At 43.6% G+C, this 1,147,205-nt stretch overlaps 32 protein-coding genes and 12 long non-coding RNA genes across 104 annotated transcripts; 21 read left to right on the top strand and 23 right to left on the bottom strand.

Moving 5' to 3' along the window:
• The first annotated feature begins 3,897 nt into the window (after window positions 1-3,897).
• On the top strand, window positions 3,898-31,017 carry LOC308486006 (acyl-CoA 6-desaturase-like). The gene is made up of 12 exons (XM_081022231.1): window positions 3,898-4,575; window positions 11,159-11,269; window positions 14,706-14,903; window positions 15,436-15,537; window positions 17,546-17,671; window positions 22,005-22,065; window positions 23,175-23,251; window positions 23,459-23,556; window positions 25,165-25,261; window positions 26,288-26,367; window positions 27,100-27,225; window positions 28,400-31,017. Exons 1-12 carry the CDS (start codon window positions 4,369-4,371, stop codon window positions 28,449-28,451), a joined length of 1,335 nt encoding a protein of 444 aa, XP_080878357.1. The 5' UTR covers window positions 3,898-4,368; the 3' UTR covers window positions 28,452-31,017.
• Window positions 31,018-46,395: 15,378 nt separating this feature from the next.
• On the top strand, window positions 46,396-72,588 carry LOC308486174 (eosinophil peroxidase-like). Its single transcript, XM_081022563.1, has 17 exons — window positions 46,396-46,431; window positions 49,233-49,332; window positions 49,897-49,990; window positions 50,143-50,318; window positions 50,411-50,543; window positions 57,349-57,478; window positions 57,932-58,138; window positions 58,871-59,231; window positions 60,085-60,245; window positions 61,927-62,185; window positions 63,932-64,102; window positions 64,241-64,478; window positions 65,906-66,117; window positions 66,803-66,967; window positions 67,997-68,128; window positions 69,452-69,548; window positions 71,393-72,588. Exons 2-17 carry the CDS (start codon window positions 49,263-49,265, stop codon window positions 71,484-71,486), a joined length of 2,700 nt encoding a protein of 899 aa, XP_080878689.1. The 5' UTR covers window positions 46,396-46,431; window positions 49,233-49,262; the 3' UTR covers window positions 71,487-72,588.
• RAB3IL1 (RAB3A interacting protein like 1) lies at window positions 72,509-103,025 on the bottom strand. Of its 5 annotated transcripts, none has more exons than XM_081022574.1 (12): window positions 102,402-103,015; window positions 89,862-90,111; window positions 87,893-87,988; window positions 86,955-87,032; window positions 84,296-84,514; window positions 83,647-83,775; window positions 81,470-81,598; window positions 81,234-81,346; window positions 79,999-80,022; window positions 78,997-79,096; window positions 77,285-77,351; window positions 72,509-76,409 (listed from the first exon to the last, which is right to left on the bottom strand). In XM_081022574.1, the coding sequence occupies exons 1-12, from the start codon at window positions 102,410-102,412 to the stop codon at window positions 76,327-76,329; spliced, it is 1,299 nt and encodes a 432-aa protein (XP_080878700.1). In that variant the 5' UTR covers window positions 102,413-103,015; the 3' UTR covers window positions 72,509-76,326. The 5 variants fall into 5 exon arrangements, with proteins under 5 accessions (XP_080878700.1, XP_080878702.1, XP_080878701.1 ...); XM_081022576.1 differs by having other exon boundaries at window positions 83,647-83,724; window positions 102,402-103,013; XM_081022575.1 differs by lacking the exon at window positions 79,999-80,022 and having other exon boundaries at window positions 102,402-103,025.
• A 16,634-nt stretch (window positions 103,026-119,659) lies between these two features.
• Window positions 119,660-138,267, top strand: BEST1 (bestrophin 1). Of its 5 annotated transcripts, none has more exons than XM_081022661.1 (10): window positions 119,660-119,879; window positions 124,810-124,969; window positions 126,027-126,121; window positions 127,469-127,702; window positions 128,763-128,917; window positions 130,166-130,243; window positions 132,874-133,026; window positions 134,030-134,110; window positions 134,893-135,044; window positions 136,594-138,267. In XM_081022661.1, the coding sequence occupies exons 2-10, from the start codon at window positions 124,818-124,820 to the stop codon at window positions 137,801-137,803; spliced, it is 2,310 nt and encodes a 769-aa protein (XP_080878787.1). In that variant the 5' UTR covers window positions 119,660-119,879; window positions 124,810-124,817; the 3' UTR covers window positions 137,804-138,267. The 5 variants fall into 5 exon arrangements, with proteins under 5 accessions (XP_080878787.1, XP_080878788.1, XP_080878786.1 ...); XM_081022662.1 differs by having other exon boundaries at window positions 124,807-124,969; XM_081022660.1 differs by lacking the exon at window positions 119,660-119,879 and adding an exon at window positions 124,092-124,662 and having other exon boundaries at window positions 124,807-124,969.
• Window positions 138,268-141,086: 2,819 nt separating this feature from the next.
• Window positions 141,087-146,477, bottom strand: FTH1 (ferritin heavy chain 1). Its single transcript, XM_081022689.1, has 4 exons — window positions 146,219-146,477; window positions 143,778-143,924; window positions 142,209-142,334; window positions 141,087-141,417 (listed from the first exon to the last, which is right to left on the bottom strand). Exons 1-4 carry the CDS (start codon window positions 146,327-146,329, stop codon window positions 141,253-141,255), a joined length of 549 nt encoding a protein of 182 aa, XP_080878815.1. The 5' UTR covers window positions 146,330-146,477; the 3' UTR covers window positions 141,087-141,252.
• Window positions 146,478-146,598: 121 nt separating this feature from the next.
• Window positions 146,599-151,820, top strand: LOC308486198. The gene is made up of 2 exons (XR_013990999.1): window positions 146,599-148,159; window positions 151,179-151,820. It is a non-coding gene; the product is annotated as an uncharacterized lncRNA (long non-coding RNA).
• A 6,318-nt stretch (window positions 151,821-158,138) lies between these two features.
• On the bottom strand, window positions 158,139-175,321 carry LOC308481667 (inner centromere protein B-like). 4 transcript variants are annotated; one of them, XM_081014309.1, is made up of 19 exons: window positions 174,735-175,321; window positions 174,374-174,514; window positions 173,690-173,803; window positions 171,985-172,706; window positions 171,364-171,412; window positions 170,058-170,091; window positions 168,092-168,209; window positions 167,570-167,660; window positions 166,374-166,500; window positions 166,151-166,285; window positions 165,426-165,437; window positions 165,021-165,130; window positions 164,516-164,636; window positions 163,652-163,750; window positions 162,674-162,759; window positions 162,337-162,418; window positions 161,612-161,716; window positions 159,215-159,374; window positions 158,139-158,363 (listed from the first exon to the last, which is right to left on the bottom strand). In XM_081014309.1, the coding sequence occupies exons 2-19, from the start codon at window positions 174,508-174,510 to the stop codon at window positions 158,149-158,151; spliced, it is 2,517 nt and encodes an 838-aa protein (XP_080870435.1). In that variant the 5' UTR covers window positions 174,511-174,514; window positions 174,735-175,321; the 3' UTR covers window positions 158,139-158,148. The 4 variants fall into 4 exon arrangements, with proteins under 4 accessions (XP_080870435.1, XP_080870434.1, XP_080870432.1 ...); XM_081014308.1 differs by having other exon boundaries at window positions 174,739-175,321; XM_081014306.1 differs by lacking the exon at window positions 174,735-175,321 and having other exon boundaries at window positions 174,374-174,685.
• A 303-nt stretch (window positions 175,322-175,624) lies between these two features.
• INCENP (inner centromere protein) lies at window positions 175,625-199,143 on the top strand. 2 transcript variants are annotated; one of them, XM_081014335.1, is made up of 18 exons: window positions 175,625-175,649; window positions 179,712-179,856; window positions 182,243-182,350; window positions 182,940-183,658; window positions 184,818-184,854; window positions 187,067-187,094; window positions 187,652-187,742; window positions 190,947-190,998; window positions 191,464-191,578; window positions 191,662-191,799; window positions 193,753-193,862; window positions 193,949-194,069; window positions 194,405-194,527; window positions 195,203-195,375; window positions 195,852-195,966; window positions 196,174-196,272; window positions 197,546-197,696; window positions 198,831-199,143. In XM_081014335.1, the coding sequence occupies exons 1-18, from the start codon at window positions 175,640-175,642 to the stop codon at window positions 199,031-199,033; spliced, it is 2,538 nt and encodes an 845-aa protein (XP_080870461.1). In that variant the 5' UTR covers window positions 175,625-175,639; the 3' UTR covers window positions 199,034-199,143. The 2 variants fall into 2 exon arrangements, with proteins under 2 accessions (XP_080870461.1, XP_080870462.1); XM_081014336.1 differs by lacking the exon at window positions 175,625-175,649 and adding an exon at window positions 175,666-176,236.
• Window positions 199,144-199,610: 467 nt separating this feature from the next.
• Window positions 199,611-220,195, bottom strand: NLRP6 (NLR family pyrin domain containing 6). Of its 5 annotated transcripts, none has more exons than XM_081014265.1 (10): window positions 218,278-220,195; window positions 213,974-214,089; window positions 210,920-211,227; window positions 210,362-210,403; window positions 207,315-208,971; window positions 205,922-206,008; window positions 204,527-204,697; window positions 203,837-204,007; window positions 201,937-202,110; window positions 199,611-200,145 (listed from the first exon to the last, which is right to left on the bottom strand). In XM_081014265.1, the coding sequence occupies exons 3-10, from the start codon at window positions 211,203-211,205 to the stop codon at window positions 199,959-199,961; spliced, it is 2,775 nt and encodes a 924-aa protein (XP_080870391.1). In that variant the 5' UTR covers window positions 211,206-211,227; window positions 213,974-214,089; window positions 218,278-220,195; the 3' UTR covers window positions 199,611-199,958. The 5 variants fall into 5 exon arrangements, 4 of the variants coding, with proteins under 4 accessions (XP_080870391.1, XP_080870392.1, XP_080870390.1 ...); XM_081014266.1 differs by having other exon boundaries at window positions 213,974-214,078; XM_081014264.1 differs by lacking the exons at window positions 213,974-214,089; window positions 218,278-220,195 and adding an exon at window positions 211,768-211,945.
• On the top strand, window positions 217,310-221,892 carry LOC308481770 (secretoglobin family 1D member 2-like). The gene is made up of 3 exons (XM_081014491.1): window positions 217,310-217,469; window positions 220,202-220,392; window positions 221,620-221,892. The coding sequence occupies exons 1-3, from the start codon at window positions 217,415-217,417 to the stop codon at window positions 221,665-221,667; spliced, it is 294 nt and encodes a 97-aa protein (XP_080870617.1). The 5' UTR covers window positions 217,310-217,414; the 3' UTR covers window positions 221,668-221,892.
• A 4,510-nt stretch (window positions 221,893-226,402) lies between these two features.
• Window positions 226,403-228,516, top strand: LOC308486272 (uteroglobin-like). The gene is made up of 3 exons (XM_081022893.1): window positions 226,403-226,537; window positions 227,597-227,784; window positions 228,249-228,516. Exons 1-3 carry the CDS (start codon window positions 226,483-226,485, stop codon window positions 228,291-228,293), a joined length of 288 nt encoding a protein of 95 aa, XP_080879019.1. The 5' UTR covers window positions 226,403-226,482; the 3' UTR covers window positions 228,294-228,516.
• A 6,932-nt stretch (window positions 228,517-235,448) lies between these two features.
• On the top strand, window positions 235,449-237,868 carry LOC308474183. The gene is made up of 3 exons (XR_013984536.1): window positions 235,449-235,566; window positions 236,714-236,901; window positions 237,627-237,868. It is a non-coding gene; the product is annotated as an uncharacterized lncRNA (long non-coding RNA).
• Window positions 237,869-238,508: 640 nt separating this feature from the next.
• LOC308474188 (uncharacterized protein) lies at window positions 238,509-245,465 on the top strand. Its single transcript, XM_081000305.1, has 5 exons — window positions 238,509-238,987; window positions 241,056-241,176; window positions 242,760-242,925; window positions 243,891-244,084; window positions 245,202-245,465. Exons 3-5 carry the CDS (start codon window positions 242,874-242,876, stop codon window positions 245,235-245,237), a joined length of 282 nt encoding a protein of 93 aa, XP_080856431.1. The 5' UTR covers window positions 238,509-238,987; window positions 241,056-241,176; window positions 242,760-242,873; the 3' UTR covers window positions 245,238-245,465.
• A 2,968-nt stretch (window positions 245,466-248,433) lies between these two features.
• LOC308473091 lies at window positions 248,434-251,615 on the bottom strand. The gene is made up of 3 exons (XR_013983902.1): window positions 251,476-251,615; window positions 250,469-250,653; window positions 248,434-248,685 (listed from the first exon to the last, which is right to left on the bottom strand). It is a non-coding gene; the product is annotated as an uncharacterized lncRNA (long non-coding RNA).
• A 19,541-nt stretch (window positions 251,616-271,156) lies between these two features.
• Window positions 271,157-275,699, top strand: LOC308481771. Its single transcript, XR_013988868.1, has 3 exons — window positions 271,157-271,912; window positions 272,400-272,584; window positions 274,906-275,699. It is a non-coding gene; the product is annotated as an uncharacterized lncRNA (long non-coding RNA).
• An 84-nt stretch (window positions 275,700-275,783) lies between these two features.
• LOC308481782 lies at window positions 275,784-279,287 on the bottom strand. The gene is made up of 2 exons (XR_013988895.1): window positions 279,189-279,287; window positions 275,784-276,986 (listed from the first exon to the last, which is right to left on the bottom strand). It is a non-coding gene; the product is annotated as an uncharacterized lncRNA (long non-coding RNA).
• On the top strand, window positions 278,414-288,083 carry CIMAP1A (ciliary microtubule associated protein 1A). Its single transcript, XM_081014443.1, has 7 exons — window positions 278,414-278,595; window positions 279,226-279,355; window positions 279,812-280,009; window positions 284,212-284,313; window positions 285,119-285,240; window positions 285,826-285,963; window positions 287,487-288,083. Exons 2-7 carry the CDS (start codon window positions 279,247-279,249, stop codon window positions 287,574-287,576), a joined length of 759 nt encoding a protein of 252 aa, XP_080870569.1. The 5' UTR covers window positions 278,414-278,595; window positions 279,226-279,246; the 3' UTR covers window positions 287,577-288,083.
• Window positions 288,084-289,754: 1,671 nt separating this feature from the next.
• Window positions 289,755-293,362, bottom strand: BET1L (Bet1 golgi vesicular membrane trafficking protein like). 4 transcript variants are annotated; one of them, XR_013988849.1, is made up of 5 exons: window positions 293,226-293,362; window positions 292,480-292,571; window positions 292,014-292,070; window positions 290,099-291,259; window positions 289,755-290,062 (listed from the first exon to the last, which is right to left on the bottom strand). XR_013988849.1 is itself a non-coding variant. In XM_081014456.1 (4 exons), exons 1-4 carry the CDS (start codon window positions 293,242-293,244, stop codon window positions 291,092-291,094), a joined length of 336 nt encoding a protein of 111 aa, XP_080870582.1. In that variant the 5' UTR covers window positions 293,245-293,362; the 3' UTR covers window positions 289,755-291,091. The 4 variants fall into 4 exon arrangements, 1 of the variants encoding a protein (XP_080870582.1); XR_013988850.1 differs by having other exon boundaries at window positions 289,755-290,054; window positions 290,101-291,259; XR_013988851.1 differs by having other exon boundaries at window positions 290,103-291,259.
• Window positions 293,356-316,303, top strand: RIC8A (RIC8 guanine nucleotide exchange factor A). Of its 6 annotated transcripts, XM_081014339.1 has the most exons (14): window positions 293,416-293,489; window positions 294,060-294,142; window positions 294,583-294,758; window positions 295,657-295,872; window positions 298,333-298,517; window positions 303,330-303,377; window positions 305,719-306,333; window positions 307,962-308,056; window positions 308,762-308,912; window positions 309,619-309,714; window positions 310,064-310,208; window positions 311,109-311,253; window positions 312,387-312,506; window positions 315,017-316,303. In XM_081014339.1, the coding sequence occupies exons 5-14, from the start codon at window positions 298,434-298,436 to the stop codon at window positions 315,150-315,152; spliced, it is 1,635 nt and encodes a 544-aa protein (XP_080870465.1). In that variant the 5' UTR covers window positions 293,416-293,489; window positions 294,060-294,142; window positions 294,583-294,758; window positions 295,657-295,872; window positions 298,333-298,433; the 3' UTR covers window positions 315,153-316,303. The 6 variants fall into 6 exon arrangements, with proteins under 6 accessions (XP_080870467.1, XP_080870463.1, XP_080870465.1 ...); XM_081014341.1 differs by lacking the exons at window positions 294,060-294,142; window positions 294,583-294,758 and adding an exon at window positions 296,466-296,538 and having other exon boundaries at window positions 293,356-293,489; XM_081014337.1 differs by lacking the exons at window positions 294,060-294,142; window positions 294,583-294,758 and having other exon boundaries at window positions 293,356-293,489.
• Window positions 316,304-318,135: 1,832 nt separating this feature from the next.
• Window positions 318,136-327,328, bottom strand: SIRT3 (sirtuin 3). 5 transcript variants are annotated; one of them, XM_081014377.1, is made up of 9 exons: window positions 326,955-327,328; window positions 326,199-326,294; window positions 324,171-324,354; window positions 323,609-323,791; window positions 322,161-322,393; window positions 321,894-321,994; window positions 321,486-321,647; window positions 319,919-320,128; window positions 318,136-318,968 (listed from the first exon to the last, which is right to left on the bottom strand). In XM_081014377.1, exons 2-9 carry the CDS (start codon window positions 326,272-326,274, stop codon window positions 318,759-318,761), a joined length of 1,359 nt encoding a protein of 452 aa, XP_080870503.1. In that variant the 5' UTR covers window positions 326,275-326,294; window positions 326,955-327,328; the 3' UTR covers window positions 318,136-318,758. The 5 variants fall into 5 exon arrangements, 4 of the variants coding, with proteins under 4 accessions (XP_080870503.1, XP_080870505.1, XP_080870504.1 ...); XM_081014379.1 differs by having other exon boundaries at window positions 318,136-318,895; window positions 326,955-327,316; XM_081014378.1 differs by lacking the exon at window positions 326,955-327,328 and having other exon boundaries at window positions 326,199-326,880.
• A 245-nt stretch (window positions 327,329-327,573) lies between these two features.
• PSMD13 (proteasome 26S subunit, non-ATPase 13) lies at window positions 327,574-336,390 on the top strand. The gene is made up of 13 exons (XM_081014430.1): window positions 327,574-327,790; window positions 328,293-328,371; window positions 330,134-330,168; window positions 330,303-330,358; window positions 330,992-331,035; window positions 331,451-331,537; window positions 332,965-333,136; window positions 333,465-333,544; window positions 333,630-333,755; window positions 334,296-334,358; window positions 334,611-334,691; window positions 334,989-335,105; window positions 335,586-336,390. The coding sequence occupies exons 1-13, from the start codon at window positions 327,696-327,698 to the stop codon at window positions 335,679-335,681; spliced, it is 1,131 nt and encodes a 376-aa protein (XP_080870556.1). The 5' UTR covers window positions 327,574-327,695; the 3' UTR covers window positions 335,682-336,390.
• LOC308481773 lies at window positions 336,150-342,902 on the bottom strand. The gene is made up of 2 exons (XR_013988882.1): window positions 342,091-342,902; window positions 336,150-338,503 (listed from the first exon to the last, which is right to left on the bottom strand). It is a non-coding gene; the product is annotated as an uncharacterized lncRNA (long non-coding RNA).
• A 1,846-nt stretch (window positions 342,903-344,748) lies between these two features.
• LOC308479819 (veficolin-1-like) lies at window positions 344,749-354,492 on the bottom strand. Its single transcript, XM_081010777.1, has 8 exons — window positions 354,267-354,492; window positions 352,507-352,644; window positions 352,229-352,291; window positions 351,899-351,943; window positions 351,371-351,504; window positions 349,897-350,026; window positions 345,698-345,832; window positions 344,749-345,450 (listed from the first exon to the last, which is right to left on the bottom strand). Exons 1-8 carry the CDS (start codon window positions 354,370-354,372, stop codon window positions 345,200-345,202), a joined length of 1,002 nt encoding a protein of 333 aa, XP_080866903.1. The 5' UTR covers window positions 354,373-354,492; the 3' UTR covers window positions 344,749-345,199.
• A 1,958-nt stretch (window positions 354,493-356,450) lies between these two features.
• LOC308463503 (uncharacterized protein) lies at window positions 356,451-396,497 on the bottom strand. Its single transcript, XM_080981937.1, has 24 exons — window positions 396,330-396,497; window positions 395,664-395,768; window positions 393,882-394,251; window positions 391,638-393,384; window positions 391,171-391,242; window positions 389,319-389,456; window positions 389,035-389,103; window positions 388,287-388,457; window positions 384,711-384,881; window positions 383,822-383,992; window positions 380,053-380,223; window positions 378,303-378,473; window positions 373,236-373,258; window positions 370,413-372,081; window positions 369,431-369,517; window positions 367,141-367,311; window positions 366,198-366,371; window positions 364,729-364,899; window positions 363,100-363,270; window positions 361,515-361,685; window positions 360,279-360,449; window positions 359,184-359,354; window positions 358,115-358,285; window positions 356,451-356,861 (listed from the first exon to the last, which is right to left on the bottom strand). The coding sequence occupies exons 3-24, from the start codon at window positions 394,180-394,182 to the stop codon at window positions 356,774-356,776; spliced, it is 6,420 nt and encodes a 2,139-aa protein (XP_080838063.1). The 5' UTR covers window positions 394,183-394,251; window positions 395,664-395,768; window positions 396,330-396,497; the 3' UTR covers window positions 356,451-356,773.
• LOC308479851 lies at window positions 381,598-383,110 on the top strand. Its single transcript, XR_013987850.1, has 3 exons — window positions 381,598-382,016; window positions 382,109-382,187; window positions 382,959-383,110. It is a non-coding gene; the product is annotated as an uncharacterized lncRNA (long non-coding RNA).
• Window positions 396,498-399,864: 3,367 nt separating the features above from the next.
• Window positions 399,865-425,192, top strand: PGGHG (protein-glucosylgalactosylhydroxylysine glucosidase). 5 transcript variants are annotated; one of them, XM_081010655.1, is made up of 14 exons: window positions 399,865-399,941; window positions 408,259-408,524; window positions 409,160-409,370; window positions 415,615-416,050; window positions 416,962-417,081; window positions 417,594-417,725; window positions 418,097-418,208; window positions 419,114-419,186; window positions 420,344-420,480; window positions 422,018-422,151; window positions 422,297-422,392; window positions 422,498-422,595; window positions 424,207-424,421; window positions 424,922-425,192. In XM_081010655.1, exons 2-14 carry the CDS (start codon window positions 408,278-408,280, stop codon window positions 424,978-424,980), a joined length of 2,070 nt encoding a protein of 689 aa, XP_080866781.1. In that variant the 5' UTR covers window positions 399,865-399,941; window positions 408,259-408,277; the 3' UTR covers window positions 424,981-425,192. The 5 variants fall into 5 exon arrangements, with proteins under 5 accessions (XP_080866781.1, XP_080866784.1, XP_080866785.1 ...); XM_081010656.1 differs by lacking the exon at window positions 399,865-399,941 and adding an exon at window positions 400,028-400,052; XM_081010657.1 differs by lacking the exon at window positions 399,865-399,941 and adding an exon at window positions 400,618-400,633.
• Window positions 425,193-441,049: 15,857 nt separating this feature from the next.
• On the bottom strand, window positions 441,050-445,209 carry LOC308460186 (interferon-induced transmembrane protein 5-like). The gene is made up of 2 exons (XM_080976262.1): window positions 444,449-445,209; window positions 441,050-442,344 (listed from the first exon to the last, which is right to left on the bottom strand). Exons 1-2 carry the CDS (start codon window positions 444,767-444,769, stop codon window positions 442,126-442,128), a joined length of 540 nt encoding a protein of 179 aa, XP_080832388.1. The 5' UTR covers window positions 444,770-445,209; the 3' UTR covers window positions 441,050-442,125.
• Window positions 445,210-450,161: 4,952 nt separating this feature from the next.
• Window positions 450,162-453,670, bottom strand: LOC308473018. Its single transcript, XR_013983868.1, has 2 exons — window positions 453,138-453,670; window positions 450,162-450,845 (listed from the first exon to the last, which is right to left on the bottom strand). It is a non-coding gene; the product is annotated as an uncharacterized lncRNA (long non-coding RNA).
• Window positions 453,671-455,587: 1,917 nt separating this feature from the next.
• LOC308479828 (dispanin subfamily A member 2b-like) lies at window positions 455,588-457,562 on the bottom strand. Its single transcript, XM_081010805.1, has 2 exons — window positions 457,225-457,562; window positions 455,588-456,235 (listed from the first exon to the last, which is right to left on the bottom strand). Exons 1-2 carry the CDS (start codon window positions 457,423-457,425, stop codon window positions 456,092-456,094), a joined length of 345 nt encoding a protein of 114 aa, XP_080866931.1. The 5' UTR covers window positions 457,426-457,562; the 3' UTR covers window positions 455,588-456,091.
• A 2,719-nt stretch (window positions 457,563-460,281) lies between these two features.
• Window positions 460,282-463,408, bottom strand: LOC308479823 (uncharacterized protein). The gene is made up of 2 exons (XM_081010794.1): window positions 463,172-463,408; window positions 460,282-460,993 (listed from the first exon to the last, which is right to left on the bottom strand). Exons 1-2 carry the CDS (start codon window positions 463,367-463,369, stop codon window positions 460,808-460,810), a joined length of 384 nt encoding a protein of 127 aa, XP_080866920.1. The 5' UTR covers window positions 463,370-463,408; the 3' UTR covers window positions 460,282-460,807.
• Window positions 463,409-469,694: 6,286 nt separating this feature from the next.
• On the bottom strand, window positions 469,695-487,706 carry LOC308463500 (uncharacterized protein). The gene is made up of 4 exons (XM_080981929.1): window positions 487,333-487,706; window positions 485,604-485,768; window positions 472,345-472,554; window positions 469,695-470,300 (listed from the first exon to the last, which is right to left on the bottom strand). The coding sequence occupies exons 1-4, from the start codon at window positions 487,588-487,590 to the stop codon at window positions 470,067-470,069; spliced, it is 867 nt and encodes a 288-aa protein (XP_080838055.1). The 5' UTR covers window positions 487,591-487,706; the 3' UTR covers window positions 469,695-470,066.
• A 26,663-nt stretch (window positions 487,707-514,369) lies between these two features.
• On the top strand, window positions 514,370-689,009 carry B4GALNT4 (beta-1,4-N-acetyl-galactosaminyltransferase 4). 5 transcript variants are annotated; one of them, XM_081010565.1, is made up of 20 exons: window positions 514,370-514,589; window positions 605,357-605,472; window positions 628,421-628,531; window positions 635,459-635,554; window positions 636,921-637,011; window positions 637,513-637,613; window positions 641,643-641,710; window positions 650,498-650,576; window positions 653,767-653,833; window positions 669,723-669,866; window positions 671,643-671,752; window positions 672,423-672,523; window positions 673,380-673,477; window positions 675,826-677,110; window positions 678,315-678,628; window positions 680,404-680,557; window positions 681,808-681,880; window positions 681,972-682,125; window positions 684,422-684,548; window positions 687,145-689,009. In XM_081010565.1, the coding sequence occupies exons 1-20, from the start codon at window positions 514,439-514,441 to the stop codon at window positions 687,257-687,259; spliced, it is 3,555 nt and encodes a 1,184-aa protein (XP_080866691.1). In that variant the 5' UTR covers window positions 514,370-514,438; the 3' UTR covers window positions 687,260-689,009. The 5 variants fall into 5 exon arrangements, with proteins under 5 accessions (XP_080866691.1, XP_080866694.1, XP_080866692.1 ...); XM_081010568.1 differs by lacking the exon at window positions 514,370-514,589 and adding an exon at window positions 546,662-546,673; XM_081010566.1 differs by lacking the exon at window positions 514,370-514,589 and adding an exon at window positions 560,019-560,736.
• On the bottom strand, window positions 669,873-678,300 carry LOC308479855. Its single transcript, XR_013987852.1, has 3 exons — window positions 677,889-678,300; window positions 671,372-671,428; window positions 669,873-671,107 (listed from the first exon to the last, which is right to left on the bottom strand). It is a non-coding gene; the product is annotated as an uncharacterized lncRNA (long non-coding RNA).
• On the bottom strand, window positions 685,474-703,350 carry LOC308479838. 3 transcript variants are annotated; one of them, XR_013987844.1, is made up of 4 exons: window positions 702,853-703,057; window positions 701,559-701,732; window positions 692,283-692,334; window positions 685,474-686,419 (listed from the first exon to the last, which is right to left on the bottom strand). It is a non-coding gene; the product is annotated as an uncharacterized lncRNA (long non-coding RNA). The 3 variants fall into 3 exon arrangements; XR_013987843.1 differs by lacking the exons at window positions 701,559-701,732; window positions 702,853-703,057 and adding an exon at window positions 703,225-703,350; XR_013987845.1 differs by lacking the exon at window positions 701,559-701,732 and having other exon boundaries at window positions 702,853-703,050.
• An 11,271-nt stretch (window positions 703,351-714,621) lies between these two features.
• PKP3 (plakophilin 3) lies at window positions 714,622-790,828 on the top strand. 2 transcript variants are annotated; one of them, XM_081010632.1, is made up of 14 exons: window positions 714,622-714,817; window positions 743,777-743,966; window positions 770,774-770,862; window positions 771,332-772,065; window positions 773,604-773,727; window positions 774,041-774,245; window positions 779,822-779,996; window positions 780,868-780,985; window positions 782,835-783,002; window positions 783,821-784,006; window positions 785,031-785,184; window positions 785,380-785,572; window positions 786,300-786,387; window positions 787,729-790,828. In XM_081010632.1, the coding sequence occupies exons 1-14, from the start codon at window positions 714,776-714,778 to the stop codon at window positions 787,762-787,764; spliced, it is 2,502 nt and encodes an 833-aa protein (XP_080866758.1). In that variant the 5' UTR covers window positions 714,622-714,775; the 3' UTR covers window positions 787,765-790,828. The 2 variants fall into 2 exon arrangements, with proteins under 2 accessions (XP_080866758.1, XP_080866757.1); XM_081010631.1 differs by lacking the exon at window positions 743,777-743,966 and having other exon boundaries at window positions 714,662-714,817.
• A 1,881-nt stretch (window positions 790,829-792,709) lies between these two features.
• SIGIRR (single Ig and TIR domain containing) lies at window positions 792,710-830,421 on the bottom strand. 6 transcript variants are annotated; one of them, XM_081010710.1, is made up of 12 exons: window positions 826,264-826,442; window positions 824,843-825,010; window positions 822,506-822,629; window positions 812,807-813,154; window positions 810,630-810,819; window positions 808,478-808,608; window positions 806,064-806,207; window positions 805,734-805,877; window positions 803,989-804,091; window positions 803,257-803,407; window positions 797,741-797,915; window positions 792,710-794,798 (listed from the first exon to the last, which is right to left on the bottom strand). In XM_081010710.1, exons 3-12 carry the CDS (start codon window positions 822,603-822,605, stop codon window positions 794,605-794,607), a joined length of 1,680 nt encoding a protein of 559 aa, XP_080866836.1. In that variant the 5' UTR covers window positions 822,606-822,629; window positions 824,843-825,010; window positions 826,264-826,442; the 3' UTR covers window positions 792,710-794,604. The 6 variants fall into 6 exon arrangements, with proteins under 6 accessions (XP_080866836.1, XP_080866835.1, XP_080866837.1 ...); XM_081010709.1 differs by having other exon boundaries at window positions 824,843-824,914; XM_081010711.1 differs by lacking the exons at window positions 824,843-825,010; window positions 826,264-826,442 and adding an exon at window positions 830,163-830,421.
• Window positions 830,422-830,925: 504 nt separating this feature from the next.
• On the bottom strand, window positions 830,926-872,926 carry ANO9 (anoctamin 9). Of its 3 annotated transcripts, XM_081010610.1 has the most exons (25): window positions 872,638-872,925; window positions 864,396-864,452; window positions 861,085-861,116; window positions 858,355-858,471; window positions 857,427-857,578; window positions 856,561-856,613; window positions 855,546-855,604; window positions 855,055-855,137; window positions 854,462-854,596; window positions 853,065-853,161; window positions 852,616-852,676; window positions 852,130-852,212; window positions 850,647-850,751; window positions 848,881-849,045; window positions 848,752-848,788; window positions 848,453-848,564; window positions 847,880-847,937; window positions 847,109-847,206; window positions 845,122-845,285; window positions 844,321-844,473; window positions 842,432-842,579; window positions 838,498-838,614; window positions 837,029-837,122; window positions 835,934-836,046; window positions 830,927-834,524 (listed from the first exon to the last, which is right to left on the bottom strand). In XM_081010610.1, exons 5-25 carry the CDS (start codon window positions 857,576-857,578, stop codon window positions 834,497-834,499), a joined length of 2,115 nt encoding a protein of 704 aa, XP_080866736.1. In that variant the 5' UTR covers window positions 858,355-858,471; window positions 861,085-861,116; window positions 864,396-864,452; window positions 872,638-872,925; the 3' UTR covers window positions 830,927-834,496. The 3 variants fall into 3 exon arrangements, with proteins under 3 accessions (XP_080866735.1, XP_080866736.1, XP_080866734.1); XM_081010608.1 differs by lacking the exon at window positions 861,085-861,116 and having other exon boundaries at window positions 872,638-872,926; XM_081010609.1 differs by lacking the exons at window positions 861,085-861,116; window positions 864,396-864,452; window positions 872,638-872,925 and adding an exon at window positions 861,899-862,229 and having other exon boundaries at window positions 830,926-834,524.
• A 9,759-nt stretch (window positions 872,927-882,685) lies between these two features.
• PTDSS2 (phosphatidylserine synthase 2) lies at window positions 882,686-921,260 on the top strand. The gene is made up of 12 exons (XM_081012996.1): window positions 882,686-883,120; window positions 890,967-891,068; window positions 897,589-897,671; window positions 901,637-901,704; window positions 903,964-904,098; window positions 905,552-905,602; window positions 906,785-906,898; window positions 907,682-907,800; window positions 909,485-909,599; window positions 911,098-911,243; window positions 917,987-918,172; window positions 918,962-921,260. The coding sequence occupies exons 1-12, from the start codon at window positions 882,861-882,863 to the stop codon at window positions 919,104-919,106; spliced, it is 1,524 nt and encodes a 507-aa protein (XP_080869122.1). The 5' UTR covers window positions 882,686-882,860; the 3' UTR covers window positions 919,107-921,260.
• An 11,321-nt stretch (window positions 921,261-932,581) lies between these two features.
• On the top strand, window positions 932,582-996,304 carry SYT12 (synaptotagmin 12). The gene is made up of 10 exons (XM_081012695.1): window positions 932,582-932,929; window positions 933,428-933,546; window positions 938,492-938,611; window positions 958,153-958,214; window positions 961,820-962,013; window positions 962,258-962,647; window positions 988,448-988,663; window positions 988,939-989,059; window positions 990,525-990,658; window positions 994,064-996,304. The coding sequence occupies exons 4-10, from the start codon at window positions 958,181-958,183 to the stop codon at window positions 994,235-994,237; spliced, it is 1,263 nt and encodes a 420-aa protein (XP_080868821.1). The 5' UTR covers window positions 932,582-932,929; window positions 933,428-933,546; window positions 938,492-938,611; window positions 958,153-958,180; the 3' UTR covers window positions 994,238-996,304.
• Window positions 990,598-1,014,636, bottom strand: LOC308480843. Of its 12 annotated transcripts, XR_013988281.1 has the most exons (7): window positions 1,003,369-1,014,636; window positions 1,002,890-1,003,087; window positions 1,002,184-1,002,636; window positions 1,001,810-1,001,889; window positions 1,001,575-1,001,712; window positions 1,001,063-1,001,232; window positions 994,584-995,575 (listed from the first exon to the last, which is right to left on the bottom strand). It is a non-coding gene; the product is annotated as an uncharacterized lncRNA (long non-coding RNA). The 12 variants fall into 12 exon arrangements; XR_013988276.1 differs by adding an exon at window positions 990,598-992,056 and having other exon boundaries at window positions 995,470-995,575; window positions 1,001,575-1,002,636; XR_013988279.1 differs by having other exon boundaries at window positions 1,001,810-1,002,636.
• A 682-nt stretch (window positions 1,014,637-1,015,318) lies between these two features.
• On the bottom strand, window positions 1,015,319-1,079,936 carry IGHMBP2 (immunoglobulin mu DNA binding protein 2). Its single transcript, XM_081012541.1, has 15 exons — window positions 1,079,802-1,079,936; window positions 1,076,305-1,076,474; window positions 1,071,537-1,071,729; window positions 1,070,929-1,071,026; window positions 1,066,757-1,066,920; window positions 1,065,795-1,065,995; window positions 1,059,460-1,059,607; window positions 1,057,642-1,057,816; window positions 1,040,350-1,040,532; window positions 1,032,402-1,032,520; window positions 1,028,578-1,028,672; window positions 1,028,317-1,028,440; window positions 1,022,379-1,023,269; window positions 1,020,652-1,020,836; window positions 1,015,319-1,015,942 (listed from the first exon to the last, which is right to left on the bottom strand). Exons 1-15 carry the CDS (start codon window positions 1,079,885-1,079,887, stop codon window positions 1,015,745-1,015,747), a joined length of 3,030 nt encoding a protein of 1,009 aa, XP_080868667.1. The 5' UTR covers window positions 1,079,888-1,079,936; the 3' UTR covers window positions 1,015,319-1,015,744.
• A 105-nt stretch (window positions 1,079,937-1,080,041) lies between these two features.
• MRPL21 (mitochondrial ribosomal protein L21) lies at window positions 1,080,042-1,099,407 on the top strand. 3 transcript variants are annotated; one of them, XM_081012709.1, is made up of 7 exons: window positions 1,080,042-1,080,154; window positions 1,084,894-1,084,954; window positions 1,093,593-1,093,678; window positions 1,094,939-1,095,102; window positions 1,098,081-1,098,133; window positions 1,098,676-1,098,779; window positions 1,099,245-1,099,407. In XM_081012709.1, exons 1-7 carry the CDS (start codon window positions 1,080,094-1,080,096, stop codon window positions 1,099,307-1,099,309), a joined length of 594 nt encoding a protein of 197 aa, XP_080868835.1. In that variant the 5' UTR covers window positions 1,080,042-1,080,093; the 3' UTR covers window positions 1,099,310-1,099,407. The 3 variants fall into 3 exon arrangements, with proteins under 3 accessions (XP_080868835.1, XP_080868834.1, XP_080868833.1); XM_081012708.1 differs by having other exon boundaries at window positions 1,080,082-1,080,214; XM_081012707.1 differs by lacking the exons at window positions 1,080,042-1,080,154; window positions 1,093,593-1,093,678; window positions 1,094,939-1,095,102; ... (1 more) ...; window positions 1,098,676-1,098,779; window positions 1,099,245-1,099,407 and adding exons at window positions 1,081,937-1,082,957; window positions 1,086,329-1,088,008.
• An 11,293-nt stretch (window positions 1,099,408-1,110,700) lies between these two features.
• LOC308480868 lies at window positions 1,110,701-1,118,054 on the bottom strand. 2 transcript variants are annotated; one of them, XR_013988289.1, is made up of 4 exons: window positions 1,117,976-1,118,054; window positions 1,114,532-1,114,582; window positions 1,113,709-1,114,127; window positions 1,110,701-1,111,929 (listed from the first exon to the last, which is right to left on the bottom strand). It is a non-coding gene; the product is annotated as an uncharacterized lncRNA (long non-coding RNA). The 2 variants fall into 2 exon arrangements; XR_013988288.1 differs by having other exon boundaries at window positions 1,113,709-1,114,582.
• Window positions 1,118,055-1,119,792: 1,738 nt separating this feature from the next.
• On the top strand, window positions 1,119,793-1,146,539 carry LOC308480839 (ras-related and estrogen-regulated growth inhibitor-like). Its single transcript, XM_081012737.1, has 4 exons — window positions 1,119,793-1,120,006; window positions 1,136,465-1,136,521; window positions 1,139,247-1,139,320; window positions 1,141,888-1,146,539. Exons 1-4 carry the CDS (start codon window positions 1,119,910-1,119,912, stop codon window positions 1,142,371-1,142,373), a joined length of 714 nt encoding a protein of 237 aa, XP_080868863.1. The 5' UTR covers window positions 1,119,793-1,119,909; the 3' UTR covers window positions 1,142,374-1,146,539.
• Window positions 1,146,540-1,147,205: the final 666 nt, after the last annotated feature.

Below are 1,147,205 nucleotides of genomic sequence, written 5' to 3'. Positions count from 1 at the left end.
ATTAATTCTGATACTTCTGTGTAGTCTTAAATACATAGTAGTCTTCTATTTAGTCATGTTTTGCACAAAACAACTCCTCACCTGAGCTATTTCCCATGTGGTGCTTCTGCATATTAGCAATTAACTTGTAAAAATGAAACATTTTACTCATTCTGTAGAAACATACTATCTCAAGCAGTTTTCAACTCATAGCTTAGCTGTGCAATTTATGCAATCAAATGCCCATGTGACATATTATATAATTTTTTTATTGATTTATATATTCATCTATCTTTTATCCAAAGGAACAGACAACCCTGCCACCAATTAATTAAGTGGTTTGGATTTATTCTTGTTTATCATTGCTTATGTGCTGTTTGTGCATTCATTATTGCTTATGTGCTTCTGGCTTATTTTGGAGAGGAGAAAGCCCTTAAAACTACAGTTGTAAACTGCACTCTCTGAGGCTTACTTCTGAGTAAATTCACTGTTGATTTAATTTTTAGGACAGTAGAAAAGTAGGTGATAGGAATAAACTACTGTGACTCAAAAGAGAGATGTGGTTTATCAAGCCAGCCACTCTATATTATTTCCCTTTTCTCCCCCCCTCTGCAGAATGACTACTTTCAGACTACTAACATTCGAAACTCTGAAAACTGTCCCCATTTTCTATTAAGAGGAGAAGCATACAGGAATACAGATAGCCAGAGCTCTGCTTGTTTGGAATTCTGGAAGCTGATGTGAAAAAGCTCAACTTCTATACATCTGAACTGGTATTCTCTCCAACATGCAATGAGTTGCTAACATTGGCTCTTTGACTACATTGTAAAATTTATTGCCATTAACTGACTTCTGCTACACTGCAACCATGTTACACTTTGAAATGGTTTCCTGGTCCAAAACAAAAACAACTTCTACTCTAACCAACTTTTCTATGCTAAATAACCACCTCCTTTGTCACTCAAGGATAGATTTATTATAAGGTATTCTGGGGTTGTGTTTTTAACCTAAATTATTAACCTGGATATCTATCTGCTTCCTTTCTTAAGAGACAGAGATAGTAGACAAAGACAGACAGACATTCCTTATCCCCCAGAGAGGTTTCATAGATATATCATTGGCCATGGCACATACATCACTACAATATCTAGTAAACAGAATCTAGCAAACATTTCCCATAATCGTGGACTGGGAAATTGTTCTATATGTGCAAAGTTTGTATCATACAGACAGACATTAAAAAAAACAACCTTTAGCTTTACAGTTGTTGGCTTCAGGCCAATAATGTTTCAGTGTAGCCAACTATGCCATGAAGGCAAATACACATGGTGATTGTATATAAGAACCTCTGACATCAGTACACTAGTTGCTGGACTGAGATGCCTATCTGAAATTAATTAAAAACTAAAATAAAATGAGATGCCTATCTGAATATGAGGCAGCATGGCAGTATGAGGCATATTCCTCAATCCTAGAGATTAAATGTACCTGTCTCAAATAAATCTGTTAAGCATACTCCTCCCAGCCCCCACCTCCGCATTTGATTTCCTCTATCTTATTTTTCTTTCCTCTTTGTATGTTCATTCTTCCTCTCGTTTTCTCTCTCTCTGTTTGTTATTCTCAGCCTAATTATCCCCCACATAATCCTCCAACTCGGTGCCCCTCTCCTGCTTTCTAATACACAGCATCTTTTGTTTAATCAAAGCTACTCCATACTCTTTTCCCAAGCTGCAGTTACAATGTGCAGCCTTTTGCCTATTTGGCTACCAACACTATCCTCAAAAGTAAATACAGTGAATTCATTCCCCTTCTTAGTCTTCCTTTCTGTGGCTGAGGATGAGTGCCAAACCCAAGGCTTTGACACTGGAGAGAGAGGTACAAATACTTCCCAAACATGCCAGAGGGCTGGATTATATAATGACACTGCTAGTGCTGTATAGGACACTGCCAGAAAACATGACCTTTCCCAATTTTCCCGTATGAAATCAACCCTAAGAACTGAAGTAACCCTTCATGCCAAATGGTGTTAACATGACACAATTGCTGCAGTGTTATCTGAACATTTGAAAGCTCTAATCACAAAACAAAATTTGAAACACAACTGAAACCAATAAACCAATTGCAATCTATATAAAATGCAAAGAAGATTAGAGACAGACAAAAAAAAACTAAACGTGGCCTCCAAAAGCTTAGGAAAAATTGTGAGACTTCATCATTCATTGGAAGCTCATTCATGTTGTAGCCTCCAAGGAGAGAGTGTGCCATAACAGGAGCACCACCACAGAGAAGGCCCCACTCCAGGTTCCCTTGCAATGGGTCATCCCTGTTGGTAGGACCACAAGCAGGATTCCCCTGATTTCAGGGCTTGTGCTGGATGATGTGAGAAGAAAATCCATGTCATTTTTACATCGGTGCTGGCACCTTGAATTGCACCTAGAAACATACAGTGCATATAGTGCAGATCCTGCAGAATAAGTGTGATGTGACATTGCACAGTGGTGTCAGTTAAGACTCTAGCTGCTCCATCCTGCCCTTGTTTTAATTTTTGGATCATCTTCAATGGTTGCCAAACCTAGAATACATTACAGTGGTCTGTGCAAGAGGTCATCAGAGCATGCGGCACTATGGTAAGGCTGCTTTGATCTCTATATAGCCATAACTGTCAAACAAGTGATACCTGGAAAGAGGCACTCCGTTTTGACTGTTACGCTTCTGATTTGAGTGCCACACTTCCGTTTTCAGTGTTATGTTGAGGTCTGTCTGTTTTAGCTATTTATTTTGCGTTTTTGTGGCTTTTTTGTTTTGTTTTTGTGACTCTGTGGAACTGTGTGTGATCTGTGGAACAAGAGTGGCATGTTCCATGCCTGCAAGGTTCTCTTTCTCCCTCAGCTTTCAATCTGTAACATCAGAGATTCCTCTGCAAAGTTTCATAGCCTAAAACCCAACAAATCTGTCCTTGTGAGCTGCAAAGTGAAAAAGACCTGGTGGGGATCAAAATGCCTAATCAACAATTTAAAACTACACTTTTATCTCTCATAGCTTGTTTATAAGGGAGGGAAAGGTTTTTCAGTGACAACAAATGAAAGGTGATCCATGGTGAAAACATTTGTTTTACCTTCCTGGGAAAGTGGCAAAGGTCTGAATTTATGACATCTCCCCTGCCTCCAGGGAAGACATGCATGAGGTACTGCAATGTGACATGTATTTATGGCAAAATACATAACATTGCAGTCACATGGAAATGGGTATGGTTGTGACAGCCTTCTGGTGGCCATGAGTTTTTAACAGAAGAAAACAGCACCCTATCACTTTTGTGTACTTGATATAAGCAACTTGACATTAAAAAAAAATTAGGAAAAAAGAACCCTTTGTTTCACTCATGTAAGTGCAATCAGAAAACAATGTCTATAAAACCAAATTTGCTCATTTTGTTATGCAAACATACAGAAAAATATTTATGGATCCTGAAGTGAATTTGCCTAAATCTTGAGTTAAGTTACCTACCTAACATTGTGGCGTCTGAATAAAGAAGGGCCACCCTGCAGGATATATTTTACAAGTTGATATTCTTGATAGACAATCCTGGGAGAACTGCCAAGATCTCCTAGTTGGGGAGATAAGACACTGACATGAGGAGCAGATTGGGACTCTCTTAGGCTGAAGATAGCGGGTAGGCAAATCTGCATAATTGTAAAAACTCTTCTTCGTTTTGTGTGTGTGTGGAATCTTTTCAGGAAGCCGGCTGTCCTGAGTTATGACAGCTTCGTTTCTTGTGCCAATTTTGGAGACAAAGATAGGCGCGTTGGCGGAAGGCGCGAAGCTTTCCTTGAGGCGCGCGCTTGCTCGCTCCTCGTGCCTGATGCTGCCTCGGTGGCGCCTCTGGGCCAGCTCCGCGAGCCCCCCGCAAGCATTGCGGCGGTCCGCTTCACAATATCAAGGCTTCTCCAAGTTTTAAGCTGAGGTCAGCCGGCCTTCACCTTCGAAAGATTAGCGCCAGCCAATGGCAGAGCCCCGCTTGGCCGGCGGAGAGCGGCGATTGGAGGAGGAGCTCTGCTGATTACCCTCCGGAATCCTCGTCGGTGATTCATGGAATGGGATGGAGAGGCTGAGGTTCCCCCCTGGCTGGCTGGCGCAGGGATTATTTGCGAGGGAAAAGTCCGCCGCTGCAGCCTAGGGGGCACTTCAGAGCAGGCGGCGGAGCCGGCAGAAATTGCACAAGGGCTGGCAGGCGGCAAGGCGAAGACAAAGAGCACGCGGAGGGGGCGGCGTGGAGTGGGGGGCGGCGCAGCGGCGAGTTAAACCGGAGCGGAGAGGCGGGGAGCCTTTCGCCTCGCGGGATCGCCAGCAAGCGCGAAGCCGAGCCGTCGAAGCAGTGCGCCGAAGCCGGTCATGGGGAAAGGCGAGGAGCAAGGCGGGATGTGCGCCGAGCGGGAGGCGCCGAGCCCCTCGTACACCTGGGAGGAGATCCAGAAGCACAACGTGCACACGGACAAGTGGCTGGTGATCGAGCGGAAAGTGTACAACATCACCCAGTGGGCCAAGCGACACCCGGGGGGGCTGCGCGTGATCAGCCACTACGCCGGCGAAGATGCCACGGTAAGGGGCTCCGGCTGCCGGTGCCGCTGGCAGGGCGCAAATGGCTGCTGCCGCCCGGCTCCTGCGCCGCCGCTCACCTGCTGCTGCTGCTGCTGCTTTGAAGAAGGGAGGGAACCGGCGGCAGCCGCAGGGCTGGCAAATCCGCAGCGCGGAGCTCGCTGCAGCCGCAGGGCTGGCTGGAACCGCCGTTTGGCATGAAACGGGGACTGGATGCAAAAAGAGAATGGGGTGCTTGCAAGCTGGAAGGTTGCCGGCGGCTGGGAGGCTGCAGAAGGAGCATTGTAGCAATGCAAGAGCGGGGAGGAGAGAGGTTTGCCTGCAGGCCGGCCAAAGAGCTGCGCTCGGGTGGCTCTTTCTGCAAGGGTTTTTCCCCTGAGACCCCCCCCCCCCACGTAAGGAAAGGAGCTGGTGGCGTCCTCCCCTCGCCCGGGCAGCTGCTTCTGCAGCTAGTGGTTGGCTAGCCTCATTCCACCCCCCACCCCCCAAACCGGGCTCCTGTTTCAGTAACGGCAGCAGAGGAGGCATAGCGGCGGCGGGAAGGAGCAAAACCAGGATGCCTTTGCAAGATTAGTAGCTGCGGCTCCTGAAAGCGCAAGCTGCAGGGGAGCAGCCGGCCAGCGGAGGCTTAGCTCCGGGCAGGACGCACAGCGCGGGGAAGATAGTCGCGTGTTAAGAACTGTGCGGCTCAAAGGAAAGGCCCGTCTCGCCCAGCATCCTGCTTCCCAAAGTGGCCAGTCAGATCATGTCTCTGAGGAGCCCACAGGCTGGACATGGGCACAAGAGTTGCAGCTCTCCCCAGCTGCTATTCCTCCTCACATGTTGTGATAGTATTCCATAGTTTAACCATACAAGCTTTGAAAAAGCACTTTTGTCTACCCAGGTTCTGGTTTAGTGGATTACGACAGGAGAAGAGAGGTTTGGGGAAAGTGGCCAACTAGATGCCTGTGGGAAACAAGTTGTATAAGTGTGTGTGTGAGAGAGAGAGAGAGAGAGAGAGAGAATGAGAGAGAGAGAGAGAGATGAATGAAGCGGTAGAGGGAAGACATAGCAGAGAGGAGGGGAAGCTGTGCTGCTCCTCACTTCTGACTTTAGCCCTGTCCACCGCTTGCATGCGCCCCTGATCACTTTCCCTCAAGTGAATGTGGACCTCAGCTTCAAAAAGTTTGCCCTAACTGCATCCCATTAAGATAATTGTATACTGCTGCGTCTCTCTATTTGACCAGACTTCCTTTATGCTCACCTTTCTATGATTGCTTTTGAAACCAAGCACCCCACTCCCTCTATCATAGCTTAGAGACCATATCTGCACGTGGCATCCTCTGTGGATTTGCTTGGCATGGTCATTCTCCCTCCCATGGCCCTTTGGGCTATCACTGCCTACTGGATGCTCAGCATCTTGCTGTATCCCAGCCCTATCTGAATGACCAGAAACTTTTTTTTTTTTACTCTCATTCCATTTGGGGGTATTTCATTCTGAACTGGATATTTCCCCAGCTTCTGCTGGCCTTCCCCCAGGAGCCTGCAAGCTTTTAGATACCAAGGTCCATTTATGTTCAAGAGGACCCACAGTGGGAAACAGAAAACTGAACTAGATAGGCCTTTTGTATAATAATAATAATAATAATAATAATAATAATAATAATTTATTATTTATACCCCGCCCATCTGGCTGGGCTTCCCCAGCCACTCTGGGCAGCTTCCAAGAAATATTAAAATACTGTGATACATCAAACATTAAAAGCCTCCCTAAACAGGGCTGCCTTCAGATGTCTTCTAAAAGTCTGGTTGTTGTTGTTCTCTTTGACATTTGGTGGGAGGGCGTTCCACAGGGTGGGCGCCACTACCGAGAAGGCCCTCTGCCTGGTTCCCAGTGAGGGAACCGCCAGAAGGCCCTCGGTGCTGGACCTCAGTGTCCGGGTAGAACGATGGCGGTGGAGACGCTCCTTCAGATATACTGGACCGAGGCCATTTAGGGCTTTAAAGGCCAGCACCAACACTTTGAATTGTGCTCGGAAACGTACTGAGAGCCAATGTAGGTCTTTCAAGACCGGTGTTATATGGTCTCGGCGGCCACTCCCAGTAACCAGTCTAGCTGCCGCATTCTGGATTAGTTGTAGTTTCCGGGTCACCTTCAAAGGTAGCCCTTTGTAGGTGTATGAGGTCTTTTTATCATTTCAACCACCTGGATATACCCATTAAGAGAAGCAGGAAATGCAGGGAGATTGTGTGCCAGCAGGTGGGACGTAGAAGGTGATGGGACTCAGCAATGTGTTCCAGCTGCATTTTCTGCTCTGGAAACCTTTCCTCAGGTGAATGTGGTTTGTAGTTACCTGATGATGAAGGAAAGCCTCTTTGCATGTGCTCAGAGGCACTGTTTTCTACTTTCTTCTTCCATCCTATTTTTGAAACTGAGGGCAAGGGAAGTATTCTGGACCTGAGAGGCACTGAGGACAAATCCTAAATGTGTTACAGCTGGTTGTGATCACTCATGGGAAAGTGAAGCACCCTGGCAATACTCAGAGCATCATTATTGTTTTCCATCATCCCCATTGATCATACTGCTTGGGGTTGATGGGAGTCCAGCATACCTGGAGGACTACAGGTTCCCAGCTTTATTCTCAGGCTAAGCCCCAGTATCTAAAACAGATCTTCAAAAAGTGAGGATGAAATCACACATTCATGTAATGCAGCAAAGTCCACCTTCAGAGGTGGCAGGTGAGTATGCCTTTTGTTCTCCACCCTTCTACATGCATGTCAGACAGCATGTGTACCAGTAACTTCTAGGAGTATATTTGCAAACAGTTGTGTTAATCAAAAGCAGCCACAGGCTTTCACATATAGAGAAAATGTGAATCTGTATCGAGTCATGGCTCCATTAAGTCTCTCTTGTGCTTCTCCATTGGTTGTGTCTATCTGTCATACAGGATGAACAAGAATTGTAGCCAGAACGGATGTTTTTGGCCAGGTACCTTGGCTGCATGTTTCTGGCTGTGGTTACTTCTGTCCACTGTCTATAAAGCACTCGCTGCATTTTGTGTTCTTGGGAAGAACTACATGCTTTCAACTTGTCATTCTTCGAAACACAGCCATCATGTATTAAAATCAATTGGTCCAGATGTCCTGCCAATCTGCAAGTTTTATTGTTAAATCATTTACATTGTAATTTTCATTTCCCACTCATCTCTGAACTTCCCAAACTGAAACACACAGTGATTCTATTGTCTTTGTTGTCTTAAATCACAGTGGGGTTTTTCAAAGCAACATTTAAAAAGAAGACTGAAGAGACACAATGAGCTGAAATGTCTGGATTGTGTGATTCTGTGGAGCAACGTTTTAAAAACAAATTACCTCCTTTATTTTATGTATTGTTGTGCTTCTTAGTCTCAAAGCAACTTAACAATATATATATATATGAAGTCAAATAAAAACCAGGAAATTTAAACACAGTGCACAATACAAAATAATTAAAATGCTCATCCAACACAATAAGGTTAAAACCTATCTCATATCAGTAAAAGGTAAGCACCACAGTAGAAGCTGGTATAACTACCAAAGGCTTAGGTAGATAAAAATGTCTTGGCCTGGCCCATAAAAACCAAGGCACCAGGCATGTTTCCCTGGGGAGAACATTCCACACACAGGAAGAACCACTACCAAAAAGGCCTGTTCTCATGTGACCACCTTCCACAGCTCCCTTGGATAAGGCACATAAAGAAGGGTCTTTGATGAAGATTGTTTGCTCTGAGCGGATTCATATTGGGAAAGGCAGCCTTTGCGGTATTGTGGTCCTGAGCTGCATATGGCTTGATAGGTTAAAACTAGCACTTAATTGAATTGGGAAACTCATCAGTAGCCAATGCAGTCAGGCCAGAATCAGTGTAATGTGCTCAGACCTTCTGGACCAAGTCAGTAATCTTGCGACTGCATACTACACTAGCTGTAGTTTCCAAAGTGTCTTCAAAGGCTGCCCAGTGTAAAATGCATTGCAGTAAACTAACCTAGAGGTTACCAGATATGACAGTTTCCCAACTTGCAGAAGCAAGTTTGATGGCTCCCAGCTTTTGTCACTGGTTTAGCTGCATTGCCTTTTCATCCCTTCTAGGATTTCATGAATGCTCTTTCTCCCAAATGTTGTACATCCACTACAAAGCTATCAGTCTCATGAACCAGCACATGTGGAAGTGTTTGTACTTATGGGGGTGGGGGGACACACAGAGCCAAATCTGCAGCATCATGTTCTTTTAAGTGTATTGTTGAAGGTGACCATTGCTTGCTTGCTTGCCACCATAATTCTGTTTGAACTTCAGGAGTGTGGTGACAGGCCTGATCACCTTCTTTAGGATGTTGCAAGCTAGTTTTTCATTTTGGGTGAGGCAATGATAGAGACTTACGGTACCTTGTATATATACACACACAAACACACACACAGTTTGAGCAAGGAAGCTGATAGTGCAAGCCCCAAAGTCACATCGAGCCCTTGAAGCTTCCGCCAGCCAATTCCAAGACCATAGGACTGTCTCCTGTTTGGCCAGGTTCAGACTGCATAAACCCTTACTGCAAGTGTGACTTCATTCACAGTGCATTTTTGAAGCCATTTAGTGCTTCCCAAGGAGATGCCACTGTTGCTTGCCATCTGCTAGCAATGTGTTCAAGAACCTAGAAAGAGATGGATATCTGTTCAACAAAATAGCATGGCTGCTTTGCAAAGAAAATGTGGTGTGCATGCAGTATATGAGTCTGACATATAAGTCAGAAAGGCCTATGACCCCAGAATATGATCCCAGTAGAGGGCTTGCCAGGTCCTTTAATCCAGTGCTAGGAAGGTACGGTTACTGGGTTGTAATGAAGACCATTCGGTTCCCAGGAGGCTCAAATTTTCCCTAGCATTAAACAGTGCTTATCCAGTATCTTTTGTAAGGCCAATTGTCATCTCCCTAAACACTTAGCTGTTTCTTTGGTGGGCATTGTGTGACTCGGCAGCAAGCTTCCCTGGCTTGCCCCCCCCCCCATCCCACAACCTTTCATTTTCCTTCCAAGCCACTGTACCATTTGTTTTGGGTATCAGAGGGGGCCGAAGTATGTGGGAAGGGTTTCTTTCCTTCGCTTTTTTCAGGTTTATACTCGTTTCAAAAGGAGGAGGAAGAAGTCCAGTGATGCTGCATCCAGTGTTTTGACAGGGAGTGGCACAAAGGGCCTGCCCACATAATGGTTGTCTACACTCCCCTTGTTTGGCTTTATATTATACAGTGCAGATAGCTCTCTCACATCTGATCCTCTTGCAGTGACAGTAGGAGTTTTGTGCTGCAGGCTAAAAATTGTACTCCAGTACCCCCAACAACGCCTGTTCACCACATGGAAAAATTTGGTACCAATTAAAGGTGAAGCCTTCATTTCATGTAGACTCTGGAAGTTAATGAGCACACCAAAATGTTCATTGTCTGGGTGCGCCCAGCCTTAGATTATGTTGCCACAAGGTGAATTAGCAATGCACAACTTTAAGCAAGAGTGTTGTCTGCTGGGAATTAGGAAGGAGTTAGGGATTTTATATGGCTCTAGGGGAAGATAAGGAGTTGGAAATTTCCCTCAGTTACAAATCCTTTAGGCTTATGCACATGCTTGTTCGTTTCTTGATGACTGCAGATTCAGGTAGCAGCTTGCACACAGAGATCACATTTGGTGATAACATTTCCATGGTGCCTCACATTTATGCTTTAATAGCTATCCTTATCTGTATATTATTTCCTATCTTGTTTTCTCCTTTCCAGCATTTTCTAATTTATTTTCTCCTTGTCCCCTGTTCCAGTGCTTTTCCCAAGTGAATTAAGCTGCTGAAGCTAATCTTGCTAATTAAGGTTTCCTTTTTTTCCATAAGCAAGGACAACAAAGGACTCATTAGAGACAATGACTTGAGTCAGACCAGTCCCTAGGAATAAAGCACCATAAGATTAGGATTCCTAGTTCTGCCACCCACTCACTCTTTGGCTGTGAAAATATCATGTTGTTTTCTGTTTGCTTATCTGCTAATAAATATGCTGGAAGGTGGAGATTTTCAATGTTATATACTAGTGCGTGTGTGTGTGTTGGGAATGTGTAATCAGAAGGAATATTATTTGATTCCTACAATAAAGCCCCGTCTGCACAATACATATAAACCAGTATCACCACCTTAAAGTCATGGCTTCCCCTAAAACAGGCATCCCCAAACTTGGCCTTCCAGATGTTTTGGGACTACAATTCCTATCATCCCTGACCACTGCTCCTGTTAGCTAGGGGTGATGGGAGTTGTAGTCCCAAAACACCTGGAGGGCCGAGTTTGGGGATGCCTGCCCTAAAGTGTAGTTTGTTAAGGGTGCTGAGACTTGTTGGGAGACCCCAATTCCCCTCACAGAGCTACAATTCCCAGAGTTCCCTGAGAAGAGGGATTGGTTATCAAACCACTCGGGGAATTAGCTCTGCACTGGCTCATGCAGGATTTTTGCATGTAGAAAGAAGTTTCTAGATCCTAAAGGGAAAATGATTATGAGATATAAGGAAGAGTGGGTAACAGCTCTTTGAACAGCAATTGTATATTTCTTCATTCTAGGATGCATTTAAGGCCTTTCACCCTGATCCTGTGTTTGTGAGAAAGTTTCTTAAGCCATTATTGATTGGAGAACTTGCCCCAGGAGAACCCAGCCAAGACAGAGGCCAGAACGTGAGTAAGAGCAATTTTCCCTGTTCAGTGAATATTTGAAGGATGGCACTGGGCTGTTTGCAGAAGGGCTTTCAAACAGCCCTCTGGTTTTCAGACGTTCAAGGAGCAGTACTGTGAGGGAGAAGTGCTTTCCATAACCACAGTTTCAATGGAAACCACTTTCCCCTCTTGGAGCAAGTTCCTGCCAGCATGTTCCTGCCAGCCATCAACTGATGGCCGATGAAAGCGTGTCTTGCTCCAGCAAAAGAGCAAACAGGAGTTCCCCTTAAAGTGCCCATTGTTCCTTTTAGGCTTTGTCCTTACTTGCCTCACACCTAATGTCATATATGATGTCAAGTTCATGATGAGTGGATATGGCTTGGCCAAAACAACCTTGCGACCCAAATAGGGATGCCATCAGGCTAAGTTTGGCCCACGGGCCAGAGGGTCTACACCCCTGATCTAGAGTCAGTTTTCTTTTTTGTGTTTTACTCTACATTAGTATCTCTCATGAGCTTGTTCTGTAAAGTGTGTCACAATATTTGAAGTGGTTATTTGGAGGACAAACGTTCATTGGAGACTGAAGAATTGCACTGAGTGTCGGAAGGGGAGTATCTTACAGACAATCCAGCCTATCCCAGGCAAATCTGTTTAAAAGCTGAAATTATTTATCCCATGGGAGAAACTTGGTGAAGATGAATTAGTAGGACTGCCACTTACTTTTTTAAATATGGTAACCATAGCCTGGCTTCTGCAAAGTGCAGTCCTACCTCACAAGCTCTGGGAGTTCTTTGTATGTGGATAGGCATGAACCAGTGACAGTAGCATGCACTTGGAGGCTGCAGGCCCAAATTCGATATTTTACTGCAAAGTAATATACCTTGAGACTACACAGATATATTGATCAGAGTTTAAACTAGTCTGTGGATACCCAAGAAAGAAAACAGGATAGCAGTAGCAAACACAGAAAATATCAGCACAATGATTATGCCATAACGCCAGATTCAGGGTTTCTGTGTAGACATTTCTATAGGGTCATAAAATACATTATAGGATTGAGGTGTCAAAGAAAGCATAGAACATTGATTCATCTGAGGATTAAATACTACCATCCAGAACTGTATCAAGGGTTGTAATACAGTGGATATTTAATAGGAAGAACTGATACTGCAAGACTTCTTGGGTTTCAGCTTGCCTTTGCTTTATTTGAACTGAGGTACTATGTCCCTGGAGTCTACTGCTACCTCCTTTTGCTGTATGTGCAAAAAAAGGTTTTAGGGAAGGTGTAATATTTAGTAAACTTCAGGTTTAGAGGTTTCCCTTTTCTCAGATGGGCTTAGGACAATGTAAGTCCAACCTACCAACATTGACTTTGCTTAATAAATGCTGTATCTTAGAATCCTCCAAAAAGAACTAGAACAATGATTTGATGGGAAATTGTGACGATAATTCCACCACCACCCAAGGTCACACAGGCTGTAAAAAGAAAGAAAAGGAATTGTAAAGAATAAAGCATGAGGCGGACACAAGTTTGCAATTAACTTTCCATTTGAAAGCCATCCCTAGCTATTAGATGAGCTGTTTTGTTAGATGCCTTAATGAGGAATGGGGGAGGGACACATCTCCAGAGACATGTGGCTTCAGGAGTGCTTCTGACTGCCTTTAATGTGCAGATAATTTATTCTTTATTTATTAAGCTTATTAGTCGCTAGTCACCCTAAGGTCTCCAAGCAACTTAACATTAAACAAAAATATATGCAAATGCCATACAATTTGGGGGGGGGGGTGTGATAAAGATAAATGTAGTCCTGAAGAAAGCAGGCTGCAAGAAACAAGCAGGGAGAGAGAAGGGAAGGCTGGAGGGAGACGACATACGAAGGCGAGAGACAGGAAAAGGAGCCTGCTGGAAATAAACCTGTGACTTTTACACACACACAGAGAGAGAGAGAGAGCTTGAGAGAGAGAGCTTGAGAGAGAGATTAGCTGAGTTGCTATTATGTTACAGAATCAATATTTTGAAGGAAAACCTCACACAAGGCCTAGGTATAGAAGAGGAGGCAGGGAGAAGGAGGGGGGAGTGTTGCAAAGAAACGAAGAGTCCTGAATGTAAATTAACCAAGTAACATAAAACGTCCAGAGAATTTTCATGGGCCTGTCAGGAGTCTGTTCCCAGTACAACTGGCCACATAACCAAACCAGTCGTCCATATATATTCCAAACGGATAGGAAACCAGCCATGCGTAGATCTCTCATAATCTGAAATATTAAGCTCTGGCCTGGAGGGCAGCTTTGCAAACAAGATCCACAGATGTCTTTCCCATCAGGCCTCACGTCGCCGTGTCACTCAGGATCCCTCAAATCCCAAATGTTCCGGCTATCAATTATTCAGGCACTTCGTCCCACTTGGCTGATTGCAAAAGGAAGCCCTTTCTGTCGCCTCTCGTTCTTGGATGACTGCATTGATGACAGCCAGCCAGTGTCTAAACATTAACCTGCAGGTGCCTCGTGAGCTGCTTTCCCTCAGGAACACCACTCTGCAGAGCTGAGGGCTTCCTATGCCAAAGGGAATAGCGGTTCAGACTACATTTCAGCAGGCAGCAGGGTTTCCTAGAAAGCTTATCAGAGACTCTTCCATGAGGAGTTCAGTACTGTAATGGCAGACCAGATTTTGTGAAAGAAATATTGACCTCCCCTAGTAAGGTGCAAAGCAGAAGACCAGATTTTTTTCAATGAATCCAGGGACACTTTTCAACTTCAATGGAATTTGTCAGGGGACTGATTTGTAAATCCAGGGACTGTCCCTGGGAAACGGGGGCATCTGGTAACCTTTTCTAGGGTGCATTCACAGTCAGTGCAGTGCAGTGCAGTGACAAACGCTGAGAGTCTTGGATGATTTTTGCTGCAAACAGAGGCTGTGCTGTTCCAAAATCTATTCCCGCAGAAAGGGGTATTTTGGAAAACAAATTGGGGCTGCAGGCAGGGGCAGTTGGAAAACGGTTGAGTTTTATGCTGCAGTATTTCCACAGTTTTGCAGAACTGAGTTTGCATAACTGTCTACAGACTCCTCCCCCCCTCCGCTTCGCCCCCACTTTCCTTAGGAAGCTTCAGCATGGTACCCTTGCCAAGGTTATAATGGCCCTTTCTTGTGTGGTTATTATTGTTTTTTAAAGCGGGGTGGGAAATAGACAAAATACATTGGGAAATGTGGAAATGGCAGGCACTTCCTTCACTCATGGATGGCCTTTTCTGGATGTTTGTGTGTGGGAGAGTCTGTTTTGTGTTCTTTCTCATCGAGAGAGATGCATTTGTTCAGAGAGGGAGAGCCATCTTGCTCTTGCCAAAAACACTGGCATATAATTTTCTTTTACACAATTTGCAATCCAAATAAAATTAGTGTGCCTAAGTCCCTTTGGTATCTAGAGGACCTCTTTTAATATCCTTTTTTTCTACTTTGCAGTCTCAATTGGTGGAAGATTTCCGTGCCCTGAGGAAGACAGCAGAAGACATGAACTTATTCCAAGCGGATCCTGTGTTTTTTTCGCTTTACTTGGGTCATATCCTTGTGATGGAGGCTCTGGCTTGGCTTATGGTTTCATACTGTGGTACTAATTGGATTACAACCTTCCTCCTTGCCATCGTCCTTGCAGTTTCCCAGGTGAAACTTGGTTCTATGGATATTGAATGGGCAGTCATCTGCCTCCTAGTTCATCCATGCCTTGAAAATTACATACTGTCACTGCTTCAAAAAGGCACTGAAGATAGCATGGAACAACTTGTAACTTATTAATTGTCAATCTTTACTGGAAGGGTGGGCCATCTTTAATACTGTGTTGTGTTTCATTCCCTATTATAATACAACTGAATCAAAATACCCTCAAAAAATAAACCTACAATTTGTATTGTGATGAAACACAATATGTAAGAAATAAAATAAGCAATAAAAGAACAATTTAAAAAACCATACAGCATCTAACACAGCACATTACAATTGCTAGAACAGCCAGGGAAATCGTTAAGTGGTCCACAAAGCCCTGCAACAATTTTCAAGTGGTCCAGAGTGGGGAGAAGTTTGGGAACCATTGATGTAAAGGAAACTGAAGAGAAAGCACTTATAGTTAGGTTTTGATATAAAGTTTCTCTTAGGGATGCCTTTCCTCTCTCTCATGATCATTCTCTTTCCTCCCAAGGCCCAGGCTGGATGGCTACAGCATGACTTTGGACACCTCTCTGTGTTTAAGAAGTCTACATGGAACCACTTAGTTCATAAGTTTGTGATTGGTCACTTGAAGGTAAGGTCATTTCCCATTAAGGAAATAACTGCAGTAAGAAATGATGGGGTTAAGGTTGCCATCTTTCTCCTGGCAGGAGTGTGTCTTTAAAAACCTCTGAACTGACAAAGATCCCAAGGATCATGCATTCCCCATCACTGGGAAGTGCTGTGCCTGTTGGATTTCTGCCTGTCATGCAGCTTTTAAGGGAGCAGGACAAAAAGAGCACAATCTTAGCTGGAGGCCAGCTTACTTCACTCTTCCAAGTGATAAAAAACAGTAAATTCTAGCTCTTGTGTCTGATTGCTTTAGCAAGGAATAAGCTGGAATGAATCTATTCTAGATGAACAGGTTGTTGTGCCCACAGAGGGTATAGCTTGTGAACTGACATAAATGTATCTCAAGCAATATATATATATATAAATTCCCTTCAAAATCTGAACCATTAGCCACAGTCAAACTTGTATGACTATATTATTCCCTTTAAGTTTGTTAAGGAATCCTGACGGAGAATGGTAGAATAACTAAAGGAACAAGGCTACCTGTTGTCACCTTTGTTGTTTATAATAGTTTGGAAGTATTGGTGCAAAGAATAAGATGTAATCAAGATATTAAAGGTATAAGAGTGGGACAGAGACAATATAAATTAAAAGCATTTGCAGACGACATGGTGATATCTGTAGAAGATCCAGTAGAGTCAATCCCGAAAGTATTACAAGAGATTTTTAAAAAGAGTATACATATAAAGTAGATGAATAAATGAGCAAATTAAGTTAATTTGGATATGCAGAAAATATTAAAAATAAATCTAAGGAACTGCAGAAAGAGGGGGAAGGAAGTCATGTTTTGAAATATTAAAATGATTGTAAAATAATTGAAATGTATAAAATTGAAAAAAAATAATGGAATCAGTGTGTGGACATTCCAGATCAAAGCATGTCTCACCTGTTTTACCCCAAAGTGAGGGATTTTATAAATTCAGAGCTCAGAAGCTGGAAGATCTGAGTCCAAGAGATTTCACAATAAATACAATGAGTTTAGAGGCTCAAGAGCTCAGGATGAGGAAATCACTTCTTGCAAGAATCCATTAATAGGCTGAAGAGCTATGGCAGAAGATAAGGATCGAGCCAATAATAGTTACCACCTTTTAACCAACAGAGGGCCTGTGCCTGAAAGGCAGAAATTCAACAGATCTAGCCAGCCAATCACAGCTAAGAACCACCAACTTGAAATACTCCAGGAGAATCAGTAGTATGTCACCTAGGACTGTCAACTCCCTCCGCCCCGCCCCCCAGCTCCTGTGCCTTTAGCAGCAACCTGACACACAGATGGAAAGCAGATTAAGCTTTTCCTGGTGTGGAGATAAAGTGTCAGGAAAAGCTTTGTTGCTGCAGTTACCAGGCAACTGTTAAAGACACAGAGCAGCAAGACTAGCATCACCTGGAATGGACATTCATGGCCATTCTTTTGAGTGCCTCCTTTCAGATTATCATTCAAGATCACAAACCATGGAGCAATAAGGAATGCTGGCTGGAGCAGTTTATCCTTGCCACATAAAACCCAGATAAGGCTTTTGGGACTGGCTAGCTAATTTCTCGATAATGCCCACATTGTTTGCTCCAAGCTGTAGGCTTCCTTGCTTTCCTCTGGGGACCTCCAGGGTCTATGAATAGGTGTTGTACTTGCTTTCCATAAACATGGCCTGGGGCTGGAATTGAAAGCTTCTTTGTGAGCAAAGGCGTTCTGTCTGTCCTGAGTTTTTGGAAATGATCTGGAGCAGCCCCAACAGCCAGCTTGCCTACTAGGCCAGTGATGAGCAGCAAGCTGGCCTTCTGGTCCGCCGCTTTAAATTGGTACTCAAACCTCAAGAGGAAAAAGGAGCTAAGAGTTCGAGGGAGCCAAACTGACTATTGTACCTAGTTCCCAGCCCCTTTCATTATTATAATATTGCATGGCATCTTTTTGTGTACACGAATGCATTGAAAAAGCAGAGTTCCCCATGTACCGTGCAAATCTTTTCTTCCTGCAGGGCGCCTCAGCAAACTGGTGGAATCACCGTCACTTCCAGCACCATGCGAAGCCAAACATCTTCAAGAAGGATCCGGACGTGAACATGGTGCACCTCTTTGTCCTGGGAGACACGCAGCCTGTCGAGGTAAGAAGAGGGGGTGTGAAATCAAGTCGCATTTTGTTTCCAAGAGTTGGGAACCCGCTTCGCATGTTTGTGGGGGGACGGGAACCCAGCACAGTTATGTGGCACCTCAATGACTAGCAAACAAGAGGGGCAAAACTCTTTCGCAGGCCAGTTTATCTGGACTTTGTGACTGGTCAAGTTTTGTAGGGGAGAACTGTCATCCACATTCTAATCCGTGGCTTAATACTGACCCTACCAGTTTTAGGACTCTGAATTTCATACCAGTTGGATATGAATTAAATGCTATGGGTTGTATCAAACAAAGCTGTCTCATTAGTGCAAAGACTTCCACCTATGCTTCCTCTCCCTTTCCTCTCCTTGTAAGTCTCTTGCCCGCCCCCATCGGCTCTGGAGGATTGGGGGCACGCAAGGAGAGAGGAGGGGGAGGAAGTCCTGTTGCATAGTGGAACCCCTTGTGCTAATAATGGGATGACTTCATTAGGCACAAACTTGGATTTGGATGACAGAGCCAATGACTCGGAGACTATCTGCAAACAACAATAACAACAGAATGGTTTTATTATTGTATTAGTTATAGACTGCTTTTTAGGGCTAGCCCGCCCAAGGCAGATCACAACACATTAAGACACAAATTATTAAAACCATAAAATCATGATCTACAGCACAGCACATCTGAAAACATGATGTTTGGCACAGCATCACCAGAATAAAACTGACCTATCTTCATCCAAAAGCTGACCGGGGTGGGGGTGGGGAGTCTTTAGAGTTCTCCTAAAAACCAGTCACATCTCATGTTGAAGGCAGTTTCATTCATGTATGGAACTGGCCATTTGGTGCTACTGTGAGGCCATCCTTGCTACTATCATACTTCCATGTGATAGCAAAGCTGGCTTCTCTACGTGGCTGGTTTGCAGAAGACTCACCTAGAATGAAGCTGCACTAATAAAAAAATAATAATAATAAATTTATTTATTTATACCCCACCCATCTGGCTGGGTTTCCCCAGTCACTCTAGGCAGCTTCCAACAGATTAATAATAATAATAATAATAATGTGATAAAACATCAAACATTAAAAACTTCCCTAAACAGGGAAAGCTCACTGCCTGCTTTGAGGACTGGATCTTGCCAATATTGTCTACACTGACTGGCAGTTGCTGTTCAAGATTTCAGATGGGGGATATTCCCAGCCCTGCCTGGAGATGCTGGGGGTTGAAACAGGGACCTCCTGCATTCAAGGCCAGATGCTCTCCCACTCTTGAAGGGAATGCAGTGGATGTAGCCTATCTTGATTTCATCAAGGCATTTGACAAGGTGCCCCATGATATTCTTGTAAAGAAGCTGGTAAAATGTGGTCTTGACTATGCTACCACTCAGTGGATTTGTAACTGGCTGACTGACCGAACCCAAAGGGTGCTCATCAATGGTTCCTCTTCATCCTGGAGAAGAGTGACTAGTGGGGTGCCACAGGGTTCTGTCTTGGGCCCGGTCTTATTCAACATCTTTATCAACAACTTGGATGATGGACTCAAGGGCATCCTGATCAAATTTGCAGATGACACCAAACTGGGAGGGGTGGCTAACACCCCAGAGGACAGGATCACACTTCAAAACGACCTTGACAGATTAGAGAACTGGGCCAAAACAAACAAGATGAATTTTAACAGGGAGAAATGTAAAGTATTGCACTTGGGCAAAAAAAATGAGAGGCACAAATACAAGATGGGTGACACCTGGCTTGAGAGCAGTACATGTGAAAAGGATCTAGGAGTCTTGGTTGACCACAAACTTGACATGAGCCAACAGTGTGACGCGGCAGCTAAAAAAGCCAATGCAATTCTGGGCTACATCAATAGGAGTATAACATCTAGATCAAGGGAAGTAATAGTGCCACTGTATTCTGCTCTGGTCAGACCTCACCTGGAGTACTGTGTCCAGTTCTGGGCACCACAGTTCAAGAAGGACACTGACAAACTGGAACGTGTCCAGAGGAGGGCAACCAAAATGGTCAAAGGCCTGGAAACGATGCCTTATGAGGAACGGCTAAGGGAGCTGGGCATGTTTAGCCTGGAGAAGAGGAGCTTAAGGGGTGATATGATAGCCATGTTCAAATATATAAAAGGATGTCACATAGAGGAGGGAGAAAGGTTGTTTTCTGCTGCTCCAGAGAAGCGGACACGGAGCAATGGATCCAAACTACAAGAAAGAAGATTCCACCTAAACATTAGGATGAACTTCCTGACAGTAAGAGCTGTTCGACAGTGGAATTTGCTGCCAAGGAGTGTGGTGGAGTCTCCTTCTATGGAGGTCTTTAAGCAGAGGCTTGACAACCATATGTCAGGAGTGCTCTGATGGTGTTTCCTGCTTGGCAGGGGGTTGGACTCGATGGCCCTTGTGGTCTCTTCCAACTCTATGATTCTATGATTCTTAGATGTGCACTTATCCTCAGCTAAAGATGTGACTTGCAAGAGCACACCTGCACCTTTAATATGAGAACCACCTCTAAGAAAACAGGAAATAGACCTCCTATAGGTGGGAAAGAAAAGGGGGCAGTAAGATATTATTCTTTGATACATTTTTTTTTATAATGCTGGGGCGCTGCAGCTGTATGTTATCCTTTTGATGGGTTGTTTTCTTGGAACACAAGTTTACTCTGGATCAGAAGTGCAAAGAATGATCTTCAGCCAATAATAACCAGAAATAAACATAGTTTTCAGCGGAGCTCTGCAAAATGGTTGCCACAGCAACCCTCTGTGTGCTGTTGCATCACATACTAAGAAGATGCTTGCCGTTAAATCCAAAGCCGCAGCCAGGAGGAGTGCACTGAATATTTTCAAAGTAAACAGGGGATGGGGCAAACTGGGCATGGTTGTGTACAGGTTGTACCTTGTGTCGTAGAGGAATGCTGTTTGATCATGGTGTCTAGAGCGCTGCGTGCCCTCGAGGAACACCGCTTGATTTGGCCTGGTTCATTATGTTCAAACAAAATTAACAATGGAGCTATGCCAACCTTCAACACTCGGCCATTTCGAAGCTGATAATTGTAACTTTATCAACAGGTGCCTGAATTTGCTTGCGCTCTTCTTAGCATTGTACCTATCAGATTGTGAGCCTGCTGGCACGGACCGTACAACATGCAACATTTAAAAATAATATCATTATTTATAAATGGTGATTATGATCATAACAACAACAGCAATAAAAACTGAAAAATGATTTAGCAGCACACAGAAACTTGTGAAAAGGAAGAGGCTGGTTTTCCTTTCTTTCATGGACATAACTGTCAGCATATCATCCAGTTGGCACTTGTCTAAAGTCCATCTAAGCAGAAAATTGGCATTTATCTGACCTTTGTGAAGGCGAAGCAATCGGTTTGAGCCAGCAGGCTCAAGAAATATGTGTGCTGTTTTCCAACGACGAACCTTTAAAAGAAAGTGGTCTCATTTCAGTTTTTCAAAAAATTGAGGAAAGAGCCGCCATACAGTAAACTGGAGAATGGTGAATGAGTTCTGCCATCCCCACTATGCATAGAGCCTAGGTGTAAAGATCCCATCTTGCTAAAACCATGGTTTTGGCTGCCCAGAATGATTGTTGGGGACACATTCTCCTCCCTTGGCCCCCCTTCCATTTCCCCCTCCCATACACTGGGCGGGGTATAAATAATAAGATTATGGTGGTGGTGATGATGATGATGATGACTTGTTGCCTGATGGCAATTCTTACTTACCACAGCTGACAAGAAAAGTTGATATTTAAAAACCTGACTGTAAATACCGTATTTACTTGAATCTAATGTGCACTTTTTTGGCCAAATTACAATGCAAAAATTAAGGTGCGCATTTACATTTGCCAGCATATACTCTTTTTTTGTTGTTTCAAGGTTTTGAAAATTGAGGTGCGCATTAGATTCGATGGCTCATGTAAATACGGTATTAGGGGTTCTTGCGGGGGTGGGGGAATTATAGCAGAAATGAAATGTAATAACAAGTGGGCTTAAATGAGTGAATATAATCCTCTATCGTCAGAAAAAAGCTTACAATATTAATCTGATACAAATACAGTTTCAAACAATAAAAAATCAATATAACAACTATACAAGAAGCACAATGACAATTTAAATAGGAGTCCACTAAAACAAAGGCAATTATAATCAGACTTGCTCCTAGGCAACGTACCTAGGATTGTAACCTTAACAGGCTTTCTGAAACAGGAAGGCTTCAAAGTACACCTAAAAGACCTAAAATGAAAGGGAGCTTGGCAAATCTCCCTGGAAAGTTAGTTCCACAATTGTGGAGCTACCACTGAGAAGGCCCCTTTTTCCTCTTTTTCCTCAGTATGGAAAGAAGAAGCTGAAATACTTCCCATATAACCATCAGCACGAATACTTCTTTTTTGGTGAGTATCTCCATTTCCTTCTTTCGCTTTCCTACATGTAGGTGCAGGCAGGAGCCTGCTTGAAATTCCTTTGCGATTAAACAGTTATTCTTTATGTCCTAACAAGCCCCTCCCTGTGTAGGAATTAAGATCCCTCCTGCTACATTTCTGATGTGCAGCAATAGGGTAGATCTCCTTTCATTCACTTCTGAGCGTTCATTGTATTCCATATTTGGAAACTCATAGAATCCAGTCAGAACCATGCCACGTATTTCTCTCTTGACTCTATCCTTTCTGCCATTGTTTCATTTTTATCCCACCCCTCCAACGAGAAGCAGTATACATGGTTCTTCTGCCCACATACTCCATTTTATCCTCACAACAATCCTGCAATGTAGGTTAGGCTGAGAAGTTGTGACTGACTACATCCAGTGACCTTCATTGCTGAGTAGGGGTTTGAACTTAGGTCTTGGGAGACCTAGTCCAACTTGCTAACTACTACACCACACTAGCTGTTGTGGCATAAATGATGCAACTCCACACAACTCTATTAAAGAAAGCATGGAGCTCCATCATATTTTTTTCAGGTTCTTGCCGTGTGAAGAATAAATGTTATTAGTCTATAAACTCTAGTTAAACTAGGAACAAGCATCAAGAGAACCCTCCTGGGACTACAGCATTTTAGAGTGTAATTTTTAAGTATTTCCTCATGTCGTAAATTCTCTGTATCCAGAGAGCTAGCTATTCTAAAACTGAGGTGCTAGTTCCTACATACGGGGAATCATTTGTCCTAGTGGAGAATTAAAACTTGGCATTACCCACCTGCACTTTGAAGTGGTTCAGAATGCTAGTTAAAATGGGTGGTTGCTGTTTTCTAAATAGCTGAACTGGTTGTAAGTAGAAGCACTGGGCCTTTCTGGAACGGTGCAGAGGTATCCTAGTCTCTTTAACATCTTGAGATGTTGGATAGAACACAGACCAAAACAGAATCTCTTGCCATGTTTTCCCAGAGTGATAGCACTTCCCTCCAGACCCTAACTTTCATGTTAAGGTCATTGTCCAGCTGCAGGGTGCCATTTTATGTTTCATGCCTGCCTGCCTCCTCTAATGCCTTCTGGTTTTCCTTTCAGTTTTTCCACCTCTCCTCATTCCAGTTTACTTCCAAATGCAAATCTTCATGACCATGTTCAGACACAAATTCTGGGCGGTAAGTGAAAGATCCTCCATACCCTGCATTGCCTTCATTAAAACCCATTCATTCCATTGGAGTTGAATGGCTTGGGCCACTCCAAGGAGATCTTCCTGGGGGAAATGAAGAGGCATCTCTCTGCATATTCTGTGGAAGTGAGCACTGGTGGAAGGAGGGAGGCAGCGTTATCCCTTGCAACACGTAACCTCTGCCTTTTCTCCTTAGGACCTGGCCTGGGCCTTCAGTTACTACCTACGCTATTTCACCCTATATATCCCCTTCTATGGAGTTCTGGGATCCTTGTGTCTCCTCACCTTCGTCAGGTAAAGTTTCCCTCTTGCTGAACCTCCCCTTTCCAACAGTGGAACTAAGGAGTGTCTTCAGAGTAGCCTAATCACACTGTTTCTACCTCTTTCAGTCATCCATCTTTGGTCTACTACGCTGTATTATCTTTGCTGACTAGTTCTACCTCAGGCTTTGCTGCATCCCATCTCTTCCCAACTTATTCCTCCTTTTTAGCTCTCTTTTTCTGAGGGAAAGTTTCCCTGTGCTTGTTTACTGTACACCAAATGCTGTGCCGTGAATGCAGCCCGAGATCAGAGGAGGAGCAGGAGTGCACAGTTTTCAAAAGTGCTTCATTGGTTTTATTTATTCAAGAGTTCTCAAACATTCAACACATTCACACATGTTCTGCAGGAATTTAGTTACCAGAGATGGTTGCAAAGCATGTTTGGATCTGTTCTTTGAACTAGAAGGCTTTGGGGATTGCATGGCAGGCCTCAGGATTCCAAGGTCTTTTCACTGTCACCCTCACCATGGTGCTTCTTGTTCTTAAGAATGCTAGTTCTTTTGCATGGATTTTCATGCCCCCACTGGGGTACCTCTAGGCAAATGAGTACAACTTTCCTGAAATGTGACATTCCTCTTCCAAGGAATGTTGTGTTGCCATCCCATACTCTGGTATTTTAAATCCTGTTTATTTCTGATAGCCATCAGCAGATGTTCCTCTGATAATCTTTGCAAACAGCTCACATTCATTCCAAAAAAACCCATTCATTTGTCTTCATTTATGCATTTCTGAACTGATCCTATGACAAATAGTAATATTATTAAGGTAACAGTATGCAGGGTATATTAAAAAATATATCTTCAGACTCATTGAATAAATGACAGTCCTATGAATCTGGTGAACTCCCTCCATTTAGCAGCCCTGTGCTTGAGGGGAATCTGGCAGTGTATCTGTGTTAGGCTGTTCAGATAAGCTCCCATTATCAAGTGAAAAAATAACCATGTACAAACCAGTCCTTTCTGCTACTATAATTGTCACTGATGAAATCCCTTGGAGAAGACACAAAAAAATGTCAAGCAGTCCAGTGGAAAATTCCAGCTTCACCTCCTTCCCCAGTACTGTTGCCAGGAGTAAATATGAGAAACACAGTCTGCTATGAAGCTGGGGTGTCTATTATTTGGGGGGTTTTATAGCTTCTTCTTTGAGCTGCTTAAAATACAGGCTACGTGGCTACAGCAGAGGCACCGAATTGATGGCCAATAGATGTAGTTGGACTCCCACTAGTCACAGCCAGCGTGGGCAGTGGCTAGGGGATGATGGGAGCTGAAGTCCAACAACATTCTTTTATCCCAAATGAACAGCTGTCTTGTCTCTGCTTAGGATAGAAAATAAATATGCAAATTATTAAATAAGTAAATGGAAAGTGTATCACAATATAGAAAGGCAGAGCAAAATGCCAATTACCCTTTCCACTGGAAAACCTAGCAACCCCTAAGATGTCTGTACAGAATGGGGGAGGCTCTCCTTTGATTATTCAGGCAAGAATTCCATTTCCCCTGCACTAACGGAGCACAGTTTTGTCCAAGGATTAATCTATCCAGATATACAAGGCTGAATTGTGTGGGTTTTGTCTTTTTTTAAGGTTCATGGAAAGTCACTGGTTTGTATGGGTCACACAGATGAATCACATCCCAATGGAAATCGACAATGACAAGCACAGAGATTGGCTCAGTGCTCAGGTAAACTGGGTCGCTAAAGTCTGAACTATTGAAATCTTGCACAGCCTTAATGAGACAGCAAGCGCCACTGAACTTGGTGGGATTTCTGGGATTGCACTGTGGGGTGCAATCTGGGGAAAACTTAAGCCTTTGTGTCCGTGTCATGGGATTCTTCTAAAAATAAAGCTAACTGAGGAAGTTTGGTGCTGTGCAGGCAGATCAGTGGGAGTGGCAGATGGTCTCTGTCGATGCCCCCACACTGCACCCAGCAGCTTCCCTTCTCTCCCTCCCAATAAGGAGCAGTGATTGCTGCTGGTAGGCCATGTGCAGAGCAGCAGCAACCCTCCAATTGCTCCTGACCTCTGCCATAACTAACCCTTAAAATTACATTTTTGGTGGTAGATAGCCCGTTCTCCATTGATATATGAGTGAATGTCATATTTCTGACAACTGCACTACAGACTTCCATGAAGTTCTTTGCTGCCATCTATACAAGGTATATTTGAAGTGGCTCCAGACCGCGTGTTATAACTATTTCCAACATTAGATTTCTTGGTTCAGGCTTCCAAAACTGATGGGCCTATTTAAGCAGTGCAGTGGCCATGGGAAGAACATTTGCTTAAATTAGATGGCCCTCATTTAAACAAGAGGGCCACATGGAAGCCCTTGCACAATTACTATTATTTCTTAATTTATTAAACCTCTATGTGCCAAAATGGGCTTCTTGGCAATTTTGAAAATATAAAAACCAGTGACACGAACTTTAAAATATAAACATTCATAATTAAAAGAGGGAATAAAGCAATCCCCTTAAAACAACACAGCAATTAAAACCGGAGATTGGTAGAGAGATCAAGGGAATTCCTGTGTAAACAGGTGCAATCTGAGACTTCCTTGGATTGTGGCTTTAGAATACAAGATGGCAGAGTGTGGCATTAGAACCACAGACAGTGACAGAAGAGCAGAGCTTGTTATGAAATCCACTTGATCTGCTTCCAAGTCTGGGCTTCATTAAGATTCCCTGTTTTGTCTCCTTGAATTCTGCAGTTGGCAGCTACCTGCAACATTGAACAATCCTTTTTCAACGACTGGTTTAGTGGACACCTGAACTTTCAAATAGAGCACCAGTAAGTATGCAATGTTTGGGCCTGAAGGAACTTTGCTAGAAAGAATAGACCCCATAAGATACAATAGAATCCCCCTGGGGGAACGGGAAACCCATAAAAAAGGAAGGGTGAAAAGCAGGGTAATTATTACCTTGTTGTTATTTTTGAAATCATTATTTCTATCCCACACTTGCACACTAAGTGGCTACAGTGCCTAACAGCAAAAGAACATAACATTACAATATGATTGAAATAAAACCCCGGTGTTAGATACAAAAAGCAGAAAACAATTGCTCATGATGTTTGGATGACTTCTGCTAATATTTCAGTGCTGGACTGTCTGCACTGACAACACACACACACACACACACACACACCCACACACCAGCACCAGCCATGCACTCAGGCAGCAGAGTGGGTTGGCAGAGCCTTGAGGGATGTACAGGGATGTTCACCTTCAAGCTACTAGATGAGGCGGCTACTTTTGAATGCCTTCCCATGTTTAAAAAATTACTGCAAGTAAAACCCAGCATCAGGGTCTAGGGTTCTAACCCAGCCTCCTCCATACAATGCTAGTTTTCTACCAGCAGAGACCATACACTTGTAGTCTGAAGTGGGTACAGTCCCTTCTTCCACTACTACATTTTGCTGCTTATTCCTGTAAGCAAATGTGCAAGGCAGTGCATTGCATTTCCCCAAGGACGGAGTCTATGGAGGCCTTCCTCAAGCTTTCTCCTTTCTGTTTTACCATAGCCTGTTTCCCACGATGCCGCGCCACAACTACCACAAGATAGCACCGTTGGTGAGGTCCCTCTGTGCCAAGTACAATGTCCCTTATGAAGAAAAGCCTATCATGAAAGCATTCTCAGACATTGTTGGGTAAGAGAACGGGCGGGGGTTTTCAGTGTGTTCACCTAGCGCATCTAGAAAATCTGGCAAGACATCGCAAGGCCTGTAGCCCATATCCTTGGCAGAACCTTCAACCAACTCAACTGCTGTGCAGACATTTGCCGCAGACATGTTTAGAGCTGGGAATTCTCTGCAAGTGAGCTTGGCCTGTGGACATTACCTTGCCTATTCCTTTTAAACCACAGTAGTTGCCATTGGTCAAGCCAGCCAGCTTTGCTAGGTTGTTGTGAAAGAGAAAAGGCAGAGCGAGATGAAATTGACAAATACAGCGTTTATGAAACAAATGATATGCTGGAACCTGGTAATGGAAGGAGAAAAGGAGGCAGCACTGGAATGCCAGGCACCTTAACAGGCATTTAAATGCTCCTGTGCAATCCATTGGAAGAACAGTCCAGGAAGACAATGTGCCTTGGTCATTAAATAACTATTGGAATTCACAATTTAAGTATAGGTTGTTATCAACATGCTCTATAAATCCAGATTTGGGAAGATGAGTGTAGCCCTATTCATGTTTTTACTTGCATGTAGGGCACCCATGCAAGTAACATGCAAGGAGGGACGTGGGTGGTGCTGTGGGTTAAACCACAGAGCCTAGGACTTGCCAATCAGAAGGTTGGCGGTTTGAATCCCCGCGACAGGGTGAGCTCCCGTTGCTCAGTCCTAGCTCCTGCCCACCTAGCAGTTCGAAAGCACATCAAAGTGCAAGTAGATAAATAGGTACCGCTCCGGTGGGAAGGTAAATGGCGTTTCCGTGCGCTGCTCTGGTTCGCCAGAAGCGGCTTAGTCATGCTGGCCACATGACCTGCAAGCTGTCCCTCGGCCAATAAAGCGAGATGAGCGCCGCAACCCCAGAGTCGGCCACGACCTGGACCTAGTGGTCAGGGGTCCCTGCAGAGGGGCTGCATGTGAAGAGGACGCTCACACAATTGTGTGCCCTGCTTTGTGTGAAGAGTTTGCTTTCCAGTCCTCTGAAAAGGTTGGGAGGGTGCAGCGACAGGAATGCAACACCTGAGACAGGACTGAGAAGCATGACCCCACCCCGTTGCTACACGCGAGTATCCTACGCACAAGTAAATGCAGGAACATGGCTCTAGAGACAATGCCAACACTGGAATGCCATGCCTCTCTTCTTCTTCCTCCACAGGTCCCTAAAGAAATCTGGAGCACTCTGGTTGGATGCCTACCTCCATAAATGAAGCTGGGTTTCAACAAAGGGGAAGGTGTTAGGCAAAGGGGGGAACTGGGGGCTGGGGGTGTTCACATATGTATTCTTATCGTCCAATTTCAGTGTGTATCTGTGTGTACACAGCTTGAAGGGAATTTCCTGTATTTTAAAATTGATGCTGGGGTGGGTTCAGGGGATCTATTTAAAATCAGAGAGGGTTTCAGACAGGTCAGTTAATGTCCATAGAATCTGAATGGAAAATGCTGATCTGAACACGTGATGGCTGAGAATTGGCCCAGTAGGTTGGGGGGGGGGGTATTTTGAGAAGGGAGGGTGAGTGAAGAAGCAAATAGGCAGAGATACTCTCCTGTTCCTCTTCCTGAGACTTACTACTTACTATTATTACTGTCACAGACTCTCAGGTACTTGATTCATCTACACAGATTTTATTTTTCAAAGCAGTCAAGCTTCTGCAGATGTTTGAATTGCAAAACAATCATGGCTGGCTCTTTTTAACAGACTTGGGTCCCATTTCCCCTTAATGATGCTGAAACAAGAGGAGGGAAGGCAAGATAAGTTAATCATTGTGATAATATTCATTATTTGTGAAGTGCCTCTGAATGCAAAACTCAGATAAAATACAGGCCTTGCATCATAGGCTTACATAGAATCTTAGCGTTGGAAGGGACATTTGAGATCATCTCATCTGACTCTTGTTAGCCTCCAGCTGAGACAATAAATGCCAGAAGCATGTTTCTGAAAAACAACAACAACCACCCAGTAACAAAATATTGTCACCAATCTAATGGAGAATTACATTGGGGGATTCTCTGCTCTCGGCTTTTTCAAAAGGAGAACTCTAAAGCCCAGGTCTAAGCAGCTAGGTCAGGTCTGTCTCCTTTGCTCAGAGCTGGTCCTTTCCATGTATGCATGTACATGTATGCAAACCTTTCTCTCCAGTTGCCACACTGTTTGAACAAAATTCCATATACCGTACTTGTTTTGCCTTGACGTTTCTGCAGGCCACTTCCCATTCTCTGCAATGGGGTGTAGTTCCCATTCACCCTGGGTCAGCTAGCCTGATCCAGCTAGGGACCACGTGTGCAAGGAAGCAGGCTTTCCAATGTGTGCTCCTCACCAGATAGGGGATGGTGCACTTAAATGGCTGCTGCATGCATGATTCACCAGTCAGGTCTGCGCATATGCAGTTCCAGGGCAAAAGCAGACCAGGCTTCGGGATGAGAAGCAGGCGCCATCTGTTTAGTCTTCCCCCACTTTTTCCAGCCTGGGCAGCTGACTAGCTTTATTCAGAGCTGCACGTGTGCGTGGGCTTTAATTGGGCCACTGCGTTCTGGGCCCACAGGAGCATTCTGCCTCTAGTCTCAGATGTAATATCTGAGGGTCTGTCATGAAACAAGGTACTCTCTACAGCCGGTAGTGACTTGCTTTAAAGATTAAGATTTGTTTCTGAATCCATTAACACTGACAAGATCCCAGGTAACTCATGTACAGTGTTGCTATATAGTTCAACCACCTTAGGTGATTTTCCTTCTTCTTTGCAGCCTTGTCTAGCTCATGATCTCAGTTAAACTAGCTCAGATATTTAGGAAGCATGCCTCTTGCCATCCATGCAAAAGTCTGTTGGTCATATGTGGAAATACCCAGGTCACTCTTGGGGCAGCAATTAAGTGTGTTGGGACAGTGGAGGAGGCCTAGGTTCACTCAGCAATGAAGTTTGCGGGGTGACTTGAGGCCAGTCATTTTCTCTCACCCTAATTTGCATCACAGGAATGTGAGGAAGAAAATGGAATAAGCCCACATATACTACCCTGAGCTCCTTGGAGGAATGGCAGGATATAAATAAAATAAATACACCCATGAGAACATGCTTCCAGGGGTTTCTGGGAGTGCTCTCATGGGCAACCAGTTTATTCAGTGAGCCAGCTCAATGGGCCAGAACCATGAGATATGTGAATGAGGCATGTATCTTCAAAGATGGTTTCTGGGACTTTTCCCACAGTTCATGGATCTTATACTTTCTGCCGACAATTCTAGCACTGTAAATAAAGTACACTGTTCATCCACTTTTTCTGCTAATGACCACATTTAAATGCCAGTGGGCCATTAGTAGAAAGACACCTTGCTGCCCACACCCAGTGAAATTTTGGGTTAGTCCTTACTAACTAAAAGTTAATGAGATTGCAATTATTTCCGCTTCTAATGCCTATTCAGTGCCTCTTGACTATTTGGCAGGTAATATAAATCTTACTTTCCGCCAAGTATGTGTAGCTACCATACTTTATTCAATAGCATTTCTACTGAGGATCTGGAAACCCCTGGTTCCAGAACTAAAAGGAACATTCCATATTTTATAACCTTGATACATAATATAGGAAGTAAACACCAGAGTGTTAATAGCACAACTACATATTGCCTTAATCTACCTGGACATAATCAAGCCAAACTTGAGTATTAAACAAAAAACACAACTGAGCAGTTTAAGCATGTAATTAAGTATTGAATCATTACATAAGTGCTTAGGTTTGGCTGATTCATGTCCTCTGCCTCTTTCTGGTTCCATGAATGCAGTGCTTTTTTTTTTTATTATTATTAAAAAAACGATGTGCCAGTATTCATAAATTGATAAAAGTGCCGTGGGTGCCAGCACAAAATGGCTGCCATGGGCAGCAAAGAAAAGAGAGGTGCTGGTGCTCCAAACCAGTCAGTACTGTCACAAAAAAGCCCTGCTTGAATGTATTTCAATTTCTCTGCTCCAGCAGGAATAACCACCCAAAAATGTTCTGTAGCATCTCCTATGCAGTCTTCCAAGATGAAAGCTCATTTGGTCTGAAGTCTTCTGATTTTCTTGTGGTTCTGTTTGCCCAACCTTTGGTTCCAGAACAAATTCTATCATACCTGTAGCAGCTTTCTACCTTGTTTCGCTCCACCCCAGCACCTTCTAATCTTGTATTCCATCCTGCTCAGATGATTTCTCTTTGCTTAGCCACAGAAATCTGGGGATTCAACCATTTCAACTCAATAGCCTTCTTCTCTTCAGCTGAGGGCAAGTGCGGGCAACATTTTGCCCTCCAGATGTTACTCAGCTACAATTAGCCTCAGCAAGCGCAGCCACTGGGTAGAGATGATGGGACAACATCTGGAGGGCAAAAGGTTCCCCACACCTGGCTTAGGGGGAAATGCAGGCTGCAATCCTATACACACACTTATCTGGGACAAAGCCTGAATTCAGTGGGACTTCTGAGTAGGCATGCATAGGATTGTGCGGTTAGTGGATTATTAAACATTTAAGCAGGAGAACCAGTACTGCCAATGACTGTGGGAAATGGCAGTTGCATCCTCTGATAGTGATAAGTAGGTGTTATTTGGAATAAAGAACAATGTTGCTGGGACAATCCACACAAGTAGGGGTCAGTATGCAACTTATACAGAGCAATTCCTTTAGTGAAAATGTAGCAAGTGCTGAAGAATATAGGTACAGCAAGGAGCCTAAAATAGACATTTTTTCTCTCTTGACTAAAACAAGCCCCAATGGCTGTCTTTATTCAGACCTTAGAATCATAGAATTCTAGTCCAACCCCCTGCAATGCAGGAATCTTTCACCCAAGTTTCATGCTCTATTGACTGAGCTTGTTCATGAGAAAAGCACAGAATTGAGTGATTGAAATAAACATTAGCATTTGCATTTGGGAGATACTTTGTGTGTTGTGTTTCATTGCTTTTGCTGAAAGACAATGTTCCACTGCTCCCCAGACATTAAAGCACTGATTCTTAACTAATGTGCATGTGTGTCAATAGGTAAGTTGTGATAATTGTAAATACTAGCAGTCCTGTGTTCACATTTTTTTGTCGGGTTCTCTTATCAAACTAGTCCTGAGTCAATTATTTTCTGAAAGCTGTGTTCCTTCTTGTCTTAGAGGGGTCTTACAAAACATTAGCACAAAGTATATTCGTCCATACTTGCAAAACATGCGTAAAAACTACGTTTACTTGGGACAAGAGCTTAAATGCTCTCTTTTTCCAATGACATATCAGTCCCTGCCTAATCTAACATCAAAATCCCCCACTCAAGGAAAGTTGTTTGTAAGGAAAAATAAAATTGGGACAATATTTATTTATTCTGATCACAGGCCAAGGTGGTGCTATGCAGTTCCCAGGCAGTCACCCACCCAGGCGCTGACCAGACTCAGAGCTGCTTAGCCATCTGTATAATGCATGATGTTAGCATGGACTAAAATCCATTCCTGGGTGATATCTGAGCTAGACAAAAGCATATACAATTTCCACATTGAGATTGTATTTCTAACCCAGGATATTCACTGAGATTCACCAATGCTATTGGACAAATATAGCCCTCGGCTTGTTTTAAGCAATGTAGAAAATCAAAGCTTTCACATGGTTTGGCCATTAGCAAGGCAAAATTAAGTGTGCTTTCATGGAAACAACACATGCTAGGGAAAAAAATCCATCTTTTCTCTTTCTCCTTCTCCAGTCAAGTAATAATGTAATGGTGCATTGAATATTTTGATGGCTTTTGCTCATGAGGAATAATGATTAAATGAGTGAAGAATGGGATATGTTCTTGCTGCATTTCAGCCATTTTGTTAGGCTATGACATGTCTCGAGTGATGTCTACTTAGCGGAAAGCAGCGCATGTTCTGGGAATTGTTGCTTCTGTAGCAGTTGGAGGGTTCAAAGGTGAAATGGAAGCAAGCATTCCATTCTAGAACCCTTGGGAAAGGGGAGGAAAGAAGGAGGGGAGGAAAGTTGGGCTAAGTAGGAAAAGTAAAGGCATGTGAGAGCAGGGAAGTATTAGATGCAATGTGTGAGAGGGGGAGATAGTAAAATTAAGTAAGACAAAACCAGTCTTCTTCACTCTTTAGGGTGTAATCAGTGGTGGAAGGATGCACCAGGGGCAAAGAGCAAATACATTCTCAAAAAAAGGAAGTCAGTTGCAGCCTCTCTGGTCTAGATTTGGAGATCATCTTATGCAGGAGTGGGCTGCAGATTCACTCCCCTACTTCACAAATTGGTGATAAGCCAAGTCAGCCGTACAGCACTATACGTAATGAAATGTGATGGGTAGGGACCCAAGACCTCCTGATATTGCTGGAATACAATCACCATCAACACCGACCAATAAGCCCATGTGTCTGAAAGCCAGCTCTAAAGATCATGTAATGTATGTGGTACAGTCCTCCCAGGACTTACCCACCTCAAATGAAACTACTATTCCATGTTTTCATGCTCACCCATGTCAAACACATTAATGCACATGGAAAGCTAAACACGCCGAGGATAAACTTTGTTCCATGCAGTGAGGTGGTTATTTCTTCCTTTCAGTCATAACATCTGAGCATATAATAAAACGTAAAATCTAGATTCAGCAAGTGAGTCCTGTCAATGGAAGCCCTAAGGGCTTCCACAATGGGGCTAGCTTCCCAGGGCACACTGCGAAATTGGCTCTAGGGGGGTTGGAAGAACTCTCAGAAAAGTGAAGCAGGGGAGGAGAAGCTGCATTGTGCAAAAGGCTTGATGGAACAATCGCCTTAGCATTTACATTGATTGTGTAGCTACTTGGATCTCATGTGGCTATCAGTGATACAAAAGCAGTTGAAAACGGCTAGGCTGCAAACATATCACATTAAAGATTGGATTAATAGAGCAGAATTTGGGCACTAGATATTAGTAATGAAATATCCACACAATCATGGGTTTTAATGGTTAAATTGCCAAATGTTTAACCTCAAAAGCAAAAGCTCTATTTTCAGCAGCTTTCCCCCCCATCCCATTCAATCTTTTAGTTTGCAGGCTTTTTTTAAAAAAGAAAATGAGTTATTCTAACAAAACCCATAAACCTACAGTGTGGTCTAGTGGTAGTCAAAGAAGGCTTTCTTTACACACAAAAGCTCCAATGTGTATCGGTCCCTAATTCAAATTTTGTTGTTAGGAAATCAATTTACCTATTTTTTAAATGTCTGCTGTTAAGCTCAATAAAATCATAGCTGTTGAATACATAAATGGTTTGTGTCTTAATTATTGTTTCTTAAAATATCTAGTGTAGACATCCAAACACATTGTGATTTCTCCAAACACAACCAGGAATGTTAGGAAGCACTTACCATAATTGGCTCTGTCTAACTAACCTAAGAAGGGCTTCCCATGTTATTCAAATTGCACCAAGGCTGAGTGTGATTCCTTCATTACATGGTGTGATCCTGCCATATTCAGAAGAAGAGAAACCTTTGGAGCTGCTTAAAAAAAAATTGAACAGATTGATTTTGAGCCAGCTGTGGATTTGATAATATTTTGTTGGACCAAGTATCACTAACTTAAGCCCCATTGATCTCAATAGGACTAAAGCATTACTAGCTTAGGCCATAAACCCTGATCTTATATCTCCCAAGTGCCCCGGGAAAAATGGGACATCCTGTTTTTCCATGCAAGATCATGGCAGCCTAAAAAAAACCCCCAAATATCTGAAAAACGTGTTTTTGGGCATCACATGCAATCACAGCCCTGAAAAAGCATTTTTGGGGGTTCAGAGCATAGTGCAGGTCACGTGACTCACCTGGATGATGGGCGTCCTGGTTTTGGCTCTGGAAAAGTTGGACAATATGTAATCTTTGGTCAGTAGAAGTGGGATTTGATAGATTGCTGCATCCACAGCCCCAGCAGGGCAGGAGGAGGAGGAGAGAGCAAGGAGAAAATGCAACTCCCCATACTGCAGCAGCTCCTAGGTCTGATTGGGCCCATTGTCATCACGTGATGATAGCACAGTCTGCACAGGATCCTGCAGATCCTGTGTCTGCCCCTAAATGTCCCATTTCAGGAGTTTCCACTGGTGCTGGTAGCTTCTGCCTCCTGTTTGGCAGACGAGAGAACTTTCAGCCAACAATGGGGAAGTATTAATAGTTCTCTGATGGGCTGCTTCTTGTAAGACGATGTAGGGGCAAGGTGCTTGAATTGGGGCCCTTTGTGAAGTGCTCAAATACTAAAGGCAACAACATACTGCAAACTTCAGAAGCGGCAACATTTGCAAATGTAGTGAAGCCTTCTTCCAGACCTGCAGCAAAGCCAGAAAATTAAGGAAGGATTTTGCTGTTGGACCAGAAGACATGCTGTGTCTCTGATGGGGAACTGTATTGCAACTCTCCTAAACAGGAAATCGGTGACATTGAAATCACACTTTTAAAAAAGGACCCAGTGACCTCATTGTGGTGTAATCGCAGTGGCAGGACCATTGAATTGGCTGGGCCACCAAGCACTAAGCTTCCCGTCCCAGTGCCTCTCATTAAGTGAGAGTGAAGCTCAGCATTGGGAAACCTGGTGCGCAATGCCGCCTGCCTGTCCCGATCTCCCTGCCACCATCCCTGTCGTCAGCCGCTGGGGAAGTGCTTATATTCTTGGAAATAGCATACAAAAATGCATTGTATGAGAGGAATCTGCTTGTTAGGCTGTATGTGCAAAATGTGCTTATTAGGAGAAATTTGCACTAAAATGCTGACAAATTTTCACGAGGGAATTTTTAAAAAATGCAGATTGCTAAGGAAAGGGGAGTAACTGGAAAAATGAGTAACTTAAGTGGACAGATTTTGTCCATCCTTGCCTGGGAGTAAGTCCCATTGAATTCAATAGACTAGACATGGTTAGGATTGCATTGTATGCCTGGATCTATCCAATGAGACATATTTCTCTTGCCGATGGAATGAAGAAGGATAAGAGGTTCGGTTAAATCCCAACTGACATTTCACTTGAAGAAAAATCCTAAGGTTAACTCTCTAATACGATTAAGTTAGAAAGCTTATCTCATTGTAACAAGGGGACAGGAAGGTTGTTCCTGGACTACATTATTACTGCTCTTTCATGGACAATGTTACAGGCTATGTGTAGGATATATTATCCCAAGTCTGCATAAACACCATACATTTAAAACACATGGCTTCCCCCAAAGAACCCTGGGAGATGTAGTTTACCCACCACAGAGCTACATTCCCAGCACCCTTAACAAACTACGGTTCAGATTCATTGGGGGAAGTAATCTTCTTTAAAAGTGCTTTAGAGGCATGATGTGTACCCAGCCTTAGGCATATACACTTAGGCATATACACTTTGAAAAGATTGCATCTGCCGTCCTATAGTTAGCACAAAGATAGGGTTTCTCTTTAAAAATCCCTCGTAGTTTGTAAGATCCTACATGAGTTCTTGAGGAGTCAAAACAGTTCAGCCAGGGTAGTAGATATGGCAGGGAGTGATGGGCGTTAGAGTCCAGCCCTACAGGTTCAGGTCCAGGGCTACAGGTTCCCCTCCCTTTTAAATAGAACTCTCTTCTGAGCAAAGCTGCCCAAAATGGGCTCTAAGAAGACTACAATCCCACGCACACTTGCTAGGAAGTAAAGACCTACTGATTTAAGTGGAAGTTCTAAGTAAAAATGATCAGGCTGTCAACCTCCAGGAAATGGGCAAAACCTTTTTTTAGTTCAAAACACTTTTATTAATTTAATTTCCATTCCAGTTTCAGACAACTGATAGTTTGATTCGCATATGGCTGCATGGCTGCGACCCAATACACACTTATCTAGAAGTAAACCCAGTGGGGCTTACTTCAGAGTAGGCATGCATGGGGTGGTGCAGCTGCTAAGTGCGTTTGAATTACGGTGAACGGTGGTTTGAATGATGATTGGAATTGTCATTGTGGCTTTATTGGTTTTCTTGCATTTATTTTACTAATGTAACCCACCTTGAGCTTTCATGTGAGAGAAAAAGGCAGAAGAAAATCGGAAAAGGCAAATAAATTTTCCAAACCTGAATCCCACGGCTTCTTGGGAACCAGCTGCAAGCCGGTGGGTGCAGCTATTGGCTGGCTTTGGTGGGGTGACTGCACATTTGCATAAGTCCCAGTTCACAGGGGTTGACTTTAACCCTCCTGTCGTTTGGAGAAACAGTTATGTGACAGCACAAAGTCCAGCTGCCTTGACAGCTGGAGTGACCGCTCCATTTCAGTGATTATTATCTGCTCTTTATCAGCCAGATAACTAACCCAATAGGCCTTGTTTAAACACTTAACAACTGAAATCATGCCCAGTCTCGGTCAAGGAAAATTGATCTCCTGCTCCAACAGATAATGATGGTACAAGGGACAGTGCCATTGGAACTACCAGCAGCAGATCCTTGAGCATCTCAAGCGTTGGCCTGGTTTGTATCTTCCCAGCCTCCAAGCTCACACATGTTTTGAATTATTTACTTCCTTCTAAAGCTGTTTTTAGATAGCACCTTTCAGCCCTTAAAAGGGTCTGAGGTGGCTTCCACTTACAAACAAAGCAAGCAATTTAGAGAATATTTAAAAATCCAAGAGCATGAAAACAGCACATTGAAAACCATCAGAAGCACAGCAGGGAGAAAATAGGCACAAAACACATGGCAACATAGAATGGTTTTCACAGAACATCTAAAAGCTGTAAGAAAAGGAATCTCCCTAGAGTTGGAGTTCCACAACCTGGGTGCCAGAACCGAAAAAGCCCCATCATATGTCCCCGCAACTGCACCACTGAACATGGCAGAACATGGAGCTTATTTCTTCTCCTAATACAGAATCTTCCATCCACACAGAAACTTGCTTCCTCTTTCCCTCTTTCCCTTACCGTTGTAATTAACATTGAGCTGTCCCATCTACCAGAGTTCTCCAGCTTGGAGGACATAAGGTACCCTGCTGTTGACCCCGGGAGCAGCACTCACGTTCTATGGCACCACTAGAGACAATGCAGTATTTGCCAGGCTGACCTCACGAGGAACAAAACTAGAATGCTGTTTGCAGGTAGGAGAAAGGAGGAGGGTTACAGTGAAGTACTAAGGCACTAGGATGAGAGACGCTGCTGCAGGGCCATGCCCTAGGTCTAGTGTTAAAGCCAAAGGTGCCGTCTCTGAGTCAATGGCTGGTCATCCTCCCTGTGCACTGTGAAGAGACACAAGAGGTAGATTGGCTTACAAGGCACATTTCAATTACTTCCTGTGCTGCACAGCTGCATCCATATTACTATCCCCTTGCACAATAGTAATAAACTGACTAACGATTTCCCCTTCCAATTCTACAATTCTGAATCTATTATTCCCCTTTCATAGCACTCAATATCAGCTGCCTGAGGTGGCTACCTCATTCTGCCCAGTGGCAGGGCCGGCCCTGGAAAAGGAAGCTCATTTACTTCCATTCTTTTCCTATGAGAGACTGAACAATGGATCTCATTTAATTGTTCTTTGTCTTTGTTTTCAAGCAGTTCGTTATTTATTATGCCATTTCCCTCAAGAGGTTGCATTTCCCTCAAGAGCAGCCACAGCTGCCAAAGGTGTGGATTGCACTGCTTTTGGGCCTCTTGTGGGGAGTGGGTCAAAGTGCTCGGGTGTTATGTTCAAGGAAAAGATAAATCATTCAAAAGGGCCAATCACCTTTTGTTCTGGACTGAAAACTGGGTTTTGCTCAGCTTTGGAATAAAATGCCACACTTTGTGCCATCTCCATTCATAAATGAATGTTCTTTTCTGCAAACAGAATCTTAGTTGAGGGCCAAGACAAGGCATACATAAAAAAAGACTCACAGGTTTTGAACACTCATTGTTCCTTCATGAATGTACCTGTGTCAATTTGCTCTGATACGCTACAGGCACACGTATATCCAAAAGAGAACTAAAACACACATTCAAGGTTCGGTCTTTTTTAACATGTACACCTGTCTTGGCCTTCAGTTCACCCTAAATAGCAGCACCCATGCCTCTGTATCAAAGATGGCCATCGGGGAGTCTACGGGGAAACAATTTTGGTTTCTCTCAGTTCCTCATTTTCCCCAAGTTTAAGTTCAGTTCTTCACATTGCTGCATCAGTTTGCTGAATTTTTCAACAAAAAACATCAACAAATAAATTGTGAAACTTCATCAGTGACTGCCTACTCTACACTTTTTTTTGCCAGCCCTTCCCCCTAATAAAATCCATTTGTGTATGCTTTTCTCACTAATGTATGTATTTCATGCACAATTTCTCCTAAACTACACATTTTTTGTACACAATGTTGGAAAACAGCTTTCCAAATTTTGGAGAAGTGTGAATTTCAAAGGATAACTCTGTTTCAGTTCCCATATTGTTTCAGGAAGTAAAAATTACATACATTTTCATTAAAATGCAACCCAAAGTGAATTTCTCCTCGATCAGTTTTTGCCAGCTTGGAGCCTCCCAGATGTTGTGGACTCCAACCCATCTGTCCCAGTCAGTAGCAAAGGCTGGAGAAGTCTGCTCTAGACTGAGCTAGGAAATGCTACACTTACAGATTTTTCCAAATGCAGAAACAATCCTGGAGCTGGACTTAATTTTTTAGCAGTAGCTACTGCTGAACCAAACTCATCAGAGTTCTCTTTCCTTCCTCAGACCCCTCCCACCCGTCACCATATGTTAAACTTCAAGCTTTACTTCCCTGTTACTTCCTTGTAATGCAAATCTCTGGTCTGCGTCTCCAGGGGCAACCTGACCTATTTTTACAAAGCTTGCCTTCTTTCAAATCTATTCAAGTCTTCCACGTCACTGAGACAGGGAGGCCCGGGTCGCACCAGGCAGTTCTGGAAGATTAGTGTCAGTGATTACATTCAGACCCGAAATCCCATTTAGAACTGACATTAAGTACGCATGTGTGAATACACACACAGACACAAATATATATTATGTTCTCACAATACAAAGCAAATCTCTTCAGATACAATATTATCACACATAGGTCAAAAACAAATCAACAGCATCTCTTCTCAGCCTGCACGAATAAGCACAGGTGAATTTCATCCTGTGGCTGTGACCTACTGTGGCTCCCCTACAACCACAGCCAAAGGTGAAGAAGCCCAACATTGGCATAACAGAGATGGCACTGGGGGGGAAAGACCCTCCCAAACTGAATCTACAGGTATGCAATAGGAATGGCAAGAAAAGCATTTATAAATTTAACCCTGATACTACTTCATCTTCTGTGTCCAGTTACTTAAACTTTCTTTGCAATTTGAGAACTATTTTATTTCGTGGCAAAAAAAGAATGTGTGTTTGTATGGATTGTGGGATTTTGTTTTTCTTAAATCCGTATTATTGAGCTTAAAAGTCAGCAACATCATCTAACCTCCCCTCAGACAAATCAGAATGAATGCTTATTAAATAGCCAGCATTGTCTAACCTCCCCACAAACTTTGTGCAAATAAATTTGGATGGATACTCCTATTCTTTTATCTGCTCTGGTTTGCCAGAAGCGGCTTAGTCATGCTGGCCACATGACCCGGAAAAGCTCCCTTAGCCTGTAAAACCAAGATGAGTGCCGCAACCCCAGAGTCATCCGTGACTGGACTTAACAGTCAGGGGTCCCTTTACCTTTTTACTTGCATATTAAGTTTCTTTGGGTGAAAGGGTGAGATATATATTTAGTAAAATAAATAAATAATGTTGGATTACATTAGGGCTTAGTCCCCAGAAAAGTGGCTATAGGATTGCTGACTGAGAGGCCATTTTGTTGTCCATGAATGCGTCTAATTTTTTCAAATGCAACACAAATCACATCCCATGAGTTCCATTGCCTAAATGTAAATGCTATCTGTTTCAGATAATTCTGTTAGAATCGTAGATTTCCCAAATAAACAGAAAATAGTAGGATGCCCAATCCAGAGAGACAATTCCATGGGATTTAGGAATGACTCACCTAGGATTGCCAACAACAACAATAATAAAAACAAACAAACCCAGCAACCTTTTACCTTGAACTCCAGATAGTTTGACATAAAACAGCAGGTGAAGTTTTCACAATCTGGGAGATAAGCATTTGCACCTGCTAATATATGTTCAGCAAGAGGATCCTGGGACTGTAAAAAGAAGGAGATTGTAACCTCAAACACCCTCTGAATCCAGGCCTCAGCATCCCTCACAATATAATATTTAGCTGCAACTTAATCAGCAGAAATTTGCTTTTATTTATTTCAGTTTCATAAATCAATCACTGTAGCATATTTAAATATCACCCAAAAACAGGATGCAGAGAAAGCCTTATTTTAAACTAGTAAAACCTCCTTCACATCCAGAATTGCTATTTTTGTTTCCTTTGGGAAATAAATTACTGCCTTGAGACTGAAAATGCTGCCTTTGTGTTTCACCCATTTTGTTCAGCTGCTTGATTTCACAAGAAAGGGGATCAACTACTCCCTGGTTGCAAGCCAGATCACCAGAGGAGGCAAAAAGCCGAGGCAGGTGAGATCAGTGCTTCCAGGCTCAGGTACTAATTAGAAGGAACATAGGAAGCTGCCTGCAGTCTATAGAGTCAGACTATTGATTGACCCAATTGAGTATTATCTACATTGGCTAGCAGTGACTCTCCCGGGTTTCACCACAATTATCAAGTAAATCAGGCAATAAAAACAAGCAGTAGACGGTTTTATGAAGCTGGCAGCCTACAAGGGTCATTCAAAGGTAAATGTTCTAAGATGAAGTCTGCATCTTGCTAATTTCAAAATAAAGGAGTGACTATTCTCATAATATAGCCAGCCATATACACAGTCAGAGACCATCTGACCCAGGAGTCTCATTCTGAGGGCAAGTCACTCCTTCTTCTTCTGAACTCCTTTTGTAGCTGGAGATACCAGGCCTTAAGGGGACACATGTGGTGCTGTGGGTTAAACCACAGAGCCTAGGACTTGCCGATCAGAAGGTCGGCGGTTTGAATCCCCGCGACAGGATGAGCTCCCGTTGCTTGGGCCCAGCTCCTGTGCACATAGCAGTTCGAAAGCACATCAAAGTGCAAGTAGATACCGCTCCGGTGGGAAGGTGAACGGCGTTTCCGTGCACTGCTCTGGTTCGCCAGAAGCGGCTTAGTCATGCTGGCCACATGACCCGGAAGCTGTACGCCGGCTCCCTCGGCCAATAAAGCGCCGCAACCCCAGAGTCGGCCACGACTGGACCTTTACCTTTACCTTACCAGGCCTTAAACCTGGGGCTTCCAACATGCAAATCAGGTGCAGTTCCACCACAGCCACCCAAAACTAAATGTACATATCAGCTGCTGGAATCACTTTTCTAAGTCTCCACTTCAGCGTGTGTAAGGCTGTCCCTTCCTTTCTAGGGAAAATAACCTTAATAGGCTGGGGATGTTGAACTAAGGTTGCTACTCATACACCCATTTTTAGCATCTGTGTGAAAGAAAGACATTTAACAGGTGGGGAAGAAGCAGCAATGGAAGGACTTCACTTACTGAATTTCTGCCTGTTGTCATTGCTTTCTAAACTGCCCCCGTTTCTCTCTAAACTGCTTCCTGGGGCAAGGGCAGGCTAAAAATGTTTTTAAAAATAAGTATGAAAATTTCTACCAGGAGGGAAAGGTTAGTTACCTCAGGTTGCATGCACTTGTTTTGCTGCATTAAAAAACAAATAAATCATTTTAATTGAACTTTGTCAGCAGAAATAGAAACTTAGTGACAAACACACAAACCTTGGCTTATAGAGTCCACGTTTTAAGCACAGTACATTGATGACAAAGATGAAGATGTGATATTGAAAAAGAAGAAAAACCACCTGCCATTACCTTTCTTCTTATCAAGAGGCTCAGTGCTGAGCAGGCTAGGTGGCATAAAATGTGTTTATAACATGCAATAACAATTCAAATCTTAATGGTAAATCTTGATAAGAATGTTCTTTATGACAGGCAAAGAAGATTAGTCTGTGAGAGCAGGGAAAACAAAGCAGTTGTTTTTGCCTGTTTTGCTTGCTAGACATTGAGTAAAGTAAATAAACTCTTTTATGGAGATAGAACCCTGCTTCTCAAACTCCTGGCACACTTTGGTTCTCAAATACAGTGGTACCTTGGATTAATTACTTAATTCGTTCCAGAGGTCTGTATTTAACCTGAAACTGTTCTTAACCTGAAGCACCACTTTAGCTAATGGGGCCTCCTGCTGCTGTCGCGCCGTCGGAGCACGATTTCTTTTCTCATCCTGAAGCAAAGTTCTTAACCTGAAGCACTATTTCTGGGTTAGTGGAGTGTGTAACCTGAAGCATATTTAACCAGAAGCGTATGTAACCCGAGGTACCACTGTACAGTTGGAGGCATGTTTCACTCTTACATTGCAGGAGGTTTGGCTTTTTTAAAGCACCAAACTAGTTCTGAGGACAGCAGCAGTTTCAATGTGCTTTAAACAATGTGTTGAACCAATGGTGAATACCCCACAAGCAAATCAGAATGGATGTTCATTGTTGTATAACCACCTCACAAATCACTCAGAACAAATGCTTAGTAAAGACTGGGCGTAGTCTAACCTGCATGTAAGCTTTATGCAATCAAACTACGTCAGGAGTCGGCAAGGTTTACCGGCCATGGGCCGGATCACTCCCATGGCAATCGTCCATGGGCCGGACTGGGGCAGCGCGATGCCGGAAATTCCTTCTGCACATGCCCAGTTTAGCGCAGCGAGTCGGGGAGTGGGCAGCTTGGTTCAAGGGTGGCTCGTGGGCCGAGAAAACGGTCTTTGTGGGCCGCATCTGGCCCATGTTGCCGACCCCTGAACTACGTCATCTAGGGGAGCCTGTTATCATTACCGAGTGAGGGTCACTGAACGTTAATGGTCCCTGCTCTTGTGTCTTTAACAGCATCCTTACATGCAGAAACTTCAACTGCCAAAGTTGAATTTTCATGCTTAAAACTCTAGATGGCTTAAACTTCTCAAATTTGGTAAATGAAAATGGTTTCAATTGTTACAAGCATTGATCATCTGTTTGGAATGAATTGTCAGGTTCACCCTCTTCAGCATACGGCGGAAGGTAGACAGGGGTGTCCAAACTTTTTCCGAAGAGGGCCAGATTTGAAGACGTGAACATGCGTGAGGGCCAACCAAAGTTATTGACCTTTTTTTTTTTAGGATTGAAGTTGTTTAGCTCCCCCTGCCCCAGGATTTTACCCCAAGGTTGTTGATTAGGCCCCTGGGCCTGACTTTGGACATGCCTGGTATATAATGAAAGTGCCCAATGTACTTCTGTGGGAAGAAAATTCCACAGTTCCAGAGTTTGGGCCACCCTACCCCACAAAAAAGGGACGCGGGTGGCACTATGGGTAAAACCTCAGTGCCTAGGACTTGCCGATCGCATGGTCGGCGGTTCGAATCCCCACGGCGGGGTGAGCGCCCGTCGTTCGGTCCCAGCTCCTGCCCACCTAGCAGTTCGAAAGCACCCCCAAGTGCAAGTAGATAAATAGGTACCACTGTATAGCGGGAAGGTAAACAGCGTTTCCGTGCGCTGTGCTGGTGCTGGCTCGCCAGAGCAGCTTCGTCACACTGGCCACATGACCCGGAAGTGTCTTCGGACAGTGCTGGCTCCCGGCCTCTTAAGCAACATGAGCACGCAACCCCAGAGTCGGACACGACTGGCCCGTATGGGCAGGGGTACCTTTACCTTTACCCCACAAAAAAGTCTAAGGATAGTGGAGCTACCGAGAGCCCTCTGCTCTGATATTAGAGGCTGTAGGGGACAGGAACCATGCCTTCTTTTGCATGAGACCATTTTAGCTCCCACACTAGCCCCCAGTGCCTTGAGCTAAGGCTGTCTGCAAAACCGCCCTGCCCACTAATATCACTGCAGCATCAGGAACTGGAGCAGATGAAGATGCCTGCTGAATAGTTTTGCGAGGGAAAAAAATTGGTTTGGGGAAAGAGTGGAGCAATTCATCTGAGCATAATACCCGTGTTTGGCTTCCTGCTTGAGAAAGATGTGCCAATGGGCCTTTACCCTTTAATCTGGATCCAGTCCACATATTTTGGGCTTGCATTATCTTTCAAACTTGCTCACGGAGCTGTCCACACTTGTAAATAATCACCCAATCTTTTGGCTTCGAGGCTTTCCTCTGAGGTATCTTCTCGAACTGAGCACTGTGTTGCAAACGTTATTCCCGTTTCTGAATTTTCCAGAACCCCAGTTGGCATATTTCTGATCTCCACTCCTAGCCAGGCTGCACCTCAGATTCTTGTAGCATAAAAACCAATTTCTGCTTAGCATTATTAAGTGCAAGAACTGCCTAGTGCCAACTTTGGAGCCCTCTGGGGTGTCACTGTATGGCCTGGGCAGCTGGGGGGAGTTACGCTGGAGGCACTAAGCTATATAAGAACATTAAAAAGCTCTCCTGGATAAGACCAAAAGCCAGCATCCTGTTCTCACAGTGGCCATCTGGATGCCCATGGAAAATTTGGAAGCAGAACCTGAGTGTGTGCAATCCTCTGTTGTCATCCATTACTTAAGGATGAGACCTAATGTATTTAGGAAACAATACAGTGGTACCTCAGGTTACATACGCTTCAGGTTACAGGCTCCGCTAACCCAGAAATAGTACCTCGGGTTAAGAACTTGGCTTCAGGATGAGAACAGAAATCGCACGGCGGCAGCGCGAGGCCCCATTAGCTAAAGTGGTACCTCGGGTTAAGAACAGTTTCAGGTTAAGAACGGACCTCCAGAAGGAATTAAGTTCTTAACCCGAGGTACCACTGTAATTGTTTGCCTTTGTGTTGGCTAAAGCTCCCCCTGCTGGCTGACTAAGGGCACTGCAAAAATAGCATTGGATGCACAGAGGTCCTCTTCCATTTGATCACTGCAACTGTGTTAAAAAGTGTTCGACATTTTCCAAATATGAAGCTGTTTTCTGGACCTCCTGTTTTAACTTGAATTGTTTTATCCTATTTCCAAAGAGATTATCTTTGTTTTCCAGAGAGAGAGAGAAAGAGAGAGAGAGAGAGAAGACCATATCAAGAAGATAAAATACCCTCATGCTCTGTAAAACTAATTAGGTTCCTTTGAAGTTACCTTGAAAGGGCTTTGTTCTGGCAAGGTGATAATAACATTCTGGAAATGCCTCCTTAGAAGCCAGCAAATAAAAGGAAGGCAGCTGTAGAAAAGACTCAAACCTTGCAAGGCCTTTGGGGGGCTTTGGGGGACATATGGACGATAGGACACCAAGCAGTGGTAAGTCCAGGGGCTTCATTGAGGTGCCCCCCCCCAGAAGCCTGACTAACTATAGGGTGAGAGCACCCACATTTGTTATGTGCAGAAATGATGCCTCCTTTCCATGGATGCAATAGTGTGTGCTAATAATCTAAATATTTATGCTTGGAGGGGAAATTGGGGTGGGATCTGCTGGCTTCATCTCTGACCTCTGTGCATTGATCCTTACTTCAAGGGACTAAACACTCTCAACCAACCATTTGTACTCTCAATTTTTGCAGGGTGCAGTTTGGTTGGGACTTCTGCAAAGAAAGCTGCACATGTGTACATTTCAGCTCACATAGGCTCCTAAGTGTGGGCAGTCCGTGCGCTGCAAAAATGGAAGATACAGATGTCAATGCATGTTGAGGTGTTCCTGGGTCTGCTTCTGTGCAGAAGTTATGATCACTGTGTGCCACAAAATTGTATACACACTGGTGTACACCTCTCCACACATGGGCCAGCTGGACAGGGGCAGAGGTGGAAATAATTGGGTGGATCTGCTCTGTGTGTTGGGGAAAGCTGTACCTTTTGAATTTCTGCCTGTGCGGTTCTTTAAAGGCTGCATTCTGTTGTATCCTCCCTTCCCCACCAGCCTGATCTGTATTTTGTCAGCATTGCATATAATACCAATCCAGCCCAGATTACTCAGTTCATGGTCCTTTTATTTGTTCTTTTGGTATAGATTATATTGCTTCTTGGTTGAGGACATTCATTTGTATTTTTCTGCCTCTGATCTTTCACCTTCAGCCTCTCACAGCCTTCCTGCATGTCTGCTGTTTGTTTCCTTTGGGTAAGGTCACCAAAAGTAAAGTGGCCAGTGCGAGGACGACTTTAATAGTTGTGCAGAAGCGGGAACAGTAGCAGGTGTAGCTTGCCATGCTGAAATGCCTTCTGCTGCACAAGTGGGGAGGGTGCAAGAGCCCTGTCCTCTTTGTTACATTTAATACGCATGGCTTCTCCCCAAAGGAATCCTGGGAACTGTAGTTTGTTAAAGGATGCTGGGAATTGCAGCTAAGCTATGTGCTTTAAATGTGTGGGGTGGATGTGACATCACTTGGACACCTCATTATCTGTGCACTATCTCAGTCTTTATTTAGCTAAAGTTTCTCATTCTGCCTTCTGTTCCTGCTTTCTCTGTATCCTGGTATTTCTGTTTCTTCCTCCTCTCCTGCTGGAATTGTGGGTGCGCTTTAAAAAAAATATTATTCCCTTTCTTTTCTTAGCTCATGCATAGCTTCTGCGTGTGCAATCTGTATCCTGCCTACATGGAAGGTATAACATTCTTTGGGTGCTGCTTATTAAATTGCAAGTTTCAAGACAAGGTCATTAAAAATATAAAATAAAATAAAATGCAGTACCCTAATTTCCATATGTGCTTAATTAATTATTCCTACTAGTGCTGCTAACTTTTTTAACTGCCCCTGTGCTTTCAGCAGTGGTTTGATCTGCACACGCTGGCGGGTGAATAATGCTTCTCTGTGCTGTGTTCAGCTGCTGATTTCTGGAGCTGACATTCCTCTCTAAAGGCACAAGAGCAGGAGGCCTAACTGGGGTTTTTTTTGTTGGGTCACTTGGCAACCTTAATTCCCACTAATAAACCAGGCTTCTAGGAGAATAAATAGGTTGACTGACTGCCATTTACTGCCTGTTCTTTGGGAAACCTGTCTGCGATGAATGTTATATAAAGATTATCATATGTCTCAAGCAAATAGGAACCCTTTCTGATAGTGGCTAATGGACACATAGCCCTCCTGTTGCCTTTGCCCCAACAGCTGATTTTGCTTCCTCAGCTCACCTGCTAATCTCTTCTTTTTCAACTGAAAGCAGGTGATGACAGGGACCGTCACTGATAAAGGGCTGGATATTTGGGCAACTTCGTAAGGGTGATGCAATGAAATCTATTCCATCAAAATCAGATGGCCTTGCACTTCAAAGAGTGATGTGTGCAGCTCTCAGAATCCACTCTCCTTAACGCAATCTGACCTAGCAAATTACACAGGAGAGAACAGATAAGAAAACTGTTACAGAGAGTGAAACCAGGACCACAAATGGATATGGAAAGGTTACAGGGAGAGAAAAGCAGGGGCACAAGCAGTTCAGGCAGGCTGCGCACACAACCATACATTTAAAGCAGCAGGCAGGGATCTCGCCATATTTCCTTTCTCTAATCGGATCCCTTCTTCCTCTCTGGAGGGTGGAGCTGGGAGGCAGAAGGAGGGTCAGGCTGCTCATCTTTTCTCCGATCCCCTGCTGAGAATAAGGCATATAATAATAATAATAATAAATTTTATTTATATCCCGCCCTCCCCAGCCGAAGCCGGGCTCAGGGCGGCTAACAACACTTGCCAGCTGCTAACAAACTTTTTCCCAGAGTGCTCTTAGGCAGAAAGCCTACTGATTGCAGAGATCAATTTCTGTCCTTAGACTGTGTGAGCACATTACTGGCTTAAAACTATTTTGTGCAGTTCAGATTGAAGCTAGTTTGGGACAGAAATGCATCGAAATGAAATATTTCATAAGAAACAGTAGGGTAGACATGGATGGATTGTGGCCGCCCATGTTTTTTTGTACACAGCAGTGAGAGCACACTGGAGGCCATACACCTGCATGTGGATCTTTCGATGACATATATTGATTTTTACTTACTTATTTCCATGTATGTATAATGTTTAAGTTTAAAATCATCTACATAAACACCAATTTTATCTGAAAGGGGGTTGCTGATAATTTATTCACAGCACTGTAGCAATTACTAATCCGTGTATGTGTTCAATCCTCAGCACTCTGTGGCGGCTTTTCCAACCCAAGTGATGCTCCCTGGACTTGTGCCAATTGTGGTTATATCCCTATTCAGCACTCATGCCAATCTGGTCCATGCAGGTAACCTACACTGTGCACTTTCAGCTCTAATCGGTTATAGTTTTCAGTATACTGTAAAGCCGTCAGAAGCAAAATTACAAAACTGGCAAATAAAATCCTTTCCATTTTTTAAGACCAGTCCCAAAAAGCAGAAATCAGGAATGGGTACCAGTCAAACGCTCCCAGAGCTCAGATGTGAACAAAAGGTCAAATGCAGATGGTTAAAATCCATTGGGATTGAGAGGCTCAAGTAATTGTTAAAAGCTCAGTGGAATAATAAAGTTTTTTTCAGTAGTCATCTGAAAATGGTGAGAGAAGAAGCAGTCTGCAAACTCACCAGTCGCACTTCAGTTTGGGATGGGATACAAAGGAGAGGTTCATGAGATGATCTCTTAAGCTGGGCAGAGGCATATGGAAGAAAGTAGCTCTTCAGGTATCCTGACCCCTGGCCATTAAGGGCTTTAAACGTAATCATAAGCACCTTGATTTGGGCCTAGAAACAAATAGGTTTGTACTGGGCCATGGAAATCAATGTGGACCCTTGTACTTCTTTTCATTCTGGGACTACTATTTTCCCTCACTCAGAAAATGACAGCAAACTTGAAAGGCCATTGGTGAAAGAGGCCCTGGCACAGGCAAAGCAGCTGGTCTCCTTGGCGTATCAGCGCTCTAGAAGCAGGTATGAATTTCCAGGTGATGCAGGTGGTAGAGAGCACCTTTCTTTCCCTCCTTGTCATGCTCTCTGCTCCTGCCCGCTGTGCCTACACCCCAGGCCTTGTGGGGGTTTCTGGTCTTCTTCGTTCAGCCATGCCTCATTCTGTGAAATCCTAGAGGGAAAGCAGTGCTGACCAAGGGATCCCTCAGTGCCAGCGACCTGCTGAGCCTGTTCAAGCACCCCGAGGCAGAGACCAACGCGGCGGTTCATGCGGCTGAGCTGATGGACACAACAGTGGAGCTCATTCGGCAGCTTGTGTACACGCGGGAGAAGCGTTATGCCAACATGTCAGGTGTGTCTTGCATCCACCACCCAGCCCGAGAAGTACCAGTCTTCACCTCCTGACCTTCTTGAGAATCTTCTTTCTCCCTTTTCTTCTGCAAGGAGTCTTAAGCGGCCATGATCTCTCCACCTTGGCAGAAGTAACTGGCTGTGCTGCTCAGCTGTGGCCCATCAAGTGCTCAGACACCTGTTTGACTGAAAAGTACAGATCCATAGATGGGACGTGCAACAACAGGTAATTCTGCTGGCCCAGTCCTCAGGCCTGCAACCTGCAAAAGCACTGGCCATATTATTTAATGCAAAATTGCACTCTTCAAAATACCCTTTGACCTGCTACTAATTTCCAGTAACTCCTAAAGACCTGTGATGGGATGATGAGCTGCTTGTGCGTAAAATCGTATCCCCTCAGAGTTTGTTCAAGTCCACAAACCTCTGTCTGTGACGGAGCCCCTCAGACATGGCTCCTCTAGTCACTAGCAGTTCCCTCTTCAGCTGCTGAGTCTCTCCCAACCTGTGTGAGCCCTTTCACCTCCCTTCCTTCCGATGGCAGTTCCCTGACATCCACCTCCCCTCCAGGGCCCCCTTCATCCCCTCTCGCCCCCTCCTCTACGGGCAGTGAGGAGGCAAAACCCCGGAATGAACTTCCTTCATCTTCCGATGTCTCGAACACTTCTCTCCACCTGTTGCGGTTCCTGGTCTCGAAGTACTCCTCCTCCTCAGAGTCCATCTCCCCTTCCCCTTCCGAGTCCGGGAATCCTTCCAACTCCTCCTCCTCATCGGTGGTCCCAAAGTATTCCCTCCGGAACCTCTCCACAGGCTGAGGTTTCCTTGGGAACCTTTGATGGAACGTTTCTATCAATACCTCGTCATTGATATCTTCTGCCATTACCCAAGTGTTTTCTGACTCCGGTTCTCCTTCCCACGCTACCAAATACTCCACCTGATCCCCCTTCCACCTGGCGTCGAGGATTTCTGCCACATGGCTGCTGCATTCTCTTTCTTCTATGACCGGTCCCCGAGTGGCCATCCCTTCTCGTCTCCCCTCATACGGTGACAGTAACGACCTGTGAAATACTGGGTGCAGTTTCATGTGGTTGGGTAACCGGAGCCTGAAAGCCACTGGGTTGACCTGTTGAATGACCTCAAAGGGACCCAATCTCCTGGGTCTTAATTTCTTACAACCTCCTTTGAACGGCAACCCTTGGGTTGACAGCCACACCCTATCTCCCACCCTTATGGTTTCACCTTCCCTTCGGTTCTTGTCTGCCTGCCTCTTGTATTCTTCCTTCGCCCTTTCTAAGTTGAGTTGGAGCTGACGATGGATTGCTTCCATTTCTTCTACAAAATGCTCGGCTGCCGGGACGCTCCATCTCTCCCCTTCTCCCCCTGGGAAAGCCCTGGGATGACACCCATAATTAGCCAAGAAGGGGCTCATCCCTGTGGACACATTCTCGGCATTGTTGTAGGCAAATTCCGCCAGCGCCAACTTTTCTACCCAGTCATTCTCTCTGTCATTGACATAACACCTCAGGTATTGCTGGAGGACACCGTTTGCTCTTTCCGCCTGCCCGTTGGTTTCAGGGTGCCGGGCAGTCGAAAAGTTGACCTCCACCTGCAGTAAGCTCATGAGCTTCCTCCAGAACCTGGAAGTAAATTGTTTTCCTCGGTCTGAGACCACCCTCAATGGCACTCCGTGCAACCTAAAAATGTGTTCTACAAATAACTTCGCTGTCTCTTCCGCCGTGACTGCATGCGAGCAGGCTACAAAGTGGCACATCTTTGTTAGTAGGTCTACCACCACCATGATGGCTGTTTTCCCCTTGGACTTCGGCAGATCAGTCATAAAATCTATCGACACTGCCTCCCAAGGTCGTTCTGGGGTTGGTAAGGGTTCTAATAGCCCCGCCGGTGCCCGCCTCTCCCCTTTGGCTCGCTGGCATTGCTCACACCCTCTTACATACTCCCGTACATCTTCCCTCACCTTAGGCCACCAAAATTCCCTGGTGACCAACCACATGGTTTTGTGTTGTCCAAAATGCCCCGCCGTGGGGCTGTCGTGCAACTGCTTGAGTACCCTCCCCCTTAAGTCTCCTTCAGGGATATACAGTGCCCCTTTGTAATACAAAGCTCCATTTCTTTCCTCGAAACCCCCTGGTTCCTCTCCCTCACCCCTAAGACCTCTGAGCTTATTCTGGGCGTATTCATCATTCTCTGTTTCCTCTACCAGTTCTCTTTGTCCCACCAATGCCGCCCCACACACCCAGCGGTCCTCTGGAATGACATGTCTCTCTTCGGGTGCTCCCTCCCCCTCCAAATATTCAGGTTTGCGTGAGAGAGCGTCCACCCTAATGTTCTCTGGGCCTGGCGCGTAACAAATCTCAAAGTTAAATTTGGAGAACTCCTGGGCCCATCTCACTTGCCGTTGGTTGAGCACTCGTGCCGTCCTCCAATACTCTAGGTTCTTGTGGTCAGTGCACACTTGCACCTTATGTTGTGCGCCAATTAGCAGGTGCCTCCATCTCCGGAACGCCTCATGAATGGCTAGTAGTTCTCGGTCATACACCGTGTAGTTCCTCTCGGATTTGTTCAGCTTTCGCGAAAAAAAGGCACACGGTCTCCACTCTGACTCCTCCTTCCCTGGCTGCAGAAGCACCGCCCCAATCGCTCTGTCTGATGCGTCAGTTTCCACTCTCATCGGTTTTTGTAAATCCACATGCAGGAGTTGTTGTTCCGAGGCGAAGGCCCTTTTTAGTTCCTCAAATGCTCGCTCTGCCTCCTCAGTCCAAACGAACTTCTTCTTACTGCTGAGACAGTCCGTAATGGGCGCCGTCAGGTGGGCAAAGTTTCGGATGAACTTACGATAGAAGTTCCCAAATCCTAGGAACCTCTGCACATCCTTCCTTGTTTTGGGTGTTTTCCATTCCAGCACCGCCTGGACCTTGCCGGGATCCATGGCCAATCCCTTGTCTGACAGGCGATACCCCAGGAATTCCACCTCCTTGGTATGAAACTGACACTTCTCCAGTTTCACCCACAGCTGGTTGGCTTGCAGCCTGCTCAACACTTCTCTGACGTCTCTCACATGCTGCTCCTCATTCTCAGAATACACCAACACGTCGTCTAAGAAGGCCACACAATTCTTGTAAAGCAAAGGCCCCAGGACGTGGTTCATAAACGATTGAAAGCATGCGGAGCCTGCTTGTAGGCCGAAGGGCATAACTAAATATTCAAATGCCCCTAAAGGGGTGAACATGGTTGTTTTCCATTCATCCCCCTTCCTTATTCGTATCAGGTTGTACGCCCCCCTTAGGTCCAGCTTTGTGAAAATCTTTCCCTTCCGCACCCTTGTCAAAATGTCGTCAATCCTGGGCATAGGGAAAGCCACTGGTTCTGACACTGCATTTAAGGCCCTGAAGTCACACACCAGCCTCGGCTTGTTCGTGTTTTTTTTATCCACAAAAAACAGTGGGCTGCCCCCCACCGCCCTGGACTCTCTGATGAACCCTCTCTTCAGGTTCTTGTCAATGAACTCTCTTAGCTCCTGCATCTCTCTGTCTGACATGGCGTACAGCTTGCCTACAGGGAGCTGTGCCCCAGGGAGTAAATTGATTTGACAGTCAAAGGGTCTATGCGGAGGTAGTTGGTCAGCTTCCCTTTCGCTGAAGACGTCGCGGAGATCTGCGTATTGTCGTGGTACCTTCACGTTCTCCGTTACTTCAGTCCCTGCTAGGGTGGCTTGGGCCCCTGCCAAACCCTTTCCCTCTTTGCAGTGTTCTAAGCAATGTGCTGAACCAAAAGAAACCACTCTCTGATGCCAGCCCACCAGCGGATCATGTAACGCTAGCCAGCTCATCCCCAATATAATGGGAGCTCCTCCCAAGGTGGCCACATTAAACGCTATCAGTTCGGTGTGCCTTGCCACCTTCATTATCATTGGGACGGTCTGCAAGCTGACTTCTCCTCCCAACAGCTCCCTGCCATCGATCGTGGTCACCTGCAGGGGGTTGCTTAAAGGGATCGTCTGTATCTGGTGTTCAGCTGCAAACTCTTTGCTCATGAAATTGCAGGAGCTGCCTGAGTCCAACAGCGCCTTTATCTTTAGAGGGTGTCCGTTTGGCAGCTCTAGCGCCACTTCTATCACTAGGGCGGGTTTAGGAGGTTCTGGCGTGGGCACTTTCACTGCTCTTTGGCCTGGCTGCTGTGCCCCGACGGTGGCAGCCAGGCGTTGGCTTTTACTTGCTCCGGTATTTCTTCCTCTCTTCCCTCCACAGCTCCTACCATCCCTTGCCATTCCTTCCTCTGGGGGCAGACTCTGGCAAAGTGACCTGGCTGTTGGCAGAGATAGCATTTCCGGGCGCCTTTTCCCTCCTTCTCTCCCCCCTCACTGGGCTTTGAAACTGCGCGCGCGCGCGCTGTTCCGATTTCCATCGGCTCTGCCGGCGGGAAAGTTGGCTCTGGAATGTCTGGAATGCGGAACTCCTTCCAACGTTCCCCCTTCCCTTCCCGCCTCTCCAATGCTCTCGCCTCCTGGCGCGCTCCTATGGTCAGCGCTGATTTGGTCAGCTGGTCCATAGACTCCGCCCTGGGCGCCCGGGAAAGTTCGTCTTTCACAGCCGAAGAAAGCCCTTCTTCAAAGAGCATTTGAATGGGTTCCGCCGATAGATCCCACCCCAATTTATGGATCAACATGGTGAACTCAGTCCAGTACTCACGGACAGATCGGCTCCCCTGTTTGCAAGCCATTAACTGTCTGCGCACCACTCCCTGTTCAATATCGCTGGAAAACATCAGATCCATGGCGCGAAAGAACTTCATCGTGTCCTTTAGGACGTCACTATTCGCTGCCATCAGGGGTCTAACCCAGTCTCTCGCCCCCTTTTCAAGATGCCCAATCACGAAAGCCACTCGTGATTCCTCGTCAGGGAATTCATCAAACTGCAGATTGAGGGCATATTGCATCTCTGTCCGAAAGCCATGATAGTCTTTGGGCTCCCCCCCAAACTTCTGCACCAATCCTGGTACCTTTCTGGCGAGCTGGGTGGCTTTCCCCTTTTTGTCTGCATCCTGAGCCCTCCTCTCCTCAAGCCTCGCCGTCTGCAGCGCTAGCTGGACCTCCAACACCCGGTACCTTTCTTCCAGGCTTGGACCCGCTCCAGCTCCTGCTTCTCCGGTTCCGGCTGGGTTGCTCATGATGCCTTCTCCTGCACAAGCTGCTTTCAAAGACTGTCGGAATGCTGTGATGGGATGATGAGCTGCTTGTGCGTAAAATCGTATCCCCTCAGAGTTTGTTCAAGTCCACAAACCTCTGTCTGTGACGGAGCCCCTCAGACATGGCTCCTCTAGTCACTAGCAGTTCCCTCTTCAGCTGCTGAGTCTCTCCCAACCTGTGTGAGCCCTTTCACCTCCCTTCCTTCCGATGGCAGTTCCCTGACAAGACCTTTTTAAGCCAGGAGGCCTCTTCGGTTGCTTAATTTTTTCAGGACGAGCCCGTCTTTTTTATGATTCTTTTGTGTTGTTTTTATGACATTTTAGGTTTTATTGTACTTGTAAATGTTGCTGTATTTTGTTGCTGGTGATTTATATGACAGGGCAGTCTATAATTTTTTTTTATAAATAACATAAACTGTGAAGAAAGTCAGCTATTTTTAGCTGTGCCTTTTTGCAACAGGTCTTGCAGGTAGTGGGGGAAATCATAGAGATGATTTCACACTCCCCACTTTCTGCTGATAGTAGGATGTTCCCCCAGGGCACTTTTACAGAGTCACCTTTTCTTTTGAAAACAGAATACTGGGGATTCCTGATTTTTATTTTTGTAATTCTTGTTTGTATGCAAATACAGAGAGAGCGATTCCAGAAAACTTTTTTTTCATTCTGACGTGCTTGCATGAAGTTTGCTGGGAAGTTAAACAACCCTGTGTGAATACTGCTGTAAGACATGAGATACAACAGTTGAACACAAAATCCACAGAAGACCTCCAAAGGAATCATTTTGTTTTTGATCCATAGGCCCCACATCTAGCATACACAGAGCAAACTGAGCAACTGGTAGCCAGGCTGGAATCAGTTAAATACTGCCATATGCTATAAAACAATCAAGAAAGGTAGAGGAGGAAGAATGGGGAAAGGCAGAGAAAACAACTTTATCACCAGCAGAACCCTTAACATATCTATTTTTGTTTCATAACAATTTAAAACACCAACTGTGGGGAATTGTCCCTTTGCCAAATGGAAGCAAATTATATCTGTATATTTTGCCATCTTTATTTAACTACCCAACCTCAGCCCAGCCCTTCCTTTTAAAGTTGTCCTTTAACAATTTCAACCCTCCATAAAATTTCATCTTTATTTTGAACATGGCTAGTAATCTTTTATATATATTTAGTCACGTACTCGTGAGGAATCATACCTCCATAAACATCATAACATAACATAAACATCAATCATACCTCCATAAAACTAAATAGCAGTATATTGAAATAAAGGTTATATACAGTGCTAAACCAATACTGAATGTTGCTTTTTAAATAATAAACGAAGTTTTAAAACCACACAAAAATTATCTGCTCACAAACCTCTGCCCAACACACAGTACAAACGACCCCCATGGGTGTCCTAGGCTACGAATCAATACACCACAGAAATCTGCCTGTTTGCTGTTATTTAGGAAATCCTCTGTATCAAATAAAGTGTCCCCCGTGCTTCTTTAGTTTGCACAGATGAGGTAGTAAAATGCTTCCACTTGGTAAATCCTCTGGTGAGTAGGGGATATATTGGTTGACGTTTTCCCACTGAAACAAAAACTTGCAGATACAGAATGGGCATACCCAGGGAAAGGCTGACATCTTTTTCTCCCTAACATCTATTGCTTTCGATGAGCCAGTGTCTTGGATATGGAAGACCATACAGTCCTCTGATTCCCTCATCTGCACTCTCAAGTAGTATAATTCAGGAGCTGTTTTCCCTCTCCACCTTCTACTTATGTGAGCCCAATGCCACCTGCCCATTTCCTGCAGTTTATGAGATTTCATTCTCCCTTGCAGGAAGAACCCACTTTGGGGAGCAGCAAACACAGCCTACGCCCGCTGGTTACCTGCAGACTATGAGGATGGCTTCTCTGCACCCAAAGGATGGAATCAATCCAAGACCTATAACGGCTTCTCATTGCCTTTGGTATGCAGCAGCAGGCAAGACTTGGAATCTCTTATGAATGGTGATGGCAGAGTTCACACAGGGTTTATAAGACAACTCCAAAGCTTTCCTTCTTAGCTTGCTTTAAAATAAATGTTAAGATGTTAAAAAAAAGCACCCTTTGGTTTGCATGACGTGCCAACATTACTGGGTCTTTACACAGAAATGTTGGAAAGTGTATCTGTGAAGGCATGAAGGAGTGAGGAGCACGTGACATGTTCATAGTTTCCCTTGGACAAGTTACACACTCCATGGCAATTGCAAATTCCATGTCTCGTAATACTGTCAAAAAGTACGCACTCAAAATTTAACTTTTTAGAATTTCCATGAAAAGCATGACTAGTTTGGACTGCGTTTCCACACAAAGTAGAAAAATATACTGCGTTATTCACAAAGACCAACAGTGTTCATATTTGAAATGAATTGTTCTCCCAGGTGCGCCAGGTGTCCCATGAAATCCTGCATACACGGAATGAGAACATCTCCCTGGACAGCTCCTACACCCACATGCTGGTGGAGTGGGGCCAGTGGATTGATCACGACATGGATCTCACTCCCCAGAGTGCCAGCACCGTTTCTTTCACGGACGGAGCAGACTGCTCCCATGGTTGCATCAACCGGAATCCGTGCTTCCCCATTCAGGTAAAGACAGCGATGAACAACAAAAAACTTAGGAAGAAGAAAACTCACCGTAGTCCTCCTAATAGTATGGACTGTCGCCTTTACCTTTTACCAAAATGTGAAGTAGATCTGGTTTATATATGTCACAACCCACATGAGAGTGTTTCAGAAGTACATGGATTCACAAATACTTTCCCCCACTGTCATATCCAGACAGGTCCACAGGGCTTGCTTACAGAGCTTTTTAAAATACCAAACCAAAAGTGAAATCTATACAACGTAATTCATTCCAGGAGGTGACTTTACAGCCACGTTGAGCATGAAAGCAAAAAAAAATGAGGCCTACCATTTTGAAATTAATCCATCCATTGCTAGGTCCTTTTTTAAAAAAGCTCAGAGTACACACCAGTTAAGATCATTTTTATATGCTAATACATATGCAGAGATGCCAATTTCAGCTTGCTGTCTTTCAACAAGAAGGCAAAGTTTAGGAAATAAATAATGAAGGAATAGTTTTTAAAGGCTGGGAAGGGGAAGTAGATTTTGGGTGCTCAGATTCCCCTGGGTCACTCTGTAACTATGTCCCTGTCTCGGGGCGCAGTGTGGCATAGGGGAGAACCACCTCTGTCTTTAGACTCTGATTCTGTGTGGGAAACTGTGGAAACTCAGTAAAGAATGTGCGCTCTCCATTCTTCCTGGCCACCTGTCAGTCAGACCCAGGGCTTCTTGACCACTCTGCTTCTCCTGTGCCAGATCCCTGCTGGCGACCTCCGTCTGGGTGGGGGGACAATGAAGTGCATGCCTTTCATCCGCTCTTCACCAGCTTGTGGCAGTGGACAATCCAGCTTCCTTCTGGGGCAGCTGCAGCCTCGGGAGCAGCTGAACAGCCTCACCTCCTTTGTGGACGGCAGCATGATCTATGGCAGCACGGCTTCGCTGGCCAGGAAGCTCCGCAACTTCACCCAGGCACTGGGGCTTCTGGCAGTCAACCAGGAGTTCTCTGACGGTGGCCTTCCGCTCCTGCCCTTTGCTGAGAAGAAATCCCCAAACCCTTGTGCCTTGACGCGGGATTCCTGCCTTGCCAATGCGTCTGACGTGCCCTGCTTTGTGGCAGGTAAGAGGAAGGCTTCTCTGTTATTGAGAATACATCTGGGGTGGGGGACCTGTGGCCCTGCAGGCATGGACGGACTCCAACTGCTAGCATATTTGTCTGTTGGCCATGCTGACTGGGGATTTATGGGAGCTGTAGTTCAACAACATCTGGAATGCCACAAGCTCCCATCTCTGCTGTTTTTTTTTTTTTTTTTACGGCTGCCATCTCTGCTGAACAGTGTGGCCAGATGAAAAGGAAGAGAGGACTTTCGTTTTGTTAACGGAGGTGATTTTTTATCACAGGCAGCCCCTGCTCAGCCCTGCAAGACAAAATGCCAAAATGCCCTCTTCTGGGCAGCTGTTAAAGTAATTAGAGCCCAATTCTCCTTTGCAGTGGGTCTCCTAGCTTCGTACAGGAGTCCCCTGAATGTGTGCTCGGCCTTTCAGGATTACCGTAATGGGATCTGCTTTGTCTGACTTGTGGTTTAACAGTCCAATAGCACCACCTATAGGCTGTAGGGTTCTCCCCCTCCCTAACTGACTTGTGTGCTTGGTCCATATATGGGAGCTTCGTGGGTGAGTTTTCAGAAGGATGCCAGTCCTGTTGGATGCTGGGAACAAGGTGAAAAAGGACTGGGGAGATGGGTGGCTTCTACCTCGAGGTATCAGGGGAAAACATCTGGAGCCAAAATTCCATCAGTGGGACCTCCACTGATGGAAGTGAATGGTGAAAATACTAAAACAGGGCTATCGCCACCCAAAACATGTATGTAACATTCCCCCCCCCCCCCGCTTTTTGCAGGCTGCTTAAAGCCTGCCAAAGGCTGTGTAACTTCTATCTCATTTACTGTGTGCATTGGTCTCTTCCTTGCCAGGAGACTCGCGGTCCAATGAACATTTAGGCATTCAAGTCCTGCACACAGTGTTCCTGAGGGAGAGCAACAGGATCGCTACCACCCTCCACCAGCTCAACCCCCAGTGGAGTGGGGAAATTCTGTATCAGGAGACTCGCAAAGTCATTGGGGCCTACCTCCAGGTGAGGGCCTCAGGCATGTCGTTGCTTAGTTCCTTAGTTCCTTCAACAGAGGGCTGGATACAGTTCCCATTGAGGGGCAGATTATATAAAACATCCATGTTGTATGTATGTGTATATCTGCCGTGGAAAATGGCAGTCGTGTTTGAGGACTAGGAGGGTTGGGCTATAATGAGGCCCCCTCCCTCCAACTCTGTGGTTCTACAATGTCATGCACCATGGTTGCTGTGATGTCAGGACATGACTAAATTTTACTAGATATTATGGGGAAGATGGAGGGGATCTAAACACGCAGCTGGTGTTTTCTACAGCAGCTTTGCATTCTGTGTCACAGTTTGGCTCCGAATACGCTGCTATTGCCAATCACTCACACGCTGCTCCACCTTGCTTGCTTTGCGGAACCTGCTCTTATGTCAGATAAGAGCTGGTAATTCTGAAAACACTCAACAAGCCATGTTAATGCAGGCGGATATGTTTGCACAAGAGGCGCTCTAATCTTACCAGGCCTCTTGTGAAGAAATGCAAGAACCGCAAAACTAACACCAAGGTCAAAGTGCAGCTGGCAGTGAAATAGAAAAACCCTTTAACTTGCAGAACACTGATCTCCCTCCTGGGACTCAAGCTCCCTTCTAGAGCGTCTGCAAGGGATGGAAAGGGAGGGAAATCCCATTCAAGTGTTTTCTCTGAGGCATGGTACAGTTTCACCAGATATGAATGTCCCTGAGAAGAAATGCTGACATTATTACAAATTTTGTTCTCATAAATCCAGATGGTTTCTTACAAATTCATTTTTAAAAGGTCATCAATATTATGCTATCCTAATAAGCAATGAAGCACCTGACACCAGTTTGGCTGACCCAGTGTGGTGGCACAGAATATTCAGAGACATTCCAATTGTTTAGGGAACAGAGCTCACAGAATATTTTTGCAGTCTCAGAGGAAAGGGAATGTTATTTTAGCATGTTTATCCTCACAGCCAACCTGTGAGATGGATGAACATGAAAGCTATTGCCTGGGAATAAGCCACCGGTGAGCTTCATTGCTGAGCCTCTTGCATGCATCCCAACACTTTTATCTATTGCACTGCAGTGGTTGAGGCCCGAGGAGCAATTTCTTCCCAACAAATCTGTATCTTCCATGGTACAATTCTGTGACTGAGCTGCCATTTTGACTGCTTCTCTCCACTTTAGCCTGAGCACAAATGAAATAATGCTTTTTGTTTGTTGCTCCTGTTGCACATCTCCATGGTTCTCCCACTTGACTGAGATTCCTCCTCTGACAACCATCCATCCAGTGGGTAGCAGTGGCACTGCTCAGGAAGGGACTCAAAATGGAGGCACACAACCATTTTACCACAGAATGCACTTGTTGTGTGGTAAAATTCTCTTTACCACTCGGGAGGATAATGCAGCCCTCCAGTTACCACGTATGCTATAGGTTACATATATGTAAATTAGTAAATTAGCCATTCATAAAGGGCCATCTCTAATGGAAGAGCAAGGCTCTTTTCCTCCTACCTTCTCCATGTGGTGTGCTCTCGCCTTGTTTTTCAGTGTTCATATCTACTGGACTTAGTCTGGTACAAAGCAGATAGAAATAGCATCCATTGGTTTCACTAGATGCTCAATCAAGCCCACTGAACTCAAGTATATTTCTCCTTTTTATGTTTGTTCACTTGATGTAGATTATAAACTGGAGGGATTATGTCCCAAAGATCCTTGGCCCAGAAGCCACTGAGGCCTACCTTCCTCCATACTCTGGTTACGACGAGTCTGTTGACCCCCGTATCTCCAATGTCTTTGCCACAGCTGCATTTCGCTTTGCCCACGTCACCATCAATCCTTTCCTCTCCCGTCTGGATGAAAACTTTGAGGAGAATCCCAATCACCCCAGCATATCTCTTCATCAGTCATTCTTCTCCCCATGGAGGATCATCGAGGAAGGTACAGAACTGGCAACACATGAGATGGGAGCGGATGGAAAGGGCATGTTGTCTTTGGTGACATCATTTATCAAGTTACACAGTGTTAGTCCCATTGAACCCAGATCTGCCCCAGAGACCAGCAATGTTTAGGGCAAGGGTGGGAAACCTGTGGCCCTCCAGATGTTTCCCCAACTCTCATCAGCCACAGCCAGCATGACCAGTGGTCAGGGATGATGGGAGATGAAGTCCAGCAACATCTGGAGGACCAGTGGTTCCCCATTCCTCATCTAAGAACTATTGTACTCAGTGCTGAGTAAATCATGTTTTTGAGTGTCTGAATTCCAGAAGTGTGGCTGCCTTATTAATCCGTTGCAGCAAAATCAACTAGAAGTTCCTGCAGTAGGACCTTAATATTTTTATTGTGGCTTGAGCCTATAGCAGACTTCATTGAATGTATGCGATAAAACAGGCCTAGGGAAGCCTGTCACAATGCGTTTGGGGGCCTTGACAGTGGCGTAGCGTGGGGGGTGCCAGGGGGGCCGGCCGCACCGGGCGCAACATCTGGGGGGGCGCGCTCGCTGCCTCCGGAGTCGCCGAAGAGCCTCGGGCGCAGGCTGTAGCAGAGCCCCATGTCTCGTGGAACCGACGAGCTGTGCGCGCGCCCGGGCTGAAGGCGTCCGGCAGGCAGCGGCTCTCAGCCCCGCGCGTCAGGGCCGCGGAGGACGTGCCAGGCAGCCCCTCCTCACAGCCCCGCCTCCGCTGCTGCTGCTGCAGCTGCTGGGCCATGTTGCATTTTCCTCGCCTCTCTGCCCCCCTCCTCCTCCGGGCAAGCGGCGTGGTTTGGGCGGCAGCGCCAGCAGCAACTCGACTCAGATCGGCAGGTTAGGGGTTGGGGGGGGCGCAAATTACTTGCCTTGCCCCGGGTTAGGGGGCGCAAATTACTTGCCTTGCCCCGGGTGCTGACAACTCACGCTACGCCGCTGGGCCTTGAGATCCTTCTGGTGACAGGAATCTTGTAAGGGAGTGACAAGGCTGTCATAGGGTTACCACCTTTATTCATTCTAAAAACAGCCTGAAACAATATGTTATTTAAATAAAGTGTTTGTACTTTTTCTTTTTAAGCCTCTGCTGTTGTTGAGGAATTTGAGGGAATGTGAGACTGAGTGGCATCCTTTACATATGGCCAGGAATGGTCCTGTGGAGAGCAGCGAGAGAGAATTGTTTTCAGGGTTACAACATTCAGAGATGCTGGAAAGAAATGCGCACCATTTATGTTAGGCTTAAAAATCCCCAGGGTTTCTGCTTATAGACATTCCACCTCTGAGTTATGTGAATATAGTCAGCCACAGGGTTCAACCTACGGTGCTTTGTCGTGTCAGTAGAGTGCAGCTTGTTTCTGTGCCTCCCTGGGCCTTGTGGGAGGAGGCCATCTTTCAGCCATCCTGTGGCACCACCCCATATCGCCATTGCTTGTCCTAGAAACTGGGGCAAATGTAACACAGACAAGGGGAGGAGCTTTATGGTGCAACACATGAAAAGGGCCCCTGCTAAGCTGATCGTCATGAATGCCTTGCCCTCAAAACACCTGCATGTTGTATCTGGTGCTGAGAAGGCTGTGCACATGGATTATTAATAACAGTGCTTTCTACTGAATCGTCTGCTTCAGAATGCCAAATATTGTGTGAGAAGTTGCCCTAGAGCTTTGATATAAAGACTGAATGCTGGTTTGTTTTCGCTGGCTTTGAAGTTCTGTCACAAACTTTAGGAGGGATCGATCCAATCCTACGTGGAGAGATCTTCACCCTTGCAAAGCTCCAGACAGCCACTCAGATGATGCCAGAGGAGCTGACAGAGAAGCTGTTTCATCCCAAGAAGGCCCTGTCCCTTGACCTGGCAGCTCTGAACCTGCAAAGAGGCCGGGACCATGGACTGCTAGGTGTGTAACACTGCTGCAGGGGTAGAGGCAGGTGAGAGAAAAAAAGAGAGAGAGAGGTCATCAGAAGAAGAGGGCACCTCTCTCTAGAACTAACACTTGATGTTCTCTTCAAATGCCATTTTCTGGTGCTCGCTGCAGGTTACAACTCCTGGAGGAGGTTCTGCGGTCTCCCAGAGGCCCACACTTTCTCTGACTTGCAGCATATCCTCAACAGCACCTACCTGGCTCACAAACTACTCAAGCTGTATGGGACGCCTGAGAACATTGATGTCTGGATTGGGGCCATCGCAGAACCTCTCCTGCCTAGTGCCCGAGTGGGGGAACTGCTTGCTTGCTTGCTGGGAAGGCAGTTCCAGGCCCTGCGAGATGGTGACAGGTAGGGAATCTTTGAGGAATGTAGTCTTTGCAAATTCCGAGATAGAAACTTGCCTGATCTGTACCTCCCAGGCTAACGTGCAGGTCAGAACTTTGTTATCTGCTTACTGTAGCGCTTCTCAATTGTTTTGACACCGTTGTCAGCTATAAGGGTCAAAATAAGTTAGAAATGCATCCTCAGTTGTGTATTTAACTGCAAATTTGAAGTGGGCTTTCATTTACAAAAAGCCACAGAATAATGAGGAAATGGAATAGAAAGGATTTATGGGTGAACACATGTGGAAGTGACATGGATCAGAAACGGACTGATTCAGTTATTCCTAGCAAATGAAAGATGCAATCACTGAATAATGCACCCCCACCCCACATGTTCAGTGCAAATTAACAAGCACAGGGAGGGCGGTAGCCAACCATATCAGGACCACAGCAGGTAGTACAGGGTTAAAGTTCAGCCTACATAAACAGAAAATAAATAGATCCTTACCCTCAATGAGCTTACAATTTAAAATCTGCAGAAGGATGAAGGGTTCTTTGTTGTTTAGTCATTTAGTTGTGTCCGACTCTTCATGACCCCAAGGACCAGAGCACACCAGGCACTCCTGTCTTCTACTGCCTCCTGCTGTTTGGTCAAACTCATGTTGGTAGCTTCGAGAACACTGTCCAACCATCTCGTCCTCTGTCGTCCCCTTCTCCTTGTGCCCTCAATCTTTCCCAACATCAGGGTCTTTTCCAGGGAGTCTTCTCTTCTCATGAGGTGGCCAAAGTATTGGAGCCTCAGCTTCACGATCTGTGCTTCCAGTGAGCACTCAGGGCTAATTTCCTTAAGAATGGATGCATTTATCTTCTTGCAGTCCACGGGACTCTCAAGAGTCTCCTCCAGCACCATAATTCAAAAGCATCAATTCTTCGGCGATCAGCCTTCTTGATGGTCCAGCTCTCACTTCCATACATCACTACTGGGAAAACCATGGCTTTAACTATACTAAGTGTAGTGGGATGATTATTCAGCTGTATGAACACCCCCGCAGTCTGAAATGGTACAGCCAAGCCCGAAACACAGCTCTTTAGCCCCCTCTGTGAGAAGTACAAAACTAGACTGGAGATCGTGAAAGGGGTGGGATATATGCTTAGAGTTAATGGGTTTTTTTGCTGGACTGGTTTGCTGCCTGATCCTGGCAGACCATTCCACAAATAGGGTTCACTGTTCACTGTGGCATTAACGCCATCTACACAATCCACACGACTGACTTCTCGATTTCAAACTTGGGGCAGGGTGCAGGGTGAGGGAAAGATTCCTTCCTTCCTATACATTTCCTTATCTTCTGGCTACATTCAATAGCAGGAAGCACTGCAGGAAATAAATGAATTCAGCCAGATAAGGTATTCATGAACAGGCTTTTGCTCCCCCCGCCCTCTTTTCTTTTGCAGGTTCTGGTGGGAGAATGAAGGAGTGTTCACCCCTCGCCAGAGGGAAGAGCTAGCAAAGGTGACTTTGTTCCAGATCCTCTGCGACAACACCCACCTCCACCACCTCCCTGCGGACGTCTTCTCAACCAGTCACTTCCCAAGTGACTTTGTGTCTTGCAAGAGCTCCCAGATTCCAAGGGTGGACCTGGCCGCATGGAGGGAAGATTCAGCAGGTAGAACCTGGAGTGCCCACAACACAGAACACAGTTCACAGAGGGTTTGAAAGCCTGTTCTCAGCCACCTTCAGGAGCCTCAGGGATGGGAGGGGGGTGTATAACTTTTATATATACTGGTATATTGCATGCTTTCCTTTATGTAAACTGCCGTAGGATTTTTTTTACGGAAGGGTGGTAATCACCATGTTGTTACAGTAAGTGCCACACTTTTAACATTTCAAAAAAAAATAAATGTGCCAGTACTGCATACACTTGAGTACCCCCAGAAAAAAAGTGCTGATAATAAATATAAATTTATTACAGTTAGTACCTTTATAATAAAGCTAGTAATAAATTTGTAATACATCTGCCACAGCCCAGACATTTGTCACTGTGCCTGTGTAAACAGTAACTTGGGAAAGCTGGGTTTTGAAAAATTGTTAATTTCACACATAGGCAGTCATTGTCTGTTGTGTTCTGTGTGTTCACAACCAACTATGCACACACTGCCCTCCTTATCCAGAAGAAGTCCTCTCTTTGTTTTTCCCTTCTCCTCCCCTCCTACAATATTCACTCATTCCCATTTGGGAACATGGAACATTAAGAGGCCTGCATCTGGGAATTGGTTCCAGCACAGTGCATCTTTCAAACTGGTGCATTTCCTAGGAAGTCCTTCTGCTGTGTTCTTCTTCTCTCTCCACAGACACACTTTGTGGGCCGGTCCCTCTGGTTGAAGGCGCCCACTACGTCCAGTGTAAAGCCTCAGTGTTCTTTGAGTGCTGGCCTGGCTACATTCGGGAGGGTCCTTCCTCTATAACCTGCAATGTTGAGGACAGAGAGTGGAGCACTGTGTTGCCTGTTTGCCGAGGTAAGACCTACCATAGGAAGAGCCTTGGGGACTCATGTATAAAGTATGTCATGCTTTTTTAAAAAATAAAAATGATGCCACCCCTCTTCAGCCTCACTCCTTGCCACTTTTTACCTCACGCCCCTTTCCCACTTTTATTTGCAGCTTTGCTATCCCCTTCCCACCTAGATGTGTGACATACATTGCAGGCAGATTTCTTGTCAAATCTGTATGGATACACTTGTAAGACTTGGCCTTACAAGTGTCTCCATACACATGCTTGGCTTGCAACTCTGACGCTTGTGTGTTTTGGTGGTGGTCACGGAAACCTCTATCCAACTCCTCCAGGTCACACTGCTATTCATGCCCAGATCAAGAGACCCAAAGCCTTGTTGCATTTAAGAGGCCCTATAGCAATGCTTTTTAAAAGTGTATTGTTCTATTATTCGCCAATTATGTGAAACTTGAAATTTAGTATTTTGTGTGTGCTTAGAGGCCCCCTAGTAATCCGAGGCCCTAAACAGTGGCTTACTTAGTTTGTGTGTCAATCCAGCACTGCAACTGTGAAAAGGAGCATCTCCACCCCCATCATTCAGCCTGAAAACTGAGGTCCAGCTCCGAGGGCCTTCTGACAGGTCCCTCACTGTGAGAAGTGAGGTTACAGGGAACCAGGCAGAGGGCCTTCTCAGTAGCAGCGCCCACCCTGTGGAACACCCTCCCATCAGATGTCAAGGAAATAAAGAACTATCTGACTTTAGACATCTGAAGGCAACCCTGTTTAGGGAAGTTTTTAGTTTTGATGTTTTATCACATTTTTAATATTCTGTTGGGAGCCACACAATAAATTATTATTATTATTAAGTACAGAAGTCTATCTTTGATGAGAGGCTCAAATAAGGAGGCTCCAGAGATGCTAGTCCTATGTCAGGAAATGAGGAATTTTAGACATTTTCTTCCCGTGAGTTTCATTTTCTTCATTCATGCTGTAGGGACTGCTCTAAGCATTTCCTTTCTTTCTCTTTGCCCCCCACCCCCTTCTTGTCATTTTAGACATTGATGAATGTGAGCACAGCCAAGAGAATCCCTGCCCCTCTCTGCAGATTTGCGTGAACATTCCTGGGAGCTTCAGATGTGCCTGTCAGGGCTCCCTGATTCCGTCTCAGGATGGCACCACCTGCATTGGTAGGTTGGGTCGAGGGACCAGGCTGTGAGGAAGCCAGAAGGTCTAGCAAAGCCTGTGACCTCATTTCCTCCCTGGGAGAAGCCAACTGGAAGGGTTTGGGAAATGTCAGCCTCCTTATTCAAGCTGCGTTTCTCCGTTATCTCATTGCTTTGATTGCTCAGAGCAATCTTATACTTGGAACTAAAAGAGTCATTCCTGGAGTCTTCCTCCATCATAGGGGTGGTAAACTGTAGGCCTGGGGGGCCCCCAGCTTCTCTTTCTAGCCCTCAAGACTCTCCCCACACCACACATCTCCCCTTGAATGCTGATGATGCCTTTTGCTTGTCTGAAGGATAGAAATATATGCATTAGTGTGCACAGAAACAGGGGGGTTTTACTTTTGTTGCTCTGCCCACTTTTAAAAAGGTTAGATGAGGCTACTGGATCAGACCAATGTCCCACCTAGTCCAGCATCCTGTTCTCACAGTGGCCAACCAGATGCCTGTGGGAAACCCACAAGCAGGACCTGAGCCCAAGAGCCCTCTCCCCTCCTGTGGTTTCCAGAACTGGCATTCAGAAGCATTACTGCCTCCAACTGCGGAGGCCAGGCAGAGCCATCATGGCGCCAGTAGCCCTCTCTCTTCCATGAATTTGTCTAATCTTTTAAATCCACCTAGGTTGGTGACTATCGTTGCCTCCTGTGGGAAGCAGTTTAACTATGTGCTGCATGGATTAAGTACTTTTATCTTTCTCAAATCTTCCAACCTTCAGCCTCATTGGATGCCCATGAGATCTAGTGTTATGAGAGAAGACCTTTTCTCTATCCACTCTCTTCATGACATGCATACTTCTATAAACTTCCGTCATGTCACAGTGTGGTGTAGTGGTTAAGAGCTGTAGTCTCGTAATCTGGTGAACTGGGTTCGATTCCCCGCTCCTCCACATGCAGCTGCTGGGTGACCTTGGGCCAGTCACACTTCTCTGAAGTCTCTCAGCCCCACTCACCTCACAGAGTGTTTGTTGTGGGGGAGGAAGGGAAAGGAGAATGTTAGCCGCTTTGAGACTCCTTAAAGGGAGTGAAAGGCGGGATATCAAATCCAAACTCTTCTTCTTCTTCTTTCCTCTAAACTAAAAAGTCCCAAACACTGCAACCTTTCCTCACAGGGGAGTCGCCCTGTCCCCTTGGTCATTTTGGTTGCCCTTTTCTGAACCTCTTTCAACTCTATAATATCCTTTTTGAGGTGAGGTGACCAGAACCGTACAGTTTTCCAAAGGCAGTCGCACCACAGGTTCTGCAAGGCACGTGAGATCTGCCCTAAAAGAGCTGCTGTTTTCTGTCCTAGGGGGCCAAGGAGTCACTGTTACTTCATTGGCTGCAGCTGCAGCTATTGTGGCCGGAGCTATTTCTGTCATCGCTGTAGCTGTGGCACTGCATAGAAGGTATGGCTGAATTACACCTCTGGAAATGTTTTCTTCCTTTTAAAAAAAAGTATGTAGTCGCATTGGCCCACTTAGAGGGAAAAAGCCAAAGTGAAGTAATAGATTCAGTAGGACCGCTTTGTAATATTTTGGTTGGCCCTGTGAAGGTTTCTTGTGGCCTTTGGGTTTATTCTTTTTTCAATTTTCTGCTCACGTAACTTTTCCAAGTGACACAAATGGACCTCTGGCCTCTTCTGCTGTTTCGGGAAAGCAGAAGGGGTTTGTGCTTCCCCTCTCCATGTTTTGGGGATGTACATTCTCCCTAGTTTAGATGAATCCTTGAAGGCCAGCGAAGAGGATGGGAAAGTCATTGAATATTGCTGCAGCTTGCATCTACTTACACCCAATATTATTATTGTTTTTCTCCAAAAAACAATAAATTCCTAGTTACGGAAGTGTGTTTATATAGTGCAACCTGAGGTACAAAGCTATATGGAATGTCTGGTTGCCACCTGACTGCCACATCTCTCCTCCCCATCTGCACTTTGGTCACTTTTACTTAAAGAGGAGGGTTTTAAAAATCCCTGCTGCATCTCATTGGCTGGGGAACCAGAGCACAATGTAATCCACACCATGTGTCCTCAGATGTTACTGGAGAGACACATGGAGATATAAGCTGACTTCTGTGTGGAACAACACCTGTATGTTTCTCCTAATACGGAGATGTTCACTCCTAAGAGCAAGAGTGGAGTAAAGCAGCTGTGTGTAGAAATCCTTTGAATGGAACCTCAGAAAGTTTTATTGCCCTGATACAGTGATGGCTCTATTTCTAATACAATGGAGCTTGCTTTCTTTCTTTTTTCTATACCGCTTTTCATCCATAATACCATAATAACAATGGAAAACAACACCCCCTAAACACAGTTTAAAAGGCATTTTTTGCAATTATTTATTAAATTTCTAATCCTCCGAAAAGAGAAGGCTATGCACAAAACAAGTATTAAGACGCATCACAGTTCATTCTTCACTCATTTAAGTCATGAAATGCAGAGTGGCTCACTATACAACTACAGCTATCCGGAGGTGGGGACTCCTATTGACATTTGCTGTTTATTTGGTTGTTGTTTTTTTACTATTTACAAAGAGCTTTACCACTGCAAAATGTTTTACAGTTCTGTACATTTTGGATTAACTGCAAGTGTTCTCTTCTGAAATGCAGGGTTGCACTGCAGCTATAGGCTTGTTTGCCCCACCAAGTCAGTGGTGGGGCCCCTGTGGCTCTCCAAACATTGCCACACTGCAACTCCCATCACCCCTGACCATTAGTTATGCTGGTTGGGGCTGCTGTGGGTTGGAAATCCAACACCTAGTGCCCTGCCTTAATAGCACAACTATGAAACGTACTGTTATGATTCTTAGTTTCCCCTTTGTAACATTAAGGGCCAAGCCCAAAAGCCTATACCACCTTCAGCCCAGAGTGTGTTGTCCCATGCCTTCACCTCTGTGTGCATTAGTGACACCCACATCTATTATCTCTCCATGCCAGCACTTACAGCAGGGGCGGGGAAGCTGTGGTCCAACTCCCAACAGCCCTAGCCAGCAGCCTGGAATGATGGGAGCTGGACTCCAGCAGCATCCCAAGGGCAACAGAGTCTGCACCTCTGACTCACAAGTGTGTCTTTCCTCCTTTGGTAAAGATCTCTTCTTCCACAACAACTTCCTGCAGACTGAGCTGCTCCAAATGTGTAGCTGATTTGAGAACTGAAGATGGCCCCTGTTCTCTAGTCTCCAGCCCCATGCTGCTTGAAGAGCCTGCCCTGCCCCTTCAGCACTCATGACCATTTGTTTTGCTGTTTGCTTCCTAGGTGCTTCAGGAGCAAGGAGGAGGTCTCCCTTTCTAGAGATAGTCGCTGTCCCCAGGATTGTTCCAAAGAAGGCCAGAATCCTGACTCAAGTTAGCTCTCCCCAAATTCTCTTCCAGGCCTTGCATCTCAGGAACCCAAACCACTGTGGCTCTGAATTAGTATTATTTTCAAGATTAAAGATTTCTCAAATCATTCTTGCCAAATAATTTCTAGAGAATGCCCTTCCTCCCCATCTTTCTAGAGAGTTGCAAAGAAGATTTGACCACTGAAGATTGGTCAAACTTAGGGGCTTCGCTGGGTGCTCTGGGCACAGCCCATGGCATGATTGGAGGAGGGGGAGGCAGGTAGCCCTCTAGGACTGGCCCTAGGGAGAAGCCTATACTGGCAACACTTGGTTAGAAAATACCTGCAAATAGATTGGGGTCATATCAGGAGGGGGCTTTTTTATGAAAGGAAGCAATTTTCTCTCACCCAGATCAGAGTTTGCTTATCCCCATCAGGGTTCCAATGCACGTGCAGTATAGTATGTCCAGGAGGAAACTTGAAGCAGAAGAAATGGTTGGTGGGGAACTTGCAACATTCCCGATGCTGTTGGACTACAACTCCCATCATCCCTAACAGTTGGCCATACTGGTTGGGGCTGATGGGGGGTAAAGTCCGATGCCATCTGGAGAACCACATGTCCCATCTCAAGAGTTAAGCAGTGCCACATCTGTTGGTGCCATTCCTCTGTTCCAAAAGCAAACACCTGAGACTACTTATTTTTATACTGTCAATGTTGCATTACAAATGTCCACTCGTCTACTTTGCCCCTTGGCTGCTTGTCTAGCCACGAACAAGGCAAGACAGAAGTATCTGTGTTCGTTTGCCAGCTGGACCCAACAGGCCTTTGAAGTCTCAGCCTGAGCTTGGCAGTTCCTATCCTTGGTTAATTACCGCTTAATCTATTCAAGGCCCAGGTGGCAGGTAATCCTGACACAAACTGATGGTGATCCAAGCTTAGTGTGTACTAGAGTTAATTCTGGGCACACCTCTTCCCTACAGGAAGCTAAAATCATCTCATACTTAAGAATTAATCTTCGTAGGGGTTGAGGAGAGAAATACAATGAACTCTGCTTTGGAAATGTGCTGTTTATTTTGCAGCTGGAATACATGCAGGCTTCAAAAGGAATAAAACAGCCCAAAGGCAATAAGAACCAGCCTCACTGTCAGTACTGCAGTCTATTTATTAAATAGAGATCAGTATATTTTATTAAAATATGAACATGTGAGTAAGGAGATAATAATGCAGCCAAGAGAACAGCTCAGCAGTTGCCCCTTCCCGTAAGAGACAGGAAGCAAAACAGGTGCTTCCTCCAGCAGTTTGGAGAGAGTGGCTGTGAGTGGTGGATGAATTTAGAAAGCCAGGCTCTTCAATAAATTTATCATCATCGTTAGAATTGACGGGACTCCCACTTACAGCATCTGACCCATTAAACGGAGACCAAGGAGAGCCACGTGCAGACAACTTTGAGCACAGGCCGGACTCAATAGAAGGCAGCTTCCAATGTCATTACCTGCTTCCAGTAGAGTAGTGTCTGTTTACTGTAAGGAATTTCCAGATAGCACTCCTAATTTGCTGCAGCAAAAACCAGGGAGATAGTATTGGAAGTCTTTCTATGATATAAGAAATATGGCAACTAATAATTATGCTTATCAAGGTGTGGAGATGATGCGTGAGTGAATGCTTCTGCAGCAGAACTCTTTCTTGGAGAGGCACTGAGAGCTTGCCCATCACACTAAGCAAAGCCATGACTTAACATGAACATGCTGGTGCTTAGGCTTTGCTCCTTCCTGGGTTTTTTTTTAGTTCACTGTTGCATGGAGCTAAGCCAGAGTCTGGCTTAGCATGTCTTCAGTCCTGGGCTCTTCGCCTAGCTCAGAAGCCAAGTTTTGTCCTATGATTACAGATTGCAGCTAAGGGCATGAGACCTTACTCAGGATCCCACAAAGGCCAAACCTTGGCTTAATTGCTATCGCATGTGGACCTAAGAAGTCTAGGGAGGAGCAAAGCAGGTGCGAGCTCTTCTCAGGGAGCCATCACGTTCAAGTGGTCATGGTAAGTCAGTCTGTGGCTTGCCATAATGTGCAAAGCAGCATGTAGACTATCATTAACCAGGAGCTGGCCTGGTTTGATCATTTGTAGAAGACTCCAACTCCCATTAGCTCCAGCCAGCATGGCCAATAGGCAAGGATGATGGGTGCTGTAGTCCAGCAGTATCTGGAGGGTCACAGCTTGCCATGTGGAGCATAGTATGGGAATCCTCTCTTACTGAATAAAGGATTTAATGTTCGCAGTGAAATTAGCTGTAGGAAATAAGGGATAAACCCCTCCATAAATGCAGACAAGGAAATGGGAAGCAGGTCAAGGTACTAGGAATTCTGCCATTTCAAGATTTGCTGGGTGTAAACCTGCTTAGCAGTTCACCATCCCTGCAGAGGTGAGGAGCAGAAGGCCCCACGGCTGAGAGCAAAGTCAAGAGGATCCCTTGAGAAGCTGTCCTTTCACTTATGACAAGCCTTGTCTAAAGCAGGAAGAGGCAAGTGTTGTTGCAACGTTTTCTCCTGTAAGCATAAATTCCAATAATATTTTCTCCCAGATACATCTTTGGGGAGAATAGCTTTTTAAGTTACATATATATATATTTATATATATTTACTATAATCCTTAGCATGCAAGTGCTACTACATGTGATCAAGATGAAATCAAGCCCTGGACCACTGAGCAGCCAAGTGGCAGGGAACCCACAATTCTCCTCCAACCATCGAGGTCTAATAGGACAGCCACTTACCTGTAATACTAAGGAGATACTGCACTCAAAAGGAAAGGAAAGAAAGAAAAGGCATTTACTTCAATGATACCAAAAAGTGCTCTCCATTGCACACAATCCCAAAAGGCAGGCGATTCTTTCCTATGAAAGCAGATATGGTGTTCCTCCTCCAGGGAGTGGAATTGGGATTGCCAGTCACAAGATCACACAAAGCCAGGCATACAGTGCAGGCATCAAGGGGCAACCAGCAGCACTGGGGTGTTCAAGACGTTTTAGCACCAGCCGGTAGTTTCTGCCTAATGGAACCAGAGGTGATGATGCAACCACTCGCTATGGCCAAGATGATTTAAATGTACTTCATTGTATTTATAGTGAGATGCTCTGGCCATGGATGCTGTCAGGGCTTCACGGATACCAGGGTTCACCGTTGAAGCTCTGTTCTCAGTGCCAGAGCTCATCTGTGGAATATAGCATAGTGAGTGCTTTCCAGCATGGGCAGAGCGCCTCCCCTTCACTACTGAGCAGCCACCAGCCAGCCTCCCATTTGCCTGGGAATAGGAGGAAATGGCTCTCAGGGCAGAGGATGCTGCTTCCAGCTAGAGCACAACCCTAGCTGCTCCCATTTTAGAAATCAGGCACAGCATCCAAAAGATAAGCCTCATTCTCCCCTTCCCATTAAAAAAAATTCATATCAAAAGCTAAGTGAGGAAGACTTTTCACTTCTGTCAACATTCAACAGGTCTTCCAACTCTGATTTACAATTTCAGAATCAAGTGTGGTTCTCTTTTTTACAGTACCAAAACAATTCAGGGGCCAAGATTTATTTGTATCACTTGAATCCAAATATTATCCCCATCCTCCCCCCCCCTTAAAAAAAATATACATGCAGGATGTACACGAGGGGTAGTGAACTTGGTGTCCCCCAGTCTGTTGTTGGACTCCAACTCCCATCATCCTTCACCATAGGCTGTTTCCTAGGGATGATGAGAGGTGCAGCCCAAAACCTATGGAGGGTGCTAGGTTGGGGAAGGCTGAGCTGTACAAACCCCAAAATTGTGCCAGGATATTCAAGATGTGAAGTCCTTCTTAAGCTCCAACGTGAATGAAGCAAAAGAGAGAATGTTTCATACAAGAGTCTATAATACTGTCAAGGCAGACGCAAGCACCAAATGGGAAGCTGGAGCGGAGCTGAAATGTGTTGCACAAAATACCACAAGAGTGTCGTTTAGACAGCAACAAAGCACAGTGAAGGAGCCTGTGGGGAGGAGGGTGTCAGCTGAGGACAGCTGCTCCCTAGAAAACTAATGTGGCAGCAGCCAACTCTCTGGCCTGTAGAGTGGGAGCAAAAGCATCTGCGGTCTTGCGCAGCTGACCTCAATGTGGTTGTGGGCCACTGCCTGTTATGCAACTTCCCCACTTTTACATCACAAGCGAGGCTCCAGCCAGAGTTTTGGCCTAGAACAGATGCCTGCCTACACAGAGCAAGGTATCGGATCTGTCACACAACCAAACGGCAAACCCTGAGCTATGAATAGAAATCAGCCCCCGGCTGATTCTTGCGGGCTCCTCAGGAGGAGAGCTGCCTGGGAAACAACTGGAAGAACACACACGTAGAGGCCATCAAACAAGGCCACCGTACAGCACTGACACCCTCGTGCGCAGTCACGGTTGGAGTTGGCAGCTGCGTGGAAGAGTCCAAATCTCTCTCTCTCTCTCTGTTGTGCGGGAATGCCCAGCTACATTTGCATTGCAGAGCAGCAAGCAGATAATGAGCCCAAGGGCCAGCCATGGCCTCAGAACCTGCAGAAGCAGATCTTTGAAGAAGACTTGATATATAATGGCTGTGGAATGCATAGAGACAGGGGAAGGGAGGAGTCCAGAGACAACTTCATTCAGTTGAGCCACAGAAGGGCTGGTCCCTTGGCCACTCCGCATCGGGCTAAGCACTGTCAGGAAGCTCTGCAGATAATGCAATGGGGAAATCTGTGCTTCTTATCTCTTCAGTTTACACCAGGCAGCTTCAGTTTATATCCTGCCAGCACCAGGAGATGTGCTGGGTCAAGCCCTCTAGCTGCCTGGCGGAGTAGTGGTAAGGTGATGCCCTTCCAGAGTGCCAGTCCGCAGCTACATCTCACTGGGGAAGAACCCCAGCTTAGCTATGGACATTTCCTTTCTGAGACGCATGATTTCCCAGTACATCAATTCCACTGCAAGGGGAGAGAGGAAGAGAGAGAGAGAGGAGAGTGAAGCACCAGAGAGAGCCATAAAGTAGAAGACAAGTACGCCTCTTTGCTCTACACTGGGGTGGAGAACCTGTGGCCCTCCAGATGTTGTTGGATGACAACTTCCATCACCCCGAACCATTGATTGTGCTGGCTAGGGCTAATGGGAGCTGGTATCCAATAGATTCTACATACTCCTTTTGGAAAAGCCAACCCATCTAGTGTCTAGGAGAGCAACACAGCAGGCTGATGTTCAGCTTGTCTTTTTTAAAAAATACATTGATTAAATGTGCATACCACCCATCATCCATTAACATTAGAAGCAGCACCTTCTGAATGTCACTAATGAAGGCTAAGGATTGGCAAAGCTACTTCCCTTGTGGGTTAGAGGCATGGTGTTAGGATACTCTTTTTAAGCATATGCTTTGACATTTCTGACACCGCATCTTTCCCCATGCACTGATCTGGCAAGTATCTGTGGACCAGAGCTTGGTTTCAAAGGGGCCAAATTCTACCAGGATCAAACCTGGACTTGCAGCCAACCAAACTTCTCCTTCACCTTGCTCATCTCGTTTTATCTGGTTTCCCTGCCCCTCGCTTTGCATTCTGCCTCACACTTCATTTGGCTAGTGTGGAAATGTCATTCATCTTCAGCCTGCCTTGGGTAAAAATGACAAGCTGTGCAGAAGAATCGATCCCTCCCTCTTGGGAGCTCCTTGCCAAGTCTCTGAAGGAAAAGCTGAGCTCTGAGTCAGCAGTTCCTCCATGCTAGGAAGTGGTTGCACAGTCTTAGGAGCTAGCCAGTAAGCAACAAGCCAAGACTTCACATCCAAAATGGGAAAGGCCTACACATCACTTACCATCCTGCCTCACCAGTCCCTGCTGGATGTAACGGATATAGGTGAAGAAGTTGCATACTGCTGTAATCTGGAAAAATAAAGAGGGAGGGAGTACTGGTTAGAATGTTGGACTAGGACCAGGGAGACCAGGGTTCAAATCCACACTCAGCCATGAGGCTCACTGGATGATTTTGGGCCAGGCACTGCCTCTTAAGCCTAACCTAACCCACAAGGTTGTTGTGAGGATAAAATGAAAAGGGGGGACAGACCATGTATACCACCGTGGGCTTCATGGAGGAAAAGTGGGATATAAATATAATAAAATATTATTAGTAACAACAATTGACATACTGATAACTAAAATATTTACAATATATTGATATACATTTATAAGTTACATATTTATGCAGCCTTTGCAAAGAATGGGCTCAACAGAAGAGGGAAAACATGTTTCAACAGGAGGAAACAATGGGTCTTTGGATTCGCTACAGGATTATTTTGGTATCCTACAAAAGAACAGAAGCCACACTAGAGAAGGAGAGGCAAATCCAATATGACTAAGAGAGTTTCATGAAGTTTTTAAAAAATGGAAAAAAGAGGCTCAGGTATGTTTATAAGGATAAACATAGCAGATATGGCAAAGAACATTTGTGTGTGTGTGTGTTTCAGGGCTTTTCTGCACACTGTGAGCAATAATGTGTTCTAATGATTGTGTTTTATGCAAACACATGGCTTATAGAATATCAAATATTCCAGTGAGAGATTTGAATATGTATTTGGTGGTACTACTATGATTACTATATGGGGGAATAGAATGAAGAGAGGTAACTCCTCAGAACCATCCGCAGACTTCCACTGAAAAAGTAAGGAAGCATTTTATTTGATTACTTGGAACCCATAATGAATTCCTTAAATGAAAAATGGAACAGTGTTATGTGGATATCTTCAGTTTAACAGCAAACTCTGTTGGTGAGTGCTGATAGATTGGAGCCAAACCCCAAAGTTTATAGAAGTGCAATATATTTAAAAAACCTACTGAGGAAAAACCCACAAAGAACAGCCCAATGCAGACTGAGCCTGACCAACAGCAAAAGAATGCTGTGTGTCAGTTGGGAAAGCAAAATGGAACCAGGTTTTTATTTTGGGTGAGGGGGGTAGCAAGAAGCGAATGCCTTGCTAGAACCCTTTAGCATCTTGGAGGATCAGATGACTGGCTGGGTCCATGAAGAGGAGAACCTCAGCTGGGAACAGGTCCCACTTGTGTAATATCCACCACTTCACAGCTTACTTAATGCATCTGATGAATTCAGCTCTGGTTGAGCCTGAAAAATACATGTTAGACTTAAAAACACAGTTTGTTTTGTACACGAGCAGTATGTACAAGAGCACTGGGTGCTTCAGAAATGGCAGAAGGACATCATGTTCTCAGCAAAACAAAAGACTGCACACATTTGTAGTGCAAGTGTTAACTTCCACAGGATCATAGAATCATAGAGTTGGAAGAGACCACAAGGGCCATCGAGTCCAACCCCCTGGCAAGCAGGAAACACCATCAGAGCACTCCTGACATATGGTTGTCAAGCCTCTGCTTAAAGACCTCCAAAGAAGGAGACTCCACCACACTCCTTGGCAGCAAATTCCACTGTTTCATGCTGAGGACCAGACCAGTTCCATGTGATGGTTGTTGCCCCTGCCCCTATGCAAATAATCTCAGGGCTTCTTGGGAGACTTACCCTGGCCCTGCAGGAAGGGGAGATGTAGTAGTAATTCCCAGAGTCTCCCAGCTTGATGCGATGCCTACAGGCCCGAGACAGGCCACTTAGAGCACATTTCCTGCAAAAGGGGAGAAAGAAAAAGCAGGTTGTCCTCAAAAGACAGCTCATCAAAGGAATGAAGAAGAAAGAGAGAAGCCAAACTATGCTGGTGATTAGTGAAAGCCAAACCAAGAGCACCAGTTTAATGCATGATGTTATTGAGAACGTTGGGATATGGAATTTTAGAGACATATTCTTCAAGATACTGTACACCATATTCTTGTTTCATCACTTTCAGTTATTTGCTACCCTTAGCAAACAGGGGATACAGTGATGAAGGCTGCAATCCTAAGCATATTTCTTAGGGAAGAAGCCCCACTGAACTCAGGAGGGCTTACTTATAAGCAGCGCTTTTTTCGGGGGGGGGTGCAGGGGGATGCATACCCCTAAACATTTTGTGAATCTAAATTTGGCCTCATTGAGGCAAAGTATTTCAATATGAGTAGGAAAATGAGAGTACCTCTAAACATTTAATTTTTTTAAGAAAAAAGCATTGCTTATGAGTAAGCATGCTTAGGATTGGGTCATGTGTGAAATGGAGGCTTCCCAGGCTACTTGCAGGCAGGCAAACTTTCTTGCATCTGTGTTTGAAAGTGAAAAATGTTAGTGAAGCATTAGGTACATTTTTGGCAGTTCTGAAAGCCAAGTGGGTTTAATATTCCAGAATAACATTGAAAATTATTGGCCAGAGGTGAAAGCTGGGTATGGCTTTCATACCCAGCACCACAGAAAGTCAGGCCATCAGCTTCAAAGAGAATTCCAAGCAAGGATGACTTATATGCTTTCAGTGGGTTAACCATCAGGAATTTTAAAGAGTTACTTTCTAGTTCCAACTTCAAGGCCATTAGTAAGTAGGCAAGTTAGTAACTTATTAGTGGAGCAAGGCATCCTTTCATCGTTGCCTTAAAATAAGTAACTTACGTTACAATTTGGGACCGGAAGCCACTGTGAGAAGAAACAAGAGGAGGAAACCAAAATCAGGATGAAAATACAGTAGGTGTTCTGTTTGGCATGCCCCAGAAAACATGGTTGATGCTGGAGAAAGACTTTTTTTAAAGAGGGGAGAGAGAAAATCCATGTGATTTCAGTCATGCCCTTGGCTTCTGATACTATGGAAGGTAAGTCTTCACCTACATGAGCTGTTGCTCAGAAAAGGAGAACCTTGAGATTAACCTGCCCATCAGAGGCCCTGCTCTCCATCCTGTTGAGACCAGACAAGTGGGGACATAAGTCAGGACCATTTTAGTGATGGCACAAAGACTGGAATGCCTCCACGCTCCATTGCTTTCTGCTTTTAAGTATGCAATAAAGAGCTTTTCATTTGAACAAGTTTCTAATGGTCAATATTCTCTTGTTTTTATGGCTTGCTGTCTTTTTAGCTTGATATGTAATTCTAGCTTTATTCTATGAGGTGTGTCCTTTGTTGTTCCTCCTTTCACAGAAGGCTCTTTGCACTCAAAAACCATCCCTGCATACTTAGGTGAATTTATAACTACACTGTTCCAAATGTACCAAAATGCCCCCCACCCCCGAAACAACCTTCTGGGGCAGCAGTTATTAAGCACAGGGATTTCCTGATGGTGGCACCATATTTATTAGTATTGGGTATTATTGTTTTACATATTTATGAACGACTTCATCACCTGAGGCTATGAAAGCAGTGTCCAAGATAAAAAATAATAATACAAAAAACAAAAATTCTAAAAACAAAAATATCTGCAAACCCTTATGGGGAATCTGTGGCCCTCCAGAGGCTGTTAAATTCCAACTCCCATCAGTCCCAGTCAGAATGGCCAATAGCAATAATGGGAGGTTCCCCTCCTCTGCTTTACAACTCCCTTCTGGTTTGCCTATTTGATTGCAAAATTCATTGCAATGCAGCTTTATTTTTGTGCCGTTCAAGATTTCATTCCCCTCCCCACTTTTGCTGTCATTGATTCCTTCCCTGCTTTGATTTCTCCTTCCTATCTTGTGAGTCACATGGGGCATGCTGAAAAGTGGGATATAAAAGGAAGGAATAAACCAGTTGCACTCCATGAACAGCTAGCCAGCATTTCCCTCTGCTAGGCAACTGCTCCTGGAGCAGTGAAGGAGGCCAGATGTTTATCTGTGTGAGGAGGGAGGGGAGGCAGCAGAGGCGGCCAATGTTTCCTTACTTTGGTCCGCCGCATTCAATGGCCGACACCTTCACCACAGGCAGCGCCTGGGTAGCCACAGGTTCAATGGTGAGCGTGTTCTGCTCCACAGCTGCCTGAATCAGCTCTGAGAGCTGCAACAAATAAAACAAAGGCAGGGAAATCAAGGCAAGGTTCCAAGGAGGGAGCAGTTGCTGGAACAAATCCCAGCAGGTCAGCTCTCTCAAAACCTCGGTCCAAACCCTTTTTAATCTCACCTCATGCTTAGTAAAGTCCAGACATGGGCCTACATCTTCCTGGTAAATCCTTTCGAGGAAAGAAGATGATTTATCTAAAGTTGGAGACTCTTTCCAAGCCTGGAATTCGGCAAACAAGATGGAATCCACCTACGGCGACAAAGAAACACAGAAGAGCAGACAATGGGGTGAGGGGAGAGACAAAGAAGTCAGCAGGGTTTAGCGTACAAGAACCAAGAGGTTACCTCAGACTAAGCAGTATTTGGTGTGCAACCTGTGAGGCAAACAAGCAGAATAAGTGTGGCCTGTGGGTCAAAACAGTAGACTTCATTGCCTTGGAATCTGTAAGACTCCAGATACGAAGCAATGTCTACAAGAAGAAAAAGAGGGCCATGCCAAGGGAAATAGCATTAGGAGACAGCATACTTTCTATCCATCCCAATACCAGATAAATTTAAGCAATGGGAGCGTTTACCTTTAGCTGCAAAATGCCCAAGCCAGTATGTGTCCACACACCCACTGCAGGAGCTGTGGAAGGTTAATTTCTTCTTCAGGATGAATGCTTACTGTCGCCACCCAGATGTTTTGGATTCCCGACTCCCATCAGTCAGCATGGCCAATGGCCAGGGAGTTGGAGACCATTGACATCTGGAAGGCCACAGGTTCCCCAGCCCTGTGCCAATGGGAGATAGAAGAACAGCAACCACTAAGCGCGTTTATTCCACTGCCATCCCATGTGGTGCCTGTCTGATGTGAGCTTAGCTGCCACCTTGCTTTGCTGGAGAGAACTCACTTCCCATCCAAGCAAACAAGGGTCACCCAAAGTCCACGAGGAAAAACAGGCAAATTTTATCGTGCTGATCTTGGGCCCAATTCTAGAACCCAGAAACAAGCATGTTGGGAGGGGAAATCAGAATAAGGAGCCCTCCATTGAAGGCCTTTTATGGGACACTGCAGAAAGGCAAAAATACTCCAGGGAGCAGGCTCACAAGACAAAAGACACCCATAGCTTAAACTTGCAAGGGGTCAGGTAAGCCCTGATTCCTTGAAGATTCTGGTCACCTCTTTCTCCGCAATTACTTTCTGGTTTCTGAGCTCTTGTGTTTCCACACTGTGGCACTGTCACATATTACACCCTACGCCCTTCCAAATTGTGTTTTTTTGTGGGAGGGGGGCATATTGGGTTGTTGTTTTTATTTTTATTAGGTATTTTGTGGTTTTATATCTTGATTTTATTCTGTGAACTGCTCTGAGACCCCTGGGTATAGGGTGGTATATAAATTCAATCAATCAATCAATCAATCAATCAATCATATCCAAAGGCAAGAATACTTCTGCTTTTTCTAACACTCAGTTTTAAAATCCAGAAGTGACTCCAGATTCTCCCTCTTCAGCCAGAAAGTCACTGACGGGATTCCCCAACCACTCCCAGCATGCCTTGCTCTAAAAGACATACACCAGAGTTTAGGGCACCCTGGGATTCAAGGCCTATCAGCAAAAGCGGCACTATTTTTCTAGAGGAGGAGGTGCCAGAACTCACAATGAAAGCCTCCCTTGTTCTCTTATAATGGCAATGGTGCCCACCTGAAAAAATGCCCTGAGCAGAAACAACTGTACTATGCTGTGTCCAGTCGCATCTTTAAACGAGTTAGCTGCTTCCCAAGCTGAATATTTAAGAAGAATTTGTTCCCTCGCCTGCCCCCACCATGCTGAAGAGAAGAAACAGCTACAACACAGGCATGATATAACCATGAAAAAAGTTCCTCCTGGCCCCCCCCGGGAAAGGTCTCAACCAACAGCATACAAGCGCTATGTTACAGAGACTGCTCACCTGACACCGGGAGGCAACTTCAGAGCCACAATATGGGGTGAGGGAAGGGAGGAAACAATTAAAGAGAAAACAGAACAAAAATGGGTGTTAGTATTAAAGAAAGAACGGAAAGCGGTGGGGAGCTGTAAGAGGCTACTGCATCCAAGCCTTCCTGCTTTCCCCAAGCAGGACAAACCGATGTCAAGGAGAACGAGGCTCTTGTGCCCTTGAGTGGTTTTGTAGAAGAGATTTCACCTCAAGCTTGCTTAAAAGGCTTTGCCTGCCAAAACCATCTCTCTGCCAGAGAGACTAGAAAGGCGGGCGAGCCCCGTCCTCCTCCTCCCCATCGGGTCACCCTGCTGCCACCCCAAACGGAGAGAGAGATTACCTGCCATGAGAGAGAAGAGGAGAAGGAAGAGTCTGATGCCAGGGACTGCCAGCCTGGCTCATAGGTGATGTGGATAGCCTTCGCAGGGACGATACAGAGAAGGAGGGAGAGGAGGGTGGGCACCCCAGACTTTGAGGAATGGGAGGGTCAGACAGATAGGCAGACAAGGTAGCAGGGTCAGGAAGGAAGAAGAGACAGAAAGACAAGGAGAGAAAGCAAAACGGTGTGAGAGGGAGAGAAGATTTGGAAGAGGAAGACTCCGTTCATAAGAAAGCACAAAGCCCCAGGAAGCTGCATAAAGGTGGTAGTCAAAGCAACTCAAGGAATTTTTCAGGTCCTTGCCTACACCTGCTTTTAAGGTCCCCCTCAACCACATTCCTAGTGCAATTGTTGGCTCTGGCCCGGGGCAGCTAAAGAACCTGGCCAGGCTTATGCAATGAAACGAGGTCAGTTTAAGGCTATTCAATTGCTTTCTGTAGTGGAGCAGAGAAGGGTCTGCAAGTTTCAAGATAAAAAGGACCTTTCCCCTCTGAACCCTAACCTCACCACACACCCCACTCATGTGCACCCCTCCCCAATGTGACGGATGCTAAGTAGCCCCTCCTTCCAAAACCTCAAGCAAGAATGCTGACCCATAAACTTGACCCACCTCTTTGAACTCACTGCTGACTGGCTCCACAGGCAGGCCTTGGCTGGCGGCAGTGGCAGCGCCCGCACTGCTGGTGCTCTTATTCCACCCGTGCCCTTTTCTGAAGACTGCCTTGGAGGGGCTTTGGAGCTGGGGGTGCAACTCCCGGTTGGGGGAAGAAGGCGTAGACGTGATTACCAGAGTCTTCAAGGCGGTCACCTCCGCCTGCAGCATGTCAATCTGGGTGGCAGGAGACAAAAAGAGATCACCGGTGCCATGTTCTTCATTCATCACAGGACCCAGTTCCACGCAGGAAGCAGGTGCTCTGAATGCGATCCAGGGACCTGCCTGCCTGTTTCCTGCAGAACATGTAATGGCTCACCCAAACCCACTCAGTTCTGTTCTCTAAAAAGGAAAAGGGAGCCTGATGAAGTCTAGAGCATCAAGCTTCTGCAGGTGCAGAAACCTACCTAAAATATTAAAAAATATCTAATGCTTAAGAGCACAAAGGTAAGACTGAAAGTGCATGAGTAATGCCTGGTGAAATCTCAGAAGCCAGAGGTGGGTCAGATGCCCAGAGGTCAGGAGGCATGGGCCGCAGTACTCCACAAAGTTATTCACCCTCATGTCATGCTAATGTGATCATTCCATCAGGGCAAGGATAAAGAGGTGCATTTTCTGCATTTGCTGAAAGCTGCACAGTGAAGATGCCTGATGCACATCTATGAGGAGGAACACCAAAACTTAACAGAGGAATCATGAAATATGCAAAACGAAGCATATTTTATTATGGATACGGGTTGCCAAATTCAGCTCTCACTGATTCAGAATTTTTATTTGCACAATTTGCTAACGTGGTCCCCCCACACTTATATCTGGGATGCTGTGCTGTGAGTATTGTCACCTGCCCCTCACCAGCCTTGGCTGTCTGTTAGGAGTGTACTTTCAAAAAATCTAGTCACTTCTGTGTTGAACATATGCAAGCTGGTACAGTCCTAGCCACAGTTTCCTATCCTGCTCCACCCCCACCCCTAAAATGGGAAGGTTAAAATGTCAAAATATTTGGACTTGAAATGCAGCACTTCTCAGGAATCTAATAAAAAAACACACCCAAGAATCCAGCTTGTGCGAAGAGACAGAAAGCATTTGTATGCTTTGCCTAGGACCTGTCAACAGGTGGCACTGCAGCCATATGGTAATGAGATTTTTTTATGACTACATTCTGGACTGCTGGCTACAGATCCTTTTCAGAAACCCTCAGGCATTGTCTCAGAGTTTTGGACATTCAAGTAGTTCTAGAGAAGCTGGTTCTACAAAGTTTATCAAGAAAGGGATTACAGGGACCACTGCATTAGCGAGGAACAACTAACCTTCAATGGCCTCCCTGGCAGACGGACTGGTTAGGTGGGGCCACCTACCACTGCATTCCCTTGCTTTTCGCTGGGAGCAGTTATATGGGCAGGCGAAATTTGAGACAGGGACCTTGCAAGCTTGTTGGAGTGGAACTGCACTGCTCTAGGCATTAATTATATGTCCTCTCCACCCAGTGCGCTCTGCAAATCTCTTGCCCTTTCAGCTAACAACAGAACGTTTGGCCATATCTGCTCTTAGCCTCACAAGCGTTCCCTGTGTCCCGGCCGGAATTGAGGCACAAAGATGCACCTCTGCCCTTGATCTTGCTTGAATATTTATTAAATGCCTCGCATCCTTGTTCCCAAAAAGCCACTTGGAACTGTGACTGAATTGAGCATTCATCCAAAACAGTCACAACAAGAGCAGCCACTGCCAAGTAATGCCAGAAGCCTTTGGATAAAGAGCAGGCACAGAATCCTGGGCCAAAAACGGAGGAGTGCAGAGTCATCTGAAGAAATTTTCTCATGGTGGAGCACCCAAGTTAAGACATTGTGTATCAGGGTGTATTTAGGCATTCCCTTCTGGGAAGCTTTCAAGGAGGCCAAACTTCAGAGGTGAGCAAGGGTCAGAGGCAAAAGAGGGTGGAGCAACAGTAGGCTATATTTCAGCCAAGAATGCAGAGGTTTCCACACACACAAACACCCCCAAAACCTCTCCTTTACAGGCAAGTTAAGAGGGGTTACCACAGCTCAAGGACATGATCCAGCCAGGCAAAAGCAAATGCGGAGCAGGGCCAGGGAGAGGCGAGGCTTGGGCTGAACGGGTGTGAGCTGCAGAAGGTTTGAGGCCTAGACAGGGAAGGAAGACTTAGGGAGCTGGGTTTGCTGCCTGGGCCTGAGGTTTCCCATCCTGCTGTATGTCTTTTCCAAACTCAAAAAGGTCTAGAGCAGTGGGTCCCAAACTTGCTTTGTTTCTCTTTTCATGGAACGTGAGTTGGACCAATGAGAAAGTCACCTTTACCTGCTCCTTGCCGCATATTAGCCGTTCTTTCAAACTGCCCCCCACATTCTGCTGGCTGCCAACCTCTGCACATTCAGTGCAAAATCTGAAAAGGAGAGCTGGCACCCCCCCACACACTTAGAGGCATGCTAAAGGTTCCCCATGTAATCAGGAAACCCAATCTCATGAAGAGCCAATGCATGAAGGTTTTCTTTACTGGACATTATGTGGACTTCTGGGGCAGAGCCAGCAGGCATGGTTCCCCTTCCTCCCATGACATGAGTATATGTAAGGAGGACATGGCTCTCTGTGGCAGAACAGGGCTCACCTTCCCTCGGGCTTCCCTCAGCTGCTTCTCGGATGCTGCTTGCTTGGTGTTTGCCTCCCGCACCATCTTATGGGCTTCCTATAGCAGAGAGAACAAGAAACAAGGGAAAACACACCTGTATACAAAGCAGCAGCATTTGCTAAACGGCACTGTAATATACAAGTTTCCTCCTAGGGCTGGGGAGGTACTACAGAAAATTACATAGAACCTTTCTTTTTTAAAAAAGGATGTTCCTGTCAGAGCTGAGGCACATGATCATGAAAACAACACGATGCAGTTCTTCACTTCTGGTGATGGTAGAAGGGGGTGGAGGACAGGAGAGAATAACCTTTTAATGTTCCTGCATATTAAGTGCCCTGGATAGAGACAACTGTGATGCAGGAAGACATCTAGGTTACAAGCGTCTCATTGACATGCTAGTTTTCTGTGAGCGGGCACACATGTAGCCACGCCTGATAATTCTACTGCTTTGTGTAAACTTGTTTCTCAAAAGCAGCTGTGGCATGTTTGATGGGGTAGTGCTACTGTGCCACCCTTCTGGCAGTGCTTCTGTTTGCGAAGATCTGGAGGGAGCAGGGCAGCAGTGAGGGCAGGGGAAGCACTGGGCTGGCAGCAGGCCCAAGCACAGGCAACCGTCCCATCCCCACAACCAAGTGTTTCTCCCACCCTTGCCACTACCATGCCTGCTCCAGATCTTGGCAAACAGAAGCACAGCCACAACTGAGAGGGCAGCACCCCATCCCACACACTGTGACTGCTCAAAAGTGCCTCAGAAGAGGATGTGAAGGTGATAAGGGTTTAAATATGTGAAATCGTACAGACACACACCACATGCCTGTTCCGATTACATAAGGAAGGCCTTGAAAGTGGTTCCTAAAGGTGAACAGCACCATCTTGGAGGCTCTGGGATTCATTTCAGGCCAGGCACGAGACGGTACCTCAAACAAGCTTGCGGTTAACTCCTCCAGCTCCTGCTCCAGCTGCTCTCTGACTTTTGAAAGTCTCTCGCATTCTTCATCCTTCAACTTCAACTCCTGCAGAGCAGAACATGCAAGTAAGCGAAACAGCACACCTGGGGCAAAGGCTCCTTGGCCACAGTCACAGATATAAGGAGTCGGCAGGCACCAAGTCACACCTCATAAACAGTGGCTTTCCAAGGCCTTAGCCAAAAGCCTCTCCATGGGCATGCTAAGAAAAGACCTTCTCATGCTGGTGAAACTAAGGCATCACCCCTCATCCCCACAGCTACTGATCGAGGGTTTCTAAGACACCATGATGAAAAACAGCGTGTTTTCCTACCTTGGGCTTCCATATATGTCACAAAAGATTGAACAAAGATACCGGTACTTAACTGTCAGCATTAACTCTTATCTCTGGCCTACAGGCAAATATTTGGTGGGTGGGAAAGGGGAGTTAGGTTAGAATCTATGTCTCCCTTAGGCCAGCACGTATTGTATCTTCTTAGAGAAGAAGAAGAAGAAGAGTTTGGATTTGATATCCCGCTTTATCACTGCCCTAAGGAGTCTCAAAGCGGCTAACAATCTCCTTTCCCTTCCTCCCCCACAACAAACGCTCTGTGAGGTGAGTGGGCTGAGAGACTTCAGAGAAGTGTGATTAGCCCAAGGTCACCCAGCAGCTGCATGTGGAGGAGCGGAGTCGCGAACCCGGTTCACCAGATTACGAGTCTACCGCTCTTTTTTTAAAAAAATAATTTTTATTAACCGGCCAATCAAATTAAATCACATCACATAAATTCGGAATTACAAAGCCGAATTTTAAATTTTGTTGGGGGGACCCATATTTCAAGGAGCAGGGAATCAAACCCAGTTCACCAGATTACGAGTCTACCGCTCTTAAGCACTACACCAAACTGTCACACCCTCAACACCAGTTTGGATGTTTGGTTATGAAAAAACTACCAGTGCTGTGGTCTGCCTGCTCTGCAACCTAAGGACATACAAGCTGTCCATTGCCCAACAGACATTGAAAGAATAATATCAACTGATTTCTCCAATTTCCTTTAAAGCAAATCACACTTCTTTAATTAAAGAGTGCAATTGTAACTGGAAGAACAGCATGAAAAAGGATAAGCAATGTGCACAAGTCCAAGGTATCAGGCCACCACGAATGACCAGAAATATAAAATGTATTCCTATAATGCTTGAAGGTGCACACATGCATGTATAATGCAAACCACACATTATGCAGTGGCATCTTTAATTGAGACTGAGAGATAAAGGCAGACGCTCTTCTTCTGCAACTGGATTCTGGTGTTTTGCCCACTCAGCACCTGTCTTACTCACAAAGCAGCATGAGCCTGCTTTTGACAGAACAGAATCAATACAGAAGGCAAGCAGGTTAGCCTTACTGTGGAGTGAACCCAACACTGTGCAAGCCGCATTCTACTCACTCAACAAGATTTCTCCATTTCCGCCCCACCCCCAGCCCCCTACACTCCCTGCATGGTGCAGTGGGGAGGGGGTGAAGGTGAAGTCCCGTTGCATCAGCATTCATTCCACTCATGCACAGACACCACTGGATACAACCCAAAATGTCAATTGTTCCTTGGAGCAGCTTCCCACTGCATGCTAATAAGAGACCCAGAATGCCCCTTAGTGAGCAATGCAGAAGAAGCTTCACATAGTCACAGATATGTGGGGATGGGCCGCAGCTCAATTGCAGAGCATCTGCTCTGCACCAAAAAGGTCCCTTGCATCTCTGGGAAAGGAAGAAGTCCCAGGAGCTGCTGCCAGTCAGTATGAACTACACTGAGCTACATGGACCCAAGCTCTGACTCAGAAGGCACTGCCCTGTGCCTGTGGCTTGTGATCACCAATATATGTTTAGAGCTTACCATGGCATTTGGATGTGGCCATCCTGTTCTCCCATCTTGACCAAACCTCTTACCTTCTGAGCTCTGTGGAGCTCTTCTTTCAGGAATTCAGATCCCTTCTCACGGATCTCCACAGAGGAGCTGCGCAAGCGGGAGACGTTGAGTTGCGCCACGGACTGGTTCTCATCCCCACCTGCTGAGTCCTTGGCAGAAGGCTCTGGCTGCTGCAGCTCCTGGCCCCTGTTGCTTGGTGCAAGGGGCTTCCATTGTCCCACCACTGGCTGCTTTTGGAGATGCTGCCGGGTATCCTCAAACTGGGCCTGGCTGTTGGAAAGAAACCAATGAGCTTTGGGTGGCTAAAAAGGGCTCTCAACACATGGAAGATATGCTACCATTCCCCCACCACAAGACAAAAGACTGGGAAATGGGAAACACAGGAGTGGCCCTCCGCCGAGAGAGAGAGAGAGAGAGAGAGATGTGCTCAGAGATTATATGGATCAGGTTAGCCGACGAGAGGGAAGACACCTGCCTTATACAGTGGTGCCCCGCAAGACGAATGCCTCGCAAGACGGAAAACCCGCTAGACGAAAGGGTTTTCCGTTTTGGAGGTGCTTCGCAAAACGAATTTCCTATGTGCTTGCTTCGCAAGACGAAAATGTCTTGCGAGTTCCTGCAGGGTTTTTTTCCTTTTTCCCTTTTTCCCAAGCCGCTAAACCGCTTATCAGCTGATGGCTAAGCCGCTTAACAGCTGATGGTAAGCCGCTTATCAGCTGATCCTTAAGCCGCTTATCAGCTTATCGTTAAGCCGCTTATCAGCTGATCCTTAAGCCGCTTATCAGCTTATTGTTAAGCCGCTTATCAGCTGATCCACTAAGCCTGCTAAGCCGCTAATACTGTAGCACTAATCCGCTAAACTGCTAATGGGCTTGCTTCGCAAGACGAAAAAACCCGCAAGACGAAGAGACTCTCGGAACGGATTCTTTTCGTCTTGCGAGGCACCACTGTACTCTGGAGAGATGCTGCTGTCAAGTGTCAACAACAAAGAACCCCGGCAAAATGCAGGAAGGACTTACTGGGTACAATGCGGGGCTACCAGTTTCACAAGGTGTGGCACTTAACATTTAAGAAGAAGTTGACACCTAAGTTGACAACACTTTGGGGTACCTCAAAATCCAACAAATTGATCCCGACTTGGTATTGGCTTACGTTGATACAAAAGGAGACAATCAAAATCCAGAATCCCATTATGCTAGAATTTGGAATGTGTGAACCTTTGGCTTTGACTATCTACTCTATGCTGACTTGTATTCGATTGAGAATTTGCTTTTGGATTTTTTAAAATTTCTGACAATTTTCCCTAATTGCCATTTTCCCTGTTTTTATCAGCTCTTGATTTTGTACCTTTCTGGTGTAGGTTTGTAATATGCTTATTACTTTCATTGAAGTCAATTTCTCATGGACTGCAGGTAAGTGGAGAGGGAGGGTTATGTTTTTCTCATCAGTTCTAGGGGAGTCCCCAATGAATGCATTATTGCTTTGAACTCCAATTGAATTGTATTTTTGCACTTGTTTTTGAGAGGTACAAAGTGTGTAGTTTAAAAAGAGGCCCAATGGGCAAATAAGTACCATCTGGTATAACCTAGTTTCCTATATTAAGTGTATAAATCTTCTTTCTACTTCTGATAGAAACAAATAGGTTCCACCACCATCTATCCCTTGACCAAGGTTATCGCCACAGCAGCAATTCACACATTAGATTTTGTACTTACCACACTACACTGACAAGAATAAAAACTAGCACCACTACAGCTCTACGGGAGGAAGTCATGCTCATTGCATCAAAAAGGTGAACATCTGCAAAAGCTATTCAGGAGCCAAATTCCATTAGGGATTCCAGATGTTGTTCTGCAGGAGCCTGCATGCTCCGAATGCCTGCACACCTGGCCACAGAGGGGCCTCTAGGTCAGAATGCTGCATTATTTCCTCACCCTGTGAACTACTGGCGAGCCAGTGTCTGTTAACAAGCTTTTGAGCCTTACGACATCACAGAACACTGCTTCCTTCCCGCTCTGTTGCCCAGTTCAGAATAGTGCAGAGAACTTCCAAGGAAAGGTCAGGGTGCAATGGCAGAGTACACAAACACGTTTCAAAAGATCCCAGGATCAATCCCTGGCATATGCAGACAGGGCTAGGAAAGATCTCTGCCTGAAACCCTGGAATGCTGCTGCCAGCCTGGGTAGACTGAGCAAGAGGGACCAATGTTCTGGCTTGATGTAAGGAAGATTCCTATGTTCCATAAAAGTGGATGTGTGCATGGTGGGGAGTGGGGGAGAGAAAGGGAGACAAGCAGAGCACACAAGCACACATACAAGACAGGATGGGTGTTTCCCTAAGAGTTTCCAATACTCTCTTTAAAGCTGGAAATGATCCAAATTCTGAAGAGTTTGCAGTTCTAAACAAGTGCCAAAAGTTTACGAATAAATCTTGGAAGGTCCATCCAACATGTTGCATCTACTCCTCCTTTCTAGGGAATAAAAGATACCTTCCTAACATTGTTTTTGTTGGGGAGAAAAGAAGAAACAACGGGCAAGCAATCAAGCTGCAAGTGAACTAAGGAACAACATTCAGGTTTGCTTAGTCCAATGCCTGTGGCTCCCCCAAAATATGGCTAGACTCCAGCTCTCATCAGCCCCAGCCAGCATGGCCAATGGTCAGAAATGATGGGAGCTGCTGTCCAATGTTATCTGAAGGGCCACAGATTCCCCATCCCTGCCTGGGAGAAATGCCCCTATTTTCTCCAGTGGGTAGGACAGTCCTGGTTATCTCAATGGGATGGCACACAAAAGCCAGAGGCAGTCTGTGGGAGGCAGATACTTCTGAATTGTTGGTATAGTCAGTTCTCTAAAAGTAATTCTCAGTCCTTTGGAGCTAATCCTCAGGTGGGGACGATGACACCAGATGGGCTAAGAAGTCTGTGCCTGAGCTTTAACCACTTCGCAATGAAAGCGGGAGCTCTTATTACTACAGGGAATATATGTGGAGGAGTATTCAGTCCTATGAACTCCCAATTGTAATTTGAAGTGGTGCAGTTCATGCAAACATTTGTCATCCCATCTGCTGATTGTGAGAACGATGCTATACTAAATTTAGAAGGTATGTCCTTGGGCTTTGGGGGGGAAATGAGTTGAAGGAGAAAAAAATAAGACACACACAAACAAAAATCACCGTAAGTAGGTAGAAATGGCATATGGGGAAGAGACACAAATAGCTTGGTAAAGTCTAGGAGTTGGATCCTAGTTTTTAAAAAAACAAAACAGAATATATGTACTGTTTAGGAGAGGGGGTGCAGAAGCAGATAAAGAAGACATGGCCTTTGCCAGGTTTGCAAGGAATAGATAAAGACAGCCAAGTAAATGTGCATATTCACTCAGAATAAAGTGTCCCTTCCTGCAATGGTACTTGCATCCTGCATGGGAGTTCAGTCTTAGAAGAACTCTTGCTGCTATCAGCTTGCAAACAGAGGTGCTAATCTCTCTCTCTCTCTCTCTCTCTCTCTCTCTCTCTCTCTGTGTGTGTGTGTGTGTGTGTTAATCTCACATAGCAAGAAAGATCTTTTGTGCATATGTGGAAGAAGCCAAAATTTGATTCCAGAGACAGTAAGATGGCTACAGGGGTGGAATGTTGGATTTGGCCAGAGAGGCCTGAAATGAAATTCTACCTTGGCCCTGGATACCAAACCTCTCTCTCTGCTTCAAATTTCCACCAACAAAATGGAAATAATAACAGTATATTTCACAGGATGACTACAGAGGCAAACACCAGAGATTTTGCAAAGCCATTTGAAGGTTTCTTTTAAAAAAGGAATTCCCCAAGCATAAATAATTAAGAGCAATACACTTATTGCAAAGCCTTTCGACTAGGAAGAAATCTCTCCAGGGAAGAGTTTGGAGAGTAGAAGAGAATATCATGGTCATGGCTGCTATTCAGATAGCCATGTGGGTTAACAATGGGATAGAAATCATTCAAAAACCAATGATAAGAAAATGCAGGCTATGCTTTTGTTGAATTATAGTCAATATCTTATTAGATCAGACCCTGAAAAAGAGGTCTGGAGGGGGAAAGGACGTGCCGTTGATATAACCAACTACGTGATCTCAAAGTATCTCATACCCAGATCAGAGAAATCTCTAAATTTGCCAATTCAGAGTCATGCGACCTACATTTTTAACAGGTGTGGTGCATCAACTCTGACATATCAAAGCAGGTGTTGCTTTTTTAGAAAGAAGAAACAGGCACCTTAGAAGACAAGAGATGGATCTGGGTGAGCTGAGATGCACCAAAGAGAGTGGCTGAGCAATGGCAATTGTATTTTAAGATTAGCAGAAAGAACAATCAACAGGGAACCAGTTCTGCAAAAAGGAATATGATATTTAATCTGGCAGCTCTTCCCCTTACAATTCCAATTTTGACTCCAAGTAAAATAGCACACTGGGCAGCCAAGCAGCATGAGTAGGAGAAGCGATGGAAGGCGTCCAGAAATTTAGGCTCAACACTTATGAGCCATTACAAAAACAAAAAGATACAAGGAACACAGATGGATATTAGCCCCACGTATCAATATCTTGGCACACTCTTAACAGTGCCAATCAATTGTGGTTAAAAGACCAGGAGTTCCCTCTGTAAAAGATCTAGTGCTGCCTCTGTTTTCTGAAGCAAATCCCTCTCTCCGCCTTAAAGGCTCTTAAAGGGTACATTGGCACAAATTTTAACCCAAGATAACCAGGATTTGTAACTAGAGTTTGGAACAGAATATCTGCAAACGGGCCCTGCCAGGGAAGAAGGGGTGAGTGAAGATCTACATCAGGACCCAAGTGTGTGTGTGGGGGGGGTTTAAAGATCTACATCAGAACGGGAGGGGTGAGGAATAAAGATTTATATCAGGAAAAAGGGTGAGTGAAGATCTACATCAGGAACAAGATCTGCACTGGGAACAAGTCATGAATAGGAATCTACAAGAAAACAAAGTACTGTTATAAAAGTTTTAAGAATTAAAGTTTAGGATAAAGATAACTCCTTCAATTCCTTAAGTTTATGAGGAAAGTCATGATTTATTCAGGCTGGCCCCATTTCCTTTGCAGAAATGGGAAACCTTAGTCTGCATGAAGAAGGCAGAAGTCTTGAGCAACTAGCCTAGCCCACCTCTCTTATTTACAGCCAAGTTGATAAATTATGAAGCAGAATTGCAGATCTTCATATTACAAAAAATAGCATTTTTGAACTGCAGCTTTCAAAAGGCAGGTAAGGTCTCTCTGCACCCTCCCCCAATCCTAACAGACTTTGTTCCCTGCTTCAACCTGTGTCTCATCTCATGCACTTTCTAACTCAGGGGTCGGGAAACTAAGGTCCGCGGGCTGGATAAGGCCCAAGGGGCTCTTTAATCTGGCCCGAGGACCCTGCCACCCACCTGCGCAGTCTCCATGCTAAACCGGCGTGGCATAGCTGCGTGGGGACTGACTTCCACAATGGGTGAGCAGGCAGCTTCTGATTGGCTCCAAGAAGCTCCCACAGCCAATCTGAAGCCAGGGGCGCCTCTGGGCGGGCAGCAACGCTGGCCAATCTGAAGCCGCACCAGGTTTCTTCAGCATGCGGGCGGCAAGGCATCGGATTGCCCAGCGTTGCGGCCATGGACCAGAAACAAGAGGTGCCACCACCACTGCTGGCTCTCAGCCGCCGCCGGCTAGCCAGAGGAGTTAAGAAAGCAGGGGGAGGGGGAGAGGCTAGGGGAGAGAGAAAAGCCCCCCCTCCGCCGGTATGTGTGTGCACACGAGCATGCATGTGTGTGTGTGTGTGTGTGTGGTCCGGCCCGCCAGAAGATTTGAGGGACAGTGAGCCAGCCTGCTGGTAGGAAAGTTTGCTGACCCCTGTTCTAAGTCTTCCATCTCAAGTTCACATTTGGACAATTCTGCTTTGGCATGCATCTGCAAAGCAGAGCTAAAAATGAGGGAGTGGGGATAATAACTGAGCAGTGACAACAAGTCCATTTGTTCTCTTCTTTTCTCTCTCTCACCCTGCAAATCAAATAAACCAGGAACTGCTGGAAACATCAGGTTAAAAAAGGGGAAGTATGCGGGGAGATTGGTAAAAAAAAGTGCAAGTCTGTTAGAAACAGTGAAGGATGAATGCTGACACAGAGAGAAGCCACATATTTGGAAAGTATGCTTTGGATCAGGCACAAGGGGAATATTCATGGGGCACATTGAGATGGTCACTATCTTTAGGTGGGATTCAATCACATACCAGCAAATATAGGTTGCACACTTAAAAGTGCATTTGGTGCTCTTTCACAACCAAACCATTTCCTTAAAAATCTGGGCCTTTTGCAATAAGCTTACTGACCGTGAAATGCACTGGAAAGTGTGAGATAACACCTGTTTGACACAATGTCATCTAACCTCACTGCAAATAAATCAGAATCAATGTTTAATAAATTGCTAAGTTCATCTAACCTCCCTGAAAACTCTGCAAATAAATCAGGGCAGATGCTCAACAAACAAATCATCTGGAAACTACCAATGAGGCACTAACTGTTTACACAGCAGCAGAATTAGGGTGCAAATATTTAACTTATAGTGAACAAATAAACCTGCTCTGAACCATCTTGAACCAACCTGCAGATGGGGGTTCAAATTGTTTGCATGTAGAAAACCGTATGTTGAAAAGAGAGATTCTAGTCCAACCTTCTCCCTTACATCTAGTTTTCTATATTCTGGGGACTTTTTTGTATGAAGGAGCACTTGATCGTGCAACTACCTAACTGTAATCTGAAGTGGTATAGACTAAACTCTAGTTTACCAGTTTAGTGAAAACTAGGCCAGTCTTACCCCCACGCTAGGTTTAACCCTGATCAACAATCAGGATATTTTAAAAATATAGATGTAACACACAACTTTTTATTGGAATGTATGGTTTCACAGGATGCTATCTTAACTGAAAACTAAAAGAACCGAGATTATTCCAATGGGAAATTTAGAACATGTACGGTAAAATTGGCAAGAGTATAACTCTGTGGAAACAAGGCATGATGGTGCCAAAGACAAAGGAGCAAAGGTAGCTTGCCAACTGTTGCCCCCCAAACTTCTCTTATGGGGTTATTAATTAATTCATTTTCATCCCACACTTCCCCCCCCCCAAAGGAGCCCAGGGCAGCAAACAGCAAGAGATAGAACAATAAAAACTTTAAAACATCTTTCAGTAAACTTGTTGACTTGGATTCCAAAGAAGTGCCAGAAGAAGCAGAGTGCTCAGCAAAATGTTATTTTTTTGCTCCTTCCTCCTCTGCCAGCCCTTCTGAAGGATCCTCCTGAATGGAGCATGCTGAGTTGTGGGGGCTGAGGAGGAAGGAGGCAATGCTGATAAATTGGGTCAGGCACCTAATTATCCTTCGTTCTAAAACCCCTGCAATATTGCCTTCATCCAGGCAGGTTTCCCCATGCAAAGTCTAATGCTGCTGCATTAAAGGCAAACAGAAATAGAAGTGAGGAGAAAGGCACCAAAGAAGCATTGCAATGGTTTCTTCCTACAATAGTCCCCACTTTGGATGAGGCCACATGATTCTGGTACACCCTTGTCTTGCCCTCTGGACAACTAGAGAAGAACCAGCAGAAAAGTGTGGCTCCCAGATACCAGACACGCTCAGTCAGCAAACTCAATGCTAAAATAAGGAAAACCATTATCCCTTTTGTAAAGACCCTTGAGGTAATCATTATTTCAGTTTTAGGATGGAACAACAGAGTTTGCAATGAAGCACGGCCAAAATCATGCAGCTAGTCCACAGTAAGGTTGGATGACATGCCTAGGAATCCTAGGTTCAAGTTCAAATGCCCTATAGGGCATTCTGCCTCATTTCTGTTTCTCCTACCAGTGTTGTAGGTTGGATACACCTATGTTTCAGCCTTGTGTCTCATGCGGCAGCAATTCCCTACTCCAGGGATGGGGAGCCCATGGCTCTTCTAATGTTTTGTTGTTTAGTCGCTTAGTCGTGTCCGACTCTTCATGACCCCATGGACCAGAGCACGCCAGGCACTTCTGTCTTCCAGTGCCTCCCGCAGTTTGGTCAAACTCACATTCGTAGCTTTGAGAACACTGTCCAACCATCTCATCCTCTGTCGTCCCCTTTCTCCTTGTAGCCTCCATCTTTCCCAACATCAGGGTCTTTTCCAGGGAGTCTTCTCTTCTCATGAGGTGGCCAAAGTATTGGAGCCTCAGCTTCACGATCTGTCCTTCCAGTGAGCACTCAGGGCTGATTTCCTTCAGAATGGAGAGGTTTGATCTTCTTGCTGGACTACAATTCCCACCATCCCCTGACCATTAACCACACTGGCTGGGGGCTGATGGGCAGTCAGAGTCTATCCACAGCTCAGAAGTTCCTCATCCCTGCTCTACGGAGTAGATTCCTAATTCCTGGCTCAAACTGCCAAGAATGACTACTGCTTTCCTTCCATACGTCATTTTATTGTGAACCCAGAGGCTATTTAAAAGGGCCTTTTTGCCAAATGGGCAACAAAGCACTTTTAAACTTGATTCACGTTTGACATACACCCTTTAAAGATACAAAATTACAAAAACATTATTCACAAAAAGAAGCAAGGCGAAGCACAACATAATTGGGCTAGCCTAGTTTGAAAGGGCTTCAGTCAGCAACAGTTTTCCAGCGAAGGAAACTGCCAACTGAACAAAATAGCTAAGGTCCAAAGCATTTCCTACAGCAAAGCTAGGAAAGGGGTACTGCATATCAAAAGCCTTTCTTCTCACCCCACATGAAGTCCACTGCCAGCTCTCTGGGAATACTTAGGAGTTGCTTTAAAATGGTAGAAAGCGGCTGCTCTCTCCTTCTCCTCCTGTCCCCCTCCAACAGTTGTTGGCAGCAACATGTCTGTTCTCTCAAATAGAATTCAGGCGCTGCTTCACAAAACGTGCAAATGATGAGTTTTTATTTTGGAAGGAACACTTTCTAACAAACTCAAGAAAGGCGGGTGGGGAGCAAGAAAGCATTTGCCTCATTGCAAGCGTCTTCTAAAGACCGATTTTCCTCAGGTGCTCATAAAACCCAAAGTTGTGGTCTCTCTTTCAGGTTAAGGTGGAAAGCTGAAGAAGATTTTATCCTGTAACATATGTATGAGAACCCAGTGCAAACTTTATGAGCAGCTTTCCCAGCTCACATGGGAGTAAATGGCTCTTTATATAAAAAAGGAGCAGCCCCAGCAATACTTTCAAGAAGTGTTCTTATTCTTTCGGGAACAAGTTTTCGCTTCTTCTCTTCCCTTTCTGATGATTCCCCCCCCCCATCTTCCTTCAAGCCCATCCCCATCTTTTGTGTTGTTTTTATGATGTTAGCCGCTCTGAGCCTGGCCTCGGCCAGGGAGGGTGGGATACAAATAAATTATTATTATTATTATTATTATTATTATTATACTGTTAGACTGGATTAGAATTGCCCCCTTCTGCTTATCTCAATGAACTGTCCCTGATTAAGTTTTAAGATACAGTACATCTTCCCTTTGAAGACGATTCTCCCTAAGTGTATTACATCTGCCACATTGTTTAAAAGGACAGAAGTGCTGTCAGTGTTCTGACACAAGTAATAATGTTGTTCTCTTAATTGTTTCACAAATGCAGTCTCTGTTTGGGAGCCCTTCAGGTAGCAACCCTAAGCTGGATGTGGCAAATCTGCAAATCTAGTTCAGGAGCCCAGTGCATATCATCAAGTGTCTTCACAATGGGAAGTATTAAGTCAGATTCTGCCAAAATGAAGCAGGGTGGGTGTAAACATGCAAGATCTGCATTTTTAACAGGAGGCCCTGGCGGTTTCCTGCAGAACTGATCAGACAGGGCTGTTTCCTGTACGAAAAGCCTGTGGGACACTTTCAGCACAAATCTGCAGGGAGCACAGACATCAGAGCGTGTCCCAATGATTCTCATCATCCCCACCCCACTCCCAAATCTGCTAGGAATATGCTCTGTCACCAAGAGAACAAAAATATTCCCTTGACGATGCAAGGATAAGCCTGCTCTTTGCCATTCTACTAATCCTTGCACTCCAGAATAGATGCCATCTATGTTTCACTGTACGAAGTCTTGCCTTCTTTTACTAATGTGGAGATGTAGTTAGTAGCTGGAAAACTACAGCATCATAAGGTTTGCTATACAAACTGACAAAGTTTCACTGTGGCCTTCTGAATACAGGATTGTATTACAGTAGCACCAACTATTAGTTCGGGAACAATGCTGACAGGTTTGTTTTCGGGGGCTCACTGCTGTACTTTAATTAGCAAATCATGTTATTCCTCAAACTTCTGCTTTTACAGATCAAGAGCCTGTCTTGCGCAGATGTCATATACACCCCCCAATTTGATTCTAAAACTTAGAACAAAAATAGGAATCTTCTGCACCAGTGCAAAGCTGTTTTTCCCCTAGCCTAATTGCTGTGCAGCAGGGGTGGAAAAAAATGGGGGGGGGGATCACAACATGCAGGAACAAAAGGTTAACTTTTCCCTCCTCACCTATGAGACATGCATCGAAAATCACCCCCTGCAGCAAATAGGCTTAAAAGTAAGCTCCCATTGACAACTATGGAACCTGCTTTTTAAGCATAATTGTTGTGCAGGGGAGGTTGCAAGAAGGAAAGGCACAGGCCAGAGTTTCTCTAGTCTCCTTTGACATCCTTAACTAAAGCTAGCATGTGCTGCAAGAATGAATGGATGGATGCCTAGACAAATTTTGATGTAGACCCGCATAATTTTTTCCAGGCACAGGTAAAATGTGCACACTTTGCAACAAATGTACCCAAAAGTTTGAAATTACCATGCTTCTTAATAGCTACTGCTTCAGACTGGATCCCCTTGCACAGAATTCCTCAAATAAGCCTTGCCACGAGAGCCCACAGTATCTGGTTGTCACATGATGCAGGCAGCATCTCTGATGTCCTAGAGACTTTGACAGCATGTCAACAATTAAACCAAGGTCACTGTAGGGTTTTGATGTGCCTCATTTATATCCTTTTGCCAGCCAGAAAACTTTTCAGCATGGGGGTTGGGGATGCAATTCCCTTCTCTGTGGCTAATATTTCTGCAGCAAACCTGAGGTCACTGTCCCCTATTCATCAGCAGCGATCAGACAAGCCACTGGCATCCAAAGATGAAGAACTGGATTTTCAGAATTTCCATTTCCTTCCTAGAAGCAAAATCACTTACTTTAACCCTCCCTTTGCAATCCTGAGCATGAGGGCATGGGAGTGCCAAAGCTGTTTCTTCCCAGGAGCAAACAGCTTACTGTGTATTGTAAAACTCATGGTCCTCCTCTCAAGCCAAACACCAAGAGAGTACCAAACTGCTCTTGAACAGAGCCCCTAAGAATTCCAATAAAATCCTGGGGACTGAGTCTATTGCTACACACTGGCACTTAGAGGGTGATTTTGACCCTCTAAGATGTTCCAGTTGTTCTGCTTTCCAACTTTGTGAATTTATGAGAAAACACAAAAGAGGAATCCAACGTATATCCCAGCCAATTTAGGCTTTCTATTTACACTGTGGGTTGGTTTTAGTGCTTAAATGAGTGGAAATGCCCTCAGGGGAAAATAGGTAGCACATCTAACTAGGAATTTCATCAAACTCATAAGAAACATTTCCCTAATGTTCAGGCTACCTGTGCTGCCCTGCATCTTAAACCCATCCTCTGCCCTGTATATCTGCCCTTAGTGGCAAAACATGAAGTTATTCCAAGTACAGGTCAGTCAAGGTTCCACCTGGGACAGTCCTTTCTCCCTTGGCTGTGTACACACTACCTGCTTAAAATGCGGTCAGGTCGTTTGTTTTTCTCAATTCGGTTTGAAACTGGATTGTTTTTTTTTTTTTTTTATGGGGTGGGGCATGTAGTATTAGGGACCCAAATGATGTGTGGCTTGTGTCCTGCCTACACCACTTCCCAAACTAGCTGTGGGACCGCATTGCATGCAAAGGAAACGGGAGCCTCTGTCTGTAAAATGGGGGTGACAGGAGCCTACCTTGCAGGGTTGGCGGGAAGCTGAAGGAGGCTGGGTTTTTAAAACGGAGTTTGGACGCTAAAACTTCTGGAGACAGGGTTATTAACGCTCTCCGGCGTTGCGGGAACTAGACGGCAACCCGCACCCGACGGCATTGCCTCGTTTCGGGCAGCGGCATCCCAAGCGCCCGGGAGAAAGTTTGCGACCGGCAACTGGGGAAGGCGAGCGGGAGGGAGGCCGCGCAGAGCCTCGACGGCACCCGGAAGGTCCAGGGAATCACCTCGCCGCCCGCCCAGACAGCCGCGTCTTCCCTCAGGCGGCGGCGCCAGCGCTCGGGACCCCGTCTCTCTCTCTCCCCTCCCTCCTGGATCCCGCCACTTTCCCCCGCTGCCTCCCGCCGCTCCTTCCCTTCCCAGGAGCAGCAGGACCGGGCTGCAAAAGCAAGCGGCGCATTCCTTCCCCGAGGTGCAGATGAAACAGACAGAGGACAAAAGGCCAGGGAAAGTGCCACGGCCGCCTCTCCCTGCCTCCGCATCCCGGCTGGAAACGGGTCCCCGCAGGAGGGCTCCCGACCTACCCTCTCCACATGCTGCCTCCGCTGCGCTTCCAAGGACGTGGCCCGGAGAGAGAGAGAAAGAGGCTCACGAGGAGGAGGAGGAGGAAGGGGAGGCGGGCGCAGCCATGGAAGTCTCGGGGAGACGGCGATCGATCCGCCTCTGCCTGCGCTCCTTCCCTGCCAGCTCCGCTGCTGCAGTGGCGGAGAAGCCCTTCCAGGCAGCTGCTCGCCGGCGCGTCTCTGCAGCGCGGGGCGGGCGGGGGGGGGGCGAGTCAGCCGGCGGGAGTGGTCACGTGACCTCTCGGGAGGCTCTCCTCCTCGGCCCCCCCCCACTTCCACAGCGCCAAGATGCACGTGCACATCCAGCTCGCCGGCGAGTCACGTGACCGCCCCCCCACAACACCCCCCCTCCATCCATTCACTCGGGTTCTGCGCGGCGCCCGAGCGCGGGCTGCCCCTCCCTTCGCGTGGGCCTCCTCTGCGTTTCATTCGAGTGACGGGGCCGGCGTGACTCCCTACACAACCCCCAATTCCTTCTTTCCACGCCAGCCCTGCCAGCTGCCAGCTTGGGCTTTCTTCCCGGATTCAGGCATTCTCACTAAGATGCGCCCCCCGCCGCCTCCGCTCTTCAAGCGTCTCGCCTTGGATGCAGGACCAGAGCAACGGAGGGAGGAGACGTGGATCGCATAACGCTAGCTGCGCGGCTCTAGAGGATTGCTGTGGAGACGGAGATACTGGGCGCAACCGAAGTCCTTATACAAACTCTGCCCGGACACTTGGGAGAGGCTGTGTGGCTCAGTGGTAGAGTGCCTGCTTTGCGTAAGGAAGTTCCCGGGTCCAGTCTCAGGCACGCCCTGGTGAGGCTGGGAGGGACCCCTGCCTGCAGATCTGCCAGTCAGTGAAGACCCTAGAAGCACCAGTGGTGACTCCCCATTAGGCAGCTCCTACTTAGTAGCCTGGTGCAGGAGTTGGTGGGCATTGCCATTCAAATGGCATGCATGTGCCACGTCTTCTGATCAGTTATTCAGGGTGGGGCTTACCTGCCCCTTCCCCAATATTTTATTCAAGTTGGCACCCCTGGCTGGAAACACGGGCGTAGCCAAGGGGGTGCAGCTGCCCCCCCCAATCTATCAAAATCAATACAAATCTGAAGTTCTGCCCCCCCTCCCCAACAAAAGTCTGCCCCACTAACAAAACTCCTGGCTAGGCCCATGGCTGGAATTATGGTAGAAATTCATGGACCTACACACACCCCTCCTCTCCCCAATTTTAGGCAAACTGCCCTCTCATAGCCTTATAAAAACAGTGGGAGAGGGATCACCAAAGGAAAAGGGCCAGTCTCTCTCCACTGACATAATTTGAGCAGTTTTTATATGATGACAAATTGCTTTTAAATGTTGCCAAACCCTGAGCCTTTAAGGGCAGCGTGGCTTACCAGTCTTGGGCTGTGCCTGTTTACTCGGAAGAAAGCTCCCCCTGACATCGAGAGCAATTGCTCAAGTGTGCATTAAAGCAATCTGAACAAATACATCTATGTAATTGGATTTCAAGACTCTGAAGGTCAGGGGCCCATCCCTCACATTTTGACTTGGAAGTCAGCGTGAGTTCATTGGGAACAACTTTCAAGGAAATGTGCAATGTGACAGGCAGTCTTGCAGCCCCTGCTTCAGCGGGGGAGGCAGTTCAACAGCGTGTCAGCAAAGCATGACAGGCTTGCTATACCTGATTCAAAATGTTCAAGGTCTCAGGTGAGGGGAAGCACTCAAAGGAACACACTGTTATTGTGATCCACCATCGCTATGCATGGATTTTCAGATTTACGTAGGCAAGATATGTTGCTGTTAGAGAAATAATACACCTTTATATTAAAGCCCTACTGAAATGTGACAAGAAATTGATGTTATAGAGAAACTTCTTCACCAGACCTAATAGAGGGAAGGGTCTGTTTCCCTGGAATTATCCTTCACGAGTATTTAAAGAGGAAGTTACCTATAAAAGCTCTTGCTGAAAGTACATTTGAAAAGTCTTTTAAGGTGGCATAGCCTTTCTTTCGCTGCTGAAACATACTAGAATTGAGGAAAAGAGTGGCTGTAATAATGCGTTGGATCAGAACCATGTATTTTTCATGCATTTCCACAGGACTTTAATGTAAAGGCACATTATTTTCCTGGCCTCCTTAATAGCAAAAATGACATTTGTTTCCCCTGTATAAACACCACACACACTGATGGTGTATAATAATTTTTTTAAGTGTTCCCTCTGTTGCCCTTGAATATTGTGGTAATAAAGAGAAGCAAGTAAAGAGGGAAGAAGAGACAGATATGCTATGTAAGCAACAGACTGTCTTTGGCATATCAAGATGTCCTTGAGGCTGGGTAATGCTGATGTCTTGTCTAGATGTAGTTTCATGGAAAGCCAGAAGCAAATGAAAATGTCAGGTTTTTTATGCAAGGGACTGTGTTTCTCCCTCTTGCATTTAACTCATAGCTGATTGTCATACCTTCTTCCTGCAGCATGTCACTCCCATTGGACAAATTCAGAGTTATTGATAAAATAAGACATGCTGCCCCCTTAATCCCCTGCTCTTCAAAAACAAGGTTCCAATTGCTGTTGCATAAATATCAAGTGAAACAGCAGCAGCTCATACATGGCAAAAGTGGAAGAGAGGAGCTGGTAAAAATTAAACAATAAAACGAACCATCAGGATTCTGAACTAGATACACCTTTGGTCTGATCCAGAGGGTTCTGAAGCTTTCATGTTCATATATTAATATCAAAATCCCATTTCATTCTAATACATCAAAACTATATAGTACTTCAGAGGGTCAAGCAACACCTGCTACACTCAAATGCAAGTTCATTTAACTTTTTAAGTAAGACCAGACTTACTGGGCCATCCAGTCCCATCTTGAACGGTAATTTTAGACAGCAGCTTTTAGCAACATGGGGGCTCCAATTTTCCTGCCCCAACCTCCACTAACTTTCTACATTTTAGGACCAAAAAAAAAAAAAAATGTCCAAAGCTGTTAACAGATCTAAAGAAAGTGGCAGATTTCTATGTTTCTTGCTTCTTGTCTCATGCATGTGTACTCATTATTATAAAGCCCAGAAGTTCCAGCTACCTAATCTTACTCCTTGGCCCAACAAGTATGCATAGGATTGCAGTCCTTATCCTCTTGGTAGCATTTTAATCCAGGATGATGACCGTAATTCCGCAAGCCCTTTTATGCCTATTACATGGATGTACAGTATGTGAGTGGTGTGTTTCCCTTTATTTCCCAAACAAATTCCACAAGAGGAATTTACAAAGCCATTCACAGTGTTACATGGGGGTAAAAAAATCTCTTGCTGATTGTATGGGTGTTCTCCAGATTAGGGGCCCTGCTTCTTATCCTACCATTAGTCATGATAAGTGGGCATGACAAACAACTGTTTCTCCATCTTTCTGACACCCTTATAAACATTTTGAAAGCTATAAACTGGTTTCTCCCCAAAGTCCTTTTCGGTAGGCAAAACATACCAAGTTTGTGTAATGTTTGCTCCTATGGTTTGTCTCTAAGTCCTTTTATTATCCTCGTAACTCTGCCCAGAATCCTTTCCAGTTTGTCAACATCCTTCTTAAATTGTAATTCCTGGAACTGAACATCATCCTCCAGATAAGGTCTTTCCACTGTGAGCGTATGAGGTTGTTCGACGTTGTGCAATGGCAACTTGAGCCAAGTAAAAATGCATTGTTTAACTAGCTTGGGGAAAAGGAACAAATGTAGAGTGTGTTGTAGCCAGTTCACAGGTTGGCAAATCTAGCAATTCCAATACGTTCAGTGAGACCCACACATGAAATTACTGCTGTATGTAGGAACTGACATGCAAATCCGGCATTTACACAAATATAAGCCCATTTTCCATTACCCATGTTGAGGTGAAAGAGTTATGGAAATTTGGACATTGTATAAGTGTGCCCATATGCCCTCAAATCACTTCAACTAAATGTGAGTGGAACTGTTCTGTTCCACTCAAGTTAGTTCACTAGGACAATGGGAATTTTTCCATCCAGAGTCTGACAAATAATCATTTCAGATTCCAGAACAAAAGTGCAGCTCAGAACAGCTGCTGGCCTTTTTTCTAATGTACGGAAGCCTTATGCTTAGCTTAGGACTGGCTGGTATCCTTGACCTGAATCATCACAAGAGATCTTTCCATATGGACAAAGTCTCTTATACAAAGAAAGCCCAAAAGCATGTGTGCTTCTTCCCCTTCCAGATTCCCCACCACCAGATTCCATAGCCAATTTGTTGAGGAATCTGTCCAAGATGGGGAATCTGCTAACTAATTCCAGTATGTACAAAATTTGGTAGCATCCCCACTTGCTGTGCAGAGTGGCAATCACGAGTACATAGTTTTGCTCCACTCCATATAATGAACTGTCAGTTTTATGTGAAATGGCCACCAGGAGCCATGTTTTAAAATGGGAAAGTACAGACTACAGTCTTGCTAGTGACCCAGTAAAAGGTAAAGGGACCCCTGACCATTAGGTCCAGTCGCGGAAGACTCTGGGGTTGCGGCGCTCATCTCGCTTTATTGGCCGAGGGAGCCGGCGTACAGCTTCCGGGTCATGTGGCCAGCATGACTAAGCCGCTTCTGGTGAACCAGAGCAGCACATGGAAATGCCATTTACCTTCCCACTGGAGTGGTACCTATTTATCTACTTGCACTTTGTGCTTTCGAACTGCTAGGTTGGCAGGAGCTGGGACCGAGCAATGGGAGCTCACCCCGTTGCAGGGATTCAAACCACCGACCTTCTGATCGGCAAGCCCTAGGCTCTGTGGTTTAACCCAGTACAAACTGACAAAAGTAGGAAACACCTGACAAGAGTTCATATAATTTTATTTGTATTCATGCATATATTAATGCTTTAAAATGGTGACAGCAGGGTGAGTCTGGCTATCAAAGACAAGGCATATGTCCTCAGGTTAAAAAGAAAAGAATGTTGCTAATGCAGGATGGAAAGAATTTAGAGACAGACAAACAGACAGAGCAATCTAGCCAATAACCGGTTGTGTTACAGACCCAGTTCATGGAAGCAAAATAATAATAATAATAGTAGTAGTAGTAGTAGTAGTAGTAGTAAATTTTTATTTATACCCCGCCCTCCCTAGCCAGGACTGGGCTCAGGGCGGCTAACACCAAATATGAATTACAATAAAACGTAATAGAAAAACAACAAACAAACAAACAAACAAACAATCAAACAGTTAATTAAAATATGGCTTAACATGCAGCTTAAAATACAGCCTCATTTTAGTATGTGCCATGCATCCTGAGCCAGCAGCTAATAGTCTACAAATCACTTTATCATCATCATCAACAACAACAACAACATTATTTAAACTGAAACCTTAGGAATAGCAACACCCCCACACAAATTGGCTTCAAAACGAAAGCAAGGAAATGATAGCTGAGGGAGAAGGAATGTGCTAATGAAAGAACTTCCAGAGGGATAGCTGGGTGAGTCTGCTCTAGCAAAAACCACAAAGCATCTTCTAGCACATCTATTACAAGCATTTTATTTATTTATGTATTTCTCCACTACCTTTTAAGTCATGGCCCTAACAAGGCAGTTTAGAGAACAACAACATAATGAAAGATGTGAAATGCAAGGAGGTCCAAACAATGTTAAAATGTCAGCATAGAAACTAAGGCATCGCCTATATAATTTAAACATGAATCAAACAGCAACTTAAGACTCAGATATAGAGCATTAATGTACTAGAGTCCACTTCATTTAACACTAATGGAAAAAAAATACTTCTCAGTTGCCTGTATCAGGAGGAAAAAGGAAAAGTCCCTTCACTGTGCAGGCCATTTTGCCAAAACCAACTCCAGAGCAGTTTCAGCTGTGCAGCTGGAGGAGCCAATCGATTGCAATAACATATGGCTGGGGATTTAAATTGGCACCAGATCCTGACTGTGGCTCCTTCCCTTCTGAAATACATAACGGTCTGGAATGCAGGATCCCTTCAGACGAGTGCTGAGACAGCTTTAATTGGCTCAGCAGGAAAGACTGGAGTTTAGAGAAATAATACCGCACAGGAAATAAACATGGACAGCAGCCGGGCGGGGGGGAGAGGGGTTTCAAATGGAGGTTAGATGGAAGGTTAGATGGTTGTGATTTGAAGCCTTTGTGACACATGAGCTTTAAAGAAAGCTGGAAAGCCTGCAAGCACGAGGTCGAGAAATTGGTAGGTGAAGCCAAATTGCGTATGTGGCCCTGATGCTCAGGGTGGCTTTTCCATTTTTTTATATAGATCAGGGGTGGCTAACAGGTCATAGAGCTGGAAGGCGATCCAGGCCAAGGCAGCATCCTAGGAAGGGCTGCAGCTCAGTAGCAGAGCATCTCTTTGGCATATAGAAGGTTTCATGTTCAACCCCTGACATCTCAAGGTAGGGCTGGAAGGAGATGCCCCCGTCTGAAATCCTGGAGAGCCAGTCAGTGCAGACAAGACTGAGGCAAATGGATCCGTGGTCTGACTTGGCGCAAGGCAGCTTCCTATGTTTTTTTATGTTCCACCCCTGGGCAGATGGCCATCTAGCCTGCACTTAAGTAATTCCAGCTGAAGGAGAAGCCACCTCCTTCTGAGAGAGTCTGTTCTTCCACCCTCAGAGAGCTCTTACCACTGGGAAGTTTATCCTCATGTGGCAGAGGGGCCTGAACTGTGCCCTCATGGCCTGTAGGCACATGATAAGGGTCACATGCTCAAGCTATCTGAGTGTAGCCGTGCATGGTGTCTGTATGAGAGGCTGCTTGCGGAGGACTGTTTGAGCTCCTTGAAAGATGTTTGTATTATATTGGTCTTCGCTACTGCCTGGTGGGGCGGGGTGGAGGAGGTCCAACCTAGCTCACTGTCCGTATGCTGTTCTCCACTCTTGCTCCCAGCCACTAAACTAAAACACATTTTTAAAGTTAAAATGACAGATTTTAGGGGGTTTTGGTGAACCACAAAAAATCAACCTCCAGGGGGTGGATACAGCCCCCAGGACACAGATTATCCAACTCTGCTAGTGTTTTGACAAGCAGTTAACAGCTATGCACAAGTCACCATCCCATCACTGCCCTACTGAAATTCTCTTTCTCTTTGCCTGTTTTATTATAGGGTTTAAAAAAAATGCTGCATACTTTGTCTTTGATTGACAACCCCTAAAGGTCATCACTTCAATTCTAAGCTAGCATCTGCATGAATCCGGAGCAATTCAGGAACTTATTTGGTGCCCAGAAATCTGCCAGTGGAAACAGACAAGGAGAGTTTCCATGTTTCTTACACATCATGTAAGTTTGGCACCCCCCTTGTTTTGTGGTTTGCAGATATTGCTGCCTTTGCATGTAAGCATCCATTGATGGACACTGTTGAAGCTAATATTTAAAATAATGGCTGGGAAGCAATAACAACTTGTCAGCAACCAGATTATCTCTGGCGGCTTAGTTATGCGAAACTGTCTGTCAAACAGCAACTATGGCAGATAGAGGCTCCGTATTTGTTAAACACAATAGCCACTGATGAAAGGCAAGCTAGGATGTGATAAACTTATCACTTGATTACTCCCACAGCAACCGTCTTAAATGGCAGCAAGGTTTGTAAGGCAATGAGAAATTGTAAAGTGTGAAGATTATTATTATTATTATTATTATTATTATTATTTATTATTATTTCTACCCCGCCCATCTGGCTGGGTTTCCCCAGCCACTCTGGGCGGCTTTCAACAGAACATTAAAAACAGAATAAAACTTCAAACCTTGAAAACTTCCGTAGCAGATAGACTGCTACGACTTTAATGAGCTGATGATGCAGAGATAGGCTAGTCTATCTTTTGCCTGGCTAGTGCCCTCCCATCAGCCTCAGCCAGCTCGGCCATTTTGGCTGGGGCTGGTGGGAGTCACAGTTCAAAATGTGTGATGGGAACCAGCTTGGCAAAGGCATCACGCCAGTGCATCATCCTCCAGAGTCAAACTCCCAGGACCACAGCTGTTTCATGTATACCTATGCCCGATTGTCTCTCCTATTTTAGTCTTCTGGTTGCTGAAAGTGATGAGGTAAATTTATTTATGATGTTCTTTTGTACGGCTTGTATTTTAAATTCTTTATGCAAGCCACTCTGGGATTGCTATTGCAATAAAGAGCAGGTAATAAATATTTTAAATAAACATGAACGGATGAATAAAGAAAGGCATGGTCTCTCCACCAGTGCCCCTGCCAAGATTCACACACAAAGACACTTGGGAAGAGCGCTTTATTTCCCTCTCATACCATTTTGCCTCCTTCAAAGTTCTAGCTATAATCCTGCCCACCCCTCCCTTCTGTGTGTTGCCTTTTGCTTTCCTTAATCCTTGTCTCCATCCACACACCATGCCTCTAGTTGGTTCTGGCTCAGAACACTGCCCTGTTTCGAGAGTGGAGAACAAAGCTAGAAGCAAGGAATGAGGTGGAACCTCCAGGTTTAACAGGGCTAGGGGAACGTCACGATGCAGATCAAAATACAGAGTTCTTATTTATATTCGCATTAGGGTCACGCGTGTGACCTTGCTTCCCCACATATCTCCCTTGCTAGCTCAGAAGAACACAGAACTCCAATCTTTGCTACCTCCAAGGACCAGAAGAAAGGAAATGAATCATCAGCACAGAGGGTGCTCTGGTAACTTATTAGTCCATGTAATAATTAACTCACAGATCTTAAGCCATCAGAGTAGAAGATCCACAAGTTCAGAAGTGCAGAAAATTAAAAATTAGCAAAGTGAGAACCAAAAGAGTGAAAGCTCTGCAGAATGCTCAGGTTGTTCTGCTTTCACAGAAATGCTGGTGACAACTGGGGTCTCACAAATTCATCATTGAGGATGGAAACTATGGAAGTGTAGAAATGAAAACATCCTGATGGGGAATCTGTGGGAGAGAATCAGCATTCAAGATGCATAAGGAGGGCCATGACAGAAGTGTATCAAATTAGGTCTGGTGCAGAGAAGGTGGGCAGTGACATCTTTTTTCCCCTTCCTCATGCTAGAACCTGGGGTATTCAATAGAGTTATACAGTGGTACCTTGGTTTACGAACTTAATCCATTCTGGAAGTCCGTTCTTAAACCAAAGCATTCTTAAACCAAGGCATGCTTTCCCATAGCAGCAGGGGACTCAATTTACAAATGGAACACACTCCACAGGAAGCGGAACATGTTCTGCTTCCAAGGCAAAGTTCACAAACCAAAACACCTACTTCCGGGTTTGCAGCGTTCTTAATCCAAGTTGTTCATAAACTAAGCTGTTCTTAAACCAAGGTACCACTGTATGTTGGAAGATTCAGGACAGAGAAAATGAAGTCCTCCCCACAGTGCATAAATTATGGGATTTGCTACCATAACATTTAAAACCAAATTCACCACCTACAAACACTATATGCCTCACAAAACAAAAGTCTGCTAGAATCAAAAAGTCTTCAACAGCCGGTGAAAGAGAATGAGCCTAAGGGCTGGGCTACATTTCTGCTTGTCCCGTGCTTAGAAAGCATGGGTCCAAGCAGTTTCGCTGCCCTGCTGCTGTCCCCAGAAAACCCACTCTTTGGCACTAACAGCAATCAAACAGCAATCCACAGAAAACCCAGTTGCTGTTTGTTCTGATTCGGCACTAAACTGTGGATTTTCCTGGGGGAAAGCAGAGGAGCAAAGCATAGTGTGGATGAACTCTGTGTGTGTGTGTGTGTGTGTGTGTGCGTGCGCGTGCGCGTGCAATCATAGCTTTAGCTCCCTGGGAGAGCATCTGCATTGCATGCAGGAGGTCCCAGGTTCTGAAACCCTGGAGAGTCACTATTAGCCAGTGTAGACAATACTGAGCTTTATGGCCCAATGGTCTGACTTAATATCAAGCAGCTTCCTATAGTGATGTAGTGATCACAAGATGTAGTGATGGGCACCAACTTGGATGAGTTCACCTAGGGATTGGATCAATTTGCAGAGGATGTTATCAATGGCTCTTAGTCATAATGGCTGTGTACTACCTGCAGTATCAGAGATATGCCATCTACCCTCTTGTACTGTGGAATACACCAGGGGGTGACTTCAACAGTGTCCATCAGTTGATGGTAAGACTATTGTCAGTGGAACAGGGGAGAGAAGCAATGTCTGGCCATTCCTTCCTCCTTGCAGCCCTCCATAAATCTATTCTAGAGGCCTGGAAAGTCCTAGCTTAGAGAATTGATGGGGGGGGAGGGCAGGCAGCTCCAGGGGAAGGGAGAATTCCTGAAAAATGTCCCCCACCCTGCTGTTGGAAGCTGAGAGACACTCTTGGGCACAAGCCCACACATATGGTAAAGTCTTCTTTATCTTAGAGTGGAATTGCACTTTGCCACATGTTCCCAAACTTGAGGCAACACAAATGCAAGGCTGATGGGTATTTGGTGGCCAGGACATGTGAGGCTGCTTTCATTTGGGGAGGAGAAAAGGCAGAAAAAAGGTCTGGTGCCATTTGCAGGAGGGAATCATCAGACAGGGAAAGGGTTAAATAGCCCTCCCATCCACCATTTTTGCCCCCCTCCCAATACAGAACCTATGCCCAGCCTCATAATATGGAATTCTGACCTTGAGTGCCTGTGCAAGCACACACGTACCCTAGCAAGGCAGAAAAACGGCTGATGTAAAACAGAGCCTTGGCGCCTCCTTCGTTGTTGCTTCTCGCTTTCCATATTTCAGCTCTTTTAAACACCCCGAGCCAAAGTCTGCCGCCTGTGTTTATAAAAATGTGCTTACTCTAATTCCTCCATAGTACAGTGTGAGGTTTCCAGCACCCCACCCTCTGAGGGGACAGACGGCGAGTCAGGATCTATGACTTGCTGCAGGAGACAATTATCTGAGATCCTTGCTTTTCATTCTAGCAGGACAGAGAGCAGCTGCCTGTGCCAGGAGACATACTGCTGAATACCAGCTGCTGATCTGAAGCCAGTGAGAGAGCGTGGCCTCCAGAACCTGCAGCGTTTTTTTCCTGCCTTGCTTCCAAACTGAGGTTTGCAGGAAAGTCAGGTGCAAAGGAATGAAAAAAGAAGTGACATGTATCCTGGAAGTTGTTGTTGTTTTTAAGAGATAGTGTGATTGCCTAAAAATTAAGAAAAGAAAAACAAGGGCTTTGGAAACACAGGCTCCGACCGCCCACATGTCCCCCTCATCCAGCTGTGTGGAATGTTTGCACAACTGGATGGAATGTTTGCACAGAAGATCCCCCTGGGATCCGTTGAATCTAAGATCTCCGGTTTCAAAGATCTCCAGTTCAAGGGAAGGAAGACAACATTATGTCCCAGTCAGCATTAAAAAATTCGCTTTTTGCTACAAAACAACTGCGGCAGGGGAAAGAGACATGCTAGAACCAAGGAGTGGAGAGAGGTGAAAACAGATGGGACATGGCCCCGTCCGGTCTTGCAGAAAGCAGAGATGGAAGAGGAAACCATCCCAGTGGGAACAAGAGGAGAGCCTGAAGTAGAAAACAGTCTTCCAAAGCGTTGGTTAAAGCCCAATTGTGGGCTCTTCCAGATGAACCTATTTATTGAGCATTCGCTCTGATTTGTTTGCACTAAGCTTGTACAGAGGTTAGATTATATCCAGTCTTGACTGAACCTTTGTTCTGATTTGTTTGCAGGAAGATTATCCGACAATGAGTATTCATCCTGCATGCCTCTGGACTGCATGTTTATACAGCTTTGCATTAATCAGTTGTTCATTCCCCAGTTCAATTCATTTCCCCATCAAATTCCTAACTACGAAAAGGTGTGTTTCTTTTTAAAAGTAGATTTGTTGTTCTAGGGCAACAGAATGCTTTGATCCACTTTAATTGTGCAAACCTAAATTTAATTGTGCAAAACCTAAATTTCCCAGTATATGATTGAATCCCTCCTGCAAAATGCTGCCAGTCTTTCAGGGACATAAAGGCAAAACTGGTATGTATGGAGCCATGCCACTTATGCCAAAAAGCTTTGGAACGGTGAGAAAAGAAAACATAATAAGTGTGTGGTATATATCACACTTTTTCCTCGCACAGCAATATGCTATTTGCACATCACAGGAACTGCACCCACAAAGCACACTTCCCCTATGGATACCACGTATGGCAGCCAGATTTTCAGATACTGCATTAGGAACATAGGAAGATATTCTATGGAGGCTGACCCATGGGAGCAAATGGGGCACTGCCCCACCTAGCCTAGCCTGCTCTCAGCGTATTGCCCCCTGCCTGCCTTCCTATGTGCAACCAGTCCAGAGGGTGGCCACTAGTTGATAATTCAGAAGCTGTGCAGTTGAAAATTCAGTAGAGTGGGAAGGCAAGGCACAGAGGTGTGGATATTGCTTCCCTCTTTCCTTCTTGCTCTAACTCCAGAAATGTCCCATGTGGGAAAGGAGGACTGAGAGTTTGCAAGCTGTAATGTAGTAACTGTAGTTTTACTCTGGCACCTTGGGAACGCAGGCTGAGGTGTGAGTCTGAATTCACACGGAGCCAGAATAATTCTAGATTACAATTTACAGCTTCTTTCCCAGTGGGGCGCTGGTGTTGGAGCGAAAGGAAGGGAGCAGCGCAAGAAATTTCCAGCTTCTTCAAAGGCTAGTGCTGCAATGAGGAGTGGCAATGAAATGTCACAGCCATTATGGGCCATGCTCTGGAGCCTCCTAGTGGCGGATCTCGTGCATGCAACCTATGTGGAAGTGTGTGGTACTTGGGCTGAGTTCAGGCAACAGTTTCAATAAAGCAATGGGAGAAATTCCCCTTTTCTGCCACTTTGGCACTGCTACAGCTAAGAAGATCAAATGCCATGTATATGTAACGGAGATGAAGAAGACTCATTGAAGGGATGGGGAGATGCTGCTTATTCTGTTTTCTTTTAATCTTTAGTTGCGGACCAGCCTTATACAAATTAATATGCATACAATTCTCTTTTTACAAGCTTCTTTTTTTATCCAGTCAATTTTATTCATAAGGAAAGCTTTATTTTCCCCCTCCCTGCCCCACAGTGGAGATATGGTGTCACACACCCCTCATTTCACGTAACAACAGAAAATAAGAAATAATTTTAAAAATCAAAATGTTCCAAAACTGCTTCAGGGTTATATGCCCAGGAAAGCCACACTCAACTAAAACAACAACAACATTACACTCCACCAATGTTGGACATGTGGGAACTTCCGGGGGCTAGATTTGGCTTATAACTTGGAGCATGGGTAAACAGGATCAGTTCTTCATATTTGCACTCACACCAGAAGACCAAAAAAGTCCCTGTCATAGATCAATACTGTCTCAATACCCATTATGGTTTATTTATCTTTTATCTACGAATTCCCAGGTTTTTATCTACACATCCTCTTCAAAGCAAAATGCTTCTGAGACCAGCTTTCCACACTTGAATTCGCTTCTTTTCCAGTTGTGTAGATTAGAAATATTCTCTCTCCATCCCCTCCTCTTTAAAAATGAAAACTTTAAAGGAAAGTTATTTCATATTAATTTTTCCCTATACAGTGGTACCTCGGGTTAAGAACTTAATTCGTTCTGGAGCTCTGTTCTTAACCTGAAACTGTTCTTAACCTGAGGTACCACTTTAGCTAATGGGGCCTCCTGCTGCTGCCGTGCCGCCGGAGCACGATTTCTGTTCTCATCCTGAGGTAAAGTTCTTAACCTGAGACACTACTTCCGGGTTAGCAGAATCTGTAACCTGAAGCGTCTGCAACCTGAAGCATCTGTAACACGAAGTACCACTGTATGGAGGTCATTGAGCATCCATCCTGATTTGCTTGTCCAAAGCTTACATGGAGGTCAGCTTATATCCGGTCTTTATTTGGTTTTCATTCTCATTTGCTTGTGTGGTGGTTATATGACAATGAACATTTGTCCTGATTAGCAGTGTTTATGTTTCTTCCTGTTAGTCATTCGTCCATCCCACACTTTTCAGTGCATTTCCCTTTCACTTTCCTGACCATAAAAAATTGTTGCATTAGGTCAACAATGCCTTTTAATGCATTTTTATTGAACAAACCTACATTCCCAACATGCGCTTGAATCCCTCCAGCAAAATAGTGATAGACCAGAGGCACCTCTGTTATTGGGGTGATAAAGAAGCCGATTCCACTTGATACCACTAGATGGTGCTAAGTCATGTTTCTAGAACATAGCCTGCTGGCAGGGATGGGGAAGAAATTCAATTTTGTTTGCATTTTAATAAGACACTTTTTGAACTAATATGAGAACTGAAACACAGCTATCTTTTGAAATTCGTACCTCTCTGAATTTTGCGATGCAACCAAATAACGTGTACAAAAATGCACTATATTAAAGTGTGTACACAAAAGGCATGGAAACAAGATGCAAAAATGCTTTACATCAGGAGGGGGGAATGGCTTTCAAAAATGTGTATGTCAGTTAAAACTTCATACAGGAATGTGTTTATTAGGAGAAATTCACACTAAAATGCTAATGAATTTTCATGAGGGTTAAAAAAGAAAAGAATAAAGAATTGCAGGTTGCTGTGGAAATGTGGAACACTGAATTGAAGAGTGGAAGGATGAGAAACTGAGATAAACCAAAACTGACAGATTCAGCGGTACCTGCCTGCTAGTTAGTTCAAATGTGAAAACGACAAGGAGACTTTGGCACCTTAAAGATGGAGAGTGGAATTCAACATCATTCCACGAGATCGTCATGAGCACAAGCATTTCTGGACATGAATGCTGTTCTGGGGTTTCTTCTGACCCTCCTGAGCAGATCTGTGGAGGCCATTGGGGGCGCACAGGTGGACAAGGGGGGGAACCCCATTGCACAGGCATGTCTTTTTGCATTGGCTTCCGCTAGCGCAACTTAGTTGAATCCAGCCTCAACAGATTTATTATGGCGTAAGGTTTCATGGACTACTGTCCACTTCATCAGATGGTCTAGGAGAGCTTATGCTGTAATAAATGTGTTAGTCTTTAAGGTGCCGGAATAATCTTTTCTATTTCTGCTGCAAGAGACTAACACACCTATCCAGACAAATTTAGACGACACAGTTAGAGGAAGTCTAGAGGAGCTGTTCTGCACACCATCAGGTCCAGCTGTCCTGGTTCCAGTTGTTAATGGCAGGAGGTTGTGAACACACTGCTTGAAGGGACTTGTCCTCTCAACTCTTGCCCATCTTGGCTTATTCAGTCTAGCTGAGAGGGAATCACTAGGTGGGTCCAAGGAATCACCAGTGCCTTGTTGTAGGGGAGGGGGTGCCACCTGCCTTGAAGGAGGCGGTTGTGGTGTACCACCTCCTCAAGGGGCCCTCCCTGACCCCATAAATGTCAACCTGGTGTCCTGTTTTCAAGTCCAGCTCCCGTCAGCCCCAGCCAGCTCAAAATATCTGGAGGGCACCAAGTGGCAAGTGGTTGACATAGGGTCTGAGGATGAAACGATGGACAGGAACGTCTGCCTAACTTGGATTGCCCAGCAGGAGGCAGTTTGCAAAGTTTACTCAGTTGCCCCCTGAAGGAAATGGGGCAAAGTGTTTTGACTCCCTGAGGTTAAGCTCCTGAGGTGAAGACAAAAAAATGAAACTCTCTCTGACAGTTTGAGGCAGTGATACCCAAGAAGGAGAAGTTGGGAACGGGCCCTTCCTGGCCACATTGACTGGATGTGAAAGAAGGGTATGTTTGAAGGCAGGGACAAGAATCCTCCCTCAGATAAAGCATCTGCCAACTATAGTTTAAAGAATTAAGTGTGACTGACCAAGAGAGGCACTTTGTGAGCAACACAAGCAGATGGCTGAGCTCTTTGGTTAGTCCCACTGGCAATATTTAAAAACCTATTGAGGAGCAGGGGAAGCTGACCCCAGTGAAAAACCAAGATTTGGGTGATTTGGGTGATTTGGGTGATTTGGAAAACCAAGTTTTGGGAGGAAGGGATGAAGGTTGCTGACAAGGTCATTATAGCTTTTATATGCTGCACTTTTAACTAGAAACCCCGCCTTCTGCCCCCTCCCCCTGTCTTACTAGATGAAATGGAATCAAACCATTAGGAAATAGTTCTCCTCCTCATCAGAGCGAGAGTGAGTTTATGCAGGTCTTCCCCAACCTGGTGGCCTCCAGACGTTGTTTGACTCCAGCTCACAGGAGCCCCATCCAGTGTGGCCAATGATGATGGGAGCTGTAGTCTGACAACATATGGAGGGCACTAGGTTGAGCAAGGCTGATTTTATGTGGATGAATTGGTGGGGGAAAGCAGAATGGCCGCAAAGCAGGCGTACCTGCACCAAAGGACAAGATTTGAGGGTTAGAATATGAGAAATTGTCATGAGTCTTGTGGAGACATCATGGAGAGGGCAGTCAGATGACAAGGAATGGGAGGAGATTGGGGAACTGGAGGCGTCTAACCAAGGGGAAGGTCCTAGTGGGTTGGCGACCTCCAGATTCCAGGAGGAGTCTGATCCCAGAGACACATAGATCTAGGGGAAGGGCTGAGCGGGTAAGTCATGAGAATGGCTCACTTCCGCATGCAACATCACTGCCAGTTGAGAAGACTCAGGCGCCTCCCCATCAGCGCAGATCCATCCTCTCCTAAGGAAGCACTTGGGGATAAATCTGACAGCAAGACTCCACCTCCATCTCTAAGGACATGGAGTAGCAGCCGCAAGAACAAACCAGTGTGAATTCCCCCCTGCCCCTCAGGTCAGTTGGCAGGTCTAAGTTGATGGTGGCAACCATATACAAGAAGAGCCATTGCAGATCAAGTCCCACAAGAGAGAGTGTCCATTTCTCCACCTATGCTTCCTAAGTGCAGAAGCCCACATGTTCAATTTCAAGCCACCAAATACTGAGCCATCAAGTGAGGAAACAACCCATGGAGTGATGAGCCTTGAATGTGTGAACTGGGCCCAAGTTCAGGTGCCTGGAGGTCAGAGAGCATCCCAGCTCACAGGAAGCCATCGTTTGGAGCCCCAGAAGAAGGCCTGTGGGTGGGTTGTGCTCAGCGCGGCATGACAAAACCCTTATAAACTGTGTGGAAAATTCCAGGCCCACTTAATCCCCGGGGCTTCTGAAAAACGGTGACATTCAGAAAAGATCCAAACAGGAAAGAATTAGCAGGAGAAATGCCTTTCTTCTTGCGGCTGCCACGGCTGTGCCAGGAGTGAGTGCAAGCAGGAGCGGGCGGGCGGCAGCTGAGGGGCCACCCCCCGCTCCCCCCCCCAGCCTGCCTCTCTCTAAACACGCAGAGCTTACTTGGAAGATTAGGAGAGAACACAGCAAAAGACAACAGAGTTCCTTTTGTAATGGGGGTGGGATTAAGGAATCAAGTGACCGGTTGCAACTCCCAAGTGGGTTTCAGGCTTCTTAGAGCACCGTGTCACTGTCAGGTTCAATCACCCACAAGCCACAGAGGTGGGAAGAGGTGGAGTGTGGCGTGTGCTGACAAAGAACCTCGCCAGGACACATGCGAGGCCAAACGTCTCCAGTCCCAGCTGCAGGGCCGGAGCCTGCTTTGGTAAGTAGCTCCCCGAGGGCTGCTGTGGCGCTGTCCTAGAATGAGACAGATTTTCTTTTTGCTTAGGGATACATGTGTTTCCACTTTCTTTATAACAAGGCATCTTTATTTAGTTTAATTGGGGCAGAGGGAGGTTCTGTACATTTAGCCTTCACGAGAATACTGCGTATACAGATGCAAAGGAGGAACCACCTGGGGTTCTTGTATCTTTCACAGGAGAGGAGGGTGGTGGAGCAGGTGCAGCCTCTCTTGTCCCTGAAGGTCAAGCAACTCTCGCCACAATTTCCTCTTGCATAAACTAGGTCTTGTTCTCCTTTGCGGTTGGCCATGGGGTCTAAGGATGCACTTTAACATGCAAAAAAATGGCATTCTCACGTTGGGCATTCCAATGTTCATGTTTAAAATGACTTAATTCTTGAAAGCTGTTCCCCTTCCCCCCCTAAAAAAAGCACATTGGCAAACTCTTTTTTCCTCAATGCACAAAATCCAGTGATCTACTGTTCTATGAGATCCGCAGAGTATTTGCATTATAAAGGCCCCCCGGTGTGGGTGGGTGGGTGGGTGTCACAGCTTTTTATTTTAGAACAATTCACCTGAAATAACAACTACCATACTCACAAGTCCCATTCCATGCAGAGGAATCTGTGAACTGTAAAATAGTAGGAAATGCCACCATCAGCTGTGTTTTCCAAGCCTGTGCATGTTTGCTCTGCTGTAGGTCCCACTGTCTTCAATGGGACTTAACTCTCCCAAGTAGGTTTACATAGGATGTTAGCCTCAGCCAGTCTAACAGTAAGGACAAAAGCTGTTTAAAGTGTGTTACAAGGTAGTTCCTCCATGTTATGTGACTTTGGATATGGATCCTTCCTTATTTTAATAGTGTACGCCTGTCTGCACATATAGAGTTTATAGGACTGTTTAGTGTCTGTCACTCTACCAGCTCCTGAGCCAAGGGAGCCTTAACCGGTGAGTACCAGGGAAAAGTTTGACTGGGGAAAACAATGAAGATACCTCTAACCGTAGGATATCAGAAGATGTATTCACTTATTCTCAGATTGAGAATAAGGAGGTATTTGTGCTTTTTTTCTCCATAGGTATTCCAGGTGCAGTACAAGGATATATCGAATCATAGTATTGTAAGGGACCTAAAACACCATTTTTTCAAACCCCACTGCTAAGGCAGAAAACCTGGTGCTATAGCATCTCTGAAAAGCAGCCATCCAGGCTCTTTTTTAATATCTCTAGCGAAGAAGAGCCCACCCAACACCTAATTCAAAGCACCCTGGCATCATATAATATAGAATATGCTCTTTCGCTCCACCGAATCCACAAGAGGAAGCATTACAACTTTCTTCTCTTCTTCTTTGGCGATCAGTGCATTCTCTCCTCTGCTTCTAGAAATTTGATTTGGCATGGTTAACCTTCCAGTTTCCTTCCACAGTAAGCAATATAGCAGGGCAGGGGGGCATTCTAGACTAGGGGGGAAAGGGAAAGGCACAAGACTTTCTATATACTGCTGAAGAATTCACAGGCATTATTTACACAGGCAAGGCTTGGAGTTTTCCATCTTTGGTAAAAATGCACTCCGTATTTGAATTGCATGAGAAAAATTCTACCTGGGTGCGGTGGAGGAGCAAAGGAAGTTGCCATAACAAAACACACACACACAATCAAGGAATATCTTCAAGTGGTTCAAGTATGTGTGTGTGTGTGGTCATTTACTTTATCTTTTCCACATTTGTGGATTTGTTGTGTTGTGAGTTTTGGAGGGTGAGGTGGGGGTGGGGGTAAGCTGTATGCCTAAATCCCTTCTAATTCCAGGATCCAATGAAGATTCAATTGTTGGAATAGCCAGGCAAGTTTCTTGGTAATGGCACCTAAGTATGGGTACTTAGGGTAACGAAGGAAGTGGCTCTGTGCCAGAGAGGAAAGGGATGGGGCCCCCACCCCCACCTGGCTGTTAGTGTGAAGGACAAAGGCCAGAGTTGTGTGTGAGCTAGAGGCTAGAAGCAGGCTGGACAGCTGCCTGGACACAGCCATGCTTGATTTCTGCTGGAATCTAATGTGGTTATGGGAGAATGCAGATGACTGTAGATTAGAAAATGAAATTAGCATTGGTGAACATTATCTGACTGGCATGTTTACCACCCATCTAGGAAAGAGGTGAAGGGGGCATTGTTTATGTGGTTATTCTAATATACACAATTTTAAAAGGTCTTCAGCAGCGTTGCTGACAATTTTTAAAACAAAAGTATCTAGCTGTAAAATTACCAAATAGCAGCCCCAGACTAGACTGGGGGTTTATCTACACTCACTTTTTGTTGAGTGTGGGGTTTTTTTTGGGGGGGGGCTGAGCTTTCCCCATGAGAACCCGCTCTTTAAGACTCAGTTGGAGCAAACATCAATTTGGGTTTCCCACAGATTGCTGTTTGCTCCAACTGAACTATAAAGAGTGGGTTTACACAGAGAAATTACGGAGCAATGGGGGGAAAAGGCGTTTGGACATGGAGTTTTAAGGCACAGACCATGCCTGGAAAGCGTTGAGGAAAGGTAAGTGTGGATAAGCCCTGGCATTTTCTTGCTACCAATGCAGTCAGGTGCATAATCATCTGGGGGGGGGGGAGGGTTTGAGAGAGAGAAAAAGGCACAGTGAGATGGACAATTCAGCAGACAATATGCTTATTTGGGGGCTGAGCTATTCTTACAGATAGACTGGCTACCATACAACATTTCTGTGTTATGTATTTGGCATTACATATTGGAATAATCTTCAAGCTGCCTCTGGCAAACACGTGGCTAAGAACACAATAATATAAACACTGGGACCTTGTGAAAGGTTCATCCATCACATTGAGCAACTCCAGGCGATGACATGACTGAGCCAGGAAATCCACATCATCGAGATACTGTTAAACCTACATGGTCAGGAAAAAAATATTCCATAGAAAACATTTCATTGTGTTTCTGCCTGCTTGGACAAACTCGTCTAGACGATAAGTTTGTGCATTTCTGTGGAACATGCATAGAACTTGCAGAAAGCCTCTCCCACCTTTTACTATACCTTATTTCTGCACCATACTATACAATCACCCCTCCTACTCACCCCTATCCAAACACAACAGTCCAAACCAAATGTTGTTATTGATGGTTTGTGGGGAAGGCCCTTCTGAGAAGCAACATACTTTGGTGCTCTCTTTAATGTGTAAACTATCTCCTGGGCAGCAGTCCAAACCCGAGTTGTTAGTACTACTGAATAAACTTTTTCTTGCATCTCGCCTTTTCTTTTCCCATACTCCAACTCTCGGTTCCTTTAGATGTCCCCCAATTTCCTTCTCCTTGTTTTCCAGTGTTGCTTCTTTATTCCTGCTCACTTCTTGCCTCAGGAGAAAATGTTTTCTATTTGAAGGACTATCAGAGAGGAAAGTCTTCTGTTTCAAGGCATCCTTTATTCAACGAACCATCCAATCCAAGTCCCATGTAAAGACAAATAATCCTAAGAAGAGAGATCAGGGGTCTTGAAGTTGCCCCCTTAGCACCTGGGCAGCAGACAGAGCAGGCACAGAGAACATCTGGCCCCAGCCTTCTCCATCATGGGAAGATGCATTCTGTTTCTTTCCAAATTGCACAATGGAACTTCCTGCTTCTCTCCCCTGTAGCCCCCTGTGCACCCTCAATATCTGCGCATGTTGGTTGGGGGAGCCTCGGGACACTACTTAAAGTGTTTGGCTGTGGTTGTCTTAAAATGCCTTGTATATGTGTATCCGATATAATCTGACATCTTTACTTTCTGGAACAAATCGTGTTTGTGACACCAAGAACTGAGATCCCATCAAACATACCGTACTTTTTTCCAACATGGAAAATATGTCCATGCAAGAAAAAAGCATGCAACAAATGCAGCTCATCATGTACGATGATGGACATTTATTCTGCTGACCTGTATATCCGATCATCGATATATAGTTAGATAGAAACTTTATTTGCATTAGCCACTAGCCATAGCAATCTATGTATGGTTTTCACAGTATATTTCCATCAGCATTTGTTGTCAATTTGAGATTGATTCATTGGGGCTATTATTTTAATAATTATCATCAATTTACTAATAGGTTTCTACACAATAGTCTCAAGACCGTGTACATTAAAAACAGTTAAAAATACAAAAAAAGCCAATACATTCCAAACAAAACCAAAACCAAACAGAAGGGCCCATTTATCCGGCTGGGAAAGCCTGTCGGAACAAAAATGTCTTCATTTGTTTCCAAAAAGTGGGTGTCTGTCATATCTCGATATGAAAGCTATTACAGTGGTACCTCGGGTTACATACGCTTCAAGTTACATACGCTTCAGGTTACAGACTCCGCTAACCCAGAAATATTACCTTGGGTTAAGAACTTTGCTTCAGGATGAGAACAGAAATCGGGCAGGGGTGGCCGAGGCCCCATTAGCTAAAGTGGTCTTCAGGTTAAGAACAGTTTCAGGTTAAGAACAGACCTCCAGAACGAATTACCGTAAGTACGTAAGCAGAGGTACCACTGTATTGCATGGAACAGGGGCAGTCAATCAAAAAGCTCTGCTCCAGGTTACTGCAAGGCTACCTTCCCCCTCTCTCACACAAACACAATGAAATTGCATACAATTTTGCCCAGTGCTTGCTTGCTTCAGTGGGTGTGGGTGTGTAAAAAATGAGGTGCCAGTATTCCTCTCAATAAAAGTGCTGTGGGTGTCAGCACAAAATGGCTGCCATGGGCAGCAAAAAAACAGGTGATGGTTCCCTGCCCTGGTAAGAACCTTCACCCACAAAAAAGCACTGATTTTATCCAGGTTATCCAATTCTCCAACCTGCCAAAGCTGGTTTTGTCTTTCTACAGGACCCGCTCTCCCGCAAAGGGCCTCAACCCCCATCATGTTGCTGTTTGTATCTTAGCAGGCCTTGTGATGACAGTGACATACACATACCGTGTAGCTGATGCACGCCTGGGCACCTTCTCACAGCTCCTGCTCCGATGGAAAGGGAGCATCTACAAACTCCTCTATTGCGAGTTCTTAATCTTCATCTCTTTCTACTTCGGCATCAGCCTCATCTACAGGTGAGCACCGGCATTTCTTTTAAGCCCGGTTGGTTTCTTTAGGGTCTTTCTGCATGCATCATGCAAGCACGTTTTAGATTTGGCATAAGACTTCTGCAGGGGAACAATTGGTAGAGGACGGCTCAATATCTCATTCACTTGTAGCCGATCAGTCTTCCTTTTGAGAGACAGGGAAGGAGGAGCCTGTACTTCAGGGTCTGCCTCCTCCTCCTCCTTTTAATCTGCATTCCATCCAGGAATAACTCCAGAGGGTAAGAAAGGGGATAGTGGGTGTCCCGTCAAAAATGCTTCCCGCTACGCTTTCTGCTCCCACTTAAGTAGAGCCAGAAAAACAACACAGCTTAATATGAACCACAGCAAACTAATTGTCAAAAAAAAAACACAAAAAAACCACAGTAGATTTTGGCCTTCGTTTTGAGCTCATTCTTTGGAAAGGCAGTGGGTGCTTTTAAGGAAAGAATGTTTCCCTCCTCCTCTCCCCAAACTCCAAAACCAACAAACAGGAGTCTGTTGAGCTGTAGGAAGGAGGCAGCTCTCCAGAGAGGAGGCCTGAGGCCGGGCACAGTTGCCTGACTCAACCAAGGAGGCAGCACCCTCAGAAGTCAGTGGGGAGGGTGTTTTTCCATGTGATCCGCAGGGGATCGGAAACATAGCACCTAAATTTTTATTTATAAAATCTGAAAGCAGACCCAACGGTGGGGGGATTGTGTTCAATCTTGTACTAGAGCTGTGCAATAAGGAAACATGGAACCATAAAGAAAAAATTATTCTAAAGATTATATTTCCCCTAGATTTGAGTGTTCTGAATGCTCAGAGAAACGTGAGGTTCTTATATAAGCAAAGCATTACATTGCTACATTGAGGGACAACATCTTACTGCACACAACAAATGAAAACAAAAGTGAATTTGTTGTACGGTATTGTCCAAATAGCAACAAGAGCCCATGATTCTGCAGGAAGCTCTTTTTCTTCCTTTTTGCTTTTCTCAGTACCCATTACTGAGAAATCCCCTTTGTAGTTTTGAAACTGGAAATATTCCCCTGTGCTTCTATTACAGGCTGGTTCTGAATGAGAGCCAAAGGCTGATGTTTGAGAAATTGGCTATGTACTGCAATAGCTATGCCGAACTGATCCCGGTGTCCTTTGTACTAGGTAAGGCATGTAAAAATGGGGAAAGAATGGTGCGAAACCCTTACCGTATTTTTCGTCCCATAGGGCGCACCGGCCCATAGGACGCACCTAGTTTTTTGGGGGGGAAATAAGGAAAAAAATTATTTCCCTCCCAGGCGCGGGGCTGGGGTGGGGGAAGCCCGAGCTTCCCCCGACCCCAGCCCCCAGAACAGGCAGCTCTCCGCAAAGCGGTGAGAGAGCTGCGCGAAGTCGCGCAGCTCTCCCACTGCTTGCCGAGAGCTGCGCAAAGCCCGTAGCCTGGGGGGAGCTGAGCTCAGCGCCCCCCAGGCTTCTGGGTGCAGGCAGCTCTCCGCACCGACCCCTCTCGCTCTCCAGGCTTCAGTGAAAGCCTGCATTCGCCCCATAAGACGCACACACATTTCCCCTTCATTTTTGGAGGGGGAAAAGTGCGTCCTATAGGGCGAAAAATACGGTACATTATTTATTTGCTTATTTGTAACATGTATAGCCAGGGCCAGCAAAAACATTTTGGTGCTTGAGGCAGAAAATCCAAAATGGTGCCCCACCCATCCCTAATATCTCTCTATCTGTACCTAGAATGATCAGTACCAAAGCACTTCAGCTGAGAATCACAGACTCTGTTTTTTCTCAATTATAACAATAGGGAAATATTTTTCGCTCTCTCTCATAACATCCTATTGAAGCTGAATGTTGGAAAATTTGGAACACACAAAATAAAGTACTTCTTCACAAAGGAGGACATAATTAGGCTATGACAGCTGTTCCTGCCTGGCATGAAATCTGAAGGCTGCTGGAGAATTTCTCACACCCCTTAAGAAACACCAGACAGAAGTTCACATAAATAGGTCTTCTCTGAGAGGCAAGATGGCTCTCTGCCAAGAGTACCATTCTTACTGACAGTTTCATGTCAGGCTTTGACAAAGCATTCTCCCTACTCTGGGCTCATAAGACCATGAGGAACAGTGTGGTAGTGGCCATTCTGACAGGGTCCTGCTAAATGAGAGAAGAGCAGGGCTGAGGGATCTTTCTCACAGGATCAACTGCATATACTGCAGATAAAGATCTCTCAAGCTCAGGCATTACAGCCAGGGTGCTGAGCATATAATGAGGCCACCCAGAGTCAAGCAAACGTAATTTATATTCCAAAGATTTTCAGCTTTTTTCAGTTTTGTGAGACAAAAAATTGAACATGCACAAGTAATGTCTTCTGAAAGCTCAAAATGGAAAAGGTTTGTGGCTCAGGGCTTGTGTCTGTGTCCCAATTTTGCTCAGATTGGATCTGTTCCTGCAGCCCTTTCCTTTTCGTTCCTATCATCCTCACTAACCATCTCTTTGTTTTCACGCTAGGTTTTTATGTCACCTTAGTGGTGTCTCGATGGTGGGGACAGTACGAGAGCATCCCATGGCCTGACCGCATTATGAACCTGGTCTCAAGTAGTGTGGATGGGAAGGATGAGTATGGCCGCCTCCTTCGGCGCACGCTCATGCGCTACATCAATCTGCTGGGTGTGCTGATCTTGCGCTCGGTCAGCACTGCTGTCTTCAAGCGATTTCCCAGCATCGAACATATTGTGACAGCAGGTACTATCCATCGCAGTGATGACCAACTAAGACAAAATGTGCTTAAAGTGATTCCCATCCTCCGTGCCACAAATGAAGACGTCCAGGGGGACACTTTGTGAGATGCCAAGAGTTGGTTAGAGGAGGGAGGAAGGCAATCTTTCTTGTTAATTACATTTATATCCTGCTTTTTTTTTCCTCTAAGGAAACTAATAGGCAGTATACAGGGTTATCTACATTGCTTTTTATCCCTACAACAGTCGTGTGAGATAGGTTGGATTGAGAGACAGTGACTGGCCCACGGTGACTCAGTGAGCTTTAGGACTGAGCATTGATTTGAACTTGGGTCTCCCCTTTCCTAGCCTGAGATTTAATCTCCCACGCTACACTGGCCCTCAATCTTTGATGCCTTCAGCCTATCAAATCTAAGGGTTCAGAACAACTGGGCAAGTTATAATTGTTATGGGGCCCACTCTGAAGCTACTGTTAAGCTCTTCCCACATCTCCAAGTGGTTAGCAGTTCTAGGGGTACAGCACATATCCAGGTTTGGTTTCCTTTGGAAGGTGGTCATCGGAAGCTTTTGGTGTTTTGTACGGTATTGGCCCAAATATATGCCACACTTTTTTTTTCCAAATTCCGACCATGAAAAGTTAAACTGCAGCTTAAATTTGTGACCTTACAAAAATTGGGTTTTACGATATCGCTGCTGAAACAGACATACGGTAAAATGGAGCAGGTGTGAGTGCTTGTGGAATTTTAAGGGAGTGACATATTTGAGTACAGTATTGTCTTTTTTTTCCTTTTCCCCCTTGAATTTTAAAGGTGTGGCTTATATTCGGGTGCAGCTTATATTTGGGGCAATATGGTAACATCTGTGTTTATTTACAAATATATATTTGAATTCGTGCTGTCTATTGTGTTATTAATTTTTGCTGTTTATTTTTAAGGCGCTTCAATATTTTGAGGTCCCAAAAATTGTTTTTGAGATCAACAGGTTTATTTCCTCTCCAAAATACAACCTGCATGACAGGATTCCTGTAAACTGTCCTCCTCCTTTCCCCCATCTTCTTGTCTGCATAGGCCTGATGACTCCAGAAGAACACAAGAAGTTTGACAGTTTAAACTCACCCCATAACAAGTTCTGGATCCCCTGCGTGTGGTTCTCGAACCTGGCAGTGAAGGCACGTAATGATGGAAGGATCCGTGACAGCGTGCTCCTGCAAGGCATCTTGAATGTGAGTTCATGATATGCAAGTGGGTGTCAGCCAACTATGCTGTAGTTTCCTGAACAGAGAACATCAGGTCTGTCTCCAGGAAGGAGCAGAGGCAGAATACAGTGGTACCTCGGGTTAAGTACTTAATTCGTTCCGGAGGTCCGTACTTAACCTGAAACTGTTCTTAACCTGAAGCACCACTTTAGCTAATGGGGCCTCCTGCTGCTGCTGCGCCGCCGGAGCATGATTTTTGTTCTCATCCTGAAGCAAAGTTCTTAACCTGAAGCACTATTTCTGGGTTAGCGGAGTCTGTAACCTGAACCATATGTAACCTGAAGTGTATGGAACCTGAGGTACCACTGTAATTGCTGCAGGCCATCAAGGATGGGATACGATGATAGGCAGCTTAAGACCAGTGGTATGCGGGTAGCTGCGGACCCAAAACCTTCTGTGTCCCTACTGACAAAATAACAAAACAATATTGCAATTGGCAGTGCTCACTTTGGGCTCAGAGAAGGCAAGTCAGTGGAAAGGATAAAGCAGGGTCATGTGAGTCTGTGATGTGCTTCAAGGACCACAAGGAGGAACCCCTCGCAAAGAGCGGAAGGATGAGAAAAGGAGGGAGAACTGCTTCACTGGGTGCTTCCACACAGCAGCCGATTGTGACTCAGTGCTGCTCATGAACGCAAGTCTTTCACAGTGTCCACACAATTTCATCCTCCTTAAAACACCACCCCTGCATCCCCATTTAATCGGGATTTACCAGTTCTGGATTTATTTCTTTTTAACTTAATGGGTTTTCCATAGAAGCAATAAATCCTGATTAAATGGGAAAATACAGTGGGATGGCAGTTTGATGAGGACATTGTGAGAGAGACACTCTTAATATTTTTGCATTCTCCCAAGTTTCCTCTTATGTCTACAAAAACAGGACTTTTCGTGTTGCGGCATCTGCCCTCTGGAATGTGCTCCCAGTAATCATCAGACAGGTGCATATAGTACTAGCATTTAAGCATCTCCTTAAAACGCATTTGTTCATCCAGGCTTTCCTTGAGAGGCAATCCAGTTAAGCTGAGTTATTAATCTGATTCATTGATGCATTATTTGTAATTTGATTTTATTTATTATTTCTCCGCCTCAATATTTTTAAAATGTTTGGCAGTATACAAATATTTGCAAAGAAACAAATAATAAAGGCAAAATGGGTGGGACGGGACTCTGTGGTGGATCATCTGTACCTTTATCAGTACCTGTCCTTCCCTCCAACAGGAAATGAACACTTTACGCAGTCAGTGTGGGAGACTCTATGGGTATGATTGGATCAGCATTCCATTGGTCTACACACAGGTGAGAATTGGTATATATTCTCCAGACAAAATTAAATGAGTCTTGGTCCCACTTAAAATCAAGCTAGCTCACTTAACACTCATTTATTTCAATGGGATTTAAAATAATCAGAATTGCTATCAAAATGCAAAGTAAGCTGGAGCAACTCTCGTACAAGGAAGCGTAACAACATTTGGGGCTTTTTAGTTTAGGGAAAAAGGGGTGAGTTGAGGAGAGGGCAGAGCTTCATGCTCTGGCACCGGGGGGGGGGGGCGGAGAGCAGGCAGGGGCGGGGCTGGTGCATGTCCCCGGTGTGGCACAGGGGTGTGGCACATGTCCTGGAGGTGTGGCACGCTGCCTGCGGGGGCATGGCGCCCAGCGCAGGTGGGGGGTCCGGCTGCGATGGCACCCCACTGGGATTGCGCTGCCGGGGGTGGTGCGCTCCCCCCGCACTCCTCTTCCTCCGCCAGTGGGAGAGGGGACATGAATAGAGTGGGTTCCCCCCCACACAGACACTTTCTTTCTCCTAATATTAGAATATCTGGGGTTATGCAAAAAAACTAGATGATTGGAGTTTCAGAGCAGACAAAAGGATGTATTTCTTCACACAGTGCACTATGGAATTTGCTCCTACCAGATGTGATGAAGGCCACCGATGTAAGGCAGCTTTGAAGTGGGATATGAAAAATTCATGTAGGATAAGGCTGTCAGTGGCTGCTGGTAGTCATGGTGGCTGTTGCTACTTCCAGGAGCAGACAGCATGTTTCACAATACCAGTCACTTGGCAATGGCCGCAGTAGAAGGCTGTTTCCACATGCCCTGCTTGTGAGCATAGGCATCTGGTTCACCACTGTGGGAAATGGAAAGCTGGGCTAGATCAGCCTTTGGTCTGACCCAACAGGGCTCTTCTATTATTAGCCTCGGAATACATCCAAAGTCCTCATGTACAAATATGTACCTGCCCTTAAACCCCTTCCACTTGAATCTCCAAGTGGGAGGGAGGTTACTGGTTTGTGGCTGTTTCCTTTGCTCTCATTTTTATTGTGTATTTTGTGTTTTTATCTTGTATTCTTTATGTTGTGAACCGCCCTGGAATCTACAGATGAAGGGGGGTTTACAAATTTAAGAAATAAATAAAATGGTTAGTTTTCCCCACCACAACCACAGATATGCATACTGCATGCATGATCTTCTGTAGCCTTCACACCCAATCCTTGCATCACCTTCTCATGTAACCTTTGTTTATGAATCCCATACACACAACTCTAGTGTGCCAGACGTTGTATGTTCAAGTCACAACGTCTTATGCGGTTGCAGTCAAACACATAGCACATAATAGCTCCCCATACAATGACAGGGAATTTTCAAGACTAATGAGTTTGGGTCCTTATTTTCTCTGAGTACATGCTCTTTTTCTCCTTGAGCATATCAAGACTTGCCCTACTAGCTCACTCCCATCCACTGAATCATGTTTTTGCCTGAGCCCTACAAACACAGCTTCACAGCTCTTGGCATGCTGTTCCTGCCCTCTGTGCAAAAGGAGGGCTGTTATCTACATTAGACACCAGGCATGTTAACTGCTCACCACCGCCCAAACTGCAGCCTCGGGGTAGACGTTATGGTGCCAGCTTCCTCACATGTCTTATGCAACCCTGTTGCTTAAATAGTGCACTCTGCCAGACTCTATTATGCCGAGAAAAGGGATTTCAGGTTAATGGAAGGTATATATCGAACCCTGCAAGCCAGGATGAAAGGCAGATAAAGGTCAAGGCTGTACATGGACAGTCTATTTCCATGAATTAGTTGTTTTCTGCATAGCCATAGGAACTTAAATAATGACAGGTGGCATTCTGAGCCAGATTTTGGATTGCAAATGATGTAGAAATGATATGGGACATTAACCATGGTGCCTTTAGAGGCCCCATATATTGGAAAGATCAAATAGAGAATTGTAAAACTCAAAAAAGCTGAAGAATTAGTAGAGAATTTAGAGCCAGAGTAGTTCTTTTGAGGCAAAAGGGATGAGGAAGTGAGACAATAACTGAGTTCTTCAAAATCTTTGGGGCTTTCCAGACAAAGGTCCTTTTTCATGGAAATATAACCATGCTTTCACCTAGGGCTTTTCTAATACTAGCCACATTTTAAAAATCCCCATAGATCTTCCCAGTGTGGAAGCAAATGGGCCTGAACTTGCTGCAAGAAGATAACATGGGTTGTTGTTTTTTTGTATTGAAACTGTACGAGGGATTCACTCAAGTACTGGAAGATGTGGCTGAAGTTTCTGGAAGAAGAAGAAAAGGAATGAAAAGAACCAATGAAAGGGGTTTAGAACAGTGGTGCTTACCCATGTGGCAGGCAGGTGGGCGAGGCGCAGGTGATGGGTCTTGCAGCAGTCTCATAGGCATTTCAGACCCCATGGGTACATGTGGCATCAGTGAAACCACAGCAAAAGAGACAGAACACAGCTGTGCTTGTTGGGGGCAAGAAGCTTGCTTTCTTGGGTTAGTGACTTTAGTCTGGGTCATAATGATACTACCCCAGCAGAAGCACTTCCTTTTGTGAACCATATCTCAGTAATGGCTGTGCAACCCCCACCCCAATAAGCCACAGTGTCTTAAAAGGCCCTAACACACTCTGTCTCTTTCTCCAAGGTGGTCACAGTGGCCGTTTACAGCTTTTTCCTGGCTTGTTTAATTGGTCGACAGTTCCTAGACCCTGCAAAGGAGTATCCTGGCCACGAGATGGATCTCTTTGTGCCCATCTTCACCTTCCTGCAGTTTTTCTTCTATGCTGGCTGGCTAAAGGTCAGTTCAAAGGACAGAGTGTGGATTCCCCCAGGAACTTCTGCCCATCAGGATAGAACTTCCGAAGTTCTTTTTTAAGTAGCCGAGACACACCCTGAAGCCACTTTAGACAGAGGCAAATCCAGGATTTATAGAGTGGCCAAAAGTCCACGTAATGGCAGCAGACCTAGATCTTCAAACATAGGTCTGCCCATCCATGGGTAACTGGAAGATGGTGGGTGATTTAAAGAACCAAAGGGGCATGCAAGTGCGAGGTACTGTGCCTTCTGTTCCAGCCACCACTCTTACCTCTGCAGTCCATCCCATCAAGAGGTTTTCTTTCTAGTGAGCTAGCTTAAAAAATATATTATTAAGCAGCTGGAGCTGGCAAGGTCTTCTTCAAATGCAAATTGTATTGGTAAGGCAGTGCATAGCAAGCAAATACATCAACATCTCACTTTCTTTTTTCCCCTTTTTTTTACAAAGTGCCAGATCCTTTTGGTCTGTTAACCTTGCCTTTTAATCCTGCTGACTGGACAAGATAAAATTGTCTTAAATATAATAGTGAAGCCCATTTTTAAAAGCAATCTGGACCACCCTTAGTTCCACAACTAAGAAGCTATTTTCATTTCAATTCATTTCATTTAAAAGCAGTTCTAAACCGCATAATATGTAACAATCTCTAACCAGTATGTAAGAGTACAAAACAAAAGCAATGAAACATTATTTTAAAGCTAAAAATACAACATATAAACCAGTAAAACAGCATTATGAAAACATAAACAGGATTTCAGCAATAACAGACCAACCTTCTGAGTCAAGGAAAGCCTAGGCTAACAGGTATGGGTGGTATTCAACTAAGTTTTACTTGACTTAGTCATGTCCATTAATTTCAGTGGGTGTACTCTGAGTAAAACTTCGTTAACTACCAAACTATGTTTTTACAAGACATCTGAAACAACTGATGGATGAAATTTCATGTCCAGTGCTGATCAGCAATGCTTTCATTGCACACATTTCACAGGTAGCTGAACAGCTCATTAATCCATTTGGGGAGGATGACGACGACTTTGAAACCAACTGGCTCATTGATAGGAATCTGCAGGTGAGTTTGAGGCCTGGCTATTACAGAACTCAGAGAAGGCCTTTTTTAGGCTTCCCACAGGGCAGCTCTTTCCCCTTTGAGGCTCAACATTCCTTCTCAGCGATTCATTAGACATCCAGCATTCAATAAGATGAAATCATGGCTCTGAGAAAAAGCTTCATATAGCATTAGCAGGTCTCTGAGCCAAGCATGACTTTCTTGGTGTGTGGCTTTGTTATCAGAAGGCCTAGTGTGCTTCTAACTTAACGCATGACATTTCAAGATGTTTCTATATCAAAATTTGGAAGGAGGCTTCCCATACTCGCCCTCCTTGAGCTTTCACTCTTTACTGCACCTTTGATCATTTGCCTGCTACTCATGATCTCATGCTGCTTCCTGTACATCAAAGGCACCTTTCCTCCTAGGCAGGCTTGCACAACTTGTGGTCCACCAAGCTGAGCATAGCCCGACTCAGCCATGAGCTGAGCCTACTACAGATGCCATAAACCTCCAGCTTTTTTTTTTGTCTGCCTGGGACTCGCCCACTCAAAAACGGAGAAGGTTATCAAGACTCCAGCAAGCCACAATAACATAGTTATCTTAGTGAGCTGCTCTATTATCATAAGCTCTCCAGCACTCTCAACTGAACACAGTCATCGCCTCAGCCATTCTTAAATTGCAACTGCCCCCAAGTTATTAGAAATGGATGTTTTCTTAGAAATGGAAGAATAAGAGCAAACACATTCACAATGCCATTGAGTTTTGACCCCACTGGGCCTGACGTGTATGTCTTGTCTATGCAGGTCTCCCTTATGGCAGTGGATGAAATGCATCAGGACCTGCCCACCCTGCAGAAGGACCCATATTGGAATGAACCAGACCCACAGCCACCCTACACAGCAGCAACTGCGGATTATAAGCGGACATCTTTCCTGGGCTCGACCTTTGACATCAGGCAAGTGAAGCTACCTTAAGCAACCCTTTCCCGACACAGGAGATGAAGTAGGCGTTTGCCTATGGAAGCTCATGACATTATACACGTGTTCGTCATTATAGTTCCCACAAGAGTTTTGAGAATTACTAGCAGAAAACCCAAGGAGGAGATAAAATAACATGTTGCAGTGGGGAGTGCTCCTGTTCAGGGTTCCAGCCAGCCAGCCATGCCCTCTTCCTGCACACAAAGTAATAAACCAGAAGAGGACAGTGTTCAACAGAACATATTAAAAAAAACCTTAAAACATTTTGTACTTCCTCAAGCCTGCTCTTGTGCATGGATGATGCCATTTGGGCTACGTAAGGAGAATGAGTTTGCAGTTAGCATATAATTTGACATTCCTCCAATGCTCACACCACTCTTTTTACATCAGCATCTACCAGAACGTGTCATTTGGCTGTTTTGAGGTGCTGTGGAGCTTGTTTTTGCTGTTGCTATGGCTCCCAGCAGAACCTCAGTCACCCAAACCACAAATAGCCAAATTCTTTGTGATATGTTGCCAAGACTCACCTCTTTAGCTCTGCCACACCTCACCTTGTGGCCTGCAGGTAATCAAGTGAATACCACTGGCCAAAGTAATCAAGGCGCAGACTGCCAAATAAGCTGTTTATGAACATCTTCATCCTCTGAGGTGTTTGAATAAATAGGACTGTGCTATATGTCATGTCTGAGCAACTTGTCTCATGGGTCAGCTTATCCTGGTGCAGGATTTTCATATTTGGTTTTGTAAGCACACATAGAGCAGGCCCTATCATTGGGCAGAGTGAGGCAGCCACCCCAGGCAGCTGATTTTAGATATCATAAGAAGGCAGCAAATTGTTAGTGATTTATTATTGATTTTTTTACTGCCAAGGAGTGGGCAGAGCTGCTTGTGGATTTTTTTTTGCCTCAGGTGCCAAACTAACTTGATCAGCCTTGGATATTGCACCCCTTGACGAGGAGGAATTTTGCAGCAAAATGTCTTGGGCCAAACCTGGAAGTAACAAACAAGCATGAGTAGACATGCTAGTACAAACACAGAAGTATTCCTACTGGGCACAAGAATCATTGACTGGCATGGTCAAGCACCTACCAAGTCCCATACGGCAATAGTTGAGAGCCCCCTGGTCCCACCCCTTTTCCTCTTCCTTGCTGTTGCTGCCCACTTGCTCACCTCTTCTCTCTCTCTCTCTCTCTCTTTGACCCACAAAGGGGGTGAGCAAGTGAGGAGCCATGTTAGTGAGGAGCAGCAATCTGTGCCACATCTGCTTGCTCATTGGTTCTTCTCTGCCTGGTGAACACTGAACAGGTGACAGCAATAGTCAGGGGAAGCAGCAGCAACAGGGGTTGGAAGTGGGACCCCTGACATAAGCTGGTGGTAAAGGGGCATGGAGGATGTTTTCTCTCCAAGGGCTCTCCAGAACATGGAGATGGCCCTGTTCAGAGTGCACCCAACATAGGAGTTTAGAGCCACCCTACATGTTCTAATCTCTCCAGTCACTGTGTGCAACTGCCTGTTTCCCTTCTCCAGCATGCAGAAAGAAGAGATGGAATTCCAACCCCTGGAACAGATTAAAGAGAACGAGGAAGCAAACCACTCCACCCCATTGCTGGGCCACATCAGCCGATTCCTGAACGTCCAGTCCCCCACCTTCCCCAGGTCGTCCAGAATGAACCTGATGCGCCGTAGGAATGACAGTGTGCCTTCTTCCCCTTATTACGCATACCCAGATGTGGGCAAACCCGGCAGCCCAACCAGTATCAACCAGCAAAGGGGAGACTGCTCCCCGGCAAGCTTCAGCTCCCAGGACCAATGGGACAAGGCGGCCAGCAAGCTGAGAGAATTTGACGCCTTCATGTCCACTCCGTTCTACGAGAGGCCTGGCTTCTACAGCGCCCCACAGACGCCCATCAGCTCCATCCCCATGATCTTCCCATCCAGACGTCAAGGCCGCAAGAAGCCGCCTGCTCTCTCCAGCATCGCCGCCTGCTCTTCTTCTTTGAGGGACAACTCCACCAGCCAATCTCCTGGCAGAGCCAGTGACATGGACAGAAGTGAGAACTCTCTTGGATCGGGAACTAGAGAAACTTTTGTTTGGCCAACGGAGAAAGGCCAGGCTTCAGACTCCTTGGCAGTGACCATTGAAGAGGTGGCAAAAAACTTGACCAATGGATCGAAGGAGATTGCCCCTTTGGGAAGCCCAGGAGGGCCTCTGTCCTCAGCGAGCTCGGCAAGTCCCAAGTTTCCTTTCTTTGCGGAGTCCCCGGATCCTGAGATGCAGGCAAACGTCAAGGGTCCGAAAGGCCACCGGCAGCCCTGGTTTACACCAGACCGCTCAGCAACTCCAAACCCAGACTACCCCACCTACCTCCACTCCTACGGTATCAAGACCCCTAGCAGCAATGGCCCTCCCACCTGCTTTCCCTTCACACCCTTGACATCCCCAGTGCTTGAGAGATCCCGTCTGGGCAAAGCAAACGCTTCTGTTGGCTCTGCCTCGGAGGCTTCTCCTGGAGGCATGGAGCAGGATTCGCCAACAGCCCCGGGGGCTGCCAGAGATGCAGGAAGTGGAGTCACCAACACTTATCATACCAAGGATCAGAGAAAGGCAGCCAGCTCTTCTCCCAATGACTCGGGCATCTCCCTAGCAGAAGGAGACTTTGTCGGGCTAATGGAAGTGATCATGGAAACCAGCGAGAGCACAGCTGACGAAGGGAAGGAGGCAGAGATGACTAAATGAAATGGGCTCACAGATGCGTTTCATCTAGGATGGCATGATTTTTAAAAAAATGAAGCTTCATGGGTGCGCAGCCTCTTAAGAGACACCGGAATCACATACAATGAGCTACAGAACTAATGAGAAGGCAAAAACATTGGGTTGAACAGATCACACCATAGATAATGCATAGGCTTTTGCTTACATGCTGGTTAAGAGTCATTCAGGGCACTTGAGCACCACACGATTATGAAACCAGTTCTCATTCCAGCAAGCCAAGGAGAGTGTGGGAGTCCCAGAAATATCCCAGTTGCTCCCAAAGCACAATCCCATCCTTGCGCGGAGGATCAACAAGCATCAGAAAGCAGTACTAATTGGTCAGTCCCACCATTGCAAGGAAGAGGCCCGCCCAATGTTCTGAGACAATATAGTGATATAATCTTTTTGAGAATGAGAGTGAAGTTTGCTTCCACTTCTGACACTGCAGGGGGGAAAAAGGTGTCAGGTCTCAAAAATTTGGGGAGCACACACACAACAGCACTTATGGATAGAAAGATTAAGGCTGTGGTTAAAAACCACTTGCTTGATAAACATTAAGAGTTTTTTGCTGGCTGCCTAAGTCAACTGTAGGACAGATAATGAAGAAGCAGTTTTGCTGAGTGGCCGTAGCTTGATTACACTATATACAGAGCACCGTCATTTGCGCTATATCCCTTTACTAAACACACATTAGCAATAGACAGCATCACAGCTTTTATTTGCCTACAATCTATTTCTAAAAAGCAGGTGACAAGTCAACTGAAGAAAAAGTTTCAGTTCCTTGTAGCTTTAAATAGCACAAACATAAAGCACAGCTAGACAATGCCCCTGTTAAATTACAGAGAGTTGGATGTCTTGATCTGGCTATGTTTTAACACAGGATCTTGAGCCATTTGCAGGTCCAATAAACGGCTCCTGTCAGGATATAGCAATTGCTGTAGCAACATTCATGGGGGCAGGAAGAGAATCACTTACAATTTTGGGTGTCAGCATTTGCAGAATCTCATGCTCACTAAACTGGAAACCTTGAAAAACACCTACACTTCTCAGGGTATCAAATGAGAACCACCTCCACTTTTTATTTTCTGCTACTGCTCTGCCGTTTTGGCCTAGCGCACCACAAAGCACAGGAAACCCATTTGGGGCCATTATTGACAGTTCCAAGGAAGAAATCCCTTCATTCGATCTAATCCATTGGTTTTGGCATCCGTCTGTCTCGGTAGACAGTAGGAGAGTGCGCCTTCGAGGGTGAAGTGAAACGGTTGGAGTTGCAACACCTGCTGTGGTTGCAGAGACTGATAATGGAAGGGACATGTTTTGTTACAGCTGGGGCAGATGATGGCATCCGGTTTAGTTACTTACAGGTGCATCATGGGGTTTCTTTCTGCACTTCTCCCAGCAGTCATTCATCCTCTCGTAGACACACAATCTAATCCACAGATAGGGAAACTGTGGTTTTCCAGATTAAGAGTCTCACACAGTACCAACTGCTCGTATGAGTCACAGCCAAGGCGGCCAGTGGTCAGACATGACTGCAGCCCAACATCTGGAGGGCCCCAGGTTCCCCATCCCTGATTTAATCTGTTCTTTGAGGAAGATTAACCTTTTTTCCAGTTTACAGGAGGGATTAAGATGGGTCAGAAACATACCAACTGTAAAAGCAGTTATTAGTAAAGCAACAGACTTCAAAAGAGTGTAATTTCTTTCCATTAAGGGTGGAGAGGCTTCAGGCATGCTTTAGGTATAAGCAAAGCTGCCTACATTCCACACAAGAAAGATTTCAACATAACCTGACATCAGCTATCATTAAAGGAAAGAGGAAAAAACCCAAGTTTCTAAACCTTTTGGATAGGAACCTCTCCCAAATATTGTACTGAGGACACAAGATTAAGACAGAAAATCCCAAGCTGGGTTCTGTCGTGAACATGAATCAAGTTCCTCAAACTTCCCCCCATAACTAGCACAAATCCAATGGTGGTTAACTGTTTCCCTCCAGATATGCTTAGCTACACCTGCATCATTCTTAACCTTTGACAGGAGTCTAGAATTTAACAACTCAGAGCTGCCCCTGAAAGGTATGGAGTGCGTGAAACAAACGGGAAAATTACTCTGGAATGAACCAGTTTCAAAAATTCATTGTGGAAAGGTACATTTCATGGCAGCTATCAATCCTTTACCCAGAACTGCTCCAAAGAGAAAGTTAAGATCCAAACTAATTCATTAGCTGTGACATGATTTTAAAGGATCTTAGGACAGTGACTAGAGTAGATCTTGTGCATCTCTATATAGTTTATTGGAGTGCCTTAAAACAGTTTATAGATCCTAAAGCATGAGTTCACATCCTTCACTGAACTTACTGGAAAAGGAATGGGCTTGAAAATGGCTGGCAGCAGCAGCACACATCCAATTGAGAGTTGTGTGGCAATTTTGTACCAGAGACATTCATGTATGTATGCATATGCATATTTTGAGGGCTAAGGCCCAGAAATACCATACTAATAATATCCGCAGTGGGGTCTTATCCCACCCTTCGTTAGCATTCCCAACCATCTTCATTATAAGGTGGCAGAGTAGCATTTCATGTAGTGATTAACTTGCCAAGCCTCACTGAAGAATCAATTTTTAGAAAATAATTTACCCAGACATGTCGCCAGGTTCATAGTTCAACACTCCTCCATGAACTTTAAAAACAACCAAACAAACATCCCACTTGTTAAAACTGACCCTGCCCCCTTATGAAAACGTAGCTCATTTCCACAATGGCATGACTTTGAAAGATTTAAGCTACATGTATAATTTCTCTGATGTAGAGGTCACATTTAAGTGCTTTTATATGGAAGACACAGGATGAGAGTCCAGCACAGAGAACAGAACATTCAAGAAGTCTGAAAACATGCACAGCATGTCCACTCAGAAGTACCACTGAGTTAAATGGAGCATACTCTTCACATGTTTTTGTATCCCAGGAGGTTGGGCTAGATGACCCTTGGGGTTTTCAAACTTTACAATTTTATGAGAGCATATAGGATTGCAGGGTTGTACAAGTCCCAGTGTGGACAATGGAGCGATTTTTAGAAGTTTAAGCCCCTCCACCTCACTTAAAAGGCCAGTGGGATAAATGTGAAGGCCTTGTGGTGGAGCTTGGGGGTGAGAACTGGGTGGTATTCCTAAAAAAGAAGGTATAAAAGATTTATTAAGTTTGGAAGAAACCCTGCTCTCACTACTTTGCCAACACTTGACCTATATACATACTATAGGACAACTGAAATTTAGTGGAACCAAATCACTTTTATTGGGCATTTGAGTTACAACACAAAAAGAACAATAGATGGTTTTATACAGTTATGGACAATAGTATGGATAAACAAAAAACAAACAAACATGCACAGCTGAGTAAGAAGGTAAGAGTCCCTGCTGAAGCATTCACGGGAGATTTAGTTTTCACTGTCACTTTCTCCCAGGGTGTGCTTGTCAAAGAGATACTCTGCCATTCCAGATTTTGGTGCCCCCATCTTGCGCAAGTTGGTCACATGGTCACCCAGTTCTTTGATGGATTTGACTTGCTCATCCAAGTAGTGGGTCTCAATGAAGTCACATAACTGGAAAATAAAACAATGCATTAGGCACACCACACTATTGATCCTGCCAGCAAAGAAAAGCAGTCTTCAAAACTATCAAGAAGTCAAGGTTTCCTGATGAAACCATGAGCAAAGTCAGCAGTCAAGGTACTGCCAGTAGTTTAAGCCTGGTTTGACCTTAAAATGCAGCTCTGCCTTCGGATTCTCTTTGAACAGATGCAGCACACAAGTAGCATGTGGGGTTTTTGTTTTTACGAACTCCCATTAAAGGAGAGCAGCTCAAGAATTAGAGCACGATCTACTACTTGATCCAGGCAGGGATGCACTCCATGCTAAAAATGAAAAATCTGTATCAATGAAGACCAAATTCAGTTGCATGTATAGACTATGCAGATTTTGCAATCTGTCCTGCAGTTTTTGCTAGCTACTAAAGAAGTAAGGACTCTGAAGCCCCACCCCAGCCTCTAAAACAAAAGAAAAATATCTGAAAGCTTCTCACTTCTGCAATCATAGTATGCAGTGCAAAAATATACCAGGAAATGTGTGGACAGGCATAAAGGCTAGAAACCGTCTCTTTAAATAAAAATGGCAAAAAATCTCATGGTGTCGAGTTCTCTACCCACACGAACACATTATGTAGTCCCACAGCTTCTCTGAACACACAGTTCCACCTACCAGTGTGGAATTCCGATTCAGCCCAGTTATTTTACTGTTTCAAAATTTCATTTCTTGCTTTTTTTTCAATCGCAGCAAGTATTTGAGCAGATCATTTACATAGTCAAACATGCTATTTCCATTAATTTCCAACTTACATGGGGGTCATTTTTGTCAGTTGCCAGCTTGTGCAGTTCCAAAAGTGACTGGTTCACATTCTTTTCCAAGTGCAAAGCACACTCCATTGCTGTCAATCCACTCTCCCAGTCATCACGATCTGGTTTCTAATAAAAGCAAAGGAAACCACTCTCAAAGCTGAACCACTGGAATAACAAGGATTATTAGTACAACATACACCTATCAGAATAACTGGAAGGTATTTACAGGACAAATTTAGGGCCCTTTATCTAGGAATACACTTTAGATTAAATACTTCATTACAGGGCATGTTCCAATGCAAAATGTGTCTATTGCAATGTCCTCCAGCTCCTGAAACTGTAACTGGCTGCTCCTAACCCAGCTCCAGGCATTGCCAGATTCCATCTACCTCTCCTCTCATCCCTAATAGGAAGGAAAGAGCAACAAAAACTACAGCAGCTAGCTAAACATGCCCATAAACACCCAAATGCTCTGAAAGAGCCAAGCGCTGATTTAAACTGCTCTTGGTCACAGCTCAAGTTTCTTGTGATTAGACTTTCCCCTTACTTCCCCTGCCAATACTTTTTCCTTTGACACAAGTCACTTGCTTTATCACCGAATACTGAAGTTATATGGAACACCACATATTTATCTGCAGATTAGAGCTGTTCCCTGTTTATTACATAATCACCATAAGATTGGTTGATGTTGCAGTTTCCATGGCAACTAAATTCTCAAGCTGCATTTTCACTGCAGAACGAAGGGCATGTTCCATTTTGCACATATCTTTTAGCCAAGCACTGGTAACTCAAGACACCTCAAGCCACTTTAAGCTTGAATGAACTTTTTCCTGGTCAGCTTGGCCAGCAAGACCACCTGCAGACCACCTGCAAGTTGCAAAGGACTGTAGGAAATTCTAGGTAGCTAACACTTCATAGTGTTCAGGCTAGGCCTGATGGGACCCACTTTTGGCCTGTGTGAACTGACCCTAACTTTCCTTTTTCATGCAGAGGTGGTAAAGCTGCATTTCAGAAAAGGAGGCCCTACAGTTAGAATTTAGCAGAGAAGGCACCACAATAGCCCTACTATGGCTCCTTGCCACACAGTCTGAAAACCACTACTTCAAAGCAAGACGTGATCAGCAACGACACTTAGTGCTGCAGTTTATCTACTGCTGGACTGTACCACTTCAGATTGGTCACGGGGAGGGAATCCAGTTTTGAATCGCCCTCATAACTCCATGCATAATTAAAATGTGAATGTTGGTGAGGGTGTTCTAGTTTCAAATTACCCCCAAGTATTTTTGTACAGGCAGCAAGGAATTTGTTTACACAAAGGGATATTTCCCTTCCCTCAGCCCCACCCTGGTGTACAGGTATAATCTAGCAATGCTACATCCTATGAGGTCTGTTATTCATGAACTCTTCTTAAGCAGATTTAGCTTCTGTAACCTCTAGACTAGCTGTGGATTTTTCATCTAATGATACACTCAGTCTTTGGAAAGCACATTTTAGTTCTTTTCATAATTTTAATCTGGATCACAGTCCAGGAAGCAACAGCGCTGTATTTACCACACTTTTACAACTCACTTTGATGTCCTGCAAGAAGATGCGGCCACCTCTCTGGTTCTGCAACTTCATAAGTTTCTCTGCATGCTCACGCTCCTCGTGGGACTGGTGAAGGAAGTACTTGGCAAAGTTCTTCAGGGCCACATCATCACGGTCAAAATAGTAGGACTGAAAATAAAGTTCAGATTCATTAATTAGAATCAGGGAACCATGTATTTCACCCATCAATGTCCATACCACTTGACATATGCAGGCGGGAACTTGCTGCTACTGGTTGGCAAATTTATTTTCCTACATGGCAGTTCTTGAAACTACTGATCAACAAATCTATCAAACTTGGCCACATTAAAGGTTTCCATTACTGTGTTACTTGTTTCTGGTATACCACACATAGGCTGAAGGGTCTAGAAGCACTGGAGCTCCAGCCTCAGTCAAGCCACAACAAACTAAAGTGATCTCAATGTGGAAAATCTAGTTGACTATTATTTAGCAGTAGTGGTGAAAACCTGCCCTGAACAGCACAATGGTGCTTGCTGAACACTTAAAATGCTTAACGTGGTCTAGGAGTAGGAAAATAACTATCAAAGTGACAATCATTGATAAAGCTAGTTATGAAACAAATCATGACACTCCAAAGCAGGATCGGAAACCTGTGGCTTCTTTGAGACCATGTTGTCTCAAGAATCCAGCCCTTTATAGTCAGTTTTGACAGTCCACGTCTAATCCCTCTAATACACTTGCAAAACATAGTCCAGGTGAATAAATTAGTTTTAACAGGACTGCAGAAGCTCCAACAGCAACTTTATAGGTTCTAACTTGCTCAATTGTGTAATTTAGTTGTTTAAAGCACTACTATTCATTTGCTTACAAGCTAGTTGTATGTTCCGTTCTACTGATAAAAGCTCTAGGGTTGAAGGAGTCATCCTAGTCCTTTAGTGGAGTTTGTAATATGGCAGCCTGCTTTAATTAATGCAAACTGAACCGTTAATGCAAGTTGAAATAGGCAGGCCAATCTGTTATTTGCTTATTAGATGCTGCCAGACAAATAATAAAGCTTGTTTTACTATACCAAGCAACGAGCAGTAGATTGCTCACACGTGGTCCACTTATCAAAGTTCTCAGCACATTACAGTACATTCTAGCACTCAAAACAGTGGGCACCAAGTGAAAGGCAAACATTTTCAAGCTAGGGTCGGAGAAATGGCTTGTAACTACACCTACACCCCAAACGACATACTGTTTGAAGCTTCATTGAAGATTCTTGGCGTTAACAAGCCCATGAGTCCCACCCACCCGCCTCCTGGCAAGTTTAAGATAGCCATCTTGAAGTCCTACTGTTCTCCACGTTCACATACGCTAGTACCAACGTTACAGTGGAAGCCTGTTTATACCAAACGCGTATGTGGAAGGACTGGTTAAAGATTAACTTTTAAAATGCAATCCCCTTTTATTCAGAGGCAAGCATACAACCAACTGCTTTGTGAGTCCACCCCATGTTACCTCCTAGCAGGGCTGTGTCAAAAGGTGCCCCCCAAAGCCGCTTTCTGCCCTCCTCGCCGGTCCCGGCAGCGCAGTGCCCAAATGTTTGCCAAACCCCAGCGGGCCCGGCCTGCCCCCCTCCCAGCCAGTGGCGCAGAAGCTGCATTGACCTTTAAGCCGAGCACGGAGCATCACGGAAGGCCCCGCTGGGCGCGAGGCAGGGCGCACCGCGATGCGCTTCTCGCTGCCGCCGCAGGTGCGCGCAGCAAAACTGCCGCTCGGCAGGAACGGAGAACCAAGAAAACCGCTACAGCGCAGCGGGAGCGGATCAAGCCTCCCGTCTCAGAACTGGGTTCCCAGCAGCGACCCAAACAAGCAGCATAGAAATGCAAGCTTCAAGGATCTTTTTTAATGGCGGTTCTTCGACTCCCGAGCCGATTCACGCTCGGAACGCGTTGCGCAAGAGGCTGGCTGCTCCAGGGGAGGGGGAAAAAAGAAGGAACGGAGCGCCTTGCGGCTCCTCGGAAAAAAACAAACCACCAGGTTTATTACGACATGAGTAGCGAAGTAGCCCGCGGCTGAAAAAAACCTGTTGGGCCTTTTAAGGCGTCACAAGACGTTGCCGTTTTATGCTCCAACGGGCAGAGGGCAAGCCTCTCTGCACCGTCTGCAGAAGGGCAGCGGAGCGGCTCGAAGGGCGCCGCGATCTCCTCGGGAAAGGAAACCGCTCGGTTGTTTACAGCGAGGAATCCCGAAGGGATCCGCCTGCAGGAGCACGAAGGCCTCGCTCGCCCTCCAAGGACAAGCCAATGCACGGCTAGTAAACAGAGACGGAGGCGGCGCCCCCGGGGAGGGGAGGGGAGGGGAGGGAGCTCCAGCCGCCGCCGCTTCAATTTCCTTTGCCCCCGCCTCCAGCAAGGCACCATTCCCTGCTCCAGTTCAGGACCCCCCCCCCCCCGCCGCTCGCCCAGGTCGGAGCTCACCATGCTGAGATACACGTAGGAGGCGTAGAGCTCCAGGTTGATCTGCCGGTTGATGGCGGCTTCGCAGTCCTGGTGGTAGTTCTGGCGCACCTGGGAGGGAGACGAAGCCATGGCAGCGCGGCTGTAGGTGGTGCAGCTGGGTCGGGCAGGTGGAGGCGCGGAGGTCGGGTGGGCCCGAGCAGGGGTGGGTTCCGTCCAATCACTGTTGAAGCAGGAACCTCCTCGGCCGGGTGTGACGGAACGTTCTAAAGCCCTGCGCCTTACGTAGCGGCCGTATATACCCGGACCCCGAGGCTGCGTCACAATCGGAGGCGGGAAAAGCCACGCCCACCGCCGCGCGAGGAGGGGGCGGGGGGAAGGAAGGGGAGCTGCGCTCCGATCTCGCGCCTGAGGAGTAAGCGTGACGCAGCAGTTTCTCTGGCGGCGAAGGGGGCAGGCGGCGGGAGCGAGAAGAGCGCTCCAGCTCCAGGGAGAAATCGCTGAGTCGTGGTGTTATTCCAAATTCAAATAAAAGTTGCATGCTGAAATATGGGAATGAAAGACCCGAAGGCGGTGGTACCCTATAGAGAAGGAAGCCAGTTAACGCATAACCCAAAACAGTGTGTGTGTGAGCGCGCGCACATATACTTCTGGATATACATCCATAGGAGCCAGTTTCTAGGGGGCCCACCGCCCCCAACAAAAATTTTGAGGGGACCATTCAGATAGTGTGCGTGCGCCGCATCGTGCGATCGATTATGCAGGGCGGGGCTTACCTGCCCGATCCCCCCTTAATATTTTATTCCAAGTTGGCATCCCCAGTAACATCAAGTGATGAACTACCCAGAGACTGGAAAAATAGTGACACAATAACTTCATCTCTTCTGAGAGAAGAATCATTGTGATGTAGTGCAATGGTTCTAAAAGTGGGTTGCAAAGCCAGTGTTGGCAGTGCAAAGATCATCTCCAGCCTTCTCTGGGTGATGGGCATCTTACCAGCTTGAAAGCAGAATACCCAAGCAACTAGCTGTTGAATCAGTGCGTTCTTTCAATGCAAGGGGAGGTAGAGGGGCAGCTGCCTTTTTGCAATTATTATTTTTTTTACTATTTATTTAAATTGTTTTTAATCCCACTCTTCAGAAGAAGAAGAGTGGGAGAAGAGGGGAAAGGAAACTTAAGACACCAGTTCTTAAAGTTTCAGTTCTTTTAACAGGTCAATTATAACAGGCCTGGTAGCCTGAAGGAATGGCTATTGCTAGGTGACCCACAAGGGAGAAGACTAGCCAAAGGTAGATGGTCTTCCAGCAGAGCGGCTGAAATAGCCCTGTTACCTTTTCTTTCTCACTACTGTAACCTGATGGAACAGGCAAAGCTAGGATGCTGTTCAGCTAGAGCCCAGAGACAACTGGTCTCTCAGAGCAGCTGATGGCCAGGTCGCAGCTTCCAGAGAGAGAAAATGCTTATTCTTCTGTTTTAATGTGCGTTCACAGTTCCTGTAAATGTAGCACCTTCTTTTACAGCAGTGCTTTTTAGGGGTTCCTCAATCAAAAAGAGAGTTGGAAAAAACTGCTTTATAGCACTGTATACATTGCACACATACTTCGCTCCTTGACAGGAGAAAATATAGCTGTGTACATACACAGTGCTCATTGTACATAGAACAGGCGTCAAGCCAAAATCAATAAGGCTCTTCTGTGAGGTCTGGTGATATGTTTTGCCAAATGATTTTTAAACAAACAAACCTCCAAGTATACATTTTCTTGAATGCGCCAGGAAACACCTTTTCACAATGATGCACTATATAACTGTACTTCTTTCTTTTTATCATCACGTCATCTTCAGCATCCTTCATATTTTCAGAATTTCAAAACACTGGCAGAATTGTGAAATTTGGTTCCCAAGTGAGAAAGTCCTGAATCAGCCCCAGTAACTTACTAGTTGGAGGGGAAGCTGCAGAATCAGGTATGAATTCAGAGATGATTCGGAGAGCAGAAAAACACTGTGCAGTAATTATAAAATAGATGCCCTTAGTGGCTTTTGATTCCCTTTAAACTCTTGTATTACCAGGGCGCGTTGTCAAAGGCTTATTGTTTCAGTCCATAACTTGTAGACTGAAAGCCGGAAAGAAGCAGCAGACTTCAAACTGGTACGAATTAAAAAGGTTTATTCTTGTCAAAGAGAGTAACAGGATAACTAAAGGATTTCAATAGCAGCTTGGTCAGGGTGATGCGATTTGATATTCCAAAAAGGGAAGCAACTCGCAACATTCTGAGTACAAATGATTATGATTATTATTATTATTAAAATTTGTATACCACCATCTGAAGATCACAGGGCAGTTAAATATTGATTGATTGTTTAGAAATGCCGTGGTATCTAACATGTTTCAAGCTACAGCTCTTCCTTGGGGGCAATAATTAGCATGCACTTTCAACATGCAACACTATTATGTATATTTGGTTTATAGCTGCTGGTTTTATTTGTATGTTGATAAATTTTATATTTGTGTTTAGCACTTGATTCTAAATCAATTGTAAACTGGTCAGAGGTTTTTGTTAATTAAGGTATATATAAATATGGTCAAATAATATATCCCAAATAATATATCCCAAATAATATATCCCACCATCCTCAAAGATAGCCCATCAAAAAAAGAAGAAAGTAGAACCAATAGGCAGCCAAGCTAAGAGAGCCAGGAAAGGAGGGGAGATAGTGGAAGGAACTTTATTGGACAGTGTCCTCAGTGGGTTAAGAGACAAAACAACAAAAACAATGGAGAGATTAGGTAAAGGAGGCAGAGACTCAAAGAAAGGCAAATAAGAAACAAAACCCCTCATGGGCTTCCATTCACTGAGAAGCTCTATATGTATTCATCAGTTTGCAGGAAGGGCTCCTCACATATGGGGAGGAGTGGCTACAGGCATGGCAAATGGGACAAGCTAGTCTGTGCAGCCGCATGGTCCTCTTACGCCTTTTGAATATGTGACAGACAGACTAGTCCCACATGGGACCCCCTTCTACAACAGCTCTACTGGCTAGCTATTTCCAGGCTCAATTCAAAGTGCTGGTTATGACCTATAAAGCCCTACATGGCTTAAAAGGGTAAAGGGACCCCTGACCATTAGGTCCAGTCATGGATGACTCTCGCTTTATTGGCCAAGGGAGCCGGCGTACAGCTTCCAGGTCATGTGGCCAGCATGACTAAGCTGCTTCTGATGAACCAGAGCAGTGCACGGAAACGCTGTTTACCTTCCCGCTACTTGCACTTTGTGCTTTCAAACTGCTAGGTTGACAGGAGCAGGGACCGAGCAACGGGAGCTCACCCCGTCGTGGGGATTCGAACCGCCGACCTTCTGATCGGCAAGCCCTAGGCTCTGTGGTTTAACCCACAGTGCCACTTATTTGAAAGTCTTATTCCCTCATATGAAGCTCCCCAACGTTTGAGATCTTCAGGGAAGGCCCTTCTATTGATCTCGCCACCCTCACAGGATCACTTGTGGACAGAGCCTTTTCGGTGGCTGCCCCCAGATTTTGGAACTCCCTCCTTAGAGACGCTAGACTGGCTCTCTCTCCTTGTTGCCCTTCCGCAGGCAGGTGAAGAAGTTCTTGTTCCAACAGGCTTTGAGGAATCGATTGCTTTTAATGAAAGGGCTGGTGCTATGCTGTTTTTATTGTAATTATCTGTATGTTTTTAATGGATTTTATATATGTATATAGTTCTGTTTTTTCTGTGTTTTTAGCCATTATTATTTTTAATTGTAAGCCACTTTGAGTTGAATCAGGGGAAAAGGTGAGGTATAAATATAACAACAACAACTTTAAAGCCATGCCCCCTTGTTGTAGTATCTGCCATCCATACAATTCACTAGTACATCACTTTGTCTGCCCTCCTGACATGTGGGAGTTCTAGACATTTGGTACACTTGTAGGAGCTCTCCTTATATGCACCAAATGCACAGCTGGCAAGGTATGCATGCAGTCCAGGCATCTGTCAGCAGCAGATGGCCCTGCTTACCTGGTGACACCCTGGTCTCCTGCTCAACATGTGGGAAGGGTGTTTGTAAGAATTCTTCTAAAAGGAGAGGCCAATGGATGGCAGGAAGGGATAAGTAAGCAAAGGAGCTTTGGATGCTAAGGGGCTGTGGTAAGAGATGCCAGAGTAATTGTTTGAATTAGCCACCCATACGTTTGTCTGCAGTTCTCACAGAATAGCTTTGATCCAGCAGAGCACTTTATGGAGCTGACCTTACAGTGTGTTTTCAGAAGAAGCTTTTAGGCAGAGTAACTTTTTAAAAAATTTGTTTAGCTGTTTGTTTTGAATCTGACATGTCACCCAGACAGGAAATGAGTGTAAAAGTTCCATTGGGTAACTACTGGGGCTATCACTTGTAGAAACCCAATTACGTCAGGCAAGCTATGCAATGCCCTGTAAGGAACTATGTGCAACAATGAGGAAAAACAAACTACAGAAATATCACCTTGTGGTGAGTCTACAAAATACTTAAGAGATTAGGAGAGCATAACCTGGGTTTTGAAAACGCCTTTAAGAAAGCCAAATCACAGTAAAATGCTATGTCATGTTAAAGCCAATCAGAGTATTAAATATTAAGAAAGCAGAGCTACACAATGCATAATTAAAACCACAGTGGGAAGTGCCACAGAACCCCACTGGAAGATGAACCAAGAAGCATTGGTCAATTACTCATCTTACATGACTCACAGGGGTGCTGGTAATAATTTGTACATTTCCTTGCACCAGTCCCTTTGACATAGGTCAGAATTAGGAAAGGTAATGCCTGCCTGCCACTGCCCTGTACTGTGAATGAGAAGCTATTGCTGCTACTCCATAAACCCTAATACATAAGCTGCTGTATACAGTGGTCAAGGTACTGTACTGCTGAGAAGTATTGGGCCACTTGTTGGAAGTGTCTATAATGTCCAAAACCTGTATTGATTTGCCGATCCGATTTTTGTTCTCCAGGCCACAGATGCCGCTGGAAATGCTGACAGTCTTATTTGCCAGAATGCAAGAGCCTTGCTGGGTCAGGCCAAAGGCCCATCTAGTCCAGAATGCTGTTCTCACACCAGCCAGCTTGAGCCACTGCCTCCTTTTGTTGTTGTTCTACCAGTTCCCTTAGCCTCCTGGGCTGTCTGCAGGCGACTGGGCTGTCTGCAGGAGATTGGAAAGCAGTCACCTTGGTGCTGATTTGCTGCCTCAAAAGTATTTCAACGTATGTAGGCACCACCTCACAAGGACCAGACCACCCTACACAACAGAAAGAACATTGTTGAGGGTTCAGTCCCAAGACGAGAAGCAGATGTCCCTCAGGCACTGAGCTGAGGTATCAGAGGAAAAAATTCCAGAAGCTAAACACAAGAAGGCAAATGAGGGGGAAAGATATCTCTGTTGAAATGCCATTACGGAGACTTTCCACTCCCTATAACCACTTCAACCCCCTTCCAGCTACTGTGCAAATACAACTGGTAAACAATGAGGCTGACTGGTAAGTCTGATGGCTGTGGAAATCTAGCCCTGCCCTTTGCTCGAGTTAGTGAGAGAGCGCTGCTTGTTTTTAAACAAGGGCTGAACTAGGCAGTGTCATTAAATACCGTATGTCTCTGCCCTTCCTGTGTAATTTATTATGATTTTTAAATGTAAGCTGCAGCAGGTCTGGGGAATTGTCCAGACTGCAGAAGGCAGAAGTAGGGAGCTTTTCCCCTCCCTTGCTGAAGTCCTTTGAAGCTATTTGCATAGGGAGGAAAAACCCCCCTCTCCTTTGGCGCCAGAAGCAGGGGCATGTAACCTCAGGTCTAGTTAAATATCAGCAGTTCCAAAAGGCAAGCAGAGACAATAAAAACAACCGGGAGTCGTCCTCCTCCTCCTCCTCAATCGTTTCCTAATCCCCATCCATGTCCCTTCTCCTGCCCCCCCATCCCTCATGTGTGCTGTCAGTCCCTATTTTGTCCTATAACCATGCCCAAAAGCTGAGCTCACAGTGGCCATTCCACATTCTGCTCATTCAGGAATCCACACACTGCTCTTCATGTGATGAGGGGAAAGCCAGCATGTTGCAACTTGGGCATGTGGGATTATTTTTTTTAAAAAATAGTTAAACAAATGGGACCAAAACAGCTGTAGAATATGCAGGGGGGGGGGGGACCAGCAGCAGCTGAGCAGAAAAAGCCCCCACATATCAGGAGAAAAGAGAAACACACTTCTTGTAAACAAAATCTGCCCTTTTTCCCTTATGGGGTATCCAAGAGCCTGTATAGAGTTCTTACGTGGGTTCCCTATTGGTAGGAGAAAATAACAGAGGCCAACCAGAGAATATTGAGAAGCAACGCAGCTAGTAAGCCTGATCTTTATTGATCTGTTGCAACAGGCTGCTCCCCTCACATGCAGGAAAGGAGGAGGACCCAGAACCAAAGTGTGCCTGCCCTTATAAAGACATTTTAAATTCCCTGCCCTGGAGCTCAAGACCACCTCTCCATACATCATACATGCATCACAGAAGGGGTGTAACCCAAGACCACCCCCCACAAACATCATACCTACATCACAGAAAAGGTGGTCTACAACAGAAATTTGAATGTTGTTGTTTTTCCTGTCTGTCAGGTTATCTGATAATGCCTTATCTGATTGCCTTTCCTGGTAGTCTGCCCATTCCTTTGAGATGGTGATTTCCCAATTCCTGAGACAATGGGAAGGCTCCCTGACCCCCCTCCCTCCTTGCAGAGAAAACATTTGGTCAGTTTGGGAGTCAAAATGGTTTCAGGTCAGTCTTCCTGTGCTGATCTATGTAAGTGCTTGGTTGGTACATTTATGAACATTTATTATATATAAAAGACCTTAAATTTTATTATTACACACTCTTCACAAGGCAGAGTCTAGATAGCTTCGTCACACCAAAGAGCACAATTTGGTTAACAGAGCTCAAATCTATAAAAAAAAGTCTGGGTCTCACATGCAAAAAAAGTAACAGAGTTTTTTGTCCCTTTATTTTGGCATAAGCTGTCATGTGGGAATCGCCAACGGCGTGCCCTTCAGATGTTGCTGAGCCACAGCTCTCAACCGTGTGGACAATGCTCAGGGATAAGGAGAGTTGTGAGTTCAGCAACATCTGGAGAGCAGGAGCCATTTTTGTTTTGCTTTGGCTAATGTTTATGGGAAGATTGCCAGCAGTCCTCTTTGGGAAGAGGTGAGGCAAAGTGAGGGGGAGAAAAGGGACATCATCACTCCTCACTGAAATGTAAAGTTGTGTGCTAAATCCAAGTTAATTTTTGGTGTACTGACTAAATACAACTAATCTCAGATTTCTAGTAAGGAATTAAAGGACATTTCTTTAGTAGCTGATTGATAGGGGCCCAGACTACAGGACATTCTAGCAAGACCTATTTATTCACTTTGCTCTAGGTTTGACATACTTAACAAAACAAAGTTTTACTCTCACGAAAAGCCTTTACGCTACAACATTTTAGAACTCCCCTGGTGGTAGGGCTCTTGCGCTGGATTATCTCCTCATAACACTAACTCTGTCAGAATAGAGAGTCTATTGATGAATCTTGTTTCACCATTTTGAAAACATTATTCCACATAATATACCCAATACCACAAACAATTGCCAGAAGGCCCTTGGAACTGGACATCAGTGTCCTGGCTGAACGATGGGAATGGAGACGCTCCTTCAGGTATACAGGGCTGAGGCTTGAACAAGCTTTCAAGTAACCTAGCTTGGAACACTTTGTTAAGTTGGATGATACACAAAAGCAGGGGTGGGAGATGAGTAGAACAAGAACAAAAAGTACTAGACTTATGGCAGGCAATCTACTGCATTTGCAGCACCCTTTCTTCTTCAGTCTATCATCAGCTGAAAGACTTGGGTGCCTTGTCCTTAAAGCCCTTACATATTGTAGAGTCCCCATACCTTTTGCTGTCGGGGGGCAATTTGGAAATCTAATAAACTGTTGAGGGCACAAGAAGATACCCATTTTGCAGAAGAAAAACTGGTGATGTAGCAGACAAAACACCAACACATCCAAAGCAAGTAAGAGACAAGAGAGAGAGAGACAATCCCCCCCAACAAACATGTAACCTCCCCAAACAAAAACGGACACAACGCTGTTCATAAATAACTGGGAGGATTGAAGACCCCAGTTATAGAGGGTTCAACAGAGTGGAACTATAGCGTGGAACTTCAACCGGTGCTACGCAGTTTGATCATATTACACCAATTTTGCATCAGACACTTTAGTTACTCATTCCCAGGCTCAACTGAAAGGACTGGTGCTGGCCTCTAAAGCCCTGAATGGTGTGGGACCAGGTTTGCTGAAGGACTACCAACACCAGGGATGGGGAACCTCCATTTAGAGCACAATGCAAGCCGCAAGGATCAGCTGATACTTGGGTTTGAGTGTTTTGCACATAGAGCTATACAACCCCCACAAATCAGAGACACCCCCCAAAAAAGTTTTTTTTATTAGATTTCTTATTTGCTCTTCACTGTATGGTTCCAGGGTGGGTAACAAGCAGTACATTCATGCAAACAAGTAAAACAGTTTATATAATATTATAAAAACCAAATAAAATGATTTCAAGCAAAAGCAATAAGCTTCAGAAAAATGTCAAGGGACCTAGGAATAGAGTTAGAAAGCCACTACTCTCTATCTTTCACCAAAAATCATTATTCCACTCTTAGGTATATTCCGAATAAATGTGTAGTTTTACTAGCTTTCATAGGAGGATACAGTAGGGAATTCAAATCTGACTTATTGCACACTTGGCCAGTTTGTGATGAGAGAGCTTCTGGGTAGTTTGCACTAGGCCCCTTAGGGACTGACTGTTCCATCTGTGTGCATCTTCATACGCATTTCTGAACATGTCAGCATATATTACAAACTTTAGCTAGGTACAAAATCATTTTTTATCAGGTACTATTAGTCATTCATCGTATTATGGAGCCGACAGACATACAGTAATTACCATCTTGCCAAGGCCCTCTTAGGCTGGCAGGCATTCATGCTGTAGCGCTTCCTCAAGTCACAGAAGCAATACTAACCCTCTGTAATTATCACTAGGAGACAGAATCACAAAGGAGCACAGCTTGGGAGAACAAGAGCTGCAAATTCAGTCATCACAGTTTAGCAAGCGGTTGCTGATGGAAAGAGCTACATCTCACTCTTCAGAAACTCATTTGAGTGAGCGGCAGATCCTTCATGACTGGGTTGGCGCAAGGCACATACACACACACACACACACACACACACACACACACACACCAGTCTAGGGGGTGAATGGTAGAATCATCACAGAGTTCTTTGGAAATGCAAAGGTTGGCAAAAGGACACTCAGTGCTCAGGAAGCAGTGTTCCTGTAGAGAATTGCTGTGCACATCCTTTCAAAGCAGCTCTAGGAAAAGGAGCATAGCACCTTCAATCCTGTGCCATTACCAATGACTTCCAAAAGAGCCAGTATTTCAATTGCATTACAACTGAGCACTTGTTATTCACCCAAAATTGTGTAAGTAGTAGAGAATAAGGAAACACATTCCATCAACAGCCTTGACTCAACATCTGCAGGCTTAATGCAGATTAAGTACAAATTACATGGGAGCCTCTGTGGTCCAATTTATGCAGACAAAAGGAATGAAAGGTTTTTGTTTTGTTTTGTTTTGTTTTGTTTTGTTTTGTTTTGTTTTGCTGATGTTAAAGGAGATTCATGGGATTAAAAAACCCACATTGTACAAAAATATGTTTCCAGTCATCTGACAAAGGGTCGTTCTTTCAAAACCCATAGCGACTGATTCATCTTTTTCCTTCCTGCTCTTCTGGCTATGTCATTATGCCAATTCAGATTTCAGCTGACGGGACAAGATTGCTCTGACACAAGACATGAATATTACTTTGACAAACAAGGAATTGTTATGAATGAGTGGGTTGTTGCTCCAAGGCCAATTTGATAGCCTTACCTTCAATTTTCTAAGTCCACATGCAGATACAGAGTGTAGCAAATTGAGGAGCTGTAAAAAGGAAGATCTCTTCTTTGGGTTGAGACCACCTGCTCTTCAAAACACCAAAAATCTGCTCCAGGACAGGGATGTACATGTGTACATTTCCCTATGCCAGCAGATATCCCTGGTAGCATTCGGTGGCTTGCAAGCATTTGCCCCGGAGGGGGATAGAAGTATGTTTGCCAATGCAACACAAGAAACACCTGGCTCCTTTTGCCTACTAGTATCACACAGTTGCTAGTGCAAGAGGAGTCTGTGACAGGCAGCAACCACAATCTGCACAGTAGGCTACTGTTTTTTTAGGCAGAGGTGAGGCATGCATAATAGAGAATGCTGGAGAACTTACAATTCCAATAGACTCCCCTACTTCCAAAACAAATAAATCAATGAAAATTACTGTATTTTTCGCTCCATAAGACACACTTTTTCCCTCCTAAAAAGTAAGGGAAAATGTGTGTGCGTCTTATGGAGCGAATGCATGCGAGAGGCTCTGCTCAGCGCTCCCTTTAAAGAGCCGTGTGGAGTGTGTGTGCGGCTCTTGGGGGCTTTTCCCTGAGGAGGAAGAAGGGCAGCTCTGCTCAGAGCTCCCTTTAAAGAATTTTCCCCCCCTTGCATTCCCCCTTTAAAAACTAAGTGCGTCTTATGGTCAGGTGCATCTTATGGCGCGAAAAATACAGTAGCTACCAACTGATTGATTAATCTCAAGGCTCACTTTTATAGCATGACCAGTAATATAATATTAGTCTGGATTCACAACTTATCATCAAGGTTTGCCTAGCAACACAAATCGTGTTTAGCTACCTTCTGTGCCTAATTGCTGTTTTGGACATTGAAACTGAACACGCCTGCTAGGACAGATCTGGGCTTGTCTCTTCCAAGGAAACGGCCTTGGCATCCTCATGTCGGATAATCTTTGCTACCCAGACAAGGGCATTACTTCTTGTCCTTTGATACAGCAGTCCCCGGAGGCAGTTTCAAATAAGAAAAAACACATTTGTTGCAATTATCATTTTAAAACCCTAAAGCTAGCTACCTCCATGTAAATAAAGCCAAGGTCACTGCAATACTCCCATTAGACGGAGCCATGAAAAGTGAGTTTATGTACTGCCTTTGTCAAGATGACAGATTTCATCCTCCTCAAAATTTCAGAAATAACCATGTGAGCTGTAACATCCCTTGGTTTTACTGCCTTTCTAGGAAAGTCATCAAAATATTTGTCTTTTATTTACTTGACTGCAAATGCATGTAACCTTTGTATGTCACACTGAAATCTAACTTTCTGAAGAAGTGAATCTGCATTCTGATCTGGGCAGGTAAAAAAGGCTTGTCCCCAAGCTACTGAAAATCTGAGAGGATAACATTTGGGAACTGTGTGCTAAAACTAAAGGCTGGTAGTAGTTACATAAGACCAAACCCACTTTTTTTTAGAAAGGCAGAGGAAGTCCCATAAAGTATTAATATAGTTTAGTCTGGCAATGTTCCCTTTGGTTCATACTAAGCAAAAATTTAGTTCACATCATTCTTGCCAATTTGTTTACTTGTTCAGTTATTCCAACTACTGTCAGTTTGTTTTTTCAACGGCCCTCTTTCTCTCTCACCATTAGCTTGGAAGAACCATTTGTGCTGGTGTGAACTAAGAAACAGTTATAAACAGTCTATTATGACCTGAAGGCACAATGGGAAGAGATAAACCCAGCAGTATTGAAGTCTGCTACAACCTCTTTCTTCATCTTAGTTGGAAGATTCGGTAAACACCTGCATCCAAAATAAGCAAAGCAAAATTGCCCTGGTTATTTGGTGTTTCTTTTAAAAAAGTTATTGACAGTTTCAGCATTTAAACCTTTATTGCACAAGATATAAAACATTAAAATACCTTACAGATGCATTTTACATAGACATGACAGACAAAAAACAGCTGAGCGCCATAAGTGGTTCTACACAGCTTCAGTGCTTCTTCATACTGTTAGAGGCACGCAATGCTGCTTTGGTACCTGGAAGAGGTGGAGACTGCCAAACAGCTGAACTTGTGCGCTTGAAATACCTCGGCTTACTTTTGTAGAAGATAGCTTCTAGTTTAGGACTTAAGATTACTCCAAAGAACTTGTTGATGTCCGGAGGGTTGTAGTATTGGTATGTAACAGCTTCATTAAGCTGAAGACCTGAGGAAACAAGCAGTTATTCTGTGAGTAATCCTTCAAGTAGCAACACATCTCCACTTGAAGCACTTCTACGTAGGGGGGAAAAATGTGAAACCCAATCTATGAGTGGACTCTAGCCAGCAGCTCAATTCAGCTGCAGCACTCACAGGATCTAGGTATGGCTCGGCCTACATACGGAATACCCCACTGTAATTATCCAATAGTCTCCACCACACAATCAGACTTATCATTTTGATTCAAAAAACCCCAAAGGAATTAAAAAGCAAGTTTGTCAGATGACCAAATAGAGGCAGGCCTGTAGAACAGAAATTATATTTCAAGCTGGTCAAGTTGGCTACACGATGAATCTCCTTTTTTCCCCCTGTAAGATTTTATTAAAGCTTTTTCACAATGCAAGAAACTAAATAAAAAACAAAAACAGAGGAAGAAGAAGAAAGTGCAGAGTCCTCTCTCAAAAGTAGTTCTTAACCCAAAGAAAGTGGGGGACCCTCCCAGCTCTCACCTGGGGGCTTGCCTTTCTTCTCCCAGTCTCTCACCCCAGAAGATCTTCCCTTCCTTGCATCTCACTCAGGGTCCTTCCACCAACCATCCACCATCCAAAAAGAGCATCTCATAGAGAGCAATGAAGCCTGCATTGACTTTGCTCTCTCCGTAAGGTTGTGTAGAGGCGCTGCAAAGGCTCTTGTGGTACTGTCAGGTTCTTGTAGCAGAACTGAGCTCTGAGAGATTTGTTTATGTATTTTATGTGTTAGGACAGACCCAGCAAAAACCGAGAGGACCATCAGAATCTGAAGCAAGAACCCTGTAATTTCAGTGATACCATTTTGCGGCCACTGAAAACTCACTCTTACCAGTGGCCCATGCAGGGATGGGTTTCCTGGGCTCACTTTCGTCATCCGTGGAGTCATCGCTATTCAAGTCCATTCCATAGTCATTGTGGTTGACTTTGAGGGACTTGGTACCTTTCAGACCTTGGGGACTCATTTGACTAGAGCGGCCAGCAGGAGATTTCTGTAATAAAGACGAGACCTGAATGGATTGGTTAATGTTACAGGTGCAGCAATTTGCCAACAGGGCTCTGTGGCTACCCATCTTCCAGTGCCTTCTTAAGTTTCTTATTATGCAAGCACCTCAAATGACACTGTGGATATGTCCTCTGGGATCATTAATCACTATGAAAAGCTTATGATTACCACATCAGAATATTTAATATGGAAGACGGATGCTCTAATGAGCTTGAAGTTTATTATTTTATTTTCTGTAATGTGTGTATATTATTATTATTAAATTTATATACTGCCCTTCATCCAAAGATCTCAGGGTGGTTCACAAGATAAAAAGATAGAATCACAAATAAATAGTTAGAAGCAAAGCAAAACAAAACAAAAACACCCATCCCAAATACATTTAAAAGGCCATAGAATATTAACCAGCCCAAGGCCTGGTTGAAGAGAAACATTTTTGTCTAGAACCTAAAGATATATAATGACAGAGCCAGGTGAGCTTCCCTGGGGGAAGCATTCCACAAGCAGGGAGCCACCACAGAAAAGGCCTGTCCTTGTGTTGCCACCCTCCAGACCTCTTGCAGAGGAGGCACACGAAAAAGGGCCTTAGATGATGGTTGCAGAGGCCAGGTTGGTTTATAAAGGGAGAGGCGGTCCTTGAGCTATTGCAGGCCTGAGCCATTGGTGGTACAGTCCAAAAGATAAATAGCTAGGGAGATGCTGGTGACTGCGCCACAGTACTAAAAGGCACCAGCTATGCAAGTTCCTGAAAATTAAGGCTTGAGATTGGTAGTTCCAGTTTGTCTATCAGAATATGCCACCAGGGAGTGGCTACTTCAAGAATGAATACATGAATGTACATGATGCAAAAGCAGCCAGTTACATTATACACCGGAACTGAGCCTGTTCCAACATGCTGACACTTTGAAACACCACGAAGTCTAGGACTTCATAGACACACAAGGGCATTGCTATATATAGCGCTCACAGCTTCCTCCTTAACTGGCTGAAAGAAAATAACTCCAGGTCCAACCAGAACAATGCTGAACTGCATTTTTGCTGGCTTCTAGTAATCAATCCTTCTCCTGCGCTTTTGTGAGTTATTGGAGCTGCGCACCAGATACTCACAAGGCAACATGGGAGATTATGAAGCTTCACCTCCCTCATTCTGGTTGCTGCCAGGCTAAATGGAATAGCGTACCGGTAAGTGTGTGTGTAGGGTGTGAGACACCATTGCTCCAAAGTAACCCCCTCAGTATTAGGAAGTACTGCTTCTTCTAAGTCCTTCCTATGGTGGTGCTGCAGCCAGTACATTTTTTCTTTAAAAAGGTTTAGGGGGTTCTCTCATTTTGACTCAAGAAAATGACCATTTTATAGTTCAAATTGGGAAAAATAAATACAGTAAATGGACAAAAGTACAAAGATTCACAAAAGGTTAGGGGTATGTGTCCCCCCAGAAAAAAGCACTGGCAACAGCCATGGAGGGGCTGCCCTTTACAAATATTCCCAGTCTTCTTTGATAACAGCAGTCAAACAGCTTAGTTTATCATATTCTCATGCCCCCTTGTGCTCATTTGTTAGAACTGCAGCACCTTCAGAATTCATAAACAGCTGCAGGTTTCTTCCAATATGTATTCAAAAGAGTGTTATTTTTGATGCCTTGTCTCCTTCAAAGAGGAAGGAAGTGTACAGCCTCAGGAAATGCTTAATGCAGCGTCTGGGTCACAAAACTCACTCAAAACCCTATGCCAGTGACAGCCAAGCGGCTGTGCTAGGTGGTGTTGGTAGGGTGAGGGGAGAAGAGAAATAAAAGGTCCCCAAGTTGGAGGCATTTAACATTCAGCAATATACCACCTGGCTGTTCTTGATCTGCTTTAATCACAGTGTAGGCCCCACTGATGCTTTGAGGTACACTACACAGCAAGGATACACTGCAGGACAACTGCTTGCTCTATAGCCAACAAGTGAGGGGAACTGCAGAAACAGACACTGCCCCATCCCCAAGTGCTTACTTAAGAGGCAAAGGGAAGGGAGGGGCAACAGAAGGCAATTTTGGACTGCGTCTGCCCACTGCTCAGGGCATAGGCAGAGTGAATATATCTCCGAGCATAAAACGGAGGACTGCTTTTAATTTCAGTTACTGAAAAGGTGTCACAAGTTTGTGAGATACCAATGGACATCCAAGTCACTTTCCAATTCAAAGCCCAGGTATCTGACCACAGGCCTCAACTATCTATTGCTTACCTGGGCAGTTATATTCAACCATTTATTAGCAGCAGGAACTGTGTCCACCTGCATAGCTTTCTTTTCTTGCTGCAGCTCATCTAGGCGGGTAGAATTCTGTTCATCCTATTGGCAAGATCAGATTTATTAGCTGACCATTCTACAATGGTGTTTGATTCCATCCACTTCACCCAGACTGCATTGAAATTTAGCAGGGTAGCCTCTTCACTAGAAGGCACCAGCAGCTATTTTTTGTAAAGATGCAGAGGGTCTTCAAAAAACAAGTTTCTTTTCAGAAAAATCCATTAAGATGATCCACTAATAAGTCCGTTAACTCTTCCTGCCTGCTCCCCCATCATCAGTGAAGCATAATTGTGATCGCTACCTTTCCCCGGGTGATTCCCCAGACACCCATCCCATTCCCCGAAGAACAAATATAACTGTAAACTCAGTTCTCTTGTAGAGCATATCGTGCAAAAAATGTGCACAAACTTACAATCTGGTTCAGTATGGTGGGAACATAGCTGCACAAGATTAACACAGCACTTTACAGAATTTAAATGGTGTCAGACAAGCAAGTACTCAATTCAAGCAGTTCCCATCAGCAGTACAAGGGTCAAGTTGATGTCCTGCATTTTGAAAATGCATCTGCTAAAATTAGAGGGGTTTGTTTACATAGCTGCTGGCAAGTGGGGCTTTATGCCCAGCCTCACTTCAAATCCTGGTTTTCCAATTCCTTGGCGTACCTTCAGATTTTCTTCCTCTTCTGTAACTACTGCTAGCTCCTGGGGTCTCACCAATTTCTCTTTATCATGCTGTCCATGGTGTCTAAAAAGTGAAAGGAGAGCATACATAAACATGTTTACTTGTGACTAGATTACTAGCAAGTGTGTGTTAGGACTGCAGCTTTAGGCAGTTTCCCTTAATTACAAAATGCACATATTACCCCAAAGAAAGCCATATGGTTTTAGAACTGGCCCTTTTACACACAATTTTGGGAAGTCATCAGAATTGCATCTACACCATTCCATCAAGTGTTCCTAGGGTCATCCAACCTTGTAACCGAGGAAGCAAAGTCCTCACCCTTTCCCCTGTTTTGTGCAATTGTGCTCCAGCATTTTCTTAATTTCTCCAACGGTCTTCCACTCTCGAAGTTTGTGCCCTTCTTCCTGAAACAAGGAGTACAGAATCAGCACCCACCATAAACACGAAGAGCAGGTGGGGAAATGCCAAATCCCTGTCGTGCAGTGTTTCTCAACCTTGGGTCCCCAGATGTTGTTGGACTACAACTCCCATCATCCCTGAGCTCTGGCCTTGCTAGCTAGGGATGATGGGAGTTGTAGTTCAACAACATTTGGGGACCCAAGGTTGAGAAAGGCTGCTGTAGTGCAACGAAGAGAACTCTGCCCCATTATATTTAACTGCTGCTTATGTGCACAACAGTAATTGTATTAAGAGAGGTTTTATTGTAACAACAAGGTTTATTAAAACATAAATAGCCAAGCAGAATGCTTTAGAAACAAACCAAGCAGTTCAGACAATACTTCTCAATTCTCACCCATACGTGCAGCGAAAACCACAGTGGGACTTGGGTGCTTTTTTCATGGCTCCCCAGGGGATATAGAAGGTAATGTCTGAGCTAGAGGATTTTGCATTTAATATCTCTGAGGGCATGTGGCAATGGTATTACCTCTTATCCACATGAATGCTAGGAAGCTAGATGCAAAGACATTGGGGTAGGTTTTAAAAACCTACATATTCTCACCACCAAGAGTCCCTCCATATTTTGCTCACTCCTCACCCCTTCTGACAACTCCTTGTGACCTGGCTTTGTTAGTAGGAACCAACAGGTCAGCGGAGATTTAAATGCATCTTCCTCTTTCCAAGGAGACCTCCAGGGTTTGATACTTCAGGCAACAGCAAATGCACTTTTCAGGATTACAATAAGACGTTGCTCAGGAGTTTGACTATTTCAGTCTCCAGCATGCAGGGCTTAATCCTCTGCCTCAGTTTCATTCTCTTCTGTACACCCTTTCACTTGACATTCAATACAGTGCTCACCATCTGAAGCACCTTCTGTTTTCGCGCTTCTGCTTCCCCCATTTTCTTAGTAGATATTCTTTTCTTGGTCTTTTCCTCTGCTACTTTCTCTTCCCGCACCTGTGTGAAAGATCCTTTTATATTTTAGTTTTCATATTTCAGACCTCAAGACCATACTGAATAACAATTCATATAGTATCTGGGGGGGGGGGGGAGGGAGAACAGAACCCAGTTAAGAATTATCAACCCTACATGTCTGTGAAGTACTGATTTGAGTTTATGATCTCAGTGCCGAGTACCAAGTGCGATCCTGTAGTCAGTGCCAGACCAGAACTGAAGAGACCCAGGTTCAGAGCCCCACTGGGTGTAGCTCATGAGGTGACCTTGAGCTAGTTGTAGCCCCTCAGCCTCCCTGGCCTCACAGGATTGCCAGGAGCAAGGCTCGGGAACCAAGTGCCCTCCATATGTTCTTGGACTGCAACTCCCATCATCATTACCTTGGGTCACAGAGGCTGGGGCTGATGTGAGTCAGAGTCCAGAAACATCTGAGCGAAAGTTCTTCAGCTCTTGTTAAAAGGCCAAACCAAAAGTAGCCAATGTGGTGCTTTCCGGAGATTGCTGGACTACAACTCCCATCAGCCTCAGTCAGCATGGCCAATAGTCAGAGATAATGGGAGCTGTTTTCCAGCAACTTCTGGAGGATACCACATTAGTGACCCCTGGATTACATATACTGTATACAAAGAATTAACGTTGGTAGCCTATTTAATAAAACATAAAACCACATCTCTCAGAATGGATGACACAATATACCAATAGGAATCCGCTTACATGCTCTGACCGCTGTCATTAAAAGGCTAGGAAGAAAATGGGACCATCTCCTACCTTCTCGCTCCTTTCTTCATGTTGAGATAACTTCTGCTCCATTCTCCTTCTCTTTTCTTCCCCCATCTGCTCCACCCGTTCTCGAGCTTGCAGTGTCTTTCTTAGCCGTTCTTCCCGCTTTCTGTGAGATGTAGAGAAATAGGTGTGTTTATAGTAGAGGCTGGGGAACCTTAGGCCTGGCACAAAGCCCCAATTTGGCAAGCAATGCTGCTTCCCCCAAACCACGTCCACCAGGCCCATACCTGGCATGATATGTGGTATCAGGTATGGGGCAGGCAGGGAACACGCCACAGGGAACCTTAACATGCACTCCCAATTGTTCATTAGCAAGGAAGGCTTGCTATCATGGCCAATCAGCCTGCTGGAAGTGGCTGCAGTACAGAGCTCCCCATGGGTGTAATTTGTATAAATGGCCTGCCATGCCTAGCTTAGACTGCAGGCTGGACTTATCTAGGTGAATGGCCCCCAGTTATGCAAACGGGACTGAGGGTGAACAGCTACCTACAGCCTTATCTCTTCTAGTCGCCGCTTTTTTTCTTCCTCAACTTTCTGCTTCCTCTGCTGCTCAGCTTCTTGCTTTTTCCGCAAACTCTCAAGACGCTGTCGCTCCTTTTCCTATGATGTGTAGAAAGTTTAGCCTACTTCCGGTTGTGGCAACCATTTATTATTATTATTATTTACTATTATTATTTATTATTGACCCACTAGCCAAGAAAAGCAATGTTTTCTCCAACCTCACTACCACAAGTTAAATCCAGATCAGTACGTGTAGCAGTACTTAGGTACGTGAAACACCAAAACCTTCCGAAAAGATCCATATGCAGCTAAAATGGGTAGTGCATTTAGGGCAGTTAAGTCTTTTTTTAAAAAACAATTCCCAGGCCACAAAATGAGAAAAATAGTTACTTACAACAAACTCTCCCTTTGGTAGGATGAATATGAAAAGGAAAGGAAAGACAAGTTACTTAGTTTCCAAGTCTAAATGCTAACTAACCAGTTCATTAGAGTGATTCAATAGCAGTTCCTTCTGCCTTAGTAAAGGAAAGGCTTGTGAGAAGATGCAAAATGGCCCCGGGGCCCAGCAAATAACCTCTTTACCTTATCAGTAATAACAGAGGAGAGATGAGGCAAATAAATCCCAGTTTGCTGCCTTAAAGCTATCAAAGATCCCAAGTTCCACAGCAGGAATCGGAATTAAATTAAACCAAGCCAAAGCTGGGAAGTCCAACAAGCTTAATTTTGAAGAGACTTCAGCCATGCTTCAGATAGGACAAAGGGCAGAAGATGATGGCTTGGTCTGACCGGTGACCTCCCAAATTGGTTTCCCCAAGAGTAAGGCAGACCGATCGAACCCACATGCACAAGTGGAGGAAGAAACTTCTCTTGCTGGTATGCGCTGGTATTTCCCACGAGGCCACTTACAAAATGACAGTCCTAGCCCCAACCTCACATCTCTCAGTGTGATAAAAGGATGCATAAGCCCACACTATTAGTTCACCAAACCCAATCCAGCTGGCAGCAGTTCTGCAAGGTCTCATGCAGAGGTCCCTTAGCCCTGCTACGCAAGGTAACTGCAGCTGCCAGGAGCTCAGCGTGTAGCAGACTTTTAACTTGAGCAGCACCCTTGACACCTACCTTGGAGGTAGGCTTACTGGGGGTGCCACGTTTGATGAGATTTTTCATGACACTATTGTGGCCTGCAGACCCTGGGGATTTGAGTAGCTGGCTCTTCTGTATTGTCTGGAATAAGTTTTTGAAAGGCCGAGTGATCTGTCGGAAGAGTATGGATGTTCTTAGTAGCTGGCCGGTGCTGTGGCATCAGAAAAGGGCCATTATGTTGTCCTTGGCGTTTACTTACCTTGCCTGGGCCAGATAAGGGCTTGTTTGCAGGAGACGTGGGTTTGTGACTAGGAAGAGAAGTGCCTTCATCCTGTGTGTGCTGGGCAGCAGGCAGTTCATCCATTGCTTGTTTATAACTCTGGCTCCTGAAAAGAGCATTAAGTGTATACATAGCAATCCCAATTACATAAATTATCCTTGCTGTCAGAGATCTGAAGACTCCCAACGATTCAGCATGATCAAAAGGTTTTGGGCCTCTTACTCATAGAGGTCAAGGTGCTCCAGTGACGCTCAAAAAAAAAACAGGGGAGGGGGAGAGGGATTACAGAGGAAACCACAAAAACAAAACAAAAACCTAGCAAGCACAAGAAATAAAAAACCTTCTATATATTTTTGAATCCAAAATTTCGGACTCTTCAGATTAGAGTAAAATAACACCTTGATATAGTAACATGTTCAAGAATATACAGTTGTTCTTGGAAGTAAAACAGAATCCGTTCCAGAAATCTGTTCCAACTTCCAAAACTTTCGGAAACCAAAGCATGGCTTCTGATTGGCTGCAGGAAGCTCCTGCAGCCAACTGGAAGCTGCGGAAGCCCCTCAGGCGTTTGGGTTCCAAAGAACATTCGCAAACTGGAACACTCACTTCTGGATTTTCGGTGTTCAGGAGCCAAAACATCCAAGTACCAAGGCATTCGGGATCCAAGGTACCACTGTATACTGTTATGCCACATGGTTTCACGATAGCCAATTTTGCCTGACACTTCCAATTCTGAGTCAATGTACATGTACATGTATTAAGCTTACCCAGATATCCAAATTTCCTCTGATCTGTTATACTAGGAGATGTTCATTATGGAGCTTTTACCAGTAAAGATAATGGACTGCATACTATTTCTAAGTCCACCCACCTGCCAATGGTGACCCACTGAGTGGAGGGATGGGGTGGGGGGGATAAGAAAAGAGAGAAGAATCTGGCTCACTGGCTGGACCCATCCTGGAAGAACTCATCTCCCAGAACAAAGATAAGCTTTCATCAGATATACTTGTGTAACCAATCCCTAACACAAGGCGTCATGATACTTTCCAGGAGAACTCTTTCTACCTGAAACAATTTTTGGTAACTGCATTGACTGGAAACTGAGGTGGATTATATCAAAACTGAAAAGAAAAAAGAGAGGCCACACCAGATTATGCTCCCAAAAGAAAACATACCGTATATTCTGCAATTGCTCATGGGGACAGCTCTGGGCTGAATAGTCAGCTCCACAGACCTGGGTGTCAGTAATTTTAGTTTCAGCTGTTTCTGTGGAGAAGGCACAATTAGTTCAATGAAGGGTATTTTCCTGAAACAGTATCACAAAAGCCACCCTCAACTGATGGCAGCTAAGGTTAGGTGGAAATTGTACTATGGGCGCAATGTGTACTCTAGACGATGCTAACCTAGGCATAGTAACAGTATGGCAGGATTCAGGTCTCTTGTGCCTGAATCTTTTCCACCGGAAGGACAAGATGCTAAGCATTTATGCAGGTTAACTTATATGACAGCTCCCCTTTATTCTAAACTTGGAAACACAACCCATATAATTAAAATTCTAAAGAAACAAAAATAGATTTTTAAAATAAAAAGAAAATGATTCAAACAATGCTATAGTGGGTTGATGGCAACTTCTACTTTCATTTCTTTCACAAAGTCCTATGCTGCGCAGGCAGCTTTGATTGCATGAAGCTGTTTACCTTTACTGCATGATTCCCCTTGCTGCACCTCAAGCGGAACTGGACTTTGCACAGTGCAACAAATATTCAGACTAGGTGCACCCAGAGTACAAGTCATATTTTGTAGTGTGTTCAAAGCCTAAAGGAAAAAATAATGTTTTAACACTAGAGTGACAATCCTTCCACAAGGTTGAGCGAGCTGAATCCTAGATGAAGCACATGCATAACTTTTATTAAAAGGTAAAGGACCCGACAGTTAAGTCCAGTCGCGAACGACTCTGGGGTTGCGGCGCTCATCTCGCTTTACAGGCCAAAGGAGCCAGCGTTTGTCCACAGACAGTTTTTTCTAGGTCATGTGGCCAGCAATGACTAAGCCACTTCTGGCACAATGGGACACCGAAACCAGAGCAACTCACACAAACAGTAAAATAAGCATGTGCCATTTTTCACGAAGAAAGATGAAAGAGAGAGAAATATTAAAAGACTATTTCCAAGAAAGCAGCTATATAGCACCCAGTGAGGGAACCCAACCCAAGTCAAAGAAATATTCAAACACCAGAAGCAGGAGTCTTGGGATCAGTTTATACTATTAGAAGATCAAAAAAAACTTTCTTAGACTAGCACTACAGGCAGTGGTGTCATGGGGGAGAAAGGAGAGAAGGCATGCTTATTCAATTGCTCTCCTAAACAAAGCCTTCCTCCACATAAAAGCTAAAATATCTGGGCAAAGGGTTCAGTGTGGTCATGTAGGTTGGGCCTACCTGGCTTAGAAAAGACAGAGAGTCAGAGATATGTAAAGTTGAAAGGGACCACAAGGGTCATTTAGTCTAACCCCCTGCAATGCAGGAATCTTTCACCCAACAGGGGGTTCTAACACACAACCCTGAGATTAAGAGTCTCATGCTCTACTGACTGAGCTGCCCCTCCATAACATAGCAGTGGTGGTGTCTTATTTTGGCAAATTAAGGTGAAAAATATCCCAACACAGTAGCAGCCGGCAGTACAGACTTAATTACTTGCATTAGTTAAGATGGATAATGTCTGTTCAGTTGCACAAGGGGTAATAGCTCTATCTTGACACAAGAACCTACCGTAATTTTTTGTCCTATAGGACGCACCTCGTTTTTGGGGGGGGGGGGGAATGAAAAAAAATTATTCCCCTCCCCCAGCCGCGGCTGCCGCCCCAAGCCTTGCGCACACCTGCCTGGAGCACGGGGCGCCCTCCGGAGGGCTCCCTGTGCTTCGGGCTGCCGCCCCAAGCCTCGCGCGCCCGGCAGGACCTCCCGCCGGGCGCGCAAGGCTTGCGCACAGCCGCCCGAAGCACAGGGCGCCCTCCGGAGGGGCCCCCGTGCTTCAGGCTGCAGGCTGCTGCCTGCAAGCCTTGTGAGCCCGCGGGAACTCCCGCCGGGCTTGCAAGGCTTGCGGATAGCTTCCTGAAGCCTGGAGAGCGAGAGGGGTCGGTGTGCACCGATGCCTCTCGCTCTCCAGGCTTCAGCGAAAGCCTGCATTCACGCCATAGGACGCACACACATTTCCCCTTCATTTTTGGAGGGGGAAAAGTGCATCCTATGGGGCGAAAAATACGGTAAGTCCCTGCAATGAGATACTTTTAGAAGTCTAATCTGACACCCAAAACAGAAAACAGGGGTGTCAAATAAAAACTTCTTCCCAAGACCACACACAAGGGTTAAGACTCAGAACCTCCAAGAGGCTCATGTCTAAGGCCCTAATTTACTTCTCTACCCGACAGATACAACACTTAGTTTTCCTCTGCATTTTGCACAAGTCTCCAAGTTTTGTTTGGATGCCTTTTAACATGGAGCATCTATCACTAGCCATCCTGACAGAACTAACTGACCGGTCCTCTGATCCAACCGACAGATTCGTACAAGATTATGAGGGAAAGTGATCTGAACTAAAGCAGGTGCAAAGAAAGAGCAGGCAATTCACCAAGTGTAACCCAGTGAATAGCTTATCAATACCTTACCTCACTGGTTTCAGCATTCTGTGCCAAAAAAGGCCTAAGGAGAGGCATTTTGACAAAGCGTTACCCATCCCAACAGAGATCAAAACAATGGCTGCATGAACAGATTAAAACCTTAAGGCACTTCCAAAGAACAATTGATGGGCTACTTGAACAGAAATTGAATCTTCTGATAGAACAAAGCTGAAAGAACAGCATATTGTGTCCCCAGGTCTAGCAGTCTACTTTTTTTATGCCCTTCAGGGTGCAACTTCAGAAGTTTAAACTGAACATAAGACTCCAAGGAAAGGTAAAGACTTTTTGCAGAGCCACTGGTCTTAAAGTGGACAGTAGAAAACAGGAATGGAGAGCTTGTAGACCTCCATATGTTGTTGGACTCTGGCTCCCATCATCCCTGACCACTGGCAATGCTGGTTGCAATTGATGTTGCAGTGACATTAGGAGGCCCACAGGTTCCCCAGTCCCGACGTAAAGTGACTTTAAGCTATACGTTTATTAGGAGCCTCATAGCTGCCAAGAGAGCAATGACCAATCCTTTAGTCAAGACATCCAAAGTGTTAAATAAGCACCATTTAAGCATATATCACAACACATATGTATGCAATGAACCTCTTTATACCCTGGGGACATTTTACCAGTAGATTCCTGAGCTGAGGAGCAGATCGCCACATAAATCTGGGAAGGCGAGGAGTATAGGCCAGACAACTAGGGCTTTCTTGTCAATTAGGACCAAAAGCTCCCTCTGCCACTTGTGACCTTAGTCAAGAACCAAAGTGCAACAGAGCCTTGAGACTGAGGCTGCTCCCAGTCTTTGCTCTTCCACCGTAAACTACAGACAGAACCGCAACTTATTTTCCACATTATGAGTATTTTTCTTAAGTGTGCATTCCACTAGGATCCATCCACACTAGAAGGCATGACATAGATGCTGTGGGTAGGGTGTTTGATGCTCAACACACATTAGCAAAACACTTGTGATAGGTGCCATTTTATGACCCTGTTTGTTTGTTTGTTTGTTTGTTTTGTTTTAACTGCCACTAAGACAATTTTCCAGGTAGGGGTGATTTTGGGTTTGGTATTTTTTTATAATGAAAGAGATACAGTGCTAACACATCACTATGCTATAATGTTAACATTTAAAATGCATTAAAAGGAAAACATATTTCTCTTATTTCCATTTTAGCAACCTTTATAATGGCACTGGTCAGATTTTTTTTAAAAAAAACCTCTTTTTTAAAATTTAAAGTTAAAGTTATAGCAGAATCTTCCAAAGGGCTTTGATTTATGTATGTTTGTAAAGCTTGCTCACCTGTGTTTGCTGGTTTCATCATCCATGAATATATCAATGGAATTGTGGCCTGGAGAATAAAAAAGTTAAAGAAAACCATTAGTTGAACAAATGCTTGAAGGGTAAAAGTGTGGTTTGCTTCTCTCCCTCCCATTAGCAACTCTGTCAGTCTAAGAGGCAGAACTTTAAACATATCAACAAGTTCTGCTACAGTGAATGGTGTATGTGTGTGTATTCTCTCTGGTGTGTGCACATACACATGGACAGAATTAACATACCAGCCCATTTGCTACTTGTCTTCATTCAGCACTTTCACTGTGCATGACAAAGAGCATAGTATGCCACAGGTTTTATTAAATCAGTGTTAGTTAAGGGGAGATGTGAGGCGTGAACTGTTAAGAAATACCAATGTACTTTTCAGAGTAGTTCCTAGCATGCAAAAAGAAGGCTAATGCACTGGGTGTACCAGGGTTAGCTATCAAGTTTTGAAGGCGCTCCTATTAGGAAGTGACCCCGCACTTTCTATATAAGCAGCATATTGGAGATGCCAATTTCTTTCCCATATGTCACAAACTTAAGGCTACATGTTGTCAGCTTGTAGAGCCTTACATCCCAGAAGTGAACTGAATTGTCTTTACTTACAGCTTACTTGGCTAGAGGTAGATGAGGAGTCCCAAACTGCTTTCTTCTGAGCAACGCTCTTGTGGATGGATTTCCGAATCATGCTTTTCCTTTTGTTGGCTAGTGAGTATTTCTCCGCGAGTGACACCCGCCTGCTCTTGCGAGGTCTATTTGGAGGGGGGTGGCTTGACTGAGAGTCTGCAGAAGTTCCAGTGTTGTTCTTTAACCCTTGGGAAAACTCTCCCTCGGGCACCATATTAGTGACTAATTCTTGGGAAGGAAAGTCTTCACTTTCACACATTGCTTTTTCATTCAAAGATGTGTTTGGAGTGGATGTACGCATTGACCCGACTGCATCTTTTTCTGCGTTTCCTGGATCAGTTGTGTCTGTCAGCACCAGCGCAGAGCTGTTTGCTACACCTGCAGCCTCTGTAGCCCCAGGCCTAGCAACTGAACAGCCGCTAGAACCCACAGTGATGATTTCAGGATCTCCATTCATCTCCTCATTCAGTTTTCCTGATAATTCACTATTTTGGCCACAGTCAGTACCAAGTGCTCCACCGCCTGCTGGATACATAGTCAACTTGTCACACTGTACTTCTGAAGTTGGTTTAGCAACAGAGCAGGCCGCAAAACCAGACATGGATCTTGCCAACCCCACATCAATTTTTTTCAGTTTCTCTTCACATGGGGACAGACACTGAGAAGGTACTATCTTTACACTGCTTCGTCTTCTAGACAGTCTTAAAAGAGAAACAACAAATAAACTTTTTGTTAAAGTTTTTTAAAATCTAAAAAAATATGTCTATTCTATGTTAAGCCACAGGGTGGCACCAGAAACTGGGATACAAATTTCAGATATTCCACAGAGGTTTTTTCCACTAGAATTGAGTGTGACCACACCAAATCCCTCCATTTTCTTTGTAGTGCTATAGACAGGATAAACCTAGAAATTAATAAATGCTAGGATTTTGGTTAATTGTGGTATGAAGGGAGAGTGCAAGCTGCAAAGGAATTCCTGGGCTGGCTTATGCAAACCAGCCTGGCTGGCTGGGAGAAGAGGAGACCTGCTAGCATTACAAAAAGGTGTTGAGGGGCCACAGAAGGATCCTTTGGCCTGGGGAGTCAGGTGTCACAATGGTTGCCAGGGTAACTGTGTGTTTGAGGGGCCAGGAAAGGGGAGTTTTGAAGCAGGGGCTTCTGGGCAGAAGGAGGAGGAAGTAAGGCTGAGATCCATCTTAGAGAAGGGGACAAAAAGCCATGCTGTACGATCTAGACTCCCTCCATGCAGGCTGAAGGTATAAACAGGCGAATAAACCCTATTTCTTAAAGCATGACAGTCTCCGCCGTGTCTTCCATTCTCCAAAGGGACACAGACCTTGCATGTGTGCCTGTGACCCCATGCGCTCTTGCCACTGCTTGGCGGAGAGAGGGGCAGGCACTGGGCTTTTGTAACAATAGGTTACTCCACTGAATAGTCATTGTCCTTATTAAAGGTGCCCAGCGCAGGGTAAAACTAAGGCTTGATTTAAGCACTGTATGGTGCTGGCTGACAAGTATAATCTAGAAACAGAGAGAAGAACATGATATCAGCAAAACCTGGGAACAACCAATTTAGCAAGTTATAATTCAGTCCTAGGCAAGTACAGAATTGATATAGCTCTTTTAAATACACATAGATGAACAGCTAAAAATATTATATCTCTGTGACCTCTGACTGCAATACCTTTTTCTAGTTAGTTCCTTATATTCATCCTTAAAAGTTGAAGATCGTTTCTTCTTCCGATACTTCTTTTGAGAAGGCGTTCTGGGCATCAGCTCAGGCTCAGCACTGAAGTTGCTATTAAAAACAATCTACTGAATAATTGAACTGAACCAAAATAAAAAATAAAGATTGCAAAATAAAGATTGTTTGGCATATTTAGAGGAAACCCACTGAAATTAATGGACATTACTAATCCATTGCTCCCAATAGGTCTAGTCTAGCCTCAGCAAAGTTTAGTTGGATTCAATACCATACGCTGGTCCCTGTTTCAGAAGAAAATCTTAACTGTTATACTGCCATTCTAGCAGGCCAGAACATGTTGCAATACCAGCCAGTTGATAGTAAAAGAATAATATATTCATATGTATTTATCATAGTGACAGCCACTGAATCCACATGCAGAAAAGCCCCTTAAACAGTCAGTCCTAAACTTCTGATGCAAATATCCAGCTTATGCCAGGAGCAGAATAAAGCAAAACCAAAAACAAAACCCACATGCCAGAGAGACAGCCTTGGTTTCCATCAGACTGGTACTCTGCATTTTTTTAATCTCTTAAGAATAGTGCAGAGCTTATGGCACTGGTGGAAAGTCATATTCCCCTTTTATAAGATGCCTGGGAATCAAGGGTCAAAGCCTAAGCCTACCTATCAAACATCTTCAGGGCTTCGTCCTCGATTTCCCGCAACCACACCAAGCATTTATGTTCAGCATTGAACAAGAATTCCATGAACTTCCGACTACAAACATCTAGAAGATGAGTGGGGCCTCCTGCCTCTGCCATAGCACTGGTTAAAACAGGAGAAAAATACATTAATCATTGCATTCTGCATTTGATTACACAGTGATTTCCTCCTAGCAGCAGATAATATTGACAGCCAACCAATTTTCTTACAAACGTGCTTGTCTGAGTCTACTACGGAAACTGAAGTTGAGCGAAAAAGCTAACACACCAGCAAGACAAATGAAGAGTAACCATCAACTTATACATATGTAATATTAAACAACTTACATCATGCAAAATCAGTAATAGGGAGAAACTAGGAAGCCAACGCTGCCCGGGTTTTCAATACGGTTAGGAACGGTTACTTTTCAACTAGCCTGATTAGATTTTGCTTTTAGAAGAGTTAGATTAAGCGCCATTACGTTTGCAAATTGTTTAACTCCTTTGCTGCTTGCCAGGGGCTGAATGGGGAAAGAGCCTCCTGGGTAATATAAGAAAGGGAAAAGAGGATGAGCGCAAGCCGCTCTCTCCCTACCAAGATAAAGGAGTCGAGCAAAGCTAGAGGAAAATGCTCAAAACCTGCTAGTCAATAGCAAATCCAAGGAAACAAACTTAAGTTCTCCTTTAACTTAAGTTCTCCGTCGGTTGCCCAGAAAGAGGCAAACTGCAAACCCTGCACACTGCAGGGAGCACACCTAAAACTTGCACGGTAAGTGCCTGAATTCTTAAAAACACAGCAGGACGCCCTCCGCCCGCGCGCGCCTCAGCGTTCGAAGCGAGCGCCCGCCCCCTCGCGCGCCTCCTCACCCCTTCTGCAGCGCAGCTACATCGCGGCTCACGCGCAGAGAGGGCGGGTTATACGGATAGACGACGCCTATTGGCTGCAGCCTTTGTAAGTTAAATCTTAAAGAGGACGTTGCATCCCCACCCCTTTGAACATCAGTCGGACCGAGATGGACGGGGAGACGGACTCTTTCCTAGTCTGTCAAGCCCCGAACTCAGATTTTTAAAAATAGTACAGTATGGACTGACCATTCTTTTGTTCGATGACGGGACCATTTGTTTATTTTTGAATTTTGATGCGGGGGGGAGGGGAGCTCGGTAGAGGAATGAGGGCACAGCTACTTATTGGAGACAAAGGAGAAGTTTCGAACTTTATGGGAGCTGGGACTGGGCAGCTGGACCAACAATGAAAGGAGGTCGGGCTCTTGTAAGCTCACATTTGTGTCCGTGCGCGATGGAAAGGAAACGAGAACGTTGTCCTACCAGTGCAAACGTAAATATGTCGGGGCTGTTAAAGCCCTTTTAAGGTGCAGCTGTGGTTTTCTTCCCAGACATGCCCCATTTTTTATTTTCTGCTGAAAACCCCCAAAGGCCAACAGCCTCAGGTTGCAGCAAGCACGAACGGCTACCCCCGGTTTACCCGCGCTGATGTTTAAAACCCCCCAAGTGTGAACGCGCCATTCACCTCCGCGCGCCCGCCCTCTCCCTCCCTGCAGCACGAAGCGGAAACTCAACGCCAGGCAGTGAGCCGGCGGAAAGACTTCCGAGCCCTTCCCCTCCTGGCTCGCCCAGTCGCGTCTGAGCCAATAGCAGGCACCGCTCTGAAAAACCGCGCTTCCCATTGGAGCGCGGCGGCGGTGACGCTCTTTGAAAATAGGAGCGGGCGGCGTGCCTGACGTACCGAACCCTGGGCGGTTTTTCTCGTTCGGCGTGAGGCGCTCTCCGGCTCTTGCGGCGGCCGGACAAACGGGACTTGCGGCGGAGCGACGGGGGCCCAGCCCAAGTGAGTTTACAAGCCGTGGAGGGGGGGAAGCGGGCACGAGGGGAGGCTTTCGGAGGTCGGTCTCCTGGGGACACCGGCCGTTGCTCGGCAAGCTGCGGCAGAGAGCCGGGGAGAGGGTGTAGGTGGCGTCTCGGCGGGCGTGGTGGGTGTCTGGAGCGGAGGGGCGCCTAAGGAGCCTTACAGAGCTTTGCGCAGGGGGGGGGGGGGTGTTCAAATGCGGCCCTCCAGGCGTCATCCATTCTGCCGCTCTCACTAACTCTCGTCCATGGCCTTTATGCCTAACACTGCTACTGACCAGGGCTTGTGTTTCGGAATGGACAGGAGCTTACAAAAACCTGTCCTTTTTGCATGGCTCGAATGCAAATTGGTGCGCGAAGAGGTCGTAGCTGCTGCTGGTGCTCCGCCTCCTTTTTCCTCTGCTCGCTGCAGGATGCTCTCCTTGGGCTTCGGAAGGTTTCCTCTCTCCCCCCCCCCGCCCGCGCAACCTCTTTATAGGACGTGGTGTTTCCCCAGAGGGGGCTGCAAAGGCAGAAGCATCAAGTGGTTATCCGCTTTGAGATTTTTTTAAAAATATAGAAAGTGGTATCGATATATAATAATAATAATAATAATAATTAATAATAATAAAAAATATGTCTACTCAGAAGTAAGCTCCACCCAGTGCAGCGGAACTTTCTCATGGGTAAGCGGGTCGTTTATAGGGTTGCAGCCTGGTAACTACTCGGAGGGGATGCCAGGCTGCTTGGCGACTCCTTCGGGAGCTGGTGGGCTGAGGGTCAGACCAGGCTGCGGGGAGGTATTGTAAGCATACGCAAGTTCAGGGGTATTTACTCTCCACCAGCTCGTTCTCAGTAGCAAGAGAGTCTCTTAGTTTCCGTATTTGGCTGCCAGGTACCGTTTGAATTTAGCAGGGCAAGCCCGAACAGAAGGAATGGGAGGAGAAAAATGGAGATATCAAAAAGGCAGAGTGAATTTGAAGTTAGAAAAAGTCGCTTCCGTATAAACCATTATTAAGTCTCCCTTTCCTGGGGAAATTGGAATCATCCATAGAAATAGAGAGAGCTAAGATTTTAAGTTGTAAGGTAGTTTTGCAACAATTCTGTAGCATTTTCCTATGGCTTGGTGAAGATTAACATACTTTCTGTTAAGAAAACGTCTCTCAAGTCATTTCCAGCACTCAGCTTCATGCCAAGGCTTGCATTCCTTTGATTTGCATACAGAGTGATTGTGCTTTTCAAAAACTGTTCTTTAAAAAAGTTTGCATATTAAATAAGATTCAGACTAGGAAGAATGTGGACTCCTGTCTTTTGTGATTGACTGCTTTTTTATTGGGAGGTACCTGTTCCCCAGCTCAATATGGTAGCACCTGAATTTCTCCTTTGATTACTATTAACTGCTCCCATTTCAACTGTGAAATAGGTTTTATCTATTTAAAATATAAATTTGTGGGTATGTGTGTGATGTTTTTGAATCTCTGGGAAAGCGGAAATTGCAGGAAGGAGGTGGGTGGAGGAGAAGCATGCAAAATGGCCATAGGGAGGGGAGGAAAAGCTAGCGTTGAAGGAGGTACTGTATAAAAGTGAAAAGTGTAGTGCAAAAAATAGGTTGAGTGCTTGCTTAATATTCACTGGATATTAACATCAGAAGGAGCATTTATGAAAAAGACATTTGCACAAACCAATGCTAGGTAAAAACTGAGATTATTACTGCATGTATCTTGTATGTAAGTTTACAACTTTGCACTACAATTGTGTGTGTACTTATTCAGAAGTAGTTCTGTGTTCAGTGAGGGCCTTAATACTCAAGCAAGCGCATTTAGACAGTGTTAGAAATTCAAAAATATATAGGCACCAAATGGTTCCTTAAACCAAGGTTACAGGCACCAAAATGGAATGCCCAATTACCATTTTGGGTAAGACAACTCTAAAGTCTTTCAAAGGATTGGCTGGCTGTGATTATCAGTGAAACATCTGGCTAGTTCAGATGACAAACTTGAGCTAGGTTCAGAACTTTGAGAACCTAAAGAAGAAAAGTCACTTTATCCAGGGATAGTCCACATATATATTGGCCTATTTTTCTTAACACTGACACAGAGCATTCATAACATAATATTTTTCACATCTGTGAGCAGGGCAGTGCGGTGGGGTAAGTGGAGGCAAGCTACAGCAGTTAACTATAGCATAGTTCACCACTCCTGCTCAGGCTGCACAGCAAAAGCATTTTGGTTCCTGAAATTCATTCTGATTGTACAGGTAAAATATAACTGATAGAATTCTACAGGATGTGGTATTAGTGTGTGGAAACAGTCAAGATCCAATGATCCCCAGACATGCACCTCCAGATGGTGGCGGTGTCAGGTGCCATCCTGGCATCTAGGCATCTTCACTTGGTCGCAAATGGCCGATAGGTGCAAAATGCTCGGCGCCTGGCTAATTTTGAACACTGTAAATTTGTGTCTAACTTGGAGCAAGACCCATTTTACTTTGTGGCATTTAGGGACATGGGATTGCAGCCTCAGGGCTGTGTCACACATTACAGAAGTAGGCGTTCCTCCTGTCCCAATGCATATGTAACAACATGTATTTTAAAAAAATTAAAAATGGCGTATAGTTGGGTGCCTACCCTTCTCTCTGCCGAATGGTGGCAAGAGTCCATGGGGTTCTAGGCACTCACCCAGTGTCTGTGTTCCTTTGGAAAATTGAGACATGGCAGGGGCTGTTGTAGCTTTAAGAAATATGGTTTATTCACCTATTTACACTTTTAGTCTGCATGGAGGGATTCCAGACCTTACAGCATGGTCATTTCAAAAGGAACTTGTACCCCACAGCAGTGCAGCCCTGGAGTCCAAGGCATCTCTCCAACCCAACTGCAGATAGCCCACCCAAAGATAGATCCCAGGCCTCTTCCTGCTTCTTCTTCCCAGTACCCATTGCTACCAGGTTCCCTTTTCCTGTTGCCTCAAACACAGTTACCATGGCAACCTTCCAAATACCTGTCTCTGTTCGCACCTCTGGACAGGTGGTTTTTTTTAGTAGCCCTAGCTTGGCCAGGTCATTTTGCATAGGCTAGCTCAGGAATTTCTCTGCAGCTTATATTTCTCCCTTCACATTCCAGTAATCAAAATCCAACCATTTAATAATTTCTAGGGTATAGCCCCCCCACCAGCACTATAACAATATTTAATGGGAACATGTGAGAGGTTGCAGCAGTTGAGACACTGGCTGTCTGTTTATATTTTTTGCAAGATATGTGTAGTGAAAGCCACAGACCCTGCTGCCTTTTGCTCACTTCTGTTTTTAAGATGTAGTGTGGCCTTGAGGTACAGGAGGCAAGGCAGAAGGTTGAGAAAACCATTTGAGTTTTGCAACATGATGCTGTTTTACATTGTTTCAATATACTTCCTACCATTTGTGGGGAGATCAATGGATTTTTGTTTTTTTGTGCCTTGAGCAAGAAGTCTCTTTCATTTTTGCAGGCCAAGCCATGTGGAAGATGGGGAACCCAGTGATGCCAGAAGAACGTGCAAGGAAGAAACTTGCTGAATTTCTACAAAATATTGACAACAATGACTGTGTGTGGATGGATGAGATTATTGAAGAGGCTAAAAAGATGTTTACGAGGTATGAGCAAGAGATCTAGAAATGGTGCCCCAAAGCATGAGTTTTTTGTTCTATGAATCCATTGAAATCACAACAGCCCATGAGCTGTGTATATACCATAGGTTAAGACTAGGTTTGTCACCCATGCTAGATTAATTTTAAATCTGCAAGGAAAAGATATTTACTTTATTTATTTATTTTACAGCCCACCCATCTGGGTGTCTTACAGCATATCTAAAAACATAATAAAACATCACATATTAAAAACTTCCCTTCAGATGTCTTCTAAAAGTTGTGTAGTTTTTTATCTCCTTGACATCTGAAGGGAGGGCATTTCACAGGGACGGTGCCACTACCGAGCAGGCCCTCTGCCTGTTTCCCTGTAACTTCGCTTCTCGCAGTGAAGGAACCAGCAGCAGACACTCGGAGGAGGACTTTGGTGTCTGGGCTGAGCAATGGGGGTAGAAATGCTCCAGGTATACTGAACCACCCTGAGACCCTTGGGTATAGGGTGGTATATAAATTCAAATTATTATTATTATTATTATTATTAATAATACTGGGACAAGGCCATTTAGGGCTTTAAAGGTCAGCACCAACACTTTGAATTGTGCTTGGAAACGTACTGGGAGCCAGTGAAGATCCTTTAGGGCCAGTGTTATATGGTCTCGGCAGCCACTCCCACTCACCATTCTAGCTGACGCATTCTGGATTGGTTGTAGTTTCCTTTGTTTTTTTTTGAAAATTTTTTTATTAACCGACCAATCACATCAAATCAAACCAAATTACATAAATTCCAAATTACACAGCCAAATTTTAAATTTTTGTTGGGGGTACCCATATTTCAAGTTCTGAAGGGGATCCAATCAACTTCTTGCTTCATACTGCTGTTTTAATGTCCACAAATCTAACATGATGTTCACAGTACTATCCAGTCCTTTCTTATTGTTTTTCCACATCTCTTGTTGTTATTTTCATATATTTTTCTTTTCTCTTTGTGACCTCTGATAGTCTCCACAAGCTGGTTAGAACAGTTTGTAATCAATACAACTGACGATTCTAATGAGGAGGGGTTCTTGTAAATCACATAGAAGGAAAGTAAAAAAGGTCCCCCCCCCCCCATTCAGTCCCGTTGTCAAGATACCCAGCCTTTGGTGTATCTTCATCGTAAAATATTCCTGTTTCTCCAACCCGTCGTCTTCTTTCGCAGAGGTCACTTAAATTAGCAGACTTCACTCCCCTTCTTCACTTGAAATATGTGCATTTGCTTCTTTTGTAATTAATTATTCCAAATTGCTGCAGCTAGTGCGCGATCAGAGACAGCGTCCAGGAGAGCCGAGGTCCACACGGGGGCATTCTGCCTAGGGCCCTCACCCCCTTCTTTCAAATTAGGGGGTGATTTATGGGCACAGCAGACAAGGGCAGTGTTCCCCATTTCCTTGGGGCAACAAGGGAGGCTGCCTACTCCCATAACAGCCTCTTAATTACCCCGTGTGGGTCGGAGAGATGGTATTGTCGGCTATCTTCCAATGCGCCCCTAGTGGCCCCTCCCAGATTGGTTGTGGTTTCCAAGTCACCTTCAAAGGTAGCCCAACATAGAGCACATTGCAGTAGTCCAAGCGGGAGATAACCAGAGCCTGCACTACTCTGGTAAGACAGTCTGCAGAGAATGCTTCTGGTTGGATGTTAGCTGGCTGCCATAAGTCAGTGGTGTCCAAACTTTTTTCAAAAAGATTTTGTGAAATGAAGGGCCGTGAGGGCCGACCAAAGTTTTTTTAGGATTGAAGTTGTTGAGCTTTTTGGTTTTACCCCAAAGCGAGATTACATACTTGGAAGCTAAAGCTACAATTGTAGGGCATATAATTCTTATATGCTATATTATTAGAGAATATGTTACAGTATTAATGTGTTTTCTCATGTGGGAGTATACAACAAAGTGATTACTCTGTCACATGTAGTACAGTACAGAATTTTATTGTATCAGGCTACCATCTTATTCAGTGTCATTAGTCTCTGGGTTTCAGGAAGTTTGATGCTGTGCCAGGGTCAGAAACCAGACTGGCTTTGGTAAAAGAATCCCAAGCTGCAAACAATATCCTGAACTTCAATGTTTTTTCCTAGTCTTTACCAAAAGGAGAACTTGAAAGATGAACTTTGAATGAAAGTGGGATACCTGCAATTTTAACCTGTCATCAAGCCATTGCTTCTGAGGAAAATGTTGACATTCTTGGTGTCCAATAGCTTGACCTCTGTAGGAATCGATACCTTGATTGTTCCAATCCTACAGCATGAATTGTGTGAATTGGTCTGAAATAAGAAATTGTCATTCAGTGAGTAGTTGGCAATATTCCTAGGTAAAGGCACTTGACAGACCAGAATTTAAACTGCTGCTCTTATCTCAAAATAGTGGCTCCAGTGATGAACCTGAGCTGATGCCAAAAACACCATCACAGAAGAGTCATAGGAAAAAGAAGCGTTTTTCTTCTGTTAAGAATGATCACTTTGCTACAAAGAGGTAGGGAATGTATTTGTGGGCTAAGTAGCAGGGAATAATCTGGAAGATAATGTTTAAAATTCCTAGTTGTTACTTCAGGAAAATGTCTAGATTGGGTTGCAATGTTTATTTGATTAGCTAAATATGTTTTGAAGATTTAAAAATGTGTCCTTTTGTGCTTTTGTAATGAGGGATGGATTGTAAATGTTTTTTAAAATTAAAAATAATTACCGCCAGGAGATCTCCACACACTACCTCACAAAGCACGTCACAACAAGGATAGGACTTTCCTAATTCCATCTACCAGGTGTCCTAGGACTGCAAATCTGAAAGGAATCCCTCTCTCTGTCCCTGTCCATCAGCCAGTCTCTTAGTCTGTTCTCTGTTGTAAGCAACATAGTTACCCTGAATCAAAAGACAAGGTTTAAATCTTTAAAATAAATATTGATTCCCAGTAATTTCATCAGCCCAAGGTTTGAATGATATATAAGTGGTAAATTGTTGATGTAACATTTCTCACTCAGTTTGTCTAGGATTTTTCAGTTCATCTACACTATTGTCCCTTGCAACACCAAATTGGTCTTATGATACAATGTGTTTCTTTTATCAGGTTGTCAAGAAGAGAGAGTACTCGGTTATTTTCCAAACGGATTACCCGAAGTCGGAAAAACTTGGAAATTAATGTAGAGAATGCCTCCCCTTGTCATCGTGTTACTAGATCTCGGGCTGCCTCATCTGCCAGAGTCTCAGATCCTTCTCTTAAGAAACTATCTTTCAATTTAGCCAAAGATCGGTTACCACTAGTAGTAATCAGTGCTAATGAGAGGCGTAGTGCAGAACTGCAGGCAAAAAAAGTGCTACCTCAGACAGATACAGCTGATTTGACTCTTAAATTATCTGAGGAGGGGTCTCCTATAAAGAGATCACCTTTGACCAAAACTTGCTTTGTGGCAAAAGAAACTCCTGAAGCCGAAATAAAAGAGGGACGGGGAATATGCAAGATGAAAATAGCAGAAGTACCCGGTGCCGCTGAAAACAAAGAATCCAGCACTCAGAACCAAGAACCAAGTGCCCAGAACCAAGAGGACAGCTGGGCTTCTGAATCAGAGGCTGCTCAGAAGTTAAACCAGAGTTCACAAGCACCCACTACTTCAAAAGCAAACCGTCGCTCAGTCCGCCTAAGCAGGACCTCCAAGCCCTCCAGAGCCTCTATGGCTGAGAGATACTCACTCAGTACTAAAAGGGAAAGAATGATCCGGAGATCTAGTCGGAAGTCTTTGTCAAAGCGGAAAACATCCCAGCGGTCATTATCTGCTAGGCATGAAAGTTGTAAGTTTCAATAATGTGAGATAAGAGTACAAAAAAAGTGTTGCTGTTTTTACCTTGTAGCAGGCTAGCTTGATATGAACTGCAAAATGCTTCCAATATTTAAGATTTATTGATTTATTTATTATTTTGGTTAGGCTTCTTTCCACCCTCTTGATAACTTCCTTTGTAGTTTCCAATAACTCAAGGCAAAAGTAAGGTTTAAAATTGAAGGTGATGTATTGGAATAATTTTACGCTATACTCAGTGAGACTTTGTCTTGAAACACCTGCTTCCTATTTTTTAAATCTATCCTAAGTCATGTGGTGCAGGCCTTAAGTACATCTAGGGGAAACCTACTGCTATCATTTAGGTTTGGGGGCACTTAGCAATAGTTGGTTCTTGGGATAGGTGGATGCTGCCAAAATGTCCCATACTTGCTGCCCATCAGTTGCCAGCTGAGAAGGTAGGTCTTCTGCCAGTTTTGGGCGATGCATCAACTTTGTATCTCAGAGGAAAGTGATCCAGAGACATGAAGCTGCTGTGGAACAGTCACTGTCAGGTGCTTACATAAATGTGTGCATAGCCAGAGGCTCCAATGAGAAGAGGCATGGTCATAAAATGTTTGGGATGCCTGCCAGTGATGGGTGTAGATTTGTGTTAATTTGTAACCTGCTTTCAAATTGGCATGTGCAGTGAATAATGGGCAATAAACATTTCAAATAAAAGAAAAATAGTGGCCACCAGGAGATCTGTATACACTGCCTCACAAAGCACATCACAACATCCTACTCTCATCCTCCAGCTCCAAAAGGAGCAGCTGCATCCAGCTTATTGCTTGCTGACAATTTTGTGATGTAGGGAAGCTAATGCATTCTGTATATGCTACAGAAAGTAGTCCTGGAGTATAAATTAACCATTGTCAGGTGTCTGTCTGAGATTGTGTTTCAGACTCCTTACCAGGCGGAATTAGCAAAAACTTTTCCAGTCACAGCAAATTATTTTTCCAGTACTGAAGATTTTAAAATTTGAGCACTTGTCCCTTAGCCCATGGTAGACCCCAGTGATGCTTAAGGAGGTCCAGGATGCTGTTATATATTGTGAGGTGCAGTGTAAGAGCCAGGATGCTTCTGCGGATGTTTGACTTTGTTGGAGATGTAACCTCATGTCTCTTCTCATTCAGGTCATGTTGCTGTGGCTGAAGAAATTACTGAATCTGGGTGAGTTGGAATTAGAATCTTAGATTATTTAGGAGACGTGGCTAACTGAGGAGCTAAATGGTAGCTTAACTACCACAAGAAGATAAACAGATCAAGTGGGCTTTAAAAAGCGATTTAACATACAGCAATTTACAGCTCCAATAAGGTAATGCTCCGGGGACTACAAAGTCCAAAATGCTAAGACTTGATTTAAGGGAGGAAACATCTGTTCTGAGGACTTGGACAAGGCCTCAGACTCTGAAATGGCACATCAACAAAAAGGCAGGAGCTCAGCTTTCTAAATGTGGGATTATAGAGAGTCATATGCTTACATAACCTAAATTCAGCAAGTGCTAGCTTCAGACTGGGCAACTACTCTAGCCCCCTTTGAAAGATGGTTTGACACACTATCAGGAACCTTAAAGAAATTTCCAAAACAGCTAATGAAGCTGTGAATACAGCCCTTGAAAACCAGTCTGAAATTCAATTGCTCCAAATGACAACTGATTATGTAGCACTTAGGCTAGAAGAATAGGTGGAAAAACCTTAACCTTCATTATTTACCTGAAAAAGAGGGAGGGGGAGGTATGGATGCATTTATAATCAACAGGACCATGAATCTCACTGTCTCCAGTGGATTTAGAGTGGGCTCATAGACTCCTGAGCAGGTGAAACTCCAAGAGACAGTTTGAGCGCTACAGGCTCAAGGATAGTCTTCAAAGTCATTGGGAATATCTGGAATATAAAATATGATTCCACGAATAAAATCTGATTAATTAGCCCTGCCATGCTCAGAAAAGCCTTTCATGTACAGTATATGTAACTGCTTTGAAAGCAGCAGGCATATCATAAGCTTACTGTTCCTCACAAAGGAAGAGCGTGGATTGTAAGCACATACAGCAGGTTGATAATATGCTTAAAATGCTTCAGCTCCAACTTCCAGAAAACACTAAACACTGCCCAAATGAGAATGAAACATACCCTGGTTCACCAAAGGGGGAAGAACAAACAATACATTGCATGCACTATAGTTTTCAATGGCCACTCAAGTCTTTTTGTTACAGCCTTGCTGCAGCCATGATTCTGATAGTCCTGTGGCAGGAAGGGAGGACTTGGAGATATTGTAACAGCCCCCTTTTGCTCCCACCTAAGCCCAGATTGCATGGAGCAGCTCTCCACTGCCTCCATGACTACCTGCTGGTTGAAGCCTGTATTCTTGGCAAATTATGTTTACAGAGTTCACTGTTTTATTTATAGATCTGGTCACAGTCTAGGTACTTATTCTGACAGTACAAGTCTTGCTATTCTCGACCCTATTAACAGTCCTTCATGGTAGTTCTGTCTTTTCCTTCCTTTTCTTTTCTTTTCTTTCTTTTTTTTTTTTTTTTTTTTTTTTTTTGCCCTACTATATGCTGAACTTCCCTCCACATTATGGTAGAACCTTATAGATTGGTGAAAGCGCGATCGCTCAGGGTTCAGGTGCTGCTGTTAAAAGAGCAGAGGTAGACTCTATCTTGCAAAAGGAAGGAATGGACATTATGCTTTAAGAAACTCTGAAGCTGGGTAAAGATTCCACAAAAGTGGACTTGTACAGACCAATAGCACTTATAAATGTGGATGCTAAGCTTTTCGCTGCCATTATAGTGAAGTACTTGAATGTTTTTATAACCTCCTACATCTCCCCTGACCGGACATGCTTCATGCCATTTTGAAGCATTGCAGGATCAGTAAGAAGGGTTCTTGATATAATTTATGAATTGCAGTCTAAAGAAATGCCAGTATTGTTACTTTCCCTGGATGCCTTTAAGGCCTTCAATAGAACATACCCATCTCTCTTAACTGTTCCTCATAAGGCTTGGTTTCCAGACCATTTATCACCTTGGCCACTCCTCTGCACAGGTTTCAAGTTGTCAGTGACACCACATACATAATGTATTTTTTGTGGAAATTGTATTAAATAACTAGACTTGTACCCAGACAGAAAAGAAAGGAAATGGTGAATCTATTTTTGAAAGCATGGCATCAGTGAGGTGTTGTATGGGCTTTCTGTAGTCTAGTATGAGCTGAGGCTAGAGTTCAGCTGATAGGTTGATAACTTCATTTCATTACTTCAATGCATTTAAAGATACAATGAAATGATAAAACCAATTAAAACTCATGCTGCAAGATAGGAGCATGAAAGGAATTTGCAAAGTTTTTACTATTAAAAATATGCATACCTTTTCTCTCTTAGACTGATGATAGAGCCACCATCTCAGAAGGTAAGTTCTAAAGAAGACTAAAAGAAGCTTAAGGCCACAATCCAATACCCATTTACCCAGCAGTAAGCCCCACTCAACTCTATGTGACTCATTTTTGGGTAGAACTGTGTGGTTAGCAACCATCCAGACTCAAGCAGGGGGGAGTATAATGTGCATGGAAGAGTTGGATGGCATTCCATGGTGCATCTTCAGGGTACATCTGTCCTGCCTCCAGACCTACCCAACACTGACATGCTGGATGAGATGTTTTGACAGAAACTGCATGTTCAGAGTTAAACACACACAGACTTAATCTGCAGTCAATCCTTTGAAGTTCATGATTGCATCATTTGAGCCTGCGCATGTTGGATTCTACATTAGTGAACCTGAGTGCTATCCTAGAATGCCTTCTTTCCTATGGCTCTCACTGAAGTGCCAACATCATTTTTAGATGTTACTCGAAGGGGCTTAGTCTGCCTAACATTTGTGCTAAATCGTTAAAGGGCCCACTTAGTTATCTAGTGATTACACATCTATGGGAGGGGCTTGTGCTGAGAAGGAATTTGCCTTTGCTGCAGGTTGATGAGAACCCTCGCATGTCCCTTCGTTCTCACAAGGCCAGTATGCAAGCAGTTATCAAACCTGTGGAACAAGATGGAGATGACAAAGGTCAGTATACTCCTTGGCTAAGTAGCAGAGAAGGTCAACGGTGAGTTGGATAGAATGTATTTTGAGGAAAGGCACGTTTACAAGCCTATTATTTGCAAGATTCTCAGTTGCTCAAGCAAAAATAATGACTTAACTGGCCAATGCGGTATAGTAGATGGTGTATTAGTGTTTGACTGAGAAGTCCAGGTTCAAATCCTAGTTTGGCCATGAAGTTAATGAGGTGAGCTTCAGCCAGTTTTCTCTTGAACTAATCTACATTGAAAATTGTTGTGAGGAAGCACTGTATGCTGCTATGAGGTCTTGGAAAGGAAGGGTCCTATAAAAATTCATAGCAAACTTGGCTATGTCACATACACAGGCATTCAGCTGGATCTTTCCCCCACTTATGTTTGAGTTGTCCCCCAGCTTGTTTCCTTGCCCTAGGCTCTGGAGTATACTAAGGAGCCAAACGAGCTCCATGAAGTGGCGCTCAGGGGTGATCATGTTAACAGCCTGAGCCATTCAGATTTCCAGAGGTCAGCCAGAGCTTTGACAGGAGCGCACGTCATATCAGCCAGAAAATCCCTCGGAGCAACCTGGAAACCTACTGGATCCATCAGCTTCCAAGGCTAAACCATCCTCATAAATCTCAACCGGAAGTGATCTGACCATGACAAGGGACTAATGTCAATATGCCCAACTTTCAGATCAACCTCTTCCTGCCCAACTGAAAAAGGGTCTTGCGTATGTTGGAAGATGCCTGCCTGCTAGGCAGGTGCCAGGTCCCAAGAGACTCACAGAATGTATTCCTGCATATTTGCTGAATAAGGATGAAATCTCATCATGTATTGGCAATATGCTTAGTCTAAAGTAGGTTTCACCTCTTGCTGTTCAGTATAAACTTGGAAAGCAAGTGAAGAAACCCATCTGGGCTTCCATTAATATGCATAAGACAGGCATACCCAAGAAGTGTTCCACCAAGTCACTTCTGCAAAATCCAATTAGTAGTATTCTGTTTTTAAAGAAACATTTCATTAATACACAGCCCAATGTACTGAGTCTACACAAGCTTGATTTGCTACATATTGAAATTCTAGAAATCCGAATTATGTCTATAATGGAAGTAAATAGTATACTCCAGAGCTTAGGGCAAGGAAACAAGCTGGGGGACAACTCAAACGTAAGTGGAGGAAAGATCCAGCTGAATGCAACCAAACAGTGCTGAGGGTTCATCGTCAAGCCCTACCTAGTGACAGTGAAGGCAGCAAAGACAACATAATTTGCTGCCTCCATTGCATCCTCTTCTGGGTAGTGCAGGACCTTTTACATTCTGGCCCAAAGGAGGTGGTGGTACTGTTGGTGGAACCAACAGCAGCTGACAGTGACCTGTTTGCAAAGCATTTTGGGGATAAAATCTTGACTGCTGTTACAGCAGATGAATCTCATGGGGTGTCCAGAGCACTGGCTAGTCCTATTGTGTTGTATGAGTTTCAGTTGGTAAAGCTTGAGGATGTCGACAAGGTGCTTGGATTGGTTAGGGTGACCATTAGGGCTCTTACCCTTGCCCCTCTTGGCTGGTTAAAAACTAGCAGGGAGAGGAAAGCTGGCTGGGCCAGGGAGGTGATTAATGCCTCCTTGTGAGAGGGGGCTAGTCCCTGCCTACTTGAAGGAGGCAGTGATGAAACCACTCCTTAACAAATCCTCCCTGGATTTGGAAAATCTAAGTAACTACCAACCAGTTGTTTGTGTCAGATCAGATCCAGGCGCTTATGCGGGAAACTGATTTTCTATATCTATTGGGGGTTTAGGCCCAATATTGGCACAGAAACTGCTTTGGTTGCCCTGTGTGAGGACCACTGTCAGGAGAAATGTTGTCCCTGTTAATTTTCTTTGACTTCTCAGTGGCTTTCAATGCTATCAACCATGGTATCATTTTGGTGCGGCAGCCCAAGCTACGGGTGGGTGGCACCACTTTGCAGAGGTTTTGGTCCTACTTGGATGGTTGTTCCCAGAGGGCGTTGCTTTGGGAGTGTTCTTCAGTTCCATGGAGCCTTCAATGTGGGGGAGCCTTCTCAAGGTTTGATTTTATCCCTGTCCTGTTCAACATCTACATGAAACCACTGAGTGGATTTTATCCAGAGGGTTGGAGTACATCGTCAGCAATATCCTGGTGACACACAGCTCTACTTCTCCTTTACATCTGCAGGAGAGGTAGTGGATGTGCTGGACGGTTGTCTTGCCTTAGTAATGGACTAGATTAGAGGCAACAAACTGAAGCTCAATCCAAATAAGACTGAGACACTGCTAGTGGGCAGTTCCCTAGATCAGATGACTAGGAAGTTGTCTGCTCTTGATGGGGTTACACTTCCTTTGAAGGAGTGGGTATGGATCTTGAGGGTGCTTCTGGATCCATTGCTATCTCTTGAGACTCAATTGGCCTTAGTGTTGCGGAGTGCCTTCCATAAGCTTCTGCTGGTGGCCCAGCTGTGCCCCTATCTGGACAGGGACAGCCTAACTACTGTTGTCTATGCTCTGGTAAACCTCTAGATTAGATTATTGCAGTGCTGGACTGCCTCTGAAGATGGTTCGGAAACTACAGCTAATGCAGAATTCAGCGGCTTTGGCTGCCATTTAGTTTCTGGGCCCCATTCAAAGTGCTGGTTTTGACCTATAAAGCCTTCAGCAGCTCAGAACAGCAATAACTCAAGGACCACCTGTCTCCATATGAACCTACCTAGACCCTCATCCTCTGAGGCCCTTCTTTGTGTGCCTCCACAAGAGGTCCAGAAGGTTACAACACGAGAATGGTCCTTTTCTACAGAACTGTACTCCCCATTTGTGAAATGTTCCCCCCAAGGAGGTACAGCTGGCACCTTCATTATACACCTTTAGGTGCCGGGCGGAAAATGTTTCTCCTTAACCTGGCCTTTGGCTGACTATCATCCAATTCCCTTCTAAATGTTTTGTGTAGGGGGGGTATTGGCTTGTTTCTGTTCTTATTTTTATTATGTATTTTGCCTTTTTTATATTGTAACTTTATGGTGTGAACTGCCCTGAGATCTATGGTATAGCGCTAATAATAATAATAATAATAATTAATAATAACTCTGCCCTGACAACTAGAAGTATTCATCCATTTGTTGACTAAACAACTTTGGCTTCAGACCTTTGCTACATAAAATACTTCCACCATCACTAATTGTAGCTCTCTTTCTCTGTATGCAGGGGGAAGTTCTGAAAAGAGTGATGAGGTGCAAAAGCAGCCCCAGAGTGCTAGGTATGTTTTCTTCGGACAAAACCTCCATGGAGCAACACAAGATGATGATATCTGAGGATTAGGTGCTTAATTGTTCTGTTTGGTTGACACCTGTATGCAGGTTGAAGGCGCTAGGATATAAACAGTGGAAGAATGGAAGGAGAGGAAGTGAAGGGAAGATACAAGATGGGTATTCTTACAGTTTTTTTCTCCTGTGCGGAGAGAGAGGATTTTCAGAGAAGACTGCAAGCATCATAAGAATAGGAGAGCAGGTCCATTGGCTGGTTGATGGGTAGCTCCTATGTGAGAGGAGAGTTAATTAAAATACTTAACTGAGCAGCTATATTTCTTCTGGCCTCAAAGGACCCTAAGCAACAGAGAATGGAGCCAGAATCCTGTACTTCCCATGGTAATTCTGAGACAAGGAGGTGGTTCACTTCTCTGCTCCTATGAAATGAGCCCTGTATTAATATTTAATATTTACAGGAGGAAGCCAAGCTATAAAAGAGCAGTTTATGAGCAAGATGAAGGACAGCACTCAGAGGAGGACTTCTCCCCTGCAAGGAAAAGGGCTGTATCTCCTCAGTGCCCTGCCAGCAAAGTAAGTCGAGAATTCCATCTTTGGGAGCGAACCAGGTCCCATCATTTGCCTTCCAAGGACTGATCACTTCCTGTATTTTTCAGGTTGTCCGTCCTTTCAAGACATTCTTGCATACAGTGCATAAGAACCGAGTGCTCATGATGACCCCTGGCTCTTTGAGTCGAAGTGCAACCATGAAATCATTCATCAAACAAAACACTCCCATCCAGGCCACTCCCCAGGTAGAGTGAAGTCCTGTTTTGTTTTGTTTTGTTTTGTTTTGTTTTGTTTTGTTTTGTTTTGTTTTGTTTTTAAATCCATGTATACCACCTTGAGTTCCTAGGAAAGGATGGATGTAAATGTAAGAAATAAATTGTACAAAAACTTCACATGGGCTTAAGGGAAGGAGGAGCTGTAAGAGTAAGAGGGCTTAACAGACTGAAAGGACTGACATTAGATTGGATGAGAGCAACATTTCTCCTTTGTGTTGAGCTAACCAGCTTATGTCTTTGACCTCAGGTTGTGAATTACTCCATCCCCACTCCATTGCTTAGCTTTTCAGTGATCTTTTAGCATAAGTTTATTGCATGCCATTTGGTTAAATCCATTACTGCTTCTTGGGTTAAACAGGGCTTGACTGGTGAAGCATGGCAGATTGCTGTCATTTGGTGAAGAGAGTTGAATCTGAAATCAGCCAGTAGGGCAAATCCTATATCAACTAGTGGTCTAGTCCTTTTGTATTGTTGGCAATGAAATACTGATAATTTGGGTGCTAACTTCCAAAGGCATTAATTATGTCTCAATCTTCTCTTCGTACAGCGGGGGTTTGTTGTAAGTAACAACATTTGGTCTCACAGTAGCTGTATTTGTATATCATTAACATGGTGTGTTATCTAATGGCATTCTTAACCTGCATAGTGACTTAACATTGCTTCCTCTTTTTAAGGTGGAATTCTAGCATTTTATTTAGTGCTTATTAGGGTAATCTTACTAAAAAGTAGATAATGGGTAGTAGCACACTGTTATTTTGTTCCCTGTAGTAAGAAAGCCACAACCGTTTCAAAACACGATAATCAATAACTGCCATTTCTTCTCTTGAATGTCTTAACATTTTTTCTATTTAATTGTTTTAAGTTTAGAATAAAGTGCAAAAAAGAAACTAGATGCATTCTTAAGATCTTGGTTCAGTTTTCATTGGTGGACTTGGCCTTGGCTCTGGTGGTCCAGAGCTTTTTCACTTCCATTATGCACACTTACATGGTATGATCATTGAATTCAGGGAGACTTCCTTCTAAACAGGGATGCCTATTTTCCTCCTTCCTTACGTTTGTTAGAAAGTAACTACATAGCTTAATTTGGGCAGATTAAAAGGCTAAGGTTAGCTATCAGCTTCGTTTTTTCATCTAAGGCAGTAGATCAAACTTTTTTTTTTTTTTAACCATGAGCTAGCCCAATCATATTGGCTGCTGCATTTTTATACTCCTTACAAGTTCTATTAATGCATGGATATTGACAGAAGTACCCAAAATGAAAGAATTTTTGCAGGTGTGTTGCTTCTGTCAATATTGTGTGATGGTGATAGTGGAAATAGCATCTGCTTCTATGTAACTGAAGGCAAAGGAGCCCTGTCTTGTGCTGGATCTACCTGTCAAATCACTTGATGGCTTGCCTGAGGTCTGGGCATTTCTAGACTGCATGTGTATTAGGAAGTGTAGGGTGCAATACTTCAAGAAGGTAGACAGAAATACCAGTGTGTTGTTGCTATGTGATTCTTCCTACCCAATCCACCATAAGGTGCATCAAAGCCTTTCTGAAATAAGTAAAAGATGCATGCTCTAGGTCTAACAATGCATTCAAGTACTATAGAGAGTGTTGTCTAATCACTAACTGTTTGCTGTGATTTAGCTGGGGGGGGGGGGAAGAAGTGTAGAACAGGCATTGTGAGGGATTGAGCAGTTCTTGCCTCTCTTGCTCTTGGGAAAAATTGGTGGCTAAATTTGTGCTCTTTTTGTAGCTACTACACTTTCACTACAAAGGATGTTTTCACTGTTAGGAACATTTGCCACAGTGGAGAGAATAGTTCCTTCCAGTTCTGTTGCCTGTCTTCTGCCGGGGGTGGGTTTCCATATTACAGTAACTGTTAACAGACACATCATTCTATTCATGTGTGCTAATGAACTTCCTTCCCTACCTAGCAAAAGGAAAGAGAACGGTTAGAGTCTCAAAGAAAGAGGGAGGAAGCAGAACAACTAAGGAGGCAGAAACTGGAGGAGGGGAAAAAGCAGCGGCTGGAGGAGATAAAGCGGTATGCATACATAGACATCCTTCCAGTCACTCCTTTCCTAGTTTTGCCTTGGAGCTTTTTCTAACTGAATTCCTGTGTGCCATCAGGAAACGCGAAGATCGCCTTCGCAAGGTGTTGCAGGCTCGGGAACGGGTAGAGCAGATGGAAGAAGAGAAGAGAAGGCGGCTTGAGCAAAAGCTTGCTCAGCATGAGGAGAAAAATGAGAAGGTGAACATGAATATGGCCAGAGAGCATTTTGGAAACATGTGTTCTTCAGAGTTTAATTATCTATTTTGAAATCCTAACCACTCTCATCAGGGGAATATGCCCCATTGTATTCAGTAGGACTTAGTTTCTGAGTAGACCTGGTTAGGATTGTGCTGATAGTCTTATCAACCCAACAAGTCCCTCCCTCCGTGTGTTTGTCTTGTTAAAACAGTGAAGGGCTTAGAGTGTTTGGTACGTTATAAAGGACATATCTCTTACATTACTGTGTTAGGCTTATCTTGTTTTTAAAAGAAACATGACCTGTATAATGACATGATATACACAACCTATTGTAGGTGCGTGAGGAAAAACTGGCAGAGGACAAAGTTAAGAAGAAGGTAGCTGCCAAGAAGTTGGAAGAACTCGAAGCCCGGCGGAAACAAGAAGAAGATGCCCGTAAAAAAAGAGCTCTGCAGCTGGTAAGGGCAGCGGTGTGGGGATGGCTGGCCATGTAGGACAGTAGGCACACCCCTGTTGAGGCTAAATTCAAAGCCATGTAGCTGCAGGACTTGAAGAGGCTACTCTTTCAAGTATTTCTATGTCTTTCATGGTCATCGAATCTGTAGTGATTTTTAAGGTAATTGCTACTTTAGCATAGTATATAGCTCCAGTTAAGGATCTTAAAAAAAAAAAAAAAAAGTCTGCTTCTTCATCAAGCTTCAGAGGTTGACAACTTGAAGGGGAAACTTTACTAGAAATCTAAGTCTAATTTATAAGTTTGTCTTGCCTGAAGTATTCACTGTTGCTATTCACCTATGAAACATAGGCGAATAGCAACTGAATACTTCAGGGTGGTTGTCCCAGGTGGAGTTGAGGATTTGATTCATGCCATGCAGATGTTTGTGCATAATCTATATGACTTCACTACAGCTCTTTAGGTCATTATACTAAGAGGAGTTGGCAAAAGTTTTTTGTTTTATAAGGAGGGCCCTGCTGGGTCAGATCAAAGGCCTGTCTAATCCAGTATCCTTTCGTCCCAGTGGCCAGCCAGATGGGCGGGGTATAAATAATAAATGTATTTTTAAAAAATTATTATTAGTCCCAAAGCAGGGCATGAGTGCAATAGCACTAGCCTGCTGTGTTTATCTTTTCAGGAGGAAGAGCGAAGGCACAAGGAGCAAATGCAGAAAAAAAGGGAAGAAGAGGAACAAGAAAAGGCTAGAAAGATTGCAGAGCAGCATCAGTTGGAACTAGAAAGGGAGAAAAAGCTGTGTGCTGAGAGAGAACTAGAGAAGAGGCGAGAACAGGAGAGGCTCCAAGCACAGCGGTAAGAACAGAATGACTGAGCAACCCACTTGAGAAGCCTTCCATTCACTCAGCACAGCCAGTCCATATAGGGCAGGGGGAAGACTTGCTCCTCCTGGTCTGCTGCTGATGCCCTGCCCCCTTCAAAGGCTAATACTGGCCAGTTTAAATTTTAAAAAATGGAAGATGATCCCATCATCCCCCACGGCCAATCATAGCTGAAGCCAGCAGCTAGCACCAAAGGGAGGATGGGGCTGCTCTCCCACCCCCAGGGAGCTGCAACAGTCGCCCACCCCAGGAAAGGGTATGTGCTCTTTTCACCAATCTAAAAAATATGGCTATGGATGAAGCTGTGAGGGGGGAATGATTTGAGCCCCAAGGTGTATGCCACAGGCTGTTGGGAGTGCTGCTCAAGCTAATGCTGGGTGTACAGGTCATGCTTAAGGTCATGATCCCCTTCTTTCTTTGGATGGTAATGAAGTGTCTTTTGTCTGCAAGGGAGCATGAACAGAAAGAGAAGGAGAAGGCTGCTCGGCTGCATAAAGAGGTTTTAGCAGCAGCCAAAGAGAAGGAGCGACTCAGAAAAGAGTTAGAGGAAAAGGAGAGGAAATTGGTAAGTGGCTCTCATGTTTCTATCACATGAATATATTCCTTATACTAAAAGGTATGTTTTCAACTCCCCAAATCTGGATCCAATTGCTTTAGGGAAAATTTAAATTGGCAGACACTGTATGCTTCTTCCTGGAGTTCACTGTGTCATCAAGTGTAGGGTGGGAGCAGTGACCTACCAACAGCACTGTGTGGCCTTTTTGTGTTTTAGCAGGAACAGCGGCAACAAGAAGAGAAGCGAGAGAAAGCTGCTTCTGAGGCTGAGGCCAAGGCTACCAGCAAACAACTGAATACAACAGTGGTTATCGAGGTGAGCTACAAACCACAGATCAGGCGTTGAAAGGAGTAATGAGGGCCCTATTGACTTGCTCTATAAGAGAGCATGTGCTGCAATGCACAGGCTTACCCACAGAAGCACATTACCTTCAGTGTGCCTTGAGGCCACTTAATAAAGGCTTTGAACATAAAGTCCCACACATGTTGTTCTGACCCAGTTATTTCCAAGTCTGCCTTCTACAACCTGGAGCACTAGATTGACTGCAGCTCCCATGCCAAAGTTGTAGTCCAAACACCTGGAGGGCACAAGATTGGGGAAGGCTGCTCTTAAGTGAACAGCTACATTAAATGGAGCAATATATCTTAAACCCTGAAAAGGGCAGCATGCCAAAATCATGTACTTTTCTGTAAACTTTTATTGCAAAATATTGAAGTGCTGCTCCCCACTTTGTATGTGTGTGGGGGGGGGGTTCTTTTGTTGCTGACCCTATTTCCCCTGCTTGGTAAACTTACTGCACACATGTGAGAATTTCGAGAATCTTACCATCTCTTCTCCCTCAAGTTAGGCAGAGGCATAACTTGAAAGTGCAGTGGCAGAATTTAAAACACACACTCCAATAAAAGGAGGAAGTTGTGAATGAGGAAGAATATTTAGACACATGTTACACATTGGAGAATACATACAGATCTGTTGGCAAGTGGGGTTTGCTATAGTCGGTGTGAAAAATAAACTGTTAACGCTAACTGGAATTTGGAATTTTTGCTTTGGACCGTCAGCTTCTTTCTGGTTGACAGCTGGTTATCTCAACGGAGAAAGCTGTACTATATAAAAGAAGGGGCCTTTAAAAAATAATGATGTGGCCATTGTCAGAAAAGTTGTGCTTCTTTAACTTTGAAAAGAGATTTGTTGCTGGTGGAGCGAGAGATCAGAGGGCCTAGGGCATGATTGGTTGCAGTGTGTTTTGATTTAGGGGGGCATGCTGCTGGGTGAAGTTAGCCATATTGACTCGTAGTTTGTCAGGTGGTGGTGATTCATCATGCTCTTCTGATAGAATAAGTTCTTTCCTAAAAGCCTGTATTGAGATTCTAGCGCCGAGCAACAACACTAAGTTGGTAAAGCATGAGACTCTTAATCTCAAGGTTGTGGGTTCAAGCTCCATGTTGGGCAAAAGATTCCTGCATTGCAGGGGTTTGGACTAGATGACCCTTGTGGGTCCTTCCAACTCTACAATTCTGTGATTGTAACTTTGCCAGCAAAATCTGGTTCTATACCCAGTGACTTAGCTCTCCCCTCATCTTCTTTCCAGAACTCTACTAGCTGTAATTCCTACCCGATGACACCACAAGGCCCTAAACAGCCCAAGATTGATGTGAATAATTATGGAATGGATTTGAACAGTGATGATTCAACAGATGATGAGAGTCAACCCCGCAAGCCCATACCTGCTTGGGCTACTGGTTTGTTTGAATCCTTTATAGTTGATCTTTCCTTATATTACTGTATGGAATGGGCTGCTTCAAGGTGTGATGGTGAAGGTGCGAAGACCACTAACTTTTCCTCCATGAATTTGTCTATCTGCTGCTATTAGTCATGATAGCTGAATGGAACTTGTGTGTTCAGAAGCATCATGCCCCTGAATACTAGGTTTAAAGGAGGAAGAGGCATTTACCTGGCCACTGGATGCTGGGATAGACAAACCTTTAGTCTGACCAAGCTTGCAATGCTGTCTACTTAATGTTTATGCTCAAGTACTTGAGTGTTTATTAATATCTTTGTTCTCGGGGAGTATAACTTTTTTCAAACTTCCAGCCTGCAACTTAGGAAAGTGCTAGGAATCAGGTGTTGGTACTTCCAAGTCGTTTGAGAATATATAGTAGTACATCATTGTCTTATTTTTTTATCTATCTATCTATTTATTTATCTATCTATCTATCTATCTATCTACCTTTTTATTAATGCAGTAAGCTCACTACTTATGCACATTTAACTTAAGTGCATTCAGCTTTATATGCATCACAATTTAAAAAAATTAGAAAGGGGGCAGGGTTCTAGGGAAATGACATTGGCAATCCCACCCGGCATTTAACCCAATGTGTTTTGACTAGATGCAATGTTGGCTTTAGGGATGTAACCCTCGCATAAGTTGTGGGCTAACTGTATAGAAAAGTAGAACACATTATAAAAATTACATCCCTGTATTGATGCCCAGTATTTCTGTTCTGTAAAGCCGAATCTGGGATATAATGAAAGGGCACCTTTCTTTTTTTAAAAAAGACTATTCAGTCCATGCTTGCCTTTTTTAAAAAAAATGGACTGTGCTAATGGAAAGTCTTTCACAAGAGCAGTGGAACGTCCCCAGTTGCAAGAAACCATAGTGCTTGAATCCTATTTGCTGGTTTCCCATAGGCATCTGTTCACTGTGAGAACAAAATGTTGGACTAGATGGGCCATTAGCCTGATCCAGCAGGCTCTTAGGTTCATTGGATGCAACCTACTATCTTTGAGTTGAGTTCTTCATGAGCATTATTAATGGCACATAAAACTTGGTTAATTGGCTTCAACTGACTGTACGCTGTTCTTCTTTCCCTTAGGAAATCTACTAAGCCAGGCAATCATACATCAGTATTACAAACCAGTTGACACCACTGCCCTCTTTGGAGTTGTGAAGAGCCCTAAACTAGAAGAAATATTCAAGAAGAGCAAGCCGCGTTATTTCAAGCGCACCAGTTCTGCAGTGTGGAACTCTCCACCATTCCCAGGTGGCAGAAATGTACCATATGCTTTAAAGATATGATGTTTTCTAGATCTCATGGATGTGTGGTATTTTTGTTCAAGAAATGTATTTCTGTTTTAAATGTTGAGTCCCTTTTTTCTTGTTTATATTAATAAATGTTGCACTTCTAAGGCAGTTTTTGTCTCTGTAATGGGGAGAAGAGAGTACAGATTGCCAGCTGAAATTGGCAAGGATGAGTGAAAATCATTTGGCCTATATTTAACTTACTGAACTGCTAGGAAGAGTCTACGTGGTATAGTAGTTAATATGTCATGCTGAGAGTGAGGAATTATAGGTTCAGATCTCTGAATGCCAGTTTATAATTTAAAGGAAACTCCTAAGTCCAATGGCCCAGGCTAGATAGAATCAAGCTGCTGATACCATGATAGATGATGCTCGAAGCATTTCCCAAAGGAGATTATTATCTACATAAGTTCCACTTGACAAATTTTGACAGTCATTATTGCATTCTGTGCAAGGCCTTGTTACTATTTTAGAAGAACCTGAAAAAGTAAAAAATTTAAAAGGTGGAATGAAGAACAGGTTATCTTATCAGAAGAAATTGATGTGGAATTGTCGTGCATTCTAGACATACTCCTTTTTAGTTTTCCTGTGTCACAATTTAATTACACCTTTTTGTAAATAAGATCACACTTTTGTATTTAATGATAATTGAGGTTTTCTTGCTGCATGAGGCTAAAGATGGAGAGGACAACAGACTGGAAAGGAGAATTCTGTTTGTCACCAGCAGCAATGAAAAAGCTGTTTTTTTTTCTTTTAGGGAACAAGGTTGAAGAAATGTGAACATGTGCCCATATACTAATCATAAATCTCTAAACAAAATTTAAATCAAATACAGATAATCAAACTACCATTTTAACAGATTAGACAACCACTAATTAACTTTATTAGAAAAAAGCAAACCCACCTTCCCCATGTTGTAGGCCTATAAGCTTATTTGTATTCTAAAGTTATGCTGCTTCAATTTTCTAATCCTGCTTCGTTTATCAGCTTCCAGGTACCTCTTCAATTCATCGTTATTTTGTAGATCAAGCTCTCGCAGAGACTGGTTTGTTTTGAGAGCTGCCAAAAAGGCTTCCCAACATGCCTCTGTCAGTCCACATGAATCCAACCTAGATAAAAGTTCATAAGGAAAGGGTTGCTGTAAATGAAAACCACCAAGGTCAAAATCTATTGCAAATAACTCTCAGAAGGACAGTTGTCCTAGATGACTTTGCATTCTTCTAACTGAAGTTTTGACTGATTTGCTTCTATTGTAAGGAAGCTTCTCATAAGCTATTGGCCTATTGTTTTTAGAGTCTACCTTTGCTATCTAAATGTGAGACCCGCCCCCTCCACCAAAATGTCTGCAAAGATATCCAAGATGATCACTCTTCCTACTGTAATGGTTTCCTTGAAACTAGTCACTTAAAAATCAAGTGTTATAACAAATGAACATAAAATGCAATAACAGAATCAGTTAAGGAATAACAATAAAAATACATGTTAAAATCCTTCAAGAAAATGGTTCCGAGCTCTTGAGGGTTTCATATACTTATAATCTGCCCCAGTAATAAAGTAGCAGCCAGTGCAGCACTCCAAACAGAGATGTAATATGATGACAGGGTGTCATTCTTGTTTGTGCAGAATGCAGTAGTAGTAGTAATTTTATTATTTATACCCTGCCCATCTGGCTGGGTTGCCCCAGCCATCCTGGGAGGCTGCCAACACATATAAAAGCATAATAGCATGATTGCTAACTGCAGTTTGATGAAAGACTCTCCAAGCCACAGAAACCATGTGGCCTCTAGTGAAAAATGTTGATCCAGAAGTACGCCAGATTATATCTGCTTATTTAGGTAGAGTGCAGCTTTGTCCAAGGCAATTGGTCTACTTTTTCAGACACAAACCATTCACTCACAGCTCCTCCATTCAAGCTTGGTTTCTTTTCTCCCGTTCAGACCACCACAGTGTCCAGGCATGGCCAGGATCTGCATTGTTCTCCTGATACTATGGACAAATAGAGCTGGGTGCTTTAGCATACTGATGGCACCATGCCCCAAATTGTAGGGATCAGATGGGATTACCATGAGGAATTACAGAATATACATCAGGCCATCGTGTCCACGATGAAGACATTGTGTTGACTGGGTTTGATATATTGACAATAATTTCTGATTAAATCCCATAAGATTCTACATTCATGCCCTTTTGATGCCCTTTTGCCTCTGCTGCCCATTTCTCCTTGCTCTTCACTAATCACGTACACACTTAGACAGGTAGGCGTCCTGGGTCATCAAAGACAGTGGGCAAGTTTATTTGATGTAGGATCTTAATCTGAGGGCCAGGAAGCAGATCTCACATTAAGGTGATAACGGTCGCTGTCCTCCTGGCCATCCTCCTTATCATATGTGTATTGCTTGTTTATTACCTCCTGGGTTGCCAGATACTCTTCTTTGTAGTTCTCCACTTATTTACCCCAGAAATATTTGTGCTTAATTAGTTTTAGTGGTTTAACTTTCTCCCCACGTGGGTTTGTGGAAATGCTCAGAAGAAATCTGATTGGTTCTTACGAACACTCTGTAAAAAGTTCTTTTGTGACTAAAAAACGGCCTGGGCCAGGGGGCTGCAGACACGGACAAGCACAGAGAGACATGATTATATGCACCCTTCCCAGAGTCTTGCTGGTTCAAGCCTCTGTGTGTATTCTTATTAATCAGAGTTCAATCCTTCCTTTACTTTGCGAACGCAACACCAAATCTTCTAAAATCTGTTGGAAGCAATTCTCATCCAAACTTGGTATACAGCTGATAATCAATATCTTATTCCCAATGTAGTTATGAACCACTTTGTCAAAGGTTCCCATCACTGTTCAATTTGCTTTTAACATCCCTATGATATTTCAAATACTTTGAAACAAGTACCTTAGTGAAACTATTTTGCAATTTGGATGTCGAAGGCCTTCGCATAAGAGCTGCACGCCAGCCTCTCCCATTTCTTCATTATGGCCTAGAGACAGCTCTAGCAGGGACTGGTTTTTACAGAGAACAGAAGCAAGATTCACACAGCAAGCAGCAGTGAGATTGCAACCAAGCAAGCTGTTCAAAGAGATGAAAAATCCATTACAAAGTTATTTACATGGAAGTAGCTTAACAGGCTTTAAGTCCAGCGGAAGAATATTTTTACAATATCTGCCTTTACAGGGTCTATAACTTATTGCAACGAAAATAAAATGAGTCCTGTAGAAGAAAAGTCACTTTATGTACTCATTGAGGACACCCCCCACCCAAGATTTGAGACTTTGCATCCATTTCCCAATCTGACTAGTTTGGCTGACGTTCCCTATCAGTGGTGGCTTATGATGGAAATGTCTCTTCTTGCAAGATGTGCACCTCTCCCTGGTTTTGCCACAGTCATGATTACGCTAGGCTACCAGATTAGGCTACTCCCTGGAAAAGACCCTGATGTTGGGAAAGATGGAGGGCACAAGGAGAAGGGGACGACAGAGGACAAGATGGTTGGACAGTGTTCTCGAAGCTACAAACATGAGCCTGACCAAACCGCGGGAGGTGGTGGAAGACAGGAGTGCCTGGCATGCTCTGGTCCATGGGGTCACGAAGAGTCGGACACGACTAAACAACAACAACAACCAGATTAAATGGCCCCATGTGACAGAACTACAGCACCTTCTCAACTAGCCTGTTAGGAAGAAGAGATGTAGCAGAATCTTGCCCCCAATGTGCTGTCTCTTTGTTATAAAGGAATATGACATTTATGCCATCTGCAAAGCGAGTCTGCTTAGAAATTTGACCCTGCTGATGGGGTGTATTGTCTCTGACAGTTAATTATTCATTTCATTTCTATACCACTTTATATTTTAAAGAAAACAATCTGGTTTGCAACACATTAAAACATCAGATAAAGCATTACTGGAGAAAGTCAAATATAAAGTATACATTCAAAGCAACATAATTAACAGGATACTAAAATATTACCTAAAGATGTCAAAATAAAGCATTACAAAGGTCAACAACAGGATGCATATTTAACGTAACAAACAACCCAAAAAAATTCTTAAACATTTCAAAAGAAAACATAACTAAAGGAAGTCAAATACAAAATGCACATTTAAAACTGCATAATTAACAAGAGAATAAAATCTCAAGCATTGAACATACCTGTTGCTGCCAATCCTCCCAGGGCAGGTGGGGGCAGTGGAAGCTCAGGCTTGCTGACTTGGGTCTGCACTAAGAGACAGCCAAGATAGTCTCTATATGGTTCTGCTGTATTATGTCCTAGGAATGCCAAATCAAGTGTCTGGAGGTCCTAGTCTTTGACAAAAACTCAAATGATGTGTGATTTTCTCCATTACAGCTATATTCCAGAGTGAGCAGTACCAAGTGTCCAGTGTAAGAGTTGGGCTGTTTTCTATTGAGTTGCAATTACTATTTCATGCTGCCATCGTATAGAAGACCAATTCTTTTGACAATACATTTACAGTGTATCATCAAAAATCTTCGGTAGCATTAATTTCAGGCAACAAACAATAATTTCTTTAGTAATATTTGCTATTTTTGTCAAAATTGAGTTGGGGCAATGTGTACTGTGCTTAGGAGAAAATCTATACTGAGCCAGGCAATTCAGATGATGCTAAGTTTTTTTTAAAAAGCCAGTGGGGGGCTGTGGCCTCCAGAAGCTGTTGGACTACAACTCCCACATCCCTAGGCATTGGCCATGCTAGCCAGTGCTGATGGGAGTTGAAGTCCAACAGTACATGGAGAGCCACAATTTGCCTACGATTGCAATAAGCCATTGGTCACTTACCTGAGTACCTGCAGTTGGCAGTCTGGATGCATCAACATTTGGCAGAGCTCTATTAGTCCAGCATCCCCTATATTGTTAAAGTCCAAATAAAGCATTCTCAGGTTCTGGTTTTTAGGAACAATAGAGGCTAGTTTCTCACATGACTTGGGGCTGAGGTTACAGCAACGTAATCTGAAAGGTTTAAGTGTTCAAGAGGAATTAATGATGACAATGTATTCAGTAAGTTAACTGTTTCAAAAGTAGGTCACATTTTTTTAAAAAAACCAAAGTAGAAGTCCCATTATCTTTGGCATTTTCCTTATCCGTAGTGCTTTGTTTCCTTTGTCCTCAGAAAGTGCATTAGAGATGGGCTGACTAGCACAGTGAGCAATATTCTAGATGTGGTTGCTATGCCAAATACTTATATAACAGTATAGATATTTACTAATGTGTTTTAATTTATTTCTTATTCCAATCACTGAGTTTTAACATCACATTGACTATCCACTTACCCTCCAGTGACTCAGAAATATAGATCAGTGGCATGGAGATTTGCAGTGTCAGGACTCGGAGCAGAGCATCACAGACTACAATTATGTCTTCCAACCAGGCTGGGTATCCTTTGGCACAAGGCGGCCATTTTGGATAGCAACCCTGGCAAGTGTAACCCAGGTTCTGCCCTTTTGATAAAAGGCACCTATGAGCACTCACCTCAGTGTCTGCAGTTTGCAGTTGGGATGCTTGAGTGCTTGACAGAGTTTGATCACTCCCACTTCTCCTAGGTCGCTTTGCTGTAAGTTGAATTCTCTGATGTGTTGATTCATGGTGAGGACAGAGGACAGAATCTCAAAGGAAGCAGCTCTGAGATTACATCGCTTAAAACTGAGGAAGAAATAGGGAGTCAGTCTTCCCTTTCCCAACTCTTTGCAACTTCTTTGGGATAAGCTTTTAGACTGTAGGAGCCAGAGAGAAGAAACACCATGGTGAATCTGCAGCAGCGCAACTGGATGCCTTCATCTGCTGCAACAAAGCACGTCTCTTCTGCATTGGTCTCTACCGCCACAGCAGGCACTGCAACCATCCAACAGCTTGACCTCTCCCCCAAAAGTACACTCCTCCATTGTCTCCCGAGACAGATGGGTGCCAACAGGAAGTGAATCATACTAAGGCCCACGCCTATACTTTGGACTTTTAACTAATTTGACATGGATTGGCAGTCCCTGATAACAGATTTCTCCTTTTTAAAATCCGCTTTGGAAATGCAGTCTACTCACTTCAGTAGTGACTTTAACTATTCATGTGATCATCAACAGAATCTCCTTGCACATCAAGGGAAAAGGCCAGGCTGCATAGCCCTATCCATTAGCCAGAGATGGGGCAGCTGCAGGGAGCTGGCTTTCCCCCTCCCTCCTCAAAAGACTCTTCTACTCCAGCTTCCCACTGCCTTCAGATACTAGAATGTCACACCTTCCAGTCCTCTAGATTTGACTTGCTGCACATTTGTCCAAAAAGTTGGCTGCTGCTATCTCAATAGCAATATAACAATAAAAAGGCCTTTACAATGGATGCCACTTTAAATAACCTAAAGCTGCAAACATAAGAAAAACTATTCCTATCCAAGGTAACAGTTGCCTACAGCAACCCTAGACTTCTATATGGTCTCATATATATTATTTTTAAAATTGCATTTATTTCCTGCCTTAATGGTGTAAAATAGAGAGCCATGTACACCACCTTCAATGCCTCCCTCCACTCTCAGACTCTGTCCGTTGAAGATGAAGGGCTGAAGGGACATTCCAGTTGCATTCAGCAGAACATACTGAAAGGTGGGAACCCTAGTAATACAAGCTTCCAGATCCTGAGGAGGCTTCCAGCTGAACAGGCTTAGAATCTCCATACAGTCATGTGGAGAGATGCTGGGGTGGGAGTAGTGTGCACAGCCCTCCCAGTCCCTACCCAGTTTGTGCCCTCGGGCATTTGGCTGAGCCCCCGACAGGGCTGAGGGCGTCTGGGCCCTGGGCATGCCAATGGAAAGCTGTGAGAGATGAACTAAGGCAGAGTTGCACAGGACATGAAAGAACAAAAGTATCATTGCCAGCTACCTACCAGATCTCTCTTACATTACACCTTGGATCCTTCAGTCCTTCAAATAGGAGAGGCAGGTTTTCATCCACTCTTCCATTAAAATATAAGCTAAACAAAATAGAAAACTGTGTGTTGGATATGCTATGCAATTGGATCATACAGCTGCAGCAGACAACATTGCATCATGACCTGTGAAGTTGTAGGGTGTGTTTTACACAACTCCTCCAGGGCACAGAGACAAGATTGTTGATCAAGAGTAATTTTTAGCCCTAGAGGATAAATGTTGACATATGTGCTCATTCTGGGTGAAATCACTTCTGAAAGAGGTTGGCATAGCCATAAGCAACACGAAGGCACATTTTAGAATATGAAAAGTCAATTTCACATTGAGCGAAACCTTCCCTTGATAACCAAAACTAGGACTCTTTCATGAAGTATGCACCAGCAAAGCTGGGTTTGCAACCAAGTATATGCTCAAAAGGGAGTGATGGCCATGAATGAACATGTACAATATAAATGTTTGCAAATACGTGTTTGTTGCATTCAGTTTGAGCTTTAGCAACAAAAATTTATATGCCCTGGCTTAACAAAATGGGCTCTTTGGAAAAATCTGTGCCCTAGATTCACTGCTACCCATGCTCTAGTACCCTTGAACATACCTACATACAACATAGAATCTTAAATCTGGAACATTATTTGGCTTTCAGAGAATTACACCTTTTCTTAATTGTTTTTTTTTTAAAAAAAACAAAACACCTATATATTTAATCATTTTATACACCACTTGGTATACAAAACAAAACCCAACCAATTGTAAGATACAGGATATAAATAAAATTAAAATACATATTGTCAATAAAAACCCAGAATCAAAATTCTAACACAAAACACTCAGCACAGCAATCTAAAAATGAACACTCAGGAAATTCCTGAAAAAACACATTTGTTTTAGACGCCTCTTAAAAACGCATCTCAGTCGATGCCTCTGAGATTGCACAGGGGAGTATATGCAACTGTGGGAAAAACATGACATGACAACCTGGTCTCAAGTTGTTCAGGGCTATATTTGTTTATAACAGAACCTTGAACATGGCTTAGCACCTAAAAGGAAGCTAGTGCAGTTCCTCTGACACAGGTGTTATGTGTGTATAGATAGATACCCCGCTCAGTACCCTAACCACTGCCTTCTGCACTAGTTGCAGTCTTAAAACCAAGCCCAAAGGTACCCCAATATAAAGCACATTATAGTAATCTAAGTATGAGTTTACCATTGCATGGGCCATAGTGGTCAGAATATCCCAGGAAAGGGCATAATTAAATGGACCAAAGTTTTGGTTTGCACTTTAGCTAAAAACAAAACAAAAACAAAAACCCTGAACTGATCTGAACAGTGTCTTCTGATGGGTTCACATACCTTGACAAAAAAAGTAGATATCCAAGATGGAAGGACTGTTCTTTACGACAGTGTCTCAGGCAAAATGAAATAACCAGAGAGTTGAATGCATTCCCTAGGCAGTTATCATACAGCTTAATCTCAGGGATACAATCCATTGCTTTTCCCACAAACTCTTCTTCTTGAATTTCATATAAGCAACAGAATATCTCAGATTGCTTTTGACAGCTCTTTGATGCCACCTCAGCTTCGATCCAGTCCAAAAGCACTTGTTTTGTTTCTGAACAAATTTTACAGCCTAAACTTTTCTCTATGGTTTTCTTCCTTTTCTCATTTAAAAGACCAAACAGAAAGCGGACTGTCAACACTAAGCACTCATTTCCACCCTCTCCAAAATCTTTTAGCAACTTTCTCACGTCTTCATAACTGCAATCTGATTTGTCGGCCATTTCTGGTATTTCCTCTAGCACGTAGGACAAGGCTGCAAAAAACTCTTGGAAACTTAAGTGGATGAAGCTGTAGGCAGATTGGCAATCAATATCTTGCTGGAAAAGTTTCTTGTGAAGGAAGAGTGACCGGATGTCAGCCTCCTTTAAGCCATGTTTTTGGAGGTCATCCTCCTCAAAGAGTATTTTCCTTGTCAAGACTCCTTCTCTGGCTAAGAGACAAAGGTTTTGGAAATGTTTCTGTTTACCTCTTTCCAACACTGGACTGTGATCTCTGAGTAAGCTAGTTAAATAAAACATGTATACACAGGTAGTTGTTTTTGAAGTCTGCACGAGATCTTCCCCTCTATCCATCTGTTGCTTCATCACAGTGCAGATGATCCAACACACAATGGGGACAAAGCACATGGTGAAGAGCATCTCATTTGCTTTCACAACCCCAAAAGCTTGTACCGCTTGCCTCTCATTCCCAAAATACTTGTGGAAATACTCTTCCCTGTCCTTCTCAGAAAACCCCAGGATCTCTATGTAGCGGGGATACTTCAGACACTTCTGCAGTTGCTCCAGAGCAATTGGCCTTGTAGTGATGATTAAATATGATTTGGGAAGAATGCTTTTCCTGACTAAACTTCTCAGTACAACTTTCACCGGCTTCTTTTGACTAGGATCGAAACACAGATGTTCCTCATTGGATTCTAAGGAAAATTTCAGTTCATCAAGACCGTCGATTATGAACAGGAGCCTCTCTGGGTTTGCAAAAATATCTTCCAGGGGAGCATTTCTCTCAGGACAGTTCCAAAAGATTAAATCAATCAGACTCTGCTGCTCAGTCATCAAGTTAATTTCTCTGCAGTTTATGTAGAATGCATAATCAAACTTGCCTTGGTAGAGTTTGCCAACTGCCCAGTCCAACATAATCTTCCTCGCTGTCATTGTTTTTCCAATCCCAGCAGGCCCTTGGAGCACGACAGTTCTAGGGTTCACTCTGTTATCATCGGGATCAAATAAAGCCGCAATACTACCTGGACTGGCTTGCTTGCCCATCATGTTGGCATGTTTCCTTCCTGTGGACATAATTTCATGCTGCTTCTCTTCCAGCAGGCAATGTTTCTGAATGATCAAGAGTTGGGTGTATCTTCTGTTTAGGTTCACCCATTGACCAAGGAGGGCATTTTTGTCTTGAATTACTTGATATTCCTCCCATACATATTCTCTGTATTTAATCCTGTAATCTAATAACAAGAAAGAAAGCACTGGGGGAGAGTACATGAAACAACAATACTAATAATACCTTTATTGTCATTGTACAACTTGTGTACAATGAAATTAAACGAGCCTCCCCCCCCAAAACACTCAATCTCTTATCGAACAACACACCACCTCACAAGTCAATTTCTCTATGTTATTTTCCGTTCAACAGCCAAACAGCCCATGGATAGAAGCTGTATTTTAGCCTGTTGGTATGGCTGATTAATCTTCTACCCTCGGGCAGGAGATATAGAAGTATAAAGAGGTGCTGGCTCGGGTGTGAGTCTTCCCTGAGAATTTTTCTCGCTCTCCTAAGGCAATGATCCCTTACGATGTCATCTAGTGGACTCAAGGGACAGCCCATGATATGTGCTGTATTCACCACAATGCAAACGAAATATTTAATTATATAGTTCCCAGGAGCAGACTTTTGATCTTGGTTTGGGCTTCCTGCAAATGGAGTCCCCCCCCCCTCCTCTGCAGACACAGACATCCGCAGAGGTAAAATGCTCCATTTGGATGAAGTGGTTTGAATTAAAACAGATTTTGAAGAGCCTCCCTGTAATCACTGATCAGCTACTCAGGAATGTCAGCTACTCAGGAACATTAAGTTCTTGATTATTCCTTTGCAGCTGCATCTGTGCCTGTCCCACACCTGACATCATATATAATGTCAGGTGCGGGGCAGGTAGAAAACAAATTGGGACCCTACTGAGGCCCGTGGATGCTGGGCTAGATACTGGACTCAGATCCAAGATGCTTGAGCGCTCAAGCCCTAACAAAGGAATTGCCAACATATTACCTTCCTGATGCTGTTGCCAGCACAGCTAATTGTCAGGGATGATGGTAATTGTAATCCATCATCTGGAAGGCCACAGATTCTCCATTTCAGCACTAATACCTTACTGTGGCTGGAGCTTCTGTACAGGGCTAGAAGGTGGGGTTAGATGTCTTGTTTACCTGGATTGCTGTGGCAGGCAGAAAAGTCCTGAGAGGCTGCATGTAGGTGTGGCAAGGGTGTGACCCATTATTGAAATGGACTGCTGGACTAGGTGGGCTTTTGCTTTGGTTCAGAGAAGGCCTCCCCTGCCCCTATATTTCTATGGTCCGCTTGTACACAGGGAGGAAGGCCTCAGCACTCTACCCTCCGTATGCAAACAGGACTCTAGATCATGCTGCTGCCCTGTATATGTATTGGGCAAGACCATGTTCACCACTTTAATGGAATAGCAACCACCCAGATCCAACACCCAAAATCATGTGCATTCAGCAGCTCTCTCAAAATACTTTCAAGTGAATCAGATTTGCTAAGGTGTTAAACCCAAACTTCTAAGGCTTTGATAAGAGGAATGACCTGCTGTGGGTTTTATGTACCTTTTGGTGATATCTCCAGTGCTTTCTGACCGGACACCAAACCTGAAAGGAGAATTGAAATTGTTCTTAGAATACCTGTTTAGTTTAGTGTAATCTGACACATGTATATTATTCACAGAGGGACACCTGGTGGCCCAAAGAAGGATTATCCCAAAATGCATTGGGCTTGAAATAAATCTTTCTTCAAGCATCTGGAGTTTCTTCCTTTCTCTGCCCCCCAGCTTAGGCTAAAAGACAATGTAGTCCCCAAAGCTATCTGGTAAATGTAATAGTTGAGTCCAACTGAGTTTCTCACATACAAATTCAATGTTGCAACCATTGCAGTGGTGTGCTGTAGTAGATAATTCTGAGCAAGTTTGCCAGACTCGATAAGTGTAAACTCTTTGTACATAATCATTTCATAACTCTTTTCTAGAAGACACTTGCACTCTGGACAGAAGTGGTAGGTAGAGCTAGTTGGATCACCTGTGTTAAGCACAGCTTGTTCATGGCTGCTTTTTGTTCCAGCTGGAGATGCATGGAGGGAAATGAGTCGCAGGTTTTCTCAGAGTCCCTTACCTTTCTCTTTCTCTTTTCTGAGTTTAGCAGCAGACTCTTTCTGATTAATATCCGAGAGCACTTGTATGGTTACATCTATTGCGTCATCTCCACCATAACACTTGAGCAGGAGATTCTTGGTATCTACCCTGTCCGCGTTCTCTAGCCGACTTCGGGGAATTATGAAACGCTTTCCTTCGAGGTCTGAATAGGAGAGCTTGTCTTTAAACCTTTTGAAGTCTTCCTGAGAAAGGTCATCGAGCACAAGTAAGAGCAGGTCACTGATTCGGCTGCTTTTGTTTCCCATCGTTAAGCATCAAAGAACTAAACTGAAATATAAAGAAGAAGCAAAGTAGCACTTTAATTACATAATTTAAAAAGGAAATTTAAAATAAACATGGTGGATGGGATTAGTTGCCTACAGAAAGGAAAATAAATGGCTGCATATCTAGGTCGCTTGACTATGGCAAGTGCTATACTCTCAGACTGGGGAAACTCACTCTATACTAATGTGTGCATGTATACTTGTCTATGTGTGCACTGTCTGTTAGTTTTGAGACATCAGAGTTATTTTTTGGAATGTTTATTTTAATATGAATCAGTTTATAAAAGCAGTGCTCACAAACTGCTCCAAAATTGCACACCTATGCCTTGAACGCTGCTACTGCTACAACTAATGAGGATTATGGTGTTTGAAAATGCGTTAAACACTGCAAGGAAGTGAAAGGGGCTACTATGAAGGCTCTACCCAGCTCTGACACAATGTAGTTTTTTAAAATGTTTAAAAATAGAATAGAAACAGGAAATTTAAAGGAAGATGTTTTAACTAAGAACATCAGCAGGACAGTGATGCAAGAAAAACTGCTTACAGTCTTCAAGCAGTAGCGGTAGTTGTGGCCACCAGAGTGCCAGGGGGCTGAGGATCAGCTGCACAGCTGGCTGACGTCAGGAATGGCCTTAGAGGTTTCAGTTCACATCACGAGTCAATGGTGGTCACTCCTCGTAGCCCTCCATGGGCTGTGAGGAGGTTCAGGCAGGAAAAAACCAGGTTCCTCTATAATTTGGACAATTGGCATTAATCAAGAGGCACTCCTGGCCCACCCATTTCAATCCTAATTCAGTGTCTTTCTTTACTGCATTTATACTTCCCACCCCCCTTCCTCACTCCCCAGTGGCCTCCAACCTGCTGCACACAAGTCCGCAACACAGAGACAAAACGAGACAAACAACAGCCCCCTACTGAAACCAAAGTATAATTAAACAATGGAAACATAAAAATAAAGAGCCATGTCTGTTAAGTATATGAAACATAATGAGAACATTGTAGAACACTGTAGGGCGGCACATAACTCAATGGGAAAGTGAGCTAGGTACTATAAACGGCATTAAGACTGAGGTGCTCAGTGCCCACTTTCACCATATCTGAGCTGCGCCCTCACCCACTCAAGATGGGGCATCTGACAGTGGTACTTTCAGGGCAGCACAGAGGTCCAGGGCCTGTTTAAAAGTGTGGCACTTATTATAACAGCTACAGTGGTACCTCAGGTTACAGACACTTCAGGTTACAGATTCCATTAACCCAGAAATAGTACCTCGGGTTAAGAACTTTGCTCCAGGATGAGAACAGAAATCACGCGGCGGCAGCAGGAGGCCCCATTAGCTAAAGAAGTACCTCAGGTTAAGAACAGACCTCTGGAACGGATTAAGTTCTTAACCCGAGGTGCCACTGTACATGATGAGTACCTGCAACTTTTCTTCTAGAAGAAAAGCACTGCTCCCAAGTATTCTGGAGAGATTTGAACCCCTTTGCCTTTCAACTTCCTCAGCAATTGTCCAGTAATTGGTTCAGTTACACTTACGTCTTGCATCAGGTCCTGGGTATTCCCCTACTGGGGCCCAGAGTCATTGCCCCTCTGGCCAGTTTCATGACCAATTGTCTAGGGCAGTGGCTCCCAATTGCGTAACCCACCGAAGGGATCTGTGGCACCATCCACATAACAAAAACTACCATAGAGATATCAACATTTTCAAAAGGGGTCCATGGCTTGGCTTTTGAAAAATGGGGGGGGGGGGCACAGTACTTAGCTAATTGGGAACCACTGGTCTAAGACACAGTCATTTCTGATATCTAGAAATGTTATATCTTTGTCATTACTGGAACTTACACCTACCCAGTCTGTGTGGGAGTAACTGAAGTCACCCATTCCTACAGCCAGTGCTCCCCCCCAAAAAAAATATGTTTAGGGGTACTCTTATTTTCCTACTCATGTTGAAATACTGCCCCTCAGTGAGGCCAAACTTAGATTCACAAAATGTTTAGGGGTATGCGTACCCCTGCATACCCCCAGAAAAAGCACTGCCTATAGCACTTCCTCCTTTAGATGCCTCCCTAATTTAATTCTCCATCTCACAATCCCCCTGAGGATTTTGGACAGGCAGACAATAGTACACCCCCAGTCCTAAATTACTCTTGTGGCCTGATATCAGCACCCACAATGATTCCATGGGGGAATCTGTCCCTTTGGGGATTTCTAACATGGTGGATTCTATGTTGCTTTGACCTACAGTGTGAAACCACTCCCAGTATGCCTTTTCCGGTCCCTCCTGTGGAGTTTGTCTCCGTGTCCTACTGGTTCTCTTCCTTACACCAAGTTTCCATTATGCCTACTATATCTGTATTCTTTATTTTTCCAGAAACTGTCTCACCTAGACAAAATCTAATGACAATGTGAGGCAATAGAATATTTATTGATACTTTAATACTTAACCTTGAACATCTGTAAATCTAAATCTATAGGTATTTATCAGTGTTCCATCCCATTCAGGATATTTCACCAAAGTAGCTGTTCCATTTAAAAACAAAACAACAGCAAAAGTTTTCACCAGAGTTAGGACTTCATATGCAAAAGCCCCATTGAAATATATGGGAATTAAGCTATAGGTACAGCTCATTCTTAAGGCGCTTGTGAAGAAGTTCCCCAATAGCAAATTTCATAGATCACAGTTGGCCTTTCATCAACACTATGATTAAAACCAGAAAATACTGGAAGATAATAAAGAAAATTATGTACTTACCATTAGTTAGCAAGGATAATGCTGTGAGTAAGAAATCTGGCTATGTCTTGGATTCACTTGGATCCACTTTCTGAGTGTTCAGAGGAGATTCCTACCTTAGACCCCCTGAAGAGGAACTAGGAAACATTTACATCATACTTGATTATTGCAAAACTGTCAAACCCAAATCTTTCCTGTTTTCTGAACTGCCCTAAATGCTGTCTGACTGATATAAAAGGGAATGTGTGTCTTGTTTAGTGTTGTTCCAGTGTGTGCTCAGTTTCAGTAAAAAGAAAATACTTCTCTATTCTGTGAATTTTACTTCTTCGACTTAGCAATAGCTTAACAGAGTGTGTTCCCACGGTGCCTGTTGTCTCCTCAATTATTACTCTCTTGGCTTCTGAAAGTTCCAGGAACCTGAGGTCCTTTGTGGGCACACACACAGATGCATGTGTTTTGTCTGTGAAATTGCACAGCAATACATCTTACCAAAACGAACCTTTCAAAAATGTCCCACAAAGAGCCAAATGTTCATTAAAAAGTAATAATTCTTTATTTATTTACCACTTTTGCGTAAAAAAGAAGTTTCAAGAGCCACTAAATTCTTCCAGCTCTGTTCTTTTCTGGCCATGTTGCTGTTAATTGATTCACCGTTTACATCATTAGCCAAGTCCTGCTGCTCGTGCCAGGAGAGCTTTCATAGGCAAAAAAGAAGCCGGAGGGGGGGCGCTAAAGAAACGGGGAGATTCTTTTTCCACTCTCCATGTGTGCAGCACAGGGATCCCCCCCCCCCCATCAAATAGTCCATGGATTCGGGAAATCCAAATTAATTAGGCAGAAACTTCAGGCTTCCACCTGGATGCTCTGTTTACAACATGTAAAACATACACACACAAAATGCATCAAATCCACTTTAGACTGCCATGTGTGTACACCCTAAGAGGAAAAGAACAGCATAAAACCACATGCTACTCAAGTGTGTACCCAGAGAACTGTATTCTGCGGGTGGGTGGTGGTTGTTTTAATGTGTGTAGTGACATTTTGCTGGGTGGCACCTGTGCTTCTATTTGCTAGTCACCTAAGCACAACCAGGGACGCGGGTGGTGCTGTGGGTTAAACCACAGAGCCTAGAGCTTGCCGATCAGAAGGTCGGTGGTTTGAATCCCCGTGACGGGGTGAGCTCCCATTGCTCGGTCCCTGCTCCTGCCAACCTAGCAGTTCGAAAGCACATCAAAGTGCAAGTAGATAAATAGGTACTGCTCTGGCGGGAAGGTAAACGGCGTTTCCATGTGCTGCTCTTGTTCACCAGAAGTGGCTTAGTCATGCTGGCCACATGACCCGGAAGCTGTACTCCGGCTTCCTTGGCCAATAAAGCAAGATGAGCGCCGCAACCCCAGAGTCGTCCACGACTGGAACTAATGGTCAGGGGTCCCTTTACCTTTAAGCACAATCAAGCCATCTTGTTTCTAACAGCTCAAATGATGTTGCGCATAACAGCTGTATTAAAACTCGAACTCAAATTGGTCCTTGTTGGGCTACAAGGCAGGAAAGGGGGAAGGAAAACAGGGTGTTTCCAAAGCCCTCTCCCCAAATTGCTGCCTGCCTCTTGCCTTTACTGCTTATGTTCTTCTCCAAACAGCCCTCTGGCTCTCCATGTGTGGAGGTCTGGATTTCAGCTCCTCCACACACATGGGAGGTTGATGGCAAACCCAAGGCAAGGCAGTGTCCTGGGTTAGTCACTTATGACCCCTTTTCCTCTCCTAAATAACAGCAAAGAAAGAGATTTCTAGAAAATGGGCAGAGGGGACCTCTCAGGTTTCATACATTTCATTCAGAGGAATAGTACAGCCCCTCAACAGGATTTCCTTCTTCCATTCAGTCATGCCTGCAGTTTTGCCTGAAATCAGAGGAATATTGCAAGCCTTGTAGAAGGCATGCCAGTTATTTTCAGCCCAGAACAGTAGGTTCCCTTCTGGCACCTTATCAGCAAAAGTAAAGCTGCCCCACACATTTTTACTGAAAGCTCTGAGTCTGAGGCCCCTGCTTGGGGGCACCAATGAAAGCCTTTGTGGGTGCCCAGGAGTCCATGAGCACAGCATTGGGTGACTCCTGTCAGTTCATTTGAGGCCAGTTCATATATTTACTCAGCTCATCAGTTCTCTTTGCTTGGGGGAAGAGTGGGTTGGGTAAGTACATGAACCAGACCATAAAATCTTTTCTGCATACTTCCTAATTCTCAGGTGGATACCGTTGCATTATAGGGGGAAAGGTTTACTCCATTGTTCATTTCAGTAGATTTCCCTGTCAATATTTATTAAAATAAGAAGATAAATGTTGCAGAAAGTGATTGAACTAAGACTGTTTACGATTTGGCGGGAAGTCAAAACCAAATGTTAAAAGGGCAGGTCATTTTGCTGCCAACACCGTCACTAAGTGCTAAGCTCTTATACCGTTAGGAATTAGCACTGAACAAGTGCCAATAAATTATTTGTTTAAAGTCATCTTAGTTTTCCTTTAATGGTGGGCAGTAGTCCACTAGAACAGTATTAATAATTTCATAATTACTGAAAACATGAACTATTGGTTAGAAATGAACTGGTCAAATTCCTATTAAGAACAATGTAACCTTTCAAATGAAGAAATTTGAGTCTGACAGAACCAGAAATGTCAATTTATAACCCCAAAGGTTTATTGCCAGATTCGCTTAACCTAAGAATAGTAATAACATTTCTAGCTAGTAACTGTCAGTATTTTAACAACTCAGCCTAATTTTTTAATAACAGCTATGATTATTGTACCCTGGAATGCTCACCATTTTGGCTGATTCAAAAGTGACTGCTGGAGTCTGTCCCCGGGTCATTCTTTTAATGGATAAAACCACAATTAAAGGTTTTTATATATTTAATAGAAAGTCACCTGCTTCTCCAAAATTGCCCAAACCAGTTTTGTTGTTTTATAGCTTCTTCAGCTGTCACTACTGACAAATTTTATCTAAAACAGAGATTAAGGCTTGTTTCTGTGTTATTGGTCATACCTGAACTGGACATGAACTTCTTTGGCACTAATAAGCTTTTCAGTTCCTTTTACATTTTAATGTGATCCTACATAATTCATTCTTCTTGAAACCACATGCTTCACTTCTCCAGTTTGCAAAATATCCTTTATCGTTTTGCATTTGTGCATAGCAGGAACAAGTGGCTTCTATGGGCCACTTCATTCTCACGGGAACAAGATCAAAGAGCTATAGTTGTACTTTCCCCTCGCCCCTGCTCGGGAAACCTACTTCATGAACAAAGATGGCTTGAATTACATTTCTGAAGAATTTATTTCTGTAATTTGGCACAAATTCAGCTGGGTGGAAAACCAGCAGTCTCCTATATATATTTAAGCCTGGTCCTTAACTTTCCAAAGGAAGTCCATTGCCTGTTGCCATCTGGTACACAATAGACAACCATCTCCACCATGAAGCTGACAACTGTGTTTCTCCTGGGCACTCTGTTGGTTTGCTGTTATTCAGGTGAGTTGCTTAGCCCATTATAACAAGACATTTTAGTCTCAATGGGCCTTTTGGGGTAAGTATGGATGCTTCCATAGGAAAGAGTTTCATACTGGACAATTTCATACTAAACAGTTTTCCTTAAATGCCTAAAATTTGTAAGTCATTGTTATCCTGCTGCTCAAATTAGTTTTCAGTAGCAGTATAAAGTTGCCTAGCTGTCAGGCTTCAGGGAATCCGATCCCCCACCTTCCTGGCTGACAATCAGAAATGGGAAAACAATAAGTTCTTACCATGGTATTTTATTCAATATTCACATAGAAAGACGGAGGATGCCACCTCTCAGATAATGGCGTCGCTCTGAGTAAAGTCCCACCCCTTCCGTCTCTCCTATTATACATCATCCCTGCGCTGCCTGATCTGTGCTTTCTGCCTCTGTGCTTTCTGTTCTCCTACTCTCAATGCACGCCGGGTCCTGGGAGAGGAGGGGTCAGGAATGTTGTCTAAAGACACTGAGTCTGTCAGCTGTCTCTCCCCTGGTGCTTCTTCTTCCTGCTGCTCTCCCAATATTTCCCAGCTTCTCCCCTCTCCAGCCTCTGAACTATGACCTTCTGCAAACCACTATTCTAAATCTATACTGTCCTCCTCTTCTTGGGAAGGTTCAGGAAGAGGGTGGGGCGGTCCCCACCATTCCTCCTCAGTCCAGTCCCTGACACTACCCTCAAATGCATTTCATGGGCCAGTCTCTCTCTCTCTCTCTCTCTCTCTCTCTGTGATGTCCGTATGGTTGGATGGAGCCACCTCCAAAGTCAGCTTTGCTTCAGCTTACCCTGATAGCTCTGTGGCAGGATGGGTGCACCAGCAGAGCCAATCCAGAGCTTCCATTGGCATACCCATGCAGCTCTGACCTTGCCGCTCCCTACTCTACCTCATCCTAGCCTTGCCCATCTAGGATGCAGTGACACCAGTGTTAGGAGGACGGCTCTGCCCACTCACAATTCACAATTGCTTATTAGCATCCAGTGTTGTGGGTAAATGGATCTGGGCTTATGTGCTCATTTTTCTTTGGACATATGTGGAGGGAACGTATTTCACCCCACAGGTATTCTGGGTAAGACTGTTGTTTATATGCAAAGGCTAGCCTGCACCAGCTGCTCAGTACTGGAGTTATTTAGAAGACAACTTGGTCAAAACAGAGAGAGTGTATTGCAGAGCTGTAAATGGCGCCAGTCTTTTGTTATCATTACAGTGAATCTACCTGAGAGAGAGAAAGCTAGAAGTCACCTACCCCAAGGGTGACCCCAAAATATAGGGTTGGGAAAGAATAAGTATGTGCACACATGTAGTCTTTGAAATCACACGGGTTGGGTTTTTTTGTACATAGCAGTTTGCAATTGGACATACCTTAATGCAATAACATCATACAAGCTGCAGCTACTACCCCTGTTGTCTGTACACACAGGTGGGCTTGTTTTCAAACTTGTGTGCAATGACATTCTCTATTTCACTCAGTGTTGGAACAGATCATATACAGTATATACTTGAGTATAAGCCAACCCGAATATAAGCCGAGGCACCTAATTTTACCACAAAAAAACTGGGAAAACTTATTGACTCGAGTATAAGCCGTTTCACCACACCAGAGGCTGGTGTTAGCAGTGGCAGAGGAAGAACAAGCAGCCTGAAAGGGCTGTTTTCGGGCTGCTCGTTCCTCCTCCTCTGCCGCCAACAGCGGCAAAGGCGGAGGAGGAGGAAGGAGCAGTTCGAAAGGACCTTCACTCGAGTATAAGCCGTGGGAGGCTTTTTCAGCATAAAAAAATGTGCTGAAAAAGTCAGCTTATACTCAAGTATGTACGGTATACACATAATAGCCTTTCAAAAGAGGGGATGGAAACCGGTGTGTTGATATGCTGTGGATATATTCTAGTATATAGAGGAGGCTACATGACTGCACTGTTTCTTATTTTGTCTATTTCATTCAAAGACAAATTAAATATGATGAGGGCCAGTGGCACAGCCCTGCAATGTCCATAGGGCTTCCCCAATAGGAGGAGGAGACCTGAGAAAGTGCTCTCTGTGTACGCATGTAGGCAGCAAGCGCTTGAGAAGTGCATTATCGGTGCAGAACGGATTATAACTGTTCCAGCAGAATGTGTTTTAGATCAACGAATAATTTGGGACAGGGATGACATGGCACCTGTATCCAGTACTGAATGTACATAATCGTGCCATGTGTGCACACCCAAAAAAGAATAGGCGAATTCTGTGTGAGAGTCTCAAGAGGATTTTGGTGGTATGGTGAGGAGGTTAAGAAGACTGGTGCCTGGATCTATTTCTGGATCTATTTCTGGAATAGAAGATCAAATGTGTCCTGGACACCCGGCCTCCCACCCCAAGTTCTAATTTATGGACATGACTGAAATAATAAAATCCTTGTCATTCAGGGTCATGGAATCTGGCATGCTGTTTCATTTACTACCCTAGGGAGCCAGTTAGCAGGTGAGAAAGTGGAAAGCTGACAGATTCACAAAAATAACAGATTAATTAAAAATATTTTTATCTGTTATATATTTGGTTTTTATCATGCACTCATGCACTCATAGTTTCTGCTTAACTTGAATACCCTAGTCAAAGCTACACTACCTGCGTTTTGCCATGTGATGTTTAACTGGTTCAGAGCCTGCTCACTTCTATCACAATGCAGATTTCCTCACTCAAAATCTAATTTTCAAGCATTTTCCATTCCTTTCCAGCTACTGCTATGAAAACTTGCCCCGTTCTTGTTGATACCCTCACAAACTTCCTTTTCGCCTCACATGATGACTACATGAAAGCAATTGATCGCTTTGCCACCACCGAAGAAATGAAGAAAGCTGCTTCTGTGCTTAAACAATGTGCAGTCGGGCTTCCGGAATCCGTTCTAATAGCAAAAAGCCAAGTGCTGGTAATTATTTTCACACACATATACCCAACACTTAAATCACAGTTTGGGGCAAATTCACAAATGCACATTCATTATTTGAGGACTTGAAGGTCTAAAACTGCTATGACAGATTGCCTCAAGTCACCACAGACACAATATGTTTCAGTGGAAGTAGGCTCTGAGGCCTTGTTCAGATATGGCTGTTTATCACATCATGACTCCAGCATAAGCTGGCTGGGTGTCTATGTGAGTTAACTGTATTGTTCAATAATAAATACTAAAGTCAGATAATAAAAAAGAACCACACAGAGAAAGTTTAATTAGATAGCAAAAAGGTTGTAATAAAAGCAGAGAAACACCAATAATTAAAGCAACCCATTAAAAGTTCAGAAGATTCAAACTGTCTTCATCTGTTGCCTAAAAATTAGAAAATTGGCACCAAAAGTGTATCTCTGCTAGCAAAGAATATTTTACAACCAATGAGCATAGCTGTGAACGTTTCCCCTTTTAAAAGGGAAATTCCCTTATTCCGAATAGGATTCCTCACAAGTAAAGGGAAAAGCTGACAGCTATGCTAAAGAGGGTTTCCAGCCCCTGGGGATTGGTGGTGAAGGGCAAAAGCTCCCACATTAAAGAAGCACATTCAATCTCTGAGATTAGAACAGGAGTTGTCAACCTTTCTGGGCTAGAGGACTCATTCAGAATGTTGAGAAAGCACAGGGTTCTAGTTATAAAATGGCTGCCACATGTAGAAGAGCAGAATAAGAGACAGGACACAAAATGGTGCAGACCTCCTCCCCATCAGCCATCTCCATCAGTTGAGGAGGAAAAATCACCTATATTTGCCCCTACTGCACTCACTCACAGAGAGAAGCTGTTTGCACCTCTCCCCTGTTCAGCACAGATGGGAGGGTGTGTGTCTAATCCTGGCATTCACTGAAATGTAGCATGTTTAAAGGGGCACTCATCGTCCATCTTGGAGAGGTTGAGTAAATGCAAACAGGAACTGTGCAGGAAAAGCAAACAGTCTCTCATGCATTGTAGATTTTTGAGGGGCTATTTACTGAGCCCTTTTGCAGGCACCACAGTAGGTACTGGTGCCCTCAAGCACCACGTTGGCTAACCCTGGATTAGGACAGCCTAGACACGACCTACCATATCAGAGACAGATATGATTATATGATTAGGTTTTATCCTATTCTCCATGTGAATTACAGCTTACCTTTCTATTGGCAATCTTTGTTCCAGTTAAATATCCTGCATGAATGTGAAAAGCCGCAACTGCTGCAAAACTGAAGCTTTGAGGAATTCTCCCGGTCCACCAGCCCCAGCCAGGACAGGAACCCATGATGATCATGCTAGCTGTTGATTGTGTTTTCCTTTCGCCGATCTTCATCCTGCTGAAACGTATATTTGCTTCAAGAGCCGTTATTTTCTCAAATGATCCCGCTCTTCAAGATCGGGCATCTTCACAGGCTTCTTTCTAGTCACATCTTTCCTTAATAAACAAAAAGCATACCAGTGGCGTAGTTTGGAGGGTGTTTTTTTTTAAAAAAGAAACAACTGATAACAGCTCATCTCTTCCAGGGTTTCCACCCCAGTCTGTATCCATAGTGCACGCTAACAATTCATTAAGTTTAATAACTTTGATTTTCTAATTTATGGTTTAGGTTCATACGTTGTGCTTTGTGTTGCCCCCCCCCCCCCAGACAAAGCCTTTCTTGCCTGAAAATCATTTTGTGAATTTTTCCCCAACTTGTCTTTAGCCAACCCCACTCCCCATCCACCTTCCTTTCATTCAGCAACCTGCCATGTCTACCCATTCTTCCCTCTCACACTTTCCAAGTGCAGCCAAGTGCAGCCAGAACCAAGATGAAACGTGGCCCAGATCATGCATTAGTCACACTTGAACTTTACAGGCACATTAAATCTTTATGACTACACATTACCATGGATGCATGTTATTTTCAAGATCATGGGCCCAGGGTTGTGATATGCCACAGGGATGTTGCATTGTGTTACAGTTTCCGGGGCAGTCACCAATGCATTGCTGAATTGGTTTATTGTTACAAAACACCAAAATGCTATCAGAGAGAAAAAGGGACACGAGAGTAAAACTGCCAAAACGATAACAGAAAAAATGTAGTAAAACTTGGGCAGATAGTTCAAAAACACCACACTGCCTGGACCAACAGCTTACTTGCTCGTTTCTGTGACAAAGCCAAAGGATTACCCTGATGGCACAAGTGAAATAGTAGCACCTTTCTTTCTACTTTCCTTCAAAAATATAGTTAAAATATATGCAATATGTGATATTTTATGAGACAAGTGGCAAAAGCAAGCAGAAGTATAACCATAGGAATGGCAGAAAAGTTCTCATTTTAGCTATGGTTTAAATCAGAGACAGTGCCTGACTGAAGCTAAGCAGGTTGGCCAGAAATGGCCTTGCCTCGTAGCCAGATGACCTGCCTCAGGTGGCACCATGAGGGACGGGGCAATGAATATACGAAGCTGCTCTCCATGGTTTCAGGCAGGAGCTTTTGCCAGCTGTACTCAGAGACACCAGGGACTGAAGCTGGCACCTTCTTCATGCAATGTAGATGAGCTGTGGTCCTTCCCCGATGAATGCAGGCACTGATGCCTTAATGGGTGAGCCAACTATTGCATATTCACCTTGGCTACAGCAGAGGTAGTTCTAGGCTAGGCTTCAGGAAACAAAAGAGTAATGAGTAAGCACTTGGTTTGGAATTTTCAGTGTATTGATGGGAGATTGATTGGGACCCATTTGTAGAAACAAATACATTGAGATGCGAAGATGTTATTGGACAGCATGCACACCTCCACGCCAATGGCAAAGTGCTGCTGGACTCACTGATCATGGCATCACTTCCTAGGAAATAGCAGCTCAGGGCAATGGTCCTCAGAAGAGCACAGAGAGTTTGCCTTGGCAGGATAATCTCCTAGAGAATGCCTGAGGAAGGTGGCTCTATTTTCACCCCCACTTCAGATGCAAGCCCTTCATCAAAGTGCTCAAAAGCAAATATTTGTTTTAAAGCACTGGAGTTTGATCCCTTAATAACATGCAGTGTGTGCATAAAACATTACTAACTAGTTTTCAAAGCAGACCATCAAATAATGAACATGCCAGAGCCTGAATCAGTACCCAAAGTAGAAAAGTCAATATATACAAAACAATTCCCCTAATTTAGGCAATTCCTTAATAACCTCAATGGCTTAGAAACAGAATTCATATTAGTTTCCAGATATTTTTGTCTGTTTAGAAAACCTGCGGCCATACTGATCATTTGGATACAAAGGCAATTCAGCCTGTCCTAGAATTACCTGCCCTTTCTTCTTTGTAGCCTTGAAAAACTTATGGCCAGTGGTCATTGCAAATACAATTCTGGAGTAGATTTATCAGCTACAAATCATGTCCATTAAGTACAACCAGTGCTTTTTTCCTTTAAGAAAATGTTTAGGGGCACTCTCATTTTGACTCAAGAAAATCACCATTTTATAGTACAAATTGGGAAAAATAAATATGGTAAGCAGACAAGAGTACAAGAATTCACAAAATGTTTAGGGGTATCTGTACCCCTGCATCCCCCCAGAAAAAAGCACTGTGTACAACATATGACATGAATATATTTCATTATTATTTTTTGTACGTTTTGTATCCTGTATTTTACTTCCCCAAGAAACTGATAGACATTCTAGCCTCACAAAAATCGTGTGAGATGGTCTGTGCTGAGTCCAATTTCTCCAGAGATACCTAGAGTGCTTAATATGAGTGCAACCAGGGATTCATTCTACATGTCCAAACTCAGTCCTCAAGCCATGGCATTCCATCTGTTCTCTTACCTTTAAGCAAAAATCCACATGCATTGTCCATACAAGCCCACAGGGAACCAGGTTTGTCCTTAAACCCCTGCAATGTGCACAAATGGTAGAGCCTTACTCCTTTGGGCAAGGGGGCTGCCACACTCCTTCCAGCTCAGGGTTTTCCACAACCAAACACTGTCACAGCTATGCCCTGCTCTCTCAACAACCCTCCTGTATACTTCATCTGCTTTTCCTGAGTAGTCATTTACTTCATCTGCTTTTCCTGGGTAGGTCTGGTCAGCACAGAACATGGCTGCTGCAATTTCTTGCAGCTCATCCTCCTTCGGAGCCACACACGCACCATGTGAATCATATAGAAATTGCCTCCAGTGAGTGTATTCTTGTGAACGCTCAGGTTCTCCCTGTTTTTCATTGGAATTGGTTAAAATACGTGTCCAGGGGACTCAGCTACATTAGTCAAAAAAACGACGTTTTGAATGCATTATAAATATGCAACCTCAGGTGGCGCCAGAGAGCAAGAAAAAATTCTATGTGATTTTTACATAGCTTCTCCCCCTTTTGTTATAACGATTTAATTTCTGACTTATTTATAGCATGGTTTTTTCCTGTGTATAGATCCACCCCAGTAAAATGGTTTTTGGAGCATTTTTGATGTTATTTTTGCAATATGCATTTTAATGCACATTCTAACCCTCCATCCCTAGACACCCTCCAAGTAATCCTGATGTAGCACCTTCCTGCTGGCACCCCCTCTGCCTGTGCACCAAAGGGTAGGGCTGCACACAATCAGTCACTCTGCTAGCCGCAGCTTCTTCATGCACAGGGTGTGATATGCACACATGGGAGCGGCAGCTGGGGGGGGGGGATGATGTTAGCCTGATCTGGTGAGAGAGGGGGTTACAGGAGATGAGTTAGAGACTGTGGGAGCCGGCATGGGACTCTGTGGGTGAATGCACAAGATGCTTTGAGGCTGAAGAGATAGGTCCTCAATTATAGATTTAGATGGAGAATAAAGATTTCTTGAAATGCAAAACCAAAAAACCAAAACCAAGTGAGAGGAACAGAAACCACAGAGAATGCAGAAATTAAAAACATCCTCTCAAACATGCCAGCTAATTTATATTGATCGCAGCTACATGCATTTGAGAATATAGATCCCTTCTACAGGAGCAATTGTAAACTTTCACATTCTGTAGAGTAGCTATGTGAAGGTAAAGGGACCCCTGACCATTAGGTCCAGTTGTGACTGACGCTGGGGTTGCAGCGCTCATCTCACTTTATTGGCCGAGGGAGCTGGCGTACAGCTTCCGGGTCATGTGGCTAGCATGACTAAGCCGCTTCTGGCGAACCAGAGCAGCACACGGAAACGCTGTTTACCTTCCCGCCGGAGCGCTACCTATTTATCTACTTGCTCTTTGACGTGCTTTCAAACTGCTAGGTTGGCAGGAGCAGGGACTGAGCAACGGGAGCTCACCCCGTCACAGGGATTCGAACCACCGACCTTCTGATCGGCAAGTCCTAGGCTCTGTGGTTTAACCCACAGCGCCAACCACGTCACTTAGAGTAGCTATGTAGCGGGTGCCAATCCTGCTGCCTGTTAGGCACCATGAGGAAGGCCATCACCTCTGGTGAGGATGCTGTGGAGGTGGGTGACCAATGGCAGCAGCCGTGGGCCCAAGTCACACTGCAGGCAAAGGTGGTAGTGGAAGGGAAGAGAACAGGGCTGTCCGCCTTCTCTGTCTTTGTGGGGCAAAGTGACAGACTGCATTAACTTGCATGGGGAAGAGGGGAGAATGTCTGCACCCTCAGAAATGGCTGGTGGGGTGGAGGAAATCTCACCCATCCACCAAAGTCTCCATTATTCTGCCTCACCAGCTCTAATGGGTAGGCATCAGCCGGTCACCCTAAAATTGATTTAAAAAGTGCATTTTTCACTCAAGCTTATCACTAACAGAGCTAACCAAAGTGACCCTCCTGGTGCCAATTAATTTGAGAATGTTTGAAGCATCTCTTTGTCTCCCTCAGATTCAATTTTTGAAGATAAGCAAACCAACAGGACAATTCCTCTCTCATCCATCTAATTCCTCCCTCGGGGTATAATGAAGAGAACAAATATGACGAAGGCCAAGTGTCCTCCTATGTCCTGTTGTGGGTGGTGTTGCTCTTGCTACCTCCTGTATATATACATACACACCTGCGCTGTGCAACTCACCATCACAGACAATTTCCCTGGTAAGGTAATCAATACACAGAGTGTTCTCCGTAATCATGAAGTTGGCGCTTGTCGTTCTCTTCATCACCCTGGCATGTTGCTGCTCCTCTGGTAAGCATCACTCATGATTAGAATTGCTATTGTTGCACTTTTATTGTTGTAATCTGCTTTGGGATTTGTTTTTAAATGAAAAGCGGTATGAAATGCTTTTAAACAAATCACCAAACAGTTATGCTCTTTTTTCCCTCAACACACTGAAGAAGCACAAATGACCTCATTCAGCACAGTGTTTTCAGAGATGGCATTTGCAAATGAAGTACAGTAGGGGAAAAGAACTAAAAAATCTGGGCTTTAGTCATCTGACTTAGGTGTGTACTCGTGTTGCTGAATGTAAAATGTGGAAAGGGGGCAATTGTGGATGGGGGGGGGGCAATTGTGGATACAGCTGGCAGATGTTAATGTGACTTCAGTGGAACATTTTCCAGCCTCTGTGATTGTGGAAATTCCTGGCTCCGTCATTGCCAGCCTCAGGTAGGCTTCACTTGCTGTGTCAATGTGAGGGATTGCTTCTGTATTGAAGGAAATGTTTGGTGAAAACTGATCCCCAGAGATGCAAACTCACCACTTTGTTGACTAAGTCTCAGTAAGTCAAAGTGCTGATGCCCAACAGCTTGCGAAGGTTGCTCAGTATTTGCTAGCTGCTTGGAAGAACAGTTAGTCTCCAAGGAAGCACTGGAGAGGTGCTTGTGGGATTTCCTGCTTCATGGGTCAAAATAATGTAACAAACCTTGAACAACATCCACCCTTGAGTCTGTGAAGGTATCATTTACCACTCCAACTCAGGTTTAAAAACAACAACCCAACAATATCTCAAGGGAAGAACTTTCAAAATTGTTACTATTAATATTTTTGAATTATGAACAACAACAGACCAAGTCTGTGGTGGTAGTTCCACACAACTGGGAAGTGGGGCCTGGTGCCTTGTAAATATTTAGGATTATATAGTCTGAGTAAATGGCATCCAGTTTAGATCAGAGCTAGTGCATTCTCAGGTGAGTCCTTTTCCTTCTAGCCAGCTATCACACAAGTTTTTTTATGTAAAGAGTTTTTAAACATTCATTTAATTTATTGAAAAATCCATTTTGATTTTTTTGTTTTGCTTTTTTCTAGTTACTGCTGATATGTGTGATCCTGTTGACGAGTTTCTGCAAGCAATGCTGAATAAATCAGATGAAGAATTTAAGGAGGTAGCTGAAAAGTATGCCGAGGACGACCATGGGGTAGAAGCCTCAATGAAGCTAAAAAAGTGTGCAGATAAACTGACAAGCGAGCAAAATCCTGCTTACCTTAAAGTGGCGGTAATTATCAGTTTTGCCATTTTCTTTTCTTGCTTTTTGCGGCACAAGCCAACAAGCAGATTCAGGATTTGCAATCAATCTTTGTTTTCCTCTCTGTTTAAAAAAGTTATATTAACACAGAGATCAAAGGTCATAAGATATAATATCCTGGTCCAAAAAGCACTCATAAACCTTGTCCTGCCTTCTTCCCCATAGATAACTGTATCTCAATTGTTATGGTGTTGTACCTGAATATGGTTACAATAGAAATAAAATTTGAAGCAAGCAAGCCAGGTCAGGCCAGCTGACCTAAATTAAACTATGAGTCAGTTTTCTCCCGTTCAATTGCTTACATGCCATTGGGCCATCTGCTCCCAGTACACCTGAATCACCCAAAAGTAACCAGAGCTGCACTGTGTACCCATAACCCCCTGCTTCTTTGTCCCGCAACACTCTGTATTGACCTGGATTTCATTTCATTTCAGAAAAATGTAATGGCCAAATGCAAAGAAAGCTGGAAGGAGGATTGATCCATGGATGAATCCAAGCTGATTCCACAGGCTGACTACTAGCATCAGTTGCTGCAAAGCAACACTCATTGAACCATTCTTCTACTTCTTCTGTACTGTCACTATTCCGTCCTGAGATTTCTCTCTCAATCTGGATAGTATTCAACAAATACTATCGAGAACCTAGAGAAATCTCACCTGTTGTTCTTGAATCATTCATAATCAATAAACTCTCTGCCTTGCATTTCTGTGCTCAAGATTAATTTTTGAGTGTGTATTAACTTTTGTCACAGTTAATCCAGAGACTTCATTGGGGATCTAGAATTCTAGAAGGGTGACATAACTTTTGTCAATAAAGGGTCACTAAAGATTCAGCATTGCTATATTAAAGAATACCATGTTGGTTAGAGGTGGGGGAGTTGTATTATATCTCTCTGAATATTCAGAGCAGACTCTGAATAGTCGGTCTGCTGCAACATTCAGGCACATATGAAAAGGACTTTGGGGTTTAACAGACCACAAGAGTCAGCTGTGTGATATGGCAGCTAAAAAAAGCCAATGAAATTTCTAGGCTGCATCAACAGAAGTGTAGTGTCCAATTGCAATAAATCATGGTACCACTGCATTTTGCTTCAGTCAGACCTCAGCCTGGAATACTGTGTCCAGTTCAGGGAACTGGAGTTAAAGGAGAATATTGTTGCACACCACCCCAATCTCTGAGTGGTACAAGATTCCAGAGGTTCCAAGCACTTACCCAGGATTCGTGTTTCCTTTTGGAATGAGGCACAGTGGAGACTGTGGTGTCTTTAGGCTATAAGGGTTATTTACACATACATACAGCCTGATCCTATGATGGAGGCATTCACAGCATCAATACCCCAAAAGGGACTTGTTTCTCCCATAGCGACAGCCTTGGATCCAAGCAGAGATCTGACATGGCGCTCTCTCTCTGCTTGCTGCATTGCTCACAACACAGCCCTGAAAACTCTACTCCAAACTCTGGCTTTGTCTTTTGCAAGAGGAGGCCCCACCTTCAGAACTAGGGTCATCCAATGAAGCAGAATTGTAGAAGATTAGGAAAGACAAGAAGAACTACTGCGTCACAGAATGGAATTCATTGATGAAAATGAAGCAGAAATGGTTACTAATTTAGACAGCAGGCGATCAATAGTGACTAATGTTAGCTGAACACAACCTCCTGTACCAGAGGCATCTCCCCATTTGAGCCATGAGGCCATTTCAGCAAGCCACACAGACATTAAAGTACAAGCATGTCCATAAATTCAAAAATGGCAGAAGCCAACCATTTAACAAACGCAGAATAAATTCAACATTACAAAGAAAGAAAGAAAAAACACCACAATCTAGATTTAAGTTACTGTCTTTTTGGCGACGATTGAAGATCCTCCATTTCTAATAAGGACCAATATACACTGGTCAGTTAAAACATTAAAAATGCATTATAAAAATGAGACATCAGAGGGCACCATAGAGCACCGATCCGTTGTCAATGTAAAATTGCATTGAGAGCTATATTATGAGGGTTTTTAAAAGCGCTTTTACAAATCAGTATAGATCCAGCCTCAGTCTCTGAAGTAGATTTTTTTATCCCAATCTGTATCTGTATTGGATTTGAAAGTTTTGTAGTAGTAGTAGTAGTAAGTAGTAGTTATTCATATTTATTTGATTTCTTACAAGCCCTTCATCACAATGTCCCAGGATACAATTTAAAAACATAATGTTAAACACAGTTTTTAAAAAATAGTCACAAGAATAAAAGTAAAAGTAAAAGACCCCTGGATGATTAAATCCCGTCAAAGGCGACTATGGGGTGCGGTGCTCATCTCGCTTCAATAGGGTGGGTCAAAAACACTTTCTGGTTTTATGACAATCAAGCCGTATTTAAATCACGTGAAATAATAAATTTGTGTGTGTGTGTTTGTGTTGTAACAAATGAGATGCTGTGGGTAGCAGTACAAAATGGCTGCCATGAACAGCAAAAAATTGGTGACAGTACTCCATATCAGTGAGTACCAAAAAACCCCCCAAAACCAGCTGTGTGTGTGGTATCAAAGGTCAGGAAAACTGATGTGTCTTCAGCATATGACTGAAACTACACAACAAAGGTGTTAGGCACATATCTGCAGGAAGAAAATCACAACAATTAAGAATTCATAATTAAAAACAGTTAAAATCAAACCGCAGTCTCAGGAATAGGGTGAGCCCAGAAAACATACATATCAAATGTCAAAAGGGTAAAGAGATGTGTTGTTAGCATTCACCAAAAATTGTACATGCAGGTCCCACTATCCAAACACAAAGTGTTCTTAGGAAGTCATTTGTTATGTGAGCTTTCACTTAAAAAGTCAATGATTTCCAATTATTCCTACAGGGAAATTTGTGACTATGGAATTTTGACCCGAAAATGATGGGAAAAAACAAGAAAACCCTCTGGACAAACAAGGAAAGAATACATCCTCTCTTATTTGTCCAATCTCTGCCCCTCGCCCCATGGTTTATGGCAAAACAGTTGCAACATACAAAAAAACTTAAGAATTATTTTTGTTTACAATACTACGCAAGGGTCTGGCTGTTGGGATATCTGAATCTGTGGTGTTATAGCGAGGTTTGGGTAATAACAACTCATGTTTGAATAAATGAATTTTCGTATAACAAGTGTTTGGATAGCAGAACCTTTGCGTGTATAGCAAAGATGCCAGACTCCCTTCTGTGGTCAGGGATTTCCACAGCTTATATGTTTTGATTGTTAAATCACTACCTATGTTTCATGGGTAGCAATTCTTAAGTGAAATGAGTAAACTGGCACCTGAAGGGTAGTATAGAAATTTAATAAAGAAAGAAAGAAGCAAGCCACAATGTGGTGCCAGACATGGGGACAATGGTGTGTCACTTGGTAAAAAATGCCATCTCTGGGCAACAGGCCTCCTCAGAAGCAGAAAGGGCGCTGGATGGTCACTTGAGGGTGCCATATTGTTAGATGGCTGGGGAAGGGGCTTGGTCCCTATCCAATGCTGCTGTTCCACTAGCACAGCAGAGCTTTCCTCTCCTCTCCCCTGCAGCCCACCGCCATCATAAGCTGCTCCAGAGGGTTGGAAGATCCTTTAGAGCAGATATTGAAGGTGCACAGGTTAATGAAAGGGAAGTCCTGCTCTGTGAATAGAACCTGGGTTGCCATATTTCAAAAGGAAAAACCAGGAACTTTTTTTTTTTTTTTTACATAAACACTGAAAAAATGCGAATTTTCAATTGTCTTGCCTAAGCTCCAGGACCAAGTGCCACCTTTCGGATGTCAATTCCGCCTTTGAAATCCCAGTAATGTCCAGGGAAATCCGGACATTTGGCAGCCCTAATAGAACTCCATGCATGTCGCGTTGGATATAACCCTTTATCCCCCCCCGCCCACTCCTAATACAGGTCCTTCATTCAACTGACAACCTTAATAACACAGAGATATCGCCAACTAGTTTTCAAAGGATGCCATCCAAGCATGAAGAAGGGAAAACATGCCTGAATCCAAATCAATCCCAAAATCATAAAAGTCAATAGATACAAAGAGATCCTATATGGTAGGTAATCCCTTAATGACCTAAATTATTTAGAAGTAGCATTTATATTAGTGATCCCTGCCAAAGACATTTTTGACCGTTAATAAAGCCCAAGGCTATACTGGTCATTTGGAATTTAGCCTGCTATGGAATAGCCTGCTTTTTCCTTCCTACACCCCTCCTTGCCGCACAACAACCATCTGCTGTTTAGAGGCCTTGAAAATATTTTGGTCACTAATATTTGCAGATTCCATGATTGTGTCCTGCAATTCTTAACAAAAAATGCTCCCTGATCCAGCAGGATTTTTCGCACCACTTGTTTATTTTCAAGCATGTTCATTGCCTTCAAATTTCATTTTCAATATCACCCAATCACCCATTATACATTTGGAAGATTGCTATCTTTAGAGACAGTTTTGGAGAAAATCTAATCCAAGAGAGGGTGGGAGAGTGAAAAAAATAAATTGCAGGTGTTCTGGATTGATATTAAAAGAAACCTTGGTGAAATTTCAAACCACAATTTCAATCTAAATCCCATAGCTATTTTTAAAGGAAATTTCATAGAAGTAGTACCAGCTCAAGGACCTCCTCTCCACATATGAAATGACCAGACCCTGCAGTCGTTATCTGAGGCCCTTCGCATGCCTTCTCCATGAGTGGCCCAGAAAGCGGCAACACAAGAACAGGCCTTTTCTGTGTTGGTGTAGCACCCTGCTTGTGGTTAACGCTTAGCTGGAATGAAATATTCAACGCAGCAATAGAAAAATTAAAATAATAATTTATTTGTCAGACAAATAAATGAGAGACACAGTGGTATATGGTTACCAAAGCTCTGCCCACTCCAGCCCTGATGGCCAGCACTTATATTTCCTCAGCCCAGCCCCCTTGCTCCTCCTTTGGCTGCCTCTGTCCAATCAGCCTGGTTGAAATTCCTATTGGCTGTTTGCTAGAACCAATCATAAAAGATACACCCATTTCCTATTACCTTTTATGGGAGACAAAGAGCTATATTTCCTTCTATCCATAAATGGCAGACAAGTAGCCATATATCTTACATTTGCCTCGACAAGGCACCTTAATTATCAGATCATCTTTGCCCTATTGCCCTATTGCCCTATTCACTCCAAAACAGATGGCTAATGGTTTTAATTTTATCTTAAACAGAGATCTTGGGTTCACCTTCTCACACACCATCAATGAAATAAGAATCTAACATAAGAATCTAACATTTCTTACTTTCTAAATCCTTTGCATAATTACATTTAAGCCAATATATTTCATACATTAACATATATAGCTTTTTAGAAGGAAAGGAACTTAGTAAAAACAGTTTCCAAAAGCAACCCCTTAAATTTACACCCCCCTTTCAAGCCAGCTGCTGTTTCTATTAGCTCTTGCCCTTTAACCTTAGGAAGATGTGGCTCGAGTCTGATGGGAGGCACATGGTATTTTGTAATTTGTATGGTCAATATGACCTTTTGCTCCCAGCCTGTAATTTCCTTTTACAACTTTGAGGTACTCCTATAAATCAGAGGGGCCCTGTTTAGGAAGATAAACATCTGCCAAAGCACCCAGCCAGCTGCTTTATGCCTGGCATAAAACATACAAACATTTGCAAATATATTTTTAAGCTCATTTTAAAATGCAGACCTTGATCTGATGCCTCATTGGCTCCCCATTTGTGGAATGCTCTCCTCAGGGACTCAACTGGCAGCTTTGTTACATATCTTTAGGCACCAGGCAAAAACATTCCTCTTTTCCAAGGCCTTTGGCTAATTAAACAATATGTGTGTGCGAGGGTAATTATTTTGTTGTTATTGTTCTGGTATGCATTTTTGTGTTTTCATATTGTAAACTGCCCTGTGATCTTACGATGAAGGGTGGCATAGAAATTTAAGAAATAATCATAATACCAACATGCTATAAAATAGTGGAAAGTTTACCAATTATAAATAGCAAAGCACTGGGATGGGAGATGGGAACACACACACAATCTGGCACAGGATACTAGGGAACAAAATATCCTGTGAATAATTGTGGGAAGGTACAGTAAATATGATCAACTGAAAATCTGGTATAAATTTATTTCATACTGGAACAGTGAACTCAGTCCAATAATACTGGTAATGCATGTTGAGAATGTAAGCAGAAATGTGAGGCAACGATAACTATAAGAACTATAAATGTGGTAGATCCTTCTCTTTTAAGTAATATTTCAACAAGGAACTCTTTGGAATGGATAAATATGATTCCTGATAACTAAAGTATATAATTTATGGTTCCTGGTAAAATGAAATGTGTTATATTTTGTTGCTTAAATAAATACATATTTTTAAAGGCACTGAGTGCAAGTCTCAGGGCATCTGAAACAGAGGTAGCAGCTACACACCTTGTATGTAAGAATTACTTCCGAGAGGGATCTGTTGTGAGGGGTTTTTTCACATTTGCCTCCTGTCCTTCACCCAAGTAACTCAGAGCCACTTTCTAGCTTCACAATAGGTTAGCTATGCCAAAAGGGTGATTTCCCCAGGACTGTCCTGGGAGCTTCATATGTCAATAGCAATTTTGCACATCCAATCTCAATATTCCAGCTGCCTTACTTTTTCAAAATTCTTATGTACAGCATACCCTCCAACGTTTATCCGATGAAAATAGGAATGTCCCATTCCATGATAATTTTACTTTTTATACCCCACACATCTTACTGGGTTGCCCCAGCTACTCTGGGCAGCTTCCGACATATATAAAAACATAATAAAACATTAAACATTTTTTTAAAATCCCTATACAGGATTGCCTTCAGATGACTCGGGAGTCAAATAACTCCATACCCCCCCAACATTTCTCCAATGAAAATAAAGACATCCTAAGGAAAAGTGGGACATTCTGGGATCAAATCAGAAACTGGGTCGGCTTCTCTAAATCAGGGACATCCCTGGAAAGTAGGGACACTTGGAGGGTCTGTATACAGTGTGCATATATGCCTACAAGGAGCTGACCCAGGCTAGGCCCCTACAGTTCACAGAAGTGGTCAAAAACCTGCTTCTGTCTTGCAAGGAAGTCCCTTATAGAGCACATCACAGCAGCCCATACTCTGGCCGCTAATTTTGCGATATGTGAAGCCACTCTCCATCTCCTTCAGATCTGATTCTAGGACTGAAATGTTCCAAGAGACACTAATCAGTAAGAGAATTCCTCTCTCGTCTATATTTTCTCTCCCACGGAAGATAATTTTTAATGTAAAATGCTTAGAGAACTTTGGTTATTGGGCAGTATAGAAACATAGCTGTCAACTTTTCCCTTTTCTTGTGAGGAATCCTATTCGGAATAAGGGAATTTCCCTTTAAAAAAGGGAAACGTTGACAGCTATGTATAGAAATGTGCAAGGATGGCTGCAATGCTAACTCCACTTACCTGGGACTAGGGAGTAAGCACCACTGAATTCAGTAGGACTTACTAATGAGAGACATGGTTAGGTTGCCCCGTCAGTAAATATTTTAAGTAAGTAAATACCAGGAGAAATGTAAATAAGGTCATGTGCGCTCCTGTGTCATGTTGTGGGTGGAGTGGTTCTTGCTACCTCCTCTGTGTGTATAAATAAACACACACCCCAAACAGTTTTGCTGCGTATTAGAACCCATACTGGGATTTCTTCTCCACCATGAAGCTGACACTTGTCCTTCTGCTCCTCGCCCTGGCATGCTGCTCCTTGGATGCGCATCACCATGGTAAGCATCACTCCTCTGGTAACTATCCCACTTAATGGAACTTTGCCTCAAGAGGCAAAAATAATCCAGTCTAATGTCTTCAGATATGGCATCTACAAATGAGATGCAGGAGAACTTCAGCAAAATCATGAATGCCCGTACCTGACACTTCAGGCATACTCTCCTGAGGTAGCTGCAGTGGCAACCAGGGGCCCAGGATAAAGGATGGTCTTTGGGAACCCTCCACCAATGCAACCCCCTCCCCTAATAAATCAAGCAAAGCATCATTTATTGCAAGAATTAATAAGACATCTGATTCTTAAACAAGTAGACAAGTTAGATGACTTGCTTCTAGTTTGGTGAAACAAATTTTTCAAAAGAGATTTGCCTAGCTAGCTTATTTTCTTCTGAGAGCGTAAGATAGTGGTCGAGCCTATCTTGCCCCTTGGTAAATCTTGGGTGCTCCTTTGTCAGAGGGGGTGAGGGAAGGATAAGGAAGCCCTGTCCATAAGTCAGATCCAGCCCATAGCTTAATTTCATATGGAGGCCATGCAGTCTTCTCCCCAAGAAAGACCTGGGTGGACATGAGCATTGGGTGCCACTGCCTGAAGGCACATGCTCACTTCCATCCTGCCTTCTCTATTCATCTGGTAGGTGCAGAGGCTGAGAAAACCAGCATACCTCTCCACTGTCCCCAGGTGGGCTGGAGGGAGACGATGGAAACACTTCCTCCTGTCTCTCACCTGCCTGCCTGTCCATTAATGTAGGAGTGTCCACATTACACTCTCTCCATTTCAGGGTTGTCCCACACCTTTCCACCTTTTAATGTGGGGTTTTTTTTCAATCCTTGGAAAGCCCGAAGAGGCCAGGCTTGAAAAACCTTGCAATAATGAAGAGACAGGGAAGTGCAAATCCATGTTTTGCTCCAGTGTGGACAAGCTCATAGCATCTGCTGGTGTAAGTGCCTCTGTCTCACAGTCTTCTTCTCTGGCATCCCAGCTGGATCCTGGGCAGGGCAGTCTGAAGTGGGCTATCATGGTTGCAGCCAGTTATGACTTAGTTTTTATTTACTTTCCAAAGATGATACTAAAGAAGAGTATGTGTGTGTGTTTGTAGATTTAAAGTGTTTTTAACAGCCTGTTTGGGTTTTTATTTTCCTTCTTCCTAGATTCCCACAAAACATGCAAACCTATGGAGAAATTTCTAGGTGCAAAGTTTTCTGGAACAGATTCTGAGTATATGGAAGAACTTGAACGTTATTCTGACAATGAAGATGGCATCCAAGCCGCAATGGAAGTAAAAGATCTTATTGAAACATTTTCGGTTGAGAAACGTTCGGAATACCTGAAACTTCTGGTAATTTTAAGCATTGTCCTTTTTCTTGCTGGCTTTTTGTGCTTCTAATTCATAACAAGAGACAGGGGGAGGAATATGATATTGTGACTGCCAAACAGAATGATCTCCTCTCTCCTCCTGCCACATGCTGTTCTGGGGGTTCTCCTGATGCCCCAGAAGGGATTGGGGGGTAGAAGGGGAGTCGTATTGCACTAGTTGGAGCCTGTGCACTGACTTCTGCTAGCACACTGGGTTAATTGAATCCAACCCAGGATGTATATGTTTCCCCCCCCCCCATCTAATTTTTTAATTTCATTTTTATTTATGAATTTATAAGAGTACAAAATACAGAAAAATAAAAGAAAAAAGTGAAAGAAAAGGAAGGGGGAAAGGGGGGGGAGATACATTACATCAACCCATAATTCTATTTCATTGACTTCCCATCCATTCTTCCATGGTTCCCTAAAGTTTCACTTTCCTGCTGCATATTCTATTTTTTCTCACTATTTAAACATTCAAATACTTCCCAGTATAAACTATAACTGCTGAGCTTACTCCAAACCGATTAAAGTTCTAACATTTTTACAATGGTTTTTTAGGTAGTCTACTTTCTTTCTTTCTTTCTTTCTTTCCCTCCTATATAATAAAAAAAATCTAACTGGTGAACAAGAGTATATGAAAATATGTACATAAAGTCACTGGAGCTACATTGCATAGCTGTGATTTCTTTCTTCTTTGTCATTCAGAAAAACTTAATGCACAAATGCAAAAAAGACTGGAAGAACTGATCTTTGGATAATGCTACGCTGATTTCACAAGCTGACCACCAATTCCTGAAATATCATATGATTGATCCATTCTTCGATTTCGCTTGTACTGTCCTTATTCAAAGAAGCTCCCTCTGGGGCAATAATCATTATGTGACAGAAAACCTAGAGAAATCTCATGTGCTGTTCTGCAATCAGTCATATTCAAATTGTTATTAAACTTACTGCCTTGCATTCCTTTGCTCAAGTTTCATTCCTGTGGGCTGTTAAATGTGTGCCATTTGCACTGATCTCTTGAGATTTGCTAGAGCCAGCCAGAGACTATGTTAGAGCAGAACAAGGAATGTTCTGAACAGCGAGTTGCTGGCCCAGCCCTTCTCTACAACTTAGAGAGGGCCCTTGTGTTGCTAGTTTGAGAGACAGGCAGTTGTGCTTCCCTAACTTCCAAACCATTTTTGTGGGGGGTGGGGAGAGTGGCTAGTACTAGGGACAAAGTGCCATAATGATCAGTCAGATACATTGATTCCAGAAAGTCATGGAAGCAGGTGGTAGAGTTTATGGGCCCCAACTTTGATCCCAGGAACAGGAATGCAGCTGATAGAATTGATATGCTCACCTGTGAATAAATGTCTACACACACACACACACACACACACAAATGTGAGTAAATGCACTTGCACGCTCATGATACTGACATGTGCTAGACAGTCAGGAGCTTATATTACAAGGTTAAAGGAAGGCAGCAAAGATAAGCTAGAGGAAACCATTCATTTGTTCACTTTTTCAAAATAGACAAGACCTTTCTGCAGGCAATATGATTAGCCCAGGGATGATGAACAAAACATTTCAATAAGGAACAAAGACTGCCAAATGCATCATGTGACTCTAGTCAGTGGCCTCATCCGCACAATACAATTATAGCACTATCATAATACTTTAACCGTTGTGGCTTCTCCCAAAGAATTCTGGGAAATATACTTTATTAAGGTGCTGGGCACTCCTTCCTCCAAGGAGCCCCCCATCTCTAGACCTTCCTTCTTGCCAAACCACTGTAACTGGATATTGCAGAAAAATGGATTCAGTTTAGTCCCACAAGGCTTGCACTCTTGTTTAAGAAGTCTTGCACTTCTCTGAACCTGGTAGGACTCTTAACATAACGTAAGAATAGAAGATGTTCCTGCTGTATCAGACCAATGGCCCATCTAGTCCAGCTTGCTGTTCTCACAGGGGTCAACCAGGTGCCTATGGGAAGCCTGCAAGTTGGACTTGAGCTGGACAACAGCACTCTGCTCACCTGAAACTCCCAGCAACTGGGATTCAGATGTATGTTGGCTCCCAAGGTAGGACAAGGGTATCATTGCTAGTAGCCACTGATGGTCTTATCCCCCATGAATTTGTCTAATCCTTTTGGAAAGCCATTCAAGTTGGTGGCCATCACAGCCTCTTGAGGGATCAAGTTCCATCTGCCCTGAATCTTCCAGCATTCCGCTTCATTGGATGCCCATGAGTTCTAATGTTATGAAAGAAGCAGAAAAACATTTTCTCCATGCAATGCATAATTTCTGTCACATCACCTTTTTTCTCTGAACCAAAAAGTCAAAAATTCTGCAGCGTTTCCTCACAGAGAAATTACTCCACCTTCTTGATAGATTTGTATAATGGTGTTTTTATGATATCAGCAGTTTTATTTTTAATTCCTTTTCTGGGTATCTTCTGTTGTGGAGGTGAGGGGTGGTGGTGATTAACAAAATCAATCCTCCTGGCAATATCTGGGAATATCCCCTCACTCACGCAGTTTAGGACATTCCATACCTTTGCTCAGCAGAGTTTCTTGTTCACTGAGAAAAATAAAGCTCACGTATATGTAAACTCAGCTTTAATAATAAAGAAAACTGTAACAAAATAACATAATGAAAGAAACGAAATACGACGACATGAGGCAAGTTTGAGGCAAGAAACAAGAAGAGACAGTTGGTCCCTCCTAACTGAAACTTAACGGAACACACTGAAGGGAGGGGCTGATTCTGGAGCAGAACACACAAGCCCCTCCCACCAGATACCTAGCACTCTACTATTCAAATTAGGCCCTAGTGTTTTTCTTACATCTTCAGCATGGGATTTGTCTTTCCACAGCTGCTACACCCTGGGTCAAATATTTCTTCAGCTACTACCCCAAAGTCTCATTCCTGATCAGTCACTGGCAGTTCAGACCCTATGAGTGTAAATGTGAAATTAAGATTATTTTTCACCACAATATGCATCACTTTACACTTGTTTACCCTGAATTGCATTTGCCATTTACTGCCCATTCCCTCAATTTGGAGAGGGAATTTTGGAGCCCTTTGCAAAATCTTTTCATGCTAATGACTCTGAACAATCTATTATCTTCCACAAACTTGGCTACCTCACTGCTTACCCCTAACTCTAGATCACTTTCAAATAAGCCAAAGATCACAAGTCCCAATACCAATCCTTGTGGGATTCCACTTTCCACATGTCTCCATTTGGAGGACTGTCCATTGATTCCTGTTCTCTGTTTTCTTAACCAATATCTGACCCACAAGAAGACTTCTCCTCTTATTCCATGACTGCTAACCTTACTAAACTTTCATGAGGTACCCTGTTAAAGATTTTTGAAAGCCCAGGTACACTACATCACTGGATCAGTTCTATCTATATGCTTGTTGACACTCCAAAATAAATCTAATAGCTTAGTCAGAAAGGGCTTGTCCATGTAGAAGCCATGCTGGCTCTGCTTCTTGATGATGTACAAACAGCCTGCCTATCTCTCATAAGAGTACATAAAAAAGGCAGTGCCTATCCCCAGAGAGGTGGAATACCCTCCAAGTAGCAGCATTGGGGTAAAGTGGCTGTAGCCACCTCGTATATTACTGATCTACAAAGTAAGCATGGCCAACAGACAGGGGATAGGAATGTTGTATTCCAGAAACATCTGGAGGGCCATAAGTTCTTGTTCCTTGACAAGATCTCCTGAAAAGGTTTTAAGGGTTGATCAATCCATTAATCCACCTGATAGCATGCTTGTGAGCACTCCTCTTCTACAGCACACGAAGGTGCAAAATTTGCCTCAGACACTTAATACCAAACACACAAAGCTGCTTTGCACAGGTTCAGATCATTTTCCATCTAGGCCACACAGACATATTAGCGTAAGCACTAGATTGGCTCTGCACAGCCCTGACCTCACCACCACTTTCCCCTTCCAGTACATGGAAGTGATGCTACCTCTGTCAAATGTTGTTGTTGCAGCTCCACCCAACCAGGTGAGCTGCTCTTGATCCCTCATAATAGTATACAGCATTTTAAAAATGGGTGAGATTTCTTCTCGTGGTAAGTCTCATGATTTTTATTTTTTTAAATCTTTGGCCCTTTTCACTTTGTTTTTAGCTAAGGAATCTTTCTGCCCGTGTCAGACCTTTCACCCACAGAAAGTTATAGTACATTCCTCCACACAAGGAAAAGATAACAAGGAAAGAAAAGGAGAAGGAAATCAGAAGAAACCAAGCTGGTTAGTAAAGATAATATTGTCTATACTGTCTGCTTATGAAATGAATGAATGAATGAATGAAGATGATCTGGATAATTGGGGGGAGTGAATAGAATTCAAAGCAGAATTCATAGTTAGCCTAGCCCAAAGACAATAGGTGGTATCTAATGAAGTAGTTCCATCAGTGGTGGAGCTTGGGGTCTCAAATTTCAGTGGAGCCCTGCGCAACTTCAAAATTCACCACCCTCCCCCTTTCGTGCTCCATTCTAAATCATAGTTGTGGTGTCCCCAGCGTTGCCACTCCCCTAAATCCGTTCCATTAGGACATGAATAAGAAGAAGAAGAAGAAGAAGAAGAGTTTGGATTTGATATCCCGCCTTTCACTCCCTTTAAGGAGTCTCAAAGCGGCTAACATTCTCCTTTCCCTTCCTCCCCCACAACAAACACTCTGTGAGGTGAGTGGGGCTGAGAGACTTCAAGGAAGTGTGACTGGCCCAAGGTCACCCAGCAGCTGCATGTGGAGGAGCGGAGACGCGAACCCGGTTCCCCAGATTAGGAGACTACCGCTCTTAACCACTACACCACACACAGGCCTGGACACAAATCAATACGCAAAAGAGAAATGTCAATATATACACATCCTTTAATTTAGGTAATCCCATAATGACCTAAAGAATTTAAAAGCAACATTCATATTAGCAATACCTGGCAAAGTCAAGATAGTTTGGACTGTTTATAAAACCTCAGGCTATATGGATCATTTGCCTCCATCAACCATTTGCTCTCTATAACCTTGAAAATCTTACAGCCACTGATCTTTTGTCCTGAAATTTCCTTTGCATATAATTGAATGCACATTTGGAAGGTTACTATATATTTATAAAGTGGTTGGTGTGCGGGAATCAAATCAAAGACACAGAATGAAAACCTGAGTGTATTTGTAATCGATTTAGCAACTGCACACAGGGTCTATTAAGTATAACACATGAGAGAGAGAGAGATTTTGTTTTGTTACGTTCTCGTCCCCAGAAACTCAGTGTGGCACTCGAGCCTCACAATACCCCTTTGAAGTACGCTATACCAAGAAAGAGTGATTTTCCCAGGGCTACCCAGTGAGCTTCATATGTGAGCAGGGATTTGATGCATCGAAACTCAAGAGTACAGCCATAACTCTCTCTTGGCTTTCTTGTCTTCTTAAATCCTACGTACACTCTGCATATAGGTCAACAGGAAGCCACACCTGACCCTCCTTTTGCTGTAGGAATTGATCTTGGTCTCTTCATCTTGCCAACCTTAAGTTTAGTTCACCCCATTTCCACAGCATTTCCCCCCCCCCCTTCTTTTAAACGCTGCCACAAAAATTCAGGTAGATGATATTCTGTATCAGTTTGCTGACAGACTGGCTATCTCCCCCATCTGCAGTGCATAAAAATAGTCAAAAATTTGATTTTGTTCCCTCAAGGAACTCTCTAATAGCGTGCACCGCAGTAACCAACCCAGTGCACACTGAATTTTAAATGCACACAGCAGCTCTCCATCTCCTTTGGATTTGATCAGAAATGAGGAGGAGAACAATAAGATTTAGGGCATGTGTTGTGCTGTAGGCGGAGCAGCTCGTGGGCACATAGAGCTATATATATAGATGCCTGAGCTGCGCAGCTCAGGATCCCAGATAGTTTTGCTGTGGGCTGCAACCCGTCTGAGAATTTTTCTCCATCATGAAGCTGACACTCATCCTGCTCATCGCCCTAGCATGCTACTGCTCTTCAGGTAAGCATCACTACTGAGACTTCTGGCTCTCGGTTTCAATAGACTCAAGAAGCAAACATTTAGTAGCATGGCATAACATTTCCAAAGATGCCATTTGTAAATGAAATACAGTAGAATCTCAGTGAAATGAACTCCCAAGAGCTGGACATTTTAGGCAAGGAGACGTCCTGGACCAGCTCCGCAGGGCCTCCACTCAAGTACAGCACAATGCAAAGTAGGCTTACTCAAAAGTAAGTCCTGTTGTGCCCAATGGGGCTTTCTTCCCAGTGGCCTGCAAAAAAAGATGCCAAAAAAAAAAAAAAAGGAAAAAAAGGCTCCTGTACCTTTAAAAATTTCAGCAGGTGTAGTTTGGCATAGGAGGTGCATCTGCAGAAATCTCCTCTTTTACACAGCTGTTAAAAGGTGCAAGAGCCCTGTCCTTTTTTTATAACCTGGGCACCCTAAAAATCACTGAAGATGATAGTCAGTGAGTTTAAGTGGACTACAACAGGACTCAGTTTGATCTAGTGACATGTGCATTTTATGGTAAGTTAAGATGTCATATTTATGGCCTCCAATTTAGAAATTACTCGGCTGTGAAAAGGCCAGTTTTGGTTAGTGCTACACAGAGGAAGTATAGTATTCCCCCCCCCCCGCATCTATGGACCCCAGGAAACATAGCACCCTCTGGTCAGGGCTGTGTGTCCCTGACATACAAACATGGTAAGGAAAGAACATTTAAACCATCCTCATGTGGTGTCAGCACAAGAAAGTGCTTTTCCCGTGGAGCTTTCTTGCAGAGACATGGGCATCCAAGCTGGAACTGAGCTGGGCCCTCTCAGCTGAATCATATTCTTTCCATCCAGTTATCAGGTGATTGTTTCTTTTTTCTAAGATGACAATAAAGAGTTTAAATAAAATATGTATAAAGTATTAAAAATTCATTTTTTGTTTTTGTTTTGTTTCCTCCCCCCTCCCCGCCCCAGTTTATTCTGAGCTATGTCCTTCTGTCCAGAATTCAGTGACTGCATTCCTTTCTGGAACAGCGGATGACTTAAAAGAGGAGCTTAAAAAACACGTACCTCGTTCAAAGTATGGGATAACCAATGCACAGAAGGTGCAAAGTTGTACCCAGGATGAATTTACAGAAAAGGAAAAAGAGGGGTTATATGATCTTGTGGTAATTATCTATTTTGCCATTTTTTTCTTGCCTGTGTTTGGATATTTATTATACCTTGTCTTTCATCCCGTCAAACTTTATTTGCAATCTGCTATTTAAAAACATTATTTTAGCATGCATGTGCCACAAGTTAATATCTGATGATCTAAAAAGGATCTAAATTCTTTGTCCTGCCATCTATATTACCAGAGCCTTCTCCATATGTCAGAGACTAATTCAGGTCATACAGTAATAACTCTAGTTTAATATGCATGCAGCAGGCCTGTGCCATCATATGGAAGACCCATCTTTTCCAACCCTAAACCTGCCCAGTTGTTCTGATGGTTGAGCCAAGTGAATCGAGGCAAAGTTGCCTTTTATTGACTTTCAGTCATTTTCTTTCTTTTTTCTTTTTTTTTTAAAGATATTGGAGTTTTCAAAATATTACAAAAAGAAGAAAGTAATGAAAAGAAAAAAAAGAAGAAGAAAGAAAATTCCAAATAAAAAACAAAAAAGTGACAAAATTACAAAAATCCCAAGGTTTTTAAAAAAAAGAAAAAAAAACATTTAAAAACAAGTTCATTATTTTCAGACCCTTAACTGTCATTGCCTTCTTTCTTAGACCTCCTCCTCCTCCCTTCCTTTGTATCCTAGTTATTAATTATCCCAGCAAATCCTTTCCTTTCCATGTTTCATAAAATTCTATCATTACATTACCCTAGACTATTTTAATCCTATCTTTCTATAATAAAATAGACCTTAAAGTTTAAAACTTAAGTCTTAACCTTACCAGCTTCTTATAATCATAATATTCTTTCATAATTCTTTAAGCATCTTTACTAAAGCCAGGTAATTTCTTCCAACATTTTTCTATCATTCATCAACTTTATGAAACATTCTAATAATAAAGAAAGAGAAAAAGAAAGATATAAACAAGTCCAATCTTTATCCAACGTCCCTTCCTCCTGGTTCCGGGGTTTGTCAGTCCTTATTCCGACTTTCACTCATTTTCACCATGGCATGATCTTCTACTGTTCAGGAAGCAAGCTGTTGAGTAATGCTTGCCAAGAACCAGCTAGTCCCAACCTTCCTCATTTCCTTTATCGCCTGTACTTACATGTGTTTCATTTCATTTCAGAAAAAGATGGTTGACAAATGCAGCAGCGACGAGTAATTCTGATCTATGGAAGAAGTCAATCAAATTCCACATGCTTACTACTGATATTGGTTGCTGGAAAATATTGATCCATTCTTCTATTTCTTTCATCCTGTCATTGACGTCAGAGGTCCCTCCTCCCTTTGAAGCAATAATCATATGCTGCAGAAAAGCTAGAGAAATCTCCTGCCATGTTCTTCAATCATTCCTACTTGAATCATTATTAAAACCCGTGATTTGCATTTCTGTGCTGAAGATTCATTTTTCAGTGTGTATGATAAATGTCACAGTTAATCCAGAGACTACTTGAAGGATCTAGAGAACAATTCTAGAAAGGGAATTTAATTGTTGTTGATATTTATTTATAAAAATATTTATATACTGCCAACTCAAAGCAGGGTAGAACAAAAGATAAAATGAAATGAAATGAAATAGTTTATTATCACTTGTACAACTTGTATACAGTGAGATTACACGAGCACCCCCCACTCAGCTCTCTTAGTCTTAATTCCCCTCGTTTACTGACGCACACCCACCAAACCCAAAAGTCAGTTGCCCTGTTGTTATCTTTTCATTCAGCAGCCTAACAGCCCACGGATAGAAGCTGTTCTTTACCCTGTTGGTGCGACTAATCATGCTTCTATATCTTCTGCCCGATATTCTTGCTGATATTAAGGTGCAAGTGGTTCCCTAGGCACCATGTAGATATTTTTTGGACCTCCCCTCTATACGCTGATTCGTCTCCACCTGTTATTAAACCCATTATGGTGGTGTTATCTGCAAACTTAATAATTGCAGTAGATGGGTCAGATGATAAAAGGACACTAAAGGATTGTTGGGGTCCGCTAATAGGGTGCAAGCTGCCTTGGTCACTGAAAGGCCAATAAATGCCATAGACAGAGTCCCATAATTACTCATTTATTCAGCTGAGTAAAACAGAGCGGGCGAGCCACACTCACCAGTGTGATGGTGAAGTCATGCCTAAATAGCCTTTGTTCAGACTTTTTATAGGCATCCCCCCTGCCTTTCCCCCTTTCGAGGTTCCTAGTGCTGATCAAAACAGGACACCCTGCCTGGAGAACTTGAAGGGAAAAGCTTCCTGGCAGAGGGAAGTTTTCTGGAAAATTGCCTAGCAATGTTATCTGGTCTTCACGTATTTGTGGCTCACCCTCTGAAATTATAAAGCAGGCAGTTTCTTTACAGAAGCAAAATGGCATCAGTTAGTCTAACCAAAAAACAGAGAAGAACAGGCCTCTGTGGCTTTTCCTGAGACCTCGCAGGATAATATACAATAAAAGCAATAAACGGCAAAGGGCCAGCATTGCTGTATCAAAGGATTCTGTCTGAATGTGGTACACAACTCTAATACAGTTTATAACCATATTCAGACTTATGCATCCTGCAAATGACCTGCTTATCAAGCATTCATTCATTACATAAGCAACAGCACCCTCTACAGTGCAGTTCATGGTTGGCACAGCAAGCGGGAGCATAGCAAACAACTTAGTCCAGCCCACTCTGTGGAATGGAAAGATGAAGCATGTTTTGGGGGGGAGGAAGGAGGGAAGATGCACACTCTCCCACCATCACCCTGCCTTCTCACCATCAAAAGACACATTCAGTCAGTAAAAAAACAACAAAACCTCAAGGAGGCTGCAAAGCAGGGCTGGAGGTGGGGGATCTGAGCCCTGACAGAGAGACTTGGATGGCTGTATCTGGTCCCCAGAGCCCAATATTCCCTATCTATGCACTCTTAACAGAATACAGTTCCCAGGGAGCTGCCATTTTCTGCTTCACCTCAGGCAGCAAATTGTCTCGGAGGGCACATCTGGAGGGCACCATGCTGGCGACTCCTGACCTATTGGATTCGCCAAGTTTTATGCCAGGTTTAATTGTTTTAGTTGTTGTGTTCTATGCTGAAGTTAGTTTTTTTTTATTGGGCTTTTTTTACTTTCTGATTTATTTTAAGGTTTTTAATAATAGTATAAATGCAGTGTAAAAATGCAGGCTAAACCAGCTTCCTGGCCAGGAATCACCTGGGGAAGCACGTGGCTCTGAGAAGTGGACAGAGACAGGAGAATTGGCAGGTTTTAAAAACTGGCCTTGGAATGCCTGAGGCAGAAGGGGAGGGGCTGCGTTTCCAGGGACTTGGGGGGGTGAGAAAGGAGGGGTCAGAACTTGATGTAAGAGCTGAAAGGCAGAACTATCTTGGCTGCTGGCTGGAGAGGCTGCATCCCAGAGGCTGAGGAAGATGGCTGGTTGCTCTGGACTCAAGATGGCTGAAGCTATGAGAGACACCCCGGAGATGTAATGGTATGTACTCCTCCATCCTAGGCTCGGGTTGTAAATATGTGTTATTAAAGACACTAGCCTCCTCTGTGCCTTCATCTGCCCAATGCAAACACAACCCAGGGTAAGTGCCTGGAACCCCGGAATCTGTGGAGATTGGGGTGGCATGTAAAAGTATTTTATATCTAAGGTGGCTAAGTTCTGTTAAGTTGTGGCTGAACATATCAGACAACACAGCGATTCTTCAAACAGCTCTTGTTTATTCACAGGCCGGAACAGAACTGAACTGCAGGGTTCAGCCAGCCTGCTTATATAGAGCAACAATAACCACTTTCTGTAACTATCCAATCACTGAATGTCACTTTCAATCCCTTATTTGCATATATGGACCTGAGTGAAAACTACTGTATCCCCCTGCTGGCCAAGGGTGAGAACTTCAGTACATAACAAGTTCCATTAGCAATACTGTCTGTTCTTACCGGAAACCCAAGGACACCTCTGACTCTGTACTATAGCATATCACAAATTATAATCTCCATGTGTTTCTAATTACTCCTACATTTTACAACACATGAAGTGAAGCTGTTTCACATATTGCAAAATCAGGTGGTAAGTGAATGGAAGGCTTAGCTCACAATTGATCTTGCCCCTGAAATTAGGGAAGTCCAGCAACTATTCTGTTCTATTTTGACTTCTTTGTGTTGGGTTAGTTAGTATAACCCCTTGCATTGGGCCAATGATCTGCAGAATTATTTCAGATTGAAGATGAAACTCTTACAAATATCACCAGCCATGTAGTGTGGCATATTACAAACACCCAAGTGACTGCTACAAAGTCAGCTTTGCAACCAAAACGTTTGTGCCCTTCCCAGCAGTTCAGCTGGTGAGCAAAGAGCACTTGTCATCAAGAATACACGAAGCAGAGTTTGAATGCAAGGCAATGAGTTTAATGAAACAGGAGGTTTGAGTGATTTAGAAATATTATAGGAGGTTTCTTCAAGTTTTGTAGATCATGATGGATGCACTCTAAAGGAAATATGGGGCTTCTTGATCAGCGAGAAGGAAGGGATACAACTTGCAATTGGCTTTGTCTGGCTGTTGACCTGTAGCGTTGCTGTTAGATTTCTTTTGAAAACTGAAGCTACTGGATTGAATCGCAATTCTTCATCACCTTCCTCTGAAATTGAAAGAACAGATGAAAGGTCAGCATAAAGTGCCAGTGTCATCCCAACCTAACAATATGGGCTATATATTGTCTGGAAAGATGATTAAGTTTTTATAAAAGTTTTTACATCCTTACTATACTGGTGCTAGCCTTGATCTGAGTGGTATAGGAGCACCGTGCCTCTTCTTTATATACTAGAAACCAGAATACTACTCACACTGATATCCACCTGTTACTTTTCAATGGAATTCTGTTTGTGCAGCAGGGCTTCCCCTCCCCCTCCCAGCCCACTCTCAAAATCTCTTCTGAAGGATCCTCCAATCCTCTGGAGAAGATTTTGAAGGCACGTGCGTGGTGGACTACAGGGGACAGGAGGGAAGGGGGAAGTTTTGTTGAACAAGTGGAAGTCTTCTGGACGGGCTGAAGAGCAGCTTAGATATGACCCAAAGACTCATGGGTATTCACTGGCGTTATACCAAACAAGGGAGTCAATAGGCTGGTCAGTTGGGAAAGATGACGGGACTCCTGTACCTTTAACAGTTGTGTAGTAGAATTTCTGCAGGTGTAGCAAGTGACAACTGCTGGAATTCCTTCATCTAAACAATTATTACAGGAGCAGGAGCCACTATCCTGTTTTTGACCTGCTGGCCACCCTAGTTACACCTCATGAGCACCACTTTGTCCACTGAATTAGACGAAGGTAGGACCTTCAGTCATAACTAATTCAATATTGGTATCTTTGTTTAGCTCAGTGGTTATCAAACTTTTGGGTCGCACCCCCCCCCCGGTCCCATGAACTCATTCCCAGCATCCCCTACCCTATAAAAAGCATCATTCAGAATAGTGGTTTGCACAACCCACTAAGGAAGATAAGAATGCAATAAAATTCAAAACAGTGGCAATTAATTGCACAATTATTCAAAATAGACCGCTCCCTGCTGATAGGCCCATTTCCACCTGGCCTAGGGGGTGGGGCCCACACTCACCCTGAACACCCTGGGACACTGCTGGAACAACTCTTGGGTTGGGGCAACTGGCTAAAATGTTTTAAATGGTTCTAATTTTGGTTGCTCTGCTTCATTTTTGTTGGGTTGGTGTTGGTTAAATGTTTAGTTATTTTTTTAATGTTAGATATTTTGTTGTATTTATATGTTGTAAGCCATCCGGAGTGGCTGGGGAAACACACCCAGATGAGTAGCATATAAATTAAAAATGTTGTTGTTGTTGTTGTTACTACTATTATTATTGAAATCCAGTTAAAACTATTTAGTTGAATTAATTCAACAGTGGAACCTCTGGCTTAGCCAGTTATCTCATAGATACACAGTTATGCTGTACAAGTAGTCCACCACCTGAAATATGAAGGTAGAAATGTGATTTTAAAAGTTAAAGGATTGCATGCATGCGTGCAAAGGCGTACCTAGGCTCCCATGCACTCCTGGCAAGGAGCTATATCGGTGACTCCCCATCCCCACCACCAAATCCCTTCCACCTTTGGCAAGGAGGTGCATCAGCACCTCTGAAGCCAGGAGGAAAAATGAACCAAGAACTCAAAAGGTTTGCTTTTTGTTGCCTTTCACCCTCCCCACTGACTTCCTCCATGAACATCGAGGTTAGCGTGTGTCTGCTGTGCCTCCCTTCCTCCTCCTCCTCCTCCTCCATCTGTCCGTCTGCCTCCCTCCCCACCTCAGCTTCCCATGGTACAGAGTGGGAACAAAACTATTTCTCCCTCTCCCCCACTCCCCACAAATGACTTAGCTTAATTTTCTAGATAGTTGTAGCAAAATATAATTACCACCACAGGAAGCAGAGTTGCTTTTTGCAAAAGGCTTAATTCGTTGACACATTCTTTTAATTTAAATACAGCATTCTTGGCATCACTGTCCTCTGTGTGCTTAGAAACTTCTTTCTCAACTTCATCATCTGATTTAAAAAGCACCGTTTTTACGAAAGACTTGACAGGCTCACAGATGGAGAAAGCTGCATTAAAGCAAAACAAACAAACAAAACAAAAACACTAAAGAGCTGGCGATTTAAGAAATAATTTTTCACATACATTTTATTTCAGATTTTTGGAGTTTTAAATGCATAATGACAGTAGTAACTGGGAAGAGTGTATGGCTTGATTATTTTTATTTATTCCTTGTTAGATTTATATACTGTCCTTCAAAAGATCTCAGGGCAGTTCACAAGATAAAAACACTAGATAAAAGCACAAATAAATAGTTAACACAGAAACAACAAAACCTCTCGCAAACACATTTAAAAGGCTGTAGAATATTATCAGGGACGGTGAATGAGAAGAGGAAAAATATAAAAGAAAAAACCTTTTCTGCTTATAGCTTCCTAATAAGCAAATTCTGCCTAAAATGCAGGGGCTGAGTTGCAATATCTCAGTAGGAACACAGGCGGCTGTGTTACACCAAATCAAGCCACTAACCAACTTACACCGTCTACACTGACTGGCTGTAGTCCTGCAGGATTTCAGGCAAGGAGTCTTTGCTGGCCCTGCCTAGAGGTGCTGGAGTCTGAAACTGAGACCTTCAGCGTGTAATGCAAATGTAGCAATGTCCAAAGATCAATTAGATATCAGTAGAGAATGGCATCCATGATTGCCAGTCAGTTATGCCAAGCTCTGCATCTCCCTGCCATCGTTTTGCGACTGGTTCTGTCCCTGCACCACCACTTTGTGACAGTAATTTTCAGCCATGTCAGGTGGGACTTGAGGGATAGAAGGCTTGAGAAACCCTGCTCTACAGTGTTTTCAAGCGGAGAGTCATGCATGGCATTACTGATGCTTACCAGAGTTGCAGCTACATGCCAGGATGAGGAGCAGAAAGAGAAGTGTTGGCTTCATAGCAGCAAGGACCGCTTCCTAGAAATAGTTGAAATGCTTTGTGACTTCCTTTGGAACCTAAGGCGCACAGCCGAGAAAGAAGGAGATATATAAGAGGCTACAAGACTGACTCCTCCCTCAACAGAGCATGGCAGGTCACCAGACTTCCTTCGCTCTTGTCTTCCTTGCGCATTTCCTTAGCAAGGACGCCCTCCAGCCAGTTTCAGATATGCAAGCCTCTGTTCTGTTCTCCGAAGCTATGACACGTTGAAGAGTTCGAGGAAACCAATCAGCCACAAGGACTGCCATCTGCACTGGCAACAGCCATGACCAGACGTAGTTGCACACAGCATAGAACGAGTTGGAAATTTCCTAAGCCCATTTTAACAACAAGAGCTGTTTCGAATCCCCCAAGAGAAATAACAACACCAAGATCTGCTGAGTTGGGTTTTCTCTAGAATCCTTGTATCTGATATCTTTCAATAAAATGTCGTCCACTAACTCCATCAACAATAAAGCAGGAGCATAGAAAGGATAATGTTTTATTTCAAACAATTTCTTGGGAAAGCAATGGCAGAGGTGAAGAAATCAGTACTCTTACCCAATCATCTTTAAGGCATCTAGGACAATACCAAACCTTACACACATTCCTCTGATACTTATAGGCTTCATCCACTCAGAAGACTACTATGCCTGCAAATTTCACCCAGTTTTGACACATTAAACCCATTTGCTGATCTCTCCATTATAGTTGGAGACAGCTGGAGCTTTGGAAAACTAACCAAAGCAAGGCTCCTTTTCAGATCTTAAATTAAGTTTGAGGGCATTACTAGGCTTCAGCCTGAGGCTCCAAAGTGGGTTCTGAACCGAGTGATTTGTTTTTACACCCCTAATCTGTATGCAGTGGGAAATTTGTTGTTGTGAAAGACACTACAGTTGTCACCTCTGTGTTCTTTTTCCTGGAACTGCCATCATTTGTTTACTCACTTTTTATGGGGATTCATACAAAGCAGTTGCCAGATCGTTGCATTCTTGTATTTTTTTGTGGGGGTCTCCTATTATTTTTCAGACCTGGGCTTTTTCGGTGACAATTTTTGTTATAAAATACAATCACAGTAGCAGCTTGTCTAATCTGAACAGAGAAAACACTCTCAAGGCTTTTAAACATTAGTGTGTCTTTAAACAAAAGCTTTCTGTCTGAAATCCAGGGCACACATTGATGGCGCTGGTCCCAGCAGGTAATTGGGCTGCCATGGCCTTGCGGCTACCCCATCCAGGTTCTCAGCAGTGTCAGGAGAACGGTTCCATGACTCCAGCGGACCCCACTACCACCTGTTATCAATGTTCTTAAGGAAATAAAATACACTTATGGAAAGACCCCCTAATACAGATTTTGTTTGGGATTTGTTTCTATCATTAAGGGATTTCCTTAGCTATTGACATTTCTTCTCTTGATATTGGCATGCAGTTTCTTTTCTGAAGGAGCAGTTAATTTGGCCACAGGCACGCTTTACTTTTATTCCTGGTTTTGGCACGCTTTGAAATTCAGTCGCTAATTGTGCCAAACTACCGCACCACTAGTTAGTTAGTTATTTACTATTCTATTCCACCCTTCCTGCAAAGGAGCCCTGTGCTGTTCACCCTAGGTGCTTGAGGTGTGTTTTAAGTTAAAGTGCTTTCCAACCATTGCAAATGCTTTTATTTCTAAGTATTTCAAAGAAAAGTTTGCATTGGGAGATGCAAAGGTGAACAACATCCCACATGCAAATAGGTGTAATTGTGTTCTTATGGCCTCTAACTAACACACACACACACACAGAGAGAGAGAGAGAGAGAGAGAGAGAGAGAGAGAGAGAGCTGTTCTCTCCAGCATTTCCACCAACTTGAAAAGAAATTTCTTTCCATCTCCACCTTGTTGGCTACCTGCCTGCTACAGTAAAAGATGTGTAGAGTGTTGCTGGACCCACCCATCAGAAGGATCACCTAGTGGGGGGGGGGGCAGAATGTTTGCATCTGTCCTATTGGTAAATGACTGATGGAGAAGCTTTGTCTCTTAATTCCCCTCCTCCTTCAAATGCTACTCCATCATTGAAGTGCCCAGTCTGAAGCCCTTAATCTCTCTCCCTCCCTCCCTCCCTCTCTCTCTCTCTCACACACACACACACACAGTGAACAAAATGGAGGCAGCTGGTACCAGTTTAATTTTCCATGGAGGCCATAAAGCATAAATGAGTGAAAATCAATTCCCAAAAAAGAAAAGTCCATGTATACAAACTAATCCTTTAATTTAGGTAATCGCTTAATGACCTGAATAATTTAGAAGCAGCAGTTGTGCTATCAGTTCTTGCCAAAGTCAAGACATTTGTGACGGTTTACAATGCCTAGGATTATGTTGATCGTTTTCGATTTACTTTGCTATGGAATAATCTGCCTTTGCCTCTTCCCCTGCCCAGTCCCCAACCATTTGCTCCTTGTAACTGTGAATATCTTACAGCCATTAATCTTTGCAAACCTCATGATCCTGTTCACCAGTTCTTAACACAAATGCTTCCTTGCTATTTATACCCATTAGTTATCTTGGCAGGGGTGCCAACTTGAATAAAATATTGGAGGGTCCAGATAAGCCCTTCCTCTGACCCTATCCACCTTAGGCTTCAAGCTTGGTTTTTCCCCACTCACCCTTGGCACCTCCAACACAGGAGAAGGAAACTAGTAGGCTCTAGCTTGTCTTCCCCCTGTTCTTTTCTGTTCCCCAACATCATCATCATCATCATCACCACTGCCACATCATAACCATGAAAACCTTATGGCTATTGATCTTTGCAAAATCTACCATCCTATTCTGCATTCAGGTAGGTAGCTGTGTTGATCTGATGCAGTTGAAATATAAAATAAAAAATAAAAAAATTGTCCAGTAGCACCTTGGAGACCAACTAAGTTTGTTCTTGGCATAAGCTTTCGTGTGCATGCACTAGAACAAACTTAGTTGGTCTATAAAGTGCTACTGGACAATTATTATTTTTTATACATCCTATTCTGCAGTTGTTAATGAGCACTAACTCTCCCTGATCTCACTACCTTTCCAGCAGCACTAACTTAATTTCATTCATTCCTAATTTTCTATTGTCCTCAGATTTTGTTTGTATGCCACCAAATATATATTCAGATGGTTATTTTCTTTTTACATAGTTTTGGAGGAAATCAGAGACATGGCATGCAAGCCTGAGCGCATGTGAAACTGATACAGCGCTTGCAAACCATGTACATGAAAAATGAAAACATGTCAGGTATATATAGATATTGTTGGTTTTGTGACAGTTATAGCTTGGTTCATACATTAAGAAACTCGCAGAAACTCCATCTTCACCATAACCCTATGAAGTAGATTATGCAAAGGCAGAGTTGTTTTCTCTGAGTGGCAAAGTGGTACAGTTAAGTAATGTTAGGCTTTGGACTTAGTGGTCTGACAGCACCCCCTTTCGATGAGCACATGAACTACTTCAGTTGTGAAGCACACAGTTAACATTTATTTCCTCCATCTCCTCCTCCTCCTCCTCCTCCTCCTCCTCCACCACCACCACCACCACCAATTCCACACTTTAAAACTGTTTCTACATTCATGATAAATTTAAGCAAGTGAAAAAACAAACAAAAACTGTTTGTCAACCCTGATTTAAAAGAAAAAACAATTATGAGCACCTGAAATTTCACATTTTAAAATCATTTAAAATCATAGCACTACCATGCCTACAAGAATGAAATGGAGTCTGTTTCCCTGCTGCTAAATACACAAAAATGGGAATAAACACTATTTTGTTCTAAAAAAAGAATAAGACATGGTTACGGGGCGGGGCGGATTTAAAAATGAACATCTGTAGCCATGCACATGCCTGGTTGGCTGGCTGCCCCCTAACTATAGAATGTTTTTCAAAATAAGAAGGAAAAGATGTTAGCCTTGGTGGGCTCCGACATGTCCATGCTGACCCAAGTGCTGATGCAGGGCCTATTTGCCTTTCCTTGCATCATCTGAACTGTCACTGTGGTCTAAACCACAGAGCCTAGGACTTGCCGATCAGAAGGTTGGTGGTTCGAATCCCTGCAACGGGGTGAGCTCCCATTGCTCGGTCCCTGCTCCTGCCAACCTAGCAGTTCGAAAGCACATCAAAGTGCAAGTAGATAAATCTACTTGCACTTCCTACTTGCACTTCCTCTGGCAGGAAGGTAAATGGCGTTTCCGTGCACTGCTCTGGTTCGCCAGAAGCGGCTTAGTCATGCTGGCCACATGACCTGGAAAAACTGTCTGCAGACAAACGTGGGCTCCCTTACCCAGTAAAGTGAGCGCTGCAACCCCAGAATCATTCATGACTGGACTTAACTGTCAGGACCTTTACCTTTACCTAGGGATGCAGGAACCTAGACTTTGACCCTGACATCCAGCCCTCATTAAATCACTGCTTAGAGGAAATGCATTACCAAAAATGAGGACAAAAGAGAACATTGATTTGCATAAAACTGGCACATCTCAGCTTCTCAATAACCTTGTGAAGCAAACTATGCAAATAGAGAGTGATTTTTTTGCCCCAAACCTGCTGGTGAAGTCCATATGTGAATGGGATTTTCCATATCTAAACTCAGCATGTTGCCCACAAATTTTGCAATGTTTAAAACAGCCCTCTATCTCTGCAAGATTTGCTTTTCCAAGCCAATGAAAGGTTTACTTATTATTATTATTATTATTATTTAAATAATTTTTACCTGCAGATTTCACAAAAAGGGGAAGGAAAAGGAACGGGGTAGGAAAAAATCAAAATAAGATGTGCTGATGGTTATTGTATCCATACTGGGAACTGATGATTTTTTTTTGTTAGTGCTGTTTATATATTCTTTTTCTTTCCTTCCTTTTATTGCCTTTATTTCTTCGTCTTCTTCTTCCACCAATGGAAGGATTCCCCTCCCTGTTGGGAAAAAGCACCAAGGCAAAAGCCAGCTCCAGATGGCTGGAATGCAAAACAGTGCAGATGTACTGTTGGAGAAAAGGTGGAGCCTATTCTCTGTACTGAGCACCGGATGTTAGCTCAGTGTGTCATATGATCTGTACTGGAAGTACAGGGGAGGAGTGAGTGACTCTTCTGATGGAGACTGAAGGGAACAGTCACATTTCTATGTACTGTTGAGTGACAGGATTAAAACATGTAGAAAGGACTCCTGTCTGTCTCATTTCTCCTCCCTGGGAGAATGCAGGGAGGGAGGAAGGAGGAGGGTGTGTCCTGCTCACGTTTGAGGAGGATCGCCGGTTTGTTTACCTAGCCTGCTGGGAGTCGCAGACGGACGGTAAACAACAGTATCTCGCTCAATTGCCTCGGGGGAGGCCAGGTACCTCTGCCTGTGGGCTGATGATACTGACAAAGTGGCAGCCTTCGGATGGTTGCGATTCATCGGACATCTGCATGAGAGGCTGGTGGATTGTCCTCCTCTGCTCCAAGGGAGAAGGCAAGCGTCTGAAAGAAGCCAGAGGCTCCACAGACAGCTGGTGGAAAGAAGAGGTGTTTTCCAAGCAACGGAGCTCAAGGTATGCTGCATTTCGGGCTAAAAGAGTGAACGCAGTCTGATAAATTCACTGGTTCACAGAGCTGCGTTTTGGAAAAACAAAAGCTCCGGGAGAAGAGGCCTGCAGCTTGGAAGCTCAGCCTGCATTCCACAAATTCTTGTGGTAGATAAGATGTCCTATTGAAATGCATTGTTGCTAAGTAACGGAAAGTTGGAAAGTTACTGGCAAAGGGGCTGGACTGTGAGCCTGGGAAAGCGAAACAAAACAAGAGAATGTTTTGGCTACAAGGTTTACGAGCCTTTGGAAGGGACCTTTCAATAGCAGCTTGAGTTTAGCTGCCAGGTGCAAAAGACCGTAAACAACTTGCAGTTTTGCCTGCGTGAAAAAGAAAAAAACAACTGTTGGATTTTACAGTTTGTTTGACAGTGTGAGCTGGAGGCTTGGATTCAAAAAGGATGCCAAGAAGGGGGAGACTTGCCTAACTCTTCTCCCCTATCCAGAGACAGTTATTCATCATGGTCTGGATGGATAACTACCCCAGAAGGGGTGAGCCAAGATGATGCTGGCCAAGTTCCTAAGAGCTCAACAAAAGCTGAGGAGAGCTTTGACCCCAGAGGGGAGAGTGCAGGAACTGTGGTTGTTGGAACTGTTGGTATTCCTGAACAAGGTGCAATGGGTGTTGCTGACAGGGGGAGGGAAGAACAGAGTTCAAATCTCCCCACTGATGATGCTACTGGGAAGCATGGAGTAGCATTGAGTGCTGTCCGATGCTACAATTGTGGACAGACTGGGCATCTACAGCGAAACTGTAAGAAGCCGCGCCAGTCAAGAAGAGCAAAGAGCAGCTCTACGAAGCCTGAGGCGTCAGGCAAAAGCCGTACCAAGTGCCAGGTGAAACCTGCAAAGGCTATGATGGCGAAAGGAACCACGCCAGATGTTGGGAACTCGTTCATAATTGACACGGGCGCCACGGTTCATATGTGCCCGCACAGAGGACTATTTTCGACGTTGAAGAAGCAAAGCTTCACTGTGAAACAGCCCAACGGTCAGGAGTTGGAAGCGACTGGAATTGGGACTGTGTATCTTGAGAGTCTGAACTTGACTATAAATGATGTTTACCTGGTTCCAGAACTGAGATTTAATCTGCTGAGCGTGTCGCAGATTGCAAAGAAAGGACTGAAACTGTCCTATGATGCTAAAAGCTGCAAGATCTACAAAGATGGAGAACTGTTTCTTACTGCCAAAGAGAAAGATGGACTGTATTTGTTGACTTTTGATCAAAGTGATTACATGAAATGTAATTCTTCTGTTTCTAACGAAATCTCTCTTGCAGGTGTGACTAGTGTGAGCACCAGGAAGGTGACCAAGACCAAGAAGGTCGACAGAGCATTTCAGCGGGTGTATGCTGATGTGATTGGTCCTCTAGAACCATCTAGAGGCGGTGCACGATTTTACCTTGTGTGTGTGGATTGTTTCACTAATTATTCTTGGGTTTATATGATGGAGAAACCGCAAGAAACTTTAGAAAAGTTTCAGGAGTTTTGTGACAAGGTTAAAAATATGCATGATGCTAACATTGATTGTCTTTTCACAGATGACAAACAAGTTTTTCTGTTACAGAAGTTTCAGAAGTTCCTGGATGGAAAAGGGATAGACCACAAAGTTGCAGTTTCGCAAGAAGCATGGAACAGGGGGGTCTGTGTGAGAGTGAACAAAGAATTGCAAAAGGGGATGAATGCGCAATTGCTAAGTTCACATTTGTCACATGAATATTGGGCCGAATCACTAGCGTCCTATCTTCATGTGTGGTTGAGAAAAGTCTCAACAGAGTTGGGATGTTCTCCTTTTGAGAAGCTGTTCAATAGAAAACCTTCTGTTGCCTATTTTAAGGTTTTCGGGTCTCATGTGAGAACAGAAGCTCCAGGTGGAGTAAAGAATGCCAGAGGCATTTTTGTGGGATATGAAAAGGGTCTCTACAGAGTAATTTTGTCTGAATCTGGTCAGGTGATTCTCACAAAGTTCCTAGAGAGTGCTCCAGAGCAAGAGCGGGTTGTAGAACACACATTTCCCACAGGAAACGATTCAGATGATGATGATGATTTTTCTGATGTCACAGATTACAGTGGTACTGATGATGACATTGATAGCTCAGAGAGTTCAGTTGTAACAGTCATTGAGAGAAAATCTCACACAATGGATAGACCTTCACAGATGGAGGAAGAACCACTGTTTACTATTGGATCTGGTTCTCCTAAGAGTCCAGAGGCTCAACCAGTGAGCAGAGATGATCAGCACCTCATACGCAGGTCTGAGAGAGTTACAAAGGGTGTACCACCAAAGAGGTACTCAAAAGAGTTTGCTAACTTAGCTGTTGCGTGTGTTGCTATTGTTAACAACTCAAAGCAGGTTAAAGCAGTGTCTAAGTCAGAGACAAAGACACAAAAGAGAGTAGCTAGCCAAGGTAATGCAGAAGAACTCATTCCTTGGAAGCCAGACAACCAGAGAGGTACACTGGTGAAACCAGTGGTGGGGAGTTCCAAGGGTGGAACTGAAACAACAGGGGACTGTTATCTGTATAACATCTGTTTGTTCTCTTCTCTGGATAATGTTTTGCCATTTGATGCTTTTGGGGGAGGATGTTGGGAAAAAGCACCAAGGCAAAAGCCAGCTCCAGATGGCTGGAATGCAAAACAGTGCAGATGTACTGTTGGAGAAAAGGTGGAGCCTATTCTCTGTACTGAGCACCGGATGTTAGCTCAGTGTGTCATATGATCTGTACTGGAAGTACAGGGGAGGAGTGAGTGACTCTTCTGATGGAGACTGAAGGGAACAGTCACATTTCTATGTACTGTTGAGTGACAGGATTAAAACATGTAGAAAGGACTCCTGTCTGTCTCATTTCTCCTCCCTGGGAGAATGCAGGGAGGGAGGAAGGAGGAGGGTGTGTCCTGCTCACGTTTGAGGAGGATCGCCGGTTTGTTTACCTAGCCTGCCGGGAGTCGCAGACGGACGGTAAACAACAGTATCTCGCTCAATTTCCTCGGGGGAGGCCAGGTACCTCTGCCTGTGGGCTGATGATACTGACACTCCCATCCATCTTCCCCCCACCTCAAGAAATAAAGAAGATAACAGATGTGAATAAGTTTATAGTGCCCTCTGTTTTCATGTGATGGGTAGAACTTCTGTTGCTATTTCCTGTTTCTGAACTATGTAATTAAATAAGTTACATGCCCAGTTTTGCACCTCCTAAAGTGTCTGCCCCCTCCCCCGAAACTGACACTTGTCCTTCTGTTCATCACCCTGCTACTTCTTTGGTAAGAATCACTTATGGCTCTTTGCAGCAAGTCACTGAAAAAGCAAAAATAAAACAATTCAGTGCATGCTTTCAGAGACAGCATTTGTAAACGACAGTAAAACAGGTTCCAAAATGAGGACATTTCAGACATCTGGCTCTCCATGTGAATAGTATCACCTGCATTGGGACATGCACCCGTGTGGCTGAATGCAACATCTTCTCTTTAAGCTGCAAAATGTCACATGAAGGAAAACTTCCTTCATTTCTAGTATTAATATTTTGGCGTTGTGATGACTAGCCGCCTTTTTTCAAGAGAATGTGATGGTTCTCCCATTGCCCAGAACAAGGTGTTATAGGAATTCTAAGGTCTCATATATAAAAATAATCCATTCATAAATGTACAAGGTAAACACATACCTAAGTATATGAGCCACATGTCTAAAATAGTGCTCTTGGATACCCCATAAGGCAGTGGTGTCCAAACTTTTTTTCAAAGAGGGCCAGATTTGATGAAGTGAAGGGCCATGAAGGGGCCAACCAAAGTTGCTAACCTTTTTTTAGGATTGAAGTTGTTGACCTTTTTTATGATTTTACCCTGGGAAATAAACTGCCACAGGGGCCGCATTAAACCGACTAGCAGGCCAGATTAAGCCCCTGAAACGGACTTTGTACATGCCTGCCATAAGAGTGTGTGTGTGTGTGGATGCACTCAAGTGCAGCACAATCTGTGGGTTCTGTTGTGTTCCTCGGGGCTTATTCCCTAATTCCCTTATTTTCTTTTGTGCATCTCACTGGCAAGCCACGAGATGGAGCTCTAAGAATCATTGAAGATGGTCGATGTTACTTGAGGAGTAATTATTTGTTCCATAGTGACCATCTGGATCCTGTGGCAACTTCAGGTATTGCACTTAGAGTAGATCTCACCCAAACCTTGTGGAGACTGTTGTAAGAAGAACCTTTGCTTGACCAGTGCTACACAGAGGAAGCACAATACTTTAAAGTTCCTACTTTCCTGCCCAACTCCAAGCAGGAATAGCACCCTCCCACCAGGGCTGCATCACATGTCTTTGTCATGCAAATGCATGAAGCACCGGAATGGGTTTACCTGGCTTGAGCTGTGCTGCCTCCAGAGGCTGGGGGAGCTATGGGGCTGCCCAGCACATAACAGCAACACTGTCACTGTGCATGTGTCTGCTTGCATGCAAGGGGGAGGCAGAGGCTGGTGGCTGCACCCAGAACAACACCAAATGCTGGTGGGAACTGAGGAAGCAATTGCTGCTGTGGGATCTATCAAGGGCAGTCTGCTCTGGGCACCCAATACTCTGGAGCTGGGCTTGTGTCCTTCAGTATATCAATGTGAACCCATCGTCACTTACTATTAAGGGACGGAGGGAATGTTGCCCTTCTAGATTTGTTCTCCAGATCCCCAAAAGTAGCCTCTGTGACAAAATGCATTCATCATACAAACTTAGAAATGAATCCTGAGCACAGGAATGCAAGGCAGTGATTCGAGCATGAAAGATTCAAGAACATGGCATAAAAATTCTCAAGGTTTTCTGTAGTATAATCAGGGTTTGATGTAAGGTTTGATGAGGCCCTAAGCTACTGAAGGTAATGGGGCCCTTTATTTGTCCAGCTGTCCTTTGTCAACAACAAATTGTTGCTGTTTTTTTGTGTTGAATATATGCTATATGGAAATGTATGGACCTCATAGGTACCTAAAGCCATTTGCACATAACAAAATATGTATTTTATCAAAGTAATTGTTGAACTGAAATACAATTAAGAAGAAGTATATTAATAGTGAAATACAATTAAGAAGAAGTATAGCTTCTTAAGCCATAGCTTGTTTAGCTTATACATAAATCCAGCACTGTCTGTGACAAAATGCATTCATCATACAAATTTATAAATGAATCCTGAGCACAGGAATGCAAGGCAGTGATTTGAGCATGAAAGATTCAAGAACATGGCATAAAAATTCTCAAGGTTTTCTGTAGCATAATGATTATTGCCTCACAGGGGAAATGAAACTTCTTCATCAATGACAATACAAGAGAGGAGGAAGAAAAGAATAGATTGATGAGGAGTATTTCTCCGCAACTGATGCTGGCAGTCAGGATGTAGAATTATCTGGGCTTCATCCAAAGATCATAATTCCTAGAAGGCTTGGCATTTTTCCAGCACTTTTTCCTGAAATGAAATGTAGGTCAGTACAGGGTGCTGAAGTGTAAAAGAAGCAGGAGACAAAAGCACAGAGTACTTTTTGATGAACAAAAGTATTAATAATCTTCCCCAAATGTATGAGATTGCATCATGGCAGATAAGTGGAAATAATTAATATCTTTGCCTTCTCTTTGTGACTTGGGACACCTGCCTGAACTATTGGAAGAGTTGGCCAGCTTTAGTGTGGGCAGACCTGGGTTTGCCTCATAATTTTATAGGCATACTGTGTAAATTGAGAGATTATGCATAGGAATTTGTGTATAGAGAGGGCTGTTTGACTTTTGATCTCTACCATAATGTTTTTTACAAACAGACTGTACATAAAGTTTGAAAATTTTGAACCTGTTTGTAATCTTCAACTGGGGAAAAAACGAGCAAGAAAAAAATGACAGAATTACCACCAGTGTCTTGTAGCCATTTTTTTCCTCCTGTGACAATTTGTCGACGGTCTGTTTCAATGTGGTTACAGCAGTTATTGCAAGCTTTGAAGCAGAGTATTTTTCAAGAGCACTCTTCACATCGGACTCTGATCCATGAAGCATTAGAGACATAATATCTTGAACAACTGCACACTGATAAGAAGAAGCTAGGAATAAAAAAAATAAATAAAAACCAAACAGATTTTTTAAAAATGCATGCTTTATTTAAACCCTTTGTGGTGGCTCACCTGAGAATGCACTACCTCTGATGTGGTGTGGATACCAATTACAACTCTGTAGAGTTGTGGTGGGAGAAACATTCCTTCTGCTGACACTACATGAGGGAAGAGTGTAATGCTTACTTGCTCATTGCTATGTTTTCATGCCAGGGACATGAAGCCATGATGAAAGGGTGGCACACTCACTGGAAGTGGTGTATTCAGGAAGGACCAGTCAAACATTAAGCTTCCTCTGCGTAGCACTGCCTCCCCCCAGAAAACACAAAAAACACTTTGGCCCAGCTTTCCTCTGAGCTGAGTAACTTCTAAACTGGATCCCACTGAGTACGACACTGGAGCTCACAACAGAATGCAGATGTCACTACTAGAGCCAACATAAACTGGCGGTGCCTCATGTAACTCACTGACCGTCACATTCACAGATCTTTTCCTGTGTGCTGCCAGGCAGTAAAACAAAAGCAACTAAACACAATTAGTAAACACAATTACTAGGGAGTAAGCCTCATGAATCACAATGGGATCTGCTCCTGAGAGAACTTGGGTTGGGTTGTGCTTGAGCGCAGGGCCCTCTCAAGAGTTAGTCCAAGTGAACTCCTTGTCTCCTTGTTCTGGGCACTGAGAGGACCACCCCATTTTCCTGAAGTAAGTAGGTGGGTCATAGTGCTAGAATACTACGACCAGCCTTTTTGAGAACTATTCTTTCTTCTTCCTGAACCCACACACTTCTTTCCTTCACGCTCCTTCCACTGTCACAGCTCCTCTGAACCCAACTGTTCTTCCAGATGCACAAGCAATCCTTGCTAATTCGCATCAACACAGTCAGAGCCAGTAATTTCATAGAATCAGAGAATTGGAAGGGAACCTGAGGATCATCTAGTCCAACCCCCTGCAATACAGGAATAATAATAATAATAATAATAATAATAATTTATTATTTATACCCCGCCCATCTGGCTGGGTTTCCCCAGCCACTCTGGGCGGCTTCCAAAAGAATATTAAAATACTATGTTACATCAAACATTAAAAGCTTCCCTAAACAGGGCTGCCTTCAGATGTCTTCTAAAAGTCTGGTAGTTGTTGTTCTCTTTGACATCTGGTGGGAGGGCGTTCCACAGGGAGGGCGCCACTACCGAGAAGGCCCTCTGCCTGGTTCCCTGTAACTTGGCTTCTCGCAGTGAGGGAACTGCCAGAAGGCCCTCGGTGCTGGACCTCAGTGTCCGGGTAGAACGATGGAGGTGGAGACGCTCCTTCAGGTATACTGGACCGAGGCCGTTTAGGGCTTTAAAGGTCAGCACCAACACTTTGAATTGTGCTCGGAAACGTACTGGGAGCCAATGTAGGTCTTTCAAGACCGGTGTTATATGGTCTCGGTGGCCGCTCCCAGTCACCAGTCTGGCTGCTGCATTCTGGATTAGTTGTAGTTTCCGGGTCACCTTCAAAGGTAGCCCCACGTAGAGCGCATTGCAGTAGTCCAAGCGGGAGATAACCAGAGCATGCACCACTCTGGCAAGGCAGTCCGCGGGCAGATAGGGTCTCAGCCTACGTACCAGATGGAGCTGGTACACAGCTGCCCTGGACACGGATTTAACCTGTGCCTCCATGGACAGCTGTGAGTCCAAAATGACTCCCAGGCTGCGCACCTGGTCCTTCAGGGGCACGGTTACCCCATTCAGGACCAGGGAATCCCCCACACCTGCCCGCCTCCTGTCCCCCAGAAACAGTACTTCTGTCTTGTCAGGATTCAATCTCAATCTGTTTGCCGCCATCCATCCTCCAACCGCCTCCAGACACTCACACAGGACTGTCACCGCCTTCACTGGTTCTGATTTGAAAGAAAGGTAGAGCTGGGTATCATCTGCATACTGATGAACACCCAGCCCAAACCCCCTGATGATCTCTCCCAGCGGCTGCATGTAGATGTTGAAAAGCATGGGAGAGAGGACAGAACCCTGAGGCACCCCACAAGTGAGAGCCCAGGGGTCTGAACACTCATCCCCCACCACCACTTTCTGAACACGGCCCAGGAGGAAGGAGCGGAACCACTGTATGACAGTGCCCCCAGCTCCCAGCCCCTCAAGACGGTCCAGAAGGATGTTATGGTCGATGGTATCAAACGCCGCTGAGAGATCCAGCAGAACTAGGAAACAGCTCTCACCTTTGTCCCTAGCCCGCCGGAGATCATCAACCAGTGCGACCAAGGCAGTTTCAGTCCCATGATGAGGCCTGAATCCCGATTGGAAGGGATCCAAATGGTCCGCTTCTTCCAGGCGTGCCTGGAGTTGTTCAGCAACCACTCGCTCAATCACCTTGCCCAAGAATGGAAGATTTGAGACTGGGCGATAGTTGGCCATCGTGGCCGCATCTAAAGATGGTTTTTTAAGAAGCGGTTTAATAACCGCCTCTTTCAGCGGGTCTGGGAAGGCTCCCTCACGGAGGGAAGCATTCACCACCCCACGAAGCCCATCGCCCAGCCCTTCCCGGCTAGCTTTTATAAGCCAGGATGGGCAAGGATCAAGGAGACAGGTGGTTGGTTTCACTCGTCCAAGCAGCCTGTCCACATCCTCGGAGGTAACAGATTGGAATTGATTCCACGCAATTTGACTAGACAGGACTCTAGCACTCTCCCGCCCCGGCCCTGCTCCCACGGTGGCGTCTACCTTTTCCCGAATCTGAGCGACTTTATCTGCAAAAAACTTTGCAAAATCATTGCAGGAGATCATGTGGCCCGTACTGGGCCCCGATGTAGCAGGTGGTTCCGCTAAATTGCGGACCACCTGAAAAAGTCTCCTGCTGCTGTTTTCTGCAGATGCAATAGAGGCGGCGAAGAATATGCAGCTGTCCCACACTCTAACCATCCAGGCTCATAAACTTGCTACTAGCGGTATCCATAATTGACCCCTTTCCACATATCGGGTGGTTTTCAGCGCTAGCTCTACTCAAAGTAGAACCATTGAAGTTAATGGATAGGATGAATTTAGGTTCCTGAATTTTGGTGGGTCTGTGTAGAACTCAGCTGAATACAACTCTTTGCATTTGGCCACCTGTGTACCTACCTTTGGGCAGGTGGTACCGTTTGCCTGAAGAGCCCGATGCCTGAAGGGTCCTGGTTTTGGAGTTCATTTCACTGAGGCTCTCTGGCACTTTGTTTACAAATGTTGCTTCTGAAGACACTGCACTGAATTGTTCTATTTTTGCTCCTTCAGTTTGTTGAGGAAATGAAGGCTATTAGTAATGCTTACCAGAGGAACAGCAACATGCCAGGGTGATGAGCAGAAGGACAAGCACTGGCTTCATGGTGGCAAAGAACGCTCTGAATATGGGTTACAGTAAGCGGCAAGCTGTTTGGGATCCTGGACTGCACAGCTCGGGTTTGTATGTGTATATATATATATATATATATATATACACACACACACACACACACACACACACACATACATACACCTGGTAGCAAGACTGGCTCCGCCCACAAAATGACAAATGAGGAAATATGCCCTTATTCACCTTGTTCTTCTCCTTATTTCCTGAGGGAGAGAAAAGATGGGCGGTCTGGTGTCTCTTGAGGGAGGGGGGGGAATGAAATCTGAAGGAGACAAGGGGCTGCTTCAAACATTGTAAAATTAATAGACAATGTGTAGGTCACCATGGCATGCCCTGTAAGGCATTTCCTTGCAAAATAAGGAAAGATTTCCCACCGCCCCCCCCCCCCAGCCAAAGGCAAGTGCATCTCCCTGTGGACTCAGGTGCAGAATGTAAATGGGGTTTTAAAATGCAAGAGGGCAAAAATGGTGTTATGAAGTGTTTAATCTGAATGTGGAAAATCCCTGCTCACATATGGAGCTCTCTGGTAGCACTGCTTGTTTCTATTTGAAAGACTGCCAGACAACAGTCTGCTGTTTGAAGGGTTTCCCGGTTTAAAGATAAAACTCACAGAAGCCATAGAAGAGAAAGCAGGGGTTTTGAAGCACCTGTTAACAGTTATTTATCTATTTATTTTATGTTGTTGTTGCTGCTGCTGCTGTTGCAATAGATTTATGAATCACCTTCTAGACCACCATCTCAAGGCAATTTACACATTAAAAAACCCAGTTAAAAGCACAAAAGAAAATACATTATGGTAAGGAGCCATTTATCCAGTTGGGAAAGCCCCTTTCTCCTCCAAGGAACTCAAGACAGCACACGTTTCTCCCCATCTGCATTTATTCTCACAACAACCCTGTGAGGTAGGTTAAGCTGAGAAACTATGACTGGCCCAAGATCACACAGTGATCTTTATAGCTCAGTGGGGTTTTCTGACCCAGCTCCCCCAGGTCCTAGTCCAACACTTTAACCACTAGAGCACACTGTGAGCACACAGCACTTGTAGAGCAAGCACACCAATCACCTGGTTAGTGTCTAACCCCTAGGGTGGAGTGCATTATATTTCCCATTAAATAATTGCATTTATTTCTAAATGTATATCTATACATATAAATGACCATGTGCAAATTTTGTGTGTCTTATTTTGACCTTCTGATGCCTTTTCTCTTCTTTGGCTATGCCTACGTGGCCATTTATTCACTGGATAGTCCTGAGAAAACAACTCTCTCTCTGCATAGCCTGCCTGCCTGGTTTAGGAGACTGGAATGTTACTGTGTATTTCTTGGTGGAAGGAGAAAATGTGCACGTAAAGAATGAAATATGTCACTTTCGCAAGTTAAATTTAATGTGCATTCTGTGCAGCTGAGGAACCTGATTCAGATGTTCTTAGATTTGCACTTTGGTGTTTTTGATTAGTTCCCCCTCCATAATTCTCTTTAAGTGTAGTAACATTCTAAATGTGTACTTCATTATGTGCATATACAAATGAAATCCAAAGACAAATGCATCTCAATATGCATCTCAATATGTGCAATTTTGAAGTTGAATGAGTGATGTTGACAATATTGCTGGATCAGGCAGCGTTTGTGTTAGGAGCTGCACAACAGGACTGCAAACTTTGCAGATCAGTGTTTCAATGTTACAAAGAGCACATGCAGGTAGGGGAATGGGATGGAAAGGGGCAGGTTATTCCACAACGCAGTTAATTTGCCCTGTATCCAAATAATCAGTATAGCTTAGGGTTTTATAGAGTTTCTGAATACAGTGGTACCTCGGGTTAAGTACTTAATTCGTTCCGGAGGTCCGTTCTTAAGCTGAAACTGTTCTTAACCTGAAGCACCACTTTAGCTAATGGGGCCTCATGCTGCTGCCGCGCCGCCAAAGCACGATTTCTGTTCTTATCCTGAAGCAAAGTTCTTAACCTGAAGCACTATTTCTGGGTTAGCAGAGTCTGTAACCTGAAGCGTATGCAACCTGAAGCGTATTTAACCTGAGGTACCACTGTACAGGGCTAGAATTGCTAACACAAATGCTGCTTCTAAATCATGTAGGTTATTAAAAGATCTGTATGTATATTTTTTCCTATTGATTTGTAGTCAAGATTGTTTCTAGAATTCCATCTCCTGGGAAGTTTATCTGGGGCCTTCTGCATTGTTATTTTGTAGGTACCACGTTAATATACATTTTATTTTCTCAGGCATTTTTTTATTATTTTCTTTTACATATGATAGAAATGGAAAAACTGTTTTAAACACGGAAACTAAATTATCCATTCTGCTGAATCTGGGAAATTCTTTTATTTTAACAGCTTTGTACTACATTCAGTAAATATGAAGGGGTGGATAAAAGCAAGTTGAGAAACCTGTCATCAGTCACCCAGAGCAAAAGCATGCTGTTCCATATCAACTGTATGTCTAGCTTATGTCTAGACCATCCCAATTTGGGGACTGTGGGTGTGTTTCTTCAAAGCCTCCCTTCAGCCATTTCTGTAATCCCAACCGTCCTCTCCAGAAATAGCTGTTCTTTTGTGGCTGGGAAGAGTTAAAGGCCACATGGACCCTCTACGGCCACATGGTATGACCCCTCTACGAGATCACCACGAGGCACTTAACCAATAGGAATGCATCTTCATGGTCTCCGTTCTGAGCAGTGGCGTAGCGTGGGGGGTGCAGGGGGGGCCGGCCGCACCGGGCGCAACATCTGGGGGTTAGGGTTAGGGGGCGCAAATCCACGGGTTAGGGGGCGCAAATTACTTGCCTTGCCCCGGGTGCTGACAACCCACGCTACGCCACTGGTTCTGAGTCAGGCTAAGCTCCATTTTGTCATGGGTGTAAGCCTTGTGTGGAGTTTCTGGGACCTTGTGCAATCTGTCAGTCTCCCTCCACCTGCTGCTGAGAGCTTTGGAATATAGGGACGTGCCCTGAATCAGGCCATAAAGGAACCTCTCTACCTTAAAGAAATGGTGGGAGAAGCATGGGGTGTTGATCGTATGGGATGTTGAATACAATGTTAAAGTCCTGTTTCGCTTTAAAAACCATGTGCACCTTTCTTCATCTTGGGGGGTACATAGCTGTGTTTTCACTCTCCCCAGCACCATCTAAGCAGAACCAGAAAAACACTTTGCTCTTCTCTTTCTCCAATGTTGCAATATGAGTTTCGGGGGACAAGACCCTTAAAAACAAAAAATGTCATCTGCTAGCCTGCTTGTCTCGTTTTGCAATGCAGTATCTATACATTTAAAGGTTTTCTGGTATTTTCATAGATGCATAGTTCAGTTTATCTATTCTGAACATCTTTAAATGAATTTTTCTCAGGCAATTAAGTGGTTGCCAAAGTACAGGCATGCCTCGTTGTATTGCACGTCACAGATATTGCTCCTTATGAGGATGGGGGTGCAACTGCAGGCAGCCCAGCCACGTCCAAGGTAAGGAAATCCCCCCCCCTGCACCACCACTGCCCCTTTTCTGGACACAATAGAGGAGTGGGTTGGTGCTGGAGCTGTTTTTCCCCCTCCCACCTCTGCAGCCAGGAGGGCCTGGATTAATAGTACAGTGGTACCTCGGGTTACATATGCTTCAGGTTACAGACTCCGCTAACCCAGAAATAGTCCCTCGGGTTAAGAACTTTGCTTCAGGATGAGAACAGAAATCATGCGGCGGCAGCGAGAGGCCCCATTAGCTAAAGTGGTACCTCAGGTTAAGAACAGTTTCAGGTTAAGAACAGATCTCCGGAACGAATTAAATTCTTAATCAGAGGTACCGCTGTATAGTGTAAACATGACTTTTGGATGCACTGGGAAACAAAAAAAAGTGTGACTATCTTTATTACAACATTCACTTTGTTGTGGTGGTCTGGAACTGAACCCACAATATCTCTGAGGCAGAGGCACCAACTTGGGCCCCAGTTTGTGGGTGCCCCGCGGTGTGCTCAACATGATGACATGCGTTGCTCGGTCTCCGCTTGCAGAGAACACAACAAAAGTGGGGGTTTTTTTATTAATTCCTTCCATGCAGCTCAAAGTGACATATTTGGTTCTCCTCCCCATTGACCCTCACAATGGCCCTGGAAGGTAGGTTTGTCTGAGCTGCAGCAACTGATTAAATGATAGCCGGTCAGCCTTTTGGATTGAGCAGGGACTTGAACACCAGCCAAATCAGGGGTCCCCAACCTGCAGCCCATGGGCCGGAAGCAGCCCACGGAGGCTGTTTAACCAGCCCCCGAGCCGCCTCCGAACCGAGCCATCCACTTGGCGAGTCCCCACACGCTGCACTAAACTGGCGCAGCGCGGTGCAGGGACTCTCTTCTGCGGCGCCAGAAATCGCTTCTGCACATGCCCAGACGCTGGAAATCGCTTCTGTGAAGGCACGATTTTAGGCATCTGGGCATGCGCAGAAGCTATTTCTGGTGCCATGGACGTGCGTAGACGCAATTTCCAGCGTCATGCTGCGCCGGTCCAGCCCACGGAGGATCTCCACGGGAGTGATCCGGCCCATGCCCGGTAAGCCTTGCCGACCCCTGAGCTAAGTATATAAGAACCATTGCGGGATCATATCATACAACAGAGGGTCATCCTGCCCAGCTGCTGAATGCATTGTCTTAAATTATTATTATTATTATTATTGTTGTTGTTGTTATTTAAAATGCATCTATTTTTATTTTTATCCTGAGGTACTGCAGTGGAATAATTCAGAGGCTTCATACCTGAGCAGTACAAAATTGATAATATCGGCTGCTTCACAGCCTTTTACTAGTGCTGAGGCACTATTTTTCCACAATTTAGCTGCATGTGAAATATAAAGTATAGCTAGAAGGGAAAGTATAGTGTTGCATTAATCAGCCGATGGCCAAGATCCTGTTTCATAGCGTCAGCAGAAAGTCTCTGATCTGACTCTTGTGTAGAAATAAATCCTCTTCACCACAGTAAATAAGTTTTTTTAAAAAAAAAAAGCTTTACTTGCAGAACTTGGTTTCTAAACATTTAGCTATAGACAATAATTGTTACAAAGCAACAAAATGATACATTGCATGTTAGCAATGGGTTTCAGTCTTTTAAAGTCCAGTAAATCTCTCCCTCTGACTGCTTGCTGTTTAGAAACAAAAACAGCCAAAGAAGTCTTGTAAACTGCCATGCCATATTGAGGGAGGAGTCAGTGTTGCTGGCTGGCTCCTATATATTTCTCTCGGCTGCATGTCTGAGGTTCCGAAGAAAGTCACAGAGCATTTCGACTATTCCCAGGGAGCACTCCTTTGCCCTTGTAGCTATGAAGGCAGCCATTGTCTTTCTGCTCCTCTCCCTGGCATGTGGCTGCAACTCTGGTAAGTATCGCCAATACTGTTTATGTCTCTTTAAGATGGAGGTAAAAGTGTGTGATCAAAGCCAGAGATTGGCAGTGAAAATAAACAGAACCTTAAGAAGAGCCAGTCCCTTCCTTCCTTAAAACTTGAGGAAAAACCACCATTTTATCCTCTCGACAACCCTATGAGATAGATTAGAGTGTGTGAGAAAGCGACTGCCTCAACATTCACACCATACAAGCATTATGATACCACTTTAAACGGTCACAGCTTTGCCCAAAGAATTCTGGGAGCTGTAGTTTATTAACGGTGCTGAGAGTCGTTAGGAGACCCCACTATCCCGCACAGAGCTACAATTTGCAGAGGTCCCTTGGGAAGAAGGATTAATTGTTAAGCCACTGCATCGCTGTTATTAATTTTACACTCCTAAGGCATGAAATAAAATATGTGTAAAAAATGTAATTTTCAAATCACTTGCTCTTCAGCTCTTCTTTTTCTTTTAACCTAGGTTTGATTTCTTGTATTGCTGTCAATAACATTGTGCAGAAAGGGCTTTTTAAATCGGATTCGGTGTTTCAGGAAGAACTTTCAAAGTACACAAGTGACGTCCATGCGATAAGTGGTGTACTTAAAATGAGAGCAAGTGTATTCGAGTTGTCTTTGCTCCCCAAACTGGCTTTGGTGGATCTGGCGGTAATCTTCTTTTTCTATTTTTTAAAAATGTCCTTGCTTTTATTGCAGTTGAACCTTAACTCTGACGGGTCGTCGTAACATTTTCACAAATGCTGTTCAATTAAGAAAAATCATGCTAATGTCCACATACTGAACATGAAAGAATGTAGAATCACACAGGTTTCCAGGGACTTGAGTAATGTTTAAAAATTAGAACAAGTTTTCTATCTACTAGAGAATGGCGAAATCCTGGACCACTGGACTGGGTGCAACCTAGCCCCATGTGGTCTGCAGTGCCATCCTAGGCGGTGGCAGGAGCTGGTGCCAGGCTCAAAACAGGAAAACTGGTAGGAAAACTGGAAGTTGTGTTTGCCACAACTTCAACCTCTCTCAGTCCTCTCTTACGTTTTGGTTTGTAGTTGCACCTGCAAGTTGCACAGTGCAAGTTTAGTGCTCATTTCTGCAGTATTTGCAAATAGATTTTATCTGGACGTAAATACACAGGATCGCTCCGTCGCTAGAGCATGAGACTCTTAATTTCAGGGCTGTGGGTTCAAGCCCCACATCAAGTAAAGATACCCGCATTGCAGGTGGTTGGGCTAGAAACACCCTCAGGATCCTTTCCAACTCTGCAATTCTATTCTTCTATGAACACAGAAATGAGCACTCAACTTGTGTTATATTCTGCTACGTTCCCAGAAGTGGCTTTTACGTTCTGTGAAAGCTCATTTATAACGCAGAAATCAACAGTCAAGGATATGTGAAAAGGGAATAAATTGCTGTGTGGAGGCAGTCTCGGTAGACAAAGTGGTGCTTATGAGGTGGCACCACTCACCAAGGTAGCTTAGGCTCCCAGATGCTCACTGATATTAGATTTAACATGGGCAGCCAGAGGTCCAAGAGCGTATGTACTCCAGCGGGGGTGGCTTGTCAAGCAAGCTGAAATCCCCTCATCTGCACAACTATTAAAGAGCCAGGAAGCCTGTCCTCTTTTGTATCTGGCCAGCCTAGGTATCACACTTGTGTTAGATATAATATCAGCAAGTTTTTGTAAAGGAACATGTGAACAGGTGTGTGGCCATCCCAGCATCCGTCATGTAGACATAAGCACTAGTGGAGGAAGAGGAGTGGAGGGGAGAGCGCACCGCCCCGGCCATCGCAGCTGCCCCCCCCCGCCAGCGCTGGGCACCACGCCCTCGCAGGTGGCCAGCCCCGCCCCCGCCTGCTCTCTGCCCCCCAGTGCCGGAGCATGAAGCTCCGCCACTGGACACAAGGCATGGTGCTCGAATAGCACTAGGTCAAAACTACCACAACAGTGGTGTACAATTATTTTCCGTATACTCAGTCAATGTTCTCCACTCTTCTTTAAACATATGTTCTTCTTGCTCTCTTGTTCTATGTGTTAAACCTGCAATTTCTGCATATTCTAACATCTTAAGTTGCCAATCCTCTTTATCTGGGACCTCGCTCATTTTCCATTTTTTGGCTAACAAAACATGGGCTGCTCTTGTTGCATACATAAACAAGATTTTCTGACACCTAGGAATTTCTGTCTGGGTTATTCCTAATAAAAAGGACTCTGGTCTTTTGGGGAAGGTAATTTTAAACATTTTTTTCAACTTGTTATAAATCATTTCCCAATATTCTTTTACCTTTTTACATGTCCACCACGTATGAAAAATGGTCCCCTCCTTTTCTTTACATTTCCAACACATATCTGATCGTACTTTATACATCTTAGCCAACCTACTCGGAGTTGGGTAGCACCTATGAATCATTTTCAGATAGTTCTCTTTCAATGTGTAACATGCAGTAAATTTCAAATCTCTTTTCCAGAGTTTCTCCCAGAGGTTTAAATCCATATTGTGTCCTATATCCATTGCCCAGTGGGTCACTGAAGCTTTCACTAGTCCGTCTTTTGTTTCCCATTGCAATAGAAAGTTATACATTCTCGACAAGAGTTTATCCTTGTTTTGTAATAGTTCTTTTTTAAATTGTGAGCTTTGGTCCAAAAACCCAAAAACGCTGGTAGCGTTAAGATAAATTCAACAGTGTAATTAATGTTTGAATGGTGTAAAAATGGGAAATTGATTTGAATGGTTATAGTAAAATATGCAGGAATGGAAGATATGTAAAACGAACCATGGAAAGAGAAGAGGGGAAGTCATTGGATATCAATAAGTTTGTAAAATGTCTATTTCGAATTGTAAAAATTGAAAAAATATATATAAAAAAGACTAACACAACAATGGTGAGGGTAATCTGCGAAGATGTGAACTTATCCCATATTGCTATGTTGAGAGGACTTTATGCTGAATTTTTTTCTGCCCTTTTAATTTCAGGCTGATATACTGAAGCTGTGCTGACAATTCGAAGGAAATCTTCAATAACATTGCAGGCCATCTGCCAGCAGCAGTTGCCCAGTACTGCTCACTGAACGATGCACCCTTTTCTCTTTCTGCTTTCACTGATCAAGCCCTATCCTTCCTTTAGAGTATATTCATCATGCTGTACAAAACCAATGAGAAACCTCTTTATAATATTCCTGAATAATTCAAGCTTCAAGTTTCATTAAAATTCCTTATCTTGTTGCATTCAGGTAAATTACAAACGATCTCTGTGTGTTTTCCAGCAGTTACAGCAGCAATTTGGGTCTCTGTAACATGTAGTGCTGTATGGCTGATAATACTTTTAAGGAGTTTCACTTTCAATCTTGCAAGTAACTGAGGCAATACAACGGCTTATCCACTACAAGTAATTCAATATGGAAAAAGACGGTAATTGGTGTGAGTCTGGGTAACTCTGCCAGTTCCAGGAGCATGGGGAGGTAACAAAGGTGAATTCTGACCACTGTCCCTTCACCATCTTGGCTCTGTCTTAAGTCTGCAATACGTGAAAGTAAACTTCAGTTCAAACCTTGTTAAATACAGAAATTGTCTGCATGAACATACAGAATCAACACATTCAATTTAATTTGAGAAATGATTTGGAACATGCATGGAAATTGCATTTGTGGTGACAACTGCAGGTGCAGGTTTTTTCATGTTTGTTTATTTTTATTTGACCAATTGTGGCTTCCCATATGTACCCATAATGAAGAACCTGCATGTCTTGACCGCCACCCATGAATGCTGGTTTGCAAACAGCAGAAGCAGCCAAAAAAACCAACGCATGAAAATCAACTGCAAAAAAACTACAGTGAAAATTCTACATGTTTAAATAATGTAGTTATTTTACAGGTTTAATTAACATAGTTATGATAAAAATAATCTCATTGAAAGAAAAATAATCTCATGGAAAAATATTGTAAAATCAGTGCCTCATATAAATATTAGCAGCAACTTTTTTTTGACTCTCGTCTGATGGACCAGAAGGTAACTCAATATCAGACCCTGAAGGTGTTTCTAAAGCACAGGAGCAGCAAAGGTCTTTTTTTCCAGCCAGTTGGCATCCCCAGCTGGGGGGAAAGGGATGCAGGGGTGAAAGCCTTCTGTTTGTGCCTCAGCATGGGGGAAAGTGGCAAAGTGGGGTGGGGTTAGATAGAAAGCTGTTGGGCAGAATGATCCCTACTGTCTCAATTTCCCTATTGTGCCAAAAGGTGGAAGGCGATTGAAAGTCAATCAGTTTATTTCTGCATATCAATGATAGCACTTGTGATAGAATCCATTCCACAATCATCATCATCATCATCATTTATTATTTATACCCCGCCCATGTGGCTGGGTTTCCCCAGCGACTCTGGGCAGCTTCCAACAGAATATTAAAATACAATAGTCGATTAAACATTAAAAGCTTCTCTAAACAGGGCTGTCTTCTAAAAGTCTGGTAGTTGTTCTTCTCTTTGACATCTGGTGGGAGGGCGTTCCATAGGGCGGGTGCCACTACCGAAAAGGACCTCTGCCTAGTTCCCTGTAACTTGGCTTCTCTCAGCGAGGGAACCGCCAGAAGGACCTCGGTGCTGGACCTCAGTGTCCGGGCTGAATGATGGGGGTGGAAACGCTCCTTCAGGTATACTGGACCGAGGCTGTTTAGGGCTTTAAAGGCCAGCACCAACACTTTGAATTGTGCTCAGAAACGTACTGGGAGCCAGTGTAGGTCTTTCAAGACCGGTGTTATGTGGTCTTGGCGGCCGCTCCCAGTCACCAGTCTAGCTGCCGCATTCTGGATTAGTTGTAGTTTCCAGGTCACCTTCAAAGGTAGCCCCACGTAGAGCACATTGCAGTAGTCCAAGCGAGAGATAACTAGAGCATGCATCACTCTTGGTGAGAAAGTCCGTGGGCAGGTAGTGTCTCAGCCTGCGTACCAGATAGAGCTGATAAAGAGCTGCCCTGGACACATATCCAATGTTCCAATGTATCCAGAGCAGCTGTAGGGCAATCTAATGACAGATGAAGTGATTTTGGCTTGATGACTACATGTGAACCTGAAACGAAACAAAAGCCATCAGTATTATGAAGGGGAACCAATATCCTAACATGGCTGGTTTCAGGTCAACAGGCAGTTGCTGGAACCAAAAGCAAACTTGTCAACAATGCCATCATGTTCACTTTGCGTGGGGCATAATTGCTCATGAGTTCTGGGGCCCCACTGAAAGTGGGAAACAAAAACAAAAAATGTGTGGCTTGCTTTATTGTGATATTCGCTTTATTGCTGTGGTCTAGAACTGAACCCACAAGATCTCTGAGGTATTGTCGCAGACTGGCTGGACACGGGAATGGTGGGAGGCACCAGCTGGGGAACTCCCAAGGGAAGAAGGCTCAGAGCCTGGGGATTGGTGGTGGGATGATGATGAGTGGGAGAGGGAGAAGTGGGAGCAGACTGGGAGGAGGAGGTGTTGGCAGAGGCGGAGCTAGCTGCTCTGGCACCCAGAGTGGCGCACGTGCTGTGCACCTAGGGGCGGGGCTAACCGGCTGTGGGGGCAGGGCAAGCATCCCAGGGGGCGCCGCCCACAGTGAGTGTCCCTGGGGGGCGGAGGGCGATGTCACCACCCCCTTCCTCTGCCAGTGATTGTCGGAAGCTGAAGAGGTAACATGGTTTATTGTTCAGGAAGAGGCTGTGGCAGAGGGAAGTCCAAAATCAGAATCTGAAGCAGGAGAGGAGGGAGGCCAAGAGGCAGAGATGAGTCAGGCTGGTGAAGAAACGCAGGTGTCTCCCTCTCCTGCTGCAACAAGCTCTCCTCCCCACAGTCTCCCAGGACCAGAAGAGGTCTGAAGACAGAGGAGCAGAGACAGGCATGCCAGCATAGTTTCAGATTGCTTGGGAAGGACCCGGGGGGAGGATGAGATTCAGACAGCTGTGGGAAGGCAGGGACCTTCAGCCTCCACAACTGCCTCATAGGGGCAAGACCTACGGAGAAGAGTTGCTGTGCTCATTAGGCCTGGCTCTCCTGAGCAGGCCTTGCTTCTTCAAATAAAGAGTAAACACTACGTACTCTGTGTGATTTATTGCTGATTTATGGCTCCCTGGCAGGTATGCCTGTATTAGGATTGTGTATTTTCAATGTGCACTATTTTCAGATATTCTATTCATTCTCAGAGATTTTCATACCTGAAATTTTAACTTACAAGGCTGCCTGCATCATTAGAGACAACTTGCTTAGAGTAGCTGGCATGGGAGAGGAGCAAATTAATTCCCTTCCTTCTCCTATGCAGTGTGCCAGTCAAAATCCCCGGTTGCTTTTAGCAAAAGAAAAATATATTTGGAGATCCAGCCAAGAATCTTCCACAGACTATGTGATTTGACTCTAATTCTCATCATGACACACACACAGCCCAGGCTTTCTTAAGAGTCATACCTGGTGTTCTAGAACACCCAGAAGTACTATGAAGGGCAATTGTCTGTTTCTATGGCAATTTCATGAAGGTTCTTCACATGAAGGGGAGGATAAATCCCTGCAAACGGAGATGGGTTCTGCCTGTTCAGAATTCCATCTTCTCCTTAAACTGTCCACAGCCCTGTTGACAGACAGCAAGGAAATATCCTGCAGAAAACACTGTTGCCCACATCAGTTAAATCTCCAAGGGCAAAAGAAGGTGAATTAGCACTCAGTGGCCATTTAAGAATTGTTTTAGTTTATATCCATTTTTTTCCTCTGTTTCATGTGCTGTATAGTTAGTTACCTGACTCTTTTGGAAGTCGATGGCTGATTCTGGGCGGGGGTTTAATACTGTAAACGGATCACTTAGATAGTGCAAACTGGTAATCAGCAACACAAGGTTTTCTATTTATTTATTTACTGGGTTTCTCCCAGGAAAGGTAAATCCAGATTAAAGAGAGGGAGAAATACAGGCTGGTATTTTGATGACGACAACTATGCCATGTGGAAGCTACAAAAGATCTTGGATGCATGAAGAGCCCCTTCCCACAATAAATGGTGGCCACTGTGAGAACAGGATGCTGGACCAGATGAGCAGCTGGCATGATCCAGTAGGCACTTCTTATGCAGGAGAGGCCTAATTCTTCCATTCTTGGTACTTCTATCTCCAATACAACCCAGATAATACAATGAGACTCTACTGAATTGGTAGCAGTCATGTTAATAGCTAGCTATAGATCCTGCCAGCTCAGTGCAGGGTACAATAGAGCTACCCTAAGTTTTCCCCCAGGAGGATATATCCAAACTAACCTTTACACAAATTCGCTCTGTGTTCTTCATTTCTTAGGCTTTAGACTAGACTGCCATCATGAGTAATGGAGGTTGGGTGGGCACATGGAGGCCCCATCGTCCACGAGGACCAGTCATGGCCCAGTATTCCAGCCCTGGGCCCAAGTACAACATACCGGGAGCAACAGGTAAGCAAACAGAAACAGAAGTATAGTGGGGTTTAAAAAGTTGATTAAAAAAAAAAAGGGCTGGACAGCAGGAGCAGTCTGCCAGGCTGGCCCACCTCACAGAAATTGATCAGGGGTGGGGGAGCTCCATATTCCGGTACATATTTTCCCTTTGGGGGCATGTAGAAACTTGAAAACTCTTAGAGCTTGGGTCCCCTGCTGGCTCTTGGCCGGGGACACCAGTCCCCTCTGTACCCTGTCCCTCTCAGCTGCCCTGGTGCCCCACAACTAGAAATGACTGAGATCAGCTGCATCATCATAGGAGAACATATCTTTCCAGGTTCGATCCCTTGCATCTCGGACTAAATGATCTAAGGAAGCAGGGCCAGGAATGTCCTTTGTCTTTGAGATACTGGAGAACTGCAACCAGTCGGAGGCAACGCCTTACTCCTGAGCTCTGTGTCTGTCCTTTTTCAGGTTATATCTCGCACATCCCTACCAAAAGGAAAGCCCCTGCCTACAGTATGTATGGCGCAAAGCCCCCATCCAGCAAAGACAGAGTTCCGGGTCCTTATGATGTGCAGGGCTATATGACAAACAGAGGAAGGCAATCAGCTCCGTCTTATACAATGGGTGGTCGATTCAGAGTGAAAAAGGAGGTTACCCCAGGTCCTGGTGAGTAATAGTCACCCATCCAAGGTATATGTTGACGGCATCTGCTAACCCAAGACTAAGGTAGAGTTTGGGTGCATCGTTCCAAAACTGGCCATTGGAATGATTTCTTATGGCTACGTTGAAAAACATGCGGTGTCATCCTCAGATTAAATAATCCATATGAGTTGCTTGCTCAGACAGAGACTGGACTGATTCTGTTTGTTCAGTTTCTTTTTTTCTTTTTCGTAAATTTATTTATTTGGTTTTTCAATTTAAAGTTTTACAATCAGGGACTTCCGGGTCAGCACCAACGATGAATGGCGGAGTTCCTCCGATCGGAGGAACGGGCTCTGTGGAAATTGGGTCTTCCCGCCGCGGCGAAGGTGGGGCCCCGCTAGAAATCCCAGGCGGAGAAGCCTGGGAACGTGGGGTTCGGCAGAGCACCAAGAGCGCCTCCCCTACTCACGAGGAAACCCCTTTTTGGGGCTCCAGAGTGAAGTGGGGTGAGCAGCGCGGTGCTGCGAACCGATCGCTATTTCCATGGAGGGAAGCCGCGCAGCCATCGCCGGAGAGCGCTGACTTTTTCCTGATGACATTTGGACTCTAAATCAAGCACCCGTGAGTAAAAACGGAGAATTGGATTAAGAAACCTGCAAAATTTATGAATTAGGCACGAAGCGGGAAGGTGTAAACAGGAAATCCGCCTTCCGTTTTTGTATATAGATTGAAGCAAAGACCTTGCAACCTAATAGCCTGAAAAACTGCTTTAAAGTTGGAAACTTCCTGCATCCATAACCAATAAAACCCCCTTGGAAGCAGGAGAAAAGGGGGGGGGGGAATTTGACTGTTTAATCCTGCAGGAGGAGAGTAAAGGAATTTAAGTTTCCATTGTCCCAAACCTGGGGACGGGGTGTCGGGACAGAAGCTGTTTGAGACGTCCATTGATTGAAAGTGGAGCACTTTGACAGATAGTAAAAAGAAAAAGAAAAAGAAAAACGAATTAACTTCAACGCTACTTTCTGCATTTCTGCTTTTTAAAGAAACAAAGTATTTGAAATCGAAAGGAATTGAAATCGAAAGTAATCTCCTTTGTTGGATATATTTTAAAAATGGATACAAATAGAAATTGTGTCCCCTAGAGGGAGCCCGTCAGTTTGTTGTTGCAGCTTACTTGGAGACTCTGCAGATGTGAGATTTGGATCGTGGGACCAGCCGTTTGACCTTGACTTTGAACAGAAATGTGTTGGCAGGAAGGTTTGGTGTCTGCCCTTGGCATGACTAATGCTTTGCTAGAGCAGCTGCATGAGAAAAAGAACTTGATGCATGAAAAATTGGACCTGATGAGTGCTGTGGCCAGTGAATATGATTTAACAGGGAATAAGGATAAAGAAGTTATACAGCGATCAATTCAGGAACCTGGTTTGACAAGGCAAGTCCAAGGGCAGATGGAGAAAGAAGAGGCAGTGATTACTCCTCAAACAACACAAATGGAAAGACCCAAAGTCCTGCAGGAACAAAAGCTACTGCGTTGGAAGATTGAACTTGGAGACTGCCGGGAAGTATTTGAAGTCAAGGAAGCTTTTAACTCTAGTGGGACTATGAAACAGGTGAACAACTATCTTCTGGATAAATATTTTTTGGATTACAAAGATGAAGATGGGGAGTGGGACTGGGGGGAAGGGGCCAATCTGATGAAGGAAAATGGAAACTATTATCGGATGGAACCCTCCGGAGACCCACTCCCCAAGAAACCAACAATTGACAAAGAAGTGCGCAAGCACAAACAGGAACAAAAAAATTTGCAGAAGGGGCCTAGAAGAGATTTAAGGGCCTCGGACATTAGAACACCAGATTGATGGACTGGATGTAATGGACAGAAAGGACTGACATGACCTGAAACCAGGAAGAAGGGACGTTGGATAAAAATTAGAGATATCAAGGGAAATTCTTTTGTTAATTTTGGAATTAGTGCAACATTAATGAAATTTGAGGGAATATGCTGGAAAGGAATTAAATTGGCTTTAGTAGAAATGATTTTAAGGAGATATGTATGAATATGATGTAAATTTTGAAATTTTAAGATTTTTAAGATAAGATAAGGTTAAAGAGATTAAGGTAAATTGAATAACAGACTATATTAAAAGATGGAAAGGTTATCTTGATTAATAAATAAGAGAGATTGTGAAGATTAATCATTTAAATTAAAATTGAGAAACATGGGAAGAATTTGCTGAAATAACGAATTAAACTAGAATACAAAAAGGGAGGTGTGAGGAGATTCAAGAATTAAGCAAATGAAAAGTTGCAATCTGAGATTTGTATCTTTCTTCTTTCTTTTTTGGGTTTTTTCCTCTTGTTCTATTTTTTGCTGTATATTTTCCTCTTTTTTCTTTTTCTTTTTTTCTCTGTGTTTCTTGTTTTTCTTTTTGTGTTTATGTATTGATGAAATTTTGAATAAATATCATTCAAAAAATAATAATAAAGTTTTACAATCAGATATCCAACATACGTCATAAGGTTCCATAGAATCTCCTGGACTTCCCTCCTCCCCTTTGTGGGTCCTATCGTTAATCATTTCCTCCTGCATCTTTTATAGTAATCCAACTGTTTGTTACGTTTCAACGTGCCTGAATATTTTTAGAGAATAAAAAAGCTCTGTTAAAGGCTGCATCTGGATGTTTGTCAAAAGTGTCCTTGAATCTTGCCACAACATCAGGCATATCTCGTATGCTACTGTTGGCTTTAGGTTGAATTTTGTCTTAGTTCTCAGTTTAGGCTGCATTTTGTCTTGTTTCTTGGTTGTATTTTTTATATTGTGCCATGTCAATTTTGGGTAAGCTGCTTTGGGCAGAATCCAAAGAAGTTCTTCCACTAGTGCAGGAGTGGGGACCATATATTGACCCTCCATATATTGCATTGTCTCTAGTCACTTGGCCCTGCTTGCTGGGGCTGGTGGTCATTGTGGCTCAACTAGTTCAACTAGCCTAAGGATTTCCACTTGCGCAACAGAACTTCTCCCTCTCCTCTCCCTGCATACCTCTGCACCCTCCCAGGGCCGGCTCACAACATTTTGGCATCTGAGCCAGGCCCCAAAATGGTGCCCCTGCCCTGCCTGGGAAGAAGGGGTGAGAGAAAATCTATATCCAAAACGGGGGGGGGGGGGGGATATCAGCATTAGGTTCTGCTGCCCTGGCAAATTCAGCCACCTGAGGCAGTCACTTCATCTCATTGGCCACAGAAGGGACACCCAGTTTCCTGCCAGCTCGTAGGGACATAGATACTTTTTCGTCCACCGGTGCATACACCCGTTGTACCAGGGACAGTTCTGTGGTACAAATTTGCACAAAACATACACTTTTTTGGCATCCTTCTGTCTAGAGAGACAATGGAATGCTCCTCAGGGGGTGAAGTCAAACTGCCAGAGAATCACAGCGCCTGCTGTGGCTGCAGAGACCGGTAACTCGTAACTACTGCCTCCTGTGCTGTTTTTGCTGCATTCGCAGCACCACCGTGACCTCCCTGGGGTACAAGCCTGGGCAGTGTGTGTGGAGGTCCTGAGCTGCCCAGAAAACAAGACCCACCCCCTCTCAGCCTCAGTGATGTGGTCCAAAGGAAAGCAGAGCAGTACATCTGGCACCAGCTTGGCTGCAGGAATTGCCAGAAGGAGGCATACAAGACGCCGTCCAACCATCTTAGGGACTCCACTCAGGATTTGTGTGGTGTTTCCTCCTTAGCCTTTTCTTCTCCCGAAAACAAGGCAGTGGGTATGTATATGCATAAGGTAATTTATATGGAGAAACTAAGATGGTGAGTGGCTGGGGTCTTACAAGCACCACACGGTGAAGAAGGCCCGAGTGCCATAGAATTAAAGTTAAGAACAGGAGATCCAGAAAACACCTGTTGTCTCTGCAACTCCCAATAGCATCCCTGCTTCCCACACTACATTCTATTCCTTCTGTATCTGCTGTTTTATATTCATCCAACCGCGGTCTCATTTGCAATCAGAATAAATCATGCAAAATGTACATTCATCCTGCATTTTAATTCACATGCCTTAGTCAAAATGTGATGAGGGATTTACCCTCCCTGCACGCAGAATGTTAACTTTTTAATTAACAAAACTGTAGACAGCCCTTCAGAGGCTTTAGGACATAGCAGTCATTTTGGCATGGTGAAAGATGAGCTTTAATCTAATTGCATCCATTGCCTTCCCATCTACCTAGCCTCTTACTCACCAGAGAAGTCACGGAAAATAATTTATCAAAATGCTCCTGCACATTCTATGTCATTCAGGACTCGTGGTTACAAAGTAGACGCCACACCAGGTAAGGCTTATCCCTTATGGTTTTGTTTTTTGCTTTGCTGTTGTTGTTGGAAGGCATCAAACATAGGTTGTCTTAAGAAATCTATCAATGATGAAACACAGTGCATTAGCTCAGGTCTATACATGTTTACTTGAGAGCAAGTTCAGCAGGACTTACGTGTGCATGTTTAAGCCTAGGGGTGTAGTATTATGCTTCTGCCATTCAGAAAGGTCTTCTCTCATGGTGGTAAGGCTGTGGGTGGCTGGCATCATGCTAACCCGGTATTATTAGCTTGCTAAGATATCACCATTCACAAATTATGAAAAGAAGAGCGCCTAGCCTTTGCAGTTAGAGGATAGACTTGGTGGAAGTGGGAAATAGCTTTTTATGTTTTGACCTGTGAACTTGAGTGCTGGAGAGAATGTGCACATGGCCTCTGGAGGAAAATAAAATTAAGAAAACTCTTTTGAAATGGAGGAGGCGCTGAAAAGCAATTTCTGAGATACTGTATTGCGATGGTTCGATGTTCTAAGACAGGTGTGGGGAACCTTTGGCCCTCCAGAGGTAGCTGAACTACAGCTCCCATCAACCCCAGCATGGCCAAAGGCCAGCGATGATGGGAGCTGTAGTTCAGCAACATCTGGCAGACCAATGGTTCCCTACACCTCTTTGAAGGAAAACGGTCAAAAGTTTCCTAGGTGGTATTCCTGAGCACTTAGGCCAACCTGAAGTAGCTCTTTGGATCCCAGCCATTACCTCCCTCCTCCTCTGGCTCTGCTGGAAGTCTCTGGTGCTCCTCCCAATGGTCCCCATGTTCCTCTTTCAGGTCCCAGCGCTTACACGATGCCTGAGGTCCTTGGACCGCACACAGTGGCCACCTCCGCCGGCCCTTCTTACTCCATGACAGGGAGGAGTAAGCTTGGGCGTTTTGATGAAGACTTGCATAAGGTAGACTGCTGGTTCATTTCATGCCTTGTTTCTCTGTTGGTTACCAATAGTCAAAGTTGTGCCTGCTCTGGTCCATTTTTCTGAGATTTGTTTTAATCTTGATTTAATGCATACTGCTGGTTGCTAGTGCCAAAGAGCCAATTTATGCTCTTTCATGGGGGTCTGAATGCTAAAATTATTCATTCAGGAGCAGATAGAAATCTGGCTGTGATGCACTGTTCGCTCTTGCCATGGTCATTTTACCAAACTTTTTGCAACGCCTTTAATCTTGTTTTACCCCTACTTTTTAGCTCCAGTTGTGCAACATCTTTTACTCTAATTTTCACGTGTCCTTAAAAATAAAAATAAAAAAGCAACTCAATGACAGGTCCTATTTTCATATTTGCTTTTTTATTTTACAACTGCACTGATAAATCATTGGGGAGCGGAAGATAATTAGTGAGAGAAGTAAAGTGTTGCCACGGTAGAAACTATATTCAATGTATTTTGGTGTAACACAGGGAGCTGCTCAATTTTCCTGGGAAATTAGGAGATATGGATTGTATTATTACTTCATCTATCGGAATCCTGTTCCTTCTCTTACAGACCCCTGGTCCTGCTGCATATCATAAGCCCGATACAGATATCTACAAAAAGAGAGCGCCCAAGTATTCTATGGGCAGTCGAAGCAAGGGTCTAAGAGCTGGGAAAACACCTGGGCCTGCAGACTATAGTGTAGGAAAGGTGAGAAGCAGCTTCCTTTCATTCTTAATTGTTTTCAGCAATTATTACTCCCATGTACGGATATTCTCCTTTCCTGGCAACAGAGCCTGAAATTGTGGGATGTGAGGAGAGGGAAATGTTTGTCCTAATATTACAGAAACAGAAGTTAGAAGCTGGTCATAGGTAGCTTAGCAACCCTGTTCATTTTTGTTAGACGTAATTACCAAACCATCAACTTGTTCTGGCCCATGCAAATAATTACTAGTGATATTCTTTATCTAGATTGGTCCATTTGTCGCACGGGTCTGATTGGGACATCACATTTCTGCTTCAAGAAACCATGGTTTGTTGGCTCAGGAGCAAGCAATGAGTTGGAGCAGTCCCTCCTCTCCTTATGCAGCTGGCTGTCAGAGAAACTTTCTGTATTGTTGAATGACAGTTTGCCATGATGTATAGTTTTAAAGTATAGCTTTAAAGCTCTCTACAAGCCAGGATTGTAAACCGAGAACAACCAGTGGTTTGCAATCCTGGTTTACATGGTGTGCTTAGACCAATTTCCAGGCTTGGATGTAATGCAAACTATAGTTTAACAAACCAGTCTCTTCTGCTGCCAAACACATGGTTTGACAGGTTGGGAACATAGTGAGACTACTCAGTGGCGGAGGAAGCTTCTCTGGCACCCGGGGCGGGACACCGAGGGGCAGGGCGAATCGCCCAGTGACGGATGCGCGACATCTGTACGGACTGCGCATGTGTGGCGACCATACAGGATGCCACACATGTGCAGTCCGTACGGGCTGCCGCTCTCACGCAGCGGCAGCCCTACAGAATGCGCACGCATGGCAGCCCATACGGTCGCCGTGTGAGAGGCAGCCCATACGGACACCTGTATGGACGACACGAGAGCGTGGCAGCCCATACGAACGCTGCGCGAGCAGCGCCCTTACTGTGTGCGCCCTCGGCCGCTCTACAGCTGGGGGGAGGCAGGGGCCATCTTATCAAACCCGCCCCCCCCCCGGGTGGAACCCGGGGTGATCTGCCCCCTCCACCCCCCACTTTGTACGCCCCTGAGACTACTACAGGTGTGCGCAAAGCAGTTTGGGGGTTTTGTGAACTGGTGAACATGAAAATCGCATGAAATTTTGTTTGCAAGTGTGTGCTGCTGGATCTTGAAACTGTACACACTCCATTTCCAGAATCAACCATGGTGCTACTTAATTGCATATGAAGTTACTCAGACCAGAAGAAACAAGATGTTGAAATTACTGTTTATCTCCAAGGGTCCACAATGCCCAGGATATTCATCTAGCTCCTCCAGCAGTATTTCATGAAACACTGCCCCAGTTGTGCTCTGCAATTATTAATTATCTGTACTTAATAGTTCCACTTAACATTCCATTTAAAATGCTTCTTACTCAGTAAACCAGCAGGAAGCAGCCTGTTCTGTTAAGCAGAACACAGAGATCAAAGAACAAAATGAAGAATCTGTTAGCAGAAGCCTAGCCTGTGTCACCTAATATATTTTACACTCCTTCTGCTTCTAGGTATCATTGCTCAAATCTTGTGCTCCAGTTGTCACTTTTGGAATCAGACACTCCGACTACACAACACCTCTGATTGTGGACGTCTGCTGAATTCATCCCTTGTACAGAAAATGATTTTTCTACTGATATTTCTATATCATGTTCCTCCACATTTTAACAGTTAACCACCAGCTGTTTAACTGCATTTTTTTACAAATACCAGAGCTAAAGGACCATTTAAAATATTCAGAAACTGATTACCATTCAAGACTGAAGTTCTGTCCTCTGATGAAGGGATATGCCATAAGCCCCTCTTGTGAGGAAGACAAAGCACAGCTCACACTTGCCCTACTCTTTGAGCCCAAGGAATACATATCTAAATGCACGTCGGCATTCTGACAACTAGTGTACAATTAACGGTGTCATTCTTCATAAAGTAGGATCCAATATATATTAAATATATATATGTATTTGTGTAAAAAAGCTACTTGTGTTCCTGATCCAGAATTATTTCATGGAACTTGTTTGTTGCAATAACTCACATAAAAAGTATTTTGTATATTCCATATCTTCAGCTGAGAAATGTGTTTTGAAATAAATAACTAAATCAGGAATAAATGTTTATTTCATGTCCTAGCTATAAAATAAAACATCAGTTCTTTTGTAGAGGGTTCACTACTCGAAAACTGTAGGAATATTCTGAACTTGAAAAGTAGAATGTTAAGCTTTTTCATAGAGAACTAGCAGTAATAGTGATAACAATACTGCCTTGCAGCTCAGTCAGGATTCTCACCCATTAATACTGGTACAGCAGCTGAAATAATTGATGCTGTGAATGGTTGCATCCCCTCCTGCACAAAGGTGTAGAGGGGAACCAGGATCTCGCCAGTTCCCCTTCCTTATCATCCTTTGTGCATTATATTTATTGTGTTCATCCTCAGAGCAACTCTGTGAGGAAAGCCATTTCACAGATGAGTATATGAGGCTGCACCTGTTTCCCCCCCCAGGCTACACAATAAGCTCATAGCACAGATGAAACTTGTTCCAAGCCCTACTCTGTTCACTTGACCACAATTTAGACAGTAACTTTATTACGGCATAAGCTTTCATGGTCTACAGTCCATAAAATCTGTTAGTCTTTAAAGGTGCTACAAGATTGTTTTTGCTGCAAAAAGCAAATAAACTCACTCTCTTTCTCACCGTGCTGTAGCAACGGAATGTCAGTTGAGATATCTTTCAAAATAAAAGCATAAACTTCTTTATTTAGATTTATTTTTCAAAAGCCTCCTAGCACATGATGTGGAATATCTGCGATCAGATCTCCCAATATCTTTTTAGAGCTTTAAAAGGAGAGGGGTATTTAACCCTTTCCCTTGACACTGAAACAGTTAGCCCTGCTTTGAGACAGCAAGGCTATCGGCTGTGGGAGGAAGCTTTTGAGCAGTATTTTTGCCCTGATCTAGTTGCACTGGCTCCTGCCAAAAACTTTTAAGTCTAGAACAGGAATGGCATGCTATGAAGTTTGTCTGGCTTGGAAGCCAACTGAGAAGTGTGCTTTTAATTTTCTGGCATTAAAAAATGATAAATAAATCATAGTGACTTTAAAGAATTCGGCATCTTTTGACAGCATCCCTGAGTTGAAGGTTGCTTAGCTTTTCAGTGACCTCAGGTTCCTTTTGCCCATTGCATTTTTAGGTGTACTGTACACCTAGAGATATGAGGTGAATATGACAAACATTATTGCAAGCACATGTATCAGGACGGGTACACTAGTCTAAGAGCTAAGATTCACTGCGTGTCTCTCTGGAGTATGCATTTAGGGGTTCACAAACTGGGGCTTGCCGCCTTGTCCCTCATTCAGAGGTTTTAGAAGACAGGCTCCTGGAAGATTTTTTGACTTGCCCTCAAAAACATGATACCGATCTAGTTAGCTCACTTGTTCTAAAGAAGCAACTATCTAAAGAAGCAACTATAACATTGGGCAGCAGCCTTTATTGTCTTACATGCAGGAGCAAATATTTGCTTTCCTAAGAACAGCCAAAGGTTACTAAGAAAGACTTTAGAAACTTTTTTGGCGGGTGGGGTGTGTGTAACATCCTGTGGCACAGCTGTGCTTTAACAGGTGAGGGCTGAAGGCTCAGGAACAGCTTGTGGGATTGTTGCTGCTACTGTATCTCCCTAGCACTGGCTGAGCTAACTGCCTCACTTTGCCTAATACTAGGTCAGGACCTGTATATACCAGAATTTATACTAGGGACAGGGATACAGAAAAAAAAATACTGGCAAGTGTTTAAAACCTGTTTTAATTTTATTTTTAAGTTAAAAACCAGTGTGAAGGTACTATTGCTATGATGAGATGTTATAGAATAAATGAGAAACAAAAAAAGCAAGATTCACCCAAATCAAGTCAGGCTTTGAATGACAAAGATCAGCAATGTATCAACTAGACCATGATACACAGCAGAACTGTACCAGAATCTTTCTTCTTTATATTATTTCAATTGTGACATAGTAAATTATGGAAAGTTATATCTGGGAAATTGGAACATCAGACCACCAGCTGAGAGATGAAAAACCTAGGCTGCAATCCTATATGCCTTTACCCAAGTTTTGAGTATACATGCATAGGACACACACACACACACACACACACACACACACACACACTTTCATTCATATATATATATATCACACACAAACTTAACTCCAGTTTTGCTGTTAATACCTTTCTGGCACTCCAGGTGCCAGAACCTAGTAACAAACATTAAAACTGAGGAGTATTGCAAAATGCTACTTGATTCCAGAGAGAAGTGGATAATTATTCAGCAGCCAGCTAAAGAAGACTTAACCAAGAATCAATGAATCAATAAAATTCTTTAACAGAAAGGATGATTTGGACAAACTTTTTAAAGCGAATATACTTTAACTTGCTATAAGGTAAGGTTTGTATAACAAGAAACAAATATAAATAATTTGGTCAGGGGACAGACTAGAACAAGAAGGAAAAAAATGAGATAAAATCATTTGTGCAAGTTCTCACTCTTCCTTCGTTTAGGAATATTCTCTGTTTTACTAAGCAAGTCCTTGAGAGTAATAGGCAAAAAGGATTGTTTGACTACTTATAAATCCTGGTGTTAACAGAAGTGGAAATAAATTCAAAGTTATTTTTCTAGGAAGAAGTTGTCCATAACACAATTAGTTCTCAAGAGATGCATCACAGTCCTCCAGGTAGTATTTTTTCATTTAAATTGGGCACTTGAACATCTCTGACACGGGTGTCAGGATTTTCCTGCTGACCACAAAATTATAAGAGGTGGCATCACCAGCATGCTTTCCCACCCAGACAGCAGAGAGAATAAGGTATTATATAGAGACTTGGTTTCAACAAGGATGTGAATTGTGCTGCATTTAAATTTTCAAAGGAACAGTGACAGAATAAATTATATTCTTTTTAAGAGAGAGCGTCAAAACAATCCAGAGACGATACTGAAATCCACAGAGGTGCCTCTGGATGACTGTCAACATTTGAATAATATTTTCAGGATCTGAAGATCTTCCAAAACCATTTTCTTCATCAGTTTTTCCCCCTCTTCAACAACTATCCAATACAAAATCTTGACAATTACTCAAGTCCGTGCTCTTGTAACCAAATAATAGAGGATGAAGAAGACTACAATCAGTCCAGCAGAGACGTAGCAAAGAAGTTTACGATTGTCTCTTCCCGACCGGGTCATAGTGGAGAAACGCTTCACACTCCCCGTCAGAAGGCCTGTCACACTCATGAAATCAGAATCCTAATGCCAAGAGTAGAAATAATAAGGTATTTAGAAGACATTGCTTACTGAAAGAAGCAACATGATTATATATACATATGGCATATTTCAGTGAGAGAAATATATTTAACTCAGTTAATTGAATTCCAATTTAATACTGTTAATATTTAAAAAGAAAACCCAAACAAATGCAGACACATGTGCTCAGATCCCACACCAGCAAAATACACTAGTGAAATTCAAGATTTGACCTTGTCAATAACAATTTTAAATGACTTTACTGCGTGCATATTTTGATCTCATTTATCCTTGCGATAACCCAGTGAGAAAATAAGACTTCTATGTGATCATTATAACATGTGGTAGTCTGTGCAAGGTCCACACAAGGTTTGCACACTTGTTCATTCAGGTACTTCTTGCATAAGAAATTCAGAATATTTGACACGAACCTTACTGCATAAAATAGTTTCACAGCATATTTGCCATTAGATACCAGATCACTGAACACCAGTTTCTCAGGGAATCACTACCAACAGAAGACCAACAAGTTTGGTCCCTCTTGGAAAGGAAAAAAAGATATGTGTGCATGAGCATGTTCCAGAAGTAGAATGGCATGCTAAAACACATTAACTCTCTGGAACAGAGCTACTTACACCAATAGACTTGTGAGTGACTTCTTCTCTGTACAGAAATATGTTCCAGTACAAACTAATTGTCCTGTTTGCTCATGCTGAGCTTCATCAGTAATTCTTAAAGAGTGCAAACAGTTGCTTACCATGCCATCCAAGTAGTGATTTTGATCCTCAGCATCTTTGTCAATGTCCAGTGCAAGCTATTGAAAACACAGAATGAAGCAGTTATTGATACCTAGACAACTTTCGGAAAGAACTAATAAAACTGCAAACAAGAATATCATTTGCTCCTGAGAAATTCTCTGTATATTACTAAATACAAGGGGGGTGGGGACAAAAACAAAAACCCTCAAAGACCAAAGTCTTCTGGAGAGCAAGACAGCAATCAAAGAGCAAGGGCTCATCCAGACTTCCTTTTTGCCCAAATGCCACAAATTTCCATTTGTTCTGATTCAGCGTGAAAGAGCAAGTTTTCGATGGGAAAGCGCCAGGGCAAGAGAAAGAAAACATGTTCAGTGATGACATTTCAAAGCACAGCCCTGTGCCTAGAAAACACAGGGCAAAAGGTAAGTGTGGATGAGCCCCAAGTAAAGTAAGTAATCTACAAACCGATTTTAGCCGGGTGACTTTGGAGGCTAGGTTTTCGGTCATACGCTTATTTTCCACATCTAACATATCATCCACAGCATTGGCATTCTGACCTGAAATGAAGATAAAATAATTATGCCACTTAGTGCAGCTAAAACATAACAGCTGTTAAAACAAAAGGTAATACTGCGGGAGGCAGTGGAAGACAGGAGTGCCTGGCGTGCTCTGGTTCATGGGGTCACGAAGAGTCGGACACGACTAAACAACAACAACAAAATATGGTAAACTGTGTGGTTATTTTGAAGACCTTCCCCCAGCTCACTCCAAAGCCTATTTTCACCATCACAGGGCACAGCAGGCTCCCCACTTGCTAGTGTGGGATGTTACCCCACACTGCAGACACACACACAAATGCCCTGCGAGCGGGGAAGAGTCCATTCCTCCACCACAACAGAAAGCCACACTGGCAAAGCATGGGCAAAACAGCTGCCACGTCCTTGCCTGTCAGTCAACTACAGAAGACACAGGAGCCCGGAGCAGGGGGGAAGGTGGCAACTGTGACCTGGGGAGGATCAGAATGCCTCCTTTGTTCCCCGTCCCCCACCCCCAGCACAGGCCACGGAGGTCCTGAGGCAGCGCGACGAGCCGGAGCAACGGCGCCCCAAGCCCCGTTCTCCTGAGGGAAGGCAGCGCCGCCGCCGCCGCCGCCGCCGCCGCCACCCGCTCCCGCTCAGGCGCCCCCTCGCCATCCTCTTCCGCGCTCTCACCTCGCCCCCAGTCCGCCATGGCCGCTTCCTGCCTTCGTGTCCCGCTCCGCCCACAGAGAGCAGGAGGAGGAGCGGCGGCGGCGGCGGCGGCGGGGAAGGCTCGGCTAGCCGAGGAAACTCCCCCCTCGGCCGCAGCGTCCCCTCCTGTCAGCCCTCCCCTCGGCTGGAGAGGGAGGCGGCCTCAGGCTGCTCTTGTGGAGGCCTCGTCGCCCTTGTTATTCGGGAACGACTTGGATGGTCCACGGCCTCGGGCAGGATTGCCATGTAAGGGGCCCGCTCTGGCTTCTAGTGGGTTGCGACAAAGGCTCGTTGGCTGAATTCCTGTCGCACAGGTGTTAAAAGGGCAAGAAGTCGTTTAGAGGAAAAGGTGGCACGCCTTCCTCGCCCTTTTTTCTTGAACGGTGCAAGTCTATAAGATTATTTATTCTTCCAAGTGAGCCTTGGAGCGTTTGGCAAACCAAATGCTAAAGTGTGACATTTTTATGCCACCACGCTCATACCTTCCAGGTTTTGTGCAGTTCAAAAGCATGTCAAAGTGCAAGTAGATAAATAGGTACCGCTCCGGCGGGAAGGTAAACGGCATTTCTGTGTGCTGCTTTGGTTCGCCAGAAGCGGCTTAGTCATGCTGGCCACATGACCCGGAAGTTGTACGCCGGCTCCCTTGGCCAAAAAAGCGAGATGAGCGCCGCAACCCCAGAGAAATTCACGACTGGACCTAATGGTCAAGGGGTCCCTTTACCTAATAGCTTACAGAAACTTGTTTGCGTATGTAAACAATTTATGAGTATGTTAGTTCTTCCAGTTCATCTAATTTCTTCATGTGTTTTTCTTCAGGTTAAATATACCGGACACTAATTTTCTTGTACTGGATACAATACATTGCCAAGAACTGGTATATAACTCCAAAAGAATAATTGGTAATTAAGGCTGGCATCCTGCATGCAAGTTGCTTAAGTTCCTTTGAAGGGAATGGGATTCTGGCTGAAAGCCCAAATACATTTATAAGGGGCAAGTCCAGTCTTGTCCAAAAGCACTTACCAACACACCAGGAGCAAGGATGATTTTCATATTGAGGGGCCAGATAACTTTGTGTTGTGATGGCTTACAGTGTAATCGCATGCAGAGTTGGTGCACCTATGGTAATTATTCATAACACAGCAGCAAGATGTTTACTTGCTCTGCTTGCATGTGCTCAAAGACATTTATTTGATAAAATTAGCAGTTTCTTTACTAGAAAGGCAGCCTGCAACTATTTTAAATAAATAAATGTTTAGGTAAAGACAACGGTGAAGGACCCCTGGACGGTTAAGTCCAGTTGAATTCGACTATGGGGTGTGATGCTCATCTCTGCTTTCAGGCTGAAGGATCCGGCGTTTGTCTGCAGACAGCTTTCCCAGGTCATGTGGCGAGCATGGCTAAACCGCTTCTGGCGCACAGAACACCATGATGAGTGCCAGAGCGTATCTACTCGTGCTGGTGTGCTTTCAAACTGCTAGGTTGGCAGGAGCTGGGACAAAGGGGAGTTACTCAGAGGTAAATCCCTTGTGGAACTGAAGTTAGTGAACTCATTGAAGAAAGTAGTCTAAAATGACATGTTAACTAACTGAAACACATACCGTAGATAGGAACAGATAATATGGATTACTTTTCCCTTAGTGTAATAATCATAGAGAGAGGCATAGGCGCAAACTCCTAGAGGGCAAGGGGTATTCGGCCACCCCAATAAAATATTTGAGGGGGCCAGCCCTCAAATGGTATGCATGCACTGCATCATGTGATTGATTACCTCCCCCCCCCCCCAATATTTTATACAAGTTGCCCCCCTGGAGCGAGGGTAGTTAAATATTGGTACAATTGACTTTTTATGCTTATACATAGAAGAGTGATATATTTAAGTGTTTGTCTAGAATCTAGATCAATATTTATGTAGAACAATGATGTAGCAGTTATTCCTACCTCATTAATCTATGTCATTATTTATTAAATTTCTACCCCAGCCTTCATCTCAAAGGACTCCAGGGTGACAAACGCCAAAATCTTAAAACAATAATAGTACGAGGATACAAGCTTCTGTAAGTACCATTACAGAAGATTAAAGTATTATCTATCTAGTTAGTGAAGAATCAAAATAGGACTCTGAAATAACAAGCTGGGTTAAGAGTTTCCATAAGTCTGTTATCTCCAAGAGTAAAACAAAATCCAGGTGATTTCTTTTTTACCCTTTGGATATCCAATCTGTGGATGCTGGTTTGCCATTTCTGACTGCTGCCTGGGGAGCAAAGCCAAGAGTTGACTGTAGCCAATCATTTGCTCTGTTCCATGATTTCTCACTTCCCGTATGGTTTTGCATTCACCATTTCCCATCAGCCTGAAGACAGTTACTGAAAGGGGTGGAATTCCCAAGAGACCTCCTGTTCTTTCTCTTCTACAGTCTCTGGATGAGCAGCCCAGCATTGTGGTTCCCCACTGCGCCCTCTGTTTTCTGCTAGCAGCATTTCCAGCAGAATGACAACAAAGCCGCTGCCTGCTCTTGAAAACTGCATTTGGTAGGGTTGGGGGAAGGAGGGAGAGTTGCTGTTTTCAGGAAATGAAGCAGGAAGTCTGATCGAAAACTGCACACACAAAAGGCAGTTTAACTAAAAAGAAGGTAATATTTTCCCCTCACCCTCTGATTAGTTTGGTTTTTAAATTTCTGAATTCAGGTTAGTAGGACTAGCTAGGCATGAATTTATAGTGAAAATGATTTTTTTGCTCTTTTTTAAAAAAGGAAAAAATGGATATATAAACAATATTATTTTAAAGCATTTTGGAGTCTGTCCTGTAGCTTGCATGTTGGATGACAGGCTGGGATATAGGTTAATGGGATATTTTACATTTCCCCCAGCTTGTGAATGTTTTCCAGAGGGATGTGGATGGCAGTAGGCTTTGATGGAGTTTAAAAGATTAACATAATCTATGTATATATGGCTTGCCTAAACAGAAACAGGTCTGACTTCAGCTTTACATTTTCATTCATATACAAAGGTTTGCATATTCTGTTTGATGCTGATCTTTTTTTCCAGTGTGTGCACTGGAAATGGGTGAAAAATAAACTGATATGGCTGTTTCTAAATTACAAAATCCTTGCATGTGTGTGGACCTGTAGTGGAAGTGCTAACTACAATCATTGTAGCAAGTACTGCCAGATGTTTCCTATTTCAAGGTATATATCTTATTAAAAATGCTTTGCTTTTGTTTCAGATTATCACAAGTCTATATAAGATAAAGGAAGTGATCTGTTTCGCAAGCTGTTACAAGCTAACTCATACAATCAGTTGAGCTATTGGCCTCATTCTTTGATAAACTTTCACTTGTTGACAATGCTTGATGTCAAAAAACTGTTTTGCAATTAAGAGCTAATTTATGCCATGATTCTATATTTTCCTTTTTAGTTCCCTTAGAAAATGGGTTACACCTTATGGCAAAAGATGGTCTGAATTATTTGTTGTAAACACAAAACTCATGTTTCCACTCCATTGCAAACCTTCCTAATAGGAGTTGAATAACAGTATGCCAAATCACAATTTGTACTTGAGACAAATGGACCCAGTTTGGGACAAATGGCCCCAGACAAATCTACCAGGGTGCTTGGAGAAATCAGGGGACAATTTTATTGTTAAAGAACTGGCATAAAACTTTTTGTACAGTGTTTAAAAGAGAATACAGGAAAACATACAAGCCTACATTCCCCACAAGATTTCAGGGATTTAGCAATAGAGACCTTGATCCAGCTCCAGTTGCGAGGAACTAGTTGCATGATTGGCCCTGGGTAGGGACGTGCATTAACTATGTGTACAGAAGGCTGTTTATTTTCATGCAGTTTGTTTCTAATACTCTGGTTATGTTTACATCTCAGTCTCCACACATACATACCCCACTGTTCCAATGCCTGTAGCTCTGAGAGCTGAATAAATTTTGTATAAAAGACAGCTGAATTCTTATGAGATGAAGCATTTATGGATCCAAGAATGGTGGTGCTGTGCCAGAATTGACAATGCCTGTCTGTATCTGGTCATAAATATATATCATCGTATCTCTTAGTTCTTTATTTGGATGTTGTTCTGTGCCATACTCTTTGCTGGTTTGCAAAGAATTCATAGCAAGTATTTAATTATGTCAATGTAAGCTGTAGCTCACAGCAATTTCACACTTTGTGGCAGCTGGGTAGTGTTTTCCTCAGTACACATGTAAAGTGTGAAGGTCAGGCACCTCTAAAAATGAGACGTGACTCTTAGATAGTACAACTCATGGCATTCTGGGAATGTTATCAGGCTTCTGTAATTCTGGCTTGCACATAATTTGCAACTTGCAGGAAGAGACATATATCATCATGATTAGCATTTTAGTTATGAAGGCCAGGATGGATTCTATAATGTAAATGGAATGCACTTGATTATAAGGCTGAGCACTCTCAAGATGGGACAGGCATGGACTTCTTGTTGCCTCTCCCAGCTTGTGTGCATGGCCTGCTGATCTCCCTCACCCTGTCACTGTGTGCTGACATCATTTGCTGTGATTAGAAAGACTACTGGAGGGAAACAAACATGGCCACACATCCTTTAAACAGTTGCCATGTTTGTTACTCTGTGGTAATTGAATGCAGATGATACATTTAACCAGGTTCATGTATTTGGATCTAATGGGAGTCAATTTAAAAGGTACTCAGATCTGTGGAAACCTGACAAATGATTTTGCCACCTTAACCTAGATGGGTGTGTGTGTGTGTTTGCCTATATTGTGCTATGTACGTTTTTTAAATATATCACTGGGATGGTTCTAGGTTTTTCTGTGCTGTAACAGAAACCAGGACAGTTGGAGGAGGGAGGCTATTTCAGGGAGCTGCAGCATCCCTTCTGAGGTAATCCTCAGACTGGGGGAGGGGGAGGCTTTTGTAGGTGCTTTGCTGGGAGGGCATTTTTTAAAAGCTGCAAAGCTCAGTGAGGGAAGAGGATTAGTGTGAGAGAGCGAGTGAGCTGCTGGCTGGTTTTACTAGGATCATCCATCTGCTCTGTGCTTTGGGCATATTGAAGTGGGCAGTCTCACTTTGCTTTCCTCATCTCCTCCTCAGCTGTGTGATTAGGGCCCTGCGCATCTGTAATTATCCAGCCAGACTGCAAAGCCGCTTGCCACACTTTACAGCACTCCAGGCCACCTCCACACCGTGGAGCAATGGCGCTCCGGACTGTGCTAGAGACTGTCGAAAGTGGGGAGCAAGATACTATTCTCAAGGTGCTGCAGATCTACAACCAGGAGGTGAGTATTCATTGGAAATTGTTTGGCTGATGTCAGTCGGAAGGATCAGCTGGAGAATCTGTGCTGGTGCTTTGGTGCCATTCCCCATAAGCTGCCTTCAGTTTTATCTGCCTGCATTGCTTCAACAAAATGTTGTTAACCTCTGCAAGCAAGTATCTTTTTGCCTTTGCAAAAAGTAGGTCTTTTGCTTATTGATTGTTTGTGACTGCACTCTCCCTTTTTTCCTGTATGTAATGGGGGGCTTGTGCTGCTTTGGCCAGAGTCAGACGTGTTGGAAAAATCGATGTTAGCAGTGAAGGACGGATTTTGGAGAGCAGAAGGGAAAGGAGGAGCTTTATGTGGCAAGCAGATGTGTGGTATTAACAAACAGGCAGCCCCAGGAGGAGCTGTATGTGGAATAGAACTACTGTGCGGTGTGCAAATTTAGATAATTAAAAAATCTCTTAATGAAGGGATTGCCATAGATATGGCATTTGAAAACTGATGGGGAAGAGAGGAAAAACAATGAACATGGTGAGAACAAGCAGTCTAAGGCACTAACCATTAGATTTGTTTCAAAATGACACAAGAACCAGATACTTCAATGATAATCATATCTTAGAACTTGGAATCAAGCTCCTGTGAATGTGTCATTAATTTACAGGCAGTTGCATCAGGAATACTTTTGGTTTACATATCTATGTGACTCCCCTTGTGGTAGACCTTCAAACTAGGTGGGAAATAAGCAAAGCTGCACATTTTATATGTAGCATAAATGGTATTTCCTCAGAGGAAAAATAAATGAGTTGGCAAACTGCATGTATTTATTTGCATATGAAATCGTCTTACACTGTGTCAGATCATTGGTCTTTAATCCAGCATTTGTTTACTTCAGCTCACAACGAGGCCTCGACCAGAGGTCTTTCCAAGTCCTGACCTGAGATGCTTTTTAATTAGAGATGCTGGGAAATGAACCTGGGAACTTTTGCATTAAGAGCTTGTGCTCCACTGCTGAGCCTTCCCCTTGTTTTGCTGTGGCAAAGATTCCAGTTGTAGCAATGACAACATGAATAAAGCAGAGATTGGTAGATAAAATATCAGCTTCATTAGCAGAGAAAAAGGTTTAAACCTTTAGAACTCCATTCAGGATATATGTGTATGTACTGTATGTATGCATTTGTAGGCGATTTTGGATAGAGAAAATCAATATTCTACCTGGAAGCTTAGAGAACAAGAGCTTTGTAAACAGAAAGGCCACCTTTTAGTGTTTCTCCATCAGTGTTTGGAAGAGCGACTGCCATTCTCTGAGCACCCAGAAATGCTTCACTGTTGTCTCTCAGTATGGAAATAGTTTAATGCTGAGATATTTTAAGAATTCACGAGAGGGAACTCCATAAGAGGAAGCACAGCAGATAAAGCAAAAGTCATGCTTACCAAAAACTTCTTAGTTTTTACCAAAAAAAATTCTTAGGCATGGTGACAGAAGAATATAAAAGCTATACACCTAACAGTGACATTTGTGCTCCACTTCTCAGCTGTCATTGCCAAGCAGCTACCAGTGAATCGAGTGCAGCTAGTAGGCTTATTCAACAACTGAGGGAACAATTATGTGAATTTCATTTTTCTTTTTCTTAATGATGTTTGCATATAAATCAGACAGTATATGAAGCAGCAGCAAAGGCTATAGAACTTTGTTTCTTCGACACGAGTGATCTCTGTTTGATGTTGAGAAGGAATACTTGGGAGAATATGAAACCAGAACCAAGATATTGCTAGGAGTTTTTGAACGGTAGTGTGGGAAACCCATGAGATCCTTGGAAACTTATTAGGAATCCTGCAATCAGAAGATCAAGAATGGTGGGCAAGCTTTCCTGAAGAATGGCTTGCCCACCATTGCTGATCTTCCATTGCAATGTAAAGCTGAAGGGATGCATTAGTGTGTTCTAGAGTGTGTTTTTAATTCCCACAGGGCAATGATGAGATCCAGTAGGCTGTCTTAGAGCACTGCATGAATGGACTGCCCATCTTAGGACATGCATCATAATATTCTACATTGTAGGGGTTTCCCTTCAGCAAAATTAACATGGGTTTCCCTGAAAGTAGAAAATTTGAAAACTACAGTCATAATCAACATGGCTACTCAGGTGGTAATAGGCCATTCTTCCTGTATCTCTCCCTCCTCCTTACCCCAGCAAAACAAGATGGTACAAAATATGGTTTAGTTCTTTGTCTGCAGTAGCAAACAGTGTATGATTCAATGGGCAGGGCTGTCTTTCAGAGAAGCTTGCCCATCATTACCAATACAGAGGTACCTAAGGTTACAAACACCTCGGGTTACAAACACTTTGGGTTACAGACTCTACTAACCCGGAAGTAGTACAGTAGTACCTCGGGTTAAGAACTTTGCCCCAGGATGAGAACAGAAATCGCACGCCGGTGGCAGTGGGGCTGCAGGAGGCCCCATTAGCTAAAGTGGTACCTCAGGTTAAGAACACTTTCAGGTTAAGAACGGACCTCTGGAATGAACCTCCGGAACGAATTAAGTTCATAACCAGAGGTACCACTGTATTCTCATTGATAATGTTGTTCTTCATCCTCCCCTCCCCCCCCCCATATCTTCCCACGTGGAATGTGAGCCACTCTGAGGACTCCAGTCCAAAAGTGAAATACATATCTAATAAATTAAAACTATTGTAGATCCCTTGATAGGTTTTCAAGAAACCTCAGAGTACCATAGAACAGAGTTTCAGAAACCATTGCTGCTGCTAATAAAACATATTGCAAGATCTGAAGCATAAGGCCTCCTGATCATTAAAGAAATCCTCTTCATACAGCCAGAATGCATTGTTAAATCATTCCTAAATTTGGAATCTTAGTATTCCATTTCATTTCTATATGATAGGATTGAGAGAGGTGAACATGATTTTGGAATGTGCATAGATGAGTGTGAACAAGACCTGTCAACAGTGATTTGCCTGTGTCTGTTTGAGAATCATCTTCATATATAGCAAAAGTGAATTTGCTAAAAAAAATTACATTGTGATTATGAAATGTTTACATAGTAGTGTAAAATTAAAAAAGAATCTGGAAGACTTTAAAAAGCAAATGGACTCGAATTTTGGGTCTTTATTTACAATTTCCCATGTGTTCTTCCTTCAGGAAAGCTGGCTGGGCTGTGTGAACTGTCTTGTACTGAGGATTGCCCTTGAATGTAGTAATCTTTTGAGTGGTAGTTGACAATTCAGGTTAGAGCCCTGTGTGCTCCCCTACCACTTCATTGCGGGAAAAATGTCACTATCTACCCTCACTTAAAATGATTGTAAGGTTATCTCAGGACAGTTAATTTCAGTAGAACAAGATGTGGAGAGTGTAGGACTGCATTAAAGATTTTAGATTCATACAGTGTAAATGGAAGAAAAAAACCATAGTGGTATGAGATGAAGCTGTCTACCTGCCTTACCATAACAATTAATCTTTTGCTGATGTTTGGATGTCTCGGTATCCTGGTACCTCAAGACTGAATAGGTATGCTTTGAAATGACCCAATGAATTTAATTCAAAGTTTCCAACTTTTTAAGTATGTATAGCATACTTTAAAAATGGACTCTAGATATTTTCAGTGCCCAGTGTCTCTAATTCTGTGTAGGATTTAATGTGACCCTTACTGGTCACGCCTAACATGCTAGGTTCTGTACATTCTAGTTTATTAAGCTCCTTATAATGAAACAAATCATGTAACATACTTTTGAACATTATGATCAGTAGTGGCTAGCTAGGGATTTGCATAAGTGACATATATACACATTCCAAAAACTTGGACCATAACTAGGCTTGTTTGTGGGAGCATCCCTTGAGCAGAGTTCCTCTTTTGCTGGCAGGAGCATCTCATGAATGGGCAATGGAACTTTCCTCACTTTCCCCCTGCAGTCCCTTATGCCTTACAAAATCTGCTCTAGAAGGTTGGAAGACTCTCCAGAGAAGCATGAGAGAGAGTGCAGGGGGTTGCAGCAGGAAGGGAGAATTAGAGAAAATTGCCTCTTCCGTCTTCCATGTTGCAGACTCATAAGAATTTTTACTCAAATAGAAATTGGCTACAATAATATATTGAAACTTCTTGTTCCAAAGTCAAGAGAAACTAATTAGATTGTCATTTTCTCGTGAAGACATCAGAATGGAGAACCGGTTTTTTTGTGTTGTTCAAATGAGCACATCCTCAATGGCTTCAAAGGGCTTTCCAGATGCAAGTACTTTAAGGACTGCACCCCAGAGTTGCTTTGTTCTGCGTCTTATATTACTTCAGAATTGCATCCTATGTATCTTTTGATGTTTTCTTCAGCATAGCCTTATATGAAACAGTAGAATTGTTCAGAGCTGCACAGTTTCCTTATACAGTGGTACCTCGGGTTAAGAACTTAATTCATTCTGGAGGTCCGTTCTTAACCTGAAACTGTTCTTAACCTGAAGCACCACTTTAGCTAATGAGGCCTCCCGCTGCCGCCACACCACTGGAGCATGATTTCTGTTCTCATCCAGAAGCAAAGTTCTTAACCCGAGGTACTATTTCTGGGTTAGTGGAGTCTGTAACCTGAAGCGTCTGTAACCTGAGGTACCACCGTATCATAGCTTTCATATGCGCCTCAGTATGAATTTATCAGTTTAAGCATGTTTCTTGCTTAACTTCTTACTGCTTTATAGTGTTCACTGGAGTTGCATGCTGTAGGACTAGGTGTTCAAAAGAAATCAGTTGATTATCACTTGCTTTAAAATTCCTCTTGCGCTTTTAGAATAAGTTTATTTTCTTAGTACATATCTGTTGTCTCTGTTTCATCTCAGAAATCACAGTGTTTCACCTTTGAAGATGAGGAACAGGAAGAAAGGAGGGTAAGTACTTATTTTCTTATTTTGCTTACTCCATCAGGATCACTGAGGCTGTGAGATGGTGACTTGCCCTAGACATTGAAAGCACTGAATTCCTCCTACATGCATGGAAGCTTTTCCTTCTGAACAAAAGTGTCTAGTTCAAAACCATGCTTCATGTATATTATGGTCCTCAAGAAGTATGAAATCATCCTGGTAGCAGCTAGAGGGTGGCTGATGGTGCTGATTCATAAAACCACATGCTGGTTAAGAAGCAGAGTACAGTTTGATAGTGAGGCACCTGTTGCATTCAGGTCCCACTTCTTTTGTTAAACACCCCCCCCCCGCCGCCAGTCTTGGAGCCGTGAGATGAGTAGCAAATAATCTACTTGACTAGTGGTTGTGTGATGTGCTTATACAGAAAGGCCTTTCTATGAGGAGGCACAATCACAATAAATAATGGGAGCTCAGTTCCCTCATGAAGTTTCCTTGATGAGGCAGCAGTGCTAAGCCAATTACATCAAACCGTAAGTCCTGTAAAGCTGTAGCATTTGTGATCCTTCTATATCAACATTTCTGTTGATATAGATCTAAAAGGTCTATTTAAAATACTATAGTTAACTTTTATTTAACTTAAAATAATATGAACAATTACTAATGATAAGTATAACCAATCTTATTAATACTATTATGATAGATAGGTAATTATTTGATTATTAAACATTTATTTAACTATTTTAGATAATAAAAAGTACTGTTGCTGTTTTTAACGGGCAGTTTTATTAACGTGTTTTTTACCTGCTTGCTTTATAGGTGGTAATTTATGTGTATGGGATTGTTTTATGTTGTATTTTTATCTTGTTATTGGGCAACTTGGGGGTCATTATGTGGAAAGGCATGATATAAATTTAATAAACAGGGTCACACATTGGCAAGCACATTTTCAGTAGGTGCACCAGCCAGTATAATTTTATCTTTTCAAGGAAGCTTCCTTGAGTTTTACTGCATAGCCAAATTGCAGAAAGAAAAGGGGAATCATCCAAGATGTAACTGCATACAGTGACTATGCAGATATCTTTATTGCATTCACTTTCGGGGCAGAAAGCTACTGTGACTTGTTCTCTTCTCCTACCCCACCCCCCAGCTGTTTTCAATTTCTCTTCTCTGGATTTGAACTCTGACAGAAATAACCCACCAGTCTTTGAGGAGAACGGTAGTTCTTTGCGTAAACAGTCCTGTTCACTAGCATCAGTTTAAACAAGTGTTTGCTGATAATGCTCCAAAAATAGATACCTCTGTACCTTTACTGAATTTGGATTAAATTGACCCATAGTCTGCCGCAGAAAGGGATGCGGGTGGCGCTGTGGGTTAAACCACAGAACCTAGGGCTTGCCGATCAGAAGGTCGACGGTTTGAATCTCCTCAACGGGGTGAACTCCCGTTGCTCAGTCCCTGCTCCTGCCAACCTAGCAGTTCGAAAGCACGAAGTGCAAGTAGATAAATAGGTACCGTTCCGGCAGGAAGGTAAACAGCGTTTCCGTGCGCTGCTCTGGTTCGCCATAAGTGGCTAAGTCATGCTGGCCACATGACCCAGAAGCTGTACGCTGGTTCCCTCAGCCAGTAAAGCGAGATGAGCACCACAACCCCCAAGTCGTCCACGACTGGACCTAGTGGTCAGGGGTCCCTTTACCTTACCTGCTGCAGAATAAAAGGATACAAAGAGAAGACAGAGAGAGAGAGAGAGAGAGAGAACCTATGAAACTACAAATGTGCCTATTTTTAAATACTGTATCTGTTTTCACTGAAGCTCCACCATGGCACTCCTCCACTCACTTTTGCAGCATTAAACCTGCTTTTTTAACTTGCTCATTAATGACCTAGACTTAGAATTTTGCCAACAATGCCAGAGGTTTTGAGAGGAGTCCCAAAGGCATATCTGCAAATTGCAGGGAACTTGTCATTAAAACTGCAAATGCAGTTGCTGCTGCTGCTGTTTTTATTATTAAATTCTTAACCTGCCCAATATAAGCAAGTGTAGATCAGTGCACATTTGGGTAAAAAAAGCCTCATTTATTTTAACTATATTTATTTATTTAAAAATTATAAACTGTTCTACATTCAAATAATAAGTGGTACAGTATATTAACATGTGTCACAGATGTACTAATGGGATCCAAACTGGCAGTGACTGACCAAGATGGATATGGCCCGAGGCACTGGATGGGTTGTGCAGGTTTGAGGTACAACATAGCTCGTTGAACCTGTGCAATCCACTAGCGCAGACATAATTTTCTTTCTTCACATAGACATTTATTGCTTCACTACTAGTTTTCTTCTCCCACCCCCCACCTCTGTAATGCTTCAGAAACTGGCTGCGCTTCTGATCAAGTTTCTGGAGAGGGTGCTGCAGCCATCCTGCCAGGTCACCTGTTTGGAAAGCATACGGATCCTGTCCCGAGACAAAAGCTGCCTTGGCCCTTTCACAACCATGGAAGGCCTGAAGACGCTGGCCAGGCACGCGGGGATTGATTACGCAGAAGAGCAGATTCTGGAGGTTCCAGACCTTGAAGTGATCCTCGAGGCGCTGAAGTGTCTCTGCAACATTGTCTTCAGCAGTCCCCGGGCTCAGGAGCTGACCTCCGAAGCCCGGTTCGTGGTGGGCCTCACAGACCGCATCAAACTCTACAACGAGAGAAACCTCCCGCACGATATAAAGTTCTTTGACTTGCGCCTTCTCTTCTTGCTGACGGCATTGAGGGTGGACATCCGGCAGCAGCTTGCGCAGGAACTCCGTGGTATCGGTCTGATGACAGATACCTTGGAACTCACCCTGGGAGTCAAGTGGCTAGACCCTCACGAGGTAGCTGCTGAGGGGAACCCTTCTGCTCCTTTACCTCGGCAGGAGGTGGAGCGTGCCATGGAGATCCTGAAAGTGCTCTTCAATATCACATTTGACACCAGCAAGAGGGAGGTAGATGAGGTAAGACACTCGGAGGGAGCTTTTCGTAGCTCAATTTTGTGATGTATTTCTGTTTTTATGTACCTGTTTCTTTCATCCATGATTCCTGTGCTTATAGACACCATTTAAGAAAGGAAGGGGGCAAGTTGCCTTAGTTCACCCCACCCCCCTGCATTTCTGACTTGTTCTGTGGGAGCACCTATATATTTGGTCAATTCTGCTCATGCCCACTGGCTGACTCTTGTTATAAACAGGCCTATTTATCAACATACAAAAGCACAAATTCCTGCACACTCGAAGCCAATAAAAAAGAAAGGCTAAATGAATGAAAACATTCATTTCTAAAATGTGTTTACTTCCACAGTCCTGATCTAAAACATAGTAAAATCAGATATTTTACAATCTGTTGGAATCTATTTTTCAGCAATGCATGGCAACTCAAGAAAGAAAGCCTAGTATTGTGGGTGTTGAGGTGTAAGCAGCAGTGTTGGCAGTGTCTGTTTACTAACTAAATGTGGATGAAAACCTAGCAGATCAAGCTATTTAAAAATCCAGAGTCTCTCTCACTTTCTGGATTAGTAATGAACTGTGAGCTCAGGGAGACTTGTGAAGGATATAATTCCTGCCTGTATATTTTATACTATTTATTTCATCAAATTATATACAGTGGTACCTCTGGTTACGTACTTAATTCATTCCAGAGGTCTGTTCTTAACCTGAAACTGTTCTTAACCTGAAGCACCACTTTAGCTAATGGGGCCTCCCGCTGCCGCTGTGCTGCCGCCGCTGTTCTCATCCTGAAGCAAAGTTCTTAACCGGAGGTACTATTTCTGGGTTAGCGGAGTCTGTAACTTGAAGCGTATGTAACCTGAAGTGTATGTAACCTGAGGTACCACTGTACTGCTTGATTGTAGAAATCCTCAACAAAATTACTTTTGGTTTTCTGTATGCTGCTCTGATATTTTATGATGTGAGTTTATAAACCTTTAAAAATATAAATAAATGAAACATGAAGCAGCAGAAGAGAGGGTAAAGTGTGGCAGAAGAAATATAGATACCACTGTAGGGAAACGATATTTGCATCGGGAGTTCTGCATTAAGAAAATATTCCAGATTCAGCAACCAGACAATCCAAATTCCATGACTGGATTAAAAAAATTTTTTTTTGCAATTTGCCTTGTTTGTGTATGTATAAATTAATTTAATTTAACCGTTATATTCTTGCTGCCTAATTTAATTGTTGTTTTGCATAATTTTACATTGTGGGGAAAGAGAAGGAAGAATGCAGCTTAGACAAAATTGTGGGAGCATAATCAAGACACCCAGAGAGAAGGATAAGGGGTCAAGGGAAGAAAGAAATGCTGAATGAAGGAGTCTCGTACTGCTTCATTCAGCCCTACTTTGGTTACTATGCCCACATTTCTCCACAAAATGGTGCCAGGAACTCTCTGTTAAGGGCTGTATTCTGAGCAGGGTACTTCAGCGATGCACATTTTTAGTTTCCTTGGGCACAGTTTTTCTTTGGACTAGAATTCCATTCCATTTTGAGAACGTACTGTAAAGCGTAGCTTTTTGCAACCAACAGGCTGTGCACAAGAGAGAGATGTTCCTTTCTCATAATCAGGCTTTTCATTGTGTTTTGGGGCCAGGAAGATGCTGCTCTGTACCGACGCCTGGGTGCCCTCCTCCGTCACTGCCTGATGATTTCAGCAGATGGTGAAGATCGGACAGAAGAATTTCACAGGTGATTATCCTGGTGAAAAGCTTGGATTGGCTGGGAAAACAAAAAACATTATCATGACCGCCATACAGCTTGGGTATTCATGAATCTGGGGGTCAGGTCTATTTGACACAGTTAGTACCTAAGAACTTTAGTTGCTGATACTGAGTGATATAGTGCTACCTGCACTTCTGTACGGGGGGGCAGGGGAGCGTGCCACACCGGGTACTATTTGGAGAATGGGTGCCATTGTGGCTGCCCTCAGGGACACGCAACCCTGGGATGTGCACCACGCCCCCTCAGGCAACGCGCCACGCCCCCGGGACACGCACCAGCCATGCCCACGCCTGTTCTCCGCTTCAGGGGCTGCCACATGTTGCTTCGCCACTGGCTACTGGTGGTTGTTGTTGATGATGATATAGTACATGGCACTTTATAAAGAATTAGTTTGATATAATCTAAAAATGGACATCAGAAAACAGCAAAGGAAGGGAAGAGAAAATTGAGGCAGTACATGGGAGAAGTAAATGCTATTGTTAAATGTTCTCAGGAGTGTTTATATTCTTGCCACGATGCCAAGGCAAGGATAGTTCTGGGTCTTGTTCCCGTGGTGCTTGAAAATGGAAATTAACTAGATCTTTGTCAGGTTTTAAACAACAAAACAAAATGATTCCTTGTTGATGTGGAGGCTACTTCCTTTGCATATTTTGTCTTGCATTGCATGTTCAGCCACACAGTCAACCTTCTGGGCAATCTGCCTCTCAAGTGTCTGGATGTCCTGCTGGCCCCCAAGGTGCACCCGGGCTCGCTTGAATATATGGGAGTCAACATGGATGCTGTCAATGTTCTGCTGGATTTCCTTGACCGACGTCTTGACAGGGTGGGTGAAAAGTTCCTCATTGCCTCACACCCACATTTACTTCAGATTCTTTTCATGCAGCCAATGAAGTACACTGTAATATTTCTTAGAGAGGAAGGGGGAACTACAGAGTGTTACAGGTTTTGGTGCGTACCCTGAATTTCTTACACCATAAAGTTTCATCTGAGAAAAGGGATGGGTTATAAGGTATATCTACTCCATGGGTGGAGCCAGGATTTATTTTTTGTGGGGGGAGAGGCTTTATGTTGGGGGTCGGGACAGAACAGATATATCTGCAATGCAATTGGTCAGTTAGTTAAGTATTTCTATTTATTTATTTACTTCAAAGGGGAGGGCAGCTGCCCCCCTCACCTCTCTGGCTATGCCTATGATCTACTCCAGGCATCCCCAACCTGCGGCCCTCCAGATGTTTTGGCCTACAACTCCCATGTTCCCTAGCTAACAGGACCAGTGGTCAGGGATGATGGGAATTGTAGTCCAAAACATCTGGAGGGCCGAAGGTTGGGGGTGCCTGATCTACTCTGATGATTTATTATGTTGCCTGCAGCTGAGCTGCCATTTACCTGCTCTGTTTCAGAGAAAGGAAACTAGTGTTTTTAGATCCTTCCATAAAAAAAATTGTACTCTGGTGTATTTTTTCCCTACATGGGAAACAACATGGCTGTGATTATTATTACCACCTTCTTTTTTGTGGGCTCTTCTATAGGGTCACAAGCTTAAGGAGAGCCTGACCCCTGTGCTGAACTTGCTGACTGAGAGTGCTCGAGCCCATCGGCAGACCAGGAAATTCCTTAAAGCTAAGGTACTGTATTTAAATTACGTAGGATCCTACGCAATAATGCTTCCATTGATCCAGCAAAAATGTAAGGCAAGTCCCACCCATGCCATCATTCTGGAAATATATACTGTAGAAATACTGAAATTGTCACCTAAGGTTGTGTGTGATCCTATCGTTTTGAAAAATGCTTTGAATCCCTTGCTATGAGTGTGAGTGGGCATGTGTCTGCCTAATGTAAAAGTGGCAAAAGTCACCATGATGGTTTCTGCAAAGATGTAGTGGCACTTTTGGAGCAATATTTACAGGGCCTTATGAAAACCAACGTAATAGGAAGGCCTTTTAAAATAACTCTTCCCTTTCCATGGGATTGCAGGTACTCCCTCCACTGCGGGATGTGAAAAATAGACCGGAGGTGGGGAACTTGTTGAGAAATAAGCTTGTGCGCCTCATGACTCACATTGACACTGATGTCAAGCACTGTGCTGCGGAATTCCTCTTTGTTCTCTGCAAGGAGAGTGGTGTGTGCCTTTCCATGTTCTATTTCATCTAGTGGTTGTCTTGTAACATTGTATGTCTGACAATGTATGTTACAATGTCTTGTAACATTGTCTGAAAACGCAATTGAGTGAATAGACTGATCCATCCAACTTCGTAACTGCTGAAAGATTCATAGCACTGGGGTAGACAGACAGAATATGTTTTAATGGTGGCTTGGCTGCTAAGAGCTGAGGCAATTCACTTATGAGTCAAAAGGCAAAATTACATATTGCCTGGGTAAGGGTGGAATGAAACAGAACCAAATAATTCACCCTAAACATTCACTGACTAGAGATACACTTAGGAAAGAAAAATATTTGTTGTAAAAAGGGAGGGAATTCCAAACTTAAGCTTTGATAGCCACATACTTACATATTCTCTCTCAAGTTCAATCAAAGGGCCTCGCTTCACAATTAAATCACTCTTTTTGCTGAATGTTAGGACAATGGCAACAGTTTTCCCTATTTTTCCTTTGCAAAGTGACTGTTTCCCTCCAAATACATGCACCAGCCCATAGATGCCTACAACCAGTCCCATATGACATTTCACACATTTTTTCTAGTGTGGATATTATATTTGCTTGAGGTAAAAGCAATACAAATATCTTTAACGGTCAAAGAAGCTAGGTTCCCTGCTGCTACAGGGGTAAGGGGATTCCCTGGGCCTGTACAGCAGGTGGAGAGTGAGAAGCAAAAGAGGTGAAGTGAAGCAGCTCTGAATGTGACTTACAGATTTGAGAGGCTTGCAAGAAATCATTTCCTTGAAAGGTGGTCCGATAAGCAAGAGTCGGTTTTATGATCATTTGAATTCAGCAGTCTTTTCCAGATTGTTTTTGTAGCAGCAGAAGAATATGACCCTTTTGCCTTTATTTTCCTCAACAGTGTCACGGTTTGTGAAGTACACGGGATATGGGAATGCTGCGGGGCTCCTGGCAGCCCGAGGCCTCATGACAGGAGGTCGGACAGAAGGAGAATACTCTGAGGATGAAGACACTGATACAGAGGAATACAAGGAGGCAAAACCCAAGTATGGACCCCCTTGTATGCATTGCTTCCTTAAGTATTGCCTTTTCTTCTACTTTTGGCACAAGTCCTTTTCTTGTTAACTCTTCCTCACTCAACCCATTACTCATTTTTTTCTTTCCAACGTTCTTATTGGCATGATGTTCATTTCCCTGTGTTTAATACTGTGGTTATCTGCTTCCATGCCTAATGGCCTTATTCACTGCCTGCCACATCTTCACAGTTGCATGTCTACACCAACAGCTTTCCCCTATAATCTGCTGCAGAGAATCACAAACCTTTGTTTTGAACTCCATTTATAGGTGGCTGTATGTACGAAAGCTTCTCTGTCATGAAAGAGATTCTGACTCCTCCCCACTCTTATTTATCTTGGTTGCTTTCTCTCTTCCTATCCCTTGTCCCGTTCCTCCCATCCCCTTCATTAGCAGATGATTCTCCCTTCTATTCCAAATATATACAGAATTTCCATCATTCACGATTAAATCCATCTTGCGGATTTCTTTGGTTAACTGTTTTATTAGCACAAACTTCACAATCCCATGTCAATGTTCTTTCCTTCTGCTACCCCTTCCCATTTTCCCCTGCTCATCATTTATATTGCGATACATGTGAATGCATTTGCACATATAGAAAATTTATTAAAGTAGGGACTATTGAAATTAAGAGGAGGGAGAAGTGAACATTACTGGGAAAGGGGTGAAGATTAGAACCTGGACAATGAGAGGGATAAGATTGAACTGAACTGAGTAAAGAGTGCTGTTCTGGACACTTTGGGGATAGAGACACAAAAGCACCTTGTATTCTCATGTTAAAGGTGTATGTCTGTAATAGGCATGTGAATTAAAGCACTAGATTGCTGGACTGCTAACCTCCTCCTCTTCCCCTGCTTCCACGATAACCAGTCCAAATGGGCATCAAAACTGCCATGCATGTCAGTAGGGGGATTGCCACAGAATCCTGTGCCATTTTCAGTTTTTTAGTAGTATTTGGTTTTAGGTAGCATGTAGTGTTGAAGAATGTTTGCTACATCTCTGGTACAGTCAACAGTCATTATGCCAGTGGTCAGTATATCTGCTTTTTAAATGAACATGCTTCTGCCTTCTTTCTGTGTGTTGTTGTTTTGACTGACTCGTACAGCATTAACCCTATAACGGGACGTGTGGAGGAGAAACTTCCCAACCCAATGGAGGGGATGACAGATGAGCAGAAAGAGGTTGAAGCAATGAAACTGGTGAACATGTTTGACAAACTCTCAAGGTACCATGAGATAGATTTATCTGGAAGTGGGTCAGCAGTTTGAAGAGCAGGCTAAAAGAGGTCAACCAGTTAAAATCAAAGGTTCTGAAATTCCAAGCTCATTGTGACTTCAAACGAATAATTTCTGAATTGTTGAATTACATTTGACCTCTTTTATCCTCCAAATCATTGGACTGTCTTAGATTGTGAGCTCCTAGGAAAGAGGACTATTAACATCAAGAAAGGCCATTGAAAACAGCCATGAGCCTGTTAGGTAGCACAGGATATCAATATGATTTTGTCCATCAAGCCATTATGTGTTAATAGTCACTGAATGGGAATGAAATGGAACCAATTGTCTGAAAGAATCAAAGGAGTGAAGTACTGCCCTGGCATCAGTGGTGGCTAATGGGGTAGCATTGCTTTCTTGGCTTCCCAATGCTGTGCATCACTGTGAGTTACTAAGAGGTGGAGGGGGGGCATGGCAGCAGGGAGCTCAGCACAGTGTGGGTGCCAATCCATGCACTGTGTCAAGCTCCCTGTTGGCTTTACTTCCTCTCATGGTAACCAGCAGCTACACTGGATTTCCATCACTTGGTGACAGTAGGGCTTCACTCATTGCCTTCAGATGTGGTTGCTGGAATGAAATAGTGTGCATCTCATATTTAAAAAAGCATTTAGACTGTTTTGTAACTGCTAGTGGACTAGGAAAATTATATTGCACTTAGTGGCAAGCAACAGGAAGGCAATGACAGGTGACTATACCAAAAGGGTGCTGGTATTCTGGCCTTGTGACTACTGGAACTAGAGTAGCAGGGCTTGGAAAATGTTGACCATGTATCATTAAGTTTCTTCCTCAACAGTGAGGATTGGAAATATTTGTGCTGGAAAATGAATACCTTGGATAAACTGGGTGTGATGACTGGGAATAATGGAAATCTGCACCCTGGGAGATTGCACACCACTTACCTACAGTATACATTTGAATGTCATCTCCACAAAGTTCATTCTGCAGGCTATGTAGTGATAACTCTGGCTAGCTGCTAGTAGGAAGTACTATTGCAAAGGCAGATGGCAGCTAATGCCACCCATTCTCCTTCCCAGCAGGCATTCACTCTACAGTAGTTGTTCATACATCATTTAAGAGTAGTGTGGGCAGGAGTCCAGGATCTACCTAAGGAGTTCAAATGACATCTTGCTGAGCAGCCGTCAGTCTATTTATGCAGATGCCCCATGTTTCCAGTGTGCATTAGACAGACAGAAATGCTAGTCTGAGCATTTCATTAATGGTATTTCCACTACAATGTCACTTTCTTTTGCTGCTGACGTGGCCTAATCAGAAGGACCCCTGAGGCATTTTCCAGCTAGATTAGCGGAGAAAGATTTTGGAGCAATCACTTCCTGGGTTTCCAGTGTAATTTTAGCATTGTTACAAACTTGCATTTGGACCTTAACTTCTCTGAAAATCACACCCTTATACTTTTCCAGGATGTATGTCATGAAGGTTCAGAAAGGCTGATAATTAGCATTTGGTGCATGGCTAATGTGCCCTTTAACTAGTGATGAAGCCAAAAATAGAGCTGCAGTGCACCGTAAAATGAAGGAAAAGCCTTCATTAGCAAGCTAGTCTCCACATTTCCCACTGAGTTTCAAACAAAAAATATTTTCCTTTCAGTGGAAATGGTTCATCATATAAATTGATTTCAGTCAGAATGTAGGCAGTTCTGTTCAGGTTTCTGAGCATGAAAAACTGCTTTCTGGCTAAAAATGGAGAGTACATCCTCGCTACCCAAGAAATCTAAACAACACTCTTAGATTTGACACACTGATTATACAGTATTTCATTTACATTTGATTAAATGGGATTAAGAAATCTACATTCTGATTGGATTCATTTGTTGTTGCTTAGTAGTTTCTCCTGAAGACTGAAAAATGTTCTTCGTATTTGGAATGCACTGACCAAGTTCCCTTGATGGACTAAAAGGGCCCTAGGAGATAGAAAAGCAGTGGAAAAGTCATTCCACTTGATCCTTAAAGGTAGCTCAGTGACTGAGCACATGCTTTGCTAATGGCACCAGATTCAGTTCCTACAATCTCCAATCTTAGGTGCCTGAAAAGAAATCTGCCTAACAACCTGATGATCTGTAGGTTGTTGGGTTACTGTAGATTGTCATATAAAACCAGTAGTAATTGAATCTCATCCGAAAGCTTCAAATTATCTTCTAGAAATGTTAATAGAGCAACATCTGTAGTTGAGCAAATTTGTCCATGGTGTGAGTATTTATATTCTGGATGTGAGCAAAGCAGTGTCAGCACATGTACCAGATGCCAAACTGAGGGAGGGTTGGGGCTGTTCTTACTGGTGGTGGTATGTATGGCTATTTTATACTATTTCTGCTAGGATCAACAAATGAATTACATTTCTCAAAGTGGGCATACTACTGGTCTGTCCTTAATGTAGGCTTCTTTCTCTAAGAATGTTATCATGAGGAGCCCCTCTCTGACTGTGCTATTTCTCCTTTCCATTGCAGACAGCGAGTCATCCAACCAATGGGGGTCAATCCAGATGGCAATTTAACGTCTCTCAATGTAACCTCCTTGGAGGATGCTGTCCATCAGATATCTGAGGAGAGGTTATCATCTGACTCTGACTTGGAATTGGACTGAAAAAGCATTTCCTGTTCCTCAAAAACCTATGGACCCTCTGTTCTCTCTCTGTAACAGGTGCTGTATCAGGAGACCAGTCCCAAGAAAAGACTTCCCATGGGATGGATCTCCACCGCCCAGAGTGGTATAACATCTGTTTCTTCTCTAGCTCTATAACACTCCTACCTTAGAGAGCTCTTTACAGCTTAGCTCTTTTGATCTGTTTTCCCTCTGTGTCCACAAGATTATTACACTCCGGTTCCAGGGATTTTTGAGCAGAAATTTCATGGAGGGAAGGGCAATCTCTTATTATATCATGGAGGTTTAGTAGCACTTAAGGGTGCTGTGAGTGCACTGCAGAGTTACTTGTATGGGACTAAAATGTGATACACACAGGTGATATATATGTGTGTGTGCGTGTGCACGCGTGCATTGATACTTGTGCAAAGCACATAATGCAGCAACCATACAGCGTGGTGGTGTTTAAAACACACGGATACTCTTGGCAAATGTAAATGTCTATTTGCATACACGACTGGGGCATATTAATAGAATATAGAAATGTGTGAACAATGAGAAGCCTGCATTTTTTTTTACATGTGAAATGCAAGAAAGCATACTCCTGGAGGCATATAAGTGCAATGTGTGTGGCAATCAGTCACATATTTTGGCAGTTCCTTTAAGACACATTACATGTGTATGGAAACATGCAGGTAAGGAAACGTGCATTGTTGAAATAGTATGTATATGTGTGGTATGTGTCCATTATCTGAGATAATGTGCAAAACTCTGAGATATCCTTTGCTCACAGTGACATTAATGTTTGCGTTTGCTGATAATTTGGGGCCAGGAGGCCTCTAATCCCCACTATAACCTTGACACCATGCTCCTCTTTCTGCCATGTTTAGTTTCTGGACTACTCTCACTCTCTGTGCTCTTCAGACAAAAGGCGGTGACCAATTGCTTAACCGCACTCTAAATCTGCTTCAGTTCCCCTATATCCACAGCACTCTGCATTCACCCTGTTATGTACCTTCATCCTGATCATAGGCTTTTCTGTTTAAAAAAAGCAGCCTCCATCTCCTACTTTGTTTCCAACTTTGCCAACAGTTTCTGAACTTAGCACAAATATAAAGATTTTCACTAGAATAAATGAAGCCTTCAGATAACAATATGCGTGCATCTGTTGATTATTTGGGTGATTGTATCTGAGCAATTAGAAATTACATTTTTTGGCAATGTAACCGCAGCCAAACTGGGAGGAGTCCAGTTATAGCAGTGTTGTACTCAAGCACAATGCCATGTGGGTGAGCAGTGGAACTTTCTGTGCTTTCAACAAACTAAACCTCACTGAGGCCATTGGTGTCTATCAGTCAGTCTGTAGTGATCACATATGTGGAGTATCCCGCCCATTGCATCGGACTAGATGATCTTCCAGCTGCCTCTGATTCTAGCTGTACTGTTTGAAAATGTTGGAAACTTTGGGTTATCTCCACAAACTAACATTGAGTATAATTATGACTCTTCTGCATACCCCATCCTCCTAATATATAGTTAAAAGGTTATTAATCACTTACGTTTCAACACAATGAAACTAATTGAAGGTCTGCACATCAGACCAAAGGTCTGCCTAGTATCCTGTTTCCCAGAGTGATCATCAGGCACTTGCAGGAAGCCCACAACCAAGCCTTCCCCTGTTGTTCATGTAGCCATCATGCCTTATGGCCATTGGTATTCCTTTTGTCTTCCTTGTCATTAAAATAAAATTGTTCGGGGTCATTAAAACAAAGCTTATGAAGAATTCCAAAACGACTCTCCAAACTGAATGAAAGGGCAAAAGCAATTCAGTGGAAGCAAGTGTAAAATGATGTATATCAGGACCAAAAAGTCAAATTAAATTCATGTGTTCTAAACTGACAGTGACCAGGAACACCTTGGGGCTGTAGTGTATGGCTCCATGGAAGATGCTGCTCCACTGTGCTGCAGCTGTGAAAAAGGCAAATTCCATGCTAGGGAGCATTAGGAAAGGAGCTGAAAATAAAACTGCTGTTATACAAATCTTGGGTGCAACAACATTTGAAATACTGTGTACTATACTGTTCTGCTTGCCTCACCTCAAAAACAATATTGTAGATTTGGAAAAGTTTAGAAAAAGGCAACCAATATGATGGAGGTACTCACATGTAAGGAAATGTTGCAGCGTTTTTAGTTTGGTGAAAAGGCAAGTAAGAGGTGACAGTATATAGCAAACACACACGCAAACACACACACACACACACACACACACACACACACAATCTTCAGCAGGGCTGGTGAGTCAAATGTCTCATTTGAATGGCTTATCCTAAATTCAAGAGCTTTCCAATCCAATATTTGAATCACACATTCATATAAACAAATCTGTTAGCACATTCAAATTATCAGAAGCTCTTTGCAAAAATGGCCTTGCCGAAAATAGAGCTTGGGGGCGGGGGATCCAGCCTCTGAGGTTGATTGTAATTGGAGAGAAATAAGTAGAGTTCTTCAAATTGGGGGAGCAAACTAGTCACAATTCCTAAAAGCGGAGGGTAACCCTTAGCTTACATGCTTATTGGATGGCACAACCACAAAGTTAATATTAAGCTACACACACTTGACATGTACAAAGTGGTGTTTGCATCTTCAAATGGTGATTTGAAGTTCATAAAGTAGCAGTACTAGATTCAATAGGTTCCACAATTTCAATGTTAATTCAGGGTAACACTACAAAAAACACTGTTCTAACCACCCAGCGCTTCCTTTCATCTCTTTGTCAACAATTACATAATGAAAGAAGAAACCCAGAAGCCCAGCATCTCTTTTAAACAGATAAAATCCTGTCATTCAAAGATGCTGAATAACACCCAGAAAAATGTCAGACAATTATGTGAATGATGCCCACAATACTTTTTTCCCCATTAAATGAATTCAAGGACAGAAAATACAAGTTTGGAATTTAAATACTGAGAAATCTGCAGACAGAATATTGAGAGACTGCTGAAACATGCTTTTATTTTGACTAATTATTGCCACTCAATAAGTGTTTATTCAAGTTCAAACAGCAGCTTCACTACACTTTTCATTGTTGTCATTTCTTGCTAGAATTGTAATTACACACACCTTATCTTTTCATGTTACATAAATGATACACTGCATAGTAATACATCAAATTATTTTTAGAATATCAGCTTTCAGATTGATCTTCACAGAAGCTACAGAAGACACACTGACTGAACAGTCAAACTTCTAAGCTTAGTTATTAAAGTTGGCCTAATCCAAATTCTTTCACAAGTTGGTACAATGTCAGATTCAGCATAACTGTGATGAATGCTATTGCAGCTAAGGCTACTAGTGCAACACCACAAGATCTATGATGGTTTAGAAAACATTTGAAGAGTTTGTTTGGAGAAACAGCTTAAGAGGTGAAGTTTAATGGGAAGTAGCAGCTATAATGTACATCTTCATCTTCCACTCTGGTATCTAGAGCCTCTTACGCAAAAGCAAATTCACAACCTGCCATTTGATCATCATCTCCCAAGATCCTTCAGAGGACATCCATGTGCAACTAGACTCTCTGAATGCTTTTTAGTTCTTCTAACCTACTGGGTGCTAGCACAGTGGAGAGCATATTTTCCTCCAGTTCTCTGCTCTTATTGCTGTAACCTTTGGCTGCAATGAACAGTCCTTTAGGAGGTAAACATTTCCAACAGCAGGGGTCAGATTTCCTATTTGTCTTTTGCATCCAGCTAAAAATAGAAAGAACATTTGTCTATGAAGCTTGCTTGTTCCAAAGTCCATCCATTCAACAGCTGATACTGACTAAAGTGAAAAAGCAACAACACAGAGAAGGAAATGATTCGTTTACAGTTAAATGAAAGCATATCACTGTTGAGTTGTAAGAATACAACAAGTACATAGGAAAATGCCATTAATTCTAACATCACAGAATCACAGAATTGTAGAGTTGGAAGGGACTCATCTAGTCCATTGTTTTGGGAGGGGGTATTCATTTGATTTGTTCTTATTTTGTATTTTTATGCTGTTTACCTCCCCAAGATCTTCGGATGAAGGGTGGTATACAAAATTAATAATAATCAAATCGTACAATCCCCTGAAATTCATGACATATGGCCATCCAACCTCTGCTTAAAAACCTCCAATGAAGGAGAGTCCACCACCTTCCGAGGAAGCCCCTTCCACTGTCAAACAGCTGTTGCAGTTAAAAAGGTCTTCCTGATGTTTACTAAGAATCTCCTTTCATGTAACTTGAAACCTTTTGTTTGGGTCCTACCCTCCACAGCAGGAGAAAAAAACTCCCTCAACCATTCCTCATGAGGTTTGGTCTCCAGACCCTTGATCATCTTGGTCAACCTCCTCTGCACATGTTCCAGCTTATCAATATCCTTTTTAAATTGTGGCACCCAGAACTGGACACAGTGCCCAAGTGTGGTCTGAATAGAGAATAGAGCAATATCATTACTTCCCTTGATCTGGACATCGTACTTCTGTTAATGCAGCCTAGAATAGCATTAGCTTTTTTGCTGCTGTATCACACTGTTGGTTCATGTTAAACTTGTGGTCTACCAAGACCTCTAGAACCTTTTCACTTGTACTACTGGCATGCCAGATACCCATCTTGTACAGGTCATATTATGTCAAGACGGGATTAACTGCTCTTTTCAGAACTACTGCAATGTTTGTACTCGTGAGAGATTCTGCAAGTGAAATGGGGAGAGAAAATAAAACCTTTTCAACTTGAACTTTCATACCTTTTCTTTTTCCTTCTTCATTAATTCTTGCAACTCCTCCTTCCAGCCCAACAGTTCCACTACTTTTTCCACTCCAATGATGACGTCTCCCAGTTCAGCCACATCACTGTGCTGTGGCTGATGAGCGAATGGTCCCACCAATTCCCGATTGATCAGCACACGTGGAACAGAGCTACGAATTGCATAAACTAGACTGGCAAATGGCTCCACCTAAAATCCAAACACCAAAAGGAAAAGGCTGCATATTCTGCTCCAAAGTGAAAGTCACAGCTCAAAAGAAATTCATAACACCTTGAGATCTATTGATCTATCGAACAACTGTAATAATGCACCCAAATACTGGTTAATGAAGAGGGCTATATGGTAGTGTAAATGAGAACCTGCAAACAAAAAGGAAATATGTTACCTATTGTACAGTGGTTCTGCTAAATGCCCACTTGAAGCAATTCAAACTTTATTTCAGGTTATCCTTTCAACAAGTCAGGTAGGTAGGTTAGCAATATTATTCCTAAGTGAAAGAGTATAGCTGAGGCTTGTAAGAAAACGACTTGCTCATGGCCATCCAGTGAGTTTATATCTAATCTAATATTTGAACCAAAGCCTTCCTATTTCAGGGTGCATACCCTTGGCCATGGGTAGGCAAACTAAGACCCGGGGGCCGGATTCGGCACAATTGCCTTCTAAATCCGGCCCACAGGCGGTCCGGGAATCAGCATGTTTTTACATGAGTAGAATGTGCACTTTTATTTAAAATGCATCTCTGGGTTATTTGTGGGGCCTGCCTGGTATTTTTACATGAGTAGAATGTGTGCTTTTATTTAAAATGCATCTCTGGGTTATTTGTGAGGCATAGGAATTTGTTCATTTCTCCCCCCCCAAAAAAACACACAGTCCAGCCCCCCCACAAGGTCTGAGGGACAGTGGACTGGCCCCCTGCTGAAAGACTTTGCTGACCCCTGCCCTTGGCCATACACTGTACCAGCTATTCACCCTCTATTAATGCAGAGCATTTGAACAGCAGCTAAGGAAATCTACATGCTTCTTATTTAGGAAATGATATGTACTGATTCATCATTGATCCCTACACTACATGTGATTGAGTCCATATTGCTCTCCCTTTCCCCTGCTAACACAGTTGCTGATGGGGCAATGCGCATGTTAAGATTTCTATTGTGTGTGCTCGGATAATGTCACAGAGGAAAAACTGCTTGCATTTCCAATATTCCTGACTTTGTACACAACAATATTTAGTTAAGACTGTCTTGTCATACGTCTATGCTTAAGGCACATTTACTTCTGCCCTGCCACTGAGAGACAACAACACTGATTCTGCCTCTCCCTACATCACTAGATACACAAAATCATTTCTTCAATTTTGGCAATCTATGCTTCCCGAGCTATTTATAAATCCTTCTTACACATTTCCCAAGATGCACTCGACTTTGTTGATCCCTGAATTGCCACCCTCGCTTTCCCTTTGGATCCGCATTGCTTTCCAGAGTCCCTGAACCACTCTGTCTCAATACCCCAGCTTTCATTCTCTTCCCGTGTTCATGATAGCGCAGACCTCAAGGGAGGTTCCGATGACAAAGAGCAGGTCTGCCATTGGAAAATCTGTCACGTGCAAGAAGAACCGATGAGGGAGCTCCTCTCCAAAAAAAACAATGTCAGGTTTGATCATTCCAGTACACACAGGGCACTTGGGGATCTTGTCAGCCATCACATCCTCCTATGATAACACAGAAAGCAGGATATGAGTCCACAATCAGGCAGTATAAGCCACACATTACATCACTTGAAATTACAAGGGACACTTTCCATTGGTACTATTGACTGAACACCCCAAGAATTAATGAAAGTAAAAGCAAACCTGTGAACCCCGCAAAACAGGATTCTTGGTGCCTAAGCCAAACATAACCAGCACCCTTTGCAGGATGCTTGATATTCCTGGTGTATCTGCTGTACTGTCACTTACCCTGAAGTCTTCACCAGGGTATGACCTTCGACAGACAGTGCATGTAGCAGAAGCAAATGTACCATGAGCCTCAACTAGCTTATCTGGAGGAATCCCAGCAGCTAGAACACAAAACTCAGAGTTAAGGTCAATTCGACCCAGACGTCCCATCAACGCAAAGGAAGTGGAGAATACATCCCCTGCCATCCAAAGGTTTGCTGCAGTATCTCTAACATTAGCCTAGATTTTTATTTCTTAGATCCAAATTGAGGGGATGGGGAGACGTACCTCTCTCCAGCCCATCAATGTTCTGTGTGTACAGACGCAGAAGGAGCCCTTTGTCAAGTAGAAGTCGGAGAAAATAATGAGCATAGTTGGGCCTGTAATTGCCAGGGTATAACTCCTTGGCCAATGTAAAGAAAGGCTTAGGATTGTGGAAAAAGTAATTAAGCTCAAATATGGCTTCTGGATAAGGAATATTATACTGCTGGAGATTACTGTAGAGGCCACTCCCAGGGGACCTGTGGAGACAAGAGGGGAAGAAAACTACAGAACATGCCAGGAAACCAAGCCATTGCAAAGGTTTTTCATGTGCTGGTATACCCCTATAAGAAGTAAATTCACATATGAGAAAACACAGTTGAGGAATATCACAAGTTTGTCAAGAAGACATACCACCAAAGTGGCCTATCAGTTGGTATGTGAACAGCTTATGGTGAACAGGAAGGAGAATTCAGCAGTGGAGGACTCTCTCAAGAAGCAATGGTGCTTTTAAGATGGGAGGAGACCCCGTGACAATGATACCAGAAAATGAGAAGGAAGGTAGCTGATAGCATGCCTGGTAAGAGAACTTCAAACAGGATAAAGGTGTTTTGATCTGATATAGTAGCATATTGTTTCACTCTTTATCAGCATAGCAGGATCAAACAAGCAAATGAGAACTACAGCAAAATGTGACACTTCCCTGAGACCAAAGATCTTTACATAAATACTCAGATTAAACATGCCTTCCTTTCAGAAATATGCTGAAAGTTCAAAGCAGAAGATGATTGTGCAGGACACTGGCTAGCACTGCATAAAGCCACCTAAAACATCCCTCTCTAATCCCCAACAGCAGTTTTTCACCTTACTGCCTTATTTTTTAAAAAGAAATCTGTTAAAAGTTTCTTTTAAAAAAAAATAAGGCAATGGCTGAATGGTTATAGGCATAAGCGTTCACAAAATGCTTTCAAAAATTAAATAAAGGCAGCTGACAATCCACATGAAGGAGGGGGAGGTGCGTGACTGGTAAAATAGCATTCTGTTCACAAATGCGTGTCTGTCACTTCATGCACAACACCTGGTGTATTTGCTCTGGATTCTGTTGCTATTTGTTTTTGAACATAGGTTGCAATCCATAAAAGGGAAAATTAAATAGTTAAAGGACCTATTGTGGCATCCTCCATGTAGCATAAAACCAGATATGACTTATTTGGCATTAAGGGAGTATACCGTTAACGGACCTTGTTTGGTGCGATGTTGGGATAGGGGAAAAAGTTACACCAACAGTACCAGCCTCTTCATTCAATTCCAAAAAAAGAGCCTGGTTCACTCTTACTGCCTGTGCCCTATTCTTGAAGCTGCTCCATCTATGACTGGGCAGTGTGGTGGCTGCTGAAGAGTTTCCACAAGGTGGGGACTTTACAGAGTAGGGAAAACATCTGTACAGTCAAGAGAGCAAGCAGTCTGAGTGTTACCTGAAATCGGGGATACCACTAGGAGTGCTGAGCCCTGCTCCAGTCATCACCACGACTCTCTTGCATTCTTTCTTCTGAATTAGTTCTGTCACATCCTTCAGAGTGAGCTGCTCCTTTTGACCATCATTTCTTCCTCTGCCACCTCCAAAGAATACCATTAGAGCAGTGGATAATGAAAAGGGCCTGCCAGCAACATATGCAACGGGTTACAAAGAAACACATTCAAATGCCATTCACCAGAATGAGATTACTGGGAGAAAACTCCCTCAGTTTGTATTAGCAGTGAATTGGCATTGTTTTTAACAATGTGGCTTTACTCATCCTGTGTCTGGTGTCATACGACTTAAAGTGCGCTCTCAACACTTCCTTTGCTTGAATTCTAAAATAACTGAAGCCACAGCTGCAAAGGAAGAACCAGGAGCACACTTTAAGTCAAGGAGATTCTTATATTCTTATGGGATAAGGTAGAGAAACACAAATAAATACAAGCGTCTCAAGCACGTATTGTGAAGGAAGGTGGAAGAATTCAAAGTCAAAATGAGCAGTAGAAAGGATATCATACCTCACTCCATAGGTACTTGCAATCTTTTCTATTCTGCTTTCTGGAGTTCTTTGAAAGAAAAGATTTCCATTTGGAAAGACAAAGGTGGGTTTCAATGAAGTTAGGAGCAGTTTTCTGCAGGCCATAGAACCAGAAAAATTCCCATAATAATATTGCTGGGAACATATCCAGCAATTCCTCCATCCTATAAAACATAACAACCATTTTCAAATGCAGGGCTTGGAATAGTTGGTTATATGAAATTTCACTGAGGAATAGAAAACCCATTTAACAGTGCAATCCCAACGATGTCTACTAAGAAGTCCTATTAAATTTAATGAGGCTTACTCACAAGTAAAGTGGGAGCAATAGGATTAACCCTAATTTAGTTAATTAAACATTTATTTTGAGGTAGGGAACCTTCACTTCATAATCCAGGTGTGGCCCACAGGTTCTCCCCTTTAGCTTGCCAGTCTTTTCCCAGATCCAGAGCCATCTACTCAGCCCCTTCCGCCCCGCCCCCGCCCCCACTGCTGAGCTGTAATATTCAATCCGCGAAGTAGCCCAGGGAGAACAGATCATAATGAGGGGAGGAAAACCTCCCGCTGTCCTGTGCTGCTCAGCTTACTGAAAATTACTGCTCAGTAGTGGGGAAGAGGGAACATGGCTGAGTCCTGCTGCTGAGCTGCCCATGAGCTGAGCTGAGCAGTTCTTCCTTCATGGGCAGTGTGGTGCATTTTTATTCTGCACAGTGAGAAAAGGAGTCCCTTTCACACTGTGCAGCACAAAAGTTAATTGAGCTGCTTCTGAAGGAAGAGATTACTTTCTTCCCCCATTGGCAGTTCCTGGGCTGAGCATGGAGAAAGGAGAGTCCCTTTCTCAGCACGTAGCACAGAAGCCATGCAAACAGAACGTGGTGCTCTTCAGAGGTTGTTGAACTATGACTCTGATGCTTCCTGATCATTGACCAGCCTGTCTGGTGAAGAGAGGGCACCACACTGGAGGCCTGATACAGTGTGTATATGTGTACGTGTTATGTACAGTGGTACCTTGGTTTAAGAACAGTCCTGTTTACGAACGATTCGGCTTACGAACTCCACAAAACCGGAAGTAGTGTCGCGGTTTGTGAACATTACCTCGGTCTAAGAACGGAATCCGAATGGTGGAAGGGCACTGGCGGCAGGAGGCCTCATTAGGGAAAGCGCGCCTCGGTTTAAGAATGGACTTCCGGAACGGATTAAGTTCATAAACCAAGGTACCACTGTATGTAGATTTGTGAATGGGATGTGGTAGGTTTGTGAATGGGATGTGAGTGTCTATGTATGTTTTGACCCTGCCTTCTTTTGGCCTTGGCCCCAAACACTACAGGTGTATGGCCTTGACTACTCCTCCCCCCGCAAATGGAGCCCTGGAGAGTGGGAAAGGTTCCCCAGCCTTGTATTATATATGACTAGTATTTGCTGAAGAACATAAATTATTATTAAGTATCTCCTCATGCAGTTGTATAGACAAAGCAACAGGGTTTTGCTCCAAAGGAGACTCACACTTTATGCAACAAAAGGGGATAAAGAGGGATACACTGCAAAAGTCTGAGGTTACATTTTACTGCACTTCCTTCATATGGCTCCTTGGAGGATGTGAGAGTTATAAACCATTTTGCAGGCTAAAAGTGTTCTACAGACAGACAGATGTAAAAAATTACCTACTCTAAATTGGTTCATAGAGGAAACACCTTAGCTCAGTGGTAGACTGTATGTTTTCCATGCACAATGTCCCCGGCATCTCTAGTTATCTCACGTAGCAGGGCCAAGGCCTCTGTCCACTTGAGAACTTGGAGAGCAGTTGTCTGTCAGAGTACTCAGCCAATGGTCTGATGCACTGTAAGAATCCTCCCTATATTCAACTTTCCTATTTATACTAAATATGCCAACAATCTCCCTGAGTACCTGTAAGCTTTTCCATTCCAGGTCTTAGCTCTCCTAACTCTTCCAAAATCTGATATGCCCCTTCCAGTTCATTCATATTCTTCTGTATTAGATTGTTACTTACCTATTGGTCTCTGAAAACTTTCAGCACAAAGTGCATGCCTTCCTGCAAAGACTCTGTAATATAATCTCCAGTTCATTTCCCTCCAGCCGCCTAGTCTTGCACCAGAGAAAGAAAAATCAAGAGAAGGTTTCTATGTCTTCTATGTTCTTGCCTTTATTAATGGCTCTACTCATGCAGGTTGGCAGGAGGCTGGTATCACTCTGTATCTCGCCAGTTTCCTGTTTGGGTTGTATTTGTGGTCTGAAGGTTACAGAAGATCTGGAGTGGAGCAGTAGGGCAAAGCACCACTCTTGTTTGCTTTCAGTGATCTTGAGCCTGAAAGAACAGCTGAAAAGCTCTTTACCTTAATGTTCCTAAAAGAAGAGCCTAGATCTGCTCATGCTAAAAATCCATCTCTTACGGTCCCCACCCCCCTTGCAGTAGCTTTTTGGAGATGAATTGCACCACCACTTAAGGCATTATGCTACAAAACTGCTTGTTATACACTGCTGCTCTGAACTGGCAATAGCTTTTTTCTTTGCAGTAGGTTCTGCTGGGTGTAATCTCGTTCACAGTGGCTTTTTTTATGGGGCGCCACTAGTCTCCGACTGCCGTAATTGCCCAAGAACCACAGCTCTGTGTTTCATTCATTTTAAGGCAAGGCCCACTTCAGACACACAACCCCATCCAGGATATTATTCTTTTTAGCATTTTCGAAACCAATATACAGCAATGAGTGCAATAATTTTGTTCTTTGCGTCGCAAGATGCCACTTACAGCAAAGGAAACCGCACCTCCCTCCGATTCTAAGTGGGCAGAAAGGGACGGAGGGGCCAGAAACGGGAGAACGATGCTTCCCTGCCCAAACCTCCGTCCGACGGTGGCGATGCACCTGAGCAAAGGGAGCAAAAGGAACCTGAGGGACCCTGTCCAGGTCACCTATGGCCGGCGCGGAGGGGCCCTAGCGGCTCTCCCCCAGCCCAACCGGAGGGGGGGGACGGCAGGGACCTCCCGCCTGGGAAACATGTTCTCTGCCGCCGACAGGTATAGCGAGGCGGTGGCGGCAATGTTTTAGTTCACGAAGCTGCGACACTCGACGTCCTCCGCCTCCTCATGGCGCGAGGCGGTGGCGAGTGACGTCAGCATCCCCACTCCCGCGTCACGCGCGGGGTCGGGCCGCCATGGCAACCGGCACCCAACGACTGCAGGGGGCGCCCGAGAGAAGCTCGCCGGCTCGCTCGCGAAGCGGAGGCCGTTGCTATGGCGACCAGCGGGCCTGCCCGCCCTCCCCCGGAACTCTCGCCCCTCCTCCTTCCTCCCCCCCCCCAGCGCGTGGGGCGAGATCGAGAAGCAATGCTGCGCAGAGCGAGGCCAATACGGTACCCGGCGTGCTCCGCGCCGAAGGTGCCGGAAGTGAGTGTGCATTTCCGGCGGCAGGGTGGCCCGGCCTCCTGCTCCTGCTCCTGAGGGTGAACGCCTCTCTCTGTCTCCCGCTGCTTCCCCGGTCCCGGCCTCGCCATGAAGGACGTGCCGGGTTTCCTGCAGCAGAGCCAAAGCTCGGGGCCCGGCCAGGCCGCCGTGTGGCACCGCCTGGAGGAGCTCTACAACAAGAAGTGAGGCGGGGTGGGGGGGCGGCTGGGGGAGCCTGCGGGAGGTGGGGAAGGGGCGCTCTGCCGTTTTCCCTGGGGCGACTCGGTGCCTTTTTCTGGAGATGATCCGCTGGGGGGGGTCTCCTGCTCTTGAAGGCCAACCCCCCCGTTCAGGAAGCTGGTGCATCGGGCCTCACTCCCGAGATGTGTGGGCAGGCTGCTTGCCCTAGGAAAATGGTGGACAGGCACGCGTCGCTTGCCTTGGGCCAAGGTGGTATAAGCACAACAGGGTCGGAAGTGTGAATCACTTGGCCGTCTCCATTGAGACTCTGCGCTGGCCTGGTTGCCAAAACGTGTGTGTGTCGTGCAAGGGCTTCTATTCATATAACTCGTGTTTGATTTGGGTAAATACACCGTTGAGGGTTTGCTGTGATCTCCTGGCTACTGTACTCTTGCTCTCCCTCATTTTGTAAAATTGACAGCCTGTCCTTTGCCATTTCCATTGTCATGTGTGTATGTTTTACAGACTCTGGCACCAGCTGACCCTTCAGGTTCTGGACTTTGTGCAAGACCCCTGTTTTGCCCAAGGAGATGGACTCATCAAGGTAATCTCCCAAGTCTTACCTTAGTCATTGAGATGGTGATGGGTTGCATTATTTGTATTCTAATTCACAAGATTCTTGGAATTTCCATAAATAAGAAAAATTAAAATCAAGAGTAGTGTAAATGTATACCCCTGGCTTCTTGTGAATACAAACGTTGCCAATGATGAGGCATTTAGGGGAACTCCACTGAACACATCAGTTCCAGGGCTTTGTAGCTGATGTCCAAATTTTTTTGCTTTGTAAATTCTGTTGACTTCTGTATCACTTTTTTTGGCATTTGGGATCACATTTTTATTCTTTCCAGAAGTGAAAGGGTGCATTTTGTAAATACTGTATAATGCTGGTACTCTAAATAGATGATGCACAATGGTATGAGATGACATTGCAGTGATAAACTGCCAGATTAAATCATTGGTGGGGAACTTCTGCTCCCAGGCCTAGTTATGCCTACCAGTCCTCTGAATTTTGACCACCAGGCCATTTTTGGCACAAACAACACGACCTGTCAGTCATCTGACACCATATGACATCAGGCATGGATAATCTGTTATCTCCAGTCTAAGTGCTGTTTGTCAAGACTGGAAATAAGGGATCTCCTTTCTCCTATCTTAGTGCTAAGCACTATAGTGCTAAAATGAGAAATAAGCCCAAGCGTATCAAAAAAACAGGCAGTACTGTGGATCCACAGTACTAACGGCAGATATAAGTCTGTGCCTGCTCCCATGGTTTGAAGTTTGAATACCTGGTGTCATATTATATTGGGTGATTGAGAGGTGGATAGCCCCACCCACCTGTCAGAATGGCAGGTGGATGATGTACCAGTTCTGGATCCAGCCCACCCTGTATTATAGTTTAGAAAATACTAAATGAATGAAGGGTTGCTTTAAAGGAGGACAACAAGACAGACATTTGTATGAAAAACAAGAAAGATTGAAGGAACTGGATATGTTTGGTCTGGAAAAGAAGATTGAGAGGGGATATAGAAGTTGGAAGGGACCCAAAGGTCATCTAGCCCAGCCCCTTGCAATGCAGAAATCTCAGCTAAAACATCCGTGACAGATGGCCATCCAACCTCTGCTTACAAACCTCCAAGGAGGCAGAGTCCACCACATGATAGCACCGTTGAAATAGAGGCGCTCGCATAGAAATGATCACATACTTGTTATACCTAGAGGGCAGGACTGACTGGTTTCAGTTACAGAGGGATAGATTTCAGTTCAGTATTAAGATAAAATGTTTTACTGGTAAGAGCAGGGTTAGTGTTGCCAGCCTTCATGTCACATAATTTGCAGACATATTTGTAGCACAGAGTTGGTCTGCTAATTGGCCTGGTGCCAGAAACCAGCTCTCTGTAGATCAGGTCCTTGGGGATCCTGCCATCTTCCATTCTGTGTACATGAGCAAGCCAGCGTACCTAAGCTAAACCATGGCTTAGTGTAAGTGCATGAGCTTTTGGAGAGAGATCTTGGAGAGAGATCACATCTGCTTTGCTCTTTCTCTGGGCCTACTGGTATTACCCATGGATTGGCTTGGCATGTTGTCCAAACCTGGGTTTTGATGTTTCTCACTCCAGACAAGGCATGATTTGTAACAAAGGTGTTGTGGTCTAGTGCTGACCCGGGGCTTAATATTGATTGTAAGGAATTCCACGCACGCTAATCAAACTGTAGATACTGTCCTTGATGTACTAATGATCAACTTGACTTGTTAACCAAAACACACTTGTACTGCTAAACTTACCACCTCTTTCTTTGATTTACAGCTTTATGAGAACTTTATCAGTGAGTTTGAACACAGGTAAAGATTTTAAAATACTTAAAATGTAGGGAAAACCTTACATTTTAAGATCAATATTTTAATTATAAAGTTCATTATTAAACTTAATTGCTATTAAAACTTCAGTTGTTCATGTTACCATCTCTTTATTTCAGGGTGAACCCTTTGTCCCTTGTAGAGATAATTCTTCATGTAGTGCGGCAGATGACAGGTAAAACATCTTCATTTTATCATAGCTATCTTTCATTATGAACTGGTTCGGGGGGGGGGGGGAATCTGAGGCCAACAATAAGACCTTTAGGAAAGTAACAAAGGATTGAAGTAAGTCTTGGAGAAAGGGAATTATTCACATTTCAGTCTTGGTGGACACTAGCCATTAATACTCCTTAACTTTGCTATAAGGCCAGCAGAGATGTATTAATGTAGAATTTGAGAATCTAATCCTAGGAGTTTGATGGACTGAAGGCCTCTTTTGGTGCTGGTTTCTCCCTGGGACTGATCCAAAGAAGTATCTGGGAGCTGGCTTTTGGCTTGCACAATCACTCCCCCTCAGTGCAGAGAGAAATGGAATGCTCAAACAGGAGATCTCATGTTACTTTGAACACGAGCTCTCCTCTGACTTTGGGACATTAAATCAGGAGATCCTTGAAACCAGAAGTCTGAGCAAAAATTTTGTCGTTCATTGTTTCTCGGAACGAAGGGAGGAAGCATGCCTTGAAGCCCTCTACTCCTCGCCCCAAGGACAATATCATTCAGGCAGGTCCTCAATTCTAAAACTTTTGTGATAGGATCCAATAAGAGGTTATGTGAATCTTAATGTAATTGCTTGTTTGTACCTCCTTAGATCCTAATGTAGCTCTTACTTTTCTGGAAAAGACCCGAGAAAAAGTAAGTATGATATATGACAGATACTTTATATAGTACTTTGATCCACTTGCATGGAATTGTTTTCAATGCAGTTACTAGTTTTTATTCATTGCTGTAGCCTACTGATGTTTTTATCACTCGTTTTAAAGGGGTGTAGACTTAAAACTGTTGATTTAAAATAAGCAATTATAGGTTTTATGTTACAATTTCTGTGTGCTATCTTTTGTCCTGAAAAGCACAATATAAATTAATAACACATCTACTGAACTGGCCAACAAGCTATGCTTCACTGCCAGTAAGAAAATGATGAAGGATAGTTATACAGTCAAATTTGGAAAAACTGCTAACTACTTATGCTCTCTTTGGCAGACACTAGTTTCATTGCTATTTGAAACAATAGTTGTTTTATTACTTTCATTTTGTATTGTGGCTGCAGGTGAAAAGCAGTGATGAAGCCGTGATTCTATGTAAAACTGCCATTGGAGCTCTGAAATTAAACATTGGTGATCTACAAGTCACAAAGGTGAGACAAAATACATATTTTCTTGTTCATAATAACAAAACCTTTTTTGAATTTGCTGTATTGGACGGCTCTTGCATTTTTGTGCAGCCCTTAGCTTTTAGTAGCTATCTTCTAACATAGGAGAGGGCAGACTTCAGGCCTTTATAGGTACTCTGAAAAGCCATTAGCTGGAGGCAGGTGCAAAAGACATAAACTTAGAATTGAAGGACATTTTGTGTTTGAGCAGGAGCTGATCAGCATAATTTGTTTTGGGTACCAGAACTGAGCTGAGTTTGGTCTCTTTCCATGCAAAAATCCATTCCTGATTACCCCCAAGCATTCTTCATTGTCACAGGGGGAGAGGCATTTTGTTGCCATAGTTAAACAATTGAGAGTCAGAAATCTTTGCCATTGTACTGGACATCAGGCAAGGATCTACCAATATTGTGGACCTACTTCTCCCCAGGATATGTGGAGAAGACTAAATTCTATCTGCTTCTTGTGTTCCACTTTGTGTTACCGGAAATGCAATACAGTGGTACCTCTAGTTACAAACTTACTTCATTCTGGAGGTTCATTCTTAACCTGAAACTCTTCTTAACTGGAGGCGTTCTTTAGCTTCTTGCTGCCGCTGCACCGCTGGCACACGATTTCCGTTCTCATCCTGGGGCAAAGTTCTCAACTCGAGGTAACTCTTTCAGGTTAGCGGAGTTTGTAACCTGAGGCGTTTGTAACTTGAGGTACCACTGTACAATACAATTTAAATAATCAAAAGTGTTGGTATTTCTGATAAGATACTGTATTGAGTTTGGTTTTTTTTTTCAAATAAGATGCTGAGTATGCAGTAACAGTATTTGTGCTTTTGACATGTGGCATTATTATTTCCATTCTGATGGCCAGAGATCACTTTTGATTTGATTTCTTTTGCTGGTATAATCCAGTAACATAATCCATGGCCCATTAGAAACTGTTCACAAAAGTCTAAATAAACATCTTGCAATGTGTTCATACTTTGTACAAATGAAAGCTGTTTATCAGTTTGCCACAAGCAAAGAATAGGGATTTTCGAACCTGTAAACATCTGTTTAGAAACTTGTTTTGGCAGTTAACAAGGTTATTAAATTTATATAATAGAGGTTGTTTCATTTTTTTTATAAACCACTATTAGGAGCTGTAGTGTTCAAGCAGACAAGGATATACAGTTGTGGATTTGTTTCTTCAGCAGTTGAGACTTCAGCAGGTCAAGTCCTAGTACCAGCAGAAATAAAAATAACAAATATGTTCTGATCCTTAAGTTAATGTGATCACGCCATTATTTGGAGTTGTGTGTTTTTCTCTCTTCAAATATTGCTTATAATTGTAGGCAAGGTATTGTAACATGCTTTTGTGTGTATGTATATAAAATACATGTGGATTTTAAGGATTGGTATCACCTTTTTTCCCTTTAGGAGACCATTGAGGATGTTGAAGAGATGCTGAATAATCTTCCTGGTGTGACATCTGTTCACAGCCGTTTCTATGATCTCTCCAGCAAGTATTACCAGACAATTGGGAATCATGCCTCTTATTATAAGGATGCATTAAGGTTCCTGGGCTGTATAGATGTCAAAGATCTCCCAGGTAATGCTCTTTTCTTCCCATATTGAACAAAATGCATTTGTTTGTGCTGTGGAGACCTGTATCGAATGGATTTAATTTACTGTGTAGAGAGGGGGGAAAAGAAATTATCCTCAAGATTATTGTTGTTGGAACCTGGAGTTTCAGGAAAATAGGCCTAAGACAAATAATTTATTGTACCTTTGTGTATAGAATGCTCACATTTTTGTTGAATGTAGGAGAATATATGAGTGTGAGTGTGTGTGTGTGTGTGTGTGTGTGTGTGTGTGTACACTAAAATGGGGTGTGGTCTCTCAGACTGTTGCTTGACCCAGATCATTCTTCTTTTCAGTGGCAGACCAGCAGGAGAGAGCCTTTACTTTAGGGTTAGCAGGACTCCTTGGGGAAGGAGTCTATAACTTTGGGGAACTGGTAAGTAGAACTTAATTGGTGAAAATGTTCAGGAACCAGAAGCTAGCTACTATATCTCAATGTCCTGCTTTATTTCTATCCTCAGCTTATGCACCCAGTCCTGGAGTCTTTGAGGAACACTGACAGGCAATGGTTGATTGACACACTTTATGCCTTCAATAGTGGCAATGTGGAAAAATTCCAGGCTTTGAAGTCAGCATGGGGGCAGCAGGTAGGTGGCTGGTTTGACTGATTGAATAAGTACTTCCTCTTTGACTTGCTACTGGAAAGTAAAGCTTATGCACTTCTGAAAACAGCTGGTATAGATTCAGAGTCTTCAAAAAAAAACCTTGGGGCAACAGGACAGAGGTCCCCCATTAACTGTTTTAGAGTACTTAAGCCTTGGGACACGGGCCAGTTCAGGAAGGATCTGCTGCAGAGAAGTTCTAAATAACTCCAAAGCATCCCACTTCAATTTAAAATCCATGCTCTGAAACAGATGCATTGCCTGATGTCTTGAACTGTGTAGTAGCATTCATTTTCTTACTCCCATAGAGGAGATGTTGGTTTAATCAATCTTAATGGTTGCATTTAGAAATTAAACACTTCTGTTGAATAATTTACAATGGTAGGTCTAAGGCTGTGGTTTCATGACACAGAAGACGCGTGAAATGATGAGCGCTTTCTGTGTGTTGCATGCATCTTGTTAAATAAAAGAAAACACAATAAGGTTTTTGGAGTAACTAAAGTTCTCATCTGTTATGTCTTACAGCCAGACTTGGCTGCAAATGAAGCTCTTCTTCTACAGAAGATCCAGCTGCTGTGCCTCATGGAGGTAAGTCTAGCAATTCTAAATTATATAATCTGGTCCTTCCCTGTAGTGGTTCCCACTTGGGGCAGAACTTTTTATTTGTATTGAAATGTAACATACAGTATATTGCTATTGAAGATCTAGTCCACCTTTCAAATAATGTTTGCACAGAGGCAAACAAAGCTGGGGAAATCAGGCTTTCTGATCACTATGTTGGGAACTTCTTTTTTCACGTAAGCCCAGGTTGGTTTTAACTTTAGTTTTACTTGACTGCAGATGACCTTCACCCGACCAGCTAACCACAGGCAACTCACTTTTGAAGAGATTGCTAAAAGTGCCAAAGTCACTGTAAATGAGGTGAGTTGCATTTGCAGTTCTGTATGAGGGAAACAAATGTTCAGGGACTCTGTGTCATTCCATTTTCAAAGACATTTTCATTTCAGATAATCCCTGTTAAAATCGATGCAATTAAATTTCCAGATAGGCATTTACAGCAACCATTATCTTGGCCATTTCCCCTTTCTCTGTTTGTTAAATCCCTCTTTTTGAGTTGTAGCAAGTACTGAGACTGGTAAGTTGCAGTGATTTTTATGGAAACAACTGGATGTGTTTCTCTAAAGCCAGTAAGGGACTCTTGGTTTTCTTTTCCTGCAGGTGGAGCTGCTAGTGATGAAAGCCCTGTCAGTGGGTTTGGTGAAAGGCAGTATTGATGAAGTGGATAAGAGAGTTCACATGACATGGGTCCAACCACGGGTGCTGGATTTACAACAGGTAATCACACTTGCTGAAATCTCAGTGCAACACTCTCCTTTTAAAGCATGGCATGGAATCTTAGTAAAAAACAGCTTTCTGGGGAGAAAGGGTGTGGTTTCTTTGATTAATCACACAGCACTTATATGTCTTCCTTTACTTCAGTGCAGAAACAGCTTTATACGGTCACATGTTGAATTTATGACACATTGAATACTTGACTTAATTCAGTTTTCTTCACAATGCTTACTTTGTTTCTGACACCTTTGAATCTCCCTATCAAAACGTCTTGTCATTAAGACAAACCAATAAGACACACCACTGGGAGATTGCAGTTTATCTTTTCTCTAAAACAGGATTTTAATGTAGTCTGTTGCAGGAGACATTCTGATGCAGAATGGTTAAATTTGTTATCTTTCGTGGCCCTTATTTTGTCTTTATGTATTCATTGTGCATCCGTTGAGTCCAAGTTCCTAAAGTGCTTGTGGGTTTATTTCCTAGATAAAGGGCATGAAAGACCGCCTGGAGTTCTGGTGCACAGATGTGAAGAGCATGGAGATGTTGGTGGAGCACCAAGCCCACGATATCCTGACATAGAGGACTTTGCACTGGCTGAGGGAATGTCTTGTACTGTTGCTGAAACTGGCAGTGCCCTGACCACTGACTCTGTACTGAATTCTATTAACAGGGGGGCTAGGGGAGAAGGGAAAGAACTACTTTTCTGATGCTTGTACAGAGGACTAAGTGGCCTTTGCTGTGTAACCCTTTGGTGCTTGGAGTCGGGAATTCCCTCCTACGTGCTAAGCCATTTGATTAGCATTCTCCTTGGGAGCTCCCATCCTGCTGCCACCAAAGGCAATAAGGACTCCTTCATGGTGGATTAATCGGTCTTGGTGTGAGGCTGCCGCAATGGAGGATGTTTGGGGCTTATGGGCTAAAGGGTGGAGGTCACTAGCTCCGCAGTGGGATGGCAGCAGGACTTCCATTGTGCATTTAGGGTGTAAGAAGGAAGGGCCATCTTCAGTCATTGGGCATTTCAGACGGACGTGGGGGGAGAGCATGACCTTTCTCCCTGCCAGTCCAAAGGCAGCATAAATGAGAACAAATGCCTCTTTCCCCTAGTCTCCCTCTGTTTTGCAGTAGAGGAAACTGCTCAAACCCCATCAATGAGTTTTCCAAGAATAAAATCATAAATTTAATGGATTTGTTTTTATACTCTCCTTGGGTTTGCTCTTGTCTTTTATGAACGTTTTATCCTGAAGTGTGATGCAGTCAAATAACTGCTGGAATAAACTTCTCTGCCTTCCCTCTTGCGCAGTTCTGTTGGTATGCTTTACACTGAGCCTTGAATTGAGCAGCAGTCCTATTATAAGAAGCCAAAACCAGAGTTAGCAGCTTACTTGTGCCCTTCAGAGATCAGTGGGTTTTAAATAATAATACTACTAATCACATGTCTATGGAAGGCATGATTTCGATGTTAGTATTGCTCTCAGTCTTAGAGCAGTAATGGGTGGCTCTGGACTTGATCTTGAAAAGGGGCTCTGTTCTCCAATTTTTGAATACATATGAAATCTCTATTTTAAAAAGCTTTTAGGTTTCCGTGACAGTTTTTCAGCTTCATGTTTGAAGGTGAAATGGACATCTAATGATAAAGGCTTCTCTGGTAGGGCTTTTTGGTGACCAATTGGCATTCATCCACAATAGGGTGCTCACCAATGTTAAAGGTTATCTTGAAAAGGATCTTTTTCACTGTGACTTTCACCTTGGACATGCCATTAGTAAACTAAATCTGCCCTTGTTTGAGTTCTGGTCAGATTCCCTTGGGGGAGGAAAATGTCCAGATTTTCTTTAAAAATTGAACATAGAGAAATGGTGGGGGAAGTAGGCTAACAGCTCAGTCTACAGTAGAGCATGAGACCCTTAATCTCAAGTTCGTGGGTTTGAGCCCCACATTGGCCAAAGATTTCTGAATTGCAGGAGGCTGGACTAGATGAAGCGGGGGGGGGGGGGAGTCCCTTCCAACTTTACAATTCTATGATTCTAGGGAAATCATAGGACCAGATATTTTTCTCTAAATTAATGAGAACTGTGGTGATGGTGAATTGATAATTATGATTAGATTATCTACCATTCACAAGTTCCCAGGGCTGGTCAGAGCAGTGTAAAATGTCTTGTAAAAAACTATTAATCACTCACAAAGGGGCTGACTGGCCTATCTCATGTCAAAAAATCAGCAGCTAATAGTTCTTTGGTCATCTGCTAAAGAAACTAAAAGTATGATAACTAGCTGCTGCCAGTTGTGTATAAACAGCTTTCTGATAGCATCACTGCCTTGCTCAGTTACACTGGTTTATAACTGATAACATTGCAAAAAGTGCGACATGAAGCCACATCACTCAACCTTTTATAGGTGTGGGGTTGGCTAACTGATTATTTTGATACAGATAGTTGCGTGCTTTTGTACAACTGCATTTACGACATATAATTTCCACTAATTCAGCTGAGTTTCAAAGTGGTCCATTTTAACTGTGTACTATGTATTCCAGTCTTTAGTCCTTGTGAGGGGGATAATGCATCTATCTGTAACAAAAGTATGTAGAGACCATTGTTAGTGACAGCATACCTTGTTCTTAGAGATGGTAAACCGGTTTCTCAGTTATATGATCCAACCTGCAGTAGCAGCTTCGAATTTGAAAGAGTTCTAGTCAAGCCATCACCCTGACATGCTAGTTATCTATGTGCAGCATTTGCTTGCTTTTCTGGAGGGGCATTTCATTGTTAGTCCCCTCCTGCAGTCTGGAATGGCACATCCTAGAAAAAGGCTAACAGTCGCTTGTTTCTTGCTTTCACATTAAAGTGGGTTGAAAAGTATCCGTGGAACACATTCACTTACAAGCAAGTCCCACTATGTACTGTGTGTATAGGATTGGGGCCTGAGAGACATGAGAAGGCACTGCTTAATTGAGAAGGCTGTTAACCACATTCTCCTTTTTCTGTTGTGCCATCTCCAAGTTTGTGGCAGAAATGAGATTTTAACTGGGGAATTTCAGATTTACAGCTTGATCTTCAAGCCACTGCGCTATGCTAACTGAATACTTATTCTCTTCTTTCCTTGGCATGTTTTATTATTTCATGTTGCTATAAGGAAGAGGAATAAGAGGCATTTTTTCCTGAACAAACAAGTTTCACTGTGGTTTTTTAAAAGCAATTTTTTAATTATAAAAACAGCAAGAGACAGCTTTGCATATGGGAGGATGCAAGTTCCTTTGGCATCTGCTTTGTGGCCACGTTCATAGTGGAGAACTTCTGCCTGTGCTTCATTCACGGTGCGCGTTCTTGTAATCCTCCATATGGCTCAATATCCAACCGGATGGGACCAAGAAGGTTACAAACATCACAGTCAGTCCAATAGCTTGTTCCTGTACAAAGAAACAGAGGTGAATGTCGTCTGCAGTATTATGAATGTTGTAGAACATTCTGGGTTCTCCTGGGCTAATCACCATTTATAGTTCATGCAGGGAAGAAAGCAAGTATATGCTGTGTGATTTGTCTTTGTTTTTTTACAGTGCAGTGAAGTCCTTATAGGATGTTTGTTGTGCTTTTGAAAGAATCCTCAGTTGCCTGACTAGTCTGACTGCCAGGGCCCAAAATAATCTGCAGATAATTGAAAGGCCGCCTTCTATAGCCTCTTCTGTGAAAGAGCCTGAAAACTGAATTGCATTAATAACTGCCAGGGCCTAAAAGAGATTGCTATACACCTAATTGTGTAGTTTTGAAAATATCTTGGGAGTCTTAGCAGGGTATAAATACTGCATACATGTGTGCTCTAGAGATGAGGAACTCTTTGGATTGGACTTTTTTTCTAGGTTTCCTACCAAAAAAGGCAAACTTGGGAAAACTAAGTCAATCAGAGGGCTTGGGTTTCTATTTTAGTTCTTACCCATCCCTCACCCCAAGGTCCCAGGGCAGGTTACAATTTAAAATGGAACTGCAAAAAATGCAACCACAAAAGTTAACATCTAATAAAAAGTAACACAATTCATATGATTGCTTATATTATATTTAGATTTCCAGTGTTGGCCTCCCTTTGCTAGCTCCCAGATGCACTCCTCCTTTTCATTCAGAAGCAGGAGCTTTTGAAGAACTACATGTTATAGTTCTCTCTAGTCTGTTCACAAGCACAATGGGGCAGGAAAACAAAATCCTCTGCTCCTTGGCTGAGATTGAACAGTGTACTGTACAACCTACTCTTACCAAACGTGTGGTCTTGCTGTGCCTGTTAATTTGTGTCATTTAATTTTTCCTATTATGCAATGTACATAATTTTCCTCATTCAATATAAAGTGTTAGTTGGGCCCTCACTATTGTTAGCTATAAGGCAAAGGCTGTAGTCAGCCCAGATACGTATTGCTGAATGGTGCAGCCTTTAGATTACTTCTGAGCAAGGAGATAATCTTTTTGCAATGGCATACTGGCAGTAGCCTGTTCTCTCTATAGTTCTCTCTAGTCTGTTCACAAGCACAATGGGGCAGGAAAACAAAATCCTCTGCTCCTTGGCTGAGATTGAACAGTGTACTGTACAACCTACTCTTACCAAACGTGTGGTCTTGCTGTGCCTGTTAATTTGTGTCATTTAATTTTTCCTATTATGCAATGTACATAATTTTCCTCATTCAATATAAAGTGTTAGTTGGGCCCTCACTATTGTTAGCTATAAGGCAAAGGCTGTAGTCAGCCCAGATACGTATTGCTGAATGGTGCAGCCTTTAGATTACTTCTGAGCAAGGAGATAATCTTTTTGCAATGGCATACTGGCAGTAGCCTGACTTTCAAGTGACTTTGTCCTGAGAGCAGTAGCACAGGCCTGCCTGATCCCAATTAGAAATCATCTGAACTAGTTATAATCTGTTGCACCTGTGGGACTGGCAGTGCTTACTAACTCTTGTGTGTACTAAAAAATACATAAAGCATATATTTTTGTTTGGTTCCTATAGAGGGTGGACATGATTTTCAATCATTGTGTTTCCTCACAATTTAATTCAGTTGAGATTCTTATGATGAAAGAATGAAGAAAGAATTGCCCTTCCTTCAGAAACCACTCTTTTAATCATAAATTGTTACTGACATGATCTGGGCTGTTAATTTGGTGCCAAAAACTTAGTTTTTCAGCAAGCAAGTCAATGTCCATGCCACAAAAATGAAAAACTCTGAATAATTAAAGCAACATGAAGAAAGGGGGACATGACTTGAGGTCATAAAAACTGGTAGAATTTATTTGTGGTTGCAAAAACTCTACACTGATCAATAAAGGCTGCAGATACTGCCTATGTATATTCAAATAAATATTTGATTTTCTTATAGGTTAAAGGCATCTAAAAGCTGCTTCTCACTTTATTGTGCCATAAAAGGTATAGAGCTGTGAAATTTCTATTTCCTGGTACGTGTATCAGATCTGGAGAACAATGGCTCTGTGCAGGCATATTGCCAAAGTTCTTAACGGTCTTTAAGCTGGGAAGAATGAGGAAATGAATTGTATGATTTTTTAAAATGAGGCTGGGTGTGCAAGAGTTGAGGGTGGGAGGAGATGGTCTCTATAAATAACGCTCTGCTCCATTATTATTAATTTTCGGGGGGGGGGAGTTCCTACATGTGTCTCAAAGCACTGGGGTTTTTTTGGCTATTAGGGTTTTTTGCACTGATTAAATGTATTAAACAAAAGCTTTGCTTCTTTCCCCTAAAAGTGATCTGGAAGACCTTCAAATCCACAAAGCAAACAACATGTGGAGAGTAATATAAAGTACACAAACCTTTTGGCGCACGTGTACTCACGTCTCAAAAGTTTTCAGATGTATGTAGAGACAGTTTAAGGCTGTATGTATGTAATCTGTACTTTGCTGTAAGAAACATGAGTATTATGTGTCATTCTGCCTACTGCAAGCAGTGCTGCCCCTCCCAGTGGGCAGATGCTGGGAGTCAAGGGGGTGCGATGTCAAGAGGTTAAGAGGACAAGAGCTGTGTGTGCCACATGGCTCCTAATCTAGCCTACCGCCATGAGGGCGATATCCCAGTGCCAGTGTTGGAGAACGATCCTAACTGCCATCCTGATGGCTTCTAGACATCTGATTTGTCCTTCGCCTTAGGCTGCAAACTCTGGAGTCAGCCCTGGCTGCATGGAACGTGGACCCACCACACCTGCAGTAGGAGAGCCATCACTTAGGAAGACTTGAAATGAAGGTTGGCTTGTGGGAAAGCCCTACTTTGATACACGTCCATGCTATAAGTAAAAGAGTGCACAGTAACATTCAAATGTGGCCAGTGGGACCGAGAGCCATTTTGAGCTGTTGCTGCACGTTATACGAAGCAAATGTGCCACAAACACGTTGCAAGGAATAGACGCAACCCGATTGCACCAATAAACTCGTACTGTTGTGCTGCAACTTTGGGGAACAGAATTTGAGACAGTATATAGCGGGGAAGGTGTAATGGCCTATGTTTCAGAAGGGTGGGGAGGAGCTGCTTTAGAATCCCAGCAGCACTCAAGGCAGTCGAGAAACTATTAGGCCAGCTGCTTGAGGGCCAAATGACGCAGTCTGTTCAAAGCGTTACTTAAAAACTTGGTTAGAACCCGCTGCCTCTTTTAACAAAGAAGCAGCCAAGTGTGTATGTGTGGCATTCAGCTCAGGAGCCTTAAATCCTGTGCCATTTTCGTGCCTGATATCACAGTGCAAATTGTGGGGAATTTATTCACTGGAAAAAAAGACAAGGGAGGAGGAAAAAAAGGGAATTCCCTAGGCTGCCCCCCATTACAGACATTCCTTTCAGAAACCAAAATCAAGGCTTCAGGTTTGTGGCTGAGTAAAGTGTGTAGTTGCCAGTTCAGGGGACACCTTAACCATTCTCACCTTCTGAAATCTGAACGTGACATCCAAGCACACGACACTACAATGTATCTGCTGCACTACCCTAATTTCCTGGTGGTCCAGAGACACCAAAAAAGGATACTTACCACTGGCGTTACGATCTCCTTAGGTGGCTTCTCCGTGATATTTGCTCGAGGAACAATCTGATTCCTCATTGTTGCATTCAGGAATCTGAATGTTTTATGGAAACGCAGCATTTTCCTTTCGCTTTTGAGCTCCCCAAAGCTGTTGCTGAAATGGCGCTTTCTGCCCTTTGGTAGGGAGTGTCTACGGGCTCCGGCTCTCGAGCTGGGAAGTTGCAGCTGTCGGTGTCACAACAAGTGCACGCTCGCTCGTCCAAAGGCAGCTGAAGGTTTCCAAGAGGTCGGAGAGGAAAACAAGTGGCTCCGTTCCTGCCAGACTAATTTAGCACCGCTTTCTTGGCTCCGATTGGCTGCTGAGTTGCTCAGCTGCTTCCCTGGGATAGCAAGCAACTGCACAAAGCTGCCTCGATAGCAGGAAATATCAGGACTTCTAACTGAATCTCTCTAAACAGTTTCTACTAAACTGTGTGAAATGTTTTTGAAGAACCCAGTGCAAAAATTAAAATTGATTTATCTTTAAAAGTGTGACTTGCTTGACTGAATTCTAGAAGGAAGTTTAAAGAAAATGTACCACCAATTATGGGAGTAATGTGGCAAACAGGCTTGGAGCAGAGCCGATTTTTGGCTGGAAAAGCTTCTTGCACTGTGGTCCCGATTCAAACTTTTCCTTTGGTAAAAGATGTGTCAGGTCCTAACAGTGTGCTTAAAGTGATCCGGCCTTTGGCCTCTGAGACAGCTCAGCCTGCACATCCCCACAAGACCAGCTCGCTTTCACCCCCAGAAGCAGGTCATTGTTTGGGTGATGCACATGTTACAATAACAGATGGGTAGCCGTGTTGGTCTGCCATAGTCAAAATAAAAAAATTCCTTCCTGTAGCACCTTAAAGACCAACTAAGTTAGTTCTTGGTATAAGCTTTCGTGTGCATGCACACTTCTTCAGATACACTGAAACAGTGTATCTGAAGAAGTGTGCATGCACACGAAAGCTTATACCAAGAACTAACTTAGTTGGTCTTTAAGGTGCTACAGGAAGGAATTTTTTTATGTTACAATAACGTGATCCTGGTATGCTGCCAGCCCCCCAACCCCATTGCACAAAGTGAGGGTCTTACTCTAGTAAATGCCCCCAAAATCCCTTGCCCTCCATGTTTAGAATTTGGAAAATGCTTGAGGTGTAATCTAAGGGTAAAGATGCACCCTTTTGCTTTGCTGCAGTGCTTCTCCCTGTTTCATATCACAATGCTTTCCCAGTTGTTCTCTGTCTCTTTGAACCAGCGTGTCCAGGAGCAGGAGTTGTATAAACATAAAGAAAGAAAGTGTGAGAAGCCAAAGTCCAAAGAGGCCCAAATAGGGGATACTGTTTAACTCTCTACATCTCTCTCTCTTTCCCTCTCTCCATGTACGGGTGAAAACTGCCAAGAAGAGCATAAAATATATTGCAAGTCTCTCACCCACTGTTTTGGACTAAAACTCCCATCAGCCCTGCTAACACAATAAAGTGGATTACTCAGGCAGTGGCAATCGCAAATGAATGGATTCCGCAGTATCTCCTGTCAGCGTAGCTGTTTGTTTACAGGAACAGCCAGTGTGTTTTTTTCTTAAAAAATGTTTGGGGTACTCTCATTTTCCTACTCATATTGAAATACTGCCCCTCAATGAGGCCAAACTTAAATTCACAAAATGTTTAGGGGTATGCGTCCCCCCAGAAAAAGAAGCACAAGGAACAGTTATCTGAATGCAATAGCTCCTTTATGTCATTTTCTAGCTTTGATGTCCATCTGATGCGTGTGGCCCGTAAAAGAATGAAATATGTTGTGTATGTACTTTCCCAATAGCAAAATATTCTAACTGGAATCCTGAGAAATACTGCAATAAAAATTAAGCCTCAAGAGAAGACAGGAGGTTGGTAGGTATTTAGCAACACAAATGTGCTTTTAAAAATGTATAAATGAATATTCTAGAAAGGCCCTCGTGATTATAATCTCCAGTGCAATGTCAGAGTGATTGTAGAGCTACGGGGGGGGGGGGGGGGGAGAAACCTGGCTGAAATTTACAGATAGGTAGCCGTGTTGGTCTGCCATAGTCAAAATAAAAAAAATCCTTCCAGTAGCACCTTTAAGACCAACTAAGTTAGTTCTTGGTATGAGCTTTCGTGTGCAAGCACACTTCTTCAGATACACTGAAACAGAAGTTGCCAGATCCTTCTATATAGTGAATACTATATAGTAATACCCCTCCCCACCTTCTCACTATATAGAAGGATCTGGCAACTTCTGTTTCAGTGTATCTGAAGAAGTGTGCTTGCACACGAAAGCTCATACCAAGAACTAACTTAGTTGGTCTTAAAGGTGCTACTGGAAGGATTTTTTTTATTCTGGCTGAAATTTGTAAGTAAAAGGCACAAGGCAGTATTAACTGATCAATTAGGAACTCTAGATTGTTCCAGTTTTTATTTGCAAATGTGCTGTTTGCTACAACTTTTGGTTCCTTCATATCTCCCCAACCCCACTCCATTTATCAATGTGCACCGACAAAACTCTATATAAAACCATTATTGATATGACTGTACATATGAAAATGCATCATTTTGTGATGTGTTGCTTTACCAATGTGCATTGATAAAGCACCCAAGCGACAATAACGAAACGAAACATGGGAACTCTGTTCATCCTCATACCACAGACTAGGAATTTATAAAAATAATGAGAACATTTCACATCATTTTTAAAAAAGCAGTTGCACCGGCATGTAAACTTCTTGTGTGGTGTTCAATACCCACCAGCGTTGTAGTTCAACATAAGGCTGTTGCTTTATGTGGGGACGTTGTGGGTGTTTCAAAGCAAGCAGCCAGCCACAATTTGTCCATTTGAAATGTTCACTGTGGGATACTTTCTACCATTCATACAAGGGGAATAAAAGGCGGCCTTATGCAAGTGACAACCAGGTGCTTCATCAGACTGGCCTCTTCCTGTTCAGGCCACTGCAGTGTCCTGTGCTCCAAGGAGGGCCTCTCTGTGTGTTGTATTTTAAAAGCAGATGATTCCACATTCAGAGATTGCCCTGCCAGGCATGGAATGCAGAAGCAAGTTCCTGAACAGGTGGACACTTCACCTATTGAGGTCTAAATTTCATGTCTGCATATTTGTAAGAATAATGATGCCCCCGCCCAGAATACCAGTTGATGCCGTTAGCATAAGAAGAATGTTCGCCTTTGAGGTACAGGCCATTCAGGTTGGAAGAGTGGCAGACACTGTACCACCAGCCCCCCTTGTAAACCACAGCGCAGCTGCCTTTTTCGTTGGTATCGTTGTCCTTGTCTTGGGTGGAGAAGGCCATGCCCCCGTGTCCTGAGAAAGAATCTCCTGAAAGAGAAGAGCAGGGAAAACATCGAATTCACCTCTTTCACATTAACTCTGTGTGCTAAGACAGTGGAAAAAGGCTGATGCACTGCTAGCACACTGCTAGGTCACATATATAAGTGCCAGAGGAGATGCTCTGCAGGGGGAAGGTCCTCCTAGATTCAATTCCTGGACCTTCAAAAATGCAATATTCGTGTTTTTAGGACACGTTGAAGCAGATGCCTCAAACAGAATTCTCTGTATAACTCACCCATGTTGCCATCTAAATAGGAGCCCACTTCCAGTGTGTAGTTGTCCCTCTCACTCAAGACTTTGAAGCTGGTATATGTAGCATAAGTTCTAGTGTCATTGAAGTCCTTCACGTCAATTCGCAATTGTTGTACTCCTAACCCCCAAGAGAATGGAAGAGATCTGAGAGTAGGCACTGGTTTGTTTGTTTGTTTTTTTATAGTGTTTTATAAACAAGAATAATGTTATACAAATAAGTATACCAAGTTTTCTCATGTCATATGTATATCACACAAAAATAGCATAATAAATGTGGGAAAATATCTATGACATAGTGTAATGGATTTAGGGGTTGCTCGTGCGTAAGTTGCCGCCACTGCTGGCGAGGTTACCTGGTTAAACCCTTTCTGACTGAACAGCCTCCAGCATCGTGACTGTCTCAGTCGCTGGCAGAATCCGTCAGTGGGCATTTCTTAAACTTCTTCCAGCACAAAAATTCCTTGACGCCTAGTCTCCACCTAGACTCCCTGCGCGGAAGCCTTCTGCGCAGGGAGGGTGTGGGCAGCGGAGGACCCGTACTCTCTCCGCTGGTCTCCGGCGAGGAGTCTTGGAGCCTCCTCTCCGATTCCCCCATCTGCCCCCCTTCTCTACTGGTGTTACGCTGATTTCCTTCCCCAGTGGACGGGCTGCCTCTCTCCCTACTGGGACCCTCTCCACCATCCCTCTGGAGCCTTATTAGTGGTCAATGTATAAGTTCTTGGTTTATGAATTGGTTTAAATAATTAGGAAGAAGAAGAAGAAGAAGAAGAAGAAGAAGAAGAAGAAGAAGAAGAAGAAGAAGAAGAAAGGGGGAAAGAGGAGTGGTGAGTGGGATGGGGTCGGGTGGTTATGCTTCTATTATTCTACTTAGTGTGTGAGAGGGGTTGTGTCATTGTTGACAAGAGAAAGCCTTTAACACGTTTACAGCTATAATGAAGACCAGCAGCTTTTGCTCTAGGCTGTGGCAGCTGGCGGGGTGGAAGGCAGAGCCATAGTTCTGGTTTTGTAAGGACACTTAAGCAAAGCAGTACAATTACTTAGCTACTCAACAGATGTGGCTGTCCCAAGAATGGAAATTTCACAAGCATGGGGAGCCAGCTTCAGGCATAGAAGTGATCATGCACTACTGCAATGAAACAATTCCCAACACCCTTTCACGGAAGCAAACTGTTGACGAGGTTCAGAAAAAAGTAACAAGTAGGGCTTTGTGAATCAACACAAGAAACTTCAACTTCCGGGTTGGCGCCTCTGGCAATGGCGGACTTCCTCCGATCGGGAGGAATCCGCTCCGTGGAAAACAGGGTCTGAACTGCCACGGCGAGGCGGAGACCCATCAAAAACCACAGGCGGGAGAAGCCTGTGGACGTGGGATTCTGCCGGCACCTTTGCGCCCCCCCCCCACTCGCGGGGAAACCCGGTTTCGGGGATCCGGAGCGATGTGGGGTGAGTGGCGTGGTGCTTTGAATCGACTGCTTCTTTCACGGAGTGAAGCCGCATTGCTGTTGCCGGAGAGCGCTGACTTTTTCCTGTGGACAATTGGAGCTTAAATAACTGTCCGTGAGTAGAACGGAAAATTGGAATAAGAAATTTCTTTTAATTTGGCACTGAAGCGGGAAGGTCTAAACAGGAAGTCTGCCTTCCGCTTTTTGTAAATAGATTGAAGCAAAGACGCGGCAAGCTAGAGTTTAGAAAATCGTCTGTAAAGGATCAATTTTCATCATTTAAAATCACTGAACCCCCCTTGGAAGCAGGAGAAGAGGGGGGAACTTTTTCTGGACTGATTAAACCTGCAGAAGATAAGTAAAGAAAAGCAATTCTCCACCGTCCTGAACCTGGGAGCGGGGTGTCAGGACAGACGTCCTCGGGAAGTTAATTGACTATAGACAAACGTTTTTGACAGATAGTTAAAAGAAGAGAAACATATTGATTCCATTGTTCCCCTTCGCATCTAAAAGGAACAAAATTTTGACAAAATATCTGAAAAAGGAAACTTTGTTGTTAGATCTGCTTTAAAAAAAAAAAGAGAGAGAGAGAGAGAGATGGATACAAATAGAAGCTTTTTCCCCTAGAGGGAGCTTGTGAAACTGTTATTAAATCCGAACTGGGGAGCTTTGCAGCTGCAAATAGATTAAGATCGTGGGACCAGACTCTGACCTTCAACAAGAATGTACTCGGAGGCTCTGGTGTTTGCCTTTTGTAAGACAAGTGCTTTATTGGAACAGTTACATGAGAAGATGGATTTGATGACTGTTGGGATCAGAAAGTTTGGACAGGCAGTGGGTACCTATATAGAACCCACTCAGGAATTAATTCAGGAGTGTGCTTTGACAGATCAGATGAGGGAGGAGGTTGTTGCTGGACCTCGTGAGGTAGAGATGGAGGGAACTGTGGCCCAGCAGGAACATGAGTTGTTGGACTTGACGAATGAACCTGGAAAAAGCCAGATTTGGAGAGACAGAGTTCTGTTTGGCTTGGAGATGGGGGGCTGGATAGACCCCCCTATGCAGGGATGTTTTGACCTTTCAAGTCTGGCTTTGGGCCGGGAGGCATTCGGAGTTGTGGGGGCCTTTAACTTTGGAGGGGCCTTGAAACATGCTTTTAAATACCACATGGAGTTCAGTGTTGACTTTGGAAAAGGGGCTGATCTGTCGAGAAGGGACAAAAACATTGTCAATCTGGAGTCTCCCCGAGTGAAAGGAGCAGAAGATAAAGTAAAGCACAGGTATAAATATGAAGAAGATCTACGGATGGGACATGGAAGAGATCCAAGGGCCTTGGATATAAGGTTACCAGGTTGATGGACTAGATGGATGGGATAGAAAGGACTGACAAAACCCGAGACCAGGAGAAAGAGACGCTGGAGGAAGATTGGAAGAAAGTTTTAAACAATCTATTTAGGAAAATCTTGTAAAAGTAAAGAGTATTAGAAAAATGTTGGAAAGAAATTATTTGGCTTTAGCAGAAATGTTAAAAAGAATTATGTAAGAATATGTCATGGTTAAGAGAATTTGGTATAAATAAGATTTAAGTTTTAAGTTTTAGGGCCTTTTATGGTAAGATAAGGTTAAAATAGATTAAGGTAATTTAATGACAGAATATTATGAAAGATGGAAAGGATTTGCTGAGACAATTAACAACTAGAATACAAAAAAGGGAGGTGTGAGGAGGTCGAGGAAACAAGGTAATGACAGTTAATGATTTGGGAATATTGGATCTGTTTTTAAATTTTTTGTTTATTTTTGCTTTTTGATTTTGATGTATTATGTGTTTTGTTTTTTGTTTTTTTGACCTTGTCTTTTTATTGATTCGTATTGTTTAAATGTTACTTGTTTTTTCCTTCTTCTTTTTTTCTCTTTGTTTCTTTGTAATTTTAAAATTCTCAATAAATATCATTTAAAAAAGAAAAAAAGAAACTTCAACCTGCCCTGTAGGAAACTGGCAACCAGTGCGTTTGTCTTAGGAAAGGAGTAACATGCTGCCAGTAACCTGCTCTTGTGAAAAGTCTGTCCACTGCATTCTACACTAGATACAAGGGGAGCCCCACATAAAACATGCTGCAGTAGTCAAGTCTTGAGGTTACCAATGCATGGGCCACCATAGCCAGGCTATCCCAGTCTAGGAATGGTCACAACTGGTAGAAGGCCACACAAATCACTTCACCATCAAAGAAGGATGGAGGAGTACCCCTCGAGCTGAAAATCTGCTCCTTCAGAACAGGCAGTTGACCTACCACCTAGACACAGGAACCACTCACCTGCAAGACCTCAGCCTTTGCAGGATTCAAGCTCAATTTACTGACCCTCATCTAGTCAAGCATTGCATCTGGTTGCATGTCCAGGGATTGCAGTCTGTCCTGACTCGGATGTAATGAAGCTGGGTATCATCAGTGTATGACACCTTGCTCCAAAACTCCCAGTGATTAGCTTAATATAGATGTTGAATAGCATTGGGAATAAAATAGTGCCCTGTGGGATTCCACAGCGTACACACTAGGAGCAGTCTTCCAATGATATGCTCTAGACATGACCCTGCAGCTATTTATCCCAACGTAAAAACTTCACAGGTCCGACTCTGGTGGAGCTTTCAATAACTGATTCCACACCTTTCTCCATTATTCATTAAAAATCCCCAAGCTTTCCAGTGATGCTCCAGCATCAGACAGAAGAGGAAACGTTGGTTTACCAGAGCTTGTAAGAAGATGGATTTTATCATTGCCCAACCAGAACTCTGACGCATGGTTCCCAAACCCTTTCTTGTAGGACTCCCAGTTACGGTAGAAATCCTCCGACCCATCCTGTCGCCTCTGGAAGACCTGGGGGCAAGAGGAGGTGATATGTCAGTGTCCCGGCTGAAAGACAAGCCCGTTTCCTATTCCCTACAAGTGCTAGGTGCAGAGGCTAAGATGGAGGGGGACCACCATGTGCTGTGTGTGCATGAAGTCACACACATGACATGCAATGTGCGCAACATCACATATCGCCGGGAGGAGGCCGAGCAGAGCCCGGCATGGGGCAACTACAATGGCCAGCAGCTCCTCCTCCGATGTGCTCAGGAGGAGGCTGACACTTAAGCCGCGCCATGCTAGGCTCTGCGCTTTGCCTCCTTCAACATGGAGGGGCCCATCCCCATCCTAGCAAATATTAAGGGGGGCAAAGACACCTCAGCCCCATAGAATTGGTGCACCTGGGTGGGTGGGCTCTTTTAGGCAGACTGATTGCTTTCGGAACAGGCCCCACAATATAAAGAGGTATCCCTACTGACCCTTCCTCAGTCTAACATATCTCAACAGGGTGATAAATTAGGGAATGAGGACAATAACCTCATAAAAAAATGAAAATAAATTCTCGCAAGGGCATCAGCAGGGTTTCCACACCATACCTCCTCTACAAAGCACAACAGTGGTACCTCGGGTTAAGTACTTAATTCGTTCCGGAGGTCCGTTCTTAACCTGAAACTGTTCTTAACCTGAAGCACCACTTTAGCTAATTGGGCCTCTCACTGCCGCCGCGCTGCCGGAGCACGATTTCTGTTCTCATCCTGAAGCAAAGTTCTTAACCTGAGGTATTATTTCTGGGTTAGCGGAGTCTGTAACCTGAAGCGTATGTAACCTGAGCTACCACTGTATAACGTAAACAAAAAACATGGTAAGGGATAGACTTGTACATGTTCCCTCCTCTGTTGATTCAGATTAATAGTTTTGCTTTCAGCTTACACCACATGTCCTTTCAAAAAGCACAGGACAAGCGGAAAACCTTTCGGACCCATGTTTTTTAAGCAAAGGATTGTGGAAGTGTGGACAAGCCATAAATAGCAAACTCTCCTCCGTTCCCCTACAGAACACCCTTGGACAACACCTCCTCTGAGCTCTGCAAAGCCAGCAATCAAGGGAAGGCAGCTCCTCCTACTGCTTCCTCTCTCTAGTCTACTGTTTATGAGCATGCATGAGCAGAAAGCATGTGGGGCTGCCTTTGCTTTGCTTAGAACCTGGGCCAAGTCTCTTTTGCTCAGTGAAGGAGATGTCTCTGGAGGAAGGAGTTGCCCAAGTGCCTTCCTGGCAGGGGATTCCACTTCTTGAAAAGTGTGCATCATATTGCCTGACACCCTTTTAATAAGTCATAAACAGATGGCTCTTCCTTCTCCATGGGATAAAGCTCACCAGCCAGCCTCCTCCGTCCGTCTCCATGTCACAGAAGACCACCATTGCTTTCCCTGTGGCAGGATAGATGGTGTACCAGCCACTCAGGGTCTCTCCACGTTCCAGAAGTTCTTTGCAGTCTTTGGCTCCAGCCTCTAGGAGAAATATCAGGGAGGAAAATGCAAAACAGTTCACCTATTTTCCGTTCTGGAAGTATGTGTGTGATGAGAGCAACATGGCCCTCTACTGTCTTTATCATGTTTGGTTTTGCACAGAAATCAACAAGATTCTGGGAATACAGAAAAGTTTAATTTGAACTTCCACCATGGGATTATTATTTTTTATTAACCAGAGAATTATAATTTCTCATGGGTTAAGTTCACCCTTCCCTGTATTATTCTCATAATCTGTGTTCTCAGCCATCTTACATTAGATTGGAAAGGACCGTGAGTTGAACCAACCAACCAACCAAACTAACTATACTAGCTAGCTAGCTAGCTATACTAGCAAGAGGATGATTAAGATGATGATGATGATGATAAGACATACCTTGTGGCTGACAACCAGCAGGAGTGTCCAAACTGCAGTCTTCTCCTGCAGGAAGAGAAAAACAACGTCTGGTGAGGTGAACAAGCTAAAAAGAAACATGAGAGTGAAAGCAGTTCCAGATCCCATGCTTTTATGCGAGTTTATTTTCCTTTTCCTCCAGTGGAGTAGTAGAGGCAAAGAGGGTCACCTTGTTAGAACTGGGATCTGTTTCTGCTCAAGCACAATGCACAGTGCAGTGTTCACCTGGATCAGCTTTCACCTGTGAATAATCCAAGCTCTTGCATTGCCACACCCCCTCCCCCCACAGTGGAGTTATAGATGCAATATTACCTTTGTCTCCTTTGTCTCCCTTGGGTCCAGCTTTCCCAGGCATCCCAGCCACACCTTTCTCACCTGAGAAGGAACAGGTGAGAGATGAAACCTTTGGAAACAAAACATCTCTAGAAACAGTCTTTCCTGCCCCTAACAGCCCCTCTCCTAGACATGGTGTTTGCAATTGCAGAGCACAGCAGCGAGCCTCTTCTCCACAGTGATGAGGCTGAATTAGAGCAAATGATCTCCAGATCTGTCTGGCACAAACTCTGAAGGAGAGATTGGGATCTTCTTACCTGGAGGACCCTGAGGGCCTGGGTCACCCTTAGGCCCAAGTGATCCGCTTGTTCCAGGCACTCCTGGTATTCCTGGTATCCCTGGCTGGCCCTGGAAAAAGATCCCGCCTGCTCCACAATGTGATAGGCCCTTCAGCTCTGAAACAGGAAACGTGAGACAGCGTATAAACCTGTGTGAGACAAGACATGTTCCCTGGCATGGGCATATTAAACCAAGAAAGGACTGGAGTGCCAAGCATCTTATGTGGTGCAGCAGATAGGACTGAATTTACATGAGGGGAAGGCAGGTTCATATCCTGAGGCGCCATCTTCTCATCTTTACCAACCATACAGAGCAGCTGTTGTGAGGATTTTTGAGAAAGGAAAATTACTTTCCTGAGCTGTTGGAAGCGGTTAGGGTTGTTAGAGCTACCATGGGAACCCTTTCTCCTTTATATATATATCTCCATATATCTTAATTTAAATGTGGGCCAATTTAAGAATCCCTGTTGAGTATTTCAGAAAGGACATTGATAATCCCTGGCTTTCTAATGGATATGTGGATGTCTTTGCAGATTCAAGCACAGCCCCACTTGTTTACCTTTTCAAAGGTATACTTAAAATTTCTCGGGTAAATATCTTAAAGCTATCATGTATGAAATCAACCATTTAACTACAGTTTAAAAGGAAAGAAAAAGAAACCTGGGCTATCTTATCTTGAAGAGTTTTCTGAAAGACCTGAAGCTTGGTTTTTATGGAATTCAAGACCAATTAGGCACCTGCCCCTTCCACTCTGGCCTCATTCATGAAATTACCGTATTTTTTGCTCTATGTCTCACTTTTTCCCTCCTAAAAAGTAAGGGGAAATGTGTGTGCGTCTTATGGAGCGAGTGCAGGCTGCGCAGCTATCCCAGAAGCCAGAACAGCAAGAGGGATCGCTGCTTTCGCTGTGCAGCGATCCCTCTTGCTGTTCTGGCTTCTGAGATTCAGAATTTTTTTTTTCTTGTTTTCCTCCTCCAAAAACTAGGTGCATCTTATGGTCTGATGCGTCTTATAGAGCAAAAAATACGGTAGTTGTGGCCTGATTGGGAATATCTTGACTAATCTGAACATTTAAAGGGAACAGTGACAGGAAGTTGAAGAAAATGCTAGTTGCAGCCAGAAGACAGAGACACATAGAGTGACTAGATGCTGCTTCTTTTTGAGGAACGCCCTTTGTTTCAAAGATCACAACTCAATTTACCAAATCACTTCTCTCTCCAGCCTTCAAAGTCCTCCTCAAGAGCCTCACTCTCCCAGCCCCTCCACTGCTTGTAGATTAAACATTATCACATCCCTGTGACTAAAATGTAAGCCCCTGAGTTATACTTTCACATACCCAAACAATTAACTGAGGAAACAGTGCTGGCCTTGACATGTGCCACACAGTGGTCTGATGAGATGCCAACAATTGGCTCCTTTGCCCTTAATAATTGCACAGAAGAACAAACTTAGGCCCAGCTTTACTCATTATAACCCTTCTGCACAACTATTTGAATTTCTATAGGTGTACAATTAACATTTCCTGGACAGCTTACAATAAAAAAATTAAAAATGCAATATAAAATAGTAATTAAACAAGCAAAAAAATGTCCTTACATCATGGTAACATAAAAACAATCTGCAGCCCAGATTAAAATATTTAATAGACTGGATGAATAAAAGGCACCGGCTGTCCTACTGCATTTTATACTTGTCCAGAAACAAAGATCACCTCCCACCTCATGCCATTTTGCACTCACGTTCACAGCAGCTGGTTTCTGCCTCCTGTCCAAAGCTTCCCCTCTCCTCCACAGACACAACCACCAAGAGAGTCAGAGCCAGGCGGAAACCAGTCAAGGCTGTCATCTTTCCTTGCAGAACTTTCTTGGCCGCTCCTCTGGGTGAAACAGAGGCAAGTGGCGGTGGAGGGGCTTATATATATGGCAATCCCAAACAGTTGTGTAAACAGGAATGAGGAAATTCTTGCCTTGGGAAAGGGCTTTGCCGAACCCCATTATTGTGCAATACTTGTTTTCACAAGAGTCAGCATAGTTCGTGATATTTAAGATTGTACATTTCTAGACAATGGCTGGAAACCCCTCGATTACACAATGCCCACCCCCTACTCTGCCCTGATCAGGAAATGTTTATTTGTACTGAATAATATGTTCTTTGGAACCATAATCCCGTCACTATCTTGTTTAGCGTGAGGCTTGGTCTTGATTTCCTTACTACAGTACATTCATAGAAGTGTCTCCTCCTTCTGTCCATCTCTCTATTTACTGTATTTTTCGCTCTACAGTGGTGCCCCGCAAGACGAATGCCTCGCAAGACGAAAAACTCGCTAGACGAAAGGGTTTTGCGTTTTTTGAGTTGTTCTGCAAGACGAATTTCCCTATGGGCTTGCTTCGCAAGACGAAACATCTTGCGAGTTCTTGCGAGTTTGTTTCCTTTTTCTTAAAGCCGCTAAGCCGCTAATAGCCGTGCTTCGCAAGACGAAAAGACCACAAGACGAAGAGACTCGCGGAACGGATTAATTTCGTCTTGCGAGGCACCACTGTATAAGGCACACTTTTTCCCTCCTAAGAAGTAAGGGGAAATGTGTGTGCATCTTATGGAGCGAATGCAGGCTGCGCAGCTATCCCAGAAGCCAGAACAGCGAGAGGGATCACTGCGCAGCGCTCCCTTTTGCTGTTCTAGCTTTTGGGATAGCCCCTCAGTCCCTTCCCTCACCTCCCGGAAAAGCCCCCAAGAGCCCCGTTCCCTTTAAAGAGCCACACGAAGCGTGTGTGCGGCTCTTGGGGGCTTTTCCCCGAGGAGGGAGGAGGGCAACCCGTCAGTGACAGGATGCCCTTTTCCCTCCTCGGGGAAAAGCCTGCAAGCTCGTGAAAGGGATCACTGAGCAGAACCTGGGATGCATACAGGCTCTGCTCAGAGCTCCCTTTAAAGAATCTTTTTTATCTTGCATTCCCCCTCTAAAAACTAGGTGCGTCTTATGGTCAGGTGTGTCTTATGGAGCAAAAAATACGGCAATTCCTTTTTTGAATGGCTGTGTAGTGTTGAATGGCCATTCTGGCTGATACTCTGTGCTTCTTCCATACCTATGATACCGTGGTGGCTGGGTTCAGAATGTATAAACGCAAGCTTACCAAACCAGTTTCTTTGTCTAGGCAATGGCTTTGGCTGGCTAGTTAAGCACCACATAACCAAAGAAGTTGCTTTGTGCAAAAGTACAAATGGGAGGACCTCCCCCTTCTCACTTAGATGCCAGGTAGGAGAACAACAGCCAGAGTTGTGTGTGAGGAAGGTGGAAGCAGACTGGAAGATGGGCACACAGGCATGCTTGCTCTGTGCTGGACTCAAAGCTGTGATTAATGAAGCAGGATCTTTCCTCTATTCTTCCCTTAGGAGGGCGGATCCCCTCACGTGACCAGTACAAACCTGCATTTTCATCTTTAGTGGGTTTTTAGGTCAAAAAATGCCTCTTATATGCAATCTAGGTGGGGTGAATCCCAGTCCATGGGACTGGAGCAAGTACTGTTTTATGATAAAGCCAAAAGCTTGACTGGAGAGGAGACTAATTCTTGCCAGAAATAAAAGCTGGTGAATAGGATTTCTGTCTGTATATTTTTACAGCATGAAGTGAAATGGGGAAGCTGGTCCCCCTTCGCAAGAATCTAATGTAAGACGCATCACAATTCCAGTGTGTTTGGTGTGTGGATAAGACAGAGCGTGTATCCTGGTGCACTAAGGCAACCAAGACGTGATAAAATAGAGCAAAGGGTGAAGCTTCAGCCTTTAGAGGGGAAGAAAAACCCAGGAGAAACCAAGGTATACAAATGAAACGTGAAACACAATAAAAAAAAAAAACAGTTCTGTTGAGAAGAGCAGAATTCATGGAACGCTCACATTCACATCAACCAACCAGCAACAGAATAAACGGGTTAACAAACAGGGCAGAAATTTATTATTTGTTCAGCAAACAGTCCTACACTCAGTCCTACACCAGTAAGTAAAACTGGCTGCGGAAACTGGGCAGGGGAGTATTGCGGATGTGTGAAATCCTATAATGGGCAAAGGGTTCTTTTCCTTCCCGTTCTGGCTGCTGCTTCAACTCCCGATTCTCAGTCTGGCCTGAAGGTTGCTTTTGTTGCTTCCCAGTGATTGAAGTAGGAGATGACGTGGTTCAGTGGAATCCCAGTTCCCAACAGAGCTATCCAGGTACTCCATCCATGACCATTCCTGTCCTCTGTCATCATAGCGGCTCCTATGTGTCTATAAACAAGTCAGGCTTAATCCTTTTCACGCTACTAAGCTCTCTCACTGTGTCTTCAGATAACTCGTCAATATCGAGTCTGTGAATGGAAGAGAAAGAAACAATCTGTTGCCTCCTATACATGGCAACAAAGACTATGCACAACTTATACACACTACAAAACTTAAGTGATTTTTTTTAAAGGCAGTTCCGAGGTCCCTGCTTCCCACTTTAATATGCAGGTTTGCATGGTGGTGCTGAGCATTTCCTGGGGGAGGAACTCCTCTTGTCCCCCGGAATTAGTTTCTAGGAAAGGTTCTGCAAGACAGAAATTGTGACTTTTAAACCCGCTGAGGTTGCTAAGAATGGTTTCTTAAGACATACTATTCTATTCTAGCACACCACTTTCACAGGTATTTGCTAAAATGGCAAATCTTTTTAGCCCCCTGATATACTGTGTACACTCCCCACCCCCCACTCCAATTACATGGAGAGAAAGTCAAAAGTAGAGAGATGACTAATGGGCCTTATCAGGCTCCTTACAGCCATTTAAGCTTCCACTGGGCTTTATTCTTCATTCATTTCATTCCTTATTTAAACAGCTAAATTGCCCATGCATGCAATCACACTTATGCTCACTGGAATTCTATAGGACTCCTTGGTGCTTATCAGAACAAGTCAGGGTTTAAAAAACTCGGTGAAGGAGGTATCTCTAAGTAAGGAGCAGAGACCCAGGGTTCAGTGGGAGTGCTTAGATGCAAAAGCCCAAAGCGTGTTTTTAGTGCTTAAGTAACAGATGTATTTGATGATATCAAGTAAATGGGTCTAGTTCAAAGCCTGCAATTCTCATGAAAAGGACCTTCTACAGCATGGAGCAGGAACCTGTGGCTGGACTCCAAATCCCATCAACCAACAGAGCCAATGGCCAGGGGTGATGGGAGTCCAAACATACCTGGAGGGCCACAGGCTCCCCATTCATAATCCACCGGCTTTAATCATTATACTCAGAAGAACAATACTATACATTCCATTCTCTGTGTACTAATATGTTCCTGGGAACAATCCGCCAACAGTGACTCAGACCTCCACAGGTAAGCCTGCTCCTGTTCTTGACTTCTTTCACAAATGCCACTTAGGCAATTAGGCAATTTCCCCTTGTACCTTGATGTCCCCCTGCCCGGTTCTACTCACAGTTTGATTGTCACACTGGCTCCCTTAGTTCTTCTCCTGCCTTGTTTTCTTAACTTTCCCCTTTAAAAGGCAGGGGCATCTCTGCCCCTGGGAGCCTACCTTAGGCAACCACACAGCTCCTCAAATGAACGTTGCACAGCAAGGAAGCTGCCTGCAACTTACTCAATTGCCTCCAGTCCACAGCTTGGGTCTTTCAGTCCTTCACAGAGCATCTTCACTCCGGAATCTCCCAGTTTGTTACCCCCCAGCTTCAGCTTCTTCAGACTCTGGTTGCTGCTGAGAGCAGAGCAGAGATCCCTGCAGGAAGCCGAGGTGAATTCGCAATTCCATAACCTGAAAAAAAACACCAAACAGCTAGGATGGGAGGGGCTGCTGACTTGTTCCTTACTTGTAAATACAACTCCACAAAGCATGAGGGTGACAACAGTTCGGGAGAACTCGTGATATATTACAGTGGTGCCCCGCAAGACGAATGCCTCGCAAGACGAAAAACTCACTAGACAAAAGGGTTTTGCGTTTTTTGAGTCGTTCCGCAAGACGAATTTCCCTATGGGCTTGCTTCGCAAGACGAAACGTCTTGCGAGTTCTTGCGAGTTTGTTTCCTTTTTCTTAAAGCCGCTAAGCCATTAATAGCCGCTAAGCCGCTAATAGCGGTGCTTTGCAAGACGAAAAAACCGCAAGATGAAGAGACTCACGGAACGGATTAATTTCGTCTTGCGAGGCACCACTGTACAGGCAACCCCCAATTTGTGCCGGGGTTGCATCCCACATCTTCATGCGCGTCACCGTTGTTGTTGGAGTGCGCATGAACCCCCCCGTTACACCCTCTTCTGGGTCTGAAAGTGGTGTGCACATCCGTGGTCATACACCGAGAGCTGCCTATACTCACAGTGATCCAAATTTCTTAACTAGTCAAATTCATTGCACTTTCCTCATTGTGTTTCAGTGCTGTTACATTTGTTCTTAGAACAGAATTTGCTATGAAAAACTACCTATTGAGAATTTCAACTTTCAGGCTTTGTTGGGGTTTCGGGGGGTTGAAAAGAGAAAAGTTACTAGCCCTCACTCTTTGTTGGAAGGAAAAGCTTCATCATATTTCCATGTGCTTCTCACTGTTACCTTCTGTTAAGTATCCGCTGCTCATTTCCTGACAATATTTTTGTTTTTGAAAAACTGAATTATTCAAAAATAGATTTTAAAAACTGTGTAGATAGGAAGATTTCTTACTTACGACAAAATCTGAAGCTTGCAGCCAGGGTGTTTCAGCGCCTCACACAGCAGCCTCATTCCTGAATCTCCCAATGGATTGTTCCATAAATCAATGTCTTCCAGCATCTGGTTTGTGCTGAGGGCAGAACAGATCTCTCCCCAACCTGCTGCTGTGATTTCAGTGCTACACAAGCTGCAGGACACAAGTGCACCTCGTGTGACCATGGGTTTATGGTGAGACCGCCAAGACTGAATTGGGTGAGTGGAGGGAGTTTCCTTAGGAAAGACACCAAAAGGGCAGGAGATATTGGGCAGCTTTTAAAGAAGAAGTCCTGCTAGTGCAATGCGCCTTTCTCCTCTCTCCTCGCCTGGCACTCCCTCTGCAACACCCCCACCCCAAATTGGCTCAAGGAGAAGTTAAGAGAGCCCCCAGAGCAGGATGTGGAGGAAGAAGAAGGGGATCAGTTCATCTGGGAATCTGAAATGTGATTTCCACAGTGCTGTGTTGAATGCCTCCATGTATCATTGTGGTGGGATGGACCATAGATTGGAGATGGGAGGGGAGGAATGGGGTGGGCAAGGGAAGAGGTAAAGTCCACTTAGAGGGATGGAAAACACAGGAGAAATTAGCCTGGAGTGGGGAAGGGCCTCCTTTGGCTAGGGCATGTGTACTTTTGCTATTAGGAAAGTGCACATATAAAGACTATAAAAATGAAAACAAGAGAGAGAGAGGTATGAATGGATGGATGGATAAGGAGGGATTTTCCCCATGAAAACTACCGTATTTTTCGCTCTATAAGACGCACCAGACCATAAGATGCACCTAGTTTTTGGAGAAGGAAAACAAGAAAAAAAATATTCTGAATCCCAGAAGCTAAAACAGCAAGAGGGAGCGCTGCGCAGTGATCCCTCTCGCTGTTCTGGCTTCTGGGATAGCTGCAGAGCCTGCATTCACTCCATAAGACACACACACATTTCCCCTTAATTTTATGAGGAAAAAAGTGCATCTTATAGAGCGAAAAATACGGTAGATTCCTCATATGCAACAGAACATAATTCCGGACCCACAAGCACTGTGCTCATGATCTGAACCCGAAGGAACAGAGTTCTCCCTTACCACAATTTCTGCAACGTGCACTTTGGATGCTTCAGTCCCTCACACAGCAGCTGCACCCCGGAATCCCCAAGCTGGTTACCTCCCAGGAAGAGTTCGGTCAGCGTCTGGTTGCTGCTGAGGACAGAGGCAAGATCTGCACAGCAGGCAGCAGTGAGATCACAATTGTACAAGCTGCAGGAGAAAAAAAGCATTGGCTGTGTTATGTTCACACAAAAGCTAGAAGAGTCCCTCTGCATTCCTCCATCCCGTTTGCAAGTTTGTACCGCATCTAATCACTCTGTACAACTGGATTCCGGCAGGGCATGGAAGAACAGGGTTTTAAGGGGATGGCTTGAAGTGTAAAGACCCTTCTCCCGTTTCTTCAGATCACCTTGCAACTTTCTTCAAATACAAACAATTCCTGTCACCTGCAGCAATTATCCTGCAGCCCCTATGTAACAAACTGGATGACAAGGGCTTTCTTGGTCATGCCTCAGCTGACAGTAGCTGCTACTGAACCCATTCAATGAGCAAAAATGGGCTTCTATGTTCCTCAAAGAGTTTCCTGGAGGTGCAGAAACTTCTCACTCTGAAACTCAGGCAGAGAAGATGTGTAGTGACACTCTCAGTCAGGGGTAGGCAACCTAAGGCCCAGGGGTCGGATATGGCCCAATCGCCTTCTCAATCCAGCCCGCAGATGGTCCGAGAATCAGCATGTTTTTACATGAGTAGAATGTGTCCTTATATTTAAAATGCATCTCTGGGTTATTTGTGATGCCTGCCTGGTGTTTTTACATGAGTAGAAGGTGTGCTTTTACTTAAAATGCATCTCTGGGTTATTTGTGGGGCATAGGAATTCGTTCTCCCCCCCCCCAAAAAAAAAATAGTCTGGCCCACCACATGGTCTGAGGGATGGTGGACTGGCCCACGGCTGAAAAAGGTTGCTGACCCCTGCTCTCAGCACTTGATGGCAGGAAATGTAAGCCAATTTTTTTGGTTGGGGTGGGGGTGAGGGACAACCTGTTAATACCCTATGAATAGTTAAGGTGAAGGAATCAAAATTTAGGAAGGGATCTTGGAATATTGTGATTCCGAACAGAAACAAGTGATGCCTCAACAGGCTTGACTGTACAAAAGGGTCGGTCTGGCTCCTGCTTGGGGTGCAGCATTTCTAGGGTCCCTTCACTCTCATGGGGGGGGGCAACCTGGGCTCCAAAGATGCTATCCAACCCCAGAGGGATCCAGCCGATTACTTGCTTGAGGAGCTGCAGCTTGCAGTGCGGATGCTTCAGACCTCTGCACAGAAGCTTCACCCCTGGATCTCGAAGCTCGTTACATTCCACCACCAGCTCTGTCAGAGTCTGTCTGACTGCGAGGGCAGAAGAGAGATCTTCACAAGAAGCAGCTGTAATATTACATCGGGCCAGCCTGTGTGAGAAAGAAAAGATGAAAGAAAAACCTCTCCCGTTGACGTTTTCCTCCACAAACAGCTTCTGCTTGCTAGAAGACCCTGAAGCCTTTATTCCTAGCCACTGTCAGGATGAAGGAGTCTTGAAGGACTCAAAGTAACATTGCAGCTGTGCAGGCACTCTGAGGAAGGATTTTGGTTTGTGTATGTGGTTCTGGTTCACTCACAAGCACACAGCCTGCTCCTATTCACACTCCTCTGTGTGGTCTCAATAGTCAATTAAAACTGACCAGACTTTGTTGTCTATTTCATGTTTCCAGGCCTGTCCTTCCAAATGCATGAGAAAGTTTATCTTTCATGTTCCTAAGAGCCAACACTCACCTCTGAGTCTTGTTCAACTATCTGACTCTACCTTCATTCCTGTGCTGCTGAATGGTGCAGAGGTACATGGGACCCACCTGGTGCAAGGGGATGGCAGCTTACACCAAGGGGGATGAACCGTTGGCTCTCTAGATGCTGCTGAACTACAACTCCCATCAGGCCCAGCAAACACGGCAAGGATGGTGGGACTTGTAGTTCAGCAAGGATAGTTCCCTCCCTTCGACATAGAGCTAGGGCCCTTCCCTGCCCCAAGGCAAGTGCAGCAGCAATCAGTTCTGCTCAGTAAACCTAGATTCCCTTCAGGTTTTCATGCAGATCACCTTGTGCCATGTGTGCTGGGTTTGTGTGTACGAATCCCACTCTGTATGTGATGCAAAGGCTCTCAGAGCAACTCTGCCTTCTTCCTATGGTCACAGTCCTGCTGCCAGACGTTTTAGGAGGGGTAGGAAATCAAGAGCAACAAGCAGGTGAAAACTGGTTGGCTCTGCCGGTCCATCCTCATTTGTGGGTGGGTGGAGAAAGAAGACAAGCATGTCAGTAAGCACAACAGATCCATGATGAGAAACCTGCAGGGAGACTACAGTGCCCATGACAAAGTGTGGCCCCCTAGAAGTGACAGAAATGGCTGAGAGATCTGCAAAGCCAGCTGGATCAGCCACAGAGAGCAAGCAGCGTCTCTGAAGGCCCTCAGGAGTGCTGGGTCATGATCCATTTCCCCTCCTCCTTACCTTCAGGTTATTCCTCTCTTCTCTCTAGATTCCTTCCTTTGCCTTTCCTCTTCTGCTATGTTTATCAAGCAACTTTGAAATATATATATATATATATATTGGGGGGGGACTATGTTCATATTCTTTCTGATATTTTAAAGTATACAGCTATTTGTTCCTGCATGCAAATATATTAACCCTCTCCCCAATATGCTGGATCAAGGATGCTATAGTTGTGCAAAAGGGAATCACCTATTTTCATTTCCCTTGAGAGCAGACATTTCTTTGTATTCTGCAATACACCAAATCATGGAACTCCACAGCACAAATCCCAGCTGCTGCTCACCTCAGTTTTTGCAGCTTGCAGCTGGGCTGCTTCAGCCCCTCACAGAGCAGCCTCACTCCAGCATCTTCCAGTCCATTATATTCTAGTGCCAGTTCTGTCAATGTCTGGCTGGTGCTGAGAATGGAGCTGAAATCCCCACAACAGGCAGGGCTGAGCTCATTTGTGTCCAGTCTGCAAGAGAAAACAAACAGATCCAACAAGTGCAAACATGGCTCACTCACTTCTACAGGCCCCTTCTATTTCACCCTCTGATATTAAGAAGATATGTTGTGAAACAACAGCCCTTCCACTCTAAATCGCAGTGATCACGTCAGTGAATTTCTTCACTTTACAGCTGATGCAGCCTATAATTGGTGGGTGATGAAAGGAAGGCTGTCTGCCTCCATAGCTGAGCTGCATGTATACCGTGATCTGTGGATGGTTCTGATGTAAAACTCAGGTTGAGACCCTTCAGCCAGGGCCTCACCTATAACATGATATTCACTGCAGCAAAGGCTGGGCACATGCTCCCATTTACTCTGTGTCCAGTTAGCTGCAACCCACGATCCATATCTATGCTGCAGCGATCCTATTAAAGGCTGTGTTTTGATGCATTTCCTCCCAAACCAGCTTCAACACGACTTGAGAAAAAGAGCCACCTGGCTGTGCTTTAAGATGGTTAAGGTGTACCTAGCCAAAGCCTCACTCTCCCTGTCCTCATCCATCACTGAGCTCTCAGCTCTGGTCCCAGAGAATTCTTTTAGGCACGTGAGAAATTATTCTGTCATGGAGGTGATAAGACCACAGCAATAAAGGAGAAAGGGTGAGGATTCCTGATATGGAGAGCTGGTTTGGACATTCAGCTCACCTCCATCTGACCTCATCACATACACGCCCTCCAAGGCACGGGTGGGGAACTGGCTCTGGCCAGGGAGCGGGATCCCATGCGGCTCCATCCCCACCCCAAAGGGTCAACCACCTGTCAGTCACCTGCTGTCAACAGAGTCCTCCTGTGCAGCCCTGATTGTTCAAACTGTACCTGCAAAGGAAGGCTTTTCCTTTGCTGCCAGAAAGTGCTAAATTCTGCCAGCGGCTAGAAATGAAGAAGCAGGAATGTGCTCCCGAGTCTCCCTTTTCAAACTGGCCAGTTCCGTGCCTGGTGTTATATATGGGATGGAGGAAACACCCATGAGCCGGATGTTCACACACGGATTTTGCAATTGCAAGAGGCTTAGAAGAGGAGTCGAAAACTCTGACACTGAATGCACACCTGAACTTCCTGGTCAATCAAACATTTCCTAATACCTTTATGCAACTGTAGCTGAACAGAAGGTCCTCAATGGAAATTACATGGAGGCCAGTCTGAAGGTCTGTTCCTACAGACTGCTGGTTTACTCTGGTTCTGCTTTGCAGGGAAGAGGAAATAATAAGTGTTTGCGATATTGTCAGATTTTCATCCCTCCCTTTCAGGAAGGCAGGGTGGGTTATCCTTTGTTTTATCAAGAAGAATAAAGGCATGAATGATCCTACAGCTCTACAGAAACCAAGAGACCAGACTATGACGTCCAGCAGGACCCCTGATCTACCCAGGGCTCCTTGAAAGTAAGCTGTCCAAGGACTTCACACGGAAGGAATTTGGCTCCCACTTACAATAAAGTTTGCAGTACGCAGTTTGGATGTCTCAGTCCTTCAGACAACAGCTTCACTCCTGCATCTCCCACTTTGTTACATTCCAGGTTCAGCTTCATCAGAGTCCGGCTGGTACTTAGAACAGGGATGAGATCCTGACAACTGGCAGCTGAGAGATTGCAGCTGTCCAACCTGCATAGTGTGTGCAAAATTGTTATTACTTTTTTGGGGGGGCAATTGCTGAGCCTCTGCTTCTTTCATACTTCAAGCTGCAACCAAGATAAGCTGCATCCCATTTGCACTGCAGTGCTCTCTCTCTCTCTCCTCCCCATGCCATATGCCAGAGTGGGTGTGGCCAAAGTAGAAATGTGGGAACAGTGAAGACTGCAGTCCTCAAGTTTGCTATCCCAAAGGCTTTCCTATCAGCTATTGTGGGCTATTTTCAATAACTGTGACCAATTAATTGCTATCAAGGTTGGGTCTGAGGGTGGCAGTTCACTTTTTTGCCATTATAGTAACACAGCAAAGTGCACACTTTTTTTAAATGGACAAATTAATTGGGGGGGGGGGAGTCTTGGGGATCCCACAAAAAAACTTTGGGGGTTGCAGCACCACAGTGGGTGATCTGCAAGACTTCTGATTTCTCTTTGTCCCCTCCCCAAAATCTGCTCTGGAAGGTTCAGAGCAGAATTTTGGGTGGTTGTGCAGTGCAAAACACGAAAGAAAAATACATGGCATGAGAAGACATCAACTCGTGCCATGATGATTCTCTTCCTAAATTTAAAAATAAAAAGTTCTGAGGCCTCAAACATTCAATCTTTTAAAAAGTAAGTGTGTGTTGGAGAGGACCACAAAACATGACCCTGGTTTAGACTACTGCAGGATGATCTGTGTGTGACTGCCCTTGAGGAACGTTCAGAAACCTTTCGTCATTCCCCGAGTTGGTGAGGCTCATTTGACAACAACGAAAAGCTGAGCCTTTAGCGTCACTGGCCCGATCCTATGGAACACCCTGCTAATAAAGATTCAGCAGGTAACTTCTGTGCCAACTTTTAAATGCCTGCGGGAAACTTTTCTATTCCACCAGGCCTATGCAGACAATTAAGAGTACATCCCCCCACAATGGACTGCTGATTTTTTTTTTTAATTTTTGCCTTTAACTTGCTATGATGTTATTGTTTGGTTTTATGTTTTATATTGTTGCAAATTACTATTATATATTTTTATGATACAGCACTATAATAACTATTTTTTAAAGCAAAATTAAAACTGCAGCTGGTGCCGTTTTGAGCTTACGATTCCACCATTCCCTGATTCACCTTGGCCCCCAGTGTTATTTTTGAGTCCATCTTAAAGTGCTGGCTAAGACCTAAAAAAATTGGATCACCTGCTTGGTAAGACCACCTGCTTATCAAAAAGCACTAGACCTGATCCACCAGCTCTGGGCTTTGGCAGTCTGACTCTGAAAGGGACAGCATGGTGCTCCTCACCCCAAGCTCTGCAGCTTGCAGTTTGGATGCTTCAACCCCTCACACAGCAGCTGAACTCCTTGATCTCCCAGTAAAAGATTCCAACCCAGTTCCAGCTCTGTCAGCTTCTGACTGGTACTGAAAACAGTGGAAAGGTCTCTGCCAGAAACAGAAGTCAGGCCACAGTCCCTCAGTCTGAAAGGTAAAAAAAGAGGTGAGTGGTTGAAAAAGCCTGAGATCGAGATGACATCACATGGCTTCTCACCCTTCTTCTAAGACTCATGAAAAAGAAGGTGTGATCCAGCACTGGAGAACCTTGTGTCCTTTTCACTCCTTGGGGAGCACAGATCACATTAGGCCCACTTGCCTAACTAGGTATAGTGATCGTTGGTTTCACTGAGGATAGTTATGATTTAATTCATTGGGGAACTTAGTAATATCCATTTTCAAACAATGGTGCCTTTAATGTTGAAAGATGCTTTGGACTAAGATAAAAGTAAGTCAGATTACAACTGATTAAAAACACACACATACAGTATATACACACATATGTGGAGTTCTGAGAAATTCAGGTTAGGATCTGTGATGGCAGCAATTATAGAATATGGCAAACAATACCCAACATTATACATCACAGTGTGTATAAAGAAGGAATACACACAGATGCAGTGTGAATCAAGATACAGAAGAGGGACCACAAGAAAGGGAGATACTGACAGCACACACCTGAGAGATAGTGGGCCCTTAAGCTTCGTGTTCTAGTTTAAAATTCTAGTTTAAAATTTTGAAATCTCTCCAAAACAGTCTTTTGTCCAAGAGGGAGAAATTGTGCTGTGGTTGTTTTTTAAAACAGAAAAACCCCTGAGTAATTTTGCACACCTGAAGACAACTGACGTTGTGCACCCTCAATGCCTTTATGTTCCGCTGGTAATGCTTAGGCAGAAGAAGCGTTTTTTCAGCTTACCCCAGTTTTTCTAGCATGCAGTTGGGATGAATCAGCCCTTCACATAGCAGCCTGGCTCCCGATTCCTTCAGAATGGCTGCCTGCAAGTCCAGTTCTACCAACTTCTGGCTTGTTGAGAGAATAGTGGAAAGATCTGCACAGCAACCGTCTGTGAGCTGGCATCCATTAAGCCTGCAAAATGGGACAGAAACAGCTCCACTGGCCAGCTCTTTCCCTGGGTATCCTTTGGATAAATCCTCATAAACATGGCTGATTCTTCTCCATCATCTCAATGATGCAGCAGATGTTGATTACGCACAGGCCACCTGAACGTGTGTAAAACATTCTGCATCCGGAGCTTTTCTTTTTTCCCTGTGTTTTTCTCCTTAGGTGGTTCAAAGCACAACAGCTTTTAATATTCCCACTAAATTAGCAAACTCTTTCTCTGGGATCCACAGAAATGCTCTGGGAAGTTGCCATAGGCAAATAGAAGGCATTTGAGAAGCATGGTAAAGACCAACAGATATGGGGAAATGGAACCCAGATGTAAATAACTGGCTTAAGAAGCAAGTGACTTCTAATTCTGTCCTGCATGGGAGGCTAAGCTGTGGCCCTTCGGATGTTGTTGGGCAGGAACTCTCATCATCCCTGACCCCTGGGGTCAGGCTTGCTGGGGCTGATGAGAGCTAAAATCCAGCAATATCCAGTGCGGCCACAGGTTCTCCTCTCCTACTGTACTGAAAACAGAGAGAGAGATGGACCTTCACATTAACAGCTACCTTGGCACTTGGGGTGTGTTGGTCCACCCAGTGGTGGAGGAAGCCACTCGGGCACCTGGGGCAGTGTGCCCAGAGGCAGGGCGAGCCACCCACAGGTGTGGGGCACACCACGGGGCCTCCAGAGTCTGCCTGCCTCCTCCCACTCAGCCACCTTACAGCTGGGGGGAGGCAGCGGGTAGATTGTTTGGGCAGCGCGGAGAGACACGTGGCTCAGGCACGCTGCAGTCCCTGCGGTGAATGCCGCCTGGCATTTTGTCACCCCCCTCAGTGGTGACACCCGGGGCGGCCCGCACCCACCTCACCCCCTTCCTCTCCCCCTGGGTCCACCTGGTCTTTCCAGCGGCCTTCTCTCCCCTCCTGCTAAGAGGAGCAACATTTTTGTTGGGTCTTGCTAGCCAAGCCAAAAAGAGTAGATGGCTGACCCCCCAAGCTTGGAGCCAGAGAATGTATGGGATCTCCATATAGTTGTGGGAATTATCTCCTCCCACCTCCAAAGTCTAAGGTGGAGAGAAAGAATGATCACTGCTCATACCCACCAGAGCACCAGAGGTCTGTGGCACACGAGAATGGAGAAGCCCGACCCTCCTGACATGTGATGACTGACTTGTGAAGGAAACTCTGAAACACTTAATTGTTAGTAAAGTTGTACCTTGGTCTAAGAACAGTCCTGTTAATGAATGATTCGGGGAACAAAGTCTGCAAAACGGGAAGTAGGTGTTCCAGCTAGTGAACTTTGCCTTGGAAGCCAAACGGAAGCAAAATGGTGTAAGGGAACCGGTGGCGGGAAGCCTCATTAGGGAAAGTGCGCCTCGGTTTAAGAACGCTTTCGATGTAAGAACGGATGAATTAAGTTCGTAAACGGAGGTACCACTGTACCTTGCTTGTCGAGCGGCTTGGCTCCCGAACAAATCAACTCCCGAACGCCGCAAACCCGGACATAAGTGTTCCTGTTTGCGAACATTTTTCAAAAGCCGAACGTCCGACTTGGCTTCCACAGCTTCCGATTGAGTGCAGGAAGTTCCTGCAGCCAATCGGAAGCTTCACCTTGGTTTTTGAACAGCTCTGGGAGTCGAACGGACTCCCGGAATGGATTAAGTTCGAGAACCAAGGTACCACTGTATTAATTTAAGCTTTCCCTAAAGGGGGGCTGGGTGCAACTCTCACAGAATCAGTGAAGGCACCCCAAAGGTCATCTGTGTAGTTCAACCTCATGTAATGCAGGAATCATAAAGCTCAACATACATCTTGCCGACAGATCTGTTTCACACTTGATTATTTGAATACTGCCAGAGAAAGGAGCTGATGATGAGATCTAATATAGAGTCCTCCGTAGCCTCCCAAAACTTTCATGACCTCAGACATTTCCACTTGCCAGTTATTCAGCAAACCTCTGGCGATGTGGGGCTGCCCTGGGACCCATTCAGGCACTGCTGTGGAGATACCTGAACCTCAATAAGACACACATTAGCTGAGTGTGTCTGATTCAATAGAGCCAAACAAGTAACAAGGCAGGGAAAACAGCTGTGACTTACTCCAGTTTCCTGATTTTGTTGTTTGGATCTTTCAGTGCTTGACAGAGAAGGTAAACTGCTGAACGCTCCTGTGTTTTCTGATCTGGCCTAAAAAGGTAGAAAAGTTCGTTATGTTCTGTTTTCTAATATAGAATGAGCATAATGGACAAAATATGCTTATTGGTTACGCTACCCTTTCTGGTTTGGGAGAGAAAAAAGCAGTTTTAGTGATTGCACTACAAACTTTAAACTGGTTTGAAAGAAGTTTAACTGTCGCTACTTCTTTCCAATAAATGTAGGAAGTTCTAGGTCTGTAAGTGTGGTGATCATTCTTCCTCAGAGAGCCCTAGGCCTTTTACGAAACTGCATTTCCCAAGGTGCTTAGGACAGTTAACTATACTGGCTGGGGCTGATGGGATTTGGAGTCCAAGAGCAGTATACCTGAAGGAGCATCTCAGTATACCTGAAGGAGTATACGTGAAGCAGCGTCTCCACCCCCATCATTCAGCCTGAGGTCCTCCTCCGAGGGCCTTCTGGTGGTTCCCTCACTGCGAGATGAGGTTACAGGGAACCAGGCAGATGTGGCGCCTGCCCTGTGGAACATCCTCCCATTAGATGTCGAGGAAATAAACAACGATCTGATTTTTAGAAGACACCTGAAGGCAGCCCTGTTTAGGGAAGTTTTTAATGTTTTATTTTGTTTTTAATGTTGTTTTGGGAGCCGCCCAGAGTGGCTGCGGAAACCCAGCCAGATGGGCAGGGATTTATTGATTGATTGATTGATTTTTATCCAGAGGACCCCAGGTACTCCCACCCCTGATCTACAGCTTAGCATAGACATAATCCAGATATAAAGGGGAGAAGAAAGAAGGATCTGCCAAAAAACAGAAAAAAGAAAGCAAAGAGCAGAAGTCTTGGTAATGCATATTATGAGAAGTAGGAAAGAAGAGGAATAAAAATCAGCTACATCAGTAATACATTTAAGAGTTTGGGTCCTACTTACTGACATGGATGACTGAGATGCCCTGGAAGTTCTTCTCCCTCAGGTTTCTTCGACAGAAACAAACTTCCGTACAGGCAAAGCGCCTCCAAGTGTAAACAGTTCTGGACACAGAAGGAGAGAACAGCTTGGTCCAGGGGAGTAAATGTCAATCTGTCCATAGTTACTTCAGTCAAATGGTCGAGAGCACATTGGGCAAATTCCTCTTCTTGGATTGCATACAAATAGTGAAACCTTTCCAGCGGGCAATAATTTGGATAATCTGACTTAATCTGTGTGTCCGTTTTAAACCAATCCAGCAAGTCACCCTCAATTGCAGGTGAAATTTGCCACCCAAATTGTTCTTTCAGGTATTCCATTATTTCTCTGTTTAATAGGCTAAAGATGAATTGAGCAAATAAGGTCAAATCTCCTGGGTCTTTGCCACATCCTTCTAGCGAGAGTTCCAGATCTTGCTTCATAGTCTCAGGATTTTTGGGCGTGTCTTCCAAAACATAGAACAAGGCCGCAAGAAACTCTTGTGCACTGAGGTGGAGGAACCTATAGAGACCTTCAGAACCAGGGTCTTTCTGAAAAAGAGCAGGAGGAAGAGAACCTAAGTGACCTGAACTTTGCTTCTGGATTTCTTCGGCCTTGAACAAGGTCTTGTTTTTCCTGATTCCATCAGCAGCCAGTGAGCAGAGCCCTCTCAGATTCCACTGCCCTGAGCTACTGCAGGGAGACTCAGTCAAACGGGAGAGATAAAGTGCATATACCGCAGTGAGTTTTTCAGACACTGGCACTAGATCTTCCTTGCCCCTGTCTAGCTGCTGTTTCATCACAGTGCAGAGGACCCAGCACAAATTGGGGACAAAGGATAGGGCAAAGAGTGCTTCATCCCCTTTAACGTAACTAAGAGCCTGTGTTGCTAATTTTTTATCTCCAAAGACCTTGAGGAAATACTCTTCTTTGCCCTCCTCAGAAAAACCCAAAAGTCTCATGCAGCGTTCAGACTGCAGGCAATTCCTGAGGCTTTCCAAAGAGGATGGCCTGGTAGTAATTAGCAGGCAGGCCTCTGGAAGAAGGGCTCTGTGAAATAATGCACTCAAGAGGACTCCCACCGGCTTCTTCTCCCTGGGATCAACGCTTGGGTTGTCTTCCTGGTGTTCGATGGAGCAAGTGAGTTCATGAAAGCCATCAATTATGAAGAGAAGCTTGACAGGGTTTTCTAGGCGTTCCATTATCTCTTCTCTCTCTCTAAGCTCAGGGTCACCGTTTAAAATCAAGTCAGCCAAGTCCGCCTGGACCTTAACGAGATTCAGTTGCCCACAACGGAGGTAGAAAAGGTAATCAAATCTCCCGGGAAAGAGTCTTCCAGCTGCCCAGTCTAGCAGGATCTTTCTGGCCAAGGTGGTTTTCCCAGTTCCAGCCCCTCCCAGGAGCACCACAGTCTGTGGTCCATCGTTGTCAACCTCAAACAAGGCCTCGGTGGGAACAGCAACCATTTGCTCTGACATGATCCCAGAATGTCTCCATGGTCTGTGCAGTATTTCAGTCTCTCGTCTATCTCCATTTGCAATAATTAGTTGCTCATATTTTTCATTGGGAGGCCCATAGACCCCGTGGCTGGCCAGCCTTCTTTCAGGGCTTTGGTATTTCTCTCTAATATGTTCTCTGTATTTCTCCCTGTAATCTAATTCAGATATTATTTGTCATTAGGCATACTTTATTAATTCTGAATGAAACTGAGCAAGCATCATTGTGGATTGCAAAAAAAAACAATTACAGTGGTGCCCCACAAGACGAATGCCTCGCAAGACGGAAAACCCGCTAGACGAAAGGGTTTTCCGTTTTCAATGCGCTTCGCAGGACGAATTTCCCTATGGGCTTGCTTCGCAAGACGAAAATGTCTTGCGAGTCTTGAGATTTTTTTTTCGCTCCCCCCCCCTTTTTCTAAGCCGCTAAGCCTTTAATAGCCTTTTAGCAGCTAATCCGCTAAGCCTTTAATAGCCGCTAAACCGCTAATAGCGCTAATCCGCTAAGCCGCTAATAGGGTTGCTTCACAAGACGAAAAAACCGCTAGACGAAGAGACTCGCGGAACGGATTAATTTCGTCTTGCGAGGCACCACTGTACGCTTTTGGTGTATTTGACAGGCTTTCTGAAATATATTTGGCAAAATGATACAAAAGCTGGGTGAGTTCACGTATTTTTTACATGGTTCCTTTCCAGAACCAGCTCCCCATGCTGGGAAATGTTAACACGTGAACTGATTCACAGAGAAAGTATTTTTGACAGAGAAAAGTTCTGTTTGAATTAAGACCTGTGACAGCGGTTTACTAGCTGCAAACCTGTGCACATTTACGTGGGACTAAGTCCCACTGAACTCAGGACTTCTAAGCAATCTGCATAGGCCGGCACTGTACGAAATCCTACTGTACAATATCCTACTTCAGACACCACCCTTGTCTTGCTCCAACACTCCTCCTTTCAGTTGTCCTTAAAAATCCACTTCCTGGAATCCAAAGAAACTTCCTTATCACATTAAGTAAGATTTTGAATCACAGCAAATGCTCCCATTTTCAGACAAATGGCAGGTTGCCTGTAAAGTCCCTCCGTCTGAAAGCAGAGATGAGCACTGCACCCCAAAGTCGAATTCGACTGGACTTAACTGTCCAGGGGTTCTTTACCTTAAATCCACCCTTTTTTTGCAACTCCAAAATTAACAAAATAACTGCAATACTGCTTACAATTTGGTTACTTCAAAACTCACCAAAGTACACCTGATTTCAATTAAGCAACCTGAACTAATCTGAACAGGATTGCAAGCAAAACGATCCTGGCTTACCTGACCGCATTGGTGGTGTCATTTATGAACATGAAAGAGAAAACGAACAAAACCAGGATACTAATTCCTCTGGAACACAAAAGGGCAATTTCTTCTCAGTCTTAAGATCCAATACAATCTCTACAGTGCAGACGGTCCTTTGTACGTCATCAGTTTCTGTTTAAGTTTAAATGCATTCAGCAACAAGGAAGTATCCCGAGGAAAAAGGTGGAGAGAAATGGATTTGTCCTCGGGTTCCGGTAATCTTACACTGAAAGTCCACCCTCTGCTGGTGGAAGTCAGTATTAGTGTGACCAGACAAGAAAAATGAGATAGCCAAAAAATCAAGGTATGTGGTTGCATGACAACCTGCAGAAGAGCCATGTAATCAGTTTTGAGAACCTTTTTGTGTAGTGGAAGAGCAGATTTTAACTTAATATTTTAACTCCGGACAGTGGAACTGGCTCCCTCAGAAGGTGGTGGCCTCTTTTTCCTTGGAAGTTTAAAAGCAGATGTTTGATGGTCAATATCCAGATACCAGTCAAGATCGATTAAATGGTGTTTATTTAAAAGGCATAGTTTGTGGAAACATGCCCTTCGCAGGCAGTGGAGAAATGTTACACTGAACACAGGAAAAAAAGCATCCACTTCATACTTCACATGGAAGCAATGCATTGACTATTCAGCCTTGTCAGATTTTCACACAGCATAGCAACAGGGCATCAGCTTTTTGCCTTATTCTCCTTGCCTTCACCAGTGCCCACTGCTTAATAAGCATGCCTCCGCTTCTACTGCCTGCCCAGCTACGTAATTTTGCCCACTCTCAAGCGTTTGGCTGCATTACCTAGAACCCTTTTCAACATACATTGGCATTCTCCATGTTCTTCAGACCGTTTTTTCCATGGCAAGGGCATGCAAGCAGATAGCTATGGGCACACTTTAAAAATAATAATAATAATAATAATAATAATAAATCCCCACCTAAGCAGTGCACACAAGCCACACAGGCTTGCATTTTTCTGATTTAGTGCAAATCTAAGAGATTAATAAATTAATTTTTTTAAAACCTACATAAGCTATGTTCGTTCCCCTGTGAGAAGCGTGGCTGAAAAAGAAATGAAAGCACTGAAGAGGTATTGGGTGGGGACGTAGCAAGGGGAATAGCAAAAAGTGACAATTGATCTCCCCACCCAAAACCTCCAAAACAATTTGTCTGCAACCCCAAGTGGAGAGGTCCCGCCCCCCCCCCAATTTTTAATCAGATTCTACCCACGTTAGGTAAACTAGAATTAAGAAGGGAGAAGTCTCAAGATGGTGTTGTTTGACGGTAACATCACGTGGACAGTGCAAGTTAAATGAGAGTGCAAACTGCAGCAAGCACACAGGAAACACTGGTGTAGACAAACCTTAAGCATCTCATTGGAAAGTATCCCAATGTTTAAATAAATGGGAGGGGACCCAACATTTCTAACTCCAGTATGTAATTTTCTATGGTCTATTCACACATAAAATCACTGATTGATGATGATGTTTGTGGTACATGGTAAGCAGCCATTGATGAACGGTTGCAGTAGTATTGTAACTACTGCACAACTGGCTACTTTTAAATAATGGTGTGTGATTCTCTCTCTCTCTCTCTCTCTCTCTATTTAGCCTACCTTTACCACTAAAGGGCTTTAAAACCACTTACGACACATAAAAACAGATAAAATCCAACACAGCATTAGAATTACCAAATAAAAATAAAAACTCACAAACAGCAAATGCAATACAGCGTTCAAATAACAATAAAGAATCAGACCGAAAAGAATACCCAAGACCAAAGGCCCAGTGAAATAAACCAGGCTTTGTAGCTGAATGAAAAGGCTGGGGGCCATAAAAACCTCCAAAGTCATTCCACAACCTGGTTGCCACCACTGTAAAGGCCCTGCGTCAAATCTTTATCAAACCTATACAGTGGTACCTCGGGTTACATACGCTTCAGGTTACAGACTCCGCTAACGCAGAAATAGTACCTTGGGTTAAGAACTTTGCTTCAGGATGAGAACAGAAATCGTGCTCCAGCGGCGTGGCAACAGCAGGAGGCCCCATTAGCTAAATTGGTGCTTCAGGTTAAGAACAGTTTCAGGTTAAGAACGGACCTCCGGAACGAATTAAGTACTTAACCTGAGGTACCACTGTACAGCTCTGATGGCAGTGAGACACAAAGAAATGTGGGTAAGTTATAGGGCAGAACGACACCTTTAGACTGCAAGGATGTTAATGGTATGGGGTTTTACAGCCCTAACAACCTTTTTTTTCCTGTATACAACCAACAAGTTGATTCTATTTGCTTCCTGGAATTTATATACTGCTTTACGGTGTCGGGGGGGGGGGGATTCCAAAACTTAAAAGTGGTTAATTTGCTCCCAGGGACAAAACTAGAATTATTGCCCCCCAAAATGCAATAATCTCATATGAACTATATAACGGGCACCCACAAGCAGCCTGCAGAAACTTACATCTCAAATTTATTTCCCCTTCAAAGTAAAGCTTGGTTGGGTTGGTGACTTTTGGCTGCCATTTCTCAACAATGATATCTTTTTGATAAAAGTATTTAATTGCCAGAATTACTGGGTGGAATTTAACCTTGTGCTCTTCCTGTTTATCCATTTGCGCAAACATTCCTGCCTGCCAGATGGAAGTCTCCCCTCCTCCCCCTCAAGACTATTCCAGTTTCTCTCCAAAAAAAAATAAACCCCAAACCAATTTCAGTGGGGTGGAGGTGCACAGAGGGCTCAAGGAAGGAGGAGTTATTGCATAATGAAATATATAATGCATATTATTGTATAATAAAATAAAAGGGGGGGAGAGAAAGCCACACTGTGCAAGTGAAAGTCTTTGTGCAGGTCTTCTGCCAACAGAACCAATTAGGTGAATCCTGCCCATAGTTTTCTTAATCTTCACTTCTTTCATCACCACTCAGGTATGCCAATACATTCTCCATTCAACCTGTAATCGAAAATCGCATTTAATTTTCCAGTATTGAGAAAGGACAAGTTCTTGGTCAAGTTCTAGTTACTCCTAGAAATAAGTTCTAGTTATTGCTAGAAATAAGGCCCCAGGTGTTTCATCCTAAAACACAAAATGCCTGGTTGTTCTGTATACAAACTAAAAACCCATCTTTTAATATTCTTTTCTATAACATTTGCGGAAGGATAGTAAGCCTGCGCAGCCTAAACAATGGTTTATTTTCCTATTTTAAGCACAAATTTGAATTGCCGCTAAAGCTTTAGGCTCCAATCCTATGTATTAGCATTTGCCAACCTGGTGCACTACTTTGGGGGGAAGGGGCCCTCTACTCGCATAATCGGACACAAATTTGCATATGACATACAACATATGCAAATCTGTGTCCTCTTTTGCTACCAAAGGGCCTGATCTACTGAAAAATGTATTGGACTGAGAAAATTGTATTGGCACTCCTGCATGTGCTCTCCTGGTATAGTGCCTTAAACCTAAAGCTGGACAGACCACCAGAAGTATTAAAACAAGGCCAGATTCTTTTAAAAATAACCCATCCTGCTGGAATATATGGCTCAGGGGTAAGAGTAACGCCTAGACCCAATCCCCTAGAGGCCACACTCTGACATGACAGATTTCCCCTACAAGAAATCCCACATTCTGGTAGAATTGCAATTTCCTTAAGTGCCCAATCATTATGAGGCACGATTTCAAAATGGCTGCCGGAAATAACTCACCATAGTCCCTGCCGTCTTCTCCTTCCATGTTGCAGTGCATTTCTGAACTGATCCTTGCCAGAGGCTCCCAGGACGTCATAGCTGACATGCAGTCTGGTCAGTGACTGGTTTGCAGTCAGGGCAGCACAGAGGTTCTCACAAGCAGCAGGTGTCTTGCCGCACCCATGCAGCCTACACAATGTAAGGACAAATCCCCAGTGACATCCTTCATTCTCACTGTCGTAGCTTCAAAATGCCTGGCACTAAATAACTGAATCAATAATCCAAGACCTGAAGCGCAGGGAGATTCTTTCACAGCAACTATCTTCCTCAGGACCAGGCAGCTGCTGTTAGGATCTCCACAACCCTCACCAGCCTCTCATCGTTTTAATGAAGGGCAACAGGAATGGTACTGGGGCATATGAGTTGTCCTGCCATTATGACAGGATTCAAAAGATCTAACCATGTATGTGATCACTTCCCTTCGCCTGCTCAGATTATCTACTGCTGGCTTAGCCAAGGGCCCCATTCCATTATGGACAACTTTCTGAGGGCCACAAACCAGTGGTGGGCAGGGCTAGATGTAAATATGGACAGAGCAATGGATGTGAATCTTACTTTTGCATATAGTGAGCTACATCCCACTGATGCCAAAGCCAGTAGTTTACTTACACACATACACACACACACACACACACACACACACACACTTCTCCATTCTCCTTCCAAGGAAGGAAGAGGTGTTTCACTGTTCAAGGACACATTCCAACTGGCAAAAGTACTCAAAGGGAGTATGGCCTGGGAAAGAGTATGGCCTGATCTGGAGAGAGTCCCAAAAGCCAAATGACTGGAGAGTCTCATTCAGTCCTTGGGACTGCGGTTGCCCAACCCTGATGTACGACTTCTCCTGAAAAACCACACATGGCAGCCTTCTCCCCATAGCAAGGATACGAGGCAAGGGGATTGGTTTTTAAACTTGCATGTGAGGCGCAAAGAGGGATCGATTGTCACAGCCACGTGGTCAAGCCATTGGGTAATACTGTCACTCTCTGCTTTGCACAGGATGTTGGGGAAGCGTTTCCCCTGGAATTTACAGAAGATCTACTTTAAATATTATCTACAATTACCTCCAAGCAGAAACTAGGTAAGGCAGGCTGTTTTATGAAGAGTGCTGGGCAGACTGACAAACTGGGGCACATGTGTGTTTGTTTTCTTAATATGACAAATCCATACACAGTAACACAACTATTTTTAAAATGCAGTTGATACTGAGTCCTCATTTTTAACAACTGTTGCAGCACCCTGACAAATGAAAACAAGCACAGATTAAAGAGAGTGTTGTGCTTCTGCAAAGGAGCTGGTGACCTACTCTAGAATCTCTAATTTACAGTCTGGGTGTTTTAGTCCCTCGCAGAGCAGCTCCACTCCCTTGTCTTCGATTTCATTCCAAGCCAGATCCAGTTCTATCAGTGTCTGGCTCTCCCTCAGGACTTCGGCAAGATCCCCGCCACAAGCTTGTGTAAAAGAGCAGTGGGACAACCTGCACGGAACAGTAACAAGAGTTATCACTGACATACAAACACACTCAATAGATATCCTGATGGCTGATCAGTTGGGCATTAGCAAAAGGTTGTCAGCAGTGATGGATTCCCAAATAGGCAGAGAAGGCACCAACCTTTTAGGGGGCCCACAACAACGGTTCAAAATAATATTGATTTCGTTTTGAAAGAAAATTCCAAAAACATGTTAGGAGATAATTTGTGAGGGAGGCCCCAAGATTTTGAATACCTAGGGGCCTCCACAGGGTTTAATCTGGCACAGGTTGCCAGGGCTAACCTAGAGAGCAGCCAAGGGGTCACACAGGCCTATCATAGAATCTCAACTAAAGAATCCATGACTTATGGCCATCCAACCTCCGCTTAAAAACCTCCAAGTAAGGAAAGCCCACCTGTGCTTCAGAGGGTTAAATAGGTAACACAAGTCCCACCTCCCGCCCCACAAGTTTGGCAATCTTTAGAACAAGTATTTCGCTTTCAAAACAAAAAGGAAACAATATTCCACTATTAGAGGTTACCGCCCACACACTTCTGCTGCGCTTTCTGCTTGTGTGGTGGCACCTCAGCAAAACCACTTCTTTCTGTTTTCCCGAGGCAGAGGACAAGAACAGGAGTCATACTCAAATTCACAGTCAAGAGCTTCTTTATTGCTTGACTGGCTGCACAAGCATTTCTGTTATTATTATTATAAACTGTTTACATTCCTTCTTTATCTCTCCAGCATGGTATAATCTCAGTCCAGTAATTAACAATCCTGATACAACAAAACTAACAGTATCAGCAGCATACATTGTCCTACTTCCAACCTTGTTGTTAGCGTGCGTGCTGTGTGTGTGTGTGTGTGTGTGTGTGTGTGCTTTCCTCGTGCAGAAATTGCAGCCTGCAACTTCCTCCCTTTGTTTGCACCTCCAGCTGACACCAATCAAACCTAGAGTGCCACTCCTACACACTAAAGAAAGTTCTGGAACCCTCTTTAAAGCTTCTAGGAACTTTTATCTGTTTCTTAAAGAATGTTTTCGTAACATCCAATTGGTTTTCCTAACATCCATTTCCTGTTGCTGGACTGCCATTTCCAGATTCTAGACTTGTGGATTTAACATAACCCATACTTGCCTGGCTTTGAGCTTTGGTCAGTTTAACATGGACCCAATTAGATCATACAAGCCACTCAGAGCGGCAATCTGTCAAGATTCTTTGTTCTACTGTATTTTTAACATTTTGTTGGAAGCCGCCCAGAATGGCTGGGGAAACCCAGCCAAATGGGAGGGGTATAAATAATAATCATTATAAATGATTATTTTTACTCACTTGGATGTATAATAGTCTCACTTGCAAATAGTGTAAAAAGAAATCAAGAATATCTATATAGATTTGCTGTTGAATGTATGACATGTGCCCCAACAGCAATGCGAGGGGCATTAATTTCCCATTAGCTTAACTCCTGATAGTCTTTGTCTGCCAATAGGTATCACCATGATCACTCCATTTTGCATGACAAAAATGCTGCATTTATTACACATTACACTGCATTGCATATTTTCACATGCTCACACAAGTACTCACCTCAAACTCTGCAGCTTGCAGTCTGGATGTTTTAGCCCTTCACATAGTAGCTTCACCCCTGAATCACCTAATGCATTCCAAGTTAAATCTAATTTTCTTAAGGTCTGGTTGGTAATGAGAGCAGAAGACAGAGCCTTGCAACAATCTGCTGTCAGACAGCAAGCAAACAACCTAAATCAAACAGAAGGAAATGGCTATGAACAGAAGAAGTAATATGACTGTTTGGTTAAAAAAAAACAAAAACAAAAAAAAAACACATTTTCCAATTATGATATAATCACTTCTGAAGTTCCCTAATGCTGAATCCTTCGAGCCAATTTACATACCAGCAGACAATGTCTGTAAACTATGATATCATTTGTTAAATACTGTCTAACTGTTTTGCAACTATTGTGCTGGAATATTAGCTCTACATTTCTGAGAATCTGCAGCAAGATTACTTTTTAAATGTGTTTGGAGATGCCCCATACATATTTCAGGGTACCGACAGCTGTTTTATTTATTAAAGGAGGTTATGATTCTCTGAATGATCAGGTAGTGGCTGCTGTTGAGATAGAGGAAGGTTCAGGGGTATCTGTTACAAGTCTTCAATCCCACTATTATTCTTTCAGCTCTTTCATAAACTAAAAAGTCCCAAATATAGCAACTCTCCTTCACAGAGTCGTTCCAGCCACTTGATTATTTTGTCCTCCTCTGCACCCGCTCCAGCTCTGCAAGATCCATTTTGAGGTATGGCAACCAGAACTATACATAGTGTTTCAAGTGTGATTGCAGCAGAAATCTGTATAAAGGAATTAAGATTCCGACAGTCATATTTTCAACCCCCTTCCTAATGATCTCCAGCACAGAATTCACCTTTTTTACAGGTGCTGCACAATGAGTCAACAAACTTCATCAAGCTATCCATCATGGCCTCAAGATCTTTTTGGTGGTAGAAAAAAAATCTAGCAAATATCTCCATGTCCTTCTCTCTGTTACACTTTTGATAACCCTTTTCTGGGCAACGTATCCCACATTACATAGAAACCTACAGGGGAAAGAACCCCTGTAGAACGGAAGTATAATTGTAGATATTCGTTTTATCATTATTGGAAGAAGCCCTTCGCACAATGCATTCCAAGAGGCAGATTTCATACTTACGACAAAACCTCAAGCTTGCAGTTTGGATGTTTCAAGCCTTCACACAGCAGCCTCACTTCTGAATCTCCCAGTTTATTATCTCGTAAATCTACTTGTTTCAGCATCTGGTTTGTGGCAAGGACAGAAAACAGATCTCCACAACTTGTGATGCTGCACTTAATCAACCTGCAAGGCGGAAACATAGCTCGTTCCAGCAGCACACACCATATATGGTAAAGATGGAAGGATGAAACATGGAGTGGCTCTGGAACAGACTCAAACTACCTGCGACAGGAAGATGTTTGGCTAATGGTGGCCACATGCATCTCCCTGATGTAGCCTGGGGAAACACATGGCATGTTGTCATGGCGTCAGTGTTCCACTGTCTCCTACATGCAGCAAGAAGTAATAATAATAATAATAATAATAATAATAATAATAATTTATTATTTATACCCCGCCCATCTGGCTGGGTTTCCCCAGCCACTCTGGGCGGCTTCCAAAAGAATATTAAAATACTGTGATACATCAAACATTAAAAGCTTCCCTAAACAGGGCTGCCTTCAGATGTCTTCTAAAAGTCTGGTACAGTGGTGCCTCGCAAGACGAAATTAATTCGTTCCGCAAGTCTCTTCGTCTTGCGAGTTTTTCGTCTTGCGATGCACGGTTTCCCATAGGAATGCATTGAAAATCAATTAATGCGTTCCTATGGAAACCGCCTTCAGACCAGGTCCGGGGACAGTCTGTCCCCCGACCTCTTCTGAAGGCTGGGGGGGGGGAACAAGGGCTTTTCTTCCCACCCCCAGCATTTTAAAAAACCCGGGACAGCGGAGGACTTCTCCGCTGTCCGGGGCGATCTTAAAATGCTGGCGGGCGGCATTTTAAAATCGCCCCGGGACAGCGGAGGACTTCTCCGCTGTCCGGGGCGATTTAAAAGCCCCTGGGAAGGCAGGCGGGGGGAACAAAGACTTTTGCCCCCCACCGGCCTTCAGAAGGTGTTCCTGCCCCGCCGCCCGGCTTCGGAGGAGCCTTCCGAAGCCGGGCGGTGGCGGGAGGTGTTCCCGGACCTGTTTTGAAGCAAGGGGCGGAGGGGAGAAGATCGCTTCTCCGCGTTGCCGCCCCTTGCTTCAAAAGGGGTCCGGGGAGAAAGGGGAAGACGCGTGCCTTCCCCTCTGTCCCCGGACCTGTTTTAAAGCAAGGGGCAGCGGGGAGAAGATTACTTCTCCCCGTTGCCTGCCCCGCAATCTCCGAGGGGCAGAGGGGAAGACGTGCGCCTTCCCCTCTGTCCCCTCTTTTGAAGCAAGGGACGGAGGGGAGAAGATCGCTTCTCCGCGTTGCCGCCCCTTGCTTCAAAAGGGGTCCGGGGAGAAAGGGGAAGACGCGTGCCTTCCCCTCTGTCCCCGGACCTGTTTTAAAGCAAGGGGCAGCGGGGAGAAGATTGCTTCTCCCCGTTGCCTGCCCCGCAATCTCCGAGGGGCAGAGGGGAAGACGCGCGCCTTCCCCTCTGTCCCCTCTTTTGAAGCAAGGGGCGGAGGGGAGAAGATCGCTTCTCCGCGTTGCCGCCCCTTGCTTCAAAAGAGGTCCGGGGACAGCGGGGAAGATGCCAGCATTTTAAAAAACCTCGGGACAGTGGGGGACTTCTCTGCTGTCCGAGGCGATTTTAAAATGCTGGCAGGCAGCAGCGAAGCCTTCGCTGCCGCCCGCCAGCATTTTAAAATCGCCCCGGACAGCGGAGAAGTCCTCCGCTGTCCCGGGGTTTTTAAAAAACCTCTCCGCCCCCCCGCCAGGCTTCGGAGGAGGTCCGAGGACAGTGGGGAAGACGCGCTGCGCTTCCCCGCTGTCCCGGAGATTTCCCTATGGGCTTTCGTCTTGCGAAGCAAGCCCATAGGGAAATTCGTTTTGCGAAGCGCCTCCAAAACGGAAAACCCTTTCGTCTAGCGGGTTTTCCGTCTTGCGAGGCGTTCGTCTTGCGGGGCACCACTGTAGTTGTTGTTCTCTTTGACATCTGGTGGGAGGGCGTTCCACAGGGAGGGCGCCACTACCGAGAAGGGCCTCTGCCTGGTTCCCTGTAACTTGGCTTCTCGCAGTGAGGGAACCGCCAGAAGGCCCTCGGTGCTGGACCTCATTGTTAAAACCGTGTTTATGGAAGACAATCTTCCTTGGCTACGAGTGATCGCCAAAAAAGAACTGGACATATTCAGACTGACACACGCAGAGAAAAGGAAAATAATCAGAACACCTTATTTGAAATCCTAGAAAAAGTTAGAAACGGCATTAACACAAATAGTACTCGCTAAAAAATGCAGCTGTTATCTTAATGATTAATACACTAACTGAAATGTAATTAGAAGTTGATAAAAAAATGAACCACAGCAATATAAGAACTGGACAAAAAACACTGATCAAGGAATGCGGGGAAACACTTTGCTTAAATTGTATAAATTTGGAATTAATTGGAACTATTTTGATATTAATTGGTATCTGTATAATTGGCAAAACTGTGGTAATATTGGCTAAATATTGAAAAATTAATACAAATTTATATTTTAAAAAAATAATCCAAGTGTGCCCACTGCCTCCCTCCCCCCCCCCAAGTTGAAAACTCCTGCATGAAGCATTCAGTTGAGTGAACTGTACCAGTCATACTTACTGTAGGTTCTCTAATTTACAAGCTGGATCCTTTAGTCCCATACACAGCAACATCATTCCTATATTCCACACTTTATTGAAACGCAGATCTAACTCTCTCAGCGTCCGGCTTGTACGCAGAACTTTGGCGAAACCCCAACAAGCAGTTCCTGAGAAAGAACAGTTGGATAACCTGCAGAGGACAGCAAAAGAAAAAACAAGAATACTCCTGGATGAGTTGTGAATAGAATTTCAAAAACAAGAACAATCAGATTGGAAGGGACCAGAAGAACCATCTAGTCCAAGCCCCTGCAATGCAGGAAACACTGAACATGATTTTTTAAAAAAAAAAAACAAGCAAAATAAGTGAAGGGTTTTGCACAATGGGTCAGAAAGGACAGTGGGGTGGCTTTCTGGTTGCCAAATTCCCAGGTCCAAATGAGGCCAGTGCGGATCTGCCATGAGAATGGCCCCTTACACCCCTTGGTGTATATTTTATTTTGTTGAGTTCTTACTCTCTCAACAGTTTACATTATTAGGGCAGCCTTAAAAACTTAACATTTGTTTCTTTGCCAACATTTCTCATTTCCCCAAACATTCTCCAAAAAGACACAAGAACAAGAGAAAGGGAAGTTTTGTAGGCAGAACAAATAAAAACTCAAATAAACACACATTTAGTTCGAAACTGGAGTAAACATTTTCTTTTTTAATGTTAAATAAGGACTAGCAGATCCAAACCATGTGAGAATAAGGAACTTAAAGTGAGCTTTATATGGGGAACAAGCTGACTACTGGCGAGGTGGTTAGGCTTTGAAAGGGTTGTCAATACAACAGTGTATGTGACTGCAAAAATCTGGTTGGTTTTCCAGGTGCACAATTATTTCATTGTTGTTCTGCTTGTTAACACTCACACGAGCTTCTGCAGCCTGCAGTTAGGATGTTTTAAACCTTCAGTAAGTTGACGGATTCCAAAATTTCCTAGTGCATTGTCTGATAAATCCAGATCTGTCAGGGTCTGCTTGGTACAGAGCACAGAGGACAGGTCCTCACAACATGCTCCTGTCAGTCCACAGCTATATAACCTACAGCGAACAGAAATACAAGTACGAAAATAAAATGTGTTTATGCATCTATCCCCATCTTTTCCTTTCCCCATTGCCATCTCCTAAGATATTCTGGTTGCCTTGGCACTGGCAAAGTGCCAGTGGAATTCCTCAGAGGGGAAAGCTGTATGTACATATGACTACATCCCACATTTCCACACCTTCCGTCACAACAACGAAAGTTGGCTAACAAAGCTGTCATGTTCCTTTCTGACCCACTCCTCCACAAATACTGTTTCATCTGCATCTCTGATGTCAAGAGTAGGGCTGGGCAGACTTCCGGGGTGGCGCCACCGGCAATGGCGGACTCCCTCTGAACTGGAGGGACTAGCTCCACGGAAAACGGGTCTTCTCCTCTACGGCGAAGCGGGGACCCACTTAAAAATCACAGGCAGATGAAGCCTGTGACCATGGGACTCGGCGGGCACCTTTAGCGCCCCCCCAACCCGCTTAGGAACCCACTAACGGGCTCCGAAGTGAAGAGGGGGAAGTGGCGCGGTGCTGTGAGTCAACTGTTATTTCCATGGAGCGAAGCCGCATAGCTGTTGCCGGAGAGCGCTGCCTTTTTCCTGGGACAATCTGGACTTTAAAATAAGCACCCGTGAGTACTTAGACTTTGAACAATTGGACATCAAATAAGGACTTGCGAGTAGGAAAGAATCGGACTTTAAAAAATTTACTTGAATTTGGTACGGAATGGGAAGGTCTAAACAGGAAGTCATCATTCCGTTCTTTTGTAAACAGAATAAAGCAAAGGCAATTTAAACTAGAGCTCAGGAAATCGCTTTTAAAAGATTGGATTTCACCATTTAAAATTGTGGAACCCCCCTTCGACAGCAGGAGAAGGGGGAGATCTTTTTGGACTGTTTCAAGTGACTTTAAAGTGAAGTAACTTTCCTCCGTCCTGATCCTGGAGCGGGCTGTCAGGACTGACGTGTGAAGTTCATTAACCAAAGACAAGTGTTTTTGACAGATGGCTAAAAGAAGAGAAACCTAGTGATTCCACTGTTCCCTTTCGCATTTTAAAGGATTATATATGGACAAAGTATCTTAAAAAAGGAAACTTTGTTGCAAGAATAAATAGAAGTCTTCCCCCTAGGGGGAGTCTGTGAAATTGTAACTATGAAACTGTAACTAACTCCAGGGAGTCGACAGCTGTTACAGATTACAACCGTGGGAACAAGTATCTGACCTTGTAGGACAATGTATTCAGAAGCCTTGTTGTATGCTCTCTATAAAACAAACGATCTACTGGAACAATTACACGAGAAGGTGAATTGGATGGCGACTTCGACTAGAAATTTTGAACAGGCAGTGGGAAACTTTGAACAGATAGTGGGAAAATATGTGGAGCCCACTCAGGATTTAAATCAGGAGTGTGTCTTGACAGAACAGGAGTTTTTGACATTAAATCAGGAGTGTGTTTTGACAGAACAGGCCCAACAGGAATATGATTTCATGGATTTGACAAATGAACTTGGAAAAAGCCATATCTGGAAAGGAAAAGTTTGGCTTGGTTTGGAAATGGGGGGCTGGATTGACCTCCCTATGCTGGGATGTTTGGACTTTTCAAATATGGCAACGGGCCGTGAGATGTTTGGGACTGTGGGGGCTCTCAATTTTGGAGGGCCTTTGAAACATGCTTTTAAATACTACATGGAATTCATTGTTGAACATGGAAAAGGGGCTGATCTGTTGAGAAGGGTTAAAAACATTGTCAAGCTGGAGTTACCTCGAGCAGGAGACAAGGGAAAATACAGTTACAAATATGAAGAAGAGCCGCGGAAGGGTCATGGAAGAGACTTGAGGGCCTCGGACATAAGGTTGCCAGGTTAATGGGCTAGATTGACGGGAATAAGGACTGACAAAACCCGGAACCAGGAGGAAGGGACGCTGGATGAAGATTGGACCTGTTTATACCTCTTTTTTTAACCATTAGAACTGTTTTATAAAATTGATGAATGATAGAAGAATGTTGGAATGAAATTACTTGGCTTTAGCAAAGATGTTTAAAGAATTATGAAAGAATGTTATGATTATGAGAAGTTGGTAAGGATAAGATTTAAGTTTTAAGTTTTAAGGTTTATTCTATTATAGAAAGATAAGGTCAAGGATTTGCTGGGATAATTAATAACTAGGATACAAAGAAAGGGAGGAGGAGGAGGTCTAAGAAAGAAGGTAATGACAGTTAAGGATTTGAAAATAATGAATTTGTTTTTAAATGTTTTAAAAGTTTTTTGATTTTTGCATTCTTTTTTTCTGTCATTTTTTCTCATTTGGAATTTTTTTGTATATGGTGGGAAGGGGTTGGTTTTTTCTTTTCTTTCTTTTTCTATTTTGTCAATTATTTTTATCCTTTGTACTCTCTTCTGCTTCTATTTTACTTTTTCTCTTTTTTGTAACATTTTGAAAATCTCAATAAATATCTTTTTTTTAAAAAAAGAGTAGGGCTGGGCAATATCTGGTTTTCAACATCGTAATATACCACCAACTAACCATCAGTGATATATCATGATATCTGAAATAATATTGAAAAAGGCTGAAAAAGTGGTGGGGCTGTGGAGTGCCTAGGAGAAAATGAAGAAGGTTGCCTGCTTGCTGGGCAAAGGCGCTCCTGCCCACTCCCTCCCCACAGCTTGGAGCCTGAGAAGGTGGAGGAAAGACAGCCTGTCCCACTTGCTCAGGCAAAGGCAAATGTGCAGACAGGCAGATGGGAGAGCAGGCAATTGAGCTGGCAATACAGTGGTATCTCGGGTTACAGACGCTTCAGGTTACAGACTCCGCTAACCCAGAAATAGTACCTTGGATTAAGAACTTTGCTTCACGATGAGAATAGAAATCACGCGGCAGCAGCAGGAGGCCCCATTAGCTAAAGTGGTGCCTCAGGTTAATAACAGTTTAAGGTTAAGAACGAACCTCCAGAACGAATTAAGTTCTTAACCCGAGGTACTATTGTACACTGCAGCTTCCCGGCTGCTGCCAGTACAGCACAGGCAGATGGAAGTGAAATGCACTATGCTGGTGGCGGCCAGGGAGCCGCGATGTATTGCCAGCTCAAAAAGTCTGAAACGGGTATCACAATCTGAACTTCATATCAGTTTCAGATGATGAATTGAAATATCACCCAGCTCTACTCAAGAGGGTTAGCGGACAGAGATGGACTCTCGTCCCACTTATTGCTGACCTCACTTGTCTTCAGGATGAAGGAGTGAGATAAAGGGAAGGACCTTAAACCTTCAATCAGCCCCAACAATCATAGAAAATGCCCACGGATATGAGAGATGTAGTTCAGCAACATCTAGAAGGCCAAAGTTTCCCCAGACGTGTTGTAGCAAAAGGAGCAGATACACAGGGAGGCTGAAATCTTAACAAGCACTGACTCACATCACTTTCTGTATCTGGCAGTTTGGGTGCTTTAGTCCCTCAGCTAGCAGCTTCAGTCCTGAATCTCCGACTTTATTTCTTCCCAGCTCTAGCTCCAACAGTGTTGAGTTAACAGAGAGAAGAGATGCGAGGAAACCACAAGGAACAAGCTGTTCGCTAAAAAACTTCACTCTGTGGAGGACAATTGGATGAAAGGATGAAAATCTGTATATCGGAAATGATTCAGCGTATACAATAAAACAAAACAATAACAATGCTAGCATTGTATTTCCTTCCAGCCACAAAATGCCCACGTTCTCTACAATTCAACCTTTAAACATCACGTCCAAAACAGTGTTTGTTGGAAGGAGACATGAGAACTGTGGGTAGTAGCAAGCCTGCCAAGTCTGTCCCCCTAAATTCACTGAACCCTCCTCCCCGGAATGAACATCCTGGGGCACAGTTACCAAAAAGCAGCAGTAGTGCAGGACTGCCCTGATCAGGCAAAAAGCCTTGGTGGGCCAGAAACAAGGGCATAATATTGCCTACTTCTGGTGCTCAGTATTAGGATTGAGAGAGCTAAAGAGGAACCACTGAGGATGCTTCTGTGGGTTTCTTTTCCATGCTTTGAGAGCTGCCTTTTGCTGACTGAAGAAACTGAGGACAGTGCAGAGGAACACCCACTTGGGTCCATCACACCCAGGATCAGGATCAATATTTTGCCCTTGCAAAAGGACTCTAATGAAGTTAAACGCAAACAGCTTCTTACCTCACATGCCTTAAGTTACTTTTTGGAGACTTCAGTGCTTTGAAGATGGCTGGGTTTTGATACTGTTCACTAAGAGATGAAAGAAAATGTCCTTGTTAAGAAAAGGTTCGTCAGATTCTTTTATTTTTATGAAGAGAATAGTGTGGTGGTTTTCAAACTTATACTTTAATCACGACACACACATCAAATACCACTGTTGCACAACCTGTCCCACTATCAGTATCATGGTGCGAGTTGATCCAAGGGGTCAGGCCACCTCCTCCCCCCAAAAAAGGAGGACTTACCAACAGGATTCCAGCTTCCCAAACAAAGGTTCTTCAGGTTTCCCAAAAATACCACAAGTCAGTCGATTCAAAAAATTGTACATAGTCCAGCTATTGCACTCTGGGTCTCTTCTACGTCTCTGGATCTGGGCCCATAACCTATTGAGATTATTATATTATTATTATTATTATCCAGTGGAAGCCACTGGATGAGCAAAAACTGACTCTTGTATTGAAATAAAAATTATCCAGTCCAAAAATATGGTTCAAAAAGCTTTACTCTCAGAACAGTGGTGTGCAGTAAGTGGACATGGGAGACTGAGCTGGACCCCTGCATGCTCCCGGTAAATTAGAAAACTGTTGATTCTCTCCCACATATAATGTTCAACTGCCCCCTACATAGCATAGCCAGGACTAAATTCCTGGGTCCTGCTTTACTACGCTTGGTTGGCAGGCCTGTTGAGTCACATGCCGCACTACTTTTGCAGGATACAGATCCTTCTGTAACTCTGCAGGTGGCGAGATTCCTGAATGCGGTTATCTCACACACAAAAACCACCAAAAACAACAACAACATCAAAAACTAATCGGACAGTTTTGAAGAGAGTGCATGTCGGATCTCGTCTTCAGTTTTCCTTTTTCTGGGATCCGTCCCTTGGAGCTATCCGGGCCCCAAGCTGTTACCTGGCTCTGCTCAATGACCCACCCCTGCATCATGGTGTTCACCTTCTGGTTTTCACCTTCTGGTGCCGAATATACCGGCTTTATGCCTCTGTGCTTTTATGTTTGTACATACTTTATGGGCTAATAGCCGTAAATAAATAAATAAATAAATAAATAAATAGAGTATTAAAGTATTAAAGTCTGGTGCCTCCTTCCCAAAGCTTGGTAAGCTTCTGCCCAGCTTAGGGAAGGAGGTGTGATGCTCATGTGCGCAATGTCCCCCACCCTCTCAAGATGGCGCCTTTGGCCCTAACTGTATCCCTACAAAAAAATTGCACTATCACAGAACTCAGCTCTCAACTTCAAACAATAAAAATTACATTCACTCAGTTGCATAACTCTTGCACTGGTTCCAGCATAAGGCATGATAACTTAGATTACAAATATCTGGTCCCGACCAGAGATGAATGGCTGATGAAGATGATGGACGACGCTGAAATGGTGAAAATGACCAGGAAAATCAGAAACCAGGAAGAGAGGAACTTCAATATGGAATGGGGAAAATTTACAATGTACTTAAGAGAACACTGTAAACAACTAAAAACTTTGGCAGGATTTGAGTAACACTTGTAATGTAATAAAAACTAAGGTAAAAATGGACTGTAAGAAAAAAAGAGAAAATATGTGAGGCAGTTGAAAAATATTGAAAATGGTAACCATGGAAGGGTGGAGGGGAGTCTAAGGATTCAGGGAATCCTAAATGCTGATGGTGGTGTTTAATGTTTGAATTTAAATATGCAATGTAAAACTCAATAAAAAAAGATTATACAAAAACAAGTATCTTGCATTTTGAGCTAAAATCAAAGCTCTTCTCCATTGCAACCTCTTTTTGCTGGAGATGAAGATTAACATATCCATTCTTTTCAGTAGCTCAGAAGAGGCACTACACCCAACATGGATGCCTGTCAGTTTAGATATGCATAGACATGAAATACTTTCTCTTTCATGTGACTGTATGCTGATAACTCTGTGACTGAGCCACAAAGATACAGCCCACGTAGGCTCCTCTCTAACTTCATGAAAATTGCCTATCATGCTTCACAGTATACAATACAGAAGCATTCTCTATCTCCCATTTTGATCAACAGACTCCAAGCACCACAAAAGTAGTGCGTTACTCATCATCCTCCCGGGGAACTGGGATGCTCACCCTGCCATGCCGCTCCCCTGTGTTTTGGGGGCCAGACTCCCTTGCATTCTTGCTTTCCTCCAAGGCCATAATCTATAATACAACGTCATGGGAACATTTAGTTCACACCACTCACACACTTCCCAACTCCTGCATCTGCCCTGCTGCCACGGTCAACACCTTTTGCCCACTCTAGGAATTCCTAATGCAGCAGCTGGTCAGCCAACAGTTAAATGGGGTCTTAACTGTTTTTGGCTATTAACCAGAAATCTATCAAAAGAAGATCTGGCTGGTCAGCATCAAGAAAACACATGGTGTGTGTGTGTGTGTGGAGAATTTCATGAGAGTTCAAAGTCAAATGTGTGTCCTCATCAGAAACTCTGGAAAATATCAGAAAAGGGCAAAAAGTTGCTGCATGTGGTGAAATCCCGTGTGTGGAAGTGGCAGGTGCAGAGAAACTCAACATCCCTTATTTAAATCATACATACCCGTCTGAACATGGTTCTGAACTAGTAAGTTTTTCCTCTTCTTCCTCCTCCTCTTTTTCTAGTATTTCTTCGGTAAAATCATAATATCTCATAAATAACATTTCCTCCACGTGAAGGACCTCCAAAGCAGAGCAGTGCTCCAAGCAATATGCCTGGGCCATCACTCTCGTCTTAGTCAGGTATCTTCCGTGTACGGTAACTTCAGTCACGTGATCCAATGCACTTTCCACAAAATTTTCCTCTTGGTTCTCATACAAGCATTCAAGCCATTGGTGCTTATGCCTCTCATGTACATCCATCTTTGTTTCTGTGGTGTTTTTCACCCATTCTAATAAGACTTCTTTAATCTTAGGCGAAAATTTCCATCCAAATCTCTCTTTCATGTCCTTCATTCCCTTTCCTTCATTTACAAGGCCAAAGAGGAAGCGCACCGTTACTTCTAAATCAGGTCTGGAAACTGCGTAGCTTTCTAATAATCTGACCACATCTCGATTAGGATTTTCAGAACTCAGCCCTTCTCCTTCTTCCAGTAAGAAAGATAAGGCTGCAAAAAACTCCTGGAAGCTTAAGTGAATGAAGCTGTAGGCACGTTCACATTCGATGTTCCTTCTGAAAATACTCTTGCTCAGAAAGAGGGGGAGGGAGTCTTCCTGATCTAAGCCGAGCTCTTTGATTTCTTCCTCCCAGAACAGTATTTTTCGTTTCCAGATTCCATCTGCAGCCAGAGAACACAAACTTTTCAAGTTCTTTCTAATATGTTCCTTTGACGGGCTGTTGTGGTGCAGCTTTAGCAAGCTGGAAAGGTAAAGCATATAGATGGCAGTGAGTGTGTTGGATGTTTGCCAAAGATCCTCACTGTTTTCCATCTGTTGTACCAACACCATGCAGATGATGCAGCACACAAGGGGAACCGAGCACATGGTGAAGAGGGTCTCGTTCTGTTTTACAAGACTGAAAGCTTGAGTTGCTCGGTCTTTATTCTCAAAGAATTTGTGGAAATATTTCTCTCTGTCCTCTTTTGAAAATCCCAGGATCTTGATATGGCGACGTAATTCCTCCGAGCACTCATGGAGATACCCCAGGACTGTTGGTCTCGTTGTTATTATCAAGTAGGATTCAGGAAGGAGTTTTTTCTTAAGTAAGCTGCCCAGGAGGACCTCCACAGGCCCCTTCTGCCAGGGATCAGTACAAAAGGGGTCTGGTTGAAGGGAGCATCTTAATTCATCAAACCCATCAATTACAAACAGCAGCTTCTTCGGATTCTCCAGCATCTTCTTAATTTCATCCTGTCGGGGCCACCATTTTGAAATGATTTCTGCAATACTACTATCCTCATTACAGAGGTTCATCTCTCCACAATTAATGTAGAAAACATAATCAAACATGGCCTGATAAAGTCTTCCACAGGCCCAGTCAAACATGATTTTTCTTGCCGTTGTTGTTTTCCCGATCCCTGCAGCTCCCTGCAGTACAACAATTTGTGGAACCAGTCCATTTCTATCAGGATTAAATAGCTTTTCAGTGGTATACTCTGTTTGAAGGCTACAATAGTCCATGTAAGTGTTTCGAAAATATACCCATCCTAAAGCCATGATTTCATGTTCTTCCTTCTGCTTTCTGGGACTCTCAATATCAAAGGTTAGCTTTGAATACTGGCAGCTTCGAAGCAGATTTTCACCAAAGGAAGGGTGGACTTTCATTGACTGAAATTTGCCCTTTATGTAGTCCCTGTAGGTTAACCTAGAACCTAAGAAAAGGACATGTGCTAGCAGAAGTATTGAGAAAGCACCAAATATTTTTTGTTAGGAATTCCATCTCTTGTCTTCAAATGAGAAAGATCAGTAAATATAAAAAGCTGTTCTAGACTGTACATGAGCTACACAGACATATATAATCCCTTCCCAATCAAACGTGGAGATGTAAAATGCAGTGGCTCCACTGTTCATGGGGACAGACTACTGCTAGAATGTAACTCCAGTGCTTAAAAGCTTGCACTGGCTGCCCACATGATACTGAGCCAAGTTTAAGCTTCTTGTATTAACTTACAAGGCCCTTAACAACTTGAGTCTAAGGTACCTTAAGGGCTGCCCAAGTCCTTATACCCCTGCCTGATAATGGAGTTCTTCAGGTGAGTCGCCGTTAGCAGTTCCACCAGGATCCGATGCATTTGATACTGGAGATCCTCTTTAACATGAACAAGAAAAGAAAAAAGTGAATCTCCAGCAATATGCTACGATTTCTTACCTTTCCGTGTTGCTTCTTTGAGATTTGCAGCAATGTCTTCCTTGCCAATATGTTCAAGGACACATATGCATACTTTTACTGCATTGGCCTCACCATAGAAGTCACACATGAGATGAATAACATCGGATCTATCAGCACTGTCCAGCTGAACTTTGGGGATTTTCCCCTTTCCATCATGGTCAATGTCTTGTAGCTTCCATTTAAAAATGTTAAACTGGTCTTCAAGGAGTTCTTCCAAGGCATCATAGAGGATTTGGCTTAAGGTTTCATTCCTACCCATCGCTAGATCTGGGTGAGCCATTGTGGGTTTGCTTGTTAGAGGCTGGAGCGGAGCTTTGACGATCTCATAAAAGGACTCTTGTTCTCAGATCTGGGGCCACACAAAGCGACAGAAAAAGATGAAAAGCTGTTACTTAGCGATTGTGAAAAGCAAGCTAAAGAGATCATAGAGTTGGAAGGAACCCCAAGGATAATCTAGGCCAACCCTCTGCAATTCAGGTGTCTCTTACGGGGATTGAACCTGCAACCCTAGTGTTATCGGCACCATGCTCTAACCAACTGAAATATCACCATGGGTGTAGCCAGGGGGGCAGGGAGGGGCAACTGCCCCCGCTAAAACGAGAAAATTCAATAAAAATACAGAGCAAACTCAGATTCTGCCCCCAACGAAAGGCCTACCTTGCCTAACTAAAGGCCTCCCCTCCCCCAATAATCCTGGCTATGCCCATGGCTATCCCCATGGAACAGTCCAATAATTACCTAGCATGTTCCCATAACATAATTCTAGATTACTTCATTTTCATCTGCAGGGATCAGGCCTTGAAGATTGCTGAGAAGCTTCCATTAGAACAGAAATATCCATTAGTAAGGCCAGTATGTTATTAACCAAGGCCAATAGGATTGACCATATTTCACCAGCGTCTAACAAATCTGCAGAGCTTACTCAAAATAAAAGCAATTACTGGACAAATTTAAAACATTTTGGTATTACTAAGCTTGGGCACAACAAGTTAAAATGTCTTCTTTCCTTAGGCTTCCAGTGGCATTTATTTGATTTGATTAACTATTGTGGGTTGGTTCTTAATTTAGTTGTGGAATTATTTGCAGTGACTCTCAGTCATGTTGTTAGCCCCCTTGGAGACCTGCCTTGGGTAGAAAGAGAGGATGTAAATATTTAAATTAAATTAATTGTGATAAACTAAAACCTGTTATCTGGAAATTGGAAAGCAGGTTCTAAAATCTTTCTTAGTCAGTCATCAGTGTTAATGACACACACATTAATTACATAACATACTTTTTTCAGTATTTCAGATGATGGCTAAAGCAAAGTAATTATTATATCAACATGCCCTGAGCATGATGTGTAGTGTCTTCCCTGCAATACTCCTAAGAAAAAAAACACTGGCTGACTCTCCTCCTGCATACAGAAAGCAAGTATATAAGCAAGCCAGCACATCTTAAACATGGGGCAATTTGGTTTTTATAAAACCATTTTATCCCACTCCCCCCACCTCAGTTTTTTGAAACATTCAAAGAAGATTAACAGAAATAAAAAGAAAATGCATGTTTGTAAAAGAAAAAAAAATCAATTAAGAGCAATAACTAAAACAAATGTGGGGATTTATTTATTTTTTAAGGAGATTAGCAGGAAGTATTTTTCAACACTGTAACTGGGGCCTGGCATAGGTTTTAGAAGCAGGTTTTCCCACCTCACAAATTTCCCTTCAGACACATTATGAAAGAGAGAAATAACCCCAAAAGGATACAAAGCTTGCTTTGCACCTTTCTTACACCTTGTGTCAGTTGTGGTTTCTCCACAGCAGTCAGTAGTTCTTATCTGCTATACAGGATGATTATTTTATGAATCTGCCTTTAGCTCAGCAACAGCTGCAAGAAGAAGGGCGCTTTCAGGGCGTTAAGAAGGCTAAGAGAGCGTTATGAAGCGTTACCTGCCCAAAGATGAAAGAGGATATTCCCGCCCGAAGGAAAGTGGTGTTTCAATACGGCTTCGGCAGTTTAAACATGACAACTGAACGCATTGTGCCCCTGACACTGCCTATTATTTAAGTGCTTAATAAACACGCGCGTCTAACTCCGCACATCTTCATCTTTCCAAACCGCACAGCTACATGCTCAGAAAAGCAACAAAAACCTTGCCCTGGGATATCACGTGGTGCACTAATGACGCAACAGGTCTCTGAGAACGCGCAGAGTGCCTTTAGCACATCGCAGCTTTCCGCTCAGATCGAGGAGCGGGTGAGAATCGTGGCCTCTCTCGCCTCCTCCCCACGAGATCTAAAACTCCCCTTTTTCCAGGCTGCGACGTGAGAAGGGACGAGCCCAGACTCGGGAGCTCTGAGCCGCGAGGCCGGTTCAGACGACAGCGGAGGAAGGGCTCAGTGGAGGGAAGGCAGAAAAAGCAGGCGCGGCCACTGGGGCGCATCTCACCGCTCGGCTTCTCGCTGCTCCGGCGCCCATCTCCCCTCGCGGTGCCGCCAGTGTTTTTTCTGGACTTTTAAGGAGTCAGGCGCGTCACTTTCCCATAAACGCGAAAGGCACGCACAGCGCTGGTGACGCAGCAGGCAACGGCCTTGCCTCGCAGGTTGCTGCGCTCCAGATCCAGAGCCCCTCTTCGCCCAAACACTCGCCTGCCCTCCCTGAACTTGCCCACAGCAAAGCAGGAGTTTGCCCACCCACCCGCAAAAAGAAAAAGAAACCCGGGATACTTAGCCTGAGGTCCTATATATAATAATTGCGGCCTCTCCCTAGGAGCTGTTCGCAGACGGACTGCGATTTGCAGGATCTCAGTTGCTGCATACGTAGTCTCAATGCGGCGCCGTCGCGTAAAGGTCTCACAAATTAGGTTTCAATACACAGCTGATGTAAAGTTTTTGTCTGAACTGGGTATTTGCATACATGAATTGCCCCCTCTCACTGAAACACACACTCCCAAGTCAGGAAACTCAAGTGTTTCAGCTCTTTTTTAAACTGCCCCATTTTAGGCTGCTCCCTTTAGGTCAAGAGTCACTATACTGTACTTCAAGGTTAGAGTACCGCAACACACTCTGTGTGGGGTTTCCCTTGCAGCTTGTCTGGAAGCTGTAGTTAGTGTAGAATGACTGCTGATAGGAGATAGATCCTGACACCAAATCATACCTCCGCTCAAAGACCTGCACTGGCTGCCAAGTTCAAGGTCTTACTATTCTATAGAAAGCTCTTTAAGAGCTTCAGACCAGTTTACTTTAGGGATTCCCCACCACATGTGCCTACCTGACCACTTTGCTGTGCGGACCTTGCACTCCTGCAATGGCCATATGATGTTCACTCCACATCTGAAAGAAGTTGAGCTTTCAGTGTGGCAGCACCTCTGGGATTCCTTGCATTATACAGTATTAAAGTTATGTTTTATGTAAATAAACTGCTGCATTTTTACTCTGCATTGTAAATAAATCTTCGGTATTTTTCCATGAAGCATGTTGTTTTTTCACACAAGGGTAGAACTAAATTACGATTTGAAGCTGTAATGAGTTGGCTGTAAAAGAGTTTAACCACTGTTTACATATGCAGCTAACAAAGAGATATTGGCTCAGAGAAACACACAGAATAGCAGGCGGGCAGCTCCCTTGTTGGGTGTTGGCCAGCATGCAGCAGAAGAAAGAGAGTGAAGCAATACTTTGATTTTTATCTGGAAAAGTTATATTTTCTTCTGCAAAGATGTTTGGAAACATCACACTGGGACCAGTGGGCTATTAGAGTACGAGTTGTTTGTCCAAACCACATTTTTAGCAGCAATGATTGAAAAAGATACATAAATATACAGGAACCAAGTGAAAGAAGATGACATTGTTGTTTTCTTTGTAAAGGCAGAATAACTGGGTCAGGCACAGGATTTTATGCTTCTAGCAGAAATAGCAAACACAGAAGATAGAATGCTAACCCATCACTTACACCAGTTTCTGTGTCTTGCACTCTGGGTGTTTCACCCCCTCAGCCAGCAGCCTCATTCCTGACTCTCTCAGCAGGTTAATTCCCAGGTCCAACTCAGATAGTCATGGGTAGGTGGGAAGAACAGATGAGAGATGCCAACCACCAATAGCATGGAGCTAAGACTGATGCAACCTGAGGGGGACAAGCACATTTAGAGGCAAGGATAACAGCATGCATGGTCTATCAAAATGATCAAGGGACTTCAGCAACTCCTATGAAGAAAGGTTACATTTAGAGCTTTCTAGTTTAGAAAACAGTCAAGAAACCAGGGGCATAATAGAGGCGGGTTATGAATGGTGTAGAGCAGCGGTAGGCAACCTAAGATCCGGGGGCCGGATCCAGCCCAATTGCCTTCTCAATCCGGCTCGCGGACGGTCCGGAAATCAGCGTGTTTTTACATGAGTAGAATGTGTGTTTTTATTTAAAATGCATCTCTGGGTTATTTGTGGGGCCCAATGACCACTGTGTTCTTACTTCTTCAGAGTAAGAGCAAAGAGAAGGTGCAACAAAGTAAAGTCATTACCACTGAATTCCTAACATACTGCTACAAGCTCTGTAAAATATAAATCCTTGATTTTTTTAAAAAAAGTGAAAATACACACAGCGCGCGCACACACACTTCATAAGTCATCTTAAAATGCATATGGACTTTCTTCTTTAAAATGACTATGCTTTGGGAGCCCTTATATCACAGTATGCCCTCAACTTTTCTGGTGGTTACTTTCCATGGTGGTTACTTTCCACACCTAAAGCCAATATTGTGTATAGTAAAAACACATTGGGTTCAAGGGCAGGCGGGATTGCCAAAGTCTTTTTTCCTGGGTGCCTGCCCCCTTTCAAATTTCTGGGTTTTTTAAAAAAAAAATGCTAAGCATGTAAAGAAGAATGAGTACAAATTAAAGATGCGTAAGTTGCAGGCTTACTGTGTATTCCATTGCCCTTAAACATTTCCCAAGCCGATAGTTTTAAAAGTAGTCCAGGAAGAGAGACCCCTAAAAATTGGCATCACATCACTAGACGCACCACAGAAACTGATCTACCAGACAGAATAGACAAGATGTTTGCTGGACTCACCTTCCTGCAGCAAAGGACAGTGAAGGTAAGTTTACCTGGAGGCAAATAGTGTGCTGCAGGCACAAAAGAAGGACATTCATTTTCAAAACGAAAAGAGTCCCCCCCCCCCTCTTTTTGTCCCTTTTCCACCCATTTCCCAGACCCACTGCAGTACAAACAACCAAGAGTCCTGTGGTAACTTATTCACTAAAATGTTTTCTAAAGTATAATGTGGACTCTAGTCCACCTACCCGCCACAAAAACTTATATCATGGTGCCAGGGCCGGCCCACTCATATGACAAGGTGAGGTGACTGCCTCAGGTGGCGGGATCCACAGGGGCAGCAGATTCCAACCTAGATCTTGATGGTACCAGAAGATTCATCCAGAAAGACCCAGGTTCCTCTCCACTCCCCTCCCCCTTAAATCTCACACACCAAAAAACCATATGAACTGTAGTTTGTTGTGGGTACTGGGAACAATGTACAATACATACAATATATGGGAGTAGTAAACTACAGTTCCCAGGATTCGGAAGGATGTGCTTCAAATGTACAGCGTGTAGGCAGCCCCAGGTGTGAAGGGAATGAATCTTTTATTTCACGGGAATCTCCCTGTTGCCTGTGTTTCTTTGCTCCGGAACTCCTGGTTTCCTTGCCTTTTGCTGTGTTTTTTCGCTCTTTATTGTTTGCTGAGCTTCTTCCTTGATCTCTTTGCTGACTGACTCGCAGGACACCAAGCGGGAAATTTCCTCTCCGTGCGAAAAAGCGATTAACCAGATAATTAAATCTTTTTCGATGCAATCTGTGTACCCTACTAAGTTTCCCTTGCTCAGATTACGATATTATAGGACACACGCGAAGTTAATTATCTCCGGCTAGAACTTATTATTCCTTTTTTTAAAGTTAAACGTATTTCCTTCCCCTCCCTCCTGGGCTCTCCCCGCCCCCGTCGTCCTCCGCCGGCTCCACCTCCAGCAGCAATCCGGAGGACTGGCTGGATCTCAGCGACCTGATTCAAGGCAAGACCCAAACATTGTTTTCCCGAGGCAACTCATCGGTTCCCTCTTTGCCCTGTAGTATGTGTTAAAATTCCTGCTCCATGATTGCAGTTCACCACGTCTTTTAGCGCGGTAAGTGCCATTGATCCAAGTGGGGCTTACTCCAAAGCAAGTGTGCTTGCACTTACCTGGGACTAGTCAGCCCGATCTGACTCAATGGCACTTACTTCTGAGTAGACATTTATGGGATTGCTTAACGCCTCCATGAAGGTGGTTAAATGACTATGTTGCGTGTGCGTGTTTTGCTCGATCCTCAGCTCGGACGAGCAGAGGGAGCATTTTTGCAGAAAAATTGCCAGGAAAGTGTTGTTTGAGAGAAGCGGAGTTTTCCCGAACTGCCAGCATGGCAGTGGGGAGAGGGGAAGCGGCTCAGGGATGTCTGTAGTGGGAGTACAATTATAGAGTCCCAGCTTTTCAATAATAATTGCAGCAAACCTTGTGACATTTGAGATGGAAGGCAAAATGTGCAGGCACCGTTTGTTTTCGTAAAAAGCTAACCTTGCTCCCGCCTTTCACTGTATGTAGCCAATGAATGAAGTCGTAACAATGAGAAATCGGAGCTAGCCAATTAACCAAAAGAAAGGTGGAGTAGAAACTTCCTGGTTAATTTTTTGATCGCCCCCCCCCCCCCATCCGCTCGCTGACCTTTTGGAGTGAGTGTTTCTGGACAGGGGAGTGATTGCTGTTCCACGGGGGAAAGTCAGAAATACCGTAGATTGTGGCTGTGATTGAGCTTTCGACCTCTGGGATTATTTTCCATACATGTGATTTTCTTCTTGTGAAATTACCATGCTACTACAGGGTGAGTCTTTGGAAAGAGGCCCCGTGGAACATGTGTACTCTGTATCCACGGGGCCTCTTTCAAAGGACTCACCCTGTAATAACAAAGATAATATTGCTGAGAGAACAGAGAGTACACTAGCCTTACGAAGCAGACCAGTGATATACCCATTTTGCTGGGCGCTGCAGTAGGGAGTGGCAGCCCTGCAGTGTACTCTTCCCACGATTTCTTCTGTTTTTAAAAGGGGAAATGCGAGGGGACTGTGGTGTTATTTGGAGCAGCAGTGCAATGAATTAAGGGTGTGCAGGGCAAAGGGAGCCAGGGAAAAAATGAAGCGTTTCAGCTGTGGTGGAAAAATATTGTCAAAACAGCAAGTCTGCAATGATGAGTAAATCAGGACTTCCGGGTTGGCGCCATTGGTAATGGCGGATTCCCTCTGACTTTCTGAGGGACTACCTCCGCGGGATCGGGTCTGCACCGCTGTGGCGAAGCGGGGACCCTTCAAAAATCACAGGCGGGTGAAGCCTGTGAACGTGGGACTCGGCGGGCACGGCGCCCCCCCAATCTGCGAAGGAACCCATTTACGGGCTCCGGAGCGAAACGGGGTGAGCGGCACGGTGCTGAGAGTTGACTGCTTCTTCCGCGGAGTGAAGCCGCACAGCCGTTATCGGAGAGCGCTGATTTTTTCCTGGGACAATTTGATTTCAAAAGCAACTACCCGTGAGTAGGACAAAATTGGATTTAAAGGGAGAAAAACAATTAATTCGGCACCGAAGCGGGGAGGCATAAACAGGAAGTCCGCCTTCCGTTTCTTGTAAACAGATCAAAGCAAAGAGACTGTAAGCGGAAACTTTGAAAGACGTTTGAAAAAGGACGCAAATCCTAACATCAGAAAAGCGATCTCCCCTCCGGATTGCAGGAGAGGAGGGGGGAAAGGTTTGAACTGTATTTATCTGCAAAAAAAGAGAGGAAAGGAAGCTAAAATCCACCGCTTAGAACCTGGGAACGGACTGCCTTAGGACAAGGAATGCCGTTCTGTGAAAAGCACTATTGGTAAATAGAGTACTTTTGACAGCTAACTCTGCAAGAGAGATACAGTGTTTCTGGACTTCTCCTGGTTTTAAAGTAACTGATTAAGTGCAATTGAAACTGTTGTCTTTTTGTGAATTCGGGGATTTATAAAGATTATTTTCTTCTCAAAGTTACAAGCTTTGACTGTTACTGTGTCCCCCTAGAGGAGGTTTGACATTGCTACAATAACAACTGGGCCAGGGGAATTTTCCATTTCAAAACAAATTCCAGCCGTGGGACTGACCTTGGACTTCTATTAGAGTGTTATGGCAGATGGAAGAGGAAAGTTAGAGTTGATTCAGGAAAAAACTACCAGGTCTGGCAGATCCTTTCGTACAGATACTGGGTCGCAGCGAAGAGCTTCAACATCTGGTCCTTCTGGACCATCTGGATTATCAGGGGCTGCACCCCTACAAGTTAAACCAAAAGGAATGTCGTCAGAAGACGTTTTAGCTTTGGCACTAGGAAAAATTAATGAATCTTTGGAAAATTTAAGTAAACAAGTAGCTGAAACAAATAAACAAGTAGCTGAAGCATCAGTTAAAATTGACCAAAATACTACAAGTATTAATAATTTGGGACAGAAGGTGAACACCAATACAGAGACTATTGAGAAATTGTTACAGGAATCTGCTTTGACCCGAAAGACAGCTGAAGAAGCAAAGGACATAGCAACTGCTACTGAAGAGAAGATACCACCGATATATAGGCAACTTGAGGACCACGGGTTGACGTTGTCTATGATTGAATTGAAGGAGAAACAAACGAATTTGAGAATCAGGGCTGTACCTGAACTTGAGAAAGATAATTTGATTGACTTTCTTACGCAGGAATTTGCAGACTTCTGGCAACAGGATTTGGGGAAGGAAGAATTTAAGATAGTGAGCGCATTCAGGCTTGGAAGAGGAGGAAAGAAGAACAAGGTGAGAGACTGTTTGATTACCCTTTGAACAAAAGAGGAGAGAGACAAAATCTTGAATCTGCATTTCCGAAAGACTTTGGAAATACATGAGTCAAGTGTGGAGATATTTAAGGACATTCCAAAACATCTTTTGGACTTAAGGTCTAACTACGGAGATTTGGTTGCCCTGCTGAGAAGCAATAGTATCATCTTTAGGTGGGAATTTCCCCAGGGCCTGTCCTTTAAATATAAAGGAAGAAAGATAAAAATAAGATCAGTCGATGACAAAGATAGATTCTTGAAAGACCACGGAAAGACTTACAGAAAGAAGTGGAATCTGGAGAAGAGCCAAAAGCACTGGAAAGAGGAATATTAGATATAGCAAATTTATCTTTTGGATTGCATGGTTCAGAGAAAGTGACACCACCGACAGAACAAGAACAAACACTTGGTGCAGTTGGAGGTAAAGCAAAGTAATAACATCATGGTTCTGCAACTATTAAGTTGGAATTGTAATGGCCTCAACTCTCCTCGGAAAAGGAAAAGTGTTTTTCATTTATTAAAAAAGGAACAATTGGACTTGATTTGCCTACAGGAAACACACGTGATAAGGCTACATAGGAAAGTATTGATTAACAAGAGATTGGGACAGGAGTTTATTTCATCTGACAAAGTTAAAAAAAGAGGAGTAGTGATCTATGCAAAGGAGAGACTATCACCGAAATTCATTTTTAAAGACGATCAAGGAAGATTTGTGGCAATTGAAATTCAAATACAAGGAGAGAAATTTTTGATAGTAGGAGTTTATGCACCGAATGAGGGGAAATCTGAATTCTTTAAAAAGTTGCATGAGATCTTAATGGACTATTTGGATTACAATCTGATTTTGATGGGGGATCTGAATGGAGTAGTATCTACAAACATGGATAAGGCACAAAGACAGGTAGTCACCAAGGATGGTAGACTACCGAAAACATTTTTTGAGATTACAGACAACTTGGACTTAGTCGACATTTGGAGAACAAAGAACCCCTTGGGAAGAGAGGGAACTTTCTTTTCTGAAGCCAAGATGACATGGACTAGAATCGACCAAATATGGGTAACTAGAGGAATGGCACCAAAGATAAAGAAAGCGGAAATTTGTCCAAAAACCTGCTCCGACCATAATGCTGTAAGGATGGAGATGAAACTAATATCAACTGGCTCCTTCAGATGGAGGATGAATGACACCTTATTTAGAGATGAAGATGTGATTAAGAAGGCCCAAAAAACTTTGAGAGACTATTTTGAGATAAATATGAACACTAATGTTGAAAAAAGAGTAATCTGGGATGCAAGCAAAGCGGTTATGAGAGGGTTCCTGATACAACAGAATGCAATAAAGAAGAGAAGCCAAAATGAGAAGAAAGATAAAATTTTGGAGAAAATAAAAGAAAGTGAGAAGAAATTGAGAGCAAAACCAAAGTCGCAGGAGATTTTGAGAGAAATAAAGTTATATCAAGTACAATATATGGAAATGATGAATCAGGAAATAGAATGGAAAATTAAACAAATGAGACAAAAAACATTTGAATCAGCTAATAAATGTGGGAAATTGTTGGCTTGGCAAATGAAAAAAAGACAAAAATTAAATACTATTATAAATTTAGAAGTGGAAGGAAAGAACATACAGAACCCAGCTGAGATTAGAAACTGTTTCCAGAGGTACTTTAAACAATTATATACATAAGGGCCACAGAAAGAAATTGACATAGATCGATTTTTGAAGATAAATGGACTACAAAAAATCTCTCAAGAAAGTAAATTAATGTTGAACTATAAAATATCTGAACAGGAAGTAGAAGGTGCCATTCAATACATGCAACTAGGCAAATCTCCAGGACCGGATGGGCTGACTTCTAGATACTATAGATCCTTGAAAGAGTGGTTAGTACAACCTTTAAAGGAAGTCTGCAATGAAATATTGGAAGGGAAAAGGGCACCAGAGTCGTGGAAAGAGGCGTACATTACACTTATACCGAAAACAGAGACTGAAAAGACCCAGCTTAAGAACTACCGCCCCATATCATTACTTAATGTGGATTACAAAATTTTTGCAGATATTTTGGCCAAGAGATTGAAAAAAGTGTTGATGGAAGAGATTCATAAAGACCAAGAGGGCTTTCTCCCGGGAAGACACTTGTCTGACAATTTGAGGAATATAATTAATATTTTGGAAAAACTAGAAGTGAATATCAACACTAAGGCAGTTTTGATATTTGTGGACGTGGAGAAAGCTTTTGATAATATCTCTTGGAGTTTTATGAAGAAGAACTTACAGGGGTTGGGGGTGGGTGAAGGATTTGAAAATGGTATAGGTGCAATTTATTCTGAACAAAAGGCCAAGTTAATTGTTAATAATGAGGTGACAGAGGAATTCAAGATAGAAAAAGGGACACGACAAGGTTGCCCAATTTCCCCATTGCTTTTTATATCAGTCCTGGAGGTTTTGTTGAATATGATTAGAAGGGACCAGTTGGTTAAAGGTATACAAGTCGGAGCTAGACAGTATAAACTGAGAGCTTTTGCAGACGATTTAGTATTGACATTACAGGAGCCAGAATCTGGTACTAAAAGGGTTTTGGAACTGATTCAAGAATTTGGTCAAGTTGCAGGATTTAAACTGAATAAGTTAAAAACAAAGGTTTTAGAGAAAAACTTAACAGTGATTGAAAGAGAAAGGTTTCAGAATGAGACAGGTTTAACAGTGGTCAAGAAAGTGAAATACCTTGGGATTAATATGACAGCTAAAAATGGGAACTTATTCAAAGACAATTATGAAAAATGTTGGACGGAAGTGAAAAAAGACTTAGAAATTTGGTCAAATTTGAAGCTTTCATTGCTAGGCCGTATTGCTGCGATAAAAATGAATGTATTGCCTAGAATGTTGTTTTTGTTTCAAACATTGCAAATTGTGGACAAAATGGATTGCTTCAAGAAGTGGCAGAGAGATATTTCTAGATTTGTCTGGCAGGGCAAGAAGCCTAGAATAAAATTTAAAATATTAACGGATGCAAAGGAAAGAGGTGGATTTGCCCTGCCAGACCTTAAACTTTATTATGAATCAGCAGCTTTTTGCTGGCTGAAAGAATGGCTGCTTCTTGAAAACACAGACATTTTGGATCTAGAAGGCTTCAATAATGTATTTGGATGGCATGCATATTTGTGGTATGATAAGGTCAAAGCACATAAAGCATTTAAGAATCATATTGTCAGGAAAGCATTGTTTAATGTCTGGATAAGATATAAGGATTTATTGGAAAACAAAACCCCAAGGTGGCTGTCACCGATGGAAGCAAAAGCACAGAAAAAGCTCAATATGGAGGCCAAATGGCCGAAATATTGGGAAATTCTGGAACAAGAGGGAGATAGACTGAAATTGCAGAGTTTTGAGAAACTAAAAAACAAAGTGCGAGATTGGCTTCATTATTATCAGATAATGGAGGCATATAATTCGGACAAGAAAATTGGCTTCCAGGTGGAAAAATCAAAATTAGAAACAGAACTGTTAGAACCCAAAACTAAGATTTTGTCAAAGATGTATAACTTGCTGTTGAAATGGAATACTCAGGATGAAACGGTGAAATCTGTAATACTTTAAAAAAGCCTAATAAATATCTTATAAAAATAAAAAAAAAGAAACGGTGAAATCTGCTATGATTAAATGGGCACAAGATGTTGGACATAATATAATGATGGCTGACTGGGAACAGTTATGGACCACAGGTATGAAGTTTACGGCATGTAATGCCTTAAGAGAGAATATTATGAAAATGGTATACAGGTGGTACATGACCCCAGTCAAGCTTGCAAAAATCTATCATTTGCCCGATAATAAATGTTGGAAATGTAAATAAACTGAAGGTACATTCTTTCACCTTTGGTGGACGTGCCCAAGGATTAAGGCTTTCTGGGAGATGATCTATAATGAATTGAAAAAAGTATTTAAATATACCTTCTTGAAGAAACCAGAGGTCTTTCTCCTGGGCATAGTCGGCCAATTGGTGCCAAAGAAGGATAGAACTTTTTTTATGTATGCCACAACAGCAGCAAGAATACTCATTGCAAAGTATTGGAAGACACAAGATCTACCCACTCTGGAAGAATGGCAGATGAAGGTGATTGACTATATGGAACTGGCGGAAATGACTGGCAGAATCTGAGACCAGGGAGAAGAGTCGGTGGAAGAAGATTGGAAGAAATTTAAAGACTATTTACAGAAATATTGTAAAATTAATGAATGTTAGAATGATGTTGGATAGAAATTAAGTGGTTTTTAGCTGCAATACTATAAGGGAATATGAAAAATGGATTACTAACAGGTAAAAATTTAATGTTACAATATTTTAAGATTAAAGATTAGGATAAACAAAGAGGGGAAGGATTTGCTGAACCAACAAACCGAACTGGAATACAAAAAAGGGAGGCGTGAGGAGGTCCGGGAAACAAGCTAATGAAAAATAAGTAATGGAAAAATTGAGTTGTTTCTAACTATTTTTATTTTGTATTTTTCTTTTTTCTATTTTTATTTTGTAATAACTTGAAAATCTTAATAAATATCTTATAAAAAAAAAAAAGATGAGTAAATCAGCCCATCGAAAAATAACAGAATGGGAGAACTATGGTATATTAGTTCTTCAAAGGCAGTTACTACTCAGCTTAGTAGACGTGGTCCCCAGGCCTCACCACCACTCAGTCACCAGATCTACCAGAAATGATAGACCTGTCCTTTGGCACTAGTTATGGATCTATGTACATTTTGTACTTTGCTGCATTTCTCCTGGAAAAAATCCTGCAGATGCCCTGAGTTCTTACATGGTCAGACTGCTGCAATGGAACATATCTTGTTGCAACTATGACTCTAAAAAACAAGTTTTTGCATTAGCATCCAGTCTTTGAAAATTTTCATATATGCACGAGCAGGAACCTTTTTTTCTGACCTATGGAAAGTGAGGGAAAGATCAGTCCTCTTCTTTTGGTTTCACCTTCGTAAGAGAGAATCTTGCCAGTTAAAGGAGGGAGGACATTCAAGTCCTTGGGCATGACCACCATTCTTACAGCCTTCGCTTCCTGTGGCTGAGTGGGAGACTGAGACTGGAGTCACAGGGCGGTGTTCCCTGGAGTTGCAGGGTGGTGTTCTCTGATCCTTCAGTGGACAGCCAGATGCCAAAGAGGCCAGGATTCCTCTCTCTGTTCAAACTTTATAGTAGAGAGAATTTGAGCAGGTCCATCTTGTCCTGAAGGGATGAGAAGAGTTCTAGTTTTCAAAATTATTATCTGAGACAATCCCTGTCCCCCTCTCTGCCTGGTCAGCCTAAGCACAGCAATACAACGTTTCCACTTCCGTATAAGAACATTTTTCACACCTCCATCCAGCTCCGAGCTTACATTTCGTTTTGCGTGCCTTAGTGCCGAGTATTGTGATTACACGCATAACATTTCTCATCTGATGAAATATTCACTGTGTGCCATCACGTTGTTTTCAGCTGCCTGTGGTATGTTGCCATGGCAGAGGAAGATCCTGCTGTGTTCACCTCTGGCACTTTGCCCTCTGACCCCCGTCTCCTTGCCACGGTGACCAACGCCTACCTGGGCACTCGTGTCTACAGGGACATCTTGCATGTAAACGGGGTGTATAATGGAGCAGTCGGGGACTGTCATCGTGCTGATGTTCCCAGCCCTATTAATGTCAAAATGAGTGTGGCTGCTGAGGACAGCCTGGCCGAGACTTTCTCATTAGACACCAGGACAGGTAAGTGTCAACAGTGTTGTTGCTTTTCATTGCAAATGCAGCAATGCCACAATGATGGGGCTAGGTTATTTAGCTTGCACTGAGCATGGGCATTGTTTTTAAAGGAAGCTCTTACTTTTAAAGAGACAAAGGTGAACATTGAATAGAGTGTGCTGGTATTGGGCTCAGGATGTCCTGGATTCAAATTCCCACTTAGCACAAAGTTCACTAAGTTTTTGGGAGCTAATTGTAGTCTATCAACCGGTTTTGAAATAAAGCTTAAATGCAATCCAAAGTATACCACTCCAGAGGAAACTTAGGATTCAGATGTAATCAATTTTTCCAGTACAATGTGTTTAAGATCTGGAGGTTTTTCTCTCTTCTTGTGCTACTAGACAATTTTTTCAATTCCATAGGGTGCCTGATATAATTCTTATTTCAGTAAATAACAAAACGAAGGTTTTTTTAACCTCATTATTTGTCCAAGTATATCATTTTAGTGTTGTAGATTGTGTTTAGATGTTCTTGTCCCAAAAGTGAACTTTGAATCAGACAGACCTTGTGTGAAATTTGTGTTGTTAGGCTTTCTTTAGAACGTAAATAAAAGTGTAAGAATCTGAATTCACATGGATCATTTTCTTTCCTTTTTCCTGCAGGGACCTATATCCACACAATCCAGGCTCCGGGTTATACAGCCACTCACAGGATCTATGCCCACCAATCCCTTGTTCACCTTCTGGCCTTCAGCGTAACCATCCAGAGGTCAACGCTTGAAGGCGAACCCATTATTGTGAATCTACAGACCCAATTCACACCTGAGAGTCCAGACCTGGACTTGCACAGAGGGGCAGATTTCCAGGGAGTTCAGTGAGTATCTGTGCTGGTCCCGGGGGGAAGGTTACTGTTACCGTAGTCAAAGTTCAGTCCTAAGTCACTAGCCTGGAGATAGTCCACAAAGTGCGAGGTGAGGTCCGAAACAGGGAGCCGGGCGGGGACAGGAACACTCGAAGATCAGAAGCAGGTAGCCGGGCGGGGAACAGGAACACTGGAGGAACAGGACTGGATGCTGGCCAAAACAGCTCTTCAATGACGACGTTGCTCCCGCAACCTGGGACCGGGCTGACTGCCCTTTATCTTCTCTAAGGCCAGGGGCGGTCCCGGCCCCCAGGAGCCCCGCCTCTCCTGGCCTTAAGGCGAGCACTCCTCCTGGGAGAAACCAGTTCCCTTCGCCTCTCTGCCCTAAGCCTCTGCAGTTCAGGAGAGGCCGAAGGGTTACTGGGCCCCGGGGAAGGCTCACCTGTAGACACTGAGTCCTCAAGCACCTCTGGGGCCAGAATGGTTTCACCTGGTGCCTGCTCCTGAGGATCTGGCACAGGTGCAGGCTCCTCAGAATCTAGGCCTTGCCCCAGTTCAGCCGGCCCTGGAGGCGGGGACTCCTGTGCCGGCTGGGATTCCTCCGGTTCACTCTCAGAATCGGAATCCCAGGCCATCACACCATCCCCCCTCCCAGGCCCCCCCCTTAATCGAGGGTCTGGACCCGGCTTGCTGGGGTACGCTGCATGGAACTCTCGGAGGCAGGCAGGCGCGTGGACGTTGGCCGCTGGTTCCCAGGAACGGTCCTCCGGCCCATACCCCTTCCAGTCAATGAGATACTGCAGCTTTCCCCTGCGGTATCGGGAGTCCAGAATGCGTTCCACCTCGTACTCAGGCTCTCCCTGAACCAAAACTGGCTGCGGTCGGGGACGGTCCGGGTGGAACTCGTCGGGTGGGGCCACCGGACTCAGAAGGGACCTGTGGAATACCGGGTGAACCTTCAGGGTTGCGGGCAACTGGAGACGGAATGCCACAGGCGAGACCTGGTTCACGATAGGGAACGGGCCGGTGAAACGGGCGTCCAGCTTCCGCGAAGGTCGAGAAGGGTGGAGGTGGCGAGTGGAGAGCCATACCAGGTCACCGACGTGGAGTTCCGGCCCCACCTGGCGGTGGCGGTCGGCCTGGACCTTGTACGCCTCCTTGGCCTGGCGCAGCTGCTCCATCAACAGCTGTTGCTGGGACTGGAGCTCCTGAAGCCACTCTGTCACCGCAGGGACCGCAGATGCCGGCAGCACATCCGGAAACAACCGTGGATGAAAACCGTAACTGGCCTGGAACGGGGTCTGCTGGGTGGATGTATTCACCGCATTGTTGTAAGCGAACTCCGCCAATGCTAGGTGGTCGACCCAGTCATCCTGCTGGTAGCTGCAGTAGCACCGGAGGTACTGTTCCAGCACCGCGTTCGCCCGTTCCGTCTGGCCATCAGTCTGTGGGTGGTAGGCAGATGAGAGACAGACCTCTGTTCCGAGGGCCTGGTGCAAAGCACGCCAAAACCGGGACGTGAACTGAACGCCACGGTCGGACACCACACGCTCAGGTAGGCCATGCAGGCGGAAGACATGCTGAAGGTACAGCTGAGCGGTTTCCTTAGCTGAGGGTACGGATGGGCAGGGGGCACAGTGCACCATCTTCGTGAAATGGTCAGAGAAAACTAGAAGGCAGGTGCAGCCACGAGACGGGGGTAGCTCCACTACAAAGTCCAGAGAAACCGTGTGCCAAGGACGTGGTGGAACCGGCAACGGCTGAAGAAGGCCGGGGGGTCGCCCGGTAGGCCCCTTGGCCCGCCGGCAGACATCACAACCAGCGATGTAGCGAGCCACGTCAGCCTTCAGACGGGGCCACCAAAACTCACGGCTTACCAGATGGGTGGTCCGATACCGCCCAAAGTGCCCTGCTGCTGGAGCATCATGGGTCATCCGGAGAACCTCAGCCCGCAGCGGCCCTGGCGGGATGTACAGGCGCCCGTGGTGCAGCAGAAGGCCCTGATGCAGGACCAGCCCCGGGTACTGAGGGCATGACCCTTCGGCCAGTTCCTGGAGTCGTTCCTGGGCCCAAGCGTCGACCCGCTGCTGTTCCCGCACCCGAGCCTGCAGTGGCTCAGCCTCCTGGGTGGCCAGGAATGCAGCCGGTGGTAGGATCGTGGTGGGTACTGCCTGCTGTACCGTGTCTGTGTTGTCTTCAGGTTTCCGGGACAGGGCATCCGCCTTCTGGTTTTGGGAGCTAGGGATGTAGCGGATCCGGAACTGGAACCGGGAAAAGAACAACGCCCACCGGATCTGCCTTTGGTTCAGCTTGCGGGTGGTCTGGAGGTACTCCAGGTTCCGGTGGTCGGTTCTCACCTCCACCGGGTGTCGTGCCCCCTCAAGATGGTGGCGCCAGACCTCAAAAGCCACCTTGATGGCCAGTAGTTCCCGCTCCCATACAGTATAGTTACGCTCCGCCGGCAGGAGCTGGCGGGAATAAAAGGCGCAGGGTAAGAGTGGCGCATCAGGTCCGTACTGCTGAGACAAGACGGCACCGAGAGCCGTACTGGAGGCGTCAGTCTCTACCACAAAGGGTCGAGAAGGATCCGGATGTTGCAAGATCGGCGCTCTCTGGAAACAGGCCTTCAACCCCTGAAACGCCTCCTCTGCCTCGCTATCCCAGGAAAACGGCGTCTTGGGGCGCAGTAGCCGGGTCAATGGGGTAGTGCGACGAGCGTAACCCGCAATGAAGGTCCGGTAATAGTTGGCGAACCCCAGGAAACGCTGTAGGTCCTTGCGGTTCCGAGGTGCCGCCCATTCCCGAACCGCTGCCACCTTCCCAGGATCCATCTGCACCCCATCTGGAGAGAGTCGGTGACCCAGAAAATCCACTGTCTGCTGATGGAACTCGCACTTGCTGAGCTTCGCATACAGGCGGTGCTCCCGCAAGCGCTGCAGCACGGTCCGGACATGACCCTCGTGGCGAGCCGGGTCACGGGAGAAAATCAAAATGTCATCCAGGTACACCACCACGTACTTGTCCAGCAAGTCCTGGAACACGTGGTTGATGTACCGTTGGAACACAGCGGGCGCGTTGCACAATCCGAAGGGCATAACCAGGTATTCGAACTGCCCGTACCGGGTCCCGAATGCTGTCTTCCACTCATCCCCGGCTCGGATCCTAATTAAATTGTAGGCCCCCCGGAGGTCAAGCTTGGTGAACATCTGCGCCCCTTGCACCCGCTCCAGCAACTCCGAAATAAGGGGCAAGGGGTACCGGTCCGGGATGGTAATTTTGTTCAGGGCCCGGTAATCATGGCAAAGGCGAAGCTCCCCACATTTCTTCTTAACGAAGAGTACTGGCGCAGCGGTGGGTGAGGTAGAAGGCCTAATGAACCCACGCTCCAGGTTCTTGCGCAGGAAGTCCTGCAAAGCTTCGCGCTCTGGCTCTGTTAGAGAGTATAAGCGACTCACCGGCAGGGGCGCTCCGGGCTGGAGGTCTATGCCGCAGTCAAAAGACCGATGCGGCGGCAGCTGGTCTGCCCCCCGTTCCTCGAACACGTCTTGGTAGTCCCGGTACACGGCTGGGAGCGTGGGTGCTGCCTCCTCCGTGGGTGCGGCCGCTAGCATCTCGGACCGAGCATGGGGGCATGGGTCTGGGAAGTGCACAGTCCGATTAACCCAGTCAATCTGAACATTGTGAGCCTCCAACCAGTCCATACCAAGCACCAGGGGGAACCGGGGCATGGAGGCAATGTCCAAAGTTCGCACCTCCCGGTGCTGCTGGAGACACAGGACCAAGGGCTGGGTCTCCCGAGTGACGGCACCCGAACGCAGGAGCCGTCCGTCGATTGCCTCCACCTGTACCGGTTCTGGCTTGTTCTGAAGTGGCACCTGATGATGAGCGGCAAAGGCAGCGTCCATATAGGAGCGGGTTGCCCCCGAATCTACCAGAGCGTGGGTAAGAATCCAGGGCCCACCTGGAGGGTAGAGACGCACTGGAACCATGAGATGTCGCAACTCCACTGGTGAGGGCCCCTCTTGCATGGTTTGGGACCCCACGTTGCTAGGGCCTTCGGCTACAGAGGTTGGTGGTTTTCCTGCGACTGGCATTTTCCTGGGACAGGAATGGGCGTAATGTCCACTCCCACCGCAGTAAAGACACAGGTTTCCCTCCCGACGCCGCGTCTTCTCCGAGGGGGAGAGGCGAGGTCGCACAGCCCCGAGCTGCGTTGGCTCGACTGGCAACTCGGCTGTGGGCGTGGACCTGTTGGGAAGGATGGGCGCTAGGAGCCGGGGGTGCTGGCGGTCCCGGGCCTGGCGACGGTCCTCCAACCGATCGTCTATCTGCAGGCTCCGCTGAATGAGGGCGTCCAGCGTGGTGGGACGCTCCATCATGGCCAACTGGTCCAGTATCTCGTCCGACAGTCCCTCCAGATACTGGTCCCGTAGTGCAGAGTCATTCCAAGACAAGTCTTGTGCCAACAGCCGAAATTCTGTGGCGTAGGCGGCGGCTGTGGACTTGTCCTGTCTCAACTGACGAATCGCCCGATTGGCTTGGCTCTCCTTCAGAGGGTTGCCAAACACAGTCTCTAAGTGGTTACAAAATCCCACATAGTCCGTTAACAAAGGAGAGTCTTGCCGGAGCAGTGGCAAAGCCCACTTGGCCGCCTGGTCCTTTAACAAACTGATCAGAAAGTGCACCTTGGTGCGGTCGTCAGGGAAGTTCCGGGCTCGCCCCTGAATATACAACTTGGCCTGGGCGAAGAACATGGGAAAACTGGCCAGGGTCCCATCAAATTTCTCTGGCAAAGCCACTGGGTACTTGCCTGGAGCTGGGGCGTCGGCCCCATGATCTGTAAAGGTTTCCAACCGTTGCTGAAGCGCCGCAACCACATCGCTTAACTGCTGAACGGTGTGGGTCAAGGCCTGGTTCTCCTGGGCCAATGCCACCAGCGCAGCTGCCTGGTCAACCATGGCCTCTGGCTGTTCCCGAACGCACCCCAACGAAGGGGGAGTGCGGGTGTGGCGGGAGCAAACTGTGCTGGTCCCGGGGGGAAGGTTACTGTTACCGTAGTCAAAGTTCAGTCCTAAGTCACTAGCCTGGAGATAGTCCACAAAGTGCGAGGTGAGGTCCGAAACAGGGAGCCGGGCGGGGACAGGAACACTCGAAGATCAGAAGCAGGTAGCCGGGCGGGGAACAGGAACACTGGAGGAACAGGACTGGATGCTGGCCAAAACAGCTCTTCAATGACGACGTTGCTCCCGCAACCTGGGACCGGGCTGACTGCCCTTTATCTTCTCTAAGGCCAGGGGCGGTCCCGGCCCCCAGGAGCCCCGCCTCTCCTGGCCTTAAGGCGAGCACTCCTCCTGGGAGAAACCAGTTCCCTTCGCCTCTCTGCCCTAAGCCTCTGCAGTTCAGGAGAGGCCGAAGGGTTACTGGGCCCCGGGGAAGGCTCACCTGTAGACACTGAGTCCTCAAGCACCTCTGGGGCCAGAATGGTTTCACCTGGTGCCTGCTCCTGAGGATCTGGCACAGGTGCAGGCTCCTCAGAATCTAGGCCTTGCCCCAGTTCAGCCGGCCCTGGAGGCGGGGACTCCTGTGCCGGCTGGGATTCCTCCGGTTCACTCTCAGAATCGGAATCCCAGGCCATCACAGTATCATTATGAGAAGATTTGGTCAGATTTGTGTTGTCCTCCTTCCCCTGAGATTTAAAGACAGTGGCAGAAAGAATTCAGTACTTCCAGTGGTTTGGAGGAGAGGCCATAGCTCAGTGGTAGAGCACATACTTTGCATGCAGAAGGTCCAGGTTCAGTCTCTGGCATCTCCAGGGAGTCCTTGGAAAGACTCCTGCCTGAAACAATGCCAAACTAGATGGAACAATGACCTGAGTTCCTGAAGGCAACTTCTTATGTCCCTGTCTTTGAATATAGGCAAGCCCAAGGAACAACGGCAGCCCCATTCAGAAGATGTTGGCAGATTAATGGGGGAGAAGATCTACCATGTATATCTTGATATCTTTTTAATGTTCTTAGGATGAGAGTTGTAGTCCAAAATATCTGACCTACCCTTGAGGCAGGGCAAAGATACGGAGAGTTTGAAAAGTAAGGAGGACAAAGATTTAGCGCCGGATGTGGAGGGGAGCTAGGAAACCAGTGGTAGGATTAACGGTAGAGTTAGAGATGGGGTTTGAATTCCTTGTGTGATTCTCTGATCTGATGAAAGAACCGTAAGGTCTTCCTTCCTGCAGCTTTTCTCTCCCTCTCTCCTCTAGCTACGTCTATGGAAAGACTTTGGTCCCTGAGGTGGAAAGTGGCCCTCGGCCTACTGTACACATGATCTGGACCCCAGTGCTACAAGCAGTGACCCTCCCTGAGGAGGAGAAGGAAAAAACCTGGGAGTTCCTCACAGCCGTGGCAGAGAGTGAAGAGGACGTGAAAAGGAGCTTTAGTGAAGGAATGTCACTGATTGTCTCTCGTTCATTGTATGTGTCTCACGTCCAGGCGTGGACAGCCCTCTGGAAAGGATGCTGTGTGGAAGTTGAGGGACCTCTTTCACTGAGCCAGGCTGTTTATGGATGCCTCTATTACCTGCTGAGTGCCATTCCTCCCCTGGGTTCTTCTGACTTCCCATTCTCCGGAATTAGCCCTGGAGGCCTTTCTAATGGCACCTCGGGTGAAGATTACTGGGGCCATGTCTTCTGGGACCAGGTGATCCGAAAGGCACTACTGTGTCTCCAGTTTCCCATCTCTGTACACAGGTGATGAAGTGCAGAAATCAGGAGATGCCAGTAGGGAAGACATAGCCCCGAACTGAGCTTATTCTTTGGTTGCTTGGGCAAATATTGGCTTTCCAGAGTATATAATTTTGAGAGATAAAGAACAGGAGGTGGCGTGAATTCTGCAGAATTTTTTCTGTGTGCTATATTATTTAAGTTTTGTGTAACTGGCTCCAGAATGAAGTATTGTCTTGTTATATACACAGCTTGTGGTGAGTGATCATGAAAGACTTGTTCAAAATCAAGGAAACTGAGTCGGACTATAAGTCTTCTCTAACCCAGTGCCTCCAAGATGTTAGGCAGAGAGAGATTTTTCCAGTCTTGTAGACTGAGATCTTTTAAATTAAAGATGCCGGAAAATGAAACTGGAACTATAGGTTGAAGAAATTTAAAGGGGTTCCTAGACTGGAGGTAACCCTTCAAGAAAACCAAAGAAAAAGGCCATAGACTTCAAGTAAAAAGATCAGCCTTTATTAAAACATATGTAGGGGTCAGCCTTTCACAAATCCCAGAGGTTACCTGTTTTTAGCTCTTGAACACTATCTTGTATACACCCCACTGAACTAACATGTGTTTTTTTTAAGCCATGGAAGGGAAAATCTGTAGCATATACCTTTCTAAAAAGTCAGACATGAGCACTATCCCCTAATCCAGCGGTAAGGAACCTGTGGCTCTCTAGACGCTGTAAGAGAGCATCTTATGTGGGCTACCACTATCCTACATCATTAAAAGCTTCAGGAACAATCAGCATACAGATTTTATGACCAGGTTAGTGGTGGTGAGCTAGAAGGAATATGAGCTTGTCCATCTAATAACAATATGTGATGTTGTCGTTAAACTCAGGATACCTGGATGTACCCAAACATCTTGCTTTTCTATCCGGAAGCAGCTTCTGCTATCCTGAAATACCGGATTCGAACGCTAGGAGGAGCTCTGTGCAACGCACAGGAGCAAGGATACAAGGTAGGAGCAACAGGAACAGAATGGGGACCTTACTTGACAAAGGGATTGCTGAGGTCTAAAAAGAGAGAGGGAGAGAGATGGCCCCATGAGGGTGCATGCACTCTTATTTTTTCCACGCATCATATTTGTTAATATCCCCCTGCTTCCCATCTACACTGCACAATGCAGCTTGTCAGAAAATAATCCTGGGTATGGTGTTTTGTTCCCATGGGAAGAGGAATGATTAGTAAACCACTCTGGGAATTGTAGCTCTTTGCTAAAGTTCCCAGGGCTCTTTGGGGGAAACCATGACTGTGGTACGATTCTGATTTAAATGTATAGTGCAGATGGGACCATTCTGATTTGTTTCAAATGGATTATACAAAGCGGGTCACGATCAGTGTCTAGTACGCATGACTTTCAACAGCAGCTAATGTGCAAGGTGGTCCTGGGTTTGAAATCGCCCACAGAAATAGAGAATCACCATTTGAATTATCATCTCTTTTGAGCACTACTTGATTTGATTGTGGCAGGGTGCAAAGTTCCCCTGGGAGAGTGCAGCAACAGGCCGAGAGGTCTGCCCTGAGGAGGTTTATGGAAATGAGGAAATCCACATCAATGGAGATGTTTTGCTGGCATTTGAGCAGTATTACTACATCACTCAGGTACTAAGTGTGGGGCATATTGTATGGCATTGTCGGTAAATGAATAAAACTCTAGCCTCAGGCATCCGCTTTTGAAATTGAGAGAGCTTCATCTCTGAAGACAGTGTCGTATTCCTCTTTTCAATTAATGCACCTGATATTTACCTCTCATTCCCCCTGAACCATGTTCACAGAATCATAGAGCTGGAAGGGATCAACCCCCTGCAATGCAGGAATATGCAGCTGGCCTTTATGGGGATCGAACCTGCAACCTTGGCATTATCAGCACCAAGCGCTAACCAGCTGAGCTATCCAGCTGATGTTATCCTGTTCTAGGATGGAAACGTGGAGCTCAGTGGCCCTCTGAGCTCCTCTTTCCTGTCTTGTTCTAGGACCTGGAGCTCTTTCATCAGGCAGGAGGCTGGGAGGTGGTCCATGCTGTGGCTCAGTACTGGTGCAGCCGGGTGGTGTGGAACCCAGAAGACCAGAGCTATCACATCCCTGGTAAATATGCGCAAGGGGGACTCCTCCTCCACCGAAAAGACATACACCGACTTTTGCATTTCCTGTGCTGCCTCTTGAGCTGCCTGCAATCTGCTACTATTACACTTCTCATTCAGGTGCAAAGTGATTTGCCTTTGGTTTTCTGGCCTCTTTCCTTAATCCTCTGAGGGGAAACCAGACACAATTCTGGGGAAGCAGGAGAGATGGCTTTGTGTATGTCACAAGGACCAACCTGTCAGCCCTCAGCCCTGCCCTTCTTCACATGTGCAAACTGGAAGAACAGGTTCCCCACCACCATCACCAACTCAATGCTGGGGCGAAACAGTTTGTCCGCCTGTGTCCAAAATGCAGTGAATGTGCTTGCGCAGGAGTTTCGACCAGGACATTATACATGCCCGTCTGCATGCCCTTTCTCTAAGGCACATCTCTAGGCGCTTGGAACTATGTTTGCAGTGACTGCTAAAATCTCAGAGGAGCTATAGGAGGGAAGGACTGTAGCTCAGGGGTAGAGCCCCTGCTTGGCATGCAGAAGGTCCCAGCCTCAATCCCCAGCATCTCCAGGTAGGGCAAGGAGAGACCTTTGCTTCTGAAACCTTGGAGAGTCATTGCCAGCCGCTGTAGAGCAGACAATATAGAGCCAGCTGGAGCCACCATCTGATTCAATATAAAGCAGCTTGCCATGTTCCAGTGCTGATTAAGTGGGGCTTAGTTATCTGCATGACTCCTTGCCGCATCCCATACCTAACAGCAGATATATGCAAAAAGTGCAAAATAGGCAAGTATATGCACAATAGACTTAACCTGCAACATTTATTTGGCTCCTGGAATCTGACTTTTCTTGACTTGGGCTCATTCTGAATTTTCAAAAAATCCAGGAAGTGCTTCCATGTTCTGCCTTCTTCTAGGTGTCCTGCCCCCTGATGAATATCACTGTGCTGTAGATAACTCTGTTTATACCAATGTCATTGCCCAGAGGAGGTAAGGGACTTGCTGAATTGATGACATTTTCTCTCTATGCTCTTCTGGTCTCTCTTCTTCTTCTTCTTCTCCTTCTTCTTCTTCTTCTTCTCCTTCTTCTTCTTCTTCTTCTTCTTCTTCTTCTTCTTCTTCTTCTTCATGCTTGGGTGATGGATACAGGCAAAGGAATCCATAAATTAATTGATTAATTAAAAGTTCTTTTCAAAAGGTTTGTACCACCTTACTTCCAAGTAGCAGGCTGCTTGACCATAAAATTATGAAAGGCCATAAAATTCACTGCATAAGGTAGCAGCAGAATAAAAGAAGATGCAGGGGATAAAACAACAATGAAATAATTGTTATAATAAATTAATAACTCAGCAAGATCTTCAAATTAGACCAAACAACACAAAACAAAATCTCTTTACAGAATTAACCATCAGTACTGATTCCTACCTCCAATACTGATTATTGCCTAAAGGACAGCTCAGCTCTAAATGATTAGTTTAGCTGCAGGAAGAAGTCGAACAACTTGGTTCCATGTTCCATTAAAAAAGCTTAACTATGGGTTAGCTCAGTGTGGCACAGCAGCAAACCAGCCGGCCACAGTCTCCTCTCGCAGAGCCTGCAAAGTAGTGCTCAGCCATGGTGTGATGTGTGAGCTAGGCTGACCATTTACATTTCCTGTTTGACCCGCCACCATTTTCCTTCATGGTCCCTTTACTCTAGGTTTTGACAGCTTGATTGATGCCTTTTAAAACATGGAGGTTGCTTCCACACTCATCCTGATTTGTTTGCGGAAAGCTTGTAGGGAGCTCAGATGACAATGAACGTTCAATCAGATTGGTTTGTGAGGAGTTTACAAGACCTAGTATCAAGCACCATTACCCCCACACTTTCCAATACATTTCCCCATAACTTTCCTTTCTGCAACAATTTCAGTTTGGTGGAGGAAGTGGGCTTGTTGTGCAAGACCTCCAAGTCATCTTTAATTGTTCAACATGAATTTGCCACTAAGTGACCGAATCCTCCACAAAAATAGCAGCAGTCCAGAAGCTCCCTAAAGCTTCCCACCTTGTAGCTCTCAGCCTTGCCCTGCTAGCCCAACTCTTTCTTTCCGTCTTCATTTTTTTTGTAAAGCTTTTTTTTTAACCTCTCTTTTCTTTGCTGCTTTCCAGCTTGAATTTTGCAGTTGACTTGGGGTCTCAGTTGCATATTCCAATCCCTGAAGAGTGGGAGGAAGTTCGGAAGAAAATTAAAGTGCCTTTTGATAAAAGCAGGAATTACCACCCAGAGTATGATGGGTACTGCCCAGGTGAGTCGGTTCATGACAAGGGAGTGTGTGGTGGGCCTAACCCTTTATAACAGTTGTTGTGCAGGTCAAAGTCTTCACATCAGTGTCACTTGCCTTGCTAGTAAAATGGGTTTCCGTGTGCAAACGTGTGGGGCACCAAAATGGGCAGAGGATAGGAGTAATTTCCCACATACCAGAGAGAACCCCCACTGTATTTAGACCCTAGGTCCCCAACCAAACCTCAGAGTAGCAGAGTCTGAGGCAGGGAACACAGGAAGCTTTTTTATATATATACCTAGCTCAGTATTGTATATCGTGACCAGCACTGTCTCTTCACGGTTTGAGGCAGGAGTCCCTCCCAGCCCTGCCTGGGTTTGCCAGGGATCGAACCTGGGACCTTTGGCTCTGGCACTGCAGTCTCTTGTGCTCCATGCACACTGCCCTCATGCCACCACAGAACACTGGCAGCAGGGAACAGAGAAGCATAAACCCTCCGCTGCCAGAGTTGACATTACATTTGGCATCAGAAGTGGAGTTTCCTGCGTTCAGAGGAGACACACCGCCTCCTGAGTCTTTCCACAATTTGGAAGATGAGGGGGAAGGAAGGGAATTGACCTTGGAAGGCACGTCTTGAAGTCCAGTTTCCTCCCTGAGGAGTCTGTTAGTCTGCACGAACACACACACACCCTCGGCAGTTTCAAGTAACACAAGGGGTGGGAGTAAGAGAATTCATCTTGGAGAACGTGCATCCGCCCTCACACATCCTCCAAATCCAGTTTCTCCACCTTGAAGGCACTTGTGCAAGATGTCTGTCTTGCCCCCTGAGTGCAACTGGTTTGCACACACCAGTTATTATGAGGCAAGGTGGAGCCATTTGCCCCAAGTGACATATCCAAACAACATCATGGCACCACAGCCAGCCCCATTGGGGCTTCCCATGCTGTTGTCCTAGCTGTTGCGCCCGCTGCGCCCTCACTGCTGCATCACGGCAGCAGCGCAGGTGCAGCCGCAGGTAAGGGTACAGTTGTGTCGACGGGACTAGCAGCACAGGGGTAGAGGTAGGGTCCGGGATATGTGAGGGGGAGCTGTATAGGGGCATTTTGCCCACAGCGGCATCTCAGGCCAGCCCTGCCTAATATTCTTAAGTTGAAAAGCTGTTATTATATAAAGCAATATCAAGCTGTGATGAGCCACTTACTGTCTCATAGAGAATGTATTGCTGAAGGGTGGCTTTCTCGCATAATCACTGTACCATGATCTCACCTTTGTAGGGTGATGACTAAAAAAGACCTGCTAGCTGTCTCCTAGGGCTGCCAGAAAAAGGTTCCTGGCAGGGCTCCTGGGCCCTTTTAATTGCTGCACAGCCTGTGCAAATGCATTGTGGGAGAGCTGCAAGTGCACAATTTTTGCCTGCTGTTCATCATACCTCCTTGTTAACAGGAAAATTACAGGCTACTTGTCACCCAAGGTAGTCTGGCAATTTCGTATCTGGTACAATTCGCCATAAGGCATGTGGGCCGGGGTCACATGTGTATCTTGCCTTTTGTTCTTTCCTCAGGTGAGCAAGTGAAACAGGCTGATGTTGTCCTGCTTGGATTCCCTGTCATGCATCCCATGGACCCAGAAGTCAGAAGGAATGACCTAGAGATGTATGAGCCAGTGACTGACCCTCAGGGGCCAGCCATGACCTGGGTAAAAAACCTTGTCTTGAAAAGGATGGAAACCTCAAACGGTTTCAGTGCGAGGTCTTCCATGGGTTTGCTGCTGAAATGAATTTATCTGAATGAGGCTGCGGTGGCCCTCACTGGTAACAGCATTGGTTCCTTTTCTCCATCAGAGCATGTTTGCTATTGGCTGGTTGGAGCTGAAGGAGACCGGAAGAGCCCAACAGCAGCTGAGCAAATGTTTCAGCAACATCACTGAGCCATTCAAGGTCAGGCAGGTCAAACCTTCCCACCCCCTTCTTAAAATTTGACCCCTGTAGGTACCCTTTCCACACAACATCCTTGAAAAAAATATTTTTCTCTGACTCTCTCAGATCTGGGTGGAGAATCCTGATGGATCAGGAGCTGTGAACTTCCTTACAGGGATGGGTGGATTTCTGCAGGCTATCGTTTATGGATACACTGGATTCAGGTACAAGCTGTATTAACAATAATTTTCATGTGCACAGAGGCGTAGCTAGGGGACGGGGGGAGAAGGGGACACTGGGCGCCACACCATGGTGGGTGGCACTTAACTGCGCCCGAGCCACACGTCTCCCATGGGAGTGACGCAGTGGCTCGGGCGCCTGCAGGTTCCACGCTGCCTGCCACCTCCCACTCAGCTGCGCTACAGCTGAGGGGGAGGCGATGGGCAGACTCCTGGCAGGCTCTGTGCTGCTCAAAAAAGCAACATGGGCCTGCAGGGCGCCAGAGCGGAATGGGGCTCAGCCAGTGGGACTCTGGCGTGCCCTGCCCCACCCCCCATGCATGCCGCACTGGGCACCCAAGCAGCTAGCTATGTCGCTGAATGTACATGGTCCTGAAGTCCATTGGAATAAAAAGGAGCTCCTATCAAAAAGGTGCTCACTACATCAGGAAACTGAATCACATATGAGCTGCAGGTTCCACCTGTTGTCTCTGTAATGATTTGTTGGAGTCAGGAAAGATGAATCCCCATCCCTCCTGTCCCTGCCACCCTGCTGGATGACTGAAAGACTGGGGAGTGATTGCAACTTGACAAAGAGCTTCAAATAGGGATGGGGGGGCTGGTTTTAAATGGTTACTCTTGCCGGATTGGTCTCTGGCGAGTCACTCTCTGGCCTGCCCCAGTAAAGCCTGTACACCCCTGGCTCTGAGACTGAAGTAATCCAGTTTCCCCCTGATTTGTCCCCAATCTGATCTTCATACTGAGGAAAGTGTTGTGGGTGCATCACCCAAATTTCAGGGCAACACAAGCAAACAGTTCCAGTGGAGAGATGTTATTAGAAGGAAGGGCTTTTATCTCTGGACTAGTGTGATTTAAGTTTGGCTGGCCTGAGGTGGGAGGAATAGCTGAGGTGTTCTTGCTTTGTTTTTTGTTTTTTCCTAGTGAGATGGTTTATTTGCAATCAACATGTGTGGGAAACTTAGTTGCAGCCACAAAGATTGTCCTAACAGAGTTTGAGTCGATACTGAAGTGGGACAGAGCCTCTCGGCACTAAGATAAAAATAACCACAAAGCTGCCTCTAGGTTAAGGAAGAACAGGAAATGGCTGAAGTACTCAAATCAGCTCCGGTTTTGAAAGTCCTGAGGAAGTGGGAAAATGCCCTCCCGGGGGTGTTTCTTGGTCTGTCCTCAGGCGCCTTCAGCTATGCCTGGGAGCCTCAGTGCTTTTGCATAATCAGCATTGTGTTGATAAAGTATATATAGATTTCTACTTATATTGATTTGTCACAGTTAGAATGCCGGTATTAAAAAGGCAGAAGGCAGTTGTCAAAATGAAGATTAATATTTATAGAAGCAAAATCAACAGAAGGAGATGTGGGGGAGAAATTAATCTCTGTGGTAGCTTTGCTGGGGCACCGCCAGATGGTTCCCAGGTGGGTTCTAATTGCCACAGTCCATCTTTGATGGCTGCTTCTGATCTCTGCCAGCCCGCACAACTGGCAGGAACCATACTAAGCTGTCCAGTCCATTGTGAATGTGGGGTGTGGAAAGTGAGAGGAAAAGAAGTAGGGTGCCTTCTTGACTTTCCAACAGGAAGTCTTCCTGTACTTCCTTTAGGATCACCAAGAAGCACTTGAAGTTTGACCCCATCTGTCCAGATGACATAAAGAAACTAAAGATCACCGGTGTGTGCTACTTAGGAAGCAAGCTGGATTTCACCCTTACCAAAGAAGATGTCACCATCCAAGTGACACAGGCCTCCTCTGTCCTACAGCCACCTAGTCTGGAGGCTGTGCTGGCAGGAACGGGCGAGCATCTTCCCTTAAATGAAGGTACAGCATCATCTCCTACATCTGTATTATCAAGGTTTCCTGTTGCTGACAGGGAGATCCCCTCCCACTTAGCTGAATGTTTTAACAAATTGAGGTATATTCTTGGGTTGGTACTGAACTAGAGTAGACCCATTGAAATTAATGGGCCTGGTGTAGTCATGTTCCTTTGTTTCAGTGGGCCTACTCTGAGGAAAACCTAGTTGAACACCACCCTTGGTATATAGCAAAAATGGAGAGGAAAGGTTTCACCACCTTGGTGGTGGTGGTGGTTTTAAGAAATGCCTCCTGTCCAAGCTGCAACCAACCTGTTGGATCCACTTCCCTAAATATTTACGCCCTAAGACAAGCTAAATATAGGTAGAATAATTTGTTACCTCAGGAGACCTGTTGATCCTCTGCAGCATCTATATAGAAGGCTAAAAAGATGATGATACTAGAAGAGTTGTTTGTTTGTTTGGATGTCCACCTTTACAGCTTGTGTGCTTTCTGTTCTATTTCAGGACAGAGCATCTCCTTCCCTGCAGCCGCAGGCTGGATCCAGAAGGTTGAGACAATTTAAAGCCAGCTTGTTTTGATTCTATGACAAGTATGAAAAAACTACCAGGCCTTTGCAAGCGTAGCAGCCAGCCAGTAGTATCTTAGAGGCTTTGTGGTTCATGTTAGCATGCAGCAATACTGAAGAGCCTGAATCTTGAGTTCTTGACTGCATTCATTGTGTATATAGCCAACCTGCTGAAGTGGGAGCTGAAATTCCCACCCACCCACCACCACTGTCTACCTTAGAGATCTACACTGAAAAGGATATATCAAGAACTCTGGCCAAAAGTTTCAATATAAGGAATAATTCCTACTCAAGAGTTGAAATGAAAAACGTGTGTATTCTGCTAAGAATAACAGTTTGAAGCTAGTAGTAGATTTAAACACAACGTATAAGTATGATAGTTTTAAAGTAATGGTAAGTTTGGATACAACGTTTAAGTGCAGAAATAATGTCGTTTCAAATATACAATGATATAGTACAAAGGTACATGAAATACCAGTGCACAACAATTGTTTTATACAAGTCTCAATAGCAGTCAAAAAGAGTCCACATTATATAAAATTAGAATAAAGAATAAAGAATGAAGGATCAAATGGGGCCAAAAAGGAGTATCCGGAGTGTGAATCAGATGTACGGCTCAGTGGTGGTAACCAGGACAGGGCCCTGTTTCGGAGTACATGCCTTCTTCAGCTGGTAGTATCAAAAAATATGTCAAGATAGATCAAGGTGCTTCAATCCATAGATAATAAATATAATAAATTATATACATTCTAAAGTATGTTAACACATATTATGATATTTGGTTCCATACCTCGGTTTTTTGACGACTATAAATCTGTTGGAAGTCTGTGTCATTTAGTTCTTTTATGTTTCTATTTCGACATGCGTCTAGAAATAAGGATTTCCAAGAGTTATTATTTCCAGTCAAATTATTTGTGAAAAACGGACATCAGTTCAGTGTTTTCTCACCTTAGATAATTGCATCCAAGTTTTCTTGCGTTTCTCTGTGCGTTTTCTATTAGGGAGTGAAATCATTGTCTTATATGTGTGTCTGTGGGAGAGGGAGGATAGGCTCTCCCTTCTTAAAGGTGTAAACAGAGAAGGGATTTAAAGTCCAAGGCCCTCTATGGTGGTTTATTAGAGAAAAGAACTGTAGTCTTGATGTTCATTCAAGCCCTTGGGGGACATCGTTTCAAACAAATGAATATATCGTGCTTCCTGTTGTAACAATAGTCTATCAATATTTCTCCTGGTATATAGATCTACTTTTGGTTTCCAAATAATAAAGAAGACAAAATCCTCTTCCATGTGTTTTTGTTGTATATAATGTTCCACCATTGGGGCTTCTCGTATTCTGTTACGGATCCGTGATCGATGTTCATTTATGCGTAGTTTAATTGGTCTGGTGCTTTTGCCTATATATATCTTTTGGCATGGGCATATCCATGCATACACGCTATTCTTCATGTTACAGTTACTAAAATGTTCAATCTGAAACTTGAAGCCAGTCTGTATGTTGGTGAACTCCTTTACTTGTAGTGCGTATTTGCATACATTGCAGCTACCACATTTGTAATGGCCTTTAGTTGATGCTTCCGGGTATGTAAGTTGGTCCGATTTCACCAAATAATTCCTCAGTGATTTGGTTTTTTTTAGGCCAATTATAGGTGGTTTTTGACATCCTGGGATGTTGGATAACAAATGCCAATGTTTATATATGAGTTTCTTAATGCTAGAAGTATGTGGTGTAAATTGCAGTGATGTGCAAATACGATCCTCTCTAGGTTTATCCGAGGTTTTTATAACAAGAAGATCTTTCCTGTTTTTCATTTCCGCTCTATCTTGAGCCGGAGCAAGAGTCCGTGATGTGTATCCTCGTTGTAATAAGGACTGTGTGAGTTGGTAGGCCGCTATTTTGTAGTCATGTTGGGACGATGCATTTCTTTTTAGTCTTAAGTACTGTCCATACGGTAGATTATTCAATAAATGTGGAGCGTGGAAGGATGAAGCGTGTAATAATGAATTTCGATCAGTCGGTTTATGGTATGGGCGGATCTTAAGTTGTTGGGAATGATCTTTAAAGACTGTAACATCCAGAAAATTAACTGATGTATCATGAATGGTACCAGACAATCGTATATTTGGATCTTGGTCGTTGATCCATTGGAGGAATTGTGTTGCTGTGTCTTGATCCTGTATAACGAAGAACAAATCATCTATAAACCGATAATATCACGGACTCTTGCTGCGGCTCAAGATAGAGCGGAAATGAAAAACAGGAAAGATCTTCTTGTTATAAAAACCTCGGATAAACCTAGAGAGGATCGTATTTGCACATCACTGCAATTTACACCACATACTTCTAGCATTAAGAAACTCATATATAAACATTGACATTTGTTATCCAACATCCCAGGATGTCAAAAACCACCTATAATTGGCCTAAAAAAAACCAAATCACTGAGGAATTATTTGGTGAAATCGGACCAACTTACATACCCGGAAGCATCAACTAAAGGCCATTACAAATGTGGTAGCTGCAATGTATGCAAATACGCACTACAAGTAAAGGAGTTCACCAACATACAGACTGGCTTCAAGTTTCAGATTGAACATTTTAGTAACTGTAACACGAAGAATAGCGTGTATGCATGGATATGCCCATGCCAAAAGATATATATAGGCAAAAGCACCAGACCAATTAAACTACGCATAAATGAACATCGATCACGGATCCGTAACAGAATACGAGAAGCCCCAATGGTGGAACATTATATACAACAAAAACACACGGAAGAGGATTTTGTCTTCTTTATTATTTGGAAACCAAAAGTAGATCTATATACCAGGAGAAATATTGATAGACTATTGTTACAACAGGAAGCACGATATATTCATTTGTTTGAAACGATGTCCCCCAAGGGCTTGAATGAACATCAAGACTACAGTTCTTTTCTCTAATAAACCACCATAGATGGCCTTGGACTTTAAATCCCTTCTCTGTTTACACCTTTAAGAAGGGAGAGCCTATCCTCCCTCTCCCACAGACACACATATAAGACAATGATTTCACTCCCTAATAGAAAACGCACAGAGAAACGCAAGAAAACTTGGATGCAATTATCTAAGGTGAGAAAACACTGAACTGATGTCCGTTTTTCACAAATAATTTGACTGGAAATAATAACTCTTGGAAATCCTTATTTCTAGACGCATGTCGAAATAGAAACATAAAAGAACTAAATGACACAGACTTCCAACAGATTTATAGTCGTCAAAAAACCGAGGTATGGAACCAAATATCATAATATGTGTTAACATACTTTAGAATGTATATAATTTATTATATTTATTATCTATGGATTGAAGCACCTTGATCTATCTTGACATATTTTTTGATACTACCAGCTGAAGAAGGCATGTACTCCGAAACAGGGCCCTGTCCTGGTTACCACCACTGAGCCGTACATCTGATTCACACTCCGGATACTCCTTTTTGGCCCCATTTGATCCTTCATTCTTTATTCTTTATTCTAATTTTATATAATGTGGACTCTTTTTGACTGCTATTGAGACTTGTATAAAACAATTGTTGTGCACTGGTATTTCATGTACCTTTGTACTATATCATTGTATATTTGAAACGACATTATTTCTGCACTTAAACGTTGTATCCAAACTTACCATTACTTTAAAACTATCATACTTATACGTTGTGTTTAAATCTACTACTAGCTTCAAACTGTTATTCTTAGCAGAATACACACGTTTTTCATTTCAACTCTTGAGTAGGAATTATTCCTTATATTGAAACTTTTGGCCAGAGTTCTTGATATATCCTTTTCAGTGTAGTTTCAACAAGAACTCCAATTCCTTTAACGATTACTATGGCCAAATGGGCTGAGACCTTTTCGTATTCCGCTGATGAAAAAGAGAAGATATTTGGTTCCTTACCTTCCCTTACAAATGAAACTCCTATCAAACCTAACAATGATTGGAACACTTATCTAAATATTCTAAAAAGACAAACTAGATACAACCTACACGCCAGACTCATGGCCGATTACACTAAAGTTCAGAGGACACCCAGAGGATTACGCATTCAAAAAGCTCCAACTTTATTTTCCAATAATGAAGAATTTAAAATTAAATGGATGTCCATTCTAAATAGATGTTCTTTTGACCTGATGACTTTAATCACAGAATTTGCAATTAAAGAGACTGAACGTTTGGACAAAGAAGCTGTTGGAATCACTGAGGAATTACATAAACAATTTGATTTGGAGACGTTTGAATCTAAATTTAAACAATTACAAGTAGAACTTAAGAATTATTCGGATAATATAAAAATTGAGAAACTAAGGAAGTTTGAACGCGATCGTAGGGATTACGAATCAGATCACGTGTTCCCATGGATGCAGAAATCCATGAACACTAGTATTTTCATCCAGCAATGCTGAATCTTCCGAACAGAGCGACTCACAGGAACAAATTCCACATCGACAGATAAGACAACCCAGACAATTAAGACAATACGATTTACGTCCACACACCATTGATTATTCCAAACAACAGGGTTTTCCCAAGCGCCGCAATCAACAACGACGTCTTTAGTTGTAAATTTATCCAAACGCACACTAACCCATGAAGAAGAGAGAATTTTAAATCTCGGACTGGGATTTGTTCCCACACCTAAATATAATGCGTTCCAGACAAGGGTGGACATCTTCAAACTTGTACGTCTTGTTAAATTAAGGTGCCACTTTGGCAATTTTCAGACTACACCATCGCCATTCCGCGTTCACTCATCATTTAACCCGCATGTAGATAATGCCCGCCTGAATGCATTCTATCAGGTTTTACTAGAAGACATTAATAAAATAGAAAAGAGAAGACCACCTCCACACAAAAGGAATTTTACCGCAAAGGATAGAGAAATCATTGCTAGCCTTCAATCGGATGAGAATATTGTGATAAAACCAGCAGACAAGGGCGGAGCCATAGTCATTATGAATACTCAGGATTATACCGCAGAAGTAAATAGACAACTGCAAAATAGCAATTTTTATAAACCATTGCCCAAAGACCCTACTGACGACGTTTCCAGAATAATCAGGACCACCTTATCGGAAGGCATATCGTTTGGATACCTCGATAAGAAAACAACTGAATTTTTAGTCAATAAATATCCACGTACCCCAGTATTTTATATACTTCCAAAAATTCACAAATCACTTGATGCTCCACCAGGCAGACCGATTGTCTCAGGTAATGACTCTCTTTTGGAACCCTTTTGTCAGTATATGGAACATCATTTGCATCCATTTGCCATCGACACTCCGTCTTATATTCTGGATACGAAAACATTTATTGGACACGTTGAGAACACTACCATACCAAAGGAGGCCTCCCTTGTCACCCTGGATGTCGAGTCGCTGTATACAAATGTCCCATTACCTGAAGTCAGGTCGATTATAGAAACTCTTTTGGATTCCAGACTCACGAGAGAACCTCCAACACATTTTTTGCTCGATATTCTGGACATCATTTTGGATTATAACTTTTTTCGTTATTTAAAACAGTTCTATCTGCAAATCAAAGGCGTAGCGATGGGCTCTGCCTGTGCCCCTTCTATTGCGAATATTTACATGATACACTTTGAAAAAACTTTCATCCTTCATGACAACAATCCTTTTAGATCCAAAATAATCAAATATTATCGGTTTATAGATGATTTGTTCTTCGTTATACAGGATCAAGACACAGCAACACAATTCCTCCAATGGATCAACGACCAAGATCCAAATATACGATTGTCTGGTACCATTCATGATACATCAGTTAATTTTCTGGATGTTACAGTCTTTAAAGATCATTCCCAACAACTTAAGATCCGCCCATACCATAAACCGACTGATCAAAATTCATTATTACACGCTTCATCCTTCCACGCTCCACATTTATTGAATAATCTACCGTATGGACAGTACTTAAGACTAAAAAGAAATGCATCGTCCCAACATGACTACAAAATAGCGGCCTACCAACTCACACAGTCCTTATTACAACGAGGATACACTGGAAATAATAACTCTTGGAAATCCTTATTTCTAGACGCATGTCGAAATAGAAACATAAAAGAACTAAATGACACAGACTTCCAACAGATTTATAGTCGTCAAAAAACCGAGGTATGGAACCAAATATCATAATATGTGTTAACATACTTTAGAATGTATATAATTTATTATATTTATTATCTATGGATTGAAGCACCTTGATCTATCTTGACATATTTTTTGATACTACCAGCTGAAGAAGGCATGTACTCCGAAACAGGGCCCTGTCCTGGTTACCACCACTGAGCCGTACATCTGATTCACACTCCGGATACTCCTTTTTGGCCCCATTTGATCCTTCATTCTTTATTCTTTATTCTAATTTTATATAATGTGGACTCTTTTTGACTGCTATTGAGACTTGTATAAAACAATTGTTGTGCACTGGTATTTCATGTACCTTTGTACTATATCATTGTATATTTGAAACGACATTATTTCTGCACTTAAACGTTGTATCCAAACTTACCATTACTTTAAAACTATCATACTTATACGTTGTGTTTAAATCTACTACTAGCTTCAAACTGTTATTCTTAGCAGAATACACACGTTTTTCATTTCAACTCTTGAGTAGGAATTATTCCTTATATTGAAACTTTTGGCCAGAGTTCTTGATATATCCTTTTCAGTGTAGTTTCAACAAGAACTCCAATACCTTAGAGATCTAGCTTCCTTCCTGGACAGAAAGGTTCTGCAATGGAGAGAAAAGGAAAAGAGCTTATTTTTCATTCTTTTTTTGTGGAGGGAGGGGCGAGCAGCTAGTCTGAAGAAATCCCAAAAACTTTCCTGTTAATTTGATTATTGTACATTGTGATTAGCATTGGGGGAGGGGAGGGGGGAGTGTAAACCATTTATATTTCCCCCCCTATAATTTTTATCAAATTTTCTGTTTTACTTTAAGGTTGTTTAAATGAATATTCTAAAATGTATCAATGACGTCCCTCCTTCTCTTTCCATGGTTCATTTTGCATAACATAAAGGGACTCCTGACCATTAGGTCCAGTCGTGACCGACTCTGGGGTTGCGGTGCTCATCTCGCTTTATTGGCCAAGGGAGCCGGCGTTTGTCCGCAGACAGCTTCCAGGTCATGTGGCCAGCATGACTAAACCGCTTCTGGCAAACCAGAGCAGCGCTCGGAAACACCGTTTACCTTCCCGCCGGAGCGGTACCTATTTATCTACTTGCACTTTGACGTGCTTTCAAACTGCTAGGTTGGCAGGAGCAGGGACCGAGCAACAGGAGCTCACGCCGTTGCGGGGATTCGAACTGCCAACCTTCTGATTGGCAAGTCCTAGGCTCTGTGGTTTAACCCACAGCGCCACCCGCGTCCTTGCATAACATAAATCCCTGCATATTTTACATAAACTAAACCATTCAGTATTCCATTATTACATCTATCAAAACTTATTTACACTGTTGAATTTATCTTAATGCTGCCCGCGTTTTCAAATGTACACAATTTCCCCCCATATATGGGGGAGTGTAAACCACTTTTAGAATTTTTTGACAGTCAAGTGGTATATACATTTTATGAAATAAATAAGTAAAGCTGCAAGTCAGTATTAGTCTTTCTTCAGATCAGAACTGAACCCCTCGACGCTGGCATTTTCAAGGATTTCTTCCTACCTCCTCCTCTGACAGTTCCAAAATTTCTTCAGCAGGTTTCCCAGATGGAAACTTGCAAGGCAGTGCAGACGACCTTGCTACCTTTACAGACCTGGGATGGGTGCCGAAACAGCAAGCATTTGCCACGGCTTGTCTTTGAGAGGCTAATATGCTAAGCGTTACTTATACAAAAAGCAAGCTGCATACGCTGGCAGCAACAGTCCATTTAACTCGGTTTAGAAGCCTCTTTCCAGCTCTCATCCATCTCTCAGATAAGGGAATAACTGACCTACCATGAATAACAGCCTCCCCTCTCCCAACTCACTAAATCAAAACTAAGGCTTCAAAGCAAGCAGAGAAGCATATATGATCTCATTTTACAGCTTGCACCAATTAGCCCCAGGGTTATCTTGACTACCAAGAAGGCATTTACACGCCTTCCAGAGCATTTTCACCGTTTGGTTAGTCAGTGGTTAAGAGAAGTCTCTTTTTGCATATGCTGTGAGAGCTTATTTTCCACATCCTGTTCCTCCACCAGCTACACAGACCTTCCTCAACCTGATGTTTGGGCTATGTCCTGACAATGTCAGAAGGCAGAGGAAGGGAATCTGAATTTCAGGGTCAACACGGTCGCTCGCTGCAATCTTTCACCAGGATGAAGAAAACCATTCATTCCTTCCAAATAGTAGAATACTGTCTGAGAGTTGCTTGGCGGTTGTAGAAACATTGCATGAACAGGAGTTGGCAAAGGGGGAGAATTATTTAAGGGAACTTTGGGGGCGTTGCTTCCTCCCACTTTTAGCCTTTGAAAGTCAACAAAACAACCACACGATGGCACCAAAACCACTGATTCAGGGAAGGGAAGGCCCGAAAGGAGCATCTGAAGAGGAAATGGGCTGTGCATGGCGCTGTCATCTGTTTACCCTGACCTGGGTTGTGTAAATGCCAGGGGTTAGGAATGCCAGGGGGGAAAGGAAGAGAACATTCCTTTTTTAAATTTCCAAAGGCAGCAGGGGACAAGAAGCACCCACAGTTTCTTTTCCTAGTCCTGTTGGGTCAGGCATCCCTTGCCTGCCCGCACGCCTGCTGTGCAGCATACACACTGCTTGTTACAACAGGTGGAGAGGAAAAAAGAGTGGATGGAGGCCGTGGAGCAAAATGCTATGTAAAATATAGCTTTTTGTTAAAGTTATTTTTGCAGTGGTTTACATGAGAAAGACCAAAAAAATACATTATAAAATATAATAGACAAAAAATACTAAAACGGAACAAAACCGCTAGCAAAATAAGATCCAGGTTTAAAACCAAAAAAGGGATAGTATCGGAAACAGCCTTATTAGAAAAATTAACAAATAAACTGAAACTGACACGGGGACAAATGGAAGAAGACGCCTTCGTATGGCTCCCCTTTATCACATACACAGCCCAACAAAACAACAAGAAGAATCCACCAACAGCATATGACTCAATATGGCTAACCTAATTAAAAAATACCCACCCACCCCACTCACACATGAAAACAAAGTTCACCACAGCCAATCACAAACAACCACACCCTAGGCCAACCCCAATGTCTCTCACCACCAAAGGAACACAAGCGAATAGTAAAGAGAACCCGCACAAGCGACGCTGACATAAAACCCCGCACATACATTAAGTAGAATAGAAGCGTTGCCACCCAACCCCATTCACCAGGCCCCCCTCCACCTCTTCCCCCCTTTTCTTCCTAATGTAACACTAATGTCTCAACAAATGAAATGGATCTGTAGAAAATGTAACTTGAAAAAAGAGACATTGCACATACTTTTGAAACCAAGAAATCTTTAATAAAAAATACGTTAAAAAAAAAACACACCAAAAAAGGGAAAGGAACAGCAGTACAGAAGCTCTTTAAAGAAGGTAAGATTAAAAATTAAAGGATCATATGGGACAGGAAAGACTGCAACCCCAGTGCCAGGCAAACCTGTCTGAAGAGGGCATCCTACAGCCACAGAGGCTTTCTCTGATAGCCACCTGCCAAACTTTGGTTGACATTGTACTGGCTGCAAAGCATTCTATAATATTTCCCTCAACTCAGCCTCCACTCTTGTGTTGGGGAAATTTTGGGGTTCGAGCCCAGCCAGTTGAATCCAGATACCAATGTGGGAGTTGCCAGAAGGAGGTGTACAAGATGCCATACAACCATCTTAGGGACTCCATTCTGGATTTGTGTAGAGTTTACTCCTTGGTCATTTCTTCTCCCGAAGATATCCCACAAAGCAGTGGAGGTTTAGGATCAGAGTTTTCTTTTTCCTAGATGGGCTGCCTTCTCAGGCTGACAAGCCCCACCAGCATGTGCAAAAACTGCCTTCTTGACCACTGGACCCACTATTGGTCTCAGTTCACTGGAGCCCATCTTTGCAGGCAGGGAAAATCCCTAACTCACTGAGCTTCTGAGACCCATTGATTACCCTCACCTGGTTTAGCCGGCTAGTAGAAGCAGTTCCTGGGGTGTGGCTGCTGTCGCATGCTGACAGCTTCTAGGAGTCACAGGAGAGAGTGGAGTGCAGGGTGGGGACCAAAAGGTGGACAAACTACCCCACAAGGAGCACAACGTGTCCCTCCCAAGAGTTACTACCCCTTAAAGCCCTATATACCCTACAAAAGATTACACACATGGCAAAAGTGGGAGTTTTCCATACGCAGGCTTGTGACAGCAAGGTTGTAAAACAGAATCTTCAAGAATGTAAAACAAGATCTTCTGTTCTTCGTCTTATTGCCTCCCTCCTGTTTATTCAACAGACTTCCTTAGCAAGCAGTCCTTGAGATGACAGCTGGAGCCTCTGTCTTCCTTGTCAAGGATCCCAGTCCTTGCCTTATTCACACACAGGCTATACATTCCAGACTCTCTTCTCTCACAGACCCTGGGTCTGTTGGTCCCTCCTTCCTTGCTGGCAAAACCACACCTACACACACAAACACATTCTCATTTTTAATTCCTTTATCGTTTTGTTCTTCCACACTGGGAAGAATAGCTGTCCGGGAAATTTAGACAGCAAACCAAATGCTTCAAGCCAGGCATAGGCAAACTAAGCCCTCCAGATGCTTTGAGACTACAACTCCCATCATCCCTAAGCTAACAGGACCAGCAGTCAGGGATGATGGAAATTGTAGTCCCAAAACATCTGGAGGCTGAGTTTGCCGATGCCTGCTTCAAGCTGAATTTAGTTTCTCATAGCCATATGTGCCCTGAACAGCCAGTGAGTTAAGGCGAGAGCTGCCAGGCAACTTCGTTTTCCAGGCACTCAGGGCTGACAAAAAAACAACCCCAAGCATCATTTGAGGAACAAAGGGCTGGGACAGTAGCTCAGTAGCAGAGCAGGTGCTTTGCATCCAAACTGCTGTGAGCCACTGCCAGTCAGTGTAGACCACACTGAGCTGGATGGACAACTATTCTGAACGGGTATATCTCAGCTTCCTATGTCATAACTATACAAACTGAAGTCGTGCCTTTCTTCTGAGATAATACAAGCCTTGGGATCAGAGCCATCTTTCCCATTGGTCTTAGTGGTTCATCGCACCAGAGCGCCGGCCACTCAGCGAGTGGGGGAGCTGGGCAGCTTTGCCAGTGGCCTCCCCTTTCCCTGCACGCCTGCCAGCTGCGCCCCACTAACGATATGGCTGGCGGGCACACAGCTTCCTTCCCAAGCTTCTGCATCTGCTAAAGACAGCCCTGCTCCCAGTCGTTGTCCTCCTCCTGCTTCCTGGTGAAAGGAGGCCCTTTCCAGGCTGCCTTCTTGGGTGCCCCGACACCAGAGAGCATGTCCGCCAGCACGTTTTCCTGCTTGATCACCGCCACCATGCCGGGGATCGGGGCTGTGGCGGAGACAGAGAACATTTTCCACCACCCCCTCCTGCGGTCTAAACCACTGAGCCTCTTGGGCTTGCCGATTGGAAGGTCAGCGGTTCAAATCCCTGTGATGGGGTGAGCTCCCTAACCCTAACTCTAACCCTGTCAGTAGATTTTTTTTCTATTAGATGCAAGGATTTCACATTTTGAGGAAAGTGAGGAGAAGGAACAGGGAGAATGCAGGAGAAGCAGCACGAAAGGCTGCAATCTTACACCTACTTACTTGGGAGTAAGTCCAGTGGTTCCACCCCTTAGAAAAGTTTGACAACTCTGGGAAACGGGGGGTGGGTGGGTGGGGGGATCTTTGCACCACGGCGCTGGATATGCTTAAGACGGCCCTGCTTGGGATGCCCTACATAAGAGAGCTTGCAGTGCTGGAGTGTGTTCGTAAGATTTCAGGCCAAACAGTGCAGACCTGGCACCTGCAAAACATTACCACAAGGGGATCCTTAGATGCTGGAAACAGTGTACCAGGATGGGGTGCTTCTTTCTTGCCCAGCAGGAAAGGGCTCACAGATTGGCAATGCAACCTCATCAGGATGGTTAAAGATGCACCTACAACCTCCAGGAAGAGACGCAGCCTCTTAACTCGGGGGAATAGCGATGAAGCTTTTCAAACCCCATGGGATGTGCTGAGTAAACCTGAGGAGCTGGGAATTGTAATACAAGGGAACCATGGTGCAAACTGAAGCAATTTCAATTGTGTTAATCCAAAGCACTTGTCTCTGGCTCCACATATGCGGTAATTGGTTCTGAATCCACACACCACTGACATGTGTCCCTCAACGAATTGCCCCTGAGGGAATGTGTCCCTCAATAGAAAGAAAGAAAAGTTGTTTGCTCCTGCTGGTCAAGGTTGTGCTGATTCAGCAAATTATTATTGTAAATCTACAAGGCGTAATGTGTCTCCCTGCCCCTCCAATCAACCCTATGTGATTTGTTCAGGTGAAAGATAATGATTTGACCAAGGCCACCCAGCGAGCTCAATTGCTGAGGAGAGTTTTGCAAGGTGTCCATCTGTGGCTTGACCTGATCTATGTCACCAGGTCACATAGGTGGAGTTTGAAATGGTTCTGTTTGTCTTTCTGGAGTTGTTCTGAAGGTGTTTAGCGGCTCCTTAAAGTTGGGGCCTCAATATGCTTTCCAACCTCATTTAAAAGACCAAGCAGCAAATAATGTGCCTCATTTCTGCAACAGATGCATTGCCTGCATCTCTTTCTCTCACCCACCTGGTATCGTGTTAACGCACACGGCATGTGGACAAGAAAACTAAATATCGGCAAAGGAGGAGCTTCTGTTCAAACACATTCAAGAAATCCCAAACCAACACAGATGTATAAAAAGACTGCAAGCTTCATGTCAGCATGTGGGAATGTTTAAGGAGGGAGAGAAACGAGGCTTTCTGCCCTGTAATTAGTCTGGCTGAGAATCAAGACCTGTCTTTTTTTATAAAAAAACAACAACCACTCATACCCCTCATCATCAGAAAACCACATTGGCTGGGTGGGTCAGTGGGAGGGAACCCTCTCCCCCAAACTTGTTCTTTCCCCCTTTTGTAGTTGGCTTGAGGGATGCAGGTTTCATTTCACACTTAGACATCAATTCTATGCATGTACATGTAAGAATGACCCACTGAGGGGGAACATCTGTGGGACTGGGGATCTTAGAGGTACAGGAAAGTACTGGACTGAAGATGAGAACAATTCTATTTAAAGGGGACTCTGCAATCCAGGACAGAGGCCTTCTATGTAATCAGCACAGTTCCCCAAGTTGAAGGGCCTGAGAGATACCTGTGTTGGGTACAATGCAACCAAAGTAGAGAAGACACCTGACACGTGTCCAGAAGGAGGGTGCCACAACTAAGAAGGCTCTTACATGGGTCACCGCCACCCCAGACTCTGCCTAGGTGTTGGGCCACAAAGAGGAACCCTTCTAGAGATCTTAACTGTCAGTTTGGCACATACTGGATGAGATGCTCCATCAGGTACTTGGGTCCCAGTTTTTCAGAGCCTTGTAAACCAATGCAATGCTTTGAAGTAAGATTGGAAATGAATAGGCAGCCAATGCAGTTCATGGAGACTGACTTGATACCCTCCTCCCTAATCGAGCAGCAGAATTTTGCACCACTACAACCTCCAAAGTATCTTCAAGAAGAGCCCCATGTAGAGTGCAGTACAGTAATCTAGCTAGGAGGTAAGGTTACCATCACATGGATCACTGTGGCAAAGCTAGCCCAGTCCAGGAACTGATATAGCTGGTCAACAAGCCAGAACTGGAAATAGGGACTCCTAGCCACCTGGTCCTCCAGGGACAAAGCTGGATCCAGGAGCATCCCCAAGCGATGAACCTGCTCCTTCGGGGGAATGCAACTTCATTCAGAACAGGTCAGCTCCCCATTTCCTAGACACGGGAACTAATGGGAACTTTACCAGTATGTATGCACAGGATTTCATCCTTAAATGGGGGGTGAACTTCACTAACTAGTAGAAGCAAGTCCTGCACAAACCAAAAAATATTATAACCAATCTGAAAATCAGGAATAAGTGCTCCAATTAAAGGTAAAAAGGTGCTTCAGCCAGCATTCTGCCCGCTGAAAGATGTGTGTCTGTGCACTACCCAATTAGCTTTCTGTTTCGCTCAGTCAAGATGCTAATGAAAGAGTTCTATTAGTGGATGGCACATCCCATTGGTTTTCCAAAGCCACAGGCTGCAATATATAGCTGATAATAACAACACTGTTATTGTCCCAGGGCTTTCAGCAGTGCTGGCAATTTCATGCCACCATCAAGCAAAAGCATGCTGAAAACATGGGAGTGCAATGTTAAAGCAAGGCCACAAAGCAGCTAGCCACAAAGGCTTCAAAGTGCAGAACTTCACTGCTATTATCCTGGATTGAAATAACCTTGTTCTGTGGGAAACCTGCCACCCTGGCAGGCAAAAGAGATAATGGCCAGGACAGACGACCGGAGTGTGACCAAAGATGAAAGCTGCCTTTTTATGCTAGGGAACTATTTTAGAACAAACAGCAGTACATGAACACTTGACATGAGGAGAGAGAGGCAAAACTCTTAAATTACAGTTTTGCACTACATTGCAGTCCCTGTTCTTAAACGTAGCCAGGAATATAATGACAGGTCAGCCTTGGAGGAATGTGATCCAGGGGTTGTGAACCAATAGCCATTTAGCAGAACATCTTCTGAGAAATACAAAATGGCCAAGCAAAGCAGAAATATCCTGGCATGTGATGCTTTGGTTATTTTGTACCTATATATCAATAGTAGGTCAGGAATGCAGATATATACAGACACCTTTGTGATTATTTAATTGCATTTATCTTTACTTTTTCAGATGAGTTTTCGCACTGCTGTTACCCTGTATTTCATGTAAACTGAGAAAGATAATACGTGAATGTGTGAGACTGCTGGCATCCGTCCCTGCTTGGTAAATTACTACAAGTCATTTCCTCGAAGGCCATGTTTGTGCCACTGTAATTGCTTCATTGTGAAAGTAGGTGCATTTATTTATCAGGGACTCTGATCAGCAAGAATAGCAAGGTGTGAGACAGTTGCCTGACAGCACATGCAAACAGCAAAGGAACGATTACATGCAAGTGTTTGCACTTTGCTATTGGGATCCAGGTTTGAGTATTAGCAGCAAACCGGTGCAAACCGACTCACGGAAATATGTGCAGATGTTGCATTTATGCCTTTACTACAGGGGTGGGGGGACTTTTTCAGCTTGAGGGCCTCATTCCTTTCCAGAGGCTGCATGCCAGTGTTGGACAGGGCCAGAGGCAAATGTGGGCAGAGCAAGGAACACAAATTTTCTTTCTGTAGGGAGGGTTAGTTTCCACAGGCATCTGCACGCCTCTCTCAGTCATTTGTCCAGAGAAGCAAGAAGCACCATTAGAGAACAAGGACACATTCTAGCCAGAAAGGGACACTCTGGCTAGGAGCCAGAACCAGTGAGGGTGAGTAGAGCTTGGGGAGAGCTTTGAACCCTAAAGGGCCACCTTCAGCCCATAGACTTAAGGTTCCCCAACTCGGCATTCAGAATGAAAGCCAAACTGAGAGGTCATGAGCACCTCATTACATGAGGGTGAATGTTTTCAAATGGTTTGGGGTGATTCTTCAAACACATGCCCATCTAAAACAAGCTATCTCTAGAGAAGCTTGGTCTCTTGGTCCATGGTGCATTATGCAACGTTATCTTGACCTCACTTTTAAATATAGATTTAAGTAGAAAGCCCATGCACACTTCCTTGGGAGGAAGCCCCACTGATCATAGGAGTGGACATGCGTATGATTGCACTGTGAGGATACTTGAAGCTTCTGCCAAGCTCATTTCTGTCACTGTCTCCTGTGCCCTCTTCTCACCTTGGCCAAGTCAATTGGGACGTGTCTGTATTCCTCCCACTGTTCCATAAAATCTCATGCTTACGTGTTTGTTTTGTGGCTGCAGCCTTCAAGGCTGTAGATATGGAGGAGTGTTTGCATAAATGAAGGGCCATTCCGAAAAGTTGCCCACAGGCATTGTGCTTCTGGACCTGAGTGAACCCATCAAAGACTTGTGTTTGTGTTAATATTAAAATGGGTGTCCAGTTCTTATTGCTGTGAAATACAGGTTGAAAACCCAGGTGACACAACCCATTTTGTTTCTATTAATACAGACTTGCACAACAGAATGGTAACTTGTAGAATTATTTAATTACGGTACTTAAATAGTAACAAGATAGACTGGAGTCAGGGAAGAAGAAAATGCAGCTTTAAAAAGAATGTTCTAAGGTTTGTACCTAAGGAAACATAAAAAGGTTCTAGGGTAATTATTATCCACCTGATTTGCTAATACAAGATAAAAGATGGTGACTTTAGGATCCTTCCTAATAGATTAAATATGTCTCTGTAGATAAGCCACCACATGTCTGAACATGTACCAATCAGCAGTCACCATGGAAACTAATTATTTAATAACAGATTGAATAGCTGTGATCAGGCCAATAAAGAATAAATATCACATTTTTTGTACAATTTAACACATATGCCTCAGCATACGTTCACTAATATTCATACAAACCTCCTGCAGATAGAAACTACACTGAAAACACACAAACTAGCAAAAATAAAAGACAAGTAGTATGCATGGTGTAAATATAGTATGCAGTTTACACAAGTATATTTAATAGTTTTATCAGTATATCTTGGGCTATCTGCTTTCTGTATGGTTGTTGCATGTTTGCCAAGTGTGTGAAAGCCCAGCAGAGAGGAAGATGAGAGACAGAGAGAACAAACACTGTGATGGGCAGCTCAGCCGTGAGTTTATGAAGAACGCCAAGGATTAATTTCTTCGTCTGCTGCAACCCCAAAGGGTGACCTGGGAGATGAGTTCCAAGGTACATTAATGCATCAGTATAACGCACAAGATAATCTGAATTACAGCTAGCAGATGTTTTGTAGTGCGTAGTGGTTGAGTTACACCAGTTGACAGTTTCAGTAAAGAGCCATATTAATGGTCAAAAATACATTCGCAGGAATGCTCGAGACCCTCGGCTCACTTCTTGTCATCATCGTTAGGAAAGAGTCTGTAAGCCAAAAAGTCCATGGACTCCTGAGCCAGCTTGGAGAGGTGGAGGACGCCCGTGATCACCAGAGCAATGAGCATGAGCGGCAGCACCACATTCCACACTGTGGCAAGGACATTGTAGCACCTGGCTTTGGAGCCGTAGCGATGGGCAGCTTCCAGGTCACCGGACACCTTCTGATCCCGTGCCTTCAAGAAAGAAGAAGGAAAAGGCACAGAGCATTAGTAAGGCTACACATAAAGAAAGCGATGGGGAAGGGAAACCCCCTGTGTAGAGCAGAACAACACAACTGAGAAGGACAACACCCAAAACTGGAGTCACAATGTTAGAAGCGACTATGTCAAGACAGCTATGCATGTCTGGGAGCTGGATTTGGTCAGTCTCTTTGGTCTACACAGTGCCTGTGGTATTGGGGTCAGTCCTCATTCTATTCCCCTGAAGTTCACAAAGCAAATTGGGTGGGTGATGGTTGGCACACGTGACACCATCCAGATGTAGGAATGGCTTACAGAAGCCCACACAAGTTGGCATTGCCTTATAGTGAGCACTTGTTCCTGCATTCCATACACATCCGTTTAGTGCTAGAAGTCCCAAAGTGGCAGCATAAGATGCTCCATGCGCTTAAAGGCCAGTGGGTGCTCAGTAGGCCAGTGGATGCACAAGCTGGAGCTTTCACAGGGACAGAAGTATGGCACATCCTCATTCCAGCTCTCTAGAACCAGTGACCTATTTTACTTCTGCTATTCATTACATAATGTTGATTCCCAACCCACACCCATCTCTCCAGCCTGGCTTTCCAAACTCCTTTTCCAGGTCTAGAGAGATTCTGGTTACTTACATGTTACTGCTGTTTCTTTCCTGTTACGTTAAATGCCAATCTAATTCTTTGTAAGTCATTTTGGGTTGCCCTGGGCAAGACAAAATGACTAACAAATTTAATAAATACATAAATAATTTTTTACAATCATTACATCAATCACAAACCAAAGAGAGTGTACAGTAGCTTTCTTATCTCTGGATAAATCACTAACTTAGCAGTAGTTCCGCATGCAGGAATGTGTTGAAATATTGGCTACAGTGCCTTTACAATAGCCTGTCCCAACTCTTAATCCCATTTCCTCTCTGCAGACTATTAATTACACAATTTAATGAACTATCAACAAATCAGCCTGAGCCAGTGGGAATGGAAGGGACGGTATGACACACCACAAATCGATCCTATACATTTTATTGTACTCTTGCCCCTGTGCGTCCTTTACAATATTTGCTTCACTTCAGGATAGCTAACTTCTTTCTTTCTTTATTTTGCTGGTGCTGCTCCTGCACCTTTAAATAACAGCCTAGTTGACAATATGCAGTAGCTAAGTCTTTCTCCCCATTAATCTCCATACCAGGAAACATTTCCTTTGAAATATTTTTGGGTGTCACAGCTTTTAAAAGGCATAGTATTCTCCTGAACAATACAATATTACAAACAATAAGCTATAAAGACTGGTGTACATAGAGGTGGGGAGAATTTGGTTCCTTCCCAAATTTATTTTCTGCAGCTACATACTGGGAAATGTCATCTGCATAAAAATGAACAGTTTGAAGCATGTGCTCTATCAGGTATAACATTTAGTAGCCACCGAGTGATTCCTGAAGTCACATTTCTGCACCAAGTGTGAATTTTTGTCTCTGTTATCCTGTATTTTGCTCTTTAAACTTTCATGAAAAACCACAGCTATCCAGGAATTCAACTCTCCTTCCAGCAGTTTCACACATGACCAGGTTATGGTGCAGTGAGTTTGTGGTATTTCCTCGATTACTAGATATTTCTACTTCAATTTCTACTTCTGTTTCCTTTGCCTTTTTAAAAGTGCTTCATAATCCGGAGAACAGAGAGAAATGGAAAAATTATTATACCGGAACCAATTGAAATGCATGCTACAATCCTCTGGGGAAAGCAGCGTTTTAAAACTTAAATTCAGGGTTGCAATCTGCCCTGTTGTTTTTAGAAGAGGAACTATGGAATGCAATTGCTGTGTGAAACAGTAAGAGACAGGCTCTGGAGTTTCACAGCACTTGTCATCATTATGCCTAGATATCTCCACTACCCCAAGATAGACTGAAATGCTTTCCTCCTTATCTCTAAGGTTCCATAGCAGATTCTGTGTAACTGATGCCACCAAATACCACAGCCGCCCTCCAGGAATTGCTCTCAACCAGAATTATCTGGAGGGGCCATTCCAGGCAAATACGTAGCCCCAGTGCAGGGCCCAAGAGATAAGAACCAGTGGAGAATCTTCCTACCTTGACAGAATAAGCAAGGGCGACAAAGCCAAGGCAACACAGGTTCATGTAGATGGTGTTGAATACGGACCAAATCATATAGTCGCGGGGGACCACCGGAGGCTTGACAGTGATGACCGTTGGAGAAGGTTCCTGCTTACGGGAAGACATGGGCAGGTAGTCTTCACGAGGATAAGAAGTGTCCATGGCTCCAGTTGGAGGAATCACACACCGTTTCCTTGGAGGAATCACACTGTTTCCTAGCAGTGGCAGCCTGTGAGCGGGGGAAGGCAGTGACAGCCGTTTATATAGTGCCCAGCCAAGGCACAGATTCATCTCCATCTATATATAAAACAGGGAAATTGCAGCTCTGGTTTGACTGTGGTTATCAGAAATGCTTTGCCAGGACTGAGAGAACTGTTTGGTTTCCAAGCCTGCCCTCGCTCCCTTGGACAAGGAGTGCTTTTTATAACCCTGTGGTTGGTGTTGGCCCAACGCCGTCTCAGAGAGCTCCAGCAATTCAGGCACTTGTCTTCAAAGGCAAGTACAGGACAGATACAAACTGGAGCACGACAGGGTGCTACTTACAGGGCAAGTACTCTCATATGTGTGAGGTCATCAGGTAACGGCAGACAGAGCTAACAAACCTTATCTTGCAGGGGTTTTTACCCCCATCCCTGCAGAAATGTCTCTTGCTTCTTACCCTTCCAGTGCTTTCCCCTTGCACTCGTAGGTTACAAGGTTTTAAAAGCCAGCTGACATACTTTGGTTTCTCTTCAGATCGTATAAAACTTTTGCCTTTTACTAAAGATTCATGAGTTTTCAAGTAATTTTTTGAGGCCTTGCTTTGGCAGGGCTGAAAAACAACAAAGCAAAAAGCCAGCTGATGACTGCATTGTGTCTGGTTCAGCCCACCATCTCTGCATTTTACAATTTATATTAAACAGATGAGGACTGTTTAATGTAGATTGCAAAATGTAGAAATGGTGGGCTGAACCAGGAAGATGCAAAGAGTTTGTGCTGTTGACTTAAAAAAAGATTTAAAAAGCCACTAAAAGAAAGCACAGGGTGTTAAACTATAGAATTTGACCTCACAGGGGGCAGTGATGGCTGCCATCTTGGATGGCTTTAAAGCAGGATTGGACAAATTCATGGAGGAGGAGGCTACCAATGACTACCATTGATGATAACTATGATCTGCCTCCATGGTCAGAAGCAGTATGCTAGAAAACATGGTAGGGCAGAGCGTTCTTGCGCTCTGGTCCTACTTAAGGATTTCCCACAGGCATTTGGGTGGCCACTGTCAGAACAGGATGCTGGGCTGGCTGGGTCATTCGCTTGATCCTTCATGCTCTTCTTACCTTCTTGTGAGTTCTAACTTTGACCTCATCTAGAATTGTGCTTGTCCTGTGCCTCAAAAACACACAGGACAAGCTTTCTCCCATGCTTTCTAGGCATGGGTCTGAGTGGTTTTGCCCTTGCCCCACTGCTGGAAATCCTGCTGTTGAGCAATAAAGGTAAAGGGACCCCTGACCGTTAGGTCCAGTTGCGGACGACTCTGGAGTTGCGGCGCTCATCTTGCTTTATTGGCCGAGGGAGCCGGCATACAGCTTCTGGGTCATGTGGCCAGCATGACTAAGCCGCTTCTGGTGAACCAGAGCAGCACACAGAAATGCTGTTTACCTTCCCGCTGGAGCAGTACCTATTTATCTACTTGCACTTTGACGTGCTTTCAAACTGCTAAGTTGGCAGGAGCAGGGACCGAGCAACGGGAGCTCACCAACCTCACTCCTGAGAAAACCTGATGGATGTTTGCTCTGATTCAGCAGTAAAGATTAGGATTCCCTATGGGAAAGCAGTGAGACAAGCAAGTCTGGCTGAACCCTTTGATCAGAGCTGTAGCGCTTGAGGTACAGGTGTTTAAACCCCCCCCCCCCCGTATTACTTCCTGGATTCAAATCACTTTCCTGAAGCTGCTATCAGCCCCTGGGAGGGTGAAGTGGGGAAAACAGCTGCAACAGTTGAGCTGCACCTGTGTTTCCTTCCTGTGGGGATAACTTGAGCTTTGCGGGCAATTTAGAGGAAGGGATTTGCATTAGAATATGAAGCCTTAAAGACATTCTCCTCCTACTGCCACTGTTAATAATAACATTAGAACAGTGTACCTGTTTTACAGTTAAGGGATCTCCTGCATTGTAGTCAGTTTGGCTCTGTATCACTCCTGTATGGCTGTTAGCACACCACTGATGTTTGTACTTCTCCTGCTCCTGCTGCTGCTGCTGCTGCTGCTAGTAGAACTTGAAAAATGTTTGTAACTGTGGTAGCTATTGGATTACCCAACAATAACATAACTGCAAGGGTTATCATACTATGTCATGGTGAATCTGACAGTGAAGTGTGTGCACCCCAAAAAAGAAAGGCAGAGAACTGCCCTGTGTTTCAGATCTCTATGGGCAATAGAACACGCTGGGCTAGAGGAAATGCAAAGATGTATGGAAATGGACCAGGTGTCTCCATTACCTGTCTCTCTTTTCCCCAGCACCTCTCTCCTCTCTGTGCACTAGAGAGATCTCAGTCCGGACACCAATATCACCCACCCTCCATAACAAGCAATCATGCTTATTATTTAGGACTGTCACCTTATAACTCGGTCCTAAGCTTAAAGGACAAAGATTCTGTAGGGATTTTTTTATCAAGGGCAGCTTTTATCATCCCCACCTGACTCGCTTTGCTTGCCAAAAAGAAAAGAAACAAAACCCTTCCCTACAACTATTAAAAGTAAACGAGCTCCGTGTCTTTAGAAATTCAGTCAACTGGATTTATGTATGAAATTATTTGCTGAGTTGCCCTACAACTGATTTCTGTTTACTGCAGCAGGTGGCCCTTCCTTCGTGACAAGGATCATTCAGTCCATTGTGATGCCAGTGGATCTGACCAGTTGAACTGCAGCCCTTTGGCCCTAATAATGAAAAAGGAGGGATACAGTATGATAGTGGCAGGCTTTCCAACACTAGCGCAAAGGAGGATAGAACTCACCCCTGTATCTGTTGCACAGAAGAGGCATTTTCTTTCTTACAGCTATTAAAAGTCAATGAGACTTTCCACTTACTGGTCTTCCTATAAAACCCAAAGCTGTATAAACACAGGTCTCTGCTATAAAAGTAGCCTGTGAAAGAAGCTCAAAAGCTTGCAAGTCAAGGTTATATATATAACTACAGTATAAATGTTAGAACATCAGGCTCCCCCAGTCTCTTTTCTTTGGCTCCATCACGTGGCTAGAAGAAAAAGCGCAAGAAGGCTAAGCAAAAAGATTAAACAATGGTATTATGGTATGGGATAGACTTCTGAACACCACTTGATCAGATGTGTGAATTGGTTTCCTTACTAGACAGGTAGGGAGGGGTGTGGGTGTGTGTACACACACACACACACACACACACACACACGTGCAGGGGGGAGAGAGAAAAGAGGGAAATGAAGTTACAAATCCAGAGGTGGGACAACTTATTTCTGTCAAAGGCCACATACCAGCTACAGGTATGGACCTCCATCTTACCAGAATTCAGTCTGTTAGCCCCAGTGCAGCCCACCAAAGTAACAATACCTACACATCCTCTCCTGATGCATATGGAATGGAGGGACAGAGCACTTGTTAATTAAAAACAAGAGCAATTATTTATTTTATGAAGGGGAAAAAAGGAAAGAAGATGAACAATTCATATAGGTATACAATTCTAGGCAAAGTTTTAAACTACAAATAGAAGGGGATGAAGTCCACTTACTAAGTGATTCCCAGGTGAGTGAGTCTAGGGCAAAATAGTCAGTCTCCTCCTCTGTCACTCCCCTGGCTGTGGAGCAGTTGCTGCTGCTGTATGATCACTGTGTGAGGGTATAACATGAAGGCTACTCTCTCCTCCACTGTGTGATTGTTTTTATTCTCATTGTAGTTTCTTCTGCCTTTTTCACTTCTTCAAGCAACTTACTCAACATGTACTCTGAACTCTCTTCCAATCTCTGCAACCCTGTAAGCCCCTTTGTGCACAATGTGAGAGCTGAACCAAGGCAAATGACAAGAGTCTGCCTTGCAAGCAGTAGGTTCCAGGTTCAGTTCCCAGCATCTCCATGTAAGGTTGGGAGACCCCTGCCTGAAACCATGGAGAACCGCTGCCTGTCAGTGTAGACAATACTGAGCTACATGGACCAATGGTCTGACTCAATATAAGGCAGCTTCCTATATTCCTATGACAAGACTGTCCCACCACCAAGACTGCCCAATTTCTGAACAGACTGGAAGTTAAATCCTACTTCAAACACCTGCCAACAGGGCAGTATCCACTGGAACAGAGTGCATCAGGCTAGCTCTGTCCTCCAGCTCCCCCTCTGCTGCTCCCTGCCTCCCACAGGACATAGGCTGTGTGAAGTGACCTCATTCCATTTAACAGTAGGGCCAATCCTATGGCCCTCAGTCAACTCCAAAGGGCCATAAATGGCTATGCTCCACGAATCTCATCAGAGCTATACTGCACAGCCTTACATATGCAAAATAATTTTGTGCAACTAAAGATGAAATCTTATGTGCTTCACAGTGAAAATGTATAGATAGGATTTGATTGCTTGAGCTGTTGGGGAACCCATTAGAATGCATCTTTTCCTCTTTTAACCACTACAGAAATGATTTTATTTATTTAGGCCATCATAGGAGCATCTATCAACTTTCAAGATGTAGATAATCTGTTTTACAGAGTCCTATCTTCTTAACTTAGGCATCCTTCAGCATGGTGCTAGCAAGACTCTCATTCTCCACCACTGACACCCAAGTGGCCCGTATAGGTCAGCTTCCATCCTAATCATGCAGCAACCATTTTGGGGGATTATAAAATGTCTATCACATGATGAGGATGGGAGCCTCCCATACAGAGACACAGCTTCTTTGTACCATCAAATTACAAATCCAGAACTTGTCAATACCACAATGGCACAAAACATTGAACAGAGGCATGGATTCTAAAGATTCTTACAATGCATTTTCTCCAATACCTCTGTGTCCACAGATGTGTACTGTGATTTGATGGTGATTCTGTTTGGAACACCTGCTTAAAAAATTATGAAAATTCATGAGAACGTGTCCCTTGGGTCCATGTTTTTGTGCCATTGCAGTGCATTTTTGTTCCATGGTGGTAGTAAACAGCCAGTCTTTAAATTTTACTGCACAGTCAGCAGACACCAATGCAAGCTTTAACTTGATAGTGGTTTACAGGGCATCTCATGTAATAATCATACAAGAGGATCAATGTTTTATTTGCTAGGTGCTACTTTTACCTTCTTGCTGTTTTGTGGTGGTGCCCACATCACTTTTTCACAATGCTAAATGTACCCAGGCCCAAAAGATTGAGGAACACTGATTTCTAATCAGAGCAGTATGCCAGCTACAGCTGAATGGAGCTGTTAAGTGAACACTGTTAAATAATGAGCAGTATGACCATGATGATGCTGGGTCCCAAAAGGTTGAATGCCACATTCTACCAACCAAATTCTTAAGATTTAAAAAACTCAAAAGCATTAACCTTTCTAGTTGAAAGATGCAACGTTAGTTTAATACATAGTTTCACCCTGATAGGGGAATCAAACAACTGCCCAAACACTAATGTTTTTAAAAATGCAGTGGGGGTCCTAAATGTTTCAGTCCTGAATAGTTTTAACTGTTTTTACCAATAAGAAAACTGTTTCCACAGAATCAGAAGGATATGCCTTTATTTGCAGAGAATTCACCAGAGACTTCATATTTCAATACATGAAAGCTCTAATACACTTTAATTGAGAAACCTGTGAAAATACTGAAAAATGAAACAGAAAGAGTGATGGTTCCCATCAACATCATGAACTAGGAATGCCACAAATCCAGACTTTAGGACAGAGAAAACATCACTCAAACATTGAGACAGGTATTGAGAAACACAAACTGGATAAAGAAGTTGAGGATGATCACCCTAACCTTTCATAGTCCTTGTAAACAAGGTGGGATTGTAGAGCTGCAAAGAAGAGCATAAACCTTTATATCTTCAGATGTGTCGGATGTCCTGTCTTCTTTAGACTGTCTCATTCCTTGAAAGTGTTAAGAGCAAAGTGGGTATAATCAAAGCAGAAGAAAGTGCAGCCAATGCACACTAAGGATATAAATACAGTACGGAGCAGAATATCCTTAACATACAAGTTCCAACTTAGCCAGCTCGAATCATTGGTATCTCTGTAGTATTGCTTTCACTGCTCTATGGAAAGGTGGTGGATCAGACGCAATCACGGCGACCATACTAACGAAGAATGTGATTCCCACTATCAAAGCAAGGATATTCAGGTACTTTGCTTTCCTGCCATGCATAGCTGCACCTTCATTATCTCCCATGACTTTACAATCCCTTGACTGAAGCAGAGGTAGAGAAAAAAAAAGTATTTTTAATAAAAAATAAAGAAAATTAGCAGTAGAAATATCGTTGCACATGCTATAAACACCTGGAAGTCAAACGGGCTTTTTGTGGTTGTTGTGCAATCATTTCAAACAAAGAACTTCCTACTCAGTGTTACCACTGCAGCATCCTTGTTAGCAATGAGATAGTACTCTTTTCAAATACTAATGATTTACTTGGCAATTATATTCTGATACACTGCCCGCATATGAAAGGTAAAGGTAAAGGACCCCTGAGAGTTAAGTCCAGTCGCGAACGACTCTGGGGTTGCGGTGCTCATCTCACTTTACTGGCCAAGGGAGCCAGCGTTTGTCCGCAGTTTTTCTGGGTCATGTGGCCAGCATGACTAAGCTGCTTCTGACAAACCAGAGCAGCACACGGAAACACTGTTTACCTTCCTGCCGGAGCGGTACCTATTTATCTACTTGCACTTTGACGTGCTTTCGAACTGCTAGGTTGGCAGGAGCTGGGACCAAGCTACGGGAGCTCAACCCATCACGGGGATGCGAACCGCCGACCTTCTGATCAGCAAGTCCTAGGCTCAGTGGTTTAGACCACAGCACATATTAGAAAGTGCTATTGGTCAAATGGCATTTATGTCTTCTATTCTCCACAGTACATTATAATTTGGGGTGAATAAATGAGGCAGCCTTTTTTTGATAGTATAAACATATCTACCTCATTGCCTGTTGGTAATAGGGAGCTTTTACCAAAAAATAACTTTTTACCCATTTTACCTAGTTTGGCCCTTTCTCACTGGAGAAGATCTATAATTTACTGAAATATTTGTGGGAGCATCACAGGAAAGGTACAGTACAGAGAATACGAAATGTATAAATTATGTGAGGGAAAAGTGTTTTTTAGATTTCATTTCTGGATAAAACTGTTAATAGAGCCTGAGGGGTGGTCCATCCTCTATTTTATACCAAGGACTATAGTGAGGTAACATTCCTGAAAGAAAACTCTCCCCCACCATGTCCTTATAATGACATGGGACTTAGAAAGTGGTTGATACTATATTGCAGGTTACCTGAAAGACTGCCTGCTCCTACATCAACCACCTTAATTTAGATAACCTCTTGTGGCACCACACCATACAGAATATCATAGGGGACCCAAAAAGAGGCATTTTTTGCTATTGCTCCTGTATTATGCCTTTCCATCTGCCACAAGAGAAGCAGCAACTCGTCATCAGTTGCTTCAGACATCTAGGGCAGTAAACAACTAATGCATCCCATCAGCATAAAGATTTCCATTTGTGAACTGAATGTCCCCTCCTCTCCCGTTCCCATGCCCACCAGTCTGCTCTAGGGGTTCCCACAACCTTCCAGAACAGATTGGAGGAGGACACAGATGGGCGCGAGGGGGGAAAGTTCAATTGAACAGTTGTAAACTGTGCTGATGGGACAGGTCAGCTGGACACTGTCCACACCTTTTTGCTCTGGCTTTCTCTACCTATAAGATCAGACAGTGTTTTCTGTGATTGAATTCCCGGATTCCATTTGGTTTTTGTATTTTTGTTTTAATGACATTGCTTGAATTTATATTCTAAGCCATTGTAGGCCCTTGGTTCATAGACTATTAAACAAAAGCTGGTGGCACTTTGTTTTAAGCCTTCCAGAGCAAGCCTTTTTGTGACAATATATATATAAAATACCATCTTATACACATGCAATGAAAAGTACATAGAGCACCCATCTTTTCCCCTTTGTTTGCAGCTAAGGTGTGTTAAAAGGCCTCTGACTCCACCCTGCAGCCTAGCAGTGCCTGGTTCCTACCATCAATCAACCCATCCTTAGCTAGATGACATGGGTGAGGGGAATGAAAACACCCTTGGAAAGTGGGGTGGGGATAGAACGCTTTAGTTTAGGGTTAACACTGTTGGGGTAGGGGCCTCTGTGACAGCTGTGTGATGGGCAGAATTTTAACAGGTAGAGATTCCCCCCCCCCCCCCATCACAGAGGCAATGAGGGGAGAGCTGTTAAAGCCAAATGCTGCTAGGAAAGGGAAGGGGTCTGTGGCCCACTCCAAGACCTGAGTGAATGGGGTGGAAGAAGAATGACATCTGCCCCAGAAAATGAGAGTAAAGCAAGAAGCGGAGGCAGAAATGCTATCCAGTCCCATGGGGAGGAAAAGGAGCCAAGACTGAGGGACGGCAGAAAACCGGAAGCGGGGGGCAAATAACTGGGTTAGTGAGGTAATGGCGCTTTCCCGCCCTTTTTTTCGTGGGTGGGAAAGGGCGGCTTCACCTTGATGGAGAAAATGAGAGCCGCGAAACCGAGGCAGAAGTGGTTCATGAAGGTTAAACTAAACATCGACCAGATGACGAAGTCTTGCGGGGGCTGGACGACGACGCAGGCCACTGGGTAGGGGTAGGGGCTCGCGGGGGGCGGCCTGTACGGGTCGTGCGGAGCCACTCTGAGGGCAACCGGCGACGACACGGGCTGCATGGCGACGCGGGGCGGCGAGAGCAGGAGGCGGCGGCCGGCCGCTAAGGCGAAATGGGGCGCGGGCCGAGGGCGGGTCCTGATTGGGCGGCGCGTGAGAGAAGCCGCCGCTTTCGATTCGGAGAAAACCACGAGGGAGGGAAGCGACCGGGGGCGAGTTAGAGCGGGAACCGATTTGGTAGGAAACGAAACTCAGAGGCAGGGAGAGGCAGGCAGGAAGCTGTGGTGCTCCGACGGTTTGCTCCGAAACACGAAGCGTCGGTGGCAGCAAGTCCGCTAAAATAATAAATGTTGACAGTTCCTTGGACCCAGCGAGCTCAGGATCAGCTCACCTGTGGGGGGTGGGGTGGCGCGTGGGGTGGAGACCCTACTTAGGGAAGCACCCAGGGTCCGGGGAGCTTTTAGGTAACAAGCAAGTACAGTAATAAGGCTGTTGCAGGATTTCTCCCAGTCAATAACGACAGACACGAGTTCTTTCCGAGGAAGGCTAAATTTATTCACCTGCGCAGGTGCTGCAGCGAGAATCATTTCTCAATGGCTGCTCCCAGATCGTTTGCTGGGGCTTCCTCTTTATAGTGAGCAACAAACAGCTTTGAAAAAGCAGGACTTGTCTCAAGCCTCATTCACCTCCTGTTCTGTCTGCCAAACAGCAAAGAACTTTAATAGTCTTCCCCCATCCCATCCCCGTTCGCCCAAACTGCAACTGCCAGTCTGTGCGTTTTGGCCCAGACTGCCGACCTATGCAAGTTTAAAAACAGACACTAGATAGCTCACCCCTTCTGACGGACACGTGTCAGACTTCCCGGCATAAATGGTTTACACAGCGATTTCTGCTAGTCTCCAGGGTGAGGGCAGTGGGAAAGACAGATTCCATTTGGGCCCTCCATCAAGGCTAATAAGTAATAATAACACTTTCGAGCTAAAGGATGGCTATCCCATGCCTCTCTTCTGCCCTCCATTCTCATGTTAAGAAAGGGGGCGGGGGTATAGGAGCCAACTCCTAGGGCCCCCCATAAAATATTTGATGGGCACTGCTATTCAGATACAGTGGACGCTCGGGTTGCAAACGTGATCCCCAGACTTCATGTTTCAATACAGAAAAGCTGCAGTACACATCTTGAGTGAGAAACCTGTTGAACTGGAAAACTTAATGGTGTAACATTGGAAAGTGTTGATCACTTTTCCTACCTGGGCAGTTATCTTTCCACAAGGACTGACATTGATGCCGGAATCCAGCATCACCTGAGCTCTGCAAGCGCAACTTTCTGTCAATTGAAGCACAGAGTGTTTGAGGACCAGGACCAACTTTACTGTACACTTATGAAACATGGACCACTTATTAATGCCATTTCCAAGTCCTCGAAAGATTCCATCAATGGTGTCTCAGAAAATTTTTACACATCACTTGAGAAGACAGGCAAACGAATATCAGTGTACTGGAAGAAGCAAAGATCACCAGTGTGGAATCAATGATTCTTCAACATCAACTTTGTTGGACTGGTCATGTTGTTTGGATGCCTTATTATTGTCTTCCAAAGCAACTGCTCTATTCCCAACTCAAGAATGGAAAGCGAAATACTGGTGGACAACAAAAGAGGTTTAAAGACGCTCTCAAGGCAAATCTAAAAAAATGTAACATAAGCACTGATAACTGGGAAACACTGGCCTGTGGTGAGCACTCCAGCTGGAGAGCAGCCTTTACCAAAGGTGTTATGGACTTTGAAGCAGCACAAACCCAGAGAAAGAAGGAGAAATGAGCTAAGAAGAAGGCATGTTTGGCAAACCCTCACTGTGATCAACTCCCTCCAGGAAACCTATGTCCCCACTGTGGAAGGATGTGTGGATCCAGAATTGGCCTCCCAGTCACTTACAGACTCACTATTAAGACCGTTTTCATGGAAGACAATCTTTCTTGGCTACAAGCGATCACCAAAGAAGAAGAAATGTGCTTTCTTTAGTGGTTTAATTCTAGGCTGAAAGTACACAGAAGAGTGATTTCTTACATCTGACACCCTTTTAGTTACCATACATACGTACAAAATCATGCTCTTTCATTTGGTTCCATTAAATTAATGGTCCCCCAGTTAATTTCCCCCCTATTTATTTATTTATTTATTCATTTAAAAGTCATGATAATATATGGATGTAGGCCTGTAAAGCATTAATGCTGGAGAACTATACAAAGGGGAGTCTCAATGTTTTAGATCCTGAAAACTGTTCAATGATTTTATCAAGAAAATGTTCACACAGAATAAGGACTTAGTTTTATTTGCTCAAAATTCATCTCATAATTCATGTTTCAATAAAGAAAAACTCCCAGTGTACATCTTGAGTGATAAACCTGTTGAAGTAGAAAACAGATCATAAAAAATACTGCTTAGATCTCATGAGTAACAGGAAGAGGCAAGGCCACAAATTCGAATCTTGGACAAAGAAAAAACACTCGTACAAACACTTTATTTTCTCAATAAAAGTCTCAAACTGGATGGCAAAGTTGTAGATGACATCAGAGTCTCTCTTCCACCTGCGTGGCAAACAGTGCTGAGACCTTTATATCTCCAGAAATGCAGGATGTACCAGGTGTCATGTAGAATGCCTCCTTCCTTGCAAGTGAAAGAGTAGGGTGGGTACCCTCAGAGAAGAAAAGGCAACAAAAGCTTACAAGAAGTGCTATAACGCTGGGGAAAATATTCTGCACACACTTTGCCACTGAGCCAACATTCAGTGGCCATTCCTCTTCATCTACACCATTGCTGCTATGCACTGTAGCGAACGATGATGATGATGAAAACGATGAAGAATATGATGCTCAGTATCAGAGCAGCGATGTTCAGACGCTTGGAGGTCCTGCCATAGGTAGCCGCAGTTTCAGAATATCCAAGCACTTTGTTATCCCTAGACTGAAAGGAGAGAGAAGAGAATTTTTAACAGTATTAATTATGAAAATTAACAATGGACATATATTTGTACATGCTGAACGCCTAAAGCTCCAATAAACTTTCCATGATTGTCTAATCTTATCAAAACACACACTCCTCAACGCTAACTGCATTGGTTAGAATCATAATCCACATGCAACAGAAATGACTTGCAGCATGGTGGCAAGATGCACATGTCTGTGGACTAGAGATAGGAGCAACTTTCAATCTACCGTAAATTGCCCCATCTTCTTGGCCCCAGTCCCTGCCCCCCACTCTCACCCAGAGCTACCAGCCAGGGTCCTCGACTCACAAATACTCCAGAAAACCAAAGACCAGTTCCGAAGGTTTTTCTACTAACTTGTGGATCACTTAATAAGAACACGTTTTACAGATGTATCCTGTTATAAGCATGGTGTACAAGTTTTCATAATGTACTTTCAAGGGGTTTCTGGGGAAACTTGAAAGGAAAGAGGGAGGTGGAGAACAATCCTTTAAGTGCTTGTTAAGAGTTGACACTTTTCAGGGCTCATATGAATATTAGAGCTGTATGGCGGACAGAAATTCAACAGGTAAAGTGTTTCTTAAAACAAACCTTGGGAACCTGCATTTGTTGAACTTTGATAATTTATTATGTTTTATACTGTATATGCTGTAAGCCGCCCAAAGTGGCAGGGGAAACCCAGTCAGATGGGTGGGGTATAAATATCATCATCATCATCATCCAACCTGTCTAATGAACGAATAGAGGTATAAAGCCTGCCGAGAAAGGAACGCAAAGTGGTAGTGAGCCTAGCATGGGAGACAGAGGAAATAAAGAGAAAGAACTGCCTCACAAAGACAGGTGAATGCTCCTGTAAACGAAACATAAAAGCAAGAAAGAAATACTACCCAGTCACGGGGAGAGAGATAAGTGAAGACTGCAGTGGCGACAGAGAGGAGACCCGCACAGCCCTCGTGCGCTCCCTCACCTTGATGGAGTAGACGAGCGCCGCGAAGCCGAGGCAGCAGGCGTTCAGGAACGAGAAGCTGAACAGGGACCACAGCACATGGTCCTGGGGCGGCGGGGCGGCGACCCCTCCGGCGCGGGAGGCAGACGGCGGCGCGCTCGGCTCATAGCCGGTGTGGAACTGCATGTTGATGGCGACGGGCTGGTGTGGAGCGCTCCGCATGGCGTACAGTTCTCTGCGCTGCCCACGGCCGAGTGGCGAAGGGATTCAGCAGAGGGGAGAGAGGAGGGAGGGTTGGGGCTGGGACTGGCGCTTCCCTGAGCCTCATTTGGAGAAGACGAAACCGAAGGAGCGCAGCGGTGGAGGGAGGGGGACGTAATTGCACGCTGAGCCCACTTGGAAGCCACCTGCTTCCAGTTGTAGCAAGTAGAAACGGAGGAAACGGAACCCCCCTTATTGTATTAGAATCATAGAATCATAGAGTTGGAAGAGACCACAAGGGCCATCGAGTCCAACCCCCTGCCAAGCAGGAAACACCATCAGAGCACTCTTGACATATGGTTGTCAAGCCTCTGCTTAAAGACCTCCAAAGAAGGAGACTCCACCACACTCCTTGGCAGCAAATTCCACTGTCGAACAGCTCTTACTGTCAGGAAGTTCTTCCTAATGTTTAGGTGGAATCTTCTTTCTTGTAGTTTGGATCCATTGCTCCGTGTCCGCTTCTCTGGAGCAGCAGAAAACAACCTTTCTCCCTCCTCTATGTGACATCCTTTTACATATAGGAAGCCTATCTGAGAGATGTATGAGAACTAGACATACAATGGATATAAAGGGTTAATTAATACTTTCCTGATATAGGACAGTGGTTCCAAAACTTCAATACAACTACCAAGAAACCTCACTAAGCTATTTGCTCAACAAGCAGGTGGCGATGTGCACCCCTCCTTTTCTGATCCCTTACTATCGGCTTGGTGTTCCTGCTGGCTTGTCTTCAGAGTGGAAAGGAAATCTCTCTAGGCTTTCAGCAAGTGTAATCTACGCTACCTGGGTCCGTAATATGCTGTGGCCAAACAACTCGGGACATGGGCGTAGCCAGGATTTTTGTTGTGGGGGCAAGCTTTTGTTAGGGGGTGCAGAACCTCATGCCTCGGGAGTCCCTGGGGTGGGCAGGAAAGTTTTTTTGGGAGAGCCTGCTCACCACGCGATGGACTCGCTTTGCGCTTCCCAGAATTGGGAGGCGAGCTGCTGCTGCAATGACTTTTATTATTTTCCTGCAGCCTCTGGCTATCTGTTGCTCTCCACGCCCCTTTCCGTTCTGGGATCAGCCGTGGCCAAGGATCTCCCAGATGTTGCTTTGTTGCTTTGTCAACAACACTGATTTCCAAACTTTCCACTCTCAGACCATTTGAAAACTGCTGAGCATCTTGGTGAACCCCTTAATCATTTTTCTGCCTGTTGTTTACCCACCCTTCATCCTAATATCCCAGGGCAGGGGACACTTAAAACAGATTTAGTGAATAGTTTGAAACAACTTAAAATCACAGAAATAAGATGGGTCCTAAAAATATGCATCTCAAGTGTGAAAAGCCAGGATAAAGAGGTCCAAATAAGGCTGTGTACATGCCATATATTTAAAGCAGAAGCTCCTAAACCTCTTGGTAGTGTGTGCATGAATACACATGAGCGGTGGGGTGTTCTTCTTTCTTCTTTGGTGATCACCCGTAGCTGAGTAAGATTGTCTTCCATAAACATGGTTTGAACAATGAATCCGTAAGTGACTGTGGAGGCCAATTCTGGACCCACATGTACACATCACTTGGAAAGACAGGCGAACTAATATCAGTGTACTGGATGAAGCAAAGATCACCAGTGTTGAAGCAATGATTCTTCAACATCAACTTCGTTGGACTGGTCATGTTGTACAGATGCTAGATTATTGTCTTCCAAAGCAACTACTCTATTCCAAACTTAAAAATGGAAAGCGTAATGCTGGTGGTCAACAAAAGAGGTTTAAAGATTGTCTCAAAGCGGTGGGGTGCACACTTGGCTTTGGACGCATACCTAGTACTGTAATCTCAAAATCCAACATCCGGAGGGCAACCATTTCCCCTTCACTAAAGAAGAGGGAAGTTCTCAAAGGCTTTCTAACAAAGTGGAATGATAGCTGCTGCTACCAGAAACAGCATCTGGCAATCATCAAATTATAAGCACAAATAAACATAGCACCAGGCCACCTAAAAATTTGAAAGACTGCCAGCACTGAGGCAGGGAGAGGCCATTAGAAGGCAACATTTAGTAAGCCCCTTGGAGCAAGAACATGTCTTCTCTGTAAAGCACCATATACAGGCAGTGACTGTTTACGACAACTGATATGTGCGTGCGCATGTGCATCGCATCGAACCCAGAAGTGACCCAAAAATGTCACGTAAAGGGGCAGAACGGGGTGTTTGCAGGCTTTCTCAATGGTGCTTCAAATGAACGTGATTTTACTTAAACATCTGATGCCTTGGAATGCTACCCCCACGTAAATTGGGAGTTGCCTATATGCTGATGGCGTAACAACACAAATGTTTCTCAGCTACTAAGGCATGATCCCCTAAGGAGGTATACAAAAGTAGAAATGAGCAAGCTTCTCCCAACATGCACATTTCTCTCATGGGGTGAACCTTTTTAGATAGAAGGCAACATCTGTACACTGTTGTCATGAGAGTGTGTGCTTTCCCCTGTGGTTTAATTCTAGGCTGAAGATACACAGTCGGCAATGCTAATTCTTACACCTAGGGCCATTTTCATTAAAAGATGCCGTGTGTGTGTTTCCAAGAGAATTAAGTAGTCCCATATATTAAAATGTTTAATGGATCTAGGGATATTTGGATCCCCTAAATGACTGACCTCCCAGCTTAATTTTTTTTATTCATGTATAAAAATATTGCACGATATCATCAGTCATCAGAATATTACACGAATCTACAAGTTGCATCCAGTCTGGCCCATGAAACCACAATATTGAAGAATCCTACATAAGGGGAGCCTCAATGTTTTAAGTTTTGTACCAACAAGGAAGCAAATGATGCAGAATAAAGTAGGCATGTGTTTATTTGCTCAGAATTCACCCCAGACTTCATGTTTCAATACAGAAAAGCTGCAGTACACATCCTGAGTGAGAAACCTGTTGAACTGGAAAACCAATAATAAAAAAAAATGATTAAATTTCATGAGCAACAGGATGAAGGAAGGCCAAGAATCCAGATCTTGAACAAAGAAAGAGCATCAAACAAACGTTGTTTCTCAATAAGTATCTTAAACTGGATGGTGAATTTCAAGATGACATCTGAGTCTCTCCTCCATCTTTCATTGAATCATAGAACCGTGGAGTTGGAAGGGACCCTAGGGGTCATCTAGTCATCTTTCTAGGCAAACATGCCTCGACCTTTCTGCATCTCCATAAGTACCAGGTTCTGTGTGGAATGCCTCCTTCCTTGCAAGTGGATGAGCAGGTTGAGTACACTCAGAGAAGCAAAGGCAAGCCCAAGCTTACAAGCAATGCTATAATGCTGGGGGAAATATTCTGCCTTCTCAATTTGCCACTGAGCCAACACTACAATTAGTTTCGTTTCTTCATCATCTCTTGCATTTGTGCTTGGAAAGCTGCTGCAGAGGTAATAAGGATGATGATGAAGATGATTAATATTATGACGCTCACTATCAGAGCAGCGATGTTCAGGCACTTGGAGGTCTTGCCATAGGTAGTTGCGCCTTCAGGATCTCCAACAACTTTGCGATCCCTTGACTGAAAGTGGCAGGTATGGGAGGGAGAGAAAAGAGAATTAAGAATTAAAAAGAACAATGAGAATTAACACTGAAAATACATTTGGATAGGCTTTGACTACCTAAAGCCCCTATAGACTTTTCATGGTTTTTTAAACACGGTGATTATACATGGTAGATTAAGATTCTGGCGTGGGATTCAACTAGGTATTGTGTAGCTGTTTTATCAGCAGCCATTTCCACTGAGTTCCTCCCTAGCAATGTGCACTCAATACTTCACACGCCTGAGCTCAGTAATTCTTGCAGTCCTGTGCCAGTATTTGCAAATGGGAGGATGTTGGCTGGGTGTGATCTAGCAGCTCTGCTCTTTCATGTTACCTCTGTTTCTTGATTCAGTCTCCTCTGTTTAGAGAAGCACAGACCCACTTTCTCTCACATGCAACAGAAAACACCTGTAGCTGGTGGGGAACGATGTGTAAGTGTCTGTGGTCTACAGATGAGAATTTCCACCCCCAAAACCCTCCCACCCCAGAGCTACCAGCAAGTTTCATTTCTGTGCTGCACAGGGAGGAAAATAAATCTTTCGTTTCTTCACCTCCCACAACTCATAATGGAAACCAGTGTTGGAGGGACAGAGGGTAGGAGGGGGTGCAGAGAAGAGAAGAGTAGAGTAGCCCTTCCCCTTATTGTCACTAATCCTGCCCAGGACCAGATCCAATCCTGTCAACAACCTCTACAACAGAAGATAGAGCCCCCAGAAACAAAAAATAATGTTCCCCCACCCCTGGAATAGAGGAACTATAATTGTGAATTTGTTTGATATAGTTATTCCATCATTATTAGAAAACATTTTGAGAACAAACCGCTAATGCAATACTTTACAACCTTGCCTTTTAAAAGCATTTCACTCATTCTAAAAGCAAAGACTACGCCACTGGGGATGCCAGAATAAGGGTGCCAGAATATGGCCCAACCTCTCACTACATGGTCACTTATTATGCATACAGTTTTCATGTGGAAAAGAGGGGCCACGAGGGCAGTTTGGTTTCACCCAACAATTTTGGCAAATATTAAGGACAACAACAAGGACCAAATCACGACATGACATTTCTCAACATTCATCGTAAGCATGTGTTGTGCCATTCCCAGAAAGCCAGAGCCCATACAGAACCTCATGCTACCAAAATCTGACTGTTAGCTTCTCATGTGCCACAAAGCCCCTTTGTCCTTTTTGCTACAGTAGATTTATTACTACTGCTATTCTAGAATGTAACAAATGCACATGTTGTTGGATGTGCCAAGGACACTTTCTCTGGAAAATGGTGGAACCTTCATTACATTCACAAACACTGCAGAGAGTGAGGGACACAATTACTCGTATGCTGTGCTTTTAATTTTGCGATGTTCTTTTCTTTCTGACTTAAAGCAATATGCTACCAGTGTAAGGGAATTGCTGACATCATATTACAGTCTTAAGAACTAAAGTTGATGGTTTGTTCATTTTTGCTGTTGGAAGATTTATGTTCAACCTGTACTGTACAGAACATCAGATTCCAAACGGCTAGAAAATAACAGTAGTGAATATGCTCATATATTTAATACTTAATTATTAATAAAAGAAGTCCCAAGCACATCCATTGTTTTAGAGCTCTGAGTGCAGCAAATGTCTGATAATGAGTAGTAAACCTCAACCTGTGATTTTCCATCCTACAATTATCCAGTTCTCTTAATGAAACCATAGCTAGATGAGGTAACGGGAATTAAAACTTCCTTGGGAATGGGTGTGGTGGAAAATACTTTAAGAGTTAGCTTACAATCAACACATTTCGGGGGGGGGGAGCGAGGGTCATGCCTACATAAGAGCTTCATGGCAGGCAGAAATTCAACAGGTGATGCATTTCAGAAAACAGGTTGTTGTAGAGACGCTGCACCTGTTGAATTTCTACTTGTCGGGGGGGGGGGGGACCTGATTAAGGTATAAAGCTGGCCAAGAAAGTGGCCAAAAGCGGCTAAAGAGGGAGGCAGAAGAAATAAAGAGGACTGCCCCAGCAAAGCAGGGGAGTGCTCCAGGCTAGGCGGAGGAGGGAGCAAGAAATAACTATAACCCAGCCACAACGGGGTGCAAGGGAGAAGTCAATAATACTGCAGGGAGGCAGCAGAGAAGAGAGGAAGGTCAAGCAGCCCTCGTGCGCTCCCTCACCTTGATGGAGAAGACAAGCGCGGCGAAGCCGAGGCAGCAGGCGTTCAGGAACGAGAAGCTGAACAGGGACCACAGCACGTAGTCCTTGGGTTGCGGGCCCGTGGCCGCTCTGGCGTAGGGGTACGGCGGCGCGTCCGACTCCTTGCCGTCGTGAGGCTGCATATGGATGGCGACGGGGTGGTGCGGAGCGGTCTGCATGGTGAGAGGTCCCCAGCGAGTGGCGACGGCGAGCGCAGGGCGCGCGGCTGGAGTCTGCCTGGGGCTGGGCGCGCCTCTCGCGCTCTGATTGGGCAGGACGCGCCCAGGGGCTGAATTTGGCCCCCAGACTCGCAGGAAACGAAAGGGAAGGAGCGCAGCGGGTGGGGGAGCGAATTCCTCGCAGTGGGAGGCGGCGCTGCCCCTGGGGGCTTCGCCAAGACCCGCTTCGAAACCACTTTCTTCCAGCTGCAACAAGTTTCGTGCGGCAGAAACGGGGATCAAGGAGGGAACGGAGCCCGATTCCTTTTATTCAACGATCGGGTGGCGATGTGCGCCCCTCGGTTTGGGATCCTGTACTATTGTACCCCCTCCCCAAATACCCTCTTCGCTTTTTCTTCTTGAGCTTAGTGCTGGCGTTGTATTCAGAGTCAAAACAAAATCTCTGTAGGTTTTCAACAAGTGTCATCCGCGCAACGTGAGACCTTAATATGCTGCGGCCAAAGGCTTGGGGAGCCCCTGGGGGTGGGCGGGAAAGCTTTTTGGGGAGAGCCTGCTGGCTAAGCGGTGGACTCAGAATTAGGAGGCGAGCAGTGAACAAAACTCGGAAGTTGCTTTCTTCTCTCCTGCATTAGTGCTCTAACTCCGGGCGCTTTCTCCCAAAGGTAAAATAGCCTCGTGATGGGAAGAGAAGGGAACGCCAGGCTGGCGAGAGAATCATGCTGCTGCTTTGCGTTTTGATTCAGGAAGGTCAGATTTCGGCTGCCTAATTCCAGTATTCCTTTTATTCCCAGATTTCAAGTTTAGTGACGCTTGAATCCTTCCAAGAATGGTTGGGCAGTATTTGTCAATATATATAAAAAAATTAAAAAATAAATTGTCCAGTGGCACCTTAGAGACCCACAAAGATTGTTCTTGGTATAAGTTTTCGTGTGCATGCACAAGTGGTATAAGCATGCACACGAAAGCTTATACCAAGAACAAACTTTGTTGGTCTCTAAGGTGCCACTGGACTTTTTAAAAAATTTATATATCGACTGCGTCAGACCAACACGGATACCTACCTGAATCTAGTATTTGTCCAGTTAGGTTTCCGCCTGGTCATTTAGTAGTATTTGCTTTTCTGCGCGGCATTTTTGAATTCCAGGATTGGTTTTAACATTAAACAAAAACATTGTTTACAGAGCCGCCCTTCCCTCCCCTATCAAAGATTGGTGAGCTGTCTTTACTATGGCTGCGTGCATACTATACTATATACCCTTCTTTCTTCCGTGATGTGTTTAATGAGGTTTAAACGTTTTAGGTAGTGCATATACGTATAACCATAAAGTAACAGCATAACGATGATGACGAAACAAAAGAAAGGTATGGGAGAGGGTAGACAGCATGTCAGTAAAAACCAGAGAGGAAGGAAGATCAGAGCATATCGTAACATACGTTATACAGATCATGGTCAGTTCTGTCGTGCGATTTCTGAGCAGACAAAAGTAATTATCGGCAGAATTCCGTGTGTTGAAGGAAGATGAAGTGAGCTACTGGAGTGAGGCCAGTGAGGAAGTTCAATAAACTTGTACCATGTGGTGTAAATCTTGAGTGCTTCTGGTCATTTCCTTTGTGCTTTCCATTTAAAAGCCAGGTTTTCCATTTGCCAAAGTTTCTTATACCATAGATTCAGTAAATATTGAATATTGTTTCCAGTGTTCTGCTTTTACTTTTCTGTCTGCCACAATACAGTACAAATCATCATTAAATATTTAAAGAAAATAGTTTGTGAGGAATCATCAAAAATTAACAATGAAGCCAATTGGCTTGCATTTTTTGATTATTTTTCCCATCACATTAAAAACTTCAGACCAAACATTAAATGTTTCTTTACAAGACCACTGTATATGATAAAAAGTTAGTTTTTCACCACAATTTCTTCCAACACATGATAAGCAAATTTGAGTTAATTCTAGTTAACTTGGAAGGAGTAAAATACCAACGTAAAATGAGTTATATCAAGTTATCTTTAATCCTTGGTGGCACAGAATTAAATGGAGCTTTGATACAAATAGTGTCCCACTGTTGTGGTTGAAGCGTAGTTTGAATATATTGTTCCCAAGCTGATTTAAAATCCTTATATGTACCTGCTTTCCCTCTGCTAATATGTTATAAAGTATAGACAGTAGCCCTTTACAGTTATGACCTGTTGTTCTTATTAGGTTCTCAAGATTAGTGGGTGGTTTAGTAGCTTGTGAAATTACTTCTGACATCATAATAAAGTCATGTTCTAAATTAAACAGGCACCAGGAACATTTTGCACCTGGCTATTGGCCACTTGCGACCAAGTGAAGACACCTGGGCATCAGGATGGCATCTGACATCTCCATCATCTGGAGGTGCTTGTCTGGAGATCATTGGATCTGTACTGCTTTCACACACTAATAGGGGAGAGGACGGAGGACTACATGCGGGGTGGGCACCACTTTGCCGCATTCCTGGTGCTGTTTGCCCCACGCTCCTGGCTGCATACTGCATGGTCGTGAATATAAGCTGCACTTTAACTTTTCACAGTCAGAATTTGGGTGGAAAGTGAGGCTTAGCTCAAAGTTGTCATCTGAAGTAGCCAGAAGTTCACAGTTCACATAATTCAATCACAGTCAGTCCACCATTTGAAAAATAAGACAGCACTCAGGTGGCATGCCCCGCCCCAGGCACCGGCAGCAGTTGCTACGCAGGTGGCCATTTGGGCTGGGGCCTCAGACTTCTTCCCAATGGTCTGTTGATAATGGCACCACTGATCACTTTGAATAAGGGTGTTGAAGCATTCAGATTAAAAGACAAATAAGACCTAGGATCTTGCTTGAAATCATAAATTAATAGAGGACATTTTAAAGAGGAGGAAATTATTTAGGGGGCAACTAGAGAGAATCAGTCAGAATGCAAGAAATGTTTTCGACTATGATCGGTTGCCAACAGAATTTCTACTGACACACAGACAAGGGTGGGATAATCTCTGGCTTTCTTGGTGCTGTTTCTTTCGCAAGAGTGGAACATTTTTGTCCTTGCATTAGTGAGAAGATAACATTCATGGAGTGACACTGAATCCTTTCAGGGGAGGAATTATTTGCTTCCAAGTACGTTTTCACACACTCTCAGACACAGTTTCCCCATTCGTTGGGGGTTCTGATGTTGACCAATGTCTTCTTTGATTTTCCATCTAAGTTCTTCACGCTTTTCTTAATTTTGCAGCTTTTCTGTTTCCATGGCCAAGAATCTGTCATAAACTACTTCCTTCCAAGGTCCATTTTCACAGATCTTGCCCAAAACTCTGACTAGACTCATGAGTGTAGCCAGAACTTAAGCTGGGGGGCAAAGAAACGAGCTATCTGTGATGCAGTTGGTCAGTTAGTTATGTGTTTTTATTTCTCTACTTGTTTTAAGGGTGGCAGTGCCAAAGTTGTTGAACTTTTTTTGGGGGGGGGCACTAAAAATATGCGCCACATCGGGCTACCTTAAAAAGTGCCAAAAACATGTGCCGCGCCAACTTCCATCCAGGGTCTGCCAGTGTGTTCTGGCTGGGAAAAAAAAGCCCTGGGCTACACCCATGACTAGACTTCTATTACTTATATCCTTCCTAATTTAATTTTTTCTTTTGCCCCTTGGTAATACGAATTTTACTTATAGAACTATAACTTTTGTTTGAAAGTGTTGGACTTTTTGTTTCTTATCTGGAATACTACTTGAGAATTCTGGACTTTCCACTGTAGATATAATTTATTTTATGCTGGGAATTAAGTGTAGCTAGTAACTAACTGAATTGCTTTCTCTGGAATAATTCATTTAATTCTTTATAGTATATTAATACAGTTTTATTGCTTTTGTTTTAACGTTAGCTGAATGGGAAAGTGTAAGAAGTAAAGCTGCACTTTACTAGAACACAAGACCCCTTGGTGGCTTTCACCACATGAAGCTTTACTGCTCAAACTACTTGGAAAGAAAGGAAAGTGGCTCACGTATGTTGACTTGTTAAAGGACCAAGAAGGAAAATGGAAATTAAGAGACTATGAGGAAATAAAAGAGCATTTTCAGAGTTGGTTACACTATTGGCAATTACATGAGATTTAAAAAGACAATAAGAAAGGATTCAGTTACAAGACATCTAGATTTCAGAAGGAAGTTCTGGAAGGGAAAGTAAAGTTGCTGAAAGGCGCATATAGTATTCTGCTAGAATGGGAAACAAAAGACGAGGAGGTGAAATCAGTTATGATTAAATGGGCACAAGACATAGATCATAATATATTTGAAGATTGGGAAAGATTGTGGAAAACTGATTTAAAATTTACTGATTGCTCTTTACTGAAAGAAAATTACATGAAAATGATGTATAGATGGTATATAACACCCGTACAGATAGCAAGAATGTACAAAACTAGTTCAAATGTATGTTGGAAATGTAAGGAAAAAGAAGGGACATTCTACCATATGTGGTGGGATTGTAGTGAAAGTAAAAAATTCTGGGAAATGATATATAATGAGTTGAAGAAAATGTTCCAATTAACATTTGTAAAAAAGCCTGAAGCATTTTTGTTAGGGACTGTAGGAAAATATCTGCCAAGGAAAATGAATAACATATTTATGTATGCAACAACGGCGGCAAGAGTCTTAATAGCACAGGGATGGAAGAACAAAGAAATCCTGCCAAAAGAACAGTGGCAAGGGAAATTGATGGACTATGCGGAACTGGTGAAATTGACACACAAATTGCACAATAAGGACAACTGTGACTTTAAAGAAGAATGGGAACCTTTTACAAAGTATTTAAAGAAACAACAAAATTAACTGGACTCCTTGGCAGGGTTTGAATAAACATACACAAATTTATTATTGGTGACATATAGACAGATAACTTAAGGATCTTTACAATTTTATAATATGCAGAGATAACATGTGCTGACAAAACCAGAGAGAGGAGCTGAGGGAAGTCCGGGGGTGGGTTATTCTTGGGGAGGGAAAAATTTTGGGGGGGGGGAGAATGTGGATATGTTTTTGATAAATTGTTATGCTGAAATTCTTAATAAAAATTATTCAAAAAAAAAGAAAAAAAAAGAAGTAAAGCTGCACTGATCACTCTCATATTAGGATCTCTTAATATACCTGAATTAGTTAATACAACTAGCTTCAGATTTCATTCACTCTTTTATCATTTACTTGTAGCCATATTGTAGATGTTTCAGTTATTATACTTTAATACAACAGTAACAAAATTTATTAAATGGTCACAGACTTGGCCTTTAATGCAACATGTCTTTGTTTGATACAACAGCATCACTGTTTTTAATGAATATCTACAATTTTTCACCATTTGTCAATTATTAAATTGATTTTGTCTGGTGTGGTTCTGACTCTTCAGACACCATCCCTTTTCTCATTCAAGCAAATTAATATAGAGGGAATAAAGATCCCATTTTTCACACTCAACACTAGCTTCCTAGGTACTCTTGTTCTTGTCGTTGGCATCTGTCTTTCTCAAGAGACAATGGAGTGTGCCTCTGAGGATGAAGTCAAACCGCTATGTTAGCAGCACTGAAGTAACCTCCCCAGGACAGAAGCCTGGGCAGTGTGCATGGATGTCCAGGTTGTCCAGACGACAAGACCCATCTCTTGGCCTCGCAGAAATAAAGAGAATAATTTCCAAAAAAAGTGAGTGGCCTGTATTCAAAGAGTTCCCAAATAGATTGTGTTCTAGTGTGCCCCCCTTCTCACCTTCCCATCCAACCCTATAATCTCCTCTGTCCATCTCTTCATCTGCGTTTTCCAGCCACCTGCCAGCACCAAAACTTTGCTATCCTCATCTTTGCTGGATTTCTGAGTAACTCCTTTTGTCCCACCCCCTTCACATGTCAAGTGTGCAAGCTTCCCCATCTGGACAACATTGTGTAGTCAGAGGGAGACGGAGAAGGGGTGATTAAAAGCTTTTCCTCTCTCATCCTTCTCTAGTCCTGGGCTGGATTTCCACAAGAAACAAGTTATCTGAGCTGGGCCAAACTAGCAGTATCCTCTTACCTGGACAGGTGAACAAGCGGAAAAACCAAATGAGCAGCAAAGCCAACCACACTACACGGTTGTTGCTTCACTGTTTGGCATTCTCTTTCTTCCTGCCAGAGCTCCGTCCAATTCCACAGGCCGTAGGAAGTAGTGTGAAAGCCTCATTTTCAATGGAGGAGACAGCCAAGGTTGTCAACATTGGAAGAGGAGCTGGCTGGGTCTTGGTGGAGCTCAACAAACTGCCAGTTGGAAAAGATGCCCCTCTACTGGGTGATTAACAGAGTAACTTTACACCAAATAACAAAATATGTTTTATTTTCTTAGAATTCACATCAAATGTAAAATTTCACTAAAGGAAAGCTCTAATACACATACTGAATTGGAGACTTGCCAAAATACTGAAAAACCAGATGAATATGGCACTTCCCATGAGTAACAGAACTGGAAATGTTGCAAATCCAGAGCTTGGGACAGAGAAATCACCGCTCATAAAAGCATTGCATTTTTTTCAATAAACATCTCAAACTGGATGGTAGGCAATCAGTGGCAGTACATCTTCATAAATGCGAGTAGTACTGCTTTGCAGAAGGTCTCATGCCTTGGCAAATGAACGAGCAAGGCAGGCACTTTCACAAGCAGAAGAAAGGATAGCCAGTGCTTAAAGATTTGTTTAGGATGCCCCAGATCCACTCCCTGATCCAAAAACATCCCCCATGTTCGTTTTGTATTCATTAAACAACTTCTGGACTCTTTCTTGTAAAGCTATTAAAACACTGGCAATCAAGCCACAGAGCAAAAGGAACAACAAGACACCCAGAACTATTGCAACGATATTCAGAATCTTGGCTCTCTTGCCATATCTAGTTGCATCTTCAGCATTTCCAGCGACTTTACAATCCCTTGCCTGCAGGGGAGAGAATTTTTTCAAACAAACAAACAAACAAATGAGAATTAACATTGGAAACATTTGCACATGCTTACAACACCTAAAGCTCAAATGGACTTTCCATGGCTGTTGTGTAATCATAATCAAATCTACAGTTTCCTGTTCAGTGCTATTAGTGACCAAAGGATTGTGCAAAATGAAAGTTCCTGCTTCCCAAAAGGTTGCATCCTATTCTAGCCTCAGCATCATCTGTCTTCATTCATATTCTTTTAATGAGAGCCCACCAACCCTTCTAGGCCCAAGGAAGTATTTGGAACGTTGAGACTGTAATAAGAACCAACTCCTGTTTTCCTCTCTCCCAAGACAGATAGAAGCACATGTGCCCACCTTCAAATTCACTTTACTTTTCCATGAGCAAAAATCAGATCCAGTAAATTTTAAATGGATCCTCTTGAATGTGCATGATTTTATACAAGCCACACACACCCCAACCCTCATGATTAAAGCTTACACTGACAGACTGAAGAGTAACAATCACAGGTGTGTTGCTTCCTATTACCTCAAAAAACATTTATTTAAAACACGGAGCCTCATGATTTTTGCATAGGATGACAACAAAACCACCCACAAATCTCAGACTATATCTGTGGACACAGAGGTGACCGATGATTTGATGGTGGTTTTAAGGAGATTCCTTGTAAAAAAAATAAAGAATTAAAAGTTGAGATCAGTAAGATTATGTGTCTCAGATCCAGAGACCACTGGATCTGTGATCTTTACAGTTTAGTCAAAGGAAACAAGGGGATCGTTGTTGGAAGAGGAACCTAGAAACAAATTATACCATTTCAAGACCATCTGTTCTCACTTCCCACTTTCGCAAAACACAGATCCGCATACAAACAATGCACACACCTCACTTTCCCAAGGGATCTGTGTAAAAGTTGAATCTAGTAAAATTACCCTGAGCCTTGAAAAAACACATACTTTACGGTACAGCTGAAAGAGGAAGTGAGTGTCAAGCTTCCAATTTTCTCCTTCAAAGGTACTTTCATGGGAGAAAACAGTAACCCTCACCATCACACTACCGCCTTATGATGAAGGAGGCAGTAAGCGGGAAGAGCCTCAGGGGTGCTGAAGGCACCAGAAAATACTTCAAAGGTGTCACTGTGCCCACAGGTGCCACAGCTGGAGACCCCTGCAGACATTAACTATCAATCCCCAAACAGTGCCCAAGACTGTGTCTTAATAACTAAGGCGGTAAGAGGGATTGGAGGGCATTTTCTTCTCAAATGTACCAAAAATCCTATTAATATAACTGATGTATTAGCGCTCTCTCCCCCCATACACACACGAATGAACTGTATTCTGAAACTCATCCATCTCAAAGCTAGAGAACATGAAAATTAAATAGCCTTGCCTACTGCTTCAGTGTCACTAATTTATACTGCTGAATCCTAATACTTTGAAGCAAAACAGGCCATGTGCCTCTAAATATGTCCTCCACACCTCATTTTTTAGTAGAAAAATGATTTTAAAAATGAAATGTATGTATTCTGTGTGGCGGATATGGAATTACAGGAGATGGGAAACTTTCCACAATGAATCCACAGCTTTGAATGTCTTGGGGGGGGGGGTGTGGGAAATTCCTTGGAAAGCGGACAGGGATGAACTTTGAGAGTTTAACACATTTCACACAGGGTTTTATACCTGTGTAACTGGCAGAAATCCAACAGGTGATACTTTTCCCACCACAAAGGGAACCAGGGAGCCACAGCTGTTGGATTTCTACTTTCCCAGAGTCGCCGAGAAAAGTACAAAGGCTGCTTGGAAAGGGCAACGCTAGGATCTGAGTCAAGGGTGGAGGAAAGCGAGGGGTTGTCCTAGCAAGGGCAGGAAACGAAGCAAGAACAGGGGTGTACAATATATTCTGGGCCAGACAAAAATATTGCCCAGCCATTTTGAGGTGGGGGGGCCGTCGGCGGCACTAAAGTGAGGGGTGAGGAAGGAACACGGCCGGAGGATTTACTGGCGGAGCTTTCCCGCCTTTTCTTGGCGCCTTCACCTTGATGGAGTAGACGAGGGCCGCGAAGCCCAGGCAGCAGGCGTTCATAAAGGAGAAGTTGCACAGCGACCAGAGCACGTAGTCCTTGGGCTGCTCGACGACGAAGGGGTAAGGGCAGATCGTGATGGTGTCGCCGCCTATCATCTCGACGCTGTAGGGCCTCAGGTTGACGTCCATGGCACTTTCCAGCTCCATGGTGGCCGAGAGCTGCTAGTGCTGGCGGGAGGCTGCTGAGGAAGAGGAGGAGGAAGAGGATCCCGCCGCCCGTGAGGGTGAGGGAGGGTCTCCTCGGCCTCTGGTTAGTCAGGAGCGGCTTCTGGCGCACGAAGCTGGGGCCTCTGTCCTGCTCCTCGGAAACACACACTGGTAATTCGCCAGCAAGCTTTTAGCGTAGTGTTAAAAAAAAAGAAGGAGGAGGGGGAGTTTGGGAACTACCGTCAGAAAGTAAAGGGGGAACTATATTCCTATAGAGACAGGCAGTGCCAGATTTACATATAAGCTAAACAAGCTATAGCTTAGGGCCCCACTCTCTTGGGGTCCCCCAAAAAATTTAAAGGGGGAAAAACTGGATGTACATTTCCAAAATAGAAGATAAAAACCAAATAAAATAAAACATACATATAGCAACAGTGCTTTGTGTTGTGTAGGCTCCTATGATGTAAGTAATGGGCCCCACCTGCTAGCCTGCTCCCTAAAATTACCATATAGCATATATTCAGCACAAAAAGCAGCAGCAATTTGTTGTTGACAAAGGACAGCTGGACATATAAAGGGCCCCATTACCTTCACTAGCTTAGGGCTTCATCAAACCTAAATCCAGCCCTGGAGGCAGGCCTTTCACTGCATTGTTTCATTTCAACGCTTGTACCCTGCTTTTACTTTCAAAAAGAGGAGCTAAAGGGTCTGACACATGGGCGTAGGGGGGGGGGGCTAAATCAAGTAAATAAATAAAAATACTTACCATAACTAACTGGCCAATTTAGAAAAAAACACTGGTTGTATGACACTATTCCTGCTTTGCCCAGCTCTAATTATCTAGTTAAAAGTCCCTTTCTCTTGCCCTATTGATTTATCTATATCCAGTTGGCGGTTGAAAAACTTTTGCTAATTATTATTATTATTATTATTATTTATTTATACCCCAGCCACTCTGGGTGGCTCCCAACAGAATTAAAAGCACAATAAAACACCAAACATTAAAAACTTCCCTAAGCAGGACTGCCTTCAGATGTCTTCTGAACGTCAGATAGTTATACTGATAATTTCTTATTGTTGTAACATGTCCATGGAGTACTCAGATTTCAGGTCTAATTTGGGACCTCTTTTGACATTTGTCACAATTAAGCATATTTCCTTTTTCCTGCTTCCTTGTCCTGGGCTTAAGCAGGCTCATATTTTATAAAGGTTACTTTATTCCCAGTGCTGAGAACTCTGCATTAGAAAATAAACATCTAGAAACTAGCTATCCAAGCCTGCATAGGCTTGCTCTTTTCTACAATCTGAGTACACATGAAAATATTTTTTAGCCTGATTCAATAAAGAACATTTACTTGGCTCAGAGTTCAGTTCTTTACTTCCTTAGATAATCATAAAAACTGATAAATGTTTATAAAGCAGAACGTTTTCCAGCAGCAGCTGAAAGGCTACAAAACAAAACACCAGGGCAGGGCTACAGTGAAGAATTCTCCTGATGACCAAACCACACAAGACATGGTAGATTCATGATCATATCTCTCAACTGATGTGAGGATGTGATCTTAATTATTAAGGTGTGTGGGACTGATTTTCCTCAAAGCACCATGTATAGAGAAGACCAATCTGAATCACCCTGAAGAAAGTGCTTTTAGCTTTGCAGTGGAAGAAATTAGGGTAGCCCAGTGCAAAAGAAACGGTGCTTGTACCTTTAATAGTTGTATAAAAGAGAGAGTTTCAACTGACATTACAAACTGAAATTCCCTCTTCTGCTCAACAGTAAAGGGGGGGAGAGAGTCTTACTGTCTTTTTGCACCACCACCCCACAAGAACAGCAGATACACATATTGTGCCTATGTTTCTCCCCAACCCCCACTGCAGATATAAAAAAAGTTTGGGGAAATTGCATGGGAGAAAAGGGTTACCGTATTTTTTGCTCTATAAGACGCACTGTTTCCCTCCTAAAAAGTAAGGGGAAATGTGTGTGCGTCTTATGGAGCGAATGCAGGCTGCTCAGCTATCCCAGAAGCCAGAACAGCGAGAGGGATTGCTGTGCAGCGCTCCCTCTCACTGTTCTAGTTTCTGGCTTAGCCACGCGCAGCCTCTTCAGGGCAGCGGGGAGCCTTCATCCTGCTGCCCTGAAGAGGCTGCACAGCTATCCCAGAAGCCAGAACAGCGAGAGGGATCGCTGCACGGCAATCCCTCTTGCTGTTCTAGCTTCTGGCTTAGCCGCGCTCTGTCCCTTCCCCCACCTCCAGCAAGAGCCGCGCTCCCTTTAAAGAGCGTGTGGCTCTTGCTGGCTTTTGCGGAAGATGGGGGAAGGGACAGAGCGCGCAGCTCTGTCCCTTCCCTCATCTCCTTTAAAAGCCCGCAAGAGCCACACTCCCTTTAAAGAGCTAAGCAGAGCGTGTGTGTCAGTGACAGGATGCCCTTGTCTCTCCTTGGGGAAAAGCCTACAAGCGCCACACACATGCTCCACGTGGCTCGTGAAAGGGAGCGCTTTATGCCTGGGATGCATACAGGCTCTGCTCAGTGCTCCCTTTAAAGAATATTTTTTTTCTTGCATTCCCCCTCTAAAAACTAGGTGCGTCTTATGGTCAGGTGTGTCTTATGGAGCGAAAAATACGGTAAACACCCTGTCTCCAGTGCAGTGCTACATCTCCTACAGCAGCTGTGGTCAGCCCAGTACTAGTCTTGCAGGAAAAGGACAATCGGAGCAAAGGAAAGGGCCGTGGCTGTTTCCTGAGATTATAATAGTGGGAAGATTAATGTTGTTGTTGTTGGCAACCGTTTGTCTTGAGAGACTCCTCTGGGGGGTGATGTCAAACCGTTGCATTGGCAGAAGAACACCCTTGGTTTTTGTAGTTTTTCTATTCCTGGAATAATTCTGATATATGATATAATGTGTGTGTTTGTGATTACAGATGATCTGAAAAACATAATAGATGCTGCTTTCAGATTGGCTCTGAATCTTAGCAGGATGTAGTCAGTTAACAAATATGTGGAGGGGTAATGTGTTAGAATGAGCGTGCTCTACCCCCACCCCACCCCATCCCATTTGCTTTCACTGCTGGTGGAGCTTCCAACACAGCTCCTCAACCAGCAGATCCTGAGTACAGGATTGCACCCTTATTCTAGGAGACTAAGTAGAAACTAATGAAACATAATCTTTCAGAAGCCCAGGCCAGAAGCAGAGCTATTTAGGTTGAACTTTGGCTACTATAATAAATGCGCTGCAGTCTGTGAAACTGACAGAATTTCTGCCATCAAAGCTGTTCTTGTTTTGTGAGCTATGGGGAAAGAAGAGAAACCCAGAGATTTCATTTGTGAGAAAGCAGATAGACTGACCTTTTCCATCTGAACTTATGACAACACTCTGTGGTATGCTTTTTTCAGTTTCAAGGGGCTGTACAGTGGCGTCCTTTGTTCATCTGTTAAATTCAGCTCTACACTGGCAGCAGCTGTGGTAGCTTCTTCAAAACTTCCTGTCCTTGTTTGGTACTTTGGTTTCATGATAAATACCTAAAAGGTATATAAATGGGGGACAATAATTGCAATTTGATAGATCTTAAAAGCTGAGATCAACAAGGTTTCTAATATATCATTTATACCAGGTTTATGGTATCAAGCAGGAAGGGAATGTCAAACATGGTTCATGTGGGCTTGTATCCCATAAGAAAGTGTGGAAGTGGACTGCTTTAGAGAGTCTGGATTAATTGTCATGTTCTTTTGCACTGCTTAGATGGTGTTCTGTTTTATTGTGGGTAATCTAGTCCTGAGGGCCATCTAGTTCAACCCCATGCAATGCAGAAATCTCAACTAAATCATGCATGACAGATGTCCATCCAACCTCTGCTTAAAAACCAGCAAAGTATTCCAGGCTCCCTTAGAACCCCAGACCCTGATCGAGCATACCTATTCCTTCTCCCACTGCCAAAGACACCCCCCTGACCCTACTTCCACTCTCCACAGAGGAGCAACCAATATTTCTAATATGTAGGAAATAATTTTGGAACACAGAGAACCTTTTCCTGACAAATCACACAAAGTTCTCAATGTTACAATAGAGGCTGAGATAGCAGAAGTAGTCTGTATGACATTTTTAATGCAGACCTTAATGGGCCAAAGAAGCTACATGAAACATTTGAGCCTAAGCGTATCATCACAGCATTTCAATTTGAGCTTCAAAAAGAGAGAAACCTATCTTGATTAATCCTGTGTCAGCCATGTATTCACCTCAATGAGGCACTTGGAAAGTATGAGTTCTCAACTCTCCAGAGATTCCACTCTACAGGAAAACAAGCTTTCATTGCCAGTTGAGGATCTGCTAAGTCCCAGACTGGCCTTCGCGCGCGCACACACACACACACACACACACACACACAGAGCTATCTCTTTTTTAGAAAGAAAGAAAGAAAGAAAGAGCAAGCAAGGAAGCAAGCAAGCCTTTAGAAATCCAAACCAATCTTCTTTAACAAAACAACATTCAATTCAACATAAAATCAATAGCCTTGTTTTAACACTCAGTGCATACAGAATTATATATTAACAGACCCCTTTATAAAACTTCTTGTTTTAAAGTGGGCATCTCTTTGTTGATAAATTCCACTTCTGTTTAGACAAAGCTTATCGGAAGACTCATTCAAAATACAGTATGCTCCTTCAGCAGCAAGCAGTTACCAAGGAGAGAGAAACAGTAAGAGAGGAAGATTTGAAAACTCTGGGGCAGGCTAGGTGGCAGGAGTGTGAATAAACAAACTTAAGAGATGAGCAGAGCCCTGACCTTAAAAGTGGGGTGGGCTCTCCAAGTGGCTCTGAAGATACTCCCCCTTTGGGAGAACTCTTAGCGGGACAGTCCCCTGGCAAGGCACTTTCCCTGTGCTTTGTGGCCTGTCGCCTGGTGTGTTCCCTCTCTCATGCTAAAACTGGGGGACAACCAATGAAGTAGGATGTTGGAAGAATCAGCAGAGAGAAGAGAACTTCTTCACGCAGTGCATGGTTAAACTATGGAAGTCACTCCTACAGGAGCTAGTGATGGCCATCAACTTGGATAACTGTAAAAGAGGATTAGAGACAGCTTTGTAAAGGATAAGGCTATCAATGGCTACTAGCCACATTGGTTATGCTCTGCCACCACTGTTGGCGGTGGCATGCCCCTGGATGCCAATTGCTGGGAGCTGCAGGTGGGAAGAGTGCTTCTGCCTATGGGAAGTAGGACCTGCGTTCATCTGGTAGGCCACTGTGAGAACAGGGTGCTAGACTAGATGGGCCACTGGGCTGATCAGCAAGGCTTTTTATAGTCTCATGCCCAGGAGAAGTTGCTCATGAGGTTCCTGTCTGTAGTTTGAGGGGCCCTGGTGCTGTTTTATCTAATTCAGTGGGTTTCTGCCTGCCAACTGCAGGTTGAGTGAGCCCCTGATCTGGTCTGGCTCCTTAGTTGGTGAAACTGTGGCCTCACAGTCAGCATCCTGGTTGGTGCTGGACTTGAGGGTCAAGAGAAGCAGAAAGCGCTCAGCAGGTGGTAATCATTTCCTTACAACTCTTGCATAATGCATCCAAACTTTACTGAACAGCCCATTGAATAGAACAAGGGCGGTGAAACAGCTCAGCCTGAATCACTCAGCTAACTTCCTGGTCTCTATGTCAGGTGTGGGGGGGAAATGGCCTTCTGGACTCCTGCCAGGTTTAATTAGGCCTTGGGCGGGAGGGTCCTCCCAGCTGAATTAGTGAAAAGAAGGCTAAAGTGAAACACCTAGAAGAAGAAGAAGGAAACTTTTAGTTCATTTTAAAGCCTTTTAGGTTGATCTTTCCTGGTGAAGATGTGATTGCCACACCTCATAAAATCAATTCAGGTATCCAGAATTTTAGTGCAGCTGTGATTAGAGAATAGTGTATCAACTCAGAAGCGACAGGTAGCAGCCAAAGCAGCAGTTCTTTGTAACTCTGGTCTTAAACCCCTGAATTTGTAAACATTTTAGAAATTCCTCTGCTAATGCAGATAAAAAGCCATCATGGTATCCATATTGGAGGAGGCAGAGCTGTGACTGAGCATGGGATATGCCGGCCCCGCAGAGAAACCCAATATTGTTATACCCATTTTGTTGGGGGTTGGAGGAATAAGTTAGAGTAGTGTAAGACAACTCTGCATGTAATTCAGTGTTGGTTTTCTGGTGTGTTGGGGGTTTCCCCTAGGAAATGTGGGGGTGATTACAAGATTGAGTGTAGCAGCAATTAAGAGTTGCCGGAGGTGAAAGGGACTTGGGGGAAACGGAGGGTCTCAGCAGTGAATGGGAGGTGTTGTCTGGATGCCAGGTCTACCTACTAAAAAACAAAGGAGGGCTATAGCTGGATGGAGTACAAGTTTTTCAGAGGCTGGGTGTTCCCACGCCTCTCCCCTGGTCAGGCATTAGTTACATTTGTTTGAAACATTACTTTGCTCTCTTCTGGAAAAAAATCCTATGGATCCCCATGATGATAGTTAAGTTGGACAGTTTGCCAGAATTCAAAGCTTCAAGTACCAGGTAGCCAAAAGAAAATATTTCTGTAAATATAAACATGAATTTGAACATGTGTTGACCTGCTTTCTTCCTTCCTTTATTAGGGAGGGGAGGGAGGACCAGTTGGAACCAAGGCTAACGTGGTGAATTGCAGTGTTGCTCAGTAAATAAGAATCAATAGTTTCCAAGAATTGCCAGTTTATCTGCAGAGGCAGTCACAGGGTATGCTTTGCCCAACTGCAGTGGATTATGGTGCTGAGAATTCTTTTCATGCAATCCATTCTGAATATGCACAGGGACAATGCATAAGCCTTTGTGACACGCTCCAAGGCCTGGAGCAGAAAAGGAGGTTGGCAATATTGCAGCCCACAATAGTAGATATGGGAAGCCCCAACACAGTCTTCCAGCGTGTTTTCGGCTTCTCCTCACCTGGTCCACGGTTTCCAGTGTGTTTACAGGTGTAAAGATACTGGCATCCTCTCATTGCACCAGAAACCTCACAGCAGAAAGGAGAAGGACTAGTGAACTTGGGTCTGTTCCAGGTCCTTTTCTTCTGCTTCGAGTTCTCCTTTCTATGGACTCAAGTAGAGACTAGGCATGAAATGGGTAGAGACATTTCCTAGGAACACCATGACAGGGAGGCTGTTCTGCACCAACTGTGAATCCATAGCAATTGAAGATTGGGGAGCAAAGTGCACCTGAGCTGTCTACACAGGGTCCTTGTGTATCATTGCAGTGTGTGTGTGTGTGTGTGTGTGTGTGTGTGTTCATGTTCCCCACTGCCCTGCATTTAAATGGCAGCAACAGATGAACCCTGCTCACAAAGCAAATGGAGATCAATAGAGAAAAGGCTAGGGCATCAGGAATCTTAGAAGAGGTGGGGGGGCAGTTGGTCAATCATGAATGAGAACTCCGCTCGTCTCCAACCAGGTACAAGCCATATATAATCCTAACAATCCCGTGTCTTTTCTTGGGATGTCAACTTTTTGGTTAGGCAATATATTGTTACACACTACCCAATTCTCAAGGAGTGTGAGATTCCAGGGGTACCAAGTAGGTCATTCCATATCAAGTGGTTCAATTTTCTTAAAATTTTGTACACTTGTTGAATGATCAGAAGCAAGTCTGAATCTGAATTTTTTAAAAATCTCATATTGTTTTTGAGTTATGAGGGTTTGATTTCTTTTTTTAATTGACAATTTTGGCCTTGCCAGACTACACAAAAACCTTAAAAGCTCAGCCCAGAATTGAGATATTTCAAAATTAAAAATACCAATCTCTTCAGAACTTCATGAGCTTTAATATGATATGGCACACGATGGATTTACTTTAAAGTTAATATGCATAATTTAAAAATTATAAAAGTGATTAAAAATTAATATGTTTAAATTTCCCCCCAGAATGTATTGATTATTTCATATTTCTAAGAGCTTCCTGCAAAATTTAATCTTGGGATCTCAATGGGATCACATTCTAAAAAAAAATTTTCTATATACATGTTGGTCTTACTGGGTTCTATTTAGGATAAATGGGTCTTCCTGGAGTAAAATATAACAGAATATACAAGACTCCACTTTGGAACACATTTCTAAAAGGAAAGCCTGACTAGCTTTCCAGATACCTTTTAATTGGATAACTTTTTAAATAAATTATTAGTTATTAGTTACTGAAGTTACTAGTATTATGGTTTGAAGTCCAAGCAAGCATTCATACATTCTTCGTACACCATGCAACATCATCACTTTGGCCATCACTTCACCTAACCAGATGAGGGCATAGGTGGAAAGTACCCAAATCTTATAGATAGCTAGGGTTGCCATATTTTAAACAGAGCAGAGAAAATCGGACAGAAAAGTTGTTGATCAAAGATTTGGCCGTCTGATGACTCCTGCAACTCCCAAAGCTCAAAAGCAAAGGAACCAGCCATGACTATACAGATAAGGATTTATGTGTAATTAATTCCAGCTTTTCTCCGAAAAAATTGGCTGTTCACCCAACCTCTCCCTCTCCCTCAGTTATTCAGCTATTCAGTTGTTACTACAAATAAGTTTAACCCATGCCTGCATAAGTTATGGTGCACCAAGCAAACAAGGTAACATATTGTGGCATGCCAGGTGTTCAGCACCCAAGTCTTATTTTTGCCATCCTAAAAAAGCATCAAAATGGGCACCCTCCCCATTCATAGCTGGTGGGCTACATTTGGCTGTGCTTCTCTACATTCTCTTCTGTCCTTCAGGTCAGGCTAGCAAAAGGCTTTTCTTTGTAGACTCCCCCACCCTCTGATACTGAGTTGCCATATCAAAAGTTAACATAATTTGTGCTAGTGAGTACTGAGCATTTTCCATTGAAGTTGACAGACATGGAAAGGAAGTGATTATTCTCCCTCACCTTTCAGTCTGTGAAGTTATTTTGTTCTGGAATAAGGACTGTTTTGGAAAACGGGGGAAATGAAAATATCTCCTATCAATGGCTCAGTTGCAAACAGTGATTTGATAACTAAAGCTATTGCCATGTAGCCAGGAGAATATAACTGATTGCTCGTTATGATCCAGCTTACATATGTATGGATATAATTTGATTGTTTATCACTTCGTTACACAGCAGTTCTTGATGACTCACAGATGAATGTGTGAATGGGTTCCACTGAAAGGCCTTGTGCCTGAGGTGTTGTGTATTTTCTTTTCTCTGATCTGCAATGACTTATTCACAGACCCAACTGACTGCTTCATGCTGCAGTCATCAGGTGATGAGCAGCATGTACGAACCAATTTAAAGGGTGTCAAAATATGTCCTCCCAACCCCTATTTAGCAAAGTTTGCTGCTTTACTACCAGCATCACACATCAGGACCCAGAATAAGGTGTGCTGCATATTTTTGAGAGTGACAACACACCACAGGGCTGCCATGATTATCACAGCGTGTAGTTAACAATGTGAGAGATCTGCTGGTCCAATCTAGTCCAGGATCTTGTTCACCACAGTGGCCAACCAAATGCCCCTGGGAAACCCACAATAAATTTGGCTTGGTTGAGTGGGTGATGGGGGCATTATTCCAGCTACTTAGGCAGCAATAGTAATACTTCTCTTAAAGAAGCTCTCTCAGAATCCCACCATGTTGAATCTAGCAAAGTCTCCACTTTCCATTCTTGGTCAAGGTTCTTCAACATGTCTCATTGCCAGACTTTTTCTCAGTCATGAGCATTACCGCTTGGGTTACCTTGGTGACAATGCACACTGGGAACTGAACCAGGGGAAATGCAGCCATATTGATTGTGTTGAACTTATTGCCACTTTTCTGCACTATCAACCCTGATGACCTTCCGAACTACTGAGGAGTGCGTTTTTTTGCTATGGTTCCAGCCCTCAGTGCAGAGGGTAGTTCAGAAAGTGGTTTTGGGGTGCGAGTGAGAGACTCCTATCCAACATTGTGGTTGTTTCCATGGTCCCCACATGGTTCTATTTCTTCCTTGTGCTATTTAGCACAAAGCATTTTGTTTGCTTTGTGTGTAATATGGTTTCATTTACAGTGGTACCTCGGGTTAAGAACTTAATTCGTTCTGGAGGTCCATTCTTAACCTGAAACTGTTCTTAACCTAAGGTACTACTTTAGCTAATGGGGCCTCCCACTGCCGCTTTGCGATTTCTGTTCTCATCCTGAAGCAAAGTTCTTAACCTGAGGTACTATTTCTGGGTTAGTGGAGTCTGTACCCTGAAGCGTCTAACCTGAAGCGTCTGTAACCTGAGATACCACTGCAATTGAAAAGTTGATGCTGTTTATATTATTAATTAAATTTCTATACTTCCCTTCATCTGAGGATCATGGGACAGTTTATAATATAGATGTTTGCTGATAGGGGAAAGCGCCCCTCATTCTACATTTGTTCAGTCACAAAGTACAAGGTCATTACTTTGCCCTGCATCTCCTCAAGAGCCAAAAAGTTCTGTAAATATTTGCAAATAAGGATTGCATCATTTACACGTACTTACACTGAACGCTGTGTCGTTTTTTAGCCCCCTTAATCCGGTTTGGAGAGAGATTTTGACACGCTCCAGTCTGCTTCAGTTTTTATGACCCTAATTGCCATGGGTGAATTGGGCCACTTCACTGCTTAACCTGCCATAACATCAGATCATTTATGAACAAGTTAAAAAGCATCTGTCTTAATCCATATATTTGACACCCTACCTCTTTCTTCTATACTTCATGAGAATATGCTTTTACCCTGCCTATGTGGAGTAATTGAAGTCACCCCTTAATACATTTTCTCCCATTTTAAGAGCACCTTTGAAGCACATCCCCCCCAATAATTTTGGGCACTGCAATTTACAAATCCCATCAACCTTTAACTACAATGCCCAGAATTCTTTCAGGGAAAATATGCTTCATATGTGCTTGAAAGTCAGTTTTGGTCACAAGTGCAATTGTGTCCCATGGGATCTAGTGATGGCTACCAACTTTAAAAGATCTTAAGAGAAACTGACAGAGGATAAGGCTATATGTCCAGTCTCCACTTCTTGGACATCATCTGTAGCAGCAAATTCATTAAATTAACATACTTTATGCAAAACTGTATTTCCTTTTGTTTGTCCTAAATCTCCCACCATTTAGGTTCACCCGGTGAGCTAGGTTCTGGTGTTATGAGCAAAGCAGGGGGTTGGGGAGGTATCAATCCACACCATACATAATTTTAAATGCCTCTTAACAGGGCCAGCCCACCCATGAGGCAAGGTGAGGCAACCACCTCAGGTGGCAGGATCCACAGATCCAGCATCTAAGGAATGTATTGTTCACTGCTGGTATACACTCCTTGGAGGCCAGATCTACTGCCTCTTTGGTGGCCACTCCACCCCCTCCTGCTGCAATTCAGCCTCTAAGCAAATAGGAGGCACTGCTGGTCAACTTGCACCCCTAGGGAGGAAATGGTGAGGGTTGCCCTCTGGGGTTTCCTGGGCTTTGCATCTGCCCAGCACGATTCAGAGTGGGGGCCCTTCACCACTTTGATTTCCACATCAGTAAGGTTGGTTTGATTCCCCCACCCTTCCCAATGTAGAACTTCACTTACTCTTTCTTCCCTGGCTGGGGTGCAGGTGGGTGGGTCACTTTATTTTGTGGTTTGCCTCAGGTGCCAAAATCCCATGCACTGCCAGATCAAGTTCCTTGCCTAATGCAGAGCTAGATTCCCCCCCCCGCACCCGACCTGTCTGTCCAGCCTCTATCTGAAAGACCTCCAGTGAGACACCCTCCCCAGTAATTGGTATAGCATCATGATATAGCATCATGATATAGCATCATGAAACCTACTACAACTCATCACTGAATCTCCTTACATCTTTACTCAGTCCAGTCTCCCACTCACCTACAACTAGGACTCTAGATGCTGTGCTTTTTCCAATTTAAGAATACTTCGATTTTTTTAATTGTACAATTGGGCATCTATTGCCACATGGCTGGGAAGAAGGCTAGACCTGCCTCTTTGTGATAGCTAAAGTTTGTTTTTAGTGGTACCTCGGGTTAAGTACTTAATTCGTTCCGGAGGTCCGTTCTTATTCTGAAACTGTTCTTAACCTAAAGCACCACTTTAGCTAATGGGGCCTCCTGCTGCCGGAGCACAATTTCTGTTCTTATCCTGAAGCAAAGTTCTTAACCTGAAGCACTATTTCTGGATTAGCAGAGTCTGTAACCTGAAGCGTATGTAACCAGAGGTACCACTGTAATTAGAAGCAGGTAGCCAAGCACCGAGAGGATGAATGCAGCCTTTGTCTTTGGGGGTAGAAATGGCAGATAACTGCAGCAAGACTTGTAACTCTGCTTGCACTCTTGTCACAGGCACCATTTAATTGTTTCCCTGTAACACCAGCACAGCCATAGTCACCATGGCAAAAGAACATTATTTGGACGGCTTTGGAGTGTAAACACATCCTAGGAAACTATTATCCTTACAACTGGAACTCATTTTGTAGCCCCTCTGTTTGGGGTGTGCATAGCTTCTTTGTTAATAAACATGTACAAGAACAAAAGCTCCACAAGCTTGTTTTTTAATATATTTTTAAGCAAATGTATTACGGTGATAGTGTTGCAAAAACCAAACTCTACAAGCATCTCTTATTACAAAGAAGTGTGTGTAGGTGTAAATACTGGATAATTTGTCTTCCTTGCATCAGGAACAGGAGATGAATCTTCATGTCACTTGGTCCCCATGTGTACCAGCAAGAGAGAAAACTGGATGCTAGGAAAATAACTTGAGAGAAGAGGCACTAGAGCCATGTGGATTTTTTTTTTGGGGGGGGGGGGAATCCCTCTAATGCACAATTCTCAGCATGGCAACTCTTGAAATTGATGCTTATCCAGCTCCGTCTTGGCAAGCACTCGAGAGACATCACTGGAAGTACCATATTCTTAATATAAGGGCTGCTCTTTGACCAGCTACACACCCGTGTCATTGGAAAGCAAAACATCACCATTACCCACAAACAAAGTGACTTGAGTGGGAACCTTGGCAGCAAGGGAAAAGGCAGTGAGTGGTTTTACAAGGGAAACCCGTCTGTGACATGGTTCTCCATAGGCTTCCTAATAACCATTATGAAATTGGAGAGTGAAAACCCCTGTTGCTAGCAGGATGATGACAATGACAATGGGCACAATGCACAGGGTCACAGCTGTGATGTTGAGGCACTGGGCAGTAGAACCATAGCTGCGAGCTCCACTGTGGTCACCAACCACTTTGCGATCTCTTGCCTGTTTAGAAAGAAGAAAGAAACAAAAGTCAGCGATTAAAATCAAGCTAGAAGATAAGCTGCTTGTGCAGAGCTGCTCCCACACCTCTGGGTTTATACGATCTTATTATCTGATAAGCAGCAGCCAAATTATGAGAAGAACCCGATCTTTACACACCAGAAAGGATGTCACTATGCCAGTTGTTAGTTATGTCTCTCATGTCATGTGGCTTATTGGTCTGTTGTTGCCCTTGCAGATCATTATTTTTGCATATTAAAGTTAAGATGATAGGCGGGAAATCCCACAGATGTTGCAATCACACAAAGCAGTCTAAAAGAAAAATCCGTGTTGCAGATGATAAATGGACTTGGTTTTTGGTCATTGACTCTTCTGTGTTAAGCTACATGCACAACGAAGTTTTCTACTATTTAAGTGTAGAAAACACCTACCTCAGGGGCTTAGATAGTCTTAGATATTTGTTTTTCAGTGCTAGGCTGTGGAGAAAGAGGCTGCCCAACAATCAGAGCAGGTGACCAGCAAATTTAAGAACTGAATTCCAAGTTTCCTAGAGACCAGCTAGCTTTTGCCCTGCCCTAGCAACTTCCCTCCACATTTCATAGAATCATAGAATTGACCCGAGGGTCATCTAGCCCAATAACTTAACGTTTGCCCTGAGATTAAGAGTCTCATGTTCTACTGACTGAGGCTCCCTACCACCAGTGGAAGGCAAGGGCACAGACACTGAGTTTGGAATGTAAACCGGAGCGATGCTGTGGTACTGCTAGGCTGCAGCTGCCTGATCAGTCCCTTAAGGTTGCCCATTTTTATATACATAAAGCCAGATGGATGGGTGTTCCCCGCCCCCCCCCACGTGTTGCACATGCAGACACGCACAAGATGATGCAGGGGGGTGGGCAAAATGCTGTTTTTCCTCACTGTGCTCCCTTGTTTAAAAACCTTTCCTCCCAGGCAATTTCAGTGTTGGAAGTGAGCCAACTGGGGGAAAGGTTTCCCTCCCCTCCCATGCCCCTTTCCTTGCAGGAAATAAGACCCCCGCCCCAGCTTTATACATCAACACAGGGCTGACACATGGACGCGTCACAGCCTAGCTTGATCCGCCAGACTTTGTAGCCTGGGCTGAGTTTTGGCTCAAAGGCATAAGGGGGCCCGGTTTAAAGCTATACTTTACCCCATGGGTTAAATCTAAACCCAAAACTCGGCTCTGAAAGCTTGGGAAAGAAGAAACAATGCCGTCATTCCCCTGCTTCTTGCCAATGAAAGGCCATGATTAATGTCTCCCCTTCTCCCTCTAGCAAGCGAAGCAACAACCCTACAGATACTTTTAAAAGTTCAATCGATGTCAACGGGGCTCATTTCCGAGTAAACACGGATAGGAGAGGGCTCCTAGGATGGCTGGAGGGACTTCTGAGCACCCAAAACGTTTTTTTTAAAAAAAGTCCTGATCACGTCCCGCCGGCTTTACGCCCCCTCCCCCACCCACGAGGGGGAAAAATGGAGCGTGGAGCAGGAAGGGGTGGGAGCGTCCCATGGACGGCGTTGCTCTCGTCCATCCTGCCCTTCTCACCTTAACCGAGAAGACCAGGGCCATGAACCCGAGGCAGCAGAAGTTGCAGTACATCATGGTGCAGATCGACCACAAGATATGGTCGCGGGGAGGCGCCACGCAGACTTGGCTTTGGTTGTGCATGTGGATCACGGTGGAGCCAGGCGACGCGCCTGCGGGGTCGAGGATGGCCATGTCGTGCTCGTCCTTCAGCTCCTCGTAGCGCGGCAGCCCGCCGCTGGCCTGGCCGGGCAGAGGGAAGTGGGCGCCGCTTGCCATCTTCTCGCCTGCAACCGGGTCTCTCAAGAAGAACTGCTTCGCGGGGCAGCGATCCGGGGAGTGAAAGGCAGGCGGAGGGAGGAGGCGGAGCTGCCAGGCTTTTATCCCGGGGAGGCGTGGATAATAGTGGGCAAACTGAAGGAATAGAAACTTAGGAAGGAACCTCCAAATTTGGGGGACTTGGGCAGGCGGATATGTGAACTGCTTGCCCTCTGTGTAACGCGGCATGCCCCGCTCTTGACTTGAGAAGGGATCCTCCCGCTCCCCGTCCCCGAAGTATGCGCGCTCTCTCCTTTTTGCAAGCGTACACTTTAAAATATATCAGCATTACTTAAAAAAAGTTATTAATACAGTATGGCTGTTGTAGCTTAAGGACCATATACGCATACAAGCATTAGATAATGCACTGGTGTTCTGATACATTTCTAATTTATTGAAGTTGCAACCCATCTATTTTTTAAAATTGTGAATTATACAACTGTTCACTCATATATGTTATTTATTTGAAAAATGTATAACCACCCTCCAGCAGAGCTGCTAGGACAGTTTAAGAAAACAACAGCAAATATATAAGTACAGGTAATGCTAAAATATAGCAATTCGGCAGCAATAAAAATAACTGCTATCACTTTTGTAAAGCTAAGCAGAGTTCAATATGGTTTCAAATTGGATGGAGGACCACAAGTTGAGATTTTGTACATTGAAGGGGGTTGGACTAGATGACCCTCGGAGTCCCTTCCAGTTCTACCAATTCACTTACCCTTTCAGCATGTTAATATATATATATATATATATATATATATATATATATCAATTAAAGCTTGGGGAAATACTTCACCAGGCACCAGAAATACAGTGGTACCTCAGGTTACAGACGCTTCAGGTTACAGACTCCGCTAACCCAGAAATAGTACCTCGGGTTAAGAACTTTGCTTCAGGATGAGAACAGAAATTGTGCTCCAGCGGCGCGGCAGCAGTGGGAGGCCCCATTAGCTAAAGTGGTACCTCAGGTTAAGAACAGTTTCAGGTTAAGAACGCACCTCCAGAATGAATTAAGTTCTTAACCTGAGGTACCACTGTATAGTAATGTTGGTGACTGTACTGAGGTAGCTTCTGAAGGAAGGCATTCTATTGTTTGGTAGCCACCGCAGAGGAGACGGCCCTTTCTCTGCTTCCCACTCACACCGCAGACAGAGACACTTGCGAGGAGAGCTTCTCAGAACATGTCTTCGATAACTAACGTGTGCAAATCACTACTTGTTCCTCCAGTCTTTGTTGGCAACCATCTCTTTCTAGTGGGCAAAATAGTTAAGATTCCAAAATTCATATTAGGGCAGTGCCACATTTGTTAAAACAAGCCCATCAAAATACCACAAAATAGTGTGCTAGTTTTTGAGTTCTTCGGATCTTAGGCTAGATGGTAATGAAAGTGATGTGGGGGCGGGTGGGGAAAAGGCAAATTGACTGGTGATAAAGTCATCTGTGTCTGGTAAGAGTCAAGACAGAGTGTGAGAGGAAGTAGGAGGGATGCAAGTGAGTCTTGTTGGGTGCTATGCAGGTTTCAGGTTGCACCAAGGCCTGCTGGGAACTAGAAACATAGGCAGGCTGATTTGCCGTCTCTGGAAGTAGAAAAAACAACTGTTACCTAGGTCTGTCTTCATCCTTGAGCAAAACCCCCAGGTTCCTTGGTAAGCGGAGAACAGGAATAAAGAGAACCCAAGTGATCTTCATGTAAATAAAGGTGGGGATTCATTGCAAGTGGTGTGCTAGGTTTTTTTTTTTAAAAAAAAAAAAAAACTACGTAAGTACTTTTGCAGCTCTATGCTAGTCAGTGGATGTTACCTGAGTCTGGGTTGGGCCTGGGGTGTTAATGCTGCTGTCCTGTTCACACTTACTGGGGAGTAACCCTCATTGGACATTGTTGGACTTCTGAATATACATAGGATTGTACATGATGATACAGTGGTACCTCGGGTTACAGACGCTTCAGGTTACATACGCTTCAGGTTACAGACTCCACTAACCCAGAAATAGTACCTCGGTTTAAGAACTTTGCTTCAGGGTGAGAACAGAAATCGTGCTCTGGCGGCGTGGCAGCAGCAGGAGGCCCCATTAGCTAAAGTGGTGCTTCAGGTTAAGAACAGTTTCAGGTTAAGAACGGACCTCCGGAACGAATTAAGTTCTTAACCCGAGGTACCACTGTATCTCCATATGCTGGCCAGATGTAGAAGAGGGCAGTGCTCCTGCACCTTTAATACTTGTGAGGAAGAGGGAATTTCAGCAGGAAAAAATACACCTGATGAAATTCTCCCTTCTATACAACTATTAAAAGTTGAAGAGCACTGTCTTCTTTTGCATCTGCTGCTCTTCCATCATATACGGAGCTGCAACATCTTCATTTCATTTAGCAGCTTTATGACAGGCAGAAAATCAATAGGTGAGGTTCTGACCAGCATCTGCAGATACTGTGATGAGAAGAACTTCACGTGTTGCTATTCTGCTTGTCATAAGCTATCAAAGGCAGGAAATCTGCCAGAAAAGAATATATGCTGTGTAGTAATTACTTTTTGTAAGAAAAACTGTGGAGCACCAAGTAAAAAGATAATATTTTCTGAGGCAGCAAGACACAAAGCATAACAAACAGGCGCTTCCTGTCTTCTGTTTAAGTAAACCAAAAACAAACCTTTAACCTACTTTGTGACTTTTTAATGCAAGGGAGTGGGAGCGTGTGCTCTAGCTTCTGAACGTCTAGTTATCCATGTAATTATTGTTGTAGACTTAGGGTAAACATAGAAATTAATAAATTCTAGGATTGTGATTATTTGGAGTGGGAAGGGAGAAATGTAAACTGCAAAGGAATTCCTGGGTAGCCTGATCAAGCTTGGGCTATTAAGGGAGCAACGGAGCCATTGAGGGCCTATTAAAGGTTGTTAATAAGGCAAGGGCCCTAGGCATGACCAGGGACTGGGGATTTAGAAGGTTGCCAGGGTAACTGCTGGTGGGGCGGGCGCAAGGGGTTTCTGGGAAGAACATAAAGTAAGTAAGGCTGAGATCCATCTTGGAGGAAGAGATGAAAGGTTCCTGGCACTGCTATGAGCCATGCTGTAAGAACTGGACTCCCTCCATGCAGACTGAAGGTGCAAATAGGCGAATAAACCCTGTTTCTTAAAGGCACAACAGTCTTTGCCGTGTCTTCTATTCTCCAAAGGGACACAGACCCTGTATGTGTGCCTGTGACCCCATGCGCTCTGGCCACTGTTTGGAGGAGAGAGGGGCTTTTGTAACAAAATTTTTCTTGATTAATTGTTAGCTCTTCTCCTTCTATCAACCCGTTCCCTCCTCTCATGTTTTTTATTCACCCTTTGATTATCCCTACCTCTTCCATTTGCAAAGTGACAGCCAGATAATAACATGTGTTGTATGAAAAACTGTTCCCTTTCCCTTATGGGGTATTCCAGATCCCGTATAGGGTCCTTCAGTGGGTTCCCTATCGGTAGGAGAAAAATAACAGAGGCCAACCAGAGTATATAGAGAAGCAAAGCAGCTAGTAAGCCTGATCTTTATTCAAAGAAATAAATTGTTGACACAGGGTCTCCACTCACCACACACAGGAGGAAGGAGAACCTTGAACAATGGTGCGCAAGCCCTTATAAAGACTTTTGAAATTGCCCAAGACCACCATCCAAAAACATTATACATATATCACATAAGGAGGCGGTCTTACAGCAGAAATTTGAGAGTGTTGCTTCTCTCCTGTCTGCCAGGATACCTGATAATGCCTTACTTGATTGCATTTTCTGGGTAGCCTGGACATTCTTTTGAATTGGTAAATACTTAGTTCCTGAATCTCTTATGCATATTGATAGTGTGTTTAGTTTAAGAGATACTTGCCAGACTGCATTTGAAAAGGGAGGTGTAAGCCCCTGCAGTCAAAAGACAATTGGAACGTTTTTCCCATTTCCTTCCTCCTTGTAGAGAAATATTTGAGGTCAATTTGGGAGTCAAAATGGCCTCAGGATTGTTCTCCAGTACTGTTTCAGACACGTGGTTTATATGCTTATGTATGTGTTTGCCTTGTACTTTTATGAACATTAATTTTATATTTGAGACCTTAGATCCCTTATCACACATGCAAACAAATTTATATTACCAACAGCTTTGTATCTTCTGGAGGGCCAAAGGTCCCCACTCCTTACTAGAGCAAAGGTCCATAATGTTTGTGTGCCTGGGGGTATATTTAGAAATTTCAGAAACTGTCATGGGCATCACAAAATACCCGTTTCACTTAAGGAAAATTTGGCAATGCTCAGAAAATTTGGAAATGCCCCTAGAAAAACAGTCAAAACTCCCACACAAGTAAAACAATGTTAAAAAAGAAGCAGTTAATACTCTCCCCAAAATATGGTAGCAGTACTGTATCATCGAATGTGGGCGCAGCATGTGTGTGCCTGCTCTCATTTACTGTGCACTTAATGCTGGGTTTTAAAATCCCTGTTTCACACAACTTATCCAAAATGCACATGTATCCTGTACTTTGTTTTAAAATGCTGCTTTTTGATGTGCTGCTTTTCAAACCAGTTCCTATTTCATCTCTAGCCAAGGTATACAGTTGCATAGGGTAAGTGTGTGTGTGTGTGTGTGTGTGTGTGTGTAATGTGCAGTTGGTTTGTGAATTTGTACCAGCATGAATTGAGCCTTGACTTCCCTCTGACCTCTAAGTATGAGTCATACAAAAGCTATGTTCAGTCCATGAAGCTGTGCCGCATCTGTTTCTAATATGGCTAAATAAATTGTGTGCGGGAATGCTGAGACAATAACCAGGCGTTCCTCTTAAGAAAAGGGGTGCTCATAGCAGCTACAGCTGAAGGAAGGGTGGAGCAGCTCTCAATGGTGTGCTGGTTTTGTGCCATTTTGTGCCACAAACCCCGCTTTCTTCACAACACCACAAACTGAGTACAGTCAAACCTTTGTCATCAACCACAATCTGTTCCGGAAGCCCGTTTGGCTTCCGAAATGTTTGACAACCAAGGTGGGGCTTCTGATTGGTTGCAGGAACTTCTGAAAAACGTTCGAAAACTGGAACATTTACTTCCGGGTTTTCGGAATTTGGGAGCCAAACTATTCCAAAACGGAGGCATTTGGGATCCGAGGTTTGACTGTAACTGACACTCAAATGGCACAAAACCAGCAATCCACTTTGGCACTACTTTGAAGTCAAATAGGACGAGGTTTTGTTTTTGGCCCTTTACTTGTGATCCCAGTTTGAGTGTCAGTTGCTCATTTTAGGGGGTGACAGAAAATGTGTGGTTTGCAGCACAATACTAGCATAACACGTTGGCACCTGTTTGGAGTCAATCAGACAAGATTGTATTTTTTTGGCATTAGCTTGTGTCCCTGATTTGCTTTTTCAATTACTCAGTTTGGGGGGCAGCACAAAATGCAGGATTTGCAGCGCAAAACAGCAGAAAACTAGCTGAAAACCTTGGCATCAGTTTGGGGGAGTCTGGAATTTTGGGGTCCTACGTTAATGAAGCTCTGACTCTCCCTTTGGCAAAAGAATCGAATCGTTCTTTCCCAGGGTGAGTCATGGGCGCTTGTTCCAGGAGGTCTTTGTGTGTTCCCTGCAGGCATCCTGTGTGTGTTTTCCTTCCTTTCATTTGTGGGTATTAGATAAAATTCAAGGATTAGGCTGTCTCATGCCAAGAAAATTAGATACTGAGTTTGGGGACGGACGGACACTAAGACACAAAAGCTTTTTTCAAAAAATAGTCACCGGAAGTTTTTTCTGCTTAAATGGGTATATAGCTCAAGATCTGAGGACCTTGCAGTATTCTGTGGGGTTTACAATATGCAGAGATGTTGCACAGCCATCTCTGATTTTCCAAAAAGAGATTTCTCTAGAATCTGCTTCCATTGTGAAACAACTGCTCTTAATCACACTTTGAACCCAGTAAACCATGCTAGTTGTGACTCATCCCCCAGTAACCACAATCAGTAAGTGTAGTTATGTTTTGAGTCTCTATTGAGGTCATTTTTAATTTTTGTGTCACGAAAATCACTGAGAGGCAGGGACAGATTCCTCCCCCTGCCCCACTTGCCATACTGTGCTTTCTTGAATGTTCCACTGTCTAACTTTGTATTTATTTCCTCCAGCACTTGAGTACAACTTTAAAAAAAGGATAATGATTTTTTAAATTGTTTTTTATGTAACAGGGCAACAATATTTTCTTATACATGAATAGAACAACTGACTCCTGTAGCTGATCTTAAAACTGCAATTTAATCTCTAGAAATGAACAGGTGATGCAAGTTTAGCTCCATATTATTATAGCTCACATGCTAATTCCTGCAGATAAAACTTACTATCATTGCCTATTAGCAGCCTCGTGCCCAGTGGTGCTCAGGAATTCTAAGAAACCCCAAAAATCAGTTCAGCTTTGAAATCAGTGGTTAAAATTGGAAACAAAGGGTTTAACATGAAGCAGTGATAGCCACCAACTTGAATGGTTTGAAAAGAGGATTAAACAAATCCATAGAGGATAAGGCTGTCAATAGCTACTAGCCACAGTGGCTTTGCTCTGCTGCCCCAGTCAGAGGCAGTAATGCTTCTGAACAGCTGGTGGGGACAGTCCCCTTGTGCTCGGGTCCCAAAAGCAATGTCGCTGCCACTACCATCACGAGATGCAGCAGGATAGCAGTATCTTTGAAGATGGGGTCTGGATTTCCTGTCCTTACTCTCTTTGTAAAAACTCTCCCCACCTTTGGTTTTTTTTTTTTAATTTTTACTTTGCTTACAGGGTGGCTAACTGCAAAGTAGTCAGGCCAGTCCAATACATTTTCCTGTATGGAGCAAAGGACAAGGTGTCCCCGCCCCATCCCATGTTGACTATTATTTCAGGGATGGTGATGGGACGTTCTCCTCTGTTACACCTGAGGCCAGCTGGCTTAGGGGAGTGCAAGGCATGCCATGTGGCATCCATGGTGGAACTGTCTAGCAACATCTTTCCCTTGCTTCTTGCCTCTCCATCCCTCATGATCTGTTGCCTGAGGCAGTTGCCTCTCTCTGCCTAAAGGGAGGAAAATTAAGTGGAATGCTGTGAGGATCTGTTTGTTTGGAAACAAATAAAATATTTCTCATTTTTTTGAAAATTAGTATGGCCTATGCTGAAGTGCAGGCTGTTCCTGTTGGCACCTGTTTGGAGTCAATCAAACAAGGTTGTAGTTTTGGGCATTAAATTTTTACCCCAGTTTGCTTTGGTAGGGTTGCCATATTGAAAAATCTGGACTTGCCAATACTTCCAAGTTTTCCCAGACATCTTGCTGATTGAGCAGAAATCCATTCCTGGACGTGTGGCAGCTCTAGCTAGGTTTGGGGGGTGGCACCAAATGTGGGGTTCACAACACAAAACTAGCAGAAAACTTTGGCGTTTCGGGGGGGATCTGGCATTTCAGGGTCACACTTTAATGAAGCTGAGACTCAGCAAGGGAAGCTTGCAGGCACATACGGATGGCAGCAGTATCTCGCTGCACAGAACACTCCTGAGCTGGACTGGGGAAGCTGGAGATGAAAGAGTTTGAGCACTTCCTGTGGGTAGGGAGGGCGGGATTTGGACTTCCTCACCTGTTGCCTGGTGAAAATAGTCATGTCAGGGGCAAAAAAAGAGGGAGCACTCAAACCCACACTGCATGTTCTTCAGAGCACTTCCGTTACCAGGCAGCCACAGCAGCACACAGGTGTTAGGTGCATATGGGCCATTTATATCCCCACCCCAAGGCCCATGTCAGCATCCAGTTATAGATGCTGGGAGCACCAGGGCTGCAGTAGAATTCTCATCTTCTGCATGCAGAAGGGCTCACCTTTGAATCTAGGGCAAAATGCCACACTGCACTCTCAGGTTGGGACTGAGGACATATTTACACCAACATCTCCACATAAACAACTGGCCAAACTACTTGTTATGATAAATCCGCATGCTTAATTGTAAAGAGATGTTTTTGTGAAGAAAAAGCAGGCAAGGGTCCCTAATCTGGATCAGGGAGTGTGTGTGGACTGCCTAAAACTCTCCTCCTGGCTGCCTCCTACTACGTGCAGTAAATTCAACATGCAGAGCCTATGCTGCTTGCGAACTGTTTGCATGTGTCTGTGGGCTGCAGAATGGACTGAGGGTGCTGTTTGAATAGATGTTCCCATGACCTACATGGCTCTTGTTACATTAATTCTCTCCTTCCTCAAACTTAGGATCATTTTTCAGGTTTCAGTGCAAGCTCTATCCCCTCATACACAATATGCTGGGCCATGTTTTCCCTGGCAAATCAGAGAAGATCGTTAACTCTGGCTAGTCCAGGATCTCTGAACCAAGGGCAGGGAGTCCATGGTCCTCTTGTTAGAGTACAGCCTGCATCATCCCTGAGCAGTGACCATCCTGGCTGAGGCCGATGGGAGATAGAAATCCAGCAATTCCTGGCAGGCCTTTCTTGCTCTTTGCTTTAGCAAGCGATGAAAAGCAAATGTGGCAGGTTGTAGCAAGTGCTGCAGAAAGCCGAATCATTTGGATTGGGAGAGGGCCCAGGTAAGTGTATGCTCCAATGCTATGCAAAGTGGTACAGTGGGATTTACTCCTAAATAAACATGGATAGGATTGCATGATAAATGTGCCTTTTGGTTTTGGTTTTTAAAGGGGGGAGGGAGTCCAATGTAACCAACCTCTCCAATTGTTCTAATGGTTTGTGTTCATACAGTTCTCAACCACAAAAGGAAGAATTTGTTTATTTAAGCAGACCTTAATTTTCAACTCTCTTATGTTTGCAAAGATACATCCGTCTGGGAGGGCACACCCTGCAAGTGAAAGAGCACACCTTTCACTCAGCTGTTCCAGGAATCCTCACCCACCTCCCTCCACTTCTACTCAGCAGCTCAAGAGGGAGTCTTGTCTGGGCAGCCCAGGACCTCAATACACACTGCCCAGGCTTGTTCCTTGGGGAGGTCACTTTGGTGCTGCTACCGCAGTGGTTTGACTTCACCCCCGGGGGTGCACTCCATTGTCTCTTGAGATAGACGGATGCCAATAACTATGTGAGTAACTGGATGTGTTTCCAGGTGCTGTGCTTGTGGGCCCCCTCCACAGCTGGACTGTCAGGTAGCATTGTTGTTTAGTCGTTTAGTCGTGTCCGACTCTTTGTGAGCCCATGGACCAGAGCACGCCAGGCACTTCTGTCTTCCACTGCCTCCCGCAGTTTGGTCAAACTCATGCCTGTAGTTTCGAGAACACTGTCCAACCATCTTGTCTTCTTCTGTCCCCTTCTCCTTGTGCCCTCAATCTTTCCCAACATCAGGATCTTTTCCAGGGAGTCTTCTCTTCTCATGAGGTGGCCAAAGTACTGGAGTCTCAGCTTCAGGATCTGTCCTTCCAGTGAGCACTCAGGGCTGATTTCCTTAAGAATGGATAGGTTTGATCTTCTTGCAGTCCATGGGACTCTCAAGAGTCTCCTCCAGCACCATAATTCAAAAGCATCAATTCTTCGGCAATCAGCTTGCTTTATTGTCCAGCTCTCACTTCCATACATCACTACTGGGAAAACCATAGCTTTAAAAAGGCAGGTGGGAAAGCTACTCTTTGACCAAGGGAGGCAGATTTAGCCCTGCCCTTTGCCTGTTTTCTATTCCCTGCCAAATTGCTGATCAGGAAGGTTTTATTTTATTTTTAATTTAAAGGGATATGAGCTGCTTGAGTGTTCTCTGTTGTATAGGGACGCGAACCTGTGGAATCTGTTTCCAATGGAGTCAACCATCCACACACATTTTGCATAGATGGTTTCCCCCTCCCACAGCTCGGATTGCATTTCACTGCTTTCACAAAGGAGAGCTCCTTTTCTCTTTTGTGCATTTCATTGGATGCAGCAGATGGAACACAACTGGCTACAATGCATCAATGAAGCTGAAACTCATTCATGATATTACGGCTCCACCTAGTGTTGCTAAGTTTGCATTATGCATATAAAGCTCCACAACTGACATTATTTGGTTTTATCCACACCTTGTGCTCCTTCATTTTTTTCTCAACCACCATGATGTTTCTAGTGACTGGGTGATACTGAAGGAGAAAACTGGAAATAAAGGAGAAAACGCAACTTTCTTGTTTCATTTGAATCTATTTTGTAGCTTAGCAATTGTGCTGTACTTTAATTAGTTCTTCAGCAGGAGAATGCTCATATAGAAGGCGGCAGTATACAACAAGAATTCTGATATACTAGAGGAATGCAAGGAATCAGTAAGGTAGAACGACCTCACTCAATCATAAGTCTGTTTAGAAGAATGGAATCAACCATGGAGAACCACTATACTTAATCATTAGTTAATGATTAAGGATGTTAGAGAACAGCTAATGAATAGGATGCTTAATCAAAAATTAATAAAGAAGGATGTTGAAGAATTGCTATTTTTAATCATAAGGAATGAATGCGAAAGTTGGGGAGGGCTGTGCAGAGGAGTTACGATATTCCTGATTGGCTTAGATTTAAGGCGCTGGGTTGTGATTGCTTTAGAATGTTTCATTGCAACCAGAGGATTGGCTAGTGGTAATCACATGTGTAGCACAGAACTACATAAGAATGCTGTTCCATCATGCCATGTTGCAGTCTGTCTCTGACTCTTCAGAGAGACTGTCCCTGCGTACACTTGTACCAATAAAGGTCTAGTTTTCACTTATAGCCCTTGTCTGTTTGGTGTTCCTTTGGGGACCCCGGGCCAATAGATCCCTTAAAAATTTCTCCATCAATAAATCAGCTTATCTGAAGATAAAAAACACTTTTCCACCAGCCAATAGTGGAATTGTGATGTGAAAAGGTTTTTAAAATTGGTTGCATAGCTCTTTTGCAGGTTGACATTCAGCATCATATCCCAACTTTTTGGATCATTCCATTTCCCCCTATCTCTTAACTCCTCCTCTGTGCCACTGCCCACACTCTATTGCCTGACTGCTGTGCCTGCTGTGCCACTCTGCACCACCTGGTGCCATCTCAACACGGCCCACCTCCGCCCACCACCACGAGATTTTGCCAGAAATCAGTGCTGATGCAGGTGTTGCTTCTCCACCGGGGGGGGGGCAGGCAGGGTGCTTGTGGGGGCAACTCCCTTCTTATGGCCATTCTGTGTTTTCTGCTGAACCTTTGGCTGTTAAATTCTAGTTCCACACGTGTTGATAACTGATTTATTTACAAGGTTCTAGGCTGGTCTCAGCACCTGGTATCCTCAGGTAGTTGCTATAACCCTAACCAAGCCTTCAGTCCCCCACTGGACTTCCCTTTTTTTTGCAGGGGTGGCTTGGAGTGGTGCAGAGCACCCTGAAACAGCATTGCTCCAGAGCCACTATTTACATTTCCCACAATGACCTGGAGTAATGCAGCAGTAATACAAGAGGGATGCTCTGGGGCATTGTGGGAAATGAAATGATGGCTCCAGGCTGTTTCCTGGGAGAGCTGCCCACTACCGTAGTAAGGCTCATTTGTGGCCCCTGACGTAAGAAGTCCCACCAGAGGGCCTTACGCCCAAGACCTAACTGACCTGGAGCTAGCCCTGAGAAGGTTATCTACAACCCCTTAACAGAGCTCTTATCACAAGCCTGCAGTGGGTCTTCTTGATTGAGGTAGTCTGGGTTAACCTTAATGGGACAGTACATAGCTATTTCACTGAGCCTGAATACATCACACTTCCCCTTTCCACTTCCTTCACTATTAGGCTCCCTAAGCTTGTACTACTAAGTTCTGTTAATTACAAGTACTTTTACTTTACTTACCTTTTTGGACCAAATTACGTTGTAGAAATTACGGTGCACATTAAATTTGATTTACATTCCCTAGCAAATACTTTTTTTCATTTCAAGGTTCTGAAAATTGAGGTGCTCATTAGATTCGGTGGCACATTAGGTAAAGGTAAAGGGACCCCTGACCATTGGGTCCAGTCGTGACTGACTCTGGGGTTGCAGCGCTCATCTCGCTTTATTGGCCGAGGGAGCCGGCATACAGCTTCCGGGTCATGTGGCCAGCATGACTAAGCCGCTTCCGGCGAACCGGAACAGTGCACGGAAACGCCATTTACCTTCCCGCCATTTACCTATTTATCTACTTGCACTTTGGCGTGCTTTCGGACTGCTAGGTTGGCAGGAGCAGGGACCGAGCAACGGGAGCTCACCGCGTCGCGGGGATTCGAACCGCTGACCTTCTGATCGGCAAGTCCTAGGCTCTGTGGTTTAACCCACAGCACCACCCGCGTCCCTTTCGGTGGCACATTAGACTCAAGTAAATATGGTAATTTCAGCAGTAGTTAAGAGGAAAAAAGCTATGGCTATTCAATGCAGAACTCAAAATATGATTGTGTTTGAGAGAATATCAGAGAGGTGAAGGCAGATTTGTTACTATTTTAGTTTTGTGCAATGTTGTAGTTGTACCAACCTTTTCATCTGACAAAAGGTTAATGGGGGGAGACTTTGATGAAATGGGCTGAATGTTCAAAGCACGTGCAAGATACTCCTAATGACCAGCAGATGGCACTATTGCTCTGTAACTGAGTAGCAGGAACAGTCCCCCCCAGTCGTCCCCCCCCAAAAAAAAAACCTCATAGAGGAGATTGGAAGTAGCTTTACCCCACTAAAACTGAGAGAAGAGTCAGAAGGTGACTCCAGACTCTCAGTATTTTGTGGTAGAGATTTATGTGCCTACCATAACTGAACAGTCAATGAGGATTAATGTTGCACATTGAATAAACTTCTAGAAAATGCTGGACTTTTTTTTCAGCTTGGAAAATGTCAGGTAAATGCACTGAAAAGTGAGGAATGGACAGATGATTAACATGAAAACGTGTAAACAGCCTGCAAGCAAATCAACATGAATGCACAATGAATGTTCCTTGCCTTATAACTGCCCTGTAAACTTATCGAGCTTGTAAGTGCTCTCAGCTTTTCCATCTAATCAGGAAGCCTGCAACAACAAAAATCATACTCAACCACACCCAAGATGAAAAGTCACCCACATTGCAAGGGAGGGTTAGGATGCTACTCTGTTCATGAATAACTGTGGGGCACATTTGGTCTTGGCTTTGAAATGGGTATGGCCCCAGGAGTGCCACATTTCCATCTTCCAAACACACTGCAACATTTTAACCCCTATCACCTTTGCTTTTAAAACAAACAAACAAACTTTCCTATAGCATTTTATTTATTTTTTTATAATATATTTATTAAGATATTTTTTTTTAATATTACAATAAAAATGAAAAAAAAAATGACAAAAATACAAAATAAAAATAGTTAAAAACACACAGATTTTCCATTACTTAATTTCCTTTGACTTATTTCCCGGACCTCCTCATACCTCCCTTTTTTGTATTCCACTTCAATCTGTTGGTTCAGCAAATCCTTTAAAAGTAATAATATTAAATTTTTACCTATTTATAACCCTTTTTTCATATTCCCTTAAAGCATTACAGCTGGAAACCACTTAATTACTATCCAACATCATTCTAACATTCATTAATTTTACAATATTTCTGTAGATAATCTTTGAATTTCTTCCAATCTTCTTCCACCGACTCTTCTCCCTGGTCTCGGATTCTGCCAGTCATTTCTGCCAGTTCCATATAGTCCATCACCTTCATCTGCCATTCTTCCAGAGTGGGTAGATCTTGTGTCTTCCAATACTTTGCAATGAGTATTCTTGCTGCTGTTGTGGCATACATAAAAAAAGTTCTGTCCTTCTTTGGCACCAATTGGCCGACTATGCCCAGGAGAAAGGCCTCTGGTTTCTTCAAGAAGGTATGTTTAAATACCTTTTTCAGTTCATTATATATCATTTCCCATAAGACCTTAATCCTTGGGCACGTCCACCAAAGGTGAAAGAATGTACCTTCAGTTTCTTTACATTTCCAGCATTTATTGTCGGGCAAATGATAGATTTTTGCAAGCTTGACTGGGGTCATGTACCACCTGTATATCATTTTCATAATATTCTCTCTTAGGACATTACATGCCGTAAACTTCATACCTGTGGTCCATAACTGTTCCCAGTCAGCAAACATAATATTATGTCCAACATCTTGTGCCCATTTAATCATAGCAGATTTCACCGTTTCATCCTGAGTATTCCATTTCAACAGCAAGTTATACATTCTTGACAAATTCTTAGTTTTGGGTTCTAACAGTTCTGTTTCTAATTTTGATTTTTCCACCTGGAAGCCAATTTTCTTGTCCAAATTATATGCCTCCATTATCTGATAATAATGAAGCCAGTCTCGCACTTTATTTTTTAGTTTCTCAAAACTCTGCAGTTTCAGTCTATCTCCATCTTGTTCCAAAATTTCCCAATATTTCGGCCAATTGGCCTCCATATGAGCCTTTTCAGAGATTTCGCTTCCATCGGTGACAGCCACCTTGGGGTTTTGTTTTCCAACAAATCCTTGTATCTTATCCAAACATTAAACACTGCTTTCCTGACAATATGGTTTTTAAATGCTTTATGCGCCTTAACCTTGTCATACCACAGATATGCATGCCATCCAAATACATTGTTAAAACCTTCTAAGTCCAAAATGTCTGTGTTTTCAAGAAGTAGCCATTCTTTCAACCAGCAAAAAGCTGCTGATTCATAGTAAATTTTAAAGTCTGGCAGGGCAAATCCACCCCTTTCCTTTGCATCAGTTAATATCTTAAATTTTATTCTGGGCTTCTTGCCCTGCCAGACAAATCTAGAAATATCTCTCTGCCACTTCTTGAAACAGTCCATCTTGTCCACAATTTGCAATGTTTGAAACAAAAACAGCATTCTAGGCAATACATTCATTTTTATCACAGCAATACGACCCAACAGTGAAAGCTTCAAATTTGACAGATTTCTAAATCTTTTTTCACTTCCGTCCAACATTTTTCATAATTATCTTTAAATAAGTTCCCATTTTTGGCTGTCATGTTAATCCCCAGGTATTTCACTTTCTTAACCACAGTCAGGCCTGTCTCATTCTGAAACCTCTCTCTTTCAATCAGTGTTAAATTTTTCTCTAAAACCTTAGTTTTTAACTTGTTCATTTTAAATCCTGCCAGTTGACCAAATTCTTGAATTAGTTCTAAAACCCTTTTAGTACTAGATTCTGGCTTCTGTAACGTCAATACTAAGTCATCTGCAAATGCTCTCAGTTTGTACTGTTTGGCTCCGACCTGTATACCTTTAACCAACTGGTCCCTTCTAATCATATTCAGCAGAACCTCCAGGACCGATATAAAAAGCAGTGGGGAGATTGGGCACCCCTGTCGTGTCCCTTTTTCTATCTTAAATTCTTCCGTCACCACATTATTTACAATTAATTTAGCCTTTTGTTCAGAGTATATTGCACCTATACCATTTTCAAAACCTTGGCCTACCCTCATCCCCTGTAGGTTCTTCTTCATGAAGCTCCAAGAGATATTGTCAAAGGCTTTCTCCGCATCCACAAATATCAGAACTGCTTTAGTGTTTATATTCACTTCTAGTTTTTCCAAAATATCAATTATATTTCTCAAATTATCAGACAAGTGTCTTCCTGGGAGAAAGCCCGCTTGGTCTTTATGGATCTCTTCCATCAATACTTTTTTCAATCTCTTAGCCAAAATGTCTGCAAAAAATTTGTAATCCACATTAAGTAACGATATAGGGCGGAAGTTCTTAAGCTGAGTCTTTTCAGTCTCTGTTTTCAGTATATGTGTAATGTACGCCTCTTTCCACGACTCTGGTGCCCTTTTCCCTTCCAATATTTCATTACAGACTTCCTTCAAAGGTTGTAGTAGCCACTCTTTCAAAGATCTATAATATCTAGAAGTCAGCCCATCCGGTCCTGGAGATTTGCCCAATTGCATATTTTGAATGGCACCTTCTACTTCCTGTTCGGATATTTTATAGTTCAACATTAATTTGCTTTCTTGGGAGATTTTTTTGTAGTCCATTTGTCTTCAAAAATTTGTCTATGTCCATTTCTTTCTGTGGCCCTTGTGTGTATAATTGTTTATAATACCTCTGGAAACAGTCTCTAATCTCAATTGGGTTATGTATATTCTTTCCTTCCACTTCTAAGTTCAAACTTTCCTATAGCATTTTAAACCAGCTATCTGAGAATCCCTGTAAAAGAAATATCTGACTTAGTAGAAATGTAGTAGCAATGTAGCATAGTTTTCAGCAAAACACTTCTTTATGTTTTGCTTGATTTTGCATTTGTATGTATCTCACTCTAACTGCATTGCTCCTATTTTTGGAGCTGAATAAAGCAAGGAGCTAAAGTCTCAGCAATTACCCCTGACCACAGATTATCTGGGAGAGGGATGGAATTCCTTTGACAGAAGTGGGAAACACCCTGCTCCATCACAATAGCTGGCATAGCCAGTCATTGTGAGATCAAAGACAATACAAAAAACAACAACAGGGATCTCCTTCACATTGCAACCTTTCTCATTTGAATGGCAAGAAAAGGGCCTGAATTTAAAGGTGACAGCAAAAGCTAAATGAATCTGGCAAAGCTCCACTCTGCTAAGGCCTCTACCATCTCCATCTCCTTTCATTCCAAGGCTGATCTTCCCTCTTCCCGCTCATCTTAGCTGGTGGGGGGGGGGGGTCTTTTTTGTGGTTTGCCTCAGGTGCCAAAATGTCTTGGGCTGGACCCTGGTGGCAGTAGAACTTACTTGCCACTGCTAAGTCTTGCCTTGTGTCTCTTTCCTGTGGGGTTCCTTGGTGGCCTTTTCACTGCTTTCTACAGCAGAGACAGCACAAAGATGCTATAAGCAATCTTCACCCACACTGATGTTAAAAGAGCCCCTTGGCTCAGGAGGAAGCCAACAATCTTAATACTTAATATAATATGAAAAGTTATTCACTCTCAGCCCACTTTAAAAAAACCCCAAACAAGTCATAGTACTGAGACTCCCTTCCTCCCATTTAATTCAGAGAGGGTGTAAGTGCAAATCAGGACAGAAGGTGTGTGTATGTGGGAAACCCTACAACAGGATTTTATGGAAGAGGAATAAATACACTCAGGCTGCTTGCTGCTTGCCAACTTCTGATTCTCTACCCTTGAAATCAATAGAAAGGCTGTTAAAAAGAGAGAAATCCCCCACTTCCCCAGCAAAATCTCCAGAATGACTGAAAGCAAAAGCAAATTGCTCTTCTAGATTGACTGATAAGCAGTTTCAGCATTCCATCCTTCTGCCTTGCTCTGGTCCGTGGCATTCAAGATGTCCCAGCTGCCTCATTGATTTGGTTCAGACATCAATACAAAATAAGCTGAAACACGCCCTGGGCCAAAGGAACGGTTGGAGAGAAAAGGTCCTGCGTTAAGCAGTAAGAAGGCTTTGCTGTGATTAGCCTCAGCCTAGCGGGAAGGTGACTGGCTGGGGCAGAAACAGTTATATCAGGCAGTCTTCCTCACCTTGCAACAGGTGGGGAGCCTCTCTTGCTCTTCAAACTTTCTCCACTGCTGTTGTAACTAAGATTAGGTTAGTGCAAAGGACTAATTAATCAGGCTCCATTTTCCCACTTACAACCCCCCCCCCCCGAATCCCTCGCATTGTGGTTTCAAAGACAAATGGCCTACAAACATAATATCCCTTTGGCTGAACTTCAGCTTCCCTCGCATCATCAAATGCTGCTTCTGTAGCAGCAAATGCCATTTATGACCAAGGAAGAATTTATCTTGCACAGCCTGCTAGCTGTTGGCAACAATGGTCCCAATCTGGCTAAGGTTACTAATGACTAAGGCAGCGATCTTGAATGCATTTGCTAGGGAGTAAGTGCCACTGATCATAATGGAAGTCATTTTTGAGGGGTCATGCTTACAGTTGTAGTGTAATTTTGCTATCCTAAAGATTAAGGTGGTAAGCCTCGTTGAACACAACAGGGCTGGCTTCTTTGAGGGTGTGTTCACATTACCCCCCTTAGAGCCCAATGTAGTGCGTTCTTTTTTCCAGTGCGATTAACAGCTTCCCCCCCCCCCAGCTGTTCACAACAACCCAGCTTCATTAGTATCAGATTTGTTTCTGTTTGTGTACACATCAGGAGGCAGGGATGTCTTTACCTTCACACCTTGGCTGGAGACCAATTAGGAACAGAATGGCTTGAGGACTCCAATTGGTGTGAAGCTAGTTTGAGAAACAACACATCAGATAGTAATATTTCACAACAAAGTACAGGATACATATGCATTTGGGATGAGGTGTTGTGAACATGGATGAAAAATCCAGCACTGGAAACACAGTGAGTGTGCTTTAGATGTATTTCAGTTTATGTTTAGACCCATCCACATCAACAGGACAATGGAATTAGGGCTATACACTTACCTGGGAGTAAGTTCCATTGAATACAACAGGGCTTATTTCTAAGCAGGTGTGAAATTTTATGCATGCTTATCCTTAAATAGAAAAGGCTTTACTCCTGAGTAAATATGGATGACTGCATCACAACTAAACTTTGGTTGGTTACTGGTTCTTATCCAACCAAAGTTTAGCTGTGACTAACTGCACTCCTAAGCATTTTTACTCAAAAGTAAATTACTCTGTGTTCAGTGATAAGCCCACTCCTATGCATGTATACTTGGGGGCAACTCCTATCATTTTGAGTGGTTCAGTGTACATAGTGTTATACTGGTGACTGCACACCCCAGCTGCATGTTAGGCTTTGCAAAATAAAGTTCACATTCAAATTATAGTTGATAAGGATGGAGAGATGGATATTCTTATGAGGTGTACCTGTCAACAATTAGGGTGCAGGGCAGGTTAGAGCTATAACACTGGCCCTATCATTAGGCAGAGTGAGGTTGCCACCTCAGGCAGTGGATGCTGGTGGGTACTGGCAAGTAATGGGAAGGTACTGGAAGGCAGAGCTGTGTATGGCACATGGCCCCTAAGCTATACCTCTTGCCCACAAGTGTAGCGGAGGACATTGTCCCATCATCAGCGTAGAAGTCAGACTCATCTCCCGGTCAGGTTGGTTTCATCTCAGGCAGCAGAATGTGTTGGGTTGGTTGTGAGGAAGAGGGTTGATCTCATCTCACAATGGCACAAGGCAATGACCAACAGATGTTTGTGATCATTATCACATTCCACATAGCAGCAGATATGGAAGAATCCCCCCCCCCGAACAAATTATAGTTGCACAATCCAAAAGGAAGGCATCAGTGCTGTGTGTACAGCACAGAGGTGGCAACTGAGAATGGTGCCTTTATTGCTTTTTGTCTGCAGGGCTGCTATTTGAGTTTTCAGCAGAAGTAATCAGCAAAGAAAGGACAGTTATGGGGGCATCCTCTTCACCAGCTACTAGTTTTGTGAAAACTTTAGTATACTGTTTTGGAATGGGAGGGAGGATGTAAAGCAATGTTGTCTGCATACGCACACTGGTTTCTGAAAACGTCCCACATATTTCCTCTCCTGATGGAGGAGTGATGCTGCACACCTGAACTCTGCAAGATCTCTCTCCCTTTGTATCAGCTGCGGTGAAGGGGAAGCGATCCTGCTTAGCACTGAGTCCCTGCTTTGCACAGTGATTCAAAGGCTCCTGACAACCAGCTTACAAATGTGACATTGGCCGCTATGGAATTACTCTATATTTCTTGTGATCCTTCAGATTTCTGCAAAAACCAGAAAGCTGCACAAGCAAATCACGTTTAAAATGGTGTGGTAAGAATTTACAGTTGTCTGTGTGCTTTTACGCATTTCCTGGACAGTAAATTTAAAAACAACAACAAAAACAAGGTGCACATGTAGCTAATTAACTGGCATAACAGAATCAACAAATTAGACAAATACAAAAGAGACCACCTACTGGTATGAATGTATTAACAGCTAATTGATGCTCAGATGTTAACAAAGTCTGCAACTCCATCAGCTCCAGCCTGCATGGCCACTGGGAGTTGCAAGCTCTGGAGGGCCACAGATTACCCACACCTGACTTTACAGCATGGAAAGTAAATTAAAAATCAAATAAAGCAAAGGAAAATGCTTTGTGATCATCTCCACATACAGGGCTTTCCCCCCAGATCCAATTCTCTGGAACTCAGTTCCGGCACCTCTCGGATGGGTGCCATTGCCGTTCTAAGAGAACAAGGGAGGTGTTCATGGTGAGTTCCGACACCTCTTTTCTTAAAAAGAAAAGAAAAGAAAAAGCACTGCCCACATATGTTTTTGGTTAATATATCACAACATCTTGAACATCCACTGAGGCCCAGTTTTTGCGGAGCCTTGGGAAGCTGCACTCCCTGCACAGACTCCTTGCCACCCCCCCAGTGCCTACCATGGCCAGAGACCACAGTGGTTATCCTGCAGCCGCCACCTTCCTTCTCATGAGGGGGCTCTCTGGGAGCCTGTTACAGCTAGGTAAGGAGACCTGCCAGTGATACAGGGTGGGGCAACTGCCAGCCTCCTTTGCATTGACACTTGAGAAGCAACTTATTTAGCCACCATGACCCACCAGTACCACAAAGTAAGCCCCTTCATTCGTATGCACAAGGGGGAGCCTAATGGCTGCAGAGGCACTAGTGTTGGGGAGCCCAAGTGGCGACAGGGGCTGCTGGTGTGTGTATGTGTGTCAAGCAAGGCCTAAGCCCAGTGGACCAGTGAGAGTACATGGGCTCTGGCAAATGCCTCCGTCAGCTGGGTGCTGATGCTGGGCCTGCTTCCAACCAACCAACCATCCATCCATCCATCCATCTCAATCAGAAAGGTAGCAGACAGTGGTACAATAGAATTCTCAGTAGTTCACCATGTGTTCAGATCAACATCTTGAAGGAGTTTTAGAAAACATTTCAAAACTCCCACCTGCTCCCCCAAACCACTTAGAAACACATGCAGCTATCTACTGCAGAATAACTTGTGGGAGGTGGGGGGGGGGTCGCCTCACAGTGGAAACAAAAATATTAGATTTGGCTATTTGAATCTGTCCAAAGTAATGGCAATCCATGGTGCTATTCTAGGTTAGATCCCATACATTTGCTTCAAGCACTCTCAGAGTCAAGGAAAGGTCACAGAAACCTGCATCCTTTTTGCTGTTCTTGGCTGCAAGGCAGAGAGGCAGGCAGACACACACACACACACACACACACACACACACGGAATCAAGGCCAAGCAGTTTATACATGGAACAGACTCTAGAGAAATGACTGTTCGATCAATTAAGCAGCTTAAAATGTCAACAGAAAAGAAAAGCAACCGAAAAAGGAAGCAGAAAACAGTTCTCAGCATCTATACAGCACATTGATTTCTAGAGGCAGAGGAATGCCAATTGAGAGTTGTTCCACCTGACCAGGGAGACCAGTTTTCTCTTGGGTTAAAGGAGATCTCTGCAGGCCGTGACTGGGGTGCTGCAAAAGAGGCAGTCGGTTGATGGCAGGAATAGGTAGAGGCTGCGTAAAGGCCCAATTTGAGGATGTGTGGCGCTGTCCATGCACAATAGGTTAAGGGAGGTATCATCAATTTGCGCTGAGGGAGGAGCCACAGCTTGCTAGCACAGCCCCTGCTTTACACACAGAAAGCCCTAGGCTCTATTCCTGCCTAGGAATGTACCCTGGAGAGCTGCAGCTAGACTGGCCAGCTGTTTGGTTCAGCATAAGGCAGCTCCCTGTGTTATTCTTCTATCATATCTTCATGAACATCACCTCCTACATGATGTTGGTGTTCTTTACCAAAACCAGGCTCAGCCATGCAAGCTGCTGAGCTCACCCACTCCTTCAATCTGCACCAGTCAAAAGCGAGTAACAAGTTCAGGCCACTCAGGATCCTGCTATTGAGAAGTCACCTGATGATTTAAGAGTAAATGTTCATTATCCATATCCTGATCATATAGGATACGTTCTCTCTTTAGTATTTTTGGCAAAGTTTTGTATGGGGCTTTTCCCCTCACACATCTGATAATGAAATGTTCGTGTAGGTAGCAAAATTGGGGAGAAGCAGGGAGGTCCTATCTTGTTAAAAATAACTCCTGGTTTAACAGCTCCCTTCACAGAAAACACAAAAAATGATAATCTACAACAGAACAAGCATTTACTGTATCGTCACAGTCTTTGCTTTTAATAGAATATTTTGCACTGTTTTAATTGGGGACGCCTATTATGTAAATGCCTTGAGGTCAAGAGATAATGCAAAGTTATTTTTACTTGTCATTTGCGCTTTTTACATTCCTCCATTCAGAGAGCTGTCCATTTATTCCCACTTTCTGCTTGTTGTTACCCAACCAGCTTCTGATCCTGCTCTCATACAGATCCCGTAAATATGGTTTCATACTAAGCATATCCTTTTAGATGGTATTAAAGGGAAGCCTCTCCAAAGCAAATCCCAGACCCCATCCAGGTCTTTCAGTGTGAACAAGCTAGTGTGGCATAGTGGTTAGAGTGGTCAACTAGAACAGGGGTAGGCAACCTAAGGCCCGTGGGCCGGATGCAACCCAATTGCCTTCTCAATCCGGCCCACGGACGGTCTGGGAATCAGTGTGTTTTTACATGAGTAGAATGTGTGCTTTTATTTAAAATGCATCTCGGGGTTATTTGTGGGGCATAGGAATTCATTCCCCCCCCCCAACATATAGTCCAGCCCACCACATGGTCTGAGGGACGGTGGACCAGCCCACGGCTGAAAAAGGTTGCTGACCCCTGAACTAGAACCTGGGAGGGCAGGGTTCCCATCCTGACTCAGTCCTGAAGCTTACTAAGTGACTTGGGGCCAGTCACATGCACTCAGCCTAACAGGGTTGTTGCCAGGGTAAAATGGGGAATAAATGTGTGTGTCACCTTGTACTCCTTGAAGAAAAGTAAGCGATAAATGCAATAAATATAAATAAGAAAAGGGGCAGAACACACTAAGTGCTACCTATTGTTTTCATATTGCCTACAAAAACCTGAGTGGTTTTCTCTACCCACCTGAGATCTTGGAAGAGATGAGAGTCAACCCAGAGGCCCCTTTGGTCCACAGTGCAGTCTCTCTGGACTAAGTGTAATGGCTAAGAAACAGCCCTGTTCCTATTCATATCCTGCCCAACATCTCCCAAACTAATAGATAGCCTAAAAATCCAGCCAAGCTGCTTTTCATGAACCAAAAGTCAAAAGTTAACATGTAAGCTACTTAGTATTTGACAACAGTTCTGCTGTTTGGTCCCAGAGATGATGTTGGGTTGATGTCTGGTTTTTGTTTGTGGATTTTCTTACTGAAATGTCACAAAATAGTGATCTCGAAAGCTTGCACACTATTTTTAAACATTTTAATTGTCTTAAATAAGATATTGTCCTACTGTGGATATTGGAGTTTTCTCTTTACTTTTTCTTTCTATGTTATCAAGTTCTGGGAGGAACCTTTCTCAGGCCTAATCAAGATAATACAATGATGGTTTGAAAGGAAAGCACTCATAATTCCTAGTATTTGTATACTGTAATCTTGATAAACTTAACTGCACTTTAAAATGCTTTTAGATAACCCATCAATCATGATTCCATCAGATTGAAAGGCAGGGTAAAACATGCCATGTGCTATATCTGGAATACAGTGCTATTGTTAATTTAAACATAGTGTTTTCGTTCTCATCTTTGCATCAGTTTATTATAGTGCAGGCATGTCCAACAGGTCGATTGCGATCTACTGGTCGATCGCAGGAAGTTCCTGGTCAATCCTGGTTGATCCTGGGACCTCTTGTGATCTCCACCCTAAAAAAAAGCTCAACAACTCTGGGTAGATCACTGCCAGTTTTTTTTATACTGTGAGTAGATTGCAGTCTCTTGGGAGTTGGACGTGCCTGTTATAGTGTAATGAATGATGTGACCTTTCCTTTCTTAAGCCCATTGTCAGCTGATTCCAACATTTCTGTCTACCATGTTTTCTTAGCCCAGCCACATCCTGCTTGCATTGCTTCTTGGTAGGATATCCTAGAAGGTTTGATGAGATTCCAGAGAGCAGAATTAGGTAGACAGGAGAAAAGCTTAGGCTATAGACGGAACTTGGCTATTGAAAAGAGCAAGCAGAGAATGTGCCCTACAGACTAAGACAATGCATATTCATTCAGGAACAAGTTTACAGAAGATTGTTAATGCTCATAGCCTCTAGCCTCACTATTTTGCAGGACCAGTCCAAGTGCAAAACTTTATGTTTGCCCACATGAAGTGGATTAAAGGGCTCTGCTACCCTAGTTCAGTTCATAAGTTTATTGTTCTAGCCAAAGTCCATGACAAACCTGTATTACACAATAGCATTAATAATACAAAATATGTATCCATAATATAAAAATCTGCACAGTTTTTGCCAAGTTCCTAAGTATTCAAACAGTTTCCTTTGTGCATCTCTGACAGCTCTAATTCTAATATTATTTTACCTTTCTAAAATCTACAACATCCATGTTGTAAGAGACACCAACAAACCCAAATCCATCTTGATTTCAGATTAAACCTCCAAATCCCCACAACAATTTATAGTGATTTTGCCTAACTCCTTTTTCTGTTTCCATTCTCCCCTTCCCAGCTAGTGCATAGAGGGCCATTCTTTGTGCTGTGTCACTCAAAACAAACTGAACCATTTCTATCAGGTGGTTACTCTAGTCTAGTGCAACAAATTCACTTTTTTAAAAAAAGAGAGAAGAAACCAACATTTAGAAGTTAGGAAAGTGATGGGGAAATGCACTGAAGATTGTGGGATTAATGAATGATTAAGAAGAAGATCAGGAGGGGTGCTCAATAAAGACAGGATATAACCTAACCTGGTAAAATATCCCAAAACAGCATGCAAATGTTTGAGTTCTCTCAAGCTCTTATTGTCTGTCTTTGTGAACTGTCAGAGGCGAAGAAAACAGGCTTTAAGTTGTAATGTTGTTATATTGTGAGCAATATAAAAGGAAAACCTTGCAACAGAGAGCATATTTGGACACATCTTCAGTATCTGAACATCATAACACTATAAGAACACCTTGTGGAAACTGAATTTAACAAACAAACAAACAAACAAACCCAGAAGTGCAAAATTTGAGAACCTGCCCCCACTCCTGATTTGCAGATGAGGCAACGATCTTGAATTGTTAGTTTGGCCGAGTAGACATTGGAGGTTTTTTAAGCATAGGTTGGATGGCTATCTGTCATGGATGAGATTCCTGCATTGCAGGGGGTTGGACTAGATGACCCCTGGGGATGCCTTCCAACTCCACGCTTCTATGACAGCCTTCTCCAAGGTGTTTTGGAAGGGCAAGGTGTTTGGTGCCCTCGAGCCAATGCACAGGGACAATAGGGTTTGTAGACCAAAAACAGATGGAGGGCACCACATTGGGGAAGGTTGTCAGTGTGTGATCTCTGGTCTTTTCCAGCAAGAAATAATAAACTTTTGAGACAAAAGCAAAGATGTTCACATATAAGGTGCAGGGCGTTTGGATTTGTTGCTGTTTGTGCACATGCGAGAGAATAAAGCGCCTGCATCCTTCCACAAGTGCACACGGTTTTGCACTTCTACCTGTGGCCGCCTCAGACTACGCCAGCATCCCTCCCCAGCCTTAACCATCTTGGAGCATCCTTTGCTGCCTTCTCATTAGAGTATCGGCTTGCATCTGTTGGGAAGGTACCAACCCTCGCTAAGGGGAGGCCGCAATACCATTACAATTCGCCTTGCAACAGAACGAGCCCCAACACGCAGAAAACAGGAGAGCTTCCTTCCCGAAGCTTGAAAAGCCACAGTGCTCTTCCATAAGCTGCACTCAAAGCCTACGATGTTTGCAGGAAGTGAAAGGACATTCGCCTTCCTTCTTTGCTCCCCCCCTCCGCCGCATCCACCGGGTCCGCTCCCCAGGTGGATGTTTGCACGTTGGCGTGGAGATGAACGCCGCTCACAGCCCAGCCTCGCCTTCGCCGCCGCCTCCTGAAGCCGAGGATTGGACGGAGGGAGAAGTGCCGGGCTGCGATTGGGCCCGGCGGGCCTGTCTGTCTGGCTGCCCCGTTTCAGCCTCGGTTGCATCACAGCGTGGGGATGCTGCTCTCTTCGAGCCGAGCCAGAGCGGCGGCGGTGGCGAAGAGGCGATGGTGGTGCCGCCAGAGCATCGCTGCAAGCCGCGCGCGCAGGACGGGCGTAGTAATAGCAGCAGCAGCAGCCGCTGCTTTGCAGCCGTGAGGAGGACAATGTAAAGCGCGGGCCGAGGAGCCAGTGCAATGCAATAGCAGCCCCGGAGCCAGGAGGCGGCGGGGAGAAGGAGGCGGAGGGGGAGAAACTCCGCGCTGCTGCTGCTGCTGCTGCTCCTCCCTCCCCTCCTCCATTCATTGCCTGCCGTGCACGGATTATCACATTGGGGAGAGGATTCTGGGCAGCCCGGCAGCCCGGCGGGAAGGAGGGAGGTCTCGGCGAGCGAGGGACCCGCCATCCCCGCGGCTCCGGGCGACGTTGACCCGCCGCCTCCCCTCACGGTCGCCGGGAGCCTCCCCGATGGCTCCCCGCTGCTGCCTGGATGCCTTTGTCCCTCGCCGCCGGGACCTGGCGGGAGGCGGCTGGGCTCCGCTCCGGGGAGAGCACTAGGAGCCTCCTCCCCGCATCTCCGCCAGGCGCCTCTCCGCGTCCTCCTCAGCGCCACAGCGAAGTTTTCGCGCCAGCCGCGAGGCGCCGAAGTTGCAGGTGAGGGGCGGGCGCCCCGCGGGGAGCGGGCGTAGCTGTGAGGGGAGCGGCGCTGGGGGCGAAATGAGCAGCGGCGAGGGGCCAAGCCGGCGGCCGGGTTAGGCGCGCACTCCTCGCGTCCGCCCGGCAACACCTCCTGCGCCGCTGCCGCTTTCCCTTCGCGGACAGGGCGGCCCGGGCGCCCCTCGTTCACCCCCCGGGGGCAGGCAGACCCCCCCGGGAATGCTGCCTGGAGGATGCTGTGGTTCCCGGTGAAGAAGATCCGGAAGCAGTTCAAGCTGCTGCTGCTCCTGGTGCTCCTCACCTTCGCCGTGTGGTTCACCTACCTGCACATCAGCCTGGTGCGCCAAGGCAAGGCGCTGCGCCTGCACTTCGCCTACGGAAGAGGTAAGCAAGCGGCGGGCGCCTTTTTATCCCCCCTGCCTACCCCGGAGTGAAGGCCTTCCCCACCGCAAAGGAGATCTTCTTTAGCCTTTGTTCAGTTACTCCCAAATCAATCCTTTCCTTTCCTTCTCTCCCCTCCTCTTACTTAGTTTTGAATCAAAGCAAAGTATAATAATCTCGCCCGTGCAGCCCCCTCCAGAGACCGCAACTCTTGTGCCCTGGAATACTTTATCTGGAATAGTTACCACCAAGACCCGCTTTAAATACTGACACTTGCTGGTAAGTTAGGATTCCTACTCCACTGACCTGGAGAGGAGGAAAGGCTGTGATATAGGACGGGGTTTTAAGTGATTTAGGATATGTACTCTTTGCTCATTAGGAGCAAGGCCATTGTCTCATTTTTGCACTTTGTGCAGGTAGAGTGCCAACTCTCAAAAGTCCTTTCATATATTTGCTATATATTTCGCCTCCCAGTGTCTTCCCCAAGCCTGGTGCTGGTCATAACTTTTAAAGGAGTGCATGTGAACACACTAGTATTTGTAATAAAGAAATAAATAAAAAGCTGTGGCTATTTGAATTGATCTCGGTTCAAGGAGGACAGCCGAGCTCTTGCCTTTGCCAAACCCTTGATCTCTTAAGGTGCTTACGTTCTCCCAATTTGCAGAATACTCCCCCTTTGGCTGGAGAATTGGTATTGGAAACTCTGTAGTTCTGTGCATGTTTACTCTGAAATAAGCCCCACTGTGTCCAAGGAGACTTACTCCCAAGTAAATGTACCAAGGATTGCCAAGACAAAGGCGGCAATCTTGATTCAGAGAGGCATACAGAAGAGCCTCTGTGTGGTTAGCTGGGTTTCAAAGCTCAGGTCAGGCACTTGGCTGTAATTGCCAACAAACTGTCCAAACCCTCCAGGTCTTTAGTCTTTGTGGCAGAGTGTTTGTAGCAGCAACTCAATATTTCTTTAGAGCAAGACTGTGTGATCATTTCTGAATCCAGAGCACAGAGCTCCACTGTATATGTTGGGGGGGGGGGGGAGAATTCCAAAGCACATGGAAAATCCAGCTCTCTAACCAGGTCAGTTGCTGAGTTTTGTGCAGGCTTGTTAAAAGAGCCCTCTACCAACCTAGCAACAGCTTTATCTTTATGCCACTGGCGTGTTGTGAATGACCAAGGGGGCTGTGCTCTTGTAGGTGTTGGAGAGGCAGGAGGGTAGAGCACCTTCTGCAGTGATGGTTGTTCACTAGCACATGTGTTTGATGTCTAGCTACATGGAAGAAACAGCATGAAGATGAAAATTAAGGGAATGGGTTGGAGGCACTCCCCAGATTCAAGTTATTATTTAAATGTAGCTTTTGGTTCTTGACTGGGCCAGCACCCTCAGACTTGTGTATTTCCAGCTACAGGTATGAGCATTATATTCACATATCTTGCACAAACTGGAAATGATGTAGAGCCATAGCTGGCAGATACGAAGTTTCTAAAATCTTGTTCTGGAATTGATAAAAACAAGAAATTGACAGCTTTCCACTGTCCTTTGATTTGGTTAGATATTTAGAACCATTCTTTGGAAAATATGCCTTAAAACATATAACCTTTTTTTTTTTACTGTGAAATGGCATTTTTAAGCTAAGATGTGAAACCACGAGGACCAGAAACATGCATTAATTTCTATAGTGAAAGCTAAGATAGTGATTTTTGCAGAGTCCCAGAGATTTTAATCAAAAACTCTGTGTTGCCTTACAGCATACCCTTGTGTGCTGATTTCAGTGGCACAACGTTTTAAAAATCTTAACTGGCATTTAGTTGTGGGTCCTTTTTGGAATGGGAAAATTTGTGTAATCATGAAACCTGCTTCCAAAACAGAGGCTACAGAAGGGTTGGGTGTGGGCTATTGTCTGCATTCCAAGAGCAAAATAATTGCCACAGAAGAGAGTGGAACTAAATTTCAGCATATTTCAGGAAATCTGGTTCTGGTTTACAATTCCATTCAGTTCTTTATTTAATTTTAAAAAGCCAACTTTATACAAGAATGTGGGGTGTCTTCAGAAGATGAATTTTGCTTTATTTTCTTTCACGAAAGGGAAATGTGACTTAATAGTACAGTATTGAATTTGGTTATCCTTCCCCTTTCACTAGTGATCACTTCCGATTTTGGTAGAGTTACTTCAGATTTACACCTCTGTGATAAAAAATGTGAATTAGGCATCAGTATCTGACCTTCCTGTTTCTAAAGGATCTTTTCAAGAACTACTAAAGGGCACTAATCTCTATCCCTAAAAAGGGTCACTACAATTACGAGCATCATAAATGTGTTTAAAACAATCAAGGAATAATTCCTTCTATAAAGTTGTGTTAATAATAAGTCAAACTTGTTATTTTCTCAGTCCTAATATGAAATGACGATGTGTGAATATTTCACAAAATTGCTTTACTTTTGGATGTTTGAGAATGATTATACAGCAAAAATCATAGGTTGAAATACTGAGCCTATTTCAGAGGTAAAACTGCTGTTAGAGTTGTACTGTACCTAAATTAATCACAAACCTTTTACTGAGCAGTCTAGTGGATGAATGAATTCTTATAGAGCATGTACCTCTGTGTGTATTTTGGAGAATGTGCTGTTCATTTTTTAAAAAGTAGTTTCTTGATTAACCGCTACCAAGAATTTGCGATCTTGATGTTGTAAGGTGCTTAAATGACTACAGAATGATCCTCTACAAGAGATAGGAGTAATATTTATTCTGTTATGGTGCTTTCCAATACTAATCCAATGATGACTCCTAAATTAATTTTTTTTAAAAGTTGCATAGTGTTGGGCTATCACGGGCCATGCAGTGGTGGCCCAAATGCCTCATACGGCAGTAGCACAGGGGTACACAACCTGTGCCCCTCCAGATGTTGTTGAGCTACAACTCCTATCATCTCTGATCACTTGCAGTGCTGGCCGGGCTGATGGGAGTTGTACTCCAGAAACATTTGGAGGGTTGCAGGTTGTGCACCCCTGCAGTAGCGGATTTTGGTGCTGCAATAACATTGCTACGTCAGTGCAGCACCTTGAGTAAATTGCAGTGTTGGCCATGCCATAAGTTGCAGTGTTTCACCGGCACTACTGTTCTTCTACATACGGTAATTCTATTACTATTACAGTGGTACCTCAGTTTACAAACTTAATGAGTTCCGGAAGTCCGTTTTTAAGCCAAAACCATTCTTAAACCGAGGTGTGCTTTCCCTAATGAGGCCTCCTGCCGCCGGTGCCCTTTCACCATTTGGATTCCGTTCTTAGACCGAGGTAAAGTTCGCAAACTGGGACACAACTTTCAGTTTTGCGGAGTTCGCAAAATGAATAGTTCTTAAACAGGGCTGTTCTTAAACTGAGGCACCACTGTATAAGTCACACAAAGGACTGAGCCATCAGAATGCACTCTAAAATGTTTGAGGTGCAAAGGAGTTGCTCTTGCACTTGTTCTCGCAAGCTGTTGCAAGAAAATAAAAGATGTTTAGGGGGAAGCAGTGACTGTATTATGCTGCTTGATGATGCTCTTTACCAAAATAATGTACGTAAATTCCAAGATCTTGTGTGTTAATAGTATGTTCAAATTAGGATGTTTGTTAGGGTGATAATGAGTTCATTGAAGATGGCTATTGAGCTTCCTAAAGCAAAATGTTCTTATTTTCCTAGTATTTGAGTCTTTTGACCAATAGATACAGAAGTTTCACTCTTTGATGCAGTGCGAGGTGCTTGGAGATCTAGCAGGATATTCAACTTCTTTCACTAATGTGGGAGTAGGGGTGATGGTTAAGGGGAAGCTTGAAATAAAGCTCTTCTGCAATAAACATTAAGGGCACATTTTTTCACTGTTGTAGGATAACTCTCTTCTCAACTTCTGGATCAAGTGTAAATGACGGACCAGTGCAACCCTGCCTGGAATCAAAGTTATCAGTCTGATCTATTTTGAAGGTTTGTTGGAGCTAGTAATCTTATATGTGTACTTTATAGCCTTCAGACTGGCAAAATATAAGTAGGGGTCTGAACCAGGCTTCTGTAGCCTGGTGCCCTCTAGATTTTGTTGGACTACAAATCCCATCATCCCTGATCATTGGCCATGCTGGCTATGGCTGGAGGGCAACAGGTTTGTCTAAACCAGGAGTGAGGAATCTGTGGTCTTCCAGATGTTGTTGGGACTCCAACTTCAACCGGATTCGACTGGCATAGCCAGTGGTTGTGGATGATGGGAGTTGTAGTCCAACAACATCTGGCGTACTGCAGGTTCTTGTCTAAGCCATGATTCTCAAAGCCTACAGAGATAGTCAGTTGCTAAGAGGCTCACATTTTTCTCTTCTCCCCCACCCTTTTAACAAATGTTTTTGAGTGAATAATGATGTAAGTTTCTGAATGCACATGTTTCACCAGTGGAAGATACAAAAGCTGACATCCCATAATCAATCCTTCCAGGAGATACGTAACTTTGCGTGCTGCAGATGCCACTGAGAACTAGTTCACAGGCAAGGTAGTTGAGGGTAAGGCTGCTGGCCAGCATGTGCTGTGGAATGCTGCATCAGTTGGCTTCTCCAAGGCTCCGGCTGCCTTACACATTACTCTTAAAAGTTGCTGGTGCCATAGTGAGAATGGCAGTGAGCTCTACCAATCAGACACCACCTTCATGGTTGCAGGATCAGTGAGAGTACCGCAATAGCATGGGGTTGGGCCAAGCACCCTCAGTAGTCTCATTGACCCTGCAATCTCATAGCTAGCATCTGATTGACATAGCTGTCTGCTGCTTTCATTCCCAGGATCAGTAATTTTGAAAATCAAGGTTGGAGCCACATGCTGCCAATGCATAGGGAGTCGGGGGGGGGGGGTCATGAAGGAACCTTGGGTGGTCCAGGGCCTTGAAGCTCTGCTTGCTAGTTGGGTTGTAGTAGCACCACTGGCTCGGATGATCTAATGTTTTCCTATGCAAACAATTTCTTCTATGGAGAAAGCCAAGATGCCAGAGTGATATGGTATTGTGGAAAGGTGCATTCAGATTCACAAGTCCTCCACCTGTCTTCTGAAGTGATATTGACCCACAGGTTTATCACCTCCATGGGATGTGGGCCTTAGCCTTTTTTTGTTATACCATATATTTGCTCCTTTGAATGTGGGCCTATGTAGCCAACATCCTTCTTTCCATTGATTCAGATGTGACTAAGCACCATCCACTGAGCCCATCAATCATATATGTGGGGCCTAGGTTTTCCATCTTCTTGGCTCAGAGCAGAGACAGTGACACAAGATTTAGAGCTACTTACTGGTGGCCTGCGAAGGTATTGCCTTTGGTTGAGTGTTGGCCCTTTAACATGTGTGGAAGAGGCTCAAATGCAGTTAGAGAATCATAGAGGTGGGAGGGACATTGGCTGTGGCAATTTAAATGTATCAGTACCACTTATGGAAACTTGCCTGTGCAATGAAGTGGTTGTCTATTGGAAGTAATTGGGAGACATATGTGATTTGAGCCATTGACACCAACGGATCTGAATTCAGCTGCTGTTGTGGTTTTGTTGCTGACTAGATATGCTGATACAGAGGAGGATGTGGATAATTAAACACTCGCTATAGACACACTCCCATCACATCCTGCTCTCATGCGTGCAAGCATTTAGAGAAAACCACTGACGGTGTTTCTCATCACAGACCTTATGAGGGGTATCTCCCCAATCTGGCAGCTGATGTGCTCTTTTACTCAAAGTGGCATGTACAGTGGTAAGGAAACACCTCCTCCTGCAGCCTGATTCAGCTTGCTAACAGTGCAACTGGATGAACAATAATTTCCTATAGATGAACGCTGCTGTAAACTCTGTTATCAGAAAAGCAAATGTGCACACTATGAATCTGTGCCCAATGATCTAATATAGGGAGACTTTCTTTGAAGCTGAATTAGTGATATATAAAATCACTAAACGTTCAGCATGGGGTGACCAAAGGCTAAGTTCATTCCTATTTTACCAGACCTATTTGCTATCTGACTGTAATCTGATGACTGCCTTCTATGGTGATTGCTCATGGATCAATTGTTATTTGTAAAAACATTCATATCAAACTGATCTGATGGCCCGTTTCACCGTGACCCTTGAAAGTGTGCAAAGGATGGTGGTGTCTCAGTCTGTAGGCAGAGTTGTGACTTGGTGGCCAGTGGGTTGTGTATCCTCTGCAAAATTTGTAAGGTGCAGAGGGGAGAAAGTGGGGAATGATGATGTAGGATGTTTCATTGCTATATCTTTATAGTGGGCTTCTCTGAAGGCCCTGTGCAAATTATAGATCCTATTAAAAAAGAAACTAGCAAATTATTTAATGAGGAAGTGAGGACTTTCTTACTCCAACAGACTTTTGGGAACTGCTTGCTTTTAATGAAACGGCTGGTGCTGTGCTGTTTATATTGTACTTAGGTGTAGATTTTTGATAGATTTTATAGTTTTTAATTCTACCAATGTTTAATTGCTTTTATGATTAAAAAAAAAATGTTTTTAGCTGTTCTTTTTTTTATCTGTAAGCCATCTTGAATCCCTGTCAAGGATAAAGGTGAGACATAACTAAATATATGATGATGATATTTGTTTCTTAAGATAAAGCTCTGATAAAAAGACATTGTTCCTATTTTCATGTTATTGAGAGAACACCGATGATGTACCAACAGAAAGTTCCAAGAGCTGCTTCATATGCTACCTATAAGCTGGGCGGGGGCACTTCCTTTTCTTTTTTCCTTGTTAAATAGGTGAAGGACTGAAGGTGAAATCCAGGAGTCCTGCTTTGCATGTTACACCAGAACCGGGTGAAGAATATTTGGGCATCGTTTTTGCTTCTTTCTTACATCTCTTAAAAGCAAGCAGAGTTCGGATGATGAACTGGACAGAAGCAATAGAGACTGTTTCATCTTCTAAAAATTGGAATCCAGGAATTGAAGGGTAGTACAGGGAAATTGTTTGATTGAGACCCACCCCCAACCCCCCCAAAAACGAGTGAATTGAGGAGGTTTGCAGTGCCTCTTCCACTGCTGCACAAGAGTTGAATGAGCCTCTCTGTAAGAGTCTTTTTCTTCAGCTTTGCAGACTAAGAGAAATTCAAATATCCTTGATGGAGGGAGGGATAAGTATGGGGAGGGGACAAAGAGCTTTAGATAAAATGCACTTTAAGGTAGGGGGTGGAAAGTATGAAACTGCAGCAGAGACAAAGTTGTAAACTGAAGGGGCCCCCTGGGATTCTGATTTATGCAAGTATAAATACTTTGCTGCAGTGATGGCTGTCATGTGGATTCTATAGGCAGGTCAGAGTGGCATCTATTGAAGCTCCCTTGGGGGGTATTGCTGTTGAAATTGCTTGTGCTTTCCATCCAAATGACAGAGGCTTAAGCTGGAATTAAATGAGCTGTTAAAATTCAAAATTGGTGGGAAATCTTAACCTGTAACTGATGGAATGTTATACTGAACCAAGTTTGAAACCTGCTTCTCTTTGGAGCCAAAATCTGACTCAATTCCAGTTTGAAGAAGCTAAATCCAATTTGCAGCAGACTAGAGACACCTGTATGGCTGTTAATATCTCCTTAGCTGAGAGACAGCTGCTTGTATGCCTACCCTTTGCCTGGGGCAAGTAGCAGTTGGCCAATAATAGCATCTAGTAAGCAACTGCCCCTCCTCACCCTCCCAGTTGTTCTGCTTTCCCCCCCAGTGCTCTCCTCAGAGTGTGATTAGCCTTTTAAAGCCCTTTAAGGACTGACATCTCCATCTGGCTGGTCCCTCCAGTTTTCACAAGCAAGCAAGCAGGCAGAAGAGCTTATTTATTGCATTTCTATCCTACCTTGTTCTCCAAAGAGTACATGGTTCACCCCTCCTCCTTAGTTAATCCCTACATATCCCTGCAAGGTAGGTTAGGAGGCTACAGCTGACTCCAAGGTCACCCAGTGAGTTTCAGGACTGAGTGGAGATTTGAACCCTGGTCTCCCAGGTCCTAGTCCAAAACACTTAGCATTCAGTGATTAGCTTATATGTCTGAGTTTCTAACACCGACTGAGCATGGAGCAGTGGTGGCGAGCAAGAGGCTGCTGGAGGGGTTGCAGCTGGCAGGTAGACCCAGAGGTGGGCAACTGTCTTCTCCTGCATGCTTGCAAGTCTGTTTAAACCTGGGAATTGGTCTTCTTTCCAAACTGAGGTTTCCTCTCTTGTGAGCAACCTGGAGCCTTGCTGTATTTGGAATGCTGCGTGCTCAGGTGGGAGTGCAGTTCCTGGGCTGCTCTCTTGGTTTCCTTTATAGCTGACCTTGTTCCAATGCCAGATGCTGACAGGCTAACCTTCCTCTGACCTCCATTTCTGGAGGAAGATGCTGATGACCATCTGGTGCACCAACTGGGTAGCTTAGTTGTACAATTGTGGCTGGCAGAGAGATCAGCTGTCAGCTGACTGGAGTAGTACAGGGGAAGATCTTTAGATCTGACATTCATTTAATTTAGCACTAATAGACTGGAACAAGGAGGAGATCTCAAGAGGAGAGAGCCAGTGGGTTAAAAAGCTGTTCACAGCTTGTCTTCTATAGACATTGGAATGAAGGTACTCAGGCCAGATAGTCACTGTTTGACTCCTATTTACATTGTCTCTTCAGCAGCCTCTTCCTTCCCATCATGTACATTTAGGTTGCTATCAATGCATATTTCTAATCAGGGTGCCAACTTGAATAAAATATTGGGGGGGGCAGATAAGCCCTGCCCTGCATAATCAATCAAAAGATGTGGCGCACACACACCATTTGAATAGCAGTGCCCATCAACTATGGGGTCCTGGCCTCCTCAAATATTTTATTGAAGGGGCTGAAGGGGCCTTTGCCCCTAGGAATTGGCTCCTATGTTTCTAATGCTTAAAAATTAGGTTGGTTGAGTGCCTGTGAGCCTGGGCTTTTAAATATATCCCTCCAATAGTTCCTTGATCAAGTGTCTGTGTGGTTGGCAACACTTACCTGATCTTTTCTAATTGCAATTTCCCTTTTTGTTCAGGGATTTATGGTAGAGAGAGAGGATACTTGGTGTAGGATGTGGCAAGGAATAGGGAGCAGAAATGTGGATAGAAAACACAAGTGGTGCATTTGAGCACCAGAAGCATAGCACCATCTATCTCACCAGTTCTTAACTTCCACTCAACACGAAAGCCTGATGATCACCAAATGCCTCCTGAGCCACAAGCAAAAGATTTACCGTATTTTTTGCTCTATAAGACTCACTTTTCCCCTCCTAAAAAGTAAGGGGAAATGTGTGTGCGTCTTATGGAGCGAATGCAGGCTGCGCAGCTATCCCAGAAGCCAGAACAGCAAGAGGAATTGCTGCTTTCACTGCGCAGCGATCCCTCTTGCTGTTCTGGCTTCTGAGATTCAGAATATTTTTTTTCTTGTTTTCCTCCTCCAAAAACTAGGTGCGTCTTGTAGTCTGATGCGTCTTATAGAGCGAAAAATACGGTATGTGATACCCTGACCTAAGGTCAACAGTATAACTAGCCTCTCGGGTGCCTGGGGCGTTTCATGTGCCCTGCACCTGGGGGTGAGGTGAGCTAGGGCAGTGCGCACTGTGCAAAACCTCTCTGCTGCTTCCCCCTTAGCTGTAGGGTGGCTGAGGGAGAGGCGGTGGGCAGACGCAAGCCCCACAATGCCGTTTCAGGCAGCGCGGAGCCTGCAGGTACCCAAGCCACAATGTCGTTGTGTTTGTTGACTGAACTAAAAAGTTTCATGAGCCCAATTTTTAAATTTTATTTTAAAAACACGTATTTTTGCCATTTTGTCACCCCCCTTCCAGTGATGACACTTGGCGCAGCCCACACCCACCACACCCCCTTCCTATGGCACTGCCTCCAGTGCAGGGTGAGGTGGTGTGTTTTAAAATGTCATACAAGCAAGGGGAATATTGGTTCTCCAAGAAGTGCTGGATTTTATTTGAGAGCCATTGATGCTCTTTCGAGGTTCCTCCAGCGGCTTTTGAGGGGACTGCAGGAGAGAGGAGACGAAGTCCGCTGTGTGAGCGGAAGCCTTTTCTGCTTACACACAGATTGCATTGGCTACATCCTACAGTATCATTGTTAAATGGACAGAGCATCATTTCACTGTTTCTGTTGGAACTGGGGAGGAGGCATTCCTGCTTGATTCCTCTTTTGCCATGTACCACTTTTTAAAGGAATTGGGGGCAGAAATCAAGGATCTGGGATTTTATACTCAAGACAGGGTAAGCAGTTTACCACAGCTGTCCTCTGCTGCTACTGCAAGAGGGAGAAGGAGCTGCCTAAAATGTAGAATGCCCCCCCCCGAGTTCTACACCCCTTACCCAAGATTTGTAGATGACTCCCTGTGGGGACCACATGTCCCTAATTAAGAATCACTGGTCTGTCAGCCTCAAAAAGGAATTAAAAGGCTAATGCAGTTCATGCCTTGCTTTATTTTAAGATCCTCAAACCACTCCTTGCAAGTAAGACTCTGCAAGGGTTACCTTTCCTAGCCCACTTGCTCCATCCATAGCCTGCATTAGTGATTTGTGCCCTGTAAGAAGAAGGAATCCATTTTGTCTAAAGCTTTTATGCCTGCTTGCCTGGGGAAGATTCTTACTGGACTCAAGTGAGTGGCTGCTTGCAAGTCTGTTTTAAACCATTGTTTGGATTAAAGTAGTTGAAGACAGTGTCACTTTGACAGCCCCCCCCCCAAAGAATTTGCTGCTGTGGTGGTTTATCCAGGGAGGAGGGAGGCAGTGGTATGGACAAGCAATAGTGAGAAGTTGCTTTAGCTGCCTGGCCCAGTGCTCCTCTCATCACTGGGCTTCTGAAAGAAAGACAGAAGCCATGATAGATGCAATCCTGACCCCAGGCCTTGATAAGCTTCTGACGGGAGCCCAGGTGAGTGTGCTCATCTTCTTTTCCTTAAATATCCCTGCAGTGCATCCCAGAGGCATGGTGGGGGAGGGGAGGAAGATAGCAGCCACTGGCATTTGCCCAGCCCACTGCTTCCTCTCTTCAGCACGGGGCACTTAAAATATATTTAATTATGCTGTTGTCAGTTGTGTTGGGCCCTCCTGTTACAACTGACAAGTGGGTGCTGACAGATTGTTGGACTCCAGGAAGGATGCCAGAGAATGGGCACTGGTTTTTGGCAAGCGATGGACACTGTCTCCGGGGAGTGTGATGTGCACGTTTGCATGTACCTTAGAGAACTGATGGGCTTCTGCCACGGCGAGGCACAGTCCAATTTATTCTCTAGTTATGGCCCACTTTGCTGATTCTCAGATCAGCCAAGGGGAGGATGTGCAGAAAGGTTAATTGCTTGTTAAATTAGCCAGTTCTAAGCAGATGCACTTTGCATAGGCTGAGGGCTGGGTGTGTGTAGTATCTCCTGCTGTCTACTGAATTGTTTCTGCAGTGTCGACATGCAAAAGGTTATGATAACTGGCAAATAAGCTGTTGCCTTCAGGGCTGGGCTGGGGAAAGGTGTCTCATGGAGTTTTGGCGTTTCTTGATTTTTAAGCTCGTAGCTTATGTTCTCTGCAGGGCTGCTTGTGCATCAAGGTGGCTAGTTATTTGCATTTCGCTACACACTACTCACAGGGGAAATGCTGGTCTCCTGCCTGTATTCAGCATTGTACAATTTGGAGAGTTGAATCCCGACCAGAATAGCATTATGTCCCTGATAAAATAAACCTCTTTCTTATCTCCTACAAGTAGATAATTACCCTTCTCTGCCTAATTTAACACAGAGATTCCTCAGCTGAAATAATGAGGCCATTACGGTACTCTCCGGGCTGCAAAGCACACCAAGTCAATGGGGTGGAAACTGTAGCACACACCAGGTAAAAAATACAATTAAAATAAAATAAAATGATTCTTAATGGGGGTTGCCAGCACTTCAGTAGCTGGAGATTTCCCTGGCAGGCGTTTCACTGAAGGGAGTGATTTAGCACTTTAGGTTATTGCAGGAGTCAAACAGGAGACGGGTTTTATTTGTGAGGAGCTGTAAACAGCAGCTTTAATAGGTTCCCTTCCAGAATACTGATGTCCTGGCTGTCAGCAGTGGGGTGAAGGGGCATGGATTTAGGGAGGGGAGACCTGCCAATGTATGAATGAGAGGTTTTAGAGAGGTACTTGTTGGAATGCAGGGAAGCACAATGAGATTTTGGTCTGTCAACTACAGATGAGGCAGCAGTCTGCCTACAGATGCATTCTGGGTTGGTAGCAAACTGAGGAGCAATAGGATATGCTCAGAGCTGCATTTTTCCCATGCAATTTGTGGTTTGTTTTCACACAAGGTGGGGACTGGGTCTGCAGTGAACCCAATGAACATATTCCTATCAGTACACCATTTCCTCTCTCTCTCTCTCTCTCTCTCTCTCTCTCTGTGTGTGTGTGTGTGTGTATGTGTGTGTTTCATCGCTTGTGAATATATGAAGATGCCTTATGCATAGTCCAGACTATTGGTCCTTTCTAGTCCATTCATATATGCTCTCTGGCAGAAGCAGACAGAGGTTTTTCTGAAACCTGCTATCAAACATCCTTTAGCTCATGGGTGACTAATTTGCTGGCTATATATGGCTCTCCAAGTATTTTTTCTAGCTCCCTGCCACAAAACTCACAGCAATTTAGCCAAGGTGGATTTCAAAAATATATATATTTACAAATCAATAACATCATTCTCCGGTCATGTTCTGCTTGCTCCTCTTGTTCCCCTCCAAGTTTTGGAAACTTCATTGGCAGTACCAGTAGCTGCAATACCACCCTTCTGCTTCCTCAATGGTACAGCACTTCCCCTGGTGCCTAGTATTCTTGTTTGCACTGCTTCCTGGAAGGCTTCTGTGCTCTTCAGAGGACAATGGATCTCATCTATTTACTTCCATTGTCTCAGCAAAGCTGCCCACTGCTGCTGCTGCTGCTGCTGTTGTTGCTGCTGCTTATGATGAAAACTGCTGTAAGGAAAGGTGAGGAGGGAAGATGCCATGGAACAAGGCTGCATTCAGAGCATGTGCTCTGCCACTGGTCTGTGGCTGTTCTCCTGAGCTCATCTGCCTCATTAAAGAGGCACAGATACATTTGCAAAACTGGTGTAGACTGAATCTAACATTGTGGCTCTTCCTAGCCATTGCTGTATCTCATTCCGCCTCATCAGAACTTTGTGTTTCTTTTCCCTTGTTGTGGGTTATTCAGAGGCAGTGTGGCTGCCCATAAAGATGTGTTGATGTGGCCTGGTTTCTGTTGTTTTTCTAGACTTCATCTCCCTTCCTCAACCTTAATGAAATGGCTCTAGTGAGAATCATGTGCTGGCAGTTGTTCCTACTTATCTTTTGTTTTTTCCATTTATTTCTCCTTGTGGAGACCATTGGCTAAACTTGAACAATGATATAAAAGCGTAATTGTCTGCATTTCTCAAGATATGAAGGGGTAGGTATATGATATACATGACTGCTGCAATGGGGTAAGATTGCTTGCTCCTCCCCAGGGTCCTTTGTGTGTATGCTTACTTCATAACTGCCAACAGTGTCTGCCTCAACTAATGCTAGATGCCTCCTTCAGTAAGAAATTGGCATTATTTTTGACAGTTTCTCTACTGCCCACTGGGCATTGAATAGCAGCTGAGTGCTGACTGTCAATCTTGTTAATGTGTCTCTCTGCTCTTGCTGGGCAAAAATATGAGCTGTATCGACCGTTGCTGTTGCCTGCCCAGTTGCTTGTGCTGCAGAAGTGTGTTGCTATGTTGGGGGCCCCTGCCTTCATTGTGTCTTAAGTTTGGGGTGGGCTGAGGGGTGCTTTGACACCACATTTTTAAAGGGCTTTATGATTTGTCTCCCCGAGCTTGTGGGGGAAGGGGAAAACTGATGGCTGATCCTCTCATTTGTAAAACATAGCAATCAAATATGTTTCTGGTTTCCTGTGGTGAATAGATCCTTTGGCCTCTGAGAAGAAGTCTCTTCCATTAGCTCTCAAAGTACAAGTGTAAATGGATAAATTGTGATCAGGGCCTGTGGTGCACAGGCTCTACAAGCAGCGTACTCTGCTGACTGATACTTTGTGGAATGACTAAGGCACCTTTCCCAGAAGAAAACCCTCCTTGTGCCACCATAAATCTCCATAAGATAAAGTGCTTCATCTTTTGGATCAGTTCCCTGCCTGCTCAGGGTTCTGCATAATTCATTTTTTTTTTTTTTAAATAATGTTTATTAAAATTTTCAAAAATACAGAAAGTAAGAGTTAAAATACATTCAGAACCTTATTTTCATATATCCACTTTCTGGGACTCCCCCCTTCCCCCACCCCTATCATATTCCTGTTTCATGTTGTTGGCTCCACAAGCTCTCAGTTCTGATTAAAAACTTAATTTGTTTAGACCATTGTTCGAATTTAAAATTTCTACACTCCTCATCAATACCCTTGATAAAAAACCAAAAATTTCTTTCCCAGGGCCCACCCCATTTTTATTCCACAATTTCCCTTTTTTTTTTTAATAATAAAGATACCCCTCATAATAGAAATATCAGAAATAAGAAATAAAAGGTATAATAGATAAGACAAAACCAGTCAAAAAAAAAAAGAAATTGACAAGCCTTTGGATTTTAGTTCTCCCCCTCTGTCCCCGGTTTAATTTCCCCCTGACCACCAAACCATGTTATCCGCCTGGAATTCTTACAATCCATAAATCGCCTATTTCCCCCAACTCCTTGCTGGCTTTTTTTTGTTTGTTTGTTTTTTTCCTTTCATAATTATTTTTTAAAACACTTAGCTTCAGATCTTTAATAAAGCTCCCCCCATTGTTCTTTCCAAATTGTAGTCCAGTTTCCTCTTGTTCCACTGCTGAAACGTTCTAATTCAGAAGCTTAGTAAGTCTGCAGGGGTTATTGTTATTCAGGAACAAAAACTTGCGTTCAGTCCCTTCCTTTCTTCAATAGAAAATTCTATTGTCTCCTTTAGCTGAACACCCTGTAGACAAAATATTATTTCCGTTTTGCAGCTTTCCCAGAAGATAACCAGTTCTGTAAAATTCCAATGATATTTTTCCACTTACGACCATCTTTGTAATGTCCCGAAACTCCTCTAGGGGGATTGTTGTAACTTTGTTTTTCTCTAGTCCAAAAGTCCGATTGTTATCCATGTTTTCGCCATTTTGTATCCAAGTTTTAAAAAGTTGTAGCAAATTGTAACAAATTTAGCCAGCAAAGTTCTCATAATAAAATCCTCTCTGCTTTCCGACTTTGACAGCTACTTTGACAGCTGTCAAAATCTCCGACTCTTTTCACCAGGCTCTCTCTTCAATCACCCCGGTTCCCAGGGGGGGGGGTTACGTTTCTTCTCCCTCAATTCGTCCTCCAGCACAGTTCTTATAATTTCCCATCGTGGAATTCTTAGGTTTTATCAGCAATACAAATCTTTTTGGACCTTGGTTTCCCCGTCCTTGTCTTGGAAGGTTTACAATAGGGGGGGGGACTGACTTCCTTTTTGGATCCCCCCCCGCTCGTGTCCAATTCAAAAAGAAATTCTTTTTTTCCTCCTTTTAAGCCCAGTTTCCAAATTACTCACGGGTTGTTGTTAAAAAGTCCGAATTTTCAATGGAAGAAGTCAGCGCTCTCCGCCGGATGGCATGCGGCTGCGCTCGGCAGGGATAGCAGAGGACTCAAAGCACCACGCTTCTCCCCGGCACCCGATCCGTAGCCTTTAAAAAGGCTCCTTCACGAGTCGGGAGGGCGCTGACGGTGCCAGCCGAGTCTCCATGTCCACGGCCCTCGTGGCCGTGGTTTTTAAGGGTCCCCGCATCGCCGGTGCGGTAGGACCCAGCCCCTGCCGAGCAGGCTCCCTCCGGAGCTCGGAGGGAGTCCGCCATTCGGCGATGGCGCCAACCCGGAAGTCCCCAGGGTTCTGCATAATTCAGAATCCATTGTATCTTGTTAAAAGAGTAGGATGAATTAAGTTTGCTTGCATGTGCATAGGGAAAGACAAAAAGGATAATGATGATTACTGCATTCCTTGCTTACTTCTTGCGGAAGACTTGCCTCTGAAATGTATTGAAGCCCCTACTTGCAGAACATCAGTCTCATCCTATTCCTTGTAAATAACCTGATGCTTTAGTGGCTGTTCATCAGCGTAGGGAAATCTAGGGAATTCCTGTACTAGAAAGAGTAAAATTGTACGGCTATTTCTCCATCCTTAGCCCACTTATCATACCACAAAAGTGGAAGAACTTATTGTAATGCTTTTTTAGCCACAAAGTCTGATCGTTTCACCTTATGGCAATTAAGCTAACTTGCCCTTCTGTGGCTTTACTTAATCTCTTTAAAGTGAGAAAAGCATTATTGAAACACCTGGGCTACTTACCAGGGCAGCGAGAAGTTTGCTGATGGGGTTCCTTCTGTTCTGATATAGGACACCAGCAGTTTGCTGATCTTCATCATACATGCAATTTTTTTGGGAGGGGATGGACAACTTTTATTTAAGCTGCTTGGGGTGCCCCCCCCATCATTTCAGTGCACGTTGCTATCAGGGTTTGTCATACCACAGAATTAAGAAGCTCTACCAACTTCAGTTGCTTCTTATGTCGTATGATTCTGTTTGAAAATGTGTGTTGTGCAATTTGTTTTCTTTTTTCTGTTGAGGGCTAAATTCCCTGGGAGTGGATGAGGTTGTGGCCACTGATGGGTAGGGCCAGAGCCAAAAGTGGGTGTGCTATCCTCTTCCCATGTTTGTATGCAGCTCTTAAGCCACAGGTTTTCCACCCCGTGTTAAGTCCCTGTCTTAACCTGCTCAAATATTTTTATATAAGCTCCTAATCTGTATGGTTGCAAGGCAGGCTGAAGATTTTGCAGCCAGTTTATAAAGACCCCAAAAGAGAATTTATAACTGCACGCACACACCCACACACTCACATGTGTGTGTGGGTGTGTACATACTACTTGGTTCCTTGTCTGTCAAAAGGACCACAGTCCCTATTCCTACTCCTCTGTTACCACTGGTTCTGCTTTTCAATAATTCATCTGTCTGTCTGTCTTGTCTGTTCTACATTATTCTTAACCTCATGCCAAAAGAAGTATATTGTACAATATACCTGCATGCTCAGGAATCTGTACATCCTAAGTTATGGGTGAGGCTGCATTGGAAGCATCATGCACCATCAGCCCAGATCCACAAACATATCCTGTAATAACTCTGGTAGTAGAATGGCATTTCTGACAGCACTGACAGCTCTGAAACAGAGCAAATTATCCCTGCAGTTGGCAGGCTTTCTGGCATGTTGGAGAGTTGGTGGACTGCCTGAAGCTATCCCTTGCTTCCACATGCGGGTCGTATTTTGTGAACTCACAACCCTTTTCTCTTTCTGTTCTGCCAGTCAAGGATACCTGCACAATCACTCCGCCTGACTTCTCTCACAGCTCTTTACCTCTTCTTCATTTCTGTGACCCACTTAGTTCCTGCCTCATTGGCGGATACCTTAGTCTTTAGCTTGGGTTTCTCAGGTGAGCTGCTCCTAAATTGGCCCCCTGTAACAAGCCCTAGGCTGTATCTTGACATTGAAGATGGAAAGGCCAGGGGAGGAGAACACCATTCCTTTGATGAAATCACAAGGAGCTTGAAGAGAACTTCCACTTGTGCCTGTAACATGGTGGCTTCAATAGTTTGTGTCAGTGAGCAGGTGGGATGGGAGCAGTTAAATTTCAGGAAGCAGTTTTATTTTTGCATTGTCTGTCTCCTTCTAGTCGCCAGCATTTGCTCCACATGGTATGTACCCCTGATAGGAGGCCCGTGCAATATATGCTTGTGTGTTTAAAAAACCTAAAAGGAGGCGTTTACTTCATTCAGATGTTATAAAATCAGACGTTACCAAACCCTACCACTCTTCCAATTTAGAATACTTCAAAGGGCACCCATCTCAGTAACAAACCCTTCCTAGCGTGGATTCCTTTTGCTAATTTGCCCATTTCCGCAACAGACAATGCTTTTTCCTAAAGCAAATCCCCACTATAGAAAGGATAACTAGATTTTCCAACTCTGTGTCATTATAATCTTTTAACTACAACCATCAGATTTTTTTTTTAAGTAACAACATTACTAGTTAAAGGTAACAATATTACTAACACTTGGACTTATGGTAATACTAGTTAGTACAGCGGTACCTTGGGTTAAGAACTTAATTCGTTCCGGAGGTCCGTTCTTAACCTGAAACTGTTCTTAACCTGAAGCACCACTTTAGCTAATGGGACCTCCAGCTGCCGCTGCGCTGCTGGTACACGATTTCTGTTCTCATCCTGAGGTAAAGTTCTTAACCCGAGGTACTATTTCTGGGTTGGCAGAGTCTGTAACCTGAAGCATCTGTAACCCAAGGTACCACTGTAAAAGAAAATTTAATACCCCCAGTCTTTAACATGGGGACCCTATTACCACATCTGCAAAAAATCAGTGCCATATGTTGTACTTAACACTGGAACTACATTATTTTATGAATGACATTATTTAACTGGTTTCTAGTGCTGAGGTCTCATCTGTACAGAACTATATTTCTCTCAAATTTTGAGGACTGGGAGAACGATCTGATAGATTCATGTATTGAGTTGATTCATGTCTTGAGTTCTAATCCTTTTCTATTATTGGAATGTCTATAACTAGAACTCATTTATTTTTATACCTGCCTTCATTTAAGCTAGCTCTCAGAGGCTACTTATAAATCTTAGATAGCAACCCTCTACTTGAAATGTTATTTTCAATAATCTGGTCCATTTAATGGGTTGGAGTTTGGAAACTGCTTTAAAGAGGGCTTGTGAACCAAATGAAACTGTTGTGGAAATATTAACTAAATTCACCGTGAAGAGCTCCTTAACTGTATCAGGGAGTGATGACTGTCTGTTCTAGAAAAACAGACTGAGAGAGGAAGTTAGCAGCCTGATAAGATCAATATTAGCTCTGGCCCTAAACAAACCCACCTGGGAGAAATTGTCCTGACAATGTTTTTTAAAAAAATTAATAGCCATTTTTCTGTACATTTCCCAAAGGGTTAGACTGGAGTCAGGTGATTCCAACCCCCAACCCCTTTTCTTCAACTTCAGAAAGAGTTGAAAAAAGGGCTTCTGTTGGAAGCCACCCAAAGTGGCTTGGGCAACCCAATCAGATGGGCGGGGTACAAAAAATAAATTATCATTATTATTACTACATGATTGTGTACGATCATCCCACTTTCACTTCTGGTAACATTGCTATTTAACCTCTCTGGCCATAGGTGACAGTGAGAGAAAAACGTGCATGTGCAGGTATGCATCAGGGGTAACTGGTGCTCTCCAGATGTTGTTGGACCAGATCCTGCCAGGATGGCCAATGGACAGGGATGGTGGAAGTTTTAGTCCCTATATCTGGAGAGCAGCATTTTGGATACCCCGGGCATGCATCTTGTGAAACCAGGCCTCTGCAAAAGCCCTCTTAACTCTCTCAAAAACTGTTTTCTTTCTCCAGCCTTGAAAATAGATCAGGTGTTTACTCTTGTACCACAGACAATAAATAAATTTTCTCTTTCAAGTTTTTTGAATGTTAGCAAATAGTTTTCATTGATCTCTAGTAAGGCCATCATAAACATGCTGTCAGTTGCACAGAATTGTAGGCTGTAGTCTTGCACTCATTTAATGTTTAGTTTGTTCCATTGACATCAGTGGCTGTAAGCATTTGTAATGGGATATAGGATGGCAGCTGTGGAATGAAAAATGAACTAATTGGTCTTTTGCTCCAAGGTTCTCTAGAGGTGTCCTAATTAGAACACGTACTATAAGTAGTGGTATTCATTGAATGTGTGCTTATTATAGGAGCATGTTGTCTAGTTTGTGCCCATTTGACTGGCAGAATACTAACTTTTCTTGGAACCACATCTAATAAATTGGATAGCATTATCAGAAGTGTAGTATAGTATTTAATTGCTGAATATGTGTAGCAGATAGGTAGATGTCACAACAGATATGTATGACAACAGAAAAATGTTTCTGGGTGATAAAGTGATAAAGAGGGGGGCATTTTGACATTTTTAAGGTTTCTGGAATTTTTTGATATGCGTAATACCAGATTCCATAAAAGTGAATTGTACATGGAAAGCATATTGTATGCTGTTTCTTCAGCTGTTCTTAGGTAGGTTTTAATTGTATTTGTTAATTTAGATCAGGCTTCCTCAAACTCAGCCCTCCAGATGTTTTTGGCCTACAACTCCCATGATCCCTAGCTAACAGGACCAGTGGTCAGGGATGATGGGAATTGTAGTCTCAAATCATCTGGAGGGCCAAGTTTGCCTATGCCTGCTATTGATAAACAGGTACCAATAAGACAGGGGGAAATTCAACCTAGCTACTCCATTGATCTTAGGTATGGGAGAAGGTTCCTCCCAAGTTGTTTTGGGTTTTATAAACAAACATCATAATTTTGAATGTGGCCTGGTGGTAAACAGCAACCAATGCAACTCGTTTAGGACTGGTGTTATATGGACCCTAACAGCTGAGCTGTCACATTTTGCAGAAGTTTCAGCTTCCATATGTCCTCGCACACAAAGTGCATTACTGTAGTCTATCTGGTAGATTTACCAACACATGGATTGCTGGGAGGAGGCTGTCTGGGAATGGCCTAAGCTGGTAAAAGGGGCTCCTAGCCATCAAAGCCACCTACACCTCCAGTGGCAAGGCTGAATCCAGGAGTCTGTGAACCTGCTCCTTCACTCAACATCCGAAAAACCAAAGAGGAATGCAACCCCATCCAAAACAGGTCTTCTTCCTAATTCCTATTCACCAACTGTTGGAAGTTGGAAAAATGAAGATGCAGGAAAAATTGAAATACAGTAAAGAGCTGTCTTCTATAGAGTGTTTCATAGGAACTTAGGATGCTGCCTTATACCGAGTCGGATCATTAGTCCACGTAGCTCAGTACTGTCTACACTGACTGGCAGCGGTTCCCCGGGGTTTCAGGCACAGAGTGTCTCCCAGTCCTACCTGGAGATGCAAGGGATTGAACCTGGGACCTTCTGCATGCAAAGCAGATGTTGTACCACTGAGCCATTGCCCAATCCATGTGTGTATTGCCTGTCAGCAGCTCTTAAACCTAGCGTTCCGGCATCTCTTCCATATATCAAAGCACGTGTGCACCCGCCCACCACTAACATGCCAGCCTTATTGTGCAGCTCTGTCTCATGGGCTACTTATTTCCCCTTCCTATGGCTTCTCATCATTCTATCCAAGTGGGGAAGCTTTTCACAAGCGCAAGTGAAGACATTTTTATATAATCCAAATAAATTGTTGTGCTCTGCAGTGATAGCATGCTGTGCAACAATGGTAGCAATTTTGAAAATAGCAGATACAATTGCAAAGGGGGAAAAATCTTTTTTGTTAAGTTGTTTCCTTGTCCCTACTTTCCCACTTCCAATGCAATTAAGATTAAAAATCACACACTAGGGAGGTGTTGTGAAGCTCTGCTCATGGACTCTCTTCTGCCCTAAGGTGCCAAATCCTTGGCTCTAGCAACAGGAAGTTTGTGGCGTACAAGATGTGCATGCGAAGGTAGTGCAGGCAAAATCTTGAAATGAATAAATGTCCCCTGCCTTCTGATGTCTTTGAAACTGCCTTTAATTTTATATCTTTTAGACATGCTTCTACATACAAGCTGAAGGTGAGTGTGTGTTTATTGCCTTCTAACAGGTTTCTAGTTGTGCATGTACCTAATTTTGTGTGTGTGTGCGTGCGCGCACATACATATACTAAGAATGTTTAAAATCAGAAAGGGAAAAGAAATTATGATAATTCTCACACAGAGAGATGCACAATAGTGGGTGGTGCTAACATCCATATGGCACTTTGGGTATTGCAGTAAGTAGGCAAGGTATAAATCCAGATGTCTGCAAAGTAGCATTTTCTAATTGGTATTTCACTTTAGGGGTGTGGCCTATATTCCGGGTTGGCTTGTATTCAGATCAATAGGATATTTAAAGCTTTCCCATAATTACTGCCTTACATCTGAACTAGCAGTTTTCTGCTCTGCATTTGGAGAGCATCATCCACATCCTGGGGTGGAATTCAGTATCCAGCTGTTACAATCGTTCCATCAACATAAGCATTACTTCTAGCCCAGTGGAACAATCTCCCCTCTGCTCCCCCAACACACTGTTCTGGGGGTTCTGCTGACCCTCTAGAGTGGATTTGGGGGAGGTGTGGGGGCCCCCCATTGCACCAGGGGAGTCCTTGTTCTGGCTTCCACTAGCAGAATCTGGCCCTAGACCTCTTGGGTTACACACTACTTGTCCAGTGTCAATCCCCGGCTCCTTTACACAAGTGATACATTCATAGAAGGAAGGTGCTATCTCTTAATGTGCAAAAGCATGCATTCAAAGCTACGATGTTATAAGAACTGGTAATAAGACAAGCATAAGGCACTTTAATGGCAGGCACAGCCCTCGGATTTGGCTCAGGCAGTGAATCCTGGATTGTCTGGGGGGTCTCTGGGTGATTCCTCTGCTTAATTTATCTCTGTGCAAGCTGCTATTTGGGAATCTATCTTAGAGGTGCCTCCTTGTCAGCCTCTTTAGGTCAGTCACTAAACTTGAGAAATCTGGGTGGGACCTGGAAAGTAAAATATCTGTGTGTCAGCTTTGCAGTGGGTTGACACCCTTCTGACTTTGGAATGGCTGACCTACATTAGCTGTCTAGCAAATGCTGCAAAGCAAGATTGGAAGAGAATAGAAGAGTTGCAGGTTTGAATGAAAAAGGGCCTTTGCTGTTGTAGCACAAACTATGTGTGTGTAAAATATGTGTGTGTGTATGAAAATCCACTTTCCGCTCTTATCATCTCCAAGAGCTGCTTGTTGCAAAGAAGGTTGTTGGAGCAGCTGGAGGGATTGTGTGCAAGACAAACAATCAGCAGACATTCTCTGTGTTTGAAAATTAGATTGAGATACAATAGTCAGTTTGTGCATCCTGCTAAGCTAAACCATGGCTTAATGCAGATGAGCAAATATGCAGGTATACAGAGGGGTGCAGCAAAGCAACTGGACTCCCGATCAAAGTTGCTGCAATCTCCTCTTAGTGAGCTCACACACCTGCTTATTTACTAAGGCAGCAGCAAGGAAATATCAGGCCTGGGGGCCAAATACAGCCCTCCACACCTCACTGACTGCTGGAACTGTCCCCGGACTGCACACCCCTCCCCAGACTGCTCCATGCCCTCCTCAATTACTTCTGCTTAGCTGGCATGTGTCCTCAAACTATGACAATGCCTCCTGCTTTGCCTATATGGAGAAACCTCTTGTCTTTTGCATGGCTGGAATGTACAAGGGTCAGAGTGGCACAATTTGCCTGTCCACCACTGGTACATGGCCCCTGGAAGGTATTCAATGAGGGAATGTGGTCCTCACCACTGAATAAGTTGCCCAGGTTGCTCTTTTGCCACTTCCCACTCTACCTTTTCCACATCTGAAGCAAGACCCACCCCCACCCGAAAAGAAAAAAGAATTGAGAAAGGTTCCCTACTAATCCATGTTTTGGATTAGCCTTATATGAGAAGGAGGGTGATCTCTTGTTGCAGAAGTGTAGCTAGTAGGCATGTTAATCCATAGCATGGCCTTCTAACTCACCGTATCCCTTAGAATACTCCCTTGAGGGGGAACAGGTATTAAAGCGTGCAGATTAGGGCAGAAAGTATTAATAATAATTGATGAATAATGAATAAATGTGTCAGTCCCGTGTGAGAAGGTGCTCAGTTCAAATGCCATTTCCACAACAGTCTGTATGCATCGCATAGTTCAGGAAATGTATTTAAGTTAACTTTGCAGAAAACATACGGTCTTTTGGTTATTTCTTGATTAATATATACAGTTATCTTGATGGCGTATTCTCAGAATATTACTTGTATTAAGCTGGCATAATATTTATTTTAATTGGTCAATTTAGCTGGCTAAGTGCTAATCAATTGGCAAAAAACACTTCATCAGTTACTGTGGCTGCTTTTTAGTGCAGAGTAAACAGATAGGCATGCAAGCCTTTACTCCCACAGACACACATTCCAGCTGAAACTGACCAAACCATATTCCAGAGCAGATTTACTGGTGCTCATTTTAGTTAAACTGGCAAAATGATGGGCATGCAAAAATAAAAAGGGTTCCAGTACCATGTTATTAAGCAAACTAAGGAAACTTGTTTTAGATTCATAAATTCATGAACGTTACCTAATTTTCTGTGGTTGACAAGGGTCTGTCACATGGCTGTACTTTCTAGTTCCTACCTGGAAGTAGGAAACAGTGGGAAATCTCCCTTGAATGAAGCATATCTCATGAGGTCCCAGCACTGCACTAACCACCTGCAGGATGGACTGATTGAGCATTAAAACTTGAGGGTGGGGGTGGGGGGTCGCTGTCAATAGACAGAACATTCAGCTTGGATGATCATGCTGTCTAACCCCACATGACAGTTCTTAAGATGCCTTGAGCCTTGTTGGGCTCTGAGCTTTTAAGCTTCATCCCATATGTTAGTGGGTCTGTAAGTTCTGTTTTCTGTTTTCGTGCCATTTGTCCCACAGCATCTCTGTTTTCCTTCTCTTTCCCACTCCTCCCCTTTTTTTAGGAGAACCGTCTTCAAGAACTTCTCTTGTGACTTATGGAATCTTTAAAAGGGAATTCCTCCCCCTTCCCTATGCTAACAGTTGCCGTCCATATTGCTTTCCCCTTCCTTTATAGCCAGGAAGCTCTGCTAATTGCAGGTCTGAAGTTGTACTATGTGGTGTTCAGGTAGTAGCTTATGCTGTTTAATGTTATACACAGGGGAAGGGTAACCACAAGTAGGTGAACTCATAAGCGGCAGCAGCCCTGTGGTCTGACCTCTCCTGTAATAAAAGAAACATGGGGATACATGTTGAGACAAAGGTTGGCTGTGATCTTTGAGCATGTGAAATTAATATTAATTGAAATGCACTTGTTTATCCTTTGGACTCATTAATTCTCTGGAACTCTTTCCGAATGCTTTTAAAGGCAAAATTTTGCTTGCAAGGTTGAGAAGTGCTGTCTGGCTTGTGGGCAGGCAGACGAAAGCTCTGATCAGTTAACCCTCTAAGAGTCTAAGTGCTTGAGTTTTTGCATTTGTTCTAGTGGTGCTGGCAGCCTAATCATAAGCATCTGCGCTGGTAAAACTGAGTGATGCCACCGTAATGTCATGTGCTGTGAACACTGAAGTGGCAGAGCTTTAAGGTCAGGGATGGGGGGGAGCCTGTGCACTCCAGCTCCTGTCAGCCCAGGCCAGTACAGCTAATGGTCAAGGTTGATGGACACTGTAGTCCAACAACAGCCAGAGGGCCACAGGTTTGCTATCCTAGCATCTGGGTGCACCTCTTTGGAACTACTTAATTGTTTAGCAGGTTAACTTCAAACAGTTGACTTCATTTGAATTGTGGGGACAGTGGTAAATTGAGGAAAGGAGATGTACTTGGAAAGTCTCCATGCCTCAGCCATGGGGGGTGGGGGACCTGTGTCTCTGTTCTGATGCTTTTTTCTTATGTGATGTAATAGAAGAAGGGGATAGACTTAGGCATAAGCTGGGAAGGAGGAATGTTGTTTTCATTAGCTTAATGTTGCACTTCTAAGGCATATAGACCCCATACATCTGGAAGTGCTTGAGGAAGGGGCAAACACTTTCCAGAACACAAAGTATACAGTGTTCTGCATTCCAGCGCTCTCTGAGTCTTTGCATTAAAGCTCAGAGTTAGGTCATGGCAGAGGAGGAGGAATTCATATGCGTGATTAAAGTTGCTGCTCTTAGAAAGTACAGTGTTTACGTTTGTTTTTCTCAGTACTAAACAGATACACTGTGGGCCAACAGATCACGTTGAAACCAGGATTAAATTTATTCTCAGGTGCACACTGACTTGTAACCACAGAGTATGGCATTGGTCATGTTTAGACAATGATCCAAAGATTCATAAACCATGGTTTATAAACTTCACAAAGACATAAGCTATGGTTTATAAAGATATGGAGGTGCATCATGGCTGCACTCATCTCCCTTGTTCCTTCTAACATCCTATCACGTTTGCACAAAAATTCAGGTTTGTATTAATCCACTGGTCTTCATTACATATGATGGGGAATTCAGGTTTAATGTTGGTTAACAAACCAGGAAAATAAATATACTGGGAACTCCAACTATATGCAGGTCAGAATTTTTATGCTGAAGCCATCATGTGATATTGGGAGAGAAGAACACATGGCCACATTGTTTATTCATGACTTCATAAATCATGGTTTACAAAGGTTTGGGTGATCACCTGAATGTGGTCAGCATTTTTTCTATCTGTAAAATAGAATGCAACCTAATTTACAGAATTGTTGGCTGGGTGAAAAGCATTTACATACTTCAAAGTGCAATATTAATGCCCAGTTATTATAATAAAACTAATGTATGCCAGAATTCACCCCATCTGATCAAATCAGGCTGTCTCTCGAAGATCTTTGTATGCAACAGCTTGGATCGCCTGCTTCTGTTCTATACCGTGCTTGCTTTATGTGCAAAAGTGACTTTGACAGGCTGTGTGGTGGAGAGTGAAAGAAGGCTATGGATTGTTGACAGATGGACATTTTCATGCATGTTATACCGCAGATGTCTATGCTGAAAAAGTTCAGGGTTCTGTACAATTACTTCTGATGAAATGTTCCTTTTTTTCTTTTTTCTTTTACATTCCTTCTCAAGGAAAGGTGCTGGATTGCATTTTGGTCCCATTTTTTATAGGGATTTCCTAATAGAGAAGAGTACCTCACAATTTCTACCCCCGAGGCCTATTTGAGATGGCTGAAAGTTACTGAGTCCTTGCTAAATGGAGGCAGAATTTGACAATGTCAGCTGGCTGTTACTGACCTCATTTTCTGCTGCTACCTAAATTGCTATTTATTTATTTTTTGCAGCAGTGTTTTCCTTAGGACGATCAGTTTCGTAGTTCAGCTTTCTTAAAGTTAAGTATTGACATTTGCCTTGGAAGTATTGTGACAGCCTCCCCACTTCAGGAAGAGTTTCCTGATCCAAAGGCTCTACACGGAGAAGAAAAATTTAATCCCTTCCCTTCCAGGTGTAGGCAGATTTCCCCCTCCTCCTGTTTTCCCCTTCCTTACCCTCACATGCCTTGCAAAAATATTTTTCCCGTCTCCTGTAATTTTATTGCCTACTTTTCTTTCACACTCAACTTGTAGCTTATTTGTATCTCACTCCCACCCACACACCAGTTTTTTGGCCCTCCACTCCTGGTCTTTTTACATTCATTTCTTCCACTCATCCTTTTTTTCTTTCCCAGTTTATTTTGTTATTGATAATGATGATGACGATCATTCTATAATACCTTTAATTCACTTTCTAACTTCTTTCAACACCTGCTCTGACCCTTTCCCCTCCTCCAGGAACTTCCCTGACTCCTGGCCACATTTACTCAGCATGCAAGATGCTGATGGAACTGGCTAGGATCTGGGGCAAGCAAGTGAGGAATCACTGGGCAGGATGTGGCCCTGAGGCCCACTGTTTGAGAAACAGTAATCTGGACCAAAAAACCCAACACCTGCAGCCCTTTTGACAGTTACTACTTCTGAGTACGAAAACACCTCCTGAGTGAGTAAGCATTCTTAATTGAGCTACGGTCTCAGATGGAAAGCAAGCTTCGTGGAAATGGGATTTAAGATAGGTATGGTCAGTGGGCTTTAATCTGGACTGATTTTAGTTGAATCAGGGTCTGTAATGATTAAATATCAAACATATTTATTTCTTCCTCCTTCTGATTTATAAATGCCCATTTCAGATTCTTAAGTTTGACAGGAAAAGTGGTTAAAACCATTTTAAAAGCCATTTGGAAAACACAGGTGGCTTGCTCTTGAGATGTTATGCTAAACTAAATCCTGTAATCTCTTCAGGGGTCGGGAGCCCTTTTCAGCCAGAAAGCCACATTCTGTCATGGGCAACCTGCCAGGAGTCTCAAAGAGGTGGTGGTCTCAAAAAGTCTCAAAGAGGCAAAAAGTGGGTGAGGCAATGGTTGTGACTCTATTCATACAGTAGGGTATGTTCCAGCCACCCAAAAGCAGTGCTGAGCAGGACCTGAATAGGAGCCAGCTCCTAGGGGCTGAGGTACCTTTGACACCCCCCCCCAATAAAATATTTCAGGAGGTTGCCACCCCCCAGCTGATGGGCATTGCCATTCAAATGGTATGCATGCACCATGTCATGTGATCAATTATGTGGGGTGGGGCTTACCTGCCCCACTCCCAATATGTTATTCAAGTTGGCACTCCTGAGGACCATCAAGGGATATGGTCTGGAGAGACAGACGGGGCAGACTAGAAGGCCTCATTCAGCTCCTGCCTTGGGCTTCATGCTCTCAACCCCTGCTGTACTTAAATAGGCTTCCAGTTTCACATTTAAGCTCAAAAAGGGGGTTATGTAACCTCAATGTTGTGTATGTGGTCTAATACATAAAGCAGATAAATCTCTTCTGTTGTTTATTCTTCAAAGACTTCATTCTGAGAACTCTATAACTTTTGAAATAGAAATCAATCAATTCCTATTACTAAATACCAATAGCAAACAGAGACATGGGAGAGAAGACAAAAAAAAATATTTTAGAGAACTTGTCTCTAAGATACCTTAAGTTGTATTCGGTGTTGCTTCCGTGGATATGCTAATGCCAAATAAAGTGGGCTTCCTTTAAAACACATGCTTTTAATGGGATTTGCTTCTAGGTAAATGTGTTTAGTATTGGGGTACTGATTATGAACTCCCTGCCTTTTAACTGCAGGCACAGGAAAAGGTTAAATGCCATCTGAGATGGTTCAGAGACCAGAGATATTGAGTTTGTACATGGGAAATTGAGTTTTAAAGTCCTATGTCAGCCATGAAATTGCCACGGAGTGGCTCCGAGCAACTCATGATCTCAGTTTTACCCACTTCTGCAAAGTTATATCATGAGAACTAATAAGATGGGAACAGAAAAAATCTGTTCAACACTGAAGAGTATTTTTGTCCAAGAAACCTGGGAGAGTGCTATTGTGCTCAGGTCCTGCTTTTGGTTTTTCCCAGGGTGAGAACAGGATGTTGGGCTACATGGGTCGTTGGCCTGATCCAGTATGCCCTCCTTGGGTGCCCAGCTTAAAAAGAGTTCCTGGTTTGCTGATCCAGAGGTTACTATGACATCTGAACCAGGGCATTATGTTTTAAGTGCTGGCAATGAATTAGGGCCAAACCATTGTTTGCCATTCTGGTTTGTAGACAGGGCTCAAATCATAGTTTGGACATTGTGGGAAACTGATTGAACCATGTCCTTTCAAGACCGGCATATTAGAGGAGAGGGAGAAGGTGAACACTCCAGCCAATTCTCTACCCCAGCTCTAACAAACAATGCTTTGTGGAGCAACAATGTTATGCCTGAACCAGAACGCTGAATTGGTCTCATGTTCCCCCTACAACATTTAATTTATTTTCAAAGTTAAATTCAGTTGTACAAGGAGCTGTTGAAATAAAGACCAGACTTCATCTTAATGCTGTCAAATTGAAAGGCCTCTGCTCTGTCTTAATACTCATTGCCCCCTCTCCATGCAGAGCAGAGGCAGCAGAGTAATGCCAATTTTTTCACTCATCTCTGACACGAACTGGGGGGGGGGGGTGGACCACATTACATGCAGGCTGGTGTTAAGGAGAGGACTTTACAGGAGGCAGTTCTTCCCATACATAAACACCTGAAGATGCTGTAAAATGCCACTGTGACCAGAGTGAGTACTCAAATTGGGTGGGAAAAAGAGTCTGCAGGCCCTGCATATAATGGGAAGAAAAAGAGGCAAAGGAAACTTACCCTGCAAAGTAGGGAGTGGTGGTATGCAAGGAGATTCCCAAGGGAAATCTTCCCAGTGGGAAGTTTCCTCCTGCGCCTCAAAAGGCAAGTCTGCAATATTAGGTTGTACAGTTTTCAGGATTTTACTGTTTTATCTTTTGTAAACCATATTGAGCTTTTTTAAAAAACAAAACAGTCAAGCAGTGTGCAAATTTGATGAGAAATAAATAATACAGTGGTACTTCGGGTTACAGACACTTCAAAGTTACAGACTCCGCTAACCCAGAAATAGTACCTCGGGTTAAGAACTTTGCTTCAGGATGAGAAAAGAAATCGCGGCACGGTGGCAGGAGGAGGCCCCATTAGCTAAAGTGGTGCTTCAGGTTAAGAACAGTTTCAGGTTAAGAAAGGACCTCCAGAACGAATTAAGTTCTTAACCCAAGGTACCACTGTAAAATGAATATGGAACACAGCTATTCACTGTTGATTTTGGATGAGGCTGCAGGTGTTGTGACTTGAAGCTCAGGTTGGGAATCAAAGGAAGGGCAACTTCAGCAGCCACTAAGCTGGAGGTTAGTGTCTGAGCCCAGTTCAGTGTTTTAACCCTGACGTACAAAGCACTAAGTGGAAAATACCAGCTCTTTCAGTGCCATCCTGTCTGGTTGGTCAGAGAGGCTCTATTGCTTGCTCCATCATTGAGGGAGATCCAAGTTGCTGGAACTTGGAACAGGGCTTTCTTGGTGGTGGTGCCCTGGCTCTGGAAGGCTCAGGCATCCCTTCTATGTTATATGTTGAAAATGTTATTTTGTCAAGCCTTTGGGTAATGGCAGATGAAGAAATTTGTTGTTGGGATTAAGATATGTATAGTGCATATTTCATATTGTGTTATGAGCGTCTCTTATTTCCATTGATGTGACCTATTGATAAATCCCAATAACAAATAAGTAAAGTTAGTTTGCTCTGGAGCACTTGATTAAAAAAAATCAATGAATCGCTGGCGCAGGGCCCCCTAAACTGGACCAGGAACATAGCATGACCAGCTGGGGAGCTTTAACTCTCCACCACCACTACAGTCTCAGTTGGAATCACACTCCCTGTTGGATTGTCAGGCATGGAGGGGCCAATTCCACCCAGGATTGCAGTGAGGGTAAAGTACTCATGTCATGCCTACCCTGATGCTATTGTCCCCGTTGGTCTGAGCGAGCTACCTGACAAATGTCATGTATAGTTTGTTCTTCAGTAAGATGCTTGTTTGCTTGTCCCTTCATTTGTCCCTTCATTTGTTTGTTTGTTCACTCCCCCCGCCCCCCGCTCAGCCTGGACTACAGCTGCACTGAATATTTTATGCTGGGGTGCAGTGATTATGCAGAGCCCCACCCCCTCTTGCACCCTGGAGTGTCCCCTGGTTTATGGTGTGTCATCTGCAAAGGACGACCAGAAGCAGGTGGTAAAAGAGCAGCCGCTGAGCCTGGTCACTTCTGTTGTCTCTCTGTGTGGGTTTTTTTTCCTCTTCAACTTGCGTAGTCTTTCCTCTTATGTTAGCTTATTTTATTGGAAGGCTTCCTATGGTGCGTGTCACTAGTTATCTGCTGCGCTTGGCTGTCACTCTCGGAGACAGCTGGAATACGAACGGCTGGAGACGCCTCATTGACATGTTTGCGTGAGAGTCGCTTGTCAGAGGAGGAGTCGCTATAGAAAGAGCTTCCCAGCACATCCCAGGCGGGGCAGCCGCCGCGTCCCCTTCAGGGAGAAACACTTTGTGGTTTTCAGCAGGCACTGCATTCCTTGACGTTTCAAAGCTGTTTGCCTGTCACTCTGCTCTTTCCCCGGCTTGCTCATTAGAGGGAGTTCCAAATTCACACTCCTGTGGGCCAGTGGAGGCAGGAGCCTGTGGGGCTTTGAGGAATGAACGACTGGGAGGGGACTTCTTAACTCCCTTTCATTTTGCTCTGCATTTTTGATGGTATAGAATTACCATAATCTATTGTGAAAGCAAATGTCTGGCTGGGCACTGCTCTAGTTTGAGCTCTGATCTGTAAAGTGCCACTGATTTCCCCCTCCTATTTATCATAGGCCTTGGGAATCTGAGGCCCAGGATCCAAATGTGGCCCTCCAGGTCTCTCTACCTGGCCTCTAGAATTATCCCCAGGCCACACCCCTCACTGGTGCTGCTTTGCATCCTGGGTATTTTTGCTTGGCTGGAATCTGATAAGGCCTCTTACTTGATTGGCTGGCGACAGAGAAGGGTGTGTGGGCCAAAACTCACCTACTGTACAAAGGTAAAATTCACATTTGTTTCTTTGCCCACTTTTGACTCTGGCCTCACACATGTCCCTCAAAAGGTTGACTGGAAGAGAATGCAGCCCTTAGGCTGGAAAATATTCGCCCCTCCTGTCTTACCACTTTTCCTATTGCCTGCAGAGGTCAGTCCTCTTTGTTCACTTCTGTCACAGTTGCCTGTTCCACAAATCCTGTCCCAAACCATTGCATTTTCTTGCTGCTCAACCTTAGCTCACCACTGCTAAAGTATCCTCTCGTATTCTCTCACTCAGTCTTACACCACTTTACCTTGGTAAATTGGTGTGGAACATAGTTATTTTTATGTTCTGCATAGCACCTATCACAGAGATGGTGATAATTTGTTTTTAACATCTCTCATCACATGGAAGGTACTAGCAGCCCAACACTGCTGATGTTGCTACATGTCAGGCACTGATGGGACTGGAATCCTGGTCTTCAAGGCTTCAGAGTACAGCCCTCACACCCCTGCACCATGAAATATTAATAAATGTTGTTGTGTTTGTTTAGAATTAGTTGGGTGTTTCTGTTTTGATGTTTGGTAAAGAATTATTGGAAAGGGCAGAAACCTAAGCAATTATAGCTGAAATTCTGATTAGTCACCAAGAAACATCAGTTTAATTGCTTTTAGTGGGATCTGTAAATAGCATCTCACAGCAGACTCAACATCTATGCTTGTGCTAAAAAAAACCCATGGGGCTAGTTTACACTGTATCACCACATGATCGTGAATGCAGCTGTATGGGAAAAGGTTAGGCTGCTTCCACACTAGGTTTTTAATGTGGAATTGCCACACTGTGCTAACCCACATTCTATGGGGCAGCCACACAACACCACCATCCCTTCTTCTACTACTTTATCCCCACCCCTTATTTTCCCTGTGACTTTTCTGTCTCAGACTGCAAAACATCCAAAACATCCATGAGTGGAGAAGTAGCACCATCTACACAGGTGTAGGTGCCAATAGTGTTACCTTCTCTGACCACAATCTCTGGTCTGGTTCAGTGGCAGACTTGGAGGTGGCGGGGAGAGAAGATATTTTGCCTGGGTAACCATTGCCCATACTATTCAAGCTGGAGGTATCACAAAAAAATGCCGTTGTGGTATTATAGCACTATACCACTCTTTCATAATATATATAGCCAGAGAAGCATTTTAGCACTAATTAGAAGATCAATGGAAGAACTTAAGCTGGGTCATAAAACAGTGCCCACCGCAAGGGTTGTAGTGAATGCATGCAGAGTTTTATAGCAACTATATCATGCCCACTGGTGTAGCTGGGGCATAGCGTGATGTACACATAGAAGGAGGACAATAGTGTGATAGGTCAATTGCTACAGTATTTGGTTTGTAGCTTACAATGGAAAAGTAATGATTAGGTGACATTGGAGATGCTGGTAGGGAAGCAGCCTTAGTATGAATTGGATTGTACACCCAGTGAGCCATCATTGCAGTTCTTGGCTCACTGTCTGAACAGCCTGTTTTATATTGACTTTTTCCTCTATGTGATTGTATCCCTGGAAGCATGATGGTAGATGGAACTGAGCTCTGTGAACTGAAGTGCAGCATTGATTATTTATTTATTTACTTATTTATTTATTTACTGACCAACCACTCTGAGATTCCAGGGCAGAAATACGTAAAGGAGCTCCCACTCTGATTTATTTTTTACCTCATGTGTACTCATGCTGCTTTACTCAGGATGATGCCAGCAGAAGCAGGTAGTGGTGGTTGGTAGACACTGTATTCCAGGGGTAGGCAACCTAAGGCCCATGGGCCACAAGTGGCCTACGGGGGTCGCTTAACCTGCCCCTGAGCTGCCCCTGAACCAAGCTGCCTGCTTGGTGAGTCCCCACGCGCTGCGCTAAAGTGGCGCAGCGTGGCGTGGGGACTTGCTTCCGCGGCGCCAGAAATCGTGTCTGCAATCACGGTTACACGCACGTGCGCAATCCGGCCCACGGATCTCCACTGGAGTGAACCAGCCCAGGCGAGGTAAACCTTGCCAACCCCTGCAGTCTATTCCGTGGTCCCTATGCCTTTTCTATTCTTAACCAACCACTGGAAGGGTAGATTTAGATTCGCTGCAGCAATTCAAACTATCATAATTGATAAGGTTAAGTCTTATTAATATAAAATAACTATAAGTTCATGGACTGAATTAATATATGCTGTATTAACTCTAGAGTGTGGGAGCCTCTGGCCCTCCCACCATCCCGGCTTATTGGCCATTCTTGCTGGGGCTGATGGGAATTGTAGTTCACCAACATCTGGAGGGTCAAAGATTTCCCGCACCTACTCTCGTATAATATGGATAATGGGAAGGAATCAACTTAGTTCTTACATGCACAGCACAAGGTGTGTGTGGCGTTTGCCTCCTAGGTGGGTCACAAGGAAAGGGTTAAATGAGTGTTGTGATGTGATTGGCCAGTGAGAATGCAAGGGGTGGAGTAAAAGTTAGAGTGGGAGGTTTTGAAAGTCAGTTGAGGTTTGGGAGTTGAAGAAGGAAGAGGGAGGAATAGGCAGTAGGTTGGTCAAGTTGTATTGTGAGAGAGTGAGAGGAATTGTTAGGTGGAGTCAGATAGATAGTTGGGAATAATCAGTTTGAAGTTGTTAGGAACTAAGATTAAGAAACTGCCAAGAAAAATTAACTGTAACCATAAGCTTGTTCCTGCATTTAAAAATAAACTTGATTATTTGTTAATGTTAACAACTGACTGGACTCCGTGTGTCCCCGTGAGATACGGGGTGGTGGCAGCGGAAAAAGCAATCGCAGTGGTGGCACAGGGTCAATAGACCGTCAAACGTCCGGGGGCCCTGTGTGATCGCCACAGTGTGCTTGTGCAATGGGACTCTTCTGCCTCCTCCCTGCATCCCAGCCTCTTAAATCTGCTTTGGGGGGTTGAGTGAAACTCTAGAACAGGTTTAGGGGTCTTGTTGCATGAGCAGACCTTGTTACATGCATGCATACCTAGTTTAGCGCTATGTTGAATTCCACCCAATAGTCCCACACTTGCAGTCTGCAGTCTGTTAAGTGCAGCTAATAGAATTCCGGGGACTCCAGTAAGTCTTTTTTCTCCTACCGCCACTTCACATTTATGAATTGTCTTTTTCTGCTGTGATCCCTGTGTTGCTTTATGTGGCTGAAGATGTTCTATTCACTCCAGTTTGGCAGTACACGTACGTGCAGCTGAAGGGCTTCCGTGTAGCAAGAAGTTACAGCTGACCCAACATAGTTAAGGGTAAAGGATCAGGGGACCTATCTAGTTCTGCTCTGTGGAGTTTTGGCAGAGAGCAGAATGAAGGCATTCGGCTTTTCAAAAACTCTACAGTTCATCTTGGAAATGAATGGCTGCTGCAATTCAGCCCCCCCCCCCCGACTATCTTTTGCTGACCCTTTACTGACTTTGAGAGCTCTTAAGGTGGGAGGTGATGTTCTAACTAAATACTCTTTCCTCTTATCTTGATGGCCCTGCTGCAAAACAGCCAAAAGGGTGCTTTGCTGTCTTTGCCAGACCTTCACTGCAGTTGACAGCCTCATCTAATCCACCATTTTGTTACATGCAGCTAAACTTGTTGGTTTGTGATGTGTGTCACCAGATCCTGTATGTTAATGCATGTGGCCTTAAACTAATTTGCAAAGGAGTAGTCATGCTAGTCTTTTGCAGCAAAAACAGCAAAAGGCTCTTCTGGCACCTTTACAGACAAATACATTTATTGTGGCCCCGTCTTTTGTGAACTGTAGTCCATTTCATCAGTTAAAGTAAGCTTCCTTTATCCTGAGCTGGGAATAAAAATAGATAAAACTACAAAGCAGGATAACATTTAAAGCAATAGTGTTTGTTTATAACATGTGTATAGTTTTCTAGGCAGCTTGCAATAAAGAGAAAACAATCAAAACACCAAGACACAAAACCACTAAAATAAGTGGGGGAAATATATAAAAAAAAAAATCTCACTGCACTCCAAGGCTAATGGTTTCTTCTTTTCCTTAGAAGAAAGATTGTTGGAAGTAAGTTCCAGTGGAATTTGACGCTGGTCTTCTAAAAATGTGTTCAGGATCAAATTCTTGAATAGGCGGCTGAGCCTGTGGTCTTGTAGATATCCTTATGATTAAGGTAGTGGTAACTGAAAACAATAAATCCTTTTAAAATTTAACTATTCTTTCAGTTTCTGTTAAAGCTTTTTGACAGAGGAACAATAGAACAAGTGGCTTCTCTTGCTTTTGAGGTAGCAAGGCAGTGCCGAAATTATTTTGATGCCCCTTTGATTGTCACTAGGATGATTAAAACTCTTATTTTACATTTCATTCTGTAGTTATAGCTGACTTTCACATTTCTAGTGGTCTGTATCTCTTGACCAAAATGGTCCAAGATTTATGCATTTATATTTAATTGCCTTTTAGCCAAAATGTGACGTGTTTTATACAAACTTTTTAACTTTTGAATGGATTTACATTTTCTTGAGTGCATCAGTGTGACTGAATCACACATGTACAAATAGATAACTAGAAGTGTGAGAATCTTCAGGTTTGGATTATAGTTCCTTCTCTTACCACTGATAACCTTAGAGAGGTCACCTGCGTTTCTGACCTTGGATATTCCATTGTGATGCTTCCTTTGGCTGTGAGGATAAAATGAGGTCTGGATATATTGTAATCTGTCCTTGGAATAGGTTGTGAAAGGAATCACTTTTTTTTCCTCTCTCTGCTAAATGAAGCTATTCCCAGATGTGCAAGCCTGCAGAGAGGCTGAATATTCTGTAAACGTGACAGGCACTGGAGATCTTCAGTGACTAAGGCAGAGATCATAATAGCTGCCTGCTGTTGTATTTGAATAATATGTAGAAACACAAAGGCTAGAGCTGTAATGAACAGTGGCGCAAAGGAGGCAGCCAAGTCCTGGAGCCACGTGTGCAATTAAGCAGACGTGCTTTGTGCTGTCAACTAAGCACTTAGGATAGTGTGACCCCCGTCTGTGTTTAAATTTTAAATTATTCCTATACCTTAAATTATGCCTCCATGCTGATCTTGCCCCCTATGCCTTCAGTGTAATGGTGACTGAGGCACCCCAAGGTGTCCCAATCTGTGGTAAGGTTGCCAGAACCTACACCGTCTTTTAAGTGTGGCACAGAACTTTAATCTAGTATGCTTTTTCCTATCACAGAACCACTGTGCCACCAGAAGCTGGCATCTTCCCTTCTGGGAATCTCTTAAAGGTACAGGACTGGGAATGGTCAGCTCTTGGGATCAGGAGAAGGAGAAAAAATTGTCTGTCCGGAACAACACACAGCTGCCACTCACAGGCAGATGATCATAGAATCATAGAATCATAGAGTTGGAAGAGACCACAAGGACCATCGAGTCCAACCCCCTGCCAAGCAGGAAACACCACCAGAGCACTCCTGACATATGGTTGTCAAGCCTCTGCTTAAAGACCTCCAAAGAAGGAGACTCCACCACACTCCTTGGCAGCAAATTCCGCTGTCGAACAGCTCTTACTGTCAGGAGGTTCTTCCTAATGTTTAGGTGGAATCTTCTTTCTTGTAGTTTGGATCCATTGCTCCGTGTCCGCTTCTCTGGAGCAGCAGAAAACAACCTTTCTCCCTCCTCTATGTGACATCCTTTTATATATTTGAACATGGCTATCATATCACCCCTTAACCTCCTCTTCTCCAGGCTAAACATGCCCAGCTCCCTTAGCCGTTCCTCATAAGGCATCGTTTCCAGGCCTTTGACCATTTTGGTTGCCCTCCTCTGGACACGTTCCAGTTTGTCAGTGTCCTTCTTGAACTGTGGTGCCCAGAACTGGACACAGTACTCCAGGTGAGGTCTGACCAGAGCAGAATACAGTGGCACTATTACTTCCCTTGATCTAGATGCTATACTCCTATTGATGCAGCCCAGAATTGCATTGGCTTTTTTAGCTGCCGCGTCACACTGTTGGCTCATGTCAAGTTTGTGGTCAACCAAGACTCCTAGATCCTTTTCACATGTACTGCTCTCAAGCCAGGTGTCACCCATCTTGTATTTGTGCCTCTCATTTTTTTTGCCCAAGTGCAATACTTTACATTTCTCCCTGTTAAAATTCATCTGGTTTGTTTTTGCCCAGTTCTCTAATCTGTCAAGGTCGTTTTGAAGTGTGATCCTGTCCTCTGGGGTGTTAGCCACCCCTCCCAGTTTGGTGTCATCTGCAAATTTGATCAGGATGCCCTTGAGTCCATCATCCAAGTCGTTGATAAAGATGTTGAATAAGACCGGGCCCAAGACAGAACCCTGTGGCACCCCACTAGTCACTCTTCTCCAGGATGAAGAGGAACCATTGATGAGCACCCTTTGGGTTCGGTCAGTCAGCCAGTTACAAATCCACTGAGTGGTAGCATAGTCAAGACCGCATTTTACCAGCTTCTTTACAAGAATATCATGGGGCACCTTGTCAAATGCCTTGCTGAAATCAAGGTAGGCTACATCCACTGCGTTCCCTTCATCTACCAGGCTTGTAATTCTGTCAAAAAACGAGATCAGGTTAGTCTGACATGACTTATTTTTCAGAAATCCATGCTGACTATTGGTGATCACAGCATTCCTTTCTAGGTGCTCACAGACTGTTTGCTTAATGATCTGCTCCAGAATCTTCCCTGGTATTGATGTCAGACTGACTGGGCGGTAATTATTTGGGTCCTCTCTTTCCCCCTTTTTGAAAATAGGGACAACATTTGCCCTCCTCCAGTCTGCTGGGACTTTGCCTGTTCTCCAGGAATTCTCAAAGATGACTGCCAGTGGTTCTGAGATCACATCTGCCAGTTCTTTTAATACTCTTGGATGCAGTTCATCTGGCCCTGGAGACTTGAATACATCTAAACTAGCCAAGTATTCTTGTACTATCTCCTTAGTTATTCTGGGCTGTGTTTCCTCTGCTGAATCATTTGCTCCAAATTCTTCAGGTCGGGCATTGTTTTCTTTATCGGAGAAGACTGAGACAAAGAAGGCATTGAGGAGTTCAGCCCTTTCTGTGTCCCCTGTTTGCATTTCACCATCTTCTCCTCTGAGTGACCCCACTGTTTCTTTGTTCTTCCTTTTGCTACGAACATACCCACAAAAGCCTTTTTTGTTGCTTTTAACCTCTCTAGCAAGCCTGAGTTCATTCTGTGCTTTAGCTTTTCTGACTTTGTGTCTACACGTGCTGGCTATTTGTTTGAATTCCACTTAGGTGGTTTCCCCCCTTTTCCATTTTTTGTACACATCCTTTTTTAATCTTAACTCAGTTAAAAGTTCTTTAGATAGTCTAGCTGTCTTGCCATATGCACAGTTGGCAGGTGGAAGCACTTCAGCTCCATCCTATGGGTATTTAAGTGGATAGCAAGCAGATATACCAACCTGACAAAAGTGCTAGAGGCATCTGACAGTAATGTTATCTAGTTCCATGACACAGCACTGAGCTGGAGACCCAAAAGTGATTTAGCTGGTTGAAGGTGTGGGCATTCCTCTGGAGAGAGAAGTTACTGGGACTTGAAACTGCTGGTAAGGAAAGAAGCTGGATCTCTTGCTTGAGAGAGAGGTCCAGCTATTAGGGAAAATGTCTCCCATGGACCTTTCCATAGGGCATGAAGATGAGTGAAGATGAAAGACACAGAAGTATTTTTCCAGCTCACATGGCCCAAACAGTCTGTGCAAGAAAGGGCAGAATAGTAATGTGCTGTTGTTGTGTTGTATTTGTATTGATTTTATTCTTTAGTTAGCTGCCCTGGGAATGCTGGTTGGTTACTGAAAGGCTGGGTATACATATAGAAATATCAAGAATACAATAAACGACTTACACAGAAATTCAAGGCTGCCTTGGTCTGACAAACCAAGCTCAGGATTGTCAGCACTGACTGGTAGTGGTTCTCCAGTGTTTCGGGCAACAGCCTTTCCCTAACCCACCTGGAGACACCAGTGATTGAACCTGGGACCATTTGAATGCAGTTTGGTAGCATATGCTCTACTGCTGAAGCTGATGAATGAGAGTAGAGCAACTGCAAGGAACCTTATAATGTGATGGAAAACCTGCAGTCCTCAATTCAGCAACTGAAGCACCACCATCACCAACAAATAAACCATAATTGGGATTTTCCTAACTCAAAAGTAGCAAGAAGAACAGTTTGAGAGAGCTCCCTGACAAGAATATTTGACTTAAGTATGGAACAAAATATCAACATGCGTTTGCAGTCCCAGGGCCAATGAAAACAGGTATTATATTAAATGAAGTAAAGGCTAGGAAGATTCATAATCTGTTGGAAGGGAAATAGGGAGAAGTGCCCCTAACCTCTATGATATTTCCCCTAACAGTTGACTCCGTGGCCTTTGCCACAGGAATCCGCATTGCAGAGCTGCTCTGTTCCTAATGCCACCACTTCTTCCTTGCCCATTTGTGATGCGCAGTTGGAGAGTGAGTGACCTGTTGCAGTGCTTGCACCAGGAAGCAGAATTTGGTCGAATTCTCCCTGGGAAAATAATGGAAACACTATCTGTATTGGAAGGGGGCAGCCCCGCCTTAAAGCATCAGCCAAACTATTCTGTGGGGTCCTCAGGGGAATCTGCAGTATTTTCCTAGGAGTGATGTAAGGATGAAAACACAGGAGAAATTTAAGTTTTATGTAGAGCAGTCGGAAGCCTCTTAACTAGACTCTGTCATTACTTAGGCAGTGTGAGAGCCATACCAGTGCTGTTCCTTCCTGCGCTGGAAGGGTAATGCGAGAATCTTTAAACCAGTGTTTCTCAACCAGGGGCCATATGGCCCCCTGGGCTCCCCAGGATATTCCAAGGGGGCTACAGGTGAATAATGCGTAAATGGCGGCCCACAGCAAGAGGCTAGGGGACCACAGAAGGAAGTGAGAAGTGAAGAAAAATATTTTCTTTTGTTTAAAATCCTGATTGGCTGGCTATTTGCTTGGCCAATCACAAGTGGGTAAGGGCACCCCCTTACCCACTTGTGATTGGCCAAGCAAATAGCCAGCCAATCAGGATTTTATGCCAGGTCAGGTAAGTGTGGTGGTGGGATGGCAATGGATAGGGCTGGGCAAGCCAGAGCTGCTTTTTGCTGCTGCCAGTTCTGGGCCTGGTGGCAGCCTGGGCCTGACTCTGCACTGAGTTCAGTGGGTCTTACTCCCAGGTAGAGGTATGTGGGGCTATAGTGTTTTATCTAGGCAGCCAGGACTCCTCTGTATGACAAGATCTTTTTGCACCAGGTCAGTGAGGACCACTTGCTTTTTAAAATTCTCTCATATAACTCCCTGTGTGCCTTTTGGACTGTATCTGTAGGTTCCCCCCCTGTGTCAAATAACTGGGGTCAAATAAGTGTTGTTTACCTTTTATAATACATGGAAGATGGATCTTCCTCAGGAGATTCTGGACTCTCCTTCCTTGGAGGTTTCTAAGCAGAGGTTGGCTGGCCATCCGTCATGTATGATCTAGTTGAGATTCCTGCATTGCGTGGGGTTGGACTCGATCCCTTCCAGCTCTCCATTTCTGTGAAGGGCCAGTTGATTCAGGGTTCATTCTCCAGGACTGGGGGCCCCTACGCCTGCTGCTTGGATTTCTGGCCGGCTCTCAGATCTCTCCCTCCTCCACAATTTCCCCCAGGGTCTTGGGAGTGGAGAGGACAGTGAGCTAGGAACTTCAGAGCAGTCACCCAAATGCCTGGCTAGCTGCATATGAGGCTACTCAGGAGGAGAGGGAAGCACCTGCTCCAATCAGGAGCGCCAGGAAAGGGTGGATCACTAGTTCCTATGTAAGCTCCCAGTCTGAGCTGCTTCGTTGCTGATGCACTGGCTCTCATCCAAACTCTTGCCTTCCTGACCTGGGGAAATGGACAAGCTTCTGTGTTGTTGAGAAAATATAAGAACCTGCTCCTAGAAACATCTTTATTAGTCTTGTTATGCTGACAGAAATGGGCTCCCTTCCTGCTAAGGGGTGGCGAAAGTGAAGTGCACTCTGGCCCCAGAACGCAAGTGCCAGACTTTTGACACTCACTTTATCATGCCTTCGTGGATGAAGCTGCTGAGGCTCTGGGGCTGTCTAGCAAGGACTCGGATTAATTGGTGTCTCTGCTAAATGTCTAGAAAAGTATTTGATGTCTGCCAGCCAGCGAGATGCAGAGGTAATTATCCCTCCAACCCCTATGGCCTGCATTAGCCATACATCACTGTGCTGTCACAACACTCTGAGGACTGTTTTTCATACATTGAAAGTGTGAGCCAAGAGGACAAAAGCTTATATTTTTTTCAATAAGCAAAATTGGTTGGGGGAGAGGGGAAATGGTTCTGAGCATCTCAGAACATATTTAATCCTGCCCCTGCCGGCCTTTCAAGGATCCTTGCTTTGGCTAGGGAGCTGGAAAATTTGAGATGCTTTCTTTGTATGGTGTATAAGGAAAGTGATGCTGTGTGTAAAAGTCGATCTGCACAACCGTTACTATAATAGAAAGCAGATAAAGTGCTGGTTTTGGACCTAGGTTAAGATGAATTGCCTAGCCATTTTGGAAGGAAATCTTGCTCTCCCATTAGTTGGCATGATGCAAAAAAAAGGGGGGGGGAGGGTAGCTGTGCAGATTGATGAGACAAAATGCAAACTATTCTATATGCTCAGAAAGTGCTGTGGAAAGAACTGTCCCATACTGAGCCCCCCCCCCCCCCAATCTGAGTAGTTACAGAAATGTGGGAGCTGATGTCATCACATCATGTAAGTTCTCCCCCCACAAAGAAAAAAGCTTGGTGCATTTTGTTTGGGGATATTCACAAAGTGTGGCTCTCACATCACACATTTCCATATCTGTGTGGAAAAAGGAGACATCAGAAGCAGGGCTGCTGTTTTTAGTTGTAAACCCAAGTTTGTCATCACACCTATCCTTCCCTTAACAGTGCTGTGTAAGCGGGAAACATACATTGTAAATATTTTAGTTCCTAGTATGTGCTGGGCAATTACACAAGATCAAATAATGTCAGTAAAAATCCCTTATGCAGCAAAAAGTTCCCACTAATAAATATAGCCCAATAGGTTGGAAGCAAGATTGTCTCAACATGTAATTTTTAATCCTACAAACCTGACAAAAAGAAACTTAATTTAAACTCAGAAAGATTAAGACTATAGACGTACATAGTTTACCTGGTAGTAAGCTCCATTTCACACCATTGGGCTTACTTCTAATATGCAAAAGATTGCTTTATGTTGCTAATTGAAAACATATGGGAAAATCCTAACTGTGCCAGAAGCTACAAAGCAAAGGTTTAATAATGGGGGTGGGGGGGAGTGTTCCATAGCTTTGGCACCACAACTGAAGTCTTTTCATGGAACTCTTGAAAATTTGATCTTCCATGGATTAGGAATTCAATTTATGGGAATGTGCTTTGATTCTTGAACACATAAACTTGTGTCATGTTTGGTGATAAGAGGCCAAGATGGAGCTTGGAGCTTGGCCACAAATTCAGAATTATCTTTGGCCTAAACTAGATGAGCTGTTGAAAAATCTATTTGGATTTCACATCTCTCATTAATTTCTTTTAATATCAAAAGAGGTTGCCATGAATTGTCTTGGAGCTAAAGTACAAGGGGGTGGTTTTTAAAATTCTGCCACTACCTCCATTAGGGAGAACATACACATACCCCATGTTTATCCCAAAGGTCAAATAGTAATGTGGGTGGATTTAGATCAGGAAAGCAGTGCTGGGGAAGGGGTTAAGTCCTCCTTCCGCAGTGCTACAGCCCTCATTTAATTCAGGATTATTTTGCATCTACTTTCGAAATAAAGTAAACGAAAAAGGAGGTTCTGTGCACAATCTCCAGTGTCTTATTTGCCATGGTGAGCAAATAAGACGATGGCAAGGCTGTTCTAGGCAGGAAGACCATTCATAATCTTTGTTGGATGAGAGAAGGGGCTTTGGATGTCTGTTACTGAGCAGGGTGGTCCTTAGGCACACCAATGGACTGTAACTACCCCCCAGTTCCCAGGGGAACCTTTGTCTGTCCAGGATCTAAAAATGTTTCCATATGTGTGCTAACTGATTCCCTGATTCCCTGAAGTGTGAATACTCCTATTGCATCAGGGAATCTGGGGAGCATTTTATGAAGAACCACCCACGCCATGTTCTTTAGAATAATTGTTGATGGCCACCTTCATAGAATTGTAGAGTTGGAAGGGACCTGGTACAGTGGTACCTCGGGTTACATATGCTTCAGGTTACATACGTTTCAGGTTACAGACTCCGCTAACCCAGAAATATTTCCTCGGGTTAAGAACTTTGCTTCAGGATGAGAACAGAAATCGTGCAGTGGCGGTGCAGCAGCAGCAGGAGGCCCCATTAGCTAAAGTGGTGCTTCAGGTTAAGAACAGTTTCAGGTTAAGAACAGACCTCCAGAATGAATTAAGTTCTTAACCCGAGGTACCACTGTATATGGTTCAATGATGATCCACGAAGGGCAGGTATTTTAATGTTTCATCCGTGTGAGCCTCTTTTCTGCTTCTCTTTATAATTTTTAATGGCACATTTAATGTAGAAAGTCTTCTACAGTCTTAATCACATGGTGTGCCTTGAAGTGCTCTGTGAGGTGGCCATTGCCAGTGGCTCTTTTGGCAGAGAGGGTCCATGGACCCCAGGTTGTTCATTACACTCTAGTCGGCAGACTATGATGGCTTTTCACACTGGCTCATTCAGTGAGAAAGAACTGGCCAAAGCTTCCCAGTTATAACCAAGACATAGCATAGGTGACTGAGTCTACTCACCCACATAGGAAACACAAACCACCTTCTCCCTCATGGCTCTCTCCCTCTCATATATCTTCCCTCAGGGACTTTAAGGAAGGAGGCAGCTTATGTTTCCTGAGTGGATGAAAGAAAAAACACAATCTACTGGATAAAATCATTCCTTTTTTCCGAACGGTGAACAAATACTTTGCGGATGGGCGTGGGAGGATTGGAGCCCAATTAGCTAGTGCACTAGGAGTGGGGTGACAGGTTTGCTCTGGCAGGCCCACCTTTGAGATTTGGGGGGCCTAATTGTGCCCATGGACCAGATGTTGCCCAACCTGGGATCGGAAATAGTGAGCACATTGTACTTGCCACTTCTTAAAACAACCAAAATACATCCCTCTCCCCAATTGGATTAGATTGAGGGAAGGCTTGAGAGGAGGCCCAAGGAGAAGTTAAATCTTGTATTACTTCTCTTCAGAAACACCTGCCTCAGTGTTTCAGAGCATGAGCTATTCTCATAGTCACCATCTGTCATTTTTACTGCCCATCACATTAGAGGGTGGGGAATAAATGGACACACTTTCTTTTTCTTTTTACAGCAAAGGAGGAATGGGAGAATAAATGGAGAGTTTATTTCCTTCCATATGAACCAGGCTGAGTTAGGTGAGGTTTCGTCATTGGAGCCCATGAATATTTAGCAGGCCTCTGAAGACCTCTTTTTCTCACCCGAAAGTACTGCGAGCCCGACAGTGCAGCTAAAATAAGACACTGGCTTTGAGTCGTGGTTATTAGCTGCTGCTTCCCTTCTGTGATGGAGACATTTTACTGAGAACCCCCAGAGACCTTCTGCCTCTTAGTCTTGGTGGTATGAGGAGGCAAACATGCATAAAATACAGTTTATGTGGTGTAAAAATGCTTTATTAAGCCTGTTCTTTCCATTGCCATCACCACCAATGCAGTGTATCAAATGAGTTTGTCAGGGATGTTAACCTTCATTTATTTACTTTCCTGCCATGGTAGATGAGAGAGCCTGTTCACTGGGCCATAAATAATTGGCCTGAGTTGTATGAGAGAAGTTATTAGGTATAAGACGTTTGCCTCCTTTTGGACCCTGGTGCATAGCTGGTCGAGTGCTGATGATAGGATTGGTTCAGGTGCTGCTCTGATATTTCACAGTGCACCTCAGGCCAGACTTAATGTCCAGAGTTAAATGTCAGGAGATCCATCCCTTCAGTCAAGTGAAGCTATCCCAGACCTCAGACAAGCTGTAGAAAATGTGGAGCATTTGATTTCCAACCCTATGGGGAGTCACAAGTTCCAAATCGGTACGTACTTCATGGGTGAGCGCATATTGTGATCTTATTTAGTTGGTATCTGATATCAAGTTGCAACACTATTGTCATTTTTATTTTGTCCTTTAGTCAGTCATAGTTTTTGTGTTAAGTTCTCTGCCATCACCAAAAATGATGGGCTTTTGCATTTCCCTTATTTCAATCTTTTGCAACTTTTAAGGCTTTCTGCTGTTAACTGTTTTGGTTTGTTGTTGTTAACTCCTTACTAACCCAGTTTGTTATCAATCAATTGTTTTATATGTATCTGTGTTTTCCAAAGATAAAACCATACTCAAGATGGTTTACAACATATAAAAAAATTACATAACTGCAAACATAACAAAGGTGCTCACAAACAATAAACAAAATGTCAAAAAGTACACAACCAAATTACCCTGACTGGAAGTGTTTTATGTGTTCCTTTTTTTGAACTTAGAGATACCTCTGAGGAACTAGCTGGTAAATGTGTTTGTGTGTTGCATGTGTGTTTAGGGAAGTTTTTAATGTTTGATGTTTTGTTGTGCTTTTCATTCTGTTGGAAGCCACCCAGAGTTGCTGGGGAAACCCAGCCAGATGGGCGGGGTATAAATAATAAATTATATTATTATCATTATCATTATCATCATTATTGAAGCGGCAGGCTTGGCAAAGTGCTCTTGCTCTTCAAGTTCATTCATGATATGAGTGTCATTCTGCTCTAATCTCCTGTGCAGGCATAGGTGGTGATGGGGTAGCATTAGCAGTGAACGAAGGCTGTCCTCTTATGGGAATTATTACTGGAACGTGCTTGCTAACCAGAATTTGCCCAGCTCTACTATTAATTACTGCTGCACATAATGCAGACACAGCTAGCTTAATTTTAAGACCTCTGACACCTTTGGGGAGAGGCTGAAATTTCCTCCCAGCTAGACTTGGATCCACCTTTGCTCATCTGCTTCTCATTGACCACAACGCTTTGGGTTCATTCTGTGCACCATTCACCCAGGATGTCTCCTTTCCAGCATGGTTGCCTCTCAACCAGTTCCATGTTACCTACAGCTTTAAGTCTTCTCTGGAAGACAAAAACAGACTGAGTCTCCCCCTCCCCCCTCTTGCAAGGAGGCTACACTGAACAAAGTTCCTGAGTTCTCTGCTGCTTGTCCCCCCTCTTGTTTGGGGCTAGCCCACGACATTAGATGAGATGGAGGCAGGGAATCCTTCTTTCTCTATCCTTTCATTTCTCTTTGCTTGGTATCGCAAGGCAAACACGACTGAAAATTTGACAGCATGTCTCTTTGTTTGCTGCCACAAGCATGCTCTGTTACCTCTTGTCTCTCTGCTTGTAATGCTCAGTCCTGACATAAACTTTGAAGGTGTACAACTTTAATTTCCTTCTCACAGTTTAATCTGTCCCATGTAGAAAAGGGAGAAAGCAAGCTCTTCCAGTAAAGGAATTCAAAGAGCAAAAAACAGGAAAGTTAGAGAAGAAATCACCTCCTTCGTACACACCCCACAGTCATGCCCATTGCCCTAGACATTGGCGCACACTCCATCAATAGGGTAAGTCAGTCACAAGCTGCGCAGCCTTGTCTTGAGAAGGCAAAGCAACACTGACACACACCCACCCCGCCACCGCCCACAAACCACAAGTGTGGAAGGCTATATGCACAGGAATTACGCACAGGTGAGCACTGGGGTAATAAGAGACTAGCTGAAAGGAAGCAGGCAGACATATCCTTGGGCTTTTTGTTGCCGTGCTGTGCCGCCACCACTCTGGAGCTGCACAGCCTTAGGCTTGTTACTGAACAAAGCGGCAGCACCTCTCCTTTGTACCCTTCTTCAGACTGAAGAGTGCTTCTGATGGCTGCTTCTTTTAGCCATGTCTGAGGGTGCTCTGGAAAAGGAGAGCTCCTTGGAGGTTAGAGGTAAGGATCAGACAACGGCACTCAGACTGGTACATGGTCTGTTCTGTCAAAAGCACACGTGAGCGAGGGGCTGGAGGGTTGGATGAGAGGGTGACATTGTGCAACCTGTTCAGTTCCTGTCTTGGAACTCAAGTGAACTAAGCTGAAACAGATTCCTGCATCTGAATTTTAAATTCAGAAGTGTGGAGGCTGAGTCTTGTTGCCTTTGGAGCAGGGAGTTCCAGGTCCATGAAGGCTTTCAGTGGTGCCTCTAGGCAGGAGCACCAGACACTCAGTTTTCATTTCTTTTTAAATAAAAAAAGCATTTTTTATCCCTTCTAGAAAGTTATGTGGTGAAATGTGCAGTTACCTTTGAAGTTTTTTCCTTGAATGTGAGTGTTGTGGCTACCTTGTATATTTTTTCTGGTACTGAGGAATGCTTGCTATTGGACAGCATCTGTGTGCGATCTCCATAATCAAGGTATAGTGATGGCAAGCATAAAGTTGTGGGGGGTGGTTGTGTCTCTCAAGTTTGTGTTATACTATGCTGCCCTTGGCAGCCATTTTCTATTATGTCACATCCCACGGCAACCATTTTGTGATGGATTCCCTCAGCACTTTCTCAAAATGTGAAGTGTGTCCACTAGTCAAAAACAGTTGGCAACCCCCTGGTTTATGTATTTATCCCCCCCCCCCCCAAAGCTGGATTCCCTTTAGTGTATCCTCTGTTCCCTGTTAGCTACAAGTTAGAATTTGCATTTATATTGCACTATTGGCTATTGAACACCACACATTAGATCAAGTGCTGTGCACTTTTATGGCCAACAGCCTACAAGAATAAACAGATTGGTCCCGAAGGTGTCATGCCAGCTTTTGCCTTTGTACTGCTGCTGCAGACTAATAAGATTGCTGTTCTGGGATGACTCTTCTTAGAAAAGGAGGCCCTTGGTAGCAGAATGATTCAGAGCTAAGAAGGGTTTGCGTCAACAAAGGGTGCTGATTTTGAAGACAGCAGCCCGTAAAGCACCTGTGTTTGGAGCTTAAAGCAAGAAGAAAGCTAGTGCTTTCTGTCCATTGTTTTCTGGTACCCCCCTTCCTTCTCTCAAGAAACTAAAAGCTTGGTACCTGTCTGCCGATAATGTTTTCCTATTAAAAGCTTAGCAGCCTGGCAAGATAGGTTATCGGGCAAAAGTATATGGGCATTTCGCCAGTATTGAGTGGGGCTGAATTTGGTCCCTTTATTGCAGAGCACCCCCCCTCTCCCAAAAAAGTCAGTACTTTCTGACATTGGAAGTAATTGCGTATTTGTAAACAGCCCGTTGCTGCTTTGGCTCATTTGCTCTCACCTTTTGTTCATGCCTTAGCAAGGGAGCCTCTCTGCCCAGCCAATCATCCCAGCATCTTTCCTGCTGCTAGTCATCAGGACAGTGACTTGGTACCTAACATCTCTGAATTTTTACAGGGTCTATTGTGAAAGCTGACTTCTGTTCCCAGGGCCAGGGCAGTACCCAGGGCAATTTGGGGGGTCACTCCTCTGATGCTTGCACTTGCACTTGCCCTGAAGTTTCTTTGTGTGCGTTTGCAGTTGCAGTTTGCCATTTTCTCCAGCGGAGAATGCCATAATACGAGGCACTCAAAGATCACTAATGAGTTTAATTTTATGGCCCTTCATTGGCCTGTTGCTCACTGTTTGATTGCCCTGTTTTATTGCTCTAATTATATTGTTAATCGAGTTTATTACTTGTTTCCCCCTCTCTCTCCTTTTTTGATTAAATGTAGATTTATGTCCTCCTCGCCATCCACCATACGGTGTTCTCACTCTTTCCATAGTCTGACCATGAAACTAGGACTCTGGATACTTCAAGTGTTTTCGGGTGGGATAATTCAGGCTGTGCAATTAAAGCTGACTTGGAGCTCTTGCGCAACAAACCTGCTTCCCCAAAAGGTCAGACTTTTTATGATAAGGAAGGTGATGGGGAAATGTGGGATTAACCCTTGCTTGATGCAACCGTGTCTAAATCTCCCCACAAACAAATCAGGATAAATGTTCATTAAATAGACAACAACCTCTTAATATCTCCACCAAACAAATTGTGTTGAATGCTCATTAAAAGGTAAATTGTTGGTACCCAGATGAACTTTTTGGAAAATAAGGATATTTTTGAAGATATCCAGTAGGTTTTGTGCTATTAATAGAAAAGATAAGAATAGGCAAGGATTCCAAGGCAATTGATTCTTTGCAGAGAAGTGGGGCAGGGGAAGGGATTTGTATTTTCAAATTTGGATATCACTATATTTGTTGTAAAATTGAAAAATGATTGGGGGGGGGGGAGATTAACCAGCTGAATGTGTGAATTCCTAGTTTCAACAATAGTTTTCAAAAGCTTCCTCTACGTCCTTGTTTTCCTCTGTTTACAGTCAAGAGTCTACAACAGAAAATAAAATGACCAGTTCAGAATATTCACTAAATTTGAAAATAGGTATTGTCAGTGTATGAAATTCCAATACTGTTGAGATCTTTTTTGGGGGGGGGGGAGAAATCTTCCTCATCCTTATTGTCTGTTAATGACAGTAGCTCTTGACTATGCTAGTTATTTACTGTATATCCATATATTTGTAATGCCCATCTGCACTAGTTATATCTGGTATTTGGTGTTGAAAAATGTTCTGATTCTAGGGAGGTTCCAATTTGCCTGCTTCAGCTTGGCACCTAGAAAAAATGAATGTGGGGCGCATACTTCATGAATGAGTAATGGTGACTAGCACGACTAACTCTGGCTACCAGGGCCGGCCCCAATGTGAGACAAGGTGAGGCAACCACCTTGGGCAACAGGATCCACAGGGGCATTAGATCCTGATGCAGATGTATTGGGCTGGCCCTGCCAGCCACTTGTGAATTTCATTCCCCTTGGTGTGCCTGTGTAATTGCCCTGCTCCAGTCTCACTTTCAACTCTTTTTGAATAGTTGCACCTGCTATTCTTGCAATTCCACAGATTTATTTTGGATTGGATTTGCACAAATATACAATATGTTCACGCAATCAATATTGCAAATGGGTGCAACTGCAGTTTTAGTGTCTTGCATAGAAGTTAGAATTCTAGCTATCCCTACTGCTGAGCAGTTACTAGGAGAAGCTGCTGAGTATTTTCTTTTCCTTACCTGCTGAAGATACGGAAATTCCACTTTCTGTTGTATCTAGCAATAGGAACAACTGGGGGGGGGGGGATAGAAGGTAATTTTTTTTGCATAAATGTGTTACCAGGTGTGTGTGTTAGATTACATTGAGAAAGGCATCAGGACACACATTAACCTCTCCCTTTTGCACAGGATTGGCCTTCACAAACCCCAGTGAGCAGCTACAAACCCCAGTTTGTATATAGTCTTGTAATGACTCCCATTTCCTACTTGCTGGGAGGAGGCGTTTGCTAGTTTTGTCACACAACTGTAACATTTCATTCCCTCTACCTTCTTGGACCAAGCAGGGTTCGGGGCTCTCCACCTTCTCTTCCTCAGAGCTTTGTCCTGCACGGTTCAGGGAAAAGGAGAGTTTTATTTCCCAGCTGGGTGAGTGGGATGTCAAGATGCATCCAAGAGGTCACTTTAGATCCCTGCGTCTTTGCACCTCTTTCTCTCAAATGTCTTTACGCAGGTGGCCAGCTGGCTCCTTGCGTTGACTTCATTCTCCCCAGCAATGTGGTGCTTAAAATAGCACCAAACCTCAAGCCATTCTCCTCCTTGGGGGTTCCCACCTGGCTTTGCCTTTGGGTAGAACTGTCTTTAGACTGGTCAGTCTTTTCCCTTCCGCTCTGATGAGAATGAGACTGGCACTCCCTTTAGAGAGGATTGGAGTGTGTAGGCAGCTGCAGGAACTTGGCAGATCTGCCCTTCTTTCCCCCCAAAAGAGTTTTTAACACACCCTTTCACAAAAAGTATACAGCTCTTATTGGACCACTAAAAAAATGTTTGTCACAAGAAACTTTCTTCAAGTTTCTCTTCTGGGGGCAATTTCTTTCTTTTTTTAAAGAGGCAGCTAGGAAAGCAGAAACTTGCAGTCCAAGCTTAATAATTGTTCCCATCCACTGCACTTCAGAGAGATGCCAGTCTCTGAAGGATCCAGCCTAGCGCAGGCTCTACTTCCCATCTTCCTTGAGTATTCTGTTTTATTTTCCTGGCTGAAATGTGTCCTTAATTATGCCTTTTGTTTGCCTTGATGGGTGGGATGCGGGTGGCGCTGTGGGTTAAACCACAGATCCTAGGACTTGCCAATCAGAAGGTCGGCAGTTCGAATCCCCGTGACGGGGTGAGCTCCTGTTGCTTGGTCCCTGCTCCTGCCAACCTAGCAGTTCGAAAGCACGTCAAAGTGCAAGTACATAAATAGGTACCACTCCGGCGGGAAGGTAAACGGCGTTTCCTTGCGCTGCTTTGGTTCGCCAAAAGCGGCTTAGTCATGCTGGCCACATGACCCGGAAGCTGTACGCCGGCTCCCTTGGCCAATAAAGCGAGATAAGCGCCGCAACCCCAGAGTTGGTCACGACTGGACCTAATGGTCAGGGGTCCCTTTACCTTGCCTTGATGGAGGACAGAGAAGTGTGTGTATGTGTAGAAACTAGCCTTTCTAATTCACATTTGTTGCCTTGTCCACTTTTGATTCTGATCCTGCCCACCTCTGGCCTGTGGCCGCAAGAAGGTTGCCCAGAACAGAATGTGGCCCTTGATTTGAAAACAATTCTTCCCTGTTCTGGACTTTGGACTGCCTGCCTTATCTTCATATTCTTGACCTTTACCTTCTGGTGTCTCGAACATCCCCCTGCTAAAGATGCATCTGGCAAATGCTGTCATAATGGCATTTCTACACTACAGACTGATACATCTTTCTATATCAATTTAACTGTCATGGCTTCCCCCAAATAACCCTTGGAGTTTGGTAAGTATGCTGGAATTTATTTATTTATTTGGGGGGGGGGGCAGTTCCAGAGGAGAGAATTTTAAAGCAGTTTAGTATGACCAAAGACAGCTGCATATCTTAATGCAGTGTATATTCCTGGATATTTTTATTATCTACTTGGCTCTTTCCTATTTTATCCCTATTTTTAGGATCTGCTTTCTCTTTTCACCTAGTTATATGTGCACAGGGACTATCCTTCTACCACTCTATCACCAATAATCTCCAAAAAGTGCACCAGTGTTGATTGCTGATTATGCCATCACATGGAGTTTAAAATGCTTTGCGATCTTCCCGCTTTTCCACCCAGCTTAGCTTTTATCCTATTCGCTTTCCAAGTCCCAGAATTTGGAATCTCGTTCTTAGCAGTATTGGACAGAGCTGTAGTCCATGCCTCGGGGAAAGAGAGCAGCAGCAGCAACAACAACAGCTGGTGTGCTGTGATTGACAGGATGATAAGGTGACTGCACAGGCTGAAAGAGGATGGGAATAATTCTTGGCAATTCATTTTCTTCCAAGAGGAAGAAGGTGTGATTTGAGAGCGGTATAGTGGATGGAAAGTGACCATGTGCCTAAATGTCCTGGAGGGAAAAGGGGCTTATAATGGGAGAAGACAGATGCAACACCATATTGAAAGTGGCCTCACCACACTGAGGCCACAACTGTCCCATACATTTAAAGCACTATTGTACCACTTTAACAGTTACTGCTTACTGCAAAAAATCCCGGGAACTGTAATTTGTTAAGGATGCTAAGAATTGTTAGGAAACCCCCTTGCAGAGCTGCAGTTCCCAGATTGATTGCTAAACCACTGTGGGCATTGTAGCTCTGTGAGGGGAATAGGGCCTCTCCTAATAACATTCCGATTCTGGAAAGTGAAAACCTCACCTGTATCGCCCCTGTTCAACTCAGAATTTGCGAAACAGACAAAGCTGATGCCCCTCCCTAATAAACATATAATCCTACAGAATAATCCAAGTATTCCAGTTCTTCTGATTATGAGTCCAGTCTTTCTGTCCTTAGCATTATTCAGAGAACTTTCAAGGCCATACAGTACAGTAAATAAAAGGTCCTAGCTGGAAAACTTATATGTACCTTTTGAGTCCCTTGTAGCAGGTATATTCATGGCTTTTTGAACATAGTCTTCCTAACACTTTAGTTGTGTAGGTAACCCAAACTTCTAGGGTAAAGATCTCTTATAGTTAGATGCTTTTGCTGACATTTGTCATAACAAAAAGAGTACCTTATTCATATAAAATATTTTCTGTTCGCTCCAGAATTAAATTTCTGGAGCCCAACTGTGGGAAGGCAGAATAGGGCAGGGAATAGCATTTGTACTTGGCCCCATAGTGTGTAATTCTGCCTTATTGCAAATGTTTTCAGAAAGAAGGGCTATGCCTTTGTCTTCAGGATAATGTCTTGCTCCTTAATATCAAGGCCAGGGGATATGAGTGTATGTGAAGAAAACAAAGGGTTTGTATCTGAATCATGTGGTTGAAATTGCTTGGTTTCATTTCTTCAAGCATTAAGGAATATGATAAATGATGTTATTTGAACGTGTGTAATAACCTATTAATGAATGGAATTTCATTTAGAGCTATCAAAATGGGAAACACCATAATCATGTGGTTTCAGGGAGGGAAAAACACCAAATTGTCAGTTCTGAAAATACTCCATGGGGAATCCAGCTGCAAAAAAAATCCAATCAAAGGAAGAGGTTGTTATGAAGTGAGAGTGCTGCATCATTAGCAAGCAAGAAAGAAAAGCCAGGGTAAGAAGTAGGTAGAAATTTTCTATGGAGAGAGGAGAAACCACTTTCTCTGCATTTTGCAAGGGAGTACCGTATTTTTCGCCCCATAGGACACACCGGCCCATAGGACGCACCTAGTTTTTTGGGGGGGAAATAAAGAAAAAAAATTATTTCCCCCCCAGGTGCGGGGCTGGGGCGGGTGAAGCCCGAGCTTCCCCCGACCCCAGCCCCCAGAACAGGCTGCTATCCGCAAGCCGTGGGAGAGTGTTTGCTTTCAGGTTCGCCGCATGCGCAGAAGCCATCTGTGCGCTTCACACATGCACAGAAGCACTCTATCACACTTTACACACACACAGTAGCAACTCTCTACTTATGGATTTTTCTGGGTGCGAATGGCACCCCAAAACGGATCACAATTGTAAGTAGAGGTACCACTGTAGTTAATCACACAGAGCCTTAAATAATTCTGTACTGTTGTGTGTGCTGCAGATGGGGGACTGTTGGACTGCAACTTCCATCTTCTCTGACTGCTGGCCAGGCTGGTTAGGACTGATGGAAGCTGGAGTCCAACAACATCTGGATGGACACAGATCTTTCATCCCTGAGGTATGCTCTTCCACCTTCTTCTAGTGATGATCTGCTCTTCTGCAGGCTAGGGACAAGAATGAACATTGCGAGACAAACTGCCACCTTAGCTACTCTTGGGAATGCCGCTGCCACTGTTTTTACTGACTATGGCATAGACTGAGAAGCCTGAGTTAGAGAGACCTTCTGTAAACTTACCACATCTTCTTTGCACTGGCAGCTATAGCACTCCTGTAGTTCACAAAAGGCATAAAAAAGAAGGACCTAATAATTTTATAGTTGGGAGCTTTAAATACACCTGTACTTTTTTTTCTTTGAAAAAATGTTTAGGGGTAGGTACTCTCATTTTCCTACTCATATTGAAACACTGCCCCTCAATGAGGTCAAACGTAGGGGGACTTCCGGGTCAGCGCCATCGGCAATGGCGGAGTTCCTCTGACCGGGAGGAACCTGCTCCGTGAAAATCGGGTCTTGCTGCCGTGGCAAAGGCGGAGACCCTCTAAAAATCCCAGGCGGAGGAAGCCTGGGAACGTGGGATTCGGCTGACACCAGGAGCGCCTCCCCTACTCGCAGGGAAACCCTTTTTCGGGGATCCGAAGCGACGTGGGGTGAGTGGCGCGGTGTTTTGAATCAACCGCTACTTTTACGGAGTGAAGCTGCACAGCCGTTGCCGGAGAGCGCTGACTTTTTCCTGTGGACAATTGGACTCTAAACAAGTACCCGTGAGTAGAACGGAAAATTGGATTAAGAAACATTTTAATTTGGCACCGAAGCGGGAAGGCTCTAAACAGGAAGTCCGCCTCCCGTTTTTTGTAAATAGATTGAAGCAAAAACTTTGTAAGCTAAAGTCTGGAAAGTCGTATATAAAGGTCTAAATTTCCTTCAGATATTACCACCAAAACCCCTCTTGGAAGCAGGAGAAAAGGGGGGGAATTTTTGACTGTTTAAGCCTGCAGGAGAGAGAGTAAAGAAAGATAAATTTCCTCCGTCTCAAACCTGGGAACGGGGTGTCAGAGACAGAAATTTATGGGGAAGTTCATCGACTGTGAATGGAACTTCTTTTGACAGATAGTAAAAAAAAAGAGAAACAAATTGACTCCAGTGTTGCTTCTTGCATTCAGAAGAAACAAAGTATTTGAAAAATGAAAGTAATTTTTTTGTTGTTGGTCCTGCTTTCAAAAGATGGATACAAATAGAAATTGTCTCCTCTAGAGGGAGCTTGTTAATTTGTTGCCGGAGTTGATCTGGGGATTTCACAGCTGTAAGATTAGGATCGTGAGAACAGACTCTGACCTTGAATAAAAATGTGTTTACAAGAAGTTTTGGTGCTTGCTTTTTGCAAGACAAGCGCCTTGCTGGAGCAGATGCATGAGAAGATGGATTTGATGACTGTTGCAGTTAAAAACTTTGGACAAACGGCGAATACCCATATGGAAACCATTCAGGAACCAGCCCAGGAACTTGTTTTGACAGGGCAAGCGCAAGTGCAGAAGATAATGGAGGAGGTTGCTGTTGAACCTCAAGTAACACAAATGGAGAGATCCGAGGCCTTGCAGGAGCATAAGCCGCTGTTCTTGAAGTTTGAATCTGGAGTGGACCAGGGGGGGCCTGGAGTTGTGAGGGCTCTTAATTTTGGAAGGACCTTGAAACCTGCTTTTAAATACTTTTTGGATTACAGTGTTGACTGTGGGGAATGGGACTGTGGGGAATGGGCTGATCTGCTGAGGAGAGATGGAGATATTTTTGGATTGGAGTTCCCCCGAGACCTACCCCCCAATGAGAAAGGAAAGAAATTAAGAAAAAGATTAACAAAAGACAAAGTAAAGTGCAGGTGTAAACAAGAAGAAGATCTGCAGAAGGGACATGGAAATGGCTTAAAAGCCTCGGACATAAGATCACCAGGTTGATGGACTAGATGGAATGGACAAGAAGGACTGACAAAACCCGAGACCAGGAAGAAGAGACGTTGGATGAAGATTGGAAGAAAGTTTTAAAAAAATTTATTTTGAGAATTAGTGTAAAATTAATGAGTATTAGGAAAAATGTTGGAATGAAACTATTTGGCCTTAGTAGAAATGATATAAGGAGTTATGTACATTAAGTTTTAAGTTTTAAGGTTGTTGTTTTTTATGGTAAGATAAGGTTAAATAAATTAAGGTAAATTGAATGACAGAATATAGTGAAAGATGGAAAGGATTTGTTGAGTTAATTAAAAGGTTAGATCGTTAAGATAAATTATATAATAAAAATTGAGAAAGATGGAAAGAATTTGCTGAAACAATTAATTAAATTAGAATACAAAAAGGGAGGTGTGAGGACGTCGATGAAACAAGTAAATGAAAGATAAAGATATGGAACATTGGGTGTGTGTTTTAATGTTATTGTGTTTCTTTTTTGCTGTATTGTTGTATTGTTGTTTATGTTTTTCTTTTTATCTTTGTCAAATTTTTTGTTGTTTTCTTTTTCTCTTTTTTCTGTAATTCTTAAACTTTTAATAAATATCATTTAAAAAAAACACCAAACTTAGATTCGCAAAATGTTCAGGGTATGCGTACCCCTGCGTACCCCCAGAAAAAAGCACTGCCTCTACCTAATTTCTGTTCTCACATTTCTTTTTTTTCTAAGAAGTAACTTCTGCATTGTATATCCTTAGTTATTTTTTTGCTAGTACGACAGCTGAATTATTTGAAATTCTCGTTGGCAAGTCATGGTCTTTGCATTTAATGTAAGCAACATTGGGTAGGCTTATCTGGTTTTTAAAAAAAAACTCTGTTGCCTGATTTATTTGAACTTGCTGTGGCTTCTCTGATGGGTTACCCTTTCGGTTTCCATTGCATCCAGCTAGTTCTACATTGTGAGAAATCACAAAATGAGAAGCTATAGATCAGGGGTTGGCAACCTAAGGCCCTGTGCGCTGCGCTAAACCAGCACGGAGCAGAGCGGGGACCACCTTTCACGACACTGGCCTGCTTCCCACTGGCTGCAGGAAGCTGCCCACACCTCCTCTGCGCCAGAAGGAGCACCGGCAATAGCGTTTGTGCATGCGTGCGTGTGCGCACACACACTCCGGCCCACCGCGGCATCTGCGGGACTGTGAACCGGCCCAAGCCACAAAAACTTTGCCGATCCCTGCTATAGATAGATATAGATTTTTTTAAAAAAACAACAACACATTTTTCTATTGGTACGCTCAAAGTCATTTACAATCCAAAACAAAATGATATAATGGGCGTGACAAAAAAAGGAAAAGCAGGCAAAAAGAAAATAAAGAAGATGCAGGTACCAACTGTTACAAATAGTTGTACAGTGGTACCTCTGGTTACGAACTTAATTCGTTCCGGAGGTCCATTCTTAACCTGAGGCGCGCTGTCACTAATGGGGCCTCCCGCTGCCATGCTACTTCTGCTCACATCCCGGAGCAAAGTTCACTACCAGGAGCATCTACTTCCGGGTTAGCAGAGCTTGTTACCCGAAGTGCTTGTAAGGGGGACGGTACGTAACCTGAGGTTCCACTGTATAAGATTTACATAGTGACCATTCAGAAAGGAGGAGACATTTGAGAGAAAGAGCCAAATGGCAGCTGCTTGGAGGGGGGGGTCTTCCTATCTTACTTCACCCAGGTGGAATTCCATCCCTCCTCCCTGAAATGCACACATTGCAAAGATTAGGAAACAAAACTTCTCCTTGCCATATATAGCCATTCTAACTGAATGGATCAAAAGGTGGTTCAGGCATGTTGGCTTTGTACAAATTGCTTTAATCCTTATTCTGTAAACAGGATGGCATTCAAATGTCTTATCTGATTTTGATTTTCTCTGATGTCTGCTTTTCTTACTTGGTACAATGTCCACTTCTTCAAAGTTTGATGAGAGTTTTTAAAAATAACACCCACACCCAGATTATACTATGGAGGAGGAGGAGGAGGAGTTTGCAGATCTCCTCCATAAACAGATACTAGGGCTTATGTCTTCTTTTTCTTCTGCAGATGTGACATTGTCACCTAAATTACCCATATAGAAATTGTTGAAGCTCAGGTGAACGGGGTTTACTGATCAGTCAACAAAATTTAACTTCCTTTGTCATGCGTAGGCTTAACCACAGCTGGTTTCCCAGCCACTGTATCTGTAGTTGTGTCTCAGTTTTCAGACAGGTTCGAAATGACTCATGGATTTCCACACAGCAGCCGCTCTCATCATCTCACCCTGGATTGCATTGCAGTTCCATCTACTCTTCACTTCAGATGCTCATTGACTGTGTGTTTTATGTGGTATGGGTATCCTGGGTTGAGGCATTGGGGAGGACATTTAAAGGGAGCAGGCTATTTTTCTGAGTCAACTGAAACTGGATGGATTGGGGAAGGAAAGGGTGAAATTCATCATGGACCTAATGGTTTTGAATACAGATTCTTTTACTGCACAGTTCAAAATGCAAAATAAGCAACTGTGGTTTTAAAAAATAATAATAATGAAAGACTCTGATCAAAGGCAAAGTATCAGTTACACAGTCATCAGCAGCTTTTGGGTGACTTTGATAGTGGCCAAGAACACTCATAAATGAAGGAATGGCAGATGAAGATGATAGACTTTTCCAAGCTAGCAGACCTGACTGGAAGAGTCTGTGACCAGGAGGAGGAGGAGTACCAGGAAGAATGGAAGAACTTCAAAGATTATTTACTTAAATATGCTAAGATAAATTAATTTGAAATACTTGCAAAAAATAGATAGGCTAAGGATTTAAATATGTGAAGTTATAGAATATTAGGTTTAAAGCAAAGATGAAAAGAAACAAAGATGTTAAGAGGATTAAGTAAATTTTATGAGATTCTGTTTTGGAAAACCGTTACAATGATATATATTGAAATTCAGTCAAGGGAATTTGAGGAAGTCACTTAACAATGTTAGTAAGATTGGATTTAGTACAGTTATGATCTGTGTTTGTTTGTTAGTTTAAAATTTTGGAAAATTAATAAAAATGGGGAAAAATAATACTCAAAATGAAAGAAACATGCCGTTCTTTATCCAAAGTGTGCAGTGCAAACTTTTGGTACCCATGGTGTGCTTTAGTATTTCATTACACACTTGTAAAATAAGATTTACAGCTGGAGCTAAATATATTAAGGGTAGAATTCAGTGTTGCACTATTACAAGCATATCAGCTTCCCAGATTGAACGACCCCCACCCCACTCTCCTCCCCCATGTGCTGTTCCAGAGGTTCTCCTGTAACCCCCAGAGCCAATTTCAGGAGGTGCTTGGGAGGGAAGAGAGGAGGGAAAGCCCCATTGCACAAGTGACAAGGGTGCATTAGGCGAATCCTTCCCAGAGTCTTTACCTATAGGTCTTGCTTTTGCTGTTTAAGTGCAGTTTACATTAATAAGTCTGCATACTTCTGCACACTCCTGCCATTTGGGTTGAGACATAGGTAAATGGACCTGGCTCTTGGATAATGTGTGTCTAGTGGCTTTTGCTGGGGAGGGCAGAGGTCCAGTTCCACGTTGGAACAAGTCTAATGCAGCACAGTACAAAAACCAGCTTTTTTGTGAGTGGGGGTGTCTGGACTCTTTGAAAATGCTGTGATTGATAGTATGCTACAAAAATTAATCGCACGTGCCCTTCTAAAGTCTGGACTGGGGACATGGCACAAACAATGGATTTTGTTGCATTGAACAGTGTAATCTTGGGAACGGAGTATGGAAACGACTCCTTTAATGCCATGTTCAGACTTTCCATCACATGACTTCAGAATCTCTGCAGACTAAGCGGTCCAGACCTTTCAGATTTCATACAATTTTGTATGAAGGGAGCTTTTAGATAGGAAAAGACTATTGGATCATGCTTCTGGCCCTGCCCACAAGGCCTCAAAGCTTCCTCACCTTATGCTCCAACATCCACAAGTTGAGTGTAAGCCCCTCAGGAGGAGAGTTCTGCGCATGGAGACCTCTCCCTGTTGGTTATGTTGGATGGGGCTGATAGAAATTGTAGTCCGAAACATAAAACCATAGTTATAAGCTGAGAGCAAATGTTGGGCTTTACCCACCCCTCCTCCCAGTTTCAGTGCTCCAATCCTGGGCTCTTTAGACCACTGTTGTTTGTTATGTCTAAGCAGGCAACTCTGCCCCTCTAGATTTTACTGGACTACAACACCCATCAGTCCCAGCCAGCATGGGCAGTGGCCAGGGATGATGGAAGTTGTAGTTCAGCAACACCCAGTGGTCACCACGTTGGCTATGTCTCAACAAAGATATTAAAATTGGGATCAAAGTGTGGTTTCAGATGGGAAAGGGGAAGTGTAGTTTAAAGACATCTAGATCATGGTGTAACAGTTTGACTGATCTCTTGGAGCCATTCTGTGCCTTCAGTTCCTTGCCAGCCCTCACAGTTACCAAAGGACAGTCTTGTCATCTCTCTCTCTCTCTCTCTCTCTCTCTCTCTCTCTCTCTCTCATAAAGGGCCTAAGAGGGCTGCAATTCTGCCTGACACGGAGCTGCTAATTAAGATCCTGGGTCACATTTTTTTATTCTGCCCCTTCTCAGTTCATTTGCCAGAGCTTGACAGCTAAATAGTTTGCTTCCTGGGGCCCCTCCTGACTGAGCTTGGATAATTACTGCCTAATGAGGGCACAGATTGCATCTGTGATGGGGAAGAAACATGACCGGAGGTAAATAGATTTCTCTCCCCACCCCTGCAATGGACAATTTAGGGGGCAGACATCAGGCTATTTGGTGAAATGTTCAGCAATGAAGAAACATGGCCAGGAGCCTGCTGTGCATCTACTGTAATTAGTGTTTAGTTTCCCATTCTCTGCTTATCATGACAGTTTATGGACATAGATTAGGGCTGAATGCATATAATAAAAATATTTCCGTTAAGAGCACATAGTTATATTAGTGGGGCATCTCAGATTGGATATAGATATACCATTCTCAGAGAGAACATAACTATGCTGTTCTCAGAAGGGAGGTCTCTTTTCTGCAATATTGAAGTGGGTCAGCTAGTTCCTGTTTGAAACGCAAGGCTATATTTTTTCCACTTGTGGTAACGAAGAGGCAGAGGTTGTTCCCACACCAGAGTGTAGATGTGTACATGACTCACTGTTTTCATAGGTGCATTTGTATGCCTCCGTCCAAACATGAGCACTTTCAGTTTGATGCATCTGAAATCTGTCTTGAGGTTTTTCCATCCAGACTAGTGGGTGGTGCTTGATGGGTTGTACTGCCACTTCTTGTTGTTGCCTCCTCTGCTCAGTTAGTACTTCCTTACCCACCAGAAACATGAAGTCATTTGGGAGCATGTCTGCAGATATTTAACTGTGTGTTTGTGTGTGCAAGCACCTTCTTTTTCTTTTTTAAGGATTTAAAATATATATATATAAGTTTCATGACATACCAGATTTGCGCAAAAGAACAGTCAATTTTTAAAATTACAATAGTAATAGTGCATGCATCGCTCCAACTCAGGAAAGGACTTGAAGTTGCTTGCATGAAAGGCTGCTTCTTCCTTTCTTCCCCCTTTCCTTTCCTATCTACAGTCATACCTCGGGTTAAATATGCTTCAAGTTGAGCGTTTTCAGGTTATGCTCCGCGGTGACCCGGAAGTAACGGAATGCATTACTTCTGGGTTTCATCGCTTGCGCATGCACAGGCGCTCAAAATGTCGCCATGCACGGAAGCGGCAAAACGCGACCCGTGCATGCGCAGATGCTCAGACACGTGTTACATTGTACTCAGGATGCGAACGGGGCTCCAGAACGGATCCCGTTCGCATCCAGAGGTACCACTGTACTGTATCTGCAAGGGTGTTTTTCACTTTTTAATAGACATGCTTTGTGTAAGAGCAGTTCTGCACAAAAGAGCTGTTTTAACAATGAAAATATGTGAATGTGCCTTCATCAATGACTGGTGGAAAAGGCCAGGCTTCATCCTTTCCTTTGGGCTGATGGAGACAAAATGGAAGTAGGGAGTGCGGCAATAGATGACACCCAACGAAATTTTGCTACACATGTAAAAGAACCCCCTCACACAGTGCACTTACCGTTTGTCTACTGTTAGGTAACGTGGTTTCGTATTCGATTTCCTTCCCTATATTGGATTATACGTAGATCAGGAAAATTTGAATTTAGTGCAGGGGTGGGGATGTGGGCTTCTACCCTACTGATGAGCAGCCAGACCTATATGAATGTTAAAAGACTTCATAAGTTCTAGTGGGAGCCTGGTATTTGATGGCCGATATTGTGCCTTTCCAATGCAAATCCCTAGTCCTGTCTGTTTCTGGAAGCTATCTCTTAGATGTCCCTGGGGCAACTGTTGATAAATCTGAAGCCTTTGTTGTGAATTTTGGTTTCCTGTCTGTGACACTTTCATGTTAGAATTAATATTTGCTCAGGCATCTCCTTAGTGGAATATGTTCAGAGAGCCAGGAAAGCTGGATTAGTCCCCCACTGTGTAACCAATCCTTTCTCCCATCCTTCCACACCAACTGAGTTAGCTCATTACCATTTCTCACAATCTTGCATGGCAAAAATGATCAGTTTGAGAGAGTCTTGGGGTGGCAGGTGGGGGAGAGCGCATGGTTTCCGGTCCCTAGAAATGGGGAAGCCGGGTTCTGAACTAAAGGACTGTTGTCGTAACACAAGGCAGAACATTTGTTTTTCAACTTTCCTTTGCTAGAAGTAATGAGTATCTTTCCTCTTTCAGATATTTCTGCCTAGCAACCACCCTCTTTAAGAGACTCCTAACTACTTGGTTTTAAATGAGTTTCAGGCTCACCAGTGTAGGTTTTTTTGGGGGGGGGAGGGCTAGAGAGCTCTAGGCTAGAAAAGATGTTGGAATGTCTGTAGATTCAGATACATTCTGCCAGCTGCGTAGAGAGTATCCAGATTCACTTGGTTGCTTCAGTCGGGTGACAGCATAACCGACAGATTGAGGCTTCCTACAGGAGGCACGAGCATGGCTCCTGTGAGGTATGGCAACTGCTTTGTAAAAAGAGTGCTGGGGATTGCACATGAGTCACAATTAGCATCTCAGGCACTTTTTGTTTTGTTTTGAAGACAGAAAGTTAGTTGGGGGAAGGGTCCCAGGTTTAATCCTCAGCATCTCCAGGTAGAGCTGGGAGAGACTCTCATCTGAAAATCACAGAGACCCTCTGCCAGCCAGTGCTGCTAGTCCTGAGCTAAACGGACCAGTGCTTTGACCTTGGTATAATGCAGCTTCCTATGTTCTTCTGTCTGCTCTTCATGGGGGGGAAAATAACTAAGTCCTACTGTTCTAGTCTGTGACCTCTTCTACTCTCAATGGATGGAGAAGTGTTTTTATGCCACACTGGATGCCAGCTTAATGCGATCAGTGTCACAGGCTTTGGCAGTTGCTTAAACATCACTGCTTGTGCGCCTTAATTGAGATGCAAAACTGTGCAATTAACTCTGTCCTAATAGCCTTGCAGAATTTCCCTAGCCTGTTATGGTGCGCAGGATACCAGGGCACAGCAGGTGTCCTATAGCCCACTTAGTCAAAGTGGGGTGTCAAATCACCTAAACTTCCTGGGAGGTTAATGCCCTTGAAGAGGAAGTGTCACTGGGGTCCGTGTCCATCACTGCTAATCTCCCACCGTTTGTAGCTAAAGGGCACCCATTCAACATCAGTCATGACCTGCTTCAGCACTGCCACTTCCATAGCTTGACAGCTGTCCTGCTGGGTTAACAACAGTTTCATTAGTGCCCTGCCAGCCTGCAGAATGACTTGGCCTCATGCCCTCTCAGATTGTTCCCTTCTTCGCCTGTCCCCCTCCATTATTGCAGCCTTGCAAATAACTGCTCAGGATATGGTGGCCCACCCGCTGCAGCGATCACCCCTGCCACTTCTTCTCCCCTTTTACCATGTGCTGCTGCCAAAACCAGTTACCTCCTTTTGTGAGGCTGTCACAGTTGCTTGTGGGGCCCAGGACTAGCACTAGGGATAGTTTAACAGAAGACAGCATTTTGGATGTTCCATGTTCATTTATTCTTGTTCTCTCTGCTAGTTTAGTGACAAGTAACTTTAGGATTAGAAGGGAGACTGAAAACATAACGCATGCAGTCACCATAGTGTTAAACAGCGCAGCACTATGGAATCCATGCATCATTTGCCCCTTCCCTTCAAACTTTAATGAGGAGGTAGATCTTGAAGGCCTGAAAAGAGAACTGCACATGCAGGTGTCACAGTGCAGCCAGATGGCACTGTGGTGGCAGCATGTGTGGCTCACTCTCCATGGCAGGTAGTGGGCATTTCTTAGGCGTAACCAAGGGACTCTGAACCCCTGTCCGTACAATGCTGGGCACTGTATCTCCTGTCCTTCCCTCCCTGGGATATGTCTCATCACTTGGAATGGATTGCTGCTGCTCTCTATGGGTAACCAGGCAAGAGTTAAAATTATATGACTGGCTCAGTAGCTGCAATAGAAGTGCATGGTTTTTCCTTTTTCCTTTTTGATAGATAAGTATGGCAGTGACAAATAACTGCTTTTTAATTTGCCGTTCCAAACCAAAAGCTTTTGCCTTTATCCTTCTGTTGTTTAGGGGTGTGAGTAACTTAAACCCGCCACCTAGTCCTGTTAGTTATGTGGAAGTGTGTGTGTGTGTTTGAGGAGGAAGTGGTAATGCAGTCCTCCTTGTAATTAATTATTTGAGTTGGTTCACACATTAGTTCGCTTGTTCACAAGGCTTGTCAGGTACAGAACTTCTCACATGTTTCCCTTGCCTTCCAGAAGGAGGCCAATCCAGGGAACTAATGCTTGATAGCAGTGCTTTCAGATCTTCCTTTGCCCACACTTAGAGAGCTGACGCAGCGCCATGGTCCTGCTGTAGCTTCTAGACAGGTTGAACCCAAATGAAGCATTACAGAGCTGAGCTCATGGGATCACTTCATCATCAGAGTGGCTTTGGGCAATCCTAGTACAGTTAGGCTACCAGGGACTCCAGGATGCATGAATATTGGAGGCGTTTGATGCAATCAAGAAATCTAACTGGATATCATCATGTTTTAAAAAAACAAAAGCATCAAGATCTTGCCCAACATATTACAGTCATACCTTGGTTCTCGAATGGAAACCATTTGAAAACCAAGGTGCAGCTTCCGAGTGGCTGCAGTAACTTCTTGCACTCAATCAGAAGCCGCAGAAGCAGCACTGGATGTCTGGGTTCCAAAGAACGTTTGCAAACAGGAACAGTCACTTCTGGGTTTGCGGCGTTTGGGAGTCAAAGCATTCAAATCACAAGGCATTCAACAACTAAGGTATGACTGTATATAAAAATTAGTGTCCCAGAGCTTGCATGTAGCTTATATGATGGTGTGGTGGCGTGTTCTGTTATCTTCCTCATGTTGGTCCAGGCTTTTCTAAAGAATTCCTGCACAGCACCCCAAATCTTGTGACTTATAACACTCCACTCCTATCCGCTCCATCATGCCATACAGTGGTGCCTTCAGCATGACATCTTAATTACTTAGAGTTGTTTCTGACATAATGTTTGGAGCTTACAGAAAGACTTGTAAAAGGAATCATGGGAGTGCCTCTACAGGGAAATGTTATATGGAGGCTGAGTTTCCCAGATGTATGCATGAAAACGATTTTGCAGCTCTGGAAAAGTTGCATGGATGACTAATCCCCACAAAATAGGGAAGTGATTGTTTTTCTAAAGTTCTGCAAGCATCTTATAGGCTAACATATTTAGGGCTGCATAAACTTTTGTTGATACATGATGTGCTGTCCTCATTTGGGCAGGTGTATACACACACACACACACACACACACACAGGCACTGGGGAGGAGGAACAGCAGCAGAATAAACCCTGAGGCCAATAAACCATGAAATGCAAGAGGTTCAACCTGAGACATTTCTAGGCAAAACTGTCCGTATAAAAAGGAGACCATTCACAGCAGCGGTAATGGGTGATCACACATTTCCCCTAGCTTTGCTGTTTAACATTTTTAATGGGAGAGAGGCCTTTGCATTTGAGTCCCTCGTGAATAGAATCAAACTTACGGATAACATCTGGTTCAGTAATTTCACAGTAGAGCTTCCTTAGAAGAATGTTCTTCCCTGAATGGTGACTTCTAGCAGATTGCCCTTGAACAGTGAAATGTTCTCCCACTGGTTTCTAAACATGCAAGCGCACACACAGCTGAGGATGCTGCATCATGCATTTGTTGAAGTGGTCCATGAGTCCTTATGCCACAATAAATTAGTTTAGTCTTTTAATGTAGCAAGATTTTTTGTGTTTTGCTATCACACACCAACACAGCTGCTCCTCTGGAATTCTTAAGTATATCCATGAGTTCTGGGCATGTTGCTGGAAACTATCTTTGGGCTGTTGTGGAAATGATTGGAGCTGCTGAGCACTGCCCACTGCAAACCACTGGGTGTGTATATTGTTGGCAAGGAATTAAATCCTGCTCGATAAATCTTAATCTAAACTGAATTGCTAAATGAGTGGCTAGAAAGAAAACAGCAGATGTGATGCATTAGGGTGCTTGAGCACACACAGGATGGTGTGTCTCACTGAACAATGCAATTCCATTAATCTTGATAGCAACGCTTATGATGCAGACTAGGAATGGAATGACAGACATTAAAGAGGGCGAGTGGAATCGGCAGGGCTTGTGTGCCTTGTGCTCAGAATGTGAAGTTCTTCTGCAAGGAGACACAGGTTCTGTGCCTAGCATGAATTACACATTTCTGTCTGCTTTCAAGACTAGAATGGTCAAACTTTTAAATGACAGTGGTCAGGGCTCCATCCCTGATAACTTTGAGGTAGGCAGCAAAAAAGAGTCGTCGTCCCCCCCATTTGTCTTTTAATGGTTTTTAATTTGAGATTGAAAGTTTAATTGCCCTTTGTTTACTTCTGTCACTATTTAAACTAGTTTGTGGTTTTTCTTGTGAACTTATTAGAGCTGGAAAGCATCCTAAAAATGGTACGTGTATACACACACACACACACACACACACACACACAAATGGTAACAGGTAGGGACAAGTGTAATGTTCTACACTTAGGCAGGAATGACCAGCTGCACAAATATGAGGTGGGGGACACATGGCTCGCCAGCATTACATCTGTAAATGATCCAGGGGCCTTAGTATGCTTAACATGAGTCAACAGTGTGATGCAACTGCAAAAAAACAACAACTAATGCTATACTAGGCTGCATCCACAAAAGTACAGTGTCCAGATCAAGGGAAATAATAGTACTTCTCTATTCTGCCTTGGTCAGACCATACTGGGAGTATTGTGTCCAGTTCTGGGTGCCACAATTTAAAAAGGGTTTTGACAAGCTGAAACATGCGCAGAGGATGTTCAAGATGATCAAGGGTCTGGAAACTGAGCCTTATGAGGAACAGTTGAGGGAGCTGGGTATGTTTAGCCTGGAAAAGAGGAGACTGAGAAAAGATATGATAGCCATCTTCAGATATCTAAAGGGCTGTCACATGGAATATGCAACAAGCTTGTTTTCTCCTGCTCTGGATGGTAGGACTTGAACCAATTGATCAGTTTACAAGAAAGGAGATTCTGGCGAAACATCAGGAATAACTTTCTGATGGTAAGAGTTGTTCCACAGTGGAATGAACTCCTTCAGGTGGTTGTGGATACTCCTTCATTGGAGGTTTTTAAGCAGAGGTTGGATGGCCATCTGTCATGGATACTTTAGTTGAGATTCCTACATTGCAGGGGATTGGACTAGATGACCCATGAAGCTCCCTTCCACTCCTACAATTCTTCGATTCTATAAAAGGTTGGAGTTAGGAAGACAGCAGAGGACAGGAATAATAACTGTGGTAAAAGATGGCATGGAGGTAGTGGTGGCTGCAGAATTTAGTTGGTGCTACAGTGCTACTCAACATATGTTATTTATAATACAGTGGAACCTCGGGTTACCCTCAGGTAACGTAAACTTTGGGTTGCGAAAGCAGCAGCCCCGGAAGTGTTTTGCCACTTGCGCATGTGCAGAAGCGATCCTTCGGTTGCGAAAACTTCGGGATACGGCCGGACCTCTGGAACGGATCCCGTTCACAACCAGAGGTACCACTGCATAGAGTGGCTGGGTAGTTTGGTATTTGGAGTGGGTATGGGGCCTGACTTCAGTACTAATACTTCAAGGCCCCTAATGCTCTCTAGTCTTGTTCTCTGTTACTCCAGAGGGCAGAAGTAGGTGGAAATTTCAAAGAAGCAGATTTCGGCATACCTTGGGAGGTTATGAACTTTCCTGTGCTGGAGGTATTTAAGACAGAGGCTGGACACTCATCTGTCAGAGAAGCTGTTCATGCAAGATTCCTTCATTGTACAGTGACTTCAGTTGGGGTGGTGTTGGGGGATTTGGCTCCTGTCCCTAATTTATAGCAGGTCAGCAGGCAAAGTACTTCCAGTCACTGCATCTCCATGCTGGGTGAGACGTCACCCAGTGGATTAATATCCATCATGCAGCTACTAGAAGGGACCGTAGGTATGCCAGGAAAAGCCACAAGGAAAATAAATACAGCTAAAAGCTCTGCACCTTGACTGCTGAAGCATTGCTGGGGCATAGCTGGCACATTTCCAAATGTAAACTCCACAATAATGAGGACTAAGGTAAAGGGACCCCTGACCATTAAGTCCAGTCGCGGATGACTCTGGGGTTGCGCTGCTCATCTCGCTTTACTGGCCGAGGGAGCGCTGTTTGTCTGCAGACAGCTTCCGGTTAGATGCTTGCTTTTTAAAGGGCAGACACTCGAGAATCTGTTGTGAATCTGTTGTGGGAAACAAATTATGGGCAAAGCTGCATGCATGCAAATTCACAGCCGGCAAATCATCCAGATTATAACTCCCAGGAGATTTTGGACCCCTTAAGGTACAATAATGCAAGCAGCTGAACTGGTTTTGCTTTGCTTTGTGCTGCAGTAACTTCCTACCCCCATGAGGAAGGTGGCACAAGATAGGGCCAGTCAGCTGCCTTCGAGGCACTTAGCTTATACTTGACATTTTGAGCAGTGGCTGAGCTGCAAAATCCTGCAGGAATGGTGGGTCGAAGACAAATTTGCTTCTTCATCAGGCATGCTCTGTCTGCTTCATTACTGATTGGCAAAGCGTAACCTGGGAAAAAGAGCCAACAAAGCAGTCAATCACTGACACAGTGGTGGCAGGGCTGTCGTGTGTCCATAAATCCAAGTGAGCCTGGCATGCAAGACAATCACTGCCTCTGATCCGCAGGAGCAAAATGTCAGGTGGCCCCAGTGGGAACTAGTTTCATTTTCCTTATAAACCAGGCAGCGCTGCTGATGGAGGAGGGCACTCTCTGCCTTTTGTGCTGAACTGAATAGTTGTGGAGAGAATACTACACATGCTGAAAAACTGAGATCTGGTACTTGCAATTCCAAGGAAAAGGTGTGGAGTGGGGGCAGTTTCTCCTGGGAGTTGGGAACCAACCTCATGTGTACCTTATTGATTGTGTGTGAGATTTTGGGCGGGCAGGCAAGGGAAAATGAAAACTTAACATGATGACTGTGAATTATCAAGCAAAAGATAAAGCTAGGGAAGATAAGGAGGGAAATATGATCCTGTGTGGGTTGTCACTGCCCATCTCGCCACTGGCAGGAACAAACTTTTCATTATTATTATTATTATTATTATTATTATTATTATTAAATTATAATTATTATAGTATACCTATGGCAGGGTCAACCCCTTTATCTCCAATTCCAATTTCCTGCCAGCCACCGGTAGGATGTCCTGCCAGCTTCTCTAGGTACAGCAAAAGAGAAGAGGTGGGAACGACATCTTGGAAGGGATTTTTCCTTTGTTTACTCCTTGATCCTCCTCCTCCTCCTTTCTCCAGGCTCCATAGACCTCCTCCAGCATGGCATCCATTGTCTGGATCTGAGCTCCTCTGGGTGACATATACAGGGCGACCATTTGACCTTCACCTTCCACCTCCATGAGTCATTACAAGCAAGAAACGTACGCCTCAGCGGAGGTCTCCTTGGGAGACGAGTGGTTCAACAGGTGTTTAATACCAAAGAGGTAGGGCCCACTGCGGCTCCCACCTGATTTGAGAACTGCTGAGATATATCCCACACAGGATCACATTTCCCTTCCTACAGGAGAAGTGAATGTTGGTACTTACTGTAATAAGTTCCTTCAGTGTAGGGAGAAATATGATCCGGCCCTCCCAGGTACCACTGTGCATGGTCATCAGACACAGAGCATGGATGGTTGCCCAGGGGGTCAGACATGCCAACCCCCAATGTTCAGGGGCCTCCTATCTCCCTGTGATTATTCTCTCCCCCTTATTCTTTCTCTCTCATACGTCACCTGGTTTTGTTTTCCTTTTCTGGGTAACAAAAGGGAGGAGGTCATCTAAACTGCATGAGTTTTATAGAGAACTTTTCTGGTTTTATGTTGTAAAAAGCTGTGCAGATGATGATACCCAAACAACTCTCTGAACATACATATCTCTTCTGGTTTTATCCTGTTTTGGACGTGTGGCATTGTAATGTGAATGGGGTGGAGGGGGGAGAAGAGAAGCTGCTTGTGGATATACAGGGTGAGTCCTTTAAAAGAGGCCCTGTGGATACAGAGTACACATGTTCCACAGGGCCTCTTTTCAAAGACTCACCCTGTACATGAGTTTAATATAGGGGAAATAACGGGTGGGCGGGTGTCCCCACGACCCAATTGTTAAGTCTGCAGGGTTGCCAGCCAGCATTTTGTCCACCTGTCCAGTTGCCAGAACAGTAAGATGGAAAGCCAGAGGGGAATGTGTATTTATTGTTTTCATTGTTGTTTTCCTGCTTTTAAAACAAGCAAGCAGGACTTTTTCTAAAGCCACAAAAAGGGAGCAGCAACCTCAGTGAGGGAGGTATTCTTAGGTTCATATAAAGAAAAAGAAGTGGGTTCTAGTCGCAAAGGAAAGACACTTTCACAGTTTGTGAAGAAAAAGTTGGAATTGGTGTTGTGGGCATTGTCTGGAAAAATAAATCTCTGAATGAGGGAAGTGGGAAGAACTGGGCAGGACTTTGCTTGCCTGCATGTGGGGCTTCAGTGAGTCCCTTTCTTGTCCCTGCAGCATTCCTGTCCTCAGTCTCTTGAGCCGTTCCTCTTTCCCCATGTCCCTGACAATAATAATAAATTATGCAAAAACGTTGCATACAATTTTATTTAAATTGTTACAATGTGTTTCACTCTGCAGCCTGCTCCTTGTCAATCCTCTTTTCCTTGATGATATCTTTTTTTTTGTATTCTTGCAAAAACGGAAAATATTTGTTGCTTACTACACAAAATGTCTTGAAGCAGCTTACAATTGTAAAAACAAAACAAAAACCCACCCATACAAATACAACAATTTAAAACAAACATCAAAAAGAAGAAAACATTATTTACTAAAACTTCAATCCTGCAATATTATTAAAAGGGACAAATCTGACCCCGTACCACTTGCAAGATGAACACCAGGTACCATCGCACCATGTGATCCCAATTAGTAAGACAATTGACGCTCTTGGGCTTGATGCACTCTTTTGTTCAGTGTTCCCAGTGAAATGTCTAAAATATTACTTGTTGTTTGGTTCAGTTGTATTTTGTTTTCATTTGTATTTGTCTACATAAAAATCAATAAAAATAAAAGGGAAAATAAATATTTCAAAATGCTATTATCAGAAGTAGGTAATAGAGGCTTTGTCAGAGAATTTGGATTAATCTTGCTTTTCCACAGCATATGTACCCCTAGAAAGAAGTCTCGACACTTCTGCATTCGTGTAAATACTGTAACTGATTTATGTGTGCTTTGCAGTCCTTATTTCATTCATTTTCATCACATCTGAGGTAGGTGGCTACCTCTTTTAACAGATGTGAGAAATGTGAAGCTGAGAAAATGACGTGTCTAATGCTTCCCAGTGAGTTCATGGATGAACTGAGATTTTAACCCACATCTCCCAGGTCCAACACCTATTCACTGAACCTGGCTGGCTTGCAACACTGTGAGAAAGTGGTACATTTTTGCCTACAGTAGTGAAGATCAAATGGGTAATGAACTGGATTAGTCTGTTTTGACTGGCAAGCCCTGAAGTCCAGCCTATGATGTTTAAGGGGTGGGGGCACAGCAATCTGGGATGGATTGCTTATCACATACTTCCAGGCTGGGAGAAAGGAAGTTCCTCTTGTCTGTCATGTTAATGTAAAAACTATTGGTGGCACTGGTGCAATTTTTTTTAATCCTCTTAAAAGATATGTGGATTTAAGAGCTCCCCTGGCAATGCTAGGGATTGCTGGTTGTCTTGTGTCTGCCTTTGAGTGGGAGACTGAAGTATCTTGAACTTGTGCTTTTAAAAACAGCATAAATCAGAACATGCACATCTAGATACAGCTTCGTGCTTCCCTTGCCTTTAGACCAAATCACTGTCTATCCCAGGAGATTTACACTTCACTTGGGTGAATTGCAGCAGCTGCTGTGCTGCTAGAGACTACAGCTTTGCTTTGTGTGTTTGTTTTGTTTTTAGTATGTGATATTAAAGGCTCTTTCTGACAAAATGTTGCTCATGTTTACCGTGTGATACATTTCTAGGTTTGGGTTCCATAGTGACATGGAGTGACCACAGATGAAATCTTGGAGGGTAGAAATATTGGTGGCTGAAGCATTGGGCACTTTCTAAGCCAAAGAGTGAGTTTATGCAGGGCAGCAGGTAGGTCCAAGACTGGCAGCCTGGAAGAATGTGCATATCCTGGAATATACTATAGAATATTTTCCAGTGTGCTGGGATTCCTTGACATGTGCAAGGAGATTCTTAAGATGACTTTTGAGAAGTCTGAAACTCATTATGGTAGGGTTAAACTTTGGATTTTTCCACTTAATCTTTGGCAAATAAAGTGGAGCTAAACTTACAACTACTGTACTTAGAGCTAAATATATCAGCTACCTCTTGGAAGAACGGACGTGGGTGAGGAATGTCATGTTTATACACTACATCAGATCTGACAGAATGCAGAATACTCCCATTATATCCTTGTCCTATTGCTCAATTCCTTGCGAGCTTCTGGTTCTGGCTGTGGTCCAAGAATGTACCTTGGATAAGACAGGGTGTTAACTATGATCAAAGAAAAATGCCTCTGCTGTTCATACATGGAAGTCCATCTCTAAGTGTCCCTGCTCAAGAGTGATGGGGTGAACTGAGGATAGCAGGCATTGGTGTAGCTAGATAGTTGCTTCAGCCTCTGAGTTCCCCAGAGATGCATTGGATGCCGTGTTTTACTTCCCAGACCTGCTTCACAGGGGCTGAGTTGCATTATTAATTAATAACACTAATGCAGAATAACCACAGTGCCTTAGGCCTTGGGGCAAAGCAAGAACCTAATAGTAGGCAACCCACCTTCTTGCTTACCAGTGGTGGGTGTGAGAAGGAAATAAGTGCTTCAGCATTAATCTGGTCAGCTTTTCTCCTAACAACACACGCCACCATCTCTTGTCCAGGGAGGGGATGGAGATTATTATGGCACCAACTATGTTTATGTTTGCTTGCTTGCTTAATTCTAGAGAAATTCCGAAGCGCCTGATTGCCTTGACACATAAGAAATACAGAGCTGTGATAAAGTACTCAAGGCAAGAAGAATTTTATTTTATTTTTAAAAAAAGTCTCCTCCTTGGATATTTGAAAGCCAGTTCCTAGGCTGTACATGTTTGTCACATCTAGCATGACCAAGAAACTGGGAGCTTACGCAGATTGATTTGGGCTTGGTTTCCACTGAGTACTGTAGATTAGGGCAAAGACTACCGTAGTTGTTTTGTCCTCCAGACCCTATGATCTCCCGTAATGTGCATGCTGACACATGGAATCCTTGAGCACTGCCTATTTGTTTTCTCCCGTAATATTTGAGGGCTCTCGTTGACTGACACTGGACATTGCCTCACCCCACCCCAGATGCTGAAGTACCCTGCTTTCTCTTGTGAAACTGGCTGACTTCCATGCACTGGAACTGTAGCTGTCATTCACTCCTGAGGGGAGCAAAGAGAAGTGCTGCACTTGGAAACATTACAGTGGTGGAAGCAAAGCCTTTGGCCTTGGGTGGCCCTGTCTCTCTTGTCAAGTGGCATAGGGTGGGATCAGGTCCACAGCATATGCATATGTATGATTATATATCATCTAAAGGTCAAGGCATGGCTGTATGTGAAAGATAGATTTATAATTGGTCTTCAAGGTTACTCAGAATGCCCCCCTGAACCAGAACAACCCCTCCATTCTAGAATTAAGAAGATTTGTGGGTCAGTAATTTGACTTTTCAGCAAACTGGAGACCCACATCCCTCTTTTTAGAAACTTAAGCACTGCTGGCCTTCCTCATACAAGCTAAGTAAGCATTGCAGAAGCATATGGATATTTGCACTGAGCTTGTATTAGTGAGCACCCTGGCCACTCTTTCTGTTCCCCTCACTGCCAAAGCTTTATCCCATGTGGGTAATCGCTTTCCAAGTGGGTGTGAGAAGGAAATAAGTTATTAAAACAACTTTTGCCTTGTGGTTATAAATAATCACTGTTAAGGGAGTGGAGAATAAGAGGGCGGGGAGAGAAATAGAAGAGAAGGCAAAAGGGTTGTTAGTCCCAGTATAGGCAAGTGAATCCTCCAGATTTGCTGTGTTTGGAGACCTTTCTGCTTACTTTGCTGAATGGCGTCCTGGATTTCTGCCCCAAACCACTTGCACCACTGCCAATGAGTTTTAGAGATGGTTTACTGCCTTTTCCTTGCTTCATTTTAATTGTGGAAGCCACCAGTGGATAGATATAGATGATATAGAGTATAGATATAGACACAGATATAGCTATAGATAGATATATCTCGATATCTTTTTGTTTTACTTCCTATTACAAGGCAACCATTTGCAGTGAAATCCAAGAACGAATCAGGGCCATAATTGCCTCACCCTCTCCTTTTTATCCACAGGGCATCAGTCACCTTTTAAAGCCCTGCAACTTTCTGTACCCACCCCACCTCTAGCAGATTCATAGCATATTTTTAAAGGAGAGGGATGAGATAAGTTAGTGGGGAATTGAGCGATATAGACAGTTGCCAAAAAGCGAGAGAAGAAATCGGATTGTCAAGGCTCAGTAATGGTTAGGAACAGGATAAAGGGAACTTTAAGACTTAATTTCCTGTTCCTGTTATGCAGGTCTTGGGTGGATGATATTTCTGCTCCTGTCTCCTAGGAGATGGGGCTGGGGGTTGGGGAAAAGGGGGAGGCAGTGGGTTGCTTCTAGAATACTAATGACATCAATGCCATGGAGGCAGGCATGTACAGAGAACAAAGTGGGGCTGGGGCTTCAGTAATGAGGAGCATTTGCCCCCTTTTAAATTTGTGCAAAGGGGAGAAGATTCTCACCAAGTCCCAGGAACTGAAGCAAGTTCTGGGTGTCTCTCTGCCCTTGCGGTTACTCAACCTCAAGTGGTTGCTCCTAGTTAAACCAGCCACAAACTTAAATGGGGACCCACTCCAGATGAGGATGGAGGTGATGTTGTTACTAATTAACTGATTAATAATCATGCCTTTCACCAACTAGTCCCAGGGTTGGTTACACACAACAACAAAACATTAGCAAGTGTAAACAGTACCTTGCATACAAAAACAAGTGTTAAATACAGGGTATAAAAACAGCAGCTAACACTAAACAAATAAACAGCAAGCGATAGACAGTTTGAGTGATCATTAGCACATTAACTCTAAACTGAAGCTGTACCAGAAACCTGGGCAAAAAGGTGCATCTTCAGTTACCACTGAAAGAAGAACAGTATCAATGTCAGATGTACCATTGGGGGGGGGATCATTCCAGAAATGGGGTACCACCTTTGAGAAGTCTGTTTTCTGTATCACCATTCCACCGTACTTCATCCATGGGCCCACTGCAAGAAAATTCTCACAACATGTTGCCATAGCAAGATGGTTGCAGGAACTTCTGTTTCAAGGAATCTGCATTTTCCCCAGGCCACCTGATTCTCAAAGGTCTTTTTGGAGAGATTTTAAGCGGATGAAAGTAAAGCTTGATTTCTTTTTAAGTTTGTGCTGGATGACCATTGTCCCCAAGTGGGTGTGAATTGTTGGAATGATTTTAAAAACATACAATAAACTAGATTAGTTTTTATTAAAGATTTTCTTGTGTCACAAAAAAGTACATACAGTGTCTCAATTCAGAGTCTTTTTCACAGATTGTTTACATTTGGTAGAGGGACCTCTTCCCTTGCTAGAGAACTCAGGCTAGGAGTAAAAAGTGATTAATTTTAGCCAGGGCTACTCCATAGGCCCCCAAATATAATAATCTTATCATTTTTAATTCTTGATAACTCTCCTTAGGGTTCTCCTCTCATTGTCTGAGAACTGAGTATGATACTGGAATGGAGCTAACCTGCATAGGTTCTCCTTCTCAGAGCTCTTGGTTATGTACTGCAGTAATAGCAATCTAAAACTATGCTTTTTGTCACAGAGTATTGTTGAATTGAGTACCGTATTTTTCGCTCTATAAGACGCACTTTTTCCCCTCCAAAAATGAAGGGGAAATGTGTGTGCGTCCTATGGAGCGAATGCAGGCTTTCGCTGAAGCCTGGAGAGCGAGGGGGGTCGGTGCGCACCGACCCCTCTCGCTCTCCAGGCTTCAGGAAGCTATCCGCTAGCCATGGGAAACCCAGCTCTCCCACGGCTAGCGGAGACCTTGCCAGCACCCAGAAGCTTGGGGCGCGCTGAGCTCCGCACGCCCCAAGCTTCGGGATTAGCGCAGTGCTCCGCTAGCCCTGGGAGAGCCGCGCGGCTCTCCCACGGCTAGCGGACTGCTTGCCGGCACCCAGAAGCTTGGGGCGCGCTGTGCTCCGCACGCCCCAAGCTTCGGGATTAGCGCAGCGCTCCGCTAGCCCTGGGAGAGCCGCGGGGCTCTCCCACGGCTAGCGGACTGCTTGCCGGCACCCAGAAGCTTGGGGCGCGCTGAGCTCCGCACGCCCCAAGCTTCGGGATTAGCGCAGCGCTCCGCTAGCCATGGGAGAGCCGCGGGGCTCTCCCAGGGCTAGCGGAGACCTTGCCGGCACCCAGAAGCTTGGGGCGCACTGAGCTCCACACGCCCCAAGCTTCGGGCTTAGCACAGCGCACCTGGGGGGGAAATAAAAATTTTTTTCCGTTATTTCCCCCCAAAAAAACTAGGTGCGTCCTATGGGCCGGTGCGTCCTATGGTGCGAAAAATACGGTAATTATCACCATTGGAACATAAGGGTGCCTAATGCAGTTTAGACTGACATAGTTAATAGATTGATGAGAGATGCATCAGATAATCCTCTCCCTCCACCCATTCGGAAGAACTTGGTTGTTGTTGCTGTTATTGGGATCAAAATGAACTTTTATTCCCGTGACTCTCTTCATTTGGATGAAGCTACAGTCTTTTGAGGGAAATGGCTAAAGCATTCTTAATCTGAGATGTGTAGTGTTGATAGATGGACTGTGGACAGATGCCTAAAAGGTAGTTAGGCAGGAAGTTCCCTGTGCAGAGAGAGGAAAGAAAATCAGAAGGAGAGACAGGAACGAATCTCTTGGGATGAATCTTGGCAGAAGATGGGCTTCCGGAATGTCTCCTGGGAAACTTTATTGCTTCCTATGGGAAATAGACCTGCCTGACACTTACAAAATATAACACTAGGCCAACATATACTGTCTTCTACTTTCTCCCTCTGGCAGAAGGAATCGCTGTTAACATAAATCCATCTGTCCCGTATAGCCTCCCTGCCCCCAATTCTGGAAGAGATGTTTTTGCAGCTGTTTGCCAAATAATAGGAAAACAAATGGAAGGAAATTGCCCCCCCCCCCAGCTAGAGAAGTACCAGAGAAATGCAATAGAGGGGAGAGGTTCTTTGTTTGAAAAGTATGCATGTTGGGGCATGAGAAATATCAGACACTTGGGCACCTGAAGATATTTTATGCTCACTTCCAGCCCTCCACAGGACTGATGCCTGAACACGTAGTGCTGGCACTTAGGAATATGAAACACTTTTCAGTTGGGTAGATGGATATTTTAGCATCATAAAAAATGAATAAATAATAACCGAACATAGTGGGCTGTAAGAAGAAGTAGTAGTGAGCGAGCCTTATGCACTTGCAAAAGCAGACAAATGGGGGTGGGGAGGTCCTCCTTCCTGTTTTTACCAAGTAGCGTTTTCTTCCAAGTACCATCACTCTCAGATGGTTAATTTTCACTTCCCAGCAGAAGTCTTGTTTAGCACGCTTACTGCACTTATTTTTTTTGTATAAAGTGATCTTGTTTAGTACATTCACAAAAGTGCCTGGCTCAATTTAACATTGGCAATTGTAAATTTTAAGCTATGCTATCTCTCCGCAAGGTGTCCAAATGGCCAGTCATGCTCTTGATGTCTGCTCCTCTTTTCACAGAGTGAAACATAGCTTCATTGCTCCATCTTTTCTCTTCTGATCAGCTGAAGATAGGGAGGGCGTTTGATGAATGGGAACTGAATTCCTTGCCCTTCTGCCAAAGCTTCTCTCATAGCCTTACTGCTCATTTGAATGGACTTTTAGTGTAACTTTCATAAAGAAGCAGCTAATACATCTTAAAAGCCCTGGCGGTATTGTTTAGGGGGAGAGGATAATTTTTAATACTTCAAGTACTCTTTTTATATATAAACCTCCCTTGCTTTAGCAGAGTAGAAGGATCAGTGTAGGCTTTGGGAGAAATACTTGGATCAGGAATTACTATTATGGTAAATTCTAATTAGAGTAGCCTCAGGACCCCACTGTTAGAATAGCAAGTAGATACCTGGAATTAGGCTTGTTAACAACCACTAATGATTTTGCATCCTCTTTTCTTTTTTACATCAATTTTCATTCATTAACTGATGTTAGCCTGAACTCATGAGGGATGAGCTAGCTTCATTGGAAGTTAAAAAGAAGCTGCAAATATCTCTGGGTCAGATAATAACATCCGTGATTTCTAACAAGGAGATTCAGAGATGTGCATAATGGGTCGCTGCACAATCTATTTATTCAATTCTTTATTGTGGTCCAAAGACCCAACAGGCACAATCTAGTAGTCCTTAGTTCATAACATGAGGGCAAAGGCTAAAATAAAATAACTTTTATTTTAATAAAATACTTTTTCTGTATTTAAACAAAAGTATGTCTCTAACTGCAAGAGTTGTTACTGATAAGCTTTAAAAATGGGGAAGGCAGCTTAGAGGTGATGACGTAGCTCCTGGATCTTCTGGGTTCCACAGATTATCTTGATCCATATTAGTCTGAATTCTGGCCTGCTTTTGGAATTAAAACTGCCTTGATTGTCCTGGTGGTTAAAGCGTGGGGGGAGATTGAGAGAGTCTGACTCTCTTAATTCTCTGGGCACTTCAGCATCTTTTGATACCATCAACCATGGTTTACTTCTGCACCACTTGAATAGATTAGGAGCTGGAGTCACCAATGGCCAGAGATGGAAAAGGACAGAGTTTCTACATCTCCACCCACTGAAATTCCCATTTCTGCACAAGTGTTAATGGTGCAGAACCCCAGTCCTCTTCTCCTTTTGGCCACCTTAATTACCAAATTCTAGTGGCTCCATTCCTGTGTGTCTTAGCCTTTTGGCTAAGATCAAGTGTAGTGTGTGTAGTGTGTCAGGTTGACCTATAAGGTTCTGTCTTGCATCCTGTTCTCTTTAATATTTACATACACTGCTGGGATAAGTTGTTCAGACATTTTGGGGTGAGGCGTCATCAGTGCGCCCATCTCTCCTTTTCAGCAAAAACTGGGAAGACAGAAATGCCTTAAGTAGGTGACTGGGATCAATAATGGACTGGATGAGAGTGGATAAACTGAAGGTGGGAATCCTGCCAAATCACAGGTGCTGATGGTGGTGGGTTCAGCTGATCAGGGAGTTAGAACATCCTTTTTTGAATCTCTGTGAAGGATTTTGAGAACATAAGAAGAGACCTACTGGATCAGGCCAGTGGTCCATCTAGTCCAGCATCTTTTTTCTGACAGTGGCCAAGCAGAGGCCTATGAGAAGACTACAAGTAGGAGCTGAGCACAACAGCATCCAGCTCTTCTGTGGGTTTTAGCAGCTGGTATGCAGAAGCACACTGTTTCCAACCAAGGGATACTACAGTTTGGTATTTCTGGACCAGGAGTGCCCCTAGAACATCAGGCACTGTCAGGTAGCAGCTGCAGCCAGAGTACTATTTTCTAGCTGGTTGGTTCACCAGTTACAGCCACTCCTTTAAATGGTGATTTGGCTATCATGAGGCATACTCTGGTACCTGGATTTTAGACTACTGGGGTAGCCTTTGAAGACTGATTGGAAACTTTAATTAGCCAAAATGCAGCAGTGGGTTTTTAGGAGCATGTAATACTTGTGCTAAGATATCTTTGACCTTTGCTTGGTTTCTGGGCAAAATTCAAAATACTGAATTTAATAGTTTGCCCTAAATTGCCTTTGCCTACCTTGTGTTATACAACACCTTCTCCTACACAGACCCTGGTACACTGAGGTCATCTCAAGAGGCCTTGCTCTGTGTTCCATCTTTGTCAGAGGTTTCATTACTGACAACTAGGAGCAGGGCCTTTTCAGTAGTGGCATCTTCATTGCAAAACCTCTTCCCTAAAGAAGCACACTAAGCTAGCTCTATTTTCACTCTTAAAGGTTTGTATGAACTGTTTCCCTTCCTGGCAGGTCTCTTTGGGTGAAGCCCGATTGGTTGTATGAGCTATCTTTGCTGTTTGTCTCGATTCTTCCAGCTTGTGTATTGTTTTTACATTTATATGTGTAATTTATATGTTTATTGGTTAGGTTTAATCTCTTTTTTGATACATTGTTGCTCTGAGGGTTTTCAGTAGCCATGTTCTGTGGGTAACTGATGTGAAATCACACAATTAAGAATCCATAATGGAGCTGCAGTCCAGTAGAACTTGGACCCTCTTTCTTAGGTCTGAAAAATATGAACACCTTGTGTACATCCTTGTTGAAACCTGATACAGATTTCAGAACCAGTTTTATCTCTTTTGTGACTGAGAGTTACCTGGATGCTTGGGGGTGTATCTGGGGTGTACCTGCCACCCAAGACTTTCCTGGATCAGCAGTACCAGGCTGTAGGCCCCCAGCTGTGTTCAGTCCCTTCAAGGCCAGAAGTGTCTTGTCTGTGCCAAATCGTAGGCAGAGATCAATACATGGAGTGGATAGGCCTTTTCAATCCACTTAGTGTAAGTGAGGGCTCTGTTTTCAGTGTCTTCCTCCCAGAAGCAATTTATTGAGTCCTTCCCGCCCTTCAAGTGTGGTAAATGTGAGTTTGAGCGATGGGAGCTCTCTGGTGAAGAGATTCGTATTACACAGGAGAGCACTCTCCTGCCAATATACAATTAGGATCTGTCTGTGATGCCTGCAGCCCAGCCAAGTCCAGGTGTCCTAAGAAACCTTCTGGCTGCGTCCATCTGAGTCTAATCTGCTGGTGTGTTTCGTCCTACCCTTTCGGGAAACTCTATAACAGCTAGCATGAGTGTGGTCACAGTGCAATTTCTTTTTTAAAAAAAGGAATTTCTAAAAAAAAGTTTCATGGCTACATGGACACAGAGTTGACCTTGCCTTCGGCAAAGGTTAGGGGGTGAGCAAGGGTCGTGCACTTATATCCATCATCCAAATTGCCTCCTGTTCAGATGTGCAGTGGATGTGTCAAGGGCATTCTACAGAGCACACTGAAATGGATTCTGAATTCTACCTCCAATATTCACCTAGGAAAAATCCACCACAGGGAAAATATGGGTTTGAGCTTTGCAGGACAATCTGCTGGGTTCTTCCATATCTGGAGCCGGAGTCTGTGTCCAGGCAGCCGTTTCCCACACTTTTCCACACTGTGTGACTCAACAGTAAGATAAAAATAGAACGCAGGGAAAAGGTGTAAAGCTGCAAGCTGTTTGGCATAGCAGTCACTCTCCACGGAGCTGTTCATTTGGGCAGAGAGTGCCATGCTGGTCCATGTCTGGGTTCTTTGGACAGATTGGGAGATTCTGCTGAGGATCTGATATCATTCTCATTCTCATGGAGCCTGCAGTTACTGCATATGTACTCTGAATTGAACACACAGACTTCAGGAAAACCTTTGGGGAAAGCATCTTTGCAGTATGATCCTAAGCATGTTTACTCAGAAGCAATTCCCACTGAGCTCATTGGTATTTCCTAATACAGTGCTGATAATTGCAGCCTTGGAGGTCAGATCATTTTCTACATCCCTCTTTGTCTCCTCAGTTTATAGGAGCAAACCTGGTTTCTGAAGTTCAAGCTTGAACTGTCTTGGAATAAGCCAAGGGATGATGTTTGTTTGGACGGTAGTTGTTTTCCCTGTCTTTCCTCAGTTCCTATAATTTAATGACATTCACTTTGCATGCTTGGAAATTCCCTTCTGTGGCTCTTCTTGAAACCTGAAGCTTTTTATGGGATTGAGGACAGTGCTGGTGTCTGTGGCACGAGGAGAAAAATAATAACCTAACCAAGTTGCCAAGTACGCTGCCTGTTATGTTTCAGGGCCCATGGATACAATATCTGTGCTCTTGTATTCATTTAAAACTTCAAATCATATGCATTGGAAAATACCTTTAGTGGTCATCTACACACATATACCCTGCTCAGTGTTGCAGTCTTGCAAATACAACACCCCGGTCTCCACTGAAATATCTCCCATGAAGTTGAGGCCACCATGTCTATGAACAGCTCTTAAAGGTAAAGGTAAAGGGACACCTGACAATTAGGTCCAGTCGTGGACGACTCTGGGGTTGCAGCACTTATCTCGCTTTACTGCCCAAGGGAGCCATCGTACAGCTTCCAGGTCATGTGGCCAGCATGACTAAGCCGCTTCTGGTGAACCAGAGCAGCGCATGGAAATGCCATTTACCTTCCCACCGGAGCGGTACCTATTTATCTACTTGCACTTTGATGAGCTTTCGAACTGCTAGGTTGGCAGGAGCTGAGACTGAGCAATGGGAGTTCACCCCGTTGCGGGGATTCGAACCGCCGACCTTCTGATCGGCAAGCCCTAGGCTCTGTGGTTTCTCCAGATCTTCCTCTGAAATGAGCTTCGTTGTGGTTTCCACCCACTAGTTGTACTGCCCTCTGGAGCTACAGAAAAAGCCCATCTTCTACATGACAGCTCTTCAGATACTTGTAGGCAGCTGTCACATCTCCCTGAAATCTTGTCTTCTTCAGGATAAACATCCCCAAATGGGATTCCAGGCTAATGGCACTCCCAGTTGTAATCTGTTGCATCATAACTCAATGCAAATAATTTTCCTTCTTCTATAAAAATGTGGGAGCGATAGGCATCGCAATAGCATCCTGAAGTAATTGGGAGTTTTGCGTTTAAGAAACTCTTTATGGCCATGTGCCCTGAGAACATTGTGACTGAATCCCATTCCAGAAAAGCACATTGCTCCAGTGCTTCATTAGTGTAAACAATTAAGAAACACCCTCTCCTAATAGGTGGTAATGCCCCTTCCTGCCTCAGCTGCCTTTGGGAGGAATAATTCAGACTTGGAACCAGCCTCTTTCAAAACTAAATTCCCATTTTGCTGGGCCGAAATTAACAAGTGTCACTAAGCTTTGAGTCCCATGCTTGATTAGCTGAGATGCCCCCCCCCCCAAAAAATCACCCACCAAAGTGTCATTTTGAGATATACAGGCTTTTTTGTGTTTATCTCAGATCACCCATCCAGAAAAAGGCTGCCCATCAATTTAATAATGAGATGATATTATGCCGCCTTTTATCCTAGCATTTAAGTCTTAAATGCTGAGCTCTAGTACAGAAGTTGACATTGTTTTGATTTATTTCCTGAATTGACCATTTGCTGCCTTTCTCACTCTCTATCTCTTTTACTTACTGTTTGGTCAAATGTTCTATAGTTTGGTACAACTGAAGAAGAGTCGATATTGATTTGAGGAAGAAAAGACCACACATAGACATTGTAGGGGGTATCTGCACCCAGTCTTGAACTGTCCCTATGAAAAAGATCTGTATCTTGGTAGAAGAAATAGATGTTTGGATTCCTGTGATATATATATCTATGCCTGTGCATAAGCCCTTGCCAAAAACACAACCCCCCCAACCACTTTCAGAGAACCTGTAAGATACTGTATTAAAGACGTACTCAACCTCCCTGGGGTGAGTAGGTGACGTATGCATCCCACATCAAGCTTTATTTGAGTACAATGCCCTCCCCCCGGAATAGAATTGTCTAGTATAATTGACATCAGTTTATCATTGTGTAAACAAAGACAACAAAACTCTAAACGTTCCCTCACTCTTCTGAAGTTTTGATCTCACGACTCCACCTAATATTAACAGCCCTTTTTTAATTGCATCTCAAGCTATGCCATGAAGGCCTAAGAAAGACACGTTACCCCTAAGAGACAGGTCATGTACAAGAGACTATATTGTGGAGCATCAGCTAGTGGAAAGGTAAAGGGCTGCTAGAGGATGTGAGGCTCTGCCAGTGTTGCACGGTGTTTGCTCTCTCTGTCACTGAGCACAAGGCCATGTGTTGGAAAGGAGTTTGTAACCGTCTGTGCTCTGGCTGGAGTTTATCCTTGCTCTTATGTAACAGTTGCTTTAGATATAATTAAACATGACACTGATGAGCCAAGCAAGCTGCTTAGCATAATGTAATGAAGGAGCCTTTTGCAAAAACAGTGCCTTCCCCCCAGAGCCAGGGCAAGTTCGCCTAACTGCAGGCTATCTGCTTCTGAGATCTGGTGCCAGGGCAACCCCTTCCTGTGGACTTGCACCCAACCTCCAAACGAGACATTCCCCTCTTTTCCATGCACCTTGAATCCCAGACACCTTGTAGTGCTGGGTCTCCGATTCAAAATGGGTCCTTGCAAAAAGGGGCACAGAGGTGGGCAGCAGCATCTTTTATTCAAATGGGCACCAGGGAATCCTGACTAAACTTGCCAGGATGAGGGTGAGAGTGAGGAGTACTACACCAGAGGGGTAGTATAGATAGTGCACCAGGGACTCAGTGGGGTGGGGTGGGGGGTCGCTGCAGAATGAAGCTTCTGTTCCTTTGTGCTCTTCAGCCTCTTGTTATGCTAGAATTGTAGGGAAAGGTAGGAGTGATTACCCACTGTCCGCATTATGATTGGGCAAACAAATGATATCAGCTAGCAAGTGTTTTGGTAGTTTTAATTGGTCAGTAAACCCCTATAAGCGCTGTTCCTCTTTCATGCCCCATTACTCTGGCGCCAGTCTTTTTGTAAAGAAAGCCTGGCACGTTGAATGAGATCTCCTAATTTGTACAGGTGTTTTTACTGATCTGTTCTGGCATTTCACAAATACCCGTGGGGAGCGGGGAGCTGGGAGCTGGCTTCCGCCCGGAAGGGGCTGCTTGTGTAGCACATAGGAGCTTAGGCACATATGTTGTTGCACCAGCATAGTCTGGTATGGAAGATTGGGATACCACTACTCAGTGCACTAAGCAGCAGATGTTTACATGAAGTTGATGATGGTATCATGATTTCTCATTAATAATTGCAGTGTCTGTAATCCCTCCAGATGGGCTCGTTTAGCTGCTAGGATTCAGGGCTTCATATCCCTGTACCTAGGAATGCAAGGAAGCTTATGAGAGAATGAAGCCAGGAATGTTAATTGGGCCGATATACTAATGGAAATGTTTCAACAAGGGTGTGATGCCTGCTATCTGAGTGAATAGTACTTTATTTCTTATGATAGGAAAACTTTCTCCCTATTTTCTGCTGCTAGTGGCCTTCCAAAGCAGTAATTGGGGCTTTCCCAGTCTTAGTACTGTGCTCACACAATATTCCAGCTGCCCCCCCCCCCAGTTGGGGACTAGGAAGCTTTGCTGCAGGGCATCTGGGCTCACCATGAATCTCTCTCAATCTTTCCCTACCCCATTTGTAATCAGGAGAGATGTGCCTTCCTGAGCTGGAAATGCACAACCTTCAGATAATTTTTTTAAAACCCCTCAAAACAAAATTTAAGCAGATTAATGCAGTAGTGGTACATTGTTGAGTAAGAAAAATAAGCATGTTTATAACCTGCTGTCTAAAAAACAGTATATTGTGGGGAACATTGGACCTTTCAGAAATTTGGGGAGAAACAAGCAACTGTATGAGAGACAGTGTATTGTTAAAGGTCACAATATTGCATAAGCTTTGAGGGTGAGGGTTGCCACATGTCACTAATGAAATTTATAGGCAGTAGGCAAAATAAGGAGCCATGACATTTGTTCAAGAGCATTGTATGCAGACCTTGGAATAGCCTTCTCTACCTGAGGAGAAATAATAATTAATAAAAACAGTTTCCCAGTGAGAAACTGGTATAGTTGGAGTACTGAAGAAAATGTGAAATCCCCATAACAAAGGTTCTGCTTTGAGGAAGGAGATACCAAAACTCAAAGCAGGAAGGAAGCTTACATTACACTTATACCGAAAACAGAGACTGAAAAGACACAGCTCAAGAACTACCGCCCCATATCGCTGCTTAATGTGGATTACAAAATTTTTGCAGATATCTTGGCTAAAAGATTAAAGAAGGTGTTAGTAGAAGAAATTCATAAAGACCAAGCGGGCTTTCTCCCGGGCAGACACTTGTCTGACAATACGAGGAATATAATTAATATTCTAGAAAAACTTCAAGTGAATATCAATACTAAGGCAGTCTTGATATTTGTGGACGCAGAGAAAGCCTTTGACAACATTTCTTGGAGCTTTATGAAAAAGAATCTACAGGGGATGGGGGTAGGTCAAGGTTTTGAAAATGGTATAGGTGCAATTTATTCAGAACAAAAGGCAAAATTAATTGTGAACAATGTAGTGACAGAAGAGTTTAAGATTGAGAAAGGGACACGACAAGGTTGCCCAATTTCTCCATTGCTCTTTATATCGGTCCTTGAGGTTTTGTTAAATATGATCAGAAAGGACCAAGAGGTTAAAGGTATACAAGTGGGAGCTAAACAGTACAAACTGAAAGCATTTGCTGATGACTTAGTATTGACTTTACAGGAGTCAGAATCTAGTACTAAAAGGGTATTGGAACTAATTCAAGAATTTGGACAGGTAGCAGGTTTTAAGTTGAACAAGATGAAAACTAAGGTTTTAGAGAAAAACTTAACTGTGAATGAGAGAGAGAAGTTTCAGGAGGAGACAGGACTAACATTGGTTAAGAAAGTGAAATATTTAGGGGTTAACATGACTGCTAAAAATGTGAATTTATTTAAGGATAATTATGAAAAATGTTGGATTGAAGTGAAAAAGGATTTAGAAATATGGGCAAATTTGAAGTTATCATTGTTAGGCCGAATTGCTGTGATAAAAATGAATGTGCTGCCAAGGATGTTGTTTTTGTTTCAAACATTGCAAATTTTGGATAAGATGGACTGTTTCAAGAAGTGGCAGAAAGATATTTCCAGATTTGTTTGGCAGGGCAAGAAGCCTCAAATAAAATTTAAGATACTAACTGATGCCAAAGAAAGAGGTGGATTTGCCCTGCCAGACCTTAAACTTTATTATGAATCAGCTGCTTTTTGCTGGCTGAGAGAATGGCTGCTTCTTGAAAGCACTGATGTGTTGGATCTAGAAGGTTTCAATAATGTATTTGGTTGGCATGCATACTTGTGGTACGATAAGGTAAAAGTACATAAAGCGTTTAAAAATCATATTGTTAGAAAAGCATTGTTTAATGTCTGGATAAGATATAAGGATTTGTTAGAAAAGAAAACCCGAAGATGGTTGTCGCCAATGGAAGCGAAGGCACAGAAAAAACTCAATATGGAGGCCAAATGGCCAAAATATTGGGAAATTCTGGAACAAGATGGAGACAGATTAAAATTGCAGAGCTTTGAAAAATTGAAAAACAGAGTGCGAGATTGGCTCCATTATTATCAAATAATGGAGGCATACAATCTGGACAAAAAAGTTGGTTTCCAGGTGGAAAAATCAAAACTGGAAACAGAACTGTTAGATCCAAAAATTAAGAATTTGTCAAGAATGTATAACTTGCTGTTGAAATGGAACACTCAGGATGAAATGGTGAAATCAGCTATGATTAAATGGGCACAAGATGTTGGACATAACATAATGATGGCTGACTGGGAACAGTTATGGACCACAGGTATGAAATTCACGGCATGTAATGTCCTAAGAGAAAATTTAATGAAAATGATTTATAGGTGGTACATGACACCAGTCAAGCTTGCAAAAATTTATCATTTGCCCGATAATAAATGTTGGAAATGTAATGAGACTGAAGGTACATTCTTTCACCTTTGGTGGACATGCCCAAAGATTAAGATATTCTGGGAGATGATCTATAATGAAATGAAAAAAGTATTTAAATATACCTTTCTGAAGAAACCAGAGGCCTTTCTCCTGGGCATGGTTGGCCAATTGTTGTCAAAGAAGGATAGAACTTTTTTTATGTATGCAACAACAGCAGCAAGAATACTCATCGCGAAGTATTGGAAGACACAAGATTTACCCACCCGGGAAGAATGGCAGATGAAGTTGATGGACTATATGGAATTGGCGGAAATGACTGGCAGAATCCAAGACCAGGGAGAAGAGTCGGTGGAAGAAGACTGGAAAAAGTTTAAAGACTACTTACAGAAATACTGTAAAATTAATAAATGTTAGAAAATGTTGGAATGAAGTTATATGGCTTTAGTAGAAATGTTTTAAGGAATTAAGTATAAATAGATTAATAGAGTATTAAAGGGAAAAATAAGGTTAGAATTTGTTAAGATAATTAAAGGATAGAAAGCAGAGGAAATGGAAAGGAATTGCTGAAACAATTAACAGAAGTGGAATACAAAAAGGGAGGTGTGAGGAGGTCATTGAAATAAGTGAATGAATGATAAGATATTGAAATTGTTTGATGTGTTTTAAATTGTTTTTGTCTTGTTTTGTTAGTTTAATGTGTTTAATGTGTTAGTGTTATGTAGTGTTTTTGTATTGTATTGTATTGTTTCTGTAGTGTTTAAATTGTTGGAAAAGTAATAAATATTATTTTCAAAAAAAAAAAAAAAAGAGATACCAAAACTCAAAACAACAAATGAGAGATGGTGGTACTTTACTGCAATATAAATTAACCACCCAGAGAGGTTTTGAGATAGCCGAAGGTGATTAGTGACCCAAGTACTGGAGGCATTTTCAAGAATTGTCAGGTTTAAAACAAAAGAATCCCAACAACTCCAAAACCTGTTTAGTACTGCATCAGCTTAGGCTGCCATTTCAGAAACAGAGGGCATAAATCTGGGCTGCTAGATCATGACCTGGTTACTTTCAGAATCCTCTCTTGAGACATGAGACACACGAGCTCTTCTAACTTCTGAACCTGAAGTATAGAGCTGCTGCCTTTTGATGGCTGTGGGGTATGGGTTGGTAGGGGCCATGGCTTCTCTGCTGTCCTCTCATGCCCTACGGTGCATCTGCTTTTTCTTTTGCAGATGGTGAGCGACTGGGCGAGGTGACAGACCCTGGCAGGCATGCGGCGGGGGCCCATGCATCCTCTCCTCAGAAGAAGGCTGAGGACTCCAGCGAGAGCCGGGAGGACGAGCAGATGGTAATCTCACTTGCGCCTGGCTTCTTGCTTTCTGTGTTTTGTGTGCTAATTAGAAAATAAGTTTCCTAACAGTTTTTGTTTGGGAGATGGAGATATCTCTGCCGCATCACTGTGATTTATTCTGCATACTAGGAGAAGGGCAGTGGAGGAAAGGCAGTGGTTCCTAATCCCAGGTACTTAGACCATATGATGTCACACATCCAACAGGTGAGGGTGGTTTGCACAGAGGCTTGGTGCACCTAATTAGGCCTTTGAGCTGGAGGTCCACCACCACTGCAGTAGAGGAAGGGGCAATGTGTTGTATCTGATGCCATGCTGAGTTTCTCTGAAGTTCTGTGTCACTGTGTGGATGAGACCCCACCTGTCCTCTCCTCTCCTCTCCTCTTCTGAGCTTGGCGGTGGTGGGGACTTCTCTTTCATGGTGTTGGGAGCAACTTCATAGGTGAGTTCTCACTTTCCCCCCAAGCTTTAAGTTGTAAGGACCTCACAGGCATGCCTAGGGCAAGGTCAGTGAGAGACTCTTTGTTTTTCTCAGGAGCCTGAAGGGGCTCTCCCTGACCTCATATTGTCCTTGAAGATGGTAGGAAGTCTTTGAGGTATTTATCTACTTCCTAAGCCTCTCCAAAGCCCATGCAACAGGCAGGAACAGCCCGTCCACCCTGCCACACCTCTAGGCTCTGGAAAAGGGCATAGGTTGTTACGAGGTTAAAACATGCACTTACCATTGGTGAGCTGCCACACACATTTGCAGGCCCTTGTCAATTTCTTACCTGGGCATTATAGACTAGATGCAGATATACCTTTGGATGTGAGGTACTGATCTGTTCTTTGAAGGCCTGTGACAGGCTGTTCGCTCTATTATTTAGACCAGGCTTCCTCAAACTCAGCCCTCCAGATGTTTCTTGGCCTACAACTCCCATGATCCCTAGCTAGCAGGACCAGTGGTCAGGGATGGTGGGAATTGTAGTCTCAAAACATCTGGAGGGCTAAGTTTGAGGAAGCCTGATTTAGACTTACTCTAATCCAAAGGCAGAAGGTGGCTTAGGTATATTTTTCAATCTGTTGCTTATAATTCAATACACTCAGTCAAAATTTAAAAATTTCTCCAGAAAACCACATTTACGTTAATCGTTCTTTCCAGCGTGCTATATCACTTCCCAGTTTCACCGTTTCCCATATTGTTCTCTTGCCTTTCTCCCATGGAATTTCCTCCATTGCTGCAACCCATATTTTCTCCAGGCATGGGGATCTTGGAAAGGGGCAGGAACAAACACCTATTGAAGACGGATCAATAGGGCAGGGGTCTGCTGTCACTGACAGTTAACATAAGGTAGGGACAAGATAAATAGTGACACTAGCTATAAAAAAAAAAAAGCAGTCCCTGCTGCGTAGGGACTCGGTGATGCTCAGCATTGTGGCCACAGAATGTGTCCTTTGGTAAATATCACTGTGAATGTAAAGGGCCTAGATTGCCGCACATAGAGCATTGTTATGCGTCTCTTTTTGCTTGAGCGTGATTGCCCTTTGAGCAGTGATTCATTGGAGTTGGCATTTCTTCGTAGGATAAAAGGGGGGTATTGGCAGGGCCTCTGCCTGCTGAAGGTGCAGAGCTGCTCTGTTAGCTCCCCTATAATGCTGGTTAGTATGCATTCATTGTCCCTTTAGGGCAATATATTGCTTTATGATTCAGACATTGGCTGTTCCCAGCATTGGTCCAGTTTCCCCAGGCAGGTTGTGTATGACAAGAGGTTTGTGTATGTGGAAGGGAAACGGACTGTGTCACCACCTACCCTTGGCGCTTCCCTCATTATGTTAGCAGTGAATATGGGAGGCATTTGCACCTTCAGAACAGAGAAGGAAATATCGACAACACTGGACTCAAAATAATGCAGAACAATTAGCGTAAGCTGAGGAGAGTGTGGTATGTCACACACCCACGTACGTGACACAACTGAGTCCTGTGCAGAGGCAATAAATCATAACATTTAACAATATGTTGATTATATGTCCTTAGAGACTGGGGAAGAGCGAGACTTAAAGAGAATATACCTGTTCATGCAGAAGCAAACACATTTTACTGTTGCAGCCTGTATTTTCTGGAGATCTGCATGAGATACTTCAGGCAAAGGCAGAATCTTCTCTCTTGTGCTAGAAGCACAACCATTTTTGTTGACCCTATTTGTGGCCCCCACACTTTGGTAGAAGTCTTGAAGAACAAGGCTTTAAAATATGAATCTGCTTAGGTATTCCAGTGTATGTATACCTTATATATTGGCTTTTCATAACACCTGGAATTTTATTTTCATTCTGGGTGTTGTTTTTTTAAAAAAGAACTGGAATAGTGGTGAAATCAATGCCTCCCAGGTTTTCCTCCCCATTGTTCCTCTGTTTTATTTTTTCTATTTCTATATGCATTTTTCTTCGCTACACTTATCACTTTTGCTGTCTTTTTTATGTGTTCATGTTAATAAAAATAAATAAGAAAGAAAGAAATCAATGAGGGGATGGATGATAGGAAGAGAGCACAGTAAGTGTGTTTCCAGAATTCATAACCATAAAGGGTAAATTCATTTACTTATACAAATTTTCCTCTCTAACAATAGTCCCAACCTTTTAACCTCCCCCCCCCCCCCCAAAACCCTGCCATTCATCTCATTAAAAGCCTGATGGAACAAAAACTCCTTATTCTTGTATCACATTTTTACAGTGGTGGCTTCCCATATCATGCTTGTAGACCAAATGCAGTCATGCAAAGCATGAGAACTGAACTACACATCCATAAATTTCACACTGCACAGCCCTCCTTGGACTGTATTAATTCAAGCTGCAGATGGAATGGTTGCATGTCCAAGTGCTTTCCATGTAAAAACAGCAACAAGAACAACAAACTGACAACCAAAATGAAATAAACAAAACACTTCCTCCATGAAGAAAACCTGTATGTCGGAGAAGGATGGTTTGGCATAGCCTCACTTCTTCATCAAAAGCTCGTTTTCTATGTGCCAGAGAGAGTTTTTATGTGGATAGCATTCCAACATGTAGCACCCTCCCTCTCCACATTCTGAATTTGTGCAAATTTAAGGAAGTCATATTTCAGGATATTTCTGAACATGTTGGCCGAGAGTGGTTCTCTTAATACTTCACGCTTGTTTAGATGTATACAAAAACCATTTTTATTTTCCAATTAGATTGCATTTTGCTACACAAGGGAGAGTAATTGTTAGAGAGAATAGCAGCCATATGGATCGTTTGAGGCCCATTTTAAAGCCATTGTGCTGAACAAAATTCAAGGAGATAATTCAAAGTTAATTTGTTTTCGTCCCTTCTTCCTGGGTGTAAGTAACACATTGTGCGACAGGACATCCTTCTGTTGTAATTTGGCTTGTCTGCCCTTCCTTACAGCCCTTGTTCATTACAAAACACAAGCTTTGTAATGTTTGTGCTCCTGGTGCCAATACCCACCCTTTCCTGCCCTGCCTAAATTTGAGAATTGGTCCCTTTCTTGAGAGCAAGGGCTTTGCCAAATTCTCCCTGACACATGAGCAACAGCTAAAGGGCCAATCACCCAAGGCGAAAGTTGAAAGGACTTGTGTTGTCGAAAACCACCAGCAAGGGTCCAATAGTATTTTCCTCATTTCCTGTCAGGGCAGGTGATGTGCGCTGGTCAGCAATAACTCACAAGGCATCAGTGAACTCTTTACTCAAAGAAACAAAACAGTGAGCACAGCAACTCTTCCCAGTAGATCTTGCCCCCATGAGGCAGTTGCAAGGAATGAAGGTCCCTGCCTTCCCACAGCTCTCTGTCTCCTCCCCGCATGGTCATTCACAAGCAATCTGAGGCTCCATGTTGTCTGTCTTTGCTCCACCCTCTTCATACCTCTGTAGGTTCTGGGAGAACAGTGGGGAGGGGAGTTGGTCACAGCAGGAGGGGGAGACTCCTTGGCTTCTTCAGCAGCATGTCTTATCTCGCCCTCCCTCCTCTCCAGCCTCTGCTTCTGTGTCTGTTTCTGGACTGCTCTCTGCCATAGATCTTCCTGCTCACTAAACCCTGTTGCCTCTTCAGCTTCCGACACCTCCTTCTCCTAGTCTGCTCCATCTTCTCCATCTGACCACTCATCATCGTCCCACCACCAGTTTCCTGGCTCTGAGCCTTCTTACCTTGGGGTTCGCTAGCTGGTGCCTCCCACCACTCCTCTGTATCCAGCTAGTCCATGACATTTCCTTGGCCAAACATTGATCTAGACCGGCAAGCCAATGGGAAGCTTGCTGGATTCCAGTTCCCTAAGCATGGCTGCTTCACCCAAATGTCATAAAAGCAAAATGAAGGACAGACATTTGTTTTTCTGCTAAAAGGTTAGGAACTGGCCTGTTAAGTGGAAGATAAATAATCCACGAATTGTTCTTTTCATTGTTTAGTAACAATTCTTTATGCTTTCAGTCTCTCACATTCCTCTGTGCTCAGGAGTTAAGAGTCTCTTATCCAGCACTGTGAACTGGAACGTTTTCAAAACTACTATCACATTAAAAAAAATTTTTTTTTACTGGCACCAGTGCTTTTGTAGCGTACAAAGCAAATGAGAAATAAGGTTGCTAAATGCTGATCTGGAGATACTAGTAGTGTTTTGGTTTTCTGGATCCCACGTTTTGGTGTTGGCTACGGTTGTTGTAGCCCAGGGGTAGGCAACCTAAGGCCTGTGGGCCGGATGCGGCCCAATCGCCTTCTCAATCCGGCCCATGGAGGTTAGATTGGTTAGATTGGTTTCAACTAGGGCCAGGGCCTTTCAGCACTGGCCCTGACTTGGTGGAACGCTCTGTCACAAGAGACCAGGGCCCTGAGGGATTTGACATCTTTCCACAAGGCCTGCAAGATGGAGCTGTTCCGCCTGGCCTTTGGCTTGGACTCACTCTGACCCCTTATATGGGATTTGGTATATAAATTTTCCCTTGGCTTTTTTGCTGGCCCACGTAGGAACAGCATGGACAGCTGGCTCGGGTGAATATCTGGTGTTTCCTCCCTTTATGGTCTTGATTTATGGGCTACTACTAAAAGGGACCCGGGTGACGCTGTGGGTAAAAGCCTCAGCGCCTAGGACTTGCCGATCGAAAGGTCGGCGGTTCGAATCCCCGCGTCGGGGTGCGCTTCCGTCGCTCGGTCCCAGTGCCTGCCAACCTAGCAGTTCGAAAGCACCTCTGGGTGCAAGTAGATAAATAGGGACCGCTTACTAGCGGGAAGGTAAACGGCGTTCCGTGTGCTGTGCTGGCTCGCCAGATGCAGCTTGTCACGCTGGCCACGTGACCCGGAAGTGTCTGCGGACAGCGCTGGCTCCCGGCCTCTAGAGTGAGATGAGCGCACAACCCTAGAGTCTGTCAAGACTGGCCCGTACGGGCAGGGGTACCTTTACCTTACTAAAATGAGGCTGCATTTTAAGCTGTATTTTAAGCCGTATTTTAATTGACTTTTTTCTTTTTTCTATTATGTTTTATTGTAATTTATATTCAGTGTTAACAGCCCTGAGCCCATCCCTGGCCAGGGAGGGCGGGATATAAATAAAAATTTATTATTATTATTTTTCAAATACATCAAAATAAACAGGTGCAGGCGTCAGTCACAGTGGGCCCTCTGGGGAGCTTAGTCTTGGCACTTGCCTGAGGGCATAGGAGCCAACTCCTAGGGGCTGAGGTCCCTTTGCACCCCCAGTAAAATATTTGAGGGGCCCCCTAATGTTGATGGACATTGCCATTCAAATGGTGTCCGCGCGCTGTGTTTTATGATCAGTTATGCAGGGCTTACCTGGGCACCCCCAATATTTTATTCAAGATGGCACCCCTACCTGACTGAGGGTGCTGAGTGTTGAGGCTAGCCCTGGCTTTTAACATAATACAGTTAGAAGAACAGGCAAAATAACCACACAACAAAATAACAAAGACAAAACAGCTGATAAACCTAATCCAGATTAAAAAGTCAGGACAAATCAACAGATCGAATGCTTACCAGGAAAAGAAAAGCATTTGTATTGTAGTGGAAGGCCATTAAAGAGAGGGCCAGATGGGTCTGTCTATGAAGGGAGTTCAACAAAGACAACCCTCTCTCCCTTCTCTGGTGGTTGGTCACTGCTATTTCAGGCTACTTCAGGCCCCATCAGTTAGGATTTTTTTGCCCCAGTGTGCATCTCACCAAGCCTCATTCACAATTTTGTTTCCAATTCGCCAAATTTGGAGAGGCCCTTGTGAAACCCTTCGCTGCCTGCTTGGGTTTTTGCCACCCCAAATACTTTGGTGATGTTCACAGACTTAGCTGCTTTATTGCTGACTCCAGATCATGTAGGTTAGAAAGCACTGGTCTGCAATACAGATCTCAGTATTTCACTCCATTGCAGAAATTATTTATACCACCACTTATATAGCTGCACTCGTACTGTAAGTGAGGGATTGCTCCGAAATTGCTGTGCCTATCTTTCACCCACAGGTAGAGTGAACTGCACGCAGTCATTTGCACAGCCCTGATGCCTGGCTACAGAGGGCTAGTTTTTTGTTCAGAAGTTTGAGGTAATGAATATATCTGAATCCCAACGAGAGTCAGAAAAGCTGTTCCAAGGCAGCCACATGGAGAAATGAGGCTGGGGAGAACCAAGGCAGTGGCTGATAATAAATGCTGTAAACAAAAGGGAGCCCATTAGGATGCACAATGTTAAAGAAATAATTAGCCAACTTTGTCGAAGTGAGCTAATTAAAGCCCCAGAGGAAAGGAACACAATGCCCTCTGAAGGCATTATTAGGGAGACAACATAATAGTGCTGTGATTGTTTTAAAAAGGAAGAATTTCTTCCGCTGCTTTGGCATCTTAGCTGTTAACTATGTACGAAGTTTGTCTCAAGAAGCTGCTGAGTTTGAAGATGTGGGGAGGAGGGTGGACTTGCCACTGGGAGCCGCATTTGTGCTTCTTGAAAGGAGGGGTGTCTTGTTTCCCTCTTCAGACAAGGCATATTTTAACAGCTCCTCCCACTAGCATTGGGGGGAAGGGGGAGATGGCTGCACACATGCATAGCTTTCTGTGGTACCAATCCCACAGGGCCAATCCTGACCCCTCACCAAGGGACCAGACGCAGCAACCTCAGGCTAGCAGTTCAAAAACCCTATTTCTCACAATCTAATTGGTGCGCAGTTTGCAGCTGGGTCTCAAAATGTGGAGGATAGCACAGATTTGATAGAAGAAGCTGAATAAATTGACTTTTCACACACACACACTCCCCCCCTTTTTTTTCTTAGTGTGCCTGAAGCGGTGGCAGATTAAAGGGCCTCTGTGTTCTTCAGCAGAAAAGACCAAAAGGTTCTTCTCTTACAGCTGCCAAGAGAAATTTGGGGGTTGGGGGTGGGAGAAAGAGAGCACTCTATTGAAGGAGCTATGGCCAGTCCAGGCACTGTCTCCATGCCACAGCTATTATAAATTTGTTTCTCACAAAGGCCCCTGCAAAGTAATGCTTCACAGAATTTTGTAATGGTAGGGTAAAACTTTCCATCTCTCTCTCTCTTTGACGTTGTATTTGTTTTGGACCCATGGAATAAATTTCAAGGTTTGCTTCTTGAAGCAGAGTGAACTTTCCCCACTTCCCGAATATATAGAGGAAGCTATTCAGAGCTAGGCTACTCTGATCCAAGTAAATTCTCAGGTTTTGTGGGAATCCAGTTTTGTTTGTTTAAGAGGGAGGGGCAAAGGCAAGGGGAGCAGCTGCCGTTTGCTCTTGAATGCTGAGGTTTTCTGTCTTGGAACATAGTGCAGCCTTCCCTGACCTGGCGCCCTCCAGAGGTTTTGAACTACAATTCCCACAGTCTTACCTAGCACAACACTGCTGGCTGGACTGGTGAAGCCATAGTCCCAACCATTTGGAGACATCAGGTTGGCATTAACAGGTTTGCTTGGCCCAGCTCAGCCTTCTCTTGTAGAGCTTGTCCATTCTGGCCTTGACTTTCCAGATATTGAGTGATAAATACACAGTTGTTACTCATTTGTTGCCAGAGATCCAAAGTTCCCCCTGCTTCCTTCTCAGCTTGTCCATCTGTTATGTGGACGCTGCAGTATATTGTCTTTGGGACAGTGCAAGGCTCTTTCTCTCCCCTCTGTCTCTCCCCTCTGTCTCCAGCTAGTATTTCCATACCTTATGGGTTCAGCTAGCTCATAAGCATGTGACATCTGTACAGTGATTATGCAAATACTATGGGCACCTATTTGCAGATCTGATGAGTCACACGCACACCACCACGACTTTGATGGTGTGTGTGTGTGTGTGTATTTATTCTCACAAGGATTCCCAGTCAGAAGAGAAACCCAAGCAAACATCAGCAGAACCACATCCCTGCAATGCATTTCCATTTTTAAAAGACAATAGCAGCTTATCCTGTTAAACACACACACACACACACACACACACACACACACACACACCTGGTGGTCTTCTTTGCACCAAGGCTACTCTCCCCCTGCTTTGTTTCATGGAAACAGGATACCGAGTTACACCAGTGCTGAATCCATGATGGCACTACTTCCCCACCCCCACCCTATTGTCCTAAAGAAAGACACTTTAGATCTTTTCTCTTGTGCCAATAGCAAATGGGTTTCACAGGCATACTATAAGGCAGGAAAAGAGAAGGCACCCACAGATAGTTTGATTCCTGGAACTTCTTTGGCCTCTGGGAAGTGCCAGACAATTCACCCAGGCTTCACACTTTGTTCTTTGCCTGTGTGGTCTATAATGAAATGCGCTCCATAGGCCAATGGCTCAAGTCCCTGTCCCCACCGCAGACTATGAGGTAGACTGGAGAGAGCTGCTGTTGCTTTCAAACATTTGCTCCAGTTGGCCTTCTTCATAGCTCTAAGAGTCACCCTTGCAGCAACCAGCATAAACAGTTGATGGTCCTACAGCCCACACCCAGTGAGCAAGGGCAAGAAGTCAGTTATTTTTATTAACTGATATAACCTGCAGCTGTAAGCTTGGTATGTGGGTTAAAGGGAAGGCATGAGTGGTTCCAGCACGGTTTTCTCTCTCTCTGTTAATTTGCTCCATGGCAGCATTGTAGCCCACTTTCCACTGGAACAACAGGGGCAATAAGGGCTTCCTTGACACAACTGGATTAGTATGTTAATGGTACAAATGGCATCCTGGCAGTGTCTGCTGAAAGCCGATGTAGGAGTTCATAAAGCTTATTTTGCTTGGAGGTAGCCGTGTGTGGGAATCTACGATTGTGCTCCTTCCACTCCAGAGCATTTATAAAGTCTTCTAATGTACAGAGTGTCTCTGAAATAAAAATCAATAGAAACTTTTGCATCCAAAAATGGGGCTACTTTGTCCCCTGGAGGGTTTATTTCTGCACACTGCTCAAAAATGACAGGGCCTTCAACAAAAGAACCATTTCTGCTTCTCTTAACATTTCTGCTTATCGAACGACATGCTTTTAAGCTGGACCTACTTCTGCCTTGATATAATGTCAAAGACACCTTCTATCTAGGCCTCTGTATTTCTTCTGCCAGCAGGCCACTGAAATCAGGGGCACCAAAAGCTCAGGAGGAGCAGAGGTCAAAGACAAGGTGTCAGTGCAAAGGACCCAGCCTGCGACCTTATCCATCAGTGGCTTCTTGCTGAGAGTTCAAAAGGTTTCAACAGCAAGGGCAGGCCCAGGGCTAATTTCAGTCACAAAGCATTTCTCCTAGCAGGAAGGGCTCATTGGTATTCACCTGTGGTGTAAGTAATAAGGATAGGCTATTGCTAGAAACTTGCTAGAACATACACCCTGAGGATACGGCTCACAATTGAGAGACACAGTCAGGATTAGAACTGCTCCTTGCAACATTAATGATGCATTGATTCAGAATGCCTTGCCTGGCAACCTCTTGTATGCTGGCTGTGAGTTCCTTGGCAGGAGAATAGAATACAGCTTTAACAAATAGAAATATTGATATTAGCATGAAAATTACCAGACCTATGCCATTTTGAGTTTTGTCTCAATAATGTCTCAGAAAACTAAATTCTGCAGACTTCCGGGTCTATTTTTATCTTATTTTGATAGATACCAAGTTAACCAGGGTTTTACATATAGTCCTTTTGAGATTTTTGTACTACAGTTAATTCTAAACAGACCTTCCCCAACATGGTAATATTTTGTACTATAGCTCCCATCAGTCATAGCCAGCATGGCCATGGTAGTTGGGGCTGATGGGAATTGTAGTCAAAAACTTCTGGAAAGCACTAGATATGGGGAAAGATGATTGACAAAATCATATGAGATGTGCTCTAGTTGCAGAAAAATGAACTGCAAACATTTGAATTGGGCAGAATCTAACCACCAGAGGGCAGTAGTGTGCTCATGCTAGACTAAAAAAAGCAATAATTTTGTTTTGTTTTTTTAATTTTTAAATAAGAACACTGTGTAATTTTTAAAAGAAAATTCTGTCCAGCCAGTTTTATCAATGAGATGAGATTTGTAAAGAACCTGACACATGAAGGCTGCAGTTCTAGACATACTTTCTAGGGAGTCAGAGCTTACTGAGCACAGTGGCACTTGCTCTGAGTAAGATTACCCTGCAAGTATTAAAAAATACATACTAATTCCAGTCCCACCTTGTTTGAAAGCAGATGCCCTGCATACCACATACTGCATACTTGTTGAGGAAGGGAAAGGTGCTCTAAATGTATGGTGTAGGAGCAGCCAGAGAGATATTGAGCTGTATTCCCAATAGCACTAAAGAGAACGTTCTATCAGTGCAAGGATTTCTCCTTGTATGACCAAACATTCTCCGCTCCTCTCCCCTCGTGTGCCCCCCTAAACCTGTGGCCATTTCCCCAACCTTCTGGAGCAGATCTGGAGATGGCACAGGGCACACATGGTGCGGGGAGAAGAGAGGGAGACACCCTGTTGTGCTAGTGCTCATCCTTGTACAAATGCAACTGTTTAGCTTCATCCTGCCAAAATCACACCCACATGAGCAGAGCCAGTTGCCATAAGAGCTGTTACCTGCTGAAGCAAATGGCAAGGGGGTATATCTTCCACCCAGTTTTTGAATGTGTACACACATCAGTGTTTGGGTATCTGAGCTTCCCTCCTACCTCAAAGTGACTCAGAATGTCACAGTCTCTTTGGTGAGTGGCAATGCTTGCTTTGCGTTTGCAGGTGCTCCACAGTGTGTGTCTCCTTGACTATTTTCCTAGCAACGTTTGCATGCATCTGGGACAGGTCTGTTAAACGTAATCATTCTAAAATGGAGAAAAGCTTCACTGTTTCTGTCGTATGTGGAACATCCACTTGTCTGACCTCGTTGATAGCCTTGCACAGAATAGTTTTATTGAGAGAAAAAGCTACCTGCAAAGCTTCCTTTCTGCTGAGGGGAAATCTGGTTAGTTTTATAATCTGTTGGAGAAAGGGCCTACAACTGCTTGGAGGCTGAACCGAAGGAAGCCTCTTGCCTCTTTAAGCCCTTCTGAGGAAACAGAACTGGTTTTGCCACAAGAAGCCCCACAGACCCACATACTAATCTTGGCTGTTAATAAGCTTTCACTGTTTCATTTTTATTATTTCCCAGAGAGAGGCTTAGGAATTACTTCAGCCTACTCCACAAGCAGCACAGTGAAATAATGTGTGTATTTCCCTCTTTCCTTATTTATTACATAAAGGTGAGCTGCAGACTAATCCATCTCTATTGTGAGAGACAAACCCAGAATTGGATTAATATAATCCTTTAAAAAAGAAGGGAGACCCAGGAGGGCATTTTGCCGCCCTGCATGTGCCAATCTCTTTTAGTAAGTGGAGGTTTGGGGGGGGGGAATTGCCCAAGGAGCTTGTAGGGTAGGTGGGGCTCGGGAGGCTGCAAGCGCTTACTGTGTCCATTCAATGAAGGCAGCTCACTTTTGACCACATTCTGCTATCTTTTTGTTACCAAATGATTAATGTTATTACAGCTTCTTTTCTTCAGCTCACTAGAGCTGATTGCTGGATTCGTGAGGAAATGTCACATTCTTACTTCACCTTAACTCCTGTCAACTGCAGTTGTGTTGAATTTCCCTTGTTGAATTTCATAATCATCATCATCATAAATAATTTTATTATTTATACCCAGCCCATCTGGCTGGGTTTCCCCAGCTACTCTGGGCGGCTCCCAACAGAACACTAAAAACAGAATAAAACTTCAAACATTAAAAACTTCCCTAAACAGGGCTGCCTTCAGATGTCTTCTAAAAGTCAGATAGTTGTTTATTTCCTTGATATCTGATGGGAGGGCACTCCATGCTAATAGTCATCACCAACCACATTCTGTCTATACCGTGGCATCGTAGTCCTCATGACTGCAAATAACATGAATATGTGTTGGCCAAAACTTCTAGCAACGAATAAGTTGCTCAGCTTGCAGTTAACCAGCAAAATAGGAAGCCTTTTTATTTTAGAAATCTATGTCCATTTTTTGTTTGTAAAAACCCCCAGTGGCTCACAGTAAAACATATTATTAATAGCAGGTCTTCGGTGTGTGACCTTGCAGTGAATCTCTGTTAGCAAGCTGTGTTTCTCCGCATTCATAAAGTAGGGTTATCAATATTTACTTGACGTATAAGTTTTATAACAAACTGCTTAGAGTTCTATTGGCACAGAAAAATCCGTAGAATGAAGTTTCTGAAAACTGAGCCCCCTGTGCCCAGAGTGGCTGATGCATCTCTTGAATACCCACCCACTAAAGAAAGCAGCGATGCTGCCAGTGACACAACAAAGTGGAATTCCACAAAGGATGTTTATGTGATTAGACAACTGCTGTGTGAGTGGGCAGAGGAAGCGCTGAATGGAAAGGATGGGTTACTAGGGCCCTTTACAAGCTGCTATCAATTATCACCCAGCCAATCAATAAGCCACTCTTCAGAGCCCAATGGTTACTGAGCAAATCTGTTTTAAACACAAAGCTGAAAAGGGGAGATGGTGAAAGTGAGCAAAATATCGAACTATCCTGCTCTCCTGTTTGTTTTTTAAAGCCAGAATGAACGTCTGTAACACAGTTGGCTTCATTATGGCAGATCTCCAGATGCCACAATTAGACGGCAGTACTATTGCTAATTCTAAGCAGAGTATATCCACCCACCTTTTATTCTCTTCCTACTTGTGTGGAGTCAAGGTGGGCTGCAACTTGCTCTAATTTTTACGTTATCTCAGCTGCGCGGCAGGAACTGCAGTAGCATTGCCCTCCTCCTTGTGCCACTGAGGTTGTGTGAAAGTCCTGGATTATGCTGGAGGAGCCAAGTAGCTAGTGCCAGCTCTGGGTTTGAGTGTGCCCTGGACACACACGTATATTGATGAGCCGATGCATGAAAGAGCAGCAAACCTAACTTTTTTAAAATTACTTTATTTTTGTGTTATGTGTGTTTGGGAGGGGTGCTTGTGTGATTCTTTGCCTCAGGTACCAGAATAACTTGGCAAAATAACCTTGATTTGTGTGTGGGAGGGGACACTTAACTGCGCCACCTCACCATGGGCAGAATAATGGATCGGACCACCCTTGCAAATAGACCCAGGTAAGTTGAACTAGCATGGGTTGTGAAGGGCTTTGGTGTGTATATTATGAAGTAATGGGCCTGCTCAGCTTTGCTAAGTGAAGATCTATGACTAACTGGAGCCTCAAGTGTCTGACTGGCATGTTTGTGTATAATAAAAACATTAGGCACTAATTCTCCTCAGCATTTCCTTTGAGCTTCTGGGGAGAAGTTGTGGCAAGAGATCTCAGTAATCATGAATTCTGATATTGTTTTGAGCCATTGAGACCTAAATCTATATTACTTTGGGGGATCCCAGTGACTATGTCGTCTTGGTGGGCTCCTGTGCAAGGGTCCATGAGCCACAGTGTGCCAACTGCAGCTGGGTGTGAATGGCATTTGTGTCACAGTCAGCCACAGCCTCAGCACTCGAGAGGGGCAACTTGAGGTGCCCGTTTCCTCATAGCCCATCTTTCATACCAGATCACTTTTCCTTCCTGCCCTTTTTCATTTCCCCCAAATGTATAAATATTCAGGAGCATGTGCGTAACTGCCATGCATGTTTGTCCTCAGACCTGTGATGGTATTCAGAATGCTGTTTTATTAAAGGCAAAGGGTTTTGTTGCCCTGGAACTCGGCCTGTCTCAGTGCCAAAGTGGAAATTGCAAAATGGGGCATTTCCATATTAATCCCCATCCCTACCCAAGACCTTTTGTCATATCAGTTCCCAGGCAGCATGTATTTGGCCTGCACATAAGAGGCAGGCAGTCCCTTGCTTGCTTCTGAAGAGATGTCTGAACTAAGTGGAAGTCGGCTCAGAAATAATAGTATTAGATGTGGCTGCCATCAAAGGCTTTTTGTTCCTTGTCCTGGCTGGATGATGCTATAATAATCTCTGCTGCCTGCGTGTGTGAAGATTTCTCTCTTAGAGGTTTGATCACACACTTGAGACAGAGAGGGAGGACACAGAGCAATATTTGGGAGAAGGCTCACGGCGTGTAGCCAAGAGCCATGCTGAGAAGCAGAGGGTATAGGAGCCATTTTGCTTCCAGATAAGTGCAGGGATGTGTCGTGTATCAAGAGACCTTGAGCTTGTGGCAAAGGGCATGGCAATACCGCTATTCCACCAGCATATGGCAACTGTCTCAGGGTGAGCTCATCATCTTCACAAAGTGGGGAGTGTGGCATTGTCTCTGTTATTCAGATAGAATCATAGAATCATAGAATCATAGAGTTGGAAGAGACCACAAGGGCCATCGAGTCCAACCCCCTGCCAAGCAGGAAACACCATCAGAGCACTCCTGACATATGGTTGTCAAGCCTCTGCTTAAAGACCTCCAAAGAAGGAGACTCCACCACACTCCTTGGCAGCAAATTCCACTGTCGAACAGCTCTTACTGTCAGGAAGTTCTTCCTAATGTTTAGGTGGAATCTTCTTTCTTGTAGTTTGGATCTATTGCTCCGTGTCCACTTCTCTGGAGCAGCAGAAAACAACCTTTCTCCCTCCTCTATGTGACATCCTTTTGTATATTTGAACATGGCTATCATATCACCCCTTAACCTCCTCTTCTCCAGGCTAAACATGCCCAGCTACCTTAGCCGTTCCTCATAAGGCATCGTTTCCAGGCCTTTGACCATTTTGGTTGCCCTCCTCTGGACATGTTCCAGTTTGTCAGTGTCCTTCTTGAACTGTGGTGCCCAGAACTGGACACAGTACTCCAGGTGAGGTCTGACCAGAGCAGAATACAGTGGCACTATTACTTCCCTTGATCTAGATGCTATACTCCTATTGATGCAGCCCAGAATTGCATTGGCTTTTTTAGCTGCCGCGTCACACTGTTGGCTCATGTCAAGTTTGTGGTCAACCAAGACTCCTAGATCCTTTTCACATGTACTGCTCTCAAGCCAGGTGTCACCCATCTTGTATTTGTGCCTCTCATTTTTTTTGCCCAAGTGCAATACTTTACATTTCTCCCTGTTAAAATTCATCTTGTTTCTTTTGGCCCAGTTCTCTAATCTGTCAAGGTCATTTTGAAGTGTGATCCTGTCCTCTGGGGTGTTAGCCACCCCTCCCAATTTGGTGTCATCTGCAAATTTGATCAGGATGCCCTTGAGTCCATCATCCAAGTCGTTGATAAAGATGTTGAATAAGACCGGGCCCAAGACAGAACCCTGTGGCACCCCACTAGTCACTCTTCTCCAGGATGAAGAGGAACCATTGATGAGCACCCTTTGGGTTCGGTCAGTCAGGTCTGAGGAAAGGTCTGAGGAAAACAGAGTAAGATGCTTGATCAACGTCGTGCCACATGTTGGCATAAATTGGGTGGCAGCCACTGAGAATCTTGGTTTTGGCAGGCCCTTGATCATTCCAGTCTCTGGCTCATCCTAAGATAATAACATTCTTGTGCAGTTCATCCTCAGAAACAGCTGCTTTTATGTGGAATGCAGAAAACTGCCCTACACTAGGTCAGACCATTGGTCTATCTGGTTCTCCAGGGTTTCAAACAGGAGTCTTTCCCAGATTTACCTAGAAATATCAGAGATTGAACCCATGGCCTCCTGTATGCAGTGTGTATGCTTCCACCTTGGAGCTAGCACTCCTCACCTCAGAGTTCTTCCACGTTCTTTGTGAGCAGCAGACCGCCGCCCTGCACACCCCATCTTCCCATGTTAGTAATACAGATCACCAGCTCTTTTACAATATATGCTCAAGGCTAACAGGAAGGTAGGAAGGCTTCGACAGAGATCTATTCCACGCTTAGCAGGTAAGTATGGTCCAACAGCCAGCAGATTGTTATAACTGCAGGTCTACCAGGAAACATTGCTGACTTTTGGACATGCTCAACCTTTCTGGGATAGTGAGAGAAGGCTCTATGGAGCCCTTCAATGGAGGGACAGAAGAAATTGTGTCTTTGCATGGGCTCACCACCCAAGCCCACAAAGCTCAAAATTTAGACTTGGAGTGAGATCAAATAGTCACTACTATTGAAGCACGTGAACGTAAGCAGGTACTCGCTTGGTGTTTAATAAGGATCAGGCAGACTCAGCAATGGAGAAAAAGAAGGTAAGGTTTATTGCCAGGCAATAAGGACCCAGTTTGGAATCTCTTCCAAAAGGAACTGGGACCCCGACTGACAGAAATCCAGAGGTCTTTATACCTGAGCAGATCACAGCAAATCATAGATCATGAGACAACCATGAGGGACTCACGATATTGTCAGCGAAAATTAGACAATTAGCAAGCTCTTGCCACGCTACCAGCTCCTGGTCAGGCACTGGTCAAGCACTGAGTTCCAGTTCTGCTTTCCATTGCTTGCAGTGACGCTCTGTCTAACCTCTCCCCTAGTTATGACAGGACAGGGAGTTTTGGAGATTTTGTGGTTTTGCTCTTCCTGTTCTGTGGATTTATTTAGCCTGTATCTGAGGGGATTTTGTACCAGAATCTCTGATTCACGTCTTCCCCTTGTCCAGGGTACACGGATGTTTGTAGGGGAAAGGTCGGCTCCTAACTTTGCTGTTTCAAGCAGTTTGCAGTTAGCTAAGGCACAGCTTCCCTTTGATTCAAAATGGATTATAAAATACTGTAAGCCCTGATTATGTGTGAGCATATGTGAATATATTGATTACTGATAACTGATTATATGGATAGCATAGGGGTAGCCCTTCTTCCTTGCCTCATTCCCCCCTTTTCAAGCTCAGAAGGAAGATTCATCTGACTCCTGAGCTTGAACACCACTCTGGACATCAGAATAAACCACTGTTTCCTGCAAGGGGACCTGTTCCTGCACTGGGACTGGTTCCCTATGCATTCGCTCGTAACCATCGTCTTCCTCTGGCTCCTCTGGCACTGGGGGCAAAGCTCGATATATTGCCAGAATCTGAGGGTCAGTGAGATGCTTAACATTGCGGACTATCATTCTCCTAAGCAAAGACAGACAGCAAGGGATTACAGAAAGAAGCAACAGAAAAATAAATCCTCCTATAGCTAAGGCAGTCAGAAGGCTATGCACCCACCCCTCTCCTGGGATCCACGGCCACATCTTTTCCCAGGGATTCCGAGTGGGTGTGTTGTCAGCTACCAGAGATTGCAGTTTTTGCAGTTCGTCTTCGATCGTCTTGTTAAGGTCATGGAATTTAACTGGCATTGACCTTTTGGGACAATTTTACAAAAACCGCCCAAACGTGCAAGGAGGTAGTCCAAAACTAATCTATGGGTCATTGTCAATTGATTCAAATCCTCAACCTCAGCCTGCAGGGAGCGCAAGACGCGGGTGGTGGCATTGATAGTTTTCTCCAGTCTGCATGTAAGAGCAAACAGCGCCTCTCTATTTTGCTCAGAAACTACTCCAGGGTAAATTCCCATTGAGAGGAATCCTATAAATCCTCCCCCAACGCTCCCTACAGAATTTGACAGAAAAATTTCATCTTCACAGTGCTCGCCTAGGGCTGCCCTTTTCCGTCTGCTTCCAAGGTGGGGTACCTGGTGATTGGCCTCCACCGTGACCGGAAAGGTAAATGCGCCCACGCCGACACACTGGAAATTTCCTGGGTGGAAATTTGTTGCCAATCCATCATATAGAAACCAAAGGTTAGGATCTTTAATCATCCAGCCAGAACAAATGGACCCTTGTCCAGTGAAATTAACCGAATACTGAGGAAAGTATGGGTACAAATCTGAAGAGGTAGTATTGCCCTGGTAGGAGGCATTGTGGGAACCCCAAAGCCAAAATTTATCAGCGCATTGGGTGTAGTTTCCCAGCCATCCTTTGTCAATGTGGTACTTAACTTGGGGCCAATACTTCCATTTGGAATTCCATACTCCTGTGGAATGACAACAAAAACATAGGCCTTTTGTGGTTCTGGTGTATCGGATGTATCGGTAGGGGATGTCATTCATTTCAGAAGGTGGGGCTGCAAAGAGGCCACTCTGATTGTAAAGCAGGCCTGCCAAAACAACATCAGGATCCTTGATTAATCCTGGTATAAGGGACATGTCTGCCACCTTCCTTGGGTGTTCATAATATAAGGTAGCATTCTCCCCATATATTTGGAACATGTGTTCAACATGTTTTAGAAAGGCATTACCCACTACCATTGGGCCTCTCTGGAGCCACAAGCACATCAAGATCAACAGAAGCTTCATTTTCATTTTCCCCCTGTAGGCCTTCAGGGTTGAACCTTATCAGTTCTGGCTCTAGGTTGATGTCACTACTGTGATCCTTCTTATATATACAGAATAGAATAATCAGGACCAGAAGGAGTGAAGTTGCAACAATTATATAAGGTAGCAGGTACCAGAACATACCTTTAGGCGAGATGTAGCCTCCCGCTCGGCCGCACCCAGTGGACTTATTAGTGGTCCCCAGGTTCTGGTTGAGCTGGTGGGATCAACTCACACTGTATACACTCTGCAACTGCTACCTTGAAGGGGCCTGTAGGTGGTGGAGGGAAAAAAGCTACAGTGACCAGTATAGCGCAGGGAAATGCCCCTTGGGGAGGTGGGTAGGAGAAGCTGCGTATGGCTCTCCATGGTTCCCCTGGCATGTACTCTTCCCCTTGTATGTGAACTATTGTCTTGGACCTGCTTGTGCCCAATCTGGTATGTAGAATTCCCAAAGAAAGAAAGGGATGTAACAACCGTATGCAGTCACCCAATCCACCCACTTGTCACGAATGTCCCACCTTTTATCTACCCTTGTTATTGTTATTTGTACTAAGGGTTTATATGCAAAGTCTGGCTGAAATTTGGGATTGACTGATATTTTAACTGGTAGGGGTCCTCCCATACGCTGGTGCAGCTCCCAAATCTTCCGGTGTGCGTAGACTCACTGGCTTCCGGGTGCAGTGAGAGCAGACCTGTAGTCCCGTTGCCCGTGCTCCTGCCCGCTTCCGGAGGGGCTAGGTGCAGGGGTTCCTGGTAAGCTTCAACTTCAGAGGCTCAGACGGGTTCAGCTCACAGTTCCAATGACTCTCAGACCGCTTCAGACGAGAATGATGAATCCACGGGGTTACTTCCGCTACCTTTACCGCTGTAGGCGTGGCCAGCAGAACTGTGTAGGGACCTCTCCACCGAGCCGTCAGTGGTTCGCTTTTCCACTCTCGCACCCAAACCTGGTCTCCCGGGCGGAAAGGATGGACTGGATCGGCCAAGCTGATGGGAGTGCGTTCGAGACACCACCTGTTTAAATCAAGAGAAATACGACAAAGAGCCTGGATTTGCTCTGCTGTTATCTGCCCCCCCCACCTGAGTTAAATCCGCTGTAATTCCCGTGGCAATTGGAGGAGGTCTCCCATATAAAAGTTCGAACGGGGAAAGTTTCAGTCTCTTTGTTGGTGAACATCTGATCCTAAACAAAGCTATAGGCAACAAGTCTACCCATTTACAATGAGTTTCCTGGCACAATTTTGCTAACTGTGTTTTGAGAGTCCGATTCATCCTTTCTGTTTTTCCTGAGCTTTGAGGTCTATAGGCCGCATGTAGTTTCCATTGTATTTGCAAGGCTTTGCATACACCATCCACTATTGATGCAACGAAAGCTGGACCATTGTCACTGCCTATACATCTTGGTAGACCAAACCTTGGAATGATTTCTGTTAGGAGGCGTTTTACGACTTCCCGGGCTTTTTCTGTTCTAGCGGGATAAATTTCAGGCCAGCCCGTGAGAGAGCATGTGAAGACCAAAAGAGCTTTATACCCTCTTGCCCTGGGCATTTCCGTGAAATCCACTATTAAATTCTCCATTGGCATTAAGCCTGTTTGCTGTATTCCTGGTGGAGGTACTGGGCCTTGCTTGGGGTTGTTTTTTGCACACAGAAGGCATGCACGTGATATTGCTTCGGCCAGCTGGGATATCCTAGTTATGTAAAATTGTCTATTCAGGCTTTCCCGCAATGCTGTGGCCCCATAGTGGGTGGACTCATGATATTGTTTTACTATGTCCCTGCCTAAGGCTTCTGGGACAAATACTCGCTGGTCTGGTAGGATAAACCATCCATCCTGTGGTGGCATTCTGTACCCCCCTTCTTGTAGGGCCCATTTTGCTTCTGCCTCTGTGTAAATGGGTTTTATTTGCTCTACATCAACTGCTGTAGGAAAAAGAGATGCGGCTATAGAGGCAGGTGGCGGTGGTAATAGAGCAGCCCGTTTTGCAGCTAAATCTGCAAATCTATGTGCTGGCTATGTCAAAACTTTCTTTGCTGCGGTTCTGTTCATATGGATATCCTGCTACCTTTAGCCTCTGACTGCATGATAAGCCGAACATCTCTATGTACACCCACACCCAGATTTTTTTAGTAATTTAGGGACCATTCTCATGTTTGGGATGGAGATGAATGGCTGGCTAGTCAGAGCCAGTTGTAAAGTGCCCGGAATACAGATAAGTATTAATGTGCTTCCATTCTTAAGCTGGTGTGGGCTGCCCACAGGGAGGGTCTGGGGAAGAGGTGAGAGATACCCTGCTGATCTCAAGCCTGAGAGGTGGTTTATGCTTCCTCTACTCTTCACTAGTTGCAGCTGGCTGAGAATTAATTCTGCCAGACTAGGAGTTTGACAAGGAGTCATTTATCACAGGCTAAGGCTTTTGTTTCCTCCTTTGAGTACCCTAATCGGCTGAGTAATTCGTCTCTGTATAATGAGGACTGGATGGCACAACCTGATTGGGGCAGGCCTGAGTCATTTCCTGCCTACCTCCGCATGCAAATAGGCCCCAAAGAGTCAGAGGGCACCCCATAATATCTCCTCTTCTCTTGCACACTTTCCACATACATTCTCCAAGTCTTTTTTCCTGATTTTCCCCCCCAATGGTGTCTTATATGTATCAGTGCTACATGTGTGCACCTATATGTTGTCTCTTGTCTTCAGAATGGATATTGTTCATTTTCCACGGTGAGTCACATTCTGCCGTGTTATATTCTCTTTGCTCTTGTCCTGAAGCTACCCTGGGATCTCTTCACATTTTGAAGCACCTCCGCTCTGTTTGTCCCTGAAGTTCAGAAACTAGATTTTAGATTCTTTGTGAGATAGGATCAGGTATGAGCTGTGTCCTGGTGAGAAAGTGGAGACAGTTTTGCAAGATAGGAAGCAGCGCCAGTCAGTTAACACCATCCTGCTTGTAACACACCACTTGGGAGTGTTATTACATGCACTCAGTAAAGCGGAAGATATCCGGGGGGGGGGGGGCGGTTAATCAAGGGTATATCCTAGCCAGCAATAGTCTACTCACTGGAAATGTAAGAACTGCATAAGAAATAGCTTTAAAACCCAACTATAAACATTTGGAAGTAAGTTCCATTGTTTCAAGGAGACATTTACTTCCAAATAATTAAACTTAGGATCACAGATTTTGCATGTTCATTCAAAACACAAGGTTTTGCATGTTTATTCAAAAGCAAGTCCCATTGATTTTATGGAAATACCTGTGTTGACTCTAAACATACCTTGCCTCTCCATGTAGTAGTAGTAGTAGTAATAATAATAATAATAATAATAATAATATACCCCGCACATCTGGCTGGGTTTCCCCAACCACTCTGGGCGGCTTCCAACAAAATATTAAAAATACAATAAAACATCAAACATTAAAAACTTCCCTAAACAGGGCTGTTGAATTTGGAGTGGGGAGGTGAGGTCAGTTTCATGTCATAGGCATAAAAAAGAAACTGCAAATACTACTTATCCTTTGACTAGTGTGCGATTCCATTTGTTATATCTCACTCATCCTCCCAAGAAATTCCTTTGATGCAGAATCTGTGGGAGGTCCTGATAGGGTTCTAACCAAATGCACATGAGGTACTACTAACCTGGGTGGGCTACTAGCCACAATGGCTATGCTCCTCCTCTGCTGTTAGAGGCAGTATGCCTTTTAAATACCACTTGCTAGGAATTATAGGTGGGCAGAGTGCTATTGCACGCAGGTCCTGCTTGGGTGCTTCCCAACAGGCAGCTTGGTTGACCTCTGAGATCAGGTTGCTGGACTAGATGGGCCATTCTCCTGAGCCAACAGGGTTCTTCCTATATGTTCTTATGGTAAAGGTGCTCAAAATGATTTTTGCCTCCTCCTCTTTGTTTCTGGATATAATACCCCCCACCCCTGCAACTTCCCTGTCCCTACACTGTGGACTGAGGTAATTTCAATTAATTGCAAGATTCTACTTTGGAGGAGAATAATGATTTCCGTATGACATTAATGCATGAACTCCTACACCGGGTGCTGAGGTGACTTCCATGAAGCCAAACAATTTAGTGCTGCAGATAATTGATCCTGTCAAGCAGAGAGCATGTTGCGCTGGCAATAGCTAATAATAGAAATGACATTAGTACTTTCCATTTTGTTCTCTCGCCTTGGCCCTTTATGGGATTCATCCCACTTGGTGCTGAATTTGCTGTTGTTGTTGCTTCTCCTCCTCCTCCTCCTCCTCCTCCTCCTCCTCCTCCTCCTCCTCCCTTCTTACAGACTGAAGAGCAAGGGGTTGATGGTTGGTTTTCAAAAAGACATGGCCTTGACAGAGCTGGAAGACCCCCAAAGCCAAACGTAACCAGACATGTTCTGCCCTGGAGCGAGCAGGTAAGCTGAACAAAGCACATTTTCAAGGAAGGGAGGTAATCTGGAGGGGCGGGGTGGTTTGCACAGGGGACGTTTGGAAAATGATACTAATTGTGCAGTTACCAGCTGTGTGCAAAGGTGAAATCATTGGGCACAATTCTGATTAATAACCTTAATTAAGTCCCAGTGAAATGAATAACTGTGTAAGAGCAGTACTGACCCTCTTGCCCAGTTCCTGTTCATTTCAGTGATGCTTCAAGGAATAGTTTCACAATGGATTGTGGCCTTTCGCTTCACTCCTACTTTGTCCTCCAAAATAGTGCACCTACAAAGGATGCTTTAAGCAGAGGCCATCTGTCTCAGGCCAGGAGATGTGAGTAGATGACCCATAAGGTCTACTTGTGCCATATGATTTTATGAAACCTAATAATAAAGCTTGAGATACCAGCCAGCAATTCCTCTCTTACAGTATTTGAACCCTTCTTGAACTGCACACTAATAAAAACTGAACGCAGTTTTTAGATATTGATGCAGAGAAAATTACAGACACACATAATTAGACCAGGCATCCAAGGCAGATCAGAGGCCAGTGTGCATTCACTCCATCCTGCTCCATCACATTTGGTCCAGCCCATTTCACACTGATTTCCCAGCACTCTTTTACTTTTGTCAGTTCAGGGTAAAGCCCAGCCTGGATTGACTGACACCTGCGCGTGGGCATCTGCCTGCTTAATGCACTCATGCATTATTCAGCCATCATTCTGCCTGCCACCATGAAAAGCATCAGGAAGGTCCCAAAGAACTGTGGCAGGGAAGCTGTTGTTAGTGGGATGCACTGAGATGCCCGAGAGGGTAGGTGCTGAGTGATGCTTATGGGAGGAGGATGCAGTTTGATCACAGAGCCAGACCTGGGAGTTGCATCGCAAATGAGCAAATCCCACAGATCAGTAAGCACCATCAGCAGCCAGGCAAAAGAAGTCTGGGACATGCTGTGGCACATAATGGGCTTTGTTCGTTGATTTGTCAAGTGGTTAGGTCTCATTATCTGCGAGGTTTCACGGGAGGCTGGTCAGCATCCTCAGTAGCTTTGTGCAAAATAGCAACCCTGATGTACATGACACCTATTGAGTAGTCAATCCTAAAACATTTAGCCTCTCTTTCCAAAGAAGGTTCCCTGATGGCTGTGGGGAAGATCATTTACTACAGACTGGTGGTGCAATGCATACCAGTTGGGGGGCTGCATGGTGCCTTCTTCAGCTGCCCCATTGGAAGGGAAATCCCTCCCCCTCTCATGATATCCTTCCCAGCAGCTTCTGTTTTCTTCAGCTCCTGTGGATTAGTTAAGCACCATTGACTTCACTAAAGTGGCACATCTGCACCAGCTGATGATCCAGCCCTCCATTTGAAGCGCACAACAATGCCCAGAGGGAGCAGCAGCTGAGATGTGCCAGATTTTGATCCACAGACTTGAATCTAGGAAGCGGGGGTGGTCATTAATCACTGTTTGAATGAGGACTCTGTTGTGATTATGGAGAGGAAGATTAAGAGAGTATTGCTATTAGAAGAGGAGCGGGCCCTTGTTAGCATCTCAGAAAGCTGTAGGCTCAGAAGTTACTATAGGGAAGTTTGCATCTTATCCTCATAATGATGAACTGTTTACTGTAGCCCCCCCCCCCCCCGTACCTCTCTGGTGTTGACACTGCATGAGATGCCAGAATTTTTGGAGTCCAGTGTTAGCAGTCCCATGCTGTATAGGGAAAGTTTGTGGTTGCCGCAGAATTTCTTTGCCAGGAGAATAGAGCAAGGTTGGAAAAGGGCTCTCCGGCCATAGCTAGCTCTGTATACTGACTGGGCTTAGAATACCCGAGAAACTCCTATCCCGTATGATGTTCCACGTTCACCACAGTCATCTAGAGAGAAAACACTTTGTTACCTTTGATTTCTACAAGAAACAGGGCTTTCTCCGAGTTGACACCAAACCTCTGGAACTTCTTCATTTACAGACTATAAGTAATGCTATGATTTTTTTTAGTTCAAGCCCAGGCTTCCCCAACCAGGTGCCCTCCAGATGCTGTTGGACTACATTCTTGACCATTGGACGTGCTGGCTTGGGCTGATGGGAGTTGTAGTCTTAACAACATCCGGAGGGCACCAGGTTGGGGAAGGCTGATCAAGACCTTTGTACTTCACCAGGCACATACCTGAGGAAACTGATTCATTTAAGATGACTTGATTATATTGTTCCATAAGTTAGAAATTTAAATGTTTTAGTTGTTGTGGGATTATGTATGCTTTATTGTTGTGAATTGCCATGGAAGGTTATTATGGGGTAGGATAGAAACCTACAATTTTAAAATGGTAGAACTATAGGCCTGTTACAGGAACTGAAGAGTTTTGGCTCACATGGTCCCTCCTTAAGAGGCTGGAGTATGACCTTGCTCTGTATCTCTCAGGTGGATATCTGTAAATGGATGCCTAAACAGTTGCTGCTGGGTTACTGATACCTGCAGATGGTGCTGTGAAGTAGCCCATACCAAAATTGTGGCTTATCTGTGCCACCAGAATTGTGCTAGATGGTTTGAAACATAGTCTACACAGCAAGGAGCCATTCCTGATCTCAGCATTTGCTATTCATGTCAGGCTTGAAACATCAAATGACACATGCATATGTGACTATCTAGTCCTACTGGTAGAAAGGACTGAGCCACCTCAGAAGGCACACAAGAGATCATTTATTTGACAATGCCCCTGTATTAAATTCTCCTTGTGTTTGTAAAAACAGAGAAGGTTTCTAGCATTAGCCTTCCCCTGACATACTATTTATTATTTATTATTATATTTATTGAATTTATATATCGCCCTATACCCAGAGGTCTCAGGGCGGTTCACAGAACAAAATCAAAATATAAAACCACAAAATAGATAATCAAAATAAAAACAACCCAATAATACCCCTCCATTGGATGCACACAAACATGTGTACCAACTTGCATTTCCATAGGTAAATTAGTTTGCCCACAATTACACTTTACTTGTAAGGGCTCCAGCCTATAGTTTCAAGCAGCAGGATGGCACAGCTACTCAGTAGTAGACCTGTTCATGAATAAAGGCCCCAACCTGCCTTTTACCCTTCTTTGTATCTTGTGTTCCCCTAATTATTCCTTCATTGTACTTTGTACATGAGTATTGCAAATGTGCATGGAATGTGCACAGAATATGTTGCTTGATCAGAGGCAGAGCAAAGTGTTTGGAGGAAGGGCCACAGCTCAATGGAAGAGCAACTGTTTTGAGTGCAGAAGGTCCTAGGTTCCATTCCTAGCATCTCCAGGTAGAGCTGGGAACTGTCTGAAACCCAGGAAGATCACCTGCCAGTTGGTGTAAACACTCCTGAGCTAGATGGACCAATGTTCTGACTCTGTATAAGACAGCTTCCAATGTTCCGTGAACATCTCAGAGCAGTCTAGAAAGCCTGGCATCCAAGAGAGAACCTTTTCATTAAGAAATGGCTGCACTGCAAGTGTATTTCTATATATTCATTACACTACCATGTTCTGTGAACCAGTCCCATGTTATGCTTTGCCCTGCTGAAAGGGTGGCCAATAGTAATAATGGGGGGGGGAAATAAGTATATTGAGCGTATGAAGTCAATTAATTAGATGATTGTGCTTAACCACTTGAATAAGCCTCAGAGGGCTGAAAAAAAATAATGAGAAAGAAATTAAGAAATAATGAGAGACAGATATGGGCAAAAGAAGAGCAGCCTGCGAGAACTGGGGCATCTCTTCACTACAAACTTAAACCAATTAAAATGCCACAGATCTCCACCCCCAAGAAATCCTGGGAATCATAGATATGTGGGTGGGTGGGGCTAATATTCTCTAACAGTGAATTCTCAACATTCTAACAAAGCTATGGTTCTCACGAGTCTTTGAGGATGCCATAAGAAAGAGCTTTAAAACCAGCTTAGACAGGAGTGCCTGGCGTGCTCTGGTCCATGGGGTCACGAAGAGTCGGACCCGACTAAACAACAACAACATGTTTATATTGGCCTCCTTCACACATGACACATGAGCCTTCTGAGGTGGCACAGCCCTTTGTAGCACTCCCATAAATGCATGCATCATGTGCAGGTGCACAGAGCGAAAATGGCAGTCACTTTGCTACAGAGCAAAGCCATGGTTTGGGTTAGCATTAGGTAGAGACCTAGGTTCATGGTTTGTCTCGCTCCAAACAAACCATGAGCTGTAACCACTGTTTGTCCTTAGCTTACTACTTGCGGTTTGTTGGGTAGAGGCAGACCACAAGCCTGGGTTTGCCCATGGCTTGGCTGCAGGTAGCAAAGCAGCCAAAGAACTTGAAGAGAAGTGGCTGTGGTTTTCACTCTGCACACATGTATGCTTAGCCATGTTCTGGCTTAGCATTGCATGCAAAATGAGCCAGTGTGATATGGCAATATGTGGTGCATGCTGTTTTAAATACAAAAGCTTGGGGTGGGGGCCATTGGGAGATGGGCATCATCCCCGGGACAGTTATGTGGGCTGGATATAGCTAAATCTAGGAAAGCGTTTTCATAGAAAGGGAATATGGACTAATTAGCAATCATTGTTGAAAGAGCCACAGCTGATGCATTTGATATGACATGGCCATAAATTAAATTTTAGTACCTGTATTGTATTCCTGACACAGATATGGACAAGGCATGGCTACTCTCAGAGTGTGGCTGTTGTTTGTAGAATGAAGCAGTTATTGTTCCAAATTCTGGCTGATACCTTGACTGTGAGGAATTAAGTGCCTGAGTGGTTTGAAACAGGAGAGAAGTAATTCTGAAAAGGAGTTTTTACCTTCTGAAATTTCATCCCAATTGTGCCTACCCAGGAAACGCCTCCCTATCTTTTTAATTCAGTTAAGGTCCTCTGCATTGATCAGTGTGACTAAGCACCATCATTGTGCTTCATTATCACATTGTGCATCATAATCAGCTTCTATTGTGCTGATTATGCCACAAGTATGTACACAACACAGGATGTTTAATAGGTACCATCACCCCATGCTTGAATGGGAGCAGAGACCTTGATGTCCTTCATTGCATTGAGCCAGATCTCCATACTGGCCCTAAATAAACAGCTGGTTCAGTGGATGCTGCATATACTGCTCTACCAAATAGGAGACTCTTCATCCAGTTGTCTGAGCTGTCTAGTCTGAGCCCAAAATGGTAGCTGTAATTGAAGAGCTTGGGCTCACACTGCATGAGTTGGGCCTCTGGTTTTTCTTGAGGGTGGGGTGGGGGTAGGTGGGATAGCAATAGAAGTTGCTACTGAGGTATGTGATGTAAATTAGTATCAGAATCCACCATACATCACCTCCAGCTATGTTAAAAAGGGATGTGTTAACTGCAGTGGGACAGCTCTGTGCAAAAATTGGAAGGCAACAGCCAAACACAAGGAAAGTAATGACTCAGAAAAGTAATGGAATTTGCTAACCTAGCCAGTACATTAACTGCATAACAGGATTCTATTGCGTCTTACATTTCAGTGCTTGAAGAATAGAGATCTGTTGCTCATTATGTGTCAAATGTCCTCTCTATTGCTAACGTAAATAACAAGTATCAGAATGTCTTTTGAAAATGTTTTATTTTTATTTTTGATTACATTTTTGTTAGTGTTGTTAGCCCACATTATTTTACTTTTAATTTTGTGATAGCTATGTGTCAGGGAACTGCCATCAGTGCCGGAGGGAGAGAGCAAAATCCAGAGGGATTCCAGAGAGCGTCCCGGGATTGGGAGAGGCAGCCCATCTTCTGGGGAAGAGAATCAGCGTAGCACCAGTGGAGAAGGGGGGGCAGATGGGGGAAGCGGCGAGGCGGTCCCATGACTCCTTGCTGGGGACCAGCGGGGAGAGTAGAGGTCCTCCGCTGCCTACGCCCTCCTTGCGCAGAAGGCTTTCGCGCAGAGAGAGTAGGAGGAGACTAGGCGTCAAAGAGCTTCTTTGCTGGAAGAAGTTTAAGAAACGCCCACTGACGGATTCTGCCAGCGATTGAGACAGCCACGGGTGAGTGGCTGTCCGGACAGAAAAGGTTCACTCAGGCAACCCAGCCAGGTGTTTGCACCGGCTTACGCACGAGCAACCCCTAGAACCACTACACTATGTTTTGCTATATGCATGTTATATTTTTAAAAATGGTGGGGAGCTAGAAATAGGGAAGAAGAGACTCGAGTAGCTTGAGCTCAGAGTTTATGATTTTGGGGTGAAGCAAAGATGAATTTATATTTTCACAAAGGCTTTGTAGATTCTTCCTATTCCTCTTGTTTAAGACAGGTTAAAGTATTTTTGCTCCCGGCACATTGCTTATGACACTGGTGTTCACTGCAGTAAACACATCCATGTGGATGATATATCCACACCTTTAGACAAGTTTGCATCATGGACCTGTTAGGGTTCCCAAGCTCTGGTACACAAATGTTGAAAGATGAAGATACATCTTAGCTGTGAGGAACACTGGTGCGCCTGCAGCAGTCAGCAGAGAAAGGACTAAAAGTCAGTGGCAGAGCAGGAGGTCCCATGCAAGAGGTCCCAGATTCAATCCCTGGCATCTCCAGGTAGGATTGGAAAGACTCCTGGACCCAGGGGTGCCATCTACGGGGGGGTGGGCTGAGGGCCCCCCTAAAATTTTCAAGGAGGGGGCTAGGCCCCCTCAGTATTCCACAGGCTCACCTGGCCTACCCATGTCTGCAGCAGGCCTTAGGTGTACACCTGGCACCACCAGGAGAAGGAGGTATTGCAATACTGCGATAGTCTTTCAGGGCTCCTGTCACCATTCAGGATTGTGTTGCACTATGTAATGTTTATATTCTCTCTCTGTCACACACGTACACGCACACAGGCATACACCCACCCACACAGAATTGCCTCGGAGAGCTTGTGTATAGCCTAAATGTTGTTCTTCTGCAGTACAAAGGGAAAGCAAACCTGCATGTATTTGAAGACTGGTGTGGAGGAGCTGTTGGGCACCTAAGGAAGAACCTGCATTTCCCCCTCTATCCACATGTAAGTACAAGTGATTCTGCAAGACGAAGAGGCCAGTTCCAGCATAACTTCCAGGAGGGGGGTTTCTGTTACTCTCTTTGTGTAGTAAATATCTGTAGCCACTGTTGCAGTAAATTTCCATTCTACTAGTAACTAGGGCATTTGACTTGATCTAAGTGCTAATGAAATCCACAAGTGTAGTTCCTTTGATTTCAGCAAGCCAGTATCAGGTATGGTAAGGTTTATCCAATGAGGTGTGCTCCTTATGTTGCTGGACTGCAACTCCCATCATCCCTGACCATTGGGCCATGCTGGGTGGGGCTGATGGGAATTGGAGTCCCAGCAAGATTTGGAGGGTGCCACGTTGACTGCCTCTGGGTAATGGTATCCCATTCCCATGTTCACATCCTTGTGCCTGCTCCAGCTTTAAGACAGACAAAATCAAGGAGGCTGACTTACTTCCATGCAAGACACTGGCAATGCATTACTTCTGTGATGATCCATCTGCTAAGGGCTCATGCTACACATGGAATTTCTGAATGAATCTCCCCAAAAGACACTTGAGTGGGAGGAGGAATTTGAAGAGGAGGTTTGGCGAATATAAATTATTCTCTGTTTTCCAGTGTGTAAGCATGTTCACAAGATATTTTGATATCTTTTGAGCCAGGTTTTTGCAGGGAGCTGAGTAAATGCTGACTAGTGATAGGTCTACCAGCTTGTTATTGTATTGCTGTTTGATATATTTTAGCTGACGTTTCAGTTATTTAAACTTTTATTGTAGACAACAACAAGAATCCACTGACAGCATACAAATCAATATGGCTAACTTCACCCAACAATCCCACCCCCCTTCACACATGAAAAACAAATCTCACTGCAGCCACTAAAGATAACCAACCATTCCCTAGGCCCTCCTCCACCTCTCTCACTACCAAGGAATATAATAAGTGAATAGAAAGAGAACCTACCCAAGGGATGTTGATACAAAACACCACACATACACTAAGTAAAAGAATATAAGTTTTACCACCCCAACCTTCCTCTCTCTCTCCCTTCTTCCCTAACCTTATACTGCATACAACACTAATGTCTCACAACAAATGTAATTGATCTATTAAAAAAACACAACCTGAAAAGAGAGACAATGCCCATACTTTTGTAAATCACGAAAATCTTTAATAAAAATTATTTTTTTATTTAAAAAAACCCCAAGTCTTTTATTGTATGGTTTGATAGTGTGTTGAGGTGTAACTTGCACTTGGAGCAATAGAACTGATGAAGGGTATGAAAAATATTGAACAAATGAATATAGCATACATTTGCTCAAGGCCTGTGTTGTGGAATATTACATTCAAACGCTCTCTTCCTCTTTTCTTCTGGCTCTTAGACCCGCACAACAGTGAAAAAGTTGGCTGTGTCACCCAAGTGGAAGAATTACGGCCTCCGTATATTTGGGTACATCCATCCCTTCAAAGATGGTGAGCTGAATTAGCAACCCTTAACTCTGTCTGCAAAGCTGTGCTTCATTGCTGAGATCTCACCTTCTTCCCACTCAGAGATACCTTTGCCTTAAAGAAAACCATATGCATATTGTTGCCCCTGCTCCTAATCTCTCTCAGTGGGAGTTATGGGAAACTGCAGAGGGACCAGCTCTCCGTTGCTCCTTTCTAGGTCAAGAGGCTTCATGCCATCAGAACGCCTCCAAATGTATCTCAGACTAGAGAAGTTCAGAAACTACCATCTCTCTGTCCCCCTTCCCCACATCCACCCATCAGTGACCAAGTATCATTCCAGGGGCTCTTGAGTCCCAAACCACAGCATTCAGTAGACATTTGACACATTGACTTGAAAAGGCTTGTCTCTCTCAGCCACAACATGCCCAGCTCACCGGCACATGGAATCCTTATTGCTCAAGCCTCCTGCTCTCACCTGCTCCTGCAGCCCACCCTGCAGCTCAAATTTTCTTCTTTGCCTTGTAGGGGACTTCCAGTTTTCTGTAGCTTCAGATGACAACTCTGAATTTTGGCTCAGTCCTGACGAGACTCCAGCCAATGCCCGTCTGGTGGCATTTGTGGGCAAGGTGGGATCCATTTTTCGCTTTCTCTTAGCTTATCACATTGTAATAGGAAGGCCAATAGTGGCATTGTAGCATCTTTCCATGGAGAGATGTGCTTCTTGCTGTCTTCTTACAAGCAATGCCATCTGGCGTCATCTCCCTGGTCCCTTGCTGGGATAGTTAAATGTAAATGTAGCCAGTAGTATTGCCACTGGGAGCCATATAAACCTCAAGCCAACTCAGCTGTGATTCTTACATCTGGAGGCTGCATAATTAAAACCTGGACCTATTATAACACAAAACACAAATATGCGTGTATATGAGTCTGTTCTAAATGCTGTTGTGTTTCGATAGTAATGTTTTTCTGCAGCTGTGGCTCACAACCTGAGCCTTACACCTGGTTCGCTCAGTAACACTGATTTCAATGTTAAGCCTGTGCACAGATGTGGCAGATATTTCTCTGCTTTGTTCTGAATGGGAAGGTAAAGCTCTTATTTCCACGGTGGCTGCAGAGAGAGCCTGTTCCACAGCCACGTTAGCAAATGGAGAAATTATGGAAATAAGGAGCCCTTTTTGCCATATAAGGGGTGAGCAATGCACTTTGCCGTTTGATAGCTGGCAAAATGGTTTGGATTTAAAACATTAAACTTGGCTCATACCGTGAAAGCTTTGCTATGTTGGGAAGAAACAGGCTAAGAAGCACAGCTAGGAACTAATGAAAGTATTGTCAGGTGGAGAGATCGGCAGTATTTCAAATTTCTGTTTAAGTCTTCCCTCCGGTGCAATGTCTTAAAAATGCTCGAAAGCAACTCAGCAAGTGTTTCTTCGCCCATGTTGTCAGAGTTTCCCTCTGGTTCTGCTCCGGAGCTTGAGATTTCCTGTGCCCAGGGAGAAACTGCATTCCTGTGCCATATATAACCAGAGAAATAGAGACCATGGATACAGAGATGATGCAGATACTCAGGCGAGTCCCATTTCTAAGGCCATTCAGCAAAATCAATTTCTTTGACAGAGATAGCAAAGTATGATTGTGGCCTCAGGGCACCACTTGCTTAGTTGCCCTTGTGTTCAATGCTAACAGCATGCAGGAGGTGATAAGGAATTAGCGCAGATTTCAGATTAGTGGGGTTAGACCTTTGACTAGGGTGGTTGCAGTTGTATATATTGTATATGTCTCTGCATTGTCATGCAAGCAATGAATCTGATAGTAATGAATCTGTCCATTCTGCTGGTTTCCCAGACTCTGCTCCTAGTTTCACTCCATCACAAACAGGATTGTTTTCATCACTGAAGTGTTGGAGGATATCATTTTAGGGGTTTATAGCTAATAACTACTGGAATAATTGTGTTTCATATTATGTTTTAAAGGTATATCACCACTCCAACAGGCCTTTCTGTGTTTTGAACCCAAGACCTCTCACACACAACTTGAAAATGGTGGCCCCATTACTTATAGGTTTTAGGCCCAACCAATGCGCTGTGATCTAAACCACAGAGCCTAGGGCTTGCCGATCGGAAGGTCGGCAGTTCGAATCCCTGCAACAGGATGAGCTCCCGTTGTTCGGTCCCAGCTCCTGCCAACCTAGCAGTTCAAAAGCACGTCAAGTGCAAGTAGATAAATAGGTACTGCTTCGGCAGGAAGGTAAACGGTGTTTCTGTGCGCTGCTCTGGTTTGCCAGAAGCGGCTTAGTCATGCTGGCCACATGACCCGGAAGCTGTCTGCGGACAAACACTAGCTCCCTCAGCCTATAGAGCGAGATGAGCACATAACCCCAGAGTCATCTATGACTGGACCTAATAGTCAGGGGTACCTTTACCTTTACCTGCCGTATTTTTCGCCCTATAGGACGCACTTTTTCCCCTCCAAAAATGAAGGGGAAATGTGTGTGCGTCCTATGGGGCGAATGCAGGCTTTCGCTGAAGCCTGGAGAGCGAGAGGCGTCGGTGCGCACCGACACCTCTCGCTCTCCAGGCTCCACGAAGCTACCCGCAAGCCTTGCGCACCCGGGGGGGAGTTCCCCCGGGCACGCAAGGCTTGCAGGCGGCAGCCTGCAGCGCGGAGCATGGGGCGCCCTCCTGAGGACGCCCCGTGCTTCGCGCAGGTGTCGGCAAGCCTTGCGCACCGGGGGGATCTCCCCCCGGGAGCGCAAGGCTTGCGGGCGGCAGCCTGTAGCGCGGAGCACGGGGTGCCCTCCGGAGGACGCCCGTGCTTCGTGCAGGTGTCCGCAGCCTGCCGCCCAGCGCGTGGGGCGCCCTGAAGCAGAGCGCCCCTCGCGCCGGGCAGACATCGGCCAGCCCCACAAGCTCGGGGGACAGCGGGGAGGCGCAGCGCCGCCATCCCACTGTTCCCCGACCTGGTTTTGGGGGGGGGGGAAATAAAGGAAAAAAATTTTTCCTTTATTTCCCCCCCCAAAAAAGTAGGTGCGTCCTATGGGACGGAGCGTCCTATGGGACGAAAAATACGGTAATGCATGACAGTTGCAGACCTATGTCTGCTCTAAAGCCTAGGGGTGGAATGCTAATTAAGTCTCAAAGTGGGTATCTGTGTTAAATGCTGTTCTCACAACTGCCACTTTCCCCTCTTTTCAGCTAGTGTTTATATTCTAGCCAAGTTCATTTTCAGCATCAGCATGGGGGCAGGGAGGAGAAAATCCTGTCAGATGAACTGTAAGAATGAAGTGAGGTGGGAAGGAACCAGTACCCTCCACTCCTATGTGCCCCTTTGGGAGTTTAAATCTCTCCCCGTCCCCTCTCTCTCACACACACTCTCACACATTTGAAGGCACGGGCCTGCTGCCCTGATCTGTCACCTCACCCATACAACTCCTTACTTTCATCACTGCCCCACTGCTATTGCCAGTTTCCCCTTCCCCCTTAAAAAATGCTTTTCTTCATATAAGTCAAACAACACATATGCAACAAAAGAAACACTCCCCCATAGAAATTATGATGCAGCACAGAATATAGTCGTGTTACATACCACATCAAAGAAAAGAAAAAATCCAAATTATCCAATGCAATAAAATTAAAAATAGCACAGTATCAGAAATCAAACCAGCCAAAAGATTTTATTTGTTTTGTCTTCAAGATGATGAGTGTCTAACCTTCCATTTGAAATTCTACCAGTTTCACAACTGTTCCCTTTTTCTCCGAACGTTTTAGCAGTGCCCATCCCAATATACTTCAAAGGCTGCCTCAGTATTTCTGAAAGGTTTGGCACTGTCAGGCTATTCCAAATAGATCTATAGTCTGCAGTGAGTCTCTCAAGCCACTGGTGGGTAAAGCTGTTGCCAAGCAAAGATTGGAAATTTGTTTCACCATTTGATTGTTCTGCTAACAAATAAAAGTAAACAAAATTAAATCTTCAGCATGCACAGTCAAGAAATTCAATGCTGCAGGTCCCAGGACAGCTGTAGCTCACTCCCTTTCGTGCATTTTTAATGAAAGCTTAAAGGCCAGTGCTGAATCTTGTACATTTGCAATAGAAAGGTACAAGCCCTGCAGGACTGTGGCAACGCCTTTTAACCTACCCATTAAAGAGCTGTCTAGTCATGCAGACCACACTGTGAGACAAAGCTTGTTTTTCCTTATATCAATTAACTCAGAGGTGACCTGATGGAAGGGATTCTCATTTGATCTAGTGGCTCAGGTTTTGTGTGGCTGATATTAATTGTTTAGGAAAACCTTAGTGATTTGATTTTTATAAGCGCTTTGTAGCACTAGATATAAAACAGAACAGATTAGACACAAACTAGAAGATTGGAAATAAAATCACACAGTGACAGGAAGAAAAGTCTACCAGTTGAATTATGACAGCATTATATGAAGGACTTTTCCCATTTATTTGCTTAGGAAATTAGGCATGGTTGCTGTGAATCAGCTTCAAGCTATTCCCCTGAAATGTACTCAAAAACCATGTGGATTGTGATGTTCTAATCAACTTCAGCCAGTGCCATTCCTAATTTTCTTCTAGTTTTTTGGTATTGGTTTTGGCCTTTGATCAAAGATTGAATTTGGCCTCATATTCACATTCTTTCTCCTTTTCTTCTTTAGCTGGGCTCTGAGTGGACTGCCCCAGGAGAGTTCACAAAATTCAGCTCACAAGTTTCCAAGCCAATCCGGTAGGTGTTGCTACCCTGTCCTTTTGCTCATTCTAGGCAGCTAAGGCTGCGCACACACGTGAAGGTACTTTGAATGTGCTTAAAAGGTATAGTGTGTACACAACCTACATATGCCTACACCATGTCCATATTTTATTGTAGACGTGTGTGTGTGTGTGTGTGTGTGTGTGTGTGTGTGATCCATCTGACTGGGTTCCCCCAGCCACTCTGGGCTGTGAGCATGTGAGATGTAATGCTAGCAAACACTTGCCCCTATCCCCCAGCATCTGATCTTAAATGTGATGTGAGAATGCCCTCTCCAGAGCCATCCACGGTATACTGCTGAAGCCATAGATCACACACAACTCACATACGGAACTCACAGCCACAAGATGGAATGGTGGCCACTAGCTTAGATCACTTTTTTTAAAAAAAATTTGACCATCTCTCAATGGTTTTTAGCTATGAAATTCCATGTTCACAAATAGTATACCAGCTTCTGGGGAGGCCTATTTGCCAGTTTGCTCCCAGAAGCAGCTGGCTCACCCATGCTGGAAACAGAATATTGAACCATATCTAGTAGGTATGATAATATAGTTAAACAAAGAGGTGTTACTAATATTTTTATACAATTGCAAGTGTATCTTATGAAATTGTGCATGTTTTTAGAAAGTGGTGTTTTTTTTCCATTTTAGCAAGTGAGCATATGTTACTTAGATCTCAACATCTTGTATATGCTTCATTGTTGGAGAGATATAAAAAGAAGAGAAGCTTATGTTCTGCTGGTGAAGCATGCAGGGTTGCCTTACTACACAGGGCACTTTGTCAAAAGCTTGGTACAGTTAACGCCAGTGGAAACTGGTCTAGCTATATTTTGTGTCTCATTCACTACCATGGTGCAGAAACAAGACATCCAGAGAGTATTGAAGGGCATGGAACAGCCAAGTCAGAAACCACCATTCTTCTCTTCTTTATCCTTTATATCAGGGTGGCTAACCTTCTGTGGCTCAAGGGCCCCTTTGAGCGCTTTCCCACTCCCTCAAAATCTGCATGCCCACCAAGCCCATTTCACACACATGCATACATTCATGCAGCGCAAAGGGTAGGACAATCAGTTTACACACATAGACACACTCAGCAGTGTTTATGCTCTCTAGGGCAGTGCCCGCCCTGGGATAATCTTCTGCCCTTGGGAGGAGGAACAAAGCCCCTTCTTTCTGTGGTATGGCACTATTGGTAGAAGGTCCTTAGACAGGAAACTGGAAGGAATGCTTCTTCCTGTTTCTTTTCCTCTCTAAAGCCTTCCAACAATGGCAATAACTTTGTAAGAATGGTGCAGTACTGGACGGAGAAGGGGTCCTCTTCTAAAGGTAAAAAGACGTGACGCCTCCCATCCCTGCATATCAGATCAGCAGAGACCTCTCCCAATGGTGGGGCACAATAGTGCCACCTGCTGCCCAAAAACACTCAGTTGAAAATAGTGGAGGCAAATGATTGGGGTTTTGCAGGCCACCAGAAATCACGGGTTAGCTACTCCTGCTTCATATAGCACTTGCCACTTAGAACAACCCTGTGTGGTAGATACTTCTCCAGTTCTCAAATGGAAGCTGAGAGATGGTGACTTGTTCAAGGCCACACAGTGAGTTCTTGGCAGCAAGTGAGTCCAGGTCTCCCAGTCCCAAGGCCAGCTCTCCCGCAGGGCAATCTAAGGTGGGAAATGCATAATTGTTTCTGTAAACTTGCTTCTCCATGAGCCTTTCTCTCTCTCTCTCTCTCTCTCTCTCCTCATTTCCCATCTCTTTGCATCTTTCTTTTCCCCTAACAACGCTCCTTTCCACTCCTCCTCCTCTTTGTCCTATTTCCAGGCTTGTTGGTCTGAAGGTACTTCCTGTCTAGATTTGGTGCCTGTCAGCTTCCCCTTCCTGTTTCTTTGCCTCTCTCTCTTCGACACAGCCCTGGATGGGGCTGGCAGCTCTCGTCTGGGCCTCTCTTTGCCTGTGCTATCAGTCCGCTGCTGAGCAGGAACTTCCATGGCGTTCTGCAGTTTTCCCTTGTCCACTCTGCATACCTCTTACTTGTTCTGTTCATTCACAACGAATGGCTGCAGAGACAGAGGCCCTTTTGCCCTACACCGGGAAAGAGGCTTTATTCAGCAGGCAGCTCCCGTGTTGTGAACAGAGCTTGCGATGGTGGTGCTGAAGGAGGCCGCTGGGAAAGGCTGCTCAAGGTTATGAACTGCTCCCTGGCCGGTGGTGGCCCAAGGGCTGTTGTCATGTGCCCTGTATAAATATATTTGCAAACATTTTGGCATCACCTCTTGTTTCTCTGTGATGTATCCTGTGTGCCATGCCCTCAGATTGGCAGAAGGACAAATGTGAAGAGCAGGGCATGCAGAGTTTTCTTGCTAGGGTCAGGACATGAAGAGATCTGGAATAATAGTGGAGATGTGTGCTGAATGCTTATTGCTTCCCCCAGCTGCTGGAAGAAAGAAATGAGGGAAGCTGTCCAAATGCAAAAAAAAAGGGGTGGGTGGGAGGAATATGAATGGACAAACACCTGCTCTGAGAACAGAGGGGCCCAAACCAAGCCTCAATACTGGGCACATTGGCAGGTTTTTTCAGCTTAAGTGCCATGCCTGCCCCTCAGCAGAACTAGTCAATGTGATCTCTGTCAATACCGATCAGTGTGATAGTACTGCTTAGTGGGAGAAATTCAGTATAGCGATAAGAGGATCACTCCATCAGTGCAAGCACTTTGATTGCACTGATACAACAATCTCCCCTTCCCTCCCCCCCCCATGTGCTGTTCTAGGGATTCCCCCCCCCCACAGGCCAATTCCAGGGGCACAGGAGAAGATGGGAGGGAAGCAACATTGCGTTAGCAGAATCCTTGCATGGGCTTCTGCTAACAGGACCAGTTAGTTGAAGCCTGCCCAGTGTTAGGGTCCAGTGCATGATGGGAAATGTGTCTTCTTAACCAGACATAAATAAATAAAACCAGGGATCTCTTGTCTCTTGTACCTCTGTGGGAGACGCATGGTGAATCTGCAGGTAGTTTCCCCATTTCAGCTTTAAAAGGCATTGAACTGAACTATTTTCCTCACTGATCTCTTTGAAATAGTCAGGATAAGCACCCGTATATGGTGCAGTGGATTTGCCATAAGAAAATACTCCCAATAGCAGTCCAGTAACATCTGGAGGACCACAGGTTCCCTGTTACTCATCTAAACAATCAAGATGGGGAGAACCCAAGGTTTCCCTGTAACCGCTGTCATAGACTGTTGCCTGCAAGGGTTGTGGTTGGCTCATGAATAAGACATGAATAGGGCTTGCAAGATTTCTGGCACCCCTGTGGGGCTACCATTTAAAAGCACTCAGTGTGGGGTGTGAATATACTTCAGATTCCCTTGCAGATGATTAGCTGGGAACAATTCAGTGCTGTAATCTAATTAGGGAGCCGATGAAAGGAAGTGGGAGGGAAGGGCGGGGACTGGTGGTGGTGGCAAGAATAGTTTGGGCACATTTGCCACACACAGTTCCTTGAAGCAGCTGATTGGAGCTCGGCCAGCTTGGAAAGCAAGAGCCTGCCTGGTGTATGTCCTGGAGTTCCCAAGGGAAATTTTGAGATTTTTTTTTCTCCTTTCCTCCTCTTCCTTCTCCTCCAATTGAACCACAGTTGTGGTGAGCAGAGCTTGGTGTTCTTGGTTTACACACCCTGGTTACCCTGGTTACACACAGTGCTCTCACACACATGGCAAAAGAGATGGATTTGATTCTCTTTCCGTTACCTGATAGATAATGGGACATAATAAGATATGAAAGGGGTGACACAGACAGGATTATTTATTTATTTGTTGGTTGGTTGGTTGGTTTTAAAAAGTGTTCCACAGCACTACTGCATCTGTCACACCTCATTCCTGTCCTGCAGCAGCGCTACATCTTTGCTCTTTTGGTATCAAGTCTTCACACAGCTCTGCTACTGCACTCAGAAGGCCAAAGAGAAGACTTCTCCTGTAGTCCCATTTGGGTGATTTCATCTCCCTTGTTTTTCACCCTTGTGTTGTAAGTCCAAAGCTTAGGCAGCTTGATGAAAAAAGGATGAATGCATTTCCCATTGTTTCACTTGAGTAAAGTCTGTGATCTGAAATCCAAACAACAGCAAGACCTGCTCACATCTGGCTAGGAAGGGGTTTAATTAAGCAAACACACACCCCACACACCTCCCCATTGCCAAATCCAAACTGAGCAGTATTGTCTCTGCATATGCAGAACTGAACCCTGTTTTTGGCTGAAGAGTTGGGCATGGCTTGGAGGTTTTGTTGCAATTGTCATTCTCAACAATATATGCCACCTAGTATATTAAATAGGTTTTAAAAATATATATGGTGTTGTTGTTTTAAAAAAATCCTACAATCCAAAGTCATCTCCAGGAAGAAGAAAGTAAGGGACAAGACTATGTACATGTTCTGGAGCAGCACCATCAACTCAAACAACTTGTTACAAGAAGTTGATCATTTATTCATTTTCCTTGATATACAAACACATCAGTATTAAAAAGGAAGAGAAGAAGTAGGTAACTGTTAAGAAGTAATGGCTGGGGGGAAATGTTTCAAAGTTTGAAGAGTGAAATGCTAAATATTAACAGTGATAGCATTTCAGCTTGTGGAAAGACAGAAGAAAATGGATGCAGATCAGTCTTGGAACAAGAAATCTGAGGCCTAGCTGAAAGAGGGAGGAAGACAGAACCTGCTCATGAACTAGCCTGGACTGAAGCAGCTGCTTTGAGCTGTGGAATCCTTCAGGGTGGCACTCTTCCCGCCACCAGCGCCAGGGTTGCGTGATGGTGATGACTTCTGGTGAGATTTTTCTGGAAGCCACTGTGTGACTGGTAAGCAAGGCAGGGGAGTCACCTTCCCATTCATGTCAGGTGGCAAAATGGGACTGGCCACCCCTGGAAGAAGAGTGAAGAAACTAAACCTGATCATAACAAGAGATCCCAAAGCAAGTTGGCAGCAAATACAAAGGGGACAGATAATTCAGAACAGTAACACTAGAAGTAAGAAGTAAGAAGTGAGAGTTTGTGTTATGTCGCAGTTTGATTGTAGAATCATAGAATCATAGAATCATAGAGTTGGAAGAGACCACAAGGGCCATCGAGTCCAACCCCCTGCCAAGCAGGAAACACCATCAGAGCACTCCTGACATATGGTTGTCAAGCCTCTGCTTAAAGACCTCCAAAGAAGGAGACTCCACCACACTCCTTGGCAGCAAATTCCACTGTCGAACAGCTCTTACTGTCAGGAAGTTCTTCCTAATGTTTAGGTGGAATCTTCTTTCTTGTAGTTTGGATCCATTGCTCCGTGTCCGCTTCTCTGGAGCAGCAGAAAACAACCTTTCTCCCGCCTCTATGTGACATCCTTTTATATATTTGAACATGGCTATCATATCACCCCTTAACCTCCTCTTCTCCAGGCTAAACATGCCCAGCTCTCTTAGCCGTTCCTCATAAGGCATCGTTTCCAGGCCTTTGACCATTTTGGTTGCCCTCCTCTGGACACGTTCCAGTTTGTCAATGTCCTTCTTGAACTGTGGTGCCCAGAACTGGACACAGTACTCCAGGTGAGGTCTGACCAGAGCAGAATACAGTGGCACTATTACTTCCCTTGATCTAGATGCTATACTCCTATTGATGCAGCCCAGAATTGCATTGGCTTTTTTAGCTGCCGCGTCACACTGTTGGCTCATGTCAAGTTTGTGGTCAACCAAGACTCCTAGATCCTTTTCACATGTACTGCTCTCAAGCCAGGTGTCCCCCATCTTGTATTTGTGCCTCTCATTTTTTTTGCCCAAGTGCAATACTTTACATTTCTCCCTGTTAAAATTCATCTTGTTTGTTTTGGCCCAGTTCTCTAATCTGTCAAGGTCGTTTTGAAGTGTGATCCTGTCCTCTGGGGTGTTAGCCACCCCTCCCAATTTGGTGTCATCTGCAAATTTGATCAGGATGCCCTTGAGTCCATCATCCAAGTCGTTGATAAAGATGTTGAATTGTGTTGCTCCACTGACAAATCTTTTTCTTTTTCAACACAATCAAACTGCGACATAACACAAAGACTGTAAATGGCAGCAATATTACCAGAAATTAGTGGTTTACCATGGGAAAGAGATTTTAATCAAGACGAGCAAATTCAAACCTGGAAATGTTCAGAAAGCAAAACTATGAAGAAAACCACCACAGTCAATTTTATGCTTTCTACCCTTCAGTGTCTTCCCAAACATGGGCACCCTACTCTCAGAAGCAATAGAAGTGTTTAGTTTTTCTATGTAACTCCCTTCAGGTGCCATGCCTAATAATCTTCTGTGTGTCTGCACGTGCCTCTCTGTTTGCAGCCAGTGACTGAATTCCAGAGGTGGTGTGAAGCTTACAGTTCCTGAAAACGTGTGAGGCTGCTGCCTGGAGAACATAGGAAACAGTCCATCAAGCCCAGTACTGTACTCTGACTGGCAGCAGGATCTCCAGGCAGAGCTCTTGCTTTCCTGCCAGAGGTGACCTTGTCCATTCAAAGCACATGCTCTTCCAGTCCACTCTAGTCCCTCCCATTTTGGCGGCTGCTTGATGTTAGGGCAGTCCCTCTCCTTGCTATTTGTGTTTGAGGTGTACTGTGCAAGCCCATGTTTCCAGGAAGATTCCACCTGGCCCATTGCCTTTGTCACCAGCTCTATGGATCAGCTACTCTCTCCGCCAGGCTTCTGAAGCACCACATCTCTGCTGAACCATGGCTGCAGCTGAGTTAGCGGGCTCCAGCTGAAGTTGGCAGCCACCACCCCTCCATTCTCCCCATGGGGTTGGCCTGCACTTTCTTCCCAGCACTTGACAATCTCTTGCATGAAAAGTACCAAAGGTCTGCCAGCCCAGGGTGTTTGTGTGTGCTGTGAAATGAACCCAGCATCCCAAGTATCTGGTGTCTTGGGCAGCTTAAGGCAGAGAAGAGCCTTCTGTCTCGCTGTGTGAGAGATGGATATGGTTACCATGGCAGCAGTGGCATGCAGCACACCAAGCCAGCGAGAGCCTGTGTGAGAAGGATTTTAGGAGCCCTCTGCTCTCACTGATCAGGACTGACAGGCAGCAGTGATCAAACAGCGGGATCTCAGCTGCAACTGCGCCTGCAGTGCCTTGCCTCTGTCAGCTGGGTCTGGTCATCTATTGCCTCCAGAACCGCTGGCAGCATTCTCTTCATATCTGTTCTTTAGTTCTATTCCTAAACCTTTTGCTCCACTCCTTTTCAATGTAGATGGTTGTTTCCTGAATGCTTCCTGAATCCTTCCTAGTTTGCTTTATTCCTGTGCTGAGGCTCTGTGTTTGTGTCCTATATGAAATCCTGCTGCATGGTTTGGAATTTGGCTCACATCTGAAGGTATCCAGATTTCAGTTGGGAGGAAGAAGAAATGTCTTGAGTCTTGCCTAGTTGTACAGAAAATAACTGAACTTAAATGGGCAAAAAAACTGAACCCATGTGGACAACGCGTGATACAGATTGTATTGCCAAATGAGGCTGCAGGTGGGGCTTCCAGTAATCAGAAAGCAGAATTTCTTTGTGCTATGCATGCCTGTGTCCCATTCTCTCTCTGGTGCCTCTTCTCTGTCCCCATATCAATTTCCTGTTCCCCATCCTGACTCTGCTGTCTGTACTGATAACACTATTATGGGCGAGGAGAGCTGTAACTTCTCCATAGTCCATTGCATCAGGCACTTTTCTTTTATCCCAGTTCACTCCTAGTATCAGAGTTGATGTTGAAAGCAGATTTCCCCCAACCCTATGCTTTATACATAAACAGGGCAGACAAGTGATTTAAAGACCATGGCTTTGACTCTTAGCATTCAGTGATCCTTACGACCATGCTGCAAAACAGATTGTTGTTGTTGCCCTTACATTTCAGAAGGAAAGCAGGGAGAGAGCTGAGGTTGAGGGACCGAGGGGAGGTGGGGCTGGAATGTTTGTGGCTGAGATGATGTTTGAACCACTTGACTTTTCAGATTACAGCTCAAGCGCTTGGCCACTGCAACACCATCTTCTTCCTCTTTCCCTCACACCAGCCACTGCTAAATTGCTCCTAATTCTGTGAAAAAGTGATTGATGCCATGATAAATACATTGTGGAACATTGAGTGATTTTGCACACTCCTGCGCAATTCTTTCTGTGTTTGGAGCATTGATATGTGGAGGGTGAGCACACTTTTGGCCCAGATTCAGCTAAGTTATTGCGCTATAAGAAGTTAGCATAAAAAGTCCTGCAATGGGACTTTCTCCCCTCCCTCTGTATCCTCCCCAGAGCTGCTCAGGAGGGTTGGGAGAACCCCTAGGACAGCCCATGGGGAAAGGAGAGGGGAGATCAGGCAAGCAGAAATGCTTGCAGAGACAGAACAATCGCCTTAGTGTGCTGTTGAATTCCACTCTTCGGTATGGAGTGCATTTTCCAGCTAGATCATGGTGTTTGAGAGATCCTGGAAAGAGGAGGAAATTGGCTAAGAAAATGGCAACTGAACAGTACAAATAGAACCACAACCCTACCTTCCCCTTCCCCTATCTCTGGGCACACACAATACTTATTGCCAAAGAGTCAGTGTGGAAGAGTGTGGGTGGAAACTGGCTTCATTCACCAGCTTCATTCACCTAAGATTTCTGTTCCCCGGCCTTCCAGCATCTGCTGCAGCTGAGAGTTCCTCAGGGACAACAGCGTGGCAGTCCTCGAATTCATGTAACCTTGGAAGTATGCTTGCTGTTTTCTAATGATCTCCTTTGCTTTCCACACAGTGTCCTTTCCTCTAGGCGCTATTACTTCGAGCTCCTCCACAAGCAGGATGACCGTGGCTCAGACCATGTGGAAGTTGGTGTGAGTAAATAAATCCCTCTCAAGCCTCCCCCCACTTTAAGGTACAGAGCACCTGGTAGGAATATTAAACTTGTTTTGAAAAATAGAAACAGACCTACACTTGATCTTAGCCAAAAAAAGGCCAAGAAGCCTTCTGTTTTGTGCTCTCTTGACTAAAAATCTTGACAGTAAATAAACCTTCCATCCCTGTCAAAGAAGCCTTTATAGTCAAAAAGACATCTTTAGCCCAGCTTTCACTGGTCAATTTTGAAACGGCTCTTATTAACTCAGGATTAGTTTGCAGATTACCAGTTGAGGAAAAAGCATCTGGCCACAAGGCACCCAAAGGTACATATTTGCCCCCCAAAGCTAGCAGAATGAAACATGTTTTCCACCATTTAAACTTCCTGAATCTGCTTTACAGTAAAGCAGAGGGAGGGAGGAAGATTATTCCTTAGACCATTTTTCTCATTTTCCTCAGAGCTTGAGGAGAAAAGTCTTTTCTCCTTAAAATTAATTGTGTCCTTCTCTGGGGAAAGAGCCAGAAGGGAGTATGAGAGGGACTTCCTAGCTGGTAATTTCTTAAACTCTTTTATTCTCAAGATAAAATGTCTCCCATCTCCTAGAAACTTTAAAATAGCCTCATTTTCATGCCTCTCAGAGGAGCTGTGTTCCCTTTACAGAAGCCTTTGCTGCACAGCAGGCTGCTGGAGGTGAAATATTAGTCTTTTTAAAGAGGCTCCATTCATCCCACATCTAAATTAAAAGGAAGAAGAGCCACTCAGTGCAAATGCTCTTCCTTCCCAATGGCTGCCTGTTTCTGCTGTGAAGTCTCTGCCAAAAGGATTCTAGGTCACCCTGGCAGGTGTAACACCCAGGGTGCAGGGAATATGAAAAAAAAAAATTACCAGATGGGATTTATCTTTGCTTTAAAATAATATGCACCAATCGTTTGGTTGCTTTGATGGATATGAAGCACGTACACATGCAAGGTTGTTCTTCCTGCTCATCAGCTATTTAGCATGTCTACATAAGTACTAAATGTGCAGAATGAACAGCATATGGGCCTGTCTAAAAGCAAGTGTGTAAACTAGACAGATGAACATTGACACATTACTGCTTTTGCCACTTTACACGATGTTGGAAAGCTTGTCAGTCATTACAGAGGCCTTCCAGGCACCCCGATTAACAATAATAAATCTCCAGCCTGCTGCAGGAGAAAAGGAAGCAGCCTTTATTAAAACTACTTCGTGTTTCGACATTACAAACTGTTACATAGCAAAACAGTATGTCTACTTAGCTACAGAAATATTAGCAGTGAGCCTGAATAGCAGCTGTTTGACTCTCCTCTGCTAAAATCCTGGGCTGCGTTCCCTACAATGATGGTACAGAAGCGCTTCCTCTCAGGGACATGCATAATTTGAATGGTGAGCCTGCTATGGAAGTGTGCACACACTCTTTGGATCTGTTAAAAAAATAACATCTTCCCTCCCAGTCCTGTGTTGTGTTCACAGCAGAAGCTAGGTATGCACAGTTCTGATTGGCTGGTGCCAGTGACATTATAAAACAACTTTTGCTTACCCAGAACAGCTTTTCAGCTTTTTAAAATTAAAATTGTGCTTTGCTTTTAAAATAACCAAATGCACATGGGCAAGTGGGGGAAGGGCAGTTCAGTCAACTGAATCAGTGTTTGGTTCACTGATCCCATTGCTCCTACTCTGAATGAGAGAAGAGCTGGGTTCAGCCTTTCAACACCTTTTCTTTTCTTTTTTCTTTTACTACTTGTGTAGGTACCCTTTGCTTACCCTTTTAATAGAAAGCCACAGCATGTTACAGTTCCTCAGTCAAAAGAAGGAACAAGGGTTCAGCTGAATGTCAGAGAGCTCAGAAGCATCTCCCAAACAGTTTGTAATTGTGCTTCATTGCTGGAGAGGGGAAGTATACCTCCCTGTGATGCTAAGACGAAGGGCAGTATAGAAATAAAATTAATAAAATAAAGCATATGGCCTGCAAATAATTTATTAACACACAAACATGCTTGTAGAGGAGGCTCATTATGTGGTGAGGCTAAGAGGGTCCTTTTGTGTTGATGTTTTAAATGGCTGCATGTGTATCCTGCATGAGGACTGCTGGGTTTTTTAATATATATTTTTAAGGAAGAGTTAAAATATAATAGAACTTATTGAAAAAGTTCACCAAATGGCACATATTGGGCAGTGGAGGAGGCACCCATCATATTGATGACCCAGGCACTATCCAGACAGTGTGACACTTGGGCAACTTCATTCCACACAGCACTCACTTTTCACTTTCCCAGCAAAAGAAAGAAAGAAATTGGCTGAGTGCTCAGAAAATACAATGTTCCTGTAAAAAAAAAAAAGGAAAGAAAAAGTGCTAATATGTTTTAAGATGACTGTGTTCCTGGCAGTTGTTGAGTAACAGCTGCCCAAGTTGTCTGCAGGTTATAGAACAACCAAAAATAATACTGGGTGTTATTCAACCAAGTTTAACTAACTTAGTCATGTTCAGTCATTTCATTGGGCCTGCTCCAAGTAAAATATAGTTGACTGTTGCCCATTATCCAGAAAAGGATCAGGACGATTCAGCAGAATTGCATGTTCTTGACCCAATGGCAGGGTGTGGCCAGGCCAGACTAGCTAGTAACACTAAAAAGCTGTTATCGGATCAGTGCAGTGACTCAGTTTGTTATCTCTGTAATTGATTCACACCTGCATTCTGAAGGCCAGAAGCTGCACCAGATGAACTACAGCCAGACAAAAGCCTTGAGCTGTGTGCTGCATCTTTCTTCCCCTTTTACTTCCAAACACAGAGCAAACTTTCCTAGTTAAGCTACTGGCTATGGTGGGTAGTGCCACCTGGGGCTCAGTCCCAAAGTGCCACATTCCCAAGGAACAGCAGGCTTCTGGCTGCGCGTGGAGCACTCACTTCCTCCAAGCAACATGTTCTCCCAAGGTGTTGCGCTAGAGAGCAGATGAAGAGCCACATGGGGCAGAAACAGTCACCAGCTGGTGTGAAATAGGCATTGAATGGGAACTTTAGCAGCCTGTCTTCTGGACTCTCCTGAATTCTTCCCCATTCACATTCCTACCAGCTGGTCTTCCACAAACTTCCTTTCCCCCACATGCAGGAGCACACACAATACATGCATATATAGATTGACCTTTCTTAATCACTCTCTTGTCTCTTTCAGTGGCGCGTTTTTCTGCCCAGCTTCAAGTTTGAGGTCATCGATTCATCCTACATTTCACTCTATACAGGTAAAGCGCCCCTCCCCCCTGAGGCTTTGCAGCCTTAGCTTGATACAGGATTCCTCCTGCAACCTGCAATGTGTGTAGTTGGTGCACGCGTAAAGAAAAGAGCGTGCCAGCACGATCCTGTAGAGTTCATTGGTTGTCCATGTATTGAGACCTCCCATTGTCATGCCAAAAAGCACCATTGTACTGTCTTTTTTTTTAAATAAGATATTTATTAAGATTTTTTAAAATATTACAATAAAAATGAGGGGGGAAAATGACAAAAATACAAAATAAAAAAAGGTTAAAAACACACAGATTTTCCGTTACTTATTTTCCTTTGACTTATTTCCCGGACCGCCTCATACCTTCCTTTTTTGTATTCCACTTCAATCTGTTGGTTCAGCAAATCCTTTAAAAGTAATAATATTAAATTTTTACCTATTTATAACCCTTTTTTCATATTCCCTTAAAGCATTACAGCTGGAAACCATTTAATTACTATCCAACATCATTCTAACATTCATTAATTTTACAATATTTCTGTAGATAATCTTTGAATTTCTTCCAATCTTCTTCTGCCGACTCTTCTCCCTGGTCTCGGATTCTGCCAGTCATTTCTGCCAATTCCATATAGTCCATCAGCTTCATCTGCCATTCTTCCACAGTGGGTAAATCTTGTGTCTTCCAATACTTTGCAATGAGTATTCTTGCTGCTGTTGTGGCATACATAAAAAAAGTTCTGTCCTTCTTTGGCACCAATTGGCCGACTATGCCCAGGAGAAAGGCCTCTGGTTTCTTCAAGAAGGTATATTTAAATACCTTTTTCAGTTCATTATATATCATTTCCCAGAAGGCCTTAATCCTTGGGCACGTCCACCAAAGGTGAAAGAATGTACCTTCAGTTTCTTTACATTTCCAACATTGGTTGTCGGGCAAATGATAGATTTTTGCAAGCTTGACTGGGGTCATGTACCACCTATATATCATTTTCATAATATTCTCTCTTAGGACATTACATGCCGTAAACGTCATACCTGTGGTCCATAACTGTTCCCAGTCAGCAAACATAATATTATGTCCAACATCTTGTGCCCATTTAATCATAGCAGATTTCACCGTTTCATCCTGAGTATTCCATTTCAACAGCAAGTTATACATTCTTGACAAATTCTTAGTTTTGGGTTCTAACAGTTCTGTTTCTAATTTTGATTTTTCCACCTGGAAGCCAATTTTCTTGTCCAAATTATATGCCTCCATTATCTGATAATAATGAAGCCAGTCTCGCACTTTATTTTTTAGTTTCTCGAAACTCTGCAGTTTCAGTCTATCTCCATCTCGTTCCAAGATTTCCCAATATTTCGGCCAATTGGCCTCCATATTGAGCCTTTTCAAAGCTTTCGCTTCCATCGGTGACAGCCACCTTGGGGTTTTGTTTTCCAACAAATCCTTGTATCTTATCCAAACATTAAACAATGCTTTCCAGACAATATGGTTTTTAAATGCTTTATGCGCTTTGACCTTGTCATACCACAGATATGCATGCCATCCAAATACGTTGTTAAAACCTTCTAAGTCCAAAATGTCTGTGTTTTCAAGAAGTAGCCATTCTTTCAACCAGCAAAAAGCTGCTGATTCATAATAAAGTTTAAAGTCTGGCAGGGCAAATCCACCCCTTTCCTTTGCGTCAGTTAATATCTTAAATTTTATTCTGGGCTTCTTGCCCTGCCAGACAAATCTAGAAATATCTCTCTGCCACTTCTTGAAACAGTCCATCTTGTCCACAATTTGCAATGTTTGAAACAAAAACAGCATTCTAGGCAATACATTCATTTTTATCACAGCAATACGACCCAACAGTGAAAGCTTCAAATTTGACCAGATTTCTAAATCTTTTTTCACTTCCGTCCAACATTTTTCATAATTATCTTTAAATAAGTTCCCATTTTTGGCTGTCATATTAATCCCCAGGTATTTCACTTTCTTAACCACAATCAAGCCTGTCTCATTCTGAAACCTCTCTCTTTCAATCGGTGTTAAATTTTTCTCTAAAACCTTGGTTTTTAACTTGTTCAGTTTAAATCCTGCCAGTTGACCAAATTCTTGAATTAGTTCTAAAACCCTTTTGGTACTAGATTCTGGCTCCTGTAACGTCATCTGCAAATGCTCTCAGTTTGTACTGTTTGGCTCCGACCTGCATACCTTCTAATCATATTCAGCAAAACCTCCAGGACCGATATAAAAAGCAGTGGGGAGATTGGGCACCCCTGTCGTGTCCCTTTTTCTATCTTAAATTCTTCCGTCACCACATTATTTACAATTAATTTAGCCTTTTGTTCAGAGTATATTGCACCTATACCATTTTCAAAACCTTGGCCTACCCCCATCCTCTGTAGGTTCTTCTTCATGAAACTCCAAGAAATGTTGTCAAAGGCTTTCTCCGCGTCCACAAATATCAGAACTGCTTTAGTATTTATATTCACTTCTAGTTTTTCCAAAATATCAATTATATTTCTCAAATTATCAGACAAGTGTCTTCCTGGGAGAAAGCCCGCTTGGTCTTTATGGATCTCTTCCATCAATACTTTTTTCAATCTCTTGGCCAAAATGTCTGCAAAAATTTTGTAATCCACATTAAGTAACGATATAGGGCGGTAGTTCTTAAGCTGAGTCTTTTCAGTCTCTGTTTTCGGTATAAGTGTAATGTACGCCTCTTTCCACGACTCTGGTGCCCTTTTCCCTTCCAATATTTCATTACAGACTTCCTTCAAAGGTTGTAATAGCCACTCTTTCAAAGATCTATAATATCTAGAAGTCAGCCCATCCGGTCCTGGGGATTTGCTCAATTGCATATTTTGAATGGCACCTTCTACTTCCTGTTCAGATATTTTGTAGTTCAACATTAATTTGCTTTCTTGGGAGATTTTTTTGTAGTCCATTTGTCTTCAAAAATTTGTCTATGTCCATTTCTTTCTGTGGCCCTTGTGTGTATAATTGTTTAAAATACCTCTGGAAACAGTTTCTAATCTCAATTGGGTTATGTATATTCTTTCCTTCCACTTCTAAGTTTGTGATAGTATTTAATTTTTGTCTTTTTTTCATTTGCCAGGCCAGCAATTTCCCACATTTATTAGCTGATTCAAATGTTTTTTGTCTCATTTGTTTAATTTTCCATTCTATTTCCTGATTCATCATTTCCATATATTAATAATAATAATAATATCTTTATTGTCATTGCCCCCTTCGGGGACAACGAAATTACTTGATATATTGTACTTGATATAATTTTATTTCTCTCAAAATCTCCTGCGACTTTGGTTTTGCTCTCAGTTTCTTCTCACTTTCTTTTATTTTCTCCAAAATTTTATCTTTCTTCTCATTTTGACTTCTCTTCTTTATTGCATTCTGTTGTATCAGAAACCCTCTCATAACAGCTTTACTTGCGCCCCAGATTACTCTTTTTTTCTACATTGGTGTTCATATTTATTTCAAAATAATCTCTCAAAGTTTTTTGGGCCTTTTTATAGACTTCTTCATCTCTAAATAAGTCTCATTCATCCTCCATCTGAAGGAGCCAGTTGATATTTGTTTCATCTCCATCCTTACAGCGTTATGGTCGGAGCAGGTTTTTGGGCAGATTTCCACTTTCTTTATCTTTGGTGCCATTCCTCTAGTTACCCATATTTGGTCAATTCTATAAATTGTACTATCAGGCACCCTGTCTCCAGGCCACACTTTGCAAAGGTTCTGGCTTTGCACTTGAGTGTTTTTGCTTGGCTGGAATGTGTCTTTGAACTCTGCTAAGGCTCCTTGCTTCTTTGTATGGAGGATAGAGAATTAGTGTGCACACCTTCTTGGGAGTAAATCCCATTGAACTGAGCTTTGGGCGTACTTTTGAGTAAATGTCTATATGATTGCACTGTAGGGCAGGAAACCTCTAAACTCGGGGGGGGGGGGTCTGAGTAGATACATCAGAGGTCTAAATGTGTGGGTTTTTTCTCCCCCAAAAAAGAGGGCAGAAATTGTAATGTGCAGGGCTGAAAATTCCCTTTGAAGTCATTTAGTCCAACGCCCTTTCACTAGACCAGTGGTTCTCAAAGGGTGTATTGTGCCACACTGCCGTGGCAGGAGTGAATGGCAAGTGTAGCAAGAAAATTCAAGGACAATCAAAGAAGCATTTGAACATTTAAGTGTAGTATAATATAGCATAGTATAGTATAAAAATATTATGCATACATACAACCAGAAACAATATGCATGCCTCTCTTCAAGAGCATTGGCTATTCTTCTGCAGTTTTCCATGACATATGGTTGTGAATAGAGATTTGCATATGAAAAGATCAGAAAAGGGAAAGGCTTCTTTGTATTGATGAGGAGATGAGAGTGTGTTTGTCTCAAACTGGACCTAATATAAATGAGATTACCTGGCATAAGCAAGCTCACACATCTCATTGAGTTTGTATACATATTTAAGGTACATATGTAAGAGGCTTGTTTATAATTATATTTTGGGAATAATTAATGTTCTTACGGAGCTGCATTGTTTATACTTTCTGGATGTCCCGTGATCATATTATAAAGTAGTTGTGTTCTATGTTATAAATCAAGCACTGCTAGGAGTTGCTTCTTTTTGTTTTCTGATGTATTTCTTATCAATTAAAAATAAATCGGTGTGGCACAAGCAAATTTTCATTCTGAAAATGTGGCCCAGAGAAAAAGAGTTTGAGAACCAGTGCACTAGACCTTTGGTATATAACTGCCTGCAACTGCTTAGCTCTCAGTATTCACTTTTTTTTAGTGCACAAGCCAAGAGCTGGTCCATTGCTCCACGTCTGTGGGGTGATAAATACACTTAGAAAAATAGTCCCAGATGAATCAAGCAACTGAGCCAGCAAAGAACTGTAATCACGACATGTACGTGTGTGTGTATGTGTGTTGCAGGAAGGAAAAGCTAAAAATAAGATAGCAGGCAGCTGTGATCCTTCATGAAAAGGCAAAGGGGGTTTGGGAGTGTGTATAGACTTTACTGGGCATGTGCATACTGGGCATATATATTGTATAAGCAGTCGCCGCCTTGCTCTTCTTTTCCCAGGGCTCTTGCTGCCCTTTCCCCCTTGTGTCTTGCTCCATCTCAGAGTGAAAAGCAAGAGGCCAGCAGAAGAGCACCCTTGGCAAATACCCGTCAGCCGGTGCTTCCAGAGCTGAATTATGAGCACCTGTCTTGTAAGCAGGGATGGATAGTGCCGAGTTTAATTAAATCCATAGATCTTCCACTTCCCTCCTCATAACCTGGCCCGGCAGCAGGAGGCGCTTGATGAATAGATCCCTGCCTGGCACTCAATACACAAGGCGCCTGTAATTAAGTATCCCGTGGAAGGTGGAGATAAGGTGGAGGGGTTGGGCAAGTCAGCCTCCTTTGGTACAGAAGCACAAGGGCTCGATTGGCACGAGAGGAATAGTGGCAATTGGGCTATTGACAGAAGTGCCTGCAAGATGGATGTGCTGTGGGGGGATATTTCCTTCCAGATACATCAGTCACTGAGTTTTCTCCTCTACCCTCTGATCTGCAGCTTTGTGCCCCATGAGGAGTGATTTTCTTGTTATCTTGCTCTCTGGCTGCAAACTCCTTCCTTGGCTGCAGGACAGTTATTAAGAAGGAGTGATTGCACATGGAGTTGGAAGAGACGGTGTCATCTTTTAGGGGGAAAGGCTACAATGTGATCTCTTTGTAGTGTATTCTTAGCCGCTGCACAGATAACCGTCAACAATAATCTCTGCATATTCTTAGATGTCAGAAGGGGCTCCTAAGATGTGCCCCTAAATGCACATAGCAGTTTCATTTTGGCGCATGCAGCTGACCCAGAGTACCGTGTAGATGTTCTTGGACTCCCAAATCCCATCAGTCCCAGCCTGCATGGCCAATGGTCAGGGGAGCTGCAATCCAGCAACTACATTGGAGGGCACTACATTGGCTACACACGAGCTAAGTCATAGTATTAGTAGAGTCTAACCTGGAAGTCACCATGGCATGAATGTCAAGAGGCTAAATCTTACCATGTGATTATGCTGCATCTTTCAGACTAGCAGACTGACATTGCTGGTGCTACAACAGTCATAGGTACTATACAGCTTCAGGATGCTGTCTGCATAGGATTGTAGGAGTAACTAGAATCTCTTCCACTGATGGAAGTGATCCATCCCCAGCCCTGGCCAGAGCTATCCAGCCTTTCCTACTTTTTCTTACCCCAACTTTACCTTTCTATACTCTGTATGAAGAGACTCTGAACAGCTGGCCTACACTCACTCACCAAACAGCCTGTCATTTCTGTGGGTGGCACACTTTTCCCGAAAGGGATGTTTGAAAGCTGTGGTGAAGAATTTTTGACTGAGACAGGCTTGTGTATTTGACAAAAGAGGTGCCCATCCAGTCTCCCCCCACAAAAAGTGAACGACCTGCCCTGCTTCTTTGTTAATATACAAAATGTATTGTGTTTTCTTTTAAGAAAGCATATGCACACATGCAGGCAACATAAAACATTATGATAATCAGCAATGATCAGTAGAATATATTACAGCATTAGCTTCATTCAAGTATTTTTATAGTCTATATAATTCAATGTATCCACAGTCCTCCCGAGTCAAATTAATTCACTTAGCATACATATATCATGCCCTTTACTTTATCTTATATATTGTTGTTTCTTCTAGTAATGAGCTGGTTCTGCAAACTCTACCTTCTGATACCATTGAAAATAAGTTACTTTAGGGCTTCTTCACACTTACGGTTCCTTTGCCCTGCTCTTTAGCTAAGCAGCTGGGTTTTTTGTTTGCCCCTAACTTCCTCCACAAAAGCCTGCTCTTTAAAGCTAAATCAGAGCAAACATCAGGTTGGGTTTTCCACAGATTGATGCTTGCTCCAATTGAGCTTTAAAGAACAGGTTTTTGCAGGGAAAGCTCTGGAGCAAAAAGCAAAAAAGGACACCTGGACACGAAACTTTAAATGGTGGACCATGCCTGCAAAATGCAGAGGAAAGATAAGTATGGCTAAGTCCTTATTCAATAATAATGCTTGCCAAGTCCTTTGCCTGTCCCCTGTTCTGACGTGTTCTCTCAGGCCACCTCAGGTAATGTCATCTTGAATTTCCACCAGCTTGGGTCCATTTTCTACCTTGTGTCATATCGGGAAATGCTTCCAGAGTCTGGATTTGAGCACTGACCAATTGAGTAAATTCTTGCTTTTCTGCCACTTCTTGCTTTCCTGCAACTGTATCAGCTCCAGTCAGGTGGCATGAGTGGAAATCCTGCCATGTCAGTGAACTAAACAGATGTGACTTGAAAATCCAGGAGGCATATTTTTGTAAATAAGAGTGAGGCGACTTTTATGGTTGCCTTTTGAGTGCTTCAGAGCATGAAGGCTTGGTTGGCTCTTGTGTTACAGCACAAAAGTTCTTATATCATACTTCTTATTTTTGTGTCATTAAGTGCTTGTGTGCTACTGTCTAGTAAATTTTAGGGCAAATGCCCAAAAGGGGGAAATCAAAATAAGTATGTTTTATATTTGTGTCTTATTTTCTCTAGGCTGCCTGGGGAAAGGAATGGAAGCTGGAAATATATATTAAGCATTGTTGAAAGCATCAATTTTAGCATTCAACCTGGGGAATTAGAGACTGGGGTTGCTTTCATTGTGTCAAAAGCATCTTTTCTCTCGCCATAGCCAGGAAAACTTTAATCACAGCATAGGTTGAAAGCTTTCAGAATTGTTGCTCTGGTTTATTAGGATGCTTATTTGATTTTTTGTTTTTTGCTACCAAGGCTTGCCTTGAAGGACTCTTGTTATTAGCATTATAGGAACAATACTGAGGGAGGAAACATTTGCCAAATCAAGCAGAGATGGTTTATCCGGATAATTTGGGTTTATACAAGGACCTGCTTGAAGGTCCCACCCCTGACTCCTAGAGTTGCCCATTTGTTAGCTCTTGCGTCTCTGACATCCACTATTAGTAACCAAGCCTTCCACATTTCCAGTCTGTGTCACTTAATGAATGATTCCACCCAGATGTTCGTTCTGGCCCTGTTTCTGTATTAAAGTGTGTGTGTGTGTGTGTGTGTGTGTGTGTAAGATATGCAAGAAAATTCATATTTAAATATGCATTTTAAAATATATTTTCCCCTCAAAATATTCTAAGCCTATTTTCTATCAAAATACGCATTTTATATGTGTTTTGGTTTTTGAGCCAATAACTGCACCAGACCATTCAGAAAGTGCAAAAGCTGCCGGCTAGCTTAAGTTCCACCCTACACGTTAGTCTGGGAGGAGTGGATCAAGACAGTTCATATTGGGCTTTGCAAATATTGAATTCCTCAAGTTCCAGCTCATCATTTTGGAATATCTGGTCAACATCATAAGCTGGTTTTACATCAGCAGAACCCTTTTGTCTGCAGTTAACCTAGGCAACAGGGAACTTTCCAGGCTTTTGTCAGCTGAGGGTTGCATTGAAATTCCTCACTCTGCCCTCTTCTGCTGTTCATCCGGTTGGGAGGAGGTGTTCTTCTTTACTTTTTCTCCAGTCTCAGTGGGACCACAGGATACAAAAACATGCCAGTATAGCAACCCCCACCAATGCCTGGAGTGGTGGGGTGTGCGTGCATGCGCCATGCCATGGGGTGGGGCATCCCAAGTGGGCAGGGCAAGCAGCACAGGGCATGTCGCCCCAGCGAATATATCCCTCCCAGCAGGGACGCAGCTGGCATGTGCCAGTCCAGCGCTGTCGGGAAAAGTGTGGGGTGTGCCGCCAGGAGGGCACCTGGGAGCGACACCCAAGAGGACCATTTGTGAGCACTATGTAGAAAGCACTGCTCAGTCTCTGAATGTAGCGTAACCTCCTTGACCAAGGCTGTCATGAGAGCACTAGGCAGGTAAATTATGTACAAATAGGGAATGGCCGCAATAATAAAATCATTTATGTTTGTTTCCCCTTCCTCAGGGGACAATCAGAAATGCCTGGTGTAGTCCTGATTTTACCCTGTTCCCAAACACAAGTTATCTTGGCAGCAAAAAAAACACAAGCAAGTGAGAACTACCTGTACTTAAAACAAAAAAATTCCTTCCAGTAGCACCTTAAAGACCAACTAAGTTAGTTCTTGGTATGAGCTTTCGTGTGCAAGCACACTTCTTCAGATACACTGAAACAGAAGTTGCCAGACCCTTCTATATAGTGATAAGGTGGGGAGGGGTATTACTCAGAAGGGTGGTGGGAATGGGGGCAGATTCCCACCACCCTTCTGAGTAATTCCCCTCCCCACCTTATCACTATATAGAAGGGTCTGGCAACTTCTGTTTCAGTGTATCTGAAGAAGTGTGCTTGCACACGAAAGCTCATACCAAGAACTAACTTAGTTGGTCTTTAAGGTGCTACTGGAAGGAATTTTTTTGTTTTGACTATGGCAGACCAACACGGCTACCTATCTGTACCTGTACTTAGTGATGGGTACATCTGCCTTTCTTCCAGCAGACCATGCACAGGCTGTGCTGACACAAGAAAAGAGAGTTAATGTTGCCATTCCTCTCCCTTGTCCCAGGCAACCAGGCTGTGTGAGCAAGCCATTGCTCTTTTCAATAGAATGATACACAGTGCAATTAACTTCTCCAGTATGTGCTACATAGTTCTTCCCTTTTATATTTTCCTCTCCCTTCCCTTTCTGTTTTAAAAGAGGCTTGTCTTATTTATTGATTGAACAGAGAACTCGGGAGAGTTGAGTGCGAATGTCTGCTGCTCTGGCATTGCAGTGTGAAGCCACAATTTGAGCCCCCCTGCCCTTTTCCCCTCCCCACCCCCACATTTGAACCCTCCAGTCTTTGCCAGATGAAGAGTCAACCTGATTGCTAAGCTGACTTTTTGCTGTGCTAAGCAATTTGGCTGAAACCTGCACCCCTTGCTTAGGAGGAATCGAAATGGCATTAGGTGCTGCCGGTTGCTCTCAGGGCAGGCAGTTTTCCGCCTGATCGCCTTCAGAGCAGCACACAAGGAAATGGTGTTGTCTGCTGTGACTTCACGATCTAATAGTGTTCAGCACTCTGCTGCTGAGGGTTGTTGTTTTTTCACACCGAAGGTTATGCCTCATTCAAAAGGCACAAACTGGTCTTGACAAAAACCCCCTTGCTAAGGAGAGGGAGGGGAAGTTCTGTCCCACAGGCAGAAGCCCTTCGTGTGAACAGGATGACGTCGTTGGATACAATCCTAAAGCCTTTGATCCTCCTAAGATAAATGATCAAGGAACCGAATGGAAGGGAAAGTCCCCGTCCTTTTTTTCTCTGTCGTTTTCTCTGTGCCTCCTCAAAAAGCCTCTCTGGGAGGTTGGGAGGCCCTGCCGAACAATTTGGGATGGGGCTGCTGGAGGAGGGAGGAATTGCCGCACAAGTTAGCTTAAGGGAGGAAACTTTACCAGCCTCTCTCCACCAGAGTCGCCACCCCCCTCCATCTCATCCCACATGGATCAGGAGACTTTGCAGAGGGGTAAGGGGAGAAGAGAGGCAGGAAACTCCTTCCATGAACTTGCTTAACTTAGAATCTACATCAAAGTCTTCCCCCCCCCCTTTTCCTTTTCTTTTAAAATTAATTGGTGCTTTTTTATGCAGTCTTCACAAGTTCCTTTCTACTAATGCCTTCTGCTTAAGGCTAATAGCAGAAGCTAGCCCTGGCGGTTGCCCAATCCCAGCTGATGGTGTGTGTCTCTGCCCCCAGCTTTTTTCAAGCTGCACTGCGAGTGAAGTGTGTCTGGGCGCAGTGGTGCAATTCAGAGTTTATTACGTAAAAAGAGCTTGCCATTTCAGAAGAGAACACAGTGCTGGAATACTGGAGGTGGTGGCAGAGTTAAATAAAAGGAATTGCCATAAAATTTTATCAAAAGAGCTGCCCTTTGACAAAGTCCAGCAACTGGAGGAACGTGTAGCTACGCTCCAAAGAATTAGAGAGCTGGAGCTCTTCTTGGAAGCAACAGAGCACACCGTCTCCACCAAGGAGGAGACAGGGGACTCCCCTGAGAAGGAGGCTAGTTCACCAACACAGGAGCCAGATATATGGAGAAACGTGACTCAAAGAAGTAGGAGGCCCAGGGTTCACTCTGATTGTTTAGAAATACACAATCGCTTTGAGGTCCTCTCCCCTAGCATGGAAGACGAAGAGCAGACTCCATTTGAGGATCTCTCCCTCATTACAGTCGATCAGGTATATGAAGACGAGCAGCAAAGTCAGTCCTCAGGGAATGTGCAGGCGACCTTGGAACGGACAACTCACAGAAGAACCCCGACCAAACCTAAGAGGAGGCGTGTAGTGGTGATAGGGGATTCCCTACTGAGGGGAACAGAAGCAGTGATCTGTGGGCCGGACAAGATGTCTCGGGAAGTGTGCTGTCTCCCCGGGGCTAAGATCCAAGATGTAACTGAACGGCTGCAAGGAATCATAAAACCCACTGACAAATACCCCTTCCTCTTGGTTCATGTGGGAACCAATGACACTGCAAGCAATAGCCTCCAGAAGATCAAAAGAGACTACAAGGCTCTGGGCAGGAAATTGAAGCAATTAAATACACAAATTGTCATCTCATCTGTCCTCCCAGTTGAACGACGTGGCCCAGGGAGAGAGGGGAAAATAGTGGAAGTGAACAGCTGGCTTCGCAAATGGTGTAAACAGGAACGGTTTGGATTCTTAGATCACGGACTGCAGTTTCTTGAAGATGGACTTCTGGCAAGCGATGGGCTGCACCTTACAACGGTTGGGAGAAATGTTTTTCCGAAAAATCTCAGAAACCTCATCAGGAGGGCTTTAAACTGACTAATGTGGGGGAGGGAGACAGTGCTCCTGAAGGTAGGAGTCTATCAATTGATGAAGATGATCATCCAAATGTCATAGACCAAATGGAGCAAACAGCACGCAGACCTAGTGGAGGACATAGATGATGCCTTCCTGGAACAGATGGCCAAGCATGCAAAAGGAAGGGAGATAGTAGTAATGGGGGACTTCAATTACCCGGATATTTGTTGGATGTCAAACTCGGCCAAGAGCATAAGGTCAAACAGATTCCTCACTGGCCTTGCAGACAACTTCATTGTCCAGAAAGTGGGAGAAGCAACAAGAGGAACAGCCATTTTAGATCTGGTCCTAACCAATGTTGATGACCTGGTTAGTGGGGTAGAAGTGGAAGGATCATTAGGCGCAAGTGATCATGCTCTTCTGAAGTTTACTATACAGCGGAAAGGAGCAGCAAAGCATACTAGGACTCAATTTCTTGACTTTAAGAAAGCCGACTTCATAAAACTTAGGGAAGTGCTGGGTGAGATCCCATGGACAGTAATACTAAAAGGAAAGGGAGTTCATGATGGCTGGGAGTTTGTTAAGAGGGAGATACTAAAGGCACAATGTCAGGCAATACCAATGAGACGGAAACATGGAAGGTGCCTAAAGAAGCCAGGGTGGCTATCTAAAGAACTTTTAACTGAGTTAAGATTAAAAAAGGATGTGTACAAAAAATGGAAAAGGGGGGAAACCACCAAAGAGGAATTCAAACAAACAGCCAGCACGTGTAGACACAAAGTCAGAAAAGCTAAAGCACAGAATGAACTCAGGCTTGCTAGAGAGGTTAAAAGCAACAAAAAAGGCTTTTATGGGTATGTTCGTAGCAAAAGGAAGAACAAAGAAACAGTGGGGTCACTCAGAGGAGAAGATGGTGAAATGCAAACAGGGGACACAGAAAGGGCTGAACTCCTCAATGCCTTCTTTGCCTCAGTCTTCTCCGATAAAGAAAACAATGCCCGACCTGAAGAATTTGGAGCAAATGATTCAGCTGAGGAAACACAGCCCAGAATAACTAAGGAGATAGTACAAGAATACTTGGCTAGTCTAGATGTATTCAAGTCTCCAGGGCCAGATGAACTGCATCCAAGAGTATTAAAAGAACTGGCAGATGTGATCTCAAAACCACTGGCAGTCATCTTTGAGAATTCCTGGAGAACAGGCGAAGTCCCGGCAGACTGGAGGAGGGCAAATGTTGTCCCTATTTTCAAAAAGGGGGAAAGAGAGGACCCAAATAATTACCGCCCAGTCAGTCTGACATCAATACCAGGGAAGATTCTGGAGCAGATCATTAAGCAAACAGTCTGTGAGCACCTAGAAAGGAATGCTGTGATCACCAATAGTCAGCATGGATTTCTGAAAAATAAGTCATGTCAGACTAACCTGATCTCGTTTTTTTGACAGAATTACAAGCCTGGTAGATGAAGGGAACGCAGTGGATGTAGCCTACCTTGATTTCAGCAAGGCATTTGACAAGGTGCCCCATGATATTCTTGTAAAGAAGCTGGTAAAATGCGGTCTTGACTATGCTACCACTCAGTGGATTTGTAACTGGCTGACTGACCGAACCCAAAGGGTGCTCATCAATGGTTCCTCTTCATCCTGGAGAAGAGTGACTAGTGGGGTGCCACAGGGTTCTGTCTTGGGCCCGGTCTTATTCAACATCTTTATCAGTGACTTGGATGATGGACTCAAGGGCATCCTGATCAAATTTGCAGATGACACCAAACTGGGAGGGGTGGCTAACACCCCAGAGGACAGGATCACACTTCAAAATGACCTTGACAGATTAGAGAACTGGGCCAAAACAAACAAGATGAATTTTAACAGGAAGAAATGTAAAGTATTGCCCTTGGGCAAAAAAAATGAGAGGCACAAATACAAGATGGGTGACACCTGGCTTGAGAGCAGTACATGTGAAAAGGATCTAGGAGTCTTGGTTGACCACAAACTTGACATGAGCCAACAGTGTGACGCGGCAGCTAAAAAAGCCAATGCAATTCTGGGCTGCATCAATAGGAGTATAGTATCTAGATCAAGGGAAGTAATAGTGCCACTGTATTCTGCTCTGGTCAGACCTCACCTGGAGTACTGTGTCCAGTTCTGGGCACCACAGTTCAAGAAGGACACTGACAAACTGGAACGTGTCCAGAGGAGGGCAACCAAAATGGTCAAAAGCCTGGAAACGATGCCTTATGAGGAACGGCTAAGGGAGCTGGGCATGTTTAGCCTGGAGAAGAGGAGGTTAAGGGGTGATATGATAGCCATGTTCAAATATATAAAAGGATGTCACATAGAGGAGGGAGAAAGGTTGTTTTCTGCTGCTCCAGAGAAGCGGACACGGAGCAATGGATCCAAACTACAAGAAAGAAGATTCCACCTAAACATTAGGAAGAACTTCCTGACAGTAAGAGCTGTTCGACAGTGGAATTTGCTGCCAAGGAGTGTGGTGGAGTCTCCTTCTTTGGAGGTCTTTAAGCAGAGGCTTGACAACCATATGTCAGGAGAGCTCTGATGGTGTTTCCTGCTTGGCAGGGGGTTGGACTCGATGGCCCTTGTGGTCTCTTCCAACTCTATGATTCTATGATTCTAATTAACTCCTTGATAATTAGCCCAATAGCCCTCTTAGGAATATTCTGCGTGGCTTTTTTGATTTTTGCGAGCACAGTATGTCTTTGGGCCTTATTCACCAGCCCAGTTTAAGAGATCATTTAGTCTGTCAGTTGATGTGTGAGTTCTGAGGTGCCTTTAGCTCTCTTGCTTTTTCAGTTCTGAAAGTTTATCCAGGAAGGCTTTGGCTAGAACTGAGAACAACCGCCCTGTGTTACAGCTGTGAGCCATAGAGCCGCAAAAGTGCCTCCCCTCATGTAACCGCAGCGCTGATGTTTTCCCCATGAGCACCATATCATTATAGTTAGGCTTGTGGAGTCTTTGGCCAGCTCTGTTTTTCTGTACTGTGACTCTGCCATATCAAGTGACTGTGTTTTCCCCTCTGCTTACTAGGATTGAGTGGGAAGACAGATGAAGAGATAGCGGCGGAGGGCAGCCCTTCTAATTTCTTGCACTTCTGTGCTCGCCTTGCTTCAGTTACCTAGTACGGATCTGTGCAAACAGACAGCCTCATCTAATAAACATGACATTAGAGGCAGCCAGCACTTAATTGATATGGCATTTCGTTCCTCCCAGACACCGATGATGTCGTTCCTGGCAGTCTTGTCGTTTCTTGCAGGAGGTGGGGCTGCGCTTTGCCTTTCTGAGCACTTGTATCCCTGGAGAAATTATTCCTTGCTTTGCTTTCTGTTTGTTCAGAGGCTCAAATATTTTCAGACTAACCCTGGTGGCGTATTTAGAAGTGGGTAAATGAGAGGCATCTGGAGATCTGTGAGCTGCCAGGCCTGGGATGGCATGAGCTGCTTTTGACCTTTGCTCGGTTGAGATTAGGTGGTTGTCTAAGTGACACAGCTGGCACAGGGTTCTCTTTAAGGAAACGGAGGGTGCTAATTCCCTCTGGAGCAGAGGCAGGACTGGGAGGCTGGATAGAGATTTTATGCTGCTTCCGACAGTTGGAGCCTATGACGGAAGGTCTCTGTGTAGAGCATATAATGGCCTTGATGTGGCCGCTACGCATTAGATATAGCTTTCCATCTCAGAAGCCTTATAACTGTTCTGCTCCAGACTTGGCTTTTGAGAGAAGCCATATCGGTGCCTAATCCAAACACAAGTCATGATGCTCCAAAAAAGCCATGTATTCTTCTTGAAGAATTGAGATATTTAAAGCAGCGTTCTTCCTTCCTGCCTTCTTCTTGGGTTTAATAGCATAGCAAGGCCTGCAGGGGTCTTGGGCATACATATATCTTGCACCCAGAAACATAACCAACCAGACACACACCCTAATTCACCCAAGATGTGCTTCCTTCCTTCCTTGATAGCTACACCTGACATTTGTGGGAAATCCTGGAGACAAAAATCCAGTGCTGCTGCTATAGCTATAGATGTGAATTTACCCTTCACTAGTCACCCACCCTCTCTTACCCCTCTCTTCCTTCTCCTCTCCTCCCCTTCAGATGAATCCAGCCTGAAAATGAATGAGGTGGGGCATGTGCCTCAGTCCCTCGCTAGCCACTCTGGCAGCTACCTCTGGGGTGCGCAGAGAGATGAGCATGGAGCAGATATGCTGAAGCCTGACCCTCGGGACACTTTCTTCCTCAGTAAGTGAGAAAAGGTCTTCCAGTGAAGTCTGTTTGCTTGCCATTGCAGTACAGGAAGAGGAACGGAGGTGGGCAGGGAGGGAAGAATGAAGAGGCACTTGTGGCGTTGCCTATATTAGCAGGGGCATGGGGATTTATGCTTATGCATGCATAAGTGGTCTCAGATTGGGCAAGAGCTTTGGCATTGGGCCAAGATGCCTCCTTCTAGCTTTTGCTAACACTGCCCTCCCGTCCCACACTCTTATGACAGCGATGGACAACATGGTGCCCTCCAGGTGTTGTTGGACTACTATGCCCCCAGCCTAAGCCAAAAGGGCCAGTGATCATTCATTCATTCATTCATTTTATTTGTCTGCCGCTTTCCCACTCGAAGCAGGTTATAACAAAGAAACAGGGATGCATTTCAAAGAAACGCTACAAAAACAATGTTATAATATTGTTGCAAAACAATTGCATAGTAACAATTTCATCATAACGTAGGAAAACCAAAATATAACAACATACCAGAAAAATCACCTTTCTATAAACATAACAAAATTACTTAAACAACCTGCAGCACCAGCCAGTAGCAGAAATAACAAGGGAGCTTCACAGTTTCCCCTTACTCCTAGAAACACCTCTGCCATGATGTTGCTCGCAATCCTTCTCCTGCAACAACACCTTCCAAGAACGAAGGGTGGAGTAGCTGGAAAAGCCATGATGTCAGGGAACATGTTGGGGAGTTGTAGTCCAACAACATCTTCAGCATATTGTCATAGAATCATAGAACTGTAGAGCTGCAAGGGACCCCGAAAGTCATCTAGTCCAACCCCCTGTGTTGGCTCCCTTCGCTGTAAGGAGGGGGAATTGGTGGAGCTCAAGAAAGAGCACATTTGTTTGGAAGCAACCTACCCCTGAAAGAAACACGTTTGGGGAGCATTGTATCCCCCTTACTGTGTTTTGATGCAGGATAGAAAGAGCAGGCATTCAGTGGAGAGCTAGCTAAATATCAGTGTCTGCAGCAATAAGATTAAGGAGGCATTCATACAGGATATTTATTGATCTGAAACTATGAGACAAGATGATCACCTTTGCATTTGCCAAAAGTGAGACTTTTGTGATGGGGAAGGGAGTCGGTTTTTCCAGCAAGACTGGATTAATCCTGGTCTCAAAAGAAGGTATGTTGACAGAAGATGGTTCTCAGTCTCCAGGAATGTTGAGTAACACTATAATGACCTCTTGGGGAGATGGTTGCTTACAGTCTAGATCAAAATCAGAAGACCTCCAAGATATAACAGTCATTGTGGATTAATTCAGCCCAGGCTATCTACAGTGCCTAGCAACATAAAATTCTGTGCTTGTGCTGAGAATGGATACTTTTAACAAGTATAAAATTAGCATTTTTAAAAATCATGCAAATTAGCTTATTTTTAATAATTTGTTCTACAAGTTTTACTACTTAACAATAATTCTGATTTTCTAGCAGTGATGAGAATTGAGCTATGCAGGACACTGAACCTACTCACACATACTCCTAGCAGAAATCTTAGGCCTCGTCCTTAAGCTTGTTCTGGACTCTTCCACTAAAAAACAAATCAGGAGATCACATGAATGAGTGTTACAAAAAACAACAACAAAAACAAAACAAACCCTCTTCATGGAAAACTAGATGACAGGGAGAAGAATGTCTGGTATTTATGTAGCAGTCCAGAGAGTAACAGTCTAGGCAGGTGGACTCAGGAACCTCTGGGTTTGATCCTGTGGCTTCTTCCTCTTGCTTAACTGCCTTTATCTCAGCTCCCCAGATCGAGCCGTCCCACGTGGAGAATGTGCTGGTGCCCTGTGCTTACAGCCCCACGTACGTGGTGAAGGATTTCCCTATTGCCCGCTATCAGGGCCTGCAGTTTGTAAGTGTCCCCATATGGGCTTTTTAGCCTAGCTTTCTCTCTGTCCATGGAGAAGTATCTCTACTACTTTTGCCATCGCTCATTCCTATGCACCTGTAACACAGCACATTGCCCTACGTTGGTGGGTGGGGGGCAGGCTATGCCTGCACTGCTCTGGGAACCAAATTCAAAAGACATTATTGCTGGGTCATTTTGACCAGCGGCATTAGCAGAATTTTTTTATAACAGGGACTGAATTGAAGCTGGTGCACCATAAAAGATGGGGAGTTGGGGGCAAGATAGAAGGATGGGGCAGGGACAAAGAGGGGAATGGGTAAATAACTGTGCTGGCTGCCACCTGAGCACTTGTAACCCAACCAAAAGCTTCTTCGATTCCTATCAAGCACAGAATGCAGTGGTGGGAGCTTGATTCTGAATAAATAAAAAAACCACAAAGGCAGATTTCAGAATCTATGTCACAATGTACAGGCATGTGCAATTCTCACTGCTCCTGGGTCCAGTTGGTAGTGTTCGTGCCCACGGCCTGCCGCCATGTGTTCTCTGGGATGGGCCCCAGGAGCAGCTTCTCCTTCCTGCCCAGTATAATTCACCCCTTTCCTCCTCCACCTGTAGGAAGTGGAAACATACCTACTTTGCTGTGACTCTTCTCACCAGGTTGCCCCTCCCACAGGTCTACCTCTCATTTGTTTACCCCAATGATTTCACCCGGCTTACGCACATGGAGACGGAGAACAAATGCTTCTACAGGGAGTCTCCGCTCTACTTGGAAAAGTAAGTGTGAACCAGGAAGGGCAGTAAGGAAGCTGACTGCTAAGAGCTATCAGAAACCCATCAGATGTACTTTGTTGGGGGTGGAGAGATTGCAATCTCCTGACAGATTAAGTGTAAAATGTGAAATCTAAGGTGCAGCAAACATGAATGGGGACCATAGGACCATAGAAGGGTTGGTGGTGAACCCGACTCTCTGTGATTTGGTCACTGTTGTTTGCCATCGGGGCTGAGAAATTTTACAAGAACTACCAAGTAGTCAACCTAAGGAAGGAACTTTCTGTTGCGGCTCAATTGGAATTGGCAAGAGGGGAACTCAGTTCACATTCATTGGCCCTCTTTCCCTGACATCCATAACTGCTCTGAGTCATAATGGCATAATCCATTGATCTTGATGCTGTTCGGGATATTTCAAAGTCAAGTCTCTGGCTTTAGTGTTACCTCCCACCTTCCATTTTGTAATCTGTTTCAACTGCATGCACCTCTGTGGCAAACACGGCCAATTTGTGGTCTCTTCTACAAAGGGGCTCTGAAGCTCAATTTCAAGAAGAGACTCTTGCCATCAATATTATGTATATGTCTGCCGCTGTCTACCTCCGTAAGAGACTGCTTCATGCATCTAACAGGGCCCCAAAAAGCTTATACTACAATGCATTGGTAGTCTTCAAAGTGCCACCAGACTCTGTTGTTTTTAGCACAACTGACTACAGTAGTATGTCCCTTTGGAATCTGTGAAAAAGTAGGCTGGGTGCCTATTACAAGGATTCCCTGCTAAGCAAAATCCCTTAGGCTTACCCTTGAGCAACACAGCCGTGTGTGTGTGTGTGTGGTATCTGAGACTTGTTGCTTGGCCCTCCAGATTTGGCTTTTACAAATACATGAAGATGGACGAAGAGGAGGAGGAGGAGGAGGAGGAGGATCCACACCAGAGAGCCTTTCTCTTCCTGAATCCTGAGAGTAAGTAGTCTTTGGGAAATACAGCTTCCTCCAATCAGGCAGGAACCATACTCTGATCTCTGTCCATTTTATGAGCAGCTTCTGAAGTGTGTGTGTGTGTTTATGTAAACAGAGGCTGGAATCCGTCAGGGATTCTCTAGCTGTGATTTCTGCATTGCAGGAATGACCCCCGGGTCCCTTGCAGCTCTACAATTCTGTGATTCTGTGTGTTTCACTGGTGTTAGAACAAGCAAGTCTATTGTGCCATCAACTTACAGGGATTGCATTCCCAAGCAGGTTGTGTCACGGCAACAGATTGCTTGGTGAGGATGGGAGAGTAACTGCAGGCAGCTATTCACCAGCCTGGCTCCTGAATACATTTACAGAGATTCTTTATTTTTTGTCGCTTTGATTTCCCTTCTGGCTCCCATGCAAGAAAGCTGCCATGAGATATACCATATTTTTTCATGTATAAGACTATCTGTCAGAGCTGCTTCCAGATCCTAGGTCACAGAGGATCACGCTAGCCAGCGATCATTAAATAAAAGTCTTTATTGAGTTACAGTTTCCATTCTCAATCTGCTGCGTGCAACTCTACGTCTCATGGTTAGATCGGCGAAGCTCCGTCTGAGTCTCCGCCCCTTGTACACCAACTTAATATCCTAGCCCTGCTCCACCTTTTCCGCCTGACTGTTCTTCTCTGGGTCCCTCTGCCCCCCGGGGTCTCTTCCTTCCGGGATTCTTCTGACGCCGACCCCCCGGACCCTCCTGTCTCCTTGCGCCGGGCTTTAGGACCTGGCTCCCTTTCCGGGCTGCCTACTGCGCCACCTTCCTGTGCATTTGAACTTGGCGCGCGCGCCAAACCTTCCACCTTCCGTCTGACCGTTTCTTCTCTCCCCGATGGAGGTGTGGCCACTCCTGACTCGTGCCCTCCCCCCTGTTGTGAGCTGCCAGCGCTTGATCCCTGGCGCCCTTCCTCTTCCCTGCTCTCTGGCGGTGACGCTGGTCCCGATTTCCAACTGCTCCCCTCTGAGTCCCCTCTGGCTCTATCTTCCTGGGGTGTCCCCCTAGGCTCCCCCCTTGCCCTGGCCACTGGTGCTCCTTTCTGTGAATCTTCTGATTCACTGGAAAGACTCGGAGATCTCGGGTCGTCGTCATCACTCATCTTTTCTTCTGCCTCCTCCCCCTCGCTCTCTGTTTCCTCCCTTGCCCTTGCCTCTGCTCCTGAACCCCTGACGCTATCTTTCCCCCCAATTCTTTCAAGTTTAAAATTGGGGGTCGTCTTATACATGGATAGTGCATATGGGGGATATATTTATTTGGAGTCCCAAAAAATAGGGGTCATGTTATACATGGAAAAATACGGTACCTATTGCCAAAGACTGGGATTCTTGGGGTTTATGCCCTGGCTACCTCCATTAAAAGGGGCATGGACAAAGTCACTGCCACCACTGAACACCTGGGAAGAAGAGTATCTGGTTCTTGCCATGTTCTGTGGGGAGTTTTCTGGTATCTTCAGCAGCTTCCTAATCTCTGCTGACAAAATGCCCCTTTCCCACCTCGACCTCTGCAGGCGACGTCTGCAATCCAGAGGCAAGCTGTCCAAGAGCCCAGCTGTGCTGAGACCAAGCTTGTGAATACCTTGAAATGCAATCTGTACCTCCCCCCCTCCAAATCCTGTTTGTAGCAGAAAGTATGTTAGACCTTCGCCATCCCTTTGATATGCAGCCTTGACTCTCCTCAGTTAATTTATGTGATTTTTACTACTTAGTATGGAGGAAATTCTCTCTCGATTCATCTGGTTGAAATGTACAAAGGATGAGGGCAGGGCTATGCCATCCAAATGCCTTGTTAAGTCCCAAAGAGACCAAAATTATGCATTTAAAATTAATTATTCAAATCCGCACGGCGTGTACACATCTTCCCATTTTGCATGAAGTCATTTAGTTAATTTTGAGCCTACAGACTGTGCTGACCAGCACCAGGGGTAGGGAAAGAAAGGTCATTAGGGATGTGTAGGCCAGAGAACATAACAGGAGGCCCTGAGGAAAGGGCAGCTAGACATGGAGGAACCATGCGTGCTCAGACAAAGCATCACTCCCTCAATACTAGAGACATTCACAGACACAGCCTGCACTTTTCCCAATCTATTTCAGGGTCTGACCTCATGCCATGGTGGTACACTTTGCTTACCAGTACCCAATACTCACCCTCCCCTGCTTTCTGTTCCAGGCCTTCCCCCAACCCCTTCCTTCCTCAGCTGCCTCTTGTCTTAGAGTCCTCCAAACCCTTCTTGCCTTCAAGTTTCCCCTGCACTTGGGCATGTTACCCATGAGACTTTATCTGCTCTGCTTCTGGTTATTTTCTAGATTTTCTTGAAGAGGAGGAAGAAGGAGCCGACAGTCCTGAGCCCACCGACCCACTCCCTGAGGACAAGGACAAGAGCCCGGGTGTTCTGGATCCAAATGTGTTCACAGGGCTTCAGAGGAAAGAGAGGCCCCTTGTCACAAAGGATTATGGGAATGATGTGGACTACTATGCCTTCAACCAGAAGCAAAAGAGGTTTAATGAAGAGGGGACCCTGACTGGGCAGCCTGTTTCCACAGGTACAAACACTGGACCGAGCCAGAGTCCTGTGACTCTGTCAAAGGCACCCCAGGCCTACGAGAAGGCAGCCCCTCTTGGGGAGCAGGTGGTTCTCTATGGCCGGTCCCTCAGCTGGGCGCAGAATGAGGAGGACGAAGAGGCTGGAAGGAAGGAGGGCGAGCTGGGGCTGCTGTTGCCACCTAAGCGAGGCAGCTCCCTCGGCCTCCAGCCTCGCCTCTCTGTGCCTTTCTTTGCTGGGAAGGCCAAACAGCAGAGCCCGAAGGAGGAGGGGCAGCCCAAGAAAGAGACCAAGAAGCCCCCAGACAAGGTGTACGTGACGCGGCTGCAGCCCAGCAAGAAGAAGGCCCCGTCCCAAAAGGAGGCTTTCCCCGGAGTCTTTCTCTACCCCAAACTGCCCAGGAAGGTGCACTTGAACTCCAGGCTCCCTCAGTGGCGGCCTGCTCCCTCCAGCAAGCTGCACACCATCCCTGGCCATAGGACCCCTTGGCTCACTGGCAATGCCTCCAAAGAAACAGACCCTTCTAAAAGGAAAAGCCAGCGGGCCAGCAGGAAATGGGAGCAACTGTATGACCAAGAGGCCCCCAAGGCCCGAAGGAAGCAGAGGGTGCGGCCCAGTGCCTTGAGCCTGCCTGCAGAAGGGCTCTTCAGCCAAGAAACCTTTGAGGTCACCACTGCGGCGAGGACCACCCTGGATTACAATTCCTCTGAGGTGGTGCTGCCTGAAGGCGTGCGAGTGACGTCCTTCCTGCGGATGTCTGAGATGACAGAGTCCCAGCAGGAGGAGGGCCCAGAGAAGGCCCTGGGGGAGGAGGCCGAGGAGGAGCTGTCCGATTACAGCTACGAGAACTCTGAGCTGCAGCAGAGCTGGCTGGAGGACTCCATCAACTGGCAGAGGACGTTCAGCGTCAGCCCCGTGGATTTTGAGCTGCTGCGCTCGGACTGGAACGACCTCCGGTGCAACGTCTCGGGAAACCTGCAGCTGAGCGAGAGCGAGGTGGTGGACGTGGTGGCTCAGTATATGGAGAAGCTCAACGAGAAGAATGGCGGGTAGGAAGGGAGAACTGGGGTGTGGAGGGGACAGTGTCTATACAATAGGCAGGGGCTGAAATGAGGACCCCACGCCCACCCCTTCCACTCAGGAGACATACAGACAGTAAAAGAGCTTACCCTTTGGGAAGGACAGCTGCATTCACTTAGGACAGCTGGAAGCTCTCCTCCGATCAGTGGGCAAGGGGGTAAATCAGCAGATATAACTGAATTGAATCTGCCACAGTAACTGAGGCCTACCACAACCCCTGGGAAACGGAGGGGCAGATGAACTCTTGGGGTAATTGTGATAAAACAGATAATGTTTTCACAGAAGGACTCTGAGAAATCAGGCTTCTACTTAGTCTTTCTGCGTGCTGTAAAGCAGAAATCGGCCACTAGTTTGATCCAGCCAGTACTACTACTTCTGAACTACCAGCAGATTCTCCTAAGTCCCACTTCTCACAAACCTATGCCCTTGTTCCTCCTACCTCTGTTAAGTTGTGAGGCACGCAAATACCCTGCTGCTTTATTGAAGGCCTCCCCATTTATGGAAACACCTAAAGAATCCCACTGTGAGAGAGCTGTGGAACTCCTGCTTTCATAGACCCTGTTTCTGCTGACTAGGCCTGTTTGGACCAGGGCTAGCCTATGCAAAAAGATTATTGTCCCTGTATTCCCTATAGCTGCTAGGGGAGCATTCTGTGTGCATTGGGGTGTCTCCTAATCTGCCCCTACAGATCCTAAAACAAGGAGAGGCATTTCTCGAGTGGGAAAGGGCCCCAGTGAGAGCACATACCGTGCACGCAGTACCTCAGGTTCAGTCCCTGGTGTCTCCCATTCAAAGTGGCAGTTCAGGGAGCAGATGATGGGAAAAGACCCTTCCCTGCCTGAAACCCTAGAGAGCCACAGCCAGTCAAGACAGCCAGTTGGCGTGCGCATAACCTGACCAGGCTCATATCGCCACACCATCCATTCAAACCACATGGCTTTCCCCAAAGAATCCTGGGAACTGTAGTTTGCTAAGGGTAGCTCTGTGAGGCTGGGGAAACCCAGGCAGTTCGGGGGGGGGGGTATAAATAATAAAATTATTGTTGTTGTATGGGGGATCCCATATACTTTAAATGTATGGTCTGAATGTGATCCTGGTGCAAGGTAGCTTCTTGCGAGGAGGGTATTTGGTCTAGGCCGGGACTGCGTCAGCTTTCCATTCTCCCACTCACAGCATCTACACCCTTTTGAGGATCATCAATGTGGAGAAGAGGCGAGACACGGCCCGGGGCAACCGATACCTGATGGAGCTGGAGCTGATGGAGAGAGGCCAGAGGACTGTGCGTCTCTCAGAGTACATCTATGTCCTGCTGCACCAGGGAAAATCAGAGGACAGCACTGAAGTGAACCCCGAGGGGCCTGCGACGGTGTCCACTGAATCTCAGCCATCACCTAGTGCCTGGAGCCTGCTCTATGGGAAGCCCATCCTGTGCCGACCTCTGCGGCTTAGCTGGAGGCACAATGTTATGGTGCATTTTGTGGTGCCAGGTAAGGGACTGTCCGCTGCATCCCATAAATGAATGGCTGCTTTTTTAGGGACTAGTGGAATGAAGGGCGGCGCCGGGGGTGTGTGTGGCAAAACAAGACTGGCAACCACCGACAGTGGCTTTTTAAAAAAAGTGTGCTGAAAGTGGTTTGAGAGATGCCTTCCTTTCCCCTGCTGTATACATATATTCCTTTTGTTTTACCGTCACCCCTGCTCAGACATGTTTTGCAGTTTCTTTATAACAATGCAGCCGCCTGCAAAACTTGTTTTACCAGAGGGGAAATTGGGTTGAGTCTGCATATCGCAGGCAGCGATCCTTCATTCATTCTGCCTTCATTTCTCAGGGCAGGGGGTAAGGGCAGGTCTTTAAACCAAGAAAGGTTTGCTTGGGACCTTGGCCCAATTCATGGGTTACTCAAGGGACAGCGTTGCTGCCTCTCCACTGTTGTTCCCTGGGGCACTTGGGTGACAGATGAAATGAGAAGATGTTTTTTGTGTGTGTGTTGTTGTTTTTTTACAATATATCTGAGCTGCCATTCATCCTGTTGATTCTGTGTACCATACACATTTTGTACAAAATATAACAAAAACAACTTCCTTTATGACAGTGGACAAATGGACAGGCTATAAGACTATAGAAACTAAAAGCAGGGTGAGACAACGTAACCCTTTAGAATCCCTTGATAAATAAAAACATCTTAACCTGACACTACAAAGACTGTATTATCAGCACCAGGTGTACCTCTTTGGGAAAATCACATGGGAAATATCTTTATCCATACCCCAATTGGGAAGCTAGTGCAGGAACTGACCTTCCCATAAGATCCCTCCCTCCCACAAGATTCCCTCATTTTGTAAATTATAAGACTACTACAGAATACAGATGTGAGGCAATCTGGCTTTCCCCCAACAAAAAGGCAGTGAGGAGGCCATGGTGTTTCACTTACTTATAGTCAGGCAGCTCTGTGTACCATGTCCTCCCCACCCCCACCCAAAAAAGCAACAAGCCAAGCCCTGTACCCCTGGGGGAAAGATAAAACCTGTGGCAAATTAATTAAAATTTGTGTCTGTTTACACATACAAAAACCATATTCTGTGATGAGAATGTGGAAGTGCCATGATCTGGAGTGAAGGGTGAGCAGCGAGGTGGCTAAGTTTGGGGGTAATACCCAATGTTTCAGGATGCTAAAGACAAAAAGGAATTGCAGAGAGCTCCTAGAGATGCTCTCCAAACTAGGGGGATGGGCATTAACCTGACAAATTCTGTTCAATGTAAGTGTTGGGAGGATATCCTCATGCTGGAGGATAAAGCTGTCAAGGCTATCATGATGGATGTATACTACATCCGAGTCCAGGATCAGAGACAGCATGTCTCTGAGAACCATTTGCTGGGGAACAGCTGTGGGAGAATGCTAATGTACTCAGGTCCTGCTTGTGGACTTTGCAGAGGCATCTGGTTAGACCCTGTGGGAAACAGCAGGTTGCTGGACTGGCTGGGCCTTTGGTCTGACCCAGCAGGGCTGCTCTTAACTATATATTTGTATTCACTCACTGTGTAATTATTCCCTTCTGCTCGCCGAATGCTGAATTGCCACAGGCTGAATGCCACTGAAGTCTTGGCTATGCTTGAAACACATGCTGAGAGTGTTATTCTCTTGCCACTGCTGATATGTGTCCACATAGATCATACGAGTCTTTTGTCATGAAGATGCTCCCCCATCAACATGGACTGAGCGTGCTTACAAATGCTAACGGCCTGTTTTCATAACTTGCACAGTTAAAAACCAAGCACGCTGGGTACAGCAGTTCATCTCAGACATGGCTAACCTATACTTGAACACCAAGGATGCCAACTTCAACGTTATCCTGGTAGACTTTGATAGTGACGACATGGATGTGGAGAAGGCACTTCAGGAAGCTCACCTGCCCAGGTAATGCAAGGAACATTGGAAGCTCTGGAGCCTGTCTCATTAGGTTTCTGTGCCTGCACAACTCAAGTCTTGAAGCCACCGCTGCTTGATTTCTGAGCTGGACCAATAATGATATCCAAGCGCATTACTTTGGATGATACAGTGGGTACAGTTGGCCGCTAGGTAGATAAATAAAGCCATTTAAATTATCTACAGCTTTATTTCCTCTCCAGACTTTTCAGTATTGTGCATGACTAGCCTGCTTTTTAGCTGTCTGTAAACATGAGGCTTGAAGAGCAAATGGCAATAGCAGAAATGCCCTAGATCATGTGTGTATGGAAAGAGGGGGCAACGATGGCTCCATGCCTGCTGAAATCAGATGCCCTATTAAGCATGTTGTGTCTATGTGCACATTGCCCTTGCTACATCCATTTCTCCATTCAGTCTGTGTTATGATGATGTCTTTGCTTTATGAGTTGTGACCAAATACCAACCTGATGACTTAATCTGCAAATAATATCCTTATGGCTTCAAGTTTCAATCAGTTTAATTGGTAGATTAAGACAGCACACTTGAGAGTGCGCCCCACTGAAAAGAATGGCATTACTTCTGAATTGGCATACATAGATTTGTACTGTAATGAACTTTAAACTTTGCAACAAGATCCTTTGCATGTTTGCTTGTAAGTAATCCCTCTGAATTTCATGGTACTTCTTCCCAATTAGGTGTGCAACCATAGTTGATTAATCAGTGACAGACCACTTTAACTAATGGGCCTCAAAGTTAAAGGACAGTTATTCATTTGCTGAGTCTCTTTTCATTCAAGCATGCTACTAATAAAGAACAAGAAAACATTGATGTTCCCTTCTAAAAAGAAGGAATAATCTATTTCTCCCCCATTAAATTGCAAAGTATTGCAACCCTTTCAACAGCTCTAAAAAGTTGAGGCTAGGGTAGCATGCAAATTTATTTAAATATACTTAATTCAGTTGAGTTAAAGGTATATCATTTAATCAACTAAAATATGTAACTGTCTCTAGCCTGCCTTGATTGTAGTTTGGTGTTTTCCTTTAGCTGGTGGGACTCATATCTGTTTCCACCTTCCTGGTATTTGGAAGTCCCTGGTGGTTAGAACCAGGTTACAAAAGACGCAAAAACGACCCCACAACTTTGGTCTCCACTAGGCCTTACACACACAAAGAGAGAGGCAGAGAGACACGCAGAGAGAGAATCTCTGCACCCTTTTTCACTGGTGTGCATCTTCTTCACAGATACCAATACTTGAAGCGCACAGGAAACTTTGAGCGCTCAGCAGGACTGCAGGCTGGGGTGGACGCCATAGAGGTGAGGACCAAGGGCAAAGGGGATAGGTGTTGCCAAGACTGCTTCACACCTGATTGTCATGGCTTGTCTGTGCCACTCTTTCATCCCTCAGGATGGCAGCAGTATTGTGTTCCTGTGCGACCTGCATATCCACTTCCCCCTCAACATTCTCGACAGCATCCGGAAGCACTGCGTGGAGGGAAAGCTGGCTTATGCGCCCATTGTCATGCGGCTGGGCTGCGGGAGCTCTCCGCGAGAGCCCAATGGTAAGTGAAACACGTCTGGCTGCTGAGGAAGTGGAGGAGGCTGGACTGACTGACTGTCTGAAAGAATGAGGCTGCTTGCGTGAGAGGCAGCATGGCTACATTCCTCACACAGCCAGCATAGTGTTGGGCAGCAAAAGTTAGTTAAATAGCCAAACTGCTGGCACAATAATTGTGCCCTTGTTCCCATCTAGCCCTCTTACAGGATGCTTACAGACAGACAACACAGATCACTGAGATCACCTGGAGGAGTGCTGTTAATTGTCCCCCAATTGGCCACAATGGGCATTTAGTGTCACCCGTCCAATGCTGTGGAGCCCTCTTCCAGCACAGATTTGGCAAGCCACCTTCACTTTTAATTTTCTTGGAAGTCTCCTGAAGAATTTTTATGCCAACAGGCCTTTGCAGCTGCTTAAAACTTTATTGTGTAGTCAGTTGTTTTAATGATTGTTCTGCACTGCTTTCGGTGTTTTGCTTTTTTAATTTTAAAACATGTTTTTATATTGCTGTGCACCACCCTGTGTGAGGGTGGGATGTACGTTTCATAAATAAATAGAAATAAATAAAAACCTCTTATCTGAAACCCTCCTTAAAACTTCACTCCCATTGCTCTTAAGCAAGAGCAGAAATAACATGCAGGTTGACAGCTGCTCTGTAGGCTTCAGCTCAAACCTCTTGTGGCTCCGTCAGGGAAGTTTTGTATCCCCTTTGCAACCCAGCAGAGAAAAGCCAGACCATTTGCCTGAGGGGTGCACCACAAGTTCAGAAAACAACCCAGGAGTCTTGGGCTCTGACTCTACTGCTGGGAAACCTAACTTGGCTGCTCTTCTCTAAATGGTTTTGACAAGAAAAGCCCTGAATAGTCACACTGCCAAGTGAGACTGTGGAGAGAGATTCAGCATGTGTGTGGATGTTTTAGCAGTAGAAAGCAGCAAGGAAGTGTGTGTGTGTGTGTGTGTGTGTGTGTGTGTGTGTGTGTTAGAGAGAAAGCATACACCAAAGTTATGATTTTTAATATCTGGTGTTATTAAATTATTTATTATTGTGTCAATGGGTCCATATATTTTATCTGAAATCTTCAGGCTATCTGGACTTCGTGCAGTAGGCATTCCTTTTTTGCCAAGTACTTGTCACTTGAAATCTGTTTCATATTTTTGACCAGTGTTGAAAATCAGGGGCAGAAAAGCCCTGGAACAGATTGGGCAGCAGAGTGAATACGCTTGCCTTCTCCCAGGGCTCTGACTTTGTTAAGAACTGCTGCCAGTCAGCACGGACAAAGTTGTCTGGGTCAAATGAAGCTGGGCAGGTACTGGAACAATGTGTGGAGGCACTAATGGGTTGGATGAGGGACAGTAAATGGAAGCTAAACCACGGTGAGATTGAGCTGCTATGGATTGGTGGTTCCTGGGACCAGGAAATAGGAATGCCTGTTCTGTACAAGGGTGCACTGCATCACAGGGACAGGTGCATAGTCTGGGGTGGGGGGGGGGACTCCAGGATTTTACTTTACCTGGACAGGAATAACCCAGCTGCAGCAATCCAGGTACTAGTAAGTTCCTGCAATCAGCTCTATGTAAAACTGCCCTTGAGGAGGGTCTGGAAACTGCATTTGGGGCAAAATAACAGCAGTCAGTGTGTTAATGGATATGTCTGCACAAGACCATATAACACTGGTTCTCAAAGACCTGCGCTGGCTGACTGCATGTCACTGGGCCTTGTTTAAAGTTTTAGATGTAAGTCCTAAATGGCTCAGGACCTAGAGATCTGAAGGAACGCTTGGGGTTGGCTGTGGAAGGTTCTTCTGCAGTCCCCTTGTTAACTGGAATCAGGCAATCTGGGACTTGCCCGAGGACCTTCTTGGCAATTCGCACCCAAGTGGTGGAATCATCTCCCCACTGAGCATGCTGGGGTGGGGGCAACATGGCCCTGTTGTTTGTAACAAAAGATAGATCAATGATTTTTTTCACTATATTTTCCTTTTTTGTTTTACTTGGTGGTTGTATTTTAAATTGTTGTACCTTGCCCTGAAATCACTACTGAAGGGGGGGCAGAATATAATTTCTATAAACAATGAATAAAGAAGAATAGAAACAAGTCCTGGTTTCGCAGAAGTTCATCTACTTAAAGTTATCTCTATACATGTTTTGAATCCACATGAGATAACATTTGCTGCCAGCAGAGGACAGAGTGGCTTCTTTGGGTAGCAAAATGAATGGGAGACCAGAACTGTCTAGGCTCTCAAGCATAGCCTTGCTTCCATATCAAGATCCCAGCAACATTCTTGGTTCATTTTTCTCAGGCTACTGGGAGGTGAATGGCTTTGGCCTCTTTGGAATCTACAAATCTGACTTTGACCGTATTGGTGGGATGAACACAGAAGAGTTCCGGGACCGCTGGGGTGGAGAGGACTGGGAGCTGTTGGACAGGTGAGATTTCTGGGATGGCTCAGAGCCCCAAAATCCCCCAGTGCTGGGTAAAGACCTGGTGCAGGACAAGGCAGGTTTATTGACTCTGGGTAGATAGCTGGCAACATTTGGTGTAGAGATGAGGATCTTGAGGTCTACTGCACTTTGCAGAGGCGTCTGTCACAAGTCAATGATGTCATATGTGCAGGCCTCAACATATGTAGCATGGTTCAAGATCCCTGTTGCCATCCCTGAGCAGGGTGGGCATAACCAGCACCACGCAGACAAATTTAATGCCCTAAAACACTATTATGTTAAGGGAAAAGGTGGTATTTTCTAGCATTCTAGCCTCTCCCCCCACTTTTGTTCTTTCCTCTCCTTTTTGAAGGACAACAAAATTAACCCTTTCCTTCCCCAACAGCAATGTTCTAACCTTTTTTAATGAAATTCTTTGGAGGTTGTGCTTTCTGCTGCTGCACACACACCTACTTACATTTTTAATTGAGAAGGGGCAAACTGCAGCACAGCCTCTCTCTCACCTCTCATCGCAAAGCTGTACCGCCCCTCCATCTATTGGATGTTGTTCAGTTGACTTTGAAAAGGGCCTGGGGCTTTCATGCCAAATCTGAAATGTGATTGGAGCCTCTGCTGTGACTTTGCAGAAATGCCCCGAGGCTGTTGGTCTACTTGAAGATTTTTTCATTTCAAGATGTGCCACCAATTCCCAGTTCCTTGTTGTAGTGTTCAGAAGGCCAGGATGCTGCATTCACCCTTGATTTTAACCTCTGCTTAACAAAGGGGAAGCCATTCACCCCAAGGTTTGCACAGGAAACCTGCAAGGTCTCCCTGTCCCTGACGTACACTGGGAGAAGTGAAACCCTATCCCCTTAGTTGTTAGATGAGTGATTTATATATATTCTTCAAAGAATAATGAAAGAGCCAAAACTGGGATTTCCTCATACTTCTCATTTATTTCTTACATTTATAGGCTTCCTTTCAACCAATCTGGTAGAGCTATCAAATTATCAAAATGTCTTTAGAAATTTAACCACATAGAGTAAATTGATTTTAAAACTTGCATGCCAACATTGCAGGGTCACATAACTCAACTGAGGGTCCTTCGATTGCTGCAGTCTTAGAACAACCTCCTAATTTTCTTTGGGGTGCTGCCAGCACACAGCGGAGGCAGGGGCCTTTGCCCCCTCCAGTGAATTTTGGTCCCTTCTGCTCTGCCACCAAGAGAGTCATAAAAGAAAAAGCATTGTTTATCTCTCCTGCAGAACTGGCCCCAGTGAACTGTATACTTGTCCTGTGGTAGTCTCCCCCTAGCACCAGGGAGTGTTAGAAAAGCAAAAAGCAACACTTTCAAGGCTTGTCTGTATGACCATGTCCTTCATGAGTGGCTCAGCCTGGAAACATGGTGAGGGAGGTGCCACCATGCCATAGTTGCAGTTTTGGATTTGGCCAACCACAGTGATCCTGTTTCTTGATAGCCTTTGGATTAATATGGACCAGCACAGTAACTTTCATGTCACTGTGAGATCTGTCGTTGTGAGGTTACTTTTGAGATCTGGTGCAGACGACACTACAAGTGGCTGGCTCCTCACAAACTTACCATTCACATGAGTGGTCTACTCATGTAATCATGATGCCAGAAAAGATCACTTGTTTTTCTTCCGTGACCAGAAAAAACTGCAGGTTCCCAATTTTTGTATTCACAAAGCAGCCATGATATTGTGTGTTTGCTCTTCTAACATTATGCTGCTTATGAATATGGACCACTTACTTAGCATTTATTTTTAAGGAGTAACAGGCAGCAATACCAGTTCTATCCTCTCTCATGTCAGCATGTTTGACACCCGAAAAGGTCGCCATCTGGAAGCAGTCAGATCCTAGCAATGAAGGATGAAGAAGACAAGAGTTACTTGTCAATCTGAGGCCTTTATTTTTGCAGTCGGTGGCCAAAGCAATTTATATATATTCACAATAATAAACAGAATATAAATAAAATATGCAACTAACAACAAATCCCTGCATGCATATCCTTAGGCACTAAGTGTTTGCCCACAACAAAAGATCTTACTTTACCCTTTGGAAGTTCAAGCTTTGGCAAAGCTTGAGAGAGAAATTTCAGAAATCTGGATTAGCTGATGAGAATCTCTCCCTAAATGCCATGCAGCCCAGCAGGTTTGTTCAGGTTTGCTGTATGGGTTTACTCAGGAGTAAGTCACAGGGAGATGAATAAGACTTCTTTGAGTAAGGGTGTTACGGCTTTGGTTTGCAAATGACACACTGAACATGCTCTCAAATGTGTATGCTAAAGAGGTATGAAGGGGGTATAGTTTAGGAGGCAGTCTCTAAAAGGTGTTTTCACGCATGACATTTAAAAGTAGTTTGTTCTTCAGTTACCACACAATGATAAATTTAAAATCTCCATTGGCAAAATGTACATTCCGTTTCTTTCCCACATTATACCCTGTGTTAGCAAGGGTGAGAGAGTCTCAGCATGTGTTTTAGTGGCATAGTTGAAAGTGGTTTAAGTCCTTAACGGATGTCTAGTTGGAGGACTAAGTTACCTTTCTGTCTCTTGATTTCCTTCTGTTTGGCTTGCTCACAGGGTGCTTCAGAGTGGGCTGGAGGTGGAACGTTTGCGACTCAGGAACTTTTACCATTACTACCATTCCAAACGTGGCATGTGGAATTCACGCAGCAAGAAGACACCCAAAGACTAAACACCAGCCCTGCCCTCAGCTGATCCCCACTCCTGGTTCTCTTCGGGAGGCGAAGAGGAAGCAGCAGCTGCCATCTTGGCTTTGCTACCTGTGACTCGGCACACCTTCCACACTGCTGCAGGTGCCCTTCTGGATGCAGCATCAGTCAGAGGCCCTGCGCAAGGGCTCTCAGGAGTCGAGGGTTTCTACTGAACTATTTAAAGCAAACCATGTTTACTTTGGGATTTTTTTGTGACTTTTCTTAAGGGATCTAATTTCTTAGTCAGAAATTGCATTTATTAACTCAGTAGTACTGAAAGGTCAGGATTCCTGCTGAAAGGGAGAATGGGATGTGCCTTCCAGTATTACTACAGCCAGGAAGGAAGGTGCTGGGACCGCTACACAAAGCTCATGCAGCTGCCAGGGGAGGATCACTCTTGTTACTTGGCTCATAGTTTTGGCACCTGAAAGCAAAGGAAGAATCTTCAGTGTGACAAGTGCTGTTCACTCCTGAGGTGACTGGGCCTCAACACTATATTATGGTCAAAGTGGGCCCTCAGGAGAGTTCAATGTCCTAAGAGGATTTTTGAGGGAAAGGCTCATGTCAGATTTGGGAGGGGGGAGTGTTTCAGTCTTTCTAAGTGAATTTTGGGTTTCTGGCCCATCTGCATATTTTCTGGATCTGTCTTAGGTAGAGGCAGCCCCAAATCTAGCCCCCTGTGATCTTCCTACACTAACCTGCTGCTTCTGTGACTGATGAAGATCATGCTAGGATGGAGATTGGGGGAAAGAGTTTCAAGAGAGAGAGGGCACGATCATGAGAGTGCCCTTCACTACTCTCAGAGCCACTTCAGATGCAATAATCATGCTAAGGGAGCTGGGGGTATAGGCACCTTGTGCTTCCTGTTCTTCCACATCTCAGTCTTATCGGAAAGAGAACTTGCACATCTCCCCTGCGCTGGAGGTGCAGAGACTCCCAATGTGAGGATATATTCCAGATAGGAACAGTACAGTTCTCTTTCATACTTCAATGAAATGGCAAAGGAACAGAAAAGTATTGAGGCCCTTCCACAACACATTCACATCAGAATTGGCTTGCACCCTTCTCTCTTCCCTTTCATCTTTCATCTGTTGTTTGAATGTACAAGGAAAGTATTGAGTAGCTCTCTGTGCCATCTGAAGTGGCCACAGAGAGAGTAGGTGAGTTTCTGCATAACCATCAGCATTGGAGCAGCCAGGAATTAAGGAGAAACCCTGGGAACCCATGAGTGTTGAGTTGCTCAGTGAGCCTAAGCTTCCAGTTACTGCCCACTCTTCTCCAGTCACCCAACCAAGCTGATGAAAGAAAGCTGGGTACCATCCTCATGCTATGAGGTATGAATACCCACCACCATAAAAACCCTCATTTTGGGGAGGGGATTGGATAGCTAGGAAAATCAGGATGGCCTAAAAGAGTGGACTGGAGGACCATGTTTTCCTCTAGTCAACATTACTTCCAGAGGAACCCCGCTCCTTTTCCACACACAGTTGGAGAAGTAGGTGAGGTTTCACTATCCTCAGGTTCATCTTCACAGGCTGCTGTGGTTGGGGTAACAGAAAGGGATGGTGCAGGAATCAAAGGAGGGGAGGGCACAACAATATTTCCAAGCTAATTTCTGTGAAATTATGAGGTAGAAAGCTGTTTTCAGAAAGTTATGTCTGGTTTTGTTTTATTTTTTTATTTTTATTGATATTGTTATTAAAAATAAAGTAAATGTCTTGGTTCTGATTATCTCCCAGGTTTCAGTTTTGGTGCTTTGCAAATGCCATCTGAAAAAAGGTTGATTTCCACTGCAAATATCCTTCCCCTCCCAGCCATGCAATGGTATAGTGTTGTGACACTACTGGTGCACTCAACCTTTGCCTTACCTAGACTATCCCCAAGAGGGTCTGACACTGCAATTGGTGCTGTGCTGAAAACTTCTCCCACTTTTTCCCAAGCAATCTCTATCATAAATGAGAAAAGAAATTGCATTCTGAAATTATCAAAGTCATCTCCCTGGTGCTCTGCATTCTGCATCCCCTCCAAGCATGAAAAGCCTGTGACATCCCAGGCTGGGCTTTGCTGTAAGCACAGGAAGCTGGGAGGGTTGTCTACCATGCTCCCAGCTTTTAAGTTATTTTTACTTTTAAAGAAATCAGTACACTTTAAAAAAATGTATTAGGAAGCGCTTCCCTTAGAAACAAAGGGAAGAGCGCTTAAATCCAGGAGCTAGGTTGCCAGTCGCCCCAGCTTCAGGTAACTCCAGGAGAGTAGACCATGGAGGAAATTCATCCCATGGGCCTTTTCAGATCAGGAAGGCTGCAGAGTGCTAAGGAAATACTTAATAGAAAGAAACACACACCATATTCTTCTTTGCAAAATTACAAATGCCTTTTAAAGCACATTGTGAATGAAGCAGAAAAACAGAAGTCTCTTTTTACAAGGGAAGAAATCTAAAGAAACTGGAGGGCATGTTTGAGCAAGTACTACCCAAAACACCTTTACACTTAAGCCTGGATTTGCCTGCATGGTCACAATGGCATCCGTGAGAACTTCTGCTGGTGCCCTCTCCCTTTGTCATGCTGTGGATGGTGAACTGCCCCCGCCCCACCTGTGGAAAGTGCAGTGGGGAAAAAGAACGCCACTCATGCTGAGTGCCTGGTTGCGTTAAATGGGGGCAAGAGAAAGGCACATGGTATTCATTTCTGTAAGAGAAAAACAACTTTCTGAATTTTAGAAAAGGCATTAAGGATGTGAAAGAAATGCCTTCAAACTGACACTCGCATCCAGATTTCATCAACGCTGCTCTGCCCTGCCGCACAGGTTTCACCCTGGCTGGCCACAGCTGGGTGTGGTCACACTGACATGCTTTTGGGCTATATTTAGCTCTAAAGAGAAGGGAAAAAATAGAAGGAAGGCAGGCAGTGCCACTGAGAAAGGGACACGAGAGGCAGGAGGAATTCGGCAGGTGCTAGGAAATTTGTTCATTAAGAAAATGTGACTAAATGCATTTTGGGTTTTTGAGCAAAACACACTTGGGGGTGGGACAACACTATTAGTCTAACTCTGCCATGATAGAATGTTCCTTTTTGCTAGCTCTGGAGATTCAGCTAAGGCTGTTTGCAATGCAGACTCTTTCAAGCGTCAAATACATGGATACAGAGCTGATGGCAAGTTACTACAGCCTGCTAATCCCTGCAAAGGCATAAGCAGAAGAACAAACTTATGAAAGATGGCACCTCATCTTCTCTGAATAATCATGTCCCTGATTAGTGCTCCCTTTGCATTTTGTTCCAGGAAAGCCAGGATCTCATTATAGAGGAGCTGACTTCCCTGCATTAATCTTTTCCCATTCTGGCCAGACCTCATAAGGAACGCTGTCTCTGCCACAATAGCCTCACTTAAGGCAAGCCATGAACAAGCAAGCCTGCTGGTGCACAGAACTGATTAACAGCAGGGCAGCTAGAAAAGAACGATGAAAAAAACTTTGGTCCTCTTTTGTAACGTACATGACACCAGCTTAATGTTAAAATATTTTTTGCTGCTGGAATAAAAGGATATAAAGCTTATAATTGCTTGAGAAACAACATGTGAATAATTGAATGATAGTGTTTAAATAATGAGTTTGTTATATATTTGATAATAGGTTTTTTTATAGATTATTATATATTATCAGTGTTGTGTTTTGTATCAGGGTATGTGTATATTAAAGAGGGGGGGAAATCTCAGCATTTTTGCTTCTTACCCACAGCTAAGTCATGGTTTTCAGAAGCTGGGTCTCAACCTCATCACCCTTTGGAGAGGATCTGGTTCAGCTTATACACAAGTTAGCAGGCCTCAAGACTTCCCTCTTGTAATTCATTAGGTCTACAACTATAAAAGGAAGAAACTTCCACCTCTCACATATCACCTCAAGGCAGTCACATATCACATTTATGCAGTCTCTATGAATCCATTCTTAGTCTCTGGGCAAGGAGTAAATATCATATTGATAACTCATCAGTATATACCTAGCCCAGCAAGGTTAGAGCCACATCTAGAGGCCCCTTACACACTGACCCATGCAACTGCATTATACTGGTGGCCAGCTGTGCATCAGACAAACTGGAGTGGGTGCTTATGCTGCTGGTTCCAGATTTTGCATAGTATTGGGATCAGGCTGTTTCACCTGATACTATTCCTGACTGCAGTGGTACAATTAAGGATCTCAGACCTTCCATATCCACTCCATTGGACTGATAGGTGCCCACAGCTGAGTTGGGCTAAGCTGAAAAATCAATGAAACCTGTTGGTTCTTGTTATGGATTTGTTGTCATTAAAGCTCCATGGGTATGGGCCCAGGGTAGTGGAAGGCATGTCTCATCTCATTTGTTCCTCTGAAGACTCTTAAATAATCAGAAGGCGGCATGAAATGAGAACCCCACCCTCCTAGGCTAGACAAAGGCATCAAGGAACAAGGGCTTCTTGACAGGAGCATCTTCCCTATGGGAATGCCTTACCTAAAGAGGTCCATCAGACCCACTCACTTGTTATTTTTCATAGACTGGCCTTTTAAAGCTATCACTTTTATTTCTGGTTTTATCTTGGCTGTTTGAATACAGGGATAGTTGCTTATATTGTTTTAATTTAACTATATATTAATTTTTATTTTTGTTGTAAACCTTGGCATGGCTACTAAGTGTGCTCTATGTTTTTTACACAAAAAAACAACAGGAGTAGTCTGTCACCTGGACTTCTCTAGCTGAGCACCTTCCACTGCAGCACAAAAACAGCTCACCATCACCTTGCTTTGCTTACAAAACACAACAGGTGGATGATCCAGAAGAAAATGAGGAGAGATGCAAAGAAGATATCAGCACTGCCAGTATGTGTTGTCATATACAAAGCATTTCCCCATGCAATCAAGATCAGAGGTGGGGCGGAAGATAGATGGGCATCCACCCCTTGATATTTGGGACACCAAGGATTTCTGATTCCCAACTGTTCAACAATAGCAACACCAACAACAAAAGCTTTCCCTACCTCCTCCTAAATCAGGCTGCTGAGATAGCTTGGGAGCTGGGGACAATCAGTTCTGAAAGGGAAAAGAAATTAGGAATTATTTAATCATGCACATCACAGCAACTGCTACCTACAAATTCCTGGGCTGAAGCAATCCCAAAAGGCAAGGGAGCAGCTAAGCAAGAGATACGTATGGAGTTTCTTTCCCACTTATCAACTTGACAAGCTGGAGGCATCAGCATAATGGAAAGTGAACTTTTTTCCTTTTTTTAAAAAAAAAGAAAGGGTATTTGGCTTCTCATTGGTTGTGCTTATTTTCCAAACAAAAATATTAATTGGGTACTGCTTCCAATGTCAGTTAGCAAGTCACTGCTAGCTTGCACAGCCTCAACAGGCAGATAAGGGTTCATTTTCTTCCCCCTTCATTGCACAAACACTTCTTCTACGTTCTGCCTCACCCACCAACCCATCACTGCCATGGGTGACTTAGAAAGTGTGAACCCAAAGTCAAAGCATTCCTTTGTTAAAAAAAACAACCTAGTACAGAAATTCACCCTAACATACCCAGTCACACAAAATGTTTCCGTAATACCTTGGACCCTGCACATTTTCCTGATAATTGAGTTGTCATGATTGTTATATGAATTATGATACTGTTCAAACCCAATTTAACTAGCAGAGTTGGGCCTCACACCTCAGTCGGTGAGATCACTGCCTAACACTTGCAGTGGCACCTTCAGGCAGCATCACATCAGGCAACCATTAAATACCGTAATATTCCCACTAGCATCTGTCCTCTCTTGTAGTAACACTCTGGTTGTTCTCCCTTAAAAAGGTGCCCTGCTGTTGCATAGCAGGACATGAGGACAACATGAGCAACATAGCTTGCACATCACGGTAAGTCAAACCATGGCTGATGAGGACCATACAAATATGCTTGTTCCCAGAGAGGAGCTCACATCTGCTTTGCACCTTTGAGCTCATGGAAGCATGGCAGCTAAAGCAAGCCTTGGACTTAGTGTGTCATCTGAACCCAAGATTGTGATTAAACTTTCTCCTCCTTAACCACAGAAAAAACCTTGGCTACACATCACAGTTAAAGAGGGGAAAGCTCAGCCACAATCTCCAGTTCAGATAACTGTGCTAAGCCAAGGCTTGTCTTAGCAGCTGTGCTGCACCACCTAAAAAGACTGGGGAGGAGCAAAGCAGGTGTGATCTCCCCAGGAGCCAATACATGCAAACATGGCCACTGAGACAACCCAACCTGAAGGGAGGGACAAGTGAGCTAATGTGGGAATTCTATCATTTATTTCAATAAACATACCTCTTGGGGCAAAGCAACACAAAAGGTGGCTTACATTTCATTAAAAAAATAAAGAATGCTACAAAACTAGACTAGTTACATTACAGAGGTACAAAATTATTTCAAACAGGCAAGCCCAAAATAAACAGAAATACATGGACTGGTGGTATCTCCACAGTAAAGCATTTGCTTTGAATGCAGAAGGTCCCTTGTTCAGCCCTGGGGCTGCCAACTTGGTGCTGACCCATGACATTGCCTTGTTCATAGGTGCTTCTCCAGCTGTGGAATGCCCTCGCTAGCGAGGTGCACCTGTCGCCACCATTAATAACTTCTAGGAGGAATTTGAAAATGTTCCAGTTTACCCAGGCATTTGGTGGTTGAAGAATATTGTTCCTGGCAAGCACGAGAACACTGGCTGGAATAGTGCTTTGAACTGTACCTGCTTTTAGAATGCTTTTAACCGTAATTGCTTCCAGAATGGTTTAACTGTTGTTGTTTTTGTGTGTGTGTGTGTGTGTGTGTGTTTTAAGAAATGTGGACCTCTTTGCTGCGCTAGGCTCTTTCAGGAGGTAGGGAAGGATACACCGTAAATTGAATAAATAGCAATAAAATCCCTGATACCTCTAGGTAGGGCAGAGAAGACTCCCGCCCGAAATCCTGGAGAGCTGCTGTCAGTAAGTAAACCAATGATCTTATTCAATATAAGGCACCATTTCCTGTGCTAAAAAGCCAAATTTAGATATTTGGAGGCCATGGACAACTACACCTTCTCTTTAATTTGCTTTTTGGTTTCCCCACCTCTGTTAAAAACAGTAATACGTAGGGTGTTGCTGAGTTACAGCTTTAATTTTGTTCTTTTCATCTTTTGTTGTTTTTAACTGCTGTTTTGGAAGGGCATTTGCCTAGGAATTTTAAAAATCCTTTTCTTTCTGGGGAAGCCAGAGTGAAACAACACCCCCCCCTATATATACATACATATTTGCCTGCTGATGAACAAGCACAGGCCCTAGCTTGACTAAGAGAATCCGAGCATCTCCCTGGGGCCATGAGCACCACCCAGTCAGCCACACCCAGCTAGCGCACTCTTTCTGGCACACCCAGCCAGCAGTTTCACCATCAAGAACACCTTCCTGAGGTTGTCCAACTCACCACCATCATAGGATCCAGTTCTGATAAAGAACCTGGAATCTGAACCAGTCCTGAGCCTGTGAGTAAGCATCCTATGCATGTCTGCTCTGAAGTTAAGTCCCACTGAGTTCTCTTTACCCCCAGATGAGTGTGCATTGCAGCTTCAGTTCCCTAACTGAGAGGGATGGTCTGCAGTAGATTTTTTACTTTGGGTCAGGAACTTTTCATTCCCTAATACTATACTTGTTCACTCTCCACGCTCTCTAAGATGTGTTCCCCATCTTTTCAGTCAGGTATTTAAGGTAGCTTGCCTTAACGATAACGATACAGTAAATTCATATAGTTTAAAATTAGAAAACCCATGAACGTAACAGTAAAGCAGCAAACGAGAGAAACAACAGCCAGCACCAACCCTAACGCCAATTAAACACAGCTGTTTTTAATTGCTGTTTTGGAGGACCATGTTAGTATGTTTCATGCATTTCCTCTTTTTGTGTGTGTGTGTGTGTGTGTGTGTGTGTGTGTTTAATTCATCTTTTATGGTTAACCTCTTTAGGAACTTGGATCCAAATGACAAGCTGTACACGAAGAAAACAAAATGAATAATTGGTGAAACATAAAGCGTTTTAATGCCCAAGAGGGATTTTACCTTTTGTGTGGAGGACACAGGAAGCAGTGCTACATTAGATAATCTCAGAGGACAGAGAAGCTCACATGCTAAAGGGTGTTTCTTCAAGACAGGCTGCTAGATTATGCACCTAGTTGCTAAGAGCAGTCCCATGTAAAGTAAATTGCAGTAATCTAGCCAGAAGTTTACCAAGGCATGAATAATGGATGTAACATCCCTCCTGCAGTGAGCCTATATTTGAGGTATTAGATGTAAGTGGTAAAAATCTGTCATAGATCTGGCCCAGTGATATCTGGACTTTATTTGAGCCAGTGTTCACCAACAGAGAAGCTGCTTTAAAAACCAGGGTTAGTCCTAGAATTGGGGGGGAGGGGAGAGAACCTTGAAGCACTTTTAATTAACTCTTTTATCAGTTAATGTATTACCACTGGAGTCTGATAAAGTATGCTTGGCCCTCAACACCAACTTTGTTGGACTGGTAATGTGCAGATGCCTGATTATCGTCTTCCAAAGCAACTACTCTATTCCGAACTTAAAAATGGAAAGCGTAATGCTGGTGGTCAACAAAAGAGGTTTAAAGACTCTCTCAAGGCAAATCTTTAAAAATGTCATATACACACTGACAACTGGGAAACACTGGCCTGCGAGTGCTCCAGTTGGAGAACAGCCTTTATTAAATGTGTCATGGACTTTGAAGACACTCGAACTCAGAATGCAAGGGAGAAACATGCTAAAAGGAAGGCATACTTGGCAAATCCACACCATGATCAACTCCCGCCCGGGAACCAATGTCCCCACTGTGGAAGGATGTGTGGGTTCAGAATTGGCCTCCACAGTCACTTATAGACTCATTGTTAAAACCGTGTTTATGGAAGACAATCTTACTCGGCTACAAGTGATCACCAAAGAAGAAAGAAGAAGGAAGTTAAATAAAACATTCAATGCTCGGTTCCTGAATTAAGATGTACCAGGGCTCAAGCCTACCTAGGAATCACAGCATTTGTCTTGGCAGATCTCCCACTAAAGCTAAATGTGTGAGAACTACGTCATAATCCAATAGGAAAAGAAAAGCACTCTGTACATGGTCAGAGGCAGCACTCCCTCCCAAGTGCCAAGTCTGGGTTGTAGAAAACAAAACAAGCCTTGTGGTTAAATTCTGTTTCTCCAGGCAGAAACTAGAGTACTGACAGATATAATGACTTGCCTAAAACTGCTGTATGGGGGAAATGGGATGCGGAGAATCAAATTCATGACTCCTAAATCCATATACTTCCCATTCTCTTCTGCTGCCATGTGGCAGGTTTATTTTTGCTTTCAATCCTGCACTTTGCATTTTACAGCTAGGCTAATCTCATCTCAACAAATTGCTGTAAACCTGATTTATGGCAAGCTGACCTGCAACCCGCTCCTGCCCCCTTCTGCATATACAACTGATTCCATGTTCTTCTACTTGGCCTTTTCCACCTCTTTGTAACACAGAGTCGAGGGAGACATTGGAGTCTTCCCATTAGACAACGAACAAACATTTCCAAAGGAGCACTCCTGACCTTCATCTCTCTTTCATGCCAGGACATTGATAAGGTATATTAGAAGCCACCCCAGAACTGGCCATATTGAGTATTTTCCAAGACAACAGTGCACACTCACACAGCAAATAACTCGTGTCACCTACTCTCAGCAGGCAGGAGCATCATGACACTGGAGGGACCTGTCAGGAGTGAACATGGACCATGGGTACCAAACCATATGGGAAACAGCCCTACTAGAAAAACTTGCCAACAAATTGAAATTAGCACAGGAACAAACAAAAGAGGACGCCTTCACCCCGGTGTGGCTTCCCTTCATTACATACACAGCCCAACAAGACAGCAACAAGAACCCACTGAAAGCATGCAAATTGATGTGGCTAACTGGATCCAAAAACTCGTCTCCCTCACACATGGAAATAAAACTCACTGCAGCCAACTAATGTCAACCAACCATGCCCTGGGCCCCCCCACCTCTCTCACCACCAATGAAAAGTGATAAATGAATAGAAAGAGAACCTACCCACAAGATGCTGACACAGAAACCTTGCACATAAAAGAATGAAAGTTTACTACCCCTTCTTCTCCTCCCCTCTCTTATTCTGCAACCCTATACAGTGGTACCTCCGGTTACAGACGCTTCAGGTTACAGACTCCGCTAACCCAGAAATATTACCTCGGGTTAAGAACTTTGCTTCAGGATGAGAACAGAAATCGTGCAGCGGCGGCACAGCGGCAGCTGGAGGCCCCATTAGCTAAACTGGTACCTCAGGTTAAGAACGGACCTCCAGAACAAATTAAATTCTTAACCCAAGGTACCACTGTACTGTCCATAACATTAGTGTCTCACATCAAATATAACTGATCTGTAGAAAGGATTCTATGAATGGAAAACAGAGATGCTGTATGTACTTTCATAAGCCAATAATTTATTTATAAAAACATTTTTTTTAAAAAAAAAAAAAAAGGTTGCAGTGCTTCAGCCAGGCCACTGGGTGCCAATGAACAAGCAAGGTGACAATTGTAGCTGGAAAAAATAATAACAAACTCCCTCAGGCTCTCTGTGAGAGTACGAAACAATACTCAATGTGAGTTTGTTTTCTAGCCCACTTGAGATACAGGCAGGGAGCCTGGGGAAAGATTTGATTAGCCATCTTCTCCAGAGTCTTCACAACCATTTCCTAAAGCCAACTTTTAGCCTTTGGAAATGCTATGGGGCCGACTTTTCAGTGCTGTCAATGCTGACCATGGGCCCCACGAGACTGGTTGCTTTTCTGAGAGTGCATTCTGCAACATGTCATTTACACAGTAATAGAGCATTAGTAGAGGATTTATACTGGACTGCCACAGTTGCTTTGTTTGTGATACTACCTTGATGTCACTGCATTATTGCCCTTCGGAGAGGCAACTCTTGCAAAACATTGTGCAACAACACTTAACAGCGATCAGAAATTCATGTAAGTAGTATGCAAGAGGTTCAAAGGCAATTTGAGCTCTACTTATGAAAAGGCTTTCCCCAAACCCCTTGCTAATCATGCAATAATAATAACAGGGCTAAACAGCGAGCCTCCAAACTCAAGGTCCTCCTTGTGTTATAATTAGCCAAGAACGTCTCTGTCTGGAGAAGGTGTTTGTCCTTCTGCCAGCATGTGGAGTGGGGCGATTTCTGCATCTCCAAGCACAGTACTGTACCACTCTGTCAACATCAGAGGAGCAAGCAGAGCCATGTTTGTGGAAGGATTTAGAATACAAAGCACTAGACTTGGCCTGGAAGCTTGAAGTTGGTCAGGGAGTTAGGACCTAAACAACAGCATAATCACAATGAAAGGTGAGGGCCAAACTAGGGGTGTTTGGAAAGGTTTGGAGAGAGAGGTTTAGGACTGATTGATTCCCTTCCCTCCCAGCTACAAGATAGGATCCTGAGGTGCTTTAAATTGAAGTTGGATGTCAGTTGTAGAAGGCTGGGAAAGAAGAATTATCTTAATTTACAGAAAGCTACATACACAGAGCACCAAGAATCCCCAATTTGCTGTTATTATGACAGATCTTGTGCAATTCTATTAAATCAGAATAGTACCAAAAGAAAGAAAGAACAAGTAAACTACAATTTAATCCTGTAAATTAGCAGGGTGTGTGTATGTGCACAGAGGAGTGATTGAGGGACAAAAACAAACAAGCTACCTACACCCAATATATTTTCTGCCAAGCTTATGTCGTGAGGTGGCCAACAAGCAGCAGAATAGCCATTCATATGGTGAGTGAAAAAATAGGAGTTTGTTAGAAAATAGAAAAGACATTAAAAAAAAGAAAAAATGGCCATGTGTTGACCCTCATGTGCCAACTGTGTACACAGAAAAAAAATCTGATCTTAACGACCCATTTGTGAGATAATACTCCTGTCTGGACATGGCCTAGACAAGATATTGGTGATCTTTGATCAAATCTCCTGTCTAACTCAATTTCTTTTAAAATCAGGCATAGGATGAGGGAGGCAAATTGAGTTGGGACTTCAGAGAGGTCTATTGCTTCCACCCCATTCCACTGGGAAGTGGGGAGCAGTTGTCACCCAAAGAGTTGGGTTAGGTGGACTTGCACATCAGACTAACGGAAATTGGGGAGGGGGATAACAAACATAGCTCTATCTGTATGGAATATGTGTTACCATCTGTTATAGTAACCATATCTATAGTGTACCGGTACTCCTCCCACAGCAGGGAATTCCTGTTTCTGTATACGTTTGTTTATATTAGTTTTGGATTTATATCCCACCATTCACCTCCAAAGGGCCCTCAGAGGAGCTGCCAACATATTGTAACTTATCAGCCCATAAGGCAACCATAAAAGCATAATAAAATTAATCATCCTAAAATCCAACAGTTAAAGCAAAATCCTAAAATATCTTCCAAACTTATGAACAGCAGCCATTACAACAGTTAAAATGAGTCACTACCCACAATATGCTTGCTGAAATTTAAACAACAATTTTACAGTTTTTCTGGACATCCCTGGGAAGGAGTTTCTTGGGGAGTTCTATAGTGTAAGGTGACACTGTTGAGAAGACCCTGTTCCTCAGGTCCATGCTTCAAACTCCAGACAATGTGATTTGGAGCAAGGTATCGCCTCCTTCTGCCTCTTGTGCATGTATCGAAACCTCTACATCTGCCCTGTGTTTAGCTCGGAATGCATCAGATTAAACTTAACCAACCGTGCACCATCATAATTGTTTATACTGACTTCTGCCACCTAATACCGTGTATAATACCAGTGATAAAACACAGACAGCATGTACCCAACCATGTAACACCAGTGGCGTTATGTATCGGTGGTGTTATTTGACCTTGCACAGCTTTGGAGGCTGATGGTTTTGTCACAGCCAAGTCATCAGCAGAACAATACATTTGCAGGCAAACAGTATGATAGATAATAGGAGAATGAGGATCCTTCAACACAAAGGCAACTTCCTTCAAGCAGAGCAGGCCTTCCAAGCTCTTGGTACTCTCCCTGTGTCACATTCATCAGCAGCCCTGCTCTGCATCTTCCTTAGGGCTTTTGCCTGGCTATAATTTGAGCACTGATATGTTTTTTGCTTGCCTGGACAGAGGGTAGAAAGGAGTGTGTGTGTGTAGAGACTAGCCTACACTACAAAGATAAAATCCACACTTGCTGCTGTACCCACTTGTATCTGGCCCTACCCACCACTGGTATTTGACGCTCAGAAGGTTACCCAGAAAAGAATGCAACCCTCAGGCTAAAAAAGGGTTCCCTATCCCTAATCTAAGGAAATTTATGGAAAAGGAGTAACAAAGGAGGAACCGCAGGAAATACATATTAAGGGAATTCTCATTTTCAAAGACACTCCATTGTTCCCAAAATGAGTAACTATTACTAAATTAAAGTCTGGTTTGTAACCCAGAACTGTCCCAAACCTTCAACCAAGGACTTGGTTCCTTGGGCAGGCAGAGAGCAGAAGTAAAAAAGAAACATGGCAGTCTTTCATTTAGCAAAGCCAGGGATTGATTAAGGATGGTGCCTTAGGTAAAGAGGGTCACTTGTATAGTATTACTAAGTTGCTGGAGGGGAATGTAACCCTTAAAATGCAAAGCCAATCTTCAGGTAATGGAAAATCATCGTTCCCTGGTTGTAGATTCCACCCAACATGGCTACCTTTGGTTTTCAAATGCTTGAATACCACCAAATCTTGCCATTCAAGGCAGATGTGAACTGAACCAAATTTCTCCTACATCCCTATTAGAACAACTTTAATTATCCCTGGTCACTTCACTCAGGACAGGATGCAAAGTGCCTTTTCCACTGAATATCAAGTCTATGGAACTCCCAGCCAGTGCGTTTGCAGACATTTGTTAAAGGATTTTGTGAGGGGACAGGGTTGTTGTTCCACTTTGCTTTGAGACTAGTTTTAAATGTGTTGTCTTTGAACTTTCATCACAGTCTGCTCATATTGGTCAGCTTTTACTGCCCAATTTGTCTTTTTGTGTTTTATTGCCTCATGAAGAAATTAAAGAAAACCAAACTAAACTAAAACTGACTCAGATAAAGCCCTGGTGCCAGTGTCCCATCTCTACAAAGGCATATTTCTTAATCCCCACTTCAGAGTTGCCAGATTATCAGTTTGCAGTGGTCATCTCAGAATCTCAACATTATCAGGTTTAGCTCAGACTTCTTGTAGTGAGGTGGGGGTATACAAGGCCTACCTTATTTTCCTCGAATACCATTGCCTGTCTTTCACTTCCAGCAGCACCATCCAGCTTCTGAGGAAATTATGCAGGCCCTACTGCTCCTAATGGCTTCATCCCCAAACTTGAAACTGTTTCTCCCAGTTCATTCACATGGCCTGCAGGTGCTGCTGAGGCTTTCTGGGCCTCACTCTTAAAGAGACAGTACAAAAGGTGAGAGGTGACCAGAACTTCCCCTTCACACAGCACATCATCCCTGGTTCCAGTGAGGCACTGAAAAATCCACTCTTTTTCCATCTAGCACATTCTCTCACTCCCATGTTCTTGCTTGAGGCCTGCTGGCCACAAGAGAAGCTTCTACTAATAAAGCTGAAGGTTGTGCATCACAAGTAGTCCTTGAATTCTCATGTATTTGCAAATTCTTGGACATTTGGCAATGGTACGTGCAATGTTGGGGGCAGTGCAACATCACTCTTAGAAATGTCAGTGGTTCAACCACAGTGCTGGCTTCTAAATTACTGAAACTGTGAAGAAACAGCTAGATTTCTTTCATGGTGGAATTAAAGTACATCTTAGTTGCAGAAACGAAGCCTTGGGTCTGCAAGCTGAGGTGGGGATCCTCAAAGTATCCAGTTCTTCATTAGTATATCCAGTGGCAGCTGGTGAAGTGGTGAACTTGGAAGTCATGGTGGCTGAGCAGCATATCTCTGAATAACAGTTGCTCTGAGGAGCATTTGCAGGAGAAAGATTGGCCAGTGACTAAAAGGGCATTTGTCTGATCCAGCAAAGCTATTCTCAGTGCTTTTTCTCCTGGGGGGACACAGGGGTACACATACCCCTAAACATTTTTTATCTTTGTACTTTTGTCCATTTACTGTATTTGAGAGTACCCCTAAACATTTTTAATAGAAAAAAAGCACTGGCTATTCTCATATTCTTAATGGTGGCCACTGCTGGGCCACCATACTCAGCACCATTACCAGTGGGATTGAGAGGTGATGATGACAGAGGCCAGATTAATCCTGTGCAGCCACACCGGCATCAATGGAGACTGCAAGTCAGCCAGCAGCAGCTAAGAACCCACACAGTGTGACTCTAACAGTTTTCATGTGTTTGCCTTGTCAAGTCCTCTGGCAAGATTACATGGTTTCCTCCTTCCTCAGTTGCTGCACAGTGGCAGCACAGCACCTCACCCTGCTGAATAGGCTATAAACCTTTTGTGCATTTAACTCATTGCTGGCCATTTTCCAGAGGTGCTCCACCATATAGTGACAGATTATTTACAAAGAAAACAGAAATGTTTCAACTGTACCTGTGCCTTTCTTTCTTTTTCTCATTAAACCAACATGAGCAGCAGGTGCCAGGTTGACAGCCCTGAGGTAGAAGTCTTTCAGTTGCAAAACAGAGAGAGAAAACAACCAGCCCTCTCACCTACCCAGAATGCTGTGCTAACGGACCTCCACCAGCAGGACTTGGGAGGCTCTGCCTGGGAAAAATGAGTTTAAGCACATGCTTGGCCTAGTGAAGGGATTTTGTGCTGCAAACCCCTCAGCTGAAGAGATCAGCACTCTGATTTCACAAAAACATGTGCTGGTGTTTGGTAAATACAATGGTACCTCAGGTTACATACACTTCAGGTTACATACGCTTCAGGTTACAGACTCCGCTAACCCAGAAATATTACCTCGGGTTAAGTACTTTGCTTCAGGATGAGAACAGAAATCGTGCTCCGGCGGCGTGGCAGTGCTCCAGCGGTGCTTCAGGTTAAGAACAGTTTCAGGTTAAGTACGGACCTCCGGAACGAATTAAGTACTTAACCTGAGGTACCACTGTACGTTGCAGCAGTGTGCAGAAACAAAGAGCCTGGCAAGACTGATGGTTGAAAGGATAAAGAAAGATTAAGGTTTATTACTCTTGGCAAAGAATGCCATTCTAGGTGTAGGTTATACAAGTGGACAATATGCAGCCAAGACTATCACATGCTTTTAAACATTTTTCCTTTGCTGAGCACCCTGCAAAGAGCAGCACAGGAGAGACCCCACCCCAACCACAGTGATATATTTTGTTTGAAGAAATGCTTGAATGTGAATTTCAACTGCTCATTTGCTCCAGTTCTTTAACTCAACAACCAATAGAGGGGAACAACATGGCTTCAGGTTCTGTAGCTTTTACTTAAAATTACCAAGAAAGTTTGAACTCAGCCTTGGATTCAGGAGGAAGTAGGGCAAGGGTAGGCAAACTAAGACCCAGGGGCCGGATCCGGCCTAATCACCTTCTAAATCCGGCCCGCGGACGGTCCAGGAATCAGCATGGTTTTACATGAGTAGAATGTGTCCTTTTATTTAAAAGGCATCTCTGAGTTATTTGTGGGGCCTGCCTGGTGTTTTTATATGTGTAGAATGTTTGCTTTTATTTAAAATGCATCTCTGGGCTATTTGTGGGGCATAGGAGTTCATTCATTATTTTTTTCAAAATATAGTCTGGCCCCCCACAAGGTCTGAGGGACAGTGGACTGGCCCCCTGCTGAAAAAGTTTGCTGACCCCTGAAGTAGGGTGATAGCAGTAGCCTAGGGTAGGCTATCTATCCAGATGTTGTTGGACTACAACTCCCATCACCACTAACCATTGGCCATGCTAGCTGGGGGTTGATGGCAGTTGGGAGTCCAACAACCACGTTGGCTCCCCCGCCATATCTTGTATTATATGGAATGTCAGGTTTTGTGAGAACCTTCCATCCTCCCATGTTTCAGAAGTTATGGGATAAAATACTGTCAGAGAAAAGGTTTTTTTGTATCAGGGATTCATGCAACAATGACCCTCTCTCTTAGGCTACTGCAGGAATAGGTATTCCTGATCCTTAGTTCAGTGGCAGGAAGCAATTCAGCCCCCTCGCCTATCGTACAGCTGAAGCCATTTCCCTCATTCTCGCTGAACCTCAACCTGACATCCAGCTGATTAAAGGCACCCTTCAAAGCCATGAGATGGCAAGCCCAGATGAAGGAGACAGCTATTGTTTCATGAGGCACTTTTTGTGTGCCTGGACGGTAAACGTTATAAATAGCAACACAGAACGAAAGGTGGGCCTCCAGCTGGTACCCATAAGATGATTTGTTTCTGAAGTATAGAAGATATAAAAAGCCCAAAGTGTTTTGATAAGAATCTTCCTTAGGGGCAAAAGAAGAAGAATGTATCAGATGTAATTTTTCTTATAAAGGGAAGTCTTACAAAGAGAGACAACATTCTAGAAAAAAGATAAATGAATTGATTTTATTTGTTTCTTCTACCCTTCAGGAACATACCTCCTAATGTGGTATTAGCTTGATGAGGCCTGCTACTCTGTTTCACTTTTTTGCCTTTGGGTACCTCACAACACTCCCACCCTTCACTTAGGTTATTTTCAATAAGGTATTTTTAAGCTGCCACCCACAATGTTACCAACCCCTGGTCTCAGAACACATTCCTGTGTCTACATCCTTCCTTGTGCCAAGAGCAAACGGATAGTATGAGCTATGGCAAACAAGGCTTTCCCTTCAGTTTAATGATCCTGGCTTGTGTCAATTAATCTCATATTCTCTGATTTTAAACTGTGGCTACATTCACACCACACATTTAAAGCACTATAATACATCTTTAACCATCCACGGCTTTCCCAAAGTGGCTAGTTTACCCCTCACCTCGGGAGAAAGGTAATCAAGGCCTTTGTTCACCTTCAGTCTACCTGAGAAGCTCAACATGGCTTTTACAAGGCATTCTTGTATCCCTATACCAACAATTTAGAAACTTTCACCGAAGTAATTAAGCCAAGTTGTATTGCCTGCGTTTTCTGACTAATGTATGGAAAAGCATATGAATCTGACCTTTGGAGAGTTTGTAAGTAAAACATTTTTTCACTTGCTAAACACATGGCCTTTTCTTGTGCTGGGGAAAGAAGAGACTATTTTGGAAGAAACTTAGAAAAGCATATTGTAAAGGTCTAACAGCATATATTTCCACACTTAATTCCGCTGCATTTTTTAAAAAAATTAAATCTCACCAAAGAGTACTTGCCCCAAATTTGGATCTTGGCATCCAGGTATTCTCCTTTTATATACCTATTTTTTCCTGGCCACCAAATAATGTATGGTGTGAATGTGGTCTGTTTCTGCCCTAGAAGAACACATATTTCCCTCAGCCAAAAAGTCAACCGCAACAACAAAATGTCAATAGAAAACAACACAGCAGCAATAACACAATATAGGGGAACAATAGTGGAACCAACGAATATTATGTGGTGTTGGTAAAAGATAAGATGGGAAGCCATCACCAACTGCACTGTAGGGTGCAACACAGCTGCAAGCATAGGCCAAGGCAAATTGTATAGTTATGCCATATAAGCAAATCAACACCTGAAGCATTGAGCATGGCATCCACGTGCTCGACTCTTGAAGTCAGACAGAATGAGTACAGCTGCTGAACTGGTGTTGACCCGGTTACTAACACCTAAATAGTCAGCCATAGGTAATTATTCAGATATAGAGCAGATCTCAGTGGTGTACCACATTAGCATTTGATTATCCTCCCTAAACACAGCTCTCCTCTCCATCATAGGGCCTTTACACCTGCCAGTGTATGACAAATAGCTCCAGAGTAATACACATGCCTTAATTTTTCCTGACCTACGTTTCACTCTAATTCACAGGAAACAGCATTTTGTAAAACAGAACACTGGAGAGTATTTCCTCACAGTGCAGAGATAATACACAGATTTCACAAATATGCCAGAGGAGAGAGAAGTTGGAGAGTCTTCCAAAGAGAAGGGTGGGGAAAGAATTCTTCCTAATGTCCTTTTGTCTACATTAATTAATGTAAATGTATGCAAATAGAATCTGTCCATTGGCTAACGGTGATGCTAAACTTGCATTAAAAACAGAAACTGGCTGAGAGCATGAATATTTGTGAAAAGAGAGACACTAACTGAAAATGGCAGAAATGCTAAGTAAAAGTCAAGGAATATAGAGGAGGTCACTTGTGGTGACCTCCCAGACAGGGCAGCATTGTAACGAAGGTTGTGAAAGGGCCACGTTGGCACTGAAATAAGAAAGCTGGATAGGGTCTAAAAGACTCCTTATGCAGTGTCACAAGCACACACACCACCACCCATGGATGTGTCAAGTGTCATACATGTGACTTGCACACCAACACATAACTATTAAGAGGAAAAGTACACTGAATTCTATGCTCAAAAAAACCTTATCCAGAGCAGCAGCATTCACATCACCTGCTAGTGGGCCAGGATAATTGGTGGACCCTCCTTAACTAGCACAGAACTGGGGAACGTTTGGGCCCTTCAGGCGTTGTTGGACTACAGTTCCCATCATTTCTAATCATTGACCACCACCTTGCCCCCATGACTGAGCGGGCTCAGGAGCCACATGACAACAGTGCACCATGCGCACATGCCCCATGGCGTGCTGACGTCACACACACATGGCTCAGGTTGTAAGCGCACGGCTGCTACAGACGTTGGGGGCCCCGGCTCTCTGATTTAGAATTTTGTGAGGGCCTTGGCCTCCCCCCATACTTGGCGCCCTGATTGACCATGCTCTCTGGGGCTTATGGGAGTTGAAGTCCAACAGCATCTGGAGGGCCAAAGGTCCACTGACTCCTGCTCTAGCAAGTGAATGAGGTGGTAACAAGTTCTTTCTTTCTTTCTTTCTTTCTTTCTTTCTTTCTTTCTTGTTTTTTTAATCACTATAAGATGTTAATTTAAACTTCAAATTCCACTTAGATTTTCGCTAAGCCAAGATCAAATAATATTACATAAAATAAAATAGCATATATCAAGTAAAATAAAATTATAAAATAATTGTGGCCTTCCAATCATTTCCTGATATAGTTGACATTTATGATTTTGAATGTACTTATAATTATTACGTTACTTTTAACATACTTTCTAAGACTTTCTTACAACATATCGTACCAATCTTTCTTTGTTTCTTAATATTTTACTTACACAAGGGTCATTCAAACACTCCCATAGATAGCATGTCACTGGGTTTTTTTTGTAGGTATCTCTTAAACATTTCCCACTTTTGAGAAAATGATTGCTTTGTGTTACCTCTTAACCTATTTGTTAATTGAGCCATTTCCACTTAGTCTAATAATTTATTTTGCCATTCCGTTAACATTGTTATCTTTCCCCCCTTCCAATTAGATGCTATTAATAAACGGGCGACAGCTGTTGCATATAGAAAGATTTCTCTTATATTTTTCAGAATATCTCTGCCCAAGATTCCCAACAGAAAAGCTTTAAAGATTTTTTTTTTCATCTCATCATAAATAATAATCCCAAACCCCTTGGTTTTACTGCATGTCCACCACATGTGATAAAAATCCCCTACTTTTTCTCCACACTTCCAACACTTATTCGAATTGCTTTTATACATTTTGGAGAGTTTTGATGGTGTAAAGTACCACCAAACCGGCATCTTCATCATGTTTTCTTTAATGCTGTAACATGCAGTAAAGTTCATGTTTTTCAATGTGCTTTGCAAACTGAATTTCCTCTTTAGACATCTATTCTAGCTGGCTGTTGCTGCCATCTTTGGGATTGTACTGCGCATATACCCAGCTGTCATTGTTGCCATACTTCTTACGTTGCACCATTTTCATAGACAGCTGAATGTGTGAAGACAACGGAATCCCCAAGGCTCCAGTAACATTCAGTGAAGGCGAAGGCATGAGATGCAGATACTTGGTGGAACAAGGTGAATGCGTAGGATAGAGAGGAATGCATAGAGACAGGTCTTCCTATGACTATTTATTTACTTGTTTATTTTCAATATTTATACCTTTATTTTTAGGGCAACATCCTCACACAAGGTAGCTTCTAGCAGTAGATAGAGATAATGCAAACAAAAAGAATAAATGAAATTTAAACCAACCACCAAGTATTAGTGCCCAGGGTGCAGGCAGGTTGCTGCATATTACAGAATTTTGCTTTCAAAACTGTCAACATGCGTCTCTGCAAAATCAGGCTTTAGCCAGGAGTTGTCACCACAGTTATCTGCAATATTGCCTTCTTTCCATTTTCCTCCAAAAATTAAAGGCAAGTTACACATTCACTTTCTCTCTATCATTTCAGCCTTTTTGTGTTGCTTTAACAGTGCTTTCTTGTATATCACCCAAGTATATTTTCACATAATATATGAGTGCTGTTTCCCAGACAGACATCAGATTGCACGTTTTTGCAACAATGGGTAGGACAGTACATACACCGTGATTCTGCAGAAGCACAAAGAATGCATGCATTATTCTCCTATTTGAAGAATTTAGCTTCCTCATAATCTCATTGTTAATGTTTAAAAAGAACAAGTTTCTGGGCCCTATAGCTTGGATGCTTGAAGGACAATAACGTATAAGGTTTTAGAGACTGGGGCTCTTCTTCTCAGTACCATGTGCAATCTTTTTCCTTCCCATGACCAGCAAAACCAGAATAAATCATGCAAAGTACTAAACACTGCAGAAACAATACTGGAAAATATTGGGAGTTGTGTTCAATTTGCATAATCTATACAGATTGCAGAATTCATCTTTTATTGGCTCAAGATATGAATACCTTGAGAAAATTAGATTTGTTTGTTGTTTATGGTGAGCAAGACACTCAGCAAGACAGCTGGGAGTGGACACACAGACAAATGTCCTCTATTACAAATATCCAGACATCTCTACACACAATTACAGTCAGGCCTAGGTTACACTCATAACTTGTAAAGTGGCTATCAGTCTCCTCAGGCAGACCAATAAATGGCTTGGTTTTCAAAACAACATAATACCTTATTAGAAAATCATTCTGCAAGAGTAACTTTTGAAAGGTGAGCAATTGCCCTAAAGCACTTTTGAAAATCTTGCCTCACTGGTTTGATGCAAGTTTTAATACGCCTGTTGCTTAAAGCCCCGCCCTCCTCACAAAGCAACAAGAAGCAATGACTCCTCAGGTTAGGTAAACCTTAGCTCCTACTTGCCAAGGCACCTAAAAGGAATCTCGCCCAGCAGAACATACTCTCACTTGTAGCAATATTGCCACACTTTGTGAAGCTGTGTCATCTTTTTCTGACCCTGTGTGACAGTAGCGATAAGCCTAAGAGCTATCAGAGAGATGAAAGAAGTGTCATCACATCAAGTGTGGTGGCTGGAGCATTTGGGTTTGGATGTTGAGGAAAACCCAGGCTCTAATCCCCACTTCAGACACAAAGCTAGTGTTGCTCATGAAAAGTTAAATATATTCATCCCCAGCCCATATGCAAACCTTGCTTCAGCCTCTCCCCATCAACAGACTGCACTCTCAGGGAGCCCCACCTGGTATTATATTGTGTCTCGGCTCACTCCACCTATCCACCAGGATAGCTTATGATAACAAGGGCCCATCTACATGGCACCAACACCAGCTGGTTTGCCCAGGGCCTCGGGCTGCTTGTCTCCTGCTTCTTCCTTGAGTTCCCTCCTCTCATGGGCAGCTCAGGAGATTTTGTATCGGAAGTCCTTATGCACCTGGAAGTCCTGCATGTCTCAAGGCCATTCATTCCTAAGCCCTGCCATTTGGCCACATTGCCCTTTGTGAGCCATGCAAAGGTTCTGATGGCAGCAATCCACAATGGAGCCTTGAGGGAAGCCGCAGGGGCAAACAGCTAAAGGAGAAAGTTCCTCCACTCTCAATATGCAAGAGTAAGTGGCATAAATTCAATGACTTGGCCTCTATTTATTTACTTAAAAATCTTGTTTCCAGACTAGCCCTCCCATACCCTGAGGCAAGGATGAAATTGAGGGATGTGTCCTGCTCTGTGCATTGAGCAGATGACACACTGAGACATCCCCGTAGTTTTCATGGAGGTCATGAAGAACCACTGAGGGCAGCTTCAGAATTTTGAAGTTCATCAGCATCACATTCGAGATTGCCGGAGAGGCTGCTGAACAGCAGGTGGGCAGCAAACTAGAAGGATCTCTAGTTTGTTTGGTTCAAAGTCAGGCACAGACCGTGTTCCAGGGCAGGAATGTCTCTGACAAGAAATATGGCATTATTTTGGACCATAGCAAACCCCCTCCAAACCCTCAAGTCTATGTTGGTGCTGTGCTGAGTACCAAGACAGACACAGCTGGGTCGGACTAACCCCAACCAGGTCTCAATTATACATGCTAGTCTGGCTCCTAGCAGACAGAACTCCTTAGCAGAGCATCCAGAATAGGAAATGGTCCTGCAAATATCCACAGCCTGCTCCCTTGCATCATATCTCCCATGCCCATAATAATTATGGTGGGGTTCTCCTACCATCCCACCCCTTGCCAAATTCATCCAGACACACACTGAACCAAATGTAGCCTAATTATTAACGTGCACCATACAAAAATGCAAACATAGACAACTGGGTAGCAGCATAAACTAGTAAAATGCTTACAATTGCACAAAGCTATTTAAAGATATATTGCAGCTACTGCTACTACTCTGCAGATGTTTTCAGTTAGTGTTGTGTTGGGCTTCTGAGATGAAGAAAAGGCAGAGGGAGACAGCTGGGCAGTGCGAAGGAGTTCCACATGTCAAAACTCCATTTGTTAATGGTGTCATGAGACACCATTTGAGAAATACATGAGCTCAATGCTTCTGCCTAGGCAAGCCCATTGGCACTCTGCCACGCCTCATCCCAGGTAAACCAGTCCAGAGGCACATTGTCCTTAAACAAAGGGTGCAGCTTGTCTTATACTAGGTCAAGCTGTTTGTCTGCTCTGTGTTGTCTACTCTGACTGGCAGCTGCTGTCCAGGGTCTCTAGCAGAGAAAGAAAGAAAGAAGAAGAAGAAGAAGAAGAAGAAGAAGAAGAAGAGGAGGAGGAGGAGGAGTTTGGATTTGATATCCCGCTTTATCACTACCCGAAGGAGTCTCAAAGCAGCTAACAATCTCCTTTCCCTTCCTCCCCCACAACAAACACTCTGTGAGGTGAGTGGGGCTGAGAGACTTCAGAGAAGTGGGACTGGCCCAAGGTCACCCAGCAGCTGCATGTGGAGGAGCGGAGACGCGAACCTGGTTCCCCAGATTACAAGTCTACCACTCTTAATCACTACACCACACTTTCCCATCGCTTACTACCTGATTCTTTAAGCCGGGGTGCAATCCACACCAAGGCCCCTTTTAATTTTATGAGATTTCATGCAACCACATTTGCTGCTTGTTTGGGGCGCACTGTGTGGAATACAATGCCACTTCTCTCTCTTGTTTTTAACATTCTGGGTTATAAGCTGCTGTGAAAAACTATAAAAAGAGGGAGGTGTGTCAAAGTTATTTGCGCTGCATCCTTGTTCTTCATCTCACAATGTGGGCGTTGCCTAAAAGGTGACCTATTTTTAAAGAAACCTCAAGTACATGCACATATCTGCAACTGTGCAAACAGTTAATACAAGCTACACAGCTAGGAGGGAGAAAGAATGTTGCCACCCGCAGCAAGGATTCTGGTAACCTTTCTTCTCCCTCATCGCCCCCCCCCCCCCCAGCTGCCTTTTCTGGACATTCACACTCTTCTTTCCACCCATGCAATTTATTGCAGGTATTGCTCTCATAATTAACTTGTACAAGGAGAATTTGTACAACTGGAGGTCGGGCAACCTGCTCCCACAAACACATTTAAAATGACATAGGCTGCCCATATGATTTTTTTTTTCTACAGCTGCTCCCAAATATTTCAGAAGCTGGGTCTCTAGCTCACTGGAAAAGCAGTTAGCTACAAAAGAAATGTAGTATCTCACCCAGGTTACAACGTTTTACAAGAGGTCAATAAAAAATTACTAACCAAATGCAATTAAGTGTTAATTGTATGGCTGAGAGAGAACCAAACAGATTGCTGCTGCCAACTCCCTCCTTCTCCTTTCAGTTTGACCATGTGTTTCATCAATGACTTGCACCTCTTTGCCCACATATCAGGCATTTAATATTTGCTCCTGTGATCCCTGAGGGCATCTGGCTGATGATACCTCAGCCCTTATCCCCTTCCACATCATTTTCACCTCCTTCCTTCACTCCCAAAATAACAGGCACTCCATGGGTGGTATTCAAGTGAGTTTTACTCAGAGTAGATATATTGATATATATCTCTTTTCCTATCTTGGGCTGCTGCTCCATCCTGGCATCATTTATTCTGTTATCACTGGTTGGGCACTGCTTTACTTTTGGGTAAAGACAGAGGCAAAGTAGATGTTGAGCATTTCTGCCTTCTCTCTGTCACCCAATACCATTTCTTTGTCTTCTCCATGCAAAGGACCTACTACTTGCTTGTTCTTCCTCTTGTTTCAAACATAGCCAAAGAAAGGTTTCTTTTTATTCTTAACCTCTCTGCAAGCCTGAGCTCATTCTGAGCTTGAGCCAGTCCGACTTTCCCCCTGCAACTGTTGGTTATTTGTGTATACTCCTCCTTTGTTATTTCCCTGATCTTCCATTTCTTATACTGTACAGTACATGCCCTTCTTAAATCTCAGCTCATCTGTAAGCTCCTTATGCAGCCACACTGATTTCCTTAGATACATCCCACTTTTCTTCCTTGTTGGCATTGTCTGCATTTGTGCCTTCAATATTTCACCTTTAAGAAACTCCCAGGCACTTTGGACTCCTGTCTCTTTGAGTATTTCTGACCATATCTTATCCAGTAGTTCCTTAAGTTTTTTCAAATCGCCCTTCTTAAAGTCTGACTATACTTAGTCAGTATAGTATATGCGATGGCAAACCTGGACAGCATCTTAAAAAGCAGAGACATCACTTTGCCGACAAAGGTCCGTATAGTTAAAGCCATGGTTTTCCCAGTAGTGATGTATGGAAGTGAGAGCTGGACCATAAAGAAGGCTGATCGCCGAAGAATTGATGCTTTTGAATTATGGTGCTGGAGGAGACTCTTGAGAGTCCCATGGACTGCAAGAAGATCAAACATATCCATTCTTAAGGAAATCAGCCCTGAGTGCTCACTGGAAGGACAGATCATGAAGCTGAGGCTCCAATACTTTGGCCACCTCATGAGAAGAGAAGACTCCCTGGAAAAGACCCTGGTGTTGGGAAAGATTGAGGGCACAAATAGAAGGGGACGACAGACGACAAGATGGTTGGACAGTGTTCTCAAAGCTACAAACATGAGCCTGACCAAACTGCGGGAGGCAGTGGAAGACAGGAGTGCCTGGTGTGTTCTGGTCCATGGGGTCACGAAGAGTCGGACACGACTAAACGACTAAACAACAATACTTAGCTTTCCTTTGTCTCTGTATAATGAAATCCAAGAGGACACGATCACTTCCTCCCAAGGTTCCCAGTAAAGAAAGAAGGGACAGGGACCCAGAGGGCGCTTCCATACAACCTGTTTGTTGAGGATTCATCCTCATTTGTTTGCAAGGAAATTAGATGACCTAAGCAAGTATTATCTTGCACTTTCCAGTCACTGTCCTTATTGTGAAAAGGCTGAGCTTTTGGGAAAGCAGATTTGTTGCAAAAGAACTCCCAGTCAGTTTGAATGGTGCAACCTGGATGTGTTTGTGTGTGACAGAAGCCCACCTGAATATAGCAACTGGAAGCGTCCTCAAAGGTATGGGAAGAAGGCCAGGCAAGGGCAGGCAGGCACCCAGCTCAGCATGGGAAATGAATGGAAAAAGTATAAAGAAACAAAAACAAGGTTCTGATGATGTGGTAATGATTCATCTCCTTTTTAATCCAGTACTGTATGGTGTTTGTTTATCTGAAGCTCAGCCCTGCCCTGCCAAAGTGCCAAGAGATTACTGGAACCTGAGCTGTAGGTCAAGGTAGCTGGGATAGGTTGAAGAGGGCTTGTGTTCCCTCCTTCTGCTTTTTCCTTCTGCCAGGAGCTCAGACCATAGCAAAGTCTCACCCAGCAGCCAGCTGCTGTTGCTGATCTGCAAGATGAGCACCACTGCCACAGAGAGAACAAACTTGTCTTAGGGCGTTTTAAACTTGTGTGAGTGTGTGTGTGTGTGTGTTTAAAGCAACAACAAAAGAAAATTAACTGGTTGGGTAACATCAGTGGGTGGGACTAATTTTTTTGCTTTCAACCCATCTTAGCTCAGCCTGACACTGCACCGATGGTTACGGTTAAAGAGTGAGAGTTTAATTCACCCAAGTGCTTGCAGAAGGAAGTATCTGCCCAGTCGGCAGCCTCTGGGACCTCAACAGCCCTGGGCTAAGAAGGCACGTGGGGAAATTGTCTCCATCATCACTGAGAGGATGCTGCAGCAGGGGAACAAACTGCCTAGGATGCCAAACACTGTAGGTCTCTTTCTGATTTCATGCTTTCATTCAGTCTACACAGGTGGAGAGGTGGATGAGCAGAACTTGGGGATGCTAGTGTTGGGATATTGTGCAAGCAAGTGCTGGGCTGCTGGGTGTAAAATCTCATAGACTCTGGCACAGCATGTGGTAGGACGTTGGTGGGTCATGTAAATATATGGTGGAATGGCACCAGAGCTGCAATCCAGCACCCACTTCACTGGGACCAAACCACCTTGAACTTCGGGGTATTTGCATTTGAGTAAAATTGCCTAGGACTGAGCTGCACAGGACTCTGTCATGAGCAAGTCATCCTTTGGATCCTGAAATGGCTTACATCCTGCAAACCAGAGAGAGAGGGACTTGTGATCTGCCATTGTGATTTTCTCTATAGATAGACAGAATAGGCACAATGAGAGGGTCATCCCACTAGAAAGGATAGCATTATCCATGTCCTCTGCGAACCTTCTGGATGATATTGTTTAGAGGCTCTGCGATCTGGTAGTGTCCTGAACTTGGATTTTTTAAATCCCACATCAGCTATAAATGTAAAGGGTGGTTGCATGTGAGTCTCCACTTCCCAGCCCCAGTTCCTCTCCTGTCAAAAAGGGGGAATGCCTCTTCTTCAAACAATGGCTAATTAACTTATAATGGAATTCAGTGTCATGAAATGTGTTGAAGGCCTTAAAAAAGATTTGATGGGAGAGAGGACTATCAATGGCTATGTTATGTACTGAGTTGAATAGGATCCAAACTGTAGCAGTCTGATTGGTCCTAGAACAATAGGATCCAAAAGGCAGCAGTCTGATTGGTCCTAGAACAATAGGATTCAGAATGCAGCAGTCTGATTGGTCCTAGAACAATGCAGCAGTATGATTGGTTGGCAGGAACCACCCAATCCTGCTCCAGATAGAAGTGAATCCACAACCTGATTGGCTTACAGTAGAATTCCAGAATTAGCCAATCATGTGCAGCCCATTGTGTAAATAATGTATATAAAGCAGATACTGTGAGGGGACATTCATTCATTCCTCCTCACCACTATGAGCTGAATAAAGAGCATGAAATCACTTTGCGACTCTGAGTATATTTCACTGGCGACGAAGGTGGGATCCCGCTGAGCTGACTGCCACACACAGCACCGCAGCACCGCCAACTGCCGCACCGCTGCCTCGCACCGTGTATCCAGGCTTCAGCTCCGGGGCACAAGGAACTCAGAATGGCAGCCAACAGCAGCTTCTCGCCATTCAACCCAGCATCTGGAGACTGGGAAGCGTACGCCTCCCGTTTCACCTTCCTCCTAGAAGCCAAAGGGGTCACCGACGAAGAAGACGCCAAGAAGAGGGCGATATTCTTCAGCGTCTGCGGAGAGGAGACGTTTGAAATCGCCCGGGCTCTCCTTGCGCCTGAAGACGTCGCTACTGTTCCATACAAAACAATAATGGAACAGCTGAAGGGGCACTTTTCGCCGCAGCCCTCAGTGGTGGCTCGTCGAAATGCCTTCTACGCAAAGCGGCAAGCCCCTGGGGAAACCATAACTGGGTTTGTGACCTCTCTCCGCCAAGCCGCCCGGTTCTGCAACTTCTCAGAGCTGGAGAACATGCTTCGTGACCGCCTCGTCGGTGGCCTGAAGGATGAGAAGCTGCAACGGCGCCTCTACGCTAAGAAGGACCTAACGTTCCAGGTCGCTCTGGAGGAGGCCCTGGCAACAGAAGCTGCCGAGAGGTCGACCCAAGAGGCACGGCCGAGCCTGCCATCCCAACCGAGGGTCCACCATGAAGACCTCACCGACGACTCAGGATCCGACAGGGAGGAGGTGCACCGAGTACAGCAGCGCACTCAAGCAGCGCACAGACCACAGCTGCCTCGACGAGAAGGAGGGAACTGCGCAAGCTGCGGGGAGAGTCACGAGAGGAGGACCTGCCGTTTCCGCAACGCAGAGTGCAGGCAGTGCAGAAAATCGGGACACATCGCCCGGGTGTGTCGGGCTCGGCCCACCCGACACCAGGCATCAGATGACCAATCCAAGAGCCCCAGGTCCCGGGGCCCAACGCACCAAGGCAACTCGACGGAGCTCACGGACTTCCAGGTATACCAGTTGCCCCACCCCAACGTAGAGAAAATTTGTGTAGAGGTACAGATAGAGGGGGCCCCATGCCGCATGGAGCTTGACACGGGTTCAACTCTATCCATAATCTCGGCAAGGACCTTAAGGAAACTGTGTCCCACTGGGGGTCCCAAACTCAGGCCGGCCCCATTCACCCTCCGGGACTTCCAGAAACGTAAGGTCCCCACAATGGGGGTGGGGACCTTCAGGGTGCAATACCGAGGGCGGACGCGGCAACTGGACTTGCTTGTGGTCAAGGGCCCCTACATTAGCTTACTGGGATTGGCATGGTTTGGACCACTGGGGCTAGCTGTCACCGGGGTGAACCACACTAGCTTACAAGTGGACGTGGACGCCATATGCAAGGAATTTCCAGGGGTTTTCGATGGGAAATTGGGACAGTATACGGGCCCCCCCATTGCGCTACAGCTTGACCCCGCAGTACGACCGGTCAGGCTCAAGGCCCGCCGGGTCCCGTTCGCCTTGAAACCCCGTATAGACGAGGAATTGGACCGACTCGTAGAGCAAGGAGTGCTGGAGCCGGTGCCTAATGCTCCCTGGGAAACCCCAATCGTCACACCCGTCAAGCCTAATGGTTCGGTCCGCATCTGCGCAGACTACAAATGTACCATAAACAAGGCCCTCACGGCCCACGCATACCCAGTGCCAGTGGTCAGCCATGTCCTTGCCACCCTGGCTGGGTCGAAAATTTTTGGCAAGCTGGACTTGGCCCAAGCATATCAACAGCTGCCAGTAGATGAGGCCACAGCAGAGGCACAGACGATTGTGACGCACAGAGGAGCGTTCAGGGTAAAGCGGCTGCAATTCGGTGTCAGCGTGGCACCAGGCATATTCCAGAATATAATGGACTCTCTCCTTAAAGGGATTCCTGGCGTCACCCCCTTCTTCGATGATGTGTTGATTGCCGGCCCCACACCAGAGGAGTTTGAGGACCGCCTCCGCACCGTTCTGCACCGTTTCCAGACGGCGGGTCTCAAGGTGAAGCGGGAAAAATGTCTACTAGGAGTGCCTCAGGTGGACTTTCTGGGATTTATGGTGGACGCAGAAGGGGTCCACCCGACTGGGGACAAGGTACGGGCCATTTGTGATGCCCCAGCGCCCAAGAGCAAGACTGAACTTCAGGCCTTCTTGGGACTATTGAACTTTTACCATTCCTTCCTTCCCCACAAGGCGGCGGTAGCGGAGCCCCTACACAGACTCCTGGACAAGCGGGCCCCTTGGGTGTGGGGCCAGCGCCAGGAGGCCGCATTCCAGGCAGTCAAGGACTTGCTTGTCTCAAACTCGGTCTTGGCACACTTCGACGAGAGGCTGCCGGTGGTGCTAGCATGCGACGCCTCACCCTATGGCATTGGAGCTGTCCTGGGGCACCAACTCCCGGATGGAAGAGAGGTACCGGTGGCGTACTTTTCCCAGACACTCAACACAACCGAGCGGAACTACTCGCAAATCGACAAGGAGGGTCTGGCAATCGTAAAGGGAGTAAAAAAATTCCATGATTTCTTGTACGGGCGGCCCTTCACCGTGGTGACTGACCACAAGCCGTTGCTTGGCTTGTTTGCCCCCGAAAAGCAGACCCCCCAAGTGCTGTCTCCTCGCGTCCTCAGGTGGTCAATTTTCCTTGCCAGCTACCAGTATGCACTGATTCACCGACCTGGGAAGGCGATGGGCCATGCGGACGCCCTCAGCAGGCTACCACTACCGGAAACAGGCCCTGACCCAGCACCTGCACAAGAGGTTATGAGCCTGGAGCTGCTTCCCGACCGCCCCATTCAGGCACAAGAAGTTGCACACCATTCCAAGAAAGATAGGGTCATCTCCCGGGTCCTGGACTGGGTGTGGAGGGGATGGCCCAGCAGCAGCCCCGGGCCAGAATTCGCCGGCTACACAACCCGCAAACATGAACTGTCGGCCCACAAGGGGTGCCTGTTATGGGGAAGCAGAGTCGTTGTTCCCCAGCCCCTCTGCAAAAGGGTCCTCACAGCCCTACACGAGACACATCCAGGGGTAGTAAGAATGAAGGCCCTTGCCAGGAGTTATGTGTGGTGGCCGGGGATCGATGGAGAGATAGAGGCCTGGGTCAAACACTGCCAGGCCTGCCAAGAATCCCGCCCAGATCCCCCAAGGGCCCCAGTCCAGTCCTGGGAGTCCGCCCGAGCACCATGGTCACGCCTGCATGTGGATTTCGCTGGCCCCTTTCAGGGGAAAACATTCTTCATAGTGGTGGACTCCTACACCAAATGGCTGGAAGTCGCACTGGTACCGTCCACTTCCACGTCCGCAGCCATCCGGGTACTACGCAGGCTGTTTGCAACCCACGGGCTCCCTGACACTCTCGTCTCAGACAACGGGACTGCATTTACGTCAGGAGAATTCCAAACCTTCACAGCGCAGAACGCCATCCGCCACATCCGTTCGGCGCCGTTCCACCCTGCCACCAATGGCCAAGCAGAACGCATGGTGCGGACCACCAAGGACACCCTTCGCCGCATGACGCAAGGGGACTGGGAGTACCGCCTTGCCACATTCCTTCTAGCACAGCACAGCACCCCCAGCTCAACGACTGGCCGGAGCCCCGCTGAACTACTAATGGGTCGGCGCCTTGCAATCAGATTGGACCGCCTTCACCCCGATAGAGCTCAGGATGAGGTAGTGGTGGGGGAAGGCAGGAACCCCCGGACCTTCGAGGCCCAGGACCCAGTGTACGCAAAGAATTTTGGGGCAGGCCCAGCATGGGTACCCGCCACAATCACCAGGGTCACTGGCCCCGTGTCGTACGAGGTGCTAACGGATGGGGGGCAATGCTGGCGCCGCCACTGCGACCAGATACGGCGACGATTCCCGGGAGAAAACCAGGAGGAGGACAGGTCAGAGGAGTCCCAAGGGAACAGCGGGGCAGTGAGGCCCATAGAGCAGGAGGGGCCAGCAGGAGAGGCAGAATCAGTAAATACAGAGAGGACCCGTGAGGCCGAAAGGACACCGGAACCAGAACCACGACTGAGCGAGCCGGTTGCACCAGACCAAACAGCCGCATCACAGCCAGCATCCTTGGAACACGAGCCAGAACCCGGAGCCCGGACCAGGGAACACCCCAGGCCACAACGCACACGTAGGCCGCCGGCATACCTTGAGGACTATGAATGCGACCTCCCGGGCAGGACTGGAACTTAGAGGGGAGGGGTGTTATGTACTGAGTTGAATAGGATCCAAACTGTAGCAGTCTGATTGGTCCTAGAACAATAGGATCCAAAAGGCAGCAGTCTGATTGGTCCTAGAACAATAGGATTCAGAATGCAGCAGTCTGATTGGTCCTAGAACAATGCAGCAGTATGATTGGTTGGCAGGAACCACCCAATCCTGCTCCAGATAGAAGTGAATCCACAACCTGATTGGCTTACAGTAGAATTCCAGAATTAGCCAATCATGTGCAGCCCATTGTGTAAATAATGTATATAAAGCAGATACTGTGAGGGGACATTCATTCATTCCTCCTCACCACTATGAGCTGAATAAAGAGCATGAAATCACTTTGCGACTCTGAGTATATTTCAGGCTATTAGCTGTGAGAGCTCAATGGAACCTACATAACCAGAAGCCACACACCTCTAAGCGCTGAGAGCAAATAACAGAGAATGTCATCACCTTACATGCTCTGCTTGTGCATTATCCAGAGGTGGATATTAGAATTTGGGACTAGAAGGGCCTGTGATTTGATCCAGCAGGCCAATTCTTACACTCTTAACAGTAAGCCTCAGATGGGATGTTGAGTGACCGTTTGAAATGAGAGTGGCAATGTACCAGTATTTTGTACATCTGCAAATGTTGAGTAAGTGAATAATAGCTTCTGCCACAGAGCTATAGTGGAGCATAAAGGATCATGCTTATAGATTTTAGCAAAACCATTTCACTTGATCTTAAAGGATGTTACTGTAAACCCCTTAATTGGTCAAGCAAGCCATTTCTACAAAATACATGCCATGCTTAAATTTGTAAATTTATGCATGGCATGAAGAAAGTGGCTATCTCCAGCAGATAACCTGTGTAGATAAAAATGCTTTAAAACTTGGCTCAGGAGGTTAGAATTTTTTTTTTTTTTTAAAAGGAGAGTAGGAGCATACACCCAACTTGTCTGATCTGAGAAGACAGACCTGGGCTTGTCTCACTGCTTGACTTCAAACCTTCTCAGCAGCCCCCTGTGGGCCTCAGTTCCCCACCTATAAAATGAGAATGTTAGCAACATATTTCACAAGTCTGTTGTGAAGATGAATAAAAAAATACCATAAAATCAAAGGAAGAAGAGCAAGAAGGAAGAGAGAGCAGAGGTGTAGCATGTGGGAGTTTCACAAACATGGTTGCCAACATGTCTATTCAATGGCGATGCAAGAAGGACAACTTTATTAGGAGCAGTTGATCCAAGATCACACATCACATTCACTCTCAATGGGCAAGGGTGGAGGAAAAATGGTCAAAGAAGAAAGGGAACTCCTGCCCGCGAAATGAGTGATAGTGCCAGACACAGCTTATGCTCAGCTACGGAGTGAATATTCATTAGGGAGAAACTATTTCATTACAAGTTGGTGCTCATCAATTTGGTTTGCTGTTGCATATTCTGCAACTTACATGTGCCAGAGGCAGTGGTGGTGGGTGTGGGACTGAAGGAATTGCTCACTCTGTGCATTCCTTCCACACCCTGGCAGCAAAGCCCTCCTCTGGGGAAGAGCAGATTTAGTGGAATCTGGAGAGGGTGGGATGAAATGCAGATCTTGATTTAGTAGAGAGATGGCAATTTATGCAAGCTGAAGATGTTTATCAACCCTACTTGAGAGCCTTTCCAAGAGGCCCAGGATCTTCTCTTAGGAATTCTTCTGTTCATGCTAAAACATGTGTGTAGGCATCTGCGAGGACCCCTCCCTATAATTTTGCATATACATGTCCAGCATCCTTTGTATTGGCTTCTGTTAGCAGGCAACCCCCACTCCTACCCTGGGATGCTGAAGGTGCAGGCCATGTGGCAGAGTTTACACTGTTCAGGAATCTGGGTGGCATCCAGAATCCAAATTTTTCTGCCTGGTGCTCTGGTACTTCATCAATTGACTCAGATTGTAAATCTTTCATTAAAAAAAGAAGAGGTGTGTCTCTAATCCTCATCATACAGAAAAAAAAACAGGAATATGTACAAAAAATGTTCAACTCAATGAAAAGTAATGCTCACACGCTGTTGCTGTTCTGGCCTCTGAAAAGGGAATGCCTCTGGCCAAAGGAAGTCGTGAAGAAGCAAGAATGCCTCTTGGTTGTGTCGCAACCTCCAAATGTCAGATAACACACAAATGAGGCATGCTAATTTAGTTCATCTCATTTGCATATACATAATTTGCACAACTATCTCCAGATCGCCTTCCCTTAGTGTTGCCCTTTATTCTGAACATCCTTCAGTTGTAACTCTGTTAGTTAATTTCCAACATTTGTAGACTGCTTTTCTTCATAAATGGGCTCAAAGCGGTTTATAGAACAATCAATAAGACATCCATCGAATAATATCACGATTGGAACAATAAAAAGGTCAAAACATGAAATAGGTCTAATGGAACTTATTGAAGATGCCTGCTAGAATAGAAAGGTCTTTGTCAAGTGCTTGAAGTTCAACAGGAAAGGGGCCTGTCTGATCTCAAGTCGCACGACTCTTGGTGAACATCAGAGGTGCATCTGAGCCATGGGGGACCACTAACAGAGACAATATTTTTCACAGGAAATAATGCTCCCAGAAGAAAAGAATAACAAGAAAGTTTAAAGCAGAGGTGGTCATGTAAATGATGTTGGACTCCAACTCCTGTCAGCTCCAGCCACCATAGCCACTGGTCAGGAACGATGGGAACTGTAGTCCAACAACATCTGGTTGGCCACAGGTTCCCTTTCCTTAGTTTAAAAGGGCCAAGGCAAATCCCTCTTGGCCTCTGATCTGTTGCTGTCCAGTACTATGGAGCATGGCTAGTTCAAACAGTATGCAAGGCTGGAATTCTGCAGTGAAATTGTGGTTCTGGAACTGGTCTAGAATGGTCTTGAGCACATTCTAGAGCCTGTTGGATCCTGCCAAAGTTTTGGAGACTCTACTGGATGAAGACGATTGACCATTTGCCAACTGGCAACTTACAACACTGGACATAGAACTACTTGGTAAACTGGTCATCTGTTGCCCTGCCAAGTAGCATGGAAACTCTTGCCACACTCTGCACCTCTTCAGAAATCCAGGGAAGCAGGGGGAGGCTGATAAAATTCTACTCGACAATACAGATGACCTGCTTACCAGATCTGTAGTCACCCAAAGTCATGTGTGCCGTATGGCACACATGGTGAAATCTCCAGACCTGTGTTGTCCATTGAAATTAAACTACTACATTCAGGACCCACACAGGAAATAAACCTGACAAGTTTATTAAGAGGCTTATGTATTACTGCAGAATTTTTTCTCCATATTTGGCTCATCAGGCTGTTGGGACCAAACCATGCCCACCTCCTTTACACCTGAAGGGAGATAAAACATGGCCATGCCAATGGGGGTTTTATGGTTTGTACAGTGGTACCTCGGTTTAAGAACAGCCCTGTTTATGAACTATTTGGTATACGAACTCCACAAAACCGAAAGTAGTGTTCTGATTAGTGAACTTTGCCTCAGTCTACGAACGGAAGCCAAAAGGTGGAAGGGCACTGGCGGTGGAAGGCCTCATTAGGGAAAGCACACCTCAGTTTAAGAACGGCTTTGGTTTAAGAATGGACTTCTGGAACGGATTAAGTTCGTAAACCGAGATACCACTGTACTGGCAAAAATGTTATGATGTCAGGTGGTTGCCAGGTGGGTGGGTAGCTGACTCATAGAACTACCATGCCCAGAGTTTCTTGTGGAATAGCAAGCACTGGAGTATATCACTTAGTAAGTGATTGCTTGAGTTGATGAGATAATAATTTGTAACAGCAGTTTCACCTATACAAATTATCACAAGATGGCTGCAATGATTGCATGGGAAATCTACCTTGTAAACCTCGCCCTGATGTGCATTGTCATAGGAGTAGTGCTGAGAGGAATAGCTGAAGATCGTCTTGCTCTGGAAACAAAACTAACCCAACAGTAGGCTTGACCAAGTAATCTGCATTCCTCTCCACACACCTCTTTGCCAGGGCACACAAGCCATAGCTTTTATGAGCTCTATAAATCTTCTGCAAATTTAAACTGTAACATAAAAATGTCTCTAATTGGCCTTTTACCCTCATGCGGTAACAGTTCTAGTGCTCTCCCATTGCCTCCATTGTGACACATGCATTTCCCCCTCACCCCTGGCTCAGTTGCTTTGGACATTCTAAATGTGATTTCATAACCTTAAATTATGCACACATCAAACTGCCCTTCAATGACTGCCCTTCCCCTTCAAACATTAAAAACAATATATGGGAAGATTGTATTGATCCCCTATCAAAACTATTTGCATTCCGACTCTACTACTAGAATAATTCACAATGTTGCTGTTTCAGTGAACAGGGTTGTTGTTTTTAGTCAACTAACCTTTCATTGGGTTTTACAAACAGGGATCATAGGAATAATAAAGGATACAAATAAACAGACCAAGTGTGAGACATAGCCTTTTTGTCTTTCCTCACCGCCCCTGCAGACCTCTCAACCCCATATAGGGGTTGGGGGACTGAGAGACTCCTTGGCTCAGACTTGACAGAGACCTGTGGAGGGGTCTTGGGACTCCCCTTTGGAGAGGTTCGGAGCCTCTCCCTTGGGGACCCCGGTTCTGGACTCTGTGGCTGTGGACTGTGCCCCTCAGCAACAGGTTCAGTTTCGTCGCCCTCCTCTTCCTCATCTGAGTCAAACTGTTCTGAAAGAACATCCGGGTTCCCGTGAAGGCGTTTCCACCCACTCTGCTCGCAGAACTCAGCGCTGCCGCTAATAAGCAGCTTAGATTGGTTGCCAGTAGGGCCACATCACAAAAACAGCACAATAAATTTGCAGTGATATCTACAAGATATGGTTCATTATTCGTGGTCAATGTACAAGTTCTAGGTTCATAGAGTGGTTTAAATAGAAACAAAAATGAAAACAAAGGGGAAAGATGATAGAACGGAGCTAACATTCATCATTTTATAACTAAAAATCAGCAGCTCTGGGGGTTGTGCTTAGATTAAGTATGAGTAATACTCATTTTTCCTCTTATGCTACCAATGAAACAATACAAAGTGCTGGTATATTGATGAAGGTGGTAGGTGGGGGTTCAAAGTGATGATGATAATTTATGTTTAAATTTAAATTTAGATCAACCAGATTGAGCCAAATGCTGATGGTGGTAATTGTTCATTTTATGGAATACTGGCATGTGTTATGAAATTAAACCACACCGGGGTAAAAACCATCTTTCTCAATCTGTCCACATGTTAATCTCGCAAGGAGAGCTGTTTCGCAAACTGTTCAGTATCCATTGTCTATTGTTGCGCTGGAAAGGTACTTCCAGTGTTTGGTTATGTTGTGCTTCGCCACTTGTGATAAATGGCATAGTAATTCTTTCTCTATTTTGTAAATCCAGTTAAGTTTATGAGCCCACCATTGTTTTGGAGGGAGAGGCTGCACTTTATATTGGTTGGAAAACACTTAGGCTATTGTGCAATCGTGTGTGTGTGTGTGTGTGTGTTTTCAATTTTACATCTCAAAATAATCATCTTTCATGATACCATACATTCAATGACTTCCCTCCTTCCCCTTCCATGGTTCATATAGTTTATCCACCATTCTTGCATATTTTGCTATAACCATCTAATTCAGTTCTCCTATCTTACATCACGCTAATATTTATTATACTGTTGCATTTACCTTAATGCTGCCAGCATTTTCAACTATGCACAATTGTTTTCCATATACTCAGTGAAATTCTTCCACTCCTCTTTAAATACCTGTTCTTCTTGCTCTCATTCTTAGACTAGCTAGTTCCACATATTCTATCATCTTAAGTTGCAATGTTTCATTTGAGGCTTCCTTAGCTCTGAAATAATTTACATCTTCTCTCTTTATTCCTTCCTTCCTTCCTGTCCCTCTTTTCACATCCTAGTGAGGCCTCAGAGGTAGCTCAGTCAAGGAGGGAGAATAAGAGGAGTTAGTTAGACCTATGGAAATGTTATCATGGGCACTTCTAATTTGTCACTATTTTGGGGTGTGATTCAATCATATACTGGCAAATTCAGGTTGTGCAATTACAGCTTATTGGGAGCTTTTGTGCAAGAAACCCACTTCCTTAAAAAAAAAAAAAAAAGAGGACTTTTCTGATGAGGAAAGTGATGGGGCAATGCACTAGAATGTGTGAGATAACACTTGCTTTGATACAATGAATGCTCATTCAACAATCAAAGTAATCTAATCCCCCTGCAAACAATTCAGGATGAAGGCTCAACAAACATTGCCATTTGATTCATGATTGGCTTTGACATGGTTGGCACTCTTTGCTCAATGTGTCCTCTAGGAGGCAGCTGCACTTCCCGTTTCCCTCTCTGTAGTTTATAAAAATGATTGTCACTTGCCTTATAAAATGATGTTGTTAAGCAGTTCATTCAATCCCCCTCAAAACCCCCATGACATGCTACCCATAGCTTTGTGTCAATGATCCTGCTTAGAACTGTGCAGAAATGCATCTACCCCACATACACTATATCAATATAATGTGATATTTTACATTTCTGAGCATGCAAGCAGTATGCATGGGCAGTTGATGGACATATCTGTTGTTTACAAGAGGCCATTTTAGTGCATACACCAACAGGGCATTTTACACATGAAGCTTAAAGCGGCTTTTGCCTTAGTTAGGTTTGTAATTGAATTGAATCACAAAAGCTTCTGTTCTCATGAGCAATAACCAGCCATTAACAGAAGTAGCACAAGAGAGGCTCAAAGGCAATTTAAGTCGCATGTGCTAACATCATTAGCATTTATTTCTATATAGCACATTTAAATTCTTCCCAGTAATTTTTATAACAGCCTTGTTGTTTTTGCAAGTCTAACACAACTATCCTTCTGGAAATGATCGCTTTTGTTGTTTATATTGCACCACTAAGGTACACACACTTTACACAGTAGAAGAGGACATCTACCTGTTCTGCGGAGCTTACAATCTAAAATTTGTCACAGTCGAAACAACACATGAAGGGGAGGAACATAGAGGCTGGATCAACATAGAAGCAGTATGCAATTGCATGCACCTAGGCAAAGCAGCTGACCTATAGCAGGGCATGAGAACTGGGAGATGGAACCAAAGGTGCCAAAGAAAGGGATTTGAAGGATTCAAGAGAAGTGGCATTCTGCAGCAGTTCTGGGAGGTAATTTCAAGCATGTGGGGCAGCAAGAGAGAAAGGGTGGAGTCTTTTCAGGGAACAGAACTTCACAAGGCTCAGGACAGAGGGGGGAAGATCACAAACGGACAGGTGTATATGTGATAGATAGGGGATGGAGGGTTTCAAAAGTAAGGGTAATAATAATTTGTGCTGAACTGATAGCACTGAAAGCTGCCTTATACCAAGTCAGATAATTGGTCCATCTGTTGTTGTTGTTTAGTCATTTAGTCGTGTCCGACTCTTCGTGACCCCATGGACCAGAGTACGCCAGGCACTCCTGTCTTCCACTGCCTCCCGCAGTTTGGTCAAAGTCATGCTGGTAGCTTCAAGAACACTGTCCAACCATCTCGTCCTCTGTCGTCCCCTTCTCCTTGTGCCCTCCATCTTTCCCAACATCAGGGTCTTTTCCAGGGAGTCATCTCTTCTCATGAGATGGCCAAAGTATTGGAGCCTCAGCTTCAGGATCTGTCCTTCCAGTGAGCACTCAGGGCCGATTTCCTTAAGAATGGCTAAGTTTGATCTTCTTGCAGTCCATGGGACTCTCAAGAGTCTCCTCCAGCACCATAATTCAAAAGCATCAATTCTTCGGCGATCAGCCTTCTTTATGAATTGGTCCATCTAGATTATTGTTATTATTAATAATACCCCACCCTTCCTCATGAAGGAGTCCAGTATTATCCACACTGACTGGCAGAAGCTCTCCACGGTTTCTGACAGGGTCCCTCCGAGTTGTACCTGGAGATTTTCAGGACTGAATCTGGAACCATGCAAAACAGATGCTCAACCACTGAGCTATGCTTTTTTTTTTCTTTCCAGGACAGGAAGTCAAAGGAGGGACTTAGGGAGGCATTTTATGTGATCAGAATGATGAGAAAAGTGTATTATTTTGGCAGAAGAATGCCTGGTAGATGCAAGGGGATTAAGGGGAAGCAATGGAAGACCAAGGAGAAGAAGATTGTAGCTGCCTAACAAGAGATGATCAGGGCATGGACCAGAAGCTTTGCTCAGAGGACAAAGAGGAAGAGCCACATTTTTACAATGATATAAAGGGAGAAGTGACATGACTTGACCACGGACTCAATATGGGGAATAAGGGAGAGAGAGAAGTCAATAATAAAGTCAAAGCTATGTGCCTGATCAATGGGTGGGGTGGGGTAATAACATTGCCAATGGATAAGGAAAGCATGAGTGGAAAAGAGGGCTTGGAAGGATGAGATGGTCAGTCTTGGACATAATGAGTTTAAGATGTTGGCAAGCAGAGATATTGGAGAGGAAGCTGGAGATGTGGGACTGAATTACAGGGGAGGCAGAGATGGGTGTCATCTGAGTGCAAGTGGTACCAAAAACAATGGCTATGATGAGGTCACCCAGGGATAGTGTGTATGAAAAAGAAGATCAGGGGGCTGAGGATAGATGGTGCTGAGAAGCTGGTAGAGATCAAGGCAGAACTAGATGGTCTGGTGCTAACAGTGGGAGGAGATTTAAATCAGAAGCAGCTTCTGCCAGAATCTTTCCTATACTGGAAAAAAGAGGAGGAGCTGCTGCAGACACAGCATTAAAAAAAATAGGAATGACAAGGAAAAGGGGAGTCAACCACTCTAGTTGCAGAATAAGCACTTCCAAAGGTACATGGGTATGGCAGGTGTGTTGTATGTATTCATAAGATTCAGTGGTAGAGTGAAAGTACCGCAATAAGCTATAAACTTTGAACATTCAACTTTTATTTATGTGTGTTGTAATGTGTTGTAAATGTTGATGTAATCTTCTATCAGAGATGGGCCGGGAGCAGGAAGAATTAAAGCAGCAGAGTAGGGAGGTGCATATCCCCTTTGGTGATGGAAGCAGACCTCTCTCTCACTCTAGCACACACCATAGCTCCGTGGGGGCATGGCAGACCCATTTTTAGATCTCCTGTGGACAGAATCTTCCTCTGCACACACATTCTGAGTGTGCTACTGCTGCTGCTGCTGCTGGTGGTGGTGCTGCTGCTGCACAATTTACCGGTAATACTTGGTCCTGTAGCTCATAAGTTTGGATGCTGTGTTAGTGACACAGGGTTTATAATAATGGTTTTATTACATTTTTATGTTTTATATTGCACACAGCTTTGAGATTTATTATCACGGCAATTAGTTTATAAGTGTTCCTCAATAAAATAAATGAAATAGTTGCTATCATTACCACATTGACCTCTCCCATCCCCAATGGGGATGGTACAATTGTACAATGGTACAATGGTACAATGAGCACAATTTTCTCTGTAGTCTGGGCAAAGCATGGGATTGTTTTTTTTTCCTGGAGTTCTTCACAGAAGAGTACTAGTGTCAAGTGCCCAACATTGCTCAGGAAATCTAAGAAATGAAACCAAAGAAAACCCCAGTGACGTTTTGAAATCGGTGGTTGAAAGGTTGACTGCAATTTTGAAAGACATCTATTTTTCTCCCAAACAGACAAAAACCTGCTTCTTGATTTCAAGAACCATCATGCAAAATTTGGTTACAATATCTTAAGGGGTGTTCAAGTGCATAGAGAACAGACAAACCATTTCCCAAAATATATAGTAGTTCTATATTAACGTTAAAGGTGAGGCACAGATAAACTCAGAAAGGAGAGTTCTAAATGGATGTGGTTAATGGAGGTTGGACGAGGCTACAAGCCCAACAGTAGTAGCAAGAGAATCATACTACTCACACCAGCTATGAGTTTTCTTAGGCTGTGTACACATTATTAACTAGAAAAGCATCTAAGTTGTTCTTTTTCTCAGTTCAGTTTGAAGCTGGTTGGGGTGGGGGGGAGTGCATCAGAAGACAGTATTGGCCAAGAAACAACAGGACAGATATGGATTGTGGAGAACATTGTATGTACACCCAAACCAGCAGCGGGAGCACACTGAACGCAGAGCAATTAGGAGAGTATATTGGGATGGCTAGAGGGGGATTCCCAGGCCTGTGCTGGGTGTAGTCAACCACAGGCTTTGTATGCGAGACCTAACTTGCACATGGAAAGGTAGCATACTTTAGAAATTGGCTGCATTTCACATTGGAGGGCAGAGCTGGCATTTTAATTCAGTCCTGCCTGTTTTATTAGTCAATCTGCTGCTGCCTCCAAGCCACACTTAAGGAGAATGGTTTGGGGATTCATTGCACTTGACATACACACTGTGTGTTTCCTACAAAGGAAAACATGGGCAGGTAGTGCTGGAAGAGATCCCTGAGCTGTGGGGAGCCAGTGATCCGAATCAGAGCCAAGCTCAGATGCAGGGTGTTTGCTAAACACATGCTCTTCTATTTGGCTATAAAGTGAAAGTGGGTGCTCTGCCTTTATCACTAAACTGAGCTTACTGACAGCAGGAGGGAAACCGCCCTCTCCTCTACCTTCCTTCCCTGTGCTTTGTTGCTTTAATTCCACCCCTAGCCCAGCTGCAATACCAAGGAAATTACTGGGGTATTATTGGGGTAGGGTGATCTTCCAGCAGGTGAATGCAGGACAGCAAAGCTGGGGAGGAGGCAGTTTTTGCTCCCATTGCCCCCCATGGTCCATTTAGTGATATAAGTAGATACCTTCCTGCTCTATAGCCAAACCAGCAAGTGCGCATTTCAAAACATATGCATCTGGTTCGGCCCTTGCTTTTTTCACCTGAGGAGGAATCCATTTGATTACCAGACAGTCAAGGCAGCTGGGATAGTAATGTCTGTTTTCAGCAGCAGCAGCAGCAGCAGCAGCAGCAAGCAATACCGGGCAAGTGCTGACTTGTGTTGTGATGGTTTTCCTCCACCAGGCCAACTCACGTCACCACCCTCTCCTGAGGGGGACGCTGAGACTAGAGTTACACGCACACCCCATCGTAGGCCTTGTAAGAGCTAGGCCAGGATACGAGACACAAACGTGTTGCCTGCTTTCTACTAAAACTGGCAAACTCGCCCTTTATTTGGCAGGCAGTCACTTTTCTCTCAGCACAAGCTATTTTGTTTTGTTCACCTGGAGCACGGAACTGTGTGTGAAGGAGTGAGTCTGTCAAACAAAGTGAGAACTAGAAAAGATGTACAGAACACAGAGCTCCTCCTTTCCTTACTGCCTCACTACTGCTTTATTCCACCATCTCTGCCTGAAAAAGAGCAGATTCCTTTCATCCTTCTCTCATGTACAAGAGTTTGTGTGACTTGCCTAGGTATGGAGGATGGGTGATGGGCTTGGCCTACTGCTGACCCTTCTGGCTTTGTCCTTCTAACTATCTCTGAGTTGAGGGCACCACCCATTTGCCATCTCACACAGAGCCCCTTTCATTTGTTTCCCTTAATGGCCCATTGCCCAGGCTATCACCTCAACACAGAAAGCTAGCCTGACTCATATTTCAACACTAGAAGAATCTTACATACAGCCTACTTCCTCCCCTCAAAACTCATAACAAAAGAAGATGACGTTTAATTTGTAAGTTATGCAGTGACTTCAAAATGGCTGCCCTCGTATGAGAAAATATGGTAGACCTCAAAAAAGAAGTAAACCAGAATGGTGGCTGTCAGTTAAGCATTTCAAGAAGTGTTTCAGTAGAGGAGCTCTGGGATATCCCAGAGGCAGCCTTGTCAATTATTTTCCTTGAGGATTAACCACCTGCTCAAGGATGAGTGCAGCTGTTGGCATTTATTTAGGGATTAATCTGAAGAATAAAAGCACATTTTTGTCCAAGGATTTTTGTGGAGTAAACATATATGTATGGGGGAAAGGGCTGTCAACTGCACTGGGAAACAACTGTGTAAAAATTAAAAGACAAGGAGTTCTGGACAATTTGAACAGTGGCATGTAAGTTCCTGTGTGAGGTTTTCTATCCTGCAGAGGAAGGCATTTGATCATAGGGCTATCCTTCCTGCCTCCTTTATTCCCTCATTATCAAAATTTCTGAGTGGCTGCATGATAGCAATGGAGAAAAAATAAATAAATGCTTTACTTATTTCATTTGTTTTGTAACCTATGACAACAACTATTGCTGGTCAGTTAAGACAGTTTTATTTGCTACCATTTAACCCAGTGGTTCTCAAAGTTTTCTCTCTTGGCCAAACTTTCAGAATAAAAATTTGCTTGCACCATACTGAAGTTGTTATTGATAAATACATGGGGGGGGGGGAGAGAAACAACTCATAACAGTGCTTGATTTATTACACAGAAACACAACTGCTTTATAATATGATCATGAGACATTTGAAAAGAATAAAACAATGCAGCTACATAAGTACATGAATCATTCCCAAAATATAAACGAGCCTCTTATATATTTACTATGTATACAAACTCAGTGAAAGGTATGAGCTTACTTTTGCCAGGTAATCTCATTTATATTAGGTCTAATTTGAGACAGACAAACTCTCATATCCTCATCAACACCAAAAAGCCTTTCTATTTTCTGGTCTTTCACATTTGTCAAAGTTGAAAATCCCTGTTCCATATACATATCTATCCATAAAAATATTATATTGATACTCTATGCTACACTACTCAACTGTACTACATTGAAATATTTAAATGTTTCTTTGATTGTTCTTGAATCTTCCCAGCACGCCACACCATTTGAGAACAACTGATCTAAGCAATAAAAATGAGAGCTTCTTTTGGGATTAGTTCCTTAAGACTTGAGTGTACCTGAAGATCCAGGTAAACACCCCATAAGGTTACTCATACATCTACTCTGTGACAAAGTCATTCGTAATCTAATGAGATGCTGGAGTTTTGTTCCACGTTCAAATTTTAATAATAATAATAAATTTTATTTATATCCCGCCCTCCCCAGCCGAAGCCGGGCTCAGGGCGGCTAACAACAATCAAATAATCAAACAATCAAATAATCAAACATTCTAAAAACATTTCATTATAAAAATTAATTAAAATCAAATTAATGGCAACCGTTAAGCAAAATTCTGTGCAGGTTGCCAGAGGAGGGAGTCAGGCTGGGCCCTGACCAAAGGCCTGGTGGAACAACTCTTTTCTGGGAAACGGATGCACAATATATTGTTGTTGTTTAGTCATTTAGTCGTGTCTGACTCTTCGTGACCCCATGGACCAGAGCACGCCAGGCACTCCTGTCTTCCACTGCCTCCCTCAGTTTTGTCAAACTCATGCTGGTAGCTTCGAGAACACTATCCAACCATCTCGTCCTCTGTCGTCCCTTTCTCCTTGTGCCTTCCATCTTTCACAACATCAGGGTCTTTTCCAGGGAGTCTTCTCTTCTCATGAGGTGGCCAAAGTATTGGAGTCTCAGCTTCAGGATCTGTCCTTCCAGTGAGCACTCAGGGCTGATTTTCTTAAGAATGGATAGGTTTGATCTTCTTGCAGTCCATGGGACTCTCAAGAGTCTCCTCCAGCACCAGCACAATATATATTTCCCTACAAAATGATAGGTTGTATCTTATGTGGTAAGAGTAAAAAATCTTCTGTGTCTTTTATAAGTACAGTGGTGCCTCGCAAGACGAAATTAATCCGTTCCGCGAGAGTCTTCGTCTAGCGGTTTTTTCGTCTTGCGAAGCAACCCTATTAGCGGCTTAACGGATTAGCGCTATTAGCGGTTTAGCGGCTATTAAAGGCTTAAAGGCTTAGGGGATTAGCTGCTAAAAGGCTATTAAAGGCTATTAAAGGCTTAGCAGATTAGATAAAGGGGGGGGAAAGCGGAAAAAAAATCTCTAGACTCGCAAGACATTTTCGTCTTGCGAAGCAAGCCCATAGGGAAATTCGTCCTGCGAAGCAACTCAAAAACGGAAAACCCTTTCGTCTAGCGGGTTTTCCGTCTTGCGAGGCATTCGTCTTGCGGGGCACCACTGTAATGTTGGAAGCAGGCCTATATCATTTCAAGTATCTACTAAACCATCTGTTCAGGCGAAATTAAGAAATGGAAGGAACTTTTCAAAGTAAAGAGGATATGATTACATGACATGTTCTAGTGTTTTATAAAGTTGTTGTCTATATTTCCCCCCACAAGTCTAAATACAGGAGTAACTGCAAAAGATTTACTGCTAGGGACAACTTATTTGTGATGATGCCTGATGATCACATAAAGAAATCCAGGGGCGGGGAGGACAAGCAGTAGTTCCTGAAATGTGAAAAAAGCATTATGTGCAAAGCTGCTATATTCTGGAACAAAACATAAAGGAGATCCGCTTATTATAAGCAATATTGCATTCACCTGGCAACCGGGATGGAATTAAAATACTATTTGGGCTTGCAGGACTCATTTTCCGCCCCTGATTTCTCTGGGCATGAGTGGCGATTCATGAAATAAGGGGAGATGCTGTGCTCCTGGGACTCAGTACAGAGATCTACATTCACTTCCTGATGGGTGTAAACCCTGGAAACAACTCAGTAGCTGCAGTTCCTCCACCTCCAGGAGGCTACCTATAAAACTCAGGCAATCATCACTGAATCAAGTTATATTTGTTTTGGGGTTTTTTGCTAGTTATCACTGTCCCTGCAGCTTGACCCCATCATATAACCCTGGGAGGCATGGATCTCAGAACAGTACACCTTTGTCTCATATCCGTGCCTTAAGCCAGTCAGGAGGATATATTCAGTCAAAAGCATCTTCTTAATGGCATATTGGGTAGATGTCGATAGCCCAGTATGCACTTGATTAACTGTGCAAGGTCGTTAAGATTCATGCTCCAAAGAGCTTATGACAGAAGAAATCAATGTGTAAGGAAGGTTTGATTAAAATTCTTCTCTGGAAGGATTTGAAGTGGCTGGATAGTCAGCATACATTGTTTATGAGGAAATGAAGCAGTGATAATCAGAGTGATGGATGAATGGAATAGACAGCAGAGTTAGGCTAGAAGCTGAGGTGGAGTAAAGTGCACAGAGCAAGATAGGGAGAAATAACAAAACTAATAACTCTCTCCCTGTATGTGGCAACTTTCATCTGCAGGTCTCAAAGCAGTTTGCAGAGGTGGGTCGACACCATTCCTTTAATTTACACACGTGATTGAGAGATTAGGACTTGCTTATTACAGCTGCATATCAGATAGTTGATGAGATACGGCTACATTAACTTGCCAGGCAGCTTGATCCTACAGACATCATACCTCGGGCAGTAAAGCAGTTGCCTCACGCCTGCTTCAGCTGTTACATCATCCTGCACTTAATGAGCGAGGAAGAACCTTTGGAGTTGCACTGGTCTTCCAGCAAGTCTCGGAGCTCTTAGTATGCCACAGAGAATGGGCCCATCACCTCAAATTCAGCATTACTGAATTTGGGGGTGAGTGGCTACTGGTTTTGTAGGTAGCAAATAATTGTGCAGACCCTGTACACTGCCCTGACAGCTCACTCCATCATTATGATATGAATCTTTATTTAAAAGGACATGCATTGGCACTACATGGAGCTATACACATCTTTTTGATGTTATAGCCCAACCTGTGGATGTTGCTGGACTACAACACCTATCATCCCTGACCATTCACCATTCTGGACAGGGCTGATGGGAGTTGTGACCTTCCAGATCCTGCTGGACTCCCATCAGTCCTGGCCAGCATGGTGAGGAGAGTTGAGTTGAACAGTTTCTTCACAGTCAAAGGTTCCTCTGTCCCTGATCTATGTTCTCTCCTTCCACTCCTTCCCTGGTTTCCTCTCTGTTCCCAACCTATCTCATCTTTTGTTCTTCCAAATTTTCCTCTCTCCTTCTTTTTATCTCATGTTATAACTTACGCTGCTGAATTATGCTCATCCTGCTAAGTTGTCTTATTATAATAATTTTTCATATATTCTATATATATAGCATCCAATCCTCTTCAAGTTCTTTTTCATCTCTGTTTCTTATTCTATTAGTCATACCCACTAGTTCCACGTATTCCAGCAGTTTATGATGCCACTCCTCTTTTGTTGGAACTATGTCTGTTCTCCACTTTTGTGCAAGTAAAATCCGCGTAGCCGTGGTCGCATACATCAACAGACTCACTTGTTTTTTGAAAAGCTTCTGGGTTTTTAGGAAAGGATCTTTTATACCTAGATGCATTTTAAGCCAGTAATGTGTACACAGTCGAAGCATCTCATTCATTACCTACTTTCCTGATTCCTTGTGAACATGATCTAGCTAAAACTTACTTTATATGTTGTAAGTGCTATAAAAACATTTAACAACCAGTCCTCAACATGTATAATATTTGTTCGAAACGTCTTCCACCTGCAGCTTCAGTTACCTCCTGGTAATTTTTATTTTTATTTTTTGGCACTTATGCTTTAAGCCTTCTCTGTTGCTGACGGCTCACAGCTTTTCATTGGAAGCAGCTCTCACGCTTTCCCTCCTTCTCTTTTCCTTTCATGACAAGGCTGATTTGGTCCTTAGGTGGGGACAAAAGTTTATTGATTGCTCTGCAAGGGTAGATTTCAATGCTTTTGTGACTGACTGTGGGAGAGAAATTTGAGTCAAGAGGGAACTTAAACCACAGCAGCTGGAAAGGCTGGCAGGTGGGTTTCAAGAAGTTGCCATTGACTTATGGTGGCATGGGCACTTTTATGTGGAGGGTCTGGCTGCTTGTCTCAATGTCTCCAGTTTAACCAGTTGTCCGGGGCTGCCCTGCAGTTCTCTTTCATCAGCTAAGAGCAAGATCCAGGTTGAGTTATGTTGCATGTACCTTTGCTACACAGATGTCAGCGTTGTATGGTATGTTTGATGCTATCTGTGCATGGACATACTGAAAGAGGTAATTTCTGTGCCATCCCATTGAAAAGCAGAAATCAACCCTGAGTGCATTTTGGGGAGCCCCATGTATATAAAAATATGGAATTCTTCATGACTGCAGCTTGTGCAAATCCATCATCAACATACTGGGCAGCAGAGATGCAATTTCTACAGTAGGCTAGCTTCCACATGTACACACACACACACACACACACACACGTGCACACACACACACACACACACACACGCTCCTCTATCCAACAGTAATTATCACAAGGCACATTCAGATGACCTGTGTATTGAACATTCATCCTGATTAGTTTGCAGGAAGTATGCAGGGAGGTCAGCTTTCCTTATTGCAAAATGTCTGGGTTTTGTTGTGGGGGGAAGGTAAGTTTGTTGCGCAAGAGCTCTAATTCACTTTAATTGTGCAACCTGAATTTGTTGAAACGTGATTGAATGCTGCCTGAAATTAATGACAGCCTGAAAGTGCCCAGAGATCAAGGAGACATTCCAGCCAGGCAGAAACACTCAAGGAGGGTATTAAGCAAGGCTGGTGAGAGCTGTGACCTAGGGAGAAGGGATATGGCTGGAGAGTGGGGGTGGCTGAAGGGTGAGATGGGCTGGAGGGCGACATTTGGCCGCTAGGCCTGATGCTCTGGATTTCTGCTCCGGAACACAAAAGATTCCATAGCAGATGTGCAGAAAAGGTTTCTGGCAGAAAAGTCAAAGTGGAAATGGTTTCTTGCAGGCAGAAACTAGCATAGTGCAATTAATTATCTGAGAATGCTTGTATGCGCTGCCCATGCCGGACTCTTTAAATTCACAGCTCAAACTGTGGGAACAGTTTCCAATTATATGAGAACTTTGCCATCTTTTCCTATTGTAGAGATATGTAAAGTATCGGTGGCCTCCCTTGTGCATGGGGCTAACGGTCATGCAGTCTCTGTGTCTGATACCAAAGTCAGGTAAGGGATTATTAGGGTAGTGATGGAGCACCTTCTCTATGAAAGGGCCAGTTCTCATGACAGTTTTACTTTGGGTGACTGAATGCAAAGGACAACAGGTGAGGCGGACTCCTCTCCCTTTATGGTTGCACAGGAGAGGGAATATTGGCAAGCTTTCAGTCATAGGTGAAAATTAATCAAAATCAAAACCTATCCGAATTAATTCCCCTGCAAAACTGCCCAAGGAACAGGAGCCCTGTCCTCCTTTCATCTGGTCTCCCATGTCTCACCCCAAGGCAGCTGTGGTTTTCAGTGAACCAGTACTGTCAATCAGCTACATCAGTGCTGGCAAGGGGGTTCTGTGTGTACTGTGAGTTCAGTAAGTTGAACTCACACCTGGCATCACTGCAGGTGTAGTTTTCAAACATTTTCAGTGTGTGTGGGGGGGGTATATTCTCTTGAGATTGCAGGATTTTCTAAAATAATGCTGTGCTGTGCAATACAACATGTGAAGCCTCCGAGAAAACAGATTTTTGCTTTGCTGTGCAAAATATAAAAAATTGGGAGCGGGGAGAGAACTTGTGACGAGACTATTCAACAGCCATGGTAGCGCACAAAGTCAGAAATTACATTTTCCAGAAGAAATTAGTGAGGTAGATAGACGGGCTAGACCAAATCAGTATATGAGTGAGGGGTGGGGTGGAACAATAACCAGGAAGATGCACATTGTGAAGCACTTGTGCAGATTAATTGTGGGAAAGGTGTCTTTCGCTTACTAAGGGCACTCTCAGATCAAGAGTTTTATGAGTTTCAGGTGCAATGATTCCAGGACTGATGGTAATCCCTGTGCTGATTGTTGCTAACCCAAATGGACTAGCAGGATCAGTGCCAGTGGCACAAACCAAATTAGTGCCTATACCACTATGCCCTCACACTAATTAGTACAGACTCTAATTAGTTCGGCTGAGTTACATTTTCCAGGAATTCTGGTTTGGCGTTACAACCAGGAAGAGGAATGGCAGCAATAGGTTACAAAAAACCAACAGCACCTCCTCATGTTATTTTCAATGATAGATCACACAAAATGGCCTTGCACAGACATTGTCTTAATTCATGCGTCTGGTAAAGTAGACTAACTCCTTGAAAGCTTATGCCATAGTGTTAGTCTTTAAGCTGCCACAAGATTCTTTGTTTCAACCTTCCCCAGCTTGATGCCTCTCAGGAGTGTTGGACTACAGCTCCCATTATCCCTGACTGGGGTAGATAGGAATTGTAGTGCAGTAATATATGGAGAGGGCACCAAGTTGAGGAAGGCTGTCTGGTTTTATACTTCATTTAAAGGCTGGCAGACTCACATTTTCTAATGTCAAGAGCATCAGTACATAAAGGAAAGTTCATACTGAAGTATTCACACAATGGGAAGTGGGGAGAGATAGATAGATGATAGATAGATAGATAGATAGATAGATAGATAGATAGATAGATAGATATAGATAGATGATAGATAGATATAGAGACAATGCCATCCTTGTATTTCCTTTGTGCCCAAAATCACATCCAGAAGTATCTTTAGTCTTGTAGCCAGCTGACATGGGAAGGATAAGTCCAGGCCCATCTCTATCCAGATGACCCACCCTTGACCCACACACCCCCTGCTTCCTGATGCTATCTTGGAGATTTCATCAGAGAAGGTAAAGAGCAAAGGCCACAATATGGATGGCAGAAGGGGAAAGGATTTTCTGCCACTTTACTAAAATTCACTGCTTCAGGTTGGGCCCGTTCTGCTCTGTCTCCCCATCACCTCTAAAGGAAACAGAAGGTGTTGGGGAAATGTCCTCAAAGCACCTTCCCTGGTGGCTTGTTCAGTGCTACAGTGTTAAATCAGAAGTGTGGACAAAGGTGACCCAATACAAGTTGGACTGTGATGCCTCCACTGATCCAGTGAGGCCCTGGTCCACCAATTGATCAGGGGAAAACCATCACAAGGACCATCACAATCTGTGTGTAGCTTGGATTTGTAAGGTACCCTGAATCGGGACATGACGACATCACAATTGAGTTTTGTTTGGAAACAGCCTGACATGAGTCACAGATGAAATTTATACTCTGAGATTAGTTTGATATATGCAAGGGTAAGCAACCTGTGGCCCTTCAGATGTTACTGGAGTCCAACTCCCATCAGTCTCAGTCAGTGGTCAGGGATAATCGGAATTGTAGTTCAGCAGTATTTGGAGGGCCACAGGTTGCCCACTCAGGGATGCTCATGCAGTGGTCCCCATAGGATGACCTTCTATGAGAAACAACTTCTCCCCATGTCAATTTTTTGTGACTGGTCAAAAGCAAATTACTTCATAGGATTCCTTTACTACAGGTCAGTGAGGTAGGTACACTGTTAGCCTTCAGGCTGTTAAAAAGCATTGTATCACTAGTTTCCCCAAAATCTGACAACTGACAGAAATTTTGAACTTCTAGCATGAATAATCTTCTTGGCCAAACATCATAAGAAATAATAAAAATACACACTCCTGCCCCTCCCCCAGATTCCTCTACCTGGGGCATTGTTGCTGCTGAACATCAATGGGGATATCAGTGGCAATTAATGTTCTCATGAAAGTGCATAAGAAGGGAAATGCCCAATTAGCCTTTAGCACAGTCCTGGGAACTGCTGAGTATTAATCCTTGCTCCGCTTCCGACTGATGAATTGCTCCACATTGCGTGCCTCAGTTTCCCACTAGTTAACAGAGGGACACTTCTTCTTAATGAGGTCTCCTTAATTTGGGAGTGCTTTTTAAACTCAGAGGATTATTCATACTTTAGTCACAGAGCATTTATTAGCTGGAAACTCAGCATCGCCTATGCTGGGCTGTACAGAATTTTAAAAGCTAAGCTGGGCTGGGCTGGGCTGGGCTATTACAATGATTAACGCTACACACGTCCAGAGAGTCTTTCATCTGGACATCTGACAGAGCTTCACAAACGCTAGTTAATTATTATTTGGTGAGAGACCACCCAAGGGAAAACCATCATATGGAACGCTGTGTGTCTTGATTATTGTCCCCTGCAAGCCTCAAGGCAGGCGTACTTACAAGAGGAATATGCTGCTTCCCTGAGAGATAAATAAGCCAGCTGAGGACTGTGCAAGAGGAGAGTGAATGGTTTGTTTCTATTAACCGGTAGTCAGATCGTATTGTTAGCATTTGGGCCATCCTCATGTCCGAATGTCTCACTGCACTTGCTGTCATTCATATGCAAAATAAAGGCAGTCTCTTTAGTTCCTGGTGCATCTAGCCCAAGCACAGGCAAACTTGGCCCTCCAGATATTTTGGGACTACAACTCCCATGATCCATAGCTAACAGGACCAGTGGTCAGGGATGATGGAAATTGTAGTCCCAAAACATTTGGAGGGCCAAGTTTGCCTAAGCCTGATCTAGCCCATTAAAAGGATGTAATAATAAGCCAAAAGTATTTTTCAAGTCTACCAAGCCTATGGAAGTGGTGGTGCTAGCAATGACTGATTACCTTGACTGATTGGCATATACAGAGAGTAAATGTATGGGCTATACATAGGCCCATTTGCTCTCACATGGTATATTCTGTGTACTGCTAAGGTCTATAGAGCATTCTTTTTTAAAGAGTTGGGCATCTTTTTTCTTAAGGGTTCAACAGTTTTGAGGAATGGACAAGACTTTCCCTTGTGAGCACGGTCACAGTCTGCATCTATTTCACTTGCTATCCCGTTAAAGTAGAAGGGAACAGACATAATGTTATACAGGTGGTAGACAGGGCGAACAGGTCCAGCAACAGAAAAAGAATCCCACCAACAGTAGTAGAGGGATAAGGAAAGAGTCTAGTGGGCTTGGAGTTGTAGGGCAAGAAGTAGCAACCTAATGGTGGGAAGAACAGGAATCAAGAACCCATTATGGGGTGGTTATGGAAGGGTACATGGATCTGTATGAAGGACATACTGGGATTTGGCAGATGGCAAGGTGATGAAAGCAGTGTGTGTGCAGTTTTAGGATCCTGCCCAGCGTAGAAGACCATTTCTGCCGCAATGGCGTTGTTTCTCTCTACACTTGCTTCCCCCCCAAAGTCTTCCAACACTGAGCAAGTGCTGTATACCCTCCTAAGAAGCAAGGAAATGGCTCTTCCCCCTTCATTAGTATTGCAGTCTACAAGGCTAGTCCAAATGTATTTTGCAGCAAATGGTGTCTCCCCGAAAAGGCGCACAGCATCCAAAGCTGACTACATTGTTTTTGCACCTGAGACATAAAATCACCAAATGCCTCTCCCTAAGAGTAAAAATATTATAATAGTAATAATTTAAGGAACTGGCAATTTGCTGCCATTTGACGACACCTTAAATTAGCTGCCTGAAGCAGGTGCCACACCCTGCCTAATAGTAGGGCGAGCAGCCCTGGAACTGTATGATTCAGCATTGATCTATGACCCCGAGTGGTGAATGGGGAACCCCTGCCACATTCCTTCCAGCCCAGCCACCACCTCTGCCAGTCAGCAATGTCTGTTGTTTCTAACATCCAGGAGATACTTGGGGAAGAGTCGAAGCTCAGTGGTACAGCATCTGCCTTATACAAAGAAGGTCCTAGTTTTGATCTCCAGGTAGGACTGGAAAGACTTGCCCAAAACCCTGGAGAGCTGCCAGTCAGTGTAGACAATACTGAGCTAGATGGACCAGTGGTCTGACTCTGTATAAGGCAGCTACCTATATACTCTGGTGAAGAAAATGACGGGGGAAGAAAGGCCACAGCTGGCATGACTTGCTCACCCACTGTCTCTCCCTGGCTGCAGCCATGGCACAGATTGTGCCTGTGTAGCTGGGCCTCACACTCTGCATGCTCTAAGGGTGCCTCCTGGGACTCTGGGTGAGGAGGAGGAGCCTGGATTGAGCTCCTGGACTTTGGCCTGCCTCTATCTCTTCTCCCGCTCAGCTCCCAAGGCAGCAGCTCAGTGTTTGGAATGTACAGGCTGTTAAGTTACTTCACAAGCTGGGAGGGAACAAAGCTGGGCTCGGCCGAGGCGTGTTCGCTCCTTGTTTTGCTGCACTCTTGTTGACACGGGGCTCTGCCAGAACCGGGGGAGCTCTGTTTCGCGGAATGGAGAAGGTGTAACAAAAAGAGAGGCGAGCGGGATGGCACCACGGCCTACAGCCCTCTATCTCTAGGCACACAAACGCACACCCTTCAAGAACCCTGGAGGCACCGCACCCATAACCGCTTTTGCCAGTTTACACAGCTGAGGGCGAGGTGTGGGGCAGGGCAGGGCCAAGGCCAGGCCAGTTCGTGCATCTTTGGAATTCCACCTTAAAGGCACCGCTTTGCCCAACGCCTCACCTGCTTAAGGTGGAAGCGGCCGACCTGCTGCTCTGCCTCCCGGCTGATCTCAGTTGCTAGGGAGAGAGAGGGGTGGAATCACGTAGGTGTGTCACCACCAGCGCAGAGAAGGAAAAGAAAGTCCCAGGAAACCAAACGACGCTTGCAAGAAGACCGGGGATGGCGTGGAGGAGGAGGCGGGTGTATGTGTGGGCGCGCTCTCTGAATGAAGAAACTTTTTTTTTTTTGGTATACTAACTAAGGAAGTCAGAGGGAGGGCCCGACAGACTCACCTGTGAATAAGCGCGCAACTTACCTGGCGCGTCAAAGCGCCATTTGGGCGCAGAGAAGAGGGCGCAGGAGGAGCGGAAGGGCTGCTCCAAGCCCTCGCGAGGAACTTCCCCTCAGCCCACACAGAGTTCCTGGCAGGCGCGGGGAAGGGGCGGGTTGACCCGCAGGAAGAGCCGGGCTGCTTTTCACGTGCGCTCCTGGCCCAGCAGCCAGCATGCAGGAGAATAACTTCTTCTTGTCGGCTCTGCAGCCGGAGGATGGCGTGTGCTCCTTGGCGCTGCCCTCGGACAAGCAGCTGGACAGGAAGAGCGAGGCCCCCGACGCCGCCGAGGGGTTCAAGAGCGCCCGGGTGCAGGAGCAGGTCCGCATGAGGATGCTGCAGAAGAGCCACTCGACCCCCAGGACCAACGGAGCAATGCTGGACTACGCGGAGCTGAAAGGTAGGCGAGGGGAGAAATGAAACTGGGCACAGGAAACTGTTCGCTGCAGAGGGGCGTCAGGTGGTAGAGACAAACCTTTGGGTCGATTGTGTGGGAATTGTGAAGGGTCGGTATTGAACTACGTTTGACTCAGAGTAGACCCACAGAAATGAATGCACGTGACTCAGGCTCATTGATTCCAGTAGGTCTGCTGTGAGTAAAAGTTAGTTGGATGCCACCTATTACTGTATCTAGGAAATTGTTGCAGTGTTCTGGCGAGGTAAGTCAGCGTTGCTACTCTCATTAGGCTGAGAAAACAGTTGCTTGGTGGAGGCCACCCCTGGGGAGTTCAAGGGTGAGGTGAGATGGGAACTTGAGGGCCTCCCAGCTCAAAGCTCACCACTCCTAACCCCCTCTCCTGTTTGTTGCGCGAACTCTTCTAAGTCTGGCGGTGCAGCTGCATTAATCAAACCTTGTGATAAAATGGCACCGGGCAAAAAAGTGCAGTGGAGGAGTTAGCCCAGCTGTGTTGTTGATTCAGATGCTTCAACCAGGAATATGCCCTTGTTGGGGTGGTTGCGGGCTTAGTCAGCCAGCCAGTGTCGTAGGTTTATATGCTAACTATCGTAGACAGAAGGAGAAACTGTCGCCAATATTTTTTTTGATAATAACAGGGCTGTGTTACCAAGACAGCTTCCTCTCTGGGAAGGTGGCGTGGACCTTCTCAAAGGTTTAGTCTGGGTCACACTCAAGATACGCAGGCCAGACAAAGGTTAGTCAGAACTGAGAATGACTAAGTGAGATAGCAGAAGAATTCTCCTCTCCAGCAATTTGCCTTGCCTCATAGATTTAATCAAACATGAGATTCAGTCAAATATCCCCCATACCTTGCGCTTAAACTGCTCTCGGTTTCTCCAGCTGTTTACTATGCAAGTAATTTCTACTAGTTCTTTGCCTCCTGCTGCTGTCTGCAAAACAATCATTCTTCCTGGAGCCACTGTGCCTATGGTAGCATTATGCTAACCTTACCAACCTAGTTTGGACTACTACTTTGCAGCTTTTATGTTGTTTATTTTACATTTATATTCCAGCCAAGGATCTCAAGGTGTGTGGTGTGGTTCTCCTCTTCCCCATTTTACCTCGCAACAACCCTGCGGGGTAGGTTAGGCTGAGAGATAGTGACTGGCCTATGGTTACACAGTGAGATTCATGGCTGAGGGGGGATTTGAACTCTGGCCTCCCAGGTCCTCGTCCAACACTCTAACTACTGCACCACACAGGGAAGCAACCCTGGTTCTGTGGACAATTGTCTCACTTAAATAATTGGCTTAACCTGAGGGAATAAACCACCCTCACCTCTCCCAAGCTGCCCCTTAGGGCATAATACTGTCAGGGACAATAGTAGTTGCACCTTCTTTAATTCTCCCATCCACACAATTTATGTACAGCAGGGCTAGGGAATCTGTGGCCCAGCAGACTCCCAACTCCCATCTGCCCCAGTCAGCATGACCAATGATCAGGAATGATGGCCGCTGGAGTCCAGCAGCATATAGGGAGCCACCGGTTCCTCAGCCCCGATCAAAACCTAGCACTATGTTCAGGAAGCATGAGGGATTGCTTAAATGTTAACACTGTTGGTTTTATTTGCCACTCTGTCCTAGCTACTCAGTTATTATGGGACAAAGGGAAGTTGTGGATGAGTCCTCAGTGTCGTGGGATTTACACCCAGGTGCATAGGAGTAGCTCACTGGCAGCCCCAGTGAGCTTGATGGCTGAGCAGGATATGGATTTGAACTTGAGCTTTCCATGCTCTACTGATAACTATCCATTTCCCCATATTGAGTTAGAGGAGAGATGGAGCAAGCATCTTTCAACAGCAGGGTTCACACTCTGCATTTCCTGAGTCATCCTGAGAAAGGTGCTGCACCTACAACAGCTGTGTGACAGGCAAAAATTCATCTGATGCAGTTTTCACCACCCACAGTACCACTAAACTAAAGACGCTTGCGCTGCTGTAATGCCTGCTAGTCGAGAAGCTAACAGAAGGCCTCTGTTGGAGATGGGGAGATGTCACTTCTCTTCAGTAGAATTATAGTCTTGAAATCCTTCCGGTTTCCTTGATGGCACCAGTGACAATTATGCTGCATTTAATTACTAGGCTCTCCTCTGCCACACCCACAAAAGTGTTTTGGAAGGAACCAAGTGGGTCTCTTTACATGGAAGTTGGACATATTTTAGTGCTGCTCCTACTGCTTGTTTTTCACCTCTGCAGTTGGAGACCTAGATTGCATATCCAGAGATTAGGAGAGGTCGCTTGTAATTTATGACCCCCTATCAGGTTGACGTATTCCATTCATGTAAACGCCCTGCCACAAACGCCAGGGCAGGGTTCCAGTACGGTACAAAGTTTCCTTTGCTTGCAGAGTCAGACTGTTTCCTCTTCAGGTGCTGGCAAAACAATACTGGCTAAACAATAGAGGTAGAAAGTTTCTCACAAGAACCTGAGACTTTGTTGTTTAGTCGTTCAGTCGTGTCCGACTCTTCGTGACCCCATGGACCAGAGCACATCAGGTACTCCTGTCTTCCACTGCCTGCCGCAGTTTGGTAAAACTCATGCTGGTAGCTTTGAGAACACTGTCCAGCCATCTGTCGTCCCCTTCTCCTTGTGCCCTCAATCTTTCCCAATATCAGGGTCTTAGTTTGGGATTTTCTTTCTTACGTTTCTTGTGATTCTGCCTCAATGGCCTCGGTGTATTTTACCAGTTGGAAATAATTATCAGTTCATTACCTATGTCAAAATGCAGCTAAATGCAACTGGGAGGCCAGAGTTTAAACCTCCACTCAATCATAGAGCTCACTGGGCAGCTTAAGGCAAATCACAGTCTCTTAGCCTAATCTAACCCATAGGGATGTTGTGAGGATTAAATTGTGCAGAGTAGAACCATGTGCACCAATAGTAATAATTTAACTTCTCAGTATATAGTGCATCTACGCAGGGACAGGTGCATTGTATACACCTGGAGAACCCGTGGCCTTCCAGGTGTTGCTGGACTACAACTCCCATCACCCCTGACCATTGGCCATGCTGATGGGGTTAGAGTCCAGTAATGCCTGGAGGGTCACAGGTTAGCCACCCCTGCATTATCAGGGTGTGATGGTGGATCCCAAATGTAAAGTCAAAGGCACCGTTTACTGTTCTCCAACCTTGGTAGTGCTGCAGTGAAGAGCGGGATGGAAGTGTTCAGTTAAGACCTTGGGTTACATTTGGTGCTGGTCCCAATGGTTTCTCCCTCATGAGGTAGTTTCAGTCTTGTCACTGTTTGTCATCCCGTGAAATGGGAACAAGAACAGTTCTTGGAATCAAAGGCACAATTAGCAGCTAACCTGCTTAACTATCTCTGCAATACTCAGAGATTACTATCTCTGCAATATGAGATTGCTGAATAGTGGCAGATCAACAACACTGGATGGTGTTACCATATAGCCTTTGAACTACACTGAGATTAATGATAGTTCACCAGAGGGTAGGAAGCTCTTGGACACACCTGGAGCTCGCTTTCTTGATGACTGCACCCACCCTTTGATCTGTCACTCTAGTTCTAATTGTGGAGTCTAGTCCCACACCCTGCACTGGTATGTCTGTCCTGTCCTATGCAATGCTGTCCTTTGGGCTGACAGGAGAAGGATGGGCCTACCTGAAAGGAGGTCCCAGTTCCTGCCTGTATTCCCACAATCCTACATGTCTCTGTGCAAACCATTGATCCTAAACAGGTTTGAAACCTTGTTAATTCAAAGAAGGCATGAGACACTTCAATTTTGAGTTTGGGGAATTATACTGTCAAAGTCCTCCATTCCACCCTCCCTTTGATAGGATTCTGTTGGACCTAAAATAGATATTCAAGGTGGCGGACACTGGTTCCTGTATTCAGACAAGGCTTCTTCATCATGTGCTTTTAGTCACTCCCCTGAGCCTGACAGAGTGGTATGTCTTTAAGAGCTACAGAACAGCCAGAAATCCAATAGGAGCAGCTTTATTTTGTGCAGTGGGGAGTTAATTTAGGTCAACAATGTAACTTCCTAGTGGCTGGAATATTGTGCTGAGGCTTCTGAAAACTTGCTTTTCACAGCTTGAATGACGCACATGCTTTACCGTGTAATGTGGTCTTATATCCATGAGAAGGAAAGCCGCCATTCAGAGCGTACACACCTGCAGGTGAATCCCATTCAAATCATTGGGACTTCCTTCTGAGTAAACCTGGTTAAACTTGTGCTGTAAGGGTGTGTTCACATTAAAAGGTGCTCACACCTTGGCTAGAGACAAATTAGGGACAGCTTAAGGACCCCAATCAGTGTGGAGCAGGTTTGAGAAACAACAGCATCAAACAGAAGTACCTTAAAACAAGGTGCAGGGTGCATACGCATTTCTTGTGGACACAATAAGCTGAAGTGATCTTAGACATCCAATCTGGGTATGGTGAAATTTCCAGTGTCTCATCCAGATCTATAGGATCTTTGTAACTTGAGCGCAGATGTGCTCTCAGTTACACCGATCCTACAGGTCTGAATGAGCTATTGCAAATTTTACCATACCCAGAATGGAAAGTCAAAGTCCTGCAAAACATCCTCTTCCCTCCTCTCATCAGTGATGGAGCTGAGGTGCTCCTATTCTGGTGCAGAAGATGAGGGGTAACGGGGGGGGTCTCTCCCCTCCCCTCCTCTGCTCTTTCCCATCTCTTTCCCTCTTTCAGGTAGAAGGTGGCACTGGCACTCTCTAGAGCTGATCCAATCTATTGAGGGAGAAGCACAGTCTAACCATGGTGTGCCTGCCCTAGGGAAGTGAGAGCAGATGTTGTATGCATCTGTAGAAACCTTGAAGCCTGGAGGTGGTGGCAACAGTGATAGAGACAGGAGAAGGGGCTGAGCAAAGTAGGGTAGAAGCTGCTGCAGGGGAGATAATGAGAGGTGCAGTAGAAGAGGCATGACTGTAATCAGAGCTGGAACATCCTGCTAGCTCTCCCAGCCATGCCTATCAAATTTCACAGGCATGAAGCTACTGAATAACAATGGCCAAAATGTGCCTCATCCTAGGGCAGCCTGTGCCAATCTGGCGCCCTCCAGATTTTGTTGGACTCCAACTCCCAGCTGTGCCGGCTGGGGCTGATGGGAGTTGTGGTCCCAACATCATTCATTGGCAAAAAGCTACCCTAGGGGGCTCATATGGACAAAGGGAAGTGAACTCTCCTGTCCTTCTCCCTTTGTTCAAATATGGCACCTTGTTATTCATGGTGGCGTTTTTCTTCTTCAGCACATATGTCTCTGGTTACTTCATAACCTAGCACAATTTTAGAGATGTGAAATATATAAAAGTTAATAATAGGCACTTACATTTTTACCACATAAGTCTTTCCTCAGCAATCTTCAGATCTTTGCAATGGCAAAATAAAATTGGCAGTCCCTTTTTAAAAATTGCTTTTAGGACAGATTATGATCGTCCCTCCTGCTGTGACTCTTTTCATTGTGTGCTGTCTCATGTGCGTGCTGCCGCCTCTCCTCCTGAAACAGCGGGGCCTCGCCCTGGTCAGAGCGATCATTATTCTGAGTCTGCTACTTCTTTTTTCAAGTGTCTGCTTCTTGGGCTGATTGGCTTTGTTGCCGTCTTCCCTTAGCCTTTATAGACTGAATGCTGCCTTGCCTTGCAATGCCTGTACAAAAGCACACCTCTAGTCAGTTTTTTTTTTTTTTAAAACAACCCCAGATAATAAGTGGCAAACAGCTCCTTGTTTTCACATCAAAGCCATGCCCTTTTATATGAAGCTTTTGCTGTATTATTGGGTTTTTTAAAATGTTTGGAAGCCCTGCAGAATGAACACATAGCCAAACTTCTGGGTTTTTTAAGACTGAGAAATATAACCAATTTGGTGAGCATAACATCCAGAAATTCATTTCTATCATCTGTGTCCTGAACGTAGTCTTAACACATGTAGGTGGATAATTGACTTACCAATGCTAGCATGTTTGTATATCATTAACGCTACGTACTTGTTGAATTGTCACTGTTGTTATTTTAGATTCATTTAAAACAGGCACAGGCAAACTCAGCCCTCCAGATGTTTTGAGACTATAATTCCCATCATCCCTGACCACTGGTCCTGGAGAGCCGAGTTTGCCTATGCCTGATTTAATGCAGTTCTCACAGTCTGTATATATTGCATTTCATTTTCATGTGATCTCATTTTCCTCCCTCTTTTCAGTGTAACAAAACAATGTATTTCCAACTCTTTGTTTCTTTCCTTGAGGCATTCCACAAGGATTTAGTGGGCACCATTAAATGGCCGGAAAATGTTTTGGACCTGGAACAAAATGTTGCAGTATGGAGTGCTCCTCCTTCAGTGTTCTAGGCAACCAGCCATGCTCTTTGAAATACTTGACTTAATTCCCCACCCACAGGCTTTCCCATCCTGTCCCCCAGCCCCGTCCAACAGCATTCCATGCCCAATGAAAAACAATCAAAGAGTCTTGTGGTTGTGGCAGAGGCTTCCACTGACCCAAGGCCACTTCATTAAATGCATCTGAAGATGCAAGCTTAAGTCTACGAAAGCCATTATAAATGTTACTCATCTTTAAGGTGCCTCAAGATTATTTGATTGTTTTCACTGCAAGAGACTTAACATGGCAACCCCTTCGACTTCTTTATAATAAGAAAAAAAATCTCCCACTGGTGCCAATTCTTTTTCCATCGGAAATAGCCTGAGCAAAAAGTGACACTTTCACCTCACTTTCCCCATGGCAACAACCACCTTTGTGAGTGGAGGTTCCATTGGCAGCTCTTGGGACAGGTTATTATACAATTCACTGAATATTACAAATTTTAACTTGGGAAGAAAACTTTGCTTTTTTTCTGTGATGGTGGCCTGCAACGGTGTCGTAAACTGTAGGCAAGTGACAGAGAGGCCCCTACCTCTTACTTTTGGGTACCTCTCTCCACCCATGTGCAACATTCCAAAGTTCCCTTTTCATGCATTCAGGAGTTCAAATGTAGGCCTGCTGGTGGGCAGTTTCTGGATTGCGGTGGAGGTTAAAGCATTGGAGGCTATAAGAGGGTATGTCAGGTGAAGGTCCAAGCGCTGTTTGCTTGCAAAGTCAACCACTCGAGCTTGTTGAGAACTGCTTCAGCCTGTTTCTGAGCTGGAGAAACTAGGAGGGGCAATGGTGGGATGCATTCCAGACAGAGGAAGAGTGACAGCTGTACATAATTCATACTTCCTTTTTAGTCAGACACCATACATGATAAAGAAAGCAGCAGAATAGGAAAGGGAGGGAGAGAACTGCATACAGATATGCATCATTATGGTTGCTGGAATGCTCATAAAAATGTCTGCTATAGCCAGAGGCAGATATAACACAGATTTGTATTTCTCCTATGTACATCTCAGCCCCTCTGACCTACAACATCCATGTTCTGTTAGCTCTAGGGTTCCCCCTGCCAACACATTTGACAATGCATCTGAGTACTGTCTTGGGCAAGCTGCTGTAAGTGTCCAATTGACTGGGACAATGGGGACCACAATGTACAAGGCTGAACTGAAACTGGTTGTGGAGACATCTGGACCCAAGTTCCTCATAACGGATGGATTGCAGGGCTGTGTGTACACACAGATATGAGAGCTGGGGTAGCATTGCAGACCGAAGAAGTCTACATTGTAGACTCTGCAGTTAAATCTAATCTTTGCCTCAAACTCATTAGGTGACCTTAGACAAGCCACTTGCTTTTAGCCAGAGCACCCTCATCCCAAACATCTGTAATGTGTGTAGAATGCAGGGCTTTTTTTTCAGCCGGAGCTGACCATGACACCCATCCCCAATTCTAAAATTTATGATTGGTGGCCTCTTCTTCAGTACTTCCTAACACCTGACATTTTATTTTCCAAAGTGATAGCATGCATGGTGGCATAGTAGCTGCTACAAGGAGAGGGGCAGTAGTGGCATCTGAATGTTTACATTACACCTGCTTCATTTAACAGCTGAGATCAGAAGAAGTCTAGTTTTGTGCTGCCTCAAGTCTCCCTTGAAACAATGAGGAGAACCCTAGCAGGAGATTCATCCAGGGTTAATTATCTGAATCTACCAATGACTCCTCCCCAAGAGGGAAAAGGGCTTAGCTTTTGCTAGTGCTGCTATTGTTTGTTAGCCTTACAAATGTATAAAATATGTAATGCTTCTACATCCTGATCCAATGCATCATTCAAAAACTAAGCTGTGTTGATTTCAGTACAATTTACCTCTTAAGAGGCATAGCTTGCCTTTCGAAGTGCATAATAAATAAATAAAACATCCGGGGGTGATTACATGTGTAAGAACTCTTGGCTCCTGTCCTTGTACTCCCAACACAGAAGAACTCTTTTTGCATTAAAGCACAAGTAGCTCTAGAAGTCTTAAAAGGAATATGAAAGAGAGGGGTGTACAGCATAGCAACCACTTTTCACACAGTTCAACACTTGTCGTAACGTGGCAATGCCTGGAAGCAATTATAATCTGTGCCAATTTTAGCTCTGTTGTTGCTTTGCCCTCACAACAGTCCTAAAGGGTAGGTTCTTATTGTGGCCTTGTTGCAGATGGGGGAACTGAAGCTTGAAAAACAGTGATTTGCTCAAGTATATGCTGAGCAGAGATTTTTGGCTGTGTACATACTCCCTTTTGCTCTGCATCCAGTGTGCTCCCACCGCTGGGTTGAGAAACAGTGGACACACGATATTAGCCACAATCCAGATCTCTCCTGTATCTCTCTTATGAAGTATTCCATGTATTATGTGCCCCGCCCCCCGCCCCCGAACTGGCTCCAATCTTAATTGAAGAAAAATAACACCCTAGCTGTGTTTTAAGCCTGTAATATGGTCACAGTCTTAGATTCAGTTCCAAAATAAGAATTCTATCCATAGTTAGGAATAAGTGGTGAGAGAGTTCAAACCTGGCAGATGAAAAAATTGTAAGCTCCACACACTCACTGCACACATACACACGAGAATAAGTGCTCTCTTCTCCTCTGCAACAGATTAAGTCTGCAGATCAAAGGCAGACACTTCAAGAACAATTTACCTCTTTTATCTGAATCTTTGGCTGGCTGAAAGAAGTGGGGAGGGATGAACACAAGACCATATCTCAACGTGTCCAACTGCTTAACAAGTGGGTCAGTTTAAAACCCATATAGCTGCAACTCCTGGGGGATTCAGAGCTAGGGCCATATATTCTTAAGGTATATTAAATAAAGCAGCTTATTTAATTGTTCAATAACTACTTCATAGTCATTCATTCTGGAACGGCTATCCATTCTGTGAAAGCAATGCAGCAGGCTCTCACTTCAGTTGGAGTGGGGCCCTTTACCCAGTAGGACTGATTTTTACACCACTGTTACAGGGCAAAGGAAGTGCTGGGCGTCATGTATAGACTCCAGGGTAACTAAAGGCTGACACTGAAGTGGAAGGTGGGTGCTTTATTAAAACAGGTTTCACAGCAGATCACATGGGCAGGTTCCTCCGCCAAAGGACGAGTCCAGTGTCTCCTGGCTTTGCTCCTGAAATGGCTGGTGGGTAAACTTACAACATCAAGTGCTGTCTTAGTTCTCGGTTTTGTCCCTTCCCTCCTCTGTGTGTCATCTGGACTCTCCCCTTTTTTTCTAATTTTCAAAGCGTCATACATGTATGTTTATCCATTAATCTTTGATGTATTAAAAGAAGAAAGGAAACTTTAAAAGAAGACGCATAATGCTGCTCTGGGGATAGGGTTTTGTTTTGCTTTTGGTGTTGTCATGGGTGCTGTCCACTTAACACTATATGCTGTTGGCTTCTGTTGCAAACTAGCAGAACTAGTTTTTTTTTTTTTTATAAAGTGCTTGACCTTGGAGAGGAGAGAGATGGGGCTGAGAGCAGTGAGGGCATTTCCAGACTAACCCAACTGCTCTAAAAATGTTTCTTCTATCTCCACTCCTAGTTAATTTAGCATGTGTGTGCTTTGTGTGAGCTGATCCAAACAGGCTTTTTGCAGTACGGCAAGATGAGGCAATGCCTAGGCTTTGTTGCACGATGGAGCTAAAATTAAAACCTCAGGGAACTTGGACCCAGCAGATGGAAGGATAGCGTTTATTTACGTATTTTGAAAAAAATATATACTGCCCACACATATAAAATGTCAAGGCAGCATGCAACACTATATGCAAATACAGTGAAACATATGATAAATAAAGAAAATTCAAAATAATAAAAAATTACCAGCTCGTTTATCACATCACCGCAAAATTCCTTGCATCCTGCCAAATTCTACTAACAACAATACTGGTCATGTGCTGATGCTGTGGTACATTTTGGGGTGATGATAATTTTAAGTGCATGACCCAAGTATTTGTTGGCAGCTGGAGCTGTTCTTTGCCTGGGGGTTGGCGGAGGATAGGGCAGAGGAAGAATACAGAGGCAGACTCTCTGAACCAATTGCAGAACCCTCAGCGGGAATATCGGATTTGACTCAGAACAACTCACTATCTCTGAATATTTGTGGTTTTGTCTTGATACTGGTAATTGACCATAATAAAATGACTTGACCTTGGTGAAGTAAACAAAGCATTGCAAAGGTATTCAGAATTCTGCACCACCCCACGACTATACTTCCACTGCAAGGCAGTCACAAACTAGCCTTGTTCTCCATTCATGCTTAGTGAAAGGCATGGAAAAGTTGCAGGTGATGGGCACCATCATCCAACAAATGCCATAAACTCACTTGGGGCTTTTCAGTGACTGTGGAATGACTTGTTTGGATGGATTCAACCTTCCAAATCCTTTACTACATGGCAGTTGATTTATTTTCAAGGTCACTTGTTTGAGCAATAAAAATGACCATGAGAGCTGGGGGAAATAGCATACCGTATATGAATGGCCTCTAAGGGGAAGGCAGCTTCTGTGTTGGGATTTGCTCTCTCAGTCTCTTCAGGCAGCTGGACACACCAAATAGCACTAGCAAGAGTGGGCTGAAACTCAAACTCTCCCTCTGAGGGCTGTGTAAATTATACTTTGCCCCTGGTGTTATCATTTGTGTGACAGTGTGTACTTACTGATGATAAGTGGGAATTCCACCTGTTTTGGCCTGAATGAATTATCTCCTCACATCTCCACATTAACTTTTCATTAGGAAGTCACTTACAACAAGGGTGACAGGATTGTAAAGGATACCTGAGCGCCAGGGACACAGTGTTGCTAAATACTTGTTGTCATTGTTATTTCTATGAGTATGCTACGGAAGTAAATAAATGTGTAAAAACAAAATCTGTGAAAGCAGCTGCTCCACTATCCAGTACAGGATTTCAGAATGCAAAGTGTGGATACTACATTTGAAGCACATCCCCCACCCACTGCCAGCTCAAATAATTCTGTGCACTGTGGGTTTTTAAGGGCTGCTGGGAATTGTAATTCTGTGATTTTGTGAGGGGTAGACTACAGTGCCCAGAATTGTTTGAGAGAAAGAATGTGCTTTGAATGTGCTTTAAAGTTATCACGTATGTTCAAGAATAATAGGTAATACGTTTACTGGAAACTGAGTCGAATACGTCTGCCGGATTGTTTTTTCAGCTACCCTGTTTGTGGGACCCACAAACACACCATGCAGTGAAGCCATAATGTGATACACACAACATCTTCTCTTCTTCCCACCTCCCACAAGCTAGGAGACTCTCTTCCATATAGTAGTTTCTGACCTGTCATCCCATGCTGCTTCTCCTTTGTCAGCCGAAACATGTTGAATCCTGCTTGGGCCTGCAAGTGTATCTGATTTTCCCCCGTTGTACTAAATTCCCTTTAGTTTTTGGTAGCACAAATTGTTGGCTTATCCAAATGGCGCTTAGCCTGCTCTAATCAATCATATAGTGAGTTCTACACTAACTTGTAGGTGGAATATTTGTTTACATAATTAGTTTGCCCTCCCCACTGCCAAGCATACATATGCTTACAAGGGCTCTTTTGTTCATTTGTTTATTAACTTTCCCCCTATCTATTCCATACCTTTATATAAGTTATACAGTGTGGTTTATAAACTAAAATATTGTGTTGCAACAAATCCTTTAAAAATCATGATAACATAAAAAATAGTAAACATACTCCATGATTTTTTACAGATTTCTAAAATAAAATTTTCAGATTTGCAGGGAAACACTAGCCTGCATTGTGCCATGTCAGTTCTGGGCTCCTTCATAACTCTGTAAATCTGCCCCCGTATTGATCCATAGCACTCTCTACTACCTCCATCTCTGCTGTATCTGTATCTTGTATATTAGGCATAAGACAACTTATTCAGTGCAGAAGGTTGCTTTGGAAAGGATGTTCATTGAGAAGAAAAAAAGCTGTTAACACCAGTCAGAACCAGTGTGGTGTAGTGTGGCTAGATCGATCCATAGGCTTGGAGCCAGCTATCATGATCTCCCGATTTTTTAAAATGGGGGCACAGGAACAAGGGGTGTGGGTGGGGAAGGTTGCCTATTTCTTTGGAGCAGTACATGAGATGTGTATTTTTATATGTCTCTCTTTGCACTTTTTTCCTGATCAAAATCTTTCACACAGCTGCATTTGCCCTGCATGGGGGAAAATATAGGCACTTTCCCTCTTGCTTGGGGAGATAATTTCAGGAAAACAGTGCAGGAGGAAAGTCGTATGCATATACTCTGCTTCAAATAAATTGACAGCCCTCCCCCATCTACATTTTGTCTTTTAAATAACAAGTGATCCAATAGCAGATTATGCACATAATATGTAGCTGACCTTTGTGACTGGGGAGATCTGGGTTTACATCACTACTTAGCCATTATGCATGGACTTAACCTTCCTCACAGTGGTGATGCAAGGATAAACCAGACAACCTCCCCAGTATACTTCCTTGAGCAGCTTGGAGGAAGAATGAGACACAGACATAACAAATAAAAATATTCATGTAAAACCAGAAAGATATGGTCGTTACTGAGGAATAAGCCATCCCATTTTCCTGCAACTGGAAAACTACATTTCTGATTGGCATATTGGGCAGAATTTATTGGTCACTTATTGGATGGGGAAAGTGGGCTGATGAGGAGGGAGGGATTTAATGAATCAAATCTGATTCATTGAAGAATAGGCTGGCTGGGAAATAAATAGGTCTATTCTACTACTGTTGAAGCTGACAAACGATGAGGGGTGAAGAACAGGGGGCAAAGATGAAGAGAGGGGGGGAAGTTGAAGCAGGTGGAAGACAGGCTAGAGGCTATCCAAGCTGGAAAGATAGCCTGCCCCCAAAGAGCTGGATCACTGAATAAGCTGAAGATTGGCAATGAGGCCGTATAAGGGCATTAAGGAATGAGGGGAATTCAGCAAGGAGCTTCTGGAGCTGTCCAGAGTGAGAACTGCCTGCAAGCCTGTCTCAAAGGACTTGGTAGTGAGATTGACTGGGAAGACAGACTAAGCGGTCTTAAGTTACCGTAAATAGGGTTAGGGACTAAGTTTTACTAGTCAGCCTTATGTAAACCTTTATAACTGTTATGTAAAGATACAGGAACCTTATTAGAGCAAATATAAGTATGTCTTAAAGCAATAGTAACAAACTGAAGTATAAAACTCGTCTTATTATGCCTCTATATTTATAATAAATATATTTAATTATAAAAGAGTGTCTAGATGGTTTTGTACCACATCTATCATACCATAGCTTCTGGGATATAGTTATCAGAACTATACAGTTTACTAATGCTAATATTTGGTGGTTAGAAAGTGAATAAGTGAGAAATAAAATCTGGTCCTCCACATATAAAGTATGCAGTGGGGTGTCTTGCTACACAGTCAAGCAATATCTGGAGGGCCACAGGTTTCCCATCCTGCTCTAAGCCAGCCCCATGAGCTAAAAAGTAGCTGCAAAACAAAGAATGCCACAGAGAAGGAAGGAGATACAGGTGTAGATACCTCAGAGATATTATGGATTTGGTTCCAGACCAGCACAAGAAAGCAAATATTGCATTAAAGCAAGTCACACATTTTTTGTTTTTGTTTCCTAGTGCATATAAAAGTTATGTTTTCTCTATGCTGTAGGCTACTAAGCCAGGTCCCCCCCCCCCTGTCATCAGGGGCAGGAGGGGAAAAGCCCAGGTCCAGCACTAGCCAGCTCCACTCCTGTAGCCAGAAGGGTGGTAGCAGGGCGCTTCCTTCCCTTGGATGTGGCTGGGCTGCCTGCAGCTGCACCTGCATCCTTGTAAGGAGCAATATCTGTGAAGCACAATAAAGCAAAGCACAATAAATGAGGTGTGCCTGCATTAATGAGAAATGCTCAGATTTTATTTGCGGTTTTGAGCCTGGTTTGTATCTCCTCCACTGCTGGGAAATCAGCCTCATCAGTCATTGGATTTATTTGGCAAACAGCTCCTAAATGATTATTCTTTTAACTTAGGGTCATGTTTGATAACTACACATGCAGCTGTTCAGTAAAATGGGAGGAATTTTCACTCTGAGCACCGCATTTCCTCTATAAAGCTTATCTTGTTTAGCTTAATAAGTTGAAAGCCTCTGCAGAAACAGACCTAGTTTCCTAATCTTCTGGTATGAAGAGAGATTCCCCCACTTTACTTACATTTTATGGTAAGAGGACAATTTCTTTCAGAGGAGGAAAAACTGAGGGTGTCTTTATTGTGGTGCAACACTTAGGAAGGTTTACACATTCTTTAAGTGCTGACCTCATATGTTTCTAAGTAATGAATTAATTAGTATAACATGGAGACATGCAAGGTTAGTTTGCACAACCCTTTTTTCACTCCCATAGCAACTTCTTTGGTTTGGTTTCGTCTTTGCACATAATAATTAGTTTTGATTTGTATAAGCATTACTCTAAATAGATTTGTTATCACATGTCATGGAAGGCTTAGAGGGCTTCCAGGCAGGCAGCTAGATAAGAACATCATTGTCTCCAACAAGAACAGAACCAACAAAGGAAACTCTTGAAGATTTAACTAAGTACAATGCCACCTATTGACCAAACCGGAGAATGACACTATCCACACAACACCCCTTCCTTATTTAAATAAACAACCAGTACATCAGTGCTGTTAAACTACTTGATAGTTCAGGTCTTCGGTCATTTACCTTGACAGCTTCCAAATAACTCAGAGTAAGTAGTAGTCGTGAAAGTAACATTGCTGTTAGTTCTACTATGCAAGCTTGAGAGTTTGCTTTTGGTGATCGCACCTTCTCAGTGATAGGAAGAAGATATCATCAGTTTCTGTTAAGTATTCCATGTTCACTCTCAGCAGAATATAATCAGGCTCTTGTGGGACTTTGTGACAAGGTGTCTGCTATGATCAATTGTTTTCTTGTAATATATTCTGCTACATGTTTTTTTCTTTAATCAAGGTCACAAAGGGATTATGGTCTGCGAATCTGAAATAAGACAGATCACATAGGTATCTGTAAAAGTTTTTGCATGCCCAAACACTAGCAAAAAATTTCTCAATGTTTTCATAATATTTTTTTCTGCTCTGGTTAGAGTTCTAGAGCAGAATGTGACTGGCATCCATTCTGAACCATGCAATTGTAATAGCACGCCTTCTAAATCTGTAGTTTTTTGCATCAGTGCTACCCATTGTAGGCTTGTGGCACCCTAAAACAGATTTGCAATCATCTCATTTATATTTTTAAAGGCAGCCCACAGAACTGATCCACAAAACCAGGAAGTAGTGGATTTCAATAATCGGTGTAGTCGTTGTTTATCTTTTGAAGTATTGTACAAATATTATCCTAGAAGATAGTTCAGCATTTCCAGAAATTGTCTCAGTTCTGTAGCCTTCAGCGCTTTCAGTTCTTTGATGGCATTTACCATCTCTAGGCATGGCTTTGTCCCATGTTGTGTGATTAGTTGTCCAAGTAATTCAACTTCACCTTGATGAAAAATGCATTTCTCCTTGTTTATATTGAGTCCAGATTAATGGATCTTATTCCTGACAGTGACCAGTGTTTTGTCATGGTCTTTCTTCCACTGATGTACTCTGTATTAGAATGTCATTCAGGAAGACAATTACTCCTTTTATCTCTCTCAGGACTTCTGTCATCTTTGTTTAAAAAATCTAGGAAGCACTTGCAATTCCAAATGGTAAGCGCTGAAAACAAAATCTCCCAAAGGGTGTGATAAATCTAGTCAGTGTAGCAGTCTAGTTTGTCAAAGGTATTTGCTAGATACTAAAGTATCCTATTTGGAAAATACTTTGGTTCCTGTCTCTTTCAGGAGAAGGTCCTCTAGTGTTGCAGGTACATATTTTTCTCTCACTACAGCTTCAGTAAGCTTTTACAAAATCTACACCTTTAATCATTGGTGCATTACACAAGATAGGCATGGTAGTTTCCTTAATTATGCAGTGTTTCTTTATCCTTTCCAGCTCCATTTCCCCTTTGTAGTGTAAATAAATGGTGATTCTTTGTGGTGTTTTGTATGCTATATGATTTGACACCTGAATTCTAGGCACCCCTTTTGTTTCTCCCACTGGTTTTAGGAGTCCCATTCTAGCAGCTGTTCCTTGGTTGAGGAAATTGTCCATATTATGATCTCATATACATTAAACATAAACTGTGTGTGTGTGTGTGTGTGTGTGTGTGAGAGAGAGAGAGAGAGAGAGAGAGAGAGAGAGAGAGAGAGTTGGAGAACACACAGAGAGAAAGGAAAGCGTAATAAGGGATTAATGTATGAAAATTGTATTCTTTAAAAAGAACAAAGGGTTTAAGGCTGTGGGTGCCAGTCACAAAATGGCTGCCATGGGGGTGTGACAGAACATAAAATGGCTCCTGTGGGAGAATATAGGACAGACCAAGCTGGTGCAATCAGGAAGTGAGCAATAAGAGCAAATAGTCCCTCATACATTATGGGTTTTTGAGGGGATATTTACTGTTACCTTTTGAGGGTGTCATAGAAGGAACTGGTGGGCACATTGGTTCTCATGGGCATTGGGTTTGTGACCCCTGAGTTAAGTGACAGGCTTCACATAAATGGTGTTTCTTGCTTGGTAGTAGCGACGTTTTCTTCCCTCTTCTGGAGCTGTGCATAGTGACCATTTGTATAGGTTTTCTTTTGATGTTTTGAACTACCATAGATCTTTTAAACCAGTCCATAGTGCTGTTTTTAAGCATTAAATAATACTACTTCTCTAAGCTTGTGCACTAGCATATTTGCTATGTCAGTATAACTTGATGTTGCAATAGTATAGCTAGCTAGTTAGCGTGTTCTGTGCCAAGCGCTTAAGAGTACAGCATGTCTTAGGAGCAAAAACTGTTCCCCAGCTTTAAAAAACAACCACCACCACCACCACCCCACACAGGCACACCAATGGTGTTCTGTCTCTGGGGAATGCACAATATTTCCAGTCTTAGGGGTGCATCTCATATGGTATCATCCAAAAAACTGCTAGTGTAAACTTGCCCATAGGGATTAAGACTTGTTTCTTGGTCTGGTTTGAACATCAGTCAAAATAAGGTTTTGTTCATTCAAGTTTAGTGGTAAACCATGTTTTACATTTCTTCTGAGTTAAGTTGTTATCTTCAACAGATTCTTCTAAAATGGATATGGGATACTGCTGTGCGTATCTCCTCCCTCACAGCCGCAAAAGCAGTCAGATGGTTCTGAGAAAAAACATTAAACAAAATCTGAGCCCACCTGTTATGTACTGAGTTGAATAGGATCCAAACTGTAGCAGTCTGATTGGTCCTAGAACAATAGGATCCAAAAGGCAGCAGTCTGATTGGTCCTAGAACAATAGGATTCAGAATGCAGCAGTCTGATTGGTCCTAGAACAATGCAGCAGTATGATTGGTTGGCAGGAACCACCCAATCCTGCTCCAGATAGAAGTGAATCCACAACCTGATTGGCTTACAGTAGAATTCCAGAATTAGCCAATCATGTGCAGCCCATTGTGTAAATAATGTATATAAAGCAGATACTGTGAGGGGACATTTATTCATTCCTCCTCACCACTATGAGCTGAATAAAGAGCATGAAATCACTTTGCGACTCTGAGTATATTTCACTGGCGACGAAGGTGGGATCCCGCTGAGCTGACTGCCACACACAGCACCGCAGCACCGCCAACTGCCGCACCGCTGCCTCGCACCGTGTATCCAGGCTTCAGCTCCGGGGCACAAGGAACTCAGAATGGCAGCCAACAGCAGCTTCTCGCCATTCAACCCAGCATCTGGAGACTGGGAAGCGTACGCCTCCCGTTTCACCTTCCTCCTAGAAGCCAAAGGGGTCACCGACGAAGAAGACGCCAAGAAGAGGGCGATATTCTTCAGCGTCTGCGGAGAGGAGACGTTTGAAATCGCCCGGGCTCTCCTTGCGCCTGAAGACGTCGCTACTGTTCCATACAAAACAATAATGGAACAGCTGAAGGGGCACTTTTCGCCGCAGCCCTCAGTGGTGGCTCGTCGAAATGCCTTCTACGCAAAGCGGCAAGCCCCTGGGGAAACCATAACTGGGTTTGTGACCTCTCTCCGCCAAGCCGCCCGGTTCTGCAACTTCTCAGAGCTGGAGAACATGCTTCGTGACCGCCTCGTCGGTGGCCTGAAGGATGAGAAGCTGCAACGGCGCCTCTACGCTAAGAAGGACCTAACGTTCCAGGTCGCTCTGGAGGAGGCCCTGGCAACAGAAGCTGCCGAGAGGTCGACCCAAGAGGCACGGCCGAGCCTGCCATCCCAACCGAGGGTCCACCATGAAGACCTCACCGACGACTCAGGATCCGACAGGGAGGAGGTGCACCGAGTACAGCAGCGCACTCAAGCAGCGCACAGACCACAGCTGCCTCGACGAGAAGGAGGGAACTGCGCAAGCTGCGGGGAGAGTCACGAGAGGAGGACCTGCCGTTTCCGCAACGCAGAGTGCAGGCAGTGCAGAAAATCGGGACACATCGCCCGGGTGTGTCGGGCTCGGCCCACCCGACACCAGGCATCAGATGACCAATCCAAGAGCCCCAGGTCCCGGGGCCCAACGCACCAAGGCAACTCGACGGAGCTCACGGACTTCCAGGTATACCAGTTGCCCCACCCCAACGTAGAGAAAATTTATGTAGAGGTACAGATAGAGGGGGCCCCATGCCGCATGGAGCTTGACACGGGTTCAACTCTATCCATAATCTCGGCAAGGACCTTAAGGAAACTGTGTCCCACTGGGGGTCCCAAACTCAGGCCGGCCCCATTCACCCTCCGGGACTTCCAGAAACGTAAGGTCCCCACAATGGGGGTGGGGACCTTCAGGGTGCAATACCGAGGGCGGACGCGGCAACTGGACTTGCTTGTGGTCAAGGGCCCCTACATTAGCTTACTGGGATTGGCATGGTTTGGACCACTGGGGCTAGCTGTCACCGGGGTGAACCACACTAGCTTACAAGTGGACGTGGACGCCATATGCAAGGAATTTCCAGGGGTTTTCGATGGAAAATTGGGACAGTATACGGGCCCCCCCATTGCGCTACAGCTTGACCCCGCAGTACGACCGGTCAGGCTCAAGGCCCGCCGGGTCCCGTTCGCCTTGAAACCCCGTATAGACGAGGAATTGGACCGACTCGTAGAGCAAGGAGTGCTGGAGCCGGTGCCTAATGCTCCCTGGGAAACCCCAATCGTCACACCCGTCAAGCCTAATGGTTCGGTCCGCATCTGCGCAGACTACAAATGTACCATAAACAAGGCCCTCACGGCCCACGCATACCCAGTGCCAGTGGTCAGCCATGTCCTTGCCACCCTGGCTGGGTCGAAAATTTTTGGCAAGCTGGACTTGGCCCAAGCATATCAACAGCTGCCAGTAGATGAGGCCACAGCAGAGGCACAGACGATTGTGACGCACAGAGGAGCGTTCAGGGTAAAGCGGCTGCAATTCGGTGTCAGCGTGGCACCAGGCATATTCCAGAATATAATGGACTCTCTTCTTAAAGGGATTCCTGGCGTCACCCCCTTCTTCGATGATGTGTTGATTGCCGGCCCCACACCAGAGGAGTTTGAGGACCGCCTCCGCACCGTTCTGCACCGTTTCCAGACGGCGGGTCTCAAGGTGAAGCGGGAAAAATGTCTACTAGGAGTGCCTCAGGTGGACTTTCTGGGATTTATGGTGGACGCAGAAGGGGTCCACTCGACTGGGGACAAGGTACGGGCCATTTGTGATGCCCCAGCGCCCAAGAGCAAGACTGAACTTCAGGCCTTCTTGGGACTATTGAACTTTTACCATTCCTTCCTTCCCCACAAGGCGGCGGTAGCGGAGCCCCTACACAGACTCCTGGACAAGCGGGCCCCTTGGGTGTGGGGCCAGCGCCAGGAGGCCGCATTCCAGGCAGTCAAGGACTTGCTTGTCTCAAACTCGGTCTTGGCACACTTCGACGAGAGGCTGCCGGTGGTGCTAGCATGCGACGCCTCACCCTATGGCATTGGAGCTGTCCTGGGGCACCAACTCCCGGATGGAAGAGAGGTACCGGTGGCGTACTTTTCCCAGACACTCAACACAACCGAGCGGAACTACTCGCAAATCGACAAGGAGGGTCTGGCAATCGTAAAGGGAGTAAAAAAATTCCATGATTTCTTGTACGGGCGGCCCTTCACCGTGGTGACTGACCACAAGCCGTTGCTTGGCTTGTTTGCCCCCGAAAAGCAGACCCCCCAAGTGCTGTCTCCTCGCGTCCTCAGGTGGTCAATTTTCCTTGCCAGCTACCAGTATGCACTGATTCACCGACCTGGGAAGGCGATGGGCCATGCGGACGCCCTCAGCAGGCTACCACTACCGGAAACAGGCCCTGACCCAGCACCTGCACAAGAGGTTATGAGCCTGGAGCTGCTTCCCGACCGCCCCATTCAGGCACAAGAAGTTGCACACCATTCCAAGAAAGATAGGGTCATCTCCCGGGTCCTGGACTGGGTGTGGAGGGGATGGCCCAGCAGCAGCCCCGGGCCAGAATTCGCCGGCTACACAACCCGCAAACATGAACTGTCGGCCCACAAGGGGTGCCTGTTATGGGGAAGCAGAGTCGTTGTTCCCCAGCCCCTCTGCAAAAGGGTCCTCACAGCCCTACACGAGACACATCCAGGGGTAGTAAGAATGAAGGCCCTTGCCAGGAGTTATGTGTGGTGGCCGGGGATCGATGGAGAGATAGAGGCCTGGGTCAAACACTGCCAGGCCTGCCAAGAATCCCGCCCAGATCCCCCAAGGGCCCCAGTCCAGTCCTGGGAGTCCGCCCGAGCACCATGGTCACGCCTGCATGTGGATTTCGCTGGCCCCTTTCAGGGGAAAACATTCTTCATAGTGGTGGACTCCTACACCAAATGGCTGGAAGTCGCACTGGTACCGTCCACTTCCACGTCCGCAGCCATCCGGGTACTACGCAGGCTGTTTGCAACCCACGGGCTCCCTGACACTCTCGTCTCAGACAACGGGACTGCATTTACGTCAGGAGAATTCCAAACCTTCACAGCGCAAAACGCCATCCGCCACATCCGTTCGGCGCCGTTCCACCCTGCCACCAATGGCCAAGCAGAACGCATGGTGCGGACCACCAAGGACACCCTTCGCCGCATGACGCAAGGGGACTGGGAGTACCGCCTTGCCACATTCCTTCTAGCACAGCACAGCACCCCCAGCTCAACGACTGGCCGGAGCCCCGCTGAACTACTAATGGGTCGGCGCCTTGCAATCAGATTGGACCGCCTTCACCCCGATAGAGCTCAGGATGAGGTAGTGGTGGGGGAAGGCAGGAACCCCCGGACCTTCGAGGCCCAGGACCCAGTGTACGCAAAGAATTTTGGGGCAGGCCCAGCATGGGTACCCGCCACAATCACCAGGGTCACTGGCCCCGTGTCGTACGAGGTGCTAACGGATGGGGGGCAATGCTGGCGCCGCCACTGCGACCAGATACGGCGACGATTCCCGGGAGAAAACCAGGAGGAGGACAGGTCAGAGGAGTCCCAAGGGAACAGCGGGGCAGTGAGGCCCATAGAGCAGGAGGGGCCAGCAGGAGAGGCAGAATCAGTAAATACAGAGAGGACCCGTGAGGCCGAAAGGACACCGGAACCAGAACCACGACTGAGCGAGCCGGTTGCACCAGACCAAACAGCCGCATCACAGCCAGCATCCTTGGAACACGAGCCAGAACCCGGAGCCCGGACCAGGGAACACCCCAGGCCACAACGCACACGTAGGCCGCCGGCATACCTTGAGGACTATGAATGCGACCTCCCGGGCAGGACTGGAACTTAGAGGGGAGGGGTGTTATGTACTGAGTTGAATAGGATCCAAACTGTAGCAGTCTGATTGGTCCTAGAACAATAGGATCCAAAAGGCAGCAGTCTGATTGGTCCTAGAACAATAGGATTCAGAATGCAGCAGTCTGATTGGTCCTAGAACAATGCAGCAGTATGATTGGTTGGCAGGAACCACCCAATCCTGCTCCAGATAGAAGTGAATCCACAACCTGATTGGCTTACAGTAGAATTCCAGAATTAGCCAATCATGTGCAGCCCATTGTGTAAATAATGTATATAAAGCAGATACTGTGAGGGGACATTTATTCATTCCTCCTCACCACTATGAGCTGAATAAAGAGCATGAAATCACTTTGCGACTCTGAGTATATTTCACCACCAAAAACATTCTACTTGCTGGATTTTGGCTCAGGTCTCTTCCGATGATTCTGCAGCTTCTGAAATACAATCACTCAGTAGCATTATGGCTGCGCTGATAGCTGGTCAACTCCCTTCAGCTATCCAGGAACTGTGCCAGGTTACAGCTTTCTAAAAAGGGCCTTTGTTAAGCAACCATTTAAAAAGTGTTTTAATATTTATACAAAATGAAAGGATGCCTGGGAAAGAAGGATTGGAGAAAGTTAATGGAGAGGGAACACAAGGAGCTGAAGCTTATTAGCTAGCCCCTCTGTGGGATTGTCTTGCATTTCTGTTTGTCGGAAAGGAGAACCAGTGCAGCCAAGCAAGAAGAAAACCAAGCATTTTGCAGATAAGAAAGTGAGAGGACAGCTCCAAAGCCATTTCCCACACTGTTCTTTGGCACTTGAGTTGTAAACTATGACTATAGGGTCCCTAAAGGGCACAGGAAGCAAGTGCCTTTGCTTTGGAGGTTTCCTCTACTAACATTGCCGATGCAAACTTGTTCAGTGCTGATAGCGGTGCTAATGTCCTGGTCTTTCCTTTTCTCTCACCCACAATATCACCTGTGATCAAGGATTGTGTGTGACACAGCTGGGAGAACATCCAGCACTGTGCTGTGATTTGGCTTAGTGTTGTGTCCAAACCTGGGCTCATGGTTTATCTTGCTCCAGACAAACTGTGACCTGTAGCCAAGGTTTGTTCTATGGTTTGCCATGCTCAGCTCACAGCAGGACCAGAGAAAAAGCAAAGTGGCCAGTCTTCTCTCTGGGAACCTGCACGTTTGCTTATTCACTCTAAGTCAGGCATCCCCAACATGCCGCCCTCCAGATGTTTTGGCCTACAACTCCCATGATCCCTGGCTAACAGGACCAGTGGTCAGGGATGATGGGAATTGTAGTCCAAAACATCTGGAGGGCTGAAGGTTGGGGATGCCTACTCTAAGTCATGGTTTGGCTTAGTGTTAAGTCCCATCTGGGCCTCTGACAAGTGCAAAGCCAGTACAATTCCCTGCCATTTTCATTTCCCCCTTCTACCTTGCAGTAGCCCTAGGAGGCATGCACCTCTGAACAAGGGCACCTTTAATAATCACCACGCTAATGGTTTTTAATCATAATGAATGAATAGATCATCTTTCCAAAATGTGTAGCCATTTCCACTTTCTTCCCAAAAAGTGAATGGAGGTGTCATTACCCAGAAGGCACTGTGCCAGATCCCAGTACAGTGTGTTCTGGGATATTATCCAGGAATTCATGCGTAGGTGGAATGTGAACCACCATGCTATTACAATCTGATTAAAAGAGCATCAGAAAACCACCACAAATAAATGGATGACAGGAAAGGGAAGAGCCAAATGCAGTAAGATGGAGGATAACTCGTATCTCAGTCTTATGAATTTAAAATGGAAGATGGAAGCCTCTAAATGAGGGTCAAGCAAAACAACCTGACATGAGAGAGATAATTGGGGAAGTCAAGAGTCCTATAAAAATGAAATAATACTTTACTTGGCTTAGAAAATAGACAACTCAGAGGGCACAAGCTAAAGTTTATACAATCATGAATGATGTGAAGAGAATGGAGAGAGAGAAATTGTTCACCTTCTCCCATAAGAACAGAACACAAAGTTGCTCAAGGAAGTATTTGCTCTAGGATGAATAAAAAGTACTTATTCATAGAGTGGTTCATTAACTAATGGTGTGAATTACCACGAGTATGGTGATGAGTTCAAGCTTAGCTTACTTTTGATAGATGTTACCCATGATTGCAAACATTCCCATGTTTTGAGGCTGCATCCCTAGTTTAAGTGAATACCAGCTGTTTGGAAACGAACTGAAGGGTATGATTGTTGCCATTTTTTTGTCTAGTGAGTTTGTCAGAGACACCTGGCTGCCCACATTCTGAGGCAGAATGATGGACTGGCTAGGTAGACCTTTGATCTGAACCAGCAAGTTGCTTATTATGCCCTTGTGTTCTTTGTGAAAAGCTTTGAGCCTTTGTAGAGGACGAAGGTGTCTTTGGAAGAACTGACAAGCTCAAAGAGTGGAAGCTAGACAGTTGTCTTGTGGAAAACAAGGAGGTTCTGAAATAAAGGACATTTTTGTAACAGTAATTTACGCTCCAGAAAGTGTGGGACACCTCAATGTGTTTGCGAGCTTTTTGCTATGGTTTTGGCAGGCGCTACAATGGATGGCCTCTCCGAGCTATATAAGGTTTGGCTGCAGGCAAATCCAAATGACTAGGAACATATGGTGGACAAGAGGGACATTGCAAGGGCAATGAGGGATGGCTTTGAAAATTAGGTTCAGGTCAGAGACCCTTGACAAGTTATTGGATAATTGGCTATGCAGTCATGATGCCAACAAGCATTTAAGGGTGATAATAGATAACCAACTGAGTCAACAGTTTCATGCAGTGGAGTGAAATGGAGGCCAGTGTAATTTTAGACTGAATTAACAGTAGCTTTCATATCCAGGAATCTATCAAGCAGTAAATAGCCCTGTGCTACTCAGCATTTATTAATGCTCAAGTTAGTGCTAGGATTTAATTTCTGCCAGGGTTCATTCCTAGGATCTGTTTCTAATGATAGGGTTCATCCCTGAGATAGACAAAGTTAGGTTGGCCAAAAGTTCCTCTGTGTAACTGCAGAAAACATATTCCACACTTCTGAGTAACTGTAGTGTCCCCAGAAATGAGTTATCAATAGGAATGAAATATAGATCATAGTGAGAGCAAGGTCCTTAAAGGACGTTGGTTAGATAAACCAAGGATGCAATCCCAAAAGCACCCAGGAAAGAACAATTTGGTGCATATAACGTCACTTGGCAAAGGCCTGGGTAGGTCAGAAAAAAAGATAAGGTAATCCAGACACATAATCAACTGTTTCCCAACCAGAATGCCTAGGACTAAAAAGGTGACATTGCTTAAGAAGTTAGTACAGGGTTCTGAAGATAAATAAAATCCTGAGTAAGGCCAGTTCCGGTGTGGTGGAGGATTCATAAGGTCAAAGGCCTGGTGGCTTCCACTTCTCTGAATTCCCTGGGCTGTCATAAGGTATGGAACTGTGTCACAGACAGCCACCATGGTCTTTCATCACACAGGCTGCATGGTCTAAGATATATATTGCAGGAAGCCATGACTATGACATTGAATCTCCCAAATATAGATGGAGGATAGTGGTTTCTGGTGGACAAATAGCATAGACACCATGCTATGTCTTGCTTACAAGTTTTCAGCTAGAAAAAGAATGCTGGATTAGGTGGATTCTTCCTGATGTACCTCTGCCTTTTATTTCCAGGAACCACAACTTGTATGTGCCGTGTCCACTAGTGTCCTCTTCTGGTCCCATGGAGGAGCCCATGTAGCAAGAAGAGCTCTTAGTTGAGCAACTTGCTCAAACCAGAGCTGGAATTGAAAATTTGAGCCTCTGCCTCCAGTCACCTCTCCTAGGCTCCTCCTGTTAGAGTCTCTTGAAGGCCCACCCCCTGGCCTGAGGACTGGGACTTCTCCTGCACTCTATACCTACCTGGCACTCACTCTTTGCCAATAGACTAGCAAGCTAGTATGGGAGGCACTCAGTTCCATGGGCCTTGGGGAAGAGTCCATTTGTGGCTCCATCTCATGTTGTATGAGATGGGCTTCAGTGGTTCCCTGAACCAGCATTGGAGACAGAGTCAGGAACCTGATGTAGCTCATAGGTCGGTGATGCTATAGTCTCTATTTTGGTGTCCTGGTCACTCTGGAATCATGACACCTAGGGTTGGCCTGTGGCATCTCCAGTTAACAGGATCTCTCATTGCAGGGCTGAGAAGGACCAGTGCCTGGGACCCTGGAGAACTGTTTCCAGTCTGAGGGAACAATATTAGGCTAGAACAACCAACCATGTAACAGTATAAACTAGTTTCCAGGATTAACTGGGAAACATAACATGGGAGTAATTGAAGCCAAGACACTTGTTTTGATTAACATAGAAACTGAGGTCTGCCATGGACCCATAATCCAGACCTCTAGAATTTGAAGGGTAAAGTTTGATATTTTTATGCATATTGTATTTCTCCTTCCAAGTTTTGTCAACTCCAACCAGTTGCTGTCCTGCTGCCCCAACTGTTGGACTGTTTGCCAAACAAAGCAATACTGTCCTTGCTAAGTGAGCTCAATGTATTCTTGTCCTGCAGGCGGAAACTCCACCAATGGCCAATGCAGCACTCAGCAGCAGCACTACAGCTCCAGATCCCAGACAAATGGCACAGCCCCCAAAAGCTCTGTAAGTTCAAAAACCCAGCTCTTTCTGCTGCCTATTGATTGCTAATGAACTTCAATTGTGGGTGATGATGACTGTCATGATGATTACCACCAGCGTTAAAGGAATCTAATTCCCACTTTTGCCCTCCCTGTTTTTGTAAAACTGGTCCCCATGGTACTATGCAATCTTGCAGCGATTGTTTCAGTAAAATATCCCAGTGACGGTGTCAGAGCCAGCTCTGCCAGCTTTTAAGATTCTGTGCAGAGCAGCATGGCCGTTAACTAAGAGCAGAATGTGGCCTGCCAGTTCACTGAGGATGGTGCCCATCAAGGGGAAATAAATGGGTGGTATGGAAAGACCCCACTTGACCTTGCAGCTGGGGTGTGGCATTTGCAGGACAAACCAAATACTGTGCATTATTTCATTTGATAGAAGAGTCTATCTCCTTTTGAAAATAAACATTGCACTCCCTTCTTTCCTGCCATTGTAGCTGTACCAACCACCAGCTGGAAAGAAAGGTTACAGCACCATGAAAACTACTAGCTGGTCCTCTCGCTCAGCGGTGGACCTCAGACCCAACAAGAGAATGGCCTCCATCAGCAATGGCGTTGGGCCGAAGGGCCTGGCTTATAGCCCAAATTACACAATGTCTCAGTCTGCCGGCACTGCCCCCCGCCCCAGGTCTTTTCACGAGCGGAACTACCGGGGGCATCAGAACTATGACACCATGTCCCTGCGCTCCCTGCGCCTGGCGGATGGGCCAGGCAGTCCTGGGGGTGTGGATGACCACTACAGCATTGTGTCTGAGCAGCTGGATCCACTGGCCCAGGCAGCGCTCTACAAAAACCGGGCAGGTGGCGGCTTCAGCAGATCCTACACCTTTGAAAGGCAGATGAGCGCTGGCTCCAACGCTGGCATGAAGGGGCCCATCGACTGGATGGATGGTGTGGAGGCACCGCAGAACAGGCCTGTCATCCGTGCGCCAGCCATGCGCACCTTGCAGCGCTTCCAGAGCAACAACCGCTCCCGCCTTAGCACGGGCACCTATGGCACGGTCCAGGCTTCTCAGGCTGGGAACTCCTATGCAGGAATGATGGAACGCAGTTCCCGTGCCCCCTCTGTGCGCAGCTTGGCTGACTCCAACCACCATTTGCAAGACCTGCGTGCCATTGACATGTACGACGGTCACAACACACTGATGTCTCAGCAGTCCTTCTCTGGAGGGTGAGTGTCCTGCGGTTTACTTGCAGGGTGTGGGGCACTCTGTTCCCAGTGGAGGTGGTCTAAAAAAAGAGGAACAATCAGGGACACAGAGCATAGTGTTCTTCCTCCCTTGGTGATATTTTTTTATTGAAGTAGTTGATCATCACTTGTTTAATGCTGCTCAGTGAGTCATATGAATGTTGTCCCTCTCTGGAAGTATGCCTTTACTCTAGCAGCAAAGTACAACTGATGGTGCTTCAAAGAAGATGATAGGACTTCTACTCTTCTTTCCCCCATAATTCCAAAACTTCATGTTAGGGTGCTTTGAATGTAACATCCTGAAGCCAAAGCCAAGGCCAGGGGTCAGCAACCTTTTTCAGTCGTGGGCCAGTCTACCGTCCCTCAGACCATGTGGTAGGCCAGACTATATTTTGAAAAAAAAAAAATGAATGAATTTCTATGCCCCACAAATAACCCAGAGATGCATTTTAAATAAAAGCACACATTCTACTCATGTCAAAACACCAGGCAGGCCCCACAAATAACCCAGAGATGCATTTTAAATAAAAGCACACATTCTACTCATGTAAAAACACCAGGCAGGCCCCACAAATAACCCAAAGATGCATTTTAAATAAAAGCACACATTCTACTCATGTAAAAACACGCTGATTTCCGGACTGTCCGCGGGCCAGATTGAGAAGGCAATTGAGACGCATCCGTCCTTAGGTTGCCTACCCCTGGCCAAGGCGATGTGACAGCCTCTGTCAATCCACTTGTTTATGGCTAGTAGGGTGTTGACTTACAGTGAGGGGGGGGAAGTATTTGACCCCTTGCCAAGTTTGCCTGTTTGCCCTCTGACCAGTCCATAATTTTAATGATAGGTTTTTTGTAGCTGTGAGAGACAGAATAACAGCAGGGGGGGGGAAACCCAGAAACCCATTCTGTAATTTCCTTGGTGGGTGTGGGGTGGAATACTATACTTAGCTTTCTGTTTTCAGCATATCCATTGTGGAAGCACAGAACCTGGAATCCATTCTGGTATCTTTCATTCTGAGACTCTCCAGTCTCATAGTTTTGAAGAACAAAGAATGCATCTAGCCATTGCAGTTAGGAAGAAAGGCACAGAACTGCGAGAACCAAATAGTAAGGGTTCAGAAAACAGAGTAAGCCTGACCAAAGGTTGCAGTTGTTACTCAGTGTGCTTTTCTGCTGTGCTGGACCCTACTGTCCTTCATGCCTGTTTGCAGTCTTCTCCTTTGCCATCTAATTCTCAATTCCAAACCCCTCTATCCCTCGCTCTTTTTTACAAAATACTTTTGGTTTTGCAAAAAAGAAAAGAAAAGAAAAACCCTTTGTATACCTCCAATCTGCAAACATGATAAAATAAAGACATTAAGATTTGCTTAATATACATTTGGAGATATATATATATATATATATATATATATATATATATATAAGCACAGTATTCAGGGGACATTTATTAGAGCTCTATGTGAATGAGGTGAAGATGGGAAAATGCACACTATTCCCTCTAACTAGGCCTTGGTTTTCAGGTTTGATGACATTGATCTCCCTTCTGCGGTGAAATACCTGATGGCCAGTGACCCCAACCTACAGGTGCTTGGAGCTGCCTACATCCAGCACAAATGCTATAGTGACAATGATGCCAAGAAACAGGTGAGGCAGCAGAGGCATATCCCAAGGTGATACTGGGAACGTGCCATGTCAAGGGCCTGAGCTTGTTTCCCAGGGGGACCAATGTGGACTGCAGGTTTAGTCACTGATACATCTCATTGAAAAGCCTGCAACAGCACTCATTCTGATGCATTGGGCTCTTGCCTGTGGGGATGAGTAAGTTATCTGGAATGAGAACAGAGCAGGCAGCCTTAGGTGGCATGGCATACTGAAAAGTTCCACGCAGAGACCTGCTTTCTTGTTTCTCTCTGACAAGTGTACTACTCTTTCTGTCCCTGTCTCTCTGCCTCAACAGGCTCGCAGCCTCCAAGCCGTGCCCAAACTAGTGAAGCTCTTCAACAACTCCAACCATGAGGTGCAGCGCCATGCCACTGGAGCCATGCGCAACCTCATCTATGACAATGCTGAAAACAAGCTGGCCCTGGTGGAAGAAAACGGGATCTATGAGCTGATGCGCACTTTATGCGAGCAAGATGATGAGTTGCGCAAGAATGTCACAGGTGAGAGAAGTTTGCATCGGGCAAGTTATGATGAGGCAAGCTCTCCAGTGCTTAGAGCTGCGCATTATATTTGCCACAGAGCTGCTGCCCCAAATAGTCTCCCCATGAGTAGCCCCTGCCCTACTGTCACTCCTAGGAGTGCTTGCTGCAGCTTGGATTCTGCCTGCCTGTACTCCATGGGTTTGGCTACCACTGTTAGGAGAGCAGAAACATGATGGCCCTGATCCTTGTGGTAGTGGTCAGATATTCCAGCAGGAGGGAGACAACATGTCTTGGGGAAACTATTTTTGGTGGCATCCCCAAGCAAGTGGACTATAGAACCGGGCTCTTAACTCCTGTGTCCAAAAAGGTTGGCATTACTAACACATGCAACTGACTATGAACCAGGGCCAAAAACTGCATGAACATGGAAATACTGTGAACTGCCCTGAGACAATACAATACAAATTTTCCAGCTCTCCTGGAGGTGCCAGGAATTGAACCCGGGACCTTCTGCATGCAAAGTAAGGGCTTGCCTACATTTGAGCAGTATTTTGCTGTTATTAAATCCACACCCCACTCCGCCTTCAAATAAGACTAGATTAGCCCACACCTGCATGTATTTGAATTTGTATATGAAGACCAACTTTGGTCTTTTTCCATGCACCTTAATTGCATTTGGCCCATAATCTAATTGCATTTGGCCCATGAATCACCTTGCCTGCACCTGCATCATCTTTTGCACTGCACACAATACATTCGCATCCAGAGCTTTTTTCTCTATGCTGCTCCCCTCCCTTTTGTCCCAGGTCCCCTTCAGAACTAGCCACACCTCCTCCCCCCACCCCCACCCCCTGCAACTCAGCTCAAATTTTCCAGGTGTCTCATTTCTCAATTCACAAAAAGCTTGAAGGCACACTAATCTGTGAACAGAAGAAATCAGCAGGACACTAGCAACTCCCAGTTTATTGAAACACTCTCTGAGCTCAGATTGGCACCCGTGCCCATTCACAAAGAGAACTGGGATAAGCACCAGCAAATCCTCATAGAGGAAAACATAAAACCTGGCAGAATCCGGAGCGCTTCGTGGGCTGGGGGAGGGAGTTCCAAATCCTCAGATTACGCACTCTAGTTGCTCTGTATGTCATGGTGTGCAAAGGAAGGTGATAAATATAGGTGGTAGGGAGGGCCAGGGTGTGGGTTGGGACCTGACTCCAGCCTGTCTGAAACTGTCTTTTGCGCTGGGAGAGAGCAAGGGCACTGAATATAGAGGTCCAGCCAACAGGAGAGATTACATTTGCTTCTCTTACAAAAGGGCTTTCCTAATCCTGCCCAACAGGCTCTGATTGTCTAATCTAATACCAGGCTAATGGGAAAGTTAGGTCTAGGAGCTATGATGCAATGAGCTTTAACGCTTATTACAAGCATGGTGGAGTCTGTGAAAGTGGCTTTAGCTGAATACAATCAGAGGATGGAAAGAGTAATCCCCAGATATCACAGCCCAGGGCATACCTCGTTCTGTGCATGAGATTAGCCTTTTGCTGCTGGTATATATGGATTGGGGGTGGGGAGGAGACAAGACAACTGCATTCTTGCCTGCCTGTAGCTGTGTGTGTGTGTGTGTGTGTGTGTGTGTGTGTGTGCGCGCGCGCGCGCGCGTGCACACACATGCTGATCTCCCACTTTTTGCAACCCACATGACAAAATTTATAATATGTTTTGTGGGCATGTTTCCTTACCTTTCCTGTATACAGGGTATCCTACTGAGACATGTCGTAGGCAAATCAGCAATCTGAAAACATTTAAAGCAAACATAGCACTGATGCATTTATTGATTTGTTGTTCCACTTGTCCCAGTCGGACAGGGTGAATTGCTGTGCTGTGCAAGGCTCACTTTCTAAATCAGACAAACTTGTCCACTTTGCTAGCTTTTATGTAATAGTTCCCTTCCCTATAATCCAAATCCTTCATCATCACCAGTGCACAATCTCAGGCTGGATAAATCCCATCCAAATCTGCACCATGCCTTTAGTTTTCTCCTGAAGCAGGTTAAAACTCACTCCTTTTATCATGCCTGCCACTCACTCTTTTATGGGAATTTCCTTCCTCATCTTCTTTATCTTCTCTCACCCAATTACTTACCTAGCCCTTTCATACTAAAATCTGTATAAATACAGATTTCTTCCTCCAGAACTGCAACATCTTTTCCCCTGGTTTATGTCTTAGTGCTCCCAATCCAATCCCAACATGAGGCGTATACAGTTAGCTTTGTTTCATGTGTGAATGAATATTGGCTCTTGGAAGCACTCTTGTGGGCTGAACTCTCATTCCTACTCTGCTTCCACAGCAATGCAAACTCTGTGAGAACCAAGCTCTCACTTATCCTGATTTATCTCGTTTCTCCATTAAATAGAGCTTCCCCAGTAAAATTTTGATTACTCCCCATTGCCTATTGTGTTACTCTGTTTCTCAAAATGACTATGCATTTTTTCTCTGGGGCATATTTTAATAGGGGTGTGTGTGTGTGTGTGTGTGTGTGTGTGTGTGTGTGTGTGTGTGTGTTTTCTGCTTCCTTGAAAATTGTATCCAGAATATCTGTTGATCCTACTAACATAGTGGAACCAGGGGTCCATGCACACCAGCACTGACACTTTTCTTGCCCTGCCCCTTATCTTAGCAGCACTTTAATGTGCTGGGAGCCTGGTGGCTGCTCTGATTCAGCCCTTTACAGTCCTCCTGCCAGTGTTGGCATAGAGTAACCCTACTCACCTGTGAATTCAAGGGGGGAGCTCATGGTTGCATTTGCCATTCAGCTTACCCAATCGGAGCAGTGGCTGATGAGCCCATGTCAGAGCTAGGGGAAGAGGGAGCCCAGTGGTTGCAGCCCAAGGAACTAAGTGATGGTGGGTATTGGGGGGCTGGTTTGTGCTGGGGGCACTGAGGGCAGATGGCCCAGCACTCCCCTCCAAAAGATGGTGCTGGGCCTGGCTGAGGATCTGGTCTGTTTGTTGATGTAGAGCGTCCCAGTAGAGGTAAAGAAAAAAGAGCAAGCTGGTCTGGACAAAGCTGAGCAAGTCAAACATTATCCTGTCAGTACTGCAGGAAAGATCTCAGGTTTGAGGAACTGTAACAGGGAAGAGGTTAGATGAGTTCCTGGAAGAACACGATTGACACATGGCAGAGCCTGCAGGGCTGTCTTGCTCCAACAAGTTTGTGTGACTCAACCATTCTTGTCTTTGTAGTAAAGCATCCCAGTAATGTTGACAGTCTTACAGGGCTTGGATCCATACAAGTTTCTACATGGCGTCTGTCTGCATCTTTCTCTTGCTGTCATTTCTTGGAGGAGTTGCTGGGGCTGCTGTTTGGTCTCATCCTGTGACTCAGGCTGATTTGCGTGGTTAGCAGATAATAGCTCAACATTCTAATATTTTCATCTATAGCGGCCCCACTAAAATTAGCAGTTATCTTACACACACACACACATGTTGATATTTGTACTGGGATGGAACCTTCAAATGATCCATTTGCCACAAGGAATCAACACTTCAAGCACCCGTTCCAAAATAATTAGGTATACCCTTGGAAACCATATGAATAGAAGGAAGTGCTGCCACCACAAGGAGATCAGAATATGTCCCCCTTTTTGAACGGTACATTTTTGTTCATTTTGAAATTTCTGTAGTTGTGGATTTGAGCTTTGAAAATGTGCTGGAGCAAATAGATCTACTCTCTTAAAAAAAACAAAACCCACCCATCATTTTATATATTTAAACAACCACAGCATCATGTGGTACATCATTTTCACAATACTAATGTAGATAGAAAATTTTCTTAGTTTCATTTGATAAGTAGGAAAGTAATGTCTTCTTACTTATTCCAGGATATCAGTCCAAAGAGTTTCGTGTTTGTATATTGGAATCCTGAGGCCACCTTGCCCATTGAACAAAAGCATACAACTGAGTGGCAAATATAGCTATTCTTTTGAAATTGCTTCTTGCAAAATTTGCAGAGCAGATACTTGGATTTTCAGTGCTTTGTTATTTTATCCCTTTGGAACTGGTTAATTGCTTTGCAGGGTTTATAAGAAGGTTTTGAACATGGTTGATTGATATTTGCTTTTTTACATTGATTTTCCAATTCACTTCAACTGTACTTTAAATAGCATAGTGTGGGAGGCTGCTTCCTAGCTACTCTTAATGTTTAAAGGGATAGCTGTCTGGAGATGTCATGACCAACTTCAAGGAAACACCCTATACAGTGGTACCTCGGGTTAAGTACTTAATTCGTTCCGGAGGTCCGTTCTTAACCTGAAATTGTTGTTAACCTGAGGTACCACTTTAGCTAATGGGGCCTGCTGCTGCTGCCGCGCCGCCAAAGCATGATTTCTGTTCGCATCCTGAAACAAAGTACTATTTCTGGGTTAGTGGAGTATGTAACCTGAAGCGTATGTAACCTGAAGTGTATGTAACCTGAAGTGTATGTAACCTGAGGTAGCACTGTACATAGAACCCCAAATCAAATGAAGTATGATGAGTTCCAGTAAAACCATTCAGCAGATAGCAAGCCATGTGCTATTTATAGGAAAGGAACATATAGCAAGCTGCCTTATATCAAGTCAGAACACTGGTCTGTATAACTCAGTGTTGTCTTCACTGACTGGCAGCAGCTCCCAAGGGTTTCATATGGGGGAGATTTCCAGCCCTACCTGGAGATGCTGGGGATTGAACCCTGGACCTTTCTGCATGCAAAGCAGATGCTCTGCCACTGAGCTACAGTTCTTCCCTTTATGAAGAACTGAAGAAAATAAGGGCCTGGGGCTTGAGGTACCTTGTTTCACAGCCCTGTTCAGAGAATAGGTGTACTGGGTGACCTTGAGAAAGTTGCCCTGTGCCAGGCTGGTGACAAGGGGAAGCCACTGTGGCAGACTGCCATGTTTCCACATGACAAGTACAGTGGTACCTCGGGTTACATATGCTTCAGGTTACATACACTTCAGGTTACAGACTCCGCTAACCCAGAAATAGTGCTTCAGGTTAAGAACTTTGCTTCAGGATGAGAACAGAAATTGTGCTCCGGTGGCACGGCGGCAGCAGGAGGCCCCATTAGCTAAAGTGGTGCTTCAGATTAAGAACAGTTTCAGGTTAGGAACGGACCTCCAGAACGAATTAAGTACTTAAGCCAAGGTACCACTGTATTTGTGGGAATGCTTTGAAACACCTTTTAGGTCTGGGTTGTCCTAGGAAATAGCAGGCCAAGTCAAGGGATGTCAGGGCCTTCATAGGACTGATCTCCGCAACCTGCTGTTTTGCTGGCACATGTCAGGAAATGTTCCTGTAAACTGGGCCTCAGTTGCTTATCTGTGAATCTAAAGTATGAGTGGCCTAACGTGCAGGTTTATCCTGACGACAAGTGTGTAAAGACTGTGAAGCATTTTGCACAGTGATGATGATTTAATAGGACATGGGAGCCACCTAGGCATGAAAAAAACACACTACTTCCTGCTTAGTTCCTCAGGAAGCTGTGAGTTTCCCCATCTTGTGGAGCAGTGGTTTCTGTAGTGAAGTTTCCTTACACATGCTTGTCTCATTGCTCTGCAGGAATCCTCTGGAATCTGTCTTCCAGCGATAACCTCAAGGACCGCCTGGCCCGTGACACCCTGGAGAAGCTCACAGACCTGGTCTTGATTCCCCTGTCTGGGACAGGCAATGCTGCTCTTATCCAGCAAAATGCCTCAGAGGCAGAAATCTTCTACAATGCTACTGGCTTCCTCAGGTATTTCTCCTTACTAAAGGAAAGTCATATTCCATGGCTATTGGATCCTTATAAGACCAACTTGGGAAAGCTATGCATGATGTAGCAATATTTCAATATCCTTGGTGAAGCAATATTAAAGAAACAGAGGCAGCGCTGCTTTTACACTGTAAAAGCTTCCATGGCAGGTCAAAGTGGTCCATAGTGTAAGCTGGCACCAATGTTGTCATTTGCACTCTGCCCTTCTCTTAGTACATTGCTGCTGACTAAGATGGCATGAACAATCAATTGGTGCACCATCCAGGACAGAAGCAAGGGGTTGGGAGGGGACTGTTAAACAATGCACTTCAGTTAAGCAATGTTTAACTGTTAAACAATGCACACAATGAAACGGCACTTTTGATTTTTAAAGCCAAGAACGTCACACTTATTAGCGGTGTCTATGAATAGCTTATGGGGCTCTGTCGTGGATTGTAAAATGGGCCAGTTTGACTGACAATGCAGCCCTGCCCATTTCTCTTTGCATGGATCTCATTTGGCTGCCCCTGACAGTGAGACTCAAAGTGCAGCCCTAACTATGTTTACTCAGAGACAATTTCTATTGAATTCAACAGGCCTTGCTCTCAGGTAAGTAGGGTTAGGTCTGCAGTCTACTTTAGGGGTTCCATTGTCAAGATCATGTTCTTTCTCTGCCTTATATATATGCAGCTGCCAGGTCAAGCAGAATAATTTACCCGAGAGATGCTGCTTCCCTCTGATATGTACCTGGCAGAATCTCCTGCTTTCTGTATTTAGTATATTAATTAGTTTGACCTTTTAAGGTGTGATGGCAGGTCTCAGGTGACAGGAATATTATTCCTTGTGATGACATGCTTTTGTGTTTCCCTTCTAGGAATCTTAGCTCTGCCAGCCAGCAAACTCGTCAGAAAATGCGTGAATGCCATGGGCTGGTAGACTCCATGGTCAATTACATTAATAGCTCACTAGAAGTAGGGAAGTCAGAGGACAAGGTGAGTCCTCCCCTTGTTAGCTGGTTGCCTTGTAATGTGCTGCGGCTGTGGCTGAACCATTATCTACACAAGGCCAAGAGATCTTTATTCCAAGGCCAAGTTCTCTGTGGTTATTCTTGTACATGTAAACAATTGTGATGTGGAATGATTTCTCCCTAAATCACTGAGGGCCATCTTCTTAAGCCGAGGTTGTAGTTTCATTCTTCTGTACCAAGCTGGGCGATGCTTTTGTTCCTTACATCCACCAGATCTGTTCTTGTCAGGTGGTGGCAGAGAAGCAGCAGACTTCTAGATCCCGGCTCATGTTCTAGTCAAGAGTAATTCTGTTTTGGAAATTACTCTGTTTTTAAAGAGAGCATGCAGAAGTCATCTGTTTCTTAAGCCATCTTAATCATAATACAGGAAGGGCAAAACATACATCAATTATCTATGGATGCTGCTGGCTTTCAGAGTATTATTCTCTGGTATGACTGCCTCATGCATGTTTTCTCTGAGAGAGCCAAGAGTAGGTTGATAGTCTGCCTCAAGTAGGAGACCTCCCCCTAAGTCGGTGGGGAGAACCTTTGCCCCCTCCCCCCATATATTACTGTATAACAGCCGTCATCATCACTGGCCCACTGGCCTTGCTTGCTAGGGCTGGTGGGAGTTGTAGTTCAGCAACTTCTGGAGGACCCAAGGTTCTCCACCCTTGCCATAAGTCAAAACTTCCTTTGTTACTTTTCCTGACATGAGCTTTTCAGACAGACTTTGGGAAGCAGTCCAAAGACACGGCAAGCCACTTCACACATTACACGTAGACAAAGCAAGGTCTGCCAACAAGTGTACACTCAGATTGGTGCTACAGCCAATCACAAGGCGTGTGTGTGTGTGTGAGAGAGAGAGAAATGTGTTTTTTACACTTTTCAGTTTAGACAGACATATGGAATTTTTGGTGTACACCCAAAAATGGAAAGTGTAAAGCAACCCTTATTCATGTAGTGTAGTGAACAGAGCATCAGACTAGGGCTCGAATGTCCTTGGTTCAGATCTGCCCTTAGCAATGAAACTCGCAGGATGATCTTCAGCCAAGCACTGATACTTGGCTAACCTACATCACAGAAGACCATGTATGCTATAATGAGCACCTTGGAGGAAGGGCAACATAAAATACAAGAAAGAATAAAAGTCGTATTAGCTTGTAAGTGGTCAGATAAGAGTATATTGAATTCTTCCATTAAAATTCAGGGTATCTGCAGCAAACAAGTCAGCTAAAATGTGATTTGTGGGTTTAAAAAGACTTGAATTTGACTGTTTCTATACATCTAAGTAAAATAATCTAAGTTTTCTGTAGACCGTGAAATAATGCATTTTTCTGTGCCTGGGCTGCACGGGTTCAATACAATCAAATATGCTTGGTTGCTCCTTGGGTCAGAGCTGCCTGGGAATCTCCATTCCTAGCCTTTCTCATTCTTGGCAGAAGTGGAGTGCAGATGTCTCCAAGCACAGATGTAGCCCATATCCCTTATCCTGACTCCAAAGCCAGGGAGGAGTCTTCTTGTAAGCTGCTTCCAGTAAAAAACTGGAAAGGCAAAATATAAATTATGTGTGTGTGTATGCATAATATTTTACATTTGGGGCTTCTCCAAATTTTTGCCTGAGGCAGCTGACGAGAAGAATCAAACACAAACAAAAATACATAAAATACTGAAATCTACACAGAACAGCATCTTATAATACAATCCACAGCAACCACTTAAAAACATAATTCCTTAAGGGCTTGCCAAAAGAAAGAAAAAGAAATACTTTGCATTGGAAAATTTGCTGTAAATGGTTCGTTTAAGAGCACACCCCGCTTTTGTTGTCCCTACAGAGTGTAGAGAATGCCGTCTGTGTACTGCGCAACCTCTCCTACCGTCTCTATGATGAGATGCCTCCTTCTGCACTCCAGAGACTGGAAGGCCAAAGGAGGGGCGAGGGGCCAACCATGACTAGCGAGCTGGTTGGATGCTTCAGCCCACAGGGCAGGAGAGCTCGAGAGGTGAGAGGGCAAATGGTGTTATTATGGGGGATAGAAAGAAGGGCCTGGCAGCAAATGTTGCATAAGGTAAGGAATTGCTGCATTGTCTTTTTAATATTCGGTTGGGAGCTGCTCAGAGTGGCTGAGGAAACCCAGCCAGATGGGCGGGGTATAAATAATAAATTGTTATTGTTATTATGTTAAGAGATGGTGAAGTGAGCCTATGAAGGGGTCTGTGCATCTGAAGTCTGCATAGCTTAATTTGTGCCAGGGCTCTGCCCAAACATGTGTTTTTATTGTTGGCGTTCATCCCCCATCCTCAGAATATGAAGTAAGAGTTTGTTAAAGTATCCCTGAAAATGTGAAGACATTTTGCTTGGTTCTGAGTAACTACAATGAAACCCCCAATTTCAGAGATGAGTGGGAAGAACTTTCAGATCAGTGGTTGTTGCCTTGATCCTCATCATGCCTGTTGCTTGATCTAAGCACTAGAATAGAAGTTGCTTTTCAGGGTGTGAGGGTGACATCCCCAAGGAGATCCAGAGCGTTATCAGTGGAGGTGTAAGCTCCTCCCAGTACTTTCACATTGAATGCTGGGAATTAATGATACAGTGAAGTGAACACATGAGAAGCAATTAAGAAGCGAGTAAGATCCCAAAAGAGATTGAAGTGGATTTAAGGCGTGAGAAGCTTTGTCCATAGAAATGGATGACCGCCATGATGGAAACAGTGCATGAGCTGAGGTCTGGGCAAGGTATGAAGGGGATGATATGGTAGAAAACGGTTCTCTAGACCCCCATAGAATGGTCATTGAACATTCTCTTTCTTTCCCTCCCAAGCTCCACATGAACTCAGACATTGTGACTTTCACAGAGGTCTCTAAGGATCCCAAAGGGATGGAGTGGCTGTGGAACCCTCAAATTATAGGAGTGTACAACAGGCTGCTACAGAGATGTGAGCTAAACAAGCACACCACGGAGGCAGCCTCTGGGGCTCTTCAGAACATCACAGCAGGAGACCGGAGGGTAAGGTTAACAGCTTGAAACATCCCACCAAGAGTCTTGTTGGGTACACTGGGATAAAATGGTGTGAAATTAAGCAGGGTGAATGCGGCTCACAATGTGTTCTCAGTCTATCACTTAGAGGGTTGTTTTTTTAAGATTGCAAACATGAAGAGAAGGTGCCTGTGAAGGAACTTCCCTTGCAGGATGTGCCTGCCTAACCTTCCTTAGACCTGAACAGGCACTGCAGTGAGAATTCACCCTCCATGTCACAGATGATGAGAAGAAAGGCATTCATAGGTGGCTTGTGCAAAATTTGAAAAGAGATGACAAGGCCTCCCTTACCTGCTTGAATCCAAACATGGCTAGGACAGAAAAGACTAAGAACCAATAGATCGTACAGCACTAGGAGTAGATGAAGGGGAAGGCCAGACGGACTTCTCTGTTTGCAGTGTCCCAATACTTGTTGTAGGTATATAGGTCAATAGTTCTTAACCTGTTTTGGCCCACAGACCCTTTTGAGGATTTGATGAAAGCTATAGACTTCCTTCCCAGAAAAATGCACATAAACACACACACATGCACACAAACGTTTGTTGCAATGGAAGGTTCCCCCCCTCCCTTTGTTCACAGACTTCCTGAAGCCCATCCATGGACCTTTGGTTAAGAATCCCTAATGTAGGCCAGTGAAAATATTTAAATAGTTTTGGAAGTGTACTTTGAAGGAGAAGGAATAGCCAAATATCAGTGCCAGTTCTGTCATTTGTCATAACCAGCTCTCCCCAATTCACAGTTGAGAAGAAAGCTTCCTGTTCTCTTTCCCCCTTACCCCTGAAGAATAACCTGATGCTTTCTGTGCTGTAGCACTAAATTGCTGTGCAAACCTGCCATGGAGTCATCTTAAACACAAGGGTTTTTGATAAACAATGTTACAGCAATAAGCAGAGGGGATGTGGGAATCTCTCTCCCCACATCTGCAACTTGAGCTCAGATGCTTTATTGACTTGGCTGACAACTCATCCTCTTGCTGGCTCCTGTTTCATTGTAGTGGGCTGGTGTCCTCAGCAGAGTGGCTTTGGAACAAGAGAGGATCCTGAACCCAGTGCTGGACAGAGTCCGCACAGCTGACCATCACCAACTCCGTTCACTGACGGGACTTATTCGGAATCTCTCCCGGAATGCGCGCAATAAGGATGAGATGTGTGAGTGTCATTCCAATTGGAAAATATAGCAAAGGTCACCATCCCAGGACCTGGAAGAAAGCTGGGAGGCGCTGTCCTCCATGCAGAATAACCTTGCCTACTCCATCCACACAGTGTTTCTGGGGCGTGTCCCATTCCTTGGGGCTTCACCTGTAGTCACCTGCATCACTGATCAGTTTTGTTTTTGATTTGCAGCAACCAAGGTGGTGAGTCATTTGATCGAGAAGCTCCCAGGCAGCTCTGGAGAGAAGTGGCCTCCAACAGACGTGGTTGTCAACATTATTGCTGTGCTGAACAATTTGGTTGTGGAAAGCCCTGTTGCTGCACGTGACATTGTCTACTTCGATGGCCTGCGGAAGCTATTCTACATCAAGAAGAAAAGGGACAGGTGGGGAAGACCTGGGGATTCCTCCTCCAATTCCATATGCTGAAACCACCAGTTGAATTCCAAGAACTCCATATTCAGTCACATTTTAGGCCATCTGGCTGCTTTATACCAATTGCATGCAAAGGTGTGAAATTAGTCCACCTACTGCTAAACAGTACGTCCTCCTGTCTAAATTTCTATTAAGGGGAGTGTTTGTGGATTTGCAAAGCTGTGAGTCTGTTCCTACAGACCATGCCCATTTGTTAAGACAGACCCATTTTCTTCCAGAAGTGTAAAGGTAAACATAAAGGGACCCCTGACCATTAGGTCCAGTTGTGACCAACTCAGAAATGTAGCCCAAGCCTATTGGATGTATCACTGAATTTAGTAGGGCTTAGTCATAAGTACGTGGGAGGAATTCAGCTGAGCTGTCCCCCCTCTCTTCCTCTATGCCCTTAAATTTGTTCTGGAAGATGGGGGGAGCCCCCAGAACAGGTTCAGGGGGGCACAAGGGGGGGGGAGTAGCTAAATCCCACTGCACAAGCAGACCTTGTTCCTTGTGTCCATACCCCACTTAGCGTTATGTGGAACTCCTCACTATGTGTCTAAGGCTTGCTACCTTAATTCTCAGTGGTTCACTAATAGACATGATGTAACCTAGTATAAAATCCACCAATAGTTTATGAAGGAAGAGAGTCTGTGTCTTAAAGTGCACTTGCAATGTGTTGTGTCTGTCTTTATTCTCCAGCTCAGACAGTGAGAAGTCGTCGAGAGCTGCTTCCAGCCTCCTGACCAACATGTGGCAGTACAGCAAGCTTCATCGGGACTATAAGACGGTATGTTCCTTCCTCCCAATTGCTCTCTCTCCACTACTCAGTGAGTGAAGAACTGACTTCCTGCCCAGTCTAGAGGGGGAAGTATGGTTGCTCCTTCAAGTCCTGCAGTGTGAAAGCTTGCACTCCTGGACATCCACATCACAAGAGAAATGACTTCATAGGGTGCCTGTGCTGCAATATGCATGAATAGATTTCTGATTCTAGAAGAGGGAGAAGAGGTATCTTCTAGATATGATCAGCTACAAAGGCCAGCACGCCTGTATTATTAGTAGTTTTCTGGAAGAATGAATTTCAGTAAGTATAGTTTGTCATGGAGGCATAAGAAAACATATACAGTGGTGCCCCGCAAGACGAATGCCTCGCAAGACGGAAAACCCGCTAGACGAAAGGGTTTTCCGTTTTGGAGGTGCTTCGCAAAATGAATTTCCTATGTGCTTGCTTCGCAAGACGAAAATGTCTTGCGATTTCCTGCGGGGGTTTTTTCCTCCCCCCCCCCCTTTTTCCCAAGCCGCTAAACCGCTTATCAGCTGATGGCTAAGCCGCTTATCAGCTGATCGCTAAGCCGCTTAACAGCTGATCGCTAAGCCGCTTATCAGCTGATCCGCTAAGCCCGCTAAGCCGCTAATACTGTAGCACTAATCCGCTAAACCGCTAATGGGCTTGCTTCGCAAGACGAAAAAACCCGCAAGACGAAGAGACTCGCGGAACGGATTCTTTTCGTCTTGCGAGGCACCACTGTACCTGCTCTACGCCCCTATTTTGAACCACTATTAACAGTATGGGAGCCCACCCTATACCCTTTTGCATCTAACTTTAACAAGGGATGCTTAGCGGGTACCTGCTGTGCTTTGGGTTTAGCCCTATAGTACTGAATAGGAAAGTGACAGAGATGTGCTGTTTGTTCAGCTGCCATTTTGGCCTTAGCTGAGGATATTGCCCCAAATAGATCAATAACCTATAGTTTTAGTCCAGGATTCATGGCACTTATCTAAGGTGTCGGGAATGTGTGTCCTCCAAGGGCTTGGTAAGTGCCACTTGTTTTTAGGGCTCCCCCTTATTTTAAATGTTTGAACATTTTAGCACACTAATAGAACATAGCACATCACCCTTATTTCCCATGGTGGGGGGCTTCCATTTCAGCCATCAGGTACAAACTTCTCTTATGAGGGAGGAAGGGGCACCCCCTGCTGCAGGTCATTCTCTTCTGCAGTATCACAGATATGAATTCTAGATTTGCAGTTCTTTTGAGAATCTGTGCCATATTGGGTCTTATATCAATAGGGCACTGGGTGGGTCGAATGATGTGCCCTTGTGATATTTTTCTTCTTCTGTGTTTTACAGAAGGGCTATCGAAAAGAAGACTTTGTTGGCCTGTAAAGAAAAGGGAATGCAGAAATGGACTGTCCAGCCCTAACTCTTCATGAAATTTGTACGTGAATCACCATCTTGGACTGTGGCGCCGCTGCATGAAGCTTGCCCTCTGCAGCTTCCCTCCTTTTTATAGATCTCAGGCCAATTTGGCTGGTGTGCCTTATTTTTTAATTATTCATTAGTGTTTCTTTTTCAAGCCTGCTGGAAACTCATCATCTTCTGCTGGCCATCTTATCTCCATAAAAACAAATCTTAACTGTAAAGACGTGAGTCAGCATCCAGGCAAATTCTCAGGACTCTCCTTCTCCTTCACATCTTGTACTGGATGCCCTTGGATCCCCAGTCATTATTTGAAATTCACAAATACTCATGTCATAGCAGGACCTCCAGTCTTGGGAAGGATGCTGAGGGGCCTTCCTTCTCCCTCCTAAAAGTCTTGCTGTTTGTAGGTCACTCCCCACCATCTTCTCTGAACCCCTAAAATGATGGGCTTCCTTTTCACTTTTAAAGATCTAGGAGATCTTCTTTTCTTGAGGCATGGATCAATTTTAATGAGAACTATAAGCTCTACACATATGACACCAGAAAACCACTTGTTTCTGGTGGTATTGAACCTGTTAATGGAATTTTGAGGGATAAATGCAATGTTTAAAGTTAGCACTAGCCAAAAAGTAGGGCAAGAATGCTTTGGCATATAGTTTTATGGTGGAATTGGGTGGCGGATCCTTTCATTTTAATTAGTTTGTATGGTCAATAGCAGGAATCCTGAAGACAGGATTTTCTGAAGCTACACACACCGTATATGTGTACCGTTTCTGTTTGGGTGATAGCGCTGGTAAAGTAAGAGGTGGGTGGGATTATGCAAAAAGGGTGCTGGCTGGCTTAGAACCTGCTGGGGGAAAAGAGGTCCTTGGGCTGGTCTTTGGCCAGCTTTGCTGTGGTTTGTGCAAAATGTTACTTTGGCTCTATGCTGGCAGGAATGCCTTGGTGGCTATAAGTGCCAGGTACTGGCCCACTGAACTGTATTTGATTATAGGGTAAAACCAACAGCCTTGATTTAAAGTGCCAGGACCCTGTCAAATAAGCCAACACTGGCTGGGATAGAATATGTTAAGGCACAAGATGACCGGATTAAAGTTTTAGTAAAATTAAGCTGTCTTTTGTGTGCCAGTATTCTATATGAAGGAGGTTACATAACAACTAATTCACAGTAGCTTTCACTCAGGGGTACATCCTTCCTGCAGTCAAATGGCAGATTACTGGAATGTCCTATCAGAATGTTGGCTAAAGGGGAAGTTACTACAGAGGCTGTGATGGCAGACAAACATTGGTTATGGCTGTCATCTGGTACCTGTTTAGGCCAATGGGGAAGCTGGAGGCTGTAGGATCTAGTACTAGTCCCACTACATGCTATGTCCACCAATCTGACAGGTTTTTTTCACTGCCTAACTGAAAGCCATTGATTGAGAAGGTTTCTCTTATTGGAGTAGTTGTGCTGTTAACTGCACTACCTTTCACATAAACCAGCAGCAGCTCTCGATAGCTGTCATTATCAAAGTGAGTCATGCAAATACTATGGGTGGTATTCAACAAATTTTTACTCAAGAGTAGACCTATTAAAATACTTGGCCTAATTTAGTCATGTTCATTTACTTTAAGAGACAAGCTGCTGTTGGAATGGCAGCTGATTTCAGTATTTGGGGGGAAAGTAACTACCCCAGCATCATCTCTCTGACATTCTTGCTGTAATTGTTAAAATTTGTACCCGGCATAGATATGAGACCAGACCCAGCTCAGCCACAACGGGATGCCAAGATGGACTCGAGGGGCAATAAGAGGGAATAAGTTTCTCCTGTACATACTGTATAAATGCTTTTGTTTTTACTCAGTATAGTGGATAGGCTATTATCTTGTAAAATTGCTGCTTTTAACAACTCATTAACTTTGACAGCATTATGTATGCTTCCTTGGAAATCACAACTGTGCAACTGAAAAGCTGAAGTCACCTTAAGAAAGTGAATTAAGCAGCTGGCATTTTGTTTTAATAAAATAGCTACCTTTGCACGGTGCATAGTGATGCACCACTCACCAGTTCCTCCAACATCTGACACTCTTCCTATTTTCAGAGGTGATCATCTGTATATAAAAATTGAGGAAACAGCTCCCCTAATTTCCAAGTAAGGATGGATGTTATTGTAGAACTATCCCTTTGGAACACGTACACTCAAGCATAGAAGTAGAGCTGTTATCTCTTAACAACTGCATGGGAGACGGGAGGAGCCAAAAGTATCAACAAATGCACATAGCTCAGCAAGTTAAGCAGGTAATTAAAACTTGCTAATTTGCCAGTCTGCTGCTTCTACTAATGTTGTTCACCAAAGACCTGCCTCTGCTCTCCACAAAGAGGCACAATCATCCCTATTTTGTTTGTCAAATGAGAAGCCTGGATGCAGGATTGAAAACCTTAGCCATGAACACAAGGAGAAAAGTGGGAAGACAAGTCATTTTGTGAAGATGGCCACAGCCTTTGGCCCATTTGCTGGTAAAATACACCTGGTTAAAGTTTAAATTGTAATGAACATGGCAAGTAATAACTATACCCTCGGATTATCTCTTAGGAACTAAATGAGCTCTTAGGCTCTTCTCTAACTTCTGAAATAAAAATCTTTCAATATTATATATTTCTGTTTGTTTTATGAGAACCTGAAGCACTGAAAGATAGGCATGTTAAATGCTACATCAAAGAACATGTGGGTGAAAGGACTAGGTCTTCTTCAGTGCTTCTGCTAGAGAAAAATATACCACAACTGGCAAGACAGCTTACTGACCCATCAGGTGATCAGCCTCAGTGGTGCAGTATAGAAGGAATTCCATCCAGTACAGCGTTTCTCACCCCTGTATGACATACATGTTGCACCTGCAAAAATTCTCTTTCCTGTACAACTATTAAGAACCTGGTCTTCCTCTGAATCTGACAATCTTTTGCACACTTTTGAGCATGCTCAGTGCATGCTCTCTAATTCTGAGCAGACTCACTGATGTTGCTAAATAAATAAAGGCTTTGACCATTTATTGCTGTTACTTTTTCTTGTTATGCTATATTCTACATGTGTCAGTGGCATGTATACTTTGAGTTTACCACTCGGGCTTACCATTCTGTCTCCAGAGAACTCTGGGAACTGTGATTCCATGAACTGGAGAAAGGCTCTAGAACAGAATCCTCAACACCATCGCCAAAATACAATTCCCAGGATTCTTTGAGGGAAGGCACAACTGTAATGAATATCTATCATGGAGAGAATATGTAACACCTTGAAAAACTGAAAATGCCCAGAGGATTACCTGTATCCACATAGAAAATGGCAGCTGGCATGCTCAAAGAACTACAAATGACTTATGATACAGGACTTTTTTGCATTCAGAAACCATGTTGACTATTCCTCAAAAAGGCTTGTCTTCAGTAGCTGTAACAATTCTCTATTTAACATCCTTTTCATGATTTTACTGGAAGATATCTTTTAAAAGGGCTTCCCTACACCAACACACACACACACACACACACACACACACGGACTGGCTATCCTTTAGCCCAGTTATAGTGATAGATTGCATATTTTTATTATTTAATGCATCTTGGGTGCATTTCAACTGTATATGAGGGATTGTTAATTTTAGCCCTCATACCTTACGCCGCATGAACTAAAAAAGTAGTTTAGTTCAATGCAAAGGATTATACTTTTCTACAATTTCTCTCTCCCCCTCTTTAGCAATCTTACCACTCCATAGTTGTCTACAGATACAACTGCCTCATTGGCTGGTTTCCTGCTTCTTATGTATTTAAGTTTTAGAATTTTAAAATGTTCTTAGTAAAACGCTCTTCAAATTCTTTTGACACTTGCTTTGTTGTCAACTTATAACTATAAAAACACTATGAAATAGCGCCGCTTCTTTGCCAGCTTTCACATTGGTAACTAATGCTTTTAACAGCATTAAGTTATCTAATGCATTATTATTATTATTATTAGGCAACGTACACCAAAATCCCCAGCCCTCAAAAATACCATTTTATTTTATTTTTTGCATGCAAACAAAATATCATGCTTCTGGCACTAAATTGGGACTAGCACAAATATAGCAAAATGAAAAAACCTTTAAAAAACTAACCTCAGAAAAGCCCTTAAAAATGAAAGCAGTATTTCAGAAGTATGCTGATTAGAGTGTAACTGAAGAGGTTTCCTCTCCTGCTAGCTAATGATTTTGAAAGGAATAAGGCTGCCTCCTGTCTCCTAGTTACTATCCCCATTATTAAAGATGACTAGTGCATATGCCTTTCTTCCGTGACGAAACACATTCATAAATATATCTAATGCTTTCAGTAGATATGCTTATGAGCCTTCAACCTATGTGGGGCAGTCCTGCTCATCTGTGTAAACAGTGCAAACATAAAGTGTTATCAGCAGCCTTACAGTGCATTGTATTTCTTTTCTCAGGACACAACTACCACTTTCACTGTGACCTAAAGAGCTGAACTGGAAGCAAGAGGAGTCCCCATGCAGACATTCACTAAACTAGACCTCTTTGTGGCTGGAGGAAAGCGAGGGGCAAAAGTCATTAGCATATTCAGAGGAATTGTATCCAGATAAAGTGATATTTCCAGTTTGGCCTCAAGATTAAGCACCAATGGACTAGACAGTGCTAGCGTTCATGGTTGGGAAGAAATTTTAGTGCATATAAAGACCATGAGAATGTCAATTCCATTTTCATTGTTTTTAGCTGCTGGACCAAGTTAGTAGTGCCCATTTAGTCCTGACACAACTCAACCCTGATATGCAGAAGCTCCAGTTTTTCCCCAAGTCAAGGCTTAACCCTTTAGATGCCAGTTAACGTGAAGACATCGGCTTTCTAGAGGCTGAAGTTGACAGCCCAGTGACTACTTATGCCACAAAACAGCTAGCTTAAAATATTTATTTATTTAGCCACTTTCTGGTGTGCATACAATGTTTTTAAAGCAAGAACACCTGCCCAGTGAACTGTTTAGGCAGCAAACAACATTAGTAGCTAAACACAGCCTAAGAAACACTTTTTGAGGTGCCATTATTGCAATTAGGCCTTTTGGTGGGCTACTTACTCAGAGCCTTGCCAGAAGAAAACAAAGAAGCAGAGGACAAAGGACCATGTGCCAACCTTTTCTAAGACTTGCTGTGACAATTTTGTTAGCTGGAACGTAAGTAAAACTTGACCTTTTCATTCTGAACTTTCAGTGTCGTTACTTTTCAAATCCTCCCTCCCTCAAAAGCTATGCTTTTCTTGAAGTTCAGGCAGATGTTCCATCAACATTATAGCCCTTCTCTTTCCATCCTAGGCATTGATCTGCACTTAGTGGCAACAATGTATTGCTAAGGCTGTACTCACAAACTACCGTAACTAACTTAAGGCAAATTTTCCAAGTAAATGTGACTAGGATCGGCTGTAAAGCTCTTAGAAGGTGCTACTTACCCAAGGGCTGCAGCTGTCAATGTGATTTTCATTCGGAAACTAAATGGCTAATCTAATCTGTTTTGTCCAAGACATTGCCTCCATTATACTGCTTCTGACTGATACGTTTCCAGCCACAACAGGGTCTCAGCAATGCCAGACCAAATTGCTGTTATTTTCCTTTGTTCTATTACCTTAATGTTGGCCAGTCATCAGTGCCCATTTCTGAAATAGAAAGGGCTATCCAGAGATGTTAGCAAAAACAAAGGAGTCTGACAGACGTTGTTGGGGTCTCAGCATAGTGACCTAGTGCAAGATCCTCACCCAAGAACATACAATAGGGTCATTCGTTCCTAACAACTTCCCTTGATCCTGAGTAGTTATACAAACTAAAGATAATCAAAGTATAAGGCACTAACAAAGTCTTGCACATTTCAGGATTAACAGAACTCTCTCCCCCCCACAACAATTACAGTGCTGAAGTGATATAAAACCAGAGTTGGAAGGGATACTGTAGACAAGGAGTGGCTAACATTTTGGGCCCAAAGGCTGCATTTACTCTTGACTAACCTTAACTCCTGCATGTATGCACATGCATGCGCGCGCACACACACACCTGCATGCACAGGTATGCAGCTGGTTGTGTTCAAACACTGTCAATTTTGATTTTGTTTCTTCTTGCTGCTGCCACCAAAGTGCTGAGGTGTTGGGGATGAGACAAAGTTAGGTGGGGGCCCACATGAACTCAGGTTAGATACCCATATTGTGGACTATATCAATTCAGGTCCAGCCTCTTCATGTAGACTTCCAGAGCAGGAAACCACCTGCCCTCTAGGTAACCGGGTCCACTGCCACAGTTCCACTTCTGGTGACTTGGAAACCATGGTTCTATTAATGCTGCAAAAAAATCTTATTAGTCTGTTTTTGCAGTCATCTAACACCACTGACTCATACATAGTCAGCTTGTGATCAAACACAATGCTAAAATCCTTCTCATGTATACTATTGCCATGCCAACCTAGGTATTCCCACCACCCAAACCTTTGCATTTGAATTTTGCATTGGTCTCTGTTGAACTTCATGTGTTAATCAGCCTAGTTTCCAACCCACTGAGATCGTGTTGAATTTTATTCCTGTCTTCTGAGGTGTTAGTGATCCCTCCCATTTCCACGTCCTCCATAGATGTGCTAAGGATTCCCCTCCACCCCTTCTGCTAAGTAATTGATTAATATTATGAAGAGTGTGGGGCCCAGGACAGAGCCCTACAGCACTCAATTTGGTTGTTATGGATCAAAGAAACTACCCAAGCTGATTGTCATTGTCAAGGCACATCGTCATAATCAGTTTCACCAAGGAAAATTGCAGCATCTCTTAGATATCATCCTCTGTCACCAGGCAGTAGAAATCTGTCCTTGCTCCATAGTTCCGAGATCCCAAATCAGAGATGTCAATCTCACTCCTTTGGTTTTCCCCAAGCTGTATTTCTTCCAAAGCACCAAGTGGAGGACCATCAGGGCCACTCATGGGAGGAGGCGGTGCGCCTTTGAAAATGGACCCCCTGCCACCTGTAGGATGGGAAGGAGAAGGTAGCAGTTAGCAGAGAGGAAGGGATGGCAAGGCAGAATGAGACAAGTTGCAGTGCTTTAAAATGACCAGTGCCACTATACTTTCTGTAAGTACAGTGGTACCTCGGGTTACAGACGCTTCAGGTTACAGACTCCGCTAACCCAGAAATATTACCTCGGGTTAAGAACATTGCTTCAGGATGAGAACAGAAATCGTGCTCCGGTGGCGCGGCAGCAGCAGGAGGCCCCATTAGCTAAAGTGGTGCTTCAGGTTAAGAACAGTTTCAAGTTAAGAACGGACCTCCGGAACGAATTAAGTACTTAACCCGAGGTACCACTGTATTCACAAGCAGGACATATATACAGTTCAAGCTCGTTTAAACACCAGTTTAAGTATCATTGCTTCCCACCAACATTTCTGCGAATAGTACTTCAGTGAGATTGCTATCCTTCCTCAAAGAACTAGTTGCTAAGGCTAGCCGGAGAGAAGGAAGAACTATTAAACCAATTTAAGTATCAAGTTGCGTGAGATGCAGGAGATCTATAACTAGGAGACAGTACAGATTGGGGTAATGGCACAGTGAAAAGAGTTCAAAAAATTTTTTCCTCAGGTCTGAGGCTCAGGGTCACTGCTCTAATCAAAGCTGGAGCCTCTGGCTACTTTTAACTAAAAGCAGAAATGTCAGGAGATCTAATTATAGACCTCCTGTATCTCATGCAGCTTGGGAGTCAGTTGGCAGTTTTAAACTTAATTTAAATGTTTTATTTTAGAGCATGCCTTGACATGTCAGACAAGAGTAAGGGGCCTGAATATTTCAACACCTAGGGAATCGAGGAGGAGGCTTCAGTCCTGCCTTTTGCCAATGCCCAGGGTCTGAGAGAAGCTGCTCTTCCCCTTAGCACTAACAGGCAGCATTTCAAAGACCTCAGGAGGGGAGCTGGGAAGAGAAACCGGTAACACCTTTGTAAGCCTCATGAAATACATTTAATGTGCATCACTTTCTCTCAAGCAGGAGTGTGTGTGTGTGTGTGTGTGTGTGTGTGTGTAAAAATCAGGCGCTCCTAGTGAGAATGAAATGTCTTCCAAGCAACTATTCCCTTTGCAAGCAAGAGAATGAGGAGCCTCAAGCATCCTGGCATGCTGTTGTATGGAGCAACTAGACTAATGAGGAAAGCTTCCAACAAGGTGCACAGCCGCGCCACACAAGAAACAAGGCCTATTAATGACAGTGAACGCAACACCCTCAGCAAAATAAGCCCAACGCTGCTGTCTCAACTAAAAGAAAAGCCCAGCCAAACCCATTATTTTCTCTGTTCTTCTCTTGACAATAAAATCACCGTGTACAAGTGAGCTGGGCTTGCTCTTGCCAGTCGCTCGTAAATCTTTTATGACCACTGAACTTATTTTGCTCCTGTTACTAAAATTAAAATGTATTGCTTTGCAAGTGCTCAGCCTGTGTTAACAAATCCCTAGGGCCAGAGCTTGTTCTTCACAACCTCTGGAACCGATGCCTCAGGTGCGCTTCCTACTCATTGATCCATTGTACAGCCATAGTCCCACAGGCCTAGGAAAAAGGATGTCAGGACTAAACCACCAAGCTCTCTGTAGTCTCAGGCTCAGAGAATGGAAAACTGCCCTTTGGTGGATATAAAACCCATTTCTTTTATGAACTCTTGGGTATGTTTGCACATAAATGATAGATGGAGGTGGTAAATTACGTAAATTTCCACTCCTTGGTATTGCTACTCTAAGGAAGCATGTAGCAATAATGACACCATTATTTCCTTTCTTCCTCTACAAACACACAAATGGATTCACAGCCAAAATAACATGTTCTCTATGAAAACATGCTGCCCTGCTCCCTATCCAATGTTAGCAGTGAATGGGAAAAACAGATGAATTAATTCTTCTGCTACAAAATGTGCCACAGTATGTATCTGTGGACTGCTGCATGACAGGGAAGATAATTTCATTTGGATTGAGGCAATGGTTGTTTGACTGATGAAGGATCAGCTAATTAGGTGTAACTCTGGAATGGCCATTGAAAGGAAGGAAGGAAGGAAGGAAGGAAGGAAGGAAGGAAGGAAGGAAAGAAAGAAAGAAAGAAAGAAAGAAAGAAAGAGGAAGACCTGTTATGCCATTTGGAAGCCACAGACACAGCATACAATGGTGACCAAGCCTGGTGATCAACCAAAGTAGACACATTCTGCCAAGTCAGATGGTATATAAAGGCCTTAAATAAATACTACTGCTTGTGATCTGACTACACTACACAGGCTTAAAGTGGAGAAAATAAATTTTAAGGAATCTGAAAGTGGGTGCAGAGGCTTCACTTCCATTGGTCTCCACTGTCACCTTTGGCTGAACAGATTTTGATAATTCTGAAATAAAGAAGAAACCTATTTCCTAGAGGTGAAACTAAGATGAGAATACATAGCACAATTTGATCACATATTCCAAAGCATCTTTAATTCGGGGGGGCGGGGGCGGTTACCATCTGACTAGCCTTAGCTTTTGTAATCAAAAGTGAGGCCTGATCCTACACATATCCACTCTAAAGGATTGAGTTCAATGGAACTTACGTTAAAGTAAGTGTACATAGGGTTTTGGCATACCATACTAAAATAGCTGTAATAATACAGGCAGGAAGCACACAGTTAGCTCATGGCAGTGTGTAGAAAGGCACCTGGCTGACTGATTAATAAAGCTGCTGGGCTATACTTTTGCTAATTTTAGCAAGTGCAGTGTTCTTCTATCAAGTGATTTTTTAATGGGGTTTTTTCTTTCAAACTTAATTGTGAGCCTCACTTGAGAATCTTTCTGGCTAACTGTGGACTAACACTCAAAAAAACAAAAAACCACAGAGCAGGATCAAGAGCAACTGTGTGTTCTCCTGTTGGCATGCTATGGTGACAGAGTGAAGATTAAACAGTGCTGTTACCAGAGTCTCCTTCAGGGTGCGAATCCCCCCGGAAATCCAAGTAATTGCTGTTGAGGATCAGCATAGGGTCCTTGTCTTCCTGGAAACTGGTCTGGGGGTCTCCCCTAAGGCCTTGATAGGACACTTTTCGTGGCAGGGCGAGGCACAGTTCCTTCCAAAAATCAGATGAAGGCGCCTAGAAGCAGCAAAGAGGCAGCATCTTGTCACATGCTCATCAGTTACACACAAACCCTTGTGCGATATATCTGTAGGCAAGTCCCAGCAGCCCTGCCTTGAGGGCAGCGTTCTCACAGGAGCTCCTCGTCTATGAAGCACAGGCACCCTGTCTGGCTCCCAAAGGATTGAACAGAGGGAGATAAATGTTCACTACAACAGAGGGATCTACAGCTCCCCCAACAGTTTTCCCATTCAGCTTTGTTTCATCTTTGAGATGAAACACACTGCAAAATCTAAGAGGTATTAAGTGGCATTACTTCTGATGGAAGGCTTTCGTGACCAGATAAAGCAACAGATTTCGCCTTTCCATTAACCTAGGATTTCAGTGCAATTTTAAATTGAGTGAATTCTTTTTTTCCCCTTCTTTTTTTTAAAGTAAGGCTTTTGGCTTTGTCCTCATGGATAAAAGGCAAGAGAACATGTGGCTGGTATCCAGCAAAAACTCAGAAACAGACTGCAATGCTTCAATGCCTCGCACAGATAGCTTTCCCAAGCTTGCTATTTCCTAACTTCATCTCACCTTAGTGGCCCAGTCTGTACATCACAGTAAACCATAGCTGCAAGCTACAACTGCATGCAGTAAGCCAAGTTTCCTCAAACTTGGCCCTCCAGGTGTTTTGAGACTACAATTCCCATGATCCCTGACCACTGCTAGCTAGGGATCATGGGAGTTGTAGGCCAAAAACATCTGGAGGGCTGAGTTTGAGGAAGCCTGCAGTAAGCCATAGCCCTAGAGGAGAAAGTGACCTATAGAGGTTACAAGAATTTGAGACAGATACTGGGAGCTGCCTGCACCCTTGAGGTAAAGGGGCATAGCTGACAGGAACCTCCAGCAATGCTTTACAGCCTTTTCAGGCACAAGAAACCACAATATTTCCACGTAATCCATTCTGCGTCCTTGTTGCTACTTCAGCCTAACTGATCTGATAGTGTGCCTCTCTGGGGAACAGCAAGGTGGGTAGATATACAAATTAAATAGAGAATTATTTATATTGACCATTGGCCATATCAAGTCAAAATGTACAGCTACATAGGACCACCACTGTAAATAAAACAGCAAGAATTCAAAAATGAAAACATCATTAAACCAAAAACATTGGCAGGAAATTAACAGCCACCACAAACATTCAGCCTGGAGTCCTATTGCAGAAGCATCCACAAACTTTTAACAGCATTCAGCCACAGCTAAAGAAAAGTTGGTCACTGTGTTGATAATACCCTTTTTTGAACTTGCCAGTAAAAAATAAATTATTTGAAAGCCTGATCAATGGCAACGTTCCCCCAGAAACTGATGAAAAAATTACAAGCTTTCTCAGAAATTGAGCATCCAGTGAGTAATGGGTTATATCTTTCACAGAATGCTCCCCACATAAGCAGATTTGGGAAGCAAAAGAAATATTTTTGCATCTCCCATGACAGGAAGTTGCATACACTGCATTGTGAGCACAGAGAAAGTCTTATGCTGGTGAAATTTGATAGATCCATCAGATACAATTCAATATGTTTATATTTAAACTTAACTGCCATGGTGTGATTTTAGAGTTGAAAACAAAATGTAGGTATTTCTGAATAAAGAGGTCACAAACACTATTCTTTAAATCAAGTTTTGCAACCGTAGAATTCCTGCTGGAAAAATATTCAATGGAAAAAAATTTTTGGTTACCAAGCATCAGAGTTGAATAAACTATCCCCTGACTATTAATTACAACAAACGTTTGGTTATATTGATTCAAAAGAATTGCAGGAGTTAATTCCAATAGTTAAAGCAGGCTAGCATTCACTTTTACTTTTAGAGCTAAAATGGCCCATTTTTTATTGGAGAAATGCTGTTAGCGTATTTGATGGTGTTCTGAACCCAATCAAGTCGGAGGAGAAGCAGACACACACACCCTGAACACCAAGATCTCAAATGCAAAGAGCAACTGCATAGTTAATTTGAACCCATTTTAGAATTGGCAATAGGCATGCCAATATTTCGCGGTACTATTCAGCTGTCATTCAGCTTTTAGTTTTATGGAATTTCAGGGGAGCTGCGAACCACCAGAGATGGAATATACAGAGCTCTTTCGCCGTGTGTGCCTGTTTCCAGCAGGGCAGCAGGTATGTACAGCCAAACAGAGCACTATCAAACACCCTGCTCATCAGCTGGTGAGTGGAGAGCAGAGAGTATAATCTTGCCAGCTGAAGGGGTTTGCTTTGCCAGAATGAATACAGTGGTGCTTCACAAGACGAAATTAATTCGTTCCACGAATTTTTTCGTCTAGCGAATTTTTCGTCTTGCGAAGCACAAAATCCCATAGGAATGCATTGAAAATCAATTAATGCGTTCCTATGGTCAAAAAAAAGTCCAAACAAAGCCAAATTTGGTACAACAAGAGTTTATTAAGTGCTCTTTAAAGTCACACATACTGTAAAGAGCATTTCAAAATTCAAATCCAGATTTTTTTAAAAAACACAGCAGAGTGGCCCAATGGTCACAGAAAATCATAAAAATGCAGAAAAAAACACACAAGCTTCCAGATTCTTGCAAACCCCTCCCCAACTGTTCCCCCAGCCACCCAGCACACAGAAATTCAAATCCATAATTTTTTTAAAAAAACAGCAGAGTGGCCCAATGGTCACAGAAAATCATAAAAATGCAGAAAAAAAACCACACAAGCTTCCAGATTCTTGCAAACCCCTCCCCAACACCAAGTCCTTGAATTCCAAACACCCCAACCCAAAATCCAAACCCCCCCAAAAAAGTTTTAAAAGCTTAACTTACCAAAAGGCTGCAAAAGAAGTTTTGGAAAAGCTTCAAAAATCACCAAAGTCTTTAAAAACCTCAAAAAAGGCTACTATGTACACTGCGTTCTATGAGTTGCTCCTCGAAGTCAAGTCGCAACTGTATTAACGGTGTTAAGAAAAAGGAAACAAACTTGCAAGACGTTTTCGTCTTGCGAAGCAAGCCCATAGGGAAATTCGTCTTGCGAAGCAGCTCAAAAAACGGAAAACCCTTTCGTCTAGCGAGTTTTCCGTCTTGCAAGGCATTCGTCTTGCAGGGCACCACTGTACTGGCTTATGGGCCAGAGGTTGCCCACTCCTACTGTAGAACCTCCTTGCAAACCAATCAGGATGAACAATCTGCAATCCACCCTAAATATAGGAATATAGTTGGACACAATCCACTTATGAGATAATTTAGCTTAGTTTTTAAGGGTAATGCTACTACCAAATTAACACATAGCAAGCAATGCTGGTGTTCGAGGTTCTCCAAGAATGTATTTCTACTGATGTAATCAAAGGCAGTTTTAAAATCAACAAAAACTGCAAAGAGCTTATTTTTTCTGTTAACACAGGAATTAGATGAGCAAGCACAGAATGGTTGTCAAGCAGTAACCAGCCAGCTTTAAAGTCAGCTTGTTATTCAGCAATTACATTGTGCAACATCGGCCATTCTTCAGATTCAAAACAGGAGGTATTTTACATGTAATTTTTAATGCTATCTATAAGACTGATTGGTATATAATTTGTGTGTCGCCTTTCTTGAAAACTGGGATCGCTGTGCTCAGATTCCACCCTGATGGAATACAGCCAATTGGGTTTTTTTGAACCAAATAATTTAGCCATGACAGGACCACTCCACTGGATGTTACTTTAAAACCTCTCTTGATATTAATTCCTCTCCTAATGCCTTATTTTGGAAAGAGTCAGATTTTTAATCTGACTAAGAAACAAGAAGCCAAAGATCGCACCTACAGAGCTCAAGACTGGCAGCCTGTTGCTCATGTACAGCAACAGTCTTATTAAAAATGTTAATGTGCTGTTCCCATTTTGTCTTAGAGATAGGAGTAAACAAAAAAATAGCGGACATATGGTGGCTTTGATCCACTCACTGCCAGAAGGAAGCAGTATCCTTGCACCTAATGGCATTTTCCAGGCACTGTTAAAGCTGCTTTGAAATATTTTGGCTGTCGTAACTTCTTATTAGCTGGGGAGGGGAGTAGGTAGTTCCTTGACTGCTGTGTCTAAAAGGCCTGTTTAACAAAGCTGCTTAGGATTCTTTACATTGTAAGTAAAATCAAAAAGCCCCTTTCTTATGTCTTGAGGCATAGGTTGTGTGCACAGCAGAGTGTTAATTGCACAAGTGAGTTGCACAGCTCTGATTTTTCCATGTGGATTTTTGTGCACATCTGTCCACAGGACCACCTTCAAATGAACTCTACTGCAGTGCTTCCTGTCCCCCAAGAGTGGGAGGTGCTTGATGGGGTGTCTTTGCACTGTGTGCTGTTGTCCCCTCCCCTCCATTCCTTGCACTCCCTAAGTTCTGGAAACCTAAGGTCTACTGCAAGCATGCTTGCAGTTATTTGTTTACCTGTGTGTGCATCCTACTTATGTATTTAAATATTTATATGAGCTACAAGTTTTGCATTATACCAGCTTACAAAAAACGATGGGTCCAGTTCTTTAAAAATACACACACATGTGTCATGTCAGTAGTTTTTCTAATTGTTGTAACCTGCCCTGGGACCGTGAGGTGAAGGGTGGGTGAAAAGCATAATAAAATAACTAAATATCCTGATGTGCAACTGCAAGGAGTATTGTGAGTCACAAGCATGCTATTGTTCATTTAGCACAGATAAAGAAACAGCAATAACTGTAAACCAGAAGTCTCTATCCTGCTAGAATGCTCCCCTGCAAATGCTCATTTTAGGGAAGGGTTTGTGCTTTTTTCCTTCCCCAGTCTGTAGCTTCCTCCTCTCTTTTCATTTCTCTTTGCACTGAGAGTACTCTGGGTGAAGCAAGTATATGTTTCCAATTCTTATTTCTCAGGTTCTGGTGCCTCCCTGTGGCTCTGTTTGCTTCTTTAATGTTGGAGTTAAAATATAACTTATCTATGTTTTCTGCAATGCTTACAACACTGCTCATGGCCTCCACGCATGAGTCATGGAGCAGTCAAGCCATGTTCATCTAAAAAGGTATCATTTGGCAAATCTCTGGAGCTGATGATTTCCTAGTCAACAGGTAAATAGCTAAAATAAAAAGTAAATAACAGGAGATATCAAAATAACGGACAGACAAAAATATATTCAGCCTACTTTCATGAAGGTGCTACTCTTTAGTGCCAAGAAAAGCAGGTAACAGTTATTACTCTGGTATACATCACAGCAAGGTCAAGTAATGGAGGACTGGATCTCAACCCTTCTTGGAAGAGAAGCTACTCCACACTTCTATGCTTCTTGAATAGCTTCAAGTACTGCCTTGCCACTGAGAAACATAACCACAGTGATGAAGTTATGGCCTTGCAGCCCACAACTTACCATGGACCCAGCGCGCCACATCAGAAGGGTCACTGTGCTCTTCTGCTGCTTCAGCAAGTTTATGGCTGGATGTGCTATTTCTCGGTACTGGCTCTCAAAGACAATGAAGATTGGCCTCCGGGATAGTTCCAGCAGCCTCCAAAGACCTTCCCTGCAAAACCAGACAATTGGTTAGAGTCCTAAGCAAATCCACAACCAAACTATTGACAAAGCTTTGAACCCAATCTAGTCACCCACAATTTTAATTCTAAGCACCACTAGTTTCAGTTCAATGAAAACTTCAGGAACTGGTTTCAGAGGCATTAACACTAAACTGCCGTGCTTCATATCCAGATATATGAGAGAGATTCTGGGTGTTGTGATTGGAGGTGTATACAGAAATTGGATAAATTCAGAGGCCCTTCTAACCATAGATAGGAGAGCCAGGAACATACTCCCTCCTGCCTTCCTACTCCCTTCTACCTTCCCTCTTCCTCTTATGAGTACAACTTATTGGAACACTTGACTGGTTTGACAAGCCATAGTTTACCAGGACAACCAAATAAGCAAACTGTGATTTTAGTGATCCCTCCAAATCAGAATTGCACATACTATTTGCCTGTTTGGTCAACTTGGTCAACTTTCTATTAAACAAGGTGGGCAATAGGAGGGAGTGCACACTTGAGTCATTCCTGATCCTCCAAAAATGAAAGGAGGATCAGAGAACTTGTCTCTATCGCTGACTCTAATTACCTGAAATTATTGTTGCACCATTCCTGTTCCAGATATGCATTAGAGAGAACCACAATGAGGCGGCGGCACCGGCTAACATTCATAATCAGATCTGCAGAAGGTTCTGAAAGAGAGAAGAAAAACTAAATCTCTTCTGAGAAGGTCCAGAACCAATCCATTGTTGTTTCAGCATTCATCCTTCACCTGTACAAGAAAGAAGTACCCTAGCATCCAAATGCATATCCGCTCTGCTCTACAGAAAGGAGAAGCCCCGGGCAATGGAATAAAAACTAACCAGCCTGTTTAGAACTTCCCTGTCCTTCAGACAGCACCATTGGTTCTGGATGTGAGTGCCTCTGGTGGAACACTCAAGACATTAAAAAATAAATAAATGAAGAGTATACTCAAACATTGCATTTTTTTATTATTAGACACACCACAAAGAGCACAAATGCTGTTTTGTGGTGTATTCTTGTTTAACCAGAACTGTCCACTGTGGACAGCATTACAGAATATGGAGGAGCTGCATTTTGTACACAGCTTGTTTTGCATCCCCATGCAAAGGGATGCTGCATACTTTTTATAGAGGTTTTATTAAACAAAACAGTTGAAGATAAGAACAAATGGTCTGAAGGCACCTGATTACAGTGATATTGCTGAAGCCAGAACAGTGGTGGCCCTGTAAACTGCCTGGATAGGAACTACACTTCATGCTCTTTGGAGGAAGATTAAACAAGTTGTGCCCAAAATAAAGAAACAACACATTGTCAAACATATGCAATAACAGCCTGGAAACGTGGAGGCACAGGGAGAGGCAGCGGGCCAGCACAATGAAATGCATATCTGCAAGGTCATGCAAGTTAAGCAATGCATCATGCCACAGACTTTGAACAGGTGTAGAAAGCCCACCAGTTGTGCTGAGCATATACTGGGCAGACTGTGAATACATCCTACTTAATATGCAAATGGAACCTAACTGTGAACAACTGGGTGGTTAAGGAGAATACATTTTTCTTCGTACAACAGAGAGCCTGTCTATAAAATATTCAGTTCCTACTTTGCACAGCTTTGCCATTATTGGTGTTTAGAATTAAAGCTATTTTAGGTTGCTTCAGATGCACAAAATAGTGTGCCAGAGGACAAAGTAATTTTTCAGAGCCATACTTTTGCATCTATTAAGTAGCAAAGTGCAGCGTTCAACAGGCTTCATTTCAGATACTGCATTGCAATGTTTGTGGCCCTTTTCTTCACTCTGAAAAAGGATACAGATGTCAAGCTGGGATCATATATGAAATGCACAATGATGTCCTGAATGTACACACCTGCCTGTATTCTAATATCTCAGTCAGATATAGCACTGCACTATGTTTTACATCTTTCCAATCTACCTTGGAAATAGGGACATGGATTAAGCTGTACTTGAAATACAGAATGTTGCCCTGAAGTTGCATACCAACTTTCACCCTGCTGTCTCAGTGTCTAATAGAAATAGTGTTTTTTTGCATTCTCCTCCTCTTGTTTGAAAATGGATGCAAGAGTTAACCTGATATTCAGACTTAGTGTGTGTACCGATTTCAATTGGATATTTTAACACTTAATAAAGCTATCATATTAAACACAGGATGCCAAATGGGCAAATTAAACTGAAGGTTTCTCTTCATTTAGCCAACTAATCCATTTCAGATAAGTTATTTGCAGCCTGAACTCAACAGCAAGTCTGAGTGCCCAGGTACATATTAAATGAGGTGTTGGACAAGGTTCTATACCTGAATTGGGCAGGATGTCTTTATCATCCAGGAAAATCTTGTAGCCGTGACGATTCTCCAGCTGTGGCTTCACTATGAAGTTGACAAACTTTCTATCATCCGTTGAGTTAGAATAAGACACATAGGCATCATACAGCTTTCCATCTGTGGAAAAGTACCAAGGGGAGAAATTTATTATAATTTTTTTTTTTTTTTAAAAAACCTGTGCTGACTAGCTATAACACTGAGAGGATAATTCTTGTAGAAGTTCACACTTTGGGTTGGACTGTCAGTGAAACTCGAATCTCACAAGGGGAAAAGTGACGGCCAACTCTCCAGCCCAATATTTACCATTGATCTCCACCTCTCCATGACGGTTTCTGTACCAGAGGAGCACATTCAGACGGCACTTCACATACATCACAGCCATTAGTAACAGCAGTGCCACAGTGACAAGTGCAGCTAGCACAGCGCCCAAGTGCCCAGCAGTCTCTGCTGTAATAGAAAGACATATTTTAAATAGCATTAAATTAGAAAACAGCCTTGTAATTGATAGCATGGTAGAGAAAAGAGGAAGAGAAGAGTTGGGTTCTATGGTCTCCATATATACCAAATTATAAAGAAAATGAGGGGTTATGTCATTCTTGAACAATTTTTAGTATCTTGATGACTGTTCTGACTATCAGAATGTGCAACCATGATGAGGAAGAGATGAGCAGAAGCTAAAAGACAGATTTATTCTGGTACCACATTGTTAGATCATCCTCCAGATTTTGCAAGTATCTCCTTTCACAAGATGCACATGCAGAAGTAAATCAAAGGTTTTCAGAGTAAAGATGTGCATGAACTAAATTATTCACATTCTCCAGTACCAATTCAATTTCTTCCTGCAAGTGCGCGGGCATGTTCATTTAGACTTTTTGTAAAACACTCTGGAATACACTGTTAACTGAGCCATTTGCTGAATGTTGCTTTAAAATACACTGAGGCTCTAATCTCAGAATTGCTCCATCAGCCTATGGAAACTTCCAGATGGAGGAATTTGAAAGTGTTCAAGCATGCCAAAACAGCTGAGTTGCTTGGGGGCAGCCTAATAGCACGTTTGCTTTGGTGTGCAGAACCATTTGAGGCTGTGACTGATTGAAAACCTCAGAAAAGTTTCTATTGTCTGCTGGTGCCATCATGTGGCAATTTTCTGCCATCAGATTCACTGATGACGCCATCATAAAATTGCTCTTTTAAACTGAGCCCTAAAGCCAGCATGGAGCAATACTGAGGGCACTAAAGGCTGTCTTTATATTAAACTCCTCTAGAGACATGGTAAGTCTGGTTCAAAGCCCTTTTTAGCAACCCTACTACCAGTTAGAGCAAAAACATCTTCTAAAGTCTAAGAAGAGGATCAGGTAGGCTCAGCCGAGATTCTTGAATTCCAAGTTAAACAGGAGAAACTTATTCAAAAGAAAAGGAAGGCATCTAGATACTGCATAAAAGCAAATACTCTTATCACCCCAGCTAGACTTCAGTCTATCAGATGGCCATGCATGGGCTAAAGTAAATTACTCTATTTTTTAAATGAGAACAGTTAGTTTCTATATAGAAAATTAAGTCTTGCTTCTTCCTTAAAGAAGGAAAGCCAAGCTGAGATACCCAGTTCATAAATTCTCAGAGGGTCATACAATACTTCAGAATTTTGAAGCCATCTTAGTTCAAAACTATGTTTCTTCCCCCCCATAACACATTTGCCTTTGCACACATGCCAAGAGTGATCTGAACAGTGGCACTACAAAGTGAAAAATGTGGACTGAATTATAAACTGAATGTATAGTGAAGCTGTCACACCTCTATAAACTCACTGTGGGTCAAACTCTGGCCAGATTCCATGCTACCCACATCCTCAATAGACCATACTGAATCCTGTACATTGGACCTAAGGATGTAGTTTCTTACACACACACACACACACACACACACACACACACACACTGTTCCATTCCAAGACACACACATAATGTGTGATATGGCCCTTAGCATCTTACATACACCAATGGAGAAATGAAATAATGATGCTGAGCCATGGATCATTTCTAGACTGTAATTAGAAAATGTAATCCAAAACACTTAGGCTACTTGAGTCTCAAGAGGAGGCAGACAGAATGTAAATCACATTCAATTCCTCAGCTGCTGCACAATCTCAGATTTATCTAGTTCTGCCATTTTAATGACAAATGTACAAAGCAAATGCAAGCTCAGTTATCACACTTGCCCCTCCCATCATGCTTCAGATAAGAAGCCCTTCTAAAGATAATTAAATTAAAAAGAGTTTAAAGTATTGCATTCATGTTTATTTGTCATCTTGTTAACCAAAGTGCAGAACTGCTCTGGGGTGGGGTCAAAGATTTGTGTGTGTGTGTGTGTGTGTGAGAGAGAGAGAGAGAGAGAGAGAGAGAGACACTTCAAAGGCATCAGCCAATCAATGCTGTACACAGCCATATTCTTATCTATTGGTTTTCAGAGGTCACTTCTGAAAGGGAAATTTACATTTGGATTGAATGCCATAAGTGTGTTTTCAGAGTAGTCTGTCAACTCTTAAAAAAAAAAAAAGTATCTCCAACTCTCATTTCAGAAATACTCATGGGAATTCTACTATGGAATACAGTTAGTGAGTAGCAGAATCTTTTTTGAACAACTTAATAAAGATAACAACCTTCAAATAGAGTACCGGCCCACACCAAATGCACATGGTATGAAGTACAAAGAAATGCTACCTGATTTTTGCAGTGTGAAAACTGCTGTACTGTTTCTAACCCAGCAGGCAAATGCTCCATAATTTTCATCTGTTGTTACATTCATATCCAAAGTGCTGGAGATGAATATCTCTGATTTATTGTCATTGAACCTGGGGTGCAAATAGAAGATGATTTACGTTAGCACTGATTGAAAACAAACACTAGGAAATTTCAGTCAGAACCGGACCGGAAGGAAACTCAGAGGTCTCCACCCTATCAATCTTGGATTATACCAAACATTAAATTTGGACAAGGAATGAACTGTGAGTTGGTAACAAGAGTGTCCATTTGAGTATCTATGATCTGGAAATACTGTCACTATTTTATCACGTTGGCCTTTGAAAACCTTTTCTTCCACAAAAACTAGTAGACATTTGGGGGGCCGCTAGGGGCGCATTGGAAGATGGCCGACAATAACATCTCTCCGTCTCACACGAGGTAATTAAGAAGCTGATATGGAAGTATGCAGCCTCCCTTGTTACCCCAAGGGAATGGGGAACACTGCCTGGTTGCAGGAGCTCATAATAAACAATTAGAGAGAAGCAAATGCACATATTTCGAGTGAAGATCGGGAGTAAAGACTGCTAATTGAAGTGACCTCTGTGAAGTGGAGCGACGAGCGATTAACAATATATCAAGAAGAAGATACATCAAAGGGTCGGTATGTCGAAACGGGACTGAAAGGGGGGGGACTTTTCTTTTTTTATCTTATGTGAGTACCTAATAACCTCCCCCCCCCAAGAAGAATCGTTGCAATTACTGATTACAAGCAGGATGATTAAGAACTGTGTGGAAATAAATTACTAATCAAAGACATGGTTTGTGGAATGTCTGGGAAGGAATGAAAGGTCTTTGTGATGCAGTTATAAAAATAGACTTGTTAGGGCAGGCCTGGCTACAGGATTTATGATCGAGGGGGAGGAGACCATGGCTTGTTATTATATCGGACTGTGAGTTTGACCTGGCAGAACCCCCTAAGAGACTGACAGGCCTGCGAGGATTAATGGACAGACTTTAAGAATGTTTTGTACGGAAGTGCGGAAATGGCGTCTGTCTGTTTGAATATGGCTCTTGGAGGAATGAAAATCCACACAGGATATAACAACGTTTGTTTTCAACCCGCTTGTGGAGACTATCAGAGGTCACAAAGAAAGGAATATATGACAACAACAAGAAGATGAGGAAAATAATAAAGAGAAGATTGAACAGAACTGTGAATACTGTTTGGACAGAACTGTGAACATTAAAGCAGCAGCAAGAGAGATGTTTGGATCCCTTTCTGAGCTCAAAGCATGGGTAGCCCCAACAAAAATTTAAAAATTTGGCTGTGTAATTTGGAATTAATGTGATTTGATTGGTTTGTTAATAAAAATTATATTTTAAAAAAAACTAGTAGAAATTTGGGGACTTTCAAAATCATCTTTTTCCTTGTTCTTTTAAAGCAAAGGATTAATTGTGGTTGCTTAGTTGTTGTATGGGATCCCATTGTCTTACATAAAAGTACTTATTTTGTGGAACTATAGTAGCAATGTCCTATTGCTTAAAGTGCATTTTTTTCTTACTAGTGAAATGTCAATTTTTCTTCTCCCAGCTACAGCCTCCATGCCATTATTGAGTAATGTACAAAATATTACATGAGTTCACAGTAACCTAGTAGAACATATCTATGACCCCACTGATAACGTACAACACAAGTCCCCTGCAGTGGGAACACTAAAATAAAGGGGGTGTTCATGAAACCAGATTTGTTCTGAAGCCACAAACATCTGAAAGGGTCTTCTTCCTCTCCCTCTCCCTCTCCCTCTCCCTCTGCCTCCCCATTGAAGACTGATACATAGAGCATTCTCTTAAGCTCTTCTCCAGGGCTTAAGTGTACAATTTGCTTTTTAACAGAAACACAATCTCCCACTCTCACTCAATCTCACCCTACTATAGCAAAGATATTTCCTCCCATTGAAGTATATATATTACACTACTGCCCCTATTCTACAAACCTATAAGGCTAATAGTATACATAAGCCCTTAAAGATCCACCATTATCTTCAGAGTCTGGGAGACACTATTTTAATTTGTTTCTAGTTTATACAGTCAATTTAGCTTTATTTTCCATTATACATAAAAGCCTTCTTACCAATGAGTAGAAGCAGCAAAGGTCTCGTTGTCTAGCAACTGGTCATCTTTCATCCAGTGGAGGCCAAAATCACAGCTTTTCGTGTAGGGCAGCTGCACAGTGCAGTTCAGTGTAAACTGGCTTCCCAAATCACGTTGCAAAGTCAGATTGCTGGAGGGGTAAAGGAAACGAGGAAGGACACTGCAAATATCTGTTGGGGAAACAATAACAGTACATCGTAAGAGAGCTTTTCAATGAGAGCACTGAACTTCCAGACTGAATACTGCAAATCTTATATTGGCTATTTAGGTCTGGCTAACATAACAAAGAAAGTCAAGCTACTCTTGTCCCTGTGACCCTGCACCTAAGCACAATCTCCCTTGCACAGTGGGTTCGCCGACTTAACTAGACAAATTGCTGAGTATAACCTCTCTCTCAAGGCTGGTTCTGCAGTTCTGATTTGACTTGAGAAAACAATGAGAAATTCAGTAAGGACTATAGTGGGAAAGACAGAATGTTCAGGTTATCTGGAAAGCATGTCATGTCCCATAATAGAGAAATGCCCAGGATAAAGGGGTATGCACATCACAGAAGTGCTGAATATGAGATATGGTATTAATTATTAACTTTTGAAGTCCTAGTGCCAGTACTTTAATTATTCTCACTGCCTGTTCAGAGTCCAGCACAGTGCTGTTCTTCCCCCTCTGTCTTCCATACTGTCAACTCATTCATCCATGCTAAATATTTTCAGCATATGTGACACATTTTCAGCATATGTGAGCGTGCGTTTTTTAATGAAGAACTTTCTGAATCCTATTGCGGAAAATAGGGTGTTTAAGGTGCAAATGTCACATTGCATTAAAAACTAGAATATGTCACAGGTACTTGTCCCTAATTTTCCTTTCCCTTACATTCCCTTAAATTCTGAAAAGGAGAACTAGGCCATCATGGTCATCATTTTTTAAAATGTAAAGGCTCTCCCTTCTGTAGGTACCTCTGTGTGTATTGGACTCATTTCCAAACTTTACCTTTATTTAAAAGGGAGAACAATACAAAAAATATTCTTTTTAGAGCCCATATCCAGTCCTTAGCCAATTCAGGAGAACTTCCTGAGAAACCAGCAACTACCATCCTTATCTTAATTAATAAAAAAAATTGAAGAGTACAATCCTATACAAATCTTCTCAGAAATAAGACCTACAGTGCCTAGCAAGCCTGACTTCCAGGTCTCAGGATGTGTGTGCAGGATTTCAGCTCAAATGATGTATGATCTCCCTCTGACCATCTTTAGCTAATTTATGTTTCTAATAGCATAATGAAGTGCTCCAAAATGGTGATCCATCCTAGTTTAAGTGCACTATAAAAGATTAAGCAGAGACAAAAACACACTTATCTGTGCCAACAAGTCTGCTAATTTTTAAAATCTCAACATATATATTTTTTTAAACCTGTCTTTCCCCATTTCAACTCTGACAATGCAACTAGCAAATGGGGGACGGAGTGAGCTTATCTTGGTAGCTTCAGGTACCTCTCACCACATTTTAGGTACTATCACTTGTTATCACAGCTTTAGAAACATTAAATCTTTTCTCTCTCTCCTAAACTATGTCTCCACCACAGTGAAGCCTTCGCCAGGTTTATCTGTTTACACAGTTCTATCAGCCAGTAAAGCGAGATGAGCGCCGAAACCTCAGAGTCATCCGTGACTGGACCAAACAGTCAGGGGTCCCTTTACCTTTATATGTCATCTTAGATATAACATAAAATGCAGAGAGGGCTCAGAAAGAGCTCCGTGTCTGCCTTTTTCTCCCAGGTAAAGGGAAGCCCTCTTCAGCAACAGCCACACATACAGTCACAGACATCAACCCGCCAACTTCTGGTTGACAATGCATAATTTGGATCATAGCACTTGATAAATTGGCTCACATCCCCAGGGCTTATCTAATGCCATAACTTATTTGAGTATGATCAGTACCTTATGTTTAGGAGAAAACGGACAAAATCATGCCCTACATAGTTAGATACTTCACAGCTACTATGTGTCTAATGAGCAACATAGGATCCAGACTTAGGCAGACAAGTGGCCCATCTTGAAACAGTAGCAGTACTGCTTCTCCTGGGATGGGCCCAAGAGGAGACGTCAGTGTTAGGTTAGGGATCCAAAGTCATGTTTGCAAATTCCCACTTCTTTCACTCACCTGCCATGACCAGCCGGACAGTGAAGGAGCTGTTTCTCTGATCGTTCAAGTAGAGCGTGCAGGTATAGTTGCCTGCATCGCTGGCATTTGCGTGCTCAAAGGTGAGGTATGTTGTTGTGTTCTGCAGTGTGCTGTGCAGGTGGCTTAACGCGGTGAAGTTAAGCAGATGACAGTTTTTGCTCCACTGGATGCTAAAGTTTGAGGTAGACTGAAGAAGCTGGAGGCTCTGGTTATCCAAAGGGCAGAACAAATGATTAACCTGTTCTTGCTGGGTCCAAATGGTGTGATCATAGAAGTGATCTGGGTCCACACACGATAAATTAGATGAAACCGTCAGCGAAAAGAATTCTAAATAAAGCAAAGCAGTTAAATTGCAACTACTTCTGTGATGCCTAATCCAACCTACATTTCTACAGCAAGCACAGAATACGCAACTCCAACAGCAACAAAGTCATTCATGCCCAACCAGGTCATAGACACTGCCCCCCTGGCTGAACTTACTTTTAATATGCATACCATGTGATGTCTCCTGAAAGACTGTTTAAAGTGAATTTACTATAGAGAAGAGAGATAAATATTTATCATCCTGATAACAAGATCAGCTAACTATGTGATTCTAACTATAACTCTATCTATGCCATAGATTCCTTATTTATAATGAACAGAGAACAAATTGATAATAAGGGCATTAACACAATGATCACATTCAACAACCCTCCTCATAACACACACACCACACACAATGCACCAGAGGCAATGCACTGAAGCAAGCACTATAGAAAAAGGAAAGAACAGGGGGGGAAACCTAGCCAACCAAATACTGCTAATGTATAAAAAAAAGCATTGGTGGTATTCACTGGTCATTTGCACACCTGGAAACTTTTTTTTAAAAGATACTATAATTATAATAAGTGCTTCAGAGCTACAAGTTCAAAGGAAAAGCAATCAACCTTCAAAAAAACCTGTACAACACAGTACATTTTGCTGAGCAAAAAGTTGCATGTCTGTATACTTGTTAGTATTTGATATGAACTGGAACTGGAACAATGAAGTACATGAAATGGATGCACTTGTTTGTCCATGACAGTGAACCTCCACCTTATTTGATACCATTGAGAAATAGATAGAGGTTCTGTATCTTTTCCAGTGCTCAGACATATCCAGTTTAGCTGCTATAAACAAAAGTTGATAAGTCTTTGTAAGAATAATAATCATTTTCAGAAATGTCCAGAAGTACAAAGCATAAATCATGTCTGACTGATCAATACTATTTTGGTGTGGGGTGACTTCCAAGTAAAATTCATTTTGCACACATGGCCATCACATATGATAGTTAAATGACCTAAGTACCATCTATGTACCAGTTCTAAAATAGTCTCCCTCATGTTAGCAGATAAATTTAAATGGGAATTTATTCCACATTGCGCTCTACTTGCCAAGTGATGTAGCACATGGAACATAATTTTCTCATGCAGTTCTCAATTAAGAGTAACTTATGTATTTGAGACCTTTTTATGTGTTGTTTGTATGCTATAAGCAACCAGAGATTCAAACCCAACTTCAAGGGCTCTGGTTGCCTGTTGATGGACTATTCTGGAGGCACCCAATGGTTCTTAACTACCACTGCTGGTGTAACAGTAGGCATAAATATGCAACTATAGGGAACAGGTGGCGCTGTGGTCTAAACCACTGAGCCCCTTGGGCTTGCCAATTGGAAGGTCAGCAGTTTGAGTCCACGCGATGGGGTGAGCTCCCATTGCTCTGTTCCAGCTCCTGACAACCTAGCAGTTCAGAAGTATACCAGTGCAAGTAGACAATTAGGTACTGCTGTGGCAGGAAGGTAAATGGCGGTTCCCTGTGCACTCGTCACGGTGTCCCATTGTGCCACAAGCGGTTTAGTCATGCTGGCCTCATGACTCGGAAAGCTGTCTGTGGACAAACGCTGGTTCCCTAGGCCTGAAGCAAGATGAGCGCCACACCCCAAAGTTGCCTTTGACTGAACTTAACCATCCAGGGGTCCTTAACCTTTACCTTGCCTAAATACGCAACTCTACTAAAGTTAATGCCACTGCTGGCAGAACGTCAAGTGAGAACTCATATTCAAGTGAGCACTTCCATTATCAAAGGTTTTCACTGTTGGTGGGACAGCAGTCCTATATATACAATGAATTGTTCACAACTATGATGTTCTGGCAGAAATGGCAATAACTTTAGTAGATGCAAACACAGTTGTTAAAGTGCCACTGACTACTGTGATGCTTTGTCCTGAAAACACTCCAAATAAGCATTACTGCATTATCATCATTGTTGCAGTTGTTGTTAAAGTTATATGAATGAAATTTCCCAGGTGGAAACTGAATTGCTTCGTATATGAATGGCTTCTTTTTTTGCTAACACAAAAGTTACATAGGATTGCAGTTCTATACCTTACAAGGGAGTAAAGCCCACTGCTCAGCATCTGAATACATGTAGCCTAATCCTACACAATTGCTCTTGTCTGTTCTATCATGACCATAATTATTCTACAAAGAACTGCCAGAGTAGTACTGCCACAAAATTTCATTTCATTATTTCATCCTTCTATCCATAAACTATGAATAAAACAACAACACCCTACTGTGACTGGGCTGGGTCCCTTCAAGTATGCATAATATGTTGCCTTTGTCTGCTAGACAAACATTCCCATACCTGATCAGGAAGAAACTGAAGAAATGCTGCTCTTTTTGCTTACACACAGGAGCTGTTAAGTACACACCCAACCATCAGATAGTGGGAGGGAGTAAACGGCAGGTATGGATCTCAGCATTAAGAAGCAACCAAAGACTTATCTCAGAGGGTGCCAATTCTCATAGGGTCCTTTCACAAATATTTCATGTACTGAATGCTGATTTATAAATGGATTGTGTCACAGCAGGATACACTTACCATGCAGCTTAATTCAGGGCCGTTTCCACTATCATCCCTCATGCTTTTTGCACAGGTAGTGCTTTTGGTACAAGAATATCACATTTTCAGAGAAGTTACTCAAGCCAGTGCAGTGTTGTACTGGTCAAATAGAGCATATTTCTGACTCCTGGTCAACAAAAGAGGTTTAAAGACTGTCTCGAGGTAAATCTAAAAAAATGTAGTATAAACACTGACAACTGGGAAACACTGGCCTGCGAGCGCTCCAGTTGGAGAACAGCCTTTACCGAAGGTGTCATAGGCTTTGAAGACACTCAAACTCAGGACGCAAGGGAGAAACATGCTAAGAGGAAGGCATGCTTGGCAAATCCACACCGTGATCAACTCCCGCTTGGAAACCAATGTCCCCACTGTGGAAGGATGTGTGGATCCAGAATTGGCCTCGACAGTCACTTATGGACTCACTGTTAAAACCGTGTTTATGGAAGACGATCTTACTCAGCTACGAGTGATCGCCAAAGATTTCTGACTCCACAATGTATTTATAAATGCAAAAGAGATTGAATCATTTGTGTCAGGGGCACTTTGTGGCTGCAGTTTGCTGCACAGTATCTCCTTCTTCAGCTCATGGTTTTATGGTGCATTATTTTTCAAGCAATGTTTGTGTGTTCCCTTCACTCAAACATCCTACAATCTTCATTGTGTTTGCAGGAAGTCTAGAGGAAATGGATGGAATTCACTGGGACTGGAGAGCAAAAATTGGTTTGGAAGTAAGACAACTACTCATTCCATTTTGACCTCTGGTAAACAGGTTTCTGTATTGACTAAAAAACCTGCCAAACATGTCTGACCAGCAAAACAGAAGAAGCACACACATAAGGAAAGCTAATTTCAACTCTCTTCAAAAATTATTAGCGTTTCCAGTTTAAATTATCTGAAGTCTCTTTTTTACTTCTGTTTCATTCAGAGGGCAGAGCAGGAAGAGGAGCTCATGCTGGGGCCTGTATGGTATCTGCTTTCACTCATTCCTTGCTGTGAAGTCAGCCCTTTATTCTTACTCCTGTTACTACTGCCACTACTACTACCACTAGTCAGAACTTAGTCCTGGCATGCTTGGCCTGTGAGAAGGGATCTGTTGTAGAGAAATGTATACTTCAGTCCTCACTACACCATGAAAGCATCCATTTCACGCTGTGTGCTCAAAATGCACATATACACTGGTATCTCTGGTTACGTACTTAATTCGTTCTGGAGGTCCGTTCTTAACCTGAAACTGTTCTTAACCTGAAGCACCACTTTAGCTAATAGGGCCTCCCGCTGCTGCCGCGCCGCTGGAGCACAATTTCTGTTCTCATCCTGAAGCAAAGTTCTTAACCCAAGGTAGTATTTCTGGGTTAGCGGAGACTGTAACCTGAAGCGTATGTAACCCGAAGCATATGTAACCCGAGGTACCACTGTATTCCTTTAAATTGAGACTACCTGTCCATGCATATACATGTATAATAGAGCATTGTATGTTCTGCATCCCAAGACTGGGATATTAGACTTAAAAATACAAAGGCAGTTCCTTTTATCTTCTAGTATGCAACTATGAGATTAAAAACCTGTCCCTTTTATTTTGTAAATGATTCTCAGATATCAATTTGGTATATTAGACAATGTACAGGAAGCAAGATTCCATTATTCATAATGCTATTATGGTCCCAAAGTATATCAAAGATCATGACCACTATCCACTACACACATAAGCTCTTGTGCCCCATTTTAAAAAGACTTCAGCACAGCTAACAGGTAGGGGCCCTTAAACCCATATTTATTCCTCTGCTCTTATATTTTGCCTATTTCAGCCAATACACAGATTTCCATTTCTTTTTTGGCATTTACTATTCCTTGTATTTTGCACAAATCAATATTGACTACATAATTCTACATTTCAAAACAAAATGTAATTGTTTCATCCCTTTCATATGTAAATATAGCACTCCTTCAACACCAACCATCCCAAATCCTGGGATCAGTCCAAAGTATTGTACACTTTAGACAGTAGTAGAGAACAGAACAATAGAGTTGGAAGACAGCACAAGGACAATCTACTCCAAGGGTAGACAAACTAAGGCCCAGGGGCCAGATCCGGCCCAATCACCTTCTAAATCCAGCCCGCGGACAGTCTGGAAATCAGCGTGTTTTTACATGAGTAGAATGTGTCCTTTTATTTAAAATGCATCTCTGGATTATTTGTGGGGCATAGGAATTCATTCTCCCCCCCCAAAAAAAAATATAGTCCAGCCCTCCACAAGGTCTGAGGGATAGAGGACCGGTCCCCTGCTGAAAAAGTTTGCTGACCCCTGACTCTAACCCACTGCAATGCAGGAATCTTTTTGCCCAGTGTGGGGCTTGAATCTATGACACTGAGATTAAAGAGTCTTCTGCTCTATTGACTATCTCCTCACATTTCTGATGAGTTAAAGGGCTTAATCAGATAATCAATACCCTACTGCACTGTAGTAGATATATTTAATTTAAGGGGTAAGGAAACTCATCTGCTAGAACTGTAGTAATCTGGCACCTCACTTTTATGCATCTTATTACTTGGAAGCAAATCCTACCAATTTTGAAACGTGCCTCCAAGAAACTGTGCTTAGGATCCAAGCCACAGGCAGCTAACTAAACAAATAATGATAGGGAGAGCCTTTGCTTTTTGCAGGGGCAACCCTATCATTACAGAATGAGGTAATTGTCTCAGGTGGTAACAATGCCACCCTGTATGTTCCCCCTAAGTCTCCTGGCCATTCCTACCCTCCTGTGCCAGTGAGCCTGCTTGTTGTGCCTAGTATGGCTATATGTCTCACCCAGTCACTTTTTTTCAACACGTCACAGTACAGGAAAGCCCCAGACTGAAGAAGTATGCATTGCAAAGAGGCAACCAGCATAAGCCATACAGTCCAGAAACTTTAGCACATGCCCATGCAACACATGCTGCTACACAGCAGCATCTATCCGTGTTGGCAATGACCCAATTAGGGCGAGGAGTAGCGAAGTGTTGAAAGACAGAACTCTGTGTGCCATATGGCCTGTCCTGGGCTTGCTGATGCCTTCAGGTGAGGTGAAGGATGCTGTCTCGTTGCCAGAGTCAGCTTCTGTACATGGAAGGGGAGTGGGGAAGTCATGCTTTCCCTCTCAGGCAGCAAAATGCCTCAGGGCAGTTATACCAACCCTAAACATCACCTATTTCATTAACAAATATGGCAGGCTTCAACTTACAAACAACAAAGCGTACATCCCTGCAAGATGGTAAACTGGTTTCACATCATCATAAAAAGAGTCTGGAAGGGAGAATCAATTATCTACTTCATTATGTAATTGCCACAATAAACTTAAAACCAGTAACTGCTGTGCAAAATGCTTCCCTGCAAAACTGCACAGAATAACGTGGTTAAAGCAAAACTAAGGTGCAGTGTAAGTGGCCTCAAAGAATTTTCATTTGTGGTCACACCCCTAGGACTGGTTCAGACATAATGCCCAAGCATGGGTTGGCAGCAGAAGTATGAGCCACATAGATCCATTTTCTTCCTCCTTTCTTTATTTTAAACAAACCACAATTTGGCATTTTGTCCAAACCAGGCTTGCACTGGAGTACACATTCAGTCCTGTTTCTATAAGTGAATGTCAGCATGGCTATCCCTTTGCAAAGGCTAACACAAATACAGCGCTAAATGAAAAGAAAACTGTGTAAATGTGTCTGTAAATGGTCTGGGAGGCACTCAAGGGTTCTCCCAGTATACAGAGAAGACACAAAGAAATGTCACAACAAACAGCATACTTTGAAGATACTGACACCTATTACTGGCTGAGCAAACTAGCTCCCAAGATCACTCTCTCACTCCCCCCACCATGACACACAAACTTTCTAGCCAGTTTGCTTCTTTGCAAGGTGAGGTCAATTTATACAAAAGCATTATCAATAAAAGCAGATTAGGTTGGTCTGTTGCAACAGCAATAACTGAAAAGGCACCTCTATGTAAAACTCAAAGATTATGGCTTATTTATTGGTCCTACAGACAGGAATGTTATCGTATTGACTTTGCCAGTGCTTTTCCCAGGATCACAGCAGGCATACACAAACCCATATAACTGGGAGGGGCAGAGAAAGATAAGGGTTATCTCAATTTCTAACCAACTTATAGCTTTAAGACTCCTTCTATGAGACAGAAAATTAAAATAGCCATTGTTTTAAGAGGTTAGACCAAGGCAATATTGTATCTTTTATCCTCTTGGGCAACATGTATAAAGATTTCTGCACTACTCATCATGGATACTCAGAGGGAATTTAAGAGACAAATCATATTGCAGAAGAAGAAAAATGCATCTAAGAAACATCAAAATGTTGCACCCCACATCATCTTATGTTGCTGTTTCAATTAGGCAAGCATAAATCGCCTAAGGGTGCCTCCAGACAGTCACTATTTTGCAAGTGGGATTCAAGAGCACATCGGAAACTTATGTCTGAGCCGTTAAATTGAACTGAAAGGCTCTGTTGCACTAGCTCAACAAATCCACTTTAAAAAAGAATCAGGCTTTCTGCGGTTTGGAAAGTCATGGGGAAACGCACTGGAAGTATGGGATAAATGAATGAATAACAGAAGGGGGTATTATTATTATTATTATGCTGTGTATTTTGTGTTTTTATGTTGTAAGCTGGCCTATTGTCTTTGGATGAAGAGTAGTATATAAATTTTAAAAATAATAGTAAACTAGGTCTGTTGGCAGACTGTGTTACAAAGATGTCTGCAAGTGTGATATGAAGGCTGGCAACATTAACCCCACCATGTGGGAACTCTTTGCAGGCAATCACAGTGTCTGGAGACAGTCAGTCAGTAACGAGAGGAATGACCACTGGTATGAGCAAAGAGAGAAGAAACACCATGGTGTAACTTTAGCAACAAAACCAGATGCCTTCTTCTGCTCCACCTGCAAGAAAACATATGTCTCCTGTATATGTCTCTGGAACCACTGTAACTCTCCAACAGCTTGACTTCACTCCAAAAGGCACACTCATCTATTGTCTCCCAAGACAGACGGATACCAACACAACCCTATTTAAGCATACGACTTAAGAGATGCAGGTTGTGTCCCCATTGTCACTCGATGGAAATGGAAATGTTAGCATCCTTACCTTTGTAGTAGGATGTGTTATGAAAGAGTACTTCATCTCTGTACTAACAAAGCTATTTTACCAATACATAGGGATAGCAAGTTAAATCTAGAAGGAGCACAGTAGAGTTTCTTCATCGTGCACTGCCTGATCATTTTGTGAGCCACATCAAAAATAAATCATAAGGAAGTAAAAATCTTGTATGCAGATATCTGCGACACTCCAGAGATAAATCTGCTCACTTCCTAGAACGACAGTTCAACTATTTATTTATATGGTCATTTGAAAGCACTAATAATGGGAATAAATGTGTCAGTTCCATGTATGGCTAACCTAGTGTTTCATTGCCCCACCACATACTAAATTTAACCCCATAGTATCCAGCTGTGGCACAAACATCACAGTGGCAAAGGCAGAATGAGTCTATGGCACTTCTGGACTAGAAGCTGAGGATTTATAGGCCCGACTAAGGCAAAATCAAATGTATATTCTTGCCTGTCTCTTCAGCACTGCAATGACACCTACTCCTGAGATTAGAAGACTAGAGAGAAAGCCACTAGTAGCCTAACACACACAGGTTTGCACAGGTACTGTAATGCAATATAGAGTAGCACACTCACATATTTTGAAGATCCCTACAAGTTGGCCACTACTAATTAATTTCTTTTTAAAAAACTGTATTCCACTTCCTTCTACATATGTCCAAGGCAGCCAACAGTAATGCAAATGAAAAACAGAAAACAAATAAACACCATATAGCTGGTCAGCAAATAAACTTAGGATTTGATCAGCCAATAGGATGACTATGTTGCTGTACTAAGCCACCCCTTAGAATGCAACTGACTAGGCAGCATCCTCTGTTCCCAGAGAAGAATAGCCCATTTTTTTCTCCCAAGTTCCTGTATGCTTTGCCACTGGCTGCAGGGCCAGCATGGGCAGAGGCCAGAGTAAGACTGGATTGTATAGGTCAGATTAACAGTGTATGCACTATTCATTCTCTCCTAAAGCTCCATGCACCCCTACAGCAAATGTTAAGCAGAAGGCAAAGAGAATGATGGATAGACAAATGTTGACTACTGAAAAGCCCTCACAGGACAGAAGCCAGCCATATCAAGCATCAGTGAGCTGATGTGAAGCCTACAGGAACCTGGCAATGTGTGTCATGGGAAAATGGAATTCAATGAGGTCTCAAGAACAAATGGAAAACATAGGACACCCCTATGATCAGATAGCAAGTGTTAAATACAAACGTACGCACACAAATCTCACTGACCATAAAACAACAATGGAAAAATAATCTCAAATTGGGAAGCAAGGCCTAGGAAAGCCCACTGTGCCAAACAGAAACAATAATGGAAATAGGCCTGCCATGTAAGAAGTTTCAAATCTTCCCTCAAAACACTCATATTGTCTCATAAATAAAGTGTGTCTCTTCCAAAAAGAGAGATCCAAACACAGAAGAGAGCTTAGTGGTTGAAGCACAAGTGACTGCAAAGGCAGGAGGCCTAATCAGGTCAAGCAAGAAGGGCACAGGGAAGAAAAAACAGTGGGTCAGACTGCCTTAATTGCTAAGCACCACAAGCCTACATATATTCATAAAAGACACAGACCAACACCAGGACAACTTTTTCTTTTCGTCTCACCTTGTAAAGCTGCTGTCCTTTCCTGCTCACTCCTTGTGGCAAGGCAGAAAGCCAAGAGCACAGATGGCACAGGCAGAAGAGAGAGCAATTTCACAGTCATTTTAGCTTATTCACAAGCAGCATCCTACAAAATGGAAAAGCACAGGGGAAATAATTACCTTTATGGACTTCCCTCTTTGAGATTCAGGCAGCCACCTTCAAATCCTGAGACTCCTTGTGTGTCCTTGCTGTACACTCCCTGATCGTAGCCATGTTAATCACATGACTGGCCAACAGACTGGCTTTGCCAGTTAAGTATCTCCCTCTGCTTTTTTGTTGCTGTTCATTCCATGTCCTCCTTAAATGACTTGTTCTATTCTCCACCCCCAATCACAATCTTCCAGGCCTGCACTCGGGACAGCCAGTTCCTCCCACCTGCTATCATTGCTCCACCCACCTTTCCACCTGCATACAAGGAGAAAATGAAACCTGGACTCTTAAAATCAACAAACCCACCCAGCGTGTTGGCAGCAAAACAGCCGACCAAGAGTTTGCTCAGTAAAGAGCCAGGAGGCAGGTTGCTCAAAAGCTCTGCAGCTGTGAGGATTGCCGCTCTGTGGCACTAAGCCAGCCGGTTATCCTGGATCCTGGCAAAGACTGCTGTGGACTATAAACAAGAAAATGCCCCAAGGAGTAAACAAGAACCCCCCTAAGGAGTAAACAAGGAAAATACACCAAGGAGGCCTGCTTTCATGCAAAGGGAAAATGTTAGATCTCAAGACAAGACCAAACCTGACAGCTACACCATGTGTGTAAGTTCTGTTACAGAACTGAAAAACAATACTAGTAGAGCTGAATTCTCTTTTTTAATCTGTAAAAGATGTGCTGCTGTTTTCTTTTTTAATGTAGGATAAAATACACACTCAGGGCTACTCATAATTCTGATCATGAAGTGCAGCGGATATACAGTTCAGTTGTGAAAGAAAATACATAAAAGAGGAACAACTCTCCAATCACAGAGAAGCTTTCAGAAACCTAAACATGAAACATGGAATAACCAATAGGCTCCCCAAAGTTGTATTCAGAATCATTACCTGATCAAAGCTGCTATCTCATATAAGCAAGTAATCCTTAAGCACAATGACTATATGAATGGCAGGCAAGTTTTTAGTATGTAACAGTAAGAGGTACCTGATCTATGTCAAGTAACTTCCAAAAGAGACAAAAATGGCTTAATACATTTTCCAAGAACAGAAAATGCAAATGACAAAGCCATACAATGGTGGTAACAATATAATACTAAACTAAATAGCTGACACATTACAGCCCTTTGTTTATGGCATTTGCATATCACCCTTCACACACAGGGCGAGAATGCTCACAAACAGGAAATACTGTATATCAAGTATTACCACACAACTCTTGTCTTGCAGACACGTGGCTTTTACTACAAAATTCTACTCATGCACACATTTCTTTCACCATCCTCTCAGATACCACAGGCACTATCACCTGAGGCACACCAGCTCTTGAACAGGCCTTGAACAGAATTGCTGTGCTCCAAGTAGGGCAACATTTACAAAGCAGACACCCACTGTTTGGGGTTCCATCCACTGCATTTCCTGTTCGCTTTCCTCTGTCCCATCTGCTCTGTGTTGCCCATGGGCATGGGTACTAGTATGAGATGGAGCATGTGGCAGTTTCCAGTTTTATCACTGCACAACTGGTGTCTTTGCCTATGCCCTAGGAAGGCTCTGAATTACAGGCTCTGGCATCCAATATTCATTTTTAAATTATTTATTTATAATTTACATAGTACTTTCAACATGCAAAGCGCTTTACAGTAATGGTCACATTTGGCTAATTTATATGGTTTGTGGTCACAACACTGGTAACAGTACTACGGCGGGAGGTCTCCCGATTCAAGGATTTTGCAGAGTGGCATCACACTCCTCCACACTCCACATATCTGACTTTTGCAAGACCTCACACAGAGCAACTGCAGTGTGTTGTGTTGGTATATCCTGAGTATTTTGCTGCACTGCACTGATGCTATAATTGCTGCACAATTATGACCCGGCATGGTACTCCTTGTGATTCCTATTTGCCTTCCACGGGAGACAACAAGATCAGGTTTTTGTTCTTAATACTGTTTCTCATTTAGTGCAATGGGAAGAGCAATATTCAGTCTAACTAACCACATCTGAAAAGCAGCTTGATGGTAGAGTACAAGCCTTACAAGCTGGAGCATAGGGTTGCATAGCTTATTAGTTATAATGTATTTTGAATTCTTAACAAATGTTGCTTTAATTTGCCTGGACAGTCCAAAGCACTCATGAAATTAGGGTAGAATCTTACCAACAGATTATAGACTTCTCCCTTACGCATGGCTTCATTCTTTTTTGAACAGCTGCAGAGAAACCTGTTGCCCTAGAAACCAAGCCGTACAATTTCAGCTCCACAGTATCCCCAGCAATCAATCATCTTCCAAACATGTCCACTTCCTTCCAATTATTCATTTTGTAGCTAATAAATTAAAATTCAGTTTTACAACAACAGCTTCTGTATAAAATGTCCAAGATATCCAATATGATCTAGTGATCATATTCTATTTTAGGATTTTTTTAAAGCTCAGAAGCAACAGTATAGTCATCTAACAAATAACTAATCACACCCAGCCAAAGTTAAGCACTTCTGAGTCCCATTAGTTTCAATAAGGAACAAAGGGTTCATGTGGCAAGCCTAAGTGTATACTCAGCACTGTCCCACCAAGTATAAGGAGGTCCTAGCTGCAATCATCTGTGCACTTACCAGGAATTAAGCCCCACTGAGCAAAGTTACTTGCTTCTGAGTATATGTGTAAGTTTGTGTTGTTAAAAACGTCTCAAACATTGGCTAGATTGTGCGCCTACACTTTTTTAATGAACACAAATTAAAATAAGAAAACTGAATATGTGGTGTAGTCGTAAATACTGTTGCCTGGATCACTAAAATCAATTTGACTTGCTTAAATGGTTTTAAGACGGAAATGTTAAGTTCCTGTTCCCCACCCCACCTCAGTAGATCTTATGCCTGTTTACTCAAAAGCAGCAAGTCCTACTGTTTGTATGCATTGTATGCACAAATTGTATGCATACAATTTAATCCAAAGCCTGTATTCCTATGTTGACTTCCTTAGGAGTAAGCCCCATTCAACTTTGCACTAATGACTTCCTGAAACAGGATCCTGAAACAGGATCAAGCTATAGGTCTTTTAGTTAGGGGAGTTCATGTTTTGTTTAGGTGTCCCAAGCCTTTTTCAATTAAAAATATGGATTATTATCTCAACACAACGCTAGGCAAACCTCCAAACCACACACTTTGCCCCAAGGTCCTACTGTGGGGACTACTTCTACACCAATTTCAAGCTGCAAATTTAACTTCAACCTCAATTCCTAACATGGGCAATCATAATCACTGCTGAGGAATACCTGCAAAATAACGCTAAAATTGTGTTACAAAAAGGAAGAACGATTAATCTTTACTAAAGGCAGCAATCCCATTTTCACTGTATGTCCCAACATACGGCTTTTGTACTGAACGAAGGCACAGCCAGAAGCTGTTACCTCTCCCACAGTAATAGTCTCACGTTGCCTAAGCTCCACTCTTGGAGGCCTTAAGAAGAAGAAAGCCTTTTTTTTTTATCACCATCATGACACGTGCGTGTTTCTCTCTTCCTGGCCTAGTACAGAGAAGACCCAGCACGCGAGACTCCAATGAATAAAAGAAGCAACACCAACCTCTAACTCAAGAAGTCATGGCCCAGTTGCACCCCCAAAAAACCCTCTTGAGCGAAGATAACAATTTTAGCAGCTGAGGGGACAAGGAAGCGTCTTCATAACTAACCCTCTTCCCTGTTGCCATGGGAACCCACAACCTGCGCTCAGGTAGGCAAAGGGCGGTGCCTCACACCTCTCTTCGCAGAGGAATTCTGGGTAGTGTAGTGCGGCAGCTTCCTCGCTGCTGAGTTCCTTTCGTGAGAAAATACTACGTCTCCCAGCATGCAACTGGCTGCCTCGGCCTTAGGCCCCACACACCTGTGCAGGCAAGTTGTTTACACTCTTCAGCGTAGACGGATCGAAGCAAGAGGGTAGATAGGTGGCTTGGAAAATATATAACTTCAACATGCTAACTTTTTGCTTAGTCAGCAGGCTTGGAAAAAGTTGTTGTTCAGAGCCAGCACTTCAAGCGGTTGTACTAGGGCGGAATGGGTCGCTTTGCGGCTGTTCCTTTTCGCAGTCCATTAGGCGCCAGCTTGGAGTCCCAGGAATGCGGACAAAATGTCTTGCTTAAGTAAGTTTTGTGTATCAGGCCTGCATATTGGTAATGTTGTTGGCGACTTCCTTTCATAGGTCCATTAAAACTATCGATCTAGAGAGATACTGATGTAAACTGTGCCGCAAACAAGAAACGGAGATACAGCTGGTTAATATATACCTGCTACTCTCAACTTCTTGTTTTTAACGATATATACAGAGGAGAATGGAGAAAAGGACCGGCATCAGCTTCCCCCTGCTGTTACAGAATTTTCAGCCTTTTTTCTCCTAACTAAGATGCTGCTTGGGCTAGGTTTGGATGCTGCTGGTTCTCTTCCTTTTCCAAGAGATGTGCAGGGAGTTGGAAGGCTTTCCTTCAACCTTTTCTCTTATATAATCTTATGAAGACTGTGCTTTGAATCCTCAGTGTGGTTTACATGAAGCCCCATGAAACAAAGTGTATGTAGTTCGCTAAAAATAATATTCCCCGTTTCAGGGTACATTTAAGGAACATAGTGGATTTCCAGACAGGGACCTTATATTGCAAACAGGTCATCAAGTCCAATTTTTCCTGTGTGCATTTTTGGCATGTTAGCCTCTACACATTTCCTTTATTCATTGCTGTTCTGCTGCTAGCTGAGCTTTGTAGAATGAGTTGGTATGTTTCCGTTACGCTGCCTTGTCTATCTGTTTTCCTTATTAATGAATTTGAAGGTATTTGGGCTGTTTTTCTGTCCCTTTCCTCAGTTTCCAGGACTTTTTTTTTGTTCTGGGCACGTGTCCAGCTATTTCTATACCTGTTTGTGAACAACTTAAACAAAAAAAACCTTTATCCAGGAAGTGAACAGGAGTAAATATTATCAGCCCAGTAGAGCAAACTAAATTATAGGAATCTGCCATGTTGCATGGCTGCTGCAATCTGCTGGCATAAAAACTCTTGATCCATATCCCACACAGTGGTGGCTAGGAGGGACTACAGAAACTGCCCAAGCTCAGTGAAGATAATGGACACTCATTGCATCCATAGCAACACCACCACCCAATCCTGGCACATTTTCTGCCACCCCATGCATGGCCAGTCACAGACACACACACACAAATGAGCGTGCCAAAACACGACACTGTAAACAAACGCATGCACACATTGCAGCCCCTTCTCCAGCCTGCATACTTGCAGCCAGCACTTCCACAGCATTCATGCCAAGAAACCATACCAATATACACAAGGCATAGAGTCACAGAATTGTAGAGTAGGAAGTGACCTCGAGTGTCATCTAGTCCAAGCTACTGTGATGCATGTGGGTGAGTGAAGGGAGCTTTATTCCAAGCATGGAAGTGTGTACACAGTCCACATGAGCAAAACAGTGTCAGAGACCTCAAATACCCATCTAGTGCCCCTGCACCCGGTCATGTGAAGCAGTGGAAGCAAGAACATGAGTGATGGCAATAATTTTGAACCAAATGTCAGTGGTTTGCAACAGTGACTTGTTAATTTGAGCAAAGTACAATTAAGAGCCTCCTGCCAACCTAGCAGTTCGAAAGCCTGTCAGAGTGCAAGTAGATAAATAGGAACCGCTCCGGCGGGAAGGTAAACGGCATTTCCGTGCGCTGCTCTGGTTTGCCAGAAGCGGCTTAGTCATGCTGGCCACATGACCTGTACGCCGGCTCCCTTGGCCAATAAAGCGAGATGAGCACCGCAACCCCAGAGTCGGCCATGACTGGACCTAATGGTCAGGGATCCCTTTACCTTTACCTTTACAATTAAGAGCAACACAAATAAGCTTTAAGGTAATTTTAATTTTAAGTAGAAATTTCATTTCCTTATCTTTTATGTTTGTGTATCTCATTGTACTGGCAATGGCCTATGGCTGCAGGCTATAAATATTGATCATAGCAATTCAGTCCCCCTGTTACTACATCACTAATAGTGACCACATTAACTAGAGTGTCAGATTAGCACTGGGGAGACCCATTTTCAAATTCTGCCAGCCAAGAACCTCACTAGGTGATCTTGGGCTAGTCATTAGTGTTGTGTATGTCACAGGATTTTTGTGAGGTTAAAGGAGGGGGGTATTTTTGCCACCTTCAGTTCCTTGAAGGAAAGATGAAAAATAATATAAACATATGCAGATTGTGCAGATTTATGTTAAAGATTCTGAACTGTGTATTAGGCAAATTGAGACTGAGGACAATATGCAGATCACTTCATATTTGGGAAGAAGAGACCCCATATAGCTAATGACGGAAAGGTAACCTACTTAATGGGATTATTAGTGCTCTCTGGCTGTCTTGAGAGAGAAAACATTGAGCAGCATTAAAGTAGAAAAGGAAGTAATAGCAGACATTAGACAAGCTTTGGAAAGTATTAATGATGTGTGTAATTTCACTTTCCTGCTTCTTCACTCCTGAGCATAAATAAATGACTGTAAGTTACAATAATGAGCCCATCAGACTAATCCTGTGTATGAGAATTTACTGCAACACTAAAAGCCTTGTCTTCTAAAATAAACCCCTTTTTATCATGTAAGCTTCCAGTACTATAAAGAGCATTAAGAGGCACAAAGTAGTGAGTGTCTCTCCATGGCAATTCAGATGCAGGTGCCAGGATGTTCCTTCTGCTGAACGTGCTATAATAAAATTCTGTCTGTAGTAGATGGATCCTTTAATAGGAATTGCCATACTAACCCGGACGTGATTAGGACAAACCTCCGCTCCATTCATTCCACACAGACTGGATGTAAACTCTGAATATTAAACAGCACACTGTTTAATGCCAGGGTCTCACCCACTTGGCATAATAGCTTTAATTCAAATTGGAAAGCAAATGATGTAAAGGCAAAACACCCTGAGATCTATTATATCAGGACAGAAAAGAAAACACTTTTGACATAATTTGCTATAATTCTTAACTTTTTTCTTTTTTAAGGAAGCACCTCAGCTCCTGGAATGTGAGTATGAATAATAACACTTTCCAGTTTGAAACATTTTGACTTTTGTGTAATTTACTCCAGTTGATGAAGTTTTATTCTCAGTAATAGAACTGACATCTCATTATGTATTTCCAAATATTTTAAAATATTTGTGCCAATAAAATATAGGAAATTATATCTTTTAAAAAGGACAGCAATAAGATCTAGCAATGTTTATTAGCTTAGTTCCACTACCAGCTGCTTGTACAATAAGGGCTTTCCTTTCCTTTCAAAAAGTTCAACCAAGAAGCATTGCTGCAATTCTTCTAGGTACATTTCTTATCACTGTCCCTATCCACAGATGCTGCTACTGGAAATTCAGAGCAGATGCATGTTCCTTACATCTCTGAAATTAGCATTATCACATATGCAGACAAGCATGATGGTTAACCTGTTAAAATAGGGGTGGCTAACCTGTAGTTCTGCACGAAGTGGTGGACTCCACCTCTCATCAGCCCCACCCAGCATAGATGATGTGTGTAGGCCGGAGGACCACAGGCTAGCCACCACTGCTTTAAATGTTCCTGTGTCACAATACCCAATCACAAGTTGCTAGGTAGCTAACGTATCCAGTAATAATGGTTTACCCTTCTATAGTGATAAAACAAAGCATTAGCACCAAGTGTTCAATAATATTGAGGTGGTCCACTAAAGTTTAGTGACTCAACAGAGATGTTAACAACGGGTTCAGCACTCCTTTAGTTACAGGTAATGCATGCCAGGTGACTTCCCAAGCCTACACCTGTGCCTCCCAGAATATATCACTGAAGCAGCAGTAAGCTTAACCTGGTGTCCAAAAGATGTTGATGTCAGCATCAGGTGAACCTCGGGCCACAGCTGGAAAGGATCTCCCCCTTTTTGCCAGCTTCAGAAATTTTCTTAGAGAGGAAGGACCTGGAGAAGGACCTCAAATAATGAACACAAGATGTGAATATGTTCAAATCTGGAACACTAATATAGGGTTAAGGAAGGATAAAAATCAGCAGGATTGATATTAGAAAAGTAGCAGTATGCATTATATTCTGGAATACAACCAACATTATAGAGAATATAGGAAAATTCATAGATTTGTAGTATTGAGAATGAAAGGTTTCCTTTTGCCTAGACAGATTTTACTTTTAAAATCTATTATTATAAGAAACAAATAGCATCACAACACATATTCATAAACACATCTAAACAACATAGTCATATATAACAATGCATTATAGCATCAAATCCCATGTGCAGGTAAGGAGGAGGATGTCTATATTGTATTGTTGCGCTTCTCTAACACATCATTGTGGGGACTGTCCATAAAAGTAGTGTCTCTAAACTCTGGAGTGCACCAAAATAGATATTAAAAGTAATATCTAGACCAGGGGTCAGCAGTCTTTTCCAGCTGTGGGCCGGTCCACCGTCCCTCAGACCATGTGGTAGGCCGGACCATATTTTGAAAAGAAAAAAAAAGAACAAATTCCTATGCCCCACAAATAACCCAGAGATGCATTTTAAATAAAAGGACACATTCTACTCATGTAAAAACACGCTGATTCCCAGACCATCCACGGGCCGGATTGAGAAGGCGATTGGGCCACATCTGGACCCCCGGGCTTAGGTTGCTTACCCCTGATGTAGACTCTAGTTTTTTGTCATTCAGAAGGCACCTTGCCAAATTGAAGTTTTCAAAATTAATACATCGGTGCCAGGGTGGTGAAGGAAAGAAAGAGCAAAATAGGAGTTTATGGGAAAGCTGTAGTCTATACATGCATGCTCTTAGAAAAATAAAAACAATAATGTAACGAGGGGACTTTCAAGTTGTAGTGTCCCACTTCATATTAGCACTGCCTATAATCGCTGAAGAATTATGTTTTTTAATATTCTTTTTATTTTATTTTTCAGAACTCAGTACAACTTAACAAAAACATCACACACATTTTGCAAAAATAAGAGATCAGTTGTAGTTGGCTCCACTTTCAGGACTCAGTGGGAGAGCATCTGTCTTGCATACAGAAGGTCCCAGGTTCAATCTTCATTTAGGGCTGGGAAAAACTCCATGTGTGAAATCCTGGAGAGCTGTTGCCAGTCAGTGTAGACAGTACTGAGCTACATGGACCAATTGTCTGACTCAATATAAGGCAGCTTGCTATGTTCTTATGTAAGGCAGCAGTGGAGACCAACTATTGCATGTTGCATTAGTGGCCTATCCAGGATTCTGTTTTTGAAACACATTGTTCCTAAGGTTTCCATGTGGAGTGCAAGATTACCCTGGTTAGTTACATGTTTAAGAAAGTTATCTTACATCAGTTAGAGGGTGTCCTCATTTTTGGTTTATTTTCAACTCCACTTATGACCCACATTGCACATGGGTTTTTTTATACCAGAGCTATACCCAGCACCCTTTGATACAAAACCTCAGAAGATAGGTCTCTCTTTAAACATAAGATTTCTGACTACTCTGTCCAAACTAAAATAAAGCCAGTCCAATCTTTATGTTTAAAAGTTTTAAAAAGTTTATTGTATAAAATGTCATTTGATAAAAATTACACATTGCACAGTATTTCAGAGTAACTGTGTTTTCTTTAAAAGTACAACTTTAAACAGGATGACACAAGAACAGAAAGCCTAAGGAATTACAAATTGAATTAAGTTCCCTAATTCATTATGTAAGGATTTGTGTTAAAGTAATCTAGAGCCAAAGCTTCATATTGCTATAAGGCGCAATTTTAAAGGCACTTCCCTGAGCAAGATGCTTCCAGAATTACAGCATTATAGAGATTCTCAAACAGATATGTTTCAGCTAGAATCCAAGTCCCATTGGCTTTCAAGGAATGAACATGTGATTGCTGCTGAAGCTTAACTTGCAATTAAATTTAGAATTTGTCAGAGAAAGGGGGGGGAAAGGAAAAATATAGGTATTAGGTACATAATAGGAATTTAAACTTTACGTGATCTTTTCAGTCAAAAGTACAAATTGCAAAAACGACTTCAGGAGCAAGAGAGCATAACTGCAATCATTGATATCCACAAAGGATTTTGCTGAGGTTAAAAACAGGATAGAAGTGCCCTTTAGCATGTTACATCTTTACATTCTCAGTGCTATGATTTAGTTCCAGTACAAGTAACTTAACAATACATGTAAGATGTAACATTTGCAAACAAGAACAAAAGAGAATCCAAATGTCAAATTGATAAGTTACATATGAATATCAACATTAATTCAGCGGTTCTACCTAATCCATATAATAAAAGGTGAGGGGACACAAGTCATTTGAACTTACATCTAAGAACACCCTGAAGCCTTAACATTTTTTGTATCAGGATTTTTTAAAATTGTGCTTTATCTCTGTGTATTATTAGATACTTGATTGGAAAGAAGGCACAAGGGGTATGAAACAAAATAGTTTTTGTAGAATACATAGCTGTCCAATGAAGCACAGCCTTTGTGCCTTTAGTGCTTATGCAGAAAAGTAAAAGTAAATTTCGTCAAGAGCAGCTTTTCTAACACATGTAGCTCTATGATGCAACAGGCTGAAACTGCTAACCGAAGCCCAGTGTTCTGCTGTGTCCAAGAATGATGCATATACATAGTTCTATGAACAGCTGGCCTCTTTAGGATGAGTGAATTAATAAAGGAACTACTGTATATAATCTTTGTAAATGCACACACCTTTTTGGATTGGTCAGAAACTGGGTTCTAACAGTATCATGAATTAAGAATCCAAGGGAAAATATACCTATTCTTGTGAAGTTTATGTGTGGGTACATCTGACCCCAACTTATATGTAAAAAAGTTGAGTGAGGTAATACAAACATTGCCACCTTTGAGGGGTTTCATTCATAGTTTCAATGAGGGCAACTATCCTAGTGGCTCGCTGGAATGATAGAATCAAGAGTGTTTACAATATAGGTAAAGGCCTTAAAGTGCTTTTCAGAACTGAATTAAACTTCCCATCAGCTTTATGAGGTAGACAGTTAACTGGGTCCCTTTTTATAAACCAGCACAAAAGAAACTTTTATCAAATGGTGTACCATTAAAAAGCTAAAGGGAGTAATCTCTAAAAGGATGTCAGCAGATAGAGAAATTATGGAAACTTCAAAATAACTGTTCTCTTGAACTTTAAACAGCAGTTTGGAGGCTTTGATGCAAAAAAACAAACAAACAAAAAAGCCCCTATAAAAATAACTTTGCACATGTGCTGTTCAATTATACAAAGGAAATATATGTTATACAAACAATATATTTCTTTCCACTCAAAGAGCACCATCAAGGTAATGAAGGAAATGAAAAGATATTAATATATATTCCTATGAGCCATGAGAGTTAAGAGATTTCATGTTGATTTATACTGTGAGTCTGAGACAGCTGTGAGAGTTTCATGGGCGTTAAGTGTCAAATCTGTTATGAGTGGTGGCAGCAGAGCATGGAAGTTTTGGTGTAACCAAAATTATTTTAACCTTATAGCAATAGAGTTATTTTATTGACAGTGCAAACGCTCCTGCTTACTTCTGCCTCATGCTCTGACATGTGACATTGTTCCTACCCTGTATTCTCCTAGGAACACTTGAATATTCAAAACAATCTTACCATGCAAAGCAATGGCATTGTTTCCTTTCAGTGAAGAGGTAAAATCCAAGAGCAGTAAGCAAAAGATCACGTGACGCCTGCAGAGTTCAGGTGACATCTTCAAAGCCTACAGCACCATTCTTCTAGATGCTTGGCTCGAGGATTTCTTCTCTTGATCCCAGCACTCTCATATGACGTTTCACTATACTTCTGTGGAGTCATCCATTCTTCTAAAATATATAGAAACAACTATTCTCAATTTCAGTTGGAAGATACAGCATTTTAATTGCAAGGGGGAAAATGGTGAAGCTAAAGAGGTGTGGGCTTAACTAATACCTGGAAGGGAAGCCAATGAGGGTCCTTCCTATGCCATTTAAGCGTTTAAAATAGAAAGGAGAATACAAGAATATTTAATTTCATATAAGAGAGCATGAAACCATCTCAGCTGTGGGGATAAAGCAGAATTCACTGCCACCTGCTGTATGGAACCACCTTACAAAATGATACATCAAGGATTTATTTGCACATTGAACAAAAATATTCCCACAGGTCACTTCCAGGAGACAAACTGATGTAGGCATGATATACAGCAGGGAATGTTTGTGTCTTAAGCAGAGGAATCACGTCAGCTGAAGCCCTAGGAGTGATGGGGCTTGATAACATTCACTTGCTCTCAGCTATGTGATTTTTAAAAGACATCTGAAGGCAGCTGAAGTTTTTAGTATTTGAGGTTGTATTGTGTTTTTACTATTTTTTGCAGGGGCAACCCAATCAGATGGGTGACATATTAGATGATGATGATGATGATGATGATGATGATGATGATGCAAAAAACACAGCAGTCTCATCCCCTCTGAGTGATGGAACATCAAAAAGCTCCATTGTTCCCAGGGAGACTTGCCCTATTCTGTTGAAGAAGACCCACTGTACTGACCATTCTAGACTCTGAATGGCTGGAAGACTACTTCTGAAACTTGTAAAAAGGGATGGAGGGAACCATATGAAATGAACAGAGGAAGCCAGCCCTGGAGCCCTTGGCTCAGTACTGGGTTCTGCAGGACTGTGGGTTCTAAAGTAACCTATTGATCTAATCCAGGTCATGATCTGCTCTGATCAGATTAGTCCACTGTGGAATCAGAGTTCTGTGGATTTTTTTCTCCATCCCCATTGTAAATCAATGCCCCAATAGGGCTCAGCCTGGAAGTACATACAGGCTTAAATTAAACTAAATTTAAATGTTAACGGTACAACAAAAAAAGCAAGTAAAATTAATCTCTGCTGCCATAACATCTGCTGTAGTGCTATCCACTTGGGACTATTCCAGGCATCATCATTTTATTTGTATACTGCCTTTCCATAGTTATAATCATGCTAAAGGTGGCTTACAGCATGAAATGATTTACATTACAAACATAAAAAGTAGTTGTAAACAATAAATAAAATGCATCAAAAAGTACACAACCAAACTGAGCAATTTCCATATAAATCACAATAAGATCTGAAAATAAATATACCAAAAATATATAAATAACAACAATCCCCCTCCCCAAACAACACCGCAGTTCAAGAGCCTGCTCCCTGTAGCTTTATTGTCCATTGTTTGCCTCTCAAGAGAATCGTACTCGGATAAAACACACACCTGAGTCTTTTCAACAGCCTTTCACGTTTTTGTTGTAGATGCAGGTTCTTAATGCCCCTGGGGACGTCAGGCACAAACCAGGCTGCAATCAGTTTGATGCAAAGAGCCACATGCTGCAAAGAGCCAACAGAATCAGATTTTATTCCTTACAGGAGACATACTGCAATCACCATCTAATTTGTTCATTTAAGCAATTTATCTACTGCTTGTTTACAATAGTCCCCATGGCATATAAAAGTAACTCAGCAATACAATTGTTGGTCTAGATAACGACCAACAGTAAGCAAAGCAACCTGCTGTTCTTAAGTGCTTTACATTGGTTCTTTTGGACACTTGTGTGTTTTACTACATCATGGCAACTAAGCATCGTGGATCAACATTAATCTAAGTCCCTCCACTGACTGTGAAAGGACTGAACAGTCAATTATAAACCCACCATTAGGCCGTGTCCAGAGGAAATCTAAAGTGATGTCCCAATTATCATTCAACACAGACTTTCAATTTAGTCCTGGGAAAGATAGTCAAGTCCATGTACAGTTGCCCCTCGCTAACTGGCAGAGTTTCTGTTCCTGGACTCAAAACACACTGAAAGAGATATTTCATATCCAAAGCTAAGAGGGCTTATAATGTCTAGTACCTGGATGGCAAACAACATAGAAACCTTATTTGCATGGACATATAGAGAGCTCTGTGGACAAAGAGTGAAACACAAAACTTACAATAATTTAACAGTTCTACAAAATAAAAAGTTTCTCCATTCCCTACTGCCTGCTGTTTCGCCAAGTCCAATATTCTACAGAATGTGATCTGGTTGTTAGCAAGGGAATCATCTCTAAATGGAACAGAGTATATTTATTTCTTCTCATATATGAAAGCTTTTTCAGAGTACATTACTTTGTGAATGAGAAGCGTGGTTGGGGATACCCTAGTCATACTTGGCTGAATGTGACCCAAGATTATTCCATAAATGTTGCCTTAAGCTATGATCAATGCAGCTACACTCTTAAGGAGCCTAAATGTAAATGTTCCTTCACACTCACATTTGTGTTCAGCTGAAAACTAACCTACTAGAGCTTTTACAACAAAAATACTTACTTCAAACAAGATAAGGAAGGAAAGGCGTGCTGCAAGAATATGCCAAAACTCAACAGTATGACTGTAGTCCTCACTGTTCCTATAATCTCGGTACCTACAGGAAGGGCAAAAGCAACACATAAATGCTGCAGTATGTATTGCTTATTACAAAAATCCAGTTATTTGTTTGAAACATGTTGTTTTTAGTGTCTTATTTTGACAACAAAGGATTATGGTTGTCTTTGCTGCAACAGACTAACAGCCAGTGCTTTTTTTCTGGGGGAGGGACTCAGAGGTACGCATACCTCTAAACATTTTGTGAATCTTTGTACTTTTGTCCATTTACTATATTTATTTTTCCTGATTTGAACTATAAAATGGTGATTTTCTTGAGTCAAAATGAGAGTACCCCTAAACATTTTTTTTAAGAAAAAAAAGCACTGCTAACAGCTATTTCTTTGGATGTTTGTCCAATGTTTGCTCTTATGGGGAATTTACTGATATTTGTTGTTTTTAACTTTTGTAAGCTGCTTTGGGGGCTTTTTGAAGCAGAAAAGTGAGGCTAAAAAAAACGTACTATACAGTTTTCAGAAGCTAAATCAGATGGGAGAACAATAATCAGTACAGTTCAGTCATAAACTAGTACTAAGAGAGCACTGTCCTCTCTATCAGCTAGTAGGGCATCTAATACTGGGCAATACACGCAAGACTTTGAGATGTTAAAAGCAATCAAATACTTCTTTCCCTGCTTGCCACTCCTTTCTGTCCCTCCTTCAAGAAAGTCTTCTGCTACTTATATGAATAATGATGAGGTCTGTCAGCAAGCAGGGCTCCAACATGTCACTTGAAGTGGAGCCCCTCCCAGCCAATGTAATGATAAAGGACAGGATCAGAAGTAGAGCACTGGCAGGTTGCGTTTCCCAGCTAGCAGGTTCTGTGTTTCTGCCGTGTCTACTCTGACACTGCAGTGAATATTGCAGGCAAGCCATGTTCCTCTCTTAAAGTGGAATTCATTTTCCTGCAACCACATCTGGAATTGGATCAGTAAACTGTGACTCCACACAGCATTTGGTTCAAACAGCACTCACTTTTGAGCATTATGTATCTTGGGAAAATATTTGTTGCAAACACACCTCAGGTGATCTATGGCTAATACTGTCTTCACAGATATAAACCAATATAAAGTATTGATTTTCAGAATTCAAAAATAAGGCTTTAATTACTTCCACAAAATTAACAGATTCTCCATCCCCCACCTCCCCTGGTCTTCATACATACACATTTGTGTGACTGCAAAGGGAAAAGAATATAATCTCCAGAGTAGCCCAATGCTAGGTTGAGTTTCTCCTCGCACACACACACACAAAAGTTCCAACAGATAACACAAGCTCTGTTGAAGCGATGGAGGACTGCACCAATAACAATTGGGCTGTGGAAGTTTCACTGCTAAAGCTGAGGGCATGGAAACATCACCATACATTTGCCAGTACCTGCAGTGCGTTATCACACCCCCCATAGGATCTTTACGTTCTGGCAGATTCTCATGGTTCGCAAAGTCCTGGACGTTGAACACCGAAAGACTGTAGTTGACATAACCTGCCAAACAACTATGGGCAACAACAACAAAATGTGACAATCAGATGGGGTGCAGTAGGGTCCCAGTTAAATTGTGCAGCTTAAAAGACTTTGGCAGGAAATAAAATAACAAAATGTCAGCAATTGCTTGAAATCTGGGCCTTTTGTTTTTTTTTTTTTTAAATGATCTTTATTAAAATTTCAAAAGGTTACACAAAAACAAAACAGAAACTCAAAATATAACACAAAACAAAACATAAAAAATTCCACCTTTTAAGTCTCATTTTCTATAACTTCTTTTCATGACTTCCCCACGCCTCCCCTTATTGTATTCCAACTCCAATTGTTTGTTCAAGCAAGTTTTTATCCTTAGTGTCCTAATCATAGTTTATTAATTTACTTAACCATAATTTATTAATGTGATTCTTTATAATAATTTTAAACCTTAATTCATTATTATCCATTAATTTAGTTTGTTTAACAATTTTTAGAATATATACCTTAATCATACATAAAAAGAAAAAAAAGAGATATAAAAACAAATAAGAAAATATCTTCCCTAAGATTGTCCCTGATTCCCATCCACAGATTCCCCATTCTTATAATAATAAAAAAAACATATAGTTTTGCACTGCAAAATAAAAATCAGGCCCCCTTTGGACTTCTAAACCCCACCCTTCTCTTCCCGGTTTCAATCCCAAACCAAAGTCCAATTAGTCCATCTTTTTAGCCTGGTGACCTTACGTCCGAGGCTCTCAAATCTCTCTCAGTCCCTTTCAGCCGGCTTCTTCGAAGGTCTTTCATATTGAACACCCCAGGTCGAAGAAGTACCTTCTCAGTGCTAACCATATTTCTTCCGGCAAGGCCTACTTGTTTAAAGGTGGAGCTCCAGCTCTGTTTCTTAAGTCTATATGTCCCAAATAGTCCAGTTTTCATCTTAGTCGAATTAAAATTCTTCTTGGCAGGTCTCCGGCTCTCTTTTATCTTCTGTAACTTTTCAGCCACCCCTTCTTTCTGCTCCTCCTGTTCAGCTGATGTCTTGATGTTTGGTTTCTTTTCTTGTCCAGCTGCCTGTGTTTTGAACATCAAGTCCCTTTCCAACTCAGTAGGTATATTTTCTGTTAACTTCGGTTTTAAAGGACTTGTAGACAAAACATGGCCTTGCTCGATCATCTCTTGCAGCTTTCCCATGAGAAAAATAAGCTCTTGCAAGTCAGCTCGTATTTCCCGACCTAGTTCCATTCTTGTAATATCCAAGAGTCCCCTCTAGAGGGATTCTGGTTACTTAGTATTCTTTTCCCTTCCGATCCAAAAGTCAGGTTTATTTGTATCAGTCTTTCTTTACTTTCAATATTTTGTAGAAATAGGGCCGGTTAAAGTTTAAGCTTTGATTTTCCCGACTTTGACAGCTAATTTGACAGCTGTCAAAAGTTTTCTGTAGATCCTCTGCAGGCTCTTTTCACGGGTTACTCCCGGGCTTGAGAAAGGTGGTACTTAATCCAAACAATTAAACTCTTGTCCTCCGGCCCATTAGCTTAGTCCTTTAAATCTGTGGAATTTATATCTTTTATCCAATCACCCCAATTCTTCTCGCAACCTTAGTTGACAGCTCCTTGCTTCAAACTGTTTACAATAAGGGGGGGGGCGGACTTCCCTTTTTTTTTCACCTCCCCCGCTCGTGCCGAATTCAAAATCAAATTATTTGTAATCCAATTTCCAAATTACTCACGGGTTGTTGTTCTTGATTTTAAGTCCAAATTTTAATAGGAAGAAGTCAGCGCTCTCCGACAAATGGCATGCGGCTTCGCTCGGCAGGGGAAGCAGAAGACTCACAGCACCACGCCGCTCCCCGGCACCCGTTCCGTAGCCTTTAAAAAGGCTCCTTCGCGAGTCGGGAGGGCGCTAACGGTGCCCGCCGAGTCACCATGTCCACGGGCTCCTATGCCCGTGGTTTTTAAGGGTCCCCGTGTCGCCGGCACGGCAAGACCCAGCCCCTGTCAAGCCGATTCCCTCCGGAGCTTGGAGGGAATCCGCCATTAGCCGATCGCGCTAACCCGGAAGTCGAAATCTGGGCCTTTTGTTATTCAACTTGTTAGAATTTTTTTATTTGTATATATTTTAGCAAATTTTGTTTGACTAGTAAATGTAAATATGGAGAATATTTGTATTCTTAGTGCTAAATTTTACGTATTAAGTAATAAATTGAGAAGTTGGTGCTTTGTTTATGCACCTTAACTATTTTGTTAAGATTTCCAGTTGTGACCTTTGTCAAGTTTTGATTTGGTGCCTATCAGAAGAGCTTCATTTTATAAAAATAAAATATTTATTGAGTACCTATCCCTACAAAAAAGCTACAAAACTCTTTTAAGACATTGGATTCTTAGATGTTCTAATGGAGGAGGTACTCTTCTTCAGTGCAATACTTTCTGCCCACAATGCATTCAAGTAATATGATCCAATAAATTGAGTCTAAACATTTATGCAGCCTGTAAAGAAAGGAGGGGGGGATAAGGTAGGGAAGTTGGATACTTAATCCCCCAACAACTCCTGGGTACAAACATCTTGAGTTGCAACAGGATGTTGAATCACCAGGGTAAAAAAACTATCCTGCCAGGTAGTATTGCCAGAGCCCCTGTTAATCCCCCAACCCAAGCCAGGAGAAACTCAGGGGGTTTCTGGATGGACATCCTTGGGATTCACAAAAACAAGAGGCAAAAAGTCCACTTTTTGACTTTTGAGCCCCAAGCCCACAAATTGCTCAGTAGCATAGTACCAAGCAGCCAAGTACCAGATTTAGAGCCAAGCTTACTCCAATAAGGTACACCAGGATAAACACAAAGCTTTATTAAGGAGGTTATAAGCACACACATAAGAGCCCATTTCCAATAAGAAAGGACAATTAAGAAAAAGGCTAACAGTGTAAGTACACATTTGGGAATTCAAGCACAGAACAGAAAACAACAGAGCTAGCTTGCCTCACCCTAATGGACCACATTGGACCAGCAAGCTGCATCCAGACACATGTGGATGTTGCAATCCATGAACTCCATCAAAATGGGGTGCCAAAATTAAAAAACAATTTTTATACAAAAAAAAGCCCTGTATACAGAACAGCAGATACTGCTTAGTCAAGGAGCATACTCTCAGCACTAGATGGTGTATGTGCTGGTTGATCATGCAGCCAATCGGTTAATTTCTGAACAGTCACAGTGACCTTGATGCCATCTTACATTAGACACTCACAGGCAGCAAGATGAAACTAATTAATGAAACTTTCTTCCTTGATGAATACTGTATCCAGAATTCTGAGTAAAATCCCATTTTAAAATGAGCCAAAGAAAGGAGGATTAATTTACACAGCCTATAATTGAATAGTCTTCTATTTTTCTGTAGGGAGGATTCAAGAAACAGAATGAAATATATTGATTTTCTCTTTCTCACACACAGTATTCATAATATATGTTACACTTTTAAAATTGCCTCCTCCCTGCTTATCATACTTTGCCTCTTTTTGTCCAAAGAATTTGTCTAAATTCTTCCTCTGCCTTAACTTTCCTACCCTTTTCTCCCTCCACAATGCATCACATACTTTATGAATGGTCTCGTACACAAAGACCTTTAGCAACAGAAGGTGCTTGTGTTCCATAACAATAAATTAATCTCTGAAGTAACCCCACAGAGAAAAAAATATTCTCTATACATGGTCATATTCAGTATCACTTATCCTGCTAGCTTTAGCAAACTTTGCTGTTTAGCATCTGTCACATATAACAAGTGTACACACAAGAAGAAACTAACTGAATATATGCTATACTTGAAAGCTACGAAAAGGACTCAAATGACACTCACTCTTTGCCTGTGTAATTCTTCTGTATGCAGGGGCCAGATGTGTATTTGTACACCTGCATTGGAATGAAGTCTGAGGTGATGGCAATTACCATACCATTGCCAATGACAGCTAAAATACCAATTGCCTCCAGAATCAGCAACCAGGTACCTGCAACAGGGGAGAAAATAAGAGAAACACATTCCCTCAAGCAGATGGCATTTGCCTCAACTTTAATTAACCCTCCCTCCTCTCCACAATCTAACAATCTAATATCTTTGTCCAGAGGATTGGTCAACTTCTTGCTTTGGACAGGGTCATTTTCCCCCTGAAGGAGCAGATTTGTAGTCTGGGGTTGTTCCTGAATTCTTCTCTGTCAGTAGAGGCCTAGGTAACCTCAGTGGCTAGGAGTGCTTTTCATCAAATTTGGCTGGTAAGACAGGGCCATTTCTGGCCCAGGATAACCTGACCACTGCCATCCATTTGCTTGTAAGTTCCAGACTGAATTTCTGCAATGCACTCTTAAGTGGGGCTGCCCCTGAGGCAGGCCCAGAAGCTGCAGCTAGGGATACAAGAAGGCAAATGTTTCTGTTCCAACTTGTCTTCATCACAATGAGCACCATTTCCATTCCACTGCAGTTCAGTTTCTCCAAATACTATGTTATTCATCTTGCCTTCCGTAATTTAACGTAATTTATGTAATTATTTACAAAAGTTACACAAGTTATAAATTTACCATAATCAGTGATGTCATTATTTCCATACCATTCATTTCGATGGAAAGGAAACGGAATTTAAATGGACAGGGGGAGAAGGGTAATCAATTATGTATCATTTCTGAACTGAAAACCAAAAGAGCACGATTTGCTAGATTGATATATTTCAATTTCTGCTTTTTTGTTGGGATTTCCTGACATCCTTAGCTGCAACCACTGCAAAAATGCAGCAGCTCAATTGCTCATTGGAACAGAATACTGCCACCATGTTAGTCCACTGCTGAAAAAACTGCATTGCTTTTCAATTTGCTACATTCAAGGTTCTGGAAAAGGTATATAAAACCCTATACGGCATAGGAGCGGGATACCTAGAAGACTGTCACACCTATTTTATACTCAACTGATGGCTGCACTCTGTAGGAGAGGGCCTGCTATAAGTATCATCTCATCAGGAGGTCTGTTCCATGCAAAATAGAAATTGGGCCTTTAGTGTGGAGGCACCTAACCTTTGGAACTCCTTACCATTATGTATCAGACAAGTACAATCTCTCTTGCTTTTTGGCCCCTGTTGAAGACGTCCTTTTTTCAACAAGTCTCTTAAGTGAAGATTTTTGTCCCAGTCTAGATCCAACATGTATTTTTTTCTGTTCTTTTAATTATAAAATCACTTTGGACTAGTTCATAGAAAGCGATTCATAAACAAAATGAAATAAATAAAATTAAATTAAAAGGTAGCTCAGTAGGTTAGGTTCCAGCCCCAGGCTCTAAAATTTGCAACTCAAGCTCCAGAGTCCCTTACATTGGGCTTCTCTCCTTGGCTCCTTTCCCCATATTTATTGACTGTTGAATCCAGCAACTCACAGAACTCCTATGGAAACTGCCTCCTCTACATTTCTGCCACAGGTTTCTGTACAAGCTACACTGACGGTTTCTTAACGTCTTCTTCCCCCTAAAGTTTTGTGGTCCAAGTATAGCTTGAGTGGCAGAATGCACTTCATCTACCCCAGTGCCCCGGAAACCTGTACATAGTCTTTCCTCCCCCCCCCCCCCCGAGTAAGCTCTTAATTCAGCCCCTTCCCTGCATAATCTACCACTTTGAAAAGAGTTAAGTATGACCACTAATAATATTGAGGTAAAATGAAAGCCTCTCCTCAGTGGTCTGAAGTAGAAGCCCCTCTCCTTAATCCTCATCTTACCAATATCATTTGCTGTCCTCGGAACCATACGCCTCTGCAATCTCACCATCTTGATAGCATCTAGTCGAATTTCGATGAGATTGTTGATAAAGGCCAGGAGTGGAGCAAGGGGAAAGGCAGCCACAAAAATAGTGGTGAAGCTGTACTGGATCACTGAGGATTTAAAAAGAGAACACTGAAAAGAGGCAGCAAACAAAAGGAGAATGTTTAAGTCATTATTACATTTGCTGGGCCAGAGTTTGCACATAGCTTCTAAAACAATATAAGTAGTTAAGAGACATTTAAGGAAATGGAAATTTCAGAACAGCAAGAATTGGGTGTCCTAAGTATCTTAAAAAGCTAAGAAAAACTATTCAAATCAGCAAAAGTGAATAGAATAGATGAAGGATGCTAATAGGCCAGTGTGAGGAATTTTTCAGTGTTTGTTTTTAATTGCATAGAGGAAAAAGAGTCCTGTTGCAGGCCCTAACATTCTCTTTGTAATCTAGATAGAACAAGCATATACATTTTTCAGTGAGCTGAAGTTTTGATAGAAGCAGTGTTCATTTTTTACGCACATACATCCAAACTATCATCTCTATTCAAAGATTTCAGAAACCTGTTTGACCCAAGGCAATAGAGGGAAAGGAAAAAAATGACTGTACAACTGTTATAACACTCCACTTCAATCTCTTTGAAAACCATCAGCCAATCTAGTTTGGCTAAATACCTAACTAGCTTACTAATGTAATGGGAGTGCCAATGACAGAATGTTGAGTCCTGTCCCAATTTAGTCTAGCATTTCAGTTGAATTTCACTTACTCATCTCCAGAAATTCATCAAACAAACTGAAGACATTGACTTCATTAAGGTTATAGTTCCATAGCCATTCCTCCTTGCATGGGTCCCGAGCACTCTCCTCCATATGAACCCTGTTGATGCTTTTGGGATTTCTGAACAGCAGTTTGTACTTGTAGCCTATCCAGCTGCAGGGGTAAACACAAGTGTAAGCGAGATAAAACAAGTTTCTAAGTACAAGATCTGTAAGCTGTCAAAGAACTATAAGAGGACAATAATGTAGTCCATGCTGGAGCTCCCTTTACAACAAGGGGCAAACTGCCCTGGGTCTTCAACTTATTGATACATATTGCCCAAAGTCAGTGCAACAAACAATGTTGCATATGGAAATATTCCCCAAGTCTTCATAGGCGAGTCTTGGCCACACTCCACCCTGCCTTACACTGGTCCTGTATCCTGTTCCTACTTCTTAATTCCCCTAAGTACATGACTGAGTGAAAAATTCCTGTTTCCAGCATGGTAAGCATAGTTCCCTGGGAAGAGGGACTGTTTGGTAAGCAGTTCTGGAAATTGCAGCTCTTTGAAGGGGATAAGAATCTCTTAACAACTCTTAGCATCCTTAAACTACACTTCCCAGGATTCTTTGGGGGAAGACATGACTGTTTAAAGTGGTATGAAACATGGTCAAAGAGAAAATTATATGAAAATGATATACCAATGGTATCTAACACCGAGTAAATTGGCAAAAATGTATAAATCTAAATTAAATAAGTGTTGGAAATGTAAAAAGAAAGAAGGTTCTTTTTATCATATGTAGTGGTCTTGTAGTAAGGTTAAAGCTTACTGGGAAATGATATATAATGAAATGAAAAGGATGTTTAAAATAACATTTGTAAAAAAAAAAAACAGAAGCCTTTCTTTTGGGAATTATAGGGACAGAACTACCTAAACTGTACAGAAACTTATTCATGTATGCTACTACAGCAGCAAGAATGTTACTTGCCCCAAAATGGAAATAAGCAGAAGTTCCAGCAAAGGAAGAATGGATACAAAAACTTATGGAATATGCAGAAATGGCAAAACTTAACGGAAGAATAAGAAATCAAGATAACAAACTTTTAACAAAAGAATGGGAATGGTTTATTGAATATTTACAGATTAATTGTAAACAAATAAGAACATTGGTAGGATTATTGTAATAGCCTGCATTTTCATAAGAGTACATATTTAAAGAAGATGAATAAATGAGCAAATATGCAGAAGATATTAAAAACAAATTTAAGGAACTGCAGAAAGAGGGGGAAGGAAGTCAAGCTTTGAAATGTCAAAATGATTGTAAAATCAGTGAAATGTATAAACCTGAAAAGTGTAAATAAAAAAATTAAAATAAATAAAGTGGTATGAAACAGCTTTAAATGTATAGTGCCGATATGGCCTCTTAGGCCTCTCCCCAAGCCACAGACAGGTCACACCCTTCTCTAGTCCTGCTCCACACCCTCTTCAAGTGCTTATGTAGGTGGGTGTAGAAACCTGTGACTCTTAGCATCACACAGGTTATATTCCACTCAAGAGTCACATCCGCTGCTCTACCACTTTTGCTTCTATAGCCCCTTCACACTACTTGCATGTGGCCCCCTAAAGATTGTCCGTAAGAGAATGTGATCTTTGGACTGAAAAGGATTCTTCACCATTTCCCTGTCCTAAATTAGATGATTCAGACAAAAGCCAGGCCACATCTTGCCAGAGAACAGAATTCCCAACACACCAAGCCATTAGCCAACCTGATCTGAAGAAACAGAACTGCTCCCTAGTCCCAAGTGCATCAAGCTCTGACTTTCCACAAGGGCAAAACACAATTCACCAAATATTTCCCACAAAATTGTTATACTGGCACACAAGCCAACCCCATACTATATTCTCACTCCAGCTGTGGCAGTCTGTGATGCTCCAGGGGAAAAGAGGTCCTGGATCTAACCCCAAGGACCAGATCATGCTAACTATGCTGACTTACGGCAACATGAACTCCACAAAGTTACTCAGTGTTTGCTTTAATGTCATGATTACAGCCATCTGGATGAAGAGATCTACAAGGCAGCCGCTGGGGTGGCACTGGAAAGAACAAGAGAAAGATAGTTTGCCTCTGAAGGTCACTGATTCCAAAGTCATTTTTAGGTACTTGCAGTTTAAAAATTCTCACAGAGCAACTGCCAGGAAAGGCTGCATGCCTGCATCATTGTAATGTGATGCAATGCATCAACAGTAATGCAAAGCTCTAGGGAATTTCCCCTATTCCTTTCATGTATCTCAGATTCATACCTCTCTATATGTATATTGAGCTCACACATGCTTGCTACCATTTTTTTGGATGTATTTTTTGTAATGATAAGACTTTTAAAAACTTTTTGAGGTTGTATTTTAAATGGTTGTAACTTGCCCTGGGACTTTGGGGTAAAGGGCAGACAATAAATTAAATAATAATAATAATAATAATAATAATAATAATAATAAATTCATATAGTATAGTAATCTCTGGATGCAAACAGAATGAAGTAAGTGTGAGCTATGAGAACCAGAATGGTGGTCTGCTTGCACTGAATATAATAATGCCCCACAAACTTATTAGTCATTACATTTTTAAACTGTCTTCAACCTGGGGATTCCTAGGAAGATGGATTAGAAAATATTTGGGGAAGATGAAAGAGAAGGCCTGGGCAATTATTTTAATGAACAGGACACCAGGTGGGGAGGTAGGGGAAGACATCATTGCAACAAAGGAACTTACTTCTTCCAGTCTCCACTTGCCGCCCACACGTACATAGTCCCCTGGACGACCATTAATCCTAACAAGAAAGTACAATTGAGATACAGTCAGTTCCTAATGCTATTTATAGTTTTGATAACCACACAATTTGGAAGATAATAGTCACAATGAGTAATGAAGATGCAGTAGAGCTAAAAAGCAGCATCTCAACCAACAGAAACGAAAGTAGTAAGAATGACAGAGAGCAAGGGTGGCTGTTAGAGTTACGGATAAACACTCTGTTTTTAGAACACAGGCCTTCAGTTTTGTCAGAGATGCACTACAGTAAGCAAAAATGCAGGACTAACACATTGCCTCTGTATCCCCCTTCTCGCAGCATGATTCATATAGCAATTTTAAAATAAATAAAATGCCCTATTAGCCCTCACACAAACTATGGAAAGAAAACCACCATTGTTCCCTTTTTATAGCTGCACATCTGAAGCAGGAAGAAAGTGGTAAAGATTTAATTCAAATCCAAGTCACCTGATCCAAATTTAACACCCTCACCAGTGGGCTACACTGAACTCTCCATTCTTTGCTATTTGCGTTTACCTCCCAAGGAAGAAAGCAACGTAGATCACGGAAGAGAAGTGGGTGAAGAACTGGAAGGTGAAGAGTTTGACGGTGAAGTTTTTCTCACGCTCAGTGAATGTTCTTGGTTTCTCTGGAAATAAGATAATGGACACCAAATTTAGCTGTGGCACCTGACATCCCATTCTTATTTTTATGTATGCCTTATTCTATGCACCAAGTCACAAAATGCATTCATGATAGGGCAACCTTTTACTTATCAAGTTGAACATATTTCATATAGATGAAATAATGTATATATATCATGGATATTTTCTTACCCATATCACAGAGGTACAGCGCTACATGTCTGTTCACCTACAGCAGACAAGAGGCAAACAAAGCAATATGATACACCAGAAAACAACTGCAAGACAGATTGCTGGAAAATATCACTGTTTGCTCCGTACCTTGCTCATTATGATGATAGTTAAATAATGCAACACAGCCCCTGTCATCACTGCCATGGTACTGGCTCGTTCTCGGAAAAATTCTGAGTCAGACTGAGTAAAGATGACTGTCACCACGACCCTATAGATGACAAGTGCATGGGCAATACCAATAATCACGCAGATCTATAAGGCAAGAATGTATTGTTAGAATTATAAAGCAGCTGGGGCTGTGCAGGAGGCAGTAAACAACAGGTTAATGCCCCCACTGCTCTAGGGCAGGCAGGATCACATGGCATCAAAATGATTGCCACTGCCAGCTCCTGAGTCTTTAGACGTTTACGTTTTAAGTGTGTTGTAAAGTGCAATATACAAATGTGACACTAGATGGCAATGGTGAGCTATGGCAAATTCAATACATTTTCCAAAACTTTTTTTTAAGCATTTTCACAGCGTTTTTCATATGTGTGTAAATTCCACCTTTGTCTCTTTCTCCAGTTCTGATGCATCCAAGCCAGAGACAGAACAAGCAGACAACAGATGAACAAAGACAAAGGCAACCTAAGAAAGGAACAATTCAAAGTAATCCCCTGACCTAACATGACACAAACCAGAGGGACTTGTCTAAGCTAAGCCTGATAAGGGATGGACATGGCAAGTGGCGCTCCTAGCACGGCAGGAGTACCTGTCATGCCAAAGCACACTGGTCAGTTTTGTGGAAGATTCAGTCAAACCTAACAATGCCTATTTTCTAGTTAATATATGATGGGGTTAAGGACCACAGAGTTCTTATTGCTAGAATAGACTCAGTTAGGCCACACCTAACAGGAAACCTGTTCCTGTTCCTCTCTCTCTCTCTCTCTCTCTCTCTCTCTCTCTCTCTCTCTCCCCCTCTTTGCTTGCTGTGCCTTAACTTAGGTCGCAGACATGTGTCTGCGTTATACTTGCATTATTTTATTGTTGCTGCATGAAGAAAATGCATGTTGGTGATCAAGAAACTGCACATAAACCATTTTAAACTTCCTTTGCAGTCTGTGGTCTACTTACTGAAAAAGGCAGTCAGCTGCTAAATGCAGCTGAATGCAATAAATAATGTTTAATAGTCTATAAACCTATGCTTCACTAAACTGCTTGAGGATGGGAATTAAATTCTGCTAGGGGCTTTCTTCCACCGGAAAGATAGCAAAGCACCACATTTTAAAAGCAGGCACCTGGCATTGTCCTGACCCTGCATCAAGTTTTGGAGATGCAGCACAAGATCCTGACTTTTTAGAAAAACAATTTTTTGAAGCTTTAAACTAGGTGTTGGGAACCTTTGGCCCTCCAGATATTTCTGAACTACAGTTCCCTAGCAAGCAGAACCAATGGCTACAGATGATGGGAGGTGTAGCTATGCAACATCAAAGGTTCCCCTTCCCTAATTAATCTGCTAAGAATGATACTGTTGATTGCTCTTCAATGGGAAAGCTACACAGTATTTAACCATCTGATTTCTGCTCAGATTATATACTCATTCTGGAGGTATTTGTCAAAACTTTATTCCCACGTCTTGTAAAACACTAGGAAAAGAACATATGTGATGCTTGCTATGCTGCATTATAAAGAGACATGAAATAAAAAAGCACAAGAAGTCTTCTGAAATATCCGCTTTCCTGCAAATGAAATTTTCCAATCTCAACTCAAGAATTTTGCCCCTTGTGCTGTAGGGTGGCTTAACAATGCACCATACACAAACCAACATTTAAAATGCATACCAGAAGTGCACTACAAAAATAGTAACCACATACCATAAGCCCAACTAAGATGAGTACAACAGTGCTGCGGATGTAAGAATGCTGGTGCAGTGGGGAAGCCGTTTCTGGGTTATTGATGAGTTCCATAGCCAGTTCCTCCTAGAAACAGAAATACAGCCACACTGACAGGTCCTTAGAATTCATAACTTCTTTGGCTCATAAGAGGAGCCATGGGTTAAAATATTTCATGAACACCATCCCTCACGGCTCACCTGTTTTGTGATTCTGGCAGCAACAACAATCACATTTGCTGCTGATGCTGGGTGCAAGATGCTAGTATGGAGAGAGAAACCATTGCCCTTATTTCAATTTGACTGTGATGACGTCTGCATCCAATGAGATGATGATGACTGAAACCAGAATTAAAGTGAAGACAATGTTTCCTCCTTCACACTGGCATTTTGTAGGTTTAAAAAACAAACACAATACCTAACCACAATATCTAACAACAATGTGAAGTCAGATTGCCACTACTGCCACGTTTGGCCCTGACCTTGCCTGTTTGCAAGACGCCTCACAAAATGGCTAAAATAACCTCAACCCCAACCTCTGAACAAGTTGAGGAGGGAAATACTCCAGCTACTACTGAGATCCCCTGGCAGAATTATGACTCTTTAGGACTTTTGTATCCCTTCTGACCTGGATTTGAAACTATTTTAGCCACCTGTGCCAAATTATCTGCAGCGTTTACTGGGAAACTTTTTCTGTCAAAACTGAGATATACCCAAGTTAGGGTTGCCATATTTCAAAAAGTGAAAATCCGGAAACAAAAGTTGTTGAGCATTTGTTTGCACTTTTTAAAAAGTTTTTGAGCTATTTTTAAGAAACTTTGCCAAAATCTACACTCCCAACATGGGTCAGCATGGCCCCTGTTAACAATTTATTTATTTTTAAAGTAGTCTCCTTGACATCAGTGACAAACCATTGTCTAATACTGAGTCTAGCCCAGAATTCATAGAATCATAGAGTCATAGAATCATAGAGTTGGAAGAGACCACAAGGGCCATCGAGTCCAACCCCCTGCCAAGCAGGCAGAATTGTTTAAGAGCTCTCCAGTCAGTTGTTCCCAAACTAGATATCCAGACTCCACAGTGGCTCCCTAAAGATATATCTATGGTAGAAATGCTATTTTGTGAAGATGAAGATGCTGGAAGGCTTCAGGCATGATTTCTTGGTGATGATGCAGAGCAGAGGTCTCCCAGGAGCCAAAGTGCAATGGCAAAATGATTGGAAAGTTGGGCTCAAGCCAGTGCCACCAAGAATTGGTTGCTGATATAACAAAAGGTACTGATGCCCTGCAGGTGAAGATCATGACCCTTGAAATCATATCAAGTCCAAAGGGCAGGACCCAAACCTGAAGAGATTTTCCTCACACCCATGGGCAGCAGTAAATACATTTCTTCCTGTTCAGAACAAGAGTAGGACTGCCACAGTGAACATATATATAAAGATGGCTGTATGAAAGAGTTAACCTTACCTCTTCTTCATCCCACAGATACAACTTCCAGTTACTGACAACTTCAGCTCTCCTTCTCTTCCACAACTCCAAGAATACAGTGGCTATAAATTTAGAATCAAAACACAGAATTGAATATATACAGGATAACAAAATCATCCTGTCTGTCTTCTTACAGGGGTCCCTCCACTCAACTATAGGCCAGTCAGCTTTATAGTGTGCAGGAAATAAGAGAAAGATAGCTTGAAATAAATCCAGCAATTCCAAAGAGAAGATCTAAACAAAGGGCCTTTCAGAGTATGAGTCATGATGAAATTAATCTCAGAAGGACCCCGAAGGATCTATATTATATCAACTAACATTTATGTGTTTTCTAGAGTTACATTTCATTCTTAGATGCAAAAATACGCTTTAGCCACATCTGTGTTGAATATTGCATACATTTTAAGAATGGGGTTTGTCATAAAAGTTAGAACAGGTTCTAGATCAACCTATGCTAAAGCTTACCCCAGACAGCCATGAATATTGCAAAGAGAACTGTCCCTTCATTGTCAAGCAAGTGGGTGACCTAAATTGTAAAGGAAAGAAGTAAGAGTCACTGTTGCAGGGAGAGTCCTAACGGCAAAAAAAGAAGTCACTAGGTGTGCTGAGGAAAACTGTGTTTGAAACAACAACTTTCTGCTGAAAAGCTGTACCCATTGAAAAATTGGGACATAATGAGAGGTGTATAAGGAATAAAAGTGGGGTGTTCACTACCATTCAGGCACAAGTACAGGGAATATCTAGATTGGCAAAGGAGACAAAGTCTCTAATATCTCTGTGTACTCTCTGAGAGATTCTTCTTAATCTTCACAAAGCAATCATAATCAACAGTGAATCTTTTACATCCTTAGTAGTGGGCAACGTTAGAGGACTCCACAACAAGAGACAAATAACATTTTGTAGGTTAATCTTACCTGGGCATATGTGCAAGTTTCTGACAATGGCCAAAAAGGGCACTTCTGGTCACAGAGTGGACACATCATAGTAGTATTGGCTGCACAGATTTCCTTGCTAAATCAGGAAGGGTAGCAGAGGATATAGAGAGTGATTTGCCCAATGTTTATCCAACTTAACAACAGGGCAAAGGCAGAGCAGTACACAGAACTAACAGACAGTCTTCTTTGCCCACATCCTATCAGAACAGGTGAGGAGATACAAGCCAATTTGTTATCCCCAATTATAACACCCACAATTTCCATTACAGATAGTAATCACAGTGATCAATGCCATGTTCTTGGATGTGTAGCAGGTCAATACTAAGGCAACAATTATTAATCTTATTTTATTTATTCACTTCTTTATTTGATTTATATACCACCCTTTATCCAAAAATCCTAGGGTGATGTACAACATTATGAACATAATTTACACAGCATAATAATAAAAACATAATACAGAGCATAAAATACTAAGCATAATAATAAAATCATCATAACAACAGTACCCATCAGCACCTTAAACAGGCCATAGGTAATTTAATGGCTGAAGGCCTGGATAAAGAGGAATGTTTTCGCCTAGTGCCTAAAGACATGTAATAATGGTGCCAGGCAAGCCTCACTGTGGAGAACATTCCACAGATGGGGAGCCACCACAGAAAATGTCCCTTATCATGTTGTCACCCTCTGAACCTCTAAGGAAGCGGGGACATAGAGAAGGGCCTCAGATTATAAACGCAGGGTCTGGGTTGGTTTGCATGGGGAGAGGCAGTCCTTAAGGTACTGAGGTCCTGAGCCGTGTAAGGCTTTATAGGTTAGCACCAGCACTTTGAATTATGCAGCAGCCTGTCTTAGTCCAATATGATATTACAACCAAAGCAAATGAGGACTGCAGCTACATGTTGTTGTTGTTTGACTCTATCACATTTATATTCTGCCTTTCTTTCATGGTGGAATCAAGATGGAATATATGTATTCCCAGGTGGCCTCAGATCCTGCCATTGGTAATTGCTGCTTATCTTCAGCAAGGTTGTTACATTGTCATTTGCCAAAACAATCCTGCCATAATCTCGCAAGTAGCAGCCACAGACAGGCCAAAGTGTATGATGCAAAATTATATATTATTCTATCAGTGCTTACACGCAGGCCCATGCGGTGGGAGGGGGGAAGCCGGGTACACTTGTCCCAGGCCTCAGACAGCTGAGCTGGCCCTGGGCTTCAGACAAGCTTGCATGGGCCTGCTTACACTCTCTGAGGTGCATACATTCTTTTACAAAGGCATGCAAAGACTCATGAACATTTGTGCACACAGGTGGCTTGCACATAGCTCACCAGCTTCCATATGCAAAGCTTGTTTTCTCATAAAGTTTACTCACCTGATCTGACTCGAATTGAAGCTGATTAACCCATATATGGCAAGGATAATGCCTGGCACAGCAGCCACGAACAAGATGCAAGTATACCAGCCCAACCAGGCAAAATAAAGGGCAACTTTTTCTCCAAAATATGTCCTGGAAAGCAAACACAAAAGCTTGATGCTATTATCAAAAGAGCAATACTTGCCTTAATGTAACTAGGGGCGGGGAACCTGTAGATCTCCAAATGTTGTTGGACTCCAACTCCCATCAGTCCTAGCAAGCATGGCCAATAGTCAGAGATGTAGTCCAGCGACATGTGGAAGGCATTAGCTGCCTCTACAAAGATCAGCCAGTTTATCAGGTACTTGCTACCATCCTTCCACATTTATTGCAAATGATTCTAACACCCAGTAACTTCTTCCAGTGGGGGTGGGGTGAGAGTAGGGAGGGAGGGATTAAATATTATTCCAGTTCAATTCCCCTCTTGTACATCAAGTTCAAATTTACTAGATGGATTAATGTGATGAGACCTTTCTAATAGTGGTTTCTGCACTTCAGAACATCTTCCCTACCATTAATAGGGTGAGGAGTTTTGCATTATTTTCCCTTACCTGATTTGTTTAATTGGCTGTCTATAGAGGATGTCTCTCCATCGGGCCCAATTCATCTTCAGAAATGCACCCAGATTCTCCCTCTGAATTTAATATGGTTATATGTATTAGATCTCTTGACAGATTATATAAATTTTCCCTGACCTGGTGTCCTCCTGATTTTTTTGGACTACAACTCCCATCAACCTTAACCAGACTAGTCAATGATCACAGAGTTCAATACTGAACAGAAATGCTAATATATCTCCTAGGATTATGCTCTTCTTTGTTGATTATGTTTAACTATTTGATTTATTTTTGGATATATTTAGTTTAGTCAGGGGAGAATTTCACTGAGACAAAGTCTGGGAAGAAAGGATTAAAATCTCTCCACCCCATGATTCTGCTGTTGTTTCCCCTGCTCCTATGATTTACATTTTTTTTAAAACATGCACATTAATTGCATTCATATAATTAATGTTAAGTCTAGCTTGGCCTTCAAATTTTCTCACCTCATGTAAAGGAAATGCTGTTTCAAAGACTTTCTTCTTTATCAGATCATGAAGGTTCTCTAACAGTGCAGGGCAGAAACAAGAGGACGACAAAGACAAAAAAGACAGTTTTTACAACATACTTCTGAACCTATAAACCAGGGCTGGACACTCAAGTATTTATGGTTATCTTGAAATGAAGCAGCAAAAGCCAATCACTTATACGTCTGAACAGGAACACAGTCTTTTTAACACAGGTTGCAGCTGTTTCAGGTACCTAGAAAGCTGTCTGTCTCCTCAACCTGTGTTCTCAATGTGACCACAGGGTGGCATCATGAGAATGGGCCTTCTCTGCAGTGGCTCCCCATTTGTGGAATGCTCTCCCCAGGGAGGCTCAATTGGCACTGGGCAAAAACATTCCTCTTCACCCAGGTCTTGGGGCTGATTAAACAATCTATAGACTTTAAAATGTGCTGGGGGCTATTGATTATTATTATTGTTGTTGTTATGTTCTGTATTGTGTGCTTTTATACTGTAAACCACCCTGTGATCTTCATGTGCAAGGTGATATATAAATTTAATAAATATTAATAGCATATATCTTGCCATTTAAATGTAGGTACTTTTTGCACCCAGGCTTTAGATTGTAAAATATTTTTTGGGTAGTTCTGAGTGGGAATTTAGACCAGGGTTTCACAGGTAAAAGCATCACACTATGGCCAACTGATTATACCAACACAGGTCTGTTGCAAAGCAAGCACTGAGCTGTAAGTGAAAACTGGCGTAATAATATTTTTGCTAGTTAAATCTTTGTGTGTGTGTGTGTGTGTGTACTCTCAGCTCATCACAGGTTGATTAGCAGCCAGATGATTGCTTAAATAATACTCATGCAAAAATGATTGTATGTATACAAATGCAAGATTGTGTAGTAAACAGCACTTATGGTCTTAATTTTACTTGTAGAATGGATACAGCAATGTGGAGGGGAAAATACATTGATTGTATCATATAAACAAAGAGAAAAATCTTCCCATACCTTTGGTGCTTTGAATCTTTATGTTCTGCAGGATAAAGCTGACAATACGTATTCTAAAACACAGAATTGAGAATAGCAAGAACAGACTAAATTTACCAATGGACAGCAAAAAGGAAGTGCAGCTATCCCTATCCATGTCAGGAAAGAAACTTATGCCTGATAATGCAGTTCTTAAAAGTAAAGGTCCTTTAAAAAGGCAGCAACTCTAATTTGTCCAGCACACGCAGTGGAAAGAATAATATGTAGCACTAGCATGGACAGGATGCTTCATACTTAAGTGGTTATCAACCACTATCACTTTCAGCCCCTAATCCTTGACTATAAGGTTTCAGATAAAAGCCTACAATTGGCACAGTATTCTCCATGCGGACACAAACCTGAATGTTTCTTCCTGAATGTTTACACACAGTGATATGGAAAAAGTAATTGTAACCATGTGGGGAACAGCTCCTTTCAACTGGAATGTTTCAAAATGGGCTTTGGCTAGTGCTGGAGTAGGTAAACTTTTTCAACCGAAGGGCTGTGTTATCTCATGGAGAATCTTCAGGGGCAGTGGAAGGTTGGCAGAGACAAAAATGGGTAGAGCAACAAGTGCAACTCTTACCTTTATACAGCAGGCTACATTCTAGCCATGCAAGAGTGTACACACAACTCCATCTAGGCCAGCAAGAAGCATCATCACAGTTCAAGAGCACACACTAGCCAAGCAAAAACACTGGAGGATGCATAGTGGGGAGGGGCACAGACTGAGGATGCCCAATGCCCTAATAAAAAGCACTGGCCCCTAGGCCTAAAGTTCCTTTACCTGTGCATAGCAGCTGACACATGTACAGTACTAGAGAGTGGGGTTAGGGGATATTTTTTACCTTGTTGTACTCATCAATTCCCAATAGTCCTCTTCCTGCACTCCAGATATTACTTCTGAATCGGTGTCAATATTCTTCAGAAGCCACTGGTACTTTCTGAACATTACACTTGGGGCGTGAACTCCATAAAAGAGCTTTTCATCTTTAATCATCTAAGCAATAGAGAGAATAGGGAGAATAAAGTGGAAGGAATAATGCATCATGGACTGTGAGAGGGACTGGACGGGTATTTTCCAGTTGCTGCTTGATCAATTCAGTACATGGGTCTCATTTGAAGAGGTGGTTCAGCATCAAACAGCTGACTTCAAGGCACACTCCCAGAGCTGAAGGGGCTTGCTGTAATCATTTGGAGGAAGCTGTTTGTATCAAACTGCCTTGTCAAAGCAGAACATTTTTCCCTCAGCAGATGCCTCCAGAGGGAGAAAAAAATGTCCATTTGGAGGAAGCAGTTTTAATCCAAACATTTTCCTCCAAACAAAGTACCAGTATACGGGGTACAGCATGAGACTCTTAATCTCAGTCATGGGTCCGAGCCCCACGTTGAGCAAAAGAGTACTGCACTGCAGGTGGATGGACTAGATGACCACCAGCGCCCCTTCCAGCTATACATTTCTATGATTCTGTCCCTCTGTTTGACTTCAAACCACTTCCTCTGCACAGGAGGAAATGCTCCATTTGGGGAAAGAGGAAACATAGTATTTTTTCCTCTGCAGACAATCTCTGCAGAGATTCAGTGGTTTGAATCCAAACTGCTTGCTCCAAACAGAGAAAGTGAGCCCTGTTCTCCCGGCATTAATTCTATCCTCAGCAGGGTAGGGCTACAGGTCTCTTGCCAGGAAAGACCCTCAAATGCTGGCATCGGTTCCATAGCTAGAAAGGTTTTCAAGAACATGGTGCTGCCTTGTGCTTGGGAAAATGTAAGTCTCACCTTGATAATGAACCCTTTCCCGTACAGTTCGTCCAGGAAACTTTTCTTCTTCTTATCTTTCTCGCTGTTGAGGCTGTGATCATCACAAACTAGGACAAAATCCCATTTGGTTGGAAACTAGTCAAAGAAAATAACAAATTGTATCAACTCGTAGAATGATGCAAAAGTTTCTCACTCCCACATATATACATGATCTGTAAATATTTCCCTTCCAGTAGGCACTGAAAGATCACCTTCCCCATTAGCGTACTTTCCATCTAACATACTCATCTCACATACATGACAGTCCTCCTGTCCTGCAGTCACACTTCCGTTAATCTCTGCCATGGGAGAAAACTACAACTCCCCACAAGAACTACTTAGATCCAGTAGTGAGAGTTGCTTTGCACATCTTGCATCAGCAAACTACTGTTTGCCACCAAGCATATACTTGGCAGGGAGCTGTCAGGAACAAGCCCCATCTACTGAGCAACAGGATAATTTAGCCACCATAAGAAAAAAAAACATGTCCTCGGTACGATTCCCCCTGCCCCAGTCTTCTCCACACATCCCCATCCTATCTGCAAAGCTTAATAGTTTTAAAACACAGACGTGCTTGCACTTATGCAAGATTTAACGTACTGCCACCAGTCGTACTTGAAAGTCGTTTCCATCGAATTCCGCTTGAGAAATGATTATGTCCAAGCGGAGACGGCAGCATTGAATCAGTAGTATATGTACTGCTAGCTTGTTCTCTTTATAAAAATCTGCATATGAAGTTATTACCCCTCTCCTATTATCTATACAAGCTCATTCATTTACTGCTACAGTGTCCTTCCTTCTTGCAGACCAAGATTACCAGGTGACAGCAAACATGGCAAAAGATTTAGCTGAGGCAATCAGAATAAGATCTACCAAATGACTAACCCGCTTAATGCCTGTTAAGAAAGCCCATTCATCCATATGTTTTATTTGTGGTCAAGGACAGTTATTAACTCTTTTATTTATATAGTTGTAAATTCTTAGAATGTATTTTGTATAGCCAACCATCTAGCGATATACTGTATGTATTTTATTTCTTTGCTATGGCTTATGGCTGATGCAAGTAAAGATTTTATCTATCTACTTAGCAAGTGTACTTAAATTTAATACATGTATTTAGAAATATAGAAGAAGAAGAAGAAGAGTTTGGATTTGATATCCCGCCTTTCACTCCCTTTAAGGAGTCTCAAAGCGGCTAACATTCTCCTTTCCCTTCCTCCCCCACAACAAACACTCTGTGAGGTGAGTGGGGCTGAGAGACTTCAAAGAAGTGTGACTGGCCCAAGGTCACCCAGCAGCTGCATGTGGAGGAGCGGAGACGCGAACCTGGTTCCCCAGACTTACGAGACTACCGCTCTTAACCACTACACCACACTGGAATACATTTATTCCAAACCTACATTGCATTTTCACGTGCACATGTCAAACATATTATAGGTATGCTTTAAAAATGTTGTCTAAGTATTCCTGGGAATAAACAGGAGAGACAAAAGTGGTGTTAGTTCTCAGTCTCTGTGTAACATAATCTAAGCCCTCCATACTTCTCAGAAAGCATTTGATCTGTGACTGGGGCTTAATAAGGGGTTTTTATTGCTTTAAGAGATTTTTATTACATTAAGCATTATTATTAAGCAGTGTATTTTTAAGAAGAAAGAAAGGTTAAGAGAGGAGTTGATTTGCTGTTGCTTCAATGATAATAATAATAATAATAATAATAATAATAATAAATTTTATTTATATCCCGCCCTCCCCAGCCGAAGCCGGGCTCAGGGCGGCTAACAACAATCCATGTGGTTTATATATATATAAAAAATTGGACCTGCCTTTTTGTTGCATTCCATCCAACTAATTTAGACTCTAAATTAAATAGGACTTATTTTTTACTGTAAATGTTGATGATATACTATACCCTGTATTCATAAATAATATAATTTATGGCTAGGTAGAATTTTAAAACGGATTCCTACAGCTACAAAGAAGAAAAGTATCATTATACTGGTGATTTTGTAAGTGAGTGAGCTCACGTTGAGAGATTTGATACAATATTTGTGACAAAACTGAAAATATTGTGTAATCATGATCAGCATTTTTCTTACACCTCAGATATTTGGGCAATTGACACCTATGTACTGAGTGCACCTTCATTCACACATGAGCATGTTCAATTTTATGCCTCCAAAATCTTGTATGTTCTCTTCTGTCTCTCTGTCTCTCTCTTCTTCCACTTAGTTTTCTTTTCCCGTGAAGTTACTGGAAAAAAGTGGCCAGGATGCTGAACTTTTCTTCTACAGTCTCATTTTTTCTTCTTCCTACTATCTATCTTGTATTGCTATGTCCCTATACTTTATTTTTCATGCTAGTAACTCATTTCTCACACAAAGCTAACATATGTTCTGTAGTTGTCATACCAACTGCCATTTCAAGCTATAAACAACTGTCTCCCAACTGTCAGTCTCCCTTTCCCCTTCCCCTCTCCCAATTTCATCACTCACAAGGCTTAAAAGCTGTTTCTATCTTTCTAGTCCTATTAGAATAGGCAAAATATAATTCCATGATAAATTTACAGGGTGAGAGCACTGACAGCTGTTTTAACATCACAGAAAGGTGGCAAATAAATTGGACAAGGGTGACCCTCTCAAAAATTCAAGGAAAATTAAAAGTGAGAATTCAATATGGCCACCACCAAATAATAATTTTAACATAGTTTACCTTGCAGAAGTCTGATGAAGATGCATTTGAGTCTAAATAGGGGTAATATCTTTAGACAAGGAATCATTTTCAGTCAACGCAAAACATCCAGTGAGACTTCTATGCCTCTTAAACAGATTATTGTACATAGATAGTATTGTTAATACGTAAAACAGCCCAGAACAAATTTCAGAAGAAATTTTGTTACAGTGAAAAAGAAACCTGAACATCATGTTTAAAAGATTCTTTAACTTAATTCAAAGCAATATGGATTTCTAACAGTATCAGCACGTTACATAAAATAAAAATATGAAAGTTAAACATCTTATAATTATGTTAATGCATAATCATTTCCATCAAACCAGAAAGGAATATTCTTCTGATCTTTAAAAATAATAGCCACAAACAGCTAAGAACTTCAGGGGCAAATCAACAAATATATCCAGTTGTTATATTCTCTTTGTAAAACCTTTGACTCTCTTATAGCTCTCGTTGTGTAGACTTTCTGTGAAAAATTCCATAGGGACAATATTGTCTTCACTGACTGGCAGCAGCTCTCCAGGGTTTTAAGTAGGAGTTTATACTAGCCCTACCTGAAGATGCTGGGGATTGAACCTGAGACCTGGGACTACAACTTCCATCAATCCCACTCAGTATGGCCAATTTTAAGAGATGCTACTCTTAACATCTGGAGGGCACCACTTCAGCCACACCTGATCATCTGACCTAGTTCTACCCTCTGGGACAGCAGATAACAAGGATTTTTGACCTCTTGCATGCAATAGTCCTTTGAAGAATGTCTGCCCTTAGTCTCCTTTTTCAAAGCTAAACATACCAAGTTCTTCAAGCTTTCCTCATAGAGCGTGTTTTCCATACCCAGCCATCTTCACTGCCATCCTCTGAGCTATTTCAATTTGTCCTACATCCTTCTTACAGTGCAGGTCCCAGAACTCTCAAGCCCGAGATTTGGTAGTAATCACTAATGATGCAGGAAATAAAGTTGGAGGAAATCAGAAGAAAGAAACTATGAAGGAAAAGTTCTTTAAGAGAATTTTCATCATATTTTGTTATGAAAGCAATTCTCCAATCAAGATATTGCACATATGAAACAACCATCAATGGGAAGTTTATTATCATGAGGCATGCAGTTGAAACCTGAGAGAAGAATTTCTGGCTGCCTCAAGATATAAGCGTAATGATTTCCAAATGCAAATGCACAGGAACCTACCTTCATGAAGGAGGATACATTGCCATTAAAGTTCCATATGTTGCTGGTGTTCAGACTGCTGTGGAATTCCAAGTTCTCTTACACAATCACTGCAGCAGGTAATAATATACTGACATTCTAATCATTATAAAATCCAGATGATTTAATGTTTTTTGTGCACTCGTAACATATCTCCAGTTTTCAGTTTTGCCAGTTTAGCATCTATCAAAAATTCAGGAAAATTGCAGAAGTGCTGCCTTTCTGGTTTGATGAAAATCCATTGTATAGTTGAAATGTTATAAGTCACAATCAACTTACAGTCATAATTAACTGTATATACAGTGCATTGATAGTATCAGAAATTTCATTTTGCTTCCAGTTACATTCGTTTTTCATGCAAGCTATAAAGAGAATTTGCTGAATGCTGCTCTGGAGGTGAGGACTCAATGGATTCTAATTACAAGAAAGGAGATTCCAACTAAACTTCAGTAAGAACTTTCTGACCGTAAGAGCTGTTTGACATTTGGAACAATCTCCCACGGGAGGTGCTGGACTCTCTTTTCTAGAGGTTTCTAAGCATAAGTTGGATGGCCATCTGTCATGTATGCTTTATTTGAGATTCCTGCATTGCAGGGTGCTGGACTAGATGACATCTGAGGTCCCTTCCAACTCTACAATTCTATGGTTCTATGTCAGAATAATTTCTTTTGCAATTTACTTTACATACTAATTACAATCCTAAAAGTACCATGAGGGAAGGCAGAAGTCTAGGCCAGAGAGTCCTGCCTTCTGATAGATTCTGAAGAGACCATCAACAATCTGAGAGAACTCTGCTGTTCAGTACTTAATAACTTCTATTTGTTTTTAGCATTTTAAAATTGTATACCAGCTTGGATGCATTGGAAGAAATTTGTTCAGGACCACTTTATATTGACAGTGCTAATTAAAACATATGTACAACAATCTGTAGACATTCAAAACAAGTATTCAATGATCAGACTTCTGCAAGGGAAAATGTTTTTAAAACATTACTATTTGGTGGTGGCCATATTGAGCTTTACATCTATCAAATTTTCCAAAGTTTTTGGGAAGGTCACTATTTTACATTTTTCTCTCTCTCTACAGTTCCAATGTATTGCAACAGCTGTCAGATATTTGTCCCAGTATAACGGTCCCAAGGGCTTTGCTTGTGTGTAGACCTCACTAGGAAGAAGGGGGTCTCCTTTCCATTTGCAGCTTTTACATACCTGGGGAGTCCTCAGAGTATGCAGAAACCCCTATTTTGTTTTTAGGTAACCATTTCACCGCCCTCTTAGACAACCAAGTTTGCAATGAGTAAGAAAAAGTTAGGGTTACTGAGAAAAAGGAATAAAACAGGTGTGAAATTTCAACTATAGTATTCCCATACTACTTCACCCCTCTACCAATAAATCACAACCATCCATTCCCTATGGATTCAGTTTTAAAAGTAATTTTTTAAATAAACATCTTTCTGATATTTGATCCATGTAAAAATGATTGTGGAGCAAATAACTGACATCTCAAACACTATTCTAACAGATACACAGTACCAAATCAGGATAGATGCCAAGGGGCTGAGAATACCCAAGTATTTTCATATATCCTGTTCACCCTTCTACTGAATTGGCAGGCTTGGCTAAGGTAAAGGATTTTAGGTACCATCTCCTAAAATCAGCGAACTTAACATCATTAATTCTGCTCAACACATAAAATTTCCACCTCTTTTTTTTCCTTTTTAAAAGGAGGGGCAATTTGGTAACAATCAGGACTGACCCAAGACATTTTGTTGTCTGAGGCAAATCAGCAAATGGCACTCATTCCCCCATCCCAGCACCTCTCTGGCAGAAAATATATAAAAGAATAAATTAGTAACCAGTATTATTAGTTTAGGACTGAGGTGAAAAACCTCTAGCCCTCCAGATGAAGTTTGATTGCCTCCCAACTCCCATTATTCCTAGCCAGCATGCCTGACCTCTGAGCAATATTTAAGATTAGGATGAATAGGCCTTGTTCTGGATCTCCATTTTGGGGGGGAAATAAAAATTAAGGAACTTCAATCTGGGCTTTAAAAGGCTTCCGCTTGAAATGAAGGTCTATAACTTACTGAGCTTAGAGCCTCGTGGTCTTCAAAGGGAGATAAAGGCATCAGCGCAATTTCATCCTAGAGAAAGAGATTTTAAAAGTTAAAAGATAGCTTTTCTTTTATGACCACAAAATGTTGTTGCACTTATCAAATCTTTGTTTTCCCATAATTCCTAAACATTGTCAACTTTTTTTGCTGGCCTTGCTCCTGAAAATGTAATTGCTGCATTGCTAAGTTAAACAGCTAACTACAAGCAGTTTCACCTGTTAAGTATTTAGACAGAAGGTTGCTGTTAAAGGTGCAGGAGCAAAACCAACAAAGTGTTGATAATTCTAATACGAAATAAGTGTCAAAGCATAAGTATCATAAGAAGAATATGATTGGAGACAGGTACAGTGTAGTGGGATGCGGGTGACCCTGTGCTCTAAACCACAGAGTCTAGGGCTTGGTGGCTCCTGCCCACCTAGCAGTTCGAAAGCACGTCAAAGTACAAGCAGACAAATGGGTACCGCTCCGGCGGGAAGGTAAACAGCATTTCCGTTTGCTGCTCTGGTTTGCCAGAAGCGGCTTAGTCATGCTGGCCACATGACCCGGAAGCTGTCTGCGGACAAATGCCGGCTCCCTCAGCCTATAGAGTGAGATGAGCGCCGCAACCCCAGAGTCATCCACGGCTGGACCTAATGGTCAGGGGTACCTTTACCTTTACCTTTACCGTATTGATCACTGCCTTTGTAAAGATAAGGCTTGAAATGAATGCATGCTGAGGCAGAAATCCAAGAAACAAAAAACTAAGGTGATTAATTTTTCCTACATTATCTATTGACAACAATAGTTTGATGCATTTATTTGCCCCAGACAAATATAGCATTGCCATAAAGTTACCGTTTTCAGGATCTGAGCTAAATTGGGTTCAGAGTTGCAGGTTAATAAAGTTACAGATTAACCAAGTGAAGGTGATACTGTACTTATTCACTATCCTACATTATCAGAGTATCCGTTATCAGAGTATAAACTATGTTCTATAAAAGTTCATTTTAACCAGCGAAACAAAAGTTCATTTTAACTAGCGAAACGAATCTGGTTCTCTTTAGCATTTCTTGTCTGCCTGGGGGGATGAGGACTGAATCCTGCCCCTTACTTGTTGAACGTTATAAAGAACACAAGTTAAGTATTGCAAAAACTACTTGTAAGCAATTAAATCTGTACAGATGTCCATCAGCCAGACTTAAGCCTAATGGGGGCACAGCTAGCTTCGCTTCATTGCAGTACCAATGAGGGGCAATTCTTACATTCCTCCATTGTGAGAACTGTCCATTTCTGGGTTTATTCTAAGCTTCTCCTACTGCACAAGCAGTCAGCACACTGCTTGCCTTTGAACTTTTTTTTAACTGAAAGAAACATGAAAGAGGGAAGATAAAACAAGAACTGACAGAGAAAGAGACAGGAAGGAAGAAAAGATGGGAAATTTGAAGAAATAAGAAAGACAGGGTACAAGCAAAATAGAGGTGCTTTGAAAAGAATAGAGGAGTAAGGGGATGTCCCCCTCAATTATAACTAGGGAGAGTGGGGTTATTGGGTTGTTTTTATTATTATTATTATGTATTTTTTATTTTCATATTGCATTTTTATGTTGTAACCTGTGGGTATAGGTTGGTATACACATTTAATAAATAAAATTAACAATAAATATTTTACTTATACAAATAAAACATACAATTTTATTTAATAAATAAACCCTCGGTTAGAACTAGCCTATAGCTGAGTACATTACTGACACTCCCTTTGCTTGCAATATGAATCTAAGCCCCCACCCCAGATTACAATTTTTAGTATTTTCCCTCTGTTACAAAATGACTATCCTGTAAAATAAGTTATAAAATATGTTTATATTTACTGTTATGATATGCTAAGGATGAACAGAGGCTCTTCACAAAATAGTTCTCCAAAACTGTGTTGTTGCCTCAAACCCATGTATCATTTACTACACTGCTTTTCCTTCAACTTGTCTGAGGCTTTCTACTCCTTGGCCTACCCAGTTCAATCTGCAAACCCTCACAGTCTGTTTGGCCTAGCAGTTCTCAATCTGAAGTCGCTCTGAGGTGTTGCTTTCTATAGAACCAAACTTTCTAGAAGTATAGTCATGGGATATGTGTCTTCTTCAAGGATTTGTTCTCTGGGATAGGTGGAGGACAAAACTTAACACAGGCAAATGGAAACAAAGCTCCAGGAGTCCTGGGAACTGTTGTATGACCCAGAGACTTGTCCTAGGCCACAGCTGCTGTTTTAATTGAGAAAAGAAAACAGAAATGTTGGAGAAGGAAGGATTAAGGAGCCTGCACAAAGAGCTAAAAGGAGAGTCAGGGGGTCTGTGCTACCTGGGCTATCAGGCCTAAGTTCTACTGAAGAGCTGGGCAGGAAGGAGCCACTTCAAGGCCTGTGAAGAACTGTAGCTGCTGGAGGCAACTTTTGGCCACTGGCTGCTGAACACTAAATCACACCTCTTCACCTTTGGAAAGCTTATTGCTTGCTGAACAAGAAAAGCACAAAGCTTGTGCCATAAGGATGTTTAGAGGGGGACAGAGAGTAAAATTTGCTTACACTGCTTTCTTTTTACTCCTATGTTTGTTCAGTCACTTCAGTTCTTTTGTGCATCCTTTCAACTTAAAAGTTCATTTTCTCGTCCGTTTCCTTTTTTAAAAAACAACCTAGTTCCTTATTAAATCTCATATGCCCAATTGCACAAAACACTTACTTCACACTGCACAAATATTTTTGACACTGCACAAAATGTGTCTAGTTGCATGTTAGAATAAACTCTGGTTCATTTATTCCTCTCTCTGCTTCCTTTTCTTTAACCAGTCACCGATCTGTAAGAGGATCAGTCTTTTTATCCCACTTATGCAACTTTTTTGGTGATGGACATTAAACATTGTCAAAAGCTTCTTGATAGTTTTTATTTGCATATTATTTGCTTACATGAACAAGTGTGTATTCCCACTGTCTTCATTCTGGCCAGACTGAGAACCACCACACTATTGGGAAAGGTTAATGGGGCAGAGACCGGCAGCTGGGAGGAAGATGGCCTCATTCTCACAGGCTTCATTCTCACTGTTAGTGAGCCTGTGTCTGGTTTTACATCTTCACACTCACATGGTTTTCTGCCCTATACTCCCCAACACACCTACACAGAAAAATTGAGAGATCTTATGTGTATGGGGGAGGGGGGAGGGACCATTCAAGCATGCAAGTTTGAAATGTTATAGCTCAGGCATAGTTATGTTACCTAAGTGAGTACTGTTAGGTTCTGTCACACCTGTGGGAGCTTCCAGGAACAGCAGGAATTGCTCCAACAAAGTCCATGGCTCAGCTCACTGCTTATATATTGAAGCAGGCCTGATCATAGAATCATAGAATCATAGAGTTGGAAGAGACCACAAGGGCCATCGAGTCCAACCCCCTGCCAAGCAGGAAACACCATCAGAGCACTCCTGACATATGGTTGTCAAGCCTCTGCTTAAAGACCTCCAAAGAAGGAGACTCCACCACACTCCTTGGCAGCAAATTCCACTGTCAAACAGCTCTTACTTCCTAATGTTTAGGTGGAATCTTCTTTCTTGTAGTTTGGATCCATTGCTCCGTGTCCGCTTCTCTGGAGCAGCAGAAAACAACCTTTCTCCCTCCTCTATGTGACATCCTTTTATATATTTGAACATGGCTATCATATCACCCCTTAACCTCCTCTTCTCCAGGCTAAACATGCCCAGCTCCCTTAGCTGTTCCTCATGAGGCATCGTTTCCAGGCCTTTGACCATTTTGGTTGCCCTCCTCTGGACACGTTCCAGTTTGTCAGTGTCCTTCTTGAACTGTGGTGCCCAGAACTGGACACAGTACTCCAGGTGAGGTCTGACCAGAGCAGAATACAGTGGCACTATTACTTCCCTTGATCTAGATGCTATACTCCTATTGATGCAGCCCAGAATTGCATTGGCTTTTTTAGCTGCCGTGTCACACTGTTGGCTCATGTCAAGTTTGTGGTCAACCAAGACTCCTAGATCCTTTTCACATGTACTGCTCTCAAGCCAGGTGTCACCCATCTTGTATTTGTGCCTCTCGTTTTTTTTGCCCAAGTGCAATACTTTACATTTCTCCCTGTTAAAATTCATCTTGTTTGTTTTTGCCCAGTTCTCTAATCTGTCAAAGTCGTTTTGAAGTGTGATCCTGTCCTCTGGGGTGTTAGCCACCCCTCCCAGTTCTGATGAATGCCAGAACCCCATATTCCTTGTTACGGTAAGTTGTAACAAAAGTAACATAGTCAGCATAGCATCGTATCATATATAAAGTGAATTCATTCTCCAAGTGCCTGGCCTTATGTAGACAAAATGACACACTAGGAAATATCAGCAGGCTTGGGGAAATTTCAAGGTATAACCAAGTACACACACAAAAAAACACCTTAAGGAAAAAACTCTAAGGGATGAACCCCACTCCCAAAATGCAGGCTAATGAAGATATAGAATGGACATAGAACGTAGACTGATCGTTGCAGGTGGAGGGGGAATGGAATGAAGTGGTTGGAACAGCAGCATTCGACACTACAGCATTTGGATACATGCAGAAACAACACAAACATACCGTACATATCTCTAGTTACTTCCTTCTTAGTAGACATCATAACTCTGTGTGGATTTTCAAACACTGATTAGAATCTTGAGTGTTGCCCAACTGTGAAACCAACCATTCAGCTGACAATACTAAAACCAGAAGAACATGTCTGGCTCACTAGATGCATACTGATAACTTCCAAGGAACTGATATCATAGCAACAACATTTTACTTTCAGTAAAGAAACACCTGTCTGCGTACTTATGCAAATGACACTTGATGTGTTTAGTATCTCTCACACAGTAATTATAGCATAGTGTGACGTGTAGCTTACTTCACTGTGTAGTAACGTTGGTTTTATTTTCTAAATTGGGCTACAAACTCTATCCTGGATGTCTCCTCTGTTGTTGCTTCTGATTATATGCAGGCTCTCCATTATCAGAACCAGCCCAAGTACTGAGGATCTGACAGCCTTGCAAAAGCAAGTAAGTATGGTAGAAATCTAACATTTGGGGGGTCAAAAAAAATTATTGTTACCAATTAATAACTGCACTGGGTGTTTCAAAATATAGATTTCTACTGATTTGTTTTCTAGTTTCTTCCATCATACAGGGCCAATTAGCATAGCATTTTTATGGTAAGCAGCAGGTGTTCAAGATCTGCTCTGGTCCCTAATTCAGGTCCTGTGTTTTTCAGAGCAGAAATGCTCTGCTCAAAAATAATTTAAAAAAGAATTTTAAGGAAAATTTTGTTACACAATAAGAGGTTGTTAAATCCTCCTGAGCATTTCACTAACCCAGTAATTCAGGTGTTTTTTTCCAACTAGAAAACCTTCACAACCAAAGAGAAGGGTAGAGTTGTAAAAATCCACTAATGATGTTGTCCTATCTCTTGTTTCGGTTCAGCCAGTTTCATACACTTCATTGAGACAAATATGTGAGGCAGGATGGATGAGAATGCTTGTGCATACTACCCAAGCATGAGCCAAAAATAAAGGAGCCAGGTGACATGTAGCTTCATTCTGCTGTATTGAGAGACAATAGAGGCTGTATTTGCACATCACAATAAACCATAGTCAATGTTTAACTATAGTTTAATGTGAACAAGCAGTATGCTACAGTGCATTGCTAAAAATCTCTGCTTTGCAACAGACCACAGTCCTTGGCTTGTTGACGCATCCAAATCTGTCTTTGTGCTTTGTTTTCCCCAAACAAGTCACAAGTGGTAAGCAGAGATCTCTTGGCTGTTGGTAGTGATTTGTCTGAAGAAAAATAAACCATGAGCCCAGATCTAGACAACATGGCAAGCCAAGGTTTATGTCTTGTTGCTCCCAGTGTGACCATGGGCAGGGAAGGTACAAAGAGAGGACTTTTGAGCTGTATGCATGAACAGCCTGCTTATTTGTGTCAAACCAACAGTTAGTTAAACCAATGGTTGGCAAAACATTATCAATGTGTTAACAAGATGTGTGATTCAGGCCAGTGCGGCATACGTTCATATATTTTAATGCCTATCTATGCATAACCCGTAGGCATCACTATGCCTTTGAATGAATTTTCAATATGAGGGATATTCCATAATTAGATAATCTGTTTTCCTCCAGAAGAGTTGGGAAGTATGAGCAAGAAAGTTTACTAAATCTAATGTGTAAGAAAGATCCGGAATGGGGTAATGATATGTCTATGCCTGTAGTCAGCATCTGTCAGTGACTGGAGTGAGCCAGCAGTAAATCACCCAAGCTAGTTGGAGTTAACTCTTTATTAGCAAAAACAGGACCTGCACAGAATGTCAGGCCTAATGAGCACAGCAACTCCTCTCCAGCAGGTCTTGCCCCCTTAAAGCAGTTGCTGAGACTGTAGGTCCCGCCTCCTCCACAGCTTCCTAACCACCCCCTTCAGGGTTCTTCCTAAGCAATCTGAGACTATGCCTGTGTGTCTGTCTTTGCTCGCCCCCCTTTTATGCCTCTTCTGGTTCTGGGAGACCGGGGGGAGGGGAGCTTGGTGCCCAACCAGTCCCTTACAGGCATTCCTACATTCTTAGTGCATATTTCACTTCAAGTTGAGCTTGGATGAGCTGCTAAAAGACTGAGGTTATGAAGCCACAATGGTTTAGGTTGGCAGAGTAGGTTAGGAACAGTTTGTATTAATGTTTAGATAAATTGGTTTTGTGACTCCCACTACATTGAAAACTTGTTATCACCTTAGCTCTTCATCTGACTCTATATTCTTTTTGGGACTAAATAAATATTCCCCTGTAACTCAGATACAAATGTGCTCAAGAGCTGCTCAGGTGCATGAGAATCACCCAGATTCAAAGCATCACACACAGTTAGGGTTCAGTGTTGCTCTGTTTGGGAATATAAACAGAAAATATTGAGCAAGAGACGGGCAGCTCCTTGATCCGCATCCAAGTTGCCTCTATTGGTTAATCTGAAATTTTATCCTAATTAATTGCTCCAAGTATTATTTAAGGACATTTAATGGCACTTAAGGACATTTTCAGACAGGGTGTTTGTCATCTGGGAACTGGAAGGATTCAAGTAGTACTCAAAGGAGTAGAACAGGGACAGTTAACAAGTCCAGGGGAAGCTTAAAGGGTGGTACAGACATTGCTTCTGCATAAAGAAGTTCCACAAACCACTACATTGTCTAAACAGGTAATCTCTTGCCCTAGCCATCCTGTAACACAGAATGATGCTTCCCAAAATGTTCCCCAAGGAAAGGTAATGGGTTTTAATCATTGGACTGGAGTGGTTTCCTGGTTCCTTAATTTTGTGGTCGGAGCAGCATCAGCATCCAAACTTTGGTGCTACAGGCTGCGCACAGCTTAAAAGGCAGCTAGGTTGTTCTTTTTCTCAATTCAAATCGAAGCTGGATGCGGGGAGAGGGGGACACACATCAGAATGTAGTGGATGCGCACTAGAGGATGCAGAGTAAATGGGGGGAGGTGTACATGGTGGGAACGTGGAACAAATAATAAGGAAGGAAGAACCAACTACAGCCTTCTTTCCCCCCTCTGCCAGTGCTCAGCAGATTGTATGCCACCACCCTTGCCTTAGGAGGTATGAAACTCTTGGGAAACTTTTATTGTAGTGCTAGATAAGAATATTTAACATAAATTACCCAACTATCAGTTACTTAAGCTAAACAACAAAACAAGTAGCTGTTTAAATATTGTTGTATCCATTGCAGTTAAGGCTACAGTGCCATACCAACTTACTTGAGAGTAAGGACCCCCTCCTGAACTGAGTGGCAGTTGCTTCACAGGATCCGGCTGCACACCAATATAAACATAAATCCTTATACTTTCAGTATCGAAGTTAATTTGGGGGGGAAGTGCACTTTGCAAAAATAGATGCCATGAACTGTCCCCAAATGGAAACCCAATTCTTCTACATAGCTCAGTCAGTAGAGCAAGAGATTTTTCTGTCCGGCCGCCCTTGGCCACACCACCTTACAGGTGCTCCCGGCAGCCCTCGCTCGATCCTCGCACGAAAGGACCGCGCCAGTTTTCTCCTTCCCTCGAGGGCGACTGGGCAGACCAGCAGCGTTCATAAAGGCAAGAGCCGAAGCGGCTGGACCACATGAAAGCTACCGGAACAGTTTGAAAAAGGCGGGCTCTCTAGGGGGCTTTGCATGTGCGCTTTTCTTTTTCTCCTTACCTGCATGGTGGAAATAAGCAAGCGCTTCTCTCCCCTTCCCCCGTGCAGCAAGATCACGAGAGGATCTCTCCTTGCTAAAACTCAGCTCGATCCCGCAGCATGAGAGGAACAATCCGCAGGGACCCCCAGATCTCTCCACTCCTGTGTGTCGCCGTCTCTGGTTTCAGAGAGTCCCCGCGGCTCTGGGAGTGCGGACTTCCGCGTGAGGTTGCCTGGCTGCGCCGCGATTCTCTCCTTTCCCGATGAGAGGGAGCCGCCTGTCGGGTTTTGCCACAGGCAGGAAAGAGGAGGAGGAAGCCAGCGTGCCCTTTCCGCCCCCTCCGCCTTACCTGGGCACCACAAGTTGCTGGGGAGGGACAAAGCAGGCACTTCCCGCCATTGATGTGTCAGACTGATACTGCTGTTGGCAGCTGAAAAGCCACAATGGTTTTCTTCCGTGTGTTTGTGTGTTTAGAGAACCAGAATCACCCAAGTCCCAGCTAATTCAATAGGCAGCATTTCAGAACTGAAGTATAATGGGTGGTGGTGATATTAATAATAATAATAATAATAATAATAATAGTTTATAAGTTGCATTTATATCTCACTTTCTTCTCCAGGAAGCTCAAGGTGGTGTGCATGGTTCTCCCCCTGCTCATTTAATCCCCACAATAACCTTGTGAGATCGGTTAAGCTGAGAGACAGTGACTGGACCAAGGTCACCCAGAGAAGTTCATGGCTGAGTAGGGATTTCAACCATAGTTCTGCACATCCTAGCGCAACACTCTCTAACCACCATACCACCACTGGCACTCAGCGTGTGTTCAAAGCGGTGAAAGCTGCAGTTTCTACTGGACCCCTATTGACTTTAGCCAAGGACCGAACACTTCATATAAAAGCTGCTCGCTAACTGTCACTTATGATGGGTTTGCTTGTATGGTGCTGTCCAGTTTTGTCAGAGTTACATAAGCAAAAGGTGCCCATCCCAGGAAGCTTACAGTCTTAAGTTGAGAAAGGAGATGAGAGAGAAGAGGGCAGGACCCAAACCAGTGGATTCAAGTTATAAGAAAGGAGATTCAGATTAAACTTCAGGAAGAACTTTCTGACAATTCTATGATCCCTGTGGCATGTGCAAAGGGCAATACAGTGGTACCTCGGGTTACAAACGCTTTGGGTTATGCGTTTTCAGGTTGCGGACCGCGGGAAACCCGGATGTACCGGAAAGGGTTACTTCCGGGTTTTGCCGCGTGCGCAGAAGCGCTAAATCATGCTTTGTGCATGTGCAGAAGCACCAAATTGCAGCATGCGCAGACACGACGCTGCAGGTTACGAACACTGCAGGTTGCGGATGTGCCTCCGTCACAGATTACGTCTGCAACCCGAGGTTCCACTGTATATAAATAATCCAAATAAATAAGAACAGAGTGGGAGATCTGTATAGGGATGCATCCCCTTCCTCTCTAATATTATTAGGATTCAGGGTTGTCCCATTAAATCAATCTATAAAATGAGAAATGGAGTAAATGGAGTTAAATTTCCTGTTTCCCAGCCACTGCCCAACCTATCAACCCCTGCCAGCATGGCCATGTTGGTGGGGCAGAGTGAAGTTTTAGTCTAAAGCAGAGTTTTCCAACTTTTTTGAGTCCATGGCTCCCTTGACCAACTACATTCTTTCTGCGGCACCCCGTGGGCTTCAGGAGCCCAGTTATGTCACTCCTTGCCTGCAGAGCTGGCAGCCTCTCACCCTTTTTCAAATACCTACCCTTGTGGAGTTTTCCCTCAGCCTCCTTTCCTCTCTCCTCTCTCCTCTCCCCTCTCATTGGGAATCCTCTGGGCAGCTGCTGCTGCCACCCCTGGTCTCTGAGCTGCCCCACCACCCACCCCAAAGAGAGGTGCCTCCTCAAACTGCCTCACAGGGGCCTGGGACTTGTCTGTCCATTCCCAACAGCAAGGACTGGCAGACTGGCTGGCTGGGCTCCCTTGCCCGCTTGCTTGCTTGCTTATTCTGAGGCCACCCCAGCTCCTGGCAACCAGGCAAGCCCCAGAGGCATCATTTGCCTGTGAAGCTTGTAGCCAGGGATGCTGCAATAAACAGCTGTGCAAGCCTTTGGGAGGCAGAGACGCAAGAGGAAGTCAGAGGAAGGAGGGAAGGAAAGAGGGACAGAAGGCCACAGCACCCCTGGCTATCATTCAAGGCACCCCAGGGTGCTACAACACACTGGTTGAAAAACACTGGTCTAAAGCATTTAGGGGATACCAGGTTGGGGAAGGCTGACATATGACAAGCAGGTCCCATGTAAGCAGCAGAAAAGCACTGGCAGTAGTGAGTGATGGCATATATTGTTTTTGAAGATGTTCAAATGACCTGAGTTCCCAGGAACTGGCATTAGTCCCTATAATAGTGTTACATGTGCAAATACAGGGACAGAGTTGACACTGGGGTTTGTTGCAGCAGGATCCAGTCTTTGTCTTTGTGAAGGTCAGATGGTCTCCTGTTGTGGATCTGCAGCATCACATACAATGCTATCCTAATCCATAGAGGCACAGGAAATGCCAAATCATAAGTAAGCATGTAAAACTGGAAAGTCTTTCTGCTGCTTACTAAGAATTAAATATATGCCCTTTGATAATTACCTTAAATGGAAGTATTTTTTAATTCTGGTATTCTTGCTACGTATGAATCTTCCGAGCAACTGGGAGAAAGGGGATTGTATTGTTTGGCTGTAAACCAGAGATGGGAAAACTGCCCGCTGCCACCCAGCATTGTTGCCCTATAGCTCTCATCAGCCCCAGCCAGCATGGCTAATGGTTAGGTAAGATGGGAGTTGAAGTCCAACAGCATCCAGAGGGTCACATATTGTAGGCAATGGATCTTGTAGCATACTCTGGAAGAAAGCTGGAAGCATAAACTGTGTGTGGAGGTCAGCACATTTTCATAACAAGCTGTGTTTTTTATGAAATAGGGTGTGTATACACACCTTACATTTAAAATGCATGGGGGGAGCAAGAACCAGGGAACTGTAGCTGACCCCTTACTGAGCTACAATTCGCATCACCCTTAGCAAAGTGCAGCTCCCAGGATTATTTGTGGGATAATGTACTTCAGATGTATGGTGTATATGCAGTCTCATAGCTGCACAGTGCTATCCAATAAGTGAGCCTGTAGTGCTCAGTTAATAGCGAGATAAAAGCATTTTGAGACTGACTTGTCTTACAGCACCATCTACTGTGCTTTTGACAAGACTGCAAGTATTAGTGTATACTGCTTTATTGTACGCATGATGGATCCCTTTTTATATTTGTTTGGGTTTTTATGCTGAAAAACATGTGATATATGAAATGTATATAATCAGTGCTTTTTTACAGATAAAAAGGTGCTGGTACTCACCATGCAATTGTTACAGTAAGTGTAATACTTTTAATATTTGCAGGGGGGGTGGAAAGGTTCTCTTGAGTACCCCCAGAAAAAGCACTGTATATAATTCTTAAAATGGTATTGTAAACAAGGCCACAAGAAATTACTACCCTGCGAAACTCTTTACCAGCCTACTGGGGGCAAGGAGAGAAGGATAAGAGAATTGATTCCATTCCTCTTGCAGCAGTCCACTGCACCTCTGGTTGCTTTCTATGCTAGACACAGAGGAGAGAGAGAATACTTTTCCTCTCTGCTCATTTGCCTGAGTGGAATTCCATGAACTCACTTGCATGCAGTTCTTTGTTGCTTCTGGCTAGAGAGCAGAATTCTGACTATCTTGGCCTTGGCAGACTGCCTTTTCATACATAACAGCACTTATTGAAATTTGTTGTGCCCAAGGCATTATAATTCCTAGTCTAGGGCCCGATATCTGCAATGATCTTTTTTTCCAGACTGATGCAGAAACATTGTTTGGCACCTGCTGCAATCATATATATTTCTCCGTGGTCTCAACATCGCTTTGTAGGGTTTTTTTTGGGGGGGGCGTTGTATTTACTTACCGTATTTATTTATTTTAAAGACCCATAAACTCATGAGGTGGCAGCTTCGGTTTGCCTAATGCTAGGTCTGGCCCTGGCTTAGCTACTCTTGTGCAACACACTCATTTTTTTATATTATTAATATTTATTAGTTGCTTTACTCACAAAAATGGCCCAAACTAACTGACAACACAATATAAGCATTGAAATCAATTACAATGAAACCAATGAAAACCTAAGAAAATGGATATGAAATTTGGTTACATATATCACTTATTTTTGAGATATGTATTTAATTATTTTTTTTTCTTTTTTGTTAATATTGTTAATATTGTTTTTTCTGTTTTGTGTATTAACATCTTTTTACTATATTTTTTTTCACTTTATGTTTAATTGTTATATGTATGTATGTCAAGTTTGTCTGTCAGCATACTGTATAAACTTATAAAAAAACAAAAAAACAAAAACCCAATGAAAACCTTTCAAATTCAGGCACAAAAAGTCAGGTAAAAAGGAAAGCTTTGGCTGGTACCTGAATGTAGATAAACATGCCCCCAGGCAAACATCTCAGGGAAGTGTATTCCACAAGTGGGGAGCCACCACTAAAAAGGATTATTCTCATGTTGCCACCCTCTGGACCTCCTATGGAGGACACACATAGAGAAGGGCCTTAGATGGCAATCACAGGATCTTGCAAATCTTGGCCACAAGGCTTGGATTTTTAATTCGGTGGGGGGGAGAGCATATGGTTTTGAATTCTGAGTTCCCATATAATTTGGATTACCCTGCATATGTAAATATTTACCCCACACACTTTTGAATTCCACCTTTTAGGCCTTGCTGCTCTTTGTAAAAGGCGAAAGATTTATACGATCTGAGGAGAAACCAGAGTATATAAACTATTATGAGGTTTTTTAAAAAACAATGTAGTGTATGGATTTTGTGAAACAAATAAACAAACAAACCAAGTGGAATGGAATATGGCCAGATGAAAAGCTGAACTATCTTTTAGGGCTCCAAATTTCTGAGTGACCCTTTCTACCTGGCCAGCGTTCATATTTAAAAATGGAAATAGATATATGCAGCCGGGCACACAGCCTCCTGCAGTTCAAAGAATTCTACTGCTTGTGCCAACCAGGCTCTCAATATTCAATTCCCACCCACTACAGATTTGGCACGCTTTCTTGTGATAAAATAATAGCTATCCTGTTCCAAACCACAGGGAATTTTAAAAGGCTGCAATACAAGCATCAATATGAGTATACTCTCCATATTGGGAAAGCTCCCAGATAATTAGAGCATCACAAGAACCCCCATTTGGCAGGGGGCCTACTTAGCAGAGTACTTAGCATAATGATTAATTCAGTCCGTAATTGACTGTGCATAATAGTGTTCTCGTATTTGGATGCTAATGCTTTTAAGGAGTAGCTCCAAAAGCAAATTGAGGAAGCTGGAGATCCCTTTGATTTTCGTGTGCTCTAGGTGAGATTGCTGAGTAAGAGGTGAGTGCAAAAAGAAGAACCTGTTCTATCTGACTTCCGTGTGTGTGTGTGTGTGTGTGTGTGTGTGCTCACTGATTCTCATGTTAACTTTTTATACATGGAAACTCATGCATGTGTATTGAAGAGAACGGCTGGGCAAGTGTGTGTTAGGAAGCTGAGGTTTGTGACATTTCTAAAACATATCCCAAAGGCACCCATTCTGTTATTTCATGCACAGGGGCGTATCTAGGGGTTGGTTAGGTTGGCCCCTGCCAAGGGTGCAGGCCTGCAAAAAGCGTGTCTGTCCACTCTGGCTCGGAGTTGCTAGAAGCCTGCCTGCTCCCCAGGCTGTTCCTTTGCTATTATGGGCAGCCCGGTGAAGCATGCAGGCTCCTCTGGGCACCCCAGCGGAGGAGCACAAGGGACTGGGGGGGGGGGGGCACCAATACAGCTTTTTGCCCAGGGTGCAAGGGACCCTAGGTACATCTCTTTTCATGCATGCTTTTATTTTAATTTTAATAAATACAATAATAAACATGCTTATATTGTTTTTCAGTTCTAATAAGGGACCAAGGCAATTTACAAAAACAAATATAAAACTGGTCTGAGAACTGGCCCTTACTGCATCAAGCAAACCTGTACACTTTGGGGAGTGGACTTTGTGTTGTGGGAACTGCCATATCATTGACAAAAGAAGTATGCAGTGGAGTGGAGACTTACATTTGATTTGAAATAACTATACATGGAGCAGGCCTGGGAAGCAACAAACTTAGTTTGTTGAAGATACCATGTTGTCTTGCCACTTGTGATCTGTAATGATTAGAAAAAAGATTATTATTTGCTTTTATGTATTAGACAGGGTGTGAAATTTGACTTGCCCAGTCTGTTCATTATGCTATGAATCCACCTGATGTCTGTTGTTCCTGGTTCTGTTTCTCTTTCCTAACTCTCCGTATTTTACCTAAAAGTCAATTTAATTTTTTTTAAAGCAATGAATGTAACTCTTACCTTTGTACAAGAGTCTACATTCCAGCCATGCAAAAGCCAGAGGCTAACATGCGCGCGCGCACAGACACCCCTTCCATCAAAGCAAGCAAAAGCATTATAACAATTCAACAGCACATTTCAGTCAGTCACACAAAAGCACTTGAGATGGGCACACAACAGGGCTTCAATGTAACTGACCAACTATGGTTTTCATTATGTATGTCCTATCCTGAATTACACACCTGTTTCCCAAAGTGAACTGATAGTAATGCTGTCTCATTGCCACAACCACCACTCCTTCCATACGCCACTTATTTTCTGGGTGGGGGAGAGTGGGAGCTGATATTCCTCATAGGAGGCAGATTTGGTTTTGGAGCTTCTAACTGTCCGTATTTTCATCCCTCCCATTGCAAAGATCAACAGATCATGTTTGTTTTACATTCTGTACCAGAGAAAGGAGGGGACGGAAACCACTCTACCAGACTTCCGTCCCTAGCACTGTGCCGGTTTTTCTTTGATCTTTCTAGAGACTAGGTGACAGTATGAGAGAGCTGACTCTCTCGTGTATGTCCATTCTGTTTTGTCTTGTTTAACCAGTAGTAATAAAATTAGGTATGCAACAAAACCTCCACTGTTTTTCTTCCATTACTCTGCTACTATTGAGGTGCTCACAATAGCAAATGTGAGTCCACTGCACCAGGACCTGTTCCAGAGGAATGCTGTGCTCTGCTGTTTCTGCATTCCTGTGATCGGAAGGTCGGTGAAGGTGCTCCTGACACCCAGCCCATGCAGACGCTGAAGACGTGAGCTCTATACAGGTGTAGGGACACTAACTGCTAGTTTTTCTAGCTAGTAAATAAGGGGATACTGTAATGTGCCCAGTGCTGGGTCTGACTGGGCTTTTTTGGAGGGGCTTCTGCAAACCTGCTGCCCAATTTTTGCCAGATGGCCATTTTCTGCAGCATTCAGTTTTGTTGTAGGTTTTCAGAGTCTGACAGTTTAATCACATTGTCCTTCGCTACAAAGCAGTGATGGGGAGCTGCCAGCCTGTGGGTTGGAGGTGGTCAGCATGTCCTCCCTATTCAGTCTGCAGCAGCCTCCTGTCTTTAGCCTCACCCCTAATGGGAATTAGGCTTTCTGTTCTTTTTTAAAGCTTTTAGTGGTGCCTAACTGCTGCATGACAGGGACGCGGGTGGCGCTGTGGGTTAAACCACAGAGCCTAGGACTTGCCGATCAGAAGGTCAGCGGTTCGAATCCCCGCGATGGGGTGAGCTCCCGTTGCTCGGTCCCTGCTCCTGCCAACCTAGCAGTTCGAAAGCAAGTCAAAGTGCACATAAATAGGTACTGCTCCGGCGGGAAGGTAAACGGCGTTTCCATGCGCTGCTCTGGTTCGCCAGAAGCGGCTTAGTCATGCTGGCCACATGACCCAGAAGCTGTACGCTGGCTCCCTCGGCCAATAAAGCGAGATGAGCACCGCAACCCCAGAGTTGGTCACGACTGGACCTAATGGTCAGGGGTCACTTTACCTTTCCCTTTACCTGCTGCATGGGGCGCGGGGGCAGAAACCAGCTGGGCAGAGAACAAACAGAGAGAAGGGGGGAGTGAGATAAAGAAAGAGGAAGAGAAAGGGGAGAAAAGAGAATGAATGGGTTTGTAGGAGAGATGGCTCTGGGCCCCACCCACTTTGGTCAGCAATCTTGCTCACAGCTGCCATGCAACACCTGGCAGATTTCCCTTGAAAGAATGGAAGGTTGGGGGAATAGGATTTCTCACACCTATAAAGCAATGAACCCAACCTTATGAGAATAAGTGGTGTTTCCTAATTTGATGTTTGCTGATAGTTTATGACAGGGTGGTAAAGCTGTGGCCTTCCAGACATTGTGATCTGGGTCTGGTATGATGGGAGCTATAGACACACAACATCTGGATGTATACAGGTTCCCCATTCCTGATTTAAGGGGACATCTCTTATTATATAGGTCTTCTTCTACTTTGGCGATCACTCACAGCCGAGCAAGATTGTCCTCCATAAACACAAGTTTTAACAATGAGTCCATAATTGACTGTGTAGGCCAGTTCTGGATCCACACATCCTTCCACAGTGGGGACATTGGTTTCCAGGCGGGAGTTGATCACGGTGTGGATTTGCCAAGCATGCCTTCTTCTTAGCATGTTTCTCCCTTGCGTCTTGAGTTTGAGTATCTTCAAAGCCCATGACACCTTTGGTAAAGGCTGTTCTCCAACTGGAGCGCTCGCAAGCCAGTGTTTCCCAGTTGTCAGTGTTTATACTACATTTTTTTAGATTGGCCTTGAGACAGTCTTTAAACCTCTTTTGTTGACCACCAGCATTACGCTTTCCATTTTTAAGTTTGGAATAGAGTAGTTGCTTTGGAAGACGATCATCAGGCATCCGCACAACATGACCAGTCCAACAAAGTTGATGTTGAAGAATCATTGCTTCAATACTGGTGATCTTTGCTTCTTCCAGCACACTGATATTAGTTCACCTGTCTTCTCAAGTGATGTGTAAAAATTTTTTGGAGACACCATTGGTGGAATTTTTCAAGGAGCTGGAGATGGCATTTATAAGTGGTCCATGTTTCACAAGCATACAGTAAGGTTGGTAGTACAATAGCTTTGTAAACAAGCATTTTGGGTACACATAATAGACATCTGTTAAAGTGTCAAAAGCTGACCTGCCGACTTCCATCCTGGACCACAAATTTCACCACCATTTATCTCCCACCATACAGGAAGATTATGTCATGTATAGCACAGTCTTATGCAGCCAGCATAGAAATAAGGTGCACTGAGTTTGATTAAACTTACTCCTAGGTAGGCATGTATAGGGTTGTAACCATATTTCTGACAAAGTTCACACTGTGCCTTTATTAACTGTGAAACAGACAGAAAGTGAAAAGGTCAAGGCTTTCTCCCATCACTTTGTTTTAGTTTATTAAAGCACCTTGATGCTTGGAAAAATAAAATCTCCAAGTGCCTGCTTGTCAAACACAAGAATCCTGATCTCAAAAGTGGCCCTATGCTCCCACCACCTAGTTCCAGAGGACCCTTCTCTACTTTGCTTAATAAGCTGTTGTTATGGTAACATGAGATTTTCCTCTGCCATGCCTCCACTCCACGCCCCTCTTGAGCAACGAAATTGGAAGCACAATTTCGGAATATAAACTCCATTTTGAACTAGGTGGGACTTCCTTCCGTACCAACAAGTTTTAGGATCAGTTTGTTTTCCAAGGACAAAACTCCCATTTACAAGCGAGGAAAGATTCTAGCCCGCCATAATAAAACGTCTTCGCCTTTAGGATGCCACGGGGCTCTCTCTCTCTTTGCAGCTCTCACGGTCAGCCGTGGAACTTGCTTCAAAACATGCAAGAGCACGGCTGCAACTTTGAAGCTGCGCATGCACGCTTATCTAGTCCCGTAGGGGCGGGACTAGAAGAGCCTAACAGACCGCTCTTCGCCCACGAGCAAAACACACACACAAAAAACCACGCCCCATTTTGTCTCCCCCCGCCCTCTCGCTTGTGGAGTTCATGCCGCCGCCCCCGACTGCGCACGCGCGCCGCCTCGGCAGCGAATCACGCCTTCCGCGAGCGCGGCCCCGCCCCTCGACCCCGGCCTACGTGGGGTCACGAGCAAGCGGTGCTGAAGCGCCGCCTGTGAGCTGCGGAGCGCGCTGTTGCTCTTTGGGCTCGCCTCTTCCTCTCAGATGGGGCGCGCGGAGGGGCCCGCCTGGTGCGCGCGGGGCGTCGCTTGAGTCGCCGCTCTCTCTCCGCCGCCTTCCTGCAGCCAGCCGTCCCCGTCATGAGGCGCAGCGAGCGGAGAGGTCACGGAGGAGGCTCCGGAAAGGCAGCCCTGGAGGAAGAGGAGCAGCCGCCGCCGCCGTCGGAGCCCAACGGGGCTTCTCCCCCCGTGACAGAGGTTTCGCCGGGGCGCTGTAGGGGCGCGACGCCGGGAGCCGCCGCCCCCGCCCCCACGACCACCACTGCTTCCACCACGACGCACGGGAGCCGGCGCAGCACGGAGTCCGAGGTGTACGATGACGGGACCAACACGTTCTTCTGGTAAGGGGGCCGGAGCAGGGCGTCCCGTGTCCTTCCCCCCTCGTCGCCTCTCTTCCCCAAGGCCCTTTCACCCTGACACGCGGAAGGAAACGGCGCAGTCCATGGACACGGGTTGCCCACAGTCAATAGACGCGTGTATGCACAACTAAAGATGCGGGTAGGCAGGCTGTCCGTTTAAAAGGCTAGGGACCAACAAGGAGAAGGGAGTGAGCGGGGTGAACTTGAGGATGCTGGAACCGAGGATATAAAGAAGGGTGTGCATCTCGTTGGAATCAGGCTGGACTTCTCTGTCTGGGTGTCTCCTTCCCAGGAGCCCTGCTGAACCTGCTTCTTTTCTCAAGTCACTTCTGCTGTTCCTTCTCTTAGGAATTGGCCCTCCTTTGGTTTCTCTCCTCAGCTTTTGCGGTCAGTTGGGGAAGTGATTAGTGTTACATCCCTAAACACAGTTGTTGAGTAAATATCACGTAGCTCTGTACGACTTACTGCTGAGTAAATATGCTTTATATTTACTGCTGGCTTTTTCCACCTCTCCTGGCTTGATGAGTATTTGATATAGCAAAATCTCTGAGAAATATCTGTAATTTACAGCACCAAGAGGAAACTCAGACTGCTTTCCCATGCATACTTGGAAATATATTCTGTTTAATTCAGTTAGACTTAATTTCTGAGTAAATACATTTGATCTTGCTTCAATTGCACACTTGTGGGATAACTTTCCTAGGCAACAGCCTACTTGTGGTAGTTGAAAGGCAAAACCACACTTTCATCTCCTTATCTCAAGAGAATACTTGCCTGGGCGGTTTGTAGAGAAGAGCACTTCTCTAAGTGCCCTTGCTTAATGGTTTGTGATAGTTTTCCAGATATCATTCTACTATTCCAGCATTTGTACTACAAAAACATAAGGTTTTGTAGACACAAGTAGTGAAAGATAGTGTGACTTTTGTAGTTGAGCAGTCTCGTGAAGAGATGGAGGCAGAATATTTACTAATACTTACATACTAGTAAGTAATTTTTCATCTATAGTAAAAGGATTGACAGACCTCAACACATCCATATCTGATGAAGTAGGTGTGCACTTGTGTGATGTTATTTTTCTCCTTTAGACTTATCATGACTACCTTGTTTAGTTTATTATATTCTCAAACAGAACTGGTTAAAACTTTACTTGTCCTGATGCACACCTAAAAGCAAAGCCATACTTTATTATTGTTGAGACAGTATGAAAAAAGACTGTATCGAAACCATCTTCGGCAAAAAAGAATAAAAATTCTTTTGCCATGAAAAGCCTACACAAGAACAAAAGATATAGCACAATACCTACCCACAAAGATATCGTAATTGTGGCATCACTAATTCTTGTATATTTTTCCACTTTGTGTCTTTATTTATTCCACTTGCTTTATATCTTTGAGGTGCCACTGTTCTCTTTCCATTACAGTTGTTAGGCTTGTAATGTAATACCCAGAATGATGGTTCTTTTCTTCCTCCACAATGGGTGTAACTTTTTCTTTTCGTGCAATTCTTGAGAGGGCAAATTATTTTCTAGCGAACAGTATGATGTTAGTTGGAAATCTGGTAATTTAATTAAGCATCAACTCAGTGTCCTTAGTTTCACTGGGAGAGACAAAATTTCCTGCAAACTTTAAAAAAAATTCTCAAGCGTTTTATCCTCCACAGTATGTTAAGTAACATGGTTTCCAGCTTCAAAACCCTTTCTTCTTCTTGTGCCACATACATCAATTATGGAAAAGGGAATACAATGATTAGCTTTAGACATCAATTTATCTTCTTCAAAGACAACAGAGGGCATAGTTTTCTGGTTCTGCAAGAGGCTTAGTAAAGATAGAAGAGCCTGATTTGAAGTGACTCCGACCTGGTTTGGCTTGAGGTTGCCCCTGAGTCTGACTCCTCTGATCTTGGCAGTAATAAAATTTGGAGTATGTTGATCTTGAAAGATCTGCTGATATTCAGTGAGAGTTCTGCAAACATAGAGTATACCTAGTGAGGCTGTAGTGGTTATTTCATTCCGGCAACATTGTAGGGACTGACTTAGAGCCTGCAATATTTCAGGTTTAGGAAACACAATCTTTTATCAGAGTTCAGGAAGGACCACAGAGAACATTCTGGGAAGTTGCTGTGTATTGGCTGAATTAGTGACCAAATAACTGGATCTTGCAGACATACGGGCACAGTCCTGCCCTTTCAATGGAGAATGGGTAAAATTGTAACTTGATTGCTTCTTTAATACTAGTTTAAAGATTGTACGTTTTATTGCTGAACTATTTTTCCAACACTGTTGATGATGTTTCATTATTCTGGGTGATAAGTGTTCTATAGTATAGTCAGATCTTTTAGATCGTCTTCAATGATTTGACCATTGTTTGTTTAACTGCTATTTTGATTATATGTGTCCGTTTAAGCTATGAAGAGAAGTGCAGTATTTAATGAGTTCTTAAATACTCTTACATTTGATACTTGAATATGCTCTAACTTTTGAAAAAGGAATCTAAGAACTGTCAGAATGTTGATCTTTCATAGTATTTTATGTTACCTTGATCACCAAACACATTCTTTTAGAGATTCAGTTTAGTTCATTCTAATAGTGAATAACTGAGGAATGTAATTTTTCATTGATCATAATTTAAGGTGGATTAACACACATGCTGCCACAAAGTGCAGCATGTACACATACTTTCTGATTTTTTTAGAAGGACAATAGTGTATCAGGGGTGGAGAACCTCAGTCTAAAAGGCTAAACACAGCTCTGTTGCTCTTGGAACTCTTCCAGGCATGCCCCTTGCTGGCTTTGTAGTGTCCTTGAGTGTTTTTGTCTGAGATGTGTTTTTGAAGTAATATTTTACCTTTTGTTTGATTGAATGGAGGCTAGAGAGATATGTGTAGAAACTAATCCATTGTATAAAGGTAAATTTTTACATTTCATGCTGTGCCCACTTTTGTCTCTGACACGTAGCACTGCCCTGTGGCCCACAAAAGGTTGCCCGAAAGGAAATGCAGCCCTTGGCCAGAAAAGTGTTCCCCATCGCTACTATACATGTCCACTCAAAAATAAACCCCATTCAGTCATTCGATGTTCTGTATACTATCTGAAAAAGACAAATAAACAGTTAAAAAACCCCATTGCGTTTCTTTAGGAGTTACTCCCAGCCAATAGTATTACAATTGTAGTCCTAAGTAATTTTTCATGCTCTGAGAGTTTGTTACAACAAAAAGAAGAGAATCTATTGGCAGTTTAAAGATAAACAGATTTAGTATGGTGTATGCTTTCACGGACAAGAGTCAGTTTCATCAGATACATGAAGTGTTACCCTCAATTTAAAAGCAAACGTAAATGAGGCTGAATGCTCATTAAATGTAAAAGAGGAAAAGGGGGTTGGATCTGGTCAGTGGTCTGGATCATAGAGTCTGACCTCTGCAAGCTAAGTTTGATAGGGACCACCCACCTATCAATCACTTGACATCCCTGTGATGATGGTGATGTTTTTCACCCTGTGTGGTACATGGCTTTGAAGGTCCTGACCATTGTCCAATTGTTAGAGTTTCAAAGAGCTGCACACAGCTCTGCAATCATTGATAGCCTGCTGATTGTTAGTACTTCCAGAGAGCCTTGTATTGCACTTTAAAGCCCCAACAATTAGCTTATTGTCAGAACTTCAAAAATCACATACTGCACTGGGCAAAATTAGGTTGCCCAATGTCATTGTGACATCAGTTGGTTGACTTCCTGCAAGCACTGGTAATCAATCAGCTGATGAGTGGTGCTTAGGAGAGAACTGTATGGGGGATGCCTGCAATTCCCCCTTTGCCTGCCCCACAGCCAGTATCATATATGATGTCAGGTGTAGGACAGGTGAGCATGGCTCTGTCGTAATGGTCTCATGGGCTAAGTGGAAAGGCCTGGAAGGCCTAATTGGGCTCCATAGGTCAGAGCTTCTTCACTGCTGGTGTAAGAGGTGTATGAGGACTGTTCGCGAACACATTTGGTCACCATATGAATGCTGTACACTTAGGCTTCAATCCCTAAAATAATGCATCCAGTGAAATGCTTGGAAAGGGCAGCCATATTTATGTAAAGTGGCACATGCATGGTTTTTCTTCCTGACATTTTTCTTAATGTGTAGGCATTGTGGGTGGAAGCAGAGTGTAGCCAGTAGATGCAGTGCAACTGTGCAAACCATGCATGGAGAGTGCATGTGCATTTGTAAACAGTGTGACATTTCTATACAAAGTTGAAATGTATACAAAGAAGCACTGTGACCATTCACAGCTGTAGCACAAAATTCATAACATAGCACACCTATAGGGGAAGAAAAAATATTTGGTCTCAGTTGAATCTTAAAATCACTTACTGATTCATTGTAGTTCAGCATGTTCATGCTAGAATTTTTCCTCTGAAATTCTTTTACTGAAGAACTGAGACTTACAGACTAGCAGTATGTTCGTGGGAGATTGAAATGTTTGCTGTTTTTTATGTCAGGTTTGTAACTGTCCTTCTGCTTAAGATAAATATTTAATATGGTCCTTAATATAGTCTGTGTGGAAACATTCAGCATTTAACATCTCAACTGAGGGGCAAAGTAGATGTGGCAGCAACACAATTTAGGCTGGATTGTACTGAAATCTGTAGTGAAATTGCAGTGGGAGATCATGAAGTGGGGAGGGAGGTAAATAACCTTCTGTGCCAACCTCCTAAAATAAAGTCTTTTAAGCTATTTCTCTTAGTGAGGCTTGCTTCAGTCATGGAGCACCACTGATAGAAGGTTCTCTCCCCTCCCCCTTTAAAGCAGGCTTGGAGAGAGACCATAGCAGGGGATGCTTCTCCTGCCTGTGCTGTCAGCCCATCAGTGCTGCCACCCCATTTTGTAGGGGCTTTGCATTATTGTAATTCACTTCTTCTGACGTAACTTCTAGTTTGGCCCCAAGTGAGCTACTTCAGAAGTACATGAAGGAGAAGTTGGGAGTTTATCTGTGTACTGTTGAGAGTTGTGCCAGAACCTGTGGAGCAACCCTCAAGTTCTTTCAGCTTTGCTGTTTTTACAGAATAATGAACCATTGTCAAATGACTTTGTTTTTCATAAGGACTTCTGGAAAGTGCTGGGAAATGGCTGTCTTTGTTTATCTAGACATAGGTGGCTGTCCTGTTGCTGATTCTTTTAAATTGATTCCTGTGTGTTTACTAAAATCTGCCCTCTCATTGAGTTTAATTTTATGCTGTACTCTAATATAGATGATTGGAATGGATTAGAGGTTTTTAAAGATAAATGCTGCCAAAAGAGCACATGAATGCTGCCAAAAGAGCACATGATTTACCTTTTATTTGTTTTCATCCCAGAGTTGCTGGGTCTTCATTGATTTCTGGGAGAAGAATGCCCCAATGCTGAAAATAAGTCTTTGAGGGTGATTCTGCCTGTCCTTTGTTTCATACTTAAAGAGTTTATAAAGCAGCTGTCATTCTGTGACTTGCAGAAAATGGGATGGAACATAACTTGGGGACCACATTTCCTTATGTAGGACCCACAAAAGAAAACTAATCTAGTTGTACAAAATTAAACCATAGCTTACTGAACTGGTGGTAATCTCTGCACAGAAGCTAGGTCATGAATGTCCTCTTCCATTCCTTATTGCTGCCTTCTCAACGAAGTATATACTATTGCTATTGATGATAAATTGTTTGCCTTTTCTGTTCCTTTGTTAAATGATGCTTGAATATTGGACCCTCTGTTTTGTGAAGTGGCCCACTAGAGATGAAGAAAACTATTGAGTGATGATCACTCTTTCTGGAATGAATTCCCCTTACACTCTATAACGCCTGTATGCCTTCCAATCTGCTCTGAAGAGTTTGAGGATCCTCTAGAACAGATTGGGGAGCATGCAGAGGGATATAGTGAGCAGGAGAAGAAAGGGAAGTCCCATCATGTGAATTGTGTAACACTGCATGCTTATTCTCTTAGAATAATACGCAAAGTCTTTTATATTTGAAACTGAGAATGTGGAGCTTTATAAATAGGAGTTTTCAGTTTACTGAAAGCTGGTACATGGAAAAGTTGCAGACATGTTTGTGTTGGTTAGTGTGGAGAAACAAACCTTTCTGATAATCTTTCGTGTGTTGTGTAACTGAAATTCCTTAAAATTGTGCCTCAACTTCCAGTCTTCTGAGTTGAAAAATTGAGTTCCTGCACACTGATTATGCATAGTGTAGTTCTGTTGGTTACAGTGCTCATATTATTTATATACTTAGCTTCAGTATAGTTGTGAGAAGGCAACTGTATTTTCAGAAGCTAAGTTTTATTTACGGGAAAGCTTCCAATGCAGTGTTATGATCCCCTGCTTAGCTAAAGATTGACAGCTTTTGTACTAATGCTGTCAGAGTAACTTTTACTGCAACCTTTGCCATTCTTTTAGGTCAACTTGATCACCATGTTCGGGCGTATGGGCTGTTGCTGCAGCAGTGTCTGTCTGACTGTGCTCAGAATTTTGCCATTTGGAAACTACCATATTTTTCGCTCTATAACACGCACCCGACCATAACACGCACGTAGTTTTTAGAGGAGGAAAACAAGAAAAAAAATATTCTAAATGAAACAGTGCATGTATGATTTTTGTGGTTCATGCTGTGGCCACAGACATGTGATCTGACGGTGAGTTTGGAGTAGCCCAATGCAAAAATCCTGAGGATCCATGTGGATCCATGCTTTGTAACCACGTTTTTGCACCACTGCGGCCACAGGCAACAGTCAGTGCGTGCTATGTAATCTGATGGTGAGTTTGGGGTGACCCAGTGCAAAAATCCTGAGGATCCATGTGGATTCGTGCTTTGTAACCACGTTTTAAGTGGGGAGGGAAGGAAAAGCACTCAAGGGACAAGGAGCACGCGTGGGGTGTGTGAAGGATGCTGCTAATAATGAAGAAGAGGGATATAAGGGGAGAGGGTTCCTCTCCCCTCCCACTTTGCTCCTTTAAAGCAAGCAGGCTCTGCTTTTCTCCCTCCTCCCCGCTCATCCCCGGCTTAGCGAGCTGAAAAACTTTGCTGCTATGTAGTGAGCTGAGTGGGGAGGAGAGAACGACAGAGAGCCTGCTTGCTTTAAAGGAGCCAACCGCTTTGCTCTCCTCTCCCGCTTTGCTCCTTTAAAGCAAGCAGGCTCTCTGTCCCTCTCTCCTCCCCACTCAGCGGCTCTTCTCCCGCTTTGCTGTTTCAAAGCGAGCCAAGGAGGAGGGAAGGAAGGGGAACCATGGATCCTCTGCTCACGACTGCAGCAGATCCCCCCCGCCACCCGTAGGCATTCCCTCCATAACACGCACAGACATTTCCCCTTACTTTCTAGGAGGAAAAAAGTGAGTGTTATGGTGCAAAAAATACGGTATTTCACCCCTTAGAAATTGGTAGAAAGTATTCCTCAAGGCTTGATGTTACCATCTGTGCTGCTTGGTTTATTACACTTGCAGGCTGTGGACGATCTGTCTGTGGAAGTTAGGACTAGAACTTTCTTTATGACCTTCCAAAGAGTCTGCAACGCTTTGGGTTGTTTGAGGAAACTGTTGGTATAGGGTTTGTTTGTTTTTCTCTGAATCAATTATCATGTTCAACTTTTATTTTTATATTTAGTGTATTTTTAAGTGAACTGTTTTTGAAAAGGTGGTCTATAAATAAGTAAATTTAGCTGCCCTGAACTTTAGATTGGAGGAAGGGTAAATCTTTAATAAATGAAATAAAATAAATACATTTTAACCTGCTGAAGATACTGAGCGACAGTAAATAGTCCTGAAAAATATTATTTGTTGTTGACTTTCTCTCTGTCTCTCTCCCCCCCCCACCCCTCCTGTACAATAGGCAAGCACACACCTTAACAGTCCTGTTCATCCTGACCTGCACCCTGGGATATGTGACACTGCTTGAAGAAACCCCACAGGATACAGCCTACAACACAAAGAGGTAACTAGCTGTCACATAAGTGTTGCAGTCAGCTTTTATTGCCAGTTTTTTATTAACTAGCTAGAGTACCCATTTTTCTTATATTTACTTTTAATTTATTTTGGATTTTGATAAATTTATCAGTCCATTGTACGCATAGCAATGACTCCCCTGTCGTTTGTAAAAATAACATCCCCAAATATGTAAATATGTTTTCTGTATGAGGAGATTCCACAGTTATATCAAAGTTTTAACTTATGTAGTTGTGTAAGGAAAAAAGCCTTTTGTTTATTGACTGAATTCCTTGACTTCCATCAGGAGATTTAAAAGACTGCCCCAAAGTAAAGTAAATAAAAAGGATAAACCAAAAGGCTTCTCCCATAGAGAAGCATTATTAAAATATTCCTATCTGCTGAAAATAAAACAGATTGATGTTTTCTGTAGAGTAAGTCGTAAGTAAAATTTGTTAAATAATACTGGGCAGGATTCACCTAGCCAGGATTCACATAATCTGCAGAAGCCCTGTGCAGACTTCTTCTTGCATATTGGGGCTTTCTGCCTCTGTGCAGGTGTGTGTCAGGAGGCTCCCCAGAACAGTGTGCAGGGGGAGGAAGGGAGTGGTTGTTCCATCTAGCAGGCTGCAGTGCTTGTGCAGATAGAACGATGGAAGGAGTATGAAGTTTAATTCTACCACAATTTTTAAAAAAAATATTGTGGGAACTATAGTTCCTGTGTTACAGTTTTCATATAACTGGTTCATATTAGAACCACTTACTGAATTTTTGTATATATAAAGCTACTGAACGTGTCTGAATATATTGAAACGTGTGTGCTACTTGTGGAGTAGTTGGAAATTACGGTGTTGTGGTAGAATAGAAATAATAGGTGACAAGGCTAGTGGCCAGCTTTGTTGCTGCCACCTCTCGTTTCCCTCCCTGCAATGCCAAATACTACTTTCTCCCACCCACTTTCAGCACAAAGGCTCACCTGTGTTACAGTAAGATTATAGGGCTATAGTCAAGTTAATGCAGTATGGCCAGAGTGAATTGTATAATGGTGAAACAAAGACTCGGAGAAGAATGCATATGAAACTCCAGTGGAAATCGCGGTACAGTCTGGACAAAACAGGAAATTATGGTCATCAGCTTCAGAGCAGTGCAGGATATTAAACCAGCTTTAAACTGCTGTGGTTTAATACCTTCGTTTGTGTCATAGTTACTGTAATGTCTCAGATTGAATGAAACAGAAAACTCTTGTTAATTAGAGGTGCACCACGAAAGAAGCAGCAAAGGTCATGTCTTCTCTTATTTGCCACCCCATGATGTATGTAAACTGACTGGCTCTCTTAGGTAAATGTTACCTAGGGCCAGAAAGATATTTCAAAATGGTGTGTTTTTTTTTAGTTCAGAACTTGCATTAAGTCAGGCTGCATACCTGTAGAACGTTGGCTGCAGGTTCTTGCGTGTATGACAAGTGTAGTATCAACTGATGTTGCATAGCTGATAGATGCACATTATAATAGGTTTTCCCATATACCATTTAAGTTGCAGAAATATAGCTGCAAAATACGGTCAAACCTTGGTTCCTGAATGCCTCCGTTATTATACGTTTCGGCTCCCGAATGTAGAAAACCAGTTTTTGAACATTTTCCGGAACCCGAATGTCCGACGCGGCTTCCGCTTGAGTGCAAGAAGCTCTTGCAACCAATAGGAAACTTCACCTTGGTTGTCGAACATTTTGGAAGTTGAATGGTCTTCCGGAATGGATTACGTTCGACAACCGAGGTTTGACTTTATTGTGTGTGTGAACTTGGCTATATATGGTTATAAAAGAGAGGCTGGTCTTTAACTACCCTATTGGAGTTGTTTTTCAGTTGACTTTATCATGGCAGCAATTTTTATTGTAGGCTTTTGTAGTTCTTTTTATCAAACATCAGTGCTCTTGAAAGAATGTGATGCTATTCTGACATGCCTTCAGTAATATTTGTAAGTGGAAAATAGGTGTGGAAAATTGGAGTGAGTGGTGTCTGTGGAAAATTTCGGAAATGTGTCATCTGTGTATTCTAGAACTTGGAATACAATTAGTGTTCTTGGTTTATTGAGTTAACTTGGTGAATTTATTTAAAGATGACCTCAGATTTTTATACTGTATTTTGTGCTTCATCATCTTGCACTTTGTAAAGGCACCGTGCTGGTGATATTAATGAATTATTCTAGTTGATCCTAGTTTCCATTTCTATAATAAATGATAGTTATGCCATGCATACCTAAAACTGAATGAGACTCAGTGCTTTTTTCTGGGGGTACGCAGGGGTACACATACCCCTAAACATTTTGTGAATCTTAAGTTTGGCCTCATTGAGGGACAGTATTTCAATATGAGTAGGAAAATGAGAGTACCCCTAAACTTTTTTTTTAGAAAAAAAGCACTGATGAGACCCATAAGTAAACTAGCAGATCCCAATCCTTACACAAAGTTGGACTAATAGCCAGCTCAGCCTAATAAATCTAAATGCTGGAGAGACAAGGTTTTTTTTCCATCCTGTAACTTAAAATGCCAGAAACGGAAGCTGGGAATGTATGTATGCAAACCATATGCTCTTCAACAGAGCTTCAGTTCTTCATTCCAGATGTGAGTAGAGCTGTTGAGGGACTCACAGGTTTAGGTTGGAGGTGCATTGATAATGCTGTAAATGGAAGAGTTTCAAATCTAAAGGCCTCTCAGTATATCGTTCTGACCACACTCTGAAGTCTAGAGTAGCACACCTTTCAATCCTCTTTTGGAAGGGCATCCTATTCTTAGTGGTATCTAATGAGGGGCTTTGTCCTAGGGATTCATTGAAGAGCTTAGATTTCATGGAGGGTAATACTATCAAAGGCTGCTAGCCATGATGTCTATGTGTTATCTCCAGTCTTGGAAGCAGTATGCCTCTGAATGCCAGTTGGTGGTAATTGCAAATGGGGGAAAGTGCTGTTTATACTCGGGTCTCGCATGTAGAGTTCACCTGGGCATCTCATTGGGCACTATGAGAACAGGATGCGTCTTTGGTTTGAACCAAAGACTCTTCTCATGCTCTCACATTGTTGAATAACCTGAGGTTATCGTTAAGTCAAAAACAGTTGACTGCAGATAAAAGAAAGCAACATGATTAGATGGATGTAAAAGATCTAAAAATAATAGATGACATATTTCCTAGATTTCACATTTGGAAACCTCTTCTCATCACAAAGGGAAGGGAGTGCAGGGACAAAAACTTCATACTATGACCTGAATAAAAAAAAAGCTGAGGCATCTCATAATGTTGTCATTGACTGGGCAGAAGTGATAACCAGTATTTAGCCAATGATTCGTCTGTGTAGGTGGATACAGATATGCAGTTTATTTCTTAATCACATTTTAGATGTCTCTGCAACATCCCCCTTAATGCTGCATTGACTAGGTTGAGCTACTGCTTCAAGCATAGTGTAACATATGGCACCACCTATAAAATAATTGCACTGGCTGCCAGTTCTGTGGTGCTGACCTACAAAGCCCTAAACATCTTGGGCCCAAGTTATGTTTACAGACTACCCAGTCAGTAAGATATTTGAATGAGGCCCTTATGTTTGTGCTACAACCTGCTGAGATCCATCTTGCAGGAACTAGGGTGGTGGTCTTTTTCATTGTTACCAAGCCTATAAAACAGCATTGCCTTGTGTGATAAGTAGGCACTAATGGTGCTTTGTTTTGGTGCCTGATAAAAGTTTTCTCCCCAGCCTTCACTTCCCATTAATACCAGCTTACTGTAATTTGTACTGGCTCTGTAGCTGCTGTTGTATTGTCTTAATTATTTTTAATGGGCTGAATTCAGCTACCCAGTTCCGTTAGTGAATGCCAGCATGAAGATTCCCACAAGAAGAATGGGGCTCTCTCTTGCACCTCCCCCAAATCTTTTCTGGAGGGTTGGGAGAACCCCCAGAACGGGAGTGGGAAGAGAAATTGTTTCATCAGTTCTGTTGGGCAAGCTAAAATGCTTGCACTTTCTCCTTTGTGCTATACTGAATTCCACCCATTGTATATTCTTAATTGATTGAGTGTTTCATGAAAGGTGATATAGAAGTAATATTTAAAATAATAAAACTACTGAGCATATCCTTAATATGTGAGCAGGTTCCAGTGCACTGTGTAGTTGATGTAAGGTGGTGATCAGTGTAATTACATGTGATAAAGTACTATCAGGCAGCAATTAGAAGATGTATTTCTACCCTGTTTTGGTCTTTTTCCCTCTATAAATTAACAAGAAAGCATGCCTAATTACTCATAAGGGATTAAGAGTTCAAATGGAGGCTGCACTTAAACTTGCTTGTTAACCTGGTGCACCTTGGCTAGCATTATACTCTGGGTATATATGTATAGTTCCAGATTTGAGATTTTGTTGCAGTATTGTGGTTTGCCACTCAAGGCTGCTGACTTGCTTTTTGGTCTGCACACAGATAATTTAGGTTCCTGCAATTTGAATTGATCTTGCTGCTTTGGTTTTATGGAACGTAAAACCAAATGAAGGCGTAAACCATTCATTTAGTTCTTTAGATTTTCCATGACGATGTAGAGTTTCATAAATAATCTATGTGAATTGGACTCCCTTTATAGAGTTATAAAACTCTAAAACTGTACATAGCCTGAACATTCTCCCTCTGATATGTGTGCCTCAAACTTCAGATTAGCAATTATCTTTTTACTCAAGAAGCAACATAATTTCAAATTATGGTAAGATAAAAACAGTGATGATTTATAGCAAGATGCATGAATTAAAGCAACATGTTTAATCTAGATTGCCTTCAGTGAAACTTAAACAGGGTCTATAAATTGGTTCCATGTTGTCTTAACTCATGATAACTTGACCCAGATGTTGTTTTTTAGCATTGGTGTAGGGCAGTATACTTTGTTATAGAGGTCACAAACCTGACTGAATCTGAAGACATGGTGTGGCTTCCAATAGTTTAGTAGTTTAAACAGTTCATCCTTATAACTAGGTTTCAGTACTATGGTTCAGTAACTTGATTGATTTGAAAATATTTCTATCTATTTTAGTTATTAAAACTTTTGTGGTAACTTACAGCCACACTAAATAAGGTGATAGCCAACTAAGTCAGACTCAAAGTAGACCTGTTGAAATCATAGGCTTGAGTTTGTATCATTTATTCCAATTGATCTACTCTGAGTATTACTAACATTGAATATCGCTCTGTAATTGTGGCTTGTGTACTGGAAATACTTAAATACTAGGTTGACTTTCTTTAAGGATTAATTCACGTTTTCAGAAATAGAATATGTTACAGCCTTTTCCAGACAGTTTTAAAGTGCCAAGGAGATCACATATGCCTATGGAAAACTAGTATGTAATTAGCCAGACCTGTTGATCTATGACTGTGCCTCACTCCCCTTTTAGCTACACATTACGGAGGCTGAATATTACCTGTGCTTCCCCATAACATTTATGAGCCAAGTAACTGTTTATGGTATGAATGACAAATGGAAGCATGTCAGATTGTATAAAGGGGACTTCCCATGTTGCAGATGACCAGGCAAGTTAATTATAACTCAGCTACAGACTGGTGGATCTATACCAGACACGCAGTTAGCTTGGGACTTCCATCCCCTTGCTGCCTTTATCAGCTTTGGCACATTGAGAAGGGAAGAAGCTGCCTGGTAGACTTCTCAGGGGGTCCCTGCTAGGAAGGAATTCAGCTGCTACCAAAGCAGGTAGCAATGACCTCATAAGGTCTTGATTCTCAGCAAGACCTCATTAGTGTCCATGGGAAATAATTTCAGTGTTAGAAACTCAGATAAATAAGCTAGGCACCAAATGGCTCCTTAAACCAGGGTTACAGTTGCCAAAATTAAATGTCTAGTTGGCATTTTGGAGCCAGACAGCTCAAAAGTTGTATTTTTCAATACAACTTTCTGGTTCCTGAAATTTGTTCTGATTGTACAGATAAAATATTGGGGGTAGAATTCTAAAGGATGTGTTGTTAGTGTGCAGAAACAGGAAAGATCTAAAGATCCCCAGACATGCACCTTCTGATGGTGGAGACATCAGGCACCAGGTGCCCAGGAATCTTCACTTGATTGTAAGAGGCCAATAGCCAGGTACAAAATGCGCCTAGTACCCTGCGAATTTCAAACTCTGAATCATTCCCTTCTTGATATGGCCACACCAAAAGCAGAAGCTGTGGAAATTGAATCGTGCCAACTGCTTGACTGATCTGAATAAGATTTTTAAGAACCGACCTGCCTTTCAATTTTAAGAGAATCAGTGTTGTATCTTTTGGTTTTTCTCAAAAGGATTTGCGAACAGCTTTTTAGATACTTTAGATACTACTAAAATGTATCTAAAACAACCTATTTATCACAGAGTATGAACTTCATGGTCTTTCAGTCTTCAAGACTAGACTGCCTTCAAATAGTTTTTCTGATTTTAGATGTTTTATGGACTTTCAAAAGACATATTTAACAAAAACCATTCATGAACATATGTAAATTGAAAGTGTTTTTTTTCCAGAGGTATTGTTGCCAGCATTTTAGTTTTCTTGTGTTTTGGAGTCACTCAAGCAAAAGATGGGCCATTTTCAAGACCTCATCCAGGTAATCAAAATTGCTCATATCATAAAAATTCTCTTGATAATGATGCACTTCGTAAAATGGCTCCTAATGGTTATATGTAAACGTTGAAAGTAGTAACCTATGTTTCATAGCCTGTATCCCCTAGGTAGAATGTGATTTCATTATCAGAATCTAGCATAGTTTTCAGAAGTCCTCATCTGACTGTGTACTCATTAGTCACTTAACGGATGACATATTTTACCGTATTTAATTGAATCTAATGCTCACATTTTTTGGCCAAATTACATTGCGAAAATTAAGGCGTGCATTAGATTTGATGGCACATTTACTTTCGCCAGCAAATACTTTTTTTGTTTGTTTCAAGGTTCTGAAAATTGAGGTGCGCATTAGATTCGATGGCGCATTAGATTCAAGTAAATACAGTATTTGCTATAAAAACGTAAGAAGAACCTGCTAGATCAGACCAATGGTGTATGTGTATGTAGGCTGGAGAACTGCAACTGCGGAGCATTGTGGAACATAAACATTCCGCTTAGTGAGTGCTTAAGAAAAGGACACACATTTCAGTTATCTATTTCAGATTTAGATTATACCTGGAAAAGGTGTGTGTCCCCCCCCCCCGGCCTCTTCTACCAAAAATAACTTACCTTGAGTAAGAGAGGCAGGCAAAGAGAGCACTAAATTCACGTTCCTGTTCCACTGTCTGCCGCCTGCCCCCAATTCCACTAGTCCATCTGCCACCAGCCACCCTGTGGAAAAGACTGTGGGATAGAAAGAGACGCAGGCAAAGAATAGCCTTCTCCAGCTGGACTATTGTCTTCCCCACAATAGGGTTGTCTACTATTGAATGCCCTGTGGGAAAGATCCTGATGACTTGTTACATTTTTATATTTTTGTGACTTTATTAATGTATATTGTTGTTACAAATTATTTCAAGTATCCTTGAAGATGTGATATAAATAATTATATTGAAAAGGGAAGTTGATGGAAAATGTATGGTTTGTATTTTGCTAAACACGACTGTGCAGATTTGTAAAACTGAAAATGATTTAAAAAAAACCCCATTAAGGTATTTAACACCAATGTATGTTCACCATCCCTCACTTGAAGTTTTGCTAAACATGGTAACTTGATAAATGTTTTGCGTCACAAAGACAGCTTCCTCTGTGGGAAGTTTTACACACAAACACTCTTCTTCAGAGCATTAATATTTTTGTCTGACATATTTTTATTTCATTAGTCAGACATACAATGGAAATATTGTTGTAGACAATTTGCTGAAGTATGCTACTGTGATGCAAGAGTGCAGCAATATGGCTCTATTTGTTTAGATAACACAGTATCCTTGTTTCTTGTTTTAAAAATTTATTATATTTCTATAATTGCAGCTTAGCAAATACAACCAAATTTTGCAAATATAACAGAAAAAATAACAAAACAAATATAAATAACAAGAAAAATAAGATTGCCAGCTGATATTAACATTAAGAATATTCTGACACTTCTGATATAAACATATGATATAATTCTGATATAAACACGGGTAATTCAAATGTCCAAATAGGTGTCTAAACAGAATTTACAATTAAGAAGTTGTTCATTCAGATGTAAAGGACAGTGAGATTCAAACCACTAACTGATAGATGGTAGATATTTGTCCATCCAACTTCTCAGTATAGGTATTTTAGCTACCATAAGGTTCTCAAACCCACTTTTGTTGCCTGTCTGTTATTCAACACATCACAGAAATATAATTTAAGAGAGTGCGAACATTTATAAAAAAATTCTCCAAAACAAAGTTGAGAAACAGTTGTAATTTATGACCAGAAAGAAACATCACAGAACGTGTGCATTTCATATGCCTCAAGAAAGCATTTTCTGATTTACATCAATTCAGTTCTTATATTACATGCTTGGGATATCCATCACCACAGATTCCCTTGTATAATGCCAATTCCAATAAGAAATAAAAAGAATCAAATGTTTTTGAAGCATTTCTATTGTTTTCATAATAGTTTATATTGTGCAATTTTATTGAGTATCTTAAAGTCCTGGATTTTCTTCTGGTCTGTTGAGGATATTCTGTCCATTTTCCATGCCAATGCATTCAGTATCTAGAGTTTCATAGAATTGTAGAGTTGGAAGGGAATAACCAAAATGCATTCATTTCTGTGTATCTGTTGTTTTGTGAATTTCCAAAGCATGATTATTGTATTCAATATTGTATTATTTCATATCCACTTAGCCCCCCCCCCCCCCAATTTTTTAAAACAACATTCCTACAGTTGTGCAGAGGGTGGACCCACAGATTTTTCTGCATATCTAACAAATGACTGATACTGTTAAGTATCCTCATTTTCAAATTAATGTTAATTTTCTTTCTTTCTTTGTTGAAGGAGGATGAGTATGCAGACCTTACAGTGCAATCCTATGCTTGTCAACTCTCAAATCAGGCCTACTTTGGTCAGTGGGTTTATTCCCTGGCAGGCATGTTCAGAATTGCAGTCTTTGTCACATAATGTGATTCTGTGAGTCACTTGTCAACAAACTGAGTGCTTTAAACACTCATAGTACTGGTTTTGAAGCAAAACATAATGAAAAACAATTTAGAAATTGTAAGTCAGTGCTGACCTTCACTGTTAGAAATGTTACATTTTCTATCATATACGTGAGAAGAAAAAGGCAACTTGATGCTTTTGTAATATTGAATGGGTGGATCATCTGAAAATGGTTCAAAAGGAATAAGTGGCCAATTTTCACCCCCCCCCCCCCGAGTTAAGCATTATTTTCAAACACTGCACACATCTCTGCAATTACATAAAATGATTTCCAAAACTGCTTGGAAAGCATAAAATAATCTGCTTTCTACAGAGCCACAAAGCTATTAGAGAAAGGACATTTCAGCTAGTCTGTCATCTGAACTTGAGTAGTGAAGAAGACATAAGGCTGTTAATGAGAGTGCTAGAATAAAAGAATAAATGAGTGATCTGTCACTGAAGAGAAATGAGTGCTAATTAGGGATGCATGAGCATTCCTATGGTTGCCCTGAATGGAGCTTGATCTTTTCAAATGCTCCTTGTGAGCAGCCACAGAACGCGCATAGGCACTACAAAACTACAAACCTTATTTGGGTGAGACAGTGATGGGTGTTCCTGTTCCTAGCAGGGGACTGGGGCTGGAACTGTCCCTTTCATTCTTCCTTCCCCACCATCCTGGGACAGCAATTCCTAGCATTCCTGACAGAAAAATGACCCTGTAATTTAGGACTTGCATTTGTGAGGCAAATGTGGACCTTTTCACAGCAGGGGCCTGTGTGTGGGCATTTGAACTATACTTACCATATCCTAGTTTTAACAAGTGCATTTCAGTGTGTTAGTTGTGGAAGTCTCATAATTAAGTTGCCAAAACAGGAGTAGTTAAAAATAGCAATGCTGTGATACACTTCGAAGAAAGCTTGGTAAATGTTTATAATTCGAGGTGTGTCTGAGGAACATTGCCTATGCTGGTTGTTCATTCACGAGATACTTAAATGGAATATCTAAAACTATCATAATAAAATCAGAACTGATATTTTTTGCCAGAGTGGAAAATCTGAGCTACATCCATCTAGCCTTATATTCCTTAATACTGGGACCATTTTCATCAACTATGGGCGGAACAAAGAGAGAACTTGTTTAGCAAGGGTATTATCAGATATCAGATTTTGAAAGGTCATCTTGTCTTCCTAAATATGACACTGGTAGGCAGCTATTAAATATGTATGTGAACCTTGTCTCAAAGGAGTAGAACAAGATTATGTTGTGCAAAAACAATCCTAGATTTATAAATAAATGTGGATAATTGAAAAAATGTGGGTTCCTAGCAGCACATTTCAAATCTTGTTTAGTGTTGTGTTGAAGGCATAATCACTCCATAACTTAAAATGCATTCTGCACTAAAGATACCCATTTATGTGTATGTTCTGATTTTGTTGCTTGTTCTTTTAGCCTACTGGAGGTTTTGGCTGTGTGTCAGTGTAGTGTATGAGCTTTTCCTCATCTTCATACTTTTTCAGGTAAGGATTTAAAAATTGCATCTTTTATGCAGTTTATTGGGGATTTTTAAAGACGTTTTGTAAAAGGTAATAAACCTGAACAATAAAATGGGAAGTTTTCTTTAAAAGGAAGCATGCCAACATAGAAAGCTCTCTTTATACCAGACCAGATCACCAGTCCATCTAGTTCAGTATTATCTACTCTTGACTGGCTGCAGTTCTCCAGGGACCTACTTCTTACTGGACCCATCAGGATTTTAATCAGGCACCTTCTGCCTATAAAGCATGTGCTTTGCCTTATGCCCCCTCCCATAATACAATTTGTATAATTTAATCCTTCTTGGCATCCCTTGTTGTTTAGTCATTTAGTCATGCACAACTCTTTGTGACCCCATGGACCAGAGCACGCCAGGCACTCCTGTCTTCCACTGTCTCCTGCAGCTTGGTCAAACTCATGTTCATAGCTTTGAGAACACTGTCCACCCATCTCATCCTCTGTCGTCCCCTTCTCCTTGTGCCCTCAATCATTCCCAACATCAGGGTCTTTTCCAGGGAGTCTTCTCTTCTCATGAGGTGGCCAAAGTATTGGAGCCTCAGCTTCAGGATCTGTCCTTCCCGTGAGCACTCGGGGCTGATTTTCTTGAGAATGGATAGGTTTGATCTTCTTGCAGTCCATGGGACTCTCAAGAGTCTCCTCCAGCACCATAATTCAAAAGCGTCAATACTTCGGCGATCAGCCTTCTTTATGGCCCATCTCTCGCTTCCATACATGACTACTGGGAAAACCATCGCTTTAACTATACGGACCTATATGGCATCCCTGCAGTCTAATCTAAGATAATGTACCTGTGCAGAATGTTACTGAGAGCTGTCAGAAGAGGAGGTATCCACTCTTCTCAAGGCAAGGGGATTATTGCCTCTGCACTCATTTTCTTTCACACATCCATGTAAACAAAAGCCAAGGAAGCTTCTGTCAGGACTTTCCCCTCTGGCTAGGTAGGTAGTTCTTGGCAAAAGTGTTTGGGTAGCAGTCTCATATCTTGCATGGGATTTCCTGAGAACTGTTAAGCTTATCACAGCACCTTATGGTACATGGGGACTAGTCTCTCAGAACACTGGGAGAGTATTTTAGCTACTATTTCATTTGCAAGTAAACCAGGAAAGCACTTCTTGATAATTCCATAGGTTGTGAAAATTCTTATTCTTGATTTCAGTGTTCCCAGTTGAGCCTATTCCCTGCAGAAATGCCATAATAATCTAGGTCTGATTCTGTGAGAGTGCCCCTCCCCACTCTGAACAGCTCCAGAGGTTCCAGGGAGGCTCAGATACTCTCTTCCTGTCAGGTGTGTCACAACCATGGGGCTTAAATACTACCAGCTTTGTAGTGGCCATGTACCTGCCCATCTGTTTCAAGTCAAAGCAATTATTTCTAGATGTGGATCTAGTCACCCTTTCAAAAAAAAAAGGGGGGGGGGGACTGCCTGAGCCAAGCTGCTTTTCTCCCTTTCAGAATGGAGCCTATACTTTCAAGGGTGAGAACCATAAGCACAACTTCCTTAAAGCAGCCCTTTGTTAACAGGTGGCCTGTTGGACTGAATAATGTTCATATGTGTTGCTCTTACACTCTTAGTTCTAGTCTCCTGTAGCCACGTGCCAGTTATTTGAGAGAAGATTTCACTTTCACCTCAAATGCCAAAGGATCTTGGGTAGCTTGCTTCTGTCGTTCAGGAAGCAAAGGTGCTCATTGTTAATGAAGCATGTTCTATGGGTGCCACAATTAGGGGTGGAGTGCAGAGTACACTTAGGAGAGTGCTGCAGTAATTTTATTTTATTTATAAAGTTTATACACCGCTTGATTGTAAAAAACCATTACAAAAAGAAAAAACCATTAAATGAAGTAAATATTACAATATGTTAAAACATACAAAAAGTTAAAATATTAAAGCAGATTAAAATTCACATCAGCATTTCTAAGCATCTGGGTAGGCTTGTCTAAGCAATGTTTGTCGAAGGTACTGAAAAGAATACATTGAGGGGGCTTTTATCTGTCTTTAGTATTGTCTTGTGTAGGTTATTAACTTATACTCTTTAAGTAGTGAATGGACACAGGGCTTTATACAATCTTTTATTTAAGGTAATGAAACCAAATGTGCTTGACTCTGCCACCTGTGTTGCCGTTTTAGAAAATGTTAAAATTACTATTCAAGAACAGTACAATATTTTGTCATATTAGAACTTGTTTTAACTGTTTCTTACTAATAGATGTGCTTAATTCTTTAGACTGTACATGATGGAAGACAGTTTATGAAATTCATTGATCCAAATTTAGGAGTCCCCTTACCAGAAAGAGATTATGGTGGAAATTGCCTTATATATGATCCAGACAATGGGACAGATCCCTTTCACAATATTTGGGTAAGAGACTGAAACTGAAATATCTGATTTAGCACTGAAGCTGATCTAAAAATTTGTGTTTGTATGATGTATCATTTGGTATTTGTGCTTAATGACAATACATCACCTGCCTCATAACCACTAATGTGTATTCTGTAATTCCATACAAGTGCAGAATTCAGATTCCTGAGAATCTCAGGGTTTACTAAAAACAACAACCAAAAAAACCCCCCACACAAAACCAAGCTTTCAGCATTTTTAGCTGGTATGGTAAAATGTGAGTATGTGGTGCCTGGAGTAAATACCATAGTCATAGAAGTTGTTGAGCGTTGTTTTCAGATATCAGTGGGCTGAAGATTGAGCCTGTATAGCTTGCCCCCCCCCCCCATGGCTAGTTAGAAACAAAACAAATTGTGTAAAATAAGCAAAATTTCACAGATCTATATTTGGGATTCAGCAATTCTATGCATGAAATTCTGTTGTTGTTGCTGCACAAAATATACACATGCTGCTTATAACTACCAGCTGACCCTTCTCTTGACCAGATAGTGCTATCTGTTTGCCTGTAACATAACTATGCACTTTAGAAGTGGGGTTAAATTATTTAATTGCTCTTTGCAATTCAAAGTGTACTGATGTAAAACTATACCCTTTCTCTGTTGCTGTTAAAGTACATATCTGCATTAGCATTTCAAAGCTAGAATATTTTACCTGCTCAGACTTAAGACTATAGAAAAAGTATAGGCTACTATCCAAGTCAAGTGTTACTGTGTTCTGGGGTTCAGAAATCTTGTCTGATTTTAGGAGGCACGTGGCAGTGAGAAAGGAAATATACAAGAGCCTCTGGATCAGCAAATTCTGCTTAAAATGTAGAGGCTATCACAATACCTCCACTGCAAATGTCTGTACTTAGCTTGCTATGGTGCTCCTTGCCAAAAGGAAAATATTGTGGCAAAGAAATTGTACATTTCCTAAGAGGGCTTAGCTATCAGTAGAAAATGTAATCCGTTGCCAGCTGATTATGCCAAATTCTGCCTTCATCCACCACCATTTTGTGAATGGCTTTTCCTCTGCACCACTGTTTTGAAACTGACTGGCTTCAATTTTCAGCCAACTCAAGTAGGTGGGGTAGAAAATTTGAGAACCTCTGATCTAAGATACAAGGCACTATTCTGTCAAAATTGATATGTTACAAAAATTTGGGAGGAAAAGAATTAGATTTCCCAAAAATGCAATTAAAACAATGGATTAAAATTTATTTTGGGTTAGTGTTGTTGCCTTCCTGGATGAATATTTGCATTTTAGACGTAAGCAATAAAAGTATTGCCTTGTTGAAATTGACAGTATGTGTGTATCTAAAATATCTGATAAACTTTATGGGAAATACTCCAAACTGCAACCTAGTAATCAGTGAACTAGTTACCTTATAAACGGGTCTAATCTGTGTAACCCAGTTTTTCTGCTTGAATTAAAGGACAAACTAGATGGATTTGTTCCTGCTCATTTCCTTGGCTGGTATATAAAGGTGAGAATCGGTCCTTTTCGTGTTCAGCTATTGTTAGCATTTGCAGCTTGACTGCTTCTCCTTCAATGTTACCAGTGTGCAAAATCAATTATGTCAGGCACTCATCTGTGAAAAGGTTTAAACTGTGTTTGTTCAACTTCAACTATTTCTTACTATACTGGGTCATTAATTTCCTTCAAGGCTAGGAATCTTTTTACATGTTGTGTCCTCACATTTTGATACATAAACCTCTAAACCTCTGCATGTTAACAGCAACATATTTTATCTGGGTAATAGCCAGTATTTGTCTGGAGTAGACCTCTTGAAATCAATGGACATAAGCAACCACTGATTTCACTGAGATTACTCAGAATATGATTTTCTTGGATATCACCTATTGTCAACAGTTGACTTCAGAACTTACAGTTTAATGACTTAATTGCAACTATGGGGGAACATTTGCTTAACATGGAATTTTGCATGATGTTCTCATGTTGCTGCATCATCATAATAGTGCTCCATTAGGACAGTGCAACAACATCTGTATTTTTATATAGTTGTCATGGATATTTAGCATTTCTCTTCCAGGTAAAATGCTGATTGTGCTGCTCAGTATTTAATCTCAAAATTAAAGCAGCCCAGCCACCCATTGGCCCCTCGGTGAAAGGCAGCTTCTTTCAGTTGAGTAGCTTGTTAAACCTTCTGCTCCATCTTCTCTGTGACTTACAGGTACATGCAAGTGGCTAGTTTGGTAATCTTTTCTGCTCTTTTTGATTAAAACTAGAATATTGGATAGTTGATGCAGAGTTTGTCCCTGCAGGATAAACATGAATAGTACTTTCAGATCAAAATAGAAACATCCTTGAGAGTCACCCCAGGTTTTTGAAAGATGTCTGAAAACTTAAAGAATAGTTCTGTCTTCTGCTTGAAAATATGTTTACCAGTCTGTGCTTCTCATGGTTATAAGGTCTTCTGATCCGCTTGTCTGGAACTGCTGATCTTCAAAGGAGCACAGAGATCTGGTGTGCAGCCTACTATACTGTTATCCGCTATGGCTGCAAGCTTTCCCCGCTATATTTAACTCAGACTATTCTGAACCCTTTGTAGAGCACACTATATAATGCTTGTTCCTTTATTTAGTAACTCAAGATTTTGAATAATCTGTAGGATTAACTTTCCTTTTCATTTTTTAAACCCTTTCAGACATTAATGATTCGTGATTGGTGGATGTGCATGATTATCAGTGTAATGTTTGAATTTCTGGAGTACAGTCTGGAACATCAGCTCCCAAATTTCAGTGAATGTTGGTGGGACCATGTGAGTACTGTTCTCTAAAGAAATATGCTAATGGATCAAATTACTACGCCAAGAATCTACTTTAGGTGCTTTAGTTACTAATGTGAGTAGCATTAGGTGGATGGGGGTGTTTCTTTTTCTTTCTTTTTTTAATCCTTGCTATCTGAAATCCAGGTAGTTCTAAACTGTAATATTGTCTGTATGAATTACCTTTTTGTGTATGCTAATTAAATGTCTGCTATATGGCAGGCTTGAAAAAGACTTATGGTAGTTTATGGACTCTTCCCAATAAATACATTTTCTGTGTTTGGACATAGCAATGAGGAATGTGCAAGAGGAATTAACCTAGGACAACCTCATACTTGCAACCCCCACCTCCACTGCAGCTGTGAGGAGGGAACTGGAAGCTTTTGTTTCAGTTTTTGGGTAGCTGCAGATTAAAATTACTTTGAACCCTAAAATATGGTTGGTCTTAACTATAGTATAGCAGAACTAACCAGCTTGGTAAGCATAGCTTAGAAGTTGGCTTACTTTACTAAACCCATAGTTAAGACTTAGCCACATGAGAGCAAAAGCATTTACCTCTATTGTTTACTAACCACAGCTTGAGAAATGTCATTTCTTGTCCACTTTAGGTTATACAACAATCATTTGAAATAATTTGTAGCATGTGTTAAGTACATATCAGAATTGTGCAAAATTTTGTTGAAAACCTAATTTAATAGAAAGCAAATGTAAAGTATATGCTTGTGAATCCACACTACTGTAGTGGTGGTTTAAGTTAGTTTTTCTTTTCTTTTTAAGTGGATTATGGATGTAGTAGTATGCAATGGACTTGGCATTTATTGTGGAATGAAGACTTTGGGGTGGCTTTCTTTGAAAACGTATTCATGGCAAGGACTTTGGAACATTCCGACATACAAGTACGTTAAATGATAAAATTTCATACCTAAATGAAATAACTTTAAATTCTATGTATGTTAATGTAACCTATTTATTTTCATTTGGGTTGTTATAGTCATTTCATTCTGATACAGACTAGGACTAATCTAGAGTAAATTATTTATTGCATTTCACAGAGGCGTTGCTCAAAAAGAGTCTTAAGGTGACTAACAGTCAGTATCCAATATACAACAAATGTGAACATATAACAATAGCTAAATGGCTAGTGATTACAACCTTTTTTAAAAAAAGAATTTTTTAAAAACTAGAAATATGAATTTATGTGACATAAATATTTGACTTTCTGGAAGGTGATAGATTAGGCCAGCTGGCTTCTACAGGAGATGAGGAAGAGGCAGTAGGGTGCTTTTTGCCATTTTTACTACTAAAGCTATAAAAAGTAACTATGATATGAACCATATTTCCCATGAATGAAATTGTTGCTCTCTAGCTTCTGTAAATACTTCTCAAAATGCAAAGTTGAGTAAGTCAAAGCTGACCACCAATAACCAACTATGGCTTGCTAATTACCAGTATAAAACCAAACGTTTCTTATGCATCATTCATATTTCTGATATGCTTATTCATTGCATTAGTCTTTAAAGAAGTGTGTTTTAGACAGTAATGTTCCCAGGTACCAAGTTCTTTCTAGTTCCTTTCTTATAGCATCAGTCTTTAAAGACAGGAGAATAGCTTTCTTGATTGGCTTCATTCACACAAAACACTAAACCATGGCTTAGTCTTAATCGTTTGTAGTTCAACAAACCATAAGTCATCCATCTCTCAGCCGAGCAAACAAGTACAGTAATGGATTGTTTCTCTAGAGCTTGGTTTGTTTTCCAAACTTCTTCACTCATACCTTTATAGCTTGACATGCATCTGGAGTAGGATGCCAAACAATCCATGGTTAAGCAAAACTGTTTGGTTCAAACATAATGTCAAATCATAGTAAAGGCAAACCATGGTTCATAAGCCAACAGCAAACAGAGCCTTTGCACTGTGGTTTGTAGCCAAAGAAAAAGCCCTTGGTTAATATGCAGGACTTCAAGTCCATGGAGTCATACATTCAAACAAACAAACAAACAAACAAACCATAGTTAGGCTGGACAAATAAAGACCATATTGTAGAAAAGAACTATGGCCAAATTGCTTTCTGTAAAGAAAAATTGTCTAGGAGCCATATGTGAAATCTCTTAATTTAGGATATTTACCACTTTTTCTCAAATGGTCTATATAAATGTGTATTGATAATTAACCATTTAAATAATGAATCCAGTTTTAACTAGAGGGATAGCCAAGCTCAAATCATGATCACTTCCAAACAAATCCATACTAATTATTGATTAGTATGATTATAGCAATACAGGGAGTAAGACAGTAATCTTGAAATATGAACAAAAATTCACTGATATTTGAAGCAAAGTAAGTTGATTTTGTATAACTTAATAAGCAATTTATTCAAACCTTTTTGGCTTAGCTCAAGGTCTAATATCTAAACAAAGTTAACAAATCCACCAAATTTATTCCCAGCATCCTTGAGCTGCAGTACTGACTATGGAACAGAGTTTTGGGTATTTGAATAGTGAAATAAAAATCATAATTTAGTAACTTGTGACATGGTTAATGCAACACTTTTCATGAGATACTTGTGATTTTCTCCCTCAGAGGAAAAATGAAGAGAATTGCCTTCCAATTCACGCCATACAGCTGGGTTAAATTTGAGTGGAAGCCAGCATCCAGTCTTCGCAGATGGCTAGCAGTCTGTGGTATTATTTTTATAGTAAGGACCAATACTTTATTGTAGCTGCACCAAACTGACATAAGTGTTTAGAATTCTTCTTGCTTTTTAACATTACAAAGATGGAGTTCTCAAATTCTCCCCATGTCAGAAAAAGACTCATTGAGTCTGACATAGTGAAGGGTAGGGTTTCTCTAGCAGCATGCCTATATTTATCCCAGGAGCAAGGCAATTGTAAGAAGTAAGGAGAGAAGAAACCATCTGTACCCATAGCATCTGCAAGTATCTATAAACTGTGCAGAGTATGCCAATTTATAGCAGGGACTGCTATTTCATTTATTATAAGCCATTTTGGCCCAATTAGTGTGTAACACTAAGCCTAAACCATGGCTTAACATTAATGAGCAAATGTGTGTGTTTCTGGAGAAAAGATTGCAACCTCTTCTGGTCCTGATGCTGTGAGCTAAGCCATGCTTTGGTTTAATATTGCATCTGAACCTGGGCTTATGGTTTATCTTGCTGCAGACAAACCTCAAACTGTAAGCCATAGAACAGAGCCTGGCTACAAGTCATTGTTTGTCTGGAGTGGGATAAACCTGGCATAACATTAAGCCAAGCTATGACAGCCTACAGCCCACAGAAGCACCAGGACTAGAGGAGCATAATGGTTGCGATGTTCTCTTGGGGAACCTGTTCAATGTTTGGCTTAACATTGAGTGAAACTAGGTCTTTGAGTGTGACAGAAGTGGGGTAAAATTTTATTAAGTTCCCTGTTAATACCTGTGCAGGGAAGCCAAGAACATGCTTCCCCATTGTTCCACTGTTGTATAGCTAAAGACAGAAAGATGGCCACCTGTGTGGTTCTCTGATTCTGAAGTAAGAGAAAATACCTCCTTATTACCTCTGGGGGAGGAATACCATTCTTGCAAGGTACTGCAAGTACCGTATTTTTCGCCCCATAGGACACACTTTTTCCCCTCCAAAAATGAAGGGGAAATGTGTGTGCGTCCTATGGGGTGAATGCAGGCTTTCGCTGAAGCCTGGAGAGTGAGAGGGGTCGGTGCGCACCGATGCCTCTAGCTCTCCAGGCTTCAGGAAGCTTTCCGCAAGTTCAGGAGTTCCCACGGGCTCACAAGGCTTGCGGGCAGCAGTCTGCAGCCTGAAGCACGGGGTGCCCTCCGGAGGGCGCCCCGTGCTTCGGGCGGGTGTCCGCAAGCCTTGCGCGCCCTGCGGGAGGTCCCGCCGGGCGTGTGAGGCTTGGGGCAGCAGCCCGAAGCACGGGGAGCCCTCCAGAGGGCGCCCCGTGCTTCGGGCAGGTGTGCGCAAGGCTTGGGGCTGCAGCCACGGCTGGGGGGGAATAATTTTTTTTTTATTCATTTCCCCCCCAAAAAACGAGGTGCGTCCTATGGGCCGGTGCGCCCTATAGGACAAAAAATACGGTACATTCAAATTCCTATACTTAAGGATTTACAGCATGTTTTAAATATGAATAATTGGAAACCACCTGAAATTAAGTGATTGAATGGCACATGTCTCTCAGTTTTTATTAGCAGAGTTGAACACTTTTTACTTGAAATTCGTCTTGTGGATGCCTCCAGAACACTATCTGGTCCTGCTGCGGCTTGTCTTTTATGTGAATGTGGGAGGTGTAGCCATGAGAGAGATCTATGACTTCATGGATGATCCGTAAGTGGTTACTCTTATTCATGCTTATTTGCTTAATTTTAGAATTTGTGAGAATTGCTGCATTTTAGTGGCAAAAATATTAGGGCAATGGATGAATCAGTCTGCTGCTGCTAAAACATCTGTAGCCTTGAGAAGAGTTGCAGTTTTTTGTTTTCAAACACAAAATATATCATTGTTTGCCAGTTATATGCTTTGGATTGCAAATGTCACTTTGCTGTGTGCTGTCCTCAAACGTTACCACACAACAACCTGAAAATATGCTAATGATTCATATTAGCTTGGGCACAGTTAGCTTTTGCATAGAACAGCACTTTGAATGGCCTTTTCTAAGGGACTGAATGATTGAGGGAAATAGCTGTGTCTGGAGGGTCTAGCTATAAGACCCTTCTTAAATCTTGTTCCTTGAGATTTTCCAACAGATCTCTTTCACGTCCTATACATCTTTAGAATTATATAAGTGTCTGCCCTCGCATGGCAGTGCATGCACTAAACACCTGCCTGATTAGAGCTTGTTCCGTCTGCTTCCTTGTTTAGCAAACAGTAGGACCCAGATCCCTTAGACTGAGTTTGGTTTTGGCTTAGTGGTGATGGAACAAACTGGCTGATCCCACTACTTAAGCTTATTGTTTCTTCACTGACCAACACAAAAAGTGTCTGTGTTCAGAATCTAGGGTTCCAATACTTTATGAAGATCAGTTTCTCTTGCAAGTCTTTGACTCCTAGAACTGGGAAGAAGGGCCCAACCTGATTACTTAGTCGGAATTCAGGACATTCAGCAGTGACAGGCCATTCCCTGCCCCCTGGTGTTGGACCTACTGATTTGGGATATACTTCCTGCTTTAAGGTAAGAAGAGGCCTCCGTTTCTCATTAGTGAGCTCCTCTCCTCAGCACCCCGGCCCATCTTCTAGTCCTTGTGTTTGAGTTGAAAAAACATCTTGTCTCTTGTTCTTCTGCCCTCTGTTCAACTACATGGCATAACATTGGAACAGGGGAGCATCATAAGTCACCAGTGCCTCATTCACTGTGTTGCCATTCTTTGCTAATTCAAGATGCAGAAATTGATGACTACATGCAGCAAAGAGAGCCATCATGAGTTATAGATGAACAATATTCTACTACTTGCTTTTCTTATTGCTAAAGTGATAGCACATCCTAGTTCTGCAGATGTTCCAGATCCATATGAAGTTAAGAAGAATTTCCCCACTCTCACATTTTCCTCTGATAAGAATGTTGGAAGCAAAAGAACTGTCTCCATAACTGCTTTTTTTCCTCCCTAAAAGGCATCTTTTCAAACACAACGTATATAATTCTCTGAAAAATCTTAGCCTTTTACTTCTTTTCTGATATCTTCTACATCATTTTATGAGGAAGTCAGAATGATTTATCAAACAATTCCTAAATAATAATATTTGTTTAGAGGAACCATTTCCTGCAAAACATCCCAGATTTTACTGTGTACATGCTACTGTCATGCAGCAGGAAAGCTGTTCATTTAAGAGTCTATAAACTTAACATTCATTTGCAAATGTGATTTTTATCAGTCTTTTTCCATCTGCAGCAAAGGATTTGGGAGTGTATAGGCCCAAATGTGGGGAGACTTCTTGAATTCAAGACAGAAGTGAAGGCTCTTATCCCTGCCTTTCTAATGGCTAACTACACATGTGCCAGATGACAGAGTAATCAGCTTTGTAATCAGTTTTTCTTTTGTTTTACTGATGCTGCGTTCACAAGAGTCCTTTTGTTCTGAGGCCTTTCTACTTCATATATTCTTGGCAAATATGTTTTGCCTTTCCCTAAAGAGTTTTTTGCATTTTTTCCCTACTTTCTTCAGTTAGCGGGACAGTTGTCTGCAGCTTTCTTCTTTCGTTTCTTGCTCAGGTGGGCAAAACTACCTAAGCTGCCTCCCTCCCAATAATGGCTGCTTGGTTCATGGCATGGGGGGAGGGCTTTAAAACTCCTTTCAATATGGCAAGGAAGCTCCTTTTGCAGCCAGCAACAGCCTATCTTTTCTTCCTTGGAGAGGCCACCATCAACAAGACATATGGGGCCTGTGAAACTTCAGAAAGAGCAACATACCGGAACAGCTCCTATTTGTGAATCTCCTTCTGGGAGGAGGTTCTAGATGCCTCACAACTAAGCACAGCCTCTGTGAAGGTGGCAACAAACAGGTATACTTAAAGCAAAATGTTGTATTGTTCTACTGGTCTGTATTCACAAAGCCAACCATATACTGTGAGCAGTAAGATGGCAGGGCCACTTAACAACTGAGGAGGCTTGACTTAGAGCCTGAGGATTTCTTCGCTGACAAAATGCCAAGGCAGTTTGGACATTTGAACTTTCTGGGAAATTTTTAAATGGCAAGATACTTGTCTTGAATTCCTGATTTCTCTTTGAAAATCTTTACCACTTGTACCTCTTTCAAAACGGCTGGCCGTTCTTGGTTATGGTGGTCAAATGTCTCCTTAAAGGTCCCATGCTTCTTTTTTATCCCTGTTGATTTTCAGAAGAAAATAATCATAGGAAACTAGCTGAGTCACTCATTTTTGCTTCTCTGAACATATCAGAAAAAATTAAGGACTTCAGATTGGTTTTAAGTTTGATTATTTTAACAATCTTTGGCATAGCTAAGATCAAATTATTGATTTAAATACTTAGGTTTGATTCAAAAGGTTCTAAAGCTGTCTTGCAGTGGAGTCCATCCTAGGCACACCATATAAGCATCAGTGCGTAGACTGTTTTAATTGTCCTGACAGTAAAATAATTCTGTGAAATATGAACAATAGCACTGACGTTCAATACAGCTCTCAAAGGCAGCTCTTTGTAAATAGATACAATTCTTTGTCATTGAATTCAAGTTTGGTTGAATAAATCTCGCCTTTCAACAGCACATTGTCTGTAAGGCAGGAAACTTTCCACTGTTACTGCTTCTTAGTGGCTTCCTTATTGATTGCATGCTTTGTAGGAGATGGAGAAGAGTAGCTTCTGCTCTGCCTCCACAATCAGCTTGTCAAATACATGGAGAGAGATGTAGGGGACTATTATCCTGAATTTAGTAAAGTATTTTCATCATGTTGTATTAGAGTGGTACTCAAGTCAGTCCAGAACAATCTTGAAAAATGAAGAAGGAAAGTTAATGACAAGGTACAGTCCATCACAGAACAGAATAACCTGAAGTCTCCAATATGGATCAAGTAAACAACTGGGATTTTTAAGGATCTCATCTTGAGTACACTTTGGCCAGGTGTTGCTGTTGATTATTTATTAAATTTATATACACCCTTCATCTGAAGATCACAGAGCAGCTCACAACATAAAAATACAAAATGAGAATGCAAAATACAGAATAAAACAAAAATAAACCAGTAACATCCCTGCCACAAACACATTTAAAAGGACATGTTAATCAGCCCAAGGCCTGGTTAAAGTTCATATAGAGAGAGTCTGATTTGCCCTCTACACTGAAAAAAGTTGTTGGAATGAGATGCAATAGCCAAACTTTCAACAGAAGGCAGCACTCTCCCCCCCCCCCCCCCAGTTCTCTGTAAATTTAAATCTTTTCCCAATAGTAGAGCAGGAAATTGAAAGCCCAATCACTCATATTGTTGCTCTTCAGTACCTTTCTTTTTTCAGGCAGACAATGTTGACATGGTCATCGCCACCCCTTCAATCTTAAATAGCCTTTTAGTTCCTTTTCACTATCATGCTGCTCTTCATCTCTTCCCCCAGTTCTGCCATGCACTTACCTATGGCTACCATGATTAAATTTCACTTTGCAGTTTGTCATGCTATGTTTTGAAAAACATGGAAAACTGGATTGGGAAGATGGGAGGAAAGTATTCGTGCATTCCCTCTGGATTATATAAATAATGCACTGTTAGGGTTATTTTCAAAGAATAATGTCAAGAGGATATGGAATCAAAGCAATTTGATGTCAATGTTGGGTGTGTTAGTCCTAGATAGCTAGCTGATGGAAGCAGGTATACGAGTGGTGGAGTTTTGGTTGGTCTTATCTCTTGGAAGTATCCATTGGGGTTCCTAACAAGTTTTGTGGAGAAAGGTTCGGACCATAGAAGTTTCCCTACCTTATTCAGGCCTAAGATCACACATGGTTTACGATCCTTGATATTAAAAGCATGAAGTGAACTGAAGACAAATCAGGATGATAAGATGAAACCTAACAACAGTGGGAGTACAAAAAGTCCTATTATTATTATTATTATTATTATTTATTAATTAATTAAATTTGTATACCACCCTATACCCGCAGGTCTCAGGGCAGTTCACAATATAAAAACATGTGCTAAATAGGAACACAGGGCATCACCACATTTGAATTGAGACCCATTTCTTTTTGTGGTAAGATACTTTATTCAGCTATTTGAAAAATAGTCAAATTACAGTTTGTTAGAGGCTGCAGAGACCTGGGAGCTCTTTGCCCCTCTGCTGCATTGCACACCAAGACTAGATGTGAGTGGTATGGACTTGTCCTGAATAGTATTTCGTTTTTTAAGAGTAAATGGGTGGGTTTTCTCCCATATGGGTTCTACCTGATCACACTATTCTTGGTTTCCCCCCCTCTTGCCTACAGTGGCTTACTCATCTCAGACTTTTTGGAGTTATCTCCTTTGCAATCTTCAGACCAGTCTAGTTTGTTGCCCCGACATTGCTTACAACACATTGTAGTTTGGAATCTAGGGGCTGACTGGTAGAGAGCCAATCTGTAGATGACAATCTTGCTTTACAGTATTCTTGTGCAAGGTGGGACCTCTTGAAGCACTTTTTAGTGCCTTCCAGCTCTATGTCATAGCTGACTGCAAGCACATAGGTAAGGGCCTTATAGTAAGACAGACTACTGAACCGGCTAATTTGGTGTTGCCTCATTTGCCTAGCAGAAAGATATCATGTAGAGGTTTTTCTCAGCGATAATATATGAGATCTTTCATCTGGAGATACCAGGGGTTGAATCTGGGTCCTTATATGTGCAAAGCATGGCTTAGTGATAGAACATGTGGCATATTTCTTTTCCACTCTCTAGAAATGGACATGAAAATGCACTGTTAATCTAGGGTAGAAAAATCTCCCAATTGTTATCTGGAATACCAACTAGATTTGTATCATTTGCACCTGCAGTCCTTCTTATTGAGATATGAGATAGCTATGGGAGACCCTGTTTCTCAATTTTCAGTGGATATTCTCAAAATTTTGAAAACATATGTTCTATCCTTCCAGTGCTATCTGGATGCTGATACACTGCAGTGTCCTTGCTCCATTTCCCTGGTTGAAAACTTGTTCACCACTGTCCTATGAAAACTAGCTTTTCCTGAAAAATTGTCAATCCAGTCTGTTTTATTTGTGATTGTTCTTCCATAGTAAATTGTAATCACTTTGGAAATCCTGTATTGGTAGGCAGTATTTTAAGAGGCAGTTGAGAGTTGCAAGATTTTGAAAAGATTGCTGAATTCCTTTTTTGCAGACTGTGTTCATGGCTATATAGATATTTTGAAACACCTAATATATATGTTGAAGCCATTTCCTAATGCCCTGTGTGACCAAGAAACTGAACACAACAAAAGCCATATGTCATTGTCGGTTCATCAGCTTCCACGAACTTCTGTGGAACAAAGCAAATACTTTGCAGTCTGGAACAGCTGAGAGGTCAAAAAAACCTCTGTCTCTCATGCTTGATTCTGGGATCACCAGGGACACAGGGTCCACCCAACCTCACTGGCATTGCTTTGTGTATGTTTTCACTTTCCTCCATATAAATGAATGGTGTTCATTCCAACAGAGAAAATATATAGTATTGCCAGCAACCCTGACTGGCTGACCTAGCCATCATCAACAGAGACTTCAGCTTAGGGTAGGAAAAACAGAACAGTGCTCCTTCCCATCCTGCTGAAGGTGGTTCCAGTGTAGAGAAAGAAGGGAGCAATACACTTCTGGTGTATTGCCACCAATATCTGGATTTAAGAGGAGGGAAGACAGCACTGTAGAGAACTGCCACTTCTCTGTGTTAAACACAGCTGCAGAGTTGGGGCTGTGAAAATAAATTGTCCCACTCCACTCTTCCAGGACTGGAGGAAATACTTAGTTTGGAGAAACAGAGGACAGGCCAGATTTGGAAAATCATGCCCTGTCTGAAGCAGTTGTTTGCAGGAGGGAAATGTCCACACACACCCATTGGGCAACATTTTAATGCTAGTAAATAGAATAAGGGCAATAAGGATTAACTTTTCTTGCTATAGCAGTGGCTCTTGTTTAAAAGTTTCCTTGTGTAGATTTTTCCAGGAAGTGTGTGTTTTAAGGCAACAAATAGGGGATGTGACTTTTTATTTCCCACTGTAGAAACAGATAACTTAGTCATGCCTCTTGAAGAATTTTGCTGGAGCTTGTTTTGTTAGAGCTTGTCACTTCAAAGTTCATTTGCTCTGTCATGTTACTGAACAATAAAGTTCTGCTTTGTAAATAAGGGGAAACTGCACACTAGATTATTTGCTTGTCAACTGTTAAGCCACACAAAATTGCTATATATTTTTTTCAACCTTCAGTGGTAGAAATTAGAAGGGCAGTTGTTAAATTAAACTGTATCTTCCTTTTTTTTTTTAATTGCTGAAGAACAAAGCTATTATACAGTATTGTGTGTAATATGGTCTTGTTATCAGAGAAGTGCCTATTCTGTTTTTGTTTTGGAAATACCATTTTGAATGTACACCTATGCACTAATGCTGTTTTATTATTGCAGAAAGTTCTATAAGAAGTTGGGTCAGCAAGCGTGGCTGGTTGCTGCTATCACAGCTACAGAGTTCCTTATTGTGGTAAAATATGATCCCTACACCCTGACGTTATCACTTCCTTTCTACATTACTCAGTGCTGGATTCTTGGAGTCACACTTGTGCTTATTTGGACAGTGTGGCGTTTCTTTATTCGGTAAGCAAGGGTTGACTGGACTAGGTGAACTCATGGTCTGATCCACCAGGCGTCTATCGACAGTTCTAGTCTGGGCATACCCTGGAACTGGCTCACTGCATGCATTTTCTCCCTTTCTCCATTGCTGCAGGCTAATTCCTGCTCCTGCCACTTTGCTTAAAGCCACTGGGCCAGAATCAACTAAACAGTTGAGATAGTGGAAGCCAGTGCCCCCACTCTTCTCTCCCTACGCATCTCTACCAAAAAGGCGGGGGGGGGGCACGTATATGTCAGGAGAGTCCCCCAGAACAATGTACAGGGGAGAAGACTGGAGATTTTGTTCTGTCTGGCAGACAGAAATGCATGTGCTGATGGAATGGTTATAATTGTGCAACACTGAATTCCACCCTTCAGCTCTAAATCTGGGGGAGAAAATGGGAGCAGCTGCTTGCACAATGGAGAAACTGAATTGATAGTGGCAACTTGCTCCTTGTCTTTTAGTAGCTGGACAGTTGGAATTGATGGAGTTTATAAAGAAGTGGGGGGGGGGCAAATTTGTGTGTGGGGTGGGAAGGATATTCTCCAAATCCTGAGTATTTACACGGCTACTGTAGTTGCTGTAGAATTATCAGTTTAGAACTAGGAAATGCTTAATGTTTAGCTATAGCCAAACTCTGAGTTTGGTCATATAATTGCCTCATTCAGGGAAATGAAAAGAAGCAACAAAAGGACTGAGCTTTTTCTAAATTTATGGTGTTTCTCATTTTTCCCCTCTGATATTTTTCTAAAATGTATTTGTTTTATTTCTAGAAATATCACCTTACGGTATAAAGAGATAAGGCGGCAAAAACAAGAACATAAATATGGGAAGGACAATTGTTTAAGCAATGGTGATGGACATCCTGCACTGGCAGATGAGCACAGTGGGAATAAACTCAGAGAGAAAGAACTTTGAACTTGAGTAATGAATTAAGGACTGAGAGAGTTATTTTTCTTGCAAGTTTAACCCTCCCTAGTTTTGTAAGTTTTGATGTTTTCTCATGAATGAGAATCCTTTTGGAAAAGGTGCCACCTAATCTCTCTTGAGGAAGGTGTTTACAACTAATGCTAGAAGCAATGCTTCCCCCAAAAGGGGAACTCCGCCTAAGTGTGTTATAAATGTCTGTCATCTTACAAAATGGAGGATTAAACAGGTGCAAAGGGAATCTTAGTAGCCTCAGTTCTGGAAAACCATGGCTGTTTGTGGGGCGTCAGGAACACATTCTATGGAATAAATATGTGCACTGTGAAAAACAGTTTGGTATTTTCCGCTGCAACTACCTTGGACTGTGGTACTAATATGTCCTCCTCATCCATTCATTTCCATTCAACTATTAATACAATATCAACAAAACAAATGGAGAGATGCAATTGAAGCTCGAGAACAAACTGCATAACTTTGCACATTATATTATTGCAAACAGCTCTTGGGGGTCCTGGATCTAGTTGCCTATGTCTCAAAGCAAAGGTGCATTACCTTGAAACAGCCTGCTAGTTTTATACTGCATCCTCTTGATACCAAATACCTCTTCAGTTCATATTTATCCTGGTCTTAGGCCAGAAAGTTTAACTTTCCTGTCTGTTAGCTAAATAGAGCAAGTGAAGGCTATAATGAACGTGAAAAATATTTAATCCACCAAAGCCGTGTGTTCTTTGCCTTATTTTTCTACCACTGAGCTGGTTTCTGCTCTTGCCTTGAGTCTTAGGACTGCCCCCCCCCCCAATTGCACATGGCAGAGCATGTCATATGATCATCCAGAACTGTCTTGTTACTTCTAGAGTTTAAGCTGCACTAGATAAGGTGGAGTTATATCGAGGCAACTGCAGTGTGCACAGTCAGCCACTATATGCTAAAAGGCTACTGCTCATGAGAGCATCCAGTCCAAGAACTCTGGCTGTCTTATTTGTCATTTGCCTCCTAAAACTCCATTGAACAAATGGGAGTTTATGTTACAAATATATTCTCTACAATTAGAGTTGTCATAGGAACGGGTTTCACATTCCTAAAACAGTTGTGTGAATTTTCTCCTTAAATGTAACACTAAATTAATATTAACAAAATAACACTGTCTTAAATCTGTTGAAACTTCTGGAAATTTGCTTTGAAGTGAATATAAGTTAAAATGTTAGCCCTCCCCTCCCTCCCCTCTCTCTCTCTCTCCCCTCCCCTCCCCCAATAAAATGTCAAAAATGCTGCGGGTTAAAGCACAATGCACAGACCTTGGCTTCATTTCATGTCAATACTTGAATGGGAAAACAAGTCTGCCTTTGCCTTGTTTCTACAATGACACTAATGTTCTCTTCTTAAACAATAGACACTTTCAGCAGGGCAAAATTTAAAAAAATATTTCCATATAAATGAATCTTAGAAAACTCAGCAAATGAAGTAATTTTTTTAGCATATAAAATGACTGAAGGAACTCTGTTTCATGATGATCAGAATGAGGAAGATCATATGAAGCTTATTTCTTGATTTGTGCGAGATTTACTGCTGTTAAGTCACTGAATGGGTGATGTTTATAATTAGGATTTTTCAGCTGTTCAGTAATAAGAAATACTATGGCTATAACTAGGCATTAACAGACATCTTAAAAGAGCAGATGCTGAGTTGAGCTGGTACATAAAAACAAGCCTCTCCCCACATGGAAGCAGTAGGTTTTTGAAGTTGTTCAGGTTAATTTTGTACCTGTTTTGTGAACTGACTAGAGGTAGTACCAGTGTACCTGTGCTAATGTGGCCCTAGTTTTTCAAGGCTTGCATAGGCATATAGTCCATGTCTGTTTTTGTACTAGTAAACTCTGCCCCCTTGTAATTTTGTATTGTAGTGTCCTCCATGTATTCTGGTGGTAACAAGTGCAATGGGGAGAACGTGAAAGGAATTTTAACTTTGTTTTGTTTTTTGAGGAACCAATTGTGTAAAATTTGAGGTATAAGGGGGGGGGGGAGAATTGAAGTTGACCTCCTCTTAAAACATTACTTTTGTACTGATCTTTATGTTCATTGAAATATTGAGTCTTACAGTTATAGTCTGGATAACTGAACAGATGTAATAAAAGGTTGTTTGCTGGTGTGTCCTGAATTACAAATTTTGTTTTGGAGGGGAGTGGGTTCTCATTGACTACATAGCTGTGATCTTCTAAGAGTGGTGGAAAAGCCTAACTCATTGAAGAGTTATTAATGTGGCTACACTAAAAGTAGATAATTAGGAACATTCTCTTAACTTGCCCAAGGTTTAAATAGGCACACCTAGGTCCTGTTGGTTTTAAGGGAACATGGATCTGTATTGCACCAAATTATTCAGGAATATCTTGAATTTCCTGTGGAAGTAAAACAAAATGGTTACAGGTCAAATCACATTTCTTGTTCATAAAGCTGGGGGGCCAATAGACAAGGAAAAGCTGATTCATGTAGACTTTCCATTAAGCACGAAAAGAGCTTTCAGATGTTTCTTCAGGCTACATTTGTCACACTTGCAAGATAGTTAGCCTAGAGATATGGCTGTAGTGCTAACATTACACAAGAGGCTCACTGCCAGTTCTCTCCTTGCTGGAATATCAGTTTCATCATCTGTGAGGTTGAGAAAACCAGTTATTGACCCCTTCTTCTGAGTTTCTGAAATCTGACCTCTGGCTGTGGAAGTGTAGTGATGCTTTCTCCCAGTATTCTGTCTTCCAGAATTAAGGGTTCACCAGGAGCTTGTGTTGCAATGCCATAATGTAAAATAGGTGTCAAGGAGTACAGAATGAACTGCAGCTGTCTTGTTACTAATATTACCTACCATATATTTTAATTTAGACACTTGCATAAGCAAAGGTGTATGAGTGCCATCTGTCTATAGCTATAATCCTTATAGCTGCTTTTGCATCAGTACAGAGGTACTGAGCACATGGCCAGGTTCTGGTAAATATGGGTTTTGCTTGAAATGTAAAATGGATTAAATTCCCTATTACATTTTTTAAATGTATATCATACCTTATGCGTTATTTGCTTATTGGAACTGACTTTAATTTTAGGCCATGTCCAATAATGCATAGGAGAAAATAAATATAAAAGCTATTGTTTCTATTACTCTAGGCTTTAGGTATAGGAAACTCTGGACTGTGTGGCACAGTAAACACTGTCTAATTAGCATGTGATAGCTGTGTTTGTACAAAACATAAAATATTCTGGTGTAGACTAGAGTCAAATTAAGTATGGAAGGAGAGGGAGGTCGGTCTAGGAGGAAAATAGTATGGTAGTGGGGACTACAATTGATAGGAATTACAGATAAAGATAAACCAAAGAAACCTCACCTTAAATAGAACCTGTTCTGGACCATCCTTTGATTTGTAAGCCTTTATCAGACACTGCCTACATATTTCTAACTCTTTCTGAGAGCAGAAAAATCTCAGGAGCCCAAATTCCAAGATGCTTCATTTCCTATGTGACTATAAATCCAACACTCATACTGAAAGATGCTGATAACAGCCCTTGCTGCCTTGGCACTATTTCTGGTTAATTTGAGCTCAGAAATACGAAAGTGATGCTTAGTGTGAAAAGGTAAATGAGCTGTCTTTCAGAGTCTGTCTGAAAAGTGTTAAAAAGAACTTAGCACTTGTCTGAAGCCTATGCTGTTAAAAAAAAATGCAGAGAGAAAACAGCTTCCATTTATGGTGCAGTGCTTCTGGGTGCCAGCCTGACATCTTTGCAAAGGAAGTGTTGTTTTCTAAAGACAGAATTGTAGTGTTGAAAGGGATGATGAGGGTCATCTAGTCGAGCTACTGCAATCCAGGAATCTTTTGCCCAATACGGGGCTCGAATTTGAAAACATTTATGAGCTGCAGTGAGCTAATGAACAGTTATTAGTGCTGGCTTCAATACGAAGACCTAGGTTCCAGTCGTTTAGAAAAAGTGGGGGTCAAGGAAGCAGCAAAAGTAGATAGGTTCTCCCCACCCCCGGCCGCCACATCTTTGCCCAAAGCCCCTGTATATCTCAGATCTGGCTCAAAAACAAAATCACGCAAGAAGGCATCAGTTGCCACAGGCATTTTGATCTATTTGAGCACATCATTGTTTCCAGTAAGGATGTTCTGAACTGAAGGCTGTATATACATATTACAACATTAAAGCATATTGAAAGCATATTTCCCTCGAAGAATTCTGGGCACTGTAGTTTATCCCTCACAGAGTTACATTCACAGCAACCCTTTTATCTGAAACATTATAATCCACTTTTTCCAAAAATATTGCAAGTCAGTTTACAACATATAAAATTCAATAAAGTCAATCTTCTGTATATATCTAAAGCATAATTAAAAACCTCAGTAGGTACAGTATACAGTTAGGGAATTCCACATAGCCTGCTTGTGCTGGGTTCTGTTTCACAGTCACACAGGGCGTTAGAAACTGGCTTCTATTTATATAATAAGGTGATTCAGAAGTCTATATAGCAACAAATGCAGTGTGCTAAAAGGAATTCAGCCATCTTCTAAAAATCCACATTATTTCCAAGGTGGTGTACACTTTGCTATTTTATTTAATTTGTCTTATCGCCTTTCATCCATTAATTTAAGGGTTGCTCAAAACATAAAGAGACAAGATTTTTAAAAATGCATAATAAAAACAATAACAAAAAACCCCCACCTCACAAACTGATACCCCCTCTCCCATAAACACATTTAAAAGAATATAGGATATTAATCAGCCTGGTTAAGAGGAATGTTTTTGCCAGACACCTAAAAGTGTATAATGAAGGTGCCAGCCAAAGCTCCCTGGATAAAACGTTCCACAAATGGGGAGCCACTGCAAAAAAAGGCCCATTCGCATGTTGCCACACATTGGACCTCTCGTGGAGGAGACATACAAAGAAGGGCCTCAGATGATGATCCCAGGTTCCAGGTAGGCTCATATGGGGAGAAGCAGTCCTTGAGGTATTGAAGCCCTAAGCCGTTTAAGGCTTTATTGCTCAAAACCAGCACTTTGACTTGGGCCTGAAAACTAAAATGGCAGCCAGTGTAGTCAGGCCAGGATCAGTGCTAAAACCATTTTGCCTCAGTGAGCAACCTAGCCACCAAATTCTGTACCAGTTGAACTTTCTAAATTATCTTCAGAGGCAGGCAGAGGGGAGACAGGCAGTAGTTTAATGGGAACAAGCAGTAGAAATGGGCAAATGCTCTCATAAGAGCCAGGTTTTAGTTGCTCCTAAAAAAGATCAAACCTCTCCATTCTTAAGGAAATCAGCCCTGAGTGCTCACTTGAAGAACAGATCGTGAAGCTGAGGCTCCAATACTTTGGCCACCTCATGAGAAGAGAAGACTCCCTGGAAAAGACCCTGATGTTTGGAAAGATGGAGGCCACAAGGAGAAGGGGACGACAGAGGATGAGATGGTTGGACAGTGTTCTTGAAGCTACAAACATGAGTTTGACCAAACTGCGGGAGGCAGTGGAAGACAGGAGTGCCTGGCATGCTCTGGTCCATGGGGTCACGAAGAGTCGGACATGACTAAACGACTAAACAACAACAACAAAAAAGCAAGGAGTAACAGAGACAAATAAACCCACTTGGGGAGCTCTTTCCACAGTCTAGTTGGAAAAGTCATGCCATGGGACCCACCCATGAAATGTCAAGCATTAGGAGAACCATTAAGCAGCTTTGGCTGTTTAGCAGAGCGCCTGGGCAGACTCACATGGAAGGAGTGGATATTTTCCCCTAGATACTGAGGTGTTAACAGTATTTTAGACTCTCACATATACTAACTCAGAACTGTCAGGTTCCTTTTTCAGTTTGTCAACCGCTATGTGTCACCAGTAAGCCACTTAAATAAATGTTAATTTTGCAAAATGTCTTTCGATTGCGGTGTCCTGCTCCCATGCCCCCAGTCCTTTTTAACTGAAGAATACAAGGCTTGGTCATGTTGCATTTACAGTAGAGGCAAAACTAATTCAGACTACTACACTGGAGACTGAGACGGAGAAATCTGTGCAACTAATTTTCCTACAGTCCACTAAGCAGCAGTTGGACAGCAAGTTGCATCAACTGACAGTTTGTTTTCCGGATGACCTAGAAACACAGCTGCAATTCTGTTTCCAACTGATTTGGGATTTTTTTTTCTTTTTAACTAACAGTCTGAAGATGAGCATAGTTAATGTTTTGTTTGAACAAAATGCCAGTTGCAAAAGCAACAGCATGCGCTAAAATCTGCTCTGCTCTCTGGCCGCAATGTAATTTATCCCAAAGAGAAAACAAATATTATAGACCCTTTTTGAGCTTATGAGTTGTATTTTATTTATTGAATTTATATACCGCCCTATACCTGGAGGTCTCAGGGCAGTTCACAGAACAAAATCAAAATATAAAACCACAATATAATAATAATAATAATAATAATAATAATAATAATAATAATAATAAACTAATGACACCCCTCCCCCAAAAAGAAACATATTTTGAAAGGGCATAGGATGTCAATTAAATCAACTAAAGGCCTAGTTAAAAAGGAACGTTTTTGTCTGGCGCCTAAAGGTGTAAAATGAAGGCGCCAGGCGAACTTCCCTGGGAAGAGCGTTCCACAGACAGGGAGCCACTGCAGAGAAGGCCTGTTCTCGTGTTGCCACCCTCTGGACCTCTCAAGGAGGAGGCACACGAAGGAGGGCCTCAGAAGATGATCTCTGGGTCCAGGTAGGCTCATATGGAAAGAGGCGGTCCTTGAGGTATTGCGGGGAGTTTGGGACAAGGGTTAAGGTTCTGTTTTTAAAATGTTCGGATTTGAAAGGTCAACAAGTAATCCATTTTGCTAAAGCACACTTGCCATAGTCTAGGCTCAACAGTCACCAGTTTTCAAGAACTGGCTTCTAAATCCAGATTTCAGATCTGAACGTTTATATTGTATCTGAAAGGTGCCTTTTTATCTGTTTTGCCTTGTTCATCTTAACATTTATAGCCTGCCTTTCCATGATGCATACAGTCCAGTTATATGTGTGTAAGAGAAAAAGTTTTCTTCTGGTTGTTTTTAAATTTTACAGGGTCAACAAGTAAAATCAACTCTGTTCCGAAGTATTCTTTGATAGCCACGTTTTAAGCTGCTTGTCAAAAGGTAGCCGTGTTGGCCTTCCTTCGAGTTGATAAGATCCATCTTCTGTTACTACCCACTTAATTTAAGAAGAGGACCTTGGTTCCTGAACAGAGTGCCTAAGTAGGCTTGTGTAGAAGGAGACAGTCCTTAAAATACAAAGGTGGTCTCAGTCCCAAGTCCAGGCCAGAAACCAAACTGATAAGAATCCAGTCCAAATAATCTATATTGTCCAGGAAGATCAGGGGTGCAGCATGACGAAGCTGCCCTTCAAATTAGTTAATTGTTAGCAAACTGACCAGAATTAGTCCTAGCTTTGAGGTAGGTTGAAGGTCTCTTTGCCGTCCTACCCTTGTGCTAAGCAACTGAACCATCAACCCTGCACTGTGCTACAGCTGCTGAGGAAACACATTGTCTCTTGGGGGGAAAGTGTATTTGACCAGTAGGTGCAGCACTAGTGGGAGGAGCTTTGTATTGGTCAGGCTGAAGAAGATCGCAAATCCCCAGTGTGTGTGATTTTGATGCTTTATTATGTCCACAAATGTCAAAAAAGGAAAGAATTAGTTGCTGGAAGAGCAACGCTGTTTTTTAGTGTGTGTGGTTTTTTTTTTAAAAAAACCTTTTGCTCTCCATATGCAGTAGGGAAGGAAGAGAGCATTTTGAAATCTCATGATAGATGAAGAATATTAAAGTTTGTACAAAAGCAAATGTATCTATCTTCCACAAGGTGGCACTAGTGTACAAGGATTCAAGAAGCATGAAATAACTTGAGACATCAGAACCTGATCCTACTGGCCAAATTTAGCATCAGCCATGGCAGCCAATGCGCAATTCTAGTAAAGGATTCAGTTCTTCCTTGCTTTTCAGGCAACCCTGTACCCCACTGTGCTTGGCTTACCACTCCCCTGTCCTCAAAGACCAATAAGGTGGCACTGAATAGTGCCTGGGTAGAGATGTACCATCCCTGCAGCAGGATCCTGCTGCACATGGGAGCCAAATTCAGAGCTTGATCCGACCCAGACTTTTTCATAGCACCTGCTCTCTGCTCTGGAATGTATGATGCCATAGTATCTCTGACCATATGTGAAGCATGTGCACAGCACCTCTAATCTCACCTTTGCATCTCTGGGGTGTACTTACTTACTTGCCAGTGTGGTGTAGTGGTTAAGAGCGGTGGACTCGTAATCTGGGGAACCGGGTTCGCATCTCCGCTCTTCCACATGCAGCTGCTGGGTGACCTTGGGCTAGTCACACTTCTTTGAAGTCTCTCAGCCCCACTCACCTCACAGAGTGTTTGTTGTGGGGGAGGAAGGGAAAGGAGAATGTTAGCCGCTTGAGACTCCTTCGGGTAGTGATAAAGCGGGATATCAAACCCAAACTCCTCTTCTTCTTCTTCTTCTTCTTCTTCTTCTTCTTCAGGGAAGGGACATAGCTCAGTGGCAGAGCCTTTGCATGTGGAAGGTCCCAGATTCCATCCCCAGCATCTCCAGGTAGGGCTAGGAGAGAAGCCAAGGAATGCAGGACAGCATATCACTGGTGAGCAGGGATGGAGAAATTCAACTCAGTTCATATTTAAAATCAAATTTGCACTTTCCAAAACAACACGTGAACCGGAACGCGAGAACCAGACATCAATTGAAATTCACAATAGTCTGATCTTTTGCAATGTACCGAACCCGTGCTTACAAAAAATGCAAATATCAGGGTAAAGTATACATTAAAATGCATGTATTTGTGGACATAAACATACAAAAATGCAACGTACTGGAGAAAATTGCTTGCAAAAATGTGTATACTAGTCAAAGCTGCATACAAAAATGTGTTTATTCCTAGAAAGTCGCACTAAAATGCTGCTGGATTTTTTTAAAAAGTAAATTGCTGCAGAAATCTGGAGAACCGAATTTAAGATTGCAATAATGAGAATCTGAGAGAACTGAAAGTGGCAGATCCTTCCATCCCTACTTGTGAAGCAGCTTAGGTATAGAGAGTGACTTGTTTAAGAACCACCCCCCTCACACACAAACACAGAGCTCTGCCCAACCTAGAGAGTATTAAGCAGGCATAAGCTTCATGTCCCCACCCCCCTTTCAGTAACTAAACAAGGGTTATATGTGGTTCATGGTTTCTGCAGTAGTAGGCTGTTCAGATCTCAGTGTTTGCGCCAAGGCATCAGGTGTGCTCTTGTATATAAACAGGGCTTGCATGTTGTGGTATTTTTACCCTCCTAACAGAAGTGTTTTTGCTTGGGGTTCCAGCCAAACATTCCCTCCATAGTTTGGAGTCCCCTCACCCCACTAGTTTTGTTTTCCTTTTCCTTATGACACTCGGTCCACAGTGGGCTTGTTCTGGAATTTTTAGAACAGGAGTGATCTGCTGCTTTAATACAGCAGCTCATAGACTCTCCTACTTAATACTAGTATATTATGACAAGCTTCTGCAGACATCAGGCTACAGATGCATTGAAGGAAGTGATAAGAGTGTTTATGTTTTTTCTATTTCAGAAACTAGATTTAAAATGCAGGCTAGATGTAATGTTTCGGATATTATAACCTAGCAAACTGAATCATTACTTTATTACAGGTAGACCGAATGATGTAATGAATGTGCAGGTTCTGCCAAGAAAAATATGAAATAGGCAGGCACTAATATGAAGTGCTAGACGTCTCCTGTAACCTAGGAATGTAACGCATTATTGCAGTTTATGCATTCTGATTATAAACTCTGGAATCCCTGCCTACACTTTTAAAATAAAAGCAATTTCTAATTCGCATGCTGGGGAAAAACCAAACTTCCATTTAGTCCAACATTCCATTTCCAACATAAGTTAACCAGAATATTTCCTTATTATTTGCTCCCTGCATTTAGTATGCAGAAATATACTACTGCCTATGTACATGGAGGTTCTACTTGACAAATCTAAAAAGATGGCTTTAAACCCTGGAGTGGTCAGGCGGCTTTGAAAACCTTGTAGCTCATGACTCTTGCCCACTGCAGATCACACTGCTGCCCATTGACAAAGATCCTCTTAAATCTTTTCAGATGTGATGATGATTCACTCCCTCTGTTGCTACTATTATACACGTGTTCCAGCCTTGCAGGAAAACTGAGAGCAGGAGGTCCCTCTCTGCACAGCAGGTGCACTGCTAGGTACTTGAGAGCATAGGGTGACTCTATGCCACAGACATTCTAATTAATGTTTCTGGGCAAATTAAGATGGCAAATGCCTGGGGACTCACCAGTGGTGTGCTTTGCAACATGCCCACTTAGCCTGTAAAGAAAGTTTAAGAAGTTTTTTAAGAGGAGGAGAAAAACAGGCAGGGCTAGGAAGAAGGGGGCCCAGCACAAAAGACCCAAGGCTCTGGCCTCTTGGCTATCCAGTGTTGTTGTGCTGTTGGTCCCAAATAGGAGAGCAAGATGTCTCTCTCACCCCACCCCCCGCTCCATATTGTGAGTTTATACTTGTATTTCTGGCTTCACTCAGCTCAGCCTGCAGTTTCATCTGCCAAAGGCGCAATCTCTCTGTAGGGATTTTGTCTCTACTTCGCCTAACACTTGTGTGGCTTGCATAGGCCTTTGTGGGATGCAGAACAGTTCAGAACAAATAACAGCCAAGCAGCATTTCTGCAAGAAATGGGCAGAAAATGATCCTTTCCTCCTGACCACATCAATCAATAATCTTTATTTTGAAAAACCTAAACAGACATTTCTGTTTAATGGCTTTCCATTTTCTATTAAAACTTGCATTAGTCACATTTTCCATTACAATGTTTTGATTGAATATCGCCGTATTTCATTGTAAGTCTGTAGGAAAGCTCCTCTAGGCAGCCTGATCATTCACCAATCACCCTGATCTGCTTGCTTGCACAGTGCTCCCATCAAGCATTTGTTTTGGTTTGTTTATGGGGTGTTAACACACTTTAGCATTGATCATCCGCTCACCCCACACTTTTCAGTGCATTTCCCCATCACTTTTCTAATCACTAAAAGTCATTTAAAGGGGGGGGGAGTCTTTGTTGTACTGGGGTGATAAGGCACCTTGATTTGTTTGAGTTGAGTAAACCTAAATTCCCAGTATGTGCCTCAATCCCTCCTGCAAAATAGTGACTGCATGGAGGCACCTAAAGTCGCTCAGCGTTGGGTGTGCAGCAGTCCTTCAGATTACTGGGTTTAGGTGAATGGCTTTCAGATGAAAGATTTGGGGTGGGGCATCAGGTGTGCTGAGTTAGTGAATCTCATGCCCACAAACTGGCAGGGGGGTTGTGTAAGCACCCACTGGCCTGAAACAGATTAACAGAATCAGCACAGGTAGCAGCACACCCCAAAGAAAGAGATTGCTTGGGTACTGTTGTACAAAACACTACAGAACTTTTAAGGGAGAAATCCTATATACATTTACATGGGAATATGCCCCATTTAACTCAAGGGCACTTACTTCTGAGTAGCGACATGTAAGATTGTGCAGTTAGTCATCCTCGAGAGGGGAACAGCTTTCCAGACTTCCTGAATTACTTAGCCAGTAATATGACCTGCTCCTTTCTGCTAAATTTCCTATCTTCCCTCACTGGCTCAGACAGGGCTCTTCCACATACAACTCCATATTATTAGAGATCAGGAAGGACTTTGCCTAGTCAGTGTGAGGTGATGAAGATGATAATGCCCCCTGCCATGAACAGCACTCAAATATTCTCATGGCTAAAACATGGCATTTTACAGGGCTGGTCTTGGAATGTTGCCATTTACAAATATGGAGTGAAAGCACATGAAAATAAGGCAACATTGACTCCGGTACTCTCTTTTGGAACTTTTACTATTAGCGACTTATTGAACTTTCTCCTTGTAAGAGCTTTATTGGCCGAGAAGAGTCTTTGCAACTTTCAGCAGTGTTGTTGTTCCATGGTGCTCAGAAACACACTTCCCATGGCAGGGGACTATATTCCTGTGACCAATATAGGCCTGATTTTGTGCTGGAATGACCCTGCCTCTACTGCAGACCAGCTCAAGGACTAAAGTTAACCATTTCTGAATTATGCTGCTCCTGCAGCTATCCCTTTAAAAGCAGTTTGATCTGCAGCAATTAGCAGATGGTTGTGTTCAGTTCCACACCAAGAAAAGCTTCACCTGCTGATTCTGGTATATTTCAGATAGTTCCTGTTCCTTAGCAAGCTAAGCCACTTTTTTCTGGTCAGTTGGCATCACCATCTGCCCCATTGCAATCCTCCCAAACTGGACTCTGCTCCCAGGCATCTCACAACTACCAGCAATTTTTATTTCAAGACTGGGCAACCCGAGGCAAGAAAGTTAGTTTCCTTTAGAGTCAGACCCTGTGGGAGCCATTACTTTAAATAATGCTTACAGACAGAAAAATCAGTGCTCAGGGTTAAGCTTTCAGTCAAGCTGAGCTCTCTCTTTTTAAAAGAAGTCAGATTTCAAATGTGTGGAACGGTACCTAATAAGTGCCTTCATGGTGAATATAGTCAGATGATCAGAACTGTTTGCTAAGTGACAGCTACAGTTTCTCAAAAATCAAATGCCAAGTGCCATGGAAATCTAATTTAGAGAAACAGCTTGGCAAACAAACCTTTCATTTAAACAATGGTGACCATTCAACCAGCTTTACATTATTGAATTTAATAAGTTAGCAACATTAGATTTTTTTTTTAATGGAGCTAATTGAAACCACTAATTTATTGACGTCCAGATGGTGAGGAAAGATGATGACTGTGTTATAAAGACAGAGGCAAGATAAAAGGAGAAAGTGGGAAGCATTAACTGCCCAATCCTGTTCAAGATTAGTCAGAGGTAATTCCAATTTTATACAATGGGGTTTCCTTCCAAGTAAGTGTAGACAAGGGTAGTCTAAGATCCTTGGCAAATTTTATTACCTCTTTATAAAAGATAGTCCTTCTATTAAGCCTAGATCCAAAGTTCAGTATATTTAATTCCTATTCCTTTCAGTGTGAACTAAAATAAGTCATGACCAATTTGTTCTATTTATTTCAATGGGACCTCAGCTCAGCTAACAGTCTGGATCCAACCCGTTTTCTTTTTTACCCTCCTCATACCTTAGAGGCAGCCAGAATATCATTGTTCCTAAACTGAGCTCCTTAGTTTATGGTAGACTATTATTATTATTTGATATAGATATTGTTTAAAACAAAGCAGACGGATCTGAAGTATATCAGAAATAGCTGGTTCTTCAGTACAAAAACTTCCTTTAAGGAAACTAGCCAACACAAATATGCTCTGGCCTGCACCACAACTGTAAACAACTGCTGGTGAGAAACACAGAACAGCTGCACCATATTAGTAGAAGAAAGATCAGGAACAGTAACCTAGCAATTCAAAGCCCTCACATTTTATTGCTGGACAAAAGTTTAAAGATGTCACAAATCAGACTAGCCTAGAGGTTATGGCCAATGTATTGGCCTGCTGTTTGCTGAGTTATTATGACATCAGGTGTCCTGCTTTACCAGAAAAAAGCAATGGCAGTCTTTACTGCTAAGTAGTGCTTATAGATGGTTAGTTCTTTTCCCTTCTCTTGCTTTGGGTGCATGAAGTTCTGCGGCTCAGAAAGAGCAGGGATCTAAAGAGGGAGGACGGACCTATTGAGGAAGGTAAAGAAGCAGCAGGGAACAAGAGATCTCGTGGTAGGAGGTGGACAAGGAATCCACTTTCCCCTTCAGGTTCCCAGGTGAGTGCTGCAGTAGTTCATCACAGCCCGGAGCTGGCATCAGAGGTTGGTTGTGGATGGGCCTCACACCTGCACCAAGAACCCACAGCCCATGCAGGTTCATCACAATTGTCACTTGCTCACATCCACCCCTGCTATTTCCTTCTACCCGCACCCCCAAAAGGCAAGCAAGTAAACGATGACAGTGAGGAGGAGGAACAGCTTCCCAATCCAGTTCTTCCTAGCAACATTTATAAAGGGGAGATGTCCGGCAGCATTGGTAATAACAAGAAGCTCCTGCTTCACTGTTGCCACCACACAGAGTGTGTCTTCTTGCCCAAGGGCCTTCCAAGCCCATGAGCTGGCACTGCAGGAGAGGATGCCAAGGCTGTGGGTGTGACAAGTCAGCCGGTCTTGTGGCTAAGGGAAGAGAGTCTATCAGTCCTTGAACTCCTGGGTCAGGTACATGGTGAAGTTCACTGTTTTACCTAGAGCAATCTTTCTTTTTTCCTGTTGAAGGTCACATTCTCTCAGGTGTTATCTGTTGGAGGGGCCCTTTCACCAGTGGTGGGCCAAGCCAGAGCTGATGATGAGCAAAACTAGAGGTGCCGTATAGGGTTTGATGGGCTTACTCTCAAGTAAGTATACAGAGCACTTTTTTGGGTACCAATACAGCCACTGTTCTCAAAAGCAAGTGATTGTCCTTCATTCTGACTGGTGTTCTCTCTTTCTATCTTATTTTAGAGAGAGATATAGATATTGATGCACACATCTGACAAAAGCCTACCAATTTGTCTCAGCACAGGCTGCAAGGGGGGATTTATTTTCCACAAGTCATACAACCAAGAAACAATTAAGACCAAAAAAACCCAAACCCTTCCAATTTATTTTTTACCAGATAAATGTTTTTACCAGATAAATACTACCCTTTTGAAATGTCCCAAAAATACATATAAAAAGGGTGGGACTAAAATTCCTGGAAAAATAAGGAGACAGAAGAATGGGGCAGCTGATCGCTCAGCTGTGACCAGTGGTGTCAAAAGTGCCTGGATACAATTCAAGTCAGGACTAAAAATGATTCATCCACACTCAGTTTGAAGGGTACAATGGACTAGGATCAATGATGGAGTTACTATAGTGACTGAATAGCTAAGCTGTAAACAAAAACTGGACTGTGGGGGTTATAGCCAAGAGAAGGCCAACACTTGGGAGGCCTCTCTTCCAGTCCAAGTGCTTCACCTAAAGTTACCTAGCTCAGAAGCAATTGGAAGTGACAGTTTAAAACCATAACATCTAACTTCACATTTCCTTTTATCAAAAAGAAAGGAAAGAGCCAGTAAATAACAATACAGTGGTACCTCGGGTTAAATACGCTTCAGGTTACATATGCTTCAGGTTACAGACTCCACTAACCCAGAAATAATACCTTGGATTAAGAACTTTGCTTCAGGATGAGAACAGAAATCGTGTGGTGGCAGTGGGAGGCCCCATTAGCTAAAGTGGTGCTTCAGGTTAAGAACAGTTTCAGGTTAAGAACGGACCTCCAGAACGAATTAAGTACGTAACCAGAGGTACCACTGTATATATGCTTGCGGGGACAAAGTGGAAAAAGTTATTTAAGTCAGGCATTGATGGCCTCTCAGTAGCAGGCTTTATGTATTAGAATGCTGGACATTCACACTCGGTCTCCCTTGCACTGCAAAAAAAATCCATTACAGAACGTCTGAGTGAAACCTCCTCACAACCCACCTTTTCCATCAAGCCTTTGGTTGGTTCCTGTGCCCAACTGTAACCTACCCTGTAACTAAACCTAAGCACCCTCCCTCCTCTTCTCCAGTGCTGAATTTTAGATTTGTAAGGTCCTCAGAGAAGGCGCTGTCCTCTTATACTATAAGCTTCACAGAAATCTCACACTCTCTCACAGAAATCTTAAGATAAATATATGCCAACAACTGAAGTACAGTACTAAGATGCATGACATAACAATGGGGTCATCCTTATTGGAGAATGACAGCTATGTTGCCACAGAAACCACGCCACATTCCATACCCAGACTTGGCCTTTGTTGAGAAGGCACTAGTTTCTAACAGTATGTCTTCTACACTACACCACAACTACAAGCAACACCATATGACTGTGCTGCTGAGTTAGTTACCCAGTTAAACTGGGGGAGGGGTGTCCCCCAACTTGCTTTTCCCAGACCTGCCTTCATGGATGAGTGAGTCACACTGAGTTCTCCTCCATGCTCAAAGGCATGGCTCACATCCACCAGGAGTTGTGCAGTCTGTACTGTAGGACAGATTCTGTGGAACTCCCTCCCTGCTTGGTGCAGCCCCCTTCCCTATTGAACCTCTTGCTGCTTGGTGAATACTTTTTATTTCAGCAGACATTTTAATTGTGTTTTTCTTATCTTATGGTTAAGTATGTTGTATCCCTATTTTACACCACTTAGAAACTCAATATTAAGTAGCATTTTTTAAACAAACAAACAAACAAATAAATGCATAAATCTGCCTCATGCAATGGCAATGTCCATATGGACAAAAGAGATGGAAGAATGAGAGAAAGAGGTTGGTTTTTCTAGATGCAGTATTCAACACACCTCTTATGGAGCAGAGTCTTCTGCATTAAAGTCATATTCCCCTCCTATGCTTAGGCATTCCTCTACTTCTCTGCGTTTAGGTGTAGTTATTTCCCCCACTAGAGATTAACGTCCTATTCAGGTACTAGGCTAAGTAGAACATGTGACAGGGAAGAGCCGCAAACCAGCTCTGCTCCATGTTGCTCTTGAGTTGGAATGTGGCATTCTGCACCAGGGAGCTTCCTGTACTGACGTAAAAGCTCTCTGTGCAATGTAAAACCTTGATTTTCATGTGGAGTATCTACACAAGCAAAGCAGGCTTCTTGCCACAGATGAAGGATGATGGGGATGGAGACAGCACACTCATTTCCACTCTCCCCACTTGTGTGTTATACTTACTTGTAAATATAATGCCTAAAGAGGGCTGGAGTAGTTTATCTATTGCAATGAACTTGTAATAGATTACAATAGGAGGGAAAAATAAAAAATCTGCAGCTGTATTCTGCGAATAAGAGATGAGAAGACGAATGCTAGTAGACTCCACTACCACAATGAATGCTTCCCCATGCGGAGGAAACCACTGCACACAGAAAAACAGCAGGTCATGATAAAAGCTAGGTTGAACTATGCTACTTTTTTTTCTACATACATGAAACTTCTACATACAAGGGGGAACATTCAAGCTCCTCACCTCTCCCTGCAATCTGAAGTAGTATAGGACCCCTTTAGACTGTCTATAACATGTCTGTATTCTATAACATGTATTCTATAACATGTCATTAACACAATAATAATGTGTCAGTGATGGATTTACACTAAGCCTGTCCACACATCATTCCTCTTTATTGGCTTTTCTGCAATGTTTCCCTCAGTATTACACATTATTGCCACCTGAAACAGCACTCTTGCCCTACGGCACAACAAAAGCAAAAGAAGGCATGAAATTTGTGGTATGAATTTCAGGAGGAAGCTACAGGACACGCAACAACTGGAAATGAAGCAGTATGCCCACCCCAACAACTTATGAAATCGCAAACAGTATTGAAAATAGGATTGTGTATAACCACCCCAATTCCATCGTGAGCACAAATCATTATGAATGCACAATAAAAAGGACACCTGGAGGGGCTGCAAGTCATGCAGTAAAACGATTATGGTAATTGCATAAACTGGCATTAAGTGAATCCCAGAAGAGGAAAGGACAAGCAGGAAAGCACCTTCATATCTCTCCTGTTTGTCCTGTAGAGCATCCCTCAAATGTAGGGAAGGGCTTAGAAATATTTCTCTTTAGTGCCTCCCTTGCCCCACGATTGCAGTGTTCTAGTGTCACCCACAGCCTTCCCTGCAATCAACAGGGGAGCCATTATTTGCTGCACATATGAACTGGGAAGTAGGGTGTTCCTCACAGCACAAGGCCTGTTGTCAGATGTGGGCCTCAGTACAGAAGCACCATTTGCTTGCAGGTAGGAAATACATTACAGATAAGGTGTCTCTTGAGGTATGTTGGGGTAAATGCTTAGGGTGGGTCTCAATCCTGGCCCCACACTGACTAGCCAAGAGTACCTCAAATTGGTCTGCTAGTATTATGTAGCAAGAGCAAGCAACAAACCTTTTCCCTAAAAGCCCAATATCCAAGCCCAGAATCTTGTTCTCACCTTCAGACAAGGGATTCCTTTCCCTGTAACTGTGTGCTAGAATCAGAGCAGCTGTGGGTCGTTTGGGGAGGCTTTCAGCCATATGAGAAGTTGCCATTAGGAAGCAGCCTTATTGTTGCATTTATAGTGAGGTTGGTAGTGCTTCACGTACATCACCTCAGTCATCCTTACCACAACCTTTTAAGAAAGGTTAGTGTCATCGATTCCAATATTGCATAAGAGGTTTTGTATGAGGTTGGACTTAATGAGACCAGGGGTCTGCCAACATTTGAACTGGGGACCTCCCAGCTTACAAACCATAAATTGTTTGGAAAGTCTGAAGTTTGGTCCAGTCAGTATAGAAAAAAAATGTGTTCTGGGTCTGGGTCTCCAACCACAGGTGTGAGAAAAAATGGGAATGGACTGGGCAGGCACATCTCTTTGGCTGTCTCCAGGCAAGACACATTGAATGTTTTATCTTTCTTTGGAAGAGGGGAATTTTGGCAGATAGTTTCCTCAGCCAACCTCGCCTCTTTTGAAGTAAAGGAAATACAGCCCTACTTCAGTGGTGCAATTTGGTAACGGACTTAGGAGGGCCTCCTGGGCTTTGCGAGTTCCTGCCTCTTTTTAGGCGGGAAAGTGGTAAGGCGGGCCGCCCTGCTCACTCTGCTGCGTGAGGCCCAGCCCAGGACTTCGGGCCCCCCCGAGACCTGCCCCTCTTCGCCCGCCTTCCAGAAGTGACCTTGGAACTGAGCACTCCCCGGCTGGTGAAGGGGCAAGAAAGGCCCTCTCCGTCGCCCACTTCGCAGCCTCTGCAGCTAAGCCTCGGAGGAGGCACGTGTGCTTTGGCGCGGCGCCAGCCAGAGCATCCCCGGCGTGCCCTTGCTGGGGGCCGCCTCCGCCTGGGCCAAACCCTTCTCTACCGGGGCTGGGGTGGGGCTCTTTGCTGCGGGAGGGCCAGGCAGCGCCGGCGTTTCCTTGGGTTGCTCGTCCCCGCTCTCTTTCCTTCCCTCTCTGACCCCGTGGATCTGCCTCCCGAAGGAGAAGGCGCGAGAGGGGTGTGTGCGCGCGCGCTGAGCGACCTCTCCAGGCATTGCAGGGGTGCTTGGCGCTCCCGCAGTCAGGCGAGCAGCGGGCTTCGGTGAATCCTGCCGCCGCTCGCTTAGCTCCCGCCTTGCGGGAAGGGAGCTCTCCCGCCCAAATTCCAACCCTCGGCTCAATCTCTTTTGGAAAGAAGCCACCGGCTTCTTTTTTTCCAGCTGGAGAACGAGAGGGGAGGGCGGGGTGACTCAGGCTGCTGGCGCCGCCGCCGCTCCTCCATGAAAGAAGCTCAGCAAGAAGAATTGATTCCTTTGCCTCTCATCGCAGACCGCCGGGGCAGAAAGAGAGAAAGGAGCGAGAGCATGCGGGTGATGCGCTGCTGCTGAGGAGCCCGAGCCGAGCTGCAGAGTTTGCAGGTCATTAGTGCTGCACCAAACTCCGGGCGAGGTAAGTGGCGCCGCCGCTGCTGCTGCACACAAAGCGCTCGGCAGCGTTTGGGAAGTAAGCCCGGGCGGGAACTGTGGTTTGTCGGGAGAGAATGGCAAACGCAGCAGGCAGTTTTCTCGGCAGGAGGCTCAGTTTTGTGTCTCTGTGCGGGCACAATGCAACGTGGCATGCTGTTTTTCTGCACCGAACGGAGCGCCTTAGTTTGATCCCTAGCAAACCTCGCTCGCTCAGTGCGATCAGCGTGGCTGTGCTGCAGACTGGCATCGTGGCGGCCTTGATCCGTGGTCCGATCCCGGAGAACGAGAGGGACGAAAGTCACCAGGCATCTTTGCAAAGTTTGCGCCTCGGTTGCCTGTGCGTAGCCCCGGGGCTGCTTGGTTGAGCGTGCCTTCCTGCGGCGTGGAGCCGCCCTGGGTTTCAAGAAGGGAGAACTGCCCGGGAAACTCCAGTTTATCCTAGGAAGATGCTTTTCGGCCGGCCATTAAGTCTAGGGTTACGGGGAGCTGCTGGATGGAAAGGGATGGGATTGGGAAATCGGAATAATGGCAGTGGAAACAATGGGCGCAAAAACTGAGGCTGGGCTGCCAAAGTGTATTCAGGAGGAGCAGAGCTGCTTAGGAAGAGTCTAGGCGTGGGAGGGAAATGCATCAAGGGTAAGACGAGACCTAGTCTAAAAAAGAACACGCGCATCTCTATTAAAAGAATGGCTGGGGGCGGGAGGGGAGACCCCCACAAAACCAAATCTCAATATTGCGACCTGAATTAGTTGCGTTCCTTACAAATGAATCTCCAGTTCAGATTCTAAGTGGGTGGCTTTGTGTTTCACATCCGATTCTTCAGTCTATTCAAGCACTCTGAACCCAGGAAAGCTTTCTGTTATTGCAGTTCATTTATTTGTGTGTGTGTTCCTGGAAGTTTTCACCTCCTGGCTGGGACCACTGTTGAGAACTTCCAAAGCTTTGTGATCTAGTTCAGGGTGACCTGCCAGTGATTATCTCTTAATGTACGTTCGTTTCTTTCTTCACATGGTTGGTGGCAAGAGCAAAAAATGTGGTGCTCACTTGCAAGCCTCCAAAGATACCTTTGACATGGGGATGATTGAAGAGAGGATGACTGACAGGCTGTGATGACTGTAACCAAACTGTCTTGCCTCCACTTGGCCTTTGAAGAACGGAGCTACAAGATTGCTTTATTAAGAGAGTTAGGGTTTAGATGCTTTCACCACTGTTGTCCCTATGTTCTGATTAAAGCTGTCATTTCATACATCTGTCGTGTGTGTGTGTGTGCGCGCGCGCGCGCGCACGTGCACATGCACACACACCGTAGGGACATCTGGAGTGCTTTAGTTTTATTTCTTACCTTCCCAAGAAAAGTGCATGTGTCGTAGAAGATAGGCTGTGTAACATGGCATGAATAATGGATTGCTTTGTACGAGGAATGCTTTGCCCACATGTAAATGAAGAGCCTTCGGTGATGACAATTTCAGAAAAGCTGCTAGGTAGCAGGTGTCACAGTCACTTAAAAAAAGAAATTCTACAAAATATGTTTAAACAGGAGAAAGGGGATTCCCTTCTATAAGCCCTGTTACAATTTTCTATTGGGGTAGGATTTGTTTTAGAGCCCTCCTTTCTGGCAAGCCTTCAGTGTGGCTTGCAATTTAGCCATAACAGTGTAATATTTAATTCCCGCCCCCCAACTGGTATTCCATACTTCTTGCTAGGTTATTAGGGCAAGTAGCAGGCACAAAGTTTTCTCTTCTCACCCTGCTAATAACCCTGTGGAAATGAGAAATACTGCTTAGCCCAAGGTCACGAGAGAACTGCATTGCTGAACAGTGGTTTCTTAACTAGGTTCTCCCTGGTCCAAGTAAAAAACTTTGTCCATTGCTGTAATACTAGCTTTATAATAATGCATGCACTAGTGTTAAATAGTGCAACACACGGTCAGAATCAGGTACGGTCACCAAAGTGGCATCATGCTAATTTTCCCGATTCACCGAAAGATGCCAGAAATTAAAATTTATTGCAGTGTAACATACCTTTGATGAGAATGGTAATGACACACTCAACCTTTCCATAGAAAACCAACCTTCTCAGACAAATGTTGGACAATATCCTACCCCAGTGCAGAATTCATACAACAGTAGTCCTTGTTACACATAATTCTTTAGGTCCAATATTGTTGATCAGCAAACTGTGGTGCTCCATATGTTGTTGAACTCCACTCGTATCATCCCCAGCCAACATGGCTAATAGTCAGGGATGGTGGAAGATGATGTTACCCTATCTACATCCCATGACATTGCCACACCCACAGTAGTTAATAATGGCCCCAAATGCTAGTAGCTGCTGGAAATTTACCACTTGCACTTGTCATTCTGTAATCAAAATGCTCCTGGGACATAAATCCCCCCCCCAATAAACTCAAAAGTTGCAGTGGGGGTGCCCATCTAATGTAGAGAATTGGAGCTAAAAAAAATTCAAATAAAAACGAATGTCTGGAATAAGGAACTGTATTGAGTTTTCTTTCTGAAAACAAATGAACCCAGGGCATTAAATATCCTAAAGAAAGCAATTGTTGTTGTTTAGTCATATAGTTGTGTCCGACTCTTCGTGACCCTATGGACCAGAGCACGCCAGGCACTCCTGTCTTCCACTGCCTCCTGCAGTTTGGTCAAACTCATGTTCGTAGCTTCAAGAACACTGTCCAACCATCTCATCCTCTGTCGTCCCCTTCTCCTTGTGCCCTCCATCTTTCCCAACACCAGGGTCTTTTCCAGGGAGTCTTCTCTTCTCATGAGGTGGTCAAAGTATTGGAGCTTAGCTTCAGGATCTGTCCTTCCCGTGAGCACTCCGGGCTGATTTCCTTAAAAATGGATAGGTTTGATCTTCTTGCAGTCCATGGGACTCTCAAGAGTCTCCTCCAGCACCATAATTCAAAAGCATCAATTCTTTAGTGATCAGCCTTCTTTATGGTCCATCTCTCACTTCCATACATCACTACTGGGAAAACCATCGCTTTAACTATATGGATGTTTGTCGGCAAGGTGATGTCTCTGCTTTTTAAGATGCTGTCTTGGTTTGTCATCACTTTTCTCCCAAGAAGCAGGTGCCTTTTAATTTCGTGACTGCTGTCACCATCTGCAGTGATCATGGAGCCCAAGAAAGTAAAATCTCTCACTGCCTCCATTTCTTCCCCTTCCATTTGCCAGGAGGTGATGGGACCAGTGGACATGATCTTAGTTTTTTTGATGTTGAGCAATTACATTTTGCATTTAGGGGTGCTGTTTTATCTCAGTAAAAGGAAAATTGGGTAAAAATGTATTAAAGGGTTTATTCAAACCAAAAAGGATCTAGGAATGCAGATTTAAGTGCCCTTTAAAAAAATCACACACATTGATTTTACTTTGGGACATTTTACTACCCCGAGGCACCCCAACAATGGAATTTGATTTGGGTTAGTGAAATGCCTTTGTCCCTGTTTAGGAGTTTCAATCCAGTGCAAACTTGCCTGGGTGTATTTTATTTATTTATTAAATTTCTATACCACCCTTCATCCAAGGAACATAGGGCAGTTTACAATATAAAAACACAAACATACATACCATAATAACAAACACAATACTCCCCAGTTATTTATTTATTTATTTAATACTGTAAATAATGTAAACTCCATTGAACACTGTGGGGCTTATTTTGAGTAAACATAAGATCGTACTTCATACAAGTGAAAAACATTTAAGAACTGTCTTCCTAAGAAATACATTGTAATGCTTAACACCCTATTTGATGCTATATAGCATCCAAGAAAATACCCTCAAAAGCTACTAGACCACTCTCCTGCTTAAAGTCATTTTTCCCCAGTTCAGTTTTTCTGAAAGAAAAAACTACCAACTATTTTCCAGTTTCTCAACCATACCTTACTTGCCATCAGCAGCAAGTGATAATCTGCTATATAGATTATAAATACAACAATGGTAATAATAGCAATTGTCCTTAGCTGTGGAAGAGAGGACACGCTTCTAGTGAGTCTCTGCATTTCTTAGGGAAGCCCCATTTGAAAACCATGTTCTTTGAGGCTGCATTCAGTTGCTCCCTCCTCCTTCAGAGCCGCACATGGAATCTACATTTCATCTCACTTGCCATAAATAAGACTGCAACTTCCATAGCCAACTATTTTCTATAGCTTTCACTGTCAGTTGATCATTTTGGATTAAAACACACCAATATTTCTGGTTATCAAAGGGTAAAGGAAAGGATGAGCCGAAGAAGAGACTGATTGTATTTGGGTCTGAAATCTCATGCCGTCCTGTATAATTGAGAATCCATTTTTGCAAAGACAACTTCTATTCGGGACATTAGTTCAGAAAATGGCTTTTTGTTCAGATTCCTGCCACTGGAAGAGGTTGTATGTGAGTATATTATAAGTGGACGTATATGCATGCAAGGGTATGTGAGAGAAAGATTTCCACCATTGGAACTCAGTTGGATTTTTGTACACTAATGCATGAAGGTCATCTCCTTTTAGATTTGTTGCTTTATAAAGCAGTAGAAGCTGGGAACACATGCAGGAGTAAGTTGTTGTTTTTTTTAAAAAAAACTTTAATCAGAGAGACTAGCCTTCAGTATATTAGGCCAATAATTCTTCTGTGTTGCTGATTTAAGATGTGGGATTCCACTAGGTTTGGCTTTTCTTAGCCATGTAGGAAAACTTACCTTGAAGTGGCTTTTGAGGAATTGCAGCTTTCTCCACCACAATTTTGCTGCTTGTTACGTAGCAGGTTTGTGTTCTCTGCACCAGTGGTAGGATGAAAGTATGCTGCCAGATCTGGAAGCTCTCCTCCCCAAAACCCAATGTCTGTGACAGGAACTTGTGGCCCTCCAGATGTTGGATTCCATTTCCCATAATCCCTAGCCAGCATGGCAAATAGTCTCAGATGCTGGTCGTTGTAGCCCACCAAAATCTGGAAGGCTATAGATTCCTCGCAATGAGTTAGCGTGGTTTCCCTCATGGTGAGAGAAGTTTCCATTGTACATGCTTCAGAGAACGCTTTCATTTTCACAATGTGTTAAAGTTGAATTTTGACATTCAAAACAGGTTGCTCATAGCACCTTGGGCTAAACAGGAGTGGGGAACTTCAGAGTGGGGAACTTAATGTGGCCCTTCATGCCTCTTCTCCTGGCCCTTGGAACCTTCCAGAGGCTGCACCCTCCACTGGCTGTTGCTTCACACCACCTGTGTTTTTGCCTAGCTGGCATGTGCCTTTGAACTCTTATGTTTCTTGCTCTTCTGAGTGGAGGAGACAAGAGTGTGTGATTGTGTGTAGAAACTAGCCCACTGTATAAAGGTAAGGATTACGTTTGTTGCTCTTCTCACCTTTGCCTTTGGCCAGCGGGCATGTGGCCCTCAGAAGGTTGCCCAGAAGAGAAAGCGACCCTCAAGCTGAAATAGTTTCCCCGTCCCATGACTGATATGAAACCCCTGAGGGGTCAACTAGTCGAGCTCTTCACATTGAGTAGAATACCCCTGTTCTATAAAATACTCAATTGCCTCCAAATCATGGATGGCTAACTTCAGGTGGCACCAAGCACATGGACATGATTTGATCCACATCCATTTTCCTTGCAACATACTTGTGCAATGTTTGTTTGTTTTTTGATGGGTTAGGGAGCATGTTTGAGGGAAATGGCCTCATGGGTCATATTGCACCCCTGCCTTTCAGGCCACGATTGGGCTGGATGTCTCATCCCCTTGATTTAGAATGTGCATAAGAGGCTCTGAGCAGAGGGGAGGATGTCAGAGAAGCACATGTGCCCTCACTTGAGCTGGTCAGAAGCTGAGGTACTTCCACCCACATATTCCTCCTTCTCTCTGCTCAAAGTATTGCACAAACTCTGCAGTAGTTCCAGCTCTGGGGCAGCAGCCAGGGGAAGGACTTGCTTTTACTGGCTAAGGAGGATGCCTGTCATTAAGTCAGACTGTCCACTGCTACAAGGAAAGAGGAAGGAACAAGAAGATGGCCATGCTGGAGGGCAAAGGAAACCCTTAGCATCTTCCTTTAGTAAAACAACAATTTCCAGTCCTCTTTCACTGTAGATCATGAGTTAACAGTTGCAAAGTCAATGAAGCTACAGGCCAATATAAGTGAGTAAAGAGTCTCCCTCTAACAAGTTTATAGCCACTGTAAAATGTTTTCCTGGCTGACTCTAAAAAGATAAACCTATATTACAGCTGGGTTTCAACATCCAGTAAGAGGCAGAGCACTCAATCCTGCTGTGTGTTGCTTCACCAGCATGTTCCCTGCAGAGAACACGTTGGCAAAGCAAATCCTTGCAGAGAGCTGATTGAAACCTCTGCTCAGCTGAGGGTTTAGTGGTATCACACATGCCCAGTCACCAAGCCTTAGTTGGCAGCAGGGCATGGAAAAAAACTTTCATTATTGGAAGTAGGAGGTATATTAGTCCATAAGGTGCCATGGTGTTAGTGTTAGGCCTTTTTTCTATTTAAAATGTGGAAGATTCCTTCCATAGATCAGTCCTCAGTAGAGGGATTTTCTTTTTTAGGGGGGAGGATATCAAATAATATGTCTTGAATTAAGTTAACAATTTAATTAACCAAAGTGAACACATATTGCTAGAAGGAAATGCTGTTCAGTTTTCTTTTCATTTCTTGTTATAACAACATAGCAGAGTCAGAACACCTTAACAATATGATCCAGCACTGGCCTTCCATCTCAGCCCGCCAATTAAGATTTACCTCCATTGATTTGTTCCTGTTGAGAAGTTGATTAATCTGCTGATTAATGTATGTTTTGATCAAGGCTGTCCTTCTCATTTCCTCAGCTGCTCCTTTGTTCCAGGAAGTCTTTGTTCTTCCTATGATTGTTTATTCTTGCCATCCCATTTTGCAATATTATTTCTTTTGTGCAAACGGAATGTGATTTCCTTGGCTTCGTTTAGGCCTGCCTGTCACCACTCTCCCGTCTGTAGCAGCTCATAAAGAAAACTAATGAGAATCTGTCTCCAATCACCTTTGTCTTCATTAGATTTTCATCAGCCTTCTGTGACTCCACCGGTGCCTTGGTGAAACTACTGGTGACACACATTGGAAGTATTAAATAATCTTGCTCCAGGTTATGTACTTCTGTGGCAACTCCATGATCTCCGCAGGGGAGCTAGGAGTGAAAGTCCTCTGGCAGGAATAATAATAATAATAATAATAATAATAATAATAATATATTATTTATACCCTGCCCATCTGGCTGGGTTTCCCCAGCCACTCTGGGCGGCTTCCAACAAAATATTAAAATACAGTAATCTGTCAAACATTAAAAGCTTCCCTAAACAGGGCTGCCTTCAGGTGTCTTCTAAAAGTCTGGTAGTTGTTGTTCTCTTTGACATCTGGTGGGAGGGCGTTCCACAGGGTGGGTGCCACTACCGAGAAGGCCCTCTTAATGGTTCCCTGTCACTTCGCTTTTCGCAGTGAGGGAGCGGCCAGAAGGCCCTTGGAGCTGGACCTCAGTGTCCGGGCAGAACGATGGGGGTGGAGACGCTCCTTCAGGTATACTGGACCAAGGCTGCTTCGGGCTTTAAAGGTCAACACTAACACTTTGACTTGTGCTCTGAAATGTACTGGGAACCAGTGTAGGTCTCTCAGTGTTATATGGTCTTGGCGGCCACTCCCAGTCACCAGTCTAGCTTCCGCATTCTGGATTAGTTGTAGTTTCCAGATCATCTTCAAAGGTAGCCCCACATAGAGCGCATTGCAGTAGTCCAAGCGAGAGATAACCAGAGCATGCATCACTCTGGCAAGACAGTCCACGGGCAGATAGGGTCTCAGCCTGTGTGACAGATGAAGCTGGTAAACAGCTGCCCTGGACACAGAATTGACCTGCGCTTCCATGGACAGCTGTGAGTCCAAAATGACTCCCAGACTGCATACCTGGTCCTTCAGGGGCACAGTTACCCCATTCAGGACCAGGGAGTCCTCCACACCTGCCTGCCTCCTGTCCTCCCAAAGCAGTACTTCGGTCTTGTCAGGATTCAACCTCAATCTGTTAGCCGCCATCCACCCTCCAACTGCCTCCAGACACTCACACAGGACCTTCACCGCCTTCACTGGTTCTGATTTGAAAGAGAGGTAGAGCTGGATATCATCTGCATGTTGATGGACACCCAGCCCAAACCCCCTGATGACCTCTCCCAGTGGCTGCATGTAGATGTTAAAAAGCATGGGGGAGAGGACAGAACCCTGAGGTACCCCACACGTGAGAGCCCAGGGGTCTGAACACTCATCCCCCAACACCACTTTCTGAACACGGCCCAGAAAGAAGGAGCGGAACCACTGTATAACAGTGCCCCCAGCTCCCAGCCCCTCTAGACGGTCCAGAAGGATGTTATGGTTGATGGTATCAAACGCCGCTGAGAGATCCAGCAGATCTTGAAACAGCAAACTCGGAAACATTTCTTCTTTGATACACAAGCATATGAATCTGTCTTACAACGAGTTAGATCACTGGCAAGTGTAACTCAGGACTTTCAGCTCTGGCTGGCACCTCTCCTACTCAGAGTAGAACCTAAGTTAGTTGCCCCATTAATTTCAGTGGGTCTACTCTGAGTAAGATTTAGTTGGATGCAATGCTAAACCTTGGCGCAAAGGGCTGTGAACAATCTTGAGATCTTGAAGATCCCTTTAACTTCAAATGCTTGGTGTTGAAACTAGAGCGTCCAGCATGCAACGCCTGTGCTCTACCTCTTAACTGTTGAGTGGGATGGCCTGCTCATGGACCCAAACATAATTATGTGCAGCCATTGGCCTAATTTTAAAAGCTCTCCAAGTAAGTGATCACGTCATACCTCTGGCAAGAGGGATCTGTCCTCCCCCAGAGAAGTAGAGAAGGGTTGCAGAAAGAGAGAGAGAGGGACGGCTGTGCCTATTTTTGACTCTGATCCCACCCACACTCAGCATTCCCACCCTCCCAGAGATTACCCCCAAGTGAACGCAGAAAAAAGTTAGCTTAGCCCATGAAGCCCACTAAAAATGTGGATTTGAGGTATGCAACAGAGATGTAGACAAGCATAGGCCTTTAAAATGTTAAAGGAGCTATGCTAGCCTTTTCCTCACTGATTGAAAATCTGTCCTTCTCCAAACTTTAGTCCTTTTGAAAAGTCAGACCCCCTTTGCATCTGGTTCAAAGAATAGGGCTGCAAAGGTAAACTTGGAAATGCAAGCAGCTGTTCAGTGTAAACGAAAGCATAGAAGGTTGAAATTTCCTCCAGGTCCCTCTCTGTCCTTTCCACATCGTAATGTGAATTTATGCTAATCTTTTTCAGTTTTGTTTTCATCCCGGGTACTCTGAATAGAGATTTGAAGGCTTTTGTCCTCATAGCAGGCTAGTAGCACTAGAATGGGAATAATTTTCCTAAGCATTTTGGGCATGTTGCATAGATCTGAATTACTGCACTGACACCTTAAGGGTCATTGCACCACACACACACACACACACACACACAGTAAATCCCAGCAACACAGGGACTTCAAGAGTTGCATGGCTTGGCTGCCCTGTGTCTTCTGTCAATGTTGTGACCAGAGAAAAGGTTTTTTGACAATCCTTGGGTACACCCACCTTGTCTTGCTCTCTTACTTGACCTCTATATGTCTCAAATGATGGGGGTGTTGGATTTGGGAAATCTGCATTTCTTCTCAGCCTCATTTGAGGAAATTTCTTTAGGAATGTTTCCTATCTGTTTTCCAGAAGTATGGTAGTGAGCTACTCTATGCGTTTTTGGGCTTTTTTTTTTTTTTAGGATGAAAGAGAACAAAAGCACTTATCTTTTGAGCCTGGCCAGGCTATAAATCTAATTAAGTGCAACATTTTTTAAATTGCCTGTTGTCTTGCGTTGAAGTATAGCTGAAAACCCTCCCAGATGCCAACCCTACTCAGGTTACAAATGCCAAGAATGTGTTTGGGTCATTCTCTTGCTGGTGTTTACTCACTGCCTTTATTTATTTTGCTGAATGAATCATGTCTCAGGCTCATCTTGTAACCATTCTGTGGCAGTGCAGAGTTGTCAGGCCATTTGGGATTGGAATCTCAAAGTACACAATCTTGCAGTTGGGGGAATAGTTTGCATAATTACATTTATAAACTCGATTCTTGCCTTTTGCTTACCATTGTGGTTGAAGAGCAATGTTGCATTTTGCTGAGCAAAATTAGCAAAAGACAGGTCCCTGTCTCAAGGAGCTTCCAATACTAGAAAAGAGAAAAGTGTGGATAACAAGCCAATAGAGAAAGGGGAGGAATGGGTCAGAGTAACCAAAGATGAATGTAAGCAGATGGCTGTTACATCCAGCCAGGCATGCAGTGCAATCGTATGCATATTTACTTGGAACATATGGGACTTACTCCCAGGAAAGCCTGTACAACATTTCAGGCTTTGTATAATAGAGCTTCAGGCTTAGTTTTAGTTTGGGGTGTTGAATAATGGATTGGCCTAAAGACTTCTTGGAAAAGCCAGTACCTAATTATTTCATCAAGTAAGTGGATCAGAATAAGTCAAATTCTTCATTATCCTTGTTTAGTATTTTTGGACAGCTCAAGCTCAAGCTGGAACACTCTTCAGTACCAAGGACAGTTCTAGTGATTGCTCATGATTTGCCTGGAAGGCTGGCACTAGTGTGCATATTATACCTACTGTGTTACGTATAACTAATGTATTAAATTAAGCTTACCCCCAGAACATGTCAAAGAATGCCTCCATCCCTCCCCCCCGTGTTACTCTTATACACCAAAATTAAATATCCACCATATGTTTGGGGGATGTAGTTAGTGCCCAGTGATTAAAAGGTTTGCTTCTGAATCTACAAACAACTCCAAAATAAAAAAGCACTATCCTGAAGAAGATACAGAATAAGTCAGAATACCAAATACAATAAATGGCCCAGGTATTGTCCTCCCTTGAAAGCCCTCGTCTCTGAAGATTATGGACTCCCATACAGTTAGATTTGTGCAGGGTGCTGAAATTACACAACCTGAGCTTTTCAGCTAGTTGGGCTCACCAAGAGCACTCTCTAAAATTGTGAATGGTAAATCTCATGGCAGGTGAGTAGTTTTCCCTGCTGCTGAGAGCGACAAAGGCTTTCAGCGGAAGATATCACCCAGTGTCTTGGACTCTCAGAATCTTTGCTACTTGACTTTTTCTGTAATTTCTTTAGGATTATGTCTCTTACCTTCAGGTTTTGCCTTTATTAAGAATGTCCCACTTCCTGGGTAGTTTTTTTTTTTTTTAGGTTTCAAATCAGTGCAGATGTATGTTTATCAGTTGATGGCTTACTTGCCTTGCATGTGTGAATGCATTACCACAGATCAAAGATCAGAGACGCAACTTCCATGTCACTTCACCTCACTTCAGACATAATTGGTTGCAATCCTAACGCCACTTACCTGAAAGTAAGCACCAATGAATTCAATAGGACTTAATTTTGAATAGGCATGGTTAGGATTGCATTATAAGTTAGTTGCATATAGGCCCCATTGAAATCAATGGGACAAGTTAGTCATGACTGAAGTCTCATTGATTTCATTGGTAACTAAGTGCAACTAGTGTGTTATAGATCTAGCCCAATGCTGAATAAAGTTACAGTATATGTATGCACGTGTGAACCAGTCCATAAATGACACTTTTCTATGAAAAACCAAGTTGGGGTTTGATGAAAATAGTATTGTTTAATATTTCATCTAGGCAACAGGAATGGCAATGGTTATTCTGGTTTTGTTTTCTGTTTACTCTTCAAAATATATGGGTGCCTTACTGTTCACAAGCAAAATGAACTGTGAACTGCTTGACTGACCTTTGGGTTGCTTTGTTTTTTGCTTTTATATGATTAGGAATTCTGTTCCATCGATTTTGCTTCTCCACCTCAGTCTGCTAGTTTCAACATCTCACTGCATGCTTGCGACCCGGCAAGTTCTGTGGTCCCTGCTGTGTGAAGATGGCTTTGCAAAGGATTCTGGGATATGAGTACTTTTATTAGACAGGAAGATGCTGGTTCAAATGCTCTTTATTTTACCTACTGTCTCTAGCCTTTTTTAAAAAAAACAAAAGAAAACAAAAAGCAGTGCAGTGGCATGAGCAACACACACAGAATCTGCTCCAGTTGCTGACCCTGCCCATATTGAACAGTTGTTTTAAAAATGTGGCTTTTCAGTTAGTTTGTTAAATGTATTGTAAGCCACCTTGGACATGAAAATCATGACTGAGAGGTAGGGGTGCAAATATTCTAAATATTCATTAGGCCACCTCTGGGGTGCATTGAGTGGAAGAGTCTTTTCAAAACCTTATAATAAACAAACAAACAGGAGGAGCAACATTATTCTCTACCCCACCCCCCAATGCTTATGGAGGTAGGTAAGAGAGGGTCTTTTTAAATGACCAGGAAAATACTGGAGGGGTTGAAATTCCCCTTGGCTCTCCCTTTACCCCCCTCCGTCCCCCAAAAAACTAACCAACCACCTTGGCCACCACTTTTCTGTTTGCCCCTGGTGAATAACCTTGACAGAGGAGAGTAGTACCCAAGATCTTTTGAGTAGGAATGGAGATTGAATAGTGTTGACTGAGGGAAGTGAGCTGCTCAGTCAACAGAAATGGGCTGCAGTCACTTTCCCTGCATAGGTTGATTCATTGAAGGTGCCTGAGCCTTCCTTTCTCCAGTGTATTATTTCTTATTTCACCTTTGATCCCGAAGGGTGAAATTGGGCTCAGAGAGCACCCTTTGGCATGCAGTCTCTGGGCTTCAGTGCTTTCCTTTTGTAAGCAAAGTGTGGCTGGGGGGGGGGTCTTCTCCCCTGAAAGTGGACACTGAGAAGAGGGATTTCCTGTACAGTTCATCCTTCCCCTTTGCAAATTTCATGGGGCGCCAATTTTTTATTGTTATTTATTGCATGGAAATGAATTCCTGGCTAAACATAGCAATACAATGCCCATGTACCTTGGGAGACTGTTCCTGTAGGCTCTGAGCAGTAGCGATAATAAACAGTTGGAGGAGTCCTTTCCTCAGCTCTGGCATCATCTATTTATTTTGCAGTGACCTCTCAATAAGGCCAGCTCCATATTAAATGATTTGTCCATATATTATCCAACACAGGATCATTTGTACACAGAAAATGAGGCGAGTGATGGGGAAATAGCAAGTACAAACTGAACAGCAAGACTGTTAGTAAGATTGTTGTTGAATTTGAACAAGACAGGGAAGGGAGAAATGGCGAAACTGAACTAAAAATCCTAATTGGGGGTGGGGAGGGGCCAGAGAGCTGATCTGCCAGAACTGTAGAAGGATAACTCTGAAATAATAAAAATGCTGGTATTTATTTGTATTTTTATTTCAAAGGTTCCAATTATTGCTTATTAAAGCTAGGAGCATAAAAACAAAGTCTAAACATGTTTGAAACTTAGAAAACATAGGCTTATATCACCAGTGCAAATTAGATTATCCTGTTCCCCAACAGGTTGTAACCAGTTGACAGGCAAATGCGCTGGTGATAAGATGTTAGCATGGCAGAAGTCCTGCAGAAGCCAAAGGCTCCATTGAATGAGCTATAAGACCACATTGTAAGGGCCAAAATAGATGGGACAGAGATACATTGATCATATATTTTATCCCTTAATTAAGGGAGAGCTGTGGGCAGGAACCCAAGTCAGATTGGGACTGGAAGAATGGAGGAGGGTTTTAAAAAATCCATCCCATTTTCCTACAGTACATTGCTGCTTGCTCCATTAAGAAAAACATAGTTACTGTCCTAAAAATGTGCAACCTAAGCAGCCAGGGAGTCTTTAAAACAGACTACACCCTCCCTCTTTAACTGTGTGAAAGGAGAAGTACCTGCTTTCTCGCTGTGTTATGAAGGTTGCTGTTGTGTGCTTAATCTGGCTTTTGCTTGTCAGCCCATTGTAATCCATTTGACTAGTACATACTTCTATATAATTCTGTAGCAGACTCAATGTAATGTACCGTATTTTTCCCTCTATAAGACGCCCCCATGTATAAGACACCCCCTATTTTGGGGGACTCATATTTAAGAAATTGGGGGGGGGGGAGAGATGTATTCGTGTATAAGAGGCTCCCTAATTTTTGACATTATTTTTAAGGGAAAAATCTTAGTCTTGTACACAGAAAAATATGTTAATTTGAATTATGAGAACTCTGAGGATGAAAAGTTTTGTGGCAAAAAATGTAGGTGATTATGGTTTCTAAATGTGGCCCAATGCTTTTTGAGTTGTAAGGACGTGTACATTTAAAAAAAGATTGGGTGAGGACTAACATAAACTGCCCCAAAGTGTCTTCACTTCCTTCCTTTCTTACTATAACCCCACTGTTCTGTGTTAAACCATTATGCCCTTTTCCTTTCGGTATGGGTTTTGTACATGAAGTATCCTTTATTCAAGCTGCTGTCAATTTTCTTAGCTCTACAACTTGATATCATGATCCAAACCTCAAGCAAAATGACCAAATCACAGACCAATCAGTGACAAATATGATAAATAGGTGATAAAACAAAAATACAACAGTGGACTCAAACCTGTGATATTATATTATATCATACAATATGATATGAGTTGCAGCCAATAAGCCATAAAAAACCCATGCATTAATGAAAATACAACACATCACAAAACTAAGCCTCAACAAATTTAAACAACCAACATGAAGCTTGTCTATAACAGAAATAATAAACAATCCATGAAAACGGTATGTGACGGAAATAATAAATAGTCCAATATAATGTAAATGAGTTCCATCTGTGAATGGAATGCATCAAATAAAGCTGATGTACAAATTGCATGCAGTAGTAAAGTTAATATGATGAAAACTTTGGAATATATTTTTGCTTAAGTACGTCCTCAGAAACTACTGTGATGGATGGCATCCAAGCCTGATTCTTCCCAAGATATCACTGGGCACACAGCAATTCAGTAAAACCATAAGTAACAAAAAGCAGAGAGCTACAGACAGATGGTAGACAATGTTGTAAACTTTTCCAATAGCCTTCCAAATCTCAAACAACCACCAGGACTCTGACCCAAAGACAGAGGAGCCAGCCAGATCAAGAGGCCTAATGGAGCAAGCCATGGAAGTGCTGGACCCCCATACCCAAGGCCTGACATGAAGCCAGGGACCCCTGAACTGAGACCCCTCACACAATACCCCTTGAGCCAGATTGTCCTTGTGGGACTCCCTCCTCCCATACCAGGGGCTTCATATACTGCAGTGCAGCAGGCAGGCAAGAAGAGAGAGGAAGTTGCCAGAGCGCTGTGCTCTAAGTCAGAAAGTTGCCTCTTTAATAATACTGTCTGTTCTTCAGGAAGCGTGAAGAGCCTGGAAGAGATAATATGGCCCAGGCAGAATAGAAGTGAAACAGAAGCACTGCAGCCTAGTGGTCCCAGCAACCTTTCTCTGCAGGTCTTGCCCTGATGAGGCAGGTGTGAGGACTAAAGGTCCCCGCCTTCCCAGTGCCCACTAAGGCTACTTCTCTGCTGGGTCTTTCCCAAGCAGTCTCAAACTGTGCCTGCACAAAACTGATTTCTGTTCAACCTGCTTAATTTCCCTGCATGCCCCAGGAGACCAAGGGGGAGGAGAGCTGGGTGTTGGGATGCAGCCAAGGAATCGGGGCAATTGGCAGGCTCCAGCCCCCCGGCCGGTGTGCCAGGCGATCTCCAGTCCTTGAATCAGCATGAAACTGCGACCCGAGCTTCAGAAGCTGGAGCATGCAACTCAGCAGAGTAAATAACGCTTCGCAACAGAAGTGGCAGGGAGACGGCTGTGTGAGCATATTTACAAGCAGTTTATTCAGCATATTGTTGTTGTTTAGTCGTTAAGTCGTGTCCGACTCTTCGTGACCCCATGGACCAGAGCACGCCAGGCACTCCTGTCTTCCACTGCCTCCCGCAGTTTGGTCAGATTATTCAGCATACATCAGGACAAAAGGAAAACATGTCTTCTCTCCTTCGTGTCCAAGCAAACAGCACATAAGCAAAAGCTATACACAAACGGAAGTTCCCAGCAAGCTGTGCTGGAGTGTAAACAGGCATGTGACACACAACAGTCATGCCTGTTCCTTAAGGTGGAACGGAATATCCTAACACTGGGTGCAGTTGGAGGGGGATACTTTCAGGAGAGGGAGACTACCCAGCTTCATCCTGCCTCTTTTGTCTCCTGGTCCCACACCTCTCCAGCCCCCTCTTCTGCCTCAGAGTCTGAAACAGACTCTTCCTGCTCACTAAACCCTGTTACTTCCCTTGCGTATTACCCTTCCTCCTCCCAGTCTGTTCTTCCTCACTCTTGTCCCTCCGACCACTCACTGTCGTCCCACCACCAATCCCCTGGCTCTGAGCAGTCTTCCTTTGGGGGCTCCCCAGCTGGTGCCTCCCACCAATCCTGTGCATCCAGCCACTCCATGACATAGGCTTTAAAATTAAGGCATTCATCGGTATCTGGAGATTCTCAATACAACTAAACATGAATCCACCTTTTCTGCATTGCGGGGTCTTTTTCAAAAGACCATGAGATGCTGAGTTAGGGGAGACTTTGTAGGACAACCTGCTCCTCATACATCTGAATATTCAGCTTACCCACTAGGAGCTGTAATGAAAAATCTTGATGGAGATTCTCGATGAAAAACATGGGGTCATTCCCTACTCAGATGGATAGAGGGTAAGCAGGAAATTCTCAAGCAAACCCATTCATCAGCTGGACACGGAATGGAACAATGCAGTAATTCCTCCCCAGCAAGCAAAGAAAGAGCCTTCAGGAATGAAAGATAAATCAGACCTCCTCCACTGGCAGGTTGTAGTGTAGTAATTTTGCAAGGTTCCAGCAAAATTACTACACTACAACCTGCCAGTGGAGGACCTCTAATCCAGGGTGATGTACTTGAGAAGCAGGTTTTAATAACGCATTTCCACAAAACACCATGCACTGGTGACTCATGCAGTGCCAGAAGACAGAGAGGAATCTCTACTTGCATAAGTGTACACTGAGCACACTGGCTGAGACTGTAAACTTGTTTTCTCTTGCAGACCATTGGGACGCTGCTGGCTATTGGAAGAGTTTACAATGCAAACTCCAAGGCCTAATTCATATGCCATTGGGAACTCAGCCAGATGGATGCTGCCTTGGTGTTATTGGCTGCTTGTGGCTGCTAGTCCCCCCCCCCCCCCGCCGCAAAAGAAAATCTGGGTGGGTGATCAAAACTATGTCCCTGCTTCATCCACCAAAGTAACCTAGTATCCATATTGTAATGGTTCTAGGGGTTGCTCGTGCGTAAGCCGGTGCAAACACCTGGCTGGATTGCCTGAGTGAACCTTTTCTGTCCGGACAGCCACTCACCCGTGGCTGTCTCAATCGCTGGCAGAATCCATCAGTGGGCGTTTCTTAAACTTCTTCCAGCAAAGAAGCTCTTTGACGCCTAGTCTCCTCCTACTTTCTCTGCGCGAAAGCCTTCTGCGCAAGGAGGGCGTAGGCAGCGGAGGAGCTCTACTCTCCCCGCTGGTCCCCGGCAAGGAGTCATGGGACCGCCTCGCCACTTCCCCCATCTGCCCCCCTTCTCCACTGGTGCTACGCTGATTCTCTTCCCCATCTCCCAATCCCGGGACGCTCTCCGGAATCCCTCTGGATTTTGCTCTCTCCCTCCGGCACTGATGGCAGTTCCCTGACACATATCAAAAACAATAAACTAAAACAACATACACGGTGGTTTTTCTCTTCTTATTAGGTTGTTGGCCTCTAATTTTGCTTACAACAGCCCAGCAGAAAGAGACTGTATTGTTATCCCCATATTTTAGATAAAATTCTACCCATGCTAATATATTTCATGATTTGGTTACCATCAGCCCGAGCTGCATGGAGCTGGTTAACATGAGGCTAACTGTGTAAAGGGAAGCCTTTGGGGAAGAGAAGCTCTCGGGAACAACTGTGCCACAATGGTGATATATTGCAGCAGGCCTAAACAGAGGATTTCTCCCTCCCCATCGTCCAGCCAAGACACTGAGCTCCTCTTCCGAGGGTCTTCTGCTGGTTCCCTCACTGCAGGAAGCGAAGTTACAGGGAAGCAGGCAGAAGGCCTTCTCAGTAGTAGCGCCTGCCCTGCGGAATGCCCTCCCTTCAGATGTCAAGGAGATAGAGAATTACACAAATTTTAGAAGACATCTGAAGGCAGCCCTGTATCAGGAGGTTTTTAATGCTTGATGTTTTTAGTTTGTTTTTAGATATGCTGTAAGCCGCCCAGAGTGGCTGGGGAAACCCACCCAAATGGGTAGGGAATAAATAATAAAATTATTATTATTATTATTATTATTATTTTTATTTATTTCAAGATGCAGATTAACCAAAAAGAAAATTAACCAACGGGGTTCTCAGCTTTTTGCTTTCCATATGCATATAACAACTGCCTGACATATTATTATTATTATTTTAAATCCCACATTTCATCCTTTTCATGTTGGGGAAAGTAGCATTTGTTGTGCTGCCTAACACGTAACAATTAAAGGCACAGTGCCTCTCTTTGGAAATTAGGTGACAGCCATACCACAGTGGTTTAGAGCCAGACTAAGTTAGTGACATTTCTGTCCCATAAAAGTAGCCAATGAGTGTGTAAAGTTCTGTTGATTTAAATGGGACTGAAGTGTGACTAATTTGATCTGAAGATTTTTGGGTGAAACAGAATGAAATGCAAAGCTTAATGTAGAAATATGAAAACACAGAGTGGAGGGGAAACTGCCATATAAATGTACTCTTAAAACCATGATGACTGGATCCTTTGCTTTATTATGCAATGGGGTTGGAGTTTAGGATCTGGGACTCTTGGTCCTGGACCTCAAGCAGTGAAACCCTTTTGGCCTGACGCTGGCCTAGCAGTAGCCATCAACTCTCCTACACCAGCATGGTCTAATTACAGGGACTATAGGGCTAAGGTGCCTCTTCAGTGATATGGGCAGGCCTGCTGCTGTTAGAGCCATTGGAGCATTGGGCCAACAAGCCCATTGGCCCAGTAATGCAGGAGCAGAGAAAGGTGCTGCTCCACTTCACAGAGACACAGGATGCTGCAGCAGTTGTAGCACCTCTGAAGCCAAAGCAGCCTAAGAGGATTGGGCTTCCCATGACAGAATGCAAAGGAATATTTTATATGTGTAGCAAAGTGTGTAATGTCATTTCTGCTATTAGTAGTATCAGTAGTCATAATAGTACATACATGTATTAGATGCTGTACACCAAAGTTTCTAGACTGCATACAATAAAAGTAATTAAAGCACCCAATACAATCCAGTAAAACTAAAATAAATGCAAGAGGGCAGACTAAAGAACAAAAAATGACTAAAAACAGCAGGATCCCTTCCCAATTGTTGTGCCAGTCATTGTGGAAACAGAAGAAAGGGGTTGTATTAGCTTTTCATTAATTAGTTATAGAATAAATCTGGTCTTGAGGTACTCTCAGTGTCATACAGCATTGCCTTGATTTCCTCACTGTTTTTGCTTGTGTTTTCTTCTAGTTAACTGCCCTTACTCAGGATAGTCACCATGGATAATAACGTTGCTGAGCACCAACTCAGTGGTGAGTATCTTGAATGCTGAACAAACTGTGCTAGGGTTTTGTTTGGAGATATCAGTCTTGGTAAAAGTCTCCCTGCTCAAACAATAATAATGTGATCTCCCTCCCATTTAGACATTTTCTGGACAGAACATCCAGAAAACTCTTACAGCCCCAGAGACAGAAGGGTATCCAGACAAATACTGAGGGCTGCATCTCACATATATCTTTTGATGAAGCCCTTACTTTCAATCCAGTAGCTTTCTAACGTAAGAACTTATTCTAAGGGCCAAGCTAGGTGAGATGGTGAGAGATTTATGAGAAGCTCAATACTACCAGGTGCACACAGAGTAAGTTCTCTAGTTAAGGTCTATGGAAAGAAGATGCTTGAAGAGAATATTTGGTGGCCTACCCCCAGTCTAATGTCCTCCAGATGTTTTGGACTACAACAGCCCCATCCAGCATAGTCAAGGATGATGGGTGTTGTAGTTGAAATTTGGAAGGCACCAGGCTAGGGAATGTAGACGTGTTGTTGCTCAGTATTAACGTCTGACCATTGATTCATCTGTTTCCAAGCAAAGAGCCATATATTATTGTCTCAGCTGGTTATTAGAGGTTTTTCAAATGAATTTCTCTGTTGGGAAGTAGCTAGTGAAAGTATATGGGCCTTCAGGTCTCTTGGAAGCAGTTGTGTGAATACCTTTCTTTCTAGAAACACAATAATACTTGGTATGTGAAGAAGTTGTGCATTAAGTTGGTTCAAGTGTGTATCTTATTGCCACTTCTTGTAGATCACTGCAAACTGTAGAATGTGTGTTTGCTTGAAAGCTGTTCCCATTTATCATAATCAGGTGGGAGCAATTTTCTGTGCCAGTATGAAATTCATAGCATGGTTGAACAGTGGGCCATCTATCTACATTGAAAAGATTATTGCAGTCCAAGTCTGGTGAGGAGACTGCTTGGATACATATAGAAACAGAATATTTGAAAGCTAAAAGTCAAAATGTAGGGGGGAAATGTTTTCCGAAACCATGAAGAAATAAACACATTTTTATTCTCACTGGTAAGAGGAAAAATAGATCAATTTTGAAAAGCTGAAAGAAAGAAAATGCTTCTTTATAAACTAGTAATGGGTAGTATTCACAGATCAGCCATCAAAAATATTGAACAAGAACTGAATAATATGAAATCATTTAATGAAAGATTTTTTCTTATGAATAGAAACATAGTGATGATAAAAACAAAGTGTTGTAATTTTCCTAAATTTGGGAAGTTACTTCAATGGCTGTAAACAAAAAATCCTGTTATGTTAAGCAATCACATATTTTCTTAGATAGTTCACTGTACAGAGAGACTATAGTTTAGATTTGAAAAGAAAGATGTGTTCCGTTGTGTCAAGCCATTGTGGTGCAGTTTTGTGTGAAATGTTGTGTACTGTTGGTGTGGGGTTGGTGGTGGTTATGAATTAAGAACGGTTAGAACCTGGGGATCGGTTGGTGGAAGGAATTCAGGTCGGGCAGAAACAATATAAATTAAAAGCTTTTGCAGATGACCTGGTTTTGACCCTGCAGGAGCCAGAGTCTAGTACGAAAAGAGTATTACAACTGATTAATGACTTTGGTCGGGTGGCTGGATTTAAATTAAATAAACAGAAAACTAAGGTTTTGGGAAAAAAATTGACAGATAGAGAGTCAGAACGGTTTCAGAAAGAGACAGAACTTAATGTGGTTAAAAAAGTAAAATACCTAGGGGTAAACATAACAGCAAAAAATCTAAGTCTATTTAAGGATAATTATGAAAAATGCTGGGCAGAAATTAAGAGAGACTTAGATAGTTGGTCAAAATTGAAACTTTCTTTGTTAGGCCGAATTGCTGCTATCAAGATGAATGTATTGCCAAGGATGTTGTTTTTATTTCAAACACTTCAGGTTTTGGACAAGACGGAGTGCTTTCAGAAGTGGCAGAGAGATATTTCTAAGTTTGTCTGGCAGGGCAAAAAGCCCAGAATTAAGTTTAAGATATTAACTGATGCGAAACAAAGAGGGGGCTTTGCCCTGCCAGATCTAAAGTTGTATTATGAGGCCGCAGCGTTCTGCTGGCTAAAAGACTGGCTACTTCTTGAAGACACTGATGTGTTGGATTTGGAAGGGTTTAACAATGCTTTTGGATGGCATGCATATTTATGGTATGACAAGGTTAAAGCAAATAAGGCCTTTAAGAACCATATTGTCAGAAAATCACTGTTTAATGTCTGGACAAAATATAAAGACTTGCTGGAAAATAAAACTCCAAGGTGGCTTTCACCTTTGGAAGCTAAGGCCCGAAAAAGACCCAATATGGAGGCCAAATGGCCAAAATATTGGGAAATTTTAGAAAAAGATGGAGACAATTGGAAACTGCAGAGTTTGGAGAAAATGAAGGATAAAGTGCGAGACTGGTTACATTACGCTCAGATTAAAGAAGTTTTTAAAAATGACAAGAAATTAGGGTTCCAGGTGGAGAAATCGAAACTAGAAACAGAATTGTTAGAACCTAAGAGTAAGGTACTTTCAAGGATGTATAACTTGCTGTTAAAATGGAACACACAAGATGAAATGGTTAAATCGGCTATGATAAGGTGGGCACAGGACATTGGGTATAATATTATGTTTGAGGACTGGGAAAGGTTGTGGAGTACTGGATTGAAATTTACTGCATGTAACGCTTTGAAAGAAAATGTAATGAAAATGATATATAGATGGTATATGACCCCAGTCAAACTTGCAAAAATCTACCACCTGACTGACAATAAGTGTTGGAAATGTAAAGAGTGTGAAGGAACATTCTTCCACCTCTGGTGGACTTGCCCTAAAGTGAAGGCGTTCTGGGAAATGATTTATAATGAACTGAAAAAGGTATTTAAATATACCTTCACTAAGAAACCAGAGGCCTTTCTTTTGGGTATTGTCGGCCAAGGGGTGGTAAAGAAGGACCGGACATTTTTTATGTATGCAACAACAGCAGCAAGGATACTACTTGCAAAGTATTGGAAAGCTCAAGATCTACCCACACTGGAAGAATGGCAGATGCAACTGATAGACTACATGGAACTGGCTGAGATGACCGGCAGAATTCGCGACCTGGGAGAAGAGAGGACTGAGGAGGATTGGAAGAAATTTAAGAATTATTTACAAAAACATTGCAATTTGAGTGAATGCTAAACAGGATGCTAGATCAAAATAATTGAGCACCACTAATTTAGATGATTTAAGAAAATAAGTGAGATTGAGAAAATATAACTCTTTTTGAGAACTAGAAGATTATGAAATATAGAAGGGATATAAGAATGCAAATAAGATAATAAATTGCTGACAAAATGTTATAACGATGAAAGTGGGAGCGGGAGATGTGAGGAAGTCCAAAGAAAATGTGAAACTATGTTAAGATATATGTTACATTGTTTATTATGTTTATTTCTATTGTAAAACCCAATAAATATTTATATAAAAAAAAAAGAACGGTTAGAACCTTAATTTGCACCTTTATCCTAGCATCACAGAAGATACCACACAGAAGGCCACTTACTTAATATTCCTATAATGCTTCTGTAAGATTTCAATGTGCCATGATAACTCTTTCTCTTCTTCCAGTCATAAGAAGTCCACCTGGATGGGAAATAGGTATCTATATTACTGGAGCACTTGTTTTGCTGGGAATAGCTGGAGTAAACCTGTGGAAGCTATGGAGGTCTGGCAGCTATCCTGCACCATCTCCATTTCCAAACTACGACTACAGATACCTAGAACAAAAATATGGGACCACATATTCTCAGATCAAGCAAAAGGTAAAGGGCATTGAGAAATCCATCAGTTACCACAATCATCCATTCCCCCCTGTGCGCCATCATAATAGCAGATTTGATTAAGAGCTCCCACTTGAGTCCAGAATTTTATTCAATGGTGGGACTACGAGGGCATGCGGGGAAATTAAACTCTGGGGCCTGCAAAAGGTTGATGTTTTACAGTAGTAAATAGTTTGAAGTTAATCTTGAGCTCTGACTAGCTTTCTGTTCTGCTTACTGTCTGCAGAGAGCTGCGAGCAACTTCAGAAAGGCAGGAGAAAGGACCTCTCCTGTTCGCAAGCCCAGCCTGAAAATGGATGACACCTTCGAAAACATTAATGAGTTGGGCACTTTGGAGCTGATGCACAAGGACCTTGAGTTGGCTCCCTACGGGCCACTGAAAAAGTCCATCTCCACCGATTCTCTCAGTTCCATCTCCTCAATTGGAAATAACTTTGGCCATGAGTTCACAGTGGGACAGGTGGAAGTCAATATGGAATACAATGTGAACTCCAACACCTTGCATGTTACACTGCTACAGGGCAAAGATCTAATGGAGAAGGAAGATGTCAACTTTGAATCATGCTTTGTGCGCATCAGTTTGCTTCCGGATGAGCAAATAGTTGGCATTTCAAGGGTAAGTTTCCCCACCATTTTTACTTGTATACAGTGGTGCATGACATAATAGCAGATGCTCAGGATGTTTTTCACCATGTCTTCCAATCAAATGAACATGTGTTTCTTTTTGGAGTTTTTATGCTGGATTGTTGTTAGCTTAGTTGTTCAAGTGGTGAGATCTAGGCACTTTTTTGGTCTTCACTTATAGTTGATTTCAGATTCCTGAGGGAATGTTGAGTTGGTCTGAAGTTTCTCAATCATGAAAAATGTGTTGTGTGTGATCCACATCTGCATTCTAGGAACTGTGTAATGAATTAACTGGCCATGAGCATGAGTATGGCATGCTGTGAGTATCAAACAATCTTGTTCTTCCTGTTCTTCAGTTCAACAGCACAGTGTTGACTTCCTTAGAATAGGGGTGAAAGAATGTTTGCTGTAATTAAGTGCCCATCCACACTTACTCCATCGGATTGTTTTCTCAGATACAGGTTTTTAGACAATTCTTTAAGCAGAGTAAACCAACACCTTTCCACACCATTTTATGTGGCATGTATGGGCTTTGGAATCTAGTTAAAGTATAAATGGCCTCTCAAGGGACTGTCCTGATTTGATTGTGCCTTTACTGGTGTAGACTGTTTGAGCTTTTTAGAATTGGATTTGCTAGAGTTGTTATCTGTCTTTAAGAGAGCTATTGTTAGAATGTATGGATTTTTTAAAAATTGTACATTGCTTTATTTGTTCTTTAATTAGAAACATAATGTTTTATAAATGAAAATAAATATTTAAAGCCAATAGGATCAGCTGTTTCAGCCCTCCGGGTTTAATCTTTGTTAGAAATTACCTGACTTGAGATGAATTTAGCTGCCTTGATGTTGCAATCTGTGATGGCCCATAGAGTCATGTGTCACACCTTTGCCTGCTTCGATGCAATGAGACAACCTGCATTTCTAGGGTCTATGAGCAGGTATTGCTCAATGAAGCAGCAGCAATTATATAATTAAACCCATGGTTTATGAAAGTATCTTGTGGATGTAGGTTGACTGGATGCTCTGGTAGCTTTTGCCAAAAGGACACGTCTTCCCTAACTATTTATGAGTTAAGGGAAGAAAAACAACACTGCACCAATGATTCCTCCTTTTCAAGACTCCAGAGATTTCCCATAGTTCAAGAGAGGGATAATGCAAGTCCTCTTCATACAGCATCTTGCTGAATAGGAATCAGTTGTCAGTAGCAGTGTGATCACAGGGTCGCTGAATTGTAAAACTGGCAGTGACTTGAGGCCTATTTAGTCAACGTTCCCCTCACCCATTTACTAGGCAGAATACATCACACTGTGTGGCCACATATTTATCCACCCTGTTGCTTACAGTTACATTCAAACACTATGTAAAAGCGGTACTTATGGTGAAGCTAAATTGTTATAACAATTTCTAGAAGGGGGCCCTCTGAGTCTGTTTCCGCAAAAACAACTAACGCATTTATTATGACATAAGCTTTCATGGTCTTGAGTCTACCTTGTCACGAGAAAGATCTGGAAGAAACAATATGCATCATGTCAACTGAAGATGAACAACTGAAGCAGCAGGAAATTTATCAAGAGATGATAGATTGGAGAAAGTGTGGAGGGATAACATTCTTAGGAGGAGGACTGATTTCTTTCTGATATTTTAGTTTTGATGCCTGCCTTGGAAATTACTGTTGTAGTTTAGTTGGTGTTATGGTTTGGGCTAGGAATGGGTGCTGAGATGTATTTTAATACTGAGTGATGTTTGAATTTGTTAGCTGCCTTGAATTTCTTTTGAAAATTAGGCAGGATTATGTTGAGCAATTAGTAAGCGGTTTTGTTTAAGGCATTAATAACATTTAAATCAATTACTTAATTCAAGGTGCTTTCTTTTCTTGGTGATTTAAATTGTCTTTACTTAAATTACTTCACATAGCATAGTATTGAGGACTTTGAAGTCTCTTTTTTTACAAAGATGGATGCAGCAACTCAGGATTCAGTAGCTTGCCAGCACCTGTTTTGTTTCCTGTGAATTAGTCTAATCTAATTCTCAACTCTCAGGTGTGAATTCCTGCCATTTGAAAACAAAGTTTTCTTAAAGCCTCCATCTCTGATATTCATCTTACAGAATAGATTTAATTGCTACTGTAAAAGTTAGAAAATTGACAGATGGTATTCCAAACAACCTCCACAGAGGAAACTTTGACTGTATCGCAAGGCTTATACCCCAAAATTGTTAATCCTTCAGGAAAGGCTCCTGTTGTGAATAAGATTTCCAGAACAGGAAGGCAACCACATATATTGATTTTGCAGGTTCATCGAGGCTGAGGGCCTTGAAGAACTTGTACAAAAACAATCAATATAGTTGTCTTTCTTCTCTTGGGGTACAGATTCATTTAACAGACAATGTCGGTGCTTTTTCACCTTGCTCTTCGTCTACATTGCAGTCACTAGGTGACAATGTAATGCTAGCAGCACTGCTAACTGCATTCTCTTAGGCTTGGGGTCCACCTTTAGCCCAAACCTGCATTTGGGAACCCATTTTTTAATTCTTTTTACCTTATGTTTGTGAGATGGTACTGCTCCTCTTGGAAGACCAATGCTTTTGCTTAAAGAAAGGCAAAGAAACTCCTAAATAGTCACCAGTAGAATTGTCACCTTCTGAACCAGCCATTTGATGATATGCTGATGCCATCATATGAGAATAATCTTCTGTTAATTCCTGCATTTGAGGTTGCTATTAAAGAAACAAGAGCAGACCAGGCCATCTTTCCACCCAGGTAATTTGGCAACCCTACATCGACCATGTTTTCCAAACAGATGCCTCAATATAATTTCCATTCAAGGACTGATTCAATTCCACCTTCTCCACCCCCGGCAGTCTTGCTTAAGCGAATGGTTGTGGAATGTTGTGGCAGAAGTTCAACATAATTGCTGTGGGTTGGCATCACATTCTTCTTCATGAAAATCATATGGTAATTATTTTAGCTACAGGTCTGCAGATTAGTTTCCAGCAAGAGTTCCATGAGACATTAAATTGCTCTTGTGGGTAGGCTGCTTGCAACACAGACTTTTACACACACGAGCAGGCAAAAAGTGCTAATCTGAAGAGGCTGAGCAGTTGGAGGCCATTGGGCCAAATCGGATAGATGTGACAGAAGCATCCCACAAGTTGCCAGCTCAGAGGTAAAAAGAGGCCTGTGGAAGGGACAACATATGTGGCAAGAAGCCTAGTCAGTAGGCCACTTGTGGCTTTGGCCCAACATCTCTTACTCCCTTTTCACAATGGCCTCTCTGGCAAAATGAATGACTGATCTGGGGCCTTGGTGGTTTATAGACTGCTTACCGTGGCATTCACACAGCTTTTGTATGTGTGGCTTTGTTGAATTTATTTGCTAATAGTTAGGTCACCATAGCAAATCTGGAAAACGTCCCATTTCCCTACAAACCATTGCTTCCTCGCGGCCTTCAATAAATGTAAGCTCCATGATGTTGTAGCTCACTGAGGGAAGAAAGACTTGGGTTGGTGCTGACCACAATCTGCTCTGTTCTTTTACTACTGCTTTGTCTCCTGGATGAAATCAGCAGTTAACTTCAACTGCAAGTAGACTGGAGAATTACAGGCAGAGCAATTTGTATAAATGGCATTTCTGGACAAGCTGATATGAGCTTGGCAAAAAAGGAGAGCAGTTGGGAGCTTGGATGTGGAAAACATAAGGACAATTACTAGGCTTGGAAAATGTGTGTGTGATTGTTTTTGAAAGGATTGTTTCCCCTGCTTCTCATCCTACCAGGGCCACAGGAGGCAACTTGCTTCTCTCTGCAAAGCCATTTTGCAAAATCAAGGCCATGAGACTTAATACATATTGCTATTTCTTTGGCTGTGGCAACAAACTGGTTTGCCTCTCAATCAGTGAGCAAGTGATAGAAAGCAACTTTTCTAGTTGGATTAAAATGGCTATTTCCAGGCTGCAATCCTAAATAAGTGTACTAGGAAATAACCCCCACTCACCCCCACCCACAGTAGAATTTACTTCCAAGTAAACATGCATGTTGAATCATTGACGGCATTTGGCTATAACACTGGCCATTAACCACGGTATTCAAATTGGCACTCGTGGCTTGTTTCTCCCAAACATATCATAGGGTTGCCATACATCTGGAATTTCCCGGACATATATGGAATACTGCAGCCGCAAGCAGTGTCTGGGCGGAAATAGGCAAAGTGTCTGTGAAATTTGGCAAAACCCTTACATATCACCATTGGGAAGCAAAGCTTTGGGTTTCTTGCAATAACTTCGTCTGATACATACATACAGTTCCTCCTGGGATTTGTTTATTCAGTAGTGGTGTGTGTGTGTGTGTGTGTGTGTGTGAGAGAGAGAGAGAGAGAGAGAGAGAGAAACAAAAATAGAGAGACAAGCTTCTCACTACCCAATTGGATTTTCCAAGAGTACAAAATATTGTCTGACAAATACCTTGGCATTAGCTTTGGTTAAAAGAAAATCTCATCAAATAAAGACCATTCTCTCTATATTTATGCTTTAGTGATATTTATTATTTATCACCTCTTATCTATAATTCATGGACCTTATTGTCTCCTCAGTGTCCTGTGACAAGTAATAAAGACACATTAGTTCCCCTCCCTTTTAATGCTCTCCAGTATTTTAAGAAAATAAGTAACATTGGTAGATCATCTTTCATCTAATGACTATACAAATTTGCACAGAGATCAGTCCTTCCCCACTGTTGCTAAAAGCCACAAGAAGAGATGCTTAGTAGTGAGAGCATCACATTCTCTCCTGCATTAAGAATAGCGCATGTAAAGCAGTGATGGGAAGCAGATAATTTTTCTGCTTTGTACCTAACCCAAGGCATGCCTGACCCTTAACCTACTCAATCATTTCCTGGCTGAGCCAAACTCTTCTGTTTTAAATCACTCTCCCACACAGTAGCTAGCAAGCATCTTTTCATTGTCACGTTACACCTGTGTCAGTCAGCGTTGCCCACATTTCATCTCTTGCATTCCTGCCAAGAGTGGGATATTTGTTCAGCATTACAAGTGCCATCAGAGTGTTCACATACTCAAAATATACCTGTGCAGGCATGCGGTCCAGAAGGTTACATTTGTGAAAATGAAGATTGAGATTGCCTGGATTTTAATAAGAATGCACAAGCTGCAGTGGCACATAGGAGGCTAGTGGCTGCATGTTGGCTTTCTCTTAAATGCAGTGCAGTGCACTCAGTTATGAAAGTCTGCACATCTTTGAGTCTCTGTCCACCTTCTTTTCCTTCTCGTAGTGGGTAGTGATTTGTAGACATTTTGCTAGGTTTTTCTTCAGCTACTTTCCCATGACTTGTTTACACTTCTTCATCTGCGTTCTGCAGATGTATTGAAAACCTGCTATACTACTTATTAAAATTATTTCCCATGAGCAAAACACACCCAGTCCCTTACATACTTTTTCTTCATCTGAGCTACCTTTTGAGACATTTTATCTACCCCATACCATTCCCACTAAACTCTCCAGTTTGTTAGCATCTTCTTTAATGTTGGCACCTTGAAGTGAATGCAGTATTCTAGATGAAGTCTCAGAATGGTGGAGCAGAATAGCCCCTTTCAAATTTGGGATCTTCTGCTTATGTTGAAACCGAAACTTCTAATGGTCATGGTTCCTTATGAGCAGTTTGCTTTCAGGAAGCTCCCTTGTGCAGAGTCAGACCAATTCACCCATCTGCCTCAGTATTGTCTTCATTGACTGGCAGCAGCTCTCCATGCTTTCAGCCACAAGTCTCTTCCAGCCCTACCTAGAGATGTCAGGAATTGACCCTGGGATCTTCATGCAAGGCAGATGCTCTCCCAGTAAGCTACAGCTTTCCCCTCTCTGTTCCTCCAACACCTTGCTTAACCTCATTGTCTCTTTAATCAGTTACTCTCCAAGTTGTACTTTTTAATGGCAGAAGATTTGGTTCAGGGATGGGAAACATGTGGTCCCTCAGACGTTGCTGGGCTATAGCTCCAGTCATCCATGAACATTGGCCATACTGACTGGGACTGATGGGATTTGGAGTCCCTACAACATCTTTGGTGTCCACAGGTTCCCTATCCCTAGTTTAGCATGTTGTTTTTCATAACCAGGCTTCAGTTGAACCACTTCCATCAATGAGCTCTCAGGTAACAGCGCACAGCGCCTAATGGGAGCTTCACCTCAAAGTGCAAGGTTGGCACACTGGCTTCTTTCATTGTGTCAATACGCAACAAATGACAAATCACAGTAAGGTTTGAAGAGCATACTATAGACATGAATAATGACATTATACTTGCCTTTCACCTAGAAGATTGTAGGCTCTGAAGAATTATTCAACCTTAGAGTGGAATTTAATCCAGTTCCATTGAGTACATGCATGCTATGGCATTTCACTGGCACCTAGTGCTCCTAACGCCACGCCACATTGTTTCCGTCATCTTGTATCCCTTTGGTAGCACATCCAGGTCCCCTGCTGCAATGCAGCCTGTTTCTTTGGCAGCCTACAGAATATGTGACATCTTGGGAAACCTATCAGAGATTTCAGAGGGGACCAAAGTTGTGTGACTCTCCGTATCATATATCCAGCAGAAATATGTTTTATTTACACACATTCCAGTTTCTTGAATACTAGAGGTTTTAAATTCCTGAACTATATGCATGCAAGGATTGATGTGTAATGTTGGTCTTGTAACCCCAAGGTATTAGTCATATTAATAAAGTTAGTGCATCTTGTTTATTAATCTATCAAGATTCAATCCCTTTGGGAGCCGAACAATGACATTGTAAGGGGGGCAAGGGAGAGAAGGTGCCTGCCTGTAGGAAGATAGTGGAAGGCACATTTTTCTCTTTACAATACACTAGAAAGTAACTGCACAATATGATGTACAATCACTTCCTGGGAGCATTTCAAAACATTAAACAAACAAACCTGTGCTGCCATTGTGGAGGTATTAGCTGGTCTGAGCAGTTGTAAAATGTTAAAGGAAAGAAGACAGACCTTGAACCACCTTGTATATATATTACATGCCTTTGTGTATATTATTTGTTTGTTGATTATGTTACGATATGAGGGCAACGCAGCTGCAAACAGCCAGCTTGAAAACATCACATGATGGGGCTGTCTGTGGGAAACAGTGTTACAGTCAGTTCACAGGGCAATTCACCGGAATTTGCTCAGAGTGTAATATGAGACCTTCCTCTTGCGTATGTACAGGAAGTCTCTGCCACTTGCTGGATGGAAACTGAAGTGATCGGACATGTTTTCTGTAGTGCTGCAGAGTCAGAAATAAAGCGATGTAAATAGATTTCTGGCTATCTCCTTTCTCTGCTGGGAAGCAAGGAGGGAGGGGGTGTGCATTTTCCCACGCTGGGAGATGTCACCTATTGAGACCTATCCTGGATTTGCGGGGACTGCAGCCAGGGAGGTCACCGGTAAGCAAGCCGGGAGCCTGGGAGAGGAGCCAGTCTCTCCCGGAGAAGGCTTGTTTTCCAACAGATTATAAGGCTTAATCCACAGATCTATGTTCCGATCCCTGCGTATGTGCGGAAAGCATTTTTAGTTTCTTCTAATTTCTCTCTCTCTCTCTCTCTTTTAAATTATGTTGTCAGCCAGTTTGGGTATTTTACTTTAAATGAAAATATGTGATGAAATAAACATTTTAATAAATCATATTTTTTTCCTTACCTGCAAAGTGAAATTTATATAAAAAGGGGGGATGAGATGAATATTGTGCCCACGCCTCTGCTGTTCTAAAAATGAACCTTCCTTTCATCACCTTAAATCTCCTTTTCCTGCCTAGCGTGTCACAACATGGTTCAGGTGGGGCGTTCCCTGTATCGTTCCAATTTTAGTAAATGTGCTGCTGAAGCCAGCACTCCGCTGGGGTCTTCCACTAGGCTAAGAAACCTTTTGCTAATGCACCCACTTCATGTTTTAATCATGTCAGAAGCTTTCTAATATGTATGTGGCAGAAGCAACTGGATTTAACTAGAATCCCTAAGAAATCTAAGCAGTGTGTTTAGCCAGGTGGAGAGACTTCTCCTCCACTCCAAAGAAAAGAGATGGAAAGCGAACAAGATTAGAACAATGTTAAGCCAACTATAACCCAGGCTTCGTTCAGAATGCTGCAAGAGTATTTTAAAAGTTCACTTGTTTACTACAACTGTAACCTGTCCTACTCATAACATGCCCAGAGCGGCATTTTAGGCTTACAGCAGCCCTGTGAGATAAATCAGGCTGAGAACAAGTGTCTGCTAGCCCACCATTTTTGTGTAATGTTGGATGCAAAGGTTCTGTGCAAATCCATTTTCAGTATTCGTATACTTTGTATATAAAACATATGAAGCCACATATCTGAAACTTGAATACAGTGGAACCTCGGGTTACGTACCATCCTCCTTACGAACACTTTGGGTAAGGAGCTCCGCTAACCCGGAAGTAGATGCTCCTGGTTGCGAACTTTGCCCTGGGATGCAAGCGGAAGTCGCATGGCAGCAGTGGGAGACCCCATTAGCGAAAGCGAGCCTCATGTTAAGTACCGTTTCCAGTTAAGAATGGACCTCCACAACGAATTAAGTTCGTAACCGGAGGTACCACTGTAAAATCTAATTTGTAGAAAGCCTGTTCTGGACTGCATTTGTCCAGCAGTGAAAATTCAGATGAAGGAGCTATCAGTTTTCCGACATTTGTACACACTGCCATGCAACAGATTGTTGCCAGGAGCAAAGTGATATATAGTTTAGTTATTAACTTCACTGTTGAAAAATGAGGTGACTTCAGTTCCCTCTCCCGCAACTCTCCAGCTTCTTTTATTAAGAAGCTGAAATACTTTCTCTGCCCCAAAGGATGCAGAGGGCTTAACTATTTGAGTGAAGCATTGTTGATTACAGGACAAATCCTTGTGAGTTGGGAGCTTCTTCTGCATGGCCAGGTCCCATGAAACACCAGTGATACCTGTACAGGAAGCAAGAGGTCAGGAGGCTCCCAGGACAGGGCAGCATGGGCTTGGCATGGAAAACAGCCACGGCACCTATGCACCCCACATGGTTCTCGCATACAAACATTGCTTCTGCAACAGAAGACCTTTAACCACTTGGAAGCATCCCCCATGCAAGAATGGAAACATGAACCAGCCTGAAGATATTTAAAATGCAAGGAGACCGTATCCTGTTTGTTGATTGTGAAACCTCTGAACTCTCGCTGCGCTTCATATGTTTGCAAACATTCATCTCAAATGGCCTTTAAAAATGAGTGAAAATGAGTTATATCCCCAGAGCACAGACTTGGCAGACAAACTATAAACACTGCTGCTGGGCTGGCTATGAATTGAGCTCATAAGTAGTCTGTGCTAAAGCTGTCTCTTTGCTTTTATACCCTCATCCTTCCTTTTTCTTTTTGCCCCTTTGTTTGTGTCATTCGTAGCTGAAGATTCTCTACTCATCCGCATATGCAGGCTTTACTGCAAGGAGATGCTTGTATACCGGGGATAAAAATCCTATTGGCCATTTCCCTGGAGTCCTAGTCACTGAAGCAGCAGTGTACATGGGAGACAGCTCAGTGGTAGAACACACATGTGATTTGTGTGCAGAAGATGCTGAGTTCAATGCCTGACTTCTCCAGGTAGGGCTGAGAAACATGCCTATCTAAAATCCCAGTGAGCCCCTACTAGGCTAGACAATGCTGACCTGGTCTGAGCCTGTGCAAGGCAGCTTTGTGTGTTTGGTATTAAGTGTCTGAGCCAAATTTTGCACCTTTGTGGGCTGTAGAAGAGGCGCGCTCACAAGCATGCTGTCAGGTAGATTAATGGATTGATCAACCCTTAAAACCTTTTCAGGAGTTATTGAGTGTCAAGGATAAGGAACTTATGGCTCTCCAGATGTTTCTGGAATACAACATTCCTATCCCCTGTCTGTTGGTCATGCTAACTGAGTAGATCAGTAATATATGAGGAGGCTACTTAAAAGGCGGCTTGCTGACCATTGTAATAATCCTTGGTTAATATGCCGCTGCAGGAATGTGTTGGGTATGTTTTAGGACATGCTCCCACTTTATGTTGAGTGATGGCAAGGCGCAAGATGCCTGACCCTGGTCCCATCAATTCCAGGGCAAGGACACATCTGTGAGCTGTTTCCAGGCAAGAGCATGGGCTACATGCAGCTATAGTCTGACTCTTTGTAAGGCAGTTGCATCTGCTTCCTGTGAGTGAACCTAAAGTGTGCAGCCTAGCATTGCCCCCAGAAGCCTTTGCAAAGTTCAAGCATTCATCATTGGATGCCTGTATGCAAAATCTTCCCTTCAAGTAGAAAGGCTGAAAGCTATCAAGGTAGATAATTATTTTATTTATTAAATTTTTATGTTGTGTTTCACAACATAAAAATGCAAAATGAGAACACAAAATACATAATAAAACAAAAACTCTCCTCCCAACAAACACAGAGGCCATAGAATGTTAATCAGCCAGATGTGGTATGAATCCAAGGGTTGGTAGCTTAGGAAAATCAAAAATGTTTTGAGACTATGAATCAGTTTGAACACCCACCACTTTGCACGATTCATTTTATCTTATAACGATTAGGACTTGACTCTATCAGATAGCAAATCTTTGTGGAGGACGTTTGCACAGTCTTAAAGCATAGATGGGGAAAGCATCCAGATGTTGCTGGACTACAACTCTAATTATGCCTGGCCTTGCTGGCTGGAACTGAAGTAAGTTGGAATCCAGCACATCTGGATTCACTGTGATGTCCACAGGTTCCTCACCCCTGGCAGAAATGGTCACCCAGATGATGAAATATTTCAAGTACACATTACGGTTACCATTTTCAACAGCAGCATCTGTCATATGAAGCCATAGTTCACTCCAGGAGGTATATTGATTGTGCAGTGGAGATGATCAGATCCTGGTGTATCTATTGCCATGGTTTTGCTTCTCTATATCCACATAGCTAGTAAACGGGAACATTTCATTCACAAACCACACTGTAGATGCCTTAGAAATGTAGCTAGATATCTACCTGTGGGAGCAATGATTACTAAATTATGCCAAGGCACACTACCTTGATTGAAAAGTTAACCCAGAGCTTTCCAAACTGTGTATTGCGCGACACATTAGTGTGTCGGCTGCAGTGTGTAGGTGCGTCACACAAACACAATCTGCTCCCAGGGCTGGAAAGGGGTTAGTTTAACCTCTGGTTTGCTAGTAAAACTGAATTACTATGTCGCAAAATGATGCATGTCTAAAAAGTGTGTCACCAACATGTAAAGTTTGGAAAGCTCTGAGTTAACCCATCGTGGTGGAGGTACCCATTACTCTGTGTCCGTTGCATTGGGGAAGCTCTGTGCAGCATTGATCTCCTACCCCCTTACAATATATGGGTGGCAATATCCTTCCAAGGATAGGAGTAAATGCACCCCTGAATTCCTTGATATGATCCATTCTTTTTTTTTTTGCAAATATTTTTTATTACATTTTCTATAAAAACTTCCATCTTTCCATTTTCCACATCACGTATTTTAGTTTGTTGAACCTCCCTCCACTCCTCTGACAGTCATCCATAATAATTCTCCTATTTACACATTTCTTAATATATAGTATCACCTTTAAGTAATTTCTTTATATCCTTATTTACATTTTTGCGATATTCCTCACTTTTCACAAAGCCTCTTTAAAACACACTAGCGTTGTATTCTCCTCACATATAGTTTTCAAATACTCTCTAAATTTTCCCCAATCCTCCAAAAACTTATGGTCTCTTTGATATGATCCATTCTATAACTGAAAGGCCTGAGGGAATCCTAGAAGGGTCATTGTTGACCAGAAAGCACAGTCCCACCCTGAGCCTTGATTGACTGGGCAAAGGGTGCCATTAGTGTGAGAGCTGATTAAGGTATGTTAGAGAGCGGTACAGCCCCAGATTTAATCTCTGTGTTGAAGGTGGTGGTGATTTCCTAACAACTGTTTGGGAAACACCAAGTTGTACTAGCTACGTGCCAGTTTCCAGTTGCCTGCTTGAGAGTGCCTTCACAGAAGTTATGTTACATTATTCAGGTAATTAACTGCCCAGGGCTACTTGAGACTCTGCCAAAAAGCTCCAACATTAAGATGCTGCTGAGAGAGTTCCTTGAGTATAATGTGCCCTAATGGAGGAAACAAAACAATGTTATAGAGAAGAAGGGTGCTTAATTTATTAGGAATTGGAGAAGGGGGGGATGTGTATTAGAACGAAGGAGAGAATAAAACAAGACCAGAAGGCGTTACCATTGAGAACATCAGAAGTATGATTGAAGAGCATTTATTTAAAAAATATTCACATAAAGTGATAGGTGTGAAAAGGGTTGAGACATTTCTTAGGAATGAATTGGCACTTTCAGGTACCAGAAGCCTACAAAGATAGATGAGAGAAGGTAGGCTGTATGCACACTAACCCATTTGTAACACAAAATGCGTAGTTTTTCTCAACTCTGAATCATTCATACTTGTCTTCAGCCTGCTTTTTTGAATTTAGATTGATTCTAGATCATGCTGCCTACAAGGGTAGTGTGGTTACTTGATACATCTTTGAAAACCATGCATATACCTCAATGGATGAAGAAGGGTGATGCGATCTTAGTATACGCTCAACCAAGTGGGGCATTGTGGAGGCTTGGTGGACACACTACCCTTTGAAGTTAGGGTCTTCTTGAGCAATCCATTTGGAGCTGTTAGGGCATTTTCCTGCTTCAATTTGTGACAGACTGAGTCCTGGGGCTCAATGTGGACTGGGAACTTGGCCCTGACTTCTCTATTTGCTTTTATTTCTAGCCTTCTCCTCAAGGGCTCAGGGGAGAGGACACCAATGATTCATTTTTTAAAAAGAAAGGTATCCCCTGCAGATGAAAATTGCCTCCCACCTGTTTAGCTATGGCTGTTGAGTGTCAGCCCAAAAAGGAAAGTTTTACAGTTCTCATGTAATACGTGGTACTTCGGGTTACAGATGCTTCAGGTTACAGACGTTTCAGGTTACAGACTTCGCTAACCCAGAAATAAGTACGTCGAGTTAAGAACTTTGCTTCAGGATGAGAACAGAAATCATGCTCCGGCGGCGCGGCGGCAGCAGGAGGCCCCCATTAGCTAAAGTGGTGCTTCAGGTTAAGAACAGTTTCAGGTTAAGAACAGACCTCCGGAGCTAATTAAGTACTTAACCCGAGGTACCACTGTATGTTGGTTCCATTTGGAGGCTGCCATTTCTGATTAGGGCGGTAGAAAAGGAGGCTTCTCTTCCTTTTATAGTTGTGTAGAAGAGGGAAAGTCTGCAAGGGTAACCTGCCAGGCAAGCTTTTTCTTATGTAAAGAAAAACAAGTCTGCTCATCCCCTACCAGAACTGAAGGGATTATTAATTTATTGTGTCATCTTCCAGGGGCTAATTTGCGAGGGATTCTGGGCATGTTTATAGCACTGCACTGTCTCGTTGCAGATGGATGGTGCAGACATGCAGTTATACGAGTCTGTAGCTAGTGACCCAGCTCTAAACATATTTACTTTGAAGCAAGTGCCATTGATTTTCAATAGAATTTGCTCTCAGATGAGGTGTTGTTTTTCCCATGAGGAGCAGAACCTGTTTAGTTATTTTGTTCTTGCCCTTTGAAAAGCTTCTGGCTCAGTTTGGGCAGCTGAGAGTGAGTTTGCTCTTCTTGCCCTGGTGCCTTGTGACAGCTAAGCTGGGCACACACAGCAAACATCCTCCCTCCTCAACCTGCCCTACTACTGAGAAACGATGAAAATTTAATGCTTGCTTCGCTTGCTGTGTTCTCTGGGCTAATTCTGTCTTTCCCAAGCTCCAGAGGGGCTTGTGCCAGGCAGCCAGAGATGCTAGAGGGAGGAGGATGGAAGAAACTCAGCAGCGTATCAGGCAGAGCAGCTCAAGCCCCAAAGGCTTCATTAGGGAGGTGCTCCTTGGCAGAAAGGGGCCTGGGAAACAGCAGGAAGACAATTTCTTGATCACACAGTGTCCAAGCAAAAATTAGGTGGGAGAGAGAATGCCAAAGTGGTCAGGAGCTGTTCCCAGACAGAGTGGCAGACAGTCTGCCCTCACTCAGCCAGCAAATGTCAGAAGTGTGTGAAGAAGTACTATCAAGAGGCAGGAGACTGGCAAACTTGAAACAAGCCCACAAATGTCTGTCTGCCCACATGTAATTTTAGAGAAAAGTACCATGTTTTGTCAAGCTTTCCTGCTTGGTTTCCTGGAGGAGATTCGTGCTTGCCACAGGAGACCAGGTATGCGGCTGTTTACAAGCCTGAAGACTGGTTTCCCTTTATCAGGCGGCACCAATACATTCATTTATCTTGCATTCTTGAATTCTTGAATTCTTGGCATAAGCCAGCCTTGTAAATCTGTGAACTGAAGTTACCAGCCTGCAGAACTGTTTACTAGTCATCTGGGGCTAGCAGAGGAGGGATAGAGAGTTCCAACCCTCTTTCAATAGCCTTCTCTGTTTGTATGCTGGGCACACTTTGTCCCCTATCTTCCTCCCCACCCTCCATTCTGCTCACTCTGAAGCCTTATTGCCCCAGGGAATCGTTTGCCCGCGTCCCCAGAACCGAAGAAAGAGTAAAATAACACCAGGAAAGTTTCTTCTTTGGAGAAAAGAGTTTAATCTGTGCACAGAGACAACCAGCAGAATAACTTCTGAAATCTGGCTGCAAAGCAACACACATCAGCAAACTTTCTTATACTTTGAGAACATTCACCCACCTCCCAGACCTCCCCCAAACTTCCCCAATCAGCTGGCAAGTTTTCACTTATTCCCTTTTAGGGCATATCTATATTGCTGGCTAAGCACTGCTGGCTAAGCACCCCCTCCTCTTACCCCTGTACGTGTGCCTTTCTGCTGGCTAAGCACTCCCTCCCCTCTCCTTCGTACACGTGTCTTTTTGCTAGCTAAGCAGCCCCTTGTACGTGTCTTTTTTTTTATCTTGCATTACTGAAGCAGGAAGCGCAAGGCAGGAAATGGCCCCTCAGCCTGTCTGGTAGCTGGCTTGACCACAATTGCAGAAGTAAGTTTAGTGCAGAAACTCACTATGTGCAGATAATATGAAGATTAACCCTTCAACTCATCTGTATACCATTCATTGACTCCTAGGAGTACCAGGTGAGTGCTTAAATACAGGGCTGTCATAAACCTCTCAGTTTCACTGTTTCCTTGTGGGCAACATGGTGGCTGTGCTTAACTTCACAAGACTCTGCAAATGGCAGATTCAGCACATTCATTGTGATTGTTGTCAATGTCTCTGAGTGTTGGGATCCTTAGAAAATATCAGGCACTGAGGACTTGATGACTGTAAAGGACAACACAAGTTGAACTGATGAATGTCTGTCTAGTCCTCTACATGCATGCAGCCAATCTTCCTTGTTGTGCAGAGATGCAAGAAGAAGGGTTTCCCCCGAGTTCAGTCCAGGAGAGAAGACTGCATGTCTGTCTAAAACATGGTGGGGATGCTTCTACAGTAGGTTCACTCTTAACGTTATGTAGATCTGGATTGCACCCTTAGGCTCCTCTGGAATCCTAGCCATGATCAGTGAAATATTCCATGATAAGCAGTGTACCAGCCTTATATAAATCAGGATCTTCTTGACGATTGCATTATTAACACTTTTGCAAAGATGCAACATCTTTAGATATCCAATAAGAAAACTAGCATGTATGATGAGATACTGACAGAAAGTGTCCTTTGTTGTGCCTGGTGGAACTGGGTGGAACATTCCTTATTGCGCTCCCCCTGTTGCAGCCAACAAACAGGTTCGGTTTCTTTAAAGTCAAGCTGCAGACCCCCATGCAACATGGTAATTAGGAGGATATAGGTTATATTATCTTATCCTGCACATGGAAACCTGTCTCTTGCCTTTTCATGTTGCTGAGCTTGTTTATCTATTTGCTGCTGACCAGGGCAGACTCAGCAGTGAAGTGATATAAGGACAACACAGCTGATGAAAAGCTCTTCCATTTGCCTAATTAGCTGAGAAAATTAGAAGCCAGCCAGGGAAATCTGATGTAACTGCAGGGAGTGACAGTGCTAGGCCCAGACAGGGAGCTGAGAATGCCATTTTCTGGTGCTGCTGCATCATGCTCCACAGACCCAGGAAGGTATAACAGAAAAAAAATGTGTTTCAGTGCGACATACACCAGTCACTAAAACCCATAGAGATTTCAGTGGGAACTGTCAGTATTTGTCTGCAGTGATTTTAAAACAAGAGCCTCTGACACCAGGCTGTGCAAGTAGAAAGATTTTCTAATGATTTTCAGCCTTAGAAGGGATCACTCATATGCCATATCACAAAGGTGGCCAACCTTCAAGAGATCACGATCTACTCACAGAGTTAAAAACTGGCAGTGATCTACCCCCTTTTGGGGGCTTCAGGTCAAAGTTGTTGAGCACGCCTGCCATATCAGAACTCTTGGCTGGTAAAGTGCCTAGCCATGTCCTTTCTTCCACAGAAGACACACAGGCTGCATTCATGTGTGACGCCCACTTCCTGGCTTGCTGTGATTATTGTGAACAAGCAGCGATGTCTGATCACTCCCAATTTGGTCCTTGGTTGGTTCGAGTAGGATAAACAGACCTGGAAGCCACAGTGAAGCTTGGCTTCCCATTACAATCCCAACCAGGGTTTGTGGTGTCTTGTTCCCTGATGAGCCATGAGCACAAGCCAACAACCAAAGTCATGGCTTGTTGCTGGCTTGCTGAGGAACAACAAACCACTAACCCCTGGTTTAATATAATGGGAAACCAGCCTTAGTTGCAGGTCCTTTTTACCAGTTACACCAGGGGAGGAATGATTGGGCAATGTGCGTGAGCTCGTTAACAGCAAATAACAATAAGCTGGAAATCTGATTTCATAAGTGGTTCAAACTTGTTTTTTCCTTCTCCAGCTTGGTCCAGGGGTATAATGCAATTTCTGTGCTTCTCTGTAATCCAGTTGGAATAATCCACCTTCCCCAACCCAAAGTTCCTTTTTCAACGGGCCATTTTCACTTTTCAAATACTGCTCTCTCTCTCTATTTAAAAGACATTTTGTGGATATTGAGTTCTACTGCAGTGTCACTGTACCACTCATTTATTCTTTCTGGACCACCTCAGCCAGTCCTCATTTGATCTCAGTTCTTCTGCCTGGTTGGCTTTTTCAATACTTCATTTTCTCCCCGTTTCCACATTGTTACACGCCCTCCAGGACTCCTGTTTGCTTGCCAGATCCGCTTTTACTTCTTTTTGTTCAAAGGGTTCTTTGTTCTTCTGCCTTATCCTTCTCTTCTTCTTTACTTGTATTCTTGTCGTCTTAGTTGTGCCCATCAGTCTATGGATTGGATTAATTCCACACACACACACACACACACACACACACACACCCTCCTTCCTTCCCTTCTCTCTTGCTGTCCCCTTTCCCTGGAACTCATTGCACCAGGCTGTCTGTACCTCTCCCTCTGTTTTAGCATGTGGAAAGCCATGAAAACTTATCCTGAGCTGATATCATCAGAACTCTGCATACTCTTTTGCTTGAAACTTTTATCTATTCCTAATTGACCGGGGGGTGGGGTGGGGGGAGTTTGCATGTTGTAAGGGTGTTTTGTTTTTTGTTTTTTTGTTTTTGTTTTATCTGTGGGATTTTGTTTCCTGTTTTTTATCAGGTGGGAGGAGAATTGGTTAGGTTTTAAGCCTGCGGCCGAATTTGTGCTTTTTAATACAAATATGATGGCAATATTGTTGACTGAAACACCCATAGGTGAAGTGACTCTGCTTCTAAAAGCTAACAATAGCTAGCTTCTCTGTGGCAATGGCTGACTCCACAAATGTGTTGCAGTGCTTTCCCAAGCAGCAGGTATGCCCAGAAAGGTGACTAGTAATGTACTACCGAGCAAGGGGAAGAATCGAATAAGATCTAGAAAGGATGGAGAATGAGGGCAACCTGATGTGCAAATCCTGGTCCTTCAGGTGTTCTTATGGATGAGAAAAAGCACCAGGGAGGGCAAAATGTCATGAGTGTACAGGAACAATGGCATCTGAGAAGAATTAAATGCAAAGACAGGAAATTGGTGACTGCTTTGCCATTCCCAAGGTTTGAAGAGGCTGTAGGTGAGCACCTATTTTGCATGGAGGGGCACATGCTTCATCTAGGAAGCTTTGAAGGTCCTTCATTGAATCATGGCACCTTTTTCCTGCTTCTGACATTAATGATTGTGCACTAAAAGTAGGCATGTAGAGTGAAAGTAGAGCATGGAAAGTAGGGCGACCCCAGAAGTGGGAGAAGAAGACAGCACACCCATATCTTTCTTAGTTATCAAAGAGAGAGTTTGGGCAGCATATTTAAGAGCAGCACGGAATATTTTTATTTTGCAGTACATAAGGATGAAATGCAGGGACTTCCAAGGAACAGGATGGTAGAGAGTGGTCACAGTAGCCTGAGGGCAGGGTTCAACTAACTAGCCCTACTCGCAGAAGCCCATGCAATGACTTCCACTAGTGCAACGGGGCCTTTCCCCTCTCTTCTCCCTGCCCACGCCCAAATTAGCTCTGGTGGGGGTCCACGTGAACCCTCAGAACAGACCCTGGAAGGGAGGAAAGCGGTGTAGGTTCCATATCTTGCACTGGTGGAGCAATGGCCACATATTTGTAAACCAGACTTCCTGAACTTGGTGCCCTCCAATTTTTTTGAACTGCAGTCCCCATCATCTTTGACCATTGGCCATGCTGGCTGGTCTGATGAGGGGCCATAGTCCAACAACACCTGGAGGGAGGTGAACTTGGGGAGGCTGGTGTCAATTAGAAGAAGATTTTGTCCATGATTGCTTCCAAATCACAAGGCTTTGGAGCATGGCAGTACAAAAGGGGTCGCTGTTTCTAGCATGCATTCTTGTCACGCTGGTGGCCCTACTGTAGAAAATAGCTGCAGAAAATGTCTTTCCCCCCTGTAGATTTTTGACTGAAATTGCAGCTCTTGCTTCAGTGAGGTGGAAGCTGATGCAATGAGCAGCCCAGCATTGATAAGTTCATCAGTGGGGGGTGGGAGAAAATGGGGGAAGGGGTAGGTGGGTGGTTGGGAAGGAAGGAAGATTCTCTTATGAATGGACATTGTTTACAGTATTTCCTTTCAAATACCAAAGCGTCTGCCTCTTTGACTTTGTGCTGCATGGTTGATCATTTATTTAGCAAACCTCCCACGCACCCTCAGAATGGGAGACAGAAGCGGGCGAGGAGGAGGAGGTGGTTCACTTTGTAAATTTACATTCTCAGAGGCAGGCCAAGGGAGAAAAAATCTAATTTGTATCTGAAATCTTCCCTCAGTATGATGTGTCTCCTTTGTTAATTGCAGTGTGAAGTGAGGATTAGGAGTTAAATGTTCTTTTCCTACTGGTGATCAAAATATAAGCCTGAGGGGGAGGGTGGGTGGGTGTGATTTGCTCAGCGTCCAGTGCTTGGTCCTGATTCTGATTAAAGCACTTACTTTGCAACATTTAATTCCCATCTTCCCTCCCATGAGCTGATCTTCACAACTCCTCTCTGAGAGACAGTAATTGGCCCTAGATCACCCAGCGGACTTCATGCCTGAGCACAGATTTGAATCCGCAGCCTTAGTCTTGACACTCTGAGCTCTATTCCATGCTGGCTCTGAGCCAGGGTTAAGCACCAGAGCAGCAAGACTAATAACAAAGGGTGCCTTTAGGCATGTGCATAGTCCCTTTTGCTTACCAAATTATGTGAGGGGGTGGTGGTATCCCGGATGAAAAATGGGCTCGGCTGTCAAGTGACCTTGAGCTATGTTGCTTCCCCAGGCCTTTTAATATATGCAGTGGTTAAGTCTTAACACTAGTGGAATGCAAATAGGCATCATTTGCTTGTTAGGTTTAATCTGTCACATTTATGTCCCTGTCTTTCCCTTCTCTGCAGCAGTTGGAAAGGGTGATTCAAATAGGGGAAATGGTGCAGGGGGGAAGGGGTTAAACCCCTTCCCTAGAGCTGTGGACACAATCCAAGTCAGCATCTTCCCATAGCTTTTTCTTTAAGCAAAGGAAAAGAAATGAGGGATCTGATCACAGATCTCTCTCTCTCTCTCTCTCTCTCTCTCTCTCTCTCTCTCACACACACACACACACACACACACAAATATTTTTCTTACTTTATTTTAAAATGCGTATATCCTGTCTTTCCTTTTTGGAAGCAAAACGATATTCAAGGCAGCTGACAGTATTTAAACACAAAATACCTATTAATACAAACTGAAGCACAAGAAGCAGCCAACCAGCAACTAATTAATCAATTAGGCAGTGGCAGTAAACAAAAACCAAAAGCCATAAGAAAGAAAAGAGAGCAGTCAGGAAAGGGGATCCCTTTAAACTCAAGAGGATTTTGAATGCCCTCGGGAACAGCACAGCCTTTTTCCTGGAAGACTGACAGATGGGGTGGAATAGCTTTCCCCTGGGAGGGAGTTCCAAGACCTCAGTGCAAATATGGAGGAGGTACTGTTCTGAATGTGTGAAGCAGTGGGGATGTCTGTGTTCCTGCCCTTTGTCCTGCATCCATTTAGCTACTAATCAGTTCATCTGGCACAGCTTTTCTCACACTTGCCAAGCTCCCAGAGATTGTAAGTGGCGCCCACAGAAACTCGCCTTCGGCAGAAATATTGAAGATGGAAGGTAGCTCTTGTTCCTGGCCAGCCTAGAGAGAGGCTTCTGCTGCTTCTTTCACCTTCCTTCCTCTGTCCTAAGACACATGAAAACATGATGTGGTCATTTCCCAGAAAAAAAATGTGCTTATAGGACAATCCACCCCCCCACCCTTAAGCCAGCTCAAAGCTTCCATGTCTTCTCCCAGGCATGCAGATTATCCTTTCATTGCTCGTTTCCTGTTCTCTGCTCATGTGCACTAAAAAGTCATTTGGGATGCAGCCTGGAAAACGAAAGTCCAAGAGCCCAAATAAATCCCTGGGCGAGATGAAATCCAGAGATCCTGCCTTTATGTATCTTTAACAGCTGGCTCACACAAGCAGGTGTTGCCTGCCTTTTTATGCAGATGCTATTCTCTTTGGGGGCATGACTGTGTGGAGAAACTTACATGACCTGGCTGCTTGGGATGGGGGTGGGGAGAGGGCAACAGCCATTTTCATTCCCGCAAGACCACAAAATGTGCCGCCTCTTTGTCTGTGTAAGCTGCAAATGCCTTCTTACTGCTTTGTCTCTGAGTCTGAAGTCATGTAGAGAAGTAAGGGCTATCGGTTACTACAAACGGGGTGCAAGATTTCTTTATAGGAAGGTTTTCTACAGGGTCCGCCTCTCCCTGTATGCACCTTGCCTTTAACGGGTTGCTGGGAATTGTAATTTTTTTTTGGGGGGGGGGCAAACTGCCCATAATTCTTTGAGGGAAATATTGTGCTTCAAATGTACCTTAAAGGTCTAGGGTGTACACAGCAGTTTCGTTTTTGTTTGGCTTGTTCTGTTTTCAACTAATCATAACTCTTTTGGTGGCAATCCATACCAGGAAAATGTGGCATTGCCCACAGAGAACGCTCCCTTTCTGTATAATGTCCTTCAACCCCAAATGGCAGATTTCAAGTGGAAACAGGAAGTGGGGGCTGTGTTACCTTTACCCACTATCTAAGGCATTCCCCCCCCTCGCCCCACCACCATTTTTGGGACAGTATAACTAGTGAGGGGGAGAGGGTCAGATCATGGAGAGGCACTCAGAACATGAGAAAACCTGACCCATTCCTATTTTGCATTGGATGTCTTCAAGTTGCAAGGCCCCGTGAGAAAGGGGGCAAGGCTCCTGCACTCTTAATGGTTGTGTTGAAGAGGGGATTTCTGCATGAAGAAAGTGCCATCTTCCCATCTCCTGACTTTGCCACCTCCAGGGACAACAACAACAGGGTTTAGCTGGGGAGGCCCAGCCGGATGGCCGGGGTACAAATAATAAATTATTATTATAAATTATTAGCTTTTCATGGGCTCTGAACAGGTTGGTGGTTTGTTTGAGGAGAAACAAAATCCGTGCCTCAGTTCAGACAGTAAAGCCAAAAGTTGCTGTTTGTTGCTCCCAGGGTGGCAGCTAAGAGCGAAGTGGGGACTTTAAAGCAGCAGGGACCAGCTGTCTGTTTATTCATATTTAAACCATGCAAACACGGCCAATGTGGCTGAGAGGTTTGAGGCCATCCCTCAGAAGTAAGTTAACCCAGCCAGCATCTCCTGGCCAGTGTCTACGTTATGACAATGTGTGTCCGCCTGCATGTAATGATTGGTTGTGCCTTAGGGAGCCATTCTGGGCACAAGATTCCGTATTTCAGAAACTGTATTATTGCTTAAGCAGCTAAATCATGAATCGTTCAGTGCAAATGCTCTGGAAAGTAGGCACAAGGAAAATGCTCTAATCAGCAAAGTGCACGAAACACATTATTCAGAGAGGAATCACCGACAGAAGCCAATGTTATGGATTTTGCACATAGAGCGAGCCGGTTGCTTGGGAGTTCCCTTCTACCTGAGAGAGTGGAAGGTGTCCCTGAGAGAACAGGGCAGCAGTGGTGCTGCTGGCAGCAGCAGCAGGTGATATGTATAAAAGGAGACCTGACGGCATGCAACCTGAAGAAGATCAATACGTAGTTGGAAAGTCATCAGTGCAGATCAAGAGCACGTGGGGCATCCCAAGAGGCAGAAACAGAGGAAATGTATCCTAGGCAAATAGATGAAGGGCACAGGTAGCACAGATTGACACTGGCACCCAAATAACTGCTTGTTTGTCTTCTCAGATAAGTTACATTAATGCCTGTATTTCTAGAACAGAGCTGGGGGAAAGATCAAAATCTTGCAACTAGAATAAATTAAGCACATTTGCACATAGAGACCATGTGGTCTAGTGGTTAGAGGAGACCCAAGGGAAACCTAAGTTTAAATATTTGCTGAACCATAAATCTCACTGCATTTGCCAAATCCAAGGTCCAAGTCGTGAGGTTATTGTGAGGATAAAATGAGGACGGAAGTGGAAGAAAAAGAAAACAGTTGCTTTTATTTTGTACATTCATTCTGCTTCACCTAGATGTGGAGTGGAGTGGAAATCCTATTCAGCTACCCTCTCGCTTTAGAAATTTCACTGCCATAAAGGTGAAAAATGAGGGGGAAGGGAAAAGAAAACTGAAAAACTTGATTGTTGATTCTGCACCAGTTACCAAATCCGTCCATTTGTGATATTATGATATATGTGTGGTGTTTGAATGTGTTGTTCCAGTGTTACTTTCCATTTGCTGGGCTTTTTTTTTTTAATTTTTATGATATTTATTGAAAGAGTTTTTTTTTTTTAAGTTACAAAAGAAAACAAAGTAGAAAAAGAGAAAAACAAGCCACTTCCAACCATACAAATACACAAAATAAGAGAGAAAAAAACAAAAATACACCACAAAAATTTAAAAACATTTAAAAACAAATCCATTATTCTCAACTCCTCAACTGCCATTACCCTCTTTCCTTGACCTCCTCCTCCTCCCCTTCCTTGTGTCCTGGTTGTTAATTGTCACAGCAAATCCTTTCCATATTTCATAATATTCTGTCATTACATTACCTTAAACTATTTTAATCTTATCTTACTATAAAAAACCTTGGAACTTAAAACTTAAATCTTATTTTTACCGACTTCTCATAACCATAATATTCTTACATAATTCTTTAAACATTTTTACTAAAGCCAAATAATTTCATTCCAACATTTTTCTAACATTCATCAATTTTATAAAACAGTCCTAGTAATAAAAAAAAGAAATAAAAACAAATCCAATCTTCATACAGCGTCCCTTCCTCCTGGTCCCGGGTTTGTCAGTCCTTATTATCCCATCGATCTGGCGCATTAACCTGGTGACCTTATATCTGAGGCCCTTAAGTCCCTTCCATGTCCCTTCCGCAGCTCATTTTCATATTTGTAACTGTATTTTCCCTTGTCTCCTGCTCGTTTCACTCGTGGGAACTCCAGCTTAGCAATATTTTTGACCCTTCTCGACAGATCAACCCCTTTTCCATAATCGACACTAAATTCCATGTGGTATTTAAAGACATGTTTCAAAAACCCTCCAAAATTGAGAGCCCCCACAATCCCAAACATCTCACGGCCCATTGCCAGACTTGAAAAGTCCAAACATCCCTGCATAGGAGGGTCTATCCAACCCCCCATTTCCAAGCCAAACCAAACTTTTTCTTTCCAAATCTGGCTTTTTCCAAGTTCATTTGTCAAATCCAAAAGCTCATATTCCTGTTGGGCTTGTTCTGTCAGGGCACACTCCTGATTTAATTCCTGGGTGGGCTCCACATATTTTCCCACTGCCTGTTCAAAATTTCCCACTGCCTGTTCAAAATTTCTAATCGAATCAGCCATCAAATTCGTCTTCTCATGTAGCTGTTCCAGTAGGGCATTTGTTTTATAGAAAGCACACAACAGAGCTTCTGAATACATTGTCCTGCAAGGTCAGATGTCTATTCCCACGATTGTAATCTGTAACAGCTGCCAGCTCCCAGGAGTTGGTTACAGTTTCATAATCTCCCTCTAGGGTGAAAACTTCTATTTGATCTTTCTTTTAAAGACAAGTCTAGCAACAGAGTTTCCTTTTTTCAGAAATTTTGTCAATATTTGTTCCTTTAAGGTGCGAAAGGAAACAATGGAATCACTATGTTCCTCTTCTTTTAGCTATCTGTCAAAAGCGTTTATCTCAACGTCAGTCCTGACACCCCGCTCCAGGATCAGGACGGTGGAAAGTTACTTTACTTTAAACTCACTTCTGCAGGTTTAAACAGTCCAAAAAAGATCCCCCTTCTTCTCCTGCTGCCGAAGGGGGGTTCAACAATTTTAAATGATGAAAGCCAATCCTTTAGAGGCGATTTTCTGAGCTCTAGTTTACGTTGTCTTTGCTTTATTCTGTCTACAAAGAAACGGAAGGCTGACTTCCTGTTTAGACCTTCCCGTTTCAGTACCAAATTGAAGTAAAAATTTTAAGTCCAATTACTTTCTGCTCGCAAGTCCTTATTTAAAGTCCAATTGTTCAAAGTTTAAGTACTCACGGGTGCTTATTTTAGAAGCCAAATTGTCCCAGGAAAAAGGCAGCGCTCTCCGGCAACAGCTGTGCGGCTTCGCTCCACGGAAATAGCAGTTGACTCACAGCACCGCGCCGCTTCCCCCTCTTCACTTCGGAGCCCGTTAGTGGGTTCCTTTGCGGGTTGGGGGGGCGCTAAGGGTGCCCGCCGAGTCCCATGGTCACAGGCAGATGAAGCCTGTGATTTTTAAAAGGGTCCCCACTTCGCCGTAGCGGAAAAGACCCGTTTCGCGCGGAGCTAGTCCCTCCAGTTCAGAGGGAGGCCGCCATTGCCGATGGCGCCACCCCGGAAGTCCCATTTGCTGGGCTTTGAAACGGTGAATCTTCAGAGATGCTGATCTGTTGAAAGTGTGTTAGGCTGTATACACACTACACCTTTAAAGCACATTCTTTCCCTCAAAGAATTCTAGTCACTATAGTTTACCCCCCACGGAGTTACAATTCCCAGCAGTTCTTAACAGAATTGTTGGAGGGAAAGAATATGCTTTGAATATCCTTTGAAGGTATAGTGTGTGCACAGCCTCTGTGTTTCCAGGAGCAGAAGTTTTCTCAAGAATGTATTTTGCTGGCCTTCTGTCTACTAATATCCCTGTGCCATTCACATCTGCACATATAGCAGCTTCCTATGTTCCTGTGTAAGATTTTTTTCCTCACCTGGCATTTCAACCCTCTCCTGTGCTTCCTTTTTAATCTGTGCAGATCCAAAGGACTGCCTACTCAGTCTTCTTCGATGAGAGGTTTTCAATCCCCTTGGACCCTTCTGCACTGGAAGAAAACAGCTTGAGGTTTTCCATCTTTGGCATAGATGAAGACGAAAGGAACATCAGCACTGGAGTCGCTGAGCTGAAGTTGTCAGACTTGGATCTCTCCATCAGGCCCTTCAATGCGTGGCTGTATCTACAGGACATGAACAAGGTAGCTTATTGTAACAGGGCAGAGGGCAATAGGGTTCTGGAGAATGGGTGGGGCAAGGATATGGGGCAAGGGAGAATCTTCAGCCCCTTAAGATAGCAGGGCCCTTGGCAGCCGCCAAAGTTGACTGAATTGGCCCTCAAATGCTACCTTTTTATATAGCTCAGTTGCTTTCTAATGTTCTCCACTGCCTTGAGCTAGAGTAGTAATCTCTACCATTCATTTTGTTATAAGGCCATTTAATGAGCAGTCACCTGTCTCCTTCTTGTTCCATGCAGGCAACTGATTCAGTGGGTGAAATTCTGCTTTCTCTTAGCTATCTCCCAACAGCAGAGCGGTTGACAGTAGTTGTGGTTAAGGCCAAGAATCTTGTGTGGACCAATGGGAAAATGACTGCAGGTCAGTAAACAGTCTTGCAAAACTCCTCCGCCCTGCCCTGCAGCTGTGACTGGATAGAGTGTGAAGATGTTGCCTTACTCCACAGTGGGTAAATTAGTCGTGCCCGTGATCACAATTTTTATTGTGAAAATAGTGTGGGGAGAAATGGTTAGCTCACCCTGTGGTCACAGTCCCAATTGTTCCTTACAATTGGGCCAATTGAAAGAAACGTAGAGAGACATAAATGCATTCATTATGCATTGTCTCCCCCATGGCATTTAGTTTGGACCTCAGTGTCTTCTTTAGTGCTCTTTTAGAGACTGTTGTTAAGCTCTGGGCATTCCTTGTTCTTAGTGGTTAGTTGTTAGGAGGAGACGAGCTGGGAATCAAATCTGTCTTGGTGCCAATCTGCGATTCTAGGGGGCCTGCCCTATAGTTTCAGCTGCATGTGGTGAGGTTATGCCACTCACAGGGGAAAGTAAGGCACCTTAAGGTGCAGAGACTCAGACATACTCACCTTTAAGCTGGCTTCATCATAGCATCCAGGGCACACCCGCAGAAAATGAATTTCATCTAATATTTTAAAACTTCTGAGTTGCCACAGCAGGGCAGTAATCAACTGTTCCACAATGTCTCCCTCTTAGGCATCCTGTTTGGGCTTCTTCAATAACCATCAGCAGAAGCTGAATATCTGTAGGGGGTGATTCTCTTTGAAGAGCCTCAGAAGTGATCAATTAGCTTCCAGTTTTAATTAAGTGGATTTCTCTTGGTTATCAAAAGTGAAGAGCACATGGCCAGTCCTTCTAACTTGTATGTTTTTTCCTGTGGGTGTTATCTCGCTCTCCAAAATGTTGTGAGTGGATTATAGCCCTTTAAAACTAAACTAAGCTAAGTCTCTGGGACGCAGGTGGGGCTGTGGGTTAAACCACAGAGCCTAGGACTTGCTGATCAGAAAGTCGGCAGTTCGAATCCCCGCGACGGGGTGAGCTCCCATTGCTCGGTCCCTGCTCCTGCCAACCTAGCAGTTTGAAAGCTCATCAAAGTGCAAGTAGATAAATAGGTACCACTCCAGCGGGAAGGTAAACGGCGTTTCCGTGTGCTGCTCTGGTTCACCAGAAGTGGCTTAGTCATCCTGGCCACATGACCCGGAAGCTGTACGCCGGCTTTCTCGGCCAATAAAGCGAGATAAGCGCCGCAACCCCAGAGTCGTCCACGACTGCACCTAATGGTCAGGGGGCCCTTTACCTTTACCTTAAGCTAAAAAAAAGTTAAGTCTCATAAATGAAGGTCTTGCCTGTACACACACCTGCTTATATGTTCCAGTTTGGCAAGGTCTAGCCCCGGTATTAAATAATATAGTGGTGCATTTTACTGAAAGTAGCACCAGCTTCAGATACTACATCTTTTCAGAGGTTAAGTCTGCATACAAGAAACAATTTCCCCTGGGGACCCAGTAAAAACCATCCTCTTCTTACCATCCTATCAGATCCTTTCGTCAAAGTGTACTTGCTGCAAGACGGGAGAAAGATCAGTAAGAAGAAGACTGCGACAAAGAGAGATGACACAAACCCAGTGTTTAATGAAGCCATGATTTTCTCAGTGCCAGCAATTGTTCTACAGGTAAGAGCCTCCAGGTTCACAGGGACGATTACAGCACCATCCATTGAGCTACTGCATTGCTAAGAGCACAGTTTATAGCATCAGGCATACAGTTCACACCAAGACCACGCAGGGGAAACTTACCCTCTCCTACCAGTTCATAGGATCAGCCTGCCCGGCTATGAAATACACCAAAAAATGTTAAAGGACTCATAAAATTCAGTCCAACTATTCCTTGGTTAATCCTAGCATCTTACTGTGAAGGTCTGCCTACTAGAAAAGGCTAGAAGCAATTTCATCTCAAGCCCAGTTCACACAGTCATTTTGGTGCATGACAGCTGTGCCCGTAATGACTCCATCTGCTTTGTCTCATGCTGGTCCACTTGTTTGCACACATGTCACTGGTCGAATCCAGATTTTTTGCCAGCCATTAAAAGTGGACTGACAAAGAAGGTGCTTCTTCACACAACACGTAGTTACACTGTGGAATTCCTTCCCATAATAGGAATGATGGCCACCCACTCCAATGGCTTGCTTCCACTATGCTCCACTTATAAATAAAGCAAACTTTTGAAGTCTCCAGGTTGCTCTCATCCAAAAGAATGGTCTTGCGGGGTTTTGCTCCTGGAACCTCTCACCGCTCACAGTCATAGGAATCCTCTGTGAATAGCAGGCATGGTGGGGGAGAGGGCAATTCCAACTGGGCCCATGGCTGGGGCAAAGGGTTAAAGCTCCTTCCCTTCACAAGCCATGCTCCTGAAAATACAAACCTGCTTCAAATGGTACAATTCACAAATGTTAATGACAAAGCCTTAGGTGATGCAGATACTTCTTTTTGGAATGAAGTTCTAGGAAAACAGTACAGAGAGAGATTCTCTTTATCGTCAACTTATGTTAGTCTGTTCATCTTAGAAGCTCACCCAAGTGATGGAGGGCTGGCTGTGGCTGAGGACATCCTAATGAGCATGGAATTAAACGGGATATAAACTGGCATGCCCAGGGCAAGAGCCTCCTTCAAGGGTTAGACATTGCCCTTTTGCCAACACTGGTGATCTGAATGGTGAGGGTTAATTTGATTGTTTAGTCCAGAGGAAACAAACCAAACATGTATTGGTGATGGGGAAATCTCTTAACTAACCATGTCATGTATCGTCCTGCATTTTCTTTGTTCTTGTTAACATGCTATGTTGTCTTTTACTGAGCAGCGAAGGTGGCCTTCAGATTAACCCAGACAAAATCATTAGTAGACAACAGCATCCAGCTAAGTCATAATAAGAACGTAGCACTCATTTCTTCCTCACTGCTGCTGACACCTATAATTTTAATGAATCTTTCTCCATTCAGAAGCTTTTCTTGATTGGTGATAGATTCCGCCCACAAGGTTTTTGGCATTCAAGGCAGAGACTTTCAAATTAAACCCTGGGAAAGAAAAACCAGTACGGGAGATGTAAACACAATCATTGCATCACCTGCAAGGCCGAATATATAATTTCATTTGCTTTTCAGTCATTCAGAAGCTTCGGTGCTGGGAGCTAATATAACATATCTAACGAAATCATCTTCAAAGGAGAGATAACAAGGAGGAAGCTTTCTTCAGCAGTGGCATGGAGACAAGAAAAAGGATGGGTTACCATAACGACCAAGCAAAGGCCGACTGCTGTGGCTTCTCCTGTCCCTTCTTGAGGATGATGCAAATTCATGGGGGTTAGGGCAAAGGTTCTCAAAGCTGTACTAATATGTAAGGGAAAGAGAAGTAATGTTTCATTGCACACAAATTTTACAGGTGCCTGAAAGGCCCTTGGGGCTTACTTGTCAAGCAGGAAAGAAACTAGCTGTTGCTGATGGCTAGTGAAATGTTGCAGGCCTTAATAACACATAGTGGAGGGCTACGAGGCTAAGCATTCCCATAAGGTGGTTCTGATATTGGAAGGAGCGTTTTGGAGTCCTCCTAAGTGACGCTGCACCAAAAATCAAGGTGTTGCCTTTCCCCCTCAAGTTTTTCTTTAAATAATTTTTATTAACAGGCCAATCACATACATTATAATATCACATTAGTTCCAAATTATACAGCCAAATTTTAAATTTTGTTGGGGGTGCCCGTACATCAAGCTCGGCTCGAGTCCAAAACAGCATCACTTATCTTACTGCTTTCATTAGACAGTTCTGTCCAGTTTGATCCGGATAGTCCTTTATTACTTCCTTTCTCTTCTTGTTATCATAAATTCCTTTCTTTGCGATCTCTGATGATTTTCACAAGCAGGTTGAAAGCTGGCATTCTATGTGGATTTTTTGTACTCTTCCAAAAATCATATCGATCAGGGACAGCCTCTGTACAACGCTTCCATACACAAGATTAGTCTCCGATCTGTCCTTTATTTTTCAAATAAATCAAATGAGTCTGCGGGCTCTGTCAGGTCAAACTTGCATTCCAACATTCCTTCTCATTCGAACAGTCCTGATTCTCCTCCCCCAGTCCTCCTTCCTCCAACAAGCCTGTCTTAGCGAGACGCCATATTTTAACTGCGTCATAAGAATTTTCCACTTTTCTCACCATTCTCCAGTCTTCTTTCCTGTTTAAATCCATCCCACATAGTTCTTAAAATTCTGCCTGTGATTCATAAAAACGCAACGATCTTGTTTCTATCTGGGGTGAAGGGTTATTTATGTCACATCATGCAGGGGGGAAAAAGAGTTTTTTCCTCCACCCCCCCTTCGTTCCAAACATACAATCTCCTTGTGGTAATTCATCAGAAGATTTACTTATCCGTCCGTCACTCCTGGTCGCAGAGATCCATAAATCAGCAGTCTTATCTTCGAGCTTTACTTGATGTATGTGCTTTCAGCTTTATTTCCAATCGTATGTTTCCAATTATAATTCCAAGCTGAAGCAACCAGCATGCGCTGGTTGAAATCGGCATCAGGAAGATCTGACTCCACCGAGGGCCTTTTGCCAAGTGTTCGGCACCCCCATCACTTGTATCAGGTGGTGCATTGTGAACACCGCTGGCAGGGCAGAGCCCCCCTGCATCCTGGGGGGGCATTAGGAAGGCTGCCTACTTCCCATAGCAGCCCCTTAGTACCTCGTATGGGTCAGAGAGATGTTATTGTCAGCCATCTTCCAACGCGCCACCTGGTGGCCCCCCCTTCCCCCTCAAGTTTTTCAGGCCCAGCATACTTCCAGCCCCTGGGTTGATTTTGAGATCAAGTTGGGCAATTCTGTATTGTTACCAGATCTCATTGTGCTGCATTGTTACTTTTCTGAATGGAATGAGGACATGAATTCAGATTGTGAATTCTATATATAATCAGTAGTGGGAAATTAAGAGTGCTTTTCAAGGGTACCTGCAGCCACTTCTCAAACTACATCTGATGGCGGTAAAAATTGGGTCAATGGAATTTTGCTAATATCCGCTTGTGTCCTTGCAGGAACTTTCTCTCCGGGTGACTGTCGCAGAGTGTTGTGAAGACGGGAGAGCTGAAAACATTGGCCATGTTGTCATAGGCCCAGCTGCAGGTGGGATGGGCATCACGCATTGGAACCAGATGTTGGCCACCTTGAGGAAGCCTGTGTCCATGTGGCACCCACTTCGGCGAAGCTAAGGCATGCTTGCACCTTGCTGTGAATAATCCAACTTGGTGCCTAAACTCTATCAGTAGGCAGATACTGTTGGCAAATGGAGTTCATTATAGCTAGGAACGAAAACTTATTTTTTCTCCAAATATTCTTCACAAAATGGAGTTGCAGCAACAGGAAAGGGGGGGAAAAATGTTCAGTTGCCAAATGGAACCACACAAGCCTTGGAAAAGCTTCAGACAACTGAAACCCATAAGAGAGAAACCATTCAAGTACAAGGGACTGCCCTGAAGTAGCTTGCTGACAAATAGGGTGGCCTTTTGCCTCCATCACTCTAAAATCACCAGCTTGGAGAACCAGTCATTTAGTAAATTTGTTTTTTTTTACTAGGAATTAAGAGCCCCATGCAGCTTTCCTCCAGCCCCGAGGGTCAAGGGGGAAAGCTTTGTGTACATATATATGTGTGTGTGTATATATATCCATTTGACTCCACTTAGATCTTAAATGCATCTACTTGGAGGTTAGAGCCACTGAATTTAATAGATCTTGCTTTGAAATAGGCATGACTGAGATCACAGTTTTATATTGGTCACATTTTTTGGCAGGAAAATCCCATTCGATTCAGAGAAACTGAACTGAATTTCTGGATTTACTTCCAGCGTAAATGAGCTTAAGATCATAACCTCATGGAACCATTGTCAAATGCATCTCCATCCATGGTTCCAATTCTAGAAGAGTAGTCATGTTTGCCTATTGCCACAAAGAGCAGCAGGAGACCAACTATTATAGCCTATTACAGGAATAGGGAACCTGTGGCCCTCCAGACATCACTGGGACTCCAACTCCCAGCAGCCCCACCAGCATGGTCCACAATCATAGGTGATGGGAATTGCAGTCCAGCAACATTTGGAGGGCTCCAGGTTCCCTGTCCCTAGCCTCTTTTGTCAGATGCCAAAAGCAAACCTACTTCTTGCACCTCATGCTACCATAAATTAGACCTCAGAGTAACATAGGCTACGCTGGTTTGTTTGTTTGTTGCCCTGGTGGCATCATTCATTTAAACTTGTCTGTGCTTGTTACAGAAAAGATCTCCAAACAACCTACAATAGGCTTTGTAGCATTTAACCACAAAGTGTCCAGCATGATCAGAGACCGCACATGACCATCAAAGCATGATCTAGACTACCATGTAATGCTGTTTAATCCTGATGCCCCCCCCCCCAGTGATAGCAGCAGCATCACTAAGATGCTTTCTCACCAGAGCAGCTGTTCCATTGCCGTTTTGAGCACATGGATCACATGTCAATCCAAGCGGTCCATAGATAGCAGGCCCTTTGCTTGCCATTCAGGGGGATGCAGGGTCGCTGGGAAAGGGAAAAATCAAGCAAAAAACAAAACTGTTTTGTTTTTAATGACAAAGTATCATGAAAAGCTGGCTTAAAGTAAGCGAATATGTGATTTCAGTAACATTTTGAGGAAAGGAATATCAGTAAAATGGGTACCCTAACACTACTCCATTCTCCCAAGCCATTATGCCACCCAATTTAAAGGCACGTGGCTTTGTATCTAGAGCTCTTTCGCTGTTGAAGAACTTGCTGCTTGGCTTAGCTATACACACTTCATAAAGCAAAATGGAAAACACAAGCCTTAATGATCTGGAAAGCATTAGAGGCCACTCAAGCTTTAACTCTTGTTCTTTCTTTTTTTAAGCAATTTTCTGAGGCTGTCAGGCCTGCTCAACTTTAACCATGAAAGAGCAGAAATGCTGATATTAAAAGGGTCACTTTATGTTGAACATAAGCCCATTTGACATTTGGAGTTTATCAAGAAAGCACTTTCCTTTTCTGCCTCCTGAATCTTGGCAAACTCCATCAAGAGTGAGCATTTATCGCTTTGCTAATAATTCTGTTGTTAATAAGTTCTACATAGATTGGAAGGGAGATTATTCTCCACCCCATTTGATAAAGCTAGACAGCTACTTAATCTGCCTTCTGTGCAACCAAATACCACAGTAGGGCTGGCTTTAGCAACTGGACAGAACCATCAAAAAGAGACATCTGGATTCATTGAGCTCAGGTGTCCCAAGGACTCTTTTAAGAAAAGTGTGACAAGTTCCTTTCAAGTGGAAGCTTTGCTATGTGCCAAGGAGAACTGTGATGGTAGGAAGGTAGTCCTGTATCCATATGAATCCCATGATGCTTTGCTTATTAAAATGATGACATCGTCAGAATGAAACAATCAGAAATCAATTAAGAAAGCTGCAGAAATGATCAAGCATGAGCATCACAACAGTTGAAAGCAATAGCAGATTAAAACCAAATGCAGCTGATGTTTGAAAGAATCTTAAGAAAATAAATAGGCCATCCCAGAATTTTAAAATGCCCTTGCCTCTTTAATCCTAACTTAAAAGCCAGCCCACATATGTCTATCCCTGGAAAATATTCAAGCTTGGAATTGCTGGAAAAAAGAGAAGAGAGAATTTTAAGGTGACCCTCCATAATTACGTCTCTTAATGCCCTTATTGCATAAACTTTGCTATGGAAATTATAACCGACTGATCTCAAAGATTAGGGTGGCATTTGAAGTATGATATCAAGGTACATGGGAAGGATAAACAGGAAGGCACCAATTTCAAGGAGAAAGGGAGGGAATCTCTGGTTGCCCCAGGGGGAAAAAGGTTTTTTTAAAAATTGGGGTCAAATGATTTGAACAGGGTTCTTTCTCAGGGACACTCTTCAACAAATTTTCAAACTGGAATTCAGATTAGGTGCCAGGGGATGTACATATGGTCTAATTCATGTGGGGGCAGGAGGTAGGTAAATACCAGCATGTTGAAATGCATTTATTCATCTTTAACATTTTTCTCCTGCCATCCTGGCCCTGGGCCTCCATGGCAGCTCACAATAGTTGTACTTGTGAAACACAGAGATGCTGTGTGGATGGTAGAGACCTGGTGTAATGTGCTCCTGGCAACCCCTGACTCTCAGAAAGTAGACTGCGAAGCTTGAGCAGTCACTAAAGGTGTCCCCCTTTGCATCTTCCATTTCCAATAACCAACCCTTGAGATGACAAAGGGAAACCTGAACAGGACAAAAATGAAGACATCCTCCTTGCAAGGAGAAGCAGTGGCAAAGCACTCCTGGCCATCTCCAACTATTAAGCAATTGGCTGAAGAGCACCCCAAGGTGTCAGCAGTGAAGAACAGGTGTTCCTGCTCATTCTAGCTCCAGGCCACACGACCTGCGCTGTCCGTTATCATCTTGAACTTGTATAGGTTTGGCCTGCCTCACCCAGTCCCTCTACCATGGCCAGACGATGTATTTCAAGACTTGGATAGGATGAAATTCCAATTTATATGCCATTAGCATACTACGATCATGCTGGCCATAAAACACAAACTTGTCTTTCCTGTGACTTTTCTCTAAGGATACACTTCTTGTTGTACGATACATTCACTTTTGGGATAAATAAAGACTGGTCTTTAAAAGCTGCTCACACTGCAGGACTAAGAGAGATATGCTGCTATGATGATTGTAATTACATTTGTACCTCGAATGTTTGATATTCTCACCTGTTCCCTCCTACCCATCCTTCAATTCTAGAAGAGTGGCAGACTTTTGGGAAGGGGTGGGGATTGTCGGTGATTTTGTAATGTAAAGTGTATCATCACACCATTCCTGTATTACGTGCATCATTTCTGCTGTGTCAAAGCAGCAGCTGTGCTCGTGTAACGTATTTTCGTAAGCTTTGTACATAATCTTTTCCCCACTGCACATGCACATTGGTGACAGCACCTTATGCATTTGACTCCTCCTGCCCCATTGCAGTTACCTAGGCTCTAGCTTTCATGTGAGGGAGGAATTCTTTTCTTGTTCTTAAAGCCCAGATAGTGCACACAGCTGATTCTGATTCTCTTGCCAAGGTGTGCAGAATCTAACCAGAAACTTTGGTAGTCATGGTTGGGGTTACTCTTGAAAACATTTCTGAATTGGCTGCCTAACATAGGCAGCCATGTTCAAAGCCAGCATAGGGCACTGCCAAGATACAGTTCTATAACGTTAAACTCTGGATTTAATGGTATTCTGCATTCTACCCCTTCACTTGATGGTAATGTGTGCAATTTTAATACAGTGGTACCTCGGGTTACATACGCTTCAGGTTACAGACTCCGCTAACCCAGAAATATTACCTCGGGTTAAGAACTTTGCTTCAGGATGAGAACAGAAATTGAGCAGTGGCAGCACCTAAAGTGGTGCTTCAGGTTAAGAACGGACCTCCAGAACGAATTAAGTTCTTAACTCGAGGTACCACTGTATGTTCTAAGTCAACACTACAGCTATTGAGGGTTGAGTAGAGACTCTGGATGTCTGCCTCATAGTCCTGCTCTGACAGCACTGCTACTCAGATATTCTTCTGGACAGACACCCTAGGATAAGAAGTGCATGTATGTTTTTGGCTGTAAAAATGGCTACATGGGATATTTCTTACGTTCAATAACCTCTCATTTTCTTTGGCAATTTTAAATGATACACACACGAGAGAAAAGATGCCAAAGTTACAAAAGGAGCTTCAGCATCTTTTTCAGGTGTATTTTCAAGGCAACTCCCCTCCCTTTTTTGTATCTTTGATCTTTTGCAAAGAGCTGTGATCAGGCGGGTTCCTGTCCTCAGGTCAACAACAACAAATTAAATCCAGAGAATGGTGTGCCCGGGGGGGGGGGGGGGAAACGTCCCATTAAAGTAATATGTATTTCCATTGATCCAAAGATGTACTTTACACACAATTTAAGCTACATATTGTTGTAGCAATAGGATCTCACAAAGACAATATTAGTGCAGCGCTACAGTAACACGCACTGAATAGCACCAAATATCTACTACACACTTAACACTATCTCCATTTCAACACACGAGAAAGGGTGCTGTGCAGCTGAAGCTGCCTCCCCTGCCTGTTTATTCTGCATATCCCACTTCCAAAAGAGGCAAGCCTTCCCATAAGAGCAGCTAGTCTCGGGCTGTGGGCACTGCTGTAAAAAAAACCAGAACAAATGCGCCAGGTGCATAATCACTCCAACTGGCTTATTGGGAGTACAAACAAAAATAGTGCTTCTAACATCACAAATCGCACCCAAACCAGACTAGAACATTAGGTGTGCATCGCAGAATCTTTTAGTTTTGCTGGATCATAGTGTGTGGAAAAAACTGATGTGGACATACACTTGAAGCATTCTGTTGTCACTTTCAAGGCTATCATCTGCTGTACAATGCGTCAGAGCAAAAACCCAGTTGTTCATACTGGGACATATTTGAAAAGCAAATAAATAATTTGAGGTAACTGGGCAGCTTGACTTTTTTTTCCCACCTCCCTCCAAAGGAATGGATCAAAATCAGTGTCTATGAGTGCATGCTTGTAATGTCTGAACCCATGGCATACTGCTTCAGTATATCTAGATATCTTGCCGCTGCTGGGATTTAGTCATGATAGCGCCGTTTCTAGAAGACTAACAGTGTTAAATCTCTTGAGGACAAAACAAGCAGAATTATGGTATCCTAAAGACTAACCAATGTCTCCTCAAATGAGTCTCTTGGCAACAGCATATTTTTTTCCATTGCAGGTGATAAGGCAGGCTTATACCAAAAACTCATGCTGCAGTAATTGTGTGTTAGTCCTTAAGATGTCACAGAGCTCTTTGCTGCAATTGCAGAACAAACACACTAACATTTGAACATGGTCTAATGTGAGCTGGTGGGACATCGCCATGGAAACATGGGAAATTGAAAAGGTAATTGAACCGACTCTTGTGCAAAGTGCCCAGGGAATGGCTCCTATCAGTGCTGTGCCTCAAATGTGGGAAGGTACTGACAGCTCAAAGATTATCTCAAGGATTAGCTTTGGCAATGTGGATAATGAATCTCTTGGGTTATGGATGTTAAGCATCGCCTGATTCGTTTTCTGATTCAAGATGCAATCAGTCTTTCATTAGTCTTTCAAGATACAATCAGTCTTCCAACCAATATTACACTACTAAGGGCATTGGTCCCATGAAAGAGATGACTGCTGTAAGCAGCAACCTGCAACATCACTGTATGGACATCACTGAGAGAGTCTAGCCTGAGTCTGCTCTGTGCTGGGGAGTTTTGATACGGGGGAGTGTTCAGTCATGCAACCTTATCACCTGTGCTCTGAATAGGTCATGTTCTAACAGGGTTGTGTCATTCTTATTCTCATTGTGCAAAATGGCTCTAAACATGTGCATGAAGTGCATATGATTCCACTGACTCAACGCAGACAAATGAAATTCAACCAGTAGCTCAGGTTAATGCTTAGGAAGAAAATATGAGCTAGATTCAATATACCACTACTGAGGTTTTAAAAGTATACTTGGGTATCCATTTTGTTCACTGCATCACAGCCTTTCCCAAAATTGGGTTCCCAAATGTCTGACTACATTCCCATCAGCCTCAGCCAACATGGCCTGATGATGATGATGGATTTAAATTTCTCTACCACCCTTCATCCGAAGGTCATGGGGTGGTTCACAACATAAAAATACAAAATGAGAACACAAAATACATAATAAAAAAACCAAACAAACCAATAACTTCCCTCTCACATGTAACACATTGCAGTAATCCAACCAAGAGATTACCAGAGCATAGATGACAGAAGTTAGGATATCCCTTGCCTGCATAGGAGCACAGCTGGGCCACTGCCACCGAGGCCATGTGAGCCTCAAGTGACAGCAAAAGATCTAAGAGTATGTCCAAGCTATGTACTCGCTCCTTTAAAGTGTAACCCCCCCAAGAGCAGGCCACCTAGAGAACTGCCCACTAACAGTGCTTCAGTCTTACCTGGATTGAGCTTCAGTTTGTTGGCTGCCGTCATGTACAATGAGATCATGGATGAGGGATGTCTTGCATCCACCTGGCATTCAGCAAGAGCTGCCGCAGACTTGAGGGCTGGCTGATAGGACAACCACAATTCCCTGGGTTGGAGTAGGCGCTGGGACATGGCACAGTCACTATTTATATGAAAACCAAAAAAAGTTAAAAACACAAGTTAGAAAGCAGTTTAAACAATGTAAAACATTTTCACACAATTCAGACAAGGTCATCCCCAGAGAAAATGATGTCCTGGGGGTGGCCCCTGTCCTTGCCTCTCTCGAAGCTGCTCCTTCCAAAGGGGCAACCCCCACCCCCGGTAGGCCTGATGTAGCCTCCACTCCCCTGGTAGATTGACTCTCAATCTGTCAGTCGGTGGGGTGGGGCAGGCTTCACTTTGCCAGCCACAGGTGCAAAAAGATCAACTTCCTCAAGAGGAAGAGGCGTTCCAGCAGCTGTGGAGGTCTGGGTGAATAGCTTACCTTCACTGATGGTCTCCAGCTGCTGCTCCCACCTCTGAGAGCAAAGCATCAGTTCTCCAGTGGTCAGGGATGATGAGGATTGTAGTACACCACTACCTAGGGGCTCACAGTTAGGAAAGGCTGGTCTCCCAGACAACCCTAGAATGGGTAGGAACAGAAACAGGATGCTGCCTTACCAGGTCTGTCCATTTCTCCATCTAATCCAGTATTGTCTATTCGGACCAGTAGGGCTCACCAGGATCTCAGGCAGATATATTTCACATCACTTGCTGCCTGGTTCTCTTTTAATTTGTCAGGGACTGGAGCTGGGATCTTCTGTATGCAAATAAAAGTGCACTATCACTGACCTATGATCCCGCTCCAATATTAGTAGTGGTTCTCCACCCCAATATTTTTCTCTCTATTACAACCTCATAAATGATACAAAGGGCTTGGGGGGAGGAAGCAAAGTATGCTGAACAAAATATATATTATTAGATGAGCAGTGATCCGATCCTGCGCATGTTTACTTAGCAGTTGGTCCCTCCACACCCTTTGCATGCATAGGATTGCACCAGTAGCCCAATTCATTCCCACCTCCCTCACATACTGCCACACAGAGGCTCTTACCTTGCCACTCATTCTTTTTGCCTTATCCCATCTTATTAAAAAGTTGTACCAGGCCAAGGCCCATCTAGTCCAGTATCCTGTTCTCACAGTGGCCAAGCCTGATTATGAGTTAGCAACATCTGTGGATATCATTTGCACCGTTTAGTTAAGGCAGGAATTGCCTTTCCTTGGCGCTGTTAGTCATCGTGACATCCCTGCAGCTGGTGTTGTCATAACTTGCTTTCTGAGCCACCCACTTGTCACTTTGAAGAGCTCCCTCTGGTGACCACCACCCACCCACACCCGATTCTGAGCTGCCATGGCGTGGTATTTCAGGGTCCATCCCACTCAGTCACTCCATGAATGTAACATGACATTTCCTCCGTTTCATTCGCTCTCTTTGAACAGATGGCCATGAATAATAAGGGATGTTTTCTGAGAGCTGTTGTCAGTTGTGGATGGGGGCTCCCTCGCCTTTGTATGGAAAAAATAAGAATGCCTTTGTTGAGTCAGCTGTTCTTATTTCAATCTGGAAGGAAATGGTCTCCAAAAGAACAAAACAAAACTCAATGCATCCTTCAGTTGCCAGGGTGCAATTAGCCTTGAGGTGGGGGAGAAAATTGGTTCCGCTGACGTGCTAATGTGAGACTACCTAATCTCCCCACCTCACCCCACCAAAAAACAAAACATGAATCAACATTTTATTTATTATTAATTTATATCCCACCTTTCCTTCAAGGAGCTCAAGGTCACGCACACTGTTCTTCCCCTTCCTCATCTTATCCAACAGTCTTGTGAGGTAGGTTAGGCTGAGAGACTGCGACTGGCCCAAGGTCACCCAGTGAGCTTCATGACTGAGGGGATACAGCAATCCTTCAAAATGTGCACTTCTCTGAATCTTGCAGTAGAAGCCTTCAACCAAAAACTATATATTAGGGGAAAGTTTGCATTAAATATGTAGTGAAAATAAGATACAAAAGTGCATTATATTCAGTAATGTTGCTTGCAAAACGTGTATTAGGAGAATGCAGACAGATTCTCATGGTGATTATTATTATTATTATTATTATTATTATTTTTATTGCATTGCAAACTGATTCAGAAATGTGGCAAATTGAATTTGAGGTTAGAAAAAAAAGAAACATTTAGTCCCACATTCAGACAGTTCTCCGATAGCATGGAGTCTGGAAAGAAACATGGTCTTACCAATGTCAGTTTTGCACTGTAGTCCGCAGCATGGTTCCTCCAAAGCAATCACAGAGAGAGTGATCTGCCCCAATAAGTGACCCAAGGGATGCCATCTTCATTATCATCAGGGCAGATAGTATCACAGGTCATAAAAATAGCGCTTATGCCACAACTTGCATGTTAAACGAGATGAATTTGTGCCCGTCTTTTTCACTGTAAACATTTTGAACACAAATTGGTTCTTCAAAACATGAGAAGAATCTGTTGGCCGTGTCTTATTGTGATTAAACATAACAAGCTGCACTTTAATGGACTGTGTATCTTAATGCAGATTTAGATTATTATTTACAAGAGGAGCCACAGAACATGACAGTTTGCCACGGTCAACAGCATGGAGCCCACAGGAATCAGTGTGCCCAAGAGAGTAACCCCCATCGTGAAAGTTCTTAGTAATTTGCAATGTGTGAGAGACGGTTTGCAGTGGCTCAGCCTCTCCTACACTGAACATGCCCCTTAAACCTGCCCACATTTTATTGGAAGCCATTGACTGGACATCCTCCTTCCCTGACATTCTGAACAGAGGAGAGGTACAAAGAGCTTATCTCTATGCTACCATGACAATGGTTGATGTAGTTGCCCTTTCCCATTGATGGGAAGGCTGATGGAGGGCATGCCCACATGTTTTTGTGGTCCTCTCTCTTTTTTTTAGCTCTTTTAGATTTGGCAGCCATTTTGTGTTAGGACATACCCCCATAGCAGCCATTTTGTGCCTAGCACCCACAACACTGCCTCAAAATTCCACTCGTGCTCACAAGACCAAAAAAAGGTTGCAACCTCTAGTGTGCATTTCCCCCTTTTGGGTAAAAATTCTAGAAGAACATACATTTAGGAAATAGAACTCCAATGACACAACTTTTGAAATGGGACAACTTGCCGTTGTTGTACTCTGCCCCGAGGAATAAGTTTTGTGAAAATGTGTGAGGTGCCTTCTTGATCCAGGAAATTCTACTTCGGGCAGCCACCTGATGTTTGCCTCTCTTTTTGATTCTTAATAAATTCTGTACTAAGGAGACCCAAATTCTCCAACAAGCAAACAGTTTTTATGCCCAGAAGGAATTATGCAAATTGATTCAATATACGCTAAAGTGCTTATTTTGCATAAATGTTCTGCATGCTTTACAGCTCAGTCCTAAACATATTCACTCAGAAATAAGTCCCACTGGTTTCATTTGGACTTCTTTGCTAATAAGAATGTTTAGGATTGCAAATTTTGATACATATTTTTAAAATATACAGATTTATTTTACAAAGAGTGACGCACTAAGTGATCTGAGGATTGCAACCTTCATTATAATCAGGATTTATAAATATTATTCACCATATTCTGTACCAATACAAATTGTCCTGGCAGGAGGAGGGGTACATAAAAGTAATGAGCAATGGGAAGGTGTATAGTTAGGGGAAAGGAGCCAGAGAATAAAGGGCATGTAACCATGTAGGGTAGAGAGACATCATCTCTTGAATGCTTCCATAGAACTGCATCGTTTCAATAGGAAACTTGGTGAACCAGTCAGACCAGTTCCTTTGTTAAGGTAATGGCCTTGGGCAGCCTCATCCACATCTTAAACAATTAGCTCCATCCTATGTTCTGGTTGTATATATGTGTAAATAAAAACATATCACCTAAAGACATGTTTTGTCACATCATAAAACTTAAAATAGGCTACTACTATGTGCATTTGTTCGAGAGTAAGTCTGTTCCATTTAATGGACTTTCTAAGTAAACATGGCTGGCACCAGTCTGTACACCATGAAACTAAAACATGACCTGTTCAGGCCCAGGTTCTACTCATTTGGTCAAATCTTTTACCTAGGTTATATACAAAGCCTCATGTCAGCAATGATGCAGGCAGGCCAAGCACAGTATCTGTCCCTCGAGTGCGAAGGCTGCTCAGCCATTATGAATTACTCATTTGAGGACTGTTGACTTGCAGGAAATTTCCAGGGACGGCATTTCTAGTATTAGCTGCTGTGAATGTGTATCTCCCTAAGTGCCAGCAAGTAAGATGTGAACAGGTTATTTTGTTTATTTATTTGTTTGTTTGTTTGTTTGTTTGTTTGTTTGTTTGCTTGGTCGTGTTTTGTCTGCTCAAAGATTCTGGGGAGAACGTCAGGCAATTGTGTGGGTGGATTTAGTACATTTACTTGGAAGCCGGCAACGCTTTGGAAGTTGGATGATTTATTTAATGGCTGTAGCATTGAAAGCTTGGGATAAATTGAAACAAAGTGAGCACAAATGATCAATTTGTCATTGATTAGTGATAATGTCCAAGCAATACTTGGCAAAGAGTACTTAGAGGCTGTCTTTTTCCATTCCGGTTCAGCCTGCTTGCTTCGAATGCACTCCTTCATTAAAGATTCAAAACTTATTTTAATATTTAAACTTTTTCTCCCCATGAAGAAACCTATATTATTTTGGCTTTATCATTAATATACCCAGAAAGGGGGAAATAGTAAATATTTTTGCTTGCAGCTCCTTTTCAATTAAATCATGGAGGTGACTTTATGGAGGTGACTTCATTGGAGGTGACTTCTAGCCACATTTTCACCTCATTTTGAGGAACTGGAGTACAACTTTCAGACTACATGTGACATTCAGTGTTTATGCATTGAAGGGTTGTGCACTCCCTAGTCTGGTTTTATAGAGCTATAAGAAGGAAGAGTGCAGCATGGGGTTCAAATTGCCCAGGAACTGTACAGACACATATAGGTCACCTGGTCACAGTTGTCCTCATTATGGAGAGATGTATTGACTCTCTATTTAAATTATAGAAATTATTTCTAAATTTACATATTTCCATATAAATTTACACAGAGGAGTTTCATACATATCTGTGCCTCCTTTTTAGGGATTAGGGATTTTTTCTCCTTTTTTAGCAATGCATAAGTGGCCACTCTGCCCAACCACTCCATGCCTGGTATGGCAGGCTAGTAAGCAAAAATCTGTTCTCATTTATTGGTCTCACTTGCTAAACTAGGAGCACCGCTGAATTGGCTTATATACGCATATTCACATTAATTGGTGACTCACCTCTTTGAATGAGTCATCACAGATCAAGAGATCACCATGGAAATAATTATGATACGCCCTTATGCCCATTCAGAGGCAAAACTTTGTGGTTCAGACCACGTGTGCTTATTTGTCTGCAACACCTAGATGTGGCGGCCAGTTCACAGTCTCTACATATGAACTGACTCTTAGTTCAAAGTTTAAGCATTTTATATATTAGTTGTGCATGCTAAAGGCAGAAATCCTTTTGCTAAAGCAATAAAGACTATTAGCCATGTGGTTACATTGCAACAGAACATTAATGCTACAGAATTTGGGAGGGATTCATTTTGCAAGGCTACTCTTGTGACTGTTATTTAGCTCTGAAATGGTGGCTTGCTGTTAATGGTTTCCACAGCAGCAGCTGCTAAACAGCTCCTGTAGTTTGTATGAACATGGAGTTCAGCAAGGCTGATTGTACAGCTTGGTGACTGATGCTTTCCCTGTGTGGTTTCAAGAAGGTGGTTAGAATGCAAAGTCACAACTGATGGGAAAGCTACAGAGTTATTGACTCAGTAGTGGTTTCACCCAAAACTGGTTCAAATATCACTTTTCCTGGCACTCGCACAAATGCCCTATTCCCATGAGCAGAGGAAGGCACTTGTGAAACACCACAGATCAGCTTTTATGAGCACTGCAAATGTTCCTAGCCCTCTGAGGTCACAAGAACTGTCTGGACCAGGCAAGTAGTCCATTTAATCCAGCATTCTGTTCTCACAGTGGCCACCCAGATGCTTGTGCGGAACCCTCCAGCAGGAACAGAGCACACAAGCACTTTCCCCTCCAGCAATTGGTTTTCATGAGCAATTAGCCTTGAGCTGTGGCTAATAGCCATTGATAGCCCTATTCTCCATGAATCCATCCAATCCTTTTTTAAACCCATCCAAGTTGGTGACCATCCCTGCCTCCTAGGGGAACAAGTTCCCTAGTTTAACTATGCATTGCATGGAATACTTTCTTTCTTTGCTAGTCCCTCCTTCACTGCTTATAGTGCTCACACACTGGATATAACACTACTCACACAAGCATTTAAATTCACTAGAGAGATGGAGGATGTAATATAGCAACAATCTCACATGTCGGGTGTTTAAAGGCTATTTAAGGCTGTTTCTTTGTTGGTGTGATGTTGTGGCAGAGGCTAGAGGCTGTACTAACCTGTTACCAGTGCAAATAGAGGGAAAACTGCAGCCATTTTAGGTGGCCATTGGTATTGGACAGCCCAATGGTTGTATGTATCTTGTGGAACACCTAAAGGTTAAACCTTTTGTTTACACTGTCCATATCTACTTTCTGTCCTTGTAAAGTGCTTTGAATTTAAAAAGTTGCTGCATAAATCACTGCTCAGCTTAATGTGTAGTCAAATTAAGGTTTAACATTATTTGTACCTGTTAATTCTCTTTCTATCTGAATGGCTATGGCTATCCGTTGAGCTAGATTGCTATAATTGCATTGATCATGGTGAATTGTGGAACAGAAGTACAACACTTTTCTTGCTAGACCTAAATCTTGATAGCACTCTCCAAATCACACAGTGTTACAGGGTGAACTATTCTGACCAGTCTCTACTACTAAGAAGCATACCATCACATCAATTGATATATTTCCAGTTATTCATAGACTGGTAGACTTCTCTCCCTTATTCCATCACTATTGCCTTATAGCCAGTTGAGACTAATCTTTCCATGCCAGCATGAGGATTCTTAGTCCAGCCAGGGAGGACACTGAAAAATTCATATGGGTAATTGCCAGGCTGCCATCCACATCATGGGTAGGCAAACTAAGGCCTGGGGGCTGGATCCGGCCCAATCGCCTTCTAAATCCGGCCCACGGATGGTCTGGGAATCAGCATGTTTTTACATGAGTAGAATGTGTCCTTTTATTTAAAATGCATCTCTGGGTTATTTGTGGGGAATAGGAATTTGTTCATTTCCCCCCCCCCCAAATATAGTCTGCCCCCCACAAGGTCTGAGGGACAGCGGACAGGACCCCTGCTGAAAAAGTTTGCAGACCCCTGATCCACATGGTTTCTCCACTAGCTCTAATGCCAGCTATTCATCCATTAGCAACTTCAAAGTGGTGAAAAGATGGGATTAGAGGCCAGACTGAGTGTAGGAAAAAAGAGCAATTTAGCTTAACATTTTCCACAGTCATATCTTGTAACCATGTGTGCTCGAAAACTCGCCTGTTTTGACAAGCACTTCCCGGATCTGCTGACTGAACCTCCTGTTTTAACTCTTTAACACTTATGCGGTATTGCAGGCCTTATTTATTGTACATTTTAATTATAGACATTTATTTTAATATTTTGATGTTTTGATGAACTTGTCTTATTGTGCATTTTAACTAAGTGTGGCCATATTTTCCTTAGTTTGTGTTCAATGGGGCTTACTCCTAAGTAAGTGGCAGCTGGCTTAGTAAATGGATTAGGGAGCTGTCCACTTCATGACTACTGAGTGTGCCCTGCAAACATCACATTCTTGATGTGGGACAGGGGAAATAGTCTTGACCTATATATCTTCTGTGCTTTGACCACAAGCACTCTGGAGCATGAGAAAATCACCTTTAATGAACTTACCTCTTTCTTTACGTAGCAGCACTCAGTTATGTTTCAGCTGATCTGAAGTGTAACTCTGGTTTGCATTTTAATGCAACTCCAGCTCTTATTTTTCTGGCCAAAGCATTGATTCTATTCCATGGACTCCAAATAGCTCACTTGAGCAATGTGGCTTTGCCCTGGAGCTGACATAGCTTGATGAAACAGATTTATCAGTTGGGCACAAATTAAGATCTTCTTTTGCGATCACTTGTAGCCGAGTAAGATTGTCTTCCATGAACACAGTATTAACAGTGAGTCTGTAAGTGACTGTGGAGGCGAATTCTGGATCCACATGTGCTTCCACAGTGGGGACCTAGATTTCCAGGCAGGAGTAGATCATGGTGTGGATTTGCCAAGTGTGCCTTCCTCTTAGCACATTTCTCCCTTTTGTCCTGAGTCTGAGCGTCTCCTAAGTCCGTGACACCTTTGGTAAAGGCTGTTCTCCAATTGGAGCGCTCACAGGCCAGTGTTTCCCAATTGTCGGTGTTTATACTACATTTTTTTAATTTGCCTTGAGAGCATCTTTAAATCTCTTTTGTTGACCACCAGCATTACACTTTCCATTTTTAAGTTCAGAATAGAGTAGTTGCTTTGGAAGACAATAATCAGGCATCTGAAGAACATGACCAGTCCAATGAAGTTGATGTTGAAGAATCATTTCTTTGACATGAGTGATCTTTGCTTCTTCCAGTACACTGACATTAGGTCGCCTGTCTTCCCAAGTGACATGTAAAAATTTTTGGAGAGTCCACTGATGGAATCTTTCAAGGAGTTGGAGATGGTGTTTATAAGTGGTCCATGTTTCACAAGCCTACAGTAAAGTTGGTAGTACAATAGCTTTGTAAACAAGCATTTGGTTGGCCTGCAAATGTCCCAGTTCTCAAACACTCTGCTTTAATTGGGAGAAAGCTGCACTCCCAGAGCTCAGGTGATGCTGGATTTCGGCATCAATTGTGGAAAGATAACTGCCTAGGTAGGAGAAGGGATTGACACTTTCCAACATTACACCATTGAGTTTGATTTGTGGCCCTGCAGAGGGGTTACTTTGTGCTTGTTGGCGCAACACTTTGGTTTTTTGGTTGTTGAGTGATAGACCAAGCTTTTCGTAAGCTTATGTGAAGATATTTAGGATGGTTTCGAGGTCATCCTCTGAGTGTGCACACACAACGCTGTCATCAGTATACTGAAGCTCTGTGACAGAAGTTTGGGTAACCTTACTCTTTGCTTTCAGCCTATTCAGATTAAAGAGCTTTCCATCTGTTTGATATATGATTTCTAGGATCGCAGCAATGAAACAATAAATAGTGTTGGGGCAGTAACACAACCCTGTTTAACACCTGATTCCACTGTAAATGGTTCACTTTGATAATCCGCCATTAATGGGGCAGAGTGAGGACTGTAATGAACCACCCTTTAAAGATGCTTAGAAAAAGAGAAGCTCAAAGTGCTCAGTCATGTAGTGCCTTTTGGACTTTGTCCAGTCAGCAAAAGAGAAAAATAAGTGGCTTGTGTTGTTTTTGATCTTGTGACTGAACAAAGGAGATAATGCCTAGAAATGCATTTCGGGTTGTTATTATTAGTCATGAAAACATTTTTAAATTGCCATAACCATCCAGCTTCAAGGTAGCATACAATAAAATGGCATTTCTAAACATAAAACATTATGGCACAGATAAAATGCAGCTAACAACCCAGGGCAGGGTTAAATCACAATCAACCCACTGGAATTAAACACCCACAAAAGCCTGGGCACATTTATAGAACAAAGTAGTGCATTTAGAGTGGCTTTAGAGTAGTGCCAATATAAAGCATTTATAGTGTCTGTTTTACAGTACAAACTGTGAATGTTTATTTTAAAATTTAGTTCTTGGGGAGGAAAGGGGATGGGGAATCCTCATGGTTGTATAAAGAGCAGTGCAAGCACAAAAACCTGAAAAGATGCAAGTGCCACTCAATGAATATGTTCAAAAAACATCTTAAGTTAGTGGTCCCCAGTCTAACCTGTCCTGAATCTACTATGCACCAATTCCATAGGTTGGCTCTATGTTCTAGCTTTATTTATTTAGAACACTTGTAGCTTGCCCAACCAAGTTCTCTGGGCAGTTCATTGGAGTGTAGTGAGGGGCCTCATCCCTGTAGGAGTTACCACCCTTTTGTGTGTGGGTGGTGCTACTTTGGATCCATATAGAATGACTCTCACAGTGGAACCTTCAGTGTTCCAACCAAGGTGAAGTAGTTTTTCCAAGACACACCACTCCATTTCTCCTCCTGCCCAGTTTTCTATACTTCCTCCAACAGTTAGCATGACACAAGGCATGCTCCATCCACATTGGGCTGTTTTTTTATGATGGGAGTCCTCATTGGGTCTTTTTTTTGGGGGGGGGGGGATGTTTCGTACCACTGTAATTCTTGAGTCCTCCAAGCCTCCAGATATCCCATCTTGTGCTTGGATGGTGCTGTTTTGGTTACCTAAGGACTGGTACTCAGAGAAGTGAGACTGCAATTAGTATATACAGGCTTATCAGTAACTCAGACAACTCCTTCTGAGGCTGATGGATTCTGCACAGCTGACACCTCTCAAAAAGACTATTGTCTTAAAGATGCCTGTGGATGGGCTGAAATGAAAGGCAGCAAGTCCCTGTCTTTTCATACAACACATGGAATTGTTTCCATGTGTTGGAATGCAGAACTGTTCCTTGGATCTAAGACGCAGTGAGGCAACAAACCCTTCCTGCTAAGCAACAAAATGAAATTATTGCTACCTCTAGTCCTGGCAGCATAACAGAGCTATCACAGATAAAGAGGCTGCAGATTTGGATTCTACAGCCACATAGATCCAGGAAGGAAGGAACAGAATCACAGAAGTGTAGGGGGCTTTGTAACCCATTCAGTCTAACCCTTGTTTGATGTAGGGAATCTAGAGCATCTAGCTTTCAGTCCATGGACTAATTGCTAGTGTCTTTCCAGCTCCCAAACATACACCGGTGGTTAATTTCAAAAAATCTTGTGGAATTGGAGCTCAACTCTGCTTGGATATATATGGGAACAGACTATAGATACTCAGTGGTGAGAAGGTTCTTTGAACATGCTCATTATTGCCCAGCTGATTAGGGGATTAAGCTCTGATATCAAAAGCAATGAGCTAAGTTTATTTCATTTTTATGCCACTTTCCCAAGGTGAACTGCACTCAAAAGCAGCTCGTAACAGCAATTTTAAAAATAAATATACAAACATAAAATGTTACAAAACATACCACTAAATTCAAACAAAGAAAAACCAAAAGGATAAATGCAATAAATTACACTGAAATCATCTAGATAATGCATAACAAGTACAGAGCAAAATAAATATTAAGAGGCCAATAAATAAATTAGAAAGCTTATCAACGCTACAAGTTCAAACCTTGCTGCACTCCAGGGAGCCACAGCAGTCCAGCTTAAATACAGTTCAGGGGGTCAGATGTTTTCTCCACAGCCTAAATGGGTCACAACTCCCTTCCTCAATCTCCCCTCCAAAAGTGCCAGCAAAGGCAATGATGGTAAGACACAGGAGAAGGTGCTAGGTTCAAATTAAGCCCTGATAAACAATTATGGAAATCGGTAACAGCAGAAGCAGATGTGAAGATAGAGGTACAAGCAGAACAGATGAGATTTATACTCTGTTCCATTCTGCTGTGATTTGAAATAATTCAGCCTTGACTTGCCAGCTGGTGGCTTTCCTTGTGCTGGTTTCATTGTATATTTTTAAGGAAAATTTAAATGACAGAACTAATATCAACTGGTTTCTGGGCAAGAAGCCCAAGGGAAATTTTAACTGCTTGGCAGCAAGTCTGTCCATTTTTTACTTTTTTTAATGTTAGCTCAGAAATATTTTATCAGCACGGAATAACTAACTATTGAGGGAATTGTCCTCCTCAGATTTATTATAATTACACTGTAACCTTGTGTCACACTTCTGTTCTTTTACATTTCAGAGAACGGGCTCTGTTAATAAGGCATTATTCGTCATCTTTGAAGTATTCCAGAAGGTGATACTAAAGGAAGGGGTTGCTCATTAAGCCAGCAGCACTCCAAACTAGAAGGTGCTATGCAACCCAAACACAGTCAAGTGTAAAGAGATCTTAATAATGGAGCTACTGCTCTTCCCACACTTCTTTTTAAAAATTATAATAACAATTATTATGTCACCATATTGTTATTGTTATGTCTTCAAATAGCTAATATTATACATTACAAACACAGACACAAAACCCAAGGGACAATTGCCAGTGTCTGCATCTAGGGGAGGAAATACACTTCTAAAACTTTCCAGATTCCTTGCCCCTGCCCACAGACACCCACACTACAATGAGTGTAATAATATGCACTGGAGTCCTACCTCAATCAATCTATTACAATTAGGACCAACGTAGCTCCAAATCCTCTTTTGGATCTTGCATACTGATCTGCATTTAGCATTCTGCTCTGGTAAAATTTCATCTGGTCACACTGAGCTTTCCTAAACAGAGTACATTAATTTTATGCAGAATATAATGATTGTGGGTTTTTAAAAAATGAATTCAATTTCATTTTATTATTGCCGGCTCGCATTATAAGTTATGGGTTCAGAATCCAAGAGCAATCAAGGTTGTAGCTGCATCATTATTAGAATCTCAGAAATGATGTGACACCAACTGTTAGGATCAGATGATAAAACACAAACACCTCTTGTGTTTTCAAGGCTGACAAGAGAAGGTGAACACATTAAAGTAAAGGAGAAGAGAGATTGGAAGGGTAACAAACCCAAGGTTAATACTGGCAGATGGTAGAACTGCAGGGCATTTGTAGACCCTTAGAGACACCATGCATGGCAAGAGAATGACATCCCATTGCTTTTGAGCCCAAGGCTGAACAAATCCTGCCAAGAACATCTAGGACATTTGCGGCTAAAGGAACTTGGGACTTGTAATCATTCTAGATCAGTGGTTCCCAAACTACCCCCCCCCCCACGGACCACTTGAAAATTGCTGATGGCCTTGGCAGACCACTTAATGGTTTTTCTGCCTGTTGTAGCAATTATAAGACATTGTGCTAGATACTGTACAATTTGCATTCCACAGAATTCAAATTGTAATACAATAAAATGTCACTGTGAGAACAGTAGGCTGGACTAGATGGGCCACTGGCTTGATCCAGCAGGCTCTTTTTCTGTTCTTAATATAAGAAATAAAAGAACCAACAAAAATACAATTAACTTGCTCTAGATACCAGTTCGCAGGATGAGCTGAAAAGGACACTGCCTGAAAAGAACAGGAGAGGAATGCACCCTTTTTCTTTCTTAAAGTACTTGAGCCTCTGAACAAAATCATGAGGCCACATCCATAGCAACAGGACACTGAGAGCCCTCCCCTGAAAATGGGGCCATTATTTCCCTGCTTCTTGGTTGCATATAGTTCTGCACGATGAAAACTCTACTGGGTAATTATTTGTGGGACTACATTGTTTTGTAAACAGCTCCACACACTCCCCAAAAAAGAAATGTGTCTATTTTTATTGGAACTTGAATGAATTTGAGAAAAAAATTATACCTTACAAATTCTGTGATTCTTTCAGCTGCAGGGACACATTCCCTCATGGACAACCTTCAAAGAGCTGCATGTCAGTGGCTGGAAGGGTCAGAGGAAAACAAACAAGTGGAGCAACAGATCGGACCCAACCTTAGCACAGTAGACCACACTCCAGCCATGTGCAAGTCAGAGGATCCCCTGACAGGAACCCCTCAGCACCACAGTTCAGATACACATTCCAGACAGGCTAAAGCACTTGATGTGGGCCTAGTGCACGATGTGGCACTGGGAAGAGTCTCAGGGATGAAACAGAGGACTTCATTTGGACCCTGGCCCTGAGGTTTCCCTACTGTAAGTTAAGGTCCATAGCACACAGTGGTGGCATAGGGGTAGAACACATCTTTGTATGCAGAAGACCTGCGCGCAATCCCAGCATATTCCAGTAAAAGTGTATGTGCTGGGCCAGTGAACCCAGGTTATTTTTCTAGATTTTTCTTCACTTTGTCCCCTCACAATTTTAACACATCTTTTTTAGAATCTTTTCTTTCAACATACAAGTTTCTGAGCTTGAGAAATGGAAAAAGCTATTTGTATTCCCTTAATTTTGTGGACCACCTGGAGAGGTTTTTATTGCTCCCACACATTGGGGGGGGGGGGGACAGGAGTCCCACGGACAACGATTATTACATTACCATGCAATGTCAAACGGACAGTTCATTGCTCAAGGCATACGCTATCACTGTTTTATTGTAAAACCTGCTCTGCGCCCACTCAGAGTACATTTATTACCTCGCCAATAAAGATAATTACTACAAACAAAAGCTGCCCACCTTTCTCCTTAACCAACAGGGCTTTATAGTTCTGACGTGACTGAGGAAAAACACATTTTACAGTGCAAGATGCAACTTGAGAATTGTTTGAAACCTGCAGACAGTGGGAACCTTTCTTCAGTCAGTCTCTGGCTCTCTGAGGACCATGAAGCTGAAGGACATATTCTTGATTTTGGGGGTGTGGGGTGGGGGAAAGAAGCCAAAAGGTTTAAGAGAGTGATGAGCTTTTTCCTCTGGAGCCTGAGCATGCTGCTTTACGAAGGTGCCTCAAGGACAGGCAGATGAGCATCTTGCCTTGACATAGCTAATCCTCTCATTTCTCTTTGTCTTTCTTTTTGCTCTTTCTTTGGCTTGTGAGCTCACTGAGTTTTTTGTCCAGGCGCCTCTGGAGATGAGCTCTCTTGGCAGGATCCAAGGGCTTGTCCTTTAACCCACTCCCGGCACATAGAGAAGCTTCTTTGCTGATTCTCTGCCGGGCATATGCTTTGGCTTTCTCCCCACAGCCATGAATCTGTGGGAGATAAAGCCATAATATCAGCCTCAAGATGTTCCAGCACAAAATTACGACCTTAGTGAAAACTGCTTATCATAAACTTGATCATTCTTCACAGTCCATAAAAATAAACTACTTCACTTACCGGTGGGTCTTTTAACAACAAAACAAAACAATTTAAAAAATGTGAAGGTCATTTTTCCCTAAGGAGCAATTAAATAATCATTTTGGACAGATTAAGTATTTCTTCCCAAACTCTAAAAATGTAAGGAAAATCTCTACTCCATCATCCAGTCACCTTTGTCACCCTTGTTGATAAATACTAACATTTCTCTCTTATCTCCAGTCTGGAAAGAATCAGATGAAAGGAGGGAAACCAAGAACAATCAAGCCCCTGAATCATAACAAAACACATTATATCTATTGCTAATAAACTGGCAATACCACCACCTCACCTAAGCAGCTTGAATGTCCACAGTGCTGGGTGCAAACGGTGCCTGACTGGGAAAGAAACTGCATGGAAATAGCCATATAAGCTGAAGAACAGAGTATTAGAAATAAGTAAAACAACGCATCACATTTCCTTGTTTCTTTTGTGTTGTTGGGCCCCCTGCAGACTGGCTGTCACAAGTAATATTTGTAAAGTTCGTAATTACCTAGCCCAGAATAGGAATTTGCCCAGTATAGCTGTGTTATGAAACTGAGTGAAACTTCTCCAATAATTTATTCTCTGGCTTTGAATGGAAAATAAAATTATTCTAAGGAATATGATCAGTTATGTCAGCTGCCCCTCAAAATTTCACTCAAGCCAAGCTACGGGAAAGCCCCCCAAAGCTGGTTTGTTTGTTTTTCAACAGTTTCTACAGAACTTTGTAGTCTTTGCATTCTAAATCACAATACCTTAGATTCATGACAAAACTGTTTATTAATAAACCTGTTGGATTCTTGTAGGTAGTGATTTTCACTCATCTCCAGGCCACCAATATCCCCCTCTCTCACTCTTAGGAAGCAGGTTATACTGACTGGTAAATAATCTCCCAACCTTGAGTCATCAGCAAGGCCTGCTTCTTGGCCTAACTGCTGGAGCTAAATACACATTGTATAAAAGAAGGAGCCAGAAAGCAAATCGAGGATGACAAGTGGCAGAAGGCAACATGCAAGTCATCCATGAGATAAATTCTACAAGGCACAAAGGTATAAAGGGGCATTGTGGAAGAAAATTAAGTGCAAGGAGAATGAAGAAAGTATTATGGACCCACAAAGGGCTGCCAAAATACCAGATTTAAAAGAACACATACTACATGTATGAAAGAGAAGGGAATAGAGACATGCAATATCTCTGCATTTTAGGATTTCTAGAGACGAAGCTACCACAAGTTGAATGACTTGTAAGCACATCAGGAGAAAAGGTAACTAGAGAGACAAGTATGCACATTAATGATATAAACAGGAAGGATAAACTAATGGCTGAAAAACAGCTTTGAAGGAAACTCGTTTTATTGCAGATGAGTGACAAAGTGCAAGCCTGCTGGGTTGCTGGAAAGCAAGATTTATTAAGGTGGGAAAGCACTGAAGCTATTGCTTAGAAGAATTCATTTTAACAAGGAGCTAAAACAGCTGGATTTAGTCCGAAGCTGAAAGAAAATGACAAAACACCCTCAAGCAGTATAAAATGGCAAGCAATTTGCAGTCAGTAAAAAGGTAGGGACTTGATGCGACTATATGGGATCAAACCCTGCAGTCCCTCTAAAATGAGTTCTATCTCATTAACTGGTCCAAAATTCAGGCTAGGATAGGTTAAACCTTCAACTCTACATGAATTATACTATGACAGCTGGATAACAGTTGAACTGATTTAACCATTTTTAAAAAATTAAAAATCTCACTTTTAAGTTGACCTAACAAAATACTTTTGTGATTGCATACTAAAGGGGAATACATTCTTCTGCAATACCTTACTGATAGCTCAGTCAGCAGAACATGAGATTCTTAATCTCAGGGTTGTGGGTTTGAGCCCCACATTGGGCAAAAAGATTCCTGCATTGCAGGGGGTTGGACTGGATGACCCTTGTGGTCCTTTCCAACTCTACGGTTCTATGAATTTATTAATACAGCCCCCGCAGGGGCCTGTTCACACAATCAGATTTCCTTTTATGCATGCAGCTGCTCCACAATGGCTAAGAGGGAAAAGAAACTGGCAATCATTTCTGCATTTGCAAGTTGTGCCCTTTCTATGCATTGGAACCAAAGGAACAGATGTGACTGTGTTCCTGTATAGCAAGGGTGGGGAATCTGTTGCCCTCCAGATGCTGCTGGGCTACAACTCCCATCATTGGCTGGTGTCTCACAGCATCCAGACGGCCACAGCTTAGCCACCTCTGCTTCACACTCTTGTTCAGAACCCTGTTCTCTTAATGGGACCACCAGCATGGCAGTGGGGAGGGGGATCCTCCTGCACAGAGGGCGCTGAAATCTGCCTTTGGTTTTTCAGGATCACATCTCCTTTGTGTAGCTCTCTACCAATACAACTCTGAAATCAGCAAACCCTGAAATCAAAACTACAGAATACCAGAAAATTTGGAGTATTTTCCTACATGTTTTTTTTACTCTTATTTCCTTCATTCACAAATCCTTCGAATAAGATTTTTCTTGATTCAAGCTTGCCTTGAAACACCAGCAAGTGTCACATGATAAGTATATCTATTTAAGACCACCACTGTTTTGCTGATTTTTTCCTTGCTGCAGCATGTGCCACAGAAAATATTGCCATATATACATTTATTTTACGGTTAGAAAGAAACCCAACTCAAACTGTTGGCAGAATGCCAGTAAATCCATAATCCAGTAAATCTATTTCAGGCACTATAGATCAACATGTCTTCAGCTAGCTACAACACTTTCTCCATGGGATTAAAACCACGTATGATCTACTGCTTCAAATAAATCAGAGGGGCATAAAGAGGACACCTGAAAGCTCGTTGGAAGTCAGTATTATTTTTCCTGGCACACAGGTCTTTTTTGTGCTACATAGAGACAGCCGTTGGGCAGCTCTAACAGAATTGCAGAGTGAGACATTCCCACCTTCTGTGAGTCCTGGACTGCAATTCGAGTGCAACTCACTCCAGTCTTTGCTACAGCTGCAGTGATGGGCAAAGGATGACGTTTTGCTTTGACCAACACCTAGAAGGAAAGAGGCTTCTGAGGATAAAGCCTGCTGCACCCAGGTGGGCTGCTGTGCTTTCGGTATCTCTTGTACCAGTGTGACAACAGCAGCTAGGGCAAGAGAGTGAGAAAGGGCTTTGCACAACTTCTCTTACTTAAAGCTGCTCTTGGTGCATGGTATCCAATGAATCTACAGTGTGATGAAGGAGAGAGGGAGAGAAGAGAGATAAAAGGCTTATAGTTGAGCAGAACACATGGCGTGGCTGGTGTCATATGAAGATGCCTTTTAAAATCATTTGCAAGTCACTTTGAGCATCTCCTTTTTTGGAGAGGAAAAGCAGAGGACAAGTCTACCTAGTTCAGTATGGACTGACTCTCCATGGAGCAGGCTTAAGGCCTGGGCACTGCCTAGCAAGGCTACCCAATATCTTTTAGCTGGAGATGCCAAGAGATTGAACCTGGGACCTTATGCATGCAAGGGTATGTGCTGTATGCCACAGAACAGTGGCCCTCTCTAGGCTAGCACCATCAGCACCTCAGATACACACATTTTCTAGAGCATCATCCTCCCCCAAGCATCTGAACAGGTTGTGGGCAGGGGGTGAATGTTAAAAGAAGAGAGGTGAATTGAGGTACATTGTGCCAAGAGGAAATGACTCAGACACTCCGGGGGAAGAAAAAAGACTCTGAAGAATCACATTATTTCAGCAGTGACACATTGTTAAACACAGGTCCTCTGCCCTGCAGTGCTAAGTGCCTGCGTTAAAAGGCCTCGCCTTGTTATTCCAATCAAGGAGATCCATCCTTTTCTATCCTCCACACCACGAAGAACAGAGACAGGGAAGAAATGGGGGGGGGGCGTATTTTTGTTTGTTTGTTAACGGTCTTGAGTGGGTGGGTGAGTGAGGGGAAATACAAGTACACTGTGAACCTCACAGGAAAGAAAGTCATTCTCATATTAGAGCTTGGTGAAAGATTGGAGCGAGATTTCACAGACACACAGAGGCTCATAATAACTAAATCCATACAAAGTACCAAAGGAAGAAGAAAATGCTTCATATTCCTCCTACAACTGTAGGCCAAAAAAAAGCACCTCTGAGTTTCTTTTTTCACTTATAGCCCAGCAGGAGAGAACTTCCCCATTATTAGGATATATTAAGCTGGAGGCAACTCCCCCCTCCCCCCCCACTCATGGTTCCCTTGTGAATTGAACTGCATGTGCATATTATGCTATATGGCTTTCATAAACCTTGCTCCCCCTCATACCCTAAAAGCAGATTTTCATGTTATCTTTTTAAATTAAAAAATAAAGTAAAGAGGAATGGGAGCAATCCACCCACCAGCGGATTTGCACATGTTCAACTGGCCTTGCGAATGGTTCAAAAGCTCACCTTCCTGTGCCTGGAAGCCTCCTGGAAAAATGGGAGTCTGTGAAATACTTTAAAAAACACACACAGCCATTTCACACTGAATGAAATTCAAGTCCTGAAGGACTGGGGGTCAAGAAACTGAGCAGATGGTGGCAATGTTTAGCTTACCTGAACCAGGCAAGGACAAAAACATACCTCTGGGATGTGGTGGCTGAGACAGTAGCGTTTATTGCAATGCAGGCAGAGCTGCCCCAGGGTTGTCACACTTGCTTTGCATTTGGGGAAACCACACGTGTTGTCAGCTTTGATTGCAGCAGAAATCAGAGCATCAAAATCTTCCTCTGCTGAACCTTCCACTTTGGTTTTAACAGAAGCCTTCCCTAAAAGCACAAGGGTGGGGAGGAGAATCATCAGCATGCAATAAAAGGAGCTTACAGATGAGCTGAGAGTTAAGATGAGCTGAGAGTTAAGAGAGCTAAGAGCTGTTCAGCAGTGGAACAGACTCCTATGAGAAGTGGTGGATTCTCATTCCTTGGGGGTTTTTAAACAGAGGTTGGATGTCCAACTGTCATGTATGCTTTAGCTTAGATTCCTGCATTGCAGGGGGTTGGACTAGATGACCCTTGGGGTACCTTCCAACTTTTAAGATTCTATTATTTCAACACAGTGCTTTTTCATGGGAATAAAAGGGGCACAGGTGTGTTCATCCAGTCCCCTAGTAAAGCCTGCAAAACAAGCTGATCAGCAAAAACAGAAACCCAGGGAGCAATCGCAACCTCAGATGTATGGAATGGCAGAAGGCTGTCTTCATATGCACACACATGAGAACAGATGGCTTTGTAAACCATGCAGAAGCAAGTAGTATCACTTGGCAAGATGAAATCCCTACCCAGAATGTTCAAGCAAGATAAACTGGGCAAAGAAGAAAATATGCACACGGAGAGACTGTGTTACACAGCACTGAGATTGATACACTAGGTGCTGATTTGCTGCTTCTAAATAGATCCAAGAGCAAGTGAATTCTCTCTGTGTGTGGAGGTTTCCACTTCTCTTCAAAGTTAGCCGTAAGAGAAAAGGAGTGTGTGCACATGTATGCATATGAAGCATACACAAACGAACGCACGAATGCACACACCCCATTCTCCTAAACTGGCAGATGGAGATTCTCCCTTCTACGGATCTATTTTTGAGCTGAGAAGTTCTTCCTCCTCACTGACATACTGCCTCTACAAACATGCAGATCCAGGCAATATTATCATTTCACAGTTGATTATACAGCATGGGCCAGATAAAACCCTGCCTTGGGGGAGGGGGTGGAATGGCTGCTAGCTTCACATCTTTTCTTCCTACCTGCACAACACTCAAAGCAACTGTTCCACGGAGCAAGCTAATCTGAGCCCTGGGTCATTTTTGTCTGCAAATCTCAGTTATTGCTTTCAAGGGTTGGGGTGGGCAGAGGCACATGTCGTATTTCCAAAACCAAAGCCTGGCATTCTTCTGATCCCTTCAAAGGAAACCTATTGGATGAATAATCTCTGTGTCTCAGAACAATTAACTTCAACTGCATTCCTGGTTGTTGTCAAAAGTAGTTGCTTTCAGAAGAAAAGCCTGTCACAGGCAGAGCAGAAGGGGAGAAATGGATTGTAGGCACAACATAGAAGCGGCAATCAATTTTTAAAGCCATTCTGGGAGCAGAGGACTCCCATCGCCTGCTGCTCTGGCCTGGAATTTCCCAAAGGATGCCCGAGGGATACATACCCTGGAATGCCTCTGCAAAGGAATTTCAATTAAATATGGGACAAATGAAAGGGCAGCAGTGAAGTATCATCACTTTTTCCTTTTAAAAATGCAAATAGAAAAGCTCTGCAAAGGAAGAGAATTTGCTACAGAATGGCAAATCCCAAGATGGTATAATAATGTACCTTTGGCTTCACTTCCATGTTTATTCCCAGTGATTTCCTGAAGGTTTACATTTGGCTCACTTCTTTGTTTGGCCCTCTCCTCTCTCTTGGCCTTCTCCCTTTGCATCCGCTCCATGTGCAGGGTTTTCAGATCCACCTTCTTCTTGCTAATATGGCTTCCACTCTCCTCACAGGAGGCATGGGTGTCTTTCGAGGGGCTTGGGGGTCTGCAGGCTAACTCTTGTTCAGAGGCCTGGGATTCTTTGGGGGTGCCTGCAGGTCTGCAGGACAACTCTTGTTCACAGGCCTTAGCATCTTCCAGAGAAAAGTCTGTCGCAGTGCCTCTCTTACGGACACTGATGTATCTCTCTCTACCTTCTCCTGTGCTCACATGCTGCAGCCCATGTTCCTCTGCCAGACGGTGGACAATCAACCTGTCATGAGCATTTAATGACGAAGGGAAATCCAGTTGGGTCTCACTGCTCTCCAGAAACTCCAGTATCCTGGCTTCATGCTTACATGAATTGCCCTTCACTACAGTATCCACTGTTGCCCCCCAGGCTGGGCTTTGAACAGAACCCTCTATGGGCCTCTGCCCAGTCCGTTTGGCTGGTTTTCCTCTTGGCTTCTCTCCATCAGTCTTTGGGGCAAGTGGAGTGTTGCACTTAAGTCTCTTTTCTTGGTCACCCAGACCCTGAGAGCTCTTGGGAGCAGCATAGTTATCTGGCACGATGTCATCCAGGTATTCAAAAGCGGTGCGCACCTCCCCATGCTGGTTCATATAGTCCACCAGGCGTTTAAGGAAAATGTGGTTGCCAATGGTCCGAGAGTCACAGATCACAGCCACATGGCGGCGGGCACGAGTAATTGCAACATTTAGTCTCCGGTCTTCAGCAAGGAATCCTACTTCACCTGTATTTCATAAAGACAATAATATAGGCCTCAAAAAAATAGCATATGGAAAAATTAAGCAGCAGTAGCAATAACAATAGTAACCACCACAAAATGTATACAGTTTCCTCCTAAATTTTCCAGTTTAATATGTTGACCTAAGGATTTCTCATGTTCACTCAGCTCCAAAATGCCAGGACATGACATCTGTTATGAGACACGCCTTTAAGGCTAAATGGATATGTCATGGGATCCTATGCTATAGTTTGTTGAAGCTTCCCTGCTATCTTGGTGCCACATGGCTGTCAGTGGCAGAAGGGTGGACCTAAATCCCAGATTTATCTGTTCACTGGAATACAGTGGTGCCCCGCAAGACGAATGCCTCGCAAGACGAGAAACCCGCTAGATGAAAGGGTTTTCTGTTTTTCGATGCGCTTCACAGGACGAATTTCCCTATGGGCTTGCTTCGCAAGACGAAAATGTCTTGCGAGTCTTGAGATTTTTTTCGCTTTCCCCCCCTTTTTCTAAGCCACTAATAGCCTTTTAGCCGCTAAGCCGCTAAGCCTTTAATAGCCGCTAAACCGCTAATAGCGCTAATCCGCTAAGCCGCTAATAGGGTTGCTTCGCAAGACGAAAAAACCGCTAGACGAAGAGACTCGCGGAACAGATTAATTTCGTCTTGCGAGGCACCACTGTAGACACCTGAAGCTCTCCTGCAATTGAAGTTACCATTCCACATTACAGTATTCAATGAGCAACCAGTACCAATGCATGAATAATCCATCGTTGAGTATAGAAAGAAATAATTCATTCATACATACATAAACCTCAACGTGTTTTGGGTTACAAGGGCCCCTTCTGCAATTACCAAAGAGTTATAAGCAACTACATTGATCAATACATAATTAACAAGTATATTACCACAATCTTATTCTTATTATCACACAAAAGCTAGATGCACTCTGAGGTTTCTTAGGGTGTTGTAGCCTATGCCCAATATATACCGTATTTTTCGCACCATAGGACACACCGGACAATAGGACGCACCTTGTTTTAGAGGGGGGAGAACAAGAAAAAAAAATTCTTCCCCTCTCTGCCCAGCGCCCCTTCAGCGAAGCGGCAGGAGGCGCTGCGCAGAGAGGGGGAGAATTTCCCCCCTCTTGTTTTCCCACTCTAAAACAAGGTGCCGTTTAAGGTGCGTTCAGGCGGCTACCTTGGAAGCCTGGAGAACGAGAGGAGTCGGTGTGCACCGACCCCTCTCGCTCTCCAGGCTTCAGGTTCCTTTCAACCTGCTCTTTGGGGCTGGCGGGGGGAAGCCCACCACCAGCCCCAAAGAGCAGGTCAGGGAGCAGCGGAAAGGCGCAGCGGAGAGGCTGCTGCCATAGTCGCGCGTCACCTCTCCAGCTGGGAGAGGGTTGCGGGGCTATGGCTTTTTTAGCCCCGCGCGCATTCTCCCAGCTGGAGAGGTGACGCGCAGCTATAGAGGCTCCTGCCATAGCTGCACGTCACCTCTCCAGCCGGGAGAGGGTCACGGGGCTATGGCTTCTTTAGCCCCGCGCGCTCTCTCCCGGCTGGAGAGGTGACGCGCGGCTAAAGAGGCTCCTGCCATAGCCGCGCGTCACCTCTCCAGCCGGGAGAGGGTCGCGGGGCTATGGCGTCTTCGCTCCATAGGACGCACACGCATTTCCCCTTCATTTTTGAAGGGGAAAAAGTGCGTCCTATAGAGCGAAAAATACGGTAATCCTATACCTACAGAGGTATAGGAACTGCAAAATAAACATAGCCAAACTTCATTACCACAACAAACTACAAGATCAGATGCACTCCAGGTTGATCATTACGGACACCATTTTTGCATAGTGAAATCTTGCTTTAGTTTTCTGAACTCAGGACCTGGTCCAGTTTATGGGTCCTGCTATCAAGAGCCTAGCAAGGTATTCTGCTAGTGAAGCGGGGCTTCCCTCCCTTCTCCTGCCCCCCACAATGGCTCAGCATTTGGGTGGCAGAACCCCTAGAACAGTGTGGAGGGAAGAGGGGGGAGATTGTTCCATCAAGCAAGCAGAAATGCTTGTGTTGACAAAACCATCTCCCAAGGTCATATCACTGCTTAAGGTGGTCAAATGAAAGTGAAAATGTATGTATTTCCTACATTTATAGCCCAGCTTTCTTCCAATGAGTTCAAAGCTATGGGAAAATAGGTGGAAAGTATTGTTAAAGATGAAATAACCAAGCATACAGGAGAACAAGCCCTGCTAAAGAGTTCTTCCAGAGGGTCAACAAGGATATAGATAGAGATGATCCAACTTAGACTTTCAAAAAGGCTTTGGGCAAACTACCGCACCAAGGACTCATAAGCATGTTTAGCGGTCATGGAATAAGAGGTGAGGTCCTTTTGTGGATCAGGAACTAGTGAAGTAAGAGAGAGCAGAGAGTGTGAATAAATGTTGTCCCAGTGGAGGAGTGTAGATAGTAGAGTCTCCCAAGGATCAGTATTGGGACCTCAATTCACCAGTTAATGAGTTTCATTAACTGATTTACCACTTGCAGCTTTATAACATCTTTTTATGCATGATTATTCAGTTTAAGTTGCACTGTATCTAGTGGGGTTTGCTCTCATGTAAACTAATTAGTGATGGGAAACTGTAGTCACCGGGGCTGAGATCTGATGGCACACTGGTTTACTTTTTGAGGCTATATTAGTTATGGTGTGTTACTGTAAAAGGGACAAAAATCATTTCATTTAAACAGTGATTGGGGGAGCTTTAGATTATTACATTTAAGTTACCTTACACTTTCTGAAATATCTAAAAAGGTACATTTACTATGATTTAGCTAACAGAGAAACATGTTAGACTTCAGCTGATGACTTAATTGGTTTGTGAAAATACAAGTAATATGTCAACTATCTCTTTTAACAAAACCATTTATTTAAAGCTCTACTTATTTTGTGACTTTTTTGTCACAATACTGCTTCGGTTTCATTTGAGAAATCAAGCTGAAAATACAGCTTCATTCCATTTAATTTTTAAGTAGGGGAAGTAGAGTCCACTAAATGGCCAAGAACCAGAAAATTTAAGTTTCTGCGGCTTAATGTGGCACACAAGCCACAGATACCCATTAATGATTCACATCACTGTGATTTGTCAGAAGCGGAACAGCAGTAATATTCATACAGATGGTCCAAGCTGATTAACTAAACCTATCTAAAGTTCATGTCTGCAATGGAATTGGCCTTAAGCTATAGGTCAGGACTGCATTGTTTCAGCAGAAATTAGGAAGCAAAAGCTCCCACAGAGCCTTGCAGTTACACTTTCCTTTTTCCTAGTTATTGACACAAGTCTAACTTCCATAAAGGTCAGAAGGAAAGACAGTGAATGCTATTTTCTAAAGGCAATTAACTAGCACACATGTGTGAGCCAATGGATAAAAATGACAGACACATATGAGACTTTTCCAGAAGCTATTTCTGATCTCCAATTATTTTCTCAAGGATCTGTAACAACAGAAAGCAAATGCCAAGTTGAGTCAGCTCAGCTGCCTAGCTTGGGTGGTGTAGCTGAGTCCCCTGCTCCTGCAGCTAAGCAGAAGACAAGCAGAAAAACAAACATTAAAACTAAATGAGGGGGGCAGGCTTTTGTTGCTACCATCTGAAGACATAGAACATTTCAGAACAGAGCCTGTAGGTACTTTAAAGTGTATTAGGTTGCCAATGTGTGCTTAACAAGCATTATCTGGAAAATAATAACAAATCATAATAGAAGAACATGCTGCTATTTGCTAACTTCACTTAAGAACATAGCAGAAAAGTAGCAAGGAAAAGTTTTACTGCTTTGACTTCAGCAACCACAGTGTTCTTTATCCTCTACCTAGTGCCATGAAAGCAGAAAAGAGTATGTTCTCTGAGCAGAGCCTACCATGCTCCAGTCCCCAATTTTGTTGGGCAGGATGCTGCCAGCTGTAATGAAATATTTGTTGTATTTCCAAAAGGAATACACCTGGGAAACAAGCTAGCTTTTAACCCGCACCCAACAGGTTTGTGGTCAGTTCAGGTTTGCTACTGTGTGGAATTTTTAGAGCTGTGGACAACTGTGTTGTACTCACTACAATAGAGCTGACAGATGGCAAGTATCCAGCAATTACCACTGGCTTACCTGAAGGACTGCCTGTCTTCTCCAAAGGTGCCTGAATTAACAGTCCACTCTTTCTTAATTAATTTCTAAGACATAATACGGGGTGATTCATAATGAAGTATACAGTAATGGAAACTGTATACTTCATTATGAATCACCCTGTATATTAAGTAGTAATAGTAGTAGCGTGAATAGCCATGACAATAATAGCCACAGGTTTGGTTTGGTTTTAAAAATCAACCCCCGTAGACCACTCTGCCTGTTAGAACAGACCTGGTCCTACTATTGGGCAGAGAGAGGCAGCCGCCGCAGGTGGCAAAGGCTGGTGTGTGGCGATGTGGAATGGAGAGGCTGCCATCTTGTCCTTTGCCTCAGGCAGCAAAATGTATTGGACTGGCCCTGTACTAGAATATGTGGCTAGCCACCAGAGTTTTCAGCCTGTGCTTGGAAACACCCCTTCCCAGGCTCTCTGGAAAAAAGGAGTGTTTTGCTATATAAATTACTTTTCCATTGCGCAGTTAATTATTGAGAATCTTCCACTCTGGGAAAAGTGACAGTGGTTCCCTGCATATGGGCTCCCAGCAGTGTGGAAGCCACTTCCATGTGATGTGATACATGCTGCAGGAGTAACACAATCATGTTGGCTAAAACAACTGGGTGATGCCAATGCATTAGGACATGAACCAGGAGGTAAGGTGCCAATGATTCATGCAACTGGTACTGTCCTCATAGTCATGCTACTCCCAAGTACTCCCCTGTAGGATGTGATTACACCACGTGGAAGCACCTCCTTTGATTCCGAGAGCATGTGTAGAAGAGGTCAGCACCTTGTTCCAAAGAAGGAGCCAGTTGAAACCACACAATTTTAACAGTTTCCCCGATTCTGGCAAATTAAGTTTCTTTTTGTTCTATATGGTTCCAGGTTATAACCTATGTACCTTTTCTGTTGGACCTTACAAAAGAGAGGACAACAGCTTCCTTCTCTCTTCCTTGGAAGCCATCCACTGATTTAATCTCCAGGTCTGGGTACTTGTGACACAAAAGCTCCCTTAGCATATCCACCTGAAAAACAAAGACGTTGCTAGGACAACAAACGTTATTACTACAATTTATTGCCCACCCTTCATCCTAAAGTCCCATGGCTTTAAATTTTTTACTTTGAAATGTTGTGCTTCTGAGAGCATGGCAGACACACTCACCTGGAGGTTGTAAGGAGCAATGACAGCAATGTCTCTTGCTTTAACACCGGCTTCCACTAAAGCCTGAACGTGCAAGCTGGCAAGACGCGCTTCGCCTGGAAGGGGAAAAATAAAACTTAGCTGTGAATGAGCGATTTAACCCTAGAACAAGTTGACAGATTCCACTTAAAAAGCATTCAATTCAGACAATGATAGTGAAAGGCTGCTTTTCACTTGCCACTTTAAAAACAAGTCTTTACAATCAGTAAAGGGTTTTGCCATGGTTTAGAGCTATGTGCACAAATTAGAATGAACCTAAGCAAACCCTTGAGATTGTGTGCTTCCTTTTTCCCACGTGGATACCAGAAACACTTTTGCAGCATTTAGTTTCACTTTCAAAGATTCCTGATTTAGCATTATGTACAAGCCAGAGACTGTGATTTAGAACAAACTGGTTAGTTAAACAAGGCAGCTTCAAGCTATGGATCATAAAGTTCTGAAACTGACCATAGTTTCAACATTCACCAAACTACTTGATGCCCTACATCTCCTCATATGAAAAAAGAGTTCTCAAATTATCCCTTAATGAAATTTACAAGGGAAACATGCATGGAGTAGTAGTAGTAGTAGTAGTAGTAGTAGTAGTAGTATGGCTATGTTGGTAAAAATATTTTTAAATGATTTACAAATACAGGCTGTATGCCTTATGGATTTCTTTAATAGCTGGGCAAATGGTTATGAGTTCCATACAACACTGTCAGATACAAGCAACACATCACAGTTCACATTCTCAAGGGTAGTAAGATCAGTGTTGAAAATACCAAGATAACACCACCCCAATTCCAAGAAGTGAAATCTGCCTTTGAACTGATCCAGCATAGGTTAGGAAATTCATATTTTAGACCATGGCTCTTGCAGCTATTTGCCTTTGGAAGCTGGTGCCTATTTATTTGTGTGCCCATTTCACTATGTTTCTGAATTAGACTTGCTGGTACTGACAACAAGGGCTGCTTCAAACATTACACAATTTCTACATAGACAGCACTTCCATTTCTTACTATGGATAAAGGGTTGTCAATGCTGATTGCCCTTGAGAAGCTGTAGGACTACAACTCCCATCATACCCAACCAAGGTCCAGGCTAGTTAAGGTTGATGGCAGTTACAACATGGCAACATTTGGATGGCACCACATCAGTTACCCCTGGTGGAGATCATAATGTGCATGCAACATATGCAAAGATGGGTACTGCATGTGCTCACAGTGAAACCCTGCATGGAATAGGACTGTGGCAGGATGCTAACCTACAAATGGGTATAATATTTAATTCCTGCATGAAATAGCCTTTCTAAGAATTAGCCATGCTATGGGGATACAACATGCAAAATATCCCAGAGTTAATGCATACTTGAGCTTCCCTGCTCTCAAGTCTTTCCCCCCCAATTGAGAGACAACCATGTAATCATCCCTCTCCCTCAATCATCTCTAGAAGATTCCCACTTTCTAGATGTGACCTCTCTCCCTGCTCTCTGGGCTCAAGCCCTGTCCCATGAGCACACCCCTTTCCCACTCCTAAATGCAGTCTAGAATTCCCAAATGAATACTGCTACTGGAGCTCAGTGAGACTGGAAACCTTCCTATTTATTCAGCAACAGAGACAGAGCTTCACAACAGTTGCTAGGCTGATTTATAACTCCAGAACTCTCTGTGCTCAGAGAACTGGCCTTTCTCTCTGTTAGCAGAATTGCTGTATATGCCACCAACACGGTCAGGCACTTTCTGACCCATTAACTGTGAAGGTCTGTGCCTTGTTCACTGAGAGATCTGACAAAGTGCTATGCGGCAAGGCAATTAGAACTGAAAGTTCTCTCAGCTAAGCTGTACCAACAAACCATATGGGAACCAGGAGAGTCCGGCACTTCAAGCTGACAACATACGACTTTGCCCATCGCTTCAGAGCTTGTGTTGCAATTCAAGAGTGCTATTTAAACCACAGGTGTCTGATCCAACAATCATCACAAGCACCCTTCTTCCTCAGTTCCAGGACTGGCCCAACTTTTAGGCAAAGTGAGATGACTGTCTCAGGCAGCACATGCTGAGGGGTGTGTGTGTGTGTATGAGAGAGACAGCAGTGGCAGTCCCCTGTCTATTCCTCTTAACCAGTTCCCAGATAGAAGTGAAGGATGCTATCCTGTCACCAGTGTTGAAATAGAATTCAGCTGTTGGCCCAGTCAGCCTTTGTACAGGGCAAGGGCACCATCTTGCTTTTTGCCCCAGGGAGTAAAATGTCTTGGTCCAGCCCTGTTAAGCTCTGTCAACTTTCATTAAGGTACTTTATTATCTTACCCTAGACCATGAGGCTGAACTAGATAATCTTTCATTCTCTTGCTTTTTGCTTTTGAGAATTCAAGGTCTTTGGGGAAGGATGTATTTTGCTAGGTGGCTCTATAAACCTTGTCTAGTGCAGTGATGTTGAATCCAAATGGAAATTTTCATCATCCATGGTCAGTTATCTACAATCCATTTTCCTCTCCAGCTGCATGTTTTTCCACCTGCTGTTTGCTTACAGTACACTGTGGTCTTGATAATTTGGCTGGACCTCTGCTACATCCATGGTAATGAGGTTTTCAACCAGTGTGCCGTGGCACCCTAGGGTGCCTTGAATGATGGTCAGGGGTGCTGCAGGCAACACTGGCCTCTGTCCCTCTTTCCTTCCCTCTCTCTTCTGATGAACTCTTGTGTCTCTACCTCCCAAAGGCTTGCATAGCTGTTTGTTGCAGCAGCCCTGGCTACAAGCTTTGCAGGTGAATGGTGCCTCAGGGGCTGGTCAAGGAGTGCTGGTTGCCAGGAGCTGAGGTGGCCTTGGAGTAAGCAAGCGGGTGAAGGAGCCCAGCTAGCCAGCCCACCAACCCTTGCTGTTGGGAATTGGCAGACAAGTATGAGGCCAGCTAGACAGGTGCTGCGCTGGCCTCTCTTGTCCTTGCTTTGTACAAGGCCTGCCTGGGAGCTAAGTGCCTGGTGCTGAAGGGGAGCCCTTCCATCTTGCAGGCCCAGCAGCACCCACTGCTGCCTCCCAAGGTAAGGTGCTGACCTCACATTCACCTTTAGCCAGTCTCTGTTGGGCCACTAAGGCTGGGGGCATCCTCTTCCCAGACTCCTGTGGGGCAGTGTGAGGAGGCACCTCTCTTTGCGGTGGGGTGGGGCAGCTCAGAGACCAGGGGCAGCAGCAATGGCTGCCGAAAGGACTCCTAAGGAGAGGGGAGAGGAAAGGAAAGGAGGCTGAGGGAACACTCCCCAAGGGAGGGTGTTTGAAAAAGGGGGAGAGGCTGCCAGCTCTGCAGGCAAGGGGGGACACAACTGGGCTCCTGAGTCCCATAGGGGTGCCGCAGAAAGAATGTAGTTGGTCAAGGGAGCTGTGGACTCAAAAAGGTTGAAAACCTCTGCACTTATTGGTACTTTGTAGCAAATGTACAGCCCATGTAGATTGCACTGTTCTACTACTGAAGGAGTTTTGAAAGGTACTGGTGGCTTACACAGGCTATCCATCCATCTTAGGACCACAAGAAGCATGTCTAAACCTTGACATCCCAAGATTTTTCCATGGATGTATTCATATTCATTTCCATGTGTGGTTGCCAAGATCCCAATAGCATAACTAAATTCTTCAGTAACTCCCCAAGGCTACCACTTTCAACACCGCGGGCACAAGGCAACCTTTTTAATGTAGTAGCAGTTGAAATTACAGCACATGCATGGATAATGTAACTTGAAATGTGGAGGCTGGGGGGGGGGGCGCTGATTCCAGGGTGGGAGTGTGGAGAACCATAGCAGGTAAAACAACAATACCTTCATTTCCTTTAGACTGTTCATCTTCCAGCTCAAGCTCAAATAAGCCACAGCCAGCTGTATCAATAAGCAACAATGGAATGCAAGTTTCTTCTGTGGAAGCCACCCCTGGGAGGTCCCTGACAAGTTATTAGAAAGAACAATAAGTTAATGACCCTTAACTAGCATGAGTATAAACAGCAGCACATTTATTCTGTTTTAGAATCCTAGCACAAATTGACCTAGACTATTCCACAGAACCTCCATAGGTCAGGCCACAGAGCAGAAGAATCCTCCATTCTGTGGGACTGCAGGTCCCACTATCGGAACGTTTGTCATCTGAAATGTCAGTTATCGAAACACAAAGAATCATACCCAAACCTAGTAACACAAACAGCTGGTTCAGATATCCAAGCAGCCAGAGTTTACCCACTTCCTTACTTGTTTGTGTTTTGCTGGTCAGTGGCAGCCATTTTGGGTGGCAACCATGAAGAAAGGAACGGAGGGAGAGAGTTCAGACAAATTAGGGAACGGAAGAGACCAGACAGGGGGCAGTTTTTCCTTTGTTTGTCTTTTGCTGGTTGGCTGCAGCAATTTGAGACAGAAACCAGAGAGAAATTGAGATTGGACGAATCTTAAGATTCCCCATAGGAAACAATGGCAATCATCTGCTTGTTATGTGAACGCTTGCCTAATGAACGATTTCCTGAGAATGCATTGTGTTCAGATAGTGGGACCTGCAAATATACATTTGCAGTGGATCCCACTTGGGGTCACTTCATATAATTCCATTGGGCCAAATGATGGAGGGAACAAAGCCTCTGCTCAGCCAGGTCACCATAAATTTAACCTTTTTTGGTTGTGGAACCCTGCCTGTAGAATGCTCTCCTCAGGGAGCCACACATAATTAGTATTTGATGCCATGTTTGTGGAGAGAGGGATATATACTGTACTCTTGGCAGACTTGCATAAAATTTAGAGAGATTGTTACACTGAGATCACAACACTTGTTTACAACTACTGTGTGCACAAACAAGCAATTCCAAAGTGTTTCAGCCATATTTGAGAACTACCTTTGATCATTCACAGTTCACACTCTCCCAGAGCATAGTCTAGAGGCATATAATGCTGCCGCCTTGCTGAAGCTAGCCAGATTTGCGTCTGGTCAGTGCATGGGTGGGGGACTGCCAGGGAACACCATGTATGCTGCCTTGAGTTCCATAATGGGAAAAGGTGGGATATAAATGTACTAAGTAAATAAAATAACTATAAATAGCCTTGCTGGCTATTGTGTACAGCACGTGTGGGGGATCTGTGGTCCTCCAGGTGTTGTTGGCCTATAACAAGGGCTGATGGGAGTTGTAGTTCAACAACACCTAGAGGGCCACAGCTTTCCTACGTCTGGTGTACAGGATCATTTATTCCATGAAGCCAAAAAAGAGGCAAGCCAAGAACTTTGATCATTCTTTCAACCACGTTTTCTTCTAATTCACCCTCAAAATATTTACATGAGTTATTAGGAGATGTTAATGCAAAATAAGCAACACACACATGTGCTGCACTTTTTCTGGGTTTTTTGCCCACTTGTTTTTCAGACATTCAGAAACTGCAACCTGTAACCCTCAAGTATAAAATATTTGAATCAGACTAGGGCAAATTTTAATAGATGGGTTTAGAAACAATGGTTTGGATCCAGGTAAGGAATTTGAACTTCGATCCCACTGAAATCAATGGGACAAGCTGGTCATGATTTCAGTTCCATAGGTGGTTGTAATTTCAGTTCCATAGATTTCAATAGGAAGAGAATGCAACTAACAGTGCAATCCTACACATGTCTACTCAGAAGTTCTACTGAATTCAAACAGGACTTGCTTTCCTGTGTGTTCAGGTCTACAGCCTTAGCCTGGATCCAGCCCATTGAAAGTCAGCTAATGAATTTGGTCTTTATTTTCTTGTCTCAAGGTTTCAATTCCTTCAGTACATTTGCCATCACATTCAAAAAACATATCTCTGCAAAATCTAGAAACATACAGTACTTTGTTTAAAAAAAGTCATGGATACAAGGTGAAAACAACTGTGCCTTTAAACCTATCTCCTGCTCTCCCTTCAAAATTCTAAACAAAGAATTCTTTAAAACTCCTGTCTGTAATGGCAACACAACTTTCAGTAGCATCAATGAAAATACAGAAAGTAGAAGACAAAAGCGCATGTCAATAGTGTCAAAGAGCCAAATTACAGATGCAAGATTCTACAGTGCAGATGCTTGTACATTTTAGCACTTGGAGCCAAAAGGAAGTGCCCTTTGATGTATTACAAGAGACAATGTTCTGACAGCTGCAATATTAGAAAAAGGCACAAAGCACAATCTTGATAACCTCAAATACAACGTTGGCTTAACATAAGTTTTGTACTTCACAAAGCTGTATTAATAATCCGCATTTGAGAATCAAAGTTGTTTACTTGCATTCATAACTGCGGAACATAAATGAAAACTTTTAAGGGTTCCAGTGTAAATTCATGGAGCCAAGATTTGCCATTGTGGAAAATTAACAATTCAATTTTTTACTTGGGTTGTATCAGCGTAAGAACAGAACCCAGAATTATAGTTCAAGGACAATAACTTTGGGTTTCCCCAAATTATTTGCAATTGTTTTGTTAACTTTTCATTCTGCTTGGAGAAAATATGCTCCAACAGCCCAACTCTAATCATTTTTCTTGAAAATAGAGTCCACATTCCTCCAATTCAACATGTTTAGGATTGCAACCCAAGCTTCCTTTGAGATGAAAGTCTTCAACAAGTGCTCGTTATCATTATTATTGAGATGCCAGTATGGTTTGGAATAGTTTCTAATTTACACAGGTAGAATAAAGGGAATTTATTTTCACAATGTTTTATTTAAATTTCATTTTATCTAGTGCTCAATAAGGAACATCTAGTAACTGATTCTCATTTCTCCCTCATTTCAGAGCTTCCATCTTCTTTTCAAGGTGGTCCATTTTATTTAAATCATCAAAATGTGCTGCAACATTACATGATTACCACGTCAGGCCGTGCATAATTAAATCATGTCCTTATCATATGAAAATGATACTTCCTAAAGTTTGTTTTGGAAAAAGTCAAGAGTCTTCAGTTGCTCAGATTTTCCATTTTTACTTTCCTAGGTCTCCTCTTAGTGCACACCTGCTAAGCAAACTGTCTCCTTCAAGGGCACCATTAAGGATACTTCTTTTGTGGTTCAGGATGACAGCAGGTTACTTTCATTTCTCAATAATAGTCTTGATTTGAGTGATTTTGTGAATGCCACTTCTAAAGATAATCTGCTGCATAAGTACAGTATTCCAATGGAGAGAAAAATCACATTTCCTTCTGAGAAAAGCTGGGGGCTGGAAGAACAGGCTTGGAAATCTATATATAAATGCAAAAGCCTGAAAATAGAGTAATCCCTCCAACTGCTACTTATTTTAGTTTAAACTAGAAGTGCATCAGGACTCTTGTACTTGCTTGGAGGTTATGTTGTCAGTCCTAATCATCCAACCCCCAGTTCCAGACATCTGGAAGATGGCTTTGGCTGCCTGGGAGGAAGGACACTCTGCATGTGCTACAAGATGCTCTTGTTCAGAAGATTACTTTGGAAAGGCCTGGAAAGTCAGTGGAAGAGCATCTGCTTTGCATCTGGAAGGTCCCAGATTCAATTCCTTACATCTTTAGATAGAGCTGGGAAAGAATCCTGACCTAAACTCTGGAGATCTGCTGCCAAACAGGGTCAACAATACTGAGCCTGATGGACCAATGGTCTGACTCTATATAAGTCAGCTTCCTATGTTTCTAGTTTCAAACGAAAATCCTCTGGAAGCCTCTCCCTTGCATTTTTCCTGCAGGCCCCAGGTAACCTATCCTTTGTTCCGTGTTTAAAGTACTAAGCAATTGCTGATTATTTCAGCATAAATATTTCAGCATTCCCCTACTTTTCTTGTGCTGCAATGCCTCAGCTGCAGAACAGCCCACACACATTGGCCGAAAGACAGAGCCATCACAATGCTGAGACTTTTAATGGTTGCCAATGACGGGCTGCTTTCAGATCCATCTTCTATACTGAAAATGGTTTCGGCCACAGAAAATCATACTGATACATGCACCAGTTTTCTTCTTCTGCAAGTAAATTTAAACAAAGCTTGCAAGGCATTAACAGAACTGTTATGATGGCAAAGTGGTTTTCATGACATCAGCAGCAAGAACTGAGGGATGGAAGGGAGAACTGAGGGAATACTTGCTAATTTTGGGTCCAAGCACAGCCTAAAGACAGGAGTTTGGGTTACTAATCCAGGTGCTGCTGTGAGAAAATTTAAGACTGATGTATTACCATTGACAGAAGCATTTTCTTGGTTTTGCACTCCCTTGGTCTTGGTGTTCAGCATATCCCAAACAACATATTCCTTAAATCTTAAAATAAGATATATGATAAGCATAAAAGCTGTTTGACAAGGAAGTTCTTTCAGTCTTATGTGCTGGAACTAGCAGTGCCTTACAAGGTGTAGAGCCAAATATTCTTCTCAGATTCATTAATAATATGTATATACAATGAAGGCTGAATTCTCAATATGCCTGAAATCCACCAAGATACGAGCCTCTCAAATTACTATGAGCCTTCATATCTCAGCACTCAGAGGAAGCCAGGGAAGAATCAGCAAAACAAGGCCACATGATAATTCGAAATGCTGCGGTGTTGACTGCACTGGTGAATGGCGTGTTGCTCCCTCAGAAATTAGTAGGGGAGAAGCTTTCAGAAAGCTCTCACCCTTGTTGTCAGGAAGAAACCCTCATTACCGCCCTCTGGCCAAGAGCAGAGGCAGATTCTTTTAGCCACCAACATATCAAGTACAGATTTCATGCACAAATGTGAATTTGTGACAGCAGCCCAAAGCTGCCCATGTGCCAAATGAATTTTGCATGATTTGCCCTTGGTTAATCATGCAGTCCTGCCTTGCTGTGATTTGATGTCCATTAATCTTTTTTTGACCAATAAAAGGAGTACAACAGAAGAGGTACTTTCCTTATTAGCTTAGCAAGAGTTTCCTTAATGCTATGAATAATTATTCCTTTAAATTCCAGCCATACCTCACATAGGCACATACACCTGCTATAATTAGGGTCCAGGTCAAATCATTTATTGCCTATGGGCAAAGGTGATTGCTCAAAAGGTACACAACAAATCACATTTGCAAATTCAAATCCTAAAAATACTACTTATACAAAACCACCAAAAGTAAAAGGCAGAATGAAGAATAAAAAAGGAATTAAACAAGGGATAAGGAAAACAATAAAATGAATAATTAAACAATCTTCAAATCAGGGCATCACCATGACAATTTATAGTTATCTCTGAAAGCACCCAGAGCAAGAGACACTCAAAGTCCCCCCAAAAAATCTGACTAAAGATAGCATGCAGTCTGACTCTATATAAGTGTTCCAAAAACAAAGGACAAAATAAGGTAGAATATCTTTAAACATTACATCTCAGCAATTCCACTAAGAGTATGAGGCATAGGGGTAAGAGAGGAAAGAGAGGAAAAGAGCCACTACATTCATTACATCTGACCTACAGAGCAACCCAAAGGAAACCACTCCATTATTAATTCCTTCCTTGCTAATACCACATAATGTGTATTTTTCCTATATACAGTGAGCAGCCTCTTCAGTTATCTGTCTTAAAAACTCAAGCCCATTCTGTTTAAAAAATTTAAAAGAACATTATCAGCACTTTTAACCAGTGTCAAGCAAAGCAGCGTTGTTAATTTGCCTGTGCTGTTCTTTCCAATCATGCTTACCCAAGGCAGTTCACAATAAGCAGAATAAAAATTATAAAGCAAGGTGGGCTCCTTCTACTTTCATTAACTGACAACAGGGAGACACCTTGCTGTGGCTACCAAGACTAAAATGACGCCAAATGCAAACAGCATCCTCCCCCAAGCTCAGGAAAATAATTTCCGCCTGGAAAAACTGAAAACCAAGTGCGAGATCCTGTAAAAGTTAAGCCTTCTCTGTACACTTACCTAGAAGCAGGTTCATTGAATGTAGAAGCATAAACTTCTGTGCAAATATGTACAGAATCAGGTTGTATGGTATCACTCAATTCAACTGGAGATACTTAAACTCATCTGTACCTCTCTCAATGAAATAACTAAGACTTTAAAAATAGAATGCTGGGGGCAGGAGGAGAATATTGATTAGCACAAGGGCAGGGAACCGGTGACCCTCCACACGTTGCTGGACTACAGCTCCCATCATCCCTGACCATTGACTATGCTGGCTGGGGATGATGAGAGATGGAGTTCAGCAACATCTGGAGGTCACCACTTTAGCTAACCTAGGATTATCACCATTTGGTACCCGAGCTTTACAACTTGGTTTGTATGGGAATCTTAGAACTCTAGAAGACTGGTCTCCCCTTTTCTTAGCCTACAGCATGGGGAAAGGGAGAATATTTCAGGTTAAGAGGTTGCTCTGGAACTCAATGAAGTCAGTGAGAATTTATGCAGCCTTCAATTTGCTGCAGCATTAAACCCTAACTGAAGAGTGTAACATCTTCCTTCATTCAAAACAATAATTCATTTTTTATTGTTGACCATTTCTTTCAGCCCTTAGAAAGTATTTCACTGCAACTGCGATCAATATTGCATACTGAAATTATCTTCTTGGTGATTTAAATCCATAATGTGAGTTTCTTTATATATAAAAAAAATCCATATTATCCTGATGTAAGTGTTCCCTGAATACTAACTACTCTATTTTCTTTCTTTCTTTTACACAAAGATAAGGCTCTGTTTGTAGTCCTGCTATGTTTTGCATTTTGGTGGTTGCAAAGATAAAAATTCAAGTACTCCATTCTGAGCACTGCTGACAGCAATTTCCAGTTGCTACCAGTGGATATAACAGATTATGGCCAATATGAGCCCAACTCACAGTGAAGTTTCATATTAGCAGCCTTTTAAAAACTGGATCTTTCAATATACTGCATACGCTTTGGGTTTGTTTGTTTCATATAGTTTTATAAGTTTAAAAAATTACGTATTATGTTTGGAACAACTGCCTGGTTCCCATGCCCTGCCATCACCCAGCTTGCACCTAACCCTAACCTCGTAACTAAAACAATCAGATATTGTTCCCTGTTTAGCCCTGTCCCTTTTCTCCTCCCCTTGACATGTACTCCGTGAAGTGCTTTGCACACTGATGATGCTGCATATAAAGATCATCTAAAAAAGACTTATTCATTTGTTGAACAAACAACATCACACCCAACAGTGAAAGATTAGAGTGACATTCCATAGAGGGATATTCCTCATTCCATAGATGAGTGTGCACGACATGCTCCCAATTTTTTAAAGCAATCGGTAATATTATTATGCCTGCACTGGGCATTGGAATCAAAGGCTAAGACTCAAAGAGACATGGAATAGGCTCCAAGTACCCATGAGGGCTCTAAACTTGTTTTCCACTACTTCTTAACCCCACCCACCAAAAACAAAATAAAAATACCCAGATGCCCTTGAATCTTAGTTTCAAAAATCGTTGTGGTACGAGGGCCAGCTATTTCAACCCCAAAGACTTCGGCTGGGTATGTGCAAGCCATTGGGCCCACAGTGACTGCAAAATCAGGCCCACAAGATATAACTGGTTGCTATATAACTTTGCTTTACTTAAATTAAAAAAAAAACAGAACTGCACATAAATCTATTCTGCAACCAGTGCAGGGAAAACAAAGATCAATATTTGCTAAATGAAAGACGATAAAAAAACACCCACCCTGGTTTGCTAAAATAGAGGCAAAAAGAAAAAGAAAAAAGGATAATTGCAGATAGCAGAAAACCCTGCATATTCTCCATCAATATTAATTGACAATGTCAATCCGCACTGAAAATGTTTAGAGTCAGGAGAAACAGCAAACAAGCAGGCAGGCACAGTGTCACTTACCTCAGTAAATGTTGCGCAACGGAGCAGTGAGCCGAGAGGCGGCCGCCGTACATCTCAGTGGAAGCCCACTGCATGATGGTCTGGTGCATTCGGTACTGCACCGTGAGCATCTTCACAACATGGTCATCATATTTCTGAATCAGCCGTTCCATTAAACTGAGAGAAAGACCCTCTGTGGCGGCCCTGCACCGACAGAAAGAAAGCAATTAGCAAGGTCCTCCAAACAAAGAGAAAGAGCAAATTTATTAAGAAAATTGCAAAGAGAGCACTGCCACCTTTATCACATGTGTGTGTGTCTCAGATATGTATAGAAAAATGTCATGACGGCTATTATAAATAACGGCTGTATTCCAATAAGTGAATACTCAAAAGCGCAGTTGGGGATTTCCCAGTGTTTGCTTGCACCTGCAGTTTTTTTGCCTCCACTACTCACAAAAAGCTGCATGTACAGCCGTCTGAATCTCAGCCAATTTGCTCCAAAATGCTCCAGATTCCCACACTTAAGACATGCTAAAGTCCTATTTAGAGATGTGTTAACCTAGGAATAATGGGAGGACTTCTCCCCCAGCTCATAATGCCTTATTATAGTCAATGGTACATAAGACCCCAAATATCAGTAGACAGCAGTAAGGCAGGGCACTGCCATGCACCTGACCTGTCGTCTGTCACACTGCTGCTGCTTAGAGGGGATGGGTGAGGTGCAAATCATGGGCTGAGTCAATTCAGCCCTCCTGCTGGTGAGTTTGCACCACACGGGTCTTGTGGCTGCCTCCCCCTGCTGGTAAGCAGGAGTGATGTAACTGACTAGAGGTCAAATGAGAGGTGCTGCCCCACCAATACTGCCAAATACTATTCTGGAGTGTAGCCTTATACTGTAAGCACTCTAGACAGAAACTTTGCCACTTTTATCCTGGGCAATTTACATCCTGAAGCTCAGCAGATCTGGACTTGGCCAGTATTTAAATGGAAACTGTTCCATGGAGAAAAGACAGGACACAAATGTAAATAAACAGATTAAGTTGGTCAAATAAGACAAGACACCTATTGCTGTATGATCTATTCGACAACAAGAGTTGATGGATTAGCCAGATTTCAAGAGCCCCAATCCAGTAGGTCTACTGGAAAAGCCTGTGAACACCAGAGTTTTCCATTCATTTTTAAACACAGCAGCTCTTCTTCCACTTTCTCCTGCCTAGGTCCCCAAACTGCTTTTAAACGCTCTAGAATTTTAAAAAAGAACAGCTTGCCATTCAGCAACTGAAATGGTATGAAAATGGTGTTGATCCTGTGTGACAAAAATGGATGGGAAAAACCATTGGTGTCTGCATGGATCTGGTACATGCAGCACCCTGGCAACTGCAGCCCCTGGGGTTTCTCCACACCTATATTAGAAAATGCCTTCCTAATCAGGTCCAAGAAATAAGAAGCAAGCCTATAGTCATCTCGCACAGTTAAAAACCCTTTGTTTTAAGTCAGGCAGTAAATGCTCAGTCTAAAGTATCTTTTTTTAATGGACTCTCATAAAATGTCGGAGAGGCAATAAAGCTCACCATGGTCCTCCAATAAAACTCCTGTGTACACCAACACGGCCATTTCCAGTATATTGTGCAACCCACTACAGAGGCCAATAACAGGCTATATGGTGAATAAATAGAGAGATATTTCACCTTTTAATAAAATGTGGCATTATTTCACCACTAGTTATTGTCAATAACTGCTGATTTTGCAAAGATTAAGCAAGAAACAATTCTTTGATCTCCTCAAATGTCCGATGTCTGCAAGAGCAGAATAAACAATGGCTATGGACCAATGCACCCACATTGTCTGTCTAAGGAAGTTTGTCTGCCTAAGGAATGTCTGTCTAAGGAAGTGTGTCTAGCAAATGAGGCATTTTAAAGTGGTCCATAACGCCCTTGAAATTCAAAGCCAAGATTGTTCTCAACAATTATTTCTAATGTAGATTTTTTAAAAAGCAATTTCCTCAATGAACTGGTAACAACAACATATCAAGGTTTTATCTAATTATGAAAGATAATCACAGACTGAGAGACAGGGGCAGGAGAGAATCTCCTGGGAAAATAACAAGGTTTCTTGTGTTTTCTCCAAGAGTGGTCCTGAATGATTATCCTGAAATGGTGCAAAAGTGTGTGGGTGGTGGAAAACAGACAAACAACCTTCAATACAACATTATCACAAACGGATGTAGCAAGGCCAACTGATGAGATCAATTCTCAATTTTCAGCACCACTGAAGCAATGAATATATGCTTTGGAAACAAACGTGTCTCTTGGGTTGCAAGCAGTATTGCAACTAGCAATCAAAGCACTATTTTGACGGCATGAATTGCACACCACAATACTTCCATTGTGTTCTGCATGGTGGCTCTAGACATGGCCAAGTTAAGTCTAGGATGGACAGCTCCATGCAGAGTTCAAAGTGAAGCTAGGTTAGAATGTTGTTTAGGCAACAGATAAACCCGGGCTAAGCATTAAATAAAGCCACAGCTCCATCTGGGTGCTTGTGTGTCCCTCACCACACCTACTCACCCAATGGGTGAAGTAGGTTATAGTAGCATTGTCTGTTCCAGCAGCAATAAGACTCCAATGACATGGGGCAGGAAAATGGGTTGTAGCCAACTAAGTTATACTCTGAGTAAGCCCACTGAAATTAATAGACCTAAGTGAGTCATGCCCATTATTTTCAGTGGGTGTACTTTGAGGAGGACTAGCAATGGATACAACACAGTGGTTTTGTTGGAGCTTCTGGACTGGAGTCTTCATAGCTGGAGGGTGTCAGTGCTACTTCCTCAGGCCAGAGAGGTGTTGGCAGAATGGCCTTTTCCTTTGCTAGATTTACTGGAGCAGTAGAGAGCACACAATTCCTTCTGACCCTCTGGTTCTTCCTCCAAGTCCATGGCGCCATCCCTTGAAGACGGGGAGTCAGACTCTGAGGTCATAGCACATTTTGTGCTGGTATGCTCAAGCCATGTTTGTAATGCTGAACTTCCAGGCCAACTTCTGAGCCCCAGAGAAACCCCTCCAAAGCAGTTTCCTCTAGCTTTGGGAGCTTCCAAATTTTGATTAGAGACACTCAAAATGAGCTCCTATGAAAAGAACAGGCTATAAACAGCAATGAGTAACTTGTTTTGTGAAAGGAGGCCTAAAATATTGCCAGTGTCCCAGCAGAGGAAACAGAAAACCACAAAAACACCAGTGCCTCTGCTGTTCTAGCGCCAGCCCCCTTGGAAGTTGAGAGAGCATCAAGAAAGGCCTGGGATGTAAAGTGAGGGGTTGCAGTGGGAGTGGGAAGCTGAGCAGAGGCAGCTTATGAAAGCTTCTCTTTTCCCCCAGCCCACATCTCAGGAGATCTCTGTGGATCCCCTGGGGGTGGCAGTGGGGAAGAAAAGAGAGAATTCACTTTTCGCAAACACCCATGTGCAAGAAGAGCACAGCTCATGCAACCCGGTGACTGGACTGATCAATTACAAACTATACATCTTTAATGATGCCGGCAATGTCAATCAATAAAAGAGAAGCAAATGTATAGCTGTGTTTTAAAACATTACGATCAACTTTGTACTGTTTAACAGGTTGAATTAATAAAACTACCAGCATTATCCAACATGTAGGAGGTTATAAAAACCCTCTATACATCCCAAAACCACTACCCAAGAGATACTAAAGACTCTTGGATCTACAGGAAGCATGAAGAAGGCAGAAATAGTGAGTGCAAAGGCGCAGGGGGGAATGACAAACAACCCACACCACTTTTAAAACATTTTATAAATTAATTTTTAAGTTTAAAATAAACTTTATGAATAACACATTAAGGCAACTAAATAGTCAATATGCAAGATTAGCTATATACAGGGCATTCTGCATTAAATCTTCCTCCCACTCTGCTCCCAGTCATCCAAAGACCACTTCCCACACGGCATTTGCAAGTTTCATACAAAAAATACACATTTGCCATTATATCTGAAGTGCAAAGAAATAAAACTTTAAACCTGCTTCAGACACTATGGGAGATGTATGTTTCCTCTGTGCAGGAAAATTACAATATATGAAGCAGGCCTAAAGCAGATGACAGCATGCTGTAAACCATGGCATTAAGTGACCATAAAACTCAGAGCCATTAAACACAACAAAACCAGAACGTTTCCTCAACCAAAACTTTTCTGCCCACTATCCAGAGTTTCTTGGTCGCTTCCATGAAATAAGAGAAATTAAGATTAGAATGTCAGAGTCTTGATCACCAGCCTGGATAGTTCAGTGGGTTAGAGTGTGGTGCTGATGATGCCAAGGTTGCAGGTTCGATCCTTGTATGGGACAGCTGCGTGTTCCAGCAGCTGGCCATTGCAGGGGGTTGGACTAGATGAATCTCAGGATGCCTTCCAGCTCTGCAAGTCAAATGACTCCCCCATATAAAAGTACAGCAGTGAGTAACTTCCCAGCATACAAATAGGGGAGAAGAGCGTATGAAAAGCTGGCAGCATGGAAGTGGACATCATGGTGCACATCTTACATGCATTCATCTTCATCCAGTGAAGCCCCTGTTTGTAAGATACATTTGGACTAACTGCCTGGTTAGCTTGGAGATTTCAAGGGTGTCTTATTTCGTGCCGCATTTGAACATCTGATACTTGCTCAACAAGGCACATATACTCAGCTTTGCACGCTCATAGAAATTGGGTCAGTACAGTTGAAGCACCAATGTAAGGGGTTTATATAAAAAAGTATTAGCTCTTGTGTCATCCCACTGATGGTAACAATGAGGTTGCAGAGGCAGATACAATCTGCCAGCCAGCCATGCTGAGGCCCAGGAGGGCAGTTGGCCATGACCTCCCTTATATATTCTGTGCTGGAATCCTTGCCTAGGCAATGAGCGATTGTGGAAAGGGAGGGGGGTGTCTGTCTATGCTGAGTACAGCAGGAAAAGAAATGCATAAGAGACCCTAGAGCTTTCATAAAATCATTAAATACAAGTCTGACTTGTCTTTTTCAAATTGGAGAAGGAATCTGGTGGCCTTATGCTAAAGGAAGAGAGACAGGAATCAATAAAAATCAAGAGCGGGCAGGAAATTGCATGCCACAAAGGAAGAGTTGCGTACCTTTTTGGTGAGGAGGGGAGAAAAGATCACTAGTTTCTGACCTGAAGAGAAATTATTTCTTGATCCCGCATGTTATGATGAGTTATCGTATAAGTTACCTGGTAAGAAGCCCACAAACCACATATTCCCAACCAAGGCAGATTTTATTTGGTCAGAAGTTAACACTATTAATATAGAGCATTCTAGAAGGTGGACAGATTTCCTGAACTGAGTATGTGATATTCTCACTGTATTTCGGGTAGAAAAGCCCTTCTTCAGGATAAAATAGTTTGCAAACTAAATGAATAGTCATGAGGTATAGCTGCCTTAAGCTGAAACTGCTAAAGCACACAGGAAATCAACCAACCCACAATGACAAAGGAAAATAAATTAATACAGTGAAAATGTGACATGGTTCTCCAGTATGAAGATGGTGCATGATCATTATCAGCAATATTTAAATAGCAGAGTATAATCAGCATGATACTGAATTAATGCAGATGATCTACGAGTATAAAGTCTGAGGGGGAAAGATGAATGAAAATGAGAAGATTATAGCATAGCTAGGACTAAATCATGTTGTAATAACAATTTGCAATCCAGACTTCATTATCAATCTCCTACAAGAGAGCCCAATGTTTTGGACATTCCAAATTGAATTGCACCCATTTGCACAACCTTTTGTCACTAGCATACCACTAGTTTAGTACTTGGAAAAGCTGGTTAGCTCTGCCACCTATCATGTTCTGCACCTTACTGTAGTTCATCAGCAGGCAATAACTGCTCCCAATGATGGTTCAGCTTTGCTTACTGGCAAATTAAGGAAAGAAGAGCTATGTTTGCTTTCTTATGTCCAATGGCTACTCAACTGGTTACACATGCTTGAAGCCAAGTTTGTGCAAGGGTGACACAAAGCCCAAGTCAATGGCCCAGTGCAGATAATCACTGTCCTAAATCAGAGTTCAGGTGACTGGGGGGAAAGGGCAATCCTAGGGCTCCCAAACTCCCCCTCCTTTGCTTGAAAGGTAGAAAGTAACAGCTTCCACTTTCAAACAAACCACAATTTCCACTTTGGAATTTGTTCATGTCCAAGTTAAAACAAATCAGGATCAAGCTGCAGTGTGATTCTCTCTAATGACCACCTGCCCCAACTGAGATGGTAGCAAACACTGGGGAGTGGAGAATGTACACAGATTTCCTTGGAATGTGCCTAATCATCATAAATCACCTCTTCTCCGTGTTTCGCAAGGGATTTGGGGCTTGGATGATGAGGGGACAGGGAGACACATTTGCTGCTGCTGTTGTCATTCCCCCCTGCCATCACCCAGCTGCACCACCCTCCATGCATGTGAGGGTAAAGGTCTGTAGCAGGAAGCGTTCCGTATTTTTGCAAGCTCCCAGCATGATTTAGAACACATTTAGAACATGCAGGATTCTAAGCTATACCATGAGCGGTGGGACTGGGTGACAGGGATAACATCTGAATATGGCATTTGTTTCTCTCCAGTTCTGCCCAGTGTTGGGTTTTCTTTATATCAAACCTATATACACTTTCTTCTCCAGCACCATTTCAAAAATTTGCATTCCCATTTTATTATGTTATTATCCACATAAATAGCATGAAGATTTAAAGGTGACAACCAACAGTGACAATCTGCTAGAGAAACACAGTTCCACACACACAAAACAGGAATTCCCCTTCCTCTCCTGTTCCTTGCAATCCCCTGCACGCATGCCAAAATTTGCTCCAGAAGATTGGAAGATCTTGTCAATTTCTACATGCAAGTTTTTTTAAAATGCCAGTGTTAAAATTCATCCAGTCAGCATATAAACATGTCTGTTTCACTATGTCTATTCCATTTCTAATTTCTGTTCCAGTCATTTAACTCTGTTGTCTTGCTCAGTTCATCTCTCTCGCTCTCTCACATATACACACACACACACATAATCCATTCTCATCTTTTGAGGACACTTTTTATTATTTATTTCTTTTTTTTATTAAAGCTTCATTTTATTCTAATTTGTTTTTAAGATCATAAAACTGAAAAACAAATGTATTTAATATTTTAATTCTCATTTTCAGACAGATTTTGAAAACTTTTTATTGCATCAGGGTTTTACGATTAATTTTATTATTCTTGCTGTCTCATCAGATTTTTGCTTACGTACCAGTTTGATACTGCGTATATTGTTTGATATTGGGTAATTTTTTCATGACTACTTCATTCTCTCCTTCTTTGCTTTTGATAAACCTTAAAAACAACAACATAAAAATTCTATGTTCTCATGCTTCTCTTCTACATCTGGCACCACAGGTATGCAAGATGCAAAGCAAGCCAAGTTACTTTCTGTCTATATATTTTAAATATCCAAATTTATCTCGTTTGTTCTTTGCAATCTCAAACATGTTGGACGGTATAGGAAACAGTGAGCTTCCCTGACAGAGACTAATTTTTAGCTATTTAAGAACATTTACTTTAATTATAACTTGTCTTTACATAGATTGAAAGTTATTCTTTTGTTCAGAGAACCAAAAATATCCAGATGAAGAATGTATGAAGTGGTGCTTTTCTACAACTTACGTATGGAGATGGGAGAGGTTGTGGTCTGTGAGGAAACTGAGGCAGGAGAGTTGTCCTGGAAAGGAAAACTCGATGGAAGGGAAATTGAGGCAGGGATATGGGAGTTGGCAAATGGAGTGAACAAAGGGACACGCCTAATATTTATTTGTCCAGGATGGTGTGGGTGGTAGCTGATTGCTGACATCAGAAGTTGACAGGGATCCACCTTGAATCTGCTCAGGCTCTTGAGCGCTAGTTTTGAGTGTGAGAAATTGAGGTTAAAATTCCCACTCAATGATGAAGCTCACTACATAATCCAAGCAAAACAAATCCTCTCATCTACGCAAACTCATGCAACCCCTTCAGATACTTCTTATACTTCACAAATGTTTTATCTGTGAGAACACACTGAATATTATTTTTATACTCGAAGTGTGTTTTATATCTAGATAGATCATGCTTTGCTAACATTAAAATTTCTGTTCACTTTTTAACTAACCTTATACTGGAGATTGTGTTTTTCCAAAATTATGGAATCGGTCCCCAGCTCCCCACCTTTGATCCCATCCCCAGTTCTCTAAACTCCACACACCTTCTAGCAAGCCCCAAACTTCAGACAAAGCATTTCAAGGGCATGCTGATGGGCCACATGTTTAAAGAAGCTACTTACTTTTTCCAGTAGTTTATTTTGATTTTTTTTAATCCCTGACATTTTAGAACAGTGTTTCTTCTTTAAGTTAAAAAAAGTTGCTCCCAATTTATTGGCTTTTGCATTTAATTAGAAGAGTCATCTATCCAAGCTGTGTGTCAGCTAATCCAATAGAAACACCAGTCAACAGACATTGTTGTCCTTTGCAAACAAAACTTGATTAAAGCAGCTTTTAAGAGTACTTTTCTGTTAATAGCAAGGAGAACAAATAATTCCAATAATTTAAAACAGCAGCCATTAAATTTTCGAGACAAAACATTCTTTTTTTGAAAATCGTTTTCCACCCCATTATACAATTATAATTTTATTCATTCTGGTAACAAAATGAACTGACAACTTTACAAGCTCACAGGTTCAAATGCTTTGTTTCTAAATGTGAAAAGGGTACTTGCTGTCCAAAATGGCTTGCATGGAGACTTCCGGGGTGGCACCATCGGTAATGGCGGACTCCCTCTGATCCGGAGGGACTAGCTCTACGGAAATCGGGTCTGTTCCGCTACGGCGAAGCGGGGACCCTTTAAAAAATCACAGGCGGATGAAGCCTGTGACCGTGGGACTCGGCGGGCACCTTTAGCGCCCCCCCCAATTTGTAAAGGAACCCAATTACGGGCTCCGGAGCGAAGTGGGGCAAGCGGCGCAGTGCTGAGAGTCAACTGCTTCTTCCGTGGAGCGAAGCCGCACAGCCGTTACCGGAGAGCGCTACCTTTTTCCTGTGACAATCTGGCAAAAACAACTACCTGTGAGTAGGTTAAATTTGGACAATTGGACTCTAAACAACGACCCGTGAGTAGAACGGAAAATTGGACTAAGAAATTCCTTTTAATTTGGCACTGAAGCGGGACGGTCTAAACAGGAAGTCAGCCTTCCGCTTTTTGTAGAAAGATCAAAGCAAAGACATGGCAAGCTAGAGTTTAGAAAATCGTTTGTAAAGGATCAACTTTCATCATTTAAAATTACTGAACCCCCCTTGGAAGCAGGAGGAGAGGGGGGATTTTTTCTGGACTGTTTAAACCTGCAGAAGAGAGTTTAAAGAAAAGTAATCTTCCACCGTCTTGAACCTGGAAGTGGGGTGTCAGGACAGACGCTTTTGGGAAGTTCATTGACTATAGACAAACGTTTTTGACAGGTAGTTAAAAGAAGAGAAACATAGTGATTCCATTGTTCTCCTTCACAGCTAAAAGGAACAAAATATTGACAAAATATCTGAAAAAGGAAACTTTGTTGTTAGATCTGCTAAAAAAAAAAGAGAGAGAGAGAGAGATGGATACAAATAGAAGTTCTTCCCCTAGAGGGAGCTTGTGAAACTGTTATTAATTTGAACTGGGGAGTTTTGCAGCTGCAATAGATTAAGATCATGGGATTAGACTTTGACCTTGCACAACAATGTACTCCGAGGCTCTGGTGCGTGCTTTCTGCAAAACAAGTGCTTTATTGGAACAGTTACATGAGAAGACGGATTTGATGACTGATGCGATCAGAAATTTTGGACAGGTAGTGGGTACCTATATAGAACCCACTCAGGAATTAATTCAGGAGTGTGCTCTGACAGATCAGATGAGGGAGGAGGTTGTGGCTGGACCTCGGGAGGCAGAGATGGAGGGAACTGTGGCCCAGCAGGAACATGAGTTGTTGGATCTGATGAATGAACCTGGAAAAAGCCAGATTTGGAGAGAGAGTCTTGTTCGCTTTGGAGATGGGGGGCTGGATAGACCCCCCTATGCAGGGATGTTTTGAATTTTCAAATCTGGCGTTGGGCCGGAAGGAGTTTGGACTTGTGGGGGTCCTCAACCTTGGAGGGACTTTGAAACATGCTTTTAAATACCACATGGAGCTCAGTGTGGACTATAGAAAAGGGGCTGATCTGTTGAGAAGGGACAAAAATATTGTCAAGCTGGAGTCTCCACGAGTGAAAGGAGCAGAAGACAAAGTAAAGTACAGGTATAAATATGAAGAAGATCTGCGGAAGGGACATGGAAGAGACTTAAGGGCCTCGGACATAAGGTTACCAGGTTAATGAACTAGATGGATGGGATAGAAAGGACTGACAAAACCCGAAACCAGGAGGAAGAGACGCTGGATGAAGATTGAAAGAAAGTTTTAATTTAGGAATGTTTTGTAAAATTAATGAGTATTAGAAAAATGTTGGAACGAAATTATTTGTCTTTAGCAGAAATGTTAAAAAGAACTATGTAAGAATATGCTATGGCTATGAGAAATTGGTATAAATAAGATTTAAGTTTTAAGTTCTAGGGTTTTTTATGGTAAGATAAGGTTAAAATAGATTAAGGTAATTTAATGACAGAATATTATGAAAAATGGAAAGGATTTGCTGAGACAATTAACAACTAGAACACAAAAAAGGGAGGTGTGAGGAGGTCGATGAAATAAGGTAATGACAGTTAAGGATTTGAGAATACTGGATTTGTTTTTAAAAAATTTTTTGTTTAATTCTGCTTTTTGATTTTGATGTATTATGTGTTTTGCCTTTGCTTTTTGATTTAGACTTTTATCGATTTGTATTGTTTAATTGTTATCTGTTCTCTTGTTCTCTTTTTTTCTTCCTTGTTTGTCTTTGTAATCTTAAAACTTTCAATAAATATCATTTAAAAAACACACAAAATGGCTTGCATGAACATATCTTGGGCCCTGAGGAACTCTGCAGCTGTCTGTACACCCTCCCTACTCCTATGAATGTGGGGCTTTTCTCACCTCGGGCCAGCAGAGAAGCCTGCCACACCCACGCTTACCAGCTGGGAGCTCTGCCTGGGCTTAACTACCAGGGTGGCTGGGACTGTATCTTTTCTGGATATGCTACAGCTGAAGGTTTGACATTTGCTCTCAGAGGTGGCAGCTGATGTGTGCCTGGCACAAGATCAGCTGGGAAGACTGGGGGGGGGGTCCCCAATTGCAGATGTGGCGAGAGAGAGGTGGGGCAATTCCAGTGAGGGGGTATATGACACAGGCAATTGGTGGCTGTGCTGCATGCCGGCCCCCTCTCTACCAAGAGGAATTGGAGTCATGCTATCAGCCAGAACTCAGGCCTGCGGATGCTGCTATTTGAAGAGCAGGTTGGCTTTAATTAAGATCTCCCTCACCTATAATTAGATGGAGGTTGAGGAGGCCCACCTGGTTTGTATTACTAAGACCCGGACGGACGAGCAGGGTGAACTTTGTCCCAGTTGGCTGTGCCCACTTTAGGTACTTGGTGCAGCATCAAAGCAGGCTCAAGGGCAAGGGAGGGGCAGATGCTGCAGTCTATGGGAATTCTCTGTCCATATCGCCACACAAGAAGACAAAGAATGGAAAGAGTGACTTGGAGGGCTGCATTCTCCTTCTGGGACCTGAGGTTCCCCATGCTCCTCCAAGGAAAACATGTGTCAGGCTGCCAGAACAGCCTTGCCGTAAAATCTGTAAATCGGGAACAGGCATGCGACTTGAAGGCAAATAACTTTATTGCTTCACAATCAGAGATACCAGACGCTCTCAGGCTATGAAAGTTGCAGAAGCTAGAAACCTCTCCTCACCTTCCCTTAATTAAGCATTTCTCTCTGTACATTCTTCTGGCATGATTCAACTTTTCTTATCTGCTCTTTCTGTTTTTCAGCTCTCCTTTCTTGCACTGAGAAAGGGGTGGGGGGAGAAGGGGCTGGAATAGGACTGTCCTGCAACGCAGATCCCTATCAGGGTCTGTGTCCACACTGTGCCTCTCCCCTTTGCCCCCACTCTCTGGCTCCAGAACTTCCCTGATGGTTCCCTCTGTGGATTGCTCTTCCGTGTCCCACCAGTCTGAGTCAGACTCAAAATCTCCCTCCTCTCCAGTGTCACTCCCTGGTGCTTCTCGGGCAACTGGCAGCCAACACTCCTCCTCGTCTAGCCAGTCCCTGACAACATGTCAATGATCCACCACCTCTTCACTGAACCCTGTGTAAATGAGAGAATCTGCTTACAATTTAAGAATGGCAGGGCTTTAATTTGACATGCTACTTATGGACAGAAGAGCAAGAATCAAGATGCTCAGTGCAGACTTTTATTCCAGGCATAACCATCTGCAATGCATCCTGTCAGAAGAGCAATTGGGTTACAGATCTAGGGTACCGCTGATGCCTTGAACATTCATTGTGTTTAATACATTGAGCTCCTTGGGCATCATTTATTGTTAACTCTGCTTTGGAGATGTAAATCTGTAAACACTATTGATTAGAGCCATGTCCTCTCAAGCTCTGTTTTGGTTTAAATCTATTAAACCAAAAGGAAGAACAGGAAGCCCACTATCTCTAAATATTGCTGTGAAATGTAACAGCACGCTTTGGTCCCAACTCAGATATTAGTTTGTAAGAAAGCAGAATCTGAACCAGACAAATTATTTTACTGCCATGTTGTTTACAAGGAAATTTTACAAAACTCAAGTATCAAGGAATCTGTTTTCACTTCTAACCACGCTTTGAATAGCATAAATAAAAAATAAATAAATAGATTGAAGCAGAAATGTATAAAGATGTCCGTCAACTTCACTGCTATTTTCTTTTTCTATGCTCTTGTCAATATTTCAGAACAGAGATATTTCTGCAAGAACTCAACAGCAGAACAGCTTGTAAAAACCTCATGACATGCATCTGAAAACAGATCCAGGGCCTCAGGATAAGGACAGGAACACTAAAGCTCAAAGCTAAAATTATTTACCTAAAAAATACATAGCATACAGGGTGGAAATCTTATTATGTGCTCATAATAAGATATGCAAAACTTGCTTACATCTGAATAACCTGTATACTTTATTGTAATAACAATCAGGAGAACAGACATTTCAATTGGGGTTTAGGCCTGGTTTTGGCACAGAAACTATTTTAGTATGATTACCTCTGTTGGGAGAGAGACAAGGGAAATGTGTCCCTGTTAATTCTCCTCAACCTCTCAGCGGCTTTTGATACTCTTGGCAATGGTATTCTTCCTGGTGTTTAGTAGAAACCAAAGAAGCACCACTCCCCACTGTATCATACACCCTTTACTTTCTGAGATTTCAACAACATGGCACACAATTGTCAAGCCCTTCTTCCCCAAACATGAGGGCTAGAATCTTTCTTACCTGTTAATCTCATTCTTAAACTGAGACACTGTCTTACATATTAGTTATAGCTAGGCTAAAATATTTGAACTCAGATTGTTTCATTAATCCACTGCACCACTTTTTGTTAGTTTTCACCAGCTAAGCGTCTGGAAAGCATTTATTCGGAATTGCCAACATTGGAAGCTGCCTTATACAGAGACAGACCATTAGGCTCATCTATTCCAGGCTAGGAGGAGGGAGGTATTAGCATGGTTGGGGAAATCCCAAGATTCATAGAAGTATAACAAATCATAATGGGAAAAACAGCCCAGTGAAGACCAAGAATGCTCAACAGACACTAAATGCTGAATTATTATTTTTTGGGGGGGGGGATAGAAAAACTGAGATGCAATGGAGTAGAATCCTGACAGCAGCACTCCACACTGCTTTTTGTGGCAGTTTCCACATTGCATTTAAAAACATTTCCTTTTCAAAGCATGTGACTGTTGCTCCAGGGTAGGGGTAGCCAACATGGTGCCCTCCAGATATTTCAGACTACAACCCCCATCAACCCCAGTCAACTTGGTCAGGGATGATAGGAATTATAGTTCAGAACACTATGCTGGCTACCCTCTTCTCCAGAGACACAATTTAAAAAAATGGTCCATCTACTCCTGTGTTCTGTTCCCCATAGTTGCCAGCTGTATTCTTCCAGAAAACTCACAACCAGGATAGATAAGTGATACCTCTTCCCTGTTTTTGCCCTCTCCCCACACCCAAAGCAACTTGGGAGGTTCACTAAACTAACAGCTATTGGAAGACCCTGTTCCTCAATTAATTTGACCCATTCTCCTTTAAAACCATTTGTGAGACTGGCCACGCCACATTTGTCACAGTGAATTCCATTAAGGTAATTATGCTTTACATGAAGAAGTACTTTTGTCTAGGATGTTAATCAGCAAGTTCGTTTTTAGCAAGCATACACATGTTGTAAGGTCCCTGTCCATTTCTCATATAGAAACTCCATATCAACACTAGGCTTGAGAGAAATAAATTCTAAGCAAACCCAATGGGAATGTCTGAGTGACTATACCTTGCACATGCAGTGCACATATGAGTACACACAGATTCCTGGGGTGCCAATTGCAAACTAGACTTTTTAGACATCAGTTGTGGCAGCTGCACACTCTGGAATTAACTCTTGAGTTTGCAATCCACAACAATTTGCACAAATGACATGTACTGCGGTTTCATAATTGCTACCACAGGGACTCCTGGCTTTTTCATTTCTGTCCAAATATTTTAAATAAACAGGATCTGTGACAATACCTCCACAGGAAGAATAAAAAGGAAAAGAATGAAAAGATGGAAGAAAAAAGCTCCTCACTGCAGAGCCCCCCATTCTGGAGAGCTGTTCTCCTCAGAACTGAGACAGGCCTTCCTTCTGGTCAGAGACCATTGTGCAACTGTCACACGTTGACAGCATGCACACAGCAAAAACCACTGATACCATGTCCCATTTCCTGGAAGCACTGTCAACCAGGACTCAGAGGCGGAGGTGCCCTCTACAGACAGAAGACAGCAAAACTGCCTCTGCCTCTTCCAAATAAATAGTTGGCCCAGTTCAAGGAAAAGCACCCTGCAGGCCACAGAGAAGAACAGAGGCCTGACTCTGAGGCCGGGGATTTGACTCCTGGTTCAAGGAACCAGAATCTGACATTCCATATCATACCAGATGTCCAAGGATCTTCATTCCCCCTCCAAGTTCTTAGCAGAGAAGGCAGTGTGTGCATCTGGAGCACACAGTGTGTGGCTCCTAGCCAGTGCTCTAAAATTCCTATGAGCATTCAGCTACAGGGCATGGCTTGGGTCCTCAACATGCATGCCTGGTCATTTAGGTGCTCAAATGTACATACCAGGCCACTGTCACCAACTTCTGTTTTACTCTCCCAGGTACTGCAGAACACACTTCATTTCTGCTACCTTGATCTCCCTTCTTTTTGCCACTGCAGAATTACTTTGCTACACCCAAGTAACGCGAATTGGTAGGGGACTGGTCAAAAAGTCAGCATGATAAAACAGCCCCAGGAGGGAACCAACTGGATCGAATCCAAGCAATCTGGAGAAGTGGCTGGAGGAAGATTTCAGGGGAAGAAAGGCCTATTAGGATTCAAGGTTTCAAGGTTCAACAAAGATGACAAGTTCCCATCGGAGATGGAGCTCATTTCTTCAAAAGGATTGCTTACATTTTCCCCACTATGAGCACTGGTTTCTCCCTCATCCTGATATGTTTTTGTTTTGTTTCAGTCTACACCATTATTTATTTGACATAATGTGTGTGTACATTCAGTCAAAAGGCCCCAACAATTCCTGGGTGTCAAAGTTCTGATCTCTCCATTCTACCACTGAACATCTTTCCTATAATTCAATGGACTGCTCAGGTTCTACACAGGTGTTATGTTGATTTTGCAGTGAAATCACTACATAAGTGATGGGGTAGGGAAAGGTTAAGGGGCTATTCAAAATGATGCTCTGCAAGGAACGATCTTCAGACATATGTCTCCAGTATTAGTTTCTATAGAAAAAGATCATCTAGTCTATAACACAGCATCTTTCAACTTGTCAGAAGACATAGTATTTTTTTGTCTAGTCCAGGCCCTTCTAAGTGCACAAGAGAACCCTGGTTTCATTTGGGACAGCTGCTCACAGATACAACAGATACAAAAAAATGCTTTTAAACTACCATCACTGCAAAGGTTTTCTATACATACCAGGATATCATAATTAATGCCTGTACCTAAAAGGTTGAATTATATTACAGATATGAGATCCATAAAATTCATGTGCATAAAAAAACTGACTAAAGATTTACATAGTAAGAGCAGCACACACAACAATGCACAATTTATAGGCTTCTTGCATGCTAATTTCCTACTGGGAGTAGAAAGTAAAAAGCAGAGGAGAAATACATTCCTGTTAGTGGCTTAATGCCTCTCAGGGAGCAGGTCCATAAATAAGATGTACTTTTTTTTCTAGCACAGCAGTAATTCCTAACAGAAAAACTCAAGCAAACCAGGCACGCACACACAGAGCCCTATATGAAAACTCAAACCCCAAAATTTTGATATATATGAATAATATATGAAGAGGATCTCAAAAAATGTAGTGATCTGTCAATACTGTATCTTCCTGCTACAGTGCATGGAAACTAGCAGCTCACCATTTGGGTGATGGTGCCAGCTTATTCGGAATCCTGGCCAGTTCACTCTTTCTCAAAACAGGTTTTATGCAAGCTACTTCCCTAGGCCCTCCCTGCCTAAGCTTCCAGTGCTCTTGGTCATTCCTCTACACCTGTAATTTTCAAATTTTGAGGAGGGAGAAATTAATTAATTCAACAGTTAACGGTTCCTGTGAGCCCAAAGCACTCATCCTCAGCAGGCAACCTTCTCTGAGATGCGGGAATTCTGCTAAATCTCTGTATTGGGTATTATCACGCTGCAGAATTACACACCCACAGAGAAGGCTACCAAATACTTGCCTCCTTCTAATCAGAAGGCGCAGCTGTCAATGAGGACAAATTATTATTATCCTTTCAGGTGTAACAGCAAAGTATGTCTATTATGACTGATAGGAAAAAAATCTACCTTTGTGATCAGAGTCCATGGTTCTAACCACTCCTGCTTAAAAATGTTTTTCTGTTGATCTATTGGTACCAATGTCCTTAAATAACGACCGGGTAGGTTGGCCCAGCTATTAACAGCCCTACCTGCTGCACAGATAAACACAGGTAATGATGTCCAAACTGAAACACTTCCCCTCAACCCCCAGGTGAACGTTTTCCCCAATGCTCCAAATAATTAATGGCCCAATTTTGAGAAATGTTCCTTACTTGTGAGAGATGATTGTGGGAGGCAGCTGCTTGTGATCTCCAGCCAGGACACACTTCCTGGCCTTCAGCAGAGGTATCCAGCAGCTTGCTTCAAATGCCTGGGCACATTCATCAATTACCACCAGATCAAAGTGGTTCTCAGGAAGTAGCTTCAGAGGACCATCAGAAGAGGCTCCTAGTTAACAAGAGAAAATGTTAAAGTTATGCACCATAGCAAAAAGTGGAGGAAAGACGTGTTGGCCTTGACATGCTGGATACCTGCATCTTTTCAAAGTATCACAAGCCTTCACATTATGTTGTCCTCAGCAGTGTGCTGTGACAGGCAACAGAGGATCCATCTGACAGTCCAATTTCCTGTTTACCAAAACACTTCTCCTAATGAACAAGCACTATTGGCTATTTCTGTGGAAAAGTTCATCCATCCCTGCAGGTGAGGCAGAAGGAATGCTTGCCAGGTGCTTGTATGTCTGTGTGAGTGGGTGTAGTGGGAGAAGTTTTGGAAACACTAGGTGGCTTTTAAAAGGAACAGGCTGATTCATCTCTGAAAGAAGGGATGTTGTGCTCAAATATGTGTAAATGTTAGTACCTCTGACTGCAGGGAGCCCTGAGCCCAAATATGCCCCTTTGATAAGCCTGGCATAATCCCAACACCCTTGGCTACTGCTTCTGCTGTGTAGGCAATGTGCCCTCTCCTTGGGCACAAAAAACCTGAGCAGTACACTTGCCAAGCCCTGAGTGTGACCCCATTCATCCTTGCCCTGATAAATGTCTCAAGTTTAGCTGACAACTCTTGCTCTTGAAGCAACAGCCTCCAAGGGATCACATTTGTAGTATCTTCTTTCAAATAGTAAATTGGAAAAAAATTGCCAAAGTCCAATACACCCTAAGATGGCCAATATTAGGAGACCTAACACACCCAAAGAGTAGATGGCAATGCAGATCTATTCCTAGATTATGCCACTTGGATTTCAGAAGGGATAATCAAATGACTAAACACTCCTGCATTTAGAAATGAACAAACCCACACACCTTCCTGGCACAACTAGATGTCAGGGAGGAAGATACTAGCCTAGCCTTCTTCCAGGTGTGCTAGGTTTGAATACACTCTAGTATTCTGCTTGTCTAGAACACTCAGTGGTGAGAGATTTAAAGTACTATTTCAGCCTTCCAATCAAAAGGGAAACATTATTTTAAACAACAAATTGATTTTAATATGGCACTTGTGTTGTACTCATAAATAATCTTTGCACATGTTTGTAACATTTAATATGCAATCTTTTTCACTCGGGTTATTTGCAAGCTTCCCTGGTAAATATACCATGGGGATTGCCAACAGGAGCAATTTGTCTGGTCCCTGATCCAAGAAGCCACATTAAGTACATACTTTAAAACACAATTCACGGCTTTCTCAGCTCCAAAGGCTTGATTAGTTATATAAATAATGCATGTTCCCTTCCCTCATTAGCCGGCATTAAGTAAAAGATGTTCTGTAAAACATGAATGGCAGAGTTGTGTGTACAGTACATGTGCGCACAGCATTGATTAGTTATACGAACCATCCAACTGCAAAGCAGAACTGCACAGAAGAAAAAGGCAAATCATCTAGCAAGACGCAATTCTGTATACTGAACATACCTTTACACATATTGGGTTGAGAATCAATTCAAAGATGCACTGGGCAATCTTTGGAGTACATGATAAAGCACAAGAATGCAGTGGAGTGTAGAGCAGCCTAAATCTGTAGCTGCCAATAATCTGATTTAGCTATTCTTCAAGGCAAAAAAACCCACCCAAGCAAACCAGGAAAGTTCCTCTAACCTGTGTTTGTTGCCAGAATAACATTAGCTTTCGTCAGTATTTCAGTCATAGCAGTTTCCTCTCGCTCTTTCAGTTCTTTTCTCAGTGTTTTAATCTCATTTAGAAAATGGCTCCTTTCTCCTTTGTCTTGGGCTTTTCTGCTTTTCACCTGTATAAAGGGGAAGAAGAAGAGGAGGGAAACAATTTCCCCATAGTACAATGTAGCTTATGGCCCAGTGTATCACTGTACACAACGTTTAGCAGCTAAGATAATAGTTAATGAAACAAAATCTTCCTCATTAAAATGCAGCATACTACAATTCAACATCAAGCTGCTCTCTTTTCAGCCCTTATGCCTATACTGACAAAATGTAAATCAACATGAGAAAGGGAAATATAGTTTGTTGATAGTATATTGGGGTGGTGAATTCAATATGGATTATTTAATGGAGGTACTGTTGATGAATGATGCTTTTTTTCTGGTAGTAGCATCAATAATTCCCCTTCCCCAACATAACAAAGCTTTTCATCTATGTGAGGATCCAGCTGGGATTCATTAATCCCTGAAAATATGCAGAGAAGCCCTAGGGTTTATTTAATTGGTTAGTGATAACTACTATTCTAACAGAAGTCTCAAACACCCCTTTGCTCCAGATTTTGCAAGCTGAGGACATACTAATTAAAATACACTGCAACTTTCAGCACCTGCAACACTTTCTAATTGTGCATGTCTTTTAAAACAAAACATTACACACAATGTGACCAGTAGGTAGCATTATTTTGTTGTTACCCATGTGGTCATCCTAATGTGGTTTGTCACATCTAAGCAGCATATTGTACAATACAAGACTTCCCAACACCAATAAATCTCTCACAATATAAATAATCTCGTGATTTGGCTCAGCTGCATATTCAAAGTCACAGGTGTAAATTGGCAGCAAAGTAAGATGGAGGCAAAGTTTCTATATTTCTCCTCATCTTAGCTTTGTTTGGCATGCCTTCATCTCAAGGCAACCCCATTATGCCGTCTAGCTTGCATTGGATGAAAACCTCAGTTCGAAGAGGGACACCTTTCTAACTCTGAGCAGGCACCAAATGTATGAGGTGAACTAGGCAACCTACCTAAACTCCTGTTGATATAGATAACCATGAGGTAACCCCTACAGCATTTGTCTGGGAGATGAGATATATAATTTTCAGCATAGATGGGCACAATCAATTCATTTTCAGAGGCGCATGAGAGACTTACCATTTATAAGAGACGGCAGCAGTAGGTTCTCTGCTTTCTTTTCTTCAACAACACCACCACTTAGTCTCAACTACCACCCACATCCTGGTGGCGTTCCAATGTCTTGCAGAAATGGCCCAATGATGTCACGATGTAATGTCACCACTCCCCAAGGCATGGCTGGGGCACAGGTAGCTGCTCCCCGCAGTGGCCAGTTGGGGAACAATCTTCTTTCCCCCCCGCCAGCAATGCCACTGGGGACAATGCTGCCATGATGTGGCAGTGCTCCCATTGGGCCACTCTGTGGGACATGGGAATGTCGCCAGGTTGCCAATGAAGTTCTGCCACTGAAGTAAAGCCATTTTGGTTGAAAGAAAAGAAGGTGAAAACCCTCTGCCGACTACTCTTATAAATGGCAAGTCACCCTTGTCCTCCTCTGAAAATTAATTTATTTTGCCCTCCCTTCCTGCATTATTTGCTGAACATCCTATACCCCCTTTTCTGGGGACTGGATGGCCCCGTGAAAGTTGGGGGGGGGGTGGTACTAGCGCAACTCTCCTTCTGCTCATGGAGAAATTAGGCTCCAGACCAAGAAACCTTGTGCTCACCACCAGCCAGCCACCAGAGTTCTCCACAGGCATGGTGTGAACTAATAATCAACTTCATGCTTAGTGCAGGAATGCACAACATGCACTCTGCAGCCAAGTTATTCTTGGCCAAGAGATTGCTGTCAAAATGGCCTGAATCACATCTTTTATTAAACACAAAGTTTCTAGTCCTGGAAAGGATCAAAGGGGGTAAATAAAACATAAACAAATATCTAGAAACAACTTCATTTTTTGTAGTATTAAACTGCATATATATATATATATATATATATATATATATATATATATATAATGGCCTTACAATTAAAATCATATGCATACCAACTCAGAAGTTTCATTCAGCTGAATGAAACTTGCTCCCAGCTAATTTAATTTAGGATTGCAGCATTAATATCAGTTCTTGTTCAAAAGGGGCAACTATGGGTGCAGGATTTTTAAAACTACAAGATATTCCAGACTTAAGTATGTAAGAATATGAAATCTTCTGAATTAATACAAGTTGCCCCTTCCCCACTGGCTTTGTCTCAAGTCCTCACAAATAATCTTGTGACATAATAATAAAACTGCTAGCCTTTATTACTGTGATACTGCTACCCTTCTGGGCCAGCGCAATAAAGTGGCTAGAAAGTTGGGGCTGGATATAGAAGGCCCAGGTTCACTCTCCTGCCCAGCCACGGAGGTCACTGGGTGGTGTTAAATGAGTCTTTCAGCCTATGCTATTGCCTGCGTGTCTCATTTGTTGCCTCCTTCAAAATGCTATATCAAACATGCCTAAAAAGTCTTAAGGCACCAAACCCAGGGGGGGGGGGCATGTTTAGAAATCAAGAAATATCCCATATAATAGAAAGTCTTTCATACTCCTGTGCTAGGAGATGATCTAAAAAATAATAATAATCTTACCTATTCTGGATATTTTATTTTCTTGGGACACAACAAAATAAAATAAGAAATAATGAAATAAAGTAAGAAAGTAAAAAGTGAAGCAACTGCAATATACAAAACCTATAAAGTTGCTGAACCCTTTCCATGATTGCTGGCTGTGGAGACACTGGAGAGATAGGCAAGCTACTTTTCATTGCAATTTGCTTTGGGAGGGGACTAATCTCTCAAAACAATTACACTCTCCTGGATTCCTCCCAAATAGGGAACAACTTCTGAGCTGTTTCATTGCTCCAGCAATTAAAGCTTATTATAAAGAGAAATCTGAAAATGCTGAAATAGGCAAACTCTGTAGCTTTCACTAAAGGAGAACATTTAGCTCCCAGCATATTATTACAGTACAAGTGGAAACTGCAACGAGATGTTGCAGTATATATTCGTCTCCTAACAGGGGTGTTCTTGTCCAGTGTACCTTCCTCCAGGATATCATAAGATGTTAGGGACTAAAAAAGCTAATTCATTCTACTGCTTTAGTTTTCTCTTCCAACTGACACAACTTTCTGCAATGCCTGGTGTCCACTGAACATACTGAGCCCTCATTAGGATTTTGGTGGTTGCGGTAGTTTTTTAAATTGAACTTCTCCAAAACTTGGGATTTCCCCCTCCCACAAGCATGCTGATACCTCCCTCTTGTCTCTCAGTGGGTCCATTTTGGTTCCGTTCTGATCAGTATGAGGGCACTGAGACTTCATTATTGAGAGAGGTTGATGACTATTATACCCTAACCTTCCCATGAGAGGTGTACAGCCCCAGCACCACAATTATATCCTCACAACGGCTGTGTGAAATAGGCACAGTCGAGAGTGAATGACTCAAGGTCACCAGTGACCCTCATGGATGCTGGTGTCTTCCTCCTCCTAGTATACCACTCTGGCTCTCGGTGCAGTGTGGAGTATTACACAAATAAACTGCAGTTAACAGCGGAGTTGTCTGTTATCCTCTAGTTTAAATAGTCGGCCGCTGTAGTTTAAGGGAAGATTGTACATCAGAACACCACTGCTGCAGAGAACACAATGGATAGCTCTCATCTCTGAACACGCCAGAAAACATTCTCATCTCAGTTTGCCTGTTAGGTGTTTGTTTTTTTTTAGTTTCGACGAGGCAAACATAATTCACAAACAGGCAGCTCTCCTACAGAGCAGTGGAGAAAGTGAAGGCAGCATTTATGTACCTAGACACTGATGGCCAAGAGGCTACTTTTTGTAACACCAACCTCCCCCCCCACCTCAGTAAATAACCTTGAGGTATGTAGACCTCTAAACCTCTTGCAGCCATGGACTATTGGAGAACGTAGTGTGACCAGCAGCCTGCATTTGGTTTGGTAAGTCAAAACTGAGCATATGTTCCTTGCCTTATTTCTTGATATACAAAAGAAAAAGAGAGGGGTGAGATTTGACTTCACAGGATGGACTCTGTCTAGTTAGCATTCACACCTGCATATGATTCAATTAATCTATGCATCCAGGCGGTGTTTTTTTGCTACCCATGGAAAACATGTTGTTCTTGCACCCACCGCACTTCTATCAATTCCAAATAAAAACAAGCACTGCATTCATTTCATCCCCTGCTCCAACTTCATCCCTCTGCAATGCCAGCACCACACAGGAAATCCCCCCACCCAGCCAAACTCTGTTCTAGATTGCCACTGTCAGGTCTGTAAATATATCTTTAAAGGATAATAGTGATAGAGGAACAGGTAGAGCAAACAGCATCTCAGGCCTGGGACCCTCCATCCCAATACTCTAAGTGGCTCTCCAGCAAAGTCAGCTGCTAACCAGGGATTGGATGGAAAGAGATCTAGAAGGTATCACTAAGAAAGCTTATTTACAGCAAAGTGTACATAAATCTGGGTGACCTGGGTTAAACTTCCAGTTCCATCTCTCAGCCACAGCTTGTCATCCATAATATGAGGAACAGCCACCTGCCTATGTGTGCATGTTGTGACAATTTGCACAATAAAGGTTATAAAGCACCGTGTAAATAAATGAGAATAATACTAATTATAACTAGTAAAAATGCTTTTAGGGAAGCTTTTAATGTTTAACAAACTACTGTATTTTAATGCTTTGTTGGAAGCCGCCCAAAGTGGCTGGGGAAGCCCAGCCAGATGGGCGAGGTATAAATTATTATTACTATTATTATTATTATTATTATTATTATTAATTATTATTATTATTAATTATTATTATTTTGAGGGTGCTAAAGAAGCAAAGGTATTAAGGAGCAAACAAGACAAATAAAGATCATTACTGCATCATTTCCCAGAGACTGAAGGGGCTTAAAAGGGGACAGGGCAGGCAAAAGTGTGTGCCAAGTCCTGAAACCCATTACAGGTATGCCTCTACGTGATAGTGGACAAATTCCCAGCATAGTGCATTTAATTTAATTATGAAGCCATTTTGTACAATGTCACTGGGAAAGAAATGCAATAATTTGTAATAATAAATGATATCCCAATTAAATTAGTGCCACATTTTAAATTAAGTTTAAAGCAGGAAATTAAATAAAGAGGATGACAGAGAACTCTAAAACTATGCTGCGACGGGCAGGGTGGACCATGTAACAAATTGAGCTACCAAGACTTTTAATGAATTTTCTTCCAATACTTTTAAGTGGTAATGCTATGGGTGCATTGCATTCTCTACTTGGGTGGTGATCAGGAAAAAGAAATATTGAGAATTCAGAAATCACTACCCCATTCAGCCCCAATGAGCTTCAAGGGGGGGGGGGTCCATGAAAGCAGATGTCATTTATTTTGTTCATCCAATGACTCAGCCTTGACCTAAAAGGATAGGCCAGAGCTAAAAGGGGCCAGTGCTAACAATACTAAGCTCCAGTAAGGAAGAGGTTATGCTTTTTAATCTCTCCTTAAGTATTTCACTGTTCTGCTGAGTCCAGCAGTCATATATACTACCAGTTACACACTTGTCATGAAAAAGATAGTTCTGATTATATATAGCTACTTCACAGACCACATTTTTTCTAGACATAGACCTAAGACATAGACTCATATCTTCTGAATCAGTACCTGGATGAGATAATAGGCTGAATGAGGGCCAATAAATGTGCATTTTCCTAAGTTGGGCCTTGGTTAAATCTGCTTTGGTGTTTCAGGGCTCTGTGTATTATGCTATTATTCCTGTTTGTAGATTTTACAAATAAAATTAGTAAATAAATAAATAAATAAGCCTGATTTTGACCCTCCAACTTTACACTGCCTACACACATGCCAGAATTGCCTTCCACAACAATGAGGGCTAGGTGCTTGCTTCTTTGAAAAACAAAAAGCAATCCCATGATTCTGAATATTTCATACATCAGACCAGGCATGGCCAAACTTGGCCCTCCAGCTGTTTTGGGACTACAATTCCCATCATCCCTGACCACTGGTCCTGCTAGCTAGGGATGATGGGAGTTGCAGTCCCAAAACATTTGGAGGTCCAAGTTTGGCCATGCCTGCATCAGACTGTATTGCACTTATACCTTCTCAGAAGTATACATTCTGCACTTTTCAGAAACATATTCTGAAGAATACTTATCGATTAAAAAAAAGATTGTGGAAAATAGAACGCAAAACTCACAAATGCTTGATCAATATCTTTCCTGATATCTGCTACAATCTGGGCATTATCCCCACGTGCCAAGACTGCATCAAGTGAATGGCACTGTATGGACTCCAAGAGACGAGCCGGGTGACCAAGGCGCAGGATCCGCTCTTTACAGCCAGCGAGTCTTTCTACCAAGTTGTCAACTGCAATGTTAGATGGAGCACAGCACAAGACCTAGGAGAGGAGCACATTTTTAAAAACATTTATTTGTTTCACCAAAACGGCCAAAAAGATATGCAAAAAATGTGATTAGGAGAGTGAAGAAACAGCTTCAAAACAAAAGGGAAAGGAGATCCTTTTATAAGTGCCAGGGGAAGAGCCACATTTCAAAATAATAATAATGATGATGTTTCTCATTATTCCAGAGTCAAACCCAGGCCTCAGGATCTGACATGTAATTTTACTACCTTCTTATGATCTCTCCCAGTTTTGCTTCAGGAAAATATACATGGTCAGTAGGGAGGATAGAGAACCTCAAATTAATGGTTAGAGGTGCTTCAGTAGTATGGACAAATGGGTTCAAACAGCAGCTTCACCCCAGCCAACACCATCTATTGTAATCTTGGAGGAGTCTTGCAACCTATCCCAAGTCACTCCCCAACCTATAACTAGGGCACAAGAGGGCCACACTGTCATGGGGACAAATACAAGATGTAAAAATTCTTACATACTCTGCTAATAAAGTGATGCTCCCTCTTCCTGCTATCAACCCAGTTCCCATAGCATTCAAAGGGACACAGAAACATGTCGTAAAATGCAGAATGGCTGGGATGAAGTAATGGAAATGGTGAGACTCAGCTATGTTCCCCACCCTTTGGGGACATCAAACCCCTGGACAGTTGCTGCCAGATCATACAAAACTGTCCAGGATTAGGCGGCCATCACTATGTTCTGCCATCAAGCAGCTCCCTTAGAATCCATACCCACTCACTCACTTTCAAGCCTTGCTGAACAGCTTGAAGTATTATCTCCACCACCGTAGTCGTTTTGCCTGTTCCAGGTGGTCCATGGATGATGGCAAGCTCTTTCTGTGCCAGTGAGAAGCAAACAGCCTCCTTCTGAGAGGCATCCAGTGATTCATTGTAGTACTTCAACAGCTCTGCGAGAAGCAGCAGGAGGAGCATTTGTTCAGTTCTCAGTCCCGCAAAGAACATTTGCAAAAGAAAGCAAGCGCAACAATGCAAATAAGAGGCTGCTCCTGGAAGCAGATTTGATAGCAAGAATAACCTTTGCAACAAAGGAAACATCCAAATTAATACTCAGAGGAGTCAGGATCCCTAGTGTGAGCCCATACTGAGTCCTGGCTGCCTTTAAGACAGACTATGTTTAGCTGCAAATATTCCCAGTCTTCAAACTCTATTTCAGAGACATTCTGCATCATTATCTAAATCTGTGTTGGAATAGAAAGTCAGTGTGTTGTGCCAGGATGTATTTTAAAGAGGCAGTTCATTTACAAAAATCCCACCATCATCATCTCACTAAGAAGTTCTTGGTTTTTTGCTTTTGTTAAAAAAAAAACAACACCTTCCTTGCTAGAAGGCCAAACACCAGCACTGCTTAAGTAGGTATGACAGGGCTTCTTAGAATGATTAATAGCATTAATAGCATCCTACAAAAGTGGGAAGCAAGAAAGAGAAATATGCACCATGGCAATGATTGCAAAGGAGCTTGTAAGTGCAAGAGGCATGTTCAAATTCGTGCTTAGACAGAAACCCTTTTTCCATGGCCGTAAGCAAGTCATACAATCTATCAGCCTCATTTTCTCATCTGCAAAACAGGGTTACTAAATAATATCCTATCCAGCCGTGAAAAGATAAATGAGATCAAGATTTCAAAAGTAGAGGTACATTTGTCTTGAGCACAATGAGAACACTTTCAGAGCAGACTTGAGACGCTAAAAATGTTCTGTACAGCAAATGTTACAGGAGTTCATATAATTAATATCTAAACTTTACCCTTTCAACTGCAAAAGATAAAAGAGGATGGCTTTGGCCTCTATCCTGCTGCTTGTTTGATGTCAGAGTGCTACAGTAATCAGCAGAAGAACATTTGGTCTCCGATGTGCAGAGGAAATCAAGTAAAATATAAAGGAGGGTGTTTTGGATTTCTTTTTTACGAAAGAGGAACAGTTGGCAAGTAGGAGTTCTCATTGTTAGTTTGGCAAATGCTACATGGAACAGGCATTTGTAATTTCAGGCTGGCAAAAGACACAGAACTGACAATTTAATTCCTCTGTATCTGCAAGGAGCTGGCACATCAGAAGGGGCAATGAGCGTCACCTTTGCTAAACTAGGTTGCCAAGAGATTTCTCATTCTAAACAGCAGGAAAGGGAAGTACCCCAATTCATTCAGTTTTTAGCATATCCACTTGGATGACCCATCAGGATGCACCTTTTAGTTTTACAGAAGGCACACTTTACACTGACCATTCAAAGACTGTCTTAAGGTCCCATTTCTTCCAGCCTTCTTTTGATTTTGAATCTTTTATTATAATGTTGCCCCGACCCTGTAAGAATTGCCCAGTCCCCATCCAGCATTCTGAACCACATACCAGCCAGCTGCCTCTGAAAGCTCACAACCCATTCCATGTTGTTACATCTAGCATTCAGTGTTATACAACCCGCTAAGCTTGTCTACAGCAGCTGCCAGGTACTCTGACTAACCACAGCTGCTGCTACCTTAGAATGAACTAGTTAGATCACTGGCATCTCAGGTGGTGGTACAGCAAGATGTCTCCTTCTGGGTCTGCAGCAATGCCATTGCTGGACCCATGGTGCAGGTTGGCCTCACTTAGTGGGTAGTAGTGGCTGGCCATGCTCCTGTATGCTGCTACTTCTAGTGATGTGAGACTGACTGGCTGGTCACAGCAGCAGGGAGCAATGGGGATTCCTCACTGCAGCACACGGTGGACAACTGGGCAGAAGGCAGTATGGTGAATAATGTTCCCGAAATAAAAGGAAGTACAGTGTGTGCGCACTATAAGTACATAAGCATTCTGGGAAACCCACTAAGCAGCAGCTCAGAAAAATGGTCAGGTGCCATGACTCAGGACCAGCCAGGCCTGACCAAAGGGAAAGCCACTTTGAAGCAGCACAGCAATGCAGACCTAACAAGCTTCTCACATCCTCCTTAGCAGCACCAGAACGTTCACACAGCTGCACAAAGACATCCTTCATACAGATTCCTTTAAAAAATGGAATAAGTACATTTCAAGAGAAGATGAGAAGAAAAGAAAAGTAAGAGCAGTTACAAGGTGGCTTAAGCATATGCTGCTCATAGGAGAATGCTGACCTCTGGTGGTTACCAGCTATCATTATTCCTTTTCCAAAAAGCCTTTTTATGTGGAGTTCTTTCCCAGCCTGCATCTGCATTGAAATGGTTCAATATGCTTTTTATTGTTTTGTTGTCTGCCACCCTGGGCTCCTTTGGAAGAGGATATACATTTAATTAATTAATACAGGATTCACAGGTGCTAGCCTAGGCCTAGCTGTCCCCCTGCTGAGCTAGTCTTCAGTGTGAAGATAGCTTTTTATGGGGAGGAGAATGCAAATGTGTGCTACCACCTGCTTTGGAAATGGGATAATTGAGCTCTATGATATGATTCTTCCAAGCATGCAGATTGGTCCTGACACACTGACTAATCTTCTGGCAAACATCTGCATCAGAAAGTATGTGCCACCTTTCTCCAGTAGCTGAATTAGATAAGCAGTCGTGTACTGTATTGTTCACTAGAAACAGGATATTATAGGACTGTGACCTTTTCGTCCCACATATTATTCTTGAGAACAACTAGACTGTTCAGTTCACACAATAAGTAAAAGTACCCGTAACATGCAGCTGAAACTTAAGACCTGTTATATTGTGTAAGCCATGGTGTTTTTCTTGGCATCAGAACTTGTGTCTGTTGGCCCAGGTGACTCCTGGGGGACAGAGAACAGGGATAAGTAACTGAAACTGGAAGGTTTAAGACTAGCTAGTGGGGGACACTACTGTGAATACTGGTACGGTGCTCATTAAAATGAATGGAGGCTGCAGAGCATGAATGCTGGTGGGTTGCATCTCATGACGGGATCTTGCAACCATTCTGATAAATTGTCATTGTCTGTCTGTCCTCTATTAATTTCTGGGCCCACCACATTCTAAAGAAGCCCTTTTGAAAAACATCTACCCCTGTTGAGTTTGTGGGTCCATTATGGGCTCCTCAAAACTCCAAGGGTAAACTATAATTCAGAACTCCGGGGAATAATGTTTGGTAGCCTTGCTCACCAACAGAAATTGTGCATCAACCAAATGCAGTTGGTACCCCCACAGCCTTCAGTCTACAGGAAGGTGATAGCTGCGGGTGCTCCTAGCACTGTTCCTGCTTTCACCAACACTTTACATTAAGGAATCATAGCTGGGTAACCTCCCAGCTGTACTCAGCAAGGGTTAAACTGGAAACAAGAAAAAGGGGAAACCACGCATATGATGGTTAGACAGCCACACAAACATTCCCTATTGAATATTGGTTAATAGGAAACACTGCGCTATTCTTCTGTTGCTGCTGAACAACCACACAAGCAAGTTCCTCTACTTTCAAGTGTAATACTTACCAGCCTAGTCAGCAAGAACTGAGCTCCTGCCACTGCACCTTAATCTAAAATGGTGACAACAACCCGTCCTGCCCCCCACCTCACGAGTAACCTCAGTGGTGCTGCCTCATACTAGGAAAGACATGTGGAACAAGAGTGGCCTCTCCACTTGGTGTCTGGCTCCACTGACTGCTGAGGACATCAGGATTCTAAATCTATGAAGACACTCCCCAACAATAGTTTGTACTGATGCAAGCTCCTTGCACAACAAATGTTTGTGCTACTGTGATGCACGTGTAAGGAAGTGCCAATGCCAGAGAACAATGGTGCCAGATGCACTTAGCACTGCATCAGATGTTCCAGTGATACTGTTCCTCAACTGACACAATAGATTGGCGAGACAGTACTCTTGGAGTTGCTAACAAAATATATTTGTACATCATAGTTGGAACAGTATGTGCTACAGTGACTTCTCCAGTCTCCAGAATTTTTCAGCATGATATCCACTTTCTATACAGAGAAGGAAAAATTCTTACTTATATTGCTGGCATCACTAGGTTCAGAAGAACCAAAGAGGACGTCGATAAGACCGGATGCAGGCCCGGAGCGATATTGACTAAGTGTGTTTAAGGCCCTGCCACAGAAAATAATACAGAGGGAGTGAATCTTAAAAACAATTCCTTTAAAACTCAGACAATATTGTCAAACATGAATAAACTTCTGCTGTAAACTTCAAGAGCTGGGTGTTGTTTATCTCTGCAGTCTTTGGATTGAAGAGGGGTTTTTTTGGTGGGGGAGGGGAGAAAAAGCTGAACATACTCTCTCCCTTGCATTGTAGTGGGTTGGATTAGATGACACTCTGGATTGCTTCCGTTCCAACTCTATAATTCTATGAACCCATAGTACTAAACTGGATAAGGAAGCCCACTACTTTGCTTATAAGTAGTGAGTACCTACATCACCAAATCTGGCATTTGGAGCCCTTGTACAAACGTTGTTGTTCCGTGATAATACAGAAAAGGGAGAGAGTGGGAGAACATACCTTCTCTCCATTATTTTTTACAACTTTTGAAAAGAAAGGCATGCTTACTATCCGTTTCAGGTACACAATAAAACAAGACCTGTCCTATATTAGTAGCTTTACCTTTTAAGCCTCTTGTATGTGACATCGTTGGTAAGTTTCAGCAGACGATAGGAGTTCCCCTGGTCCAAGCTCACAAGATTACTTTGAGGCTCATCAATTGCAATCGTGATTGATTTGGGGGCTATACGGGTGACAAGTCCTGTGCAGAGCTGATCACCTTGGCCTGCTGTTTCATAAAGTCCAACAATGTCACCTGCAGATGAAACAGAGAAGAACATTCAGGATACAGAATAGCAGGCAACATAGCCCTATACCAGGTTTGGTTATTTGCCCATCAAACCCACCATTGTCTACAGTGACTTGCAGCAGCTCTTTCCTAGCAGTCTCTCCCATTGTCTGACATAGCTTTATTTAACCTGGCGGGTTAAACCTGGGACATAAGCAGTATTCCACTGAGTGATGGCTATATTGAGCTCCCTACTAATAAACATTCCAGTCCTCAGGAATGACTGCAGGAGCCCTCTGCTATCCACCCATCCAGCTCCACGCAATTGGCTGCCTGCACCCCCCAGGATCGATTTCCACCTCCCACATGTCCACCAAGATTCTGACTAATCAGCTGTGAAGCTTCACCTTGAAGCCAGAGTAGAAAAAGCACAGAACTTGGCAATGAGTTGAAAATTCAACACCCAGCTATTTCATTTCAGCAGGTTCATCCCACACTGGCTGGTTGTTGCCTGGAATATGGACTGGATGGGAAAACACAGACCAGGAGGAATCCTATTACAGATCCACCAATGGTACCCGCTTTTTTAAGGTACCAACTTTGTTCACTTCTGTTTTAATAACACAGGAAATGACTGTTTCAATACATTCTTAAAATATAAATAGCCATATTGCATTAATAAGCAGAAGTTGTGCAATCCGATATGCTCAGTATGAAGACAGGCATTGTAGTTGACCTGCCAGCAACGTCACTGAGAAGATTGGGTCTTTAGTTGAACACTGAAAGTAGGCATGCCATCAGACTTTTGTACATCTCAAGGAAGCCAGGATCTTTGAGTGCCTTGATCCAGTTCTCGTCTTGGCCCACACAGAATTTAGATCAGCATACCAGGATGCCCTTAGTTAATAGTAAGTCTCCAGAATCACACAGTATATATACAGCCCCCAGCACAGACATTATCAGTTTTAAAACACACTCACAAATTTATATTTCTAAAATATAGCAAGTGTTAGCCATGCAAGCACCACTTAGTTCCAAAAACCAATCAACAAACCCCTATTGATTGTATCCAGCAATGAGAATACATGCTGCTTCAGTAAGTAATTCAAGTACCAATGAAACTCATTTTATACCAATGAATTAAATAAAGATTGTTATGCATCTTAAATTGTTATAGGAATTGCCAGTTTAAATTGCCAGAATAAAATCAATCCACTGTGCTTGTACCTGAGGAGCAGGGCGGAAAGTCACCTTCTCTTAGATTCACATCACTCAATTACAACTACAGGAAACCACATTTTCATCTGTCTTTTTCCATTCTCCTGTCTGCCTCCCTCATCTTTCTGAAATATTTATTCATTAAGAGAGAAACGCAGCTTTGCATAATTGAAAATGATCACTCACTAGCAATTGTGAACCCAACGGACAATTTTTGTAGCCCATGCTGGCATTTCAGAAATGAAGTGCTCTTTCAGAAACAATGCAGAGGGAGATTATGTGCTTCTCAAAGTCTGGGGCGGGGGGGGGGGCGCTTTCCAAAGTTCATGTTTCTCTAGCTCCATGCAATCCACTTCCAAATAGTCTATTGTTTTAAAATAGCCAAGGATGCGATGCCATGCTGCTCCCCGATTACTATTATCATGCACAGCTGAGGAGTTAATTCTGGTATACAATTAACCATTTGCTTGATTGCCTGTGGCAAGAAAGAATTGGCCCCAGGTGAGTCTCCAATCTCCCTCCTAGCCTTAAAGAGCTAACCTGCCTATTTCCCCCCCTTTCCTCCTCCTCAAAAGAAACAGCCCCAAAGGATTCCCTTGGGATGCTGTTCAACACAGGTTCAGATTTGAAACATGTGCCCAGTATGTCTGGGCTATCTGTCTCTCTCTCTACTTCACGTATCTGAAGAAGTGTGCATGCACACAAAAGCTCATACCAAGAACAAACTTAGTTGGTCTCTAAGGCATAGCTGTCAACTTACAGATTTGAGAATAAGGGACCAGCAGCCTCGAAAATAAGGGATCAGCAGCCAAAATAAGGGATTTTAGTAAACCAGCAGTCAAACGAAGCCTCAAGCAGTGGTTCCCACAGCGCAACAACCTGGCAAAGAGGATGCAGCAAGGAAAACCACTGTCAGCTCTCCGCTGGGAAGCACTGAGCAAAGGCGAGTCCACAGGCAACGCGGCTGATTTGATCGGCACAAGGCATGCAAGCTCCACCCCCCAGTTGTTCTTAGACTCCTTATTGGGTGAGCAACGCAGCCAAGCAACACAGTTGGAGCCTCCCTCCTCCCTGGCCAGCAGGGAGGGAGGGAGAGGAGCTGCTTCCTTTGAAACCCAGGAAATTTACAGGACATAATCAATCCGGGACAGCAGCGGGAAACGGCGCTGGGATAAGGGAGTTTCCCACCAAATAAGGGACGGTTGACAGCTATGCTCTAAGGTGCTACTGGACAAATTTTTAAAATCTTTTTTATATATTTCTACTGCGTCAGACCAACATGGCTACTTACTTGTCTCTCTCCTTTGGGGTGAAAGAGAGAAAAAGAATGCTCCCAATGTGCTGCGGCGTTCTATTTGACTCTTCCCTCACCTGTACATATTGGAACGGAAGCTTGGAGCCACCAGAACACAAGTTTGTGCCAAACAGCCTAAACAAGGCTGCATTTGGGAAGATGAAAGAAGAGCTATCTTCCTTTCCAGCCTTAGATTTCGGTTATCTAAGACTGCAAAGCAGCAAGCCATACCCAGTCCTGTTTTAATACAGGAAAACAGAGGGTGCATGCAAGGAAGAGCCACCATTACTGCAGCAAAGTGCAGAAACAACAACCTCAGAGGTGACTGCCCACTGCTTCCCTGTCATCTTGGCTTCAAGGGGAGAAGCGCAACACAGTGGGAGGAGGAAAGAGCTAATAAAGTGCATAGGAAGGAGAAAATAAGGTGAATGGAACAGGGGTAGTGGGTACGTTTGTCTACTCAGAGCAAGTTCCACATAATTCAGTGCAGCTATTCCTAGGTAAGTAGGAACAGGATTACTGCCTAAATTAATTGCAAACATCAGATAACTTCAGGCATGAGCCTCTGCTGAACCATTTTGCTTGATTGTACACTAGCGGTGTAATGACTTAGACTACTCTCAATAAAGCAAAAGTAGCTGGGTTACCAGGTCAGGGGTATCAAGAATTGATTTTTGAAACTGTGATCTGTGAGGCACTCTGGTGAACAACAAAGATGTTAATGGCCCTATTAACAGTCTACATACTATTAATTTACTACCACAACTTTGCAGTTTGCCTTAGAAAGGCAGTGTAAACTTTTTTTAGTTCCCATACCAAAAAGACAGATTTAAAAGGCACCTATGGGGTTTCTTTTTAGGAAGCTTTTTGTTTTTGAAGATAATTTGTAGAAAGATTTTAGGGCCTGGTTTTCCTTTTTAAAAAACAAATGCAAGGTAAACACATACAAGATTGAAAAACAAATTAATTAATGAGAGGGAAGTACTTTGAAGCCACAGTTTCTGATCATTCTACATGTCTGCTCCCTTTAAATAATTATGTACCGTATTTTTCGCCCTATAGGATGCACTGGCCCATAGGACGCACCTAGAGTTTGGGGGGGGGGGAAATAAAGGGGGGGAAAATTATTTCCCCCACCCAGGCGTGGGGCTGGGGCGGGGGAAGCTCAAGCTTCCCCCGCCCCCAGCCCCCAGAACGGGTTGGAGAGCGATGGCGAAGGTGCGCTCACCTTCGCCATTGCTTTCGGAGCTTGCGGGGCTGCGGGCGGGGGAAGCCAGAGCTTGCCCCGACCCCAGCCCCCAGAACGGGAGCCAGAGCAATGGCAAAGCTGTGCACAGCTTTGGCATCGCTCTGGGAGCTTGCCAGGCTGGGGGGATAGCTTCCTGAAGCCTGGAGAGCAAGAGCCTGCATTCGCCCCATAGGACGCACACACATTTCCCCTTCTATTTTGGAGGGGAAAAAGTGCGTCCTATAGGGCGAAAAATACGGTATCTATTTAAAATTATATTCTATAACAGAATCAATGGAGAACTACCCTGGCAAATCACATTGTTCTTGAGGAATTAGATCTGTAAACCTTAAAGGACCATCACCACTTCCTCAGATTCAAAAACTTGAGCCAGAATGTGGTCTCGGAAGAGAGAGCAGAATTCATCCGAGTTTTAGTTAATGAATTTCTGGCCAGCTGCCATATAATCGAAGATCTGCTTTGCCTCTCCTCACTGCAAATGTCACACAATCTAGTGCCATCCAGTCTTCTGTGGCAGCTCCTCCTGTCAAAACTGTTGGACACCTATCATCATAGGCAGAGAGTGAATGGGAGAACTAAATACCCTCCAGCACTAGGTTTCATCAGTCTTGAGCGGAATGCTAACTACCTGAAATCATCAAGTAAATTTGACCTAATATAAGTAGGTTTCTCAATATAGGCTAGTGTTAAAACAAGACCAGAAAACAATCTACTTCACAGTTTAATTTTCATAAGTAAGGATGGTTCTCCTGCTGCTGGAACAGACAGAGCTTGTGATGTCATGCACTGAGGCGTAGCTTTTCTGTCTGCTTTCTATTGAAGTCAACAACTGATTACTCACCAGGACCAAAATTATTGCAGGGCAGCTCCGTCTCTGAGCTATGCTTTCTAGGTTGTAAAGTTACAAGCAGACGGCCATACAACCCCGTTCTTTGACTGGCTACTTCAAGTTTCAGCAAGCAGACACCTTTGCGCTGCAGCTCTTTGAGGGAGAAACTTTCCTTCCATGCCCTGGAAAAACATAAAATTGTTATAGATTCAGAAGTTTGAGAATGGTATGAATTAAGATCTGGTCTGGTCCTCTTCTACTCTCCTTCTGCCCATGAAGAATGTGAAGAGAAATGCTGGTAGACAACAAAGAAACATCCCCTAGATTGAATGGCCATGTGTCCTATTTTCAGAGGTCTGTCCTCTATGTAAAGGGCTGTCACAGGACAGTCCTTTATTGGAAAGAGTGTCCTCTACTTGAAGGGCTGTCCAAGTCTACTTTAAAGATATAAAACTGTAAGAAAAAAAAGCAGGGTCTTGCAGTAGCCCATCAACCATTAGCACCAGGGCAACAGATTGAGCAAGTCCGCAGTTCACTACCTTCCCTACTATTGTTTCATGAACTGTAGTATATTTCTATTTAGATTACATAATTGATTTCTAAATTTGCAAATATATAATAGTGTATGCAAAGCTTATTCAAGTCTCTTTCCTCTTTTTTTGCAGCACAATTCTTCTCTTTTGGCACCCTTCCAAAGAAGGATAATAATATAAAACTATGGGACAATGTAGGTGTGCATTCATGTCTGCTGGGGCATTGAGATTACAGATTAATGCTTTGACCTGTACCTGGAGGAACCTAGTACCACTACTTTCTAAGCTACCTCAGGTTGATGTGTGTCCACACAAGGGCCTTACTGTGTATTCAGGGAAAGTGTCAAGACTACCCAGACCCCCCTTGTCACAAAGTGTCCATGTATGCTAGGCCTGGGTAAATTAAGATTCTTGCTTGGGTAGTTTTACAGCAATCCAAACCGTTTGGCATCTCTCCACCCACCTTTTTTTCTTTTAGTTTAGCCTCAAAACTAGGAAATGGACACTTGGTAATTTGCATAATATAAATTAACATTTGCAAATGATCAAAAGACTCTGCAGGGGGAAAAGAGGTGCCAAATTTAAGGAACACAGAAGTTACAAGCTGTACAAAGATTAACAGATTCTATGCACATGTAGAATAAAAGAATGACTCCAGAAATAAGAGATACCACATTTACATTTATCCAGAAGTAATTTACTGAACAACCCTGCACTAACTGATCTACCATCATACGCTGGCTGCCTGACAAGCCATGGGCAACTGCACGTAGCCTCAAAGCAGGAAAATATTCAATTATCAACAGGAAGCATTGAGATATCAGGGGCTATTGACAGGCAGCAGAGTCTTTAATATATCTCAGGGCTATTCTGCTCTATATGAAAAGCTTCTTTGAAAGTTCACTTCAGAGCAATAAACAGAGGTGTGCAAGCCTGCTTTCCCCTTGGTCCTGGAGGGAATGTAGGGAATGAGAGACTTTCAATTAATAATTTGCTTCTGGCTGCTGTTTGTGAAACAAATCTAGAGTTCCCTTGGGTGTGAGGAACTGAGTGCATGGTTCTTTGGATACAGGCCTTAGCCTGAAAGTCTGATTATTTCGATACTTTTTCAGGTAATTTTAGAAAATCTTCCAACAAGTACTGCAAGGATTACTCACCTAAATAAGTGTTAAGACATTTAACTGATCTTTAGGGAGGAGAGCCCATTTTACTTTATAACAATAAAATAATACTCAGCAACTAAGCCCATGGTTGAACAAGTTTGAAAACTTCAGTTTCTTTTACTATGATATTAGGAAACAGGATGGTATCACTTAAACTATATACTTTCACTGTGAGAAACAGAAACCATTTACAATAGCTGCTGGTTACTAACAGTGCATACTAGCCTACTCAGAAGTAAGTTCAATGGAACTTACCCCCAGGTAAGTATGCACAAAGCCCAAGGTTTGCCAGGTTTGACGCAAGACAGGGATTCTGTACCTTTGATAGTTTTGGTTCTAGAAAGGTGCTCTAAGGTCATATGCACCACAATTTGAGTAAGCGAAAGGCTGCTTCTGTGCATTGGCATCTTTACTAGTATTATTGTTTACACACTGCCCTTCAGAGAAATCCAGAGCAGCACACAACCCAGTAAAATGTTATTCTTAGAACAACTTTTACTTCATTTAGAGCAATAACTAAAACAAACAATACAGTACAACGGTACAATACTAGCAGCACTAAATTCAGATCAGATCTTTCTACCAATTGCCAGTCAGTAGGCCCAACAGCAGCTCATGAAAATAAATTATAAACATAAATTATAAAATTTAGTTGTAATCTTTACCCTGCAACATAAGCCTATGACCATCTCCTGTCTCCCCTGGGCTTGTATTGGGGGTGGGAGCTAAGAGCATGGTTTCCTTAAGGCCATTAAGAGAAAAATCAGGAAGAGCTGTTTGATGGTAAAAGCTGTTTGACAGAGGAATAGACTCCTTCAGAAGGTGGTGAGGGACTTTCTTTCCTTGGAGGTTTTTAACCAGAGGTTGGATGGCCATCTGTCATGGATACTTTAATTGAGATTCCTGCACTGTAGGGGGTTGGACTAGATGACCCTTGGGGTCTCTTGCAACTCTGCAATTCTATGATTCTTTAGTTAATTCATGGCAGAGACATGACTAGAACAGTGGACTTGCTGATTAATAGCTCAATCTCTTAGCCATGTACGCTACCCCGGTTCTCTTGACAGGCACTAGATTTTGGGGGATGCAAGCTCCAGGATCAACTAAGTAGCTCATGTGGGTTCTGAGATCTTCAATGTATTTAACTTTTCAAACTACAGGTCGCTGCTAGCCAAACAGAATAGCCATTACTTTCTACCTCATGAAGAAATGCTACTGTATTTGGCTCTGTGCTTTACTCCCCCCACCCCTTCTCTAAAGTCCTGGACACCCATCACCAAGCAATCCTACCCATGTTTCTTCAGAAGCAAATCCTAAATTGGTCAGTGTGCGAGAGCTTCTTCGAAATGCCTAAGTGCAGGACTGCAACCTTTGCAGTCGTGCTTAGTTAGGGTCATTGAATGTGTGCAGAGATAGGCAAACAAAACTGCATCTTGTGTCTCGGGAGAGATTAACTCAGAAGTGCCACAGGGAAGCTGACTGCATGGCGGGAAAAGCTTTAGACGGATTGTGTGCATAAAGGCCCCACGGGCAGCGCAATTCCCTATAAACATATTTCCTGAGTATAAAGTTCCACAGTATTCAGCGGGGTTTGCTCCTTAGCAAGTCTCTTCAGGATTTTTTGTAAACCAATATATGATATGCCAAACCATACAGAAGTAACTAGGAAACTTTTTTTAATATAAATTTAAAATCCCGTACTTCGCTTTAAATAGTTTTATTTCCCCTTCGGGAATATAAGTCACACTGCTTCGTTTGTGAAGGGGGCTTAGGAACCCTACGAAAGCAACTGTCCACTAGCCGCCGGCGATACCTGGCTTCCGAAATCTCGGCCTCCCTTTCCTCCTTTAGCATCTCCAGCTGCCGAGAGACAAAATCCTGAACCACCGCCGTCGCCATCGCGGAAACCTCCGTGGGAGTGAGGGGTGGGAAGGCTTCACGGCGAAGGATTCCGCGCGGGAATAGGCAACGGGCGCTCCCTGGACTCCTGGGCTTCTGTTTCCCGACGGCCCTGCTGCGTCGCTGCTCCGGTCCCCCGTCCCCCACACGGCGCTGTATTTCCGGTTCCGCTGGGGCGGCAAAGAAAAAGGGAAGGAGCGGAGGGAATGGCCGCCGCGTGTGCACTTGCGTACCGGCGCCTTGTCAGCCGGGCGGGAACGCGGGCAGGTGAGGTCGCCTTCCATGCAGGTTCTTTCCAGCTCCTATTCCGGGACGGCAGTCTCCGTTGTAAGAAGGGGCGGGGGCTCTTCTTCCTGTTTGCAACCTCTTCCTAGTTCTTTCCCTGCCTGGCTTCTAAAGTGCCATTTACCGCCTTCCCTAAATTGCCTGAGTCCCTTTCTGTTGTTACGTTTTCCCCATGAGCTCATCCAGTTGCTTCCGTTGATAATTTTTAAGAGAGAACCAGCCCTAACCTTCACCGTTCCTTACTAAAACAGTTCCGTTCTCAGTCCTCGCATCTTTCTGACCTTACTGGGTGTCTGTAGGCGTTTTCCAACGTGTGCGTTCCATTGTCTCTCTTAGTTGGGCTTGAGGGTTGTATTATTATTATGACTTCATCATTGCTCACAACGATAGTGTAATTCCTGTTCTGTAAGGCAGATACAATAGGGCAGCTATTAAGGAGCTAGGTAAGGTCATTTATCCATCCTGTTATAATAGTAATTCAAACAGTTATTGGTTTTATTTTTCTGTTTCACTCTAACCTGGATGTTTTAAAACTTTCCACTCTCAGCTTAATTGAAAATGCATTGTGTATAATTCTTACTGCATATTGAAGAATAAGAGGCCTTGAGTGGTTAAACTAAAAATCATAGGAAAAAGTGTGTTTTTATTTTTAAGATACTTAATAATTTTCTTTAAAACCTGAGGAATCAACCTTTGCAAACAAAAGTACCCTACTAACACAAACTACAGCAGAAGAATAAAAATATTAATAGTGATGTTATAATTGAAGATCTTTTGTGTTACTTCAATTTTTTTTTATTAGTGTTTGAGGGAACACCTAGTGAATTGAAGTGTTAAGCATGCTGACTGATAGAAACAAATGATTCTAGGATTTATACAATATAAAAATTGTATAATTTATACAATATATTTATACAATATAAACAATATAAAGAAGGTTCTAGAAGACCAGCTGCAGGTGTTTCTAGAGTTCAGTGATTATCTGGATCCATTTCAGTGAGGGTTCAGGCCTGGTTTGTGCACTTGGTCACCTTTATTAAGAGAGGAGCAGGTGGAATACAACCCTGTTACTCCAGCTTGCCCTTCAAGTGGCTTTTGTTGCTGTTGACTATGGACCAATTACTCAGGGTGGTTATTAGAGACACTGTATTACAGTGGTTCATTCCTACCAGCATGGTGGAGTCCAGAGAGCAGCATAGGGGAAGGCTTTCTAGCTCACTATTACTTGTGCTACGGAGTTCTGTAGGGTGTTATTTTAAGAACCATCATTGGGCATTTTGGAGAGTGATGCCAGCAATATGCCCAAGTGACTTTTGTGGCTAGGAGTGCCTTTTACCAGCTTCATCTGGTATGCCAGTTATAGATTGTTGTCCTTTCCTCAGTCACCCCAGAAGTAATGCAATAATTAATTACAAGCATTTTTATACTGCCATTCAATCATATTGCCAGGATAGATTGCAAGAATGAAATAATAAAAATTTCAATCCAAATGAAACCTAATAAACTAAAAGGTCACAAGATCATAAAAGCAGCATAAAACAGTCCTCAAGTTAAACCATTGTGCCCAGCTTATTTCTCTTTTTTCTATAAATAATTTTTATTAACCGACCAAATCAAATCACATCACATAAATTCCAAATTACAAAGCCGAATTTTAAATTTTTGTGGGGGGTACCCATATTTCAAGTTCCAGCTTATTTGCCCAGCTTATTTCTCAGGTCATAATGATTAGGTGAAAGTCACTGTTCTAGAAAATACCACTGGTTTAAGCTGGTTCTGTTATCTCTGTCAAGGTCATAATAGTGAGGCCAGAAGTAGCCTGGGTTTCATTCTCTCTCATTCTGTCTCTTTTTACAACTGATGTGGTGTTCTGTATATAGAGTTAAGGTTTAGTCTTTTGATAAAATATTGTCAGTTTAAGTTAAGTCTGCTACAACTGGATTTCTTACGGACAGTGCCAATCCTGAATGTATTGGATTTGTGACCATTCTGCTCATTTGCCTTCAGTAGCAGTAAAGCTCTGCTGGATGAAATGCCTACTGTCTATTTTTTAGGAATCCTACAACTATACAATGGAATCTACTCTGGATCAGTATTGAGTACAATTTCAATGACATCTCTTCAGCTTCCCTGTTCTCCTGCATCTGCTGGTGGAATCCCACTCCAAATCCATGTCTGCCGGTTTGCACTATCATATGCATCTCCGTAATGTTACTTAATACCTCATACAGGAGGAGACCTAGCATGGCAGGCATGTGGGAGAAAGAATGAAGAGGCCCATGTCCACTTGAGAGCCCACCATTGCTGATTCCAGCCTCTCTTCTTAGTTCCACCCCCTCCCCTTTTTGTAGCCTGCCACAATAGGCTGGGTACCACTACCCATCCCTCCTGCTGCTCATTGTGACACTGGACACAGCTCCCCCCCAGCCCCCTGTTTAGTTTGCAAAGCAGACAGCCAAGTGGTGTACGTAGACCCAGATGACCCCTCAAATTCTGGTGTTGGCCCAAGCTCTGTAAAGGAGCAAAATATTCCAGCATGCTGTTGAACAAGGCTTAAATCTAAGCAGATGTAGCAGGGGGCATCACACACATATTGCATTTAAAACATGCATGCTTATGAACTCAGAAAGTTAGAGGAGGATGGTAAAATTAAAATTTGAACCAGCCCAGCATTTTCCACATAATAATTTGTGAACCCTCTCTATGCCTCTAAACTACAATTCTCATGCACCAGAGTCTGAATAACCAAGGAAACTTATAGCCTGGAAGGTCTACTGGAATCAGAGTAAGTTATAGAGTAAGAAAGATTAGGATTGTGCTTTTAAGTCTGTATCTGTTCACCTAATTCTTAACGTGGTTCCAAGCGTAAGATCAGCAAGAGCTTCTTGGATTCTCCTGTGTGCTCAAAGTGTAGTGACAAAATTATAGGAATTTTTGTGCTACTACAAAAAGCCAAGAACCCACTGGCTATGAAATTTATTGCATGTATAAAAGTTTGGTAAGTATGCCATCAAATAAGCAGCCAGAATTCCATAAATAAGGTCACCACTGGTAACCAGAGATTTAATTCTGGCAAATAGCAGGGAAATCCTGCTGTATATTGCACTGCAGGAATGATGTATCTTTTGAAAGCTGCTGCTAACACAGGGAAGTGGAGAGTAACTTCTTCAAAATGCTGCAATGAACCATTAATGTCATGGGTTTAAACAGAGGGGCTGCTTTGTGCACATATGCATTCAGACACACACAGCTGCTTTTCCCCTTTGGAAAAAAATCTCCTTCACAGAGTAGCAGGTTCAAAAGGGATCCTCTCAAATGCAGTGAAAGCACTGAACCTCAGTGATTAATTAGGAGCAGTGGTGGGATCTGGAAACCTGTGAAAGCTGATTTCTTCCAGTTGCATCCCCACCTCCACATTGGACCCTCTAGGGCAGCGTGCAGTGCAATCGACCCCCAGGAGCAGCTTGTCAGAGAGTAAAAGGGGCTGCAGTAGGAATGAGGAGCCATTATAGTATGAGTGCAACCATTTGTGTATTTCACAATCCAAACCACTGGTTGGCTGCCAAGCAGATTGAAAATTTCTGGAGCCTTATCCCCAGGTGGCAGGATTTTAGATCATTAAGAAGGAAAGGACTCTGGCAATAACTGCAAATTTGGGTTTTTCTGCTTGTAATCAAATGTAAAATGTGCTGATTAGGCTATGGATACTTCATGGACTCTTAAAGCCTAATCCTGTGCAGAGTTAGAAGTGCCCAACTCCTTTTGACTTCAGTGATATTAGACATGCCAAGTCTTCATTGGGTTGAGCCCCCAAGACTAGAACCAGAAGGAAAAGGGGTCTCCAAGGTTTCACTCAAGCAGCTGCTTAAAGGAACTGCTGAAAGTAACTTCCCTCATTAAATAGTCCACATTTTCATGTTCAACCCCTGTAAATAATTACTTAGCGCAGGTTGTTTTTTCCTTGCAAGGAAAGTAAGTCGAGTGCTATGACTGCAAAATGTGATTAAACTAATAAGCTGTTAAGAATAGCTGCTTCCAAGAATGGATTTTGACTAATCTTGCCATTAATTTGGTCAGGTTAATGGTCATCATTTTTACTCTGCTCTCATTATTTCTGAGGCTTGCTGTCTGCAGTAGAAGGAGTTATGTTTAAACTATTTTTAATTTGATATTTTCCAGCTCACTTAATCTAGAAAAGCTAGCATTGGAGTGCTGGAGCCAAACTCACGAGGTGGTGGCCTCATATGCCTTCAGGCCAAGTCTCAGGATATTGCCTCATGAAGGCACATGAGGCTGCTACTTTCCTAAAGCTGATCAGGCCTGTGTCTGGTCAGGGCTTGAATGGGAGACCAGCTGGGAACAACCTGTACACCACCTTGGCTTCCATTTTGGAAGAAAGGTGAGATATAAGTGTAATCAGACAAATAAATCTCTGCAAGATTTCCTTGAGCCCACTTCTGTTTCACCAGGTCTTTAATACTGAAGGACTACAGGGACCTTTTGAGGCTGAATCTTGGTGCCTATTAATATTTTTGCTGTTAAGAAAAAAATACCCCATTAAAGATCTTAAAGAAAGGGAACATTCGCATCCCAACTTTCTTTGACACAACAGCCATTCCCACTATTTATGGAAATGGCACAGCTTCATTGCTTATTAAAAGCAGGTTCAGGTGTGAATCTAGTGTGATTCCTTTGTTTCTAATTCCGTCTTTCTCTTTCAGCCTCTCTGCTATGGTCTGCAGCTCGGAATCAAAGTTCACAAAACACCTCATCACAGCAAAGGTAAGATCTGTTTGTGGCAGAACATGCGTCATCTTTCACCTCTAGGATCCTGATCTTCCTCTGTTATAATTATTTTTATAGCATTTTTACTCTGCTCTTCATCTGAAAAGGCTCCTCAAGCTGCTTACAGATATTAATAAGGCAATCCCTGCTCTCAGGCTTACAGTGTAAAAGATCATAGAATTGTAGAGTTGGAAGGAACCCCAAAGGTCCTCTAGTCCAACCTCCTGCAATGCAGGAATCTCAACAAATCATATGTATCCGATGGCCATCCAACCTCTGCTTAAAAACCTCCAAGGAAGGAGAGTCCACAACCTCCCTAGGGAGACAGTTCCTCTGTCAGACAGCTCTTATAACACGAAAGGAAAAGGGATACGGAGGGTAAGAGGGATGGAAAGCAAACACTGGCATTAGATCTTAGTTACAGAGTTATTGTAATGATCAGCTGGAATGGAAATAGTTCAAGGAGAAGGCAAGGCAAGCATTGTTCTCTCAGCTGAATGCATAGAGTGGCTCTCTTTCTCTTCTCTCCCTCTGCTGTGGCATGATGGAATGTTGCTGCAAGATGGGGGAATGTTGAGGCGAAAGGGAAGGCCTGATGGAGCTGGCTACTCTGAAGAATTGATAGTTGGAGATTTCAGCAGAGACTCACCCCCCCCCCAATCTATCCTTCTGCTTTAAAAACAGAGTTACCATGTTAGACCTAGGACCTACTAGAAAAACACTGCATCATAAGGGTGCAGTTTCAGGAATCTCATGTGCATGCATGTTAGTGCCACACTGGAACTTTAGGAATAAGTTCCCCCAAACCTCCTTTTGGGGGAGAGAGCTACACAAAACAAGATAAGTGTTAAAGGAGAACTGTGACGCATGCGGAAACTCCATGCTGGTATGCCTCTTCTTGGGTGGCATAGGCCATGCTGTTCCTTGGCCTGTCATGAGGACAATCAAAAAAACAAAACACTGGATTCACCACCAGCACTGCATAGTTTGCAAGATTTGTATGTGCATTTTCAAGGCTTGGGTGTACACACTGAATGTGTCATACCTGAAAAACACCTCTTGCGAGAGCAGCCCTGGGAAGTGTGCTCTAGTAGAGGCAACACAAAGGAATTTCATTTAATATTTCCCATCATCCTCAGCTTGGCTCTGTGCCCTGGTTCTTCTTGAGCAAGAGGCCTTCATCAGTTTTCCATGAATTCTTCCCTTCTCCTTATCAGACTCTTGTATAAAGAGAACTGTCAAGGTAGGGAAAGATACTCCACCTCGTAATAATCCTAATTGTTTTAGCTAACCTCTTGGCTGAAAGATAGAAAATTAATATTGGTGTCCTTGCTTCTTAGCCTAATCATGTTTCTTCCTACTTTAATGCAGTTCTAAAGAGTAACAGGAAATACACCCTAACTCCTCGAGATTTTGAACTTGCTCGCAGCTTCGGAGTACCTGGTATAAAAGAGACAACTCCAAAAAAAGTTACAGTGCTCCAAAGCATCACCAGTTGCATAAAGCTGCTTTAGAGAGAGCATTCATGATCATCATTATCACATTACAAAATTGGCTGGCAGCTAAGCGGTGAACAGCACACGGAGATAAGGGGGAAAGCAAGTACTCTGCAGCCTGTGCCTCTCCCATCCCTGTGCATCATGAGTTCAACTAGTACAGAATGTAATGCAACCAAGGACAGGAAGAGCAAGAGGGGCAGTCGCAACACCTCAGCAAGACCCCGTAATGCTCTGGACCAGATGATGGGGGGAACTGCTTCTGAACCCTGTATCCCCTCCTCTTCCTCCTCTTTGCCTTCTACTTCCTCCCTGGCCTTACCTTTACAAACTGCCCTTGCTGGCTCCCCTCCTAATGCAGGCCCGAGTTTTATGGAACAAACTACTCCTTTAAGTGATAGCAAAGGAACTGAGCATCAGGACATTCAGAGAAAGTACTGTGGAGGCAAGACTCACTCTATGCAAACTCGTAATCAAAGGAAAATAGCTGCTGCAGCTGCACAAGTAGAGCCACTCAGACTTGATGATAGAAGTGTTGATGAGGAAGTAGTTGACCTCACTTGCGAAACTTCAGAACCTATAGTTGTTGATCTTACACATAACGATTCTGTTGTGGTTGTTGGAGAGAGTGGACAGCAGCCCAATAGAGAGTTCAGACGTCAACCATTGTCTGACAGTCTTATATTAAGTAGTGATGATGATGATGATAGTGGGCACACAGAGAGTGATGCTCTTGCCACTAGAGAGCTGCCCAGAGAAGTGGGAAGGAATGAATTTGCAAGTTCAAGATCCTCAGGCACTGTGTGTTGTCCAATTTGCATAGAGAGCTATGCAGAAATTGTGCAAAGCGGACGGCTTATAGTGTCAACAAAATGTGGCCACATCTTCTGTAGTCTGTGCCTCAGCAATGCTCTTGGGCATTCAAACTTTTGCCCAACTTGTAGAAGGGAACTCACTCAAAAGGAGTATCATCCAATTTATATATGAAGACCTGGGTGTTTCTGAACACAGTCTAATGCGGCCTTCATAAACATGAGTGAACTCCAAAGAACACACAAAGTATATATGACTTATATATGACAGTTAGCAATTTCACTTTTTTGCAGTTGACCTCCTTATGGTCCAGTTGTACTGTTTAAGCTTCATTTTGCTTTAAGGTTTTTGCAGCTCACATTTTTTGAGGTCTGTAGAAGTTTGAAGAACAGCTTGAAGGATATGTCTGCTGTTGCCACGTTGCTTTGTGCAGATATCTCATTTCAGTTCTTCTAGTTCTGTTGCTGCTTTGAGAAAAGATTGTTATCTAGTGAACTCATTTATTCAAGACTAGGCCATTCATAGTCATCTATGATAATACAACCTGCAGCTTCTTTTTGCAATTTGCCTTGTAAAAAACTAAAGCCAGTCTGTTCCATATCTACTTGTTTTCTAGTGGTAAACATCTCTTTCTGTTGATGTCGCCCCAATAAAGTTCCATGATCTCATAAACAGATCAAGATTTATAAAACACTGTGGCTCATTTCTAACACCGCATGCATAAATGATTTATTACAAATAACTTTTGGTGGTCCGAGTCTTCTCTTTAATAGAATACAGCCGTAATGTTAGATCTGAACAGCTTTTCCTGTCCAGGCATATGCTTATGGAGGAATTCATAATGGAGTCCGTACCAATGTTGCCACTTGGGGCAGAATCAAATCGATATGAGCTAAACCATTTATGTGAAACACTCCTCAAATGGTTGGAAGAGGATAAAGTAATGATCTGCTTCTCATAAATGGTTTGCCGTGGGAAATCTACATCCATAGGGACATGTTTCAAGCAGCAAGCATGTAAGACTTGAATCGCACATGATAAAATTAACTTGAGTTGTGGTAACTCACTTTCTTAGCCCTGTTATGTATTCATAGTAGAACTATGAATGGCTTGACATGTTGAACTTTTAGTTGCTGCTGTACTAATAGGTCAAATTGCTTTAAAATGTTTTATGTTGCTAACTCTTAAATTAAAGGCTTTCTCTTCAATGTATGCCACCCAATCTTCAGTTGGTAGAAAACATGGGATGTCCAGCATCTCATCAGGCCTTAATCTGCAAGGTATATGGGCTGCTGTGAGTCTCATAATATTTTTTTCCATGTTTCTTCTTTATTAGATTTTAAAGGAGTCTCATAACATAATGAAACTTCACCCATTACATCTTGGAGAGCCAGTGTTAGGCTTCCAGTTCAGCATTAGATTGAACACCTTTTTAAAAGGGGATGTTTCCTTAGTCTCCCTGCAGCCTACTGTAGGGGCCTAGCTGCACCCACCCCATATTAGACTTGCACATAGCCTGTCAATCATGTGGAATTGTTAGGACTTCCACAGATGGAATTGTCTCCCTGAACGTGGGCTATGGGGATCAAATACTCTCTGCAAATGCATCTGATGTTACCAAAACCTAGATGCAGCCACCAGCTTTTGAATGGAGGTTAAGTAGAGTGCTAAGTGGACTGTCACTTGCATTCATCCCTACCATCACAGCTTCTGTTCTGTTTGCACGGGCACTCTTATTAAAGAACAAATTACACTTTGCCCAGGGACAGACCTTGGTAATCTGGTGCCTTGGGGGGGGGGGTCAAAAATTTGACACACACCCTTCCCTCGTGGTGCCTTCTGAAAGCCAGGTAAGGGAGGCATCAGGCTTTGGGAAGGATGCGCAAAGCTCTGGCAGGCTCCTAGAGCTCTCCCATCTCATTTCCAAAGCTGGGAAAGTGCTAACTAGGCTTTGGGAAGGAGGCAGGGAGACTCCCTTTTGGCCCCCACATCTTGTGCAGGGGAACTGGTTCACTGCCCTTAAATCCAACTCTGCCTCACCAATAAGGCATTTTACCCATTGGAGAAAGTTGCAGAATGTATTTTTGAGGTCACTTATTTGAGTCGTGATGGGAAAAACTGAATTCCTGTGCAGAATCCTTAATGTGCACCAAACTGGAGGGGTACAGCAATCACTACTGTTGGCCGATGCTGTATGGAACCTAACACTTCACCAATCTAGTCTTTGCATAAAAGTTTTAGCAAAATTATGTGTTAGGGTGCCTCAACCCCTTACACAGTTTCCTGAATCCTTGCAGTGAAAGGGTGTGGGGTTTTTTTTGGGGGGGGGGGGAGTGTTATCTAGTGGCAGTTGAAAAACTGCACCCAAGTTAGCAAAATGCAGTAACAAAAACTACATCTCCATAATGGACTGTTCTTGATGGTAGGCAGCAATTGCCATGTGACACCATGACAAGGATAGAAGAATATTTAGCAAGTGAGTCAGAACTTAAAACTATCATATTCAGATGGGTTATTACATGCTGGACAACTCCCCCACAGGACACTACACTATTACTTTTGTGGCATATAAATAAAGCCATAGGCTATGCTAATAACGGATGGAATAATTGACAGAATTTTCTGCTAGGTTTTGTGACCTCTGCCATTTCTCAAGGACAAGGTCACAGACATCTGAATACAATTTACCCACATTTAAAAATGAGTTCTTAAAGGACTGTCAGTTTTTATGTGTGGTTTTCATTTGGTGATATATATATAATTAATGTTTGTGAGGTGCCCCCCCCCCCCTTCGGTATTCATAAAAGAATTTTATTTTTGCAGCAAAAAAGTAATCTGAGTACTCCAGTAGTCTTTTAAGGGCATGGCAATTAAATTATGCTACTCTAATTTCTTTCAAATACTAATTCTTTAGCATTCCTAATATTAATTAACCCCCTCTTTTTATTGTATTGCTCATTTTTCATTTTTGCCCACTGGAGGTACCTTAGCAGAAGCAGCTCAAGACCCATAAGCGGTTCATGCGTAGGGAAAAATATTCTGTTTCCTGCTTAGGCTTATTATTAGCAGGTGAAATCTTTAGACCAGATTTCTTAACTGGCATTGTTCTCTGCCATCTTTAGCAATATGTGTTCTTGGGTTCTTGCTCCTCATGAGTTCTGAAACTTTTGATCTACAGAACCAAACAATACAGTTCCAAAGTTTTGAAGGTAGTACTTATTTATATGGAGTTGCTGATTTTCAGAGTTTGTGTGAACCTGCAGGAATTCACGCCATCTGACAGAATACTGATGGATAGAAAAGGGAATGCATATTTGAGTTGTCATTCGTCAGTTTTATGCCAGCAGCCTAGGGTCTCTTGCCAGGCATTGCATCTCCAGAAAATGTGTGCTGTCAAAAGCTGTCACTATACTAGAATTTTTAGGTAAGCTAAAGTGCAGCTAGTTTCTGGGAAAGCCAATTCAGCTTGGAAACTGACTGCCAGTTGCCTAGGTAGTTTGAGCAGTTGTTATTTATTTGACACCTGCCCTTCAACATGAGGTTCCAGGGTGTGGGTTACAATAATTTAAAATACAATATTAAACACCATTAAAACACATCATGATCAAAAGAATATGGAAGATGCTATGAAATTTCCTTATTAAGAGTGAGCACCCTTGGAGAAATTTATTGTACTGACATAGGGACGCAGCATTCTTTCTGAATGTGTGTGACGACTCTTCGCAGGAGTACAGCTTACAGTGTTAAGGGGGAAGCCATATAGAGAAGGGAGGAGGTATATGCAAATATGTGACAGGTGTCTAACCTCTAGATTTCACTGCATGAACTGTATAATGTCTTAGGTAAGTCAAGAGATGGCTTAATCCTGTCTTCCAAAAACCAGTACATGACTGCCTGCAGAGCCTTCCTCAGCCAGCTCCATAGATGGGTTTACAGTCAGTGGCTGTTCAAGATAATGCTGGCCTCCCTTTTTACTTGCTCCTAGCTCCTAGCTCCTAGCCAGGTAACCAGTTAATATTCTATTATTCACACAAAAATCTTTAGCATCACAGGGCAGGTGTATCTGGTACTGAACACTTCTTGCCTTAACAGATTAAAAAACAACACAACAGCTCTTTGTATTCAATGTTCCCTGTTTTGTTACTCTACTCTAAATTCCCTTGCTTAGTTAATCTAGTTCACTTTTCTGCATAAACAAAAAAACACTTTGCATCTTAAACAAAAATCCCATCAGGATCCCAATAGTAACCAGTTTTGAAAGGGGTGACCCAAACCCAATGAATCTATTTTTGCTGGTGCTAGAAAGCATTACTGAACTCCATTAATCATGGTGAGTGCAAGGGTGTGCATAAATTATGTTGTAATCCATGCATTCACCATTGACTTTCTGACTTACGGTTATAAGATGCATGTGGCCATTGCTTCATTTCTCCCACTTGGCTCCACTCCTGGCACAAGTAGGTTAAACCAAACCTGGAAGCTTTGTTTTCCCCATTACATCTGAACTAGGGCTCATGCTTTGTTGCTCCCTAAAAAGCCACAGTCAGCAGGCCAACCATAAGCAGTGACTTAAGATTGGCAGGCAATTGTTGCTTATTAGAAAGTATAAGGCCACAGTCCCTGGTTCAGACATGGTGTGGTGCCAAGGTCGTCTGCTTTGTTTTTCCTGCTTGCTCCAATAGAGAACAGAATGAGGAGCAATTGGGCAGCATGTACTACATAATACATTATGAAATTACCCATAATGACCACTGTATGGTTACAGTGTCTAGGAAGCTGCTTTGTATGCAATCAATCACAGTCTTAACTTAGACTAATCAGCATAATAACAAATCACCATTTAGTAGGGAATGCATGTTTTAATGCTCCCTAATGGCAAATTCCTTGCTTGTAGAAATACTTTTTAAAAGGGAGGTACCAGGGTGTAGCCTGAGATAATCCTATCTGAATGGCATGTACTATGGTCCTACCCCGTTAATTCTTCTGGTTCTACTTCTCCCAACAATCTTGTTTCCTTCATAATCAGAAATTTTATTTATCCCTCTCTTTCATCATAAATAGATTTTAGGTGAGGTGAGGCCTTTCCAAATTGAGGTGGGGTTATAGCAGGTATGGGGAACTGTTGGCCCTCCAGATGTTGCTGAACAACAAGTCCCATCAGCCCCTGCAAACATGGCCAGTAGCAAGGAATGATGGGGGTTGTAGTTCAGTAACACCTGAGTGGAAGGGGCAAAGCTTCCCCAGACCTGCTCTATAGCACATGTTCTTGTTCCAAGTAGTGATAGCTGGTCCCCATTGGGGCTGGACACAGAGACCAACCGTAGGTGGAGCCAGAGCCAATGACAGGCAGAGCCAACTAATTCTAGTGTTGTCCCCATCCTCCTCTCTGCTGAGTTTTTCAAGGGCACAACTGAGACTAAGGAGAAGGAAGCTGACAGGCAGTGCTACCCTCTGGACTTTTTGTAAGTAAGAAAGCAGGTAGGGTGAGGGCTGGCTGTGAGTAGACCCAAGTAAGTGAGGCAGCTCCCCAGTTGTCCTAATAGACCAACCTCTGCTGGTTCCAAGTTTCCAGTGGAATTGTAGCACTTATGCATTGATTTCTGATAATTTGCAAAATAACTGGCTTACACCTGCATGTTTCCAAATTCCAATTCCATGGACACATGCCTCAGGTAAGAAGATCTCCCTGCTGGGTAAGACCAAAGGCCTACCTAGCCCAGCATGCTTTTCTCACAGGGGTCAATTGAAGCAAAGCCTATGGGAAGTCCACAAGCAAGACATGAGTTCATTAGCACTCTCCTGTTTCATGATCCTCATTCACTTGTTCTGCACAGCCAACATTTTGCCATCAGGGCCGTTTGCACCACCAGTTTTTTTGAAAAGGAAAATGCCTCTGGTTTCACACCAACACAAGCTTTGGATCTCCATACCTCAGGTCTCACTTCGTCATTGCTTCTTATACCCAACTTCCCCATCACGTACTGAATCTTTTTGGCTGAACTCCTCTTACTGATTCCTGACTTTTGGGAGCAGCCGTGAAATTGGCTGGATGGACATAAAACTGACGTCTATTTCATATAAAGATTCCGTAACAAGACAGAACCTATCTCTAGTTGTGGTTCTCACTGTTAAAAGATATGAGGGAAATAGTTTTGGAAAACAAGATGACAAGGACTCTTGGGCTAAGTTTGTTTTTGTTTTATCTGTACGGTATTGTTTCCAAGAGAAAGCCATTTTCTTTCTTATTTAGGGACGATATTTGAAATACCCTTATAGGCTCAAGTGCTTGGCTATTACATTCATAAAAGTATATTCTTATTTCGCAGACTCCTTCCAAAAACATCCTTAACTTCTCCCCCATATCCTGAAATCAAACTCCCTGATCCTCTAGAAGAGACAGAACACCACAGAGGTAAATACACCTAGCTGTTCAAAGGCAAAGGGTATGGCTGTACCTATTTGCTGTATTTGTTTTGTTTTGATTTCTCGTTGTCTTCATTTTTTTCTGTTTTGCATCTTTACAGTTTGCATGCCTAAAGAGCATTGGCTTTAAGAAAAATTGAAGCCAAGCAATGCAGCGTCAGGGACTGGCAAGGGTCCGAGGAGTGTGTGGCGGAGGCCGTGGGGCCAGAGTCAGATCCAGTGGAAGAGGGCAGTGATTTATGAGAGTTGGTGCCTCCTGCAAGGCAGGAGCTGGAAGAATGGGGAGAGTCCAAGCAGTCACAGATAGGGAGGAGGTGCAGGATGTGGGGAAAGAGCCAGGGCTGGAGGAAGAGCAGAATCCCCTCTGTCTTCCTCTCCATTGTCCTCCAGCACCAGGAGGGGCTTGCAGAGGTAGGCAAAGCAACAACTTCCATGTAGGAGAAGCCACAGGTTGCTTGCATGCATCCCATCAGGCGAGGGTACTTAAGTTTGGGTGAAGGCATGGTCACACTGTTGCTCCAACAGTCCTGCTCTGAGCACAAGTCTGGGGAGGGATGCCAGCTACTTAGTCGCCAGAAGCGTGTGTGCATGCTTTGCGCACCTTAGGAGCTACTGCAAGTGTGTGTTTTGTCAAGAAAGAATTAAACTCCCAGCCACCTGTCCTCTTCGGGCTGGGTTGTGCTCAGGACATGCAGTAAGAGATAAAAGAGCATGGGGACTGCCTTACACAAAGTAAGACCATTGGTCCATCTAGCTCAGTTTTGTCTACAGCAGGGTTTCCCAAACTTGGGTCACCACCTGTTTGCACTCCAATGTCCATCATCCCTGACCACTGGTCCTGCTAGCTAGGGATGATGGGAGTTGTAGTAAGCAATTGGGGCAGAAGGAATGGAAGTATAGAGAATATGACGATGAAGTTCATAACATGTGGGTGGCAATGGCTATTATAAGGCATGATTATTGATGAAATGGACAACAAAATAAATGTTCGGCCCTGGAACTGCTCATTGGAGACCAGAGTAGCCACTGAGTATACAAAAGGTTTAACTTCAGTGAATCTTCAGAACCACTCACTGCAACTTAGGCCTTAGAACTAGTTTTTGTAGTTGTTGAACAATGAGGACTGTGACGTGGATTAGTATGTTATTGTGAAAGAACTATTTGCTTTATCGACAGTTGGTATCACACACACACATACACACACAAAATTCCCACCTCATTTATTCACTAACTTACCATTTTTATCCAGAGATTGTTCAAAAAGTAAATGAACTAATTGCCACGGGACAATATGGAAGACTGTTTGCAGTTGTTCACTTTGCCAGCAGACAGTGGAAAGTAACCAGCGAAGACTTGATTTTACTTAATAATGATATACCAGCTGAATGTGGAGACAGAATCCGAATGGAAAAGGTAAGCTTTATATTAGCAATTGCTTTATCCTCCTGTATCAGACATATTTCATTGGTGTCCTCATTTTTTGAAGTGATTGGATTCCCTCTGTTATTAGATGGGTGTCAAATAGGATGTTAAATATCGTATCACTAAGAATGTTTGGGCTGATTCAGACAAGCAATGGTAATTTTCTCCATCTTTTGCCTGTAAACTTGGGCATGGAGAAAATTTAGTGGGAGCCAGCTGCTTATATGGGGACAAGGGCAGTAATGCCCCTGACTGTAGTAGCTTGAAAAAAACGACAGCTGTGATCCCAGAAATGGCTGCACCTGTCCCCATGTAAGCAAATGATTAACAATAACATTTCTCCATGCACACACAACACTAGTTTGTATGCTCAGCCCATGCTCTGTCTTCACAACGATGAGTTGTCTAGAAATATTAAAGTGGTTAATATTTTGGGTGAACACCCTTGTCTTGTTAGTGCTTTGATTCTTACTTTCATCTATTCTTGTACAAGCTGGTTGACCTTCATAGGCTTCTTTAACCTGTTGCTATGGAGGGAGGGATGTTGCTTTTAACTAATTAGTGCTTCGCAGGCATTGGCATCTTGGAAATTATATGGAAAGCCAAATTTCAGATTCAGGGTTTCCGATCCCCAGAATTAAATTTACGATGGTACTAGAAAATCACACACACACCATTTGTATTTTTGGAATTAGTATCATCTTGCTCTTCTCTTTCCATATTAGCACTTTACAAGCATTAATGCTACGTAGTAAACTTTATGAGTCTCTCTTATGCTCACTGAAAAGAGATGCTGGAATTCTTATTACTAGGAAATGACCTAGTATAGAATAGAATTCTAGCCACAGATCTTTGATTTTACTTTCATTATTTTTTTGGAGGAGGGGAAAACCAAATATACCGTGAACTTTCATGCAGACCAGAGGGGTTCATTTGCCTAATTCAAACCAAACCAGTCCAATGTCATTCTCTTAGATACTGTTCATAAGCATGCTACCCATGAGCATGTTTTGAGACTGCTAACACTGGCCTGCTTTGTTGCTGTCCAGATATGGCACACTTACATGTTGACAAATGGGATATAATTTGGAATACGATAGTTGGATTAAGCTCTGGAATAAAGATATGAAGTTCACTGCTTGTGTTGCCTTAAGAGAAAACATGGAAAAAATGATGTACAGATGGTACATCACCCCTGTAAAATTAGGAAAAATCTATAAGAATGGAGATAAAATGTGCTGGAGGTGTAAAAACAAGGAAGGTAGTTTTTACCACATGTGGTGGACTTGTGAAAAAATCAAGAACTTCTGGGAGCTCATTTATAATGAACTAAAAAAAATGTTTAAATATACTTTTGTTAAAAAACCTGAAAACTTTCTTCTGGGAATGATTGGCAATGAAATTAAGAAAGAGGACCAGACCTTATTCCAGTACGCAACAACAGCTGCTAGAATTTTAATCGCCCAAAATTGGAAATCAATCAATATCCCAACGGTAAGAGATTGGCAAAGTAAATTGTTTGAATATTCAGAATTGGCAAAATTAACACAAAAAATTAGAGACCAGAAAGAAACAAAGTTTATTAAAGAATGGAATAAATTCATAACCTATATTGAAGTAGATTTAAAAAATCCAAAGATCACAGTAGGCTTAATATAACCCTTCGGCCTACAAAAGTTTTAAAGAAAAACTGTGGGGAAAAATGTATTACATAACCCAAAACTGAGATGGAGGGAAGTCAATAATTTACATGTTTGTCTTTGTTTTGTTTCGTTTTTTTTCTTCTTATAATTAAGTTTTGTTGTTCTTATTATTGTTTTTTTTTCCGTGAAGAATTTATTTTCTGTACATATGTGTGTGTATGTGTGTATGAAAATTAATAAAGAGAAATTAAAAAAAAAACATGTTGACAAATGCACCTGCTCTGATTTGTAAGCAAGACTGGCATTCACATGGAAATTATGGGGGGTGGGGGTGGAGTATCCTTCAGTATCTAACCTAATCCACTTTTAACACTAACACAGCCTGTTTAATCAAAATACCCCAAGTTGTCATGAAATGAAGTTGTGTTTAGTTCATCAGCATGTATATTCTAGTCAGGTGCCCTGTTATGGAATAATTTAGCAAGAGAAAAATACTTCCCACAAACCCAGTTCTCTGGTTTCATTTCAGAGAGGCCTCCCTGGGGATTGTGCTCCTTTCAACCACATGCCACATCCATATGTGAAACGGATCAGGTGTTTGCAGAAAGCTGACAGCTGGGAGTGCTAAAATTTAGATCGGGGTGAAAAAGTCAGGCTTTCATGTTTAAGCCTCCAGTAACTCCTGACCACAATCCTGTCAGGATATAGCACCGAACTAGAACTTGAGAAGTTCCCAATTATCAGCTGTGTGCAGCATCACAATGCTTCACTGGCTTGTTAGAGTTGTGGGCAAATGTTTTTAAAAGGCAGTTAAACACACGATATTGAAGTTCCCTGCATTGGGGTGCAGCTACCTGCTTTCTTGAGGTTACCAGCTCTGAACCCCAATAGCTGTTGCAGATCTGTGAGTTTTCAGTGGTGGAGCAACCACTGGAAAACTTTACCCTCTCCTTTTGCAATGTGTGGCTCTTCCTACAGCAGCTAAAGAAATCACTTCATGTGCGAAAACAGCTATTCTGTTACTTTTCCCTCCTGTCTCACCATTTCACAAAAGCTAATGATGTTGTCTTTTGCTCGAAGTGAAGAGGGATCTTAGTGTATACCCTAGGTTGGGGCCAAAAACACAGTTCTCACCAAAGACAGTATTTATTGGTTAGGCTAGGGCCTGCTTCTCCTCTGTGTTACCCTTCCTTAGTCAGCTATAAGCTGACTAAGAAAACTTCATTACAAATGTAAAGCTCCTTTCCCCCCAAGTACGTTGACAACATTCTGATGGTGTTATGACAGTCGTGTGGTGACAGATGTGAATTATTTAATCTTGTCCAGGTATTGCTGGTTGGTGCAGATGACTTCACCCTGCTGGGAAAGCCACTGCTGGGGTAAGGCATACTTTAGAATAATTCTCTCTTGAGGTCAGCTGCCACCTTTATTAAAATGTTTTCAGACAGCTGCAATTAGGGCAATAATAACAACAGAACCCACAATAAAAACCCCTAAACAATACCCCAACCAAGAGTTCAGCTGCTTCAGCTTTTGTAGTTGGAGTCAGTCAGGGCTCCGCCCTCCCAGGCTGGGTGGAAAAGGCCTGCAAGGCAAGGAGCAGGTCTTCCAGGACTCACAGCCAAGATGGTCTTGTAATGGTGGGGGAGGCAATTGTTAAATGTTTGGGGCCACTGTGACACATGGTATTCTCCCCACCCTGATTTTGGGTTCTTTTGCATGTGACAAAAGCAACCGTAAACAGCTCCAAACATAATTATGCCTGGGACCCATTCTGTGATGTGAAAAAAACTAGAGATGTAGCCCAAAATGGACCCATAGCCTTCATGTCTGCTTTTTTTTCTTTTCTTTTCTCTTTCTACTTTACCAGCCTCCGTTTGATTAGAATAAAATGTACAATGTTTTCCTCTTTACTATAAAGGAAGGATCTAGTCCGTGTGGAGGCAACCGTCATTGAGAAGACAGAGTCTTGGCCAAAAATACGTATGATAATCCGTCGAAAGTCTAATTACAAGAAAAAAACGAGTAAGATGAAAAATATACATAAGCCCTTCTCTATCAAGCTGCAGAATGCTGTGATGGCACCTAAGCTGGTGTTATGTCTAGAATAAAAGAATGCAGTGTCCTATGTGTACATAGAATAGCTAGGGTGGTGTTCCATCAGTTAGAATCCCTTTCTTTTTGCTGGTCAGTTATTCCTGGTTTAGCTTTCACTCTCCAAATCTTGCCTATGAAGCCAAAGATGTTAACAAGCTGAAACATCATCTTTAGGCTAATCTTAATCAGCATGCTTAGTAAGGAACAAATGACAGCTTATTCCTCAGTGCCTCTGGCAGAAACCTTTAAGGTGTATGCGATGAGTGGAAACTGAAACCTGAATAGATTTGAAAGTTCTCTTTGTTTGGGATTATTTGACTCTTTTTGTTAACATACTTAGGTAACTGAACTCCAAGGCTGTTCTCTGATCTGTGTTTTTCCATTCTCTTTCAGTTTTAATTCAGCCACAAACTGTTCTCCGGATAAACAGCATTGAAATTGCTCCTGTTCTGTCATGACGAATTGTTGGGCTTGCAGTTTCAGGGCGATATGAAAACTGAAAAATATTTCAGTTGCATTTTTTTTGTTGTCAATAAAGAAAACTATTATGAAATAACTTTTGTTCAAATATGATTTCTAACTTGATATTGATTGTTGTGAAACTACTGTCTTGTGAAATTGGCGGTTAAGGAGTGATTGACAAGATTTCCCCTTCCCCATCTGAGCTTCACACACACACACACAGAGAGAGAGAGAGAGAGAGAGAGAGAGAAAGAGAGAGATGAGACCCTGCAGCAGCCCAACAGCCATGTGTGGTGGGGTTGACTGATTTGCCTCATGTTGGCTGCCTGAGACTGGTGATGGTTTGATTTTTCCACATGACCCATTTCATGCTAAAACCTCTACCTGTAGTTTAAATATCAGAATGAGTTCCCATAATCATAACATATCAGTGAACTGAAGCAGATGTCTCATTTAAAACAAGCAAACATATTCTTAACTTGTTAACATGGTTGATATTATTTTCTGTGCTGCAACAGTGCAGCCTAATCACCTCTGATTCAGCTCATGCCTCTTGTGCTGCAAAGCAATCTGCGACTCTCCCAGTGTTGTTGCAGCTCCAGCCATCCTGGGCAATGGTCAGAGATTACTGCAACTGGGGTTCAACATCTGGAGGGTCCCAGGTTCTCCATCCCAGCTCTGAAGCTAATGCTGTTGCAGAACACTTGTTAAAAGTAAGTAGTTTTAAAATGTGCCACAGCATATTTTGTCTTGAGATGAAAATTGCTTTTTACTCACTTTGCTAATGCCATAATTGAGACCTCTACTTCAATCCTTCAGTACTTAAGTTTAATGAGCTGGATTAGCAATAGTGTTAGTTTCTTCCATTTCCTGATTCCTGCTGATGAAGAGAACCATTTCCCTCCTTCAGTCCTCTTTAGAGAACTGCAGAAAAACCACTTAGCCAAATACTAATGAACTGTAAGGAGCAGCCAGCATTGTTCCATGGGAGATTAATTCATTGTTTGTCCGATGAGATAGCTGTTGCCACCAATTTTGCAAGAGCACTACATAGTGTCAACCTACTGATCTATTTATTCCTCAGAATGCTTGCATAGCGCAGAACAAAGACCGGCAAATTAGGTAACTGTCAGAGCTGGCTCCAGGTCCCAGCTCACAGAGGACCAACGCTAGCCGGCAGTAATGTACAAAAGTCTTTATTGAAGTACAGTTTCCATTTTCAAGCCGCAGCGCCCCAGCTCTACGTCTAGGGGTTAGATCGGCGAAGCTCCATCTGAGTCTCCGCCCCCTGTACACCAGTTTAAGATTCTAGCCTTACTCCACCTCTTCCGTCTCTCCTTTCTCCTCTGGGTCCTGCTACCCCCCGGGGTCCCTTCCTTCCTGGATTCTTCTGACGCTGACGTTGACCCCCCTGACTCCTCCCCCTCTTTTCGGCGGGCTTTGGGACCTGGCTCCCTATCCGGGCTGCCAACTGCGCCGCCCTCCTGTACATTTGAACTTGGCGCGCGCGCCCAGCCTTCAACCTTCCTCTCGACCGTTTCCTCGCTCCCCGATGGAGGCGTGGCCATTCCTGACTCATGTCCTCCCACTGGCAGTGCGCCGCCTGATCCCGATGCCTGGGACTCCTCCCCCCTACTGCACTCTGGTGTGGACGCTGGTCCTGATTTCCAACTGCTGCTCTCTGAGTCCCCTCTGGCCCCTTCTTCCTGGGGTGTCCCCCTAGGCACCCCCCTTGCTCTGACCATGGGAGCCCCTTTCTGTGAATCTTCCGATTCGCTGGAAAGACTCAGAGACCTCGGACCGCTGTCATCACTAACATTTCCTTCGGACTCCTCCCCCTCGCTCTCTATTTCCTCCCTTTCCTGTGCCTCTGCTCCTGAACCCCTGACATCCATCCCCCCCTCGAAGCCCCCCCTTCCCCCCTCCCCTCCTTCAGGTGTGGGTACTGGGTGCTCCGTCGTTGTGGGGGTGAGTGCCGGATACAGTTCGTTCCCCGCGGCGTGCATCCAGCCGGATAAGTCCGGCTCGTTCTCCGTGCTCTCGCCGACCTCAATTTCCTCTGCTTCCATCTCTTTGCCGCCGTGCTCGAACCCAAGGTCCTCCCCCAACACGTCCATGTCCGTCTCTCCCCCGGTCTCCTCCGGGGACGTTGCCTGCCAAGGACCCCCCAGCCACTTCCTGCGCCACTGCTCCTCTGGTCGATCGTCCCACCAATAGGAACGGTCTGAGGCAGACCCCGAGGGTGATCCCTCCGGGGAACGTGTTTCTAGTGCCGGTTCCTCGTCCGAGGTGAACCCCTGGAATGTGCTGGCTGAAAATGTGGGTGTGAAAAGCCAGTCGTCGAAATACTCGGCTGGCATGGGCCTGTGTGGGAAAAGGGCATGAAACTCGTCCTTGAGAAGAGGTTCGTCCAAGGCATAGTCTGGCACCCAACTGTTGGCGCTGGCCGGGGTACCTTCTCTGGCGAGAAGATATTCTACTCCCTCTTCCCCCCATCTCGAGTCTAAAATCTCTGTGACTTCGTTGACGGGTTCCCGCCTTGGCGACCCCCCCCTTGTGGGCGTTTCCCTGAACGGGTCTGGTGCCGTGCCTGGCTCCTGAAATCTATGAGGTGCTTTGTAGGGCGTGAGCACTGATCTATGGAAAACTGGGTGCATTCTGGATCCCTCCGGCAGTGTCAACCGGAAGGCCACTGGATTGACCTGTGCCTCGACTTGGTAAGGTCCTAGCTGCTTATGCCCTAGCTTCTTCTTCGCTAACGATCTGGCCGGCACTGCCTGGGCTGCTAACCAAACCCAGTCTCCCACCTGTATGTCTTCCCCAACCCTTCTGTGCTTGTCAGCCTGCAGTTTGTATGCGTGCTTTGCTAGTTCTAACTGCCTCCGAAGCTGTTCGTGAACCTCCTGCAACTCTGATGCTAAGGCTTCCGCTGCCTGTGGCTCCCCCTCCCCCGCTCTCGCTAATCCCGGGAAGGTTCTGGGATGCCTCCCGTTGTTGGCGAAGAACGGTGTCACCCCCGTGGACACGTGCTTCGTGTTGTTGTAGGCGAACTCAGCGAGCGGCAGGTAGTCCACCCATGTTGCCGGCTGCTGATTTGCGTAGCATCGCAGGTACTGCTGCATGATGGCGTTGACTCGCTCCGCTTGTCCGTTCGTCTGCGGGTGTCTCGCCGACGCTAGGTTGATCTTGACGTTCAGGAAACCCATCAGCTTCTGCCAGAAGTTCGAGATGAACTGTCGCCCCCGGTCGGACAGGATAGACCGTGGCAGACCGTGAACCCTGAACACGTGGTCTATGAACAGTTTGGCGGTCTGTTCCGCCGTGGCCACCTTCGCGCACGGAATGAAGTGGGCCATTTTGGTGAACATGTCCACCACCACTAGCACTGCCGTCTTGCCCCTCGAGCTGGGTAGATCCGTGACAAAGTCCAGGGCCACCCTCTCCCACGGTTCGAGCGGTGTCTGCAGCGGTTCGAGCAGTCCCGCCGGCGGTTTGTGCACTGACTTGGCCCTTTGGCAGGTGTCGCACCTCGAGACGTAATCCGCGACTTCCCCCCGCATCTTGGGCCACCAAAAATCTCTGGCTACTAATTCTACCGTCTTCTCTTTGCCAAAGTGCCCGGCGGTGGGTGCGTCGTGCAACTGCTGCAGTACTTTCGCGCGGAGGTCGTCTCCCGGTACGTAGAGGGCCCCTCTGCGGATGAGCAATCCGTCGCGTATCTGGAACTCGTCGTCCTCCGCCGTGCCCCTTTGCACCTCCTCCATCTTGGCTTGTGCGAAGGGGTCCTCCTGCAGTGCTCGACGTACAGCATCCAGGTCCACGGTTGCTGAAGCGCACGCCCACGCTTTCGGTGCGAAAATGTGCTTGGCCGTTGCTGGTGCCGCCTCCTCGAGGTATTGCGGCTTTCTGGACAGTGCATCCGCCATGATGTTGTTGTCGCCTGGGATGTACTCTATCCTGAAGTCGAAATCCGCAAAGAACTCCGCCCATCGTATGTGCCTCTGGTTCAGGAACCTTGCCGTGCGCCAGTACTCCAGGTTTTTATGGTCCGTGCGGACCTGCACTGTGTGTTTGGCTCCAATGAGGAAGTGCCGCCACGCCTTGAATGCTGCATGAATGGCCAGCAACTCCCTGTCCCAGATGGTGTAGTTCTGCTCTGACTTGCTGAGCTTCCTGGAGTAGAAGGCACACGGTCTCCAGTCCCCATGCGGGTCTTGCTGCAACAGTACTGCTCCTACGGCTCTGTCTGAGGCGTCCGTTTCAACCCTCATCGGTCTGCTGGGATTCACATGCAGTAGCTGCTCTTCGGACGAGAAGAGACGCTTGAGTTTCTGAAAGGACTGCTCCGCTTGCTCCGTCCAGATGAACTTCTTCTTCTTGGAGCTGAGCGTGTCGGTAATGGCCGCCGTCTGCATCGCGAACCCCTTGATGAACTTGCGGTAAAAGTTGGCGAAACCGACAAACCGCTGGACCTCCTTCCGATTGCGCGGGCTCTTCCAGTCCAACACTGAGCGAACCTTGGCGCTGTCCATGGCGAGCCCCTTGTCCGACAACTTGTAGCCCAGGAAATCTACCTCCTTCATGTCGAACTGGCACTTCTCCAGCTTGGCGTACAGCCTGTGCTCCTGCAGTCTCTGCAGAACTTCCTTGACGTCTCCCTCGTGGGTCTCCTCTGATTCTGAAAATATCAGGATGTCGTCCAGGAAGCAGACGCATTTCTTGTAGAGGAGACCCGCCAATACGTGATGCATGAAGGCTTGAAAACAGTGGGAGCCATTTTGTAATCCAAAGGGCATAACTCTGTATTCATAGGTGCCCAGGGGCGTGAACATGGCAGTCTTCCATTCGTCGCCCTCCCGTATGCGAATCAGGTTGTACGCCCCTCGCAGATCCAACTTTGTGAAAACGCGTCCTTTCCTCACCGTTGCGAGCAGGTCATCTATCTTGGGCATGGGAAAGGCTGTGGGCTTGGTTTTCGAGTTCAAAATTCTATAGTCCACCACAAGCCTTTTTTGGGGCGTGTCCTTCTTCTTCACAAAGAATACAGGACTGCCCCCCACTGCCTTCGACTCCTGGATGAAACCGCGCTTCAAGTTGAGGTCTATGAACTCCCTGAGTTCCTGCAGCTCGTCTTCAGACATGGAATACAGTTTCCCGGTTGGCAGCGTCGCCCCTGGCAGGAGGTCAATCTTGCAGTCATAGGACCTGTGGGGAGGCAGCTTGTCCGCTTCCTTCTCGCAGAAAACCTCCAAAAACGCTGCGTACTTGAGTGGCACTGCTTGCAGCGTGCCTAATTGTAGCTGCGGGTCATCCTCTTCCCCTTCCGGGCTAGGCAGAATGCAATGTTCCGCACAGTATGAGGAGCCGAAGGTCAGTTGTCGCTGGTACCACGCCAATGCTGGGCTGTGCCTGTGCAGCCAACTCATGCCTAATACTATAGGCGTGTCCGACAGTTGGGTGACATTGAAGCTGATGACTTCTCGGTGATTCCCAATTTGCATCACCATCGGAGGCGTTTGCTGCACCACCTGCCCCCCCAGCAATTCCCTGCCATCCACCGTGACAACCTTCAGAGGCAGCGTGGCTGGCAGGAGTGCTATGTTGTGCTCTTGAATGAAATCCAGTCCTATGAAGTCTGCGTTACTACCAGAGTCAATGGTAATCGGCACTTCCATAGTGAGTCCATTGGGTAGTTGGAGCGATGCTGTGAGCTGCACCACTGGTTTGGGCGGGAGGGGGTCTGTGGGCTGCAAAATCTCTGGGGACGGCTTCATTGACTTGTCTGGCTGGGCCCCAGTGCCTCTTCCTCCAACCAGACTCTGTCGTTTCCCTGCTGTGGTTCTCTCTGCTGAGTTGCGTCTGTTACTGTTGCTGAGGCTGCAGTGTGCTTGTGGAGCCTCTGGGGACACTCTTTCGCCATGTGCTGAGCACTGTCGCAGATGTAGCACTTCCTGTTCCCTCTAGGAGGCTTCGCTTTGACTGCTCCCGGTGTTAGGGCTCTGGTTGCTGACTGAGCCCTGGCGCCTCCAATCTCCATCGGTTCCTCTCCCCCTCCTTGCGGAGGTGTGGATTGCGCACGCGCTGCATCCTTGGGAAAGAGGGGAGGTGCTCTCACTGGCGTACGTCCCCAACGTCCTTCTTCTCTGTTCCATGGACGTTCTTCCAGACGCACCCCAATTTGCAGCGCCCGCCGGACAACCTCCTGAGTGCTCTTTGGTCTCTCCCCCCTTGCAATCTCATCTTTCACATTTGCATTCAAGCCTTCCCAAAAAAGGTCTCTGGCTGGGGCAGAATCCTTCTCCCATCCCAGCGCATGGACTAATGCAAAAAAGCGGGAATGGTACTGCCTTACACTGGCTCTGCCTTGTTTGAGCCCATGTATGTCTTTTCTGGCGATATCAATGTCTATATTTGATAAAAAACACGAATCCATCGCTTTAATGAATGCATCCGCATTTTGGAGCGCCGGATCCTTATCTCTCCACAGATTGCGCAGCCACGCTTTAGCTTCCCCATGCAAATGGGACAAGATAAACCCCACCTTCTCTTGCTCATCTCTAAAGTCTTTATCCAGCAGTTCCAGCGCAAACAGCACGTCTGCTCGGAAGTTAGGGTACTGCTGCAAATTCCCATCGAAATGAGATACCAGGCTGCCTCCTCTTTTCCCCAGCCCAATCCCCTCTGATTTGGGTCCCGGTTGCCCCTGCTTAGCAAGCACTTCCAACCTGGCTTGGAGATCCCTGCAGGCGGCAGCCGCTTCCTCTTCCCTTTTCCTGGATGCGAGTACCTCCGCGTTGAGTTGTGTCACTGCATCTTGCAGGGCTGCTAGTTGCTGTTCTGTAGTCATCTTGCCTGACTTTTGTGAGCTCGCGAAGCACCAATCTTCTTCCCTCGCTGCGTCCACTCACGTTACGAGGTTTTTGGTGCAAAACTTTTTGTGATGGAGCTTACTGTCAGAGCTGGCTCCAGGTCCCAGCTCACAGAGGACCAACGCTAGCCGGCAGTAATGTACAAAAGTCTTTATTGAAGTACAGTTTCCATTTTCAAGCCGCAGCGCCCCAGCTCTACGTCTAGGGGTTAGATCGGCGAAGCTCCATCTGAGTCTCCGCCCCCTGTACACCAGTTTAAGATTCTAGCCTTACTCCACCTCTTCCGTCTCTCCTTTCTCCTCTGGGTCCTGCTACCCCCCGGGGTCCCTTCCTTCCTGGATTCTTCTGACGCTGACGTTGACCCCCCCTGACTCCTCCCCCTCTTTTCGGCAGGCTTTGGGACCTGGCTCCCTATCCGGGCTGCCAACTGCGCCGCCCTCCTGTACATTTGAACTTGGCGCGCGCGCCCAGCCTTCAACCTTCCTCTCGACCGTTTCCTCGCTCCCCGATGGAGGCGTGGCCATTCCTGACTCATGTCCTCCCACTGGCAGTGCGCCGCCTGATCCCGATGCCTGGGACTCCTCCCCCCTACTGCACTCTGGTGTGGACGCTGGTCCTGATTTCCAACTGCTGCTCTCTGAGTCCCCTCTGGCCCCTTCTTCCTGGGGTGTCCCCCTAGGCACCCCCCTTGCTCTGACCATGGGAGCCCCTTTCTGTGAATCTTCCGATTCGCTGGAAAGACTCAGAGACCTCGGACCGCTGTCATCACTAACATTTCCTTCGGACTCCTCCCCCTCGCTCTCTATTTCCTCCCTTTCCTGTGCCTCTGCTCCTGAACCCCTGACAGTAACATTGCACTTTTAACTGGAACAATTTTTATTGGTTTGTGTGTTGGCTTTCACCTTTCACAAAGCCATTTGTTTGTTAGATTGGTTAGAATCTATCAATTAAGTTAAACTAGCACACTTCAATGGAGCTGATTTGGTCATGCTGAAGTCAATTTATGCATCTGGTATAATCTAGAACCTAGATGTTTGAATCTAAGGGCTGGTTCACATAGACCAGCATCACCGATTTAACACAACAGCCTGAACTTTTAACAATGTCGGTTATGCAATGCTTATCAATTTACAGTAGTCAGATCATATGTTGCCAATCAAGTGCATAGAAATAGGTGATGTTCTTGCATGTGTGAATCAGCCCTTACTCCTGCTGTTCAAATGTTTAAAGATCTCAGAGGCAAATAATAAAACAATGCACATGCAAATGGAATCACCCGCTGTCATGGAGGCTGCAGAAGATCTCTGTTACTCTCATTCAGTCCAAGGGTAGTTGGAGAGAGGTATGAATTCTGGTAGGGGTGCGGGTGGCGCTGTGGTCTAAACCACAGAGCATGGGGCTTGCCAATCAGAAGGTCGGTGGTTTGAATTGCTGCGACGGGGTGAGCTCCTGTTGTTTGGTCCCAGCTCCTGCCCACCTAGCAGTTCGAAAGCACATCAAGTGCAAGTAGATAAATCGGTACCGCTCCAGCGGGAAGGTAAACGGCGTTTCCGTGCCTTCTCTGGTTCGCCAGAAGCAGCTTAGTTAAGCTGGCCACATGACCCGGAAGCTGTCTGCAGACAAAAACCGGCTCGCTCGGCCTATAGAGCGAGATGAGCGCCGCAACCCCAGAGTTGTCTGCGACTGGACCTAATGGTCAGGGGTACCTTTACCTTTACCTATGACTTATGGTTAAAATGCTGAGGATTGTGCTCCATCCTTAAAGCCCATGGGAGAAAGAATACAATGTTTTCCAGCTACAAGAAACTATAGCTTGACAGGTTTTTAAAATTCAGAGTCCAAGATTAAGCAGTGCTAGGGGTACACTCTTGGCATGATTTTATTTTTATTTTTTATTTTATTTTTTGTACAACAGCTTTGCTGGGTGTCTTAGAACTCTTTCTTCTGTCTGATTTATTTTCTCAGCATGACATGAATTCATTCTGGCTGCAAACAGAAAACATGTTTTAACGACTCAGTTCAGTGATGCTATCTAAATGAAAAGAAGCCTATTTCTGTTGGGATAAGCGGGGGGCATATGGAACTGAAATCCTTACTGGGAGGAAAGACTGACAGCAATCTATTGCCCTAGCACACATCTAGTTGGGGTTCAAGAAGCTAATGCTTAGTTACTGAATGCTAAGAAAATAATGGGCTTTGAGCTATACAGACCCAAGCCCGAAAGCTAAGAACATACTGCCCATTGTTAATTTCATAAAAGCCAGTGGTAGTGGGCGTTACTAATTATTTCCACGTATATAGTGTTCAGGGTGTTTTAGGTAACATTATCTCAGTCATCCTGATAATAATTTTGTTAGGTAGACCAGTATCCTCCCATGGTACAGGTGGGCATCTGAGACTAAGAGAGAGTAAAGACTGTAATCCAATGCACACTTATTGGGGAGTAAATCTCATTTAAATCACTGGGATTTGCTTCAGAGTAAGCATGGATAGAGTTGGGCTGTGACTGGCTTAAAGCTTCCTGGTTAAGTAGGAATGGAGAAGAATTTTGGAAATGGGGTTGTGAAATTAACTCAGACAGGATTTCCCTGAACCATCCCAAGCCAAGCTATCCTCATACTTTTAAAGATGGCCTCCGCTTGTGATTACCTAATGCCAGCCCTCTCGTCTACCAGCCTTTCTCTTCTCCTTCATCCCATCTTTCCTACATTTCCAAACAGGTGGGCTGGTGACTAGAGGAAGGAAACCCCCTGAGCTTTTTCTGGGAATTCTCCAAAAAGGCTAACAAAAGACCCAGAAACAGTTTAATTAAGATGAAAATGTTTTGCCCAACACTGCATCTCAGCTACTGTCTACATTAAATGAGAATTAAAAGGGGTTGGGGTGGCAGAGTTGAGCTCCAGTTTGACTGGATAATCAAACTGAGATAACTCTGCCTAATCCTAAAGCCTTTAATGAACTGTATCTCTCTCTCTCTCTCTCTCTCTCTCTCACACACACACACACACACACACACCCCATTTGCTTAATATTGTCCTATTTATGGTTTTGTTAATGGCCTTTAAAAAGCATGGCCAGTGGCTACTAACAGAGCAGAACGGCATAAACCGCCAGAGAATGCTCTCTTAAGAATCACACACAGTCTAATATCATTGACCTTAGCGACTTAGAAGAAGGCCAGAACATTTAGATAATTAGAAGTCAAAATGAATGAGGGTACAGCTTAATTAAGAGTTATTCTGACACAGGGAATCTCACAAGAAAATCTGGCTAATCAGGAACTGCAGATAATCATAGTTCAGGTTGGGAGAAACTGCTGCATTAGAATAATTACAAAGATTTATGAGATACATGCTGTGCTGCAATAACAGATAATGGCATTAATAAGATATTTCATTATACCCCCTGTACATCATTTAATTACATGGTGACAGTTTGTCTCGAGGAACTCCCCCCGGCCATTGCATCTTAAAAGCTAGTAATAATAAAATCAATCTCTGTCCTGAAAAAAACATTATTGACTAGGATTGGAATAGTATTATGACTACTGGTGCATCACGGTTCATGCCTGAATACAATTTCTTTGACTCATCTGCTTTGTGACAAGTGGTTCTCTCCCTGTCTACAGGATAGATATCTATCTACAGGCCTTTTTTTTGGGGGGGGGGGAATGTATAGAACCACTTTGTTGAGGATCATGGTTTCTGAGGTGAGTCCCTATTTCAGGAATTTTTACTGTTGGAACAGACATAATTTTCTTGTTACTTTTCTGTAGACCTCAGAAACTTTCCATGTTAGTTTCTACAAACAAACAAACAAACAAACAAACAAACAAACAAACAAACAAACAAACCACCTCTGATATTATTCAATCAGGTTAAATTTAATCGTACAAAATGGATGTGACCTTATTCGGAGACATAAAGCCAGCTCCACGCCTGGAGCCAAGACATTGCTGCAAATCATTTACCACTTTCCACTTCTTAGACCTCACCTCCCAGCTCCCTCCAAATCATATTTCTCACTTTACCAACCCCTTTCCCCAAATAACCTGGATTTGCCATTTTCTTTATGGTATCAGTCAGCCCAGCGGCATAGCGTGGGTTGTCAGCACCTGGGGCAAGGCAAGTAATTTGCGCCCCCTAACCCGGGGCAAGGCAAGTAATTTGCGCCCCCTAACCCCTAACCTGCCGCCGCTGCCAGCTTCTTCTTGCTGCTGCCTGGGCTGGTCTGGTGTGGTTCTCTCCCGCGCTCAGCGCTGCGCTGGGCAGCCACTGCACTGTCCCTCCCCCAGATAGTCCCTCGCTCTCTCTCCGCACCGCACGCCTGGCACCCACCCCCTCCACAGTGGGCGGCGACCCAGCGGCTCAGATCGGATTCGCACAGCCAGCACTGCAGTGAGAGAGAGTGAGTGAGCCAGGTAGGGGCAGAGAGCTGCGAGTGCGAGCGCGCCCCCCCCAGATGTTGCGCCCGGTGCGGCCGGCCCCCCCTGCACCCCCCACGCTACACCACTGAGTCAGCCTCTAAGATGGGGTTTGGAAATATGCAGTTCACAGAAACATGACTTATTTGTACAGCACCAGCCTCTTGGTAGAATCCTATTTCTTTCTAAGCAACAGGAAATATAAAATGAAAAAAACAATTAGACCATGATGGTGATATGTCTGGATACAGTTTTCAAGCTGCTTTTTTTCCAAATCTGAAGATTTCTATGCATGTCCCATTATTTTGAGAGCTCCTATTAATTTTTCTAAGATGCATTTATTTGCTTATTGATTGATTGCTGTAAATATATAAGCTGACCTTTGGCATAATGCTTCTAGGCTGACAAACATTTAAAATTATAAAAACACATGTAAAGACCAGGCACAAAGCAAATCAATAAAGCTGCAGCCACCACCAGCCAATAATGTAAAATCCATCAGAACCCATCAGACACAACTAAAAGCAACTACACAACATGCTGGAATGCTGGGGGAGAAGAAGGCATTTGTTTGGCATTTAAAGAATATCAAACACCCCATCAACACTATACATTTAAACTCGTATTGTAACATTATAAGTCATGGCTTCCCCCAAGGAATTTGCTTCTCCACCCTGCCACCCCCACAGCATGCTCTCCAAATCCCCAATCCTTCAGAGCAGATTTGGAAGAAGGAACACAGAAGAGAAGTTCTGTTGCACAAACAGAAACCCTTGCATTAAGCTACCTCTCCAGTTGCAAACGGTCCATGATATATTAACTCCATCTTGTTTTCAGCAAGTTGTTTTGTCCCATGTGAACCAATCTTCTATTACCACTAATTTTTAAGCATAATAATATAGTAGTTTAAAAACCAGTAATCCAATCCCGCCATGGCATTTAGAAATGAACAAAGCTTTTTCAGTCAGTCTTGGTTCTCCATTCCAAATTTTCCAAATGGTTTCCTGCCACCACTCTAAAATTATTCAGTCAGGCCTCTACAATCGTGTCTATTCATACAGAGAAACAATATTTTTTGGTATACATCCATATTGGTCAAAACAAATTTCCCCCCAACCATGATAATGGAAGATTTGCCCAATTATCTTTCATAGCACTTCCTAGGAATTTCTGGTGTTTATCGCAAGAGCTGAGTCATCAGCATAATGTTGCATTTTCAAGCCTTGTTTTCTGTAAGTTGGGGTGGGCAACTTTTTGCCTCCATGGGCCAGATCCTTATCAGGATCAGTCTTGTGGGCCAAATGTAACAGGTCGGTGGGAAGGCCTGACATCGAGGACTTCCGGGTTGGCGCCATCGCCGAATGGCGGACTCCCTCCGAGCTCCGGAGGGAGTCGGCTCGGCAGGGGCTGGGTCCTACCGCGCCGGCGACGCGGGGACCCTTAAAAACCACGGGCACGGGGCCCGTGGACATGGGGACTCGGCTGGTACCGTCAGCGCCCTCCCGACTCGTGAAGGAGCCTTTTTAAAGGCTACGGATCGGGTGCCGGGGAGTGGCGTGGTACTTTGAGTCTATCGCTTCCCCTGCCGAGTGCAGCCGCATGCCATTCGTCGGAGAGCGCTGGCTTCTTCCATTTGAAATTCGGACATTTAACAAAAACCCGTGAGTAATTGGGTAACCGGGTACAAAAGGAGAAAAAAAAAAAAGGATTTTTTTTTTTTTTCGAATTCGGCACGAGCGGGGGGGATCTAAAAAGGAAGTCAGTCCCCTCCCTGATTGTAAACATGCTAAAACAAGGACTGAGAAACCAAGATCAATTTAGAAGTTTATTCCTGACTAAAAATACCAAATTCCACGATGGAATCATTACAAGAATTGTGCTGGAGGAGAGTCGAGGGTGAGAGGGAAAAGGCAACCCCCCCCCTGGGAACCGGGGCGATTCAGAGAACCTGGCGGAGAGAGATGGAGAGTTTGACAGCTGTCAAAGTAGCTGTCAAATCTTGAGAATATAAAGAGGACTTTGCTACAAGTATTTTGCTGGTTAAATTTTGATACAATTGGATATAAATATGGATACAAAATGTCGGGTGGAAAAAGAAACAACAACTTGACTTTTGGATGAGAGGACACAAAGTTATTGCAATCCCTCTAGAGGGGCCTTGGGACATTACAAGTGGCGTATGTGGAAAACTACTCTGGGATGTGTACTACTGGTCATAGCTCCTGGGAAAGTAGCAAAACTGAAATATTGTTTTGTCTACAGAGGTGACAACACAATAGAATTTTTCTATTTAAGCAAGCTCCTGAATAACAAACCTCTGTAGAGATACTAGATTTCAGAATAAGAATGGTTTTGCAGCTGAACAAGACAGAAACCTGAGAAAGTAAGAAGGTAAGAAACAAAAGAGTGAAGGACCAACTACGCCACGGCAAGAACAATAGGAGGAGCAACAATGACCAAGGGAAATTAAAGACCTCGATTAGACTGGATTTTTGAAATTAAACATTATCAAAACAAGTAAAGTTAAAGAAAACCGGCAAGATGGATTGAGGAAAATTTGGCTGTGGACTTGAGACCTCCAGGCCGACAACATACAGACTGATGGACATAGGGAATCTAAACCGGGGAAGGGAGGGGGAATTCCAGAATCCAAAGGCTATGTAATCAGCTTCTGGAACCTTCTTCTATTTTCTATCTTTTATTTTTTATTTTCTTTATATAACTTTGGTATTTTGATTTAATATGTTTTGGGGGGAAAAAAAGGGGGAATTCGTGGAAGGAAACGGGGTAGATTTTGGGGGAAAAAATCTTTGTTCTATTTTGTTAAAGGTGAGGAGTGATGTTAAGATTGCAACTTAAATTGGCTCTTAGGCATAACATATTAGGTTAAATTGGGAATGAGAACTTGTGGAACCAACGTAGGGAAAGGGGAATACAGTCGGGAGGGGAAGGAGGGAGTCCCAGAAAGAAGGTTATGAAAATAAGGGTTTAAAATTGGTCTCTTTTCTTTCTTTCTTTTCTTTATCTTTTCTATCTTCTTTATTCTGTTATTATTGGAAATTTTAATAAATATGATTATAAAAAAAAAAAAAAAAGGGAAGGCCTGACATCATGTGCAAGGTGCTTTGAAGTCCCTAAGCTGGTACTTCAAAGCACCTTGTAAGGCTAAATGCAAACTCCTTGGTAACAGCATACCCTCACAGTCTTCGCTTCTTCGCCCCACAGAAATGCCCTTTCATTTGACCTTTTTAAAGTATTTTTATTAAATTTAGCCCTATAACCCAAATAACAAAATAGAACTTCATGACATAAAAACCAAACCAAGGATGCCATGAGATATTACATTAATAAGAAAAAATAATAATTAAGAACCACCTTGAATTGAGCATGAAGTCAATTCAAGCACTTGAGTACTGGCTCTGTCTCCAGCAATCCACCCGCTCTCTGCTCCAAACCATCGCCAGTTGGCACTACAGTAGTCTAGCCTTGAGGTTATGAATCCATGAGTGATGGTCGCTATATCTGAACATGAAAGAAAATATGTCAGCACTGCTGGGGATTTTTCTCTTTGTAGATAAGAAACTGGAGTTGGTAACCTGATAGATTGCATGCAAGTTTCACATACCGAAGAGATGAGGTTACATATTTGCTCAAACCTGTAAATTAAGATCTGCAGTGATATACAGCTGCTTTGAGTTGTTCCCAATGACAGTACAAGGAAAACAGCTGGGAAGTATGTAAACTACAAGTGGTTCGAAAATGACTTGCAAGTTGTTTGGGGTCATCGCTATTTATAATACTCAAAATATAACCAGTCTTCATATTGTGTTTGGGAAAACAGTCAGCTGATGGAATACAAGGAAATAACAGTTATATGAATGTGTTAGACAAAATGTTAATAAAAATGCATCAATAGCCATAGCTACCTCACTGGGAGTGGAATTCAGGACTCTCTTGTCTTCTCTGTTTTTCTGATTCTGAAAATGAGCAGGATAAATTTATAAGTTCTAATAGGCTGCCTTTGTTGTAACCTCTTGGGGCTAGCAAGGATATTTCCCACTCCTACAAATGCTGGTGGGATTCTTTCCCCTTTTATTGGCAGCATCAGAACAAGCTGCATATGGAGATAGGACAGAGCCAGTGTGTGTTATAGAAGAATACCTGATATAAGGCATTATAAAGCATTATGTGGTAGAATACAGGCAATGACCAATTTACATGGGTTCAGTATGTGTGTGGCAATGGACGTGCACATCGTGGCGACCCAGAAGTGGCTGGAAAATGGGGAACAATGGGCTTATGCGTGCTCTGCTGTCGCATGTGATGACCTCGAGACTGAAAGGCCAGTCCCCTGTGTTACTGGAGGAATCACCAATCTGGATGCATTCCCTGATTGGAAAGAGGGAAGTCCAGAGCAGTGACTATCTCATTGACACAACAGACAGCCCTCACAGGGGTGGTCAAAAGCAGATCATCAATTTTCTCAGCAAAAGTGAGCTAACGCTCCAATCAGTCCTGATGAAGCAGATTTACCTCCTGCAGCAGATACTGACTGGATGGTGGCAAGACCAGAATGGTAAAGCATGCAGAGATGCCACAGGCAGCTTCCCTTGTGGGTAGACATGTTAATAATGCAGTTTAAGCTAGTGTGTTGTCATGGTCAGAGTGCTGCACTAAGGGCAGGGAGATCCAGCTTCAAATTCCCACTGCCCCATGAAGATCACTTGAGCCAGTCAGCATCTCTCATCACAATCTAGCTAACAGGATTGTTATAAGGAAAAAATGGAGGAGGTGGGGACTATGTACACTACTCTGGGGTCATTGGAAAAAGTCATAAAGAAAGAAACACGTTTTCACAATGCACAGGGATGAGGAACCTGTGGCACTTCAGTTGTTGCTGGACTACAAATCCATTCATCTCTGACCATTGACCATGCTAGCTGGGGCTGATGGGAGCTGGAGTCCAACAACATCTGGAGGGCCACAGCATCCCCACCCCTGTATGACTAGTTCCCTCTTGGTATACAATCTGAAAATGGCTATACTTGCCCCACCAATTCTGACATTCTCTGCTCTAACCCTCCTCTAACGCTCCTGCCTCCATAGAACTATACAGGCTATGATGTCAGCAAAGGAAGCAATTGTCTGAATTCTAAACCCAGGGTTTTTAGTCCATTTGTGTGTGCGCATGGCACATCCCTGGCTGCCAGAATTTGAAGATGAATTGAACTCTGCTTTGGCTTCCTGCTGCCTTTTAGGGGGATAGTAAAAAACAAATATGTGCACATTATTAAACACCCGGTGCAAAGTTGGAGAGGGTGTGTGTGTGTGTATGGAGCAAGAGGAGGAAAATGTTGCAGTCAGTTTCTGGAGCAAGGTTGCTAAAAGAAATAAGCAGTGCTGCTTTGTAAACAGAATCCATGTTGCACCGTTACAGCCATGCTGTGCTTCATAACCTTACATGGCAAAAGAAAGGCTACATTACAGAAAAGAAAAGAAAAAAACCCTTGGAGGTAGAATTATGAAACTCTGGGAGTCAGTTTCATTTCTAAATGTCATGCTGTTGTGGTTCTCAGCCCAGTCTGTTCAGTGTCTGCTTTATTCACATTGTCCTTTGTATGGCAAAAGGATCCGCTGCCCACAAGAAATGTAATACCCCCCCCCCCCCATGTATTGGAATGATTGGAGGGCACCTGAAATGTTTAGATAAATCCTAAGGTTGCCTAAACAAGAGTGCTGCTTGAATAGGGTTACAGAGACGGGAGGAATGCAAGCTCAATGCAGATAACTGGGATCAAAAGTAAAATAAATAAATAAATTCAGGAACCCTGGGAGGCAGTCTCTTGGATACCAGTGGCACAAAAGGGATCTTTGTAGGAGGGAGTCCTTTTCAGTTACAATAGACCAGGCTAGGCGGGCAACAATCTTTTTGTTTAAAAAACAGAGACTAGAAGCTCAATTTACAACGTGTTTAAGATGGAGTCTTGAAGGCTGCAATCCCAAGTGAAGCAAAACTCTTGCTAAAGACTCACTTCTGAATAAATGTGCCTAGGGTTGGTATCACATGTCTTGTGCCTCACTTGCCCAAGATCTGAATGCCTGCCCCCAGCTTGACACATCACTCCTCAGAAAATAACAAAGTCCCTGATTTTATTTATAAAGGCCTGTAGAGGTACTGCAGCTTAAGGAACCAGACCGGGAAAGGGGAAAGATTGTGGGCAGTGGAGGAAATGGCAGGAGTGGGGAAGAAAGTGTGATGAACATTCATTTGTAATGTTTTGGAATCCGGAGTTGTAGATAGCAGGGCTGGGGAGCCTTTTGGGTACAGCATTAATCTAATATTGACCAGCTGGCTACAACTAAAAATGCACCTGTGATTTCTTTCATAGGCACACTCTCTCCAACAAAGAATTTGCTGAGAGGCTACATATATGGTTAACCAAGCAGGTGGTGCCTGGCTGGGGGATGATTTATTGAGGAAGTAGAAGTTGGCACTTGCTGCTCTCAGGTTCTTCTCCTGAAGTGTGATGCCTTATGCAAGGCTGGGGGGGGGGGATCTGTTGCCTTCCAGATGTTGCTGGGCCACAAAACTCCCATAATCCCTGAGCACTGGCCATGCTGACCAGAGCAGGTGGGAGGGAGTCCAGCAAATATCTGGAGCGTCACAGATTTCCCACCCTGCTTTAAAAAATGGCACTACTGGACTGAACCAAGACAAGCTTAAGAGAACAAAATGCAAGATCGAAATGTGGCTGATGGGCTTTGTTTAACTTGGTGGTTCACAAATCGTGCAAGTTTGCCCTGAAATGTATTTAGGAACTCACAGATCTGATCACTGGTGAAATCTCTGTGTTATGCTCCTTATGGGTATGCAGAAGCACGGAACAGGCTTGCATCTCCCATCACCAGGGAAAAAACCACCCAAATCAGTCTTGCCAGTTCTTTTACAAATCCTCAGTGGAGAAAATATGTTCAGACTTTGGATGCAAATTTATTGTAGTCCCCTTTCTCTTTCTTAGGAAGTTCTGTTGGAAACAGACTGCTGGAAACATTTATTCAGGTTCTACTTGGGAAAAAAGCCTTGCATTTCCTCCCTAGGCTTTGTGATTTATCTCCTGCATTTCAAGGCAAATTTGCATAACACTCACTGAACTCCCATCTTCAGAGATGCTGGTTTCCCTCTAGGTCCAAGGAAGACAAAGCAGCATTTGATGTTTCCTTCTTCACAAGTTGGGAGGATCAGCAGTATTGGACTGAGGGGGTAAGCTCTCTGAACTAATTTTAAATTCATCAGTCAGCAAGAAGCAAGCTTGTTCTGTTTCAGCCTACTAGGGCTCAGCCTATAGGATGCAGGGGAAGTTTTGAGTTACCTTAAGTCTTAGTCAAGTAAGGACACTTTGGATGATACTGCTGATATATGCAGCGCTTTCCATCTCTTCCAGGTAAAGAAGAAGAAGAAGAAGAGTTTGGATTTGATATCCCGCCTTTCACTCCCTTTAAGGAGTCTCAAAGCGGCTAACATTCTCCTTTCCCTTCCTCCCCCACAAGAAACACTCTGTGAGGTGAGTGGGGCTGAGAGACTTCAAAGAAGTGTGACTGGCCCAAGGTCACCCAGCAGCTGCATGTGGAGGAGCGGAGACGCGAACCCGGTTCCCCAGATTACGAGACTACCGCTCTTAACCACTACACCACACTGGCTGTCAAATTCTCCTCCAGCAAACCTCCTGCAAAGAAAAGCAGAAATTTGACATCTGAAGTTTTCCTGCATCTGCATGCTGGAACAGCTTCACCTGATTTAATTTCTGTTTGTCATATAGCCATTAAAGGAACAAGAGTCCAACAAGGAGGAAAGCTTCACAGGTTCTGTTTGAATGACCATTTTGCCATTTGCTGGCCATGGGAAATCTGGCAACATACAACTTCTAACCTATGGTCTATTGGTCAGCCCATGTTCTGTCACATACAGGGCTCAGGTTTGGGCATTCCACTGCAGACTCTCAATACTGATGTTAGTTATGGCATTCCAGATGCTAAATCCAGGATTGCCTGGAAGTTAGCATAGTTTTGGGTGTCTCCTAGGGAGAGGTAGCATCCATCAGTGGTAGCATGTTTGCTGTGGGATGCCCTCCTAAGAGAGGTTTGCCCGGCAGCCAATTTTTACTCTCTTTTTTTGGCACCAGGTGAACTCTCTCTCCAGCTCTCTCTTTAATTCTCCCAGGCTTTCAAGATGTGCTTCCAGGGCTAATGGAATGTGTGCAAGTGACCATGTGAAAAAGGGTGTTTGTTGGACACTGACACATACCTGAGGAACATGTATCTGGGAAAGAGAAATGTGCAAACCTTTACCATGAGTGTCTCCAAGACCCTCAAAAGAAAGCCAACAATATGGATTCCAGAGCCCAGTCTGCACTTTTTGCATTCAGATTCCCTCAAACCTCCTATCATTCTTCTGCCAATTTAGGATAACACTTCATACATCTGATGGTATGCTTATACACCACAGAGATCATCAACTTTTTCAGACCCCTGGACACATTTGCAAATGGGAAAAACTGCACTGGGCGCTACACACACAGCACGACCTATTATATTAGCTACAATAAAATTATTCAAGCCTAATCAAAGTGAGGAGGAGGGAACGATGCGGGCATCACGGAAAGCCCTGTGGGCACTTGTGCGCCCATGGGCGCCGCACACGGACCAGTCTCTAAGGGGCCACAATACTCTGTTATTGTTTTGGCTGCAATTGACCTACCACCACCCCTCTGGAAACCATTCAGTCAAATACGCAAGAGCGAGGCGCGCTGGCAGCTGCTGCTGGTGCCCAGAGATGGGCTGTGAGAGCAGAGCAGCTCCCTTCGCCGATGATGATGATGATGATGTCACGGCCGGAGTCCTTCCTCAGCTGCCCTGCCTGTGACCCTGGAGGGAGCAGGAGAGATCCGGCCGGCAGCCCCTCCGTTTCCTCCTGCCCGGGGCGGGAGTGCGGCCAGGGCCTCTGGGGTTTTCTGAGGCTTGCGGCTTGTCTGCGGGTTCAACCTCGTGGTCTGGCTGGGACCGCGGGGACTCTCCCCCCCCCCCGCCCGCGTCTCCCTCTCTCGCACTTGGCGCTTGTGCGACCCCGGGAGGAGCGAGCGGCGGCGCACCCCAGCCCCCTCCTGGGCGGAGCTCGCCGCTGCGCTCTTGCGAGAGCCGCCACCGGGACTGCTGCGCGCTCGCCCGGGCAGTGGCGCGGCGGAGCTGGAGCCGACGAGGCGCGCGGAGATCGCGGCGACTGATCCGCGAAGATCGCGCCGGCTTCGCCATGAGCTTCCCTCGGCCCTTGCGCCGATCCGTCAGCCTGAGCTCTGCGCGGACCCTGAGGCTCGTGGTGCTGGGACAGGGCGCCGTGGGCAAAACAGGTACCGTCCCGTCCACTCCCGTGGGTGCGGCTGTCCTTAAGCACAGGGGGCAGGGGGGACGTTTCGCCACTCGAGCGCCGATCCTTCCCTCTCGGGGTGGGTAACCCGCGTCCCTTCCGTCTCCACGTGGAGGGCCGGCCGGCAGCGCTCTCTTTCCAACCCGTAGAAATCGTCCCCTGCAGGCTGCGCTCCCGCCATTAGCGCCAAGAAGAAACTTTCCGGCTCGGCTAAGATCTTCTTCCTGGGTCTCGGATCTACAAAAGGCGCTGTCTCTGAGACAAGCCCTCCTTTCCCCCCCCAAACACCTTAAAAAATAATCTCAACAGTCCCCAAACTGAGCCGCAAAAAGCAGGGAGGGTCCCGCTGCCGCTCTCTCATCCTTCCCCTCTAGAAGTTAAACTCCCCGCTTGCAAACAGAATTTGTTGCTGGAAAAGAGGGTCCCTTGTCATTTACGAACACTTCTAACGCCTCGACGGGGCAGCCCCACCCGTCACACAGACGTGGGGGTTCCGCGGACGTTTCCCCGCAAAGTGTGGCCCCTTGAACCCCTGTGGACCTGCCCGAGCCAGTAGGGGAAAGAGAGTAGAAGACATGGCCGCTCGCCCTTCTTCCCACTTCCCCTGCTCCGATTCTCAGCTCGGTACCTGGTGAAGGACCACCTGGAAGGCACTAGGTTGGCAAAGGCTGATTTGGAGGGTCGCAGGCTCTCCATGCCTCAGATAGACTCCCCAGGCGTCAGTTGATATATATGTTAAACTTGCAAAGCAAAATCAGCTAGTCAACATCTGTTTTAACAGTCAAGGAGTAATTGGTTTGTGTAGGACTGCCACTGTGCTGCTCACCTCATCCAGCCATCTTTACCAGGCTCCCAGTGACAGGGAAACCTCAGATAGCCCACCAGAAATTGCCCAGTAGTGGGCTACAGTTTGGCTTAGTGTGCATATTGCCTTGCATTTCTTGCTTTAATTACTTTTGTCATTTAATCCCACTGATCCCCAGGGGAGTGCAGGGCGGTGGTGCAGCTGTGTTGTTTTAGACTGCGGACTTAATGGTTTCATGTACCACAACCTCTTTAGACAATGATGTGCATTACTTCAAAATGTGACAAGCCAGTCCTGCTGCATTCGGGGCTGGAGGCTTCTGCTCATTGTGCTGAGTGGGGTCCTGGACGTCTGTCTCAAAGCCATGCCTTGATAGCACCCTTGGTTCAGGGAAGCATATATGCCGTGTCTTCCTAAACAACAACCCTGTTGGGTAGGATGGCCCAAAGCCATATGTGCTTCATGATGAGACAGGGATTGGGCAAAGTCAGACACTCTTATCTGCTGCGCTGCCCTGGTTCTCCATGAAGTTAGGATAAGAGACCTATGGCATGCTTAAGCCCACCCGTTGAGTTTTATAACCAAGGAGGGAATTGAAATGGGACATTCTGACTTAACTTAATTGTTCTCAGAGTACTTCCTACAAAATGTGCCCCCACCCCTTGTTGACATCGAGAAAGTTGTAAAATGATGTGTGAAAGAAGTAGAGGAAAATGCCTCCTTCAGCTTCTTTCATGTGTTCAAACATGGGAGGAGATCAAAAGGAAGGGCATTTACAAAGCAGCTTTTTCATTCAGAGGATCAAACAGCTCAGGACCTCAATATCGCAATACTGTCCCTCTTTGTTCATCATCTGAGGCTCTTCTTCGTGTGCCTCCTCCATGTGAGGGTGGCAACACGAAAACAGGCCTTTTCTGTAGTGGCTCCCCATTTGTGGAATGCTCTCCCCTGGGGGGTTTGCCTGGCGCCTTTATTATATATATTTTAGGTGCCAAGTGAAAATATTCTTCTTCAACCAGGCCTTTGGCTGATTAATATTCTACAGCCTTTTAAATGTGTCTGTGGGAAGCAAGGGTTATTGTTTTGTTGTTTCTGTTTTAACTATTCACTTGTGTTTTTACCTTGTATTTTATTCTGTGAACTGCCTTGAGATCTTGTGATGAAAGGGCGGTATATAAATTTAATAAATAAAATAAATAAAACATCAAGATCCTTTGCAGGTTGAAAGGACATTGAAATCCCATCCCCTACCCCCACCACACACAAACAATTCGCCGCTAGATGGTTGTTTCAACAGACCCATATAGGCATGTTGCACATTTCCCTGTGCAGTGGGATGTTCTGGGGTGTAATTTCTTTGGATAAAAGAGCACTGGAGACATATGATGCCTTTGCAATATATGCTTTATTTACAAATGTACAACCAGAGTATAGTTGAAAGCAAGCAGACTCCTGAAAACAAATAGCAGATTCCCAGAGGCATAGCAGATTCTCAGAGATCTGTGCACTTCCAGTTTTTCAGATAACTAGGAAAAGCTACATAAGACTTCAGTGCTTTCATTTTGGAGGAAAAAGAAACCGCAATGCCTCCATCCTGAGCGTGCTCTTAGTTTAGATGAAGACCCTGCACTTGTGTTCTCCTGGAAATTGCTCCCTCCTGGCTGCTTTTTGTCATTGAATGTGATGTTTACTGCAAACAAAACCAGTGGGCAAATAGCAGCCAAGTAGGTGATGGGATCTGGATCAGGAGCACCTCTTTAGATAAGGATTCCCAGCTGCTGTAACTCCAAAGTAACAGCAGCTAGGGTAAGCAAGCTTATGTTAAACTACTAATATCCTATGTAGTTTGGCCCTAACTCTAGCTAGAAACTCTCAGTGGCTCTTTTCCTCTTCATCCTTCTGTGCCTGTCCATTGTTGGCATCCAGTCAGAATCCATAAACTGGCTGGTTCCTGTTCAGGAAAATAACCCACAAGCAATTGAAAAAAAAGTCTTCTTCCTGAGTACTCATGCACAGGGCTCAATCCAGCCAAACTCACAATACCCCTCCCCTATCAAGAGATGAGTTAAATGCTTGTGGCTGCCAGCGTTGCTCAGTAAAAGACAACATAGCATGTTAACAAGAACAAAGAAAATGCAAGACGATACATGACATCATCAATACATGTTTGGTTTGTTTCCTCTGGACTAAAACAAATTAACTCTCACCATTCAGATCACCAGTATTGGCAAAAGGGCAATGTCTAACCCTTGAAGAAGGCTCTTGCCCTGGGCATGCCAGTTTATATCCTATTTAATTTCATGTTCATTAGGATGTCCTCAGCCACAGCCAGCCCCTCTCCTAGTCCTCCATCACTTGGGTGAGTTTCTAAGATGAACAAAGCTAACATAACATGACGATGCAGAGAATCTCTCTGTACTGTTTTCCTAGAACTTCATTCCAAAAAGAAGTATCACCTAAGGCTTTGTCATTAACATTTGCTCTTTTGTAGCAGGTTTGTATTTTTCCCAGGCACCCTCCACCTTATACTATGTATGTAATCAAAACACTTATTTCTGAAAATGCCACCCCACAGTTTCCCCTGGTGAGTATAGTATTTCTCTTCATCCAGAGGCTGCACAAGAGGACTCCACTTCTGTTGCTTTTCATGCTGCTTGGCAAAGGATCCAGACACAATGGATGTGTGTGTTGCACAGTTTGACTGCAACATAGCTGATTTCTGTTTCACAAATAGCTGGCACGGGGGAAATTGTGGGGGCTGAGTCAGCTCAGGAGCATGGTGAAGTTACTTGAGCACTCAAAGTATTATTAAAATGATACATATATTGTTATTCTGAGATTCCCATTGTGGACATTTGTTGCGGGCTAAAAAGTGAGGTTCAAGTACAGGTTGTCTCTTTAATCTTTAACAGGGCCTTTTCTCTTTCCAACTGCTACCTCAAAGGAGTCACTTATAATGGCAGGCTTAGATTTCCACTAGTTGTCAAAGCAATGATGTTAAATTAAGCAGCCCTATAGGAATGTGTCCACACCAAAGGGTGGAATTCAGCTAGCGAGTCCCATCAGCGCAAGACATGTGTGATGGGGCTTCTCCTTCAGTGCCTACTCGCTGCAATGCCCTGTGAAATTAGCTCTGTTGGTTAGGCTAAGTTGGTAGCCAAATTAGATTTGGCTAATCCTAGAGGGGCCCCAGCAAAGCAACTAAAGCAACTTTAGTCCGCACTGCTTAAAACATTTGGGTCTAGCAGACCCAATTTGAGTGGCATGACTCAAATTGATTATATATATATATAATCAATATATAAAGTTGGAGAATCAGTTGCACGGATGTTGTAAAGGTGTGATGATCTGTCATGGAACAACCCCAGATGTTGAAGAAGATAGCAGTGGTTAGCCAGACCTTGTTGCTGGTTGTAAAGGGGCTCCCATGACAGTTCGAGTTTCAGGACCCCCAAAATGTGGGTCTGCCACTGCCTGCCTCCTCAGCTTTATTTGTTTTGCTACCCCCTTGGTTTCCTGGCCTACAGTGTCTAGGTCTCCAAAGCCCCCTGAAAAGTTCATTCTTTCCCTTCCCAACAGCAAGTAGCCCCTTGTGTTCCTCATCCTGTGTGAAGATTTGATCAGCTGAAGGGACCTTTCACATCTGTCCTAAGGATGGCCCAGTTTGCCAACATTTTATTGTTGACAGCTCTCCCCATCCTTGAGCAGCAGATAACCCCTGAGTGTGGCACGGAAGATACAGGCATCATGAAGTTTTAAACTAGTATATATAAGATTTCCTGATGAAACTGGGAAAACATGCTGAGGCTGAAAATACAACCAGGTTTCCAGTGTTAGGTTTCAAAGAGTGCTCCTTTCCGATTAATTTCCCTTGCTTCAGGAAGGAAGGAAACTTCACAATTCACTGCAGATGCAATGTGGTTTCCCTAATCATAGCCAATGCAGGTTTCAGTGCTTCGGCTGAAGATGCCCTAATAAAATTGTCCGCTTCCCCATAGAGTGCCAGAAGTTGAATAGCAGGTTACTTTCTTTGATGTAAATGAAAATGTGCCACTTTAATTTGGAACTTTCAGAGGGGTGGTCATGTTAGTCTGTTGCAACAGAAATAACTTCTGGCAACCTGGAGATCAACATATTTATTATGGCTTAAGATTTTGTGGATTAGAGTCAATTTCATCAGATGCAATCCTCAGTGGATAGGTGCTTATACATTGGTGTAAAGGGTACGGGGGGAGGGGAGAGCAGGTGTTGGAATCAAATAACAATGCAATGCAAAATCTGTTGTCTGTGACAGTTACTTGGAGCATACATGCATGTAAAACAAGTACAGTGAACCCACACAGCAACAGTAATTGTTGGCTTTAATTAGGAAAGCTTGAAAAAAAGTTGAACAATTAAAGTTAACCTTTTTGGTGGTGTAATTTTTTATTACATTTTTCAAATATTTTCACAATAGTAAAGGTAAAGGGACCCCTGACCATTAGGTCCAGTCATGGCCAACTCTGGGGTTGCGGCACACATCTTGCTTTATTTGCCGAGGGAGCCGGCGTACAGCTTCCGGGTCATGTGGCCGGCATGACTAAGCCGCTTCTGGCGAACCAGAGCAGCGCACGGAAACGCCGTTTACCTTCCCACCGGAGTGGTACCTATTTATCTACTTGCACTTTGACGTGCTTTCGAACTGCTAGGTTGGCAGGAGCAGCGACCGAGCAACGGGAGCTCACCCCGTCGCAGGGATTCGAACCGTCGACCTTCTGATCGGCAAGTCCTAGGCTCTGTGGTTTAGACCACAGCGCCACCCACGTCCCATGGTGAATAATCTTCATCAAATAGTTACATGGTTTCATAAACCCTTCTGCAGGGTTTATACTTACACCTTTTCAACTGCATTTTATCCTTATCAATTATAGTTAACATTTTAGCTGAGCTCTGTATTTTGATATCAGTATATAAATATGGGAAGAAGGCTCATTTTAATCAGCCAGTCAGTCATTTGATTTGTATGCCTGTTAAAACTATGGTCAAAGCAGCTTACAATATTTGAAGGATTACATAATTACAAACAACAAAACAAAAATAAAACATCAAAAAGTAAACAACCAAACTGAACAATTTCTATGTAAATCATAAGCAGATATAAAGTAAAGATACAAAAAATTAATAACAGCAACAACCCCCCCCCCACCTACAAACCCCCCTTCAGTGGCCTCAGCTTTTGTAGCTGGCCCTCCCAGTCCACATGGAAAATGCCAGCAAGGCAGGGAGCAGGTCTTCCTGGACTCACAGCCAATATGGGTTTCAGTAATGGGAGTGATCAGTAATTTTGTTTTAAAAGGCAATCCAAACAGATAATTTGGCAACAGCAGCGTGCGCTGCTCACCGCTAAGGGAGGCAATCCACAGCACGTACTCTATTCACCTTTGCAAATCCCCATATTGCATATACTGTACACAAGTGTTGAAGCATGTCTCCCTAGGAGTTGCAGTCGTTGAACTTTTAGACTAGGAGAGTAAAAAGGAATTTCACAGAAAGAAGCTAGACATTGCATTGCTCCCATAAACCACATTGAACGTCATAAAGTCCTGAATCAGCAAGAGGTTCCTCATGGGTAGAGCCACTGTGTGTATTCTCATCGCCTGCCCAGCTGCTTGCTTGCAGCATTGAACAGACTCTTCTGCATAAAAGTTCTTACTATTGAGTAATTGCAAGTGAGATCTTTCAAAAAAATAAATAGCAGACGGCAAGTGCAGTTGCTACTATTGTCACTTGAACATGTAGCTCATTCAATTACTTCCCCCAAAGAATCCCAAGAATGGTAGTTTGTTAAAGGTACTTGGAATTGTATGAAGGGGAAACTACAGTTCCAAGATTCTCTGGGGGCAAGCCTTGTGCTTTATATGTGCATTGGATTCACTTTAAATGTATGGGGTGGATCTGCAGATACTTTAGTCAAGGGGGAAATCTAGAATGTTTGAAAAATTAAGAAGTAGAAAATCCCAAAGAATTTAGGAAGCGGAGAAGTGTGGTTGACCTGGACATTCTCACCAGTCAATTTTAGCAGTGTAAATCAGTTACTCTTTATGATTTCAACCCAGGAATGGGGAACTTGTGGATTCCAACTCCCACTTGCCCCTTGGCATGGGCGTAGCCAGGATTTTTGTTGGGGAGGGCGGAACTGATGGGATTGGTCAAGTTAAGTATTTCTACTGTTTTACTTGATCTGGGGGGCAGCTGCCCCTTCACCCCCCTTGGCTATGCCCATGCCCCTTGGGGATCATTACCGAACCATAGGTGGATCCATAAGGTGGATCACAACATCTGCAGCACTACCATACAAATACATGCCCCTCCCCCAATAATAATCAGGAAGTGGTTTCCAAAATGCATGTTTGGACTAAAGGTGAAGGTCTGAAAAGGTGTTTGACCGATGATCTTGCCCAATATGATCTACTGTGTTTGGCAGTATCTTTCCAGGGTCTCAGCTAGAGATCTTTCTTTGCCTTCCCATCACAGATAAATTTAACTGAGATGCCAAGGATTGAGAGTAGGACCTACTGCATGCCAAGCACGTACTCTTTCACTCAGCTACGCCCCTGTCCTGACATTTGTTTGAATTGTAGCTTGTAGTGGTAGAGAGAGAAAAATACTAAGACTTTCTAAAACCAGTACTGGTTGTGGCAATTTACACTTAGACAGGCTGTCTAGAAATGTGGAATAAGCCTTTCTCATGGCTGGAGCATAGAATTGGATTGTCTAGGAGCCGTGGGGAGAGTGCGAGTCTCTGCTCATACCTTATTTTACTGAGATGGAGGCCTGATTCACCTGGTCATTTATGATGTAGGAAAGAGGTGCGATGCATGATGAACATTTACGGAAACTCCAGGATAAAAGCAACCTGCTGCTTAACACCACTTGATTTTATAGATGTTTTATTGTCAGTTTTGTAATTGCAAGCCACCTGGAGACCTTGTTTACAGACAAGCAAAAATAAAGACTAGATTATGAACTGTAAATCTAAAGCTTTCAGAGTAACTCAAGTGGAAAAGGATTTGCTCTTACTTCAAAATATTGACCCAATTACAACTTTCCCACTTAAAAACTTTTTTCTCAATCTCATTGATTAAACTACAGGCAGAACTGAGGTTCTCTCTATATGAATTTCACCACCATGCAGGATGCTTTGATCTGTGGAGCGGAGACATCAGTCGGATCAGCTGTTCCCTATAAAAATGCTAGTGTAGGGGTGGGTAACCTTTTTGGCTCCACAAGTGAAATTTGATAGGTGCGCAGGGCTACCCAGTTTTCGGTCAAATGGCATCACTGCATTGTCTAGCCCAGGCTTCCTCAACCTCGGCCATCCAGATATTTTTGGCCTACAACTCCCATGATCCCTAGCTAGCAGGACCAGCGGTCAGGGATGATTTGAACTGTAGTCTCAAAACATCTGGAGGGCCGAGGTTGAGGAAGCCTGGTCTAGCCAATAAATGCTCTAGCTGAAAAGGTTTAGTCATACATAAAGACTGGACTTGTAAGTAGCTTTTAAATGGCATGTTATCTTGTAACAAATTTCTATCTAACAGTTTTTAATAACTGTTAGTGCATTTGACTCCTAGTAAAATATGCTTTCAGTCTTCAAAGCTGTCTTCTAAAGACGCACTGCCATGTGTGGGTGGGGGCAGGGTGGGGCAAACTTTGCAAGGGCTGGTGTGTGGGTAGCCTCTTCCATTTCTGCCACCTGAGGCAGCTGCTTCACCCTGCCTCATGGGTGGGCCTGCCTTGGCCCTACCTGTCTTGGCAAGCAAGTTTCAAGGAGCCCTGCCAGTGGGCCTTTGAATCTTCTCCATTAGTTCCAGAAGCAGGACTTATTTTGCTGCAGAAACCCTCTCTCTCTCGACACTTTTCCCAGAATCATTGGATTTGCTTAACCGTGTGCATAAGAGTCTGACATGACCAGACCTTTGTTTGGAGAAGTACAAGGATGGGGTGCAGGTGGGGAGGGTGAGCAGAAGAAGCTCCAAGTTGCAACTTGGCAACCCTAAGGGCACTAGTTTGATCTAACCACAAGGATCTCTTTCAACAGGCTTTCGTTTATTATGAGGCTCTTGGTAATAGGATATAACTTAGATAGTTGGATTTATTATATTTTTAAGGTGTTTTTTTTCACCTGCCTGGAGCTCTTGAGAGTAGGATGAAGGGAACAGAAGTAACTCACCAAAGCTAATCTACTCTGTAAAGGCTCCTCATTTTATAAAGGCACCCCAGCTTGATCTGCCTCTAAAACCATTAAGTCTTTGGTTTATCCATCAGCGCCCACACCACACTTTCTTTAAATGTTACCTGCAGCAAATTCTGCTCATGTTCAAGATGAATAGTTGGGCCTGGTCTCCGTGTCAACCTCCGCCTCTCTGGCCTTGACTCCTTCCTTGTAATAGGGCCTTCTGTTGTTGTGTGTTTTCCCCCCTTGACATTTTTAATCTGTTTAATTGGGTTCTTAATATAGACCCATGCACTTTAGCTTTGGGAGTCTGCCCAGTTCCTGCTATCGAAGCAGGCACTTCCCAGAACTCTAGATTGATTTGTTCCACTGTCTTCCCCTTTGCCAGTGAAATCCTTAAAAGATGCAAGTAATTACAGGCTGCTGCATTTTGTTGCTTTACTCACCTGTAATATGGCACTCCATGGGTTGTCATTTCATAGCTATTTCTAGAAATTGCTTTCGAACTAAGCCTGACCCTCCTCACCCTGATGTTTTCCTTTGAGTCCTCTTTTTGCTCTGTCATACAGTCAAGACTGAATATATACCTTTCTATAGGGCAGAATATTGTGGTGATGCAATAGTGGGGAATGAGGGGTTTGGGGGCTCCCCTTTATCTAGTTTCCACCACCAGGTGAATATCTGCAGCCTCCCTTCCAAATTGACTTCTTAGAGCACGCAGCTTGCCATTGGGGCTGTCTCTTGATCCAGAACTTCCCCCAGGGCCCAGCCTTACCGTTAGGCAGAGTGAAGCAGCTGCTTCAGGCAGCTGTCATGAAAGCGCAGCAAATGTATTCAATTTCTTGCAATGTCACATTGTGTTCAATATTTTTATTCACCGCGTAGTTTATTTGCACATTTTTAATGTATGTTTTATTGTTAGTCTCCATGGGCCTTCCCGTTGGAGGGCAAAACAGAGTAAGCATAAATAAATTACTTTTTTTGCAAATGCTAAAAACAAATACCAAGTTTGGGCTGTCTGGTTTCAAGGGGTGTTCTTGTTGCTGCTGCATGAATCATATTTCTCACTTATAACTTTGGAATTTGTGAGGAGAAACATAAATTCAAAATCTCTGTTCAAATGTTACCCATGAAATCCCACTTCTACCACTAAAGCCGGGGGGAAAGCATATTACCTTCAGCAAGCACATAAAGTGAGAAGGGCAGAAACACAATTGATGATACATGATTGGCCATTCTTGGTGGTGGGTCAGTTCTTTAGGGCAGTGGGTCCCAAACTTTCTTTCTTTTTTCTTTTTTTTTAAAGAAATTTATTGAGATTTTCAGAATGTTACAAAAAATAAAAAATAAAAATAGAAGCGGAAGAGAATACAAAGAATAAAAATAGTTATAAGAAAAAATTCCAAATGAGAAAAAAATGACAGAAAAAAAGAAGAGTGCAAAAATCACAAAACTTTAAAAACATTTAAAAACAAATTCATTATTTTCAAATCCTTAACTGTCATTACCTTCTTTCTTAGACCTCCTCCTCCTCCCTTTCTTTGTATCCTAGTTATTAAATTATCCCAGCAAATCCTTGACCTTATCTTTCTATAATAAAATAAACCTTAACACTTAAAACTTAAATCTTATCCTTACCAACTTCTCATAATCATAATATTCTTTCATAATTCTTTAAACATCTTTGCTAAAGCCAAGTATTTTCATTCCAACATTTTCCTATCATTCATCAATTTTATAAAACAGTTCTAATAGTAGAAAAAAGAGGTATAAACAGATCCAATCTTCATCCAGCGTCCCTTCCTCCTGGTTCCGGGTTTTGTCAGTCCTTATTCACTTCAATCTAGCCCATTAACCTGGCAACCTTATGTCCGAGGCCCTCAAGTCTCTTCCATGACCCTTCCGCGGCTCTTCTTCATATTTGTAACTGTATTTTCCCTTGTCTCTTGCTCGTGGTAACTCCAGCTTGACAATGTTTTTAACCCTTCTCAACAGATCAGCCCCTTTTCCATGTTCAACAATGAATTCCATGTAGTATTTAAAAGCATGTTTCAAAGGCCCTCCAAAATTGAGAGCCCCCACAGTCCCAAACATCCCAAACTTTCCACCTCCCCAAGGACCACTTGAAAATTGCTGAGGGTCTTTATGGACCACTTAATAACATTTCTGTCTGTTGTAGCAATCGTAATGTGCTTTGCTGTTTGATTTTCATTTTCATTTGATTGCTTTGTTTACTTCTTATACATTGCATTTCCATAGAATTCAAAACAATAAAAGACAATATGAGAAGTAAACGGAGCTCAGAGAAGCTCCCCTGGCTGGGAAGGCGCTGCCTGCAGCCTCCTCATGCCAGCAGACTGCCTGAGCAGATGCTTAACTATTAGTCACTTTAGCTGCCACTCTGCTGGGCATGTCCTGGACCTTGTTTAGTGGTCAACCAATCCTCTCCTTGATAGACTCCAGGTTGCTCCTGGGTCCTAGTGCCCATCCTGTCACTGTTTATGTGTGCAAAGTCTGCCAAGTGCTGTGTAGCATCTTGAATTGATCCAAATCTGCCGCCCCTCCCATCCTGTCGCTGAGGCACCTGCCTCACCGTGGCTCATTATTAAGCCGGCCCTGATATTATATATTGGTTTTACCATGTATTTTTGTATATATTAGAAATGAAATGTTTAGAAAATGAAAAATCCAGTTCTTTAGGTCAGCACTGTCTGATTTCGGTCAGTGCCCACTGTGCCACATAACTCTGTTTAAAATGGCAGCTTGCAGACTCAGCTGCTTGATGCTGATTGGACTGGCTACTAGAGCTTCTGCCAGAGCCCAGCCTTACAGGTGAGAAGGCTTATTAGAGGGCACGTCACCAAGATCCCCTCAAACCCAAAGTCCTGAAGGAAAAGCTCCTGCAGGTATTCCTGGGCAAGGCAAGATGTTTGTTCCTGCCCATTGGCTCCCCATACCTGTAGCTGCTTCATAGATGAGTGCAATCACGGATACAGATTTATGTCTCATTCTTAATAAGAAATCTTGCTTAAGCCAACATCTATTACGGCTTTTTTTACAAACAAACAAACCCAGTGATATGTGTGAATTGGTAACGGTGATGTATGCCCCTTGCTGCCCTGATTTTTAATGTATCTTTTCACATGATGTGTTAGCACCAATTTCTCTGGTAATGAATTCGTGACTGCACATTTCTTATCTGTGGAGAGGATCATGTTAAATATTGAGCTATATATGCAGATGTATGACACGGTGTTCTGGATGGAAGAAAGATTAATCTGGTGATGAGTCACTTCCTTCCAGCCAGTTTCATATTTACTTTTAAAAACAACAACAAATTTATGCTGCCTGTCTTCCATTTTGGATTTTAGGGTGCTGTAGAATCCACTAATCATAACAAATGCAGTAATAAAACAATAAATAAAACCCATTACAGTACATTATGCATTCTTGGGTTCACAAAAAGAACCTTTGGCAACTTTTGTGAGGAATTGTTGCTGGTGTTGCTCTGTGCTACCTAGAAAGGACAGCAGATTGACATGTCCTGACATTTCCTGAGGCTGTTGTGTTCCTTTTTCTTTTCTTTTTGTGGAGAAAATGTCAATCTGCTGAGTCCATCCAGTACATCCCCTTAATATCTCTACCTGTGGTAGTCCGTGGTATTGTGACAAATTGTGTCCTGCTCATCCACCCTAGGTAAGATGTGTGGTATCCAAGGCCAGCTGGGTTATTTTGGTACTTGAGGCAGAAAGTCCCACAAGTGGCTGTCCCACAAGCACCTCTCCCCCTCCCTGGCAACACAGTTTTGAGGAATAACAAGAGTAACAGCCAGTGCTTTGTTAACAATTTTCTGCCCTTCCACGACACTCAAAAGTCACCTCCCTGGGGCAGCTGCTTCCCTCTACCTAAGGGCAGGGCCAGCTGCATGAGGAGAGCGTAATAACCATCACCACCTTTTTTTTTATGTGCCTTTGGACATTTGGGATAAAACCAATGATATTTCCACCTGCAGAAAAGTTTTGAAATTGAACAAGACATGAGCCCTAAAAATATTAAGAGTAGCCCTGCTGAATTAGCCCAGTGGCCCATCTAATTCACCATCCTGTTTTCATAGTGGCCAACCTAATGCTAATGGGGTGCACAAAAGCAGGACATGAGCACAATGGCACTCACCCTTCTTGTGCCTCCTACGCTTGACATCCCGGCTTTAAAAAATTGTCTAAACTCATTTTAAAGCTATGCAAGGTGGTGGCTATTGCTACATCTTGTGGGGCTTTTTAAATATATACTGTATATATATATATAATTAGTGAAACATCTTTATACCACTTTTTCAAAAACACCAAAGCAGTTTACAAAAAAATCCTCTGAAAGACAAAAGCATTAATAACAACGTTAAAACATATAATAAACATGTATGGCCTTTTCAGATGCACTGTATAACATTCCTGGCTCCCTAAACCATGGTTTTGTAAGCCAGGAACAGCTGTCTGGTCTGTACACTCCTCCTTTGCATCCTGACCTCCTCCACTGACTTGGATGATGTGATCCTAGTCTCGTCATGTCTTAAATGGGGGGACTGTGTTTTAATATTGACTTACTAACTAGGATCCAAAGCCACAGCTTTATCCTGGAGGATGATTATGAGGAGTGGGGGGAAGCATACAGCCCCAGCGCTTTCTCCTCGCTTAATGAACAAGGGTTTATTGAGCAGGAAACGTTGAACCTCAACTGACCAAAAAAACTCGACGAAACAAGAAGTCTTACAACCTTTCCAAAAGGACAGCAATGTAAGCAGTTGCATAACCTCTGTGGGACGGAGGATGCAAAGCTTTGGGACTGCTACTGGAAAAGCTCCATCCCAAGCTATTACTGTCCAAACCTGATGTGTGAATGAAGCAGATTGTATGCCATCTAAGTAGACCTCTGCTGGCAACTGATCTTGTCTGTGTATAGAAGGACCTTAAAATACGAGGGCGTGCAAGATCTTAACATGCTTTTGGGTCCTATTAGCATTTTCTCAATTGAATTTCCAGGCTCTGTTGTCCTTGGCTCAGAAACAAACACCGTGCAGCTACCATAGCTCTTTCATTATGGGAACCTTATTTCTAAAGTTACTCCCTAAATGATGGGGACCCACAGAGTTTGTGCTTCGTTTGGGCTATAACCACATCTCCCTTTCACAAACAGGAGCCCACCCATCTCTTTTTCTGCCTCTCTCAGCCTCTGCCAAAACCACCTACATTCTTTAACCTCCCAACCCTGTGTGTTATCTTTGTCTGCAACTCTTCCCTCCGGCTGGCTGGCTGTTCTGTACAGAGTTCTCTGAATGTGTACTTGGAAGGATAACCAGTGCTTGGATAATCCAGTCCTTTGTGTTCTCCCTGGCTGTAAGTGATAGTTTGGTCTGTGGTGTGTGTTTACTTTTTTCCTTACCCCTAAACTTAGAAGAATGAGCTATATGGAATATGAAAGGACTCCTGATTACTAAAGCTGCCCACACAAGGCAAATTATGTGCAAATTATGGTGTCCTTTTTTCCCCTTCTTTAAAAAAAGAGTGTATGGAAACTGTTATTCTGATGGGTCCAGTGCTTATTTCCTTTGTAAGTTACTTACATTTTATACTTTTAATTAGATTTTATAGCTTTGAATCTCTTATATGCTGGGAGATAAGACAATAGCAGAAAGACTAGAGAACCACAATGTTTTAAGGACCCTATTGGGCCAAATTACTGCTTCAGCAGATGCCTTTTGCACCAAATTAATCCAGCACAAAAGGGATTTGAAATTTAGGGGCAAGCAAGGTATCCCAGATGAAAGGTTTTCCATTACCCTGGTGTATAAGATGATCCCACATCACACTCTTTTTAGACAGACCAGAGAGTGGGTGCACATGAGAAAATAAAAATTATCTCCAAATGGTTTTATTTTTGCTCCCTCTGCCTACCCAGCTATAATGATGGAAAGAAGACCTTAAGTTTTCATGACTCACTCTTCTATTGTGTAGTAGGAAAGAAGGCAAACTCCCTCGGGGACAAGCAAAGGGTCAAACCAAAATATCTCCTCCTGTTCTCCCCAGAGTGATGGGTACAGATTCCCAGGCATAAAGGCTGTGGGGTGTGTGTGTGTGTGTCACGAGTGTGGCATGTTCGCTGTCAAAGGCATCTGGTTAGCTTGCAGAGCAGGGAAGAGAAGGGCTGCAGGCTACGTGCAGTCAAGGCGGTTTCCTGCACTGACAACTTTGCCTTGTCCATTCTCGCCCTCATTCAAAATACTCTTCCCACCCTCATTTTGAGAGGGTATGCTGTATCTTCACTGCAGGCTTCGACTTGTACCCCCTTCCCCACCCTGATGTTATTTGTCTCGGCTTGGTGTTTTGCTGCTTCTGAGGCCACACTTCCATATTTTAATTTTAGGTGTTGGGTGGGTTACAGAGAAGGCTTTTGCTAGCTTTTTGAGAAGAGGCATGGCTCATTCTTGCATATTATTGTCTCTGTGAGAGAGACAATATTGTCTCTGAGAGAGAGAATGATGGCTACTTCCCTTCATGTGCTTTAAGAAACACTGGTTGGCAGATCCAATGTCAGGATTAACCTCTACACGCTGTTCCTGGAAGAGCTCCAGATTAAAGGATGTGGGAGCACTGGATTGAACTGTGCAGTGAGCCTCCACATGGCTCCCCTTATAGCACTCACACATTCCTTTCTGCCCACCGCATTCCACCCCTGACTGTTCCTGAGTTTTGGAGAATGAGCCACCATTGTGCTTCTTGTGCTTAGCAATATTCCAAGCTGCTCAAAAGAAAGTTTGGAGCCCAGGAAATCTGGCACTTACAGGTCCTTTGGTGCCTTTTCTGTCCACCACCTTGCTGCCTCTACCTGCTTACTTCCGAAGTAAATGCTCATTGAAATGCTCATTGTGACACTATGTGTGTTTTGGAGTTGTATAAGCTCACAGGACTTTGTTCAAAAGTAAATTCCACTTCAGTTTTCATGTGGGAAGCTTCTAAGAAAGTGCATCTCTCTCTCTCTCTGTGTGTGTGTGTGAGAGAGAGAGAGAGAGAGAGAGAGAGAGAGAATGCATTTGTTTATTCCAGCCCATCACCTGGAAGTGCACCCCTTTCATTATCTTCATTTGTTTTCCCCAAAACCTCCCGCCAACAGTCATATGTCTTGTCCTTAAGACTCACCCACTGATCGGTTCCTTGGTCATGTGTGCTTTGATATTCTCTAGGTGAGGCTTTCCCAACTGGGTGTCCTCTAGATGCCATCCCTGACAACAACGAATCATGCTGGTTGAGGGGGATGGTAGTCTAAAACCTTTGGAGGTCATCAGGTTGTGGGAGGCTGCTGTAGACTATTGTTATTTCTGTATTGGTTTATTCCATTAATCATGTTTCCTTTTCCTTTTTCCAATGAAGCTTTGACAGTGAGATTCATCACTAAGCGATTTATTGGTGATTATGACCCTACTCTAGGTAAGTCTCGCTTCTGGCTTATGTCTCTTGTACTGATTCAGAGTGGTGGTAGATGGTTTATTATTATTATTATTACTATTTTGGAGAGCACCAAGCACCAAGAACAATTGCCATTTAGCTCTCAAATACAAACTGTTTGAAGGAAGTGGTGAGGCTGATAGTTTAATGATAGTGCACATGCTTTGCATCCAACAGGTTCCAGGTCCAATCTCCAGGTATGGTTGGGAAAGACTTTTGTCTGAGAACCTGAAAATTTGGTGCCAGTCGGTGTTAGATAATACTGTGCTAGATGGTCTGGCTCATTATAAGGCAGCAGCCTATATTCTTATGATGGAATCGGGGAAGCTAACTAGTGCTGCTACTTTCATACAGCAACAATGGACTCTCTACTTGGTGAAAATAATGTCAACGATTGGACAAGATGCTATGGTGATGAGCTGAAGGTTTAGTGCAAAGAGAACCTAGCACTTTGTTCATTTCTCCATTGCCATCTTGCTCCATTTACCAAGCAATTACATTCTAGAAAATGCCTTGATATTGGACCAATCAAGCTGAATCTCCGCTGGGCTGAGTGTCTGTTCTTTGAATATAATAATAGAGCAAAGCACCATCTGAAAATCCTTTCATAGTTCCCCAGAAAGCCTACTTTGCCTCCAATTCACTAGTCATTTTGAAAATTTAGGTCATTATGTACATGTTGTCATTTAGCCTAGAGAGGCTGACAGTCTCTCATCTGCAAGGGATCCCACCCCCCACCACACCCCAATTGTCAATTTGGGAGCAACTCATGGAAAATTAGATTAATACCTGTTCAGTCCTACATTTCCTCATTTTTGTTTTCTTTGGTGGTGGAGGTATTCTGCACAAAAGCAAGAGCTATCCCTCCCCCAACCTCCAGACTCTTCAGATCAGGTACCTAGATAACATGCATGTGTCCTGAAATTACTGCATTTTCAACAAGGCAAAGAAGCCTGCCTTGGACACAACTGGAAGCTGATAACTCTGAAAAGAGATGGAGTGATTTGTGAAGTGTTGGGTTGAAGAACTAACAGGAACTAGTTTGGGATACTGGAGCCCTCAGTAAGGCTTCCTGCTGTGTTGTTGTAATAGCAACATAAACACCTCCATTTGGAGTTACATATTTAGAGATTATGCTGTTAGTCCATCTGGCCTTTTGAGGATGGTGTGGGAATAACATCATGTGGGTTGCAGCTTCCTGAATGGTTACTAAAAAGGTTTGTTGGTGTTTTCTTCTTTTTCTTCAGAGTTTTCCGCCCCTCACAGCTGAAAAGCAACTTGCCATTTCTGTCTTGTCTTTTCAGCATTTTTTATTTTTGGGCTGGGTTGAAATCCTATGCACACTCTTTTTTTTTTTTTTTAAGGAAATAAGCCCTTATTGAACACAGTGAGGATTACTTGCAAGCAAGCATACATAGGATTGCACAGCATGTCACAGAATTCACTGTGCACAAATTTGGCTGATCTGTAGAATTCAGAGAGGGCTGTGGGTGGGGAGGGTGAGCAGAGGGAGAGAGAGAATCACCTTTAATCTTTTCCTTTTGACAGAGAGGCATAATTGCCTGTCTTTGGGTGTATTATTCTCCTCACAATGTGACTAGACAATATATGGCACGTCCCCACCCTTTAATCCACAGTGCATATGGACAGGCTCCTTTATCAACACATAGATCTTGAGCAGGAGAAGAATGGCCCTCGAGGCCAAGATGACTTAATAAGGCTTGTGGGAGCCTGGACATTTCATAGTTAGAGGGCATATGAGGTTTCAAGGTGAGAAGAAGGTGTTTGGGAAGAAATATGTTGGTGTGCACAGCTGCCATTCAGGGCATCTTTTGTTCAATAGGTGGCCTTTTCTGCCTTCCTTGGGCTGAGTTTTGCCAGAACAACTGGTGTGCTTTCATTTTAATTCACTGGCAAAGTTCCCTTTACCTTCATGGTCCTTCCCCCACCCCACCAAGACTAGTCCCAGAATTTCTCCATTTTGAAGCTTTAGCTCACACTGCAAACAGGAGGCTGGGCTCATAATGAACTTTCAGTGATGATGGGCTATATTTCTGTCCACAGTCACAGTGTGGCCAGCTGCCATTGCAGGTAACAGCCTGCATACTACAAACTTCTCTGTCCATTTGCACATGCACACCCCAATCTACTTTTCATCTCTCCTTCTGGATCCTCACACTTTTAGTTCCTCTCTCCTTCTACATCCCACCCTTCTCTGAGAGCCCTTGTTGTGTCTGAGGTGAGGCAGGGGGCATTTGGGAAGGGGCTCTTCTGTTTTGGCACCCCACTTGTGGAGCTGTCTCCTTTGGAAGGCTCACCTGATGCCCACCAAAATCCTTTAAAAATAAATAAATTATTGGGTTTGAAGAGTTTTGCCGTCTGACTTTATCTGTTCAATAGCGGGCTGTGGTGTTTTCTTGAGTTTTATATTTTGATTGTAAACTGCACTGGAAGTTCTCGAATAGAAAGGTGGTATATAAAAATTAATGATGAGCTTAATAAAAAAATACAGGTGCATAAGATTTCTCGGCAGCGCAATACGTGTAGGGGGATTTTCATGCTGGGCTGTGTACTTGCTTGTGAGCAGAATCAGGAGGGCAGACAAAGGAAGAGAGCACTCTCCACTCAGCTTACTTCTAGCTTTTATTTTTAATTCTGATCTGCGCATATGCCAGCGGATTTCTCATACATGTTTTATGTTCCACAGAGATGATTTATAGGCACACAGCTGTCATTGATGGAGAGATGGTGCATTTTGAAATTCTTGATACAGCAGGACAGGTAAGGTTCTGGTCACTATATCTCAAAACAAGGGGACTGGGAAGGGGCCAGAAAAAAGCCACCAAAATTTCCCAGAGGGCTTGGGCTATAAAATTTGGGGCCATAAAGTTTGAGGTTGTTTATCTTAGAGAGAGGAAAGGCAAGTGAAGGGGAGACATGACAGAGATCCATATAATTATGGCTGTTGTGGACAAAGTCAGTAGAGACATTTTGTCTCTCTTTCTGATAATATCAGAACCTGGGGCCATCCAGTAAAGCGGAATGGCAAGAGATTCAGGACAAACAAAAGGAAGCACTTATTTCCCCAGTGCAGAGATAACTTAAGGAATTCACAGGCACAATATGTTTTGACAGCCACCAACTTAGATGGCTTTAAAGGGAAATTGGACAAATTCACAGAGAATGAGACTTAACAATGGCTATTATTCATAATGGCTATATTCTGCCAACCTAGCAGTTCGAAAGCATGTCAAAGTGCAAGTAGATAAATAGGTACCGCTCCGGCGGGTAAAGGTAAACGGCGTTTCCGTGCGCTGCTCTGGTTCGCCAAAAGCGGCTTAGTCATGCTGGCCACATGACCCAGAAGCTGTACGCCGGCTCCCTCGGCCAATAAAGCGAGATGAGCGCCGCAACCCCAGAGTTGGTCACAACTGGACTTAATGGTCAGGGGTCCTTTTATATTCTGCTTCTAGAGGCACCATGCCTCTGAATACCAGTTACTGGGAAACAGTAGCAGGAAAGGGCTCTTACCTTCCCTTCAAGTCTTACTTTGCTGTTGTCTTTTTAATCAGTATTTTTAGGTTTCTTTTATGTCCAAAAGCCTTCAACGTGGCTTAGACAAGATAAACAAATCCAAAATAGAATCAAACTATATAAAAAGACAGATGCAAAGCAAAAGCAAACATTTCCAGCCATTAAAAACCTCAGAGGCATCTGGTTGGTTGCTGTGCTGAACAGGATGCTGTGCTAAGATGAACCATTGGTCTCATGCTGAAACATAAACTAATAATAAAACAGTGGAGGTGGAAGCTGGATGTCCCCGTACCTACTTTCATTCTGTAAATGAAGTGGGCAGTTAAATTGCGTTAAAGGGTAAGTAATCCCACCTGGCTGGGTTTCCCCAGCCCTAAGAAAGAGAGTGCCCTAAGAAATATGTTTCTGAGATGTAAACAGTGTAGTGGCTAAAAGGGTGCACAATGAGCCTGGAAATCCCCAGACCAAATTTGTGTTAGTTGTGAACTTACTGTCCAGCCAGTGTCTCTTAGCCTTGACCCCTCTACTGGAATTATACTGACTGATCTCACATAGTTGCTGTAACTTTTATTCCGATAAAAAGGAGCCAATGTGCTGGTTACATGGTTAGAGTGTTGGACTATGACCAGGAAGATCTAGATTCAAATCTCTACTTTGGCAAAGTCTCAACATGTTACTGGAAAAAAGACATTATCTATCTATCTATCTATCTATCTATCTATCTATCTATCTATCATCTATCTATCTATCTATCTATCTGTCATCTATCTATCATCTATTTATTTATTTATTTATTTATTCATACATACATACATACATACATACATACATACTCTGCCCATCTGGGCAGCTTCCAACACAAATAAAAACATAATAAAACATCAAACATTTATAGAAACAATCTGATCCAATATAAAAAAAATCAGAATAACTTTAAAATAAACAACTTATATCAAATAAAGCAATATTCAATAATCCATTAGACTTTAATAGTAAACAGTAAAATTAAACATCAGCAAACAATAATCAAACAGTTTACACTTACCAATTACAATAAAGAATTACTAATCTATAATCAATAAAAATAACAGCAAATCACAATGCCATTATAAAATGGTAGTATGTCCTCATACAATAAATAAATGCCTACATTATTTCACCAATAATGTCTGTTTCCAAGTAAGTTACTTTTAGACACAACTGTACTGCTCTCCCTTCCTGAGCAACATTGCACATTTGAATTTAAATCTAACTTGTCCCATTTTAAAGACACAGACAGAATGTAGCATGGACTGTTAGGGAAGGGTGGGAGCTCAGTTACAGAGCATCTGCTTTGCATGTAGGGGGAGGTCTTGGCAAGCCCAGGGGAACTCTGAGGCTTGCAGAAGCACAACAAACTTTAGGGGAAAACACCCAACAGCCCATGATGGCTGAGGATGCCTATTGGGCATAGAAAGGTGATTGATTGTTGTTGGGGCCGTGGAATGGAATAGCTGGAGACTTGAACAGAAGTTCTTCACATTACAACCTTTTGTTGCAGGTCCCACTTGTGAGTTTATAATTTCATTCTCTCTCTCTCTCTCTCTCTCTATTGGCCAAAGTAGATGAATTGTGGCTGACCAAATCTGGGACCTGAATGACCACCGAACAACTGTCAAGTGGGCTGGGTGGGGAATGGTGCAATCTGCAGAGGAGAACCAGTGACCGGAAAGGGGGTACATAACCACCATTGGTCATTGTGTACAGATGTTGTGAGCTCTTTGCAAAGAAGGTGCCGTGCTTATACAGATTTGCGATTGGTCTCTCTGTCCTAGGAGGAGGACTCTCTACAAATTGAAGAGAAGATAAAGTGGGGAGATGGCTTTGCTGTGGTTTACTCTGTCACTGACAGGTGCAGCTTTGACGAAGTCATGAGGCTCTGCTTCCTCATCAACCACATCCATTCCAGCCCAAAGCGGAGCAGCGCGAGTGGAGAGCCGCCCGTCGTGATTGTCGGAAACAAGAAGGACCTGCAGTTTGACCGCATGGTGTCCTCTGAGGATGGGGAGAACCTCTCCAAGGCCCTGAAGCATCCTTTCTACGAGATCTCTACCAGGGACAGCTATGAGGAGACGGTGGTGGTTTTCAACACTTTATACAATGAGCTGATGAAGCAAGGTCATTTTTCCCCAGGGTCCTTCAAGAGGCGAGCAGTGTCTAAACTAATGGAAAAGATCCCAAAGATTCATGCCAACTCAACTCTGGCCTCGGGTGGCAGGAGCCTGAGCTTCAATTCCTTCAGGGACTACATCCCGGAATGAACTTCTGCACAGGCCATTGTGAAATGATGGGCAGTTTTCGCAGGGACCAGCTGGAGTTGGCAATGGAGAGTGTGCAGAGCTGGTGAACTGGCAAGTCCAGAGACCTGTGCATTGTTAGGAAAGCTGTTGTTTTCCCCTAACTACCTTTAAAGGCAGGAAGGTCACAGGGTGACCCTAGACCAGCTTTGTGGTACAGCAGTACATAAGACCAACCCGACTTGGTCAGACCAAAGGTCCACCTAGTCCAGTATCCTGCTCTGAACAGGAGCCACACAGATGCTTCTGGGAGGCTCACCAGCAGGATATGAAGGCAATAATCTGCCCCCTTCCCTGTTTCCAGCTCTGGCAATTTGTATACAGAAGTATACTATCTCTATAGCTGGAAGTTCCATTTAGCCATTATGACCAATAGCCATTGATAGACCTACCCCCTGTGAATTTTAAAGCCTTCTTTGCTGGTTGCCATCACCACATCTTGTGGCAGCAGATTCCATAGCTAAGGCTGATGCGCTACATTTTCTCCTTGTAGAGATTAGTCTTCTAAATCCTGGTGGAAAGGCAGCTGTGAATGTTCCTTTGGTTGCATGGTCTGATTATTCTTTTTGGGCACCCAAGAAAGCAAGGAAAAGTGGATGCCCTTGCCAAGGCTGGACTCTTGATGCGGAGCTCTGCACCAGCGGAGTCTTGTTGAGTCAGCCTTGTTGGAAGGAGGGGTGGTGGGATCTACAACAAGTTTTGCAAAAGGCTGATTAAGATGTGTTCTCATCTTCCCGGCTCTTGCTAGTATGTTATTGCTCATTCCTGTCCATCAGCATAATGGTTTAGGCACCTGACCTTTTTCCATAATGGACCAAGGCCAGTGGCCCCACCAGTTTTCTATACAGTACAGTCAGGATCAATAGAAGAACATGTTGCAAGTGGCTGATTAAAGGTTTGGTTAGAAGAGAGTTCTGTTTACACTGAGCAGCAGTGCCATGTGACTTCATGGCAGGAACCACTGAGGTCACAGAATAGGGAAGTTCATGGAATCGTGGAGCTTCAGGCTGCAAAACAATGCACACTTTCCTAGAAGTGAGGCCCACTGAGGACTGTAGGACTTACTTTTGAGTAAACGTGCATAGGATTGCACTGTTAGTGACCAGAAGCCCATCGAGTGTGCCATAAGACAGCTTCTCCCACCACCAATCTTCCTGTGTAGTTAGTATCATCAGTATTCAGATAACTGACTTTTTATTGGTGTGTAGATGTCACAGCAGGGAGCACTTTCAAATCTTTCCTCCTTTCCGGCAGATTTTTCTTTCTTGAAGTAGGAACATAAGAAGCTGCTTTAGGGGAATGGTCGAACCAGCCAAGTACTATTTGTCTTAACCAGCAGCCAACTCTCCAGTATCTCAGCTTGGTCCATCGTGTTCATTTCCTGCTCTTTATTTAACTGGAGAAACCAGGGATCAAACCTGGAACCTTCTGCTTGCAGAGCATATGTTGTGTCACTGAGCTATGGCCCTGACCCAAATTAGTTATTTCTTCCTCTTTTAAGGCTGCATCCATTGTCATGCTAATATACTTGTAGGCACTTGCTGTTCTGGAAGGAAAGATGACCAACTTGTTCCACAAAGGCTTCCATTCTACCGTTCAACACTGGAAAATAGCATTCTGTTTGCCTCCTGCTTCCTTCACTGACTTCTGTGTAGGCAACTCAGAGAAGCTCTGTGCGTTGCAAACACAGATATTTTAGTTGCAGCTTGAGGGGTTCTCCATAGATCTGAAAATAATAAACATATCTGCCTGCTCTTCAGCAAAACCCCAGGGCCATCTTTTGCTTCTTTCTGACAACAAAAGGAACTGCCTTCACCCAACAAGCCTGAGAACATAGCTCCCTCTTGAAACCCATTTGACTCTCAGATCCAAACTAAGCATTTTTAAAGTCAGCTTGTGTGGCTTTATAATTACATTTTGTATTGTAAAATGATATGGTACTCTGCTGTTGACTAATAGCTGTGTACAAGCAGGAAATGGAATCAGAGTATATGAGGTGGGCGTGGTGAGAGGAGTACAGCTACAGGTGCAAATACAATGAAGCCAGAACTAGATGATACTGGAGGTTTCCAAGATCTGGACGCCGCTAGAAGTTGTGGACTACAACTCCCATCAGCTCTATAGCCAGAGCTTGAAAGTTGTAGTCCAGAACATCAGAAGGGCACCAACTGGGCTATCCCTGCCCTAGGCCTTTTGCGGTGGTACAAATCTATTCCTGTGTTTTATTTCAAAAGTGGGCATTGAATCTACTTAAAATGGAACAGAACTCTTTCGTTTTTATCCAAGGTTACTAAAATAAACACTTTCTTAGATTTGTGGCATTGTCAGCTCAATAGCTGCCACCTGGGTTAGGAGCTTGACTCTCCCTCTCCCTGCAGTTTCTAAATCCTAAATCAACACTGTTCCATGGGGCACCCTGCAGTGATCTCAAGAGAATGAGTAAGTGTGAAATAAAAATCTCTTCAAAGCCCCAATCACAAATCCAGGCATATGTTCAAAACAAAGGCTTAAAATTCTCTCAGGATGCTTGACTTTTTAAAGGAGCCAGGACTAAAAATTTCCTTTCCCTCTTTTAAGTAGCCTAGCAGAACTATTGTTGGATTGACTGCTAAAGTGGTTTGCTTTCACAGTCAAATGCTATTCTGGTTTGTCTCATGGGTCGGGGGGGGGGGCAGTTATACCTATCTCAATTGAAATTTCTAAGAAGCAAATTCTAAATTAGAGTCTATGTCTGTTTCCACAGGTGAAGGCTGTTAGCTGGAAGATTTTTTTATTTGCTAGCGATAGAGAATATTCAAAAAAGATTTTAATTTAAAGGATGATTGTTTGCATGTGTCTTCAGTAAATTTTCCTGTTGAAGAGGTCAGAAAAGCTAATCCTCATGAGAGCAGCTTTAGATATCTGGCATTGTTTTATACAACTGTATTCCAGCCACTGGAAAAGTGCATAGCATCCTTTCTGATACCGTCTGTTATTAATGGATTCTGCTGAACCTGTCATGGGAACTGTAAAATGTACTTGCAGTGGTATATAGATTGGATTTTCTAGGAAAGGGGGTGATGATTCACATACATTGCAGCCACCTACACCACCTTCATCCAGGTTTCCAACCTCTCACAGCCACAGAAATCTCACATCCCCATCAGTCACTGAAAATGGCGGCTACTGTAGTTTTCACAAAATACACAGTATTTCACATGCTGCGACTTGATTAGCAGTACATAGTTACTTGCCTAGCTGCCCTTTGCGACAGACAGTAAAATTACCCCCCCCCCAAAAAAAAGCAGTTTATGTGCTTCTTCATCAAATGGAAACTTTAATTTGCCAAAATTAAATTTCACCCCCTAAAATGACATGTCGTACTAGAACATAAAAAGCCCTTTTCCTTTTCCTTTGAGGAATCTATGTATGTGCTTCCTGTTCTGTTAAGCAACTTTCCACCAGCCATGGAGGTACTGCAAGGAACCGCTGCTTGTTTTATATACACGCTCATACACATAAGAGAACTGAAACAATCCTGCCTCAATGAGGGCCTCCTCCCCAAAAGTACAAACCTTGTACAATTGTTTGCTCCACAGTTTGGGGTTCCTTGGGCAAGATATTTAAGGTAGGACACACACGCGCGCCATTGCTGCTTCCTGCTCACTTTCCCATAGGGCTGGAGGTTGGCAAGCAAAGGAACTGGCTGGGTGAAAGAGGAGGAACAGTATTCATTGCCACTTTTGGGAGAGGGCAGTTAGTGAGTGGTAATAGCTGCTGCTGTTCCTTGGCTCAATGTCACTTGCCCAACTGGATGGCTGAGTGAGCAAACGGATAGCAGCGAGGTGCAGCCACAGGGGACTTGAGGGAGTGGACCCTTGTAAGACACTGGGACCCTCAGCATCTGCCCACGAATACTGGGCAATGGATGGAAATTTCTCTCAAAATGTAAATGCCATTATTTTTAAATACTTCATAATGTATTTTACATGTATATACTTTTTTTCTTGTAACTTCAGTTGCATTTTGTAGACCTGGTGCCAGAAATCTTAATGGTTTGCTGAGGGTGAAGAAAAGCTGCCATCTTCAGCAACTGTTTATATATGGAGTGGTGATGATTATTCTGTGAATTAAAAAAATAATAATTCTCAGGTTTGTTTCTTCAAGCCATTTCATTTTAGATGTTCAGATGTAACCAGTGTTCAGCGGCAACTGAGAATTCACATGAAAAGAAAAGGGGAGGAACTCAAGGTTGTGTTAAGATGATTGTTCCATCAGGAATGCATTTCAGCTTACCCAATGGAACGATGCCCCCCTCTCCTCCCCCTGTATTTGTCCTGATCCACACAGAGCCATTTTTTTTGGGGGGGGGGAGAAGAAGAAGCCTGGTTACTCCAGTGGAAGGCTGTGTCCATGCATAGATCTCTCTTAGTGGAGATTCCAATATTTTTCCGTCTCATGCAACTTAGTAGAGATGACAAAGTTGGGCATATTTTCTTCCAGAGGCAGTCAGCTGTTTTATTTACTTATTTGCAAAACTTTCTATAGCACCGACATTAAGAAAATATGGCAGTGCACAACATAAGACTAACAATAAATCTGCATTCATTAAACAAGTACAAAAACATGTTGCAGCTGGATGAGGAGCTGTCCCAGGTCACAACTGATGCACTGAGAAGTGTTGGGGGGGGGTACATCCTGTGCAGCTGCCATGTACTTAAAAGGGGAATATTCTCTTCAAATAGGTGGTTTATGTTCGCTCTTTGTGCGGGAGAGGAATGATTCCAAACATCTATGGGAATTCACGGTCACATGCT

Source organism: Podarcis pityusensis, assembly GCF_964106645.2.
Source record: "Podarcis pityusensis genome assembly, chromosome: 1".
NCBI lineage: Eukaryota > Metazoa > Chordata > Lepidosauria > Squamata > Lacertidae > Podarcis > Podarcis pityusensis.
This window is presented reverse-complemented; position numbering and strand designations above follow the sequence as displayed.

Coding starts and splice junctions, on each gene's coding strand:
- LOC308486006 (XM_081022231.1), top strand. CDS start 4,369: ATGGGGAAAGGCGAGGAGCAAGGCGGGATGTGCGCCGAGCGGGAGGCG. Junction 23,252..23,458: donor TCAGACACAAATTCTGGGCG/GTAAGTGAAAGA, acceptor TTTTCTCCTTAG/GACCTGGCCTGGGCCTTCAG. Junction 27,226..28,399: donor GCATTCTCAGACATTGTTGG/GTAAGAGAACGG, acceptor CTTCCTCCACAG/GTCCCTAAAGAAATCTGGAG.
- LOC308486174 (XM_081022563.1), top strand. CDS start 49,263: ATGCTCCCTGGACTTGTGCCAATTGTGGTTATATCCCTATTCAGCACT. Junction 64,103..64,240: donor CCGGGACCATGGACTGCTAG/GTGTGTAACACT, acceptor TGCTCGCTGCAG/GTTACAACTCCTGGAGGAGG. Junction 68,129..69,451: donor GGATGGCACCACCTGCATTG/GTAGGTTGGGTC, acceptor TTTCTGTCCTAG/GGGGCCAAGGAGTCACTGTT.
- RAB3IL1 (XM_081022574.1), bottom strand. Junction 87,989..89,861: donor AGCTCCACAGAGCTCAGAAG/GTAAGAGGTTTG, acceptor TCTGCTCTGCAG/GAGTTGAAGTTGAAGGATGA. Junction 81,599..83,646: donor CCTCTTCTCTCTCATGGCAG/GTAATCTCTCTC, acceptor TTGTCGCCGTAG/GTGGATTCCATCTTGTTTGC.
- BEST1 (XM_081022660.1), top strand. Junction 128,918..130,165: donor TCCTGCAAGGCATCTTGAAT/GTGAGTTCATGA, acceptor TCCCTCCAACAG/GAAATGAACACTTTACGCAG. Junction 130,244..132,873: donor TTCCATTGGTCTACACACAG/GTGAGAATTGGT, acceptor TCTTTCTCCAAG/GTGGTCACAGTGGCCGTTTA.
- FTH1 (XM_081022689.1), bottom strand. CDS start 146,329: ATGGCTTCGTCTCCCTCCCAGGTGCGCCAGAACTACCACCAGGACTGC. Junction 143,925..146,218: donor CCTACGTGTATCTCAGCATG/GTGAGCTCCGAC, acceptor CTTTATTTTCAG/TCCTACTATTTTGACCGTGA. Junction 141,418..142,208: donor CTGACAAAAATGACCCCCAT/GTAAGTTGGAAA, acceptor TTTATTTTCCAG/TTATGTGACTTCATTGAGAC.
- LOC308481667 (XM_081014306.1), bottom strand. CDS start 174,540: ATGTATTTTTCTCCTGTTTTAACCAGTGCTATGGCAGAGGCAGGAGGC. Junction 166,501..167,569: donor GAGCAATTGCAGAATATACG/GTATGTTTTCTT, acceptor TGCTCTTTTCAG/GAGCCAGAGTTATAAACAAG. Junction 162,419..162,673: donor TGCACAAAACAGGGGAAAGG/GTGAGGACTTTG, acceptor TTCACTTTTTAG/ACACCATGGACAGCATGATA.
- INCENP (XM_081014335.1), top strand. Junction 182,351..182,939: donor GATCACTTTGCTACAAAGAG/GTAGGGAATGTA, acceptor TTCTTTTATCAG/GTTGTCAAGAAGAGAGAGTA. Junction 187,743..190,946: donor ACAAGATGGAGATGACAAAG/GTCAGTATACTC, acceptor CTCTGTATGCAG/GGGGAAGTTCTGAAAAGAGT.
- NLRP6 (XM_081014265.1), bottom strand. CDS start 211,205: ATGGGAAACAAAAGCAGCCGAATCAGTGACCTGCTCTTACTTGTGCTC. Junction 208,972..210,361: donor ACTGGAGATATCACCAAAAG/GTACATAAAACC, acceptor TCTTGTTATTAG/ATTACAGGATTAAATACAGA. Junction 204,008..204,526: donor TGCAAACTGCAGACACTGAG/GTGAGTGCTCAT, acceptor TAAACCTTTCAG/ATTACGTTGCTGTAACCTCA.
- LOC308481770 (XM_081014491.1), top strand. CDS start 217,415: ATGAAGCTGACAACTGTGTTTCTCCTGGGCACTCTGTTGGTTTGCTGT. Junction 217,470..220,201: donor GTTGGTTTGCTGTTATTCAG/GTGAGTTGCTTA, acceptor ATTCCTTTCCAG/CTACTGCTATGAAAACTTGC. Junction 220,393..221,619: donor TAGCAAAAAGCCAAGTGCTG/GTAATTATTTTC, acceptor TCTTTGTTCCAG/TTAAATATCCTGCATGAATG.
- LOC308486272 (XM_081022893.1), top strand. CDS start 226,483: ATGAAGTTGGCGCTTGTCGTTCTCTTCATCACCCTGGCATGTTGCTGC. Junction 226,538..227,596: donor GGCATGTTGCTGCTCCTCTG/GTAAGCATCACT, acceptor GCTTTTTTCTAG/TTACTGCTGATATGTGTGAT. Junction 227,785..228,248: donor CTGCTTACCTTAAAGTGGCG/GTAATTATCAGT, acceptor ATTTCATTTCAG/AAAAATGTAATGGCCAAATG.
- LOC308474188 (XM_081000305.1), top strand. CDS start 242,874: ATGAAGCTGACACTCATCCTGCTCATCGCCCTAGCATGCTACTGCTCT. Junction 242,926..243,890: donor AGCATGCTACTGCTCTTCAG/GTAAGCATCACT, acceptor TCCCCGCCCCAG/TTTATTCTGAGCTATGTCCT. Junction 244,085..245,201: donor AGGGGTTATATGATCTTGTG/GTAATTATCTAT, acceptor ATTTCATTTCAG/AAAAAGATGGTTGACAAATG.
- CIMAP1A (XM_081014443.1), top strand. CDS start 279,247: ATGAGTAATGGAGGTTGGGTGGGCACATGGAGGCCCCATCGTCCACGA. Junction 279,356..279,811: donor CAACATACCGGGAGCAACAG/GTAAGCAAACAG, acceptor GTCCTTTTTCAG/GTTATATCTCGCACATCCCT. Junction 280,010..284,211: donor GGAGGTTACCCCAGGTCCTG/GTGAGTAATAGT, acceptor CCATCTACCTAG/CCTCTTACTCACCAGAGAAG.
- BET1L (XM_081014456.1), bottom strand. Junction 292,071..292,479: donor AAGTCACCCGGCTAAAATCG/GTTTGTAGATTA, acceptor TGTTTTCAATAG/CTTGCACTGGACATTGACAA. Junction 291,260..292,013: donor ATCACTACTTGGATGGCATG/GTAAGCAACTGT, acceptor TCTTGGCATTAG/GATTCTGATTTCATGAGTGT.
- RIC8A (XM_081014337.1), top strand. CDS start 298,434: ATGGCGCTCCGGACTGTGCTAGAGACTGTCGAAAGTGGGGAGCAAGAT. Junction 298,518..303,329: donor TGCAGATCTACAACCAGGAG/GTGAGTATTCAT, acceptor GTTTCATCTCAG/AAATCACAGTGTTTCACCTT. Junction 308,057..308,761: donor CGGACAGAAGAATTTCACAG/GTGATTATCCTG, acceptor TTGCATGTTCAG/CCACACAGTCAACCTTCTGG.
- SIRT3 (XM_081014377.1), bottom strand. CDS start 326,274: ATGAACTGGAGATTATATTACAGAGTCTTTGCAGGAAGGCATGCACTT. Junction 324,355..326,198: donor AAGTTTTCAGAGACCAATAG/GTAAGTAACAAT, acceptor TATGTTTTATAG/GATGGAGGAATTGCTGGATA. Junction 322,394..323,608: donor AGTGGTATCCCCGATTTCAG/GTAACACTCAGA, acceptor TTGTCTCCACAG/GTCCCCTGGGAGTGGCCTCT.
- PSMD13 (XM_081014430.1), top strand. CDS start 327,696: ATGAAGGACGTGCCGGGTTTCCTGCAGCAGAGCCAAAGCTCGGGGCCC. Junction 331,036..331,450: donor TGGAAAAGACCCGAGAAAAA/GTAAGTATGATA, acceptor TTGTGGCTGCAG/GTGAAAAGCAGTGATGAAGC. Junction 335,106..335,585: donor GGGTGCTGGATTTACAACAG/GTAATCACACTT, acceptor TTTATTTCCTAG/ATAAAGGGCATGAAAGACCG.
- LOC308479819 (XM_081010777.1), bottom strand. CDS start 354,372: ATGACAGCCTTGACTGGTTTCCGCCTGGCTCTGACTCTCTTGGTGGTT. Junction 352,292..352,506: donor AGGCCCTCAGGGTCCTCCAG/GTAAGAAGATCC, acceptor GTTCCTTCTCAG/GTGAGAAAGGTGTGGCTGGG. Junction 351,944..352,228: donor GGGAGACAAAGGAGACAAAG/GTAATATTGCAT, acceptor CTCTTCCTGCAG/GAGAAGACTGCAGTTTGGAC.
- LOC308463503 (XM_080981937.1), bottom strand. CDS start 394,182: ATGGCTCACCCAGATCTAGCGATGGGTAGGAATGAAACCTTAAGCCAA. Junction 384,882..388,286: donor TGCCAGATACAGAAAGTGAT/GTGAGTCAGTGC, acceptor TGTTCGCTGTAG/GTTATATAGCTGTGGACTGA. Junction 356,862..358,114: donor TGTGGACTGGAGGCAATTGA/GTAAGTTGCAGG, acceptor TTCCATTCACAG/ACTCGATATTGACGAGTTAT.
- PGGHG (XM_081010655.1), top strand. CDS start 408,278: ATGGCAGAGGAAGATCCTGCTGTGTTCACCTCTGGCACTTTGCCCTCT. Junction 418,209..419,113: donor CCAGAGCTATCACATCCCTG/GTAAATATGCGC, acceptor GCCTTCTTCTAG/GTGTCCTGCCCCCTGATGAA. Junction 422,393..422,497: donor ACATCACTGAGCCATTCAAG/GTCAGGCAGGTC, acceptor TGACTCTCTCAG/ATCTGGGTGGAGAATCCTGA.
- LOC308460186 (XM_080976262.1), bottom strand. CDS start 444,769: ATGGAGATGAATCTGTGCCTTGGCTGGGCACTATATAAACGGCTGTCA. Junction 442,345..444,448: donor CCCTTGCTTATTCTGTCAAG/GTAGGAAGATTC, acceptor TCTTTCTTGAAG/GCACGGGATCAGAAGGTGTC.
- LOC308479828 (XM_081010805.1), bottom strand. CDS start 457,425: ATGCGGAGCGCTCCACACCAGCCCGTCGCCATCAACATGCAGTTCCAC. Junction 456,236..457,224: donor CGCTCGTCTACTCCATCAAG/GTGAGGGAGCGC, acceptor CTCTCCTTTCAG/TCTAGGGATAACAAAGTGCT.
- LOC308479823 (XM_081010794.1), bottom strand. CDS start 463,369: ATGCAGACCGCTCCGCACCACCCCGTCGCCATCCATATGCAGCCTCAC. Junction 460,994..463,171: donor CGCTTGTCTTCTCCATCAAG/GTGAGGGAGCGC, acceptor TGCCACTTTCAG/TCAAGGGATCGCAAAGTTGT.
- LOC308463500 (XM_080981929.1), bottom strand. CDS start 487,590: ATGGCAAGCGGCGCCCACTTCCCTCTGCCCGGCCAGGCCAGCGGCGGG. Junction 472,555..485,603: donor TCCAATTTCATAATGGTTAT/TAGGAAGCCTAT, acceptor CGCCAGCACTAG/CAGCTCTCGGCCACCATGGA. Junction 470,301..472,344: donor CCCTCGTCTACTCCATCAAG/GTGAAGGCGCCA, acceptor TCTCCCCTGCAG/GCAAGGGATTGTAAAGTCGC.
- B4GALNT4 (XM_081010565.1), top strand. CDS start 514,439: ATGCTGTGGTTCCCGGTGAAGAAGATCCGGAAGCAGTTCAAGCTGCTG. Junction 628,532..635,458: donor TTCTGCCCTGGAGCGAGCAG/GTAAGCTGAACA, acceptor GTTCTTCTGCAG/TACAAAGGGAAAGCAAACCT. Junction 650,577..653,766: donor CAGACCATGTGGAAGTTGGT/GTGAGTAAATAA, acceptor TGTCTCTTTCAG/TGGCGCGTTTTTCTGCCCAG.
- PKP3 (XM_081010632.1), top strand. CDS start 714,776: ATGCTGCAGCAGGGGAACAAACTGCCTAGGATGCCAAACACT. Junction 783,003..783,820: donor AGGGCAGGAGAGCTCGAGAG/GTGAGAGGGCAA, acceptor TTCCCTCCCAAG/CTCCACATGAACTCAGACAT. Junction 786,388..787,728: donor TTCATCGGGACTATAAGACG/GTATGTTCCTTC, acceptor TGTGTTTTACAG/AAGGGCTATCGAAAAGAAGA.
- SIGIRR (XM_081010711.1), bottom strand. CDS start 822,605: ATGACTGTGAAATTGCTCTCTCTTCTGCCTGTGCCATCTGTGCTCTTG. Junction 808,609..810,629: donor TTTGCTGCTTCTACTCATTG/GTAAGAAGGCTT, acceptor TTTGCACCCCAG/GTTCAATGACAATAAATCAG. Junction 806,208..808,477: donor TTTCACACTGCAAAAATCAG/GTAGCATTTCTT, acceptor TTTCTATTACAG/CAGAGACTGCTGGGCACTTG.
- ANO9 (XM_081010608.1), bottom strand. Junction 848,789..848,880: donor CTATCATCATAATGAGCAAG/GTACGGAGCAAA, acceptor TGTCTGCTGTAG/GTGAACAGACATGTAGCGCT. Junction 845,286..847,108: donor TTTGTGGAGTTCATGTTGCC/GTAAGTCAGCAT, acceptor TTACCCCTGCAG/CTGGATAGGCTACAAGTACA.
- PTDSS2 (XM_081012996.1), top strand. CDS start 882,861: ATGAGGCGCAGCGAGCGGAGAGGTCACGGAGGAGGCTCCGGAAAGGCA. Junction 897,672..901,636: donor ATTTTCAAGACCTCATCCAG/GTAATCAAAATT, acceptor TTGTTCTTTTAG/CCTACTGGAGGTTTTGGCTG. Junction 918,173..918,961: donor GTGTGGCGTTTCTTTATTCG/GTAAGCAAGGGT, acceptor TTTTATTTCTAG/AAATATCACCTTACGGTATA.
- SYT12 (XM_081012695.1), top strand. CDS start 958,181: ATGGATAATAACGTTGCTGAGCACCAACTCAGTG. Junction 958,215..961,819: donor TGCTGAGCACCAACTCAGTG/GTGAGTATCTTG, acceptor CTCTTCTTCCAG/TCATAAGAAGTCCACCTGGA. Junction 988,664..988,938: donor ATCTACAGGACATGAACAAG/GTAGCTTATTGT, acceptor TGTTCCATGCAG/GCAACTGATTCAGTGGGTGA.
- IGHMBP2 (XM_081012541.1), bottom strand. CDS start 1,079,887: ATGGCGACGGCGGTGGTTCAGGATTTTGTCTCTCGGCAGCTGGAGATG. Junction 1,076,475..1,079,801: donor GCCGAGATTTCGGAAGCCAG/GTATCGCCGGCG, acceptor ATGTTTTTCCAG/GGCATGGAAGGAAAGTTTCT. Junction 1,032,521..1,040,349: donor GTTGCGCAACATTTACTGAG/GTAAGTGACACT, acceptor ATAACTTGTCAG/GGACCTCCCAGGGGTGGCTT.
- MRPL21 (XM_081012707.1), top strand. CDS start 1,086,598: ATGAGTTCAACTAGTACAGAATGTAATGCAACCAAGGACAGGAAGAGC.
- LOC308480839 (XM_081012737.1), top strand. CDS start 1,119,910: ATGAGCTTCCCTCGGCCCTTGCGCCGATCCGTCAGCCTGAGCTCTGCG. Junction 1,120,007..1,136,464: donor GGGCGCCGTGGGCAAAACAG/GTACCGTCCCGT, acceptor TTTCCAATGAAG/CTTTGACAGTGAGATTCATC. Junction 1,136,522..1,139,246: donor TGATTATGACCCTACTCTAG/GTAAGTCTCGCT, acceptor TATGTTCCACAG/AGATGATTTATAGGCACACA.